Source organism: Kogia breviceps, chromosome 10, assembly GCF_026419965.1.
Source record: "Kogia breviceps isolate mKogBre1 chromosome 10, mKogBre1 haplotype 1, whole genome shotgun sequence".
Classification (NCBI taxonomy): domain Eukaryota; kingdom Metazoa; phylum Chordata; class Mammalia; order Artiodactyla; family Physeteridae; genus Kogia; species Kogia breviceps.
This window is the reverse complement of record NC_081319.1, coordinates 90,847,606-91,903,164: the sequence shown is the minus strand read 5'-3', so window position 1 is coordinate 91,903,164 and position 1,055,559 is coordinate 90,847,606. Positions and strand designations below refer to the sequence as shown.

At 40.0% G+C, this 1,055,559-nt stretch overlaps 2 protein-coding genes and 1 pseudogene across 28 annotated transcripts; all 3 read left to right on the top strand.

Annotated features, from left to right (window-relative positions):
* The first annotated feature begins 147,226 nt into the window (after positions 1–147,226).
* E2F3 (E2F transcription factor 3) lies at positions 147,227–229,804 on the top strand. 3 transcript variants are annotated; one of them, XM_059077877.2, is made up of 7 exons: positions 147,227–147,625; positions 217,207–217,318; positions 218,548–218,767; positions 220,093–220,251; positions 223,229–223,343; positions 224,654–224,789; positions 226,329–229,804. In XM_059077877.2, the coding sequence occupies exons 1-7, from the start codon at positions 147,227–147,229 to the stop codon at positions 226,589–226,591; spliced, it is 1,404 nt and encodes a 467-aa protein (XP_058933860.1). In that variant the 3' UTR covers positions 226,592–229,804. The 3 variants fall into 3 exon arrangements, with proteins under 3 accessions (XP_058933860.1, XP_066862796.1, XP_058933861.1); XM_067006695.1 differs by having other exon boundaries at positions 147,243–147,625; positions 218,566–218,767; XM_059077878.2 differs by lacking the exon at positions 147,227–147,625 and adding an exon at positions 148,519–148,830 and having other exon boundaries at positions 218,566–218,767.
* A 39,058-nt stretch (positions 229,805–268,862) lies between these two features.
* On the top strand, positions 268,863–926,453 carry CDKAL1 (CDK5 regulatory subunit associated protein 1 like 1). Of its 25 annotated transcripts, none has more exons than XM_067006689.1 (17): positions 268,869–268,955; positions 269,771–269,814; positions 282,312–282,486; positions 283,732–283,844; positions 305,332–305,389; positions 372,414–372,498; positions 438,516–438,612; positions 457,618–457,666; positions 477,696–477,816; positions 542,727–542,830; positions 642,071–642,237; positions 683,238–683,383; positions 745,064–745,244; positions 789,659–789,721; positions 886,536–886,619; positions 889,630–889,794; positions 925,417–926,453. In XM_067006689.1, the coding sequence occupies exons 4-17, from the start codon at positions 283,827–283,829 to the stop codon at positions 925,606–925,608; spliced, it is 1,530 nt and encodes a 509-aa protein (XP_066862790.1). In that variant the 5' UTR covers positions 268,869–268,955; positions 269,771–269,814; positions 282,312–282,486; positions 283,732–283,826; the 3' UTR covers positions 925,609–926,453. The 25 variants fall into 25 exon arrangements, with proteins under 25 accessions (XP_058933852.1, XP_066862790.1, XP_058933856.1 ...); XM_067006677.1 differs by lacking the exons at positions 268,869–268,955; positions 269,771–269,814; positions 305,332–305,389 and adding exons at positions 274,638–274,761; positions 275,120–275,193; positions 276,339–276,618; XM_059077869.2 differs by lacking the exon at positions 305,332–305,389 and having other exon boundaries at positions 268,863–268,955.
* LOC136794906 (prothymosin alpha-like) lies at positions 353,264–358,893 on the top strand (annotated as a pseudogene).
* Positions 926,454–1,055,559: the final 129,106 nt, after the last annotated feature.

Genomic DNA, 1,055,559 nt, shown 5'->3' with positions numbered 1-1,055,559 from the left:
GACCCAGCCAAAGATGCTCAAACAACAAAATTGAATCAAAATCAGCCTCAAAGTTTACAAAGGTGTAACCCTTCAAGAAGATAAATTCTCATGATTCAATCAAAAATAATCACCAACAAAAACTAATTAAAACCATCTACAATGACATAACCCACGTAAAAATAAAATACCATGCTAATGATACCACGTATTCCTGTAATGATATTGTGTATTCACAGAGCACACTCATTTATATCATCCCCTTTGATCCTCCCAACAATTCTATGAGGTTGAAAGGGCAGGTGTTATCACTTTTATTATTATGTCATCACCCTCTCCATTTTTACTCATGAGAATATGAAGTTTCTGGTAACTTGCAGCCAGCTTATCCAGCTGGTAAACAGCAAAAGTAGGATTCAAACTTGGCTATTCCATTGTTCTTTTTATTACACAGAGATCTTTTTATTATACTAGGAGTCCACCTTCAGGAAAACAGCAGAAACTGTTGCCTGCATAGAACATTTAACTCCACGCCTAACACTTGAGATCTGATCCGGAGAATGGTCTGAACTGACCCACGATGGGTATCACTCTTGCTTTTTAAGCAGCTTCTTTAAGCATCATCCACACAAAACCATAGGGAATTTAGATTTTGCGATCAGTGTCCTACACTCCATCACATTTCAGCTCAACCATTCTGCGTTTGCTTGGAGCATCTGTTACCTCCTACCTGCCTAACGTATTTCCTGAGTTGAGGTCACAGTTAGACATTGTTTTTCTATTTGTTCATGTTCAGAAAATTAAGAAATTAATATAACTGAACCCCTACCAGATTTACCTCTTACTGCTGCATAATATAGCATTTTCCCCTGAGAATACTATCATTTAGTCATTCAAGATAAATCAACACAAATCCTCTCAGCCTGCTAACCTCTGTACTTACATCAGGGAGAGGCTGATATGTCTAAAGACAAAGGAATCCAAAATAATATGCCAACCTCTGACAGAAACCAGTTAGGAGAAATACAAAGCAGAAATTAGTCGCGGATAAGCAAATGCAGAAATAAATCCCGCTAACAAAACACCATTAACTAAAAATACACAGAGCAATATTTATAAATACGATTTTGCACAACTTCTGAGTGGGCAGGATTGGAGGCTGAAATGTAGAAAAGAAACAGGTAATGAAAATCTAAAGAACCCAGCCTTTAGAGCAAAGCAAAAACTGGACCCGAAAACCAGTATGGCTTTTTACTAGTTTTGTGACTCTGAGCAAATCAATTATCTTCTTCAAGTCTCCGCTTCCTCCTCTGTAATGTGGAAATAAGAATTACGGTCTCTTGTGGCTGGTGTAAGGACTGAAGGAAGGATTATATATGAAGTAACCCGTCATCAAGTAATTGTTCAAAAAATATTAATTAACTCTGCTCAGTGGAGCTTACATTCTACAAGCTAACATTTTATTTTTAACTTTAGTCTTTGGGGAAGGAGAGGTTTCTAAAATGGATCGCACACGTCCCTGCATACTTAAATGGAGTTCATGACCATTACTGAGTTTTTGCTGATGAGTCAAGAACCCATCCTGCATTAGAGTGATGTCTTGGAGTCCATTGACTTGTCAAGAATTTGTCCGTACACTAAACTACGCCCAAAGAGGTCAGCTTTTTCAATTACTGTGTCTACTTTCTAGTTTTTCAATCTCCTCTCATATTTCGGTGGTTGCTGCCTTGACTGCTATTTTGGTTCTCCTATGAGTTAGGGAACTCTGTAAAATCGCTAGGCTTTGGCTGAATGCCTAAGGAGTTCCTGTAGAAGTCAAGTACAGTTGTCCCTCAGTATCCGGGGAGGGTTGGTTCCAGGACGCGAGGCAGACATCAAAATCTGTGGAAGCACAAGTCTTACGCTAGACTCTCCTATCTGCGAGCTCCACATCCGCAGATTCAACCTACTGCTGATGGAAAACGTAATACTGTATGCAAACTATATGTACGGAGGGCCGACTGTACTTCGTTTTTAAGTAAGCTCTATGCTATCTATCTTGGACATTCAGAGGGTTTTTTTTTTTTTTTGCGGTACGCGGGCCTCTCACTGTTGTGGCCTCTCCCATTGCGGAGCACAGGCTCCGGATGCGCAGGCTCAGCGGCCATGGCTCACGGGCCCAGCCGCTCTGCGGCACGTGGGATCTTCCCGGACCGGGGCACGAACCCGTGTCCCCTGCATTGGCAGGCGGATTCTCAACCACTGCGCCACCAGGGAAGCCCCAGAGGGTTTTTTTTTTTTCTTACTTCCTTGGGGTGTCCTGACATGCTTGGTGTCCTGATATGCTTTGGGTGTCTTGACATTCTCCATCCCGTGCCCCAGCCCCACTGTGGGTGTCGTTGCTGAGACCGCTGCCATCTTGGGCTTCAGGGAGCTGCCCGGCATTGATCCTTTAATCCTAGACCTTATATTCAGATCAGAGGCCACTTGGATGCTCCCTCAACTCATACTTTTACCTTTCTCTTCACTCTTTGTTCTGCTGTCTGATTCCTAGGCCCAATGATAGTGTCAAGCACAACAATGCTTTAGAATGAAGGGATGGATGGTTGCCTGGCAATCGGTGCAGCCAGTGGTACTCATGACTTCTCACTTAAATCCTCATGACCCAGCCTGTTGTTCAGAGCCTGTGTGGCTCTCCGTGTCAGCACATTAGGCTGGCCAGCCCTGAATGCTGAGTGTACACTGTAGTCTGTTATTTATAGGACTAAAGTAGGTATTTGTCCCTATTCCCTAAGCCTTTCCTATACTCCTATTGTGCCATTTCTGCAACTTTCATTTACTTTGAAACAATTTCCATCATTATTCGTCAATTATTTCAGAGTATCTCCAAAACATACCAGCAGGCACTCCTGTTGGCCGTCTCTAAGAAAGGAACATCAAGCTCCGTTGGCCACAGGACCTTTATTTGTGTGTTCATGGTGCATCCTTCAGGGTAAACATTCCCCAGATTCACTTGGGGAAACAGGGCTTTTGCTTGTGAAGATTGAGTTGACATTCAGTAAATGTTTATTGAGGAACTGTTATTTATAAAGCACTATTTCTAAACTACAAACGGACAAAAATACCTCCCCCAATGGAGCTTATACTCTAGCAGGGGAAGATAACAAAAACATTAAAAAATATATATGTATGTATGTATATATATGTATATATGTATATGATATGTATATGCAGCATACATATGTTGTAGTGTTTTACAGGGTGGCAGGGGTAGACTTCATTAAGATCACATTTAAACAAAGACTTGAAAGCAGCTAAGGAGTTAGCCAGGCAGATTTCTGGGCAAAGAATATTCCAGAAAGAGGAACTGTCTAGCACAAAGGCCCAAAGACAGTAGTAGGCCTGGCAGAGTGGAGAAACAACAGGCTGCCAGGAAGCCTGGAGCACAGTGATTGAGGGGAGAGAGGGAGGAGATGGGCCAGAGAGGTATGGAGAGCCAGCCTATGGGGACCTTGGGGGCCATTACGACAACTGTGTCTGCTCCTCTGATTTCAATGGGGAGCCACTGCAAGGATTGGAGCAGAGGAGGGCCTATACTCTTTAAACAGCTCCCCCTAGCCCCCGGTAACCACCATTCTACTTTCTGTTTCTATGAATTTGACTACTTTAGATCCCTCCTATAAGTGGAATCATACGATATTTTTCTTTTGGTTACTGGCTTATTTCATGTCCTCAAGGTTAATCCATGTTGTAGCATGTGATAGGATTTTCTTTCTTTTGAAGGCTGAACAATATTTCACTATATGTAAAGGCCACAATTTTTTTATCCATTCATCTGTTGATGGACACTTGGATGGTTTCCACCTCTTTGCTATGGTGATAGTGCTGCTATCAAAATGGGTGTGTAAATACCTCTTTGAGACCCTACTTTCAACCCTTTGGATATATACCCATAAGTGGGATTGCTGGATGATATGGTAGTTCTCTCTTTAATTTTTTGAGGAACCATCGTACTGTTTTCCATAGCAGTTGTGCCATCTTACAATCCCATCAACAGTGCACAAGGCTTCCAATTTCTCAACATTCTTACCAACACTTGTTATTTTCTGTTTTGTTTTTATTCAGTAGTAGCTATCCGAATGGGTGTGAGGTCATCTCATTGTGGTTTTGATTTACATTTCTCTGCTGGTTAGTAATGTTGAGCACATTTTCATATGCTTGTTAACCATTTTACATCATCTTTAGAGAAATGTCTGTTTAAGCCCATTCCCTATATTTTGGTCATGTTATTTGATTTTTTTGTTGAGATGTAGGAGTTCTCTGTATATTCTGGCTGTTAACCCTTTATGAGATATATGATTTTCAAATATTTCCTCCCATTCTGTATGTTGCCTTTTCACTCTGTTGATTGTGTCCTTTGATGCACAAAAGTTTTTAAGTTTGATGTCCCATTTCTCCCTTTTTACTTTTGTTACTTGTGCTTTTTTGTCCTATATAAAAAATCATGGCCACATCCAATGTCATAACGTTTTTCCCCTATGTTTTCTTCTAGTTTTCCAGTTTTAGGTCTTACGTTTATGTCTTTAATCCATTTTGAGTTAATTTTTGGATATGGTGTAAGATAAGAGTCCAACTTCAGTTTTTTTTTTTTGTTTTTTTTTTCAACTTCAGTTTTTTGCCGATGGATTTCCAGCTTCTCAACACAATCTTAGACTGTCATTTTCCCATTGAGTAGTCTTGACACCCATGTTGAAGATCATTTGACCATATGTGTGAGGGTTTATCTGAATTCCCTCATTTTTTAATGTAAAACAATTAAACTATCTCTTTCCTTCCAAGCTCTTTAAAATCCAGCCTATAAACGGACTTATTATTTTCCTACATAAAGATAATTTTCTCCCTGAAAGAGATTCTCCTGCCAGCTGGGAAAATTTCAGATTTTCCAGCAACTGTCACAGCTATGAATTCAGTCTTCCTGGGCTGCAGTTTCCATGTATGTGGATGAGAAATAAAACTGCCCTGTAACCACTGTAGATTTTTTTAAACTATATTTATTGAGAGATACATTATATATGTAAATGTAATCATATATATACACACATATATATGTATAATTTAAATTAAAATAGCCAAATTAAAGATATATGCATGTTCCCACAACTCTTTTAAGAAATAGAACATCAGGAATACCATCAACAGTGCTCTCCAAACCAAGGCTTGTACCACCCTCGCCCACCCACCCCAACTCAGGTACATAAGGACTTTCTGGGGGTACCTAAGCATCCATCAGTTTAAGTAAATTATTTCTAGATACCCAAATTCCATATGTACTCTTCCTAAACCCAATTTGCCTGAGAACTCTCGAGTTCCCAAGAGTCCTTCTCCCACTTAACCAAAGCACCCATTGAAAATCTCACAGTGCACCAGGGTCCTGGGTGTGAACCCCTCTCACCTCCAAATGGGCCAGGCCTCCTGAGGATTAAGCAAGGTACCATAAACCCACAGGCCTTTCTGTGTTTCCCATTTTATGCATATTTCTGTCAATGGTAAAGCATGAATTTTAGAATCAAGTATTGTGGCTCCCGTCAAGATGTTCTGAAATCAGATCTATGGTAGTGATAAGGATGGGGGTGGCAATGATAATTTTCTATCTCTTTCTTCCCCAGTTTATTTTCAAAGAATGAGGAAGAGTCCTGAGAGAGAAAAACAAAGAAAGCATGGATAAGAAATACTCAACACTGAAAACTTGGACTTTCTTTTTTCATATATTTAAAAACAAGCATTTCTTTTCAGCTATTTTCAATCCTCTTTCCTAGGGTGTGTCATTTGCTGGAAATAAAAACATCTTGATCAGCTGAAGAAGCAGAATGATTCTGATTCTTTTCAGTGTTACTGGAATGTTTTCTGGGACTGCCAAAAATATCAGGATAACTTCGGGTAAAATCCAAAGATAAAATTTTTATGTAACTTCTTTCCATTTTGGTATGTGGTACTCAATGTAGTAATTGAAACCCATTTTATCAATTATATTATGAATTTTTTATAATTACAGTGCATCCTCATATTATTTCATCCTATGAAATGTTTATTATTTTATATCTCCTATTAATAAAAAAAGTATATGAAATAACTGCTAGTCCCACCAGCTATTACCAGTATAAACCATTCTCTTTATTAAAAGCATAGAAGTAAGATCATGATTCTTCTTATAAAAGGATTTATTTCCAAAGCCAACTATACTTCAGTAAAATGTAAAATAGATAAATAAATAAATAAGCAAAAAAGGATTTATTTCCAATAAATTTTACTTTTTGTGTTTAATGATTATTTATCAACATTTATAACATATTTAAGAATTTTTGATAAAGTGGGTACTAATAATAATTACAAAGGTAATTTTTAAAAATCTTGGAGCCTTAGGACTTCAGAAAATGGATAAGTGTTAAGAATACACTTATACACATATTTTGTTTTGGATAAGTATGATAGGATAATCAAGAGAAGAGTTTCAATCATAAAGATATATTAGGACAAAAGCTTGTGGAGGAAGTAGAATAGAAATATTATTCAAAGAGAAAAAGGGAAGATTTACATATTTTAATGTTTTGTTTTATTGAAGATTAGTTGATTTACAATGTTGTGTTAGTTTCAGGTATACAGCCATGTGATTCAGTTATACCTACATATATACCTATTTTTTTCAGATCCTTTTCCCTTATAGGTTATTACAAAATATTGAATAGTTCCGTGCGCTATACAGTAGGTCCTTGTTGGTTATCTATTTTATATATAGTCGTGTGTATATGTCAATCCCAAACTCCTAACTTATCCCTCCTCCCCTTCCCCATATTCTTTAACAAGTTAAAAAGCTTGTTTATGTATGTTTTAAATGGTTGTTGGTAATAGTATAAAATTATTATAGTTTTATATCTTATTGAATACTTTTAAAAGCAAGATATGACAGTTTTATTTTTAAATGTCAAGTTTTACAACACACTGGAAATTACATTCTTTGCAACTCTTTCAACTTATAATGAACATTTTTAGATGGTAATTTTTAAATGTAGGAACAAATACATAGTTTCTCAAAATTCTTTACGGGAATAAGTGAACAAAAGATTTGAAAGCCAGTGCCCTAAAAAGTCCTATGTGTCCCTTCTCAATGAATTACCATCTCACAAAGGTGACAATTATTTGAGTTTTATATTAAGTATGTACTTGCTTCTTTTTGTAACTTTGCCAGGAATGTATATATCTCTAAGCATAATTAATTGTTAGGTTTAGCTGGTTTTGACCTCTGTACAAGAATTCCCCATTCCTTGTGGGGTTTTTTTAACACTCAAAAGGTTTTTGCAATTCATCCATATAGGGATATGGTTAAAATACCTTAATCATTTTCACTGCTGTGTGGTATTCCTTTATATAAACTATATCACAATTTAACAATTAATTATCACAAGTTAACCATTAGCAGTGGTTAAGAATCCACCTGCCAATGCAGGGGACATGGGTTCGAGCCCTGGTCCAGGAAGATCCCACATGCCACGGAGCAACTAAGCCTGTGCACCACAAATACTGAACCTGCGCTCTAGGACCCATGAGCCACAACTGCTGAAGCCCGCATGCCACAACTACTGAGCCCAGGTGCCTAGAGCCCGTGCTCCACAACACGAGAAGCCAGTGCAATGAGAAGCCCGCACGCCACAACTAGAGAAAGCCCGCACGCAGCAATGAAGACCCAAAGCAGCCAAAAATAAATAAATTAATAAATTAATTAACAATTACCTGGTTCGTTTGATATCTGGAAACAATGGATTCCAGATTTTTGCTTTTAAAAACACTAACATAAAACCATACCAATGCTGATGTAAATATTCTCAACCCCTGGTAAACATAGATAAGAATTTCTTTGTAGTAAAGATTTAAGAGTGAATATTGCTGGATCATAAGCTAAATGCACATTCAACATTTCGAGATGAGACCAAATTGTTTCCTAAAGTGGTTGTACCAAGCTGCCCTCCCCTCAGCAGTGTATGAAACTCCCAGTGTTCCATATCCTCACTCATACTTGGTATTTTTTTATCTTTCTTGGAGTAAAATTGCTTTACAGTGCTGTGTTAGTTTCTGCTGCATAACAAAGTGAATCAGCTATATGCGTACATATATCCTCATATCCCCCACCTTGTGCCTCCCTCCCACCCTCCCTATCCCACCCCCTAGGTCCTCACAAAGCACCGAGCTGACCTCCCTGTGCCATGCGGCCGCTTCCCACTAGCTATTTATTTTACATTTGGTGGTGTATATATGTCAATGCTACTCTTTCACTTCGTCTCAGCTTCCCCTTCCCCCGTGTGTCCTCAAGTCCGTTCTCTACGTCTGTGTCTTTATTCCTGCCCTGCCACGAGGTTCATCAGTACTATTTTTTTAGATTCCATAGGTATGCGTTAGCATATGGTATTTGTTTTTTTCTTTCTTACTTACTTCACTCTGCATGACAGACTCTAGATCCATCCACCTCATTACAAATAACTCAGTTTTGTTCCTTTTTATGGCTGAGTAATATTCCATTGTATATATGTGCCACATCTTTGCTCAACATCACTAATCACTAGAGAAATACAAATCAAAACCGCAATGAGGTATCTATCACCTCACACCATTCAGAATGGCCATCATCAAAAAATCTACAAACAATACATGCTGGAGAGGGTGTGAAGAAAATGGAACTCTCCTGCACTGTTGGTGGGAATGTAAATTGATACAGTCACTATGGAGAACAGTATGGAGGTTCCTTATAAAGCTAAAAAAAAAAACCACTGAAAACACACTTGGTATTGACAGCCTTTTAAGTTTTTGTCAAACTGGTGAAGGTTAGGTCCTTTTATTATTTTTTCTTATTAGTAATGAAGTTTAGCATCTTTCTATTTGTCTAGGGACCATTCATGTGTCCTCTTCTCTGAAATACATATTCATGCTTTTTGCCTATCTTTCTATAAGTTGTTTTGTGTTTTATCTATTTCTGTTTTATTTTTAGGAGTATTTTATATGTTCTGGATACCAGTACTAAACATTTACCAGTCATAATTACTGCAAATATCTTCTCCCAGGCTGTAACTTGTGTTTTACTCTCTTCATGGCGTTTTTAAGTAAAAGATCTTAGTTTAAATTTAGTCACATATTCAACCTTTTTCTTTATTGTTGCATCTTATTTAAGAAATCTATCTTACCCATAATTAACAGATAAGCTTATTTTCTATTATCTCCTAAATTTTTAATTAATAGATTTTTTAAGAGCAGTTTTAGGTTTATAGAAAAACTGATTGGAAAGTACAAAGAGTTACCACAAACCCCTCTCTTCCCACCCCCATCCCCAGTTTTCTCTATTATTTACATCTTGCATTAGTGTGATACATTTGTTACAATTAATGAACAAATACTGATACATTATTATTAATGGGAGTCCATAGTTCACCTTAGAGTTCACTCTTTGTATTGTACATTCTATATGTTTTGAAATATGTATAATGATATGTATCCATCACTACTGTATCAAACAATATGGTTTCACTGCTCTCAATATAGTATGTGCTCCACCTGTTTATCCTTCCCTCCCCCATCTCCACCTCTGTAGATTTGCATTCTCCAGAATGTCATATAGTTGAGATCCCACAGTTTGTAGTCTTTCAGATTGGCTCTTTTCATTTAACAACATGCTTTTATGGTTCCTCCCTGTTTTTTCATGGCTTGACAACTCATTTCTTTTCATCACTGTGTAATATTCCATTGTATGGATGCACCACAGTTGTTTATCCATTTACTTACTGAAAGACACCTTGGTTGACTAAAGCTTTTTAAAATTTTGTTTTATACTTAAGTCTCATCTAGAATTAATTCTTGAGTATGATGTGAGATAGAATTCAGGTTTCATTTTTTACATATGGATTATTTGATGTTTCAGAAACTTTTATCAACCTGTTCTTATTTTTCCCACCGATCCAGCTCTGTCATATATCAAATTCTCATTTTTGTGCTGATCTGTTTCTAAGCTCACTATTTTATTCCACTGGTCTCTGTGTCTACTCTGGGCCAATACCACAACATCATAATTACAGTTGGTGTATTAAAGTCTTGGTACCTGGTATGATGTGTTCCACCACATAGTTCTTCAGGAGCATCTTGACAATCTGGGACCTTCTTCTTCCATATAAATTTTAGAACCAGCTTGTTAGTTTCATGAAAAACTCTTGGGTTTTGACTGGAATTGTATTGAATTTCTTTCTCAGTTTGTGGAGAAATTCTCATTTGTGGAGAACTGAAATCTTTATGATATATAGAATCTTGTGCTCGATGAGTATTGTATTTCTCTCGATTTATTCAGATCTTGATGTTTTCAATAAAGTCTTATTGAAATACCTTGATCATTTTTATTAGATTTGTTCCAGGTACTTTATATTTTCTTTTACACTTGTAAATGTTCTCTCTCTCTTTTTTTTTTACACTGCATATTCTGTTTGTTGCAATTTACTTTTGAAATTGATCTGTTATATATAGCAACCTTTTAAATTTTTATTCATTTTATTTATTTGTATATAGATTCAATTTTTCTAAGTAGAAAATCATATCTTCTTTTAAGAGTTACAGTTTATGTCCTCCTCTCTAATCTTATATTTTTATTTCTTTTTTTTTTTATACTATTGAGCTGGCTAGAACCTCCAGTACTTTCATATGAAATCTGAGAAGACATAGTCCTTCTCCTTGAAGTGCTTTATTGACGGAAGTAAACTCATCAATATGATACATCGTGACAGGACATAGGAATAGTTTGTATAAATTATATGGAAATTGAGTACGGCTACATTTCATTCCTCCCTAGAAGACAGAGGTCAGGTCCTACCATGTATTGGGTTGGCCAAAAAGTCCATTCGGGCAACATGTTACACAAAAACCTGAACTAACTTTTTGGCCCATGCAATACTTATCATTGTAGCTTAGAAGTATATGTTAATATTTTGCTAACCGAAGTCAATTATATAATCATTTACAAAGCCTTAAGACAGGTAGAACACTGTTTTTGAAATGAGAAGATAGATTTTTTAAAATAATTATTTTATTCATACATATATTGAACATATATTTATAACACCCTTACCCAACATTGTCCCCGACCATACGGTACTGATGCACAGACAAACACAGTCTGCTCTCAGTTTCTAACTGGGGAAGGGGGAGGGACTCTATTTAAACAGTGAAACACTTTTGTGTCAATTGGTTCTTCCAAGAAAATAACAAATATATGGGGCTCATATGTAACCATGACAGTCACTATGGAAAAAGCATATTGGTTAAAAATTTTGCTCATATTGAGTTAAAATCTGCTGTCCTGAAACTCTTAACCACTATTTCCAGTTCTGCCAAATGAAATAAAAAATATTTTCTTCCAGTTGACAGTGGTCAAAATCTGTGAAAAGAGCCTTTTTTTTCCTCGTATAAGCCTTCCTTTCCATTGGCTAAACTAGTCCTTCAATAATGGTGTGATTTTAAGATCCCATACTATTTTAGTTACCCCCCTCCTGAGAAACAATTGTATGTCCCTGTCTCTCTTAAAAACCATTACACAAAACTGAAAATAATTTTCCAAGGAAGAAATGACCAATGCATTGTAGATGGAGGCTATATCATCACTGTTTCTAGAAGTTAAAAATATCCCTGCCATACAGAAGTAAATTTACATTATTTCTTTTGGTCCCTCGGTATAGAACTCAGACCTATTGTCATCTATTTCAAGAAAACAATTTTAAATTAATATGAGTAAGAATTTCTCCTAAGAGCCTCTTCCATACAAATAACTATTCGGCCATGTCTCCCCAATCCTATCCTTCTCTATTAGCTTTTGATCATATTTCCATTGTTTCTTTTAGTTGTAAATGACAGAAATCCCATTTCAAGCATCCTTAGGCAATTAAAACACAAAACAAAAAAAACAGGGTGATGATTTATTGGCTAACAAAGTGATTAGTCAAATAACTGAAAAGTCCAAGTGCATTCACACTTCAGACACATCTATATCCCAGGTCTCAGTGTTTTCAGGGTTGGTCTTTTGCCATCTCTGGATTTTGTTTTCCTCTATGATGTTCCATTCTTATGCAATACTCCCCTTAAAATGGCAAGACGGCTGCCTGCAGTTCCAGGCTAGTGTCCTATCCTCTCAGTAACCAGAGGATGCTGTCCTCCCAACGGGAATCCCAGGATTGAGTCTCACTGGCTCTGGATGGGTCACATGCCCATCTCTGAACCAAATAAAGAATGTACCACTCTGACTGGTCAGACCTGTGTCACATGCCCATCTGTGGAGCTGGAGACTGAATTAGCACAACTCAACCTTTTAACTGAAAGTGGGGGAAGAGTAATTTTCTAAGAAAAAAGATAGGGTTCTGTTACCAAAAGAAGGAGGAGGAGTGGATTTCAGGCTTTCAGTAAAAACAAATGTCCACTTTAGCTTTAAAGTTCAGATATATTTATCTCTATTAAATCGAACCCATATTTCTATATTCTAATGTTGATGTCTTCACTAGCTAGCTGCATGCTTTTGGTTTAATCATTTAACCCCTTTGACTTAGTTAACTCACTGTAAAGTGAAGGCAAGAAGGAGGGGAAATAATCACTAAAGCTATTTCCACTTTTAATTCCCTCATTTCATGGTATATATGTTAAGTAAATGGAGGAAAATAGGACTTTAAAATGTATTCTCAAATGTGAACTTCTGCCATTTGTAGCAATGTGGATGGACCTAGAGAATATTATGATGAGTGAAATAAGTCAGACAGACAAAGACAAATACTGTATATTATCACTTATATGTAGAGTCTTAAAAATAATACAAACGAATGTATATAACCAAACAGAAACAAACTCACAGATATAGAAAACAAGCTAGTGGTTACCAGTGGGGAGAGAGAAGGGGGAGGGGCAAATTAGGGTATGGGATTAAGAGATATAAACTACCATGTATAAAATAGATAAGCAGACCTACATTCTTCAAGATGGCGGAGTAGAAGGACGTGCTCTCACTCCCTCTTGCCAGAGCACTGGAATCACAACTAACTGCTGAACAATCATTGACAGGAAGACACTGGAACTCACCAAAAATATACTCCGTGTCCAAAGACAAAGGAGAAGCCACAATGAGACAGTAGGAGGGGCGCAATCACAATAAAATCAAATCCTATAACTGCTGGGTGGATGACTCACAAACTGGAGAAAATTTATACCACAGAAGTCCACCCACTTGAGTGAAGGTTCTGAACCCCACGTCAGGCTTCCCAATCTGGGGGTCTGGCAATGGGAGGAGGAATTCCTAGAGAATCAGATTTTGAAGGCTAGTGGCATTTGATTACAGGACTTTGACAGGACTGGGGGAAACAGAGACTCCACTCTTGGAGGGCACACACAAAGTAGTGTGTGCATCAGGACCCAGGGGAAGGAGCAGTGACCCCATAGGAGAGACTGAACCAGACCTACCTGCTAGTGTTGGAGGGTGTCCTCCAGAGGTGGGCGGTGGCTGTGGCTCACCATGAGGACAAAGACACTGGCAGCAGGTTCTGAGAAGTACTCCTTGGCATGAACCTTCCCACAGTCTGCCATTAGCCCCAACAAAGAGCCCCGGTAGGCTCCAGTGTTGGGTCACCTCAGGCCAAACAACCAACAGGGAGGGAACCCAGCCCCACCCATCAATAGACAAGAGGATTAAAGTTTTACTGAGCTCTGCCCACCAGAGAAACAGCCAGCTCTACCCACCACCAGTCCGTCCTATCGGGAAACTTGCACAAGCCTCTTAGATAACCTCATCCACCAGAGGGCAGACAGCAGAAGCAAGAAGAACTACAATTCTACAGACTGTGGAACAAAAACCACATTCACAGACAGATAGACAAGATGAAAAGGCAGAGGGCTATGAACCAGATGAAGGAACAAGATAAAATCCCAGAAAAACAACTAAATGAAGTGGAGATAGGCAACATTCCAGAAAAGGAATTCAGAATAATGATAGTGAAGATGATCCAGGACCTCAGAAAAAGAATGGAGGCAAAGATCGAGAAGATGCAAGAAATGTTTAACAAAAACCTAGAAGAATTAAAGAACAAACAAACAGAGATGAACAATACAATAACTGAAATGAAAACTACACTAGAAGGAATCAATAGCAGAATAACTGAGGCAGAAGAACAGATAAGTGACCTGGAAGACAGAATGGTGGAATTCACTCCTGTGGAACAGAATAAAGAAAAAAGAATGAAAATAAATGAAGACAGCATAAGAGACCTCTGGGACAACATTAAACACAACAACATTCACATTATAGGGGTCCCAGAAGGAGAAGAGAGAGAGAAAGGACCCAAGAAAATATCTGAAGAGATTATAGTCGAAAACTTCCATAACATGGGAAAGAAAACAGTCACCAAAGTCCAGGAAGCACAGAGAGTCCCATACAGGATAAATCCAAGGAGAAAAACGCTGAGACACATAGTAATCAAATTGGCAAAAATTAAAGACACAGAAAAATTATTGAAAGCAGCAAGGGAAAAATGACAAATAATATACAAGGGAACTCCCATAAGGTTAACACTTGATTTCTCAGCAGAAACTCTACAAGCCAGAAGGTAGTGGCATGACATATTTAAAGTGATGAAAGGAAAGAACCTACAATCAAGATTACTCTAGCTGGCAAGGATCTCATTCAGATTTGATGAAGAAATCAAAAGCTTTACAGACAAGCAAAAGCTAAGACAATTCAGCACCACCAAACCAGCTCTACAACAAATGCTAAAGGAACTTCTCTAGGTGGAAAACACAAGAAAAGAAAAGGACCTACAGAAACAAACACAAAACAATTAAGAAAATGGGCATAGGAACATACATATTGATAATTACCTTAAACCTGAATGGATTAAATGTTCCAACCAAAAGACACAGGTTTGCTGAATGGATACAAAAACAAGACCCATATATATGCTACAAGAGACCCACTTCAGACCTAGGAACACATACAAACTCAAAGTGCAGGGATGGAAAATGATATTCCATGCAAATGGAAATCAAAAGAAAGCTGGAATAGCAATACTCATATCTGATAAAATAGACTTTAAAATAAAGAATGTTACAAGAGACAAGGAAGGACACTACATAATGATCAAGGGATCAATCCAAGAAGAAGATATAACAATTATCAACATATATGCATCCAACATAGGAGCACCTCACTACATAAGGCAACTGCTAACAGCTATAAAAGAGGAAATCGACAGTAACACAATAATAGTGGGGAACTTTAACACCTCACTTACACCAATGGACAAATCACCCAAACAGAAAATTCATAAGGAAACACAAGCTTTAAATGACACAATAGACCAGACAGATTTAATTGATATTTATAGGACATTCCATCCAAAACCAGCAGATTACACTTTCTTCTCAAGTGCACATGGAACATTCTCCAGGATAGATCACATCTTGGGTCACAAATCAGCCCTCAGTAAATTTAAGAAAATTGAAGTCACATAAGCATCTTTTCTGACCGTAATGCTATGAGATTAGAAATCAATTACAGGGAAAAAATGTAAAAAACACAAACACATGGATGCTAAACAATATGTTACTAAATAACCAAGAGATCACTGACAAAGTCAAAGAGGAAATCAAAAAATACCTAGAGACAAATGACAATGAAAACACCACAATACAAAACCTATGGGATGCAGCAAAAACAGTTCTAAGAGGGAAGTTTATAGCAATACAATCCTACCTCAAGAAACAACAAACACCTCAAATAAACAATCTAACCTTACACCTAAAAGAACTAGAGAAAGAAGGACAAACAAAACCCAAAGTTAATAGAAGGAAATAAATCATAAAGATCAGAGCAGAAATAAATGAAACAGAAACAAAGAAAACAATAGCAAAGATCGATAAAACTAAAACCTGGTTCTTTGAGAAGATAAACAAAATTGATAAACCATTAGCTAAACTCATCAAGAAAAAGACGGAGAGGACTCAAATCATTAAAATTAGAAATGAAAAAGGAGAAGTTAAAACAGACACCGCAGAAATACAAAGCATCCTAAGAGACTACTACAAGCAACTCTATGCCAATAAAATGGACAACCTCGAAGAAATGGACAAATTCTTAGAAAGGTATAACCTTCCAAGACTGAACCAGGAAGAAATAGAAAATATGAACAGACCAATCACAAGTAATGAAATTGAAACTGTGATTAAAAATCTTCCAACAAACAAAAGTCCAGGACCAGAAGGCTTCACAGGTGTATTCTCTCAAACATTTAGAGAAGAGCTAATACCCATCCTTCTCAAACTCTTCCAAAAAATTGCAGAGAAAGGAACACTCCCAAACTCATCCTATGAGGCCACCATCTCCCTGATACCAAAACCAGACAAAGATACCAGAAAAAAAAAAATTACAGACCAATATAACTGATGAATACAGATGTAAAAATCCTCAACAAAATACTAGCAAACAGAACCCAAGAACACATTAAAAGGATCATACACCATGATCAAGTGGGATTTATCCCAGGGATGCAAGGATTCTTCTATATACACAAATCAATCAATGTGATACACCATATTAACAAATTGAAGAATAAAAACCATATGATCATCTCAATAGATGCAGAAAAAGCTTCTGACAAAATTCAACACCCATTTATGATAAAAACTCTCCAGAAAGTGGGAATAGAGGGAACCTACCTCAACATAATAAAGGCCATATACTGGGCTTCCCTGGTGGCGCAGTAGTTGGGAGTCCATCTGCCGATGCAGGGGACGTGGGTTTGTGCTCCAGTCCAGGGGGATCCCACATGCCGCGGAGTGGCTGGGCCCGTGGGCCATGGCTGCTGGGCCTGTGCATCCAGGGCCTGTGCTCCGCGGCGGGAGGGGCTGTGGCGGTGAGAGGCCCGCATACCGCAAAAAAAAAAAAAAAAAAAAGGCCATATATGACAAACCCAGAACAAACATCATTCTCAATGGTGAAAAACTGAAAGCATTTCCTCTAAGATCAGGAACAAGACAAGGATGTCCACTCTCACCACTATTATTCAACATCGTTTTGCAAGTCCTAGCCATGGCAACCAGAGAAGAAAAAGAAATAAAAGGAATACAAATTGGAAAAGAAGAAGTAAAACTGTCACTGTTTTCAGATGACATGATACTATACATAGAGAGTCCTAAAAATGCCACCAGAAAACTACTAGAGCTAATCAATGAATTTGGTAAAGTAGCACGATACAAAATTAATGCGCAGAAATTTCTTGCATTCCTATACACTAATGATGAAAATCTGAAAGAGAAACTGGAAACACTCCCATTTACCATTTCAACAAAAAGAATAAAATACCTAGGAATAAATCTACCTAGGGAGACAAAAGACCTGTATGCAGAAAACTGTAAGACACTGATGAAAGAAATTAAAGATGATACAAACAGATGGAGAGATATACCATGTTCTTGGATTGGAAGAATCAATATTGTGAAAATGAGTATACTACCCAAAGCAATCTACAGATTCAATGCAATCCCTATCAAATTGCCAATGACATTTTTTACAGAACTAGAACAAAAAAATCTTAAAATTTGTATGGAGACACAAAAGACCCCAAATAGCAAAAGCGGTCTTGAGGGAAAAAAACGGAGCTGGAGGAATCAGGCTCCCTGACTTCAGACTATACTACAAAGCTACAGTAATCAATACAATATGGTACTGGAACAAAAACAGAAATACAGATCAATGGAACAGGATAGAAAGCCAAAGCCCAGACATAAACTCATGCACCTATGGTCAACTAATCTATGACAAAGGAAGCAAGGATATACAATGGAGAAAAGACAGTCTTTTCAATAAGTGGTGCTGGGAGAACTGGACAGCTACGTGTAAAAGAATGAAATTAGAACACTCCCTAACAGCATACACAAAAATAAACTCAAAATGGATTAGAGACCCAAATGTAAGACTGGACACTATAAAACTCTTAGAGGAAAACATAGGAAGAACACACTTTGACATAAATCACAGCAAGATATTTTTTTTGATCCACCTCCTAGAGTAATGGAAATAAAAACAAAAAAAAAAACCAAATGGGGCCTAATGAAACTTCAAAGCTTTTGCACAGCAAGGGAAACCATAAACAAGATGAAAAGACAACCCTCAGAATAGGATAAAATATTTGCAAACGAATCAATGGACAAAGAATTAATCTCCAAAATATATAAACAGCTCATGCAGCTCAATATTAAAAAAACAGACAACCCAATCCAAAAATGGGCAGAAGACCTAAGTAGACATTTCTCCAAAGAATACATACAGATGGCCAAGAAGCACATGAAAAACTGCTCTACATCACTAATTATTAGAGAAATGCAAATCAAAACTACAATGAGGTATCACCAGTTAGGACGGGCATCATCCGAAAAGCTACAAGCAACAAATGCTAAAGAGGGTGTGGAGAAAAGAGAACCCTCTTGCACTGTTGGTGGGAATGTAAATTGATACAGCCTTTATGGAGAACAGTTGGCGGTTCCTTAAAAAAGTAAAAATAGGGGCTTCCCTGGTGGCGCAGTGGTTGAGAAACCGCATGCGGATGCAGGGGACACGGGTTCGTGCCCCGGTCCGGGAAGATCCCACATGCCGCGGAGCAGCTGGGCCCATGAGCCGTGGCCACTGTGCCTGCGCGTCCAGAGCCTGTGCTCCGCAAAGGGAGAGGCCACAACAGTGAGAGGTCCGCATACCACCAAAAAAATAAAAATAAAAAAAATTAAAAAAAAATAAAAATAGAATTACTATATGACCTTGCAATCCCACTACTGAGCATATACCCAGAGAAAACCATAATTCAAAAAGACACATGCACCCCAATGTTCATTGCAGCACTATTTACAATAGCCTGGAAATGGAAGCAACCTAAATGCCCATTGATGAATGGATAAAGAAGATGTGGTACATATATACAATGGAATATTACTCAACCATAAAAAGGAACGAAATTGGGTCATTTGTAGAGACGTGGATGGATCTGGAGACTGTCATACAGAGTGAAGTAAGTCAGAAAGAGAAAAACAAATATCGTATATTAATGCATATATGTGGAACCTAGAAAAATGGTACAGATGAACTGGTTTGCAGGGCAGGAATTGAGGCACAGATGCAGAGATCAAATGTATGGACACCAAGTGGGGAAAGTGGCGAGGGGTGGGGAGTGGTGTGATGAATTGGGAGATTGGGATTGACAGATATACACTAATATGTATAAAATGGATAATAAATAAATAAAACAGATAAGCAGCGAAGATGTATTGCACAGCACAAGCAATTATAGCCATTATCTTGTAGTAACTTAATGGAGTATTATCTGTAAAAATACTGAATCTCTATGCTGTACACCTGAAATGAATATAGTATCGTAAATCAACTATACTTCGGTTTAAAAAACAGACAAAAGCAAACAAAATTAAAAAATAAAATGTATTCTCAAATGTTAGCAACAATAAGATTAAAATTCCCGTGGCTGTAAGGTTTATCAAGTATGCTAGCTCCCTGGGAATCCGTAAATTAAATTCTAAAAATCTTCACCTTGCCTACTATCAATTAATAAGCAAGTAGTCCTCTAAATGGAAAAAGACTCTTGGAAAGTATTTAAGTGAGGAATTCTGATTTCATAATTGCAAATATTCACCAAAGGGGGCAGGAGAGGTGTGTATCTTGAAAAACAGTTACAATTGTAAGCTCTATTTAACTCTGGTTTGTTTTTTTTTGTTTTTTTTTTTTTGCGGTACGCGGGCCTCTCACTGTCGTGGCCTCTCCCATTGCAGAGCACAGGCTCCAGACGCGCAGGCTCAGCGGCCATGGCTCACGGGCCCAGCCACTCCGCGGCACGTGGGATCTTCCCGGTCCGGGGCACGAACCCGTGTCCCCTGCATTGGCAGGCGGACTCTCAACCACTGTGCCACCAGGGAAGCCCTTAACTCTGATTTTTAAAATGATATTCAGGAAGGGTGGAAGGAGGGAGACAGCCAAGCACAAGCAAAATATGATACTGACCGATAAGAAATAATAGGAAGTCCGAAATCCAGAACTATTGGGGGTTTGCCTTGTGAGACATGGAATGGTGTAAAGAAGGAAAACTGGGGTCTTGAACTCAGACAGAACTGAATATAAAGGTCACCTCTTCATTTAACTATCTGATGGCTTTGGGAATTTGAGCAATTTACTAACCCATCTATCTCCTTATCTGTAAAATGGATATCATGACTTTTTTCAAGAGAATGGGATTATAGCAAATAAATTTCTGGCACGAAGTAGTCATTCAAAAGACACCCTTCTTCCTCTAGCAGGCCTGACCTTAGGAACATTTTTATCAATGACTTGACTGAAATCATGGAGACATTCACTTGATATCACAAATGATATGAAATTCAAGGAATAGGAATTATAATAAATGAAAGTCAAAGTTCAGAATGGTTTCCCATTTCCTTGCTATGTGATCTTTGGCATGTGTTAAAAAACTGGAGCTTCAGTTGCTTCATCTCTACAATTAAGATAATTATTGTTACGAATTTTACAGGATATGGTGAAGGCTAATTACATCATTTTCGTGAAAGCTTGTCTAAACCATAAGGCACTGTATGAATCAGTGGTCGCTCAAGGGTGAGTGATGTTTAGATCATGTTTAGATGTGCAAGTGGTGCACTGCCCACAGGGCTACATTTAAAGGCAACATTCACTTCAGAAACATCATAGATTTGTATTCTAGGGCAACAATTTTCTAACTGGTGGCAACAAAATGCCTTGTACTACAAAACCGGTATATTATAATAATTTTCCAACAGAAGAAAGTAAAGTACCTTGAAAGGGGGTGTATTTTTTCTAATTTTTACAAAAATACTTTATAGGTTAGCAGTGCCCCTGTGGCTATTTATCCCAACTCCAAAAGACAGAATAAAACTAGTACATAAAAACTATGGAGAAGGGTCTTTGTAACAATCATAACTTTGAAAACAAAATGGATGGAGTGAGCTCCCTGTCCCTTGGGGTATTCAAGAAATGGCTGACACCATTAATGAAGGATATTATATTTAAAAATCCATAGATCGAGTGAAAGTTAGAATTGATCATCTCTATAGGAAAGAGAATTAACATTTATTAAGCATTGACTATGTGTTGGGTATTGTGCGGGAGTTAACATACTGTTAATTCATGATAAGAGTTAATCCTGATAAGAGTCCTTCAGAGTTTGTAACATTATCCCTGTTTTGAAGACGAAGAGGTCAAGTAACTTGCAAAGATTCATTCGAAGCTAATAAGTGGCAGAGAGAGATTGTCAGAGTCTGCATTCGTTTACTATGGCTGCTGTAACAAATTACCACAAACTTTGTGGCTTCAGAGAACAGATATTTTTTATCTTACAGTTCTGGAGGTCAGACATCCAAAATGGGTTTCACTGGGCTAAAATCAGGGTGTCAGCAGGGCCGCATACCTTTCTGGAGACTTCAGAGGAAAATCTATTCTTGCCTTTTGCATCTTCTAGAGCCCGCCCACATTCACTGGCCCGTAGATCCCCTCCATCTTCAAGTCAGCAACGGACTGGTCAAGTCTTTCTCATGTCACATCACTTTGATACTGACCGACTCTTCTTCCTCCAGCTTTCATCTTTGAGGACCCTTGTGATTATATTCAGCCCACCTGGGTAATATACCTACTTTCAGGTCAGCTGATTAACAAACCTAGTTCCAACTGCAACCTTAATTCCACGCCCCCCCCCCCTCAACCCTGCTAAGTAACCTAACATATTTGCAGGTCCAGGAATCAGTTCGTGGACGTCTTTGGGGGACCATGATTCTATCCACACAGACTCCAAAGCCCATCCTCTTTTCTTTATATCATACTCCCTTCTCACTGCCTCTCCAACATTCTTTCCAATTCTCAGTGAAGCTTCTGGAAAATGTGAAAAGAAGAAAAAAAAAGAGAGAGAGAGAGAGAAGACATGATCCCTGCTGTCAAGGAGCTTCCAGTGAAGTTGAGGTGGCGAGAAGAACTCGTATAAAGTGTAACACCCAATCTGGGTTTGCAAGTGACACAGCCCATAATAGACATCACAGTTTTACCTCGGCTTACGAACTCTCTGGCTGTGGAAACCTAGTGCTAATGTTTAGTCCTCTCACTTCTGTGCTCGTGAAAACAATTTTCTGATTTCCTGCACGCAGAAGGGGAGGGTAGGAACCGTCTGGGCCATTGGACAACACAGAGAAAATGATGTCCCAGAAGCAGGGCAAGCAGTGGCATGTGCTGGGGTGAAGTCACGGAGGCAGGGCGGGCCCAGGGAGGGGGACGGAAGGAGAGGGATTGTGGACGTTGCAGGAGAGGCAGAAAAAGTCTCTGGTCAGGGAAGAGCCGTCTCTGAGCACAGATGCCTCCTGAGCAGGCCAGAGCCCGGACCCCTCCTCGTGAAACTTCGGACAAGAAGCGCACCCTCAGAATGCTTCTGCTTTGTTCGTTGTGATGGTGGCAAGTCTAGAGAAGGGAGAGAGCCACGTGGACCGAAATAGTCAAATTCTCAATGACGTCATGAGAACTGAAACAGAGGATCGTTACTGTGGTCGCTGAGAGAGAACAGAGGGCAGTCCATGGCAGAAGCAACTGGAGAGAAAAGGATCTGAGGAGAGAATGGACCACCAGGAGAGCCTCTCATGGAAGGCTCTTCCAGCCATGGTTGCCAACTTCATCCCCCCAGCCAGGTGTACTTTCAAAGCATCTTTATCACAGCCAGCGCTCTGCTGCCGCCAAGCCCCGAAGCAGCCCCAGACCCTACCAGTACCAGGACCCTCTGAGGTACTTGTCAAAAATGCAGATTTGAGGGCTTCGGGGCAGACCTTCCAGAGCAGAATGGCTAGCACTGGGGACCAGGAATCTTCATTTTAAGCAAAATGCCCCAAGGAGATGAAATTGAAAGCCAGGGAGGCAGGTGGCCCAAATCCTTCCCTGTAAGAAAGATCACTGAAAATAGAAGAACACTTCACCATCAGGTGAAGGTCAATGAACTGGGCCAGTAGGAAGAAGATATAAAGGAAAGAAGCTTTCCGTCTCCCGGTACTGTGGCCACTGCAGAGAGCAGCCTTGGGAAACATAAACGGGATCGCTAACATTTAAGACTCCTTAGATATCTGTCTTCAGACCCAAACTTTTGTGGTGCCAACTACTTGGTAATTTTAAAAATAGAAAAAGGACTGTATTTTGCTCTGAAATAGTATTACTTCAATCTTTCAGTCTTTTCTATAACTATGGGGGAAATGTGTATTAATTGCCGTTAGGGGTAGATTATCAACAGCATTTAAAGGGAGAGATGCCTCCTCAAGAACATAGTCATCTATTCACCAGTGGCAGCTATGAACTATAGGCAAATTGTTAAGAAAAGTAATAACATTGATGCTCACTGAATACAGTTAAAAAGGCTTTCAGGTTAAGGAAGAATAGAAAGAAAATAACAATAAATATATTACTATGTGTGTCATTTTTAATTTTAGTCCAGAGGGACTTCTGAATGTGGCTCAAGATTCAAAATACCTTTTAAAATCCTTTAAAGTTTCGACACTTCTTTTTAGCACCATCTGCATAGAGGAAAAATGCCTTCACATTACTAGATTGTACCACACCTATTTAGAGTATTTTGTCTCAAACAGAGGTGGCCTTGGCCACACCTAAGTCTTTTTTGTGTTCAAGCCAAGTGAGAATTCTGTGGCTGGAGACCAATTCTTTCCATTTCTGGAGCTTCATCAAGATTCACTGAGCTACTTTTTCAAACCTAGGCTCCCTCCTACACGGATGGCATTTAATAGAGACTACTGTACAGGGCCGTAAAGAAATTTTTATTTCTCTCTCTTCCTTTCACTTCTTTACATTTCACTTCACGGTCCATTGTCTTAGAAGATCCCACCTGTTCCTGTTCTTCAGACTTCCAAGCCAAGGCTTGAGTCATCTATTCTCTACTGGCAATTTTTGTTTATGTATTTTGGGGTTTGTTTTGGTGGTACGCGGGCCTCTCACTGCTGTGGCCTCTCCCTTTGCGGAGCACAGGCTCCGGACGCGCAGGCTCAGCGGCCATGGTTCACGGGCCCAGCCGCTCCACGGCATGTGGGATCTTCCCGGACGGGGGCACGAACCCGTGTCCCCTGCATCCACAGGCAGATTCTCAACCACTGCGCCACCAGGGAAGCCCCTATGTATTTTTTATGTTTATGTTTAAGCTTTAAGCCAAAGTTCACAACCTTGGCTATACATCAGAATCACCTGGGGTGGGGGGAGGGTTGGTGATAAATTACTGATGCCAGGGCTGTATTCCAGGCCAATTAAAGTGAGGTGATCCCCAGAAAGACAAAGGCAAGCTTATTCTAAAATTGATAGGGAAAAACAAAGGACTTAGAATAACTAAGACAATTTTGAAAAAGAGGAATAAAGTGGAAGGAATCACTCCACTTGATATTAAGGCTTATATAGCTACAGTGATCCAGATAGTGTGGTAATAAAAAAAAAGATAATGTGGTACTGATGGAAGGATAGATACATAGATCAATGGAACAGAAAAAAACCTGTGAATAGACTCAGATAAATATGCCCCACTTATTTGCGACAAAGATGGAAGAGTCATTCTAGTGAGAAAGAACAGCCTTTTCAAGAGATGGTGCTGGAACAACTGGACATGCATAGGCAAAAAATAAATCTCAGACTAAACCTCATGTCTCATACAAAAAATTAACTTAAAATGGATCACAGACTTAAATATAAAACTACAAACCTTTTAGAAAAAAAACATAAGAGAAAATCTTCAGGACCGAGGGTTAGGTAAAGAGATCTTAGACTTGAGGCCAAAACATGATCCACTAAAAGTATTGAAAAATTGGATCTCATTGAAATTAAATTTTTTACTCTGTGAAAGAACCTTATAAGAGAATAAAAAGACAAGCTACAGAGTGAGGGAAGATATTTATGAACCATATATCCTACAAAAGAGTTGTTTCTAGAAAAATATAAAGAACTCAAAACTCATGGTAAAAAGCCAACAATCCAATTTCTAAATGTGCAGAAGTCATGAAGGGACATTTCACCTAAGAGGATATACAGACAGTGAACAAGCACATGAAAAGATGTTCAACATCATTAGCAATTGGGGAACTGCAAATCAAAATCATGAAATATCACTACACATTTACTGGAATGGCTAATTAAAAAAGAAGTGTCACCATCTAATGCTGGCAAGGATGAGGAGAAACTGGACCACTCATATGTTGCTGGTGAGTATGAAACATTGTACAGCGACTCTGGAAAATAGTTTGACAGCTTCTTATAAAACTAAGCATGTACTTACCATATGACCCAGGAATTCCACAGCTGGTCATTTATTCCAGAGAAATGAAAACTTAGGTTCACACGAAAACCTCTACATGATTGTTTATAGCAGCTTTCTTCATAATGGCCCCAAACTGGAAACAACCCAAATATCCCTCAGTGGGTGAATAGTAAGACAGACTGTGAAACACCCATCCCATGGATACTACACAACAGTAAAAGGCAGCCAACTGTTGATACATCAACAACTTAGATGGATCTCAAGGGAATTATGCTGAGTGCAAAAAGCCAACCTCAAAACATCACATACTGTGTGATTCCATCCATATAACATTCTTGAAATACCAAATTATAGGGATGGAGAACAGATCAATGGTTGCCAGGGGTTAGAGGTGGAAGAATAACATGAGGTAGCCTTGTGGTGACGGCACAGCTCTGTATGTTGATTGTGGTGGTGGGTACACAATTCTACAGGTGCTAAAATTGCATAGAAACACACACACATGCACACACAGGAGAATATTAACACTGGTGAAATCTGAATAAGCTCTTGTAGACTGTACCAATGTCATTTTTCTGGAATTGATATTGTACTATACTTAATGCAAGATTATCATTGGGGGAAACTGGGTGAAGAGTACACAGAATCTCCCTGTACGTTCTTTCCAATTTCCTGTGAATTTATAACTATTTCAAAGTAAAACTTTTAAGCAAAAAAAAAAAAAAAAAAAAGTACATTAATAAAATGCTGATGCTTGACCCCTATTCCAGACAAATTAGATGAAAATTTCCTGAGGTAAGACAGGACACTAATATTTTTAAAACTCTTTCCAGATTATTCTGTGGTGCATTCAAGGTTAAACCACTGTTTTAAGCAAGCATGGATTTCCAAAAATATGTAAATTACAAAGATGATAACTTGCTTTATTAAAAGAATCTTTGCTCTACAATGCTAAATTGATCACAAGTAGTCTTTCAAGAATTGAGCCCTCTAAATCACTTAAGAAATCTAACTTACACATTACCTTTTAGGAACACATATATCTAGTGTTCATGCTGAAACACGTGAGCAGTCATAAGTAGCTATTGCTATAAAGAAAAAAAACAAAATTCAAAAGGATATATGCACCCCTATGTTCATAACAGCGCTATTTACAATAGCCAAGACATGGAAGCAACCTAAATGTCCATCGACAGATGAATGAATAAAGAAGATGTGGTATATACACAGTGGAATATTACTCAGCCATGAAAAAGAATGAAATAATGCCATTTGCAGTAACATGGATGGACCTAGAGATTAACATACTAAGTGAAGTAAGTCAGACAGAGAAAGACAAATATCATGTGATATCACTTACATGTGGAATCTAAAAAAAATGATACAAATCAACTTATATACAAAATGGAAATAGACCCACAGACATAGAAAACAAAGTTACAGTTACCAAAGGGGATAGTTGGGGTGGAGGGTAAATTAGGAGCTTGGAATTAACGTACACACTACTATATATAAAATAGGTAACCAACAAGGACCTACTGTATAGCACAGGGAACTATACTCAATATCTTGTAATAACCTATAATGGAAAAGAATCTGAAAAAGAATATATATGTATATGAATCACTGTGCTGTATACCTGAAACTAACGCAACATTGTAAATCAACTATACTTCGATTTTTTAAAAAATCTATTGCATTCAGCTCTCTGAGAAAATGTATTTGACTAGATTATTAATTTCTCCTTGTCTACTGCTTGAGCCTGTCTCTCCAAATCAGTGTCAGCAGAGGATCACCTGACAACATTTAAACATTTGCCTTTTGTTTCAAGACTCTCAAGGGAGATTGAGAAGTAACCCCCTGAGGCTTCAACAGTGTTAATCACGAGGGCAGATATTTTAAGGATATGAGTTGTACTGGACCAGCACTAGACCCTGAGTGATACAGCCTCCATGGATTTTTACTTTTTAGTGCATTCGTGATATATGCAGGGCCCTCTAAATTATGCGCCCAATATCCAGGCTCCTCTTACCCAGGACTAAGGTCAGCCCGGCACACATCCCATAAAATAAGTCTCATTTTATTGTTTGTATCTCAGTTGTGCATGTGACCTGTGTGATAACCAACTTTATTTGCCATCCTGGGATCAAGGTAACTTTTGTTCTAAAAATTAGGTCTGTCCACAAATGATGATATTTTATCATTGAAAGATCTCCAAAGAATATGCCAGAGACTCAAAAGAGGAATCCAAAACAATTTGAACAGTGGCAGCGTCCCTGGAATATCAGTGGAGATTCTCAAGGTAAACCGTTACCAAATTAAAATACTGATTTGTTTGTTACATGTCTTGTTGTTTTAAAATCCTATCTTGAAAACTCAGGGGTGCCTGGCTACTACCCTGCAAAAACTAGCTGAGGCTCAGAAAGCTCCTGTGTTCTCTATCTGTTTTTATGTGCGGATTCGGATAGATCCACACACTTTGCCACTGCTGCCATCTTCCCCCTCTTGCATTCTTTCCATTATTTTTCCATAAACATTATTTCACATAATTATGGTCGTAAATGTGTACATAAAAATTGTATATTCTAACCATCAACAATGTGAGAAGGTAATCTACAGAATGGGAAAAAATATTTGCAAATCGTGTATCTAATAAGGGGTTAATATCTGAAACATATAAATAACTCATACAACTCAATAGCAAAAAACAAATAACCCAATTAAAAAACAGGCAAAGGACCTGAACAGACATGTCTCCAAAGAAGGTACACAAAAGGCCAACAGGTACATGAAAAGATGCTCAGCATCACTAATCTTAGGGAAATGCAAATTAAAACCACGATGAGGTATCACCTCCTGCCCGTTAGAATGGCCATCCTAAAAAAGACAAGCGATAACAAATGCTGGTGTGGGTGTGGAGGCAAGGGAACCCCTGTGTACTGTTGGGGGAATTGTATATTGGTGCAGTTACTATGGAAAACATTATGGAGGAACCTCAAAACAATTACAAATAGAAATACTATGCCAGCAACTCCACTTCTGGGAATATATCCAAAGGTAACAAAAACACTAACTTGGAAAGATATATGCTCCTCCATGTTCATAGCAGCATTTTTTACAATAGCCAAGACATGGAAACAACCTAACTGTTCATCAGCGGATGAATGAATGAAGAAGTTGTGGGATATATATATATATATATGCAATGGAATATAATATAGCCATTAAAAAAATAAGGAAATCCTACCATTTATGACAACATGGATGGACCTTGAAGACATGTGCTATAACACCTCTTAGAAAAAGGGATCAGATTTGTGGGAGAGGGAATTGGAAGAAGGTGGTCAAAAGGTACAAACTTTCAGTTTCTTTTTTTTTTTTTTTTTTTGCGGTACACGGGCCTCTCACTGTTGTTGGCCTCTCCCATTGCAGAGCACAGGCTCCGGACGCACAGGCTCAGCGGCCATGGCTCACGGGCCCAGCTGCTCCGCGGCATGTGGGATCTTCCCGGACCGGGGCACGAACCCGTGTCCCCTGCATCGGCAGGCGGATTCTCAACCACTGCGCCACCAGGGAAGCCCCAAACTTCCAGTTTTAAGATAAATAAGTACTAGGGACGTAATGTACAACATGACGACTATATCTAACATGGCTGTATTATATACAGGAAAGTTGTTAACAGAGGAAATCCTAAGAGTTCGCATCACAAGGGGAAAAAAATTTTTTTCTCGATAAAACTGGGAGGAAAAAGCCTCTAATGCTGTCAGCCCACTTCCCAAATAAAACAAAACAAAAACACACACAGAAAAGACTAGCAGAATTCCTGGAGTACATAAAAGCTTATCGCCACTGAAAATTTCCTGGCCCAAGACCACGTATTGGTCCCCTCATTTTATTTGTAGCATAACCATAGGTGCTAATTAGGTGCTCATTCAAGCTGCCAGAGTAAGATTCTGAGGTCTCAAACTGCTGTCGGCCTTCTCATCCTTAGCCCTGAAGTGCTCCTCTGCAAGGAACTGCTCACACTTGACATGGCCCTGCTCTTTGCAAATTATTTTGAACTACTTCTTAATTTGAAGAACGATGTCACCCATGGCTAATGAAGCACGCAGCAGCTGCAGAGCCGTCAGGAGACAGGGATGCTTCTGACCCCCTTTGTGCTCTCTGAGGACCCCTGTTTCTAACTGAAGTACTTGTGTCTACCCTTTAGCCAGTGTTGCGTCTCTTTACAATACAATGTCAATTCTTTATCTCTGGGTTGCAGATTTTTGCAGGCATCAGAAAACTCAACTCCGGTTATCCTTATTTTAATGTTTTTCCCTCTCTATCGGTGACTTCTGAAAGACATAGAAAAGAGATTATTTCTTGCAAGAAGCGTTATCTATGTAGTTTGTCTCTAATCCAGGTAGTGATTGCTGTATGTTTTGCAAAGGTATTGAGCAATCTGATACTGGGAGGACTTCCGGTGAGAACTTAATAAGAAAGCATGGCCAATTCAAAATAAATCCTTTTTCCTATGCTAGTTAGAAAAATATACAACTCTGCCTACCTTCATTAAGAATTAGCTTGTATCAGACGGGAATAAAGACGCAGACCTACTAGAGAATGGACTTGAGGATACAGGGAGGGGGAAGGGTAAGCTGTGACGAAGTGAGAGAGTGGCATGGACATATATACACTACCAAACGTAGAATACATAGCTAGTGGGAAGCAGCCTCATAGCACAGGGAGATCAGCTCGGTGCTTTGTGACCACCTAGAGGGGTGGGATAGGGAGGGTGGGAGGGAGGGAGACGCAAGAGGGAAGAGATATGGGAACATATGTATATGTATAACTGATTTACTTTGTTGTAAAGCAGAAACTAACACACCATTGTAAAGCAATTATACTCCAATAAATATGTTTTTAAAAAGTGCCTTACAAAGAAAAAAAAAAAGAATTAGCGTGTATCAACTATACCTCAATAAAAAATGTTTAATTTAAAAAAAGAAATGTTTGTGAAATAAATAAATCATGAATAATGAAACTACCATCCAAAGTAATTTTTTAACAAAAGAATTTGTTCAAAATTTTCTTCAAAATTTTGGTTAGTAAATTTCTTAAATTAAAAAATTGTATATTCTTTTTTTTGTGGTACGCGGGCCTCTCACTGTCGTGGCCTCTCCCATTGCAGAGCACAGGCTCCGAACGCGCAGGCTCAGCGGCCATGGCTCACGGGCCCAGTCGCTTCGCGGCATGTGGGATCTTCCCGGACCGGGGCACGAACCCGTGTCCCCTTCATCGGCAGGCGGATTCTCAACCACTGCGCCACCAGGGAAGCCCGAAAAAAATAATTGTATATTCTTATTTGCTACTGAAGTTCTTTCTGGCTCTGCTCTGCCCATGGTATTTTATTGTAGAATAAAATACACACTAGAATATTTATTTGGAGGCTACAAATATGCCCAATTATTTCCTGAGAATTATTTTTTTCACGTATCTAAAAGGGAAAAAAAATGAAGAGAAAAGACATATATAAAATTAAAATTGTTCAAGATCTTTACACTGAAAACTACAAAACACATAATAACAAAGAATAAACAAATGGAGAGATTATACCTTGTTTATGGATTGGAAGACTCAATATTGGTTAACATGGCAATTCTTCCCAAACTGGTCTATAGATTCAACAAAATTCCCATTTAAATTCCAGTTCTTTTTTGTCAAAATGTATAAGCTTTTTAAAAAACATATATGGAATTGCAAAAGAACTAAAATAATCAAAGCAGCTTTGAGGAACAGCAAAGTTGGACATTCAGAGGAAGCAGTAGCACAGTTGGCCTTGGTGAGCTGAAGCCCAGCTGTCGCTCACTTGCACAGCCTCCATCTCTGCTACCGTGGCCACTCCATTCATGTGCCCAGTTCCCTGATGGCCAGTGACAGAGGCCTTGCTAATGTCAACTGGCCAGAGCTTTTTTCCTATTTGGTTGTTTAATGCAACTCCCACGACCCATACTCTCTGATGCGTATAACCTGATACAAAAATCTTCACACTTTTGTCCCCATTTTCATGTGCCCAACCATATGCCTCTAACCCAGACCTGTTTGTCACCAAATTTCCAGTCCATTACCTTCCAAGCTCCTGATCACGTGGGCAGGCCACTGACCATGGCCCAGGAATCTGTGAATACTCCCATCTAGAGCCACTTCTTCTTCTACACAACATAGATGACAAGCTTTGCCCATTTGAGATGACTTCCTCTGTCTACCATCTTTCAAGGCAACCTTAAGTATGGTCATAATGCAGCTGCCATTCATTCTCAGGTTGTATCCACATAATGAGCCAATCATCCATAAGCCAATCTTGGACTTTTTCGTCTTCTTTCAACTTGTCATGTGGCACCCGCCATATAGGTGGAGCTGGGGTGGGGAGAAACTGTGGCAGGAGACCTGGAGTTTGGGGCTGCCTGCTCGTATAGCTTAATCCATGCCCTCTCGGCCGGCTTCGACTCAATCTCAGAGACATCATTTCAATCTTATGATGGGCTGCAGCTGGCTCCTTAGGAATTTGTATTCCTACAAACCCATCCAAGATGGCAGCGGTAGTTACCTGGTACACTGTGTGCAAGCGTTCCATCTCCACCTGGACCCAATAATACGCGAGGAGCTGTTTTTCAAAAAGCTTATAATTCTTCGTGGCAGATGGCATAGCCTTGCTTCACAACACCAGAGGCCTGTTTTGTGATTCTCCCACCTAGGGCTTGACATAAAATCCACACTGCAACTTTTTCAACCAAGTGCAACGTTTTTTTTTTTTTTTTGATATCTCTAAACACCATCAAGTCTGCTCACTTATGTGGCCCAGTTGAGCCCCTTCCTGCACCAGGACTGACCCAAAGCTGACAACCTTCCAGGCCTCTTGGTAGTGAGTTATAGCCATATCCCCATGTGTAAAGTATAAGCCTCTAGAACTCAGAGAGACCCCAAAGCACTGTGCTCCCTTCCTTGTGTCAGGGGATGCAAGATGCAGCAACTTGGCTTTACTTTGGAGGGTATGTACAAACACACCCCTGTCCACTGGGCCCCTAAAAACCTTCCTTAATTGGCAGGGCCTTGAGTCTTTGTAGGGTTTATTTCCCATCCTCTGGAGCACAGATGTCTCGTCAAGGCCTCCAATATGCTCAGCACCTCTTACTCATGTTCAGCATGATCACTGATGTAATGTATCAATGAGATGTTCTGCGGCACTATTTGAAATATTGTAAAACATGGAGATAACCTAAATGTCCTTCAATATCCATGACTGACTAAATCATTAGAAGACTATTAAAAGGAAACAGGTCTTTCAAAATACAAAGATCATTATGATACATAATTGCATAAAGAAGCAAGTTACAGAGTACTATGTGTAGTATGAGCCGATTGATGTAAAAAGAAAAATAAATATGTTTGTATATGCGTGGAAAAGTTGTGGAAGGATACACAGTAAACTGTTGTGTGAGTGGGTTTCTCTAGCGCAGAGAAGGAAAAGCAGGAACGCGAATTGGAGAAGGAAGCTTTCGGTTTTCATTTCTACGAGATAGTCAGGAAATTCTGTGTTGCTCAATAATGGTATGGGCATAATAGGATGATGTTGAGGAAATGTAGAGATACTACTATGTTTGTGGCTCAGATGACACATGTCTGAAACAGGGAGCCCATGAAATTAACAGGGAAATTAGCATTCAGGTCACGTACACTTTTCCACATAATGAAGTCATCTTCAAGGTTATCACTTTTTTTTTTTTTTTTAATTTTCTGTGGTACGCGGGCCTCTCACTGTTGTGGCCTCTCCCGTTGCGGAGCACAGGCTCCGGACGCGCAGGCTCAGCGGCCATGGCTCACGGGCCCAGCCGCTCCGCGGCATGTGGGAGCTTCCCGGACCGGGGCACGAACCCGCGTCCCCTGCATCAGCAGGCAGACTCTCAACCACTGTGCCACCAGGGAAGCCCCAAGGTTATGACTTTTGAAGACTCATAGCTCATGAAAAGGTTGCATCCATTTACTTAAGCTTTTCCCTCCTCTTTCACAATTGAGTTACCTGCAATTTTCCCTGCTTTCAACATCCTTGCATAATTATATTAGAACATGTAAGTTTAAAAAACTCTTTGGGTTCTTTCCTTAGATAATTTCCAGTGGGTCAAAATATGTGATCCCTTCTGTGATTAACGTTACCCTCTGGAATGACTGTCACTTCCGAGGGACACTGCCAAAAGCAATTCCCATATTCTCAATTTCCTGGAGTCTTAATTATTTAGTTTGAATTATATTTATTCTTCTGTGCACATCACATCAAAGGCCAGAGAACTCTGCCTGCATGATTTCGAAGGGGGTGAGCCCAGTTTCTGCCAGCCCACTAGCCGAGATATCCCTGTCCACAGCTTTACCTGCTGTGTGAGGACGAGACTCACTCAACTTTCCAGAAGTTGTAATGTCATTCTCGAATACGTGATCTGAATAGAGACATTAAGATAGCTTTGGGGAGCACTGGGTTAAATCAAGTTTTAAAATTTTCTTTTTCACCAGATGTTGCAATGCTTTTAATATGCTAAGTTATTGATATATTGTGAGTCTCCAATAAAGGACTAAGATAATCACCACTTCCAAAACTTATTTGACCACAAACCCTTTTTGTTCTCTTTTGTGAACATCTCTCCCTATTAATGCTCTGGGGCACTCACTTTAGGAAATGCTACTCAATAGTTATATGACAGAAACAACACAGGTGCATTTTTTTTCACATAACAGCTTCTTCATTCTGCTCTGCTGAAGCAAACTGCAATTACCATTTATTGTGAAATCTGTGCTATCTCACTTTCCAGTCTTTTTTTCATCACTGTTCCATTTGTAGTACTAGCCTCTACATCTCTACTCTGCATCAGTAGTGGGCCTTCATTTTAAATTAAAGTTTTGGGCTTCCCTGGTGGCGCAGTGGTTGAGAGCCCGCCTGCCGATACAGGGGACGCGGGTTCGTGCCCCGGTCCGGGAAGATCCCACATGCGGCGGGGCGGCTGGGCCCGTGACCATGGCCGCTGAGCCTGTGCTTCTGGAGTCTGTGCTCTGCAACGGGAGAGGCCACAGCAGTGAGAGGCCCGCGTACTGCAAAAAAAAAAAAAAAAAAGTGATTAAATTAAAGTTTTTCCCCACTTAGAGATCTACCTCTTAAGATTGTTGATATTTAATAGAGGATATAAGACTTACTCACAAATAACTATAAGATAGACAACTAGAAAAATGATTTAGAGATATACTTAAAATAATAATAACATTTAAATGTATTTACCACTTATGATTCAATAGGTATCAGTGTAACTTATCATCTCTGCATAAAATATTCAAATACAGTACAATATTACATTGGTACATGTAAAAAAATAGTTCAAACTGAGTCAATCCATTAACCAATTAGATAGATAGGTGAGTACTAAATGACACACGCATTACGCATGCACTACATTACAATGTGATGCAATGGTTAAATTGAAATACAGTTCTACGAAAATGGTTGAGTTGTGTTTAATGGGAAAATATTTCACACTGCTTCAGTTTTTTAAGTTAAAATGAAAATTAATTAAAATGAAATAATATGTAAAACACAGTTCCTCAGTTACTCTGGCCATATTTCTAGTACTCACCAGCCACATGTAGCTAGTAGCTACCATAGTGCTGGTAGTGAAAAGGAAATGCAGAGTCATAGGGGAGCTTCTCAAAAGAGAAGAGAGACTTGCACAGAGAAATGTTACCCGTTTCTTTTCATCTTCCATAGCACCTAACTCAGTGCATTACAAGGAGAATAATGAATGAAAGAATGAATGAACAAATAAACAAACACATCAGTTTGGGGACAGACTCTCATTCATCTCCATTCAGTCGTGGGTATATAAGAAAAGACAACCCTAAGACACTCCCTGGCACCATGATGTAGGGTAGGGTGGTGCTGAACTATGAGAAGAATATGACCTTGGCAATTAGATTCTTGCCTTCTCCAATCCTGGCTCTGTCACCAGCCAATCAGGAAATTGTTGGTTAAATAACATTTTCTCTTAGACTTGCTTTCCCTTTCTCTAAAGTGAAGAGAGTAATACCTATTTTGCAACGATGTATGAATATTGAGTAATACAGCATAAGAGAAAGTGCCTTGCTCTCATAATAAATAGACAATAAAGTATACATGATTGTTCCTGGAGAGGGCGCTGGCTCACAGAAACATGCCAGATCTCTCTGGGCCCAGCTCTGCCACAGGCTGACCAGCTGTGCCACCTTGAGGAAGTCATTCACCCTCTCTGGGACTCCCTCTTCTCATTAGTGAAATTGAAAAGTTGTGTGCATAAACCTTGAGGTCTCTCCCAGCTCTGTGATTTAGAAAATAAATGTTTAATGTATCAACTCATTATCACAGTATGTCTGCGTTGAGGAACTCCATAATTCCTCTCTTTTCCTTTTTTTTTTTTTTTTTTTTTGCGGTACGCGGGCCTCTCACTGTTGTGGTCTCTCCCGCTGCGGAGCACAGGCTCCGGACGCGCAGGCTCAGCGGCCACGGCTCACGGGCCCAGCCGCTCCGCGGCATGTGGGATCCTCCCGGACCGGGGCACGAACCCGCGTCCCCTGCATCGGCAGGCGGACTCTCAACCACTGCGCCACCAAGGAAGCCCTCCTCTCTTTTTTTAAACAACAACACAGTTGACAAATTTATAGTAACCACTACTTCTAAATTTTGTTTGCCTCATGAGAAGAATAAGAATCCAACTTTAAAAACCTATGCATCTTTCAGAAAAGAATATTTAATTGCCTTTATATATGACACCACCCATTGAGCATATTTTTGCTTCAACATATTTTTGCTGAATGAAGGAATGAATAATACTTTAGTGGGTGTTTGCCAAAAGTTCCAAGAATGATAATTCATATTCTCTACTAGTCTTGATTCTTTATAAACAGCCAGCTTAGCTTTTTCTCTCCCCAAATTGGCTTTGAGTCACGGATATGATTCACAACTTTAAAAATATAGGTTGGGGCTTCCCTGGTGGCGCAGTGGTTGAGAGTCCGCCTGCCCATGCAGGGGACACGGGTTCGTGCCCCGGTCCGGGAAGATCCCACATGCCGCGGAGCGGCTGGGCCTGTGAGTCATGGCCGCTGAGCCTGCACGTCCGAAGCCTGTGCTCCTCAATGGGAAAGGCCACAACAGTGAGAGGCCCGCGTACTGCAAAAAAAAAAAAAAATATATATATATATATATATATATATATATATATATATATATATACATACATACAGGTTGAGCCTGAAATTGCCCTGGCAGGAAATGAGCTAAGGAACACAGTACAGGTGAAAGGGAGATGCCCTCCCCCCAGAAAAAAAGATTGTTCTTCTTTTCATTTTCTAGTTCCCAATATGAAATGAGGAAATGTCAACACGTAGCTTTATTCCCATCTCTCTGATCACACTGGTTGAAATGGTAAAATCAAAGGTGAAGTACAAAGCAATTAAATCTCTAGGATACAACGGGCACATTTTTTTTCCAGGTGTGGCTGGCCTTCCCATTGCACCCCAGATGAGTCACTTAACAGGAGCACAGCAGAGGAAGATGAATTGACATTCTGTCAGAGAAAAGGTACATACCAGGTCAGGTCTTGACCCACAAAGAAATCGCTGATGTCACACAGAAAGATAAAGATGGCAAGAGCGAAGAGATGACTAGAAAAGAGAGGTGAGGATGCTGTAGCACAGGTAGCCCTGCCGGCACCCTTTAAAAGGGAAGAGATGGCAGAGAGCAAGCAGCACAGGTGCCATTGGGAAGGAGTTCTGACTGACAGAGAGAATCGATGAACTTGCTTGTTTTAGACAGTTTGCCTTGTTTGAAGAAGGATCCTAAAAGGTAAGAGGATGGTTTCAGTTGCCTGTTTTCAATATCCTCTCTGCAACTCAAACTTCCAGTATTATCCAGAAGCTACTTTGCCTTCTCCTGGCCTGTCTTCCCATGGATAATGACATATCATCATGTTTGTCCAGAAGCTTAGAAAAGCAATTATCTTAGGGAAATAAACAAGACACACTGGAAGAATAGAACACCGTTAAATAGGAGTAGGGTGGTCTCAGCCCTTAGGCAAGCGCCAGGAAGTTACCTAGTGCCCACATCATAGGGTGGAAGGCTCCTTCCCTGGACTGCATGCTGACTCCTGCTCTTCTCGGCCCATGCCTTCCCTTCATGGCCAAAAGGACACACCAATCTGGAGCTCGTAACCTCTCTCTAGATGACACTACAGGCACGCCCTCTTCCCTGTCCTGCACTGGTCTCTTCTCTGGGTCTGGCCCAAAGGCAGACAGAACAGCTAGAATACCCACTCCTAGCCCTGCGAGACAGCTGTTCGGGGAGACGGTAGAAGGTAGACAGAGCTTGTATGCAAGACTAGGGTGTCCACATGTCCCTCGTGCCACAAGGCCCTACAGTACAGGATGGAGCTACTGATGAGAAGAGAAGAGGGGTGTCCGGGAGACGGCAGACATCCCACACGAAGTGATCTAGGAATTCTAAATTTGACCTTGACTTCCAATCATGAAAGTACCTTAGTCAATATACGTGGATAGAACATATTTTGTTTAACAAGTTGTTAGCTTGGTTTAAACCTATGACTTGTGGGCTTCTGTTTATGCCCTTGCCTGGGCCCTGTGAATGCTGGGGGTTTCAATCAAAGGTTGGTTATTTATTGCTTTTATTATGACAAGTGATTTGCAATTTGGTCAGTAGTGAAGGATTGTTTCTTTGATACATGTCAATTTTTCATTCTGTTAAAGGGATTGTTATGCCCTATATCCTAGAACAGTTTGTAACCTAATGTCAATAATTCATAACAATACCAGAAGAGGGGCTATAGTTTTTAATGTAAAAGCAAATGAAGTTGTAAGTTTGGATTATGGTTTCAAGAAGTAATTCTAGTGACAGCTGCCCTTTATCTTTAAATTTCTAGACACATTTTTCCTAAGTGTCTTTATGAAAGGACTTTGTGAGGTCTGAGTATTTAGTAGATTAATGAATTTTCTGTATTTCAGTTTATTTTAGAGAGAGCACTATCAAAATATTTAAACATCTTTAATACTAAAGAATGTTTAGTAGATCTCAAAATTTGCACTTTTTTTTTTTTTCGCAGTACGCGGGCCTCTCACCACTGTGGCCTCTCCTGCTGCGGAGCACAGGCTCCGGACGCGCAGGCCCAGCGGCCATGGCTCACGGGCCCAGCCGCTCCGCGGCACGTGGGATCCTCCCGGACCGGGGCATGAACCCGCGTCCCCTGCATCGGCAGGCGGACTCTCAACCACTGCGCCACCAGGGAAGCCCTCAAAATATGCACTTATTATTACTATAGTAACTATCTTGGGTGCCATGCTCACTTGCCTTGCTGTTCTACAAGTCATAAAAATACCAAATAGACACCAAAGTCTTGTTAAATGCATCCTGACAGAGCACAGAATTCTGTTTTATAGTCTGTCTCTAACACTGTTTAAGGGACTTAGTTGCCAGGGAATCTCATTATCACAGGATCTGCTTGTGCTCTAGTCCTAACAGCAGTCTTGGGGAACAGCATCATTGTAAACTGCCAATTACCACGAATCCAGTTGTTTTGAAAGTCTTTGTGAAAAGGGGATAGGATATTTTTTACTTTTCTTAAGCTTCATCAACTTTTCTTAAGATTCATCACCATATTATTTAGGCTTTGTGTATTTAATTAATTATTTGAAATAGATATTAAATTCCACCATCTTATTGGTTTGGTCACACAATGTATAGTGGTAAAAGGATGTCCTGAGAGGATATAAGTTCACTCACCACCCAGATGAAACCCAACGATATAAGGCTAATTCCCTTTCCAGTAACAAATGCCCATAGCCCAATCCAAAGCCTTCAGGAAAAGGGGACAGATTCTCCCTCATTTCTCCCCTTCCAAAGGAGCACATGTCCCCCAGGGAAATCCTTTTACAAACCCCAGGTATTGTTCAGGCGGCTCTTCCTTGCCCTCGGGTGCCATGTTGCTTTCAGTCTCTGGGCTGCTACTTGCCTTGCCTTGTCAGTATAACGCCAGAGTGGCATCGACTTCCTGACTGCTGGGACACAGTCATGGCTGTCACAGCTAGCATCACAGGCATTCCCCTGTCAATGACATTCCTCATTCTGACCCCTGCCAGCCATCACTGACTCTACCACCACTGGCTCTACTGACCCATACTAGTTCCTTGGAGAAGCTGAGAAAAGAAGGGACATCTGGGCTATAGACTTTCTGTTGCCCAATGCAGATCCTTGACATTGCTCTTTCACTGGAGAGGTATGAGTCAAGCCAGCTACCTACCCTTTTATACAGAAAGGTCGGACAGTTCCATTCATTTTCTTTGATTAGCAGGCTGTGTAATATCCTCTCCTCCAGGATGGTCTTTTACCATCTTATAAGTCCCTTATCATAACACTTGTCTGTATCTCCTTGTATTTACTTATCCACAAGTACTATGAGGGCAGGGATTGTATCTACCTTGCAAACTGTTATATCTCTAGCACCTGGTCCTACCACACCCTACAAATCTTCCTTAAACTGAACCGAACCTCAAAAACTTAGGGCAAAAACTGTACAGGCATCTATCAACACTACAGTGTGTGCCTCCAGAACTTCTTCCCCAGCCATCATCTACCTTTCCAGTCCAACAACCACAAATTATGATCAAAGAGAAACCCCCTCGGTCTTCAGGCCCAGCCTCCCAGGGTGTATGCAGGTTATTTTAGATGGCTGGGTTGAATTTTTGTCTTGAGGTTTCAAAACAACTACTCAAAATTAGGGGTGTGACTAGGAGACGGGGGGAAAGCATGTTTCGGTTTGGGCTGCAAGAGACAAAGCATAATCTCCCTGCTGTGGAAACCATTCTCGTCATTGAAAGGGCTTCAGCCTTCGAACCATGGCCCCACCATGGCTACCCACCTGTCTTGGTTGGGTGGTGAAAATGGGATCAGGAGAAATGAATATACAGAAATGGAACAGAAGAACAAGACGTAGAAAAGGTATGCTTACATGTTCATTCTTAACTCTTAGTCCAATAAAGTCATAATTAACTAAATTATAATTTCACTATCTTTTAACAGGAGATAATTCTGACCTCTCTTCTGGCATTTGGCATTTGTAAGTGACACTACTCAGAACAATTCTCATCTGAGTGTGGGATGTGACCATACCCATCAAGACAAGCCCAACCATATTACCACTCTGAGGAGATGTAAAGATTGTTCCTTGGTTTGGGACCACAGATGCCATTTACAGAATCATAGTGACTGCATATAAATCAGCCTCTTTGACAAAGAACCTTTGTGGGTCAAGCTGTCCCCTCCTAACTACCTCGGGCATGGCTTTGGTGACAATTCTTAGTAATCAAAAAGTAGCACTATTTAAAATTCTTCTTCAGAGGGTACTTAACAGTTTTTCTTTTTTGTCTTTCAACTTAGTGTGCTATAGTTCACAAGATGGAAAATAACGATATTTTCTTACTGATAATTCATTTCAGAATAATTCAGTATGGTGATGATAGCAGGAGATAATGGAGGAGAGTCTATTGATTTAAGACCGACAGGTATTGACCCCCAATGCATCATTCAACAAACACGAATATCTAACTGGGGTGGTGCTAGGTGGTAAGACTGCAGGAAGACACAGTCCTTGGTCTCAGGTAGCTAATAGTTTAATGTGGAGGAAAGACTCAGGTAAACCAGCAATTGCAGCAAGTTTATTCGGTGAATGTTATGGTAGAGTTATATTTGGGTAGGGAAGAATATTTGGAGTACAAAAAAAAAGGGCATCCATTTTTTAGGCCGTGCCACGCAGCATGCAGGATCTTAGTTCCCCCACCAGGGATCGAACCCGTGCCCCCTGCATTGGGAGCTCGGCGATTTCACCACTGGACCACCAGGGAAGTCCCTAAACTGAATATTAAAGGCCAAGTATGACAGAAAGAAGATGACGAGGGAGGAAGAGAGTAAGGGCATTCTGGGGAGAGGCCTTACTACATGCAAAGGCATGGAGGTACAAAATCTTGGTGTGCCCTGGGAACTACAAACATGGCTAGAGAAAAAGGCAGGTCGCAGAACGTTGCATGATCTGAAGCCAGACCATGTAGAAGCTACTATGCTAAGCTCAGTTTCAAGGACCACAGATTGGCTTAGGCTCTTCACTGTACTGTAAATGCTGCAAAGGGCAGAGAACATACCTTCCTTGTACATTTCTGTATCCTCCATGTCTAGTACATGGTAGCCTCTCAACAGATGTGTGTTGGATAATTATATTAATTTATTAGTTAAACCCTATCACTGGAAGGAGAATAATTTTTTAATCAATTACAGGAAGGACAACTTTTATTTATAGTAGCATACAGTTACTACAAAATGAAAAAAATGTAAAATACAAAAGATACTTTAAGTTAAAGATAAGCATATTTTTGTTTTTTGTTCTGAAAAGATAAACAAAATTGCCAAGAAGCTAGACTCACCAAGAAAAAGAAAGAATTCAAATAAATAAAATCAGAAATGAAAGAGGGGACATTACAACTGATACCACAAAAGTACAAAGGATGATAAGAGACTATCATGAATAACTACATGCCAACAAATTGGACAACCTAGAAGAAATGGATAAACTCCTAGAAATATACAACCTACCAAGACTGAATCATGAGGAAATAGAAAATCTGAACAGACAATTATTAGTAAGGAGATTGAATCAGTAATCAAAAACCTCCCCCAAAAAAAGTCTAGAAGCAGATAGCTTCACTGGAGAATTCTACCTAATATTTAAAGAAAAATTAATACCAATCTTTCTCAAGAAATTGAACTCATTTTACAAGGCCAGTATTACTCTGTTATCAAAACCAGACAAGCACACCACAAGAAAAGAAAATTACAGGCCAATATCCCTAATGACCATATATGCAAAAATTCTCAACAAAATCTTGGTAAGCCAAAATTAATAATACATTAAAAAGGATTATACACCATGGTCAAGTGGGATTTATCCCAGGGATGCAAAGATGGTTTGACATCTCCAAATCAATCAATGTGATATAACACATTAACAAAATGAAGGATAAAAATCATATGATCATCTCAACAGATGCAGAAAAAACATTTGACAAAATTCAACATGTGTTTATGATAAAAACTTTCAACAAAATGGGTTGTTCTTAAGCGAACAGACATTTTTCCAAAGCAGACATGTAGATGACCAACAGGTGCATGAAAAGATGCTCAAAATCACCAGTCATCAGAGAAATGCAAATCAAAACCACACTGAGATATCACCTTACACCTGTTAGAAGGCTATAATCAAAAAAGAAATAACAAGTGTTTCTAAGGACATGGAGAAAAGGGAAATTTTGTGCACTGTTGGTGGGAATTAAATCGGTGCAACCACCTGGAAAAGCAGTATGGAGGTTCCTCACAAAATTAAAAATAGAACTACCATATGATCCAGCAATCCCATTTATGGGTATTTAGCCAAAGAAAACAAAAACATTAACTTGAAAAGATTATGTATCCCCATGTTCACTGCAGCATTACAGTTGACCCTTGAGCTACCTGAGGGTTAGGGGCACTGGCCCCTACTCAGTCAAAAATTTACATTATAACTTTATAGCCAACCCTCCACATCCAAGGTTCTGCAATGGCAGATTCAACCATTTGCTGATCATGCACTACTACAGTACGTATCTGTTGAAAAAAATCCAGTACAAGTGGATCTGCGCAGTTCAAACCCATGTTGTTCAAGGGTCAACTGTATTTACAACAGCCAAGACATGGAAGCAATTTAAGTGTCCACTCATGGATGAATGGATGAAGAAAACATGGCATATATATATACAATGGAGCATTATTCAGCCATGAAAAGGAGGAAATCTTGCCATCTGCAACAACATGGATGGACCTTGAGGGCATTACGCTAAGTGAAATAAGTCAGACAGAGAAAAGTAAATACCATATGATCCTGCTTATATGTGGAATCAAAAAGCCAAACTCATAGATACAGAGAACAAATTGGGGAGGGGAGCAGAAGTGGGTGAAGGTGGTCGAAAGGTACAGACTTTCAGTTATAAAATAAATGTCATGAGGCTGTAATGTGTAACATGGTGCATGGTGACTGTAGTTAATAATACTCTATTGTATATTTGAAAGTTACTAAAACAGGAGACTTTAAAGTTCTTATTACACACACAAAAATGATAACAAGAATCAGTACCTATCACAATTATTATAAAGAGTTTTAAATACCACCAAACAGATCTCTTAAGGATGCATGGAGTTCTGGTGAGAGGCGTCCTTTTCTTGTCTCATTAGCAACACAGCAGAAAATATCTTTGAAGTTTAAAGTGCTGTCCAAGTGTTCCTCAGAATTCTATTATTAATTTCACATAATATGTTCCATGCACTATCCCTTAATTCATTGTTTATCTAAAAATTCAACTTTAAACTGGATGTCCAGAATTTCATCTGTCAAATCTATATTATGGCCATATAAAAATACCAACTTAAGTAAAGTTAAACAAATATCTTTTATGCCGGTCTTCACAGAGCCACTAATAAATTCTGGTAAATAATGTTTCTCTGAGAGGGAACTGAATGTGCAGTTTTTCTCAAACTTATCTGAACAAAAATTCCCTTTTTTAAATGAACATTCCCAAAAGGCTACTCTGAAGGGCAATTACTCAATTATCTCTGTAGTTTCAGTGTCCTCTTCACTAAGTATTTCTACAGTTTCTTATTGGATTCTGAGCAAATCATTTCTCCATTTAATATCAGTAAATCATTCTTTCCAAGGGAAAGTGTGAAATCCTTAGCATGAAACACAGGGTCTTCTGCAAACTGTTATTTACCTTTCCAGCTTCACTGCCAGGTTTTCCTCATACACAATCCTACCCACGTGTCTCACTGAGCTCCCCTCCACCCTCTGAACATTCCACACTCTTTCAGACCTCAGTAGTCTTTGCATGTATTTGGGCTTCCGGAAGTGCCCTTCTCTAGGTCCCTACCTTCTCAATGAACCATTAATTAACCCCTTAAATGAATAAAGATGTTGCTGAGCCCCCACCGAGCAGTTAGTCATTCACTCCTTCCTCTTCTCACAACACTGGGTGCATTTGTCTGTTAGTACTTACCTTCCTGTGCTATAGTTATTCATGTACAGGTCTGCCCCCTTTCCCCAGTAGACAGGCAACTTTTCAAGGGCATTGCTTTATGTTATTCATCTTTGAGTCCTCAGCTCAAAGCATGGGATTTGACACATATATGCTCGATAAATGATTGGTGAATTAATGAATGAATGTAAATGTGATTTTTAAATAGAAGATTCAGGTTGTGGACCCTCCCCCTTTTCCCTCAATCCTCTCTGTTCTGCTTCTGCAGAAGACCTAGAATGTCTGCCAAGAAAATAACTATGTAACAAATAGGTACCATCTTATAGAAATTGACTCAGACTTCTAATACTTTCTCTGAAAAGAATGAGAGACAATGAAATTAGGTAAATGTCTTAAAACATAGTATTTATCTATGGATCCTTGCCTTCCCATGGGTTATGATTATATGATAAATTATTTAAAACATGTTTTTCTCCAGTTACATAGTAACATATTCAAAGAGGCTTACTGGCATTCAATTAACCCTTTATCTTCCATACATGAGGTATTATTATTTTCACTTTAAGAGGCATGAAAGTATAAGAAGCCACGCCCACATGAGAGTAAACCCTCTTTGGGCATTAGTCTAAAGTTCTTGACTGATTTAATCACTTTCAGCAACCAATTAGAGACCATAAATGTTGATAGATCTATCTGATTCAGGTACCTCTCTTAAAAGTATAGTGGAAAAAGAAGATGTGGTACATATATACAATGGAATATTACTCATTCATTAAAAAGAATGAAATAATGCCATTTGAAGCAACATGGATGGACCTAGAGATTGTCATACTGAGTGAAGTAAGTCAGACAAAGAAGGACAAATATTGTATGATATCACTTACGTGTGGAATCTGAAAAATGGCACAAATGAACTTATTTACAAAACAGAAATAGAGTTACAGATGTAGAAAACAATCTATGGTTCTCAGGGAGGAAGTGGGGGAGGGATAAATGGGAGACTGGGATCAACACTACTATATATAAAATAGATAACTAATAAGGACCTACTGTACAGCACAGGGAACTCTTCTCGATACTCTGTAATGACCTATCTGGGAAAAGAATCTGAAAAAGAGGGGATTTATGTGTATGTATAACCGATTCACTTTGCTGTAGGGCAGAAGGTAACACAACATTGTAAATCAACTACACACCAGTGGAGAGTTTTTAAAAATAAAAAATAAATTTAAAACAAGTATATGAAGAATGACTTCAAAACTCAGGACTTTATAAATTCAACAAAAAGATTAACTGAGACGAATGAACCCATTATATGGAATAAACTATATACAATTTACCAACTACAGACATATAGATAGAAGAAACAGGTGCATGTGACCTCTTCCCAACTGGAATTTGCTCTCACACAAAGTTCTAATATATGAAGATTTATTTTCCAATGTATCTCCAACAACTAAGAGAATTTTACTTCAAGTATTAAAAAGTTGTGCATTAAAAGTTGGGATTCCCTCCATGAAGGAAACTGGAAAAGAGAGAATTAAAGGCAGAGAAAAGAAAAAGGAAGTAAACTGAGTAATACAAGCACAGTTATTGGTAAATAATATTTGCTGACTTGAGTTGGATCAAGATAAGGACATAGAGGCTTGAGTAATGAAGTGAAGAGAAAGATGTATTTTTAAAAAGGGGGGGGGGAGGGAAAGTAAATCCAGGCCTTAGAAACACACTGTTAGGAATGAGAAGACTGTGATGGGTAAAAGAGTGTCTGACGGTGAATGGATTGACATGAAGCCACCAAAGACAGGAGCAAGTACGGTGAGGTGAGTCGGGAAGGCTGTTCAGAGATACGGGCCTGAGCGGGGGAAGCAAACCAAGCAAGGGTGCTATAGCTCGGCTCACTGTCAGCTTCCAGTGACGCTTTATCTCTGAGGCCTCATAGGGACCCTATAATAAAAGTTTATTTAGTTGAGAAATAAACTGTCTGCGATCATAAAATGAGAAAGACACCCTGGGATGGAGGCCCAGAAAGACACTGGACGGCCTCAGAGCCCCACTGAGCATCTGGCAGGCACAGCCTGCACAGCTGCTGGTGAGCAAACGATGATAAATGGAAAGTAACTCCACGGACCTCACAGTCTGTCACGGGCATGGACGAGATCATGAAAAGTGTCCTTATTTAGTGTGTCGTCTTTATGGTTTTATTCTTAGTCATAGTGACAACTAAGCTTTCCTATTCCACATTGTTCAAGGAGCTCTACCTATAAGTCATTTAATCCTATTAACGACCCCATGGAGTTGGTATGATTATTATTTTCATTTTATAAACAAGGAAACTGATACATAGAAAGATCACTTGGCAAGTAAGCGGTGGAGGGAGTAGCCATTGGGATCTAGTCGGTCTGTCTACACACATGCACACACGTACCCCCAGGGTGAGGTTCTCATAGTAACTGTCCAGCCATCCTCCTCGGAAGGGTACTAGGAATGACCAGGGTGGTAACTGTCAGGGGTGCCTTGTAGGGGCTGTCCCACACACACAAGTGTCTCATGGTCATGTCTGTGCTAAGCCATCACCCGGTATAGAAGCTATGCACTCTGGCCCAAAGAAGGCACATGACCCAGGCTAGGTCAACAGAGAGCCCACGCCCTGGCCACAGTATAGGCCAATAATCCAAGTGGTGGGCATAAGAATCCCATCTGAACAGTCTGAGTCCTTCCCTAGGATCTTTCCAACTGAAATTCAGAGATAAATAGACATCTCTGCCTGCAAATCTTTCAGGATGTGACTTGGACCGTTGCTGAAGGCCACTTTTCCTACTGGGCAGAGAATGTCCATCTCTATGAACAGAGGAGAAAGCTTAAGTGGAACAGATGAGAGAGAGAGAGACAGACAGAGAGAGAGAGAGCTAACAATGTTTGGGTTCCTGGTTCCAGTCCGTGGGACCCCAGAATGACTCTAGGTCCTGTGATGGTCCTTTGAGCTACTTCCATGCTCTTCAGATAAACCACTCATTTTGTTTAACCTAGTTTGGATTGGTTTTCTGTCAGTTGCTGTTCAAAGTGTCCTGGCTGAAGACTCTTCTCGCATTTTGCATCTCCATCATCCCATCCTGGTTTTTAATCAGCTGAGGTGCTTCTGAATCCCACGTGGACCACATGCCGTGGCGGTCCACCTCCTGTGCAGATTCACATCTGTCCACATCACACGCTCTGCGATCTGATCCGTGGATTGCAGAGCAGATTTTAGTCATTTATACCTGCAATTTTCAAAGTTTAGCTTTCGGGAACATATGTATAATACTCATATTTCCATTTCTCTAGATATCCCCATTTCAATTGTTATTGCACAAATCTACCTAAAATGCGGAAATGCCCCCAAACTTGGGTACTTTTTCTTTCTGATGATGAAAAGCTTTAACCCTTGTCTTTAAGCAGAAAATGAGTAACCTACAGGTAAAGTGTAGGCTGGAAAATTTTTTTCTAGAAGTCTGTCCCACTCTGATGATAGTCTCTGGTTGTGACAGCTGGGGTTAAAAAGTGGCCACCTCCTTCCTCTTTGGAGTTCTGTTATTTAACTATTTCATCCCTACCATATGAGCCACAGTATGACTAAATATGTTGCCTACAGTACAGCTGATTAATAGATAAGTGGCTCTTCTCTCCCTCAGTTTATATTCGAGTAGACCACACTGTCTCTACATATACACACAAAAATTGATGTACTTGAAAGTATAAATAAGTGAGTTGAAGATGACAACCAAGAAAAGTTGAGATTTAATTCACCTGTATGATTTCTTCCCATAGTTTTGAATTAAGAGCTAAATCTTGGATTCCAGCCATCTCATTTGGTTCTGAGTTTCTTAGGTGGCTTTGTACATGATAAACCAATGGAAGTCTTTTGAAAAATTTTATTTTATTAAAGTATAGTTGATTTACAATGTTGTATTAATTTCAGGTGTACAACAAAGTGATTCAGTTATATATATATATTCTTTTTCATATTCTTTTCCGTTTTGGTTTATCACTGGATATTGACTACAATTCCCTGTGCTATATAGTAGGGCCTTGTTTATCCATTCTATATATAATAGTGTGCATCTGCTAATCCCAAACTCCCAGTCTATCCCTCCCCCTACAGCCCCTCCCTCTTGGCAACCACAAGTCTGTTCTCTATGTCTGTGAGTCTGTTTCTGTTTCGTAGGTAAGTTCATTTTGTCATATTTTAGATTCCACATATAAGTGATATTATATGATATTTGTCTTTGTCTGGCTTACTTCACGTAGTGATAATCTCTACTCCATCCATGATGCTGCAAATGGCATTAGTTTACTCATTTTTATGGCTGAGTAATATTCCATTGTATATATGTACCACATCTTCCTTATCCATTCATCTGTCAATGAACATTTAGGTTGTTTCCGTGTCTTGGCTATTGTGAATACTGCTGCAATGAACACTGGCATACATGTATCTTTTTTTTTCTTTTTTTGCGGTGCGCGGGCCTCTCACTGCTGCAGCCTCTCCCATCGCGGAGCACAGGCTCTGGACACGCAGGCCCAGTGGCCATGGCTCACGGGCCCAGCCGCCCTGCAACATGCGGGACACCCCCCCCGGACCAGGGCACGAACCCGCATCCCCTGCATCGGCAGGTGGACCCCCAACCACTGCGCCACCAGGGAAGCCCCACGTGTATCTTTTTTAATTAGAATTATCTCTGAATATATGCCAAGGAGTAGGATTGCATAGCGGTTGCACCAATTTACATTCCCACCAACAGTGTTCTCCACACCCTCTCCAGCATTTGTTATTTGTAGACTTTTAAATGATGGCCATTCTGACCAGTGTGAAGGGGTACCTCATTGTAGATTTGATTTGCATTTCTCTAATGATTAGTGATGTTGAGCATCTTTTCATGTGCCTCTTGGCCATCTGTATGTCTTCTTTGGAGAAATGTCTGTTTAAGTCTCCTGCCCTTTTTTTTTTTTTTTTTTTTTTTTTTTTTGTGGTATGTGGGCCTCTCACTGTTGTGGCCTCTCCCGTTGCAGAGCGCAGGCTCTGGACGCGCAGGCTCAGCGGCCATGGCTCACGGGCCCAGCTACTCTGCGGCATGTGGGATCCTCCCAGACCGGGGCACGAACTCATGTCCCCTGCGTCGGCAGATGGACTCTCAACCACTGCGCCACCAGGAAAGCCCTCCTGCCCATTTTTCCATTGGGTTATTTATTAGGAGAAGTCTTCTCCTAACATAGGCCATGTGTCCTTGAGGTCAACTTTCAGCATTCTCAGCATGAGCACAGGAAGCTCCTGGTCCATCCATCTCCTGGTAGATCTGAGGGCAAGCCTGCCCACCAAAGCAATCTGAAAGCTGATTCCATTTTCTGGGTGATGCAGGGGAAAAACTCTTATAATAACTTAATTAAGCTGTCAATCAAGAAGTCTTTATCGAGAGCCACCTTCAGGACATTCAGGAAGGAAACTAATGTCCAAGGCAATAGCAGAGGCCAGTGATAAGGGGGTCAGCTATCCCAAAGGCTCTAAGTAAAATCGCAAAGTGGGAGAAATTTATCTGCCCTCTTCCTTTCTTTATGATCTCTTCGCCCCTCTGTACCTATTCTTTTTCTAATATAACCAGTATTTTATGCTGTCCCACCCACACCTAGACCTGCCATTCATTCATTCCTACGTGCATGCATTTATTTATTCAATAAATATATATTGGGCAGTATGTACTCGGCACTGTTCTGGGCAGTAGTGAAATAGCAGTGAAAAACACCATTCCTGAGCCTCAAGAAGCTTATATCCTAGTGGCGGTAAACAGTGAGAAAGAAACATACAGCAGATCAGACGTTAAGTGCAGTGGAGAAAAATTAATTAGGTTAAGACAGAGAGAGAGTAGGACTGTGTGTGCTGTTTCTTATTTTATTTTTCTTATTTTAACTTTAATGTTTAACTTCATTTTTGGTCAAAGCAGGACCTACTGCAACTGTGCTATTTGGGCAGAGACACAACAGAAGTGAGGAGGTCAAGCCGTGGGGATATGGGACCCTGGGCTGGGAAACCACAAATGCAAAGACCCTGAGGCCAGTGATTGCTTAGAATGTTGTAGAAACTGTTGGGAATCGGTGTGGCTGGGGCCCCAGGAGTGCGGGAGTGAAAGGAGAGCAGCCAGAGCCCAAGGGCACGGATGGGGGTTGGGGGTGCAGCTTCTCCCCCGTGTGAGATGGGAGCCTCTGAAGGGTTCTGAGAAGAAGTGTCAGGAGCTGGCTTACACTTTAGCAGAACCACTTTGGCGGTTGTGTTGAAAAGAGATTGGTGGGTGTGACAAAGTCAGGGGCAGGCAGATTAACTGGAGGCTATTACATAATAGAGCAGAAGATTAGGCCTTTGAGGCTGTTTTAAAAATCTTGAGAACATCAGACTTTGGCTATATTCTGACGGTAGAGCCAATGGGATTGGCTGATGGAGGAGAAAACCATGCATAAATTATTCTATTAAGATAATAATTAATGTGGTGGAGGTTTATAGCATATAGTGGAACCACAGGGGAATTTGTGCCTCGATCTGGCTAAAATCTATGTTCTCTAATGAAATATAAATGCTATTCAACACTGTCCTAAGCTTCTAGGAAAGGACCAGGTATATAAAAAGTGCTCAATAAGTGTATGTTGAATTGAATTCCATTGGGGAGATTAGTAAAGGCCTCACGGAGGAGAGAGTTTTAGGCTGAGATTCTAAGGGTAAAAGGATTTTTACAGGTGACAAACGGCCCATAGGCTAAATTTATCAGTCATCCTGACCCCCCTTCCTCCTCCAAATAAAATGATCTTTCCTTACTTAGTACAAACTTGGGGAAGGGGAGGAGAATTTAAATCAAAGATTTCTAAGATCTTTACAGCAGGAAGTATTCGAGATAGGTGTTAAGAGAAATGGGAGAATATATTTTTGATTTCAGAGTTAGAAAGAAGTCCATAAACAAAACCCCAAAGCACAAACCAAAAAGGAAAAGACTGGTTAATCTCTTGGGTATATTGAACAAAGTAGCATGACACAGAAGGGGAAAAGATAGTTAGAATATAACTGAAAAGAGTTATATAAAGATATCTAATAAATCAATGAGAAAAAGACAACCATATCTAAAATGAGCAAGGGATATAAATTGTCAGTACCCAAAAAGGAATTCCAAAGGACAAATAAATGTGGAAAAGGCTTGATTATTGCTAATCAGGTAGGTACAAATTTAAACAGTAGGCAGATGAGAAGCCTATCAGTTTCATTTACTTTTTCTTAGAACATGTCTTGGTGGAGCCCTTACACACTGGTTCCAGTCTGCAAAAGTTGCTTTCTGGCAGCACGTATACTGTCTTAGATTTCCTTTCCCCACGGTTCTGGGAAACCCCTTTACTTCTGTTTAGATCTTATTTCTGCCTACCGACTTGCTGACTGACTTTGCCTTGACGAACACAGCTTCCGTCATTAGGTTTTGAGACTCAGTGAAAGAAAAAACTCTCTGTGCTTCTCTACTCAACACACTACTCTTCATTCTCCCCAGCACACTTCTGACACCAGATGTGTGGGTTCTTTCCCCACACCAAGCACTTCCCTAATTTTGTCGACAGCTGAGTGTCCTACAAGTTAATTCAACTCTGGCACCGTCTACCTGGGGTTAGCGAAGACACCATAGGTCAAGGGCTCAGTCTTACAAGACTCCCCCCTCCCACTTCAGATGCCAATCTCAAGTCCACGTGGTTTCCTGTTCTTCTAACTGACCAGCTACAAATTGGAGGTTCCCATGACCCTCCTCCTTGAGTTCAACAATTTGCTGGAGCAGCTCACTTAGGAACACAGTTTACCTACCATATTACTGGTTTATTATAAAGGATACAACTCAGGAACACTATCAAAAAACTGTAAAAACAACACACAAATGGTAGAAAATATTTGCAAATCATATATCTAACAAGGAACATGTTATCTAGAATATATAAAGAACACTTACAACTCAACAATAAAAAGCCAAGTAAGCCAATTAAAATATTGGACAATGGATCTGAATAGACATTTCTCCAAGAAAGATATATAAATGGCCAATATGCACATGAAAAGTTGTTTGACATCATTTGTCGAAAGGGAAATGCAAATCAAAACCACAATGAGGGACTTCCCTGGTGGTGCAGTGGTTAAGAATCCCCCTGCCAATGCAGGGGACATGGGTTTGAGCCCTGGTCCGGGAAGACCCCACATGCCACGCAGCAACTAAGCCCATGCGCCACAACTACTGAAGCCCGCGCACCTACAGCCCATGCTCTGCAACAAGAGAAGCCACTGCAATGAGAAGCCCACGCACTGCAACGAAAAGTAGCCCACGCTCACCACAACTAGAGAAAGCCTGTGCGCAGCAACAAAGACCCAACACAGCCAAAAATAAATAAATAAATAAAATTTTTTAAAAACACACACAATGAGATACCACTTTACAACCATTAATATGGCTAGAATCAAAAATTCAGATAGTAACACATATCGGTGAGAATATGTAGAAATTGGAACCCTTATACACTGCTGGTGGGAATGTAAAGTGGTGCAGCCACTTTGGAAAAGTCTGGCAGTTCACCAAATGATGGAACACAGAGTTACCATGTGACCCAGCAATTCCTATATACCCAAGAGTAATGAAAGCACCTGTCCACACAAAAACTTGTACACAAATGTTTATAGCAGCATTATTCATAATAGCCCAAAGGTGAAAACAACCCAAACGTTAATCAACTGATGAATGGATAAACAAAATTGGTATAACCTTACAATGGAATATTATTTGGCCATTAAACACAATGAAGTACTGATACACGTTACAACATAGATGGCCCCGGAAGCCACTAAGTTAAAGAAGGCAGATACAAAATACCACATTTTTATGATTCCATTTCTATGAAATGTTCGGAATAGGCAAATCCATACAGACAGAAACTAGATTAGTGGTGGCCAAGGGCTGGAGAAAGGGGGAATGGGAACTGTATTAGTATCCTAGGGCTGCCATAACAAATTACTACAAACTGCATGGCATAGAACCACAGAAGCTTATTCTCTCACAGTACTAGAAGCTAGAAGTCAGAAATCTTAAGCGTTAGTGGGGCCATATCCCTCTGAAGGCTCCAGGGAAGAGCACTTCCTCGCCTCTTCCTGGATGCTGATGGCTCCCAGCGACCCTTGGCATTCCTTGGCTTGTAGCTGCATCACTCTATCTCCGTCTCCCACTTCACACAGCTTTCTTCTCTGTAGCGCTGTGTGCCCTTGCCTCTTCTGTAAGAACACTGGTCATTGAATTTAGGGCCCATGCTCATTCAGTGTGATGTCATCTTAATTAATTACATATGCAAAACACTATTTCCAAATAGAGTCACATTCCAAGGTTCCAGGTAGACGTGAAGTTTAAGGAGACACTATTCAACCCACGATAGGAAGTGACTGCTAACAGGTATACTGTTTCTTTTTGAGGTTATGAAAATGTCCTAAAATTGACTATGGTGATGACTGCACATATCTAGAAATATACTAAAAAACATTTAACTCTATACTTTAAATGAGAGAATTGTATGGTTGTGGACTATATCTCAAACATAAAAACTATCTTAAAAAGCAAAAAGCATTAAGATTCAACAAGCTCCCAGTAATGGAACGTCCAGAAGATGTACAGGAAGAAGAAGAATGATCCCAGAAAAAAGGTATGAGGTGTAGGACGGAACAGTTACTGTGAGCTGGAAATTAAGTCCCTGAAGGTCAGAGACTTTGTTTTGTTTACTGGCTGAGTCCCTAGTTTGGAATAGATGTTCAAAAATTACACCTTGGATAAATGGCTGAATTGGTAAATAGGGGCATAAATCTAAATAAACGTTTTCATTAAACAATAAATTCTAATTTTTATGATTTAAAACAAAAATAGTTGACAATAGCATGTAAGCTGGGAGAGTGTGATCAGAATTAGAGCAATGAAATGCCTTGGAATTTTTGAGGCATGGGCTAAAGATACTGATTGATTACAGACTTTGTAAAGTAAAAATCCATGAAAATATTTCAAAAGGAACCATTAAGAGAATAAAGAGGTTATAACTTCCTAGCTAAATGAGAAAAAACTTATGAAAAAGAGAAAGGAAGCTCAATTAATCCAATAGAATGTTGGAAAGAAGGAAAGTACAGAAAACGTGGGACAGTTAGAAAGCAAAAAAGCGAGAGGACAGAAAAAAATCTAAATACATCAGAAATAGATGTACGTAGACTAAACCTTCCATTTAAAAGATTGTTAGATTAAAAATAAATCCAGCTAAATGCTGCTTAAAGATACATATCTAAAACATAGGAACATGGGGAAAAATATACATATATAATATATATTTTATATATTATATATGTAATTATATAGAATATACAGTACATATATTTTATAATTTATAAATATACTATACATATTTTATATATTTTAGTATGTTACTTATGTAACACATATAATGTGTATTATGTATTTTATATTATGTATGTTATATAGTTTTATATATCATAATTTGTCATATTAAAAATGTATATATACACACACACAAGCCCTTAACCCAAACCCTAGAACAAAATGTGTTTCAAATTCACATTAATTTTAATTTATTTTAAAAAATTAATACAGGTATATGTTACATCTGCATAACATCCCCAGTGGGGTTTGATGCAGCACTTCATAACCAAGCAGGGTAATATTTCTAAAAGAAACATTAATATTCACACTAAGTAGAATAAATAAAGACTAAACAACTTCACATCAGCACAGATCAGGTTTTGCTGCCAAATGAATTATGAAAAAAAAACACCCTTTTTTTCAGAGCTTTTTGGTCTTCAGAACTGCAGATAGGGAATTACAGACTTGAAGCAGTCAAATATTAGCCAAAAGAACTGGTATACCTGCAGTAATATCAAACCAAATAGGTTCTGAGGCAAACAATATTATTAGGATTACCAAATAATATTTCTAAAATCTTCAGTTCACTAGGAAGGTACAACAATTCTAAATTTATCTATTCTTATTGAGATAGCTTCCAAACACCAAGAAAAATTAATAGTACAAGAAGGAAACTTTCGTGTACATGCAAAATAATTTCAATGTATTATATACTCTGTTCAGTATTTCAATGTGTCTTATCATCCCAACTAGATTACAATAAATCAGTGATGAGTGGGTGTTTTCCTTCCAAGTGAAAGGCCCTTTACACTCATGACCTCCTTTGAGCTTCATGTCCCTATGAAGTAGGAACTGGTGTGCCCTTACTGCAACAAGGGAGATTAAGTAATTTGCCCAAAGTCTCCCTGCTAAGTATCAGAGTTTGGATTTAAATTTAGTTCTGCTTGACTCCAAAGATCCAAGACCTTTTCAGTGGATCCTGAAATAAGCATAAGACATCATTCCCTGAGTTAGTGAAATTAAAATGGCAGCCACTATATAGCAGAATTTACATCGAGATTGGTGATCTATACATAATATCTATCATTTTCCAGGAGGCATATTATCAAGTGTCCATGCACAGGAGACACATTCTAAAAGCTGATACAGTCATCATCCTCCTTCATCTCCCGGAATATTGCCATTTTCTCCCTGACCTTCAGACAGCTTTGAAACGAGGTGAACTCACAATCCCAAGACATTCTGAGATTTCTCAGCCTCTAACTCACATTATTCTTGTAACACAAAAATGCAGAGTTGTTTGGGTAACGAATGAATTTATAGATTAAAATGTAAAGCCTTTTAAAACCTGTTTAAAATGGGTTTTCTACTTTCATTCACCAATTATCCTCCATGAAATAGAAAGAGAAAATAGTAACTAAAACCGGTGACGGGAACAGCAGTAAGCAGAAAAAGATACAGAGAAAAATGAAGTCTAGAAATAAAAACAACATATTTGTCCTTATGTTTCAAGAACACGAGAGACTACTCGAGACCGGGCGCGCTCCTCTTCACCAGGGGTATCGGAGGATGCTCGAGTCAAACCACTGCTCGTCCTGTGTCACAAAGAACGTTGGAGCAAGATGGAGACGTGCATACTCACAATCCACCACAAGAGGGCGTCCATCAAAAGGGAGTGAAAGGTCATCCTGCCCTAAATAAGCACCGGAAGAGTAAATCCCTGTCTGAAAAGCTTGAGAATATTTTTATCATCAGGCGCTGCTGCTAGAATTGGTAAAACAACGATCCAGATTAAGATTTTTTTCCTCCAATACTATTTTTGTGTTGTCAATCCCATTTCTGTAAAGAGTTCTTAGAGTCGCTCTGTAAAGAATGAAAACACATTTTCCTTTCTGTATGGTAAAACAGAAACCAAATGAATTGCTCACATAAAACAATTCCAGTAAGCGTCAGTGAAAAAAAGAAGTGAATTTTATTTTAGGTAGACTTTACTAAAAACTGGAGACTAAAAGGGATTCAGCCTGCATTTCCCTTTTAGAAAGGAAGGAAGGGAAGATGTGAATTTCAATTTCAATTTCTTATGAACTATGGAAGAGTGAAAAACTCGAATTCAAATTCCAGTTTTATCTTCCAAAAGTGTTGTTAGCAGCTGTCTCAGCCTCACTGTCTCCATATCACTGGTACAGGGTTTGTCTTGGATAACTCTTTCCTTCTCATGGCTTCCACTAACAAATCCATCCTATAGATCTAATCTGTCAACCAAGAATCTGTTAGGTGGCCAGGAGCCCAGGAGCCATGAGGTGGTGTGTGTCCTATAGGCCAGAAGAGTGTCGGATCAGGCATTTCTGTGTTTGAACGCTGGCTCCACTTCTTGCTAGGTATATGTAACTTTGGGTTAGTCTTTCAATACGCCTCAGCCTCTGTCTCCTTATCTGTAAAATGCGAATAATAATAGAGCATAGATAGGGATAGGGGATTAAGAGGTACAAACTACAGGGGCTTCCCTGGTGGCGCAATGGTTGAGAGTCTGCCTGCCTATGCAGGGGACATGGGTTCGTGCTCAGGCCCGGGAAGATCCCACATGCCACGGAGCTGCTGGGCCCGTGAGCCGTGGCCACTGAGTCTGCGCGTCCGGAGCCTGTGCTCCGCAAAGCGAGAGGCCACAACAGTGAGAGGCCCACGTACCGCAAAAAAAAAAAAAGGTACAAACTACTATGTGTAAGATAAATAAGCTACAAGGATATATTGTACAACACAGAAATAGAGCCAATAGTTTATAATAACTATAAATGAAGTATACCTTTAAAAATTGTGAATCACTGGGTTGTATACCTGAAACTTATATAATATTACACATCAACTATACCTCAATTAAAAAAAGAGGAACAATTGTAAGGACTCAATGAGATTAAATAATATAAAGTATATAGTAAAGTGCTTAGTCTAAGAATGTGCTCAATAAATGTCAGTTAAAATCATTCATTAATATTTATTGATCACCTATGCTGTGCCAGGTACCCTTCTGGGTGCTCGAGATGCATCCATGAACAAAATTCCAAATGATCCCTGCCATTGGGAGTTTGCATTCTAGAGAGGAAAGGCAGATGGTAAACAACAGGCATTATGAATAAATAAAGTATACTCGAAGGCAAGAAGGTAATCAGTGCTGTGAAAAAGAGAAGTAGAGCAAAGTATAGAGACTGGAGGGGGCAGTGCAGTTTTAAACAGGGCGTTGGGTAGGCCTCATTTAGAAGGTGGGGCTTGAGAAGAGATTTGGAGGTGTGGGAGATACCGTGTAGCTATGGTGGGAGGAGGGGCATTTCAGGTGACGGTAACAAGACAAAACATGGCATCTCCACCCCCCCTTCAAACCTTCTGTCATATTTTCCCTCTTTATCAATGTTAAATTCTTCCAAGATCATAACTTTGAACTCATTTTTTAAATTCCTCTTTTGGTTCATTCTTTGTGTTCTAGCTTTTTTTTTCTTTTCTTTTTTTCTTTTTGGAGTCTTTGGATTTACTCTTTTCTGTCTCTGCTGTCATGACACGAACACAGATTAAAACCTGGCCCTAAGACCCAAAAAATGCCTGGTGCCCTTTTTTACAAGTTGCAAAGGTGTGGAAAACTTCATGAAAACTGCAGATTTCTCATTTTTAGGGGCCCCTCTTTTGTCCCTGGGTATGTGCTTAATGTGCCTCTCAGATATCCAAAACGACCATTCCCCTGTGTGCATTCGTATCACCCACTTCACTTGTAGGTTAGTTCCATTGTTTTTATTTATTTCTTAGATTTTACTGAAGTATAGTTGATTTACAGTGTTGTATTAATTTCTTCTATACAGCAAAGTGACTCAATTATACATATATATATTCTTTTTCATATTATTTTCCATTATGGTTTGTCACAGGATGGATAAACAACAAGGTCCTACTGTATATAGCACAGGGAACTGTATTCAATATCCTGTGACAAACCATTGTTTCTTAACTGGTCTCCCCCTGCCGTTCCTCCCAATATAATCTAGACCACACAAAGCTTTCTGATTGACCTTTCTAAGATGTTGCATTCATTTGTCATCTGTGTACTTAAGAACTTGTAAAGTCTAAATTGCAACATCTGGGACTTCCCTGGTGGTCCAATGGTTAAGACTCTGTGCTTCCAATGCAGGGGGCCCAGGTTCAATCCTTGGTCAGGGAACTAGATCCCGCATGCCGCAACTAAAAAAAAGAGATCCCGCATGCCGCAGCTAAAGACCCAACATGTGGCAACAAGGATCCCGCATGCCGCAACTAAGACCCAGTGCAACCAAATAAATAAATAAATATATATATATATATATTTAAATAAATAAACTGCAACGCCTGTCCTCGTAATTATGAATAACTTGTGGTTGGAATCCTAGTTTGAAACTTCTGTTGTAGTCCCAGAAATGCTTAGCCTAGTGGATGCTACATGGAAACACTCAACACTTGGTCAATCGATTTGAAAAGAAAATTGAAAGAAAAGAAAAAGTGAAACTCACATAGCTCCAAGTCTTGCAGCTCTGAGGACCATATTGATTTTTTAAAAATCTGGTTTACTGAAGCATAATTTACGTACAGTAAGATTTACTCTGCATAGTGTACAGTTCTCCGAGTTTTGACAAATGCATATGGTTACATAGCCACTGTCATCCTCAAGATACAGGATAGTTAAGGACACTCTACTGAAACACTCCCTGTGTCCCTTTATAGTCAACCCCTCTCTCTCCCCCCGGCAATCATTGATCTGTTTCCTGTTCCTATAATTGTTTTCTTTTCTACATGTCATATATAAATGAAATCATCCAGTATATGACCTTTTGAGCCTGGCTTCTTTCATTTAGCATAATGTACTTGAGATTCATCCATTTTGCTTCATACACCAGTAGTTTGTCCCTTCTTCTATTGTATGGGTGGACTACAGTTTGAAGAACATTTAAACTGTTTCCAGTTTGGGGCAATTATGATTAAAGTCACTGAAATCAGTCATGTATAGGTTTCTGTGTGAACATGTTTTTCTTTTTCTTGGATAAACATTTAGAAGTGGAATTGTTGGAGCATGTAGTATGCTTTTAAAGGAAATGCCAAACTATTTTCCAAAGTGGCTGTAACCATTTTCCATCCCCACTAACAATATAGGACAGTTCCAGTTGCTACAGATTTTGAACAGCACTTGGTATTATCTGCTTTTTCTTTATTATTTTACCAATTCTAATAGGTATATTTCATTGTGTTTTAATCTGCATTAATGAAACTGTTGAGCATTTTTTCCCATGCTTACTTACCATCCATATAAATTCCTTGGTGAAATGTCTATTCAAATCTTTTGCTATTTTTAATTGCTTTGTTTTATTATTAAGTTTTGAGACTTCTTTATAATACTGAATACAAGTCCATTAACAAATATGCTTTGCAAATATTTTCTCCTAGTCTCTGGTTTGTCTTTTTGTAGAGTTCACATGGCTGTACAATTCTATGTGTTTAACACGTGCATTGATTCTTCTAACAATCACAGATAGGATATGGAACATTCCAGCACCCTAAAGAATTCACTCATGTCCCACTTTTGGTCAGACTCTCTCCCCACCCCAACCTCTGGCAACTTGTTCTCTGTTCCTATAGTTTTATCTTTTCCAGTCTCTCAAGGAAATGAAATCATATAGTATGTAATCTTTTGGGACTGGCTTCTTTCACATCGTGTAATGCTGAGCAGTGGTCTATGGTAGGGATACACCACAGTTTATTTGCCCACTAAAGGACATTTAAGTTGTTTCCAGTGTTTGGCAATGAGGATTTTTGGAAAATCAGTGCATTATTCTCATGATGAATAAACACAAAATAGTAGACATTGCTGAAGAAAACAGATTCAAGCAACACTGTTGGAAAAGTCAGGGAAGAAGGGATATCGGGAAAGTGGAAAGAAAGGCCACCGTGGGACCAGCTCAACTAGGATAATATACCCACAGGGAATAAGAGACGCTAAAATCAGTGCGAAAAGCAGTGTGGCTCAGAAAGGTAGCCCAGGGCAACACAACTCTGCCTTGCACTTGAATGCAGGAAATGCAGTTGAATGCAAGACAACTACTGGTAACATTATGAAGCTATAACCATATTCAATATTTTACCTACATTTTTATAATTTCGCCTCCCTACTTCTTAGAAAATATTATAATAATTTAAAAGCCATTTGCACCAGAACAGCTAAATTCTAAATCAGAGAGAATGTTTAGAAGCCATGTTGAGGAAGAAGCAAGGAAAAAATTCAGCTGAGAGCCTGCAATGAGTTGCTTATTTGTTCTCTGAGCTTCCTATATATCTTCCAGGGCAAAAAGAGAAAATTCTTTTAGTTAAGTGGAGGAAAATCAGTTTTTCAGGAGAGGAAAACATTTTCCTGTTACTAAATTCTCAGATAAATTTGTCACATAATTCCTTATATAGAAGACCCATAAGCAATATTGAATAGCATCATGAAAACAACAGTTTTGCCAGAGATGCAAAAATTTCTTCATAGGAAATTGCATTGTATTCTGTCTTCCACATAATCTATCAGGACATAGTATGTAGGAAGATTTGATGTATTCACATCTAGTTTCTCAAACATAATCAGTGGTACCGCCGGGTCAAAATCACTTAGTGCTACTTGATACACATTCAAATTCCTAAGCTTTATCCCAGTCCAACTAAATCAAAATTTGGATAGACAAGGCCCAGGAATCTGGTACATTAAAGTTTGAAAACCACCGCTATTGAAAAATATGGCTGCTTTTCAGTCATGTAGAATGCAGAAAGAGAAATGGGAGAATTTGGGAAAATGAATAATTAACATGTCCTTTAAACCATCTCTCTTGATACTAATTGCTTCCGCCGTGATTTTGGCAGCCTATTAAGTGCTGCGTTCTTTGGTAAGTGCCTGGGGTGCAAACCTTCAATACTATTGACTGAACTTTGGTAATTTAAATACTTTGAAGTGTGTAAGTCTACAAAAGAAGCCGTACTATTGCTCATCTCTTAAAAAAAAATTCTTGATAAGCACTTTAACAAAAAAGAAAAACAGGGCTTCCGTGGTGGCGCAGTGGTTGAGAGTCTGCTTGCCGATGCAGGGGAGGCGGGTTCGTGCCCCGGTCCGGGAAGATCCCACATGCCGCGAAGCGGCTGGGCCCGTGAGCCATGGTCGCTGAGCCTGTGCGTCCGGAGCCTGTGCTCTGCAATGTGAGAGGCCCAAGTGCCGCAAAAAAAAAAAAAAAAGAGGTTGATCATATTTTAATTTCTATTTGCCCAAACTATCTGCTGTAAGCATGCTAGCACGCTGTGTGTTAGTGTCTGCACTGTCTGTCACAAATGAGACAGAAACACAGACCAGGAGGCCCTTAACTTGAAAACATCTTGCCTGAAGCGTTAGTTCATGTATGTGCCAGAAAGTCATAAACTACAGTTCTTTGAAAATATTCTCGAGTTTAGATTGTGCTCCCACATTTAGTTGAGGTTACTGAAGTGTTACAGTCTATGTTTCATGAATCTCCTCATTCTTACTTCAGTAAACCACTAGAGGATTTGTCAATTTTCTCTTTAAAAGCAGTATAAACAGAAGAGGTGAACCAGTGAGAAATAAGTGGAAATTTCAAGTCAAGAAAGCATACCACGTTTATTTTATAACCCCATTTATACTTAGATTTAGCACATGCCCAGAAGACGTTGATATACATTTATTTCCTTGGGAGAAGATGCCAGCCTGTATAACAATATCCACAGTCATTATCTGTGTCTGGCAGCAAATAACATTTGTTAAGCCCTTGTGGGCATGTGTGAATGCTTGATGAGTTACAACACCTCTATAAGTGTTCACATTTTAGGGGTAAAAAATCCACCGCGTTCAGATTGAAAGACATATTGGAATGCCTTGGATTTCTAAAACCCAAGTAAAAATATAGGAAGATGACTCCCACTGAAAATAACACAATATTGAACTTTAAATCTATACAATTAAAAACACCATTTTGCCTATCAGAGTATGCAAAGAAAACCAATTACCACAACCATTGTTTGCTTTGGAACGATTAGAAAAACAAAATAGTTGAACATCATACTTGATTTATCATTAGATTTAACTTTCATTTCTATTTAACCCAATCCTTTTCGTCTTGTGGGCTGAAAAATTCTGTTTTTCATTCAGTACAGACCATCCTTTCTTCTCCCCACCTCCAACCTTCAACTCTCAAGGAATGCATTTCCTAGAGGAATGTTATGGTCTGTGTTCTCATTTCTGCCCTGTACACTGTATTATGTATACACATAAATATATACTTTGTGCTGTTTACCCTTAAAGAACTTTGATTTGGCCAGTTACCTTAACACCTGATTCCTTTTCAATCATGTAGTTGATAACAGCTGGAAGTTCCCTTAGAGTTCCCCAATTTTTAAACATTAAATCTTTTAGAGTCATTCCAGGCCATTTCCTTTTCTGGTCCTTGACTCTTTCTTGAGATGACCCCTTTTAGTTCAGCCAAATGTAAAGAGAACTAAATTTTAGTTCTGCTCTTATAAGACCTGTGTTTAGACTATGATTTGCTCCAGGCCAATGCTTTTCAAAGGGGGAGATTTTGATCTCTAGGAATCCTTGAAGGTGAATGATGACAAAGATCAGGTAGGCAAGATTAAAATTATATATGTACATGTATTTGTTCATCATACTTATGTTAAAGGGAAAAAAAGATTCAGATGCAAGTAAAAGGCATCTAAGCATGAAGGGCCACTTATGTAATTCAAAAATGCAGAATTATCCTATAACTCATTAAATAACTTTTGAAATATTATTTCAAAATGGATTTTATTATATGGTTCTATTTATATGAAATGCCCCAAATAAGCAAATTCATAGAGACAGAAAGGAGATTGGTGGTTGCCTGGGGCTGGAGACCGGGAGAAGTGGGGAGAGGCTGCTCAGGGTACAGAGCTTCTTTTGGGGATGATAAAAATGTTCTAAAACAAGGTAGTGGCAATGGTTGCACAAGTCTGTGCATATACTCAAAACCACTGAATTGTACACTCTAAAAGGGTGAATTTTATGGCTATGTGCACTGTATCCCAATAAAGCTGTTATTTTAAAACTGGATTTACATGGTTCCCATCTGACAATAAGAAGATAATAAATAATCCAGTAGAAAATGGGCAAAGGATATGTATTGGAAACTCTCAGAAGAAGAACCATGATTTGGCAAATAAGAGGTTTCCCCACAAGGCGTTGGGGAAAATGCAGAACAAAACGACAATGAGATATTTAAACCCATTATACTGGCAAAAATTATAACAATTCCAAATGATAGCAGGATGTGAAAGTGAGATTCTCATACATAGCTGGTGGGAATGTAAATTGGTACAAGAGCTTTGGAGGGCAATTTGGCAACATCTCAAAGTTAAAAATAAGCATACCCTCCCACCTGGCAGTTTGGTTTCTCAGCACACTCTCACACAACGGGGTGAAGCTATATGTACAAGGACATCCATTAGCATTGTTTGTAATTGGGAAAAATGGAAACAACTCAAAGACCTACCAATAAAGGGATGGGGAATTAAACTATAGTACATATATACAATTGAATACCATACAGCACTAAAATAAATAAATTAGATTCACTAGGGGAAATAATGCATTTACAAAACATGCCACAGAATTGTTTTAAAGAGAGATAAAGTAGGAAAACTAAGATTAAGCTAAGGGTTTAATGCACAAAATGAGGTTTGGTTTACCCGTTAGTGCTGGATCACATTTGGCTCTAAAATTTTAGCAGCCCGTGTGAACGGAAAATCTGATCAATTACAGAATCAGACCGTGATGGAAAAACACACAACTCTTCCTGACACTAAGATCAGAGGGAAATTTCCCCCAGGGTTTTCAGAAAGAGGCCACCACATAAGGTGGGTAATTAACATCCTCAATGTCATTCACCCATCCATAGAATGACCCTTATTTCCACAAAGACACATCTCCCTGCTTCAGTGTCCAAGTGTCTGGCTTTATCGGAAGATTCATTTTTGAGATCAGGGGTTAGAAACCGAGGTGCCTAAGTACTTTGCTTGGCCAGCGCCGTAGTTAAGATTTTTTAATTTGAATGCCTTCAGGTATCCTTAGGATAGCACTGTCAAACAGAACTTTCTGCAATAATGAACATGTTCTGTATCTGCAGGGTCCAGTGTGGTAGCTCATAACCCTATGCTGCTACTCACTGAGTATGTGAAATGTGGCTGGTTTGATTGAGGAACAGAATTTAAATTTTATTTAATTTGAAGTAACTTTAACGTAAATGGTCACATGTGGCTAGTGGGGACCCTATTGGGCAGTACAGCTCTAGAAAACCACGGGTTCCACCATTCTCTACCTTATGAAACCCCACCCTCAAAATCACACATTTAGGTTATCTGGAGGTGTTTCCGTTTGTAACTCATGTTTTAAAGTACCATGTCTCTACTGCTGTATTTAAACTAGATCACCAACAAGGATCTACTGTACAGCACAGTGAACTCTGCTCGATATTCTGTAATAACCTAAATGGGAAAAGAATTTGAAAGAAAAGAAAGAAAGGAAGGAGGAAAGAAAGGAAGAGAAGAAAGAAGGAAGGAAGGGAGGACCGTGTCTCGAGGAAGGACAGATTGTCGTTTTATGGTATATCCTCTTTTGTTCATTTATTCAATAAATACTCTTTCTACATGTATCAGGTCTGTTACAGACACAGCACTTACCATCTCAAGGGCAGTAGAAACCAATCAATCTATGACAGCCCTGCAAGGATGGGTGATGCATATGGTGGGGGAAAAGCAAGGTCCAGGGGGCACACAGGATAGTGGCATTTAACACCCAACCTGAATTTGGTGGGACAGAGAGGTGCCCTGTAAGGGAGCGCTAAGAGTAAGTACAAATCAGCTGGTGTGAGGGGCAGTTCTCCGAAGAGGAAACAGCATGACCTATTCTATAGCTTCAAAAAAATTCACTGGAATTTAGAATGTGGGGACAGATGACAGTGAAAGATTGGCAAAGGGTGAGATCATGCAGGATGTTAGAACTGACTTTGGACTTTGTCCCGAAGGCAATAGAAAAACCACTGAAAAATTTTAAGCAGAGGAGTAGATTCCTGACTTCTCTACATTCAGAATAAACCCGCAAGAATTACATGATCCAAAAATTCACAAAAGAAATGAAAGCAGGGACTTGAACAGATATTTGTACACCCATGTTCATAGCACCATATTTAAAATAGCCAAAAGGTGGAAACAGCCCAAGTGTCCATCAACAGAGGAATGGATAAACAAAGTGTCGTCTATACATAAATGGAATATTATTCATCCTTAAAAAGGAAGGAAATTCTGACTCATGCTATTACATGGATGAATCTTGAAGACATTATACTCAGTGAACAAGTCAGAGATAAAAAGACAAATGTTATATGATTCTACTTATATGAGGTAACTAGAATAGTCAAGTTCATAGAGACAGAAAGTAAAATGGTGGTTGCCAGGGACTTGGGGGAGGAGCGAATGGGGAGTTAGTGTTTAATGGGTGCAGAGATTCAGCTTGGGAAGATGCTAGATCTAGATAGATCTCTAGATCTATCTAGAGATAGATGGTGGCAATGGTTTCACAGCAATGTGAATGTATTTAATGCCACTGAACTGTATACTTAAAAGTGGTTAAAGTGGTAAATTGTATGTTATGTATATTTTATCACAATAAAGAATAAATGAATAAAATTAAATAAAATAAACCCTTCATTATTTCTTGCCCAAACTATGTAAAAGCCTCCTAACTGTTCTCCCTGTGACTCTTCTTGATCCCTTATATATAGTCTATTTTCTATTCAAGAGAGAGAGTGATGGATGAAACATGAGTCAGGTCACCTGACTTCCCTGCTGAACAGCTTTCAGTGGCTGGACTGGCCTCTAGTGATCTGGTCCCTCGTCACCTCCCTGGGCTCTTCTCCTCTAATCTCTGATGACTGACTCTACTCCAGCCTCACTGGCCTCTTTGAACTCACTAAGAAATCTTCCACTTTCGGGCTTTCTCATTCTGGAACATTCTTTCCTCTGATATTCACCTCGTTTGCTTCCTCACTTCATTATGAAAGTAATATCACCCCTCAAACACCCTTCTTGACCACCTTATCTAAAAACATCCCTACCCTGCTTTCCTTGATAGAACTTACCCCCGCCCATCATTTTAGTACATATCCATCTGTTAACCTGTTTATTGTCAAGTCTCTCTTGCAATGTAAGTTCCGTGAAGGCCAAGACTTAGTTTTGTGCGCTACTGAATCCCAGTCATTGGAACAGTGCTGATCATGGAGGAAACATTCAATAAATATCTGGTGAATAAAAGAATAATTATATTTGTGTTTTAGAAAGATTGTGAGGATAGACTGCAGTGTGGACTAGAATGGAAGATGCCAGCTTGGGTGGCTGTTTCTTAATCACACAAGCAGTTAAGATGGCCCAGGTAGTGGCAGGGGGTCACCGGGAGATTTGGGGAGACAGAGATATTTAGAAGAGTGAATCAAGAGGCAGGATGGAAGGTTCATTCAGAGAAGTAGAAGACTCAGAAAGAGACGCAGGTCTGAGGGAGAAGTGAGCTCCATTTTGAACTCATTGAGTGGACTTTCTTCATAGAAATGTTCAGTGGGCAGTTGTATTTCTTCAACAGAGGCATCAGGGCTAGAAATGCAGATTTGGCAGTTCATAAATATAATCTCAGTGGAAATTCTGATAACCGTTGAGCAGCAGTTAGTCGGAGGTTATACTTTCTGAATAAGTACTTAAATGTACATATTCAATGGCGCCAATTAACTTAAGACTCATGTGCTCTCACAGTCAGCCGAGTTGGTCATATTTTTTAAACTGTAAGGAAGGAATGCAGGAAATGAAATTTCTATTTTTTTTAAAAAATGGAGTAATGCTACTCTTTTTTTTTTTTTTTACTGTAACAGGGTCAATTTTAATGGATTATATCCAAACCTCAAGCCATATATTCTGTAATCCACCTAATTAAATATATAGATTAATGTTTGGCCTTTATGGGAACATCATTATCCTTTATATTTAAAAGTGATCTCCTAATCCAACTCTATCATTTCACGTATGTGGAAATAATATCCCTTGGACATTAGTGACCCACCCACGTAAGGTCACACAGTTGGACGTAACAGAATCGGAACTAGAATCCAGAGCTCTTACTCTGTGTCTAAGTAGGTCATAATTGTGGGCATATTGTTTAGATTTATGTTTTGGTTTATCTTTGCAAGGATTCCTTCAAACTTATTCATCATGCCTGCATGCAGTTTACCAAGACCAAAGCTACATGGGTATCCTTCAGTGACCCCTTGGTCCCACCCAGGGAACCTGTTGTCAGACACTGAGTCTTCACTCGTTATTACCTTTCTGGAAAGTTGAATACATAGCAGAACTGCTTGAGAATAAAGATATGGGCTCCAAGGCACACTCGGATTTCATATAACTAAAAAGTACAAGCCATTTATGCCTTCTAGATTTAAAGTCTGGACTTTGCTACCACTCCAAGGCTTTTCTCGAATGAGTTTCTTGCTTCATGGAAAAGCATTATTAGATGATGTCCCTAGGAACCAAAATGTAGTGACCGCTTGCAGCAATGAAATCTTACATTAACTGGCACAAAAACAGAAATATAGATCAATGGAACAGGATAGAAAGCCCAGAAATAAACCCACGCACATATGGTCACCTTATCTTTGATAAAGGAGGGAAGGATATACAGTGGAGAAAAGACAGCCTCTTCAATAAGTGGTGCTGGGAAAACTGGACAGCTACAGGTAAAAGTATGAAATTAGAACACCCCCTAACACCATACACAAAAATAAACTCAAAATGGATTAAAGACCTAAATGTAAGGCCAGGCACTATCAAACTCTTAGAGGAAAACATAGGCAGAACACTATACGACATAAATCACAGCAAGATCCTTTTTGACCCATCTCCTAGAGAAATGGAAATAAAAACACAAATAAACAAAGGGGACCTAATGAAACTTAAAAGCTTTTGCACAGCAAAGGAAACCATAAACAAGACCAAAAGACAACCCTCAGAATGGGAGAAAATATTTGCAAATGAAGCAACTGACAAAGGATTAATATCCAAAATTTACAAGCAGCTCATGCAGCTCCATAACAAAAAAACAAACAACCCAATCCAAAAATGAGCAGAAGACCTAGATAGGCATTTCTCCAAAGAAGATATACAGGTTACCAACAAACACAAGAAAGGATGCTCAACATCATTAATCATTAGAGAAATGCAAATCAAAACTACAATGAGATATCATCTCACACCAGTCAGAATGGCCATCATCAAAAAATCTACAAACAGTAAATGCTGGAGAGGGTGTGGAGAAAAAGGGACACTCTTGCACTGTTGGTGGGAATGTAAATTGATACAGCCACTATGGAGAACAGTATGGAGGTTCCTTAAAAAACTATAAATAGAACTACCATACGATCCAGCAATCCCACTACTGGGCATATACCCTGAGAAAACCATATTTCAAAAAGAGTCAGGTACCAATATGTTCATTGCAGCTCTATTTACAATAGCCAGGACATGGAAGCAACCTAAGTGTCCATCAACAGATGAATGGATAAAGAAGATGTGGTACATATATACAATGGAATATTACTCAGCCATAAAAAGAAACGAAATTGAGTTATTTATAGTGAGGTGGATGGCCCTAGAGTCTGTCATACAGAGTGAAGTAAGTCAGAAAGAGAAAAACAAATACCGTATGCTAACACATATATATGGAATCTAAGGGGAAAAAAATGGTCAGAAGAACCTAGGGGTAAGACGGGAATAAAGACACAGACCTACTAGAGCATGGACTTGAGGATATGGGAAGGGGGAAGGGGAAGCTGGGACGAAGTGAGAGAGTGGCAGGGACATATATACACTACCAAACGTAAAATAGATAGCTAGTGGGAAGCAGCCGCATAGCACAGGGAGATCAGCTTGGTGCTTTGTGTCCACCTAGAGGGGTGGGATAGGGAGGGTGGGAGGGAGGGAGACGCAAGAGGGAAGAGATATGGGAACATATGTATATGTACAACTGATCCACTTTGTTATAAAGCAGAAAGCTAACACACCACTGTAAAGCAATTATACTCCAATAAAGATGTTTTTTTTAAAAAAAGAAATCTTACATTAGAGGCAGAATTAAGAACCATCTCCATTGTGACAGCCACTCAGTCAGAGCTGGTCATTTTTCTGACCATAGTGGAAACTACTTGTGGCAGATTCTTTAAATGGCTACCCCAGCGCCTCTTCAACCTCCTCTTCTCGCCCCGTCCTACTATAACTTCTTCACTGAAGTGCAGATGGCCAAGTGAGCCAGTTGAGACCCATGAGACATAAGCAGAAGTCTTCCCAGGCTGCTGCTAGAAAGTCAGCATGACCCTCTTCCCATCTCCCGTCCCTCCTTATGGAGAGGATGGCTTGAGCTACGGCAGCTGTCTTGCATTTATGAAGGAAAAGGCCAAGGCAGTCACACAGCAGAGGCCCTGCCATTGTCTAACTGCTGAACCAAAACCCACCAACGCCAGATTTCTCAAGTGAGAAAAAGTATTCTCTTTTTGTTTAAGCCACTGTAGATGTATGTTCTGTTTCCCACATCTAAATACAGTTGTATTAGATTATTCAGTCTGATTATGGAGGGGGTAAGGGGGTAAGAGAAATGGGAGAATTGGGTTGTTGCAGTTTAACTGAATTGTTTTATTATTTTAATTTTAAAAAATAAATAAATACAATTGTAGCCAAAACACTAATGAAATAACTCAAATTGAAAGGGTTGGGGATGGGATGGGGATTATCAGAATATTTGTGGGTGGAACCTACTGTGTATATATGGATACACAGGATATACATATGTGTATATATGGATACACAGGATATACATATGTGTATATATGGATACACAGGATATACATATGTGTATATATGGATACGCAGGATATACATATATGGTCCCCAACACCTCCTCTCCCAGCTGAGAATTATCTGTATATCATGTTTTCTTTACGAGGTGCAGTTTTATCTCTTTATACCATGCTAATCAAGCATGAACAAGAAATGACCTAGAAAGTTGGTATCCGAAGATGACTTTCGTACACACAGGAACTTTTCTAATTTGCCAAACTCTGAATATTGCCAACAAATTTCAGAAAATATCCTAGGAGCATGAAATTATATAAAGCGTTACAGACACTCTTAGACCATTTGTGAAGCTCTATAGGGCTGCAGCCCCATGACCACATGCTGAGGAGATTAGGGAAAATCTGCTTTGCCCAGCCCGGGATTCAGGCTCTACTCTTGTCCTGACACGACCTTGTGACAGCCCACTACCTCGTCTGTGCGGTATGCAGAGCCTCAGCTGACTGAGCAATTGCAAGCTCTGGACTCTTGCTATTAGCGCCTTGGCCACATCACTGCAAACCATCTGCTGACTTTCCCCGAATCCGTCACTCTGCGAAGATCATGGTTCAATCTATTCTACCACAGCGGGGCCAAAGCTCCCTGATGGATTATGCTAGTCAATTCAAAAATCAAGATCTTGCCAACAGTGGGTCGTTTCTTAGATCCTTTGTGGGTTTCCGCCCCAGTCCTACAAATAACAATGATAGTAGGCCTTTGAAATCCAGAGGCATTTTCTGACTTTGCAGGAAACAGCTGGACAGATGTCTCAACAATATTTTGTCATCCTTGATTTGACCACCAGCCTGGGAAACACTGAAACGGGTGAAATTGGCCTGTCCTGGCTCTTTTAGAACACCCCTTAGTACCCTCAGAGCTTCTTCTTCTCCCAGCTGTCACCTGGTGACTCTCTGCTCACCCAGAACCATCCCCTGGAAAGTCTATACACATGTGTCCCCAGCCAATCACCTGCCACATTGGGGAGAGAGGCCCTTCATGAATAACTTAGCCTAGACTTAAGGTGTTATGCCATCTGGGCACTGACTCTTTAATAAGCACCTCAAATCCAAAGGAACGAATCTGGTGGTACTGCTTCAGGCACCAGTGACAGGCTGCTGGGAAACATTCTGCAGCAACACCAACTCCAAGCATGTCTAGATCCCGCCTGCCTGCGTTAGGAAGCCCCTGCATTCTCACCCTTGTGGGACACTTTGAGTACTCTAGCACTTAAGAATAACAAAATAAAAATAAATACAATCTGTACATGTTTTATTTGTCCTCTTCCTCTATCAGCTATTTCTTAAATCAAGTCATCTTTTTTCTAATGATAGGAGTTGGAAAACAGTGTCAATATTTCTGTAGTGGAAATTCTAGAAGCTCACCAAACCAGCCGACCTGTACGTACCACGCCGCCGTAACCACACACAGGCAAAATTTGTCAGAGCAAGCCAGAAAAGCAGCCCATTGGGTCACTTTCCTTCACATCTGTGGCACTTTCCAGGGGCCACTAAAGGGCATCTGGTTGGTCTCTCTGAGCATGGATGTTCCCTACTGTGACATAGTGTATATTTTTGTTTCATGAATTAATTTCTTTGTTTACTCTATTTAACACCAATGAAACATCACCTGATTGTTCTCTCATTAAATGCAGCATTAGACTTCCCCACTGACTCTGCAAATTATTTTTTTCCGTGGTTATGTGGAAGCTGGCAGAGTAAGCGATCTGTTATTTGTCCTGTTGTAGTTGCTTATGAACGGAAAAAGCATGACAATTGTAAGAGCAATGTTTTGGGCACTGAAGGTTGATGTCCTAGCTAATTTCAAAAGTCCTGATCACAATCTCCTCTCCTACCTTCTGCCAGACCTTTTGGGTCCTGTTAAAAGAGCCTCTAAAATCATGGGAAGAGTGTTCAAAGTAATTAAGGAAAACAAACTTTACACCTTGCAAAAATAGTTCACTGGGAATTATTGGTATCAATTCCCAACCCCGGCAGACTGCCTGGTGTGAATTTCACCTGCCGCTTGTCAGTATCCCAAGGCCTGATTCAGGACAGCCCGGGGGGAGTCAGCAGGAGACTTGTGGTATATACTTAGAAAGGGACCCTTTGACCCACTGGTATTTTTCTATTTCTTCCTTGCCCTCTGTAGAATGGGCTCCAAGCCTAAAAATGTTACTTCTTAGAAGAAGCCTGACAAGCCACAGGCAAATGCATTCTTGTCTGTGATGCAAAGCAAGCCCAAGCTGCTCATTCTTACTGGGATAAAAACAAACCAACGTGTAAACAAAATACATTACGAGGCGTATGAGGTCACGGGTGGAAGATTTCATCTTAGAGGCTGCTTCTGTCACGTGATTGGCAGGTGCTTGAACACATCAGTTCTGTTAACCAGTCCTGCTGTGTGCCCTGCTCTCCCCCTATTTCCCTGGGTGAGACGTCAAAGGAGGCCTCTCTTGTTTCTCCTCCAGGTGTGAAACAAGCACCATGATAATCTCACACGTTCGGTACCTCAGTGAGGGCTGGCCTCACAGTCATGCTACTGTCTACGTCTGTGTCACTTTCCCTGCCTGCGCCCGCAAAACCCACATGGAAATCTGCAGGGGGAATTTATGTTTCTTTCTCTGTCTTGATCACAGCCTCTTTTCCTATTCCTACTGCTGACACTGTCTCTCTAGTTCTACTCACTTCCATCTGGCTGCCAATTCCTTCCCACAAAGCCAGATGGAATTACAACCCAACACTTGCACAGTTCGAATGTGGATTCCCTATTTGTCCTATACATCCTATCTGTACTTTGATAAAATGGGAATCTTTGAACATCATAAAATGATGATTATTTGGAGTGTTACAGGTTCAAAGGTCAAAGAGAAATACAGGAGAGAGAATCTTATCCTGTTTCTTTTTTAAACTGTATGCTCCCGTCAATCTGATAGGATTACATAATGAACTTGGACAAGAAGTCATTTTGCATCTATTGCCTGCTAATCTGGAAAAAAATAGGGGGGGACGATAGTGCTATGATGCAATGAATTAGCTCAGTCTTAACAATTTCCTGCTACAACTGCTTTGTTAGGTAAATGATATCCTCAAATGCTTTCAGGATTAGAAAACCCCAGTGCTGGAGGGACAAAACAGATCTGTCAAACACCATCAACCCTGTCAGCCATTTTCCTTACCTTTGCATCTGAAGGGAATTGAATTAAGTATTAATTTCGTGACGACTTTTCTTAAAGCTAGGATCAAATCATTGCTCTTCAAAAAACTTTGAGAAGTAATACATTTAACAACATAATATTTAGAGGCAGGTTTACCTGGTAGTATTTACAGGCTGACCAATGAAGCTTTAGACTGATGTAGGTTCAAATCCGGTTTTTCTACTCACCAGCTGGATGAACTTGGACAGATTAGAAAGCCTGGGTTTCCTCATCTGAAAAAGAGGAATGAGAGCATTTTTTGTGAGATTTGTGGCACTGTGTATATAAAAGAGACTTAGCATAAACAGTGGAGTTTCTGATTTGGGATCAGATCCTGGCATTGTTGCTTACGAGTTATGTGACCTTGACCTTGCTATGTAAATATGATAGCATGATTATAGCTTAAGTGGTGCTATGATACATATCTTACAGGGCTACTGTAGAATTAAATGAGACTGTACTAAAGGGGTCAGCAAACTTTTAATAGAAGTGTAAGATAGTAAATATTTTAGGCTTTGCAGGCCATGTGGTCTTTGTCACAACTATTCAGCTCCGTCCTGGTCACACAAAAGCAGCCATAGGTAATGCTGAAGTGAATGGGTATGGCTGTGTTCCCATAAAATTTTACTCACAAGAACAGGTCATGAGCCAGATTTTGTCCATAGGCCATAATTTGCCAATTCCTGCTCTAGGAGATAATCAATACATGATAAAACTCTAGTAAGAAACACAATCTTTTAAATTCATGTAATTGATCATAGATGAGACAGAAAGAGAAAGAATTGAAGATGCAATCTTTCCCTAGACATCTGTATGTTTTTACATAATTACTCCATGTTAGATATCCATATGAATTCTATGAACAATAATAGTGCAATAAACAATAGAGATACATGCATTCCAATGTTCATTGCAGCACTATTTTAAAAATAAATTTATTTATTTATTTTTGGCTGCATTGGGTCTTCGTTGCTGTGCACAGGCTTTCTCTAGTTGTGGTGAGCAGGGGCTATTCTTCATTGAGGTGCATGGGCTTCTCATTGCGGTGGCTTGTCTTTGTTGCAGAGCATGGGCTCTAGGCATGCTGGCTTCAGTAACTGTGGCACATGGGCTCAGTAGTTGTGACACACGGGCTTAGTTGCTCCGAGGCAAGTGGGATCTTCCTAGACCAGGGCTCGAATCCATGTCCCCTGCATTGGCAGGCGGATTCTTAACCACTGCGTCACCAGGGAAGTTCCTGCAGCACTATTTACAATAGCCAAGGCATGGAAGCAAACTAAATGTCCACTGATAGATGAATGGATAAAGAAGATGTGATATATAATATTCCATTGTTTTATATATATATATGTGTGTGTGTATATATATGTGTGTGTGTGTGTATATATATATATATATATAAATAAAACAATGGAATATTACTCAGCCATAAAAAAGAATGAAATAATGCCTTTTGCAGAAACATGGATGGACATAGAGATTATCACATTAAGTGAAGTAAGTCAGACAGAGAAAGACAAATATCATATGGTATCACTTACATGTGGAATCTTAAAAAATGATACAAATGAACTTATTTACAAAACAAAAACAGACTCACAGATATAGAAAATAAACTTATGGTTACCAAAGGGGAAAGGCGGAGAAAGGGATAAATTAGGAGTTTTGGATTAATAGATACATACCACTATATATAAAGTAAACAATAACACTTCACTGTATATGGCATGGGGAACTATATTCAATATCTTGTAATAACCTATAATGGAAATAATCTGAAAAAGAATATATCTATATCTATACCTATATCTATATACCACTGAATCACTTTTCTGTACACCAGAAACTAGCACGTTATAAATCAACTAACCTTCAATTAAAAAATGATTTAAAAATATGTTAATAGGCTGAGGGCAAATAAAGGGAGGTCATGTGGGTCGTTATAATGTATTTTTAGTCTTCATCCTGAGAGAAATGGAGACCTGCCGTAGGGCTTTAAGCAGGACAGTGGCAGGATCAGATTTGCGTTCCAGAAGACACAATGGCTACAGTGTGGAGAATGGACCTCTTAGGAATCTATTGCATAGTCCAGGCATGACGTAATGGTGGTGGAGACAGGATTGGTAGTAGGAAGGGTGGAGAAGAGTGAATGGATTGGAGAAATATTTAGAAGGTGCAATTGACATTAATGTTAGATTGGTTTCTGAGAATTGGAAGGCATAGGAAAGACTGGAGTGAAAAGAGGATAACTGTCTGGGAGAAGATAAGGAGTGGATAGATGGTCACATAATCTACTGAACTAGGGAAGAAGAACAGGTATGATTTACGGACAAGATGTTTCCGTTTTGCACATGTGTTTGGTGGACCCATGACATATCCAGCTGGAGAGAGCTCTTTCCATGCCTCCTCAGCTGCCTACCTCCTGCCATCCTCTTCTGACCTGCTTCCCTCCTCTTCCTTGTCCTCCTTCTCTCCTGAATTTAAGGCCTCCCAACCTCGGGTCTTCAATTCCCATCAGAGGAAAAAAATAAAAATAAAAACATACTTATGAGAAGGATTAATAATGTAATTCTCCCTAGAGAAGATATTTAACCATTTCATATCGGAGTCTGAAGCATCTGCTTCTATTTGATGGTATCCACTGGTCTCAAATGTCTCCACAACGATGATTAGTTATTATGGTTCATCTTATATCTGCTGATTCAAAGTGGTCTCCAGTGGGCTCTTTCTCAGAAGACAGCAAGAAAATCACTGAAAGATGAGTTCTAACTTCTTTCCTTAGAACCACCTGGGATTCTACTGACCCTGGTAGATGTATCACACCATATTTCCATTAGATCGATGATTTTTACAGTGTTTAGTCATGGAAACCTTTTGTCTAAGGACAGGTTCCCTAGAAATAGAAGCTGAGATGGAGATTCTTGCACAAGTGATTTGTAGAGGAAGTGCTCCTGGAGAAGAGGAGAGGGGAAAGCAGGATAGGGTAGGATGGAAATGCTGAACAAGGATGTGGTCTCAGCTGGAGCCCGGCTTCAGCCTGATCCCCAGGGAGCCAGGGAGCCAATCTACACTACAGACTCAATTACCTGCTAGGCAAGGGGTCAGCCTTTTGTATCCCATCAGTTGGTCTTTGGCTGAGGGCAGCTGAGTGGGGTTGTAACCTCCAGGCAGCCCCATGCTGAGGGCAATTCTTTGGACAAGAGGGCAGTGGTGGGTCACAAGCAGCCAATGTTCACAGCGGCTGGGGGATGGGTGCACCAGGCCTGGGAAAGGAAATCTAGACAGGGAACTAATGGCTTTCGTCAAACAAAATCTTACCTGGACGTCTAATAGATGTCAAGGAATACACACACACACACACACACACACACACACACACACACACACACACACACACACACACACACTGGTGGTGCACGGCACCTTCACAGAAAAACTTTTGACTCCTCATCACCCCCAGAAGGAGAGAAAGCTCACCAGTTTCTATGAGAAATTTACAGGAGTAAATAGTAAATATTGTGCTTAAATATTTAATGTTTAAAAATGTTAGAAAAGTAACCAAATTAGATAAGATCATCATCATCATCTCAAAAAGGTATAAAGGGTTTAAAGCACACTTTAAAAGCGCTATGAATGAAAGAATAGCAAAAATAAATATACATTTTACAAGGAGATACAAACAAAGAGAAAGAAAAAAGAAAGAGTATGACTAGCTCAATTACTAGACCCAATGCACGTTGGGTACTTGATAAAGATTTGCTGAATTGAATGGAATTGAATTGATTATTCCTCCAAAACATCATATACTGAATGCTTTAACTTTTCCAATTCATATGTTGAAGTCTTAACCTCCAGTACCCCAGAATGTGACCTTATTTGGAGACAGGCCTCTACAGAGATAATCAAGTTAAAATGAGGTCATTAGTGGGAACACTAACCCAGTATTACTGGTATCCTTATAAAGGGGAAATTTGGACATAGACACATAAAAGGAAGACACCGTGAAGACACTGGAGAAGATAGTTATCTACAAGCCAAGGAGAGAGGTCTGGAATAGCTCCTTCCCTCACAGCCCTCAGAAGCCACGGAGCCTGCCAACACCTTGATCTTGGACTCAGCCTCCAGAACTGTGAGATAATAAATTTCTGTTGTTTAAGCCACCCAGTCTGTGGTACTTTGTTAAGGCAGAGTCCCAGGAAACCAATGTATATGCCAAGGAAGATGTTTGGGGCAAACACTGAGGAAAGCGGTTCATAAGCCTTGCCTGTTTGATTACAAGGAAAATAAGAGTTGCTATCATACTGTGTGATTTCAAAGTGAAATAAAGTCATCATAGAATAGTAAAAGTTATAGTAAGCAACAAAAGCCTAAGAACACCGGAACACAATGCAAGGCAAAAATAGGCAGAAACGGAATTGTACTTTGAAATGTCAGGGTTCCACATGACAAATCGGGAGGGTCAAGATTTAATGAAGAAAGTGTGGGGTTGATTAGTATAATAAATTAGGTACAATTAACAGACATGTAGAATCACAGAAGTTAATACATTTTTTTTCTAGTGTAATGGGTCATAAAAAATATCAATCAAATAAGGCCAAGAGGGCTTCCCTGGTGGCGCAGTGGTTGAGAATCCGCCTGCCGATGCAGGGGACACGGGTTCGGGCCCCGGTCCGGGAAGATCCCACGTGCCGCTGAGCGGCTGGGCCCGTGAGCCATGGCCGCTGAGCCTGGGCGTCCGGAGCCTGTGCTCTGCAATGGGAGAAGCCACAACAGTGAGAGGCCCAAAAAAAAAAAAAAAAAAAAAAAAAAAAAACAAATAAGGCCAAGAAAAATTTCTTCATTCAAACAACAGCAACAGAAAAGAGATTCTACATACCACATTCCCAAAGTAAAAAATAGTGCAACTTGAAATAATGAACAATAGCAGAATTGATTAAAATGTTAAACTAATTTCTTAACTAATAACCTACATCAGAGAAGAAATCTGCTATACAATTCCAATATAATTTAAACTACATATTTATATTGTGTAATACCCACATATGATCACGATATATAAAGTTTATATATGGCTGTCACAAAATTATGTAAATGCGAGTAAATGTATCAAAATAAACATAGTTGTCTTTGGGTTGTGGGACCCAGCCCTAAATTTCCTTATTTAATGAATTTTCTAAATTGCCTGTTTTTTAAAAAGAAAGAAAATCATCAAGAAAAACTGGAAAAAGGAGACCTAATAAACTAAGCACAAATAAAGAAGGCAAAAGCTATAGAATCAATAACAGGAGGTTCTTGGACAATTTTTTACAAGTGTTAATCATTGAAATAAAAGGAAAACCCAGATTAGTAACAATCTGTGCAAGAAAAAAGCTATCACAATTCAAACCCAAACTTTTTATTTCACTAAAATGGAGGACTATTATTTTCAACTGTATGTTAAACTTGATAACCAACACAAAATGGACTTTTCAAAAATATAAAATATAAAAGCTAACAGAACTCGCAGAAATACAAGTTCTCTTTTTTTTTTTTTTTTTTTTTCCTGTACGTGAGCCTCTCACTGCTGTGGCCTCTCCCGTTGCGGAGCACAGGCTCCGGACGCGCAGGCCCAGCGGCCATGGCTCACGGGCCCAGCCGCTCCGCGGCGCGTGGGATCTTCCCAGACCGGGACACGAACCCGTGTCCCCTGCATCGGCAGGCGGACTCTCAACCACCGCGCCACCAGGGAATCCTCAAGTTCTCACTTTGATTGGTGTAGCGTCCTGAAGAATATCTCATGAGGCTTTCTGAGAACATCTTTAAAGTACCTGTTATTTTACCCTTGAGTGAAAAATTAACAACAGGTGACTTATTATAACAGACATGATAGTAGAGAAAAAAAACCAACAGAATTAAGCAGAAAAAAATAGGAAAAGCTGTTACAATATAATGAAAAGAAAGGAAGAGAAAAGGCACCTGGCCCTGGCCCTGCTAAATTTGCAGAGTTTTCAAATAACAAATCATTTTGTCACATATTGTTTCAAAAACTGAGAAAAACAGTTTGTACCAAAACTGACTTTATAAGTTAAACATGGATTTGTGTCCCAAACCTGAAGCCAATATCAAAGAAGAAAATTGTAATTATCAGCATAGATGTAAAGGAAGAAAGGGGAAAGGGGAGAGAAAGAGGAGGGGAAAAGGTGGGAGGAAGTGAGGAAGCAGGAAGGGAAAAGAATGAGATCGTTCCAAACATCTAAAATACAAATGATCGCTGATGACCAAGTTAGATTTATTCTAGGAATGCAAGGTTAGTATAACACATAAAACATGATCAAGACAATCATTGTATTCACAGAAAAGAGTAAAGATCACATAATTATATGAATAGGTACCAAAAAAGTACTTGAGTAAGTACAAACTATTTTCTTGATTAAAACTCTAGGAACTTTTCTTTCTTAATTTGATAAAGAGTGCATACTTGGGACTTCCCCAGCGGTCCAGTGGTTAAGACCCCGACTTCCAACGCAGGGGGCGTGGGTTCAGTCCTTGGTCAGGGAACTAAGATCCCCCATGCTTGCGAGGTGCGACCAAAAAAACAGAGTGCGTACTTAAAACTGATAGTAGCTATCACACTTAGCACAGAACTTAGCATTAGAAATGTTCAGCTTCATAACAGGAGTATATCAAATTTCCCTTTGTCATTAGTCCGACTAAATATTGTACTAGAAAAGTCATCCATTGTTATTCTAAAGAAAAGAGATGCAAATACAGACAAAGGAAAAAATAATATATGACTTTTTACAAAATATTGTAAGTGAGTTTCACGAAGAAGCAGGTTATAAGATCCACGCATCTTAATGGAATTGCCATAAATTAGTGACATACCTTAAAAAATCATCCAGCGAAGTAGATGTACTAGATGTTTGTTCCAGAAACCAGAAAACAATGATAATCAAAAAGAATAGACATCAGGAAAAGAGTCGCTATTAATGAATATTATTGGGACAACTAGATATTTGTATCAAGAATTATACCAATTACTACCTTATGTCATACAATGAAATAAAGCTTATTTTATTTTATTTTTGGTGGTACACAGGCCTCTCACTGTTGTGGCCTCTCCCGTTGCGGAGCGCAGGCTCAGCGGCCACGGCTCACGGGCCCAGCCGCTCCGCGGCACGTGGGATCTTCCCGGACCGGGGCATGAACCCGTGTCCCCTGCATCGGCAGGCGGACTCTCAACCACTGCGCCACCAGGGAAGCCCTAAAGCTGATTTTAAAAACTAGAAGTTATTAAGAGTGTTACAGCTATGGTTGGTTTGTCATCACTGCTGTCAACCAAAGATAAGATGTCAAAAGAGATCAACAGGTATGTGAGAAAATACAGCAAAACAATGTGTACAAAAGTCACAGGCTTACCATTCAGTATGGCCATCAATAACTCTAGGATCCACCTTTTAAATGAGCTAAAATTGATGTATATCGTGAAAATCCAATACATTGGGACTGCATACAGATAGCTGTACTAACAGCGATCAAGTGGCATGTCTTTCCAGAAAGCAATTTGACAACATTGAAAAGCATTATTAAACTGTTTTGCATGTTGCCAAAAGAGTCATAACTTGGAGATCTACTCTCATTCCCCTCAAAACTCCAAATTTTAGGAATAATAATTTATATAAGAAGGCTCATGGCAGCAGTTTAATAGCAAGATATTACAAACAGCCCAAACGCTCAACTACGGGTAGATGCTTAAGGAGTTGCCAGTAGATACTGTGGGAAACGCTTGCTTTCTCTCTCAGCGGATGACAGCAACACCCACACACGAACCCCACGGAGAAGCCCGAGACTGGTCTCTTTACCGTAGTCCAGCCCTTCCCCCATCTATTAGCTTCCTAACTGGTCTCAGCCTCCAATATCATACTCCTTCAGCTCATTTTCTGCAATGGTGCCAGAGTGCTAATTCTGAAACTCGAATCCACGTAAAAATCCTTTAGTGCCCATCCCTGTCTCCCCAGCTACCCATCAAAATCAAATCCAAACGGCATGGCGTCCAAAGTTCTCCAAGACCTGACCCTACCTTCCAGTTTGTTTCTTCACCCTGCCCCCGCCCCAGCCCCTACACACACACACACCCTGTTCTCTAACCATTTGGACCATTTTCAGTTCAACAAGTGCATCGCGCTGTTGACAACCTACAATGCCTTTGCCTTTGCCTGGAATGCTCTCCCCCTCCCCTCTTGTCCTCGTGACACACACACCTCATCTTTCGACCTTAACTCAAGCTTCCCTTCCTTATAAGTCCTTTCTCACATAGCAGGGGTGAAATGCATGCGCTTCAGCTCGGATATGCAAAAATGTTCTCCTACTTTTATTTTCTCTCAATTATATTATTCCTGCCCATGATAATGGCAGTGTCAAAATGCAATTCGGTCTCTCTGGATTGAAAACCGTTGCTTTCAGGAAGACAGGGAAGGTTCCAGCACCTCACGAGACAATTTCTTCTCTTTCAAAGGAACTCAAGCACCACCACTCCCAACAGTTTCCAAGATGACACCTGGATGCAGAGATATTACATATCTTCACTACTGTCTCAGTCTCTTCCCTGGCTTTGCTATCACCTGCTTTGTCAGATCTCTGAATGTACTGAACCGGTAGCTGGGGAGATACGGTTTGTTGACCTGGTTTTTGGACACTGTGATAATAACAGGTGCGGAAATCCACGACCTCTGGCATCATCCCTATGTGCAGGCTCTGGGCACCTGGTACCCTGCATCAGACTCATAAATTTAGATCCATCCTCTGCCAATGCCATCCTATTGTTTCTGTGTCATACAGGATGTGATGATGTGATAAGCTGCCCCAGATAATACCCAAAGAAACAAGGGATCTGCCCCAATATTCTTGGTTGTCACAAAACTACCTGGCTGCTTCTACATCCTACCCCAACCCTGAAGAGTGAGTCCAACAGTTATAACTCAACCCTTGCCCTTCTCCTCCTCTCTCCTGAGCACCTTCTCTTAGTGCTGGAATGGGTTTCTGATGTCTCTTCCTGACCTACAGGAGCTACTTGCATCAGTGCTTTTCAAACGTTGATGTGGACATAAATCACCTAGGGAATGCTATTAGAAAGCAGATTCTAATTCAATAGTTCTAGAATGGGGCCTGAGAGTCTGTATTTCTTACAAGCTCCCAGGTGATACCAGCCAAGGTGGCCAACCACCACTCTTTCAGGAGCCAGGCTGATCAATCCTCTTTCACTGGACTGTATTCGCTTCCCCCACTCCACTTCCCTGGGACAATAATAGCAGAGGTGGTGCATGGAAAGAAAATAGATGAGCAAAATGGGAAAACGTATCACGGCGTGTTCCACAAATATCATCTCAATCACACCGACCACCACCACCTTGCCCTCTCCCACTGGAACGAACCCTCCTGCTTCTCTGAGTGTCCTTATATGCTGTACAAATTTCAGACACTGCTCCTGTATCTGATTCTACGTGTTTCTTCCTAACTATACTATACGTTTCTTGCAAGTAGAGAACAGAATTCCCAAGCTGGTGGCAAAAGGCTGCCTATGGCCACACAGACATTTTGTTTTACCGCCTCAGCGCTTTTAAAATATATGAATTGCTCTCCAAAGGCAAAGCACTGATTCTCAACCCCAAATGCACATTAAAATCACCCAGAAAACTTTCAAAATACGTCAGTGCCTGAGTCCTACCCTCTGAGCGATTCTGCCTTAGTTGAGTACAAATACATCAGTGTTTATTTTTCAATAAACTTTTTTTTTTTGGCCACGCCGTGGGTCATGCGGGATCTTAGTTCCCCGACCAGGGATCAAACCCGTGCTTCCTGCAGTGGAAGTGTGGAGTCTTAAACCACTGGACCACCGGGGAAGTCCCATAAATAAACTTGTTATTCTAGAACAGTGTGAGGCTTAGAGAATTACTGGAGTCGTTTCCTACGCCCCACACCCAGTTTTGCCTCTTATTAACAACATCTTATATTACCATGGTGCATTTGTTACAACTGATGAACCATACTGATACATTATTATCAACTAACATCATACTTTATTCAGACTTCCTTCACTTTTTTTCCTAATGATTCTCTTCTGTTCCAGGATCCCATCCAGGACACCACATTACATTTAGTTGTTATGTCTCTTTAGGCTCCTCTTGGTCGTCAGTTTCTCAGACTTACCTTGGTTTTGGAAACTTGACAGACCTGAAGAGCAGGGTCAGGGATTTGTAGAATGATCCTCCCTTGGGATTGCTTTGATGTTTTCCTCATGGTTAGACTACAGTAGGCATTGATATATATATTTTTAATTTAACATCTTTATTGGAGTATCAGTGCTTCACAATGGTGTGTTAGCTTCTGCTTTACAATAAAGTGAATCAGTTATACATATACATATGTTCCCATATCTCTTCCCTCTTGCCTCTCCCTCCCTCCCACCCTCCCTATCCCACCTCTCTAGGTGGACAAAAAGCACCGAGCTGATCTCCCTGTGCTATGCGGCTGCTTCCCACTAGCTATCTATTCTACATTTGGTAGTTTATATATGTCCATGCCACTCTCTCACTTTGTCACAGCTTACCCTTCCCGCTCCCCATATCCTCAAGTCCATTCTCTAGTAGGTCTGTGTCTTTATTCTCATCTTACCCCTAGGTTCTTCATGACATTTTTTTTCTTTGATTCCATATATGTGTGTTAGCATATGGTATTTGTTTTTCTCCTTCTGACTTACTTCACTCTGTATGACAGACTCCAGGTCCATCCACCTCACTACAGATAACTCAATTTCGTTTCTTTTTATGGCTGAGTAATATATGCATAGATATATATACATGTATACATATATATACGTGTATACATATGTATATATACATACGTGTGTATACATAGGTATGCATATATACATATGTATATATGTATATATATACACATATATATACATATATACAATATATATGTGCCACATCTTCTGTATCCATTCACCCGATGATGGACACTTAGGTTGCTTCCATGTCCTGGCTATTGTAAACAGAGCTGCAATGAACATTGTGGTACGTGACTCTTTTTGAATTGTGGTTTTCTCAGGGTATATGCCCAGTAGTGGGATTGCGGGGTCGTATGGTAGTTCTATTTGTAGTTTTTTAAGGAACCTCCATCCTGTTCTCCATAGTGGCTGTATCAATTTAGTTAATTATTTATTTATTTTTTATCAAAGTATAGTTGATTTACAGTGTTGTGTTAGTTTTAGGTGTGCAGAAAAGTGATTCAGTTATACATATACATATATATATGTGTGTGTGTATATATATACTTTTTCAGACTCTTTTCAATTATAAGTTATTACAAGATATTGAACAGAGTTCCCTGCGCTATACAGTAGGTCCTTGTTGTTTATCTATTTTATATATAGTAGTGTGTATCTGTTAATCCCAAACTTCTAATTTATCCCCCCCTCCCTTTCCCCCTTGGTAACCGTAAGTTTGTTTTCTATGTCTGTGAATCTATTTCCGTTTTGTAAATAAGTTCATTTGTATCACTTTTTTAGCCTCCACATGTAAGTGATATCATACTTGTCTTTCTTTGTTCAACTCACTTCACTTAGTATGATAACCTCTAGGTCCATCCATGTTGCCACAAATGGCCTTATTTCATTTTTTATGGCTGAGTAATATTCCATTGTATATATACAACACAGCTTCTTTATCTATTCCTCTGTCGATGGACACTTAGGTTGCTTCTGTGTCTTGGCTATTGTAAACAGTGCTGCTATGAACACTGAGGTGCATGTATTGTTTTGAGTTAGAGTTTTCATCTTTTCCAGCTATATAGACATCAGCATTTTTTAAAGATCCCTCGGTTACTCTAAGTCCAGCTAGTGCTAAAAAAAAAACTCATTGATTTTAAGAATATGAAGAGTTCACATGAAAGTTCAGATCTGGCTTCTCTTGACACTTGGGGAGATTGGACAACACTGAGTCTGCTATCCTTCAAGGAAACCCGTTTGGCAATGAGAGGTGGTTACTGACCCTCCAGGTCTCTGCAAATCACTTCACTATGGGCCTCCTCCCCTCACCCCCGGGGTAGACCTTCACTTCTTATTCTTTTATGCACAGCACCTAGCACGGTACCTGACACAGAGCACATACTCGATAAACGTTTATTAAGTAAATGAGTGACAATGAATTTATAAAGGAAAGAACATATAGTTACTGAAAATGGCAAAGCCGTGTGTTATATGATCAGATTAAAATATTGGGGCAAGATGGCCAATTGACGTACTCAACATTCATTCTAACCTACTTTCTATATTATAGAGCCTATAGTTTTTATTACGGTTACAGCTACATTTCCTAGACTCCCTCGCAGCTGGGTTTCCTCAGGGGAGGGTGGTCCTGAGAAACTTAACTCTTTGGCCAACTTGGAAGGAGGAATGAAGCCACAGAAGGAGGAAGCCATGCATAGGGAGAGGGCTTTTTCTGGCAAGCACAGCAGTGGAGACACTTGGTTATTCCAAGGCCCGCAGACCTGACTGGGGCCTGGAAGCAGCAGCCAATGGGGCAGGCCAGTCCTCAGCGTGGTTCCGGAAGTTCTCCCCCAAGCATGGCGTCCTCAACCTGCTCTTGCATTTTCCCAACAATTTCTCCATAAATTTACAGTCTGGATTCTGTCGTCTTCATTTATTCATCTTGAGTGATAGAATAATTGGTCAGAAACTCCAAATTGCCTACCCTGTATGCATTCTCTTCTTCACTAACTTCTGTATTTGGGAGGTGTAAATATGTCATGCTTTACAAACATGTGCTCCATTTCCATATCCCCCTGAAGAATGAATGGCCAAGAAAATGAAATGGAAGAGTCTGGAGAGAGCTTCTGGGAAAGATCTACAGGTCGACCTCCGAGATATTGCAGGTTTGGTGCCACACCACTGCAGTAAAGCAAATAGCACAATAAAGCAAGTCACGCAAATTTTTTGGTTTCCCAGGGCATCTAAAAGTTATGTTTACACTATACTGTAGCCTATTCAGTGTGCAATGGCATTATGTCTTTAAAAATGTATGTACCTTAATTTTAATATACTTGATTGCTAAAAAATGCTAACCATCATCTGAACCTTCAGCAAGTCGTCATCTTTTTGCAATAGTCTCATTAGGTCACTGATCACAGATTACCATAAGCGATATAATCCTAATGATCAAGTCTGAAATCTTGCAAGAATTACCAAAATGTGACACAGAGACACGAAGTGAGCAAAATGGCGATGATAGAACTGCCACAAACCTTCAATTTGGGTGGGGGGAGGGAAGACGCCAATAGCCGTGAGGGGCAATGAAGAGAACTGCAATAAAACGAGGGGTGCCTGTACCCACTGGCAACCACTCATTTGTCCTCAGACCATCCTCCGACTTGGATGAGATGTTTTTAGCACCACCTCTTGTGAAGATGGAAGCCATGTGCTAAGGATGGCAGAGAAGACAGCCGGGAGGAGGCTGGATATTGACGCCACTGTAGTGCCATCACACCAGCCCTTGACTGCCTGCCTCTAGCCTTCTTTTTATGTGAGAGAGAAACAATAGTAGTAGCTTATAATAATAATAGTGGCTTATCGTGTTTAAGCTACTATTATTGGGGGCAGAGTGTGTGTGGGGGTCTCAGTTCCTAAGCATTTAAAGCAGTTCCTTCATAAGCAAAATATAATGTAACAAAATATCCAGCTGAAAATGAAACCTTATGAGTGTTTTTAGCTCTAGAGAAAGGGGAACTAGAAAATCAACTTGGCCTTTTCACTAGCCCAGTCTAATCCCCTTCGAGCCATCAAAAGGCTCTCCCTCCATCTTGAGAGCCAATTTAAGGTCTGGATGTTTACCTGGGGGGTCAAGGCTGAGAAGGTGAGGGTCAAGGCTATTACCTGGTAAGGGGATTCTCATCAGCCCTTCATCCAGAGGAAGCCCTGGTGAGAAATTGACAAAGGGAAGGCAGTCCGGGCTCTGGATTCATTTGTTTATACAGAGCTTCCAAAATATTCATTGTGTATCAACTGTATGCCAGACACGGTCTGGGCATTAAGTCCCAGCAATGAAAGAAAGATCAGGCTCTGACCTCAGGGAGCGTGCACTCTGGTGGAGCGTCTGCCAGGAAGCCAAGCTGTGTTACAGAATCAGCTAAGTGGATGTGTCTGTGCAGGTGAAAATGGAGAAGAGATCTGCCACCCGACCTCCGCCCAAGACAGCTCTGCAGCCTGGAATAGAGCCCCTCGTCCTTTTAGGCAGGGCTCCTCTCTCAGGCCAGCTGTCACTCTCTAATCTGCTCTCCCCACTGTGATCCCAGCTGGACACACAGCTCACCAGTTTCCCTGTTACTTTGTAAATTTTGGATAGGAACTCTAGCCTTCATGCTCTGGGAATGGAAGAGAGTAAGCTGGGGTATAGTGAGCTTGGAGAAGGGGAAGTAGAGGTCTGGTTAGATAGTTATTCTTTATTTTTTTTGCGGGTCGCTAGTGAAATACCACTACTCTTTTTTCACTGACCCGGTGAGATGGGGGGGCGAGCCCCAAGGGGCTCTCGCTTCTGACGCCATGCGATCGATCATCCGACAGTAGGACCTGCTCTCGGGAGAGTGCGAGGTGGGGAGTTTGGGGCGGTACACCTGTCAAATGGTAATGCAGGTGTTCTAAGGCGGCCTCAGGGAGAACAGAAATCCCCCGTGGGGCAGAAGGGCAAAAGCTTGCCTGATCTTTTTTTTTTTTTTTTTTTTTTTTTTTTTTAACATCTTTATTGGAGTATAATTGCTTTACAATGGTGTGTTAAATTTCTGCTTTATAACAAAGTGGATCAGTTATACATATACATATGTTCCCATATCTCTTCCCTCTTACGTCTCCCACCCTCCCTATGCCACCCCTCTAGGTGGTCACAAAGCACCCAGCTGATCTCCCTGTGTTATGCGGCTGCTTCCCACTAGATAGCTATTTTACATTCGGTAGTGTATATATGTCCATGGGACTCTCTCACTTTGTCACAGCTTACCCTTCCCCCTCCCCACATCCTCAAGTCCATTCTCTAGTAAGTCTGTGTCTTTATTCCCGTCTTACCCCTAGGTTCTTCATGACATTTTTTTTCCTTTGATTCCATATATATGTGTTAGCATACGGTATTTGTTTTTCTCTTTCTGACTTACTTCACTCTCTATGACAGACTCTAGGGCCATCCACCTCACTGCAAATAACTCAATTTCGTTTCTTTTTATGGCTGAGTAATATTCCATTGTATATATGTACCACATCTTTATCTATTCATCTGTTGATGGACACTTAGGTTGCTTCCATGTCCTGGCTATTGTAAATAGAGCTGCAATGAACATTGTGGTACATGACTCTTTTTGAATTATGGTTTTCTCAGGGTATATGCTCAGTAGTGGGATTGCAGGGTCATATGGTAGTTCTATTTGTAGTTTTTTAAGGAACCTCCATACTGTTCTCCATAGTGGCTGTGCCAATTCACATTCCCACCAGCAGTGCAAGAGTGTTCCTTTTTCTCCACACCCTCTCCAGCATTTATTGTTTGTAGACTTTTTGATGATGGCCATTCTGACCGGTGTGAGATGATATCTCATTGTTGTTTTGATTTGCATTTCTCTAATGATTAATGATGTTAAGCATTCTTTCATGCGTTTATTGGCAACCTGTATATCTTCTTTGGAGAAATGTCTATTTAGTTCTTCTGCCCATTTTTGGATTGGGTTGTTTGTTTTTTTGATATTGAGCTGCATGAGTTGCTTGTAAATTTTGGAGATTAATCCTTTGTCAGTTGCTTCATTTGCAAATATTTTCTCCCATTCTGAGGGTTGTCTTTTGGCCTTATTTATGGTATCCTTTGCTATGCAAAAGCTTTTAAGTTTCATTAGGTCCCATTTGTTTATTTTTGTTTTTATTTCCATTTCTCTAGGAGGTGGGTCAAAAAGGATCTTGCTGTGATTTATGTCATAGAGTGTTCTGCCTATGTTTTCCTCTAAGAGTTTGATAGTGCCTGGCCTTACATTTAGGTCTTTAATCCATTTTTAGTTTATTTTTGTGTATGGTGTTAGGGAGTGTTCTAATGTCATACTTTTACATGTAACTGTCCAGTTTTCCCAGTAGCACTTATTGAAGAGGCTGTCCTTTCTCCACTGTACGTTTGGTTAGATAGTTATTAAATCTTGGTTTTTAGAAGCAGAATTCGAATAGAATATACACACTGATTATAACCATTTATTTTATAATGAATACAGAACGTGACCTGCAATGTGCAAGGCACTTGATCTTACTCAGTCTTCACAGAAACCCAGAGAGTGATGCACTATTATATTCATTTTACAAATGAGATCAATGCTCAGAGAAGTTAATTATCTTGATTGGGTGCAGTAAGAAATCAAAATCGATCCATCAGACTCTAAGGTCATGTTCTTCCCACTTCACTATTCTGGCTCCTCCATAACAGCCTACAACTAAAGACCTTGGGTCCTAGAGAATATTGCCAGTCTAAGTTTTGCCAAGCAAATCTTACAAATTCTAAACATAGCCACAGCAATCACCCTGCAAGAACTGATGCTGAAGGCTGAAGTAGGCTGTCCAGCTTGGAGGAGAGCACAGGAGCCATATGAATCCAGGCATTTAGTGTTTCTCAGTAATCATCTTTCTCAAGAGTATATCCAGCCAGAAGGAATATTTGACAGTACAATAAGTTGCTTTTTTTTTTTTTTTTTGGTAATTTACATGACCTATTCTTGCGGTGGATGGGGTTTAAGGCCAATTACTGGTGCCCTAAAGAGAGAAAAATATTTTCTCCTGCCATTTTCACCTTCTCTGTCTTCGATTAAGGCTGTAGGGTCAGGCTTCCCTGGTGGCGTCGTGGTTAAGAATCTGCCTGCCAATTGAGGACACAGGTTCGAGCCCTGGTCCGGGAAGATCCCACATGCCGCGGATCCACTAAGCCCGTGCACCGCAACGACTGCGCCTGTGCTCTAGAGACCGTGAGCCACAGCTACGGAGCCCATAAGCCGCAACTACTGAAGCCCACGTGCCTAGAGCCCGTGCTCCGCAACAAGAGAAGCCGCCGCATTGAGAAGCCCGTGCACCGCAACGAAGAGAAGCCCCCGCTTGCTGCAACCAGAGAAAGCCCACGCTCAGCAACGAAGACCCAACGCAGGCAAAAATAAATAAATAAATAAAATAATAAATTATATTTTAAAAAAGACTGTAAGGTCTTCACCAATATACACCGGTTAACAGAAATGCACAGACAAGGGGAAATTGGAGAAGAAAAGGAGTTGCCAGAAAATTTTTTTCCAGACCACTGTATCCTCCTCAAACTAATTAGCTTGAGGTATGTAGGAAGAGAGATTGTATGTCTTATGGTCAGTAGGAGTGTAGGTTAGTCACCAGCTGTTACGCTCTCCAGGCTGGGGGGAAACTAACCCCCCCCCCCAGAAAGAATCCGTGGCTCTACCTCCCTCACACTAGGAAGGTATCTCTAAATTTGTACTAACCACACGTCTGCCACCTCAGTATCAGGAATGACATCTTTTCATCTATGTTTCTGTATCAAAACTCTGAAGTGTTGGTGGCAAAGGACAAAAAATTAATTCAAACTGGCATAAGCTAAGGGGAAGGGTGTTTAAAAAAACGAAAAAGGAAATCTATAGGAAGTTTTCTATAAAATTGAAAAGTTCAAGGCTAGTACCAGACTGATAAAACCTGGATCCAGGGGCTCAAATACTATCTTCAGAATTCCATTTTTATCTGTCTTAGATCTGCCTCCCACGGAGTGGGTTAGGTGCTGTGTGCTGGCTGCTGACAACTCCAGGCTCACTTCATTCTTACTCTTATGAATCCCAGGAGAAAGATATCTTCCCGGTGCTTCCCTCTTAAATTCTGGGTTCATTCTGATTGGAGGAATCTGAGTGACTCAGCCACTTCTGAACCAATCACTAGGTAGGGGAACGCAGTGCTGTGATTGGCCAGCCTTGAGGCACATGCTTCTTCCCTGAAGCTGGGGCTGGAGACCAGAGTCTAAACCACGTGGACTGAGCAAGGATGGGTGGGAATAGTTCCCTAAAAGAAATCCATGGAGTTGTTACTTGAAGAAAAGGTGGAATGGATAGTAACTAAAAGAATGCATATTCCTGCAGTATTCCCACTCCCTAACACAGTGCTTGGCACGTAGTAGGAGCTCAGAAGTCTTTATTCAATTTATTGTTGACAGAGAAGGTTCTGCCTAGTGTAGACCTGTGCTCGGAGCAGTGCCTTGACTCGGGTACCCTGTGGTGTTGCTAAGTGATGCCCACCTTGGCTTTCTTTACCCGCAGCTCCTCTCCTCTGAGTTCTGACTTGATCCACACTTGATCCTGGATAATTCCCTCTGCTTCACAACATGCCTTCTATTTCCAGTCATGACCAGTCTACCCTCTCTCCACCGAGGTTGAGCTCTTTAGAAGGCAAGGTCCAAGTTGCCTCCCTCTCTGGTCCTCAGAACTCAGCCGGACCTGAGCTGTTCTGGGTGAGGCACTAACTGGGATGAGTGCACTGCTGCACAAGGATGAAGGACAGGAAGTAAAAGAATGCCAGAACGGAAGTTCTGTTCTCTAGCGCCCCCATTGCATCCTCTTTCCAAGCAACCCAGGGCTTCTTTTCCAAGGTTTATCTGGCTGATATCCTGAGACTAAGTCCAGGGGCCTTTCAAGATGCCAGCAGTTAGTGTCTAAATAGTTATAACTGCACTGGTAAAGTTCCATCTCAGAGTATTTTACTAATTGGCCGGGAAATATTGGGCCTTTGAAACCGTCAATAGTTAAACCCTATATAGCACCTGTAAGAAGATACACTCATTTCCTGGCTGCTGCGATATTAGAGGCTACCTTCTACTCCCCAAAGAACTTGGAGTTGACTGAATCTTCTTGTATTACGAAACTCACATGCTAAGTTAGCACAACAGGATGCTAGCAATCCTCTTTGTTTTCCTACAATAATTAATTTTTCTTAAATTTCTTCCTAATTGATGCACTCACTTAAAAAATTTACAATGTATATAACAATGATTGACCTTTATCTTAAACATTATGCACCAGAAGGTAAAATATCCAATTTCCTATTTTCATCACCCATATTCTTTTAAATAAACCTGACATTTAAGACACTAATTGTAGATATATATTCCAGTTCGGGCATCATAGATGAACCTGGAGTAACTAATAAACTTTTGATTTCTCATGCATTCCAAATAAGAACTTGAAAAAAGAGAATCATCCAGGACAGGGGATTTTAACAGGTGCCTGAGGATTTGTCTTCAAGTATGTCTTTACAGTAAGAGGAAACTGAAAGCGAAATACAGCGTAGCTTACGATAAGGGAACATATTCTATGTCTGTACAGTGCACTTCTCCATCGAATGTTGTAACCCTTATCTCAGTGATCTTTGTGACCACATGGGGAGTTGAGTAGGCGGTCAATGACACCATTTTACAGATAAAGAAATTGAGGCACAGAATAATTGAGTTTCTCAAAGTTGCATACATTAGGGATAATGCTGGGAATAAAATCCACTCTTAATTATCAGTCTAGAACCTACTCACATTTTTAAAAGCTAAGAGCCACCCAGCTTGGTTATTAACCTTTATTCCACATGCTGTTCTTTCTGTCTGTCTCCCTTGAAATTCTTGTTTTCTTCTCAGATGTCAGTTCTCTTCCTGGCACCAGAATCTTTTTTTTTTTTTCTCCTAATCCTTGGTTGTCTCTCAGTATGAACAGATTTCCTGTTTGTGTTCCTGAGGCTCATGAGTGCGTTTATTTTACCAGCTGAGAGACATGAGCCAAAATCCTTGTGACATACATTGAAATGCAGTTAAGCTGTTAAGTGGAGCACAAAATGTTGTAAAATCAAAATACAAAGGTCTATGGGTGCAGAGTGTACAGGTTTTATGCTATTCAGCCCTGATTTCCAGGAGGCACGTGGCTGCCCTTCCCTGATGCAGGGCTAAATTAGACAGATTGATTTTTTTCAACCAGGGTCAAATAATGATTAATTTCCCAGGACCATAACTTTCCTTAGGGGTTGTAGTAAAATGTCCTTATCATGCCCTTTCATGGTTAGGTGACAGAAAAGTTGAATCTTTGGTTTTTAAATATGCTTTTGACAGCAAACGTTCAGAAAGCTTCCTAGGGCTTGCACTAAAAACCAAACTCTTCCTTAATCACATCACTTGCTCTTCAACATATCGCAGATTCTAAGAGGGGAAGCATTTATTTAGCATTAATCACCTTCTAGGTGTCAGGGTCTTCTAGACACTGTTTCCCTAATCAAAAATGTATCGTTGGGGCTTCCCTGGTGGCGCAGTGGTTGAGAGTCCGCCTGCCGATGCAGGGGACGCGGGTTCGTGCCCCGGTCCGGGAAGATCCCACATGCCGTGGAGCGGCTGGGCCCGTGAGCCATGGCCGCTGAGCCTGCGCGTCTGGAGCCTGTGCTCTGCAAAGCGAGAGGCCACAACAGTGAGAGGCCCGCGTACCGGAAAAAAATAAAAGAAAAAGTTGAAAATTAAGTACAGAGAATAAAGAATCAATATTTGACTAGGCTTTTGGTAGGAGGATGGAAAATTTTGACTCACAGCAATGGGTTTCAGAGAGATGTGGATCCAGAGCTTAACTCTTTGCTGCCTTGGGAAAGTCGGTTGATTTCCTGTGCCTGTCTCCTCACCTACGTAACGTTGCTAATGGTACCCAATTCCTAGCATCCAAGTGGAGCTGAACTGAGCATGTAAAGCATGCTTGTTGTACTCCATGAATAGCAACTATTTGCGGGTATGCTTAAAAATTTTTTTAAAAGGCTGTTAATTGCACTTGTGTGTACGAGAATATTCAAGGCGATTTGTCACTGATGATTGGTGATACCTTGAACTCAGCATCCTGTTCTGTTCATTTTGTATATATTGTATAGATGAGGCACAAGGTAGCAAGTCACCACGGGTCCACTTATAATTTGAATAAGTGCAGACCGTCCAGTTCTCTAATCCGTGAGTGGTAGAGCTTTACGTTTCTATAAGAAGTGAGAGAATTGATTTCTTATCTTTACAAAGAGGGGGGAAACAGACGTCCTTCCATTCTCTCCAGCTCACAGGAAGGTAGTAGTATATGCTCGAAGATTAGACAACTGAGCTGGTTACCTTTCTATAAGTAGAAAATCTTTGTAGATGTGATGGAATTGAATTTTATATTTGCAAATGATCTAATTTGAAGCTCCAGAGTTAAGGCAAAAAAAAAAAAAAAGTCACTTACTAAAAACTGAACTAGAACTGGAACTTTCAATGCGTCTTGACACTGCCGTGGCCATAAGGTGGCTGCGCTATGAGGGCATGGATGAAACCCAAACGCAGTTTCTCTTCCTTCTCTAGTTCTGTCTGGTGTATTCTGCAAATGTGCAGAAAAACCCTTTGGCCCACCTGCACCTTTTTACAACCAGGGAGGCAGCTGGAATTACCAGCAGCTGCCACTAGCAGAGCTTTATTCAGCAGTTTCCAGGTCTTCGCTTCAGGCTCACTCTGCTACAGGTGTATAAAGCCCTGCAGATTCCCTGCTGATCAGATCTCTGGTGCTCACGGCATGGACAGAGCTCATTAGCACTTTTCTGTGTGAATGGGGCCCCGACCATGGTGTTCTATTGGTGGAAGTCGGTTACCGCAGTCAGACCAATAACCACCTATGAGCCACACACACACACACCTGCCACCAGCTGGCCTGCCTGTGGACAGGCAGCAGCATCACACCCCCATCACGAGGTCAACACCACCAGCAGGAAGCAAGACAACAGGACCCCTCCACGTTGGGGCAAGTGGGTGGTCCTACCAGAGGACGATCCTCAAAGCATCGTTATTGGGAACAGCAATGCTAAGTGTGTTTTAGGACTAAGGTAGGAAGAGGGAGAATGCTGAATGTCTCAGGAAGCAGGAATCAGAGAGATAAACATGAGGTCATGTTGGTTAGCTAATTATTATGGTACTTTTTTAAAAAAAAAAAAACCACAGAATGCACTTGTGTGTACATGACAGCCAAAAAAGTCAACTAGTATCCATTAAGCAACAGCAACAAAGTTGATCACAATATTGAGTCGGATGAAGTTGGGAGTATATCAGAAGTATCTAAATTCCGCCCATCTTTTAAGGCTTAACTTAAGTACCATGGCTTCTAAAAAACCTACCAAGAGGAATCTCTCCCTCCTCCGACCTTCCATTCTATCTCTTGTCTACCAAAAGGTTTCATACTTTTTAAAGCTGTAAATGTCTTTATTGAGAAAAAAAAATTCTTCACAAGCCAATATGAAAACCAGATATAAGCAGAGGCTCTGACAGAAGTGGGGATGTGCTAGCCTGAGCATCTCTCCACGGATAGGCTGAGGTACCCTGGGGTGCCCTGGAACACTGTTTGAAAAATACTCACCTATATCATTTACTTGGCAGTTAACTGACATACACTGTCGTGTTTCCGCCTGATTCTTGCAGATTTGGCAACTGGATCACAAACTTCCAAAGGGCAAAGATTCAAATGAAAACAATAAAACCAGCAAGAGCTGGGAGCCAGGAGGTGGAGGTTCTGGGGCTGGTGCTGTCACTTGGCAGGCTCTGCATATGAGCCCACTCGGTGTGCTGGGCCTGTAAAGGCCAAACTAGATAGTAGGTAAGAAATGTGACCCTGAGGCCCAGTTTCCCATGAGAGTCCTGGTTTCCATGTGCTGTAGACCAATTAATGATTTTTAGGGCCACTCTCACTCTCAGAAGTCTCCCAATTTGGGATGATAATCCTATGACTTCCCTCTATAGAAGGCGTCTTTTTGATTCACGATGCTATGCTGGTGCTTCTACACATTCACACCCCATCCCCACACCCACCGGCATAGGGCTTAGGACATAATAAGGACTCAATGTATATTAAATTAGTTCAGGCTAAGACATAGTTATTAACCTAAAGGGGCTTGACACCTAACGGAGGCGATGACTTATACGTATGAAGTCTCTAGAAATCAATACAGACCAGCGTGCAGTGAAGGCTGGCAAACCGTGAGACAGATGAGAAGGTCCCCAGCCAGATCCCAGGCTCTCAGTACCGCAGGTGGCCATTCCCATCCTAGCACGTAAGGTTTGGAACAGCAGAGCCAGGGAGAGAAGCCAGACGAGCAATGGCCGGGACCCAGACACGGGCAGACCGCCAAGTGGGAAACGTCATTGGGACGGCAGGGGTTACAAGGTAGTGAGTTTCAGGGAAGCAGAGTGCAGGCCTGCTTAGCTGCCTGGCTGGCTGGCAGAGCTCCACAGAGTGAGGCAATCGGCAGCGGTCCACGTGGGCAGTGGGGCCAGCGAGGTCCATGTGAACATGGACCAACAGCGGCGGGGTTACCGTGGTAGGGGAAAGCCAGGCGTTGGGTCTGGACAACCCCATGCAACCGCCAGCCCTGGAGAAGGGGAGTCCTGAGGCAGGAACAGGGCAAGGTGGTTTAGGCAGGAACTTTGTGAAAGCTGGGGGAAAGTGGATGCTGTCATTTGGGCTGATTTGGCCAGGGGGCATGCTGGGATCTCAATGGTGGGTGAGAACTGAAAGAAGGAGTTGAAAGCTGGCAGAGACCAAGCAAGGGGGTTTCATTTGGTTTGGAGCACGACCCTGAGGAGAGGAGCCAGCTGTCCAAACCACAAACTAGGGTCTAACGTGCGTGGGTGCCAGTGCTCGGATCTGGTAGCAGGAGCCCAATCCCTGCCTCCCCCGATAGGCAGAACCAGGCAAAATGACTGGGGCAAATCCCGTGGTTATGATAGGTCACTGGGCAGAGCACGACTTCCCCAGGGCGACGGTTACAGCGGGTGAGGCTGAAGGTAGAGGCTTTGAATCATGTCAAATCTTAGTAATGTTCACAGCAGCATTACTTACAATAGGCAAGATATGGAAGTAACCTAAGTGTCCATCAACAGGTGGATGGATAGAGAAGATGTGGTGTATATGTATATATACACATGGAATACGACTCAGCCATTAAAAAGAATGAAATTTTCCCATTTGCAACAACATGGATGGACCTGGAGGGTATTACACTAAGTGAAATAAGTCAGACAGAGAAAGAAAAATACTCTATATGATATCACTTATACGTGGACTCTAAAAAATAAAGTGAATGAATATAACAAAACAGAAACTGACTCGCAGATATAGAGATCAAGCTAGTGGTTACCAGTGGGGAGAGGGGAGGGAAGAGGGGCCCAATAGGGGTAGCAGGTTAAGAGATACAAAACTACTATGTATAAAATTTAAAAACTGCAAGGATATATTATATAGCACAGGGAATAGGGCCTATATGTTATAATAACTTTAAATAGATTATAAGCTATAAAATTTTGAATCATTATGTTGTACACCTGAAACATATAATATTGTAAATTAACTATACCTCAATTAAAAAGTAAAAAAAAAAAATAACAAATTTCCACACACAAAATATTTTAGACAGCAAATACAAAACTAGGTCATAAAACAAGAGTTTGATTGAGAATAGGTTTTGAGTTAAAGATCCCAATGGGAGATCAGGAAACTAGAGGAAAAGGTTGAAGAGTGGAGGGTCAGGGCCCACAGGACAGCTTCCAGGGCAATTTCATGACAAAAGGTGAGCCCTGATGGTGGCCTTATATGTAGCAGTCCCAACACGGGCTGACGTAGATGCACTTGAGCCACCGAAAGAGGAGCTGATGATACATATGGCAACACCACCTCCAGGCAGAGGTCATACGTGCAGTCACGCAGGAGGGGGGTTCATGGTTCTGGGAGAGCCTGGCCAGCTGAGCACAAGACTCCACCTAGCGGCTGGAGGGAACAGGTGCAGCCCCCCAGGAGGGGAGGTAGGCGAGGCCCCAGGCAGGATGGGAGGGCCTCAGCCAAGCAGACTGGGAGTCAGGCTGGGGCTTCAGTCCCGGAGTAGAAGTCAGGACCCAGGACAGAAGCACAGGCGCACACAATCAAAGTTAGATGTGTAGCTGGAGTGTGTTGGACCTGCCCACGTCCACCAGATACTGGTCAGGGGCAGCAAGTCGGTAGGGTGGTGGAATCTGGCCTCTGTCTCGACTCAGACTAATTGGGGTTTTCATCTTGATTCCACCATGAGCTGTCTGTGAGACTGTCAGCTAATTAACATCTCTGAATCGTGGTTGCCTCATCTTTAGGACGGGGATAACAACACGTACTTGGCACACGGCCGTTGTGAAGATTATGTGATGTAATGTGCATGAAGTCCCAAGCTTGGGGCCCGGCACCGTCATAGAGGCTCTGTAAACAGAACTATCACTATCATTAAGACTAAATCCAAACCACACCTGTTGGGAGGGAGGCAGATGGAGCTTTCAGTACACTGCCAGGTTGGTCCAGATCACCAAAGGAAATGGATGATACCCAGCCTGGAGGCTTAAAGCTGGATGGTGCTGAGATAGAGGGACCAGGAGTGGGCTTGGTCCTATGGAAAAAGCAAGGGCTAAGTTTCTTTTTTTTTTTTAATTTATTAATTTTTTTTTAACATCTTTATTTGAGTATAACTGTTTTACAATAGTGTGTTAGTTTCTCCTTTACAACAAAGTGAATCAGTTATACATATACATATGCTAAGTTTCTTAAAACAGGAGTTCAGGTTCAGAGAAGAATCAGCTATTGGGTACTGACTTACTGGCCTCTGTTTCCAACTCAAGGAGCACTGAGCCCACAGGCAGGGTCCAAACAACCCTTGCAGAAAGAGGGAAGGGATGTGGGATTAGGCAACCACACGGTTCATCACTCTGGGAGCCAGTGGGCCCTGTCATCCAAAAAATATCCCCTCTCCTTAATTCAGGACCAATGGTACCTCAAATTCCACAATTTCTGTATTCATTTCTTTGAATTGGATATTCTTCTCCCTAGGCCTAATTGTTCCAGACGTAGGCATTGCAAGATGTGGAACACACCTAGTCACTCGTAGTTCATGCATCCAGACCTCAGTCTGCTGGGATGCCTGCAACTCCCCCGGAGGGTTCATGTGGGCACTGGCCTTCTCCAGGCCTGGGGCAGCCAGCTCCAGAGGAGGAGAGGAAGCATCTTTAGCGCTGTGAGGACTCGGAAAGAAACTGGGAAAAGATGGAAGTTCACACAGCATTTGTTCTCCTCTTCCTGCTCACACTGGGGTTTTATGAGATCTAGTTTCTCGATTCCGTTCTCAACTGAGGACCACAGGCATCTGGTTATGGGCAATATGGTCTGGAAAGGTAAGGGGACGAACATTGTCTGCACCTTTTCCTTTTTCTGGGGCCCAAACCTCTGACGGGACCTTCTTCCTTTGGTCCCCAGACGTCCCCTGAGGACGCTAATACCTTTAAGCTTTGGGCATAATCTGGCTGAGGAGGCTTTCAATTTAGGCCCCAGAGCTACATGAGAAATGTATGAGTGTGGGAAAGGTGCGGGAGGGAGAGGGCTAAATTATGTTTTGGGGATTAACATATACACGCTACTGTATATAAAGTAGATGATCAACAAGGACCTACTGTCTAGCACAGGGAACTCTACTCAATATTCTGTAAATGGGAAAAGAATCTGAAAAAGAATAGGTATATGTATAACTGAATCACTTTGCTGTACACCTAAAACTAACACAACATTGTGAATCAGCTCTACTCCAGTACAAAATAAAATAAACTAAAATAAAAGTATGTGTATGGTTGGCTTGCAAAGGTAAGTTTTTGACCTGTGCTGAGCAACATACAATAACCCAAGCCACGCATGGCTCCTGAGCCCTTGAAATGTGGCTGGTGCGAACCGAGATGTGCTACAGGTATAAAATACACACCAGACTTCAAAGACTCATTACAAAAAGAAAAAAGAATATAAAATGCCTCTTTAATAATTTTGTACATGGATTACATGTTGAAATGATATCAATAACACTCAGGATATGTTGGGTTAAATAAAATGTATTACTGAAATTCATTTTTTTTTAGCTTTTTTAATGTGACTACTAATTTTTTTTAATTCCATATGTGGCTTGCGTTATGTCCTATTGGACAGCACTGTTTTAGACAAATTGATGACGTAGTTTTGTCCAAAGAGTCCCAGCCCGTGAAGGTCCAGCCACCCCCACTGTGATTAATCAGTCTGGTGAGTACCTGACCTCTGGCTGATCACAGAGGGGCAGCTCATCTGGTGAGAGGGAGGGTGGTGGCTCCAGGCAGGCAAAGATAACTGAACGTTCCCTCCAGCAAAGGAAACCATCAACAAAACAAAAAGACAACCTGAATGCGAGAATATATTTGCAAGTGATATAACCAATAAGGAGTTAATATCCAACTATATAAACAGCTCATACAGCTCAATATCAAAAAAGCAAACCCCACTTAAAAATGGGCAGAAGACCTGAATAGACAGTTTTCCAAAGAAGACACACAGATGACCAACACACATGGAAAGCTCCTCAACATCATCGACCATCAGAGAAATGCAAATCGGAACCACAATGAGATATCCCCTCACGCCAGTCGGAATGGCTATCATCAAAAAGACCACACATAACAAATGTTGGCGAGGGTGAGGAGAAAAGGGGACCCTTGTATGCTGTTGGTGGGAGTGTAAATTGGTGCAGCTACTGTGGAAAACAGTATGGAGTTTCCTCAAACATCTAAAAATAGAGCTACCATATAAGCTAGCAATTCCACTCCAGGGTGTATATCTGAAGAAAATGAAAACATTAATTCGAAAAAAATATATTCACCCCAATGTTCATAGCAGCATTATTAACAATAGCCAAGATATGGAAGCAACCTAAGTATCCATCAACAGAGGAATGGATAAAGAAGATGTGGTACATAGACAATGGAATATTACTCAGCTATGAAAAAGAATGAAATCTTGCCATTTGAGACAACATGGATGGAGCTAGGGAGTATTATGCTAAGTGAAATAAATCGGACAGAGAAAGGCAAACACCAAATGATTTCACTTATATGTGGAACGTTAAAAGCAAAACAGATGAAGGAAGGTACCAAACAGAAACAGACTCATAGATACAGAGAACAAACAGGCGGTTACCTGTGGGGAGAAGGAAGGGGGAGGGGTGAGTTAAGGGTAGGGTATTAAGAGGTACAAACTACTAGGTATAAAATAAATAAGCTACAAGGATATATTGTACAGCACAGGAGCATAGCCAATATTTTATAGTAACTATAAATGGAGTATAATCTTTAAAAATTGTGAATCACTATGTTGTACACCTGAACTTGTATAAAATTGTAAATCAATTATACCTCAAGGAAAAAGATTTTTTAAAATAACTGAACATTCCCTTTATCCCTACTGTTGGGATCCATTAAGGAAGTGCCGTCTTGCTTCTTGTCAGACACAAAGACACCTAGGCAGCGGGAGAATCTCTTTTTCCACCATCACCACCTTACGGTTCCTGCCTATGTATTGAGAAACAGAAACTCTTAACTCTCTATTTTTTCACCAGCTGGTGCCTTGGAGGACAGGATCTCCAGTAGAACATCTTGTGCTTTTCTCTCTCAGGGAGCTCACGACTCTGTGTTAACACCCACCTACATCAAAAAACCTGCTCTAGCTCCTCCTCTGAAGCTAGAAAATTAGACCTTGATTAACACTACTAAGGACACAGACCTCACCTCATTTCTTTATTCATTCAACAAATATTTGTGTAATGTCTACTTCAGGCCCAGCGTTGAAGAGAAGAGCTAACTGAGCAGACCGCTGGCTCTGTCTACCAGCAACATTTCATGTGTCCATCTTGAAATTTCCTTCTTGAAAAACTTGCTTCTTGTTGCCCCTAGACATCCCTTTTTCTTAGTTCTTCCCATTTCACTGTCCAGTCCACCTCCTTAACTAGTTCCTAACTGCCCAGATCTTTGAATCTTGCAGTTCCCTCAGTCTTCAGACCTCATCTTTTTTCATCATCACAAACTTCCCAAATTATCGCTCTCTTCCAATGGCTGTGAATCCAATCTGTGCTCCAACAACACCTTGTCTTCTCCATGACCAAATGCCTGGTCCCAACCTCTCTCTTGGACCCCAGACTCATATATCCAGGTCCCCCTTCAACATTTCCCCTTGGATGTGTAGTAGGATCTCAAATGTAACACATCTAAAGCTAAATTCTGGTTTCTCCTCTAAAATCTGCTCCAACTTGGTATATTGAAAACCCATTCTTCCAGTTGTTTAGGTTAAAAAAAAAATCTTGACATCGTCCTGACTCCTATTTCTCTCACATCCCATTTCTAATGTGTCAGCAAATCCTATCAGCTCTATTTCAAAATACATCCACTTTCTGACCATTCTCTCCATCCCAACCTCTACTCCCTTGGGTCAAGCCACACTCATCTCATATGGGGGATTATTACAATAGTTTCCTAATAGGTCTCTGTACTATTATCCTTGCCTTCCTATATAGTCTACTCTTAAGTCAAAAGCCAGAGTGGTCCTTGAAAAATGTAAGCAATAGCATATCATTCTCAGTACCCTCCAACACCTTCCATCTCTCTCTAAGTGAAACCCACAGTGTCTACTGCATCAACCAGGCCTACCATACTCTCCCCTGCACTCTCCAATCCGGCCACCCTGGTCCCTGGCCTCCTTGCTTTCCTAAAACATACCAGCCAAGCTGCTCACACTTCAGAGGCTTTATTTGTTTAATTAATTAATTTATTTCTTATTTATTTTTGGCTGTGTTGGGTCTTCATTGCTGCATGCATGTTTTCTCTAGTTGTGGTGAGCGGGAGCTGCTCTTCGTTGCGGTGCGTGGGGTTCTCATTGTGGTGGCCTCTCTTGTTGAGGAACACGGGCTCTAGGCACGTGAGTTTTATTAGTTGTGGCACGAGGGCTCAGTAGTTGTGGCTCGCAGGCTCTAGAGAACAGGCTCAGTAGTTGTGGCACATGGGCTTAGTTGCTCCGCGGCATGTGGGATCTTCCTGGACCAGGGCTCGAACCCGTGGGCTTTAGCTCAAACAGGGCAGGGAAGCACAGAGAGGCAATCAAGGGTAACCTTCAGAGTGGAAGTGAAACAGCAGCTCTCCTGAGAACCCAGCCCATTGGTTTCCTAAAGTTTAGATTTTATTCACCGTTTTGTCTAAGGCAACACCTGTCAGGAGCAAGTTGAGAGGAATCTCTGAGATGGTGTCCAGAGATGGAATTTAGATTTCTGGCCCATTACCTTAAGCTTCTTAGTTAGGAATGGAGTGGCCTTCACAAGGAGAGTGCAGATTGATCCTCCCACAACAAAACTTCCAAGATGCCATTTCCTGTGCAGGAAGCAACAGCATCCTCTCTCTGTAAGAACCAGTCCCCAGCTGCTCCAGCTCTTCTGTTATTTGGTCCCTCTTGAATTAAGTAGCCAGTTTCATCTCCCACTACAACAATATATCACATATGACATTTCCAGTCCAGTTGGCCCAGTCCCTATTATCTTCTCTACATCCTCACAGCTGCCCCTGGGCCTTTGCTTATGCTGTTTCCCTGGAAAGAAATACCCTGTGCCTCACCCACATCTCCAAATCCCAGCTCTAGTTCTGAGACAACCAGGAGATCAGATTTATAGGCCTGGATCATGATTCCAAAGTTACTTTATTAGTGTAGAAACCTGAATAATGCCCCCTTCTGCCCCCCCCCCAAAAAAGAGATCCATATCCTAATCTCTGGAACCTGTGAATGTTATTTCCTGTGGCTAAAACAGGACTTTGCAGATGTGTCTAAATTAAAGATCTTGACATGGGGAAATTATCCCCCAATGTCTGGGCAGGTCCTAAATGCAATCACAGGTATTTTTACGAGAGAGAAGCAGAGAGAGAAAACCTAGACAAAAAGAGGGGGGAAGGCAAGGTAACCATGGAGGCAGAGATTGGAGTGATGCGGCTACAAGCCAAGGGATGCCAGCAGCCACCAGAAGATGGAAGAGGCAAGAAACGGAGTCTCCCCTAGAGCCTCTGGAGAGTACGTCCCTTTGACGCCTGATTTCAGGCAAGTGATGCTGATTTCAGATTTCTGGGCCTCCAGAACTGTGAGAATAAATTTCGGTTGCTCTAAGCTACCAAGATTGTGGTAATATCTTACAATAGCCACAGGAAACAAATACAATTATGCTGCTCTCTACCTTGGCCTGCTGTCACTTTGGAAGGTCACATTGCTTCCCTGTCGGCTTTCGTGGTGAACTGCTAGGTACTTCCTGCTCTTTTGCCTTCCTTGATGCTATGCCCACTCATATTTATTGCATCCTAATTTCACAGGTTTATGTAGGTATGTTCTCCCTCCTGCTTTCTTAGTCATAAAGCCACCTGTTCTAGCCAGCCAGACTCCAGGCAAATACCTTTATGGTCTGGTAGCAGATCCAGGATGGATCGTGCTCAGCAGGCCTGGAGGCTAGTTCAGTAGTCCATGAGTGAGGTGATGGAGTATGGACTAGTAGGTGGTTTGAGCTAGTTAGGCTGTCTTGTTTTTTTACTTTTGATAATACTGGGTGCCTGGAATTGTGATGACTAGAGACAGAAAACAAAGGCTTCAGGCATTATTGTACCCAGGGACTTGTGACCTGAAGTGAAAGGGAAGAACTAACAAAATGTAATGGCTGAATGGCTCCAGGGGATGAAGAAAATAGAAACACAAGGTTTTAAACCTCAATCACTGGGAAGATAAATAGTAGTACTATTGACAGAAATGGAAATATTAATATTAGGAAACAGAGTTGGGGAGAGAAAATTATGAATTTTTTATTTGAAATGTTGAGTCTTAGGTAAGTACAACTGGCCACTTGAAAGGTCATCTCCTACTGGGAAGTCTCCTCCTCAACTCTGGTGCTTCCAGAATCCTCTGGTTATGCCTTTATTGTACCCTGATGACCTATATAATGATTACTGTTTTTTCTGTCTTCCTAACAGTCTAACAGTCTGTGAACTCCTTAGGGGAAGAATGGTGTCTTCTTCTATCTCCAGCACCAAAGAGATGCTCAGTAAATAAATTTTAAATGAATTAATGAATGAGATGGAACTCAGACAAGAGGTTCATGCTGGAGCTGAAATCCTTGGACTTTATAGCCCACTTTCATGGGTGAGAGTTGAAGCCATGAAAAATAGTACAGCTAGATCTGTCATCAGTTGGGTTCTAAATACCAGGAAGTAGTTCTAGCTAAGTAGTTTTAAAACTTTAACCCAATATTCAGGTATCAGGGATCATAATAATCAAATAAGGAAGAAGACAGGAGTCTGAGACATTATCATCCATCCAGGGCTTTCTCGAAACTAGAAGTAATTTTTCACTAGCCAGGCAGTTCAAAGTTCACTCACCCTTATCCCAGTTGTCATGCAACCTTCTAATAAGCAGCCATCAGAGGCATAAAGATATTCTTTATGTGACGTGTCTGACTTCTGGGGACTGGTAATTATATTTTATGCCATATCAAAGATCTAGTCAGGCAGGAAGCTCTACAGGCAATATTTTTTTTTGCTGGATATTTCTGCTCCTAAAAAGCTGCCAAAGGTATGGAGTATTCTTTAAAATGCATTTCAAGCACTACTGTAAAATGCTTTTCCTTATATTCCCAGCCAGATCCTTTTTGTACCTCTGTAGGCATCAATACATGGGGTCAACTTCTTCTGAATGCCAGAAGAGATAGATAATAATACCAGCTGTTTTAGATACTGCTCTTACCTTCATAGCCTGGACCTATCATTGAATTTCCCTGGGCATTTTGTGATATATTGATTGAACCTAATTAAGTCAAGAACTCGCTCTCCGTATCTGCCTTAGCAGCCTCTACACAGAGCTATTCAATTCAAACAACATTTACTAAGCTACTAATAAGTACAAAGCTCTAGGCTAGACACAAAGATAAATAAGACACAGTCCTTGTCGTCCAGCAGACCATGATCTTGGAAGAGTTAGGGTTTATATGCACATACTCTAACCCAGGAAAACTAAGGTAAATACTGTAAAAGCTATGTAAAGAGGGATCAACCTTTTCACAAAGTTTACCCTCAGTTACTGGGTTGAAATGGTAGAGATCTGAATTACTTGTTAGAAATAGTAACGACTCTGCCTGCAGATCTGTATGCACTTGTTTTTAAAACAGAGTATAAGGAATACTGACTCATTTGGTATTATGTACCTCAGTCACTTTCTTCATGATTAACCCAGACACATTCTTCTGGTAACCACCTTTGCTGCTCCTACATTTCTGGAGGACATGTTTAGACAGACACAAAAATATGTGTGATTGTGTCCTAGGAAAATGCAGGACCATTTTTAGGATGGCCTTGGGGAGCTTTTGTTTCTTTAGCTGCAGAATCCCTTTTTCATGCTCTCATTACATGATTTCCAGTTCCAAGCCATATTACCTGGAAACTTTTGAGAACTAAGTTTCAACAACTGTGTGTGGACTCTCCTCTCCGTAGGACTCTCCCCAGTACCTTAACAAAGACTATGTGATGCTGAGTTAACATCCTTCACAATTCTTTCCCACTCTTTTCTCCTGAGAGAGCCTAACGTTCTGACATGTCTCCCCCGCTGCCAAGACTCCAAGACAGGCACTCAAGAATTGGATGAGTCCAAATCTTCAGGCAGACATCACTGTACCCTAAATTTTGATAGAAAATTATGTTCATGGAAAATCATAGCTATTCTCTAGAATATTATTTTATATAATATTCAAGGTAAGTGGTACTTGATTATGTGTGTGTGTGTGTGTGTGTGTCCAGATAGATTAGATAAATAGATAGATAGATGGTGTGTGTGTGTGTAAATTTGTAATTTCAAACTTCATGGTTATTTTCAGAAATTTGTACCTGCAATTAGAGCAGACTACAGCTAGGCAGTAAGTGCTTTGATTGCATCCCACAGACTTCCAGACTTCAAATGTACATGTGGTTAATTTAGAAAGAAATTACCATGCTTTTCCTACACATATTAGCTTGAGCAAGTCACTTAACCTAAATCTTAGTCACTTTTTTACAAAATGGGAATGATGATATCTGCCCTTCTGAACTTTCAAAGTGGTTATGAGGAACAAATAGGATATTGGTAAAGCTACTTTATATAAAACAAAGGGCTCATGATTATTATTATTCAAAAGTGTCTTCTAGGCTCTTGGGTTCTTTGCTATCTGTAGACCACTAGGCAATCTAGCTATTGTAGGTATTGAAGGTGGACTTCTTTATCTTTCCATTAAAATTACTTATAATCTTGGACCCCAAATATCTAAGACTAGAAGTTATTCTACTCAGAAAATTCTAGAACCTTACCTGTCATTTATTCAATACATGTGCTATTAATGTTCCTCTGTGTCAGGAAGAGAAATAGACCTTGGAGATGCTAAGACAAATAATTCAGAGTCCCTGCCTATAAAGGACTTAGAATATAACTGAAAGAAGCAAATAAAGGCAATAAAACTTTATAGGTACTATATAGAAGCATGTATTCTTCTCCTACACAGGAGGGAGAGGTTGAGTCTTGCCGTGGGCAGGGGTGTGTGACAAACCTTGCTTACTGCCTAGCTAACAGTCATCCTTCCCCCTTCCCCCAAACCACCACCCACTAGACAGACTTGAAGGTCAAATACTCCCTTTCTCACCCTCCCTAGCAACTACACCGATGTGTCAGTGAGATACAAGAGTAAATTTGCCGGTGGTTTCTGGGGAAATGTTGCTTCCTTAATGAAAGGGCTCATGGAAGATTGTGTTTTTCAAAGATGGCCACAACAATGGCTTCCACCCATGTGCTCTTCTTACAATGTGATCGTAAATCTTCTCCCATTAAGAGATGGGAGTCAATGTCCTCTTCCCTTGATCCTGGAGTAAGCTCTGTGATTGTCTTGGCCAACAGAGCACAGAAGTGGCACTGTGACATCTGAGGCTAGATCATAAAATTGCCACGCATTTCCACCTCGCTCTGTTGAGAGACTTGCTTCTGGAAGCAAGGAAGCCCAAACTATGCCAAGAGACCACAGGGAGAGACCATGTCTAGATGCTCTGGAAAATACAGTGGAGGTCCCAGCCAGGTCCCCACCAGGGAATCATGCCCAGCCTTGAGGTCTTCCTAGCTGAGACCCCAGACGTGGCGGAATAGAGGCGATCTCTCCCCACTGTGCTCTGTACAAATTCCTATACCATAGAATCTAAAAGCAAAATGAAATGGTTTTTGTTTATGCTGCTTAGCTTTGGGGTGGTTTGCTTTACAACTGGAATGTGGATATAGCCAGCGTGACGCTTTCTTTCTTCTTCCAGCCTTGATGCTAGGAGCTGAGCAGAGTGGGAGTGACAGAAATCTTACAACCACGGAGTGAAAGCATGATCTTGGCCTTGACATTGTTGAGCTGCTGAACTAACACCCACAACTATCTATCTCCAGACCTCCTGGAACGAGAGAAAAGTCAGTACACTCTTGTTTGTTTATGCTGCTGTAAGCCAGATTATCTGTTACTTATAGTTAGAAGCACCCCTGACTCACACAAGTGACCCCTACTGGTAAGATTTGGTGGATTTATGGGGGATAAATTTGATTTTAAAACATCAACGACTGTCTAACCAGAATAAAAGTGGAGATAGCAATTGTTATCTAGTCTTCTGAGAAATTTGGCTGTGAAGAAAATGAGAGAAACGAAGTGGTAGCTACAGGGATCCTATGGGCAAATTTTATAATCCATGAGGCAATATCTAGTAGAGCCAGAGATTCAAAACCGGAAAGTGAATAACCTCAGCAATTATTGGTACAGTTCAACCCTACTTTGGCCCTTGCTGTCTTTAACCAGTCTCAAAGACTGTCTTGGAAACGTTAAAAACAGGGCCAGCTTCCTGGGCGTGCATCCCATACAGTTGCACGGGGCTTCACGCTTAGAAGGACCACACACGTGATTTAATGCTCTACTGTCTCTGTCTTGAACTTCTTAATAATTTTTGAACACGGGGCACCACATTTTCATTTTGCAGAGTCCTGCAAATAATGTAGACAGTCCTGCCTAAAAGTTTCCTACTACCCACTCATGTGCAGTGCTAAGAAACAACTTGGGCTTTTATTACCAATGGATTTTTGTCTTAAAGGCACTATGTTCCTCAGGTTTTAAATAACATGGCACAGAGTGTCATAAAGACGTGTCTTCAGATGGCCGTCAAGAAAGTGGCCTTTTCCAGCTGGGAAATTTTCCAGCCCTGTGGAGTCCTGGGCCAAGTGATCACAAGCCCAGTGAGACTCTAGTAGCTCCTAATTAAGACCCTGCCATTCAAGCCCATGGATCTCCTGCCCAGCACTTGCATCACAATGTCAAATGCGCTAGCAGATCTGTGAATCAATTCCTCAAGAACTATACCCCATAATATCCAGATAATTGGGCAGCTGAGTGGCCCATTGCTGACTAATACCTTCCATATGACCAGCTGAACTATTCCTCCCACAGAAATTATGAATTCTCTCATCTATCCTTCCCATCCACCCCAGAACCACAACGGTGCCTACAGGATGAGCTCCAGGTCAATCTCTGGGACACGCTTCATGTCCCAGAGGCTTGGTACATGAAGCTCTTGTATGAAGAGCTTGGTATGAACTCTCTGAAAAAATGCAGCTACTTAAAGGGGATCTTATGTAGATGGAATGACCTTGGTTGCCATACTCTTTATATTTTATCTCTCTAGCTGTTCAGAAGACTTCAGGATGTCTCTCAGAGGACATGGATAGCTAAAAATAGTTAAGCAAGTGATTTGATCCGCTGTCACTGATGTGGATGAACAAAACGCCATTCTCTCCTGCTTTTCTATGTGGCGATTCCCAGAACCTGGGACTTCACCCATTGCTCCCCATACACAATGGGTGAAAGGGGAAAGCCGAGCTCATATACTCTGGTAAAATGGGGCAAAGGGGACAGCAGAATATTCTGTGAAGCTGTCATTTTCAAGCCATCAGGCATGTGCCATAACTATGGATCAGGAATTTCAGCTGCAGGGTTCATTCCCTTTCTAGATAAAGGCACGGTGATCAGGTCTCCAGCCAGCTGGGCTGAGCTTTAGTCCTACCAAGAATGAAAACCAGGCATGGGGGTAGGAGGTCTGTTGGCTGGATGAGCCACATATGGTAAGGGCTTGATTAGAAAGAGGGCCTGCACATCCACGAGGGCGTCTGTGGCCCCATTTTCCAGAAATAAAGCAGCAGATTCTTACCAAGCTCCCTTATCCTCCCCATCAGCAGGCAAAGAGCAACTGACATACACCAGCTGACCTGACTCTAACTGGCTCAGGGCCTGGGGGGAACCAGATGGTCATTTCTTGCAGATGGGGGTGAGTGTGGCTGTGAGTTGAGGACGGTGAAAGCAGGAGCTTACCTCCTTTCCCCTCCCCTCTCCCTGTGCTAAGGGAAAAGACTACGATGAATTTATCCCTCCATTTTTATTAGCAGAGCTCAGCAGCTTTTTTTTTTTTTAATTTATTTTTGGCTGCATTGGGTTTTCGCTGCTGCACACGAGCCTTCTCTAGTTGCAGCGAGTGGGGACTACTCTTCACTGCGGAGTGCGGGCTTCTCATTGTGGTGGCTTCTCTTGCTGCGGAGCACAGGCTTTAGGCGCGTGGGCTTCAGTAGTTGTGGCACACGGGTTCAATAGTTGTGGCCCTCAGGCTCAGTAATTGTGGTCCATGGGCTTAGTCGCTCTATGGCATGTGGGATCCTCCCGGACCGGGGCACGAACCCGTGTCCCCTGCATCGGCAGGCAGACTCTCAACCACTGTGCCACCAGGGAAGCCCTGGCAGGTGGATTCTTAACCACTGTGCCACCAGGGACGCCCTCATCAATCTTTTTTTTTTTTTTTTGGTACGCGGGCCTTTCACTGTTGTGGCCTCTCCCGTTGCAGAGCACAGGCTCTGGATGCGCAGGCTCAGCGGCCACGGCTCACGGGCCCAGCCGCTCTGCGGCATGTGGGATCCTCCCGGACCGGGGCACGAACCCGCATCCCCTGCATCAGCAGGCAGACTCCCAACCACTGCACCACTAGGGAAGCCCAGCAATCATTTTTTTAAAAGAAAATTTAATGCTTGTTTTTTAATAAATGGCTAAGTACTAGCAGAAAACCGAAAAGCAGAAAACGGAATTCTACTCACTTAGAGGAAAAGCTGGTAAAAACCCTGGGTGTTTGATAAATATCTTCAAGACCCATTTCTATGCCCACAATAGAGAACCCCATGGTTCAATGCCCACATATCATAGCAGCCTGAAATCATTTCAGCCCAAATATCTTAGAAAGGTATAAGGTCCACAGGCATACTTTAAAAAAAAAAAAATCCTCTTTTTCTTCTCCCACCCAAGGTCCCACACACAACAGCTCACCTCTTGATTCTCAAAACCCTTCAGAAAATATCCTCCTAGCCCTAGCCAATGTGCCTTTCCTGTCAGTTCTCATCACAAAAGCCCAAAGGACTTCATCTGACAAGACAGACCCTTCCATAGAGAATGAGAGAGAGAAAGAAACATATCAGGCAGACTTAGAATTCTCCTTTGCAGATGGAGAAAGGGGAAAGCCAAGCTCATATACACTGGTAATCATTTTCTTGTCATATATGTGCATTTTTAAAAATGAATGATTTTCTACATCAATCAACATTCTTCTGTGTCATGATTCTGACTAGCTTCACTGTATTCCATTGTACAGATAAACTATAATTTCTTTAACCAAAGCACTATTTAATTGATTTCCGACTTTCACATAAGGTCTGTGATAAATTTCATTGTTATTTAAGCTTTGCACGTAACCTCGATTATTGACTTAGGATAAATATCCACAGTAGGGATTCAGATGCATTTTGGGGGCCACATGTGTGACATACATTGACTTAAATAACATAAGAGTGTATTTAGGGCTTCCCTGGTGGCGCAGTGGTTGAGAATCTGCCTGCCAATGCAGGGGACACGGGTTCAAGCCCTGGTCTGGGAGGATCCCACATGCCGTGGAGCAACTAGGCCCGTGAGCCACAACTACTGAGCCTGCGCGTCTGGAGCCTGTGCTCCGCAACAAGAGAGGCCGCGACAGTAAGAGGCCCGCGCACCGCGATGAAGAGTGGCCCCCGCTCGCCACAACTAGAGAAAGCCCTCGCACAGAAACGAAGACCCAACACAGCCAAAAATAAATAAATAAAAATTTTAAAATAAATAAATAAATGTACAAAAGAAAATTTAAATCACCTATATTCCCACCACAGTTTATATTCTGGTGTATAGCCTTTCAGACATTTCTCTAATCATATATATTTTTTTCCTTGCAGAAATTGAGTCATACTGTATATCCTGCAGTATAATTTGCCTTTTTTTCCACTTAAAATACCTGTGAAAACTCTATGTAAATAGCAACAAGATCGAAATATAGTTTTTAATTCCGAGTAAGGAGACTCAAATGAATTACAATTAAAGATAGTGATCAGTAGAGTAATTAAATAATGTTAGAGCAAAAATTGAGTCACTCTCTTCAGACCTATAGTCCTACCCATGAATAACTTCTACCAGTATATCTGAATTTCCATCTCTTTGTCTATATACCTGTCTACCTATATACATACCTATCCAGAGCTAGCTACCTACTTTACCAGTCATGATGGACTAAGTAATGCTCCAGTAACAAACAACAACCCTGAAATTTCAGTGGCTTAATAAATGTATTTCTTCATCCTACCACATGTCCAATGCAGGTCGGGGAGACTGTTTAATCTAGGCTCCTGGGAACCAGGGTAATAAAATCTCCATTCAACCCAGCAGGGGCACAGAATATGGCAAAGCACACCCTGGTTCTCAAAGCCTCACCCAGAAGTGATACATCTTACTTCCAAGCGTAATTCATTCACCAAAGCAAATCTCATGGCAATCTAACTCCAAAAAAGTAATCCTGCCATGCAACCCTACCATGTCCCCAGAAGAACTAAAATATTTGTGAGTGGCAAGTGGCAAAGATGACACTTTGTTTTCTGGAGTTTATCAACAATTTAGTAGTAGAAATTGGGTTGGAATGGAGAATAAAATCTTTCCCGATTTGCAAATCCTTTAAGAGGATCAAATGATTTAACCATATTAGTCAGAGTTTGCACCATAATCATTTCCATTTCTATCTCAAACTATATTTTGTCCCTCCCCCTAATCCTCTGTTCATCTAATACCAAACGAACCAGAAAGTAAGGATATGGACAGCTGGCACTCGTAACTTGCACAGAAGACAATTTGGGGATATGCTAAAAAGCCCAGTGTTATTCATTCTAGGTGATCTAAAACAAATAGATATGATTATTTAAACTGCTTTAAAAATTATCCTGAGGAATTGAATATCAATATTAGAGCCCTATCATCAGTGATTCAGACCAGGAAACTATTACGAAGATGCTACCAATAATAATATGCAGCTCTGTGACCAGTTTATTTCAAGGGTTGCCTACTGAATATATTAACTGATTAAATTTAATTAAAATTAAAATCACTTTTTTTTTAAAGTGATATATAGATTATGGGAGAACTACATCTTTAGTCATTGTATGGCGCAACTAAGGAATATCAACCTGTTACATTTATTGAGGGATCCCAAGGGACCATGGCCTTGGGGAAGAGAAAGATGGACAGGGTCATCATCAGAGGGCACCTGAGCCTAGGACAAGTTGGGTACCACTGGAACCGAAGGATACAGCCCTCTGACTTAGGTGGAAGCTGAGATGGAAGCAAAGGTGGCCAGTTGAGTCACAGTGGAAGCCACGGATTTGAGGCAGACAGGTTCCAGGGATGACCTCTGATGAGACTAGACGCAAATGCTCATTTATAACCAATCTTGTCAGCTCACTGGTAAATATGCATCCGGCATGGGAAAGAGCAGAAAAAGGAGAGACGATGGGACTCCAGGGACAACAGTTTGCAGCCCTTGGAAAGTGGGGCCGAGCCAAGCGGTGGGCACAGCAGAGGACTCCCCGAGGCCCAGGGCAAGTCTTATAGGGATGTGGGCAGGAAAGGACTTCTGCACCTGGGGTAGCACAGGAGGATGTTTCCTAGAAAAAAGCCATAAAGACACTGAGGAACCAAAACTTATTGCAGAGGAAAACTCTTAGGTGCGGGCTAAGGGCTGGGCTTTCACTTCCTGGTCCTGCCTTCTGTTCACTGAGCAGCTAGGGAGGGTGAAACTGGCCTCTGTCAAATGCACACTCTCTTGCCAGACCTCGGCTACCCTGAGCAGAGAAGAGAGGGTCTCCCAGTCCTAAAAATGCAGGGGACAGGCTGAGGGAAGAGGTATAGATGGGGCAGAATTGGATTCAGAAAAATGCTTCCCCTCCTGCTATTGTCTAATTAGTCCATCCCCCTTTTAGCGTCCAGAGGCTGTTGTTTGGTGATATATATGCAAGTTTTAATCAAGTCAATATATATGCAAGTTTTAATCTAGTAAGCAAGTATTCTTTTCCATTCAATATAAGAAGCAAAATGGTTGAGCTCACTATTTTTTTTAATGTATCAAGTACATTGGAGTTTAAAAAAAATTTTTTGTAATTACAAAAGTAATACATGCAAATATAGAAATTTTTGGAAAAGCAGAAAACTATAGAGAAAATAATGTAAAGTAACCATAAGCTCACTGCCTGGAGATGGCTACAGTTTAATGTTTAATATGTTAATATAATGTTTAGTATATTTCCTTCTCATCTTTCTCTCTGCAATTTTTAATAATTTAGATTTGTAAATACATTTAAAATTATATGTTATATATAATATGAACCCTATGCTTATCAATTTTAAATAAAATATGAATGTTTTTCTATGTATTAGAAAACTCCAACACTTTTAATGGCTTTACATAATCTTAGTGGTTCACTAGCACTTATTCATTTTCCTATTGTTAGTCATTAAGTTCAGTTCCAATATTTCATTATTATAAATTATACTGAAATGCATTCATAAATATATTTCAGTATAACTTATATATATACTTATTAAACATAAGTATATATTAAATGCAAATATATTATATTATATATGAATATGTATATATGAGCATACAACATTGTCTACATTTTGAATTACTTCATTATGATGAATTCTGAAAAGTGAAATCACTGAGTTAGAAGACAAACACTGAGGTAGTTTTGAAACAGGACCCTGAAATTCTTTGACACTCTTCCTAGGGAGAGCTGGGGTCTATTATCCCCTCTTCTTGAGTCTCAGCAGGTTTGGGACAATTTCACCCAATAGAGTAAACAGAACTGATGCTGTGTGGTCTCTGAAATTTGATGGCTGGAGCATCCACTCTTGGATCTCTAAGCCGCCATATAAACAACCTTGACTACCCCCACGGATGCCATGCTGTGAAGAAGCCAACCCACGTGGAAGCCAAATAAGGCACTCCAGGGGACATTCCCAGCCTTTGCAGCACTCCAGTCCAGGCACCAAACTTGTGAGAGATCAGACCTTCTGAAGGGCAAACGCCAGTCACCGAGTCACCCCCAGCCTTCAAATCTTACCAGCTGAAGCCCCGCCTGTCTTAGAACAGACAAACCATCCCCACTGTTCAAATTCCTGATTCCCAGAATCTGTGAACTTCATAAAATGATGTTTTAAGCCAAGTTTCTGGTTAATTTTTCATGCAGCAATAGTAATTGGAACAAACATTTTCAGGGTTCTTGATATATCCTGTCAATTTGTTTTCCAGGCAGCTTATAGCAATTTGGACTCCCACCTAGAGTACATGAGAACTCCCATAGCACCTCACTTGATCCACACTGACACATTTCAGAATTCATCTCTTGTTTTATCTTTAAATTTTTACTATGGAAAATGAACATTCACAAAAATGAGGAACTAAAATATGAATGAGCATGTACCCATCACCTAGCTCCAATAATTCCCACTCTTATTTCATCCATCTCTGCCCCTTTCTACTCACATCTCTTCTTTCTACCAGCAGAGCAGTTATACTTCTACATCACTCTTCTTAAATAAAAATATATTTGCTCCCGTTGGTCACTAAAGACCAGGACTTGCCAGAAATAGCTAGATTAAACAATAAACAATGGAGTAAGAAAAGAAGATTGCTAAATACATATTAAATAGTTACAACGAGTTAGGCTATTTTAAATGGATCACAGGTAATCACTCATTTAAGCCTCTTAGGAACTCTAATAAGAGGTAGGTAAAATTAATTACCATCATCCCATTTTACAGATAAGGAAATAGAGGCACAGGAAACTAAGAAAAGTGTTCAAGTTTGCATAGCTAGCTAGTAAGTGGTAGAGACAGAAATGGAATCCAAGCAGTCTGGCTCCAAAGCCCAGGCATAATCACTCTACTACCTCACTGCTCTTGAGGGAGCCTAATTTCTGTGGCTGGTTATAGCAAATTAGTTTGTATGGCACACTGAACTGATTCTCTAATCCACCATTATCCCAGTTACTGGGGAGATATTTGAAGGCTGAAGATATATATGGTGCCATTTGACCAGATGGCTCAAGTAGAAGTATTGCTGGTTTACATGCGGAGCCTTGTAAAGAAAAAGCCAATTTTGTTGTAAAGCAGAAACTAACACACCATTGTAAAGCAATTATACTCCAATAAAGTTGTTTTTTAAAAAAACAAAAACACAACGTGAAAAAAAAAAGAAAAGATAAAGCCAGTTTGTGACCACCTAGAGGGGTGGGATAGGGAAGGAGGGAGGGAGACGCAAGAGGGAGGAGATATGGGGATATATGTATACGTATAACTGATTCACTTTGTTATACAGCAGAAACTGACACACCGTTGTAAAGCAATTATACTCCAATAAAGATGTTTAAAAAAAAAGAAAGAAAAAGAAAAAGCCAGGCTAGGAAAAAAGGCAACTGTGTTATAGCCTAGTAAAGTCAGGGTTTCTACTGCTTATGGAATAGGTCTTTTTATACTGAAAAGGAAAAAAAATACAACTTCTTGATTGATACAGTGGAATAAAGCTGCATCTTACCTAATTCCTAAGGAAATAATGGAAAAAAGTAGAAGCAAGTCCTCCAGAAATTCACCAGCAGCAATCAAATGAGGAAAGGTGCACATTCCGATGCTATAAACCTTGAAAAGGTGGTCCGGAAAGGACATAGATTTGGGAGTAAAGCAGGGCAGCATCTTGGTAGAGCTGCCGACCCCAATTCCTTGTGTCACAAGTTATAAAATCCTAAGCATTCTCATCAATACTCCGAATCTCCAAATCTGTGTGGTCCATTGGAATAACGTGGATGGGAAAGCTCTAGGGCTACCCTCTTAACTGGAGAAGGGATCCAAAGCCTGTGGCAATGCAGGACACCAGGTGGAATGAACTCAGAGGCACAAAGCTCAGGTTTTCCAAGAGGGCACCAGCCTCAGCGGAGCCCCCCTACCATGCCCAGAAGGTGCAGAAAAACAGGAAACAACTGAGCCCGCCAATTTTCCAGCACCACGATGGAAACAAACTGGTCTCAGATAAGGTGGGAAGGCAGTCACAGAGTCACCCACACTCCATCAGGGTGAACAGGGGGTTTGACAGAGCTGCCCGACCTTCAGCAAGATGAAAAGACTCATCCCTAGAAAGGAGGCACCTGCGCCTGCGGGGCTGGGAGTGGAGTAGGCGTGGAAGAAACCAACTGGAACAAAAGACAAACATGCACCGCAGTCTGTATGAAAATGTGACTCAAGGACAAGAAAGACTTGACCTTACCAGAGCGTCCAGGGCAAGGCAGAGCCACGGCGTGATCAGGGCCTTCCAGAGACTGCCACAGAGAGGCGGGGTCGAGGAGAAGAGAACCACCCAGAGCGTGTCCACGTGAGACAGACTCTGAAGGCCCAGCTGCAGAGGCTTGAGACCTTATTCCTCTGTGAGATTCAAGGCAGTGAGTCAGCTCCAGCCTTAGGACCAATACTGAACCCTTCAGAAAGAAGGCAGCTATTTGAGTACCACAGTGCTTTAGGTACTAAGCTCCTTTCATGTATTAAATCATTGAATTCTTACAGCAACCCTATGAGATATACTGTTATCATCCCATTTTACAGATAAAGAAATTTTACCCAAGGGCGCACAGCTGGTGAGGTGGTCTGGATCCGGAATATATTCTCTTATCCATTAAACTCCCCTGGCTCTCCTCTACTCAAAAAAAAAAGTTGAATCCTCCTTCAGAGCTGGAGAAGCCCATGTGGTTTAATGCGTAGACACAAGAACTAATTGCAGCCTGCCTAATCTAGGAGAAGTTAAGAGTTTTTTGATTTTTTCCTCCCCACTTCTATCCCTGGAAAGTAGCTCAAGGACCAAGGCATCAGCCATCCAGTTGGTTACATTTTCTTTTGCTAACAAACCTTATTTTCCAGGTAAATAACCAGGTGAAATTAATCTGATCTCTACTAAGTGTTAAGATCTTTCTCTTAGGTAAATGAAAATCCCTTCACCAACAGGTTTAGCCTCCCAGGCTGTGGACTACACCCATACATAAAACACCCACACAGGCACACACAGCTCGCTGCAGTGTTTTCACACAGACATAATTATGACTCACAAATAACCATGGCTGGAGCATAAAGCGCTCAACCAGAAGTTACATAAGCATGGATGACATCCATTTCCTACTAGAGCAGTACTAACACGAGGCATAGTGGGGTTGGAGAGTCAATTAACAGAAGGCAGAAAGAGGCCATTTATCGTAATGAATTCTTGAAGGGGGGCATCTGTCTTATAATCACTAGTCCACTGCGGGGAGTGTAGTATTTCACCAATTAACAATAAACTCGGCGATAAGCGCCAATGTTGCTTCCAGAGAGGCATTTGGTCTGCAAACCAGTGACTCTAGAAACTTTCTCTGACTCAGTATCTCATGTTCTAGAGTTGATTATCCTTAAATAATTCCCATATGTGAATGATGATGGATTCCTTTTTTGGTATCTCCCAGAATGTACATAAATTGTATTAAACTCCTCAAATCAAAAATAGGAGAGGGGGACAAAGCCAGGGTTCTCAGCTCAGAAGCGTAAGGGACACATGAAATGCCTACAGCACGTGGGGCAGCAAAAGCGTTTGGCCCAAATGCTGTAACTTCCTCCCTATTTAACCCTCTCTGTCTTACTTGCTCCTTGATCTTTCTCTAAAGTTGTTGATGTATGAGCATATGGAAAACTTGTGAGAACAGGAGGGGTAGAAGAAGTTGATTATTGGAGCGCTGATTCTAAGAAGTATAAAGAATAGATTGTTGGATCTATTTTCTTTATTGCCCTACTTCCAGTGATCTATTCTCTATTATTGTTAGTATTAGTATTGCTTTCTCTATGGTACACCCACCTGTTGGCACATGTACAGGTGTTAGTTGAGAAGATAAGGAGGAAGAGAGAACAAGTGACACCATATGGAGGATAGTGACTGAAAACTGTATTGGCACCAGTAAAACTTCCTCCTCCAGTGAGGAGGCTTGGTGTAGGAAACGATCTCACATCTCTGCAGGCTCTGGGACCATCCTTGAGGCAACCATGAGTGTTTAGATGCAATTTAGAACAAGTCAGTAAGGGACTTCCCTGGTGGCGCAGCGGTTAAGAATCCACCTGCCAATGCAGGGGACACGGCTTCAGTCCCTGGTCGGGGAAGATCCCACGTGCCACAGAGCAACTAAGCCCGTGTGCCACAACTACTGAGCCTGCGCTCTAGAGCCCGCGAGCCACAACTGCTGAGCCTGCGTGCCACAACTACTGAAGCCCGCATGCCTAGAGCCCGTGCTCTGCAATAAGAGAAGCCACCGGAATGAGAAGCCCAAGCACCGCGACGAAGAGTAGCCCCTACTCGCTGCAAGTAGAGAAAGCCTGCGCGCAGCAACGAAGACCCAACACAGCCAAAAATAAATAAATAATCTTTTTTTAAAAGTCGGTAAGAACTACTACTATTTAGAATCATCAACGGTATTTAAGTACTTGTGGTGCTACATGTATAGGGGACAGAAGAACGAAGTACATCAGTGGAAGAATTAGGAAGACTGAGAAGAGAAAAAAAAAAGGACCAGCAAAAAGCAATTACACAGGGCTTCCCTGGTGGCGCAGTGGTTGAGAATCCGCCTGCCGATGCAGGGGACACGGGTTCGTGCCCCGGTCCGGGAAGATCCCACATGCCGCGGAGCGGCTGGGCCCGTGAGCCATGGCCGCTGAGCCTGCGCGTCCGGAGCCTGTGCTCCGCAACGGGAGATGCCACAACAGTGAGAGGCCCGCGTGCCCGCCCCCCCCGCAAAAAAAAGCAATTACACAAAAGCCAAGAAATTAGGGAGTTGGAAGAAGAGAGAGGAGAGTTAAAAGTGTCCAAATATTAGGTTTCTTGAAATGTTTTCTCCTTAAAAAAAAAAAAGTCCTTTCTGGATCCTACATATCTCCCTTGTACTCTCCCCCAACTATTGTCTAACCATGTTCTTCCTCAAGAGAAGTCCACGGTCCTTTTCTCACTCTTCACCCTGCCACTGAGTAATTCCATCTACTTCTGTAACGGAGCAGGACCCTGTGGGTCCTCCCTGGACTGACCCCTCCCCCATATCCTCTGCTGAAGCTCCTCTCTCAAGTGCCCAGATAACAGTATCTGATGCACGTTTCCTGAGTTGTTTTACAGATGAGAAAACCTCCACCAAATGGAAGAAATTAACTACTTGATGACCGTGAGCACGTAGCCCCCATGCCCACTGGGGCCTAAGGATTGATCACGTTAACCCCCGTGACACCTGTTACCTCACCATCAACCAAGCAGAGAATTGTGCACGAGCTGATCACGTACCCTGGGGTGCCCCTCCCTCACCTGGCCTTTAAAAATGCTTCATTGAAATCCATCGGGGAGGTCGGGCTTTTTGAGCACTAGCTGTCCCGGACCCTTTGCTTGGTGCCCTGGAATAAACACTGCACTTTCCATCACCACAACGCGATGTCAGTAGATTGACTTTACTGCACGTGGGTAAGTGGACCCAAGTTTAGTTTGGTAACATTTCTCTTGTTTTAGCCACCTCTTGTCTACATGCTCAGGACTCCCAAATCTACTCCTCCTGTCTCAACCTCTCCCTGAAGTTTAAGCTCATTTTTTTTCGACAACTTGCTAAACAATTTCACCTGGACATCCCACAGACCCAGCTGAACTCTTTATTGACATCCCTGGTCTACAGCTTTCAGCTGGACCCACCACTATCTAACAACTACCCACTCTGGAAGCCTGTGAGGCACCTTGGATAATGCCTCTCCTCCACCCCTCATTTTCAATCCCTGAGACTTGCCTCTTTGGGCTCCTAAACGTTTCTCAGCTTCATCATCCCTTCTGCACACTGAGTTCCTATCATGTCATCTCTCTCCTCGACCACCACTGTGATCATCTGTTACTGGTCTCCCCTTCTCTGGTCCTGCCTCGCTCAAATCCATCCTTTCCACATTCTCAGAGTCAGCTGATTACAAAGCTCACTCTCCTGTTTAAAACTTTTCATTTTCTGCCATTATCCATGGACACTATGGACACTTAAATGTCCATCCACGGATGAATGGATAAAGAAGATGTGTTATCAATGTACAACGGAATATTATGCAGCCATGAAAAAGAAGGAAATTTTGCCATTTGCAATAAAATGGATGAACCTTGAGGGCATTAGGCTAAGTGAAATAAGTCAGAAAGACAGATGTATGATCTCTCTTATTTGTGGAATCTTAAAAAAAAAGCTCATAAATACAGAGAACAGATTGGTGGTTTCCAGAGGCAGGAGGTGGGTATGGGTGAAATGGGGGAAGGTGGTTAAAAGATACAAACTTCCAGTTATAAAATAAATAAGTCCTGGGGATGTAATATACAGCATGGCAACTATAGCTAATAATACTGTGTTGCATATTTGAAAGCTGCTAAGAGAGATCTGAAAAGTTATCATCACACGAAAATGTACCTGTGTGATAAGAGATATTAACTAGACTTATTGTGGTGATCATTTTGCCATATATGCAAATATCAAATCATTAAACTGTACACCTGAAACTAACATAATGTTATATGTCTATTGTACCTCAATTTTTAAAAACTCTTCACTTGCTGCCCATCATCCATTGGATAAAGTTGCCATGGGCCTTCCATCATCCAGCCCCTTCCTCCTTCTTCTATCTCCTCCCAATGTCCCCCTCCCCAGCCTCCAGCAATAATGAACTTTATGAGGCTCTAATTACACATGATGCTATTTATTCCTTCATTTCTCTGCTCATGCTGCTTCCCTGAACCCAGCTCAGCCTGACCATCTCACATGCATACTCTAAGATTCATCTCCACTTTGCTTTCTCCCAAAACCTTATCTGGTCCTTCCAGGCTAGTTTCTCTCCCAATACCTTGTACACTTTTTTTTAGTTCATGCAGTGAAACCCTCAGAATTATGCCTAATAGTAGCTTAGAGCAATAACTCCAGTGTACGCTACACAGCTACTCCATCACATCCCACATCGTATTATAAGTGCCTGTTCTTAATTCTGTTCGATACTGAGCTCCTTGAGGACTTGCAGGATACCTTTCATTTGGCTGTCCAGATCCACTCTACCCTTCTCCCTCCTCCTCTGCTCAAGGAGGCTAATGTATAGACACATCAGTTGGCTTCCTCATCCACTGGCTCCTAATTGGTTTGCAAGGGGCACAGCAGGGTGAGGAGAAGGTCAGGGTATTTATTCCTCAGCTCAGTCCTTGCTAGGTTGTCACTGGCTGACTGCTCCCTTGACTGAAAGCCACACTGGACAGGAAGCATCTCTACATAGTTTCCTGGTACTTCTTCTCCTTCACCTCCCATGTTCCAGTAGCTTCTTTGCTCCCCATCTCCCCCAGTCTCAGGCCTAAGGATGGGAAAGCGTTCCCACTGTTATTAGCTTTAGAAGACTACCCTATCCCATGTGGTTTCCCTACACTCTGTCTACATTCTCTTCAAGTTCACCAATTTTAAATACCATCTGTTTTTTCTACTGGGATGCTGACTGATACAAGGATAAGAATGGATTCTTTTTTGTCTCTGAAGCCTCATATCTAGCATAGTGGCATACAGTAGGTGCTCAGTAATGACTGGGTGGATATATGTGTCATCCTGCTGCAGTCCCTCAAGTCACACCCAACTAAGTCTGAGATAACAGAAAACAGGGGTAAGTGATGAACTAACTAAACTTTGGTTCAAGAGAAAATAGAAATGCTTTCAAAAGCCAAGGTAGGGGAGCAGTCTCAACAGACGGACTTGTAATCGGTCAGGGTTAGAGAACGCAGAGATGATCTTGATCTTCCTGGTAAATTGAGGAGAAAGGAAGTTCACCTCTGGAATTTGTAAAAGGTTGGAACAATTGATGAGAGGAATGAGATATGGAAGATATAGAAAAAAGAACTGACAATTAGCAGAGAAAGCACAGTTGACGCTAGTGTTTGTGTTTGTGCGTATCTACAGTATGCCTGGATGCAAGAAAAGAATTCAAATAAACACTGTGTTGAGTGCTCCCATGGGCCAGGCATTGGCGTAGGATCTGGAAACATGGTACTGAATGAGACATAATTTCTATCTTTGAGAAGTTTGCGGTAGAGAGAGGAAGACAAACACAAAAAGAGATCATTTTAAGGGCCACCTGGTAAGGACGATGGTCTGTGGAAAGCTCCCACAGACACAGGAAGGTTGATCAACCCAGCGTGGAGGAGAGAATGGGAAAGAAGTCCAGAAAGACTTCCTGAGGAGGTGAGCTCTGAGAGATGTCCTCAGAGAGGCAGCCAGGTAAAGAAGGGCAGCCCAGGCTTGGAGTCAGTACGGTGAGCAGAGGAGAAGGTCAAAGGGGTAGAAGCACAGGACTCATACACCCAACCCCAGACCCACGATCCAGACACTATGACCTGCTTGGAAAGCTATTGGTTTTTTGTAATTGTTTTAATTACAAAAGATATCATTAAAACATGTCTACAAATAATGTAAAGAAACTAAAAGAGGTTTTCAGAGTAAAAATAGAAAGTCTGCTTTCTCCTCACTATCAATTTCCCTCTGTTCCTCAGCAATAAACCTCGCTAACAACTAGGCAGGTTTCCCAAATTTTCTTCTGGGTGTGGTAGAATAATATGTTGGTACATTAATCAATGTGATTTTGTCTTTGATATTTGTTTTTGTTTCTGACTTCTTTTCATAATTATTTTTTATCTGATGACCCTTTGAGTTATACTCCCTACCCACCCTACACACACACACACACACACACACACACACACACACACACACACACACACCATGAAAGCAGGTCCATGAGGCAGGGGCATTGTAAGAATAAAGGCAACTCACGGCCAAAGCTTTAGATTCCAACGACCTGACATAAAAGTATTCTCAGTTCCTGAATCTTGATGTTATGTATCAAAATCAAAGCCCTAAGATGTTTGGGGCTAAAAACTCAGGGCATAAACAGTCATTTGCAAATAGAAAGGGTGCAGAGGCCAACTTCCCTGCCACCAGAGACTAGACAGGAAGTGGTGTGATGGACGGGACAGGACATGACAGGGGTGGGGACCTCAGGATGAGGGGCAGGACCTGAAGCAGCCACATCTGTAGAAGAGGAGACTCCGCCTTCCTTCCCTGTGAGCAGTGGAGAGCCACCAGGGGGCCAAGGCAATGTCTGCAGAGGGTCCAGCAGCCGCTTGAATGAACAGAACCAAGGAACCCTTCAGCTGTTCTTCTGGTTGCCCTCTGGCGAGGGCTTCCTATAAACAGCAGCCAGCTGGACAGCCATCAGGTGTTCAGCAGATATGATGCCTGTTTACGCCCCAGAACTTTGCCCTTTTCAAAGGCCCAGGCCATTTACAGGCCTCCAAGAGGGAGGGTGGAGCCAGGATACATAAGAAGTGATGCGTGGTCAAGCAAGCTCCAGCAACCACTTTGGGTGCCCTAACGAGAACCAGCTGGGCTCCCTGCTGCCTGGACAGAGGGGACCACAGCCCCACGTACATCTGTACACAGATGCAGATTACTGTTTAACACTCACCTTACATTCCATAATTTCATACTTTTAACTTTCAACACCCAGAACAGTAAGGTCAAAGTAAATCCTCAATAAATATTTGTTGAATAAATGAACAATATATGGGTGATCTTTCCATGCAGAATGTGTGGATTTCCATTATTCTTTCTATTGGCTGCTCAGTATTCTATCATGATATAATCTATTTAACTATTTCCCTACTAACAGACATTTCAGCAAGCATATTCCTATAGGCTAGATACAGAGTGCAACTACTGAAGCAAAGTATATAGACATTTTTTTTTTTTTTTCTTTTTTGTGGTACGCAGGCCTCTCACTGCTGTGGCCTCTCCCGTTGAGGAGCACAGGCTCCCGACGCGCAGGCCCAGCGGCCATGGCTCACGGGCCCAGCCGCTCCGCGGCATGTGGGATCCTCCCGGACCGGGGCACGAACCCGTGTCCCCTGCATCGGCAGGCGGATTCTCAATCACTGCGCCACCAGGGAAGCCCCTAGACATTTTGATAGATACTGCCAAATTGTCCTCCAAAAAGGGTATGCCAATTTATGCTTGTAGCAAAGGCAAATGATACGATAGCCAATGTTGACTGAGAGTTCATTGTGCCCAAGGCAAAAATATTCTGCATGGATTGATTTTCTGATTCCTTCAAATAGCCCTTTAAGTTAGGTATTATCTTCATTTTACATATTTAGAAACCGAAGCATAGACAAGTCAAATAATTTGACCGCAGTCATGGATTAGTAAATTGGACTCCAGAGCATATATCCTTATCCATGTGCCTCTCTAAAGGAGGGTACCTATTTCCCCACACCTTTATTAATAACAGGGATTTATGCATTTTTGTCAATTTCATGAGCTCATGTAGGTGAGCATACTATATGAGCTCTGCAGTAGATGTAAAAGATAAAACCTTAGAAAGTTGACTCCACGTGGCTACCTCTCCAGTAGAGCCAGTTTTTAATATTTAATTTTAATTAAATATTAATTAACCCAGTTTTTAATATTCATTAAAATCAATTAATTTAATATTAAATTAATTAAATAAATATTAATTGACCCAGTTTTTAATATTTAATAATTTTTGTGACTGAAAGAAAAGTCCTGCTGTTCTTGCTGACAGTGTAAGAGTACTGGTGAAGGAGCTGATTCGGAGACAGCAGAATCACTCTACCTAGTCACCACAGAAATGGATTTATCATTGCTATCTAAGCTTAAGGAATTTCCAAGAGGGCCAGAACCAAGTTTGGCACCCCCATGGCCAGAAACTATGCCGCCGGGAGAAACACCCAACCACACCAGGAGCCTGTCTAACACCAGGAAGCCTCTCAGCTGCTGCTGGCACCACTGGACCCAGGAGATAGCTGTGCCACCACCCAGCTGCCCCGGAAGAATCAGAGTCTCCACCACAAGATCCTGTCTCCCCGTGCGCTGCCAGCTCATATCATTTGCTCCACCTTCTAAGTTTCTGGTGCAAGCTACTGGAGTCTGCAAAGTGGATTTTTAGCTTTCTAGCCTCTGAAGTACCATCCAGAAGGGATGAAGTGAGTTCTACGCAACCGACAGATTCCACGACAAGGAAACATGTACTTTTTCTCCCTAAGGGTTCAATAAAGTTTTGTCCTCTGTGAATGAGAGGGGAAAATACTTATTTATTTGTAAATAAATATGATTTATAAATAAATATGATTTATAACTATCTTTATTTTTCCTGATTTGGTACTCTTGCAATTTGTCCTAAACTTGAGGGCAGCGTTGTAAGTGAGAATTAGTGGCTCCAGCTATGAGAACAAAGTGAGAACTGGAAACCGGTGAAGATTTAACATTCCCAAACCAAGATAATCGATCACCTGTTAATATAGATATAATGGGGGGAATTCCCTGGTGGTCCCGTGGTTAAGACTCTGCGCTTCCACTGCAGGGGGCCCGGGTTTGATCCCCGGTTGGGGAACTAGGATCCTGCATGCCACACGGCGAGGCCGATAGATAGATAGATAGATAAAGGTAGATAGAAAGGTAGATAGACAGATAAATGATATAGATATAACAGTAATGGATATCTGTGGCATTGTGCCCCAGCACTGACTTCTCTGCTTCTGAGAAGGGCTCTCCCCAGCACCACTGCTATCTACATGGCTACTATAGACCTTCCTTGTTCACCTATGCTCTTGATGATTCTTGCATGACTACATCTCCCAGCCAAATGTGACAAAGCTAAGGGTGAGCAATTGACCCAAACCAAAATAATGAGTGCCTTTACTGGTGGTTTTGAATTTGTGACTCGGTGGTGGAACCCATAAGATATGACCCGAAAGAGCTGTTGGTAGCCCTGTCTCTTACTAGTCCGCAGTGAAAGAAAGACAGCCAATCCAACTGAGCGAAGCCACGGCCATAGACAAGAGTTCCAGTAGCGTTTGAACGTCTGGTTCAAGTGGTCCCCAAGACGTACCTGCATTACAGCCCTCTTTGACTTACCATACCTGATCAAGTTTAAGACACCATCAGTTAAAAGATGCACCACTGGGCTTCCCTGGTGGTGCAGTGGTTGAGAGTCCGCCGGCCGATGCAGGGGACGCGGGTTCGTGCCCCGGTCCGGGAGGATCCCACATGCCGCGGAACGGCTGGGCCCGTGAGCCATGGCCGCTGAGCCTGCGCGTCCGGAGCCTGTGCTCTGCAAAGGGAGAGGCCACAACAGTGAGAGGCCCGTGTACCGCAAAAAAAAAAAAAAAACAAAAAAAAAAAACAAAAACGCACTACTACATTACGTATGTACTTGATGTAAATACACTTGTAATGAAATAGTAACGTGCTATCAATTGTTAGACTCATTTCAGAGCTGTTTTTTAAAAGTGTAATGCAAATTTTAGAATCAATGAGCTAGAATAGTTATTCAACTCTTCCTTGGCATCTAAGCAAATTCAAGTTGGCTTGCCATGACTTACAATCACAAGACTAATATATTATGGACTTACATATGTGAATATGATCTAGAGAGAAGTTCTGACCTGGGAATAAGATAATGTGAAAAACACACAGCAGTAAGTATTTCTTAAGGGAAAAATTATGTCATGTAAGAATTATAAAGAGCATAAATCACCCTGAAAGTAAGCATGATTGCCAGTGTCCTCATTTGCTCCAGTATTACTTGGAAGCATCCAGTGACCCATCTTGAGGTGAAGAACTAAAGACAGTAACAATAGTTTCAAGCAAGTCAATGAAGCCGTTTTCCTATAATTATCAAACATAAACACAATTTTGGATATTGGTTAATACACATGAGCATCTTCTCAAGAGTGAGAGAGTCCCCAAATTCCATCCTCTTCATGTAATTAAATCATATTCTAACCAACTAGTGAAAGAATGATTCAGACTAAAGGAAGCTTTAAAACTCCACAAATGAGCAAACATTTTTGGGGGAACAAAACAGTTTAAAAACTCAGATTTACCTTTGCCAGCACAGGTAACGGGCCCTCTCCGAAAGGCTACAGAGATTTGCCAACTGTTCAAGGCGGTAGTTTGAATTTATGGAACAAAACAAGAATTCATACTTACAGGTTCAAGTGTCCTGTATCTCACTTTTATTCTAAATTTGGCTTGTGGTCTCCCGTCTGCCGTAGCGTGAGCGGTGAACTCACACAGTCTGCCAGATGTGGCAGAGGGAAATCCATTAGTTATGCATCGCACATCCTGATCAAAGCTGAAAGAAATTATGCTCCGATTGAGGAGGGATGCTCGAGAGTAAGGCAATGATTAGAATATTCTGTATTTCTACAGAAGATTTCACATCATCATTGTCCATAAATAAACTCATGATCTGCAGACCCAAATCTGGGATTACTTCCAAAGGAACTTCTCTCCTGGTTTGGGTCAAAACGCACACATTCCTGTGCTATTCATTAGAGAATGCCACAGAGCCGATGCCCTTTCAAGGTTATCTCCAAAAGTCTGAGAATTAGACTGTGCCTTTCAGAGGAGGTCTGTTCTTTAATAGGTACTGGGGAGGAAGAAGAGGAATTCAGTTACAAAGGAAGCTTATTAGAAACTTTGAGAGAACAGGCTTGATGAAAATTAATGGGAAATGCAATGTATAAATACTGCTGATGAGAAAGATTCTAAGAAGTACTCCAAAAGGAGCTGAGGGCCCCAAAAGTGTATAGAATAATATTAACTGATTGCTTTAAGGAAAACCTATCACTGTACATATGTCCATGGAAGCCAATCCCAGCTCCACTTGGAATTGTTCTTTTGACAAGGAGCGAATGAATAACTATTTCTAGTCCTTGGTTGCCCTATATATAAAATAAGAATAAAAATACCTGTCTTGGGCTTCCCTGATGGCGCAGTGGTTGTGAGTCCGCCTGCCGATGCAGGGGACGTGGGTTCGTGCCCGGGTCCGGGAAGATCCCACGTGCCGCGGAGCGGCTGGGCCCGTGAGCCGTGGCCGCTGAGCCTGCGCGTCCGGAGCCCGTGCTCCGCAACGGGAGAGGCCACAGCAGTGAGAGGCCCGCGTACCGCAAAAAAACAAAACAAAACAAAAAACTGTCTTTCCCCACCCACTAGGATGCTGCGACGAAAAATGACAGAGAGAGACATTTCAAAGGGGGGAAAGCTCTGTCTCAGTTGAAGAAAGGAAAAATAATCCTTCTGCCTATCCCGAACTTTCTGACAAAGCTAGACAAATCAACAGACATTCACTGAGCATCTATGATAACTCCAAATCAGCTCTGAGGGAAGCTTAGAAGACCACAGACATGCAACTGCAGTAACAGAAGTAGAGAAAATAGCACAGTGGTCCAGGGTAAAGATAGCCCTCCAGCTGTGAGGGATGCAACATGTACACCTGCTGCTCTTATGGAGTTTCTGGTCTAGTGCCAAGGGGAGCCCTGGGGCTGCAGTGTCCAAGTCCGGACCTCCGTTAGAATTGCATGGGAAGCTTCCTAAGATCACACTCCCTAGGTGCCTCGCCCAAGAGCCAGTGAATTGGAGCATCTGAAATGAAGAGGGATGTGACAGGTAGAGAGGTGATTGGATGACATCCCTGGACGTCTTACGCAAACTCACATCAGTGTGGTTCTGCCCTTATTTACATTCAGCAAGATTTTGGTTGAACAGAGAATTCAACATCAAAAATAAAATAAGCCTTTGGTTTTGCAAAATCATAGGTCTAATGGGTTTCCTCATAGACAGGAAATTATTTCAAGAAATTCCTTCCTTCATTCATTCATCATTCATTCACTCAACAAACACTTCTTGTATGCCTGTTGTGGCCCTAGGGTCTCAGCAGTGGAAAGGACAGACAAAGTCCCAGCTCTTGTGAAGCTATCACCAACATAGACTGAACATCCAGACCCCCAGCTTTTGTTTTTTCAGGTTTTTCTTTAACTGAACCAGATGTTCTTCCCATAAGTCCACACATTCCTTCTCACGCTACCCCCTTTCTTCCCTCCCGAAATTCATTTCTATTTATTTGCAAACACTGATTTTAACATTTGCTCATCTGAAGTCTATTAGTCTCTGCATATTTCTGCCCTTGATTCTGAACCAGCCAGTGCAGTAAAACAAGTACGTCTGTTTAACACGTGCTTGTTCCTTGCTTCATTTTCTTCTGTTTTATATTCAGGATGACAGGAACTATATCTTGGAGCAGGATGTTTACATGTACATACCTTGGGTAGATGGGATCTGATGGGCGATGTAGACGTGATCAATCGGCAAATACTTATGAGACATTCCTGAACATATAAAACAATCTCCTCATTCTCAAGCAGCGTATCAAGCTTCCTGTGATGGACAACGCAGTAAAGGTAACAGAGGCCTACTCTCTGCCTTCGGTAATGTGAGGAGAGGGCAGGAAGGATTTTCAAGGTGGCAGGCAAATTATCTCCTCTCGTAGTGCAAGGCCAAAATAATGCCTGCCTTGTATTGAACAGTTTCACATTAGGTACTCTATGTGTGTGTGTGTGTGTGTGTGTGTGTGTGTGTGTGTGTGTGTGTGTGTGATGCAGAAACAGGACTAGTGGTACCTAGAGGGATAAACTTTTCACTCTTCCTGGTGCGTATCTCACCAGCTATGGGCAGGATGAAAATAAGGGCAATTCTGGATAAAACCAACAAAAGGGAAGATGGGAAGGTGACCCTCTGAGCATCCTTTCCTCCTCTGTTCCTCCTGCTCCCCCTCAAGTGGGCTTTCTCATCACCATCGCCTCATCAGCACCGCTCCCATCTTTCTGTCCCCAGAACATTGCTACCCAAGGCCCCACCGTGTGTCCCACCTCCTCGCTAGGGTATGAGGGCACAGCATTCTACTGAGCCCCCTCCTTCATTTGTCAACAGAGTGAGTCCAACTGTCCCTTGGCAGGTGGACCTCCCTTCCTCCCTGCTCGAGAACGTCCCTCCTAAAGCTGGCTGGCCCAAGGGAGAGGACGACCTTCCCAGAGAGACAAGGACTGTTGACCATGTGAAGAGTCTACTGATGTCTCCAACAACCCTCCAAGCTCACATTTTTTTTTCCTTTTCTAGAACTATAATTTATATATATATATTTTTAACATCTTTACTGGAGTATAATTGCTTTACAATGGTGTGTTAGTTTCTGCTTTACAACAAAGTGAATCAGTTATACATATACATATGTTCCCATATCCCCTCCCTCTTGCGTCTCCCTCCCTCCCACCCTCCCTATCCCACCCCTCTAGGTGGTCACAGAGCACCGAGCTGTATTCTCTCCAGCACCATATTTAGCCTCTCTGATCCAGATTCTTTGACATTGCTGGTAAACTTTAACGGATCAAGTAAATTATTCCAGGTTAATCAGCTCATGGGAAAAGAGCCATGGAGAATCGAAACACTCATCTGTTACCTGTGTCAGTGTCATCTGTGAATTATTACAACCTCTCAAGACAACGTCCGACCTTTGTTCTCTTAACCCAAGGAAATGCCTCTAAGAGAAGAAATTTCAGGCTACGGTAAAAAGGGCAGGAGATATATTAGCACTGGAGGGTCCTTCACCTCGTACTATTACCTGTAGGTCATCCTCCAACACAAAACTAGTTCAACAAAGAAAATTCAGTGACCTTCTTGCAAGCCCTCTTCTGCAAGGAGAGGAAAAAATTAATATAAACTTCAAGTATTAGCCATGTTTCATACATTTTCTGCCATAGCCTAAGTTGAAAATGTTTTCATAGAACCATAATGGGGAAGTAGTTCTCTGTACATTTCCCCCAAAATAACTCAGAGTTAAAAAATATATCCATTTTTGTAATAAAATGTTGGGAAGATAAACTTATGGATTAAATATCAACTACTTGCTCTTAAACCAAGGACATGCCATTTACCTTTAAACCCTTAAACCATCACTGAGTAACTGGAAGATACAAATCATATTGTTTCTGGTTTTGTATAAGAGCTTTGTTTTGTTTTGAGCAACTTAACATATAAACAGAAAATATTGCCCTGAAGAAAAGAATGTGATCACTTTTTCTGGCAAGTAAGATGTTAGCAAAGACATTTACCTTTGTAGAATTTATTAGAAAGAACTTTACCTGCTGTATTAGTGTCCTAGGCCTTCTGTAATGTGGGATCTTAAAACAAATGAAATTTATTGTCTCGCAGCTCTGGAGGCTAGAAGTCTGAAATCATAGGGTCGGCCAGACCACGCTCCCTCTGAAAACAGTACGGGAATCCTTCTTTGTCTTTTCCAGCTCCTGGTAGTTTGCTGGCAACCTTTGGCACTCCTCAGCTTGTAGCTACACACTCCAAACTCTGCTTTCATCATCACATGACATTTCCCTTGTGTCTGTGTCTTCACATAGCCATCTTCTTATGCGGACACCAGTCTTGTTGGATTAAGGGGCCACCCTGTTCCAGCATGACCTTGTTTACCTCAACTAATTGTATCGCCAGTGACTCTATTTCCAAATAAGAACACATTCTGGAGTACTGGGGGTTAGGACTTCAACATATCTTTTGAGGCGGACACAATTCAAGCCATCATATCTGGAATCTGTAATTTTATTTGAGAGTGACTTGGAAAGCAGGTCTTGCCCTCTGGAGAAGTTGGGTACTCGGTCTAAACCAGTGTTCCATTTTCAGAGCTATGTTCTTGATATATATAGGCCACTGGGCTCCCATTTAGGGTGGTATGAGTTGTAGAAGAATCATTGAATCAAGAGTAGAAATATCTGAGTTAGAAATTCAGCTCTGCCCTCTAGCAGGTGTGTGACTTTGGGCTAGGCGTTTGATATCTGTAACCCTTTGTGTTAGAGAGGGTAAAAATACCTAGGTTTTTCAGTATTTTCAGTATTTTCTGAATACTGAAAAAAATATTTCAGTATTTTCAGTATGAAATACTAATATTTCAGTATTGGTATATAGGTATATATACCAATATTGGTATATATACCTATATACCAATGTTGCATAAGGCAAAAGCACCTAGCCTCGTGGATTATTGTGAATATTTTTAATTATTCAAAACAAGACTGTATTCATGTATTATTTGTAAAATTAAAATACCTTCTTTAAAATGCATAAGGCTTTATAATCTGTAAAGCACTCACAAATTAAGATACTATTACATTTAATAAATCATAGCCAATGTCTTAAAAAATATTCATATTCCTCCCAAAATATCTACCATTCATCTTAGATTTCACTCGTGCAAGTAAATGCCACTTGAGGCAATTGTCCAAAGCACTCCCACAATTCCATATTCTATCCCTTTCTTTTTCTTCCTCTCACCTTTTGCCTTTCCCATGTGTTCTCCTTCTGCTTTTCCTCTGTTGTTTGTTTTAGGTCTTCTTCTCCGCTCAAGGGCGTTCCTAAGAGCACACAGGATTAACAGAGGTTGCTGACCATTAACACAGAATAGGTCACATGTGTGGCCTGTCCACTCAGTGCCCTGTGTTATACTCACTTCCCACTCATCTGCGATTTCAGAGAAGCTGTGGGGAGTTCCATGCACCCCAATGCTGTTGCACCTCAGGTGTAAGCCCAGCGTCTCGCTACAGTTCTGCTTGAAGTTCTCTCCAAAGGTAAGGCAGTCTACTCAACTGGGTGCACCAGCAGCTCCAAATTACAGATAAATGAGGGACAAGAGATGCTGGGTGGATGCCTCAGTTTCCCTTCCTTTGGAGGGACACTCCTGAGACATTCTACTCAGAGGGTCCCCAGGTCATTAACAAACTCCCTTTATTGGCTTTTGCGCTTTCATTCTCACTGCTCCTTCACCCCTGCTTTCTGATACCATCTCCCAAATAAGCTACCAGCACCCCAATACTTATCTCAGGCTCTGGAGCCCAAACTAACACAGCACCTGATAGGCTTCAGCTCCATAAGCCTTTAGACAGGAATTATTCCATTTGAAGTAACAGAAACTCAACTCAGACTAGCTTAAGCAAAGAGGGTCCTTATTAACACACATAACTGAAAAGCACAGGAGTCCAGTTTAAAGTACACCTAGACCGAGGGGCTCTAATTATATTATTAGCACTTGGATTCTCTTCTTTTTTTACTTCCATTGTCCTCTGCATTGACTTCATTTTCAGACAGGCTCTTTCTAAATCATGATCTCTAGATGATTTAGACTTATATCTTCCCAGTTTAGAATATAGTAGAAAGAAAGAGTTCCTTTTTTCCAATAGATATAGAAAAACAAAATCCTTGGTTGAGTTTCACTGGCTTGGTTTAATCCATACGCCCACCCATGACATTTGATTCTACCTCATCTTATCTTATTATTTTTGGTGCCACGCAAGAACAGGACAAGTGCGTACCTAGAGGGATAAATCTTTCAATTTTACTCATGGATCTCTCACCAGCTTTGGGTAGAATGAAAGTAAGGTCAACTCTACGCAAAATCAGCTAAAGGGAAAGTGGCCCTCTGAGGTCCCAAATAGGAAAACCTAAGGCTTAGAAAAGACTTACTGGCCAGGCCCAGGCCACATTCCCACTCTTGAAGTGAGGGTAAAAGTTTCCAGCTTCAAATAAATCACATGGTTCCTGGCAGTGAGGAGTAGGGACCAGCAAGCAAAAGTAGCTGATGCTTTGTGTATAACTATATATGTCTCACACCCCTACAAATCCACATACATCTATTTATCCAACAAACACTTAACAAGCATGTACTATGTGCTAAGCATCAAAAAGACAAAACTGACTAAAGAAAAAAATCTACTCTCAAGATGTTCACAGTCCAGTGGAAGAGAGAAAAATAGAAAGCAATAAGAAATCAAGAGAGTATCATTTTAATTCACATGCTATGGAAAAGGAGAGAAGGAGACATCAAAGTCTGCCTGGGTTGTCTGGTCTAATTCACTATGATGTCTTACCTAAATAGGTCAGAGGTTGGAAAACTTTTTCTGGAAAGGGCCACATAGTAAATATTTCAGCTGTGTGGTTTAAACTCTCTCCCTTGCAACTACTCAACTCTGCTCTTGTAGCCACAGACAATACGGAAAAAATTGTGTCTTGTTATGCTCTACTAAAACTTTATTAATGGAAACCATATTCTGGATTTCTTTTAAGTTTTCACATGTAATAGGATATATTCTTCTTTTAATTTTTTTTTTGATCATTCAAAAATGTAGAAAGTATGACAATCACTCTTAGATTTCAGGCTGTACAAAACCAGAGTGGGCCAGATTTGGTCCAGAAGTCAGATTTGCCCATCTCTGACCTAGATTATTGCCACAGTCCTGGCCACTCCAATACATCCCCCATCCTGCAGCCAGAAGAATCCTTCTAAGACCAAATGTTATCTTGTCACACATCTATCTCAATGACTTTTCATTGCCTTCAGGATAAATTCCAAATATCTTGATCATTTGTAAGTTTCTTCACAACTCCTTGCTGAACCGCTTTTATTTCCTCCAACAAACCATGCATCCCATATTCCCTGCTCCCATTCCATATTACCTAAATAATCCCTACTCTTTCTTCTACCTATTTTTTTTTCCTCCAAGAAACCTTCCTTAAACTCTTCCCTAAGCCTGGGTTACGTGTCCTTAGTGTTTTGATAGCACTGTATATTGCCTCACTTCACAGCACTTATTATATATTATAATTATTATCATAGTATATAATTACAATGCTAACATTATTATAAGTCCCTGTTTGCTAGCCTGCATCTTCAAGCTGGATGAGGACACCCTTAAGTCTATCTCTTTCTCACTTATATCTGCCATTTCTAATTTAAAGTCTGGCACAAAGTAGATGCTCAACAAACATTTATTGGATAAATGAATAATATGAAGAGGGGTATCTTAGGAGGCTTTGCAGAGGAGATGTTCCACGAACAGAGTCTTAAAAGATGCGTAACAGTTTATAATTTTGACAGGGAGTGGTAGGTATTTTTAAGCAGAGTGACAGCTATATCAGACGCGAAAGTGGGAAAGACCATTTGTGATAACCCAGACGGTGTGGTATGGCTGGAGTTCATGCTAATTGGAAAATGACGTGAAATGAGGCTAGAGAGAGAACCTGAGAACTTCTAAGCTAAGATAAGGAATTTAGTCTTAACTCTTCAGGTAATGAGGAGCCTTAGAAGGACAGCTGGTTGAATTTACATTTTTTTTTTTTGTTTTTGTTTTTTTTTTGTGTGTGTGGTAGGCGGGCCTCTCACTGCTGTGGTCCCTCCCGCTGCGGAGCACAGGCTCCGGACGCGCAGGCCCAGCAGCCATGGCTCACGGGCCCAGCCGCTCCGCGGCACGTGGGATCCTCCCAGACCGGGGCACGAACCCATGTCTCCTGCATCGGCAGGCGGACTCTCAACCACTGCGCCACCAGGGAAGCCCGAATTTACATTTTAGAATGCTCTTTTACATCTCATGCCCATGTAGATAGTCTAGATACAATTAAAGTGCCTGGGATAAAGTAGAAGAGATCATTCTGGCAGTAGAGTTGACTGGAGTTTGATGCCAACCTCCCATTAGGAAATAATATTGGAGTCTGCAGCGGCAATGCATGTAAGAAATAAGGACCACATGAGTCAAGGAAATGATAGTGGAAACTTAGTGGAGGTGTGTATTTAAGAGAGGAAAAATTGCCAGATTGAAAATACAGAATTAGAAGAAGTCACAGCCTATAGATATATGCTGTCCGGTTCACTAGCCCACACGTGGCTATTTACATTTGAATTTAAATTAATTAAAATTATATAAACCTTTAATATTCGGTTCATTCGTCACACTAGCTACATTTCATGTGATCATCAGCCATGCGTGGCTAATGGCTACTGCACTGGACAGCGCAGAATTACAGAGCATTTCCATCATTATAGAAAGTTCTGTTGGACAACACTACACAGACTTAGTTGAAGTCATAGCTAAAGTCAAGATCATCCCAGGAGATCCTCAAAAAGCTAAATATAGAACTACCATATGACCCAGAAATTCCACTGCTAGGTGGAATACAGGCATACCTCATTTTATTGTGCTTTGCTTTATTGTGTTTCACAGATATTGCATTTTTACAAATCGAAGTTTTGTGGCAACACTGCATCCAACAAGTCTATCAGCACAATTCTTCAAGCAGCATTTGCTCATTTTGTGACTCTGTGTCACATTTTGGTAATTCTTGCAATATTTCAAGCCTTCCACCAACAAAAATATTATGCCTCACTAAAGGCTCAGATGATGGTTAGCATTTTTTTTACCAATGAAGCATTTTCAAATTAAGATATGTACGTTGTTGCTTTAGATATAATGCTATTGCACATTTAATAAACTACAGGATAGTGTAAAGATAACTTGTATATGTGCTGGGAAAACAAAAAATGTGTGTGGCTTGCTTTATTGTGATATTCATGCTATTATGGTGGTCTGGAACCAAACCCACAATATCTCCGAGGTATACCTGTATATTCAAAATAATTGAAAGCAGGAACTTGAACAGATATTTGTATACTAATATTCATAGGAACATTATTCACAAGAGCCAAAAGGTGGAAGCAACCTAAGAGTCCGCCAACAGGTGAATGGATAAACACAATAAGTGTATACATACAATAGAATATTATTCAGCCTTAAAAAAGAAGGACATTCTGACATGTTACAACATGGATGAACCTCAAAGATACTAGGCTAAGTGAAATAATCCAGACACAAAAGGACAAATGTTATGTGATTCCACTTATATGAGTTACCTAGAGGACTCACATTCATAAAGACAAAAAGTAGAATAGTGATTACCAAGGACTGCAGGAAGAGGAGGATGGCGAGTTATTGTTATTGGGTGCAGAGTATTTGTTGGGAATAATCAAAAAGTTTTGGGTATAGATAATGGTAATGGTTATACAACATGTATTTAATACCACTGAATTTTACATTCACAAATGGTTAAAATGATAAATATTATGTTATGTATATTTTACCATAATAATAAGAGATTATCCAGAGAGAATGACTAGAACAGGAAAAGGGGAAAGAGATTTTTAAGGAAATAAAGAAAAAAAATGAAGCCATCAAGGAGATCCAGAAAGTCAGAGGGGTAGGATGGGAAACCAGAGGGAGTGCTGTCAAGGAAACCAAGGTGGGAAAGAAAACAGTGATTTTCTACCCACAGGCCCGTTTGTGATATGCTGCCAACCATGTTCCCTATTTAAAACCCACAAGAAAGAGGTACACCCAGACCACCAAATCTGAAAAGGTAGCTTGCAACCCTCTGCTTACTCCTGTCCCAGATCTCATTCTAACCATTGTCTAAGTGAATGAAGGATCTTGACACCACTTTTCTTCCTCGGTTTTTCAAGTTCTCTCTGAGAAACTACAAAGAAAACAGCTCATAACTTTCCCTTAATGCTTGCTGGAGACGTTTGCCAACGTGGCATCATTTCAATGACACTTCAATGTGGTAGGTTCAAAACAAACGTTTAAAAAGGAAGCAAACGTAAATCTGAACGGGCGATGAAGCAGCAGCGTTCCTCAGTCTCTCCTTACTCCCACGTGAAAACAGAAAGGATGTCTAGATAGGAAAACCAAACACCATGGGCTACATTTACAACAAGACTTAGTGGCAGAGGTGCCTCCACGAATCCCAGAATATAAATGAACGTGAAGCAACCACCAGCTTCCATAAGAGTTGTGTGGTATCAGCCCCTGTACATGAGGAAGAAGGAAAGACTTGGGTGGTGCTGGGTGCCTGTTGGACCTAAGAACAGGAGGAGCCCCCAGAGAGCCAGTAGATCTTCACTGGGATGTGAGTGGGCTGGTGGGGCCATGGCAGCTGAAACTGAGAGGGGTTTTGCTCCCCAGGAGTAGATGACAGTAAGGGAGGGCAATAGGAGGTCTAAAGGGACCACAGCAGGCTCATCCAACTCCCCTCAAAACTGACCCTCAGGGCTCCCTTTTCAGACAGGGAGGAAGACCAAGGAGGAGCTGCTGGGGGTGAGAATCAAAACCCATCAGGACAACATAGAATCAACCTAAATGTCCATCAACAGATGAATGGATAAAGAAGATTTGGTGTATATATACAATGGAATACTACTCAGCCATGAAAAAGAATGAAATAATGCCATTTGCAGCAACATGGATGGACCTAGAGATTATCATCCTAAGTGAAGTAAGTCAGACAGAGGAAGACAAATATCATATATCACTTATATATGGAATCTAAAATCTAAAAATTATACAAATGAACTTATTTACAAAACAGAAACAGACTCACAGACATACAAAACAAACTTATGGTTACCAAAGGGGAAGGGGGAGGGGGTTAATTATGACTTTGGGATTAACAGATACACACTACTATATATAAAATAGATAACCAACAAGGACTTACTATATAGCACTGGGAACTATATTTAATATCTTGTAATAGACGATAATGGAAGAGAATGTAAAAAAAGAATAATATATGTTTTATATATATATATATATACACATATATATCTGAATCACTTTGCTGTACACCTGAAACTAACACAACATTGTATATCAACTATATTGCAATATAAAATTTTTTAAAAAGAGACTTAAAAGACATATCAACATTTTTTAATGGGCAAGACTAAACTATATTTCCTGGAGATGCATATTTGGGTGACAAACTTTTTTAAAAACAAGGAAGTAAAGACTAAAAGATATTAGGCTAATGGTACTTTTAATGGGAGGGAAGGTGTTGTGATCCGGATTAGAGTGAATGAAAGGGACTTCAGGGGTGCAGGTCAACTTTTACTTCTTGACCCGGGTCGGGGTTACAAGAGTGTTCATCTTATAATAATTCATTAATCCATGATTTGTTTTGTTCAGGTTTCTGTATCTGTATTTTTTGTTTCGATAAAAATCTGTTTCAAAACGGCAATGAAACACACACATTTGAGATAATACCTTTTTTTCCATCCAGTATACTTTGTCTGAATCACATTACTTGTTAACTGAGCAGGAAGAGCTTTAGTAGAAAAGGCAATCTGCAATCACAGTACAGTCTAAATAAATAGTTACTAACAGTGGAAACATTAGTTGCCCTAAGATTCTATTAACAAAGGAGTTTTCCATGTCATCATAGCCTAGAAGCCAATTTGTAGAGCAGAGACTGCTAGGTCATGGGTGCCTGTGTGGCATTGTTTCCCAAGTGTACCACCTGCATCACAGTTATCCTGTTTATAATGCATATTCCTGGACTCCAACCAGAAATTCAGATTCAGTAGATGAGATGAGCAGCAATGCTCTATGCTGTAAATTCATCCTAGATTTATTTAAAAACACAAAAGCTCTATCTAAACAGTACCGTCCTGGTCTGCTCAAAGAACTGAAGACAAGAAACTCTACGCTGGTGCCCAAACCACTATCTATAACAATATTGGTCAATTTTCTAGGATGAGCACCTAGAAATTTTGTTATTAGTGTTTGATGTGGTAATGGCTTAAGGACATACTCCTGTTTCTTCCTAACCAGGAAAATAAAACAGAGAATGTTATTTCTATGTGGGCAACTAACTGAATTGCAATAGAAAAGACTTAGACTCAGACTAGTTTTTTCTAGACCCTAAAACTTAAAACTTTACACTCTCAATCCAATGTGACAAACAGGTTTGGCTAAACTAAATTAGAGGCACTATTTAAACTTCAGATGTTCCAAAGATTTCCTGGGCTTGTGAACAGTTTCCTTAATCTCGGAAACCTATAATATTTCCAACTGAATAATATTGAATTCCCCCCAATACCGTTTAATAGTATTGTTCCTTGGGAGTTATTTATATAGATCTTATGGATGTTGGCAAAACTGTATCCAAAATTGAAAATGAAGGCTTTTAGAGAAAACTGTAATGTCAAATTTTGTATCTATAGTATGTATAACGTACATATATACGTGTATATATGTGTATACGTATATGTATATGTGTGTGTGAATAAAAACTCAGAGCTTGTTATGGTAACCAGCAGGATGGGAAGGTGTAGTAGGGGATTGGAAACACCCGTCAAGTTATTAGACAGAGGGGTGGCAACGCTAGCTGTAGCAATGGGATATAATGGGCGGAAGTCCAAAGTCATACAGCTTGACGGTGGCCCTCGATCTCTAGAGCATAAGGGAATTACCTGGAGGGACTTGTTAAATGAGATTCTTGGGTCCTGCCACAGGGATTCTGATTGGCTGCGAATCTGCAGTTTTATAAGCTCCTTGGGTGAGTCTGCACCGGGTGGTCAAGAAGTGATGCTTTGAAGAATCTTCAACAAGCTGGCAATAAGTTTCATCGATGTCCAGTAAGGAATAATATCTTGGCAGCAATCCAAAACAAGTGAGTAGCAGCCAAGAGGTCTGAGGTTCAGGTAGGCAGGCGAACAGACTGCATTCGTTTCTCAGGGCTGCCATAATAAATGACCACGCACCAGGGAGCTGAAAACAACAGAAATTTATTCTATCACAGGTCTAGTGGCCAGAAGTCTGAAACGAAAGTGTTGGCAGGGCTCGGCTCCCTCCAGAGGCTCTAGGGGAGGTTCTGTTCCGTGCTTCCTCCAGCTTCCGGTGGCTGCTGACATCCCCATCCTAACCTCCGCCTCTGTCTTCCTGTCTTCACATGGCTATCTCCTCCCCTCTGTATGTCTCTCTTCTCGGTGTCTCTGTCTCTGTCTCTCTCTCTCTCTCTCTTTTTTTTTTTAATTCAGAGAGGAGCACGAGGCTTTGTGTTTCTTTTTTCTAAATTTCTTTAGTTATTTATTCATTTTTTGGCTGCGTTGGGTCTTCGTTGCTACGCGCGGGCTTTCTCTAGTTGCGTTGAGCGGGGGCCACTCTTCGTTGCCGTGCGTGGGCTTCTCATTGCGGTGGCTTCTCTTGTTGCGGAGCACGGGCTCTAGGCGTGCGGGGCTTCAGTAGTTGTGGCTCGCGGGCTCTAGAGCGCAGGCTCAGTAGTTGTGGCGGAGGAATTCGTTGCCGTTGCTCGGGCAGCATGTGGGATCTTCCCGGACCAGGGCTCGAACCCGTATCCCCTGCACTGGCAGGCGGATTCTTAAGCACTGTGCCACCAGGGAAGCCCAGCCCCTAGGTGTCTCTTATGAGAACACTTGTCATTAGATTTAGGGTCCATCCAGATAATCCAGAATGATCTCATTTCACGATTCTGAACTTAATGACGCCTGCAAAGACCCTTTTTCCAAATAAGGTCACAACCACAGGCTCTAGAGATTAGGACAAAGACATGTTTTGGGGGGACGGGCACCATTCAAACAACAACACAGGCCAATTCTGGGACAGTTAGCTGCCTTGGGTCACTGTCAGAGCAAGGGAAAGAACAGTCTGGCCCTCGTGCTAGCGCAGTCTGACCTTCGCCGGAAGGTCTTGGGGACTCAGACTTACAAACCAAGCAGAAGCTGGCTATGAACAGAGGAGCAGGTTAGAGTGGGCTGAGCAGCACAGCTGACTTTATTACCTTGAACTTCTGAGTCAGGATTCTATAATCCCTACTAACCAAGACATGACTGCACTCCTACCCTGTGACAAAGCTAAGCTGCCACAGTAAGTGGACATCTGGGGCAGTATGAAGATTAGGGGCTGGGAGTCAGCTTGGACTACAAAGAGCTGCAAAGCACAATCACACAAACCAGTAGAATCATAAATACCTACCGCTTATCGAGCACTTGCTGTATACCTGGTACAGTGCCATTCTTATTGTCCCTTTTCATCATAATCTTGCAATACCGGCACTACAGTATGGGTTCCCACTGAACATACAAGAACACAGGCTTTTAAAGATTAAAGTTATATAGCCAATAAGTGGCAGAGCTAGAATTTAACCCACATCACTCTGGCTCCAAAGCCCATTTTCTTTCTTCTAAAACATGCTACCTCTCCACAAATTAATAGGCTGCCCCAAATTTTAGCATCTTATCTTCTAACACCTCCTCTTCTCTCTTTGAACCCTTCCCACCCCATCCTGTGGTTCACTAGGCATAAAATGTCAAAACATCTGTTTCTCTATCAAATACCCTACATTAAAAATTATAACTTGGGGGGCTTCCCTGGTGGCGCAGTGGTTGAGAGTCCGCCTGCCGATGCAGGGGACGTGGGTTCGTGCCCCGGTCCGGGAAGATCTCACGTGCCCCGGAGCGGCTGGGCCCGTGAGCCATGGCCGCTGAGCCTGCGCGTCCGGAGCCTGTGCTCTGCAACGGGAGAGGCCACAACAGTGAGAGGCCCGTGTACCGAAAAAAAAAAAAAAATTATAACTTGGCTAAGGTAGAATGGTAAATATTTCAAAGCTTTCTAAACCAGAACCACAGGTGTGAATCTAGACGATGAACACTTGCTCCCTTGTGACTGTGTTATATCCATCTTACTGTGACCAGTGAAGAGGAGTGTGAGTTCAGGCAGAGATTCTGCGCACAGTCCCAGGTCCTAAGCTTCTCTCTAATCTTAAAATGCAGGTCTTATAATGACTGTGCATGTTGCACCATCCCGTCCTCCCACAATCCCCACAAGAGCCACCAAATGCATGCTGCCGGTGACGTTCTACAGCTGGTGATATCCAAGTAGTTGCAGTACAAGTTTCCTCCATAGTGACCCACAGTGGAAAGTAACTTTGATGGAACAAGGTCAAGGAAGTTGCTAATACCTTATGCCTCTAGCCCAACCAGCAATTGATGCCCCTTGAATACCACCTAATCTGCCCTAAAGATAGTGTCAGTTTGATGACACTTATCATTTATGTCAGTAAATGTTTGGCTACTGGGCCTTGGATCCTCAATTAGCTTGAGTGCAAGACCAAAATATTCCTGAGCCTGGTGCAAGGTGTAACAGTACTTTGAGTTCACCCTGTTTCAGGTAACAGGACTGAAGTAGTAAGGACTCCTAGCCTGAACTGACATATCTTGTCAGGCCTTTCAGAAGACTGAGCATATGAGTTTTGAAAATTAATAATAATAAAAATTTTTTAAAGTCTTGCAAAAGGGCTTGAGGCATTGCAATGCTCATCACCCAGTGAGCACCAGATCAGCAGCTATTTTGTGCAGTTCTCAGTGACTGGAACTGTAAATGATGACCTGGCCGAGGTACACCTTTTCCCACAACCTGCCGGGGTCCCTTTTCCTGCTCAGTCTCACAGGTGCAATCTTCAATGTTAAGACCCATGAACACTTGCACCAACACATAAGTCAATTTGACAATAATTTAATATTTTTCTGCTGGCAATTTCTATTTACTTTAAAAATTTCTTTTAAAATATTTTGGAATAGGTTTGTGTCGTCGTGTCAGAGAGCTTGGTAGGATACCGAAATTGTAAAGTGCTCGTGCCCGGCGTGCAGCGTTTGTTAGGAGCAAGACGTCATCGTGGGAAGCACGTACTTCTTCGGATTACTGTTTGGCGGATTAGAAACACGCAAATCAGTCCTAGGTTAGCCCAGATTAACTGCCCTGGGTGCTTCTGGGCCAGTGGGTAGAGTTCTGGGGGCGTCTGCTGGACTCAAATCAGTACTTGTGGTAAGATTTCACTCGGCAAAACATTCGGAGTTAATTTTTACTTAAACCCCATCCAGGCTAATAATGAAGCTACCGGTAATGATCTGGAATGGTAATTAAATGGTGCCTGCAATCACGTCAGTCGAACCTTCTGCCCCCACGATTCTGTCGGCCCACATGCTTCTGTCCATCAGCCTCGGCCTCGCGATCAGCTCTCGCCGCGGCATTGGTCGGATTTCAGGAAGAGAGAAACCCACGATTTAAAGGGCTCGGTTTCCACCTGCCAGGCGTCTTTCGCAAGGTCCAACTTGCCTTTGCCAAATACTTGGGAGAATCTCTCGCTGTTGTTCATCTATTACACTGACTGGTCAAACGGAAGAGAGTTCCCGAAAGTGTCCCCTTTAGTCACCTTGACAATTTACAAAAGCGAAACTTGCGCTCTAGGTTAGATCCACACTGAGTCTGCGGGGCGCGGAGTCCCTGCCCAGGTCAGCAGTGCCCGCCCGGCTGGCGGGCGGGGACGGGGGCGGAGCCTGCACCAGGCGTGGTCTTCCGTGGGAGAGAAGGCGGACTTTACCCCCACCTCCTAAAACCCCTACTCCCTCCCAGCCAATCAAGGAAGCATATGCAAATAGGGCCCCTGTCGCCCCGGCAACCATGATGCACGGCAGCCAATGGAAACCGGCAAGTTGCGACCCTGCTCCGTGATTGGGACGGAAGGAAGGAGACAGAGGCCCAATGGGCTGTGGGAACGGTCCTCGGCGGGTTGAGGGGCGGGGATATGCAAATATGGTTTGAAAAGCCGGCGGGAAATCTGAGTTTCGCGGGAGGACCTTGGCGCGTAAACCGTATCCCTTCATTCATTGTCAGCAGCAGCTTCCTGGAGCCATTTTTCAGCTGCCAGCCGCAGCACCCGTGCTGCCGCCGCCGCCTCGCAATCCATTGCATCGGCCGCCCCCGACGCCTCCATCCCCCCTCGGGGCCCGATATCCGTGCGCCCGGGACCCTCCTCTCTCCAGAGCCCCGATTATTTTTGGCCCCCGGGGCCCGGGCGGTGCGGAAAAATAAAAAGAAAAGGGAGAGAAGGGGCTCGGAAGCGCCGGGCGGGGAGGAGAGAAGGAGAGACTTGGAAACTCCGACTGCAAATAATAAAGAAATTGAAAACAATACGTTAATATACCATAGCAATAAAAAGAGCAGGAGCGAGAGATGAGAAAGGGGATCCAGCCCGCCCTGGAGCAGTACCTGGTGACCGCCGGGGGTGGGGAGGGGGCGGCTGTCGTCGCCGCCGCCGCTGCAGCCTCCATGGACAAAAGGGCACTGCTAGCCAGCCCCGGCTTCCCCGCCGCCGCCACCGCCGCTGCTGCCGCCGCCCCGAGCGCGTACATCCAGATCCTCACCACGAACACTTCCACCACCTCCTGTTCCTCCTCCCTCCAAAGCGGCGCCGTCGCCGCCGGCCCCCTCCTCCCCAGTGCCCCCGGCGTGGAGCAGACCGCCGGCAGCCTCCTCTACACCACGCCGCACGGACCCTCCAGCAGAGCCGGGCTGCTGCAGCAGCCACCAGCGCTGGGACGCGGCGGCGGCGGCGGCGGCGGCGGCCCTCCGGTAATGCCCTCCCGTTCCCACCGTCCCCAGCCCGGGCGGGAGGTGGGCTCGCACCGCGCGGGGTGGTGGGCGCGCTGCGGGCCACCCTGGGAGAGCGCGGGGCCGAGCGTCGTGGGCCTCGGCGGCTGCTCCTCCAACGAGAGTTTATTGTTAGACTTGTGTGTTCTCCCCGAACCCCCGAAGGGTCTGGGGGGCTTCGCCAGGCAAGCGGGGCAGCGGGGATCGCCATAGCGCGAACCACATCAAACACTCCGAAACTTTTCGCGGCCCCCCCCGCTTCCTTTCCTGCACTTTTCCCTACCCCCACTCTCCCCTCCCCTCCAACTCGAAGCTTCCTCTTTCTCGGGCGTAGGAAGGGGTCACGCCCCGGATGGAGAAGGGGGTGGGGGAGGGAGTAGTGAGCTGGGGAGTGGGAGACTCCAGGGGGGTGGAAACCGGGGGTCCCTGGGGGTGATGGCCGCCCGCCGGCATCGGAGGCCCGTTGGCAGCCGGGGGTCCCTAAGGCGTGCTCGGAGTGCAGGGGCTCTGCCAGGCTGCGCTTGACACATTTTGGGATCTGTAACTCCCGGCAACAAAGGGGCTGGGGGAAGCCGAGGGGGGAGGTGGAGCTGGAAGCTGGCTGCAGGCCGGGGCGTGGGCCCTCTGGGGGTGAGGGGCTAGCGGGCGGGCACCCCGGCCTGGGCGCATCCCGGTGGTGGCAGCGGCGGCGCCCGCGTGGCCCGAGCGCCCGGGCCTGCCTCGCCGGGCCCCGGGCCTGCCCTTGACCCGCCTCTCCCCTTGCCCCTTTCTTCCCCGCCCTGTCCCCCTCTCCGCCCCCCGGCGACGGAGGGCGGGGGCAGCCGTGTTCCCGTCCCGCCGCCTGGGTCTGTCCCTCTCCCCGGGACCCGCCGGTGACGTTTCGCACACGTGCGCGGAGGACGCGCCTGTGACTGGGGAGGAGGCGGCGGCGGGAGGGGGCGCTGGAGGGGGAGAGGGGGCACCCACTTCCTCCTGCTCGCCGGCTCCCTGGCCTGGGACGGTCCCGGCGCCCTCACACCCGCCCCCGGAGCGGCCACCCTCCCTCTCCTCTCCCCAACCCCCTCCACGGGCGCCCGCCCTCGCCCGGCGCCGCCGGTCCGTTCGGCCCTCCGGGCCCCCTCTCCAGCCGGCCCCCCCCACCTCCCCCCGGAGCCAGGCTGGTTTCGGAAATGCCCTTACAGCAGCAGGTTAGTGACCGGGACGGCTCGGGGGCCGCCGCCGCCGCGGGGGCACCGGATTCTGTTGGGGGTTGGAGCCGTGAGGGTAGGCGGTTGAGCGGGGTTTTGGAGTGGGAACGGGGGGTTGGGTGCTCGAGGGAAATGAGTAAGCAAGAAAAATCTAACTAAGTAAATGCCCGGCCTCCGGTTCTAGGAACCTCCGGGCTGGAGTGTCCGCCCCAGGGGGTGGGTATGGTGTTTACGTGTGTTTTTTTTCTAGGGGGCCGAGGGATGGGCGATCGAAAACCGGAGGGGGGGCTTCTCGCCAATGGCCGAGTTGAGCTCTGTTTTCTATCTTCCTTCCCTTGTGCTGGAGGGGGAGGGGGGCGGGTCAGAGGGTAGGGTGTCTGTAGGATTCCCAGGCCACCCGCCACCCCCTCCCTTTGTCCCTGTAATTTATAAAGCGCCTTTGAGAGATGATTTAGGTCAGTATGCGGCTTCTCTTTTTGTTGATACTAGAGAGAAGTGTGGCCCGGAGGTCTTCCTCCTTTCTCCTTTTCTCTCCTTCATTCCCTTCCTCCATGCCTCCTGTCTTCACCCTCGTGGTGAGGCTCGGCCCCCACGAGGCTAGAAAGGAACCAAACCCAGTTAGATAAATGGTTGGCTGATAATATCAGTCGTTGACCTCACCTTGTCTCGGCTCCGAGTGGGCTGAATTTTTGAAGAATCAAGATTTTGCAGAGGTCTTTAAGAGAGTCGGCACCCAGGCAACACTTTGGAGGATGAGATGGGTTTTGGAATAATGAAAAAATTTAATTCATGACTCTTCCCAATTTCTCCTCGAGTTGGATCTTAACTGCTTTTCAGCCCCAGAGATACTTGCTAGGGATGTGTGATACCGTCTCAGTCAAAGAAGCTCATGGTGTATTAGTGACTAGGGTCTGCCAGCAGGGGGGAAAGAGTACAGTACCTGCTTACACATAACAGTATCCAGTGCGCAGGATTCTCAGACACAAGAATATGCCACGCTTTTATTAGCATTAAATACTATTACTAACTTGACCTAAATGTGCTTGGATATATTTTAAGCATATTTGCCCCCTACAGGGTTCTGTCACTATATCATAAACCTAATCTGAAACAACCAGCTATTGACATACTTCTGGGACTTGATTCAGATTTATGGGAGGGTAGCTTTGACTATGGGAAACCGGGAGAGGACCAGTTTGCTTTTTTTTTTTTTTTTTCTTTTGAATTTTAGCCCACCTGGGCCAGGTCTCTGAAACTGTCTAGCCAAACTTCTATGTGATTCATTGTATTTAAGTATTTAAAGTATAAAAATTTACCCTCACCACCTTCCAAGCTACTTCAAAACTTTATCCTCCTTGCCATGAGATTATTATTCCAACATCATGAGCACAGTATATAAAGTTTGGTTTCTTTTTTTTTCTTATCAAAATTATATTAGATTTCTATTGAAGTCTTGAACTTTCGTTGATATTCTTTCCCTAAGCAGGAGGGACAGCATGGGGATAGCTAAGTGATTGGCTGAGCAGAGATCATTTAAACACTTTCCATCCAAGAAGAGGTTGAGAACTCCTGTTCAAGTGGCCACAGTTACAGACCCACCTGGTTCTGATTCCATGTTCTGTCTCTAGAACAACCAGCAGCATATTCTTCACCTTTTTTTTAATGTGGAAAAAAAATGTGTGTGTGTATATATATATATATATATATATATATATATATATATATATATATATATCTCAGTACTACCTTACTAGCTGTAATTGCCTCTGTCATTTATAAGTCGTTGGATCTTAGGCAAATAACTTAAACTCTCACAACACAGTTTCCTCTTCTGTAAAATAGGGACGATAACAGTACGAACTTGAAAGTTCTTTTTAAGAGTTAAACATGATAATGCATGTAAAACACTTAGCATAGTTCCAGGTAAATAGTAGATGCCCAATAAAATGAATATTCAGAAATTTATATATTTTTTGAACTTAGAGAAATAATGTAAGACCATGTGCACACTGCCCCTTTGTTGACATATATGAGTAAAATGGTTAAAAGTTTTAAAAAATGATATGTAATTAATTAACTATACCTATTTAACTTGAGTTTTTAAATCCATAAATCATGGCTCTCCTAAGAATGGATAAAATAGGGACATGTCAGTACCACAGGCCTATGTTAGAGATGGTGGTGATGAACTGCCCCAGCATGAGCTTGTGCCTTGAGTTGGGACAAATTTAGATCAACTCATCCTCACTTTTTTGCCTCGCTCCTCCCTTGACTGCATGGACCGGCCATCTTTTGCATGCAGCCTGTGCTTAGTGGCTTTTGTAGAACTGAACTCTTAATCATCACCAAGGCAGAGACATGCACTAGATAAATTCAGTTCTAGATGGTGAGCTGTTGGACATGGAAGGAGTCTAGAGAAACCAGAGTCACAAGTGCTATATATTTTCTGGAACTGAAAGGGCTTCATCGTTTTCTGCCTCTGCTAAAAAGAAGCTGAAATGATTTTATTCTGCTTCTAGAAAGTTAGGGATCTATTAATGCAAGAGACAATGGCCTGTCACATCTGATTTAATTTAATCCAGTCATAGCATCCCACTGATTAGACTTTGGGAAGGCATCCACAATGCTTGAAATTTCCCCGTAAGAATGGAGAAACCATAGGTGCTACAGTTGAGGCTCTTTCCTGTATAAATATAAAAGAAGAAAAGTGCTGGGTTCCTGTGGTTCTGTAGTCAATAATCTTGCTTCTGCTGAGATAGATGGTTGGTGCCAAGTTTAAGCTAGGAGAGAATTTTTAGTCACTACATACCCCAAAATGGAAGTTTTAATATAATGCAGTGCCCAGACTCAGGCAGTACGAATAGCTCCACTATAATCAGTACCCAGGGCACCACTCTAATCATCCTCTGAAACAAAGCACCCTTAAACGTGGCTCTGTGAGTTAAGGAACCCAAGCTTGTGAACAGGAAAGGATTTTTTTTGTTGTCGGTTTTCTATAAATCGTCACCTTATGTAATACTTGGAAGAGTAGATTCTGAGATTAATGTTCTGCCCTGTAAAGCTAACGTGAAAACAGAAAATAATACTCTAAGCTTAGACATGAACAGATAAGAGCACCTGGAGGTTGAAAGGTTGTAGGGAAAAGTGTCTTTTATTCTCATTTCTCATAGGTATAATCCATAGTGGTCTTTTATTGCCATCCCCGAAGACACACCATCCATACCTTTAGCCTTTTTCCAAAGGACCTGGACCCGCTTGGCAAGGCTTCAGACATTCATAGTTGATTTTTCTGGCTGGTTTTCTAATTTAATATGACTTAACATATATTCCATTTGTATGTCTCGTTTACATCCGCTTTCCTAGGCTGACTGACTCCAATTCCTTTTTAATCACCTACTTTCTAACTAACATTTTAAACTAGGAAGAGTGGAAAATCAGCCACTGCCTGTGCTCATTAAATCACATCCCTCCCAGGTGCCCACGAAACCGCCCCAAATAATGCAAGGCAAAGAAGGTAGATTGCAATTCTTATCAGGTGCTCTGTTTCAATTTGCGTGGTTTTTGTTTTTGTTTTTTTTTTTGCGGTACGCGGGCCGCTCACTGCTGTGGCCTCTCCCGTTGCGGAGCACAGGCTCCGGACGCGCATGCTCAGCGGCCATGGCTCACGGGCCCAGTTGCTCCGCGGCACGTGGGATCCTCCCGGACCGGGGCACGATCCCGCGTCCCCTGCATCGGCAGACGGACCCTCAACCACTGCGCCACCAGGGAAGCCCTCATTTTGGTTTTCAAAGAGAGGAACTTCCCTGAATTCTTTGAGGTACTAAGCATGTGGTTTAATGCATATTTTTCATGCTTGTTAGCAGCTTAAAAGTGTTTTGGGGACTGTATTTACAATTGCTAAGAAGCATTTTTTCTACTAATCATTTTTCATGGGACTAAGAAGGGAAGCTAACTGGGAAAGCAGTAAGTATAGGAAACCACTAATGGTTATCTCCTTCCTCCTACCCTGACCTTCTCTTTGGCTTCGAAAATGTGTCTTACACAAGGTAAAGTTATACAACAGAAGGGACAAAAAGACAGCAACTGGGATGGGGAGAAGGAATCCTGGAGGGCAGGAGTAGAGTTAATATAGAGGGATAATACATATAGCTTTGGGGCCAGTAAGAAGGAAATTGGTTTATTTTCTGTTGTTGCTTTTGCTTCAGACGCTCTCCTCCCAAAGCAATGCGTTTTTAGAACTCGAAGAATACGTAAGTTACAAGGATGCATTCAAAGAATTGTAAGTTACGAGGATGCGTTCTCAGTCCGCCTCCAACCTTAACTGGGGGTCAGTCTTGTTGCTGTGGCGGCCACAATCATCTACAATATAACTTTGAAGGGTAAAGCCCACTGGTTGCCAGGTTGCAATCACAAAGCCTGGGCCCCTTGCTTTGCTGGAGAACCTGGGTGAAACAGACCACTGCTTAGCTTTGTAAATTAAGACCGGGGTTTATGTCAGCGGAGGTTGATAAGCAGTGAGAACGGACAGCTGATGGAATAGAGAGGAGATAGGAGGAAGTAAGAAGAATAAAAGTAATTGACTTTAGTCTGCTTTCTATTACTGTAGTCCAATCGTCTGGGCCTATTTCTAGTGTCTAGACAACATTCTTATAACTAATTCTTCTAATTAGCATAGGCAATAATGGATATTCCCAGTGGTCTTTGAATGGTAACATGTGAGAGCTGTAAAGCAAGAGTCATCATCTGACCCAATCCCCTTCGATTTGCAGGGGAGGAAATTAAGACCCAATGCAGTTGTTACTTACCCAAGGTCACAAGCTAACTAGTGGTGAAGCCAGAACTGAAACTGGAGCCTGGAATTCTTAGAAGCAGCCCCATTTGCCAAGAGAAGGTTAACTGAGTCTCATGTGCCCTATATGGGAAAATTGGGATGTGTGGAATACATTTAAGATTGCCTTCAGGAATGGTTACATTTTTAAAATAGACACATAGAGAAGTGTCCTTTGAACAGCTGGCTTTAGAGTAACAGTTCATTCTCAAAGGTACAAAATAAGCCACGCTCCTTTAGATGTTCAATGAAAGGGAATTTTAAATAATGGAAGGAATGATTGACTCTTATAAAAAAACATGATAGTAGCCTTTTTAAAGCTTTATTTGTTATTTGCAAATTTTTGTGGATATGACACTTCAGGTGCTCAAACGGTGCAACATCCTTCGCTGAGAATAGAACCTGAAAGGGTTTTTGCCACTCTCTTCAGGAGAAGGGCACAGTATAGCTCTGGTGTTGGAGGTTTGTCCTGGGCTCTCCACATCCTGGGTGACTGTTGTGGTTTTCAGAGGTCCTGGGGCCCTTGCCCAGTGACATTAGACCAGGTGCCCTTCCTTCAGGAAGATTGCTGGTTTAACAAAGTTTAACTCTTTCAGGGGAAGACGTCCTCATCCCCGACAAACCAGAACTAATTTCCTTAAAACGTCTTCTTTTACTTGTGGAATTGAGAAAGCTTAAAAATAGAATCACTTCAAGCCCTGAAGCCTAAAAGTGAAACATAATCCAATGGCGCTATAGTTCACCAGCCTGTTCGGGGGCGGGGATATATGGCTTGTCTGTAAACCGCAAACCAGAAAGGTGCCATGTGTAGGTGCGGTCTTAGATCAGGGAGCAACTGCTGGCGAGACCTGTAGTTATCGGTGAAGCTGATTTCCCCTGGAGGACTTTGTGGTGGATGGAGTCCATCTCCGGAGTCCATCCGGAGTCCATCTCAGCAGAGGAGCTGAGCGCCCTTGGTCCTCCCCGCCAGCTCATGCCCTGGCTCCCTAGGAGACCCTGTTAGCTCCCGCAGCATATGCGCCTGACTGCTGAGAAGGACTTCTCCAAGCTCTGGTCTTCATGATTCTGAAAGCTGCAGCTCTGGACACTGGGGGTCACAGGAGGTCAGCTCAGAGCCTATAGATTTCACCCCTCCCTTGCCCTTTCTCCATGTCTGATGCTTTGAGGCTCTAGAAATACATAACCAGAGCAGCAGCCCTGTGACCCCCATCCCTTCTGAGCCTTTCTGGGTCTGGCAGCCCTTAGGAGAGGTGAAGGCTTATATGGACCTAACCCACACCCTCCACCTAAAAGGCAAACTGAAGGGCAGCCAAGTGTAAGAGTCAGACGATGGAGCCTGAAGCCAGAGTGTCTGGGTTCTTATTCTGTGTGACTTTGGGCAACTCTGCTTAACCTATGCGTCTTAATATCCTCACCTGTAAAGTGGGGAAATCACAGTAGCTACATCATGGGGATCAGGACGATTAAATGGGGTCATATTTGTAAGGTACCTAGGCCGGTGCCTGACCCATGGGGAAGGATTCAGTAGCTACGTGGTGGAATTGCCCTTTGCTTCCATGCGGTCTCTTGGGCCCGTCCTTTGGTGGTTTCGTTTCTGAACCAGCCCTTGTGTTCATGCAGACCCGGTTTACACCTCTACAAATGGTGCTGATGAGGACGAGGAGTGAACCACAGGGCGGTTTTCTCCCACCGTACTCTTTAGGATCTTTGTGTCTCTTTATAAGCTGTCCAGGAGCAGAAAGATACGCGTCTTATTATCGTAGGCCTTTTGGTAGTGATGCCGTCATGACGAAAATCTTTTATTTCTGTGATTATCTGTGTTAATAAAGCTGCACTGTAAACGTGATTTCACTTCTGTACAGTAAACTCGGGCTTAAGACTGAATGGTGGAGATCAGGATGTCTGAGGTGTCTGGGGCCCTGCAGGATGGGAGGCCCCAGCCAGGGTGCGGAGGGGAGCTGCCTCCGGGCCTCCCTGTCCCCTTCTCTTCTCCCTCGCAGTGCCTAGTTGTTCTGTGTGTTATACCTGTTCCTCCCACTTACCCCTCACCTCCCTGTCTGCCTGGTTTTTAGAAGGAGGCCAGAGTTACAGCCTTCACGGGCTGCTTCCATGACTTATCAAATTCATTACAACCTCTTCCCTAGCGTTTGAGGTCCAGTGAAATCTCGCCCTTCCCGTTCTGCTTCCCATTCCTCCCCACTGGGATCCTGGCATGGCACAGCGCTTACGGTGGCTGCTGCTTTCCCTCCGGCGCATTTATTTGCTTGTTCCTCTGCTGCCGTCCTTTCCACCAGCCCATCAAGGGCACCACCCCCTGCACAGAACCTTCCCCGATTCCCGAGGCCTTGGGTTCCTCCCTTCCCTCAAGTTACTGCCTCCTTCCCGCAGCACATCTCAGTCCACCTTACATCCTCATCAGCGGTGCCCTTGACTCTGCCTCCAAACCCACAAGCTTCAGGAAACCAGTCTGTGGTTTTCTCATCGTGTCGTCCTTGCAATGCCTTCTCGCTCGCGGGCGCTCAACTATTTGACAAGAGGCGTTGTCATTAGGCACCCACAGTGTGCTTGGCGCCCCAGTCTTCCTGTTGAGGACGCAAAAGAAGTATGAAGTGTGATCCACCCACTCTTGAGTTTATAGTCTGTTTGGGGAGACAGGCCGTAAACACACGTTGAGTCGCGAGCAAGGCTAAACGGGAGTCAAACAAGACTCGTCTTGTCCCCGGTTGTACAGTATCGACAGGGTGTGCCAGCTGGACCGTGGGGGCGGGCAGGCCGTGGCTCCCGTGGTCGCCGACCTCAGAGCACATTTGGGTGTGTATATCCGAATCCTCTTGGCGCTTTCGAGAAGTACCCGCATCTGGACCTGAGTATGTTTTGAAAGCGTCCCAGGTCATTTTAACGTGCACTCAGTTGGAACCGCTGGACTGGGTGGACGGGGAAGGTTTGGGAGGCTGTTCGTGGCCGGGGGACGTCATGAGGCCAAGGCAGGAAGGCAGGAAGTAGGCTGGCGTAAGGAGACCAGTTGGACTGGCGTCAGCATGGGGCAATAGTAGGACCTAACCCTGGATACATTGATAAAGTTGGTCTGGAATAGATTGCCTTCCTACAAGGGCCGGGCGGGGAATTAACCGGGGGGGTGGGTATGGAAAGGTGGGGATAAGTAGTATGGGAGCTGGGCTTGAACAAAGAAGAAATGCCCTGTCAGAAGGCAGCCGAGGAGGGCCCCTGCCCCAGGTGATGGCTTCCAGAGAGGAGAGCAGGTCCCATTTGTTGCCCGATCTGCAATTTTCTTAAAATGCCAGAAATCTACCGGCTTTAAAATGCAGGCTCAATTAAAGAAGGAAAATGTGCAAGCCCAACAAAATAGGTCTCTGGGCCAGATTTGGCTTCAGGGCTGCCACTCAGCAGTCTCTGGTCTATGGGATAATCATAGCTAATGTTTATCGGGTGCCCATGCATGTGGAGGGCACTACAGTAAGTGCTTTATGCGCATTAGCACGTTATCCACATAACCTATGAAGTGGGTATTATTACCATGCTTGTCCTGCGCAGGGAGAAGCAGACAATGAGGGCTTAAGAGGCTGGCTCAGGGCTCCACTGATGAGAGAGGCAAGTGGAATTGAACCCAAGGAGCCTGGCCCCAGAGTCTGCAGACCCCAGAAACCTGGGCCAGGTGCACTGGTAACCCCATGCCGACCCTTGTACCAGCTTCTGGACTCCCAGGTCATTGCCAAGGCAAACCATCCAAAGACGAGTGACCCCAAACCCAAAGGACGGGCTTCCCTGGTGGCGCAGTGGTTGAGAATCCGCCTGCCGATGCAGGAGACACGGGTTCGTGCCCTGGTCCGGGAAGATCCCACATGCCGCGGAGCAACTAAGCCCGTGAGCCATGGCCGCTAGGCCTGTGCGTCCGGAGCCTGTGCTCCTCAACGGGAGAGGCCACAACAGTGAGAGGCCCGCATACCGCAAAAAAAAAAAAAAAAAAAACCCAAAGGAGGTGAAACCAAAAGCACTCCCAAGGGGCTGAGAACTTAGGGGGGGTCCAAGCAAGCACTGGTGCCTGGGACCAGCACCACTGGGAAGCAGGGTGATACGCTGGACACCCGACCCTCAAGGGATTTACTTTACCCTACAGCAGGAAGACTGTCCATTCTGTCGGGTCTGGGCCTGCCTGGAACAGGTTACCCACTGAGCAGAAAGGCAGAAATTCCCATGGGAAGCAAACGAGGGCGTACCATTTAGAGCATGGGTGCTACAGAGTTGACGAGCCTGGAGGCAGGACCGCCACAGTGATGGTGTGAAAGGCAAGGTGGAAGTGAGAGGCAGGCTGTGGGAGAAGAGACATACGAGACCTTGACTCCCGAGCTGGTCAGCTCCTGGGGCTGGAAGAATGGACAAGGCTGAGCTTTTCCTGCATCGGGGTGTGCACCCCGTGGAGGGAATGGTGAGTTCGGAATGAGCTGGCTGCGAGGGATGCCCTGGGCCACCCAGCTTTCTAAGAGGCTAGGACCCAGCCCTGGGAATGTGGTTTTTGGCACAGAGGCTAAAGTGGAGGGCTTGATGAACAGCAGCCAGCCAAGACTGGCCTCAGCCTAAAAACACAAAAAATTAACGTGGTGCTACAAAAACCTTTCATCATTTTCACTTCTCCTGTAGTAGGAAAACGCGACAGATTCATCAGGTCGATTTGGGGGATCAATACCGTCAGGGCTCCCAGAGACGAGCCGTCAGATGTTATTTATGACGTACTTTCTTCCCAGGTCTGGGCCTGGCTCCTAGCTGCTTTGAGAAAGCAAAGAGCCAGCTGGAGAGTGCTGTGCATAAAGAAAGGTCACATAATTATGTCTTGAACTAAGATGGCTTTTTTGACCATGATTTCCTGTGCTCTCTGACTTTGCAGATTTAAAAAATATATATATATATCTTGGATATATTTTCTTAAGCCCTAGCAAATTAAAGTTTAAAAATGAGAGAGCCATGTAAATTCTAAATATCTTTATCGTTGATTTTTAAATATGGAACTTGTATTTAAGCCTGTCTGCAGCAACCCTTGAATGGACCAATTTTGTTGCTACGTTTGGCGGCCAGACTTGTGATGGCCACACTAAAGGATTTGGTAAAGTTTTCGACCTTTTCTGTTACGGTTTTCCTTGCTAGCATCTCAGACACTCCAATCCTGGGGCTAGTCTTTAGGAGGGAGGTTTTCAGCTCTGGGGACCCATGGCGTGGTCGTGGGGTACGGGAGGAGCATGGGGCTTGACATCTGGCTCCAGAAAACGTGCTCTGTCGCTTATCAGCGCGTGACCTTTCACAAGTTCTATGAGCTGTCGTTACCTAAAATAGTGGTCCTGTCTCCTTCAGTGGTTGGAAGGATTAAATGAGATACGTTTATAGGAAGTGCACTGTGTGTTCCTCGCTTAGTGCGTTCACCCCGCCGCCCCTCCTCCACGGTGAGGAGGGAATCCTCAGCATTTTTACCCATTTGAGGGAAGACCAAGTACAGGACGCTTACTGAACGCCCACTCTGAGCTGAGTCGCTTCCCAGTATTCCGGGTGTTTCAATGACCAAGACGTTCTTCGGGCCCTCCAGGAGTTCATCGGAAGATAGGGGAGCTGAAACAAGTTCTCCAGTAACTAAGACAAGAAGAAAGACAGCGAAGGCTGTAAGAGAATATCGATGAAGTTTCTTAGGCATCCAACCTGGGGTGGGACAGAGAAGGCTTTGAAATTGGAGCAGAGTTTCAGCACCATTGATATTTTGGCCAGATACCTCTTTGCGGGTGGCGGGGGGGGGGTGGGGGCTGTCCTGTGCCCTGTTGGCTACTCGCTACTCTGGTGAGTAGTGAGGACTCCTCACCAGGTGCCAGCAGCACCCTCCGGTTATGACAATCAAAATTGTCTCTGGACACTGTCCAACGTCCCCCGAGTGCAAAATCGGCCCGCACGTATCCCCCGCCCCCTGCCCCGCCCTGTTGATGAACCACCGAACTCGCCCTTCATTGGGCGCGCGTAACCCCCGCGTGGCACCCCAGCGCGGTGTTTCACTGTGCCTCTCTTGAGAGGTGATACAGAGAAAAACGTGCTCTGTGTAGCCAGCCGAAGCCCTGCCTGTTCTATGATCAGGCCTACTAGGAAATAGGAATGGGCCACTTGAAGCCTCTCCGTGACTTGGAGAAGACAGGATCAAAGTCTGCAGTTCAGAGAAGGCCAAAGAAGTTTTGCATTTATCGTTTACTCAACTGGGTAATTAAGAGAGAGACCTTCTGCTTGGGACCAGCTTCTCCGTAGATAGTTAGATGGTTAGGGAGCATCACTTCCTTTCTAACCTGTTTCCTCACGTGTTCAGTGAGGAGAATCAAGGTTCTCATCTCATAGGTTGTTGTGAAAACCGAACGCCCCGATGCATGTAAAGTGCTGGCTCTAGCTCCGGCCACACACTAAGCACTCGGACGTGTTTGTTATGGCACCATCTATATTATTACTGCTGTCGTTGTTGTTGCCACCATTGTTAGCAAGTTGAGCTCCCCTTTCAGGGCAATTCGGCTGTTAAAAGCCATTCCCTTGGTTGCCGGCGTTTCCACAACCGCTTCCCTTGCTCCTCCATCCCCACGCTGGCCCCGGTTTCCAGCACGGGGCACACCGACTCATTCGACTCACTTAGCAGTTATGTGTAGGGCACCTAGTGTGTGCCAGCCCCTGTCCTAAGTGCTGGGGATGCAGCCGGGTCAACACAGACAAAATCGCCTGCCTTGTGTGGCTTGGATCGTGAGTGAGGCAGATGTGGCCGTGTAACAAACAACCCCCCCCCCACCACCACCCCCCTTCCTGTCTTTGATGGATCGTGTTCTGGTTTTTTTCACGACAGTGGTTCTTAAATGTGTAGTCCGGGACCAGCAACAGCACCTGGGAGCTTTTTAGAAATGCAAATTTGGGGTTCACACCCGAAACCTACTGAGTCAGAAATTCTGGGTGGGACCAGCAGCTTGGCGTTTGACAGCCGCCCCCCCACCAGGTCTTTCCAATGCCCAAGTTTGAGAGGCACAGTTTGTGAAAAGATAGCTCTCAACAAGAAAGGACGAGGGGAAGCCAAGGCCTGGATTGGGCTGTCGTGTTACGCGACAGAGGGTGTTGCCCACACAGTGCATTTCCAAAAACAGCAGCGCTTAACGAAAGATCTTAGGTGTATCAAGACAGTTCAAAACTGGCAGTGCCCTTTGATCTCTTCTGGGCCTGGCATCCCTTTTTGAAATGGGAGAACTCTGGGAGGATCCTGTGAGCCACAGCACAGAACTCAGTAACAGACATTCTTAGCCTTCTTTGGGCTTTTCAGCATCATCCCGTGAACAGGAAAACTGCTTCCCTCCCTTTTCTCCAGAGGCTTTTGATGTGTTTGTTTGACAATTATGTTCCTCCTTTTAATTCCTTCTCGTTTAATCGTCCTCTTATTTAGCACCAGTAAAAATCCTTATATCTATAACCGAATTGCCAGCCAGATGTACTAGGCTTCTCTGGAAATGAAATGGTTGCTCTCCTTACATGTCTGGTAATTTGGGTATTTAAAGATATCGTGAAGAGTAAATGAAATGAGAGACCCTGGGCCAGCATCCAGCCTGGAGCTGGGCACAGAGTGTCCGGCCACTTGATAAATTCCCGCCCCTGTTCCCAACTCATTATGAAAACCAGTAAAGGCAATAAGTAGATACCACAGTTCTTTATGTGAAAAGTTTTCGACTACACACAGTTTGAATGGGTATGAATAATCGTCATATACATTGTAACCAAAATCATGGAATCAGAAGTTCTGATCAGTTAAAACTTAAATATATATGTAATTAAATAAACTTAGAAACTTAAAAAGAAATAGGTGTTACCTAATTTGTTTTCATGAAGATGGATTTTTTTTAAAGCCCTAATCAGACTGACAGAAATGCTTTACTTCTGCACTAGCCCTAGATTCTGCTTATACATCTAAATGGACAGATTCTTTTTTTTTTCAACTCTACAAAATATTTTATTGCTTGGATGTGCGAGATAAATTTAGGAGGCAGAAGGATAAATACTGGCTTTCAAATTTCTTTGCTAGTGATATACAGAATACAAAAGGAATAGTTTCATGAGTTACAATCAGTTCAGTTTGGGATACATTGTTTGAGTATGAGTCTGAAACACCAAGAGTCCTAGATATAGAATTAAGTTGATTTTTTTCATACAAAAATATCTAGCACAATATATTGGTTAATCAATATAATGCCAATTTATAATAACACCAAGTTCTCATTATATGTGGGTCATTTCCTGAGCACTCTGACCTGTTAAATTGACAAACAGTACTTGCCCACTCCCATGCCAACATCACACTAGTTTTATTTTTAAAGTCTGGTTATTGCATATATTAGTCTCCACACCTTATCACTACCACATCTTCTTCTTCATCTTCAAAATTGTCTTGGCTGTTTTGGTTCTTTTTTTTTTATATATATATAAAGCAGGTTCTTATTAGTCATCAGTTTTATACACATCAGTGTATATATGTCAATCCCAATCGCACAGTTCATCACACCACCACCACCACCACCACCACCACCACCACCCCCCGCGGCTTTCCCCACTTTGGTGTCCTTACGTTTGTTCTCTACATCTGTGTCTCTATTTCTGCCCTGCAAACCGGTTCATCAGTACCATTTTTCTAGGTTCCACATATATGCGTTAATATACGATATTTGTTTTTCTCTTTCTGACTTACTTCACTCTGTATGACAGTCTCTAGATCCATCCACGTCTCAAAAAATGACCCAATTTCATTCCTTTTTATGGCTGAGTAATGTTCCATTGTATATATGTACCACATCTTCTTTATCCATTCATCTGTCGATGGGCATTTACGTTGCTTCCATGACCTGGCTATTGTAAATATTGCTGCAGTGAACACTGGGGTGCGTGTGTCTTTTTGAATTATAGTTTTCTCTAGGTATACGCCCAGTAGTGGGATTGCTGGATCATATGGTAATTCTATTTTTAGTTTTTTAAGGAACCTCCATACTGTTCTCCATAATGGCTGTATCAGTTTACATTCCCAACAGTGCAAGAGGGTTCCCTTTTCTCCACACCCTGTCCAGCATTTGTTGTTTGTAGATTTTCTGATGATGCCCATTCTAACTGGTGTGAGGTGATAACTCATTGTAGTTTTGATTTGCATTTCTCTAATAATTAGTGATGTTGAGCAGTTTTTCATGTGCTTCTTGGCCACCTGTGTGTCTTCTTGGGAGAAATGTCTATTTAGGTCTTCTGCCCATTTTTGGATTGGGTTGTTTGTTTTTTTTTTAATATTGAGCTGCATGAGCTGTTTATATATTTTGGAGATTAATTCTTTGTCCATTGATTCATTTGCAAATATTTTCTTCCATTCTGAGGGTTGTCTTTTCGTCTTGTTTATGGTTTCCTTTGCTGTGCAAAAGCTTTGACGTTTCATTAGGTCCCATTTGTTTATTTTTGTTTTTATTTCCATTACTCTAGGAGGTGGATCAAAAAAGATCTTGCTGTGATTTATGTCAAAGAGTGTTCTTCCTGTGTTTTCCTAAGAGTATTATAGTGTCCGGTCTTACATTTAGTTCTCTAATCCATTTTGAGTTTATTTTTGTGTATGGTGTTAGGGAGTGTTCTAATTTCATTCTTTTACATGTAGCTGTCCAGTTTTCCCAGCACCACTTATTGAAGAGATTTTCTCTTCTTCATTGTATATCCTTGCCTCCTTTGTCATAGATTAGTTGACCATAGGTTCATGGGTTTATCTCTGGGCTTTCTATCTTGTTCCATTGATCTATGTTTCTGTTTTTGTGCCAGTACCATATTGTCTTGATTACTGTAGCTTTGTAGTATAGTCTTAAGTCAGGGAGTCTGATTCCTCCAGCTCCGTTTTTTTTCCCTCAAGACTGCTTTGGCGGGCTTCCCTGGTGGCGCAGTAGTTGAGAGCCCGCCTGCTGATGCAGGGGACACAGGATCGTGCCTCGGTCTGGGAAAATCCCACATTCCGCAGAGCTGCTGGGCCCGTGAACCATGGCTGCTGAGCCTGCACGTCCAGAGCCTGTGCTCTGCAACGGGAGAGGCCACGACAGTGAGAGGCCCACGTACCGCAAAACGAAACAAAACAAGACTGCTTTGGCTATTCAGAGTCTTTTGTGTCTCCATACAAATTTTAAGATTTTTTGTTTTAGTTGCGTAAAAAATGCCATTGGTAACTTGATAGGGATTGCATTGAATCTGTAGATTACTTTGGGTAGTATAGTCATTTTCACAATATTGATTCTTCCAACCCAAGAACATGGTATATCTCTCCATCTGTTGGTATCATCTTTAATTTCTTTCATCAGTGTCTTATAGTTTTCTGCATACAGGTCTTTTGTCTCCCTAGGTAGGTTTGTTCCTAGGTATTTTATTCTTTTTGTGCAATGGTAAATGGGAGTGTTTCCTTAATTTCTCTTTCAGATTTATCATCATTAGTGTATAGGAATACAAGAGATTTCTGTGCATTAATTTTGTATCCTGCTACTTTACCAAATTCATTGATTAGCTCTAGTAGTTTTCTGGTGGCATCTTTAGGATTCTCTATGTATAGTATCATGTCATCTGCAAACAGTGACAGTTTTACTTCTTTTCCAATTTGTATTCCTTTTATTTCTTTTTCTTCTCTGATTGCCGTGGCTAGAACTTCCAAGACTATGTTGAATAATAGTGGTGAGAATGGACATCCTTTTCTTGTTCCTGATCTTAGAGGAAATGCTTTCAGTTTTTCTCCATTCAGAATATTTGCTGTGGGTTTGTCATATATGGCCTTTAATATGTTGAGGTAGGTTCCCCCTATGCCCACTTTCTGGAGAGTTTTTATCATAAATGGGTGTTGAATTTTGTCAAAAGCCTTTTCTGCATCTATTGAGATGATCATATGGTTTTTATTCTTCAATTTGTTAATATGGTGTATCACATTGATTAATTTGCATATATTGAAGAATCCTTGCATCCCTGGGATAAATCCCACTTGATCATGGTGTATGATCCTTTTAATGTGTTGTTGGATTCTGTCTGCTAGTATTTTGTTGAGGATTTTTGCGTCTATATTCATCAGTGATATTGGTCTGTAATTTTCTTTTTCTGTAGTATCTTTGTCTGGTTTTGGTATCAGGGAGATGATGGCCTCATAGAGTGAGTTTGGGAGTGTTCTTTCCTCTGCAATTGTTTGGAAGAGTTTGAGAAGGATGGGGGTTAGCTCTTCTCTAAATGTTTGATAGAATTGACCTGTGAGGCCATCTGGTCCTGGGCTTTTGTTTGTTGGAAGATTTTTAATCACAGTTTCAATTTCATTACTTGTGATTGGTCTGTTCATGTTTTCTATTTCTTCCTGGTTCAGTCCTGGAAGGTTATACCTTTCTAAGAATTTGTCCATTTCTTCCAGGTTGTCCATTTTATTGGCATAGAGTTGCTTGTAGTAGTCTCTTAGGATGCTTTGTATTTCTGCGGTGTCTGTTGTAACTTCTCCTTTTTCATTTGTAATTGTATTGATTTGAGTCCTTTCCCTCTTTTTCTTGATGAGTTGGCTAATGGTTTATCAATTTTGTTTATCTTCTCAAAGAGCCAGCTTTTTGTTTTATTGGTCTTTGCTATTGTTTTCTTTGTTTCTGTTTCATTTATTTCTGCTCTGATCTTTATGATTTCTTTCTTTCTACTAACTTTGGGTTTTGTTCGTTCTTCTTTTTCTAGTTCCTTTAGGTGTAAGGTTAGATTGAGATTTTTCTTGTTTCTTGATGTAGGCTTGTATAGCTATAAACTTCCCTCTTAGAACTGCTTTTGCTGCATCCCATAGGTTTTGGATCGTCATGTTTTCATTGTCATTTGTCTCTAGGTAATTTTTTATTTCCTCTTTGATTTCTTCAGTGATCTCTTCGTTATTTAGTAACGTATTGTTTAGCCTCCATGTGTTTTTTTCCCTGTAATTGATTTCTAATCTCATAGCGTTGTGGCCCGAAGAGATGTTTGATATGATTTCAATTTTCTTGAATTTACTGAGGCTTGATTTGTGACCCAAGATGTGATCTATCCTGGAGAATGTTCCGTGCGCTCTTGAGAAGAAAGTGTAATCTGCTGTTTTTGGATGGAATGTCCTATAAATATTAATTAAATCTATCTGGTCTATTGTGTCATTTAAAGCTTGTGTTTCTTTATTAATTTTCTGTTTGGATGATCTGTCCATTGTTGTAAGTGAGGTGTTAAAGTCCCCACTATTATTGTGTTACTGTCGATTTCCTCTTTTATAGCTGTTAGCAGTTGCCTTATGTTGTAAGGTGCTCCTATTTTGGGTGCATATATATTTTTAATTGTTATGTCTTCTTCTTGGATTGATCCCGTGATCATTATGTAGTGTCCTTCTTGTCTCTTGTAACATTCTTTATTTTAAAGTCTATTTTATCTGATATGAGTATCACTACTCCAGCTTTCTTTTATTTTTTTTCCAGCTTTCTTTTGATTCCCATTTGCATGGAATATCTTTTTCCATCCCCTCACTTTCAGTCTGAATGTGTCCCTAGGTCTGAAGTGGGTCTCTTGTAGACAGTGTATATATGGGTCTTGTTTTTGTATCCATTCAGCAAGCCTGTGTCTTTTGGTGGGAGCATTTAATCCATTCACGTTTAAGGTAATTCTCGATATGTATGTTCCTATGACCATTTTCTTAATTGTTTTGGGTTTGTTTTTGTAGGTCCTTTTCTTCTCTTGTGTTTCCCACTTAGAGAAGTTCCTTTAGCATTTGTTGTAGAGCTTGTTTTGTGGTGCTGAGTTCTCTTAGCTTTTGCTTGTCTTTAAAGCTTTTGATTTCTCCATCGAATCTGAATGAGATCCTTGCCAGCTAGAGTAATCTTAGTTGTAGGTTCTTCCCTTTCATCACTTTAAGTATGTCATGCCACTCCCTTCTGGCCTGTAGAGTTTCTGCTGAGAAATCAGCTGTTGGGCTTCCCTGGTGGCGCAGTGGTTGGGAGTCTGCCTGCCGATGCAGGGGATGCAGGTTCGTGCCCCGGTCTGGGAGGATCCCACATGCCGCAGAGCGGCTGGGCCCGTGAGCCATGGCCGCTGAGCCTGTGCGTCCGGAGCCTGTGCTCCGCAATGGGAGAGGCCACAGCAGTGAGAGGCCACAGCAGTGAGAGGCCTGCGTACCACAAAAAAAAAAGAAAGAAAGAAAGAAAGAAATCAACTGTTAACCTTATGGGAGTTCCCTTGTATGTTATTTGTTGTTTTTCCCTTGCTGCTTTCAAGAATTTTTCTTTGTCTTTAATTTTTGCCAATTTGATTACTATATGTCTCGGCGTGTTTCTCCTTGGGGTTATCCTGTATGGCACTCTCTGCACTTCCCGGACTTGGGTGGCTATTTCCTTTCCCATGTGAGGGAAGTTTTCGACTATAATCTCTTCAAATATTTTCTCTGGTCCTTTCTCTCTCTCTTCTCCTTCTGGGACCCCTATAATGTGAATGTTGTTGCATCTAATGTTGTCCCAGAGGTCTCTTAGGCTGTCTTCATTTCTTTTCATTCTTTTTTTATTCTGTTCTGCAGCAGTGAATTCCACCATTCTGTCTTCCAGGTCACTTATCTGTTCTCCTGCTTCAATTATTCTGCTATTGATTCCTTCTAGTGTAGTTTTCATTTCAGTTATTGTATTGTCCATCTCTGTCTGTATGTTTGTTCTTTAATTCTTCTAGGTCTTTGTTAAACATTTCTTGCATCTTCTCGGTCTTTGCCTCCATTCTCTTTCCAAGGTCCTGGATTACCTTCACTGTTATTATTCTGAATTCTTTTTCTGGAAGGTTGTCTATCTCCACTTCATTTAGTTGTTTTTCTGGGGTTTTATCTTGTTCCTTCATCTGTTGCATAGCCCTCTGCCTTTTCATCTTGTCTACTAAGTTGATAGATTCTTAATTGATTCTATCAATTGAAGAGTCATCTTCAGTTTACAAATGGTAATGAATTACTATTATGTTGATCATGATAAAAGGAGTGTTTGGGGTGGATGGATAGTTCCTTTTGATAAAAGGCTGTGTCTTGAAAATGCACGTGGAAGATTCTAAGGCTTTACTATGGCCCAGCTTTGTCCTGTTGTTCTCTTCTAAAAGTGTCTCTCTGGCCATCAGTGGGCATTGCCACCCCCTTTCCCTCCACCTTCAGCCAAAACAGCTTCTGGTTACAGTGACGATTTTAAGTTTGCCATTTGTGGTTGATTATATTATAGAAGTTGGGAAAGTAAGGCGAGCAGTACTTATTTCTTGCTTCCTGCCTTGCTGGAGAGTGAGGATCAGCTTTTCTAAGTCCTTGACTTCCAAAGTTCGCTGCTCTATATGGTACAGGTGGCCAAGGTGTGGCCCTTACATGCCACCACCTCAGAAGGTCTAACGTGACTCAGCGCCTGCCATCCTTTCCAAAACCAGGTCTGGGGACCAGAGTGTGGGCCTCCCCTCCACCTTGCAGAGAGAGTAAAAGAAATTAGACTAGACTAGAGCCATGTCATCTACATAGTTGAGTTCTATAAATACTTTTTGATAGATTGTTACATTTGACAGTGACAAGTTGCCGAGTGCTGGGCTCTTTTGAGTCTTGCTTTCCCTTTGCTGTAATGAAAGAATAATGGTACAATAGTCAGCTCATTGGCTGCCCATTTCAGGTAAGGTAGGTCTCTAGCTCTTTTAGCACCTTGGAGAAGTTCTCTCAAAAGGACTAAGTATAGATCCCAACTTTGCATGATTAGGGACTCAGATTTACTGCTCTGGGGACAGTTTTGTGTAAATCGGAGTTCTGAAAGCTTATCAACTAGAATGCAAACTTATTAATTTACCCTGAGAAACTAACTGCCAAGTGGACAGTTGCAGAAATTGGTATTGCCTTGAGTTTCTGATCAGAAGGTTATTAGCTGACTCAGAATAAAGGGGTTGAATTATCCTTTTAGTACCCTCCCACTGTGCTCGCTCCTCTCTGGAGCTCACCTGCAGGGGTTGGAGTCCTGCTGGCTGTTTAAGGAACATAATGGACCCTGTCATGTCATTTACTCAGGTGTCCAGTTATGACTGTTATGAAACACTGACTTTGTTGCCCCTTCCTTTTTTTTTTTTTTTTAAGAAAAATACTTACTTTTAGTACAACCTTGTTATTTAAAGAAATCAAAGATGGTATAAGTCAATGGAGTAAAATCTGAAATACACTCTTCACTCCCTCCTGCTTCACTTTCCAGAGGTAATCACAACAGCTTGGTTTGTCCCTTTTATAGCCATTTGCAAATATATATTTGATGTAAAGGTGCGAATTGTGGCTTGCAGTTTGTACTTAGCAAGGTGTTAGACACATTTCCATTTTGGTATTCATTACACGTTGTATTGCCACCCGTTATATGGATATGCCAGAATGTAGTTAACTCTTCCCATTTGATTGTTATTCCTAATTTTATAAACAGAGCTACATTGAATATCCTTATACATATGCTTTTGTGCATGTGTGTATTTCTGAAGGCTAGATTTTTTTTTAATTGAAGTGTAGTTGATTTACAATATTATGTTAGTTTAAGGTGTACAATACAGTGATTCAAAATTTTTATAGATTATACCTCATTTAAAGTTATTATGGCATCATGAGAAAATCTACAAACAACAAATGCTGGAGAGGGTGTGGAGAAAAGGGAACCCTCTTGCACTGTTGGTGGGAATGTAAATTGATACAGCCACTATGGAGAACAGTATGGAGGTTCCTTAGAAAACTAAAAATAGAACTACCATACGATCCAGCAATCCCACTACTGGGCATATACCCAGAGAAAGCCATAATTCAAAAAGACACACGCACCCCAGTGTTCACTGCAGCACTATTTACAATAGCCAGGTCATGGAAGCAACCTAAATGCCCATTGACAGACGAATGGATAAAGAAGATGTGGTACATGTATACAGTGGAATGTTATTCAGCCATAAAAAGGAACAAAATTGAGTCATTTGTAGAGACATGGATGGACCCAGAGACTGTCACACAGAGTGAAGTAAGTCAGAAAGAGAAAAACAGATATCATATATTACCGCATATATGTGGAATCTAGAAAAATGATACAGATGAACCGGTTTGCAGGGCAGAAATAGAGACACAGATGTAGAGAACAAATGTATGAACACCAAGGGGGGAAAGCAGGGTGGGGATGAATTGGGAGATTGGGATTGACATATATACACCAATATGTGTAAAATTGTTAACTAATAAGAACCTGCTGTATAAAAAAATAAAATAAAATAAAATAAAATTCAAATATAAAAAAAGTTATTAGGTAGGCTACATTTCTATATGTATATTGAATTTCTATCACAGGGCACATATAGTAAAATGCTGGACAAATAAAGCCAAATTATCCCCCCCAAAAGGCCGAACCGATTCATCTTCCTGTTTTCTCATATTCTTTCCAATACTGGATTACATTAGTCTTTTGCAGTTTTGCTCATGATGGTTCTGCTAGTGAAGCTAGATACTATCTCCTGATTTTTATTTTGTGTTTCCTTAATTTTACTACTGTTACCACCACCACTGCGGCTATTATTACTGCTGCTGGTTAATATTTATTGAATGTTTTATGTGACAGGATTGTTTTAAGTACTTGACATGAAATTTAGCAACTTAAAGTTTAACATCCCTGTGAATTTGGTATGATTATTGTTGTCATTTTACAGACGATAAAAGAGAGATGAATTAGTAAATTTAAGCGTCTCTGCTCAGTTGGTATTTCTGTGAATTGCCTCCTTGAATCCTTTATCATTTTTGTTTTTAAGGCTGTTTATAATTTTCTTACTGATTTATTGGGACTTTTCATGACTTATTGGAACTTTCCAGATATTGGACTTTCTCTGGTGTGTGTGTGGGCGCACATGTGTGTGGTAAATATTTCTTCCCAGTTTGTTACTTTTCTTTCAATTTTATCTATGAGATGTATTTCTCTGTACAGAAGTTTCGCTCATTTTTTAACATATAAAACTACAGTCTTTAGTTGATGACTTTGGTGGCTTGTTTTGGGAAAGCCTTTCCTAATCCCCAAATTATAACAATATTCTTTATTTTGTTCTTCTGACCTTACAATTTTATTATTTTGATATTTAACCTCTTTGGAAGGAATTATGTATATGTGTTAAAGATCTGACTTTATATTTTTCGCAGATGGATAGCCAGTTATACTAGTGCTATTCATTGAATGGTTCAGCATTTACCCATGAATTTGAAATACCACTTTTGGGGTGTGTGTGTGTGTGTGTGTGTGTGTGTGTGTGTGTGTGTGTGTGTGTACATGCGCAGGCTCATGCATGGATCTATGTTGATCTCTACCTGGAGCTTCTACTGTGCTCTGTTGATATCTTTGTCTCTAACGAAATAGCATCCTTCTTTAAATACAGTAGCTTTGTGATATGTTTTGCTACAAATAGGGAAAATCCTGCCCCCTTTCATCTTATACTTGGTTTATTTCATTAAAATTATAGTTTTCATTATTACATTTTTTTTTACACATTCTTGCAATTGTACAGATTGGGGTTTTGTCTCCCCCATTCACTGTCAATTTGAGGTCATAAGAAAGATAATACTTGCCTACCTTATTGAATAGTTTTGTACACTGGGAATGGCAGTGAGCGTTTTACACTTGTTATTTCATCTGATAAAGCAACCCTCCCTCATCTGTAGAGGAAGAAAGTGAGGCTCAGTGGTTAAGCATTTTGTCCCTGGCTACACTTCCAGACCGTGGTAGAGCCAGGATTCCAGACCAAGGGATTTCGAACCTCTCTTTTCATTCTGATGCTCTCCCCACCACCCCCAGACACGTGGAGCCTCCTCATGGGATATTTACTGGCCTTTGGGATGGGATATTAGGTGTCTCCATGTCTGCGAGATCTCTCTAAAAAAATCCAGCTTGGCCAAGGGTATTTGTTCCAATATAGGAGGAGTTAGGGTGGAGCCACAGTGTAAAATACAAGTGAGAAGGGAGAGATCATTTAGCAGATGCTGCTTCTTAGGCTGGACACTTGTTTAACCTCTGAGAGCAGTGGGTCAGGACGTGGTTTGTACAAAGGTGAGGAGGACACAGCCCTTGACATTAAAGTAAGGGGCATTTTAGTGGGAGAGGCCACAGACACAACCCTGGGAGTTTCTACCTTTTCAAAGAAAAGGCAACACGTGTTGACTCCCTAGTGGAGAAACAAAGGTCTGCGGTGATCCTGAGAGGGGTTTTTAAATGGGGGCACTTTTCCTCTGTGTCTAATCCATCTACCTACCAGTCTAAGCCTTCTCTTCCCTCTGGTGGGTGCCTCTTGATTCAGTTTCTCTCAGGTGCCTTCTGTGGATTCTTACGGGTGAACATCAGGAAAGTAATTTTCTTTGGAGAACTTTGCCTCCCAAACAGAAGTCCAGCTGAGCTCCCACCCGGAGCCTGGGGAAAGTAATCCTATTTAGTAGTAGGAGTATATTGACTTTGTGTGTAAAATGGACCCAGAGGCCTGTGACAATGAGTCCATCTGAAATTATAATTTAAAATATCTAACAGAATAGCTGGGCAGAACTACTGGCCCAGGATGTAAGTGATTAGATGCTTCGTGAATTTCCCGTGTGCAATAATTAAATTGGCAATGGGTAGGTCAAGTTTTGTTTTCGTGTCCTCAATCCTTTAATTTACCTTTTCTTCAACAACCACTGGTGTAAGGATAGAGGCATAGCTATTAAATCTTAGAGACCTTTATAAAAATACATAGTTTTGCTTCCTTGTTTGTTTAATTAGCCCACTTTACCCAATCTCATACAATAAAAGAGAAGGCATTTCGTCAAAGAATTCTTCTTTTTGCTGCATGACTACACTCTTAATTTTATGAAAGCTTGCGAGGTTTCCTTCCAGACTGAAAGGTAAATGTATAATTATTTTTTTACATATTTAGCACTCGTTGCCCGACCTTGTTTCTTAGGTCTGTTTCTTATGGCTGGTACGTCCGTTCCCCGCCTCCCCGTTGCTAGTGTCTCTGCGGTCACCACCTAGTGTCGCTCCGGGATTACGACCACAGGTGGGCCTCCTGGGGCAGCACTGGTGGTGACCACGCCGGTGCCGGTAACGCTGCCGTCCTGGCTTCGCCTCTGCTGACCCCGGCTTGCTCTCACTCTGAGGGCTGAAGCTTTAACTCTGTCCACTCTGTTGGCTGTCGTTCTCCACCTTTCCTTTAAAATATACTTTCACGTCTTCCTTCCCTCCCCCCCCCCCCCATACGACTCACTTCCCTGGCCTCCTGGCTTTTTCCATTCTTGACAAATGATCTGTCCACTGTAACTGTAGCTCCGCTGTGCTGATATCTGTTGAAATTAGACCTAGAATCTAAATGTGGCTTCATGAAACGATAGGTGAGACATTTTTCTCTTTGAGTAGTCTGTGATCTACTGGCACCGCAAACCACGGACCTGCACCTTCTCCACTGTGATATTGGGGGGAAAAAATAGGGAAAGTGATTTAGAATTGAAAATTCTGTATAAGGCACCGTGTTAGCTGTTTTCTGCACCTACAGTGAAGCCGAGGGCCGTTCGCCGCCATTGCCGCCTGTTTGCCCACCCCCGCAAGCATACTGCATGGACTTCAGCCTAACTGCGTTTCCTGTCTTGTAATAGGAATCAAGAACCTTCCCTTTGTTTGCTCCTATAGCTGCTTCTTACCCTAATGAGACTTTGTAACCCAAAGCTTAAACGTTTCCGTGTGCTTTAGGGAATGAGTTACCCAAACACTGTGTATTGGGGCCTTTTCCTTTTAGAAGTTCAAAACAATAATTGGGTCCTGAAACCACTCCTGCAAAATGAGGCGCGTGACATATAGGACTGTTTATGTCGGAGGCGGGCCAGACTACGCGGTGATTTCTTACATGGGATGGGAGGCCGCTTGGGACAGAGGGATTAGCCGGGGCCCGGGCAGCACGGGGGCTTGCAGACTTCTCAGGGGAACCTGGGGTCTGGCAGGGCTCACAGCGTGAACGGGCTGGATCAGTTCTGTCACATCGAGGCTCGTTTGTTCTCTGTCACATGTGAGTGATCTTTCCGGACCCCTTCTGCTCAGATGTCCTGTGACTTTGTCCACTAAGCTACAGGGGTCCTTGGGGGGCCTCGGGGAGGTTTGGGAGCTCAGCGGAGCCACTCAGCTGGAGGTGACCCGCACCTTAGCAAGAAGGGAAAGCCACGGAGGGGCGGGGTCTTCCCACCACTTGCCACACCCCTTCCCAGCCTCTCACTTCCCCTCTTTTAAAGTCCTAAGGGTTTTTTTTTTTTTTTTTACCATTTTTTTTATTGGGTTATAACATAAGTTTTATGCATACAGTATTATATTTTTATTTCTTTTTTTAAAACATCTTTATTTGCGTATAACTGTTTTACAATAGTGTGTTAGTTTCTCCTTTACAACAAAGTGAATCAGTTATACATATACATATGTTCCCATAACTCTTCCCTCTTTTGTCACCCTCCTAAGGGTTAATTATGATGTTTACTGTTGACATTTGCGTTCCTGATAGTGCGCTTTCACAGTGAGTTGGCTCCAGTTCATTTCCCAGCCTAAGTAGATCTCAGAATCAGGGTGTGTTTCTTCTGGCCTATGAGATGGGCAGAGTTCAAGTACAGCAGGCCTAGGGTCATTCAGAAATCGCTGAATATCGATGCACGGCCCCTGGCCAGGACTTTGGGCCCTGCCCTCCAACAACTCACTGAACTAACTGCCGTTAAGTTCTTGCTGCGATTCTGAGAAATACTGAGAAATGTTATTTCCGGGTTACAGGTGAGGGAACGGAATGAAAGTCAGAGACATTTAGTGACTTGTTTTTCCCCTGAGATGAGAGAGGTGGTTAAGGGGTTAGTTTGACTTTGCAATTACTTGGGTTTAAAATCTCACGAGCTATGGGAACCCGGGCAAGTTATTTCACTGTTCTAGACCTCAGTTTACTCATCCATAACGTAGGACAATGAATGGCCTGCCTCTCTGGGTGGATGGAGAGACTGAATGAAAAGGCATGTCATAGTAAGTGACCAGAATATAGAAAGTGACCAGAAGTTTAGTTCTTCCTAGATACGGTGAGCAAGTGGGAGAGATGGGACTGAAAACAGGTCTCCGGTCTAAACCTTGTGTTAGCACACAACTTCCTGGGCATAAAGGGAATTAGAGGCATCTTTAGATAGGTAGACCTATTTCACTTAATTAGACTGTAAATATATTTAGAACAATTTTGATCAGCATGGATTTGGTGCAAATTTTGTTATAGTTGTTTTTTGTTTTTGTTTTTGTTTCTCTCTCTCTCTCTCTCTCTCTCTCCCCCCTCACCCTGTCTGTTATTCTAAGCTGCCCTGCAATGATATTTTTAAAAATTGCTGGGAGCTCAGGACTAGAGAGAACCAAGACACTAAATGTTCTCCTAGTCCAGTGGTTCTCAATTGGAGACAATTTTGCCCTCCTGGGAATGGACACTTGGCAATGCCTGGAGGCATTTTGGGTTGTCATAACTGGGGTTGGGGGGCTGCTACTGGCATCTAGTGGGTAGAGGCCAGGGATGTTGTTAAGCATCGCACAACACACAAGAGGCAGCCCTCCCCACAGCAAAGGATTATCAGGCCCCAAGTGTCAGTAGTGCTGAGGTTTAGAGGCCGTGCTCTCAGGTAATCCCATTCCTATTGCAGTCAAACTTTCTTCCCTTATTGCAGAGTCACATAAGTCTTTTCGAACAAGGCATACACATTTTCTAAGGTGTATTGGTTTTCCATGTGAAAAATCTTCAAAGTCCTGAAAATCTAGGACCATTTCTCAAAACTGTAAGGGGAGGAGGAGGTTGGAGAGGAAATTGTTCAGATCTTTCTCAAGGTGTGTAAAGCTTTCAAATCCAATCAGAAATTTCCTCAACAGCTTTCTTTTTTGTGTCCCCCCTCCGCCGCCCCCAGGATCACATAGCCTACATTAATGCTTTAGTTTTTGTAAGCACTAGGTAAACAGTGGCAAGTTATACAAATAAAATGTGTTCTTACTACATTTTAATTGCTCTTTTTTATACAAATAATTGATGGCTTTTGGTTCCTACACGTTGATTTCAGGGCAATTTTAGTATTTATTTTTAAACTATTTTATTTTTCTCTCAAGTGAAACTACCCTAATTGTTAGAATGAGCTATCAATTCTAAAATGCATCTTGTTTGTTAGAATAGCAGCTTGTTCTAGCTTGTTATGCTTTGAGCATGTAGTTTATTGAGGTTAAAACAGGAGCTTTAAATTTTAAAAAGAAATTTTACTTTTAAATTTTAATTTTGATAATTTCCCATTCTGGAATATTAAGGTAGGTAGGATTGCCATATAGAATATAAGATGCCACATTCAATTTGAATGCCAGATAAACAAGGACTGTTGGTATAAGTATGTGTGCCGTGCAGTACTTAGGATATACTTATAATAAAAAATTATTTGCTGTTTGTTTGAAATTGTAATTCAACTGAGTGTTCTGCATTTTTATTTGCTAAATCTGGCTACTCTAATGATAGGACTCAGAGTATTGGAAAATACCAGGAAATACCACTCATGTCTGGCATCTCCCTGCATTACTTCATCTTGGATGTTGTACTTTACAAAACTGTTAAATAATAAGTTTCAGGCAATTATTTGCCAAAAAGATGGAAATAATTTTCTGAAGGCAATTTGGAAAATTTGTTCTTCAATCACATTCATTGGTCTTTAAGGGTAGCTTGAATAAACTAGAAGAAATCTCTCACCTGATGTTCAGAAGTGCCATATATCAGACCTTAAAACTCAATTTCAGAGATGAAAGCTGGATGGGAGAGAATCCTTTCTATGGTTTGGCTTCCAGGGATTACCTAGGACTTAAATGAGGTGATTATACAAAATCTAAACTCTTGCTGCTCTTCATAAGTGGTAGAATTCCTTTTAGAGCTGAAGGGCCAGTTTCACCAAATGAAACAGGTGTATTGTAAAAGACTTAGATTGGCTTTGGAAAACAGCAAAAAAAGCCCAACCAAAATTCTCATCTAAAAGATAGAATTTGTAAGAGTCTGTTGAAAGCGGGCATGCCCAAGTGAGTCTTCTTTAACGTTCTCTCCATTATCTACTGACACCCATACTGACCTCTTGGGAGGAAAGCAACTGTCATGGATGCCAGCATCTTTACATCTTTGTGGCCTCGAAATGGGTCCATCACAGGATCTTGCTGCCTTCAGCTGTTTTTAGGATGTTTCTGCCTCTGGAGGAAGAACCAGCTGTGTCAACTGTTGTCAACTAACTTCATGTTTCCTCTGGGCCCACATCACACCCCTGTGGCCCACCCTGTTTTGGGCCACCTCTGGTGCATGCAGTACTGCTTTTTGCTTTCTCCCAACTAGCTTCTGTAGTGCCCCGGCCACACGCACTGCAGCTTACAAGTCAAGGGCACTAACATCCCTGAGGCAACCCTCCACCCCTTGGGAAAGGAAGGGGGCCGCGTGGTAAATGTCCCTGCCTCTCAGAACAGTTCTGGGGGCATTCTATTGACAGATGCTTCCTGGGAGACCCCGACAGAATTAAGCCCCTGTCACCCCTGACCATGAGCTGGTTCACACACTCTAAAACCATACGCCTGCCTCATGCCCCCTGCTGTCCACTCCTGCTCCATGGGATCACTTCCAAACAAACCACCTGCACCCAGGTCCTTGTCTTGGTTTTCGTTTTGGGAAATGTCTGACTGTAGACACCTGTTGTATTAGTTTGCTAGGGCTACCATAACGAAATACCACTGACTGGGTGGCTTTAACAATAGAAGTTTAATTTTCAGAGTTTGGAGCGTGGGAAGTCCAAGATCAAGTTTGGGTTCAATTAAGATCAGCAGGATTGGTTTCTTCTAAGGCCTCTCTCCTTGGTTTGCAGGTGGCTGCCCTCTTGCTGCCTCTTCTCATGGACCCTCTGTGTGTGGATCCTGGCGTCCCTCTCTGTGTGCAAATCTCCTCTTCTTATAAGGGACAGCAGTCGTTGGATTAGGGCTCACGCTAATGGCCTCATTTTAACTTAGGCACCCCTGTAAAGACACCATCTCTAAATTCAGTCACATTCTGAAGTACTGGGGACTAGGACTTCAACATGTGAATTTTGAGGTGGACACAATTCAGCCCATAACACCTGTGAAGAAGAAAAACTCGATCTAGAATACAGGCTACCCCACCGTAATTATTTGCTCTCAAATTTGTGGTTGTTTTCACAAACTTTTCTGTCTTGTCTACCCTAGGACCTTAGAGAGGTAGGTCTGTGAATTTGGAGTGGAAAAAACTACATTAGTTGGCTATCTTGCTTTAAATTTAACGAGCAGCCTGTATGGGTCCACTTCTGCCCCCTACATTCTGGAGAAGACATGCCAGGCAAGGCTTGCTGCCTCAGCGTGAAGGAGCTTAAAGTCTAAAGAAGAAAAAGAGACCATCAGACACACATCAGCAGAGTACAGTTTGTTTGTTTGAGACAAGCTATATGATACAGACCATAAACTTAGAAGTTGAGGGGAGATATGCTGCTTCCGTGGGCTTGAGTTTCTTGTCCCTGAAGGAATGATCAGATTATGATAGGTAGTGTTTGACTTAGGTGATTTTTGGAACTTATACCCTCATGAGAGATCAGTGTGGCCTGGAGCGTGTGAACATGTGATAGATGTAAGGAAGAAGGGAGGTTACAGGAGAAATGAACAGAGCCTCTTCTGCTTCCTCCGGGGTCTTGAAAGAGACCAGAGGGTCTGTGTGAGGGAGTGGGAGGAAACATTGACAGGTTACGGTGAGGTCAGGTGTGTTAAAGAAGATGGAAATTTTTTAATATGTTTGAGCAAGGGTCCCACAGCACAAAGGAAGATGTACTGGGCAGCGTTGTGTGGGAGGGAAGATGGGTCCAGGGAGGAGAGCAGCATTTTAGGGTAAGATAAGTTAGGAAGGGAGAAAGACCTGAGCCAAGCTTCTTCCTGCCTCAGAGCCTTTGCACTTGCTGTTCCCTCGGCCTGGAATGGCCTCGGCCCACATCTAACCATGTGACCTTGGCTCCGGGTCAACACTGACACTTCAGAAAGGCCTCTGCCATCATCCAGTCTAAAATGCCCCTCCCAGCCACTCTTTGTCCTCTTTTCGTGTTTTATTTTCTTCACACTAATCTCTGTCTGAAGTTAGGATCTTCACCCAGTACCTAGAATGTGGACGGACAGTTGCCAGGTGCTCCATGAATACTTGCTAATGAAGGAGGAGCTTGATTGGGTTCCGGGACGCTGGCCATCGGGGTCGACTAGTTGTCCCACAGGCTTGGCTTTCGGTTCCTGTGCACCAAGTTGTGTGGTCTATTGCAGCGTATTAAAACCCAACATGTTAACAAGTATACGTTTATTTTCAATGGCTGGCAGTAGGTGGACTCGCTGAGATTTGGCAGGTGGGAAGGTCACTCAAAGTTTCCTTGGCTCCTTCCTAATTTTTTTTTTTTAAGGTCATATTTACTCAGTTCAGTTCAGACACTCATTGACTGGGTGCCTATCTCGTGCCGTGCATTATGCTTATTAGGTGTCAGGAATCACGGAATGAATAAGACCTTAAGGACATCACAAGCCAGGGTATGGTTCTTAGCCTGGGTCCCCGAATAGAATTGTAGAGTTTCCTTCTTTCTTTTTACTACCCTGTAACTGAAAGGTAGCATTTCCTTTCATTACAAATGTAGGCAATAAACCAGAGTAGTACCGGCAGTACCTTTGACTTCGTCACCTACAGAAATCACAGATATTTTCATATCACATTACAGTCGTTGGCAGGTATCCTGCAATGCTGTGTATGCTCATCACAACTTCAAAATTACAGTGATTTTTTTGGACCTGCAACTGGATATTTTTATTGAATGCATTAGTAGAACACATAGGTTATTGTATCATAAGTTTCTTTTTAATATTTTTTATAGCTGTATTTCAATACAAGTGTTTCCTTTGTGATCCTATGTATTTTATTTTAGGTATATAAAAACATTGGTCTGAGGAGGGGTTCATAGGCTTCCCCAGAAGGCCAAGGGAGCTCACGGCGCAAAAGAAGTTAAGAGCTTTAGTGGAATTATGTTTTAATAAATAAATAAATAAATAAATAAATAAATAAAAAGAGGTCCTATCGCTTTATCTTAAATTATGATAGTAATTCCTATCAAAAATGATCCCACCCCCTGCTCTGGGCTTACTGATTGTTTTTGAGTCTTCTTCTTCCCTCCCCCAGGAGCTTGTATAATTTTGAAATGGACCTTTTTGTGAAAGATTCTTTTTCTCATAGTTTGATTGGAAGATGTACTCACCTTGACAGGACTGTAAGAGGATATTGCAAGCTTTGATGATTGAGCAGAAAAATCTTAGGACAGCTGGTCAAAACAAGCTTGTCCTGCCTTGTGGGAGGGACAGAGCTTTCCAAATGATCTTTTGGTTTAAGACCTTAATTAAAAACAGCCTAAATTCACTTGTGGCAAGAATTTATTAAAGGAAAATAACCATGAGTAAATCCCTGTTGTGATCTAAAGAAAGGAGCGATCCAGTGGGGGTCAGGAGGCTTGAATTCTGGTGAACTCGGTGCAGGGTAGCCAAGAAACCTCGGACTGGTCACTAAACAGTTTGTGATCCATGTAATTAGGGGGTGGGATGGTTACTAAGATCTAAGTGTCTCTGAACCTGAAGACACTGATTTGTGGTATATTTAGGTACAGTTTAACTGTGATATCAAGATGTCAGAAGAAAACTTTACAAGCAACACGTCTCAGTTTTGCTTCTCCTGGGAGAAGCCACTTAGATCTTGGACTCACTAAAAGCATCTCAATGCATCAGTGGATTTTTCAGTATTACCAAAAGTGTTCTGCTTGTTCTTTCTCCAGAAAGTACATAGAGAAATGCAGGTTTCTTCCAAAATGCCTTTGTTAAATTTAACTGTCATACCTGGGAGCTTCACTTCTTTGTCTCATTTAGGATCAGAAGGGGGCCAGGTAGCTGAATATCCTTTCCCTGCCCGGACACCCCATTCACTGCTGCAAACTTTATAATGCTGTGGGCATCCTTGGAATGAGAGCGCACTGGGACCAATACTGAGCAGAGCCAGTGACTTTTACTCTTCAAAATTAGCAAAGGCACACGCACATAATCAGAGCATGGCAGATGGAGAGGGGGTGGGGAATCTAGAGAGTGACCGGTTCCAGGCATAAGCAATGGAGGAGGGCCCTGGAATATGGCGCCAGAGCCAGAACAGTTGGCACCGGCCCTGAGTGGTCTGTATAGCACTGATGGGCCTCTGGGTGTGACCATGGATGAGTGAGGTCCTGCTGGATTATTTCAGAAGATTTCATGTTGGTTTTTATGTGTTCTTCCCAGCAACAGCTCTTTGAAGTAGGTGGATCCATTTTACAGAGGAAGAACTTGAGACCTAGGTTGGTTGTAACTTGCCCAAGTCATGTAAAAACTTAAGTCAACCCTGAATGTGTCTCGTTGACTTGAATATTGCTTGGCCTTTTGATTTGATAGCGAGACCAGACCACTTTTGCATAATAAAAGCTGTAGAAGTTTACAAAGTCAATTTGTTAACTTAAATAAAAAGAGAGAGGGAACAATGAACAGTTACTAAAATTCATTTAACTGCTGAATACCGTAATTAAAGGAATACCAGAGGTAGGAAGAATGGGATCCTTTTGTTATTATAGAACAATAATAATAATAGTAATAGCAATTGTTATTACCGCTCTTTCTTTGCTTGCTTTCTTGTTCCCCTCAACCTCCCCTGGGGAAAAAGAGAACTTTACAAAAACTAAGATCGTACACTAAAGAATTGTCTTTGTAAAAGAAGAATGTTTGGGTTTTCTCTTAGAACATTTACGGTAGAATGGAGATTCTAGATTTTCTTCCTCTGTACATTAGAAGCTTTCTCTCATTTGCAGCCCTTTTCCCCCTCCTCCCTTAAACAAAAGTACCAGGCAGGAGTAGGAAAGCATGAAGGCAAAGGGAGCACAGTGACTGTAATTCGATCCCTTGAATTCCAGTAAAGTTCTAATACAGACTTATATAAAAGTGTAACAAATAAGTCAAATTAGGGAGCAGGAAAATCTTTCATACCTTTTAAAACATCAAAAATCAACATTCCCAAGTGGGATGTGCTGCCGAGAAAACGAAGTCTCTTGGCTGGACCTAGCTGATATGGAAAGTAAAACATCAGTCCTTGTGAACTACAGGTGACTGGTAATTTTGAATAGAATTTATCAGCTTTTGAAATGGCATCAATTTAAAAGGAACAGTCCTTGAGTCTAGGGCAAGTCTGTTCTTATTCTGGCTTTCTGATACCCTTGATCTATCAGAAGAGTATAAAAATTGGCTGATGCAAATCTGATCTACAGAAAACACTGAATAATTCTCGAAGCGATTGTTCGGTAGTGTTCATATATTGCCTTACTTAGGTTGGGCAAAAGTTGGTAAAATGCATTTCAGAACTCTGTTTCTGTTTAGCTGGGGAGAGTGGAGAGCAATTGACTTGGAGAAGCATCTAGTATCCAGAAGGGAAAGAAAATCGACACTGAATTCTGAGTAGGCGTGAACAGAAAAAAACTGAAGGCACTTAGTTTCACAGCCAACTTGCTGTTGAAGGGCCTTTTAGAGATACTTTACTCAGTCCTTTCGCTTTACTGATTAGGAAACTGAGTCAGAGAAATCCCTGGCCCAGGGTCAGAGAGAGCCAGTGGGAAAGCTGCCTTCGTCATTACCACCTTCCCGTACAAACTGTGTTCTCCAGCCGTGCTGGGTTATAAGATTTATTTAATGACATGTGTTGACTCTAAGACTGTGATGGTGAATACCTCAGATTTGACTGGGTAATGTGATCTTTTTTATTTGCTTTAAGTTAACTTTAGCCTGTAGCGTGGTGTGTTGGAAAGGGCACTAAACTTGGATCTAGAAGACTTGGGTTCAAGTTTCAGCTTTGACCTTAGCTTTTTGCTTCAGCAATTCTGAGAGCCCTGTTTTCTTAATCCGTAAAATGGGAATAATACTCACCCAGTCTACCCTCCACAGCTGTGAGGATTAATTAATGTGAAGGGCTTTGTAAAGTATCAAATACTATATAGGCATAAGGGTATTAATCTCACGTTTTGGGTGTTAGGCTAACAAGACGTATTTTCAAATTTTGCTTACTCTAATTGCATAATCATACACATTCTTCCTCTATTTTTACTCTGAGTATCTTTTTACTTTAGAATTTCTAGATGCGAAGAATGATAGCATCTCTCTTGATCTGGCCTTTGTCTTAAGGTATATACATTCAAAGCAGTGCCTCCAGTGCAATTTGTCAGTTCTTTGGCCTATTTGAGATTTTTGATTCTTTGTTCAACACATGAACTGCATCTTACAAGGCCATAGGACACTCTAGCAAATGTTCAGGCTTATGTTGTGAAAATCCTAGCATCCTCTTCACTGGGGAAATGGAGAGTTGAGTATGGTTTGTGATAAGATCATCACATTGAACAACCCACCTAGGCAACACAGATTGGAAGGAGATTTGGCAATTACACTCTTTCGTTCTTCTATGAATACAGCCGGTCTGGGCAATTTGGGCACCAGAGTGAATTTTTAGGCATGAATTATCTGGTTAAGTTAGCCAGGTAATTGCCAGCTGTCTCCTTTGCTCTCTGCTCTGTAGACCCCAGCCTGAATAATTGTCTTCTGTTTACTCAGGCAAGCAAGTTGCTGGTTTCCATTTTCAAACAAAAAGGAACTACATATTAGAATGGTATTTTAATTGAGCGATTTTTCCGGCTGATTCAAAGGCCCCCCACCCCTTGCCAAAGGAGTTGCCCAGATGAGAAGCCACTAATTTAGTTGATTTGGGGGTTTCCCTCGTTGAGTCTGGGAAAGACTTAAATATAGTGAAAGAGATTCGGAAGTTGATGGTATGAGATTTTGTGAACTATTCAAAACTTATCTCAAATTCTGACCAAACATTTTTCTACTAATTTTCCTAACTAAATGAAAACTGCAGCTGTATAAATAATGATTTTTGTTTGAAAATATTTCTTCCCTTGTTTTTAGAACCATCAGGGGAATTAAATTATAAATAAGTAGCAGCAAAGAACTACTTTTGTCAATGGGAAACAAAATGTAAAATCGCTCAGATTTTGAACTGAGTTCTAGAATGTAGACACCACCCTTCCACACGGGTTGACAAAGCAAGCTGCCCTTTCAAGAGGGAGGAAGAGGCTTACTCAGATGTTTCTTTTTGTTTGTGTGTATGTTCATTCTTATTTGCCCATTTCTCTGTTGGATCTGATTTTAATCCTGCAGTTCTTTCCTCACACTTTTAACTGATTACAAGTGCAGTGGTGTGTCCCTCCGCACCCATCTTTGTTTCCTCACATTTTTTTCTTAAAAGAAAAAGGAGAACTCACATTTCACCGACCTCACAAACCTCATCCCACTTAAGCATATGTAAAGAAAATAACCTAAATTTATGATCAATACTGATACTTTCCTTTCTGTATGTTTGTGTTTTGTTTATAAACTCCAGTGGAGAAAACAGTGACCCATCAGCCCATCCAGGGTGCTCTACCCAGTACTTCATCTCTTGCCGTGAAATCTCCTTACCAAAATGTTATGCACTGTCTGGACCCTTTGCCGTACTTTCTCGAAAACTCCCATCACTGTACGTCAAGGACACACTTCACATTACTGAACTATGGGCTTCACGTATTTTGAACTCATCTTTTGTTTTGGAGAGTCATTTTTCTTACGTTCTTCACTCCACAACTTGCCCAATGCATATTTTGTGACAGGGCTATTACTGCCAAAGAAATGGTAACAATTATTTAATTCAGTTATCCAGGAAAATTTTAATAACCTAGGTTAATATTGTCACCATTATCTTACATTGAACATTCTTTCAGAATTACTCAATGGAAACAAGTGGTTGCTGTGAATTTTTATCTTAGCCCTAGCTTACTTCCTGTTAAGACAGTTATAAAGAGAAATATATCCATCAGTCCAAAGAAGAGAGGAGAAAATTCAGCCTTCACGTCAGGGAGAATGAATGGTTCACCCATCCACACATGGAAGGCTCAGCCCCTCTTCTGTGTCTCAGGCTTTTTAGTAGGAGGTCAGTGATACCAGTACAAAAGCCCATTTTTTCTTAGGATTTGGTCTGCTCTCTGGAAGCCACTGGAGACACTGAAGTTTTCTTTCCGTAATGATCTTAAATGTTGGTGGTTACCGTCTCTGTGAAAACTCATTGAGAATGAGTTCTTTTCCTTTGGAAGGGGGGGGTCACATGCTGGCGCTAGCAGTGGAACATCAGAACCGAGGATCACAAGCCTCCTGCTTTAACTCTGGTTCCCAGATTTATTTGAGCCCACTTGTGCCAGGAGTAATTTCAACAGACATCTCACAGTGTACAGATGGTCAGGGAAAGGGAAAGTGGGCAGAGGTAGGAGTGGGGAGATCCTGCAATCCAGTGAGGACACACCAGGGAAGGACTTGCAGGGGTGAAGGTATCCTTTGGGCATCCTTGTTTTGTTTGTTTGTTTTAGTGTGGTAAAATATATATATATATATATATAAAACATAACATTTATCATTTTTAGGTGTATAATTCAGGGACATTAAGTACATTTATAATGTTGTACAACCGTCACCACTATTTCCAGAATTTTTTTCACCATCCCTAATAGAAACTCTACCCACCAAACAGTAACTCTCCATGCCCCTCCACCCACCAGTTCCTCATAACCACTGTTGTACTTACTATCTCTGAACTTGACTGCTCTAATGCCTCATCTAAGTGGAATTGTAGAATATTTGTCCTTTTGTGTCTGCCTTATTTCCCTTTGCATAATGTCTTTGAGGTTCACCCATGTTTTAGCATATATCAAAATCTTACTCCTTTTTATGGCTGTATAATATTCCTGTGTGTGTGTGTGTGTGTGTATGTATCCCAGTTTGTTTATCTGTTCATCTGTTGCTGGACTCTTGGGTTATTTCCACCTTTGGGCTATTGTGAATAATACTGTGTAGAAGCATCTGAGTTCCTGCTTTCGATTCCTTTGTGTGTATACCCAGAGGTGGGATTGCTGGATCATATGGTATTTCCATGTTTAACTTTTAGGGGAACCTCCAAACTGTTTTCCACAGCGGCCACACCATTTCACATTCCCACCAGCCTTGCACAAGGGGGGAATTCTTGTTTTGACCCCCTGAATGTTACGTAACTCGAATATGCTCACCAGGCCTCATTCCTCACTGGGTTTCCCACGAGGAACTGTTTTTGCTGCCTGGTGAGTTCGCTTTGGCTGGGGGAAAGAGCATTTTTGTTTTGTTATTACCTGGTTGGGTATGGCAACAACCATATCTTTATGCAGTGTAGGAAGGCTTCCGGAGCCTTGGCCCTGGGTGCTGTGCTGCTCTGTGCTGTCTCCTATAAAGGGAGCCAGTTTGGTGAGGGCTTACTGTGCCTCCAGAAACAGCCTGCCCTGGAGTCTTTTCATGCACCCGCTAACCATCCTGTTAATAGCTGCCGGTTCATCTAAATGAAAAATTTATCTTGTGCTGCTTGCCCAAAGGAAAGTCTCCTCACCTGCCAGATATTATTTTACCAATTATCTCGGTAACTTCTGTACTTTTTAATTCTTCAAGCAAAAGTGAGAATTATTTGAGTCCCCGTAACCTTCAACTTTTTACACCTTTTTATTATCATCAGGTAATAACAGTAAATTAAACAACCTTTAGAATTATTTGAAATGCTGTAACACCTTCAATTGTGTGTGTGTGTGTGTGTGTGTGTATACTTATATCTGGACATGATTCTTTTCCTTGATCAATGCAGGTAAAGCCTTTAGTGAACATTTAGGCTTCTCAGATAATCACTTTTATGGAAATCTCAGATCTGTTGTTTTAATTTAATGTAACCTTTGAAACATTTGCGTGAAGTAGGTGGCTCTTGAGCACGATTATTTTGGCAGATGAGGAGGGAGCATGTCTGTCAACAAGGAAAGCTGGACCTGCCCAAAAATTCCCATGGGGGTGCAATGGGGGAGAGGCCAGTGTAGGCTGGGTACCACTGCCTGTGATGGGGGGTGGGTAGGCACGAGTGGGGGCAGAGATGTCTGCTTTCATTTCTGTGACTCTTTTCTCCGTAGCTGTGTCCTTCTCGGGTCCTCATTCTTTTTCTCTTCATGGAATTATTATGTTGGATATGGACATAATTATCCCACATCCCAACTCATCATTTCCCCATATACCCTCACACTTTACAAAATACATACTTTCTTAACCTGGAATGCCCGGTGTGGTGTTATTAATAAAGTTTTTTTTTTTTTGAACACTGTCGTGCTTCAGATGCTCTGTCGGCCTGTGTGAATTCCCATGGCTTTATTGCCTATGGAACTTATTTGACAGTTTGTGTTTACTGATATTGCATGTCTTCCATAAGTTAAAAGTTGGTTATTGTATTTTATTTATTTTACTTTAATTTCCTATCAACTGTTTGATCATTTGTTTAGCTTGTAAGCTTTTTCGATAAAAGTTCCATATTAGTGTCCGCATGGTGTCTGTACCACATACTTATGATTTGATATGGAGCTTTCGAAAAAAGAGAGATTTGGGGGCGGGGGGGCTGCATCGTGCAGCATGTGGGATCTTAGTTCCCCGATCAGGGATTGAACCCGTGCCCCCTGCGTTGGGAGTGTAGAGTCCAGACCACTGGACCGCCAGGGAAGTCCCACAAAGAGATTTTTTTTTTTTTTTTTTTTTCCCCCCCCGGTACGCGGGCCCCTCACTGCTGTGGCCTCTCCCGTTGCGGAGCACAGGCTCCGGACGCGCATGCCCAGCAGCCATGGCTCACGGGCCCAGCCGCTCCGCCGCATGTGGGATCCTCCCGGACCGGGGCACGAACCCATGTCCCCTGCATCAGCAGGCGGACTCTCAACCACTGCGCCACCAGGGAAGCCCGCGATTTTTAATATTAGCTACTCACGATTCATCACAGGTTCAGCCTCTGTGAAATAAGCTTCGTCAGATCCTTGAGATGTCCAGTGCGTTTTGCAGTAGAGCTACATAGTTGACACCTTGAATAGAGTAAAGGTTTATCCATTTCTTAGTTCATCCTTTCACAAAACAAGAACATCTGGTATCTAGTATGATCCCTAGTGGGCCCTCAAAAAATATTAGTTTCCATCTCCACCTTAACTCAACTTGTAGGTCTGTGTCTCTTTATCCCATTGCATGTGAGCTCCTTACTGTAGCTGATTCCAGAAGAAGAGGCAGGAAAGCAGTGTGAGTGCTGTCCTGGCAGTTCTGCCCAACTTGTTTACATCCTCACCCAGCAGCAAGATCCTTGGGAATGAAATGTTATGTCAAAAGACAAAAACAAAACAAATCAAAAACAGAGAAGACACATTTTTTTCTTGCTTAACCGTTCAATTCGAGACTTTATATTAAGTCTTAGGAAATGTTGCAGAGTCGATCCAGAGGCCTTGGAAAGTCGCCCTGAGTCATGAGTGGGTGTAGTTTAGGGCTGGGATATGGCATCAGGACCTCTGGGCTTTCGTTCTGATGCTAAGTTCCCCGAGGGCAGGCATCACAAGGCGACCCGGGCCCAGCACAGTTTGCCACGTGACAGGTGCATGTTTTTGGAACTGCACTGCATTGGCCCTGCCACCCCTTGGGCCCTTGATCAGATCACAGCCTTCTGTACCTCAGGCTCCTTCCTCCTCAGTCGAGGCGGGGAGTGAGGAGCAGGTCGTAGTGAGTTGATTCTTTTGTATGAGAATGAGTGTATTTTCTCCATTTTCTTAGACATAACATTTTGGGGCAGATGTCATCTGCCATTGATCTCTCCATTTGTTGACGAAACAGTGGTACATCTTGCAATTGGGGGCTTCTTAGAGCCGAGGACTTTGTTTTCTCATCCACTCTTGGAGGGAAATTGGATATTAGAAAGACGGGTTCAAGTGGCGACTTTGCCACTTTCTAGCTGACACTGCTTCCTTATCTGTGATGTAAGAGTTCCAAGGAAGATGAAATGATCATTTTGAGCCCCGAAACCCAACTCTCAGCAGAGGCTCAGTGCAGGTTAACGCTAATTATTTCACCAAAAGGCTAGGAACTTACCCTTTAAAGCATGAGGGGCGCCTACTTGACACATACAGGGGTTGGGTAACACCATAGGCGGCACTTAAGGTTGGAAGCTTTGCTGACCCCTGATGTAAAATATCTGTTTCTGAATTAGGAAATGAAAAGTGAGATTGGAAGTCTACCCTCTGTTTTATTTTTGACAGGATAGGCAACATATACACTTAGAGGGAACCTAGAAAGTCAAAAGGAAGAGCAAATAAATCTCAATGCCCAAAAAAGCAGCTTCCTAAAATGTCACTGTTTTACTGCATCTTTATAAAGAAATGCAGCCACCTTGGACCCAGAAGATGTCTTCCTTGGATAATATCGGGATGCAATGTGGTAAGTTAGATTAACAGATTATATCAGCTGTGGCTTCTTGTCAGGGAAAATAGGTAGGTCCTCAGAGCACAGAGGAGAGAGGAACTGCCACATTATCTTGTCGAATGTCGTCTGGAAGGGGAATAGGACCAGCCACTGCCTCGTGTTCTACAGCTTTTGACAGACTTGGGGAAAGGGCCTGGCCTCTCTTGTGAGGTTTTTTTTTTTTTTTCTTTTGCCCAAGGGACGAATGAGTTAAGCAGTACTGCATTATTGGTTGTGTGTGTGTGTGTGTGTGTGTGTGTGTGTGTGTGTGTGTGCGCGCGCGCGCGTGCGCACGGGGGTGGGTGCGGGGAGAGAGAACCGCACACTGGCAGAGCTGATAAGTCTTGCCATTTTGCTTTACACCTGACAAGCCAACCCACTGCCTTCTCTGCTTGGGCCTCTCAACAAGGCGGTTCCCCACCGCCCCACACGGAGACCCACAGTGATCTTCTGGGATTCTTTTTTTTCTGAATGTCAGTGATTTGCACTGATTTGCACAGACTCCAAGGGGAAGGGACAGAATGAAATAGAGAATTTATTTTTATATTATGTCATCTCGCGCAAAGACTGCTACATAATCAGGAGTCAGAAATCGAAAGGATTAGACTGTGAAGTCATTTTGCCCACGAGTTGGGTTACAACACATTCATTCATTGTAAGCAGTCACCAACAGAAGAAGCCACTGTCGTCCCCATAATTTATTCTCGCCAGTAAATTGGGTGTCCTAGTGACAGAGTAAGCTAGCGGAATTAAGCAACCTGGAGTTCCAGTCTCTGTGCATGAGTGCCGGGAAAGACCTCTGTGAGACCTCAGGTATCACCACCGCATTCAGATGAGTAAATGGAGGCCCAGAGAGGGACAGTGACTTGCCCAGGGTCACACAGTGCGTTAAGGCCCTATCAAGGACTAGAAAACAGGTGATTCTTGATACTCTGTCCTTGGCTCTTTCTACTCCACTTCCTGGTGACACAGTGGATAGGATTTTACTCAAATTTCATTCTTGGGGGTTGATGTGAAAGGATTTTCACTTGTCCAATCCCATTCTCTTTGTCCAGGTAGATTACAGGTGGTAATTTTAGAAACTGAGCAAGGGATGCTGGAAAGCTAGTTTGTGGAGTGGGCTTTTTTTTTTTTTTTGGTTGGTTGGTTGGTTTGGTTGTCATGAGTGCTCTCCGTGCATAACCTAGAAACATCTCCAGAGAAATGATAACCAGCTCTCCAGCAAGTGCTAGTGCGATAGCAGGTTCATTACTGCTGGCATATACCGTCCAGTAAGTTCCTGCTGCTGAGGAAAGGTCAGCTGACTTGCTTTCTTTCATTGATTGAATCATGACAGAAAGTCATAGAACCATAACTCTGGTGTCTTGACATGTGCCCAGAATAAGTTAAATGTGTTTGTCTTTATTTTTTTGAAAAAGTTTTCATATAACATTTATATAAGGTTTACATTATAAATTTTATATAGCAGCAGTCTGAACATAGAGGATGATTTTAAAATATGATATTTTAGGGACTATGTAAAAACTGGCATCTCTTCAGGGAGACATGGAGGTACTAAAAATTTGGTTACTTTGCCTCATTTGAATACTCTATGTGGTGTATGTACTTTGTACAGTATCTAAAGGTGCTTCCTGGTTTTGCGTTAGAGAAAGGACAGATTTGAGGGCTGGGGGTGGGGAGGGTAGAGTGTAGTTCTTGTCTGATCTGGGGAATTTCATATTCCTGAAGTCTATAATTAGGTGCTTCTGTTGGTTGTTTATTTATTAAAACAAAAGTGGGAAGAGTGCCACGGAGTGAAAAACATTCTATGGCAAACATCTGAGCGTGGCTTTAAAGCATGGGCTGCAAAGAAACGTAAATTCATTGGCTTAATTGGAGGAGAGTATTTATAGAAATTGAATGATACAGTAAAACTAAAAGCCTGGCTTCCTTCATCTTCAGAGACCTGTTGTAGTAAATGCTCTTCCGAAAAGCACTTGCCCGCAAAGCGGACTTTGCCATCGAACATCTGGCCTTCTTAGAGGTCAGTAATTTGGGCCTAGCCGTATCACTTGACTTGTATTTACTAAGTACTTTTTTTGAGGGGGGTGCAGAGGCGGGGCTTTGGCTGGTGCTGAAAACATGTAAAGAAAAAATATTCGGACACCAAAGTTTTCTCATGTTTTAAATAATACTACATTTGATTTCAATCACTCTTATAAAGGAACTTTTATAAGTAGGCTTACTTGAAAATCTTGCTCTCAGGCCTGTTCCCATCCAACCCTACCCTCCTATTTCTATTAGTTTCTTGTGAATTCTTCCATTGTTTGTGCAAACTCAAAAGGTTAAATATTTTTATTTTCCTCCTTTCCTTAGAAAAGAGGACACCTGTTGTTATTCTGCACCTTGTTTTCACATTTAATGATACACTTCAACGAGCCTTCCATGTCAGAACATGCAGAGCCACATCATGATTTTTAGAGCTAAATAACATTCCATTGTATGGATGTGTCAGTTATTAAACCAGTCTATGAATAGTCTCATAGGTTCTGTCAATCTTCTGCTGTTACAAACAAAGTTGCACAGGTATCACCTTTATGCACGTGCAACTGTAACTGCAGAGGATAAGTTCCTACTTACTGGCGATGGTGTCGATTGCCCTTCCACCGGGTTGCTTCATTTTGCTTTCTTACCAAGAACTTATGAGAGCTTCACCAACAGAGTCAGTTTCCACACTTTGGAATTTTTACCAATCTGATATGCAAGCTGTATCTCAATGTGGTTTATATTTGCATGCTTTTTTAAAGAGTGTGAGGTCAGACATCTTATCTGTTTAAAGGCCATTTGTATTTCTTTTTTTTTGCAAACTGTATCTTCCTGTACTTGACTTATTCTTCTACTGGGTTGTTGGTCTTTGTCTTATTGATTTACAGAGCACTTTATGTAAGAGGGAGATTAATTAGCTCTGAGACCATGATATGATCTCCAAGTATTTTTCTCAGTTTATCATTTTCTTTAGACTTTGAGGTTTCGGTTTGCCACATACAGAAGTTAATTTTTATAAAGCATATTTTTTTCCATTCTTTCCTTTGTGGCTTCCAGATTTTGAGTCACAGAAAGCATCCTCCTCTATCTACCCTCCACGCACATGTACGAAATTGACCCATATTGTTTTGCAGAATTATGTAGAGATTTTTTTGTTTGTTTGTTTGTTTTACATTTCAATATTTGCTCCATTTGAGGTTTATCCTGCTCTTCTACAAAGTACAGAGTCAATTGTTTTTCCAGGTATTACTCTATGGCCCTGACCGCTTAGTTAAAGCCCACCTTTACACCCGCTTAAATGCCGCATTATGAAATAAACATGTTGTAAATGAAAAATAGCCAATATTCCTTTCTGAAACAAGAAACCATGGGTCAACGTTTTTTGGGGGGAAAAATGTTAAGGTCTTTCTCTTTTAACTTAAGACAGCTCTTTCATCTTCTCCTCCAAGGGTAACGTTTGCTCACAAGTGAATGAATGAAGTTAACGGGACCCGTCTGTTCCTCTCTAAGGGAATGATAAAATTTTACCTCTTGGCATAAATCTCAAGACTTATCTGAAGACAATGTCTCTTTTCACTCAAAGTGAGTTTCCTCTTTATCACAAAGCCTGAAGCAAGACAGGCACATGTGTTACTCCAGGAGTGCCATTTGCAAGCGCTTGGAACAGGGGTCCTCAACACGTGCATCACCTGGGAACTTGTCGGAAATGCACATTCCCACCCTCGACCTAGAGAATCACAGACCTGTGCCGTGGGGCCCAGCCATCTGTCTGCGTTTGACAAGCCGCCCCCTGGGTGATTCTGAGCATGCTCAAGTTTGGGACCCATGGCCTTAGAAGTTATATTTAATCTCTTAATGGAAAACTGCAACCTTATGGCACTGCCTTTTAGGTGGACAGGTTTGGTCCTTATCTTCTCGCCATAGAAAAATGTAAAGACTGGTAGGAAATGACAACATCTGTTCTTTGACAGTGATATTCTTAGAGTAGAAAGCTTCTCTGGAGTTTTTTCCGGACGTCATAGAGATACGTCACTAGTGCTTTGGACGAGTACATCTTACATCCCAAATTCAGCCGACTGGGTCAGTGTTTTCCTTTGTCATATAATAAAAAACCAGCAAAACTGGTTTCCATAATATGCTAGGAAGTTTTGTAGCGTTGAAGACTTGTCTTACTGCTACAAAAGCATCATTGTTCCTTCTTGTCTCTTGCCCTTCTGCCTTTAAAAATAATTTGGTGTCAGAACAGAATACATATTTCCCCCTGATGAGTGTTCACCCCACCATAATTGTGCTTGTTTTTGGCAAGGTAAGGCAGACTTCCCACAAATGGCAGTAACTTCTGAGCCTAATTGCCAACCAGGGTTTACCGTAGAGCCATAGCTCTAAAACTTTGCTGGACGTTAGACTCAGTTGCGTGGCTTTTAAAAATCTTGCCACCCATGCAGCAACATGTATGGACCTAGAGATGATCATATTAAGTGAAGTAAATCAGACAGAGAAAGGCAGATATCATATGATATCACTTATATGTGGAATCTAAAAAATGATGCACATGAGCTTATTTACAAAACAGAAATAGACTCAGACATAGAAAACAAACATAGTCACCAAAGGGGATGGCGGGGGGTGAGGGGGTGGGGATAAATTAGGAGTTTGGGATTAACATACACACACTAATATATATAAGATAGATAAACAACAAGGACCTACTGTATAGCACAGGGAATGGTATTCAATATCTTATAATAACTTATCATGGAAAAGAATCTGAAAAGGAATATATATACACACAGATATATGTATATCTGAATCACTTTGCTGTACGCCTGAGACTAACACAGCATTGTAAATTAACTACACTTCAGTTTTTTAAAACAAGTTTAAATAAACAAATATTAAAATTTTAAAAAGTCTTGCCACCCAGACTACACCCATATACCTAATCAGGATCTCAGGTGGGACCCAGGCATCAGAAATTTTTGAACGTTTCAGCTGATTCCAATGTATATCCGAGTTTGGGAACCAGGATTTGTGCATTTATTTTATAGTGATTTTGGTACCCCAAAGACTGTAATGGTGACCAGATATCAAGTGCAAGAAAATGATCCTGAAAATACCAAATACATTCTGAACAAGAAATAGCAACTTCATTGAAACTTAAATCACCTGCTTTTTTTGTTGTTGTTGTTGTTTTTGTTTTGGCTGCATTGGGTCTTCATTGCTTCACCCGGTCTTTCTCTAGTTGCGGCGAGCAGGGGCTAGTCTTCATTGCAGTGCACGGACTTCTCATTGTGGTGGCTTCTCTTGTTGCAGAGCACGGGCTCTAGGTGTGCAGCCTTTAGTAGTTGTGGCTCGCGGGCTCTAGAGCGCAGGCTCAGTAGTTGTGGTGCATGGGCTTAGTTGCTCCGCGTCATGTGGTGTCTTCCCAGACCAGGGCTCGAACCCACGTCCCCTGCATTGGCAGGCGGATTCTTAACCACTGCGCCACCAGGGAAGTCCAAATCACCTGCTTTTTGGATGACTTTCTCATCTTTCGAAGATTCCAGGTTGTAGCATGTGTTTCTCTCCAAATCCTCTGTATTTTGTTGTAATAGTGTTGCTGATTTTGTTGGCAGTGACAAAGTGCCAGGAGGGTCACTTTGGACTTTCCCATTGGCTCTGACGTCTGAGAGACGTCCCTCAGCCTCGCTCTCTGTCTCTCTCTCTCACACAGACATACACACAGACACAGACACACAGACACACACCCCTTGGCCACTCCTCAAGTTTAACGGTTGAAGGAGCTGGGGAGAGAGCAAGCCTTGTGTGTTTGGCCACAAACTAAGTCACAATCAAGAGACTTTAGGTATTCTTAAATTGCTGCTTAGGTTCTAGGATGGTTTTTGAATTATATTTTCTTAACCTCATGTTCGTAACTCATCTAGTAAAAATTTCTGGTGCATTTAGCACTTACCAGGTTCTGGTTAGAACACTCACACAAGGGCTCTTGGTCAGAAATGTAAATGCAAGTGAACAAAAGAGGTGAGCTTGGTTAGTAGAGAGGTTTCAGAGATGCTGACAGGCCTTGAGGCTGCGGAAAGTACTCCAGGGATTTTTCCAGTCCTCTCTTCACTATGTACAAACAAAGAAACGGAGGCTCTGCAACTTGGCCAACATTCTTGCTGTCCCTACACAGTCTCACAGTTTAAAAAAAACTTTTTTTTAAGTTGTATTTTGCGAACTGACAAAAAGAATGATATAGGAACATGGTGGAAATAACACTCACTGTAATGTATCGGTTCTTGTAGTTCCTTATTTTATTCACCTTTATAAACCGCTCCGAGAATATCATCATAAAGAGCGTTCTCCTAAATTGCAATGTGATTCAAATAGCCCTGTCTCTTTTCCTCCCTACTTTTTATGAAGCAACTGCCTACACCCACACATCTTTTAGTGAGCAAATGCAATGTGTGAGTGCAAATAGAAAAAGATTTTGTGAAAATTAATGTCATCAGTCCAGGAGTTGAAAAAAGTATCCGAGTAATTACAAGATTCATTAATCATATGTTTAATAACACTATCAGGGTTTTTTGGATTGGTTCATTTTATTCTATAAGACTCTTTTAACATCCTCAGATTGGTAAACTTTAACCGATTTGTAGAGATCGGGAAGTTTTATATTTACCACACAGATAAGTTGTTTGTTATTATTTTTAATAATCAGGTACTTATTTTGCATTTGTAATGACCAATTGTAAGAAAGTTAACACAGGTAATAGGAACCTCTGGATGAATTGCCAGGGTGAGACCTCAGGCGGTTCTGTGATGTTCCGCTTGGGGTCGCCCATCAAGAAAAGCAATGCATTTCAGGTTTGTGCAGGTGCAGCTTCAGAGATGAAGAGCGTGCTTGAGCTTCGTGCGCCCACCTTGCCTACAAAGTTCAGTCGTTCCTCGATTTCCCGGCAGGATTGGGTCCAGGACCCACGTGAATACGAAAATCCGTGGACGCGGAACCCACTGAGATGGAGGGCTGGAGGGCGTACTGTATGTAGACTAGGGGAGAAATTCTTCTTCTCCAAATTGTCAGGTTCAACTTGAGTACTTTTTGTAATCTCTCTTTAGTCTCCCAATTAACATACATCTATTGAGGTACCATCCAGTGCCTAGAATTGTTGTAAGGTATATAGGCTAGAGGTAGTGAAAAGATAAATGGGTTAGAAAAACACTCACTTGTAGAAAAAGGAGACAAGCTATATTGCCCCCTAAAGAAAGCCTGATTTGTTCCACCGGAGCTTAAGCCCTGTTCAGATAAATCGCTGCTTTTCCTGTAATTACCAAGCTGCTGAATAGAGCTAGGTCCTTGATAAACTTTATAGTTTGTTATTGATTTTCATCATTAATAAAGGTTAGCATTTATCATCATCTTCTATACAACACACTAGCATTCTTTCAAAACTCGTTTAGATGAAAAACATTTTTCTTTGTCTACGTGTTCTTTGAATTTAGTAGTATCAAGTTTGTACAGTTTTAGAGCTATTGTATCACCCCTATTCCATCCCACATTATTTTTAAAATTGATTTATTTATGATTTATTTGGCTGTGTTGGGCCTTAGTTGTGGCACGCGGGATCTTTGTTGCCGCACGCCGGCTACGGAGCGCTCGAGCTCAGTAGTTGCAGCCCACGGGCTTAGTTGCCCCGGGGCGTCTGGGGTCTTAGTTCCCCGACCAGGGATCGAACCCGTGTCCCCTGCCCTGGAAGGTGGATTCTCAACCACTGGACCACCAGGGAAGTCCCCATCCCACATTTTTCACAGTATTTTTTCCTAGAATGTTTTCTAGATCTTTTTATGTGCATTTGGGAAATGAACATGATTTCATATGTATTCATTAGCAATCACTGCCATAGGCCTATCTTTTGATTTTTCTTCTGTACCTCAAAGGTAGGTACAGATTTTCTTCTGTACCTTAGAAAAAAGCTAAGACCTTGTTCTGAACCTTTATTGGGTAAGTGGGAGGCTTCTGAATCATGATCTCTATTAAAATGTTTGCCCACATTAGTGTAACGGGGAGTTAAAGTCCATTTCATGTGTTAGAACCTGGGGAGTCAAAACTGCGAAAATGAGTGGAAGAATTTGACTCCTTTCAAAGAGTTGTGTTTTTTCTAGTTTGATGGCTGCATTGTTTTGCCCTGTAGATCTAAAACGAGAGGATGCATACTTTGTGTTCGCCAGGTGGAGGGGTCTTTAAATCCTAGGGCAGGCGGTACCTAACAGCAGGAATCGCTCTGCTGCTAAAGCAGCCCGTTAGCAGGACCCCTACTCACCCAGCCGGGCTTCTCTGGAACCCCCCTCCCAGACCGTTTCTCCATTTCCTCAGCCTTAGAAAGCTCACTAGTGGTCCTGTTTGGTGAGAACTTTCTGTTCTTTATTGTTTCTTTTAAGAATGTTGAATTCTCACCTGCTGTATAAAAAAATAAATAAAATAAAATTTTAAAATGAAATAAAAAGAGAAGAGCATGGGCACAAGAAGAGAAAATAAAAGAATATTCTTCTTCAAAAGTTAAAAAAAAAAAGAAAGAAAAAGGAGGAAGCCCCCAATTTCTCCTAACATTATCATTTTTTTTAATTTGCCAAAAATGTTGGATACATGTATATCTATAACTGATTCACTTTGCTGTACACCTGAAACACAACATTGTAAGTCAACTGTACTCCAATAAATTTAAAAATAAATAAATAAAATAGATAGCTAGTGGGAAGCAGCCGCGTAGCACAGGGAGATCAGCTTGGTGCTTTGTGACCACCCAGAGGGGTGGGAGGGAGGGAGATGCAAGAGGGAGGAGATATGGGGGATATATGTATACGTTTAGCTGATTCACTTTGTTATAAAGCAGAAACTAACACACCATTGTGTAAAGCAATTATACTCCAATAAAGATGTTAAAATAAATAAATAAATAAATAAAGCTTCTGTGCTAGAAAGAAAAAAAAAAAAATGTTGAATTCTCATCTCAGAGCCAATACATGTCTTATCAGATTACTTTATTCACTTTCCAAAGAATCCCTTCTATCTTTTAAACTCTAGGAGATTTCTCAAAAATAGGTAGGCCTGTTGGTTAAACTGTCATTACAAAGGGGGTAAACTTGCCCTTTTTGTGGGTGGGTAGTGCATTTTAAATAATCCATTCCACAGAAACAAGAAGCTTCTGTGGAAGTTACTGGGGAAAAAAATAATTGGAATAATGGAGGCTCTCCCATCATCTGCCCCCCATCTGGGTGTTTAAGGGTGATTCTCTCATCTCAAAAGTTGTTTAGGGCTTTCCGGGTGGCGTAGTGGTTGCGAGTCCGCCTGCCGATGCAGGGGACTCGGGTTCGTGCCCCGGTCCGGGAGGATCCCACATGCCGCAGAGCGGCTGGGCCCGTGAGTCATGGCCGCTGAGCCTGCGCATCCGGAGCCTGTGCTCCGCAACGGGAAGAGGCCACGACAGTGAGAGGCCGGCGTACCCACCAAAAAAACACAAAGAAACAAACAAAAAAGTTGTTTCATACCATGTCTACTTTGTAGACATGGGGATCCTGTGAATTGGGATTTATGTTATATTTCCCACAGCTGTTTGCTCTTTAGTGATCTAGCCAGGAAGAGCAGGAGTGGGAGGAATGAACTTTACAGGGATTATCCGAAGAGACTTATTAATCCCAGGATAACCTGTGAAAACCAAAGCTCCCTTATACCGTTAGATGAGGAGGCCACAGTCTGCCCTTTTCTATAGATCTGCGGCTTCCGCATTCACAGGTTCAACCAACCTCAGATCGAAAATATTCAGGGAAAAAATTTCCAGAAAGTTCCCAAAAGCAAAGCTGGAATTTGCCATGTGCACCAGCAACTATTTACATATCATTTACATTGTATTTACAACTATTTACATAGCATATTAGATACTATAAGTAATCTGAGATTATTTGAAGTATACCGGAGGACGTGCTTAGATTGTATGCAAATACTACGCCATTTTATAAGGGACTTGAACATCCTCTGATTGGGGTACCCTAGTTGGGGGTGGGGGTGGTCCTGGAACCAATCCCCTGTGGATGCCAAGGGACAATGGTATTCTGAAGTTCTCCGGTGGCAATATATTATGTTTAATATCGTGCTTCTGAATAAGTGTATCTGAGAATTGACATCACTATGTTTACATTGATTTTCTTTTAAATACAAAGAAATTTTCATCTTAACGAATTAAGTGTGTTAGAGGACCCACCTTTCCTTAATTAAAATAATCTGTTCGAAAGTACATGGTAGGCATTGGATAAATGTTTGTTTCCTTTCTGGAAATGTCAGAGTTACCTAACTATAGGGAAGTGGAAAGGTGATATTAGAAATGGTCAGTAATCCTAAAACCTAAAGTCTCCCATCCCCCCTTCCTTCCTGCCTTCCTCCTTCTCATCAGTCCATTCTTTCATGGCACTTTGTTCTTTGTCATTCTTCACGGAGGATTCTGTGCACCCCATCTCCCAGAAGCCCAGCCATCTCTGAACTCCTCATGTTCACTGGCCCCCACTCTCCTCACCTTTAACGTCTGGTTCCTCAGATTTGTCATTTGGCCAATCCCTGGTCCCTAGGCATTTTTGTTTTTGTTTTTGTTTTTTTTTTGTTTGTTTTTTGGTTTTTGTGGTACTCGGGCCTCTCACTGTTGCGGCCCCTCCCGTTGCGGAGCACAGGCTCCAGACGCGCAGGCTCAGCGGCCACGGTTCACGGGCCCAGCCGCCCTGCGGCATGTGGGATCCTCCCGGACCGGGGCATGAACCCGTGTCCACTGCATCGGCAGGCGGGCTCTCAACCACTGCGCCACCTGTTGATACCCTATCTCCACCAGTTTTTTGAGATGAATCACAGAGCTAGTATATCCTCACACACCTTCTAGCAGAAGTCTATAAAGTGTATCACGTCCTGAATCCTTCACCTTCCTCCTCACTGATGGGCTTCCTTTGAGGCCTTTTCTGTGTATTTTCGACAGTGGTTATTTTTGCCTTTACATAGGAGATCATAGGGCAGATACTCTTCTGAGTTGGTTTTTTTTCTAACTAGGTAAAGCCAAAGGTGGACCTCACCGTAAAATAATGCAGCTACGTGATGTTCTGTAATGCGGGTGTATAATATTGAGCGGTTTACTTAACCATTCCCCAATTAATGGACAACGGACATTTAGGTTTGGTGGTGTTTTTTTTTTAACTTCCCCCTGTTAAATATAGTGCTGTAACAAAATGATTGTACTTGCCTCTCTGTGTACATGTTTTTAGTATTTCTCTAGGATAAATTGGTCCCCAGAAGTACAATTGTAGGATCAAAAGGATGTGTATGTTTAAAATGTTGATCATGGGCTTCCCTGGTGGCGCAGTGGTTGAGAATCCGCCTGCCGATGCAGGAGACACGGGTTCGTGCCCTGGTCCGGGAAGATCCCACATACCGCGGAGCAACTAAGCCCGTGAGCCATGGCCGCTAGGCCTGCGCGTCCGGAGCCTGTGCTCCGCAACGGGAGAGGCCACAACAGTGAGAGGCCCGCATACCACAAAAATAAAAAAAATAAATAAAATAAAAAAAATAAAATAAAATGTTGATCATACTGCCAGATTACCCTCCAAATTGTTGGTCATGTACCTACTCTTCTCTCACTAGCTGACTCCTATTCATTGTTTAATTTTTCAAAATTTATTATAAAATGTTTCAGATACAAAGGGCAGAAAGAATAGCCCTATATATTGACATTAACAATGCAGTTGAATACTCTTTTGTTTCCCTCTCCAATAGTCTTTTTTTATTCTTGGCACTTTGCACTTACCCCTACTCATTCTTTAGTTCTACTTAAAATTATACCATGTACCTTATGATAATAATATACTTCCATTTCTTCCCTCCTGGCCTTTTTGCTAGTATTGTCATGTATTTTACTTATACATGATACAATTTACTATTTTTGTTTAGACAGTCAATTGTCTTGTAAAGGAATCTAAATATAATATAATGGAGGGAAAACCTATGTTTACCCATGTAGTTACCATTTCTGATACTCTTAATTGCTTTGTCTAGATCCAGATTTCCATCTGGCATAATTTTCTTCTGCTCAAGGGACTTCTTTTAATATTTCTTTTAGTACAACCTACTGGTGAAAATTTTTTTTGGCTTTTGTGTCTCTGAAAAAGTCTCATTTTGCCTTTGGATTTTGAAACATATTTTTTCTGGGTATGGAATTCTGGTTTGACAGTTTCTTTCAATGCTTTTTTTTTTTTTTTTTTGGCGGTATGCGGGCCTCTCACTGTTGTGGCCTCTCCCGTTGCAGAGCACAGGCACACGCAGCCTCAGCGGCCACGGCCCACGGGCCCAGCCGCTCTGCGGCACGTGGGATCCTCCGGGACCGGGGCACGAACCAGCGTCCCCCACATCGGCAGGCAGACCCTCAACCATTGCGCCACCAGGGAAGCCCTCTTTCAATGCTTTTAAAGATGTTGCTCCATTATCTTCTGACTACATTATTACAAATGAGAAACCTCCCGTCCATTTATTTCTCTGTTTGTAACATGTCTTTTTCTTTTTCTTTTTTACCACTGTGGCTGCTTTTAAGGTTTTTCTCTCTTTGTCACTGATTTTGAGCAGTTCGATTGTGATGTGCCTTGGTATAGTTTTCTTTATATTTCTTGTGTTTGAGATTCATTGAGCTTGAATCTGTAGGTTTATGTCATTCATGTCTCTACATAACTTTTTGAACATATGGAATATAGTTACATTAACTTTTATCTATCTAGTAATTCTAATATTTGTGTTAGTTCTAGGTCAGTTTCTGTTGATGGATTTTTTTTTTTCTCCTGAATACGGGTGGGATTTTCATGCTTCCTTGGAACCCTGGTAATCTCTGGTTAGATGATAATCATTGTTGGGTGCTAGACGTTTTTGTATTTCTGCAAATATTCTTGAATTTTATTCTGAGATGCAGTTAAGTTTCTTAGAAACAGTTTGATCTTTCAGGTCTTGCTTTGTTGGGTGGGACCAGAGCAGTGTTTATTCAAGGGCTAATTTTGCCTTACCAATGAGACAACACCCTTCTGAGTATTCTACCCTATGCCTCATGAATTATGAGGATTTTTTTTTTCAGTCTGAGAACAATCGTAGGGACACTGTGCCTGCAGTTTCAGGCCCTGTGGGAGCTCTAGGCACTGTTTTCTATTCCTTTCAGGAGTTTGTTTTTCCTAGACTTGGGAAGTTTCTTCACATGCTTGCACTGATCAGGGGTCTACTGAATCCAGGGTGCCGTCTGCGGATTTCCAAGTTTCTGTCTCTGAATATTCTTTCCTTTTTGGTCCTCTGTCCAAATTCTAGCTATTTTGATCTCCCCAGACTCTCAGCAAAATCTTCTCAACTCACCGAGTGTATCAGCCTCTACCTGGGTTCCTTCTTACTGTACTGCAGCCTGGAAACTCCCAGACCTCAAATACAGGACTAGAGTTTGCCACTAAATGAAAGTTGAGTGAGCAGGAAAGCAGCACTTTTTGGCCATCAGGTCAATTGTACAAGTATTGGATATTCCTGACATGATATGACACTAGCAGATGTCAGCTTTCAATTCTTTGTATTTCTTTTTATTTTTTTTTAATTTTGCGGTATGCGGGCCTCTCACTGCTGTGGCCGCTCCGCGGCATGTGGGATCTTCCCGGACCGGGGCACGAACCCGCGTCCCCTGCATCGGCAGGCGGATTCTCAACCACTGCGCCACCAGGGAAGCCCCTTTGTATTTCTTACAGTAACATTTTACTACTTTAAGAGGGAGTTCTTCAATTGGTTCTTAGGGTCATAAATCTTCCCAAACCATTCTTACTTCTTGAAGTCCATTTATCCTGCTCCTGCACCAGGAGATAGTTTGTGAAACTATGTCCTCCAGAGCCAAGTGCCCTGTCCTTTGGAGCCTGAGTGATAAACACATGCTCTTTTTCTGAGATTTAAGGTACCAGCTGCTGTGCTGCAAGCCATTTTAGCAGCTCCGTTCTGAAGTGAGCGTCTGAGAACTCAACCAGTTTAGATTCAGAACAGTTACCCTCCTGTGTTAACAGTAACTCAGTGGGAGAGAGTTTACGGACAGATTTTTTCGGTGCTAGTTATGAAGCAGTTGAATTAATACTCTCTAAAATTGATCTGTCAAACCCATAGTAAGAATTTGTTTATAGCCCTTTATTGCACCTATAAACTGTCTTTTTAGCGATGAATGGTTGAGGACATAAAAAGGAGTATCTTCGTGTGTTTAATTATCATTGTTTTCCATGGATGGTATTAGGTCCAGCTATTCTAATGGATAACTCACATTTGCTTTTATTTTTAGTACTTGTTTCAAGTCCTCACATATAACACAAAGCATGACAGAGATGTAATTTCGTTAACCCAAAAGATGATTGGCTTTCTCACTTCATAAAATTTTAGTGTTTGGTATGAGCAACATAGATGTCCTTTGATAAAACATAATGAAAATTTGTAAGAGGATAATGATTTATCCCATGAGTCTACAAACTGTGGCCTGTGGGCCATATCTGGTCCACTGCCTGTTTTTAAATAAAGTTTTATTGGAATACAGCCAAACCCGTTCATGTGTGGCTTCTGGCTGCTTTCTTGTTACAATAGCAGAGTTGAGAGGCTACAACAGAGCTGTGTCCCACAAGGTCTAAAATATTTACTACCTGGTCTTTTACAGAAAACGTTTGCCAACTTCCTGGTTTATTGCATTGCTGTTGAAGTGAGATAAAATCTTCAGACCAAAACTAGGAATTGGAAAGGGAAGTAGAGATTAAATAGTACTCGAGTGGGGGATTCAAGTACACTGTTGCAGGGAGACATCTGAGCAGCAGAATGAGAGCCTAAGCTTCCTAACTGCCCGTCACTGAATATCTTTTAAATACTTTTGCCAACCTCCAAATTGGAAATTCAGATGTCTAAAGAGAAGAATTCTTAAATTCCATTTTATGGACAATAACTACATATTTAAGGCTAGCAATCATTTAAATTACAGAAGAACACATTATGAACATATGAATAAATGTAAAACTGTCTTTTAAGTTAGCGATTTGATTGCACAATTTTCCCTGCCGTTTATTTTTCTGTAAAAGCATAGAAAATTCAGACTTCGAAGGGAATAATAAAGCTTAAGCATTGCATGGGGGAAAACAACCTTTTGCCCACTCTGATTTAGAGACCTCTATGACTCATAGATAAAAAGGGTCATCGTAGTGTTTCTTATTATTAAGAGTATTACTCATTTTTTCTTATTTCATCTGAGTAACGTTAGGTCTATGTAACTGATTAATCAGGCCTTTCTCTTAAGCTTCTTACCCATTTACTTTTAGTGTGGTATAGATAGATAGATAGATAGATAGATAGATAGATAGATAGATAGGGAATTAATCTGTAAAAGGTTTTCAGAGGTCTTGGCTTTTTAAGATCAACATCTAATTATTGGGGTAGAGACTTAGATAGGAAAGATATTAGGGCTTCAGCATTTGCAAAAGAAACAATTGCCTCTATTATTTGAGTTCATTTACTGATATAAAGTGCTAGGCACAGCGCCTTACACTTAGAGACCCATCAATACCACTTGCTGATGAATGAGAATTAAACACATAGAGGGACACTTACGGTTCAGAAAGGCAGATTGTCACACATATTTATCTTCTTTCTCTTGAAACCCTATAAAAACAATAGTAAACAATTTTTTTAGTCTTTGAAAATAAGAGGGGGGCAACTAATGAGAACCTACTCTATAGCACAGAGAACTCTACTCAATGATCTGTGGTGACCTAAATGGGAAGGAAATCCAAAAAAGAGGGGATATATGTATATGTATAGCTGATTCACTTTGCTGTACAGTAGAAACTAACAACACAACATTGTAAAGCAACTATATACTCCAATAAAAATTAATTTAAAAACTAAAAGAAAATGAGAGGGGGGCTTTTCGTGGCCAAGATAATCCAACAGATCTCTGGAACACAGAGAACTGGTAGAGGAGCCGCGATCATTAAGTAGAACAGAGGAAGCCATGACCAAAGAGGGTATCGGTCAGCTCTGGAGAGTCACAGAAGCTCGTGTGACAAAACCAGAGATAAAAGGGATTCTCATCAAGGTCTTCGTGCAGAATTAACGTCCAGAAACCAGGAAAGTTTTCCCCAGACAAATAATTTTTTGAGAAATCGCAAAATAAATAGATTGGCTCCATTCTGGCACTTAAGGGCATCACCTCAACTTGAATCATACAGCTCCCAGTTGTCACTGTCCTGTTTTATTCTCAAATATGTGTCTTAAAGACACAAACCTTGGTAAGACATTTGAGAAAAGACTGCACTGCAGAGTGGGACCAAGATTTTTTTTGTGGGGGGGGGGTGGGTAATTATGACTATGGAGAAAACAAATGAAACAGGAAACAAAAGAAGACTTTAAAAGAAATAATTAGTGGCATTGGAGAGGCTATGTTATTCATAAAACAAGAACAATATGCTATAAAAATAGGTTGATCAGGGAGCAAAACAAATGTTCTTGGAAACTAAAAATCTAGTTGCCCATTTTTTTTTAAGTCAAGTAAAAGCTAAATTTGATGTAAGCAAGTAAGTAAATTTGATGTCTGTAAGTAGAACAACAACAACAAAAGACATGGAAAATAGAAAATAAAAGCTTTGGAGGATCAGTCCAAGAGGAATAGGAATTCCGGAAAGATTACACCAAGACAATGAGAGGGAATGGTTTACAACATAAATGTTTCTCACAGCTGAAGGCCAAGCACGTAGTTTCTAGAAGCCCATGATTTCCCCATGCAGTGAGTGAGAGAAAGATGCACACCTGAGTACGTGTTATGAAATTTTACAATAAATGTGAAGACAGGCCTGGAAGCTTTCAGGGAGGTTGAAAATCGAATAGCTTCAGAGGAATGAGAACCTGTGGCTGCAGGTGTCTCACCATCGACACTGGATGTCAAAACCCCAGGAGCAAGTGGCTTCCGAGTTGTGAGGGCAACAGATGTTCAGCCTCAAATTCTTAGACGGACTATCAAATGTGAGGGTGAAATATGCATTTCAGATATATAAGGGCTCAAATTTTCTCTTCCATACTACTGTTCGGATATGTTCCAGGAAAACAATGGTTTAATGACAGTGGGATCAGGAAACTGACTCTATCGCTAGCAATTGAACACAGTTCTGGCCAACTGAAGCAGAAAAGATGTTTATTGAAAGGATATGGGATAACTTGCTGAATTGTCAGGAAGCTTAGAGAGCTAGGCTTGGCAAACAGGCAGGAACAAGGAAGCATCCCTAGCCAGAACCCCAGCCATCACCTCCGGTCTCCTGTTTTGCAGGAGCAACTCCAGACTCCAAATCTAGGGTGGCTATGACTGCCTGTCCCAGCCTAGGTAGCCCTAGCCCAGGTTCCAGGGAAGCTGGGAGAGAGGATTGGGAGTCTTCAATTTCTATGGTTGATTCGAGAGGGGGGGAATTCTTGCCCCACCCCTCTTGAGTTCTTTTGGCTAGTCTGATGATTAAATTGACACAAGACAGATTACCAGAGGAGGAAAAAAGCCAATTTAATTCATATGCACGGAGGTCTCAGAGAAATGGGACCCCCCAAGTGACCAAAGCAGACTGTTCATATATCATTTTTTAGACGAAGAAACAATTATTTGTGAAGATTTAACAAAACAAAGGGGCTTGTACTTGGGGTAGCAGACTAATGAAGAAGTAACAAAGTTTGTTTATACGGCTCCCTTAGCCTTGAATTCCCTAATCCCGATGGTAAGGATGCTTTTTATACCTTCACATGGGAGATTTATTTCCCACTTTCATGGGGGACGGGGAGTCAAAATATTGGGGGTTTTTTAACATCTTTTTTTCCCCAGCTGTTTCTCAAGTTTAATTCAAAATAATCATCGTGTTATTGAGGCATATTTGGGGGTGGCCTGCCCTGGGCCCCAAGAGTAAGAAGGCGGCTATGCCTCCCACCAAGACTGACAAAGTGGGGGATTTCCTAACCCACAGGAGGGAAGGGAAGGTTCAGAGGCTGGGCAGTCAAATGAAATGACAAATGTCCACCTCGGGCTTCAACACTGTATATGGTGAGGGAAAACTGCAGCGTGACAGCCCTGCAGTGACCTGGAGAACCGTCTAGGGTCTCGACAGCAGGAGGTCCAAGAGCTTCAGGGAGAAAAAGTGGGGACTTGATAGAATATCTGATATGATGGAGAGCTGGAAAAAGTCGAAGCTGTGGTGGAGGCAGATGGTGCCAGCAAGCAGGAAGACAGTCGGGAACTCCAAAGAAAACAAACGAACTTTACAAAAAGGAAACGCACGCTCAGTGTACCGTTTTGAGTCTGACGGAACAAGAGTCAAAATGCACAGCACTGGCTTTTAATTTAAACAAAAATAATGATGTCACTATTGGGAGAAAGGGTGGAAGAAAGGTGGCTGGTTTATCATTGAAGGAAGTCTTCATGATGACTAAAATGGCTAAACCAAGAAACGTCTGTGTGAGCTTATTTTACTTAGAAATATGGAGGTGACCTCCAGGAAAAATAGTAAAATTAGTTCCCTTGGCGAGGTAGGTCCCTGGACTCGTGGATTTTTTAAAAAAATCATGTGCATCTATTTATTTTTAAATTATTTTTTTTAATGATATAAAGAGGAAGGCAGTCATGAGTTCCTAAGTAAATGGTTTCTATTCCAAAGCTATACATCAGCTTGAGATTCCTTTTTCCTTTAGAAACATTCATATCTATGTGGTTAGATTCCCAAACCAGTCCACAAATACAAGTTAGAGTGAAGTTAAAACACCTAGATCTGTAATTTAAAAATCAAAAGGAGAAAAATGGTCCAGGGTGGGATCCATTCTAGTAATCCAGTGAGAGATGATGGGACATCTGGCTGGAACAGTGGGGCAGGCGTGGAGAGGGAACCTCTGAGAAAGGAGAATATTCAGCCCACCAGCTGCCGGTGGCTGGGATGTGGAATGTAAGGGGAAATCTCCACCGAGATAAAATGCTTACTAGCCACTCCTGGCGCCAGGCACCTCCGTCTGAGCTTCCAGCGTGCTGTTCAGTTCATCGGTTCTCTGAGATGTATTGGTTTCTGATTAAGCCCCCCACCTAACATCTCCTAGAGACGCTGCTCTTGATAGGTTCTGAACTTACCTATTGCTGGGGGGAAAACGACGACGACAGCAACTCCAGAGGAGACCTCAGAGCTCTTCATCTTACGTAACCTTATATCAATGAAAGGTTGATGCTGGGAGTGTGGTCATTCGCCTGGCATGTAAGGACCATGATTTGGCCCCTTCTTTATCCTCTGCGTCGGAGCCCCCCTCCCTGCCACCAGCACCTCCAAACGGGGGCCCTTCCAAGCCTCTGTGGTCCTGGTTGTGCTTGGACAGCCTGCTTAAGGCCCCCAACTCCCACTCCCTTTTTAAATGGGTAACCAGATGGAGTTAATACATAGTCACAGCTGGAAACTAAGGATTCTTTTCTAAAAATCCCGGTGCCCTAGCCCACCGACCTAATGGCCAGAATCCAGGTGGGTTTCAACTGTGGTCTAGTATCAGGCTGGAGATCCCCTCCTCTGGGTTATTTCAGTATTGTATTTAATCTGGTCCTCATTCTACTGATTTAATCTCCATTTTCCTCCATTTCCCTTCTTCCTCTGTTCAGAATACCCTGTCTCACCCTTGGCTTTGAGACAAAATGTATCGTATATCTAGTTCTTTCCCTTGCCCAGATCTATTAACTGGGGTAAAGGGAGTTTATTTTAGTGTTCGCAATTTGTTAACCTACAGCCAGCATGCCCTTTTCTTGATTTAATTTTTTCCTGTGACTCAGGTGAATGTCAGATAAGAGCACCACTTCCCTTCCCACCGTGAAAATAGGGTGCGCGTTCTGGAAGCATACCCCATTTATGGTTTGAACCCATACCTGTACACACTGAATGGGTATAAACCACCAGACCTCGTTTGTTGAACTCCAGATGGAAAAGATTTTTGTTTTTCTTGTTATGCAAGAAACCCACACTCACTTTAAAGCGACTTCGTAATAGTAAAAGTTAAGAAGAAGAAAGAAAGTCACCATAATCCTACCACCCAAAGATTAATACTCTTCAACTGTGTGTTATATATCCTGACTGACTTTCTTTCTATGCATATAGTTTCCCCACAGAAATAAAATTTTACTATTCACTTTTTTTAAAAAAGACTTACATAGATAGAAGTACATCATTATTAATTGCACAACATTCCATTATATAAATGTACAATAACTTACTGAATTTTTCTTCTGAGATTAGGCATTTGTGTTGGACATAAGTAAAAAAGTATAAATATTCAAGAAACTGGCTGTGCTGTTTTTAATAGACAAACCCTAGAAGCAACATAAATGTTCTCAGAATGTATTCCAAAAAGTGGAAGTGTTAGTTTGAAAGATATAAATTTAATGTGTATATAGACATATCACTTTGTAAAACCCAACCAAATATTATACAGGTATAAACATGAAATCATTACCTCATATTTAATTTTACTTCTCAGAGATAATCTCCATTAATATTTTTTTTAAACATCTTTATTGGAGTATAACTGTTTTACAATAGTGTGTTAGTTTTTCCTTTACAACAAAGTGAATCAGTTATACATATACATATGTTCCCATATCTCTTCCCTCTTGCATCACCCTCTCTCCCACCCTCCCTATCCCACCCCTCTAGGTGGTCACAGAGCACAGAGGTGATCTCCCTGTGCTATGCGGCAGCTTCCCACTAGCTATCTAATTTACATTTGATAGTGTATATATGTCCATGCCACTCTCTCACTTCATCACATCTTACCCTTCCCCCTCCCCATATCCTCAAGTCCATGCTCTAGTAAGTCTGTGTTTTATTCCCGTCCTACTACTAATCTCTTCATGACATTTTTTTTTTCCCTTAGAGTCCATATATATGTGTTAGCATACGGTATTTGTTTTTCTCCTTCTGACTTACTTCACTCTGTATGACAGACTCCAGGTCCATCCACCTCATTATAAATAACTCAGTTTCATTTCTTTTTATGGCTGAGTAATATTCCATTGTATATATGTGCCACATCTTCTTTATCCATTCATCTGTTGATGGACACTTAGGTTGCTTCCATGTCCTGGCTATCGTAAATAGAGCTGCAATGAACATTTTGGTACATGACTCTTTTTGAATTATGGTTTTCTCAGGGTATATGCCCAGTAGTGGGATTGCTGGGTCGTATGGTAGTTCTATTTGTAGTTTTTTAAGGAACATCCATACTGTTCTCCATAGTGGCAGTATCAATTTACATTCCCACCAGCAGTGCAAGAGGGTTCCCTTTTCTCCACACCCTCTCCAGCATTCCATTAATATTTGATGTGGATCTTTCCAGACCTTTTTCCTCATGGATACATGGAAAATTTCATATTGAGATCTATATAGTTTTATAATTTTTTTACCCCTATGAGATCATATTATACATAGCCTTCTGCAAGCTTAGTTTTTCCCCCTTTATATTTCTTGAAAATCTTTCCAAACATGTAGATTAATCTCCAGCATGTATAAATATATATATATATATATATATATATATTTAAGTATCCCCTTTACAGGTTGGTAATGTTGGAGCTTTGTGATTTACCTGCCAAGAGACTTCAGGAATTTATTCCTTGGTTCATTCAAAATAAATAAGTCAATTTGACTGAGTGCATGCCATATGCAAGGCTCTGGGAAAACTAAGTTGCTTAAGACCTGAGACTGCACTCAGGTCCAGTGCAGAAACCTGGAGTATATATGTGTTACGATGGTGAAATCATGCCCCAGCAGCCCAGAATTTGCTATGGCAGCAAAGGAGGGACATCTCAGTCAGTCCAGGGACGTCGTGGTCACTGACAAATTATTTGAACAGACCTGGGTTCAATCCTGGTATCTGTGACTTATTAACTGAGACTTTACGTAAATCCTTAACTTCTCTGCCTCAGTGCAATATGGGTATAGGAATGCCTACCCCACGGTGCCGTCATGAATGTTTATTGGGAAGGTGGTTATAGCAGAGGAGTGTTGAATGTTCATTAGTAGGTGTCTGGCTAAGTAAACAAATCATGGTATATTAATGAATACAATATTATGAAGCTCCAGAAAATAAGTTCATTCTATGTGTACGGATAGGGACCAAACTCCAAGACATGTTATTAATAGTGTGCAGTTTGCTACCATTTGTGTAAAAAAAAATTTTATAAGATGTGGTGGTATAAAACTATATATATACTTGTATTTACCTAGACTATCTAAAAGGATATCTAAGTAACTTAGTATTGCTTGCCTTTGAGGAAAGGAACTGGAGATCAAGAGTGGGAGAAAGACACATTGTAAGTCAACTATACTCCAATAAAAATTTTAAAAAGACCAAAAAGAGTGGGAGAAAGTATTTTTTTAATGGTTATGAAACACACAGTCTGTTTTTTTATTTCTATGTTATTTCTTTCTTGCTTTCTTTCTTTCTTTATTTTTGGCTGCACTGGGTCTTCGTTGCTGCTTACGGGCTTTCTCTAGTTGCAGAGATGGGGGGCTACTGTTCGTTGTGGTGCGCGAGCTTCTCATTGCAGTGGCTTCTCTTGTTGCAGAGCACGGGCTCTAGGCGTGCAGGCTTCAGTAGTTGTGGCACGGGGGCTCAGTAGTTGTGACTCGTGGGCTCTAGGGCACAGGCTCAATAGTTGTGGCGCACGGGCTTAGTTGCTCCGCGGCATGTGGGATCCTCCCGGACCAGGGATCGAACCCGTGTCCCCTGCATTGGCAGGTGGATTCTTAACCACTGCACCACGAGGGAAGTCCCTGGGAGAAAGGTTTGCTACCCCATGTATATCCATTTGTGCTATTTGAAATACCATGTGCATTTTAATGTAAAGGAAAGTTTTTTTTTAAGTTATGAAGCAAATAAAACTTAAGTTTATCATAAAGTAAGATGGTATCAATTTAATATAACTTTTCAAATATTTTTATATGGCAATCTTTCACTAATATTTTATGGAGTGGTGATAAGCACGGACTTTGGAATAGGCTTATGTACTGGCTGTGGGGATCTTGGAAAAGTTATTTCAGAGCTCTAAACCTCCATTTTCTCCTGTAAAATAGGAAATAATAATAACTATCTTATGGGGTTGTTGTAAAAATAAGATGACACAGTCAAGTGGAAAGCAATTAACCTGGCGTGTGACCTGTTGTAAGCACTCAAATGTTGAGTGCATTATGGTTAATACGAAAAGGCTATATCTCGGACTCTTGGTCGCAAGTGGTAGTAATCTAACAGTGTTCTCCTACCAACAAAGGGAATTCTTCAGCTCACACAGATGAAAGTCTAGTAGATCTGCCTTTGGGACTGGTAAGATCTCGTACCTCCCTTGAAGGCACTGGGACTCAGTCTCTCTCTAGCTCTTAACTCTGCTTTCTTCTCTGTGGGCTCAGTTCCCAGGTAGCTCCAGGCTTACATCCTACCAGCCTGCTAACTCCCGGTGAAAAGAACCCTGTACTTTCCAACAAAAGTCCCATCACTGAATGATTCATCCTGCTTTGGTCACGGGGTAAACCACCCGTAAACCAGTCACGTTCGCCAGCTGACTGGACTGCACTGTTTAGTAGGCCCAGATTAAGGTACTCACCTCTGTAACCTCGATAGTAAGGGCCAGCCTAAGATGTTGAACAGCGTCAGGCCTTTCGTGTTCAAGCCTGGAGACAGAGAAACCACCTGAACTAAGAACTGTGGAGAAGTTCCCCAGATGAAAAATTAGGGGCAACAAATGCCAGGTAGACAGAAACCGTGGATGTTCCCCTCGGCCCGCTGCTTGGCTGCCTGACAGTTACTCCTATTATTTTCATACGTACATCTTCTGAAGTGCGTAACAGTGCAACTGTTCCTTGCAGAGGCATGTTGTCATAGTTGGGGCTGAGGTCCTATAGTTAGCACATACTTCCTTTCCAGTAAAAGCCACCCTTGAGAATAGCTCAGGCAGATGCCGTGTGGGTGATCTATATAGCATCACTCACGTTCGGCCTTTACTCCTGCCTTAGGACCAAATGGCTGGGCCTCCTGTTAAGCACCAGATATATTAGTTGCTTTACTGGTAGGGGCCATGTAATATGAAGATCTGTTTATAAACAGGACAGCCTCAGCGGCCACGGCTCATGGGCCCGGCTGCTCCGCGGCATGTGGGATCCTCCCGGACCTGGGCACGAACCCGCGTCCCCTGCATCGGCAGGCGGACTCTCAACCACTGCGCCACCAGGGAAGCCCCGATGTGATTTTTTTATTGTGTTTGATTTACAATATTATATTAGTTTTAAGTGTACCTGGAACATTCTCTTGAACGTGCCGACAGGAAAAAAAAAAAGAATCAACCCAGAATTCTGTATCCATTGAAAATATCCTTCACAGATGAAGATGACATGTTTTCAGAAAAAATAAAACTAAGATTATTTGTCACCAGCAGACATATACTAAAATAAATGCTGTAGGACATTCTTCAGGCGGAGGAAAAATGACACCAGGGGATTACACAGATCTTCAGGAGCCAACAAAGAACAGCAGAAAATTTGAATACCAGGAGGAGATTTGTATCTGCGCTGGTCCTCTGTCCAGGGCAAGGGGGTGTAGGCAGACCACCTGCCCTGGTTAAATCCTCCCTTCTGGCTTCTTGTTTGTTTTAACCAGTGTGTGCGCGCAAACTCGCTAAGGTAAGCATTAAGGTAATGCTGCTCCGTCGTAGCCCTTCCCCAGAAGGACGTCCAATTATTGTCCCCGTCGTCGATGTAGGACCTACAAGTACTGTGTGTTCCAGTTTAGTCCCCACTCACTCAGCAGTGGAGGAAAGGTAACAGGATAACCCAACAGAAACATCCATTTGGAAAAGAGGAAGTCACACGCGGTCACCTCCCGGAGCGTGTCACGTCCCCGCCAACAGGAATAGCAGGCACTTGGAGATTTGCTGGAGATGTGGCTGGCTTGTGGCTCCAAGATGGCCACCCCGATTTCTACCCTCTGGGAGGATTTTCTGGGGCTGCCTTTCTTTCACAGCTCATTTCTGTTCGGTGTGAGTTTTACAGGTTTAGGGATTGATTCACTTCAAGACTGCGGTCTCATAGGCCTTTGCTTCCTCTGGTGCCTTTCAAATGTAGTGGATTTTCTATCTGGTGTTGAGATTTGTCAACTCCATGGTTTGGTGCTTGGTTACCAAAGTCACACGACCTGACTAGTCCTGGTCCTTGAAGTTAGATCTCAGTTTCTTAGCAACAGATCTTGGAATTTCCCCAGCCTCCAGCTCACTGCTTCCACAGGCCTTAGCCTCAAAGCAATTTGAAACAGTAGCTGAGGATGGGGAGGCAGAAACAACTATGCCCCCAGGCTGCTGGCCACTAGTGGCTGGTTCTTTATTGAGGGTTCGGGGAGAGGGCGGCCTTAAGGGGCCAGGAGCTCAGGGGCCCAAGCCCTTTTCCCATTTTGCCTGCCTTCTGTGCACGTTAGCAGGGGCAGAGAATACAGCTGTGTATCGGATGGCTTTCTACTGAGAAAAAGCCTCCAAAGCAAAGCTGTTTTCTCCTTCTCTACTTTTAGGTGAGCCTCTACAAAGCTTGTCTCTGTCAGTAGAAATGTCCTGCAGGCCACAGGAAAGAAGTGTCCACCACACCTGGCCCCTTGTGAGCAAGGCATATGGCAGCTCCCCGTTTCACTGGAGCCCGCCTCGACTCAGCCATTTCCACAGGTTGGCCCATCCTCCCCACACTTTCAGGAGCCCAACTCAAAGTGCTTTGAGCTAAAAGGAGACTTTACTGGCTAATGCAACTGACGTAACTGTAAAGTCTGGGGAAGGCCAACTGCATGACCTGACCCAGAGTTTTGAATGATGGCCTCAGACCCCTTGCTCTCTGTTTCTCCACTCTGCTTTCCCCTGGGGAGGCCTCCTTTCCAGGTAGCTTCCGGCTACCAGCTTGTCAACCTTACTGAGCAAGCACACCCCTTCCTACCAGTAGCTCCAGAAAAATTCCTGGGGTTGCCTTCGTTCACCCAGCTTTGGTCCTGCGCCAGAAGGACTGCAGTCACTGGGCGAGGGGGGCGGACGGAGCATAAAGATCCGCCCGGCCTGGGTCACCTGGGTGCACCGGGGCACTCTTAAGTGTGTGAGAGGGAAGGGATGCTCCCCAAAGAACAAGCTGGGAGTTCTGCCTGATGAAGCGGGAATGTTCACTGGGCCAACCAAAGCAACAGGCCCGCACAAGGACTTGCCAGGAGTCTTGGGGAGCAGACAATGAAATGAAGAAAGTTAACTTGCTAATTGTCATTCCTAGGCCTTTGGAGTGGTGATGCACTGCTCAGAAGCGAGATAATGTGGGCCACAAATGCAAGCCACATAGTAAAAAGATACATGTATTTGCCGTATATATACACGGGAAAAGGTGAAATGATCATTTTAATAGCATCTTATTTAGTAATAGTTTATAAAGCCAAAACAGCACCATTTTAACATGTAATCAACATAAAAATCATTCATGAGCTCTTTCAGCCTTTCTCGTGCTATTTTTTTTTTTTTTTTTTTTTTTTTTTTTGTGGTACGCGGGCCTCTCACTGTCGTGGCCTCTCCCGTTGCGGAGCACAGGCTCCGGACGCGCAGCCTCAGCGGCCATGGCTCACGGGCCCAGCCGCTCCGCGGCACGTGGGATCTTCCCGGACCGGGGCACGAACCCGTGACCCCTGCATCAGCAGGCGGATTCTCAACCACTGCGCCACCAGGGAAGCCCCTCGTGCTAAGTTTTGAAATCCAGTGTGTGTTTTACACGGACAGCACGTGTCATGTCGGATGAGCTGCCTGTGGCTCGTGGCTTCTTAGTGAACAGAACAAGTTCAGCTGATAAGTTGTTACTTCAGTTTCTATGTCATGGGGAGTTATTCTGAAATCATTAGAAGCACCCGCCCTGAAATGAGCCTAAATGCACATTGTCATGTGGGTGTCTAGTTGGTACCGCCCCTGTCTGAACACCCTTCACACCCGCGCAGTCCGTACTCAACAGTTACTTATTTAATTACCTGGCTTGTCTCCTGGACCCTAGGCACCAGGAACCAAGGGACTCTTATCTGTCTTGCTTACCTCTGTTCCCTTCGCCCAGAGCCCAGTACATAAAAGACATGAAGTGCGTATTTTTATATGAAAAATCAGATTAAAAACTTGGGTGAGAGCTTCTCGTTTGCCCAGTTTGAGGACCAAATGGGGAAGGAAATCCTAGTTGAAACCCAGGATTGAGCGTTTGCGGTATTGGTTATTCTGATGAATGAGCATTTGTAGTCTGTGACCAGTTGTGTTACTATTCAATCACCCTTTCTTTCACTGAATATATATATATATACAGAGAGAGAGAGAGAGAGAGAGAGAGAGAGACAGAGAGTGTGTGTGACTGAATACCTAAGGAAACCCAGGCTGGGTACCAAGCCCTGGGTATACAAAGATAAATGGGAAGCAGTCCCTGCCTTAAAGGGAATGAGAAGCAGATAAGTAAAATAACTCCTACATCCAGCAAGTGTTACGACACCAATAAACACAGAGTGTTTGGGGAGCACAAGGAAGGGGGTTTCAGCCCAGGTCAGAGATGGAGACAGAAGCAGAGGTCTGCTGGGGAAAAGTGACTTTAAGCCCCACGATGCCTGCGGTATTCTTAGTCTCCAGCCCCGTGCCTGGCACATATGTTGAATCAATGAGAAAATGAACAAAGTGGCTCCAGAGCCTAACCCTGAAGGATGGTTGGAGTTGTCCATCTGAGTCCAGGTGGCGAGAGCTCCGCCCCCGGAGCCCCGGCTGCAGGGAACCGAGACCCTGGGTGAAATGGAGGGGGCCGGCGGGGGCTGGCGCGGTCCTGTGATCGTCCACATGACCAGCAACCAACGACTGTACTCTCTTATTCCAGGCAAAGCGCAGGCTGGAGCTAGGAGAAAGCGGTCAGCAGTACCTCTCAGATGGTTTAAAAACCCCCAAGGGCAAAGGAAGAGCTGCGCTCCGAAGTCCAGATAGTCCAAAAAGTAAGGATTCCATCGTCTCTTCCTGTCTTGGGTGTGAGCTTCCCAACTTTCAGAGCTTGTGGCTGAAGGGATGCCAAGGTGTGGATAATTTTGGCATGTTTGGTTCTTTTTCATTTCTGCCTGCGCCTATCCAAAAAATAAATATGATGTCTGCAGACACCCAGCGAGAGGTTTACGGAGTCACTCCGATACCTGAATACTGACTTCAGGGGAGGCCTCTTTTGATGTGTGCAGTTTCATTTTTCAACTCAGAATACAAGCTCTTTGGCACTGTTTCATAGTCAAATCTAACTTTAACTTTCCTTCATGGACCTTACTTCAGGGACCAGGGCTAGCTGGGTGTAGGTGATATCTATGCCAGCCTAAATCTCTAGTTCAGCATATGGCAGCGTAAGAATTGATTGAGACCAGTAAATTGCAGCTAGTTTCCATTTCCATCAAACACAATCGTTGTTTCTTTGGGGAGAGAGAGAAAAGGAGGTTGGAAATAGTTAAATAGTCCTTTACATCTTTGGCATTTAATGCAAAGGCTAAATTAATTTAGACTTTGTCCTCTCCTATCCTGTAGTTTATGAATTAGGCAATCCACAAATTGTGTGTCGTACTCAGTTAAACCCTTGACCTGTGCACCTATAAGAGAATAAATGCAATATTAAATGAGGACAGTTCATTCCAGAGGGACGGGGAGACTGGATTGAACGACTTTTCCAGCTATTCTTCATCTGCATTATTTGAAAAGTTGGTGAACAAGGTATATACGCACAGAGACACTGGAGTCTGAAAGGGCAGTTAGGACGGGTCTGTCTGGGCCCCATCATCAAATGCTGGAGAGATTCATAGCCGGACCCCATCAAATTAGGCTCCACGTGTGCTGATCCCATGAGGCTACAGCACTTTTTCATTCATTCAGCAGATATTTTTGAGCACCTACTATGTGTGAGATACTTCACTAGACCCAGGGAGTAGGGTAAGCCAAAGTAGAAACTACTGAGAAATTCACAGTAAAACGCTTTAATCAAACAGGAGTTTTTACTGTCCCTTCCTTTTCTAATAAAGCAATTCCATAGCTTTCCATAACTCACCAGAAACATCAGCGACAACAGCTTTGCTTCCAACACTAATACCTGGGCTGCTGGGGGAACGGGGGCTTGCTTGACTGCAAAGAAACCCTTCATTTCTTTACCTTTCCCCCTATCCCCCCACCCGCTCGGCTTTTGTTTTTCTTTAAGCTCCAAAATCTCCCTCAGAAAAAACACGGTATGATACATCACTTGGTCTGCTCACCAAGAAGTTCATTCAGCTACTGAGCCAATCACCTGATGGGGTCTTGGATTTGAACAAGGCAGCAGAGGTGCTGAAGGTGCAAAAGAGAAGGATTTATGACATCACCAATGTACTGGAAGGCATCCACCTCATTAAGAAGAAGTCTAAGAACAACGTGCAGTGGATGTGAGTATGGGTCATGGTGCCTGCAATTCACTGGCTCTGGGGTCCTTGCAAACTGCAGGGGGGTTTCCTCCCAGGCCCAACTTTCACGCCCATGCCCACACTTCATTCCTGTTCTCTCCTACTTCTCTCTCCTTCTCTCTTCCCTCCTCAACTCCTTAGCCAGAAGTTCAAAGTCTCTTTATAAAGAGACCTTCTGTTTAGATGCTGTCAGAGATAAAAGGGTTTATATTCAATTAGCCTCAAGCAAGGGGATCCTGGGATTAAATGGAGCCCTGCATCTGTAAAGTAAAACGCTGTTCATCTGTCACCGTGATATCTACGTGTGTGCTCACATGTGTAATCTAATAGATACTTACACAGGTCTGTGGCTCGTCTCTCATAGGAGTTTAGAAACTGTCTGTCTCTGTCTGTGTATCAACACATCTGTGTGTACGTACAGTTGTCAGGTATCTTTACTGATGGTTCTCATTGCCGATTAACTCACTTTCTGTGTAAATTAAGTCAAGGTTCCTTCTGGAAAACCGGGATGATAATACTTGTCATCTACACACCCACATGTATGATTAAATGTAGGATAATGTCATTTGTGAATTATGGACAGAGCATCTGAACACCCAGTATATCAGAAGGAACTATGAAAGCATTATTAGAAGGAATAAATCTGTTTTGGGTTGGCTTTGAAAAAAAATAGTACTTCAAACGTGATAAAATGAACAAGTACCTTTTTGGAATTTTATGACAATTCAGTGACCCATTTTAGCCTGTGGTTGAGACAGACCTGTTGGGAACTGGTTTTTGTTCTTGCATCCAGCACATACACCTGTTTTCTTCGCCTCCTTTTCCCTTTTAGTTGTTGGTATAAGACCCTCGGAAATTACCTAGGTCTTTCATGCTTGTTTTTTGGATGATGTTTGGTTGAATTTTGAACCATTCCATCTTTTTCTTCAAATTTTCCTATCTTGCTATGTCTTTCTATCCTTTTTCCCCTGTTTCTTCCCCTCGCTGGGAGGCATGTGGCAGGAAGGAGCCACCTCCTTTTACCCTTTGAATGTGGGTCTTCTGAAGAAACAGGCTCCTCTGGAGGAAAGAAACCTGAAAATAGCAGTGTTTTTTCACTTAATTTCTATGGTGTGAAAAGTGAAGAAGTTTATGTATGAAAAAATATGTATAAACGTTCTAATTGTAACACTTGGCTAACAAACCGTGTGACCTCGTGCATCAAGAGGGGACATTCACCCAAAGGACCGTTTCTCCCAGCCCTCCCTTTCGCCCTCTCCCCTTTGGTCTGTCGAGCAGCCATGCAGAGTCTGTGTTTGGGTTTCCAGGGGCTGCAGTCTGTCTGAGGACGGGGGCATGCTGGCCCAGTGCCAAGGCCTGTCTAAAGAAGTGACCGAGCTCAGTCAGGAAGAGAAGAAATTAGATGAACTGATCCAAAGCTGCACCCTGGACCTCAAACTGTTAACCGAGGATTCAGAGAATCAAAGATATCCTTTGTGCCACCTGTTTGGCGGGGGTTAGTGCCTTCTAGACTATTTCCAGAGCTGATGATCTGACTTTTACGCACAAGGTAGAATTTTACTCTAGTTTCATACAAGTAAGCGTGTGTGTATGTGTGTGTGTGTGTGTGTGTGTGTGTGTGTGTGTGTGTGTGTGTGTGTGTGTGTGTGTGTTCAGTATTTATGGCATGATAGTCATTAGACTGCATCCTATCGTATCTCTTTTGATAGCCAGGTGGGAACTGTTTTTTAAAGTATTGTATTCATGTGCGGTTGGGACAAACGGATACACTCGGAGCATAAGGCAACACTATTGATGAGATATGTAAGGTGTCAGTATTCATATTAATGGTAACAATCAGCATATGCATCTTGGGCTTCCCAGGTTCTAGGTGGGTGTTAGCTGTCACTGTTGGGGTTCTCATATTCTCTTTTCTTTTCATCACATATTGGGGGCAATTGGAATTTGTTGAATCTGTAATTGAACTATAGCTGAAGGAACTGAAAGAGTACAGCAGAATCGTTCTATAATTTTTAAAGCACGTTATGCTGAATCTCAACACCAAAAACCGGTTTCAGAAACAACGTCAAGGCCTAAGAAATCTCAGCTTATCCATCCATCCACAAACATTAGTCCTTGGAAGTAAAAATATAAAAGGCCAACGCTTGTTCTTAACTGGCTGACGATCTGTTGACCACCTGAGGAAAACTTAACTGTTCATCACCTCACTTCAGACTATAGAGGAGAGAGATTGCTTCATCGTGTTGACGAGAAGATTTTGCAATTTTCTCAGTGATTAGTAGAAAACAAAACCAGTATTTTAAATGATCCCATCTCTAATTTTAGTTCCCGATGTATCTTCGTTAGACAGAAAATAAAATGTGAACTGCCTGGTTGCTTCTAGTGTCTCATCTCTAGTAGGCTTTCTTTCCCTTGGAGTCATGGGGACATTTATTTTCCAATTTAAGCAGTTTTTTGAAACTCTGGTTGTTCGTTTCCTGTTGGCCAAAGGATTAACCTTATCAGCTGACCATTAGCGAGCTGGAGAAGAGGTGTGACGATTGGACACCGCCCCATCCCCCCTCCCCGTGGTGGCCAGAGCGGGCTTCCACTGGAAGAAATAAGAGTAGCCGTAGTTGGGCTGCTTCATACGTTGTTTACTCGGGAGCCCCTTCGGGAAGGAGCTGTGGCTGTTACGTGTGATTGGCAGCTTATAGCCTTGTCACCTACGTTAGCTTTCTCTGGTGCCTTTGTTGCAGAAAATGAAAGCTTCGTTGCAGGGGGCTGCTAACCCAAGAAGCAAATTCAGGAGGGAGCCACAATGGAAGCACTTTTAAGTTTGTGAGATTAGAGAATATGTTTGCACAATTTATTGAAATTTGCCATCCAGTTCCGAATTTGGTACAGCTTGTTCACAAATGTGTTGAAATTTTCCTTCCTGCAGCCTGTTGGGTAATTGTAGATGAGGTTTTATTTTAATAAGTGGTTGTCAAATAGCTTTTTGACAGTGGGCTGTGGAGTAAGTACCTAGTTATCAGTTTCCCCACCGTTCTCAGTAAAAATTCGTAACTGTCAAGTCTTCTATAAAGACAGCAACTGGCTTCCTTGGTGAAACAGATGATGACCTAAAACCCAGAATCCTGCGTGAGCTGTCCTGTCAAGCTCAACACTGAAATAGCTGTTGTCTGAACTACTGAGACTTAAAGATGATAGTCTGTGATAGATGCCCCTAAATGTACATGCAGATTTTGGGTGAATGTGCTTTTTTCTGGACAGCAGGTACATAGCTTCCTTCAATTTCTAATAAAAAGCTACTAATCTAAGGGACATCATTTCCTCTAGGCTTTCTAAGTCCTATTTCTGTATTTAACATGTTAGATCACAGACTCTATTCACTACATTATATTACCTCCGGAAATACCTTTGTTGGGTTGTGATTTGCTGTTTTATCCTAGGCATTTTTTGTAAGTTAATATGAAAAGCAACTGGCTAAAGACATTGTATGTTAATTGTGGTCCTCCATGTCCCTTACAAAAGAAAGCTATGCGACCTATTCTCTTGTAATACCAAGTCAAAGCCTGTCTCTCTAAGCAAGCCAGTGTGAATACTTTATCATATAATAAGTACCATGTTCTTTCGTAATATCCTCTTAGGTTTAACTGTCAGGGCACTTTAAAGAATTGTTCAGTGCTCGGAAGTAACTACCAAGAGTACTGAAATATTATTTTACTCTCTTTTCCTAAATCATTTAGGTTGCAGATCATCTGGAAGCCGCTTTCCTCCTTGTGAACACTGAAATCTTGTAGTTAATAATATCATACAAAGGGTAATTTTTCTAACAGAGAAGTAATGACACTCTTATCAGTAGGCAATATATAATCACAACCGGCCCAGGTGCACTTAAGAAAACAAGCAGTACTCGGAGTTCTTCCACTGATACACAGATTTCATTCATTCATCTGGGTGGCTGCTGACACTTTTTAATAGTCAAGCAGCAGATAGAAGTTACCGGTGTTTCTACAAAATTATGGTTACTAGGGCTTCAATTTTTTCTGTGAATTGGGATCTGCCATCATTCAATTTGAGTGACAGAGTACTTCATTGGAGTTCATGCAATACCTGAGCTTCAGAGGAACCTGGTTTGAAAATCCCTGACCAAATTGGGTTTCACTTTTCTTTTGAGAGTTTAACTATTCTGTTTCTGTGTTTATGTTAATATCCTAAGTAGCCATGAACTTAGAAATGGAAAGAAAAAAGCTAGACACTTCTTTTGTTGTTTAGAATAACAACCAGAAAAGAAGATTCATGGAAGATCCCATATATTTAAAGATCTAGAAGGAGAGACAGATATATATTCTTCTAAGAAATAAAATACTTAAATTTTTTTCCATGCATCTATTTTGTTATCTTCAAAATGGTAACATCCGACACGATTAGTTGGAAGATTTCCTTAACACTCATTACGTTAGCTTATGTTACATATCAAGATATTCGAAAAATTAGTGGCCTTAAAGACCAAACTGTTATAGTTGTGAAAGCCCCTCCAGAAACAAGACTTGAAGTGCCTGACCCAATAGAGGTAAGGAGATAACGTCTTTGTTCATCTGTAGAGATCTTTTTGGAATGCCTGGTTTTAAAGAATCATTGACTCCTGGGTAAAGTCTGTATTCTCCTAAAAGCTTGATAGTTCTTCCCCATCTGTTTTACTTAATCCTAACTTTAAAAACATTTCAACAGTTTGATATGTATTGAGTGTCCAAAAAGTCTAATGTTAACATAGCAGGGCATTCAACTCAAAGTGGTATATGGACCCCTGTCCCTCTTGTATTTTCTCTTTTTCGTAATTTGTTATATGGTAGTTCTGATCCATTTGAACCGGTGGGGAATTTCACGTTGATTACCCTGGATGTGGTCCCCACCATGAACAGAGACATAACTGTTTTAAAATAGCTCCCTAACCGACCTTAGGACATTTTAAGAATTTATCATTTATAACACATTTACTTTTAAGAAATCAAATGGGACCTCGGGTTAATTGATAGACTAGAATAGTGTAAGAAAATAAGGAGCATATTTTTGTGATTGCTTTCAGATATATTTTGATAATATAGGCCTAGACTAACTGTAAGATAAAGAAATGTAGTAAAAGAATGCATAGAAAACAAAAAGAGAATGAAATTTGTAAGCTCCCATCTAGGGTAGAGTTCTCACCTTAAATGATAATAATAGCTCTATGACCTAGATAAAGAAGAATTTTAAATATTAGTGTGCTGCATTCTCTTATTAAACTCAGTTCCTAGCACTTAAGAGTACTATTCCTCCAGTGGCTATTAAAGTTCAACATAAAAAAAAAAAACCCTACTGTTAAGGAATAATAACATGGGAATACTGTATTTGGAACGCTTAAAAGACCTTCTAACAGTTTGCATAAAAGGAATATATATATATATTTTTAATTCACCTCCTCTTGGCAAGGGTCAGCAAACTTTAAAGAGCCAGACAGTAAATGTTTTTGGCTGTGTGAGCCCTACAGTCTGTTGGGACTATTCAACTGCCCAGCTCTGCCATCATAGCATGAAAAAAAAGAAAAGAAAAAAATATATATATATATCAGCCAGAGGCTACACATAAACAATGGGAATGGGCGTGACTCTGCCAATAAAACTTTATTTACAAAGCCAGTTAGTGGACAGGATTGACCCTCCGGCTGCAGTTTGCGGACACCTGCTCCAGAGGATGACAGTCACTGATTGAGCTGGACTACCAGTAGAGAAACAAAAGGAACAATGAAAACTACCCTTACTTTCCATTTTTTTGATGAAAATTACTATAGCTCTCATTTCCAAAAGAACTTTCGGTTTGGACTTCTCTCACTTCTTCTGTTCCTAGAGCCTACAAATACATTTGGCAAGTACCCAAGGACCCATTGAGGTTTATTTGTGTCCAGAAGAGACTGAAACACACAGTCCAATGAAAACAAACAACCAAGACCACAATGGGAATATCTCTAAACCCACTTCCAAAGGTAAAGATTCCACTTTTGTCATTTGGAAACTATGTTAAAAATGAATGTGGCTAGAAGGATCCTGTATCAGAATCACAAGTCTAGGCAAGAAACAAGAATTTCGGTTATTAATGTTATTAAGGTAACATTTTTTTTAAAAAGCCATTCTGAATAGTTTGCAGAAGAAAATAATGATCTTCTTCAGGGCAAATAGCTCCTCCACCCACTTAATGGAGCCCCTACAGGCTTTTGCCATCAGCAGAAACCATTTCTTTACAGTGTTCTGGAAAACCAGTGGGAGTGAGGAGTGAAGCTGTAAGCTGTCTGGGTGAATCACCAGCTACACTTGGCCGCACACCTCTGAGTGATACCGCAGAGATCATTAGAGAGGGAACTGAGAAAAGTTAGCAGAGAAAAAGCCTTTTGCCAAAGAAGTTTTATCCTAATTTCCCCCGCAATGTGATGGGGAGAGAATAAGGGAGGGAAACCCCAGGAAAATAAATCTAATGCATCCCTCCACTGTCCACACAGCAAGGAAAGCTTTTTGCAGTCTTCTTGTTTTTTCAGATTGGAGATATGCATTTAATTTTCTTCTACTACCTCCCAATATAGGAGCAAGAATAGGAATGATTTGAGTGATCAGGTCTGACTTAATATTGAGGGGGAGAAAAAAATGCTACCTCAAATGGTAAAACAAAAGACCACTTTTTTTTTTCCACCCTAGAACTTCAAAGTGGATGTGTCTTTTTTTTTTAATTTATTTTTATTTTTTATTTATTTTATTTTTGGCTGCATTGGGTCTTCGTTGCTGCACACGGGCTTTCTCTAGTTGCGGCGAGCAGGGGCTACTCTTCGTTTGCGGTGCGCGGGCTTCTCATCACGGTGGCTTCTCTTGTTTCGGAGCACGAGCTCTAGGCATGCGGGCTTCAGTAGTCGTGGCACGCGGGCTTCAGTAGTTGTGGCTCACGGGCTCTAGAGCGCAGGCTCAGTAGTTGTGGCGCACGGGCTTACTTGCTCCGTGGCATGTGGGATCTTCCCGGACCAGGGCTTGAACCCGTGTCCCCTGCATTGGCAGGCGGATTCTTAACCACTGCGCCACCAGGGAAGCCCAGGATGTGTCTTTTTATTTGTAGTTTTAGAAGTATCTTTAATAAGCTAGTTGTTCAAAAAAAAGACTTAAGTTAAAATCAGTGATCTCTACTAGGGAGCCAACTTTTCAGTCTGTAGGTTTTGTTTTCTTTTGTTTTTCTTTACAGAATGACTAATTGATAGCAGGACATTTTTTAGCTTGTTAGCCTCTAATCTTTGAAGCTACGTGTATTCTTGTTTGCTAACGGTTGGTATTGTAAAAGATGAGTGAATAGACAAGAACACAGAAAGGCTTCCCAGAGTCACTGCTCACAGCACCTGTTAGCATGCGCTGATCTATAGTGTCATGTCATCTAATTGTCCTTAGCAAAGAGTGCATGCTTTTATAACAGCACACGTACATGCTTCCCCAGAATTAACTTGATTTTTGCCTAACTTATTTTCTTGTTTCCACCAACTTTTGCCTTTCAGACTTGGCTTCAACCAACTCAGGACATAGTGATTGCTCGATTTCTATGGCAAACCTTTCTCCTTTGGCCTCCCCAGCCAACCTTTTACAGCAGACTGAGGACCAAATTCCTTCCAACCTAGAAGGACCATTTGTGAACTTACTGCCCCCCCTGCTCCAAGAAGACTATCTCCTAAGCCTTGGGGAGGAGGAAGGCATCAGCGATCTCTTTGATGCTTACGATTTGGAAAAGCTCCCACTGGTGGAAGACTTTATGTGTAGCTGATTATGCTTTGTGTGGACGTCCCTTATAAACCAATATTTTTTTATTATGAAACCGAACATCTGTCATGCAGTGTTGTCCCTTCCTACCTTCTTCCTCCAAGATAGTATCATGAAGTAAACTACAAACTTCAGAACAAAGCTGACATTTTAATGAATTTAAAAAAAAAAAAAATTGTCTAAACGCACAGTTGCAGGCTCCCTTGGGAAAGCCCTGCCTTGCCCCAGGCTCCAAAATCTCCTGGATGAGTCAGCAAGTGAGAAAATGTGCAATGAGGTGTCTCTCACCCGTCCTTTTCCTCCCTCCCTCCTGGATTGGCTTGCTGTGCCTGACGGATGGGCTGTAGACTGGGGTCTGGCCACCTGGCCCACTCGAAAACAGCAATCTTCCTTAATAGCATTTCAAGCCGTGCCTTCTTCGCAGAATGCATGTCTTTGGGGTCTGCTAATTTGGAATGGAACTGCAGGAACTGTAAACTTGAAGTCATGCAAAAGTATGAAATGGATTTCTTCAGCTCTTCTTAGGAATATTTAAATTACTGTCATAATTCAGTTTAAGCGAGTGGGACCGCGTGTCCCACTAGGAGGTCAAGAGATCCTCCACAGCCTTTCAGATGAAGAAACTGTTTTCAAGTATTTTGTCGCAGATACAGAAGAATTGAGTTGAGTTCTGCCCCTCTGAGCTGTTGTGGATTTTTCCTGTCTCCATAAACCACTTCCACTCCCCTGCCCCCAATGTATTTGTAAGTTTGAAGTTGATTTGTAGCAAATGCCTACTTTGGAGTTCTTTGTGGATTATTTTAGATTTTATTTTAAGCTGCCATTTAAGCATTCCTGTGGCACCCATCACCATTTCAATTTAATTGTTTACTCTGAAGCAGTTTTTGCTCATTCAAATGATTTAAGCAGAGGTAGAGAACCTCTATCGATCAGAGCATCTAAACGCGTGTGATCTAAGGTTTAACAGCCTCTGCAAGAAGCTTTGCCCCATCTTGCTTCCTTTCCCAGGAGGGAGCGCTTGGAGCCAGCGGAGCTCGGCTGACAGGGGCGGTGCATTGGGAAGGAGCACCAGGTCAGATGACATGGCAGCCCGAAGGAGCAGCAGGTGTGGATCCCTCCGTCCTTGCGCTTCCCGGGCCCCCGCGACCAGGGAAAGGGCTCTCTTATACTGCACTCAGGGAGACCACTTCTCAGGATGGGGTCGGATGGAGAGGCCTCTGGGGAGAAAGACATCCCCCCCGTGGGAGGAGCGTTCTGTCGGTGGCATTTACTTCCGCTGGTGGAACAGGGAGCTCCCATTCCCCTTCCGCTATGAAGGAGTGAGCTGAACCAAGGGAAGTCGGGGATGTAGAAAAAGCAGGACAGGACGCCAGGGCGTCTTCCCCTTAACTCTTCAGGAATGGTGTCCCAAGGTGGAGGCTTCGTGACAGCTGCAAATACCAGTTCTGTCCAAGAATGGCTTTCCCATTGGCCAGGGGGAGACGGCCCTCTCCCGCTGGGAATGGGGCAGAGTACCTCACATCCATTCCTTGGATGCTAAAGACGGTGGGAATGAGGGAGTCATCTAAAAAACAAACCTCAACACAAAGAACAGTTAAATTGAAATGCTATGTGCCCGACACAGCGGTAGGCACATAGTAGGCACTCGATTCACGTGTTCAATGGCAAATATATCCCTTAGGAAAAACACAAAACCGCAAAAGCCCTAGCCGGGTTAGTCTAGGTAGATTTCCACAATATGCAAAGTGGTGGTCGGGTCAAAACAATGACACCAGCACTTTAAACTATTTGTGTAGGTATGCATGGGTGTATGTTTGAGAAGAAAAACAAAGGTGCAGATCATCCTCCCTTTTCTTCGGCCTCCATCCTCACCCCTGTCCCCTCACACACACACTGGACTTGGTCCGAGATGAAGCATTGGGGGGAGGGGGGGGGGAAGGGGGAGCTCTGTGTCAAGTGCCTACTGGAAATGCACTGTGGGGTGTTTTCCTGTATGGGAAACCATTTATGCCAAGCTTTTCCCCATTCCCCATATTTATCTCATCTGGTTAGCTGCCTCTGCTTCCAGCTTTGTGTAATTCTCTTTGCCAGCTGCACAAAAGCTGATTTTTTTCCCAAAGTCTAAAGACTGAGCTCACCTGACTAGGTGTTTGTGTGTTTGGTTGAATTTCTCGTTAAACCTTTTCGTAACGTGATGCCGTATTTATTGTTTTAAAAATGAAAGGAATCCTAATAAGTCTTAAAAGTTCCTTCATGCATAAGGTTTTCCCAGTTAATGGGCTTAACTGGTGTACATTAATTAGACGTCCATACTATATTCTGTTTGCATTAGTCATTTTATTTTTTACATAGTATCTGGCACACAAAGTGGGTTAGTACTACAGTATTTGTGTTACTTTAAGTACTGAGTATGCAGGTTTCCTGGTACCATTGAGTTGCTGCTATTAAAGCTCACACATGAAATGGCTAAAAGTTACAAGTGTGCGAATTATGACTGCGTGAGCCCTAGAAAGTAAACTGTATAAAGAGCAACACATGAGCTGTCAAACAGTGTTAGGTGTGTGTTTATATGTACAGATTTGTGCGTAGCAATCGTTTTATTTAAGTTGATACGCAGCCTACTCATATTTTCATTATCTAGCAATTTTGTACAAAAATAGCAATTAATTTGTAAACACTGCCAGAATATTTTCTAGCTGGTTTGTAATTTTTTAAGAGTGTTATTTTGTTTTTGTTGTTGTTGTGTTCTTGTGTTCATTTTTGTTGTAAGTGTAGATCTGTAAATACAATTGCAGTATTTAAAGCTTTAGCTTTCAGGAAAAAGAAAGAACTCAGCATGTGCATGACAACTCGTGAGTACAAGAGGAGGGATTTGAAGGAAGATGCCTTGCGGAGTGAGTCGGGTGGCAATTGGCAGATTGCGGGAATTTCTTTTCCTATGGGGTACGTGATTTTGTCAAAAGGAAGTATTTCTCCCAAAATTGGGAGTAGGCAAACTACTAATCAGTTTAGCTTTGTGTTGTATGCTAGTTAAAAAAAGAAAATATGTAATATAATGTAAAAAAAAAAAAAAAAAAAAGCTTTTATGATGGATTTTGTAAATAGATTTGTTACAGGGTAACCTGTTCTCTAGCTGTGATCTTACCACTTCAAATGGGTGTAATTTGAATAAATTTTGTATGGTAAAGGATCAATAAAATGATTTTTTTTTAAAGAGTTTAGACTTGTGGATGGATTTTCTTACTATTGTCTTATGCTCCTACATTAATTTTATTTTTAAAGACATGCTTAGCAAGTTAAGGGGAACGTTTGAACAAACACTCAAAACATCATATGTCGTACCATTTAGTTGGGATTTGGGGAACATTAAGCAAAATATTTTTTGAGCACCTGTGTTATGCTTGCCACTTCGGCAATCAGAAGAACTTGCCGTGTCCCTGATCACTTGGCAGAAACCACTACCAGGTAGGGAGAAGGATTTTTACACTGAGAAAGTGACAAGTCACGTTTTATTCCTCATAAAGAGTATGAAGCCAGTAGATTCTATTTCTCAAGATTGGTAATTACCTTCCTCGTACTAGATTCTGTATTTCTTGTAATGCCACCTATGAACAACTTCGGATTTTTTTGACTGCCATGTCACTCCTAACTCCGAGCTCATCATGTAAAAACTTCAAAATGTATATCGTATACACACACAGACACACAATCAATACACAAGAGTTAATGTACGAAAAAGAAACATTCCCTGCCGCCCCCATCTATTCACCCCAGAGGTAACCACTATTTTCATTTTTCCTGTGTGTATCCTTCTGGTCTAGGTGTTTTCTAGGCATATATAAATGTGTGTAAGCATACAATTTTTAACATAAATCGTACTCAATACATATATGTTGATGTTTAGCTTTTATTTTTTTCCACTAAATAGCATCTTGGACATCTTTCCATGTTTGTACTTAGAGATCATGTTCACTCCCTTCAAAGGCTGCATAGCATTCCAGTGATTAAAGTTTAATTTAATAATTTATTTACCTAGCTAATTTCCTGTTTGAAGATTTTCTTGAAATAGAAAATATGTTTTATTGAATGCTTATACTCTGCCAGGTACTATTGTTTTTTAATATGGTAAAATACACATAGCCTAAAATTTACCATTGGTGATATTTAATACATGCACCATGTTGTACAATGATCACCACTCTGGTTCCAGGACATTTTCATCATCCAAAAAGGAAACCGCACACCCATTAAGCAGTCACCCCCCATCCTCTTCTAGTCTATTCGCCTATTTTGCTTATTTCTTATAAATGGAGTCATACAATATGTGACCTTTCGTGTCTGCTTTTTTTCACTTAGCATGATGTCCTCAAGGTTCATTCACGTGGAAGCATGTATCAGTACCTCCTTCCTTTTCATGCCTGAATAATATCCCATTGCATGGATATACCACATTTCCACTATCTGTCCATCAGCTGATAGACATTTGGGTTGTTTCCGCTTTTTGGCTATTGGAATGCCAGGTACTATTCTAAGTGCTTCCTATGAGTGCTCTGTGGTTTTTCACAGCACACATCACTAGCTAATCCTATATACGTCATCTCTCCTCCTCTTCTAGTATGTGAGCTCAATGAGGAGAGGTACTTTGTGTTACTGACTGTTGTGCCCCTAGTGCCTAAAATAGTGCCTGGCACATAATAAGCACCTAATATATATTTAAATGAATTATTTATATTTAGCAGATGAGTCTGAGGTTTAAGAATGTTAATTAAAAGGCAAAACAGTGATATAATGAGCTCAAAGGCTTTCTCACCTCATTTTGTACCTTATACTGGACGTTGTTTTTCACATTTTTGCGTTTTATTTTTAGTTCTGCCTGGAGTCCTGTTTTCCCAGAGTTGAGGCACCTGATTTCTGTCATCCAGCATAGCCGCTGTCATATCCAGGGGTGTGCACCTTTGGTCAGCAGGTATTCTATAGTCAAGTCAGTGATGAAAGTTGAACAAAGTGATACAAAAATGGATCCCTTCTTCCAGGTAGACTACTGAAGATGGGGGTGGGTGGGTGGTAGGAGCTAGCAAAGAAAACAAGAATTGTCCATACACAGTTGAAAAATGTAGACAAGATGAATTTGAATCAATTGTGTAGAGTTGCATCTTTTCAAAAGGTGACCATATGACTAGGATGTGTAAACAGTTTATAATTCAGAAACTTACCTGAGTATTGTTTTAAAATGGGCTCCCTCTACTCTGGGGAGAATTTAGAAATCAGTCTGTAATGTTGAGATAGAAAATGAAACCATTATTAAAAAGTTAATTGTATTCACTCATTTAATGTCCATTAAGAGAAATATCAATAGTTATTCATTTATTCATTCGGTCACTCTTTGAATGAGCATAAAGTGATTACTATAAGCCAGACACTATTGTAGGTGTTGGAGTCCAAATGGACAAAGACATAGACCCTATTAGCAAGAGGAAGCTTATAGTCTAGTGGAGAGAGGAACGAGTTTTAGCTAGGAGAAGTAAGTTCTGAGGGCCAGGTCTTAAGCGATTTTTCCTTCCAAAGCCATATTTGGAAGACTTGGAAGGATAGATGGTTAGAGGCAGAAATGGAAATGAAGATGTAGACTTTCTGCTGGAGAGCTTTACAAAGCAGGAAAGCTTCTGATCCAGGGTGATTAGAGACCTGTGCATCTGAATGCAGGAGGGCTTTTGCAGAAGACTGCCCAGGTAGGCACAGCTCAAACGTGAATAAGCCAACGGATTCATTTTCTAGGATCTAGGCAGCTGGGGAGCCTCAATCCAATGTCGACTACAACCCGAATACCATGAAGGGAAATGATGAGATTAAATGGTAGGTCATGACTTGGGATATGAAGGTGAATCCCTGCCCTGGCTACTTAGAATTAATCAGCTAGGAGTCAATCCGAAGTTAAAAGAAATACCATTGCAGTGCGCCGGCTTCTCATTGCGATGGTATTTCTGTTAACTTCTGATTGACTCCTAGCTGATTAATTCTAAGTAGCCAGGGCAGGAATTCTCATTCTTATCCCAAGGCATGAACTACCATTTAATCTCATCATTTCCCTTCATGGTATCCGGGTTGTAGTAGCCGACCCCCCCCCCACCCCGCTCGCCACAACTAGAGAAAGCCCACGCAGCAACGAAGACCCAACGCAGCCAAAAATTAATTAATTAATTTTTTAAAATAAATATGTTTTTAAAAAATTTGTTTTAAAAAGAAATACCTGGGGCATCCCTGGTGGCGCAGTGGTTGAGAATCCGCCTGCTGATGCAGGGGACACGGGTTCGTGCCCTGGTCCGGGAAGATCCCACATGCCGCGGAGCGGCTGTGCCCGTGAGCCATGGCCGCTGAGCCTGCGCGTCCGGAGCCTGTGCTCTGCAACAGGAGAGGCCACAACAGTGAGAGGCCCGTGTACCACAAAAAAAAAAAAAAAAAAAAAAGAAATACCATTAATAGCAGGAAGTTGCAGTTATCCACAGAATGCCAAGAGCAAGGTTTTCATTGTGCCCTTAAATCTGGGACTTGAAAACTGAAAGACAAACAGGACAATTTCTTAAAATACTCTGGAATGTCTATAACACTAGAAATTACTACTATGCTTTGTTGTGTGAAGAGTACTGTCAAAAAGTTCTGGAGTTCCTTATGCTGGGGGATCTGGGAAGTGCTGTGGCAAACAGAAGGGACAAAGTCCTATGTCATCATGTGCTTTCGAAACAACACTGGAAACTCCTGCATGCAGGGCTTCTGTTGGGCTGTTTTAGGACTTGAGTATATACCATATAATAGAAAAGACAGAGTTAGTACCTAGGGGAAAGGGAGGATGCATGTGGTTTCTCTTTCCTACATCAATTTCAGTGGCTGACTGCACCCAAGTCAGGAATGCAAGAAACATGGGCATTAGAACCATTTTTAAATTTAATTTAACCAGGGAATTCAGATTAAACAAACCAAAAACATTAATCAAGGCCTAGTTTTTTTCAACTCTGACAAAGCCATGTCAACTGGTAATGACCTTAGAATCACAGAATTTGAGTTGGAAGGCAACTTTATCCCTAATGAGGAGCTGGTTTCATCATGTGACAATTCCAGCGATCACGTTTTTGTTCATCAAGAAAACAATCTCCAGAATCCTAGTCCAATGCCCTTTCTGTGACATCTATAAGGTCTGCTAGTTCCCCTCCTCAAACAGGCACATCAGAAACTGCCTCTTCCCAGTTTTCGTCTTGGAACCACAGCCTGGATGACATGGTTAATTCGTCCTTCTAAATTAACATAAGCTTCTGGAAGATCTGTGTCCATATTATGCACTGGTACTGTAACTTCTTCTACTCTCCCCCACCATGTTTCATGGGCGGATGCTATCATTATTCTCTGTGTCTCTGTGCACAGTAACAAATTGGGAGAGATGGAAACCCTTGGAAGGCCAAGTTGGAGGACTTCTCAGTGGTTCTTTTGTCCTCAGTCTTTGATAAAAATGGATTTGCCCTGTTTACACAGAGGAAGAATCAAATTGGCAAAAGCTCCTAAATAGGATGTTCCATCTCCCCCTTGAAAGACTCCGACTTCTCTTCCTGTACAGGCTACTTTTCAGCGTTAGAAGCCTTTAAGACAGTTTTTCTGCATCATCAAATTCAGGGGCAGTTGCCTCAGCTGAAGCCTAAACTATACTGTGTCTCTCTCATTCTTGAATAGTCCTTAGCATTGTACAAGGCTTTACAGTTGACAAAGTATTTTTGTTTGCCCTGTCTCTGCATCTAAAGCCATTTGTAACTGATGGCAACAGCTGCAGAAGTAACTAATCAATTGAAAAATGACCCAACAGTATATGGGCAGTGATATAAACAAAGGATGAAAAGCATTTAGCTTTAAGCCACACTCTGGAGACCAAGGAGCAAGAAAGAACACTGAAATTCTACAGGAGAGACCTGAAATAATGACGTCAGTAAATAAAAATTAAACCATGTCAATAAAGAGAGCATGTTTAAATGGGTTAGGGATGGGAACAGAGGTTGTATGTGCTTAGAAATGGGAGGAGACAGAACAAGACCCAAGATGCTTGAAAAGACTCACAGCTAAATCCTATCCTTGGCAAGAAACGAAAGAACGGCTGTTCCTTTCATCAAAGAAGGTACCATCACCACTGATTCAAAGTTTGGTTGTCTATCAAGGGAATAAAGTGGCTGTTAAAGACAGGGGCAGGCATAGGGGTGTCATGAAGGAAAGGAGACAATAGAAAGTGTGGAAATAATTCCCTTACCTGGTCCTGGGAAGGAGATAAACGAGCAACTGGGGGGAAAAATTAGTTATAAGTGAAGAAGAAAGAATTGGATAAGACTCCAATTGGATAAGATATCCAATAACCAGTAAGATATCCAATTGGATAAGACTCTGGCAATATGGCTGATTAGATGGTCAGGAAACCCTCTTGTTACAAAAAAACCTAGATTGCACAGAGAAAAAAAAACCTTTTTAATTTTTATTGTATTGCTGAGATTACAGGGAATTCCTGAGGGCCAGAAGAATAAAAAAGAAAACTGAGCTGAAAAGAAAGGTTGAAGAGCCTGTAAATGGGAAAGACAGGTAAACCTTAGGTTGAAACCAATTTCATTTCTAATATTGTTACTGGAATTGAGAAAAAAAAGTCTTAGGCCAACAAAGAAAGAGTGAAGTACTGAACCTAAGACACAGATTAAGCCAGAGAAATTGGAAGGAGCCTCTAGTGCTCCAGGTCAGAGTCATCTGGCTTTCAGCAGAGCAAACACATATCCTTTCTGGATAAGACCTCCTTAACGTAGGACCACAGACTGTATCTACCAAAGACAAGATCACAGTCACAGATCAACAAGTATATAAGGAAACAAACCAGCATTAATAGCAGAAGCAGGAAACATCAGATTTAGACCTCAAAGAATTCAAATAATGGAAATATCAGATACAGTATACAAAATAAATATGTATGAAATGCTTAAAGAAACAAAAGATGGTAACACAAAACGAGTGGTCAAGAAGAGATGATCAAAACCTGCTGCACAGATTAGAAATAAAATTAAAATGCTAGAAATTAAAAATAAAATTGTTGAAGAAAAGAAAATAATGATGGCTGAACCAGCAGGTTAGATACAGCTAAAAATATCATAATAAGCTGGTGTGGTAAATCTGACAAAATTACCCAGAATGTAGCACAGAAAGAAAAGGAGGTGGAAAATACAAATAAATTTTAAGAAATAGGGAGCAGGGACTGAAAAAATAATTTTTTCTGTAAAAAATCCAGATAATAAATATTTTAGGCATTGTGGCCATAAGGTCTCTGTCAAAACTATATACTTAACTCTGCCTCTGTAGCGTGAAAGCAGCCATAACCAGTCAGCAAATAAATGAGCGTGGCTGTGTTCCAATAAAAATTATGGATGCTAAAATTTGGTTTTCATGTAATTTTCACTTGTCATGAAATAATATTCTTCTTTTGACTTTTCCCAACCATTTTAAGAGTAAAAATTGTTTTTTAGCTCACAGGTTGTACAAAAAGAGGTGGTGAGCAGTTTCTGGTCCAACATGTGGAGGGTGGAAGTTGTCACACCTGCCCTCACAACAAAGAAAAAAGCTGAACAATGTGAAAATCAACAACTCTCCTTAGATCTATGAGAGAATTGAGGTCCAGGACAAACTACCACGCTGAAAACTGGAGAAACAGGCAAATCCAGAGAACCAGAGCTTACCCAGAGCAGAAACAGCCACTGGAACCAGCAACTGGTATGAAAACCTCAAGAGTAATAGACTAGTTGTTGGGGTCTGGGTATAGACTAGCTTGAGAAATGGAATCTCCAGAGGACCCATTCTTAGGACTCCTTACACCTTCACTAGTTTTCCCTCCAGGTGGGAAATAGGGAAACAGAGATGGGGAGCAAAGATTGGATTTTTTTTTTTTTCTGTAAAGAGCCAGATAATAAATATTTTAGGCATTGTGGGCCATCAGGAGAAGGACCTCAGGGTGAAGATCTGAGAAAATCTCCCTCATGTTTCTGGTAGGGGGAAGGGAAAGTAACTATTTTGAAATATGCTCAGGCCATTCTGTTCTCCTTAATAAAGGCCTGTCTTCAAGGAAAACCATTTTGCCAGAGCCTACCCCAGGTGAATTTTGCCGGAGTCTTACTGATGTGGGGGAAAGGAAATACCCAATTCCAGCCCTTTCTAGACTTCCTGTCCCATTTAAGGGGGGGAAAAAAAAAGCTGAGAAGCTTGTGGAGGTCACAGCCAGAGGCAATAAAAGACTGAGACTTAATCATGGGATTACAGAATGCTTACCATTGTCCACACCTTACCACCACATTAATAAGGCTGTGTATAATCATAGGGGACTACAGTGGAAAGAACTGCAAGCCTCAGACTCTTTTTAAAAAGGAGTTTCTAGTAAAACCCAAAGGCAACAGGAAAGACAAAAACAATGACGCTAGAGAAAATTTTAGCCAATGACACAACAGCTACAGCAAATCGTACACACAGCCTACCTCCTAGCCAGATAAACTTAAATCTCACACTAAAGGCCTATCTACTGTAGTTCCTTTTACCCAATATATAATGTCTGAATTCCAGCCAGAAATTACAAGGCTGGGAATTCCCTGGCAGTCCAGTGGTTAGGACTTGGCAGTTTTGCTGTGGGGGCCTGGGTTTGATCCCTGGTTGGGGAACTAGGGTCCTGAGTGCTGCAAGGTGCAGCCAAAAAAAGAAAAGAAAGAAAGAAAGAACGAAAGAAATTACAAGGCACACTAAAAGGCAAAAAACAAAGTGAGGAGACAAAGCAACACAACCAGACTCAGGTATGGTAGAGGTTTGAGAACTATGAGACTGAGAATTTAAACTAACTGTGACTAAGATACTAAGGGCTCTAATGGAAAAAACTGACTTCATGCAAGAACAGATGGGCAATGTAAGCAGACAGGTGGACACTCTAAGAGAGAATCAAAAGGAAATACTAGAACTTAAAACCACAGAAACAGAAATGAAGACCATCTTTGATGGACTCATTAGTAGATTGGACATGGCCAAGGAAAGAATCAATAAGTTTGAAGATATGTCACTAGAAACTTCCTAAACTGAAAAACAAAGAGAAAAGAGAATGAACACAATAACAGACTATCCTAGAACAGTGGGGAAATTACAAAAGGTGTAATATGCACTTAATGGGAATACCAGAAGGAGAAGAAAGAAAGAATGAAACAAACATAAAACCCATTTACATAATAATGGCTGAGAATTTTCCAAAAGTAATGACAAACACCAAAACATAGATCCAGGAAGCTCACCAGAAACCAAGGAGGATAAAAGGTCTAGACCTAGGCATATCATATTCAAACTGCAGAAAGTCAAAGAAGAAACCTTGAAAGAAGCTAGGGGTGGGGAGGACACCTTATCTATAAAGGAGCAAGGATAAGGATTACATTGGACTTTTCAGAAAAACCACGTAAGCAAGATGAGAGTGGAGTGAAATATTTAAAGTGTTAAAAGAAAAAAAAATGACCAATCTATAATTCTATATCCAGAGAAATTATCCTTCAAAAATCAAAGAGAAATAAAAACTTTCTCAGAAAGATAAACATTAAGGGGATTTGTTTCCAGCAGACCTGCCTTGCTAGATATGTTAAAACAAGTTCTTCAGAGAGATGGGACAGAGGTCAGAAACTCAGATCTACCTAAAAAAAGGGGATTTGTTAGAGAAGTAACAAATGAAGGTGAAATAAAATATTTTATTTTTCTTACTCATAATTGAGCTAACAGATAATAGTTTGTTCAAAATAACAATGGCAACAATATGTTAGATGATCATAGCTTAGGGATAAGTGAAATGAATGACAGAAATGTTATACGGCATGGAAGAGAGGAATTGAGATACTGTTAGGAGATACCTGTACTACACGTGAAGCAGAACAGTGCTATTTGAAAATGGACTTAGATTACTGCAAATTCTATGACAACAACTAAAAGCTTTTTATAAAGAAGTATAATTGATATAATAAGAGAGGAGAAAAATAGAATCTTACAGAATACTCACTTAAAACCAGAGAAGAGAGAAAAAATGTGGAAGACAAAAAAAAAGGGGGGGAGCATAAATAGACAACAGTAACAAATATGGTAGATATTGATCCACCTATTTTCAATAATCACTTTAAATATCAATGGTGTAAATACACCAGTTGAAAACAGAAACTGTCAGAGTGAAATAAAAAACAGGAGTCAACTGTGTTATTTATGAGAAATCCACTTTAAATATAAAGACAGCTAAATTAAAAGTAAAGGAATGGAGAAAGATATACCATGCAAATACTAACCAAAACAAAGTGGAGTCGTTATATTAATTTCAGACAGAGCAATACCACTTGCATTAGTGCCAAAAAAAAGCAAACACTTAGGCATAAACCTAATACAATATGTGTGAGATCTACATGAGGAAAACTATGAAGCTCTGATGAAAGAAATCAAAGATCTGTATAAATGGAAAGCTATTTCATGTCCATAGATAGGAAGACTAAAAATTGTGAAGATAACAGTTCTCTCCAATTTGACCTATAGATTCAACCCAATCCTAATTAAAATCGCAAGTTATTTTGTGGATATCAACAAAGAGACTGTAAATTTTATATGGAAAGGGAAAATCCCCAGCACAGCCAACACAAAACTGAAGAACAAAGTTGGAAGACACTACTCAACTTGAAGACTTAGTACAAAGCTACAGTGATCAAGTCAGTATGACACTGGTAAAAGAACAGACAAATTGACCTGTGGAACAGAAAAGAGAGTCCAGAAATAGACCCACAAAAATACAGTCAACTGATCACTGAGAAAGTAACAAAGACAATTCGATGGAGAAAGGATAGTCTTTTCAACAAATGGTGCTAGAACAATTGGACGTCCACATACAAAAAAAAAAAAAAAGATTCTAGACACAGCCTTTACCTCTTTCACAAAAATTAACTCCAAATTAATCATAGGCCTAAATGTAAAACACAAATCCATAAAACTTCTACAAGATAGAAGAGAAGAAAATCTAGGTCCCCTTTGGTTTGGTGATGACTTTGAGATACACCACCAAAAGCATGATCTGTGAAAACAATATTGATAAGTTGGACACAGTTTGATATAATGGTACTGGTGCCTTATTCTTAGAATTATGTAGTGAGTTCACAGTTACTCATTTAATTATTAAGCATCAAAACTTACATTCATGCTGCACATAATTTTTTTAATGAATTTATTTATTTGTTTATTTATTTATTGGCTGCATCAGGTCTTCATTACTGCATACGGGCTTTCTCTAGTTGCAGTGAGCGGGGGCTACTCTTTATTGTGGTGCGCAGGCTTCTCAGAGCAGTGGTTTCCCTTGCTGCAGAGCACAGGCTCTAGGTGCGTGAGCTTCAGTAGTTGTGGCACACGGGCTCAAGAGTTGTGGCTCGCGGGCTCCAGAGCAAAGGCTCAGTAGTTGTGGCGTACAAGCTTAGTTGCTCCGTGACATGTGGGATCTTCCCGGACCAGGGCTCGAACCCATGTCCCCTGCATTGGCTGGCAGATTCTTAACCACTGTGCCACCAGGGAAGTCCATGCACATAATATTTTTGTATGTAAAATTATTACACAAATTTTTTTTAAATTTTGAGGTTGGGCCTCAAAATGTCAGAAGGATAAAGGTAAGGGATTGGCAACTGTGACAACCAACTGGTCTTTAGAGTACCAGGTGTGATAGATCATTACCTGATATATAGCTGACACACCATAGATTGAGTTCATCTTTTTTCTATGCTGTGCACTGCAATGAAGACTTCTGATAGATAACAATAAGGAATTGGGCAGAATTAAGAGAAAGGCAAAGCTTTACAATTCATTATTTTTTTAAAAAGCCAAGAGTTAAATCAGAAACAGAATATTTAGGGCTTCCCTTGTGACGCAGTGGTTGAGAATCTGCCTGCTGTTGCTGGGGACGCGGGTTTGTGCCCCGGTCCGGGAGGATCCCACGTGCCGCGGAGCGGCTGGGCCCGTGAGCCATGGCCGCTGCGCCTGCGCGTCCGGAGCCTGTGCTCCGCAACGGGAGAGGCCACAACAGTGAGAGGCCCGTGTACCAACAAAAAAAAAAAAAAAAAAAAAAAGAAACAGAATATTTAGAAGACAAGCAAGGAGACAGAAAAAACTAGAGTTTTACCTCAGCAGGACTGTGGGGTGCTCTGCTTAGCCCTTCTTCGAAGTGCTGATGTGTGCAGAGTGCCAGGAACTGCCCTTGATAAAAAGTGCTTTTCCTCCAGGCCCCTTGTCCAGCTGAGTTCAGTTACCTTTCAAAGGCCCCAGGCACAAGTTCTTGTGCATAGGTGCTAACAGGGTAGAGGCTGGTGAGAGCAGGAAGAGCTGAGGGGCCGGAAGCACCACTGATACTGTGTTGTATGCCCAACCCCTTTCGTAGTAATTTCATGAACATAGTAACATAGAAACATAGAAAAACAGAGGAAGAAAGGCCTTCTGGGCCTTCTGAGCCTCAGTTTACAATATTCTTTGGGCCTCTCCTTTTCTTTTTTTTCCCATTTATTGTACTTTGGGGGAAATGCTACATAATCTATACATACTCTTTTCATCCTCTGTTTAGCTATTTTTTTGCTTTCAAAAGAGATTTTTATTTATTATCAACATTTGGCTTGATACATGAAGGTCCAGAAGAAACCAAAAGTTATTTTTGACTTTTTCATTTCAGTGATTATGTTTCAAAAATCAGAAACCCTACTATAATTGAGTAAAGCCTTAAAGCAGGTTAAGATACAGGTGTGTGGATTTCTTCACTAAGGTCTCATGTTTCCTCCCAAGCAGTCAACCAATATTCATCATTAAGCCCCAATTCCCTAGCCATCTCTCACATGTTCAATGTGGCCTCTTATACACACAAGTCCAGTGCAACCAATCCACACATAACACACACACCGAGTCTCCAAGTCAGCCACAATGCACAACACCCCCTCAACATTCATCTGGTTGCTAACCAAGGGCCATTCTTCTTGACACTGCCTACTATCTCTTTTTCCATTTCTCCCACAATACTCACTGCTCAAAACAACAAACAAGTTCCTTTTCCCTAACCGCAGACAAAACAGCTTCTTGAACTCTATTCCACCCCAGCCCTCGCCCCCACTTATTCTGTACCCTGCCTTTATTATTCAGAAAGCACGGGGCCTGGTAAAATCTCACTCACCTCGTGCTATACGTACCAGCACCCAGCTACTGGTGGACCCAGGACAGAAGAGCATCAAAGTCCTGCACCGGCCGTATTCAGTCACCTCATCCACCAAAGGCAGCTGCAGAGCCCAGGCCATCCTGGCTCCTTCCATACCCCAGAGACACCGTTTCTTTTTTTTTTTTTTTTTTTTTTGCGCTATGCGGGCCTCTCACTGTTGTGGCCTCTCCCATTGCGGAGCACAAGCTCCGGACGCGCAGGCCTAGCGGCCATGGCTCACGGGCCCAGCCGCTCCGCGGCATGTGGGATCCTCCCGGACCAGGGCACGAACCCGTGTCTCCTGCATTGGCAGGCGGACTCTCAACCACTGCGCCACCAGGGAAGCCCGAGACACCGTTTCTTGTACAAAGGCAAGTACTGTGGTTCTACCCAATGGGGCCAAGACTAGAAAACTCTAAACCAAGATCTCCCACGCAGTACCTACCAGCCAGCCACCCCCAAGGCCGGCCCTCACTGCCGGCACCCTTGGCTCCTTGCTCTCGGCTGCCCTGACTTCCAAAATCCGTCTCCCCGGTTCTCCGCAGCCGCGCGAGGCCCCTTTGGCTTAAGTCTTCCCGACCTCCCGGAAGCCCTCCGGACGCCCCGCATATCCCACTCGCTGGGCTGCCCCCTTGAGCTCGTGGTGGTCACTCGCTGCTTTCCAAACAGACCACGGCAGCGACCCGCCGCCTACCCGGCGCGCCCAGGCCGCTTTCGCACCTTTCCCGGCCCCCTTCTGCTGGAAGCCCCCTCCCTCCCGGGTCTGTTCTCCTACTCCCTCCAGGCTTCGCTTCCGGTCATCCTAAGATCACTTCCGGTCGCCCTTTCTCAACCCTGCGGCTCTTAAGTGAAATCCAGGTTTCCGCTGAGCTGACTCCCCGCCCTTTGCAGCGCCCCACCGCCTGGGAACAAGGATGGGGAAAGCCCAGCTCTGGCTTGAAACCCAGACTCGCCAGGCTCCTCCACTGCCCCAGCTGCTTAGCTTCAAAAAAATCACAAAGGTATTCTCTTCCTGGTGAAATCACCAGTTTTGTCTTCTTATATTTCTTTTGGCGATTATTTGACATAACTGAAATAGATAGTACTAACGCTATGTCATTTATGAAAGCTTTTGTTTTAGAATGACTGTTTGTCTTACCAGGGCAAGAAGGTGACATGACAATAGAAAAGGAAATGGAGACCACTCTCTGGCCTCTTCTCTCTTCTAAGTGGTCTGTACCACTTAGAGCTGCCATGCTCAGGACTGCTTGAGGGAATACTGAATGAACATCACATAGAAAGCCTCAACTCTTGGGACTTCCCTGGCGGTCCAGTGGTTAAGACTTTACCTTCCAGTGCAGGGGGGTGAAGGTTCGATCCCTGGTTGGGGAGCTAAGGTCCCACATGCTTTGCAGCCAAAAAAAACCCCAAAACATAAAACAGAAGCAATATTGTAACAAATTCAATAGAGACTTTAAAAAAATGGTCCACATCAAAAAAATTTAAAAAGAAAGCCTCAACTCTTAGCATTAAGGACATAATAAAGTTCCTATTGCTTCAGTTATCAAAAATATAGTGGTTTCAATGTAACCTCCCAAACTTCATTATATAGCGGTGTAGTTAAGGAGACTTTCCAGATGGTTCAGGAAAATTCTAACACGAGCCACGGTTAGTGAACAGATGCAGCTATAATTCCCTTCTCTTGGTCCTCTTCTTGATCTCAGCAACTCTCTTATTTTACCTCACTTTTTAGCTCTAGCACCACTAAACAGGGCTTAGAAATCAACATATTTGTAGATCTGAGACAGTCTACATTTTAAAATGATTGGGGGAGATTAGTTTAAGCTGGTTAAAAAAAAAAAAATGCCTGGAGGTGTTTTGACAACACATTGCAGTGTTGAGCACTTGGCTTTCATTATGCTGTGAGTGGTAAGAGATTGATGATAAGTGCTGAGTTTCTTTTGAAACTGTAAACAGGAAGGCTGGAATGGAAGGGATGTGGGAATCAGATCCTAGAGGACTTTTATAAAAGAGTGGTCTGTGTATATATATACATATACACATCCTATGGGTTCTGTTTTCTGGAGAACTCGACTAATGTAGCATCTGTGTAGTAGAAATCGTGTCTGTGCTTCCTCCAATATCAGACCATAGGGTCACAGGTGGGTCCTCTGATTATTAGTAAGGGACCCCTCATTTCCTAGACTCAGCTGGCTGAATGCAGTCTCTTCTCCAGGAATTGGAATTGGGGTTGAGGAATTCATGTCTATTTCTTGAATGGAAGAGATGTAACCACTCAGAAGTGCTGTGTAGCCATCTTCTACATGAATTGAGTAGCAGAGGAAGCCATGGCAATTAAAGAAAAAGGAACTCCAAGTGTTAAGAGAAATGAAGATAAGAGACAAAGAGAGAGCAGTGAGTTCCACATGCTTCCTGAAGCCAGCAGCACTCTGGCCCTGAAATTCTCCTTGTAATAAATTCTTCATTGCTTAATTGGGCTTTAGTTTGTTTGTATTACTTGCAACCAGAAGATCTTATCTAGTATAATAACCTAGCATGTCAGATAGTTTGTCAGCCACTAGGGATGTAGAGATTAAAAAAAAAAAAAGGTATGGTTCTCATCCCACCACTGCACAACTCCCCACCAAAAAACAAGTCCCTTCCTGCATGGAACCTCCAGTACCCAGGGGAGAGGTATACACATAAGCAGATAAAATCTACAAGGTATAGTAAGTGAGGAGATACTTTGTGTTACCAGATTTAGAAAACAAAAACAAAAGCAGGAATGCCTGGTGAAATTTGAATTTCAGATAAACAATGAACACATTTTAGGGGCACTTAACCCAAACTAGGGTATCTCAGAAATCTTATTTTATTTATTTATTTATCTACCTGGTTAGTTCTTTTCTGTAGAAAGAATGCTAGGGTTGAGTTTGGAAGGATATGTAGGAGTTCACCAGGGGAAGAAAGGCAGGAAGAGTATTTGAGTGAGAAAGAAAAACAAGAGGACTAAAGGCACAGAAGCATGACACAGCAGTGTACGAGAAGGGAACTCAAGCATTTTGGCATCACCAAGCTCACCGGTACAGGCAATGAGATTTAAAATGTCAGGAAATGTTTAGGGATTCAGATGATACGCTAACACGATGATTTTCCATCCCGTGCATACGCCTATTGGAATGTCAGGAAAGATATTTTAACAACAGTAATTCATAATGACACTAGAAATGTAGAAGGGCTGTAGGCAGCAGATAAAAGGAGGAATTCCTGGAAAACAGAACATTTATAGCATCACATTAGCAAAGCAACAAAATGGAGAAGCTGTAGCCAAAACACTTTCTCAGAGGAGAAAGTCACTTCAGTGACATTTCAAGGGTGAGAATGGATTTTCCTAGGGAACCCCCAAGTTTGTTGTCCATAAATAGAAAAAAAGAAAAGAGCCTGGACACATCATAATGACAATTACTGAAAGATCTGACTTGGGACAGCAGGATCTGTTGGATCTCCCTCCCCTCCCCATGTGCTGTCAAAGTTTGTTCCCAGAATAAAGGCCTCAGAATGTTTTTCTCGAAGCGTGGCAAGGAAGGGTTAGGGTTAGAGTGAGAATTATCATGGCTATTTGGGTCAGAGAGCAAAGCAACAAGGCGCCAGAGGTAACTCTAGACTTTGGCCAAGACTATAGAGGGTGAAAGATTCCAAATTAAGGTCATGAGCATGGCTCTCTAAAGAGAGAATTGTATTTCAAAAGATAGGTAGAAGGCACCAGGTAAGAGGAAGTTGTCTCCAAAACCACAAGTCACCCTCAATCTCTCTCTCTCTCTCTTTGTATATAAACAAATACATACATACATGCATATATGTTATGTATGTATTATCTTTCTAAATGACAAATACTGCTTCATAACAAAACTTTTTAAAGTATGCAAAGCCATGGTTTTGCAAAATATCAAAGGTGTCTGACTTTAATAGTATTGCATCTGTCTGGATACTCAGTTGATGGACCAATCATGCTTAAATGTGTAAAAAAAATCTGTAATTCATAAATGATTATGTATTTATCCCATAACATTTCTTTTTCTTGACTATTTCAGATTATAATCAATATTTTCACATAATTTAGTCACATATTTAGTTTTCATGGTCCATCTGGTTGCCAATAGAAAGAATCAGCATCATGTGACATGCCTATTATGTCTAAACATGCGTGTATATGCAAATTTAAGAGTAATATGAATTATTTAATATTGGGAAATTTTATTCACCTGTCGTGTACAATTGTTTCAAATGTTGAGCTAATTTAAGAGAACATTCAGATTCACAAAGGCAAGCAAGAAAATGGATGCTGAGCCCTCTTAGAGAATAACCCTTCATTATGCAAGAATCTACTGCATTCATCTTGAGAGGATTTGTCACAATTACTAACTTGTATCTTCTTCTTTCTTCAGTGTTTCTGCCTCTCAAATTCTCCCCACTGAAACAATACCCATTTCTGAAATCGATAGGGCACAACTCACAAACATTCAGGACATTTGGACAGGATTGCCCTTTTTTGTTTCAAGGTCATGGACATAAGGAAAGGTGTTTCTCTGGGCCTTGAACAGCAGATGTTTAGGGATGCCAGTGTCGCTGGGCCAGGACTGAGTGCCTAGCCTGAGTGGGAAAGGCACCTGTATTTTCTTTAATAATTTATTTTTGTGCCCAAGTGTCAGAGTGTGAATGCTCCTTTAGCCACATGACCCAGCTCTTGCCTGCCATCATCAAAAATAGTTTTCTGTGATCAAAACTTGAACCCACTGATAGGTAACCAGAGAGTCTTATTTGGGCATGGAGATAAGATGTTTAACCTAGGTCCACACAGCAAATATTAAAAGGAAAGAAAAAAGTAAAACAATGCAAGAACCACCAAACATCTGAGGAAAATCAACACTGAAAGACAGGCACCAAAGACAACAAATAAGGGAATTAACACTAGGTTACACTGTGTTCATTAGAGGAGAGACAGGCGACAGCCATATCCTGATGGTCTGCGCTGGTCATGCTAAGGAGACTGGACTCTATGTAGCTGTCAGAGGGCCAGTGGAAGTTTCACCAGGGAAGGGCTTCTCATATTTGTGTTGTAGACAGGTCACGGGCTGCCGTGTGAAAAACAGGTTCGAGGGGAATAAGGTTAGAGGCAGGAAACTAGTTAATAGTCCAGATGGGAGTTGATGGAGGCCTGAACTAAGGTAGTGGGAGTAGAAATAAAAGAAAATCGTCTGAAAGTACTTAATCTGTATAATCATTAGAACATAATGACTGATTGGATGTAAAGAGTAAGAATAAAATCAGTCAAGGATAATAAGCAGTCTTCTGGTATTTTGACTGTCTGGATCATTATGTTACTAACTGACTTGGAAAAAACAGGAGGAGAAACAGATTTGGTTAAAATTAAAATTAAAAAAAAAGAATAGTCATAACAATAACAGCAAATAATAATAAAGATGGATGACAGTTAACGAGTTTCTACTATGTCTCTATGATTCCATTTTATTCTTTAAAATATCTACATCTATTATTAGAGTTAATGCTACAGACAGTCTGAAAGGTGGACACTATTAATTAGTCCCCTTTGACAGATGAGGAAACTGAGGGGTAGGAAGGTTAAGTAACTTGCCAAAACTCACAGACAATACCCTTAATAAACAGTGTTACTGTTATTGTAGCAACCCTAGTTTATTAGGGTTGTTTCTTTTAATGTCTGCTCTAATCTATTGCCACATAACCAAATACCAAAACCTATTGGCTCAAAACAACAAGAAACATTTATTATCTCATACAGTTTCTGTGGATCAGGAAGCGGGGAGCAACTTTGTTAGGGGGATCTGGCTTCAGGGGTCTCATGAGGCTGCAGTAAAGATGTCAGCCAGGGCGGCAGTCATCTGAAGGCTGGACTGAGACCAGAGGATTCACTTCAAGTTAGCGCACTCATGGTCAGTATGTTGGTGCTGGCTTTCGGCAGGAGGCCTCAATCCTTCCCATGTGAACCTCCTCATAGGTTTGCTCGAGTGTCCTTATCACATGGCCACTGACCTCCCCAGGGTGAATGATCCAAGAAAGACAAAGAATGGAAGCTACATTGTTTTTTATGTCCAAGCCTTAGAAATCGCACACGGTCATTTTCTTAATATCCTAGTGGTTACACTGATCAGCCAGATTCAGTGTGAGAGGGAAATATATAAAGTGGAGCCTCATGGGGGTCATCTTGGACACTGGTTGCCATATGTTCTTAACCTGGCCTTGTGGCATTATGTCATAGTACCTTTCAGCAGTGCAATCGAGCTCTCAGCTCATCTGACTTAACCCACAGATAGATTTTTAGAGACAAGCATGCACTCCATACCCTTAAGGCAATCCTTTATTAATATTGAATCTGTCAACCAAGCTTTAGTCAATGTTGAGCATCAGGAAATTTGACACTGTAATCGCTGACAGGTTCCTTGAGGCCAATGAACCTCTCTTGGTGGCTAACGGTATAGAAGGGCTAGCATAGCTGATCTCTGCCCACCTCCTCTCAGGCCACTCTCTTCCCATTCATACTTGCCAGTTTCACTGGCCCTTTTCCCCACCTTGGAGCCTTTGAATTTGCAGCTCTCTCTGCCTAGAATTTTTTCCCTTGCTTCCTCACACTCTCCCTCTCCTCTGGCTTCTTATTCTAGGCTTCAGTTTACACGTCACTACCACAGAGAGAACTTTCCTGCTCATGCGGGATTCAGACGGAGAAATGGCCTCTCGTAACTGGCGGCCCTGAACCACATTCTGCCATGAAGCAGGTGAAAAGAAATCTACTCTGCGTGAGGAAGGCAGCTCCATTAGCACCCACATGGGGAAGAAAAGGCACTATTTTTCTTGTTATTATGAAAGATGATAAAGACAATTATTGCTACCATTTGTCAGTACTTAGCAGTTGTACCCTCGTCCTCATCTCCTTCAAGAATTCATAAGGGCTTCCCTGGCGGCGCAGTGGTTGAGAGTCCGCCTGCCGATGCAGGGGACACGGGTTCGTGTCCCGGTCTGGGAAGATCCCACATGCCGTGGAGCTGCTGGGCCTGTGAGCCGTGGCCGCTGAGCCTGTGCGTCTGGAGCCTGTGCTCCGCAACGGGAGAGGCCACAACAGTGAGAGGCCCGTGTACTGCAAAGAAAAAAAAAGAATTCATTTAAAAAAAGAGTGAATAAAAGGGACTTTATTGAAGATGTCAAGGGAAAAATGAGAAGAAAACAATCTGCAAATAAATCTCTTTTAGATATCTCTGTTCCAAAGCAACTGATATATTTTATCCAATGTTGTGTTTTTACCAGCCAGCTCTTTCGGGGGTGGGAAGGACTTCTTTGTAGAGTTGCCAACTGCTGTGGTGTAAATATTCCCACCATGGTTGATTTTACACTATGAACATGATGTCACTGAACACTCAGTTGGGAATAAATGCCAACAATCAGCCCTTGGGAGCCAATAGGAATCCGCTCCAGCACCCCAATACCCCATCAGTACCAACCACGTTGATTCTTCTCTTCTTCCTCACAGATTTACCCCGTCCCTCAGCTCCTACCCATCAAACATGGTGTAGCCAAACTCTCTTCAACATTCAGAAAGACAGAGGGCCTTCAGTCAGTAGGATTCACCCTCCCTAGAAGGCAGTATCTTTTGTTGTCAGAGCTTGACTCTTGGGATCTTAGTCATCAAAGGATTTCTTCCAAACTCATGTACTAGATCATATGAGAAATTCAAGGGAATGTTACCTCCTCTCTGTCCTTATACGTAGGTCGTCTCATTTACAATCCCCGTGGCTGTCATTTGGGATATTATTATCTCAATTTTCCAATTAAGAAATTGAAGTTCAGGGAGTTTAGGCGACTTTCCCAAATTCACTGAGTTAGGAAGTGGAATAGCCAGGAATTGAAGTTAGGGCTGTCTGGTTCCTCGTCTGGGCTCTTGATCTCTGTCTCACACTTTGTGCACCTGTGAACCATGCTGTGTTGTCAGGCCCTAGCACTGAGAGAGTTGTCTCTCAATCAGTCACACAGCCTTCCCAGGATGTTGCTGGAGAATTACAGAATTAACACGACAACTCAAACAAAATAAAGTGTTTTAAATAAGGAAATTCAGAAAACTTTTCTTTTGTGTCGTTTTGTGCAAAACACAGAGCCAGATGGGGCTGTGAATGTAAACCAGGACTACGACCTTTTCAACGTTTGTAGAAAAGCAATGATTGAGTTGTTTTAGGACAAGTCTCACAGAGTGTTGCATCTTGGGGGCAACCCAGAGGATAATTGTTAACTGGACAAAGTGTCAATATATCAGGTGAGAGCCTTAGAAAATCAGTTCATACTCCCTAAACTCAGCTTTTGATGGACAGCATCCATTTACCCTTCTTTTTATTTATTTTTTTTTGTGGTACGAGGGCCTGTCACTGTCGTGGCCTCTCCCGTTGCGGAGCACAGGCTCCGGACACGCGGGCTCAGCGGCCATGGCTCACGGGCCCAGCCGCTCCGCGGCATGTGGGATCTTCCCAGACCGGGGCACGAACCTGTGACCCCTGCATTGGCAGGCGGATTCTCAACCACTGCGCCACCAGGGAAGCCCTACCCTTCTTTTTAGAGTGCTCCTTTTATTCTTGCCTCCCCAGCCTTCAGTCCAGATGCTGCAGGTGGCGTTCATTCCATGTCCTACTTCCAGAGAGTCCGTGTGGGATGAACTTTATGGCATGTGAATTTTTTCTCCATAAAGCTGTAATTTAAAAAATAGAATTCATGCGACTTAGTCTGGCTAATTAGAATATTACATCCTCCTGGCTACCGTGAATTTGTTCAGGGACAGTTACTTAACCTAATCAAGCTAATAATAAGAAATGAGACTTTTGCTGGGATTGTTGAAAGGCACACCTTTAAATTTTTTCTCTTTTTTTTGAATTGAATATGGGAAGATGTTTCTACAGGCAGCCATCTTCTTACCCCCACGGAGCCAGAGAATAAGCCCAAACTTTTTGAGACAAGAGGCTTTTCCTGATGACATTTTGTTCAACCTTCCTCCCAGTCCAGCCTTGACTGAAGCGATATCTTAATCAAGACTTCACTCACATAAGCCAATAACTTATCTTTCTTTATTTAAGCCAATCTGGATTATGCTTTCTATTATTTGCAATTAAAAAGAAGTTCTAAATGATGAAGAAATTTATACCAGAATTGGGGTGTAAAGGCCACTAAACTGTAGAAACATCTAGGTTAAGGGTAGTTTCAAGAAGAGTGAAGGATCCTCTCTCCTGGGCTGGAAAGTTGGTAACTCTTAACCTTTCATATGAAGTAGGAAACAGCTGGTCGAATGACTGTCGTGTATTTTATCTTGGGACTCAGACTGTTTATTGACAAAGGATGGAACATTAGAGAACAAAGTAGAACAATGTCAGAATTTTAGAGTGTATTGGCTATTACTTGTGGCCTACATTCTTATGCTCCAGAAAGGAGGGCTTAGTTTGCAAATGGTTCATCTGAAATCTAAGAGACAGCATCAATGTTTTTGTTTGTTTGTTTGTTTGTTTTGCGGTACGCGGACCTCTCACCGTTGTGGCCTCTCCCGTTGCGGAACACAGGCTCCAGACCCGCAGGCTCAGCAGCCATGGCTCAGGGGCCCAGCTGCTCCGCGGCACGTGGGATCTTCCCGGACTGGGGCACGAACCTGTGTCCCCTGCATCGGACTCGCAACCACTGTGCCACCAGGGAAGCCCCTGCATCAATGTTTTTAAAACACTCCTGACCCCACAGATTCTATCCAACCACCTCCCTTGATGTACTTCTTCTGCCTGAGAAAGTGGGCAATTACCATTTACAAAAAAAGTGGCTGGAATGTAGGCCTGGAGCAGAATAGCCTCACCTACCTACCCCAGAACATCGTTTTGAACTCTTCAAGGCAGATTTGGAGAGGAAGACTCCTTAGCTAAGGCTTGTAGCAGAACAACAGAGCACTGGAATCTGCTGGTAAGGAACAGAAGTCCATAGATCCAGTTCTAGACCCAACTAGCTGTCTGGCTTTTTATTAACCCAGAGAATTGCATGGAAGCAAAAGCTAACTAAACTCCAAGTCTGGCAAACAAAGACTAGTGACTATTTCACGTCTAAATCTCTTGCCACACTATTAGTTGCTAAAGAGCTGTGACCTCAGGAAGGGAAATCCTCCCCAATGCCCACCTCAAGTGTGGCCATGGAGGAAAAGGGACCATTTTGGCCTATGAAGAAACTCACTCCATTGCCAGGATTGGAAAACTTGCTGTTCCTGTCCAGTAGTGTATGATGTATGTGGACTGGAGACCACTGTGTGTTTTTTTTCCCTACTATTCCCTTTTCCAAAGAAAGGTTGATGGAAGCTTGGTAACCAAGACAGAAGATGACTGACAGATCATGACTTCACTTTTCTTTCTGATTCTCTTCTCCGGGTACTTTGGTCCTGGGTATAGAGTGTTGTGTTGGTTCTAGTTTATCAGACTAACGTCTGTAAAAGATGAAGGGGGAGCAAGCTGGGTAGTTGAAAGCCTTCAGTTGACAACACCCATCATACAAAATCTGGGTTGGTGCCACGGACAGCTCTGTAGCAAAAACTGCAGTTAGAGTAGTCTGCCTTGGACTGAAATGGCTACATATGAATAAGCCTGTCATGCTTAATTATTGCCTGGTGGGGGGGGGTTTGCTAAGAAAGAGACTCGCCTCAGCTGAGAAGCTGGGGTGGGTTCTGTAGGTGCTGCTGATGAAGCTGGTAGCTAATTGCACTCTTCCCAGCTGAGCAGCATGTACTTTCTTGGGAGCAGAGCTGCTGGTTACTCTTTCATGGGTGCCACAGGGTGATGACCAGTTGATCTGACTATTCTGGCAGTTTGGGTCTCTCATTACAGTGAATACTATTACATATTGGGTATGTTGGAGTGTGTGTGTGTGTGTGTGTGTGTGTGTGTGTGTGCGCGCTTGTGTTATTTTTATCATTTTAGTTGGGCTTTGCTAGATTATATGGAGTCACCCAGAGAACTTAGACATGTATTTCAATGGAGCAACTAGACAGAACTTTGAGTTGTCTTATTTTAAGGATGGAGTGGCTGTGTTTTGACTGCATATGATATTCCTGTATAGAAGTGTGGGCGTGTTTTAAGGTATATGTATGGAAAGAAGGGTGTGTGGGAATGTTGAGCTGCTGAAAGGAGTGAACTGAGCGGTGAAAATCTGTTTTTCTACCCAGCCCAGTTTTCCTCTATGGGACCACCCTGTCCCACACCAGTCCAGGTGCTTTAGAGAGAACTTATTCCACCCTTGCTTCCAGGGGTGGGTGTGGCTCAACCAATGCACTGCATTCCCCCTGCCAGAGGAATTCTAAGGAGAGGCACAGGACCCAGTCAGAGCCAATGATATGCAATGAGACTTTTTGGGGTTTTTTTTGAGATTGTTGAGTGAAAAGTAATTTTTCTTTTCTTCTGGATTTGAATCTGGAAATTGGCCTGGAAACTAATGATGGAGTCTGAGAATGAAAATGAGGTCAAGATGAATGACCGAGTCAACATGTGGAGGGAGAAATTGGTCCTGGGTGAAATTATTGGAGGCTCTAAATCCGTTTTTGCCTGAAGCATGAACCATCCTAAGATTTAAACATCTTGTTTTACTTAAGAAAATCTAGTTAGTGTGTATACACACACACATCACGCCCACACGTGTATTATGTATATACACATGTATATACACATGCTGTTCCATTTCTATTTTCTTCTATATCTACTGCTATATATTAAAAACGAGTTCACACTGACATCTCTGATTCAAATCCAGTACCACAGGGTTCTTCCTTATTTTCTGTTTTCCTATTTCTAATTCTCTTGTTAGTGAGAAACTGGGCTCCCACTGTCCTCAATATATTATTTGCTTGATGCTCTTCTATGTCACCAATCTCCCACTGTGGCCACCATGCCTCTTCCCCTGTCATAGACACACTCCTCACCCCACTTGGAATCTGACACCCCACCCCCAGCCTTGGCAGACACCACTCTTACGCTGCCAGGGCTCTGATACTTTGTGCCAGGCTGGTACTGGTGCTGTCCTGTACGGATATCCTCGGATATCCTCTTCACCCAACTCGCACTCTGACATCCTAAGCTGGGTCCCCCCTCCTGGGTAGTATCCACAGTATGGATGTACCATTGTTTGTTTAATCATTTACCTATCGAAGGACATGTTAGTTATTTCCACGGTGGGGTATTACAAATAAAGCTGCTGTGAACAGTTGTGGACATGTTTTTGTGTTAACATAGGTCTTCATTTCTCTGGAATAAATGCCCAGGAATGCAATCGTTGGGTCATTTGATAAGAGCATGTTTAGTTTTTTAAGAAACCACCAAACTCTTTTCCAGAGTGGCTCTACCACTTTACATTCTCATAGTCTAATGGCTTTTTCACCAAATTGTTCAAGAAGGGCAGGGCAAGGGAGGGAGACAAGGGAAGGGAAGGAAAAGAGGAAAAGGAAGAGATAGTTGTAAACTACCACCTATATTTAAGTCTATGTCTGGTTTCTTTAATTTTTTTCTCTTGATCTAGATTTCTGTTTTCATACTATTAACATATCATTTTAATTTTAGTTTATGGAATATTGTTTTATAAGAACACTTTTCACCTATTCTTTTTAGCATTATTCTTTAATATTTTGTCCATTAAAAAATTTTAAATCCAGGTTTATTGAGGTATAATATGCATACAATAATATTCATCATGTTTAGTGTATACAATTCTAAGAATTTTGACAAATGCACAAAATCATATAACAACCACCACTATTAAGATATTGAACATTTTTAACACCTTAAAATGTTCCCTCATGCCCGTCTATAGTCAGCCCTTCCTTTACCCCCAGTTCCTGCCGGTTGATGATCTTTTTTCTGTTTTTATAGTTTAACCTTTTCCAGAATGTCATACAAATAGAATCATGTAGTATGTAGCCATTCATTTCTTTTTTCATGCAGCATATTTGTGTGTATGTTGAGGAGTTCATTCATTTTTCTTGCTCAATAATATTCCATTAAATGTATGTACCAAAGTTCAACTGTTGACTACTTGAAAGACATTGGGTTGTTTTCAGGTTTTTCTGGTATGTAAAAAAATGAATTTTATACACATTTCCTGATTTCTACAAAAATTCTTTTATGATACTAATTTCTTTCCTTTATAATTTTATATTCCTTTTTATTTGCTTGCCATGTCTGTCTGTGTTCCTGTTTCTAATTATTGTTTTTTTCTGTTTATTGTGTTTTATCTGTCATTTGTTATAGTAGTCTCTATATAAAAAAATCAGCTGTTGATTTTACTTGTGTGTTTTTGATTTTTTAAAAATATTTTTAAAAATTTATTTATTTATTTTTGGCTGCGTTGGGTCTTCCTTGATGCATGTGTGCTTTCTCTAGTTGCGGCAAGCGGGGTCTACTCCTCGTTGTGGTGCATGGGCTTCTCATTGCAGTGGCTTTTCTTGTTGCGGAACATGGGCTCTAGGCATGCGGGCTTCCGTAGTTATGGCTCGCGGGCTCTAGAGCGCAAGCTCAGTAGTTGTGGCGCATGGGCTTCATTGCTCCGCCCGCGGCATGTGGGAACTTCCCGGACCAGGGCTTGAACCCTTGTCTTCTGCATTAGCAGGTGGATTCTCAACCACTGCACCACCAGGGAAGCCCCTGTCGTGTGTTTTAAATTTCTAATTTACTTTACTATGCTTTTAATATTTTTTCACTTAAAAATTTTCTAAGATCTTAAATTAAATGTTTATTTAATTAACTATTAGTAATACAATAGTTTTAAAGCATATATTTTCTTTTTTTTTAACTTTTTTTTTTCGCCACACTGCATGGCTTGCGGGATCTTAGTTCCCCAACCAGGGGTTAAACCTGGATACCCCCTCACCCCCTCTCCCTGCAGTGGAAGCGTGGAGTCCTAACCACTGTACTGCCAGGGAATTCCCAGCATATATTTTCTTCTAAGAAGAGTTTACCTGCATTTCACAGTTTTTGAGAAGTACTTTATTATTTCTTAAAATAGATTTTTATTGCGTTCTTACTTTTCTCTTTGATACATCTATTGTTTAGGAGAATTAAATTTTTTCATGTAATTAGGGTTTTTTGGTTTTATATTTTTGTTATTAATTTCTGTTCTTATCGCAACTGATGGCCTGGAGAACATTATGTATGCACTATAAATAGAATTCCTGCACCTCATTTAATTTATTACAAACATCAATTAATTCTGTATTTGAAGATGTCAGGACCTTTCATACAATACCTCATCCACTCAATCTCTCATATTGACAATGGAGAATTAAAATCTCCAGTATAATTTCGATTCTGTCAATTGCCTGTATTTCTAACAAATGCATATACACCAGGGCTTTGACACTTGGTTCACATTCTCTACCTAATTTCTGCCACTTTTCCAGGTAAATTATACATTTTATTTCTTAGTGTCAGAGTTCCTTAATCTCTACTCCAACTCTTACTTCCTTTCAACAGCCCACTCTCCTGGCCACTTCCTGGACCTTGTTACAGTTTGGGGCTCCTCTACCTTTGACATCTCACTCTCAGACCACATCCTTCCCCTTGATTCCAGGCTCCCACAAAGCAACAAACTCATCTAACCATGCCTTGTAGTCTCTCAGCTCTTTTCCTTCTTCAGTTGGATTTATCCTATTTTGGACTCTCGTTCTTCTCAATCCAATTTGACCCTCATTTTCAGCCACTTCAACTTTGTTCTCACTGGTACCTTCAATTTCCTTCCCTTCCTGTCCTTCTATTATATCTGTCCTACAGATTCCCAACCCTGGGTCAATACATTCATCTGCCTTCTCTGTCAAGACATTCATTCAGCTACTTTCAGGGGCTGCAGAATCAGTAAAGATTCTTGATTGACAATGAGAAACCAACTGGAGCTAGCTTCAAGGAAGGAAATTAACATGAATTAACATAATTAACAAATTAACATTTGTACCCACTCCAGGACTTCTCTCTTCATTTTCATCTCTGTTTCTCTCTGCCCAACAGTTCCTTCTCTCATTCTCTCTCTTTGGAACAGCTTTCTCTTCTCCACAGTTACATGGAAGCTCCCTTATGAACAACTCTTCTGTTAGATGTCAAAACTGATATTGGACTCTCTTAGTCTCCATTTTGAATTCATAGGGAAAGACCTCTGATTGGACCAGTTTTGGTCAGAGGTCAACTCTAGACTGATCAATTAGGGACAGAAAGGCATGGTCATGTTTTATAAAAATGGCAGCTGGGGACTGTTGTTACCATGGGATAGTTGTTACCACGTGCTCACCCATGAACTTATGGCCAGAATTAGGATATGGTGACAGAGCTCGCCCAAGTTATATGTACCCGTAAAATCCAGGACATATTGTGGTCAGAGGAATACTAGGTTCTGATTGAACTGGTCTTGGCCAGTTTCCCATTAGTAGAGGCTGAAGTAGTCCATGGCCACCTGAACCACATAGAATTAGAGTAGGTTCTTCTGGAAAGAGAAAAACAGTGACTATCTGATGTAGTTGCTAAATGATAGATAAGGAAGCTGAGAAACTTCCTAGTGCATCTATTTATTGAAAGTTTAACATATGCAGGGCTAGGCTATGATCTGAGTAAGTTTTTACTCAGTATGTTTTCGTTGCTTTATTTGAAGTTTAAAAAAAAAAATCTTACCGGGCTTCCCTGGTGGGGCAGTGGTTGAGAGTCCGCCTGCCGATGCAGGGGACACAGGTTCGTGCCCCGGTCCGGGAAGATCCCACATGCCGTGCAACGGCTGGGCCCGTGAGCCATGGCCGCTGAGCCTGCGCATCTGGAGCCTGTGCACCGCAACGGGAGAGGCCACAACAGTGAGAGGCCCGTGTACCGCAAAAAAAAAAAAAAAAAAAAAAAAGAATCCTCCTGTCAACGCAGGGCACACCGGTTCGAGCCCTGGTCCGGGAAGATCCCACATGCCATGGAGCAACTAAGCCTGTGTGCCGCAGCTACTGAGCCTGCGCTCTAGACCCCGAGTGCTGCAACTACTGAAGCCCACGCACCTAGAGCCCGTGCTCCCCAGCAAGAGAAGGCACTGCAATGAGAAGCCAGCGCACCGCAACAAGAGTAGCCCCCGCTCACCACTAGGGAAAGCCCGCGTGCAGCAACAAAGACCCAAAGCAACCATAAATAAGTAAATAAATCTATTTTTAAAAAAGTCTTAGAATGTTAAAAATATCCACATTCATTGCCAAATGTCAAACATTTTTTTCAAAGTCAAATATAAATGATTTTAGATTATTTTGGATTAACCACACCATTGTTTCCCTCCATTAGCCAAGATAACCAGCAATCAACTAAATAAACTTATATGCATCATTTGTCTAATAAAACATCACAATTTTGTCAAAACAAGTCAACTTCAGGGAATACAGTTTTTCTCTGAGCAAATTCATTCAGGATATGAATTCTGCCCATGTTTACATATAATATAATTAAATATATATGCTTTGAAAATAAATGCTGTTATTATTCAGTGAGTGCCTTTTTTTTTTTTTTTCCCGGTACTAGGGCCTCTCACTGTTGTGGCCTCTCCAATTGCGGAGCACAGGCTCCGGAAGCGCAGGCTCAGCGGCCGTGGCTCACGGGCCCAGCCACTCCGCGGCACGCGGGATCTTCCCGGACCGGGGCACGAACCCGCGTCCCCTGCATCGGCAGGCGGGCTCTCAACCACTGCGCCACCAGGGAAGCCCTCAATGAGTGCCTCTTTTTTCCTAAACATTTTTTCTGCCTCCTTACAAATCATTTACGGAGAAATTAAAGAAGGTAAATATAAGAACACAACAAAGAAGACAAAAAGTCTTGTTTCCTTTATTTTTTTCCTGGCTTGCTTTTCCTTTTGATCTCTGCTATTACTCTCCAACTGAATGGACAACAGCCCCAAGGAGGTCTTTGAGAAATTTAGAATAACCAAATAAACCAAATAATCCAAAACTGGACACTCCATCTTCTTCCTCCCCTCCTAGCTATTGCAGTTTAAACCTGGTTTCTCTGTAGCTTCAGGGGGTATATTCTCATGAAATCGGCTACTGCAAGAGTTGTTCTGTTCTCTGGCAGAGAGTTTCTGCCTAGTAAAGCCCTCCGTGGCCTTTATTTTTCCCACTGCTCACTCTCTCAAAGAGATTTTCTCTCCGTGGAATTACAAATCTCTGCATTTCCCCTACAGATTTATCACTTGTAAGAAAGTATTTGGAAAGAAGCCAGTGAGAGATATGACTAATAGAGAGCATTTAATGAATGCATTTTTAAAAATAAAAGCCATGACTATCCTATGGTTGAAAAGAAAAAGAAAAAAAGGATTTTCTGTTTCCACATTTTCCTGGCAGTGACGACATTCTGATGCTTGCAAGTGAAATATATCTCCAGTATAATATTTTAGTTGACTCTTGGTCACTGCTAATGTCTTATTAGAAAGCTCTAGTTTTTAAAAAGTCGCATTTCTTTAAATGTGTGTTTTTGTTTGTTTGTTTGTTTGTTTTGCGGTACACGGGCCTCTCACTATTGTGGCCTGTCCCATTGTGGACAGCCAAATGTATTTGATTTTTTAAACTAAGTGAACAGCCTTTATTTATTTTATGAATATTTATATCTCAGTTACTATGATATAATGCTTAGAAAATAGTCACTGTCCTTTCTCAGGAATGTGACTTCAGCAGTTTCCCCCTCTCTGTACAATACCGTGAATTTCCCCATCTCCAAGGGATTGTTCTCATTTAGCATATCATCATGCTCTTGTTTTTCCTATCTTAAAAAAAATTTTTCCTTCCTTTTGAACCCATTTTCTCCACTGCTACAGTCCTATATTTTCACTCCTCTTTGCAGTAAATCTTCAAAGTTGTCTGTAAGTCCTATCTCCAGTTCTCTTCCCTTCCTCCCCCTTGAATCCACTTCATTCAACTTTTACTCACTCGGTTCCACCAAAACTACCCTTCCAGCTTGCTCAATTCAGTGATGTATTCTCAGTCTTCATCTTACTTGACCCATCAGCATAATTTGACAGTTGATCATTCCTTCCTCCATGATATACTTTTTAAAAAAAATTTTATTTTGTTTATTTTTGCTGTGTTGGGTCTTCATTTCTGTGCGAGGGCTTTCTCTAGTTGCAGCAAGCAGGGGCCACTCTTCATCGCGGTGTGTGGGCCTCTCACTATCGCGGCCTCTCTTGTTGCGGAGCACAGGCTCCAGACGCGCAGGCTCAGTAGTTGTAGCTCACGGGCCTAGTTGCTCCGCAGCATGTGGGATCCTCCCAGACCAGGGCTCGAACCCATGCAGGCAGATTCTCAACCACTGTGCCACCAGGGAAGCCTCCATGATATACTTTTATCGTTTAGCTTCTGGGATACAACATTCTTAGTTTTCTTCCTACCTCACTAGTTGTTCCTTCTCAGTTTTCTTTGCTGTTTCTTCTTCTCCCTCATCTTAGTATTGGAGTGCCCCCAGGTCTCAGTCTTTGATCCTCTTCACTTTTTATATCAATTCTAATCTCATTTAGTATTTTGGCTTTATATATCATCTATACGCCAGTAACTCCCAAATTTATATCTTTAGCCTAAATTTCTCACCTAAACTTCAGAATCATAATTATAACTGCCAAGTTAACAGTCCAATTGGATGTCTCATAGATATCTCAAGTTTAATAGGTTTACAACTGATCTCCTGAAGTAATGCCACCCAACAGCAATGAGCTCATGTCCAGTTTCTAAATACCATTTCCCACTAAAAGGAAGCACTACTCCTTGGAGAACTGGCTGATTCCAGGGATAGGGCAGAGAAAGTGCAAGATGAGCCTAGGGCATCTTGTGGAGCCAGAAAGTAAGAAAGTTGCAAAAAAAAAAAAAATGCAGGAATTCCCTGGCAGTCCAATGGTTAGGACTCCACACTCTCACTAACGAGGGCCCAGGTTCAATCCCTGGTCAGGGAACTAAAATCCCACAAGCCGCACGGCGCAGCCAAAAAAAAAAAAAAATGCAGACATGTCAAAAGAACACAGACGCTAACCTGAAGGCCAATGGTTTGGCCAAGCTCATTTAATAATAAAAGTAGAAGGGGCTTGCCTGGTGGCGCAGTGGTTGAGAGTCCGCCTGCCGATGCAGGGGACGCGGGTTCGTGCCCCGGTCCGGGAAGATGCCACGTGCCGCGGAGCGGCTGGGCCCGTGAGCCATGGCCGCTGCGCCTGCGCGTCCGGAGCCTGTGCTCCACAACGGGAGAGGCCACAACAGTGAGAGGCCCGCGTACCGCTAAAAAAAATAAAAAATAAAAAAAATAAAAGTAGAAGGAGTAATGGAAATGGAAAATTACCATTTGTCAAATAGCACAGTAATAATTCTTGTCTACCAGAATCATTAAGGGATGCTAAAATGGTGGGCAAATACACTCTGGGAAACAGGATACTTATACACTCTCAACGTGTCTTCCCACAAGACACTTACTACTAATAATGGGAAAAATAGTAACTTTACATTGCAGAGGCCATGTTCAAAGTACATCACTGGTAAATGAGACATATAAACATCATGTACCTCCCTGATATGATGGGCTGAGGGGGGCACAGCATCACTTCTGTAGTAGTATTGCCAAAAATTCGTAACCTGAATTTAGTCATCAGCAAACATCAGACCAACTCAAATTGAGGGACATTTTACAAAATAACTGATTTGTCTTCTTCAAAAGTGTCAAAGTCAGGAAAGACAAAGGAAGGATGAAGAACTGTCCTAGACTGGGTATCATATCAATGTTAATTTCCTGGTGTTGATAATTATTCTTTGGTTATGTAAAATGTTATCATCTGGGGAAGCTGGGTGAAGGTTATACATGAATTAAGTGTAATAATTTTGCAACTTAAAAAAATCTAAAGATATTTCAAAAGAAAAAATAATAAAAGGCAAACAAATTAAGAATATACTGAGGGGCTTCCCTGGTGGCGCAGTGGTAGATAGTCTGCCTGCCGATGCAGCAGACACGGGTTCGTGCCCCGGTCCGGGAAGATCCCACATACCGCGGAGCGGCTGGGCCCATGAGCCACAGCGGCTGAGCCTGCGCGTCTGGAGCCTGTGCTCCGCAACGGGAGAGGCCACAACAGTGGGAGGCCCACGTACTGAAAAAAAAAAAAAAAAAAAAAAAGCTTAAAAAAAAGAAAAAAAAAGAATATACTGAAATCTGATTTCCCCCTTCTGCAATCTATTCCATCTTCATTGATAGCAATTTCATTCCTCTTATAGTCTGGGCCCCAAACTTGGAAGTCAGCATCCTTTATTTCTCCTTTTTGCCTTCATACCCTAAATCCAGTCTACAGGAAATTCTACGGGTTGTGTCCTCAAATATGTCCAGAATCTAACCACTTCATATCACCTCCTCCTCTTGCCTCCCTAGTCCAGGATGCCGCCAGTACCTGCCCGGATTATTGCAACAGCTTTCTAACTGACATCCTCGATCCACCCCTCCTCTCAAAACCTTCTGAAGCCCCCCATTTCTTCCAGAGTAAAAGCCAAAGTTCTGACTATTGACCCACGAGGCCACACATGATCTGGTTTTGTTCACTCTGTGACATCTTCTGCTATTACTTACTCCATTCCAACTACTCTGATCTTTCTGCTGTCTCACTCTCTTCTTAAAAAAATTATTTAGTTATTTATTTTTCTTGTGGTATAGTTGATTTACAATACTATATAAGTTTCAGGTGTACAACATACAAGAATTTTGATTCACAATTTTTAAAGTTATACTCCACTTATAGTTATAAAATATGGGCTATATTCCCTGTGTTGTACGATATATCCTCGTAGCTTATTTATTTTATACAGTGTAGTTTGTTCCTTTTAATCCCCTGCCCTTGTCTTGCCCCTCCCCCACTTCCCTCTCCCCACTGGTAACCACTAGTTTGTTCTCTAATACCTGAGTCTGTTTCTTTTTTGTTATATTCACTAGTTTTATTTTTTAGAGTCCACGTATAAGTGATATCATATAGAGTATTTGTCTTTCTCTGTCTGACTTATTTCACTAAGCATAATACTCTCCAGGTCCATGCATGTTGTTGCAAATGGCAAAATTTCATTCTTTTTTATGGCTGAGTTGTATTCCATCATATATATATATATATAAAACATCTTTATCCATTCATCTGTTGATGGACCCTGCTATCTCTTGAACCTGGCAGGTGTGCTCTTCCCTTAGAGGCTTTCCATTGGCCGGTCCCTTTTACTTGAATGCTCTTTCCCCACACATTCCTTTGCTAACCTTCTCATCTTTTTCGAGTTTCTGCCTAAAGGTCTTTTTCTCAATGAGCCTACCAATGTAGGCTTAAAAATTGCAAGTCCATCTTTAAAAATTGCAATATTCAGGCTTCGCTCGTGGCGCAGTGGTTGAGAGTCCGCCTGCGGATGCAGGGGATATGGGTTCGTGCCCCGGTCCGGGAGGATCCCACATGCCGCGGAGCGGCTGGGCCCGTGAGCCATGGCCACTGAGCCTGTGCGTCCGGAGCCTGTGCTCCGCCAACGGGAGAGGCCACAACAGTGAGAGGCCCGCGTACCGCAAAAAAAAAAAAAAAAAAAAAATTGCAATCTTCACTCTTGGTTCTCCTTAATGTGCAGCATAATTTTAGCCATTTTATCACCTCTGAACACAATATATAATTTTTATTTATATCATACTTATTATGTATTATCTATCTCTACCTGCTGTCATATAAACTGTTAAGAGGGCTGAGATCTTGGTCTGTTTTTTTTTTTTTTTTTTTCCCCGAGTGTTAAAACCATCCTTGGTGCACTGTATATACTCAATAAATATATTATTATATAACTCAGTAATTTTGTTATTTGAGTCATAGATTACTGAAGGACAGAGAAAACATCATATGTCTCTTTCCCAATCAGGGAGCTAGGCAACTGTTATACATTGTTTAAAAGCTAAGAGAATATGTAAAAATAAGATGAGCCAGGACTCTTGGTTGCAAGTGAAAGAAATCCACTCAAATTAGCTTCAGGGATAAAAAGGGGGGCTTTACTTGTTTACAGAACTGAAGAGCTCAGAAGTAAGTCTAGCTCCAGGCATGTGGATGTAGGGGGCTTACAGCTGTCCTCAGAATTTACTGATTTCTCCCTACATCGCTCATCTCTCCTTTCCTCAGAAATAGCCTGGGTCTCAGGCAGGTGTTCTCCACGTGGTAGCCCTGGACGCTCCAACCACAGATTCTCCCACTTGACTGAGAGCCCAGAATTCACTCTGGCCTGGCATGGGTTACCTGCCCTGAGGCAAGGGAATGTGGTGATCTCGTGGCTTTGGGCCCGGCCACAGAAACAGCCCCAAAACCACCCATAGTGAGAGTGGGAGAAGGAAAAGATACAATTAATTACAGAAATGAGCCAAACCAATTTGTGTAAATTGATAGAATAGTTGACATTAGAAGTATAGCACTCTGACCTCTAGTGGTTAGATTACATGGAGAAAATTTAGCATTAGCCCGAAGACAACAGCAGGTTAATTTGTTTCACATCATGTTTTATATAATCTTTTTTCAGTTTATTTAAGAACATCAGTGTCCTTCCCTTTTATCCTCTACATTGAAGCATTCTCCTGTTGGGGGCAAATTTTCTTTTGACCGTTCTTGTCTCCTTTCTTTTTTCTCTATTTCTACGATCACCATCTTTCTTCTTGGTTTCATATTTAGACCACTGTGATAATCTCCTAACTTATTTCCTTATTTTTAATCCTTTATGAAAACAAACACCTGAAAAGCCTTGCTTAAAAACTGCTTGAGTTGTATGGTGTCGAGCTGGGGAATTTACTCTGACAATTTATCAGATCCAATCAAAATTCCTGGGTCTAGCATTAATTTTCATGTGCCCCCTCATCCTTTTGTAATTAAGAAATTCCAGTTAGCTTTCCACCACATGCAGTGGGAAGCTAACATAAATAATAATATATTTGCATAATACATGTTGACCTGCTGAACTTTAAAAATTGAGAACACATACTTTTATCTCATATATAATAGATTAATCCATTTTAAATTTCATTCTACTAAACTTATCTAATATTCTACACAGAAAATTTCATATACAGTTACTATCATTTTTCAAGAGTGAATTAAATGCATGATTTATTTATCATAAAAAGATACCGATTGGAACACATTTATAAGTACACTAGCTAATTACTCAAATCATAAGCTAAATCTAAAATATGTGCTCCTAAAAACAAAAAACAAACAAAAATAAGATATGTACTCCTAAATTTTTTTTTAATTAATTAATTTGTCTTTCATTTTTGCATTGGGTCTTCATTGCTGCATGCAGGCTTTTTCTAGTTGTGGCGAGCAGGGGCTGTTCTTTGTTGCGGTGTGCAGGCTTCTCATTGTGGTGGCTTCTCTTGTTGCAGAGCACAGGCTCTAGGGCACATGGGCTTCAGTAGTTGTGGCACAAAGGCTCAGTAGTTGTGGAGCACAGGTTTAGTTGCTCTGTGGCATGTGGGATCTTCCTGGACCAGGGCTCAAACCTGTGTCCCCTGCACTGGCAGGTGGATTCTTAACCATTGTGCCACCAGGGAAGCCCCTGTGCTCCTAAATTTTTATAACTTAATTTTATTCTTTCTTGGTTGTGGCTGAGATGGTAAGAATTCTCTAACTTCATTATTGCCCACATTTTCTCTTTGATTTTCACTGTAAAGAATATTAAAAGATTGAATTAATTACTCTGAAGGTTTATAGATTTTTATTGCACATTTCCCTTATCATTCTTTTCTTTTTTCTCTCCAATGTTTTTCTTTATTTGAAATTTTGCATTTTTAATGAAAGTATACAGTTTCTTTCTTCTGAAGTATAGAGTAAAAAAAAAAAAAAAGTCCCTGAAGTCAGACTGCTTAAGCTTCAGTTTTCTCCTCTGTAAAAAGGGGATAATGAGGATAATAATAGTACTCTTAATTTATAGGATTATTTATAGAGTCATTGTGATGAAAACATTTGATAATTCACATAGAGGGCTTAGGATGGTTACTGGCACACACATATAAGCTCTCAAAAAATGTTAGGTTTTACTATTATTTTATAGATTCACTTGCACTTTTAGCATGTCTTTATATACACGAATTGGTTTGTCTACCACCAACATTTATAAAGCATTTAATATTATATTGTTGGCTGAAAAAAGCAATAACAATATGGAATGTCTATTCTTATGAAGTTTACAATCTAATTTGAGAAACAAAGCATAAATATTTAACATTTGTAAACAAAATGTGGTATATACATACCATGGAATATCATATCGCCTTAAAAAGAAAGGATATTTGACATGCTACAACACGGATGAAACTCAAAGACGTTATACTAAGTGAGATAAGCCGGTAACAAAAGGACAAATACTGTATGATTCCCCTCATATGAGGAACTTATAGTAGTCAGATTCATACAGACAGAAAGTAGAATGGTGGTCATCAGGGGCTGCGGAAAAGGGGGATTAGGGACTTATTGTTTAACAGGTTGAGAGTGTACGTTTGGGGAGATGAAAATGTTGTGGAGATGGATGGCTGCGCAAAAATGTGAATGTACTCAATGCTACTGAACTGTTCACTTAAAAACGGTTAAAATGGTAAATTTTACGTTATGTATATCTTAACATAATAAAAAGTCTTAAAATTTAAATATTCATATGAAAGAAAATACTACAGTGTAACAGATAAACCAGTAAGTTATAAATTATCAAATGTCATTTTATTTATAAAGTGCATCCATTTATTTTTTGAATAAATAATACATCTGCATGGTCCAAAAATAAAAGGTACAAAATGACATACAGGGAAAAGCAAATCTTCCTTTAGCCACTCAGTTCCTTTTCCCAGAGACATGACTCCATTACCAATTATTTATATATTCTGCCACAGATTTTATACATGTATAAAACTGTAGTTGTAACTATAGTCATACACTCTATGCACTATGTTGCAAATTTCTTTTTCCACTTAAGAATAGATAGTGCATTAAATGCAACCTTTTTCTTTTTCAGGAGCTGTAGACACCATAAAGATATTTAACCAATTCCCTATTGAGAAGCCAGAGAGAGTTTTCAGTCTTTTGCTATTGCAAGCAAACTTTCAAAGACTAATCTGGCACATATGTCATTTTGTGTTAACTGTGAGCATTTCTATAAGTTAAATTCCTAGAGGTAGTGTCACTGGCTTTTCAAATGATTCAGATTAAAATCATTTAATTTTAATTAAATGATTAATTAAACTTAATTAATTAATTAAATTAATTTCACCAAAGAAGTACTGGTGTCAGTTGCTTTATCCCCAAACTTGGAAACTTCCTTGTATCCTCGTCTACACCTATCAATCTCTAAGTCTTGCCGATCTTACCTCCTCAGTGTCTTCTGTCCTCCCTTTTCATTTTCCCATTGCTCACAGCCAACAACTTGATTTAGGCTTTTCACTATTTCTTCATGTTGTCCTCAAACCCAGCCTCCTGAGAGAATATTCTGCTCAGACATTTTCATGCTACCCGATACATCCAGGATTAGGTCTAGTCTTTATTTTAGCAAACAAGACTCACCTTAATCTGCACTTTCCTTTCCAGCCTTCGCTGCTATCATCCAACTTTACTCTTTTTTGCTTTTATAATGTACAATAGTTTATAGTTTCAGGCCCCCATACATTGGCCCTCACTGTCTCCCCAGTGTGGAATACCTTTGTCCATTTCCCTCACTTCACCCCTGGGGGAAATCCTGATCTCTCTGTTGTGCCCCACAGGCCTCTTGCATTCATCTTCCATAGGGACTGCTCTTCTCTACTGAAGCTATATCCTTGCAGTAGCCTGGAACGGTGGTAGGGAGTGTCTTTCTTCTTTTCTAGCTCCAGCATCCAGCAAGTGCATATCATATGGTATGCACTCAATGAAATTTGTTTGAACTTAACCAGATCTTGGGGAGAAGGGGTGCACTCATTCATTGATTCAACCTGTTTATTGAGAGGCTATTAAGTGCAAGAGTATGAACTAGGCAGTGGGATTACCACCAAGAAGAAGGTGACCCAGGGCCTACTTTTGGTCCTAGTGAAGAGCTGGGGCAACATAAACACACAATTCTAATTCAGCTGGGTGAAGACTGCTGTGGACCTTAGGTCACAGTTCAGATTTTTTTTTTTTTTTTTGGATGAGCAAAGGGTGCCATTTTAGCTAGAGGGAAATGCACTAGGAAAGTCATTTACAAAATAAGTCAATTGCCCCAAATCACTGTGAAACCCAGAGTCACACATAATTTTGACTTCCTGTTCATGGCTATTGTCTTCACTTTCTAAAGGGGAAATGCTTTTCTGGTAAACCAGGTCAGTGTCTGGGGTAAAGTATAATAAGGTGAGATAACTCATGTAAGGTAACCAGGTCAGAATCTGTATATACTCCATGAAAGTTGTCTTTCTCTGCTAAACTGCTTCTACTAGACTGTCTTCTAAGCATTAAAACAAACAAACAAACAAACAACAACAAAAAACCTTTCTTGGTGGTCAATGTTCTATATTAAGTTTAATGCAACTGTTATCTTTTTACCCTTCTCCATTTTCTTTAATACGACCTCTTTTCACAAAAGGTCGAGGAAGCTGGTAAAATGTAATGAAAAGAACAGATTCTCTGGGAGTCCCGCAGAGTTGGGTTTAGCACAGAGGACAGTCACTACTACCAGAATCACTTTGGGCACGTAATTAAACTCCCAGTTTCCTCTTTTGTAAAATAAGAATAATAATAAATAAGTGGGGAGATAATGTTTATGGAAAGCTCTGAACACAGTACCCGACACGTAGTAAGAGCTCAGGAGAAGTTAGCTATTAAACGATTCTAAGAACTCGAGGTCTTGAAGGTCTTATTTTCGTTCTGGCAACCAAAGGAATCGTTAAACGAAATCATTACTAAACCAAGTTGAAACTGAACGCGCACTCCCAGCAGTGATGTAATTTGATCTCTCCGGGCCACCGTCTCCGAGCATGCGTAAAGAAACGTGGCGGGACGTATGTGTCATGGCGAGCTCTATCTAAAGTCGCTGCAGTTTCCGGAGAGGGGCGTTTAGGTTCTCTTACTTTTGGCTGGCTTGTTATTTCCTGACTGCTGGATAAGGGTGGCGGGTGGATCAGTGTGGGGCAGAGTTTGGCCAGAGTTCCTTTTACGGCGGAGCCTCGTTTCCCCAGTTTTAGTCTTTCTCGGGAGGTTTGCTTGTTTGTTTCGCAGTTAAAAGGGAACTTACCAGCTGGGCTGGGGGAATTGGGAGGCAGGTAGCGCTGCCAGAAGTGAGGACGGGTCTTTGGCCTTAGGTGCTGCAGGGCTGTAAGGAGTATTTAAGGGAACTCGTTGCTTATTGTCAAATCTAACTTCATTAGTTTTCCCACTTTCTGCGTTAGTGAGTTTGTGGGACGGGACAAGGCTTTCACAGTTACCTAGCTTTCACAGAGCTGTATCTCAGAAATTTAAATTGAAGTTGGTCTGAAGATTAGGTGTCTTGATTTTTCACTTTTCCTTCTTGTTTACTGATAAAACCTCTTTCTGAATCTCGGGACGACACGTGTCTTTCGTGTGTCAGGTGATGTGGATACTTCATTGCCATATTTCTGTTTTGTAGTTCTCGGTATTACTTGAATCACGCAGACGTGTTGTAGTGCCGGATAGTATTTATTAACTACGGCTCTCAGTCATAGCAAATGTGACAGACGTTAACACACCTGCCCTAATCAGAAAGAAATTGGGAATAGTATGGAACATCATTAACCGTGGTGTATAAAGTAGCCTTTTATGGAGTTTAATCCCTTTTAGGTAGTTTTAAAGAGTCCTTACTGTGGTTTTGTGAAGTTGTTGTGAGCTTGCTTTTTCTAATCAGTTTTTATTTTCCAGACTCATCTTTCAAGAAGATTTGAGACTAATTGCGAATAATCAAGGTACTTATTTATTTTAAGGCTTTTATGTTGGAGTGACATGTTACATATTATAATGTGTAGAAACGTAGCCTAATTTTAATTTCTTAGTGATTTTTGCCACCATCATTATCTAGAAACGCCAAGATCTCCCAATCACTAAATCCAAGAAACGTTTTCATTCATTTTACTTAACTTTGCATTACCTGCATTGAGCAGCACTGACCATGTCCACCTCTTTCACATGCTCGCTTCCTTTTCCTTTTGTGACCCACTGATTTTCTTCTTCTCTAGTGGCTTCTTCTTGATCTCCATTATAGGCTGGTTCTCTTCTGTATGGCCGGTAAATATGGAGTTCCTTAAGGCTTGGTCCTGTCCTCTTTCCAATTAGAAGAAATTCTGTTCTCTTTCTCTGGGTGAGCTAATGCACAACCTCATCAACATTGTTCTCTGTCTTTTTTTTTATTCTAGCCATCCTAGTGTGTGTGAAATGGTGTCTCATTGTGGTTTTAATTTGCTTTTTCTTGATAGCTAATGATGTTGACATCTCATGTTATTGGTCGTTTGTATATCTTCTTAGGAGAAATGTCTGTTCAAATCCTTTGCTCATATTTTTCGTTGGGTTATTTTTCTGTTGTTGAGTTGTTAAGTGTTCTATATGTATTCTGATACCAGACCTTTATCAGACATTTGATTTGCAAATATTTTCTCCAATTGTATGAGCTCTCTTTTCACTTTCTTGATGGTGTCCTTTGAAGCACGAAAGTCTTAAATATGAAAGTCTGAAATGTAAGTCCAGTCTGTTTTTTCTTTTGTTGCTTTTTCTTTTTGTATCATAACTAAGAAACCAGTGCTTTATCTAATGTCATGAACATTTATGCCTATCTTATCTTCTAAGAGTTTTATAGCATTAGTTCTTAAATTTCGGTCTGCAATCAATTTGAGTTAATTTTTGTATGTGATGTGAAGTAGGAATCCAACTTCATTCTTTGCATGTGGCTATCCAGTTGTCCCAGCGCCATGTGTTGAAAACACTACTCTTTTCCCCATTGAATTTTCTTGGCACCCTTGTTGAAAATAATCTGACCAGGTAATATATTTTTGACGAGCATTCTAGATGATTTTATGAAAGAATAACTCTAGGACAGTGATTCTCAAACTTTAGTGCACATCAAAATTACCTGGAGGACTTGTTAAAGATTGCTGAGCTTTACTCAGGATCTGATTCAGTAGATTTTGAGTGGGACCCCAGACTTTTCATTTCTAACAAGTTCCCCAGTGACCCTAATTGTGCTGGTGTGGGAACCACACTGTGAAAACTACTGGTGTAGGACTTTGGTTCACAACTGTGGCAACACATATGAGAATTACTGGAAAGTTTTAAAAAATATTGACGTCCAGGCTCTGTCCTAGCGATTGATTCAACTAGCGCAGGGCTCAGTTTTCGGTAATTTTCCATAGCTCCTCAGGTGACTATAATGAACACTGGTAGGAGAACAGTGGTTCTCAATCAGAGGTGTATAGTGGAATCACCTGGGCAGATTTTACCTTCCGATCCTTAAATTCCACTCTGGAGAATGGGGCCTGGGTATTTGCTATTGTAAAAGGTCTCCTAATAAATCACCTCTGTAAGTAACCAGTACTCTATATTATTCTCTCTTCATCATTTTCAATATCTCCTTTTTTCACTTACTGTATTTATTTCCCTTATTAAACTTGATTTCCTCTACCTTTGAGAAAAAACTTTATACGATCCTGTTGTTCCATTTAACTACTATCTTGCTCTCCTTTTATTCTCAAACTTTCATTATTATTCACTTATTTAGTTATTTCTGAAGGCTAACAATTCCATTTACCAGTTTGTTGGCAGTGAGAACTTGAGCTGATTAATAGTGATGAGTGAGTTTGTTCAGGTGCTTATTATATGCAGCCAGGTTTAGGAACCTCTGCATTATATATTTGTCTCTTTTGTCTCCCTGGAGTGAATTTCTGGAAATGGAATTGCTGGGCAAACGGATGTATGTTTTAAAGTTTGATATGTATCGCCAGATTGCCCTTCAGAAAGGGTATGTCAGTTTTACCATGCTTTCTGCTAGCAGTTGGGTGTTTGTCAGTCTTTGTTATGAGTGGGGTAGATGGAAAATAACTCCTTGTTTAAACACATGCCCTTAGTGTGTTTGAGCATTCTTTCCTATGCTTAATGGCTGTTTGCATTTCTTAAGTGTGTTGATGGTTTTGCCTTTGCCCTTTTTTTTCTGGAATGTTTTTCTTTCTTAAGGTTGCCTTAGACTCGTGCATTATTTGTGCTTTGCCAGTGAGGTAGAGCCATGTGGGGAGAGCTTGGTGTTGAGAGAGGGCCTAGGTTCTAATTTTAGCTCTATCAGTGGACAAATCTTTTAGCTCCTCTGGACTTCACTTCTGTAAAATAAGAGGCTTAGCAGTGTTCCTTGCTTCCCTAACTCTGATATTGTATGTCTACTGCAGTGGACACCTCTCATCTCTCTTCTTCCATACTGTTTCCCTTCAGTGGATCCATAAGCAATTGTGTATGGGATGTAAATATTGTGTAATTAAAAAAAATTAATATATGTCATTCAATTAATAATCCTTCAGTAGTTCTTTAGTAACATTGAAAGGCACTACCTGGTCTTAGCCTTTCTCACTTAACTTTGTTATTTCATATAGTCATAGTTTATAGAAGAAACCTTAGGGGTTAGGTATTCATTTCCCCTTCCCACCTACTGTAAGAATTTCCTCCTATGTTATAGAAAGACTAGCTAAATTCAGCTTAAGCAAGTGTTTATTTATCCATTCATTCACCAGATATTCTGTGCCTGCTGTGTGCTAGGCATTGTTACAGGTGTTGTAGATATAGTGGTGAAAAAGAGATGACACCCTTGTTCTTATGGAGCCTACACTGTAGAGAGAAAGACAGATGCAGTTATATGTATGGAGTCAGGTAGGTAAGTGTTATGAAGAAAAATGAAGCATAAAGTGGGCTAGAGGCCGGTGAGAATGTGTGGGATGCCTCATCAGTGTGTGCTTATTTTAGGGTGATTAGGAAAAGGCCCTCTCAAAGGTGTCATTTGAGTAGAGAAGTAGGCAGCAAGGCATACGAATATCTGGGGATGATATTCAGGGCAGAGGAAGAGCAAGTCTGAAGGCCCTGAGTCAGAAGCTAGTTTGGCCTGCTCAGAGAATGTCTGAAAGATTATTACAGTTGGGGCAGAGTGGGAGGTAGCAGAGGGGGCATATTTTGTTAGACTGGGTAGTGTACAGTAAAAAGTATTTATTGAGAAGCTGCAGTGTGCTAGACAGTTCTAGGCACCTCCTGGGATAAAGCAGTAAACAAAGCACCCAAAAGCCTTTACCTCCCCCGCTCCTCCATCCCCCCCGAGAGTATATATCCTAGTAGAAAGAGATAGTAACAAAATAATGAAGATATTTTCATGGAGGAAGAAATTTTCTTCTACCTTCTAGGTTCTTCTGGCTGGTCTAAGAATTAAACTGACAGATTAACAGGAGGCAAATCAAACGAAAGTTTAATAACATGTATACATGGGAGACACCCAGGCAAACAGTAACTCTCCGAAGTGGTTGAAACCCTTGCCTTCAAACCCTTTTGTCTTCAGCTAAAGACGAAAGAGGATCTTGAGGGTAGTGGTTTGGGACCTCAGAGGGGAGGAAGGCAATTGCCATGCCATGGAAAAGCAAATGTTTGTTAACAGAGGAATTTTAACAAACAGACTTTGCTAGGTTCCTCCCTGTCTGCACACGTAGTTCATACTCTAGTAATCTGTGGTGATTATTCCTTCCCTGGAACAGGTGCTCTGTTTACATTCTTTTAGGCATTCACGGGGAAGGTCACAGTTTCTTCCTGAATCTTTTGGTCCTTGATTGTTTTCAGCTCAAAATAATCTGCGTGGCAAGCAGACATTTTGGGGTGGCAGGTTTGCTCCCCTGGACTATCTAAGCAGGTGGTGAAGTGCTGTGGTAAGGAAACAAGGCGGGGAAGGCGGCTAGGAGGTGTGTGTATGTGGTGAGGTGGGAGTTGCTCAGGAAGGCCTCACTGGTGACATTTGAACAGAGTCCTAAAGGGCTTGAAGGCATTCCAGGCAAGAGGAAGGCCTTGAGGTGAGTGTGTGCCTGGTGGGTGTGAACTAGCCAGGGTGCCCCTGTGGCCGAGTGGAGTGAGAGGGGAGAGCAGGTGGGGTCACAGAGGTAACAGGAAGCTGATTATGTCCTTGTAGAACTCTGTAGCAGTTTTTACTCTGGGGCTTTTTACTCTGAGATGGAATACCAAGGGAAGGTTTTGATCAGAAGCCTGAGAAGAATTTAGGTTTTAAAGGGATCCCTGGCTTCTGTGCTGCAAGTGTCCTTCGGGAATTCAGGGTAGAAGCAGGGTGAGTATTAACAGGAATCCAGGCAAGAGTTAATGTTGGTTTGGACCAAGAATGTAACAGTGGGTATGGTCAGAAATAGATTGTGAATATATTTGGAAGGTCAAGCCAGCAGGCTTTTGTTGGTGGATTGGATTTAGCGTGAAGGGAAGAGAGGAGTCAGGGATGGTTCCAGGATTTTTGGCCTGAGTGGGTGGAAGGTTGGGATTGCCTTTAAGTGAGATGGGGAAAGTTGTGGGAGGATCTGGTGTGATGCAGGTGGGGTAAGGTGGGGAGAGGATCAAGAGTTTTGTTTTTGACCTTTTAATTTTGCAATAACTATTAGACATTCAAGCAGGGGTGTTGAGTAGGCAGTTGGACATCTGAGCCTGAAGTTCAGGGGAGGACTGGGGCTGGTTATATAAGCCTACAGTTGGTATTGCAAGGCCTCGGGACTGGATGAGATCACCTAGGGTGTGTCTGTAACTAGAGATGAGAAGTCCTGTAACGGAGCCCTGGGGGCATTCCGACGTTGAGAAGTTGGAGAGATGAGGAGGAACCAGCAAAGGAGACTTGGGGAGTGGTTGACATGGTAGGAGGAGAACTCCTCAGAGTGTGGGATTCCAGAAGTCAGTGAAGAAGATCGCTTTAGGAGGGAATGCATGGACCATAGGTGTCAGATGCTGCAGACCGGGTCAGGCGAGATGGCTGAGAATTGACCACCGTGTACGCTGTAGTGAGTCACTGAAATCAAGACAGAAGTTTCGGTGGAGTGGTCGGGGTGAAAGCCCGGTTCAGTAGAGAATGGGAGGGGGGAATTGGAGACAGTTCTTGCAAGGAGTTTTCTTTTAAAGGATGGAAATGTGGTGGAGATAGAAGGTAGAGGAAGTGGGGTCCGGATAAGGTTTTTGTTTTTCAAATGGGAGAAATAACAGTATGTTTATACCCAGATAGTAATGATTCAGTTAAGAGACGATGAGGATGCAAGAAGAGGAAGCATGGCTGGAATTCTGTGCTCGAGCAGGTCAGAGTAGAGGGATTGTTCTAAGGGGGGTGGGCAGTTCATTCACTGTAACAGATTGATATGTGGCCAAAACCCATTTCCCGGTAAGAGGATGAAGGCATCCCTCTGTACAGAATGTGGGAGGGGATCTGAGGGTCGGCTTCATTCAGGCCTTCTGTTTTCAGTACCGTCAGTACCTCGTGAAGAGGAGATCTGTGAGAAATTAATTTTCAGAAAACTCCTAGGATCAGCGAGTTTAAGCTTCTTCACCGCAGCTCTTCCCAGTCCTTGCTCTACTAATGCATACTGGGAACCTGTAAGAGGCAGCCTTTCCCAAATTTATTTGACCACAGAACTATTTCTTCTCTGATAGTTAATAAATAGAACGAATTTGGGAAAGACTAACCCTAGCTCATTTCACCTTACCTATAGTTTGCTGAGTCGGCCAGGGCTCTTGTTTGCGAGAACAGAAACCCCAACTCAAATGAATTTGAGCCACAGAGGGAATTTACTGGCTCATGTGACTGGGCAGGGCAGGGCTGCATCTGGCTGCAGGCATTGGTTGGACCCAGTTGCTCAAATAATGTCAGTATTGGGCTTCCCCGGTGGCGCAGTGGTTGAGAGTCCGCTGCGCCTGCGTGTCCGGAGCCTGTGCTCCGCAACGGGAGGGGCCACGACAGTGAGAGGCCCGCGTACCGCAAAAACAAAAAAAAAATAATGTCAGTATTGTTCGTTATCTCTCTAGCTCTTAGAAGGCTTTCCTGCCTTGGGTAGGGTTCTGCTTTGTGGCAGGCCCCCAGTATCCTCAAGTTCACAGCCTCCTAACTTAGTCACGTCAGAGAAAGAGAAGCCAGCTCTCCTGTTAGCCCTGGCATAGAAGTTCTCGTGATGATTCTGATTGGCTCGGCTTGTCATGTCCAAACCGGAACCAATCATTGTGGCCCAGAGGGTGAATTACTCTGGCACATGGGTGTCATGTGCCGCGGCTGCATCTGGGGAAGGAGGGGGCCTGTGACTGACAGTCCTACCCTGACCACATGGTGTGGGTGTTCACTATAATTTGGACAGTTCTTGATTGATTGCCGTCTGGGTTATTTCTGATCTTTTGTTCTTCTGAGCAATGTAAAGCTAGCTGAGATTTGAACACAGATTTGTCTGATTTACAGGGCCTAGTTTGTCATAACTTGTAGAGAGTGCGTTACAGCCAAGGGCACAAAATGAGCCTGGCTGGAAATACTCTGTTAATTGAAAGATGGGAATCTGACAAATGAAGAGAAGGAAAATTCATCAGAAAGGCTCGAGACCAGTGGAGAGTGTAGGACCCTTAACACCGGTTTAGGCGACCCGGATGAAAAGTGGTCGTTCCGGGTAATTAAGTAGGCCGTAGAGTCTCACACAGCACGTGGGCTCAGGCTCGTCTGCCGTGGAGTCTTTGAGCTGCTTTGGGTAAGTTAGCTGCTCTGTCTTTTAGATCACTCTTCATTTTCTTTTTATTTGGCTGTGCCACGCGGCTTATGGGATTTTAGTTCCCCGACCAGGGCTGGAACCCAGGTCCTTGGCAGTGAGAGTGCGGAGTCCTAACCATTGGACAGCCAGGGAATTCCCTAGATTACTCTTTAAAGTGAGCGTAACACTACCACCTACCTCCTGGAGTTGTTGTGAATGGTTAATGAGATGATGCTGTGAAGCACTTGCTTCCTGTCTGGACACAGTATTAGTGGAGGTCTGCCAGTAAGTGTCCTCAAGTATGGGCAGACCTCATTTTCTTGTGCTTCACTTTATTGTGCTTTGCAGATGTTGCCCTTTTTTTTTTTTTTTTGATACGCGGGCCTCTCACTGTTGTGGCCTCTCCCATTGCGGAGCACAGGCTCCGGACGCGCAGGCTCAGCGGCCATGGCTCACGGGCCCAGCCGCTTCGCGGCACGTGGGATCTTCCCGGACCGGGGCACGAACCTGTGTCCCCTGCATCGGCAGGCGGACTCAACCACTGCGCCACCAGGGAAGCCCTGTTGCCCTTTTTTGTTTTCGTTTTTACACACTGAAGCTTTGTGGCGACCTGGCATCCAGCATGTCTGCTGGTGCCATTTTTCCAACAGCATTTACTCTGTGTCTCTGTGCCACATTTTGGCTCGCAGTATTTCAGACTCTTCCATTATTGTTATATTTGTTATGGTGATCTGTAATCATTTATTTTTGTTACTGTTGTAATTGTTTTGGGGCACCTTGAACTATGCCTGTATGAGATAGCGAACTTAATTGGTAAATGTGTGCTCCTACTTACACCAACTGGCCCTTCCCCCATCTCTCCCCCTTTCCTCGTGCCTCCCTATTCCCTGAGACACACCAATACTGAAATTAGGCCAGTTAATAACCTGGCAGTGGCCTCTAAGTGTCCAAGTGAAAGGAAGAATTGCATGTCTCTCAGTTTAAATAAACTAGAAGTGATTAAGCTTAAAGAGGAAGCCAAGATAGACTGAAAGCTAGGCTTCTTGTGCCAGTTAGCCAAATTGTGAATGTAAAGGAAGAGTTCTTGAAGGATATTAAAACAGATCCTCCAGTGAACACATAGATGATAAAAAAGCAAAACAGCCTTATTGCTGATACGGAGAAAGTTTGAGTGGTGTGGATAGAAGATCAAGGCAGCCGCAACGTTCCCTTGAACCAAAGCCTAATCCTGAGCAAGGCCCTAACTCTGTTCAATTCGGTGCAGGCTGATAGAGGTAAGGAAGCTACAGAAGAAAAGTTTGAAGCTAGCAGAGGTTGGTTCATGAGATTTAAGGAAAGAAGTCGTCTCCATACGTAAAAGTGCAAAGTGAAGCAGAAAGTGCTGAGGTAGAAGCTGCAGCAAGTTACCCACAAGGTCCAGAAGATCTAGCTAAGATAATTACAGTGGCTCGGTGCCTGGTTTCAAAACTTCAAAGGACAGACTGACTCTCTTGTCAGGGGCTAATACAGCTGATGATGATAAGTTGAAGCCAGTGCTCATTTACCATTCCGGAAATCCTAGGGCCCTTAAGAATTACACTAAATCTTCCCTGTCTGTGCTCTGTAAATGGAACAACAAAGCCTGGATGACAGCACATCTGTTTATGACATAGTTTAGTGAATATTTTAAGCCCACTATTGAGACCTACTGCCTAGAAAAAACATTCCTTTGAAAATATTACTGCTCATTGACAGTACATCTGGTCACCCAAGAGCTCTGATGGAGATATACAAGGAGATTAATGTTTTTCATGCTGCTAACACAGCATCCATTCTGCAGCCCATGGGTCAAGTAGTAATTTTGACTTTCAAGTGTTATTATTGAAGAAATATATTTTATAAGGCTAAGCTGCTATAGATAGTGATTCCTCTGATGGATCTGGGCAAAGTAAATTGATAACCTTTTGGAAAGGATTCACCATTCTATGTACCATTGAGGACATGTGTGATTCATAGAGGGAGGTCAAAATTTCAACATTAACAGGAGTTTGGAACCAGTCGATTCCAACTTTCATGGATGACTTTGAGGGGTTCCAGGTTTCGTGGAGGAGATAACTGCCGATGTGGTGGAATTAGCAAGAGAACTAGAATTAGAAGTGGAGTCTGAAAATGTGACTGAATTGCTGCAATCTCATGGTAAAACGTGGATGGATGAGGAGTTGATTCTTATGGATAAGCAAGGAAAGTGATCTCTCGAGATGGAATCTACTTCTGGTGAAGATGCTGTGAAGATTGTTTTTTTTTTTTTTTTTTTTTTTTTTTGCGTGTGTGTGTGTGTTACGCGGGTCTCTCACTGTCGTGGCCTCTCCCATTGCGGAGCTCAGGCTCCGGACGCACAGGCTCAGCGGCCACGGCTCATGGGCCCGGCCGCTCCGCGGCACGTGGGATCTTCCTGGACCGGGGCACGAACCCGCGTCCCCTGCATCGACAGGCGGACTCTCAACCACTGCGCCACCAGGGAAGCCCCAAGATTGTTGAAATGACAACGAAGGATTTAGAATATTATGTAAACTTAGTTAATAAAGCAGAGGCAAGGTTTGAGAGAATTGACTATAATTTCAAAAGAAGCTCTATTGTGGGTAAAATGCTGTCAAACAGTGTTGCATGCTTATAGAGAAAGTGTTCATGAAAGGAAGAATCAATTGATGAGGCAAACGTCACTGTTCTCTTATTTTAAGAAATTCCCACAGCCACCCGCCTTCAGCAGCCGCCACCCTGACCAGTCAGTAGCCATCAACATGGAGGCAAGACCCTCCACCAGCAAAAAGATGATAATTCTCTGAAGGCTCAGATGGTGGTTAACTTTTTTTTAGCAACAAAGTATTTTAAAATTAGGGCATATACATAGTTTTTTTTTTAGATATAATGCTATTTCACACTTAATAGACTACAGTATAGTGTAAACATAACTTTTATGTGTACTGGAAAATCAAAAAATTCATGTGACTCCCTTTATTATGACATTCGCTTTATTGTGGTGGTCTGGAGCTGAACCTGCAGTTATCTTTGAGTTATGCCTGCACGTTTCATTTTTCAGGTAGCTTTTTTTCTGAAGTATCTTATTTTAACATAATTGTAGATTTACTTAGTTATAAAAATTATGTGGAGATGCAGTACACTTTCCCCGAGTCTCCCCCAAAGGTAACATCTTGCAAAACTGTAATATGTGCAGTATCACAGCCTGGATATCGACATGATGTGGTCAGGATGCAGAACGTTTCCGTCACCACGAGGATGGCGCACACTGACCTTTACAGTCACGTTCACTTTCCTCCCGCTCCATCCTCTCCTTAATCACTGGCAACCACTATTTTGTCTTCCATTTCCATTATTTTGTTATTTCAATCTCAAGTGTGTTATATACATGTAATCATACAGTGGGTAACCTTTTGCAATTGGCTCTATTCAGATTCACCCAGGTTGTTAACATGGGTCAGTAGCTCGTTCCTTTGTGTGGCTGAGTAGTACGCCACGGTATTGGATGTGCCTCGGTTTACTTCACCATTCAATCGCTGAAGGGCATCTGGGTTGTTTGCAGGTTTTAACTCTTACAAAGAAAGCTGCTGTAAATATTTATGTTAGGTTTTTGTGTGACTGTCTTAATATTTCTCCTGGGTAAACACCTAGAAGTACAGTTGCCGGGTTGCACTGTAGTTGCATGATTAGTTTAAGAAAATGCCAAACTGTTTTCCAGAGCAGCTGTACCATTTTATAGTCCCACCAGGACTGTATGAGTGATCCAGTTTCTCTACATCCTTGCCAGCATTTAGTGTTGTCCCTGTTTTTTTTTTTTTTTTTTTTGGTGGTACGCGGGCCTCTCACTGTTGTGGCCTCTCCCTTTGCTGAGCACAGGCTCTGGACGCGCAGGCTCAGTGGCCATGGCTCATGGGCCCAGCCGCTCCGCGGCATGTGGGATCTTCCCGGACCGGGGCACGAACCCGCGTCCCCTGCATCGGCAGGCGGATTCTCAACCACTGTGCCACCAGGGAAGCCCATGTCCCTGTTTTTTATTTTAGTGATAGCTATGTAGTGATATCTCATTGTGGTTTTAGTTTATATTTCTCTGATGGCTAGTAATGTTGAATCTCTTTTCATGAACTTATTTTTCCCTCTGGATATCCTCTTAGGTGAAATATCTCTTTGTCTTTTGTTTATTTTCTAACCGAATTTTTTTTTCTTTCTTTCTTTTTTTTTTTTTTTTTTTTACTATTCTGTTTTGAGTTCTAGATACTAGTCCTTTGTCAGATATGTAGTTTGCAAATATTTTTTTCTCAGTCTACAGCTTGACATCTCATCTCTCAAAAGGGTCTTTTGCAGAGTAAAAGTCTTTAATTTTGGTGATGTCTGGGCTTGTTAATTTTTCTTTTTATGGTGGTGCTTTTGGTTTCAAGTCTAAAAACAATTCACCTAGTTCTAGATCCAGAAGACTTTCTCTTACGATGTTTTTCTAAAAGTTTATGGTTTTGTTTTACATTTTAGTCCAGGATCTATTTGAATTAAGTTTTGTAAAAGGTGTGAGACTTAGGTGGTTGTTCATTTATTTGTCTATAAATGTCCAGTTGCTCAAGCAGAAATTATTGAAAAGGCTATCTTTCCTCCACTGAATTGTGTTTTGCAGTTTTATGGGTTTTTTTGGTGTTTGTGTGGAGTGGAATGGTTATTGTGTAAAAGTTTTCTGTCTTGTTAGGCTGCCACTTTTCTGGTTCTTTGGCAACAGAACAGGCTTTTGTTTTGTTGAGGGCTTTTATTGTCTGCACCTGTTGGCATTTCTGGGTTGCTGGCTTCTTCAGCTCCAAGTCTGGGATATAGGAGGCAAAACAAAACCCCAGGAGCTCACCATGGTGGTGTAACTTGGGTTGCAAGGTCCCTAGCCGGTCTGCCTTCTCTCCATCTTTCAAAGTGTTTTTATGTTTATTTTACATATATGTCTGAAGTTCTAGTTGTACTTAGTGGGAGGGATAGGGAAAATATGTTTATTTCATCTTCCTGAAAGCAGTGTCCACATTTTCTTTTCTTAATTATAAAAATTTTGAACATTCAGGAAAGTAGAATTGGATACTAAACACCAGCATGTCTATTTCCTAGATTTAAGAGTTGTGAATGTTTCCCCATGTCTTAATATATTTTTTATTGTTTTAAAATAAATTATAGACATAATATTTACCTCCACATATTCAGTATGCATCTCTAAAAAATAAGATTTTAAACATAAAGACAATACTTTATATCTAATGATTTATAGCAGTATCCAAATACTATCTAATACCCAGTTCATATTCTGATTTCCCTAATTGTTCCCAAAATGTCTTACAGTTGTTTGGACAAAGTAAGACCTGATCAAGAACATGAAGTGTGTTCATATTATCTTCGAAGTATCCTTTAATCTTGAATAGTTCCTTTCCTGCTTTTTTCTCCATGACACTGATTTGTTGAAGAAATAGTTCCAGTTGAACCCTGCAATGTCCCACTATCAATAAGACTTACCTGGTGTTTCTTTTACTGTATCTCCTGTATTTTCTGTAAACTTGAAGTTAAAATCTAAAGGCTTTATTAGATTCAAGTTTGGCAGGAATATTTCACGGGTGATGTTATGTTAAACAGATTTTCTGAGGGACTCATACGCTTGAATCATTTATAACTTTTTTATGTGATAGAGAAGATGCCTTCTGCATCCTGTGATACACTCCTGGATGACATAGAAGATATTGTGTCACAAGAAGATTCAAAGCCCCAAGATAGGCATTTTGCGAGAAAGCACGTTGTTCCAAAGGTGCGAAGGCGAAATACCCAAAAATATTTGCAAGACGAAAACAGTCCACCAAGTGATAGGTAAGCTTTTCTTTTCTTTTGAGATTATATTCAATATCATACCAGGGGAGAGGCTGGCACTACTGTATATGATATCCATAATGTCTCTTTTAAAAAAAACTTTGAAATTTTGAGAGGAAATATGTAGTGGTTTGTTTTGTTTTGTTTTTAATTTGAATGGTTTTAAATTTAGCAAAATCATTGACTAAAGAAGAAAAAGATGTCAAATTGCATGTTTCTTAAAGGCAGGGCCTAGGGCAGTATTTGGCACAAAGATAGCTTCCCCCCCCTGCACCCTCCCCTGGCTGGATCTCTTTGCTGTTACAGTAGTTGGTGTGTAATTGTTACTCCCACATTAAAAATTTTATTGGAATTTGTGATTCTTATGAGATAGTGGTGGTTTGGGCATTTGGTTTTTCTTAGCAAATTTACAAATACTTGTGGATCATCTAAAGGCATTGGGCACAAATTATTGTGCTGTTTACACTGTTATAGGTCTCTAGTGAAATTCTAATACAATGTAGCCAGAAAGGAATATGCAGTTATATAGTTTTAATATGCTTATATTTGTTTACCTAGTAAATTGTTGAGAGTTTTAATACTCTTGATGATTTTGTTTGGAACAGATTCATAAGATGTATGAATTTAAAATTTGCTTATATTTTAATGAAGTTTATTTGTCCTAAACATGTCGTTAAGGTAATGTCTATTTAATTATTAATTATTAGGGCAATCCAAGTTGAAAGTCCTTTTATTTCCTTTGTAAAAATATTACATTTTTCAGAACTCTATTTTTATATATGGAATGCTTTGAATAGTGCTGTAGAGTGACAGATTTTCATTTTGATTCAGTTATTTATATCTGTAAGTTATAAAATAAAGATTGTAACTAGTATATAGTAGTCTTTAAGTGTATTTAACTTTATTTACCATTGCCGCTAGAACCATTTTCTGTGCTATTATTATTTGTACCTTTCCAGGAGTTGAACTTAGTGGTAGTATTTAGTAGTATTGAATTTAAAATACAACTCAAAGAAAAGATATTTTTTATGTAGAGTCTTAACTTAGAATTCTATGCTGTTATTTTATCTTGTATTTAGATATTTTGTGTAACAGCAGATTATGTATTAAGTTGGTGCATTTAATCAATAGCCTGTGAATCGATTGCAGTGAGTGAGTATTTTTGCATAATGGGCCCAGAAATTACCTAGTGCTTTTTATTTAAAAAATCCCTTAATGAGACTTTTTTTTTAAATTCATTAACAGCACTATTCCAGGCATACAGAAAATTTGGATACGAACTTGGGGTTGTTCTCATAATAATTCAGATGGAGAATATATGGCTGGACAACTAGCTGCTTATGGATATAAAATTACAGGTAATGAGATCTGTAATGTATTTTACTGATTAAATTTTTCAGAGCTAAGTTTTAAAAATATTCTAACTTCAGCAACTAAAGGACATTTTAGCATAACTTGATGATTTTAAGGGAAAACAAATTGATACCTAATATATGTTGTCTAGAGAACTAAAGTTGACCCTTGAACAACACAGCTTTGAGCTGTGTGGGTCCACTTATCCGGGACCTTTTTCAATACGTACACTGTTATGTTTACAGTCTGTGGTTGGTTGAATCCTAGGGTGTGGAACCCTCGGATATGGAGGGCTGGCTATGGCACTTGAGGATATGCGGATTTTGGTCTCTGCCGCAGGTCCTGGAACCAATCCCCTGCACATACTTAGGAATGACTGTGTGTGTGTGTGTGTGTGTGTGTGTGTGTGTGTGTGTGTGTGTGTGTGTGTATAATATTAAAAAAAATTTTATTTTGAAATAAGTTTGGACTTACAGGAAAGTAGTAAAATTGAGAGTTTGTATATGCCCTTTATCCAGGTTCCCCTAATCTTAATATCTAACATAATTGTAGTATAATGAATAAATTGGGAAATTAGCATTAGCGCAATACTATTATCTAAACTACAGATCTTATTTGAATTTTGTCAGGTTTCCTATTTACATCCTTTTTATGTTCCAGGATCCAATCTAGGATCTCACCTTATGTTTATTTGTGATGTCTCCTTAGTCTCCTCCAGTCTGTGATAGTTGCTCAGTTTTTTCTCATCTTTTATGACTTTGACACTTCTGAAAGAAAATCGATTATTCTGTAGAATGTCCCTCACCTTGGGTTTGTCTGATAGAGTAAGGTAATTATGATTACCTTAGATTAGAGTAAGGTAATTATGCATTTTTGGCAAGAGGAGCACAGAAGTGATATTATATCCTTCTCAGTGCATCACATCGGGCAGGGGGCTTCATGATGTTAGTATACTACCCCTTGTCTGTCAGATTTCTCCACAGTAAAGTTACTGATTTTCTCATTGTAACTAATAAATATCCTGTGTCTCCTCAACCTCTTGCCTAGTAATTTTAGTATTCGATAATTTTAGTATCTGTCGGTGGATCTTGTCTGCAACAGTTATTACTGTGATATTTGCTTAGTGGTGATTTTCTATTTTCTTCCCCATATATTAATCAGAGTCTTCTGTAAGGAAGGGCTGTCCTTTCCTCCCCATTTTGTTTGTTGATATCAGTATGAACTCATGGATATTTATTTTATTCTCTAGGTTATAGTTCAGAGCTATCATTATTTATTTTGTTTCTTGTATTGTTCCAACTTTGGCCATAGGACCTTGTTTAGGCTGGCTCCTGTGTCCTTCAAACATGCCCCCATTCCTTTTTGAGCACTTCCTTATTTTCTGGCACCACAAGATATTCTAGTGTTGTACTTTCCCTTCCCCAGCCTTGGAAGCAACCACTTTTCCAAGGAATCCTGACTCCTTTCATTAGGAGAATAGTGTTTAGAACCAGACCAGAGATCTGGGCACTAGTTGTGCTTACTGCTACTGTGAAGTGTCAGTGCTTCGAGGTCCTCTCAGTGGACAGAGTTAGGAAATATATATGTATGTGAACTGGCACATACACACATCTGTATCTGTTTCTGTTGTATGTACATTAAATGGGAACATAATTTGAATGCTTTGTGAGAGGCAGTGAATGGTCCAGTGCTTTTTATATGTGTTATCATGCTTAGTCCTTGTGATAAAAGGACATATTAGCATGCATTCATATAGGTGAGAATGGAGAGGTTGTTTCTTACTTTAAATCACATGGGCGGTAAAGTCTGTTGCTCCAAAACATTGCTCTTGACCACTAGTCTATATCACATAGCAAATTGCCTTTGCATGTGTAGTTGGCCCGTCCTAGCTTCAAGGTGGATGTGAGGAGAAGGGCAGATGGGAAAGTTGTTCCTTTCATAGCATTGTTTCCTTCAATAAGTAAATAATTGTATGTCATTAACTCTGTTTTTGATAACTCATTCTTTTAAAAAAATTTTATTTTTATTTATTTATTTATTTATTTTTGATAGTGTTGGGGTGTCGTTGCTGCGTGCGGGCTTTCTCTAGTTGAGGTGAGCGGGGGCTACTCTTCCTTGTGGTGAGCAAGCTTCTCATTTCGGTGGCTTCTCTTGTTGCGGAGCAAGGGGTCTAGGCGCGCAGGCTTCAGTAGTTGTGACACGCGGGCTCAGTGGTTGTGGTTCATGGGCTCTAGAGCACAGGCTCAGTAGTTGTGGCACATGGGCTTAGCTGTTACACAGCATGTGGGATCTTCCTGGACCAGGGCTCGAACCCGTGTCCCACACATTGGCAGGTGGATTCTTAACCATGCGCCACCAGGGAAGTCCTGATAACTCATTCTTTAGACAGCAAAATCAGTCTTAAAACAGGTAAAAACACTCAGTCTGCTTTTAGAATTACTTCTCTGTGTTCATTAGTAATTTTTGTATAATTTAGCCTGTACTTACCTTAATACATTCTGATGGTGCAGTTTGAAAATTAAGAAAATAGCCTTTAAGATAACTTCCTAAATATTAAAAAAATTCAGAGCTTGACTTATCCTAGGTGGTATTTAATATTTAACATGTTAATTCATTTTAACCTATTAGCAGGTTTTTAGTCTTATAACAGTACTCTTCTATGTAAAATAAGTCTTGATGTGTTTATACAAGAATATTAAACTTTGTTATGCAAACCTGATTTTCGTTTCTTATTTGGGAATAGTAAAAAGGGAAATTGGTTCCTTAATCACTTGAATGTGAAATTTATTTTTCTTGTTAATGTAGTTTATTTCTTTTATATGCCTGTATTATATGTATTCATATTAATTTTACATACTGTTGATTTTACCCACTTCAGAAATTTATCAGTTTTAATTCTAGTCTGGCTACATGCAGTAGACTATAGGACCACTTTCTTTCTTGTCTAGATGCCATAGGCCCAGAAAATATAAACATTAGCTTCCTTAAAATATTTAATAAGGAAATCTCTACCGGTCTTTCACTTAGGTTAGATATATGAATGATTTCTGGATACCTGTGCCAGTGGTCTCTTTTGTTATTGTGGAATAATGGGAATTTATAAAAATTATTATTGCTTAATAGTTTATAATATTTCATTAATCACATGTAGACCAAAAATATTTTTGTTTAACTCTGTAATTGATAAGAATGAGATATATAATATAGATTATGTATAATGTACACAGAGGTTACTGAAAACAGTATACAGAGAAATTCAGAAATCTCAGTTACCAATGGTAGATATTTTTACTATTTGGGGAAGAAAGAGAGATTAGGTATATACTTGAAATTGCTACTTCCAACTGTGAATCTAGGAATATAATTACTCCATAGTAAGACCTCACGGAGGCTTACTCAGAGAAGTAAATGCTTGTTTGTTGCCTCTTTCAAATCCTTTTTATTTTGAGTAAAAGGGTGGTTTATAACTTATAATGCCTGCTTACTTCTCATTTCAAAGAATGAAACCTACTGAGGAAAAATGATATCATTCTCTAAAACTCAGATACCTGTTTGCATGATAGAATTAAATTAGTATTATGGAAAGCAGTTAAACTGTCCTTGTAGGTACAGTGGCTTTTTACAGAAGTATGATTTGAACACAAACATTTCATGAGTGTGTTCTTCAAGTGAGCAATTTTTATAGACTAACCCCATCCCCCGCCAATTAATGCTGCTTTGGTTATTGTTTTTGGATTATTTCTTTTGGAATGTTGGTAAATTATTTTCATTGTCCTCATTGGTGGCAGATCTTTATATCTTGAGAATATATTTAGCGTTTGAATGGTCACAGGTCGTTTGAGGCCAAATCTGATGAACAAGTCTTGTGGTATGATACTTATATGTTGGAACTCTTCATTACTGTGACATAAAATAGGATACATGCTGACTTTTCTGATCTCTACATTCTAGTTTTCTTTTTCTTCTTTAAATAGAGCATGGAAACATTTAGGTTTTTTTTTTTTTTTTTTTTTAATCTCGTCTTTTCATCTCAACAGGAATGTCCTCTTGTGATAGGAAGCACGAAACTTGTGTTTCAACCATCGGCCTACTAAGTGGCACTAGTTTTGATTCTGTACTAAATTGTGTGTTATCCATACAAATTAAGTAGTGTTAATTTTGTTCTTGTTGTTTAAATCCTGAGCAGTGTTTTCCTATGTTTGAGAGTGAACTTTCATGGTTGATTAGATTCTTCACCTTTTACAGAGATAAAGAGAAAATCTAGTTCACTCTTGTGAATTCGAAAATACTTTGGCTCCAGATCCTGACTTTTTTTAGCCTGGTATTATGTTAAAGTGAATGCCCAGTCATAGTTAATAACTTTCATGATAATCAAATTATTTTGATAAAAGGTTTTTTTTTTTTTTTTTTTTTTTTTCTGTATGCGGGCCTCTCACTGTTGTGGCCTCTCCCGTTGCGGAGCACAGGCTCCGGATGCGCAGGCCTAGCGGCCATGGCTCACGGGCTTAGTCGCTCCGCGGCATGTGGGATCTTCCCGGACCAGGGCACGAACCCGTGTCTCCTGCATCGGCAGGCGGATTCTCAACCACTGCGCCACCAGGGAAGCCCTGATAAAAGTTTTAAGCTCAATTTTCTCACTGGTAGATGCGGGAAAAACTTCATCTTTTTTTATCGTCTTTCTCTGGGAACTTGCGATCATTTTTCATCCTGTTCCACTTTTGGCCTGACCTTTTCAGGTCACTTAAACTTCTTGTTTGCATTTCTTGTAGCATGTAAGTGGTAGTACCTCAACTCACATATAGTTGCAGTAATTTTTGCGAGTAAATGCTCTGGAGCGCTCGGTTGTATTAAGATGACCAGTCTTTTCAAAATTGCTGGCATTCTGATACTGAACAACTTAAAAATATTTTTTAGTTTTAATAGTTTAGGATTGTTTTTCTAGGCCTTACTGATATTTTATATGGTCAGTGTTTAATTCAGCACATCCACGAACTTGTCACTGTCTTTACTCTTCATTCTGTCTTGCGCCTCAGACCTTTATCTGGACTCTTTCTGCCTAAGTACACCCTTCAAAATATTGTAGAATTTTTATGAGTGACAAATTTACAGAGACTAACAGATTTTCATAAACTTCACTTTTGCTTAATTGCTTAATGATTCCTATTGCCCTTTGAGATTTTGTAATACTTTTTTGATAATTCATTTAGAAATAGCCCGTGTTTAAACATTTTTATTTTTTAAGAAAGTGGGCAGATGAGTAATTACCATGAAAGCTTCACTTAAAAATCTGTTTTTTTGCATTGTTGTCTCCGATTTTGAGGAAAACACCTTTTTTTCAGATGTTGACACTGGAACATGTAAAATAATGTTTGGCTCTTTTTGGCCGTTAAAATTCTAGTTGGTTTGGATTAAAGGCATGATGTATTTTTAGCTCTTGGACAGTAGATGGCAGTATTACATTACATGATCACTGCATCTATGCCATTAATATGAAAAGTGAATTTTGTGTTCCAAATAGTCTTCTAATAAAATTATTAGAAGTCATTAAATTAGTTAACACTTTATTTTATTCTGATTTATTGCTCTTTAAACTTTTTAGTAGTACTTATACTGGAGTCAGACAAATTGACCTTTTCAGAGGCAGCATGACCTGACTCAGATACCCACCCACCACATGTATGCCGGAGACCCTGTGTGAAATGACTCGCTCATTACTTGCTGCTTGACATCGTCATTGCTCTGTTGCCCTGACTGTGCTTGTTCTAGAATGTGGTCATTGTCCTTTTGCCCAGAAGAGCATGCTAAAGTGGGAGGTTTTGAATCTGAGGACAAACATTTGATACCTTTACCATTACATTGCTTTCACACTTAACTAAAACTAACCTTCACATAAGGTGCATCTTGAGTAATCCCCAAATCTATGAACATATATTAAGGTTAAAGAGGTTTCATATTAAAGGAGAATGGAGTAAATTACAGCACTTTAAAGTTTCCCAAGCATTCCCACTTTACCAGCATCAAACACATGTTTGATGGTTAATCCCAGATGATTTGAATGTCCAGGCATTTGCAGAGACTTTCCTTTTGATTATTCCTTCATTGTAGCTTGGTGATTCTCAAATTTAACAGTTTCTAAGAATTCTTGTACTGTTACATACACAAATTCTTGTATGTCATATATATGGGTGATCTAAGGGCTTTTTGTGTATGCGTGTGTGTTGTGACTATAGCTGTAACTGCTTGTACAGCTGTATCTCCCGTGTGCACTGCCACCATTGAGCTTACTTCCTCTGCTTAGAGACGGAGAGGGTGGTACCTCAGCTACTTCCTGTCTTAGGGTAATTTATCTTCTTTTTACATGTTCTCTCCCGTGGTGTGGGAGTTCCTTCTGTCTTAATCATCTTTACCTTTGGCATCTCAGAGACACTGTTGCTTAGTGATTAAGAGCAGACTGTAGCCAGCTGTTAATATTGAGCCAGACTGTAAAGCCAGCTACTGCCATGTATTAGCTTTATGACTTTGGGCAAATGACAATACCTCTGTGCTTCAGTATCCTTATATTTATTTAATGAAGATGACTACAGCAGTCCTTTCTAAAGATTAAATATTAGTATGTACAAACGTGTTCCATGTGTGTCTGGTATTATCATCTGCATCGTCAAACTCAGTACCTGTCACACAATAGGGATTCAGGTGTTCTGTGTGTGTGCATTAGTGAACAGGTAAAATCAGTGTTTTGACTATAATGTATTGAAGTAGTTTTATTCTTTCTTTATAGCAGAATACAAATTAAAGTATACTCTAAAGTTTAAATAAATGTGGTATGTGGTTATGTGCGTGAGTCCCTTGAGTTTTTCCGTAGAATCCTATTTAGTGGCTGTCAAGTCCAGTCTTCATGGTCCTGACATGTCTCAGATAAGATCCTCGTACTATCACTTTACCTGACATGGACACTACAAATTATATTGAATCAGAAATCGAATTTAATCCATTCTTATTAAATTGGAAGCAGTAATTGCTTTCAGCTTAATGGGATTGAATTCAGTATTAGAAATTTTGATGTTCCTTCAAACATAATAAAATTCGGTTATATATATATTTCCATGTATTTGTGTGTATGCCTGTGCATTTGCAGAGAGAGAAGTGATCTTGGAGCATTGCTTGTATTCAGATGAGTTATTTGCAGCGATTGGTAAGGGGGCATAGTACAGGGTGGCAACGAGAGTGTCACTTCCTCCTTCTTTTTTCCCTCTCTGCCCAGGGAGAAAAGCAGAGAGAATTAAAACTAAGGGCTTTCAAAGTGGGATTTTCATCCATTCAGAAATAGGGGAGGGAAATCAGGGGTCTCTAGAGAAGATCCAGAATGTTGTTTACTCTTGAGAGGGGCGCATCCAGCGCTCCCAGTGATGAAAAAAGAGCTGTGGGGTGAAAGGGAATCCTTTAAAAATGTATGCTTAGCATGTTTATATTCAGTCTTTCCCACTGAATCATTTTTAGAAATGGCTAGGTTTACCCATTTTTATGTCTTATACTGTGCTTTTTCTTGAATATGTTATGAACAAGAGTTGAGGCTAATTAATGAACATTTCTGAGTTAATGTCTAATTATTGCATTTGATCGTGGAGTTCTGTTTCACAGAAGATGTAGTACTTCTGGCTCATCCCTCTGGCTTGCTCTTTGCTTTTACTCTTTCAGTGTTTTCAGTAACCATTTTAGCTACCATCTTATCAGCTGTTGTCTTCTTTCTTTCTTTTTAATTGAGTGGCAGTGTGCAGTAATTTAGGATGGGTTCATTGCATATTAGCTGATTTTGAAGTCTGCTTCATGAAAAACTACTCGATGACTGCACTTTGAGTAAAATTCATAGTAACCAATGATTCAAAGATAAAAGATCATTGAGAATATTTTCTTTTTTCCATGTGAGAGCTGAGTTGTTAGCTAGCTTACAAAAATAAGGGAGCTGTGAGGATGTTCTAGAATAACTATGTTACGGTCTCATAAAAACTATTCAGGAAATCAGTGAAAGAGGTAAAAGTAGAAGACATTGAAAATGCTATACAGACATCTAAATAGATCAAATTAAGGCAAAGAAGCTTTAGGGAGAGTATTGGAAGCTTATCATTTCCATCTCATTTGTAGCAGCTTTTTATCTGGGTCTTAGGTAAGTTGCAAATTGCATGCAAGCCATAAACAAGGGCTGTTTTTTTCCTGAGTAAACACAAATGAGAGAAGGCTTAGCAGTTTTCAGTGAAGGTTTTTTCTTTTAGCATAGAGGTAGGAAGAATACTGTATTTGATAGAGTTTTTGTGTTCGTGAAACGTAAACAGCTGTGAGAGTGTAGTCAGCGTTTGTATGTTCTTCATGTAGTAATTTAAACATAAATATCTTTTCCTTGCAAGTATATACAAAAAACATAGTACAAATAAAATTTTGTAAAATCTTATTGAAGAATTAATGTTGAAATTTAAAAACTAGCAATTTCAAGATACTGATGACTCGACCATTCTTAACTGAGGGATATTTGAGTCAGGCATTTAACATTTTCTGAGCCTCAGTTTTCTTTGAAATGAAATGGTGCTCTGCCAACCTCATGAAATTGAAATGAAAACATATAAACCTGAGGTAACGTTTTAGTTTTTGAAAATATTTATGTTTTAAAATGAATAACTCATTTATTACACCTTAATGTTATTAAATTGTAAACTGCTGTATTTTTAATTTCTTGCTTTGCTCTCTTTCATCACATTTAAAGATATTTTTGTACAATTTAGAAGCTCAATTCCTAAATGTACCAAAAGGTGGCACTGTTTACATATATATAATATTTTGCTTTTTGATGAAAAAATGTGTTGCGTGTTTTATCTGCAAATGTATTAAATTGAGGTTATTTTTTTTAATGTTTAATTTTCTGCTTTGTAAATTGAGTTTTAATTCATGTAAGGTTTACTAGGACCAGGTTACATTTTTTTTTTTGGAACTGGTTTGGAAATTCAGATATTTAACAATCGTCGTGTAGACATAGACTCCTGTATAATCCAATATAATTAATGGTAAAACCTTGTATTAATGTGACAGCTAATGTTTCATGGAAAACATAGTTGCTTTTGTATAGCAAAAACCATTAATTTTTTTAAGCCTCTAAAAACTATCCAGTGATTAAAACATAACAGCCATAAATAAATGATTTGTGTGGCTTTTAGGTCATACCACATAGGTTTATCCATTCTGGAATGTTACTTTATGGTAAAAGTACCTTTGAAAATGTAGAAAAATCTTTCGTTGCTTGAATTTCCTACTGGCAGTAGTGAGATGAAAGGAGAATTTAGGTTCTGTGAATAGCTTCTCTAGGTGAAGAATGCAAAAATTAGATAATATGAATTTGACTTGAAGTGAGGATTATTTATATAAAGGATGTGGTGCATACATTTCCCATACAGTTAGGTGAAAACCTCCCTGATTGTTTATTCATGGAGCATATTACATCCAATGTAGTTTATGACCCCAGAAGATAATACAATTAGTATATTTTTATGTCCAATAAAAGCTATCTATAGTTGTTTTTTAATATAAACAGCATTTGTCAGTGAGTTTTACTGGATGTAGAACAGCACAAAATGCTTCTGTTACTAATATAAAATGCTTGACTCTTGTTTTGGGTGTAAGATTTAAAAAAATCTGAGATAATTTCAGGTGTGCTTCCACTGTTTCCTTTATTTAAAAGCAGAAAATGTTTGAAGTCAACATAACTTGTACATTTCACTTTTTGTTATTTTTTTTGAAGTATCTCTTTTTAAGGTACTAATCCTTAGAAATAAAAAGTTAACATCTTCCTCCATTAAAAACTCATCCTTATAACTCTGAAGTGACTGTCTCAGTTACTAAATGTATGTAGTTTGGGGTAAGTGAAGACACAATTGGCAGTTAGAGGGGTTCTTTTATGTTCATGAGAGTGTATGTGCTTATATTTAAATGTTCACTCTTATTGCTGCTTTTGTTGATGTTAGTAATAATGATATATATGTGATTTGTCTGAATTGTTTAAAAATGCATAATTAAAGGAGGATTTGATTATTCAGCACCTGTTTCAGTAGCTAAAGACTATCACTTAGACATTTTCTTCCAGTATTTGACAATTGTTCTGTGAGCTATGAGTAGTATGAAAAATTGAAGGAAAGCATTGTGACACAACACTTTAGAGCCCATACTCTTAGGATATTCTTATTGTAGAGATTAATGGAGTGTTTTAATTATTTAGCAAGAAACAGATCTGTTTTTTAACCTAGTCTTTTTTTAGATGTAAAATTCTAGGGATTTGGTAAATAACAAAGATTATTTTCCTAACTAACAAAGATTATTTTCCTAAATGACTTTGTGTTTAGGGATTTTTGTAAGGAAATTAGAAAGTGCAAAAATGCACTCAGAATAACTTTTTTAAAAAGCTTGAAACTGAGAAAGACAGCTAAGTGTCCCCAAAATGCTTTCACCAGGTCCCCACCCCCTGCTCCTCCCCAGGCTCCCCATAATGGCAAATGTGCTTCTCAGGGGTAGGACCTGAAGTAGTAAAATGTGATATTATACAAGCAATATCTTTTTCCTAAAATACTTAGGAAATGTGATTGTGATTAAAAAAATCCAATCAATCAGCATTATATATTCGTATAAAAAAAGATCTATCATGCAGATTTTGTCTGGCTCCTTTAGACACCTTATAATAATGTGCTAATTTATGCTGATGATCTTACTTTATGACCCTTCTGTGTGGCCTAGATATGTTAATATGTTATAGCTTTTGAATTTTAGTCATCCATGTTGGTTGAATATGCTTGTTAGTTCAAAGTACCACTCACCAGTCTATGTCAAGGACTGGAAAAGAACAAGAAAAATTTATCTCAGAATCAGTTTCTTTAAGTATGCATTAGTAATGGAGGAAATTACATAATAGACATAAATTTATTTTTATTCTTTCTATAAAAAGTATACTCGGAGGGATTTTTTTTCCTTCTAATATTTAGCCCTTTATCTGAAAGCATAATGTCCCTTTAGCTTTGCCTTGAAATTGTTGTCCTCCGTGTTTGGTTCTCATCTTGATCTGAAAGACACTGATCAACTCAAATGCTCCAAAACGTGGGGTGATTTTTAAATTAGCATACTTGGCATAACTGAGTAAGTATTTCTCAAACCTCTCTGAGCCTGTGATTCCTTGTCTCTAAAATGGGTTACAGGGTTGTTGTGAAAACTAATAAATAGTTGATAAATGTTAGCTTTTATTATATTAAGTATTAATAAAGAAGAGTCACCATTATGTATGTTTTAAATTTGAGTCTCTGAAATGAACGGTAACTTAATGAAATTTAATTTAAATATGTGTTTTATTTATTTTAATCTATTTAAATGTCTTTTAGTTTTATGTATTTCTCTCTTGAACATCTTTTTCTGATGGTGACTGTTAATTAGGAAATGAGAATGGGATATTGAAGTAATGTATAATAGATGGCTTCCGAGGGGGAACCAGTGAGGCAAAATGGAGTGATTTCATAGAAGGAATGAGGGATCAGAAGTTGGAAGATTGGAGGTCTTGCTTTAAAGGTGACATGGATTGTTAGTGAACTTATCTCTTTTTTGTCTTCTTTTCTCCTTTTTTTTTAAAAAAAATGTATTTTATATTGGACTAGAGTTGATTTACGATGTTGTGTTAGTTTCAGATGTACAGCAAAATGATTCTGTTATACATATACATAAATCTTTTTTTTGACTTTTAAATTCTTGCCTGTGAAATAACCCATTTGACTGTTGCAGTAATACGAGGGTTGGGTGGGCAGGTCATGTTTTGTCACCTTTCTCTTACTCTGAAAGAGGTACAGCACTAGGTTAGGAAATATCAGGTGTGAAATCCTTCTCCAGCATTTCTCATTCCGTTTCTCCTTATCCCATCTCCCCCAGCACACCTCCAAAGTAGGCTTTTCCTTAACACACTATCACGGCCAAGAGTATCTTTATCTCTGCTTGTAGCACTCATTAGACTCTACTGGAATTATTTGTTGACATAACTTTCTCTCCTGTAAGACTGAACTTGAGTACAGAGAGCGCCCTTTTTTCTTGTATTCTTAGTACCTATTACCATACTTGGCCTGTAATAAGCACTTGGTTCGTTCATTGAATGAATTTATATCAATGTTCATGTCGTTCATGAGAAACAGGTAAAATTTACTGAGTGATTCCATGGAGTACAGAGGTGGTTTCTCATTTGTGTTGCCTTTACTCTTAGGTGTAAACCACCGATGATTTCTGACCACCTGAAAGAATTAAATTTAGCATTTTTCTAGGCCAAGTAGTCTTTTATAAGTTTTTGAGACCCTTTTATGAGCCTGACCCCAGTAAGTGGCCTTGTCCGTGCTTTACAAATGTTGTGATTGGCGGGCACCTGAAGTGTAGATTTCCTGCTTAAAGTGACTGAACAGATAGGCACATTGTTCTTTGTTAGTTTCCTCAATTGGTTCTTGTAATTTTCCTGTTTCTACTGGTGATACCTTAAGGCATCTGGCCTGTGTTGAGGATTTCTTCCTGACTCATCGTTGCTTCTGCCACCTGCCAAAGAAATGCTTTTACTTTGGTCAAGAACATTGGGAGTGAGTTAGATTTCATTATGGGGTAGGTCATGGACCACCTGATAGGTTTAAGCGTGTCATACTAATTAGCATTGACTGGCTGCCACTGGAATGCTTAATTCTGGTGTTCTGCCTTTTAAACCTACAGGTGTTAGGGAGGATGGAAAAATCCTTTATCTGAATATGAAACTAGGCACCAAATTTGAAGACTTTTCCCCCACTCCCAGTATGATTTTACTTTATGTGAAGTCCCAGTAGACTGTATTATGTTTACTTTTATATAACCTTTCAGGATTGTTAGAATTTTTTCCTTAGGTATATTTAAGTCACTGCTTTTTAAGATAATTTAGAAAAGAGGAATTGAGGGTTGGCAATTAAAAAGGAAGAAGAATGGCTCATAGATCGTATGTAGAGGTTTTAACCTTTCATCCTGGAAGAGAGGGATACTTTGGGGCACTAGTGCTTATCATCTTGTATCTGAGAGCTGGGAGGCAGCTGAGATCTGTGCTGGAAGGTCCCTGGGACCCCCCCAAATAAGAATCCTTTGCAGTAAGAAAGGAATCTATTGGACTTACAAATGTTTGGACACATTCTTAGAATGCATTTTATCTGCTGCAAGCCAAAAGAAGTTTACTCACATTTGAATGAAGCTGTAGAAGGGAAATCCTGAATTTTCTCAAAAGCAGGGGAGGTTAGAGAACCTTAAAAGCACAGCATCCATCCTTACGAACTGAAAGAGTAAAATGTCACTTATTGTCCTTTCTTTTAGTGCAATGTCTTTATTAGACTGTAGTAAATTTTACAGATATTGATAGGGGCTTCCATGGGTTCTTTTTCTACCTTTGGTCTCCCTGTCCTATCTTCCAATTAGATCTTAGATTCCCTCAAATATATTATCCTGCTATGGAAATCTTTAGAAATATTAGCCCCTTGATTGGGGAGGGACTACTTTCCACCTATATTTCTCGAAAGGGAAACGTACATAAATGTCCAGAAAGAGTTGTGTTGAGCTTAAAGAATAAGTACTAAAGGTGGGAGAAAGAACAAGAAAAACTCAACGTTAAAGCAGCATCTCTTGGGTTAGACTCTGTGCAAAGCTGACCAACTTGCCTTGTGATCTTAGCCAAGCCATTTAATCCTTCAGTTTACTTATATCTCAAATGAGTGAGTTGAACTCCAGTGCTCTCTGGTTCTTTATAAATTCATTCATTCATTAGATACTCATCGTGTGCCTGTGGTGCTGTGTATTCATCAGTGAAGAAGGCAGATACGGGCTCATCCTTGTAAGAAGACTTCTGTTTCCCCTGCCTCTGCTGACCTGTCTTTTTCCCGTTCTTCCCTTACCTAGTAATTGGGTGGATAATGAGGAAATGAAGCAGTTTGAAATGATTAATTACAAATTTGGGGACCCTGTCTGCTTACTTATGTACAAAACGGATCAGTATTTTTTGGGGAAAAAAAACAACTTGTAAAGATGATAGTTTATATATGTTAAAAAGGTTATTGAAATGAAGAAGTGAGTTATCTGTTAGTGGAAATAATTGGGTGACTTAGGAGTGAGAGAAGTGAAAGAGAATGATCTTGTTTAAGTTTAGGTGTGCCAGGTATAAATGGAAAAGATTTATCCCTGACGTTGGAAAGTAATTATAAAAAACGTATTTGAGATTTTTGGGTGTAGTTACTCTGTTGTATATGTTGAAGGTCAGATGTAATTTTTTTGGGAAGCGGGGGTGGAGGGAATCTCTTTGGTTTGAGTCAGCTCTAGTGTCTTGAGCTTTATGCCTTTAGTCTGGAGAACTGAAATTTATTATCTCACAGAAGGGGAAAATAATTTGAATAGAGTTAATTGAAATGAAAGGAGTAAATTTTTTTTTTTTTTAAGATTTAATCTTATTTATTTCTGGCTGCATTGGGTCTTAGTTGCTGCACATGGGCTTTCTCTAGTTGCGGTGAGCAGGGACTACTCTTTTTTTTTTTTTTTTTTTTTTTTTTGTGGTACGCGGGCCTCTCACTGTTGTGGCCTCTCCCGCCGTGGAGCACAGGCTCCGGACGCGCAGGCTCAGCGGCCATGGCTCATGGGCCCGGCCGCTCCGCGGCATGTGGGATCTTCCTGCACCGGGGCACGAACCCGTATCCCCTGCATCAGCAGGCAGATTCTCAACCACTGCGCCACCCGGGAAGCCCAGGGGCTACTCTTCATTGTGGTGCACGGGCTTCTCATTGCAGTGGCTTCTCTTGTTGCGGAGCATGCGCTGCAGGTGCGCGGGCTTCAGTAGCTGTGGCACATGGGCTCAGTAGTTGTGGCTCATGGGCTCTAGAGCGCAGGCTCAGTAGTTGTGGCCACAGGCTTAGTTGCTCCGTGTCATGTGGGATCTTCCTGGACCAGGGCTCGAACCCATGTCCTTGCATTGGCAGGCGGATTCTTAACCACTGCGCCACCAGGGAAATCTCTAAAGGAGTGAATTTCTACTTAATTAAGAAATACACTGAGACATCCAAAATGAAGAAAACTCCCATATTTGGCTTCTGGATCTAAAGTGATACTCTAGTCTGTGTAGGTTGGTTCAAGAGCATTTAACTCTGTTGGAGGCAGCCAGGTTAGCTTTGTGGAATTTAAAACTCTGACTTTCCCCTAGATACTGATGAAAGCAACTAAATTTATTGGTTATTAGGGAGCGAGAGTAAGTTCAATTTTCTCCAGACTTATGACAATTAGAGGTTGGTTCTAGCATATCTAATGCTTCAGTTTCAGGGCTGCCTCTATTTGAGAGCTGTTTTGGGGAGATAACCTCGTAACACATACATTTTAATGAGTACATTACTTTTACCACCTGCTGAAGTCGACTTGGAGTGACTACTGACCTGAAGTGAATGCCTGTGTTCAATATTAATACGCCATGTCTGGATCCAGACAGCAATCTTTCATTTTGACATGCACATAGTCAAAGTAAATTAATGTTTAAAACCCGAGCACTTTAAGTTCAGTCAGTGTGTGCATTCCATAATAATCCTTCAGAAGCAGTTTACATAGAAATGCTGCGTGCTTTCTTATACTTTATTTATCATACAAACAGGTCCACATTATAGTATTCATAACAAGATTTATCCATTGCTATTTTTGTGACTCACTTGTCTTGCGGTGGCTAAAGAAATTAATTATTTTAGGATTTAGTCTTTGCATGTTTTAAATAAAATTACACTGTTTTATATATTCATGCCTGGCAAGACAGTAGCCTAATTTCAGTTATCTTATTTTTAGATTTTTTTTTATTAACCTCGTTCCTTCCTTTATTTCTGCTCAAGTCACACATTTTTGAAAGTATAGTAATTTTTAATAAAGTAGGCCTGCAAATAATGCATATTTATGACTTTATGTATCAGGGATATTGCTGGAGGATTTTTCTTTTCTTCCTTATGTGTCGTTTTCTAACCTTGCTTTTATTGGTTAAAAAAACATTCATGGCAGATGTAGTAATGGGAAAATTATATTAACATTTAAGTATTAAATTAGCCTGTAGCCAGAGTCTCCTACTAATATGATGACATTTAGTGAGTTCAGGATTTTAAGGACCACACTGCACAACTCACTGTGGCACATTTCCTGTTTTTGAAAAGTATGTTAGACTTGCCTTTTCAGATTGAAAATTTCCATTGTGGAATCCAATGTTGTTGTTATTTTACCTTGCTTGTCAGTGTTTGTTATTTATGTATTAAGAATATGTGTATAGTGACCATAATGAGAATAGTATGTGATTGGCGCTGTCTGCAAACAAGACAGTTTTCATAACACTTTTACAGCTTAATTTCAAAGAAAAATCTCAAGTTATATTTATTAGCAAACATATTTCAGCTAGGGAGTTTCTCATCCTCCAAAAAGGTGGCAGATGGAAGTGAACCTAATATGTGTTAAAAGAAAATACGCTGCATTTATTTTAAATTTTATCTCTTACATCAGCATGATGCTATTTATTTAGTCTTAGAGTTATAATAAATGCCATACTTTTGCTGTAAAAGTCAAAATTAGATTTCTTCTATGTCTGACAGAATTAATTTTCTGTTCAGAATTAAATAAAATATTTGGTTTAGGGCATAGACCATCAAATAACAACTGTTACATTACACTTCATACGGTTTTAGTGTCCTGGATCTTGGATATTCCTACATCAGAAAACTATGTGCTTTACCCATGGTACAGTGGGTTTAGATTGGATTTGGAAGCATTGTACAGAGAATACCTGTTGTTTCCCTTGAATGATGTTTGCCCTACAGACGTGACCTTTGTGACCCACCGCTCTTGCAGTGGTCATGGATTTGCACTGATTTGAGCACAGTCTTTCACTGGTTCCTGTTTTCAGTTCTCACGTGTGATGGCTGGCTGGCAGAATTAAACATCTGCCTTGTGGCTGCAGAAGGCAGTGTGACTGGCTGCTTCAGATTTACAGCACTGGCTTGTTGAGCATTATGCTGTCACTACCTGAATTAACTAGCTGTGGATAAAGTGTCTGTACCATGTGAACGTGCTCATTTTTTGTTCTGCTGCGTGGGGAATTTTTGTCCTGTAAGTTTTCTTAAGAGGTTATATGAGTTTGGATTAACTGGAAAGTCAGCATTTTAGCACCACCTCTCTCCCAGAGACTTTGTTAGTGATTTCTACAAAAAGAGACTGTGTACGAGATTATATGATCAGGCCTATTATTCCTGATCTGATTTTAATTTGCTTACTTTTATAATTTTTCTACAAAACGAAAAAACCAGCCACATTCTGCCTCTAGAAGGTTAAGGAGTTTAGCTAGAATGTATGCATGTGTAGGTTTTTATGGAGTCTTAGACATCTGTACAAACACACCATAGAGTAAGTGCATTTTGTTGAAGCAATAAGATCTCTCAGAAAGTAAGACGTATGGAGGCCCCAGAAGTCTTGGACTATTTTGTTTGAAGCTACCCCTATACCTCCATAGATAGATGACGAGACAGACATTTTCTTTGGTGAAAAGTAGTTCCCAGCCAACTCTGATATCCACTTCTTGCAGCTTTATGGACTTACTTCAGAGGGCTGGTTACTGAGCAAAATATGTGCATGATTACATATAATCAAGGTTAATTTTTATCAAGGGTCACCATGTTTTTGCTATGGTCTGACAGTCATGACCTACATTACAAGAGCCCTGTGGGTCTGTCTGGTGTATTTTTGCTTGATGTCTGGGTAGTTTATTTCAGATGCTTGTCAGTTTCATTATATATTATCGTTTGGGGCTTTTGCTGGATTTTCAGGTATACCGTAAAAACAGTGCTCTTTGCAATTAGATTGTCATGAGGGAGCTTCTGTTTTATGGTGTGTAAACACTCTTTAATCTTGAAGGATGAGTAATTTGGGGGACACTTTCCATTTGGTTTTGTGTTATGTTCACTTGGTACATTATTTTGAAATAGAATAGACTTTAGTTCTACAACCAAGATTCCAGATTTGGTTCAGTTAATTCATTCTTTAGCTCTTCTTGGGGAAAATATTTTGGAGTTTTCAATTCAAATGCATTTTCTTTGCTTATGAAAAATCCAGATGAGTAGTTTATTTCACAGCCAGCAACTAAGTGAGATTTATAAGTCAGAAATTTACAAATGTCTTCCCCTTTTGCCAGTACAAAGGGAACGATAGACATTGTTTTTAAAAAATGGGATTTAGGACATTTTGGTAACTGAAAGACAAAACTTTAATGGCTGTTAAAGCTGGGTATTTGGTTTTGTAGTTTGAAATCGTATTTAATTTTGGCCCTATCTATCTTAGTAGTTTAAAGGATAAACAGTTCAAACAGTAAGGAAAAAGCAGTTTGTGTTTTGTCAGTTTTCAACTTTAGATATCAGTAAATCATTGCTGCAGCCTTCTTTATCTTTTGTTTGCACAAAAAACCTGTTAGAATTATGTCTGGGGGACCATCTGGTGTGGATCCCAGTCTTGTCAGTGTGATAAGGGATAAGCTGTATAAACAGGGGCACCAAAAAAAAAAAAAAAAAAAAAAAAGAAAGAAAGAAAGAAAGGAAAAAGAAATGAAAAGGAAAAAAGCAGGCTGCTTCTAGGAAGGGGAAAGTATGGTGTGGGTTTAATTTTATAATGGACCCCCAGAAAGTCATAGGGTTTGGCTCGTAGTCTCTCAAGATTGAGGGTGTAATGTATTTATTTAGAAACCACTGGTCCATGTTATTTGAATGGTTTATCTTCACATTAATATTATATCTTCCTTTTTGATTACAGGATTCCTATTTCGGAGGTCAGGCTTTTATAAGTTCTTGGAAAATATTTCAGTATAACTCTTGACATTGCAGTGTTTTCCAGACTGTCTGTTCAGTTTTTGGATTTTTTTTTTTTTTCCTAGCTCTTAATTTTTCTCTGAGTTGAATCCTCAGAAATCATCCTATTCCTTTTTCATTTGCAATGAGGTCATGGTGCTTCATAAGGAACAAGCCAGTCATTTCCATGGCAACACATTATATCAAAACACTGCAAAGCTGTCTTGCCCCTTACCTTTAAACTCTCCAGTGTGGGAAGAAGGAGGTGTGTAAGCATTGGCATTATTCTTATAGCATATTGGATTACAGGAGGGTTGGCAGGAGAGGAAAGTCAATTAAAAAAAACTAATCTCAAAAGTACCTTGAATTCACTTAGTTATATGTATGTAGGGTATGTGTGTGTGTGTGTGTGTTATGATTGACTTTATTTTGAATTGACTTTATTTTTAAATTAAAAATGTATTTTTAGGGTGGAAAAACGAAGATTTTAAATAACTGATTTGAAGACTGATCATTTAGTGTTTGTGAGAACAGTAAAAGAAGAGAAAGTAACTGAGTTATACTATCCACGTAAACATATTACACCGTCACTCCAGTCAAGAAAAGTCTACCTTTGCTTAAAGGCTCTAGCACATTCCCATCAGTCATTTTGGCTTAAGGCAGTATTATTTCAGCACGAGAGTGGTACCTTGAACTTCAGAGTGAGTTCTCGAATTTTGTCCGTTTTTTTTTCCTGTGGGGAGGAGCTAGTGAGATGATGTGATTACCACTCGTTTATGGAATGGGAGGACAATGGGTGTTGCATCATTACTGAAAATTTCATACCCTTTAATATCAGGTATTCTGGAGCACAGGAACATTAATTTTTAATAATTAAAAGAATTAAAAATAGTTTTTATTTCCTTGTCGTATGTTTTTGCAAAATTCCCAGGGTTAGTTGGTGTGACCTGTGAAGATGGTCACTATTGTAAGGCTCGGTGCCTGCCGTTTGCCCGTGTCCCCTGTCCCGGGCCTGCGCTGTATCTTCGCCAGTCCTTACTGGAGAGTCTGCCTGTTGTACTCCTGCAGGTTGCACACCTGACTCACCCCTGCTGTTGGATGGCAGGTGCTTGGGAGGCAGGAGCTTGCTTTTGGATGGATGGATGTTGCGTGGAGCAAGTGCGCAGTAAACGTTTGCTGAGAGAATAGAGATCAGGATGAATGGAGGTTGTTGTTTGTGATGAACCATTGTTTTCCTATGGCAAAGGTATAGACTCCCATTTTTTTCCTGTGGATGTGTAAAGTGAGATTGGAATATGTCCTGCACACCCCTTGTGCCTTTCCAGGCCTAACCCACAGCTATCACTAGAGAACTCCTCAGCCTGTCTCTTTTCCCCATTTACCTCCACATCAGAGTAGTTGACCCTGGCAACTCGAAGCTGTCCGTTGTGGGAGGAGGAGCTGCGTGTGGGGAAGGTTTTCAGAGTCTTACAGGCACTGCTTGCTGGATTGCACTACATTTTTTCATTACAAAATACTCGACAGAGAAAAAGACTAAAAGAATAAGATACAGAACAGCCATGTACTTCCAACCCAGATTTAGAAATAAAACATTATGGGTACAGCTAAAGCTCCCTATGTATGGAGTGGGGGTTAGGTGGGAGAATATTCTTCATCCTCTCTGCCTGTTTACTCCAGAAAAGCTGCAGCCTTTGAAGGAAGTCCGCCCCTCCTCTGTGCTCTCAGAGTGCTACCCCAGGCCTCTGAGCCCGCCAGGGTATTACGACCATCTGTTCAGATGTCTGTCACCTCGGCCAGGCTGGGCTTCACCTTTGTGTTCCCAGCACCACACACAATGATGGGCATGGAATAGGTGCTCAGTGCGTGCTTGTCGCGTGAATGAGTAAGTGAATGAATAGGTGCAGTTCTTTTCTAACAAATGCCTTTTTAATGTAGGATGCTGTTTTTGCAAAACTATTTCCTTGTCTGGCCCATAGTTTCAGTGCCTTGCTGCTCTGATTTGAACAAATTGAATTAAACATAAAATCCCGCAGAACAGATGCATTTACAAGTCTCTGCTCACACAGCTGCTGGTCTGCTTAATAAAAACATAGCTATTTTGATTGAGTATTCACAGTCTCTCTTTTTGTTAACTCAGTTAGTATCGTAGTGTAGGCAGAGACTGCAAACTTTCTGAGACGAGTGGAGGAATGAGCCGGCGCTCAGGCCTGGGAGAGACGAGGGGAGACTGCTGAGGCGCGCGTAAATGGGAGGTGCGCGCTCAACAGGAAGAATAAATACGGGTATTTGTCCTCTCTGGGCCGTAACTCGTAAGTTTTTGACTGCAAATCTCTCAATTATTCTAATCTTTCCTCCTCGAAGTCACCTATGTTTATAACATCCCTACTCGCAGTTACAAAGAGGTATTTGCTTTTTAAATTAAAAATTCAGGTATAGTTTATGTCCAAAAAAAATGTACAGGTCTTAAGCGTTCAGTTATAAAATGTTTCCCATTTTGTACATCCATGTTCCGCCACCCAAAGAAGGTGGAGGACATTTCCGTCACCCCAGGAGATTTTGTTGTGCCCCTTTCCAATCAGTCCTCCCTTTTTCTTCCCCTCTGCAGCAGGCAGTTTCTGATACTATCTGCTTGTTCTTGGGAGACATACAAACAAAATCATATGGTATGTACCCTTTTGTGTCTGGCTTCTTTGACTCAAAATAATGTTTCTGAAATTCATATTGTTGCATATATAAGTTCCATTTGCTTCTGACAACAAAATGTGTACATTAAAAACCAAATAAAAATTTATTTTTACCTTAAAGCTGAGAGATTGAGTAATGCTTTTTAACGAGTATTGTTAATAGAATTAATGACAACAATCACATTTGTGGAGTGCCAGCCCTTATGCGAAGTGCTTTGCATGCGTTATATCTTATTCAGCTGCATTCTGTGGTCATGTGTTTGTTTAGTTCTCTGTGGCAGACCTATTTGGTGAAGGACTGTCTTGTGTTGTAAAATTCTAATTGTTTTCCACAGGACCAAGCACTGATAATGGCAGGTATTGATGAGCTAAAATATGAACCAAGAGGAAAAGCGTAAAAGGGCGATGGAAAAGTGGCATGGGGTAGGAAAGAGAGCAGTGCAGTAGCGCAGTTTAGCTTCCCCTTTCATGACTGCAACGAAATAGCCTTTGTATATATGAAAAGTGGTCATGTTACGACTTTTCAGAGATGCTCATAATAATATGATGCCGTTCTTTCTGTTCAGAGTTTTAATCAGTCCAGCTTTGAGTTTTCATGTGTAGGTTTTGTTTTGCTTGCATTTACATAATACCTGCTATGTGCCAGACACTGTCCTAACTGCTTTACATGTATTCTCACAAATGGGCAAAGTGTGAATTTTTTTCTTTTTAATTCCTGTTTTGCACATGAGGCCGCTGAGTCTCTGAGAGGTTAAAAGACTGGACCAAAGTCACATAAGTCCTAAGGGTGGAGCTAGGATTCTTACCCTGGGTTAGAGTGTGGGCAAAAATTTGAAGAAAAATTCTATACACGATATTAAATTCTTAATTTATCACAAGTCTCATTAATCCTCATTTTTAATGCTGTTCCTCACAAAATGTAGGTATTAAAGTGACCCATGTCGTGTGACAGTCAGTAATGGCAGCTGCTGTAGCACCTTCAGATTTGAGCAGATTTACAGCCAGTAGGAAGTGCCTGCAGCAGTCAGTGAAGTACAATCTTCAGTTTGGGTTTTATTTTACTTACGTATGATTTATACTAAATATCATGAAATTGCAGGTTTTGCCTTTTGCAGTAAAGTACAAGTCAGTAAACAACCTTTAACACCCCAGTTTTGGTTTAGCAATTCATGGTAATATCTAAAACGTACTTAGCTTTTACTGTGTGCTAGGCATTATTCTGGACGCTTTACATATATATTAACTTCATGTTAATCATGGTTTTCAAAAAAGTAATACTAAATCTTTTTGGGAAGATACAACAAAGCTGTCTTGCACACCCTGGGTTTGGAAAGCCCAGCACCACACTCCTAGTGCTTTTTAAAAAACATGTGCATACCAGATGTATCAATGTATTTTCGAAAATAGACATACTGCAAATTTATAATTATTTCGGGGGAAGGAAGTACTTCATGTATCTAACCGATAAAATACTCTTGGTTGTTTCTTTCACAAGACATTTTATATAGACCTTTTCATATATGTGAAGTAAATTTTAACGTGTTGCTTAACTATTCAACATATCTATGAGATACAGTGCTATGTGCTGAGGGAAATGATTTTAAAAATGAAAAGATTTGGTCCTTGTCTTTATTTTTTCAGTTATTGCAGGTGGCAAATACATATGATTCCAATATAAGGCGATGCCTCAGTTTTCCCAGTGACTAGATTAAAGTGTTTTGACTAACTGGAATATATAAACTTTAGGAATGAAGATGAAATTGTCATGCTTATATTAAGTTATACATACATATTTAAAATTGCATTATATGAAGTAGTTTTTAAATGTTGCTTTTCTCCCCTGGCTTTTCATGAAGCAATTTTATTTAAGCACTTCGAGGGCATCTTGAACATAAGGGTTTTTCCCCCCCCTCCCTAAATCACTTTTTGAGTCGTCTGACACAGTTTTCAAGACTTCACTTCCATTCGACTTGTTTGAAATCCAACATATTTTGAATCTATGATGAGGACCCTGGAAATTTTCTCCCTGGTGCCTGTTCTCACAATTAAAGAACAGTTGGTTTTTTTTCTTTCCTCCTGGAGAAGCATATATGTTGATCTCTAAAGTGTCACCACTTATTATAATGCTTTGTAAAAATTTGTCTTTGAAAGACTTGTTTACTGTGAAATCCAATACTTGCCAGTGTCAGGTTATATCCCTAGGAGTTAAGTAAGGCTTAAATCCATTGCAGCCCTTTTGACCGATTCATGTGACTTCCCTAAGCTTCCAGGGATCCTGTTGTTCCGGGTGATGTCTTCTCCAAGTGATACTGTAGCTCGGAATAAGGGGGTGGAGAGAATAAGAGCTCCTGGTAAAAAGAAATACTTGAAATGGACTTTATTAGAAGTGTAAAACAGTTTTCTCTTTTCTGAGGGATAATTGTTTTGGGAAAAATAAACTGTGCCTTACATTTGGGCATTTTTTTTAGAAGATAGCCAACACCTGTTGGAGAGAGTGGATGCGTTGTATTTTAGCCCACTTTTTTCTTACTGAACTGTCACCATTGCATGCTTGCTTTTCCTTGCCATGAATTTGGTTCTTTTTACCTGATATTTTATTTGTACATTTTTCTGTTTCATATTACCTTGTTAGATTTTTTCCCCCATTTTGTCAGAGGAAGGACATTTATCACTGTTGATGTCTTCAGGACCATAAATATCTGGAACTCTTGTTTCGGGTGTTGGAGTGATGTTCTCTCGCCTAGGATTCTGCCAGCTTGACCTCTAGTACATATTGGTGTGTTTCTGGAATGAATGTTCCTGTGATCCTTGCTTGTACATTACAGCTTTGATATTTGAAATGAGAACTGTGCAGTGTGCAAAGACAAAATGCACTCTTAAAATATTTGCATGATAATCTAAAGGACAAAAACATTTAGTAGGAGTTGTGGTAGAATGTTTCCAGGATCAACACTTGAATGCTGTGGGAGAAAAAAAAAATTTTTTTAATGGATGGCAGGTGGCAGAATTGAAAAACAGGTTTTTATAATGGAAATGCTAAGAGTCTTAGCTATAGTGAATGGTATTGTTGCACTAGATATAGTAGATGTATTGCATTATCTTATCTAATCAGGCACTTTTGTTAGTCAAAGCTTCCCCCCCCCATTAGTTTCAGCAGGCTTGCTGCAGAGAATGATTCCTCTCAACAATGATCCCTCTCAACAAGCTACTTACAGAATTTTTGAGAGACTGAGGATACTATTTTATCTTTGTCAAGTTTTAACAGGTTTAATAAGCCTAAATTTATTAAAAATACTACTTTAAGCTAGGAAAGCAATTATAGGAAACAAGTCAGATGTATTCCAGATTAGAGGGGATATGACTTTGCCCCTCTAATAAACATCAGTAACGTTGGCTGTTTTCCTTTTTAAAATTAATTAATTAATTATTATTATTATTATTATTATTATTATTATTATTTTTTGCGGTACACGGGCCTCTCACTGCTGTGGCCTCTTCCATTGCAGAGCACAGGCTCCGGACGCGCAGGCCCAGCGGCCATGGCTCACGGGCCCAGCCGCTCCGCGGCACGTGGGATCCTCCCCGACCGGGGCACGAACTCGTGTCCCCTGCATCGGCAGGCGGACTCTCAACCACTGCGCCACCAGGGAAGCCCTGATTTATTTATTTTTAATTTATATTTATTTTATAGTTATATATTTTTAAAATTTTATATTTTATATTTATATTTTTAATGTTACTATTTATATTTCACATTTGAGATTTGTTTTCAATACCCTTACTCTTAGAAAGGGGCTCAGGAAATGTTATTACATTTTATATAGTTAGTTTCCAATCTCATTCTTACTTTAAAATTTTGTATAATTTCTAAAAGCTTTTTGTAAATAGGGGTCTGTAGTGTCTATAAGTCCGGGAGGCTAGGAGGGGAAAGACCACACAGGAGCTGATTTTAGGCACAGTGAGGAAGGCACCTCTATAGGATACTTAAAGGCAAAGGGACTCAATTATATTCTAAGAAAGTAGAACCTGTTGGTCTGTTCTGAGTAAAGAGACCACTGTCTGGGCGGGGTGGGGGTCAGTCGAAATAAAAGTGGGTAGTCGCCATGTGGGGATTTTAATCCGACAGGCAGGAGGCACTCCCTGCACATGCGGTCTGGAAATGCGTGTAATCCTCCTCTGCCATCCTGGAGCCTCGGCGTCGCGTGGGTTGGTGATAGCCGTGACCCCTTTTCTTCTGTGTAATGTTGAGTGTTCCCGGTACAGAACGGACTGGTAAGTGCTGCGCAAGTCAAGGTTTAAGCCGAGGTCCTTGGGTAGTTAAGTAGTTCCAAGAATGTATTTGTTCAGTAGAACTCTTGAATAATTTAATGTGTGCCAGCTTGCTAGTGCTAGGAATACCACGATGACTACAGCCCGTTCCTTTGAAAAGCTATCGGTCTAATGAGGCACATAACTATTTAGAACCATCAGAAGAGGATATTCACACATTCCCCATACCAAATCCACCTACCTGCATGATTTGCTTCACCTCCCCACTCTGGGCCCTCCACTGCCCTTGGTGAATGTCCATGAGCCCCTCTGAGGCCACCTCTAATCACTATGCACTCACCCCCTCTCACCTGCTTGAGGTCATTGCTCCTGCAGCTTTCTCCTTCCTCAGTTGAATTATTTTCCCTTTTTACTGGATCGTTCCTATCATCAAACATGCTATCTTAAAATAGTCTCCTTCCTTGACACCATATTTCTCTCCAACTATTCTGTGTCCTCCTTCCTTTTTGTAGGTGGCAAAAATTCCTTGGAAGCAGTTGTTTATACCTGCTGCTTCCCCTACTTTCCCCAGCTTACTCCAGTCCTGCCCCTTTACTAAAAGTGCCCTTGTCCTGTTCATCAGTGACCTCTGTATGGCCAAACGCAGCTGTCACGTCTCTGTCCTCGTAGTCTTTATCGGTTAGCGTTTGACATAGCTGATCACTCTTTCCTTCTCGAAATACACTGACTGGGCTTCCCGGACACCACTCTGTCTTGGTTACTGCTTCTCTTCCCATTTCAGTGGCTGTTCCCTTCAGTCAGTCGTCTTTGTGGATTCATCCTCATTATTATGATATCTAAATGTTGGAGTGTCTCCAAAGTACTTTGTTTTACTTTCCCACCTATACTCATTTGGAATTTTGTAGAGCGCCCCAGCTTTTAAGTACCCTCTATATGCTGACACTTCCCTAATATATATTTCTGAATCTAATCTTGCCTTTGAACCCTGGACTCTCTGCTTTATATCATTTGACCTTGGATTTTTAATAGACGTGTCTATTTAACATGTTTAAAACTCCTAATCTCCCCCACAAATCTGCTCCTCCATACTCTTCCTATTTCAGTACAAGGAATCTACCTATGTCCTTTCAGTTACTTGGGCCCCAAATTTTGGAATCAAGGATAACTACTCCTGTTTTCGCACCCCACATTGAATCTATCAGCAAATCCTGATGGCTCTACCTTGAAGACATCCAGAGTCCTACCATTTTTATCACCCCCACCTAGACTACCATCTTGCTCTAGATCAGTGCCTTTTTTTTTTTTTTTTTTTTTTTTTTTTTTACCTAGATTATAGTAGTTGCCTGATTCATCGTCTTGCTTTCACCCGCACAATCTGTTTTCCACACAGCAGTCAGAGATTCTTTGAATACCATATTATTTTACTCTTCGGCTCAAATTTCACAATGCTCTCCAATAAAACTTTCTGCAATAGTGGAAATATTCTGTTTTACGTTGTCTGATATGGTTAAAACATCGTCTAATACGGTAGCCATTGGCCATACGTGGCTATTCAGCACTTGAAATCTGGTTAGGGCAACCAAAGAACTGAACTTTTATTAAATTTTATTTAATTTTAATGAATTTAAATATAAATAACCACATGAGTAAAAGCCAGAGTTTTTATCGTGACTTTTGAGGTGTTAGGTGGACTGCACCCTTTTTAGTTCTCTGATTTCATCTCCTCCTACCACTGTAATCCTAATTTGTTTTTTGAACATACCAAGTATGTGCTCACACTTGCTGTTCCCTCTGTGTGGCATGTTCTTCCTCCAGGTATCTACTTGTTCTGTTCTTACATTTCAGGCTTTGTTCAAATAAATATTACCTTGTCACAGAGTCTTTCCATGACTCCCCTGTATAAAATAACATCCTTCCCTTCTCTCTACCTCTAATTTTCTATATTTCCTTTGAGTAATGATCACCACCTGTTAGACTTACTTGCGATCTGTGTCTTCCTCACTAGAATATAAGTTCTGTGAGAGCAGGGGGCCTCAGGTCCTAATACAGTTGTAGCCCCAGAGCCTAGAATAGTGGCTGGCACTCAGCCAACTTCATTAACTTATTTAGTTAATGAATAAGTAATTGGAGTCAAGGCGACAAACTCTTGTTGACTTATGAATGAAGGCTTCTTATAGATACAAAGGAAGTAGTAATGACTTCAGCCTCAGGGCTAGGACTACCTTCATAGAACAGTGAAATTTGAATTAGGCCTTAAGGAATGAATAGAAAATTGTCTTATTTTAGAAGAGATATTGAAATTATGTGACTTAATTAATATTTTAGTTTTACCTTGTTTTCAACAATGCTGACATTTAGGCAACTCAGATGAGTACACAGTCTCTGTTGTGTGGTGGGCACTGTGCTGAGCCCTGCTGATCCAAAGAAGAAGATTAATAAGATGTTCTTGCTTCCTTCAGGGAACTCATTGTATGTGATACAGTGGTGTCCACTGATTAGAAATAGAGTAAAATAATGAAAAGTTCAAGTTCAGCTTTTTCTATTAGCATTTTAAATGGTATATTGATTATTTAATAATTAAGAGATTGACATATAAAAATATATTAAGAGAAATGTCTATTTGATTCCATCAGCTCCTACATATATATATAAATATATATATATTAAAAAAAAATATATATATATATATATTTTTTTTTTGGCGGTACGCGGGCCTCTCACTGTTGTGGCCTTTCCCATTGCGGAGCACAGGCTCCGGACGCGCAGGCTCAGCGGCCACGGCTCACGGGCCCAGCCGCTCCGCGGCATGGGATCTTCCCAGACCAGGACACGAACCCGTGTCCCCTGCATCGGCAGGCGGACTCTTAACCACTGCGCCGCCAGGGAAGCTCCACCAGCACCTATATTGACCATTCCTCCTGGTAGCTGATTTGCTCCAAGCTGTTGTTGATAGGGATTATTAATATTTTTCCCCCCCACCTCTCTTCTCTTTTTTCTCATTATGGGATTGGGTTCTATAGAAAGCTCACCGGGACAGTAAAATTCATCCGTTGTCTGTGAACTTTCCAAAATTACAAATCTGAACTGTTAAAAGATTTTCATTGCAAAAGAGAAGTGCTAACTAGGTTTACATGATAATCTTGGATTGCTGCAGAATAGATGCTACGTGAATACTTGATGAATTTAATGCTTTTTAAAATCGAGTATAAATAAACTGAGGCAGCGTCTTAGTACCCTTTTCCTAGCATGTTGTGGTTCATTTCGGTGTTCTGGGTGATGAATGAGTGTTTCAAAAATACTTTCTTTTCTCCAACCCAGAGTATATTCCTCAAAGTCACCTTCAGCATCCCTCCCTCACCCAAGGAGACTAATCTTTCCTCCTAGCTGCCTATGTTACTCTTATTTCTTTGAGCCCACCTTTGAATTTAGGACTTGTAAAATTATAAACATTTATAAATGTTTGATCTCTGTGTCCATGGAACAGCTTTAAAAATCTTCTTTAATCTCTGAGATGAGGCAGTCAAGAGTCAGGCATCTTCGATTATGGAATCTCTTTGAAGTTTTCTTTCTATTTCAGTTTTTCCCTCTAGCACTCCTACCTTCGGTGGCTCAGAGGTGGATTTTTTTCACTAAAACATTTTTTTCTCCTTTTGCTTAGGTCTCTTTGGCAGTCTTTCAGAAGTTCAGAGGCAAAATTAGTAAAATTAGGCTTTGAACTTTGTTTATTGTTTTCAAACTCCACTTCTCTACTAAGATAGTCTCTTGAGATAGAAAGAGATCTCCTTTTAAAATATTTTCGTCTATTTTACATGCTATTGCTGCTTCTGTTGTAGGTATAATAGCCCTAAAAACAAGCTGTTGTTTTCCTTGTCTACAATAGAAAGCTCAATTAATCAAGATGTCTTGAGTCTAGCTACTATCCATTTTTGTTTTATAGGATTGTACACTTAAGTTTTGAAATGAAAAATCTGAAATCTTACGATGCAGGATTTTCTTTTGTGGTTTTATATGAATCAAAAGCCTTGGTCCAGGGAACAGTATGAAAACTCTCACTACAAAGAAGGTATCTTGTTATTTTTTCATTCAGGTAGCCCTGTGTGACATTTTTGGTGGTCTTCTTGTCTCATGAATATCTACTCTCCTGCACTGAGAAATTTGCTTTGCCTTTTGTTTTCGGATTCATATGTTTTGAATGTTCAGGGTTAATAGCATTAATCAGAGCTGTTAAATTACATGTATCATCAATATCTTGCATATTTATGTTGGGCTTTTACCTCATTGATGGGTTTGCTTCTGCTTACTCCTTTATACTTAGTATCACACACACACACACATGCACACACACACACACAAACACATTCCAGTTTCATATTGCTTCCTATTTGATTTGAGATGTAATTGCTACTCTTACTGAAAGCCAGTGAAATTGAAAGCCAGTTGAAACTCTCTTTGTAAGAGAGTTTTTGTTTCTTTAATTCTGTAATTAATAATTATTGTTTCTCAAGTTTCCTTTGGCAGGTATTCTCATGGAACATTCCAGGATCCTATAATACTCCTTGTTTGGTTAGAAAATTATTCATTACTTGCCTCTCAGTTCTTTAGGAAAATGGAGAGCCTCTTAGTGCACATCGGTGAGACTGAATTTCAGAAAAAGAATATACCACAAAAAATACTTATACATTATTTTATTAGGGGATTTTCTCTTATTTCAGTGAAATTTTAAGAGTGAAGCCCACATTTATGTTTTAGCGTTTTACAGAGTTACTCGTTGACTGTAGAACCGCGTTGTGTTATTTTAGACGTTCCGAGGGGTGGTCTAGGAAAGCAGGTAAGAATGTGTCACGGCAACAGGCTGCCTAAGTCCAAGAGCCGCTTCATTACTTATTTACCGTGTCGCCTTGAATAAGTTGTTTAGCCTCTCTGTACCCAGTTTTCTCATCTTTAAGTAGGATGATAGTACCTATTCTATATGGTTGTTATGAATAATAAATGAATTTAGATGAAAATATTTACGACACTGAGAAGTGCATAAAAGTGTATTGAGAGGAAAGAGTACTATAGGAATAGGCAGCTGCTACTACTATTGTTGTTGTCCTTATTACTAGTCTTAATCTGTGCCTGAATTCTTGCTTTGTCCTTGAAGAGTTAGGCAACTCTCCCAGCTTACTTTACTTCACGTCTAAGTGTCCATCTTTAAAATGAAGATTATATTATGTTGTACCTAATAAAAGTCATCATGAGGCATAGAGACGCATATCTAAATGATCTACAGTGATCTACAAGCAGAGGAGGGCGCCATAACTTTATTACTGGTAGTTGTAGTATTAATATTTTTTTTCTCTTGAAAACCCTGCCTGATATCTGTTTTCCTTTTTCCTGAATCTGTTGTAATGTTTCACTGCTAAATGGATATCTAGAGAGTTTCCAGAAAGAGTAATGCTTTGGGGATTCAGGGGTTTAGACAGAATTGAAATAAATGTTGCCTAATTGCCGGCTGTGAGAGAAACGTGGTGGGGGTCGTTATACTCTCACCGGGGAGTGTGAGGACGTGAGTGCCGGGCCCGCGTTTCCCCCTCCTTTATCTCCCATCTACTGGTCCTCCTCTCTGTCCAGTAATATCTGTTGTGAGGTGGTTATGACCGCTGGAGTTACGGTGCAGACACTGTGGTGCCTGCAGTATGAATCACAGTCCTTTTATTTTAGTGTTGGCGTGGGGGCCACATAAAACTGTAAAGGCATGAAAGGATTAAACGAGTTTCAGAGGCACTGTTAGAAAGATGAAGTTGCATGTCCTTAAATTCTTACATTTGTAATGGTTACAGCTACAAAAAGCACTGGAATAATCTGGAACCTGGGGAAGGCTGTGGTGTGGGCTAGTTTTGTAGCAGAATTTGCTTTTGCTAATGTCTCATACTGATTTTCTTTTCCCCAGAAGGCAAAATTGTTTCTAAACTGAAACCTCAGCTTACTGAGCTTAATATTGATTTTTAGGGCTGTACAGTGGTGACTGAAAAATAGGGTACAGCCATTTTTGAAGAGAGAATACGTTTGAACTTCTACATTAAGGATGGCACGTGCTGTGTGTCTGACACATCTTGCTGAAGCAAGTCATTAATGACTTGACCTCCTGTCACAAGCATAGACACATGTTTTAAATTCATAAATGGTGGCCCACTGAGAAATGTCTGCTGTGTTCATTAAAATATACATATGAAACTAGAATCAAATTAAACATTTCAAACAGCTCATTTTATTAACTCTTAATAATTAATTAGTTTTTAGCACTGAGAATAAAGGTAATTAAAACAGATTTACTACATGCCATAAGATTTCTGCCTCAGGAAGATGAAAGGGGACATTTATTTTTCATACACTTAAACATTGGCATTTCTGCTTTTATTCTCTGCGGCTTTTGTATATAACAAAAGAACTTACTGAGTTTTTTAAATGATAAAACTTTAATTGTAAAATATCTGTAATGCTTTTAAGTCTACCTAAATTTAATTGCAGTCTGTTGGAATGTTAAAATTCCACCTTTGACTTCTGCAGTTAATTAAAAGGTATTTTCTGCTACTGCGGGGTATTGTCACATCATTTTATTTACATTTAAAAAAATTTAATCTCTAGTATGATTTATATCTTTACATGGTTTAAAATACCTGAGACATAAAAAGATTCACAGGCAAAGGTAGGTTCCTATCTGAATTCCTTATTTACTCTGGTCTCATATCCTCTCCAGGTGAAAACATTGATTAGTTTCTGTGTATCCTTCCATAGTTTAAAAAATGCAAACAAATACATGTCTTTGTCACATTAAAAGAGGTAGAAATCCAGACATATAAGGTAATAGATAATAAATGTTAGATGATAACTTGGAAAGAACAAAGTCACAGTATTGTTATACTTGGAAACCAGTTCGTTCAATTGTGTGTATCGCCCTGCTCCCCTATTATTTCAGGTTGAGTGTACGTGTTTGCTTCGTCTTCAGAATAGAAAGTTCCTGGAGAGGACCTACCCTTTCTGGAACTGTTTCTGTTTGACCCATCCTATGCAAACTTACTCAGTCATGCAAACACTGTGTGCTTTATACAAATATTACCACCTGTATTTTTTATTTGTGTTTCTCAAAGGAGTTTTTGGTAAAATTTGCATAGGGATTCTGCTCATTCGCTTTGTATATTGCTAAGAGTTCAAATGCTGTGGATATGAAAGACTATAGTGTGTACCAAATAAAAAGGTACTGTGACAGGCAGCGTTCTCAGGATAGCTCTGTCTGAGGTATTCAAATCTAATTTGCATATTGAATCTAGACCTATGATTATTAAACCAACTCCATTTACAGTTGATGAAAATTTGCATAAAATTGGTCTTCTAGATGGCTTAAGGTATAGTGAGCAAAATGTTAACTCCTTATTTATGTAGCATGTGCAGCTCTGTCATGATGAAAAACTAATCTAAGCACATTTGGTTTACTGACAATCTTTTCTGGAAATTAGCTGTGGTATCATGTCACAATGCCAGAAACATGTCTGACAGTTTTTGTCTTTTCATACTGGAAATGGTGGATAGCATGTTTCAAATCCTAGAAGCTGTGCTGTGTCAAATCCTTTCTATGTGGATCTTGGTAGGCAGATCATTCAGGAGAGGGGTACTATGGCTTGATGTGCTTTATAATTTTGAAAGAAATTACACTAATTTTGTCCTCTTTATGTTGGCTCTTCCTTTATTTCTGGTGTTAACTGACAACTTCGCAAGCATTTGGTCTTTTTTGTTGTTGTGTAGAGAAGGTGATTCTTTTTATTAAATATTGAATGAGTGTATGCATATGTAATGATTTACTGGAGGCAGTGAGCTTATATAAATCATTTCAGATGAAGTTCCTGGCTATTTACAAAGGTTGATTACTTCTTATAACAGTGATTGCCTGAGATTTGCAAAGGCAGAGGAAAATCACACCTCTTATTTTACCTTTCTCCATCTGTTAAACCTACTGTAAATATATTGGCAAGGATGTCAGGCCATTGAATAGGCCTCTGTATTTGAACAGTTTGATCCTATCTATTTCATTGAAGTCATTATCCTCTGTAGGACCTCAGGATGATATCACTTTCGAGGTAGTGCCTAAACAAGCATCAGTCCTTAAGTAATACAATTTTATTAAAATGTTTTTCCTTTTATTATGAATGGTCTCTGTGCCTTTTAAAATAAGTTTTTAATAAGATGGTAATTGAATAATAGTCAAGTTATTTACTTTTACTTGGCTGCCTTGAACAAATCCAATGATGTCCCAAAAAACCTGAATGGATGGGTATATAAATGTACAATATTTTGTAGCATTATTTGTACATTATTTCTGGCTAGTGTGTACCCCTTAGTGTATTTAAAATATTAGATTTGTAAAATTCACTTTATATACAATATTAGATTAGCATGTGTGTTACATAAAGTGAGGCATGCCTCTATGAAACCTGGTATGTTGTTTTGTTCCCGCATTCTGTGGTGGGTTTGCTAAATGATAAACAGCCATGCTCTTAGTCAGATTGATCCTGGATCCCTTGAGGGAACCGGCAGTTTCCCTTGGATGGCATTGCTGAATCTCCAGTTTTCTCCCTGACTTGCTCCTCCTGTGGCCCACACTTAGGTCAGATTTCTGAGAAAACCTGTGTTATTGTTGAATGCTTGTACATGATTGTAGAAGGCTCAGTACCTCTGAGAAAGAGCAGAAACACGTAATTAAATGCAAATGGTGGCAACTTGTTTAACTTTGAGTTAATGTGGGTTATTCCAATGCCATTGATCACTTGGGGGGTAGCACTACTTGGGGTCCATCTAATAAATATCATAATGATTGTTAGTTTTTCTTGTAGATAATAGATGCTTGCTCTCCTCAAACATTAATTTATTAAGTTCGAGCAAACAGTTTTTTGGAGAGAGAGTGGTAAATGGTGATTAAAGTTTTGGGTTTAATAAATGGAAGGAAAAGAAAAACCCTGAGAATTGATTTAAATTTGTCCTCGGGGAAGTGGGGGTGCTCAGAGCCTCTCTGGTAGTGAGCTGGTAGTTGATGGGGATGAAGATGATGACATAAGCAAAAATCTGGGGGCATCAAGCACGGGTATACTAATAACACAGAGCTTAACAAGTTTGCGTTGCGCTTAGTGCACTGTAGAGTTGTAATGGAGGAAAGGACTCTTGACAGCCCTCAGCTGATACATGTAATAATATAGCTAAGGAAACCAAGGCGCATAGAGAATGGAGGACCTGTGCCAAGTTATAGAACTAGTTAGTGGCAGGTTGGATTGCAGGTCTTATTTGTTTAGCTCAGCACCTTTTCCTCTGCTACTCTCCTTACTTGTTTATTGGTTATACAGAATTATTATTGGGCTACCAGATGGTTAGGTATGATTGAGAAAGGAGGTAGGAAGACCTAATGCAAAAGTTTTATTTCGCCGTTCTGCTGCAGACCAGGGCTGCTGACAGTCAGTTAGTAACAGCAGCCAATGTAACATTGAGGGCTTGCCATATGAGAGGCACGGGGCAAAGAGCTTTACATGTACTTGCATGTAATCCTCAAAAGAGATCTGTGAGGTAGATAGCATTGTTACACTGTTCTGTAGATGCAAAAGTTAAGTCTTAAAGAGATGAAGTAATTTGCTAAAGATAAGTATCTACTGAGAGTAGGAGCGCAGATTTTTTTTTTTTTTTGGCTGCATTGGGTCTTTGTGGCTGCCCATGGGCTTTCTCTAGTTGCGGCGAGCAGGGGCTACTCTTCCTTGCGGTGCGTGGGCTTCTCATTGCGGTGGCTCCTCTTGTTGTGGAGCACGGGCTCTAGGCGCACGGGCTGCAGTAGTTGCAGCACGCGGGCTCTAGAGCGCAGGCTCAGTAGTTGGGGCACACGGGCTTAGTTGCTCCATGGCATGTGATCTTCCCGGACCAGGGATCGAACCCGAGTCCCCTGCATTGGCAGGCGGATTCTTAATCACTGCGCCGCCAGGGAAGTCCCAGGAGTGCAGGTTTGAACTCCTCTCATATCCCATTCTGCATCCTATTGTATGTCAATCATATAAGGGAAGACCTTTGCAACAATCCAAAGCCCTTTCCAGCTGTAACATCCAGTGACCACTGAATTTTAATTTCTTTTCTTTTCAATTATAATGTGAAAGTTAGCTTATTGGATCTCACTTTAGCTTCTAAGAGGCGAGACTCCTTCATGTAGTGTAGAGTTCATTCAGGAAGGTCTGCCAACGCTTAGAAAGGGGAGCGGTGAGGTTAGCTTGACATTAGTTGGTCCTCAGGATTTCAGACTTCCCCTCACCGGTTAGTGATTTCTTTCGGAAGCGGTTTTAAATCATCTTTAAAATGGCTTATTTACAGTCTTTTGAGGATTGATGGCAAAGGGACATGTTACCCAATTTACTTTAGCTTTGAAAATTGGAATACTTACCTACCTTTCGTCTTTCTGTATTTCCTTATTTCTCAGAGATTAGTGATGGATTCAGCAGCCTCATCTGTTTGTTCTGTCATTACCCTGGGATATCAGTCACCTGGGCTGGATTTGGAGCAGTGAGGCACTTGATGCTTCTTTCTCATCTTGACCTCAAATTCCTTTTAGCCATGTTTATTGTATTCTTTTCTAATCTGAAGAAAATGGTCACACCCAGTTTCTCAAGGCAAGGAAGAAAAACTCAGTGACCATCTTTCCTCTGGGTCTCCTTTATTGCTTGGGACTATAGTCCTGTCATAGTGATGAAATCTCAGAGGGGGATAGATTTAGGGGGTGGCATCCATTTGTTCCCACTGTGTTTGGAAACGGGGAGGTACTATGAGCAAAGGTTGCATTCTATGATTTTCTTCCCTCCTACTTTTCCCTTTTTCTCCTGATTATTTGCCTCTGGCAGACACTGCTAAGAATCACCGTGCAGACATCAAGGATTTGAAGGCAAATGTATGCCCTCTTCTGCAGATAATGATTCTCTGGAGAAATAGCTCCTGGCTTGTATTGGGCCTTGCTTGAGACCGAATACATAATCATGAGGTATCACGTGACCATGTGGCCTGAGCTTCCTACCATGAATTGGGTTTTGCCTAACCCATTTGGCCAGAGATTGGGAATGAACAAAAGCAATCTGTTATCAAATGGAAATGGTATACAACAGACCAAATTTGGGCAGGTATGGAAGGTTTAAGTATGTTGTATGAGTAGGTGGCTCCGATGCCTTCAGTGCCAACTTTAGTTCATTGCTGCTGCTTTTTCAGTCTATTCCTATGGCCTCCTTTTGATCAGTTGAGCAAAGAAGAAAAAACACTTCAACCTGGTTTACAGATGAGTCTGCATGATATGCTGGCTCTCACTCAAAAGTAGACACTGCAGCACTAAAGCCCTACTCAAGACTAACCATGAATGACAGTGATGAAGGAAAATCCCTACAGTGGGCAAACTTTGAGCAGCATATTTTGCTGCCTGCTATGTTTGGAGTGGGAGATGACCACAGATAAAGACCTACATTGATTAATGGGCAGTTGCTAATGTTTTGTCTAGAAGGAAGAGAATCTGAAGATTGGTGACAAGGAAGTCTAGGGAAGAGGTGTGTGGATGGACCACTCTTGAGTGTTCACAGACTGTGAAGGTTGTTTCCCTTGCGAATGCCCACTGAAGGGCTTCTACTGCAAAGAAGACTCTTAACTATTGAGGTGGACAAAACGATGTATTCTGTGGATGTCAGTTAGCCTCTTTCTCTGGCCACCCTGGGTCTTGCTCAGCTGGCCTATGAAAAAGCGGCTGTTCTGGCAGGGCTGGAGGGTTCATGGTTCAACAGTACGGACTTTCTCATAACAAGGCTGACCTGGCTGATGTTATTGCTGAGTGCCCAATCTGCCAACAGCAGGTTTCCCATTGAGTCTCTGACATGGCACCGTTCTCCAAGGGAACCGGCCAGCCGCCTGCCGGTGGTTGATTCTACCGGGCCTCCCGTATCATGGAGAGGACAGAGGTTTATCTTCACTGGAATAGTCACATAGTCTGCATAGGAATTTGCTTTTTCATCTATAATGCTTCTGCCAACACCACCGACTGGGTTCACAGAATACTTCATCCACTGTCATGGCATTCTGTGTTGCATAGCTTCTGATTAGGGCATTCATTCCACAGCAACATAGGTGTAGAATAGGCTCCTGTCCTTGGAATTAACTGGTTTTGCCACATACCCTATTACCTGAAAGTGGCTTACCTAATTGAAAGGTGGGACGGCTTACTGAATACTGCATTGCAGCACCAACTGAGACAATGCTGTGAAAGGACGGGGTTCTGCATTGTAGGGTGCAATATAGACTTCGAATTATGTCCTTCTGTCTCTCTCATAGTTAGAGTTCATGGCTCTGGGAATCAAGGATTGAAGTGAGAGTGGCATTTTTATTATACCTCGTAACACACTTGTAGAACTTTTGCTACCTGTTTTGGGAATACTGAGCTCTGCTATTTTGGAGATCTTAGTCTCCAAGGGGAGAACGTTTCCACTAGGGGAGACAACAATGGCTCCACCGAATTGGAAGACGAAGTTACTACTCGGCCATTTTGGGGGCCTTGTGCCCCTGAACCAACAGGCGGCGAAAAAGGAGGCTGGCTTACTCGCCGGAGTGATCGATCTTGATTACCAAGGGGAAATTGGGTTACTGTTATATTATGGAGTCAAAATCTGGAACCCAGGGGATTTTGGGGGTGTTCCTCTTAGTATTTTTATTCACAGTAGTAAAGGTTAATGGAAAACTATGTCAGCCAAAAAAGGGCAGAATGATTAATGACTCAGATCTTTCAAGAATGAAGGTTTGGGGACTTCCCTGTCGGTCCAGTGGTTAGGGGGCGTGGGTTCGGTCCCTGCTCAGTGAACTTGATCCTGCATGCCATGTCTTGCAGCCAAAAATAAAAAAATAAAAAGAATGAATGTTTGAGTCATTCTGCCAGATAAAGAACCCAGAGCTGCTGAGATAGTTTAATCTCTAGAGCTTCAGTTTTTTTGTTTTTGGTTTGGTTTTGGTTTTGGTTTTTCAGGTCTATGCTTAATTTCTTGAATATATGTAATATAGTTATAATAACTTTTTAATGTTTCTGTCTGCCAATTGTAATGTCTGTGTTAATTCTGGGTCAGTTTTGATTTGTGGATTTTTCTCCTCACTATGGGTTTATTTTTCTTAGTTTTTGCATGCCTGGTAAGTTTTAATTAGATGCTAGACATTGTAAATTTGACCTTGTTGGATGTGGGTATTTTCGTATTCCTGTAAATATTCTTGAGCTTTGTTATGGGATCCAGTTAAGTTACTTGGAAGCAGTTTGATCCTCTTGAGCGTGACCAGAGCGCCATGCTTGGTCAAAGGCTCTGCTGAGGCAAGACCCTTCTGTGAACTCTACCCAGTGTCCCATGAATCATAAAGTTTTTCCATCTGGCTGGAGAGAACAGGCATTATTCCCAACCCTCAGTGAGCTTTGGGCACTGTTACCTCCATTCTTTTGAGATTGTTCTTTCCTTAAATTTGGCTTGTTTCCTCACATGTTTGCACTTACCAATACTCAGCTGAGTATTTGAAGGGCACCTTCTGCAGACCTCTGGAATTCTCTTGCTTTGTAGCTCTCTTCTTTCCAGTTCTCTGTCCTGCCAATCATAGCAAACCTTGGTTTCCCCAGACCCTTAACTCTTAATTTGGATTCCTCTGGTCTGTCTTGGTCAAATACAACTCAGACTGGAAACTCTGTGAGGGCAGTAAGCTTGGGGCAGTTGAGAACCCATCTCATTTGTATCCCCTCTCTCAGGGGTCATTCATTGTGTGATGTTCAGTATCTTAAAAACTATTGTTTTATATATTTTGCATGTTTTTTTGGTTGTTTCAGGTGGGAGCTTTTAGTATAGTGTTTGAGACCACATATTCATGTAACATTTAATAGGCTAAGATTAAACAGAACAAAACATACTGATTATTTAGAAAGTCAAAAGTAAACCTTTCTGTATAATGGGAGCCTGTTTATAGCCATTTATAACCACTTCTTAATCATGGCCAGATACATTGTTATTGAAGATTTGTGTGTGTCCAGAGTTTTTCTTTATAAATTGTAGGACACAGAGAAGAGAGAAAGCAGATAAGATTGACCTGATTTTCTCTGTAGGTTTGTGTTCGAAGGGAGGCTGAATGTATAGAATTTCAAGGTGATAGAGAAGTAGAGTGTATCTGAGCACAAAGAATCATTTGTAAATAAGTGCAGGATGAAAAAAGCAAAGAATCAAAAGAGCAGCTTTTAAAGCCCAGTATTCCTAAGGTCTTGTCTTCACGATATATTTCTGTTGTTTGTTACTTATTGATTTGAGATCTGTTTTATGTGTGTTGAATTTATCAGGCTGAAGGAGTTGATCCACACATGCTGCAGAAAAGTTGAATGAGAAATGGGAGAGCAAAAAGCTAACTTTCATGAAACTTTCCATAGAACCGATTTCAATTCAGGGTGAAAATGGCAAAACCGTGTGGCTCCCATTGTTGTTTTGAAGGGTATTCTGGCTGTTGGTGTGATTCTTATGAAATGAGGTTTTTATTTCTTTGGCTTCTTTTTGCCTTACTTTATGCCAGGTGCTTTACATATGTTATCTCATCTTTGTCTCTTGACAAATCCCGTGAGGTACTTGGTATTAATCTCACTTTAAAGGTGGAGATTTTTGAGGCATATAAGGGTTTAGGTAGGTTGTTTAAGGTCACTGCTGGTAAGTGAGCAGGGATTGTGCCTGGAACTTTGACTCATAGGCAAGTATTCTTTATACTTCATCACATGGGTTGTGTGTTCTTAGTTGCTTTTTCTGAAGTTAATACATGAAGACTTTTTTCCTTGGGTGAAGAGCGAAAACTGAAGAACTGAAAGTAGTTCATAGGTTATCTCAGTTTCTTCTGGTCACCAAATTAACATAAAAAGGGAAGTACAGACTGAGTAGCCTATCTAACCCAGGTTTTGTGTTTTCCCTGTTCTGACTAATGTACTTTTTGTTGAAATGCCCACACTTCTTTTGAAATGGCCATATGTCTAATGAAAATAGTTACATAATTTTAAATACATATTTTAAACAGTTAATTATGCGTTCTTGTAAATGATCTGTGATAGATGTTTGTATCAGATAACACTTGGAGTCATAATGTCGGTATTACAGAAGAAAGGTTCAGAGAGTCCCTTTCCCAAATAAAATCATCTGATCCCGAAACGCAATTAAGTAACACTATAAAAACAGAGTTATTATGACAGGGGGTGGTGGCTACCATTTTTTCTTGAGAAGGCAGTGGTTGTAAGAATAGAGTTGTATACATTCAATGCCAGCATGTATTCTTTTGTTTAAGCCTGTTGCATTATGAAGAATGTTAAATAATGGCGTACTGAGATAGCTCTTAGTAGATAGCTCATAGTACTTTAAGTCTGAGTATGTTCTGTTGTTCCTGAAATAAATTAACGTATGTGTCGTAGATATCACCATGTGGACAGACAGAAGGTTACTGAAAAACGGAGAAGTTTAGTGCTCGTCATATAAATGATATTATTGCTTCTGGTAATGTCTAAAGCCTGTGGCCAAAGTTGAAAAGTTTTTGAACTAATAAAAATAATTCTCATTGTTTGATTGTGAGAGTGATATTGGCAATTGTGTACTTTTGTTTTCTTTGGTATATTCTGTATACTTTAGGAAATCAAAGAATTTAAGAAATTGAAGATCTTCTTTTTTTTTAGTACTCTTTAGGTTTGTTCCTGGTTCCAGGTAGGTATCAGTTTATATAACTGCATTGTACTATGTCTTACTCCATCCAAAAACAAACAAGTAAATAAAATCCATTGTGTTATATCCTTGACAAAAACACTATTTTGTTTCTGGCATATGATTAGTCATTAGTTGTATTCAGTACCATACCTTCCTCATTTAATGGCGCTGTCTGTTAAAACTGACTGATACCAGTAGAGAGGAAGCCAATTATTTTTTTTACTTTGTGAACATGGAGTAAATGAGAGTATGTCTGAAGTTGCCTGCAGTCAAGTACTTTCCAAGTGGCTTAGTCAAACAATTGGAGCTAGTGCTACCTTGGGAAACCAGATCAGGAAAGAACATTATTTAGCGTCTTTACTTACTCTTAGCAAGGGGTAATGTGTTATAAAAAATAAATAACACTTGATTAAGTTATTCAAAAAAGATTTGCATGATATGCTTTGTTTTTAATGCTGTTAAACCACTGGTGTTTGTGGTTTGCGATTGTAGCTAGTGTGCTGAGGGTTGGAAGAGGTGTTTCACAAAACCTTTATAAGGATGATTTTTCACAGACTACAATTTAGGACAATTTTGTACAGTAAAATAACTCTTAAAATTGTTAGACATTTATAAATTGTTCCTTTTCATGTCTATGACTGTGTTCTGAAATAAAGTTTGCACTGCATGTGTGAGGCTATAGCATACATTACAGGCCTTGCTGGGGTTGGGGAGACACTGGTTTGTTCCTTGTGGCCCTGTGTGTCGGCAGGGCCAGTAAGTGTGTGTCCTGTGACTCTTTTGCTCCCTCCATCTGGGCTCTTGGAACAGTTTCATTATTATTATTTTTAATAGTTTTGACTTTGAAATTACATATGGTTGTGTTTTTGTCTGGTGTCCTCTTTAACCCACCCTTCCTGCCCAGGCTCATGACAGGACCAATAGCCAATACTCAGGTTAGGGTTTTCCATCCCTCTCTCTTCCTCTCCTTTTTTTTTTTTTTTTTTTTTTTTTTTTGCGTTACGCGGGCCTCTCACTGTTGTGGCCTCTCCCGTTGCGGAGCACAGGCTCCGGACGCGCAGGCTCGGCGGCCATGGCTCACGGGCCCAGCCGCTCCGCCGCATGTGGGATCTTCCCGGACCGGGGCACGAACCCGCGTCTCCTGCATCGGCAGGCGGACTCTCAACCACTGCGCCACCAGGGAAGCCCTCTCTCCCTCTCCTTTTCCCCTCTCTCCCTTCTGTGAGTAAATCTTATCCAGATGATGAAAACAAAAATTAAGAAACTATAAAAGGTAGGGAAATATGGCAACAAAATTCAACTTTGACTTGGAATCAGTCTTAAATAATTGTGTCAGAAGAGCTCTGTGGTAGCATGACTGAATATGTTTCATACTGTTGGGAATGGGCATAATTTTTTAGACTGAAAATGATTTTCCCTCAGATCTTTGAGGCATTCTTTCCTTTTAGAATTCAGTCTATTTTTTTTTAAAGAACTTTATTGGAGTATAATTGCTTTACAATGGTGTGTTAGTTTCTGCTTTATAACAAAGTGAATCAGCTATACATATATCCCCATATCTCCTCCCTCTTGTGTCTCCCTCCCTCCCACCCTCCCTATCCCACCCTTCTAGGAGGTCACAAAGCACCGAGCTGAGCTGATCTCCCTGTGTTATGCGGCTGTTTCCCCCAGATGTCTATTTTACGTTTGGTAGTATATGTATGTCCACGCCACTCTTTCACTTCGTCCCAGCTTACCCCTCCCTCTCCCCGTGTCCTCAAGTCCATTCTCTACGTCTGCGTCTTTATTCCTGTCCTGCCCCTAGGTTCTTCAGAACATTTTTTTCTCTAGGCCCATCCTTTTCACTACACATAACTCAATTTCCTATATTTTTATGGCTGAGTAATATTCCATTGTATATATGTGCCACATCTTTATCCATTCATCCAATGATGGACGCTTAGGTTGCTTCCATGTCCTGACTATTGTAAATAGAGCTGCAGTGAACATTGTGGTACATGACTTTTTTTGAATTATGGTTTTCTCAGGGTATATGGCCAGTAGTTGGATTGCTGGGTTGTATGGTAGTTGTATTTTTAGTTTTTTAAGGAACCTCCATACTGTTCTCCATAGTGGCTGTATCAATTTACATTCCTACCAGCAGTGCAAGAGGATTCCTTTTTCTCCACACCTTCTCCAGCCATTTATTGTTTGTAGATTGTTTGATGATGGCCATTCTGACCCATGTGAGGTGATACCTCAATGTAGTTGTTTTTTTTTTTTTTTTTTTTTTTTTTTTTTTTTTTGCGGTATGCGGGCCTCTCACTGCTGTGGCCTCTCCCGCTGCGGAGCACAGGCTCCGGACGCGCAGGCCCAGCGGCCATGGCTCACGGGCCCAGCCGCTCCGCGGCACGTGGGATCCTCCCGGACCGGGGCACGAACCCGCGTCTCCTGCATCGGCAGGCGGACTCTCAACCACTGCGCCACCAGGGAAGCCCCTCAATGTAGTTTTGATTTGCATTTCTCTAATAATTAGTGATGTTGAGCATCCTGTCATGTGTTTGTTGGCAATCTGTATATCTTCTTTGGAGAAATGTCTATTTAGGTCTTGTGCCCATTTCTGGATTGGGTTGTTTGTTTTTTTGATATTGAGCTGCATGAGCTTCTTGTAGATTTTGGAGATAAATCCTTTGTCAGTTGCTTCATTTGCAAATATTTTCTCCCATTCTGAGGGTTGTGTTTTTGGCTTGTTTATGGTTTCCTTTGCTGTGCAAAAGCTTTTAAGTTTCATTAGGTCTCATTTGTTTATTTTTGTTTTTACTTTCATTTCTCTAGGAGGTGGGTCAAAAAGGATCTTGCTGTGATTTATGTCCTAGAGTTTTCCTCTAAGAGTTTGATAGTGTCTGGCCTTACATTTAGGTCTCTAATCCATTTTGAGTTTATTTTTGTGTATGGTGTTAGGGAGTGTTCTAATTTCATTCTAGAATTCAGTCTAATAGTTAAGAAGTCTGATGACAATCTTTTTTTCTCTCTTTCCTTTCTTTTATTTTATTATTTAATAATAATATTACATTATAAATAATATAATTTACTTATAATATTATAAATATTTTAATATTGCATTGGGTCTTCGTTGCTGCACACGGGCTTTCTCTAGTTGCGGTGAGCAGGGGCTACTCTTGGTTGTGGTGCGTGGGCTTCTTATTTCAGTGGCTTCTCTTGTTGTGGATCTTAGGCTCTAGGCGCGTGGGCCCAGTAGTTGTGGCACATGGGCTTAGTTGCTCCACGGCACGTGGGATCTTCCCAGACCAGGGCTCAAATCCGTGTCCCCTGCATTGGCAGGTGGATTCTTAACCACTGTGCCACCAGGGAAGTCCCTGTAGGTATCTTTTTTTTTTTTTTTTTTTTTTTTTTTTTTAGAAAACATCTAGGGCCTTATCTTTAGCCTCAGTGTGAAATATTAGAAGGGTATTTCCAGGTGTGGATGATTTTTTAGTTACCATACTTAGCACTCTATCAGACAGAAGGTTCCTGTCTTAGCTCTAAAAAGTTTTAAATTTTATTCTTTATTTCCATACCTTTATTTCCTTTGTCTTTTTCTGGCAATCCTATTATATATGTTAGTCTTTGTGGACTGAACTTCTTTGCCTTTTAACTTTTCTTTTTTTTTTTTTTTTTTTTTTTTTTTTTGCGGTACGCAGTCCTCTCACTGTTGTGGCCTCTCCCGCTGTGGAGCACAGGCTCTGGACGCGCAGGCTCAGCGGCCATGGCTCACAGGCCCAGCTGCTCCGTGGCATGTGGGATTTTCCCAGACCGGGGCACGAACCCATGTCCCCTGCCTCGGCAGGCAGACTCTCAACCACTGCGCCACCAGGGAAGCCCTGCCTTTTAACTTTTCTTTCTTATTTTCTGTTTGTCTTTTTGCTGTACTTTCTGGAATTTCCTTGACAGTGAAACAGTTAATTTTAGTGCATATTTAAAAATCCCCCCCAAAATAAATAAAAATCCATATGTGCATTAATTATACCTAAAGAAATCTGTATTCAGAATTCCACATTTTCATGCAGATTGTTAATATACTATTGAATTTATATATACACATACAATGTTAGTTTTATATGTTACTGATGACCACCTCTATTTTATCAGCAGTAACTTCTAGGCTCATCTTTCATGCCTCTCTGGAATTTTCCCTCATTTCTTTGCTGTAGATTGCTTTCTTTTAACCACTTAACTGCCTTTGCTTTTGTTGCCTCCTTTCTAGCCCGAGAAAGTATGTTAGTGCACATCTACCCCCCCCAGAATAATTTTCTTCCAGTTGTGACCATTCATCATCTTACTTCAGTGTAGAGAAAGACTGCAGGCAAACCATGCACTGTTCCTTGATAATATAGACTGGTAAATATAATGAGCCGTTGATTGTGCCTGCTACCTCTTTGGATGTCAGAGGAATTCTAATAGGCTGAATGAGAGCAAATTAGAGATTATTTTAAAGTGATAGTATCATTTTCAGGAGGCTAACTTTTTATTAGTATATTTTGGATAGGTAAGGCTTTCTTTGTGCCCAGGACGAAGACATTTGTTTTGTATTTCAGTTTTAAACTAATAGTGTATGTGACCAAGACTCCGGTGTTTACTATTACTGTCATATTTTTGGATCAGAGCTAGAATATTTAAAAAAATGTTTTTGAATGGATAATTTATTCACATGGCACAAAATTCAAAAGGAACACTGTCTCCATCCGTTTCAACTAATAAGTCTTTCTGAAGAAATCCAGTGTTAAAATTTCTCTTTCTCTCTGTAAAGAAGGAGATGGAATTGTAAGAATAAATGTACATGCATAATCACACATACACATATATAAACATACATATGTTTTCTGCCTCCTCCTTTTACCTAAAAGCTAGCATATAATACACATGGTTTTGCACCCTTTTCGTTTAACAATATGATTTGGTGATCATTTTCTACCAGTTCATTACAAATTTCCTTATTTTTTGAAGTAGTATTGTATTCTGTTTTAGAGATGTAGGATAATTTTCTTAACCAGACTCTTCATTCTGGACATTGGGTAGATACTACCAAATTGCTTCCTTTGCTAATCTGATGAATGAAAAGTGATATTTCAGTGTCTTTGCATTTCTCCTAAGAGCTATTTCTATCTTCTTTTCTGTGACCTATCCATGTCCCTTTATCGTTTTTCCGTTTTGGGTGATGCTTATTAATTTGTAGCCCATCTCTGTTTGGGAAAGTAGTCCTTTGTGATATGATTTCCAGATTGTCCCCTCTTTGTTGTATTTGTTGTTTATGGTTGCTTTTGCCATGAAGAAAGTAATTATTTTTTAGACAGTTGACGTTATCAGTTTTCTTTTATTCCAGGATGATGACCGTAATTCTCTCATCATTTCTGCTGTGACCTTTTTTTAAAGGTTCATGTCTTTTTATTTTTTAAAATAAATTTATTTATTTATTTATTTTTGTCTGCGTTGGGTCTTTGTTGCTGCACGCGAGCTTTCTTTAGTTGCACTGAGTGGGGTCTACTCTTCATTGTAGTGCACAGGCTTCTAATTGCGGTGGCTTCTCTTGTTGCGGAGCATGGGCTATAGGTGCGCAGGCTTCAGTAGTTGTGGCATGTGGGCTCAGTAGTTGTGGCTCGTGGGCTCCAGAGCACAGGCTCAGTAGTTGTGGTGCACGGGCTTAGTTGCTCCGTGGCATGTGAGATCTTCCCAGACCAGGGCTCGAACCCATGTCCTATGCATTGGCAGGCGGATTCTTAACCACTGAGCCACCAGGGTGGTCTTCTGCTGTGACTTTAATGGTTTCATTTTCCTACATTTAAATCTTTGAGCTACATGGAGTATATTTTGATTTCTGTGTGACATGTGGATCCAACCTTCCCTCCCACCCCAGATGACTAACCAGTTCTCCTGACACTATTAACTGAGTCGTTTATCTTTTCTCCTCTAATTTGAAATGCTACCTTTACCATACACTAAATTCGTAGATGCATTTGTATTTTATTTTCATATTTAAAAGTTATATTTGTTTATTGTGAAAGTTCAAACATACACACAAGTAGAAGGAATAGTTCGTTGAACCCCCCATACCTGTCAGCAGATTTAATAATTAAGATTTACCTTTCTTTCATTATTTCTGTTTCTGTTGAAGAATTTTAAAGCAATCCCAGATACTGTGTTATTTGACCCGTATATAACTTCTGCATGCAGCTCCAAAAATATGCACATTTTAAAAGATAAGTTAAATATTTGACTTTTTATTCCAAATTCAAGAGAAAAAACCTTTGGGGCTAACATTTGGTGTCTCTGTGCTTTTATTAGTAATCAGTTACTTCAGAGGGTGACATCATATTAGCCCTTGAGTTGTTTAGTATTGAGTCATCATGAAGCTTTCCTCCTGCACTGTTGCTTTTTTTTTTTTTTTGGAGAGGCCTGGCTCTGTGTACCATGGGTACTGAAATGTTTTATTAGTGTAAAGGTGTACAGATGATTTCACTAGTGGGCCACATAACGAGCAGTCTGTGTGTAGGCTACATGAATAATAAAATTGTAAGCAGTGGTTAAGTATAGCCAAACGTATGGGTGGGAGCCGGGGAGTGATACACAAGCAGTTAAGATACATCTTAATCTATTTCTGACTTGTGTAGAAGGCTAGTGCTAGAAATCGTTCTTGAGAATAAGGGTGTCAGGGCATATGTCCTATTTGATTCTAGAATTGTATCACTAAAGTTAGTGCTCGGTTTCAGATGTGTCAGTTTCATGTGAGAAAATACACTTCCATGATGCCAGATGGGTACAAAATGTTTTACATAACTATATATTTTGGTTTAAGTTATATTTGTCGATTAGATTCCATGGCTAGTATGTTTCCTTTCACTTTAATCTTCTTAAACCTGAGCTAACCTAATAGGGCTTGTTCTTGCTAATTCAGTTATATCCTCAGATTTATTTCCAAAGGCAGCTTCAGAGACTTAAAACATGGCTCACATTCTTGTACATCTGCAAAACTCTTTTGAAAGTGATAAACCATTTTCATCAAATAGCCCTGGTATTCACCAGGGTTCACCAAATGCCTTACAGTGATATAAAATGAACATAGAATTTAGTTATTATTTGCACAATTCATATATCCAGTTTGACTAGGAATTCTTCCTTTTTTTTTTTTTTGAAGAATTCTACAGTTCCTTGATTTTCTTCAGTTTCATTGTGTTTTATATGCCTTGTTATAATCTGTTTACTATCTAGTGAGTCCCACTAGATAGTAGGTCTTCCAGAGCCCTACAATTCCCGAAAATGATCTTATAAGGCACTTTTTCATTTATCTCATTGGTTTTTACTATCTAGTCATTTGATTGAATTAAAGTCTCCATATTCTCCTTAAGCTTTTAAATATCCCCTTAATTTCTACGTGTGTTCAGCCAACTTGGGAAGGTTATAGCACAATCCCATAATGAATAATTTAGTGGAAAGCTACTCACACCTCTTATTTGACTTAAATAAACTGGTTGAATCTTTTCTCCCCTGTGTAAAATATGGCAGGTGTACTCAGTTTTTCCATGTTAGACAGAATTTCTCAGTTTCCTACTGGTAGGTTTTTATCTCTACTATTAATTCATATGTGCTGGCTAAATAGATAAAACAAAGTGTGGGTTGAAAATCTTATTTCCCACATATATAAAAACATAGTTTATATTTGAGGGAAAACAAAAAACAAAAAACAAAACCTCCTCAATCTATTTGAGGGAAATGGTAAAATCTGGAAAAGTATTATCTAGACACCATATATTTAACAAGATTGCTAAATTTTCTGTTTTTATAAATATAACCTTCTTTTAGAACTACTAAATTTAGAATTATTGAAAATAATTATTAGTCCAGATTCTTAAAGAATTTAAATATTTGTACGATTTGTTAAGCTTCTGCAGTGTGCTGGATCTGTCCTAGTAGCAACTTTGTATATCATCTTTAACTTTGACAACAAATCCACAAAGTAAATATTATCTGCACATCATAGATGAAGAAACCGAAGCCCTAGAGGTTAAGTATCATCGCTGTTGTCACACTGCAATGTATGATGCAGTGTATGTGATTCAGTGAAGATTTAAAGCTACATTTCTGAATACAGAGCTCTTTCTTTTCAACATTTGATGGTTTCTACTGAATTCATGAAGATGAGAAAACTAGCACACTTAGATTTACTGTACCTATATTCCTTGCTTTTCTAACATCTATTTTAGATAGGTGTTAGGGGTGGGATGGAGGACTTCAGATTTCAAAATAGATGAATATCTTTTCTTAGCAGACTTAATTTTTTTGGACAGTTTTAAACTTAAAGAAAAATTAAGCATATGGTGCAGAGTTCATATGTATGCCCCTGTTTTCCCATGGTTTCCACTATTATTAACATTTATATTAGTGTGGTATATTTATTACAATTGAGGAGCCAGTATTGATGCATTATTTATTGACTAAGTCCATAGTTTATTCATATTTCCTTTGTTTTTACCTATTGTTTCATTTCTATTCCAGGATGCCACCTAGGTTATCATATTACATTTACTTGTCATGTCTCCTTAGGCTCCACTTGCTGTGACAGTTTCTCAGATTCTCTTTGTTTTTGAAGACCTTTACAGTTTTAAGGACTCCGGGTCATTATATATTGTAGGATGTCCCTCTACTGGAATTTGTCTGGTGTTTTTCTCATGATTAGACTGGGAGGATGGGTTTTGCAGAGGAAGACCACGGAAGTGCCATTTTCATCACATCATATAATCATATATCAACATGATTTATGAACATTGTTGTTGACCTTGATCAGCTGCCTGAAGTAGTGTTTGTCAGGTTTCTCCACTGTAAAATTACTCCCCTGCACTCCACCCTTTCCGTACTGTGATCTTTGGAAGGAAGTCACTTACGTGCAGCCTATACGTGAGGAGTGGGAACTTATGTTCCCCTTCCTTTATTTTTTTAAAGAATTTTTTTGGGGGGGCACTTCCCTGGTGGCGCAGTGGTTAAGAATCTGCCTGCCAATGCAGGGGACATGGGTTCGAGCCCTGATCCAGGAAGATCCCACATGCCATGGAGCAACTAAGCCCGTGTGCCACAACTACTGAGCCTGTGCTCTAGAGCCCGTGAGCCACAACTCTTGAGCCCGTGTGCCACAACTACTGAAGCCCATGTGCCTAGAGCCCATGCTCCTTAACAAGAGAAGCCGCCACAATGAGAAGCCTGCACACCGCAGTGAAGAGTAGCCTCCGCTCGCCACAACTAGAGGAAGCCCCACGCGTAGCAACGAAGACCCAATGCAGCCAAAAATAAATAAATAAACAAACAAACAAATAAAATACACAACATTAAAAAAAAGGTTTTTTGGGGGATGTGGACCATTTTTAAAGTCTTTATTTGTTACAGTATTGCTTCCGTTTTTTTTAATGTTTTTTGGCCACGAGGCATGTGGCCAGGGGATCAAACCCTCAGCCCGTGCATTGAAGGCGAAGTCTTAACCACTGGACTGCCAGGGAAGTCCCATGTTCCCTTTTCTTTAGACTGTAATATCTACATAATTCATTTGGAATTTTTCTGCATGGGAGATTTGTCTCTTCTCATTTATTAATTTATTTAGTCATTTATTTATATCACTGTGAATGCATGGATATCATTTTATACTTTAGGTTATAATCCAATACAACTTAATTTTGTTACTTAAATTGTTCTAACTTTGGTCATTGGGAGATCTTTCAGTTGTTCCTTTGTCCCTTTGACATATCCCCATCAGTTTCTTTTTTAATTAAAAAAATTTTTTTTAGTACTTTCTGGCACTACAGGGTGCTCCAGGCTTATTTGTATATTTTCTGCCTCATTTCTATGTTGACTTAAAGAACGATGCAAACATAAGAGTTGTGAGTGTAAGTTTTATTCAGGGTCTTGCTGAGGACTTTAGCCTGGGAGACGGCCATTCAGCTCTGAGGAAACTGCTCTGAAGAGGTTGGGGAGAACCCAGTTTATATATGATTTTTGGCTAGGAAATATATGCAGTGAAGCATTTATCTTGGTAAGAGATTACTGCTGACCGCTAAAAAGAGTATCTCAAGTTAATAATTTTAATGTTTCTATGTATGGGAAGATGCAGGAATCTGGGGTCATTGAAATTCTTCCTGAGGTATACTTCTACTTATCTATGGAGCTAATTTATCCAAAACACAGAGTGCCTTACCCTGATTTTTTCATCCTGAATTCCTGAAGGGTGCACTGTCAGTCAGCAGCTTCAGTGGGTTATCAACTCACACCTGTGGAACTGGGTGGTGAGGAGCATTCTTTGTTCACCCCCAGAAGCAGCCACTTCTCCAGGGAGCCCTGGTTCCTTTTACTAGAGAGAGGTATCAGAAACCAAGATTGGGGTGCTAGGTGTACTGGTTGCCAGTGCTTGTCATTTCTTGTAGCCCAGCTCAGGTGGCCAATCAAGGAAACATGTGTGCACTAACCCATGTATATACACATGTGTATAAATATTTCCATATGGATCTATATTAGGTTAAACATGAGTTCTTACGTATGTCTCCAGCTCTAGTTAGTATAACTCCTATTTTTAAAGTAATTTAAAAAAACATTTTACAACTTTATGGCAGTTTTATGCTGTCCCACAGCAGATACCCTTTTCTGTTGTTTAGCTTTGTTGTTTAGCTCTATCTGGGTGAATTCAGTGTTGACTCCCAGTTGTCTCCTGTAAGGACTTCTCCATTCCTGTATCACTTTCATTCTTCCGTGGATTATATAGCTTTTTTATACTCAAGTTGCCCCCCTGCCCCCCAGTGTTTATCAATACTGTATTTCCTAAGTTCTTACTCATATGTTTGAAATTTTTTAAAATAAAAATTGATTTCTGTCATTGTGATATTCAAAAATTTTATCCATTCACCTTTCATCCTCATCGTACTTCTTTTATTTATCTATTTATTTTTTGGCCATGTGGCATGTGGGATCTTAGTTCCCTGACCAGGGATCAAACCCATGCCCCCTGCCCTGGAAGCATGGAGTCTTAACCGCTGGACCCTCGGGGAATTCCCTTATAGTACTTCTTTTTGATTTTGGATGGATAATGTGGGCAAAGGAGTGAGGGATAACACTGAGTTGATGATTGAAATATTTTGTTTTCAGTTTTATATGTTTACTCTGCTTCCAGATGACATTTTAAAAAAATTTATAGTTTGGCCCCTTTTCAGGTTAGAACACTTGTGGTATTTTTCTTTGCTAATTTTATTTCTACTATTTAATTCATTGAGATTTGAAAAAGATAGGTTCAGTGAGTCTGTGTTAGTCTGCCATCTTTTCCCTTGACCAATACATTTTTTCTTGAAAGCCCTTTCCACTCTGCTTTACTGCTTCCTCAAATTTACTATTTACATTTAAGTACTATTGCAATATCTAATTGTTATCTTAGCTGTTATCTAGTACAACTGTCAACTTTTCAAGAACTTAATTAGCTACCATTTTCATTAGAAACTGACACGTTGATTTTTTTTTTTTTTTAATACTAATCTGAAACAGAAAGGAGACCACTTGCATTTGCCAGGCTTTTTTCAATAAAATGTTTGGTGCCTAAACATCTTTGTGGAGACTAATTATATTGTTTTTATATGGCTTTTTTGGTGAAGAAAAATGTATATTAAAGGTGTTTTATTGATTAGTGAGCAATGAAATATAAATCTGTATATTTCCAGGGCAAAGCATAACTTCTCTTCAAATAGTTGTAGACAAGTTTTGTTGTTGAAGAAAGTCCATTCGTATTTTAATAACAACAGAAAAAGAGTTTAACATTGTAGTAAATTATATACCCTTATTTTAGAAGAATTTTTTTTTTTTTTTTTTTTTTTTTCGGTACACGGGCCTGTCACTGTTGTGGCCTCTCCCGTTGCGGAGCACAGGCTCCGGACGCGCAGGCTCAGCGGCCATGGCTCACGGGCCCAGCCGCTCCTCAGCACGTGGGATCTTCCCAGACCGGGGCACGAACCCGCGTCCCCTGCATCAACAGGCGGACTCTCAACCACTGCGTCACCAGGGAAGCCCAAGAATGATAATTTTTGAAAAAAGATAATCAGTATATAAGCTAACTCTGTAAGCCAAGAAAGCAAACTAATAAGTTTATGCAGTGATCCATTTGGACCATGGACAGGGGAGTATGATATAATAACATAACAGCCTGCCAACTTAAGACTTATTTTGTAACACTTAGGTTATGCAGTGTATTAGAGGTTTTAAAATGGGATCCTTTACAGTATTCCGTGGGAAAGGGAAATTGCTATGTTGTGTTCAAATCTTGTTAAAATAAAATCTTATTGCTATAATTTACAGAAAGACTAGTATACTGCTTCAGAAAATTTTTTATGAAGTGCAAGATGCTTGCTGTATGTGTTTTACAAAGTAAATCAAGGTGGAGGTTAGTAATTAATAGGGAGGTTTTATTGATTTCTAAGCCAGGGTGCTTGACAAAGAAAACAGTGCTATGTAATAGACCCTAATTTTATTCCTGATATATTTTGAAGTGCTTTTAAGTACATTTGACAGCAGGAGTGTGTAAGTGGTGATTACGGTTGCAGAGTCTGGAGCCAGATTGCTCAGTTCAGATCCTTGTTTTATCATTTGACAATGTGTGACCTTGGCCAAGTTACTTAAGCCCAGCTTCCTCATCTGTAAAGTGGAGACAACCATGTACCTGTCTCGTGGAATTGTTGTAGGGATTGAATGAATTTATGCATATGAAACTCTGAGAGCCTGGCACAAGAATGTGCTGAATAAGTGATAGTTATGATTTCTATCTATTTATATCTCATTTTTTAAAAAGGCACATTGGTTTATTAATGTGCTTTCTTTGGGAGATTGGAGAACCGTTTCTATGCAGCTTAGTATGGAATTCTTTTCTTGAAACTAGATCCTGTGCAACCACCTAATTCAAGGGGTTGGTTTTCAAAGTTTATGAGAAGACATTTGGTGGTTTGGGGTGAACGCTAGGAAGAGGGGCTGGGCAGCTCTTGGTGGAGACCATTTTTTAGGAGTGGAGTAGTAGTATTTGGATCTGAGACCCATGGGGACAGCCTCTTTTCCCTATCAGTCAATTAAGAGGACAAACTCATAGTATTTTGTCTGTTTTTTTGTAAGACTTTTCCTCTCTCTTGAAGTTGCTTCTTTTTATCTTCTTACTCAGGAATAGGCTAGGCAGATGATAGGGTGTCCAGCTGCTGCTCTGTCCTGTTTACAGAATATGAGAGTCCTGCCTTTGATGTACTTGGATTCCCTACTTCTTTTCACCTTAATGCTCTCTTAAGAACTCACCACCACCCTAAGCCCCCCAAACCATATGCAACTGGGCTATCATCTCAGATGAGAACCGAGGGCTAGACTTAATTTAAAAACATCCATCTGGGGCTTCCCTGGTGGCGCAGTGGTTGAGAGTCCGCCTGCCGATGCACTGGACGCAGGTTTGTGTCCCGGTCCGGGAGGATCCCACATGCCGCGGAGCGGCTGGGCTTGTGAGCCATGGCCGCTGAGCATGCGCGTCCGGAGCCTGTGCTCCGCAACGGGAGAGGCCACAGCAGTAGGAGGCCCGCGTAACGCAAAAAACAAAAAAAAAACAAAAAAAAAACCAAAAACCATCCATTTCCACATATGAAGGGAGTAGTGGGGGGGAAATAAGGAGAGACATGGAATTTTATTTTAATTTTTAAATTTTATTTTATTTTTTATACAGTAGGTTCTTATTAGTTATCTGTTTTATACATATTAGTGTATATATGTCAATCTCAATCCATCCCACCACCAGCCCTCTCTGCCACTTCCCCCCTTGGTGTACATACGTTTGTTTGAGACATGAAAATTTGAAAAATATTTCAAATTATGAGATTACTTAGTACTAAAATTTTGTATATAAGCCTCTGTTTAAAATTTTGTATAGTACAGTATTTCTGCAGAGTTTATGGAAGTCAATTTTTGTTTGTTTAATTGAGTTTATTATATTCACATCAACAACTGGTATTAGTGTAAGCTATAGCATAGAAATAGTTTCTTTGTAATGATTTTATTAAATTATTTTTAAAAGTAAATTTATTTATTTTTATTTTTGGCTGCATTGGGTCTTTGTTGCTGCATGTGGGCTAAGCCGCGAGTGGGGCTACTCTTTGTTGCGGTGCCCTGGCTTCTCATTGGGTGGCTTCTCTTGTTGCAGAGCACGGGCTCTATGCGCGCGGGCTTCAGTAGTTGTGGCAGTCAGACTCAGTAGTTGTGCCTCGCGGGCTCTAGAGCGCAGGCTCAGTAGTTGTGGCGCTCGGGCTTAGTTGCTCCGCGGTGTGTGGGATCTTCCCGGACCAGGGCTCGAACCCGTGTCCCTGCATTGGCAGGCGGATTCTTAACCACTGTGCCACCAGGGAAGCCCAAAACAAAATTTTGTCTCTGATGTTTCTATGCTTTTTGGCATAGAGCCTATGATTACGGTTTGTAAAATATTCCCACCTTCTTCTTCATCTGTTTTCTGAGTAGTAGCGTGATTTCCTAGAATACTTAGCACACTTAATTCACAAAGACAATATTTGTCTTTGCTGTGGTTGCAATGAGATAAAACACTGACGCATTCTGGTTAAAGATATTATGGACAGTTAATTCCTAGGAAAATTATTTTATTTCTGTTAAAGCATTTTGTAAGAATAAAACCATGGATATGACTGGTATCTGTTATTGTAACTGTAATCTAGAAATAGTTCTATATTCTACTCCACTTCGGCAAACTTCTTTTAAATATGTTGTAAAACTTTTATTTACCTGGGTTCTCTTATCTATCAAATATAAAAATGGCTGTTAGAGAAAATTTATTGGTTAACTAAGTTAAAGTGTTCAGTCGATATGCATCCATTTTACCTTTTCTGTGTTGATTAGTTAAACAATTCCAGTGATGTGTCTGTTAGTCTAGAATGTTTCTCACAGTTCTCACCAGGGAAATGTATGAATTTCACTAAATTAATTGAAAAGTTTTGAACGTCTTTGTGACTTACGATAAATTCCTAAAATTGGGGCTTTCTAATGAGTCAAGTCATATATAGGTAGTGTGTAAAAAGTCAATATATTGCTCTAAGATCCAGTTTAATAAGTGTTTAGACATATTTGGCTTAGATGCACTCTGTATTTTAACTCTCTTAAGTGATTTGTAATGTTTGATCTGTCTTCACCGTGAGGTTAAGTAGAAGTAAAGCGTTTACAATCAATACATTGCTTCTGGGTAGAGCAAAACATAAACAGATTTGGTTGTAGTGAAGATTATAAAATATCATTGTAGAAGAAAATATAGACTGTTAAGTGAAAAAAATTAAGCGAGATTTTATAAAATTGGAATTGGGAGACTCTACATCCGTTTGACAAATATCAGCCTTTTTTTTTTTTTTGGCTTAGCCTTAAAGCCATAGCACTGTCTCTAAGACCTGCCTTTATTGTGTTCCCTGTTACCCAACCATTAAGTCTGTTTTGAGATCTGTGTTTTCTTTGCTGCAGTTACTTTGGGCAGAGTAGGGCTTGAGAGTGTGGATTGAGTATACTTTGCTTCTTTTATTTTGTAATTATTTAACTTCTAACTTCACTGTTACTACTTTTTTTTCCCTCCTAGACTCACTGAGTTGGAGTAGTCTTATTCAGAAGCCTCCATCCTTTATTGTTTTTCCTGATAACTTGTGCTGTACGCTGAAACTAGCTTCATTGCTTTATAAATGTTGGTGTTAGGAGAGATCATTTTCCATCTGTCTCATTTTGCAAATAAGTTTCCAGCTAGAAAGTAAGCTGGGTGGAAACAGGGGCCTTGACTAAATCACTTTGTTTTCCCAGCACCTGGTAGAGTGCTTAACACATAGTAGGCTCTTCAGAATACATGTTGAATGGAAGAAAGGAAATTAGATTCTGAGAGGCTAAGTGAATATATGTGGGGAATGTATAACACATACTATCAAATTAACATTCATTATAAAAGTACTCCAGAAGACTTTAGAAAGATTAGTTATTATTAGTAGTATTCGTGCAATAGTAAATCATTATTCATATTTTTAAAGAATTTATTATTAGGTAACATAACTTGTATTTAGATATGGATGCTTTTCATTGTATGTAACAAAACACCTAGTCAACAGTGGCTTAAACTGATGAGGTTTTATTTTTCTTACATGAGAAGACGTTAGGAGGTAGGGATCTTGCTTACCTTGACTTAGCTGCTCAGCAGGGTCAGGGCTGTTCTGTAATTTTCTTGGCCTTTCTTTCATGGTTGCAAGATGGTCGCTCCTGCTCTAGGCATCACCTTTCAGTCTGAGGTGCCACGAAGGGGTACGGATTGACAGCAGCATCTCTCTCTTTACCAGGAAACCAAAAACCTTTCTGGGACATCTCTATTCATTTTATCAGGAAACCAGAACCTTCTTGGAAACCTTGTAGCACAGCAGACTTCCCCTTAAGTGTTATGGCCAAAATTGATTCACATGGCCACCGTTAAGTGGAAGGAAGGCTGAGAAAGTGTGATTTAGCTTTTCCAGCCTCTGGTAGAGATGGGGGAAGGGAGAAAGAGTTTGGAAATAGGTATTGGGTTTGTTAACCAGTAGTATCTGCAAAATATATCACTTTGGCTAGCCAAAATCAAAATATAGCCTTCTTCTTATGAATGCATCTTCCATGGAATACAGTTACCACGTTTCTGAGGTAGATGATACCTGTTCTCATCCATGATTGCATATATCTCTTAGTCCAGGATGTCTGCTTGATGTGTACCTTTCTCCATCAGGTCTGGTTGTAGCTTGTCTTCTGGTGACCTAAAGCTAAAAGAGAAAATCTGTGTTCCTTGTACACCCAGAAAACTTCAGTGGATAAAGGAACAAGGTAACGTTAATAGCTCCTCCCACTTAGGAAGAAGGGGGAGAATTAAAAACGCAGAGTAGTCACTGGTCCACAAAAACACCATGCTGTGGAAGCTGTTGAAGACTTCCTGTTCTGGCAGTGGATTAAATTCCTAAATTAATCCATCTGCTGCCCCTATTTTATGTTCCCTGGGAGGGTCTACCTCGCTCACAAAAGTCTTGTTTACTGTGGCTCTACAAGAAGTCTTAAAATCGGGTAGACTGATTCCTCCTACTTTGTTCTTCCTTTGCAAAATTGTTTTGGCTATTTTAGGGACTTTCCTTTTCCATATACATTTTGGAATAAGTTTGTTTGTGTCTACCAGAAACCGTGCTGGGATTTTGATAGGACTTGCAGATCAATCTGGGGAGAATTGACATCTTTACTACGCTGAGTCTTTTAATCCATGAACATGATAAGTCTCTCCAGGGATTCAGTCTACTTTAATTTATTTCAACAACATTTTATAATTTTCAGCATACATATCTGGTACATATATATATTTGCGGTACGCAGGCCTCTCACTGCCATGGCCCCTCCTGCCGCGGAGCACAGGCTTTGCACGCTCAGGCCCAACGGCCATGGCTCACAGGCCCAGCCACTCCGCGGCATGTGGGATCCTCCTGGACCGGGGCACGAACCTGCGTCCCCCGCATCGGCAGGCGGACTCTCAACCACTGCGCCACCAGGGAAGCCCTGGTACATAATTTTTTCGATTTACACCAAAGTATTTCATTTTCGTGGAGCACTTGTATAAGTGGTATTCCTTTTGTTGATTGTTTTCACTTGTTAGTTGCTAGTGTGTACAAATGCAGTTGATTTTTGTTTGTTGATTTTATATTCTGTGATCTTGCAGAACTCAGTTATTAGTTCTCAGGGTTTCTTTTATAAATTTCTTGGGATTTTCTACATAGGTAATTGTGCTATCTACAAAAAGAGACAGGTTTCTTTACGATTTGTTTGTATTTTACTTCTTTTTTTTCCTTCATTGTGCTGTCTAGACCCTCTAATACTGTGTTGGATTTGAGAGGTGAGATGGGACATCATCCTTGCCTGGTTTTTGATCTTTCACCTTTAAGTGATATTAGCTATAGAAGTTTTGGTAGATATTCTGTATGTGATTGAGGAAAATACTTTCTGTTCCTAGTTTTCTGAGTGTTTTTATCACAAATGAGTGTTGGATGAATTATATATACTTAAAAATACTATGAGGGGGACTAAATTACTCATTTTTAGTTGGAAATATGTTAGTGCATGACTAGCAGAATGATAAAGTCTTTTACCTAATACATATAGTGCGAAAGGCACCAAAGACATTTTTACCTGGCTCTGAATCAATTTCACTTATTTCTCCATATTTAAGGAAAGATTTATGAATAATTACATGTGAATTTTTTTTCTTTCTGGCTTTTATTTATTTTAACATCTTAATTGGTGTATAGTTGCTTTACAGTGTTGTGTTAGTTTCTGCTGTATAACAAAGTGAATCAGCTATACAGTATACATATATCCCCATATCCCCTCCCTCTTGCGTCTCCCTCCTACCCTCCCTATCCCACCCCTCTAGGTGGTCACAAAGCGCCTAGCTGATCTCCCTGTGCTGTGCGGCTGCTTCCCACTAGCTATCTGTTTTACGTTTGGTAGTGTATATATGTCCATGCCACTCTCTCACTTTGTCCCAGCTTACCCTTCCCCCTCCCCCTCCCCATGTCCTCAAGTCCATTCTACATCTGCGTCTTTATTCCTGTCCTACCCCTAGGTTTTTCAGAACCATTTTTTTTTTTGGACTCCATTTATGTGTGTTAACATACGATATTTGTTTTTCTCTTTCTGACTTCACTCTGTATAACAGACTAGAGGTCCATCCATTTCACTACAAATAACTCAGTTTCGTTTCTTTTTAAGGCTGAGTAATATTCCATTATATACATGTGCCACATCTTCTTTATCCATTCATCTGGTGATGGGCACTTAGGTGGCTTCCATGTCCTGACTATTGTAAATAGTGCTGCAATGAACATTTTGGTACATGACTCTTTTTGAATTATGGTTTTCTCAGGGTATATGCCTAGTAGTGGGATTGTTGGGTTGTACGGTAGTTCTATTTGTAGTTTTTTAAGGAACCTCCATACTGTTCTCCAAAGTGGCTGTATTAATTTATATTCCCACCAACAGTGCAAGAGGGTTCCCTTCCCTTTTCTCCACACCCTCTCCAACATTTGTTGTTTGTAGATTTTTTGTTGATGGCCATTCTGACCAGTGTGAGGTGATACCTCATTATAGTTTTGATTTGCATTTCTCTAATGATTAGTGATGTTGAGCATCCTTTCATGTGTTTGTTGGCAATCTGTATATCTTCTTTGGAGAAATGTCTATTGAGGTCTTGTGCCCATTTTTGGATTGGGTTGTTTGTTTTTTTTTTTTTTTTGACGTGGAGCTGCATGAGCTGCTTGTAGATTTTGGAGATTAATCTTTTGTCAGTTGCTTCATTTGCAAATATTTTCTCCCATTCTGAGGGTTGTGTTTTTGGCTTGTTTATGGTTTCCTTTGCTGTGCAAAAGCTTTTAAGTTTCATTAGGTCTCATTTGTTTATTTTTGTTTTTACTTCCATTTCTCTAGGAGGTGGGTCAAAAAGGATCTTGTTGTGATTTATGTCATAGTTTTCTGCTTGTGTTTTCCTCTAAGAGTTTGATAGTGTCTGGCCTTACATTTAGGTCTCTAATCCATTTTGAGTTTGTTTTTGTGTATGCTGTTAGGGAGTGTTCTAATTTCATACTTTTACATGTACCTATCCAGTTCTCCCAGCACCACTTATTGAAGAGGCTGTCTCTTCTCCACTGTATATTCTTGCCTCCTTTATCAAAGATGTGGTGACCATACGTGCATGGGTTTATTTCTGGCTTTCTATCCTATTCCATTGATCTATATTTCTGTTTTTATGCCAATACCATACTCTCTTGATTACTGTAGCTTTGTAGTATAGTCTGAAGTCAGGGAGCCTGATTCCTCCAGCTCCGTTTTCTCTTTCTCAAGATTACTTTGGCTATGCCGGGACTTATGTGTTTCTGTACAAATTGTGAAGTTTTTTGTTCTAGTTCTGTGAAAAATGCTAGTGGTAGTTTGATAGGGATTGCGTTGAATTTGTAGATTGCTTTGGGTAATAGAGTCATTTTCACAATGTTGATTCTTATAATACAAGAACATGGTATATCCATCTTTTTGTATCATCTTTAATTTCTTTCATCAGTGCCTTACAGTATTCTGCATACGGGTCTTTTGTCTCCTTAGGTAGGTTTATTCCTAGGTATTTTATTCTTTTTGTTGCAATGGTAAATGGGAGTGTTTCCTTAATTTCTCTTTCAGATTTTTCATCATTAGTGTATAGGAATGCAGGAGATTTCTATGCATTGATTTTGTATCGTGCTACTTTACCAAATTCATTGATTAGCTCTAGTAATTTTCTGGTAGCATCTTTAGGATTCTCTAGGTATAATAGGATCATGTCATCTGCAAAGAGTGACAGCTTTACTTCTTCTTTTCCAACTTGGATTCCTTTTATGTCTTTTTCTTCTCTGATTGCCGTGGCTAGCACTTCCAAGACTATGTTGAATAATAGTGGTGAGAGTGGACATCCTTGTCTTGTTCCTCATCTTAGAGGAAATGCTTTCAGTTTTTCACCTTTGAGAATGATGTTTGCTGTGGATTTGTCGTATATGGCCTTTATTATGTTGAGGTAGTTTCCCTCTGTGCCCACTTTCTGGAGTGTTTGTATCATAAATGGGTGTTGAATTTTGTGAAAAGCTTTTTCTGCATCTATTGAGATGATTATATGGTTTTTATTCTTAAATTTGTTAATATGGTGTATCCCATTGATTGATTTGCGTATATTGAAGCATCCTTGAATCTCTGGGAGAATTCCCACTTAATCATGGTATATGATCTTTTAATGTGTTGTTGGATTCTGTTTGCTAGTATTTTGTTGAGGATTTTTGCATCTGTATTCATCAGTGATATTGGTCTGTAATTTTCTTTTTTTGTAGAATCCTTGTCTGGTTTTGGTATCAGGGTGATGTTGGCCTCGTAGAATGAGTTTGGGAGTGTTCCTTCCTCTGCAAGTTTTTGGAAGAGTTTGAGAAGGATGGGTGTTAGCTCTTCTCTAAATATTTGATAGAATTCATCTGTGAAGCCATCTGGTCCTGGACTTTTGTTTGTTGGAAGATTTTTAATCACAGTCTCACTTTCATTACTTGTGATTGGTCTGTCCATATTTTCTGTTTCTTCCTGGTTCAGTCTTAGAAGGTTATACCTTTCTAAGAATTTGTCCATTTCTTCCAGGTTGTCCATTTTATTGGCATAGAGTTGCTTGTAGTAGTCTCTTAGGATGCTTTGTATTTATGTGGAGTCTGTTGTAACTTCTCCTTTTTCATTTCTAATTTTATTGATTTGAGTCCTCTCCCTCTTTTTTCTTGATGAGTCTGGCTAATGCTTTATCAATTTTGTTTATCTCAAAGAACCAGCTTTTAGTTTTATTGATCTTTGCTATGGTGTTCTTTGTTTCTATTTCATTTATTTCTGCTCTGATCTTTATGATTTCTTTCCTTCTGCTAACTTTGGGTTTTGTTTGTTCTTCTTTCTGCAGTTCCTTTAGGTGTAAGGTTAGATTGCTTATTTGAGAATTTTCTTGTTTCTTGAGGTAGGCTTGTATAGCTATAAACTTCCCTCTTAGAACAGCTTTTGCTGCATCCCATAGGTTTTGGATTGTCGTGTTTTCATTGTCATTTGTCTCTAGGTATTTTTTGATTTCCTCTTTGATTTCTTCAGTGATCTCTTGGTTATTTAGTAACGTATTGTTTAGCCTCCATGTGTTTGTATTTTTTACATTTTTTTTCCCTGTAATTCATTTCTAATCTCATAGCATTTTGGTCAGAAAAGATGCTTGATATGATTTCAATTTTCTTAAATTTACTTAGGATTGATATGTGACCCAGGATGTAATCTATCCTGGAGAATGTTCCATGCACACTTGTGAAAAAAGTGTAATCTGCTGTTTTCGGATGGAATGTCCTATAAATATCAATTAAATCTATCTGGTCTATTGTGTCATTTAAAGCTTGTGTTCCTTATTAATTTTCTGTTTGGATGATCTGTCCATTGGTGTAAGTGAGGTGTTAAAAGTCCCCCAGTATTATTGTGTTACTGTTGATATCCTCTTTTATAGCTGTTAGCAGTTGCCTTATGTATTGAGGTGGTCCTATTTTGGGTGCATATATATTTATAATTGTTATGTCTTCTTCTTGGATTGATACCTTGATCATTATGTAGTGTCCTTCCTTGTCTCTTGTAACATTCTTTATTTTAAAGTCTATTTTATCTGATATGAGTATAACTACTCCAGCTTTCTTTTGATTTCCATTTGCATGGAATATCTTTTTCCATCCCCTCACTTCCAGTCTGTATGTGTCCCTAGGTCTGAAGTGAGTCTCTTGTAGACAGCATATATGTGGGTCTTGTTTTTGTATCCATTCAGCAAGCCTGTGACTTTTGGTTGGAGCATTTAATCCATTCACGTTTAAGGTAATTATCGATATGTATGCTCCTATGACCATTTTCTTAATTATTTTGGGTTTGTTTTTGTAGGTCGTTTTCTTTTCTTGTGTTTCCCACTTAGAGAAGTTCCTTTAGCATTCGTTGTAGAGCTGGTTTGGTGGTGCTGAATTCTCTTAGCTTTTGCTTGTCTGTAAAGCTTTTGATTTCTCCATCGAATCTGAATGAGATCCTTGCCGGGTAGAGTAATCTCGGTTGTAGGTTCTACCCATTCATCACTTTATCATGCCACTCCCTTCTGGCTTGTAGAGTTTCTGCTGAGAAATCAGCTGTTAACCTTGTGGGAGTTACCTTGTATGTTATTTGTCATTTTTCCCTTGCTGTTTCAGTAATTTTTCTTTGTCTTTAATTTTTACCAGTTTGATTACTATGTGTCTTGGCGTGTTTCTCCTTGGGTTTATCCTGTATGGGACTCTCTGTACTTCCTGGACTTGGGTGGCTATTTCCTTTCCCATGTTAGGGAAGTTTTCGACTGTAATCTCTTCAAATATTTTCTTGGGTTTATTTTCTCTCTCTTCTCCTTCTGGGACCCCTGGAATGTGAATGTTGTTGCATTTAATGTTGTCCCAGAGGTCTCTTAGGCTGTCTTCATTTCTTTTCATTCTTTTTTCTTTATTCTGTTCTGCAGCAGTGAATTCCACCATTCTGTCTTCCAGGTCACTTATCCGTTCTTCTGCCTCAGTTATTCTGCTATTGATTCCTTCTAGTGTAGTTTTCATTTCAGTTATTGTATTGTTCATCCCTGTTTGTTCTTTTATTCTTCTAGGTCTTTGTTAAACATTTCTTGCATCTTCTGGATCTTTGCCTCCATTCTTTTTCTGAGCTCCTGGATCATCTTCACTATCATTATTCTGAATTCTTTTTCTAGAAGTTTGCCTATCTCCACTTCATTTAGTTGTTTTTGTGGGGTTTTATCTTGTTCCTTCATCTGTTACATAGCCCTCTGCGTTTTCATCTTGTCTATCTTTATGTGAATGTTTCTTGGTCATTTAGTGGTGTATTGTTTAGCCTCCATGTGTTTGTATTTTTAAAGTTTTTTTCATGTAATGGATATCTAGTCTCATAGTGTTGTGGTCAGAAAAGATAATTGATACAATTTCAATTTTCTTAAATTTACCAAGGCTTGATTTGTGACCCAAGATATGATCTATCCTGGAAAATGTTCCATGAGCACTTGAGAAAAAATGTGTTCTGTTGTTTTTGGATGGAATGTCCTATAAATATCAATTAAATCCATCTTTTTTAATGTGTCATTTAAACTTTTTGTTTCCTTATTTATTTTCAGTTTGGATGATCTGTCCATTGGTGAAAATGGGGTGTTAAAGTCCCCTACTATGATTGTGTTACTGTTGATTTCCCCTTTTATGGCTGTTAGCATTTGCCTTATGTATTGATGTGCTCCTGTTTTGGGTGCATAAATATTTACAATTGTTATATCTTCTTCTTGGATTGATTCCTTGATCATTATGTAGTGTTGTTCTTTGTCTCTTTTAATAGTCTTTATTTAAAGTCTATTTTGTCTGATATGAGAATTGCCACTCCAGCTTTCTTTTGATTTCCATTTGCATGGAATATCTTTTTCCATCCCCTCCCTTTCAGTCTGTATGTGTCCCTAGGTCTGAAGTGGGTCTTTTGTAGATAGCATATGTACGGTGTTGTTTTTGTATTCATTCAGCCAGTCTGTGTGTTTTGGTGGGAGCATTTAATCCATTTACATTTAAGGTAGTTATCGATATGTATGTTCCTATTACCATTTTCTTAATTATTTTGGGTTTGTTTTTGTAGGTCTTTTCCTTCTCTTGTGTTTCCTGCCTAGAGAAGTTCCTTTAGCATTTGTTGTAAAGCTGCTTTGGTGGTGCTGAATTCTCCTAACTTTTGTTTGTCTGTAAAGGTTTTAATTTCTCCCTCGAATCTGAATGAGATCCTTGCTGGGTAGAGTAATCTTGGTTGTAGGTTTTTCCCTTTCATCACTTTAATTATGTCCTGCCACTCCCTTCTGGCTTGCAGAGTTCCTGCTCAAAGATCAGCTGTTAACCTTATGAGGATTCCCTTGTATGTTATTTGTTGCTTTTCCCTTGTGGCTTTTAATATTTTTTCTTCGTGTTTAATTTTTGATAGTTTGATTAATATGTGTCTTGGTGTGTTTCTCTTTGGGTTTATCCTGTGTGGGACTCTGACTTGATTGACTATTTCCTTTCCCATGTTAGGGATGTTTTTGACTATAATTTTCTAATATTTTCTCAGACCCTTTCTTTGTCTCTTCTTCTTCTGAGACCCCTATAATTCAAATGTTGGTGAGTTTAATGTTGTCCCAGAGGTCTCTGAGACTGTCCTCAATTATTTTCATTCTTTTTTTTCTGCTCCCTGGCAGTTATTTTCACCATTTTATCTTCCAGGTCATTTATCCGTTCTTCTGTCTCAGTTTTTCTGGTATTCATTCCTTCCAGATTATTTTTAATTTCAGTTGTTGTGTTGTTCATCACTGTTTGTTTGCTCTTTAGTTCTTCTAGATTCTTTTAAAATGTTTCTTGTATTTTTTTCTGTTCTGTTTTCAAGGTTTTGGATCATCTTTTTTATCATTACTCTGAATTCTTTTTCAAGTAGCTTGCCTATTTCATCTTCATTTATTTGGTCTTGTAGGTTTTTATCTTGTTCCTTTGTCTGTAGGATATTTTTTGTCATTTCTTTTTTTTTTTTTTTGATGGGTGGGGCTCTATTCCTGTCTTACTTTTTGTTTGGCCTGAGGCGTCCAGCACTGCAGTTTGCAGGCAGTTGGATAGTGCCAGGTCTTGGTGGTGAGATTAGGACCTCTGGGTGTCCCCACTCTTTTTAATATTCCCTGGGCTCTGAGGTTCTCTGTTAGTCCAGTGGTTTTTACTCGGAGCTCACACCACAGGAGCTCAGACCTGACCTCCGGCCTGGGAGCCAAGATCTTGCCAGCTGGTTGCTGGGGTTCCTCCCGTCCCCATAGGTGTCTGTGGCCCTAGTTGTACAGAGACACAAATTTCACGTCCTCCTAGTCCACCATCTTGACTCCACCTGTCTCTCTTTGGCATTTAAAATAGATATTCCTTTAATATAGTCATTTACAAAAAACCCAGTTTGCCAATAATCTTTATTGGTCCTGCCACTGACATTGTTCCCATAAAACTGATTCTTCTTTTCCTATCAGAGAAAAAATACTTCCATGTGGATAGTCATATTCCATGTTTTTTAATGCCTTTCATTCTCTTGCAGTTTTTTGGTGGCAGCCTTGTATTCTTATGTTGCTGAGCAGCCTGTCCCTCTAATTGCCTCTTGGTTTCAAAAAAAAAAGATGTTTACAGAAAAGTTGCAGGAGCACTACAGGAAATCTTTTCCTTTTCCTTTTCTAAGCCATTTGAGAGTAAGCTGTTCACTTTTGCCTCATCACCCCCAAATACTTTAGTGTCTGTTTTCTGCAAAGTTATTGCCCAACAAAAACCACAACACTGCCATCAAAAATGGGAATTGGCCCTCAGACCTCCCTACCATCTCCTCTTCAGTCCTCACACAGGTTATGCCTGTAATGTCACTTATAGCAAGAGGATTTTGCATTGAGGTGTCATGTCTCCTTAAGACTTTGTAAATCTGGGCCAGTGTCTCTCTCTTTCCTTGACTTTTTATCATTGTCATTTTTGAGGAGTACAGGCCAGTTATTGAATGATCCTCCCATGATTTGTGTTTGTCTAATGTTTCTCCTGAGTAGGTTCAAGTTAGGCATCTTTGGTAGGAATATCTTCAAAATTGATCCTCTTAGTGCATCCTATCCAGTGACACCTGATTTGGATTTGTTCCATTATTGGTGATGTTAACTTTGATCAGTTGATTAATGTGATGTCTGCCAAGAGTCTGTACTGTAAGGTTATTTTTTCCTGTTGTTAATAATGTATTTTGTGAGAGGGTTCCTTGAGCTATGTAAATTTCCTCATCAAACTTTCACCTCTCTGGAACTCCTGTACTCTGCACCTTGGTGCGTCCCTACAGAGATGGCCTCCTCACCCCTCCCGGATTCCAGTGCCCTGTGAGCACACCCTCCTAACACCTCGCAGGGCCATCCTCCTGCGTGCATACTTTCCTCACCCTGTTTATGGTCTGACGGCAGACACTGAGCAGCTGCCACCACCCGCTCCATGCGGCGGCCCTCGTCACCTCTGCTGGGCTTGGACTTCACAGACCAGGCTGTCCTTACGTGCATATGCCCATCTCACTGTGCTCCGACTCTGACACCCACTCTGGGCTGCCCCCTGCAGGGATGCCATTCTTGCTTTTCCTGGGTGCTGAGACCCTGGGCTGGGTTGCACGCCTTGGTGGATGCTCCTGCTCTGCTCAGGCTCTGCCGCCTGGTGTCAGGCCACCGTCCTTTGTGACCGTACCTCCCTTCTTCATTTCTCATCCACTGAGCCCCCATGCAGAGTCACCCTCCTGTACAGATGCCTTTCTCCTCCTGCCTGTGCTCTGACAGCCTCCTCCCCTTGGATGGGCTCTGATACCACCCACCTCCCCCAGCGTGACTGCTGACCTTGCTCGGCCCCCCCCCATCACCTTGTACGCAGTCAGGGGTGCTCCAGTCTCCTCTTAGTTGTTACATTCTTATCCAGCTCCCTGATGTTTGCTTTCTCGTCTCTGCTTTCTACTTCATAGCTCTTTATATGAGGAGTATAGATAATTTATAGCATTCTAAATGTAAACTTTATTTTCTTTCTTTTTTAAAACAAATTAATTAATTAATTAATTTTTATTTTTGGCTGTTTTGGGTCTTCATTGCTGTGCGCGGGCTTTCTGCAGCTGTGGTGTGTGGGCTTCTCACTGCGGTGGCCTCTCTAATTGTAGAGCATGGGCTCTAGGCGTGCGGGATTCAGTCGTTGTGGCACTCAGGCTTAGTAGTTGTGGCTCACGGGTTCTAGAGGCTCCGTGGCATGTGGAATCTTCACAGGCCAGGGACTGAACCCGTGTCCCCTGCATTGGCAGGAGGATTCTCAACCACCGCGCCACCAGGGGAGCCCTAAACTTTATCTTCTATAGAGGAAAGTAGATGACTATAATCTGTGACTAAATGTGCAAAGCTTAGTTGTTGTAGGCATCACGAAAGAAGTAATCCCTATACACGGGAGTTAAGGCAACATTGACATTTCCCTCAAAAGGGAAATAGATAGCGCAGATTGCAAAGTGCTTCAGTTCACCTGTTAGAGACACAGGTCGTCCTGGCCCTGCCTCCTGGTTTCCAGTTTAGGACACCTCTCTGCAAGTCACAACATCTTTCTATCCCCGTTTCCTCATCCATAAGATGGGGATCATAAATACTTACTCCATGGGGCTGCTGGGGAGATTAGATGAGATAAAAGTATTTGAAAATGCTTCGCAAAGGGTAAAACTCTATGCACATGTGGTTTTTTAGTTCTAATTTATTGCATAGTCAAATGGAAATCTACAGGAAATTAAGTCAAGCATTTTAATTGCACTTGTGATTTCTAGGTGAATTCCCTCTGATTCATAAGGCAGAGAAGAGGTCAGCATAGTTTTTGCTTTTCGCTACCACTTGAAGCCCATTGTTCTGTCGCCATTACTCAGTCAGGCAAAGCACTCCTCTTTTGAAGTCCTGCCCACCCGTTCTGCCTCTGTGACATACGTCCACCTCCTTGATGACTTTTACCCCTGGTGTACAGGAGTCCTCCTCACTGCCGTTCCTGCTGCCTGTCTTTTTTGGTGACATCAACATCGTTGACCTTATATGAGTTCTGTCGTGCGTTTACAGTTGTTTGTGGCACAGTTCTGCTCACACAGATCACTGGATAGTATCTTGAAGTGAATGTGTCTAATGCCCAAGTTACAATCTTTTCCTCTGACCTGCTCCTCCCTACAGCTTCCACTTACGTTACTGGTGTCACTCTTTGCATTAGCCTTGTAGGTTAGAAACCTGACATCTTCACTCTGTCATTTCCCATATGTAATCAGTCACTGAGTTCTTTTGTTTTTTGCAGAAACCTCTTTCCCACTGGAGGCTTCCTTTTCCCATAATTAACAGCCTACCTCTGTCCCTTATTACCTAATCTCTGAACTATCAATATAGCCTTCTTCAAGGGCAGTGTTAGAACCTTGGCTTGGCAGCTTCCAGCGTGGGCCTCTCTTGAATAATTGGATGAAGAGAGGACCCTTGGGGTCGAAGTCAACTCTCTGAGGGGCCAGCCCTTCCAGATGAGCCATTTGGATGCTATAGAACATGTCTCCAGAGACCTTACTAACCTCCAGATGGTTGGGATCAGGCTTGGGGAGGAAGCTCTGCCTTGTCAGGCCCAGACTCGTGTCTGAAAGCCTCTAGAATCTAGGAAGACCTGATGTTTAGAATATTAGTGCCATTATCAAAATACAGCTACTGTTAATATTTTGGCATATTTCCTTCTAATCTATTTTTAAAAAAATTTATTTGTTTTATTTATTTACTTTTGGCCGCATTGTGTCTTTGTTGCTGTGTGTGGGCTTTCTCTAGTTGTGCCCAGCGGGGGCTGCTCTTCAGTGGGGTGCACAGGCTTCTCATTGTGGTGGCCTCTCTTGTTGTGGAGCACGGGGTCTAGGCGCGCAGGCTTCAGTAGTTGTGGCTTGCGGGCTCTAGAGCACAGGCTCAGTAGTTGTGGCACATGGGCTTAGTTGCTCCACGGCATGTGGGATCTTCCCGGACCAGAGCTCGAACCCATGTCCCCTGCATTGGCAGGTGGATTCTTAACCACTGCGCCACCAGGGAAGCTCTCTAATCTATTTTTAATGCATAAGATTTTAATTTTACTTTTTCTATAATTATATGTATAAATTTCATAATGTATTAAATGAAAAAATTATTTCTGTGATAATTTTGTAAGTGTAATTTAAAAAAAATTGTCAGTACACAGTATTCCATAGAATGAAAACTTGCTGCTGTTATTTGTTCTTGTTAGAGCAAGAAGATCCCCTGGAAGAAATGTCAGATTCTCTATCAGAGCTTGACCCCAGCTTCTGCTGAAAGTAGTATTTCTCTAGCGTTAACTTTTTTTTTTTTGGTCCCTGTTTGCGGGCCTCTCACTGTTGTGGCCTCTCCCGCTGTGGAGCACAGGCTCTGGACGTGCAGGCCCAGTGGCCACGGCCCACGGGCCCAACCGCTCCGCAGCATGTGGGATCCTCCCGGACCGGGTCACGAACCTGCGTCCCCCGCATCGGCAGGTGGACTCTCAACCACTGCGCCACCAGGGAAGCCCTAGAGTTAACTTTTTGATTGCTGACAAGAACTAGTCTATTTGCCCTGGAAGTTTGGTCTTGATGAGTACTCATTAACCCACCTTTCTGCTGCCCTGATCTTTGCTACTTTGCTCATTTGTTCATTCATGCATTTCCCCTCCCCCTCCCTTTCTTTCTTACTCTCTCTCCCTGCCCTGCCTTCCCCTCTTTGCTTCTCTCACTCCCTCCTTCCCTCTCTCACTCCCTTCCCTTCCTCCCTTCTTCCCCTGCATCCACAGTAAAAGCATATTTTCTTCTAAGTCCTCAGCTTGGCTCTGGGGATTTAAAGATGAATAGGCAACTGAGGGACTCATACTAAGGGGGGGACACATTTATGAATCTTTGCCAGGATGTGCCACTAGCTCATCTGTGCACACACGGGGAGCAGTGCCTTATTCTTTCTGAAGAGGGTAGAGAAGGCTTCCTGGGGTGATGACGTGTACCTGAGTTGTGAAAGGTGAGTAGGGGTTTGCTAGGGCAGGTGGGTGGAAGAGACATTTAGGCAGAGGGCACAGAAATGAGAACAGTGGTGATGGTGTGGCTCAAGCTTATCTGTAGTATTTTGTTATTGTTGTTGTATCTTTTAAGCAGTTTTATTGAGATAATGATTCTCCTACCATACACCATTTGAAGTGTACAATTAAGTAGTTTTTTAGTGTATTCACAGCCTTGTGTATTCATCACCATAGTCAATTTAAAACATTTTCATTGCCCCAAACAAACTGCTGTAGCTGTCACCCCTCAGTCCTCCTTGCTCGCTTTCCCAGACCTGGGTAATCAACAGTCTGCTTTCTGTCTCTTTTGACATTTCATTTAAGTGGAATCGTATGACGTGTGTTCCCTTGTGACTGACCTCTTTCACTTATCAGGTTTTCAAGGTCCATCTGTGTTATAACATGTATCACTACTTCATTTCTTTTTATTGCCTAATAATATTCCGTTGTGTGGATATACCACATTTTATTTCTCCATTCATCACCTGATGGATGTTTGGGGTTTTCCTACTTCTTGGCTATTAGGGATAATGCTGCTATGGACATTGATGTACAATTTTTTGTGTGGACATATAGTTTTATTTCTCTAGACTGTACACCCAGAAAAGGAATTTCTAGATCATATGTTAACTCTATGCTTAACAATTTGGGGAACTGCCAGACTGTTAGCTATACTAATAGTCAAATTAGCCATACTGTTTTACATTCTGATCAGCAGTGCATGATGGTTTCAGTTTCTCTATGTTCTTGTCAACGCTTGTTATTATTTTATTTTATTTATTTTTATTATAGTCATCCTAGTAGATGTGAAGTGGTAACTCCTGGTAGTTTTTTTTTTTTTTTTTTTTTTTGTGGTACGCGGGCCTCTCACTGTTGTGGCCTCTCCCGTTGCGGAGCACAGGCTCCGGACGCGCAGGCGCAGCGGCCATGGCTCACGGGCCCAGCCGCTCTGCGGCATGTGGGATCTTCCCGGACCGGGGCACGAACCCGTGTCCCCTGCATCGGCAGGCGGACTCTCAACCACTGCGCCACCAGGGAAGCCCCTCCTGGTAGTTTTGATTTGCATTTTCCTGATGGGTATTGATGTTGAGCATCTTTTCATGTGATGATGATTTACTTGTATATCTTTGGAGAAATGTCTATTCAGAGCTCTTGACCATTTTTAATCAGATTATTTGCCTTTTTAAAATCATTGAATTGTAATAAATTTTGTTTTTATAAATAATATATATTTCTTTAACCCCACATTTGTTTATTTATTTATTTTTGGCTGCATTGGGTCTTCATTTCTGTGCAAGGACTTCCTCTACTTGTGGCAAGTGGGGGCCACTCTTCATCGCTGTGCACGGGCCTCTCACTATCGTGGCCTCTCTTGTTGCGGAGCACAGGCTCCAGATGCTCAGGCTCAGTAGTTGTGTCTCACGGGCCTAGTTGCTCTGCGGCATGTGGGATCTTCCCAGACCAGGGCTCGAACCCACATCCCCTGCATTAGCAGGCAGATTCTCAATCACTGCGCCACCAGGGAAGCCCGAATTGTAATAATTTTTTATATTGTCTCTAGTGTTTTGAAGCAAAATTAAGACCAGAATACTTTACTTTTGACTTTAAGTAGAAAATGACTCAATCAAAATTTTGAATCACCTAAAAGAAAGAAAATTTAAATCTGAAAAGTAGATTTGGAGATATGGGATATCAATATTAATTTTCAAAAGTGGTAACATTAATATATTCCACAAGTCAAATTCTAGTTAAATGATCTTACTCATTTTATTAAGCTAATTCTCCCTATTTATGTGCACTGGTGTCAGATAATCAAATACTCACTTCTCTCAGGAAGTCCCCAGCTACTGTGACAAATGGGCAAGGTTTTCTAATCGATTTCTTTCCCAAAATATCCTTTAAGGCAATGGTTTTTCTTCTCTTTGTCTCTTATTCTTTGTCTCAAATTGGTAAAACATATTTGTAATTTTAGAAAGTTTGATACTGTCCTTTGGGGATATTATTTATGAATATCTGTCAGTCAATTGAACAGCAATTATTGGATGCCCACTTAGGTATACAATTGGCTCATTTTGTTTCTCTCCGGGAGTCATAGTCAAAATATATAACATTGGTGTGGTGTGGGCATTAACAAGTCTGATGGACACTGGCTTTAAAGTACTTCACTCACAGTCAGTTTCATTATTCCAGTCATAGATCTTTGTTATTCTTCTTTGTACTTTGAAAGTGAACCTATGCCTACTCCATAGCTTTATTTTTGATCTGGATCTTTCCTCCCTTGGCAATATCCTATGGATATTTCTCTTTTGATTACCAAACTGGTAATTGTTTTGACCCAGTAAGTTTGCTGGGTCAAAATCCTAGAGGTAGCTCTGGTATTAGCGATAATAATATTCAGCAGATAACCTAAACTTCCCTTCAAGGAGATACGTCTGTATTCTATAATTGGTCATGGAAGTGTACCATTCCAAGCAGATGAATCAAGTTATCGATTTGTGCTAAACAGTTGAGCATTGTATATAATCTGAATGGCAACCAGATGTTTTGCAGATTTGCTAGTGACTGGTTTCTCTAGGTTGTTATGATTTGCTCTTTGGCTAAATAGAACTCTTTTCAGTATACCACTTTTAAAATGTTTGAATTAGGAAGGAAATTTTCCATGGAATACCTGAGTGTAAAGATACAATTGGACTAGTCAGCTGCTCTGAAAAGCCATCGCTTCATTGTCCCTGAGGCTGGCTCCCTGTTCACTGCAGCCACAGGTCTGTATGCCTCCTCCGTCCGCAGACATGGGCTCAGGCTGCTTCATTGCCAGAGTCCCCGAACTGGGACTTTCTCTTTTGTCTGCTGCCTTGGATCTCCGGTGTGCCCCACCGTGTCAGACATGGCCGTGGACACCAGCTCTGAGATCATCACCAAGGACTTAAAGGAGAAAAAGCAAGTTGTGGAGGAGGTATACTGCTAACGGGAAGGCGAACGAGGTAGATGGGGAGCGGGAGGCTGCCAGTGAGGCAGAAGAAGGTGGGGAGGAGGGGGAGGAGGGGGAGGGAGGCTGCGGGGAGGAAGAGGCTGGAATGAAGACAAGGAGGCTGAGGCAGCTCTGGGCGAATGGGCAGCTGAAGGTGACAAGGATGGCAGTGTTGACACCAAGAAGCAGGAAACCGGTGAGGATGACTAGACAGCAAAAAAGAAAAAGTTAAACTAAAAAAAAAGGGTGTGGGGGCGGAAGGCCACCCTGAGCCATTCTCTCCCCACTTCCTCTCTCGGAATCTAAACATTGGGGGAGAGAGACCCCCAGGCTGCCCACTGCGGGCAGAGTCACCTGCAGGTGACGCGTGCTCCCCACCACCCGGCCAAACCCACAACGTGAACTTGCAGCAGGAGAAGAAAAAAACCCAGATCGTTCAAGGTCCTGCTGCTTTTCTTAAAGGTGACATGGGAGACAAACTTACGGTTACCAAAGAGGAAAACCGGGGTCGGGGGGGGATGAATTAGGTGTTTGCTATTAATATATACACACTACTGTATGTAAAATAGATAAGCAACAAGGGCCTGCTATAGCACAGGGAACTCTATTCAATATCTTGTAATTACCTATAATGGAAAAGAATCTGAAAAAGAATAGATTTATATATATATACCAGTATGTATATATTTGTATAACTGAATCACTTTGCTGTATGTTTGAAACTAACACAACATTGTAAATCAGCTATACTTCAATTTAAAAAAAAGTGCTTTCAAAAGGAAGATTTGTTTGTATTTTAATTTGCATTTTTATTTTTGAACATACTCTTAAGGGTCAGCCATTTTTAATGATCTTGGATGACCAGACCAGCCTGTGGAGTGTTTTCTGTCCTACTTCAGACTTTACTTGTTGTGTGACCATGTTCATTATAATCTCAAAGGAGAAAAAACAACGGGTTAAAAAAAAAAAAACAAAGCAAAAGCAACAACAAAAATAGTCTTATTCCCAGGATGCCGGTAACTTTTTTGGGGTATGTACTTAGCTGTACTATAAGTAGTTTTATGAGATGGTTATAAAGGCCAAAGATAAAAGATTAAGTTTTTCCCCTTTTTTTTTTCTATGAAGTGACTGTTTATTTTTTTTGGTCTCTTGATGTATGTGTGAAACACTATTGTCCAACAATAAACTGGAATTTTATTTTACTGAGTTGATCTTTAAAAAAAAAAAAAGATACAATTATATATTTTTAAACAATTCTATTTTTGGTTTGTAGCGAATTCTCACTAATGAATTATTTTCTCCTTACCAAAATATGGTTGCAGTTGGCTGCCAGGAGTGTATATCTTATTCACCCAGTTTTCATTGTCCACATGTATAGATTATCCATGATAATCTAGTTAAAACAAAACAACTCTTGCTTCCCTTTGGTTCATTGATAGTTTTCATAATTGCCGTAATGGCAGCCATAGGGAGGGAGGAGACTTATCCAGGGGTGGCAGCCGTGGAGATAAATAGCAGACATATTCACATTCTTTGGCAGTAATATCCTTTGGGAGTTGTTGGATTTGCTGTGGGAGATGGTGAGGTGAAAGGAACGATTAATGATGACTCCCAGGTTTCCGGTTTCAGCATGAGTACACCGAGATGTACTCTTAGATCTGAGATGCCATTTATGGAGATGGGGAATTCTGGAAGATGGAAGGTTTAGTCATTTGCCTGCTGGCTCTCAGTTTCAATTCCCTGATTTCCTCTGTCCTCTGTATTGCATGGAACTGCATTTCACTCTCCTTCCCTTTTGGCTTTTGTGGTTGGATTTGGCCAGTAGGAGGCGCTAATGGAAGCCTGGCGGATGGGAGTAGGGAGGAAGTAGGGTGGTTTCCTCCCACTCTCTTTGCTCTGGGTTGGGCTCCGGGAAGTGGCAGTTTCTTTCCTGTGGCTCCAGCCCCTCTCAGCCCCTCCCTTGGTTGCAGGGCTCCTTTCCCATGGGAGGCTCCTGGTACTCTTGCTCCTGCCAGTGACCACAGCTTCTGGGCGCTTCCAGTCAGCCCCTCCAGCCCTTAGGCTGATCGTGGTTTCCTGCTGTTACTCATCTCCTGGTCGCTTCACCCTGCCCCATTTGGTGAAGACATTGGGTGTCTTGGCTTTTCCATCGCCCATGTAACCACACTTCTGTATTAATTATTCTTCATCTTAACGCCTAGAGTGGTTTCTGTTTTCCTAACCAGAACCTGAAAATTTGAGGGTTCAGTTTTGGAAATGGTCTGTGTCCAGTTTAATATTTTTTCAGTATGTTCCAGTGGAGATGTTACCAGATGAGTTGTAGAGTGAGCTCAGATGGATGTCTGAACTGGGAGAATAAATTTGGTATCACCTCTCAGTACACTGGTAGTATTTGAAACCGTGAGAGGTATGGTTGGAACCATCCAGTGAATAGATGACACGGGAACCAAAATCTAGTCCTAAGGAACTCTACTTCCGGGAGGGCAGATGGGAACGGATAAAGTAGAGCAGCCAGGGAGGAAGGACGAAAACAGGAGAGTGACGCTATCCACAACGTAAAGAAAAAAGTGACTGCATGGTGCACTGTCTGTGGCATTTGGCATCAGCTCCCTTGGTGAAAGTGGTTTCCGGGGAATGGAGAGTGGTTGAAGGTCTTCATCAAAATGAAGTGGTGGAAGAGTGGATGGGAGGTGGCAGAGTGTATCTGGTACAGGGAGACACGTCTTTCCAGATGTTTGACTCTGGAAGGGAGTAAAGAAATGGGAAGGTAGGAGGATTAAGACAAGCTACAGTTTTTACAGTTGCTTTTTTGCATTGAAAATGCTTAATATTTGAATAGGTTCAAAAATAAAAAATAAGTTATGCAAGGAAAAAATCTTCCTCTTGTCTCCCATCAGTCCTATTCGACTCTGTTCTCCCCACCTCAGCCATTGCTATTTGTTTCTGATGTACATCCAAACATTTTTTTAATATGAATACAAGCAAATGTGACTATGTATTCTCAGTTTCCAGTGGTAGCATAGTATATATATATTTTTAGTGTCTTTATTATTTTCTTTGAACAATGTGTCCTGGAGATCTTTTTATATTAAGACTTCGAGGTTATTCTTTTTTTTCTTTTGTAAGTAGCTTATAGGAGTCTCAATTCTTTTTTTTTTTTAATTTAATTTTTATTTTATATTAGAGTATAGGTGATTTACAATGTTGTGTTAGTTTCAGGTGTATGGCAGAGTGGTTCAGTTATGCATATACATTTATCCATTCTTTTTCAGATTCCTTTCCCATAGAGGTTTTTACAGATTATTGAGTAGAATTCCCTGTGCTATACAATAGGTCCTTATTGATTATCTATTTTATATATAGTAGTGTATACACGTTAATCCCGAACTCCTCATTTATCTCTCCCCCCATAGGAGTCTCACTTCTGAATAAAATGTCTTTAGTCAGTCACCTGTTGCTGTTAGAAATAAAGCTGCAATTAATGACTTTTGCACCTGTGCAAGTGCGTTTGTCCTAGCTAAGTTCTTGGAGCTTCTTGGTCAGAGGGTATGCATTTGCCATTTCGGGACATCATGTCAGACGGCCTCCACAGGTGGTGGCCTAGTTTACATCCCCACCAGCACTGCATGAGGGTGCCTGTTTCCTCACGGTTACCTCAGTTCAGTGTGTTATCAAACTTCTGGGATTTTGACAATATAGGAAGTGAAGAAAAATGGTACAGTTTTTTGGGGGGGCGCAGTTTTAGTTCTCATGGATTAAGAATGGGGTCCAACATCTTTTTGTTCAAGAGCCATATGTGTTTCTTCCTTCGTAAACTGTTCATAGTCTTCGCCCACTTTTTTTCAATTAGATTTTGGTCATCTCAACATTTGAATTTTACTTATTAGGCCTGAGCGCCTACAGGCTCAGTGTGGCAGGAACATAGTAGCACACAAGGTGGGCTTTGGATAGAGGGGTGGGTCCCCTCCAAAGTCCATTTGGTGTATTTATTGCTTCTTAGTTTACAAACCTATTTAACACCTAGAAATAGATATCCTTTTAGGGATTCTTTAGACACAGTTACTTCTGAAGTAATTATGTATCGGGATCAGCAGAGCAATTTAATCTGGAAAGAGAATGGGGGAATGTTAGCAGTGTTCTATCTACATAGCAGGTAAACCGTCTGTCTAGCGCTCTGATTTTGATTATGACCGGGTCTGTTTCGCTATATAATTAATCTTCAGTAGTTACTGGTGGAGTTTTGCCAGCTATTATTTCTCATTTAGGAGAAAAAAATGTTCTTTTCCCTTCATACAGTAAGCAGAGTTCAAGCTGACCCTTGGTTTCCTCATCTTATTTCTGCGAAGCGCTCAGCATGACTGTTTTAAAAGAACAAACTCATTATGCGTGTAATCTCCAAGTGTTAAGTGCTTTCCCCAGGAGCTGCTATGTTCTACTTCACTCAGAAACATGCCGAGCAGTCACCAGCACTGCACCGTGGAGGAGGGTCAGTCCTTGCTATATGTATTTCAGCGTGGGAGCTAGAGATACTCTGTCAGTCTGTCTCTCCCTTTCATTTCTCCTCTTCATCTTTCCTACACCTTCTTTTTCTCCCTGTCTTCTCCCCAGCCTCCCACTCCTCCAAGCCTAGCTGCTTAAAGGGAGCATCCTTTGTCATGGATCACTTTGCTTTTATAAAATAGATTTTGAAAGCATGGTTATTCCATGTTGTGCATTTACACAGTCCCTGTAAAGAACAATAAATGAAATGTGGAAGGAAAATATGAATCTGTTGACCAGGATTTTTGTTTTGCCTTTTATTGGTTTTAAGATTTTTTTCAATGTGCTCCTTAAAGGTGCCTGAAAATTTTTGTATTATAGCATGCTCTATTCTCTGGGTTTTTAGTAGGCATCCAGTGGTTTGTATTACATAAATAAACTCCCAGCTGTGATTAAACATAATGGACATTTAAACTGTTTGGACTTGCCTTGCCTTCCAGAGTTCTGTGGTACAAAATTCCCCCCAAATGCTGTTGGATCCAAAATAATCAAGACTTTTCTCCCTCTTCGTTTTGTCCTTAGTGAATTTTTATTTGTATCAGCTTGCTTAGCTGCCTTACTTAAATCTATGGATTTAAGTAGTTTAAGGCTCCTCTTACTGTTTGAGGCTGCTCTTCTAGCTGACTTTCAGATGGAACAGTTGTGTAAGGTAAATGGTTTATTGTGGGTACTGTTGATATGAACCATGCCCATCTCTTACGTAATGCCACCATTATGCAGAAGGCTGCAGGGGGAAGGGAAGATTGGTTGCTTTGAAAGTCAGCCTGTGCTCTGCAGTAATGCTCCTGCACTCAGTTTGTTATTTTTTTTTTTGAATTTTATTTTATTAATTTTTTTGTATAGCAGGTTCTTATTAGTTATCCATTTTATATGCACTCAGTATTAATTCTTTCTTTGCTTGCCTGTTTCCCACTGATAACGGAAGGCCAGGAGCTGACATGTTCAAGATCTTGGAAATTTTGGAAATAGCCAAACAGCTCCTTTTGAAGCCTGGTTATTTGTCTTATTAGAAGTAGTATCGTGAGGCAACCTCAAGGTCATGTAATAAATTTTTTACTTTGTTTTTAGGTATTATCTATATTATTTTTGATCAAGAAGCAAAGAGCCCCTAATGAGGCATTCTGATTTCCTTAAATTTACAGTCTTTGAAGTCAGTTTGTCTGGTTTTCTAATCCTGGCCCCCTCACTGACTGTGTGATTTTAGGCAAGTTACTTATCCTCTCTAAGCCTTAGATACCCCCTCTGTAAAACTGGAGTAAAAGTTGAACCCACCTCAAATTGGGAGGATTAAATGGGGGAAAGAAAAAAGGAGTATGACATGCTTGGCTCATTGCTGGGTACATAATATGTACTCAGTAATGTTAGCTATTATCATTATTGCCAATCAGATTTTAGTACTTTGGATTTAGAAGTAATTTATCTTGTATACATAAAGAAATAGTTTGGAAAGTAAATGTGTTTCGATTAAAACAAATAATAGTTTGTTTCTCCATCCTTACACTCAAAGTGGGTGGTGTGTCAATGACCATCATTTTCTTGGTTCAGTGAGTGCAAAAGCTTTTAGCAGTGGGGAGAAAAGTCCTAGAAAATGTATATCAGGTCACTGTTTTCATGATGGATCACAGCAGGAGCATAGTTTATGTTCTTACCTTAAAATGCAAGAACACTATTGATTCTGAGCCCTATGAAAAAGGAAATTAAAAAAAAATTTTTAAAGGCTTGATGAGTTGTTTTTAGTTTAGTTTAAATGCTGTTAGAAATTCAAACAGTGCAGATGGAGGTAAATTAAATATTAATGTGTCCCTTCTCAGGGTTAAACTTTATAAAATTATAAAAGTAATATCCATGCAAGTTTAAACAAAAAAAAAGAGACTATAAAAGTGCATATTAAGACCATGTTGGAGGCCAGCTGAACCTTCATCTTATTTCCAAGGGCAAACACCTCAAACAGTTTCATATTTATGCTTCGAGAATTTTTTTGTTTGTTTTTTTTTACTTAGAACAGGATTTCCTCTTTTTCCATTTTAAAACACAAGTGAAATACAAGACCTACTCTTCACCTTGCTTTCGTCTGATGATATAACAAAGATTATTATAAATTAGTACTTACAGATTTATCTTGCTTTTTTAACAGCTGAATGGCATTTTAGATGCAGTCTCATAATTTATTTAACCAGTCTCCTTATAATGAATATGTAGGCTTTCCAAGTTTTTTGCTTTGTCAGTAATCTTCCATGTGAATTTAAAAATTTATGTGTGTACATATATATGTATGTGTATATCTGTGAGTTTGTATATAACTGTGTGTGGTGCAAGTATCCTACAAGCATGTGTAGGAGAAATTCTCATGCACATTTAAATTTTTGACAGCTATTCCCATGTTGCATTCCAAAGAGTTTCGTCAGAATAGACTCCATCAGCAGAGTAGAGCTTGCCAGCTTCCCCATTCCTTTGCTAGCACTAGGTAGTACCATACTTTCTAATATTTTCCAGTTTGGTATATGAGCACAAAGGATCTTATTTCATTTCGCATTAAAATAATTCAGTGAGATCAGTGTATATCAGGGTAAAGTTCTAACAGAGCAAACATCTAAATGTAAAACCCTATGTGTAGTAAAATAAAACATGGGTGAATTCTTTAATAATCTGGGAGTAGAGGAAACTTTTCTAATTATGACTGAAAATCTGGAAGCAGTAAGAGAAAAGTTTGATAGATTAGCAGATGCAAACTCTTATATATAGTATGGATAAACAACAGGGTCCTGTATAGCACAGGGAATTATATTCAATATCCTGTGATAAACCATCATGGAAAAGAATAGGAAAAAGGATATATATATGTATAACTGAGTCGCTTTGCTATACGGTGGAAATTAACAGAATGTTGTAAATCAACTATACTTCAGTAAAATTTAAAAAAGAGAAAAGTTTGATAAATTTGATATCCTGAATATAAAAAAGCATGAAGAAGCTATAAAAAAGTAAAATAACAAGCCGGGAGAAAATATTGTAACTTCTATCATAGACAAAAGATTAACATCCTCTTTGTGTGTGTGTGTGTGTGTGTGTGTGTATTTGTAAATTAAAACTAGAGATTAAAATGACTATTTATCCTGATAGAAAAATGGGCAAAAGATCTGAACAGATGGAAAACTGGGGGGGGGAACCCCCCCAACTCTGCAGAGGCCCTTAAACATGTGAAAAAATGCTCAACTCATTCTTAATAAGAGAAATGCACAGTTCAAATCCCATTGGTTTCCTGTTTCTCACCGCATTGCCAGAAGTACAAAGGTTTGATAGCACACTCCATGGGTGATGCTGTGGATAGATGGGCCGTCTCATGCATTGTTCATGGCAATGTGAAGCCATGCCCCCCTTATGCAGGAGAATTTATCCTTTGACCCAACAGTCACACCTTTTTGGACTTGATTCCACAGGTAATCTGGGAAAAATACAAAATGATACATGTACAGTGCTATTCGTTGCAGCGCCATTTGAAATAATGAAAGACTGTAAGTAGTCAGATCTTGAGGTCTAGATTCCATCTGGCTAGCCTCAAGTGTGTAGCTTTTTACCCCAGTACTGATATCCCAGCTCTGGCATTGGCAATATTTGGCTTACGTGCAGATGATTTTCAGCTGCATGTCACGGGTTAACAAGGACATGCGTTGGAGGACAGGTCTCACGGTAGGTAGAATTGTTTCCTGGGTCTTCTCGAAGTCTGTGCCTCCAGTCTTGGTGCCTTCTTACTGCCTTTCCCTTCTGTGGTCCTTTCTTGCCCATTTCCCTAGTCCTGTCCCCTGTGTTCTCTCTGATTCTGTTTCCCTGTCCCAGACACTGGAGAACCTGACACGCATGCTCCGATTAAGGCAAGAACATAAGCTGTTAACCTTCTCTTAGCAGATAGTTAACCCAGTAACCTACTTACCTACTAGCAGTAGGATGTTTGAACAATTATTTTATTTGGGGTGATGAGGTTCTAGAAACTGCACGTCTTCTGGTATTTCCTGATTGTTCTAGATGTTGCTCCTCTAAGGTAGACATGCCAAAGACTAGCTTATTTCTTCTGTTTCAGATGCCTTTCACCCCCACCCTGCCTCCTATATTAATGTTTGAAGTTGGGATGTATCTTAAAACTTAAAAGAACAGAGAACAATGTTCCACCTCTCTTGAAGAGCTGTTACAAAGTTGGTTGTGTTTCTTATAGTTGATGGCATCTTAAAACCCAGGAAACGTGTTCATAGGGGGCAAAACATGTGGAATCGCATTACTTACTGGCAAATAGCCATGTATGATTTTCCTCCTCACTGCCCCTTTGTAGTGAGTTTGTTTTCCGTGTTATTTAAAAACCCTAAAAAAGGGCCTCTGCTGGGTGATTGTAAGTTGGCACAGAGCAAGCAAATACTCAAAATTGAGAAAGGAAAATGAAAAAGCAGGAAGGTCCCCCTAACCACCCCACTTCTCCCCTGACACAGTCATGAACCCCTCATGTGAGAGATGCCCTCGCTATACTCAGAGGAAAGGAGCGTCCTTATCTCTGAAGATAAAGGGATGCTGAGATGCTAACAGATAGGCCTTGCTAGGTTTCCTCCAGTTTTACTGCATGTACCATGTTCCTTAACCTATGGTGGAGGACCATCTTATTTTTCTGGGTAACAGTACTAGTATTTATACAGATATCTTTCTTGAACTTTTAGCAATTAACACAATTGATTATTTCTTTTTAAAGTACTTTCTTCTCTGGATTTCTGTGGCACCGTGCTCCCTAGTTTTATCCCCTTATCATACTGGCTGTTCCTTTTCCATGTCCTTTTCTCATCTCAACTCCATCAGACCTTTGAACAACCCAATGTTCTGTCTTCTGCTTTTTCTCTCTCCTCCCCCCCCCCCCCATCCTATATTCTCTCCTTAGGTGAGCACATCCATTTCTATAAATTCAGGTATCTTTTTAGGGTTTAGATTCTCCCATTTGTGTCTTCAGCCTGGAAGACTCCTGTGAGCTTTGGTTTCATATATACAAATGGCTGATCAGTATTTCTGGTTGGACATTTAATAGGGATCTCAAACAAAACATGTCCACAACAGAACTATCGATTCTCTGTTCCCCCAATTCGTGCCTTTCCAAACCTCCCTTATCTCAAGAAATGGCACCTCAGTAACTGATGCTCAGGCCAGAATCCTTTCCACGTGTTTAGGGGTCCTACATGATGCCTTCTTGCACGACTCATACCTGATCTAACAGTGAATTCTTTTAATTCTGCCTCCAAAACATGCCTCCATTCACTTCTCATTCTTGCCATTGCTGTAATCCCAGTCCGGGTTTCTACGGTCTTTTGCTTACCCTTAGACCATTGTATCAGCTTCCAACTGATTTTCTTGCCTTTACGTTTTTCCCCACTTCTTTTGCTTTTACCCCATCTACAGACTTTTATTCACAGTGTTTCCAGAGTGGGATTTCCAAAGTAGGAATTAGTTCATGTTTGAAACCCAGTGGTGACTTCTCATTACTCTTAGAATAAATGTAATTTTCTTAACTTGCCAATATTTTCTGCTTCCTGCCTGCCTCTCAGACCTTTCTCTCCCTGGGCCCAGACACAGTGGTCTTCTCTCTGTTACTGGAACATGGCAAGCTTGGGCCTGTGTCATGGCCTCTGCACTCGGGCTATTTTCTCCTTGGAATGCTCTTTCTTCTGATCTTTGCGTGGCAGATTCCTTCCCATTGTTTAAGTCTCAACTCAGATTTAAGCTTCCAAGGGAGACTTATTTATTTATTTATTTTGACACCAGTTGTACTTGAACATTTGTTACTTTTTAAAAAATTAATTAATTAATTAACTTTGGGCTGTGTTGGGTCTTTGTTTCTGTGCGACGGCTTTCTCTAGTTGTGGCAAGCGGGGGCCTCTCACTGTCGCGGCCTCTCTTGTTGCGGAGCACAGGCTCCAGACGCGCAGGCTCAGTAGTTGTGGCTCACGGGCCTAGTTGCTCCGCGGCATGTGGGATCTTCCCAGACCAGGGCTCGAACCCGTGTCCCCTGCATTAGCAGGCAGATTCTCAACCGCTGCACCACCAGGGAAGCCCCCAAGGGAGACTTATTTTGACCAGCAACCCCACAATTCTTCTCTGTTCATTACTCTCTTTAATCATCTTAATATTATTGACCGGTACCTGAAATTATCTTGCTTATTTCTCTGTCTTTTGTTTTGGTCAGACTTCCTCTTTAAGGCTGTAAACTCCTTGAGGGCGGAAACTGGTTTCACTCTCATATCCCTAGTACTTAGAACAGAGCCTGACACATAGTAAATCCTTGTTGTGTTTTGGTAGTTGACTGATTTATGCTTGTAATTAGAACAATCTGTTGACAATATTAAGTAAGATATATTAGCACAAAACTGAGTTCAGAAATAATTGGATAAGAAACTCCTGTGTTCATCAGAGAAGGGACCTTGTCTTTTTGGGGGTGGTTACCAAAAAGTTAGGTAATTTTGTGGGCATTTTGGTATATTCACAGGATTCCTGTTGATTGCAATTACTGGATCACCAAGCAGTATTCCTTTTGTAAGTCAGTACATTTCAACACTGGCAAAATTCCAGACAGCGTAGAATAATATGCCTTATTTATTGCTGGAGTTCTCCTTGAGAGGGCTTTTGTTGAAGTATGGGGAGAGTTGTCTGATGATTTTACGGTGACTGAAGAGAAGAATGTGCCAGGATACAAAGTTGGCATCTGGCACAGATAGTTCTGTCTTTTGATTTTTATTTGTTTGTTTGAAGTAAATCTGTATCTCTGTATTTTTATCATTAGCTAACAGACATTCATGACTTTTTCTTATGTGCATAATACATCGCTCATAGTATTGCTTTGTCTTTTAAAATTCAACATTCATTCAGTAAATACTTATTTAATGAATATCTACCATGTACGAGGCACTGTAATAAGTGCTGGGGATATGGCTGTGAATAAGATGAAGTCTCAGCCCTAAATATTTGTTAAATAAATTGGTGGCTTTCTTGGAGTTTATTTCAGAGGATTGGTATGGCCTTCAGAGCTTCAGGAAATTGGTAGATGGCATCTAACAAACCATATGCACATGGTCCCACACATTATCCCTCTGTCATCTTTTTTCTTGTACCTGCTTGTACATTGTCTAGTGTTCTATGGTTATTTGAATGTCTGTTCTGTACCTATCACTGTGTTAGGCCCTGGACATTCAGAGAGCAGCAGAAAAACATGTTGTCTTCAGTATCTCTTAAATAGTAATAAAGACAGGCTGGAAAAATGAATTATTTTAATACAGAATTGGAAAGTGCAAGAATAGTCTAGACACAGTCTACTGTGGGAGTGCAGGGAGGGGGCATCTCACAAACATCAAGCTGAAACTGAAGGATGAAAAGGAGTTAGCCAGGTGGGTGTGGGTGGGCAGGTGAAAGGGGTACGAGCTGTCATTCTGTGAAGAAAATAAAGGTATTCTAGGCAGATGGAATAGTGCAGGCTTGAGGAATTTGGTTTGGTGTGGCTGGAAGGATAGATGAATATAGGGAGAAATGAATATTGCAGTTGAGGAGGTGGAGATCTGGATAGGGCTTGAATACCAATTGTCAATCACTGTAAGATTGAAAAGGTACTATGATCAGATTGCTACTAGAGGATTATCTTTTAGGTGGCATCGTGGTGACTAATTTGGAGGGAACTAGAAGAGGTAGGTGAATACTCGTCATTACCAAGTTTGAGCAGGCAAGTGGCGTAATCAGATCGCTGTTTTACGAAAGGCCGCTCTGGCTGCTGGGTGGGAAAATAGACGACTGGGTGGGGGTGGGGAGTATGAATGGAAGCAGGGAGACAAGTCAGGAGAGATCCTGGTATTCAGCTGATGTATAGTAATGAGGAGCTTTCCTCTTCAATAACTCGTGGATCTTACCTCTTTGTCAAAAGTTTACCATTTTTATACTAGAATGTTGGGGAAAAAGTTTTGCCAAGTTACTAGAAGCTTGGATGTGCTCACCGTCCCTCTCGTGTGCTCTCACTGGAAGCTCCATTCCCGGGTGGAGAATGTACACACAGACATCCGTATGTCCTTAGTTCTTCATGTCTTTGGACCTTTGCTTCCGTTCTTGTTGAAATACCGTTGAAGGTGGTGCAGTTTTCAACTTTGGTTTTCCTCTCATTGTGGTAATCCTATTTTCATGTATAAGTCCCTTTAGGCAGCAAGGTTGTTGGAATAGCATCAAGCGCTTCAGACATTTATAAATTCATTTTGAGGGACTTCCCTGGTGGTGCAGTGGTTAAGAATCCGCCCACTAATGCAGGGGACATGGGTTCGAGCCCTGGTCCGGGAAGATCCCACATGCCGCGGAGCACCTAAGCCCGTGCACCACAACTACTGAGCGTGTGCTCTAGAGCCCACGAGTCACAACTACTGCAGCCCGCGTACCACAACTACGGAAGCGCATGCGCCTAGAACCTGTGCTCCGCAACAAGAGAAGCCACCGCAATGAGAAGCCCACACGCGGCAACGAAGAGGAGCCCCCGCTCACCACAACTGGAGAAAGCCTGCGCATAGCAGTGAAGACCCAGTGCAGCCATACATACACACACACATACATACGTATTCATTTCGATAAACGTGTTGGGTTTGGTTTGGGTAATTTGTTGTGTTGCTAGTGAGTGTGTTACAGTGATTAACAGTATCTAATCAAATTAGTGAGGAATAGGAGACTCACTTTGATGTCAATCATTAACTTTTTCAAAGAAGGCAAACAATATTTTTAGTAACATCTCAAGCTGAAGAATATTCAGTGTATAATACATGTGCTTGAAAAATATTAACACACAGCCTAAAAAGGGGCAATTAATTTCATATTCAGAGGTAAGATTAGGCCAGTTTCACTTTAGTTTTTGGAAGTATTAAATACTCGTAAGTATTCAAAATGTTCGAAGAAAATGCTTATCCTCTTTATATTTTAAATGAGAAGATAATAGCACAGGTTATATATTTTAATATTTATTTCTCACCAATGTTTCCATATTGAAGCAGTTATCTACTATATTGTAATTGCCTGTTTACTTGACTCTACCCACTAGCTCTCTCTCCTCTCCCCCTGCAGTCCCAGTGCCATCTGAGTAAGCACTTGGATATTTTTGGCTGATTAAATGTGATACTTACTTTTCTTTTTCATATTTATCTTTTTAACAGAAAATGCATCAGAGGCAGACTTATGGCTCCTGAATAGTTGTACTGTAAAAAATCCAGCCGAAGACCACTTTAGAAACTCAATTAAGTAAGTGGAAGTTGATTTTTTTCTTATCTTTTATAAGTGATGTAAGAATTAATTTTCAGGAAATTAGCTTTTAAAAGATTCCTAACATTACAGATACTCAGTATGTTATCAACAAAAGTATGAGTTGGACTTTGGGCATTATACTGTTTTGAATTTATCTGATAAGGAATGGAACTTTAAGGTAGACTTTTCTAATAGGTATTTGAGTATTTGTGAAGTTAGCTAATAGGTGATTTGAATATCTGTCAAGTATTAACAGCGTACGTTTCTCAGGGAATCCAGTCTCTACTTTTTGAAACTATCCAAAACAGTCCTTACCTCTTTTCTCTTCCCTGTCCATTAGCACTGTTTAATAATGCCTGGCCATCAAGGGAAGTACAGTTTATTGGGGGAGTGGGCATGTAATCCATGGTTCTTGAATTGTTCCTCAAGTTACAGTGAAAGAAGTATCTTTTTTTCACATTTCTGAATCTTACTCCACCCACTTCTTACAACCTTCATTCTATAAATTATTTCCTCATTCACCTCTGTTTTCATCTCTCCAACCCCATTGGTGCCTTTTCATTGATATTTAAACAAGCTCAGGTCTACTCAGCCCCATACACCCCTTTTAGCTCCGGTCCTGTTTTTCTTCTTGCCTTCCCCAAGAGACTTAAAAGTTTTGGCTATGCTGCGCGGCACGTGAGATCTTAGTTCCTGGACCAGGGATCAAACCCCCTGCAGTAGAAGCGTGGAATCTTAACTGTTGGACCGCCAGGGAAGTCCCCTGAGAGACTTATTAAGATTTTTCATTTCCTGACTTCACTCTCAAACTCAACCCCCACCACATTGGTTTTATTGTGAAATATATCATACATAAATGAGTTTATGAAACATGTACAGTTTAAATAAGGTTAACAAACTTAACACCTAATATCTGCCACCCAGCATAAGAAGCAAAGCATTGCTGAGACCTTAGGAACTGCCCCGTTGTCCTTTTTTCAGTCACATCCCTGAGATGTAACCTTTGTCCCGGCTTTTGTGGGTCATTCCCTTCCTTTTATTAGTAAATTTATCATCTGTTAAATATATCTGTAAACAATGTGTTGTTTAGTTTTGCCCTCTTTATTTATTGGACTTACACTGTTTGTGTTCTGAGATTTGCTTCCTTTCCTTAACATTTTGCTTTTAGATTTATCCATGTTGATGGATGTAAAATAACTGGCCTTTCCTAGTATTTTACTGAATGAATTTATCACAATTTATCCATTTTATTATTGAAAGAATTTTGAGTTTTCCCTGTGTTTTGCTTTCACGAGCACTGCTGCTCTGAATATTTTGAACATGTTTTCTGGTGCGGATGTGCAAGAGTTATTTTAGGATATGTACCTAGGAATTATTGTATGTCACAGGTGTGTGCATATTAAAACTTTTAGGTAATGATGAACTTTTCCCCCAACGGATGTACTGGAGTTCACTCCCACCAGTCATGGGTGTGTGTGGTTGTTCTCCACTCTTGCTAGTACTTGATATGGTCAGGGTTGTAAATTTTTGCCAATCTGGTGGTGGAGATGGTATCTCAATGTGGTCTTAATATGTGTTTCTGTGATTACTAGTGATGTTGAGCATCTTTTTTTTTTTTTTTTTTTTTTTTTGTGGTACGCGGGCCTCTCACTGTTGTGGCCTCTCCCGTTGCGGAGCACAGGCTCCGGACGTGCAGGCTCAGCGGCCATGGCTCACGGGCCCAGCCGCTCCGCGGCATGTGGGATCTTCCCGGACCGGGGCACAAACCCGTGTCTCCCGCATCGGCAGGCGGACTCTCAACCACTGCACCACCAGGGAAGCCCTGAGCATCTTTTTTTTTTTTTTTTTAAATTTATTTCCTGAGCATCTTCTTATATGTTTATTTGCCATTTAGATTTTCCTTTTCTGTGAAATGGCTCTTTAAATATTTTCCCTGTTATTTTTTTATTATTTATTTGTGGGAATACATTAAATGTATTCTATATACTAATCCCTACATAGTACATATGTTGTATCAATTGTGACTTATCTTTCACTTTCTTTTATGGTATCTTAGGATGAAGAGAAATTCTGGCTTAAAATTTATTAAACAACCTTTGCCTTTGGGTCCACACTCTTACTGTTTAAGAAGTCTTTCCTTACTCTGAAGTTAAGATATTCTATGTATTTTCTTCTAAAAATTCCATGGTTTTTACTTCTTACGTTCAGGTTTATAATTCATCTGGAGTTGATTTTTTTTGGTATGATACCAGGAAGAGGATCCCATTTTATTTATTTATTTTCTGTGTAGACTCTTGACTTTTTCCAGTATCATTTATTTTTTGAAAGCCTGTCCTTTCTCCTTTTATCTATATATTATCCACTCTGTCATAGTCTGAGTGTCCGTAGATGGTTGGGCCTGTCCGTGGGCTCTCTATTTGGTTCCACTGATCTATTTCTTTATTTTGGTGCTTACTCTACTACTGCTTACCTGACATAGTCATAATTAGTATAGATTTACAATAAGTCTAGATGTTTGATAGTGCTAGTGCCTTTTTGTTCTCCACTTTGAAGGAAGACATGTTTTTGTTTTTGAACATGCTGTATTTGAAGTTACAGCTAAATATTATAATAAAGTAATGGATAATATTTGATTTTTACCAAGTGTCTTCGATGTGGCAGGCACTGTTCAAAGTGCTTTGCATCAATTAGATATTATCTAGTTTAATTCTTGCAGTCTACCAATGAGTTGTAGGTTCCAATTTTATTTCTGTTTTACAGATGAAGAAGCATCTGTTTTGCAGGTGAAGTTCTCTAAAGCTGTTGAGTTCATAAGTGGTGGAGGTGGGATGTTAACCTAGGTAGTCTCACTAGAGCCTGTGTGATGTTAAGTTAATACCAGGTAAAGAAGTCAGGTAAGCAGTTATAGAATTGAGGAAGATATTAAAGAGGCAACACTAGAGGTACAGATTTTGTATTGTTTTCATAGAAGCGATAGTTGAATATGATGGTTTCCTCAACGCAGAAATCATGGAAGGAGCAGAGAAGAGTTGTTACCTGAACGATGGTGGGAGGCTTAGGAGGGTGGTAGTGATGTGAGATGGAACAGGGGAGTTAGGGTCATGGTTAGGACCAGAAGAAGGGAGAATTAAACCAAGAGCAGAGCATGATGTTTACCAGGTGCTGCTTATTTTCAAAGAATGCCTTTTATGGGAAGTCTATCATGTTCCCTGATTATCTACCTTTTCTCCTATAGGAGAGGCATAAGATACAAAGATATTTTAGTGCCACTGATAGCCTCTAAGTACAAACCCCAGAGAATTCAGTTTGTGAGATTATCAATTTTAAAATGTGATTAACGGATACACTTCTAGACCGTTTCTAAAAGTTTACTTTAAAACTCAAATATAACTTGTGTCAATGGGTTTTCTTATATAAACTGTTGTGAATGCGGTTCAAGGTAATGATACGGTGTTTGAAAGATTAAGTGAGGTAATCACTTAAGATATGTTTGTCATTTGAACACTACAACGCTAGTGGTAGAGAGCACAGGTTCCTTTAATGCACTATTCTGCTTGCTTGAAAGAAAATTTAAAAACAGTATTATAGGTGATTAAGTATTTTTTAATATGGCTTTGAAAGCTTTTGATAATCACAGCTAGTTCTTGTTAACATAACACCTAAGCTAACGTTGGATTTGTTTCCAGAATAAATATAATCCTGTAGAAGGCACAGTAACAATTAACTTTGAGAAAATGTCAAATTCAAGTGACATTTATACATTTAAAGACTTTCAGTGAAAGATTACCTACTCTTGTCAAGCATTTTGCTTTATTTAAATGTTCCCCCCTTTCACCACTGTCTCCTAACAAAGCAAAACAAAGAAAAATAGTTCATAAACTTTCTTACACCTTCAGTCATGCGACACATTTGTCTTCCCTCAACCTCTAGCTCCATCCTTTCCCTTCAGCCTCCTCACGAGCATGCATTTTTTCCCCCATGACAGTGAGGCAACATTTAAATTCAAGGAGACCCTGATAGGGTGTTTCATCTCTCCTTGTTCAGCTGCACCTAATGCATTTTGCTCATATTCACCCATTTTCAGGATGGGCTGGGGGCTCTTTTTTTCTAACCTGAACCCCCTACAAATAATGATTGCTTCACTTTGCCACTTATTTCTGAGTGTTTGCCATCATTTCTGATCATCTGCTTTTGTCTCTCTCCCGATGTATTTTTTTTTCGACTGTAGAAATTTTTTTATTGAAGTATAGTTGATTTACAGTGTGTGTTAATTAATGTTGTATAGCAGAGTGATTCAGTTATACATATATATATATATTCTTTTTAAAATATAATTTCCATTATGGTTTATCATAGGATGTTGAGCGTAGTTCTCTGTGCCATATGTATTTTTGATATTTAATAGTTGTTTGTCTATTATCAACTCATTTTATTTCTCTTGAGCTACCAGGCAGTAGACCCTCTTGTTTTAACAGGAGAAAAGAAAGAAAACTGAGAGATTTACTATCTTTCATGTGATCAATGCATAAGATCCCAGAATTGTGAATTTGTGACAAGACAGCCAGGGCCTTTTTTTTTTTTTTTCTCCTGGTGGGGGTGGTCAAAAGTATTAGTTTTGCAACTTCACAGTATAAAAAATATTGGGAGTGTTATTTAACCTTGGTCACAGAGAATATAGCTTAAAGTTATTTGGAAATTTTCATTTTATACACTAATGCTGATAGTGAATCATTCTGTTTTTAAATAATTCCTTAATCTAGTCCAAGTTACATACCTGGCATGAAAATGCAGACCTGTTAATCCGTAGGCTGTACTGCTCAGTACTTTCTACTAGTTGATCTAATTACTAAGGCTTTACAGCGTTGGTATTATTGATGTTCAGATTGATAAAACAGTAGGAGTTTTAAATAGTAAAAAAGGAGTTAAGAATGAGTTTTTTGGCTGCCTTTTGAACTTTGAAATGTTAAATGCTATTGCCTTTACTAATTTTGAAAAAAGTCTCTAATGAGCCCCATCTTTTGTGATGGCAGCCTGTTGTATGCATACTCTTTCCTTTCCTCTTGAGCATTTGCCAGTTGCCCTGTCCTTGTTTTATCCATTAAACCAATTTGATGTAGACAATATGGCCTTAAACTTGAGGGGTTCTTGAGTAAACGAAAAAGATCAAAAGTTTCAAAAAAAATAAAATTTGCTCTTAATGAGAGTATCAAATAAGAAAACTCCTTTGGTTAGTGCTTTATAGAAATGTGGGATCTTTTCCATGCCACCTAAAGGAGGTCATTCAGAGGCTGGTGAAAATAAACACGTCTTGTGTGTTCTATATAAATGACAGAAAGAATAGCCAGCTTGCTTTGATCATGGACTGTCAACCTCTGTTTGACCTTGTGCGTTATTAACCCAAATGGGCACTGTGGCTTAGCCACGCTGATAGTAGATAGATGAGTCACTAGTCCTTTGAACCACCTTTGCCTGTAGAAATAAATGGTAATGTTGAAGGGATGGTTTAGATATCTCAGTGAAATTACTTGAAAGAACAATGGAAATATAAGGGAGAAATGGACAAAGAAGAAAAGTGTATGTTGAGACAGAGGATAACCTGCTTTGTATGATATCTTCTGTTTAAAGGAGAGCTCTTTTTAGAAATAGCATTCTGTTGATCAAGTAAATTATTGGATGTTCACTCCTGTTATGAAAAGAATTTTTGCTTTATGTGGATTTAACTCTGAGTTCTTCATTGTAAATTGAAGTTGGGGGAGGCATCAGAATATTATTTCAACTTGAATTTGTAAAATCAATTGCCTTCAAAAAAGCTGACTTATTAAGAACAGAGAAGTGCTTTCCTTTTCAGTGAGTAATTATACAGTTTAAAGAAAGAAAAAAACTCGACTGGTTCTGTTTTTAACTAGATTTGTTATAATCAGGTTATCTTTATTTTTTTAATTAAAAAAATTGGCATTGGGAGATAAAAAATAATACTAGGTTTTAGTTTGGCCTTTTGCAAGAAACAGGTTAGATAACGCAAGTTCTTTTGTTAAACTTATTTTTTAATGTTGTAGGTTGTGGATTTTTTCTTAAAACTTAGATATTTTAATTTTGGCTTTTCTGGTATGAAATGGCTTTATTAGTTCAGTAGCACTTTCATGTTATTGTTTCAAGTGTCATTCATTGTTTGCTTTTACCAGTCACAGTCTCATGGTACCAGCTATACTTTCCCACCTTAAAGGTTTCCCTCTATATGGAAAGTTAGTTCAAAATATTGTACTGTTTGACTTAATATGTATTGTCAGTTAAGTTTTGTCTAAGGCGATTGTTTTTCTCCAAACAGTGCTATTTTTAACATGAGTTTACGTTTCCTCCTACCATTTCTTCCACTATTTAGATACTATCTCTGTGTTAATTACTCCCAAATTTCTGTTTCTGGCCCTGGTCTCTCCTTCCAAGAACCAAACTTGTATGTCCATTGTATGTCCAACTGCTTTCTGGACTTTTCCATTTAGATGCCCCGTTGACACTTTAAATCATCATGTCAGAGCCTCTTCATTATCTGCCTCACCTTTTCCCCAGCTAATGTTCCTGTGGTATTGCCTGTCTTGTTTGGTTACAAGGTCACCTGTCAGATAGTCTGGGAGTTTTCTTTGACTCCCTCTTTCCCTCCCCTATTTTCCATCCTTCAGAACTGATTCTACTTCTAAAATATCTTTTCCTTCCTCCCTTTGATTCCTTCCTTCTCATGACTTTTGCCCTGTGTTGTTAGTGTTTTGTTGCTTTGTGGAACTTGCAGTGAACCACTGTGTCCTCGTGTTTCATCAGGTTGCCACGAACTAGACACATATCTTTTGAATTTAATCCTTTCTCTCCATCCCTATTGCTAATGTCTCAGTTGTGGTCCTCAATATCTCTTGCTCTTGTATTACAGTAGAAGTTAAGCTTGTCCTCAGCTCCTTTTCTGTTCCAGTTCATGCTTTCCTCTCCTTCACACCGTGTAATGGTTCCTTCTCAGCTACAGGATAAAGATATAATTTCCTAGTGTAACAAGGTCTTTTAAAATAAACTGTTCCTTGCCTACCTCTGTGGCCTCTTTTCTCACCACTCCTCCATAGAATTTTACTTCTTGCCTAAATTGTATGATTTTCCAGACATATAATGTGTTTGCATATGTTTTTCCTATTCCTTGGAACATGCTCTCCCTTTCTCCCAAAGGCATGCATGTGTGCGTGTCCACGTGCGCGCGTGCACTCTCTCTCTCTCTCTCTCTCTCTCTCTCTCTCTCTCTCATGCACCCCATGTAATCCTACTCGGCAACCTAGTCATCTTGTGGGACTCATATCAAAGGTAGTACTGTGTGCAAGGTGATCTCCCTTCTGACTCCCACCCTTTACCTCCAGGGTCCCCAGAGTTAATCACCCTCTGTTCTGTGCTACTTCTTTATCCTGTACAAACATCTATTGTTGCATATTACATTTTATTATTTGTTTACATATTTGGCTCTCTACTAGATTGTGGTCTTGAAGGTCAGGTTATTGACCTCAGGAAAATCCTTTTTTATGAAGTCTTTGACCCTCTGACTCTACCATGTCGTGATTTTCCTTTTCTTGGGAAACAGATACCATTCATGGAGTAAGACTTGCTTGTCAGCTGTTCTGAGACTCCCAAGGCACCTGTGAATCCCTTGTAGAGACAGGCTGTGTATTTGCCAAAAGGGGAAAGAACATTCTAATTTGCAAAGATTGTACTAAAGGGCTCTCTTTTTAAGAAATCGTGCTGTTTTGCTTTTTACGTTTTGCTTATAAACTAGGAAGAAACCTGTCCCTTCTTGTCCTGAATGAGATAAGAAACTTGTGCTTGACACTATTGGTCCACAGTTTCTTTCCAGAGTAAAGTAGTAAAAGGAGTGAGAATTCTCCCTTCCTGGAGTGTTGCTTGGTCACGCTGGCAGACGCTCAGCTGTGAGTGGCGGGACCCTGTTCTTCCTGCCAAACTAAGTGAACTGCGTCTGCTTCAGGACCTTGGCCATTGGATTAATTGAAGCATCTCATCTTGAGTCAGAGGGTAACAAAGGTGTAGATAAAAACCAGGTAGTGTTAGACCTTGTTTTAGACACACAGTGGTACTCAACATGTGTTTGTACACTTAGGTCAAATTGATTGATTTTTCCTTTTTTGGGAAGAGTGCTTGGCATCGTTCTGCTGTCAGGACATCAGCAAGTCATTGCTAATGTATTATTTTGTGTTAAGTATATTATTAATTATATAACTATATTAATATCACAACACTTGTCTTACATTTGAGTATCAAATTGTCCAGTTTCAATGAATGAGCAAAAAAACATTAAAAAACACCAAAGTGGGAGAAAGAAATCAACATGGCTGTCGTGGGGTAAGAAGGAGATGTTTTGGAGAGGTTGACTTGATATAGGATCTTTGAGAGAGGACTGGAACAGTAAGATCTATGCAGACAGTGATGTTGTCTCACTTGTTTACTGAGGGATCCTTGGTCTCTGGTACAGTGCCTGGTAAATATTTGGCACTGAGTTTTGCGTTGAATTGAAAGCTGATTTGATGAAGACCAAATTTCTCTGGATAAGTTGCTGTTTATGTGTTAGGTCTTCTTACTGTCTACCATATGTGAATTCATATTATTCAAGTCTTAAGTCGTGGGTCTGTTTAGTCTACTTTCTGTTGATGCTACGACTTTGTATTGTTTTTTTCCCTGTCAGCTAGTCTGGGGTTAATGATGGTATTAGAGGAACATGCTTTCTGGAAACATAAATGAAGAGTTCTCTGTTGATTCCTGAAGTGAGGGGTGAGAGTTACATAATTCATAGCAGATTTTGACCCATTTCCTGCTACAGACTTCAGTTGTTTGTCCCCTATCCATAGAAAACATGGAGATGAATGGGAGTGCAGGGAGATTATTACATGACAAATCCCAGTGAGAAATTTGATGGGGAGTAAAGGAGAAAGTATATTTTAGGATTGAATTCCTGGTTGACTTAAAAAAAATGAAGGAATAGTTAAATTTACAGTCGTAAGATAAGTTACTTAATTTGCAAATCAGGAACAGAAAAAGCAGTTTAGATGTAATAAATCATTATAAAATGCAAAACTGAGTTTCATAGCTATCAGAAATCTTTTTGGAGAATAGTATTTTGCATATTTCATGATTACTGTTACATCAACAGTTGCTTTGTTTTTGGCATTTTAAGCAAGAGAGTAAGTGAAAGAGGTCAGAGTATTATGTACTGGCAACAGCTGGCTGATAGCATTGAGTACTTACGTAATTAAATATATGTGTTGGCTGTTGTCCTAACAGCTCTGTAGGTGGAGGCCCCAGAAAGCATGCAGAAACTTGCTTCAGCAGGATTAAAGAAGAAATCAACATGATCTAAGCCTGTGCTTTCAGCCAAGAGTGATTTCCTATTGTTTTGGTTTGAAAGACATTCTACTTATTCTTGGTGTGTGTTGTTTATACAACAGCAGGAAAAAAAAAGACACTTGTGTTTTTTTACTCCCCTTCTTGTATGCTCTAAGTGTGAAAAACATAATCTTTCTTAATTTTTGGTCACTCAGTAGTGTTGTTTATTAACTGATAATAAATGAAATAAAAAAGTATGACCTTTAAACCCATAGCACACAATATTAAAATATTAAATGTTAACTATTTCTATTCCTTATGTATGGTTACAGTTAGGTTTAGGTGTCCTGTGTGCCATATTACAATAGTTACGTTGATTTTAGACTGCGTTAAGAAATGGTTGTCTGTGATCATCAAAAATTGGATAAGGGGTGGCAGTGAAGGATAAACAAAATCCTCAGGTAAAATGCAACTCTGCCTTTAGTTAATAGTCTTATGTGTGGATGCAGATTCTACTCAAAGTACCTTATGTTTACCTCTATTACTGTTTTTATAGCTCAAGGGCTGAGGGCCGTCCTTGAGGCCCCTTTGGGTGCAGGCTTTGATGAGTGGATGTTACCTTTGTGGGATTAGGAAAAGATGTCAGTTCTTGTAGACACAATCCGGCACAGCTGTGTGTGGCTGCCCCTATAAATAATCCTGTATTTTAATCATATCTTCATCTGTCTGTAACCCATTTCAAAGTTCCTTAGGGACAGCTACTATGTCTTTTATCTGTATCCCAGCACCTAACACAGTGGTTGACGATAATAGTTGAACAAATGAATGAACCAACTCATGTGTTTGCTTTCTCTGTATGTTTTTTCTCCTCACCCCCCCTCCACTCCCTGCCTCTGTCAGAACAAGTGTCTTCCTCTGTAGCTTTTCATAGAACTTCTTCTGTATCTCTTTCTTATTAGATTGCATTACTTAGAAATTAAGTTCAGCTGCATGTCATAGAGGGCCCTAAAAGTAGAAGCTTAAATAAGATAGGGGGTTTATTTTTCTTTATATAAGGCAAAGTCCATAGTTAGGAAGTTGCCGGCTTTGGTTTACCAACTCAAGAATGTGAGGGCTAAGTCTCTAAAGTTTTATTGATCTTTCCATTATGAAGTAAAATGGCTGCTACTCTTCAGCCATCGTATGTACTTTACAAAAAGGAGGAACTACCAAAAGGGACAGTGCCAGCTGAGTTGGTCCCTCCTTTAAAGGTACTTCATTGGAAGGTCCCACACAAAACCCTGTTTGCATCTTATTGGCTGGAGCCATATTACATGACTTGCCTCTATCTGTAAGGGAGGCTAGGAAATGTGGTTTATTTTCATTTGCTTTAGACTAGTCACGTTGTTCCCAACAGAATTGGGGTTCTGTCAGTACTGAAGAAAGGGAGAATGCTCGCTGGGTCTTAACTTGATGCCTCTGCTACAGGTTGTGGTCTTTGAGGCAAGATACGTATTTTTTTTTTTAATTTTTTTTTTTTTTTTGCGTTATGTGGGCCTCTCACTGTTGTGGCCTCTCCCGTCGCGGAGCACAGGCTCCGGACGCGCAGGCTCAGCGGCCATGGCTCACGGGCCCAGCCGCTCCGCGGCTGTGGGATCCTCCGGGACCGGGGCACGAACCCGCGTCCCTTGCATCGGCAGGTGGAGTCCCAACCACTGCGCCACCAGGGAAGCCCCAAGATACGTATTTTATTTACCTTCTTCATTTATCAGGACTAGAGTATTGGGTGAGATTCTCAACGTATTTGTGAACCAATGACCCTTCTTTCTCCTGTTTACTTTATTCAGGATGTTTGAGAAACAACACAGTTGACATTTGAGAACTTTTCTTCTTTTTGGTTACCCTGAGCTGTCTCTGATGAAGTATTGATAATAACAGTAACAAAATACACTGGAGAAACTCATGGCTTAGATGTTGCATACACAAATAATAATAACAAAAAAGGATAATTAGGATTTTCACATATTTTCCACTCTTAAGATCTGCAGCGACCATATTTGAAATGGAATCTATGAGGAAAGTATGTATCTCATTGTTTCTGATACTCCATTTTGTGATAACAATGATTATAAATCTGATTTAGAAACTAGAAATTTTACAAGAATTTAGACAGAAAGCAAAAGCAGAGTTTAAAATTATCACAGAAGGTCTTAACTAATTGGAAGAAAGGTTGAGACCTAATAAGTTCATTCTATAATTAACTGTTAGAAAATAGTATTTTATATAATTCTAAAAAGTTTGTTTCAGCTGAGAACAATGCTTCTTTTTACTCAGAAAGTTAGTGTTTTACATTTAACTTGAAAAAAAAGAAAAGAAAGAAAAAAAGTGGAGAATTCAATGTAACCAGTGAAAAGCTAACGAAAGGGAAGAGCCCTATAAAACTTGCTGTGGGGTTTCTGTAGGTTGGCGCCATTGGATGTTATTAGAGGAAAGTTGAGTATCCAATCCTCATCCTAGATTGTGAACAATCTGAATATTCTGCAACAGTGTCTTTTTGTGTCCTTGCAGAGATATTCTGCTGAACCATTGTCGAAAACTTCCCAGACTTATTTATGTTGTAATGGCCCATTCTTTGGTGCTTTCCTTCTTGTGAGTGAGTGAGAGAGAGACAGAGAGAGTGTGTGTGTGAGAGGAGGAGAGGGGGTGGAGGGAGAGAGAGAGAGAGAGAGAGAAGGGGGGGTGGGCAGAGAGAGAGAGAGAGAGAGAGGGAAGGAGAGAGGGAGGGGGGGAGAGAGAGAGAGAAGGAGAGGGGTAGAGAGAGAGTGTGTGAGAGGAGAGGGGGAGAGAGAGAAGGAGAGGGGTAGAGAGAGTGTGTGAGAGGAGAGGGGGAGAGAGAGAAGGAGGGGGGAGAGAGTGTGTGTTTGTGAGAGAAGGAGAGGGGGAGAGAGAGAGGGAAGGAGAGGGGGAGAGAGAGAGAAGGAGGGGGGAGAGTGTGTGAGAGAAGGAGAGGGGGAGAGAGAGAGAAGGAGGGGGGAGAGAGTGTGTGAGAGAAGGAGAGGGGGAGAGAGAGAGAGTGTGTGTGTGAGAGAAGGAGGGGGGAGAAAGAGAGTGTGTGAGAGAAGGAGAGGGGGTAGAGAGGGAGGGAGGGAGGGAGAAGGAGAGAGTGTGTGTGTGGGAGAAGGAGAGGCAGAGAGGGAGGGAAGGAGGGAATGTAGATGCATTAAGAAAGAAATGACAGAATCACATGATACAAAACTATTTTGGGAAAAATATGAATTAAGGTGTATGTCAGGGTTCTCTTTTACCATATGTTTTAGAAGTCAACAGCTCATCCTTTGTGCTGGCCAGTGATGTGCTTTCTAGCTCATAAATTTCTTTTCTAAGAGGGATCAGATAAGCAAGTTTATGGCAAAACTAAAACATTTAACTTGATGCTTTCCTTAAATGCCTGTCAATAGCTTATGATAGTTACTGAAGGGAAAGACTTGTTTTGCTTTTTTCTTTTTGCGGTACACGGGCCTCTCACTGTTGTGGCCTCTCCCGTTGCGGAGCACAGGCTCCGGATGCGCAGGCTCAGCAGCCATTGCTCATGGGCCCAGCCGCTCCGCGGCACGTGGGATCTTCCCGGGCCGGGGCACGAACCGGCGTCCCCTACATCGGCAGGCGGACTCTCAACCACTGAGCCACCAGGGAAGCCCTGTTTTGCTTTTTTAAATGAGAAAATGTTTTGAGTCAACTTTTAAAATTTTTTGTCATCTGCAGTTGAAATATTGATTAATTTGTTCTTTTGATGTTTTTACTCCTTTAATAAATAACAAAGGTTTTGGTGTCATTGATCATTTACATTTAAAAATGATAATTTTTAAAGAAACACGAAAATAGAACTGATGGATATTCCATTGAGCAAATCCTGGGCACATGGTACCTTGAGTATCTATGTTTTTTATCCCCTCCTTGTCCCACTGGCTAAATAACTTTGGGCATCTTTTAGAGCCTTAGAACTCTGTGTTAGAGGAGAACACAGATGGAGTTGAGACCCTGGGTCCTGGGAAGAAGGTGTACCTGTGTAGGTGGGATTAGAGGAGGGGGCCGCATCTCTAGTCCTAGTGGGGGTGAGAGGAGGGTAAAAGATCTAGAATCTGAGGAGTCTTTTCTTCTCCTATAGGCTTATGGCAGTGTTTCTGAACCTTCTCAGACCCAGTGATCCTTTTGTATAACAAATGTTTAGCAAAGTACCCTTCAGTAAACTTCATGAATAACATAACTTACCTATACACATTATTACAAATAACACAATGCTCTGAGTATAATTAATGTAGGGGGAAATAAACAGAAATATTGGTAATGTAGTATATATTTCAAAATATAAACACTCAGGTACTAATACACCAGAAGACCTGATGAAGTCACCTATATGCAGAATTACACTGAATGGTGAGAATAATGAATTCCATCTGATATATGTGTAGCCTTAACAGCTTAAATACCAACAATGACATTGCCCTAGGGATGCACCTTAGATTCTAGGACTAGATAATGTAAATATGTTTTTTACCTACTTGAATGTTTAATGGGAGATTCAGAACTCTTGCAGGACACGTGGAGTTCTTTGTACAGGACAGACATGTGCCTTAGAAGACACCTAACACCTCTGACTTATGCCGCCTAAATGGCAGTTACATTCTCTAAACCAGCATTACAACCAAGAAGGTTTCATAGATTTAACACCTAGTGATTATAATGTCTGTCTGGCCTGAAGCACCCAAAACAAGATTTAAAAAATCTATAGAGATTTTTAAAAATATAGAATATGTATGTGTATATATATATACATATATATGAAAATATAAATAAATGTATATATGAATAATATCAAAGAGCTCCATAAATGAGACGGCTTAGTTAAAAAGTCTTCAAAGGGTATGAACAGGCAACTTATGGAACAGAAAATAAACATGAAAAGTTTATTCATCCTTACCAGTGGTCAGAAAAATGCAAATTAAAATGAGATAGTGTTTTTTTTGCTGAGTAGGTTGGATTTTTCAGTAGAACTGGTGGTCCTAAGATTTGGGGGAAATGTTTGTTCTGATATTATTGCCGGTGAGAGTCTGAAGTACCACAGTCTTCTAGGAAAGTAATTTTTTGATAAGTATAAAAATTAAAAATATGTATGCGCCTTGATTTAGCAATTCTGTGTTTTATGACTCTCTCCTATAGATATAAAAACACGTGTCTGCAAGGACAGGGATATAAAGTCATTTATTGCATCATTGTTTATAACGGCAAAAAGTGTAACAGCAAATCTGACTTTTCTATTCCTCTCTCCCTTCCTCTCTCCTTCCCTTTCTCTCTCCTCCCTCTTTCTTCTTCCCTTCTTCCCTCCTTTCTTCAACTAACTGTGTGCCCTGGAATAATTCCCTACAGGTGTATATAAAGCTTCCTTATTCTTATAGATTCATAGACTACTTTGTGCTCTTATTTATTTATAGATTCATAAATGTTCTATTTTGTATACATGAGATATTATTTACTCATCTGTTGATGGATATTGAGTTTTTCCTAATAATGGGCTATTACAAATATTGTTTATAAACACGCTTTGACTGGAATTTTATAGAGTATTAACCTTTTTTGTTTTAATTTGCATCTTGAAATAATGTCATACTGAAAAGTTTCAAGAACAGTGCAAAGACTTCCCATAGACCTTTCACCCAGCTTCCTCTAATGTTTAAATATCTTACATTACCATAATGCAGTGATCAAACCAGGAAATTAAGATTGATACAGTACTATGAACTGTTACGCAGACCTTATTCAAAATTCGTCTTTTTTTGGGGTTCAGGATTCAGTTTAGTATCCTACATGGCATTTGGTTGTCCTGTCACAGTCTCTTCCAATCTAGGACCGTCCTTCAGTCTGTCCGTCTTTTATGACATCGGCACTTTTGAAGAGTGCTGGTGAGTTTTGTTGTGGAATGTTGCCTAATTTGAGCTTTCCTGATATTTCCTCACGATTAGATTCAGATGTTATGCATTTTATCCAGAATACAGGGAGTGATAGGTATGTGTCCTTCTCAGTGTGTCATACCAAGGAGATTCAGGATATTGTTAAATCTTGTTGTTGTTGTTGTGAACTTTGACATACAGTAACTAGGTATTAAATTCATCTACTTAAGGTGGTAGCTTTCAGCTTTATGCTCTATAGTTAACTATCTTCCCCTTTGGAGTTAATACGTATTTTGTGGTACTTTGGTTTTATGCATATATCCTGTTTCTCATCATGTTTTCACCATTACTTTTAGCATCCGTTGATTACTTTTGCATATAACATTTAATACTGTGGTATTTATCAAGTGATGATTTTTCCATTGCCATCATGCCATCTGCGTTAATTAATTGGAATCTTACTGTAAGGAAGAGCTGACTCTTCACCCTCCTATCTGTCTGTCTATCTTTGTAAGATTGTCTTCACAGAGTCAAGGTTATTTATTTTAACCTTGGGCATAATCCCTTGCTATCATTATTTTTACTGCTCAAATTGTTCTGGATTTGGCCAATGGAAACTTCTCGAAGTAGGCTTCTTTCTGGTACCATAAGAGTCCAGGCTCATCTTGTACTTTCCTTGCTTTGGTTATCTGTCCGTATATGTATTAAAAAGCATGAGGTCATACTGTGTGCCCTTTGATTCTATTTCAACTGCATAGGATTTATTTCTAGCCTAGCCTCCCTCCCTCCCTTCATTTTAGTTCCCCGACCAGGGATCAAACCTGAGTCTCCTGCACTGGAGGTGCAGTCTTAACCACTGGACCACCAGGCAAGTCCCCTTCCTTTTCTTATGTGTAACTTCATTCTGTAACAGTGAGAAACACAGCTCTCATTTTTTACAATGCATTTATGTTATTTGTTCAATCCTATTAAACATCTTAAGTCCTTGTTGTCTTGAATCTTACATTATGTAGTCAAACTGCTGCTTTCCAGAGATACTGGAATTCCCTGTTTATTATCCCCATTACTCTCTTTGCATCCTAATCCCACCTGTCTCCATTAGCTTCTAGTTTATTCTTCCTTTTTTGTACATATAAGCCCAAGTCAAGTTGTGATTCTTCTATTTCTACTGTGTCTTCTACATTTATTAATTGGACTTTTACTATGAGGAAGACTTGTTTTCTCCCCTGTCAATTTATTTAATCATTTATATCAGTATAGACTCATGGTTATTTATTCTGCGGGTCATAATCCCACAGAATAAATATGCAGAATTCTGTATGTGGAATCCATGTAAATTTTTAAAGTCTCCCTTTGTTTTTTACTTAAATGGTAGCATATTCTAGATATTGTTTTGTTCTTTACTTTTTGTAATATAGCCTGGAAACTGCATCAGTTGATAGAGATCATCCTCATTCTTTCTTATGGCTGAATAATAACTTCATTGAATGGCTGTATCATGGTTCATTCAGCTTGTGTGGACATTTAGGTTATTTTCCAATATTTTGTAATTCCAAATAGTGCCGTAGTAAGTAAACTTGTGCACATATATTTTTGTATTATTGGCCGTGTATCTTCAGGATGAATTTCTAGAGTGACATGGCTAGGTTGAAAGGTAAGTGAATACATAGACATTACCAAAATACTCCCCCCAATCCCCCCCAAAAAAATCAGTCTCTTGGATTTTAAGTTTCCTTCTTCTGAGGGCGCATTGCTGAGATTCTCCATTTCATATTCTCTGGTTCCATTTTAGATTCACATCCCTTCACACTCACCTTCTTTATTTTAGAAGGGTGGTTCCAGCATTATTTGGTCTATGAATATTTCTGTCTTACAATGCTGTTGTCAGTTGTGGCTTTAGAAATAAAGTGCTCTTTTCACATTTAATCCTTGTAGCTTGAATTCTACTTTGCTTTCTTTTGTACTCTCTTTTTATACCTTTGTCTGTCCCTTTAATTTAGCCATTCTGAACTAGAATACTTTGTTTAAGACGTGTCTCTCGTGTATAGAACAAAGTTGGATCTTGCTTTGTGAGCCAAACTTAAAATTTTTTTCTTCTGATAAAGAAAGCCAGGCTTCTTTACATTTGTTGATATGACTGATACATTTTGTCTCTGTGGTGATAGTTTGTGATCCTCTCTCTCTGTATATATTATTTTATATTTGCTGTGTTTCTCTATGAGATGTATTTTTTCCCTTAAATTAATTAAATGATATTTAGGAATGTTTGTGTTTTTATTCTAGTAGTTACATTTGTCTTTATACCATTTATTGATTGATTGATTGATTGATTGATTGTGGTATGCGGGCCTCTCACTGTTGTGGCCTCTCCCGTTGCGGAGCACAGGCACCGGACGCGCAGGCTCAGTGGCCATGGCTCACGGGCCCAGCCGCTCCGCAGCATGTGGGATCTTCCCGGACGGGGGCACGAACCCGTGTCCCCTGCATCGGCAGGCGGACTCTCAACCACTGCGCCACTAGGGAAGCCCATATTTGTCTTTATACCGTTTAAATGACTGTATTCCTCTTTTACCTATTTAATCATTTACTGTCTCTTCAGTTAAGAGTTTAACTTCTGACTTTAGTCAACTAGTGAACTTATTTTACTTTCTCACTTCCTCTCCTTTTTCTTCACATTTTTTTGCACTGTTTGTACTTTGTTATAACTTGTAACATTTGTACATTAATCTTCAGCTTTCAACGATTAATGTCCCCACTTTTAGTCTCATATCTACAGTTACATGTATAAATGGATGTATCACTCTATTTTGCTGAAATTTCCCTAGTCTTCAGTTGGTGCATTAAGCTCATTCTGTAGTAGATTCTTCAAGAAGGGATTATGAATTCCTGTATGTTTAAAAGTTTTTATATAGCATTGATACTTGAAGGACAGTTTGATTGGATATAAAATCCATTATTCATTCCTTCTTTCATTGAATTTCTTAAAAAAAGCTGTTCTATTGTTGCCTTGCATTGTGTTTTATTTTAGACAACTCTGATCCCAGATCAGATCCCAGATTTGCTTGCCTTTGTTCATTATTTTATCTTTTTTGCCAGGAGGCCTTGAGTATCTTTTCTTTCTCTTTGAAGCCTAAGAGTTTACTAAGGTCTGTCTGGGAGTTGATTCTTCCCGGTTAATTCTCCCAGGTATTGGGAGAATTTCAATATGTAGATTCAGATCTTTTATTTCTGGAAAGTTTTCTTGGCTTCTAGTTTTAAATATTGGTTCTATTCCTTTTTTAAAAAAAATCTGTTGGACTCCAGTTTTATGAATGTTGTTCCTATTACCTATTTCTCTCTGACTTTGTTTTTTTAGCTTTTTTATCTCATTCTTATTACATTGATTGTTTTACTGCATTTCTTCAATATTCCCTATAGCATTTTTATTAGATTTTAGAATGGTTCTTTATAGTTAGGTGGGATCATTTTTGGGTGGGCTAGTTGGGAAGGCTTTTGAAAGAATAAGTCTTAATGTAAACCTCAGACGAGTTCTAGAATATTTATTCATAGTAAGAGAAGAACATTCCAGACATATCAGAAAAACACTAAATAAAAATCTTTGTATATTATATTCCTTGCCATTCCTATTGCTGCCATTCTAGTTCTAGTCCTCTTCAGGTGAGACCTAGATTATTACTTGGAATGGAAATTATATGTGGGTAGTATTTTGTTCTGCTTGGAAATAGCTGACAAAGAGTTTGTTAAGATCAGTGGTGGTGAATAGAATAAATTAAATGACTTTTTAAATTAGTAATTGTGAATATGAGAGAAAATGAGTGGCACTGTTATCCATGGCCTGAGCCACCTTGTAGATTATGCTGCCATGTAGAGAGACCCTTTTAGCCATTTCTTCAGCAAGTATCATCATCCCTTATCTCTTATATGTTGGACAGTATACTGGGCACTGGGGCATGCCCCCTGTCCTCAGCTATAAATAAACCTCTTTAGAGCAGCTTTGTTCTGTGTTGAATGGCTTTAGAGGGAGGTTCTGGTGTAATTAAATTGTATAGTTTCTGAAAGATGAATGAATGTTGCTTTTGAAATTTATTGGAAGAACATCTTAGAATGCAAGGACATTATCGATTATGTCAATTTTTTAAAAAAATTTATTTTATGATGATTGTACACTCCCATATGTTGGTAGTTTTTAAAGATATGACATTATATTTGAAGTTAGTTTTCTTATAAATTTGTGCCAAATTAAGGAAAATTGAGGGTGACTTTCCTGACAGTACTGTTAGCAATGTTTGATTTTTTACGTTCATTTCTCAAAGTGCTGCTATTCGAGTACTAGTCTTTTTAATTATTTATTTATTTTAAAGATGGTTAAAACTAGACAGGTTGTCACTTACCTGGAATTTTTCTTTCAATAAGCAAGACTTGATTAAGACTGAATGTAGTCTGTCACTGTCTACATGTGTGATTCTCTTTATTCTGATTGAAAGAAAATCTTTACTTTCTATGTGTAGCTTTATATAGAAATCTGGCTGGACAGGGCACTTTTGGATCAAGTATTGAGCCTTAAAAAAGCTTGAAAAAGATAATTTAACAAACATCCTTCTGTTTAGCAAGGTGAGGCTGTTTATAATAGGGCAAAATTTAAACCCGTGTTTCTTGTTTGCTAGCTTGCAAAGGGGTATTTTGTTTCATCATCTAAGTTTTCTGATATCAGGATGTGATTTTAAGGGGAGAAAGTAACAGTCTTTGATACCAGTGATGCTAAAATTTTTAACGCCTGAAACGAACAATCAGTATTTTGTGAGAAATGAGAAGCAGGTTGGGAAGGATCCATGGTTTCAGTTTTGTTTGTTGCGTCACATTAGTTGGGGATCTTCAGCTTAAGCCTCTTTCCTGTTGGCCGGCTTCACCTCAACTGCTCAGTGTTGTCATGAATGCGTTTACAGGTCTTCTGAACGATGACCTCTCTTTGTAGATCAGTCCCTATAAAGGACATAGGAAGGTGTTATAGCAACTCCTAAGCATGCTCTGGAGTCCAGAGTGTTTCCAGGCAGCAACAGTCCTGTGCATGCTGATCTCCGGGAAATCCAGTTCTTTCCTGCTGCTTAGTTGTGTGTCGTCCCCAGCCCATGACTGGACAGGCTAGACCCATGACTGGGTCTAAATTCTGTGTTCTTTCCATTTTACTGTGCTTTACAAATTTATTAAATTCCTCCTTTATGCCAGGCATTGTATTAGGGGCCAAGGACCAAAAAATGAATAAGGCAGAGTATTGTCTTTATTTGATAGGAGAGACAGTGCGCCAGATATCTGTTTATCATCTCTTAGCCCCCAGTTCAGCCTTCTTTGCCTTGCTTTGTGGGACTGGAACTGGACCTGGACCCAGTAATAGTTCTCCTCTGTTAGCTGCTGCAGTCAATAGAGGGTGCTGGTGGGAAATTGCAAGGTTATAGCAGCAGGAAAGCACTTCTCCTCTGAGTTCTAGGCCTCCTTTCTTTCTTATTCACTGCAGAGCCAGGTGTGGGTGTGTGGAAGGCCTGGTGACGTTCTGGTGACAGACAGTACAGATCCTGCCTCCTTTCCAGGGACATTGCAGGCCATATCCCTCAGGAAACTCTGGTTCTGGCTTTACCATACCGTCTGTACCTCCCCTGATTTTACATTCCTTCTCTGACTGGATAACATTTCTCTTTTATTATCCAGATCTAGCAGTGCAAGCACTTCCCTCTTGAAGTCTTCCCTGAACTTCCAGCCCAAGTTACATTTTCTACCTTGCACTCCTTTGAAGCGTCCTGTGTTTACCATAATTATATCATCCTATTAGAGGGGATTTTAATTTTCAGTTGGTTTGTATTTCCCTTCTTGAAAACTGTGAACTTTTATCTATTTCAGTATACCCAGCACCTAGCATAGCCTCCCAGATGCTGACTGAATTGATTTAAATCTTTTATTTTGTCCTTTACCTCTTCCTTCTACCTAGTAAAACATTGTTTCCGAGGGAAAATTATAGCTATCTTTTATTGGGCAGTATGTGAGGCACTTCTATGGACTTTGTCTCATTTAATTTTTTTTAAACTTGAGGAAACAAGTATGATTAGAGGGGTCAGTTATCTTGCCCCCAGGTTTACGTGGCTGGGAAGTGATGGAGTTTGTTCTAAACCTGGGTCTGCATGTTCAGAAGATGTTAAAAGTTAAACAAGTTTTTGTATGTTTCTAATTTTTCTTTTTGTTATAGTTAGTATAGATCTATTAGAGTACCATAGTAAACTAGCATTTGGTTAATGATTCCTAGTTTTATTTATACTTAGAGATTTATTTGTTAGCAGGAAATTCTAATGGAGAGTGTCTTCTGCTCTTCAAAATTGGAATTAATACATGGTTCTTGCGTCTCTCACATAGTGATTTTTAGGGGATGAAAATCATGGGGTCAAAACCATAATGTCCATTTTATGACTTGTATAATTCTACCTGCAAATAAATGGTGTTTTCTTTGTCATTGATTGTTGTTTTTTAAAGGTTTATATGTTGTGATGTTGATTTTCAAGGTTATAGATGCTTTTATCTCAGAATCATTCAGAACTGAATGATAAGGAATTCTGTTTTTATTGTATAAGGCTAATGTTTCATAAAGCTAGTCTTAGAGTTAAAAAAAAAACAGCTGATTTTTCAGAAATATCGTTGGTTGGTGATCCATAGACTTTTAAAACAATTTTTCTTCTCAATTATTAAAAAAAAAAAAAAAAAGGTAGCTTGTAAAATGTTTGGAAAATGCAATTTGAAAGTCACCTGTATCCCTTTAGGCAGTTAACATGCTGCCGTATGACTTTCCAGTCTTTATCTGTATCGGTTTCTCTTTTCCATAGATGAAATTGTTTTGTGCTATTTTTGTATCCCACTTAAAAAAACACTTAAGTTTATTACTTGATTAATATTAATTTTAAATGGCTGTGTAATTCATTTTATGGTTAGTTTATGTACATTCTTTGGCTGTTGCTTAGATTTTATCCAATTTGTCATTCACTACAGTAAATGTATTGTATCCATCAAATAAATGAACATCTCTGGGTGTAAATCTTTGAGTTCATTTCTGGCTATTGTATATTTTTATAATGTAGCTTAGATTTGCAAAGGTGGAATTTTAGGTCAAAAAATGGGCATTTCAAAAACTCTTAGCTATATTTTGTCACATTGTTCTCTAGAAAAAGTGTATGAGTTAGCCTCCTGTCCAGCAGTGACAGAGACACGTTTCTCCCTCATGTGCTTTTGGAATTACGAATTTTGACTTTGCTAATTTAATGGGGAATGGGATGACAGTTCATTGTTTTAATATGTATTTCATTGATTATGAATAGAATTGAACATTTTCACATGTATTTGGGTTAGTAACCGTTTACCTTAATTATAGACAATGTTTTTCAAGTATGCTCATATGAACTTCTTTGTATATTGAGAATCAGCTATAAGACAACTTTTAAAGTCAGGACTGCTTTACTATGCTAATAAAAACAGTAATCAAGAATAAATTTAACATTGAAATCTTGGGAGAAGGTTTTGCAGTTCTAATGTGAGTTCATTTACTAATATTCCTATGTATCCACCATGGTCTGCTTGAGTACTTTCATCAGTATACCAAAAAAAAGGAAATTGAAACGTAAAACAGATAGCTAGTGGGAAGCAGCCGCATAGCACAGGGAGATCAGCTCGGTGCTCTGTGACCACCTAGAGGGGTGGGATAGGGAGGGTGGGAGGGAGACGCAAGAGGGAGGGGATATGGGGACATATGTATATGTATAACGGTTTCACTTTGTTGTAAAGGAGAAACTAACACACCATTGTAAAGCAGTTATACTCCAATAAAGATGTTTTAAAAATAAATAAAAAAATAAAAAGAAATTGAGATTATGATAAATTATGATCATGAGTATATTTCTTCAAATAAGATGAAATATATATTTCATGCAACAAATGCTACATTAGTAGACTTTTTTAAAAGTAGGAAGTATGCAAGGGAGTAGGCAACAATGACTTTGAATTCTTTAGGGAGTGTGGTGGGTAAGGTGCTCTATGACCTTAGCTCCCGAGAGGTTTGGTGGCTCTCATTTGTAAGCGGCCATTCCCCGTCCCGCCTCTTGCCTTTGGCTCTGTCCAGCTTTCTTCCTGAATCTTTGGACTAGTTCCTGTGGAAACTGTGAGTTCACACTGGTGCCCTGTGGGCCAGGGCACCTCTGGGCCAGCAGACCCTGAGCAGCCAGTGCCGCTGAGAGCAGGTGCTTGTGCAGATGGCGCGGTGGGGCCAGCCTGCCTTCTGCTTGGTGGAACTGGAGAAGCTGATTGGTCCTGCAGCTTGCGCTGCATAGTGGTCTGAGGCAAGGGGGCAAGTGTACCAGGCGAAGTGAAAGTCAGAGCTGGCAGAGCAAACATCCACACTTAATTTAATCTGAGTTTTATTAAACGTCCTTATTAGGACTCTTAAGCAGTGGCCTCTGCACGTGCTGTTTTGCCTCCGTGCCTCCTCTCTTGCCCTGTATCTTCTGAGGGAGGTGATGGTAGGAGATACAGAAAGGGCAGAAAGCAGCTACCCAGAGTTGGAGAAGGTATTCACTTGTCCGTGCTCTCGTAATTTAGAGTGGACCCCGAGGCAGTGTAAAGGCAGCTCACTGTGTGTCTCAGTCTGCTTTCTGTCTTTTCCTGTAGTTATCTCTGAGATGGAGTACACACACCCCTAGGGCAGATAAAACAGTAAAAACTTCATTTTTATCTCATACTTTAAAATTTTCTACTTCTATATATCTTTTATAAAATACACAGTCAATTTGTACAGTAAGACAAGTATATGATTTATAAATAAATATGTATACATTGGGGTGGTATGCTCAAAAGTTTTTTATTTTTAACTTTAAGTTTTCACAGCATGAAGCTTTTAAATTTTGTAGGACTTTGTCTTATGGGATTTGTTGTATAGGTATGGTAACTTTTGCTTATTAATACTAGGACATTGGTGAAACGGCAGTCTTTCTTGGATGGGACTTGAACCCAGCTGCACCTCGGATTGGGACTTGAACCCCAGAATCCCTGATTTAGGAGGGGACTCGAACCCCACTGTCTTTTAATTGTCTTTAATTTAATCGTCTTTAACTCACCTGGTGTCAGGACTTAACTGAAGCCCAGATTCTTTTGTCTCACAGAAAGAATTCAGCTTGAGGCAAGGCCATAGGCAAAGAATGAGTTTACTAGCATAGGATGCTTGTGAGAGATGCAAGCAGGCACACAAGGAAGTGCAGCCCTGAGAACAAAGAGGGCTACATTTTTGTAATCAAAGGAAAAGTGGGGAGAGGAGGAGACCACCTTCTTCCTCATTTGGGGGTAGCTGTCATTAGTTCCTCCTTTAACCCTGTGTGGTCTAACTGGTACTGTCATGGTGCTATTTAAATCATATGTATATTAGCAAAAGGGTGGTAACATATACTAAAATATGGCAGGCAGTTCATCTCAGGTTTCGGTATAATGTCGCCTTTCACCTATATTCCTGCCTTGGGCACAAGTAGGAATGCAACTCTTCAAGGACCATTTACTCCCTGACTTCATATAACAAGATCCAGACCCCTTGTCTATTTATTGTCTTGTGTTTTAACTATCAGGACTTGGTGGCTTGAGTGTGCCTGAAACTTGAATGCGTCTGGTCTTCCTTCAAGGTAGTGTAGACTGTTGCTGGGTTACTGGGTTTTTTCCTTGAGTGGTCATTAGCTTAGGACAGCCTCCCAAACTCCCTTAAAATTCCCTTTCTGTCTTTAATCCCCTAGTGGGGCTTTTAAACTAACTAATTATCCTACTCTATCCCTATCAGTGGGACATTTATATAAGATTACTGTCTACCCATTAAGAGTTTTTTGGTTTGGGTTTGTTTTTCCCTCAGAGTAAATCAGGCTTAATAAAGTACATATGAAGGGCATGAGCTCGAGAACAGTTCTCACTATTTCTTTGCCAGGATTTTCCTCTGAATTTAAAAATGTCAAAAAGAGTAAAAGCCTTCAGCGCTGGCTAGTGTGGCTGCATTCTCGGGTTGTCACTCAACCTCAGAGCTCACCTGGAGTTTTGTAGCTGTTTTAGGCAGCTTTCTGTTTGGAGCCCCAAGCATCAGGAGCTCTTGTGAATTCTGTCTACAGCTAATAAATAGGTGTAATGATAGTCATTTGTCTCTGGTTTTCTTCATCTTTCCTTCTTTTAAATGTTTGTTTATGATGTTTGAAACCACTCTGGCCTTTTAATTTGGTATTCCACAGAATTTCTGTATGCGTCACAGAGGGATTAGTTATTTTGGGGGACTCTGAAATTTTATTATTCTTGAGGTTTGAAAATCATGAAACCTGAAGTGAGACCATTGTAGAAAGGTTAGTGATAGGTAGTATCAGCTGTGAGAGTTTATAGTAATTCTCATTTTTGCATTTTTTTCCTTAAGATAAATTATTTTTTGAGGCTTCATTTTTAGTTTTAGTTGTTGCTGTTTTTTAGCAGCCCCGAACAATAAGAAAGAATAATCAAACCGTTTGGATAAATTTGGAAAAATCAGTATTTTGAGGGGTCACAATTAAGAGAAGATGGGAGCTGCCAACAGTGGTAAGAAATTAAGAAAGAGCCAGAACTTGCAAGGGATCAGATCTTACCTGATCTTTGTGGAGGGTGGCCCTTTCAGTTCTAAGACAGACTCTCACTTTTCTTCCTTCGTTCTCATTTACTCGACAAATATTTTAAGTCTGCAGATATTTATTGGCTTTTCTTGTTAGTCAGAAATACTAACCATTTGTGATAATTTACTGAATTGAGATAAGGTAATTCTTGTTAATGCAGTTCCAGATTACTGAAATCCCTTTGAGACGAAACTTTTAGGACTATCACCTGTTAGAACTTTTTGTGTGTTTTTTATGAAGAGGAAGAACAGTCACTCTCTTGTTTTCCAGAAACAAATAGTGAAGAACAGGACAAATGACCAAATTATCTTTCCAGATAGATGTGTTTCTTCCAGGGACGAATGTTCTGTACTTAGTTTTTTAAGTTGATATACTTCATATTAACATACACTTAGTACTACACACAACAGCAGTCTTACTTTCTTGCCTTTGGCTTCCCAAAAGGTCAAGACCACAGAAATACTTTTGCCTTCTCTTGTCATGTCTCATCCATTTAATGTGGATGATTGAAGTCTAATACTGAAAGCTTTTCATAAGACCTAGTTGTACTTGAACTTGGGGTTACTTAACTCAGAAAAATTCTAGTTTAATTAACTTGTAGTTCAGAACCTGCCAGCTACATTCATAGGAGTCACAGTTTTCACTCTGGATGCAGCAGGAACCCCTTCAATTCCATAGAAGGAGAAGAAAGGATATCTCTACCTGTGCATCAGGATGTCCTTCTTTGAGTTGTGCAGTGTTCTCTGCCCCCATCTTTGGCATAGTCTCCATGTTTATATTAATTTGTTATGAAGCATCAACTGAGCAGAGGTAACAGGAACAAGAGCTGCATTGTTGCCAGGGCTACAGAAGTCCATTGTGTCTTTTTCATACAGCCCAAGAAAGTAATGAAGTATGTCATCATCCACGTACTGAAATACATAAAAACCATATTGAAGACCTTTGTCACTGCCTCTCACCTCTAGTGAAAAAGTAGAAAATGCTTTAAGTCCCTGTATAATGCAGAGCTGCCTCTTTTCCACCCTGTAAGTTTGAAAGAAATAGATATAATACATGTTTTTTAGGACTGTGTCTTCCTGGGAAAAAAAATCAAGTTGTTTAGCGCCTTCAGAACTGGGTGTTCTCATGCTTCTAGGTGAAATTTGGTATTGATAGTTACGTCCAGAATTGTTTCTAAAACGGTATCTAGGACATTTGGCCCACCTGCCAATAACCCTTTATCTCTCAGATGAAGGGCTTGCTGTAAAACTCGTCTTCTAGGACTGTTCAGGTTGTAGTTCCATCCAGATGTTCATAAATACACACAGTCTTCTGTTTTAGAACTGAGCCCAGATGTCAGGTTATACTTGGAGGAAGTGGTATTTCTATACTACTAAGGTGCTTTGGTTCTTTGTGTCTGCTAATGCAGTTGCCACCTGGCTTCCTGATATCTGTTCCTGCTACTTCCATCATTCTTTTGTTGTTCACTTTTCCTCTGGCCATGCAGGTGTACCCTGGACTGCCACCCATTCTTCAGGATGCTGTGTGCAGCCATCCTGGTTTTCACTGATTTTATTTTTTTATTATGGTAAAATATACGTAACATAAAATTTACTATTTTAAACACATTTAAGTATACAGTTAGTTCAGTGGCACTAAGTACGTTCAGATTGCTATGCATCCATCACCACTATCCATATCCAGAACCTTTTCATCTTCCCAAACTGAAACTCTGTACCCATTAAACAATAACTCCTCTTTCTCCCCTCCCCTTGGTCCCTGGTAAACACTATTCTACTTCCTGTCTTCATGAATTTGACTGTTCCAGGTACCTGATATAAATGGACTCACTGAAATTTAAAAACTAGATCTTAAAAGGCCACTGCCACATTTCTTGAACGTGTGGTGTAAATCACCAGTTAAGTTTGCTTTTCGTCTTCTCTTAGCTGTGGCCCCAAAGGCATTGCGCAATGACTGGCCAGCTAGGAGCAAGAGAGCAAAACATGGAGGAGACCCTAGAAATCATGGGCCTTTTCCTCCTTTCAATGAAAACCGATCCTGAGAAGGTATCTAAAAAGGAAGGCGCTCTTCCCCATGTTTCTTACAGCCCTCAGTGGCAGCAACGTTGTACTTCTGCAAAACAGGAACGATTTCAAGTTCAGGCTTTACTTCGTCTCCTAGTCTCTAAAGATTTTTAAAGTTAGACTGTGAATTCTTTAAGAAATCAGGTAGCTGAAGGCATGTGAAATTAGTAAATATAGTCCATTCTTAGAAAACAAAAATCAGAAGTTAGCCTCACATTTAGCAAGGACATTTTCTTTTGGTTTTCTCTCTAAAGTTAGTATATGGACATTTTAATTTGGAACTCCTTTTTAATCTCTAGCCATCATTTCATGCTTGGATTAGAGGAAAATTTGTTTTTAACAACTTTTTAAAGTAAATATTTTAACAAAATTATTTATATTTTGACCAAATGTCTCTAAAGTTATTTTTATTTTTTTGAATTTTATTTTATTTTTTATACAGCAGGTTCGTATTAGCTATCTGTTTTATACATATTAGTGTATATATGTCAATCCCAATCTCCCAGCTCATCCCACCCCCCCACCCCCCGCTAAAGTTATTTTTAATATAGGATATGTTAAATTGAAAGATATACTGTCATGCAAGAAGAACCACAACTGATGGTTATATAGCATTTGAGTCAATGCTGTGTAGCCCTTTCATTAACTTTAAGAAAGTAGTCCATGACCCCATCTCCTGCTCATTTTCCTTCCAGCTTTCCCCAGTTAGGACTTGATCCAAAACAGAACATGCTGAAGGATATTTTGTATGATGTGGGTACTCAGCACTTGCTTTTCATAGTGTTCATTTGTGATAAATTTTAGCATTTTCCCATGTTTGCTCATGAGGATTTAAAAAAAAAAATCCTGCGTATTTGCTTTATCAGACACTCGACTGCTGAGATGATCATATGACCTTTAGCAGCATTTCTGGTGACTATTTAGAAAGTTATTTTTCTGTACCAGTTCATTCAGGATGAAAAAAATCATGAGAGAGGTGCAAGAGAAAGAAAATTGTCCATTCTTCTACCAGGTTGGATGAACTAGACACTAAAAGATACAGTTCGAGAACTAGTGTAAAACAAAGCTGAAGTAAACTGATTTTGTTGATAAAAACCAAACCAGCTCCTCTGAGATGTGCAGATCATTCACGCCCTTGGATAAAATGGTTTGAAATCCAAAAATGCATTGTTCATCATTGTTTGAAAATAATGGCTTCTTGAAGAAAGTTTTGATTTCTGCTTTGGGTAAGGTGTTTGAAAGGTCAAGTGAATTGTATAATAGTTAAATTTTTCTCTGTTTTTAGAAGGTATGTGGTATTCATTTAGATCAAACGAGAAGGCCACTTGTTTTGGGGGAATAGAACTTGTGTAATTTTAAGGGAAGACTTATTTTAATGGAAAAAAACAGTAATTGTTGGTTGACTTGATTACTCAGGGCTGTATGGTCCTTAATGATTTCTGAGTCACAGATCATTTTAATAATCTGGTAAAAGCTATGGACATTCTCTCCCTACCAAAGAGAAGCACATTCACAAACACATGGAAAGTTTTCATACAATTTCAGTTGGGTTTCTGGAAAGCCATACATGGACGTCAAGTTAGAACATACACAGATGCCAAGTCTTTCTCTAAGGGCTGTAGTGAATTGACGTTAAGTCAGATTTGTCATTCACAACACTTAGTTTTTGCCAAACAAGTTTGAGGCAGGGGAGCCACTTCTCTACAAGTCTCACACCACATTCTGCCACACAGAGAAATGTATTAATCATTCCTTAGTGAAGCAGGCTCAAAACAGTTAATGCAGTTTGTTACATAAGCTTGACTGAAGGTTCATATCTCTGTGGTCTTAGGTGCCTTGACCGGCACTTTGTCTGGAAGGTTCATCCAGGCAAATGCAGTGACATTTTAGAAGTAGGATTCAGTTACCTTTATATTCAACATCCGACAACAGAGAGTCCTCCTAAACCCATGACTGGACACAGGACCGTCTAGGGATTAGCTTTGGGGAGCTGTCTCTAAGGGTAAGAGCTCTGGGCCTCACTAACTCATATGCCCTGTTGATTCAGAAGTGTGTGGCGTCTCTATAAATTGTTTAGTCAGTCTCTACGTGTCAAATACTGTTACTTTCAATAAGTGAAAACCCGTTTGTGGCAAGAATCCTGCAAGTCCACAGAGCTACTGTTTTTACCGGTAAAGACTCATTTCTGACGTTTAATGTGCCAATTAGCAAACCCTGAGTTGTTACTTGAGATATTGATAATAGAAGTATTTATAGTAGCTGTCTCTGGAATTGGGATTCTGATTAGAGTACACTGAGATGTGCGTTCTTGACTAGGGCAACTGAATATCCCTCGGCTCCAGGTTTGAACTACAGAAACTACATTCTTTATGCTCAGGTATTTTAAACTAACTGACAGACATTGTAGCAGCAGGTAATAATTTGTATGCTTTCTATCAACGAGACCCTTGTTTCATACTGACCTGCTTTTAATCGTTTTCCTACCGGTTGATTTTAGTCCCAGTTTTGTTCCAGTGTGTGTTCACGTGGTCCCTGTCTCATGGTGGGGTCTCCATTGCATTGCATTGTGTGTGGCTATAGTATTTTGGCTGCCGAATGAATTTTGGTTGAATGAATAATGAACATTCAAAATCCCTGCTGAACAAAGCTTTAGACAATCTATTAATCTGAGAAGAATTTTAGATTTACACAAAAGTTGTGAAGATAATGCAGAGAATTCCTGTTTACCCTTCACCCAGTTTCCCATATTGTTAACATCTTACATCACTATAGTGTTTTTGTTACAACTGAGAAATTAACATTGGTTCACGTGGCTATTAACTAAACACCCGAGCTTTATTCAGATTTCACTAGTTTTCCCCCAGTGTCCTTTTGTCTGTTCCAGGATTTCATCCAGGATTTAATGATCATGTCTTCTTAGACTCTAGTCAGTGACAGTTTCTCAGACTATCCTTGTTTTTGACAGTTTTGAGGAATACTGTCTTGTAGAACGTCCTTCAATTTGGGTTTGTCTGATATTTTTCTCATATTTAGAGTGGGGTTGTGGGTTTTGGGGAGGAAGGTCACAGAGGTGACGTGCCACTCTCGTTATGTCATATCAGGGGTACATGCTAAACAGTTTTATTTTTAATATTTCAATCTCAGAATGGGCAGATGGAGAGAGCAAGAAGGTGAAATTTAAATGTTAGTTTTGCCATGGTAAAAATTGTGGTAAAGGTAAGGCGAGGGCACTGCATCTACAGGAAAAATTTCAGCTTATCTGGGGGAATTCAGCCCTTGGTATTCCTGTCATGCATTGTGTTGTATGTTGGAGAGTTGGTAGTATTTATTTAAATGCTTGACTGATATAAATCAGAGAAATGAAAAGGCCAGTGGTATATAGATAGATATACATCAAGGCAAACGGCAGTAATCTTTAAAAAGTCTCTCAAATAACCAATTTTTTGAAGTTGGAAAAATTCTTAATTGGACTTTTTTCCTTTGTGGCTATGTTTTTTTCTTTCCCTGTGTTCTTTTGCATTAGGGTTTATATTTTTCAAGCTGAGTTAATGAGATTGAGAAACATTTCAAAGCATTTGTCACCAGAGTAGTTCATCCCTTAATTAATGGCGAGGTGGTTTTGCAGACAGGTGACACACTTCAATGTATCGCAGAGACTCGTCTTGTTAGTTATTGATTAGTGGCGAATAAATTACTGCTATTTTTAATCGGAAGAAAATTCCCTTTGAGGATAATTAATCAGATTCGTGTATTTCCCAACCAGTGTAGGATTATCGTCTTTTTTAGCTACAAGAATGAACCTGCCTGCCTCTGCTCCGGATAAATTCAGGACAGAGCAGACAGGTTTCCAGGTTTGTATTTTGATCTTTACTTTTATTTAGGCAGATGAGAAGTGTACTTGCTTAAAAATTACTTCAAACTGCCTTTCCTGTTGAGTAGGTTTTGAACTACCTGCCTGACAGATGGTGTTGGAAGTAATTACTAAAATCATGTGTTTACCTGTACATGGACATGTGTTCACCAGATGCACCCCCTTTCCCAGTGCTGCTGATTTCTTAAAGAAATATACACCTTCTGGATAGAGTTGCATAACTTAGGAGAAGGAATAAAAAGCTCAGCCAGTCAGAGCCCTCCATCTCAGTTGCAAAATCAGCTGTACTGAGGACCATTTACATCTGTCTCTTCATGAGTAGTCAGATTAGTTGAAAGAACCACTTTCAGATATTATTTAGCTTTCCTCCTTTTGATTGACTTAGTATTTTTATTTTACCTGTCTACTGATTTAACAAATAGCCCCCTCAACTGTATACTCAACAGTAGTAAAAGTGATCAGTCAGGCTTTAATATGATGGTATGGTTTATTATATTATTGTATTATTTGTACTCAGCATTTTAAAAAACATGTTTTCCAGATCATATGGTAGAGATATATCTATCCTCTCTACTTCTAAATTCTGATTTTGGAGGTCTGGCCTTTGGATTAAGCTTTTTTTTTTTTTTTTTTAACAACTCATGGGCAATTTCTTTATTCATGAAGATTGAGAACATCTATTTTAATGTTTTATTTATTAACCATCAAACCCTAATTTATGTTTTCCACCTCATTTCTAGTTTATTTCTGTTTAAAAAAAAGTTTCAAAAACTTAATTATAGTGACCCCCTTTTAACATGTGCGCCTTAAGTGTTCAGTTTTGAAACTTGGTACACTTAACTGTCTATAAACCTTGAGAAACAAGGAAAGTCATTGTTTCAAGATTTTGACAGGTGCAAAACTGTAAATAATTACAGGCCTGGGCAGAAACTAGAACAGAAGTTGTACAGCAGCTGGCAGGCCTGACCTGTGACAGGTCTGACCTGAGTTAAGTAGCCTAAATTTTATGGCAAGCTCGGATTTGTTTTATAGCACGAAATTCACCTTCTGCTACAAGATTCCAATGATTGAGACTAGATATCAGCTGCAAAGGGAGAAATGTATACAGAATATTGAGAAAGAAAACTGTCCATTGAGCCACCGTTTGTGTGACGTTAGGACCAGATGGAATTTTTATAGATGAATTTTGAAACTGATTTACATGTTGACTGAAATAAATCACTCAGCACCCAAGGAGGGGGGTGGTCTGGCTTTTTTTTTTTTTTTTTTAATACCTTTTCTGTTTCTAAAACATCTTGATTTTTAGTCTTAGGAACATCTTCACTTTTGTAAAGAAGAAAGCAGTTTTAATTATTTATATCTTGGGAATACCTGAGTAGTACTTTTCTCGGATTTTTAATGGGATTTTATCACCTTCAGGTTCCATTAGGCAGTTCCCCACCTTACAATTGCCAGGTTTGTTGCTGATCCATGAACTGCCTCCCACTGCACGCAGCCTCCACCTCCACGCCCCGTGTTATTACTGCTGGGGAAGATTATAATACTAGCTAACAGGGAAACATGAGGTAATATAGTCAGTAAAAATATGGTATTAGTGAAATAAAAGTTTTGTTATGTTTCGGGCTATAACTTTTTTGGAGGGAAGAATGTAACGGCATTAAGTATGAAAGCATGATATTATTTAATGAGTTTTACACATAATATTTTCAGGAATATATTTAATGCTTAAATGTGGACATATGGTTCATTGTGGTGTTAATTTAAACTTTGAAAACTGCTAAAAGTTTCAGTTAGTAGAGAAGTAGGGGAACTTTCATTTAATGATCAACGTATACATGAATTAACTTACACTCTTTACTGTTTTCAATTTGGGGAACATTTGAAAATAGCAGGCCTGTATTGTGGGATTCATTCGACATGATGATTGAGTGTCTCAAGAATGAAGCAGTGTTCTAGGCCCTGGGACTTCAGCACCGAATAGAAAACACTTAGTGAGCATACATGGGCAAGGAGAGAAATAGACATTCATTGACATTTATTGAGCTGTACCAAATGCTCTTTTAATTCCTTGGGATATAGGAGTGAAAAAAGCAAATTTTTTGTCTTTTATGTGTTGACATTGTAGTTGGAGAAGAGAGGTAGTGTATAATTCTATGAAGAAAATGAAAGCAAGGTCTTGGGGGAGAGATTGGAGATTCTAATTTGGATAGGATGGTCAAGAAAGATTTCTCTGATAAGATGACATTTGAGCAGAGACTTAAATGAAATGAGGGAATAGCAGTGGGGATATTTGAGGAAAGACTATTCCAAGCAGAGGGGATAGCAGTGGGGTAGGCATGTGCTTGGTTGCTCAAGGAACAGCAGGGAAAAAGGCCAGTGTGGCTGGTGGAGAAGGAGCCAGAGGAAGAAGGGTAGGAGATGAGTTTATTTTCTACCTAATGAATGGCTCTGAATATATATATCGGGGTAAATCACATGGGACCAAGCTAAATGGTATATGAAATGACAGTGGTATAAAACAAGAAAATAAGGATCTGTAGAAGATGTCCCTAGAGGAGATCAGGAAATAATAGAGTCAATTTGCTCATTGTTTCTGAAATTAAATCTCACTTGTGTGACTCTCCTTGTGATTTACTCTTTCAAAATGGAATTCTACGCGGTGTGGTCCATGCCCTGAGGTTTGTATAAATTGTTGAATTTATGGCATGGCAATACCCATTACAGGGTGGCGATCCGGTTAATTTGCAGCAAAGAATATGAGGTTTGGAATAAATGGGTCAGAAAGTCTGACTAAAATGAGAATAACAATTCACATTCAATTAAAATGTTCATAGCCTGTAATAGTTTTTCATTGTAGTAGGGTTAAGGGGAGAACAGAAGTAGAATGATAATTAATAGTCGTAAATTTAAAAGTCAGCTTTATTCCAGGTGTTAATTGGTCAAGTTCCTGAAATTGTAGAAACACAGATCATTGTGTTTATAATTGAGAGGCATGCTAGGTAGCTGACCCCAAGTGTGAACTAATTAACTTAAGGCTTGTGTAATCTGCTTTAGCAAAAGTAGATATTTAAAGATAATTGTTTTTTTTTCCATTTTACCAATGACAATATTTATGTTTGTGGAGTTTTAATTTATCATAATATCACTGAGAACATTTTTATGGTGATTCTTTCAATTTTAACATAGGTATCAATAAATGAAATTTTGTTTCAGGCATAATATTATTACTTCAGCTTATTCACAAAATATTTATAAAGAACATTATCAATCAGCTGTTAAAACTCTACCATATTTAAAACAGTGTAGGTTTTTGAAATGCAGTAGTAATGATTATTGAAATGCCATACAAAGGTAAGCTAATTAAATATGTACCGTTCAGAGAAGTATTTCACCAAGAAGACCCCTACGTGTAAACAGATTGTGTTAAAAAAAGTTCTTTTGAGGGCTTCCCTGGTGGTGCAGTGGTTGAGAGTCCACCTGCCGATGCAGGGGACACGGATTCGTGCCCCGGTCCGGGAGGATCCCACATGCCGCGGAGCGGCTGGGCCCGTGCGCCATGGCCGCTGAGCCTGCGCGTCCGGAGCCTGTGCTCCGCAACGGGAGAGGCCACAACAGTGAGAGGGCCGCGTACAGCAAAAAAAAAAAAAAAAAAAAATGCTTTTGAAAATACTTGCTGGAATTCAGGACTCATTTTTACCCAGGAGTAATAATATATATGGTATTTGATTTTCAGCCAAGCCCAAAATATATTAGGAATCTATGCATATGTCATGGATTTTAGAGACAACTCTCGTGCAGTTTGGAGCAGATCTAATTTCTAGTAAGAACCTGTAGCTTTTCTTTTCCTTGGTGTATGTGTTTCAGCAGCACATTCCTCCTTGAGTCCGTTTAGGATTACTTGTCTGTTTGTTGCGTGTGTTGCTTTGTCCCCTGTGGTGGGTAAGGGGGTCTGTGTTCATAGGGTTGCTTCATGAATTGGGTCTACAGGTCTACAGTTATTGATGTCACCAAACATTTAATCCTGTCACTAGCTCTTCCCAGGGCAGCATTTCTTACCCATGGGTCCCCATCCCCTTGATTCTCAGCCACAAGAAAGCTGAGGTGATGGGTAGGGCCGTGCCCCTGACTGCCCATTTGCTCCCCAAGTTGTAGGACAGTAGGAGGTGGTGAATGCCAGGTACCGTGCTGGAACCGATACCCTCTCTCTACTCAATGGTCTAAGGTGCTTCCTCTGAAGATTCCTTTGCCTTAATTCTGCTGCTAATGAGGGGATATCCACCCCCCTCCCTAGCTTTGCCTGATGTGGGGAGGCAAAGTTGTTTGGGGCTGGGTGTTGGCTGGAGGGTGAATTGTGTGGTGGGGGAAAATAGGGGGGAAAGAAGAAGAATCACTCAACCTAACTTCTCTTACTTTCCATTAGGTTTTTTTGGTTCTTTATGGTAAATTTGAGGTAGTGATCAGATGCCCATAGGCTGACCCAGCCAGCTTTTGCCTACTTTCCACTCTGAAATTTCTGTTAAAAATATCCTATAAGTCAAATTCCAGTGAAACTGGCCACACCCTTCTCCCTACTTCTGACTTTATTTCAGATTTGTAACATCTTGCCTTTATTTACTGACACCAGAATGTTCATTGAATTGAGCCCCCTAATTTTACAACCGAGCAAAAACAGTACCATCAAATATATAACCATATTTAACTAAATGTGTGTGTATCTGTGTTTATGTATATCATTTATGTATGTTATCCAAAGTAATAAATAATCTAGGAGTACAGCACCTGTCTCACCTGCTGCTCTCTTTATGATGTGCAGGGATGAGTCACATGAGTAATTGTATTACTTGTGTAAAGCACTTGGAAGAGAGTTTCCCTTGCCTAAGTCCTTTGCTGCATGTCATAAAGATGAAAAGTTTGAGCCATCTGTTACTTAAGAAAAAATTACCCTAGTATACCACCTGGTGTTTAACTAGGCCTCGGGATTGGTTCCAGATACAGCACTGCTTCACTGAACAAATATTGGGGTGAGTGGTGGGTAGGGTTTGGTGATTACTTCTGCAGCTTGGGAGGGGCCCTTTTCACTGAGTCTGGAACAATGTCATTTGGATCATTGTTTCTTCCTATTGTGGTTTGCCTGCCGTTAAAAACAATTTTGTCTTAATTTTGAAAATTGGATATGAGGAGTAACATTACACAAAAACAACATTATTCAATGATGGAGATAATGTTCTGTGCAGCATGATTTAATTTGGAGCAGTGGATGGCCACCTGCTAGGCCTTTGTTCTTGGGGCAGTCTGGCGAGTGGCCCCAGTGTTTTGGTTCTTTCGTTGGTCACGGGGCTGTTGAGATCTGCCTGGTTTAGTTGCAAACCATTAATCTGGTAGCACAGAATGACGGAATATTTGACTACTGGGTGTTTGAAGTAAGAAAACAAATCCCTTTTAAAGTTGTTATTCAGCAATCGCAGAATGCTTTTATCTTGTTGATATAACATCTGAGTCTTTACATTTTATCTAGGGGTAGCTTATTCTTATCTACAACATAGAAACAGAAATCTAGTCGTATTTGGCATTATGGTAACTAGCTACCATACAGCACCTGTCTGCTTACCCACTGTGGTAGGGTCAGCCTGTAACTGAGTGACCAGCCTGGGACCCTTTGAGAGTGACAGAGAGCCACTAAAAATTATAATGGGGTAAGAGGCATAGACTAGGACATATGGGTACTCTGTTTATGAGACATGGCCATTTTTATCATCCTCTGTGATCAGGAATAACCAAATATTCCATATGTTTTTAAGGATGATTTCTATATTTAAATTTCCTTAATTCAGGCTGGTACCGTGTCTCATACAAAGTAGGCACTAAATCAATATTTGCAAATTGAATAAATGTTTGTTTTTAAAATACTTGGGCTTCCCTGGTGGCGCAGTGGTTAAGAATCTGCCTGTCAATGCAGGGGACGCAGGTTCGAGCCCTAGTCTGGGAAGATCTCACATGCCGCGGAGCAGCTAAGCCTTGCACACCACAACTACTGAGCCTGTGCTCTAGAGCCCGCGAGCCACAACTATTGAAGCCCGCGTGCCACAACTACTGAAGCCTGTGCGCCTAGAGCCCATGCTCTGCCACAAGAGAAGCCACTGCAATGAGAAGCCCGTGCACCACAACGAAGAGTAGCCCCTGCTCACCGCAACTAGAGAAAGCCCGCGCGCAGCAACAAAGACCTAACTCAGCCATAAACAAACCCACAAACAAACAAACTTAAAGCTTCCTGCTATTTGAAGATATTTATATTTAAAAATGTACATTTTAAAACAGCTTTGGGTTAAAAATCCTCTATATTTTCCTGATATTCAGGCCCAGTCTCAGGCTTCCCCATAGTGATAGTACCCATTGGCCTATGATTTGAACTCTGAAACCATTTTAATATGTAGTTTATTTATTATAAAGGTAGGGAAAGCGCTTAACAATTGCAATTGCCTGTTGTTCTGTCTAAAATAATTTAACATACATACTAAGAGAGTGAGCTGTTTAGTCAAGTGCTTATGACTTACCCCAGTAACTTATTTACTTTACCTTGTTACTTGAAGTTGTAAAACAATTCATTGGTTACTTAACAGTTTCTTGAATTTCTTCTGACAAAATAAGGATGCCAGATTATTCACTTTAGTTACCTGATAGTACCTAGCCAGAGACTTTCATAGTGGGTGGGGAAGGATTGAAATTTTGGGTAATTTTTTATGCTAAGCTTTAAGTTTGTGTTTATCACTTTAGATATTTTCTTTGTTTTAAAAAATTTTCTCTCTCTTTATAAGCCTTAATTTATTTCATGTAAGAAATAGAAAAGGGTGCAGGAATTTCTCTCCTTTTCTACACGAGATAATCAAATGGTGTTTCTTGCCCGTCTGGCCATCTCATGAGATGGATTTTCAGCCCTGGAATGTGGGTTAGTGTGGGGGGTTTTGGAAAGTCAGTTGTGGTTTAGAGACAGTCTGCGATGTGGGCTGGGAACTTTAGTGTTTTCTTCTGGTCTGAGATAGGTTTTTTTCTTTTCTGATTGCAAAAGAGGTGTTAGAAGATCCTGGGCTCTAAACCTTGTTAGTTGGTTTGACATGCTATTTGTCCTAGTCTCCTTGTTTCTAATATGAGAGAGTTGAGATAGTGTTAAATTCCCATTTCTTTATTCTTTGTGTGTGTGTGTGTCCTGATGATTTCATAGTCTTGTTCTTTCTCCATCTTTCCCTTTTTCTTTTCTACAATTCAGACCTGATTTTTTTTTCCTCTTGATCTTTCAGTTTTTTTTTCTTGTTCTTTCAGTTTTTTTTTCTTGTTCTCAGGTCTTGTTTCTCTGATTTTTTTTTTCATGTCGGTAAGAGTTCATGCAGTCTTCTTGTTTATTTCTACCCTAATTGTTCATAACATTCAGGTACTGGTCATGATAGAACTTTCTCAGGTGCTTCCTGATTTTCGTACAGCAGAACTAAATCCACTAGGGAGGTATTTATTTACTTGTTAATTATCTTACCCTTTTGCAGTGGAAGCTCCCAGGGCAGGCATTCTGCTTTGTTTACAGCTATATCCCCAGAGCCTGGAAGTATGCTCGGTGCCTAATAACTATTTAAAGAAATGAATAGAAATGCTTTAGTTTCCTAATAATTTATTAAGTCAGATATTAATTAGAGAGAGTCTTGGAGTTCCTTTGCTTTACAGAAAACCGGAGTCTTAGCTGGTATTCGAACCTTCGAACAGTTCTACTGAGGGGGAAGGTACTTTGGAGTGATTCTTCTCGTAATAATGTGGGCTTATATTCTCTTTCCTTTCTAGTGCTTGTTGTCCCCAGACTTGACTTTACTATTTTAGTTAAGGTCCTTTTTGCTGCAAGTAATAGAAATCTCAACTGGAACTCACTTAAACAATAAGGAAGTGGATTATTCTCACACCAAGAAGTCCTGGGAAGCTTCAGAGTGAGTTGATTGCACTTCACTGCTGTCATAAGAGACCCAGGTTCGTTTGTTCTTTTTCCTCTTCCTTTTACATTCTTAGCTTCCTCCTTAAAGCTGGTTCTTTCTGTGGTTATTAGGACAGGAGCAACGGTTGAGTCCGTTTTACCAGTGGGAAAGAGACTGGCTTTTCCTTCTTTGAAGGCCTGAGCAAGACTTTCTGCATGTATCATTGGTCCAAATTGGCTTCAGACTACTCTTTTCTGAACATTAGCAGAGAAGATGGAAGTATAGCAATTGACTTGGACTCATCATCTCTAGTGAAATAGATATTGGAATCAGCTACAACACTCACTAAGATCTCATATGAATTAACCTTTTAAAATAAACTTCTAAAGACTGTTGATTTCCTGAGTTCCAGGTTAGTACTTCCCAGAGTAATTATGTTCATAACCAAGAGGATGTTGAGTGAAATCAACATCATCATGATAATTGCTTCATTAGGGAAATTAGTGTTTAAATTAAAAAATGTGACAATTTTGTTCTGTCTTCCCAAAGTCTAATAAATATGACGTGCTACAATGTTTCTATAAAGTAGAAAGTAGATATGTAAAGTCAGAACCATGATTCCCCCTTAAGTGTATTTGCACTGATAACAATTGGTATATTTAAATTATTTAAATAAAATGAAATCTTGTTGACTAGAAAAGTAGAAAAGATAACTAGGACATAGTGAAGCTTACTTAAAAAAATAAAAAGTCAATATAAAGGCAATGTGCATCTGTCACCTTAACTTACTAAAAGGTTTTTGATTTACTTGAACATAACAGTAATGGATTATTTTTGTTTGGCCAAGAATTATCAGTAAATATTTAATGTGCAACTTGGAAGCATTATGATTTTGTGGAGAAAGCACTGAATTAGGAATTGGAACCCAAATTCCTAGTTCTGATTCTTACCCTAACTACTTATATGACTTCTAGTAAAACATTCAACCTCTATGAGCCCTCATTTCTTTATCTGTAAGAGTTCCCCTTTAGTTTTCTAAAAATGTCTTGCACTTCACTGGTTGAAACCATTCCTTTCCTGGGAATTTAGTGATATAGCTCCTTCTTTTAGAGGTGTGACTTTTTCGCATAATTAAGATCATATGTGATTTAAGTTTATTTGAACAAGGAGGGACAGGTAAAAACTGAATCCAAGTTGTGAGATAGATAGGTGTTCTGTCTTCAGTGCATACAGCTTATAGAAAAGAGTCTTTCTGTTCTGAAACATACATTAGAAAGGCAAGTACTTTGTAGATATGTGTGCGTTACATTTTCCCAACACTTCTGGTACCTCATTAGCCAAAGATGAGCTTCTAATGATGTCTGGCATCTGGAATGATGTCACACTAAAAAGTTTGTAAACAAAATGCAGATGCATGGATTTCCCAGATCAATTGTAATTCAGTAAAAAGAGGTTTGGATTTGGAGTCTTACGAGTAGGTTGAAATCCTGGCTCAGCTAGTTGAGAAGAAAGCCTAGTAGTATAGTAGAATGAGAATATGGACACTGGAAGGTGTTTGGTTTTACCACTTACATTAGTACATTGTGATGAACCAGGACATTTCAGCTTGGATACCTTTGGTCTTAAGCAGCAAAAGACTCAACCAAAAGCTGCTTGAACCGTAAGGGTTTTATGATCTCACATAACAAGAAATCTGGAGGTTGTCAGTTCTAGTTAGATTCATTTCATGGCAACACCGTCTTCTATGAAACACGGTCCTTTTGATGCTGCTGTTCTTTCTTTGTGGCAATATTGCTAGAGTAGCAGTAGTGTCAGGTATTAGATGCACTTATGATGACAGCCAATGAGGAGAGGTGTTACTCTCATAATTCTCTTCTTAGTAGAGAGGAGAATCATTCCTCATAGTGCCAAATGCATACCACTGGCTAGAACTGGATCCCCAAATCAGACCTAAAAGTTACTTACTAGCAAGGAGATTGAAGACATCATGACTGACTTAGACTATTTTGTAACCTGCCCTGGGACTTTGGGAGACTCTTTCCTGAGCACAGGGCCTCCAAGGATTGACAACAAACAAAATCAGGTCTTTGCTAGCAAGAAGAAAAAGCGTGGGTTGGGAGAAGGTATCTGAGTTGGAAAGCAATAGTGAGCGTACCTTGTTTCTTAGAATCTAATAGGAGACGCACATAAACCAAGAGATTGTGATAACAGCATATGACACAGTCTATGACAGGGAAGTGTATAGGGCACTACAGAAGAATACAAGAGAAAAACTTGAGTCCTAAAGTTGCAGTGGTTAGAAAAGACTTTTCTGGAGGAAATGACATCTAAGTTGTTACCTGAAGAATGAGTGGAAATCAGGCAATTATTAGTCATTGAGCCGCGCTCCCTTTTCGCACATTTATAAGAGGTCAAAACCTAGCCATCACGGTGCATCCAGGACTATTTTAAGAAGAGTTTTAGGGCAAAAGCTGTGGATTCAATACCCAATCAGACTTAAGTCCCATTACCTATAGCTATAACAACTAATGTTCAAAATGATCCTTATTCTTCAAGTGAAAGTTATATAATAATTTTCAAAGTGCCATATATTTTTGGTATGAAACACTCTTTTATCTTTTTAGGAGTCTAAGAATCAGAGGACTTGTAATTGTGCTGCTCTAACCTCTTCTGTAAAAAAACAACCAGTACTTACCTGATGCCCTGTACTGAGAAGTGTTTAGTAGACCAAAACCTAGGGTGGCTTTCATTATTCAGGAAGCACCCGGGAGAGACCTTTCCCCTTTGATTATAATGCAAAGCATATACAGTTGGCCCTTTGTATGGAAGGATTCCACATCTTTGGGTTTGCATCCGTGGGTTTCAATCAACTGTGGATCGAAAATATGCTGGGGGGGTGGGGGGGATTCCAGAAAGCTCTAAAACAAAACTTAAATTAGCCCCACGGACAACTGTTTACATAGTATTTACAGCTATTTACACAACATTTACATTGTATTAGGTATCATAAGTAATCTAGAGTTGGGAGGATGTGCGAAGGTTATATGTATGCAAATACTATGCCATTTCATATAAGGGACTTGAGCGTCCTTGGATTTGGGTGTCTGTGGTGTCCTGGAACTAATCCCCCCTTCGTACCAAGGGATGACTGTACCTGGGATTAACCATTCTGCTATGTTATTTTACCTTTACTTGCATTCTTTAAACTCTTTCTTCTTGAGTTTCACTTGAATTAATTAATTAATTTAGAGAGAAGACTATCAAGTGTTTTTCCTTCTTCTAATGATTAGGAAGTGACAGTCCATTTTCTGTCCTCTACTAGTATTTTTGCATGTTTTTCTTCTCTTTAAATAATACCAGTACCGGGCTTCCCTGGTGGCGCAGTGGTTGAGAATCCGCCTGCCGATGCAGGAGACACGGGTTCGTGCCCTGGTCCGGGAAGATCCCACGTGCCGCGGAGCAACTAAGCCCGTGAGCCATGGCCGCTAGGCCTGCGCGTCCGGAGCCTGTGCTCCGCAACGAGAGAGGCCACAACAGTGAGAGGCCCTCATACCGCAACAAAAAAAAAAAAAAAAAAAAAAAAAAAAATAATACCAGTACCTTATATTCTTTAAGGACGATTCTGCTTCCTGAGAAGAGTACATGAAGTGACTCATTTTTGGCTCCTAGTCCTTATTTTCCACAGGCGTAGACATTGTATTAGGAGGTGGATACTCTTTTTTTTCTTATTACTGGGAGAATGTTTGCAAGATTAACCAGCAGGTATTTCAAGTAGGAAAAGGGTGTGGTAGAGTTTACAAATAAATTTTTTTAACATCTTTATTGGAGTATAATTGCTTTATAGTGGTGTGTTGGTTTCTGCTTTATAACAGAGTGAATCAGTTATACATATATCCCCATATCTCTTCCCTCTTGCGTCTCCCTCCCTCCCATCCTCCCTATCCCAGCCCTCTAGGTGGTCACAAAGCACCGAGCTGATCTCCCTGTGCTATGCGGCTGCTTCCCACTAGCTAGCTATTTTACATTTGGTAGCCTATATATGTCCATGCCACTCTCTCACTTTGTCCCAGCTTACCCTTCCCCCTCCCCGTGTCCTCAAGTCTGTTCTCTACCTCTGCGTCTTTATTCCTGCCCTGCCCCTAGGTTCATCAGTACCGTTTTTTTTTAGATTCCATATATATGCATTAGCATACGGTATTTGTTTTTCTCTTTCTGACTTATACAAATAAATTATTGATGAACTAGGAGTCATACAATGTACAATGGTAATTCTTAATTAAGAATTTATAATTGATATTGCCTTATGTTTTAATTTTCTCTTTCCTCATCTTGCTGAAAACAAAACAAAATCTTAGTTCAAGAAATGTAATAATTGCAATTGAAATAAAAATTTCAGGCATGTTCTTTATTGAGCCTTTAAAATACCTTATCACAAAATATTACAAGGTGAGTACATGGGAGAAATCAGAGTCACCTATGTGGGTTGGTTACTGTGAAACCCAAATGTGAGAAATACATTATCTTCTGTATTAGCAGGCTATTTAAAAAATCCATCTGTGATACTAATTTTGATCATATATGAACTTTTTTTTTTTTTTAAGATGTTGGGGGTAGGAGTTTATTAATTTATTTATTTTTGGCTGTGTTGGGTCTTCGTTTCTGTGCGAGGGCTTTCTCTAGTTGTGGCAAGCAGGGGCCACTCTTCATCACGATGCGTGGGCCTCTCACTATCGCGGCCTCTCCCATTGCGGAGCACAGGCTCCAGATGCGCAGGCTCAGTAGTTGTAGCTCACGGGCCTAGCTGCTCCGCAGCATGTGGGATCCTCCCAGACCAGGGCTCGAACCCATGTCCCCTGCATTGGCAGGCGGATTCTCAACCACTGCACCACCAGGGAAGCCCTATATATAAACTTTTAATAAAATTTACCCTCACTTCTTTAAAAATAGAAAGAAAACCTAAATGTAAGGAAAATGATTTATAGGATATTTATAAAGCATTTAATAGAAAAGACAGATTTTTTCCCACTTGTTTTGCAGGGGGGAGATCAGGAATTCTGATTGGATCATGCTTAATTTGAGATGCTTATGAGATACCTGAGTTGATATGTTTGTGTATATGAGGTTGAGGTTTGAGAGGGGTATCTGGGAATCCTTATCCTGGCATATAAAGCCATGAGACCGAGGAAGTTCGCCTAGGAAATTAGGGTAGATAGAGAAGGAGAAGACCAAGGACTAGGATCCAGCAGAGGAGGTTCAGTCGAGGTGGAAGAAGCCAGGAGAGTGTTTTGTCTCAGCAGGCAAGTGAAGGATATGTTTCACGAAGAGGGATTGATCAGCTGTGTAAGTACTGCTGAGAGATTGAGTCAGATGAAGACTGAGAATTGATCGGCTGGATTTGTCAAGAGGGAGTGAGCTGGTGGTGGTTCTTGATGAGCAGTTGCAGTGGAGAGGTGGGGATATAGGACTGATTTGAGTGGACTTAAAATGGAATGAGAGAGTGAGACAGAGTACAGATTGCATCTCAAAGGAGGTTTGCTATAAAGGGAAGCAGAAACGGAGCTAGAGCTGTGTGGGGAAAGGTTTAGAATCAAAGGAGAGGTTTTTTTTTGTTTTTAAGATTGGGTGTTACTGCGTATTTGTATGCTGTTAGATATGATCCATTATCGAGGTAAAAATTGCTTAGTAGAAGGAAAGAGGGTAATTATGGGAGCAGAGTATACAAGAGGGACCAGGATCTAGCACACAAGCAGAAGCATTGGGCTTACATGGCAGTAAGGACAGTGGATTTATTGTAACAGATGTTGATACAGAGCAGGTAGTTTGATAGATGATGCGGTGGTGGAAAGAAAGAGCAATTCTTTTCTGATTGCTTCTGTTTTTCAGTGAAATAAGCAACGTCATCTGCTGAGAACCTTAACGGAGAGGGGCCATGTTAGAGCAACAGAAAATGTTTGCTTTATTTTCTAAATAATATTTAGGAAATATATTCTTCCCTTAGCTGTTGAGTTTTTGTTGTTGTTATGGTGGTTAGCAGTCTATGCCCATACATTTTATTTCAACAGGGAGAACCGAATTTCACTAAGACTTGTGTGGTAGAAATCAAGATTCTGCCTTCTCCCCTCCCACCACCTTTTGAGGATGGGGATTTGAAATTTAGTAACCTTATGTTTTGGTCCTTCTCCTTGTTCTAGTTCTTTAATTTTTCAGTGGTAGAGAGGGAAGATGGTTTCATTGAGTTCAGTTATGTTTTGCAGCGTCTACTTGCTTCCAGGACTTGGGAGTAGTTGAAAATGCATACCTAATACAGTGAAGTGTTCCAACTGAAGCTCTAGTGGCCTACCTACCCTCTAGTGAAAGTGACCCGAGTGGAGACATGCTTTTGTTCAGGTTTTAAGTGAAGTCTTGTCCTTCTCCTTCAGTAGGTGTACAGATCTCCTGCATTTCTTCTGTTTTCTTTGAGTACTTCAGAGTATCCCTTTTTTGCTTTAAGTAGTAGAGACCAATGTTAACTCCTCTCTTATTCTGTATTCCATTTTTCAGCTTGCTTCTCTGAACTTTATTTTCCTCATTTGTAAAGTAAGAATCCCTCACAGGTTCTTGAAGATTTCATGAGGCAGCATGTGATGTATGTGAAAATTGCTGTGGAAAAGCCTAAAGCAGTATAAAAAGCAAAATCCTGTTGTCATGATGATAATTTTCGTTATTCTCTAGAAGACATGGACCATCCTTTAGTCTCTTGGGTTTCACCTTACAGGGGCATTCATTTCTTGTTTTATTATTTCTTATTTTCTGTTAGGGGCTTAATGTAGTGACTTGAGTATTATTTGAGATTTTGATGTGTGGGGTTGAAATTTGAGCACTGTGACACTGGAGGTGGGAGGAAGGAGACTGAATTTATTGCCTGTTTTCTTTTTTTTTATTCTAACTTTTTAAAGCCACAAACTTTCCCTTTTACCACAGTTTTACAAATGAATACATGAAAGCATAAACCAGCATTTAAAATATTAAAAATGAACTTTCTTCTTATATTTTCATTTGCTCATTTTCAAGTCTACTACAGATCAGCTGGGTGTAAAAAGATTGAACATACATTGCAGCTTTTGGGGGGGGGGAATTTTCAAAGAAATTTTTCTTTTTATTGTAATTAAATAAAATTTACTAATTGAGAAAGAAAAAAATTTCGAATGATGTTATTTGCCACTGTGGTATTTTTTCTTAATCTTGGTGGCAAATGCTACCTTTTTGGGGCAGATATTTCTTACGTCAACCAAGATTTTTAGTGCTGGAATACGTATCAGGGTTCATCTTGTTTAACCATTTTCATGTATACGTGAGAAAATTAAAGCTCAGAGACAGAGATTTGTCTTACTGTCAATTCATGGTACAGCTGGGACCTGAATTTAGGTCTCTGGACAGCGTCAGATTTTCCTTCTTGACTGCCCTGCCACTTAAAGCTCACAGTTGTGTTTGCAGAAAGAACGAGAGAAGTTGCCCATACACACTACAGGAGAGCAGGCAGAGGTGCATTCTGTGCACTCTTCACGCTTTTTAATTTTCCTGTCCTTTCAGTGGTATAAATGGTAATTAATTGCCACAAAGTATAGAAAATAAACAAGTTTTTGTGATGTTCTCTTGGAATGTCTTCAGTAATAATTCTGACTGACTTGGTCTTTTCAGTGTCATTCCATTTACCTCCAACAAAGATGGTCAGAGGACCACATACAGTTTTGTTTCTACAAGCGTGCATCGGGGTTCTTCCAGCTAACTGTGACATCCTGTTTACATACCACGGGTTAAAACCGCTTTCATGTGGGTTCTGAGATACAGGGAGTTTGAAAAGGCTTTAGAGATGACTACCACAGCTTTACTTCTCTTCCCCTTTTTGTTTACTGGGAAATCTCTGGTTATTTAGTTCTAGAGTGTTTTTTATTAGAGATTTATTTTAACTTTGTTGTAAAATACAATGATAAGTTTTAAAATTGCAGAACAACGTGGGGGTTAGGGAACTATTTTAAAGCAGAGACCCCTGTCACTGTCCCCCCAGTTCAAGAAATAGAACATTGCTGGCCGCTCTGAAAACCCCTGTATGTTCCCCATCACAGTCACAGCTCTCTCCCTCCTCCACAGATGAGCGCTGTCTTGACTTTTATAATAATCACTTCTGTATGGCTTTATCCCTGTGGCTTTGTCACCCACGTTTTGTTTTTAGACAATGCAGTTAAATCTTGCCCATCTAAGAAAAAAACCTGAAGTGTATTTAAAAATCTCTCTTAATCAATAGGTTCCCCTTCTAGCTCTTTCCTTTCCTTACAACTTACCTGTTGAAGACCTTGGGCCTTTTGACCTGCGAGCTCTCCATGGTCCAGATTTTGCTGATTGCATGTTCAAGTGCAGTTCAGTACCTTCCTCTGTCCTCTGTTTTTGCTGCAACTTGGCAGCCTGTTATAGAGCCTTGGCAGGATTTTAGGTTGAATTGTATCCTTTTATTGGGAGGCTCGTAATGTGTGGTGGTTTCTCTGTTTTCGATGCTACCAGCCGTTGACGTATAACGCCGTGAGTCATTATTTCTTTGGGGTTTGGAAGATGATGGCATTCTATTATATCACCTTGTCAGAGATTAGCTGTAATCATTTGATACGGAGATGTCTCCCCTCATCAGCTATTTGCTCATTGGTAGTTTATAGAGAAAGGCAGGATAAATTCTAGATTCCCTTATTTACCCGATTTCTAAGATAATAAATTGGATCCTGTCATTCTCAGAAGGTGACTGATAGGCCCCCCCCCTTTTTCTTTTTAAAGTATGATTAGAAACTCATGATTTTAAACATATTTGGGCTTCAGTCAATTGCGATTCTTACCCAAGTTCAAATTGTCCTGTCTTTGGCCACTGTGATCCCCTGCAGGTTGATTTCTGTGTCCTTTTGACATGACCCTGGTATTCTTTGATAGCTTCCTTGCTCTCAGGTGGTTTGATAAGATGTTCCAAGCTCATCGTGTACGTTTCTTGTCCCAGACACGGAATCAACCATTTCTCTGAGAAGCCCTGGTTCCTTCAGTGGGAAATGGCATTTCATCACCACACCTGGGTGCTTTGCTGCTGTTGTTGGCTATTGTTCCTAGGCTTTTCCAGTCTTTGCAGTGGACACATCCACACTCAAACACAACTTTTAAGATAAAATACCTCATGAGTTCATATTGACATTTCCAATTTACATTGAAGATTATAGATTTTTACCTTAATCTCATATATTACATATATATTTCCTTCCTTCTTCACCAAGAGTCCTCGTTCTCAAGAACATAGGGGACGATAGGATTTGAATTATCCCATAGCCCTCATTAACTTTATTCTGCTGTATTTATTTATTATTATTTTTTCCTCCCACCAGTTTTATTAAAGATAACAAAGTTCTGTATACAAAATGAGCTAAAGCTGTTGCTTCAAACATGACACCACTTCCCTTAACTAGTGTTTTTTGTTTGTTTGTTTGTTTGTTTTGTTTTTTTGCTGTACGCTGGCCTCTCACTGCTGTGGCCTCTCCCGTTGCGGAGCACAGGCTCCGGACGCACAGGCTCATTGGCCACGGCGCACGGGCCCAGCCGCTCCGCGGCACGTGGGATCTTCCCAGACCGGGGCACGAACCCGTGTCCCCTGCATCGGCAGGCGGACTCTCAACCACTGCGCCACCAGGGAAGCCCTTAACTAGTGTTTTGATAAGCCAGTCCATAGAGGGTCAGAAAGCAGCTTACTATAAAACTAATAGAAAAGTGCCCAGTGCACATTACATGAATGGCCTAATTACTGGAACTCTAATAGTTCTGTAAGATAATTAACGTAAGGTACAATCGAGTCTCTATGACAAGCTGCTGGAGAACTCATACGGAATGTCTTATACATACAATAGTTTCAGAATAATGATAGTACTTGTACATACATCACCAGTCATGATTACTGAAAAAGTTAAAAGGATTGTTTTGCAAATGCTATATCCCCATTGTCCTCCCAAATATTTTTAATGGGAATTCTGTATCTACGTTGTCAAGTCATATAGTCATTACATACTCAGTTTCTCACTTTCAACCCTTATTTGATATTCATTCCATAAATAACTATGTACTTAATGCCTGCCATAGAGACCCCATGTAAATACCCTTCTAGTTACTTTTGGTGGTTTGAAGTACGTTTTAGTAGCTTCCTTAGGAAGGGCCCCTAGGAACAACAGTCTCTTAGTCGTGATACGTTGATACTACTTAGTGTTCCTTATACTGTATATCCAGTCAGTTTTGCTGGATATAAAATTCTTGGGTCACATGTTCTTTCTGGCGTAGAGCACTGGTTTCAAAGTCCGGTGGCAGTGTAATTTTTTTCCCTCCTTATAAGTAATGCATTCTTTTTGCCTAGAAGCTCAAAGGAGTTCTTTCTTTTTCTTAAAGTCCAGTAATTTTATTAGAATGTGTCTTGGTGTTGGTTGTTCTTGGGTAATATAGTATAATCTTCCAATATGTGGACAAAACTTTTAAATTTTTTAATGTAAATTTTCTTGAATTATAATTTTTAGTATTCCCTTCCCTTGCCTTTGGGTTTCTTTTTCTTCTTCAGGAACTCCTCTTATTCATATGATAGATTGTCTTTGCCTGTCTTCAGTAATTGTTACTTTCTCTTGAATCCTGTGGTCTTGCTGAACTACCTTGTTAGTTCTAGTAGCTTTTTATTCCTTTAGGATTTTATCCATATTTGATCATTTCATTTGTGAAGAAACACTTTTGATTCCTTTTCTCTGTGATTGTATGCCTTTTCTTTCCTTATGCCTTAGCAAGGGCCTCCATTACAATATTGAATAAAAGTGGTAAGAATGGGCATCCTTGCCTGTTTCTCATCTTAGGGAGAAAACATGATGTTAGCTGTAGGTTTATTATAGATATCCTTTATCAATTTGAGGAAGTTCTCCTCTAATTTTAGTTTGTGGAGACTTTTTTCATGAATGGATTTTGAAATTTGTCAAATGCTTTTTCTGCTTTTGTTGAGATGATCATTTGGTTTTTCTTTTTCAGTGTGTTAATACAGTAAATGTGGTTCTATTTTTAGGAGCTCTGATTCTAGTTGCTCGCTTAGGGGGTGATAGAAAGGATGATAAGATCACAATTGGCTGAGGAATGGCTTCCTCTTGAGAATATGGGAGCTCTGTGTGTGGTGATTGTGGCGCCGTGGTGGCTTTAAGTCATTCGGTGGCACTGCTCTGCTTACCTGGTTTCAGTGCTAATGTTCACAGGTGCACATATAAGACCTTCTACTTTTATGTTGAGAGCTGTACTTGAGGTCATAACTTGTAGGTAACTCTGGAAGCCAATTGCTGTGAGGCCAGGGGACTCAAATCATTGTTTGTCCATCTTTAATTACGGAGATCAGCTTTTCCTAGGCTCCTTTCACCTTTGATTTATAGGTTTTCTTTGGAAAAGTCACTGTTTTTTTTCTTAAGTTTTACACAAATGCTCCATGACTTCGGTTGCTCGTGTCCCCTTTCCCATGTATAAATTATGTCTTCTCTGGAATCTTGGGAAGGTGCAGAGGTGTTTCTGTTCATTTGGTCATCTCAGCTCTCTGCTGGGATCAAAGTACATAATTTGGCTTTACCTTTTAGAAGGAGTAAGAATATAGTAAATTTCCACACCTATTTTTTGTATTTTAAGTAAGGCACTGGTGACAGCAGCTGCTGTGGTTCCAGTTGTAACATGCTCCTCCATAGCGATTTTTCTGCAGTAATTCTGAATGTAATTCTCTTATTTCTTTCAAGTCCCATTTCTTTTTTTTAGCTTCAGATTAAGGATTTTTTATATTATTTATGTGACCGTAACAGTCTAAATTTTTTTTTCATGTGTAAAAATACAGGTAATATGTAGTACCTTATTAGTTCTGAGATAAAAATGAGAGAATATCAGTCTAATAGAGTGTTGTTTTTCTCTCTTTTTCTCATATATATATATAGGTATGTATGTGTATACTCCTGTGCATTAGTAAAATATAGTTACTTAAAGGGCCAATTAATTGATTAATTTCAGTAGAATTCAGAGAAAAATCTCCAGAGGGAAATGGAACCTTTAAATTAACCATGGATGTCAGCTAGCCTTAATAATTAAAAAAGCATCCCAAGAATGACATGCTTTGTTTCTACATATAAAGGGAAGTGGATAATTAACAAGATTATACAGTTAAAGCAAACCAAATCTTTCTTTTCATCCTTAACGTATATAATTTTTCACCCCACATATTTCGAACTTGCTACGTAGTGCTTGTTCCGTAAGTATTAGTTGATTAAATAAAATTTTTTAAATTGCTGCAGTCCTCTGTTGTTTTTCATGTATACACACAGCCTTTTCATTGTTTTTTCTGTTCCCCATGGCGACAACATTGAACATGGAAGAGACATTCTGAACATGTTTTGTGTGGCCCAGAGGGAGCCTGTAGTCTCTTTCTGTATGACTCTGCTGAGAATAATGAAGTAATAATGAAGAAATCCTCTCTTTACTTTATTATGGTATACTTTGGTTTAAGTCGTGTTGCTAAATGGTGAATGTCATCTGCTTGGTTATTTCAGTTGATAATTTGAATTGATGTCAGTCTGACGTTGGTATCAGGGTGATGAAGTTTGTCCTTTGCTGGCATTGCAAACAGGAAAAACGTGACAGTTTTTTTTCCCCATCAAAATGGATTTTGTTTTGTACATTGATGTTGGTAAATGGGGCATTTTCACGTAGAAGGCAGTGTTTGTTTCACTGAAATTGCTTTGCTTTTTGGGACTAGAGTTGAGTAGTGGCTCCAAGGTTTGTCTGTGACCAGCTATGTTGGTTGCTGCTGTAAAAAAATCTTTTATTTTCTTGTGAAGTTAAAAAAAAAAAAAAAAGTTGTATTTGTGATCAGTACCTTTCTGAACTGAGGTCAGAGTAATTATAACTAATAGCTGTATTACTTTTCTGAAGATAAAATGAAAATTAAAAAATATTTTTTAAAGAACCAGTGATGGACAAAGGAGAGAGTTGAAAGGAAAACCGTGCTGTTTAAACACTAAGAAAATTGTTCTTAAGAATATGATAGTAATTCTTATGAACTGTTTATTTGATCTGTGAAAGAGTCTGAGGACTTACCATAAAATTCAAATGTACATAAATGGTGTTGACACTAATCAAAGGTAGTTCCTCTGATTGGATTATCTGTGTTTCTGACGATGAAAAAGATGGATTCCTGCTTAGTGTTGGCCTTATTAAATTTTAAGAGCCATAAGCATTGCTCTTAATCACAACTTTAGTTACTGATTGATTCTAGTGTTATTTCCTGTTAATTGGTTTTCCATTCGTTTATTAAATTGCAAGAGGTTTCTTGAAAATGTGCTGTGAGTTGTGTAAAATGAATTATATCTAGGCATTGCCCTTAGGGAGCTTATAGTCTTGTAGGGGAGAGAAATCTATTGGAAGAGCTATTGATATATATCTATTGATATAGTATCAATACTGTGGGTCAGTGCTGAAGATTATAAATTATTTGCCATAAGAACAGTACTGATAATTCCTTCTGTATTAGCTAGTTCAACTAGAATATGTTAAAAATAATTTTTTTAATAGTGCCCTGAAATACTGATATTCTCTGCCTCTTGCGCCTCCAATGAAACCTCTCTATCATGCAGGAGTTAAGAGCTGGCTGAAACGCAGTTAAGCAGCTTGACTTGGTCTCTTCTGTTGCCTCAGTCCTGTAGGTATAAATTAGCCAAAGACACAACTCCCGCGGGTTCTTACCTTTTCCAGGGCACTGGTGCCTCTTGCTTGGCCACTTTTTAATTGTGTTATTTTAAATAACAAAGCACTTTTCTGTTACCTCCTCCAGGGGATCAGTTTTTCCATTAACTAATGCCTCTTTGGAAAAGTGACTTTGAAAAAGATGTAAAAACTTGAAAATTTTGTTTAGGAACCTTTTATAAGCATTTACAACAGCTTTTTATTCAGACTGTATCTAAATTCTAATTTTTTCTGGGTCTCCCACCAGAAACCATGTTGGGATCTAATAGTACTGTAGCTCATACTGTATTTAGGTTGGAACTCTAAATAAGACCAAGTATGCATTTTCCTTCAGAACTTTTATCCCTGTAATCCCATTAAAAAAATAAATTTATTTATTTACATTTATTTTTGGCTGCATTGGGTCTTCGTTGCTGCACATGAGCTTTCTCTAGTTGCGGTGAGCGGGGGCTACTCTTCGTTGCCGTGCGCGGGCTTCTCATTGCGGTGGCTTCTCTTGTTGCGGAGCACCGGCTCTAGGTGTGCGGGCTTAGCAGTTGTGGCTCGCGGGCTCTAGAGCGCAGGCTCAGTAGTTGTGGCGCACTGGCTTAGTTGCTCCGCAGCATGTGAGATCTTCCCAGACCAGGGCTCAAACCCATGTCCCCTGCATTGGCAGGCAGATTCTTAACCACTGTGCCACCAGGGAAGTCCTGTAATCCCATTTTTAATTGGAACCAGAACTGTAAATTTCCCTCATTCCTTGCTCAAAATATAGATTCCTGTCGTAATTTAATTTTGGTCTTTCTTGGTGAATGTGATAATTAGAGTAAACTATAATGAAATGTGAAAATTGGATGGTGAATTGAATAAATGTAACAGCTGATCAGGGCATCTCTTTTCAGTGTCACTTTATTAATGTCTTCCTATATACTGATATACCTCGGAATTTTATTTTTAAAAAAAACTTCTTTTCTTTTTCCTTTCTCTCTTTGTTCCTTTCCTCTGTTGAAGGGTATTACCATCTAAAGTGTTTGCTATGAGTAGAGCATTGGTGTATTGATCTTAGGGAGGTGAAGTAATTACAGATTTGCTTTTCATTTTATGGGGATAATCTCCATAATAGGAATATACATGTCATATACTTTGGGTTATTTTTTTTTAATGTTAATCCTTTTAAGGAAGGAGTGTTTTACTTACATTAACTAGCTTATCAAGAAGAAAATAATTGATTCAAATACTAAGTGCTGTGCAAGTCCTAAGTGCAGTTTTTTGGGTTTTTTGTTTGTGTTTGTTTGTTTGTTTTTACATCTTTATTGGGGTATAATTGCTTTACAGTGTTGTCTTAGTTTCTGCTGTACAACAAAGTGAATCAGCTATTTGTATACATATATTCCCATATCCCCTCCTTCTTGAGCCTCCCTCCCACCCTCCCTATCCCACCCCTCTAGGTGGTGACAAAGCACCCAGCTGATCTCCCTGTGCTGTGCGGCTGCTTTCCACTAGCTATCTGTTTTACATTTGGTAGTGTATATATGTCCATGCCACTCTCTCACTTCATCCCAGCTTCCCCTTCCCACCCTGTGTTCTCAAGCCTGTTCTCTACATCTGCATCTTTATTCCTGCCCCGCCACTAGGTTCGTTGGGACCATTTTTCTAGATTCCATATATATCTAAATGCAGTTTTAAATGTAGTGAGGTATCATATATACAGGGGTCTGATTTTCACTAGCCTCACTCATCTTACTTTGCTTTGGATCTTGAAGTTACATAAAAAAATCCACTGAACCTTACACTTCATGATGTAGGGTAGGGAAAAAAATACATACATCTCTTTGTATGTACGCTCTTAGGTTCAGCAACTGGGGCATGTGAATCAAAGTGATAAAAGACAGACTAACGGGAAAAACAAAACAAAACAGTTGTAATTATGCAAGTATGCAGGAGTTAGAATTTGGAGATTATATACCATCTTAACAAAGGGGGTAAAGAGTGGAGAAGAGTTTAGATAAAGGAAAAAGGGGCTTATTGGGGAGGTGTAAATTATGAGAAGGTGATTAGGAAATATATGATAAATAAGGCTTTTTAGTAAGGCTTGTTATGCAGGTAAGAGTCTGGTGATAAGAGCTGTCTCTGGAGTAGTTCTCTTCCTGGTACTAGAGAGGGAGACACCTTTACAAATGGAAATTTATGTCCTGCTTTTACCCAGATGGGAGAGGGGAGTGAGCTTTTTTCCTGAGTCTGCTGTTTCTTAATTACCTTCATCTCAAAAGACTTCGTATTCCAACGTGGCATATTTTGGGGTTGCATATTCTGGTCCCCTTAAATGAGAAGAGAAAGTTCTAGGTGACTGATAACATTACACCAGATATTCTGAGGCCTACTAATCCTTTATTTGAGCCTGCAGTAACCCCTCCCATTTGAACTCAGAGCACTGAAGTTATTTTGCAGCATTTCACTTAAAAAAATAAAATATTAAGGTATATTTTATAATGTACATAATACATTAATATAGTACTCCATGTGTATGATTTATATACAGTTGTATGTATTTATGTATTTGAGGTCCATCTCTCTTTTTTTTTTTAACTGGTGGGTACCTTGATAAAAAGTTTGGTGAGGCTTCCCTGGTGGTGCTGTGGTTAAGAATCCACCTGCCAATGCAGGGAACACACGTTTGAGCCCTGGTCCGGGAAGATCCCACACGTTGCAGAGCAACTAAGCCCGTGAGCCACAACTACTGAAACCCACATGCCTAGAGCCTGTGCTCTGCAACCAGAGAAGCCACTGCTCTGAGAAGCCTGTGCACCGCAATGAAGAGTAGCCCCCGCTCGCCGCAACTAGAGAAAGCCCGCGCACAGCAACGAACACCCAACACAGCCAAAAATAAAATAAATTAAAAAAAAAAAGTTTGGTAACCACTGCTCTGTAAATTTATTTGTTCTTTTTGATGTTCCAACCTTGTACTTAAAATATTGATTTGTATGTCTGTTCAGTTTGCATATTTCAAACTTTCTTTTTTGGTCTTTCTAACTTCCTGTGTATTCCTTGAGGCACAAATTCCTCTTGGTATCTGACAGACCTCTAAGCATATATTGTACACATAATAGACACAAAATATTTCATTAATGAATTTGTGAAAAAATCATATATAAAATGAAGTTTTTGATTGTTGTCATTTATTCCAGAAATTTTTGTAGATTCATTGCATGGCAGTTAGAAATGGTGGTGGTAGATTGAATAGACAAGTTAGAAATATATTGAGAATTAATAGCTGACACAACAGAAAGAGAAGAATCAATATATATGGCTTACTGAGATTATTTATTATGGGGCCATACAACCTTATGGATCTTGGTAACCCCTGGCTTAGGACATCATTATATCAAGACAAAGGGCAGTGATGGATGACTGCCAGTACTGTCTTTACTTTGACCTTGGGCAGTCTGTTTAATCTTCTAATCCTCAGTTTCCTCTTTTATAAGTGAAATGATAGGGCTAGAAAGTTTTGGATGTCTCTTACAGATGTGAAATTCCATGTCCACTGTGATTATCTAAGGCAGTCAACTGTAGGTTCAGTTAGATTCACTGTATCTTGTGTAATAAGAAATGTAAGCATGCCATGTATTTTAGAAACATTTCCTTGAGAATGGTTATGTATGTTTTGCCTGGCGTGTAGGCCAGTGTGTAGGGAATAAAGCTTTGGGAGGTGAAAGAAGGCAAATTAGAATGAATAAGTGGAAGCTATCTAGAGGTAGAGTTTAATAATAAGAACATATGGACAAAAACATGTGTACAGTGATTGAACAGGAAATTTTTGAAGTAATGAACTTCCTGCCATCGAGGAAGTAAAGCAGAAGCCCCATGATCATTTATAAGGAATGTTGTAGAACATATTAAACATTTGGGTAAAATTTATTTAACTGGGCAACCTTCCTATCCAAGAGGATGTCTGGGGATGTTGGGGAGTGCTGTGAGGTTACCTAGAGTAAGTTAGGGAGGTAGATAGGGAGGAATATGGCACATCATCCTCTGAAATTGGTCCTTTTCCCAGCGTGATGGCCGCCGAGGAGCTGGTCCTGATGCCTTACCACAGATGCTGGGGAATCTTTCCCTTGCCCTGTTTTGGTGTCAGGCTTTTGAAAACGGTGTTGAGTGTCTTCTTTATTTTCTTAACTCCTTATCCAACAGAGATAACTATTATTTACACTTTGGAATATTTCCTTTCAGAATCCCTGGCAGGATTCGGAGGCAAGCATCTTCCTGTAAGCCTGAGGAATCTTTCCCGTTCTCTGAACTTGAATCCCTTTGGAGCATGAGGCTACCCAGGCCCACCTGGTGCTCTCTTACTGTGTTTCTTATCCTCTGGTGAGCGTGCAAGCGCAAGTCACCCATTTTCTGATTTCTGCAGGAGGTTCTTCTTCTTACTTCTTGCCGTCTCTCCTGTCTTTGGTCTCTCCCCCTCCCCCCATCACTGTTCCCTTATAGCTTTTTTAAAAAAACATTTTGATACTTCTCACTGAAATTCCCTTTTCTGTAATGAAGCAACCTTCCTTACGCTGTTAACCTCTTCACAGAAGTCTGTGTCCTTGTCGGTTATACCTCAGTGAAGCTGGGAAGAAAAAAAGTCCATGCCCTATTCTCACCATCTTTCTTAAAGTCACAGAATCCCTTCTTCAAACAAAATATTTCACAGACTCTTGATAGGTAGAGCAGACGAAAGCGCAGGGACGGGATGTAGGAGGAAGAGGAGGTCTCTGGTCCTCCTTGCTCCTCCCCCTCTGTGTCCCTGACCTCGCCCCTTGGGGACCTCACTGGGAGCCGGCGTTCCACAGCCCTGCGTTCAGGGGGGCTTCCTCTCCTTCAGAACTGGGTCCCCTCGTGTCTCTTTACATGGGCACACGCTTCTTCTCCCACGGGGCTGTCGCAGCTGTCCGCGCTACCTCGGCATCTCTGTCCTTCCCCTGCACGCAGAAACCTGGGCTGTGAGGCCTATTTCTTCCTTTTCTCACTAGATTGCGAGAACACCTTGAGCGCAGAGACTTATCCTTTTATTTTTTTGTTCCCTTGTGTTCAGCATGGGGTGAGTGACTGAATGGTAGAAGGGAAAAATAAAATGCTGAATTAACGACTTTTCAATAAATGATAGTTCTTAGAGGTGAACCCAGGAACTTACATTGCAGTAAGCACAATACAGGAAACCTATTGAACCTGACTGAAATCAAGTGGGAATTTCTTCACTGGTTTTATATGGCCATTTATTTCATCAGGGAATGGCAACTTGTTATATCCAGATACACTTTAAAGAAATGGCTGCTGTGTCTCAAAGGATTAACTATTGTACTGTGATAATCTGCCTCAGGTGCCTACTTTGTTTGCCACTGTTGTTAAGTGTTGAGAAACTTTTACCCTTTGGACTCCTCTTTTCTAGTGCAATGAAGACCATTCCCCGTGTGGTAACATTCTTTCTTCTCATGGGGCATAAAATGTGCAATTACGTTTTTAGCTCTGTTGGTTAAAATAATATTCAGTGTTGTGACCCTGAGATTAAACCCCAGTTACTTTGGATTTGAATGTCTCCAGACAGCCCCACTTACCTATTTGAATATATCTGTTTGCATTATTTTTTAGACTGATAAATCCTATCAAGACTTAGAGTAACTTTATTTTCAACTTTTGGTGGCTCCTAGCCTAACTCTGCAAGTCTTGATAACAGGCATGTATGGAGACAGTTGCATTGTTGCTGCAAACTCTTTCCTCCTCGACTGGTTGTTCCAGAATTTAAAGAAGGGCGTCATGGTTATGGAAATAGATCACAAACATAGATCCTTAGTTGTTTTATCTTAGATTATCTGCTGAGGTGTTTTTATGAGTTTCACATGGCTACATGCCTGTCCATAAATACTTAAAATAGTGTCCTCTCACTTGAGTATTTGAATGCAGGCATTACTCACTTGCAGAGTAGTTAAGAGTGCTTGCTTTGCCTAGAAACTGATTGGTTTTGACCCTTCTTCCAGTACTGCTGTTTGTAGAGGGGTATCAGTATACATTTAGAAATTAAAATATCAGATGTATATTTAAGAATACCTTTTCATAAAAGAAAATTTTGATTGAGGATTTAGATATTACTATGAGTGTTTTTATATAGGTTAAAGATCACTTTGCAGGAAGGATATACGGAATAAGAGAAATGAACCTGGAGAAGAAGCAACATTTCCTCTTTATCTGCTACTTATAGAGAACTGAGTTTTTCTCTATAGATCCATGAATTTACTGCTCTTCTATTAGAGCGTGATTTTGTTCACAAGACTCAGGAAAACAAGAGCTGTGAAATATTACATTGTGTTTCTACTTTGAAGACATTCAGTACATTATAATCTGTGTCAATTTCTGTGTTGTTTTAATCAAGAAATGTTTGCTCCAATGTTTATTACACAATCAAAACTCAAGTTTGATTGATGTTCTGAAACGTAGGATTCGAGGACTCAGGAGGTCCTGGGCGCTCATCCCAGCTCCAGCACTAAATCCACAAAGTGTGGAACTTTGCACCTCGACCATTGCGTCTTCTTGAATATCAATTTTCTCATCTGTGAGATAATGATATTATATCATCTTTATGTGTTTTCTACGATGCTGTGAATTTTAAGATTCTGTACAAATTATTTCTTTCATTTGGTGCTTGGCAGAAAAGAAGAAAAGGTTTCTTTATGTTTTCTTTATTACTCAAGTTAATGCTCTAGACAAGGATACATCTCTGTTTTAATTTAGAAATGCGTTTCAAGAAAATATGAATGATTATATTGAATTAACTTTACATTCAATTTTTATTTTACTATATGTGCTGCCGAAGCGAGCACTCAATTTTCATTTTAATTGACATTTCAAAGCTATCGAAAATGAAAACATGGAAATTTATAGTATTTTAAAATTTCTTAAGGTATTATTCTTACCAGCATTCATGTTGAAGGATAAGGCTTTAAAAAATATGTCTGGGGCTTCCCTGGTGGCGCAGTGGTTGTGAGTCCGCCTGCTGATGCAGGGGACGCGGGTTCGTGCCCCGGTCCGGGAAGATCCCACGTGCCTCGGAGCGGCTGGGCCCGTGAGCCATGGCCGCTGAGCCTGTGCGTCCGGAGCCTGTGCTCCGCAACGGGAGAGGCCACAGCAGTGAGAGGCCCGCGTACCCCGCCCCCCCCCCCCACACACACACAGTCTGTGCTGGGTACATTTCTAAAGAAAAAATTTTCAGGCCTTATTTCAGGCTTATAAACCTGAGCAAAGCTTACTAAACAAGAAGAACAGGATGTAAGAAAGGAATGTTTAGAACAAGAACACTCTTTGAGAAATTGCATTAAAACTTTTGATGCTTTATTTGGTCACAGAGTGTAGCATCAATATTCCGTAGCTGGGCTATGATTTTTGGCTAATAGTTCTGGTCTACCCTAGCACTTTAAAGCCAAATTCAATAAAAACATGAAATAATATTTTAAATAAATTATTTAAACATCTCTATTTTGAAATTTCCTCTTAATTTTCTGGTGTTCTGCTTACTCCCTAAAATCAGCCTCGGACTGTTCTTTCATGACCTGGTCTAGTGTTGATAAAGTCGGCAGAACGCTTTCTCTGGGTTGTTGTATATTGGCTACACTGTTTTCAAATATGTTATACAACTAACTATATAATGGTGACCTTGATGAAGTACATATAAATGCTAACCATGATTATTATTGCTATTATAGTATTGTTGGTGGTGATACTACCTTTTTTTGTTTATGACACCAATATTTTTTAGCCTATGAGAATGCGTCTGCATTGCTAAAGAACCGTACAGTTTTGTACTCAATAAGGATTCTCTCCATCCCTTTAGGGATTGTTGCATCCACTGTCATTGACCATCACTTTGGGATACATTTCAAAAATCTACCCCCAGCTCTATTGCCAGCTAGCTGAATTGCATCCAGAGACTTGATGGGCATTAGCAGAACCTCAGATTTGGTGTGTCCTATTGGAATTTCCTTCTCTCCCAGGACTCAGCTTCTGTTGACAGCTAGTGGCACCACTTTTCTGTTATCTTCTCAGACTAGGGATCGGCAGCCTCTGGCCTTTGGGCCAAATCTGACCTGCTGCTTGTTTTTATTTTTTTATTTTTTATTTTTTTAAAAATATTTATTTATTTATTTATTTTTGGCTGTGTTGGGTTTTCGTTTCTGTGCGAGGGCTTTCTCTAGTCGCAGCGAGCGGGGGCCACTCTTCATCGCGGTGCGCGGGCCTCTCACTATCACGGCCTCTCTTGTTGCACAGGCTCCAGACGCGCAGGCTCAGTGGCCGTGGCGCACGGGCTTAACCGCTCCGCGGCATGTGGGATCCTCCCAGGCCAGGGCCCGAACCCGTGTGCCCTGCATTGGCAGGCAGACTCTCAACCACTGCGCCACCAGGGGAGCCCCTGCTGCTTGTTTTTAAACAAGTTTTGTTGGAATGGAGATGTACCCATTTGTTTGAAGTATTGTGTCTATCTGCTTTTGCTCTACGCTGGCAGAGTTAAGCAATTACAACAGAGACCTGTGATCACCAAAGCCTGAAGTAATTTACTCTCTGGCTCTTTTTAGAAAATGTCTGTTAATCCCTGCCTCAGATTCAAAACCTTGACATCACCTTTGATTCATCCTTGGGGTTTCTCAAGTATATTCCAGCAGGAGAACTCATCTCCGTTTAACTTTTTCTTTTCTTTTTTTTTTTTTTAAATCCTGCACATGTGTTCAGGTCCTCACATCCTTTTGCCTAGCATATTAAATGAATTTCCCCAACCACTGCCTTCTTTTCCCCGTGTATTTCATTTTGCACCTTGCCACCAGGGTCCTGTTCTCAAAGTATGGCTCTACTCTGTGTCCACTCTGCCACCAAAATGTAAAGTTTTCCCACTGCCCACTACATTGGAGCCTGGCCAGTCTTTTTTGTAAGGCTCCTTCCACAATATGAGCCCTGTGAGTCTCCCTTATATAGAAATTCTTTCTATAATGAAATGCTTTCCCCCTAACTTCCTCCCTTCTTGCTGTTGTCCGTGGTGTAACAACTTCCTGGAGCTTTTCCTGCCTCCATTTCACCCTCTCCAGCTCCTGTCTCCCCTTAAAATCCTCTCCACTTTTTTCATAAAGCTTTTTACTGTATTTTTCTGTGTGCATATTCTTTGTCCCTCCATGATATGTTGCCTGTACATCTTTCTGTCACGTTAGGGCATTTTACTTGATGCTGTGTTGTTTATGTTCTTTTACATCTCATCTCATCCATTGTAAACCAGAAGCTCGTCGAGTGTAAAGTGCCTATCTTCCTCTTACTGTGGTCCCTTAAACCCTCACTATCATGTCTTAGATGTGCTTAATAATTAAGTAATTGAATCACATTATTGGAAGCCAGCTTTTTTAAAAAAATAAATTTATTTTATTTTTATTTATTTTTGGCTGCGTTGGGTGTTTGTTGCTGCGTGCGGGCTTTCTCTAGCTGCGGTGAGCGGGGGCTACTCTTCGGTGCGGTGCGTGGGCTTCTCACCGCGGTGACTTCTCTTGTTGAGCACGGGCTCTAGGCATGCAGGCTTCAGTGGTTGTGGCACACAGGCTCAGTAGTTGTGGCTTGCGGGCTCTAGAGTGCAGGCTCAGTAGTTGTGGTGCACAGGCTTAGCTGCTCTGCGACATGTGGGATCTTCCCGGACCAGGGCTCAAACCCGTGTCCCCAGCATTGGTATGGAGATTCTTACCCACTGTGCCACCAGGGAAACGCTGGTAGCCAGCTTTTTAATTTGGATTTAATAATTGGTGACCTCACAGACCCTTGAACATTTGGCAGCGATTCTAGGTGCATAGCTAAAGTTTGTGAAGAAACCAGATATTATTTCCTTGTACATGTTATTAATGTAAATGGAAAGTTTTTTTGTTTGATAAGGTATTTCACATTTACTACAAGAAAACTATTTGTGTGCAATGGTGTGCTTGGTACTGATAAAAAAAAGAAAAAAAAGTAAAACCAAGTGGCAGAGCCAGGCAGTAATTCTCTTGGATATGTTAAGCAATCTACCAGCGTCAGATTTTCTTGATTCTATTGACAAGCTTTTTCAGGATTCCAAATGGAAAAGTTATACCAGAGTACTTTAAGAAGTTACGGACGTGAAATGCTTACGGATGCTGTTAAACTAGTATTTTGTCCTCCGCCCGTTCATTCATTTAATCACTCTCTGCAGACTTTCCAGGGCTTTTGGTGTGGCTGTTGATCACCCACAGCTAGTTCTGTTAACCATCCCCTGCCACCTTTTTTAGGCTTTCCGTTCTGAATTTGTAGCCTTGAAAAAGTTGACAGAAACAAAAAAGGGTGCCAGGTATAGAGACTTTTCACTTCATGGTGGTGTAGTCTAAAAGTTACAAGCCTAGAAGCTGGACTGCTGATTCCCTTAGCTTTCTGTGTTGGTTTCAGAAACCTAGACGTTGCCCGGGGTGGGGGGCTCAGAAACACAGTTGGTGTACAGAACACAATACCCGAGCAACCAGTGGAAAAAAGTAAACAAAGCATCACAAGTCCCAAACCCACATACTTGAAAAAGAATTGAAGACTTAAAATTTTAATATAAATGGGTAAAGAATATGAATGGTTTCTAGGAAAAGTTGTTAGCTCTGCTTGGTTAGCCACTGTCTTCTAGCACAGAAACCGTGTTTGCTGAATGCATGTGTGCCCAGATAAATGAGTAACGCCCACATAAAATATATCCCAACTTCCTCCTAAGTAAAGAAATGCCTAATAAAATAACCAGACATGTATACCCTTGAACCAACGTTTCTACTTCTTAGAATTTATGTTAGGGAAATTTAGCATAGATTTCACATCTAGGTTTTTATAATCCAGAAATACTGTCTCAAATATTCAAAGATGATCTATCCATCCACATGTATTTGGACGTGTTATGTGTGTGCATATGTCTATATGCATGTGTATTGTGAAAAAATTTGTAATAGTGAAAAACTGGAAATAACCTAAATGCCTATCAGAACACAAATAGTTAAGCTGTAGTATACCCACATTGTAATGTTTAAAAAGGATGAGGTTCCACTGCTGGGTATCTATCCAGGATATATAAATACTAATTCAAAGAGATATGTGCATTCCCTATGTTCTTAGCACCATTGTTTACAATTGCCAAGATAAGGAAGCAACCTAAGTATCCCTCAGCAGATGAATGGATAAAGAAGATGTGGTGTATAGACACACACACACACACACACAATGGAATACCACTCGGCCATAAAAAAGAACAAAATTGTGCCATTTGTAACAGTAGGGATGGACATGGAAGGTATTATGCTGAGTGAAATAAGTCAGAGAAAGACAAATACTGTATGATATCACTTACATGTGGAATCTAAAAAATAAAACAAACTAGTGAATTTAACAAAAAATAACAGATACATAAAACAAACAAGTGGTTACCAGTGGGGAGAAGGAAGGGGTTCGGGCAAGATAGGGGTAAGGGATTAAGAGGTACAAACTACTATGTATAAAGTAAGTAAGCTATAAGCTATAGGGATATATTGTATGACATGGGGAATATAGCCAGTGTTTTATAATAACTATAAATGGAGTATAACCTTTAAAAATTGTGCGTCACTATGTTGTACACCTGTAACTTCAATAATATTGTACATCAACTAAACTTCAATTAAAAAAATAAAATACAAGAAAAAAGGGGTGAGGCTGATCTTTAAAGAAACAAAAGGAAAGATACACAAGGTGTATTGGGTGGAAGTTGTAAAACAAAACATTGTTTCATCTTTGTGTATTTATAGTGAACACAGGTCTAGTTACACATCATACCTGCGTATGAGAGGGATTGTCTGGACATAAGCATAAATAATCTATGAGTTGTAGACAGTCTCTGAGGAACATAAGTGAGCTGATGTGTGAATTCTCAGGATAGAGGGAGTATTATACCTTCTATTTCTTACGTGTCTGTTCAATTTTTTCAATGTATATTTTACTTTTATACTAGACAAAAGACTGGGGGATCATATAGTATGTTTTAATATTAATATTTAAAATAATGAATGATTTAAAATAATCAAATGGCTAATGTCTGTCTGGAAAATGTGGGTTTTCAAGAATGATTTATATCCTCGAATATTCTATGTAAGTAAAATTTTTTGTTTTATAATGAGGTTGTAATGAAAGACATTATCAGATTGGACTGCCATTGTGTTGTTTATGGTGTGATAAATAGACACATAGTTCAGAAGTCTGATTATAATGCGTCTTTTTTGAAGCAGTTGTAAGAAAATCCTGTCTTGCTATGTTTTAGGGAGCTTAACGAGTACTAACGTCGGTTTCCAAGGGTACGCTTGTGAGGAAAAGAATTAACACTGTTTTCTCTTCCCTCTTTTCAGAAAAGCTCAAGAGGAGAACAAGAAAATAGTGCTTGCAGGATGTGTTCCTCAGGCGCAGCCTCGTCAGGACTACCTTAAAGGACTGAGCGTCATAGGGGTGAGCTTGTGCCGGACCGGAGAAAGCCGGCCCTACGCCGTTGGAGCTCGTCACGGCTCCGCATTTTAGTTTCTATTTCTGGGTTATCCGCAAGCTAGGTTACACGTCTGGCTGTCCTTAACTTACTTTTTCCCTGTTGCCACGGAAACTTTGTCATGTCTGTGTAACGTCTGAACCTAGTGCGGAAACATGTTCCAGGTTCTCATTTAAAAAGAAAAAAAATTACACAATAAAAAGCCGTAGTATGGCATTTAAGGTCGTTCATTTTAAGCTGGTCTCTGTCCAGCACTGTCTCTTGCCATATCGTACTATGCAGGTGTCTTTTTTGGAATGTCCCACTTCCATCTTCCTCATTCCCCAGGACGTGGCTTCACCACTGCCCCTTCTCTCAGCCGGCCCTGACTGCTCTGCGCACGTGGCTCTGGGCTCCTTGCACTTACTACGCAGTTACCTTTCCATTTGCTCTCTCAGCGTTTCACAGAGTTGTCTTTTGGGGGTAAACTTATGCGGTTTTTTGAAAACAGCCCACCTCTATTTTTGAATTATTAGCTCCACGCTGACAGCTTTTCAGTCTTTTTTTAAGCGCCCACCACGTTTCTCCAGCCTTTCCCAAGGTGCCTGAGATACAGTAGGCATCCTTTCAATCACTGTTTGCTGACTGACTGCATGAAAGAAGCTTCCTTTTGTGCTTCTGTTGTTGGTGTGCTTCTTTCCCTGTTGGGCGGTAAGTTCTGTGGAGTCAGGGGATGACTACTTACTATATCTTTCTTATTCCTCGTGGACAGCACTGTTCACAAGTGCCCAGAGGCAGTTAGCATTCAGACAGTACTTGTTGACCAAGTGGTGGTGTTCTATGCGTCCCACCGTTCTGTTATAGCTGTACTCACTCTGCTTAGTAATGATCTTCTTTTAAAGAGGCTCTATTAATTTAAAAACATATATATATAAATATTGTATGCTCATAGAAAAAATTGTATGAAAAATTGGCATCTGGATTGAAACTTACTGGATTTTTTTCCCTTATTTGATGTACTGTTGATAGGTTCTTATACTGTATTCTCAGTGTAGTGAACTTGTTTTCTGCTGTGAAGTCCTTGCCCCACTGGCAAATTTAATAATCTTTGAACAAACATTCTCACGTTAAACAAACAGAACCCGAATGTCTGGGAACTTTAGTTTGTTTTCACCACTTGTCTGTTTGCATTTTGATTTCTCTTGCTTTAAGGAATGAACTGAATATGGACTCCTGAGTTATCTTTTCATGTCAGACTAACTTTCTCCATAAACATAATCCTGCTGTGTTAAGGAAATAGAAAACTAGTTAGAATTCTCTTTTAGAGATAAAGCGTGGTAAAAGCTTAGAATTCATCTTTGAGTAGTTCATCTCAAGGAATTAAGTTCCCAGAATAGTAGAATTTCTGTAGTATGGCAAAAGTCTCTTCTCTGTGTACCTTATGGTGACATTTCCCTGAACTCCACTGTGTGTTGTGAAGAGCTAAGTGTATGTGAGTATGTTGGGGAGATTCTCAAGATGGTGGGTGAGAGGATGCCCAGTGCTGGTGATACGGAGCGCTGTGTTCCGGGATGAAGTGAACTCGTGGGTCTGGCAGGTAAACATATTGTTTCCGCATTTAATCTAGCATGCTTTATGTTCTGTCTCTTTGTCTCATTTTATCACCATTAAAATTCTTTATATTTATTTAGCTTCTTTATAATTGGAGAAACAATACATGTTTGAAAAAGTGAATGGAATGAAAATTCATAATCCTCTCACCCTAACACAATAATTATCCCCTTCAGACTTTTAACCTCTGCATATTTGACTTAATTGTAATATCAAAACTATTTTGTGTCCTTATTTTTCCATGAGATTTTATTCCATGAGCTCTTTAACCATTTTAAGTCCTGTGTTAATTTTCTGCTGAAGGGTATACCATAAGTTACTTAGCTGTTCTTAATTGTTGGATATAAGTAGTTTTCTAATTTTTAGGAAATGTACATCATACAATAATGCTCATAAAGGGCTTTTTAAATTTAAGATCAGTATATTGTGAAAAGTTTCCAAAACTAGAATTGCACTAACAATAACAACATTTTGGGGTTGTAGTTTAATTATATCTTCAGCATTTGGTATTATTACTAAAGTATAAGATTGTTCTTTGTCAACATCATTTTATAGAGCATTTTTATCTGTGGCAGGTATATGACATCTATCAGAACTGACACTTTATATATAAAAATTATGTACAGGAGAACTGAAAATTTTGAAGAAAATCTGGAGAAGGACACTAATATTATTTATAATTGGCGTTTGGAGAGATCTGTTTCTGAATATAATGTTGAACTGCTGCAAAATCAGAAACCTTCTGAAACATAGTGAGTTACAGTCAAGTGAAGAAATGAATTAGGGGCTTCCCTGGTGGCACAGTGGTTAAGAATCCACCTGCCAATGCAGGGGACATGGGTGTGAGCCGTGGTCTGGGAAGATCCCACGTGCCGCAGAGCAGCTAAGCCTGTGAGCCACAACTACTGAGCCTGAGCTCTAGAGCCTGCGAGCGACAACTACTGAACCCGTGTGCCACAACTACTGAAGCCCGTGTGCCTAGAGCCTGTGCTCTGCAACAAGAGAAGCCACCACAATGAGAAACCCGTGCACCGCAATGAAGAGTAGCCCCTGCTGCAACTAGAGAAAGCCCTGGCGCAGCAATGAAGACCCAACACAGCCAAAAATAAATAAAATAAATAAATTTATTTTTTAAAAAAGAAATGAATTATATTCGTTTACCCAAAGAAAAAACAATTCTGAAATGTAAAAAAAAAAAAATATGAAGGTGTTTAAATTCATTGACTTCGGAAACTGTTTTTAGGAGGATGTTTAGAATTGTATTGCACAGTTGATTTACAGACTGTGTGAAAACTGTTATTCCTTCACAGAATTTTCCTCACAGAGTTTCTGGGATGGGAGGGCGTTGATAGAGGTCGAAGGAAGACCAGCTGTGCTTTCACCTCCTGCTAGGAGTTGTCTGTGCTGTGCCACATGCAGGGAGGATGGTCTGCTCTGTTGACCAAGTGATCGAAATAAAAGGCTGCCTTTAGATGGTGAGCAAGGTACTTATTGCACACTTGAGTTAAAAAGACAAGTCTGTCCCATGTTTGCAGGTGCTCCTGGAATAAACATTTAAGATGTTTAATAAGGAAGAAGGATATTTGTTACCATCATAACGTTAATATCCACCCATATCAGCCTTTAGAAATGGGACAGTTAATTTGTTTCCATAATCAGAGAGAGCAGTGTGGTGAGGGCACTTAGTAATTGGTGATTTGACTCCTGGGCTTTATATTATTATCATCTGAATCTAGTTGTGATTAATATTATCTGTGTGGTGGGACGGAGAAAGAAAATAACAGAATATCAACCAGAAGTAATAGCTATCAACGTCTGGGTCCAGAAGAACTGGCTTTGGTGGCAGTAATCTTTAGGCTTCTTCCATCCGGGTTTTTTTGTTTTTTTTTTAATAATTAAAAAAAAAAATCTATTTATTTATTTATTTATGGCTGTGTTGGGTCTTTGTTTCTGTGCGAGGGCTTTCTCTAGTTGTGGCAAGCGGGGGCCACTCTTCATCGCGGTGCGTGGACCTCTCACTGTCGCGGCCTCTCTGGTTGCGGAGCACAGGCTCCAGACGCGCAGGCTCAGTAATTGTGGCTCACGGGCCCAGTTGCTCCATGGCATGTGGGATCTTCCCAGACAAGGACTCGAACCCGTGTCCCCTGCATTGGCAGGCAGATTCTCAACCACTGCGCCACCAGGGAAGCCCCCTCCGGTTTTTTTTCATAGCGGGAGAGGAAAAAGAACAGATTTGAAAACATATATGTGTTGGATAGAAAGACCTTTTTTTAACCCAAACTTTTTCCCTAGTATGATTAAATGAAGTTTATATCTAGAATATAAATTCATAAAAACATAAATTTATAGGTAATCAGTGCAGAATCAAGATCTTTTTCATTTTTATGGGATCTTGAAACATTTTACCTTACAGTGAAAATTTTCATTTCTCTTTTTTTCTAATAAAATTTATTTATTTACTTATTTATTTTTGGGTGCATTGGGTCTTCATTACCGTGTGCAGGCTTTCTCTAGTTGCGGCTGGCAGGCTCTAGAGCACACGCTCAGTAGTTGTGGTGCACGGGCTTAGGTGCTCCACGGCATGTGGGATCTTCCCAGACCAGGGCTCAAATCCATGTCCCCTACATTGGCAGGTGGATTCTTAACCACTGCGCCACCAGGGAAGTCCTTTCATTTCTCTTTTAACAAATAATTTTGGTTAACTATTCACCTTGGAATTAGTTTTCATGCAATGTCACTTTTTTAAAAAAAATCACTGCTCTTATTTGTATACATTGGTTACTCTGTGTCTAGCTGTAGGTAGTTCAAAGATGTGACTATACCTATTGAATGCTACTTTTCTTCTCTTTAGTTTGTTTTTTTGGCAGGAAAGTTTCTTTAGCTTAGTCAACCAGAAAGGATGTTCTGTTTTAAAGTCTGGTAGCAAAAAAGAATAATAGACTTCAGTGCTCAGAAAGCCAGGCTTTAAATCCCAGGGCTGCCACATTATTGTTTTTTTATCTATTCAGCTAGTACTTACTGAGTGCCTGCTGAGTGCTAGCTGCTGCTCCAGGTGCTAGGAATGCAGCGGTATGTAAAATCACCAAAGATCCCTGTTCCCATAGAGCTTACATTCTAGTCCTTGGGGAGAGAAATCTGGTTTGAGCCTAGAACATCTTCAGCCTCCTGGAGAATGTGGTGGGATGGGTCCCTAGATGCTGGGGAGATTGATTAGTTGGGAATTTCTGTGTAAGGTTCAGATGGAAATATACTTTGTGTCCATCAGCTGGGAGTTGTGTTAGGAATAGATGGCTGAAATAGTCTCTATTTGCTTGAATTCTGCTTAAGGTAGTGTTATTTCTCAGTTCCTATAGTAGTCATTATTGATAGGCATGATATTTATTAGGAAGGTTGGTTTTTATTCTGTTACAGGAAAGCATGTTTACAGAATTGTACATTTTGTGTAGATTTTCTGAGCTAATAAAGACTGCATCTGAAATTGGTCTTGGCATTGATTCATCAGGCTTATCTTTGTATAATATCTCTAGAAATCCTAAATAAACTGTGAATTAATAAACAGGTTGTAACATTTAAAAACATTTTTAAAACATGCAATTCAAGGCAGAATACACAGTTAGATGCTGAAAATTTGTATATGACAGAACTTCCTGATGTGCCAGCTGTGAGCCCTGCAGGCAGGTGCATATTTTCCTTGGAGAGCTGAACAAAAATGTGGTTTAACACAGGTGTCCACTTATCTCAGGGACTCTTACCAGGTTGATTTGCAGTGGTTTAAACATCTTTTCAGGCAGGCTGCTCTAATCCTGAAAGTCAGACAGCATGATGGCTCTTTCATATGTGAATGTTAATTTTGAAAATTATGTGTATAAATAAAGCAGCATTTGAAAGAGGATACGTTTTAGAACATTTCTATCATATTACTGTATTCCAGAAGGTAAATAAATTCATGAAATGGAATAATGTCACAGTAATGGTGGCATCGATATTGAGGGCAAAATTTTAGAAACTATCCTCCTATTTGTCTCTACTTCATGTCTTCTGATATTTCTTCTCGTCATATTCCATTTTTTTACCTTTAATTATCAAAATGGGAGTATTGTATCAGAATGACATGTAGATTTAAAAGCCCATTCATTTTTGTACCTTCCTAGATCTGTTGTTTTTACTTTTTCATGGCTTCCTCTAATTTTATCTATATGTGTATACATTTTTCACCTACTGAATTATAAAACGGTAGTCTAGCATACTAGGAAGAGCATGGATTTAGGAGCTAGGTTACACACGTTCATATCCCTGCTCCACCACTTTAGCTGCGTGACCTTGTACAAGTTACTTAACCTCTCTGTGCCTCAGTTTCTTCATAGAATGGAGATAATAATAGAACGTAACTCCGAGTTTTGTAAGGGTTAAAGTATTTAATACACATAATGTGCTTAGCATGGTCCCTGGCACATAGTTAGTGCTCTGTATTAGCATTTAAAAAAAAATTTAATTATCTTACTAGTAGAGTTAACACTGAGCACAGCTATGTGCCTGCAATGAAACTATTTGCTAGAGTGACAGAGCTGAATAAAACTTGTCTGTCCTTAAAGACAGTAAAATCTGAGAAGAGCTGCAAATAATCACGATAAATATGCATGGGGATAAAGTCTGGTGGGCGCCCAGAGGTTGAAACTATTCCTGACCTGGGTTTCAAAGGATGAGTAGTGGTTTGATGAATGGAGAAAGGAGAGAGGGCTTTTGAGCAGAAGCATAAGGTATCCAAGGAAAAGCGTGTGCGCTTAAGGGTGCCGGTAAGGGAGAAGCGGCGGCAAGAAGTGCACCCTGATTTGAGTGTAATTTGGAGGCGCTGATTTTAAGAGGTGTAGCTTGGAGTAGTGCAGATGAGTGATAAATAGGGTGGAAAGGAGGAGTTTGCATTCAGTGAGATGCTTAAGTCAGAATCAACATGACAGGCTGAAAGAGTGAGGGAGGGTAGGGCTAAGGTAGTGTGAAAAGGTTAGTGTCAGAAGCAGTATATAATCTAGTGGTTATTTCTATATGCCCTTTATTCATTATAGGTTAATTATTTTCTTATATGTTATTGATACTGATTTTTTTGTTATTTTAAGTATGGCTTATTGAAATATAATTAACGTGTAATGAAACCACCTCTGATGAATTTCGTACAGAACATTTCCGTTGCACCGGAAATTTCCCTTGTCTCCATCCGTGGTCAGCTCCTCCACCTCCCACCCCCAGCAAACAGTAAACACAGTCCTCGGAAACCACTGTTCTGATTTCTGTCCCTATAGTTTTGCCTTTTTCAGAATGTCAAATAAATGGAATTATAGGCATACCTCAGAAATATTTTGGGTTTGGTTCCAGACCCCTGCAATAAAGCAAACATCACAGTAAAGCAAGTCACCTGATCTTTTTGCTTTTCAAGTGTATATAAAAGTTGTGTTTACACCATACTGTAGTCTCTTAAGTGTGCAACAGCATTATGTCTAAAAAATATAGTCATACCTTAATTTAATTTTATTTTATTAAAAAAAATATTTACTTGGCTGTGCTGGGTCTTAGTCGCAGCAGGTGGTATCTTCACTGGGGCACGCGGGATCTTTAGTTGCGGCACGCAGGATCTTTAGTTGGGGGCGTGTGGGATCTAGTTCCCTGACCAGGGATCGAACCCAGGCCGCCTGCATTGGGAGCGTGGAGTCTTAACCACTGGACCACCAGGGAAGTCCCCATACCTTCATTTTAAATAATGCTTTATTATTAATGCTAAGCATCATCTGAGCCTTCAGTGAGTCACAGTCTTTTTGGGGGTGGAGGCTCTTACCTTAGTGTTGATGGCTGCTGACCGATGAGGGTGGTGGTTACTGAAGGGGGGTGGCTGTGGCCGTTTCTTAAAATAAGAGAACACTGAAGTTTGCTGCATCGACTGACTCTTCCTTTCATGAACAGTTTCTCTGCAGCCTGCAATACTCTTTGACAGCATTTTACCCACAGTAGAACTTTCAAAATTGGAGTCACTTCTGTCAAATCCTGCTTCTTTGTCAACTAAGTTTATGTAATCGTCTAAATCCTTTTTTGTCATTTCAGTAATCAGTTAAGTTTGCTGTCTTCTGTGGGCGCCGTTCATGCTGCCCTAAATTAATTACAGTAGTGACATTACAGACCACTTATCGCACATCGCCATAACAAATATAATAATGAAAAAGTTTGAAGTGTTGTGAGGATCACCAAAATGTGACACAGAGACAGGAAGTGAGCAAATGCCGTAGGAAAAATGCTGCCAATAGACTTGCCACAAACCTTCAATTTATAAAAAACTCAGTAGTATTTGGAAAGTGCTGTAAAGTGAAGTGCAATAGAATGAGGTATGCCTGTATATGTTACTTTGTTTCTTTTTTCACTTAGCATGATTCATTCAGTATTCATACATGTTGTGATTATTATTATCATTATTATTTTTTTTTGTGGTACGTGGGCCTCTCACTGTTGTGGCCTCTCCCATTGCGGAGCGCAGGCTCCGGACGTGCAGGCTCAGCGGCCGTGGCTCACGGGCCCCGCCGCTCCGTGGCCTGTGGGATCCTCCCGGACCGGGGCACGAACTCACGTCCCCTGCATCGGCAGGCGGACCCTCAACCACTGCGCCACCAGGGAAGCCTTATTATTATTGTTTTTAACATTTTTCTTGAAATATAATTGCTTTACAACGGTGTGTTAGTTTCTGCTTTGTAACAAAGTGAATCAGTTATGCATATACATATATCCCCATATCTCTTCCCTCTTGCATCTCCCTCCCTCCCTCCCACCCTCTCTATCACACCCTTCTAGCTGGTCACAAAGCACCGAGCTGATTTCCCTGTGCTATGCGACTGCTTCCCACTAGCTATCTATTTTACATTTTGTTGTGATTATTAATAGTTTGTTACTTTGTATTTTATGGAATTATTTCACTGTATGGATGGACCACAGTTTGTCTATCCATTTAGCAAGTTAATGGAAATTTGTGTTGTTTCCAGTTTGGGGCTATGAAGAATAAAGCTGCTGTAAACATTCGTGCACAGGTCTTTGTGTGAATTATGTTTGCATTCTCTTGGGTGAATACCTAGGAATGGTACTGCTTGGTCATATGGTCAGCATCTGCTCAGCCTTTTAAAAATTGCCAAAGTGTTTTCCAAAACAGCTGTACTATTTTGCATTTCCACCAGCAGTTCATTTGCTTCACATCTTGACCAAAGCTTGGTACTCCCAGTTTAATTTTAGCTGTTGTACTAGGAATGAGTAGTATCTCATTGTGGTTTTAATTTGTTTTCTCTGTTGGCTAATGATTTTGAGCACATTTTCTGTGATTGTTTAATATCCATATATCTTTGATAAAGTTTTATCACCTCCCCCTCTTTTTTTGGTGACCTTGAGTTAGGAAACTTTCTTAGGTAGCCACATACAGCTATTTCTTAGGACACAGAAGAAAAGAAAGTGATAAATTGGACTTCATCAAAATTAATTCCTTTGGCTCCCCCAAAGGTACTGTTAAGATGAAAAGATAAGCCATGGACTGGGAGAAAACATTTCCCAAACACATATCTCCTAAAGGGTTTATAGCAGAATATCTAAAGGACTCCTACAACTCAGTAGCAGGGATTCAACCTATTTTAACTTGGGAACATTTGTGTGTCTTTCTATCATTATTTTTCATTGCCTTTTAAAATTTTGATATATTAGAAACTTGGAATTTGAGGGAGAGGGGAATGAGTGGGTAATTTCTCCTGTGGTTTCAAAACTTAAAATTTACATTTCCAGGATCTAGGAACAGGTCTGATAAAGTATGTATTTTTTCTTTTTCTTTTAGATCTTTTTTTAAAAAAAAAGTTATGGCAAGGATTTGTTCAACTCTTCACTCTGCAGTTTACTGTGGTGGACACTTACAAGCTCCATAAAGCCAGGGATTTTGTTTGCTATTATTTTACAGCTTTACATATTTTGCATTAGTTTCTGTACTTAGTACAGTGTCTGGCTCAGTAAATACTTATTGAGTGAATATTTGTTAAATATAAAGTATGCATTTATATTTTTCCATATTGTTCTCAGTTATTCCAGCAGCATTTATTTTTAAAATTTCCTTTCCCTCTTTGATGGTGCTCTTACCATGTTTGTTTCTTAATTAATGTATGAGTTTCACATACCCCATAACAAATTACCACAAATGTGGTTGGTTAAAACAACACGCATTTATTATCTTATGATTCTGGAGATAAGTTGAGCATGGGTTTTACTGGGCTATAATCAAGGTGTTGACAGGGCTGCATCCTTTCCTGGAGGCTCTAGGGGAGCCTTGTCCTTTGCAGCTTTTAGAGGCCACCACATTCCTTGACTTGTGGCCCCCTTCTTCCATCTTTAAGGCCAGCAATGCAATGCCATCTCTCTCTGACCCTTCTTCTATCTTGATCTGTCTCTCTATCCAGAGATGGGAAAGAGCCTCAGCTTTTAAGGACTCATGTGAATAGATTGGGCCTATCTGGATAGTCCAGGTTAATCTCATCATCTCAAGGTCTTTAATCTTAATCACATCTGCAAAGTCCATTTGCCATGGAAGGTAATTTACTCTCTGGTTCTGGGATCATGACGTGAACATCTTTTTTTTTTTTTTTCTTTTTTTTGCGGTACGCGGGCCTCTCACCGCCGTGGCCTCTCCCGTTGCGGAGCACAGGCTCCGGACGCGCATGCTCAACGGCCATGGCTCACGGGCCCAGCCGCTCCGCGGCGCGTGGGATCTTCCCAGACCGGGGCACGAACCCGCGTCCCCTGCATCGGCAGGTGGACGCTCAACCACTGCGCCACCAGGGAAGCCCTACTTGAACATCTTTGAGAGACCATTATTCTGCCTACTACATGCAACATTGTTTATTAGTTGATGTTTTACATCCCTAATGTGTATTTCTGTTTTATTCTAGTACTACTGTTTTCAACTTTAGTATTACTTTATATATAATTTTTTACTTTATAACATGTCCTGTTATTTAATATGGCTATAATATTCTAATGTCCCAAATAATGTTTCTCTATGTAATTGAATTTAGCATGTTGATTTTAGTTTCTTAAAGATTCCCCCCCCCAACCCCTGTGAGAAAGTTTTATAGGTATTTTAATTGGATTTAAGGGGGGAAAGTTCCTGGTACTGATCCGCATTTTGCTGGCATCCATCTAGCCTGGCCTCATCTTTCACTTAGTAATTTTTATCTCTTACTCAGTGTTCGTCACTCACTGGTACCATTCAGGTAGAAAATATGCTTTTTAGTGGTGTGTGGAATGTGCTGTCGTATAACTTTTGATGAAAGGGCTATTTGTACCGCTGGGGAAGCATTTTTCTCAATGAAGAGGTGAAAGAAGATGAAACTGTACTGGCAGATGAGAAAGTTTTTTTGAAAAAGTTAAACCACATGTAGCATCAAATGCTCTTTTGTGTAACATTAGTAAACTTGTTCATGGGCTTGTGAATTCAAGAAATCTGTCTTCCAGCAGAGTTAGTTAGTGACTGCTCTGGACTTCTCCAAATTTAAGAGATTTGGAAATTGAGCTCTCTTCCAATACCATTTATAGAGGTAGGGACTTCCCTTAACAGCTTGAAGGAAAATTTTTTAGAGAGAAAAATATTTTTTTTACCATGAAGTCAGTATTGAACTTTAACCTGTCAAATGCTGATTATTGGATCAAGCTCCCATTATGGTAAAAGTGAAAAATCTGAACATGCATTTAATGGAAAAGGCTTTTTATAGTATAGTTCTTAACGGAGATAGGCAGGCATTTTTTTCTTTTAAAGGTTGATAGAGTTTTTAGGTGGTTTTAAAGTGTTGGTCTGATATTTCTTAATTAGAATGAAATGACAGGTTGTCCTAGTTTATTTATATACAATCAAAATTAAGGGAGCTAATGAGAGAGTTCCTCTGTACCTATGTTGATGTGTATCTATAATTTATTAACCTTTGTTACCCCTGAAAGGATTTGAAGTGTCTTGGGATAAAATCAAGAGGTAGTAAGACCCCAGCCAGATTGATACAAGTATAAAAAGACTCACACTAAGTAATAGAGAAATGTGGATAAAGAGTGCTCTGTGCACATTTTTGATAGAATTAGCCTGGGCGGTACTACCGAGATTGTCCAGTTAACCCTACAACCACTTCCTTTCGCAGGTAGAATATACAGTGTAACCAGCACAACATGAGCTACAAGGTCCCACATAGTCTCCCTTCCCTGATTATCTGACCTCATCTCCCAGCACGATGGCCCTCATCCGCCATCACTTCTGTCTCTCAACCCCTGTATATGCTCTTCCCCCTGGAGGGTCACGTTGGTGCTTCTGTCTTATGGTTCACGTCCCAGCATTAACGCTGCCTGTGCGGAGGCTGACCTGGACCACTGTAGCAAAATTGCCCTCTCCTCCTCTAGCCACTCCCCGATTTTTATTTTCTTCATAGCATCTATCATGATAGGAAATGAACATTCTCAGTTGTTTACCTGTTTGTCTCCTCCAGGTAGAATGTAAGGCCCATGAAGCAGGGGCTTGGTATTTTCACCATTAGATCGCCCGTTCCTAGAACAGTCATAGTGCTTGGTTGGTGCTTAACAGGTATTTGTCAAGTGAATGCATGCACGGCAGAGGTGATTGGTGGGTGAGCGTTTGGGGGAATAGTTGTTGCCTGGTTAACTTGAAAGTCCAAGTTCAGTTGGATATCGTTTTGTGATCAGTTAGTAATGACCTCGGTGTGTAAAGGAAAAGGGAAATTCACAAAACGTGCCCCTTCTGTGCCATTCCTCGATAAGATATACTAAGACCACTTGGCTAGAATTTAGCAGGATACCTTCGTGCCTTAGTTCCCTCAGCCTAGGAAATAACAGTGTCTCCTGCTGAGGGATGTTCTGAGGATTAATAGTGATGGTGCGTGTGGTGTGTTAGCACGGAGCCTGGGACATGGTAATTGCTCAAGAAATGTTAGCTGTCAACGGTGTTATTAGTAATCTGGTTGCAACTTATCTAGCTGCTGGTTGTTCAGAAAAAAAGATACTTCCAGTGCATACTAAAGCTGAACTTCTGACTGCAGGGCAGTATTAGCCTGTTCCCTGACTACACTTTTATTGTAGCCCAGTTGGCAAAATTGTGTTTGAGGTGTGTTTTAGTTTCCTAGGGCTTCCTTAACACGTCACCACAAACTGGGTGGCTGTCTTAGCCATACTCTAAACCTGCACTTTCCAGTGTGGTTGCCAAAAGCCACAGGTGAACATTTAAGTGAATTAAAATTAAAATTCAGTTCCTCAGTCACAGTTAGCTGTGTTTCCAGTACGCAGTAACTACATGTGGCTAGTGGCTACCATGTTGGACAGCCCAGTGTGTAAACATTTCTGTCCTTGTAGAAAGTTCTATTGGAGAGCACTGCTCGAAACAATTAGGAAACTTCAGAATAGCTCTTTTATTTGCTTTAGGTGGCTTTGTATAGGTTTGTTTCTTCAATATATGTTGAGTTATAAATTTGGAGTAGTTTATAATAGCTGAATAAAATATTTTTATGGGTTTCTTTTAAAAGTTCTGCAGCAGAATGACTCATTAATGTTATTTATGAATTGTTTATTCACCAACTCCTTTCTTCATTGTCAAGATCGTATGGAGTCAGTAATAGAACATACCGCATGTCTTTTTTTTCCTGTATAGTTATAACTAAGTGCCTGAAGGAGACAAGATATGCTTCTATTTATTTTATTTGAATTATATGCCAGAGACTAAGCTCTTGTGTATTCAGGGCTACAATTTATAGTGTTAATTAAGAACAGCTTTTCTTTTCTTCCCAGAATGAATTCAATATATTCCTCATTACTGTATGTGAACCTTGAGTTTGTTCTCACTCAGGACTGCTTTTTCTTCTCTCCCTGCCTCCCACCCTGTTCTTTTTGCCTCCCAGCCTCTCCCTCTTGCATTTAATTCCCCCTCCCCTGACTCTTCTCTCTCTTTCTTCACTGTCTCCTCTTCTTTCTTTTTTCTCCCACCGCTTCCTCCAGTATCCTCCTTACTAGAAACGGAAGTGACACAACATTTTCTTTAAAGCATTTAATGAACTTCCCCCCTGCTTTTTTGTAATCAAATGCTTTTTTTCTCTTTTTCTTAAAGTTTGGTAGAGCCTTCCTTTTGAAGTCCTGGATTCCCCCCACACCACCCAGCGATTACTGATCAGGTATAGGCAATATCTGTTTTTCCGCCTTAAAAGTGAATGTGATAATCAAGCACTTTTTCAAAGTCAGAGGATATATTTTCAGCTTGATGCATTTCACGTCAATTCTATGTGACCATTAGGGTAGAAGAAAATCTTCATCTCTTCAACACCCACACCCACGCACACACTTTTAAAGTATTATTTTGACATAATTTCACACTCACAGAAAAGTGGTGAAAATAAAGAATTAACATATACCATTTACCCAGATTCCCCGAATGTTACTATTTTACCAAATTTACTTATTCTTTTTATATATAGACATTTTTCCTGATGATTTTGAGAGCAAGATGTAAACCTGATGCCTCTTTACTTCTAAATATCCTGATATTTAAAAAACAAGGCTATTCTCTTATCACTATAGTCTAATTATAAAAATCAGGAATTTAACATTGCTAACGTACTATCAGTTAGTGTGCAGACCTTATTCAGATCTTGTTAATTGTTCCAATAATGTCCTTTATAGGAAAAGAAAAATCCCAGATCTAGACCCAAAGTTACATTCAGTTGTCAGGTCTCTTAAGTCTCCTTTAGCTGGAACATTTCCTCAGTTTTTTCTTGAGTTTCATGACCTTGACATTAGAACATTTGGCCACCCTCAACCTTTTTTGGGGGGGATGGTGGCAGTAATAACAGCCCTTTTGAGATATAATTCAAACACCACACTATTCTCCCATTTAAATTGTGTAATTCAGTGGTTTTTAGTATATTCACAGAGTTATGCGACCATCACTGCAATCAATTTTATAGTATTATCATCACTCCAAGAAGAAACACAGTACTCCTTAGCAGCCCCTCTCATTTCTTTCACCACCCGTCCATAGGTAATCACTAATCTACTTTGCCTCTGAAAATTTCCCTATTATGCTCATTTCATATGCGTGGAATCAGACACTATGTTGATTGATTTTTTCCTCTGTCCTTTAGCATAATGTTTTAACATGATTAATACTTCATTTCCCTTTACGGTTCAGTGACACTTTGTTGTATGGATATATACCGTAACCTTTTGATTATCTTTTCATCAGTAGATGGGACTTGGGTTGTTTCTGCCTTTTGCATATTATGAATAACGCTGTGACTATTTGTGTACAAGTGTTGTCTGGGCATACGTTTGCATTTCTCTTGGGTATCCAGCTAGGATTGGAATTGCTGGATCATATGGTTTAGTGGTTTGAGGATCTGCCAGGCTGGTTTCCAAAGCAGCAGCCCCATTTTATTGCGTTCCCACTAGCGATGTGTGATGTGGGTTCCAGTTTCTCCATAGCCTTGCCCACATTTCTTACGGTCTGTCCTTTTGATTATAGCCATCCTAGTGGGTATGAAGTAGTATCTCCTTATGGTCGAATATACACAACATAAAGTTTACTATCTTAATCAATTTTCAGTGTATAGTTCAGTGGCGGTAAATACATTCACTCTGCTGTGGAACCATCACCAGCATCCATCTCCAGAACATTTTCATCTTTCCAAACTGAAAACCTATGCGTGTTAAACAGTAACTGCCCACTTCCTCCACTGTGGTTTTGATTTTCATTTATTGGTTGGTTAATGATGTTGAACATCTTTTCATGTGCTTACTGGCCATTTGTATATCTTTCTTGGAGAAGTGTCTATTCAGGTCTTTTGCCCAATTTTAAATGGCTTATTTGTCTTTTTATTGAGTTCAAGGAGCCCTTTATATATTCTAGATTCAGGTTTCTTATCAGGTATATGATTTGCAAAAATTTTCTCCCATTTTCTATGTGGTCTTGTTATTTTCCTAGTAGTGTCCTTTGATGTACCAAGAGGTTTTAATTTTGATGATGTTCAGTTTGCCGTTTTTATCACTCATTCTTTTGATGTAATAGTAAGAAACTATTGTCTAATACAAGATTCATCTAGATATATGGCTTTGTTTTCTTCTAAGAATTTTATAGTTTTAGCTTACCCGCAACGTTTTAACCTTTTAACTCCTCCCTCCACATGTTATTCTGACTTTTCTCCAGGGAATATGCTTCTTATTCGGTCCATGTGCTACAAGATTGGGTGCAATACTCCCTTTAAACTGTGATGTCTCCAACTGCATAGGAAAGCATTTTTGTTTTGGTTCCATTATTGAATTATTTTATATTGTACTTCTTTTATTCTGTCTTTTCCTCAACTAATATGTTGGTCATTCACCTACATTAACTGGGAAATTTGATCAACTCTTCCTTCCTTATCCTACCTGTATTTCTAATATCATGGGCAATCTGAGTATCCATATGGAATGTTTCACCAACGCTCTAACCTTACTTCCTTACTTCTCAACTCCAGTGGTTATCACCTTTATCAAACTCTTTCAGCAAATTTTTCTCATGACTAGATCTTGGACCTTGCTGTTCTTCAAAAATACTAAATACCTATATCTGTACTGTTATAACCTCCTATTCTCTTTTCTCCTTTATCTCTCTCCATCCTCGCTCCTCTTTCCCACCCTCCCTTTCCTTTCTTCCTTCAACCCCCAGCCACTTTATTTCTCCTTTCTGGTTCTGCTTCTTTATCTGTCTGACCTATACTTAAAGTTTCATGTTATCCAGCATAGTTTCCTTTTTTCCGTATCCTTCACATCTGTCCTGTAAATCTCTGTGCTATGCCTTTTGAACCTTCCTGGCACTTGTTAGATGTTTAACAAATGATGAGTGAATGAATGAATGAATGAATGATGGAATGAACAAACCTTGGGTCAATCCATTTGACTGTTTCGTTCCTACATAAGATCTGCTGGGCACTGAGGAAAATGACAGCTATACATGGAGTCATTGTTAAAAGTTCATGGTATCTAATTTCAACTGGTATCTCAATACCGTAGCAATTTTTATGTGTTTCTAGTCTTCTCTCTCTTTTTTTTTTTTTTTACCAGGTATTAAACTTTTAACAGGTATTTTAAACATCCACTCTGTTCTTATTTAACAGTATGCTTTCTCACTCATAGCAGATGAACTTGTTTCTTATTTCACTGAGAAAATTGAGGCCAACAGATGGGAATCTTGTTTAATATCCTCTTTGACTTCTACAAGAGTAATAGCATCTGTTTTCAGGCTTCCCTCCTAACCCCTTGTCTCAGAAGATGACTTGGTCCCTCTCCCATTCTGGCTTGTGTCTCTACTACCTGTGTTTTGGATCTTACCCTCTCTACTTCCTGAAGGACCTAGCTCCATCAATTATTTCTTCTATCTTCAATTCCTTTTTATCTATGGCCTTTCTCTCCTCAGCATGTAAACTTTAAAAAAGAAAGGAAAGAAGGAAAGAAAGAATTAAATATACTAACACATGTATACTCAATTTTTTTTTTTTTTTAGCTATCAAGAGTCCTCTTTCTCTTTTTTCTACCCAGCTTTTTGTAAGAGTTGTCTGTATGAGCTGTCACCATTTTCTTATTTATGATTCATTACTACTGAACTGGGTTCATTGACCCCCTTATTGTTAAACCAGGTATACCCATTTTAGTCTTTATGTTACTTGTTATCTCTGAAGCATTTGACACTGTTGGCTACTTCTTCCTCTTTGAACTCTCTGTTATCCTGGGTTTGATCACATTCTATAAGGAAGCCATGTGGATTCTCTTAATAAAACCAGAACTTAATGGTTCCATTGGTTCTAGGTGGACACATCCATCTCCAGTTAGGTAGGTTTGTTTAGGACTGAAGATCTAACTTTCTCTGAGATTTACTTTGCCTTTGACAATTTCTCGATAATTATTGTTACTACTACCATCATGCTGGGCTGAGTGGTCACATGCAGACCTGGATTCAAGTGTGTTCTCTCAAGTCTTCCCTTATCTCCTGTAAGGCACTGAGGCCAAAAGAATATTTCAAAGAGATGTGACATTGCATTTTAAATAAAGTGTTTTTAAAAGGTTCTTCTTGTCTCAGTTGAGTTCATTGCAACATCATTGTATAATAATGAACGATTAGGAGTGACAAAAATGCTCATCATAGGGGAATTCATCACTACTGAACTGTATGAATGCATTATGTTATATCCATATGTGAGAGAGTAGGCAGCTAGTAAAATGAATGAAGTAGACCTAGATGTATTGATGATGTATAGAAAAAAAAATCAAGCGGAGGTCTGTTATTTTATCTATCATCTGTCTATCTCGTAATTTGTTACAGAAGAAAACGCTACAGAACAGAATTATGTGTAAATGTTTAACACTTGGTATCTACTCATCAAACCGTTATGAGTGATTTCATCTGAGGAGTGGAAATGGAGGGTATTAATGAGTTACTTTATTTCCTTTTTATATTTCTATTTTGTGATAAAACAATAAAGATTTTGAGGATTTTAAATGTAGAAGAAATATCAACTTATGACCTTTTCTTACCTGTCTTGCTCTCCTTTCTCTAGCTTCTTGGGCTACAATCTCTGCTTTTTTCATTTTCCTTCCAAACTGTAGCCACTCTAACTGAATCCCCCATAGTGGGCTTCTCCTATCTGAATCCTGTTTATCCCTCAAGAGTCATCTCTGGTTCCCTGAGAAGCATTGCTGGATTACTCAGACGTGTTTTATTATCTTTCCTTTGTGTTCCCATGGTACCCTGGGAAATCTTCCTTAGTCACTTGTGTCTAGGGCAGGAGCTGTTATTTGATTTTGTATTCCACGGATCTGAGTGGGGTACCTAGCACATGGTAGAAAGAAACCCCTTCATTAAAAGGGGTTTCAGTGTTAAAATAATAAAGCATAAAATTTGGAGTAGATCTTCTTAATACCAGCATGTGTCCTTTGGTGTAGGTTGTCATATTATGCTATTTTCCTTGACGCTCTGTGTGAAGATACATGTTTTAATTAAACTGCAATTTATAGCTCAGTATGTGTTGAGTTTATGTTGATAGGCTATCCTAATAGAACTCCAGGCAGTTTATTTAAACGTAATATGATTTCTTCAATTGTAATTGGAGGACAGGAGAGTGATAATTTCATACTTCATTGTAACACAAAACAATATGGAGTATTTCTTATAATATCTCCAAATGCATTAATTAAAGAAAACTTGCATTTGTGTGCTTCAAAATGTTTTATGTTGACTCAAGCAGAAGGATAAACAAAAATTGCTGTTTCTTCTGCATGTAAATTGCTTGTCTAACAGTTTGTTTTCTTTTTAGGTTCAACAGATAGATCGTGTGGTAGAAGTTGTGGAGGAAACAATTAAAGGTAATTGTTGAAAGTCAGATAAGCACATGTATGTATTACATGAACTGTAATATAAAATACTACTTAGTTAACATTGTTAAGCATTTTTATGAAAGTTATTGTTGGACAAAAATCATAAGATTTTGTCCTTGACTGCTTTGTGCTTTGACCAATCCAATATAGGAGGCATGCATTTGGTTGGCTTATAAATGTCAGGTATAGTCTTTTTAAAGAATCTTACTTTTATTTTAGTGCAAAATAGATTTAATTTGAACCTCAGATCAGGAAGACGGAATTTAATTTTAAAATAAGGAAACAGCTTTATTTTCAGTTTTATTGAGATATAATTGACATTATTTGCTTGTTTTTATATCACATAATTAGTTGTTATCCCTTCTGAAAGTACTTTAAAACTAGTATTCAATTTTGATTCCTCTTCTATGTGTAATTTTTATAGTTACAGAAAATAGAATTATGCTTTGATTGTTTTATTAGCCAGTGTTCTTTGAAACAGATTCTTATTGAAGCCACTGAGGAATAAACCATTCTTAATTCTGTGGATTAATTTGTAAATATAGTCTACTTTTCTTCTCTTAATTAGTACAAATGAAAACTGATAATATGATATTAAAATATTAAATTAAGTGAATTGAGGTTCTCACTTAAAATTTTTACCATTTTTTTAAATAAATGGGAGTTTGTGTTTTAAAAAACAACAGTCTACTTCCATCAAATTGAGATTTTTAACCACATACTTTTCCTGCTGGCTTGTATTTGCTACCTTCCACATGCTGTTATTCATTAATTTTGAGTCTTTAATTTATTAGGTGACCACAGAATATGAGAACTTTAGACTATACCTTAGTCTTCCTTGAAATCCTGAAATAAAATGTCACGATTAAAAATTTGTAGCAGTGATAACTTTGAATATTTTTTTTCAAACTATACCTCAGCCCCATCTTGTAAGGTCTAGGAGTATCATTACTAGCGTTTATTGTGCACTTACAGTGTGACAGGCACTATGCTAAGCATGGAGTAAGTCATTTAATTTTACAACAGTACCGTGAAGTACACTGGGTACCTCTGTTTTCCTCATTTTTTAGAAGAGGAAGTTGCGACATAGGGGCACACAGGTAGTAAGTGGCATAGTTGGAATCTGAATCTAGGCAGTCTGGTTCCGATGCCTGTGCTCTTAAATTTGACACTACGTTCATGCTATACCATGATTGCTGTGCTCTCTCCCAGTTGAGAGTCACTGCCTTAACGGTTGTTCAGTTGAGCTTCTTAAAGCAGTGCTTCAGGATGCTTGAGGGTATTGTTACTTGAGTACCAGGCATATACTAACCACTCAATATTTTTAAAGAACTGAATGACAATAAAGATCATACAGGAGAAAATCTAGGTGACCATAGGTATGGCGATTACTTTTTAGATGTAACACCAAGGCCTGATCTGTGAAAGAAATAATTGATGAGCTGGACCTCATTAAAATGAAAAACCTCTGCTATGCAAAAGACAGTATCAAGAGAATGGGAAGACACGTCACAGGCTGGAAGAAAATATTGGCGAAAGACATACCTGATGAGGAACTGTAATCTAAAATACACAAAGAACTCTCAAAACCCAACAACGGGAAAATAAGCAACCTGATTAAAAAATGGGCCAATGACCTTATCAGAAACCTCACCAAAGAAGATACACAGATGGAAAATAGGCATATGAAAAGATGCTCCACACCATATGTCATCAGGGATGACACCAACCAGCCTGTTGCCTCCAAGAGTTAACTCATTAATACAAATTCAGATTTGCTTGAAAGGGGCTTATTATGAATAACAAAAGATGCTCCTCTCACCCTATCACTCAGGAAATCATAAGAGTCTTAGGAGATCTGTACCAAGAACTGGGGATGGTGGCCAAATATGTATTTCTTATATCACAATATCACAGAAGGCCTGTCACCTCCAGGTTGGGTTAATTAGGGATAGCATCTCACTGAAGAGTTTTGCTCAGGTGGGTTTATTGGAGAGACTGTAGTTGGGTTCAATTGTGATAGTCTACAGCAAGAGATGAGTTGAAGATGAAGTTGCTGTGGGCGTTCACTGGCAGGTTGGTTTGAGGGTGGGAAGATTGATGAATTAAGTCTTAGTAATTCAACAGGAGAATTTCAGAGGTGGGAGAAATAATTTTGTTAGATGCCCTTAGTTTGCAGATGAGGAAGCTGATCCAGGAAGGGGTTAAGAGACTCATCTGAGATCTTCTTGTTAATGGACAGCTGGGCCTGTCACTGAAACTTCCATTCTTCACTTTCTATTTCTACTGCCAAGACTTACAAGACAGCACAAGTTAGTGAAATAATGTGGTCCTTGTAACAGTTAACTGCTTGTTGGTTGTTTTTCAGTAAGTTACTTTTCTGAGACTCAGTTTTCTCAGTTTAAAATGGAGAGGATGAAATGGATAAGACTTTTGAGATACCTGGGATACGCTAGGGGAAAATTCATGTTAATGTTTATTTCTTACTACCCCCTTAGTACTTAGGGTGCAGGAATAATCTAACTGACCTTCGATTGCAGTGATGCTCCTTTCAATCAGACTGTATATATGGCTGTCATTTTCTGGGAATATCTCACTCTCCTGTATGTATACCTTCAGTGGTTGCCTGTTACCTACCAAATTAACTTGTGACTTCTACCTCATTCTACCATTTCTACTTTTTCTTCCATTAATTCCATACGTACACCTTTTGCTCCAGTCAGCTGTACTGTTCGATATGTCTTGTTGTATATTATTTGCAGTTTGCTTCACATTCATCTTAGGATCTTGCACAGAAGTGGAGAAGTTCTGTTTCCCTCCAGATCCATTCCCCACCCTTCCCCACCTTGATGTGTGTCCATGGAGGCAGACCAGTGTGGACTGCATCAGTGGGATCCTTGCTACCTGGCATCTAGTTGGATTTCTCCAGTTAGAGGTTGGGGGTGTGACTAGAGTGTGAAATGGAAGGATTCGTTCCCCTCTCTCACTCCCTTCCTCCCTGCCCATCCTAACCTGAAGGTCACAGCTCTTGTCAGGTGGCCCTCTCTATTCATCTGTTTCTACGGGTTCTTGTAACTCTTCCTTTCCTTTGCTTTTTCAGGCCCAGGGGTGAAAACACACCCCATTGTTGCTAGCCTGAGAGTATTGCATTGTCTCTTGTTGCTTTTCCTAACCTTGCCAAGCTTTAGTAAATAGTCCCTTTATTAAAATCTCTTCAGTTACGCAGTGTGCCATCTGCTTTGCTGGGACCCTGATTGATAAATGCTCCATGGAGAAGAAGACTGCCCAGGAGGGCCAGATGGAATACAGCCTGACTAGAGGATTCTGCTCTAACGGTCTTGTTTCCACATTTGCTTCCTGTTGGGCTGTCTTCATATGTCTTCCTTGAAGGGGGTTTGGACACACAACCTCTGCCACAGACTGTTTGCATTCTTCTTGTGGTATACTGAGTAGTATTTTTTAAAAAGGTATTAATAAGATACATTGGTGATAAAAACATTTAAATCTATTGTAATTACAAGAAAACCAAACAAAGCATATTCCCTTTGTATCTGTCTTGGTTGGAGCAAACTGGTGAATTTAAGATATGCTGAATGAGTTCTCACTGTTTAACACTACTGGCCTGAAAATTCCATCCATTTACAGCATTTGTTTTAGGAGACACCATATTATAACGACTGTAGGATTTTCTTTTGTATCATCTTGATAGTTGAACAAGATATGTAACTAAAGCTAAGGGAATAAGTACAATATTTAAAGGATTTACATTTTTTTAACATCTTTATTGGAGTATAATTGCTTTACAATGGTGTGTTAGTTTCTGCTTTATAACAAAGTGAATCAGTTATACATATGTCCCCATATCTCTTCCCTCTTGCATCTCCCTCCCTATCCCACCCCTCTAGGTGGTCACAAAACACTGAGCTGATCTCCCTGTGCTATGCGGCTGCTTCCCACTAGCTATTTTACGTTTCGTAGTGTATACATGTCCATGCCACTCTCTCACTTTGTCCCAGCTTACCCTTCCCGCTCCCTGTATCCTCAAGTCCATTCTCTGGTAGGTCTGCGTCTTTATTCCCATCTTGCCCCTAGGTTCTTCATGACCATTTTTTTGGTTGGTTTTTTTAGATTCCATATATATGTCTTAGCATAAGGTATTTGTTTTTCTCTTTCTGACTTACTTCACTCTGTATGACAGACTCTAGGTCCATCCACCTCACTACAAATAACTCAATTTAGTTTCTCTTTATGGCTGAGTAATATTCCATTGTATATATGTGCCACAGCTTTATCCATTCACCTGTCGATGGACACTTAGGTTGCTTCCATGTCCTGGCTATTGTAAAGGGTGCTGCAATGAACATTGTGGTACATGATTCTTTTGAATTATGGTTTTCTCAGGGTATATGCCCAGTAGTGGGATTGCTGTGTTTTATGGTAGTTCTCCATACTGTTCTCCATAGTGACTGTATCAATTTACATTCCCACCAACAGTGCAAGAGGGTTTCCCTTTCTCCACACCCTCTCCAGCATTTATTGTTTCTAGATTTTTTGATGATGGCCATTCTGAGTGGTGTGAGGTGATACCTCACTGTAGTTTTGATTTGCATTTCTCTAATGATTAGTGATGTCGAAATATGCTTTGAATGGGTACTCTTACGCATCATCTCACTATGTGTAATCTCTTATGTAGTTACTATAGTCTGAATATGGTAGAAAAAGTTTTGCATTGGCTTTACATGTTGGGAACACTTCCCAGTCTCACTGGTATAATTAGATAGGTGATAACTTCTGCCTTCTAATAACTAAAGGAGCCAGAAATTTATTGCTGTTATTTAGCGTTTTTTTTTTTTTTTCTCATGAGCCTGTTTGTTTTAAGTTTATGTTCTGTGTTAATATGTGGTTACAGGTTGGTAAACATTGCATTTTGCCACCTTCTTAGATGTGTCAGTTCATGTCCCTTTCAGTCTTCTTTCCCTTCTCTCTCCTCCTTTGTTTCCCTCAAATAACCAGTCCTCTAACTTTACTTATTTATCCTCTGTATTTCTTATATGTTCTAGAATGAACTTATTTTTATTCACTGTATCTCTTTTACGTAGCATTTTTTCAAATCATAATAGTTTTACAAGTAAGACCAGGCAAATGTCTTTATGTCCCAAACAGGAAAGTTCTACCATAAGTTGATTTTTCACATCACTTTATTTTATAATAGCTAGTTTGGAATAATGGCTGGAAAGGACTGTTTATTGGAGAAACCAGCATGTCTTGTCTGTGTTTCTCTAACTTTATAACTTCATTAGTTAAATTATCAGTCCTGTTTCTAGCCACAGAAATACTAAGCAGTCCCAGAATTATTTTTGTGCTCCAAAATAGCCAATAGATGCTCTCAAAAGAGTCTTCTTTAGGGCTTCCCTGGTGGCGCAGTGGTTGAGAGTCCGCCTGCTGGTGCAGGGGACACGGGTTCGTGCCTCGGTCCGGGAAGATCCCACTTGCCGCGGAGCGGCAGGGCCCGTGAGCCATGGCCGCTGAGCCTGTGCGTCCGGAGCCTGTGCTCCGCAACGGGAGAGGCCACAACAGTGAGAGGCCCGCATACCACACACACAAAAAAAGAGTCTTCTTTAAACATTGGAAGTAGTCATGTTTATTTTATTTTTTTAAATAAAAGTAGTCAAGTAACTTTAATTTGTCAAATATATTTCTGCCATTAAAACTTTTAAAACTCAAATAAATGCATAAATGTGTCCCCTAGGTGAATTCTGCTATGCTGGCTTCAGACTTGTTTTATATGTTTTGGTTTGTCTTAAAGTTAATTACACTGCTTTTATGTGTTCATCACTTATATTTTCCTTTTGTTCAAAGATGCATTTTCGTATGGTTTGCAACCACCTTTTATTAATAATGGACTTTATTGATATGAAGACTTGGGTATTTCATTAACTTTGACTTCTTCATTCCAGAGTGGAAGTGGGGAGGGTGCATAGTGTTGAATAGTTTTTTAGGTTGATGATGGTGTTAGAGTTTGCCCGTAACACTGTTACAATGGTTCACTGGATTTGATTGTTCAAAACAAGGAAAGGAAATTACCTTAAGTTTGAACTTCCCAGGCTTCCCATGACCCAGCCCTTGTGTTAGTGGTCCCACTGATCTGTCTGGTAAAGTAGCCCCATCCTTCCTTGTTTAAATATTAACAGGGACTTGCCTGCTGTGAAAATTGTGCTTACATGTTAACTCTTTGCAAAGCTTGATTCTGCCTTGGCAGATGGCATGAAGGTGAGACTGCAAGTATTGTTGAATTCTCTAAAAATGCATTACTGTAGTCTAGACTTTCGTGAGAACTGTTCATGTTAAAACAGTTTATTTTGAACATTAATCATGTCTGTGTATTAATAATTTTCACTGCAGGTATTTGGTATTCTCAGATATAAGAATTTCTGAGTCCCACAGTTCTATTTTCTATTTATTCTAATAGGATTTATTTAGTAAACAATGACAAGCAGATCAATTAATCCTGTTTTGAGGCTCTCATAGAAAACATCAAAATTAATATAATAAAAAAACTTTAATGTGCTTAAGTTCTTCCTTTATTGTAACTGCCTTTGTAGAGAATTGGCATGTAGTACACTGCTTTTATACTCTGCATGCATATATGTGGTTTATTGCATGTCTGGAGAAGCTTTAGTCTTCATTTAAAGAATCTACTATTTTTGTTTCGTAAAATATAATGAGAATAGTTGGGATAATAAACTTAGGGAAAATAATCCTAGCAGCTTTATTACGTTTTTTAAATAGAGGGTGAAATTGTAGGTTGATTGTGGTGTTTTCTGTTGCAGTTTGACTGTTCTTTAACACAATAGTAAATTGTATTGTACTGGTAATTCTTCGTTGGTACTTTATAGCTGGGTTCTGTAAAAACAGAAATACAAAGCGGAAACCAGGTCATGTTAGAGGTGCAGTATCTAAAACTCCTGTAGCAAAATATACATAAAAATTATGACATTTTTGAAAATTTTATTAAAAAACAAATATTGATATATTATTGCCAGTAAAATCATATAACACAAACAAGTGAAAAAACTGGCAACATAGAGTAATTTGATGGCTCAGATGTAAGTAGACAGAAATTTAAATCTGATTTTCTCTTTTTCTTGAAAATTTTGTGCATTAGAAGAATTTATTTAATGAGACTAGTTGTAGGGAGTCTTTTATTAGGTGATACCATTGACCTTTCCTTAGAAAACCTAATATTGTTAGCACTTGGTATAGAGAAATAATGCTCAGTTGATAATAAAGTTTTGTATCTAATGTTTGGAGGTGCACATCTTTTAAAAGTTCATTCCATAACACTCTACAAAGCACACAGCATATGTGTAGCAGTTACTTCTGAGACTGAGAGAATAAACACTAATTTCACTTACTTATTAGTTTGGGGGTGGGGGGACTCATTTGCAGAATCTCCAGTTAAGATATCAACTATGGATGGATTTTTAAGGAGAAGTTTATCAGTACTACTGTTTTATAACAAGGCATAGATTTTACTGAATAATAAAGAAATAGTAACTGAAATGTCTTTGTGAAAGATGGTTTCTAACACATTAAATCTTTCGTGTAACTCCGAAAATTCAAGTGCCCCATTTCGTTAAGCTGCCCTGAAGTCCGGTGCTGTGATGGGCTAGAATCATGGATTGAGGATGTGAAGGGTTATGTTGAATTACTTGGTCTGCCGCTAAGAGCGGCAGTGGGTTGTGTTTAACAACCCACGCAACCTCATCGTCCTCAGTTTCCTGGGCTGTAAATTGTATGAAGTGGAAGGTCCCTTCAGCTCTGACATTCTAGGAGTGTTGGAGTCTGCAATATAAAACTGAGTTTCAGAGCCTGTCATTAGAGTGAGACATTGACATTTTGGACAGTGATCTCTAGCAAACTCTAGCAAAAGTTATTATAATGTGACTAGCTTTTTCTTGCATCCTAATCTCCACATGCCGGAGTTTACTTTTTCTTTCCCCATACCTTCTTACTTACAAAATGAATTTGAAGGCGTTTGTGGCAGACATACCATGCATTTTTCTTTCGTATGTCTCTCTGTTCTCCAGTGGAGAGGGTCTTGAGTAAAGCACAGTTCCCTGACTCCTTTGCCTTTACTCTATTCTGTGGTAATGCCATCCTAGGTGGTGATAAGTGGTGTACTTCCCAGTGTTGCTTACGAGTTTTGTGCTTCTCTAAAGCAACTTTCATTTCTACCCTGGGGCATATTTATTTTGGGGACTTTGAGACAGGCAGTTTTCATCTTGGTGACTGGGATTGCTGGGGGGAAAAAAGTAATTTGAGAGGATTTAATGCAAGGTGTGAACATCACCTGCAGCCGTGATTCTCAAGGGTGTTTGCTTGGAGAGGGACCCTTAGCCAGAGTGGGAAGATGGCAGGGTGGCTTTACCTGAACCTGGGGAAGCTGGGGGGCTTGGAGACTCTGCCATGTGGCCCTTCACCTAGATTCACTTGCCATGTGAGCCACTGTCACAGTGGTAAGCATCCTATCACTCCGATGTTCTGGGGTGGGGAAACAGCCATAGCTCTCTGGCACCTATGCTTAGACTTACCCAGGGTCAGGTGCAGTTCCTGGTACCCTACTTATGCCTTCTTTCTCTTCCCTCTATTCAAGAAATTGTATCGGAATGCAGTGAGTGATTTGAGAGGGATGACCTTGAATCTACTTTGATTTATATATTTAAAATATTAAAAAAGTCGTTCGCAAACCTGATTATCATTATCAATGCAATTATTTGTGACCTATTTCCTAGTTCTCCAGAGGTTTAAAAATAAATGGGATCTGACTTTATTTTACAGTGATTGAAAGTTTTAAAAATCTCCTTGCCTTCTTACTTTTGAGAAACGTCATTAGCATTATAGGTCTTGATAAGATTACAGTTGCATTAATTCTAGTAGCAACTGTAATTACCTTCTGTCTGGCTCTTTGTAGCTGACCCTTTCGTATACATACATTAATTCATTTGTACTCCACAGGAACCCTGGCATTACTGATTATATAGGGAGGCAGCAGTGTACTATAATTTGAAATCTACTCCTCTAATCTCAAGTTCTTTAGGTTCTATTAAGCTGCTTACCTTGAATGGAGGGAAGTGAGAAAGTGAGACCCATTTATTGTTATCTCCATCCCTCCTGCCTACTGACTAATGTCACGGCTCAACCATTTCTAGTTCCCTTTCATATTCTCACTTACACGTTTTGTTCCTTCATGTTTCTTGTTTCCTCTTTGATTTTTTTTTCCCCTTTCCTCCTTCTCAGTTTTACTTGTCGTTTTATTTTGTGCCAACGTAAAAACTTTTTTTATAAGGAGTTAATAAAGATTTGCTATATATTTTTAAAAAAATTCTGAAAAGAATATTTTAGTCTTACCTTGCTGTAAGGGTGCCTAATTTAGGAAATGAGTGAGTAAACGTATTCCTTAACTGTAAGCAACCAATAAAGAAGCTAATCAAACCAGTAAAAACCTAAAGAGATTCTACAGAGAGAATTCTCTTGGGTGTGTTTTTTCTTTTGTTTTGTTTTTGTTTTTTGCGGTACACGGGCCTCTCACTGTTGTGGCCTCTCCCGTTGCGGAGCACAGGCTCCGGACGCGCAGGCCTAGCGGCCATGGCTCACGGGCCCAGCCGCTCGGCGGCATGTGGGATCCTCCCGGACCGGAGCATGAACCTGTGTCCCTTGCATTGGCAGGTGGACTCTCAACCACTGTGCCACCAGGGAAACCCTTGGGTGTGTTTTTTAAAGGTAATTTTGGAAGGTTTTAAGGTAAAACACAGTTTATACTGTTATTACTGTCAAATGATTAAGTCAAGAAAATCCTTCCATGTTTTTTAAGGATATGGCCTATGTTCTAAATTCTAGTTTTGTCTTTAGGCCAGATGAGTATTGAAGCTGTAATCAGAAGGATTTTGATGTAGATAACTTTCCAGTGTTGTGTCCAGATGTACTGGGAAATCTATGTAGTTGAGTATGTAACTTGTATCTGGCCTGCTCTGCCTCCCACACTACAGTGTCATTTCTCCTTGAAGCCCTTCCTGCTCTTTCTTTGGGGGGAGTTGACCAGTCTCTCCTGGTGATCTACTGTCCTTAAAAACACTGATCAGACCACGTCTGACATTGCATTCCAGTTATTTGTGTACAAGTTGTTTCCCTCAAGACCGTAAGTCCCTTTGGGGCAGAAGTCATTGTGATGACTCAGGACAGAATAGGTTTTTTGGGGGGGAGGGGGTTGGGTTTGGGGAGTCTTTATGTTGTATCTAAATATTGATAAACTAGTATTTCAAACCTTCATTTTTTACTCATCTGTAGCATTTTGGAACTTTTGTGTCGGTTATGCATAGGCATTAGTGTATTGTGTTGTGATATAAAATGTACATCCTCTTTGTTTTTCGTTCATTTCTACACTTATTTCACTGTCCTCATTTCTCCAGAAGGGCAGTGGTAATGCCAGTCACAAGGGGTGGAGGGCTAAGATTGTGAATGTAAAGCTAACAAATAAGTGCCCGATGCCCCTCCCCTGACTTCCTCCCTTTAGGTTGCCTTCATACTGCCCCCCAGCACTCCTCGGTGACATTTTATAATGATTTTTGAAGAGTAGCAGGAGGAGCTTGACGTTTTCATTCACGATTGGATGTGGGGATTTGAGCTAAATGCAGCTTACAGGTTCCTTATTCTTGTGTCGTGTTCTCTCTTTTTTTGTAGGAGCTTGAATGTCATCTGTTATTAGGTCTGTTATCTCTGCTTTCATCACCTGGTGCAGTAATTTGGGGAGTATGGGTTTGAGCATGAGCAGTGACTAAGTTCTTGCGTCGCTGCCATGGACACTTCACCTCCCGAAACGGAAGCACTGAGCGGCTTTATTGCCACAGACATTAAAGCTGGGGAGGGGGAGGGGAAGCTGGGATGAAGTGAGAGAGCGGCGTGGACGTATACACACTACCAAATGTAAAATAGACAGCTAGTGGGAAGCAGCCGCATAGCACAGGGAGATCAGCTCCGTGCTTTGTGACCACCTAGAGGGGTGGGATAGGGAGGGTGGGAGTGAGGGAGATGCAAGAGGGAAGAGTTATGGGGACATATGTATAACTGATTCACTTTGTTATAAAGCAGAAACGAACACACCATTGTAAAGCAATTATACTCCAATAAAGATGTTAGAAAAAAACACCCCAAAACATGAAAGCCTTGGAGCTTCTGAAATTTAGAATTCAGGAGATCTATGGTGACCTAAATGGGAAGGAAATCCAAAAAAGGGGATATATGTATACGTATAGCTGATTCACTTCACTGTATGGTAAAAACGAACGCAGCATTGTAAAGCAACTATACTTCAATACAAATTTAAAATATAAAAAAGTAAATAAATAGAGTGTGAGGTAAAAAAGAAAAGAAATATATAGGTTTCAGAGGAGCTTACTGTAGCAAGACAGCCAACCACCTGAGGTTTTTTTTTTTTTTTTTTGCGATATGCAGGCCTCTCACTGTTGTGGCCTCTCCCGTTGCGGAGCACAGGCTCCGGACGCGCAGGCTCAGTGGCCATGGCTCACGGGCCCGGCCGCTCCGCGGCATGTGGGATCCTCCTGGACCGGGGCACGAACCCGCGTCCCCTGCATCGGCAGGCGGACTCTCAACCACTGCGCCACCAGGGAGGCCCCCACCTGAGTTCTTTTAAGGGTCAGTACTGAGGTGGAGTTACTGATGTGCGACTGCTTTGTCTTTTGAATATTTTGATGTACATTTGATTTAGATTTTGAAAAATAAGTTGGCACCGTATAAATCTCCTCCCACTGTCGTAAAAGGTATATCTGCTTGCAAAAGATGTAATTAAATCATAAAATTAAATGCTTCTGGTAGTTTGCCTCCAGAAGGTATCTCCATTACTATAAGGAGACATCTTGCTTATGTGGATTATTTATTTTATGTATTCTTTGTCCAGTATGATGACTTGAAAATAGTTGTCATTAGTTGTACCAACAATGCTGTACGAATGGAAGAAAAAGTTGCCTTTGAATTTTCCATTCCAACATGTTTTCATCTTACATCTTCCACAGTTCTGGATCATACATAAATTTCACGTCATTATAATTATAGTGTAGATAATTTTCTGTGCAAGAAGAGTTTTGGTATTAAATAACCCTCAAACTTTTAGGGGATTTAAACTTTGTATTCTTTCCTTATCTTAGCTTCCTCTACAACCCAGAACTCTGGAAATGCACGCTGGTAACATCAAGACCTTAGTAGGCTCTCCTTGCTTATACTTTGATTCACGCTTTGAATTCTGTCTTTTTGGACAGTTGAGTCTTACCATTCTTCTCTTATTTTAATGTCTTTTTCTAGTTGTCATTGTTCTAGTTAACATTTAAATTCTTCATAATTGCTGAAATCTTAGTAGCTAAAATTGGCGCTTGAATTGTAATGATCTTGTGTTTTGAGTCAATTCTAGCATTTCCGGTAAAATTTTCCGACCCAGACTAGCTGCTTCTTTCACTTAACCCAACGTCTTTGTTTTACTTTGCTTTATTCTTTTAAAATGAAAATATTTCAAGAGAGTTACTTAAGCGTGACTATTAGAGAATGCTTGCTTTCTTGGGAGGAGCCTACATATGAGGAATGACATTGAATGGAGTAGAGACAAACTGTGGCTAAATTTTTGTTTTTCTGTGTAATTAAGTAGTTAAAAAGCCTTTGGAGGCTATGCCGAGTAACAGCTCCAAGCATTTTGTAGAAAAACAGTAAACTGAGCTTTCCTTTCGAATATTCTTAAACAATATTCAAATTGATGGGTCTCTATGAAGTGAGAATTGATGTCTGTAGTGCATTTACTCTTTTGTTGTTGTTGTTTTTGTTCGGATATCTACCAGTCTTCTCTTACCCTCTGCCCCAGCATTGGGTTGGGTTTGCTTTTATTAGGAAGCTTTCCAGCAGGGTGACCCAGAGCTTAGGGTTCAGATAGGTCTTCAGAAGGTTAATAGGACTGAATTTGTGTGAAGTGAGAGCAGTTAGTAAGAGATGAAAAAAACTTGGCATGAGGCCTCTCTGGTGGTAGTGGAGGTGGGTGGTAACATATTAAGGAAACAGTGAATGACCTTTAAAATTCGGTGAGAAGAATGAAGTATTGAAGGAAAGTCTGGCTGTTCATAGAGCCTTTAGAAGAAAAAGAAATTAAAGGGAAAAGAAATAAACAATTGGAGTCCAAATTGCCAGATTACCGGTGCTTCTGTAATGTGTAATGATATTCTAAGGCTAACTTGTACAAATGACTTTAGCTTTGAGAACCAGAGGGGGAACGATTGGTTTGTATGTACAAACATAATTTAATTAATGAATACGTATTTTGTAGGTAGTCCTATTTCTATCAGTGTGTGTGTGTGCGTGTGCATGCGTGTTTACATATATGCTTATATTACAGGGGTTGGTACTTTTCTGCTTTTGAATGACCATTATAATTGGCTTCCTGACATGTTGACAGACTGGGCTTTCTAGTATGTATAGGTGGGATATTCTTCCTCAGCTCTAATAGTGTTCGTTGACGTTAGCACTGTGGGATTTGGGAAGGCTTATTTGCTCATGAAGATCCATAAATAACACTGAATATTGATTCAACGAGTATAGTCATTACTGTACAAAATATGCCTTTTCTCGTATAGGTTTTTCAGTGTTATGAATTCACAGGTGTGCATATAAGAGTGAATTATATAAAACAAACTAGCTTTTGGTTCAATACTTTGTAATATATAATAATTTTAGCTAAAAAAATAGTAACATTCTTTACTGGATTAGATCAAATGTAAAAACGAGCACAGAATCAGGGTTCTGTGGCTGATTTATAAATAACTGCTGAAAGCCTCAGGCTTAAAATTAAATTTGGTTTAACAGGACTGAATTTTATGTGACACTTGTAAGTAACAACTTAGAGAGATGTTTATTAAAGATGGTTAATAAGCCCACTGAGACATATTTGACCATTATTTAGAGGAGATGAAATGTGAATTTACATTGAAAATGGGAAAGATAAAATCTCGGAAATAGAACATTTGAGTATGTCCCATTCTACATATAAGGCAATCTTCTTTTTTCATCCTTGGATTAAAATCGCATATTTCTGTTTTAATAACTTACATCTTTATCCCTGTCTCCTCAGTGGTCTCATGTTATTATCAGTTTATCTGGTCACACTGAGCATTATTGTTCCCATCTGTTCCTATTAATACTTCCTCCTTTAGTTTCTTATTATGTGTGGTGGAAATGATGTAAAAACCAATATTTTCACTCTCCTTTTCTTTCAAACTCTGTTGTCCTGATTTCTTTTTCTTGCTCTCCTTCTCTTCAGTGTAGCCACAAAGGTTGGTGAAATTCGCAATAGTCACAAAATAAATTGGTTCTCATTGAGCAGTGTTCTTTTTCCTTCACAGTGCTAGGCATCAGTAGCTAATCAGAAGGGATTGTATAGAGAAGCAGCGTGCGAGTGTCTAATGGTGGTCCTTACGGCTTGGTCCCTTCATAAGTATAGCATGTTCATTTTCAGTATAAATTTGCTCCAAAAGCTTCCTTTTTACCTTTCACATTTTTATTCCTTCAGCATGTTTCCCTGTTCCTGAGTCCTTGTTTCCTTTCCTTTCCGTCCCACAGATACACCTTCTTTAAGACATCTCCTTCAGTTTTATTATTTATTCGGTCAAATTTCAGTTTGTTTTAGTGGGTAATAATATTGATAACTGCACATATAATGGGTAATGATTTGTTGTATATATTTTTATTCTGTGGTCTGTAGATTTAAGGAGTTACTTTGAAATAGCAATTCTGTTTGCAAAAGGATTTTTTTAAAAGATGGTATAACGAGTATAAAAGTTCTATTCTGCTAGTCTGTTTTTTAAAAAAATAATCACTATGTGGTTGAATTTCCTTTCTTTCATCTTTGACCAGATATAATGAGGGACTTTTGTGTTATTTCCTACTTTGTTTTTAGTGTGGTATATTTTTCAATTAAAAAAAAAAAAAAACAGACTATTGCTAGGTCTGCCACTCTTTAATGAATCATTGGATTGGAAAATAACTCATTATATCATCAGGCAGGATCTGTTCCTTTATTTGCATGTAGATAGTTGGAGATGAATAATTTATCAAATGTTATTAGTATAGGCTCATATTGCTGACGTCTCAGCAGGATATAATGAAATTTGTCTCAGGCTAGTATGAAAATAGCATGCCTTTGCATAGTCATTATTGAACTTTTGGCATCTCTCAGAGAACTATTATGTTATCATGCCAATCTTGCTCACCTCTTCATTAACTGGACTTGTGATTGAAGAGTTCAGCTTATCTTGAAAATCTGTGAAATCTGGTATGCCAAATGCTTGCTTGAGTCTAACTATGTTTCTCCATCAGAGCAAGAATTTTCAGAATGAGTGAAGTACTTAATGTTTCTTATTAAAAGCGATTAGTACAAAAAAGGCCATGACTGATGGTTTTATTACTTCTGGTCCTGAAAAGCTGTCTGTACAGGAGATGTTTAAGCAGTATATCTTTCTGAAATGAGGGGTGATGAAACATACATATAATTGCTTAGAATCTTATATCTGTACTAATTACGTATTTGAAGTTATTTTAAATAATTGCGTTTAAAAAGTGGACTTTGATTAGCTTGTGGCACAACTGCGTGAGAAGGTCAACAAATCTCCCCACAAGCAACAACAAAGCTGGACAAATAGTCAAAAACAAGCCATTCTGGCATTCTGGAAATTGACTAAAAGCAGTCAGCAAACTGAGAAGTGTTTATTTGTGCAAACAACTGAGCTTTGGGTAAGAACAGTGTGAGTCTGTGGTGTTTGTGCCTCGTGCTACTGCTGTTTTCCTTCCTCAGCTTCACGGGCAAGATTGTGCACCCGGGGCAGGGCAGGCTGTAAAATCCAGCATCTTCACTGCTGCTCCCAAGAAGGCTCAGTTGACTCAGAGGACTGTTAGGGAAAGTGAAGATGGTTATGGCACGTGACGGGGGGCGGGGGGGTAGGGGATGGGGTGTCTCTGGCTCTACACACCTGAAGTTGTAGGCCTGTTTGGCAGAAGTGGTAGACAGACAGACTAGCCACGGATTCCGCAGAGACTTCGGGGAGGTGAGACAGAGAGAGGATGCTTGCTGAGTCTTTGCAAACTGTAAGTTGATTGGAGGCTGTGCACATGCACAACAGGGACAAGAGTGGGCCCAGGCTGCCTGCACGTATCTGTCGGCTGGAGCTTGTATGCACATCGTGAGAAGGTGCGAGAGGACCCAGCAAAGCCCAGGAGAAAGCAAAAGGTGGGGCAGACTTGAAAATGGCCCTAAGTGTGAGTGCTCTCGGCTCATACACAGATCAGTCAACACATTGTTAGGAATCTTACTGGTTCAAGGTGTTTGAGCATATGCATGACGAGCCCTTGACTTAGCTTTGCTTTGCAGATACAGAATTGACTGCTGGGAAGTTACGCTTTGGGGGGAAGAAAGCCAAAAAAGCTTAAGAAAGGAGGTTAATGACCATTCATTGTGGAGACATAAACTTCATAGACTACCCTTTGGGGGATAAATATGAATTGAGAGTTGCTACAATATATTACCTAAAATTTCTAGTATTTAACAAAATGTTATGATACGTACAAAGAAACCAAGGTATAACCGCATTCAAGCGGGAAAAAAGCAGTCAGTATCGATTGTCGTTGAGTGGCCAGAAATGTTGGATTTAGCAGACAAAGACTTGAAAGAACGAAGTGAAATGATGTTAAAAGCATTTAAGAAAAGGATGATGACAGTGACTTGAATACAGAATCACAAAATGATAGAAATTATAAAAGAGAACCAATAGGAAATCTGGAGTTTCAAAGTACAGTAGCTGAAATGAAAACATTCATTAGAGGGGCTCAACTGCAGATTTGAGATGGCAGAAGAAAAATATCTGTGGATAGACCAAGAGAAATGATCTGATTTGGTTAGAAGAACAGAGGAAAAATGAAAAGGGCCTCAGAGACCATTGGGACAACATCTGACACACTAACAGATGTGTCATGGGAATCACAAAAGAAAAGGATACAGTAAAAAACAGCAACATCAACAACAGTAGTTTTAAACAGTACTGGATGAAAACTTCCCAAATTTGATGAAAACCATTACTTTCGGATCCAAAAAGCTAAATGAATTCCATGTAGGGAAGTCCCAGATATCCACACCTATACACATCGTAGTCATTGTAGAGAGGGAAGATCTTGACAGCATAAAAGAGAAATGACATACTGTGAACCAGAGAACAAGATTAAGAGTCGACTTCTCACCAGAAGCACTAGAGGTCCTAGACAGTGGAGTGATATATTCAGTGCTCAGAGAACGAAACTGTCAACTAAGAATTCTATTGATATATCCAGCAAAAGTATCCTTCGCAAATGAAGCAAAATAAAGACATTTCCAAATAAAAAAATTTGTTGCTAGCAGACTTGATTTACAAGAAATACTGAAGACAATTTTTCAGGCAGAAAGTGGTACCAAATGGAAATAACCAGGAGGAAATGAAGAGTGCCAGAAGTGGTAATTATGTGGGTAAATATATAGTACTTTATAAATATATATTTTTCACATTTTTCTTTAAAAAACTTATAATTGTATAAAACAATTGTAGCACTATATTTTAGGATTTATACAACTATATATGTTAATATGTGTGATGGCAGTGGCATAGAGGAGGAAGAAGGAAAAGATGATTCTGTGATGATCGAATATCCATGTACAAAAATAAACTTAGACCTTTATTATACACAAAAAGTAACACAGTGTATCCTAGACCTAATTATAAGAGTGAAAATGATAAAACTTGTGGAAGAAAATGTAGGAGAAATCTTTGTGCTCTTGGGCTAGGCAAAGAGTTCTTAGATATGACACGCAAAGCATGAGCTGTAAAATAAAATATAGGTAAGTTGAACTTCATTATATTCAAAAAACTTTAATTTTCAAAAGATGCCATTATGAAAGTGAAACTATAAGCCACAGACTGAGAGAAAATATTTAGAAATTATATATCTCATAAAGGTCATATAACCAGAATAGGTAAAGAATTCTTATAATTCAATAATAAGACAAATGCTATAACTAAAATATTGACAAAATACTGGAGTAGACATTTATATTAGTGAAGGTTCTCCAGAGAAAGAGAACCAGTAGGGGTGTGTGTGTGTGTGTGTGTGTGTGTGTGTGTGTGTGTGTGTGTGTAATGAGATGTATTATAAGGTATTGGCTCCCACCATTAAGGAGGCTGAAAATTCCCAATGTCTGTAGTCAGCAAGGTGAAGCCTCTAGGGAGTTGATGTGTAGTTCCAGTCCAAGTCCAAAGGTCTGAGAATCAGGACAGTTGATGGTGTAAGTTAACAGCTGGCAACTGGGCAGGTACAAGACCCAAGAAGAGCTGATATTTCAGTCTTGAGTCTGAAGGCTGGAAAAGACCAGTCACTCAGCTCAGTAGTCAGACAGGAGGAGTTAGTTCCCTCTTACTCAGCCTTTTTGTTCTATTCAGGTCTTTGATTAATTGGATAATGCCCACCAGTATTAGGGAGAGCAGTGTGCTTTACTTAGTCTACTGATTCAAATGTCAGTCTCATCCAGAAGCACCCTCACAGACGTACCCAAAATAATGTTTGGCTAAATGTAAGGGCACCCTGTGGCCCAGGCAAGTTGATGCGTAAAAATTAACCATGACAACATTTTACCAAATGGGAATGTGATTGGCTAATCACACGGAAAGGTGCTCAATATCGTTAGTCATTATGGAATGCATATTATTCATTCAAAGCACAGTAATATACCACTACATGCCCACTAGAATAGCTGTTGTCAGAAGTTACAATATGAGTGAGGTCTTGGTGATGTGGAGAAACTCAAACCCTCATACATTGCTGGTGGGATATAAAATGGTAGCACTTTTTTGGAAAAGTTATTTCTTATAAAAGTGAATATAAATTTACGACATAACCCACAATTCTTTTCCTAGGAATCTATCTAAGAGAGGTGAACACATATGTCCGCATGAAGATCTGTATTCAGATATTCATAGAAGCATTATTATAAAATATGTTAATTGGAAACAGTCCAAATGTTCATCAGCTGGTTGATAGATTAACAAAATGTAATATATTTGGTATGGGAGCATGGATAGACTATAAATAAGCTTGAGAGAGTTTTGGGGGTGATGGAAATGTTCTAAAAATGGGTTGTGATGATTGTACAACTGTATAAATTTATTTAAAAATCATTGAATTGTGTACTTACAATGGGTGAGTTTTACAGGATGTACTTCAGTAAAGTTATAAAAAATAACATGTATGTATATAGAGAAATTGATAAATATGGAAAATAATAATTGGTGAATATCAAGGAGATGGGAATTATTCTATTCTTCCAACTTTTCTGTAATTACAATTAATTCAGCATTTTAATGGGTCTTAGAAGTGTTCTGATTCTTTTGTAATGTTTTAAAAAAAATAAGTTTAAAAGCTTTTGTTTGTTCTTAAAAATCCAACCCTAGAGTGTCATTTTATCTCAGCTTTTTAATTCTTTACTTTTTTGATTTACAGTTTGCTTTGAGCAGATGATCTGCTTTTGCACTTGGTCTGCAGGGCCAGTGCCCAAATGAACCTTTCCTGCTTCATATATTTACATATCTGGTCTATGTTAGGGACCATTCATAGCTGTGGAATGACACTCTGAGGATATTTCTATTTCTCTCATCTGTGCAGTATGAATGTGCAAATATTCTAAGCAAAGCACTTTTGACTGTAGGACTTGAACACCGCTGCCTTTCCCTTTGGTAGTATTTCTTAGGTTCAGTGATCATATCTTCTCCGGGTTGTTTTTATTTGTTTTCATAAAAGAAAAAGTTAAATGCAAATATTAGCACATTTGTTCAAAGCAGTAAATTAAAGTGAAGTTGTATGACTCATGCTAACGTGTATTTCTATGCTTTATTTGAAGGTCACTCTGTGAGACTGCTGAGTCAGAAAAAGGATAATGGAAAACGGTTGGGGGGAGCACGACTGGATTTGCCAAAGATTAGGAAGAATCCACTGATAGAAATCATTTCCATCAATACTGGGTAAGCTTCTCTCTAACTCAAAATATTCAATATACTCCATGAATTTTCCTGGCTATATGACATAGAAAAGTAGTTGAACATTTCCATGGGAAAGAAAAATCAAAAACGAATTTTTTTTTTTAAAGTCAGACATGAATATCGTTCCCTCTAAGATGTTCCCTGTATGCAGTTGCACTTATATATGCAGCAAGTGTTTTTTTCTTTGATTAACATTACTGTAACTTCTTTTTGGTAATAAATGTGGATTTTGTTTTCCAGCACTGCCCTTGGTTAAAATCTTTTTAAGAAGAGTATTTCATTCTGTGAAATGGTTAATACACCCATCATCTTTGACTATTTTTTTCAATAGCATTATAATAAATATTGCCCAAGATCCTAACCATATTTTGATTATTAACTATATGAAATGAATATTTTTAAATGTTTTTATGAACCTTAAACTGAAGATAAACATCGTGACTGAATATCAAGTACTCTTTAATTGCCATGTTGATCTGAAGTTCTGCCTGATTATAACTCCTGGTATAATCAGTCATACTTGGTTTTATTTGCATTTGTTGAATTTGGGTCTTTTAAATAGTGACTCCATTTGAAAAAGTTACTTATTTCCCACTTTAATCTCTATTATCATAGTCTGGTAATACTTTTAAATTTAAACCTCATGCAGGTCCCTCCATTCATGCAGCTGCCTCACATTTCCCACAGATTTAAGCCTTCCTGCTCCTTTTAAATTTTAATCTTCTCTCTTTTTAAAAATTGTCCTCCTCTGCCCTTCGCTTTCTTCATGCTCTTTCCCACTGAGAACAGGTGAACTTATCTTTGCTGCTCCAGCATCTTTCTACCTCTCTCCAAGCCAGTGCCGTCCTTTCCTCCTGCGCTGTTGCCGCTGTGTCGTCACTGGTTGTCTTTTCTCTTGCCTTATCATCCACCGCTGGTTCATCCCCCCCACTGCTGCCCGAGACTGGGGACTGTTGAAGAAGACATGTGGCTTTTCCCTAAAAGCCCTTGGGGACTTGCAGTTGACTTCGTGAACTTGTCCAGGACCAGTGTCTGGCCTTCAGTGTGGAAGATTCATAAACCTGGACTCATCAAGCTCAGAGACTACTAGCGACTAAGTCAGAATTTAACAGTCAGGAGCGTAACTGTCACATTGACCGGAGAATCTAATATATTCTCTGGAGCCTGAGCCAAGTTATGGGTGTGAGGCTGTTTGCTGTTCCCTCTGTCTCAGTCACTCTTCTCCTTCCTTCACATCCTGCGTTGCCGCTGCTGTTGTTCGTGACTCCTGAATTCAAACTCCTATTAAAATTGCCGCATCCCTGCATTTCCTTTCCTCCATGTTTGCCTTACTTTCCTTTGTAACATTTCTCGGTATTGAAATAGACATATGTCCATTTATGTTGTAATTGTCTCCCCTCACCGGCATGTAATAAACTCCATGAAGGTAGGGAATTGACTCTCTTTTTTCTCATTGTATCCTTAATACACAGAAGTATGTACACAGTAGGGATTTAGTAAATGTTCACTTATGAATGAATAATTGAGTTCTATAATTTGAAAGTTGAATGGGATCATGTTAATTTCTTGTTGCAGTACAAATTGCCTTGCCACTTGCACAGTAATACTTGGAGTTTGGCTAAGTGTACTTTCTCCTAAACAATGTCTTTAGAGGGGCAAAGTCTAAATGTTTCTGATAGTCTCGTTTTTAAAAAAAAAAAAGTGCAGAACTGATCAACTTTTTGACTGGCACATTCCTTTAAGTATATTATTGTTTTAGGGCCTGACAAACCCTTTTGTATTAGAATCCATTATTTTAGGATCAGGGTGACTTTGTAGCTACTTGTGACCTGCTGAGTGTCAATTCTAACTGTTTGTTTTCAAAGATACTTGATATTTTTAGCCTCCGTACTTCTCCATTTTGTCACTCCCCACCTCACACTCCGGTATTCAGTCTCACTGAACTACTTGACATTCTCAGCCTCAAGGTCCTTTGCTCTCTTGACTCCAGGCCTGTCTGTGTGCCGCAGGGATCCCCTGGCGTGTCTTCCCATTTCTCCGCTTACTTGTGGGGAATCTTGCTGTACGCACTGTGTGCCCCTTGCTTTGCGTGGCTGCTTGTTCCCCCCACCCTGGTCGGGAGGGGAGGAAATACCTCCCTCTTTCCATTGTGCATCTGCAACATTCCCTCTTTACCTTGATTATGGCACTTCTCAGGATGCACGATTTATATTTTCTACGTAGTTATGAGCTTCGTGAGTTCAGAAAGTATTTCAGTTATCACTATTATTATCTCTGACTTCAGGGTCCAGTACAAAGTGAGTACTCAATAAATGTTGAATTCATGTTGTATTTTCAAGCCACTACTAATTTATTTTGCCGTATATTTTTCAAAATTTCCCTTAGGTGGCCATTTTAAATAGCATTAAGTTAAAATTTTTCATACATTTATAATTTGAATTTTTCTTCTCTTGGATTTAGTGTTTCTTATAATGAGGCTATAGACTTTTTAAAAGCTCACTGGATATTTCCTTTCTCTTTCTCATCCTCTCACATCTCTCATATTACAGTATAGAATTGCCCCTTAGTAAATAAATTAGCAAACATTCTTTTGCTGTTAAGAGAATTAATCTGTACTGTCACTCATTGAGATAAGAGTTTCTGAGCTTCTCTGACTACTAATCATTTTCCTGAATCAGTTGGAGCCTTATCACTTGTTCTCAGATGAAAGTCTCTCCACGAGTGTTTGTCGACAGTATCACTCTTAACATCTTTACCTTGAATTTTATTTTTTTTACCTCCAGTAGAGCTCATTGCTTTTTTTCATTTACATTTAAATGTTTTAAAAGAGTTCTGTGAATAATTATTTCTTTCAAGCGAAAATTATCATCTCCATCAAAATCTTACACTTTTCAAAGTTTTATGGCTTCAAAATTAAATATGGTTATATAAGTTTCATATAAATTTTCTATTCATCAGTTAGGGAAAGGACCCCATTTGCAGCAAGTTTTATTACCTGTACTGGTAATTTAGCAGAGTTACTGTTAAACTCTACAGAGTTGTTATGCTTTGTTACATTTCTAATTTAAAATGTAAAAGGAGTATATTAGTCACTGTAGCCAAGGAAGAAGTTGAAAATTTCATATCATGCTAGATTGTGGATGAGCTGAGACCACTACTTATTTGATCACATTGTGTATAATAAGAGTACCTTTAGTTCTTAAATAACATTTATTTTTTCTTTCCATACTCTCAATTTTATGTTCAGTTATTTATCCTTCTTATGTTTGCTGTATTGCATATATAAATTTGGTCTGCTCGGTCCCTTGTCTCAATTTACAACGTTCTTTTTTTTTTTGAGGTGAGCCTTCTGGGGTTAGCTGCCCCTTGTCCAATATCACTCTCATTTCTAGACTGTCCCTTATGGAGTAAGGACTCCCTGTCGACGTGAATAGGCACATGTTTGTCTAGTAGGATGATGAGAGCTGTATGGACATGACTCTGAAACGCAGGAGAGAATGAAGTTAATCATTGCTAATGTATATTGAGTGCTTAATGTGGGCCAGACAGAATTCTGTGAAGTGTGTATTTTTTCCTGTATTTTGTCCTCACAATAGCCTTGTGAGATTTTTCAGTAGATGAGGAAACTAAGTTACCGAGTGGTTAGGTGACTTCACATTGTCATGCAGCTAGTAGGTGACTGATACTGAGGCTTATCTATTGCGCCCGTCACACACTTTTGTGGGTTCACAGGAGCAAGGGATCATATCAAGTGTGGGAACAGAATAATCTGTGTATTATAGTGACATTTGAAGTGAAATATCAGCATCTATAGGCCACCCACATTTCTTGCTTATGGTTCCCATAGCAACCGAGCCAGGAAGGAATGAGAGCCTGGGTGGCAGTTTTGGGAAGGAAAAGCAAGGGTGGCAGTACTGTGTAATGGTTAAGAAGATGGGCTTTGGCATTCTCCAATGGATTTATTTGTAACCATGGATTTGGAAGTTCCAAAGAGTGGTTCGAGATAGAAATACAAGGCTAAAAAGAAGCCTTAGTTGGAGGGGTGAGAGTTGAGGTCAGTGAGGGTGAATGGTCAGTGCCCGTGTATAAGAAATAAAAGGAGAGAGAGGAATTATCTATGAAATAAAACTAGTCAGTGGCGAAGGTTTTATGAAAAGAAGTGTCTAACTATCAATTACTTCTGATTCCTTGAGGAGAGGTAATGCCAGGTTAGGTGAATCATTTTCGAAAGAGCCGGAAATTTGCAAACCACGTTAGAAATTAGTAGGCTTTGCTACAGGAGGACTGCTCTTTGGAGGAGTTCTGCTATAAAATGAGAGACGTGGTTTTTAGAATAGAAGGATATTTCTATCTGAGCTTGTTTAGAGGCAGAGGGGTAAGGATTAGAAATATATTGACAGGAGAAACTGTTTAAACAGGAACAGTTGTGAATGTAGTTAGAAAGGTAAGTGTTGGAGAGAAAGACACCTTCATGCTTCCTCAGACATAAGAGTAAAGGATGTAAGTTTAAGTGTAGAACTTATCAGTTCATTTTTCTTAAAGGTCTTCACTGATTTAATTTAGAGAAAGGTGCTCAGTTCCTCCTTGCTGTCAGGCAAAATGGAGGGTGGAGGGTTCAGTGTCCTGTCCCTTTATGTTTTGGTTAATATACTGTGGTCTCTTTTTGATTCCATTGACTTGAGATACAGCCAGTTCTCGATCAGAATCCCCCCTCCTTCCAAGATTTGTCAGTTTTCTTCCTCCCCGATTTCCTCCCTTTGGTGGTGGTGTTCAGCTGATATTCTACCCTACAGATTTTCTATAAACTGGAAGCTGTGTCTAATCTGAGATTCTAATTAAAAATTTGGCCAGAAATAATCTTGTTTCTGGGGTAAATATATGAAATTTGAAGAGTCATGCCAGAGTGTTCCATTTTTTTTTTCATGAAGTTCGTGGAATGAGGTCATGGTCCTGATGCACAACAGAGTAGGAAATCTGTGGATATTTATGTAGAAAAGTATCAACCAAGTGCCATGGTCAGTATAATAGGGAGTCAACATGTGCATAAAAGGAAGAAGTGAGCTGAGTTTGAAAAGCTCAGTTTTTGTCAGGGGACCCCATTTGTGTGATTGCCTCATTTTTTTTGTAGTATTAAGAATGGAGTGTAGAGACAGAAGGTAATATAGGGGACAAAAAGTTAAAAATCAGAAAATGGGCCATAAAGAAAATCTCTGCTTCATTTTGCTGTCTCTGTCACTATCAAAGGCATCATTTTGACAATCCCTTGACAATTTTCATTCTTCCAAAGCCAAGAGTTGGGTGCTGCTCAGCAGTTCTAATATAAGGTATATCATTTTTAGATACTACTCTCAGATTATCCCTAGTTTGAAGGGGTAATCCTCCCCAGGACTAAACACATCTTAGAAAATACCATCTGACCCTGTAATACTTTACTGATACTTTCACTTTAAAAATTTATCATCTTTCTTGTTATTTGCCATCTGCCAGACATAAAATGATGGTATATGGGAACCTTTAAGGGGAATCTAATTTTCTTTGAGATTACATACTTGAATTTATTACATTTTTTAAAGTATCTGTTACTTTTCCCCCTGTGACATCTTAGCTTTGGGAAAACAAACTAAGATATTTCAACTTCTTTTCTATAATGTCCAGAATTTATCAGTCCCTATTCCAGGGCTAGATACATAGGTGAATGAATGAAGAAAGAGAAAGAATGCAAATTTCTCTCATAGAAGTGAAGTTGTTGTTAGAGAAGTTAGGATCATTACTAATAACATTTTGCTATCTTTCTGGTTCCAATGATTAAAACATGAAATAATTATTAACTAGATATAATCACAATGCATTTGAAAATATAATTATTATGTGCTTACCAGATTACCAGGTATGGTATTAGATATTATGACATATACAAAGATAAACATTTCCCAAGTCAACAGGTAACTAACTTTGACTGAAATAATCCAAAAAATGCAGCTGTAAACACAGAGTTAATTGCAGCTCCTGTATGGGGAGGATTTGGGTCTTGTTCTGTTCCACATTCTGGGGAATGAATGCTTTTAGGTGCCAGCATGACACTCTTCTAGGGGTGAGAGTACACAGCAGTGACTGCTGAGACCTCTGAATATAAGCGGTGTGAGATACTCAGGTATCCTCTTACTGCTCCTCTCTGAGATGTGGCAGCAACATAGTAAACAGGTCTTCTCCCTGACCTTTGTCATCAAACACGAGTACTGCCATTGTCAGTACACGTGTGGAAAATATAAGCCTCAGATGCCATCTTTTAACGTTACTCTTTAAATGACAGCTCTCAGAAAATAACATTCTATTTAAAAAAAATTTGGTAGTAAAAAGTTTATTGGGTTGGTCAAAAAGTTCGTTTGGGTTTTTCATAACATCTTATGGAAAAACCCGAACGAAGTTTTTGGCCAACCCATGATTAGAAGTGTTCTTATAAAGCTTGAATTCAGGTCCCAAAAAGATCCTGTTAGAAGGTTGAATATATGCAGTAGCACACTTGTATTAGGGTGAATCTTTTTTAACATTTTTGGGGAATAAAATTTGGTATATTTTATTTTATAATCCCTTTGAAATGACTACGTGTTTAGTATATTCAATGATTCATTAACTTCTTATATCTTAGCATGGTGTCAACAAATAAGTGTTTTCCTAGTTATACTGTACTGTTCTGTTTACATGTCCTGATTGTAATAACCGTGGCACTATTCTGAATCTGCTGTCTTGAGCAAAGCTCCCTCAGCCTCGGTGCCGTCCTCAGAAACATCTATTAGGTCCAGACACCTTTTTCCAAGAGGCAGTATCTCAAGATAAAACATTTTCCAAAATGAATTCAGCAGACTTAATAGTCACTCATTTATTTAAAAATTATTGGTCAATATCACTTTTTTATATATTGGGCACTCATGACTCTAATGTCAGTCAGTTTTGTCACGTACAACTCTTAGAGGTTTTTTTGATAGACGGTAGTTACCTACCAATGAGGATTAGTTGCTTCTCTACAACCCGGTTGTCAGGTTATAATGAAAGCAAGTCCCAGTCCAGAATCTGCAATAAGAGTTCATTAAGCAAGCTGGCACCGTCCACCTGTTCTTATAAGCTTGGTGACGTCCTAACTCTTTCTTCTTTGGGGTGATTAAATCGAACCTTGCACGAAAGTTTCACTTGAACCAGATGAGACAGTATTGTCAGCCTCAAGCAACCAGAATCCTCTACCCAATGTCTAGAGTGAGGGTAAAGGAGGGACCAAGACAGAATAATATCCTTAATGGTCCAAGCCAGTGCTACCCAAAGTGTGATCCATGGACCAGTGCCAGGTTATTAACTATTGATGACTGGTCTGTGACAAGTATAGAAATTGAGAGTAAGCATCTTAGAAACTTTTAAGATGGTTTAACGTTACTGCAATGTCTTATAATTCCTTTTCACTGTATTTTACAAAAATACTGGTTTATAAGAGGTTGGAAATAAAAATCCTGATCTTTTTCTATAGATATTTTGAGAAACACTCGTCTCGGCTACGGTGTTGCAAAATTCTTTACCCTCTTCTGGCAAATATTTTAGGCAGTCAACTCATCTTGAATGTTACTGATTCCACCAGTGAGATCCCATTTGTACTATCTTTTATGCTATTAGGTAACCACTTGTGTTTAGTAGTACCACTACTTTCACAAATGAAAACTTATTTCTGTCACTTATTATGCTAATTTGCAAAGCCTCTGCTGTTGACCAAGGATAAAAGACAGCTAAAACATACCAGTAAGCTCTGGAAGGTAGCCATTCTAATTAAATACTAGCAAATTGTAGCTTAAAATAACTCACACATTTTATGTTACACCCTTGACATTCAGTTCTTTCAAAAGTAAATTATAGAAGTCCTAACGTGGCCCATGTGAAACTTGAATCTAGAGTTTATAACTGTTCTTTTGGCACATCCGTAAGATGCGTAAATAACTGCTGTTACTATTCTTGATCTTCTGTAAGCTTACGGAGGCCAGGAAGCTTATCTTTTAGTAATGAGCCTGGAATGTGGTACCAGCCTATTCCAGAGAAGACAGTAGAGTTTATGGTACATTGGAGAGACCTCCGTGCTCTGGGTTTGGAGTCTTAGACACTGTTATTTTTCTAGCTGTGTGACTCAAATAAACTGGGTAACTGCTAAGAGCTGATCTCTTTCGTAACACGCACTACCTACTATATATGTAGGCTGACACATTATGGGCATTTTAATAAGTGTTTTCCTTAGAATTGTGGTCTTGCTATATCCTGTTCTCTACCAGCATTCTCTAAGACCCCCTCTCCCTTTCCTTACTCTGCATTGTTTGTACTGTTTAGGCCGCCAAGGTGATGGTACTAGAATTTACAGTTAGGAGTTTATTTGATTCATCACCAGCTGCTCAATCTCCTATTTCATTTGTTCAGTTTTGAGTGAATGTTTGACAAATAAACGAAGAAAACTTAATCTTAGTCTCTCCTGTAGCTTTTAGAACCGTCTTGTTCACAGTATTCACTTAAGTATTTTAGTATTTCAGTAACAGCAGGGTTACTTAAATGCAGAAAAAATTTTCTGGCTGAGCTGGAGTATAATTCCAATTACTTCTCTCTGGCTATAGATGATTGTTTTGTAGAGAAAAATGTTAATTTGGACCATGAATGAAGTGAAACTTATCTCAAACAATTAAATGTGTGAAATTGAAGTATTTATGTCAATTTTGAACTTGTTACATTTTTTACTTTTATCCCAAAGCTAGTTGTCCTGAAATGTGCAGCTGTTTTGATATCTTCACTGAAATCCCCAAATACCTTGTTTTCACTTCAACATTGTGCAAATAAAGTTTTAAAGTAATCTTATTTTTAGTGCATTATAAAAACTGTATTTGGACAAGATCATTCATAAGAACAGTGGATGGCACTATTGGCTCACACCTGTGAAGTAATTATCATTAAGTTGCAGAACTTTGAAATGCAGGTTAATAAATGCCTTTAAGTAAGTGGCCCAGTTAGAAATTTTAGACAGCATTAGCATGGGGGTTTAGTCTTAAATTTTGTAAATTCTCCTTTATGTAACCATTATTTTACATAAACTTTGACATGAATATATAACTTTTCTAGTAATTATATATGAAGAAAAGGCTGATTTTTATTTTATTTATTTATTTATTTTTTTTTTATGGTACGCGGGCCTCTCACTGTTGTGGCCTCTCCCGTTGCGGAGCACAGGCTCCGGACGCGCAGGCTCAGGGGCCCATGAGCCATGGCCCCAGCCGCTCCGCGGCACGTGGGATCTTCCCGGACCGAGGCACGAACCTGCGTCCCCTGCGTCGGCAGGCGGATTCTCAACCACTGCGCCACCAGGGAAGCACAAGGCTGATTTTTAAAAGCCATTTCAAGTTCTAGTATGTTACAGAATATACCGTTGCTATAACCAAAAAATGCATCTTGCTTGCCATTTTCCTGATAAACAAAATTATTTAGTTTGAGGAAGGTAGAATAACTTTGAGTTTGGATAAAAATCAAAATTTAAAGGTAGTCAAATTTTGGCATATCATTAAAGAAGCCTTAAAGTTAATCGAGTAGAATGGTTCACACTTTTTTCAGGTTAGTTCATAGATCGTATGGTGAGGATGTACATTAGTTATAAATACTTATAGATGCTTTTATAGTTTAGAAAGTTTATTATTTTATTTCACGTGTAAAAGTCTTTTATGTTTGTTATTTAAGAAAACTAAAGAGCCCTGTTTCTGGACATTCATTTATTCAACAAACATGGCTGAACATTTGTTAAGTGCAGAGGATTGACAGGTACCTTCGTTTGGTGTCTGCCCTTGAGAATCCAGCAGGAGAGAGAGTAAAACAAGCAGAAAACAATTAAATTATATCATTGTAAGTACAGTAGTACAGGAGTGAACAAAGTTATTTATGAGCATGATGGATTGTTTGGGTGAGTTAAAGGAGCTTCCCTAGAAAGTAGATACTGAGGCTGTCTCTGAAAGTTTATCTCATAGGTGGGTTCAAAGGCAATCTAAGCAGGTGCCCCTCTTCCCCCCCATCCCACCATCAATAGTGGTATTGAATTGTGAAAGGCAGTGTCTTACACAGAGAATGATGAGTGGATCAGGTGGGTGGTGTTTCGAATTAGGGAATGGTAGGAGAAAGGCTAGAAAGAGATAGCTTGAGATTGCCTGGGTTCAAACTTGGCCTTACCATTTTATCATTTGCTGTGTGATATTGTATAAGTTATTCAACCCCTCTGTAGATCTCAATTTTCTCATCTATAAAACGGGGATAATTATGGTGTTGTGAGAATTTAAAGAGATCATCCATTTAAAATAATTAACACAATGTCTGGCACATAATATCTGTTCAGTACAGTTACTGTCAAGTTTATTACTATCACAACTATGCAGAAGGCAGACCTCGGGCCTAATTAGATTGCAGTGTGCTTAAGACCACAGAGCAGTTAAGTGGCAGAGTCGTAACTTAAACCACATCATCTAACCAGTTCTTTTTCCAGAAAACCACAGGTTCATTGGCTTCTAGCCCAGTTTTCTATCCTTGCGTTGGAACTGTAGTTGTTTAGTTAGTTGAAAGGAAAGCCAGTTAGAGCTAAAGTTTGATACTAATCTAGAGGTTAGCCAACTATACCTGAAAAAGATGCTATGGGCCCCAGAATTTTACAAAGAGAAAGGAAAACATGGGCCGTCAAGTGTAGGTGGGCTGGGAGAATTTCTACTCTTTTCTTATATTGTACTGTGTCAAATGCCTCTTAAGATGCATTAAGTTTATCCAGTGGGATGGAATCTGAATTTCCTATTACGATGTTTAAAGGATAGGACTGCCCAGTCATATAGATTTAGAGATAGTTGATAAGTGTACCCTCCTGTCTGTCTTTTTTGTTTGTTTTGTTTTCTTGAGTTAGGGTGCACTTGGAGTCAGTACTTGAGTTAGGGTGGACTTGGAAGGGCACAATAGGAGTGAATGAATGGATGTTTCCAAAGAGCTGACGTCTGTCAATTTTCCTATTGCTTCAAGAAAACTTGTTTTCCAGCCATATCAGGAAGGGGGAAAAAAAAAAACCAATACTTGTGTTGTCCAACTTTAAGTATAATTGGACACACATGTGATTGTGGATAAAAGCCTGTCGGTTTTTTCAATACAAAAATAATATATATCATATTTATTTGTGAAACCACTTCACTTTTATTTTGCTACATCTCAGCATGGTAGCACCAGTTGTTTTATTTTTGCCAACCTTGACAAAGCAGAATGTTTTGTTTGGCTTTTTAAAAAGGCAACAGTGCATGTAGTTAAGACCTCATTTACTTTATCTGATGAAGTAGTCTCTGAGGAATGTGTATTTTTCTGTAAATCCACTAAAGAAACTGGGTTTAAGGCAAGGTCATCTTTTAAAATCCTCGTTTTCTATTTTTAAACAATGTATATAGCTCTGTGATTTGTAATGTGTATTTCTGTGGTTCTTTTTAGGTTGTCCTTAAAATAAATATTAATGGTGAGAGATAATATGGATTTAGGAAGATCTTTCTACCTTGTAAAGTACCTTTTATTTTTCCATTACTGCTCTTGAGGAAAACATAAACTGTCTGAAATGAGATTTTTAGTCTGTTCTCCTCCTCCCTCACTTCCTTTTCCCCATCTCTGTTTCTTTCTCTCCCCCGCCCCACATCTATAAATTTATGAGAAGAAGGTATGTACAATGGATTTATCTATTTAGGACCAGTAGTAGCCCTTCTGACTGGAAGATATCCTCAGTCAAAATTGGTGGTCGTCTACTTTATTCATTGGTTTGTTCACATATTTGTTTGTTTATTCTTTAGTCATTCACTCATTTATTCAACAAACATTTACAGATATCTGTATGTATCAGATACTCTACCAAGTGCAATAAAAGAAACAAGGTTTACCTGTTTTATCACTGCCCCCATAAGTCTTTTATTACTAGCATAGTTTCGTTTACTGGTAAATAACTCTGTTTTATTCATCATGGAATATAATAATCATCAGGTTTTTAAAAAATATGTGTGAGACTTAGAGCTGTGTACGTAGAAATGACCACAAATACAGAGAATGAATAAAACAGGACCCGTACGATATATGATGGCTGAAAATGGGCTTGTACAACAAGTAGTGTATAACTTACGTAGCAAGTCAGGTTGGGGGGGCCTCTTTGGTAAATTGATTACTGTTGGGAATTCCATCACCCACTGTCACATACTGTTCTCACTCTGGAATTCAGGCAACCCACGATCCTTTGAATGTTGAGTCTCTGCCTACTCTGTTAAATTAAACACCTGATTTCACTTCCAGAGAATGGAATTGTTAAGACCCCTGTTTGCTTACTCCAACTTCTTTCTCATTCTTATTTCTCCTATTAGGTTTATTTTTTCATTTTCCTACCTTCTCAATTTTATACAAAGTAGGAAACAAAGCAATAACAATAATAGCAAACAAAATTTTGAAAAAAAAATTTTTTTTTAGCCACGCTTGTGGGATCTTAGTTCCCCAACCAGGGATTGTACCCTGGCCCTCAGCAGTGAAAGCACCAAGTCCTAACCACTGGGCCGCCAGGGAATTCCTGAAACTTTTTTAAAAGATCTCTGTGTCCAGTGCTCATGAGGAGAGAGTGGGGGTGAGGTTCTGCTGGTGCTGAAAGCCAGTCTTACTGATATTTAGTGATGCCCAATGGTTGCTACATGGCAGTTGGCAAAATGCAAGTTTTCTTTGTGAGTTGACTTGCACTTAACGTATTTTGTTTTTCACAGTAATATATCAAATGATAAATTTTCTTAATTTTATTGTGGCTTTGTGTCTAAAATTTCTATTTGGAATATAATTGACATAATTTAATACTCCATTAACTTTAAATTCTGTGATAGATTTTCAAAGGTGAATGATGGAAGTAAGAATAGTATAGATATTTCAGTTTCTTCTTTTTTTGATTTTTAATTTGATTATCTTATGTTTGCATATCCTAATAAAGAACCCAAATTTGATTAGGGCTTATATGTATTTTCCTGGTACATGTCACAAATGCTCATTTGAAGCAGCATCAGTATGGCTTGCCTAATTTTTTTAGTTTCCTTTCTTTATCTTTTATGCTTATATCTTAATGGTTCCTAGGCAACTTTAATTAATTGATCCTGTCATGTCTATATTTTCTGATTTCTCTTGTCTTGCAGTCTTTTTAATCTTCTTTAAATTATTGCTCTGTTCCCTTCCCATTCTCCCATCCTCTGTGTCTCCTGTCTTTTCATGAGGTGCCATTACCATCAGGATACGTTGATTACTAGAGTAGTTTGGTCTTCAAGTATCACCAATATGCTATTTTCTTCTCTACATCTGATATGGAATTATGGGTGTGTTTTTCTGTTTGTTTTTTTGTTTTTGTTTTGTTTTTTTTGGAGAGTGGAGCATGGCAGAACCTTTTTCCTGAATTGAGATATAGTGACAACAGCCAGAAAGTAGCTCTTATGATCTAGATAGATTATCAGTTCTTCTGTTTTTTGGGGTTTTTTTGCGGTACATGGGCCTCTCACTGTTGTGGCCTCTCCTGCTGCGGAGCACAGGCTCCGGACACGCAGGCTCAGCGGCCATGGCTCACGGGCCCAGCCGCTCCGCGGCACGTGGGACCCTCCCGGACTGGGGCACGAACCCGCGTCCCCTACATCGGCAGGCAGACTCCTAACCACTGTGCCACCAGGAAGCCCTATCCGTTCTTTTTAGAGCACAATACTTCATAAATTTACCTTTGTCTTTTTATTTTCTTTCTGTTCTGATGGCCTTAACTGCAATTAACTTTGACATGTCTAATTTGTACTCTTACATATAAAAAAGCATAGTTTTTCAAATATATTTCATTAGAATGAATTTACAGAAGTGGAATTATTATGTCAAGGTTAAGAACCTTTTTATGGGTCTTGGAATATAAACTCAAATTGCCTTCCAAAGCATTGTCATTTACAATGCTAACAAGAGCGTACATATTTTACTTCACTATAGAGTCTTCCTTACTATTCCCGTTATATAGAAACTGAGGTTGAAGAGATAAAATAATGTGCCCAGAGCTACCATCTTAGTATAGATATAGCTAAAATTTGCAGTCTCATTTATTGAATGTGAGAGGCCATTTGGCCTAGTGTTAGGAGTATAATTCTGGAGCCAAATTTCTTGGTTCTAAATCCTGGCTCCAGTGCTTACCGTGTAACTCTGGGCAGGTTTCTATGTGTGTCAGTTTTCTCATCTCTGAAGTGGGAATAATAATAAAAATAATGTGTTTCCTAGGCTTGTTGTGGGGTTTAAATATATCTATATATAGCTTAGAAAAGCATCTGGTAAATATAATTACTATATAAGAGATTGTTACTATTATCACTATAATTAATTCTTTCTAAAACAACATAGGCGTTTTGGGCTATCAAATTACTGAACCATTCAAACATTTTTTTTAAGTGGATAAATGAAAGAAAAAAAGCCAGCCAGCCAGCCAGCTAGCCAGCCAGACTAGAACCCACATCTTTGGCTTTTATATAATTATGTTTTACTAAAAGCCTCCTTATTCTGAAATACTAGATGAGAAAGAGCTAGTCAGACTTCAATATGTCTGTTGTAGACATATGGATTTGCCCTTTGTGACGTTTCCTTGCCAGATGTTGGGATGGGTTGTACAGCAACATGATAGTTTGCACAGTGAGCAGCAGTTTGATTTAAGCTATTTAGTAATGGGCTAAACTGCCTAAGATCTTTTGCCAACTAATGAGAATGGTCTGAGGCCTTTTTTATAAGGGATGGAAAACAAAAAACCTTTTAATTAAGGATAGGCTTTGCAAACTATTTAATAAGTTTCTTTATTATTTGTAGCCCCATGGCCAAATACCAACTGCCCACACACCTTCTTAATACGAATCTATTCTTGGATAATTAAAAATCCTTTTGGCAGATTTATATTTTCAGAGACTGTTAGAGCTAGAAAGAATTTCAGATATTTAAAATCTTTTTTTCATACATGATGAAACTGAGGCCCACGGGACCCAACAGCCTGAAGTCAGGTGGCCTGCCGATTGCACTCACTTTTGGAGAATTTGGTTCATGACAAACAGAAAGAGACCCCTCTGACAGGTGGTAGACCTTCACCTTTAGGGTTTTAGAGCTTGGTGGGAGGGTTAGAAGTATTTGTGGTCTGCAGGATGTCATAAAAATGGTATTTTATTTTAACTTGCGTTAAACTAAATATAGATCACAACACCAGAAGATGGTATTGCTTTGGCCATTAATGTTTGGCAAATAAACAATGGAAAAGAGTGACTCTTTGTACTAAGTGAATTGGGTTACATGGGTTAAAGAGGCTATTGAGACTTTAGATTCTCTTTTGATGTGTGAGAACCTTCACAAGAACTCCAGACTTTACATCTTCTTGTGTTCCTCTTCTGTTCACTCATTGTGTGCCTTTCCCATCAATGTTTCCGGTTCTAATCTTGACCTTACATTTATTCCAGTAGGTTTATGTGTTTGTATCCCTAACACCTAATAGTCACTAGCACATGGAAGCTCTCAAAAAATATTTTATGACTCAATAATGGTATGTTTTCATTCAAAAGGTCTCTTGGCTGTTTGCTGAGTCTTGACCATGTATTCCAGCTTTTCTCAGTTTGTGCTTTCTGAGAGAATTAAACCTAAACTTACAACCTGAATGTTCTAGGCATTCACTGTGGTTAATGAATTCTGTTTTCTCCTGGGCGTTTGTATTGGTAAACAGCCGTGTACCATTCTTGGGAGATTGGAGAGAATGATCACTTAGGTAATTTTTTGTAGTACTTAATTATCTCGGCACGCTGGTTTAGAAAGGCTGGTTTATTCACTTCATCAGACCTCCTAATACCCTTCTTAAAGCTTACTTCTAAGAAGTGTCATCGTTGATTGACTTCATTTTGATGCCAGTTTTTTTACCCCACATTTCCTTAGGTTGCGTAGACTTAAGTTTTTACTAAGGGTGGTTGCTAAGTTTGCTTTATGCTGAATAAGTTACGGAAAATTGTCTTAGTCTTTTAAAAGAACCAGCACTAAGTGTGTAATGGAGCTCTCATATTGCTTATGGCTTGAATGTCAAACTGGTCACTGCTTGGGTGAGCCTGTATGTGAGACATGCTAGGACCATGACAACACAGGTTCTAAGGGCAAAGGGAGGAGACTAGTGGAACCAGTAGGTTGAGTATCATTAACACCAATGTGGCCACTCCGACTGACGCTTGAGAGTCAGCCCTGTTTTTAGGCATGACATCTATCTGAGTTCTTCCCAAAGGGGGTCAGTGTTAGATGTGTCAGGGCTCAGCTGTATTGTTCCCGCGTTCAACCTCCTACTGCTCACCGCATGACAGGCCAGTAAAGCAAGAGATGAGTCGCTGGGGCAGGGAACAGCGACTTTATTCGGAAAGCCAGCAGACCGAGAAGATGGTTGGCTTGTGCCCCAAAGAACCATCTTGCCTGAGTTAGAGTGCAGCCTTCTTTTATACTAAAAGGGGAGGGAGTGAGGTCAAACATTTCCTGGTTCGGGTCAGCCTCTGTAGGGGAGGTGTTCATTTCTTCCTGCCCGCAGTCATTCGCAGGTGGGCCTGGTCAGGATGTTTCCTGTGAGCTAAACAAAGGTATTTTAGCTTCATGCTCATTACCTGGGAGGCAGGGTTCCCAGAGATGGGCCGTTATGTATAATTTAAGCTTATAGGCGACATTCCTTTAGTGATTAACTTGTAATAGAATACAAAAGCTTCTTCCCTATTACAGTATGAAAATAAAAGAAGAAATAAAACCTTACCTATCCACAGATGACATGATTATTTACATAGAAAGTCCTATGGAATCTACCATAAAACTCCTAGAACTCGTGAGTTTAGCAAGGATACAGTGTAAACCCACCAAAAAGCAATCCTCTTTCCATATATACTAGCAATGTACAATTGGAAACTGAAATTTTAAAGAATATTTTACACAGTAGCTCTAAGAAGAATTAATTAGGTATTTCTTAGGCATAAATCTAACAAATCATGTATAGGATCTGTATTTTGAAGCCTATAAAATGGAAGGAATCAGAGGGGACCTAAAAAATAGATATATGAAGTTTATGAATTGGAAGACTCAACATAGTAAACGTATCAATTCCCCCCAAGTTCATCTGTAGATTTAAAGTAATTTTAGCGCAAATTCCACTTGGATATTTTTTGCAGGTATGGACAAGCTAATTCTGAATTTTCATTTTATATGGAAAGACAAAGGAGCTATAGTTATCTAAAACAGTTTTGAAAAAGAACAAAATTGGAAGAATCATACCACCCTATTTTAAAACTAATTATAAAGTAGCAGCAGTCAAGACAGTGTAATAGTGGTAAAGGGATAGACACTTAAGTCAGTGGAAACAGAATAACAAGACATAGGCCCCCACAGATTGGCCAGTTGATTTTTGACTAAGGTGCCAAGTCTCTTCAAGGGGGAAAGAGCTATTTTCATCAGAATGTGCTGGAACAAATTGAATATCCATGTGAAAAAAGAAAGCCTTGACCTAAACCATATATATATATATATATAATATATATTATATATATATTATATATTATATATATATAATATATATATACACACACACACACATATATATATATCCCCTAAAAGGATCAACTGTCTAAATGTTAAATTTTAAAAATTATAGAAAAAAAACAGGGCTTCCCTGGTGGCGCAGTGGTTGAGAGTCCACCTGCCGATGCAGGGGACACGGGTTCGTGCCCCGGTCCAGGAAGACCCCACATGCCACCGAGCGGCTGGGCCATGAGCCATGGCCGCTGAGCCTGCGCGTCCGGAGCCCGTGCTCCGCAATGGAAGAGGCCACAACAGTGAGAGGCCCGCATACCGCCAAAAAAAAAAAAAAAAATTATAGAAGAAAACAAAGGGAGAATATTTTTGTGACCAGACCGGTGGTTAGGCAAAGAATTATTTGACATGATACCCAAAGGACGATCTGTAAAAGGACAAAAGATGGACTTCGTCGAAGTGAACAACTTTTGCTTTGTGACTGGCACTATTAAGAGAATAAAAAGCAAGCTGCAAACTGGGAGAAAACATTACATACCCAAGTGGTACCAAGTGTTGATGGAGTTACGGAGCAACTAGAGTTCTTACACATCGTCAGTGGGGATGCGGAAAGGTACAGCCACTCTGTAAAACAGCTTTCAGTTTCCTTAAAAAGTTAACCATGTCCTTACCACGTGACCAGTAATCCTACTTCTGGACATGAAAAGTGAAAACTTAAATTCACAGAAGAACCTGTACACAGATGTTTGTAGCAGCTCCCTTCCTAATTGTACAAAACTGAAAACAATTCATATGTCCTTCAGGAGTTGAATGAATATGCCTTGTTACATTCATTCAATGGAACACATTACCAAGCACTAAGAAAAGAATGAATGGTTGATACCCTCACCATCTTGGATGAATCTCAAAAGCATTGTGCTGAGTGGAAGAAGCCAGTCGTAAAAGGCTGTAACTGTGTGATTTATTTATATGACATTCAAGAAAAGAGAAAACAAATGATGATGGAGAAGAGGTCCATGAGATCCAGTGGGTAGAGGTGGGGAAAGTGTGCCTATTAAGGGATAGCAAGAGGGAGTGTGTTGAGTGATGGAACTCTTCTGTACTGTTATTCCCACGGTGGTTCCCTATGTCTATATATGTGCTAAAATTCATAGAACTATATACTCTACAAAAAATCAGTTTTACTATGTGACAATTATTTTAAAAATTAATTGGCCCTGTAAAGAAAAAATATATTAAGAAATGTTTAGATGGGGAGTTAAGAGATTGAATTTTGTGAAAAATTGTTTATACCTCATTTAAGCAGGAAGCAGAGTAATCTGGACAGAGTGGGAGATGGATTTGGGTCTGTATATTTGAGAAGAACTGAGCTTTGGAACACTTGCCAAGGGTAAATGAAGCATTAGTGAATTTATCCTCAGTACTGAATGGGATATTGTCACCTCTAGGTAATATGAGGTGAATAATGACAGTTAAATGGCAGGATTATGTCATGATTTGATCTATTAAAGAAAACTTCTTAATTACCTGGTGTCATTTCCCATTAAAGAAGGCTTCCTTTCATTTTGACAATTCCTGCTGGTTGCCATTTGTTGGTCAGAAGACAACTTTCAGAAGTATTCTATTGTTGCTGGAGGTGGGAATGGGCAAGGGTGGAATTTGGTTAGAACAAAAATGTCCCAGTCACAGAATAATTTTGTTATCAAATTAGATGGCAGAGCATTGTGTTTATTATCCAGTGGCACTGTGCTAAAAGAATACAACATGCCTTGACATTACCAGGCTAAGCACTTATCACAGTATTCCCAGTTCACAGGAAGGCAGCAATCAGAAAAATTAGACAACTTAAAATGGAATATCTGTTCCCAGCAGAATTTCTTTACAAAAGGAAAAAAAATGAAAATGAGGCTACAACCAAATTACGTTTCTGATTAGCACTTTTATTAGCCGAGCAAAAAGAGCCACTCATCAATAGTGATTTAATTAAATCATGTTTGATCGTAGCGCTGTGTCCCGTGAAAATGAACTTTTAGATGTTAGGTGAGAACAGTTGTTCAAAGATTTGAGGACATTGGGAGCTATGTCAATAGTTAATTATAAAATAAGACAAATGATTTCGTGTGATTTTCTTTGGGCCTTGATTAGTCAACAGATGTTTCCAGTGCTTCTCAGTTGTTTATTAGAGGAACCAATGATGAGTTTGTAGTGATGGAAGAATGAGCCTCTCTGAATAGACTGTGTCCAGCAATCTACAGGTGAGAATATTTAGGCAGAAAGTAAGAAAGCACTAATTCAGTACAAGCTGAAGTGGAATCTGCTAAGATGTGTTGAAAGTCTTAGACAAGTTTACAAAGGGGAGATTGTAGGGCGTATAAAGCACATAGTTATTCATTGTGTTATTCGACAGCAGAAAATATTTGAGGAAAGTATTTGAATCTTGTCATGTATTATTGAACCAGTGGTGTCATTGGTGAACTTCATTTTTTCCTCACAAACTTAGCCTTTCTCAGTTCCATGAAATTTTGTCAGAAACTAAAGCTAAATATAGTGACTTTCTTACTACACAGCGGTTAGTGACTTAGCAGTGGCAAAGTTTTACTCTGATTTTTTTTTGAGGTGAGGGCTGGAATTGAAATTTTTCTGAATGGGGAGAACCACTCCTAACTACCATTACTGAACACTAAGTGGCTTTGGAAATTAGGATTTGCTAAAGATTTGATAATATTTCTTAATGAAATTAAAATGAAAAGGTAAAATGGAACTTATATATAAAGCTAATACTACAGTAAATTCATTTTGTTAGCAACTAATGTTTGCATCACAAGTAATGTGCAGCTACTCTGTATGCTTCATGTGCTGTCAGGACTTGAACCAAGAAGCACACTCTCCATTCCCACCTAGATTTGTAGCAGATACATATTTTGAGTTCCAACTACCATCCTAGCAGCATTTTTTGGACCTCAGTGCCAGAGCAAAGGAAATTTCTGTACTGCAAAATCCATTTAAGTGTGCAGTGAGGAACTCCCACCTAACCTTCATTGGAAAGTATTAATCTGCCTTGTAATGAAAAGCTAAAAGGCAAATATCAAGAATAGAATTCTGTAGATGCCTTCCAGGTGGTGAATATGCTCAATTACAATCATGCTTGTGTGTTGCTATTAGTATTTGCCATTATTTTCAAAGATAAAATAAGTAAAATCTCTTCACATATCTGTCTTAACAGATGAACATTTTTAACTGATTTTGATGATAGGGGACAGTAACTTTGAACTGAAATTAAGTAAAATATTATCCTCCAGAAAGAGTTTCATTCTTCTCATTAATAGACTTGTATTACAAAAGAATGTATTCTGTTACTGTATTTTGAATTTTGTCAATGAAAATCTTATGGTAATTTGTTTTCTCTTATTATATAAGTGCCTACATAATAATCTTGATATTGCCGTTTGGCCTGGAAAGCCTGGCCTGAAAAAATATTTACTATCTGGCCCTTTATAGAAAAAATGTGCTGCCCCTTTGTTAGTTGATTGAAATGTGGAAAGGGGAATGATGGAAACAGGAGACACGATGCCTGTGGTTTCTGGCGTGACATTGCCATGATGTTCTTGCAGACAGGAGTTCAAGAGAAGAAGAGGTTTGGTGGTGAGACAAAGAAGAGTAGTTGAATTTTGGACCTGTGTTTGGGATGCCTGGGGGAGATTTTCAGGAGCCAGTTGAAAATTTGGGTCTGGGTTTCAGGAGAGAAATTAGGACTAGATGTGCTGTCATTAGTATAAGTTGGTAATAAGGGTGTGGTTTTAAATGTATTTTGTATTCCTTTAGAAAATAAGTATATTTTTCTACTATGTTTTCTATTTTGAAACAAGACTCAGTTTTCATGGAGTTCCTGAAATACAGACTCTGGTCACTAAGTAACCACTGTTCTTTGATTTTATAGTAAGGAGGATATTTCACATTCTCTTCTTGACAACATGATACAATTCTCTTTCATTACGTATACTTTTCATTCTCATCCAGAAGATCTTTTCTGAAGGCAAAAAGCATACGTGCATTTTGGCTCCATCAATGTTGCTTGCAGAAAAACCACAGTGTTTTTATCAGGGGGAAAGCAAAAACTTGTTTATAGTGGAAAGCATAACAAAATCTGTGATCTTTTTGCCTGAGGACTCTTTCCAAAACAACTTACTGTAACAGACATCTAAGGTCAGTATTTCCTAATTCAGACTGTTTAGCTAGAGCTGGGGCTCCCAGTCCCAGCCATCACCCATAGGGCCATTCCTTCCTTACACAGGGGCACCCCCCCCACACACACACCACACACACACACACACACACACACACACACACACACACACACTCCTTCCTTAATGCAGTGTGTATTTCAACTTACTAGTCAGCATCTGGGGGCCATGCCCTTTTTAGCTTAAAATAATATGCTAAGAAAAAGATGTTTTACTTCGTATCTCTAGTGATTTTTAAACTATTATTTTTGCCTTTTTCTGAAAACAAATTTAGAAATCCAGTGTGCTGAATAGGAATATCTCTTCAGTAGCCAACTGTGAGCAGAGAATGTACTGCATTCGTATTTTTGTATACTAGGAATAATTTGTGTACCTGGAGTATGTGAGGTGAAGCTCTGCTTGAGGAGGCAGCACACTTCTTTTTGTTCTTGTCCGCTTTCTGCAGGATGCCTCGTTCTAGTGAATGCTCGGGAAATAGTTGTTCGGTTGAACTCAATAAAATCAGCAAGATAGAGGATTAACAGTTGAAGAATAAATAAATTTAGAAAGGAGACACTTACAGATGAGTCGCTCTGGTTCCTGAAGAGGGACAGAAAATTGGGGACTGGTTGGGCTCATCCTTTTTATTTTTAGCTGACTTTTTTTCTCTTTTAAGAATGTAACTCCCTGAAGAATGATAATATTATTTTTGTGGTCTTATGAATAGAAATTACTAAGGAATATTCACTATGTTTAGTATACGAAAATAATTAATAAATACAAAATAGAAGGGGAAGCAGCAAGTCAGTTTAATGGGTGCATCTAAACTTTTAGTTAGATGTCCCTGTAGACTGATAGTCAGCCTTTATTTTGTATCCTATTTTTCTACCTTTCACTCTTCCACATTTCCTTTATTTTTTTAATTATGGAAGATTTCAAGGTGTAGAAAAGAGTGGGTAATATAATGAACCCTCAAGTACTCACCAGGCTGCAGCGATTACCAACTAATGGGCAATCCTATTACTTCAGCTACCACCACCACCCCCCGCCCCGCGCCCCCCCCCATCCCCGTGCCTGCCCTAGCACAACTTGATGATTTTGAAGTAAGTTCCAGACAGTGGATTATTTAATTGGTAGATATATCAGTTATGTATCTCTAAAGAAAAGATCTTGTTCATTCTCTTTCCTTCCCGTATTGGCAGGGGCAGGGGGAAGAGAAACCAATCTAATACCATTGTTACACCTAAAATAAAATGAATAGATTTCCTTACTATCAACAAATACCTAGTCAGTGTCAAAACTTCCAGTTGATGCCCTTGTCCATTCTTCTTCTCCGTCTCCCCCAACCATCTTTACAGTTGGTTCTTTCGAATCAGGACCCAAAGGCGATCCACACACTGCTTTTGGCTGATACATCTGCACCATCACAGCACTTGGTTATGTGTCCAAGTCGGCCGTCAGGCTCATAAGACTCAAGTGATTTTAATCTAATACTGCTTTTATGTCAGTTCATAGAAGGACCAAGGGCAGGAAACATAACAGGTGCAGCATTTTCATCTCATCAGGAAGCCTGGTCTGTCTACTCTAATATACAGCTTATTTTAGCCTTCACCTGTATTGAACATTACAGCTGCCATGGTCAAGAGCGAAGGTGTGTGGATGCCACCTTGACACAGCAATGACTCAGACTCGGTTTTTCACTAATTTTTTAAACCGATCGATTAAGTAGGCCCAGCCCTGCATACCATTTCACTGAATACAGGGGCAGTTCCACGTGGTGGATGAAGCAGATATAACGTTCTGAGTTCGTCTGAACTCTGATGTTTCCAAGTAGGAGAAAGGGACATTGAGGTCATTCCCAGGAAAGTCTGCATCAGCCCAGGCCAATGTTAACCCTTTACTCACATGGTCTCTTATGTATTTCTTCATCTGTTGTTTGGTTTTTCTCTTTCTTTTTTAACTTAGGAAATCATTTCATTTGTCCTACAATTTCTCACATTCTGGATTTTGCTGATTATATCCTGTGTTATTTAATATGTTTCTTTTTTTTTTTTTTTTTTTTGTGGTACAACGGCCTCTCACTGTTGGGGCCTCTCCTGTTGCGGAGCACAGGCTCCGGATGCGCAGACTCAGCGGCCATGGCTCACGGGCCCAGCCGCTCTGCGGCATGTGGGATCTTCCCGGACCGGGGCACGAACCCGTGTCCCCTGCATTGGCAGGCGGACTCTCAACCACTGCACCACCAGGGAAGCCCAATATGTTTCTTTATTTCCCAGTTTCTGCTGTGAACTGGAAATTAGATCTAGAGGCTTGATCAGAGTTTAGAATTTTGGCAATACTTCATAGCAGGTGGTGTGTACTAGTTATTGCATCATATCAGGAGGCTTATTTCTAGTTATCTTACTTTTGTTAATCTGTGCTGTCTTAGTCTATTTGGGCTGCTGTAACAAAATACCACTGGGTAGTTTATAAACAACAGAAATTTATTGCTCACAGCTCATGAGGCTAGGCAGTGTAAGATCAAGGCATCAGCATGGTCACCTTCTGGTCAGGGCCTTCCTCTTAATTCAGAGCTGTTGCTTTCTTGCTGTGTCCTCACATGGTGGAAGGGTCAAGGGACCTCTCTGGAGCCTCAAAATTATAAGAGCACTAATCCCATTCATGAGGACCCCACCCTCATGACCTATTCACCTCCCAAAGGTCCCACCTACTAGTACCATCACCTTTGGAGGTTAGGATTACAACATTCAAATTTTGGTGGAACATACATTCAGACCGTAGCATGAGGATTATGTTGTTAACTGAATCCAACCTATGTGAAGTTTCATCAGCTTTTTTCTTACTGGTGGAAAAAAAAAAAAACTTAACAAAAACAGAAATATAGATCAATGGAACAGGATAGAAGGCTCAGAGATAAACCACACACATAAAGTCACCTTATCTTCGATAAAGGAGGCAATAATATACAATGGAGAAAAGACAGCCTCTTCAACAAGTGGTGCTGGGAAAACTGGACAGCTACATGTAAAAGAATGAAATTAGAACACTCCCTAACACCATACACAAAAATAAACTCAAAATGGATTAAAGACCTAAATGTAAGGCCAGACACTATAAAACTCTTAGAGGAAAACATAAGCAGGACACTCTATGACATAAATCACAGCAAGATCCTTTTTGACCCACCTCCTAGAGAAATGGAAATAAAAACAAAAATAAACAAATGGGACCTAATGAAACTTAAAAGCTTTTGCACAGCAAAGGAAACCATAAACAAGATGAAAAGACAACCCTCAGAATGGGAGAAAATATTTGCAAACGAAGCAACTGACAAAGGATTAATCCCCCAAATTTACCAGCAGCTCATGCAGCTCAATATCAAAACAAAACCCAATCCAAAAATGGGCAGAAGACCTAAATAGACATTTGTCCAAAGAAGATATACAGATTGCCAACAAACACATGAAAGGATGCTCAACATCACTAATTATTAGAGAAATGCAAATCAAAACTACAATGAGGTACCACCTCACACCGATCAGAATGGTCATCATTAAGAAGTCTACAAATAACAAATGCTGGAGAGAGTGTGAGGAAAAGGGAACCCTCTTGCACTGTTTTTGGGAATGTAAACGGATACAGCCACTATGGAGAACAGTATGGAGGTTCCTTAAAAAACTAAAAATAGAACTACCATATGGCCCAGCAATCCCACTACTGGGCATATACCCTGAGAAGCCCATAATTCAAAAAGAGTCATGTACCACAATGTTCATTGCAGCTCTATTTACAATAGCCAGGATATGGCACATATATACAATGGAATATTACTCAGCCATAAAAAGAAACGAAACTGAGTTATTTGTAATGAGGTAGATGGGCCTAGAGTCTGTCATACAGAGTGAGGTAAGGCAGAAAGAGAAAAATAAATACCGTATGCTAACACATATATATGGATTCTTAAAAAAATAGGGGCAGGACAGGAATAAAGACGCAGACATAGAGAATGGACTTGAGGACACGAGGAGGGGAAGGGTAAGCTGGGATGAAGTGAGAGTGTGGCATGGACATATATATACTACCAAATGTAAAAGCGATAGCTAGTGGGAAGTAGCCACATAGCACAGGGAGATCAGCTCGGTGCTTTGTGACCACCTAGAGGGATGGGTTAAGGAGGGTGGGAGGGAGATGCAAGAGGGAGGAGAAACAGGGATGTATGTATATGTAGGGCTGATTCATTTTGTTATAAAGCAGAAACTAACACACCATTGTAGAGCAATTATATTCCAATGAAGATGTTAAAAAAAAAGTCAAATAAAGGCTAGACAGCTGGCTGCATCAGGGGTAGGCAAATATATCCTGTAGTTGCCAGATAAATATTATAGGCATTGTGGGTCATATAAAATCCCTACCGAATAATTTTCTTTGTGTCATTTTACATCTCTTTACAAATGTAAAAGTCATTATTAGCTCCCTGGTCATATATAAACTTAGTGAGCCAGATTTGACCTACTGGCTATAGTTTATCACCCTTCGTCGTACATCCATTCTTTTTATTAAGCATTGCAAAATCATTAAATTTTAATTCTTCTATTGCTTCTTCACCTTTTAGTTGGAATTCCTATGAAAATAATTTTTTCCTAATTATTTATTTACCCTGACGTACAGTTCCTATAGAAAAGGCAGGATGAATGCCTGATTCTTTCCCTTTTAGTTACTGGCATTGGAATAATAAGTTGGTTCCCTAGTATTCTCCAAAAGCAACTATTACGTTTTGTTTTGCTTTAAATTTTTAACCAAAAATCATTACACACTTATGGATTTTTTTTTTTTTTTGATATCTTTCAAGCCATTGCATGTTGGCTAGTGGAGGTTCCTTCAGGTTGGGTCCTGAGTGTTTTTGCCTTGGTCTCAGTGATCTTTCTAGAGTACCAAGTAAAGAGTTGGACATATGCACCATCACCACAATCATAATGAACATTTCACCCCAAAAGTTTTCTCATGCTCCTTTAAAATCCAGTCCTCCCTCCTTCCTTATCTACAAACAACTGATCCACTTTCTGTCACTAAGGATTAGTTTGTATTGATATTTTGTAGAGTGTTATATAAATAAAATCATATAGTATGATTTTTTCTAACTTCTTTAATACAGCCTAGATTGTTAGATTCATTTATATTGTGTATATGACAATTCATTTATTTTTATTGCTGAGCAGTACCCATGGTAGGGATATTGCAAAATTGGTTTGTCTGTTCATTTGTTGATGAATACCTGAGTTATTTATTTTCTGATTTCAAATAAAACTGCTTTGATCATTATTGTGTGAGTCTTTCCATAGACAATTGCTTTCATTTCCTCTTGGGAAATATCTAGGAGTGGATTGGCTGAACTGATTGTACCATTTTGTCTTTCTGCTAACAGTTGGTGACAGGTGCAGTTTTCTACATTGTTTCCAACACTTGATATATTCAGTCAGTGCTAGCCATTGTAGTGAATATGTATTTAATCTCAGTGTGGTTTTAATTTGCATTTCTCTTATAACTAATAATGTTGAATATGCATATGTCTTTTTAGGTTAGTGCCTGCTCAAATCTTTTGTGTTTTTTTATTGGCTTGTTTGGCTTACTATTCAGTGCTGAGATTTCTGTGTATATGTTGGAGACAAGTTCTTTATCTCATGTATGTATTTTCTTTCCTTCTCTCTCTCTTTTTTTTTGCAAATATTTTTCTTCGATTATGTGATTTATCTTTTGAACAGTTTTAAATTTTTATGAAGTCTAGGTTATTATATTTTAAAATACAATTTGTACTTTTTATTTTATTTAAGACACCTTTGTCCATCCAAGACCGCTAACGTTTTCTCTATTTTTCCTTGAAATTCTACAGTTTTAGCTGTTACATTTAGATATATTATCCATTTTTGGTTAATTTTTGCATGTTGTGTGAGGTAAGAGTTGAGGATCATTATTTTACATATGAATATACAGTTGTTCCAGCACTGTTTGTTGAAAGTATCATCTTTTCCCCATGTCTTTGAACCTTCATCAATAATCAATTATCAATAAATGTGTGCATCCATTTCTGGACTATCCTGTTCTACTGATCTGTATGTCTCCCTTTGCACCAGTTATACACTATGTTGATTAGTGTTGCTTGAAATCATGTAGTTTGTCTTCCAACTTCATTGTTCTTGTGAAAAATCAATTATACTATTGTAAATCATTTGCGGTTTTAGAAATTTTAGAATCACCTTTTCAGTTGTTACCAAAAAAAAAGCCTCTTTTATGATTTTTAATCAAATTGTATTGGATTTATAGATCATTTTGGGGGAGAATTGACATCTTTACAGTGTTGAGTTTTCTAATCCCTGAGGATGATATATTTCTCCATTTACTTATATCTTCTTTAATGTCAGTGATGTTTTATAGTTTTTGTTAACAGGTGAGTATTACACATCTTTTGTTAAATTTATTCTTAAGTATTTCTTTTGGGGGGATGTTATTATAAATGGTATTTTAAAATATTTCAATTTCCAAATGTTCATTACTATTATAGAGAAGTATAATTGATTTTTGTTTGTATCTTACCATCTTGTTAAACTTACTTATTAGATCTAGTAGTTTTTTTAGGTTTTTTTTTAGAGTTTCTTACATAGATAATAATGTCTGCAAATAAATCAGTCTTCTTTCTTTATGATCTCTAAGTCTTTAGATAGTTTTTCTTGCCTTATTATGCTGGCTAGGACTACTAGCCTAATGTGAAATAGAAGGATTAGAGTAGCAGCTTTTTTTTTATATCTCAGGTGAAAAGTAGTGGTCTTTCACAATTTAGTATGATGTTATTTGTGGGCTTTATGTTGTTGAGGGAGTTTGCTTGTATTCCTAAATTTGCTAAGGATTATAATCATGAATGGATGTTTAGTTTTGTCAAATGCTTTTTCTGCATTTATTGAGATGTTCATATGCATATTTTTTCTTTTTTAGTCTTAATATGGTGAATTACATTAATAGATTTTTGACTGTTAAGCCAACTTTGCTTTACTGGTGTAAATCCCCTTTGGTTATGATGTGTAATTTATGCATTTTTGGATTCAATTTGCTAAAATTTTGCAATGAATTTTAAAATCTCTTTTCATGGAAAATGTTGATCTGGAGTTTTCTTGAAGTCTAGCTTTTATATCATGGAAATGCTGACCTCCATCTTTTTATTGGTATGTTTAGACCACTTACATTTAATGTGGTTATTGGAGTGTTGGATTCAGTTCTCCCATTTTGCTGTTTTCTGTTCATCCCATATGTTTTGATTTCATTTGTCCTCTTCTCCTGCCTTCTTTTGCATGAAATGTGAATTTTAATTTTATCCCTTTATTTTGGTCTCATTTTCTTAGTAGTTGCTCTACACAGTTTACTGTATTTATATTTACTACAATTTACTTCTAGGTTATACCATTATAGATATAGATTAAGAACCTTATAGCAGTATATGATTACATCTTCTGTTCCTTCTTTATTCAATTGTTGTTCTACATTTTGCTTTTTTATATATTGTAAATAACATAATAAATATTTCCTGTCACTTCAACTTGGCCAGAAGCAAAAGTCTTTTTGCTATTGTTTCATTTAGCATTCTTGCTTTGGTATTCTTGAGAATGGTTGCAGTTTTGGTTTTTGAGTTCTTTGCCAGATTTCTGAATTATTGTCATGTTTGTTTAATAAGAAAAGTATTGTATAATTTTCTATTTTCCTATGTTTAGGAATAGTTTGTGTAGCACTTGTATCAGTGGTGGAAGGAGTTTAGATTCTCTGTTTCTGCTCTAGTAATAGGGTCTTTTGTGTTCCTGTGTTTTTGGGGATCAGTTTTGCTAAATTGTATGTTTCTAGTAGGCATTCATTTTATCTAGATTTTTTAAATCATTTACATAACTTTGTGCAGAGTAGTTTCTTATTTCTAAAATTTTCTCTGTTTTGACAGTTATTTCTTTCTTGCCCTTTCTGATTTTTGCATGTTTTCTTTATGCCTTGCTTCCTGATTAGCTTATTGTTTGTACACTTTTTTTTATGGAGTCATCTTTATTGGCTTTTATTCTGATTTTAAAAGTAAGCATGTTTGTTGAAAAAAGGTTTAGAAAATTTGGAAGAATCACAAATAATAGGATAAAAATCAGCTACTCTGCCACCCAGATATAGCCTTTGTTAACAGTTTGGTAACATTTCGTATGTTGGTATACATGTAATTAATTGCATATTAATTTAACAGAATTGAGATCAGTTTTCTGTGCACATACTTGTGTTAATTTCCTAAGGCAACCATAACAAAGTACCACAAACTAGGTGGCTTAAAATAACAGAAATTTATTCACTCACCATTCCAGAGGCCAGAAATCCAAAATCAAGGTGTAAGCATGGCCATGCACCTTCGAAACATAACTCTAATCTCTGTTCATCTTCACATGCACTTCTTTCCTGTGTGTTTGTGTCCATATTTCCCTGTTCTTTTAAGGAATGTAGTCATTGAGTTAGGGCTCATCCTAATCCAGTTTTAGCTCATCTTAACTTAATTATATCTGCAAAGACTCTATTTCAAATTAGGTCACTGTCACAGGTTTTGGGTGAACATAAATTTTGGGGGTACACCATTCACCCAAGTACTGTATTCTGTTATTTTCCCTTCTATTTATTTCAAAGCCTTCTTTGTACTTTATAAGTGAATTTTATGGTCTACTGCTGGGCACCATCAGTGCTAGAGTATATCAGCAATGTGATGTGCTAGCAGCCAATTATACTTCCAGTTTATCCGTAAACACAAATTGCCATCATTACCTAACAAAGTGTCATCATAGGAAAGAGAGGCAGGGCTCATTAAATTTTCTTAGAGCTTATATTCCAGTTAATTTTAGAAGATGAGACTGTTCTTTCTCGTATTGTTCTTGAAAATAATTAAAATATGTCTAAGTGAATAGAATGAACGTGGTATTTTTTAAACCTGAATTAAGAATCATAAAAATGCAAATAGATTTAATCAAATTGTATCATCAGAAAACTTCAAAAAAAAATTGGTGGCTTGAGTGGTTTTTTTGTTGTTGTTGGTGGTGGTGGTGGTGGTTGTTCCTGGGCATTTTTCATGATATCCATCCTGGTCCTCACATATCCTATAATATTCTCTAGTTATCTTCCGCATTTCTTTAACAAATGTTGATCTATCTCTGTTGCTGTTTTTGTAACTCAAAAGTCAATGGCTTTTCCTTATGATGAATTAATAAGTATTTATTGTGTGGCTGTTTAGCATGTTACATTTTAATTAGTCTAGATACAGGATTCTGGAGGGCAGGGTATGGGCAAGGACCCAACATTCTTTGAGGATAGTATGTGCAATGTACTGTGTGATATTACATGTTATTTTTGCTCATTTCTTAAAACTGACTGAAAGGTAAGTATTACACCATTTTCAATATTAGAAACATGAAGACAAAATCATTATCTCTAGTTATTGGTATAATTGGTACTGTAATTTAGGCCTTAATTTTCAAAATTTTGCTTATAGCACTACAGACTTAGGATTTTTCAACTTTAGGGTGGTGTGAAGGTGATATGCATTCAGTAGAAACCTTACTTCAAACTTTGCATTTTGACCTTTGCCCAGGCTAGTGGAGGGAGTGCAATGCTCTCTCTCAGTGCCGGGCAACAGAGGCGAGCAGCCCCCAGCCAGCTATGCCATCACGAGGGTAAACAACTGGCGCACTTACAACCATTCCCGACCCAGACAACCATTCTGTTTTTCACCTTTCAGTACAGAATTCCGTAAATTACATGAGAGATTCAACACTTATAAAATAGGCTTTGTGTTAGATGATTTTATCCAACTGTGGGCTAATGTAAGTGTTCTGAGCATGTTTAAGGTGGGGTAGGCTAAGCTATGAGGTTTGGTAGGTTAGGTGTATTAAATGCATATTCTCAACTTAGGATCAATTTATTGGGACGTAACCTCATCGTAAGTTGAGGAAGGTCTGTAGTTCTTTTTATTAGTAAATGTACAAGCAGGGTCCAGCATAGAGACAGAAGGTATATATAGATGTCCTCTGTAAAGTCTTCTATAAGGCAACCCATTTTTAAGAGTTGAAGTAGAATTTGCCTAATTAGTTTTTTCTTTAAATTCTCAGTCAGATACTGTCTCGTCATCATCATTATAGGTTTAAAACAATTCTCTGTCAGAAGGTTGGAAAAAGTCATGGTCAAACTGCTTTTATTTTATGCTACTAATTTGTTTTATGTTCTTGGATTAAGTAATATGGGGACTTCTAGGTGTTATAAAAACCTGTCTTAAAAGAATTGACTATTTATTGTTTTTTGAAGGGTAATAACGATATAAAGTTGTCCTCCATCTCCAGCAAGCACACAAATGCACCATTTATCTCATCAGCTTTGTGTGACCCAAGAAAGCCCAGACTTACTACTGTTATACTGAAAGGTTTTATGGTTTGTAGCAACAAGGAACTATATCATAGGATTTTTGTGAAAAAAATTGCTTGATCTTATAGAATGCTTTATGAAGATAATGGTATACTGGATGAACATGAGTATAACCTGAAGTGCCTGGCTCTCAGAGAAGCTTCCTGTTCCTGAAGAAGAGGTCTTTTACTCTTTTCCAAGCCTAGTGCCCCCACTCCCCACCCCCTACCCCATCCCTCCCATCCCCACCCCCAGGCCATCCGCATCCCCAGCCACATGAAGACTTACCAAGTAGTCATTACATTATGGTTCATACTGTGGTTTCAGCTTTTCCCAAAGGCACTCCCCTCAAACTACTGAGTCATTTCTATGACGATGGCTTATTTCGGAACTTTCACAATCTCTTATTTGGTCTTGTGGGACCAGATGTTACACTGTCACAACCAAGAGTTAGATTATGATCTTTGATAACATGTCTTAAACTTGGAGTTAGCACTATTTCTTCACCTGAGGAATGTTTCTGAATTGAATTTTATAAGCTGTTCTATGATAGTAATGTCATGTGTCTCAGATTTGTACCTCAGGCATTACTCACATACTATGGAGCAATAAACTCAAATTATTATAACGTTATCGGGTTGTCAGTATTTTAAATAGCAATCCAGTATCAACTAATTATCTTTTTTTCTGAGTGTTTTGTATTTAAGAAAAGTGGTAAGGTTCTTCTCATTAAAATTAAGCTAATGTTACTTTTCTACCTCCTATACTTGAAATCAGTTACTTAAAGGAACTGTAGATCTATATTATAACCACTGAAAATAAACAAGAGTGACTACATAATTTCCCATTCAGGGCTTCTACTTTATAAGGCTTCATTCAGAATCAGAGTGAGGTTTGTTAGAACAGATGCATTAAAATTACATAAACATTTAAGAATTCATAGTAAAATTCTTATCAATATATTATGCTATACTAGTATGGTGCCCCTGTTGCTATGAAGTCACAGTGAGCTGCTGTGGTACACTAGGGAGTAGGGAGAGAGGCTCTTTGTTCATCCTCTTGTGACACATCTTGATGATTGCATATGTTTAGAATGTAGGTTTTATAGAATGTTTTAAAAATCTTTTCGTCCTCTTATGTGTTATTAACTAATACAGGATTATGTGTTTCTCCAATTTGTGGATGATGCAAGTGCTTGATTTATGCTTTATATTAAAAAGACTCATTTGGTTGAACTAGAGTTAATAGTGTTTACAAGTGACTCACTTGGTCTGCTTGTTGAGAACACTTTCTGACAGTTCCATTTTCTTTTTTTTTTTTTTTTTTTTTTTTTTTTTTTTTGCGATACGCGGGCCTCTCACTGTTGTGGCCTCACCCGTTGCGGAGCACAGGCTCCGGACGCACAGGCTCAGCGGCCATGGCTCACGGGCCCAGCCGCTCCGCGGCATGTGGGATCTTCCCGGACCGGGGCACGAACCCGTGTCCCCTGCATCGGCAGGCGGATTCTCAACCACTGCGCCACCAGGGAAGCCCAGTGCCATTTTCAAATGGTGTTTTCTGTATTTTTGGCCTTCATGTAGCTAGCATATATTGTTGCAGAACTTTGATTTATATGTTTGCTGTTTTATTTCCCCATGTTTTGCATGCTTAAATGTTTATCGAGAGTATGTATTTTTTACCTATATTGATGGATAGTTTGTTCAAGAGGACAATCTGCTGGGCTATCCAAAAAAGTTTCAGGTAGGTTATAAGCAAATATCTCTTTTAATTTGCTAGGCAAAATAATTCGAGTATAGTTTTTGAAAATCTGATAGGTGTGCCTTGTAGGTTTCTTCTGACTCCAAGTCTCTATGAGTATAAGGATTTCGAATTTTTTGAAGAAGTGGCAGACTATTCATTGTTGTTGGCAAATGTATTTCTTTTGGATTCATTTAGGGCTTTATCTCCTGTATTCCTGATGGTCAAACTGATACCTGAACTTTGCTTCACCCCTTTGGTGACAGAAAACACCAACTAACTAGACACTATCCTGTGGTGACCAGGTGATCTAAATATTCATCTTATGCTGTATTGAAAGCTTTGATCACTAAACAAATGAGGTTTTTCTATACTTGAAAAAAATGCAGCGTGAAGATTTATTTAATGTATACGATTTTTAAAAAATATATTCTGCTTTACAAATGGATTTTTTTATAGAAATAGGAAGATAGCAGTAAATCCCATGTCAAAAATTTTTACTTTTCCTTTTGGTTGAATATTCAAGAGGATAGCTCATGGACCTTGTCTGCCCCTATTGGTGATGCCATGAGCGGATATGGAGGCTGCTTAGTACCTGTAGTTGCCCCTGCTTCCTCTACCCAGAAAACACTACAGGACTGAAGTCTAGGGTGTAGCCTGCCGTGGGGGCCAGTGGATTCCCTCCAAGAGTCTGTTCTTGCTTTCTTTTGGTGCTCCTCAGAATTCCCGGAAGTAAGCAGAAGAGTCCTTAGCGATAAAAATGTGTAGACAGCATTGGCACTGCTCACAGCTCCTCACAAGTAAGGATTGTAGTAGTGCTGGCGGAAGAGGGTGTAGGCTTCTGACTCTGTAATCACACCTCCTTTTGCTGCCTGTGGTTACGCCAGTACATTCAGTCTTGTTGGAGTCAAGTTTTCATGCCTGGAAGCCATTTTCTTCTTTAACGGTGGTGGTGGTGGTGGTGGTGGAGGATGAGGACGAGGAGGAGGAACCCTTCTGCTCTGCTTGTTGGTGAGAGTATAGATGGGCAGCCACTGTGTCACCGTGGAAAACAGTATGGTGCTCTAGCTGTATCTACTGAGTGCTCAAAATGTGAACTTTGTAGAGGGTGTGGTACTGGTCTAAGACAAGGTGCATACAGAAATAGAGAGTGTTTAGAAACTTCATCAGGTTTTTTTGTTTGTTTTGTTCTTGGCACTTTAGATTTAAGTAATATTACATTGTGTCACACCCTGTGCTTTTATGATAGCTCTCGTCAACTTTTAGAGTATGACTTGATTCTTCTTGGCAATACTTGTGACGTAAAAGCACATCCCTTTGTGACAGGCTGTATTTACTGTAAATCCTTTTAAAACTGTTGCTGACAATACGCGTCTAATTAATGAATTTTTAAATAATCCCAGTTTACAGATACTAACCCAAGTTGATTATTTGTTATGACTTAATGGAAGTGTTGCCGAATTCCAAATATGCGCAGGCTACATAGGCCCCCAAACCTCCTGCCGTCTGTTCTTATGGGATTTCTTTATGGATTTATATCTCCTCTCCATTCTATATTTTTAGATAAATTTAGGGAGATTACGACATTACATCACATTATATTTGGGGCAAAATTAACTGCTTTCTTTTTATTCACAGAGAGGACCTGAATTTGGTCCTGGAAGAGGTGTTCTTGCAACATGTAATTATTTAATGTCCTCTTCAAGCAGGATCCATGTTTAAGTAGGTGTAGCAACTTTCCATCTACGTGCAGCCTTTCTCTTCTGAGTTAGAAATGGAGTTCTGTGTAAGAATTGCTCTCAGTGGAAGCCAGTCCCCTGTCCTGGTGACCTCAGCCTGGTTGTCTTGAGGAGAGTGTGTGTGGCTGTCCTGAGTTCATGTAAGTGCAGGGGAACCTGCAGGATGAAGAGTCAGTGTGACAAAAGGCTGAGCTTTTTTTCTGCCTAAATATAGTAGTTTCTCACGGTAAGATATTTTACAGTGTTTCTTTTTGTCTTTCTTTCTTGCTTCCTTTGTGAAACTTGCTATTTTCAGGTGTTTTGATTTGGGGGGGAGTTATAAATGGAATTGTGTATTTTGGAGAAGGTTAGGTTTAGCAGGCATCACTCATCACATGCCTATCTCCCTTTTTTATTTTTAAATGGCACACGATGTCTGACTCACACGTGGTGTTTCTTGCTTGGCCGGCTGGTGCCAGACTGTGTCTTTTGTTTTTAAGAGATAAACGTCTGGTGGTTTTTGTTTTTCTGTGAGACACATGTGAGTCATACTTATCACAAACTATGTCCTTCTTCCAAACCTCTCATTATTTTGGACAACTTATCTTAGTGTCTAGAAGCTAATAGGTTAAAAATTTCAACGTGTGTGTCTGTTTATACAGGTTTGCTGAGTCATCTATACTTTTCATTCCTTCATAGATTGATACAGTTATATCTTAGTTGAGTATCTACCAATGCTGTTGGCACTAACTTTGTTTTTATACTTCTGTATTGATTGCAAAGTCAGGAAAAGACTTTTTAAAAGAAAGTATTGCTCAACCTCTGTGACTTACATCCTTCTCGGTCACGGGCAGTACCAAAAATCTAGATTTCATTTGTGTGTTTAATCCTGTGAATTACCCTCTCTAGCTCAGTGGCTTGTAGTTTTAAAAAGCAAACAATACTAATGATCAAAAAGACATCTTAAATATTTCATATAACATTATTGAAAAACTTGTTCAGCATTATCAAACTCATCTTTATTTCCCCAGTATGTTATGACAGGTAGTATGTGTAATGGTTAAGAGAGTGGATGTGGAAGCCGGCTTGTCTGGGCTTACATACTACCTCCACCACTTAACTGGTTCTGTGATGTTTGTGATATTTGTCAAATCACTTTGTCTCTATGTGCCTCAGAAAAATAGGGAATAATAATAGTACCTGCCTCATAAGGTTGTTTTCAGGATTAAGTTAATATATATAAAGTGCTTACAACAGTGACTGGCCCTGCCAGGTAGGTGCATGTAAGTCTTAGCTATCATTAATCATCTTTGTGATTGTCTAGTTTTACAAATGGTTTGTTAATAACAATAAGAATTTATTTATTATATATTAAAAATATGTACTAGGATTTATGTTTTTTAAAGCTAAGAATTTCCAGTAGAAACCATTTTTATCTGTAATTCTTAAGAAATAAATTATAGCTAACCACTTTTCATTATCAAGGACTATTGCAAAGTAGTGTTTTAAACATTAAAAAAAAAAGTCCATGGAGTTGTATGCAAGACCAAGTAATGTGATATTGCCTTTTTTAGCATTCTGTGTTCTTTTAACATTTGCTTCAGCTCCTAGTTCAAGACATAAAAACATCTGATTTCGAACAAAAGTAGGCACTAAATCTTGTATGTCTTATTATCTAAAACTTAAGTTTTCATTGAGTTACTACTTAAGTTTTCTTGACTGTTGATACACTTCCACATTATTGTTTTAAATAGTCTTTTTTTATTGGGAACATTTCCTTGAACATTCACTAGCATATCAAAAGAAGTTTTTGTTTGTGGTTGGAAAAAATGTCTTTAACCTGCCAACAGAACTTAAAATTGCATAAGAAAATGGGTGTTGATGCTGAGAAATGGTGTGTAGGCAGCAGATCTCTTGTTCTGTCTGAAAACAGTGATGAAACACAAACAACAAATGTGGAATTGCTGCTGCTCTATTTTTGTGTGGGAAAGACAACTTCAGAGTAGGAGAAAACTTTCTGCTGTTTTAATACATTTTTATTATATTTAGGCGTGGGATTTTCTTGGCAATCATTATAGGGCTCACGGAAAGCTAATGTCTATAGAAAGTACTATGGTGCCTGTTTCATTATATTTGTGTTGAAATTTAGCAGGAGTTTATAACTTGGGATTCATTGTTGATCTTTAGGTAATCTGTGAACTCTTGAAATTGTCTATAGAATTTTACTTTGTTTTTGAAGCTTTCATGGTGCATTGTTATCATTAATCTTTCACTCTTTTTAAATTGTAGTAAGCTATATATATATATAACATAAAATTAACCATTTTAGCCATTTTTTAAAGATTTTTTTATGAGCATGGCTTTTAATTAATTTATTTATTTATTTTTGGCTGTGTTGGGTCTTCGTTTCCGTGCGAGGGCGCTTTCTCTAGTTACGGCGAGCGGGGGCCACTCTTCATCGCGGTGCGCGGGCCTCTCACTGTCGCGGCCTCTCTTGTTGCGGAGCACAGGCTCCAGATGTACAGGCTCATTAGTTGTGGCTCACGGGCCCAGTTGCTCCGCGGCATGTGGGATCCTCCCAGACCAGGGCTCGAACCTGTGTCCTCTGCATTGGCAGGCAGATTCTCACCCACTGAGCCACCAGGAAAGCCCCCCATTTTAGCCATTTTTAAGTGTACAGTTCAGTGGCATTAAGCACATTCATATTTTTGTGTAATCATCACCATTGTCCATCTCTAGAACTTTTTGATCATCCCAACCTGAAACTCTGTACCCATTAAACAATGACTCTCCATCCCCTCCCCTGCCCCAATCCCCTGGCAAGCACCATTCAGCTTTCTGTGTTTATGAACTTGACTACTCTGGGTACCTCAAATAAGTGGAATCATACAACATTTGTCCTTCTGGTTCATCCATGTTGTAGCATGTGTCAGAGTTTTATTTTTTAAGGCTGAATAACATTCTGTTGTATGTTTATGTATTCACCCGTTGATGGACATTTGGGTTGTTCTACCTTTTCACTGTTGTGAATAATACTGCTATAAACATTGGTGTACAAATATCTGTTTAAGTTTCTGCTTTCAATTCTTTTGTATATATACCCAGAAGTGGAATTGCTGGGTCATATAGTAATTCTGTGTTTAATTTTTTCAGGAACCAGCATACTGTTTTCCACAGTGGCTACACTATTTTATTACCACCGTCTACAGAATTTTGTCTTGTGTACATTTTTCTTGAGAATTAATTATGAGATTTCATCAAAGCCTCAAAGTGAGCCAATGTCCTAGTATTTAGTCCTTATCAGGTTTAATTCCTACATACCTAATACAATGAATATTGTATTACAAATATTAGTTTTATTAGGTCACCTGCTTGTTTCCTCATTCCACCGAAACTTCCTTGGGAAGATGAAATACACGGCATTACCTTTCAACTTTAGTCACATAAGTTAACATCAAAATAGGTAACCGTAGGACTAGGTAGAGTCTTGTGTTCAAGTAGTCCTGAAGAACAGAATTATTCTCAAGCTCACCAAAAGACTGAGATGACAAAACACAAAAAGTAACATCAAGTATTTTATCTCAGGTCCTTCTCTACTGAGAGTATGGAAGTGGACTGACATTAACGATTCTGATTTCTCAGATTCATGGAAGAGACTGTGGGTCAACAAATACTACTGTGTACCTTTAAGTATATGGATAAACTGTTTTTAATGTGAATTTGATAATGAATTTACGTAAATATTTTAACAGTTTTGTTATTCTTTACTTTAAAATGGATTATTATCAACCAATGACATTACCATAGGTGAACATTTTTTCACATAACTTTAGAATGAGGGCTAACAAAAATAAATTAATTGATTGATTGTAGAGGTATGACTCCCTTTTCACTTTCTGCAAACAAATAAAAGAAACCCAATGACAAAGAATTAAGTCCAACAATATCTTTTGTCATATCCCTGTATCACTTGACAATGATTACATGAAGTCGAGCATGATAATTTGAGATACTATTCAATATTGTTCTGTTCATTATATTTTATTTCCTAAGGCAGAGAAATTGTGCCACAGAAGATTTATTTTTAAATAAATGAATTTTAGAATCATATATTTTAGGACCAAATTTAAAAATCCAAAACAAACTAGAGAAAATTGCATATGACATCTAATATAATAAGGCTGCGGTACAAGAAGTTGTCTCCCCCAGCGTCAGTGGTGAGGCTACCTCAATCCACCTTTTCCTCTTCTCCCATCAGGATTTCTGTTGTTGATGGGACTGGGGCCCGTCTCAGTATTGTCTTTGAGCAGGAGAAAAGGCTGACAACAAGCAGTACAGTTCAACTGCATTTTAGGAAATATGCTTTTTAAAAAAATTCTTCTTCAAATTAATTAGCTGAATCACTGGGTCTTCGTTTCTTATTTGTAAAATGAGAGGAGTGAGCTAGAAGGGTGTACTTTCTGACGTTCTTTGTAACTCTGATTTTCTTCTTTGTGTGTGGGGGGTGGCGAGGGAGTATGATCCTGGAGTCTTAGAAACCCCAAATTCTGAAACCTAGCAGATTCCCCAAATAATCTGTATAGAGTTTTGATAATATGTCTATGCTGTAATTCTTTCCTAGTTTGAAGGCAGGGACTATCCATCTTGTAAACCTCATATCTCCCAATATAAGGCATTTCTCAACGTTGGCACCTAGAAAAAATCCAAATGCAAAGAACATTGTTCAGGTTAAGGAAGGTATAAAATTATTGTGGCAGACGCCATTTAATTGGTCTTTTGAAGCTCCTAATGGATTTTGGTGCACTTATTGGTTATTTGCATCCATATATTTTAACTGCAGATCATAAATAACTTAATGATAATGAAATATAATGACTTGCATAATGCAAAGTTAAGAGATACACCTTAATCCAGTGGCTTTGTTTGCATTTTTCTGTGTTATTTTTGGCAACCTTCCTCTGGCTTTCAGACCCTCAAACGATCTTGAGTGCAAACCTGTATTTCATAATCTAAAAGAAAGGAGGTGGTTTTTATTTTTTAATTTTTTTGCGGTACGTGGGCCTCTCACTGTTGTGGCCTCTCCTGTTGCGGAGCACAGGCTCAGTGGCCATGGCTCACGGGCCCAGCCGCTCTGCGGCATGTGGGATCCTCCCGGACCAGGGCACAAACCCGCGTCCCCTACATCGGCAGGCGGACTCTCAACCACTGCGCCACCAGGGAAGCACAGGAGCTGTTTTTAAGAACAAAATCTTTTCCCCAAAGTCTCAGTGCATTTTATTGATGTGAATTTTATCCTTGTACATTTCTGAACTAATTCCAGTTTCCATAAGAATGCCATGTGCTGATTGGCTTAGTTCTGAGTTCCTGAACTCATTTATTGGAAAAGGAAAAGGGATTTCTCTGTAATCATGCCCTGCTCTAAAATTGGTGCTAGAGCTGGTTTCTCTTGGGTTTTATGGATGACATGAGGGAGGAGTCGATTCCTGAACGAAACCAGTGTTCTTTGAGGAAGGGGAGTGGGCATAAGTCCAGGGCAGAAATCTAACAACATGCCCTACAGTTCACCATTTTCACTCCCAGACTTCCTCTTATACATGTTCTTAACTAAAATTTGCCCTTCAACGAAATACGCTCACCACCGCCCAAAACAAGGACATTGCAAAGTCTCATCCAGTTCCAAGACCAGGTCCTCTTTCTCAGGTCTGATGGAACCCCTCACGGTCTTGCAACCTAAGGCTGAAGGTTAACGTCCCTACGTCTGTTCATAGTGTTGGGGCAAGAGCAGGATGACAGTGATAAAAGTTCCCATTTTGAAAGGAGGATAGTGGAAAACTACACACACTGGTCACTCTCTCAAAGTCCAGGAATCACCATTCCTGGAGTACTCCCTATCCTGGCAGGAATTTAATTTCTTAGTCAGTGTATTTGACAGCAAGCGATGTTTAGCGCTGAGCGTGTTTCCTTTTTCCTTGTCTTCCCCAGCACATCTGGGATGGCCTCTGGGAAGGACTGTCCATTTGGGAACTGCAGCTTGTAGTAGCTGTCCTACAGTGGGCATGACGTTGAAAGGAGGATTGCTTCAGAGCAGTGGTTTGCAGCGTGGTCTCAGGACCAGCAGCACTGGTATGACCTGGATAGCAAGTTCTTGGGTGTCACCCCAGACCTATTGTATCAGAATAGGGGCTCCAGCGACCTGTCCGTTAACAGCACCTCCTAGAGCATTGGATCTACCGAGTTTTAGAACCGTTGACGTAGACATTTAGCGGGTTTTGTGGTTTCTTTGGCAGATTAGCTCCCTTAAAAATCTAAGTAGACTGCTGGTCTGTTTATGGTCAGGTACATTTGCAGTAACCAGAGTCATCCTTTCTGAGCCTCTTAGGGCATGAAGCCTCCACCCAGGCCCTGGGACCTTAATTTAAAGGCCGCTGCCCCATCTTGGCCTCTGCTTGCGCCTTGCCCTTAGGCTGCATTTCAAATATGTTTTCACAATGAAGTGTGTAGTCTTCTTAGATGGGCAAGGGCAGGCCTGGTGGCTGGAGGTGTTCGGATGGACAGCTGTGGGGGTGGGGTTAGGTGTCTTCTAGGCTCCTGTCTCATCCCCAGTGCAATCTAACTCCCCAACCTCTCTTTTCACAAACCTTAGCTTGGCTTTCACAACTTGCCTTTTTGTTTGTTTGCTTGGTTTTTGTTTTAATCCTGCTGGAGTCCACATAACCAGACTTTTAGCTTATTTGGGTGATAGAGGCAGAGAGGGCCTCTTATAGCAAGGATCTTTTTTCTCCCCTCTCTGCTTTTACCCTAAGCTTATCTTTATCTAGGCTACAAGTAAGCAACACATGCCATCGTTCTTAATTTCTGTACCGTTTTAAGTTTCTTTTACCTGCAGCAGCCAAGTAATAAATGCCTGGAGTAATCATGAAGGCCTTACGTATTAGCTCATTGGTTAAGAGCGCTGATGTTCAACCCTCCCTTTTGGGGTTAGAAACATGTGCCACTAACAGGGACAGGAGGCAAACTAGAAAAAGCAAGTCCTTTCTCTCTTGTTCAGCCTTGCTGTCTCCCTCTTTTGCCCCGGGCTCTCATGGCCTCACTGGGACAAGTTTGGCAAAGCGTGGAATCTATGGACTAGTGCTCAGCAATAAAAAGCAGTGAGCTCTTGATACACTCTGCAATATGGATGAAAAAAGCCAGACAAAAAGGGGTGCATACTCTATCTTTCATTTATATAAATTTCTACAAAACAAATTTATTGTGAATACCAATTTATAGTGAAAGAAAGAACAGGTACTGGGTACTGGGGTGGGGAGGTGACAAAGGGACTGGAGGGAATGATGACAGAGAGACACAAGAAACCTTTGGGGTTGATGTATTTATATGTTAATACTCAGCAAGTTGCACATTTTAAATATGTGCAGTATATTGTATGTCAGTTTTACCTCAATAAAGCTATTAAGATTATTAATACATTTACTCATTAAAATAATACATATTCAGCAATTAAACAGGGCCTCCTCCTACCCACTAAAAAAAAAAAAAAAAAACCACCCAACCCCTTGAGTATTCTTAAATGTAAAGAGGTGGGTGCAAGCATTACTTCTGGCTTTTAATTAGTCTGTGTCCTGTAAACCGTTTTCAACTTCAGTTTTCTTCTCTGAAAAACAGAGCTTTTACTACCAGCAAGGAGGCTGTGAGAGGGAACGCTTTGTGTGCTTCGAGTTAACACTTTTCTCTCCTTCCTTCCTTCTTCTGAGTGTTGAAAATATACCCCGTGGGATCCCGCTCTGGCCTCCTTTTCCTTCTGTGTAATGGAAAGGTAAGGTGAGGTTAGATTGCCCTGGGACAGGCCACACGTGCATTATTCGGCTGTGAATTTGTTGAGTAGCTGTGTCATTGGTTTGGAGATGCCCTCAAGAAATGGCAATGGGAGAAGAAAAGCCTTGAAGTAAATCAAAAAGCAGCAGCACCACTAAGGCAGTCATATCTAGAAACTCAGCTTAAACGGCAGCTATTCTGTGGCAAGTTAAATGGCTTTACAGTAGAAAAGAAGTAGATGCTCTTGTTCCTGTATGTAGTACGTGGTCCATTGGGGGATGCATCTGATGAGTTGTGACTTTGAAGGGTGTATAGCTGTTGTAGGTTAATATTTTTGTAGCTAATGAGCTACTTTTCTTGAAATAAGGACCAAAAAAAATGTTTATTTTCTCGGCAGGTAAAAGATCCAAAAATGTAAATAGTTTCTTGTCTTCTTTAGTCTAATTAGCATAAAAGGAACATATTTTGATGATGTATTTTTTAAAATTTTATTATTATTATTTTTTAACATCTTTGTTGGAGTATAATTGCTTTACAGTGGTGTGTAGTTTCTGTTTTATAACAGAGTGAATCAGTTATACATATGTCCCCATATCTCTTCCCTCTTGCATCTCCCTCCCTCCCACCCTCCCCGTCCCACCCCTCTAGGTGGTCACAAAGCACCGAGCTGATCTCCCTGTGCTAGGCGACTGCTTCCCACTAGCTATCTATTTACATTTGGTAGTGTATATATGTCCATGCCACTCTCTCACTTTGTCCCAGCTTACCCCTCGCCCCCCTCATATCCTCAAGTCCATTCTCTAGTAGGTCTTCACCTTTATTCCCATCTTGCCCCTAGGTTCTTCAGACCATTTTTTTTCTTTTTTTCTTTTTTAAGATTCCATATATATGTGTTAGCATATGGTATTTGCTTTTCTCTTTCTGACTTATTTCACTATCTATGACAGTCTCTAGGTCCATCCACCTCACTATAAATAACTCAGTTTTGTTCCTTTTTATGGCTGAGTAATATTCCATTGTATATGTGCCACAATTTCTTTATCCATTCATCTGTCGATGGACACTTAGGTTGCTTCCATGTCCCGGCTATTGTAAATAGAGCTGCAATGAACGTTTTGGTACATGACTCTTTTTGAATTATGTTTTTCTCAGGGTGTATGCCCAGTAATGGGATTGATGGGTCGTACGGTAGTTCTATTTTTAGTTTTTTAAGGAACCTCCATACTGTTCTTCATAGTGGCTGTATCAATTTACATTCCCACCACCAGTACAGGAGGGTTCCCTTTTCTCCACACCCTCTCCAGCATTTATTGTTTGTAGATTTTTTGATGATGGCCATTCTGACCTGTGTGAGATGATATCTCATTGTAGTTTTGATTTGCATTTCTCTAATGATTAATGATGTTGAGCATTCTTTCATGTGTTTGTTGGCAATCTGTATATCTTCTTTGGAGAAATGTCTGTTTAGATCTTCTGCCCATTTTTGGAGTGAGTTGTTTGTTTTTTTTGATATTTAGCTGCATGAGTTGCTTGTATTCTTTGGAGATTAATCCTTTGTCAGTTGCTTCATTTGCAAATATTTTCTCCCATTCTGAGGGTTGACTTTTTGTCTTGCTTATGGTTTCCTTTGCTGTGCAAAAGCTTTTAAGTTTCATTAGGTCCCATTTGTTTATTTTTGTTTTTATTTCCATTTCTCTAGGAGGTGGGTCGAAAAGGATCTTGCTGTGATTTATATCATAGAGTGTTCTGCCTATGTTGTCCTCTAAGAGTTTGATAGTGTCTGGCCTCACTTACATGTAGGTCTTTAATCCATTTTGAGTTTATTTTTGTGTGTGGTGTTAGGGAGTGTTCTAGTTTCATACTTTTACAGGTAGCTGTCCAGTTTTCCCAGCACCACTTATTGAAGAGGCTGTCTCTTCTCCACTGTATATTCTTGCCTCCTTTATCAAGGATAAGGTGACCATATGTGCTTGGGTTTATCTTTGGGCTTCCTATCCTGTTCCATTGATCTATATTTCTGTTTTTGTGCAAGTACCATACTGTCTTGATTACTATAGCTTTGTAGTATAGTGTGAAGTGTGGGAGCCTGATTCCTCCAGCTCCGTTTTTCTTTCTCAAGGTTGCTTTGGCTATTCGGGGTATTTTGTGTTTCCATACACATTGTGAAATTTTATGTTCTAGCTCTGTAAAAAATGCCAGCAGTAGTTTGATAGGGATTGCATTGAATCTGTAGATTGCTTTGGGTAGTAGAGTCATTTTCATAATGTTGATTCTTCCAATCCAAGAACATGGTATATCTCTCCATCTGTTTGTATCATCTTTAATTTCTTTCATCAGTGTCTTATAATTTTCTGCATACAGGTCTTTTGTCTCCTTAGGTAGGTTTAATCCTAGATATTTAATTATTTTTGTTGCAATGGTAAATGGGAGTGTTTTCTTAATTTCACTTTTAGATTTTCATCATTAGTGTATAGGAATGCAAGAGATTTCTGTGCATTCATTTTCTTTTTTTTTTTTTTTTTTTTTTTGCGGTACGTGTGCCTCTCACAGTTGTAGCCTCTCCTGCCGCAGAGCACAGGCTCCAGATGCGCAGGCCCAGCAGCCATGGCCCACGGGCCTAGCTGCTCCGCGGCATGTGGGATCTTCCCGGACCGGGGCACGAACCCGTGTCCTCTGCATTGGCAGACGGACTCTCAACCACTGCGCCACCAGGGAAGCCCTGTGCATTAATTTTGTATACTGCTACTTTACCGAATTCATTGATTAGCTCTAGTAGTTTTCTGGTAGCATCTTTAGGATTCTCTATGTATAGTATCATGTCATCTGCAAACAGTGGCAGCTTTACTTCTTCCTTTCCGATTTGGATTTTTTTTATTTCTTTTTCTTCTCTGATTGCTGTGGCTAAAACTTCCAAAACTATGTTGAATAATAGTGGTGAGAGAGGGCAACCTTGACTTGTTCCTGATCTTAGTGAAAATGGTTTCAGTTTTTCACCATTGAGGATGATGTTGGCTGTGGGTTTTTCATATATGGCCTTTATTACGTTGAGGAAAGTTCCCTCTCTGCCTACTTTCTGGAGGGTTTTAATCATAAATGGGTGTTGAATTTTGTCAAAAGCTTTCTCTGCATCTATTGAGATGATCTTACGGTTTTTTCCTTCAGTTTCTTTATATGGTGTATCACATTGATTGATTTGCCTATATTGAAGAATCCTTGCATTCCTCGGACAAACCCCACTTGATCATGGTCTATGATCCTTTTAATGTGCTGTTGGATTCTGTTTGCTAGTATTTTGTGAGGATTTTTGCATCCATGTTTATCAGTGTGATTGGCCTGTAGTTTGCTTTCTTTGTGACATCTTTCTCTGGTTTTGGTATCAGGGTGATGGTGGCCTTGTAGAGTGAATTTGGGAGTGTTCCTCCTTCTGCTATATTTTGGAAGAGTTTGAGAAGGATAGATGTTAGCTCTTCTCTAAATGTTTGATGGAATTCACCTGTGAAGCCATCTGGTCCTAGACTTTTGTTTGTTGGAAGATTTTTAATCACGGTCTCAATTTCAGTGCTTGTGATTGGTCGGTTCATATTTTCTATTTCTTCCTGGTTCAGTTTTGGAAGGTTGTGCTTTTCTAAGAATTTGTCCATTTCTTCCAGGTTGTCCATTTTATCGGCATATAGTTGCTTGTAGTAATCTCTCATGATCTTTTGTGTTTCTGCAGTGTCAGTTGCTACTTCTCCTTTTTCATTTCTAATTCTATTGATTTGAGTCTTCTCCCTTGTTTTCTTGATAAGTCTGGCTAATGGTTTATCAATTTTGTTTATCTTCTCAAAGAACCACCTTTTCGTTTTATTGATCTTTGCTATTGTTTCCTTCATTTCTTTATCATTTATTTCTGATCTCATCTGTATGATTTCTTTCCTTCTGCTGACATGGGGGGTTTTTTGGTTCTTCTTTCTCTGATTGCTTTAGGTGTGAGGTTAGGTTTTGTATTTGAGATGTTTCTTGTTTCTTAAGGTAGGCTTGAATAGCTATAAACTTCCCTCTTAGAACTGCTTTTGCTGCATCCCATAGGTTTTGGGTCATTGTGTTTTCACTGTCATTTGTTTCTAGGTATTTTTTGATTTCCTCTTCAATTTCTTCAGTGATCTCTTGGTTATTAAGTAGTGTGTTGTTTAGCATCCATGTGTTTGTATTTCTTACACATTTTTTCCTGTAATTGATATCTAGTCTTATAGCGTTGTGGTTGGAAAAGATAACTTGATACGATTTCAATTTTCTTAAATTTACCGTGGCTTGATCTGGGGCGAGCCTGTGATGGCGGAGGCTGGCGTGACGTTGCACCAGCCTGAGGCGCACCGTGCGTTCTCCCGGGGAAGTTGTCCCTGGATCACAGGACCCTGGCAGTGGCGAGCTGCACAGGATCCCGGGAGGGGAGGTGTGGAGAGTGACCTGGCCTTGCTTACAGGCTTCTTCGTGCCAGCAGCAACAGCCTTAGCGTCTCATGCCCGTCTCTGGGGTCTGCGCTGATAGCTGTGGCTCGCGCCCGTCTCTGGAGCTCCTTTAAGCGGGGCACTTAATCCCCTCTCCTCGTGCCCCAGGAAACACAGAGGTAAGAAAAAGTCTCTTGCCTCTTCGGCAGCTCCAGACCTTTTCCCGGACTCCCTCCCGCCTAGCTGTGGCGCACTAATCCCTTCAGGCTGTGATCATGCTGCCAACCCCAGTCCTCTCCCTGCAATCTGACTGAAGCCCGAGCCTCAGCTCCCAGCCCCCGCCCGCCCCGGCGGGTGAGCAGTCAAGCCTCTCAGGCTGGTGAGTGCTGGTCGGAACCGGCCCTCCTTGCGGGAATCTCAACACTTTGCCCTCCACACCCCCGTGGCTGCGCTCTCCTCCGTGGTTCCGAAGGTCCCCCCCTCTGCCACCCACAGTCTCCTCCCGCGAAGGGGCTTACTCAGTAGTTTCTTTGAGAATTAACCATGTATTATATATGTTTTAGTTACGTTTAATATTTTTATTTTATCATGGTGGAATTTAGTTGCCTTAGGATATGATATGTGGTAATGGATATCAGAACATCAGTAAAATCATGTATATTAGTCTAGCATATTTTGACTTTATATATTGAAGTTGGATGATCTAGGGCTTCTTGGTTTCAAATCCTAGCCTCACACCTAATTAGTAATCTTTGATAAGTTGCTTAGCTTCATTCTGCCTCAGTTTCTTCATGTGTAAAAGAAGGTTGATTAAAAACATGAACCTCACAACGTTGCTCTAAGGATTAAAAGTGATTTAATACATCCAGAGTGCTTAGTGCCTTGCAGACAGTAAGCACTGTGCAACTGTTAGCTTACTATTATTATTATGTCAGCAGTAGTGTTGTGTTTTTAAGAATCTGTACTTGATGCTAACACATATATATGGAATCTAAAAAAAAAGATGGTTCTGATGAACCTAGGGGAGGGACAGGAGTAAAGATGCAGATGTAGAGAATGGACTTGAGGACACGGGGAGGGGGAAGGGTAAGCTGGGACGAAGTGAGAGAGTGGCATGGACATATATACACTACCAAATGTAAAATAGACAGCTAGTGGGAAGCAGCCGCATAGCACAGGGAGGTCACCTCGGTGCTTTGTGACCACCTAGAGGGGTGGGAGGGAGATGCAAGAGGGAGGGGATGTGGGGATTATGTATACATATAGCTGATTCACTTTAATATACAGCAGAAACTAACACAACATTGTAAAGCAATTATACTCCAATAAAGATGTTAAAAAAAAATCTGTACTTGAAAGCTTATTTCTTTGCACACTGTATACAAATTGAGCAATTTAAAATAAAATGTTTATTAGGTTGGAAATCGAGTTATTGGGGAACATTGTGAGGCTTTTTCACACATATTAGCAGATTTGTCTTCAGAAAAGTTATACTAATTTGTACTCTCATCAGCAACCTCTAGAGCCTGTGGAAATGGAATCATTAAGCCAAATTAGAATGATTTTATCTTGATAAATTTTAAAATGAACCAGTTTTCCCTATTTCTCTAGAAAAAAAGTTAAATAGGACAGGAGATATTTGGAAATATAAGAAAGAATTTTTCAGTAGGATCTGTTGGAAGCCAACCAAATAAACATTTAAGGGTAGGTAAGAAATCTACTCTGTGAAATACTAGTAAACAGCATTTCCTATCATTTGTTTTGTACTCTTTGGGAGTTGTGGGCGCTCAGGTACCTGGTCTGATCTCCAGCATTTGGATAAACTATCTTACTGTATTGCATCGGTTGATTCTTTTAAACGAAGGTAACATTCCATACCTTTGTGTCTGCCTGTATGACTAGCCCTACCGGGAAGCCAGAGGCTTCTGATTCACTTCTGCCTCCCTCATAGGGTGGCTTCTTTAGGATCGTATACCCCATGCATATCCCCATCTCTTGGGAAGGAAGTTCTCCTTAACTGGTATATGGCTTGTCTGTAAAACATTCTCCTTTAGTGTTCCCATTCGAGTTTTTAAATTGAAATATTTCTTCCATTTGAGATAAGTTTTTCCTTCTTTCATCCTGATGTTTCTGAAAACAGCATGATTCTTTAAAAAGGATTAAATGCTATGTTTAATTGGGATAGCTTTGATCACTCCTTGTCCCAAAAAAGAAAGAATAAGAGCTTTTATTGAATCAGTAGGGGTTCTTACAATCATTCAAGGAAATAGGTGTAATATGTATGAAGGAGAATGCTGTACTCTAAACAAACCATTGTGCGCTGAGGCTTGAGTGGGAAAAGCTTTCCTCTTGGTGGTTGGCTTGATAGCTAGTGACTTTACATTAGGGACCTGCTGGTCCCCTCATTTTTTTGGGGGGGGATGCTGCCTGGCGTGGCATTTAGGATCTTAGTTCCCCAACCAGGGATCGAACCCGTGCCCCCTGCAGTGGAAGCACTGAGTCCTAACCACTGGACCGCCAGAGAAGTCCCTGGTCCCCTCATTTTATCTCTGATATATGGTATTTTGCCTTGGCCCTGCTTTAGATATAATTGCCAAAGGGGAGAGATAGGCACCAGATTTTACTTACTCGATTATTATAATGCTAACTGGAATTGTTGTAGCTCTCACATTTAGAGGATTTTGTTGAAGTGAAAATGGTGGGTAATTGGGAATTCCCTGGCAGTCAAGCAGTTGGGACTCCCTGCTTTCACTGCCAGGGGCCCCGGGTTAGATCCCTGGTCAGGGAAATAGAATCCCACAAGCCACGTGGTGTGGCTAAAAAAAACAAAGAAAAAAAACAAAGTTGGGTAATTGCATACATGCTTAGGCTTTACTTTTCCATTTCAATGTAAAACACCTCCTCTCTCTTCATTATGTAATTACACCATTATTTGACCCAGACAATTTATTTTCCTCCACAGGTTAGAAAATTATCTGAGTTTAGCTTTCTAATTTCAATACAGTTGAAATATAAGACTTTTTTTTTCTGTTCCCAGGATGTTTTGACCCGTGTTCGAACAATACCTTTTATCCTAGGCACCAAAATATGGTACCTGTTATATGTTATAGAATTAGTTTCTGCCACTGTTTCCTGTGAGATTTCACGCCGGCAGACGTCAGCCTCCAGAGCCACTAAGGAAGCAAAAACAATACCTCTCTGCTGATACTCCTTTACATTTCAATATAGTTTGAGGTTCATTATTCAATTTTCTGGGGTTTTTTTTTTTTTTTTTTTGGTTGGTGTAATTAGTGTGTGGTTAGTCAAACTTTGAGGAGATTAACTGTTAGATAAATCTTTGCTAGAGATCACTTCCCATATGTTATCCTTAAGAGTGCTCAAAAGTGAAGATTTAGTTTTCCTTAGTTTAATAGGAGATAAGTGTTAAGTATTAAGGCACAGGAAGTAAATTGTTATTTCTAACATTGAAGTAAATTATTATTTCTAATATTATCACCAAGTAAATTTGGCTTCAACTCAGGCATATAAAAATAGTACTACGTTTTACAAATGCATATGCCTTGTTTCCATTCTTGCAGATTCTGATTCAGTAAGTTTGGAAAGGGGGCCAGGTATCTGTACGTAAAAAGAAAAAAAAAAAAAAGTCAAACCCAAGACACAAACTCAGAGATGCAGTGAATATTTATGAGTGGAAGTGACGAAACTGTGTGTGTGTCTGTCTGTCTGTCTGTCTGTCTGTGTACTTGTGTGTTTGTGCTTTACATATAAATACATATCTACTTGATTATGTTACTTTAAAAAGAGTATTTGTTATTGCTTCTTTGACCTTATAGTGTGTTAGGAATATGTCCTACATGGCAGAATTATATTTTAAAAGGAAGAATTATATGTATATATTTATAAACCTAAATATACACATAATATATAAACATAATATATATGTAAATGTATATATGATTTACCCACCCACTATATAAATAAAGTCTCCTACCATGTAACAGATAAATAGTTGCCATCAGAGTCCCTATTTCTTTTTCAGCTTGGATATTCATAAGTTAATTCATATCAGCAGCACAGAGTCACTTTGTATGGGTTCTCCAGTTCTAATGGCCAATCAGGTAGTTTTGCTTCACTAGCAAATATTATTTGGTAGCTACAGCTATCTCCACTGCTGTCTTTGAAGGGTATAGAGATAATAGCTTAGTCTTAATTGTTTGTACTGCTGTCATTGTTTTATAAAACTAAAAATAACAATGTAGGCGGAATAAAAGAAAATTTTTGGAAAGAATGTGCTCTGTGGTTGTCAGAATTTCCTCATCTTTCACCATGCTATTTTGGTAAACACATTCAGAAAACAGTTGTTGCTGTTATGGGGGTGCGACTTTGTCCCCCAGGGAGTAAACCACTAGCTATAAATAGAACACATTGAAAATCCAACTGTGATTATTATTGTTGCTTATTAATTATATTCTATGTTTGTATCAGTTGGCATGTTACTTAATTTAGGCTAATATTCAGTTAAAGCCATTTTTCTGCCATTTTTGCCTGTACCTCTTCAATTCTAAAGATTATCATAGACCAGTGAAGATATAAAGATGGCCAAAAAGCACATGAAAAGATGCTCAACATCACTAATTATAGGAATGGAAATCAAAGCTACAAAGAGGTTATCAGCTCACACCAGGCAGAATGGCCACCATCAAAAAGTCTACAAGCAATAAATGCTGGAGAGGGTGTGGAGAAAAGAGAACCCTCCTGCACTGTTGGAAATCCACTTCCAGAAATATAAAATGGTCAAGCACACAGTGAATCACCTACATACAAGTATAACCTGTTCAGCTCAATTCAGAACTACTTGAAACTGTGTGTGTCAGATATCCATTTAAAGTTACTTTTCCCGCGAGAATATCAAGCTTTTATTTTATGTGACTTATAGGTTATAATATTATTATGTAAACATTCAAGGAATGGAGTGATAAATTACTCCTATTAGTAATAGCTGCTAACGTTGAGGTGCATTCGTTGTTGAATACTACATTTAGTAACACTGAAGACTTAAAGAGAAATCAGATATTTTATATCAGATTTTAATATTTTATATATTTTAAAATATAAATATATCTTTTATTATAATAAAAATATTAAAATTTAAAACATTTTAAAATATAAAAATATATAAACACAATAGGGTAGTTTAACTTTTAAAAAAAATGTCTTTACTTGGCAAAATAGAAAGTTTGCACCCTATTTGGTTGCCAGTTTTAAGTGTGTGCATTTTAAATGTATTGCTCTGTGACATCTTAAGGTCTGGGAACTATTGATGGAAAATGTATGGACAGTTATATTGAAAATGGGTAAATGAAATCATTGGTTCTTTTTTTTTTTTTTTTTTTTGCGGTATGCGGGCCTCTCACTGTTGTGGCCTCTCCCGTTGCGGAGCACAGGCTCCGGACACGCAGGCCTAGCGGCCATGGCTCACGGGCTTAGTTGCTCCGCGGCATGTGGGATCTTCCCGGACCAGGGCACGAACCCGTGTCTCCTGCATCGGCAGGCGGATTCTCAACCACTGCGCCACCAGGGAAGCCCAAATCATTGGTTCTTTGACGGATACTTTGGCCCTTTGCTTTCTCTTGTTGAATGGTCTATTTGGTTTGGTGTACACATTGTACTGTGTTTATATCCTGTGTAGGGTCCCTGGCCTTATAGTTTTAGTCTCTGAGCTTTAGTTTCCTGTTCCCAACTGCCTGACCTTGAAGACAAGAGTGCAGATCCTTTTGCCTACCAAGATCCATGGTATCTCCCCATCCCTCTCCATTCCTGGCTTCCATTTCCCTGCTTCATTGTATCTTTCTGGATTTGTTTCTAAGCAGATAGAATTAATAATTGCCAGCCCATTTTCTTCTAAGCACTGCTCCTCACTCTGTAACAAAGTATTGGCTTGACATCTGGTCTGGTTCATTATGAAATCACCCATAACTGAGTATTTGTTGATATTCTAATAGTATTCAAGTTACTGTGTTAGATACTACATCAGATAGTAAAACGAGTAAGATATGTGCCTATTTTTTTAAGTAAACTGTAATCTACTGTGCATTAAGCCCACAAATAATCATGTATTCTTTTTAAAAAAATTTGGTAAAACACAAGTAACATAAAAGTTGCCATTGTAACCATTTTGCCATCTTAACCATTTTTACGTATACAGTTCAGTGTTACTAAATACATTCACATTGCTGTGCAGCCATCACCAACATCTATCCCCATAAGTCTTTTTGTCTTGTAAAACTGAAATTCTATACCCATTTAACAATAACTCCCCATTTTCCCCCTCTCCCCATGCCCTGGCAACCACCATTTTACTTTCTGTCTTTGTGAATTTGACTACTCCAAGTAGTTTCGTATAAGTGGAATCAAGTCATTTTGTGACTTATTTCACTTAGCATAAAGTCCTCAAAGTTCATTCATTTTGTAGTGTATTGCAGAATGTTCTTCCTTTTAAAGGCTGAATAATATTCCATTGATTTTGCTTATCCATTCATCCATCGATGGACACTTGGGTTGATTCCATATTTTATTGATTGTAAATAACACTGCTGTTGCCATGAATATGATTGTACAAATATTTCTTCAAGACCCTGCTTTCAGTTCTTTTGTGTATATATCTAGATGTGGAACTGCTGGATCATATATGGTAATTCTACTTTTAATTTTCTGAGGAAACACCATACTGTTTTCCACAGTGGCTGTACCATTTTACATTCCCACCAGCAGTGCACAAGGATTCTCGTTTCTCCACTTTTTCTCCAACACTTGTTCCTTTGTTTTTTTGATAATAGCAATCCTAATTGGTGTAAGGTGGTATCTCATTGGAGTTTTGACTCTTATTTCCCTACTGATTTAGTGATGTTGAGTATCTTTTCATGTGCTTGTTGGGCATTCATATATCTTCGTTGGAGAAATGTCTACTCAAGTCCTTTGCCCATTTTTGAATTGGGTTGTTTGGTTTTTTGATGTTGTTGTTGAGTTTTTGGCGTTCTCTATATATTCTAGGTATTATCCTTTTATCAGGTGTATAGTTGGCAAATATTATCTCCAATTCTGTGGGTTGCCTTTTTACTCTGTTGATAATGATGAAAAAAATTAAAAACTTTTCCTGAAGTCCTTTGTCTGTTTTCTTAAGTTGTCTGTGCCTTTGATGTCTTGTCCAAGAAATCATTGCCAAGTCCAGTGTTGTGAAGCTTTTGTCCTTTGTCTTTTTCTAAGAGGTTTATTATTTTAGGTCTTACATGTAGGTCCTTGATCCATTTTGAGTTAATTTTTGTATACGGTGTTAGGTAAAGGTCCAACTTTATTCTTTTGCATATGGATATCTAGTTTTCCCAGCATCATTTGTTGAAAAGAGTGTCCTCATCTCATTGAATGGTCTTTACACTCTTGTCAAAAATCATCTGACCATATACAAGAGGGTTTATTTTGGGGCTCTCAGTTTTATTCCACTGGTTTATATGTCTGTGTTTATGTCAATGCCGCACTGTTTTAGTGTAGCTTTATAGAAAGTTTTCGAAATCAGGAACTGTGAGTCCTCCAGTTTTTTTTTGTTTTTTCAAGATTGTTTTGGCTGTTTGGGGTACCTTGAGATTTCATATGAATTCTGGGATAGGTTTTTCTATTGCTGCAAAAAATGTCATTGGAATTTTGAAAGGGATTGCACTGAATCTTTAGATCACTATGGGTAATATTGACATTTTAATGATATTAAGTCTTTTAATCTATGAATATGGGGTGTATTCCCCTTTATTTATGTCTTCAATTTCTTTAGCAGTGTTTTGTAGTTTTCATTGCATAAGTCTTACAATGCTTTGGTTAAGTTAATTCATACGTATTTTATTCTTTTTGATGCTATTATAAATAGCACCATCTGCAAACAGATTCTACTTGGATGCCCCTTCTTTCTTTTACTTGCCTAATTGATCAAGCTAGAACTTCCAGTATTATGTTGAAGTGGTGAAAGTAGGCATCCTTGCCTTGTTCCTCATCTTAGAGGAAAAGCTTTCAGTTGTTTATCACTGCAAATGAGGTTCTTTGTGGGTTTTTCACATATAGCTTTTATTATGTTGAGGGAGTTCCTATTTCTAGTTTGTTGATTGTTTTTATAATGAAAAGATGTTGAATTTTGTCAAATGCTTTTTTTCTACATCAATTCAGATGATCATGTTTTCTTTTTTTCTTCATTCTGTTGATATGGCATTTACATTGATCGATTCACACTGTTGAACCATCCTTGCATTCCAGGAATAAATCCCACTTGGTCATGGTGTGTAATTCTTTTAATGTGCTGCTGAATTCTGTTTGCTAGCATCTTTTTTGTTGAGGCTTTTTCCATTGATATTCATAAGGGATATTGGTCTGTGGTTTTGTTTTCTTTCAGTGTCTTTGTATGGCTTGAGTATCAAGGTAATTTTGCCCTCAGAGAATGAGTTCGAAAATGTTCCCTTCTGTTCAGTTTTTGGAAAAGTTTGAGAGGGATTGGTATTAGTTCTTCTCTAAATGTTTGACAGAATTCACCAGTGAAGTAATCAGGTTCAGAGCTTTTATTTGTTGGGAGATTTTTGATTACTGATTCAAGCTCTGTACTAGTTACAGATATATTCAGATTTTCTATTTCTTCATGGTCTAGTCTGGGTAGTTTTTTTGTTTCCAGGAATTTGTTCTTATCAACTAGGTAATACAGTTTGTTGGTGTACAATTGTTCACTTTTTTTTTTTTTTTTTGGCGGTACGCGGGCCTCTCACTGTTTTGGCCTCTCCTGTTGTGGAGCACAGGCTCCGGACGCGCAGGCTCAGCGGCCATGGCTCACGGGCCCAGCCGCTCCGCGGCATGTGGGATCCTCCCGGACCGGGGCACGAACCCGTGTCCCCTGCATCGGCAGGCGGACTCTCAACCACTGCGCCACCAGGGAAGCCCGGTGTACAATTGTTGATGTCACTCCCTTATAATCCTTTTTATTTCTATAGAATGAGTAGTAATGTCCCACTTTCATTTCTGATTATACTAGAGTCTCCTCTTTTTGTTTTAGTCCATCTAGCTAAAGGATTGTCAATTTTATTGATCTATTTGAAGAATCAACTTTCAGTTTTGTTGATTTTCTCTTTTGTTTTTCTATTCTCTATTTCGTTTATCTTCTCTGAAATCTTCATTTCCTTTCTTCTGCTAGCTTTGATTTTAGTTTATTCTTCTTTTTCTGTATACTTACATTGTAAAGTTGGGTATTGATATGAGATCTTTCTTTTTTAATTTAAGTGTTTATAGCTAGCTATGAAATTTCCCCATAGAACTCCTTTATCTGCCTCCCATAAGTTTTGGTGTGTGGTGTTTGGTTTTGTTTATCTCTAAGTATTTTCTAATTTCTTTTGTGATTTCTTTTCTGATTCATAGGTGATTTAAAAGTGTGTTGCTTAATTTCCACAATTTTGTGAATTTTCCCTCTTCTTTTTGTTACTTATTTCTGACTTCATTCTCTGTGGTCAGAGAAGAAACTTTGTATGATATCTATCTTTTAAAATATTTGGGGGACTTCCCTTGTAGTCCAGTGGTTAAGACTTTGCCTTCCAACACAGGGGGTGCGGGTCCAATCCCTGGTCAGGGAGCTAAGATCCCACATGCCTTGTGGCCAAAAAACCATAATACAGAAGCAATATTGTAACATACTGAATAAAGACTTCAAAAAAATGGTCCACATCAAAAAAAAAAAATCTTAAAAAAAAAATAAAGTATTTGGAGTCTTAATTTGTGGTCTGACATATGGTCTGTCCTGGAAGATGTCCTGTGTTTATTTCATTGTTGTTGGGCAATTTACCATTCAAATCTTCCCTTGGAAGTTGCTAGCCTCTAGAGTTCCAAAATAGTTACACTAGACAGATTCTGCCAGTGCAATTGTTGTCTAGGTGGGGAGACAGATTCCTGGAGCTTCCCCCTGTGCCATCTTCCCATAATCCTTCCCAACAATCACATATTCTTACCTAGAGTAAGTTATTGTATCTTAAGAGAAGTAGAGTACAATCAGTGATAAAAGAATTTCAGATAAGATTGATTGCATCTTTCACTTGGCCATCTATGCAACTTTGGGCAAGTTTTAAAATCCTTTTTGGCTTCACTTTCCTGTATGAAAATTAAGGATAATGATACTTATATCAAGATTATTGTGAGGATAAACGAAACAATATAAATGTATGGCTGGCTGTCTGGCAAGCATTCAGCAACCATCTTTTACTCTTATTAGCACCTCCCATACCCCAAATGATTTTAAAGCTTCTGATGATTTTTATAGAGATTGATGGGTGATGATGATAAGGATATCTCTTTCAGGTAAAAGGAATGAGAAATAAGGGTACAGAGTTTAAATATGTTGGCACAACTTTTTGAAACAAAGGATGTAGCACAGCAGCTAATGGGGGTAGGATAAGGAAAAAATACAGCTGCAATTGTTTTTGAATTTTGTACAAATAGAAGGGTTAGCAGCTGGGTTCCCAGACCTACCTCTGACCCCCCTCTCCCTGCTCCCCCCCCCTCAGATGAAGAGGAACTCCACAAAGGGCACAATTACAGTTAAAGACAGAGGTGGTAATTATTAGAATGAAATTTTGGAGTAGGAGATTGAGATTGGAGACCGAGGCAGTAACTTGGGTGGAGAGATTTGTTATATTGGAGGAGTCCTGGCCACAGGAAGCTTAAAGAATTTAGAATATATTCTGCTAGTTTTTCAGGTGTGTTATTTTTCCTTTGCTTGTTCAGGATTTTGATCTTGGCAAATAGGAATTATCACTTGAAGATCCAATCAGATTTTGCTAAGAGTATCTCTTGTATTCATTTAAAAGATCAAAAAGTTTGTAATTTTCCTGGAAATACTTTAAAAACCATGAGGGCTCACAATAGGCTATATTTAACAATCAAGTCTGGCACAGCCTACAGTGTGTGAACCTTTTATTTCTTGAGTTTTTGTTTTTTCTTTGCTTCATGAGGCTTCCATATGGAAGGCAACAATATGATTTTTCCAAGGTTTTGCTCTATGAAGGGCTTATTTTGTAAAGTTTGAAGCTTTGAGAAAGATAATGCTCTGTCAACTGTTTAAAAATAAATAATGATTAAATTATGTGAGTGGCACAGAATGTTAGTTTGAGGGTTAATGTTATTGTTAAAACAATAGTTTCTGCATATTTAAAATTATCTTTGACCCTAAGCAGAGAGAAGCAGAATCCTGAGTCACATAAGCTTATTTTTGCCTTAAAAAAAGTGATATTAGTGTGGGTGAAATTTTAAAAGTACAACTCTACTTTTTAAATTATTCCCAAATTTCTGATATCTAAAGATGCTCTTTAGAAGAAAAAGCCTAATGTATTAAAACTTTTAATTGTTCTTTGCTTTATGCGGTTTTGGTATCAAATTGGCATGTTGTGCATTTGAACCCTTTGAAATATTTTAATCTTTAATTTTAATTGTGAAAATTTATTGTTATTTCACATATTTAGTTTCTGTAATTTAAAAATATTCTACCACAGATGCTTTTTAAGACTTGAGTTATACTGCTAAATTAAATGCCCAATCTGTCTCTGCTTTTGAGGTTTTTAGTTATTTCTTGGCCTGTGGCCATATAACAACCTGTACAAAGATGAGTAGGTAGGGTGTGCTACCTTTATCCTTCTGTCACAACAGGCTATGTCTGTTCAGGATTTTGCCTCTTCCTTGCAGTTCAACAGCCATCTCTTTTTGGTTTTGGCTTTCAACAGTCAACCCTCAAAGATCTTTTGTTTTGTGACGGTTAAAGAAACTGGCTCAGTGTTCTTACTCTTAGACAATTATTTAATTGTTTACAGATAACTGAAACTACTAAAGGTTTCTGTGATGAATCCTTTTATTTTGTTGGAGGCTTGTCATGTCGAAATGATTGGTCATCATAATGCCTGGTGTTTGAGAAGATTGTTTTTAAACCAAATAGCATCAGAAAGCTCGTTCTTTCTTTTCTGATTTTGTATTGGGTATTTTTTCTGTGTATTATAATAAATATCTCTCCTTTTTAAATGTAAGACATAGCAGATTTAATGCTTGATTAGTGCTGTTATAACATGCTTATAGAAATACTCTCTATAGAAATTTTCAATTTATTGAAATAATATGAAGTATTACTTTGGTAATTGCAGATAAGGATGAACCCATCTTATACAATAAAGAGTTTAGAACTTCAAAAGTATATCACATCAACAACTCTAACCCCAAGGGAGCAATTTAGTGAAGAATATTTTGAATTCTGAATGTACTATTTATACTTACTGGATTATTTTGATTATTATAAATGTTTCCAAATATCACCTTGTTTTATTTAAATGTTTTAGTACATTTTCATGAGTGATTTTCCATGGGGGGGGTAATACATTTCCACCTTTATTAAGTGAGCCAGTAGGAAAACATTATTTGGTTTCCATAGTTGATTTAAGTCAACCTATCAGCAACACATCTGTTCCATAAAGTTAGGTACCCCTGGAACATGATAGTGCATAATTAATTCCTTACAGAATTGTTTAGAACAGTTGCATTAAAATTACTGATCACTTACTAGGTGCCAGCAGTATTCTAAGTGTTTTATATGCATTGATTTATGTTATAAATATTTAAAATACATGTTTCCCTTCTGTTTTCCTTCCCCTTCTCTAGGCTAGTGTCCCTTAAGAAAGTTATTTTTAAGAAATAGCCCAAGTTAGGAATAGTATTAGCTTTTATCGAGATTGCCCACTTAATTTATGGAGCTCTCCATTGGGAATAAGTAGTATCGAGGGTAGAGAGAGCAGATTCCTCAGAACGGTGCTGATTCAACTTGAGTGAATGCCAGTCATGAGGGGGGATCCCAGGTGAATGAATAAGGGATCTTTTGCATCGAGCCCATCATGAAGCCACCGAGGAGCAGGACAGAGAGAGGAATCAGCTTGGAGGACCTGAGCAGTAGAATTTAAAAACCATGGCAAGGCAAACAAGGTGACATATTCTGCCACAGAGCAGCAGTTGGATGAAAAACAGAACTTGTAAACAACAATGGTGAAATAACTAGTTTGGGCCAGTGGATGGACAAGAAGCCTAGCCTTAGATTTCCAAAGAATAAAGGAGAGAAACAGGTTGTAAACAAACAGTTCCATACACAGGATGATGAGTATTAGCCATATCTTTGAATATATGTGTTGTATTACTTTATATCATGTCAGATGATTGCCTATCTTACTATTATTTCTTATCTGCATTTGTCTATAGCTAGGATATTTGATACATATTTATTCTGGGGAGGCAGCTTGGTATGGAAACAGGAGGGAATTTGAAACTTGGCAGGCTTATATTTGAATTTTAGCTGTTACATGTCTCAAACAAGCTACTTATCTGATTTTTCCCCTACGGTTTTACTGATATAATTGCCATATAACATTGTGTAAGTTTAAGATGCACAACACAATTATTTGATATATGTATATATTGTGAAACGTTTACAACAGTTTTAGTTAACATCCCTCGTTTTACATAATTACAGATTTTTTCTTATAATGAGAACTTTTAAGTTCTGTTTTCTTAACGCTGTTGAGATATCCAATGCAGAATTGATAACTACAGTCAACGTGCTGTACATTACACCCCCAGAATTTATTTATTTTATAACTAGAAGCTTATAATTTTAGACCACCTTCACCCTTTTCCCCCACCTCCCACAAATCCCACCCTCTGGTGATCAACAATATTTTCTTAGTTTCTATGGAGTTGGTTTTTTTTCTGTTTTGTTTGTTTATTTTAGATTCCACATATAAGTGAGATCATATAGTATTTTTCTTTTTCTAACTCACTTATTGCACTTAGCATAATGCCCTCAAGATCCAGCCATGTTGTTGCAAATGGCGGGTTTTCCTTCTCTTTAATAGCTGAATAGCATCCCATTGTTTAACCATATCACATTTTCTTCATCCATTCATTTGTTGAAGAACAGTTGGATTGTTTCCATGTTTGGCTATTGTAGATAATGCTGCAATGAAAATGAGGTTGCAGATACCTCTTTGAGATAGTGATTTCATCTCCTTTGGAGAAAAACCCAGAAATGGAATTGCTGGATCATATAATAGTTCTATTTTTAATTTTTTGAGGAACCTCTATACTGTTTTTCATGGTGGCAGTACCAATTTACATTCCCACCAATAGTGCACAAGGGTTCCTATTTGTCTACATCCTTGCCAGCTGTTGTTAACTCTTATCTTTTTGATAATAGTCTTTCTATCAAGTGTGAGGTAATACTGTGGTATTGATTTGCATTTCCTTGATGATTAGTGATGTTGAGTATCTTTTCTTGTACCTGTTGGCCATTTGAATATTTTCTTTGGAGAAATTGGATTATTATTATTTATTATTGAGGTGTATGAGTTTTTAAAAATATATTTTGGATATTAACCCCTTACCAGGTATTATGAATCCCTTATTGTAGAGTAATAATCATATATTATTATGAATTTATTATGAATCAGATATATGGTTTGCAAATATTTTCTCCCATTCTGTTGGTTGCCTTTTCATTTTGTTGATTGTTTCCTTTGCTGTGCAGAAGCTTTGTAGTTTGATACAGTCCAACTCGCTTGTTTTTGCTTCTGTTACTTGTGATTTAGGTGTCATATCCAAAAAAATCATTGCCAAGAACAATGTCAAGGAGCTGTTTCCCTGTGTTTTCTTCTAGGATTTTTATGGTTTCTGGACTTACATTTGTCTTTAATCCATTTTGAATTAATTCTTGTCAATTGTATAAGTTAGTGATAGTTTCATTCTTTTGCATATGAATATCCAATTTTCCCAGCACTATTTGTTGAATAGACTATCTTTTCTCCATTGAGTATTCTTGGCTCCTTTGTCAAATGTTAGTTGACTGTATATGCATGAGTTTATTCCTGGGCTCTCAATTCTTTTATGTTGGTCTATTTGCCTGTTCTTACACCAGCACCTACTGTTTTGATTACTATAGCTCTGTAATATAGTTTGAAATCAGGAACTGTGATGCCTCCAGCTTTGGTGATTTATTTTTTTTTTTTCATCAATGTCTTAAACTTCTCATTGTACAGATCTTTCACCTTCTTGGTTAAATTAATTCCTTGGTATTTTATTGTTTTTGCTGTTGTAAATGGGATCATGATTTAGTCTTAGTGAGTTGTACGTTTCTAGTTTATTTACTCTAGGTTGTTCAGTTAGTTGGGTGTAGTTGTTCATAGTATACAGTATCTTATGCTCCTTTGTTTTTCTGTGGAATGAGCTGTATTATCTGACTTTTTGGTAGCAGATTCTTCATCTGTAAGATGGAGATAGTAACATCAACTCTAGAAGAGTTAAATGAGATAATGTATGTAAAACATCTAGCAAAATGCCTGGTGCTCAATCAGGGCTAAACAAAAGTGAGTTACTCTCCCAAGTAGAAGCCAAAAAAAACCAGTTTTCTTTTTGCCCTTGTTATGGATCAGATGAAAATTGAAAAGAGAAGACATATAACAATCGGGAGGCTAGAACGTCTATTCATACGAGAGAGGCCACGATTTGTGTGTGTGTGTGTGTGTGTGTGTGTGTGTGTGTGTGTGTGTGTGTGTGTGTAAATGGCTTAGGAAGAAAGGAATGTTAGCTGTTTAAGAACACGTGGTCAGTTAAAACTCAAAATGTATGTGTTGTTTTACTTAAGAGCTCCGTGCAAAAATAATTAGAAATTAAGCATTACATTGTTGCCTCCTGAGTTCAATGATTTATATGTATTTTAAAGTCATATATTAACAAAATTACACATTGACCAGTTATAATTATTAAAAGTTCAATTTTCCTCTGTTTGAAATTTTAAAGCATTTGTATAGATGGTCTTTTAAAATCTTGCTATTTATTATAGCAATTGAATCATTGAAGAACTGTTATTCTTTGTTTTGTTCAATGTTGTTGAGCCTTATTTTCCTGGCATAGGAATATTTTATTATGTGTAATTGTTTTTCTTTAATTTTATAATAAGAAAATTTATTTAAATTATATTTTAAAATTATGAGAGTAGAACAAACATTTTAGTTTTTAAAAAAATTTATTTATTTATTTATTTCTGGCTGCATTGGGTCTTCATTGCTGCACGTGGGCTTTCTCTAGTTGCGGCAAACAGGAGCTACTCTTTGTTGTGGTGCGCAGGCTTCTCGTTGAGGTGGCTTCTCTTGTTGCAGAGCATGGGCTCTGGGCATGTGGGCTTCAGTAGTTGTGGCACACGGGCTCAGTAATTGTGGCTCATGGGCTCTAGAACGCAGACTCAGTAGTTCTGGTGCACGGGCTTAGTTGCTCTGCAGCATGTGGGATCTTCCCAGACCAGGGCTCAAACCCATGTTCCCTGCATTGGCAGGCGGATTCTTAACCACTGTGCCACCAAGGAAGTCCCTGCCTGTTTATTCTTAAATCATTAGTTAAAAGTTAAATGAAAAGCTTTTTCATTTATGAATAATGTGGTATATATAAGTGATACTAAAATTTTACTTTTATGATAGCCAAATAAATGTCATTGGTTTTAAAAAATGTGAATCTTTAATTTCTTTTGATTTTGATTAACCATTGTAAGCATTTATCCTTTTTGTTTCCACATTAATATGTGCATTTGAAGATAATATGGGATTTGTACAATCTTTCTTGAATAGTTGAAACTTAACAGAATTGCAAATTGCAGATTTCTGTGCCTGGTAGAAATAAAATAAATATGAAGCATGGTAGATACTCATTTTTTATATCTCTTACATAACCTGGCAAATGATACTAAAACAGCACTTTGGTGTATGTTTTGGATAATTTTTCCCTGTGTTAAGTGTGCACTGTCTTTAAAAATTTAACTTTGTTTATTGCTGTCATTTGAACAGGTGTCTCAATGCTTGTACCTACTGCAAAACCAAACACGCCAGAGGAAATTTGGCCAGTTATCCAGTTGATGAGTTAGTAGATAGAGCCAAACAGTCCTTTCAAGGTAAGAGTTTCTAGAATTCTGTGTGATTATAGTCTTTTTAATAAATTATAATAGTCTTCTAAGTAACACTTCACTTTAGATAACATGCTTCTTTAGCTTTCTGAAGAGTTTACAAATGTTTCAGCTTATCTAATAGAAGATGTTACCAAATTCAGGTTATAATATTCACATAACTCCCCTTTCACCATTCTTCTGTTTTCTTATGACTCTAAGGTAAGTGACATATTTTGAAATTTATCACCTGTCTTTATATTCCATGGAAGAGACAAAAAAATAAAAATGAAAGCCATGACCTTCTGTTGTGTGTTAATAAGACTTTTGTGGACTGAGTGAAATACTCAAGATTTCTCCCTCTTTCTTTGGTAATTTTTGGTACCTTCAGAAAATAGAGCTAATAAGGGTTGCCAGGAGTTTTGGAAAGAGAAGGTAGGTTTTACTATGAGCCAGTAGAGATAACCCTCCTCATCCGCAGGACTGCTGTGGGGCAGTAACTATTGGTACTGGTAGAGAGTCCTAATGAGCACAGTGTTTGTGTGGGTGGCCAGCTACTTTTGAATCATCACTTGCTGGAAAATGTGATTGCCTAGGTGTCTCTCAGCATATAGTAAGACTTATCTGTAACACGAGTCTCAGTTGTGTTGAGTCACAGTTGTGTGGACACATAACCATAAATTGCCCCTTTTGTCTTGGCTTATAATATGTGTATATATCATTGATGTGTTTTTATAACCAACATGAGATAATCTATTGTCTCATAATCTTGTGGGTTAATAGTTATTGGCAATGTACTGTTCCTTTTAGCAAGTAACTTGGAGTGCTACTTTCAGTACTTCACATCCTGAATCTCAGAATGTATGAGTTCCAAACAAACTAATTCAGTCTAAAGCTTTTATCGACATGAATTTGAAATGCTCTTTTTTTTTTTTTTTGCGGCACGCGGGCCTCTCACTGCTGTGGCCTCTCCCGTTGCGGAGCACAGGCTCCGGACGCGCAGGCTCAGTGACCATGGCTCACAGGCCCAGCCGCTCCGCGGCACGTGGGATCTTCCCGGACCGGGGCACGAGCCCGTGTCCCCTGCGTCGGCAGGCGGACTCTCAACCACTGCGCCACCAGGGAAGCGCTGAAATGCTCTTTATAGCAGAGAGAAAAATACCCTTGATTAATCTAACACGTCTCAACAATTTTTTTTCCTACCTTTATATTCTTAGCACAGTCCCCTCCTCTGTTCACGTTCAGCTTGTATTGAAAGAAATAAATGGAAACTCACTGACTCTTGCAGTTGTTCACTTTCAGAGCCAGGTAATTGTCTAAGGAAAAGTCTGGGTGGTTGTCTTTTCTGCAACATGGTTACTTTAAGGATTTTTCAGAAAGGGCATGAATTTGCACAGAAACCTACTTTATTTGAAAATGATCCCTTTGCTGGCATTCTTACTTAGTGTTTGTTTTTCCATATATCTGTTGGATAATGGAGATATTAAAACTATATGATCTATCCACCTAACTCTGCAAATTGGAAGGTACTCAAATTACAAATACAAGTGACTTTGCTGGTTAAGGTGAGTGATTCAAAGAATATATCAGAGGTTAGCAGTGACTTAGTGGCTATTTATAGAGAAAGTATGAGAAGAGGTTTATTTAATATTACTTTCATCATCATCAGTAGATACGTATGTGCTTGGTTATTCCCAACCAAGGAATGTTTGCAATGTAAAGTTTTTCTTTTTCTTTTTTTTTGAATTTTATTTTATTTATTTTTTATACAGCAGGTTCTTATTAGTTATCTACTTCATACATATTAGTGTGTATATGTCAATCCCAATCTCCCAATTCATCCCACCACCACCCCCCTCCGCCACTTTCTCCCCTTGGTGTCCGTATGTTTGTTCTCTACATCTGTGTCTCTATTTCTGCCCTGCAAACCGGTTCATCTGTACCATTTTTCTAGATTCCACATATATACGTTAATATATGATATTTGTTTTTCTCTTTCTGACTTATTTCACTCTGTATGACAATCTCTAGGTCCATCCACGTCTCTATGAATGACCCAGTTTCGTTCCTTTTTATGGCTGAGTAGTATTCCATTGTATATATGTACTACCACATCTTCTTTATCCATTCATCTGTTGATGGGCATTTAGGTTGCTTCCATGACCTGGCTATTGTAAATAGTGTTGTAATGAACATTGGGGTGCATGTGTCTTTTTGAATTATGGTTTTCTCTGGGTGTATGCCCAGTAGTAGGTGTAAAATTTTTCTATTGTCTTGTTATCTATGTATTAGGGTTGAAATGGAAGGCTAGTTTTCAGACTGGCAGGCTCATTTTATTGCTATGTGGAACTGTTACTAAAATATCGAGGGCATAACTTTCTAGGTAAGCCAGTGTGTTTAGGCAATTTTAAGTCCTAAGAAGCTCTTTGCCATAGGAGAGTTTGAATTCAAAACAGTGCTCTGCTGCTTACCAGCCACATGATCTGACCAAGGTACTTGACCTATATACAAGCCATGGTTTTCTCATTACTGTGACATTAAGTGTTGCTTGTTGTTTGAATTTGAGATAACTTACATGAAGTAATTGGTTGTGTCCTTATTATGAAGAAGTCATGTTACTTAAACTGAAGGAATTTAAAATAAATCCAACAAGAGAAGTCTAATTTTGAGTGAGAATATTGGAACATCTAACATTGGAACATTTAATGATTAGAATCAAAAGACAAATTTTCTTTTGCTTCTAAAATATGTCTTATGAAAAATGTCTCTATAGATAGAAACTAGTATGACAATTACCTTTTATTTTCTTAATTTGAGAATTGCAAATCCATGCTAAGGATGGTCTTATAATTTCACAATAGGAAATAGCAGTCTGTAAGCTCGCATTTTAAAGACATCGAGTTAGCACCGTTGTCTTTCTTTCTGCAGAAGACATTGGGATCATAATGGTCTTATAGGATTCCTATGTTTTGTTTGAGTTTTAAAATTGCAAAGAAGGGACTTCCTTGGTGGCGCAGTGGTTGAGAGTCCGCCTGCCGATGCAGGGGACGCGGGTTCGTGCCCCGGTCCGGGAGGATCCCACGTGCCGCGGAGCGGCTGGGCCCGTGAGCCATGGCCGCTGAGCCTGCGCGTCCGGAGCCTGTGCTCCGCAGCGGGAGAGGCCACAACAGTGAGGGGCCCGCGTACTACACAAAAAACAAAAACAAAAAAATAAATAAATAAATAAAATTGCAAAGAAGGGACTTCCTTGGTGGTGTAGTGGTTAAGACTCTGTGCTTCCACTGCAGAGGGCGCAGTTTTGATCCCTGGTCGGGGAACTAAGGTCTCTCATGCCGCGCAGCACGGCCAAAAATGTTTAAAAATAAATAAATAAATAAAATTGCGAAGAATAATTGTGAAGTTAAATGTAATAGAAGAAATAACCCGTTTTTCTTATTTCTGTGACTTCTGCATAATTCGTTCTTTAGTAATTCAGGTATTAGGAATATTTGGGGAGGTCAGAGCCTCTTAAATTCTACATTATACCGTTATTAAATTGTCCTATAATCAATAATAAACATTGTGATTCTTTGAAAATTTACTCTAAGATGAAAAGTCTAAATATGCTGTCAGTAAATTTTAGTGCTATGTTTAAAGCCGTCCTGTCAGTGCAAGTTAAATTTCCCAACTGAAAATTGCATTTCCTTTCTTTCTTTTTCTTGAAGTTTTAAATGACTGTGTGTCACAAATACAAAGTGATTTAAAAAAAGAAAACTCTACACCAATTGTAGAATAGGGATTACAGTCCCGGTTGCCAGTCACGTGACAGACTATACAATAAGATCACAATTTCTTTCTGAGTAGCATATTTATGAAACATTTTATATTCATAAACATTTATTTCTTAGAAGTCTAATGAGTGAAGAGACTAGGGCTAACCCATAGGCAAGGGAGCATTCACAAGAGATTCTGAAATAATCATGAAATCATTCTGAATATAAAATGGTTTCCTAAAGTACTAAAAATATACTGACTATACATTAAGCTGCCAGGAATGAGGAAGGGAGCTCATTAACTTTTGAATGGATATCATTAAATAAAATTGTTTATATTTTTGAATGGAAACTTTAGTTTGCCTTTTATAAAAAAAAAATATAGTTTATATTTCATTGGTTTCCTAGCTTTTTTTTTTCTTTTTCTTTTTCTTTGACTTATCCTAGCCCCTGGACATTTTCATTGACTATTTTTACCTTCTCAGTGTGTGTATCATTTTTGTGGGCAGTTCTGCATGTGAGTGTAATATTTACCAGGTTAATTTCTGGGTATCATACATCGTTCTAACAGACCATTGGGAAACCTCTCCCCTCACTTACTCACCTATGCCAAACTTTAGGTTTTAAAAATTCCTAGTCTTTGGGAGCTGGGGTTTAACATGGTTGCATTTTAGACATCTAGAAAAACATGTCAAGCAATGACCTATACTTTGTTGGGGCCAGAATGAATTTACAAGCTAGCATTTTCTAGGATATTTGTATTGATTTTTCTCTAGCAACTAATCAATCAGTTTCAGTTGTATAAGTGATGGAGCAAACCTTTTTAAGTGTGCTGGGTGAGTGGTGTGGAAACAACACCTTTCACTGCTGTCTCTGGAATCAAAATGTAGAGATGATGGATGAGCTGTTTTTATAGCTCTCATGTGCTTTTCTAGATCTCATTTCTGTGTTGCTACTTTTTTTCTCCCTCATAAATCTGAACATCCCCCACAAGATAAGTGGCATAAACCAGTTATGGAAAGGTAAATAAATTAAGATGAAATATTCAGGGCAAGGAGAAAATTTCTTGATGCTTAGTGATTTCAAGATTAATGTTGGAATTTTATGAAATGAATTCTGTTTTATTTCAAGACTTGCAAAGATACTGTCTATTGTGTATGAGATTAATTATGCAGTGCAGCTGGAAAACATTGCTTCCTGCCCTTTTAGATAGGAAAGGATATGAGCAATATTTGATTTTCTGGTGTATAAACTTCAGATTGTTGAGCTGTATGGTTTACATGAAGTCGCATTTGACTTATCACCTTTAGCAATGAGTACTGTATATTGATTTTCATCTAAGCTTAAGAAGAGACCAATAATATATCCTATTAATTTATATAGCAGTTATTTAAATGTCTTTTATTCCTTTATCTTTTCATTTGTGCTGTGTTCAAATTGAGAAATCTATTTCTTCTATAGGATTAATAATGTTACTGTACATATTTGTTATACATTGTCAGCTTCCAAAAATGGATTTTAGGCAGCTTACATTAAATGATTGTATGTAAATAGACCATGAAAATAAAGGGTGTATGAAATGCTGTGTTATGTCTCAAGAGGGAAGATAATTATACCAACTGGTGAATCTTGGCTGTCCCAAAGAGTAAGGAGATAGGGTGATTTATATAATTTGTATGAATGTATAAAAGGAAGGATATATTTTTTAAAATTTATTTATTTATTTATTTTTTGGCTCTGTTGGTTCTTTGTTGCTGCACACGGGCTTCTCATTGTGGTGGCTCCAGTTGTTGTGGCGGGCGGGCTTCTAGGGCACATGGGCTTCAGTAGCTGTGGTGCGCGGACTCTGTGGTTGTGACTTGCGGACTCTAGAGCGCAGTCTCAGTAGTTATGGCGCATGGGCTTAGTTGCTCCACAGCAAGTGGGATCTTCCTGTACCAGGGATCGAACCTGTGTCCCCTACCTCCATTGGCAGGCAGATCCTTAACCACTTCACCACCAGTGAAGTCCCAAGGATATAGTTTATAATGAGAAATCTACATGTTTCTAGGCTATAAGCACTAAGAAAAATTATTTTCTTATATCCTTTTCTAAGAGACATTGACAAATATAGTAGAAATGCCTTTAGCTGGCAGTGTGTAGAATTTTAAGATCTAGTTTCTACATTGTCTTTTCTTCTGTTGATTCTTACAAATCCTCCAATATAATATTAAACTATAACTTTTTTTTTTTTTTTTTTCGGTATGCGAGCCTCTCACTGTTGTGGCCTCTCCCATTGCAGAGCACAGGCTCCGGACGCGCAGGCTCAGCGGCCAGGCCCAGCCGCTCCGCGGCATGTGGGATCTTCCCGGACCGGGGCACGAACCCGTGTCCCCTGCATCGGCAGGCGGACTCTCAACCACTGCGCCACCAGGGAAGCCCTAAACTATAACTTTTAAAGACATTTTAATTGGGGGAGCTAAATAAATGTAATGTACATAATACATATAACTTGATAGGGAGATCTGATGCCTAAAGAGCTGTTTATCAGATATTTAGTTTAAATAAGCTGAGATTAATCACTCTGATTTCAGAGAATGTTAGTTAAGGCTATCTGTGGCAGACCAGAGTATGATTTACTTGGTTCTTGCCTCTTCAGACCTTTGAGTTTCTAAGTCAGTGGTGTTCAAAGTTTTCTTAGCAATAAAGGAACTCTTTCTTCAAATGAATTTTGAAAAGTGAAAGCAGAACTGCCAGGATTGAGGTAGAGGTGGGGCCCTGTTTAATGAGCCCTTGCTTCTGAGGCCTTTCCTCAGAACCTTTAGGACTCGGCCTGGATTGACTGGTGTAGTTTAGTATTTCTCTGGTGTATCCTTAAATACACCAGTCCAGGGCTGGAAGATGTTTTCTTAAAGGGCCAGATCGTAAATATTTTAGGCTTTGTGTGCTACAGGGTGTCTGCTGCAACTGTTCATTTTTGTCCTTCTAGCATAAAAGCAGCCACAGACAGTACATGAATGAATGGGAGTGGCCGTGTTCGAATAAGGGCTTAATGGTCAACTTTGGAGAAAGCTAACTTAAAGTAAATGAGACATTATTGGGAACTTCCTCTTGTCTCTAATATGCTAATACACATCATAAACTCATAAGAGATGGATGTAGTCTTTAGAAACTAATGTTGATCTAGATTAGGCTAGTATTATTATCAGTCTGGCTGTCCATTTTAGTCACTTGGAAATTTTATACAGCCAAAACCACACTGATGTCTGTGTCCCATTGCTGACAACTGCATCATCATTTCTGTGGATTGGGAGGCCCTGTATTTTCTAAAATATAGTTGATTCTAACGTATAAGCCAGAGTTGAGAACTTGAATTGAGAACCACTAGTTTAGATAATATTTTGGTTGAAGTTATTAAATGAACTGACCCTCTTGACCTCTACTGAGAGGGATTGTGGGGAGGAAACCCTGGTTGATTAGTAGAGAATGAGCCATGTAGCACAGGGAACTCTACTCAGTGCTCTGTGGTGACTTAAATGGGAAGGAAATCCAAAAAAAGAGGGAATATATGTATACCTATAGCTGACTCACTTTGTTGTACAGTAGAAACTAACACAACAATAAAGCAACTATACTCCAGTACAAATTAATTAAAGAAAAAAAAAAAAAGAATGAGCCAGGTTAGGGAGGTTGGCAGGTCAGAACAGTGTGTCGTTAATTTGCAGACACCACCCTGCTAGTAAATGGCTGGTTTCAAAATCCAGTGGTGCTTATTTAGTGAAAAGGCTCAGTGATTTTTGTTATCTCCAGGTATCACAAAAGGGTCAGCTGGCATTTTATGAGTGTTTACTGTGCTGTATGGGAATTTAAAAGGTAGAAAAGATGGGGTCCTTGTCTCCAAGGAGCTCCTCCTACTTTAGGAGGACAGAGTAGCCAGTTGGACTGATGAAAATTAAAAGTACACAGAACCAGGAAGCAAGTCTTCAGATGGCAAAAACCACTGAGCCTTTTAACTTAGATATCTCTACATTTTGAAAACATCCGTTATCTGTCAGGGTGGCGTCAGCAAATTGACTGCCCTTGTGCTGCGCCTCTGCCTTCCCAACTCCCGGCGTCCTTTGCTGACCAACCAGGCTTCCTCCGCAGAATCCCTCTTAATACAGAGTTCTTATTAGCCACTGCTTAGCATTCCAGATGAAATCCACTTGCCATTCTTAATCTTAAGGCTTATGTGATGCTAGAGGTCTATGAAAGAAAGAAACCAAACAGTGACTCTTTAACTGAAGTAACTATTGGAACTATCTAGTTGTTATTTTGCCATTCATTCAACAAATATTTATTGAACAGTTATTAGAAACAGTTCCTATTTCTCCTGATAGGCACATGCTTTAGAAAAACGGTGATAACAATACATTATTATAATCAGCCTTTCATTACTTCTGCCAATAAGATAGGGAGGCCAGTGGTGCGGTTTGCTTATCTCTGCTGTGGGAAACAAGGATGCAGTCCCAAGGCTGTTTTACGAAATGACATCTGTTCATAATTCTCTAAGCTTTCGTAGTTCAGAGTACATGTAATTCAAAGTACGGAAAATTTGGAGCTTCTGGGAATACGTTTTTATATCCATCCCCCACTGTTACTGGTGAGTTTTATCTTTTTTGCTCTATTTTGTTGCACAAAACAACCTGCAAGAATGCAAGTAAGTATGAAAACCATATAAAATAATGAGACCTTGGGAAAGGAGATGAAGAAAGTCAAGACTTGGTGCAGCATTGGAACAGGGGAAAGTAGGCCACAGTCAGATAGGCAGTTTCGACTCTGAGCTTTTCTTAAAAGCTTATAGTCTATAAGGAATAAAAACAGCCCAACTTGGCATTAGGTTTGAAAGAAAATTTTCACCTGTGAGCTCTTATAGGGAGTACTAAGAGATGCATTAGGTCTCAACAACATCCCTTTAACACTCAAACTCACTTACTTAGTTTCTTAAAGTTGTATGTTTTGGCATTCTTTGTTAAAACTTGCAGCCATGCCCTGTAAAGCATAACATTCTGAAAGGATTTCTTGGGAGGCTAAGACAATACCTTCTAAGTATTTGGTACTCTAGTGATCTGACCCACTTCCATAGCCCTTGGGCACCACAAAGGAATCCTGCTGTGGAGGCTGCTAGCTTAGGGTCTGCATGCCCGAGGTCATTTTGTGAGATGATATGTCAGAGTGCAGGAAGAAGACACTAGAATTTATATTGATCTGTATTGTCTCTTCCTTAAAAAGTTTTGGTGTATGTTTCATATTGTATGTAATATATTAGCACAGTAGTGCTTGAGTGTCATTAATAAGTACATCTCCCTGGAGATGCATTTAAAAAAATTTTTAAGTGATTCCGGAGAGCGATTTTCTAAAATATGGAGACCACTGATTTAGAGGAACAAATAGCTTGCCCATTTTCCACTGGAAACCCAATTCTTTCCACCAGGCATTTGGTTTCAGCAGGGCAGCAGAGTGCTTTGCTCTCTGTCAAAGGTCCTAAGGTGCCTGTATTCTGTTTTGACTCAGTGCACATCCATCTGCTTTTGAGATCAGATAAGCAAATAATGAAGTTTGTGCCCTTTGGAGGAAACCTGAAGTACTTAGCAAAGACTCTTGCCGAGCATCTGCTCAGAGGCAGGCTCTTCGTCCTTGGCAACACATGTTCCCGCTCTCCTTCCATCTGGGTTTCAGGTCACTGGGGGACTGAGCCAGGAGGGCATTGGGCCAGGCATGGGTTACAGTGTGTATTTGGGTTTAGTAGGTGCTCAATAAATGTTGAATGAGTGGCTAATCCTGAATTGATTATACTCGATGAAATTCCATATGCGACTTGGAAGCTACAATGAAAATGAAGCCTGGAGAAGCTATATTTCTAAAGTGGGCAAGAGATGTTGCTTAGTTCCAGCTGCTCTTCCTTCACAATTGAGTACTGTGTCTTATAACACAGGCTTGATTTTATGATACCAGATTATTTGTGGTGGTGGCAGCTTTCCAAGATTTGCAACAGAGAAATAATTTACTTTTGGAAGGTAGTTCCTGATAGTTAACGGGTATCTGTCATTTTACCAAATGAGTCTATCCATGTAGGTCCGTGTTTCTAGTTATAAATAAATATTTGCTTTGATATTTTTCTTCTATGAAACAGAGTTCTGCAAACAGTTTTCGGTGACAAGGGGACAGAAGTTAACCAAGGGTTTGCTTTCAGAGTTTGAACTGAGGCTGATCTGTCTCTGGGATCATTTTGGTGAACTTTAAAGGCTGCAAGTTAGTTTTGGAAGGTTGTTTAATGGAATTTTAATAGCCCTGGAAAGATGTGAAAGTGATACTGCTACCTGGTGGTTTGTAAACCTGACCTTTGTGAGATGTTTTCTGGGCAAAAGTACTACTTTGTGATGCCAGCAGCTTTTATTGATTCTGCAGAGTATGCAGTTTTCTAACACTTGCTGTCAATCCATTCCAGCTGAAAAATTATTAAATTTCTTCTCCTCCTTGTGTGGATATTAAATTGCAGTAAACATACTTGCACAATGTCAGGTGCGGCAAGCACAATTTTCTGCGTGAAAAAAATGTTTGTTAGTGGGACCTTGGCTGTTCAGCAGAGGTTATAAATTTCTGTATTTCTTTTTATTTGTTGCTCTCGGTTATGCTTTTTATTTCTCTTCGTGAGTTCCAACACATTTCTTGTTATTTGTAATATAAGAAAGAAAAGTTTGGTTTAGACTCTGCTGACTTTAAATACTATGCCCTGTAGTTCACTTCTGGTATGGGTGAGAACCTGGGGGTAAGAGGATTTAATAGTGAAAATATAATTGGGGCAGAATGAGAAAGATCTAATGAAAGAATGTATTGAATGAAAAAGGGAAGGAATGAAGGCTTAGATGATGATACACTCCACATAGATCTTTTTGACTTGTTGAATTTTAGTTAAGGAAGGTGAGTGATGGTGAGGTAGTAGTCATCTATGGAAGCAGTTCTTAAACTTTACTGTCTCTGAGAATAACCACTGGACCTTTGGGATGTGTATTTAAAATGCAAGTGTCTGGCCATATTGGCTGTTCAGTAGGTCTGCCATAGACCCGGGAATTTACATTCTCAAATGACCCAGGTATAGGTGTTGTGAGGACCACTTCTAGAAACTTGTCTAGAGAACCTTCTTGATTCTCAAATACCGAGTCATTTGATCAAAATATTGAATGGAAGTGGAGAAGAAACGTACCATTTACGGTCAAGAATATCAGCATAAACAATGTAAGCTATGTAAATGGTCTTCTACATGTTCGTCTTATTAGGAAATACATATTTGATTTCTCTGAATACCTTCCTCAATGGGTGTGAAGTGACAGACTTCAGTGTTGTGTGTGGGGACAGTAGCAGTGTTTCATGAGTCAGGCCTGCTACAGAACGTGTGTGTGTGCACGTGCATTTGAGGCGGCATGATTAGAGCCCAGAAATATGGTGGAACTCAAAAAAGTAGCCCAGGAAGTCATCAAAACAAAGAGATCTGAGTCAGAACTCAAAACCAGAGTCTGAAACCAGAAAAGTAGAGAGAAAATAGACCCAAGCACATGGGGAATAAATAGGAGAAAATCCTAGCTAATTAATTAGAATGGGCCATATTGCTTGCCACTTGCAGAGTGCTGGACTTGATTCAGGGATAAAAGGCTATGTGTGCAATGGACAAAAACCACTTTTGTAATAAATAGTATTTGAAATATTTAAGCTTAGTTGATTTTATGTTTCATAATAACTTACAGATTTTATAAATACATTTTAGAATCTAACATTTAACAAACCCAGGGAATCAACAGTTCCTGTTTTCTTCTCTGTAAATACCATGTGGATAAACCGTTGAAAAATCCTGGTAGAGTACTACTCCGTGGCCCTCATTGAATCACTCCTCCTAATATTCATGCTTCGTGTAGATAGACCCCTTCCACATTGACTATCTGCTTGCATGTGTCTTGCTTTGGCCAGTGGAGCATTAGAAAGCATTATGCAAGCAGAGTTTGATAAGCACTTGTATACTCGGGCTTGTTCTTATGGAATGTTGGAGCCGTAAGCCACCTTGAGGGAGGTCCAGCTACCCTACTGGCAGTATCATATGGACAGAGAGATGCATAGTCAGCCCACAGATGTTCTAACTTAGACTCCAGATGTGAATGAAGAAGCCATATTGAATGTTCCCACTATCACATTGATCCAAAAAAACCCTGCCCAGCTGGACCTAAACCACATTGCAGAATTAGGAGCAATAATAAGTTATTGTTTTAAGCCACTAACTTTCTGTGCAGTGTGTTTTGCAGCATAAGTATATTTTGTTAGATATTTTAAAAATATATTTTAGTGTTAAAATGTCATAATGCCACTATTATATTTACAGTACCTTTTATTCCATATAATATTATTGTGTATATATATATATATTCAACAAATATATTCAAGATTGTTTTCCATTAAACTAAATGTGGTGGTAATAATAGGATATGGTTTAGACAATTACTGGCATATCACCAGGAACTGTTAGCATAGAGGGAGTTAAAAATCACAGGGCCAGGGCTTCCCTGGTGGCGCAGTGGTTGAGAGTCCGCCTGCCGATGCAGGGGACACAGGTTCGAGCCCTGGTCTGGGAAGATCCCATATGCCGCGGAGCGGCTGGGCCCGTGAGCCATGGCCACTGAGCCTGCGCGTCCGGAGCCTGTGCTCCGCAACGGGAGAGGCCACAACAGTGAGAGGCCCGCGTAGCACAAAAAAAAAAAAAAAAAAAAAAAATCACAGGGCCATGTAGCTTATAGTCTGCAATTTAGTAAGTAAGCCATAATAACACTGAGTGATAAGAGCAGTGATTCAGATAAGCCTTAGATACTATGGGATTTTGGTTAAGAACAGAAAGGGTTAAATTCTGTTTCCATAGTTGGTTAGCTCTGTGCCCTTAAGAAAACTGTTTATTCTCTCTCAGGCTTAGTTTTTCGTCTGAGAAATAGGAGTTAAAGCATACTCATTGGATAATCAGCATGAATATTAAACAAGATAATGTAATGCTGAAACTGATACTTTGAGAATAATAAATGGTTGCTTATTATTATTGTTGTTGTTCTTAACAATATAGTAAGAGGGCAAGAAGGAGGAAGGGGAACAGAAAAGAGAAAATGCTGTTGCCATTTTATTTTTCTTTGTTTTCCTTTTCTTTCTTTTTTCTGTCCTGTGTGTATTCACATGCTTTCACACGCCCATGCCTGGCTGTTTTTAAGAAGAAACACTGGCCTGTAAATGTGCTGCTCACACTTTAAAGGGCGGACAGATTACCTGGAGATTTTGTTAGCATGCAAATTTTGTTTCTAGTGGGTCTTGAGTGGGGCCTGAGAATTTGCATTTTAAGTTCTCTGTTGATACGGATACTGCTGGTCCTCATGACCTTTCATATTTTAGTCTTAAATCTCCTCTTCAGCTATCATCTCTCACCATTCATAATTTGTTTTTCAGTCACACAGAATTTTTTCTTCATACCTCTGTGATAGTGCTTACCAGGTGTAGTTAAAGTGACTTGTTTAAATATTTATATTCTCTACCTCCTCTGTGATCTCTGTGATAAGGACTGCTTGGGTCTTACTTATCTTGATATCACAATTAATGTTCAGTAAATGTTTTTTGATACTTGCCCTTATGATTCTCATAACTGTAGACTGGAAACTTCGTCTTTCATCTTACCTACTAGAAGTAGTAAATGTTCTCAGAACCTTTGAACCTATGAACCTTCTCAGTGTCTGGCTGTGGATCCTGGAGTTTGAAGGAGTAGTCAGCCAGTATCCTTGATTGGTAATGAGAGAAACATGGATTGTTCACAGATGGAAGGTAATTTAGGGAGGATAATGTGGATTGGGCACAGTTCAGACTGTTTCTGTGAATATTAATGTACACCCATACTATATCATATAAGCAAATAATGGCCAACTAGATAATATTTGAAACAAAAGTGAATGTTCTGCATAGGAAATGTTGAAGAAAACTGGATTTCAAAAGATAATAGCTGTTTTCGTTGAAAAATTGGGTTGCTACGTATTATATACAAGTGAATTCATTTCTGTTTTTGTATCTATATTTGTTCACTCTGGCTACATCTGTGCTTTATGTTTTAGATTAGAAATAATTTATATGCAATGGTCTGACCTTCATTTACAGTTGTACTGACTTGGAGATATAATTCACTGTGTAATTAGTTTTAGTAAAAAGTGGGGGGGGGGTAGGAGAAGCTTGGCACTATGTTAAGTGGAGAATAATTGAATAAAGGTTTTAAAAATAATTTCTCTGACTGTATTAGCCCAGCATTTGAATGTTTCCAGCAGTATTATTTCTGCAACTAAATTTTCAAATAGTATATGCTTTGTATAAATTGATAAATATTTCAGTGGCATGAAAATATACCTCTCCCTGTGGATTTCAAAAATCTATAAATTTTTTTGCTCTGATTGACTAACATTTTGCTTTTTGGTGACCAGTTCTTTATTTAAAATGATGATGTTTAAAATAACTTACTTTTGAGTCAGTACAGGAGAGTGAGGTTTTCTGTAGCACTTTTTTAGTCAAGGTTAGTGTTGGATTTAATCTTAATTGTTATTACTGTTATTTGTTTATTTAACAAACATTTGTCAAGTACCTATTAAGTGGAAGATTTGTGATAGTGAAGTGCTGTTTACATTTTGCATTTTTTGTAGTGAATCCTGGAACATTTACAAGAAGCAATTTGTGATTTGTAAGTATGACTTGATAGCAGGTTATGAAGCAAAACCATATTTTTCTTCACTAATATATAGAATTTGATAAAATATAAGTTGCTGCTTAAAAGGGGCTGGCTTTTTCAGAATACTTTATATAAAAGGAAAAGTAAGTGGACCCTTGGACCCCCCAGTGTATTTTAGGGCAAGATATTTCTTAGTTTGGCTGTCAGCTCACTCTTGACATCTGATCACATATTCAGCCACTGTATTGCTAATTATTCTTAAATATGGACTTCAGGAAGCCAAATTGCCACCCCTAAGCAAAGAAAATTTTATTTTATATGCTGCCTAGTATTTATTATATTCTACTACCAAAAAACGTAAAATAGAACGTTTGCACATCACCGATTTTATTCCTTGTTTTATTTTCATTCTTATGTGTCATACTGATTTTTTTGTGATGAATACAGGTGTGATTATAAATATAATTCAGACATTATGCTCTTTTGTGGGCCCTTATGTTAATACACTTGTCTAAGAAGCGGATGCCAAGTGCTGTTCTTTGTTCTTTTACATGTAGCTTTTCCGTCCATCCTTACATTTGCTTAGTGAATTCCCGCCCCGCGTGCTTGTTGACCCCGTCTTACTGAGGCGCAGAGAGGTTACACTGCAAGTCTGGAGAAAAGCGATAAAATAGAGATTTCCTGATGGACGGGCCATCGTACCTTGCACTATAGCATGCTGTCCCTCCGGGAAGATGTTGTACTGAAATACTTGATATTGCAAACGCATTGGTTGCTGTAGTGCAGTTTAGCTTACTGTGGTAAATGGGGTCATTTCATCAGTTGGGATCATTTTGAGAGAGGCCCATAGTGAAACTGCAATCATAATGTTCTTGAATGGTGGCACTGACAACATTTCACAGGTTTTCAGTTTCATTGGTGTCGCTGTTTCAAAAGATTAGATCCCTTGTAAAAACAACAGAATGCTGAAAATCAGACCCAAGCAGTAATTTTAGGTTCAAGGTACCTTAATATACTAGGAGACGGTATTTTAATATGTGTGTCAGTAAATAGACTACATTTAAGTACATTCATTAAGTAGTTCATTAAGGTACATTTAAAACCAACTCTGCTTAATTTGTAAATATACCGGTTCTTTTCAAGTTTGGAGATTAAAGACGTTTCAAAGAAAATAAAACTGTATTTCATGGTTTAGAAATGTACGTAAAATGAATATAGTAATGACGTCAATGATGAAGAAAGATGAGTTCTACTGTATGTAACTAGGACCTTGAGGCTTTGGATCCATGAAGATACTTAAAGTTTCCAGTGTACTCATCAGAGTAGCTTGATTGCCTAAAATCTATGTTCTCCTCATGCTGCGGATTTGCATTAAATGAACTGTGAATTTTAATTTGAAATGTATTTGGAAACCAATTCCTACTAAAAAGTGTATTTATAGCTTCAAAACTGGGCACTTCAGAAATGCCAAGTAAATCCAGTTCATCTTCAGTTGCCAGTTGTGTCTGTTTTTAATTTTAGGCAATTGCATTTGTGACCCACTCTTGTTTGGCTTTACTCTTTGAGAACCAGTGCTCCAAAGAAAGAAAAAATAAACCCACTTTTGTTCCTAGTTTATTTGCAAACCAGGTCAGACGCCCTTGATTAGCTCTCAGTTGGAGGATAATTTGAACCTTGACAGATTGAACCCAAACAGCAGGGTTTCTCTAGTCTGGCCAACAGACAGAAAAAAATAAAATAAAAGCTAATTCCAGTTCACAAGCCATACAACAGGACTGAATAAACGTGCAACTGTTAATGAATAGCTATTTCAAATATTTACAAAAGGCCCAAGAAAAAAGAAAAGATTAGCATCTTAGGCAGCTGTTCTAAGGGAGCCCTATTAAAAATAAACATGATAAATGATGCTCAAGAGCTAATATATCTATCAAATATCAAATACATTCAAAGAAAAAAAACACTGTTTCAGAAAAAAAAAAAAAAGACTATTAAGACTCTTTGGAGCATGACTATCTTGCTTTGTGGTTTACACCAGAATTTTATTTTTATTCTGTTTTAAATGTATCTTTTCTAACCCCTCAGATATTCTCAGGGATGCTATTTTATAGATGGTCAGGTTATGGGTAAGTGAATGGAATCATCTGAGTGGTATCCATTGTGATTAAATCGGTTATTAGAAACTTTAAAATTCAGCTGTGTATCGTTTGAATGAAGACATACTGTTAATTGTTAGTTTATGGGATTGCAGATGATATAGTGGTTTGAATATGACCATAATAACATTTTAGCATCATGGCAGTTGTGCTAGGAAATGCTGCATAAAGATGGAAATTATTACTGAAGCAGTAAGGTGTTGGTTCCCAGCACTGATTACAAGTACAGTTATTATTGTCCCTGTGTGCTTTAAACAGTGTTTCTACAAATCCATCCTAGTCTCCTCATGTAAAGTACCCTTTTTGCGCTTAGCTAAAATTAAACTGTACTTGCCATGCATTAATGACTTGTATAGTAGACTTTTGGCATTCAAGACTTACCATTTGTGTTTTTAACTATTTTTTGATACTTTGAAAGTGTGGAAAGAAGCAGTTTCAATTTTCTGATGCTTGTATTTGTCTTTGAGTAGCTGTGTTTCGGGGCTAAAGTGGAAGATCAAGTCATTTATCTGATGAATGAGTTTAGCCGGCAGCTCAGCATTTATTTCAGTGTGATGCAGAGTAAGTCTCGTGTAATTTTTTTAGTTGTAAATGACTAAATCTTTGTTTCTGTGTCCAAGATGTCACCTAAAAGAAAGCCAATTACTAGTGGTATATAACCTTTGTGGATTTGGGGGTTTGGAGATGATAATGATCTCCTGTCTTAATAAATGAATATTTGTAAAGTTTGAAAAACTTAATTATTTTGATTTGAGGTCATTTCTAATTTGTAGAAGTGTGATTCTTTACCAGGAGTGTGGATCATTTTGTGGAAGTTGAAAAACCGTGCTCCTGAATGAAGTGCAGCCCGTGTGGGCGTGATTGTCTGTGATGCAGATGTAGAGCAGCCTGGTCATGATCTCAACTACGAGTCCGACGTTCAGATATGTTGATGTGTTATTAGGCCCACTCTTTGTCTTCAGGTTGGTTTCTGAACCAGTGCAGGAGTGTGGCCATCCTTAGTCCCTTCTAGAAGAGGGTATGTATTATCTGGGGAGACCATGGTGAAGGCTGACAAAGAATCATGGGATGTCGTTATCCGGCCGTAGTGTTTCTCTGACTTCATAGTCCATTCCTCTCCAGCAGCACCTTTATGGACCCATTTCTCCCATCCCCACCCAAACTGGCACAACTGAATGCTCCATAATAACCTATCACCTGGAAAATAGCCTTTAATCACCATTAATTCATTTTTGCTCTCTAATGTAAGGGTTAGAAAATGGAAGGGATATGACTAAAGAACGTAAAACGCATGTATAAAGGGGGCATGAATAAGTAGTAAGGGGATGAGGAAGACAGCTAGACAAATCACTCCTTTCGTCTGAGCCACATGTTGCTTCTGTGTAATAAACAATGTTATTATTATATTGCTGTTTAATTCTTTGAAATATACACACTGCCTATACACACACACACAGACAGGAGGGGAATTATATTATGATTTATACACAGAAGGAGAGCAGTATCAATTTGATATTTTTAGGGTAACTTTTTTATTTGTACTTTGTTGAAGGGGTACTAAATATCACCCCCATTCTAAAAGTGGTTTTAGTGAAATCTGAAAGTGTCTGTTCCTTACTTCAAAAATACTTGCATTCACACTCCATTGATAACACTAACTTTCCATGCTGTTCTGAAGCTATATTGGGCCCTGAAACGTAGGCTCCCTTTGTACTTCATCCTCGTGATTTACACACTGGGTTGGTACATTCTCCTCAAGACAGTTTGTCTTGTGCCTCCAGCTGCTCCCCAATAGCCATTGTGCTGAATAAGCACTTATTTCAGTGTGTCCCTGATACAATTAATGCAGGCATCTGCAGGAGCGGCGGTGGCGGCGGCAGCTGCAGTGCCTTATGGAAGCCAACTTCTGCTTAGCATTGTGATAAAAGAAATAGTTTTGAGCTGGAAGCTAATGTTGGCTTATTTTTAGCATAAAGAGAGTTGCACCTGCCAGGGCTAGCGGAGGACTGAGGTTTGTTGATTACACGTTCTTGTTAGTACCATTGTTATTGGTAAAATGGGGATGATGTCATCCTTATCAAACTGAATTGGCACCCTGTAGAGTGACAAATAATTTACCCTCTGCGGTTTTATCAGCATGGGCCGCATGTTAGAAGCAACCAGAGTGCTGAGTTTTCACAGCTGAATGCTATGGAACTGCAGAGGTGTATGAAAATGAAAGGGATTGATACTTGTAATCAGTGCACATAGTAATGGCCAAGGTGTAATGAAACATAAGTGCACATTTAGGGTAATTATGCTGCTACCAGGTGGGGCCCTGGGGCTTTGCATGTATAGAAGCTGCTTGAGGTGGTGGATGTGCAGCGAGGAATCCTGCAGCACCATCTGTTAGATTCTCATTTTCTCATTAATTCTTCTGTCCTCTAAGCCTGGGCTACATTGACTTTGAACAGCACTTCATCTGTTCAGTATCTCATCTCATTTTCGTTGGGAGTTGCTTTCAACAGTGGTATTGATATGATGTAATTCACAGTCTCAGCGATGTGAAATATATTAAAACCAATCATCGAGTTGATTATTTTTTTGAGTAAAGCTGTCTTTAATAACATCCACATGACTATCTAATTCTAAATGATTCACCACTTTTGTATTTATTTTTAATAAAAAAATTAAAATAGCTGTTCACATTGACTAAATGCACATTGTTCTCCAAAATGTTTTATAAATAAGATTATTTTATAAAAAAATTACAAAAGTGCATCTTTCATAATTTTTTTAAAAATTACATGTCTTATTTCTACAGGCTGATGTAATTTTTGTCTCAAATATAACAAAAGTTTATTTTTCAGTCAAGCTGAGGAATAAGTTATTTGTACAACAATATGAATATACTTAATACCCCCGAGCTGTATGCTTAAGAATGGTTAAAATGGTTTTTAAAAGAAGAATAAGAAAATGATACTTGAAGTTGTATATATAGGAGAGTAAAATGCTTTAAATGTGCTAAATGAATTTTATAAATATTTTCACTAATATTAAGAAAAATATTTTTAAGGCACCTAGCACAATGTTGTAGGTAGTTCATATATGACTGCTTTCTTCATTAATATGAATTTTAATATCATGAAAAATTTTAGTGGAATCTATAGTATACATTCATGTAACACGAAAAGTAACAATAAAGTAACATCTAATGGGCAACTTTTTTATGCCATATATTATTTTATATCAGGGTTCAGTGTATGAGAATTATTGGGGCAATCCTTTGGAGTCTCTGCTTGCATCTGACTGACATTAGATTAGCGATTTCACAATCTCTTTAATAAATACAAGGGTAATATTTGTATGGTCTGAGTGGTTCTCTAAGAGCTTTTTATAAATAACAGAAATACCCCTATTTAAATTTTCCACCAGGAGAATCCCCATGCATTTTGTCATTTCATTTCCATGAATTTTCCTAAAGTGGAAAACGAGAGAAAGACGTATTAGCTTCTACATGAACGCGCCCAGCTAGGCCCCTGCGGTCAGTGTTTGTCAGCGGGCTTGCATAGAGGCTTGGAGAGCTTTTCTCTCAGTGATAGTGCTGCCATCTGAACGCCCCTTCGATGGGTCTCAGCCTGGTAACCAGCTACCTCCAGCTCCATGGAAGGAGAGAGTTAAAAGCAATTTACTACCCAACTAACTTTTTTTTCACGTGTATCTTGAATAAGGCTCCTAAAACATTAATAAAATGTATCTCATTTCCCCCTCCTTTCTATTCTAAATTCATTTAAGGCAGCAAATGAGAAGAGGTTGAAAACTCCTTGTAAGTTATCTCTTGGGAAATTACTTGATGATTACTTAATATGTAGTGTGGTGGTGGACAGAAAGTATGTCAGCAATACTTTATTCCTCTCCTAAAGTTTACTCATTTGTATTCAGAGCATTTAAATATCAGGATGGTTTTTTTTTTTTTCCCTCATACATTCAACAGACATTACCTAGATCGCCTATTTACTAGGCTGTGAGCTTAGCAAAGGCCAGGCAAGAGGTCAAATTATTTGAATCCTGGCCTTGGCCGCTAGCCAGATATGTGACTTTGAACAAGTAATTTAACCTTTCCAAGCCTAAGTCTTCTCATCTGTAACCTGGAAATAAGAATTCTTTACTTTGCACAAACTGTGAGAATTCATGATAACGTATTCCTGACAGAGTGCCTGTGAACGGGCACTCACCGGCTGGTTGCTGCTGTTACGGTTCTTTTTACTAACAAGTATGATTAAGAACCTACGCTCCAATGTTTAGATTATCTTCACAGAAACCATTGCACAGGAAAACACAAGAATAAGTCATCACCCTTTATTTACTGGCACCACATATTCCTCAAAGGCAAGGGTGGACATATGCCTACACAGTTCCAAGGTACTTAATAGATTAGAAATGCCAACTGAAGGGTATTAATCAATTAGGAGAAATACTTACACATGTATCCCTTCTCATGATGGTATTTTTAAATACATAAAAACGATTTTAAAAGAAAACAAATTATATTGAAATATCATCATCAGTGTTCAGAAAGGACATTTTTGTGATATGTGTTTATCAATACATTAAATAGCAAGATACAGCTGTGTGTCTAATAATTTTAATAATTTCCTAATAGTGATATTTCACTATACCTGGAATAACTGTAATGTGATACGAAACTATAATTTTTATGGACAAAAATCACAGATACTGCAAATACCTGTAACTTGTTGGCATAATTGTAAAAATGCAAAAATTTGGCAAAAGATTAATGAAATCAAAGTTGTGACTTTTTTTTTTTCTCATTCAAGTTCACGCATTCATTCCTTCACCCCTCAAGTCTGTCATACCTTCAGGGTTTTTGTACCCAAAGTAAGAACCCCTGGTGGAGTACAGGTAACGTTCAACTAGCTTTCCTAGTAAAGGAAAAGATGTAAACAAAAACGACAGAAACTAATACACACACTTATCAACATCAACAAAATCCAAAAATGACTCAGACCAGCTGGTTTGTGTTGTATTAGTCCTTGACCAAGACCCCTGATCAGTGGGCTCTTCAGTGCTACCTCTGTCCATCCCCTCCTATAACATTAGCTATGTCTTACAGTCTTATACTCAACAGTTCCTTGTTACCAATGTTTCCAAATGTACTTACTGTTTTATTTGAACTAGAATACAAATTTTCCATGAAATCTATATAATTTCCTGTCAAATCTATCTGTGTTACAGGTCTATAACATTCATTTACTTTACAGACAAAATATCTGTCTCTTTCTTTACCTGTGAGCAAAGAATGCTTAGGAACACAGTAGGCTTGGAGTTCTCAAACAATGTGGCCTGAGCTTCAGGGGATTGAAATCCCTGAATTAAATTGAAATCTTGAAATTATTTTGCCCAAACATAGAGCAACGGGAAAGCTCCAACCATATTCCTCAGAGATTGTAGTTACACAGTTTTATATATCTTTAATTATAGAAGATTGTAGCCGCAAAAGTATACCATGTTTTAAAAATATATTCAGCAACTTGTATTATTAAAAATATTTTAATTTAAAATGTATACTTTAGAGCAGCAGTACTTTGTTTTCTTAACTCTGAAAAGCTTACTTTTCCTAATCTGCACTTTTCTGATTATAGTTTTGAGTATGAAAATTGTACTCAGAACTAAGTAAAAGTAATTTAGTGAGAGTCATCAGAGTGCAGAGAAAGATTAATTTTGGCTTTTAAGATGGTGCGGGATTTTCTAGGAGGTACCTTTAATCTAGGTTTCAAAGGAAATGTAGGATTTGGTAGATGGTAGTGTGGGAAAGGACATTTCTATTCTAGGCTGCAGAAATAATACGAGCAAATACTGAAGGAGGTGGACATGCATGTTTTCGTTAGGAACACAGCACAGTCTAGATAGCTGGGTGCATGGCGGTGATGAGTCTATAGAGGCCCAATTATTGAAGCTCTATGTCCACAGCTAAGAAGCTTAACCATTATTTTGTAATTATTGGAAGGAAATAAAATTTTTCTTTTTTAATCAGGAAGAATGTAGGAACAAATCTACATTTTAGGGAAATAATTCAGGTCGTATAATAATATGAGGGATGATTAGAAAAGGGAAAACATTGGAGAAGAATGAGATTATTAAAGGCTGTTCTGTTCAAATGATCCAGGTGAGAGACTTGAACTTGGCACTGGGAATTTTGAAAAGGATGAGTTAGAACCGAGGGATACTTTAGAATACAGATTTTTCAAAATTGGAGGGTGGAAAAAATAAACACAGTCATAAATGACTGAAATTTGTAGTCTGAGTGATCGTAAAAAGAAATGGAAGTTGAAACAGGAGCATCTTGTTTTAGAGGAAAAGGCAGTTTTAGGCTTAGGCTCAGTGTAGTGTTGGAAGTCTTTCTTTGTAGAAAAACATAACTGTCCGTTCCAAATTGTCACCTGGTGAGCCCTTAAAAAGTTCAAGTTTACATGAGGACTGGGGACTCAAACTTTGAAGCAGAAAACTGAAGAGATGCAATCTGTTTTGCAGAGGTTGAGTAGGATGAGATTTAAGAAGATATCGTTGGGGCTTCCCTGGTGGCGCAGTGGTTGAGAGTCCGCCTGCCGATGCAGGGGACACGGGTTCGTGCCCCGGTCCGGGAAGATCCCACGTGCCGCGGAGCGGCTGAGCCCGTGAGCCATGGCCGCTGGGCCTGCGCGTCCGGAGCCTGTGCTCCGCAACGGGAGAGGCCACGGCAGTGAGAGGCCCGCATACCGCAAAAAAAAAAAAAAAAAAAAAAAAGAAGATATCGTTGATATGACAATTAGGAACTCATTGATTACCTGAAGAGAACCATTTGATGGTAGTAGCCATCCCCAGACTTCAGTGTGCCTAAGAATGGCCTTAGAAAGCTTGTGCAAAATGTAGATTTGTTAACTCTTTATCACACAGGTCTCTAGGACTAGGGCAGTGCCTGGAAATCTGCCTTGAAAAAGCACTCAGATGATGATGATGCTGACAGTAGCTGAGATATATGTATATATGTGTGTGTGTGTGTGTGTGTGTGTGTGTGTGTGTGTGTGTATGTGTGTGTATATATGTATATGTTTGTATATGTATGACTTTTTATATGCCAGACACTGTTTTAAGTTGATGATATTTATAATCATGGTCTCATAAGAACCCTATGAGGTATGTACTGTAATTCTCCCTATTTTACAAATCAGAAAACTGAATCACAAAGAGTTAAATAATTTGCCCCAATGTACACAGCCAAGAAATGGTGATTCCACAGCCTGTGATCTTGGCCACCATGTTACTCCCCGTGAGTGCTGAGAATCAGTAACTTAGAGCACGGCCCATCAAAGGCAAGTGAAGGAAGACCACTGCCCAGCCTTTCATCTACCAGGGCCCTTAGTCATTGTATTTATTTCTGTGGGTATTTTAAAAGGCACTGCTTTGTTTCCTGTTAGAATTCTTGTAACACTGTTTTGACCTTGCTTAATTTTTAATATTCTTTGAGCCTTCAAAAATGTGAGTGACCAGGTTTCCCTTAACTTTCAAGAGGCCCTGGGCAAGTGATTGCAGAGGAAGTTGGATTGCAGTGAAATTAGTAGCTAAGGGGAGGCAAGGAAATCAAAGTAGCTAAGGTTTGGAGGTTAAGGAGTAGCACCTGGCCCAGAAGTCTGTGTAGAAGGATCTTAAGGGTGGCAGTCCCAGGTGAGGAAGCTGTGGTTTTAAAACAGGCATACTGACTCCACTTAGAGTTATGCTTATTTGTACTGCCTTGAAGGACATTGGGCCAGGGATACAGAAGGAAATGATAGGGGTTAGGAGTGGGGACAGGGGGAGATTGCTGAAGCCCCGTATAAACTACCCTTTGGTGCCCCCAACTATGGAACAAAGAATGGAAATGGTGTGGTAGATGATGAAATCGTACGGAGGGAACACTGTTTTTACATTAGGGGCTATTTACGCATGTTTCTGTATGACAAGGAAAAAGGAGGTAGAAATAAAGATTTTGGTCTTACTAGAGAAGATGGATCTTACGTGATGGGAGAGCAATTTCGAAGGAGATGGGAAAGGATAGTAAGGTTAGATAAGCAAAAGAACAAGAACACTTGTTACTATGACACGAAAAGGGAAAAGGAGAGTTCATGTCGAAAAAAAAAAGAAAGAAAAACATTTTGAAGTGATGGAAGGAAGGTTAAAGACTTTCAAATGTTCTCCAGCTCTTTCAATAAGTAAGTAGCAAGGTCATCTGCTCCTAGGAGTCACTGGGGATTTGAGGAGAATGGTTGTGTGTCACCTGATAATTATATGTCTCTGTAGACCTTTGAAATTGGTAAGAGAAAAGATAATAGAAGCTCTTAGAAGATGTTTCAGTATTTAGATTTAAAAGATTTCATCTTCATTGTTGTTTCTGAGATATGTTGGGGGGGTTGGAAGACTGATACCAGGAGGGGGCAGCAGCGCTATAAGCATTTAATTTGGGTACATATTTCCTTTCTCTGTTCACTTGGCTTTAAAAAATTAAGTAATAATGTGTTTTCTGTCCCCATTACCTTAACTAATGAAAACAGATAAGAGCCTATAAAACTATTTAGTAGTCTTACAATTTATTAATTTACTAGTCTCACACTGCTAAACACAGCAATTGTGGAAAGTACTGAAAATTATCCTTATATGTAATAGTTGGGTTTGAAAAATTGGGGTATGAAGTAGGACTAATTTTGTCCCATCTCTGCGTGTGGCTTGTTTAATAAGAAATTCAAAAAAAAAAGCTCACCAGCTTAAATAGCTTTTAAGATATAAACTGTGGGAATATAGGACTAATTGGGCTTGTTGAAAGAATTTTTAACATATAAACATTAATTTTTATTGAGCACAGACTGAATTGGAAAAGGCTAAACTTACATGTTAAAATAATTTGGCGATCTAACTGCAGATTCAAAATTTCTGAAAATGTAAATAAATTAAAATGTTAGGCAGTGTTTTGCCATCTGTAATGAATTAGCATTCCATTTTACCAGCTGCTGCTGGGGTTTTGAAGCTGACTCAGGATCTGAACACACTGGTGGGTTGGTTGCTGCTGATAAGTACAAGAACCTGTAGTTTAGACCGACAGGGCTGGACTGGTGATTAGAGAAGTCACTGCCCTTTTAAGCAGCCGAGATCCTTACACGTGGGGCAGGAGGTAAGGGTATACTTTGTGTACAGATGTTACAGTACGAATGAGGAAGACGGGTACCACCACTTGCTGCTAAGGGGTCAGAACGTGCAGGATATCACTACCGTTTAGCATGGATTTCCAAGGATTTCATCCTTGGAGGAAAAAACGTGTACCCGTCTTTTACCTAGTAGACATATTTTAGGCTAAATGGCAGTGTTTGTACATTGCTGGGAAATCTTATACTCTAGATTAAATTCCCTAATATTTTTTTCTTCTTGTATTTCATTTCCAAAGCTTTTATTCTGAGCCTAGAGGATATAATGATTTCTTGGAAAGAATTTGAACTTTGAAGTCAAACATACTAGATGTGAATTCGGAGTCTGTCATTTCTTAGGTGTGTGATCTTGTCAAACAAGTTGCTTCAAGCTTCTGAGCCTCAGTTTCCTCGTCTGTAAAGAAGGGGTGATAGTATCTACCTGGTGGAGCTGTCGGGATGATTCTTATACCTTGGAAAGCCACTTCAGTCTCATACTGTTTCTATAGCCCTGAAAACATGGAAATAAATGAAGAAAAACAACAGGGGCTCATGTTTGGTCTTTATGCCTTTCTGAGGGAATAAGCCCTAGCCAGGTATCTGTTGATTTCCTACACCATGTTGAGATCTGTGATACTGTGAGTAGTAACCAAGAAACAGATGTGAAGGTTTAGCATTTACTCTATAATAATGTGCCCCAGTGGCACTATATTCATTTCACAGATAGGAGATTACTTGTACGGTTAGTAGCCTTTTATTATTTTTTCCCTTGGTGTAGACTTATCAAAAGGACAAATGTTTACTAAAAGTTTGTTTGCTTCAGAATTGAAACATTTTGGTGTCCTGAATCCTTACACTGTTAGTGTCCTACAAATTCAATACATTCTGATTCTATAAGTAGTAACACAGATTTAGAATTCAGTGTATAATCATTTTGTTTTCTTTCCTCATTGAAGAGGATACTCCATTTTTAGTGTTTTGCTTTAGCACCTTTAAGTAATGAAAACAATTAGTTAAAAGATTGACCAGTTCCCAGTATAACACACACACACACACACACACACACACACACACACACACACACACACATACATACATATACCTGTGTGTATTCCTCTTACCTCTTTACTATCAATCTTTTTACAGTCAATCTTCTATATATTATAAATGTATGTGCTAGCCAGAACAAGCTAAAAGTCAATACATTTATTCATTCAACACATTTATTTAGTGTATTGCATGTGCTAGGTATGGGAAGACATAGCTGTGACTGTTATAATTCTGGCCTCATATAGCTGACATTCTAATGGGAGTGGAGGGGAGGTGGTGTGGACTGCTGTGAGTATAGAAGAGTAGACAAGCATTTATACTGTGATCTGCTCAGCGCTGTGATAGGGAAGCCTAGTGTGGTTACGGAGGCCTTCCTGCAGCCAGTGGTATGAAATATGCAGCCCTTCACCAAAAAATATATTTGTAACAGCAGTTAGGACTCAGGGATGTGAAAATGCCTCCCTTGTTCGATGGCCGTAGTGATTCTGACCCTGACAGATTTGTGCATGCCATATAGACACCTGTCAGTCTAAGACCTGACCAATTTAGGGAATTTTTAGTTAAATATAGTGAAAGTATCCTGGGAGTTTTCAGATCTTTCTTTGTCTAAAATTTCTGTTCTGTTCCCACCATCACAGAATCTTCAGGTGTCCTCCCGGGCTGACCAGGAGCCTACCTGAGCTCACTGCCCTGGAGCAAAGACCTGTGTCATAGATTTACTAGTGACTCACTGTGTATTACTCTGGCTGGCCCCGACTCGGCTTCCTTAGTGGGAGTTCGCTGTGAACTCAGAGAACCTGTTTGCGACCCTAAATTGGTTCTGTGTGCATTTCTCACCATTACTCATCCACGCATGACTCATGGCTCGGCTCTCATTTTAAACGTGTGCTTTGGGGTCACTCTTAATTGAGCCTTCCTTCTCTTAGAAGCAGAATGTCATACTTATCCGCTGTTGACTCAGCCCTTGAATGTTTGAAGTGTCTGTATTTGGCTTTGTGTGGTTATAATCCTAGCTCCTTAGCCTGGAAATGTAGGCCACTTGTGGTCTCTGTTTCCAGCCCTAGGCCTGACCACCTCACTTCCTGCTGCTCCCATCAAGCTCACCTGCTTAGACTTTTCCACGTGTGTTTCAAGATTTCCCACCAAGATGATGGATCTTTGCTTACCTGGTTTTCTTCCTTCCTTCAGGCCGAGTTCAAAATGGCCACGTTGATTTTGGAATTTGAGGTGATTTCTCCAAACAGAAATAATTTCTCTCTACTCAAGACTGTCATATATTTAATAATATCTTATGTTTTTGTCCATATCCCATGTACTGTCTCATACATATAGGTTCTAAGTAAAATTTTGCTGGTGGAAAGGAGTGGGGAACTAGACTTTAGTAACTGAGAACAGCAAGATTGAATGCCCTTCTTATCTGTTATCTAATAAGCTTCTCTCCCTGTTCCCCTGCAGACTTTGATCTCCACCAGCCATTTCTATGCTAACCTACTCTGCCCTCCTTCCTACATATATAGCAAGCAGCTTTGCACTGTTATCCTGCACTCCTTCAATTGTTGAATAAGTCAATAGATCTTTAAAGCCAACCATAACAACCCTATGTTTTTAAATACATCTCCCCCATCAGAGATTGTTTCAGTACTAAGAGGACAGAGAAGTATCTACACAATCTTAAGACTGATGTTCAGGTGGGCTCTGCTCCCATTTTTGTAGACCCAGAAAGCCACGAGTACCACTGACAAAGCCAGGCTCCCTAAAAGGGACAGATAACACTTTGGAAGTGGGAGGAAGGTGCAGTAAGAATCTCCATGTGGTTTTAAAGTATCGGTGCTCCCTGGTTAAGATGAAAAGAATACACCTCTTGGGTTTAAAATGGCTCGTATATGCTTAAAAAAGCTCTCAATAACTAATATTTCCTGTCTGTTACATGCAAGGTGCTTTTATGCCATTTAATCTTCAAAACAAGCTTTTTTGGTAGTTACTATTCCCGCTTTTATAGATGAAGAGCCTGCGATTCGAAGATTTATGCAGGAAGCGAAACTGTATGTCCTGGGGCCACAGGCTTATTGCTGTCTCTGCTTGGTGTTTTGAAACTAATTTAAACTTCATTCTCCTTTTTGTCAGCAAATTCCTTCATATCCTTGCTGGATTTCGAGACTTTTTGCCCTTGACCTCCTCTGACTTTTCTTACCTCTCTGGTTTTAGAAGTCATCCCTGATTCCCTGGACTTGCGGTTCCTATTCTATGCAATGCTCCCTGCGATTTACTGCCTGTATCCTGGAGTGATATGTAGTGAGAGAATCCAACCTATCAAAACCAAGAAGTTGACCAAGTTTTTTAAACAGAACCTTTTCCTCGCAGTCAATTAAAAGGTTTACCCTGACTGTCCATTTCTCAATTACAGCACAGCGTTGAGATACCGATTCTCCTCTCTCTATTCCCACCCTTCCCTCATTTTCTCTCTTACCGTGTTTTACATCTGTGTGCCTTTTGTCTTCCTCAGTTTCAGGCCTCTCTGACTGTTATGAGCAGGTTGTCTGCCGTGTTCTTGCCATTGCTTTCCAGCGTTTAGTTCACCAAGATAGTTGTTTTATTTTTCTCAGAGGTTGTGACTTTAGTAGTTATTATTATTAAATATCTTATTATTAAAATGTTAAATATTTTATTATTAAATAAAGATTTTTATTTTTTATTTTTATAAATAAATTCCACGTCTTCCACATCACACACAGAGAAGCACTCTGGGGTATTTTATTATATTGGAATTTTTGTAAGTAATTTCCTTATGCATCAACATGAAGAAGTTTGCCGAAGGCTCCAGAATACTTAGAATGGGAATGTGAGGTAAGAGTGTAAGCAGTTCTATGTATTTTATGTTATGGGTTTGTTTTTTTTTTTAATTAACCCCATCAAAGAAACTAAATTCTTTCAGCTTTTACAGTATTTTAATGTAAAACCAAGATGCTATATCATAATACTGGTCTTTCTGTTATTTATACATTTCTCTGTGACCTATGTATCTTATATGGGCTACATAAAGCCCCCTGAATTCATATATCATGTAGGTCTGAAGATATATTTGAAGCTCGACTATCTAAAAGTCAAACGATTGATTTATTTGCTATAAAGGGGGGAGGGTTGCTAAATAAGTTCCCATAAGGCTTAAAGAAACAGATTATAAAATTACTTATTGTTGGTTCCTGCAACACCTGAGCAACTCAGCAGGTGGGAGAACACCCACAGATGACTTGTCTGGATGGGTGTGGGGGCTTCCTTGGCAAGGGATCACCAGCTCTCTGAGGATTGGGGAAGTTACCCAGGCATCTTCCTTAACTACGTCAGGATAAAAAATATATATGTGTATATATACATATATATCGTTAAGTATAAATTATATGTATATAAAAACTGAGGATTTAATATGGTGTCCTTCCAGATAGTTGCTAAGTCTTTGTCCTATCACTATTCATTAAACAGACTAGCAATTCTCCAAGTGTGATCCCGAACCACACAACATCAGCATCTTGGTTCTCAGACTTGAAGGACTGTCACAGTCACCCGGAGGGCTTATTTAACCCAGATTGCTGGGCCCTGTCCCCAGAGTTTATGATTCACTGGGTCTGGAGTAGAGCTCAAGTACTTGAATTTCTTTCAAGTTCGAAGATGCTGCTACTGCAGCTGGTCTGGGACTATACTTCAGGGATGACCGGGAAAGAGACCATCCAACCTCCATTGGTGTATTAGTCCTTCTTTACCATATATGTTTATAAACATATATTCTCTATATATGGTACATAACTCTAGAAACCTTCATTTTTTTATTCTTTATTCTGTGCATTTCTTATTAGGATTTTAGTATTAGCTTACTCTTCTTGTGAATGGATTCTCTTTTTTGGTTATGTTTTCTATCACTTACAGATGGGCAGGCTATTGATTTTGCTATATTTATCCAGACATTTGATTGAACTTTCTTATTAATTATTCATCCTGTAGCTTTTTAGTTAGTTCTTTGGGGCTTTCTAGGTAAATAGCCATATTATCTCTGTTTTTCTCTTTGAATTCTGCTTATTCTAGAAACGGCTCTCTATGAAATGCTTTTCCTTTCTGCTAGCATGTTGCTGTTATTTGTTACGGTTTTATATCTTAAGTCTGTCCTTATTAATTTATTTTTAATGTAATCTTAAATCTCCTATTTCTGCCTCCAAATTAAACAGTTTTTAAAATTTACATACGTTAAAATTCATTCTGTTTGGAAACTGTAACTGGGACTACAGTCAAGATACTAAACAGTTGTACTACCCACAAAAATGCCCTGCTTGTCCCTCTGCAGTCCAGCCCTCTTCTCACTGCAAGCCCTGGCAACCACAAATTTGTTTTCTGTCCTGATAGTTTTGCCTTTTCCAGAATGTCATATAAATAGAATCATATAGTATGTAGCCCTTTCAGTCTAGCTTCTTTCACTTACCATAACGTATTTAAGATTCATCCATACTGTTGCATGTTTATTCCGTTTTATTGCTGAATAGTATTACAGTGTATGAATGTACCGTAATTTGTTTATGGATTCACCAGTTGGAGTACCTTTGGGTTGTTTCCAAATTTTGGCGATTATCAATAAAGCCACTATAAAAATTCACATACAGATTTTTGAGAGATAACATCCTAGGTAGTTTCTGACTTTCCTCACCAGTTTTTCCTTTTCATGTTGTCTTTACTGCTATCATGTCTTCTCATAATGGAGTCAGTGTCCTTTTGTGTGTTGTTAAGAACAAGTTTCCAAAACTGGAAAAAAAAATGTTCTTTTATTTACATTTTATGTTGATGAGAATTTGTTTAGCCCTTTGATTTTTTTTTTTTTTCTGTTTTGCTGCTGAAATTTTTGTTCTGTGTTTTCTTTGCTCATCCTCTGTAAGAGAAAAGTCTACAGTCATTTGTGAGGTATAGATGAAACTAGATACTTTAAGTATTACCATGAGTTCTGGCATAGATTGGTATAGGGCCCCACCTATAATTCTTCCAACAGGATCTTCTCAAATCCATATTGAAGGGTAACAAAACCCAATTCTCAGTAGGTGGCTGAATGGGAAATGGAGCAGCGAGGAACCGGATTTGAGCTACAGGCATGAGCCTCTTCTCACCTTCTCTGCATGCATTGTTTCCCCAGTTGTTGCATTTTAGTCAAGACAAGGATGACTAATTCCAGGCAGCTGCCCCTTTCCCACATGTGGTAGGCAGACTTGAAATATGGTCCCCAAGATTCTCACCCTCTGCTGTACATGCCTTACATAATTCCCTCCCCTTGAATGTAGGTGGAATCTGTGAGTATGGTAGGATATTCCTCCAGTGATTTTGTAGCCACTAGCCAAAGGGATAATTCAACATTGAAATGTGGCTGATACAACTGAGCAACTGAATGTTTTTATTTATTTAATTTTAATTCATTTAAGAGTAAATAGCCATATGTGCTTGCTGAAGTTTTTGGAATGAAGTGTACTAATGTCTGCATCTTACTTTGAAATGCATAAAATATTAAGATGGACAGTTATGTGGGAAAGCAAGTATGGTAAAATGTTTCTATCGTAGAATTTAGATGCTGGTTATATGGAGTTCATTATACAATTATTTCAACTTTTTCTGTATATTTGAAGTTTTATAACGTGATGGGAGGAAATCTTTTGAAGTACTTTACTGAAAAATTAATTATAACCAATGAAGAAAAGTCCAGGACCAGATGGCTTCACTGGAGAATTCTACCAAACATTTCAAGAAAAATTAACACTAATCCTTCTCAGACTCTTTCAAAAATAGCGGAGGAGAGAACTTTTCCTAACTCATTCTCTGAAGCCAGCGTGGTTACCCTGACACCAGAACCAGAAAAAAGACATTAGGAGAAAAGAAATTACAGACCAGTATCCCTAATGAATATAGATGCAGAAATCCCCAGCAAAAGTACTAGTAGATCAAATCCCACAGCATGTTGGAAGGATTGGACACCACCACCAAGTGGAATTCATCCCAGGAATCCAAGGGGGTGGTTAAACATAGAAAGTCGATCAATGAAATACACCACTTTAGATAATGAAGGGTAAAAAAAATATATCATAATCTCATTTGACACAGAAAAAGCATTTGACAAAAATCCAACACCTCATTTTAATTAAAAACACTAAAAGAAAAATTCTAAAAATAGAAGGGAACTTCCTCAACACAAGAAAAGGCATTTATGAAAAACCCTCAACTAACATCATACTAAATGCTGAAAGACTGAAAGCTTTCCCCCTAAGATCAGGAACTTGCTTCCACTACTGCTGTTTAACATTGTACTGGAAGATCTAGCAAGAGCAATTAGAAAGAAAAAAGAAGTAAAACACATCAAAATTGGAATAGAAGAAATAAATCTTTCTTTACAGATGATAGGATCCTATACACAGCATATACCAATGAATATAGAAGAAAGCAACTAAAGCTAATAAATGAGTTTAGCAAAGCTGTAGGTTACATGATCAACACACAAAAAAGTCAGTTGCTTTTCTGTGCACTAGCAATGAACAATCCAAAAATGAAATTAAGAAAGCAGTTCATTTATAATAGCATCTAAAAGAATAAACACTTAGGAATAAATTTAACCAAGGAAGTGAAAAATGTGTACAGTGCAGACTGTGAAACATTACTGAAAAAAAAATGAGATAAGATATAAATAAATGGGAAAACATTCATGTTCATGGATAGAAAGACTTAATATTGCAAAGATGTCAGTATTATCCAAAGCAATCTACAGATTCAGCACAATACCTATCAGTATTCCTAAAGCCATTTTTGCAGATACAGAAAAGCTGATACTCAAATTCATGTGGAATTCCAAGGGGCCCTGAGTAGCAAAAACGTTTTTTAAAAAAGAACAAATTTGGAATACTCATACTTTCCAACTGCAAAACTTACTATGTAGATACTGTGATCAAAACAGTGTGGAGCTTGCACAGGGACAGGCATTCAGATCAATGGAATAGAAATGCAAGTACCGAAATAAACCCACACCTCTATGGCTAACTGGTTTTTGACAAGAGTATCAAGTACATTCAATGAGGTAAAAATTAGTATCTTCACCAAATGGTACTGGCACAACTGGATTCCCACATTGAGAAGAATGAAATTAGACTCCTTGCCTTATGCAAAAGAGTTAAAACAGTAAGACTCTTCTGTAAGACTGGGAGAAGATATTCATAATACATTTATTTGACAAAGGATTGATATCCGAGATTAAGGATTCTTCAAACTCAATAATATGAAGACAAACAACTGAATTTTAGTTTTTTAATTAAAAAAAAATTTTTTTTAAATTATATAATTTTTAAAGGCTGCTTTCCATTTACAGTTATTACAAAATATTGGCTATATTCCCCATGTTGTGCAATATGTCCTTGAGCCTATCTTACATCCAGTAGTTTGTACCTCCCACTCCCCATCCCTGTATTGCCCCTCCCCCATCTCCCCACTGGTAACCACTAGTTAGTTCTCTATATCTGTGAGTCTGCTGCTTTTTTGTTATATTCACCAGGTTGTTGTAGTTTTTTGGATTCCACATCTAAGTGATATCATGCAGTATTTGTCTTTCTCCATCTGACTTATTTTGCTGAGCATACATAATGCCCTCCATGTCCGTCCATGTTGCTGCAAATGGCAAAATTTCATTCTTTTCTATGGCTGAGTAGTATAGACACACACACATCTTTTTTATCCATTCATCTGTTGAAGGACACTTAGGTTGCTTCCATGTCTTGGCTATTGTAAATAATGCTGCTTTGAACATTGGGGTAGCGCATGTATCTTTTCAAATCAGTGGGGGTTTTTTTTGGATATATACCCAGGAATGGAATTGCTGGGTCATATGGTAACTCTATTTTTAGTCTGTTTATTGGTTGATTTTGCTGCATTCGGTCTTCATTTTGGCGAGCGGGGGCTACTCTTCACTGCGGTGCACAGGCTTCTCATTGCGGTGGCTTCTCTTGTTGCTGAGCATGGGCTCTAGGCACGTGGGCTTCAGTAGTTGCCTCACGCAGGCTCAGTAGTTGTGGCGCACGGGCTAAGTTGCTCCGTGGCATGTGGGATCTTCCCATACCAGGGCTTGAACCCGTGTCACCTGTATTGGCAGATGGATTCTAAACCACTGTGCCACCAGGGAAGGCCCTATTTTGAGTTTTTTTGAGGAACCTCAGTACTGTTTTCCACAGTGGCTGTACCAATTTACATTCCTACCAATAGTGTAGGAGAGTTCCCTTGTCTCCACATCCTCGCCAAACATTTGTTATTTGTGTTCTATTTGATGATAGCCATTCTGACAGGTGTGAGGTGATAGAACATTGTGGTTTTGATTAAACAACTATATTTTTAAATGGGCAAATGATTTGAACAGATACTTCACAAAAGAAGGCAATCAAATGACCTATAAGCCCATATAAAAGTGTTCAGTATCATGAGTCATCAGGGAAATGCATTCAAATTACAGTAAGGTACTGCTGTACATTCAGTATAATCGCTAAAATATAAAAGATGGACAACACTAAATGTTGGCAAGGATGTTGAGTGACTGGAACTTTTTATACATTGTTGTTGGGAATTGGGATTTCTAACGACTTAGGAAAATGTCTTACAGTTGTTGGGTTTTTTAAAAAAAATTTATTTTATTTTGATTCTTTTCTCTTTTTAAAAAAATTTTATTTATTTATTTTTGGCTGCATTAGGTCTTCGTTGTTGCGTGTGGGCTTTCTTTAGTTGCAGGGAGTGGGGGCAACTCTTCATTGCGGTGTGCGGGCTTCTCATTGCGGTGAAGAGCATGGGCCCTAGAGCATGGGCTCTAGGTGCACGGGCTTCAGGAATTGTGGCTCGCAGGCTCTAGAGCACAGGCTCAGTAGTTGTGGCACATGGGCTCAGTAGTTGTGGCTCGCGGGCTCTAGAGCACAGGCTCAGTAGTTGTGGAATGCGGGCTTAGTTGCTCCATGGCATGTGGGATCTTCCCAGACCAGGGCTCAAACCCATGTCTCCTGCATTGGCAGGCGGATTCTTAACCACTGCTCCACCAGGGAAGCCCAGGGTCTTACAGTTTCTTTAAAAAGTAAATGTACACTTACCTCGTGATCTAGGTATTATACTCATTTACTGAAGAGAAAGGAAAACAAGTGGTCAGAAAAGATTTGTACGGAACGTTTATAGCCATTTTGTTCACCATAGCCAAAAAATTGGAAACATCCCATGTATCCATCAATAGAAAAATGGATAAACAAAGTGTAGTTTATTCACACAAGGGAATATCATTTTGCAATTAAAAGGAACTACTGATAGAAGCAAAAAATGGATTTATCTCAAAAAGTGCTAGGTCAAAGGATCATTACACAAAAAATACTCAGGGTGTGTTTTCCATTTACATGAACCTCTAGCACAGGCAAAACTAATCTATGGTGGGAAAATGTTCAGTGTATTTGTTGCCTCTGGAATGTGGCCGGGGAGGAGGTGGTAGAGGTTGATTGATTAGGTGTATGGGGAATCACTTTCCAGAGGAGTGCTGATGGTGTCTTGAGAGTAGTTTGAGTTCCACAGGTGGTATATATTTGTCAAAACTCACTTAAGATCTGTGCATTTCCTTTTATGTAAATTCTGCGTTAAATAAAAAAACCCTACTTAGTGCTAAAAAGGGAAAATAATTCTAAGCTTCTAAGAATTCAGTGGCATAAAACAAAACAACTGCCTGTCTTATGGGGCTGTTACTGCTGGCCTTGGGCAGTGAGAGCCTGGTGTTTTACAGCGTACTCACCATGTATCTTAAAACCAAGTGCTTTAAGCTACATCTTGATGTTTCTGACTGCTTAATTATCAATTTGTAGACTCTATGCAAGATGCACAACGCCATTTATGGAAGCTTTCCTTTCTCAAGAACTTCCTTTCTAGTGATAAAATTGTCAGGACCCAGATTTGAAGACTAAGCAGTTGTGAAGAAAAAACTGCTTGGCAATTTAAGTGAAAGAAAGTGTGCAGTAGATAATTTGATAAATTTTCAGGGATGACAGAATATTTATAATACCGTGTTTTTCTGTTTGTGTCCCTTGTAATTTCAAACAGTCTGATGGAAGAGAACCTTCTGGTGACAGCCAAATTTTTCTCTCCTAGACTTTCCAGTGTTTCTTTTTTTTTTTTTGCCGTACGCGGGCCTCTCACTGCTGTGGCCTCTCCCGTTGCGGAGCACAGGCTCCGGACGCGCAGGCGCAGCGGCCACGGCTCACGGGCCCAGCCGCTCCGCGGCACGTGGGATCTTCCGGGACCGGGGCACGAACCCGTGTCCCCTGCATCGGCAGGCGGACTCTAAACCACTGCGCCTCCAGGGAAGCCCTCCAGTGTTTCTTTAACATTTGCTTAAAATAAGAATCACCTGGAGTGTGGGTTCAGGATATATTTCCTACACTCCTCTCCTGGACATTTTGCCTCAGTGTGTCTGGATGAGAATCATGATATTTGTCTTTTTAACAAGTACATCAGACAAGTCAGATTGTTTGGGAAACACTGCTTTCAGATTGTAGGTAAAGGCATCAAACCTGAAGTACTCTTGCAATTCTTAGTGGTGACCAATAATAGCTTAATTATTCAATAGAACGATAATAAAAATGATAATATTATTGAATGTTACACAGTTACTGTATTCCAGTCACTCTTGTGAATGCTTCGTTTGTATTACCTTGTTTAATGCTCAGAGAAGTAGAAGGTGCTATTGTTATCTCATATTACAGATGAGAAAATAGTTCCAGAGAGGGCAAATAATTTGCCCTTGGTCACAAAGATAGAAGGTGACAGGGTCAGGCTTTAAACCTAGAGACTGGGTCTGGCTGCAGAGCCCATGCCTTACCCAGCACTTTGGCCACAAAATGCGTTGTTGAAAAAACATTTTCTTCTTTTTGAAGGTTGGAAGGAATTTTTCTCCCGTAGTGTGTCGAGGTATAATGGTAGTTCAGTGCCTCTGTCCTTCCTCTCTTACCGCCTTACCGAGTCCCTAGTGCTCGCGACCTTGAACTGCGTAGCGGTTGGAAGGCTTTGGCTTGAAGTGCGACATGATCACTTATTAACAGCAGAACCTCGGGCGCGCCTCAGCCTCTCCCTCCCTCGGGTTCCACACGCTCCCTGTGGCGGTCCGACCACGGGAGGCGACGCCAAGCGGTGTATCACGCATCCTCCCCCCGCGTGCCGTTTCACCCTTTGCTGCGCATCCTGCTCATTGCTTATATGCGTATGGGGCTCAGCTGCCTTTTTTGATGGTTGTCTATTTTTCTTTCTTAATTTTAGTCTAATCTCCGAACTTTTTTTCTCAACTCTTTCAGTCGCTGTAGCTTCCTTTGGGTTGCTCTGGTTTTGTGCCTCTCCTCTTCTTTAGCCTTTTGTGATTTTTGCTTATTGTGTTATCTCCGTTCAAATAAATGTTTCCACACCACATCCCATGAGGAAACCTTACCCAAAAATTGAACTCAGATTTGATTAAGGCGATGCCGAAGACGTGGGGACGCAGCAAACTGCATTTCAGGGATGCAGTCGGTAAAATCCAGCCTGAGGAACTTTACAGGATCAAAGACACAGTTTCTTCAACAAAGAAGGGAGAGTGATAGGAAGAGAGATGGAAGGGGAACCATACAGATTCAAGGATTTTAAAAGAAAATTGCAACGTGTGGAGTGCACGTGGATCCTTATTCATACAAGCAGTTTTTGTTTGACAGTTATAAAATTGAATACTGATGATTTAGAAAAATATTTTAAAACTTTTTAGGTGTGGTAATAATGAAATATTTATAGGTGAAGTGACATATCTGCGATTTGCCTCAGAAATCCCTGAGAGGGGTTGGAGGAGGGCGTGTGTGGAAGGGTGGCCATGGGTTGTATTTATTGAAGCTGATTGATGGGTATGTGAGGGTTTTATTATACGATACCGTCTACTTGTGTATGTATTTGAATTTTTTTATAATAAAAAGTTAAAATGAAATATGTGCTTATAATCCTTCTTTGTCTGCACAAACCTCCAGAATTAACGAAGCAGTTCTTACTTTAAAATTGATTCTTTATAAGAAGCTTTCGTTTACCTCACACTAACTATCCACTTCTACCTTGAACTGCTAAGATTTTGTTCCAGTATTTTCTGACAGGATCTTTCTAGATAAACCTTCAGGAAGCAGTTGCCCTATGCATCTGTCAGTAGAGTCTGATCAGATTGATTAAATTAAATGAATTCAACTGAGGCAAAGTTAAGCAGATGAGAACCTCCTGGTCTCCACTAAACATCTGCTCCTGGTGACGGGCTCACAAAGGTCAGTCTTGCTTCTTTACCTGAGTTGGATTTGAGGGAGCAGGTGCAGAGTCGTTTGCTTCTTTTGTCCTGCACCTGCCTCACCTCCGGTGAGGGGGAACAGCTGTGGAAAGCAGAATAGCGTTACTCTGTAGGTGGTGGATCTGGAATGATCCCAAATAGGCAGCTCTCTGTGCAGCCTCATTTTTAATAGCTGATATTTTTGACTTGGCATCACAAAAGAAGCACATTAGGACATCTGAATAAGGTACTAAATTCTTTGGGATTTTGACTGGAATCAGATAATCACGATTCATTCCACTACCTGCACCGAATGCAGTTTAGAGCCTACTTCCACGAGGCCTTTGCTGGCCTTTTCCTTGCCTCAGAGCAAAAGGGCAGTAGGGTTCGGTGCACCTGCCTCCCTGCCGTATAACTAAGCATTCTTGGCATATTCAGTTTGGGTCTCATGCCTGTAGCAACTGTTTCTTTATAATTAGAGTAAAGAGTAAGGGATATTACAGGATATGTTAAGGCTGAATTGTTTGAGTGGGGAGGGCCTGACTCGGGGGAAGATAATGTAAATTTTTTAAGGTGTGTTTGTCTCATTGCATAATTTTTATTTGTGTACAGAGTTGCACTTACGTATATTCTTTCTAAGGTTTTCTGTCTGGTAGTATGTAGAATGTATAATGGTTAAGTAATTGACTTCCTCAGTCAAATGAATCACTGTTCTCCTATTTGCTGAGTCTACATGACTTTGAATGACTTATTTAATGTCTTTTACCTCAGTTGCCTGTCTGTCAAGTGAGGAGAGTGACAGAACTAACTAACTTCACTGAGTTGTGGTGGGAATGAAATGAAGAAATGTATGCAGAGGGCCTGGCAATGGGTTGAGCTTGAAATAAGTGCTCAAATGATGATGATGATGGTGGTGATGGCGGTGGTGGTGATGGCGGTGGTGACGGTGGTGGTGGTGATGGCGGTGGTGGCGGTGGTGGTGGTGACGGTGGTGGTGGTGGTGGTGGTGCCAGCGGTGGTGACGGTGATGGCGGTGGTGACGGTGGGGTGGTGGTGGTGGTGATGATGAGTAGGAGTAGGAGTATAGTATTATATGAGCAAAAAGATTGAGTGTATAACTTTGAACATTTCTTACTAGATTAGAAATTAACATTATTTCATGCTAACAAAACAGACCTTGCTAAAGCATTCAAGCGATGTAATTATAAATGAAATATAAGTACGTAGAAAAGAAACACGTTGCATCTATTTGATATGTAATTGTGTACTGAGCCCATTTTAATCAAGGTGAAAATGGAATTATTGCCAAGGATACTGGTGGTTCATTTGCTTACTGGCTGCATTCTTAGTATCTAAAATGTCATTTTGGAGTCAGTCTAATACACTGGTTTCCGGTTCAGCATATTATTGACCTCAACTATTTGATTCTTTAAAAATTCAGCTTAAGTGTATTTTTAGTCAAGTATTATTTAGTAAATTAATATACACATTCAAGAAAAATTCTTTTATTTTTACCATACCATGCAGACGGTCTTCATAAATCAACAGTGATAAATTTACCAGTGTTAGAACTTGGGAGAATTAACCTCTGATCTTGCATTCTGCACTCTCCTTGCTGGGCTTTCGGTCATATAGTAAATAATTCTTCCAGTGGTATCAGAGGAAAGCACATTAACACCTTAAGTTTTTAAAAAGTCTTAAATTTAAGCGTTTTTAAAAGAATTTTGAATGATAATCTTCTTTGTAAAGGCTGTTCTTCTAAATCAGAGATTCTCCATTTGGGAAAGTTGGAAGAAGGTCTTTTATTTCATGTCTGAGTGTTATAGGTGTAATAACTGACTCCACATTTATAGAGGTGAACCACTCATTTATAGAGGTAACATTTTTCACTGAGTTATGTACTTTCTAACTTGAGTTTTGACAAATAAAAATAACACATAAAATACATAATTAATATATCAAAAACTGGTGAATCTTTCACAGAGAATGAACAAGTGTTAGTATTGTCACATGCTCTTTCGTTTTTTTTTTAAGAAATAAAATATTACAGATAAAGTTGAAATACCCTGTCATCTCCTACCAGGTTTTATTCTCCTGCTTCTCTACCAGAAGTAACTGCTGTCATGAATTTGGTGTTGTGTGTGTGTGTGTGTGTGTGTGTGTGTGTGTGTGTGTGTGTTTTGTATGTTTATAATATTAAAAAATGGTTTCATACTCTCAAATATTTTTCAACTTTTCTCTTTTCACTCAACATTTTGTTTTATAGAGATATCCATGTTGGTCCATATATCTGTTTCACTCATTTTAATAGCTCTATAGTGTTTCATTTTATGAATTTATAATTTATTCATTTTTCTGGTGAGAGACATTTGGATTATTTTCAGTTACAGTGAAATCGCAGTGAACATCCTTATGCTTATTTCCTTGTGTACGTGTGTGGTAGAGGTTACCTCGAAGTGAAATCTTGGGTTAATGGATATGTTTATTTTCCGTTTTACTGGATATTACCTCAGTGCTCTCATACAGTCCTTCCAGAAGTGTATAAGTTATTTCCATTTCTCCACATCCTTACTATTCATTTTTAGAATTCGGAATCTAAAATTTCGATCAGAAGAATATTGTGTGTAAGCTGGTAGATACCTAGGTAGGTAAACAGAGATGCATTTGTCCAGTAGGTATTTATCGTCATTGTGTGGATAATTTCCGTTAGGAGATTTCAGAATTTGCAAGTGACATCTAACATTGGCTGTTGTGAGAGGTCAGATAAGTCTCTGTCTCTTTAGCTTTAACTGCCACTGTTTATAGTCATTCCTGGAAAGAATGGGAATGGCTTCCCATAATAATCTACCCTAGTGCAAGCACCTGTGTGTCCAGGCCACACTCAGGTGCATGATTACCCAGTGGAAATATGCATGTTTTGATAGTCACTCCTTAAAATCGTGTTCCTCAGCCTTCGTTACCCCTTTTGAGGAAAAAGCTCCAAGTCTAATTGCCCTTTTGCTCCACTGCAGATCCTGACGTGCTACCACTCACAGCAGAGTCTCCAACACCGCTGAGCTAAGTGTGTCAAAGAAAACTTAGCATTCTGGGCATTGGCTGAAAGGGAACACTGCCAGATAAAAATTAAGAGATTGGGATTTGGGATTTGGAAATGGCTTTTTTTCTTTCGAAATCACTTTATGAAATTTTAAAATGGGCTTCAGCAGAATCAATAGCAAAGTCTTGGTAAAAACAAATTAGTAGGTAAGACACTTAACATTATGTCCAGTTGATGTAAAATGCATGTTTTCTCAATTGCTTAGATGACTGTTTTCCACTCATCTAAGAGTGGAAATAAAGAGTAAAGAATACTTTAAACTACAAATAGAACTACCATACAACCCAGCAATCCCACTACTGGGCATATACCCTGAGAAAACCATCATTCAAAAAGAGTCATGTCCCAAAATGTTCATTGCAGCTCTAGTTACAATAGCCAGGACATGGAAGCAACCTAAGTGCCCGTCAACAGATGAATGGATAAAGAAGATGTGGCACATATATACAATGGAATATTACTCAGCCATAAAAAGAAACGAAATTGAGTTATTTGTAGTGAGGTGGATGGACCTGGAGTCTGTCATACAGGGTGAAGTAAGTCAGAAGGAGCAAAACAAATAGCGTATGCTAACGTATATATATGGAATCTAAGAAAAAAAAATGGTTCTGAAGAGCCTAGGGGTAGGACTGGAATAAAACACAGACCTACTAGAGCATGGACTTGAGGATATGGGGAGGGGGAAGGGTAAGCTGGGATGAAGTGAGAGAGTGGCAGGGACATATATACACTACCAAGTGTAGAATAGACAGCTAGTGGGAAGCAGCCACATGGCACAGGGAGATCAGCTCGGTGCTTTGTGACCACCTAGAGGTGTGGGATAGGCAGGGTGGGAGGGAGGGAGACACAAGAGGGAAGAGATATGGGAACATATGTATGTGTATAACTGATTCACTTTGTTGTAAAGCAGAAACTAACACACCAGTATGAAGCAATTATACTCCAATAAAGAGGTTAAAAAAAAAAAAGAATATTTTAAATCAGTAATGAAAGCCAGGGAGTGGGTTTTGTGGTTTAGAAATAAGTATATATAGTTGGGTTTGATTTATGAACTCATCAAATTAACGTGGTGCTTTCATTTTTCAGTTAACATTTCAACGTAGGTTAGGTTTCTGTGCCCCATTTTTGGAGACCGAGACCGCTGGCTGTGGCAGAGGGATCACCAGGATGAAAACGCCATCCCTCTCCTCGCCCGGCCTGTCTCAGAATAAACCTGTCTTCCAAAGAGAGCCGTGGCCTTGGAACTCTGGAGTACGTAGAACTCAATCAGGTTAAAATGGTCTTGAGTTCAGAGGATGGTCTCAGAAATCATATTTTCTTCAGATCTACTATCTCCAAAGGAAAATAAAAAAGACCTTTAGACTTGGAACTTCTTTTGGTAAAAGTGAGTTTTTTAAAAAATTGCTGTTTGAAACTTATATTTAAATGATGGATGAGTATGTGTTAGGATCTGCCAGGTAGAGTGTTGAGAAGTGTGGCGGTCTTGTCTAAATGTACTAAATAATTTGGAAACTAACTGTTAAGTTTGATTGCTTCAGGATTCCTACACAACTCATATGGATTCAAAATGGTCCTAGACAATTAACTTCAAGTGTTCAGCTAGCAACCAGTTTTCTGCCTGGAGACATGATTGTCTTTATGGAAAAGACCACCACCTTAGACCAAAACCCACTGAGATATAAAGGGTGGATGGGGTTGAAGGCTGGGATGATACATTTAGTCTCCTAATGCCGTAAACCTTGAGATAAGTGGGGAGGGACAGTTTAGGTTATTTTATACTGTTGGGATGAGCCTTGCTCTCCAAGAAGAGCCCGATCTATACCCTTCAGTTAAAGATGATTTAACTGGAGGTTTTTTTTAGAAAGGAGTTAAGTTAAATGAGCACCACAAGAAAAGCAGCTGCTTTTTCTACCCTTAGGTTGAAATGAAGAGCCCACGGGTGGGGCTGGGACAAGGCAGGCTCGGAAGAAGAATGGGTTAGCATGTCAGGCCTCTTAAAGGGGAGGCCGTCCGCCTTGCCCCACACCAGACTGAGAGTGAAGCCATGTGTCACGGCCTCTTGGACCTTAGGACTCTGGGAGCCGTCAGGTGCCTCAAGTAACGTATATCTACAATTTAGTAATGGCAAATATATGTTAGGAAAGTCTTCCTAGAAATAACTCTTAATTTTATATTTCTTTCCTACCAGATCTTCAGTTTTATAATCAGATGATAAGTCTGCTTTTCTCGTAAGGGACCACAATCTTACCCCAGTTATTTAGGGGAAAGTGGGGTCTCGATGCGGGTATAGAAGAAAGACTGGATTGAAATAAAATATCTAAGTAGTTACATCTCAGTAATGGGATTTAGTTATTTTAATTTTATATTCTCTAGAATTTATTACAGTGAGTGTCCAAAATCCTTTTTTCCCACAATCAGCGTGAATTAAGTCCTCCCATTATAAAGTAGTTAAAAATACATAGTTAAAGCACTTAGTGGTGTTAGTGCTGCAAAGAAGGTGAGAAGATATGTGATGGCTGTGATGTTTTTGCGGCTTATTCATTTTTCAGTTAAATGGCTTCAAAACTAATGAATCAATCTGTTTAAGATTGGATTATATGAATGACTCAGTCAAGGTCTGATGAATTGATGAAATTAAGTTTCTGAGTCTGTAGAGAAGTCCATGAAAAACGTAGTTACTCTTCAGGGTACAGTCTTGTTAATCAACAGACTTCCGCATTCACTTCTGGGAGGGGAAGGGTAACCCAGCTACTCTTGGGTGTATGTCACTTTGTGACAGTTTATGACAGCCGGATTCTGTAATGGGGGGACACCTTGGGCTCGTTTTTACTGTTTTTACTTGGTCTGAGTTTTGTTTCATTTGCTTCTGCGTATCTCAGCTTTTGCCGTCCTGTACTGCTTGTCTTTCTCTGTACCTCTAGATGTTCTCTTGGTCCTTAGAGGTGCACTGTTTCTGCCCCGCCCCCTCCTTTTTGTCTCTCTTCATGTTCCTGACGATTTTGTAGCCCTCTCTGGTTGGGGTATCCCAGATGAGGTTTTTAGGCAGGCTAGACCATATGCCTGGAGCAGACTCACTACATGTGACCGGCTTCCTGAGAGTGGCTTCCTGCGTAGTTTTCTTTAGCTGCTTCTCAGGAGCGTACTCATTTCTATAGGAATGCTGTCATTATTCTAACGTGGCCTACTCTTGACTAATGGCTGTGTTTCTTGGCATCTGAAACCTAACAGATAGAAACCCAATTCCTCTTTCTAAATACTCTGGATTCGATAGGACTAGGCATACTTATTGAGAGTACTGATAAACTAAACATTATCTAAATGCTCCCATCATGAAAACTATTGAATAATGTTCTGTAAGGTCAGCCATATATATATATATATATATTTTTTTTTTAATTCTCTAACAATAAGAATCTGTATTTAAAATAATCTTATGATGGAACTTTTAATAAAACAATTCCCTCCTAATTATGTTTGCTCAGAATAGCTTACTGCTAAGATTAATGGCTCCCCGGGTTCCCCCTGTACAAAATATTAGTGCCAAGAGTACTTTGGACATCATCTTACTAAATTCCACATTTTATTTGTATGGAAATTGAGAGCAAGAGGGGCTAAGTGACTTGCCCATGTTATATAATTATGTAACTAGTTCTAGTGAACTCAGTACAGCAAGACACAGTCTCCTGGGATCCTTCCTCTTCCAATTCTTTAGCTACCACATGACACTACATCCTGTTAATGGGATGTTATTTTTCAGGGCAGAGTGTGTCTTGTTCCTGCTGCAATGAATCTTGTTAGCAGAACGATTCTGTTTTTTAAAACCATTTATTGGGCATATAATATCTCCAGGTATTGTGTGCTAAGCAATTTACATATCATTAATTTCATTTTTATTCTTACAATAACCCTGTGAAGTTGTCATTACCAACCACATTTTATTGATGAGGAAACTGAATCAAAGGGGTCCTGAGAGATACGACCAACGTAATGCAATTGTTTACTATTATGACCATGCGTGTAAGCTTGAAGCACTGATGAAGTGTTCGGTGACTAGAAATGTTGCCTGGACCCTCCGCTCTTAATACCCTAGGGAACAGTTTAAGATTTACACTTGACCTGCTCAGTATTCTAGTCCTTAAATTTTACCCACAGTAACTTTTCTTCAGCGAAAGTTTGAGATTGAACAGCGCCTCCTCCCTTACCCGTATAGAATTTGGCACCCGTGCTGCCTTGGGATATTGAGTGTGTGGCCCAACCCTCATAAAAAGTGGTAAGCAAGCATGTACATGGAATCACACTAAAGCCGCTTTCCGAGACAAGTAGGTAAAACGGTGTTATGAAAACTATGTTTTGGGACTTCCCTGGTGGCGAAGTGGCTAAGACTCCGTGCTCCCAATGCAGGGCGCCCAGGTTCGATCCCTGGTCAGGGAACTAGATCCCACATGCATGCCACTACTAAGAGTTCGCACGCCACGACTAAGGAGCCCGTCTACTGCAACTAAGACCCTGTGCAACCAAATAAATAATTTTAAAAAAGAAAAATCAGAAAAAAAAAAGAAAAAAGAATGCTATTTAAAAAAAAAAAAAAGAAAGAAAACAATGTTTTGGTATCTTCTGTTATTTAAAAGATAGTCTCCAAACTGCTGTGGTAATATACTTCAGTGCTGATGATTTCACATCTTTGGTAAACTGAGATGCTCAAGGCTTATATCCTAATCAGCACCGTCATGTGGCCTCTTACGTCTTCACTTTAGATAGTGCGTGCTCTAATGCAATATGTAGATGGAAGCAGCAGCACCGTAAAACGATATTGCTAGTGGCACATAATGTATAGGCTATTTGAGGGAAAAATGTTGCTGTTCAATTTAATAATGAGATAGAGTGTCATTAACTGTGTGCTTATTTAAAGAGGGTCCCTCCCATCCTGGACATCTGCTTCCTTCTCAGAAATGTCACTTTTCAACAACACCTGTAGGTTAGAGTCATTTCCAACTTTCTCTTCATGGACTCACCTTGCTTTTGCTGATGGATTTCTTGGTAAAGGAGGAAAACACAAACTCTCTTTTGCAAAATACTACTGTAGCGTCTCTGCCTAAGTAATGGGTTGTAGAATGTAAGAGAATGGGCAGCATTCCTTAAGGAAATCTTTTATGAACGTGTGAGAGAATATTTTATCATTTGTGTAGACCTTTTTCCCTGGAAGTTAAATATTAAAATTATATGGAAAATCATTGTCCTGTGGGTTTTGTGTAATCTATAATAGTTTCAACTGCAATCATGTACTGAAAATCAGTGGGACATGTTGTCTTCCATATTCATGACGAGGTATTGTCCACTGGAGCTCAGGTATTAAAATATGAGCATTTAGGTTGCTTTTGAAATTCAGAGATGACAGCCTCACTGATGCTTGCTCTGTGTGGAGGCAGGTGCTGGGGGTAGCTAATGTGTGCGTTCCGTGGTTTAAGAGTCAGATGAAATGTCAAGTAGGCCTTTTGGTGATGAACAGGTATAAAGATGGAGTCTATTTGTGACTCTTACCTTTTATTGCAGAGTCTGTTTTTTTCTCTTGCACTAGTGTTTAATATCACTATTCAGTTCTAACATATATACAAAAAATTGTCTAAATCTTCAGTGTACAGTTTGATTTTTACAAACTGAAACCAAGAAACATAACATGTAACCAGCGCCCAGATTAAGAAACACGGCATTCCCATCAACTCAGAAAGCAGTTTCTTATCCCCCAGTCATCTACCCAGAGCAACCCCTTTCCTGAATTCTAATACATCGATTAGTTTTGCCTTTATAAATGGCCAGATTAAGGGTTTTGAACTTTATTTAAGAACAAAAATGGGGGGCTTCCCTGGTGATGCAGTGGTTGAGAATCCGCCTGCCGATGCAGGGGACGCGGGTTCGTGCCCCGGTCCGGGAAGATCCCACATGCTGCGGAGCGGCTCGGCCCGTGAGCCATGGCTGCTGAGCCTGTGCGTCCGGAGCCTGTGCTCCGCAACGGGAGAGGCCACAACAGTAAAAAAAAAAAAAAAAAAGAACAAAAATGGGAAGAAGTCATATCAAAAGGTTTGAGGCAGTGGTGTGACATCATCTGATTTGCATTTCTAAAAGATCAGTAGCTGCAGTGTAGAGAAGGGGTCCAGAGTTTAAGCGGAGGGACCAGATAAGAGGCTATTTGATGAAATCACCTGGTGGTTTGACCTAGGTTCATGGCAGTGGAGATGGAGAGAAATGGACAGATTCAAGATGTGCGCGTGTGTGTGTACACACACGTGCTTGCCTGCACAATTGGCTAGATTAGATAAACAGAAATTAGATGTAAGGCGTGAGTAAGTGGCAGGGGGGGAGGCGTTAATATTTCCCAGGTTTATGGATGAGGTCTGATGTACTGAATGAGAAAGACTGGACGGGGCAGGTATTTGGCTGAGAAGCTCTGGAGGTCCAGTTTGGGCATGTTATTTATAAATAGCTGTGAGCTGTCAAAGGGGGATGATCAAGGAGGTAGTTGAACACATAGCTATATCTGAAGTTTGAAAAAAAAAAAAAAAAAAAGGAGTTTGAGCTGGAGATCTGAATTTAAGAATTGCTGATACAGATTACATTTAAAACCATGGCTATTGATCAAATAAATCTCCTAGAGATGGAGTATAGAGTGAAAAGAAATGGTAATATTTAAAAGGTGTGGGATACAAAAAACGGGCGGCAGAGAAAAGAAGATGCAATCCGGAAGGCAGTAATGGAAGAATGGCCGTGGGCAGTGGGACGGCAGCAGGTCATTTAGGCGGTCCACGTGGGTGGCGGATGAAGAGCGTATAGAGGTGCAGCCCTCCTGGGAGTTGAGGAAAGTAATGATACACTCAGTTGTGATGTTAGGACTTTTGCCCATGAGTCGTCCTTCTGTCTTATGCTGTGGCTGTCACTGTATTCTATAGGCTGAATTCTTCCTATTCGCTGTCATAGGAAGCTGCTCAGTTTTGAGGGAAAATGGGCAAGTTTGAAGTTGTGGATAGAAAAGCCAAATTACTTTTTATATGTCCTTTTGCCAGTCCTGCTCACCAAAAGGCTATGCCCAATTTCTATTTGAACAACCAAACTTAACCCCACGTGTTCTCTCTCCACTTAACACACACACACACACACACACACACACACACACCCCCCTTTAATGCTGAATATCTTAATTTTGATTTCAAAGCTTTTCTGAAGATGTTAGTCTTTGAAAACACTAGCTCCTTTAATCTTCCCAAGCATCATTCTTCGGAGATGCGTTCTGGAATAAAGTGCTGCTGGAATTGGTAAATGCATGTTCATTACTTTACTCAGCCTGAGTTCCTTTGAGACTTTATAATTGAGCATTCGTAATATGCATCAATTTAGAAGTCTTCAGAGATCGATCTTGATGTTCCCTCTTTTAGCTTTGCTACTTTTACAGTGCCCTTATATATTTATTGGAAAAGATGAGATGATTTTCTGCTCCTATATGCTTTCGTATGATTGCTCAGTCATGATTGTATTTTCCATATAGTGCACATGGGAACTGAGAAGAAGAGAGAATTCTGGTAATGAAGGTGCTGCTTCTAAATAGAAAATGTTTTATTTGGAAGTGCTTATAACCACCCCTAAGGAACAGATGAAACTCTCAAGTCCCTATGCAGTCATATCGTCGGGCAGAGCTGGGCTTGCTTTATTTTGTCATGATAAACATAAATCCTTTTAGGATTAGAAATTGTAGTCTCAGAAGTGACTATGAAGAAAAAATAGTATTTAGGGAAACAAAAAACAGCCCTAGGCAAGTCTTGTCACCACTGTGGGCTAGCAGGCATGTGTATCAGCTAAGGATCTATCAGGGGAAGCAGGACCACTGGGAGTTATGGGCTAAAGGCTTTACGACAGGAGCTGGAGCCTCCACAGTGTGGTGGGAACTGAGGGACGCAGGTCCGGGCGGGAGATTGGCAGTGAGCTGCAGGCTGCTCCTGGTCAGCAGGGTCAGCTCGGACACGATTGCTAGACACGTGATGGAGGAGAATGAGACGCAGCTGGAACCTTCTAGCGTTTCTGCGTCTTCTGTCAGCACTTCTCATCACAGTGACCTTCATTCAGAGAGAAGTGGCTGCTGCCTCACTTCCGCTTCCCAATCTCATGTGAGCTCCTCCTTGGGCAAAGCTTTAGCTCAAGGACCGGACAGGGAAGGAACACACTGTCACAGGATGGAATCTGAGTGATGGGGCTCCTGAAAGTTGATATATTTTCTCTACCACTTCAAATACCAGAATTATCAAATGGCGATAAAAGAAAGAAATGTTAATGTATTTTTCACTAGAAGACAAATGACACCTTGAATATGCAAGGTCAGCTTAGTAAAATTTGAGTACTGTCTGTTTATCAGATTTACATGGGCCTAAGTATAATTACTTGAAAATATTTAGCATTGATTAAAAATACCGTATTTAATATAAGAATTAGAAATACAAACTTAATTGAATGCTTACAATGAATTCCTTCCTCAGTCTTCATTGGTAGGCAAATGAAAAGACACACTGGACCAGACCTGACTCTCTAGATTTTAATCCTAGCTGTATTATAAACCAGCTATGTAACTTGGCATAAATATTTAAATTTTATATTTACGTTCTTTATTTATGGGGATTAAAGGAAATAATGTATGTGGAAACTAAGAAGCATTATACAATCTTCAGATACTACCATGTCTTCAGGGGAAAATTTTCCTCCAGTCGACAGAAGGTTAACTTATATAGTAAACATTCTTATCCTAAGTAATGACCTTCTAATGAATAGACTCTCTGCATTACATATTAAGTCTGATCCCATTGAAGTCTGTCTCCAAGCAATTGTAATGTGACAGAATATTTTTATTAAAGTTTAAATACCCTTATTTCTTGGTTATTTTTCTTAGAGGAATCTTCACTTATGTTTTCAGTGAAAGTGCTGGTTTAGCTTCATTAATAAGAAAATTATTCATTTTTGTGAACATATCCTGTGTGTCTTGTTGCTACAATATATGTATCTGAAGGAGTACTAGGCATTGGATCTGTTCTAATGAATTGTCAGATTTTCTGGTTGTTTCTTCTTTGTTGTCTCTGTCTCCTTTCCTAGTAAACAAAACTATATTAAATAAAAGGTAAAACACTGTAAATTAAAATCCAAAAGCTAAAAAAAGCTGTCATGTGATAAAAGCGTGTGCATTTATCTGTGTGATTTGTGTGTATGACGTGATATGTATAATGCGTTTGTTGAATTTAAGCCTCCCTAGGACAGAGTTGAAGTTGCACAGAGCTCAGAAATCTTTCCAAACATCTAGTACAAGAAGAAAATTGGAGTTAGGTAATCAGAATTGATGAAGGGACCAAAAGTGGGTCAGATTTTCCAAAGAATATATTATAGTTCAGCATCTATTAGAATTAATCCAACAAGTCTTGACTCACTCACTATAATTTAGTCTTGTAAACCAATGATACTTTGCTTAAAATGGCCACTAGTCATATCTAGACTATTATTGCATATGCAGTCAATGAGATTTATCGAAATGCTTTAGGTGCTTCACTGAAGATCAACTTAAAACAGATTTTATTTTAATATGGTACCTGCCCTGGTGGTTTTGTTCTGTTTTTCTTCCAGTGTTTGAAACATACATCAGTACTTTGAGCTGCACCCAGACCACCCACCACCTATGTGCAGTTCTGCCCTTAGATTCGCCATGTACAGGGAGAAAGATGATGTCCCCGCGCGAGGGAGGTTGAGATTCCGGAGGCAGTGAGAACATGCTCCGGGGCAGGCCTCAGGCAGAGCAAAGCTGCAGTGCCAGCAGGGGCAGAACCGCAGGTGCTCGTTTACGCCACGAGGTGGCCTTGGTGGGGGGCGGGGGCGGTCTGAGTTTAGCAACTTCAGCCGGGTGGAGTCGGCCCGGTGGGGAACGGGGTGACTCATGCAGTCATCACACCTACTCCCACCTCCCCAGAAGGTAAGCATTAACTGTCTGTGGTTATCAAGTCCTGTTTTCTCCATTCTCATGTTCTAAATTAGAGAAATGTTTGTTATTCCCAGCTGTTTATTTCTAGATGTTGTTTTCACTTTATCCTTCTTCCTGGTAGTTTTTATACTAACAGCTCTTCAACTGTTCTTTGTCCTCATCCAGCCCATTGTTTCCCAAATATCTTTGATAAGAATCATCTTGGCTACTGGTTAAGCTTCTGGTTTTCCAGACTCTTCCCATGGAGGGTCCGATTCTGTGAGTCTGGGTGGAACCTGGGAATTTGTGTGTCTAACAAGTACCTCAGGTGATTCTTATGGTTTAGTAGTGCTGCCTGACCTTGAGAGATGAGCTCAGTGTGGCAGTGCATTAGCAAATGCATCCAGGGGTAGGTTGCCAGCTTTAGCAAATAAAAATACAGGAGGCTCATGGGACATACTTACACTAAAAATTATTCATTGTTTGTCTCAAATTCAAATTCAACTTGGTGTTTTATCTGGCAGTCCTACCTTTAGAGAAAATAGATCTGTGCCGTAGAAGCAGCTGTTTGAACTTGTAGCCTGGGAACCAGATGAATTCTAGCCAGGAGTTAGAAATCTCTTGGACGTAAAATGTAGGTGCCACTTCAGATGCTCCGTGTGTGCCCTGATTTGCTGGAGCATGGTGTTGTGGGTGAAATTGCATCCCTTCCCCCAGATTCATATGTTGAAGTCCTAACCCCCAGTACCTCACCTTATTTGGTGGTAGTGTTGTTACAGAGTTAATCAAGTTAAAGTCGTTAAGATGGGCCTTAATCCAGGATGACTGGTGTCCTTATCAAAAGGGGAAATTTTGTTCACAGGCACTCACATAGGGAGGACGCAGTGTAAAGATAAAGGCAGCTATCAGGGTGTTGTTGCCAAGGAACCCCAAAGTTGCCAGTAACCACGAGAGGCTAGGAGCCAGGCATCAGATGCTTTTTTACAGCTGTGGTAAGGAACCAACTGTGCCAACACCGTGGTCTTAATCCTCTAGCCTCCAGAATAGGAACTTCTGTTGTTTAAGTCACTCAGTTTGCGGTACTTTGTTAGGGCAACCCTAGCAAGCTAATAAACATGCAGTACAGAAATTGTGCTGATGAGCTTTCTCTTGCCTTGGTGTGGAAAATCTGTGGAATGTAAGCCTGACAACTAGCATGACCTCCATTTTACAAATGTGAAAGCTGAAGCTCAGAGAGGTGAAGTGACTTTCCCAAGCTGGCACAGCAAGCCACTGGTTAAGGTAGTCATATTGACCGACATTTATTAACATATAAATATGGAGTAATGTTGGTTACCGATAAAGTAAAAGGTAATGATAACCTTTGTAGAGTGATTGTCAAATGCCAGACACTTCATGTGCATTATCTAATTTAATCTTCAAGGTAACCAGTGATTAGGCACCGTTCATCAGCTCCATTTTACGGGTGGAAACTGAAGCTGAGTAAGATAAAGTGTTTGGGCACAGGCAAATAGTAGCTACCAAGAGGAGGAACCAAGAATCAAGTCCAAGTTCTCTGGTTCCAGGCTCTAGTCTATATCACTTCTAGACAAGAAGGATGCCAACCAGTTGTATAACTCTGCAAAGCACTAGATGGGAGTAAAGAGGCTATTTATTTAGTTGGGTTTTTTTGGCTCTAGAATTATGTATTTTGGTTCTCATTCTCATTTTGATATGTGCATGTGAATTAGTAATCTTTGATGCGGGCAAGGTCACCCAAAAGGCCTTTGTTCATGAGTTTTACCAGGAGTTAGAAGAATGTGACACAAGTAAGGTTTTCATCTTATTACTTATGCTCTTTTTGTTTTGTCTTTTGACCAGGATAGACATTGTCAAATTTGATTTCTCGTTATTAAATTCCTATTAATGCTTAACAGTTTCCCTACAGGATTGCTGTCAATAAAATCTTCCTGACGCAGGAAATAATAAGACTTTACTTCTCTCTTCTTCCTATGTCTTCCCCGACACCTGAGATTTGTGATTCAGACTTATTTCTTTGGGTTTTCACTGTAATGTGTCTAGTCCAGCATTTTAACAGTTAATGTGTGCCTAGCACATTGGAAAGGAGGATTTCTCACCAGAGGTGATTTCTGGCATGCAGAGTGTGTGGCTTCTGAGATTTATTATTTTTACGGGGTGGAGAAGTTTCTCCAGGCATTTCTGTGAATGAAAGATCAAAGTCAGATGGATCTGACAACTTTCCTCTGAGAAGGACCACCCAATAGTTTGGTAGTTCTTGTGTTTTTCTACCGCATGGTGACTGATGTTCTCATGACCCACTGCCATTTGGTTTTCAGCGAAAGTGTATGAAGAAGCCCCTGTTTGTGCTCTTGATTTTTACCAGGAAACTATTGGGTAATTTTATTGTTATTATTATTGTTTAATTCAAATTCATAAAAATTTCCAGGGCTCTTCTCCCTCCACCCCCCCCGCCCCCCCCCCCCCACACTTCTCTTTAGCTGCTATTTGTTTGTTTTCCCTTCATCTTAAGTGGAGTTCAGTGAATCCTATTTGACTCCCTGCCTGGGTGGGGAAACAGCAGGCGTTCCTAGATTGGGTCCTGGCATCAAACTAGGAGACCAGTTTCACCTTCTCTTGAGGTGAAGGGAAGTGGTGTGTTGATCTGGCCTTCAGTTCCTAACCAAGGGGAAGGCGTTCAGGAGTCTAGATACGTGAGGAGTAAGGGTGATGGTCTAATTTAGGAATAGCTGAATGAGGCAGGTAATCAAGAATGAAATCAGAGGTACCTTGTGAAAAACAGATAGCCCAGCAAGCAGGATGTGAGTTGGAGGCTAACATGGTCAAATAGTTGATCTAAGAATCAAGTTTACTAGAGGAAATTTCTGAGGATCTCGCTTTCTATCTTCCCTTGTGGGAGGTCACTCCTGATTCTAAAGAGTCCATGTTTCACCCAAGTGTCACCTTCTCGGGAAGTCTTCCCTGACTGTCCTCTCTAAAATAGCATCTGCCACCACCCACACTCCCATCTTTTAATGTCTATATAGATTTACATTTCTTCATAAGAATTATTATACAACTGTTCATTTTCTACCTCTACCCCACCGCAGCCCAGCGTAGATTCCATAAGAGTTTGGACTGGATATTTTCTTATTGCTACTAACCAGAGCCTAGAACTTAGTAAATGCTCGATAGAAATTTGTTGTTGAATTTTTGAATGACTGTCTTAATGGCAGAGATATTAACACTACCTGTCTGGTCCTGCATTATTTTCTAAAACGCTACTATTTAAAACAGGTTTTAAAAGCATAATAATAGTTTTCTGTAGTTTCATTTAACCCCCTAAGAAGGTCTTTAGTAGTCATTTGAAGTAGTACTCAATTTTCCCACCTTTTTAATGTGAAGATTGTCTCACAGCTCTGGTACCACTTTGACAAAATTTACATATGATTTGTAAATCTAAAGCATTGCTCATAAGGCTCACCTCCAAACTCACAGCATATGACTGAACATATTTTTTACTTAGTTTACCATGGTGGTTGTAAAATTGGAGATAGGGTAATCTGTTTTACTCCTTCTTGTAGAATTTACTTGCTAAACTAATAATGGACTTTATTTTTTTATAAATTTTTTGAATTTTTATTTATTTGTTTATTTATTTATTTATGGCTGTGTTGGGTCTTCGTTGCTGCGCGTGGGCTTTCTCTAGTTGCGGTGAGCGGAGGCTACTCTTCGTTGAGGTGCGCAGGCTTCTCATTGTGGTGGCTTCTTTTGTTGTGGAGCACAGGCTCTAGGCACGTAGTTGTGGGCTCAGTAGTTGTGGCTCACAGGCTCTAGAGCACAGGCTCAGTAGTTGTGGTACACAGGCCCTAGAGTGCGTGGGCTTCAGTAGTTGTGGCGCGTGGGCTCAGTAGTTGCGGTGCACAGGCTCTAGAGCGTGCAGGCTTCAGTACTTGTGGTGCACAGGCTCACCAGTTATGACTCGCAGGCTCTAGAGTGTGGGCTCAGTACTTGTGGTGCATGGGCTTAATTGCTCCATGGCAGGTGACATCTTCCTGGACCAGGGCTCGAACCCATGTCTGCTGCATTGAGAAGTGTATTCTTAACCACTGGACCACCAGGGAAGTCCCTAATGGACTTTACAATAAGGTGTTCTCACATCATATTTGCTGAATCTTTATTAAATTATTAATCTTTTGCTAGGCAATATGCAAATATCTGAAAGAATATTAATTTATTAAAAATTGATTTGCATTTTGAAAATCACAGATTATTTAATAATGGGAAAAAATTTTAAAGTAATGATGAGAACAGGTATCTCTGCTTGTTTCCTAATCTTAGGGTTCTATATTACTCAGAGTTCTCCAGAGAAATAGAACCAGTTATACATACACACAGGCACACAAAGGTTGAGTGAGTGAGTGAGTGAGAGTGAGTGAGTGAGTAAATGAATGAGTGATATAAGGAATTGGTTCACATGCTTGTGGGGACTGGCAAGCCTGAAATCTGCAGGGCAGGCTGAAAATTCCAGCAGGAGGCAATGCTGCCGTCTTGAGTCTAAAGGCTATTTAAATTCTTTTCTCTTCTGGGAACCTCAGTCCTTTGTCTTAAGGGCTTCAACTGATTCGAATAGATTTACCCACATTTTGGAGGGTAATGTGCTTTACTCAAAGATTTAAATGTTAATCACATCTGAAAACCATCATGGCAACATCTAGACTGATGTTTGGCCAGATAACTATATACTATAGCCTAGCCAAACTGACACAGAAATTAACCATCCCAGGTAACATATGACCCAGCAGTCCCACCTGTGCATGAGTAAACATGAGTGTTCATAGTGGCTTTATTGGTGATAGCTCCCAAATGGAAACAACTCAGATGTCTTTCAACAGTTGAATGGATGAACAAACTGTGTCCTTACAGTGGAATGCTGCCCTCCCAGCCTTGGGAACCACTGATCTTTTTGCTGTCTCCATGCTTCTGCCTTTTCAGGAAGGTCATAGAGTTGGGGGTCCTATAGTATGTAGCCTTTTCACATTGACTTCTTTCACTTATTAATATACATTTAACTTTCCTCCATGTCTTTTCATGGCTTGATAGCTCATTTCTTTTTAGTGCTGAATAATATTCCATTGTCTGGATGTAGCACACTTTATGTATCCATTTACTTACTGAAGGACATCTGAGTTGCTTCCAGGTTTGGACAATTATGAATAAAACTGCTATAAGCATCAGTGTGCAGTGTTGTTCTTCTTTTTGGTCGCGTTGGGTGTTAGTTGCAGCACTCGGGATCTTCCGTTGTGGCGTTGCAGGCTTCTTTCTAGTTGCGGTGCATGGGCTGCTCTCTAGTTGTGATGTGTGGGTTTTCTCTCTCGAGTTGTGGCCTGTGGGGCTCTGTGGTTGTGGCACACAGGCTCCAGAGCACGTGGGCTCTGTAGTTTGTGGCATGCAGCTCTCTCGTGGAGGTGCGTGAGCTCAGTAGTTGCGGTGCGCGGGCTTAGTTGCCCCGTGGCACGTGGGATCTTAGTTTCCTGACCAGGGATTGAACCCACATCCCCTGCATTGGAAGGCGGATTCTCTACCACTGAACCACCAGGGAAGTCGCAATGTGCAGATTTTTATGTGGACATGTTTTCAACTCCTTTGGGTAAATATCAAGGAATGTAATTGCTGGATTGTATGGTAAGGGTGTGGTTAGTTTTGTAATAACCTGCCACAATAGCTTCCTAAGTGGCTGTACCATTTTGCATTCCCACCAGCAGTGTATGAGAGTTTCTGTTGCTTCATGTCCTCATCAGCATTTGGTATTGTCAATGTTCTGGAGTTTGGCCATACTAATAGGTGTGTAGTATTGTCTTATTGTTGTTTTAATTTGTATTTCCCTGGTGACATATGATGCGGAACATCTTATGCTTATTTTCCATCTGTATATCTTCTTTTTTTTTTTTTTTTGGTGGTACGCGGGCCTCTCACTGTTGTGGCCTCTCCCATTGCGGAGCGCAGGCTCCGGACGCACAGGCTCAGCGGCCATGGCTCACGGGCCCAGCCGCTCTGCGGCATGTGGGATCCTCCCGGACCGGGACACGAACCCGCGTCCCCTGCATCGGCAGGTGGACTCCCAACCACTGCGCCACCAGGGAAGCCCCTGTATATCTTCTTTGATGAAGCATCTGATAAAGCCTTTGGCCCATTTTTTAACTGGCTTGTTCATTTTCTTATTGTCGAGTTCTAACAGTTCTTTGTATATTTTAGATAACAGTTCTTTATCAGATGTGTCTTTTGCCAATATTTTCTTCCAGTCTGTGGCTTGTCTTCTCATTCTCTTGATACTGTCTTTTGCAGAGCTGACGTTTTTAACTTTAATTAAGTGCAGCTTATTAGTTATTTCTGTTATTTTGCATCTAAAAAGTAATTATTATACCCAAGGTCATCTAGGTTTTCTCCTGTGTTGTCTTCTAGGAGCTTTATAGTTTTTTTTTTTTTTTTTTTTTTTTTTTTTGCCGTATGCGGGCCTCTCACTGTTGTGGCCTCTCCCATTGCGGAGCACAGGCTCCGGACGCGCAGGCCCAGCGGCCATGGCTCACGGGCTCAGTCGCTCCGCGGCATGTGGGATCCTCCCGGACCAGGGCACGAACCCGCGTCTCCTGCATCGGCAGGCGGACTCTCAACCGCTGAGCCACCAGGGAAGCCCGGAGCTTTATAGTTTTGTGTTTTACATTTAGGTCTGTGATCCCTTTTGAACTAATTTTTGTGAAGAATGTGTCTGGGTTAATTTTTTTACATATGGATGTCCAGTTGTTCCAACGTCATATGTTTGAAACACTATCTTTGCTCCATCGTGTTGCCTATGGCCCTTTGTCAAAGATCATTCGACTATGTTTATGTGGGTCTAGGGCTCCCTGTTCTGGTCCACTGATCTATTTGTCTGTTCTTTGATCAATACCCTGCCTTGATTGCAGTAGCTTCTTAGTAAGTCTTGAAGTTGGTTAGTGTCAGTCTTCCAACTTTGTTCTTCTTCTTCAGTGTTGTGTTGGCCATTCTGGGTCTTCTGCCTCTCCATATAAACTTTGTTTGGCGGTATCTTGCTGGGATTTTAATTGGGATTGCATTGATTGCATTGAATCTGTAGATCGATTTGGGAAGCATTGACATCCTGACCATATTGAGTCTTCCTATCCGTGAACATATAGACTATCTCTCCATTTATTTAGTTCGTCTTTGAGTTTATTTATCACAGTTTGTAGTTTTCCTCATATAGATCTTATACATAGCTTCTTGTATTTATAAGTGCATACTTCATTTTTGGGGGGTTGCTAATGTAAATGGTATTATGTTTTAAATTTCAAGCTCTATTTGTTCATTGCTGGTATATAGGAAAGTGATTGACTTTTGTTTATTAACCTTGTATTCTGCAACCTAGCTATGATCACTTATTATTTCCAGGAGTTTTTCTGTTAGTTCTTTCAGATTTTCTACTTAGATGACTATGTTACCTGCAAGTAAAGACAGCTTAATTTCTTCTTTCTCAGTCTGTATATCTTTTATTTCCATGTGTTTGTCTTTTACACTAGCTAGTACTTCCAATATGATGTTGAAAAAGAGTGGTGAAAGAGGTTGCCTTGTACCTGACTACACAAAGAGATTTAATATGACATTAAATATCACAAGCTTTACCTGATTTAAAACTTTCTCTGATAAAAGTACTGTTAAAAATGTTATTTTAAAAAGGAAAATGACAATCATAATAATCTTGAATTTTGCTGGAAGATATGATTGTAGGCTAGTTAGATTTGGGGGACTATACTCCAGTAAACAAGTCTGTCTGTTTCCCTCTAATGGGAGAATTGTAACACATGCTCCTTCTTGCACATCAAAGAAAAGCCACAAAGAAGAGTAAAACATGCTCATTCTATAATTCTGCCCACATATAAGTACTATGAAGTTTTATGTGTGCTTCTAATCATTCTTAAGGCTTATACAGTCATCCTGCCTATCTGCAGGGATGGGTTCCAGGACTCCTGCAGACACCAAAATCTGCAGGTGCCCAAGTCCCTTATATAAAATTGCATAGTACAGTTGGCCTTCCGTATCCACAGTCCCACATTCACAGGTTCAACCAACCGTAGATCAGTTTTGACCGATAGTTGGTTGAATTCCCGGATGCAGAGCCCACAGATACAGTGAAGGCCCACCGTAAATGCGTATCGTTTGTTTTAGGACTTCAGCCTGGAGGTGATAATCCTCTTTCTTCCACTTCTCAGTCTCTTTTAACTCACTTATATTCCTATCCCTAAATACAGTTTTTCATATGGGAGGCTACATAAAATGATGCTATGTTATGGAGCATTAAGAAACAGGAATCAACCCATCTTTGTTGTGTTTACCCGTGCTCGATGCTGAGGTGAGCAAGAATGTAGCCAGCACTTAGTTTTCATGGACACTCCTACCCTCTAGTATTGGCCAATAGCAATATTATGCATATCTTATCCTAGAATCCTTCACTTTGTGAGTCAGAACAAAGCGTTCATGTTACAGAGAGGGGTTCCACATGAATGCACATGGTTAATGATGAAAGTGATTTTCTGTGAGAACTCAGCAAAAACTATTATGTCAGTAGTCACTGAGTTACTGAAGATGAAAGGAAAAAGGAAAGCGGAAAGGGAGGATTAAAGGGAGCAGAATTCGCCAAGGTGTGACGAAAGTCAGTAAGGGGCCTAAAGCATCAGCTGAGCCTCTACGTTTGAAAAGGTTGAGGGTGACTAAGAGCTATTGGAAATGTTGGCACTAGGCAGTTAGGAACACTACAGATTTTCTTCTTCACTCTCCGTGATGGACTTGAATCACGATTGGAGAGACTGCTGGAGCCGAACCATATTTGTTTCCTATATTTATGATTTAACTATTTGCTCTGAAACACGTCTCTTTTCCATGATGAAGGGCTGAAGACTGTGCATTTTCTTCTTTATGTGGGTGTTTATTTGGTCTTAGCAATTTATAGCCTGTCCAGTTGGCATTGGTTACGTTTGCTGGCTGCCCGGTACCTTCTGAATGCTCTTTAACTCTAATCTGGGGTGTTTCCAACCTTGTGAGAAGTAACTCCCCAGGACGGAACTGAGAAGACTAACCTCCTTTGCCCTAGGACGCTGGAATGTGACCTAGGTTCCACCTACAAATGTAAATTCTGAAATGAGCCATTTGCGGATAGAGGCTCCATCTATAATCCACTTTGCTAGCCAGAGTGGCCGTGGTGGCAGCCTGCCCCTAGGGATGGCAGTGTTTGCAGGGTTGAATTCTTGGTGCAGCAGAAACACTGACATTCTCATCAGGCCTGTTTCGTACTATGTTGTACATTGTTCTTGGAAGCTCAGTATTGAGCCTCCTTCTCCGTATCCTTTTAATAAACCCCTTTTCTCTGTGATTACTCAGGATCAGCTGCTGTTACAACTAAGAACTTGAATGGTATCAATTCTCAGTTAACGCTGTGGAGCATCTTATTAGGGTGTCAGACTAAATTTAGGCCGGCTGTGTTTCAATGACAGGTAAAGACAGAGGACAGGGTCTAGGCTTAGAACTTGAAAAGTATTATACCATTTTTAGGACTAGACCTAGAAAAGTAGGCCTGTAAATGAGGAGTGACGCCTGGATTCAAGATAAAGGTTTGAAAATACCGTATGCTAACACATATATATGGAATCTTAAAAAAAAAAAAAAAAAAGGTTCTAAAGAACCTAGGGGCAGGACAGGAATAAAGACACAGACGTAGAGAATGGACTTGAGAACACGGGGAGGGGGAAGGGGAAGCTGGGACGAAGTGAGAGCGCGGCATGGACATATACACACTACCAAATGTAAAACCCATAGCTAGTGGGAAGCAGCCGTATAACACAGGGAGATCAGCTTGGGGCTTTGTGACCTCCTAGAGGGGTGGGATAGGGAGGGTAGGAGGGAGGGAGACACAAGGGGGAGGGGATATGGGGGTATACGTATACGTATAGCTGATTCACTTTGTTATACAGCAGAAACTAACACAACACTGTAAAGCAATTATACTCCAATAAAGATGTAAAAAAAAAAAAAAAAGTAAAAGGTAAACGTTTGAGTCCACCATAGGAAAAGCTAACTCCAAGACAAGTTGACGGTGGAGGTCAAAGTCAGTAAAGTGAATGGAATATATTAGATTCATGCTTGATTGACACATTGAAATATGGGTAATTTTTGTCTTGGTTTTAGAAAATTTTACATTTCAATACCTTTTTTTGATTCTGACTTCCCTTTGTCATATTTCCCAGATTGTAAGTCTTAAAAAGTTTCAAAGGTTCAGGTTCTTTGTCTACCGTATACAGAAGTGACTAAAGCAGAATTATTTTTGCTTTTAGTGTTACGTACTGCCATTCACACTTTCATTTAGTTTTTTTTCAAATGATGCTAATTTTTCAGTTATTAGTGAGTAGTATGCCCAAGAAAGCACTTACAATGAAGATACACTTCCAGAAATTGTAGACCTGTGGAATTGTCATTCAGATACTCTTAGATTTATTCCAATATGGAGAGTTTTACTTATCTTTTACAGAATGAACTACTAACTCTTAGTTTGGGAGTGTGGCAAACAGGAGGTAATGTTACTTTAATAATATGGTCCATACTGCTGAGTGCCTCTCTTTCTTGGGATTCAGATGGTTGTCTCAGTTAAAGCCCCTCTCATACATATGCAACTGAAAGTTTCCCTCTTAAAAATTTCTTATTAGAAAATAAAATGATAATAAAAATGGCTTACATTTATTTAGTGCTGATTGGATCCAATCACTGTGTTACATGTTTTATGATACATAACTGATGTGTGAGCCGTATAACAACCAGAAACACAAGTTGTTATCCCCACCTTATCCAGAATATAAGGCTCAGAGAGCTCAAATGACTTGCTCATGGCTCTCCAGGTCTGTTTTAAGTTGATGTTGCAGACGGGCTTCCCTTTCCTGGTGGCGCAGTGGTTGAGAATCCGCCTCCCGATGCAGGAGACAACGGGTTCGTGCCCCGGTCGGGGAAGATCCCACATGCCGCGGAGCAACTAAGCCCGTGAGCCATGGCCGCTGAGCCTGCGCGTCCAGAGCCTGTGCTCCGCAATGGGAGAGGCCACAACAGTGAGAGGCCCGCATACCGCAAAAAAAAAAAAAAAAAAAGTTGATGTTGCAGAGTAAATTTTTTTTTTTTTTTTGGCTGCATGATGCGGCATGCAGGATCTTCCCCAACCACGGATCGAACCTGTGCCCCCTGCATTGAGAGCGTGGAGTCTTATCCACTGTGCCACCAGGGAAGTCCTCAGTGTAATTTTAAATTAAACAGAAGGAGACCAAGGTGCTTTTCTTAAGAATCTCTACTTGTTATCCTAAACCTGATCTCAGGGTCTTAAGTAGAATGGCCCTGTGGCCCATCCTAACTTATATCTTCAGAGAATAGTTTGACCTGTGGACCAACTTTGTGGCTTGATTTCACAGACTACTATCTTTTAAAAGCTGGCAATGACTATTGAGAATCACTTCATTTCACTCCGTGTTGATAAAGTAATTCCTCACAGATTTGAGCTGCACTTTCTCTAGTTTCCATTCTTCACGCATGGCCAAAACAGCAAAATGAGTAAGAGGGTGCTGTGTGGAGAATTTAAGCCCTCTGACTTGTTTCTCAACAATTGCAGATACCTCCACTATTTTCTTGTTTTAGGAAGGAAAAATAAGTCAAACTTTTCAACTTTTCCTCTCATACTGGGAGATGCCAGGCCTGATTTGCACTTACTTTAGAGGCCCTAATATGTTTATTTGTATGCTGTTAACTGTGAATGAAGCGCCTCAGTTAGATTTTCCAGAGCTGTAGTACTTAAAAGCATAGGATATTTTGAATAAAGTGTAATAGGATATTTGAACAAAATTCAACCTGGTTTTGCGATAAGGGCACATACATTCTGAACCAATGCAGAGAGAAGAATGACATCAAACTTCTTTCAATCCTCCCATGCTATTTGGGGCAAAAACTTGGTATTTGAACAGATCATCACCCCATCAACATTCAAAGGGTCTACTTCTCCTGCCATAATGAATCACATATTCAAAATGCAGACATAAAAGGAAGCACTGTAAGAATTTTTTTTGTATTTTAGGCTGTAAAGAAATTGTGGTTTTGAAGTTTTTCTTTCTTTACCCTCTTCAGTATTCTTGATTTGGGGAAGTTTGTGTGGGATGACAGAGGAACTTAACAAAACAATGATCTCACCTGAGAAACACAGAAGTCAGACAGAGGGGACAGTATGGAAATGAAGATTTTATGTCATATAGTAATCTAGTAACATCTGGTAGTGTGTGTGTATGTCCTGTTTTGTGAAAGACGACAGGCAAGCTGCTGTAGCAAGAGTGGTGAGGGTAAACTGAGGGTTCCTTAATTTCCCTGTGCATTGCATTCAATATTAGGCTTTCGGGCTTCCCTGGTGGCGCAGTGGTTAAGAGTCCGCCTGCCGATGCAGGGGACGTGAGTTCGTGCCCCGGTCCGGGACGATCCCACATGCTGCGGAGCGGCTGGGCCCGTGAGCCATGGCCGCTGGGCCTGCGCGTCCGGAGCCTGTGCTCCGCAACGGGAGAGGCCACAACAGTGAGAGGCCCAATTACCGAAAAAAAAAAAAAAAAAAAAAAAAAAATTAGGCTTTAATTGTTTGAGTCAAACAACTCCAAGCTTTTTCACCCAGAAAAACAGTCTGCAGGTTGTAAGATCTGACTGAAGACCGGGATGAGAGTAGAGAATCGGGAGTTGACTTTTATGGCTTGACTTTATTCAAGCAGTAACTCGCCCTTCGGAAGCTTTTGTTCATTACAAAAGTAGGTTGTTTCAGTCAGTCTAAATACTGCACAGAAATTTCCATCATTTATCAAATGGTGTGTAATTTCAGCTGCATCTGTATACCATTTGAGCTGATATATTAAAATGAATGAATAGCATAATTTATGTTTAAGGTGTATGTCTTAAGCATTAGGCACAAGAGTATTTATTAGGTGAGGGGGGTATTTGACTCAAAACTGTTTTATTAAGGCAGACTAGAACTTATAAAAAAGATAAAGTAATTTTAAAAGGTATTTAGAGGGGAAAAGTATGTACATATAAACTTAGGTATTTATTTAAGGTGTTCAAAATTCTAACAGAGAAAATTGGTTATTAACACACTGACTCGTCAAATAATTAACTCTCTAGCTTACATTATAAATACTACATTAGTGATGTTCCGCATCGTACTTATTATAGAATATAGTATTATAAGAGCAAAAATCCACAATACCTTGTTTAGTAAATTTTAGGGTATATTGATTTTTACTTTGAAATGGTGTTTTTCCCTTAGAAGCACACTTTATAAAGTGCGTTTTATTTTACTTTTTTTCCAGCTTTATTGATATGTAATTGACATATAATAAAAAAGGTGTATTTTACATTGTTGGTGTCTTAGATTCCATTACATATAGTAATTGTCTTTTTCTTTGGGGGGGGTTATAGTTGCTTTACAATGTTGTGTTAGTTTCTGCTGTACAGCGAAGTGAATCGGCTCTATGTGTACAAATATCCCTCCCTCTTGGACCTCCCTCCCTCTCCCACCCCCCATCCCACACATCTAGGTCACCACAGAGCACTGAGCTGAGATCCCTGTGCTACATAGCACGTTCCCACTAGCTAGCAGTAGTGTATGTATGTCAATCCCAATCTCCCAATTCATCCCCCCCTTTCCCCCAACCCATGTCCACACGTCCATTCTCTACATCTATGTCTGTATTCCTGCCCTGCAAATAGGTTCATCTGTACCATTTTTCTAGATTCCACATATATGCATTTATATATGATATTTGTTTCTCTCTAATAGACATATCTATAAATAAGAATTGTGAAGATACTAGAACCTCAACAAATAGTCAGAATGTCAAGCCAATGATATTGGTTAGTAAGTACTATGACATTTTGAAGAATACTTCCAATCAATTTTGTTTCTTTCTTTTATGATAGAGTAATGGCCCATCTAAAAATGTGGAAAGAAAGTAATGTTAACTATGTAGACATCAGTGAAAATTTCTGCAAGTTCCATTATATTTTTCGCATAATAATTTTAGGAAGATGATCTCAAACATATTGAAGGAACTTCTACAGAGCTCTGTTCATAGCCTGAGTATGCTTTTCTACAGATGATATCATTAGCCTGGAACAATATTGCACTTTATTTAGTAAATGGAATGAAAAACATACAGGAGGGTATTGATGCATGACATCAATATGGGAGAAATTGGTGGTGTCAAGAGAATGAAAGAATCTAAATTAACCTAGAAGATTTGGTCCAAAACATCGATAGGTGTGTAGTATGATGAACTGTAAAATCATTTCTGTAAAGAATTGAGGCTTGGCAGTAACCCTGCAGGGGAGTGAGATGTAATCTGGGCAGCTCACTTAGATTATGTCAAGGATATGTTGTTGTTCTTGTCAGAGTTACCATTACTTCGGGGTAAACCATATAAGTATTGAGAAATAATCCTCTGTTATACTCTGGAGAAATTCAGTGAAAATGAGTTAGAAAAAGAGACCTCTGAGAAAAAGTAAAAGAAATTGAAATGGTTTGATTTAAACAGAAGAATCAAGAGATTAAGAGTTATAAGAAGATGCTGTTCTCCATTTCTATTAACAGAGAGTAAGAATAAATGGATATTAATGAGAGTGGGAAATAAGCAGGTTGGTTGTTGTAATAGTACCAGAAAGAAAAAGGAGAGCCTATCCTTAGAAATTTTGAATACAGTACGTAATTGTGCCTGGTAATAACTGTGTAGTCATTTGATAAATATGTATTGAATGTCTTCCATAGAAAGGTCTAATGTTAGGTGTTGATCCCTGTTTGAAGATAAGAGACTAAACTAGGGACTAGATAAACAGTGTCCTTCCTAGTTCTGTGACTTTCTTGAAAGTAGTTAGCAAGGCTAAGTGAGACTTCTTGAAAAATGGAAAAACCTGTGTGGTATCCATTCAGTGAGGTAATGTATCAATATATTATATACAGAGTCAAGAATAGAATGGTTCTATAGAGTTAGTCACCCTTTGATATCAATTAAACTGACGTTAATATCTAAGTGTCTTTTGCATATTCCTTAAGAAATGTCAGGAGAAGCAAGAGAAGGTTAGTAATGTGGCTTCTATTTTTTGTCATTATTTACAGTGTATTATGTACACGGTATAATCCCTCAGCCAACTTTAATTTCATAAGCTATTCGTTGTGTTTAAACAGTGCCTTTCTTATATTAAATATTTATGGCAGTCTTTGAGAAGAATACATTAAAATGACAGATGGGGGTCGTTTGAAACATTTCCTTGATTGAAGGCAAGGGACCCCCTTGTGAATTTATAGTCTGCTTTCAAAGAAAAGTTCACAGTGTCTGATAATAACCCAAAGAAGCAAGAATTCCACCAATTCCCAGCACTGTGATTTCAAAAAGCAATGGCTGCAGACAATCTTCATGCTTCATCACCTCCCATTTTGAAATTGTTTGCAAGGGCAGTGAAGAATGATGAACAAAAGCATTTACAGTTGTATTGCCTATTAATAATTCAATAAGAGTACACCTATTTTGCATTAATATTACTTTTTCATTGATTTTTATCCACAGTAACAAAGATAAGTGGAAAATCAAATTTTTGACCTATGTTGGACAAGAAGATATGTCCTAAACTCTAGAATTCTGGAACTTGAAGGATACTCTGGGAATCACATCCTAGGTTTCCTACAGGAGGGATGAGCTTTTTTGCTTTACTATTTTCTATTTGCCTAGGTAACCAATAAGCCTGAATAATGGTTATTTATTGAAAATGTTAACCGGAAATAATGGGGTTTTTTTCCCCTTAAGAATGATGTCTTCTAGTTTAAGCTTAGAAGAACTTTATATCTTTAATTACATTATTTTCTTTAGTAGTCATCACAGAATCTATTCTCTTTAATAGGAGCTTTGCTGAATGTAAAAATTCATTATGTGAATTTTTATTAAAGTCTTAAATGGTTATTTATTAACTGTCTCATTTGACTGTTGATAATTAGGATGCTTCTTTCTTAACCACCCTTACTCTCTTTTTCTAAGCGAACAGCCTGTGTTTGATGTAAAAGGGAAATGACTGTCTCTGAAAAACTTATTTTAGCTTTATCCAGCTATTTCATTAATGTTTCATGAGAGCTTTGAAAGTCTCTGACCAAAGAGAAATTATGACTCTTGTAGTATTGTAAGTCAGTTGCCAATCAATAAGTGGCTGTCCTTGGTTGACAGATTATTTTACAGTTACACAGAGAGTAAGTATGTATATGCCTGAGTACCATGTGCAGTCTGGTAATTTCAGACTCCCTTTAAATTTATATTTTTTGAGTTAGTATCCAACAGTTATTTAGTGAGGATGTGAAGCAGCTGATTCGCTAGTGGTAAAAATTGTATATCTTTATTTTTTTAATGGTTTGTTATGTGTATGGACTGTAGCATCACATTTTAGTATGTAGTTGAAGAATTCTTCCACACGTGCTTTCAAGAATCTATGAATCCCCTGAAATACCAAGCAAACTGTTGTATGTGGCTAATTTCTGAAAAGCAATCCATAATTTCCATCAGTGTCAAAGGCAATCTCTAACCCAAAAGAGTTGAGCTAAGTAAATAGCCTGGTCTAATCTTATTTTCCAGATGAAGAAACTGAGATCCAGTAAAATCAGATGACTTATTTAAAGGGAGACAATATTGGAAGAGCTGCAATTAAAATCCTTTCTCCTACCCATTGACTGTCCCTGAGGTTTCCAATATTCTTTTAAAAGTTAGATGCTCAGAACCTGGAATTGAAAAAAAATTATGGACCTTTTCCATACAAAAAAATCTATTCAACCCCAAATAAATATGAGCTAGAGACTTGAACTTACAATATCTCAGGGTTATTGTTTTGAGTTCCATCTTAGCTTGAAGTTATTATCTGTAGAAGGCAGCCAGTATCGATTACATTTTTGTAATGGAAAGCAATGCCTCCTCCCCTGCCCAATTTTAACCCTAAATAATGGAAATGTAGCTTCTCCTTCTTCCAGCATTTGTTGAATAAATCTTGGTAGTTCCAGATAACAAGGAGGGCTCCCAGTAGACCCTGAAAGGACCCTTACTTAAAGGCCCAAGCTTAGTGGGATGACCATCCTGGGAGGATGGTGACAACAAATGGTTTTAATATATGCAACGTACCCGTTGGTTGGGTTTTCTTTGGGGGTACTCCTGGTCTTCTTGGGGAGAGGGCACATAGAGGTATTATCCCATTCTTTCTGGTAACAAAGGCTAGCCTTGGGGGCAAGGATAATAGTTACTAGTGCGGTGCAGTGTAGGAGAAAATGGCGGAGGGAAACCCAAAGATGGTCTCCAGCAAGAACCATAGTAGGGAAAGTAAGATACAATCAAGAAGGCAGTGAGATGAGGATGTTCTAAGAAGGGCAGTTACTCACAAAGAAGAAATGATAGCAGATTGGATGTCTCCTGTTTAATCTTAATCCTATTTAAATTTTTTAAAATTTATTTATTTATTTATTTATCACTGCGTTGGGTCTTCGTTTCTGCACGAGGGCTCTCTCCAGTTGTGGCAGGCGGGGGTCACTCTTCATCGTGGTGCGTGGGCCTCTCACTATCGCGGCCTCTCTTGTTGCGGAGCACACAGGCTCCAGACGCGCAGGCTCAGTAGTTGTGGCTCGCGGGCCTAGTTGCTCCACGGCATGTGGGATCCTCCCAGACCAGGGCTCGAACCCTCGTCCCCTGCATTAGCAGGCAGATTCTCAACCACTGCGACACCAGGGAAGCCCCATCCTATTTAATTTTAAAATAATCTTTCTAATTATTTTGATATTTGTAGCAGTGATTTTGCTTTTTATTTGGCTTTTCAGTAACATTCGTAATTATTAAAACAGCTTTTTTGGGTTTCATTTGTAGCAGACAGGGCATGGGCTAGGTTTATTATTTTTATTTTTACTTTTTGATGGCTCACACCAGCCCTGACTAAAAGTCTGCACCTGTTCACGTCCGCAGTCACTGGCAGGTGTGTTCTTCCTCATGGGCAGGTGGGCTGCCGATGGCCCCTTCCTGCATAGCATTCAAGGACTAACTCACGTCAGTGTCTCCCACTTGGACCCCAAAGAATACAAGGACAAAAAGCTAGAGATTTGGCACCTTGTTTTTTTAAAGGGTGTCAGCTCCTGGCTTATGATTTGAGTATATGTTTAAATACTCTCAAACTGTATTTTCTTTTTTCCTTTAATTTTTAACTCGTCTTCATAAAGTTCATATTCAAAAAAATTTATCAAGTTGGTTTGGATTTTCCAGATCAAAAGTGTAAGTAATTTCTGGACAAAAAGTGCCAAGAAAAGCTGCTTTAAAACAACAAATCTAATTTTAAAATATACATAATGAGTTAAAAAGCAGACTCAAACCAAACTAATGAAAGCTATTTAAGAGAAGTCAGCTGAAGTTTCTAAGCATTTATTTCATTGCTTTTTTAACTCCTTGACTGTTAACACTGTAAATATGAATCTGAGAAAAATGAGCTTGTTTTTGAATTCTATAAAAAGTATTTTTTTCTTTTAATTAACTTTATTGTTTTTAAAGCCCTGCATCAAGCTCTATTTCTGTGCCTGGGTAGTTCCCATTTGCAAATGGGGCAATTTCTGCATATAGGTCTGAACAGGCTATGCCACAATTATCCTTTTTATTGTAACTTGACTGTCAGAGAAGTAGTTTTCTTCTCTAAATGGAAATTCAGTGTAACTCAAATGACTTAGTAAACATACTGTCATTTCCAATTTCCAAAGGCAATGGCCCCCGGTCCAGCAAACAAAACCCATGTTGAGACCTGAAATAGATCCATATCGCCTCATTGTTGCTTTGGTATTTCACATGATAATAACAGTTGCTAGTATTTGTTGTTTACTCTGTGCCAGGCAGAGTGGGAATTGCTTTGTATGGATTGTTGCATTTATCTTTACATCACCCCCTGTGAGGTGTGGGTGTGATTATCTTCATCTCACAGCTGAGGAAACCTAAGCTCTGAGTCATGTAGTTAACTTGCTCAAGGCTACCCAGCTAGCAAATGGTAGAGTCAGAATTCTAACCCAGACTCTAAGCTTGCTGTAACATGAGCATCTGTGCTATATTGATACACAGGGATGTACATTTATGTATGTGTGTGTGTGTGTGTTTCTCATTATAATTCATCTTTGAAGCCACTTCAATTTAGAGGAGTAACTGTGCATAGTAATTGGCCTTGTGGGCTTCTGCTCCTGTGCTGAGTTTTTTACTGGAAAATTTGCCGTCACTGAATTGTCACAATCCAATGTCACTATGCCCACTTTGCAAACAAGACATGGAAGATTTTATGTGGTCATTGTCACTGACTAGGAAGAGGCCAACCCAGGGATTAGAACCTGGTCTTTCTTACAAATATCGTATGATATTGCTTATATGCGGAATCTTTAAAAAAATGATTCAAATGAACTTATTTACAAAACAGAGACAGACTCATAGACTTAGAGAATGAATTTATGGTTACCAGCGGGGAAGGGTGCGGGGGTGGGATAGGTTGGGAGTTTGGGACTGACAGGTACACACTGCTATAATTAAAATTAATAACCAACAAGGACCTACTGTATAGCACAGGGAACTCTGCTCAATATTCTGTAATAACCTAAATGAGAAAAGAATTTGAAAAAGAATAGATACATGTATATGTATGACTGAATCACTTTGTTGTACACCTGAAACTAACACAACATTGTTAATCAACTATACTCCACTATTTAAAAAAAAAAAAAAAAAAAAAAAAAGAACTTGGTCTTTCTCCAAACAAAGCTATTTTTCTATGTCTGGTTAGGAATATCTGGACAAGCCACCCAAAAGGATTAAAGTACAATTGAGGGGTTTTGGTTTGTTTGTATGTTTTGTTTTAGTGTGTAATGGTATTTGTCTCTGTGGGATCTGATTATCTTTAGAACACTTTCTAAAAAAATATTTCCTAAATATTGGGAAAATTCGTTTTGAAAAAATTTGCCCTTTACTAGGAAGTTAAATATTTGAATCATTTCCCTCCTTTCTGCCCCATCCCTTTCCTTCCTTTAGCAAATATTAGTTAAGTAGTTATTATGTGCAATGGTCATTGTATGAAGAGCTGGGAGCACCTAAAGAAAAAAACCACACATTCTGACCTGTAAGAACCTCCAAATGCTTTTTGAGCAACTACTGCCTACTATTTACTTTGAAGTTTACAAATGAAGGAGTAAAAATTCATAAAATCTTCAGAGGATTGATTTTACAGTATAGGTTATCTCCACGTATTTAATATGCATCTCAGACATTGAGATCTTTCTCTGTGCTTTAGTGCCCACACCTAGCCATAAAATCTGGCCATTGTATCACATATTATCTCTCCCAATTCTGTGTTTCTCTCAACTGTAGTGGAAAACCTGTACATCACGGTGACACACGAATTTTCAAGCTCTTGTTAAGAATCCGGAGCCTGTATTCCTTTTGGGGATCAGTAATTGGGAAGTATGAAATCATAGTGTGAGTGTTAACTAAATTCAAGGAGGGAATTTTAAGTCTTTAAAAGGCATGTAAAGGTATTTTTTTAGAATTTTGATAATATATTTAATTGTTGTTGCTGTATACATGCATGAAGCCTAACCTACTATTTCTCTGTGTGGTTATCAGTTATCAGCAGAGTACATGGTCTTAGACATCAACCCACACTTACTTCATTAGAATCTCGCCCACCCCGCTCACATTTTTAATATGCTTTGTAAGTAATTCTTGAGCACAGTAGCACTTGAAACCCATTTTCTTACTGATTTTGTATGTATTTAAGCAGAAGCAGAAGAAACTCTGGTTTGAGTAAAAAAAGAAATTACAGAGGGATACTCAGTGACTTGTGAGCCCTAAAGGAAGCCCCAGTAGACCTCTGTAAATTAAGTTGAAACAATGCCATCTGGCCCAAAGACGTGCCTTCCTTAACAGATGGTAGTTTCTTCAATGGTTCTGAGTAGGATGAGGTCAGAATTCCCTAACACCAGATTCCAGAGCTCGGAAAACTCCCACTTCTTAAAGAATCTAATTTCGTAACCAACACCAAAAATATTCCCTTAAAGAAAAATGGAGGGAGAGTATTTTTCTACTTAGTTCCAAAGAGACCTCTTTTTCTGATGAATTTACATAATCCTCACAGATGCCTCCTAGGGGAACCCAGCAAACAGTGTTAACTTTTTTGTTATATACTTGCTATGAGCCAGACTCTCTACTAGATATTTTTGTGTTATTGAATTGAACAGTTAGGTGAGATGATTATTATTTTTCCTTAAGTCAGTTAAATAACTTGCCCAAAGATACTGAGTTAATCAGCAAAGGATTTAGGAATGAAACCTTGGTTGGCCAAGTTGCAAAACACGGCTTCCTAAGGCAAGAAAAATGGAAGACAGAGCTTCCCACTCTGAATCCCACACACAAAAAGTTGCCTCCCATGAAGGCACCATCTTTCCAAACTTAGCAGAGTAGGGTTGAGTGAAAGGACTTTCTTCATCTCTCCTGCAAGAGGGGTCATCTCCTTTCAGAATTTAAGTGTTTACCTTACTTACCCATAAGAATATAGTACCCTTTGCCTCAGGACGGTAAGTTAATTGTTTTGGTTTTAAAGGTCTTTCCTTCTGGCTCTTACAGAATTAGAATAAACAGAAGTGATGTTTTAGTCAACGGTGTTATACACCAAATAGGTGACAGTGTCGATGTGAAAGCTAGATGAGAGTTGACTCTAAGACAGTGATGAGACGTTTATGAACTAAAACTAGGACTCAAAATTAAGAATGTCTCTGCAACTGTAACTTTAGCACATTTGCCTGAATGTTATAATGTATTCACTGTAAAGTCTAGAAGCCTTATAAATATATGACTGGCAGTTGCCTTAGGCAGAAATCTTTTACTGATGTAATGAGATAAAAGTAACTAAGCTACATGTAGACTGATGGGTAATTAAATCCATGTGAAGCATTTTGTAACTAATTGCTATGTTCTAATCACAGATTGCTTACTATTTGTCAAGGTAAGTGTATATAATTACACAGTCCTTATTTTCTTTAATCTGAAATCATCCCAGTTGGGGGAATATTTTTAAGCATTCTGAATCTTACAATATTCGGTACATTTCTTGAATAAAGATAAATTGCATATTTTGTAATTTGAGGGTCTTTTATAATAAAATAGCTGTTGGGGTCACTGACAGCAATTCTGTGGTCAATAGAGATTTCTACAGTCCAGGTTCATTGTTCGTTTTTAATTTATTTTTTAGTAGTAAAGCTGGTTCCTTATTTACTGAAACCGGTAATGTTCAAAGCATTATTTGGACTGTGGTGCCGATAGCAGTAGTTTGAAAAAACCAAGAATCAGTAAGTGATGTGAAAGGATTGCAGTTGAAAATGGAACGGAGGTTGTGGAATGGAGAATCGCATGCACGCGCTCTCAGAACAGTGGAGTTTAACTGAGAGAAGGATTTCCCGTTAATGTCTGATTTACGGAAGACCCAGTCTTATCTCCTGTGTAATATCTCCTAAACATCCGCCAAGTATCCCTCCGCATCCTTAAACCACTGAACTTACTGCTTGGACTCAGGCTGGACTTCCCCCTCTTTCCACTCCTTGCCCGTGAATACATCAGACTCCCCTGTAGCTGGCTGCAGCGTGCATTTTCCAAATTGTGATTCCTCTGCTCTTCCCAGATAAACTCAATGTCTGGTAATTTGAGGTTGCCTCAATTTACCTCCTTATTTAGGTTCACCGTGGATTCAAAACTAGAATATTTTGAGTGACACGGGTAGAATAAATAAATAGCTTTGGGGATGGGAGAGTCTAGGTATGGGAGAGCAATACAGTTCAAGGCGTGGCTATAACTACTTGGCACATTAGAGCAGGTAGACAGCCATCTCTAGAATCAGGGCTAGAGGGGATTTGGGCGCCCACTTGAAGTACGGGTGTTTCAATACAAGTTGCCTCTGCTCCTCTGTGACGCTAGACAGTGTGCTTCTAGGATGTAGGACCTGTGTCTTGTTCATCTTTGGTCTCTAAGTGTGGTGCCTGGCCTATGGATCTCATTTGGTTAATATTTGTGGAATTATTATGAATAACATGACCAAAAGGAATCAGAGATCATTTTCTGCAGATTATCTTCATTTGTGAATGCCGCTTTTTCATTTTCTACTTGGATAGACTTTTCTGACCTTTAAGGCATATTATAAAGCCGTTGCATTAAAACAAAACAAAACACCTGTATTTAATTTACTTTACACATACTTTTTATTAAATTAAGTGTGTAACATCGTTTTTTATTGCTAATGATTTTTAATAGCCTTGCAATTTATAATAAATATTCTTTAGCTGTGGTCTTCTCTAAGTGGTAACTATTATGAAAGGCATGGTTTGCAAAGCTGAATTGTAATATATTTGTTGAGAAGCCAGATACTTTCCCCTCTTATCCTTCCCACTGTTTTTCCTGCAGCTGTTAAAGCTGCCCTGTGTGGGGTATGGAATTGGGCTCCTGTAGTTGCACACCAGACCTGCTTCCCTGCCGTCTCTATGGAAGAGTGTGTGGGCAACTTCCAGGGATTGGATTCTCTCTTATTCAGATACAAGTGTTATGTTGATGCCTTTACACCACTGTTCCTTGTCCTGTAGCTCCTCCTTTGTATTAGTGCATATGTAATAATAAATATAGATGTAATATATTTTATCTTCATTATATCTAAGTTGAAACTCAGAAACATAGAATATTTTCTTTCCTGTTGCATGTTGACATTATCATTTTTACATCTCCCTGGCCTACTCGTTATGGTTATTTACATGATAGGCAATATCTTGTAAATATTTAACTTCAGAATACTCTGTACATTTAATTTTTAAATTCTCTTTCACAGCTGTGTCATCAGTTTTGTTTATAAGTGCCTTTGGAAACTGGAAAAGTTCACATAGGGCTCAATGGTGACTTCCTAATAAATACTACTTTGTGATATTAATGGCAGTACTATGACATGTTTCAAAAGGCAGTCTTTTCTCCTGTAACAGCAAATAAATATATAACATTTTTCTTCTTTACGTAGTGTGTGCGGCTTTTTATTTGAAGATGAGTTCTTCAAATCCTGTTCATTTGATGGATTTTTTAAATAAGGTGATAATTTTTAGAAGCATCCTGACATTAGCTATTTTAAATCAGGAAACTGTACTCCTTGCTGAGGGAAATGGGTTCTTGATTTGCTTTAGACAGAGGAGGTTGGGTCTGCCCTATGTAAATTTCACTGGAAGCCGCTGCATTAAAGTGGTAAGCAAAGGTTTCACAGTTACACACTATTCTCCTGGTAACAAATACCCTGTCTTGATCTTCTTCCTTTTAAACTTTTAATTTGAAATAAGTCTGGTCTTAGAAAACGTTGCAAAAATCCAACTTCCTCAAGTGTTAATATTTTACATGACCATAGAACGCTGATCATTAGCAGAAAATTAGCATTGATGTCATACTGTTATGTAATGTATAGACCCTATTCAGATTTCACCCATTGCCCCACTAAAATCCTTTTTCTGCCCAGGATCCAATCCAGGACCTCATATTACATTTAATTATGTCTCCTGAGTCTCTTCTCCTCTAGTCTAGGATAGTACCTTTGCCTTTCTTTATCTTTTTTAACCTTGATGGTTTTGAAGTTACTGGCCAGTTATTTAAAAGAACCTCTGTCGATTTCGGTTCGTCTGATGTTTCCACGTTATTGAATTCAGATTATGTATTTTTGGCAAGAATACCGCTGCAAATGATGTTGTGCACTTTTCAGGATATCCAGATTCATGATGCTGAGATGCCTGATTACAGGTGGGGTTAAATATTTTCACTTAATGAAGGTGGTATCTGCCAAGTTTCTCCACTGTGTAGTTACTATTTTTCTCAGTTAGTAAGCATCCTATGAGGATACATGACAAGACTATGCAAATAACCTGTTTCTCCTCATACTTTTGCCCACTAACTTTAACATTCATTGTTGATTCTTACCTCCAATGATTATTACTGCATTGTTCGCCAGTTGGTGATTTTTCTATCTTTCCTTTTGCAGTTGGTAATTGGAATTATATTATAAGGAAGAGCTGTGCTTTGTCCCCTTTTTTTTTTCAAATATGTATTTATGTAAGTATGGATTCATGCATATTTATTCTATACTTCAAATTCCATTACTACCATTATTTATATTACTGCTCAAATTGTCCCAGATTGGCCATTGGGAGCTTCTTCAAATTGGCTGCTGTGTTCTTTAGATATGAGTTTTTTTGAGCGTTTTCTTCCTTTCTGGTACCAGAAAATGTTTCAGGCTTGTCTTGTACTTTACTTACCTCAGTCCTAGAATCTATCACTTCTTCAAGCATCTGTTGTTGTTTTTATGGGAGAATGGTGTTTAAACCCAAGATCTGGTCACTAGTTATACTCACTGCTTCTGGGGTATCATCATCTGGCTTGATCTTTTACATTTCAAATGTGTGGAGTTCTGTTGGAACTGAAAAAAGTGCACTTCTGGGCTTCCCTGGTGGTGCAGTGGTTAAGAATCCGCCTGCCAATGCAGGGAACACGTGTTTGAGCCCTGTTCTGGGAAGATCCCACATGCCATGGAGTAGCTAAGCCCATGTGCCACAACTACTGAGCCCGCGAACCACAACTACTGAAGCCCGCACGCCTAGAGCCCGTGCTCCACAACAAGAGAAGCCACCGCAATGAGAAGCCCGCGCACCGCAATGAAGAGTAGCCCCTGCTCGCCACAACTAGAGAAAGCCTGCGCAGCAACGCAGCCAAAAAAAAAGTAAACAAAATAAACTTAAGAAAAGAAAGTACACTTCTATATATACTGATGATCTTCAAATGCTTCTCTAGTGGAACTCTGCTTTTCCTCCTGTTAAAATACTGCTGTTTTCTTTTTCCTTATTTTCCTCAATATTTATTAAGTCAATGGATTGAATTATCTCAATTGTCAGTATCTTTCAGAAAACTTTTTCTCATTGTTTTTGATGGCTGTCTTCTACTTGGCTGGATGTATAAAAGATGACAAATTAGTGCATAAATAGAAAACAAGTATTAACAGAAGCTCAAACAATTTATTACAATTATTTTTACAGTCTGTTCTGCTTTTTCCTACTAAATACATATATTTAGTATATTTCAGGCATCTTCTGATTGTGCAGTTTTCTATTATAATGGGAAAAACATTTATATTTTGTGTTCTGTTTGAAATACTATGACTTTCTGGTGTTCCTACCACTTACACAAACCTGAAACCTGCACTTGTAGCCTCCTTGTTCAGTCCCACATGTTCTCATCCCCGAATCTTCTCCTTCTCTTCTGTTTCACGTGTTCCTTTCCTCCTATCTTTTCATTAATTGAATAATTCAATCAACAAATATTCATGGGATGCCCGTGAAGTCTCAGGCACTGACTGGTCTACTGCAGGAGATACATCAGTGAACAAAACAGGTGAAAATCTCAATCTTATTGTAGCTTTCTTTCATCCTAGTTGGAGGTCGGATAGAGAGACAATCCACAATAGACATAAATAGAAGTAAATTATAGTATGTTAGAGATATTTTTCCCCATATTCCCTTCTGCCTGCTCCTCCCTCCTGTGCTGTTCACCAAGTCATTTCTCTCCATGGCTACTGTTGGAAATCTTAAAAATAAGCAATGAATGAAAGAGACCCTCTCTAGGACCCCAGCTTAATCCCCAACCAGCTGAAGTCACATGAAATACTGATGGCAAGAAATTATCATTTTTCCCTCATGAGGTAGTTATTTTAAAATGGCATTCTGCGGGCTTCCCTGGTGGCGCAGTGGTTGAGAATCCGCCTGCCGACGCAGGGGACACGGGTTCGTGCCCCGGTCCGGGAAGATCCCACGTGCCGCAGAGCGGCTGGGCCCGTGAGCCATGGCCGCTGAGCCTGCGCGTCCAGAGCCTGTGCTCCGCAACGGGAGAGGCCACAACAGTGAGAGGCCTGCGTACCAGAAAAAAAAAAAAAAAAAAAGGCATTCTGTTTTCCTCTTAGGCTAGAGAAGAATTAACGTTCTCTTTTTAAATATTGAATATTAGCTATCTAGATTAGCCTCACATAGCAGAATTTAATAAAGGTCATTGTGCTTAATTATGCTTATAGAACCACTTATTTTAAAACACACTGATTTCATTGGTTGATTTAATTTCCAAGTGTTTTGTAAAACAGAAAAAAAAACAACTTTACCAGTACTCATTTAATGACAGAGATTGTTAGTTGTCATTGAAAATTTTAATTGTAAAATGTTTCCAAAATATAGAAAACTAACACAGTTAAACACACACACATACACACACACACACACAAACACACCAATTACCAGCTGTATCAGATCCTAACTTTTTATTATATTTAATTCAGACTTTTTTTTTCATAAAGAAAGAATTTTAATGTTGAAGCCTCTTGTGTGTATCTCTCCATGATCCCATTTCACTCCTGTCTCCTCTGGAGTTAATGATTTATTGTTATTTCCATCGTTTTCTTATTCATTCTTTCTTCTTCTACTGCCTTCTTCTGGATTGAGTATTAGGATTCCAGTTTTTTTTTTAACATCTTTATTGGAGTATAACTGTTTTACAATGGTGTGTTAGTTTGTGCTTTACAACAAAGTGAATCAATTATACATATACATATATTCCCATATCTCTTCCCTCTTGTGTCACCCTCCCTCCCACCCCTCTAGGTGGTCACAAAGCACCGAGCTGATCTCCCTGTGCTATGCAGCTGCTTCCCACTAGCTATCTATTTTACATTTGGTAGTGTATATATGTCCATGCCACTCTCTCACTTCGTCACAGCTTACCCTTCCCCCTCCCCATATCCTCAAGTCCATGCTCTAGTAGGTCTGTGTTTTATTCCCATCCTACCACTAATCTCTTCATGACATTTTTTTTTTCTTAGATTCCATATATATGTGTTAGCATACGGTATTTGTTTTTCTTCTCTGACTTACTTCACTCTGTATGATAGACTCCAGGTCTATCCACCTCATTACAAATAACTCAGTTTCATTTCTTTTTATGGCTGAGTAATATTCCATTGTATATATGTGCCACATCTTTATCCATTCATCTGTTGATGGACACTTAGGTTGCTTCCATGTCCTGGCTATCGTAAACAGAGCTGCAATGAATATTTTGGTACATGACTCTTTTTGAATTATGGTTTTCTCAGGGTATATGCCCAGTAGTGGGATTGTGGGGTCGTATGGTAGTTCTATTTGTAGTTTTTTCAGGAACCTCCATACTGTTCTCCAAAGTGGCTGTATCAGTTTACATTCCCACCAGCAGTGCAAGAGGGTTCCCTTTTCTCCACACCCTCTCCAGCATTTATTGTTTCTAGAGTTTTTGATGATGGCCATTCTGACCGGTGTGAGGTGATACCTCATTGTAGTTTTGATTTGCATTTCTCTAATGATTAATGATGTTGAGCACTCTTTCACGTGTTTGTCGGCAACCTGTATATCTTCTTTGGAGAAATGTCTATTTAGTTCTTCTGCCCATTTTTGGATTGGGTTGTTTGTTTTTTGTTATTGAGCTGCATGAGTTGCTTATAAATTTTGGATATTAATCCTTTGTCAGTTGCTTCATTTGCAAATATTTTCTCCCATTCTGAGGGTTGTCTTTTGGTCTTGTTTATGGTATCCTTTGCTGTACAAAAGCTTTTAAGTTTCATTAGGTCCCATTTGTTAATTTTTTTTTTTTACTTCCATTTCTCTAGGAGGTGGGTCAAAAAGGATCTTGCTGTGATTTATGTCATAGAGTGTTCTGCCTTTGTTTTCCTCTAAGAGTTTGATAGTGTCTGGCCTTATATTTAGGTCTTTAACCCATTTTGAGTTTATTTTTGTGTATGGTATTAGGGAGTGTTCTAATTTCATACTTTTACATGTACCTGTTCAGTTTTCCCAGCACCACTTATTGAAGAGGCTGTCTTTTCTCCACTGCATATCCTTCCCTCCTTTATCAAAGATAAGGTGACCATATGTGTGTGGGTTTATCTTTGGGCTTTCTATCCTGTTCCATTGATCTATATTTCTCTTTTTGTGCCAGTACCATACTGTCTTGATTACTGTAACTTTACGATTCCGTTTTTATCTCCACTTTTACCTTGTTAGCTATAACTCTCTGATTGATTTGCTGATTGATTGAGTGATTGTGGCTGTTCTAGGGTTTAAGTACTATTCTTTAGAGTAGTGGTATGCTGGTAATGAATTCTCTCAGCTTTGTCTGAAGTCTTTATTTTGCCCTTATTGGATAGATATTTTTCTATTTTCATTGAATCCAAATTCTAGTTCAGTTTTTCAGTGTTTTGAGGATGTCTCTTCATTACATTCTGGCTTGCATTGTTTCTGACAAGAAGTTTTCTACCAGTTTTATATCTCTGCCTGTGTACAATGTCATCTCCATCCTCAACTGCTTTTAAAATTACCTCTTTATTTTTTAAAAAAGAATTTATTTATAATGTGCTCTGGTGTCGTTCTTTATTTTTATTCTACTGAGGTTGATTGAGTTTCTTAAATTTTTAGTTTAGAGTTTTCATCAGATTTGGAGAAAAATCAACCATTATTTCGGGGAATCTAATTATGTATGTGTTATTCAGCTTGGTATTGTTCATTTCAAGCTCATTCTCAGTGTTCTTTGCCTCTTTGCTTCATTTTGGATAGTTTCTGTTACTAGGTCTTGAGGTTCATCTCTGGAAGTTCCAGTTGGGTCTTTTTCTAGAATTTTCTGTTTATTTTCTCATCATGTTCATGTTTTTTGAACATGTGAAACACATTTACAATAGCTGTTTTAAAGTGCTTGTCTGCTAATTTTATCATCTCTGTCATTTGTCACTCTGTTTCATTTGGTTGATTTTTCTCCTCATCATAACCGTAGTCAGTATTTTCTTTGTTGTCTGCATGTCTGGTAATTTTTGTTTGGCTGCCAGGCATTTTGAATTTCATTTTGGATTTTGTTGTGTTCTTTTATAGTGTTTTGGACTTCGTTCTGTTTTAGAGTTAAAATATTTGAAAGTGTTTTTATTTATTTATTTTTTGAGGCTTTCTTTTTAATGTCTGTTAGTATAGGTCCAGAGCAGCTTTTAGTTTAACACAAATTTTTCTCTACCACTAAGGTGGTTGCCCTTCTTGAGGACTCTGTCCAATAATTTGTGTATTCTGAAGTCTTTCTTTCGGTTTGTAGGAACACAAACTGTTCCTCGTCCTTTGTGACTTCAAGGAATTGTTTGTCCTACTGCTTTTCTATGATTATTTATGCAGCCTTGGGATTTAGTTTCCTCTCTTGCATTCTCAGCCAGAAACTTGAGGGCAGCCCTCTGCTGATCTTTGGAGCTCTATCTCTGTACATCTCTCTCACTGATAATATTTAATCCTGTAAAGGTAGTTTTCTGAACTCCAATTTCTATCTCCTCAACTTGGCAAGATCATCAGGCTCTACTTGGTTCCACTTTTCTATGCTGCAGCCTAGAAAATGCCTCCAGACAGTAAGATCAGCAGTCATAGGACTCACCTTATTTGCCTTTCTCAAAAATCATAGTCCTGCACTGACTATTATTTCTTGTCTGATGATTATTGTTTTATATATGTTGTCAAATTTTCTAGTTGTTTATAACATTAAGGTAATTTTTATAACAGTTAATACTTCATGTGTAGAAATGGAAGTCCTCACAATATTTCTCTTTAATTGAAATTATATGTTGTCATTAATATGGCCAGAGTCCACAGTTAATCCTGGATATTATACGTTCCTCTACAGAAACAGACATATTGGTGGATATAATTTTGATTAGCATAGCTTGGTCAAGTTACAGAGCTAGGTTTGGGTTATATGTTATTCTATTGTAATATATATTAAAATCACCTTCTATTAATACCATGTGCAAATGTTTGTAATGCTTTGTTCTTAGAAATTTTAAGTCGAAGAGGTAGTTGATTATTGAATCCTTGATGTCTGGGGAGTGTATCAGACCTTCCTATTCTGATTGAACTTCTTCTTCTCAAGGCACAACCACCAACTTCTCCATAAAACTTCCAAACTTTTAAATGTTTTTGTCCTAAAATTGTACTGTACCCTTTCACTATGTAGGAACAGCACTCACCTCTTTCCCCCTTTTTTTTACTCTTTACTCACCAGAGCATAAATATCTTCTGATCTCTGTGACATTATACCCAGAAAGGGCACAAGTTATCCTTCCAAGACTATTTTAACCAGCCTACTTTTTGGCCAGTTGCCAGTTATAGTTAAAAAGAGTAAAACTGATCTGAATTATTCTGTTTATCATGATACTTATTTGGTGAGTGTTTAGGAGATTCTTAAGGACGAGCCTATTTTTCCTTTCCTTTTCCTGCCTCATAAGACAGGGTTCTATTTTACTTATTTTTATTTGTCTTTCTTTCTGAAGTTGTTGTAGTGGTTCACCGTCTTTGAAGACTCTATGAATTTGTGGCAAATGCTGGTTTGTTGGATGTCAGCTTCAATGATGCTAAGTGATGGGCATGGCCCAGTAGTAGTACTTAGGCTCTGTAGGGTGAGAAGAAGTAAAAAGAAAAAGGAGAAGAGATAAAAGAATGACACCACTTCCTTTCCCTCCAGGTGCTCCCAACTGGAAAGCATAAATGTTATACTGGTCTCGGGTTCCTTTTACTCATTTCTATTTAAATACGTGAGTCTTGTTTCATGCACTTTGGTCATTTATAATAAATTCCCCCTCCAAAAAACAGTGAAAGAAAGCAATTTTTTTAAGTAAGACTAGACAGTGGCATTTTCTGTTATTTCTTTTCCTGTCCCTTATATACCAAATCTAGTGATTTGAGAATTCTGAAACTGCTTTGAATATTCATGAGCATCAGCTTGAGAGTTTCTTAAAACATGGAATTATTGAGAGCTTTCACTAGCAATTATAATAGGCATCTTGCATATTCATCACATACAATAGTTAATAGGTTACCGACATGGAATTTTTACTCTCTTAGCTCTACCCTGTGAGCTTGAGCCCATTGCAACAACTTCTGTCACCAGTGGCTCCCATTTTACAATTCTTTTTCACCACACATCCCTCACCCACTTTGCCCCAATCACATGGACCACTTTGTGGTCCCTTGGGAACTATAAACATGCTCGTTCTGGGTGTTTGCACTTATAATAGTCCCTCTGCTGCAAGTGCTCTTCCTTCAGATCGCTGATCTGCGTGGCTTACTACTTGGTTCATTCAGGTCTCGTGTCATCCTCAGTTGTCATTAACTATTCCCTGTCATCAGTAGCAATGTCCTTTCCCAACCAGTTTATCACTCCTTTCTTTGATCTTACTTTCACACATTTTATTAGCACTTACTTTTACTTGACAGTATATTCTTTATCTCTCAGTTTATTGTCTCTTACTTGAATACATTTCATGAGGGCAGAAAATATGTCTCTAGATCTGGAACAGTGTCTGGCACATAATAATACTCAAAAAATACTTGCTAGAAGAAGGATAAGTGAAAGAATGAGTGAATGAATGAGTGATGTTATATTTGTATTAGGACACCTACTCGATGCACCTTCAAACTGAACATAAGAATGTAGTAGAAAATAGAAAACTCTATTTGCTGTTTAAATACTTAAAATATTAATTGATAAGTTTTATATTCAAAGTGAAAGTTCCCTAATTATAACTACAGAATTTCACATCCTATTTGACTGTAGATTGGGTGGAGTTCACTTTTCTTTTTAAAATTTATATATTTTTTAACATCTTTATTGGAGTACAATTACTTTACACTGTTGTGTTAGTTGCTGCTGTATAACAAGGTGAATCAGCTATACATATACATATATCCCCATATCTCCTCCCTCAAGTGTCTCCCTCCCACCCTCCCTATCCCACCTCTCTAGGTGGTCACAAAGCACCGAGCTGATCTTCCTGTGCTATGTGGCTGCTTCCCACTAGCTATGTATTTTACATTTGGTAGTGTATATGTGTCAGTGCCACTCTCACTTCATCCCAGCTTCTCCTTCCCCCTCCCCGTGTCCTCAAGTCCACTCTGTATGTCTTCATCTTTATTCCTGTCTTGCCCCTAGGTTCTTCAGAACCATTTTTTTCCCGTAGATTCCATATATATGGGCTAGCATTCGATATTTGTTTTTCTCTTTCCAACTTACTTCACTCTGTATGACAGACTCTAGATCCATCCACATCACTACAAATGAGTCAGTTTCATTTATTTTTATTACTGAGTTATATTCCATTGTGTATATGTACCACAACTTCTTTATCCATTCATCTGTACATGGACACTAAGGTTGCTTCCATGTCCTGGCTATCGTAAATAGAGCTGCAATGAACATTGTGGTACATGACTCTTTTTGAATTATGGTTTTCTCAGAGTATATGCCCAGTAGTGGGATTGTTCAGTCATATGGTAGTTCTGTTTTTAGATTTGTTTGTTTGTTTGTTTGTTGTTTTTTGTTTTTGCGGTACGTGGGCCTCTCACTGTTGTGGCCTCACCCATTGCGGAGCACAGTCTCCGGACGTGTAGGCTCAGCGGCCATGGCTCACAGGCTTAGCTGCTCCGCAGCATGTGGGATCTTCCCAGACCGGGGCACGAACCCGTGTCCCCTACATCGGCAGCCGGACTCTCAACCACTGCACCACCAGGGAAGCCTTATTTTTAGTTTTTTAAGGAGCCTCCGTACTGTTCTCCATAGTGGCTGTATCAATATACATTCCCACCAACAGTGCAAGAGGGTTCCCTTTTCTCCACACCCTCTCCAGCATTAATTGTTTGTAGATTTTTTGATGATGGCCATTCTGACTGGTGTGAGGTGATACCTCATTGTAGTTTTGATTTGCACTTCTCTAATGATTAATGATGTTGAGCATTCTTTCATGTATTTGTTGGCAATCTGTATATCTTCTTTGGAGAAATGTCTGTTTAGGTCTTCTGCCCATTTTTGGATTGGGATGTTTGTCTTTTGATATTGAGATGCAGAAGCTGCTTGTATATTTTGGAGATTAATCCTTTGTCAGTTGCTTCATTTGCAAATGTTTTCTCCCATTCTGAGGATTGTCTTTTCATCTTGTGTATGGTTTCCTTTGCTGTGCAAAAGCTTTTAAGTTTCATTATGTCCCATTTGTTTATATTTGTTTTTATTTCCATTTCTCTAGGAGGTGGGTCAAAAAAGATCTTCTGCCTATGTTTTCCTCTAAGAGTTTGATAGTGTCTGGCCTTACATTTAGGTGTTTAATCCATTTTGAGTTTATTTTTGTGTGTGGTGTTAGGGAGTGTTCTAATTTCATACTTTTATAGGTAGCTGTCCAGTTTCTCCAGTACCACTTATTGAAGAGGCTGTCTTTTCTCCACTGTATATCCTTCCCTCCTTTATCAAAGATAAGGTGACCATATGTGTGTGGGTTTATCTCTGGGCTTTCTATCCTGTTCCATTGATCTATATTTCTGTTTTTGTGCCAGTACCATACTGTCTTGATTGCTATAGCTTTGTAGTATAGTCTGAAGTCTGGGAGCCGGATTCCTCCAGCTCCATTTTTCGTTCTCAAGACTGCTTTGGCTATTCGGGGTCTTTTGTGTTTCCATACAAATTGTGAAATTTTTTGTTCTAGTTCTGTAAAAAATGCCAGTGGTAGTTTGATGGGGATTGCATTGAATCTGTAGATTGCTTTGGGTAGTATAATCATTTTCACAATGTTGATTTTTCCAATCCAGGAACGTGGTGTATCTCTCAGCATTTTTGTATCATCTTTAATTTCTTTCATCAGTGTCTTACAGTTTTCTGCATACAGGTCTTTTGTCATCTTAGATACATTGTTTCCTAGGTATTTTATTCTTTTTGTTGCAGTGGTAAATGGGAGTGTTTCTTTAATTTCTCTTTCAGATTTTTCATCATTAGTGTATAGGAATGCCAGAGATTTCTGTGCATTAATTTTGTATCCTGCTACTTTACCAAATTCATTGATTAGCTCTAGTAGTTTTCTGGTAGCATCTTTAGGATTCTCTATGTATAGTATCATGTCATCTGCAAACAGGGACAGTTTTACTTCTTCTTTTCTAATTTGGATTCCTTTTAGTTCTTTTTCTTCTCTGATTGCTGTGGTGAAACTTCCACGACTATGTTGAATAACAGCAGTGAGAGTGGGCAACCTTGTCTTGTTCCTGATCTTAGTAGAAATGGTTTCAGTTTTTCACCATTGACAACGATGTTGGCTGTGGGTTTGTCATATATGGCCTTTATTATGTTGAGGTAAGTTCCTGCTGTGCCTGTTTTCTAGAGAGTTTTTATCATAAATGGGTGTTGAATTTTGTCTAAAGCTTTTTCTGCATCTCTTGAGATTACCGTATGGTTTTTCTCCTTCAATTTGTTAATATGGTGTAGCACATTGATTGATTTGCATATATTGAAGAATCCTTGCATTCCTGGGAGAAACCCCACTTGCTCATGGTCTATGTGCCTTTTAATATGCTGTTGGATTCTGTTTACTAGTATTTTGTTGAGGAGTTTTAGATTTATGTTCATCAATGTTATTGGCCTGTAGTTTTCTTTGTTTGTGACATCTTTTTCTGGTTTTGGTATCAGGGTGATTGTGGCCTCGAAGAATGAGTGTGGGAATGTTCCTCCCTCTGCTATATTTTGGACAAGTTTGAGAAGGCTAGGTGTTAGCTCTTCTCTAAGTGTTTGATAGAATTCGCCTGTGAAGCCCTCTTGTCCTGGGCTTTTGTTTGTTGGAAGATTTTTAATCACAGTTTCAATTTCAGTGCTTGTTACTGGTCTGTTTATATTTCTGTTTCCTCCTGGTTCAGTCTTAGAAGGTTGTGCTTTTCTAAGAATTTGTCCATTTCTTCCAGATTGTCCATTTTTTTGGCATATAGTTGCTTGTAGTCATCTCTCATGATCCTTTGCATTTCTGCAGTGTCAGTTGTTACTTCTCCTTTTTCATTTCTATTTCTATTGATTTGAGTCTTCTCCCTTTTTTTCTTGATGAGTCTGGCTAATGCTTTATCAATTTTGTTTATCTTCTCAAAGCACCAGCTTTTAGTTTTATTGACCTTTGCTGTTGTTTTCTTTATTTCTTCTTTATTTCTGATCTGATCTTTATGATTTCTTTCCTTCTGCTAACTGTGGTGTTTTTTGGTTCTTCTTTCTCTAATTGCTTTAGGTGTAAGGTTAGGTTGTTTATTTGAGATGTTTCTTGTTTCTTGCGGTAGGATTTTATTGCTATAAACTTCCCTCATATAACTGCTTTTGCTGCATCCCATAGGTTTTCGGCTGTTGTGTTTTCATTGTCATTTGTTTCTAGGTATTTTTTGATTTCCTCTTTAATTTCTTCAGTGACTACTGGGTTATTTAGTAGCATATATTTTAGACTCCATATGTTTTGTTTTTTACAGGTTTTTTCCTGTAATATCTAGTCTCTCATAGCATTGTGGTTGGAAAAGTTACTTGATACGATTTCAATTTTCTTAAATTTATCGAGGCTTGATTTGTGACCCAAGATATGATATATTCTGGAGAATGTTCTATGAGCACATGAGAAGAAAGTGTATTCTCTTGCTTTTGGATGGAATGTCCTATAAATATCAATTAAATCCATCTTGTTTAATGTATCATTTAAAGCCTGTGTTTCCTTATTTATTTTCATTTTGGTTGTTCTGTCCATTGTTGAAAGTGGGGTGTTAAAGTCCCCTACTATGATTGTGTTACCTGTAGATTTCCCCTTTTATGGTTGTTAGCATTTGCCTTATGTATTGAGGTGCTCCTATGTTTGGTGCATAAATATTTACCATTGTTACATCTTCTTGGATCGATCCCTTCAACATTATGTAGTGTCCTTCTTTGTCTCTTGTGATAGTGTTTATTTTAAAGTCTATTTTGTCTGATATGAGAATTGCTACTCCAGCTTTCTTTTGATTTCCATTTGCATGGAATATCTCTTTCCATCCCCTCACTTTCAGTCTGTATGTGTCCCTAGGTCTGAAGTGGGTCTCTTGTAGACAGCATATATACGGGTCTTATTTTTGTATCCATTCAGCCAGTCTTTGTCTTTTGGTTGGAGTATTTAACCCATTTATATTTAAGGTAATTATCACTATGTATGTTCCTATTACCGTTTTCTTAATTGTTTGGGGTTTGTTATTGTAGGTGTTTTCCTTCTCTTGTGTTTCCTGCCTAGAGAAGTTCCTTTAGCATTTGTTGTAGAGCTGATTTGGTGGTGCTGAATTCTCTTAGCTTTTGTTGTCTGTAAAGGTTTTAATTTCTCTGTTGAATCTGAATGAGATACTTGCTGAGTAGAGTAATCTTGGTTGTAGGTTTTTCCCTTTCATCACTTTAAATATGTCCTGTCACTCCATTCTGGCTTGCAGAGTTTCTGCTGAAAGATCAGCTGTTACCATTATGGGGATTCCCTTGTGTGTTATTTGTTGCTTTTTTCCTTTGTTGCTTTCAATATTTTTTCTTTGTATTTAATTTTTGATAGTTTGATTAATATGTGTGTTGGTGTGTTTCTCCTTGGATTTTCCTGTATTGGACTCTCTGCACTTCCTGGACTTGATTGACTGTTTCCTTTCCCATATTAAGGAAGTTTTCAACTATAATCTCTTCAAGTATTTTCTCAGTCCCTTTCTTTTTCTCTTCTTCTTCTGGGACCCCTATAATTCGAATGTTTTGCATTTAATGTTGTCCCAGAGGTCTCTGAGACTGTCCTCAATTCTTTTCATTCTTTTTTCTTTATTCTGCTCTGCAGTAGTTATTTCCACTATTTAATCTTCCAGGTCACTTATCCATTCTTCTGCCTCAGTTATTCTGCTACTGATTCCTTCTAGAGAATTTTTAATTGTATTTATTGTGTTGTTCATCATTGTTTGTTTGCTCTTTAGTTCTTCTAGGTCCTTGTTAAATGTTTCTTGCATTTTGTCTATTCTATTTCCAAGATTTTGGATCATCTTTTCTATCATTATTCTGAATTCTTTGCAGGTAGACTGCCTATTTCCTCTTCATTTGTTTGGTCTAGTGGGTTTTTACCTTGTTCCTTCATCTGTTGTGTGTTTCTCTGTCTTCTCATTTTGCTTAACTTAGTGTGTTTGGGGTCTCCTTGTCACAGGCTGCAGGTTCATAGTTCCCGTTGTTTTTGGTGTCTGCCCACAGTGGGTAAGGTTGGTTCAGTGGGTTGTATAGGCTTCCTGGTGGAGGGGACTGGTGCCTATGTCCTGGTGGATGAGGCTGGATCTTGTCTTTCTGGTAGGCAGGTCCACATCCGGTGGTATGTTTTGGGGTGTCTGTCAACTTATTATGATTTTAGGCAGCCTCTCTGCTAATGGGTGGGGTTGTGTGCCTGTCTTGCTCGTTGTTTGGCACGGGATGTCCAGCACTGTAACTTGCTTGTCGTTGAGTGGAGCTGGATCTTAGCATTGAGTTGGAGATCTCTGGGAGAGCTCTTGATGATTGATATTACATGTGGCCAGGGGGGTCTCTTACGGTCCAATGTCCTGAACTCGGCTCTCTCACTTCAGAGGCTCAGACCTGACGAAGACCGTGTCCGCCACACAACTTTTGGCAAGTCTGAGGTCTTCTGCCAGCGTTCAGTAGGTCTTCTGTAGTTGTTCCAATGTAGATGTATTTTTGAGGTATTTGTGGGAAGAAAGCCGATCTCCACGTCTTACATCTCTACCATCTTGAAGGTCCTCTCTCTTCACACTATTCAGTTTTGAAATGTTCCATACTCACAGATCAATCAAGGAAAAGCTTCAGGGCAGATTTAGGGAAATCTTCCATTACTTCTGCTGCTAGAGGATCCACATTTCATCTGGAAAAGACATAAATCTGGCAGTGGCACTTCAGGCCTAGCCTATCCACCTGTTTTTCCTTTGTGCTTAGTCTGTTTCATTTGCTCATAGCGGGCACTGTGCAGAGGCCTTGCCCCTGGCCCTTCAGACCAGAGATCCTCGTGAAACGGCTGAGCCAACACCTGAGCTTGGTACGTGTGCTGATGCTCCTCACAGAACACTCAACTCAAGATGCTGGCGGGCCATGTGCAGAGACGCTGTGTATGCCTGGAATTCACTTTTGAGAAAGACCTTTAGGACCAGAAAACGTTAATCATAAAAATATTCTGTTCTTGTAAAGATTTAAGTTCTGTTTGTTCTTCATTCTGTAGTTGAGTTCAGTGGCCAAAATAACACAAAATCTTTTTGCTTCTTTAACTTTCTTTACCCTTTAAACTATTCTGTAGCCCTTTAAGTTTGTCATGGAATCTAGATAAATTTGTGTCCATCAACATGATCAGCTCATATTAGTCTTTTCTGAGAACAGGTACTGCATGACAGGTATCTATCTATTCTTTCCTCTTCCTACTTCCTTTTATATCTGTACTATTTGGACTACTGGGAGTTGAGCCTCTTGTGCTTTCTTTTAATAATAAGATAACGTCTCTCCCCACATCCTACTGAAATACCAGAGAACTCTTTCACAGACACAGCTGTCTGTATTCTCTCTAGGAGAGTTTAAAAAACCTGTATATGGAGTAGAACACACTGGTATTAAGAGGATAAACTAATGTATTGCATTGAAGCTTATTGCAGATTTTGGACCCTGGGGAGTCAGATACCTTGTTTTCAGAAAGTGTGTCATCATTTTGTGGTGTTTAATTTGTTTTTAGCTTTCCATTATTTCCAAATTCTTATGGAAGTATGGAAATAAACAATTTTTATCTGATTATGACCTTCAAAAAGATATAAACAGGTTGTTTTTATTTAGCAGCAACATTATCAATTTATGCCAACAACAGTTTTTCTGAGTATGACTGTAATCACAGATGTCAGCATGCTCTGGAAATACTGTCTCTTTGCTAACTCTTATTATTCAAGCACTAAAAAAGATCATTTTAAAGTTTAATTGATTTATGGGTAATTGGTCCATCTGAACCTATGTGTAAGCAAAAAGTCTTACTTCTAAGTAAAAGATGGTTTTTATTCACTTGCCATGCTATCCAACAATCACTCTAGGGTAATAAGGAACTTTGAGTAAGATTGCTTAGAAGTTAAGGTACTACACAACAAACTTTGCAACATTCAAGCTACATTTTCATATTTTCCAAAGAAAATTCATTTTGATATTTCCTTATTGCCTAATGCAGAACCTTGTACACTGCTGTGTACACTCCATGTTTGTGTGTGTATGCATGTGCATACATGTATGTTTATATATACCTTTGTGGGGACAAGGAAGAGGTGCTTGTCAAAATTAGTCATTTTTACTGAACGCAGTCTTATTAAATTGATTCATGGAACCAAAGTTTATTGAGTGCTTCCTATGTGCTAAGCACTGTAATAGGTCCTAGGCATATGTGTATTAGGAAGATTTTTGCATCTCTGCCCAGAAGATGCTTGCATCCTATCAGGCGACACAAACAATTAAACCAATAATTATAGCACATTGTGTTACAGAATTTTGTACATAATGCTTAGAAGCACAGGAGAGGAGCATTTGAATTAGTCTGGTTGGTCAGGAAAGTTTCCTGGAAGAGGTATTCATTATGCAAGAAGAGTGAAAGGCATTTTAGACAGAGGGAACAGCAAACGACAAAGCATAGAGGTTTAATTGTGGTGTCATCCAGTGTTAGGTTTGCCTGCAGTGGTGGTTGTGTTGTGAGAATGTAAGGGAGAATGTTCTTGATCTTAGAAGCTATATGCTGACATATTTAGAGGTAAAGTGCCCTAATGTCTGCAACTAATTCTCAGACGGTTCAGGAAAAAAAACAAACAAACTTGTATTTGTGGATGTGGAGAGAGTGCTCACAAACGTGACAAAATATTATTCCTGGGTTTAGGTGAAAGAGGTACAGGGATTCGTTGTACTACTCTTGAAACTTTTCTTGAAATTTAGCACTGTTCAAATAAAAAGGAGAGAGCTTCCCTGGTGGCACAGTGGTTACGAATCCGCCTGCTAATGCAGGGGACAGAGGTTCGAGCCCTGGTCTGGGAACATCCCACATACCGTGGAGCAACTAAGCCCATGTGCCACAACTGCTGAGCCTGTGCTCTGGAGCCCACGAGCCACAACTGCTGAAGCCCACGTGCCACAGCTACTGAAGCCCACGCACCTAGAGCCTGTGCTCCGCAACAAGAGAAGTCACCACAATGAGAAGTCTGCACACCACCATGAAGAGTAGCCCCTGCTCACCGCCACTAGAGGAAGCCCGCACGCAGCAATGAAGTCCCAACGCAGCCAAAAATTAATTAATTAATTTTAAAAATAAAAAATATTAAGAGGAAAAGAAAACCCTTCAGGTCACTAATAAACTTTTTTCAAAAGTTTCAAAAAGTAGTATGAACATGATATAATTGAAGAATTACCTAATTAATAACTGTCTTCTATGGTGGTCTATTAATTGGATATTTATCAGTGATAGATCATTATTCTATAGAAGATAGCCTTGACTGGATCTGCTGTGATGGTATCTTTAATAAAATTGTTATTTAAGTCATTTTTTATCTAAATGAGAAACATAAGACCATTGAGTGTCTAATAACAGGATCAGAAGGGACCAAAGGAGGTATATTGTCTAATTCACTATTAAATGAATAAGCTAAATAGGTAGAAGGCTTCCTGTGTATATTATTACTTAGAAACATTGCCATTGAAGAAATCTCCATGACCTTTCAAATGCTTAAACAGAGGGTCATATTCATTTGTGAATTGTCTAAGATTATTTTTTAAGAAGAAAGAGCCCATAAAAATCTAGTTAATATACACTGTGACCCTTAAAAGAGAGAATGGGGAATTAAGAGCAGAGAATGTAATGCATATTAAATAAACATTACAGATAATGTATAATTCATATTCCTTATTGGCCATAGAAGAAAATGGATAATGAAGGCTGGGATGGATGGTGGTGAAAGACTAGGGGATGGAATTGTGGGAGGAGGGAAAGGCAAGGCTAGTAGTGGAGAGCACAAGATAGAGGAAGAGAGAGAACACATCTTCTGAGGAAGAAAGATATAGCAGACTTTGAGGTGATTTTTTTAATTATTGAAGTATAGTTGGTTTACAATGCTATGTTAGTTTCTGGTATATAGCAAAGTAATTCGGTTATACATATATATGCATGAGACTGTATGTGTGTGTGTATTCTTTTTCATATTCTTTTCCATTATGGTTTATTATGGGATATTGAATATAGTTCCCTGTGCTATACAGTAAGACCTGGTTGTTTGTCAATTTTATATATAGTAGTTTGATTCTGCTAATCCCAAACTCCTATTTTATCCCTCCCACTGCCTTTCCCCTTTGGTAACCATAAGTTTGTTTTCTATGTCTGTGAGTCTGTTTTCTGTTTTGTAAATAAGTTCATTTGTGTCATATTTTAGATTTCACATATAAGTGATATCGTATGGTATTTGTCTTTCTCTGTCTGACTTACTTCATTTAGTATGATAATCTCTGGGTCCATCCATGCTGCTGCAAATGGCATTATTTAACTCTTTTTTCATGGCTGAGTAATATTCCATTGTGTATGTGTATGTACCACATCTTATCCATTTACCTGTCGAACATTTAGATTGCTTCCACGTCTTGGCTATTGTAAATAGTGCTGCTGTGAACATAGGGGTGCATGTATCTTTTTGAATTATAGTTTTCTCTAGATATACATCCAGGAGTGGGATTGCTGGGACATATGGCAACTCTATTTTTAGTTTTTTGAGAAACCTCCATACTGTTTTCCATAGTGGCTATACCAGTTTACATTCCCACCAACAGGGTAGGAGGATTCCCTTTTCTCCACATGAGGTGATTTTTTAAATAATTATGTTTAATTGATATAGATTTTCTTACCATCTAGTGTTTTTTAACTATTGATCCAATTAATCACTGTTTACAGTTTTTATATTTTTATAATCTCTATTTTTAGAGACTCTACTCATATGGAATAATTGAAACAATTTATTATGATGGAAATTTTCCCCAGTGATAAAGCAAAAGCTACCAGAGAAATATCACTTCTCTGACCAGATAAAATCAATCTTCACCCATATTTTAATTTGTTACAATGAAGCTCATACACAGGAAGAGTTATAGTGAGTCATAATCTTTTGAACTTGAGTTTTGGCAAAGTTTGGCTTTTCAGAAAAGATTTTCTTTGTTGTGAGACTATTTTACTGAGAATATTATCTTTCTTTTATTATTAACCTTTTATGTCTTCTACTTTTTCCATCCTCTGTCATCTCAAATTACTATGAAGCAGAGATCAGAATGCAGCTGTTGTAGCTGCTCTCTATTCAGGGAAAAGTAGTGTTAGAACTATAGGCTGATCTGTAATTACTTGGGTAAAATGATAATGGATTCCAGTAACTTAACTTTTTGAAGCATTTTCCTTTGTAAGTTGCATTTCATTTCTTCCTAGTGTTTGCTTTTTTTTTAACCAAAATTAACACAACAAAAGGATGATAGATGATGTTATGAACCTAATGTTCATTAGAAAAGTCAGATACACTGAATAATTTAAGGAACATGAACAAAAGTCAGGTAGATGAACAATTTTAGGAGAAAGTAAGATTCCTCCTTGGATGTTTAAAAAAAAGCCTCATTCCTGTCTCCTGAATTTCTACCCACCACTTTCTTTTTTTGTATGTATTTATTACAGGCATGGGAGTTTTTACTGGGCATTCACTTCTCTTATCTCAGTTCTTCCTGCCTGCTTCTCTTTTTTGTTTTCATGTGTTTGTTTTTCTGGCATGTATTAGTCAAAATCCATGTTACAGTGTAGGTGGGGGTCTGTCTCATTGGAGTTGACATCATACCCACGTCAAGCCAGTTCAGTTCGCCCTTGATCTTGGTTTCTAAGGCTGTGTTCTCCAGTACCCATCTGCCTCCACATCACCACTGATAGGGATGTATATGAAGTTCCCAGGATGTCTGTCAAGTGTCCCCTCACCGGCGCCTGAGTAATAGCCAGTCTTAGATCACAGAGGTTTAATGATGAATCCATATCTGTCATGAGCTGGAAGAGCTGCAGGGCACATAGTAGGTAAGGGCTTAGTAAATGTTTGATGGATGAATAAAGAAATGAATGTGCAAAGGAATGTAGCTCATAACTGAAGTCCTTAAGGAATGGAGCTGTTTAGGCCAGCACTTCTGTTCATAAGTATATAGCCAATTAAGAGTGCAGCTCAAAGCATGCTTGTGTGTCCCGGTATCCATTAGTGATTACAGACTGCAGCCTTCGGTTTCCCTGGTGAATTCACATGCAAGCTGACCTGACAGGCACTGCTTGCACTATGCATAATCACAGGACTTCGGATTCCACACTGAGCTTCACCTTTACCATGAAACGGCTTTCTGTGGCCTAACAGTGGGAGGGATCAGCTCTCATTAGAATGCATGCTTGAAATATAACCTTAACAAACCTGAACTTTCTCACGTTAAGAGCAAAATCACCTTTGACAGATTTGGGGGTTGAATTGGCAAGGCACAGTTCTTCTCAAGTCCAAGGATTTCACATTTTGCACATGCTTTCTTATTTCATTGTGTTTCAAACCAGGTTGCTATTGTAGAGAGCATTTTAGCAGCCTTGATCTTGGAGACCTCAAGACCATTTATTCCTGTTGTTGCTGATGTAGTGTTACAGCTGCTTCCTCTTCATGTGATTTAATTTGAAGTTTCAGCCCGCCAGGGGGCTGTTGGTCCCCACCTATGCAGCTTGAAGAGCTCGATGCTGTTTTCTGCATGGCTGTTATTCGCATTCCTATTCATAGCGATTTTTCCCTTTCTATATTCATCTAGCAACAGCAAGGCACTGTTCCAGGAACTCGCTCTCTCTCTACATAAGGCGTAACATGGAACCATTTGGATGGAAAAATTATAAATTAAAATTATTCTGTTCATTTTAAAATATTCATATTGTGTTGCTCAGATGCCAGTAACTGGAAAATCATGGATAATGTCCTGTTTTTATAACCTCTTTCAGAGTGTTTTAAAATCCATTTATGTTGTTACTTAGCCATCTCTTTCCTGGAGTGGATTTTGTGATAAGATTTTTTTAAAAAAGGTTGTATGAGTCCAGCGTCTGATGGCATATGTAATATTAAAATACAGACAATACCACTAACTGCAACCAGTTTTTTTCAACAGAAAAATATTTACTCCATGTACAGAGAATATTTATAAAACTATAGAGCTACAAAGGTCGCCTGTGGACATGCCAGATTATTTACTTTGAGGATAAAACTTTTTATTAAATGATTAAAACCAAGCAAAGGTTTATTAATTTCTGAAATTGCATATTTAAATTAAGAAATCCCATCTATTCATAACATTATTGATTTTCAAATACTAAAAACACCTCTAACTTTTAAAATGGAGCTGATTTTTGATGTCTCCTGTTCTTTAATTTTGGGAAGCTAATTTTATTTCTATCCTTGTATTTTCCGTGTTGTCTGGGTGTGGGTGAGGATGTGCTTGTCTCAGAAAGATAGTAAAGTGGGGAAAAGCGAACATGTTTTTACAGAGGTTGGCTAGTTTGCTGATAAAGTAAATGTGTCTCTTCTTCTAAAGGAAAGAATAGTGACTGGAGATGTTAGCTTCATGTATCGATATATTTTTCCACCTCTGTGGAACATGTTAAAGAGAGTGAAGATCTTTCCTTTTTTGCTTCTTTGTTCTGTAAGTTTTAAGTTCACATTCACATAGAAGCTATGTGTTCTATTTGTTGTCTCTCTTGGCTAGGAATATTTAAATGTATTTTTGAAATTATTCTGTTCTGTCAACTAAAGACAATTTAAAATTTTAATTTTAAGACTCTTCCTAGAAACTTCTACTTGTGGTTCAGGCTGTCTTCTTTGTTTGTGTGCCTTGTGTGTGTGTTGGGATTCTTCAGAAGCAACAAATCGCGTTAGCATGAACAAATTTCACAGGCCCATTTCACTGTTTATTTTAGCCTTGTGAATCATTTGGCCTTTTAAAACACGCTAACCCTTTCATTGAATGTGCCTTCAGAAAGACTCTGTGTGCCCTGAAAACTTGGGTGGCTCTTGCTAACTCTGCTTTATTTATTTTAAGTAATACTAGGTGATCCAGAAGTATTTCCTTTGAATTTCTAGAAGAATGTTATTGCAGGCCGGTAATATTGGAAGTCAGGATTCTTTATAACAACAACAACATGGAAACATAGATACATTTTTATAAAATCTGATTGATGGAAAATAGGATGCAACCTGTTCTATTTTTAGTAAACAGCTTTTTCAACACAGATGCTTAGTTTATACAGCAGCCAACTTCTTTGAATGCAGCAATATAATGCACTCTGTTCTTAATTAAGAAAACAAATTAGCATGGTTACTACAGGAGAAATGGGTACCTCATAATTAATAATTTGTGAGTCAAACTTTAACAACACTGGACATTTTCCTTGGGTCGGTGACACTGATTAGTGAGCTAACTGCTGATAGTACCTATTTTGTGGAGTGACTGTTTCAGTTCCGGGGGTTTTGCTATTCAATAAACTAGGTATTGTCTGTGATGGGACTAAAGCTTTAGTCTTGATCAAAGTGCTTTGGAGGAAGCATGGTTGAACTGATTGGCTGTGAACGTTAATCACTCCGTAGGACGCACTGATAATTTACAGCATTGTTGTAACTCTCTGGTGTTCATAAAATGAACTTAATGACCCAGTGCCACCGTGGGATAAGCTGCTTTTTCTCTGCAATTGAATACCCAGGCTGCCTGCATATCAGTGTTGCGAAATACTGCATTAAAATGGGTGAGCAGCTGTATGATGAAGGAAACGGCTCTGCAACAGATTTGTTAATTATCTCCTTTGATTCACAGAGGGTGTTTGTGAAATATGGTTGACCAGTGAAGACACAGGGGCTTATGGCAGAGATATTGGCACCAGTCTTCCCGCACTGCTGTGGAAGCTGGTTGAAGTGATTCCCGAGGGAGCAATGCTGAGGCTTGGCATGACAAATCCGCCCTATATTTTAGAGCATCTGGAGGTAAGGAAAAGCACCCCATTTCCACGCTGACACAGAGACGAACCCATCCAGACAAAGTGGCAGCCTCAGCATCATCCCATGAGTTTCATTTAAAACCACTTTCACATCTTTTTTTTCGTGGTCTCACGTTACCAAGGATGAATCGGGAATTTCAAGTCCCTTCTTTGTCAGCCTGCACATCTTGTTACTGCTTCCTCACCATTAATTAATGTTGCCTAGATTTTCCAGTATTTGCCGTCTTGTCCCAGTTCTTTGTTTCTTCCTTACAGCCCTTCAGTTTTCCAATGCATAAATTTGCCTCAGTTCCTCTGTCTATAACCCTTGTCTATTTCGGGACTGCTACTACGGTTGCATTGATCCTGCAGCCAACTGTGAACATTGCATTATCTGAACTACCGTTAGCCCTGCCAGTAAGGATACTGTGCAGTGGAGTTTAAGGATGTTTTAAATTTGATTCTTCTGTCTGGCGATAGTTAGGGGAAAAATGAAATTAAAGAGACGTAGAGCTTTGTCATCTTCCACTTGATTCTCTTGTGGTCACTGTGAACAAAAGGAGTTATGATAATGCAAGATCCTTGGTTTTGTTTTTATACCTTCCATGGATGAACAGGGTGTCTACCCTCCAGTAGCTTACTATTAAACTGGGAAAATGGACACGTGTACAAGTAACTGTGGTACTTGATGACGAATGATACACTAAATATGAGCAAAGAATATGGACAAGGGAACAACCATGTAAATGAAAAAGTACATGCTGGCATCCATGATTATTATTTGAGAAATAAGATTATGCTATTAGGCCCATAGTTAAGAATAAGAAATCTAATAAGTGCTGTTGGAGAGTCATGTGCAAAGTACAGAAACGACTCACTTATGTTTTTATCAGTTGTGTTCTTTGCAGTTAGTTTGTACAGAAAAATGACATTTCCGAATTCTAAAAGCAAGTATAGTGGCTGAAATTTAATGTGAATGAATATTCAAAGATGATTTCTATTGACTTGATTTGAGGCCTATACATGTTGAGGTTGTTGTTGAAAAGCCACCCAGCTATCAGCAGCCTATTGTAGAAATTCTGAAAACAGAGTGGATCGCAATCTGATCGTTAATTGTAAATATCTAATGAAGGGCTTCCCTGGTGGCGCAGTGGTTGAGAGCCCGCCTGCCGATGCAGGGGACGCGGGTTCGTGCCCCGGTCCGGGAGGATCCCACATGCGGCTGGGCCCGTGAGCCATGGCTGCTGAGCCTGCGCGTCCGGAGCCTGTGCTCCGCAACGGGAGAGGCCACAACAGTGAGAGGCCTGCGTACCGCAAAAAAAAAATAAATAAATAAATCTAATGAAGAAATGTAGCGATTTCAATTTTGTTATTCACATTTTCCCAACCAGATCTTTTTAGTAAAGGTGTGTGATTTATATGTTAACTTTGGTACTTTGGACAGTGTGTGACTATTATGATTTGCTATTTAAAAGTAAGCCACAGGCATGTCAGTTTTTACTTAACCCTTTGATGTGGCACTTGAAAAAGCAAGTGATTCTCTGTAAAAATCAAATCTGCTAAGAGCTATATCAGTCTTGCTATGTTTGCAGTAAATGTGAGGCATCCATCATGAAGATCAGGAGATGTGTTGGATATATGGTGGGTAGGAAGAGAAGTAAGCCCTGCCAATATACAGCTGATAACACCCCAGTTTCTTTGGATTTAAAAAATCTTATCAAATTTCAAGGGAACGTTAGTAGCTAGAGTCAGAGCAGTTCAGGTTGGGGCTACAGTGAGAGAAGTTCAGGTGGGGAGTAAACACAAGGGGAAAAAAAATCTTGTATTGGCTCTGTGATGAGAAACCTAATATCTCTTGGAATAAACTCAACCCTTTAATTAATTGCAAGATTGCAGAAACCAGTGTCGTGTTTATAGCAAACCCTAATGCTCAGTATCTAAAGTAGTGCTAGAGTTTTGACCTCCGAATAGATGCTCCAGAAGAGCTGCTAAAAATCAACAGAGGACGGTAAATGTAGCTTTACGCTTTACCTGGAAGAACACAAGTGTTTAGTTCATAGATTGTAGTTAGAGTGATGACAAGTTACAATTGTCATAAAATTACCTTTTAAAAATTATTGCTTTAAGATATCTATAATGTTGGCCTTCCCTCCTACATTCTCATTTTCACGAGGCGAGGACCTTGTCATATCTGTGTTGATCTACCCCACCCACTAGTGGCTCAGTAAATGAATGAATAAAAGATGAATAAAGGAGGAGCCTTTTTCATAAAATAAATTGTAGAGCCCACTCTGTCATCTTGAACTTTGAAGTCGTCTGGCCAGAAGAGGCAGCACAAGATGACAAAGTAAATGAGCTTCAAGGGTGAGAGTTTGTCCCAAAGAAAGCCACCCATTCCCCTCCACTTGATATGCAGGGAGTAATTCCATCCTGTGGTTCCACAGCAAAGGAGAGAGCAGTCCCGAGGAAACAGAACCGAAGGAGGTAAACAAACAAAGATGTGCTAGAACGAGAAAACCCAAGTATCTGGAAGCAAGAGCTTTTCAAGTCTTCCTCTGTCGCTTTGACAAGACCTGCACACCTTGGTGGTGGTTCTCATTCTCCTCTGAGGGGCAGAGCTTCAAGCTCGCAGTGTCCTACAAACACATCCTTCTGTAACAGGAAAGGTATCTGAGCTCCACAGGCATCACTGGCTTCCAAGTGTGCAAAAAGGACATTAGGGAAGGGAGCCAACCCCTGGGAGCCTAACCCCGCACCCACAATGCGTCGTGTTTCCCCATTTTTTCCCCGTTTTCCTCTCACTAAGCTGAGACTGCTCTGAAGAAATTACTTGACTTACCTAAAGTGCTGAAGAGGATTCATCAATAAGAAAAGAAAAGAAACGGGAAAAGCTGAAAATGGGGGAAAAACATAACACCAGTGAATGACAGGTGATGATTTTTTTTTTAACTGCCGGGATAGAAGGAAGCCACTCTTGAAAAACTACTCTGATGGTTTAATACACTTAACGGTGAGGGTTTCTGGCGAATTGTATTGGTAGGACCCAGCCTTCTTGTGTTTCTGGAAGATGCTTCACGCTACAGACTTTAATTATAGAGCACTTCACGGGACTGTTTTCCTTCCTCTTGGTTATGTTCACTTCACATTCACCTGACTCTTGAGATTTTTCTCTTAAACTCTTTTACCAGTTTTTTCTTTTAATTGCACAGTTTAAAGGAGAAATCATTTAAAGGAAAATACCAAAGTTTCTATCATTATTTAAACGTATGGTGTGGAAAAATAGGTCTGTTGGAAATACATTTTATTAAATCTTCCAAGGGACAGAAGATATCACACTTAACGTAGGATGCACGTCTAACTTTTAATTGAGAGTCTAACAGTATGTGTGGCACTTTATATTGAATATAAAGTAGATATTGAATAAATGTGTAATGAATAAAAGGAAAGGAGGGAGAATTCTTAATCCCTAACAGGCAAAGTCAAGTATCTAATTGGAATACCTACAAACCCTATTTTTAACTTGTCACTGCCCTAAAAAACCATATGGGATTCATTTTAAATGATGACATAAGTGTCAAAGATATCTCAAACATATCTATATATATGTATACCATATATATATGGTGGGAAAACACCCTGGAATTGAAGAAACATAATTATAAGCTTATGTAATACTTATTAAATTTGGATATGAGGTAGAAACAATAGATAAAACAGTAGATTAAAAAATATTTTACCTCATCTTAGGTCTGTAATACCTCTTCATTACCCATAAATAATAAAGATAAGCTCTTTATCATGACATACAGGGTCCTTAAGGTGCTTCCTCCATCACATCCCCGTTTGCTCTTCCCTTTGCTACCCTTATGAGGCCTCCCGTGTAGGCTGTATTTTTTTTTAACCAATTTATACTCCTGCTATTTTTACTTTAACTTTTTCCCGTTTCATACTTACCACATGATGACAGTTGTTAGCATTGAGTTAATCAGATACACTAATATTGGCTACTAATGGGTTGGCCAAAATGTCCGTTCGGGTTTTTCCATTAAAAAAAACGGGTTCTTAATGGAAATACATATGTTGACTAATACATATGTTGACTAATATATTGCCCCTATAATGGCAAATAAGAGATATTTTCCCTCTATGTTTGCTTTCCTGTTGATATCGCTAAGAGAATAACACTGGCATATTCCTGGTTAATGAACTCTGACCTTCTAGGTGGAGCAGCTTGTGAATTTGATTACTCTTGAAACTACTTTGCTTAGTTTTGCCCTCTGTGTTGTAGGTAGCCCACAGCTAAGGTATTAATTCAGACTGAACATAACACATATGAACCCAGCCAGGTGTGATGTGGCCAGTGACAGTGATGCAATGGCCCCTGGTCCCTGGGCACCGGAGACACGGGTAACATTATTCAACACTGCTGAATAATAATCATAATAACATCAGTACAATTTCTTGGGTGCTTATTATTTTCTAGAAACCATACTGCTTGCTCTACACATATTATCTCTTTTCCTTCTTATAATAAGCTAGCTATATAGATATCATTATGCTTATTTTATTTATTGAGAAGCCAAGTCTTAGAAAGCTTTAATAATTGGCCAAATTACATAACTAATTAGCAGCTGAATGAGTTTCTAATCTTGTCTGACTCTAAAATGCTCTCCACTATACTACATCTTCCATAAAGCCTGCTCAGATATTTCCCAGATTCCTTCCATGCTTTGTCAGACTCTGTCCAGCCTATCTCTGTGGGAACTCATCATGGTGCATCGTTATTTATTTACACATAAATCCAACAAAACTGTTTATCATCTTTAGGAAGAGGCTGTATTGTTTGTCTTTGCATTTCCGTGCCTGTGATGACATGCATTTAATAAATGTGTGTGGAATGATGTGATGGCTCTAAGTTTAGCTGTTCTTTGACTGCATGTCTTATACATATTGAGGTACCTTCATATCTGGGCTGAGCATCTAGTTTTGGAAGAGTTTGTGGATGGTTGTCATATGTGTTTCTCACTTACGAGTCACACTTTTGTGAAGAATTACTAGATGGTGGAGGAGAATCCATCTAAGGGATATGCTTTATTATTTGCCCTGCTAAAATATTGTAGTGACAGATAGTATCTTTAGGACTACCTAGAGCAAAGGAGCTCATTATATGATTATTGAATTTGTAGATTATCTAGGCTTTTAGCTTCTTTCTTCTCCTTCCCGCTTCTTAGCTTTCACTGCTTTTTATAGTCTCCATCAGAGAAGTCAGCAGTGGATGGTCAAGGAGGAGAAATTAAAATCAGGCAATTTGTCTTGTTTTTCATTTTATGGGTTGGCTGGTAGGGAAAAGATATTAAAGCTGTTGACCAGAAAGGGATATGGGAATTATCTGTGGATTTTATTTATCTAAGCTATTCTGGTTCTCCTTATGTTATGAATAATTTAAAATAACTGTTATCTTCCTTGAAAATGCCTGTATGTCTTAAAGTCACATCAGAATTTTAGTGCATCATTTACAGCCTGGAACAGAGAGGGCAGGTTGATTAATTTGGAGTGCAAATGCTTGTTATTAAGGACTTTTCCTACATTCAAATTATAAATAAAGCAAATTGGTTATTTTAAAATTTCTATTACTCTGTAGAATATTGCTGAGAATATTGACACTCATATTCACATTGATATGCTACATTTTATTCAGCCTGAATTAAAATGTATAAGTTCTTTAAAGATTTATATTTAGTATATTTCTGTTATTTATATTATATGTGTTACATTGTGTAAGGTTAGTCATAGTGGTATTTTAAATGTTCCATCTGTTTTCGGTTGAGAAATCTTTTAGTCACTACAAGTCAGTTTCCTGCTACCCTTGATTTTTGTATATTTACTTCTATTTAAATGACCTTATGTTCCAATCTAATAGTACATTTAGCAAAATTAATTTATCCGGTAAGACAGTAGATATCTGTCAAGGACTTTGCTGCATGGTAGTTTATGAACATTAATAGTATGTTTGGCTTGTGCAGACTTTTGAAAAATGCCTCATATTTTCAAAATAATAGCAAACACAATACCTGCTGTGCTTATGTTTCATCAGAGCAATGCAGAATTTCCAAATTGAAGTCAACAGTTCACATGGGTCTTTAAACTTTTTTTTTTCCTTAAGGCTTATACTTTCCAGAATAATAGAAAAATATGCAAATAGATTTTGTGCTGTTGTACACAAACTATTTCACCCTCTTGGTGAATAGGAGGACGTGCTCAGTGATTCGTTTTGAGCAAGGAAATGGAAAGGAAAAATCCTTTATTTCTGCCATCCATGTACTATAGCCTTTGGAACTTGTCAGTGTGGATTGTGTGACTGTTGGTACCCCATTTCTTACTGATTAGAATCATCAGCACTTTACTTCATTCTTAACCTGGCATTTGTGAATAGATTTCAGGAGGTCAGTGAAACCTCTAAGACTGGAAACCAAAGTTTGTGCCTATCTGAAAATTTAGGGGGAGGAAACCATCAAATCTTAAAAGGATTCATATACTTAATAAAAAGCTTATCAGGCCTAATTATGAGAGCTGAGAGCAGCCCCCCTGGAAAGGAATGGGGGTTACGGCCCAGCCCTATGTGCCGGATGACTTGACTTCTCGTGATAAACCGTGAAATTTAAATGCTATGCCACATAAGCAGGATTGTGGGCTCCACCCCACAATCCAACCCTGCTCCTCCTTGGCGGGATCTGGATCTGAGCACCTGCAAAGCTTCAGTCTGGCGCTTCTACCAAAACATTTGCACCTCTGCGCCTACTTGTACCTCACCCCGTTCCATCCCGTGTTCCTCACTTGTTCCCTCTCAGGCTTCAGCTCCTAACCGCAGCCCTGCCCAAGGAGCCTCAGCTTTTCTTGAACTCAACAGCTCCTCAGAAAAACGTCCATAGCTTGTTGCTTATGACTACTGAGCTTCAGCTTGTAATGTTCTGTCTGGGTGATTAAACCTCGGGGTAACATGCAGGCCAGAGGACCCAGAAAAGAAATGAGCTCTTAAATAGATAGACTTGATCTCAACAAATAACTCTTTGTTGCTGTCCTCACAGCCACAGACCCATCAGTTCATCAGGAATTTTATTTTATGCTTATCATCTCAGGTGTGTTTTTGGGGGAAAATGAACTATGTCGTGCATGAATGTTTCTCATGTTGAAAATATTGGGTTTCTCTGTCTTCGGGGGGACAACAATGGAAAATGCCTTGTTTTAAGATTCCATTTATATGGCCAGCAATAATGTATACAGAGACCCACCCTGTGGGCCTCCCTGCTGCCCTCAGTTACAATTTCTGAATTTACCAGATAGCATGGATGGCAGTCTAGATCCAGCAGAGGAATATAAATAGTCAAATTGGCTTTGGTTATCATAATATGATTTAATCCACTTTGTGATAAAAACTATCTGAACTTTGCAACCACCAATACCATCATTTTATCTCTTGCCATTGGCCTAAGTTTATTGCCAGTGAAATCCAGAGACATACTGACATTCATTGCCAAAAGAGATGATCATTTTCCTGAAAGGAAAAGAATGTAGGGACATAGGGATAAAATATGGGTCAAGAGGATAAGTAAAAAGGCCTCAGCAAATGCATTATAAAGAAACTGGTGTCATAGTCAAACACCTGGAATCATGTGTCTGTGTGTGTGTGTGTGCGTGCATATGCACGCATGCGTGTGTGTGTGTCTATATATATATATATATATATATATATATATATATATATATAGGGTTGGCCAAAAGGTTCATTTAGTTTTTTCTGTAAGAAAAAATCTTGGCTCTAGTAGCACTTAGTTTTCTTTAACTTCATCCTAAACAATTGTGTTAGATTGTATGTGACAGCTGTCATATCAGCGTGCATTTAAAAAAAGACATCAAAATCGGTGAATTTTTAAAATTTTATTTATATTTTGGCTGCATTGGGTCTTTGTTGCTACATGCGGGCTTACTCTAGTCGCGGCGAGCGGGGTCTGTTGTTCGTTGCGGTGCACAGGCTTCTCATTGCCATGGCTTCTCTTGTTGCAGAGCACGGGCTCTAGGTGCGCAGGCTTCAGTAGTTGTGGCACGCGGGCTCAGTAGTTGTGGCTCGCGGGCTCTAGAGCGCAGGCTCAGTAGTTGTGGCGCACGGGCTTCGTTGCTCCACAGCATGTGGGATCTTCCCAGACCAGGGCTCAGACCTGTGTCCCCTGCATTGGCAGCTGGATTCTTAACCACTGCGCCACCAGGGAAGTCCAAAATTGGTGAATTTTTGTGTAGCCATTTTAATATTGAGGATGGAAGAAAAAAAGTAACATTTTCGGCATATTATGCTTTATTATTTCAAGAAAGGTGAAAATGAAATCAAAATGCAAAAAAAGATTTGTGCTATGTATGGAGAAGGTGTTGTGACTGATTGAACGTGTCAAAAGTGGTTTGCAAGGTTTCACGCTGGAGATTTCTTGCTGGACGATGCTCCACAGTCGGGTAGACCAGTTGAAGTTGATAGCGATCAAATCGAGACATTAATTGAGAACCATCAACGTTATACCACGCGGGAGACGGCCAACATACTCAAGAATATCCAGATCAAGCGGTGAAAATCATTTGCACCAGCTTGGTTGTGTGAATCGCTTTGATGTTTTGGTTCCACATAAGTTAAGTGAAAAAAACCTTCTTGACTGTACTTCTGCATGCAATTCTCTACTTAAACATAATGAAAACGTTCTGTTTTTAAAACAAATTGTGATGGGAGATGAAAAGTGGATACTGTACAATAATGTGGAACAGAAGAGATCGTGGGGCAAGCGAAATGAACCACCACCAAGCACACCGAAGGCCGGTCTTCATCCAGTGAGGGTAATGTTGTGTATATGGTGGGATTGGAAGGGAGTCCTCTATTATGAGCCCCTTCTGGAAAACCAAACAATGAATTCCAACAAGTACTGCTCCCAGTTAGACCAGCTGAAAGCAGCCTTTGACGAAAAGCATCCAGAATTAGTCAACAGAAAACGCGTAACCTTCCATCAGGATGACGCAAGACCACATGTTTCTTTGATGACCAGGCAAAAACTGTTACAGCTTGGCTGGGAAGTTCTGATTCATCTGCCATATTCACCAGACATAGCACCTTCGGATTTCCATTTATTTAGGTCTTTACAAAATTCTCTTAATGGAAAAAATTTCAATTCCCTGGAAGACTGTAAAAGGCACCTGGAACAGTTCTTTGCTCAAAAAGATAAAAAGTTTTGGGAAGATGGAATTATGAAGTTGCCTGAAAAATGGCAGAAGGTAGTGGAACAAAAGGGTGAATACACTGTTCAATAAAGTTCTTGGTGAAAATGAAGAATGTCTTTTATTTTTACTTAAGAACCGAAGGCACTTTTTGGCCAACCCAATAAAGCAGAACACTTTAATATTTCAGAATTGTAAATATAATTCTAGGATACTAGAAGCCTAGAAATTTACAAATTTTGATTGTGGCATACGAAATATTCCTGTTTCATCTTTTACTATTCTGGTGTACATTTCAGTTTCTAAAGGAGGGCATTAGATACGTGATGGTTTAATTTGCATCTTAAAAGGCGTTTCACATTGCTGTTTTCCCTGGACCCTTAATTTCACAGAAGTAGCTAAGAAGGCTTCCATGTCACCTGTCGAAATTAGTATAGTTCAAACTCCACAATACACCATCTGTGGGCTTTATCTTCCTCATTAATTTAGGAAGTCAGTTATGCTCAAACCACTGAGAAAAGCCACCTTCGACTTTCCTTCATAAGCACAGAGCATGGCTAACACATAAGGCATTCAATGTAGTTTTTTCTTTACACTTTTCTTTTGGTACGAGGATCATTTCTGTATTGATTCTTTGCTCTGATAGCCTTTGAAAGGCTACCCTAGGCCATGGCTAATTCAGCACTTAGTAAAATGAAATCTTCATATTTTATATCAGGTGGGTAACGGAATTTTCATGTGATTCATGGTGTAGAACAGAAAGGTTGGTAATGAGGTTAATGGTTCAGAGAATACTTGAGGGACATTCTGCATATTTTTCAGAAAGTAAAATGCAGTTCCTTACTTTGCTTCTGTTTATTTTTAATATACTAAATTGTTTGTTGTTTCTAGATCCAATATGCATCAGTTCTTTTTCCCACATCTTCCTTTGTCTACCACAAAAATAATCCACATAAAAATATTAAGCTTTCAAATTTTTAAGCTTTCAAATTTTAAGTCCAAAATTCTTTAATGTCATTTAACAGTAAATGATGATTGTGTCCTAAATTGGAAACATAAGCATTTTTACATGATTAAGAACACCTTTATTTGCATGTGTTGAACAGAACTATCAAATAGATTATAATGGGCATGAATAGTGTATGTGTAATGAATCATTTTTAGCATCAGAGGATGCTGCATGTGGGCCAGAGAAGTCAAACTATTTAGAGTAATATTGAAAGTTCTCTAGTTATTCATTAGTTTAGGTGGAAAAAAACTATTATCTCTCTTTTTTTAGCATGCATTTTTCTGTGTTTTTAAAATCACTGTGAAAAGTTTGCTGCTTGTAAAGCATTGTTTGACTAGAGAAAGTATTGTGGATTAGAGTGTCTCTAATATATGGCAACGAAGAAGTAACTTCCATATTTACATGTTAAAATATATCTAAAAAGCAAGCTTTACATCAATTTTTTATTATACAGTCATATGGAATGTCACCCTAAATGCCAATCAGTTGAAATTTCAGACGTTAATCTTTTCATTAATTGGCTACTATATAGACAAGCTTTGTCTTTCCACCTCAATAGATCCTTGTTATTTTTTCTTCCTCTTTTCCTCTATTACTGCCTTTGTATTAGATTCCTAAGGTGGTTGTAACAAAGTACCACAAACTGGGTGGCTTAAAATAACAGAAATTTATCCTCACAGTTTGGGAGGCCAGAGGTCCCTAATCAAAGTGTTGGCAGGGTTAGTTCCTTCCGGAGGCTCTGAGGGAGAATCTCTCCCGTTCCTCTCTCCTTGCTTCTGGTGGTTGCTGGTAATTCCTGGCATTCTTAGCTGGTAGACATATCACTACAATCTCTGTTTCAGTTTTAACATGGTATTCTCCTCTCTCTGCTACTAAATTTCCTCTTCATTATAAGGGCACCAGTCATTGGATTGGAGTCCACCCTAATTCAGTATGACCTCATTTAAACTTGATTACATCTGCAAAGACACTATATTTCCAAAGAAGCTCATTTTCACAGATTCTGGGGATGATGACGTCAACATGTCTTCTTGTGACACACAGTTCAGCCCACAACAGCCTTCTTTTGTGGTAAATAGATGTTCTCTATGTGCCATTTTAATTCATATATATAATCTTTAAAATTATTTTTTTTAGTGGTTACCTTAGTGGTTATCTTAATCTGTAACAGTCTAGTTTAGGTTAATATCAACTTTGTAACAGGATACACAATTTTTGCTTCTATATGTAGCTCAATTCCCTCTCCCCTTCTTGATGCTGATGTTATCAAACAAAGTATATCTTTGTAAAATGTACACCTATCAACGCATTCATAATTAGTGCTTTATGCAGTTGTCTTTTAAGTTAGATAAGATAAAAACAAGAATTACAAACAAAAACCACATTTATGCTGTTACCTTTGTAGTTACTTTTACCTGTGCTCTTTATTTCTTCATGTGGATTCAAGTTAGTGTCAATACATTTCAGCCTGAAGGACTCCATTTAGTGTATCTAACACAGGTCTCCTAGAAAAGTATTCTCCCAGTTTTTGTTTATCTGGGCATAGCTTAACTTTTTGTTCATTTTTGAAGGATGGCTTCTCTGGATACAGAATTCTTGGTTAACAGTCTTTCAGCACTTTGAATATGTCATTCCACTGCCTTCTGGCCTCTGATTTCTGATGAGATATCAACTGTTAATCTTACTGAGGATCCCTTATACATGATGAGATGCTTGTTTCTTGCTGTTATCAGGATTCTGTTTTTATCTTTCAGTGGTTTATGAGATAGCTAGGTATAGATCTCTTTAAGTTTATACTACTTAGAGTTTGTAGAGCTTCTAGGTTATGTAGATTGTTTTTCTTCAGATTTCTGAGTTTGGGGCCATTATTGCTTCAAATATTTTTCTGCCTTTTTCTTTCCTTCTGGAATTCATATTATATGTATGTTGGTATGCTTGCTGGTGTCCCACAGATTTCTGAGGCACTGTTAATTTTTATTCATTGTTTTTTTTTTTTTTTTTCTGTTCCTCAGACCAAGTACTCTCAATTGACCTGTCTTCAAGTTTGCTGATTGTTTCTTATACCAGCTCAAGTCTCCTGCTGAGCCCCTGTAGTGAATTTTTTACTTCAATTCTTTTACTTTTCATACCAGAATTTCTATCTGGTTCTCCTTCATAATTTGTCTCATTATTGATATTCTTCATTCAGTGAGATGTCATTCTCATGCTTTTCTTTAGTTCTTTAAACATGATTGTCTTTACTTCTTTGAACATATTTAAAATGATGATTTAAAGTCATTGTCTAGTATGTCCAGAATCTGGGCTTTTGCTGGGAGGGTGTTTATCGATTGCTTTTGTGTGTGTGTGTTTTTCACATTTTATAATTTTTTGTTGAAAACTAGACATTTAAATATACTTTTAAATATAATGTGGCAGCTCTGGAAATCGGATAGTCTTCTCTTGACAGGAGTTATTGTTGTTGTTGTTATTTGTTTAGTGACTTTTCTTAATTAATTCAGTAAAGTCTGTACTTTGTTATGTGTGGCCAGTGAAGTCTCTATCAAATTAGCTTAGTAGTCAGCTCATGAGTGGACAGAGATTTCCTTAAATACCTGGAACCAATAAGTCTGTCTTTGTGGAGGAGCCCTTTGTTCACATTGGAGCATCCTTCAATGCTCAGGTTGCCTATACCTCCATCTTTACCTGCACTTCCTGTTTGTGTAGAACCTCAGACTTAGCCAGAGGTGAGAATTAAGGGCTTTCTCATGTCTTTACTGAACAGGTGCACAGTCTGGACATGCACACGTCCTTGTGCGTGCACATGGCCTTCTAGATTCCCAGGAGCATGTCAGTGTGTTTCAAAGTCCCCTCTGGACATCACATTCCCTAGCTTTTCCTTTTATGCTTTTTGATTTGCTTATTATTTGCTCTGTTATTTGCAGCCCCAGGCAGCCATGATGTTAAGCAATTGCAGATGATTATTTTTGACAAATGCCCTTGGGAAAAAGGCTTTTCTACTGGATGAGTGCCAGGTCAGGTTAAATAAGAAAGCCATGTGAGTAGAGTCTTCCATGAAACCACTGCACAGGGCAAATACTGACAGTTTTTCTGGGAATGGGGCTTTGAAGGAGCTCCAACCCTCTTCTGCCCCCTTCAGTGGCTGCCAGACTGCTGGTTTTCACCATGATTGAAGGTTGTTGGTTTTCAAAGCCACCACAGAACTGGGGAGTGGGAGGTGAGAAAAGGGCCAGTTTAAAATGCCACATAACTTTCTGTTCTTACCAGGATTGCTCCATTTTTCTTGAACAAACACTCGTCAGATTGCTGTAAGCCTTTAGTTAATTTCCAGAGTTCTGAAAAACATTGATTCTGACCATTTTTGTCACTGTCCTCATTGCCTTTTATGTAGGAGAGGATTTTCAGAGGTCTTTACTCTGCCATTCCTGCTGATGTCATTAAATATTACTTATGCCTTAAAATGGGCTGCTTCTATATCTGTCAGGCCATAAGTGTATGGGGTTAGCTCAGTATTCTTCCTTAATTTTTGTGTGCCATGTCAAAGGTACTGTCAATCACGTATGGTTCCATCTGCCCTTGTAAAGCTTTTGAGGAGGAGCTCATGTCATTAGTAGGTTACTGACAGCAAAAGATCACTATTAATTGAGTCTCAGTGGCCTGTAACAAACAACACCCTCACAGAAAGCCCAGAGATTTAGAGACTAAAATGCATACCTCATTAGATACTTGTAGCTGTGGGCACCACACAAAGGATACTGTGGCTTACTCAGACGGAACCTTGCATATGACATTTAGTTGCTTCCCTCTCTTTCTTTATTGATTCTTTTTCTAAAAACCATACCCAATACTACTTTGTTACTTATATTCTAATAGATAGTTCAACTTCCACAGTCACTGTCTTTTATACTGTTGAAGCTACTGTGGATCTCTTCTCATGAAAATGCTTTGTTTTGGGGACTTCCCTGGTGGTCCAGTGGTTAAGACTCCGTGCTTCCACTGCATGGGGCGTGGGTTCGATCATGGTTGGGGAACTAAGATCCCACATGCTGTGTGGAGTGGCCAAAAAAAAAGACAGAAAATGCTTTGTTTTCTTGAGAGATGGTGTCCCTGTCACTATGCCATGTTCCATCCTCTGTGTAGTCCTCCACAAAGCTTTGCACGTCAATTGATTAGGTATTTGTTAATCAGAAAGATGTTTGCTGTTGATATTGCTTTACTAAACTAAAAAGATATCAAACTTAGAATTAATAGCTATAGACTCTAGAATTTGTAAAAAAAAAAAAAAAAAAAAAAAAACACACTGGAAAATACTGGTAATTTGAGGATATGTAACTCCAGGAATTAAAGAGTCATTTTGAAATTTGCAGTACATTGTTTTACTGTCATGAAAGTAAATGCAGATTTTAAATTTCCTCAGTTTCTTTACCAACATTTTTGTTGAAGTATCTTTATGATGTTTTTATTTATTATCCTTCTAACTTAATGGGACGTGACTGTACTGACGTAAGTGTTCACAGAAGTAGAAGACCTGAGTCTGAATCAGTTTGTCATTAATCTGGCAAATTCACTGACTCTTGATCACTCTATTTATATTTCAGTCTTTTAAAAAAGAAACACCATTTTGAAGGGGCTGAGCTGAATCAGATAGGTTTACATTTTTTCCATTTGACCTCTTAATTCTGAGCCTTCTAAAATCTTTGCAAACTCACTTTACCTGATGTGACCTAGAACTTAAAAGAAAAAAAATAGCATTTCAAAGAATTGTTGTGCCATTCCATTTTGGTATTTGGTATGAAATAATCATCCCAATACTTGCTTTGACAGTTGTATCGTATTTATATAAGCCTGTGTCAGAGAAGCCTGGAACCCAAAAGCTTTGTTTCTGCGGGGAATCACTGAATTTGCATCCTCTACCTAACACCTAAGAACGAAACATTTCTTTTGGATAGCATGGCCCTCCTCACTTGCAAATGTTTTTCATGTTGCAAATGATACAGTAGAAAAATGAAATCTACGGAAAACCACATCAGGAAGATCTCTCTCTTATTCAAAGAATGATTATTGCATAGACAGAGCATTCTGGTTCCCCACCTATGACCCTGGAGAAGAATCGGGCATCATTTTGGTGGCTGGCTTCATGAGGCCTCAGACATACCTCTAGCGTTCACTCTCAGTCTCCCTGGGCTTGGGGCACTCTCTGTTCTCTTAGGGAGCCTTTTCAAGTCTCCCAGGGCACCAGCTACTCTTCTTTTGTATATGGGCGTACCTCATTTTATTGTGCTTCACAGATATGGTGCTTTTTACAAATTTAAAGGTTTGTGGCAACCCTGCATTGAGCAAGTCTGTCGGTGCCATTTTCCCAACAGTGTGTGCTCACTTCGTGTCTCTGTGGCACATTTTGCTGACACAGAGACACATTTTAAATATTGCAAATTCTTGGAATATTTAAAGCTTTTTCATTGTTATTATTTGTTATGGTGATCTGTGATCAGTGATCTCTGATAAAACTGTTTCAAAAAGATTACAACTTGCTGTAGGCTCAGACGATTGATGATTAGCATTCTTTTAGCAGTAAAGTATTTTTTGACTGAAGCATGTACACTTTTTTAGGCATAATGCTATTGCCCACTTAATAGAGTACAGTATAGTATAAACATAACTTTTCCCACCCTTTTTTGTTTTTTTCCAACTTTGAGTTATAATTGATATATAATATTGTGTAAGTTTAAGGTATACAGTGTGATGATTTGATTCAAATATATACTGTGAAATGCTTACCACAACAAGGTTAGTTAACACATCCTTCACATCACATAATTACCACTTTGTTGTTCTTGTTATGGTGAGAATATTAAAGCTCTTTTCTCATAGCAACTTTTCCACTATACAATACAGTATTGTTAACTATAGTTACCATGCTGTACCTTAGATCCCTAGAACTTAGTCCCTCAAAGCTCTTACTATTTCTGTAAAGAAATTGTCAAAAGAAAGCAGGAGTAACAATAACCTACTTCTGTTTCTCCATTCTTCTATACTTCCATTCTTTGATATAGTCCTGAATGTGCTGCTGATTTGTGTGGGGCACTGAGCGAATTTTTCACATTTCTCTGGCTTTTGATGTTTTCAGATATCACCTGGGGCATAATAGCAGTTACCCTGTACAAAGAATATTAAACAATGTATCGGCAGTGCCCTATGGGACGCTATATAAATGTAAGATTTTGTTTTATCTGGATTAGAGTAACATTGGTAGAACAATGAATTAATATCTTAGAATAGTACCTGACATACAGAAAGTAGTTAATAGTTTTAGCTATTAATATTACTATTATTATATCAGAATTTTGGAATTTTACCTTAAAATGATGTATCAGATCTGAAAGTATATAACTTGTTCTTTATTTTTCTTCATGAAGGTATCTTTTGGATCAGGCATGTGCAACTTTTAAGGATGTGCTTATCGGAAATCTCATGATTAATAGAGCAAGATGAAGTCTAGGGTCCTCATGGGGAAGGAGAAAGAGATCTAGTGAGGGAGTGAAGCAGGACTCATTGAGGAAGTGAGAGACTTTCCAAGGTCTCTGGGGTAGGAGTGGCTTATAGGTAACTAATCACTACGAGCAGAGATAAAGGGATGCCGTGGCTCACCTGGGCCCTGCCGGAGTGCTGCCATCTGTCGTCTGCCCATCGGAATGTCTGTGAGACTCATCCATGTTGTCTTGTGTGTTGGGAATTTCTTACAGGTCCACTGCGTGAATACATCATAGTTTGTTCGGCCATTTTCCTGGTGAACACTAGGGTGATTTCAAGGTTTCAGTTATTATGAATAAAGCTTCCATGAACGTTACCATACGTGTCCTTTGGTGAACAGGTGCACTCATTTCTCTTAGGTATATACGTAGGAGTGGAATTGCTGGATCATAGAGTTGACATATGTTTGGCTTTAATAAAACTGCCAGCCACATATGAGAGTTGCCATATTCTCTTAGATAGGCTTTTGAATGGGAAGACCCTTCAACAGATGGCCTAGCATAATATTCCCCCTATAAGGCGAAGTGTTGGGATTGGTTGTGAGTTGGTTTTTTCCAGGAGAAAAAAAATTATGACTTGATGTAATAATGCCTGTTCAAGAGAATGAAAAACTTCAGAATGTACAGGTTTTATGTATGTTAGATATGTTTGTATCATAGCAGATTGAATAATTGAGCCACATGTTCTGTTAGAATGCATTTGGGTATAATTTAATCTACCTGTCATACCATACAATTTAGAAGATTTATACTTGAGAGGACACTGTTCTGAAAATCTGAAGACCTTGGTTCCAACCCTAATTCTAGCACTGTGTAACTGTGTGACCTTAGGCAAGTCATGTAACCCCTTTAAATCTTTGTATAGAAGTAGTAGCAGTGGAAGAGGAGTTTGATATATATATCACTTAGTTTTCTCATTCTATGATTTTTTAATAAGTCACTTAAAGTTATTATGTTAAATTATTACCTTACATATCTAGTTAACCTAACCTATTACCTAACCTATTACCTAACCTAGCTAATAAATTAACATAATACATTAATTTTCATTAACTCAGAAAAGTGATTACGGACTCAAAGACATGGAAGTGACTCACATTTTAGACTGCTGAGACTATAGGATTTACTAAACCAAAAATGTTCTTTTTTTAAAAAAAATTTATTTACTTATTTATTTATTTATTTATTTATTTTTGGCTGCATTGGGTCTTCGTTGCTGCATGCGGCCTTTCTCTAGTTGTGGCGAGCTGGGGCTACTATTCGTTGCGGTGTGCGGGTTTCTCATTGCAGTGGCTTCTCTTGTTGCAGAGCATGGGTTCTAGGTGTGAGGGCTTTAGTAGTTGTGGCACGCGGGCTCAGTAGTTGTGGCACACGGGCTTAGTTGCTCTTTAGCATGTGGGATCTTCCCAGAACAGGGATCGAATCCATGTCCCCTGCTTTGGCAGGCGGATTCTTAACCACTGTGCCACTAGGGAAGTCCCCCCAAAATGTTAAGTTCTTAAAAATAAAATGCTAACAACTTTTCTGGCAACTACTTTGGTTTTGTAATATATCACAGATGTGGCTCCTCAGCTACTATGGAATCAGAATCCTAAAGGACATTCCACATATAATGTTGCAAACGTTCAACTTTGGACTGGGTTTTGTAAAGTCAGCTTGAAATAGATTCAACCTGTCTGTGGCTCCTCACATCCTACCTACACTGATTCAGAGTTTCACATGTGGCTAGTGTTTTTCTTACAGTTATTAGTAAGTGTCATGGTGTAGGGAAAAGGGCAATCAGCTGTTTCTGTTATGATTAAAGGTAGAAGTTTCCTTTCACAGTCTTGCCGTTTCAAAATTTGATTCCTTTATTACATCCAGATGGGACTAAAGGAAGCCTTATATTGTACTTTTTCTTACTGCAGAATATATAATTACATCGAGCAATGCAAAATACCTTGTGAAAATATAAACAGGAAACAGATGTTAGGTTAGACATACAAATAACTATGAAGTTGAGCTGTTTCTGAGACTACCAGGTTTTCTTATTCTCTTTGGGCTATAAGTTACTAGTTTTATTACTGTGGGATGAAATATGGTAAATTCTTTTTGAAATGGGCTGTGGGAATTTATCATGTTGCACATTTTCATGTTGAATAAAAGATTAAAATGAATTTCATCATCATTTTGTTATTGGTTGTTGTTTGAGAGAGATGACCAGTAAAATGGCTAGTGAATATGGAGTTCTTTGTTTTTTAGGATTGTAGAGTCTATGTTTAGCAGATCTCATATTTTGGACAGGAAAATGAAGATAAGTTTGGATACTAGCATAGAGCTTGAGGAGTATCATCTGTTCTTCAACTGATTGGCCTTGTCATGTGACCTCCTTGTATCTTATTTATCTTAAAAATGGCTTTAATATTAGATTCCTATAATTTAATAATACTTATCACTGGTCTCTCATATTTGCAAATGATGGCAAATTATTTTTGGTTAACTTCATTAAAAATTGTCTTGTATAAAAAGTAAGATGCCCATCGATGGATGAATGGATAAAGAAAACAACAGCCTGGGTGGACCTTGAGGACATTATGTTAAGTGAAATAAGACAGACAAAAGACAAATACTGTATGATCTCGCTTATATGTGGAATAAAAAAAAGAGAGAGAGCCCATAAAAACACAGAACAGATTGGATAGGGAAGTAGGCAGTGGGCAAAATGGGTAAAAGTGGTCAAAAGGTACAAATCTTCAGTTGTAAAATAAATAAGTCCTAGGGATGTAATGTATAGCATGGTGACTACAGTTTATAATACCATATTGTATATTGGAAAGTTGCTGACGGAGTCGATCTTATAAGTCCTCGCCACAAGAAGAGAAACAGTGTGTTGACATGTTGTGAGGGATGTTAACTAGACTTATTGTGGTGATCATTTTGCAATGTATACATATGTCAAATCATTATGATGTATACCTGAAACTAAAATCTTATATATCAATTATATCTCAATTTTAAAAAAAACGACTTTGCCCATTTTGTTTGTGGTTGAACAACCGTACAAAGTTACTCACACTGTACACTTAAGAAAGCAAGAGTGTAATCTTCCAGTTTAAAATGCAGAAACTTAGGTATAAACTATCTAAAGTTGAGGTTTCCCTGGAGGCACATAGGAAATCATTGAAAAAGCCAGAATGAGAATTGTGAATACTGAGTCTATAGTTTGTCTTGCTTAAACACATTGACTCTTGGTTTAACTGCTATTCAACTCAAACAAAAAGGTACCAACTGTTGTTTTATATGTGATTTGGTGGGGTGATGGGGGTAATTGAAATGTAGAATGTGGTGATTGCCTAGTTGGGATACAAAGTGCTTTAAATGAAAATTGAAAAGAGATGATTAGTTCTTTGTATACATTGGGAAACACAGGAGGAATTGATACACAAGTTGTGGATAGTTTTCTGTAGGCAGGATTAGCTTGGAAGTGGGGAGTTGCATTCTAGGCTGAGGATGACATTTAAACAAGGGTGAAAAGTCTAGAGCATGTCCCAGGCAAAACGCTATAGGTCCCTTTTAGGTGGAGATATGCTCTGCGGGAGTTAGTATATGTTGGAGGAAGAGGAAAGCTATCAGGGAAGATGAGATTGGAAAGAGGGTAGAATGCCAGACTAAGATGTTGGGACTTGGCTTTGCAGACCTGGGAGTGGTATTGAAACTTTTGCTTGGTGTTAACCCAAAATAATTTTCGAAAATCATGTGCCACCTCATACATTTTTTGATCGACATTGAATTTTTTTCATGCTAAGTTTAAATAGCTGCAGAAGAGGTAACCTCTGGTATATTTTAAATATAGAATTGTAAAATAAAATTGTTATATCACTCTTTCAAATGTATTCAAATAAATATTAAAAAATAGGAGAATTTACATCATCCTCTTTTTTTTCCCAGAATTTGAATTTCCATTTTCTCTACAGAATTCTACCTAATATATTTTTAAGCTTTGAAAGTCATCTATTGATCATTCTGCCACCCTTTTCTGTATCAGAATGTGTATATAAATTAAGACATTGTGACCGCAAGGCTCTAAATATTTTTTTAAAAACAGTTTTTATCGAATTGTCATTAGATTAGTAGTAGTACACAATTCATCAAAAACAGTATAAATACTTCTTAAGCATAAAAGTAGAAATTTATTATAAATTCTGCTTTTAATGAAATGGATGTTGAGGGTGGCAGCCATGGGAGCTCGTTATGTTGTTTTGAAAAAGGCAGCTTCACAAGTCCCTACTTGGTGACCTGAAGGTGTTCAGTAAAAGTGAGAGGGAGGTGTGAAAGGAGACCCCGCATGAAGCCTTGACCACAGACAAATCGGTTTTATGAAAAAGTACAAATGGAAATTAAAGACCTGGACATTAATTCCTTTTTAAATGACCCTTGCCTGCTAGTTTATTTCCCTCCAGGAATACTCTGTGCCCATTTCAAGGCCCAGTTTACACTATAGTTTGTAAGAAAGAAGTTTTGTGACCTGGACAGTGCGAAGTTATGCTCAGGAGGTAGATATGGCCAAATATCAGAGACTTCTGAGGGTTGAGTAGTAGAAGAAACACATAGCAACTAATGGGGTGTAATGGATGAAGGTGAGAAATTCAGAGGTTTTAAAACTGATCAGGAAAAGGTTGTAATGCTTCGGCAAGGATATACTGCTTTCATTTTTTTTTTAATCGAGCTATAATTGACATACAACTTAGTTTCAGTATACACCGTAATCATTTGATATTTGTATGTATTGTGAAATGATCCCAATAAGTGATAAGAATAGGCAGCCACCAATCTGTTCTCTGTATCTATGAATTCTTTTTCTTTTTTAAAAAAATTTCACATGTAAGTGAGATCATACAGCATTTGTCTTTTTCTGTCTGATTTATTTATTTCACATAGCATAACGCCCTCAAGGTCCATCCAAGTTGTCACAAATGGCAGGATTTCCTTCTTTTTTTGGTCTGAATAATATGTATACCATTGTATACATATGCCACATTTCCTTTATCCATTCATCCACAGTGAGTTCATTTTTAAACGTCATATATATAATCAGTGCTTGGGAAAGTCATTCAATAGTTTATTAAGGGGAAAATAAACATCCAGATGGGAGTATCCCATTTGTTTTTAATTTTTAATGAGTAGTTTTAATGTATAATCCTTAACCCACTAAGGGATTGGATTTTCCTGTCTTCATTTCACTCAGCTGAAGACATTTCATTTACTCAGGGCAGCCTCTTGGGAGAAATTTCTTCACATGGGCTGTGTCCTCCCACTTCTTGACACCATTTCTGGAGAGACACTGAGTATTATTTGTTCGGAATAAATTATTCTTATTTCACAATAATCCCAGCTCTTTCTGGATCTCCTATCTGAACTGTGCCCATTTAGGTAATTCTGTGGAGAGATTGATTGTGTAGAGTCCTTTGAGGATGGGACAAAGGAAATGATCTTAACGTTCTATGTAAAACTGTTGATGGTGCCATCACTTTCCACCCGCATTCATTTCAGGGTATTGCACATTTTGTTAACCTCTCTTGGACATAGTTCTCTTTTTCCCTATCTGTCTTCTAGATTCTCGATCTCTAACTTAATTTGAAATATTAAAAAAGACAGAGTACTTGATTTGGAAATCCTGTTTCTCACCTAAGACAGAAGGAGATACTTATGTAACATCGTATCTTATATCTCCTTAATCATTGTTATTTAGACCCATCTTTATCCAGTTTTGAAGCCAAGTAAACGTAATATATTAACAATATATATTCATAACATTTGATCACTGGAAAGATGAAGTTCAAGGCCTGCTCTATCTTTTTTTAAAAAAATACTTTAATCCTATAAAAATGGTAACATTTAAGATATGAAAATACTTATGTATCCAATGATTGCTTCTATACATCAGATTTCTATATTTGTAGAGGCTACAGACTTTGACAGAAAAGAGGAAAATAAAAATCTTCATTTCCCTCTCTAATCTGAAGAAATCTATTTTAATTGCATAGGATTTTAACTTCCATTTGATTAAAAAATAACAGAACATTTAAAAAATAGCTCAAGTCTTAACAGGGAAATTTGGCTCATCACATGGAATTTTTTCCTGATCTTTCTTTATAGTCTATACAAGCTATCTGATCCTATAACTTTGGAACCACAGGGCTTAAAAGAGCAGCGGATTCAAATCGCAGAAAATATTCTGACTAGGTGTTCTTAGACAAGCTAGCCTACCATGCAGTAACTGGAAATGCTTTCATTTTAGATCCAATTAAAGAACTGACACGTGAAGCTAATTTTACCAAGTGAAAGCAATTAAAGTAGAACAAGGAAGAAATAGGCCCCTCTTTGTTGCTTTATAAAAATTATATATACCCATTTATCTGTTTGACCTCAAATTCCATATTGTTCGGTAACAAAAGAGTGCAAAGATCCTATTAATTTATTATATTTTAATTTCGACTAATGTAATAAGAAGCATTTAATTCATGCATTTTGAGACATTTGGAAAAAATCCACACATTTCTAATAAATCAAACATATGGAGAATTTTGCAAACTGAAAATTTTAAACTCTTTGATTTTATTTTGGTCTTGTTTTGGAGAGACAGCTCTCCACTGCTTATTTCAAGCCCTGCTCCCAGAAATGACTTATTGTTAATTAACACTGTCATGTGAATTAATTAGTGCTGTTCCTCAGGAATGATTTTAGATTTAGGGGGGACACATGTGTGAGACACATTTTGATGGAATGGAGTGTAAGGAAGTAAAAAATCTTTTCCTCTACCTTTCTTAGGTTCTCCAGGTGGGTTTCTGTAAGTTAGACTAGCCAGAAATAGATAAATAGAGAAAAACAGAAGGTTATTAACATGTGCTTCCCGCTCATATGCATGGAAGCACCCAGCAGTCAGTAAACCCAAAGGGTGTTTAGAACTTGGGTTTATATACCATCTTATGCTAAAACCAAAGAAAACGGATTTATAGTTCTGGGTGAGGAAGACTAGTTATGGGAAGTTGACCAGGAAAAGTATGGTAAACAGGGATTGTTTAGAAAGGTTTGTTATGCATATTTAAGTCTTGTCTTCACCTTTGATACGAATTGTTAAAATTTTGTTCTCTTCTTCCTAGTGTGGAATTTCCATATTTACATCTTTTTTCCCCAAAATTTCTACCTTTAAAAATGAAAAATTCGGGGGCTTCCCTGGTGGCGCAGTGGTTGAGAGCCTGCCTGCCAATGCAGGGAACACAGGTTCGTGCCCTGGTCTGGGAAGACCCCACATGCTGCGGAGCGGCTGGGCCTGTGAGCCATGGCCGCTGAGCCTGTGCGTCCGGAGCCTGTGCTCCGCAACGGGAGAGGCCACAGCAGTGAGAGGCCTGTGTACCGCAAAAAAAAAAAGAAAGAAAAATTTGGGACTTCCTTGGTGGCACAGTGGTTAAGAATCTGCCTGCCAATGCAGGGAACACGGGTTCAAGCCCTGGTCTGGGAAGATCCCACATGCCGCAGAGCAGCTAAGCCCATGTGCCACAACTACTGAGCCTGCGTTCTAGAGCCTGTGAGCCACAACTGCTGAGCCCGTATGCCACAACAACTGAAGCCATGCACCTACAGCCCATGCTCTGCAACAAGAGAAGCCACAGTAATGAGAAACAAGCGCACCACAGAGTAGCCCCTGCTCACCGCAACTAGAGAAAGCCACACGCAGCAACAAAGACCCAATGCAGCCAAAAAAAATTAAAAGATGGAAAATTTATAAATAGAAATTCCTTTTACAAAAGGAAAACAAAGGCCCTGTTGTTAGACCTTTTCCTGGGTCTGCTGGTTCTCAATGGCCTTTAGCTCAAAATAATCCATATGCGAAAGAGGCATATTTGGGGGTTGGTAACTTTTGAGAGTCAGGGTGACTGTGTTTACACTCCATTTGTACCGCTGTGTCTTGCACAAGGTTGTAACTTCCCTGAGTGTTAGATTCAGTAAAACTACTCTCTAAGTTTGTTCAGAAATTTAAATGAGATGATGAGTGTTGTTACCGAACTGAACTTGGATCTGCTCCCCTGACTGGCAGCAAAGCCAGTCTCCTGGCATCAGGGATGAAAGAAAGTACAGCATTCATTGCAGGGTGCCAAGCAAGGAGAATGGGCACCTCGTGCTCAAAAGACCTGAACTCCCTGATGGCTTTCAGGGAAGGACTTTTAAAGGCAGCATTTGGGGTGAGGGTTGCAGCTCATGGACTTCTCTCTGATTGGTTGGTGGTGAGGTAACAAGGTGATGTTTTGGGAATCTTTATCATCAACCTTCTGGTTCCAACCAGTCAGAGGCCTACTGCTTGTGATCAGCATGTAACCACCAGCCTCCACCTGGCTGTGGGTCTTAGTTTCTGGAGAACAACTCAAAGATTTGTGTCAGATTGTTATGTATATCCCTCAAGGAGGAACTAGGACTCTGTTTTATCCTTAAACTATTGTTTAAGCTGTTACTAGTTCTCTTGCTTGACTGCTTTTCCTTTGTTTCTGCATTCTCTCACTTCCATAATTAGTAACTACTTAAGTTTGCTCTTTGGAATTTGGGGGAGGCCTAGGGGACTAAAGCCTTTTTTTCTACAAACAAGAAATGGGGGTCACAGAGGGACTTTTATACCCAGGAAGGCTCCGCCAGAGCTCTGCAGGTTTCATTGTGAATCAGCAAAATGTCTAGCACATAAGGATGCTTATCACTATTATCACTGTTACTACTGCTGATACCACTTGATAGTACCACTTGATAGAATTGTGATTTGGTGAGTGCTGAGAGCTTTCTTCTTCCCTCTAATAATCATTCCAATTAAATGACTTCTTCTGGTTTCATGTTTTTAAGAATTCCCTTACCTTACAATAAATTTGGGAATGGGGAAAGAATTGCCCATCCCTGTTTTCTCCTTTTACTTTCATTCTCATTTTTGTTTTTGAACAAAAAAATTTCTTTCAGGTCTATTTATTTTTTTTACTCTCTCATCATAGCTCCAGGGACAGAGTTGCTCAAATGGTAATAACTTCTTCAGGAATGATTCTAAGGTATTTTTGCTGATTCTTATCTCTGATTCTCCTTTGTTTGTTGTTTTCATATTCACATTTCTCTCTCCTGTTATGCTAATGTGGAATGAGCCCCTTGAGTATAAGTGCCTGGTTGATTTGAACCCTGCTTAGAAGAAAGGTTTACTTCTTTGATTTTTGAAGAAATTGAGCTCACACTGAATGATGTATTGTTCAGAAATATTATTAACTTAATATTTTGTTCTTTGAAAATCATTTTACTTTTTCCAAACCCACCAGATGGTTTCAAATATAATTTTATAATATAATTGTTTCAAGATGATAGTGACAGTATTGCTTTAACTATGATTTATTTTTCTCTTTCTATTTTTGTTTTTCCAAAACTTTATAAATGAATATATATTACCTTTATGATACAGAAAAACATTCACTTTTTTTTTTTTTTTTTTTTTTTTTTTTTTTTTTAATGGTACGCGGGCCTCTCACTGTTGTGGCCTCTCCCTCTGCGGAGCACAGGCTCTGGACGTGCAGGCTCAGCATGGCTCATGGGCCCAGCCGCTGCGCGGCATGTGGGATCTTCCCGGACCCGGGCACGAACCCGTGTCTCCTGCATTGGCAGGCGGATTCTCAACCACTGCGCCACCAGGGAAGCCCGAAAAACATTCACTTTTTAAAAGAACTGTTTTTTCATTATTTTGTGTACACTATTTACCATATGCATCTTTATTTTAGAAGTATGTAACAGGTTCAGCCTATAAGATCTGTGAGTCCAACCCTCAAACAAACAGTTCTCTCTTTAACGTGATTTCAACAAATAATGTTACAGTTGGTATATTTGATAAAAGAGTAAATAGGTAGAGAGAATCACTAAGTGGTCCCCAAGTGTATTCCTTATTTTTCCCAAATGTACTTTTAAAGATATAATTGATATTATTAGACTAAAAGAAGCAGAACTGATATGACAGGTTACTGGATCATTTTATAAGATATACAGCCTTATGTCTTATGTGTGTTACCTGTTGACTATTTTTGAGTGTACAGTTCAGGGACATTAAGTGCACTCACAGTATTATGCACCTGTCACCACTATCCATCTCTAGAGCTTTTTCATTGTCCCAAACTGAAATTCTGTGCTCAGTAAACAATAAACTCCCCCTGCCTCTCTCCCCCACTTGTCTCCATGAATGTGACTATTCTAGGGACCTCATGTAAATGAGATCATGCAATATTTGTCCTTTCGTGTCTGGCTGATTTCACTTAGTATCATGTTTTCAAAGTTCATCCCTGCTGTAGCAATGTTATGTTATTTTAAATATCTCTTTTTAAGGTAGTTTTACTCTCAATGGCAGAGCGCACACTGTACAGACTTCAGTTAGCTCTTATTTCCCTGTCCTGCAATTTTACCATACATGCTCATACCCCAAGAGTATACAGTGTTTTTCTCTAGCTCTCCATTTCCTTGCTCAGTGCCTGGTGCTTAAACAGTTAAATTACAGTTGAATGAATAAATGATTGGATAACCCAGTTGATTAATCAAAATAGTTATTTTAGAGTAAGTCCTACAAAGAATTCTAGGTAAAGGTCAAACATCAGTGCCTGTGTTCTAGGAAATCCTACTTCTGGAGTCACCTTCAATGCTCCAAAAGTCATATAGGTCAAGATAAAATAAGATCAGAGTCATATTTCATCCATTATTTCATTAATGACACTGTAACAGCCACTAAGTCAATTACCAGCACCTACATTTACTTTCAGCCATCTAAAAATAAATTATCATTAATAGCATCAGAAAGTGAACAAGGGAGCACAAAGAGAGAACACTTCCAATCCTTATATCCCAAATGAAAAGGAGTGGATATTGTGAACAGATTCTAATTTACATTTGATCTATAACTTAATTATAACAGGAAATTCACTTCTAAACTACAAAGAGTTAACATTTTCAATATTTGCATTAAAAAAAGTTCAGACAAAACATCTGTTCTGATTAGCTTTCATAGAAATGTTAAAAGGACTTCAGTCCCCCTTTACCATTACCACTCATCTTAGTGTCAGAGTCAAAAATCAGACTTCACATTATGAAGATAAGAATATACTCTAATACTAATGTCAAAATGCTAAGAGTTATAATTACACACACATTTATGTTTAACTGATATTATCAGTGTTTTGTTTTATTTTTAAATTATTATTCTGCTCTGCTAATGCCAAGAAATCAAAAGAGTTCTTGTATCTGGATTGTTGTGATGGTTACATGAATCTACACCTATGTTAAAATTCATGAAACCGAACACATAGAAAAAAGTCAATTTTACTTTATTAATTTTAAAATAAAATAACAGAGAAGAAAGCTAACAATAAAATCTGTTGTGATTCAAACACTATATAACATGCATAGGTGTATGTTAAAAATTATGTATATATAAAGTATATATGTTTATATATTTTATACATATATATAATATATATATTTAAAATATAGTTGCCCTTTTTTCCATTAAAAAAAGACCATGTCTACCAGACACTAAAAGAACAAATCAATACCTGATCAATTTAATGGGGATAATACATGCAACCCAGTTAGACTGAGTGTTCAACTCAGACAATTCTATAGGCTTCTCTTAAATATGACATAAATAATTAAAGAACCCAATGGGAAGGCAGATATTAAAGATTTATTTAGAAATATTTAACTCTTACTTATTTATGGTCTGATTATCCCAAATGATGCTAACTTTACTTAACTTTTGTTTTGCCTGTCACGCGGTACAGAGTCGAAACAATGTTCTGGTGATTTCACTGCTCTAGTTATGGTTGCTTGGTATGTGAAATGATGCAGCTAAACAAGTATTTATTAAACAGCAAACTCTGTTTCTGGGATGGGGATGCAAAGAATGCAGTAACCTCCTTTGCATTTCATAAACAAACATGTAAACACGACTGCCTCCTTGGATGGGGAAGCACTCACTTGTGTCCAGCACGCAACTGAGTATCGATACTTTATGTATCTCATCAGACTCCTCCCTCCACAGTGCAGGTATTTTTATTATTTCTATGGTAGATCGTATCACCGTTTACTAAATATTCTGCTTTCCCTCTCCGTAGGAGCATGAGAATCTCTGCCTAGTTAAGCTTTGGAGCAGCTGTGTGACTTGCAACAACCAGTGAAATGTGGGAAGAAGGTTTAAGCCAATGATTCTCTTTTCCTCCCCCTCTTCCACATTCAGAGTTTGCAAGTGGGAGCAACTTGAGCAAAGCTTTATTAGCCAGTTCATGAAAGATATGTAGCATGAAGAAAAATTACATTTTTTTTGTTATAAGCCACTGAGATTTTTTTTTTTTTAATTTTTAAATTTATTTTTGGCTGCTTTGAGTCTTCGTTGCTGCACGCGGGCTTTCTCTAGTTGTCGCGAGCAGGGGCTACTCTTCCTTGCGGTGTGCAGGCTTTTCATTGCAGTGGCTTCTGTTTGTTGTGGAGCACGGGCTCTAGGTGCACAGGCTTCAGTAGTTGCAGCATACAGGCTCAGTAGTTGCAGCGCGTGGGCTTCAGTAGTTGTGGCGCATGGGCTCAGCCACTGAGATTTTTGAGATCGTATGCTATACAACATAACCTAATGCATCCTATTGATAGATACATTGTCATTTTATGAATGAAGAAAATGAACATTCAGAGACATTTAAATAATTTGTCCGCAATGAAGAGCAGTAAATGTAATAACTAAATGTAGAACCTAAGCCTGTCAGACTGCTGAGTCCTTTTTCTTAAACAGTTTTCAATAAATAATAGAATGGAATTGCATATCAATTACAAAAGTGGAACAGGGATGAAGAAATTAAGTGTTGTATGGGCCACAGAAAGTTCCACCCCAAATGGAGTTTAATTTTGAATGATAAACAAAAAATTTCCAGGCAAACTGCACCATTCTGTGAATATACTAAAAAACATTCAATTGCATACATTTTATGAGTGAATGATATGGTATGTGAATTATATGTCAAATAAGCAATCTTTTCATGCCTAAGGGTAAATGGATAGTTTGTCTTTTTTTGAGGTATTTTCTTGCTTCAATATATATCTTAGATTAGCTGAAAAAAAAAAGAACATAGCAATGTTACATAAAGTTTAGCATTTTAAGTATACAGATACAGTACTTCCTAACAAAGCTATAATCTGAGAGGGCTTTCACTGTGAATACAGAGACATCTGAATGCAAGTATTAATATACACTGAGGAACTTTGTTCAGCTGGTAGTATATATATTCAAAACCAGATAGAATATGATGATTAATTTGATGACTGCTGGGCAATAAAAGTGAAACAACATTTCTTTTAAAAATGCACCATACATAAATTGCTTTTTAAAATTAAGCCTGTTTTCATTCATTATTTTTTCTTTGCTTTTTAAGTTCATTAAAAAGTCAAACAGTGAGGTGAACACCAATTTGTAATAGGAAAACCCCATATAAAAACACCAGATATAAATACTGTTTTGTTGATCTGTTAGACATTCTCTGGTCTTTGCCTATAAAATAGTCACCATCTATTTTAAGCAGCCTTGATACATCAACCCTTAAATTAAAAAATGACCATATATTAAAATAGATACTATTTCTATGCTAGTTGCTACCATGGCTCCTTAAAACACACACATGTGCATGCATGCACACACAGACTTACACAGGCCTGTGTGCACACATGTCTGCACACATACTTGCCTGTCTACTCAGACTCTCTTACCCAGCTCTGAGCTTAGAGTTGCTCATGGCTGCTGTTCTTGGGCACACCATTTATAAATTATTTCCATAAGAATGCACATTGTAATTCCAATCCAAGGCTCCAATAGACTTCTGGAATTACAACCCATGGTGGGGCTACCTATAAAGAATCTGATCTGTTCTTAGATATATATTTACTTACATATTCATATATAATTTTTCACTGTTCTAAAATTAAAACAGGCTGATTATTTGCTTGTTTACCTGCCTGAATATGTGCTTATTTACCTGCTTAAACCAAATGGAACTAATTGAAAAATTGTCTTCCGATCAAATAACAATTATATTTTAAATCTCTCACTTTATGTCTTTTTTTTTAAACATCTTTATTGGAGTATAATTGCTTTACAGTGGTGTGTTAGTTTGTGCTTTACAACCAAGTGAATCAGTTATACATATATACATGTTCCCACAACTCTTCCCTCTTGTGTCTCCCTCCCTCCTACCCTCCCTATCCCACCCCTCTAGGTGGTCACAAAGCACCGAGCTGATCTCCCTGTGCTATGCGGCTGCTTCCCACTAGCTATCTGTTCTACGTTTGGTAGTGTATATATGTCCATGCCACTCTCTCACTTTGTCACAGCCTACCCTTCCCCCTCCCCACATCCTCAAGTCCATTCTCTAGTAGGTCTGCATCTCCATTCCCGTCTTAGCCATAGGTTTTTCATGACTTTTTTCTTAGATTCCGTATATTTGTGTTAGCATACGGTATTTGTTTTTCTCTTTCTGACTTACTTCACTCTGTATGACAGACTCTAGGTCCATCCACCTCACTACAAATAACTCAATTTCGTTTCCTTTTATGGCTGAGTAATATTTCATTGTATATATGTGCCACATCTTCTTTATCCATTCATCTGTTGATGGACACTTATGTTGCTTCCATCTCCTGACTATTGTAGATAGAGCTTCAATGATCATTTTGGTACATGACTCTTTTTGAATTATGGTTTTCTCAGCATATATGCCCAGTAATGAGATTCCTGGTTCGTATGGTAGTTCTATTTGTAGTTTTTTAAGGAACCTCCATACTGTTCTCCACAGTGGCTGTATCAATTTACATTCCCACCAGCAGTGCAAGAGTGTTCGTTCCCTTTTCTCCACACCCTCTCCAGCATTTATTGTTTCTAGAGTTTTTGATGATGGCCATTGTGACCGGTGTGAGATGATATCTCATTGTACTTTTGATTTGCATTTCTCTAATGATTCATGATGTTGAGCATTCTTTCATGTGTTTGTTGGCAATCTGTATATCTTCTTTGGAGAAATGATTATTCAGGTCTTCTGCCCATTTTGGGATTGGGTTGTTTGTTTTTTTGTTATTGAGCTGCATGAGTTGCTTGTGAATTTTGGAGATTAATCCTTTGTCAGTTACTTCATTTGCAAATATTTTCTCCCATTCTGAGGGTTGTCTCCTGGTCTTGTTTATCATTTCCTTTGCTATGCAAAAGCTTTTAAGTTTCATTAGGTCCCATTTGTTTACTTTTGTTTTTATTTCCATTTCTCTAGGAGGTGGGTCAAAAAGGATCTTGCTGTGATTTATGTCATAGAGTGTTCTGCCTTTGTTTTCCTCTAAGAGTTTGATAGTTTCTGGCCTTACATTTAGGTCTTTAATCCAGTTTGAGCTTATTTTTGTGTATGGTGTTAGGGAGTGTTCTAATCTTATACTTTTACATGTACCTGTCCAGTTTTCCCAGCACCACTTATTGAAGAGGCTGTCTTTGCTCCACTGTATATTCTTGCCTCTTTTATCAAAAATAAGGTGACTGTATGTGCATGGGTCTATCTCTGAGCTTTCTATCTGGTTCCATTGATCTATATTTCTGTTTTTGTGCCAGTGCCATACTCTCTTGATTACTGGAGATTTGTAGTAGACTCTGAAGTCAGGGAGCCTAATTCCTCCAGCTCTGTTTTTTTTTTCTCAAGATTGCTTTGGCTATTCGGGGTCTTTTGTGTTTCCATACAAATTGTGAAATTTTTTGTTCTAGTTCTGTGATAAATGCCAGTGGTAGTTTGATAGGGATTGCATTGAATCTGTAGATTGCTTTGGGTAGTAGAGTCATTTTCACAATGTTGATTCTTCCAATCCAAGAACATGGTATATCTCTCCATCTATTTGTATCATCTTTAATTTCTTTAATCAGCATCCTATAATTTTCTGCATATAGGTCTTTTGTCTCCTTAGGTAGGTTTATTCCTAGATATTTTAATCTTTTTGTTGCAATGGTAAATGGGAGTGTTTTCTTAATTTCACTTTCAGATTTTTCATCATTAATGTATAGGAATGGCAGAGATTTCTGTGCATTAACTTTGTATCCTGCTACTTTACCAAATTCATTGATTAGCTCTAGTAGTTTTCTGGTAACATCTTTAGGATTCTCTATGTATAGTATCATGTCATCTGCAAACAGTGGCAGCTTTATTTCTTCCTTTCCGATTTGTATTCCTTTTATTTCTTTTTCTTCTCTGATTGCTGTGGCTAAAAATTCCAAAACTATGTTGAATAAGAGTGGTGAGAGTGGGCAACCTTGTCTTGTTCCTGATCTTAGTAGATATGGTTTCTGTTTTTCACCATTGAGGACGATGTGGCTGTGTGTTTGTCATATATGGCCTTTATTATGTTAAGGAAAGTTCCCTCTCTGCCTACTTTCTGCAGGGTTTTTATCATAAATGGGTGTTGAATTTTGTCAAAAGCTTTCTCTGCATCTTTTGAGATGATCATATGGTTTTTCTCCTTCAGTTTGTTGATATGCTGTATCACGTTGATTGATTTGCATATATTGAAGAATCCTTGCATTCCTGGAATAAACCCCACTTGATCATGGTGTATGATCCTTTTAATGTGCTGTTGGATTCTGTTTGCTAGTATTTTGTTGAGGATTTTTGCATCTATGTTCATCAGTGAGATTGGCCTGTAGTTTTCTTTCTTTGTGACGTCTTTGTCTGGTTTTGGTATCAGGTTGATGGTGGCCTTGTAGAATGAGTTTGGGAGTGTTCCTCCCTCTGCAATATTTTGGAAGAGTTTGAGAAGGATAGGTGTTAGCTCTTCTCTAAGTGTTTGATAGAATTCGCCTGTGAAGCCATCTGGTCCTGGGCTTTTGTTTGTTGGAAGATTTTTAATCACAGTTTCAATTTCAGTGCTTGTGATTGGTCTATTCCTATTTTCTGTTTCTTCCTGGTTCAGTCTCGGCAGGCCGTGCATTTCTAAGAATTTGTCCATTTCTTCCAGGTTGTCCATTTTACTGGCATTGAGTTGCTTGGAGTGATCTCTCATGATCTTTTGTATTTCTGCAGTGTCCGTTGTTACTTCTCCTTTTTCATTTCTAATTCTATTGATTTCAGTCTTCTCCCTTTTTTTCTTGATGTGTCTGGCTAATGGTTTATCAATTTTGTTTATCTTCTCAAAGAACCAGCTTTTAGGTTTATTGATCTTTGCTGTTGTTTCCTTCATTTCTTCTTCATTTATTTCAGATCTGATCTTTATGATTTCTTTCCTTCTTCTAACTTTGGTGTTTTTCTGTTCTTCTTTCTCTAATTGCTTTAGTTGCAAGGTTAGGTTGTTTCTTTGAGATGTTTCCTGTTTCTTAAGGTAGGATTGTATTGCTATAAACTGCCCTCTTAGAACTGCTTTTGCTGCATCCCATAAGTTTTGGGTAGTTGTGTCTCCATTGTCATTTGTTTCTAGGTATTTTTTGATTTCCTCTTTGATTTCTTCAGTGATCACTTCGTTATTAAGTAGTGTATTGTTTAGCCTCCATGTGTTTGCATTTTTTACAGATCTTTTCCTGTAATTGATATCTAGTCTCATAGCGTTGTGGTTGCAAAAGATACTTGATGCAATTTCAATTTTCTTCAGTTTACCAAGGCTTGATTTGTGACCCAAGATATGATCTATCCTGGAGAACATTCCATGAGCACTTGAGAAAAATGTGTATTCTGTTGTTTTTGGATGGAATGTCCTATAAAAATCAAGTAAGTCCATCTTGTTTAATGTATCATTTAAAGCTTTTGTTTCCTTATTTATTTTCAAGTTGGATGATCTGTCCATTGGTGAAAGTGGGGTGTTAACCTCCCCTACTATGACTGTGTTATTGTCGATTTCCCCTTTTATGGCTGTTAGTATTTGCCTTATGTATTGAGGTGCTCCTCTGTTGGGTGCATAAATATTTCCAATTGTTATATCTTCTTCTTGGATCGATCCCTTGATCATTATGTAGTGTCCTTCTTTGTCTCTTGTAATAGTGTATATTTTAAAGTCAATTTTGTCTGATATGAGAATTGCTACTCCAGCTTTCTTTTGATTTCCATTTGCATGGAATATCTTTTTGCATCCCCTCACTTTCAGTCTGTATGTGTCCCTAGGTGTGAAGTGGGTCTCTTGTAGACAGCATATATATGGGTTTTGTTTTTGTATCCATTCAGCCAGTCTGTGCCTTTTGGTGGGAGGATTTAATCCATTTACATTTAAGGTAATTATTGATATGTATGTTCCTATTACCATTTTCTGAATTGTTGGCGGTCTGTTATTTTAGGTCTTTTCCTTCTCTTGTGTTTCTTTCCTAGAGAAGTTCCTTTAGCATTTGTTGTAAAGCTGGTTTGCTGGTGCTGAACTCTCTCAGCTTTTGCTTGTCTGTAAAGGTTTTAATTTCTCCATCAAATCTGAATGAGATCCTTGCTGGGTAGAGTAATCTTGATTGTAGATTTTTCTCCTTCATCACTTTAAATATGGCCTGCCACTCCGTTCTGGCTTGCAGAATTTCTGCTGTAAGATCAGCTGTTAACATTATGGGGATTCCCTTGTGTGTTATTTGTTGTTTTTCCCTTGCTGCTTTAAATAAGTTTTCTTTGTACTTAATTTTTGATAGTTTGATTAATATGTGTCTTGGCATGTTTCTCCTTGGATTTATCCTGTATGGGACTGTCTGTGCTTCCTCGACTTGATTAACTATTTCCTTTCCCATATTAAGGAAGTTTTCGACTGTAATCTCTTCAAATATGTTCTCAGACCCTTTCTTTTTCTCTTCTTCTTCTGGGACCCCTATAATTCGAATGTTTTGCATTTAATGTTGTCCCAGAGGTCTCTGAGACTGTCCTCAGTTCTTTTCATTCTTTTTTCTTTATTCTGCTCTTCTGTAGTCATTTCCACTATTTTATCTTCCAGGTCACTTATCCGTTCTTCTGCCTCAGTTATTCTGCTGTTGATCCCTTCTAGAGTATTTTTAATTCCATTTATTGTGTTGTTCATCATTGCTTGTTCCCTCTTTAGTTCTTTTAGGTCCTTGTTAAATGTTTCTTGCATTTTGTCTATTCTATTTGCAAGATTTTGGATCATCTCTACTATCATTATTCTGAATTCTTTTTCAGGTAGACTGCCTATTTCCTCTTCATTTGTTAGGTCTGGTGGGTTTTTACCTTGCTCCTTCGTCTGCTGTGTGTTTCTCTGTCTTCTCATTTTGCTTAACTTACTGTGTTTGGGGTCTCCTTTTTGCAGGCTGCAGGTTCGTAGTTTATGTTGTTTTTGGTGTCTGTCCCCAGTGGCTAAGGTTGGTTCAGTGGGTTGTGTAGGCTTCCTGGTGGAGAGGACTAGTGCCTGTGTTCTGGTGGATGAAGCTGGATCTTGTCTTTCTGGTGGGCAGGTCCACGTCTGGTGATGTGTTTGGGGATGTTGGTAGCCTTATTATGATTTTAGGCAGCCTCTCAGCTAATGGATGGGGCTGTAGACCTATCTTGCTCTTTGTTGGGCATAGGGTGTCCAGCACTGTTCGTTGCTGGCCCTTGAGTGAAGCTGGGTCTTGGTGTTGAGATGGAGATCTCTGGGAGATTTTTGCCGTTTGATATTACGTGGAGCTGGGAGGTCTCTTGTGGACCAGTGTCCTGATCTTGGCTCTCCCACCTCAGTGGCACAGCCCTGATGCCTGGCTGGAGCATCGAGAGCCTGTCTTCCACACGGCTCAGAATAAAAAGGAGAAAAAGTAGAAAGAAAGAGAGAGAGAGAGAGAGAGAGAGAGAGGGAGGGAGGGAGGGAGGGAGGGAGGAAGAAAGGAGATAAGATAAAATAAAGATTAAAAGAAATAAAGTTATTAAAATTAAATATAAATAATTATCAAGAAAAATAATTTCTTTAAGTAATAAAAAAAGAAAAAAAAACAGACGGACAGAGCACTAGGACAAATGGTGAAAGCAAAGCGATACAGACATAATCTCACACAGAAGCATGCACATACACACTCACAAAAAGAGGAGAAGGGAAAAAAATAATATATCTTGCTCTCAATAGTCCACCTCCTCAATTTGGCCAGATTGGTTTGTCTATTCAGGTATTCCCCAGATGCAGGGTACATCAAGTTTATTGTGGAGATATAATCCGCTGCCCCTGAGGGTGCTGGGAGAAATTTCCCTTTCTATTCTTTGTTCGCACAGCTCCCGGGGTTCAGCTTTGGATCTGGACCTGCCTCTGCGTCTAGGTCACCTGAGGGTGTCTGTTCTTCGCTCAGATAGGACGACGTTAAAGGAGCAGCTGCTTCAGGGACTCTGGCTCACTCAGGCCCGGGGGAGGGAAGGGTACGGATGCGGGGCGAGCCTGCGTCAGCAAAGGCTGGCGTGACGTTGCACCAGCCTGAGGCACCATGTGTTTTCCTGGGGAAGTTATCCCCGGATCCCGGGACCCTGGCCACGGCAGGCTGCACAGGCTCCCGGGAGGGGAGGTGTGGATAGTGACCTGTGCTCGCACACAGGCTTCTTGGTGGCGGCAGCAGCGGCCTTAGCGTCTCATGCCCGTCTCTGAGGTCCGCGCTGATAGCCGTGGTTTGCGTCCGTCTCTGGAGCTCCTTTAAGCGGCGCGCTTAAACCCCTCTCCTTGCACACCAGGAAACAAAGAGGCAAGAAAAAGTCCCTTGTCTCTTCGGCAGCTCCAGACTTCTCCCGGACTCCCTCCCGGCTAGCCGTGGCACACTAGCCCCTTCAGGCTGTGTTCACGCCGCCAACCCCAGTCCTCTCCTTGGGATCCGACCACGGAAGCCCGAGCCTCAGCTCCCGGCCCCCGCCTGCCCCGGCGGCTGAGCAGACAAGCCTCTTGGGCTGGTGAGTGCCGGTCGGCGCCGATCCTCCGTGCGGGAATCTCTCCGCTTTGCCCTCCGCACACCCGTGGCTGCGCTCTCCTCCGCGGCTCCGAAGCTTCCCCCCTCCGCCACCTGCGGTCTCCGCCTGCGAAGGGCCTTCTAGTGTGTGGAAACCTTTCCTCCTTCATGGCTCCCTCCCACTGATGCAGGTCCAGTCCCTATTCTTTTGTCTCTGTTTTTTCTTTTTTCTTTTGCCCTACCCAGGTACTGGGGAGTTTCTTGCCTTTTGGGCGGTCTGAGGTCTTCTTCCAGCGTTCAGTGGGTGTTCTATAGGAGCAGTTCCTCGTGTAGATGTAGTTCTGATGTATCTGTGGGGAGGAAGGTGATCTCCTCTTCTTACTCTTCCGCCATCTTCCTCCTCCCTCCTCTCCCTTTGTATCTTTTTTTTAAAAATTTATTTATTTTTGGCTATGTTGGGTCTTCATTTCTGTGCGAGGGCTTTCTCTAGTTGCGGCAAGCGGGGGCACTCTTCATCGCGGTGCGTGGGCCTCTCACTATCGCGGCCTCTCGTTGCGGAGCACAAGCTCCAGACGCGCAGGCTCAGTAGTTGTGGCTCACTGGCCTAGTTTCTCCGCGGCATGTGGGATCTTCCCAGACCTGGGCTCGAACCCATGTCCCCTGCATTGGCAGGCAGATTCTCAACCACTGTGCCACCAGGGAAGCCCCGTCTCTTTGTATCTTGATGTAGTTTTTACTCAGATCTACGTTTATATGTTTGGCGGTGTACTCAGCACAGTCCTAAGCCATTGTAGAGATCCAGAGAGGAGTAAAACATAATCGCAGCCCTTGTCCACCTTCCATCTGGAGATGCATGACCCATGTTGCAAAGTACAACCAAGGAGATATTTGGGTAACAGCAGGAACAGCTTGCTGAGGAATCACAGAGGAGGAAGTCATCTCTTGCACCAGAGAATCTGTAACTCTAAGCCGAACCTTAAAAATAGAGAAGAATTTTGAAAGGGGAAGTAGCCCAAAGGTTACTCTTAACCAGCAGTGCTGAGTGAGAAGCGGGATAAAAGGAAAAACAAAAGAAAAAATATGTGCTTTGTTTCTTTGGGTTACATTAATCTATGTTAAGTAGTGATTCTTTAGTAGAAGAAATACAGACTATAAATAAGGGGCAAGTTTATTTTTATTTTGTGTTCTGGTGCCTACTTTTACAAAGTTGCAAAATCTGTAGTATGAAGCTGAAGATAATTACTAGCGGGAAATCTTATTTTGAGAGCCAAAGGGGAGAAAAACCACCAAATTTATCCTACTTGTTTGCTATTAACATTTTAAGTTGAAAATCGTCATACTATAATAGGGCAGTGCTTCATCTAGTGCAGTATCCTGTTTATAGGAGAAGGCCACCCTGAGTGTTTCCAACAGAAACTGCACTCTTTCTGTCCCTGGGTCATGTTTACTGGGAACCCCGTTCAAATTTAGATTTTGCAAGTCAGTACAAGTTATCTCTCCTTCACTTACTAGGTAAGGAAACTGCCTTGTTGAAAAGCTATTCTGTTTATTGATAAATTCCCATTCATGTGTATGAAAACGTGTTATCATGAACTTTAAATACTCTCCAAGGAAGAAGAATGTTAGATAATTTATGTATTGAGAGCCAACATGTAAGCACATACTGGATTATCTTATTTCATTTTTACAGTGGCCTGGTACCCAGTGAGGTGGGATTTACCCCTATCTTCATTCTCCAGATGAGAAAACCAAGGCACAGAGATTAAGAGTAAAATTTCATTTCACAAATTGTGTTATTTGTTAAGGTGTCATTTTTTTTTTTACCACAGTATGTGTGTTGAAAGTTAGCTAAAGCTGAGTCCTGCGCCTTTAGAAAACAGAGATTTTTGTATAATTTATTTTTCTCACACTGTTCAAGAATCTTGATTTTCAAGTGTGAAAAACCTGAAAGACAGAATCTAGCAGGAGGACAACCTATTTTTTGTAGAGTAGGTAGTGATAAATGTTGCCCTGCATCCCACAGCCTTATTATACATGGAAGGTGTTGAGTAAGGAGATGAAGAGCCTTCTAACTAAATACCCAGCCAAGAAATATAACAGTTTTGTGAAGGAAATCTTCAGATGTTGTGTTAGCCAGTTATTTTGCTGCTAAATAAGAAATTCTTATAACAAGGTATATCCCTATTAATTCCTGGAAGAGGTCAATAAAGGGTATCCATGAGTAGTATCATTTGGTTATTTGAATCTCTTAGAAGGATTTTTTTTTTTTTTTTTTTTTGTGGTATGTGGGCCTCACTGTTGTGGCCTCTCCCGTTGTGGAGCACAGGCTCCGGACGCTCAGGCCCAGCGGCCATGGCTCACGGGCCCAGCCGCTCCGCGGCACGTGGGATCTTCCCAGACCGGGGCACGAACCCGTATCCCCTGCATCGGCAGGCGGACTCCCAACCACTGCGCCACCAGGGAAGCCCAGAAGGATTTTTTTAAACCAACTAAGCTGCTCCTAAAGATGGTTAGTTTGAGTTTGTCACTCTTTTCTTCCACTTTGGTAAAAACACTAATATTATAGTTAGTGGAAAGAAAATGAAGGAATGTAGGGTATGGGTGATACATATGCATGACTGAGCCCTGAAGAGCCAAGAGAGGTGACTGTATGGAATGAGGTGGCTCTTTGACTCCATAAGATCCCTCAAAATACTGTTCTAATGATAAAATGAGATGTCGGATGTGAAAGTATGATACAGTACTTTGTGAAAGTATGGTACAGTACTTAGAAAACTAAAAATCAATGGACACATGCAAGTTATTAAGGAGCAGTTCCTTTCTTGACATTTTTATCTCTATTGGACCTTTTGTGTTCTCTCTCTTCTCCCCCCCTTTTCCCCTCCCCCTCTTTTTCTCCTTCCTTCTTCTCCTCCAACCCATTGATGGGCCATAGATTAGTCACATTTTTCTTTGTGCTCACATAAATGGTTTCCTTACCGCCATTTTCCTTTTACCACTCTTTTTTCTACCCACTTTGTATCCTTGGAGGAATTTAGAACAATCTCTGAATTTCCTAATTTGTTTCACTTAAACTTGCCCTCTCTAACTTTGCAAGACAGATTCTTCTTTCTGCTCTTTCCTTACCTCTCTTCTTTGGAACGCTGCAGCTTAAAGGTAGATAGCAGTAGGTGACCATTGGTGAACTGGCTGGCTTCATTGTCTGATACTCTGCCTTTTGCATAGTAGCTACTCAAAAATAAGTGTGTATTTGCTTGCACTCGTGAGAATTGATCTGAGGGAAACCATTCTCTGATTTGTTAAAGTGATTGTTTTCTCTCTCCATCTTTTTCAAGGAAATGGCAAAAATCCTTAATCACCCCCGAGTCTATGCCTTTCTGCACATACCAGTCCAGTCTGCCTCTGACACTGTGCTCATGGAAATGAAGAGAGAGTACTGCGTGGCTGACTTCAAAAGAGTAGTGGATTTTCTGAAAGACAAGTAAGTCTGTTAGCATTTAAGAAAATAACCATCTCCTTTTGTCTTTTAAAAGCATGTGGCAAAAAAATGCACTTATGGTAGCCACAATTAAAGGTACCAGAGAGAGGTGAGACTTTCGAAGCTTTCAAAGCCTTTAAGTTTTCCTTAGACGCCCTTGATGTGGTTTCTTCTTGCCCCTCAGTTTTATCCACCTTCCATCTGTGCTTCGCACCCCATTAATTTGTGTAAGGTTGCCAGTCTTCCTAAAGTAATGTGCATTGTGATCATTTCTGTACCTGACCTCGTAGATGAAAACTGCTTTAGCTTTGCTCTGCTTAAATCTCCTTTAATGTGGCTTTTTGAAGTTGTCAACTGATTTTGACGTGGAGGTAGGTCAAATCATGTCACTACAAAAGAGATAATTTTCTATGAGATACCATTTTTTGAAGAGTATCTGGGAATGTCTTTGCTTTTATACACTTATCCTTGAGGTTTTCTTGCAGAATGGGATTTATAAGGAGATTTGGGGATTCTGTTTTTTTAAAGTTCAAATTGCCATTGACCAAAATTAAGGCACATTTACACAATCTCAGACATGAATGATAATTTTGCTTCCACAGAAAACACTTGCAGCCCATAATTATATTCTTCACAATCATACTTCTCATCATCACCAAACATTGAATGCCTTCTGTGATTATAAAAGGCAGGAAATAATGCTGACCAAGGTCATACAGAATGTTCTCGTCTGGGGCACTGTTCTCCTCGCTGGGGCTGTGTCATTTATCTTGGCATATTTGTGGCCTGGGTCTTTCTACTTTCCATAATTTTTTCCCATAATCTTTTCCTCTGTTGTTTTTCTAAATTAAAATACAACTCTTTATTTCCATCTTCTTGTTTATAATTATGTACCTTTGTACCAAGTACTACATGTGTATGATTGCTTTATACAAATTGTAAGCAATTATTTTTTCCACCTTCAATTAGTCACTTATCCTGACTGCATACAGATATTTTAAAAATCTTTTTCTTCTTCTGTTTACTTTCTCCTTCCTTCCTCACCTTCCCTTTGTGTGTCTAATTTTTTTTTTTCGCCTCTAGGCATTACTCGATTATCCTAACCACCAGAAATAAAGACACTTGGTGTCCATTCAAGCAAATACAGCTAATTTTTCGAATATTCAAATCAGCGAATAGAAAGTATATTTATTCTAAGATTTCATAATTATAATCGTTAAGTATATACAACTTTCAAAGTTGAAAACAGAATAATGATGGCTCTCTAATACTTCCTGATCTTGAACAGAACTGAGAGCAAGGCTAAAGAATATGGATTTTTTACATGAGATGTCTGTTGTTGGCCTGTATCCCTCCTTTGCATTTATTCTAGCTTATTATAGGTAAACTTGTCTCATGTAAGAGAGTCCTTTTGGGCTGGCTGGTGCTGGTGAGTAGCATGTTTTCAGAATGGCAAACAATTGGTTACACCTGTGAAATGTCTTGCCTTGTGCTCACTAAAGCAGCAGCAAATAACGCACACAGTCCCTGCCTGTTGCACAAGATTTTGCCGAGCGTAGACATGCACCCTGTTGTGCAGAATGGACTAGAACACTTTCCAAATAGTTGTGTTAATGTGATTCAGTGAGGTTAAGGAATCAACACCTCCTTTTACCTCCATTTGGGTGAGTGCTGACTCAGTTGTTTGGGGAATTAATGTGGCTACTTAACTGGGCAACAATTTCCCAACAAGTTTTAGCCTTTATGTGACTCCAGAGATGGACCTTTTAAGTCTGTTGCATTTTGAACAGTTTCAACGGCATCCATGAGCTAAATAGGGGTCAAAAGATGATCCCATCAAAGTATTAGAAAATAGTACAAAGCTCATTATTCTTTCTTTGGATTCTGAATTACACTGTGGCATCCATGTGACTTTTCTAGAACTATCCCAAACTGTGTGGAAGACTCCAGAACCTACCTAAGGATCTCCATTATTTCCAGCACTGGAAATATCAGAGATCCCTGGAGAGGAAATTAGAGATGACTGGAGAAGACAACCTATCCCACCCATCCATCCACAATTTCAGTTTCAAGTGCTGTGACTCACTGGGATTGGAGAATATGGGTCTAGCCAGTTAGCATCTCCAGGCGATTTTTAAAAAATTAACTCTGTACTATATATAGTTTTAGACAGTTCATCAGAACCAAAAAATTGTATGTTTCCACCCATCCATCCTGTTGCTGGTAAAGAATAGTATAGCCTCAATCTTGGGAGGACTCTATAATCTAACTTTACTCTTTAGTGGAAAAGTTTTCCTGTCCTCTCAGGGAAGTTCATCTATCCAGTGAATAATTTCCAACTATGATGGACATTTAGAAATAAATGAAATATTTTAAGCACTCTAAGAGCTCTGACATTTGCTTACTTTTCCTCATAAAAACTAGCATAGCTTTTTATGCCAAATAGATTCATGACTCTTGGAAACACCAAAGTTTCAGGGGTTTCTGTAGAACCACTAGTCTAGATAACTGATGCAGCATAAAATCGTTTTGTTCAGTGTTTATTAAAATGTAGTGCAGTATTGTCATTCTTAGAAAGAGAGTCTGATGTTACCCCATTGCCCTAGTTTATGCCGAACCCTAAATTCACACAGTGGCTCTCACTTAAAATGATGTGTCTGGTGTGCACTCCTTCTGTTCTTGAGAAGGAGTATAAATGTGGCCCTTTTCATTTGCATCTTTTTTCCCCTGAAGCCTTTGAAGTCTTTTTTGTACTGAACCTTTAACAAACAAGAGTCTCATTCGTTTATTTTTTTCTCCAGCAGTGTGAGGCTTCTCAAATATTCATGTTATGAATTTAGGGACGAGGCATTTCCTGATCTGTTTCCTGAAAAAATCCAATCTTTAAAACAACCTACAGCATTTAAGACTGAAATCCACACTATGGGATTTTACATAAAGCTGCATGCTTTTAAGCTGTTATTAGTTCAGCGATATTTGTGGTGCCATGTTTCTCAAACAGTGGAGGTGAAATCTTTTTAATTAATTTTCTTTACAGTTGAAATTGGCCCCTGTTTTAGCTGGGAGTAGTAGAAGTTTACATATGAGCCAACTTGAAGCGGATTCATTTTTCTCTTCAGTTGGTTGAAAGTTGGCAGCTACTCCCATAATGGCAGCTGGATTGAAGATAACCTGGTAGTGTTAGCACGTGTGGAGGCATATGGGAATGTACTAAATCAGGCAACCTTTGCAAAGAAAAGTGTCTGAATTACTTAATATACTAATTTAAAACCGCTGGTCATGAGCAGACAATCATATGACTGAAATTATTCTATTCAAATTTATTAATCCTGTTGGAAAATTAACTAAGTCCTTTGATGTTTTTATTTAAATGGATAAGATGATTTCTTGAACTGTGTAATGGGATTTATAGGGATATGGAAGAAAACTACATAGAACAAAACAAGAGATGTGATTCTGGTTTGAGAGAGTTTTGGGTTTTTATAATTTTTAATAAATACCTGATAAATTTTACTGTTTTCATTACCTGTCACTTTACTGGCTTCTCTGTTGTCTTTTTAACATAATACTGGGATTTTAAAAAGTAGAAAACTTGAATCATTTATTTTTTTCTCATGTAATTTTAAAGACTTACTTCCCAATGAGAGGATTTTTCACTGTGATATATGGCAAGGATGTAATTAGGGTTCCCAAGACCCTGGGGCCTTGGACATAAACTTTAATTGGGTCCTACCCCATTTGAGCAGCGTTGAATTTACACAGTCACTCCCCAACATAAACTGTATATTCACATATATTTTTTTTTAATGACAATATGCAGAGTTCTTTTCTCAAGAATATGTTCTAATGCTAAGTAAAAGAATCGCTTAGTCCTCAAATTCACACATGAAAGTGTGAAAGAAATATGCAAGAATGTCCTATTGATGGATACGTTTTAAGTAATGAAATGGGGCTTCCCTGGTGGCGCAGTGGCTGAGAGTCCGCCTGCCGATGCAGGGAACACGGGTTCGTGCCCCGGTCCAGGGGGATCCCACGTGCTGCGGAGCAGCGAGGCCCGTGAGCCATGGCCGCTGGGCCTGCGCGTCCGGAGCCTGTGCTCTGCAGCGGGAGAGGCAAAAAAAAAGAAACGAAGTGGTTTATGAATTAAAAGACCTAACCATTTACACAAATTATTTTGTTTAAAGTCCAGTGGCCTTTTGATTTATGTTAACTAGACCTTAAACTTGGGAGACAAGGTTCTTCTCCCTCACTCAGTAAATAAAATTCGAATGAATTAATGACCAGTTTGTTTTCACTTGCAAGTTGCATGGATCTAAAGTAACTTGCACGGTACTGTTATCGTCTTTGTGTTGACTTTTAATTCCATGGTATTATCTATCTCAGAATTTACCATTATCATTTGTCAGTGTACTGTGTACTTCTGGATTAATTTGTCTCGTTTCCCATACTAATCCTTTTAGCCCTGTGATATCCATTCACACACCCCTAAGTTTACTATACCCAGAGATCTCCAAGTGAAATGCCACAACCAATAACTAATGAGTACTCAGGGGTAAAGGGGGGAATCTTTTTGTGGGGAAAACAAACTAGAGGGGAAGTGGCAGCGTTGCAGAGAAAGTTCTGTCCTCTGACCTCTCCAGTGTATGCTCAGACAGTGAAGGGGCACAAGGGCATGAAGCTGGGGTCGATCTGGCAGGATGATTTCTCTGAGTCACAGTTATGTCATTCAGCCTGTCCTATTCCCTCCTTTTCCAATCTATCTGCAAAAAAGGTCGTGCTCACTCATTAGTATCCTGAGTTCTTTTTCTTCCTTTCATTAGTCCCTGTCATCTGTGTGTCCATACTGGAGCACAATCTGATAAAAGGCAAATTACATTAAACTTGTATTTTATTCTGTTTATTTTCCCCCTCTGTCTAGTTTTACTCCTAGTGGCTTGGAAACGTAAATAGCAATATTTGTCAGAATAGAAGAAAAGGAAATTGCAAAAAAAAAAAGGAAAAAGAATGATTCAACAAGGATTCAATAATTAAATTTTCTTCCAGATGCATTCCCAGATGTGTTTCTGTTTGCCGAATAACCACCTCCAAAATAATTTAGGCAAAACACTTCCCTCAAAGATGTTTTCTGGCTCTTTTTCATCATTCTTAATATCTTTAACGAGGTTGTTATTTGGGGAGTACCTAGGGTCTTGTTCACGCTTTTATCTTCTGTCATATTTCTTTCTGAGGTAGTGAAGTTCTGTTCTTTTCCCTTCTCTCCCTTGCTACTTTTAAACTTTTTCAAGAGAATGAATACATATCATTGGAACAGTTATCGAGTAGAAAATAATTTACTTTTTTCTTTTTGAACATGGTGTTATATTTGGAAGATTTTGACATGTGCTAAATACCGTATTATTGGGGGATTACCCCAAATATGATTAATTGGTTTGACGGTAATTAAATTTTCTATTGATTGAGCTTTCTATTGTCCTTCTGGCTTGGTTCAGAGAGAATTCTCATCACCACTCACCTCTTTCCACCTCCTTTTGTAATATGACTGTGTTATTCCTTTTAGGAACTGAGACGCTCCCTTCCCTTAATCCTTTGTGTGTTTTCTCTACCTCAATGTTTTGTTGTAAACATTAGAGTCTGTTAAGTCAGATTCTCATAGTAAGCATTTTTCCTTTCAGAGTGCTGCTTTTATTCCACAGGGCTCGCATATTGTCAGGATGTTGTCACAAAAACCTTGGCAAGTATCTAGGTTAGATATTTTTAATCTGCACTTTATAGAGTGAAGGTCAGGGTTCACATGGTTTAAAAGACTTGTCGAAATCCCATAGCGACTTAATGCATAATAGGAATAGATCCTCAGTTTCTACTGTGTAACCATCTTCCAGCCCATTCTAATAACACCTGTTAATTAAATGATTCACTTTTTCATTTATGTGTTTTGTGCCCAGCGAATGGAACAATAACAATATCAATGATACTACTTAACATGCTAACAGTAGTAAAACCAATAACTAATATTTTTGAGTTTTACTTTTGTGCCAAATACTGCTATGAAGGCATTGCGTATATTAGCCTATTTAATTTTTAAGGCCCAAAGATGTTAAGTAATTCCCCCATGGTCATGCAGTTAGTGACAGAACCTTGATGAAAACCCAGGCCGTGTTATTGCTGAGCCTGTAGTCTGTTGTTCTAACCTAAGGCATGTTGCTCTAGGGATGGAGACAATACGGTGGACTCAGCAGGTACTGAGAAGATAAAAGTGTACAGTGTGTGCTCAGAAGGGAAGCTGAGGAAGGTAGGCATGAGTGTCAAGGATGGCTCCTTGGTATCTTATCTCAAGACGTAGTAGAAGAAGATGTATTTAACCAAGATAAGGAAATGAGAAGAAGGAAGAATTTGGGTGGAAAGGATAATGGCTTTGGTTTTAGGCATATTGAATCTGAAAGGCCTTTGTATACAATCCAGAACTGCTCCTGCAGGCTATAGAAAATATGGGTCAAGAGCCCAGGAGGGAGATGAGGGTCTGGAGAGAGATACTTGGCAGTCATCAGCATTTGAGGAGTAGACGAAGCTGTGGGTGATGAGATCATCCAAAAGAAAGAAAACAGGCCAAGAACAGAAGTCCAGGGAACATCAATACGTGAGTGGTGGAAAAGGAAAAAGGATCCTGTGGCAGGGACTGAAAAGGCACAATCAAGCCAGTGTAGGAGGAGACCCAGAAGGGAATAACACCGTGGAAGCCAAGGGACGTTGCAGTTCTAGGGAAATGAAAATGGTAAGGGTCAAATGCCAACTGGAGTTGCCTCCTATAAGCAGACGTGGGGCTAGGTGCTCTGGGTTATATGGGAAAATAAAAAGTATTGTTAGATTACTTTCTTTAGCAAATACTGGAGGTGTTCAAAAGCTACTGAGTTGTAGTCATGGCTAATATGAGAACGAGTCTTTCTGGTCCTCGGTCGATGGCCGCATCCTCGGTTCCTAGCACAGTGCTTGGTTTGTCCCCCTTGACCTCCGTATGGTTGCACTGTGTACATGGCAACCAGGGCCCCAAGAACAAGAAGCAGGTAATGTGTATTTGTCGAAGAATGGCACTTACTCTGGAACCAATAAGGTTAAGGCATAGAGTAGTAGTTCTCAGTCTGCTTTAATCAAAGTTCTCTTTTCATAGGCAAGAAAATCCCCTGATGTTTGCAGAGAAACTGATATATTCCCTTTAGTGGAACATAGTACTCTGCTTTCTTAGAGATTCAGTGTTCTGTGGACCCCTGCTGGCTAATAGCTAACAATACTTATTAGACAACATTTATTGAGCATATAATGGGTCGAAAGCAATGTGCAAATCATAGGGGTTAACTCATGTAATTTTCACCGTGGCACACACGCGAGATAGGAAATATTATTACCCCCATTCTACAGGTGAGGAAATTAAGGCACATAGTTCAGAGACGTGCCCCAAGTTACTGTGCTAGTAACTGGCAGGTTCAGACTCAGGCTCCAGCCTGTGATCCTCCAGACTTTATTGGTTGCTGTCGTGGCATCTAGCTTTTTCAGGGAGGATAATTTTTAGAAACATTAGGGATAATGATAATTTTCCAGTTAAAAATTGTACTGTACTTTTAAAGAGAAATTTTAAAATTTTGCATGCTTTCTCTTAAAAATTTAATACGTCTTTCTATAGTCAGTATGCCCTTTTTAGCTTTTACTCCCCATCCAGGTGGAGTGCCTGGGTTAAGGGGCTGATAAGTTGACTGTGACCACGTGGAGGAAACCTACACATAGAAGTAATGAGTGGCTTTTACCTGGAACCGCGTCTTTCACTGTAAGCTGTACGTTCTTCATGAAGCGCGTATGTAAGTAAACAAAATGCTCTACTCGTGGTTATGTGTTGTAGAGTTATCACCCGGCATCACCTGCTTGTCGTTGCAACTTTGTAAGTCCTCACTTCTACCCCCTAGTTATCCTTCTCCCGAGAGCCAAGTGTATTAAATATACAGCTCGGACTCCTGCTCGTGGACAGCCGCACTTCTCAGCACTGATCATTTTCTTACTTGCTGCTGCATAAGGAGAGAGAACCCGTCATTGGTCACTCTTGCCTCCCCTTTCTCATCCTCGTCATCATCCTCTGATGGACATTCACTGAGTCCTCATTATTCTATCCAGGACCTTCCATTCTTAACAGAAACAACAACAGATCAGGAGAGCATGTATAGTGCATGTAATTTTGACTGTTCTACTAGCCTTTGCAGTACTGTTCAAAAGGTACCAAAATTAAGTCAGCAGCAAACAATGGGGAAAAGACTAGATAATGTAAGCCACAATTGTTTTTAAAGTTTGAATCTCAGATTATTAAAATCTGACCAATTTAAATTCTGGAAATAAGACCAAAAAAATCACGGTGAATTAATTTCAAAGGAGCCAGAGTCTTGCATTTATTCAACTATTATTAACTGGTTATAGAATATATGTTAGGCACTTGTTAGGTGTAGAATATGAACACAGTAAAACTTGATAACTGTCTTTTAGGGACTGACATTCTTAAATCATGGATAATATATAAATACTTGTAACTACAGCGTTTGGTAAGTATAGTGAAACTCTAACGTTAATTCTGATATAGCGGGTGGGGACGAGTATAAATGTTTATATAGGCTTTCCATGAACAAGGAAGAAATACTGAATTACAGGTCTTACGTGAAAACCAACCTCTTTTCCTTAGACAATTATACTTTGTAGGTTTGAGTTTCTTTATGATATCATAAAACCTACTGCTATTGAGAAAGGCTTTGACCAGCTTACACACACACAGGTGTATTTATGTATATAAAAGTCGAAGTTCAGTTTGTCTGCGAGTGACAGAAAAAAAGTAATGGCATAAAGAAAGTCGAAGTTTATTTTTCAGTCATGCAAATGAAGTCCAGACTAGGCAGTAGGGCTTTATAAGGCTCCGGCATATCAGGGATGCAGGCAGGCTAAAGCTTTCATCTCATGGTCCAACATGGCTGCTTGAACTCCAGCCATCAGATTTGCATTCTCGTCTGTAGGAAAGTGAGAGGCAAAGAAGAGTATGTGTTCCTTCCCTTTAAGTGCTTTCTGAAAGTCACACATGCTACTTTGATTATATCCAGTTGGTCAGAACTTAGTCACGTGTTTGCACTTGGCAGAAAGAAAGGCTAAGCAATGTAATTTTTATTTTGAGTTTCCTTGTTCCCGTGTGTAAACAAAGGGCTCCGTTGGAAATAAGAGTAAGTGAGATAGGGGGGAGCAACTAGTAGTCTGTGTCTCTGCTTCCCATTTGATCACTCTTCTTGCTACATACGGAACTTATCCTTTGTCTAAGAGAGATAACCCTTTGTCTAAGAGAGATAACCCAAGCCCGTCTAGTTACCCTGTCCTACTGTACCAAGATCTATGGTTGATGCGCTACCCTTTTTAGAAGGTCCAGATGTGGCTTTCTGTGGACTGATGGCTATAAACTAAAGGGCAACCCAATAAATTCCCCATTTAAAATGGAGTAAAAATAAGATGATTATAACTTTTAAAATTCCCATTTGAAAAATGGGAGAATGTGAAACACACATCAGCTGCTATTCGATGGGTATTAACAAACCCTGCTTGGTAGACATCATGAAGGTTTTCTGCCCGAGCACTGAAGGACATCCTTCAGTTATCCCATCTGATGAGCCCTGATTTCCTTCTCTGAGAGAAACTCCCTAGTTGATTGACCTTCACGGCCGTATCTGTGAAAGGCATTAGGGAGTCTGATCTTCTGCCTGGGTTCTAACACTTCCATGCCTGCTTTCTTCTGGTGCTGATTAGAGACATGGAAATTGCTTTAAGAGCTGTACATGATATGCAGATCATCCAGATGTATCTTTGGCAGCCCAGTTCCCTAAACAATTTAGTATGCTTTCAGTCTATTTGTTTCTTGTCAGTTCCATGAACAAGTGTAGTCGAAAGTCATGTCTGGGCATAGTTTTGAACCTGAAGACTCTCTTATTTATTGACCTCTGGCCTCTGTTTATCTCCCGCCTCTGAACTTACTGATGACTCCTTTCAGACCATCTGAAACACTCTTAATCCCATCACTGCCAGAAAACTGGGCCATTGTTGGATGGGGCACCAATTCTATCTTCCATGGTATTGTAGCCAGTGCTTGTGATTGCTTTGCTTGGCTTTTGCAAACCTGCAAACCTCAAAATCACAGAATTCTCAGTCAAATTAGACTGTAATTCATAAATAGAGATTTTCTTAGAAAAGCTCTGTTTTCTTAAATCTCAGCTTGCAGCTGGCCAGTCCTAACCTGTGTTCCTTGTTGCTAAGAGCAGTAAGGGGGAGCCAGCTCATATTTAAGGTTCTGAATCATTTGTTGCACTTCTGCTGCTGCAGACTTAGTTAATATTTGGTCTGTCTTCCAAGGTTCAGCAGGTGACAATTTGACCAAATATTTTGCAAACATGTAACTTTAATTAGCTTTCCAGCCTGCAACATGGGTTCTTTCTACCTGCTACCCAACTAAACTAATGCCATACTTTTAGGTTCTATCACATGTAGCACTCCACTTTAGATAGGATTGGTTTTGGCTGTGAATTAGCAAAAACATAAAATAATATCTCAGAGAAGATAGTTGTGTATTGCCCTCTCGCATTTAAAGAAAAAATTTAGGAGGTAGTAATCTTGTGCTGGTGGGATGGTCCACAGCAGCAAGGACTCAGGATTCTGTCTTGCTGCTCATCTCTCCTCAGCCTGAGTTTCTGTATCATGGTTCAGGATGACTGCTTAAATCCATCCATCAAGCCTGCATTCCAGCCAACAAAAAGGAGAAAGAATTGAAGAAGGGTGTACCCCTCTTTTCCTTAAAAGTTACATTCTTGGAAGTTATACAGGACACTTAAACTTACATCTTATTGATTAGAACATGGCCATCCCTAGCTGCAAGGGAAGATGGGAAGTAATAGTTGCTTCCAGGCATCCATGTGTCTAGCTAATAATCTATTTCTGTGGAAGATGGCGGGAATGGATACGGAGGGGTCACCAAAAATCTCTGTCACTACATGTACTTTTTAAAAAGTTCTCATGTGGGCTTCCCTGGTGGCGCAGTGGTTGAGAATCCGCCTGCCGATGCAGGGGACACGGGTTCGTGCCCCGGTCCGGGAAGATCCCACATGCAGCGGAGCGGCTGGGCCCGTGAGCCATGGCCACTGAGACTGCGCGTCCGGAGCCTGTGCTCCGCAACGGGAGGGGCCACAACGGTGAGAGGCCCGCGTACTGCAAAAAAAAAATAAATTAAAAAAAGTTCTCATGTTAAAGTTTGATAACTGCCCCTAAAAAGAGTTGAATTTGTAATCATAATTCTAAGCATCTAATTATTTTGTCTTGGGTATCAGACCTTCTTTTGCACATGAACCAGTTGATATTCTTCGTTTTTTGTTGTTGCTGGTGGGGTTGGTGGTTTCATTTTTTTAAATGTACATATACTGAGACCACCTCACAAACTAAACAATATTTTGGCATATTATCAGTTGTCTAGTTTGAGTGATGATCAGAAAATGCCATTTAAGACTTGAAGACATAAACACATTTAACGTCTTCATTTTTTTCCTAATATCAAAGATCAGTGTTCTCTCAATTTTTCTTGTCCTGGATGTCCTTTTTGTATACAGTAGCAATTGCCTCAGCCTCATGGTGAGTCCCCTCTTGTGGTTCTGTACCTTCTAGGGCCTATCCTTCTACCCACTGCTCCTGTCTGTCACACTAGATCAAAAAGTAAATGCAAAAGCCTGAAGTGTATTTCTCCTGCTACCATCTCCAATTTAAGATGACAGTATACTGCAGTTGGCATTCTACCAGAATTACTAAATACTTTCATGTTAGAACAGAAGAGACGGAGAGGAAAAAATCATATTTTTCTTTTATTTGTTGGGGCAAGCTTATTTCCACCCCAGTATTTCCTCTCCATTTGTGTGGGGTTACTTGCATGATGTGCTTTTGCTTTATTTATTTTAGGTGTCTTAGATTCCTAAAGGAATTTCTTCCTTATAAACAGATCTATTTTGATCAGTGAAATCAGTGGTTTCTTGTTAATAGCCTTTAAAGTGAACAGATTTCTTTTCCCTTAATTATTATTTAGAGCAAGTTGTTTTTAATCTAACTATGTAAATAAGACCAAGCATCAAACACCTTTTCGAAAATACTGTTTTAATACAAATGTCCAGTAATGCCTCTTTCTCATATACTTTTCCCTAATTTATTGTGATTCAATATTTTAATTGTATCGTTGGAAAAAGTATTATTGAGTTTTTCCTTGAAAAAATTTATTTCATTGTCTAGTTTGCTCTAACTCTTTCAACTGTTAATTCTTTTTTTTCCTTTTTAAATACTTTGTGCTCTCAAGAATCATGATATAATTAAATTTTGAAGAGTGTTTTTCTACTTATAAAAAAGTCAAGAATTCATCTTAACCTTTTATAGTGTAATTCCCTGAATTTTTTCTTATAGAGATAAAAGAGACTAAATTTGATGGGAAACTCTACAACATTAAGAATCCTGGTACATAGGAAGCTTTAAAAAAAAACTATTAAATTTAATATATTTTCAAGTGATATATTCATGCATAAAAGATGTATGTTTTCCCTTTCTGTAACAGAAACAAACAAAAAAAACAGCATTTATGTAAAAACATTACGTCATGACTTTTTCTCTGGATATCACTCACTGAATAATTATATTAATTTCTAATACTTATTGAGCACTTAAAAACGTCCCAGTCAGTCTTCAGATTGGTTTATATATATGAACTCATTTAATTCTTACCACAACCCTGTGAAACACGTATTTTTGACAATCACATTTTAGAGATGAAGAAACCAAAGCACAGAGAACTTGAAGTTACATAGCTAGTAGGTGATGGAGAAGACTTTGAACCCTGGTTGCCTGGTACCAGAGCTAGTGTTTTTGAACTATTGTGCTGTACTATCGCACGTGCTATATGCTCTGAATAAGTACTGCTCAAAAATTGGCTCATAGACCAGTGCCCGTTTGCAACCTCTTTGTGTTTGATGTACAAGATTACTGAAATTGAAAGTAAGCACTTAGATTTTCTGGTAATTTAACATTCCCAAGTCATCAAATTTATGATATATTTTCTAGTAATTCACCTTAGTTGTGTTTTTAGAAATGTATCAGTCCATAATGAATTGAAAAGAAAACTCGTTATTCTCCACAAATAGTTCAAGAAGCACTGCTCTAAGGAGAGTAGCTTTCATAGCTGTTAGGTGCTTTTAAATTCATGATTTCATTCAATTCTCACAATAACCCTGCAAGTTTATGGTGCTATTCACATGCTTTAGGTTGAAAAACTAAAGATCAGAGAAGGTACATTTGTGATGGATCTGCAATTCAAAGCCTGGTCTTTATTCTATACAGTATAGAAACTATATTCTCCCGTCCCTGGTGACATTCCTATTGAAACATATAAATTTGTTGAAGCCTTTCAAGATATTTTTTCTGTCGGTTATCTTCATAAAAGAGAACTTGGATTGAATAAGTAAGAATTTTTTTTTTAATTTAAAGATTCTTGAAACCTGGAGAACATAAAGAGAATAATACAACGTGGTCATGTCTTAATCCTTTGTTAAGATATTATTTTTATTGTGAATTATTAGAGGCAATTCCTACTTTAAATGTATAACGGCAACCCTGGTTTCACTTAGTAAGATATTTTTATTTTGACTTCCTGGAGGCAGTTGAGATCTGGCTGCCGCCTCTCATGGTAATGGCAGCGTTCCCTCAGTTTCCACTTCTGTAAAGTAAAAAGGATGAGCTAACTTATTTAAAATTCCGGTCTAACTGAAGGTTTGTACCATTTCCCCCCCTTTTCTTAGCTTTCTCCTGATGAGTTCTAGTCTATTCTACTTTCCAGTTACTCCTGTTCTCCAGAAACCCCTTGTGGAACCTGCAGTGCCCTGTGCCCCCGCTCCTCCTCACGGCCCACTTTCTCTGAACAACGACCACCCTGCGGCCTGCCACCCCTCCCCCATCTTCCCTCCACTCCTTGATCCTCTGGGGTCTGGTTTCTGCCCGCTCTCCTTCAGTAGGTCGACTCTTGTTCAATTCCTCGTTGCGGACTCCAGCAGGCAGTCGTCTTTCATCCTTAAGTTTCTTCTCTCTTACTTTGGCCAACATTGGCCAACTCCCTCCTCCGTGCATCGGCTTCAGGCTCCGTCAGTCCTCACCCCGCCCTTGCCCCCAGCTTCACGCCTGTGCATCTGTCTATCAGAACGCTTCTCAATGAGAGGGCTCCACTTGGGTGTCCCTCAAGCTCTCAGTCCCCCCCTTTCACACTTACTCTTCCTGCCATTCTCTTTATCTTCGTAAAAGGCCCCCCTATCCATCCATCCAAGTCAGAAGCACAGTTTTTGTGGACTTTCCTCTTTCCACCCAATCTAATCTGCCACCGGGTCCCCTGAGTTTGATCGCCCACACGACCTGTGTCTGACCCTTTATCCCCACCCACTCTCACTGCCCTCATTGGGGAAGGTCTGTGAATTGTGTTGCCTCCTGAATCCCTTCCAGGCTCACTCCCTTCAATCCACCCTTCAATTCATCGCCAGAATGTTCTTCCTAAAATATAGACCTTGTATTTTTTTTAAGCAAAATTCTTCCGTAACTCCGCATCACCTTCAGTACCGGAAACAGTACAGTACAGTCGTTAATATCGTCTACCACTTACTGATGTGTACTGCCAGGAATGCTGCGAAGTATTGTACATGCATGATCTCCTTACAGTTTATCTCCATTATGAGGCTTCCCCACATTGTTCTGTGCTTGTGCGTGTTCCCCCCCCCCAGACACTCCCCCCACCCCGTACAACTTCATGAATGTATCTCCAGCACATACGACAGTGCCTAAAACATAAACCCATTATATCTTTGTTGAATGAAGGATTTCTGTTGTCGTTGTCATAGGACTGATTTGTGTTGTAGGATGTGGAGATTTCGAATCCTGTAGTAGAAAAGCCTACAGGAAGGACAGCAAAGGCTTTGCTGGCTAAGGCAGAATACTTGTCCCAAGTCAGGCGAGTCAGAGGCCCTGTAATGCAGCCCACCGCCTCTTTCATCATCACCTGAATGCACCAGGACTCGAGAAGGGGTGAAAGGACTGTCTTTATGCTTTGATTCAGTGCATACAGCCTACTACTAGCAGCCTCATGCCGACATGCACCATATTTTAAGGAAAAATAATTGTATCCTATAGAACATAGCTTTGGAAAGTCAGTTCCCTTCCTAGCTCCGCTTTGTCTCATTCTTCACTGCAGACCCCTTTCACTGAAAGACAGTGATTTCATTATTGTTATTGTAAGATAGCTGGCTCTTCCAGACTTTTATATTTCGTAAGTGATCAACCTTCACACAGCATGGTATTCTATGTTTAGCAGCAAAAACTGTTCTTCTTAATTCCCTTTCTTGGGTGTTTAAAATATATAAAATTTAATTTAATTCCTCCATTCTGAGGTGTTCTGAAGGGTGTAAACTGAGATTGTGAACACTTTTAGTTCAGGTTACCAATAGGAATTTGACATTTGTATGAATAAGAATAATATCAAGAGTTACAAAAGCTAATATAGAATTGCAAGGGCTATCAGGCTCTGTGCTTGAGGCCATAAATTGATTGCCAGCAAGGGTCAAACAGGAGTCTCTGCTTTCTCTGTACAGTCTCCCTTGGGTAAGCCATTGCAGTATTTGGTGCACCAGCAGAAAGGGCAGAGAGAATTTACGCCTTCTTCAAACAAATTGCTTGAATATTCACTGCTTAAGATAGGTGTGGATTAGTAGGACTTCTTACTTAGACAGCTAAATATAGAGCTCAAGATTATTTTTCTAGAAATAATATCAAGCCAAGGGAAATAAATCTAACAATGTAGGCGAGTACATGCAGACAGGCTCTGTTTGGTCCACACTGTATGTTTCAAGACAGCGTTTTATATTTGTTTTTTTGCTATAAGAGCTGCTGAGAAAAAATAAAGAAACACTGGTTCCAAATGAACTAATTTGGTCCTAATTACCTAAAACCAAATGCTGAAACCAAAGTTGATCCTTAAAATATAAATATGTATATGTTGCAATTTTTGATTATGTCTGTTTATTTCGTGTCGCCTTAATGGAATGTATTCTTATAAAAATGTTATTAAAATATTGGAATAAGCTTCTGCCTAAGTAATAGAAGTTATACTTAGGTATAAAATAGAACGATTGTCTACCCTTTTGCAAATATTATGACATTGAGTGTTTTTGATAAGGATGAACTCTTCGGTAAAGCAAACCTTTAATAGCCTAAAATTGAATAATGCAAGTTTGCACATTATTATTACTTTTTGTTCCTTATTGTGGTAAGGGTGTCCTTTGTGAAGGTAGGAAGTGAATTCTTTTTGTTCTACATTCCCTCACAGGTTATTTAAATGAAGTTACATCCATATGTAAACTAGGTGTGTTTTCTTAGTGGCAAAAGGGAGGTTATACCTGGACTACCTTATTTTATCTCTGTTGCTCTGTCATCTGTCATATGTCTCATTCGTTCAGTGTTTGTTTTGGTTTGGTTTTTGTTTTTAACTAATTGGTTTCTATTGTCCTCATCACTGAGTTATTCCTTTTCTTTTCTCTCTCTCTCAGTTTTAGGAGAAACTATTTCTTCAGGTACCCATTTGTTGCAATACTGTGGATGTATTATTATTTTTTTCCCAATTAAGATCCCATGTGGTATTCTTTCTACTGCTGTGTCAGGTGCTGTGGACAGAATTAGAGTTTCTAAAGGAGTTTTGTTTTGCATTAAAAAAAGAAACTGGAGGCTAGATGGCATAAATATTAGTGGCTTAGGCTGTCATTAGATATAGGAAATTTAAATAATACCTTTGCCAGAAGCCTCAGAAGCCACTCAGTTGTAGCAGTAAATAGCCCATGCTTCAGCTGTTGTACATGGTCAACTGCTGTCTTGTGCAACGTGCATTATCGTGATCTTTTAAAAAATTTTTTCTTAATTGGATGTACATAGGAGTCACTATCCATACAGCAATAGGCAAAATATAACCTATTTAAGCCTGTCTTTCAAAATGTTTCATATGCCGGCAGGCCACTAGGAGATGCTAAATAACAATATGGCTATTTAATTTACTTATTTCAACTAGCGTTGAGGAAAGAATCTTAAAAGTTGCTTCTAGCTTAATTTTTTCTTTCTTTTTTACCATTTTACCTTTTTTCAAAGCATTTTATTTATACAGTGGCCATTTTCTCTTTCCTTCTTTACCCCCCAAATATTTTATCTCTAAAATAAAAATGCTTCTTTAACACCAGTATCCTAAATGATATTGTTTAGAAGTTTTAGAAGCTGTGGCGCTAACCTCATTAGAAACAAATGTTTCTTTCTCTTTCTTTTTTTTTTCTTTTTCTCTTATTCTTTACTACCCCCCCCCAAAAAAAAATTAAAGGAAAAGATATGTGGTTTTTGCCAGTTTAATTAATATGATCATGAACATGTGGAATTAGAAGGCAGCTTAGAAATCAGTCTGTCTTTCCTTGTTTTCAGCCAAAGCCCGGAGGAGTTTTGGGGTTTTGTTTGTCTGTTTGTTTTTCCATTTTACATATATTTAAAGGCCAAGTCAACCTCTGGTTTTCTGTGGCACCACCTGACTGCCATGAAAAAAGCTCATTCTCGGAAACTGTCAGAAGTCTATAAGTTGGTTGTGTTGGAGATAGCCCCATATCTTCAACTAATTTTTGCTGTTTTTGACATAAAGGAAATCGAGCAAATTCACAGGTATTATGATGTTTAAAGAAAAAAAAAGAGCCAGAGAAAAAGAATGCTAAACTTAAGTATCTTAGGAACCTCGCTACTTTGGTAGAGATATTCAAGTGAGGTGCTGTCATACTTTTATTCTGAGCAAGAATGTTTTGTGGGAGTGGTCAGAATCAGAATATTGGAGCAGAGGCCTTAGGTCTAAATCCTGACTGTCTCTGTCACATTGACCCAGTTACTTAACCTGTTGGACCTTGGTTTTCTTATCTGTAAAACGAGCGTAACAATACCCTTTCTTTAAGGTTGTGAGACTTAGATGAGATGATATGCACTGAAATCGACTTAGGACAGTGCTCGGTATGTACTTACTAAATGATCACTGCTACTTTTCTGCTAGTCATAAAAACAGCAGCACAATCACAACACAGAACAGTAGTTAAGTGATACCTGAAAAATAAAAATAATTGATGCATGTTATGTAGAGGCCAGCGTACACGGCTTATGCAAATCTAAGATACACACAGAGTCAGTATGGAAGAAGAAGAACTCACTGAAAATACTCTTCTGTTGTATTTTCTTCTGCAACTTTTTAGAAAATGTCCCCTTAGGTTAAAAATGCAGTTTACTTGGCAGAACTCATCCAAAAGATGGAGAAGACAGGGTGAAGATGCAACAGCTACACGTTAATTAAGGTCTGCTCATGTCTCTAAGAACGGTGCTAGGACTCGGGGTCACATTTTTCTCCCCCAGGACCAGAGTTCCCATCGCCGTTTCGGGACCTTTCTCCCTTCATTCACTCCGACCCGTATGCAACCCTCACTTGTGCCAGTCCTCCAAGCCTTTCAGTCTTTTCCTCTTCACGGCAAACCTGTGCTTTCCCGGAACACCGCACAGTCTTTCTCTCACTGGTAGTTAATTTTGTAGTTGAAATGTTGTTGGTTTGGTAATGCCTGGAAACTTCTTTCCTAAATAAAATTTGCATTTGCCCGGGGTCTTTACTGACTTAGAAGAAAAGAAGACATAACAGAGAATAGGCTAGGGACTCTGAAGAGTCAATGTGCAAGGTATTTTTGTTCACAAAGAGGTTTCAGAAGTTGTATGTTTTTCTGATGGACCCACCAACACATTTTAGAAAAGATACCCGTGTATGGAATAGTCCAGACTCCCAGCACTGCCTCCCCTTTTTGAAGCTCCCAGGTACAAAATTCAGTTGCATTTAAAAGCAGAATTAGTTCTCTTACCTCTGGATGGTGTAAAACATTATCTCGTTCCCCTGTTTTAAGCTGCCGCATAGCACAGGGAGATCACCTCTGTGCTCTGTGACCACCTAGAGGGGTGGGGTAGGGAGGGTGGGAGGGAGGGTGACGCAAGAGGGAAGAGATACGGGAACATATATGTATATGTATAACTGATTCACTTTGTTGTGAAGCAGAAACTAACACACTATTGTAAAACAGTTATACTCCAATAAAGATGTTTTTTTTAAAAAAAATTAAATAAATACATAAAAATATTGTCCTGAGTTGCTGCACAGGTTTGTGCCAGCCCAAGGGTTAATTCCGTACGCTACTGAGAGGGGGTGAATTATCTTCAAGACCTCCCATGGCCTGGCTGCTGCCCAGAGTCCTGGGAGATGTAATCAGTTTCAGTTAATTCCAAACAATAGATGTGGCGGGGACTCCAGTAAGTGGCGGGTTGACTGCACCCAAACTGTTGATTTAAGTTGTCAAGGGAGCTTGACTCATACTGAGACCCGACACCAGTTTGGGTCAGCTGACTTATCTGTAAACCATTACCAGTAAAGGAGACTTCTTTGGTGTGTGAGGAGGGGGAGGGGATGACCTCTGGTCCTGTTAGCCCTCCTCCTCCTCTTCACTGCCGCCTCCACAGCCTGGCCATGAGGCTCCTTCTGTGACTTTTCATCTGCTCCGGCTTCAGCTTCTTCATACCACCTCATGCCCACCACTGGTTATCCAGCCACGTACATGCCTGAGGGAGATGCCAGGGTATCGTGCACTTTGTGTAATTTCTAGAAATGAATTTCTACTCGTCATCACTCTCGTTGGTGATGTTGAATAAGAAGTGCATTAGTATTCACTTTATCATATGCACTATATATATATCATATGCACTAATATATGCACTATATTGCACTTCTTGAATATCTGTCCGATATATTTTAGGCTAGGGCAGGGCAGGAATTACATTGCATCAGCATTAATCATCCTTGTTACCTTTTGATTAGATCACTCAGGTTAAATACTGGTTGGAAGAGTGACCTAAGGTTGAAAGCATGAGGATAAATATGTGCAAAGCATGAGCAGTTTGTTTTAATATGATTTTTTTTTAAGTTTGAAGGTAAATGTTTCTCAATTTGTAATTCAATTTTTTCCTACCATTTGCCTCTGGAAATAAGTTGTAGCAATTTGAAATTGAGACACAAACACAAATGGAAACTTGTTACAGGTTTGATAGCAGTTTAAATTTGTTTACTCTGGGTGATTAAAGTCTATATATAGGTATGTTTGTTTCCCTAGGTCCTATTAAAGGATACTTTTGTTTAATGGGGAGGTACTGTGAGGAACTGGACCCCAGAGGGTGAGCCAAGGTGGCTGTAACCTCACACACCCCTGTTAGTGCCTGACTGAGTCTCAGGAAACCTTGAGGGCTGTGTTGTGATACGGATTGCCTTCGTGTTCTTTCTGGAAATTAGTTTTCGGTTTGGAAAGCCAGAAAGCTCCAGCTCTTTAAGTACATAAAGTCAAGTGATTTTCTTCTTCCATACCCTTATCAGACTTTGTACCCTACCTCTTTCCTGTTATAATTTTGAAAGTCCGCAAATCATTTAAGAGATTTGCTTCTCAATCGTAAATGAGTCCATTTTCTTTTTTTTTTTTTTAATTTATTTATTTATTTTATATTTATTTTTGGCTGTGTTGGGGCTTTGTTTCTGTGCGAAGGCTTTCTCCAGTTGCGGTGAGCGGGGGCCACTCTTCATCGCGGTGCGCGGGCCTCTCACTGTCGCGGCGTCTCCCGTTGCGGAGCACAGGCTCCGGACGCGCAGGCTCAGTAGTTGTGGCTCACAGGTCTAGCCGCTCCGCGGCATGTGGGATCTTCCCGGACTGCGGCACGAACCCGTGTCCCATGCACTGGCAGGCGGATTCCTAACCACTGTGCCACCAGGGAAGCCCGAGTCCATTTTCCAATGACTAGAATTTTGTCTTCTAGAGAATGTCTGCTACAAATTTCCTTGGTTTTTATTTTACTTTCCAGTTTAGTTTTCATTTATCTTAGAACAGAGTGCAAATTTTCATGAGAATAGAAGCAATAGACAGAATGGCACAATATATTTTTATTTACCATGGATCATAGCCATTTTGCTTTTCCATGGCAAAATGGGAACAGATCCATCACGGCTCTTTCATCATTTTCTGTGTCATTCACTTTAATGGGATGCATTCGTTGCTCACATGGTATGACATGGGAAAGGAAAGCTACGATTGTTTTCTTTTGGTTTACATAATATCTTCAAATGAGAGGAAACTGTCCTCATTTGAAGAATGTATCGTGACTTTTAGTGTGTGGCATTTCCTTTTATATTAATTTGTAAATACATATGTAACAGAGATAGTAAAATAACAAGACATGGCGGTTCTATTTTGGCCAACAAAATAATATGATATACATATTATGTTTGTATCTGCTAGGTTTTACTTTACTGTTATGAAATGAGGATTAACTTCAGAGATGAGTCGATGAAAATGATCAACATTAGAAGTAAATTTTTTCTGAGATAAAGTTTGGAACAGTTTGACAGGTGACGTGAGTCTGTGTAATTTTAACATATATTAGCAGAATTTATCTGTTTATTCCTGTACTTGGGAATTGAGTAGTTTACAGAGAAACATGTGAAACGTAAGGTTGGTTTTTTTTTTAAATGTAGTTGAAGAAATCAAGAGAAAGGAGAAAATTAACGTAGGAAAGATAAGATGATGCCAGTGGTCAGGTTATTATTAAAAATACATGTCCTCCAATCTCATGCACTTTTCACGTTGGCTCTGGTTAATTGTCACGTGTACAATTTGTCACCCCATCCCTTCTCTTCCCCAAAATTCTTTCTGCTTTTTGGATTATTAACGTGTGCGAAGATAGTATTTTTAATAGAGTAATTAGTAGTCAGACTCACTTTTTCTGATTAAGCATGCTGTTATCTACATGCTTTTCTATGTTTTCAGTTCGTTTTTCTTAAAGGCGTACTTGCCTGCTCTGGTTTTTTTGTGTTGATTTGGTTTTGCTTGTTTATTTTTATTATAAATTTAAGCAAGTTTTAAAGAAATGCAAAGGTGGATGAATGTTCTTGTTATCCCTCTTCGTCTAGAACTTTCAGGCCACCCCTCTGACTTCTTTCTCCATATGGAGACGTAGAGATTTTGGTCTGTTTTTTGGGGGTTAGGAAGGTAATGAGCAATGAAATGGAGACGAACAAAAAGAATTCAAACTATTATTTTCTCTGGGCCTTGGAAACAAAAGTTTTAAGGGAATTATTAGACTATTTAAGTGCTCTAATCATTCTCTTTGAAATAAATGAATAGTAAACTGGTTTTGTGAACCCCTGTTCCTCTTTCTAGCTGCAGAGGAATTTATCAAGAGATAGAAACCTTCATCCCAAACTTCCCTGACAGGTTGCTCATTCATCTGCTTGCTTTTTGTTGGTTTATGTGTGGACATGGAAGAACTTTGTGGAGAAAAATTGAATGCAATGAAGGTTAATTCTCTGAATTTACAACTGAACACCTATTAGTTTGTAGTCATTTCTCTCACATCATTCTTTTGAATACACACATTTCCATGATTGAGGGTTGTTCCTGTAGTTATCATTTTTAGAGGTTATATAACCTGTTGGTAAGTTTACATTCCCTTCTTTACATAGTTATTGCTCATTGTTAAACATTTGGATTGTTTTCAATTTCTAACTATCATGTAAAGAGCTGGCTAAGAATTCCTTTCCCTTTTTTGAAGTGGAGACTGTAGAAGCAAGTGAAAATTCATTGTACAATTGTGTTTCTTTTTTTTTTAAATTTATTTATTTTTTGGCTGCGTTGGGTCTTTGTTGCTGCGTGCGGTCTTTCTCTAGTTGCAGTGAGCAGGGGCTACTCTTTGTTGCGGTGCGCGGGCTTCTCATTGCGGTGGCTTCTCTTGTTGCGGAACACAGGCTCTAGGCGCGTGGACTTCATTAGTTGTGGCTCGCGGGCTTCAGTAGTTGTGGCGCACGGGCTTCAGTAGTTGTGGCTCGCGGGCTTCAGTAGTTGTGGCTCACGGGCTCTAGGGCGCAGGCTCAGTTGTTGCGGCTCACGGGCTTAGTTGCTCCGCGGCTTGTGGGATCTTCCCAGACCAGGGCTCAAACCTGTGTCCCCTGCATTAGCAGGCAGATTCTTAACCACTGCACCACCAGGGAAGCCAAGCTGTTTCTTGGTATCCCCAGGGAATTGGTTCCAGGACCCCCGCAGATGTCAAAATCCATGGACACTCAAGTCCCTTATATAAAATGGCTTAGTACTGTCGGCCCCCCACGGGTTCCGTATCCTTGGATACAGATGGGCAACTGTATGTATTTGCAGCTAATATATTAATGTTAGATAATCCAAAATTATGATATAATACAGTTGTATTTTTTTAGTTCTGTAAGCAAATTATATATCCTTATATATTCAAAATACACGGTATAATTTTGTTCATTTTATGGAATTCTTTTAAAATAGGCTGTGAAGGCATTTATTTGATTGGGAATCAAGAAAAAGAGGTTTGTTGTTGTTGAATTGGAAAAACTGATTTAATCTTTGTAGTTTCAATTTGAGTCTCATCTTTTGAATGCAGGGAGTAGACTAAGCATGCTCTAAAGTTCACTTTTGCTCTGAAACTCTACCATTTTAAAACTTAGAACACGGTTTTACTGTTTTAAATGGTTATACATGATTATTATTATATCTTTGCTTTTATGATATATTCTTGGTCTTATCTCTAATTTACTTAATGTCAAGTCACAATCAGAAGGGCAACAACCAATATCTTTATGCTTCCTATGAGAAAAGGCAGACTTTTGTCATGCTTTTTCCAGGAATTCATTTTGGAGAAAAGTGGAAACTACCCCATGTGTGAAACCAAACATATATGCAGTCTGAACTAAGACGTTATCAGAGAAGATGGCTTCATTTCTAGACACTTCTTTGTCTGTTATTGGACATGATTTTATACATTAGGTTGTCCATTTATAATAATGACTGGCTGCCAGAGGGTGAACTTCAGCCTCCCCTGTGTTCTCTCTTTCCTGTTCTTCATCCTTGTCATGAACTCTCATCATTTGACCTCCTAATTCTCCCGTCTTCTGGCTTCCACCTGGCCTGGACCCCATGGTCCTCTCTTTTAGTGATATTCTTTGATGCAGCTTTGGCTTTTCTTTACTTCTAACCCTAACCCTACCACTAGCCTTGTCCCTAATACTAGCACCCACTTCTCCCCCTCCAGAGTGCTAAATGTGCCTGTGGAAGTCTGGCTTTTTTTGTTTGTTTGTTTTTTTGGGTTTTTTTTTTTTGCAGTACGCGGGCCTCTCACTGTTGTGGCCTCTCCCTTTGCGGAGCACAGGCTCCGGACGCGCAGGCCCAGTGGCCATGGCTCACGGGCCCAGCCGCTCCGCGGCATGTGGGATCTTCCCGGACCGGGGCACAAACCCGCGTCCCCTGCATCGACAGGCGGACTCTCAACCACTGCGCCACCAGGGAAGCCCGGAAGTCTGGCTCTAACCTTACTAAAGGAGTCATATTTGGGGGGGGCATTGGGTGACTTTTTTTCTTTTAAGAGTCATATTTTTTAAATCTTTATTGAGCCTTCTTTGCTGTTCATCTCTGTTTTCATTTTCAATCTGTTTCTCCACATTCATATTAGCCACATTCAATTTTTTTCAGCTCTTTCAAGTATAATACTCCAACTTTACCTAACCTATTTGGCAGTAAAATGGTACCTCCCAACAAGTAGCACCTTAATTCCCCTCCCTGTTGAGCTCAGAATGTAGTGGTTTCCGCATCCTTCCTGCCTAAGGATTTGTCTCTCCTCCTTCCCCTCTTCACCTGGACTGATGCAAATCCTAATGGGCAGGGAAGTGAGAGGCATGGCACTGCCAGGTGCCCGTGTCGACCGTGTTTTGGAAAACAGAATCTGTGGGGGAGGAGCCGAACAGAGTTAGCCAAAGGCTTTGGTCCAGGTGTCTGAGGTGCAGATCACTAGGCCTGGGGTGCTCAGTAGGGCCAGAGACATGAAATACAGGTGGACTAAACACAGGAACTGAGGAGGAGTCGGGGAATCCAAGAAAGGAGCAGGTGGGCCCGGGTGCTAGGGAATCTGAAGGAAGCTGGTGTGAAGGTCATCTGGGCAGAATGGAGCCACTGTGGTGAAGTAAGCCCAGGGGCTGAGTCAATGAAATATCTTGTTTAGACTATTGAAAGAACTTTCTACCAGGTCTTTTTCTTCTGGCTCTGACTCACCTCTCCCATGTCCAACAATTATCATAGTTCGCATTTAAGGATCGCCTCTGTGCCTGGCAGTATCTTAGAACTGTGTGGGTGTTAAGTTCATCTGATCTTCCCAGCATTCACCTAGTTAGGTTTTATCTTCAGTTTGTGGACTAAAACATACAGCCTTAAAGAGGCTCAAGATTTCTCAGTAAAACTGGGGTGGGACAGAGATGCTCAGGATCACACAGCTGTTTACCAAGTACCTGCTACACCTTTTAACCTGGATGTCCCACTGACGATTCAAATTCAGCTTCCAACAGAAATCACATCCCCTTCCCCAAGCCAGCTTTACTGATTTAAGGCTTTATTATTTCTCTTCACTGTACCTAGGCTTTCAAAGTTGCTACAACTTAAAATTTGGAGATAGTGAACTTGATGCTCTTCTCCTCCTTGCTCCCTGCATCTGGCAATTAACTGGTTCTCACCAACCCTCTCTCTCTCTCTTTCTTTCTTTTTTTTTTTTTTTTTTTTTTTTTAATGTCGATCACTCTCTGAATGAACAAGAGAGAAAAAGGAGATAAGATGAAAGTCAGAGTAGAGAGTGTTGGAAGTCAGAGTGATGGAGGTGGTGGTGGAGAAGCACTGTTTCCTGGGAGACTGCCTATGAAACTTCTGTTTAGGGCTTCCCTGTAGGATAAGGACGTTATGCCGTGTGGGTTAAGTGGTCTAACTTCAAGGTTGTATGAAGGTATAAGCATCAGTTTCCACTAAATCCCTTCTTTTGATGCTTTCCTGAAATCATCTGTGGAGATGTCATGATGAATTTCACTCTTATTTATTTTGTAATAGGGAATGCATGCCCAAGGGAAAAAAAAATCAAAAAGTATAATGGGGGGATACATTGAAGAGTAGGTCTCTCACTCCAGCCACTCAGTTTCTCCTTTTCTGGGGTATTTTTAATTGGGGGGAGTTGATTTAATTACTCCCTTGGTCCATTCTCTCTTCATTAAAGCTGACAGGGGTGTTAGTGGATGTCTAGGACTTCCCTTAGTTCATTCTTTGTGTCTTCATTTTCTGTTACTGAGTAACAGGTTACCGCATATCAAGGCCCAGTCTCTTTCAGTGTATTATTTGCATGACTTTTGAATACTATTTGGAAAATGCTTCAGTGTCCCAAGGTTTCCCGAAAGTGTGGAGTCATCTAGGCCTTTATTCTTCCATTACCTGTGGTGACTTTTTTTTCTTTGTTTGCCTAGGACCATCCTGGTCTATGCCTGTTGTCCTAGCATGTTTATTAATAGCACCACACTTTCACTCCACGTCTGTGTTTGCAGGATAAATAACACAGACACATACCATTTAGCTCCCACAAGGCACATCTTTTTCAGCTCCTTCTCTCTGTAATGCTAATGCTGTTTATACACTGACAACCCATCGACCTGAAAGCTCACACCATCACATCGTTTGTCAAATGATCAGTCAAGGAAAGGATGATTAACAGTGTCAAACACAGTAAGTAGGTCAAGTGGAATTAGGACAGAAAATAACATTCATGGATTTGCCAGAGATGAGAAAATTTCATCACTGTGTTGAGGCAGGAGCCAGGTGATAGTCGGTTTTCCAGGAAGTTAACCGTGAGGAGGTGGAAGTGGCAGTGATAGACTGTGCTTCCAGAAGTCTGGAAAGGAAAGGAAGAAGGGAAAATATTTGGAACCAGTTAGGGAAAAGGGATGGAGGAGTCAAGCGAGACAAGCTGGGTGGATTTGTGCCTTAGTGTAGGCGAGCCACGGTATAGAGAAGAGGGTGACGGTGCTAGAGCAAGGAGCAAGCATGATGGGAAGGCCCATCAGGGGTTCTAGAAAAATGGAATCCAGAGCACGGTTATAAAGGAAACAGTAAATATGTTCCTCGGAACCTGGAAGGAAGGTACCGAAAATTATACCAAACTACATTGAGATATGTGGATGAAGACGAAATTCTGGTTCTGCCAGATGGTCTCCGTCTTCTCTCTTAAGGAGCCAGTGTTATTTTCTGTCACCATAGTTGGTTTTGTAACTGGTACTCTTTAACGAGTTTCCCAGCTTTACCTTTGAGCCACCACTGTCTTATCTCTGGAGATTCTAATATCCTCTAAGCATTTTTAATTTAAAAAAAAATTGTAAAATAAAAAGTGTTTGGAATTACACCTGTTTAATTTCAAGTAAGTGGCCAATTGAAGCAGCTCATAGATGAGCTAGTCTGATAGACTTTATTTTACAGAGATGAATACAGTTTTTTAAAGCACATGTGTAGTTTGATTCCCAAGGCTGGTCTGTACCTAATATAGCTAGCCAAATCTCTAAGGAAAACATCTGTTTTGTTATCAGGCCAACACAAACTGCCTACAAGTTCAACACATAAAAGACTTGTTCACGTGAACATAGGGTTACTTTAATACAGCTGTTCGTTCATCCAAGCAAAAAATGGATAATCTATTCTCAGCAAATTATTTTTGTTATTTTTTAAATAACCAGTTTTGGTTTGACTTAATAAATATGAAGAAATAAAACATGAGCAATTCATTATGACATTTTCCCTATGTAAACAAAGGGCTCAAGGGTACAGAATTTCATTTTAGGAATTTTATTTGTGAATTGTAAACTCAATTACTTTTAAACTCTTTTAGTCTATAAATTTTACAATACGGTGGGTTTGTCTACATGGCAGGTATAAAGACATAACGTCTTTTACTGGTGCTCATTTTAATGAAATAGACCAAATTGATAGCATGCTAAGTACTTTTCATATTGAAATATTTATTCTGTTAATGTATGTGCATATTGATGTTTGTGCTTGAGATTCAATACAGATTTTATTTCAGCATCTTTCTCTCTTTATCAACAGCAATCTTAGGCAATCATAGGAACATATCATCACAGGAACATATAATATGTAATCAACATTAAATATTGCCTAAAGTAGTGTTAGGTTCTCAGTAAGCAAGATTCTGAGACCCATGATTGGAGACTGGGCTTGTTTAAAATCTATTGAAATTCTCCTTATAGAATTATTCAGACCAAAGTGCAAGCAATCCCTGAGACAAAGCACAGCTTGCCTAGTACCCTCCTGGGAATCCCCTCTACTCTGGTACTTTTCTTTACTATTAAAAAAATTATATAGCTGCCATAGATTTTGCTTTGAACATAACTCATATTTGAGAGGAAAACTTTACTTTCATATATATTTTATACTCTTCAGGGTCATGAGAGAAGCATGTAGTGTAGGGGTCAGCAGGCTTTTTTGGTAAAGGGCTAGAGAGTATTTTAGACTTTGTAGGTCAAGAAACAAAATCAAGGATTATTTATCTACCACCCATTTCTAAGGAAAACCAACTTTCACAAATTTTTATTGATGAAAGTAAAAATATAACAATGTACTACAATACTTAAAATATTGACCTACTACTAGTAAGAATAGAATTATTTAGTTGGATAACATTTCACTTATTGGGGCACAAAGATTAATGTTCCCTATCATCAAACTCAATCACTAATATTCATTTGTCAATGTTGATGTCTAATGAGATTTTATGTATTTCTTTTTTGAAAATATCTTTTCACACACATACATAATGCCAAATATTGGTATCAATTCATGACATCAGTATATCATGGTTTTAAATGAACCTATTTATCACTTGGCATTTACAGAATTCTGTTAGATCCTTTTCTTGATATTTTCCTTTTATCAAATCTATCACTTCCAACTGAAGGTTGGGTAGAAGCTCCTCTCAATTACACAACTAAATGGACTTTCAGAAGCAAAGGAGACTTTTATTTATTTATTTATTTATTTTTTTGTGGTACACGGGCCTCTCACTGTTGTGGCCTCTCCGTTGCGGAGCACAGGCTCCGGACGCGCAGGCTCAGCGGCCATGGCTCACGGGCCCAGCCGCTCCGCGGCACGTGGGATCTTCCCGGACCGGGGCACGAACCCGTGTCCCCTGCATCGGCAGGCGGACTCTCAACCACTGCGCCACCAGGGAAGCCCCTAAATGGACTTTCAAATGTGGACATTTCCCTTGCACTTGTATTGAGATCAGAAAAATGCTGCTCAAACTGTAGTTTGAGCTCAGGAAATGAATCTGCTGCAAATTTGTGTGGGGATGGAGAGCATGCTTTCACTTTTGACAGCATGGTAAGTGTATAAAGCACCTGAACATTACTTGTGATTTAAACAAGTTAGTTGTCATTATAAATGACTTCACTGCAGTATAAGTTTTGCATAAAAGCAAAATTGGCCATGTAATAGGTTGAATTCATTACGAAACATTATCAAATCTATAACAAAATCTAATTTTCAAGACCGTTTGATAATAGTAGTTGAAGTTGTTTCCTCTTGTCAAGAAAAATTTCAGTTATCAACCTTGATCTCAAAAAACATGGTATAACTTTACCACTACAAAGCCTTTGAAGTGGTATGTGGTAGGATGAGGCAAAATATTCAGCTTCTGTTTATGACAAAAGGTCACAGAATTGATGAAAGTTAAGTTCACAAGAGTGAATGAAATTGACTATTGACACTACTGGCTCAATAACATATAAGATTCAAATATTTCCACAGAGTACCTGCTCATCAATACCATAGGCTTTTATTCTCACAGGCTTGTAAAATTTGTTTACCTAAGGCTTCTTTTGTGTTTCATACATTATTTTTACCCAGCATCAGTTACAACACAGCATAGCAGATTCCACTTCAGGTTGTAATGAATTACTGTTTTCTCAACTCCTTTGAAAATATTCTTGCCTATAGGTGTTCCATGCAGACTCTTCATAGAGGTTAATTTTCAGTCACTTCAATTTTGGCATGAACTTCACTCATAAACAAAAATAACTCTGCAGTATTTGTAGCATCTCTTAATTCATCAAAGCCAAGGATCCCCTGTCAAAATCATTTACTTTGTTTTCGAGTTGACTTGCCGTTGGTCGCAATATCCTCAACTCCGTGTGGGTAGAACATTGAGAAGAAGGAGGTTGTGGGAGGAGATGACCCCAAAGGAGTTAGGTTGGGTTGGACCTTAGTTGCTTGCCATTCATAAAGGCTGGAGACATATCTTCCAGGACATTGAGGTTTTGTGGGGGTTTTTGTTTGTTGGGAAGGGAAGGGAAAAAAACAATCTCAAGGAGAAACCCAATCTGTAACAGTTAAATCTGAAGTTGCTTTGGTTGAAAAGTCAGGAGGTGGGAGACCTAGAGCCCGGTAGTCCTGAAGTGCCACTCAAGCCCTGTCCCCTTAGCCTTTCTTCCACAACAATTTTGAAAACACAGCTTTTAGCACAACTGGGGAACATGTGATAAAATGTACTTTGAGCAAAGTGCCTTTGCATTACAAGAGGAAGAGGTAGGAAACTTGTTTGATCACCTGTTATGTATTAGACACTGCTATGTATTAGCTAATAAGTCCTTTAAAGTATCTCACTTAATCCTCGTAGCAACATAACTAGTAGATATTATCACCAATTTGTAAAATGAGGAAAAGAAGGTTCAAATCTATAGTTAGTTGTGTTTTTTTTTTTTTTAAGTATTGTTATTTATAGGATCTCAGCTCTTAGGAACGGTGCTATTCAATAGAGCTTTTTGCAACGATGGTAACGTTCTATATCTGTGCTGTCGAATATGATAGAAAGTAGCCATATGTGGCTATAGAACACCAGAAAGGTGGCTGGTGTAACTGAGGAACTGAATCTTAAATTTATTTGCTTTTAATTCACTTTGATTTAAGTAGGTAGATAGCATCTACTATATATTCAGAAATTCAGCTCTAGATAACAGTCACGTTCAAACTGGTTTGTTCTCCAATGATTCTCTCTTTCACTTCCTTTGAAAAATTATTATGTGGCTTATATTTATCTTAGACTGTTTTGTAGAATGTATCACATAAGTATTTGATTTCACTTATTTCAGCTAAAAAAGCTGATAATCAGGCCTCGATAAAAATTATTTATGGGATTTGATTTTTCCTCCTTAAAAGGGGGACTAATGAATCTTTCACTAATTCATTAATATTTAGTCAGCACCTACTTTGTGCCAGGCACTGAGCTGGATCCTGGGAATGTAGTGACCTGTTAAGACAGTCAGTGTCCTCAAGGAACTTACCAGTCCCAGTGGAGAAAACTTAGAAATAACAAGCAATTATAATGGAATATTAGAAAATACAGAGAGTTTGGCAGCTTGGAAAAGGCACTGAATACTGTCTAAGTGCAGGGAAGTTTTCCTAGAGGAAATGCCCTTTATTTAGAGGCCTGGATAATGAGGGAGAGTTAGCTCTGCCAAACAGACTTGGAGGAGCAGTAAGGAGAATGTCGTGTGTGTAAGGTCTATAGCTAGAGAGCACGGGGCTTCGAAGAAGGGAATGGAAGTCAGTGGGGTGGACTGTAATGCATGATGTGGAGCCCGTACGATGTACTCGACAGGGCTTAGCTTTAGGGCACACAGCAGGGCAAAGAGGGCAGGAATGGCTGGCTGGGGGCAGGGTACAGGATAATTAGCACAAACTATAAACCTAGATGACATGTAGAATTTTAATAGAAAGCAGTTTTTTTCATAGTGGTTATTACTGCACTTACTAGTTGTGCTTACTTTCATTACTATCCCTTCATTAATTAATTCAAGCTTCAGAGAATTTTTGGAACCTGTCAGTAAGAAGAACTGTAAACCTACACTTCGAGAGACTAGATATACTCTGAAAAAGCTGATTTTCCTCCTGTACCTCAGAAATCTCCTTTTTGTACAAATCTGAAATTCCTCTTAAAATGGTCATTTTTCTTAAACTGCCCTAACATATTATAATACCTTAAAGGCTTATTTGAAAGATGACCAGTATATAAAGCTTTTCCCCTATCAGTTTTTTAAAATTAATTTTTGTTGGAGCGTAGTTGATTTACAAGGTTGTGTTAGTTTCTGCTGTTCAGCACATTGAATCAGTTATACATATACACATACATATATCCACTGTTTTTTAGATTCTGTTCCCATATAGGTCATTACAGAGTATTGAGTAGAGTTCCCTGTGCTATACGGTAGGTCCTTATTATCTATTTTATTTTATTTTTTAACAATTTATTTATTTTTGGCTGCAGTGGGTCTTTGTTGCTGCGTGCGGGCTTTCTCTAGTTGCAGCGAGTGGGGGCTACTCTTGGTTGTGGTGCGCAAGCTTCTCATTGCAGCGGCTTCTCTTATTGCAGAGCACGGGGGCTCGGTAGTTGTGGCTCACAGGCTCTAGAACGCAGACTCAGCAGTTTTGGCACACAGGCTTAGTTGCTCCGCGGCATGTGGGATCGTCGCGGACTAGTGCTCAAACCCGTGTTCTCTGCATTGGCAGGTGGATTCTTAACCACTGCGCCACCAGGGAAGTCCAGTTATCTATAGCATATATAGTAGTGTGTATATGTCAATCCCAGTCTCCCAATTTATCCTTCCCCCCTCCCCATCAGTTTTATACTTAATCTTTACTTTCCTCATCTATGAATAAAGAAAATATTAATTGTCCAGTATATTTAGCACAGGTTTAGGTAGTGGCACTACTTAAGAATGAATACTCATGAATGAGTAGATTTACTCTCACATTCAGCTTCTTCCTTGAGAGCTGAGTCTACAGGAGCTGCTTGTACATGTATATCATGTAAAATAGTATAAATTATTTAGATGTTTGTTGATAATATTGATAACTAGGAATTTCACTCAGCAATTGGTTTTCTTCTTCTCATACCGTTAACCTTAATGAGTAATGGGCAGGATTTTCAACAGCTCACCATTAAGCTTTATGTTGACGGTGAAAAGCCAGCTTAGAAATTAGCACCTTGTAAAATATAGGGAACATTTAATTAAGGTCTCTACCTTCATACTTGTATTTTAGTATGTTTAATTTCTTGCTAAACATTGATGAACTTCATAATTCCAAGACGATTTAATTAATTTTAACTTTTGGAAGCATGTCTGTAAAAAGTGTAATCAGAACAGTATTATGCCTTCAGAAATCACTCAGCTATTTTTTCCAGGACAAATGCAAATTATGGTTGAAATGTGGGGGACCAAGCCATATGAGCTAATGTCAGTCAATAAACATGCCATATAATTTTCTCTATTTTGATGTCTTCTATTCCATTTTTTCTGTTCATGCATGATGATTTTAATGTTTTACATGGAGGAGTTGTAAAAAATTAGTGTAGTTTCAGTGGCTGATTTTGTGCAACAAACATTAAATCAGTTCCCATGAACAGACCCCTGGTGCAACCCTTAATAAATGCAAACTTTATTTTTAGTAATGACCTTTCGTAATGTGAGCCTTGATCCGTTGAGATGCTCTTCGCTTTTGATGCATCTCCAAATCCCTTTTTTTATGCATTTTAAATCAACACACGCTTGCTCTGAATTTATGCATGTGGATAGACGGAGATGTAATTTAAACACATCTGTTCAAATATGCATTTCAGATCAACTTGGTGCCGGTTCTCATAATACGATGAAGTTTTTGATGGGTATTATATCCCTAAAGTACACAACAGATGGTATTTATTAGAGAATGAATAGAAATGAAGTTTAAAGTTGTTGAGCTTTTTGTCTTAAGTCATTCGTTTTTTAGTCATAAAACAGTAATGGTCTGAAGTCCTGTGCCCTTACGATAAAGCTTTGTGTGAGACTGTTCTCTTTTAGATGAATGTCTCTTTGTCAAGTTGAGATTAAAAATATTTTTTTGTTGAGGAGTCACCAGTGCTGAGAAAGTTAGATAAAAAGGGGATAGAGTAAATAATAGCTAGTATCTAATTATTAATAGCCTATAATTTGTAAGTCATATAAATAATGGATTTAAGTAGATTGAATAGCTTCATTAAAAATCTTCATCACTTTAGGCATATGTCAATGAATAGTTTCAGATTTATTAAATAATATTGTTATACTTTAGGGTCCTTATTTCAGTGCTAAAAGTGAGATTTCTTTATTAATCTTCAAAGCTAACCTTTCCCCCCCAAATACTTGTAGTAAAAAATAAATGACATATCCATAAAATGGTGGTCTAAAATTAATATAAAGAAATTCATTGCCTTTCAGATTTACCATTTTCAGTTGCGAGTTATATCTAAGTGACTGTCATTTCAAGAAATGCAGAAAAATATGACATAAACACACATTGTTTTTTCCGTAATTCCTTGCACCCCTCACTCTTTGAAGCCTCATGCCCCCCTGTGTACCTCTGTGCCCACTCCTGCAGATGAGAAGCTGACAAGACTGCAGTGGCTTCATGAGATGATGAGCCCTTGATAGGAGAATAGTGCGTATCTCAAGGTTTTCAGAGGTATAATAACTAGCTTTTAGCACTTATTTCTTTCACCAGAATTTATAACATGGGGAACGAGCTCCAAAGAGCTGAATCAAGGAAAAGAAACAAAATCTATGTATGCATGCCTTTTTCCTGCATTTGATAGGATGCTATATTCTCATGTCTATGATCAGATGCAAGTAAACCAGACTGCGATTACTCATGAGCTGTTATTGACTTCTACAAACAACAGCACAAATAAGTCTTTTTTTTTTTCCCAGAGATTTAGGCAGAGGGAGTGCAAAAGGAAGGTAATGATTTGTAAGGTAACCTGCAGTTATGTTGGGTGGTAATAGAAAACATTTTAAAATATTTGAAATAATTTAATTGCTTTGTGCTGGGAACACGTACATGAATAAAAGATGTTAGCAGGTGTCCTCCTAGTATGGAATCTCATGCTGTTGTATTTATTGGAAATATGCACACCACCAGCAGATTTAAATTTGTAAAAAGTAATCGAAACAGAAGGTTTGAATAAAAAACTCAGGCTTAAAATCATGTAACTCCTTTAAAGTGAATTTCCAATTTAATAAAATAGAGTTTCTGTATCCAGTTAACTTTCTATCTTAGATTTTTCGCTATTATTCTGAAAATCATATTTTTCCGGGTATTTCAGATTTTTCCCTTTAAAATACTTTAACACATAACATAAAATAATTGCCTATAATATATGATGTGTCCTTGTGTAATTTGGTAACGGTTTTTATAGCGTTTCTAATATTTGATGATTAGGGACTTAATGTTTAATGTCTCTCTTGGTTATAATTTTTATGGCGAGTAGCAATACAGACTTGCAAACATCGTTTTATTACTGTCAATGTACAAAGAGACATTTTCTTGTTATTTCATGTTCATAGTAAAATTTATTTTAATACGATAAATTACATGGATAACACAGTTTTAGCTTTAAATAAAGGAATAGTCATCTGCTAGAGTGCAATTTGCTTTCTGGTAAAAGTGTTTTTCTTCTTTTTTATTTTTTCCTTTTGCTCTATTTTTATTCCCTTAATGCTTTGAACTGCACGGGAAATGTAGAGTCAAGGTGCTCAACTCTTAATCCATTTTGAGACACTGTGCCTCCCTTCCAGCATTTCTTACAGTGTGGTCCTGTACTTATCTTTCAACTTTATCTTTTAACTTTGCTGCCCACTGTGCCCCACCACCACTACCACTGTTCACCCCATCCCTGCTCCTCTGTTAACAAACACTTTTTTTAAATTGTCATAATAACATTATATTAGTCTCAGGTGTACAACATAATGATTCGGTATTTGTATGTATTGTGAAATGATCGCCACAATAAGTCTAGTTAACATCTGTCCCCATACACAGTTACACATTTTGTGTGTGTGTATGATGAGGACTTTTTAAAAAGATCTACTCCCTTAGCAACTTTCAAATACTATAGTCACCAGGCTGTACACTACATCCCCGTGAACAAACATGGCATTAGAACTGCACCATGGACTGGGAAGATAAAACCTAGATGTGACATGCTCCCAGACCTCACTGCGCTTAGAGTTCATCAGCTATACAACGAACACTTCTGTAGTGACGCTGGATACTCTGGCTGGGTAATCTGGTCTGGATTCATGGTCTTCCTTTCCTTCCATTCACTTCCAGGTTTAACACCCTGGAGTCATGTTGACTCTTGCTTGTTACTGTCTCCACTCCCTTCCTCCACCACCTGCTTCCTCCAGGTCAATCAGCTAACAATCACAGATGGTCATTCCATCGCTCACACTCCTTTCCCCTTTCCATCTCCACTCTCACCATCCTGGTTGGGGCCATCATTATCTTGTGCTCTACCATCTCTCTCGTCTGAGGCATCCTTAAGGCATTGCCAGAACCATCTCACTGATGCACAGTTTTAAAGGCATTGCTCCCCATTGAAGCCTTTGGCAGCTCCTTTTTGCCAAACTTCAACATGCTGGTCCTAACCCCCTTTTTTAACTGGAAGTTCCACTACACCCTTTCATGCATACTGCGTCCTATGGTGTTTGTTGTTTCTTTTTTATCTGAAGTCTTTGCTCTTTGTTTTCCTCCTGTTGAAAGTCTTACCTTCTCTCTGTGTCTGTCCAGTGTCCAATACAGGAGCCACTTGTGTCTTTTGAGCAGGTGGAATGTAGCAGGTCCAAATTGAGATCTGCTGTGAGTGTAAAATACATACCGGCTTTCAAAGACTTAGCAAGAAAAAAAGAATAATATATCTCATTAATTTTTATATTGATTGCATGTTGAAATGGTATTTTGTATATATTGTGTTAAATACTGTTAATTTCACCTGTTTCTTTTTTAAATGTGACTACTAGAAAACTCAAAATTACATGTGTCGCTCGTGTTATATTTTTATTGGTTAGTACCACCCTATACCGTTTGCCTCTGTCCTCTGAGCTCATCTGCCACTTTCATTAAAGCTACTTTCGTCTCGCCCCTCTGCATTTGCGTCGCTGTAGGATTTATTTTCAGTGGTCACTTATTCATTGTGCAAGAGAATTATGGTTATTTATCAAGAGATAGTATGTACATTGAGTGAAGAGCCCAGAATTTGGAACCAAGATACCTGGGTTCCGATCACATTCTGACATTTACTAATTTGATAACCTGGGGGAAGTCATTTAACCTTTCTGAGCTTCAATTTTTCTCATCTGTATATCGGAGATATTAGTAGTACCTATCTTACAGGAGTCCTGGGAGGATCAAATGAGTTAATGTATAGAAAATAGTCAGAAAACTGCCTGTCATAAAGTGTGATGTAAATGTTTTCCATAACCACTAAAATTACTGCTACTACTTCTACTACTGCTACTGGCATATACTTGACTTATCTCTGACTAGGGTTTCTGAAGACAGATACAGTATCTTGCTGTCTTTATATTGCACGGTTCTAGGACATAGAAGGTCCTCCTTATATGATGTTGATTAAGTTGATTATCGATTCAGTTGATAATATGGATAGAATTGAATTTTCCCTGGGAAATTATCAAAGCCCAAAGTGACTCTTCTGCCTACATTTTTTTCAAAAAGAGACATTTCAATAGAAGGGTGACCTACATGAACATTTAAGGTTCTTTCAGTCCCCCAAAATATGTGTTAAAATGGTTCTTTATTCTGTTTCTTCTGTCCTTGGGGATGCTTCCTAGGCAATACTCCTAGAGATACTTCCAAGACTGCCCTTCCCTCCTTTCAGAAAGCATTTATACACACTTAAGAATATGTCATGTCTGCATGTTTTCACCATTTGTCTCGGCGCTCTCAGACCTCTGAAGATTATTCTGTTCATCGTCCGTATTTTAGGGGTGATACGTGCTTTTGCATTTTGCTATCTCAGTGTCATTTTCTCATGATTTTCTGTTACATTCAGTTTGTTTATGTTCACATTTTATAAAAGTATCATCATACAATTAAAAATTATCATTCAAGGCTGCCTGGGAAACGTGACTTGTGCTCAGAAGGAAATAGCTTTGTGTAGCAAGCCTGTTGTCAGACTACACAGACCCTGTCTTGGACCTTTAGGTATGATGAGATAGCCATTGGTTGTGTTTTACCACCTGAGGTTGCTTCATTTACTTTTTTGATCCGAAATTGATTTGGTAAAGCTGTTTGCCAAAGGAATTGCTTGCTGTAATTGGAGCTACATGCATAGACTGAAGTGGACTGTAGATTCTAGTGCTGTCACACTTTGTTTCTGTTGACTTCAGCAGATTCTACGTTAGGAGGTGGCGGTCTGGGGCTCTGGGTACCTTGTCATGCCCACAAGCCTCTGCAGTTTTTCCCTGTGTTCTCCCCCAGCACCCCCAGTCCGTGTTATTCCTGATTTCATGTTCTCTAAGGCCCGTAACCCATTTATTCCAGCACCCCCCCGCCTCTCCCACCCTTCTCCCTTGTATTAAGCCTGGCACTGTCGGCCACATCACGGTTCACCTCCACCGGTTACTGGAAATGCTGCACAGCCCTCCGGTGTATTCTGATTCTATTTGTTGGGCCCCTTGGTTGTAGGTATTCAGTTATCGTAGGTTGGGTTGAATCAAATTGTCTTCAACTCAGGCTTTCGTCTGGTAGACCAGTGCCTGTCTGAAAGACACTTACACCCTCTGTTTACGTCGGTGCCCACAGACAGAACTTTTTGGTGGTCTAAGATCACAGCACAAAAGCCTTTTGCACAGGCTGTGGTTCCTGAGAATTGTTCAGTTTAGCAGGTTTGAGAGGCAGCAGTTAGTGTTCAAATCCTGATTCCTCTCTGCAGATACTTTGCCTCTCGGAACCTCTGTAAAGTAAGTACATCACCCCTTCTTTCTCAGAGGGGTGTTTCGATGTCTGTGAAGTAACACAGAGAAAGGAGTATTAGCATGTGACCCATTGTGGGTCTTTAGAGCCGTTAGTTGGATCTGAATTATATGAAAGACACAGATACTTTGGGTTCTGTGCCAGGCTATGAACTGTCCAGGCCTTGAAATCAAGCACCACCACAGTTATCTAAATATTCCTCAGATTCTTTTGCCAAAAATTTTGCAATCAGTGCTACTTTCTAGACCTTGCATGGTTTGGGACATGATGTGAAGTGTTAAAAATTAACAAGATTGTTTGTTTTCTCACTGCTTCTCCGAGCCAAGGGCTAGTTCTATCTGCTAATGTTTCTGGTCTCATGGGGGCCTATCTCTCCTCATTTTGGCGCCGCTGAAAATGTGTGTGATAAAATCTGAGCTTTCATGAATACCTTTTTGCTGGCTACTGGCACAGATATGCTATCTTGTGAGGATTTTTTCCCCTACATTTCCTTTTTTGGCTGAAAGGATAAGTACCTGAGTAGAGCACTAGGAGTCAGAAAACATAATCCCAGACCTGCTCTCCTGTTAACTCGCTCCGTGACCATGGACAAGTGACCTCATCCTCAGTGTCCTTGTTTGTTAACGTGAAAGTAATAATCGAATAACTGAGGAATGACTGAGTAGATAACGTTAAGTGGGTATTTTTGTTATGTAGTAGTTGTAGGCTCATCAGATGGCACTCGTGCTTCTAGAGGAGAGTCTCAATCAAGCCACTCTGGGATGACACCTGATAGTTATTGTTTCTGAGAAAGGAGGCCTTTGGCAATAATTGTATCTGGCACTATTTGATACTCACTGCCCACGGTCGCTGGGTGGCAGTTTGTCACTTAAAATCACAGACTCTGAAATCAGACAGATCCAGACTCTACTGCTTACTGCTGGATGGCTTTGGGCAAGAGACTTAATATCTCTGTGTTTCTGCTGCCACATCTATGAAGTGGAGAAAATATTACCTTTCTCATTAACTGCTTTGAGGATTAAATGAGTCAATATATGAAAAGCACTTAAAAGAATGCCTGGCACACAGTAAGGTGCAGAGAGGCTGGTGTCAGAAAACGCCACAAAATCAACCTGGTATTGAGCTAGTTCATTTGTGACTAGTTACGTCTGCTGCCCTAACGATGACTTTGGAGATCTTCGTAGTATCCTGGTGTTCCTCATGTAGTGGCTTTTTTTCTTGGCTTTTGGAACGTCTCTTGGTTTAGGATCAGCTGCCATCAGCGTCAAAGCAACACCCAGCGGCCCAGCACTGCCGAACCAGGGCTATGAGCAGGCTGCCTCCAGAGAGCTGCTGTAGCTGGAACTGAACTGGGTTACGCACCATCCGGAAGGGCCCCAGGCTGTCTTAAGTCGGAGAAGCGTGTCTTAGGTGGTGCTGCGTGACTGTGGAAGGCTGGGGAGCAACCACTGCTGACAGACCAGCCAGGCGTGGCATGAGACGGGGTGGAATTGCCTGTTTGGAGGCAGAGATTTGGGCCAAACGGGGGATCCAAAAGGCAGCGCCATGAAAAGTAACAGGCCCCTCCTGTAAAAGCTGCAGTGTTGACGGAACAGACACAATTCATGCGACTTCTGTATGGAAAGGGCTCTCGGCCACTTGCTGCCTCTCTGCCATCGCAGCCCCCGTAGACGTTGACTATCGAGAACTCTGCCGAGAACATACCATCCAGTTGATAAACGATTTTTGAGTGATGGAACTTGCCACCTTCAAAAGTACACGAGAGCAACTGTAACGTAGAATTAGAATGAAAACTCCTCTTCTGAGTCTCATAAATCTTGCTTCAACATCAAAGATTCCAGCTTGAACCCCGTTTCCCCAGATTTTAAGCTGAAAGTTGCAAATGAACTCAGGTCATTTAAAATAAGCTTTGACCCCTTGTAAGTGTTTTAATTATTTCTAGAAATAAGAATTTAAGGTGAAACAACTGTTAGTGAACTAATACATTTTTTTAAAGTGCTCATTGGAGAATCGATGCCCTCACTGTAAGCAGGACAGATCAGCTCCAGTGGCCAGTGTCTGGGCAGCATCTGTCTGGCTTTTGCTCCAAAGAGAAGCATGTCACTTAAGAGCCCTGTGATAGCCCCCTCTCTTCCCTTGCCAGACCGGTAAAGTCAGAAGTTCACTTCTAGACTTTGAAGTAGAATGCTGAGATTGATGTTAGTCAGTACAAGGATTAATTATGAATAAAGCCTATTGCTTTGTTGAGTTTCTTTATCCATCACCCCTGTCTTTCTTGCCCATCACCTTTAATTCAGTGTACACCTTTATTGAGCCTCAACTATCTGTGAGCTGCTTGCCTCCTTGCTGCAAGTTTAAGAAAATGAATATGACCCCATCCTAGTTCCACCAGGTGCTTATGGTTTATTACTAGGAGGCATAAGACAAGAAAACAAATGTGAACGGTGCCAGGTGCCATCATAATCCGGCTTTCACAGAGGTATGAAGGAGGAACCATGAAGTTGAGATGCTGAGAGACAATCAGGAACAATTTTGTCAGAGAGGTGGATCATGCGGGAGGAATCGTATAGATAGGTGCTAGTAGATTGTGCACCAAGATTCCTCAGGGAGAAAGCAGTCTGATTTGAACTGTATCAAAAAGACTTTGGTGATAATGAAAAGATTGATTAGGGCTGCGTTTTGGAGAGCATCATGTGCCCGCTGATGGCACCCGTACTCACCCTGGAGCGTCCCTGGGAGTACTTACCAAAATCAGTCATGATTTTGTTTGGTTGTTTAAAATAGCTTCAGGTAATCAATATTTTTGGCTTTGTGATTGCAACTGTCAGAGTTACTCTGTTCTTGTAGCCAAAGCAGACATAGTCAGTATGTAAATGAATGGGTGTGACTGAGTTCCAGTAAAGCTTTATTTATAAAAATAGGCAATGGCTAATTTTGGCCCATGAGCCATAGTTTGCCAACCTTTCGATCTGATTTTGAGAGTAAACTGAATTTAAACAAAACAGAACATGAGTTCCACTAATAAGGCATAAAGAAAGTAATTGTGAATAATCTAATACTACTGTGTTTTGGTTTGACGGCATTTGGCATGCTCTCTCTCTCTGTATTTTTCCAGTATTATTGACGATGCTGCTATACAACTTGCATTTTAGGATGGTATAGACTTGAAATGTGATATCGATGAGTACCATTTCTTGATGATAATGACACTTCCATTAAAAGTAAAAATTTGCCTAATTTCTTATTTACAGTGGACTGGATTTTAGAGGCAACCACCTTACGACTATACCATTTTATAAATTATTCTTCCTGAGACCTGATGTTTAGTCACCTTCCAATTATGTTTTCCTATTAAAGAATGCTATGATCTGGGTTTGAGTCCCTAAAATTTCAAGTAATATTTTTTTCAAAGTTCAATTTTAAAGGATTTAAGCAACTTGCCCAACTTTGTAGTTTTTGCCCTGTCCTGATATTCGTTTAATTGGTTCTGCTAATGTGAATGCCCTTTCAAATATGAAAAAAATAAAGCAAGAGGGAAACGTTGATTATTTCAGTAATTGGATTTTCTCTTGAATAAAATTATTTCACCCACTTTATCTTTCTGACTGAAGGGATGGGGGTGGTTGACCAATTTTCTTTCCATATTATAGTCAGAAGCAGACAGAGGTATAGTCTGTTCCAAGGTATCAGAATAGCATATTGGGTTTGGTTGTAATTAATTACCGATGCTGAATATACTCTGGCCCCTGCTTTCATTCCTAAATCTAAATTTCCACTATGTGCAAAATAATTCCATCCAGGAAGAATTCTAATTACTTTAGTAATTATCATCTTATCTCTAAATGGAATTCAGACATTTGCTGCAGTTTATGAATGTTAGAAATGTTTCATTTCCTTTTCACCTTGAGTAACAGAAAAATACACATTACGGAATCTGGCTTCATTGAACCTTATAATTCATGTCACCATAGAAACGGAAAAACTCATATAAGAATTGTGTTAACAGTACCATAGATAGTAAATACCTTCACTTTAACTGGCAATATCATAAAATGATTTTAATAACAGATGTGTAAAACTTCTGTGAAATTTAATATGGTTCCTTTTAAATATTATAACAATATTATCCAGTTTGCTTATTTTTAATTTTTAAAGCAGTGTCTTTGGTCTTATGGAAGGCTTTGTGCCTATTCTAACATGTTTGCGGTGGAAAGCAAGCATGGTGTTACAGGATAAAAAACTTACTTAACATAGTACTTATTTAGTTTTTAGTTAACAGTGATGATTGATTTGATTTTTGCTTGAAGCCAAACTGCATATTCTGGATTTAAACCAGGTTTAGAAATGTAATGGATGACACCAAATTCTTTGGCATCATCTCCATCTGCTTGGCCCCCTGTCTTTTTTTTTTTTTTTTTTTGCCCTGTTTGACAGCCACGTTTCTTTCTGAGTTTCAGAAACACTTTTTCCCATGTACTTGATCAGTTTTATCACAGATATTTAATAGTCATTTTTTTTACCATTTTATTTTCTTTGTTTTCAGTTTTAATATTTTTAATGGAAATATAGTTGACTTACAAGGTTGTATTAATTTCTGCTATACAGCAAAGTGATTCAGTTATACATACACATTCTTTTTTTCATTTTCTTTTCCATTATGATTTATCATAGGGTACTGAATATAGTTCCATGTGCTGTACAGTAGGGCCCTGTTGTTATCCATTCTCTATGTAATAGGTTACATCTGCTCACCCCAACCTCCCACTCCATCCCTCCCCCAACCCATTTTTTTTTTACCATTTTAAATCCCGATTTCTTAGAATTTCCAGAAATTTGCAAAGCTTTAGCAAATCATTTGTCATTTTGTCCATGTTCCTTTCCTTATCTGAAACATATTACTTTTTTACATCAAAAAAGTAAAATTGTGCCAAAGTTAAACAATAAACCATCTGAATTTTTTAAGCTTATTAAAAGATTTTGTTACTTCAAAGAGAAGGAATAATTTAAAAAGCTAATTGCTACTAAATTTTTCTGAGTGAGACCTTGAAAGGCTATCTTTGTTTATAAATATCACTTAAATTACTATGTGAATTATATATTAACATGTAGATTTTCGCTACTATTGAAAGCAGTTTCTTCAAACAAGTAGGTTAAACTGCTCTCTAAAGGTCAGAAAAGTTATACGTCCTGCTTTGAAAAAGACCACAGCTATTTATTTGTAGGAATACATTTATATTCTTATTGTATTCACGTTCCCAAAAATAGGGTTGACGTTTTTCTAAACCATTTTACCATTTATTTCTAATTTTATTCTCAAAGAATGTGGGCTGTGTAAATGTGATCTCATCAAGGTAGTAGAATACTGATTATTTTGATTAAGGTCCTATTAGGAAGAAAAACTTTGCAAGCCTTTGCTACCAGAGGATATTTAGAATTCAAACCCAAGCCTTTCAAGCTAATCAGTGCTATTTCCACTACTCTAACCTGGTGATTATGGAGGCATTTAAAACCTAAATGGCAGAGGAGCTTCAAGATGGCGGAAGAGTACAACGTGAAGATCACCTTCCTCCCCACAAATACATGAGAAATACATCTACACATGGAACAACTCCTACAGAACACCTACTGGATGCTGGCAGAAGACCTCACACCTCCCAAAAGGCAGGAAACTCCCCACGTACTTGGGTAGGGCAAAAGAAAAAAGAATAAACAGAGACAAAAGAATAGGGACGGAACCTGCACCAGTAGGACGGATCTGTGAAGGAGGAAAGGTTTTGAAGCCCCTTCGCGGGCGGAGACTGTGGGTGGCGGAGGGGGAAGCTTTGGAGCCGCGGAGGAGAGCGCAGCAACAGGGGTGCGCAGGGCAAAGTGGAGAGACTCCCGCAGAGGATCTGTGCCGACCAGCACTCACCAGGCCAAGAGGCTTGTCTGCTCCCCCACCGGGGCGGGCGGGGGCTGGGAGCTGAGGCTCGGGCTTCGGAGGTCAGATCCCGGGGAGAGGACTGGGTTTGGCTGCGTGATCACACCCAGAATGGGCTAGTGCGCCACAGCTAGCGGAGAGGGAGTCTGGGAAAAGGTCTGGACCTGCCGAGAGGCAGGAGATGTTTTCTTGCCTCTTTGTTTCGTGGTGCACGAGAAGAGGGGATTCAGAGCACCGCTAAATGAGCTCCAGAGACAGGCGCAAGCCATGGCTATCGGTGCGGACCCCAGGGACGGGCAAGAAACACTAAAGCTGCTGCTGCCGCCACCAAGAAGCCTGTGTGTGAGCACAGGTCACTCTCCACACCTCCCCTCCCGGGAGCCTGTGCAGCCCGCCACTGCCGGGGTCCCGTGATCCAGGGACAACTTCCCTGGGAGAACACACGGTGCGCCTCTGGCCGGTGCAACGTCACACTGGCCTCTGCCGCCGCAGGCTCACCCCACATCTGTACCCCTCCCTCCCCCCGGCCTGAATGAGCCAGAGCCCCCGAATCAGCTGCTCCTTTAACCCCGTCCTGTCTGAGCGAAGAACAGATACCCTCAGGTGACCTACACGCAGAGGCAGGTCCAAATCCAAAGCTGAACCCCGGGAGCTGTGCGAAGAAAGAAGAGAAAGGGAAATTTCTTCCAGCAGCCTCAGGAGCAGTGGATTAAATCTCCACAATCAACTTGATGTACCCTGCATCTGTGGAAAACCTGAATAGACAACAAATCATCCCAAATTGAGGTGGTGGACTTTGGGAGCAATGATATGTGGATATATATATATGTATATGTTAACTTTTTTCTCTTTTCCCGTGTGGATGACAGGGTGTTGGTGCTCCAACCGGGTGTCAGGCCTGCACCTCTGAGGTGGGAGAGCTGAGTTCAGGACACTGGACCACCAGAGACCTCCTGGCCCCATGTAATATCAATCAGCGAGCACTCTCGCAGAGATCTCCATCTCAACACTAAGACCCAGTTCCACTCAACGACCAGCAAGCTCCAGTGCTGGACACCCTATGCCAAACAATTAGGAAGACAGGAACACAGCCCCACCCATCAGCAGAGGCTGCCTAAAATCATACTAACTTCACAGACACCCCAAAACACACTACCATACACGGTCCTGCCCACCAGAAAGACTAGAACCAGCCTCATCCACCAAAACACAGGCACCAGTCCCCTCCATCAAGAAGCCTACACAACCCACTGAACCAACCTTAGCCACTGGGGACAGACACCAAAAACAACGGAAACTACGAACCTGCAGCCTGCAAAAAGGAGACCCCAAACACAGTAAGTTAAGCAAAATGAGAAGACAGAGAAACACACAGCAGATGATGGAGCAAGGCAAAAACCCACCAGACCTAACACATGAAGAGGAAATAAGCAGTCTACCTGAAAAAGAACTCGGAGTAATGATAGTAAAGATGATCCAAAATCTTGGAAATAGAATGGAGAAAATACAGGAAACGTTTAACAAGGACCTAAAAGAACTAAAGAGCACAGAAAGAGAGATGAACAACACAATAAATGCAATTTAAAATTCTCTAGAAGGAATCAGTAGCAGAATAACTGAGGCAGAAGAATGGATAAGTGACCTGGAAAATAAAATAGTGGAAATAACTACTGCAGAACAGAATAAAGAAAAAAGAATGAAAAGAACTGAGGACAGTGTCAAAGACCTCTGGGACAACATTAAACGCACCAGCATTCGAATTATAGGGGTCCCAGAAATAAAAAGAGATTATAGTTGAAAACTTCCCTAATATGGGAAAGGAAACAGTTAATTAAGTCCAGGAAAGGCAGAGAGTCCCATACAGGATAAATCCAAGGAGAAACACGCCAAGACATACATTAATCAAATTATCAAAAATTAAATACAAAGAAAAAATATTAAAAGCAGCAAGGGAAAAACAACAAATAACATACAATGGAATCCCCATAAGGTTAACAGCTGATCTTTCAGCAGAAACTCTGCAAGCCAGAATGGAGTGGCAGGACATATTTAAAGTGATGAAAGGGAAAAAACTACAACCAAGATTACTCTACTGAGCAAGGATCTCATTCAGATTTGATGAAGAAATTAAAAGCTTTACAGGCAAGCAAAAGCTAAGAGAATTCAGCACCACCAAATCAGCTCTACAACAAATGCTAAGGAACTTCTCTAGGCAGGGAACACAAGAGAAGAAAAAGACCTACAATAATAAACCCAAAACAATTAAGGAAATGGTAATAGGAGCATACATATCGATAATGACCTTACGTAAATGGATTAAATGCTCCAACCAAAAGACATGGACTGCCTGAATGGATAGAAAAACAAGACCCGTATATATGCTGTCTACAGGAGACCCACTTCAGACCTAGGGACACATACAGACTGAAAGTGAGGGGATGGAAAGAGATATTCCATGCAAATGGAAACTAAAAGAAAGCTGGAGTAGCAATTCTTATATCAGACAAAATAAACTTTAAAACAAAGACTATTACAAGACACAAAGAAGGACACTACATAATGAACAAGGGATCAATCCGAGAAGAAGATATAACAATTGTAAATACTTATGCACCCAACATAGGAGCACCTCAGTACATAAGGCAAATACTAACAACCATAAAAGGGGAAATCAACAGTAATACATCATAGCAGGGGACTTTAACACCCCACTTTCACCAATGGGCAAATCATCCAAAATGAAAATCAGTAAGGAAACACAAGCTTTATATGGTACATTAAACAAGATGGACTTAATTGATATTTATAGGACATTCCATCCAAAAACAATAGAATACACTTTCTTCTCAAGTGCTCATGGAACATTCTCCAGGATAGATCATATCTTGGTTCACAAATCTAGCCTTGGTAAATTGAAGAAAATTGAAATCGTATCAAGTGTGTTTTCCAACAAGAGTATGAGACTAGATATCAATTACAGGGAAAAAGCTGTAAAAAAATACAAGCACGTGGAGACTAAACAGTACACTACTTAATAACCAAGAGATCACTGAAGAAATCAAAGAGGAAATCGAAAAATACCTAGAAACAAATGACAATGAAAACACGATGACCCAAAACCTATGGGATGCAGCAAAAGCAATTCTAAGAGGGAAGTTTATAGCAATACAATCCTACCTCAAGAAACAAGAAACATCTCAAATTAATAACCTACCTTACAACTAAAGCAATTAGAGAGAGAAGTACAAAAAGAAAAAACCCCAAAGTTAGCAGAAGGAAAGAAATCATAAAGATCAGATCAGAAATAAATGAAAAATAAATGAAGGAAACAATAGCAGAGATCAATAAAGCTAAAATGTGGTTCTTTGAGAAGATAAACAAAATTGATAAATCATTAGCCAGACTCCTCAAGAAAAAAAGGGAGAAGACTCAAATCAATAGAATTAGGAATGAAAAAGGAGAAGTAACAAGTGACACTGCAGATACACAAAGGATCATGAGAGATTACCACAAGCAACTCTATGCCAATAAAATGGACAACCTGGAAGAAATGGACAAATTCTTAGAAAAGCACAATCTTCCCGAGACTGAACCAGGAAGAAATAGAAAATATGAACAGACCAATCACAAGCACTGAAATTAAAACTGTGATTTAAAATCTTCCAACAAACAAAAGCCCAGGACGAGATGGCTTCACAGACGGATTCTATCAAACATTTAGAGAAGAGCTAACACCTGTCCTTCTCAAACTCTTCCAAAATATAGCAGACGGAGGAAGACTCCCAAAGTCATTCTACGAGGCAACCAGACAAAGATGCCACAAAAAAAGAAAATTACAGGGCAACATCACTGATGAACATAGATGCAAAAATCCTCAACATAATACTATCAAACAGAATCCAACAGCACATTAAAAGGATCATAGACCATGATCAAGTGGGGTTTATCCCAGGAATGCCAAGGATTTTTCAATATATGTAAATCAATCAACATCACACACCATATTAACAAATTGAAGGATAAAAACCATAAGATCATCTCAATAGATGCAGAGAAAGCTTTTGACAAAATTCAACACCCATTTATGATAAAAACCTTCCAGAAAGTAGGCATAGGGGGAACTTACCTCAACATAATAAAGGCCATATATGACAAACCCACAGCCAACATTGTTCTCAATGGTGAAAAACTAAAACCATTTCCACTAAGATCAGGAGCGACAAGGTTGCCCACTCTCACCACTGTTATTCGACATTCTTTTGGAAGTTTTAGCCACAGCAGTCAGAGAAGAACAAGAAATAAAAGGAATCCATATCGGAAAAGAAGAAGTAAAGCTGGCACTGTTTGCAGATGACATGATACTATACATAGAGAATCCTAAAGATGCTACCAGAAAACTACTAGAGCTAATCAATGAATTTGGTAAAGTAGCAGGATACAAAATTCATGCTCAGAAATCTCTTGCATTTCTATACACTTAGGATGAAAAATCTGAAAGTGAAATTAAAGAAACAATCCCATTTACATTTGCAACAAAAAAAATAAAATACCTAGGAATAAACCTACCTAAGGAGACAAAAGACCTGTATGCAGAAAACTATAAGACACTGATGAAAGAAATTAAAGATGATTAAAGGAGATGGAGAGATAGACCATGTTCTTGGATTGGAAGAATCAACATTGTGAAAATGACTCTACTACCCAAAGCAATCTACAGATTCAGTGCAATCCCTATCAAACTGCCACTGGCATTCTTCAGAGAACTAGAACAAAATATTTCACAATGTGCATGGAAACACAAAAGACCCCAAATAGCCTAAGCAATCTTGAGAAAGGAAAACGGAGCTGGAGGAATCAGGCTTCCGGACTTCAGTCTATACTACAAAGCTACAGTAATCAAGAGAGTAATGGTACTGGCACAAAAACAGAAATATAGATCAATGGAACAGGATCGAAATCCTAGAGATAAACCCACGCACATATGGTCACCTTATTATTGATAAAGGAGGCAGGAATATACAATGGAGAAAAGACAGCCTCTTCAATAAGTGGTGCTGGGAAAACTGGACAGCTACATGTAAAAGAAGGAAATTAGAATACTCCCTAACAGCATACACAAAAATAAACTCAAAATAGATTAAAGACCTAAATGTAAGGCCAGACACTATCAAACTCTTTGAGGACAACATAGGAAGAGCACTCTATGACATAGATCACAGCAAGGTCCTTTTTGACCCACCTCCCAGAGAAATGGAAATAAAAACAAAAATAAACAAATGGGACCTAATGAAACTTGAAAGCTTTTGCACAGCAAAGGAAACCATAAACAAGACGAAAAGACAACCCTCAGAATGGGAGAAAATATTTGCAAATGAAACAACTGACAGAGGATTAATCTCCAAAATTTACCAGCAGCTCATGCAGCTCAATATCAAAAAAACAAACAAACCAATCCAAAAATGGGCAGAACTAAATAGACATCTCTCCAAAGAAGATATACAGATTGCCAACAAACACATGAAAGGATGCTCAACATCATTAATCATGAGAGAAATGCAAATCAAAACTACAATGAGATATCATCTCACACCCTTCAGAATGGCCATCATCAAAAAATCAACAAACAGGGCTTCCCTGGTGGCGCAGTGGTTGAGAATCCGCCTGCCGATGCAGGAAACACGGGTTCGTGCCCTGGTCCGGGAAGATCCCACATGCCGCGGAGCAACTAAGCCTGTGAGCCGTGGCCGCTGGGCCTGCGCGTCCGGAGCCTGTGCTCCGCAACGGGAGAGGCCACAACAGTGAGAGGCCCGCATAACGCAAAAAAAAAAAAAAAAAAAAAAAAAAAAAAAAAAAAAATCAACAAACAATAAATGCTGGAGAGGGTGTGGAGAAAAGGGAACCCTACTGCACTGGTGGTGGGAATGTAAATTGATACAGCCACTATGGAGAACAGTATGGAGGCTCCTTAAAAAACTATAAATAGGACTACCGTATGACCCAGCAATCCCACTACTGGGCATATACCTTGGGAAAACCATAATTCGAAAAGGGTCATGTACCACAATGTTCATTGCAGAACTTATTACAATAGCCAGGACATGGAAGCAACGTAAGTGTCCATCAACAGAAGAATGGATAAAGAAGATGTGGCACATATATATACAATGGAATATTAATTAGCCATAAAAAGAAACGAAATTGAGTTATTTGTAGTGAGGTGGATGCACCCAGAGTCTGTTATACAGAGTGAAGTAAGTCAGAGAAAAACAAGTACCCTATGCTAACACATATATATGGAATCTAAAAAAAAAAAATGGTCATGAAGAACCTAAGGACGGGACAGGAATAAAGACGCAGACCTACTAGGGAATGGACTTGAGGATACGGGGAGGGGGAAGGGTAAGCTGTGATGAAGTGAGAGAGTGGCATGGACATATATACACCACCAAACGTAAAACAGACAGCTAGTGGGAAGCAGCCGCATAGCACAGGGAGATCAGCTTGGTGGTTTGTGTCCACCTAAAGGGGTGGGATAGGGAGGGTGGGAGGGAGGGAGAACCAAGAGGGAAGAGATATGGGTATGTACGTATATGTGTAGCTGATTAACTTTGTTATAAAGCAGAAACTAACACGCCATTGTAAAGCAATTATACTCCAATACAGATGTTAAAAATAGATAAATAAATAAATGAAACCTAAATGGTTGCCTGCTGACATTTTTTTTGATCATTATCATCACTCATCAACAAATAGTTAGATGTAATTATTCCTATTTATGGGTGGCTCAGAGAGAGGAAAGGAAGCAGTAATAGTACCACCAGAAAGAAATCAGATTTAAATCCAGACGATTTGGGTCCCCATTTTCTAGCCACATTTTCACAGATTATCTTACTTTTCTGAGCCTCAGGTCCCTCTTTCACAAAATAGGAATGACAACACATCCCTTCCTGGTCTGCTGTGAAGACCAAGTAAAGTAATGTATGTAAAGCATTTATAATAGCAGCTGCCGTATAGTACGTGCTTAATAGCCGGCAGCTTGCTTTTGTGTTCCTTAAGAGACTAACAGACATGGGGAAGAAGACCACACCAACTTCCTTGACCCTGGACTCTTCTTCTATTACACACATGGCCCCTGTTTCTGCTCACATTTCTTCTGTATCTGGTAGCGTCGATAAGTGTTAGTCGAAAATTTCAGCAGGAGTGCATGATCAGAGTATAAAAGACACTAAAAGTTGACATGATCAGTTTGATATTCTTCATCAGAAAAAAGTTAGAAGACACTGACATGGTGAAGTGATTTATGTATAAAGTACAAGAAACTCTAAAATGCTGTAGATGTGAACAATATTCCAGCTTCAGTGCCGCCTGACAAAAGTCCAAAAGTATCTAACGAAGGAATTACACCAGAACTGAGTCTGTTTCTGGAAATCTAATTATGTTAAAAACAACTGCACAAATAAAAACTGTTCAATATAAGTTGACAACTAAAAATAAAGTAAAACTAAAAGAATAAAGTTAAAATAGCTCAGACAAGTTTTTACTTAGAAGGTAACTTAAAGAGCAGTTCTATACACAGTTTTCTGTTCGTTAAGGTTTGCTCAAGTGTGTACATCAATGAGGTGAGTACCTAAGTGACACAGATAAGAGATAAGACTGATCCTTCCGTTACCATTTAGTGATTCTGTGTTGATTGGCAATTTCTTCCACCTTTTTGAATCTTATTTCCCTAATGGTGCTTTCCCTATTTCCCACGGGGACAACATAGAATCTATCTTACGTGGAGGTTGTGTTAAATAAGGTGTAAGTTGTTCACATATTGCCTGGCACTTAGTATTATATAATAAATGATAATTGTTATCTCTCTGACAGGGTTGCAATAATAATAGCTAAAACATGTCAGGCAGTACGTAGCAGGCACTGTCCTGAGCAACTAATATATATACTAACTCATTAATCCTGTTATCTGTGAATACTTTTACTATTCTTATTTTATAGAAAAGGAAACTGAAGCATACTAATGCTAAATAAGTAATGTGCCCAAGAGCATGCAGCTGGTTAGTGGCAGAGCCCCTCGGTTACACGTGGGAAGAGTTTTCTCCTAGATATCCATGTTAAAAAATTAGGGATGAACTCCCAAGTCACACCAGTCTTTCTTTGCCTAGTGACTCATTATGGCTTTTCAACCCTTATCTAAATGTTTCAGGGCTTTTTCTGTTTTCAGCTCAGGTCCTTTAAGAATTTCTTAGTAAAATTATGAAAATAAATTTAAAGCTGCTGAAAGGTGTCTTGACTGTATTTGAAGATGTCGTAGTTTCTCCCTAAGTTTCCTCTTTTGGTGTGAACAGAATGATTGCTTGTTGTCATAAATCATTAGTTGGGAAATAAGTCCCAAGTTTTCCTCCTTCTAGTCCATCCCGATAGCAGGCTCTGAACATAATTCCCTTTCAACCTTAACCTTACCTTTTTTTATCTTTGCCTTTTGCCCCTATTTGGCCATATTTAATTCTTGGACTATGCTTTGTCAAAAGCTTAGCTAGTAGGACTTCTTAGAGTAAAGTATGTTCTGGAGCAGGCGTTCCCAACCCCTGGCGGGGTCCCTGGCCTGTTAGGGACCGGGCCGCACAGCAGGAGGTGAGCGACGGGCGAGCAGGGAAGCTTCATCTGCCTCTCCGCATCACTCGCATTACCGCCTGAACCATCCCCCCCTCCCCCAGCCCCCCACCCCCATCCGAGGAAAAACTGTCTTCCATGAACCTGGTCTCTGGGGCCAAAAAGGTTGGGGACCACTGTTATGGAGGATTGCAGAACTGTCTCTCTGTCTTCAGAAAGATGTTTTTTGTTCTGGTTTTGTTTCTTTCACTTTTAAGAGGGTTGCTGTGGGTGTAAGTCAGAGACCATCCAATAAGCACCCAGTGTTAAGAGCATGTTTGAAGATTTTTAGTGAATGTAGGCATTTGTGCAACCATCATCCCAAGTCAGTTTTAGAATGCTTTGGTTATGACCCAGAGTTTCCTAATGCCTATTTGGAGTGAATGCCTGCCCCCAGTCCCAGGCAACCACTGACCAGTTTTCTGTCTCTCTAATTTTGCTTCTTGTAGAAATTTCATGTAACTGGAAACAGTAAGTAATCCTTTGTGTCTTCCCTTCTTAGGGTGTTTTCAGGGTTCATCCATGTTGGTGCATGTATCAGTAGTTGCTTCTCTTTGATTTGTAAGTAAATTTCCCGTGTGTGGGTGTGTCACATTTTGTTTATCCATTCACCAGTTGATAGACACTTGGACTGTTTCCAGGTTGAAGCTATGAAGAATGCTGCTGTAAAAATCCACACACAAGTCCTTGTGTGGATGTATGTTTTAATTTCTCTCTTGTAGGTAGCCAGGAGTAGACTTTCTTAGGCACAGTAAGTGTGCATTTAACTTTTCAAACAATTGCCAAACCGTTTCCCAAAGTAACTGCACCATTTGAAAGTCCCACCTACGATGGATAAGGGTTTCAGTTTCTCAGTATGCACATCAATGTCTGTTGTTTTCTAGTGTTTTTTCAATATAGCCGTTCTCCTGGGTACGTGGCATCTTACAAGGTTTTAACTTGCATTGCCCTGATTATTAACAACGTTCTGCAATTTTTTATGCACTTATTAACTATTCACATATCTTCTTTAGTGAAGTGTTAAAATCCTTTGCCCATTGTACAGCTGTGTTGTCTTCCTGTCGGTGAGACATAAGAGTTCTTAAAATATTTTGTATACAAAATATACAAATCTTTTTATCAGATATATGATATGTAAATACTTTTTCCCAGTCTATGGCTTCTCCTTTTGTTTTCTTAATGGTGTGTTTTCAATAAGTCCAATTGATCAGTTTATCCAATTTTTTTTCATAAATTGTGCTTTTGGTGTTGGTGTTGTAGTTAAGAAATCTTTTCCTTACTCAAGTCACAAAAATTTTCTTCTGGAAGTTTAGTAATTCTAGCTCTTACATTTATATCTGTGATTCATATAGAAGTACATTTTGTGTACAATGTAAGGTAACGTAAGGGTCTAATAAGTTTTTCTGGGGGAGCATACGGTATCCAATTGCTCCAGCACCATTTATTGAAAACACTGTCACCTGCCCTCATTGAATTGCCTTGGCAGTTTTGTTGAAAATGAACCATGAATGTATTGGGTGTATTTTTGGACTCTATGCTGTTCCACTGATCTGTCATTATACTGCTACCACACTGTCTTGATAGTGTAGCTTTGTAGTAAGTCTTTTAAGTCAGGTTCATCCATTCCACTAACTTTGTTCTTGTTCAAAATTGTTTTGGCTATTTTAGGCCCTTTGCATTTCCATATAAATTTAGAATCAGCTCGTCGATGATTTCTACAGAAAAATATCCTGAAATATTTTGATAGTAGTTGCACTGAGTCTTTTTTTCTTAATTATTTATTTATTTTTTAAACACCTTTATTAGAGTATAATTGCTTTACAATGGTGTTAGTTTCTGCTATATAACAAAGTGAATCAGCTGTATGTATACATATATGCCCTCACTCTTACGTCTCCCTCCCACTCTCTCTATCCCACCCTTCTAGGCAGTCACAGTGCGCAGAGCTGATCTCCCTGTGCTATGTGGCTGCTTCCCGCTAGCTATCCACCCTACGTTTGGAAGTGTATATATGGCCATGCCACTCTCTCACTTCGTCCCAGCTTCCCCTTCCCCCTCCCCGTGTCCTCAAGTCCATTCTCTATGTTTGCATCTTTATTCCTGTCCTGCCCCTAGGTTCTTCAGAACCTTTTTTTTTTCTTTTTTAGATTCCATACATATGTGTTACCATACGGTATTTGTTTTTCTCTTTCTGACTTACTTCACTCTGTATGACAGACTCTAGGTCCATCCACCTCACTACAAATAACTCAATTTAGTTTCTTTTTATGGCTGAGTAATATTCCATTGTATATATGTGCCACATCTTCTTTATCCATTCATCTGTTGATGGACACGTAGGTTGCTTCCATATCCTGGCTATTGTAAATAGTTCTGCAATGAACATTGTGGTACATGACTCTTTTTGAATTATGGTTTTCTCCGGGTATATGCCCAGTAGTGGGATTGCTGGGTCATATGATAGTTCTTTTTTTGCACTGAATCTTAGTATCGATTTCAAGAGACTAACCATCTTAACAACAGTATAATCTTCCAGTCCATGAAAATGATATATTTTTCAATTTATTTAGCTGTTTTTATTTCTCTCAGCAAATTTTAAGAAACTCTTTAAATTACCTGTTTCTATGCTCAAATTTATTAAGTATTTTTATGCTATTGTGAATGGTACTGCTTTCTTGATTTCATTTCCTCATTATTCATTACTAATATATAAAAATAAAATTGATTTTTTTTAACTTTTTACTTTATATTGCAGTATAGTTGATTAACAGTGTTTTGATAGTTTCAGGTGTACAGCAAAGTGATTCAGTTATACATATACCTGTATCTATTCTTTTTCAAGTTCTTTTCCCATTTAGGTTGTTACATAATATTGAGCATAGTTCCCTGTGCTATACAGCAGAAAATACAGTTGATTTTTATATGTTGATCCTTAGCTTTAGTGAACTCATTTATTCATCAGTAGATTCATTAGATTCCTTAGATTTTCTATGTATGAGATTGTCACTTGCAAAAAAAAAAAGATTTTTTCCTTTTCAATCTGTATGCTTTTCATTTCTTTCTCTTGCTTTTCTGCACGATTATAATGTTGTACTCCACTAATATTTTGAAGAAGTGAGAACAGAATTCTCTGCCTTGTTACTATTCTTAGTGGAAAAGCATTTAGTCTTTCACCAATAAATATGATAATAGCTGTAGATCCTTTATCAGATTGCAGTAGTTTCCTTCTGTTCTTTCTTTGCTGAGAGTTTTTATCATGAATGGGTGCTGGACTTGTAAACTGAGTTTTCTGCATGTACCAATATCACCATGGGGGGTTTATCCTTTATTCTTTTCATATGGCTTATTGCATTAATTGATATTTGCACGTCATACCAACCCTTGCATTTCTGAGATTAAAAACATGGTCATGATATACAATACTTTTTATGTGTTTTGAGGCTCACTTTGCTTATCTTCTGTTAAGAATTTTTGTCTCTGAGTTCATGAGGGTTATTGGTCTGGAATTATTTCCATCTCTTTCTTTGGTTTTCATACACGCTACTATTGCTGGTCTTGTAAAATGAGTTTCTCATCTATTTTTGAAACAGTCTCTGGGAATTCCCTGGCAGTCCAGTGGTTAGGACTCAGGTCTCTCACTGCCAGGGCCCCAGGTTTGATCCATGGTTGGGGAACTAAGATCCCGAAACAAGCTGCATGGCCCCCCCAAAAAAGGAAAGGGAAGAAATAGTCTCTGTAGAATTAGTTTTATTCTCTCTTAAATGTGAAGTCATCGGGGCCTGCATGCCTCCATTGTTTTGTGTTTTCTTTGGTGACAGTATTTTAAATTACAAATTCAATTTTTGTAATAGATAAAAGGCTATGCAGATTTTCTGCTTCTTCAGTTTTTATAATTTATGTCTTTCAAAGAATTTTCCTGTTTCATCTAAGTTTTTAATTTATTGGCTTAAAATTGCTTACAATATACCCTTAGTATCCTTTTAATGTTGATAACAACTGTAGTGCTGTCCCCTCCCTTCATGCCTGAACTCAGTCATTTGTGTCTTCTCTTTTCTTCTCAGTCTACTAGTAGTTTAGTAATTTTATTAATTATTTTTAAAGGTGCACCTTACTTTTATTGTTTTTTCTCTATTTTCTATTTTATTGACTTCTTCTTTTACCTTTATTATTTACATTATTTTACTTTGGGTTTGATTTGCTCCTGTTTTAAAACTTCTTAAGGTGGAAGCTTAGATTATTGTTTACCTCTTTCTAACACAGACATTTAAATCTATAAATTTCTTTCTAAGCATTGCTTTAGCTGCATCCCATATATTTAGATATGGTATAGTTTTATTTTCATTCCATTCAAGATACATTTAAATCCCTTTCTGCTTCCAGTTTAGCTTCCTTGAAATTGTGGAGTAATTGTCCTGGAATTAATCTCTATAGGACTAAAAAATGTTTCTTTTAATCATGTGTTTTGTTTATGCCTAATAATTTTAATAGGTCTGATCCTTTTTCTGATCATTTTTATTTACCGCTTTCTTTTGAGGTAGATAGTGTGTGTGTTAGTCTCACTTTTTTCACATGTGGAATTTGAAGCTCATAATTTATTGATCTAAAGAATGAAATAGAATCATCCTTTTTATATTTTTGCCAGGGAAACACCAAATTGCAAGTGAAAGTCTTGAAGTGTATTAAAGTACAACATTTTTGGTAGTATTTCAAATACAGTATGGCATGTATATGTGTATGTATTTTTAGTCAAGGTGAATAATTAAGTATTTTAAAATATTTGGGGCTTTCTTAAATGCTGGCCTAGTGCCAGCAAAAAGGTAGTACTCTACTTACGTGTCCCTGATCGATTTTCATAGCTAAATCATACAGCTCAATTCAGATGCATAATTGGAAACTTTCTCATTAATTCCATTCCCAAGTTATTTAATGAACTCTTTTTGCAAGTAAATAGCAAGTATAAGTCAGAAAAAAAATGGGTCAAAACTTCTCTTATTTAAGCTAATTGGACATTTTCATCATTCCTTCAGAATTAATACTACAATGAAAATATAAATATAGAAGGTCTTTTAAATTTTAAAAAGGCATAATACCTAGTAATTAGATTTATTAGACTCACAACTTCAATAAATTTGTGGAAATGATCATTTTTAAAAATTTTAATAATTTGAAAATTCATACCATCTCAAAAAAATAGCATTTACTCACAATTAGCATATTAAATATTTGGATTAATATTCTATTTTATGCCCCTTAAAATTTCCTTATAGCCACTTAAATCATATACATGCAATTAGTTTAGAATTTGGTCCACTTCAAACATTTTTGATTTTTCTTATGAACTGAAGAGAATATTTACTAAAAAGCAAATTAGCAGTGTAAATATGAGATATTTTACTTGGTTCACCTAAGGAGCCCAATTATTTTGAAGAACCTAAGTAGCATGATTTGCATATACAAAATCAATGTATAGATGAGCTTCAATATTAAAGTGTAGTCTCTACTTTGAAAACATTTTTTGGGTAATCAGTTTATATTCTTATATACTTTGAAACTTAAACTGCTTTTACTTTTAATTACTAACTTAGGTCTTTCCTGAATTCATAGTGTCCTATCCCCACCTCTGTTATTGGTCACCTTTTTGTGTAGATTATCAAATATATTTATACATTGAACATCCCCTTCCGTAACATTTATGATGACTACTGTAAAGGTTTGTCTTTTCTATTTCACTATGGACTTTAAGGCCAAAGTAAGCAGGTGTTATATAGTACTGAACTCAACTACATTGGATCAAGGATGTGGGGTGAGTGGGGGGAGGATCAGTAAGGTACTTTCCTCTGGGACTACCCCATATTCTAGTGCCAAGTTCATTCCAATTCATAGCCTGGAACAATAACCAATTGTCTTTGTTGCTGCAGTGTTTCACAGGCAATTTCTCTCTCTTTTTTTTTTTTTTCCTAATTTCTTAGGGGAGATGGACTCTTCTCTGTCACTTCTGCTGTGATCCATTACTTTTATTTTTAGGTGTGGATTTCTTTTGTTCAGAAATAGTTGTTAAGTCAACTGTAAAAAATTGCTAATTGAAGTTATTAACATAATTCTATTTCACATGCTTTAGTTAGTCTAGAAAATAGTCTTTTTATTTACAATTTACTGTAAAAGTATATTTTTTATGGTTTTCAACAGTAATTTTGATAATTATCCTTAAAAGAAAAAAATTTATAACACGATAAAATTTTTTAAAATATTATTTTTCCAAATATACTGTTAGATTTTTCTGTATGTATATTGTCTCATTTTCTATTTAGCATCAGATAGAAAAGTTCTAGACCTTGGAACTTCCCTTACTAATTGAAGTTCAGCCAAGTTAAGAGCTGGGTGAGACTAAGCAGAAATCAAAAAAGAAATAGTTTTAAAAATAAATTTGTCATTCTTTCACACAGAATATCGTAGTATACTTATGGAGAAACTCAATGGCCAAAGAGAAATGACTTCCAAGATGCTAACATATGGACCTATTGAAAAACAAATGGAGCTTGTTACCCAGTCACTCTGATGAGAAGCTTTTAGTGCTTTATTCTTAAGTATTAAAGGACAGCAAGAGTCACTATTTATTACGGCAGGTCTTAGTCATGAATGAAAGGGACCAAAATCCAAGAACCCAGAGGAAATAGGTACAGTTATAGTGAGCAAAGGAAAGATTGTGGATAAACTATAATTGGTATCCTCAAAGAGTTAAGAAAAGATGTTGCATCTCTAAAAAACAGTAAGCTGTGAGAAGGAAAACTGGAAAATGAGAAAGAGCTCTTAGAAATTTGAAATATGATAAATAATTTTTTCAATAGAAGCATTGGAAGATAAACTCAAGTAAATCTTTCAGAAAATGTAACAAAAGCACAAGATGGAAAATAATAGTGGAGCAGCTTAGAGGGTCAATCCTGCAGTTTCAACATTCCAAGGAGAGGACTTGCAGAGAGAGAAAAATGATTTTTAAAATAGCATAAAATTAGACCTATAGACCATGAGTCTCCAGATTGTACCCTGTACAAATATTTAAATACTTAATCCAAGACCTATTATCATGAAATTTAAAAACACTGAAAAAAATTATTAGCCTAAAAGCTTTCAAAAAGATAGTGGGGCACATGTAAAGAAGTTTGCATCATAGTGGATCTGGACATCTCATCTCAACCTTGCCAACTTAAAAAAAAAAAACAAAGGGAACAATACAAAATTCTGATGGGTGATACTTTTCATTTTGGAGGGCTATTGCACCCCACACTACCAGTCAGTTGTGTGCAGATTAAGACATGTTCAGAGATGCTAAAACAATAAGAACAAAATTTCCCTGCCACTCTTTGTGATGAAGCTTCTGAAAGAATGCTCCAGCAGAATTAAGGAGAATAGAATAGTCAAGAATTAGGAAGACATAGGATCCAGAAAAAAAAGGAGGGGGGGATTGAAAAGAAAACCAAGGAACCACATTCAAGGGTGACAGCTGGTTCATTATGAAAGCAACACATACTTGAAGAAAGTTAGGAGTGACATTTCCAGAGAGAAAAATGGAACTGGTAAATTATACTGTACATTGAGAGTTTAGAAAGTAGTATTGGTTTTTGATAGAACTGATGAATCTTCTGGAAAACATTTACATAGGTACATAGAATATTAAGCAATTTTTTTAAAAAAGGAAATTATTAACTCTAGGAAAAATTAAATATGGCACAAGAAAACTTATTGATAGTATACCAGTTAGCTGTGAAAGTGAACAATATCTCAGCATTTATACCAATGGAAATACTATTAACACTATTAATTTAAGTAAAAATTGAGCAGTGATTATGTTGGGAGGGGAGGGATAGAGTAGTTTAAAGAGCTGAATCCTCATTGAAGTCTGCAAATATTGCCTAATAGTCAATAAGTCTAGAAATAGAATAAGCATCAATATTAAAATATAGATGGATGAAGAAACATCTGAAATTTTTTAAAATGGGTATTTCCTGAGGATGATAGGGGGCCATGTTTTCCATAAACTTTTAGTATTTAGGGCATTTTAAAACTGTTTGCAAATGTCCCTTTTCTAAAAATAAAATTTAATTTTAAAGGAATAGTGGTATTTAAAATGTCAAGGAAATAGAATAATTATGGACTGTAATCAACTTTGTACATTTTTGTTTTATTATTTTCTAGAGTTCCTGGAATAACTATTGCTACAGACATTATCTGTGGTTTTCCTGGAGAAACAGACCAAGATTTTCAAGAAACAGTGAAACTTGTTGAAGAGTACAAATTTCCAAGTCTCTTTATTAACCAATTTTACCCAAGACCAGGAACTCCCGCTGCAAAAATGGAACAAGTTCCAGCGCAAGTGGTAAGATACTTTTCTTGCAAGGTATTATATTTAGCCAACAGCTATAAAAATGCAGCTGTGTTGCCTGCCTTAACACAACTAGCTCATGGTATAACCAACCCTTAAGTTACAAAATACGGAATGTTTGTTCCCAGTTGGGGTCAGGGGCAGGGAGACGTTGGTACATTAAATGACCTTAGGCAACTATAATATTACCTTTTTTTTTTCTCTTGAAGAGTGAGGTTCAGATGACACGGGGAAAATTTTTTAAACTAATATCTAGTACTAACTGTTTATAGGATAAAGCCTTGGATCTTTCACAATAAGGCAAAACTTAAATATCTGTGAGCAAAGGAGGCTTCCCTGCTTCTGAAGAGATGCTTTTCATAATTTGTTACTTTCTGAGGGTCCCCTGGTTTTCCTACTTTTCCATGGGATAGATATGATGCTGTCTGTCTATTTTGGATGTGTGTTGCTTTCACAGTGAACCTCAATTTAATTTCCTCCTTACATGTTCATAGATATATTAGAATAAGATGACCTAAAATAAATGTGAAAAAGTTTGAGAGCCAGTAAGGGCAAACTGTTTCCCAGAATGCACCAGAAATTAATGACCTCAAACAAACATTTAGTTTCTAGATTCATTGGCCCAAGAAGAAAAAATGTTAGTAAGCCTTAAGAGGAAGTAGAATTTTTTTCACTGAAAATTTTCTGCTTTGTTTCTGATTACCAAAACAAATTGTGTGCTACCATTAATTTTTCATAAACATAAAAAGAAATCAAATGAACTAAATACTTTTTATATCTAAATTACAATTTTTATTGATGTATAATTTGCATTCAGCAAAATTACCTCTTTCTGGCATATAGTTCTTTGAATTTTGATGAATGCATTCACTAGTATAACTGGTCCCACAATCAAGATACAGAACGGTTCCATCAGGCCCCCCTGCCAAACTCCCTTTTACTTTTTTTGTAGTTATCTACTCTCTCCATCCCCAGCTCCTTAACAACTACTGTTCTATTGTCCTTATAGTCTAATTCATTCTTTTTAAATCTTCTTTAATAAAAAAAGTTTTTAAACTTCAAAATACCTGCAGAAAAGTGTACAGCTGTATGTTTTCATGAAGTGAATACTTCCATGTAACCCTCAGTCTGATCAAGAAATAGGACATTAGCAGTACCCCAGAGGTCCCCATCATGCCTTTCTCTTTACTATCCTCTCCTATTTCCCAACAGAAACCATTAGCCCTCATTCTGACATATTAGTTTGACCTGTTTTTAAACTTCATATAAATGAAAGAATTCATCAGTGTTTGAATGTTGGGTTTTTTAATTTAACATTGTGTTGGTGAGAGTAGTCTGTTTTTGCTAGTAGCTGTATCTCATTCATTTTATTTGCTGTATAGTATTCCATTTGTGCAAATCACAATTTGTACATCCTAATGTGAAAGAAGAATTGGGTCTTTTCAACATTCCATTGTTAGTATTGTAGCTAATACAGCTGTCAGCTTTTCTGCTTGTATCTTTTATTTGACTCGTGTATGTAAACATTTCTGCTGGGCATTTAGCTAGGAGTGTAATTGCTGGATCATAGGAAATACAATTACTCTGCTCTACTAGATGCTGCCCAATAGTTTTCCCAACTAGTTGAATTTAGAATTTCAGCAGCAGTATATCTAAAAATGCTAGTGACTCTGTATCCTTGCCAACAGTTGGCAGTATGTTTTTATTAGTAACCATTCTGATGGGAATGTAACATAATCTTTTTTTGTGTGTGGCTACGTCGGGTCTTCGTTGCCGCACATGGGCTTTCTCTAGTTGGGGCGAGCGGGAGCTACTCTTCGCTGTGGTGTGTGTGCTTCTCATTGAGGTGGTTTCTCTTGTTGCGGAGCATGGGCTCTAGGCACGTGGGCTTCAGTAATTGTGGCACAAGGGCTCAGTAGTTGTGGTTCACGGGCTTAGTTGCTTCACGGCATGTGGGATCTTCCCAGACCAGGGATTGAACCCGTGTCCCCTGTGCAGGCAGGCGGATTCTTAACCACTGCACCACCAGGGAAGTCCTGTAATGTAATCTAATTGTGGTTTTTATATCTCCCTGTCAACTATTGATACTGAATACGTTTTATATGTTTATTGGAGATTTGGATACACTTTTTCATGAAGTGCCTGTTCACACCTTTGCCCCTTTATCTCTTGGCTTACCTGTTTTGTTTGTTTCCTTCCCCGTTCCTTCCTCTGATTTATAGGAATTATTTGTGTTTTCTGAATAGAAGTCCATTGTTGGTCATGGTAATCTAAGTACCTTCCGTTCTGTAACCAGTCTTTGCACTCTTTTAATGGTGCCTTCTGAAGAGCATTCTTAATTTTATGTAGAATTTATCAATATTTTTCTTCTTGTTTTAGTGTTTTTGGGGTCCTGTTTAAGATTACCTTCCCCACATTGTCATGAAAGATACCCTCCCCCGCAAAAGGTACTCTTAGAAATTTTATGATTTTGCCTTTTACTTTTAGATCTTTAATCCAACTGTAATTTATTTTTGTTTAGATTATGAGGTACGGAGGTCAAGACTTTTTAAAAAATATAAGGATATCCATTTGCGTCATCACCACTTATGGAATATCTCATCCTTTACCCACTGCTCTGCCTGGTCACCTTTATCATAAATCAACTGTCTCTGCACGTGGGTCTGTTCTGGAACTTTATTCTGTTCCTTTGGTCTGTTGATTTTTCCACAAAAATCACAAAGTTAATTACTGTAGCTTTGTAATAAGTCTTGATATTGGCAGTGTAAGTATTCCAAATGTTTTTTCCTTGAAAATTGTCCTGACTATTCTTGATCCTTTGACTTTCTAAATTTGTCAACTTCCACCAAAAAATCCTGCTGGAATTTTAATTGATATTATATTGATTCTATAGATCATTTGGGGGGAAAATGACATTGTAATAATATCAAGTTTTTCATCTTTGAATAAAATATAGCTCTTAGTTATTTTAATCTTCTTTAATTTATCTCAATAATGATAGTTTTCTGTATACAAGCCTTGCATATCATTTATTATTTTTATCCATATGTGTATATTCCCTTGATATTATTAATCTTTTTGAATTGTTACTACTATTTAGAAGTAGCATTGATTTTAACATATTTACCTTTTACCCATCAACTTTACTGAATTTATTTATTCTAATAGTTTTCTGTAGGATTTTTTTTCTTCCAATTTTTCTGGGTATACAGTTGTATTATCTGAGGATAGTTGCAGTTTTACTTCTTCCTTTTCAATCCTCATAACTTTTATTTCTTATTGTATTGCCTGGAACTTACAGTACACTACTGAATAAAATTGGGTAGTTTTCTCTTCTTTCCTAACTCAAGAGTGGAGTTTACAGAATTTCACCATTCAGTATAAAAGTTAACTGTAGTTTGGGGATTAGGGAAGTCCCTTTCTAAGTCCTAATTTACCATGTGTGTGTGTAAATTAGGTAAATTACATGTGTGCGCACGCACTTTAATCATGAATAGAATTAAACTTTTATCACTTTCTTTTCATCTATTGAAAAAATCATATGTTTTGTTTGTGGTGTTAAGTCTGTTAATATTGTGAATTCTACTGAATGGCTTTTGAATATTTAAATCAACCTTGCATTCTTGGGATACACTTCTCTTGGTCATGATGTATTATTTTTGATATATTATTTCAGTCAGTTTGCTCAAATTTTGTGAAGAATTTTTACATCTTTGTTCACGGAAAATTTTGATCTATAGTTTTCTTATAATTCTTCTTTTTTTTAAAACATCTTTATTGGAGTATAACTGTTTTACAATGGTGTGTTAATTTCTGCTTTACAACAAAGTGAATCAGTTATACATATACATATGTTCCTGTAATGTCTTCTTAATGTTGGTTTCAGAGTAATGTTGGCCTCATAAAATGAGTTGGGAAGCATAGTATTTCTATTGTATAGAAATATAGTATTTCTGTACAATCTAAGTTGTATAGTATTTCTATTATTTTCCCTTAAATATACCTAGAATTACCTAATGTATTAAGTGGAATTGTAGGATGGCCCCAGAAACTCCCTCATCCCTTCCCCCCTCATTAGGGTACATACTCTATGTAATCCCTAGGACTGTTAATTTGATATTTGCTCTACCCTTCGGTTTCTTGGTTCTGCCCTCTGAGTTATTTTTCCTTGTTCATGAAAGCAGTTTCTCAAAAACGTTCTGGCTCTTCCCTGTATTTCGCTGGAGTTTATTCCATTAGACAAAAATCATATCAACAGATCTTTATGATATGATACCTTCTCTACCATAGCCCCCTGCTGAGTACTTTCCTTTGTATTTTTCCTCCTTGGCATTCCTGGGGCTTCTTTACTCTGCGCTGACCTCTCTCATCAGCTTTGGAAAATGTCAGCCATTCTCTCTTCAGGTATTTCTTCTGCTCCATTCTCTCCTTCTCTTCTCTTCTAGAATTTCAGTTATACATGTGATGATATCTTCGTTATGTTCCCCAATGTCTAATTTATCCTTTTCTATATATTTCCTTCTTTGTTCTCTTTCTGTTTCTGGTTGTTCTCTCCTCACCTCTTTTCTAGTAAACTCTTGGTATTCACAGTAGTGAATAGCAAGGTGAACAGCAACAGTAAGCATGTGTGGTCCCTAGAGAAGCAGCACTGCTGTCCACCCATGGGGCTGCTGGAAATGCGGGCTCTCGGGCCCCACCCCATCCCAGACCTTCTCAGTCTTCTTCATCTCCACATTGATTTGTCTGTACATTAAAATTTATGAAGTGCTATTCTAGTTTACTAATCCTTTATTCATCTGTTTTTAATCTGCCATCAAACCCATATATGGAATTTCTCATTTTAATTTTTTTACTTCTAGAATTACAATTTGATTCTTTTTTTTATAGATTCCAGTGTTCTAGTGAAGTTCCCCATACTTTCCTCTATATTTTTTGAACATATTTAATCAGCTACCTTAAAGCCCATACTGAATTCTCCAATATCTGGATCTAATGTTGGTTTGTTTGTATTGTCCTTTTTTTTTCTTGATTTTGATCATTTGTCTTCTCTTTCCATATACCTGATCATTTTTATTATATGACTACCATTGTTTATTTTTTTAAAAAAAACAGCTATAGGGTCTAGACTGTAATGTATCTTCCTCTGGAGTATTTAATTTTGCTTCTGCTAGACTCTAAGATAAGGACTGATTATTTGAATTGATCTGAGATTGATTTTTCAAACTATTTTTCAGTCTTTCTGAGGATTGGGTTATTTCTGGCTTGCCCTTACTTTTTGAAGGCAGGCAGGGGTGTGTTGGTTTTTAACAACTGACATTCAGCAGGAAGGGTTCTGATTTATAGCTTTTGCTGATTTCCATGGTGTAAATACTTCCACTCTTGCCAGTTTCAAATCACCAATGTGATATCACTGAACAGCACATGAAATTGGGAAGAGATGCACATAATGAACTCTTGTGAGCTGGTGAAAAGCCTGAGCCAGCATACCACCTTAGTGGAGCTCTTCAGGATCTCAGCTGAAGTTCTGTGGTGGTTAGCAGGGCATTTTTTTTTACGGCAGGTTTTCAACTCTAATTTTTGTCTCTGCAGGGTCATGAGAATGCTTCAGGCTCTGCATAGTTTCTCAGCCTCCTTAGCTTTTACCCGGCTGCTCAGTCTCCCAGTCACTGCTTACAAATTAATAAATACCCGGAAGGGAAAAGTAGATCCAAATATTGAGCTTCTCTCCAGAATCGTAGTTCCTCAGGTTCTCACTGCCTTGGTAGCTTTTTGATGTTCAAACAGTACATATTATAAATTTTATTCACCTTTTCTAATTGTTCTTGGCAAGATCATTGGTCTGATACAAGCTGGTTTGCCTTAGCCAGAAGCAGAACTCATTGCATAAAATCAGCTTTCAGATGCTTTTTATTTTGCTCTTTTATCTTTTAAACATAGCCCCTTAGCATCTTGCTTACATTTTTAGACTTCAGTCATCCAGTCCTGGCATAGCAGAACCATTTTTTTTATTTTTTAGACTTTATATTTTAGAGCAGTTTTAGGTTCATAGCAAAATTGATTAGAAAGTACATAGAGTTCCCATATACTCTGCCACACACACATACAACTTCCCCTGATATCAACATCCCACACCAGAGTGTGGTACGTTGGTTACATCGATGAACCTACATCGGCACATCATTATCACCCAAAGTCAGCAGTTTACATCTCAGTCTACATTCTTTGCATTTGTGGAAATGTGTAAAAACATGTATCTACCATTATAGTATCATACAGAATAGTTTCCCTTCTCTAAAAATTCTCTGTGCTCTACCTGTTCATCCCTCCCCTACCCCCCAACACCTGGGAACCACTGATTATTTTTACTGTATTCATAATTTTGCCTTTTTCCAGAATGTTAGATAGTTGGAACCCTAGAGTGTTGTATCTTTTTCAGATTGGCTTATTTCACTTAGTAGTGTGCATTTAAGGTTTCTCTATGTCTTTCTGTGGTTTGATAGCTCATTTCATTTTAAAACAACAGAAATTTATTGTCTGACAGTTCTGAATACTGAAGTCCAGAGGCAGGTCCCTGCTTCCTCTGGACCATGTAGGAAAATCCTTCCTTGCCTCTTCCTAGCTTTGGGTGGTTTGCTGCTAATCTTTTTCCCTTGCTTGTAGCTGATTTTCTGCCTTCATTGTCACGTGGTATCCCTGTGTGTCTCTGTCTTCACATGGCTATTTCTTGTAAGGGCCCCAGCCATATTAGATTAGGGACCTGCCCTATTCCTCATCTCAAGTCATTACATCTGCAGTAACCCTCTTTCCAAATAAGTCTGCATTTTGAGATTATGGGGGTTAGGACTTCAACATATCTTTTTTGCGGGGGAGATACCACTCAATCCACACACTTCTCTAAATTTCTGTAATTATGCTCTACGTAAAAACTAGCCTAGAAGAGTTTCATCTTTATAAAGTTCAGAATCTTAAGTAAAAGGAATTAAGTATTAATGATGAAACTCTTTGATGACCTGCCGTCAAAGAGAGGATATATCATGTGCATTGAATCTCCCTGGTTTTCCTAAATTTATCAAAAATTAACAACTGTCTACCCTAAAGTAGGTACTTTATGAAACTGCTTAGCAACTGGACGTCACTAAAGTAAAACACTGCTACAAGGTAGATATCCATTCTTTCTTATCTAATTCGTTTGCCATTTCCTTGCCTAAAAAATCAACAATGAAGATGGGCTCTAACCCCTTATTGGAAGAAGACCACAATATCAGTTACTTTCAAACAACACTTTTTATTCTGTCTTTAGAATGCCTCTTAGTGAAAATATATTGTTTTCTTAGGTATATTTTATTTCCACTAAAATTCAACCCCCCCCCCAATGTTCTCCTCTGATAAATGACATGAATAACTTCAGTATACTTTTCCCTTTCCCATAACTACTTTTACATGAATCCTAGTATTAATATAAGTAAATCCCAGTGCTTTTCATGCTTTATAGTAGAGCTCTGATAAATGAACTAAATTTTGTGTATTTTTTAACCATTTAAATCATCAAATGGATAAAAGCACCATACAGTTGAGTTTTGCATTTGTATAGGTGGGAGGGGCAGGTTTTTTGCCAATCCTTTATTGCCTGATGAAAAAAAAGTATAACCCTCTTAAATTGATAATGAAAATAATTTAGGCAATGTATTTTCATGATCAGGATAGACTAAAATTTTTTTCTTAGCTTTTGCAAGCTTATTAATGTATAAGATTTAATAGTGGAATCACTTAAGCTAATTGGGAGTGACCTTAGACTTTTAGATGAAAGGTCAAATTTGCATGTTTACATTTTCTATTTCATTGAGTCTTCCTTGAGTAGTCTTCATTAATCTTAAGTAATTCTATTAGTATTTTTAAATTATGGCTGAGGTTCTTAGTCTGCCTAGAAAAGGTAACTTAAGTTTAAAAAGTCATTTGATTCTTAGCTATCAATTCCAGACTTTGTTTTTAGAAAATTTTGGTGAAAAATAATGAAGTTGTAATGACATCTTTATTTTAAGAGGCCTATGACTTGAAAAAATAATTTTTAGGTGATGAGAGTAGCTTTGGAATTTTCATATTGGTTTAAAATGTTAAATTGTGATATTATATATCCACCTGCTTGCTTGTCTTACATCTTGGAACTAAGATAATGTCTTTAGATATATGTTAGCACAAAAGAATCATAACTCACTTACCTGCAGTTTCGAGAACATTTACCCTAGGGATAAGGAGGCCACAGTCAATGCTTCCTGCCTCAGCTCTGAGGAGTGTGGGTGCATGTTTCTGAGGCACCTGGAGGGCCATCCTTGAGATTCATCCAGGCAGCTTTACTGAAAACTATCCCCAGTAGATTTCCCTGTGAGGGAGTGAATTTTTGCTGGAGGTATTCAAACCAAGGCCAGGTGACTGCTTGGAATAGATGTTGAATAAGAAATGTCCTTAAATGATATGCAGATTTAAGAACAATGACGTTCTCTAAATCTTTTTAAAAGCTTGTTGTTTCTGAGTGTGATCTACAGTTTAACAACTCAGTATTTTAGAGACTATCAAGTTGCTTTAATGGAAGGAATTCTGATATTTTTGCCTTACTTGATAGTATAATTACATTATTTACACAGTCTCTGATTTTCAAATGGAAGTTTTTCCTTGGGGGAGAGGTAAAAATATTTTCAAGAGTTATTATACTCTAAATTGCCCATTATACTTTATTCTAAATTGATTTCCAAACATATGTCAAGGGAAGCCCCTTTTCTCAAGATTATTTTCATTTTGACTTCTCTCTTCAGAAGGAATATTTTGGGATTCTTACACAATTGTATTCGATTCTTGCAGTGAGTATTTTTTTTTAAAATTTATTTTATTTTTATTTGTTTTTGGCTGCATTTGGGTCTTTGTTGCTGCCTGTGGGCTTTCTCTAGTTGCGGTGAGCGGGGGCTACTCTTCATTGGGGTGCATGGGTTTCTCATTGCGGTGGCTTCTCGTTCCAGAGCACAGGCTCTAGGCGCACAGGCTTCAGTAGCTGTGGCGCACAGGCTCAGTAGTTGTGGCTCGCGGGCTCTAGAGCGCAGGCTCAGTAGTTGTGGCTTGAGGGCTATAGAGTGTAGGCTCAGTAGTTGTGGCTCATGGGCTTAGTTGCTCCGTGGCATGTGGGATTTTCCCAGTCCAGGGCTTGAACCCGTGTCCCATGCATTGGCAGTTGGATTCTTAACCACTGTGCCACCAGGGAAGCCCTCCAGTGGGTCTTTTAAGTTTCTTTTTTCTGGACATATCGTTTCTGTTTTTATTTCCTCTTTTGGTAGAGTGTTTAGCCTGACCATAGATTTGTTTTTAACAGATTTCAGCAGATCACTTAACAGAGTCTTTTATGATGACTGTAGTAACATTAGGAAGTATGAGCTAGATTATAATCCAGAGAGGTGGCTGGGAACAGCCTACTTTGTGTGAGTTTTTATACAGATGGTATTCGTTTAACAAATGGAGAATTGAATTGAATGATCTCTAGGGCCCCTTGAAACTCTTAATAATCTTAGATTCTCTATCATTTGGGTGTTTTTTTAAACACCTTTATTGCAGTATAATTGCTTTACAATGGTGTGGTAGTTTCTGCTTTATAACAAAGTGAATCAGTTGTACATATACATATGTTCCCATATCTCTTCGCTCTTGCATCTCCCTCCCTCCCACCCTCCCTATCCCATCCCGCTAGGTGGTCACAAACCACCAAGCTGATCTCCGTGTGCTATGCAGCTGCTTCCCACTAGCTATCGGTTTTACATTTGGTAGTGGGTATATGTCCATGCCACTCTCTCACTTTGTCACAGCTTACCCTTCCCCCTCCCCATATCCTCAAGTCCATTCTCTAGTAGGTCTGTGTCTTTATTCCCATCTTACCTCTAGGTTCTTCATGACCCTTTTTTTTCCTTAAATTTCATATATATGTGTTAGCATACGGTATTTGTTTTTCTGTTTCTGACTTACTTCACTCTGTATGACATGACAGACTCTAGGTCCATCCACCTCACTACAAATATCTCAACCCAATCCAAAAATGGGCAGAAGACCTAAACAGACATTTCTCCAAAGAAGACATACAGATTGCCAACAAACACATGAAAGAATGCTCAACATCATTAATCTTGAGAGAAATGCAAATCAAAACTACAATGAAATATCATCTCACACCCTTCAGAATGGCCATCATCAAAAAATGTAGAAACAACAAATGCTGGAGAGGGTGTGGAGAAAAGGGAACACTCTTGCACTGTTGGTGGGAATGTAAATTGATACAGCCACTATGGAGAACAGTATGGAGGTTCCTTAAAAAGCTAAAAATAGAACTACCATACAACCCAGCAATCCCACTACTGGGCATATACCCTGAGAAAACCATAATTCAAAAAGAGTCATGTACCAAAATGTTCATTGCAGCTCTATTTACAATAGCCAGGACATGGAAGCAACCTAAGTGTCCATCATCGGATAAATGGATAAAGAAGATGTGGCACATATATACAATGGAATATTACTCAGCCATAAAGAGAAACGAAATTGAGATATCATTTGGTTTTAAGGCCACCTTTCAAACAATGTTTAGAAAATTAAGGTGCTTTCTTTTTCTAGATCATCAGCCTAAATATGTTTTTGGCATTTCCCTATTTATTCTTTCACCTTTTACTTTACTGTGAATCCAAAGACTTTTTGTTTGTATAATCAATAAATTGAATGACTCCTTCTTGAATGTGAACTAGGAATGTTAAACATAATAATTAAATTAGTTGATTGTATGGCTCAAAATGGTGGCAATGAGACCAGCTGTGGTAGAGAGAATAATTGGCCCCCAAAGATGTCCACACCCTGATCCCCAAAACTGTGAATATGTTACCTTACAGAGTAAAAAGGACTTTGAAGATGTGATTAAGTTAAAGCATTTGAAATGGAGAAATTATTGTGGATTATCTGGGTGGGATCAGTGTAATCACAGGGTTCTTGTAAGAGGAAGGCAGAAATGTTAAAGTTAGACGGGGGGAAATGTAAGGCCAGAAGCAGAGATCGGAATAATATGCTTTGAAGTTCAAGGACAGGACCATGAGCTAAAAAATGCACATGGCCTCTAGAAACTGGAAAAGGCCAGGAACAGATTCTCCCTTAGACACACCAGAAGGAACACAGCACTGCCAGCACCTTGATTTTAGCCCATGAGACCCATTTTAGGCTTCTTACTCCCAAAACTAGGAAAGAGGTAGCACTAGTGAAACTACTATTTATTTTTACTGCCACAGGTGGATTTTCTTTTTTTCTTTTTTGTTTCATTTTGTTTTGTTTTTGTTTGGTTTTTTTGTTTGTTTGTTTTGTTTTTTTTTGTTTTTTTTTGCGGTATGCGGGCCTCTCACTGTTGTGGCCTCTCCCATTGCGGAGCACAGGCTCCGGACGCACAGGCTCAGCGGCCATGGCTCACGGGCTTAGTTGCTCCGCGGCATGTGGGATCTTCCCGGACCAGGGCACGAACCCGTGTCTCCTGCATCGGCAGGCGGATTCTCAACCACTGCGCCACCAGGGAAGCCCATTTTGTTTTGTTTTTGAAAAGCTTGCTCCTGATTCCTCTCAGCCTAAATCATTCTTCAGAAAATCCCAACCTCTCTCAGTGTATGCTTACCGCTCCCCCAAATTTTCTGCCTTCTGACCTCTTGTCTGCTTGCCTGCCTGCCTGCCTGCCACAGAGAACTGCCTAACTTTTTATTAAGTCCTGATGTGACATTAACAAACTGAATTCCCTTATCACATAAATCAGCTTTCATGTAGTCAGACCCACAGGACTAGACACATGTAGACTGTAACACCAGGATGGGGCCATGTTATGTTCAGGATGGTAAATATAGGAAAAGCACAGATTTTTGTTAATACCTGAAACCTTCTCTTATGACTCTTCTGTTAAATACAAGCCATTGTAAGAAAAAATCAGGGGTGGCTATACTTTGGAACCATGGGTTTGTCTTGGGAATCCTAGTATTTCAAGTTTTCTAAAATAACCCAACTTTAGGACATCGAAGAGTCAGATATGATTTGAGAGCCTTGAGTTCAGTGATAGCAGTCTGAATTTGTACTTCATCGTGACCTTACAGAAAATCTTTTGTTTTTAACTTCTGTAGAGGAAAAAATGCACTTAACTTGTTTCTTATGATATTTTAATTTCTTGCTTTCATTTTGGCATTTATTTTTATCCTGCTTCTTTTATGAATTTATAATCACCAAAACAGTGGGAAGATATGTGGGTATAAGTTTTTCTCTCAGATGCTGAATGGTGGTGGGTATTAGGGTTGAGAAGGACTGAGTAAATTTATATTAAATAAAGGAATATAAATTCTATCCTTTGCAAAGTCATCTTTATTATATTTTAGTCTGACTTTTTCAGTGATGATTACATGCTTTCCTTCATATAAGTTTCAGAAAAGTTAGAAGGATCTACATAATTCTTTTATGCCTTTTATATGAACTTGATTTATTAAAATTGTAGTATTCAATTTGAACTCACTTTTTATTACCTTAATAACAAGTTTAGAACTGAGTAGCCTTTGGAGTAACTTCTAAAGATGAGGAGCCTTATGATCTATCTTCTTTCTTGACCTTATTTTTTTCTGTGATAACTATGGTTCATTAATAACTCCATATTTACAACCTTCCAAGGGATTTATAAGTGTAGTTCTAAGTATTAGAGCTAATGTTAAATGTGTATTTAGGTCAACAGAATATATTTGGTAATTTAATATGACCCTCTTTTCTAACTCCTGCCTCTTAGAATCATGTTTATTTCATAATTAAGGACTAACAAATCAAATATAACCAGATAAGCATTCAAATGGATAAAACTGTACTAATTACGTTCTGAGATCATATAATCTATGATGAATGTCCTGATTCTTTATTTTTGCTACTTATAATAAAGCACCTTTATAGAAGTGATATATAAGATTCAAAGGGCAGGGAAAAGAAACTTCCATTGTCTGAATGTAACACATGCCAGAATAGTATAGTCTGTGCTTTTCATGTACTTTGTCCTGTGTTATTCTTCCAACAATACTTTCAGGTATCTGGTATTATTTTTTACTTTACAGATGAGTTAGCTGAGGCTCAGAGAAGTTAAGTAAACTCGCTCAAGGTTACATAACTACTAAGTGAAACGCTGGAGACTTAGACTCCATTCTTTGACTGTTTGCTCCATGCTCTTGTTTTTTTTTTAATAATTAATTTTTATTGGACTGTAGTTGCTTTACAATGTTGTATTAGTTTCTACTGTACAGCATAGTGAATCAGCTATACTTATACCCCCTCTTTTTTGCATTTCCTTCCCATTTAGGTCACCACAGAAACTGAGTAGTGTTCCCTGAGCTATACAGTAGGTTCTCATTAGTTATCTATTTTATACATAGTAAACAGTAAAATAAGTATTTATCCCAGAAATTCAAAATAATTTTAGAACATTTCGACCAAAAAAGTGTTGGTTTCCAAAGTTGTTGTCTGTCATTGCAGTGATTTTTTAAATTTATAAGCCCTAGAAGTTTCTTATATTTCCTAAAAATGATTTTAAACTTTACAGAAAAGTTGTAAGATTATATCTCCAGTATACCCTTTACCAAGATTTATCAGTGTTTTTAACATTTTGCTGAATTTGCTTTCTTTCAAGGAACAGAGACTTAGACATAGATTTTTCCCCTGAACAATTTCAGAGTAGATTACAGACAGACATCATGCCCCTTTACCCCTTAATATTTAGTGTGTGTTTCCTAAAAACAAGGATCTTATATATAATCACAATATTGTTATCATATTCAGGAAATTTAACACTGGTACTGTACTTTCCCTCATCTACAGTTCAGATTCCAATTTTGTCAAGAATCCCAACAGTGTCCTTCATAGCTGTCGTTTTTCTGACATGGGACTCAGTTCAGAATCTTATATTTAATCTCTTTAGTCCTCTTTAATCAAGACAGTTCCTCAGATTTTCTTTCTTTCTTTCTTTCTTTTTTTGTTATTTATTTAGTATTTGACCATACTGTCTATACTTGAAAAGCCTCTGGAAAAGAAAAGAGTTAGGGCTTCCCTGGTGGCGCGGTGGTTGAGAGTCCGCCTGCCGATGCAGGGGACACGGGTTCGTGCCCCGGTCCGGGAATATCCCGCATGCCACAGAGCAGCTAGGCCTGTGAGCTATGGCCGCTGAGCCTGCACGTCTGGAGCCTGTGCTCCGCAACGGGAGAGGCCACAACAGTGAGAGGCCCATGTACCGAAAAAAAATATATATATATCAATTGGAATTAATCCTGAAATTAAAAAAAAAAAAAAAACTCACCGAAAGTCCCCATAGTAGGCAGAATAATGGCCCCTCAAAGATGTTCACTTCCATTTTTAAAAAAATTTTATTTATTTTTTTTATATATCAGGTTCTTATTAGATTTTCTTTATATTTCATGACATATTGACAGTTTTTGAGAGTACTGGCCAGTTATTTTATGGAATGTCCCTCAATTGGGGTTTGAATTTTCCTCATGATTAAATTCATGTTATGTATTTGGCCCTGTTAAACTAAATATGTTTATGCTCTTCTCAGAATGTTATGCTCTTCTCAGAATGTCACATCTGGAGGCACATGATGTCTTTTTCCCCTTATTGGTGATGTTAATTTCGATCATGTGGTTAAGGTGGTATCTGGTTTCTTCACTGTGTACTTATCTATTTTTGGCATAAGAATGTTTACTCTCAAGTATTTAATAGGATCAAAGATAGGAAGAAAAACAGGCCTTGAAAACTCAAAAATCTCAGTGGTTTAATTACCACTTTCAACTTTATGATAGCTTGGACTGCTACAGTTATGTAGTCTAAAAGATTTTTCATTTTGGGGTCTTCCCTGGTGGCACAGTGGTTAAGAATCCACCTGCCAATGCACGGGACACGGGTTCAAGCTCTGGTCCGGGAAGATCGCACATGCCGCAGAGCAACTAAGCCCATGCATCAAACTACTGAGCCTGCTCTCTAGAGCCCGCGAGCGACAGCTACTGAGCCTGCATGCCTAGAGCCCATATTCTGCAACAAGAGAAACCATCGCAGTAAGTCCACATACCACAACAAAGAGTAGCCCCCACTCACCGCAACTAGAGAGAACGCCCGCAGGCAGCGACGAAGACCCAACGCAGCCAAAAATTAATTAATTATTGTAAAATTGGGAGATATTTCTTTAAAAAAAGATTTTTCATTTGTTAGTTAAAATCTCTTCTAAATCTTTCGATTTTTTTCTATCAGTTTTTAATCCTTAGGCTGCAATATTTTTAAACAAGATACTTTATTTTTTCCCTTTTTTTAATTGAAGTATAGTTGATTTATAATGTTTTAGGTGTACGATGAAGTGATTCAGTTTTATGTGTATGTGTGTGTTTATTCTTTCTCAGATTATTTTCCATTATAGGTTATCACAAGATACTGAATACAGTTCCCTGTGCTGTACAGTAAATTTTTGCTGTCATGTATTTTATTTATAGTAGTATGTGTGTTCGTTAATCCCAAATTACTAATTTATCCCTCCCCCCACAACAAGACACTTTATTTTTTTTAATTTTTCTTAACTTTTTATTTTAGATGGGAGTATCGTTGATTAACAATGTTGTGTTAGTTTCAGGTGTACAGCAAAGTGATTCAGTTATATGTGTATCTATTCTTTTTCAAATTCTTTTCCCATTTAGGTTGTTACTTAACATTGAGTATAGAGTTCCCTGTGCTCTACAGTAGGTCCTTAAACAAGATACTTTAAATTGAGTGTGCAGTGACAGAGAGGGGAAACTAAAATTGGAAAGGCAGAAAATTTGTTTCATTTAAGTGCCTGTGTATTTACACAGCAATTAAGTACATGTAGAACTTTCATTCTCAAAAACTGTGCAGATCAAAAACTTGTGTGAAACCAGCTTTACAACAAATGCTAAAGGAACTTCTCTAGGCAGGAAACACAAGAGAAGGAAATGACCTACATAACAAACCCAAAACAATTAAGAAAATGGGAATAGGAACATACATATCAATAATTACCTTATATGTAAATGGATTAAATGCTCCAACCAAAAGACACAGACTGGCTGAATGGATACAAAAACAAGACCCATATATATGCTGTCTACAAGAGACCCACTTCAGACATAGGGACACAAACAGACTGAAAGTGAGGGGATGGAAAAAGATATTCCATGCAAATGGAAAACAGAAGAAAGTAGGAGTAGCAATTCTCATATCAGACAAAATAGACTTTAAAATAAAGTCTATTATAAGAGACAAAGAAGAAGACTACATAATGATCAAGGGATCCATCCATGAAGAAGATATAACAATTGTAAATATTTATGCACCCAACATAGGAGCACCTCAATACATAAGGCAAATACTAACAGCGATAAAAGGGGAAATCGACGGTAACACAATCATAGTAGGGGACTTTAACACCCCACTTTCACCAATGGACAGATCATCCAAAATGAAAATGAATAAGAAAGTACAAGTTTTAAATGATACATTAAACAAGATGGACTTAATAGATATTTATAGGACGTTCCATCCAAAACCAACAGAATACACATTTTTCTCAAGTGCTCATGGAACATTCTCCAGGATAGATCATATCTTCTGTCACAAATCTGGCCTTGGTAAATATAAGAAAATTGAAATTGTATCAAGTATCTTTTCCGACTACAACACTATGAGACTAGATATCAATTACAGGAAAAGATCTGTAAAAAATACAAACACATGGAGGCTAAACAATACACTACTTAATAACACAGTGATCACTGAAGAAATCAAAGAGGAAATCAAAAAATACTTAGAAACAAATGACAGTGGAGACACGATGACCCAAAACCTATGGGATGCAGCAAAAGCAGTTCTAAGAGGGCAGTTTATAGAAATACAAGCCTACCTTAAGAAACAGGAAACATCTCAAAGAAACAACCTAACCTTGCACCTAAAGCAATTAGAGAAAGAAGAATAAAAAACCACCAAAGTTAGCAGAAGGAAAGAAATCATAAAGATCAGATCAGAAATAAATGAAAAAGAAATGAAGGAAACGATAGCAAAGATCAATAAACCTAAAAGCTGGTTCTTTGAGAAGATAAACAAAATTGATAAACCATTAGCCAGACTCATCAAGAAAAAAAGGGAGAAGACTCAAATCAATAGAATTAGAAATGAAAAAGGAGAAGTAACAACGGACACTGCAGAAATACAAAAGATTATTAGAGATTACTACAAGCAACTGTATGCCAATAAAATGGACAACCTGGAAGAAATGGACAAATTCTTAGAAATGCACAGCCAGCCGAGACTGAACCAGGAAGAAATAGAAAATATGAACAGACCAATCACAAGCACTGAAATTGAAACTGTGATTAAAAATCTTCCAACAAACAAAAGCCCAGGACCAGATGGCTTCACAGGTGAATTCCATCAAAAGTTTAGAAAAGAACTAACACCTATCCTCAAACTCTTTCAAAAGATAGCAGAGGGAGGAACACTCCAGACTCATTCTACAAGCCCACCATCACCCTGATACCAAAACCAGACAAAGACGTCACAAAGAAAGAAAACTATGGGCCAATAATCACTGATGAACATAGATGCAAACGTCCTCAACAAAACACTAGTAAACAGAATCCAACAGCACATTAAAAGGATCACACACCATCATCAAGTGGGGTTTATTCCAGGAATGCAAGGATTTTTCAATATACTCAAATCAATCAACATGAATACACCATATCAACAAACTGAAGGAGAAAAACCATAAGATCATCTCAATAGATGCAGAGAAAGCTTTTGACAAAATTCAACACCCATTTATGATAAAAACCCTCCAGAAAGTAGGCATAGAGGGAACTTTCCTCAACATAATAAAGGCCATATATGGCAAACCCACAGGCAACATGATCCTCAATTGTGAAAAACTGAAACTATTTCCAGTAAGATCAGGAACAAGACAAGGTTGCCCACTCTCACCACTATTATTCAACATAGTTTTGGTAGTTCTAGGCACAGCAATCAGAGAAGAAAAAGAAATGAAAGGAATCCAAATCAGAAAAGAAGAAGTAAAGCTGTCACTGTTTGCAGATGACATGAAACTATACATAGAGAATCCTAAAGATGCTACCAGAAAACTACTACAGCTAATCAATGAATTTGGTAAAGTAGCAGGATACAAAATTAATGCACAGAAATCTCTGGCATTCTTCTACACTAATGATGAAAAATCTGGAGTGAAATTAAGAAAACACTCCTATTTACCATTGCAACAAAAAGAATAAAATATCTAGGAATAAACCTACCTAAGGAGACAAAAGACCTGTATGCAGAAAATTATAAGACACTGATGAAAGAAATTAAAGATGATACAAATAGATGGAGAGATATACCATGTTCTTGGATTGGAAGAATCAACATTGTGATAATGACTCTACTACCCAAAGCAATCTACAGATTCAATGCAATCCCTATCAAACTACCACTGGCAATTTTTACAGAACTAGAACAAAAAATTTCACAATTTGTATGGAAACACAAAAGACCCCGAATGGCCAAAGCAGTGTTGAGAACAAAAAATGGAGCTGGAGGAATCCGGCTCCCAGACTTCAGACTGAACTACAAAGCTACAGTAATCAAGACAGTATTGTACTGGCACAAAAACAGAAATATAGATCAATGGAACAGGATAAAAAGCCCAGAGATAAACCCACACACATATGGTCACCTTATCTTTGATAAAGGAGGCAAGAATATGCAATAGAGAAAAGACAGCCTCTTCAATAAGTGGTGCTGGGAAAACTGGACAGCAACATGTAAAAGAATGAAATTAGAACACTCCCTAACACCATACACAAAAATAGACTCAAAATGGGTTAAAGACCTAAATGTAAGGCCACACACTATCAAACTCTTAGAGGAAAACATAGGCAGAACACTCTGTGACATAAATCACAGCAAGATCCTTTTTGACCCACCTCCCAGAGAAATGGAAATAAAAACAAAAACAAATGGGACCTAATGAAACTTTAAAGGATACCATAAATAAGACCAAAAGACAACCCTCAGAATGGGAGAAAATAGTTGCAAATGAAGCAACTGACAAAGGATTAATCTCCAAAATTTATATGCAACTCATGCAGCTCAATAACAAAAAAACAAATAACCCAGTCCAAAAATGGGCAGAAGACCTACACAGACATTTCTCCAAAGAAGATATACAGATTGCCAACAAATACATGAAAGAATGCTCAACATCATTAATCATGAGAGAAATGCAAATCAAAACTACAATGAGATATCATCTCACACCCTTCAGAATGGCCATCATCAAAAAATGTAGAAACAACAAATGCTGGAGAGGGTGTGGAGAAAAGGGAACACTCTTGCACTGTTGGTGGGAATGTAAATTGATACAGCCACTATGGAGAACAGTATGGAGGTTCCTTAAAAAGCTAAAAATAGAACTACCATACAACCCAGCAATCCCACTACTGAGCATATACCCTGATAAAACCATAATTCAAAAAGAGTCATGTACCAAAATGTTCATTGCACCTCTATTTACAATAGCCAGGACATGGAAGCAACCTAAGTGTCCATCGACAGATGAATGGGTAAAGAAGATGTGGCACATATATACAATGGAATATTACTCAGCCATAAAAAGAAATGAAGCTGAGTTATTTGTAGTGAGGTGGATGGACCTGGAGTCTGTCATACAGAGTGAAGTAAGTCAGAAAGAGAAAAACAAATACTGTATGCTAACACATATATATGGAATCTAAGAAAAAAAATGTCATGAAGAGACTAGGGGTAGGACGGGAATAAAACACAGACCTACTAGAGCATGGACTTGAGGATATGGGGAGGGGGATGGGTAAGCTGGGACAAAGTGAGAGAGTGGCATGGACACATAGACACTACCAAATGTAGGGTGGATAGCTAGTGGGAAGCAGCCGCATAGCACAGGGAGATCAGCTCGGTGCTTTGTGACCACCTAGAGGGGTGGGATAGGGAGGGTGGGAGGGAGGGAGACGCAAGAGGGAAGAGATATGGGAACATATGTATATGTATAACTGATTCACTTTGTTGTAAAGCAGAAACTAACACACCATTGTAAAGCACTTCTACTCCAGTAAAGATGTTAAAAAAAAAAAAGAAGTGTGGATCAAGAGGAGCTAGGAAAATTCATGGATGAAATATCTTTCACATTTAGGGGGAATTCATAGGTCATGGGTGACATATTTCTCCTGAAATGCTATGATATTCACCACTCTATCGGGATGTTGCTCCGTGTCAGTCATACCGTGGGAGTCAGAAATACTTTCCATGTACCTTGTATTCCTTTACTGTCTTTCCTCTGGACCTTCGTTATCTGTGAAGTCAAAAAGTGTCCTCTCAAACTGGGTAGTTTGAACTTGTTATTTTAGGACAAACAAATGTGGAGAAAGAATCCTATATGTAAATTCCAGTTGGTGGGATTAAGTTATGCTTGATTCTACTTGGAATCAAGCCCGGAAACATAGGATTGAAATCACTGGGGACATTACAGAGTTAATGCCAAGATCCAGTAATGATGGATCTCTTCCCAACTAATTTGAGATTAAATCTTAGAGAGCCCAGGAGCCCCAAGACCCCCAGGGAGCAGCCCTTTTTGTTCATTTTATGCTATTAAAATGAAAATCAGTGAGTTCTTCAAAGGTCTAGAAAGGTTATCCAAATGGATAATTTGTCAGGTACCTGAAATCCTATTCCATTAGAGAACCTAAAGACCACTGTGAAGTAGTTTAATTTGATTTATCTTCTGTTAGCAGCCAGAGTTAACAGGGACAGATTGGAAGTTGAAAGAAGGCTCTCTGCCGGCACCTCTCATCAGTGTGATGTAACCACAGCAGGCACGGTGCCCATGATGACCAAAAACATGGCTCTGAGGAGTCATTTAAGTCTCTCGATCACTTTGGCAATCAGATCTGCTATTTTAAAAATTATAGTTAAAGTTACATTTAGGATAACATTAATTAATCTATCTGGTATCAGATAAGCTTCTATATGCCAGGAGCTGGGCTGGGTGCTACACGAGGTATCCAGATGATTCCTAGGCATTCCTTATTCTGAAATAGCGTAATCCAGAAAGAAGAGAAAGGTGGTGTAAATGGCAGTACTACAGGGCGGTGTGTCTTGACTGCTGTAAGAGTGATACAAAAGGCTGTTAACACTTAGAGGCTTGTGAGTGTGATGATCAAGGTCACTGTCAGAAACTTTTAAGCTGAGGTTTTTACTATATGAAAGATATTAGAAGTAAGGGATGAGATGTTTCTAGAAAATGATGAGTTTAGATGAGTGTAGTTCTTCTAAAATGAAGGGTTTATAGTAAATCAAGAGAAGGACCTTTTAGAAGATGGATTGGGGCCAGTCAAGGGAATTCTGACTCTGTAATCACACCCAGACTCACAACTTTAGCCCCTGGGAACCTAGATAACGATCACAAGCTGAGCCATCGGAAGTACATCATTTGGGACTTCCCTGGCGGTCCAGTGGATAGGACTCGGCACTTTCACTGCCATGGCCCAGGTCCGATCCCTGGTTGGGGAACTTAGATCCTGCAAGCTGCACAGAGTGGCCAGAAAAAAAAAAAGAAGTACATCATCTGTACTTAGTAGGCAACATCTGCCGTTTGGATGTTTTCAAGCAGAGGAGTGATGCAATTTCAGCAGTATTGTAGGAAGATGAAATTAGGAAGAATATGCAGGATGCATCCAAGTGGAGAAAAGCTGCAGGCAGGAATTGAGAGGGTAAGGAAGTAGTGTTGCCATGAGGCGACAGAGGTCTAAGTGTTGGTGGTGAATTTAAGAGTAGACAGAAAAGAATGAACAAGAGAGACTGTACAGGATGAATCTCTATGGCTTGTAAGCTAGAGGATGCTGGCAGCTTACACCTTGTGTAATGTTCACCATGTACCAAGCAGATTTTTGATGCTTTATGTGTATCGATGCATGTAATCTTCACGACAGCCCTGGGTAGCGACTGTTCTTGTCCCCATTTTACATTTGAGGAAACTGAGGCACAAAGAGTATAAGTAACTCACTCAAAGTCACACAGAAAGTGGTGGAGTTAGGATTTAACACCAGGCATTCTGGCTCTGTACTCTGCTTCCTAGCCGTGCTATCAATAATAAATTATAGTGGCAAGGGAGAAAGAAAAGCAGTGCCTAAAATAAAGCTCTGACTTAATTAAAATACAGAATTCTCAATTTCTATTTTAAATGTATAGAATTGTAGAGCCAAATTTTTACTCATTTAAAGGCAAAATGCTTTAACCAGCGTGACAACCTTGAAGATGTAGGAATCTGTGCTCTGAGGCTTCACATGGTAAAATTATTTACCCAGTGTTTCATCCGTGGAATAGGTAATAGGGCCCAAATGGGTGAATGGACAGTGGCCATAGGCAGACCGCAGTGCTGCTCTAGCTATTGTAAGGCGTGTCTGTAAGTGTTCAGGGTCGGAATCTGGCATTGAATCCCTTTGCCTTCCCAGCAGTTGCCATGTTTTCTTTCACCCCCAGACCAGCTTCAGATAAGACCCAGGGTTTAAACCCTTCACCGCTATGCCCAAACTCCTTTTTCACTTTGACTTTTTTGCTGATGTCTGTTGAAAACAGAAAAACAGAATGAAAACTTGGAGGACGTTCGCAAAGGTTAAAAAATATCATAGTCTCTCATTTTTAATTCTTAACTATCTTACTAGATCGAGATGTCATTGTCCTAAACAAATATTTTTCAGGAAAGATTTATGTGTCTATCACCGATTAGGATGGTATCCTGAATCTCTGTGACCTACTGACTCTCTTGCTTATGAATTAGTAAGGTGTTACTTAACTTGACCACATCTGCCCACTTATCCTTCCATAGGTCTTGTGGATCCTTTCTCTTCAGCACTTAAACCTAACAAAACAATGAGTAGCATAAACAGCATGAAACTGTGGGCAAATTATGTGCTCGGTCTATCAAAGACTGAGCAAGTGATGCCAGACGTCATTGGAAGTAGGATGAGATGAGGAAAACTGTTCTTTATCAGAACTCTACCAAGGGAGAGGGACTGTATGTGGGTTATAACTAAAGCTGTGAGAAGCCACCTGGAAGGAGCCTTCAGACTCCCAAAGGATCTGCTTTGAACTGCCTCTTAAAGAGGGAGCGCCTGGGCTTCCCTGGTGGCGCAGCGGTTGAGAGTCCGCCTGCCGATGCTGGAGACGCGGGTTCGTGCCCCGGTCCGGGAGGATCCCACATGCCGCGGAGCGGCTGGGCCCGTGAGCCACGGCCGCTGAGCCTGCGCGCCCGGAGCCTGTGCTCCGCAACGGGAGAGGCTACAACAGTGAGGGGCCCGCGTACCGCCAAAAAAAAAAAAAAAAAAAAAAGAGGGAGCGCCTGCGTCACTTCCTGTCTTTTGATTTGCCCAGTGGCGTGAACGGGCTAGGACACCACTCCCTGTGTTACTGTCTTCCACCGCCTCCCATCTGGTGCTCAGCTGGTCCTCTCAGAACATCAAACATGTCAAGAATATTGGCTTCCATGGACATCAAATGAGTAGTTTATAGGAGATTTTATCTATCTCTAAGTCTAGGTCAGTGGTTTTTAACATTTTTTGAGAATCTGATGATACACACACACACACACACACATATATATACACGTATATATAATATTTACTACACACATGTAATGCATATATGTATATACATATGCATACTTCCCTGAAAAAAGCCAGTTTTCCCAAAAAGGTCAATGTTTTTGGAGTATATAGATATCCTGAAGCCATCCATAATAAGGACCAATGTACACAGTGATTTGTGTCACGTGACTGGCTTACTCCTGTCTCAGTTTACTTCCTGTCCACAGCAGGACATTTCCTCATAGATGGCAGGCACCAACAATGAATGATTGTTGAACGGAATGAAAGATTAAATGTAGACCACATAATTGCTGCAGAAGCTGCATAAAGACACTAACTTTGATAAACAGGTTCCTTCATGAGAAAAACATACTTGAACATCTGGTTAGTGAACATGCTTCATATAAAACCTAGCAGAGAAAAACAGGTCAAGAACAAAGATAGTACAGCACTTCTAGAATCTGGGCTTACAGAGATCTGAAACAGAATGAAAAAGAGACCATTATAAGATTTGTACAATATGACCTGAAACTGGAAAATAATTCATAGAAGCAGTTTATAAATAACATTGAAATGTAACTGAAACAATGCACATGATCTACAGGTTAAATAATTGGTTAGATGTTTTGTGTTGTTATTGTTTTGGGTTTGGGGGGTATGGGAGTTCTGTCAGAATGTAATCATAATTTATAATGAAAAAAGTACCACCCGATTCCAAACAAACAACTTAAAAACAAAGTTACAGAATATAACTTGTCTAAAAGTTCGGAACTATATACCTTCATCATTTACTAATTTCTGTCATTAATGTTAGGCTCTCCGATACTGGTTTTTTTTTTGGCAACTGAAGTTGTGTTACTAAGAGTCTTGAAAATTATTGATATAAAGCGTGTTAAATAATACCTTCTACATTGTGGATCCTGAATCACACACTGTGCAGTCTTACAATATATTGTGCTTCTGGAAATTAAAATTATAGCATTAACTTTCCTTGATTTTTTAAAATAATGAAACAAGAAAAGGATAAATTGGCCTTCTTTATGAGGTCAGTAGGTGGTGAGATGAATGTTCTAAAATTCCCATACCTTGGGCTTCCCTGGTGGCGCAGTGGTTGAGAATCCGCCTGCTGATGCAGGGGACACGGGTTCGTGCCCCAGTCTGGGAAGATCCCGCATGCCGTGGAGCGGCTGGGCCCGTGAGCCATGGCCGCTGAGCCTGTGCGTCCGGAGCCTGTGCTCCTCAACGGGAGAGGCCACGACAGTGAGAGGCCCACGTACCACAAAAAAAAAAAAAAAAAAAAAAAGTTCAAGTCCAGAGGCTAAGAAAGACCAATGTCTTTCAAGTCCAGAGACTAGGAAAGACCCATGTCCCAGGCCATCCATTCAGGCAGGAAGAGTTCCCCCTTACTTAGGCTTTTTGTTCTATTTGGTCTTCAAGTGATTGGATAAAGCTCACCCACATTAAAGGGAACAAATCTGCCTTACTCAGTCTACCAATTCAAATGTCAGTCTCATCCAGAAAACTCTACAGACACACCCAGAATAATGTTAGCCAAATATCAGGGCACCCCATGGCCTAGTCAAGTTGACACATAAAATTAACCATCACAGGAAGATGCAAGGTCTCTGGACTGGTGGCCACGGGGCACAGTTGAGGGTAAAGAAGATTCTGTCAGTATATGGACGTCACATGTCTCTTTGTTCATTTAGCAGATAGAATGCTGGCAGTCATACATGCCTCTACCTTCCCAGCAAGAGTTTGGAAGAGTTTCTTCAGGAAACCTGACCAGTCCAAGACTTAAAAGATGTTGACATCAGAAGTTCCAGAATTAAACAGTCTAGCCAGATCATCCTATAGTAAGACATTGACAAGCCCAGGCATAGGCTCAGAAATTTCAGTCAGCTTTTTAGTCCCTGTATTACTCTTCTAGGACTGTCGTGACAGGGTGGCTTTAAACAACAGAAATTTATTTCTCACAGTTCTGGAGTCTGGAAATCCAAGATCAAGGTGCTGGCAGGGTTGGTTTCTGGTAAGACCTCTCTCCCTAGCTTGTAGACGGCCACCTTCTCGCTGGGTCCAAACATGTTCTTTTCCCTCTGAGTGCACAGAGAGAGGGTTTTCTATCTCTTCTTCTCATAGTCCTATTGGATTAAGGTCCTGTCCTTATGACCTTATTACCGTTAATTACTTCCTTAAAGGTCCTAGCTCCATATGCTGTCACATTGAGAGGTAGGGCTTTGTCGTATGAATTTGGGGAGAGACACAGTTCAGTTCATTATAGTACTTTACCCTTAAACTTGAATAGGCAATCAAAGATTACCAGACAGCTGAGGAAAGCCATTAACTGACATGAAGAATAGGGCCAAAGCAAACACACAGAAGTGGGATGAGAGAAAGAAAAGGGAAAAAAAAAAGACACAGGACTATGCAGGGAGAATAAAACTTTTTTAAAAATCCTTGCTATTCTCAGAGAAATGAGAGAAGGTATTATATTCCTGAAACAAGATCAGGATGCCAAAAATAAAGATTTAGAGAGCAAGAAATATTCTTAGAAATTAAAAGCATGGTAGCAAAATTAAAAATTCAGTAGAATTAGAAGATAAAATAGAAGAAACCTCCAGAAAGTAGAACAAAAGGACGCAAGATAGAAAATAGTAGGGGAATAAAAGGAAAATTAGAGGACCAATCCAGAAGGGTCCAACATTCAAATAATAGGAATTCCAAAATAAGTGGACAGAGAAGGAAGGAATTGTCAATGAAATAAGTCAAGGATATTTCCTATGACTGTAGGACATGAATTGCCAGATGGAAAGCCATCACCTTGGGCCCAGCAATATGTATGAAAAATAGACTACACTAAGACAAGAGAGAAAATCCAAGTCAAATTCAAAGGATTCAGAGTCAGAATGGCTTCAGACTTCTTAGTGGCACCCAGAAAACAAATGAATGATGCCTTCTCAATTCTGAAGAAAAATGCTTCCCATCCTAGAATTTAATATCTCACCAAAGCATCAATCAGGTTCTAAGATAGCTATTTTTCAAGAGGCTTTTAGAAAATTTGGGGGCATCATCAAAACAAGAGAGTATGCTGAGAAAAGATATAAGATAAAGGAACAAACAACTCAACACAGCTGAGAGGCAAGCAAAATCTCCAGGAAGATGGTAAAAGAGAGAGCCATGAATCAGAGTCGGAGAGAAACCAGACTAAATATTTAGTCTGAGGGAAAGACTTGAAGAAGACGAAAAGGATAGAGTATGAAAAGGACAGTGTGAATGAACTTCTTGAAGAGTGACTTAGATAAGTGGAAGGGAATTGGGGACTGACTTAGCAATAAACGCATAGAAAATTAGGCAAATGAGAAAAATGACCTTTTCTTTAAAACTCCAGAGAAAACAAAATATACATGAAAGGAAATATGATCATAGTTGTTACATAGATGAATTCTGAATGGCATGTGTGTGAAGTCATCATATCAGGAAGTGGGGGTAGGAAATATACAAGTAAATGGTTTGGGCAGGGGAAGGTATGAAAGCTCATCTTCCATAGTGAGAAATCAATACATAGTATTTAATACTAAAAAATTAACAGTAGCAATAAAGATATGTTATTTAGCAATATGATAAAAGAAAGGATAAACTTAAAAGAGTTGAAAAGTAGTTACTTCTAAGGAAGCAAAAATAGGAAAGGGCAGCTGGGAAACTGTTGAGGTTGACTCTTTTAGATTGTATTTGTGTGTAAGTGATTTTGGAAAACAACTGAAAAGATAAGCAAATGTCTCGGGGAGGTTAGGATTAAGAGAGTTGCTAGAACCAAACAACATACACAAAAAAGAGATTACAGGGCTTCCCTGGTGGCGCAGTGGTTGAGAATCCGCCTGCCGATGCAGGAGACACGGGTTCGTGCCCTGGTCCGGGAGGATCCCACATGCCGCGGAGCAACTAAGCCCGTGAGCCATGGCCGCTAGGCCTGTGCGTCCGGAGCCTGTGCTCCGCAACGGGAGAGGCCACAACAGTGAGAGGCCCGCATACCGCAAAAAAAAAAAAAAAAAAAAAAAAAAGAGATTACATCAGGGCGAACTCTCCAACCTAGAAACTTGTTGAGGTGCACATGAGTATAAAGAGCTAGGAAGATGCTGGCATTGGAAGAGAAAAAGAACTATGAAGAACATATAGCATCCCTCTACAACTAATACGTTCATAAAGCACTTCCGACATTGCTCTGGAATTTTTTTAAAAATAATGAAGTTTATGGTCATTTGTTCTTGGTGATAGAGGAAGCCAGTATATCCAGTCACAGGGTGAAGGGAAGGTGGCTAATTGCTGTTAAAATGCATGGAGTGTTCAGTAAATCTTTGAGTGAATGGATGAATGCTTATCTTTGAACTATAGTTATGAACACTCTGAAAATATAAAGCACTATATAAATGTCACAAAAAGAGCTTGGACTTTGATTAAAGGTACTTTAAGCATAACTCCTTTAAAATCATCATAGGTAGTTTATTGAGCTTTTTCTAAGATACTTTTGTCCTTTTTCATTGTAAACATTCATGTATGTTTAAACCTACAGGCTTTTTTTTTTTTTTTTTTTTTCCACCTTAGGATCATCTCTCAGTGAAAAAGCAGAAAGCATACAATAGTCACAATAAGTGAATGTCAGGGTCTTCTCACTTCTTAGCTCTTCCTCTTTGGAGAGAGAAAGAAAGAGAGGCAAGAGATGAGAAATTGATAGGGACACGAGAGCCTTATCCCAAGGCTGAGAAGGAGGGCCTACTCTGAGCCCTGAGGATATGCCTCAGGCGGTGGGCCGAGGCCTCCTAAGGATAGAGAGCCTGGCTGATGGGATAACAATCCTACCGCCTCCAAGGAGGTCTGGGATCCGGGACCCGGTAGAAGCATCAAGCATCGTGTTCTACCCATTTTCTCATTACTTAAAATGATCAGGCCTGGGCTTCCCTGGTGGCGCAGTGGTTGAGAATCCGCCTGCCGATGCAGGGGTCACGGGTTCGTGCCCTGGTCCGGGAAGATCCCACATGCCGCGGAGCAACTAAGCCCGTGAGCCATGGCCGCTGGGCCTGCGCGTCCGGAGCCTGTGCTCCGCAACGGGAGAGGCCACAGCAGTGAGAGGCCCGCATACAGAAAAAAAAAAAAAAAAAAAAAAAAAAAAAATGATCAGGCCTGTCGTTTGGTACAGCAGCCTACCCTCTCTGGGTATTTTTTCCTGCTTGTGTGAACATAGATTAATTTCTCAGAAAGCTATTATGTAACATGAATTACGTTTCACCAGAGCTGTCTGAAGTGTTGGAATGGGCACAGGGCAAACCTCAGCCACTTTATGTTCCTCCTGTCTTGCCCTTTTTCTAATTTCCCAGGCCTCTACCGCCCACCCACCCTGCACCGTCCTTGCCAGTGGCTGAAAATATTGCTGGGCTTAGAGCCGGCCTCAGAAACTCTCACCCACTGTCTGTTTGCCTAGTAACCTTGCTCTACAACATAAAAAAAAAAAAAAAAAAAAAATCGACTGATTTCTGAAGTGACATGAGGATGAGAGAATGGAGAAGATTGAGCCTGTATATTAAATTGTCTTCTGGTTATCAAATAAAGACCCTCTGTCATAAAGGCCAAAGATAAAAAAGAAAATGTGTATGTTTAATACATGGAACAAAAATAAGTCTATTTTTGACGTAGTACTGGAGGAGAAAATAGGTCAAAAAGCCCAGCCACCCCTGAAATGAATTTTACACTCTTATTATTGATGTGATGGGGCAGAGAGAGATATCGGTGATGGTCGAGTTGCTGATAGAAGTGATTTTTTTACAGTAGGTGCTAAATTAGATGTAGAAAGTAGGAGCGTTATCAAACCTACATTGTCATGTCTGACCTTCCAGGTCCCAGTTGTGGAATCATAATAGAAACGAGTTGTGGGCTTATCTAGCGATTCAGCAATAACTGGCACAGAACAATTTTCAAGCTTCTCTTCCAATGGGGTGATACCAGAGGTTATTTGGGGTCATGAAAGAGATGCATTGGTTTTGATCAGTTTTTAGAACTGTAGAGCAGCTTATCTGTGGGTCAGAGAAATTTAGTTTCCTCCATTCTTTTTTTCATCGTTTTTCCCCTCGGGTGCGATGTGGATTAGCCTCTGGAAGCCAGGATGAGGCTCTGAGCGTTAATAGAGTTTGTGCAGATCCAGACCGTACGACCCTATGTATTTCACGATGTTGGTTTCCAGGCTCATTGACTGTTAGATTTAGTAAAAGCGTGTTACCATCTCTCTGTAAATAAAAGGAAGGAAAGTATTTAATGACAATACAGAAAGACATAGGACTCCAGGGCACTAATTAGAAAAACCCACTCCGCATTTATTTTATCCACTTGCAAAATATTACTCTCTCAGAGTTACATCTCTAATATGACTTCCTATTTTTACTTTTTTTCAATTATATAATTTGTCCTTACTAAAACAATTTACAGGCATCAGACACTGTAACAGTAATAAGTAGAAAAAAGTTAAATAAAACCATTATTTGTCCCTGCCCTCTCCCTAATTTCAAGTAGTTTATAGCATAGTAAACCTTTGAAGATAAAAATAAAGGCGGTGTAGCGCATAGATGGCATCAGATCTGTTCCCTCCACTGTTTTGCTGGGTTGTGGTGATGAGCCCGACTTCGAGAGCGTTTTAACACTGTAACTGGTTAATTCTAAAATACCGCGATGAGAATAGTTGTCACATGTTAAAGGAGTTTTTTAAATTTTAGAAATAACAGGGAAACCTCTCATGCATTGGTAATGTTTATATGTACGATTGGTCTAGAAATTCTAAAATTGTGTGCAAACAGATTTTACAGGAATTAGATTAAACCCAGTTTTCTTTCCTTTGTCAAACTGCTTAGCTTCAAATTAACCACAGGGACAGGGTGGGGGAGATGGAGGACCTCGGTGGGGAGGTAATATTTATTCTTGCACAATCAGGTGTTTGGGGTATGTTATAAAAGCTAGGATCAAATACATGGATAGCAAATCAGTTATCTGACTATATTCTGAACTGTTATTGGTTGTTTTATTTACCTATTTATTTTCAAGGTAAGAGTAACCCATGACTTAACAGCTGTTGATTTTGTCCTTTCCTAATATTTTTCCACCTGGCCAAAGATACTGGTGTTGTCATTCCCCTATCCTGTATATAACTTGTCAGAGAAAGGAGCAAGCGTTTATGAGAATGCAGACATGCTAACAAAAAAAAGTTGTGCATATATAAGTTGACCCAAAAGCGGAATCCCGTGGAAATAAGTTTCAAATTCTGGAGTTTTTACGATTATCATCTTAAAGTACCATTTATAGTTATAATTCTATCCAACATAAAATAAATTTGCATTTGACTTAGTAATCTGTGTCCAAACCATAAACAGGTCATTCATTAGCACAGCCACTTAATAAGCAGTGTTACACCCAATGTTAATACCCAGAATTTTTGCGATTCATTTAGCAAACATTTGTTTACTGTGTTCCTGATTGTGGTTAAGTGTGGTAATTATTTCTCCCACTAGTTTATAAGTTCTGTTGAGTCCAGTGGCCTCATCTGACTTGCTGTCTATCTCACCAGTGCTTAGTATGGCCCCTGCAGCAGGATGGGCACACAGTCAGTGCATCAGGTGAATGAATAAGTGATACTATTAAACCTGAAGGTTTTTTTAAAATTTATTTTATTGGAGTGTAGCTGACTTGCAATTTTGTGTTAATTTCTGCTGTACAGCGAAGTGATTCAGTTATATATACATTCTTTTCAATATTCTTTTCCATTATGATTTATCACAGGATACTGAATATAGTTCCCTGTGCTATACAGTAGGACCTTGTTGTCCGTCCATTCTACGTATAATAGTTTGCATTTGCTAACCCCAAACTCCCAATCCATCCCTACCCCACCACCTTGGCAACCACAAATCTGTTCTCTGTCTGTGAGTCTGTTTCATAGATAAGTTCATTTGTGTCATATTTTATTTATTTATTTATTTATTTATTTAGTAGTAGTAGTAGTAGTATTTTTTGGCCACATGGCATGTGGGAATCTTAGTTCCCCAGCCAGGGATCGAACCTGCACCCCCTGCATTGGAAGCACGGACTCTTAACCCCTGGAGTGCCAGGGAAGTCCCTGTGTCATATTTTGGATTCCACATATAGGTGATAGCATAATGGTATTTGTCTTTTTCTTTCTGACTCACTTTGCTTAGTACGATAAACTCTAGGTCCATGCATGTTGCTGCAAATGGCATTATTTCGATTTTTATGGCTGAGTAGTATTCCATTGTATAAATGTACCACCTCTTCTTTATCCATTCCTCTATGGATGGACATTTAGGTTGCTTCCATGTCTTGGCTATTATAAATAGTGCTGCTGTGAACACAGGGATTTGATAGCTAATTTTTAAAGCTCAGAGAATGTATATTAGATATAGAGGGTGAGAATTAAGACAGAAAAACTGGTGGGAGGCTCTTATGAGGAATCAGAATAGCAGCTCTCTCCTCACAGAGGAATAACCAAGGAATGCTGAGGTGGCCTCAGTCCACAGAGGTACCAAATTACTCAGGGGGCAAGTGATTAGAGTCATCTAAGGTAGGGGGAGCAGGAGTCTGTAGGGAGAACGAGGACAAAGGAAGATGAGGAAGCTGAGGTTATACAAGTTGAGTGTTATATTCACAAATAGAGAGCCTGGAGGGAAAAGGTGACTTGGGTGGCTCAATGAAGATTAAACCAAAATGTTGTGGGATGAAGGGGGTGGCAGCATTTATTGAGCAGCTCCCACATGCAAGGCACTTTAATAAAGCCTTGTGGAGGGAAGAGATGCTACCCAGACAACCAGGACATGGCTTCCGCCCCCAAGGAGGCAGTGACACGCAGGGAGAGTGGTGAAGCGAACTGTGGAGGCACGTAATTTAAAAGGTTCTTTCTGTTTGGGGGGGATCCAGCAAGAAGGACAGGATCTCTGAACTGGGCTTTTCAGAATGAATTTAATACATGGAGATGGTAGGGAAGGCGTGCCAGGCCAAGGAAATAGCATTAGCAAGATGTGAACTCAAGAAAATGTGGGGTCAGCCAGGAACAAGACACTGTCTTTGGCGTTAGTGGGGAAAGGGGGCCAAAGCCCTAATGCAGCGCTTGAAGCTTGATTCTCTGAGCACGGGAGCCCTTGCAGATTTTTAAAGAGGAGAGTGACAGCAGGCGACCATGCGTTAGAAAACTCACTCTGGCCTTAGGACAGAGTTGGGTTAAGCATTGGTTCTAAACCCTGGCTTCACGTCAGCCTCACCTGCAAAGATTTTTAAAATTCCAAATCCCAAGCTGCACCCCAGATCAATTAAATCAGAGTCTCACCCAGACATCAGTCTTCTTTAAATCCCCCAGTGATTCCAGTGTGCAGTCAGCATTGCACGCCAATGATTTAAAGCAGGGCTTGGCAGGCTCTTTCTGTCAAGGGCCAGAGAGTAAGTATTTTTGGCTTTATGGGCCCTAGGGTTTCTGTTGGAGCCATCCCAGGCCGCCATTGTCCACAAAAGCAGCCACACGCAATATGTGAATGAATGAGCGTGGCCGTGTGCTAATAAAACTTTACGGAAATTCGGATTTCATATAATTTTCACAGGTAACCAGTATTCTTGTTCTGTGGATTTTTTTTTTCCCCGCCATTTGAAAATGTAAAAACAAACTGCAGACTGTACAAAACTAAGCAGCAAGTCGTATTTGGCCCACAGACCCTATTTTGCCAGTTCTTGACTTAGAGGGTGAAAATTGGACTCAGGTAGTCCAGGAAAGAAAATATTACTACAGTAATCCAGATAAGAGGTCAAGTTCAGTCTCTTTTGTGGTTCATTGGAAGGGCAGAGTGAAGATAAGTGAGATTGAATTGATATTTATAACAACTCATGTTCTCACGTGCTGCCTGTGAGCGCCCAGAAGTTACTGTACAAAGGAAGGAACTTGGAAGAAACCATTGTGTGTGGTGTGTAGTGCTGAGCCCCCTTTGACTTTGTCTTTTTGCAGGGATTTGTTTTACATTGAAAGACTGTTTCTTTTCCAACGACTCGTAATGGCTTTTCGTTTGGGCAACACCTAGCACCACAAACTGGTTAAGTCTCCTTCCTTATATGCCAGCCATGCCTTTGTTTTCAAAGAATGACCTTTCCTTGCAAACAAATGTTCTCTTTAGAAAGTAAGGTGAGCTTGATACAAGGAGATATGGCTACTTACATTTTATTTTACCAGGTACCGCGGCATTCATGCCGAATCGCGTCTTTGCATTTTCTTCCAGCATTTGTTGCTTAGCTGAGGATCTGCCAGGATAAATGGCGCCACTGCTCCTCCACCTCCCCAACTGTGAAAGCAAGAGGCCGGTTATTGCACCTTTATTCCCCTGAGAGGTTATTTTAGAAACTGTAAGGCTAGGGGAAAGTTTCCCACCGACCTTGCTGTGCTTTAAAAGCAGTGGTACATTTCCACGTTGGCCTGGTTATTTTATTTGAGCACCATTACAGTCGGGTGAACAAATTCACTTACCTATTTTCTAACTTCCCCTCTCAGAAGTCTGCTGTTTCAGTGTCTTCCAAGAATGGAGGTTATACTGGGCCCCCCACTGTGGAGATTGGAGACATGTTAAAGGACATGTTAACTCTCCTTGAATTTGCTGTAACAGGAGGGAGAGAAGGAAATTTAGGACTACAGCCAGCAGCGTTCATTGTCATTTCCGTTATCTTGCAGATCTTACTGGAAAGGGAGAGGTGAAAAAATAAAGCTTTATTTTTATTTTTCCTACCATCCTCACAGTAGAGTTGTTTCTCATAGAACACAGAAGTATTATATATATGTACCGTATAAAGGAAAAGCAGATGATATTTTGAAGTTTGTGGGTTTCCCTGAGTATTTGGGGGTATTTTTGATCACCAAACATACTTCACATCACTGACTTTTTAACCTGATTTCTAAATTTGGGGGTCGACTGTTTAAATTCCAGGCACTTGTTTTTCCTTCTTCTCAGTGATCTTGAGTGATTCTCATCATCTTAGGGACACCAGCCAAAAACCTATGATATAAAAGTGAGGTTGTGATTGAGCGCTGATAATGTCAAGTGCTTTTAATTAAGCCTCTGATGTTTTATACATTGATAACAAAATAAAGGTTCAGATTTATTAAATTAGCTTTCCACTTATTTTTTTTTTTTTTTTTTTTTTGCGGTATGCGGGCCTCTCACTGTTGTGGCCTCTCCCGTTGCGGAGCACAGGCTCCAGACGCACAGGCCTAGCGGCCATGGCTCACGGGCTTAGTTGCTCCGTGGCATGTGGGATCTTCCCGGACCAGGGCACGAACCCGTGTCTCCTACATCGGCAGGCGGATTCTCAACCACTGCGCCACCAGGGAAGCCCTCCACTTATTTTTAAAAAGCCCTCACCACATAGGGAACTAAATATGTAACGGCAACCTGTTCTCTGCAGCCAAAGCCTCAATGTGCCCCAGAGGAATTCCTGCATAGAGTCCATTTTTAAGTAAAGGAAGAGGTCAGGAAATAAGGCAAAGGTATAGGCATAATATGGAGATTAAGAATGGGAATGCCTGATAGAATTCACAACCCAGGATGGCAACAGCTGAAGGACAGTGTGGAACTGATAGAGGAGAATAGACGTTAACAGTTGGAAGAGACCTTAGGGATCATCTTGGCTAGTGGTTCTCAACTTTGGCTGCTCATTGGAAAACTCAAGAACTTTTAACTAATACACTTGTGTAGGTCCCACCATGCCAATTAAATCAGCATCACTAGGGATTAGGACTAGAGCATGCATATACTTTAGAGGCTCCCCAGTGATTCTAACCTGAAACCAGGGTTGAAAACCACTGGCCTAATCCAGCTCCTTCATTTTACATATGAAATCCAAAGCAGATACCCGGCCCAGTAGTCAGAGAGGTATTATTTGCTTGGATTTTAACCTTAATCTTCTTGTGTCCTTATATTCCCTATGCGATCATATCCCCTCTCCCGCTTTAAATTACACCAGTAGTCTCATGACTCCCAAATTGCTCTTCTTTTTTCTTAATTGAAATATAATTGATTTATAATTGTGTGTTAATTTCTGCTGTACAGCAAAGTGATTCAGTTATACAGTACATATATATATACATATTCTTTTCCATTATGGTTTAATACAGGATATTGAATATAGTTGCCTGTGCTCTACAGTAGGACGTTGTTGTTCATCCATCCTACATATAACACTGTGCATCTGCTGATCCCAAACTTCAAGTCCATCCCTCCCCCCCTTGGCAACCACAAGTCTGTACTCTATGTCTGCGAGTCTGTTTCTGTTTTGTAGATACGTTCCGTTTTGTCATATTTTAGATTCCACATATAAGTGATATTATATGGTATTTGTCTTTCTCTTTCTGACCTTCTTCACTTAGTATGATAAACTCTAGGTCCATCTGTATTGCTGCAAATGGCATTATTTTGGGGTTTTTTTATGGCCGAGTAATATTCCGTTGTATATATGTACCACATCTTCCTTATTCATTCATCTGTTGATGGACATTTAGATGGTTTCCATGTCCTGGTTATTGTAAATAGTGCTGCTATGAACATAGAGGTGCATGTTATCTTTTTGAATTATAGTTTTGTCTGGATATATGCCCAGGAGTGGGATTGCTGGATCATATGGCAACTCTATTTTTAGTTTTTAAGGACCTCCATACCGTTCTCCATAGTGGCTGTACTAACAGCCACTTACGTTCCCACCAGCAGTGCAGGAGGGTTCCCTGTTCTCCACACCCTCGCCAGCATTTGTTATGTGTAGACTTTTTAATGATGGCCATTCTGACCGGTGTGAAGGTGGCACCTCATTGTAGTTTTGCTTTGCATTTTTCTAATAATTAGCACCACATCTCTCTTCTTAGCACCATACACTTATGTCTAACTTCCTTCAGATTAACTCTCCAAATGTCACTATATTCAACACTGAGCTCCCTCCCCCCGCACCTCACCACTCAGACCTGCTTGTCAGTCTAGATTCCTTATCTCAGTGCGGGGTACCTCTCTCCCCTCAGCTGTCTGCGTCAGAAATCTTGGAGTCTTCCTCTGCTCTCCCCTGTCGTGTACTCCTGTCTAACCAAGTGCCGCCTGTCCTGCCTCTTAGCTATTTCTCACGCCCATCTCACCTAGTCCTCTTGCCCCTCGCTGCCTTTGGGATGGTGTCCTTTCTTCAGAACCACTGGACCCTCTTACAGTCTTCGGCCTCTAGCCTTGCTCCCATGCTCCATCTCTAACAGCATAACAGAACTCTTTCTGCAGCTCAGATTTGATCATTTGTCACATTTCTTGCATTGTGTGCTCTCATCACTTAGCCATTTCTTTGATTCAACAAAGCTACGTCTTTTTTCTCTGCCTCAGCACTCCTATACTCGACCTACTTTCTTACAGTATAAATGGCATCAATCTATCTATAGACTCAGTTCTTTTCTTTCTGCTTTTATCAAAAGCTGACTCCCCAGTACACTGTACTATTTTCCCTCTTCAACCAAATGCTGTCCCATTTCAGACTGACTTTAATGGGCCCCGCATTGCCCACACGCTGCCTAGGGGAGCCTGCCCCTGCAGGAAGTATAATAGAAGATCCCGAGGTAATCATCAGACCTGCCTCAGCCTCAGACCACATCCTTGGGAGTCAAGGCCTTCACTTGCCTCTGAAGGTTTCCTGGCTACTTCATTTCTTATCCCTGACTTCAGTGTCTGTTACTGCTTTTTGCTTAGTCCTTAGTCCGCGCTGTGATTCTCCCAGTTCCTAGTTCTTCACCAACAACCCTTTTGATTCTCAGTCTTTGTTATTATCTTGCACCTCTTGGCTGTTTCCACCCTTTTGCCTCAGGATACGGTTCCTGAGGTGGAATGCCCGTCCTCTCCCTGTCATGTAGTAACTGGCCAGTCCTTGATCCCTAGCCGTCATTACCTGGAATTTTGACTCCAGCCTCTTGGAATGTATTTAGAGCCACAGTCTCCTAGTCCCCACGGCACCATCATTGCCTCTAGTCTTCATTGCCCCTGCGTGACACAAAGGTCAGCTATTCAGAACCTGATCGTCCAGTTGGTGAGTTTCCTTGGCTCCTCATCCTCTCACTCTTACTGCGCTGCTGCGACTTGCCACTTAATCAGTTAACCGCTTCTTAGGCTCTCTTCCAGAAAGGGAACTCTTTCTTAGCATATCATTTATACTTTAAAAAGACAAAAACAAAAAGAACAACTTATTTTAGTGGTTGCCCTAGAATTTGCAATATACATTTACAACTAGTCCAAGTAAAAGAAATCCACTTTTACATAGGATGATAAAACTTCACAGGTAGTATGACTACCTTGTAATAACAAAATAATCCTAATCCCTTCCTCCCATCCCTTGTATCATTGCTGTAATGTATTTCACATATACTTAAGCATACATGATCAAATACATTGTTGCTATTATTATTTTATCTGTTATCTATTAGATCAATTAAGAATAAGAAAAATAAAAATTCTTTCACTTTCACTTATTTCTTCCTCAGCGCTCTTGCTTTCTTTATGTAGATTCAGATTTCTGACATATATTATTTTCCTTTTCTCTAAGGAACTCCTTTTAACATTTCTTGCAAGGCAGGTCTACTGGCAGCAAATTTCCTCAGTTTTTCTTTGTCTGAAAAAGTCTTCGTTGTTCCTTCATTTTTGAGAGGTAATTTTGCAGGGTACAGAATTCTAGGTTGGTGAATTCTTTTTTTCTCTCAACACTTCAAATATTTCACTCCACTCTCTCCTTGCCTTCATGGTTTCTTCGGAGAAATTAAATGTAACTCTTACCTTTGTTCCTCTATAGGTAATGTGTTTTTTTCCCCTCTGGCTTCTTTCGGGATTTTTTTCTTTATCTTTGATTTACTATAATTTGAAAATGATATGCCACGGTGTAGTTTTCTTGGCATGTGTCCTGCTTGGTGTTCACTGAGCTTCCTGGATCTGTGGTTTGGTGTCTGACCTTAGTTTGGGGAAATTCTCAGTCATTCTTGTTTCAAACATTTCTTCTTTTCTTTTCTCTCTTTCTTCTCCTCCTGGTAGTCCCATAACCACATATGTCATACCTTTTTTAGTTATCCCACAGTCTTTGGATATTCTGTTCTCTTTTCTTTCATTCTTTGTTCTCTGCTTTGTAGTTTTTGAGGATTCTAGCGATATATCATCCTCTAGCTCAGAGATTCCTTCCTCAGCTATGTTCAGTCTATTAATAAACCCATAAAGGCATTCTTCATTTCTGTTACATTATTTTTGATCTCTAACATTTCTTTTGGTTCTTTCTTAGGATTGCCATCTCTCTGCTTACATTGTCCATTTGTTCTTGCTGTCTGCTTTATCCATTAGAGCCCTTAGTGTATTAATCAGAATTGTTTTTGATAATTCTAACATTTCTGTCATGTCTGGTTGTGATTTTTGCTCTATCTCTTCAAATTGTGGGTGTTTTTTGCCTTTGGCATACCTTGTGATTTTTATTGATAGTCGGATGTGATGTACTGCTTAAAAGGAACTGCCTTTAGTAATGTGGCAAGATGTGAGAGGTGGGAAATATTCTACATTCCTATGATTACATCTCAGTCTTTTAGTTAGCCTAGGCCTCTGGACTGTGTACTTCTTGGTGTTTTTTCTCTCCTCTTAGGTGGGCTGGAGTTGGGTATTCCATTCCCCAGGTCAGTTAGGCTCTGGTAATAATACCCCAGCAGGTTCAGCTTTGATTAGCTAGTTTCTCCTGAGGGCAGACCTTGTTAAAAACAGAGAGCACTGGTGTATTTCAAAATGGTTCCTTTTCCCTTTCCTTCTGCTGGAAACCCAAGGGGATTTTCTCTGATATTTACTGTGGGAACCTCATTGAGCTTCTGCTAGTAAATCTCACAACATGTGAGGGCCCCTACTACTGAATCCCACTGGAGTCCTTAGCTCTTAGAGTTCTTAGCACCGGACCTCCAACAATCCAGCAATTACAGTTCCGGTTTTCCTGCCCCGGCACTGGTTCCCACAGGGATTCGCTCTACCCTGGGAAGCTGCATTCCCAGTGATTGCCTGTTGGTCTCTCTGGTTGCAGGGGGGTGGAGGGGGGCAGGCGGGGGAGGGCAGTAGTTTCCCTGAGTTTCTGGTTTTTCAGTCTTTTCAGCTTATTACTTGTGAGCACAAGTAATTTCCAAGTTCCTTACGTGCGGAACCAGAAATCAGAAGTCAGTACATTGAAACTCAAACTTGCTCTTTTGTCTGCTTACCACAAAGTATGACGAGGATTTGTTGAAACATTTATATTTTATTATAATATACCTTAAGTACATCGAACTCTCTGAAAGCTTGTAGGTTTTATCATTTTTGAGAATCCATATGTAGAAATGACATTCATAGCGTTATTACAGTTTTACCTTATAATCACACTATTTTATTTGAGAAAACTTTAATCTACAAGTAGTGAATGGGCACATTAAACACTGAATTCGTTTGAGGAACCAGGAGAAGTTAAATTGGTGGATACTGTTAAAACTCAGTTGATTGTGTAACTTCACGTTCAAAATACAGGTTCTCATCACATGTGGAATGTCTTTCAGATCCGAGCTCTTTTGTTACCTTTGATAAAAATTGAAATAATTACATCATCTGGAAATCTGAACTGTTAAAAATCCTCCTTTGGGGCCTTTAATTCTGTTTGGTTTTGTCTGAAAGGGATTTTAAACATGGATATAAAAGGGGTTCATCAGTGTTTTCTGTCCTTGCAGAGTGAAATTCAAAATTCCTATAGGCGGGAAATGCCTATAGGATAGAGATCTTCAGATGTTCAGCTTGTCAGAAATGTAGAAACTTTACCAAATTTGCATACTGCCTCATCTTTTAAACCCAGCGGCAACCCACAGAGACTGCAGAACTCAGCATGTAGTTACTTTTTACCATCCTCTCATCTCTGTGGCCAGGACCTTGAGATTAATGACGAGGTGGACTTGAAGACACCTCGTACTGTTCTCGGGGAGATGTTTGCCATACTCATTGTACTTTGGCCACCCTCGTTCCAGGTTCATCACGCAACTTGTTTGACACGTTTACTTTTTGAATACTTGGAGAATTAACAGGTGGTTGCATGACTGAGATGTTTATTTTAACAGGCGAAAAAGTGAGAGGTAATTTAGACACACACTATGATGCAATAGGAAACTGCCTAACTATTCCATTTTTGGCTCAGCTTTTCATTTCAGTTAAAACTGCTGACAGCAAGGCTCAACAGGTCTATTGTTAACATTGTCTGCACATGAGGAACTGGCTCACTAGCAATAATGACCATGCTTTAGTTACTCGTACACGAAACCTTCTCCTTGGCTTTAGTGCTAGAACTTAGTCAAGGGTCTCTTCTCAGAGTTTCTGCCATCTGCAGTTACATTGTGAATACAGAAGGCTCTAAAAGTCTTACATCTACCTCAACATGCTCTAGAAAACAACTTGTAACATTCTCTGTCTGAATACAGAATGCTCAGAAGGCAAAATCCTACAAACAAGACAGCAACACAGCTAATGGTTATCTCCCTGATGTGTCAGGATATCCGTTAGGGTTGATTCTTGAGCTGTGTTCATTCAGTGAGCAGAAGAAACAAGGAATTTTACTGGACAGTTAGTTGTTCATTTGGTTTGGGGGTCAAGGGACTATTGCCAGAAGTGGACATGGTCAGAGATAGAGATTCTAGGTGAGAGATGGCTGATTCTTCCGTAAAGGGCCGGATAGTAAATACTTTAGGATTTATGGACTATAGGGTCTCTTGCAACCACTCAACTTCTGCTCTTGTAGCGTGAAAGCAGCCATCGATAATACATAAGAAAATGAGAGTGGCTGTGTTTCAATACAATTTGATTTACAAAAACAGGCAGTAGGCTGGATTGGGCCAGGGGCTATCATTTGTCAATCCCTATTCTGGATCCCAGAAGATACAGTTCTGGGCTATATGACTCTGACCTCACAGGAAAAATAGCAGTGGTGTTCAGTTAACTGGACTAGTAACATATAACATTCAATATTCATAGCCAAGACTTTACCATAGTTGTATATAATAAATTTGTTGTCAGAAAAAAAGGGCATTCTTTCCTCACTGTCTTCTTTTGGGGCTTAGTCTGAATAGTGTTATTTGCTTTTTATTTATACCCTACTTTCTTCCCAAAATAATAGAAGGTATATTTAGATTTTAGCTATCAAAATAAAGATATAAAATCCAAACCCACATAAAAAGATCACAGAAAAGAACCTCTGAATATTCCTTATCCACTCGCCAATTCAAGCTGGTAGCTCAACCATTTTAGGGACTGATTGGTCCTTGGGACACCTCCTAAGTTGAATACTGATATGCTGCCTGTTTTATCTTCTCAAGCATAATTTCCTTTCTAAAAAAAAATTTCCCCAGTGTTTTATATTGTCTCTTACCAAAGGAAGTGTTAATATCCGTCATTTTTCTTCTGATTGAAGTATAAGCCAAGAACTGTTAAACCAACTAAGTGGGTGTGTGGAAAGGAAAGAGAAAATTATAAGCTAATGAAAACTTTGGCGGGCAAGTGACCTGTTCAGAACAGATTCCAGGGCTCACAGAGCCAGGAGACTGTTTCCAAACTGTTAGAGATACATCTCTGCTCTCTAGAGAAAAGGAGGGTTAGATTACTTTCGAGCCCAGTGGTCAGAAGCACAGCTCAGAGCTGGACAGAGGTGGTAGGGATTTTAGCTGAGCTGCAGGGAGAGATGACTGTTACTGGGTGTCGGAATGTGGAAACAGGCCAAGTGAGTGGAAGGACTGCGAACTGGCATTGTGGCTCCAAAGACAGTTCTGAAGTAGGGAACTAATCTTCGGGAAAACTGTGAGTGTATACAAATGACTCTAACACAAGGTCCTAATTCACATCAGCTCTGACTGCTGAGCCAGGTAGCTGCCCAAGGTCATATAGAACCTATGCCAGGGATCTGCCTAGACCTGTGGCGCAGGGGAGGTGTGACAGATGTGCTCATGAGGGGGCTGGAGTTTCAAGGAGGAAACACTTCCCTCGGAAACATGGCTACCAGGCAAGCATTAACAACATCAGAGCAGAGCCTGGAACAAGATGGGGGCAGCATTAAGGACAAACAGGCCACTCTCATGACAGAATTTTAAGATGTGCTAGTGGACTAACTCTATGATGTATAAAAAATAAATACAAGAAATAAATTCTGTAATCAGCAGCTGGGATGATGTTCAGTATCTGTTTTTAAAATGTCTTTATCTATTTTCTAAATGTTCTCACGTTTAAACGAAAAAGAGAGATTAAGAATTTCCAACCTAAGCCACAATCCCTTCTTCTCTTTCACTCTTGATGACAGGACAACACTGGTCTAGTATTTGGGGCGGGGTGGGGGGGCAGCTTGACAGTTTCTGTCAAGGTAATAAACATGCATTCCACTTGATCCTGCAACCTGACGTCCATAATTTATCTTTTTTTAAAAAAAATACACACACTCAAGCTGGCAAAGATGTTTGTGCAAAGATTATCATTATCTTTATAAACTGAAATTCATTTCAGGAAAAAAGTTCAGATTTCAGAAGTTTTTGGATTTCATAACTCTGTCTAAGGGATTGCAGAGCTGGATATATAAGCATTTAAGTTTGGCAAGGATAAATTGTGAAGAGGAAAAAAGTAAATTTCAGAACAGTGTATACGGAATGATTCCTTTTCTTTGAAAGTAATAGTAATCAATTGTGTGTGAAGATATATGCACAGAAGCTCTGAAACCATCCACAGAATTGCTCATGGTGGCTATGGGGGCAGTGGACAGATCACAGCGGATTAGTAAACAAGCTGATTCTTATAGTCGACTCGCGTAAGAGAACCGCTCGCTTCTTCATTGTCACAGACACTGAGGAACAGGAGGTGGAGAAGCCCGGCTTCTTCTAATGACGACAACATCGTTGGAAGCGAAGGGAGGCTTCTCTCTGTTCATAACTGTGTGTGAGACTTACGTGTCATCATTACCGATACAATAGTTTCATGCCTAACTCAGGCATATTCATTTATTCATTAGTTTAGCAAATATTTATTGAGGGCCTACTGTGTGTGAGACACCATATATATAACAGTGCCATATATACGTATCCATGTCACTGTATAGCAGTGACAGAGCAAAGATAGCCTCACAGCTGCAGGCTCCAGCAGACAGACCCAGGCTGTGACCAGGAAGCCTGAAGTAGGCATATTGCTTGTTTAAATGGATGTGTGCTAGTGCCTAACTCAGAGTAACTGAAGTTGGTATTGCAGTGAAATTGAAAGTGTCCTAAATATGTTTTTCTTTCTTTTCATAGTTTCTTCTTCATTTTAGTCTCTGAATTATGCATTTATTATAAATCGAGTTTTAATTATGTATGGAACCTTCTAGAAGGAGGTTGCCTGACTGGTCTGTGACAGTGACCCACATAGCCATCAAGTGGCATTGGTTTCTGGTTATATCCATTTGTCCCCGGTTGACAGTGTAGCCCCTCAGCTTGCACAAAGGAGGAACCTCCAAATAAACAATGTTGTAAAGCAGATACATACATACATACATACAGATACACATGTGAATATTTTTGCCACCAGCGTACTCACATGTTTGTGTTTTCTTCCACAGAAAAAGCAAAGAACAAAAGATCTTTCTCAAGTATTTCATTCTTACAATCCATATGATCACAAGGTAAGAGAAGAATGTTATTAGTGTTCCCGGGTAGTAGAAGTCCTTCTGAACGTGTAGCACACTTTTCACCAGTATATAGTGATTTTGAACTACAGTTACCAATTACATTTATATTTCAGTTTTAATTTTTTAACTCTTTATCTCTTGTAAAGAAAAGAGAAGATCTGTATTTCTGAACTAAAATAATTCTATTTTATGCATATTAAAATCTAGCTACATATCATCACTGAAATCTCAAAGACTGTGAAAAGACAGATTTGGGGGTGTTTTTTGATTGGTGGGTTTTTTCTTTCCAAACAGTGTAGTAGACAAACCTGGCTTTGGAATTGGTAGAGACAGTTGAAATATTATCTGCCAACTGTTGGTTCTCCATTGCTTCTGACAGAAAGTTATGTTTCTAAATAAAAATCCTAACAAAAAGCAGTGCTGAGAATCATAACTGAAACCTTCACTCCCAAGAATTTTGCTACACAGAAGACCGAGTAGTGAAATGACCCCTGCGTCCCCATCCCATAGCTTCATAGACCCATGGCCAGTCTTGTTTCATTTATACCCACACTCTCCACTTCCTGTATTTGAAGAATTCTCGAACATCTCTTCACTTATAAGTATTTCACCATATATTTGTAAAAGATAAGTTCTCTTTCAAAAAAAAAAAAAACAACATAACTTTTTAAAGAAAATGCTCAGCACCACATCTTCATGGGGGGGGAAATACATTAAAGTATTCTGAGACTTGCACAAAACTTCTATATCATATAAGGTTCCAGTAAATCTGTCAATTCGAGGTGATTTCAGAAGCAAACAAAACATGCGCACAGTTGAAATGCTAATATAAACTTAAATCTTTATCTATGAATCTACAAGGAGACATGTGGTGGGGATTTTTTAACCAGCCAAAATAAGTAGTGTGAAAGCTACTCTCCTCATTTGAGAATACAGAAATGTCTGGATTCAGGAGGAAAAAATGGTGCCAGTTGTTCATAGAAGTTGAAAGAATTTGAGTAGCTTCTAGTGTTTCTATAGTGAACAGTTGACTTAAGCATCAGAAGTTTGTCAGAAGAGGTGTTTATATTTCACGTGACCGCGGCGATATACAAGACTAAAAATTTTATCATTTCAAGTTACATTTTTCAAGTTACATCAGTCACTTTGCAGAATATGGCAAGTTGTTCGAAAGCGATTGAGCGAGCCAGGCGGGTCTGACAACGCAGGCGGAAGGTGCAGGCTGATAAGTAGTACAAGAGCAGAAGGAATGAGATTGGCCAGATTTCTGATGGGGAAGTTGCATTTTTTTTTTTTTAGACGACGCCGCTTAATAAACATAAATGCAACAGTGGCTGAAGTTAACATTTAACAACAACAACAACAAGAGGCTACGACAAATCAAAGGTTTTGCCTGACTTGTCTAAATTTTGCCCACTTCGAACATTTTTTTAAATTCACAGTTAAGGGAAATTCCATTATTCTTTTATTAGAACTCTTAATGGAACTTAGCCATTCACAGCTTCTCCCAGCTTCCTCTTCATATCCTTTGTGGCACTGTATCAAAGTCACCTCAGACGATTTTGGCTTCCCTTGTGAAGACTTCATTCCTCTACAAATTAGTCATCAGGCAGTGAGAAATTGAATATAAAACGCTAGATGGAGTTCCTTTTGATCTTTGCTTTAAGATCGGTAATAAATTATTGTTAAGTAGCTGGACTGCTTGATGAGTGGGTTTTGAAGCTCCCAAGGTTTAGCCTGTTGGCATTCTGTTTTATTCTCTATGTGTAGTAAAGGAAAAGGGGAAAGTTGTCCTTCTAGCTCCTGCCCCTCACTGCCTCCTCCGGATTTTCTAAGCTCCAACCAGGCAAGTCTAACCATGTTACTTTTAACTGTGTCTCTTGTTGGTCAGTGTCCAGAAAGACTCGCATCACAGGGATAGAGTAACGTGCACTGTTTTCTCAATATTAGAATGCTCCTTTTTTCCCCATAAATAAAATAATAGAAGGTTGTGATTCGAGTTACTTTGTCATTTTTTTTAATTACCCAATCATATTCGAACAAATTCGTTTTCTAGGCAGAAAAAAAGTGTAAAACATTTTGTAAGATGTGGTTAAAGTTGGTTTAAACATCTCATGCTCAATGAGATTTCTGGAGTGGTCTTCAGGTTAAATATATACATATGTCATAAATAAAAGCTTATATAAAGCTTATATAAAATAAAATATAGGCTGTCTGGGATTGGCTTTCAGAAAGAATCAAAGGAGGAACGTGGGTAGGGCACAGTAAAATAAGGTGGGCCATGTGTTGATGATTATTGAAACTGAATTATTGGTTTGTAGGGGTTCATCATTCTACTCTATGTATTTCTTTATAGGATTGAAATTTCCCGTAGTAAAAATGATGCAAGAAGTAAAATAAACTATGATCTGCTCCTGGGAGTGAATGTTGTCGTATTCTTTTCCTCTCTAGCAAAACCTTTTAAATTGTTCACTTTTCCCTTGATGTAAATTTGTACCAAAGAAGGAATACTCAGCATTTCAGTGGGTTCATTATGCTGAGTAAACTCAGAAATGCAACTCCTGTCCTAGAGTTGCCATAATTTCCTCAGGCTTCATTCCAAATTACAGTGGGTCACTTAAATGATAGCCTTGCCTACAAGAAACTGTTAAAACAGTTGTAATTACAAAGGGGGGTCAGTACCACCGTTTTGTTCTCAGTGAGTCAGTTATATTTGCTCTCCTTTCCTTCCCCGCAACCAAGACCGCTTCTGCCTGACCCCAGACACCGGAAAGTCACCAGGTTAAACAAATTTGTTGTTTTGAGTGAAGCCAGGTGCATTTCTTAATCATACTGTAAAGCCATTGTTTAGGTTGTAAATGGTCAGTTTGTTTTCTCTTAGGTGCTGTTGCAAAAAGCAAGTAAAGCTTAGGGCAAAATGAGCATTCAAAATTAGTCTTAAGAAAAATACCTGATTTGTTGTTTTAGACTCTAAGACAGATTTTGCTGGAGACTGGATGAATTTCATTTTGGATTGTTATCTCTGGTCCCATGTCCATTTTTTAAAAAATTGTTTTTGGGAGTTCTCATAATACAAACTTACAGAGAAAGGCTTGACCAAACCTAATTCCCACTTATCTATCCTAATAAAAGGGAACATTGGTAAAGGGAATCCAAAGCAGCAGGTAAAATCTGATTGTATTTTGAACATTATATTCTTTCCTCTGTTTTTTTAATAAACACATAACAAACATAGCTTGGAATTTCTGAAAACGCATCATACTAACTATCAGGAAGGTTATAGGGATAGAGGTCTAACACTTCACAGACAGCCAACCTGGAGTTGAATTTTTCCTTTGGAGAAGTCACAGGTAAGTAGAATAGGCTATAATTAGAACACTTTTATTAAAGGTATGCAAATTAGCATATGCTTTTTATCTTTGGCCCGACGAAAATATTGCCATGCATATAAAAGATGTCTCTCTCTTTCTTATTTCCTTCCTTCCTTACTTAACTTCTTTTCTTTCTTGTTAGATTTTATCAGAATTATGTGTTCGGAGAAATCTAGGTTTAATTAGCTAAACACAGATTTTTTTAATAATCTGCTATTGTAAAAAGCTACTATAAAATATGAAAATACTTGGAAAGAAAAAAGTACACAGTTCTGTTTAGATCTATAGTGGTTTTTAACATCTGCAAAATTGAATAAGTTCCTATTCCATTATTCTTTTATTAGAACTCTTAATGGAACTTAAGGGGCAGAGATTATTTAAACATATAATCTATATGAATTAATATATACTTGACCATTAAAAGTGAGTTTTTAACAGGTTGTCACTGTTATAGTTTCTGTATGTTGTGAAGTGGGCTTCTCATTTTCTTGTAGTGACTATTGTTGTTTTAATAATTTTCTACATTTGTAAAACGTTCTACATTTCGTACATAAATCAGTGGACAATTAGAAACATTATTATATGGCTCCTGTGTTGGTGCAGTAAACTTTTCTTTGTCTTTTGGTGACCAATTTTTTTAAATGATTTTTCTACACACATAGACATGTATCACTTGAACTGTAAACAAACTCACCCGTCCAAAGACACAGCTGCGTGTGAATACACTTGATAAGTTAGCATGTGAATAGATAGAAAATCACTCACTCCGAGGGATTTTATGTAGCAATCTTAGCCATCAAAAACACAGCCCAGGGCTTCCCTGGTGGCACAGTAGTTGAGAGTCCGCTTGCCGATGAAGGGGACGCGGGTTCGTGACCCGGTCCGCGAAGATCCCACATGCCGCGGAGCGGCTGGGCCCGTGAGCCATGGCCACTGAGCCTGCGCGTCCGGAGCCTGTGCTCCGCAATGGGAGAGGCCACAACAGTGAGAGGCTCGCGTACTGCAAAAAAAAAAAAAAAAAAAAAAAAAAAACCACAGCCCAGAACCTGAAAGTAAGCCAGCCTAGGCCCAGACTGTCAAAATCATCTAATTCTCTCTCCCCGCCTCATTACTTCTTCAGTTCTCCATCCACAAACAGTCCAGTTTTGTTTTGTTTTTTAATAGTTCTAACAAACATAGATGCCTGGCTTCTCAAACCACAGTCAACCCTAGCAGCAGTTAAAAAGAGGGTAGTTAATGCTTCAAGAAGTCAGAGCTCCATTAAGAAGTGGCCACATACAAAAGGAAGGCAAGGACAAGGCCCTAAAAGCTCTAAGTCATTAACAGAGGGACTCTAAAAGTGCAGCTGCCCAAGTCCACTTCATTTGGACCCAAATATCTCCCTATAATACATTTCTGTAGTCCCGGAATAAAATAATTGGACCAAAATTATATCAAGAAACAGATTTTTTTGTTTTAAAATAGTAGAGATGTGTATAATCTATTTTTACAAACTATTTTTACGAATAAATTTCATTTATCTTGAAAACTCTTAGGAACAGCTGGTTCTTAGTAAGGTTGGATAAATGAAGTGTGTATTACTATAGAGAGTGGTTTAATAAAAGAGAAACAGTGAAAGAGTGGTTGAACATGTATTGGTAATTGGGTTAAGGACAGAAAATATGTGTGAGCATAGAAGATGAGAAGGGTACAAATTAGACACTGTAAAAATATTAAAGCCTTTGAGAATTATTATAAGATATTTTTATCCTGAAGTTTACTCTAGGCATAACTGGAGTGAATACTTGTAAGTAGTGAATCAGTACAATGTTGTTTTTTTGTGTGTTTTTTTGGTTTTTTGGTGGTAGGCAAACCTCTCACTGTTGTGGCCTCTCCCATTGCGGAGCACAGGCTCCAGACGCGCAGGCCCAGCGGCCATGGCTCACGGGCCCAGCCGCTCCGCGGCATGTGGGATCTTCCCAGACCAGGGCCCGAACCCATGTCCCCTGCATCGGCAGGAGGATTCTCAACCACTGCGCCACCAGGGAAGCCGAGTACAATGCATTTTTAACTGAAGTATTAAGTATACAAAAAAAAGTTGATATGTATTTCCCTACTAAGACCACCTTAAGAACTGTCGTGAATACAACCACTTGCAGGAATTCATATCTCCTAGTGCACAGTGAACTATATAATAAAAAATGTAAAATTCTCTGTGGCTTCATTTGGGCAGAAGCCCAATCTGTTTCAGAAGTCTTGGGACAGAAAAAGTCTTCAGTTATACACCCCCCTTTCTTCCCTTAAGAGATTAGTAGTCAAGTTTCATAAATACATATATCATACCTTAAGAAAAAGGGACGGTTTCGTTTCAGAAAATCATGTATTGATTTACACTTCTCCATTAATCAAATATGTCTAGTGATTTAAGATAAAAGTTACTTATCCAGCTCTTTATGTTTGAAGAATAATGGCCATTTGACTCCATCCTCAGGCAGCTACAATGCTGTCAAACCTTCCTCATCCCCTGTGCTTTGAATAACATCATGCAGCAGCAGAGTGCTGTGGGTTGTGCTTTAGAGAGGGAGATGCAGACTTGGATTATTGCCTGCTGGCCCTGTTGAGCTTTGAGCTATCTGCTGTCTGGAAACAGCAAATTAAGTTTTTAATGGATCCGGCACTCTACGATAGCCAGATTTTCATGGCACATGCAGAGAAAGAAACAAGTTATTGATTTGGCATGTTTATGCCGTGCTTAAAACAGTTCTCTGCAGCAGGTTGGCCAAAGCCATTTGTGCATATACCTCCATTCCCCATCTCTGGCAAAGACTAAAAAATGTTTAGAAAGTAATTTTGGGGATGTTGCTAAATATCAGGAACAATTGGATTAGCTTCTGACTGTTTGAGTTCCCTTATTGTCATGTTAACATGTGTCATACTGAAACCATGCTCAGGTTATGGCCTTGAAACACAAGGAAGTGAGCGCTTCAGTAAATATTAAACCCATTTCATTGGCTCCATGAACTCCACTCTAAAGTTGGTTGAATAACTCAGCCTCAAAATAATGGACATACTAAAAAGCTCTTTTGGTGTAAAATCTGTGCTTCCCTCTCTAGGTGACCATAGAATTGTTACCAAAGAGGCAGATATAGTTCAGCTGCTTCCAGCTTCAACAATAGGTATCTCTAGCCACGCTTTTGCTTCCTGATGAATGCCAACCTGATCCAAAAGCATTTTCCTTGTTTTTAACTTTCCTCAGCTTGTGATTCAAGTTGAGTAACAGGTCATGTTTCCTTGAGCCTAACTTTGATATTGTACCTATGTAGTTTTTTCTTTTCCTTCTAACATGTCATTGTTCTAAAAATCAAACATTATTTTTTTTACATGTTGATTTAATTTACCTTGTTACTGTAAATGCAGGGATAGGTGGTATGGAAGTATGTGTAAATGGCAGAGATTTTAGTGATGTTAAAATGATATATCCAGGGACCCATAGACATCAGAATTCTGCTCTGGCGGTTACCCTGAGGATTGACAAGGAGTCTGGAATCTGATTGGACCATTATTATTATTGTTATATTATCATTATAATTATTATTATTAAACTACTTACAGCACACCCTGTAACTGGTAATATTCTCAAAGCTTTACGTATACACATAACTCATTTAATCTTTATATCAACCCTGTAAGTACTGTTATTATCCCCTGTTTTATAGATGAGGAAACTGAGACACAGATTAAGTAACTGCTCAAGGTCACACGGCTAGTAAGTTATAGAGCATTCTAGCTCCAGAGTCCGTGCTCATCACCCCTATGCCATGAGTAGCTGCAAATCTGCTGAGTAAGAGGCTCTGATAAAGGTGGACTGACAAACACAGCTTAAGTTCAAGGTCAAGATGGGCCTTCTTACCCTGCCTCTTTCCCTCCAACCCCTAAATCTAAATAGGCAAACTCTATGTAGAAACAGAGGTAGGAGAAGGAATAAGGAGAGAGAAAGGACAGCAACAGTCCAGGGGAAGAGTGTCAAGGATTCCACTGACTGGCCTCCCTGTAAAGCAGACAGTAAAGCAGCCAAGCTTGTGCTGACCACTGCCACCCTCACCTCCACTCTTGCCCTGTCTGACTAATTTGGGGCAAAGGAAACTTGATTTAAGCTGTACATCAGGGCTGATATCACCAGAGACTAACAGGTGGGTGTTAAGCACTGTCGGGCACACTTGTTCTCACAGAGCCCTGTTCACCTTGCTCTCCTTTCAGCTCCCCTCTGTGAAGGTGGGAATGGGGCAAGTTCCAGCCAAAGGATGGGAGGTCTTTAGGGCCAAAACAGCAGGGGATGTCCAAGCCAGGGAAATAGGGCACACCAGCTTAAAACCCTAGAGCCCAGAGAAAGGTTGAGGAGAGAATCAACTGAAGTCCAACGGAGATGGGAAGATGGCAGCAGGGCAGGTTAGAAACTGGTAGACTGCTGTCCTGTTCCATCTATCAGGACACCAGCTAGCATTTGCGACTTATTTTATGGGCAGGTGGCGTCATGAGGCAAAAGTCAGAAAGTTCCCCAGATCCTGACTTAATGTCCTATTTAGTAGCATATTCTCTTCCCTCCACCTTCCCACCCAGCTACTCCCAGGAAGTATCAGCAATAGGGAAAAACAAAGTTCACGATCAAATATTTTGCTAACATTCAGTATAAAAGCACTGATAAAAAATTAATCAAAAGAAAATCTAAAAGGCAACAGAAGCAAAAATAAACAAATGGGACTACATCAAAGTAAAAAGCTTCTGTACCCACAAAGGAAACTATCAACTAAATGAAAAGGCAACCTAGCAAATAGAAGAAAATATTTGCAAATCATGTATCTGGTAGGAGCTTAATATCCAAAATATATAAAGAACTCATACAACTCAATAGCAAAAAACCCCACAAACAATCCAATTAAAAAGTCGGCAGAGGATCAGAATAGACATTTTACCAAAGAAGATACACAGATGACCAACAGGCGCCTGAAAAGATGCTCAACGTTGCTAATCATCAGGGAACTGCAAATCAAAACCACAGTGAGATATCACCTCACACCTGTTAGAATGGCTATCAAAAAGTCAAGCAATAAGTGTTGGCGAGGATCTGGAGTAAAGGGAACCCTTGTGCGCTATTGCTGGCCATGCCTCTGTGGAAAACAGTATGGCAGTTCCTCAAAAAAGTAAAAACAGGGCTTCCCTGGTGGTGCAGTGGTTAAGAATCCGCCCACCAATGTGAGGGACACAGGTTCAAGCCCTGGCCCGGGAAGATCCCACATGCCGCGGAGCAACTAAGCCCGTGCGCCACAACTGCTGAGCCTGCGCTCTAGAGCCCACGAGCCACAACTACTGAGCCCGCATGCCACAACTACCGAAACCTGCGTGCCTAGAGCCTGTGCTCCGCAACAAGAGAAGCCACTGCAATGAGAAGCCCGCGCACCGCAACGAAGAGTAGCCCCTGCTTGCCACAACTAGAGAAAGCCCACGTGCAGCAATGAAGACCCAGTGCAGCCAAAGATAAATAAATTAAATAAATTTAAAAAAAATAATAAAAACAGAACTACCAAATGATCCAGCAATTCCACTTCTGGGTATTTATCCAAAGAAAATAAAAACACTAACTCAACAACATGTATACACCCCATTGTTCATTGCAGCATTATTTACAATAGTCAAGACATGGAAACAACCTAAGTGTTCATCGATAGATGAATGGATAAGGAAAATGAGATGTGTGTATATATACACACACACAATGGAATATTATTTAGCCATAAAAGGGAGTCCTGCTATTTGCAGCAACATGAATGGACCTTGAGGGTATTATGCTAAGTGAAATAAGTCAGGCACAGAAAGACAAATACCGTCTGATCTCACTTAAATGTGGACTCTAAAACAAAACAGAACAAACTTACAGATTTTTTTTAAAAAAAATCAGATTGATGGTTTCCAGAGGCAGACTGTGGCAGGTGGGAGAAATGGGTGAAGGGAGTCAAAAGGTGCAAACTTCCAGTTATAAAATAAATAAGTCGAGACTTCCCTGGTGGTGCAGTGGTTAAGAATCCGTCTGCCAGTGCAAGGGACGCGGGTTCAAGCCCTGGTCCGGGAAGATCCCACATGCCGTGGAGCAACTAAGCCCACGTGCCACAACTACTGAAGCCCACGTGCCTAGAGCTCATGCTCCTCAATAGAGAAGCCAATGCACCTCAAGGAAAAGTAGCTCCCGCTGGTCGCAACTAGAGAAAACCCATGCATGTAGCAATGGCAATCCAGCACAGCCAAAAATAAATAAATTAATTAATTTTTAAAAAATAACCATTCATTTAAAATAAATAAATAAATAAGTCATGGAGATGCAATGTGCAGCATGGCAGCTATAGGTAATAATATCGTATTGTGTATTTGAAAGTCACCAAGAGAGTAAATCTTAAAAGTTCTCATTAAAAGAAGAAAATCTTGTATGTATGGTGACATGTTAACTGGACCCATTGTGATCATTTTGTAGTACATACAAGTATTGAATCATTACGTTGTACACCTGAAACTAACATAATGTATTTCAATTATACCTCAATTTAAAAATAAATAAAAAAGAAAATCTACATAGAAATGGCAGTTACTATATTTTAAGTTATTTATCAGGCCTAAAAGTATCTAACTTTCTACTGTCATTGATTGTATACTGCCTCTACGAAATTCACTAGCATAAGGAAGAAATCAGCAGAGGAAGGAAGAGGAACTGCATTGCACCAAGAGCCAGCGTATGTGCAGGTACCACTCATCCCCGGGCTGCTTGCCTCTGACTGCTCCAGCAGTCACCCCCATGCCAGTCCTCTAACATCAGCCTTTGCATGCAGTTAAAACACATCACCAGTCTCTTTCCTTCTTGATACATACCTGCCCCAAACCTTCTTTCTATGTCTCACCACCAGTGGGCACTACCACTTACCAATCTTTCCCAGCAGCAGACTTAGCTAGCACACCCTCCACTTGATATGTTAGGCCTGTTGCATGTTGAGCTGCCAGTTAGCAAATGAAAATACAGGACACCCAGTTACATTTGAACTTCAGTTAAACGGTGAGAGGTTCTTTTGTTTGGTTGGTTTTTAGTATAAGTATGTCCCATGCAATATGTGGGACTTATTTGTACTAAAAATTTATTCATTTATCAAAAAAAATTTATTTATCTGAAATTCATATGTAAGTGGGTGTTTTGTTTTTATCTGGCAACCCCAGTTGCATGTACATTACACTTTTCACTTCAGCAAATTGAGACAGATGAAAGGGAAAAGAATATCCAAAATGGAATGAAATAAGACATGATTTTAAAACCTCCCCTGTATATAATGTGAAGGATATGAGCAAGTTTCTTCCTACTCCTAACCCCATCGTTGTAGAACGTGTGTGGCCTCCCTGTCAAAGGCTGACACCAATGTCAGACGTAGTTTTTCAAACATTCACAATTTTAATTAAGAGGATAATTTTGTTCTCTAAAATCTTATGACCATGTTTTATCCTGGGAAACCTGTTTGGAAAATTGCTTGGAAGACACAAAGAGAAGTTAAATTAAAAAGTGCCCGTACCTTATTTTCAAGGAAGAATTTTCAAACCCCCCCTGAAAAGTAACTTTGTTTCTCAGCATTACATTTTATCGTAAAGACTTCTTTGTAGCTGAAGTTATTTTTATTGAGATGCACTAAAAAGCATTAATGCCAGTGATGCTTAAAGCAAGTAATGCAGGCATCCACTAGAGAAATGAGGAAGCGATTACTGATTTTTTTTGTCTCTAGCTCTGCTGCTCAAGTTTTCAGATGGTTGAAAATCCTTTGATTGGTGCAGTGTGGGTTGTTGCTGTTTGTGGAGTTGGCTCCCCAGGCCTGGCCTCTGTCTTCCTCAGCACATTATTAACAGCGGCTAAAGGCCCCAGTCTATGTACCACTCTCCTATGATCACCATCCTTCGATACAGATTCTGACTTGCACAATTTCCAGAATTCTCTTGACAAAGCAGAGTGAGATGAAAATATTTCCATAGGCCAATAATTCATTCTCTCTAGGGTTTCTGTGCAAGGTTAAGAAGACATAATTACAGTTAGCATCTATGGTGCTTTTTTAATGTATACATTAACTCTCTTCTCTTGAAATTAGAAAGCTAGAGACTTTTGGTACCTGGAAGAAAATAAGGTAAACAGCTTTTTCTAATGATTGTTAATATTTTCCATTATTCAACACTGTACCTTTGGGTGCTTTTCAGATGTCCAGAGGTATTTTAAATGCACGTGTCAAATAAAAATAAAGGAGTTTTAAAAGCTCAAGTTCTTCATAATTTAGCTCTATCATTATACGGCACACACATGGGTAAGAAAGGAGACTATTCCATTTTTAATTACTGTAAAGTATAATAATCCAGCATATAATCATACAACAGAAATCTCTAATTCAATTTAGGCCTTATTTTTGGAGGGCGGTAATTTCAAAGCTGCTTTTTTGTCTGTATTCCTCACTCTTTATTTCTTAGCAGCACTTTCTTTTTCTAATTTAATTTGAAACGATGTAGTTAACGTTTTACATTTGCCTCCCTCCCTGTTACCTCTGGGCCTGTGTGCTTCCTTTCCATTGTTTTTCAGTTTGTCTTTCTCCCTGCGAGCTGATTACCTTCCACTATCCATTCTCTGTACTCATATTTCCTTACTATGCCACATACTTTTACATCTCTCCACCCAATTTCTCAGATGGTTTTGTTTTTTACCCTCTAATATGTTCCTGCGTGGAGTGTATGGGGTGTAATTCTTGGGATCTTCAACCCGGTGGCATATTCTGGAACCTACTTCCTTTCCCCTGGAGACAGTAACACAGAAAATCAACGCTGGATCCATCCATTCTCCCTTCGTAAACCAGGGAGCTCATGTAATCCTGCTGCCCACGTAAAGAAAAGTCTCTCTCGTCCTGTTGAATTCTTACTCATCTTTCATGACCCAGTTTAGTTTTACCTTCTTTGCATCCTTTCTGATGCTCACAGAAAATTGTTGTCATGCTGTCACTATGACATGCATATGTCTGTATTATTTTGAGTTGTTGTGCTCTTAGAATTCAGTACCATTCAGCAATCATGAGTTTTTTCCTAAGGGACAGGCATAAATGCTTATAACCCAATAGGGCAATAGAGGAGTTGGCAACAAACATTGCATTGTGGTTATTTTGCTCTCTTATCTGTGTATTGTTGCTATAACTGTTTCCTCCTGTTAACACTGGGGATAAGTCTACAGGACAAAGATCACATCTCACTTGTCTTTTCTTCCCCTCTCCAGGGGAAGACGCTGAATGGTGGACTGGAATTTAATGTGTGGTATATAGGAAATGTGTTTCGTTCTTCTTTTGCTCCACATACCATAACTGTACAAAGCACTTACCCATTATCCCACAGCAAATGCAAGGTGAAAACTCAGCCTTTTAATTCCCAGTTGGGGGCTCTGTCCACGTCACTACACAGTCGGAATGTTCCAGTAGTAATGACCACAGCTGTGGGAGGATGCGCTAAGTTTCTTCTTGTTTCTTTTTTTTTTTTTTTTTTTTGATACGCGGGCCTCTCACTGTTGTGGCCTCTCCCATTGCGGAGCACAGGCTCCGGACGCGCAGGCTCAGCGGCCATGGCTCACGGGCCCAGCCGCTTCGCGGCATGTGGGATCTTCCCAGACCGGGGCACGAACCCGCGTCCCCTGCATCGGCAGGCGGATTCCCAACCACTGCGCCACAAAGGAAGCCCTCTTCTTGTTTCTTAATTGTAAAATAGGTAATACACGCACTTAAAGCCATGCTCAAAGAAAGTCCCCCTCCTAACACTATCATACAGATCTCTGTTCCTCTCCAGAGGCAAGCACTGTTTTTGGTTTTGTGTATATGCTTCTAGAGTTGTTTTCTGCATATAGAAACACATACCTTCCTTTGTGTCTATATGTAGTTATGTGCCCTTTTTAATTCAGATGTTAACATACTACAAATTCTCTTTTTCACTTTACAGTGTATCTTGGAGATAATTTCAATCAGTACATAAAGAGCTCCTTGTTCCTTTTTTTTTTTTTTTTTAATGGATCTTTATTGGAGTATAACTGCTTCACAATACTCTTAGCTTCTGTTGTATAACAGAGCAAATCAACCATATGCATACACATGTCCCCATATCACCTCCCTCTTGAACCTCCCTCCCACCCTCCCTATCCCACCCCTCTAGGTCATCACCAAGCACTGAGCCAATCTCCCTGTGCTATGCTGCTGCTTCCCACCAGCCAACTGTTTTACATTCGGTAGTGTATATACGTCGATGCTACTCTCACTTCGCCCCAGCTTTGCCCTCCCACCCCATGGCATCAAGTCCATTCTCTATGTCTACCTCTTTATTCCTGCCCTGCAACTAGGTTCGTCAGCACCATTTTTTTTTCTTAGATTCCATATATATGCACTAGCATACGATGTTTGTGTTTCTCTTTCTGACTTACTTCACTCGGTATGACAGACTCTAGGTCCATCCACCTCACTACAAATAATTCAAGTTCATTTCTTTTCATGGCTGAGTAATATTCCATTGTATATATGTGCCACATATCCATTCATCTGTCAATGGACATTTAGGTTGGTTCCAGGTCCTGGCTATTGTAAATAGTGCTGCAGTGAACACTGTCGTACATATGACTCTTCCTGAATTACGGTTTTCTCCAGGTATATGCCCATTAGTGGGATTGCTGGGTCATATGGTAGTTCTATTTTCAGTTTTTTAATGAACCTCCGTATTGTTTTCCATAGTGGTTGTATCAATTTACATTCCCACCAACAGTGCAGGAGGGTTCCCTTTTTACCACACCCTTTCCAGCATTTATTGTTTCTAGATATTTTGATAAAGGCCATTCTGACTGGCGTGAGGTGATACCTTATTGTAGTTTTGATTTTCATCTCTCTAATAATTAGTGATGTTGAGCATCTTTTCATGTGCCTCTTGGCCATCTGTGTGTCTTCCTTGGTGAAATGTCTATTTAGGTCTTCTGCCCATTTTTTTAACTGGATTGTTTGGTTTTTTGATATTTAGCTCCATGAGCTGTTTGTATATTTTGGAGATTAATCCTTTGTCTGTTGTTTCATTTGCAAATATTTTCTGCCATTTTGAGGGTTGTCTTTTTGTCTTGTTTATGGTTTCCTTTGCTGTGCAAAAGCTTTTAAGTTTAATTAAGTACCATTTGTTTATTTTTATTTTTATTTCTGTTACTCTAGGAAGTGGGTCAAAAAAGAGCTTGCTGTGGTTTATGTCAAAGAGTGTTTTTCCTGTATTTTCCTCTAATAGTTTTATAGTGTTTGGTCTTACATTTAATTAAGTTTTTAATCCAGTTGTAGTTTATTTTTGTGTATGGTGTTAGGCATTGTTCTAATTTCATTGTTTTACATGTAGCTGTCTAGTTTTCCCAGCACTGTTTATTAAAGAGGCTGTCTTTTCTCCATTGTATGTTCTGCCTCCTTTGTCATAAATTATGTGCCCATATGTGCGGCTTTATCTCTGGGCATTCTATCCTGTACCATTGACCTATATTTCTCTTCTTGTGCCAGTACCATACTGTCTTGATTACTGTAGCTTTGTGGTATAGTTTGAAGTCGGGGAGCCTGATTCCTTCAGCTCCGTTTTTCTTTCTAAAGATTGATTTGGCTATTTAGGGTCTTTTCTGTTTCCATTTGAATTGTAAAATATTTTGTTCTAATTCTGTGAAGAATGCCATTGGTAGTTTGATACGGATTTCATTGAATTTACAGATTGCTTTGGGTAGTATAGTCATTTTCACAATATTGATTCTACCAGTCCAAGAACATGGTATATTTCTCCATCTGTTTATTCATCTTTGATTTCTTTCATCAGTGTTTTATAGTTTTCTGAGTACATGTCTTTTGCCTCCTTAGGCAGGATTATTCCTAGGTATTTTATTCTTTTTGTTGCAGTGGTAAATGGGAGTGTTTCCTTAATTTCTCTTTCAGATTTTTCATCATTAGTGTATTGTAATGCAAGAGATTTCTGTGCGTTAATTTTGTATCCTGCAACCTTACCAAATTCATTGGTTAGTTCTAGTAGTTTTCTTGTGACATCTTTAGGATTTTGTATGTATAGTATCATGTCATTGGCAAAAGTGACAGTTTTACTTCTTCTTTTCCAATTTGTATTCCTTTTATTTCTTTTTCTTCTCTGATTGCTATGCCTAGGACTTCCAAAACTATGTTGAATAAGAGTGGTGAGAGTGGATATCCTTGTCTTGTTCCTGATCTTAGTGGAAATGCTTTCAGTTTTTCACCAGAGTATGATGCTTGCTGTGGGTTTGTCATATATGGCCTTTATTATGTTGAGGTAGGTTCCCTGTATGCCCATTTTCTGGAGAGTATTTATCATAAATGGTGTTGAATTTTGTCAAAAGCTTTTTCTGCATCTATTGAGATAATCATATGGTTTTTATTCCTTAATTTGTTAATATGGTGTATCACATTGATTGATTTGCATATATTGAAGAATCCTTGCATTCCTGGGATAAACCCCACTTGATCTGGTGTATGATCCTTTTAATGTGCCGCTGGATCTGTTTGCTAGTATTTTGCTGAGTATTTTCACATCTATTTTCATCAGTGATATTGGCCTGTAGTCTTCTTTGTGACATTTTTGTCTGGTTTTGGTATCAGGGTTATGGTGGCCTCGTAAAATGAGTTTGGGGGTGTTCCTCCCTCTGCTATGTTTTAGAAGAGTTTGAGAAAGATAGGTGTTAGGCTTTTTCTAATTGTTTGATAGAATTTGCCTATGCAGCCATCTGGTTCTGGGCCTTTTGTTTGTTGGAAGATTTTTAATCATAGTTATAATTTTGGTGCTTGTGATAGCTCTGTTTATATTTTCTATTTCTTCCTGGTTCCATCTTGGAAGGTTGTGCTTTTCTAAGAATTTGTTTATTTCTTCCAGGTGGTCCGTTTTTTTGGCATATAGTTGCTTGTAGTAATCTCTCATGATCCTTTGTATTTCTGCAGTGTCTGTTGTTACTTCTCCTTTTTCATTTCTAATTCTGTCAATTTGAGTCTTCTCCCTTTTTTTCTTGATGAGTCTGGCTGATGGTTTATCAATTTTGTTTATCTTCTCAAAGAACCAGCTTTTAGTTTTATTGATCTTTGCTATTGTTTCCTTCATTTCTTTTTCATTTATTTCTGCTGTGATCTTTATGATTTCTTTCCTTCTGCTAACTTTGGGGGTTTTGGGTACTTCTTTCTCTGATTTCTTTAGGTGTAAGGTTAGGTTGTTTATTTGAGATTTTTCTTGTTTCTTGAGGTAGGATTGTATTGCTACAAACTTCCCTCTTAGAACTGCTTTTGCTGCATCCCATAGATTTTGGGCTGTCATCTTTTCCTTGTCATTTGTTTCTAGATATTTTTTGATTTCCTCTTTGATTTCTTCAGTGATCTCTTGGTTATTTAGTGGGTATTATTTAGCATCCATGTGTTTGTATTTTTTACCGTGTTTTTCCTGTAATTGATACCTAGTGTCATAGCATTGTGGTCAGAAAAAATACTTGATAGTACAATTTTAGTTTTCTTAAATTTCCCAAGGCTTGATTTGTGACCCAAGATATGATCTATCCTGGAGAATGTTCCATGTGCACTTGAGAAGAAAGTGTATTCTGTTGTTTTTGGATGGAATGTCCTATAAATATCAATTAAGTCCATCTTGTTTAATGTATCAATTAAAGCTTGTGTTTCCTTATTTATTTTCATGTTGGATGATCTGTCCATTGGTGAAAGTGGGCTGTTAACCTCCCCTACTATGATTGTGTTCCTGTTGATATCCCCTTTTATGGCTGTTAGCATTTGCCTCATGTATTGAGGTGCTTCTATGTTGGGTGCATAAATATTTACAGTTGTTATATCTTCTTCTTGGATTGATCCCTTGATCATTATGGAGTGTCCTTCTTTGTCTCTTGTAATAGACTTTATTTTAAAGTCTATTTTGTCTGATATGAGAATTGTTCCTCCAGCTTTCTTTTGATTTCCATTTGCATGGAGTATCTTTTTCCATCCCCTCACTTTCAGTCTCTATGTGTCCCTAGGTCTGAAGTGCTTCTCTTGTAGTTGGCATATATACAGGTCTTGTTTTTGTATCCATTCAGCCAATCTATGCCTTTTGGTTGAAGTATTTAATCCATTTACATGTAAGGTAATTATTGATATGGATGTTCCTATTACCATTTTCTTAATTGTTTTGGGTTTGTTTTTTGTAGGTGTTTCCTTCTCTTGTGTTTCCTGCCTAGAGAAGTTCCTTTAGCATTTGTTGTAAAGCTGGTTTGGTGGTGCTGAATTCTCTTAGCTTTTGCTTTTCTGTAAAGGCTGTCATTTCTCCGTCGAATCCAAATGAGTTCCTTGCTGGGTAGAGTAATCTTGGTTGCAGGTTTTTCCCTTTCATGACTTTAAATATGTCCTTCCACTCTCTTCTAGCTGGCAGAGTTTCTGCCAAAGGTCTGCTGTTAACCTTATGGGGATTCCCTTGTATGTTATTTGTTGCTTTTCCCTTGCTGCTTTTAATATTTTTTCTTTGTGTTTAATTTTTGATAGTTTGAATAATATGTGTCTTGGCCTGTTTCTCCTTAGATTTATCCTGTATGGGACTCTCTGTGCTCTCTGGACTTGATTGACTATTTCCTTTCCCGTATTAGGGAAGTTTTCAACTATAATCTCTTCAATTATTTTCTCAGTCCGTTTCTTTTTCTCTCCTTCTTCTGGGACCCCTGTAATTCAAATGTTGGTGCATTTAATGTTGTCCCAGAGGTCTCTGAGACTGTCCTTAATTCTTTTCATTATTTTTTCTTTATTCTTCTCTTTGGTAGTTATTTCCACTATTTTATCTTCCAGGTCACTTATCCCTTCTTCTGCCTCAGTTATTCTGCTATTGATTCCTTCTAGAGATTTTTAAGTTTCATTTATTGTGTTGTTCATCATTGTTTGTTTGCTCTTTCGTTCTTCTAGGTCCTTAAAGGTTTCTTGTATTTTCTCCATTCTATTTCCAGGATTGTGGATAATCTTAATATCATTACTCTGAATTCTTTTTTGGGTAGACTTCCCGCTTCCTCTTCATTTGTTTGGTCTGGTGGGTTTTTACCTTGCTTCTTCATCTGCTGCCTATTTCTCTGTCTTCTCATTTTGCTTAACTTAGTGTGTTTGGGGTTGTCTTTTTGCAGACTGCAAGCTTGTAGTTCCTGTTGTATTTTGTGTCTGCCCCTGGTGCGTAAGGGGTTGGTTCAGTGGGTTGTATAGGCTTCCTGTGGAGGGGACAGGTGCCTGTGTTTTGGTGGATGAGGCTGATTCTAGTCTTTCTGGTGGGCAGGACCGTGTCCGGTTGTGTGTTTTGGGGTGTCTGCAAACTTAGTATGATTTTAGAGCCTCTCTGCTGATGGGTGGGGCTGTCTTCCTGTCTTGCTAATTGTTTGGCATAGGGTGTCCAGCACTGTAGCTTGCTTGTTGTTGAGCGGAGCTGGGTCTTAGCATGAGATGGAGATCTCTGGGAGAGCTCTCACCGATTGATATTACATGGTGCCAGGAGGTCTCTGGTGGTCCAGTGTCCTGAACTCGGCTCTCCCACGTCAGAGGCTCAGGCCTGACACCCAGCCAGAGCACCAAGACACTGTTAGCTGCCCGGCATCGGGCAGGAAAGGTGTTCACTGGGCGCACCACCACGGTGGGTATCAGAGCAGCTTGCTAGGAACAGGAAATGATGCCACTGCTTGGCCTCGGGCACCTGAGGGACGACCTGGATGCTCCAGGGGCACCATCCAGGGCAGGTCGAGATGCTCCATAAGTGTTAATTTAAGGGCCGAACATAATTTTTTTCAAGGTCTGATTGTCTCTTACACTCTTGACTGTGTATCTCTTGAAACATCTTCTGTATTCTGTGCACACATGGAAAATTTATAAGTTTGTATGGACAACCAGTGGTCCCACTGGATTTCCATATTTCATATTTAAAATGTATCTTTTCTATTCTCAGTTATGTTCCGTTTATATAAAATTAAGGAGAATTGTTTGAAAGCAGGGTGTGCTTTCTTCTATGGCTGAGAGAAGAGTGTGCAAGCTCCTCTTAAGGGTGTGATGCCTTTTCCACACCAAAGGTTCACAAACTTTATGGCACATGAGAATCAACAGGGGTGCTTTAAAACATACTGATGCTTGGGTCCCACATGTCTGCACAACTTGTTTGTGTCTGTGGTGTGTGTTGCATTGCTTCCAAATGTTCTAAATGAGCAAATTATGCTAATTGGCTTCATTATAAAGTTATGGGTTCCCATCTCAGCTGAGCCCTCAACCTTAATCCTTTTCTTTATCAGCGCTCAGCTCCCTTTCCCATTTCTCCTGGCACTTATCCTAAACCTTTATCACTTTGTTTAGTCCTCCTGTCTCACCCCTGCCTGTAGCCTGCACGTGCACACGGCACATGCACACATGCATGCACACACACACACACACACACACACACACACACACACACACACACACATACACATACACAGCCCCCTCATGAATTGGTCTTCTGTTTATATTGCTCAAACAGAAGACCAAAGTCTACCATTTTGAATTTCAAGTTTTACCCACATTGTACTTAATCTGATAATGTGACATATCCCTAAGGATCCTAATTGACTTATAGGATATTTTATTTTAAGTAATGTTGTGAATAACTCAACTCATACTGACTTAAACAAAGAGACAATTTATATGTATAATTTATTGGCTTTCTTAATGGAACTGTCAAGGTAGATTTTTGCATTAAGCAAGGCTTGCTTCAGGACTCAAATGGAGTCACCAGTAGCAATCTTTGCTGTGTCACTTGGCAGCGTTTGATATATCAGCCATTCTCAGACTCATCTCCGTGGAGTTAGCAGAGTAGCTATGGCAGCCCCACTCCTCACACGACCAAATACAAAGGAGAGAGAAGGCAACTGTCCTGGAAAATCCAGCCAAAGTTCCATCAAACCTGATTGATTTGGGTTGTGTGCACTTCCTTGAGTTGGGAGTCAGTGTGTTTATTCAATTAAGCCAGTCAGGGTTCTCACCCCAGGAGCTGTGGGTGCTGCTAATGCCCTCAGACTGCGTTGGCTACAGCATGAGGGATGAAGGGGCAGTGAATTCCCAAAGGAGTGAAAGATGAATGCAGCAAGGGCAAACAACACATGTTCGCAGCCATGCACATTATCATAATATGGTCTGTCTATAAGGATTTCATCAACATCTGAGCAATGTATATTTAATTTGAAGTGTCATGTGTAGAGGTAGTAAAATTGCTGGGTCATATTGGACCATTTTGACTTCTGGTGAAGTGAATGCAAAAACAGAGTTATAATATGTTCTGTTTTTATAAGCAACATAAGAAATCACTCTCTGTCATTGAATTTGTGAGTTTCATATTTTTTTACAAATAGTAAAATGACTCCACTAAATATTAGAAGTATGGTATAACAGAGTCTGAAGGACTGACTTCAAATCAATGTTTTGTCACTTGACTTTGGATAAGTTATTTTCTTATCTGCTAGATGCAGATATAAGTAATACCTGTCTTATTTATCTCACAGAGTTATTGTGTCAAATGAAATGATATTGTATATGTTAGAGCATATAATAAAAAGGCAGAGTTAATTGTTATTTATTTCACTATCTCATCAGGTTGAGTTTACCTGACCAAAGAAAATATCATTATAATTGAAATGTAATTCTCTTTTACTAACACATTGCGTTCATTACTTAAAACCTGTTTTGTTGTTATTTTTGACTTTGTATAAAGCCTCAGGGTGGCTTATATAAAAAGTACATAATATATTTTAGGACAGAAGAAGAAGAACTATGTTGTTTACCTATAAAATCTGAGTCATTGCTACGGTTGAGACTAAAAGCCTGGGCTTCTGGGAAGCAAAGGCAAATAGATAAACAGCTAAATGCACAGCTTTCATTTTGTAATAACAGAAAGTATATCACTCAAGAGGAGTGACAACCTTTTCTTAGGGCAAATCTCTAAATAGAATATATCCCATCAATCTTTCTGTTTAGGGGCATTGAACAGCATAATGGACTATTGTACAATAAAATTTACAAAATCCGATAAGCTTTTAAACTATTTTGTACAGTTTTGAAAAGAGAAACACTGAAGCCTGGGTTTTTAATAGGCCATTTATTAGCTGTGTGACATAGGCAGTTTGCTAAACTTCTCTGAGCCTCAGCTTTCTCATCTCTAAAACAGAGATAAAAGAAGTAATACCTACCCCATGGAGTTATGATAAGGAATAAAAAAGAGAATGTATGTTGAAGAGATTGGTACAGTGTTCCCAGTGTTGTACTTAATAAACGTTAGATGTTATAATAATAATTACAAATCCCATCACTTGTATTGCTGTCATTAGATACCAGTAAAAGAATATCAGCAGTGAGGTAATTTTATTGCCATTAACGCATGCATGTGATTGGATACTAGAAAATATCACCAGGGCCCTTCAACTAGATAAAAATATAACCAGCTGTAAGTCTAAAGGAGAAAAGTGAAAATAATTGTTTTTGTTCTCTCTGTGAACTGATTAAAATTTTCCGTTATATATATATTTTTAAAACGAGTCATTTTATTTTTTTTTTTTTTTTTTTTTTTTTTGCGGTACGCGGGCCTCTCACTGTAGTGGCCTCTCCCGTTGCGGAGCACAGGCTCTGGACGCTCAGGCTCAGCGGCCACGGCTCATGGGCCCAGCCGCTCCGCGGCACGTGGGATCTTCCCGGACCGGGGCACGAACCCGTGTCCCCTGCATCGGCAGGCAGACTCTCAACCACTGCGCCACCAGGGAAGCCCAACGAGTCATTTTAGAATAGCACTGAAGTACTCCAAGATAGCATAACAGTGAAAAGCCTGTGGTGTGAAGGGTCAAAAATCTAACTAACATGTGTGAACCCAAAGTAGACCTCATAATTCACACTTTCGCTGACAGTACCTGCCTTAGAATGCTACTTAGATGTATGTTGGCTTATTAGCATATAGTGGCCTAGTTGATGTGGTCCAGCCATTCCTTTGTATAAGCAGTATTGTCTTGCAGGATGTTATCTTTAAATTGTAACTCTAGTTTACCATTCCCTCCCACCACCCCCCAAAAGAGTACAGGGAGAAAAAATAGAAAAAGTGTACTGATAACTCTAGATATAACCCAAAATAAGATTACTTAGATTCTTTTACATGCTAATACATTGGTGATAGGTGCTTTTTATCTTTATCCCTTAAATTGTCAAAGTAGTAGGGTATATATTTAGAATCATTAATGTTAGCACTGAGAGGAATTGTCAGGTCAAATTAATACAGTTCCTTCTTTTTTCTTTCTTTTTAATTTAGATGTGGAAACCAAGGCCCACAGGGGTTGAGTTCCACAGGCAGTTAGCTAATTAATAATAAAACTATACCTAGAGTCAGATTTGCCAACTGCTAGTCTGAGAGGCCTTTCACTTCACCACAAGGTGTTTTGGGGAGTTTTTGGACATAGTTGTTTATTTTTGTTTGTAGCTGTTATTGATTTTCAGTATTTGCATTCTGCAGCATAAGAACTCCCTTATTTCTAATTATTATGGGATTCAAAACTCCAGTGAACTCCACATTTTAGCAAACTGGACTTAACATTTTAAGCCCTTGAGGTTGACGTGAAGTTGATTTGCTCAACTAAATGTGAATTTCCAGGTTACTTGGCCAAGCATACAGATCACAAGAGAAGTTATAGTGGTACAATATAATAACACAACTACTATTCTTGGGTTATGTAGACCTCTTTGAGGTTTGTATGAAAGAAAACAACTGGAGTTGCCTTCTTCACTTCTCTGCTGGTAGAAAACCACAGAATTGGCCAGGCTGGTTGTAGGTCCTCTGTTCCCTGGAGACCTCTCCATGGCTAGCACCCAGGGAATACAGTGGTTAGGGTTGGGAAAGCCAAGCTGTGAGAGGATGGAATGACAGAAATCACCAGTGCAAAGATGGAGAGGACCTGCCACATAGAAGTAAATTTGATTTCTCTTCTGTAATCAATAAGTCCTCTTCTCCCTGGTTTTTCCTCTGCACTAGGTGCCACAGTGGAATTAAAAGGACTGTGTTCCCAAAGACTAATTTACCATACAGGGTAGTACTTATGATTGTACCAAAGTTCAAAAAGCAGTTATGAAATAGTGTATTCAGTATAATGCCAATATTAGGTATCTGTGCTTCTGAATTGTCTACCTTTTATATAATATGATTTCTATAAGAGGAATGAAAGGAGTAAATATTACTTCCCTGTAAAAAGGCTTTGACTAAGCTGGAGAAAATTTGGATGCCTCTGGATTTTTCAAAATCTGCTTTTTAATCTGTATTGTCTGCTTTAAATATAAACATCACTGAATTTTGGAACTACTGATGGAGGACAGATAACTGCATTTTGGGGTATTTATCTCAATAATATCTAATTATAGAAGGATGTACAGTTTCTGTATCTGTTTAATTTCCACCTCTTGTTGGACCATTTTGATGGTATGGTCTTGTATGTTTTGATCATAACTATTTTCTTTCATACCATGCATCTTCATTACTTTGGTCTGGCCCAGGTGTTACGTATAGTAGAAAGTCACCAGAAACAAGTCAAAAGGAACTTGACTAACCACCCGATATTCAAGTTTCGGTAGAAGTAAAACAGAGAAACATTTCATGGGAGGGAGTTACTGAGAAAGATAAATGTTGTTCATGTCTAACACTGGAAAAATGAAATAAAATGAAAACTAGACGACTGCTCTAAAATGCTTTTGATCATTTCAGAACATTTGGTTATTTGTGTTAAATTTTCACTAATTTGAAGTAGTTTCAAGGGAGACCTGAAACTGCATTAATCATATCCTGATCTAAGAAAGTATAGACATGTCTGTTTTAATATGTACCCACACATAATGTGACATTAGTTACTAATTCAACCTGAAAGACAGTCATAATGTATGCAAGGTCCAAATTAGTGAAAAATATTTCTTTTAAAATATTTTAACGGAATATTTAGTTTATTCTAAAATAATAATAATAGATAATAAATAAATAAACTTGAAAGCTTATTCCTTTCAAGTAATTTTGACTAATTTTCAAGTAATTAGATAAATTCAGTATTCCAAGGAGGGGTACCTTGTGATTCTTTTTATGAGTAGATAAGAGTGATACATTTTCTAAGATATCAATAAGCTTTTAAAAAGGAAACGTAGTTATTTAACCACAGAAAAGTTCTTAACCTAGCTGGTAATTAAAGTAATACAAATTTAAATTATAATAAAGTATTATTTTCACCTATAAAATTACTAAGGTTGTTTAAAAGAGACTACCAAGTGTGGATGAGAATATACATTTTAGAGCCTTAAAATTCATATCATTTTGCTCAGCAATTCTGCTTCTGAAAATCTATTCTAAGGAAATACTTCTTAAGACAGAAATACCACTTTTCACAAAAATGTTCACTGTATTATTAATGATAATGGGAGGGAGAGAGAAAAAACTCAAATGTTTGCCATTAAGGAAACTGATTATGTGAGTAAATCATAATATGTGCAGTAGAATAATACCCAACCAGTAACTGTTACTTAGAATTTATAACAATGTGAGAAATGGTCATATTGTTCGGGGAAAGATGCTAACAAAATTTTATATAAGTGTGGATGTTTTAAAACAGCAAAATATTGAAGATAGAAATACCAAAAATGTCTACTTAAGGTCTTATTTATATAAATATGCATAGTCACTCCTTTTTCCATTATTGCTACAAAAGTAAAAGTAGGCTGTTCTCTTTCCAAATTATCTCACGTGTCAAGTTCTGAGGGTCATAATATAATTTTTATCTTAAAGCAGAAATGTCTTTAGATAACAGATTTAAGTTTTCCAAATATTTTTATTTCCATTAGCCTTTTAGATGTGTAGTTTTCAATATATTTAAATATCTCATTTTGCCGCATAACTCTTCTGGAAGAAGCACACATTTCCTGGAATTTTCTCTTGGCTTGCACATCTGTCTACCTCCCCCAGCTCCACAAAATTAGAATTCCAAGATGGTATTTCAGTGGCTCTGAGGAATTGGAACCTATATATTTGTTTTAATTTTTTTTTTTTTTTTGGTCCTACCGTGCCTGGGGATTATTTAACATTTTCTAAGCACACATGATCCATTTACAAAGACAAAGCTCCTTGTGTTTCTGTAGTTATTTTTATGTAAAGCTATTAAAGGAACAGGAAACATCTTTCGACCACCTTTCTCCCTACAACTGCCCCCAAAATAGTCATTAGTATTAAACATAACAGAGACTAAAATTGTTTCCCATAGGTCCATGGAGAAAGGCTGCAAAGTAACACTAAAGCATTTGGGGTTATTTATAATAAAGCCTGTGTGAGAGAAACAAGATGCCAGCTCAGGCAGACAGTGGCAGCTGCTTTGTTACTACGCGGCACCGTCCCATCCTAAATCAAACGGGAAATGGATACTGTTTGACAGATACTGTCATCAGTGCAAGCATTATTAAAATAATTAAAAAGCTTCTAAATTTCTTTTTGTTAGTCCTAAGGACAGACTGTTTGCTTGTTGGGGCTTTCCCAGCTCTGATGCTCAGGGCTCCAGTGACGAATTCCTGCGCCAGATTTTTTATCCAGCCAAGCCTGAGCTGTGACTTTTTAATCCCAGTGGGACAGTGCAGCTATGTTCTTGGCATTTTCTGCCTATTACCAGTTAGGGTCTGTGAACAGAATCTCCATTTGTGAGAACCTCGTTGTGGAGAGCACGCAGTGGTCTTTTCACTTTGATTGATGGTTCTGGTTCTGCACCATCTGGCTTCTGATAGGCTGCATTAATCATATCCTGAACTAAGAAAGTGTAGACACGTCTGCTTAATATGTACCCATACATAATGTAACATTAGTTATTCATTCAGCTTGCAAAACAGAGTCATAATGTATGCAAGGTCTTTGTATAGTAAAACATAAATATTAATATGTGACCCATTAATGCTCTTTTTACTTGTACTAACCTCCCACTAGTACATTTGTTTATGAAGATTGAGGAATTAAGAGAAAGCAGACCATGTGCACATTTACATGAACATGTATAGTTTTGCTGATGTCTCATATGAATTTAGAGTGATATACGCCTGTAATACTCATCTTGCCCATATTTACCTGATATATCTTTCTAACTGCCTCTTAAAATGCAGGTTAAATGCAAGCTGCAGCACAGATTCACTTTTTCTCATGTGAACTGCTTGCATCAAATGTAGGTCACCCGTTTGCTGGGGTCGCTGGGGTTGTATGTGGCCCTGCTCTTTCGTGCTGCCTCCGGCTGGGCCCACTTTTGACAAACTGTCTCCTGCTGTGTAATAACGTCCAGAAAAAAAAAAAAAAAGAGAGAGAGAGAGGATAGGAATTCTCAAGTCAAAGAAAGTTTGCTCCAGATTTAGGACTATCATACTTCTCAGTAGCTTAAATTTGGTTTTAGAAATTTGCTAGGACCTTTTCCAGTTAAGAGAGATTTAGTGTGCATTAATCATAATCCTTTCGGTACCTCGAGAAGGGAGGGTAAAAGAGGATTTAAATTCTCCTGGGAAGTTACCTTGTACAAAATTGCTAGAGCATTATTTCTTAAGGTAGCAAATTAAAACCATAACTTCATAAAACACACTTTATGTTTTATTAATTATGTTTTGTCCTAACAGCACCATATTCCTTTGTGGCTACATCTTATGTGTGCCTTAAATTCAAAGTACGTGTTTTAATGAATTATACTCCTGAAGAATGAGTGAAGGTTAAAGCTTGTGTGCCGCAGAATGCAAAATACAGTCCACACTGGAACAGGGCTCAGTCCTGGAAGAAAGTCTGGGGCACAAGGCCGATGATCATGGTTTTTGTTGAGAAAGAAGTAAACTGCAGTTTCTGTTTGAAATGTCATTGCGTTGAGATTTAACTTGTCACATAAGTGCTATGAACAGTACCAATAGAAACTATATAAAATGTCGTCCGTGGGTCCAAACGGACCTCCGAAGGGTTTATGCTATTACAGTAGCATGATCTAAAAAGCTGGGAAGAAATCATTTTTAGGAGTAAAAACAGTAACATAAAATATTCATCTCATCCATTTCTTATCTTAAAGCTATTTTTAGCTGTTTCTTCTGGTAATTTAGATCCCGTTATTGCTTAATTCATTCTATTAATTGATTTTAAAAAGATACACTCAACTGCCAAGAACACTGCATTGAAAAACTAGAGAGTAGAAGATCTATGATAAGCAGGACTGTGACCATGAGAACACCAGTGTAGTTCTAGGGATTTGTGAACAGCTCTGATTTTGCTGAGGGAAGGCAGGGTTCATGTTTTGGCTATGCCACTCGACTAGCTGGACAGTATTGAAAATGGGTTCAAACTGGCCTATTTCCGGATTAATCCTCCTTCTAAGACGTGGTAGTCTTAGTGAGCTTTTTATCTAAAAAAGAAATATCTTCAGTAAGCTCAAAGCTGATTTCTTATCTTGGAAATGAAGATCGTCCCTGCTCCATCTACCTTTAGTGTTAGATATCAACCCCACAAACTGAGGGTTGAATGGTATAATGTGCATGTGTTAACTTTTAAATACTTTAAAAATATATGCACTGTCATTTTGTGCTGATTAAACTTTCCTGGATTTCATCTGTTATATTCATGAGAGTTTGCACCGTGATACATTCTCGTTCTATGTCACAGTAAATTTAAGAACCAGTGAAATGATGAACGCATTGAGTTTCCTGGTGCCTGGGTTCCTCCTCTTGTACAAATTCCCTCTAGAGTTTACAGCAGAGGTTGAAAACTATTCTTTCCTGTAAAGGACCATATGCTAGTGAAATACAGCATCATTTCATTTCCTTCTTCAAGCAACATCTAAACTATTGGACTGTGCTTCTTTAAAATTAAGGACATTCATCCTGAAGCTCTGACAGGAATGGAAGGGGAGGACTTTTAGAGCAAAATATTTCACTGGTACAGGAAGGTGACGCCAGAAAGACAGCTTTCAAAGGCCAGTGCTTCAGTTCTCTGCCGGAGAACTGGGGCCTTGCAGAGGGAGGGCACGTACAGATGGACAAGTTACAAATTAGACAGCTTTCTCCTTCCTCCATGATTCATCCTTAGATTTTGATTCAAAAGGCAGTAAAGTCCCAGAATGCCAAATAAACCTCCTTCAAATAGTAAATACAAGAACACAAGTGGTTTTTAAATGTGTAACATTTTAATGGATCTATTATGTGTTTTGGCATTATCCTGAATATAAAAACATTTATATTGTTATTGAATTTTAAGCACTTTTTCATGTTGCCAGCTTGTCAGAGGGACAGCCAGACGTGTGTGGTTCTGCAAATCGGGGAACAAATTACATTCAAGGCTGCATTTTGTGTTTGCTTTGACTTTAGGTGAAATCAGGTGCCTCTCTGTATACTGAGCCAGTATCACAGGGCAGATTTTAATGTCTGTAAACAGTAAGTCTTGCCCTGATGCCAGCATTGAGTCCATTTAGGGACTCAGAAGTCATTATATGAAATTATGTAAAACTCGCATTGGTTTATTCAGTCACTGTAGGCAAGGCACTGGAAACACAAAGGACAGGGTATCGTGTGGCCCCAGGTCTCGACACGTGGTGCATCGTGGGGGATGGAGTTGAGCAGCTAATTTTAATTCTATCAGCCACAATAATGGCACTCACACCACTGTTATCAATTACCCTATTATAGTAATCGTGCTAATAGCACACCATAGATACAGTTTAAAGGAACCACATTCTATGAAACTTTGAAAGCACAAGGAATTCAGTACTAGTTTCATGCCTGAAGACAGTTGTGGGAACCAAGACTCATTCATTATTTGATTCAGATCAGTTTATTCCTCATTCTCCTAAGACTTAAAATGCCCACATTTTTTCCCCTAAAACTCATATTTAGAGGTTTGTCTAAATTGTCATGGCCCTTGTGCCAATTCACCAAGAGCGTAATGGTCCCAGCGTACCTCTTTGGGTTTCACATCTGGCTTAAATTGAAACTAAAAACCTATCACAGGGCTTCCCTGGTGGCGCAGTGGTTGAGCGTCCGCCTGCCGATGCAGGGGACACGGGTTCGTGCCCCGGTCCGGGAAGATCCCACGTGCCGCGGAGTGGCTGGGCCCGTGAGCCATGACCACTGAGCCTGTGCGTCCGGAGCCTGTGCTCCGCAACGGGAGAGGCCACAACAGTGAGAGGCCCGCGTAAAGCAAAAACAAACAAACAAACAAACAAGCCTAGCACATACCCGTGCAAATAACTTTCCAGGGCTTTTTCCTTAATGGCACTATCATGTATTATTTCTTTTGACGCTATTTCAGATCATAAAGATAATCCTGAGGAATTACTTCCTAGCTCTCTCTCCTCTACCACAAGAAATTATTTGCCCTTGTACTCTTCCCCCAAGGCCTCCAAGGGTTACTGATAGTCCAGACTGATGGCTACCATTTCCATCCCCTCACCACCACCAATTACTAATATGTCCTGCACCATATCCATAGGCGTGGAATAAGTACACTGATTGGAATAAAAAGTGGCAAACTCTATTGGGAGGAGCTGGAGGGTTGGGCAGTCATGCATTATGCAGTTTCTCAGCATTAATGTGAACAAAAGGTCACCAAGACTCATCTCACTCACAATAGAGAAAGAGCGTTTGCTCTGTAGAATTCTACATTTCATAGTTAACCTAGTATGCTGTAATTATTTAGTTTCAAGTTGAAGATACCATTCTTGCTGAAAAAAAAAAAAAAAGCTAGTTATGTTCAATAATAGTTTATCAACCTGTGTATTACTAGTTATGAGTTATTTCAGTTATTTACAACCTGCACTTGACCTTCACTGCCAAAGGTGGATTTATCATATTAAGGAAAGGAACTACTCTTATTTTCTTTTTCACAGCCTGTTACCTGTTTTCAAACTACCTATTTTCAAAAGGGAAAGCATGAAAAAGCCTTCAAATGAAAAGCACGACTTTAGCCTTGACTAAAGTCTTCTTCTAAATATATGAGATATTTATCATTTGAAAGAGTCTTTTTTTTTATGATTTAGGATTTTTTAAATAAAATGCATATAAAAATGTGAATTGGTTTTCTTTTCCAAAGCGATAATTTCATTAGAGTTCTTCATGAAAAGAACCTATTCATGGGGTAAAATGACAGCATGATTGCTGTTTAAGCTCATTATTTTCAGATGGCAGAAAAATGAAATAATAAAAGGAAAACCTCTTGCAAAGTTAATATAAAGGTTAGACAAGATAGGAAGATGCTTGTCAGAATCAAATAATATACAGGCCAGGGTGTCCCTATTTTTCCGAAGAGTAGAAAGTCTTACTATCACAGCTATTTAACTTTCCATTCCACATGTATCGTTTATAAACATTTCTAGAACGGCTCTGTGTAGCATGCACATATGCCTTGTACTCCTCACAGTTTCCTCCTTTCTCCTTTCAGTCTCATTTCAGTTTCATTCTTACTGTTTTATTCCTTTTGCCCTTTCTCCTTTTAACAAAGCAGTTCACTTTCATATGTGTTACTGGGACCATATTTTGGTTCAAATGATGCTTGTTGCCCTTACCCCCAAAAGGTCTGGGTAAGTAGTTTATTGCCATCTATATTTTGTCACGCAAAAGAAAATGATTCCTTCAAGCAAATTCAGTGGCTCAGTCATAATAACCCACATTATCAGGGTGTGTGTGAGTTTGGGGGTGACCATTATTTTATCATTTCAACCACAGGCAGCCGCAACCCACAGTTTTTTAAATGCCCATCCTTTAAGGAGCATAATTTTCCTTCTACCATTTCTGTAATCCAAATTTGCCAAAACATCTGGGCAGTGTGGTGAATATGAGAAAGAGCCAGTGATCTGAAGTTCAAGAGAACCTGGCGTGGAATGTGCATTTTCCCCTTTACGAGCTGTGAAACTTCGGGCACGTTTCCTAATCTATCTGACCTTCTCATTGGCCATCGGTAGACTAGGTGAACACGGTGTCTAGTTTTTGTGAGAAATAAACCTCTCCGAACAACTGATTCATTGTACGTAAGTACTCGTAAAGTCTCTTACCCATTTCCTTTCCCTTCCTGCTAAACAATTACTGTTGAATATGTCCAGTAGTCTGGATACTTGGAAATACTGAATTATTGAATATTTTCATGTTTTATTTCTCACGCCTTTCCATGGCAGTTGAGAAAAATACATTGTAATGAAAACACATACACCTCACGGCTCGTCTCAGTCAAGGCCATCTTTATACATAAATTCCAAGTCCATCGCAGCCTCTTCTGGCAGTTACCTTCCGCCTGCCCCGCTGCCTGACCTGCTCACTGCTTGCAGGCTCCTCCCCCCTCACTGTCTCCTGTCATCCACACAGTCCAGCCGCTTGCAGTAAAGAAGAAGGTGTAAACACAGCCATTACCAGATATAAATGATGGAAAAGCGTCAGTATGAGAATCTCTCCCGCTATTTTCTTTTTAACAAAAGAGACAAGGACTCAAGCCCAGGTATTCACTACTAATTGTTGATTCTCCTGTGTTAATGAACCTTCTTATTTTCTAACAGACTTTCGGGAACGGGTCAGTTATAACGTCCCTGAAAATTATAACTTGAAATTGGCCTTTTACCCTTTGAGAGGTTACTTTTGATGACTTGTGACCTCAGCAAAGAGATCCACAAATCACTGGAAACAGCCCCTTGCAGGCAGAAGCCCATTACACTTTGTGACCATGTAGTTCAGCAAAATGCAGTGTCATCAAGGAAGAGATTTGGGAGGAAGGGGGAATGGCAGCCACAGCACGACTAGAAGTAGTTATTTCTGGTCATCAGCAGGTTCTAAGGAAGACATAATAGCACTGGAGATGGTAGAGAGAAATGACATCCACCTTCAGTGCGAAATCAGTAGTGCTGTGCCTTGTCTCAAAATCTTCACTTACGGAAAATATATGAAAATCTTGTTCATTATTAGGATATACGTTGCAGGCAAGAATATCTCTGTTTCTCTCAGGTAGGTTAAAATTGTATCTTATTCAAAATCCCTAATAAGGGAGAGACTGGAAAGACTCATAGGTAATTGTTGGTAATCTCAGCTTTCTGCTGACTTTCTGTTTCTTACCTTGTTGTACTCTTCTGATAGAGGATGTGGTCAGATATGAAAGATTAAGGAGAAGGAGTAAAGAGGAGTCCACTGAATGGTTAAATGTTCTCCTGAAACATATGAATAATACTCCATCAAGCACTGGATTATATACTGCCTTGTGTGTTTGCTTAATTATGTCTTGGCCACTAGATTATAAATTTCTCATGGGTAGAGACCATGTCTTGTATTTTCCATGCCTTAAAGGAAACTAGACTAGTAGTTGACATTTAATAGGTTCTAAGTAGGTACTTGCTGAGTGGAATTGAATTTTTGGTAAAGTTACTTATAGATTCCCTATGGAGAGGCCAGACGTAAACACTAGAGGAGTCTGATTTTTCTTTGGAAAAACTTGGACACGGCTGATGTGGTTTTCCCTGGACACACTTTTTAGGACAGCACTTTAATTCAGGCCAGTTGGTTCCACTGCATCTTCCTAAGAGACTTGTCTACTTTTGACCAAATCATGCGTCTCCCCGAGGTTCTCATCCAGGGTTGATGTCACTCTGTGACGGGGTCCTGACATGTGGCGCCAGGGGTGCTCCACATGCTGAGCGCTGCACAGCACAGTCCTTCATGCTAAAAACTTGGGCTCATTATGCCACTGGTCCCTGTCACTAGGAAGCACTAGATTCCTTAGTTTTTCTCTTCCGACTCCTCACGCCTCATGTTCACCACTCCTGCCTTGTGCACTGTGTCTAGGCTTTACTCAGCTACTTGATTCTTGATCATGCCAAGCTCCCTCTGTCTACTTCCTTATCTTTGCAGGTTTTGTTTCTTCTGCTCTTGTCCTACTTTCTCCTCTAGGGAATGTCTTCTAACCTGTCAGGCACCAGCTCCTCCAAGGAGCCTTTGTTTGTTTCAAACCCAGACTGGGTAAGTGGCACTTCCATGTGCTTTTCAAAGCACCCTGTGCCTCTTAACTGCCGTGACGTTTTCCCCAGTGAATTGTGGTTATGGGTTTGCTTTCTGTCTCTCTCACCAGACTGAAATCTACTTAAGAACAAGTTGGATATCCCAGGATCTCACCAAGTGCCTGACACCTACTGAGCACTTCATAAAGACTTTTTTGAATGAGTGAATCAATCAGTGCAATTTTCAGACAGGAATTAGTTCATTCAGCAAATACGTGTTGTGTGCTTTTCATAACTAAGAAGAGCCCCTTGGCATGAGGCATACGAGGATATCAGCACCACTGGTGTCGTGGATGGGGAGGAAACCTTGTGCAAGGAAAGGGAAGAGATCAGGGGAAAGGATGGAAAATTACCCCTGCCATGGGGCCAGCTCAGGCTTGATTCACTCAGTAGCTCTAAGACCGTGTTTGGGACAGGAGAGCACAAGGGGGTCAGCCCGTGCTGTTCTAGGCAAGGGCCTCAGACCCAGCCAGTCCACAAACGCATTGATCTCAAATGAGCTGACTACAGAGGTGAGAGTAAGCATTTAAGAATTAGACAAAGTAATTTCTAAGGAAATTGGTTCCTGATACATCTGAAATGTTTCTCAGCAAGGAAGAAAGGAAGGAGGGAACATTTTTTTTTAAGCTGCTCTTCAACACAGATATTTGAGCATCACTGGTCCAGGCAGTCCCCGTATAGAGATGAGTTTGTTGCACACCAGACTCCACGATGGGTGCTGACAAAGCAGGAACTTACTGCTGATCCCTCCCTTCCTTTCTTCCCCTCCTGGCAGGGGGACTGGTTAACTTGAGACAGAGGCAAATGGTTAGAATTAGGGTCCTCTCTGAGTACCTAGAGTTCTAGGTAAGACACTAGCACCTGACCCGAGCTGCAGTACCAAGCAGAAAACCAAAAAAAAAAAAGAAAGAAAAAATCTGTTTATGGGGATCAAGTCAGCCTCTCAGCAGTTTCAGGAGAGCTGAGACTCCACAGAAATCGGGATGCCCAGTTTTCACTTCAAGCAGCAGGGTTTGTGGTAGCACATCTCATTCTAACCCCTACCTCCTGCTGAGTTGGTGGCCACCAATGCTCTCTGCACCCTGACAATGATTTAGCTCAAGAACTAAAGGAGGCTGGCTGGATTCATAGGCTTGGAACCTTCATTGGCAGCAACTGAGCAGGTTATGGGAGGGGGTAGCTGACATGCCTAGGATATGAGGAGCACTATGGCAGGTGTTACGAAGATTCAGAGATGAACAATTGTGTTGATAATTTGAACCAAAGCATAGGCAAGAATACAAATTAGAATGCTTCAGGAGAAACAAGCACAAATTGCAGTAAGGCATTCTTAAAGAATAAATACGAACTAGTTTGTGTGCAAATTAAAGCAAGAAAACATTACCTTTACAAAATCATTGCAAGAAGTTAGAGACGGTATTGGCAGTAGTACATTTACTGACTGTTAAATAACAAGCAGTATGACCCTCTTTAATAAAGATTGTTGATGCGTGGCGGGGTTGAAGTGCCACAGGATAAAACTCCTAAGCTTTACTTACAAGAGTTCTAACTCGTGTAGAAAAAAAAAATCCTGCCAGACAGCATGTCTGCTTTGTTTGGAATAGAAACATAAATATCTAATTTGCCTCATTACGGAGAAGAATGCATGATCTGGGCAGCCTGAAGCCAAATAATCGTTCCATCAGTCTCAGAATGTAGGGAACGTAATTAATTGGCTGATTCGGCCTAATCCTTCTCCTCACATGGTGAAATCTGTAAGTTCATATATCACTGAGTTATATTTTACTTCTTAAAAGCTAAAAACAATTTTGCCAGAAGATCAAAAATCAAAGCAACTAGGATTAGGTCAGTATACCCTGAATTGGGAAAGTCAAAAACACACACAGTAATTCATTTCTAAAAGTTTGTTTCTCTGTCAGCATTCCTCTGTTTTGTAAGGGTTGTTTTGGTTTTTTTTCTATTTTTGTGTGTGTCATCAAAGCAAGTGTGTCTGTTAAGGATGACTGTGTCTCATGAGTGCAAAGTAGGACCATGCAGACCTTTCAGAGTAGCATTTCATCCCAGAAGCTCTTCTGTTCGTTCTTCTGTTGCAAAAAAACGAGGGTGACTAACAGCCCACACAAAAGCTCTGTGTGTGTTTTTAAACAAAATTGGCTTGATGTTATTTAAATGAGCAGCTGATATTTTGTTTTTTACATTTGTCAGGCTTTTATTTTTTAGCCGGTGTCTTGCTGGATGTTTCAGTTTCCTGGTGGAGTTGTAATAAATGAAAGCAAATACATTTTTATTAAACCATAAAAATGATCAACTATGCACTCTTCTAGAGAACGCTCATGTGCAGCATAATTGTTTAATACTGTTTTCTTTCCACATTAAGTCAACCTGAAAGACTATTGATTTTACCACACCCCGTTTCTTAATGCCATAATTCTCCAGGCCTGTGTCTCTGGGGACCCTCGTCAGGAGGGTCATTGCGTGTCTTGCTGCTCTCTGTTGAACAGCCAGTGACAGGCCGTCTGGAACAACTCAGGTCATAGAACAGTGCATTTCCCCATGCTGAACCCTCTGCTGTTCCGCCACAGAGAAGGAGCCCCCCCCCCTCGATTATGGCTAAGCGAAGGGGGAGTTTGAAGGTGGAAAACACCAAAACTTTCATAGGCATATTGTATTCAGAAAAGCCTGGAATACCATTCTATGTGAGGCTTTAATTTTGCCTTAATTTATAGAGATGTGCCCAAATGGTCCTAGTAATTACTTTCATTTGTATAGTACCTTACACAAAGCACTTTACATATGAATCTTCTCACCACAAAGCCCTGTTCGCTTGAACAAGTTATTTCACTTCCTCGAGCCTCAGTTTTCTGATCTTTGAGAAATGGGCATAAAATTGCAAATTGTCCTCTTACCTCCACAGAACTGTGAAGGTCAAATGATGTAGCACTCAGTCAAGCAAGCGTTAGGTGTTTTTCCTCAGCTCGAGTGAAGTCACACACATCCGTTAACAACTGTTTCTAAAGTGACCACCGTGCAGTAAGTCCCGTGCCATGAGCAGGGAGCCCAGTGTGATGCAGGCGCTGGGAGTGGATCCTGCGATGAGACAGGTCACACTGAATCACCTGTCATTTCTTCAAAACGAAGGAAACAAGTGCAGGCGAGCTGGGACTCCGGGGAGGAGCAGCCAGGAGAAGGCCACCACTTCCCATATTTTCTAACGTTTCCTGTTTCGAGGATTCTCATTTGCTCTCCAGCAGAGGTGGCTTCAGCCACTCACGCAGAGTGGCTTCAGCCTCATCAGATGCGCAGAATTAGTTCTCCAGTTTCACTCGGCTTGAGCACTGGGTGGTCATGTCCCGTTGAGTTACTCGGAGCCGTATGTATCTGTGAGGTCTGCAGAGGTGGGTGGCGTGGGGCTCCTGCACACAGCAGACTCACAGCCTCTCTTTCCATTCTCCTTCTCAGGACAATGTCCTGACTGTTGGAAGTGTGCAGATTTTCACGTTTGTTCTTAATGATGAAGAGCAGAAAGTCTATACAATTTTTAAATTAAAATAATAATGTAAATGTTTTCATTTACTGAACTGATCTTTTCACATTCAGAATATCTCCTTTGTGGTAACTCCTTTGAAAAAAAAAAAAAAAAGATACCCAGAGCTTGTAACATTATTAAGAAAAGAGATTTTTTTTTTCCTCCTGTTAGCAACATCCTAGAGAACTGGAATTCTCTATTAACCCGTAGGTCAAGCATCCATCCTGACACACATCTCTTTTATTCTACCTCATTTGTAAAGGAGCAGTTTATTCTTAACTTGATTCCTGGACTCTTTTTAGGGAGCATTCGAAGTTAATCTCAACAAAGAATAGTAATTCAGATTGGCAATCTGTGGTATTAGGAAATAGAGTGAAATCGAGTAATCTTAGCATGAGAAGGAACCATAGAGATCATCTTATCTAACCACTGCATTTTGCAGTGAGGCAGCCACAGCCCAGAGAAGCTAAGTGTCTGTCTAAAATCACGTGGCTGGGTTATGGCTGATCCTATAATTCGATACACTACGCAACATAAAGAGTGATATCTCCTAAAGGTTATGGTGGACTAGAATGTAACGATTTTTATAAAAATAAATACATGTGAAAACTGGCTTGGAGACTTCGCACTTCTAAACTGGTGCCCAATATTATATCTTTCTACTGTCCTTAAATGGGTCTGGACAACACAATTGCCTAGTAAAAGAAAACGTATCCTCAAGTATAGCTTTGGGAGTCAGGGACCAGGAAGTTGTCTGAGCTCCAACATGTATTTTCTGGGTCCTGGGGGTTTTCCCTGCTCGGAAATGAGGATGGCTGACATGACCAACTATCAGCTCCATGGGGTACATTCTTCCCTAAAAATTCCCTAAAAATATTGCAGTTGATGTCCCATATCCCAGAGGAAAAAACGGTTTTGGTTTCAGACCCCAACCTCTAGAATCTATCCTACAAATTCCAAAGTAGGTTCAGCTCAAAATCAATATGGAAAGACCGGACTAGTCTTGGTTGCCTTCACCCTTAACCTTCTGAGTTTTGAAGTGAGGAGGAAAATATGTAGAATTATTTCTAGAGCCTCTAGTGTTATTACTGGGTTAGACTAGTCCCACTAAGATATTTTTGAACTCACCTTCCTACCCAGGGTGCCTTCAAAACTCTGCTCTTGTCCTATGATCAAAATAAGCGTCGTTTCTCCTACACTTTCCTATCCGATCCAGGTCCAGATCCACATTTTGGGGAGCCTGCATGGCCGATCAGCAATAATGGCTGTGGGTGCCATGACCAAAGGCTTTTCAGCAAACACAGGCAGGGAGTTGATTGGGGGAAATGTCAATGCCCTAGAACCTGCCATCCAACAAATAGTTTTTTGCTATGACTGTCTCACAAGATCCAGGTGAGGACCAACTTGGGTTCTTTTTCATACATGAAGTCATTTTTATGGAGATGCTTCTTGACATATAACAAAGAGTGACATCATTTAATACAGAGAATGCTCAACAAGGTGAAAGTCTGGAAAGTTTAGGTCTTCAACTTTATGGTATATTGTTTTTTACTTTTAAATATGATTTTCACCTTTAATCATCTGAAAAGTAGCACCATGTGAGTAACTGACTTTCTCGCCAGCCTGGCAAGTAGAGAGACCGTGGTGGAGATTAATGGGACCTGTGGAGTTTGGAGGCCTTAGTGGACTCCCTGAGAGATCAGACCATCACACAAAGGCATAGAGCTTAAACTAATAAGAATAACAAAGCCTAACCCGCAGCTCTGTCCCCCTTGTCCATTCACAGGAGCCTTGCAGGTTGTATGCACCCAGCTCCCTAGTTAGTGCCCTGCAACCAAGACCAGCCTCTCTCCTTAGTCATGTGGATTCTGACTCTACTTTGACTTGAGAAGAAGCTAATTATGGCTTGATTTTTTTTTTGGAAAGAATGATTAATAATCACTTCCATTTGGTGGAATGTAATCTGTGGAGGCAGCATTAATGTTTTTACTACCTTATGAAGCAACATAAGGAAGAAAGGAAAAACAAAAAAGCCTGTATACTCTTTTGCAACAAGCTATAAAATGATGTATTTAATCTTGAATAATTAAACAAAAACATTTTTATTCACATAATGTTACAATCATATTGCTAATACCAGCTTAATGCTTACTTTTTAACTAATTCATTTTCTCATTTGTGGCAATTGAGAAAGGTTTATTAAATCTAATGACTGTTTTAGGATTAAGTAGGGGAAAAACATGTTCTAATTACAGGGATGGATAAAAGCAAACTAATTAACCAAAAACGTGTATTTCCTTCCTCAGGGATGTCTGGTCAGGCATATCCGAGATGAACTCGGGTTACCTAGCTCCTGAGTTTTTTAATCATGTTTTTAGATTGCATTTTTTACACCATCTGTACCATTAACACGACTGTAATTTCTGTCACAGTTGGAAGCTTCAGTTAATAAATGTTTTGTTTTGGAGGGGGAGGGGAGGCAGACAAGAAGATGGGAATGTTTATGAATGAACCAAAGGAAGAGACTGTGTCTTAACGGAGGGGCCTGAAATGAAATGCTGGACATTGGTGACTGGGGCTTTGGTGTTGCCCTTCCGTGCCACACATCATAGCTTACGTTTACTTGGGAAAATAGTCTTAATTCATCCTTTAAAAACAAAAAAATCTTATCTAATAGAAAGTATAATCACCAGCTAATAATAATAATACCTAAATAACCTCATTCATGTATAACACTATATACAGAAGAATAGGTAATTATTTTATGAAACGCAGAAGCATTGATTTTTCAGTGTTTTGTATATCCTGAGCAAAGCACAGGATCGCAGTACTACAGTTTGAATTCCAAATAAATTATTTTATCCTTTTTTGAAAACATTACAGGTTTTCTGGATATGAATTCCTTTTTTAGCTAACGACTACCACCACAGGCTTCTTTAAAGCACACTGATTTTGTTTTCACAACTGGAGAGAACAATCAGAGGTTTTAAAGCATCTGATTGTAATTTCAAAGAGTGGTGGTGTACTGATAAAATGTCCGCAGGAATAGATAATAAAGTTGGGGGGCAAGTTGGGGGGAGACAGGACACAATGCGAGCTGCAGATTGTTGCCCAAAACCAAGTACACATACTTTTCAGATGGAAAAGATTACCATTCATGACGAAAAAATTATAAACTCTATGAAGACCCTATTTTTAGTTAAGTCCTAGAATACTAGGATGAAATTTTACATCTGGAAGCAGAAGCGACATTAGATTTCATACTGTGAAGGAAACATCAGTATATATTGTGTGCCTGGTATCTGCTGTGTGCTTAGGGAGACAGATGATAAAGATACGAGTCTCCCTGAAGGAGCTCACAGTGTAAGTCAACATTTGGGGGACTAGGAGTGGCAGCAAAATAGAAGTTGTAGTAATTTACTTACAAAAAAAAAATTTTAAGGAGAATTTTGGTAGTAGTGGAAATAGCACTTATCTGGTTGTAATAATTTGTATATACAGTGGCCTTTTGACATTTGCTGGCCATATCCTAGAGCCTTTGTGAATCCTCAAATTCCCAAACAATCTTATAGCTTATAATTGCAATCCTAAATTATGCTAATAAAAGTATTTGAAAATTTAGAGTGGCACCTTCGGGCCTGTCTGAAAGAGACTGTGTACATTGGCAGTGAGGAGGCCATGTAAAGATGTGAAACACTGGGAAGTTGGCTGTCTTCACTCTTTAAGTGAGTCCATCCCATCTACCAATGTTGAAGTAATTTGGGAATTCCCAATCGTGTGTCACCAAAAAAGCAAATAGATAAATGTCCTGAACATCCCAGTTCAAACGAGTAGTAAGGATCTCACACTCATTGGAAAGAATTCTCACGTTAATTGTGCATTTACCAAACAGCACAAACTTCCAGGAGCAAGGAAAAAAAAAAAAAAAAAAGGCTGTTGGGTATTCATAAACAAGGTACACAGGTATTCCTTACTCACTGCGCTAAAAGTCAAAACTTGCAATGATTCCTTCGGGAGCATCTGGTGGAAGCTTGCTTTCACGGCCTTCAGTCCAGGACCATGTTCTCTAGCAGTGTGTTCTCTGTAACAGAATTCCACCCCTGAAGGGACCGGTGCCGATATGACTTTCGTTATCATGGAAGTTTCCCTACATAACCAAATCTTCACCCTTAAAACAAAACCTAGTTAAGATAATGAGGGCAAGTGTAGTCAAAGCCTCCATAAAGTTTGCTTGAAACTTGGCTCTTAATGTCAGTTAACCAAACACTCTTATCAATGAAACCAGTAACCTTGGAATTGGTCAGATTAAGCATTCAAGTCAACTTAATATTTAAAACGCTTTCAGATAATTGCCACAAAGCCTTATTAAATGCATCAGCCCAATTTCAAGGTTGTCCTCAACTTCATCCTGACAGGCTTTTCCATATTCCATTGCCGGCTTTCTAACTTACTTTTCACCAGACCCAAATGAGAGTAATGAAAACAGTCAAACTGCTCATAAAATGTCACATCACTATGAGAGCACACATTATTTCTACAGATATTTTCTGTCAGTCACTAGATCACTGCTCAAATGACAGCAGTGCCTGCCTGGAACATGCTTGAAAAATGACAATCCCATACTGTAAAGACTACTTCAGCAGTAAAATTTACTGATTTGTCCCTTTGATCTCAGCCTACAAAAGATACCAAATGTTACTCAGGAATAAATAAAACATTTACAGAAAAGAGGAGAAAAGGTTATAAGCTTCATTTTGCTTATCAATGTCATTTCCAAGCCAACAATTTTATTAGGGGTAGGGGTATGGTGACATGCTATTTTTAGTTCGTAGGGGAGAAGTGTGACATTTAGAACAAATGTCATAGCATTTCTTCAATAAAAATCCATGCTGTCAGCTGCCTAGCTCTAGAGAATTATAGAAAAGCTGTACTGAACCAAAAGAGAAGCAACAATATCTTGATTTTTCGCTTAACCCTCTCAGACCCAGGCTCAGTGTGGACCGACATTAATAACAGTTTTTGTTGTGTAGCTTGGGGACGCAGGCCTGTATTTGCACAGAGTGTTTCTTGAAAGAATCTGTTCTGTCTACTTAGGAAATGACCCTGTGTTCAACCAAAGCTTTGTGACCTATTGTATTCAGTGAACCTTGAGGAGAAGCAATTTCTTCACAAACAAAAGAAGAACTCAAATACCTACTAAAATAATTATTCCAAGATGAAAGCCAGAAAATGACTTTTTATTGACTGTAAACAACAAAATGAGCAGCAAAAAACAGTAGAGGAGATAATTACTAGAATTTAATATAAAAAGAAATAACATGTAATGAATGTAGTTCTTGTTATGGAACTTTTTGTCCTTATCTCTCCCACTTTTTTTCTGGCATCTGTTCATATTCTACCATGAAATATCTCTGGGTTGTTCTTTAACTTCTCAGGACAAGAGCCATATCTTACATTTCTCTCAGTTCCCCACAGTGCGTAGCACAGTTCTTGATAAAATTATTGAACAGTGAAACCACTGGTTTGGGAAATGTGGTCCATATCTAATTTTTTAAAACTTTCTGGCTCTCCCTAGCATGCCACCCCCGCCGCCCAACACACAGTGATGACTTGCAGGTTTTGCCATTTTTAAGGTTCAGATCTTACTCAGTCCACCCTGACTCCTTTGGATAATAATAGTCGACTTTGCTGACAGTGACCTATGTATGCACTTTTAAAATAAGGATCGTTATTTCATTAAGTGAGGAGATGGAGACATCGGTGACTTTCTTAGTGTTCTTTCCCCTTGCAAATAATTCTGTGCTTTGTTCATGATCTTTCCTTTCCTTCCTGTCTCAAGAGGTTCCTCTCTTCCTTGACAAAGCTCTTCCTTCCCTTTGACTCTCAATCAGGTCTCTCCAGGCTTTCTTGGAATTCTGTCATTTGTCCCCAGGAGTCTCGAGGTCTCCTCTATTCTGGGTCTCCTTCCTTTTTGCTTTCTGGTGGGCCTAATAATAATCTCCACTTTAACCTGCCTTCTTCTCTAATGCTAAACATGAATGAACACTCAGTAGGTCCCAGGCATTGAGCCAGGTAATACACATGGGTATATACACTTTCGAACAAGGTAGAATCCCTTCTCTTAAATTGCTGACAACTGCCAAACCGATTCAACAGGTAATCTGTTCTGTATATCACCTCCACAAACAATCATTCAGTAAACATTTCCTGAGTCAAATTCAAGTGACACAGTGGTGGCTAATGACAGTCCTTGCTCTCAAGGATCTCATAGTGTATGCAATTCCTAGAGCCCGTACCAGCTATACGTCTCATTTTGAACTTGTACTTGTTTCCTGTCCCAAATTCAGAAGTGATTTTATATGTATCCAGAATGCTTAGTGTGGTTTTTCTTCAGTTTTGGTGGAAACATTTTGAAGGCAAAGACTGTTTTTCCAAAACTGAATTTTTTTTTAAACATCTTTATTGGAGTATAATTGCTTTACAGTGGTGTGTTACTTTCTGCTTTACAACTGAATTGCTTTTTATCTTTCATGGTCATTGCCTGACAGGGGACCCTAACCACAGGGCCACCTCCTGCAGCCACTCAGGCTGTGGACTGTTCAGCTCCAGGGGGACCAAACACATCTCAATCTAAGGGGCTTTTGATGCTCAGGAAGTATTTTTGTTTGACTCTTGGGATGCCAGCAATTTATGAAACATTGTTTTGTTTTCTAAAAGGCATCCCTGAATCCTTTCTTTCTCCTACTCTTTTTAAACCCACCCACCCACCCAGTACATAAAGCCATGGGAATAATTCATACTCAGTGGTTCAGAAGTAGGTGATGTTTTGAAAATTCATTTTTATATGAATTAGATACATATGATTTAGTAATATGTATATGACCCCAATTGTATTCCTAACCTGTTTTTTCTAATAGTGTTTGTTTTGGTGTTTTTTTAACATCTTTATTGGAGTATAATTGCTTTTCAATGGTGTATTAGTTTCTGCTGTATAACAAAGTGAGTCAGCTGTATGTATACATATATCCCCATATCTCCTCCCTTTTGCGTCTCCCTCCCACCCTCCCTCTCCCACCCCTTTAGGTGAACACAAAGCACCGAGCTGATCTCCCTGTGCTATGCGGCTGCTTCCCACTAGCTATCTATTTTACATTTGCTGGTGTAAATATGTCCATGCCACTCTCCCACTTCGTTCCAGCTTACCCTTCTCCCGCCCTGTGTCCTCAAGTCCATTCTCTATATCTGAGTCTTTATTCCTGTCCTGCCCCTAGGTTCTTCAGAACCATTTTTTTTTTAAGATTCCATATGTATCTGTGTTAGCATACGGTATTTGTTTTTCTCTTTCTGACTTACTTCACTCTGTATGACAGTCTCTAGGTCCATCCACCTCACTGCAAATAACTCAGTTTCGTTTCTTTTTATGGCTGAGTAATATTCCATTGTATATATGTACCACATCTTCTTTATCCATTCATCTGTTGATGGACACTTAGGTTGTTTCCATGTCCTGGCTATTGTAAATAGAGCTGCAATGAACATTGTGGTACATGACTCTTTTTGAATTATGGTTTTCTCAGAGTATATGCCCAGTACTGGGATTGCTGGGTCGTTTGGTAGTTCTATTTTTAGATTTTTAAGTAACCTCCATACTGTTCTGTGTGAATTTACATTCCCACCAACAGTGCAAGACGGTTTCCTTTTCTCCACACCATCTCCAGCTTTTATTGTTTGTAGATTTTTTTGATGATGACCATTCTGACCGGTGTGAGGTGATACCTCACTGTAGTTTTTGATTTGCATTTCTCTAATGATTAGTGATGTTGAGCATCCTTTCATGTGTTTGTTGGCAATCTGTATATCTTCTTTGGAGAAATGTCTGTTTAGGTCTTCTGCCCATTTTTAGATTGGGTTGTTTGTTTTTTTGATATGGAGCTGATGAGCTGCTTGTATATTTTGGAGATTAATCCTTTGTCAGTTTCTTTGTTTGCAAATATCTTCTCCCATTCTGAGGGTTGTCTTTTGGTCTTGTTTATGGTTTCCTTTGCTATGCAAAAGCTTTTAAGTTTCATTAGGGCCCATTTGTTTATTTTTGTTTTTATTTCCATTTCTCTGGGAAGTGGGTCAAAAAGGATCTTGCTGTGATTTATGTCACAGAGTGTTCTGCCTATGTTTTCCTCTAAGAGTTTGATAGTGTCTGGCCTTACATTTCGGTCTTTAATCCATTTTGAGTTTATTTTTGTGCATGGTGTTAGGGAGTGTTCTAATTTCATTCTTTTACATGTAGCTGTCCAGTTTTCCCAGCACCACTTATTGAAGAGGCTGTCTTTTCTCCACTGTATATTCTATTCTTGCCTCCTTTATCAAAGATGAGGTGACCATATGTGTATGGGTTTATCTCTGGGCTTTCTATCCTGTTCCATTGATCTATATTTCTGTTTTTGTGCCAGTACCCTACTGTCTTGATTACTGTAGCTTTGTAATATAGTCCAAAATCAGGGCGCCTGATTCCTCCAGCTCTGTTTTTCTTTCTCAAGATTGCTCTGGCTATTCGGGGTCTTTTGTGTTTCCATACAAATTGTGAAATTTTTTGTTCTAGTTCTGTGAAAAATGACATCTAATGGTGTTTTGACATGACTTTTTAACACTTGTTATCTATATTGACAACCTCAATGGCAGGGTGGAGGTATGTGATTTCTTTTCATCATTAAGCATTGTCATTTCTAACCATGGATTCTCAAATACAAAGGAAAATAATTGCTCTTGTATGGATTTATTTAAGACTATAATGAATTAACCTAATGTCATTGGAACTTGGGTTGCTTCTGCTTCTATTCTGATGTCAGTGAACATATGTCACATTTCTTCTGTTATGGCAGCTGTATAATCATCAATAGCAGTATTTTATATTAATCAAAATATAGGATGTCTCACCTTCATCTTTGTGCACACATAGGGGTTTGGGGGGGGGGGTGTCACTGTCTTAGCTAGGAACAGAATTCCTCTTAGGAAAGGAAATTACTTTGTCTAGGAAACTATTTTGATAAGTAGTTTAATGGACAAAGAAAACCTGAGACCATGAATGAGAAGGCAAAAAGTTATGAAAGATAGAACTAATGCTTGGCAGTAGAAAAATAGAGGGAATTTTTCTCTCATTATAAACAGAAGACAGAGTGATTAAAGAGGGGGAAGAAGTGGGGAAATAATAAATATTCAATTAAATAAAATAATTAATAGTTAATAGGTGATTTGCATTTTCTCCCTGTGTGCCTTTAATCACAAAACAAAGTCAGAAGACCAAAAATTGGGAACTAGATGTGATCTTGAGAATGCAAGCCCCCCAGATGTTGAAAGTCATATGGAGAAAGGCACTGTACTTTTTTTCACAAGACAAGGTGTGGAAGTTTGGAGCCTAGATCTGAAGGGGTAGGGAGACCCCAGATGACATCTTAGTTTCATATATATTCATTCCTGGTTTCCTCATCCACAAAATGGAAATAATAAAAGTGTGTGTATATGTGTGTGTATATATATATATATATATATATATATATATATATATATATATATATATATATATATATGGGTTGTCTTAATGATGAAATATATATGGGTTGTCTTAATGATGAAATAAATTAATACAAGTGAAGAGATTAGAAAAATGCTATAAACATAGTATGCACCGGATGTTGCCATATACATCACCCATCCTCATTGCAAGCATGCATATAATAGAACATTTGGGTGTGGTTTTCATGTACATGCTTACAACTCAGTTACAAAGAAGTAGTACATATAAAACCCATTCTAAGGAATCAAAATTGATTCAGTATCCCTTCTTTCTAACACCTTCATTTCTCCTTTAAATGTAAAGTATTTTATACTTCAAACAAATAAATGATGAGTGATTTATTATCTGTATGTCAGTATTATTTGGCTCCATATGTCATCATGTATTTTAAAAGACCAGAATCTTATCAAAATGTTGATATATTTTCCAATCTATATACATTTGCTCTTCAAGAGAAAAAGTTGTGCTTTGTTTCTAAAGCAATGGTATAACTAGGACTCATTAGACATAACTTTTAAAGTTTTAGTCATTGGGCTCTTGTCTGCATGAAATGGAAAAGCAGGTTACTTTGAAGAAGTTAGCTTCAGCGGTTGCTAAATGCTGTACTGTGTAAAATATTAAATTACAGGGATGGTGATGTTATTTTGAGAATGTAATTACTCTGTGTTTTGATTGCTTCCTTTTAAACCTTTAGGCCATTTACTGCTGACCAATTTTGGTAGCCATTTATGTTCATGAGAATTGGTTTACCATATTGATTATAATATATCTAGAAACTTAGCTATAAAAAAAACTATAATTCAAATCTAAATAATCCTCTAGAAAAACATTTCTCCCTAAGTAATTGCTTATTTTACTTAATTTTTCTCCAGAATTATTGTTTTTAATCAGTGTGTTTGGGAGGAGGTAGTAAGTGGGTAATGTTTAAAAGCTGTAATATTTAATAGTGATTTCTTTTATAGTTGGGAGGGGACTTTTGAAATAAAATATTCTGTTTTAGCTCAGCTCAAGTTGGAAATCCAAACAGGAAACATGGGAGGACAAGGGGAATCGTTGTGGCAACAGGAAGGGCGAGGAACCTGACTTGAGGAGCTCGTGGAGAAGCCTGACCTCGCGCAGGACATCCAGTCAATCCCCTGACTTTCTGCTCTACCTCTGGGCACCTTTCCAATCTAGTCTTTTTTCTCCATTCTTGTAACCTCCCATTTTTGCACTTTTTACATTTTATTGTTATTGCTTCCTTCATTTTCTGTCTTGATACAACGAAAGCTCTTTAAGAACAAGGACTGTATCTGCTTACTGTATCCATAGTGTCTAGGACATTTAGAAGGTTAATGAGTATTTGTTGAATGAGTTAGTGAATTCACTTATAAGTCACTTTGCAAGTTTGTGATTATTCACTATTCCAAAGACCCATTTCCCATGCCTTAGTATTTAGTCTTGCTGGGAATTAAATTCATAAAATCTGTGAGAAGGACAACCTGCCAGTATGTATCAAAGCTTTCCAAGTGTATAGAGGAATATATTAAAAGAAACAGTCATGAATTTGGGTAAACATAAATCTATGCGGAGGTTCATTGCAGAACTGTTTGTAATAATAAAACGTTAAAAAAGAAAAAAACCCCTAAATATCCAGTAATGGGTGATGGATTAATAGATATGCTACACTCACAGGATATAAGGCCATACAGTCACTGAAAATCATGTCGTAAAGGAATATTTAATGATGGGGGAATGTTTATTGATGTGTCAAAAATGGAAACAGTATGACAAGATACCATGTATCTTTGATATCAATTTTATTAATAATCACAATATATTTGCTTAGAAAAAAATAAGACTGGTAAAATACACCACAACATTAACAGTAGTTATCTCTAAGTGACAGAATCTCGGGTGATTTTCATTTTCTTTTTTGGTGGCCTTTCTGAATTTTTTGAAGATTTCTAAAACAAACATGTAATGCGTTTGTAAAGAAGGGTGGAAGAAAGGAAAGTTTTCCAGTGCCATTTTGTGGGGTGATGGAACAAGCCCATGAGGAAGGAATTGAAAGGTACATGGAAGGTGAGGAAGGGTGACCTTGTGTCCAAGGAAGAGACAGATGGCTCAACAGTTAAGAGTAGCAGCCACCAAAGAATTTGTTTGGTGGGGTTCATAGAACTCAGATAGCTAGAGAGGTGCAGAGAGATCCCTGGAACTGGAGGAGCAAGATTGGTATGCATACCTTTGCCATTGCTTTGTCATGGAATCCTCCTAAGAGTATCAAGCCATGTGAAGTAGGTAGGAAACAGAACCCTGGTAAGCTTTGTCTAGGGGAAGGGTCTGCAGTCTGCCTGGGTGGCTTTTATTCAACATAGGATTTAAGCACATTTTTTAGCCATATATTCCTTTGACTCTTAATATGTGTTTATTGATTTCTTTTTTCTGCACCTTGTTCTTTGTTTCTGCAGTGATATTTTGAGAGACAGTGGGTAGAGTGGAAAGAGATGGGCTTTTGAGCTTGGCAGAATTCAGCAGACAGGACTTTGATCCTTACTCTTTCCCCTCTGAGCTCTATGACCTTGGACAACTTTGCTTCGATGCTCTGAGCAAGTAGTGTTAAAATGAGGCTGATAACAAGTACCTTGGAAGGTTTTAAACAAGATGAATGTATGGAAAGTCACTAGCGCAATGCCCTTCACAGTAATAGACAGCCAATAAATGTTAGCTGTTGTTCTTAAGATTGTATTTTCCTATTGTTCTTGCTTACACAAGCACAGTATATCTTATAATTACAAAACCACATGCTTGTGTTGATGTCTTGTTTTGTCTGTAGTTTTTAAATTTTTTTTTTACTTAAGCAGTGTAAAGAAAAAAACTAGTCAAAATCTTTAAGAAGTTCAAATCTTCACCGGTAAAAGCAAGATGCCTTGTTGGTTCTGAGTGATCCTAACCAAAATCAATAGTGTGGTGATACTTCTATTTCATTATGACATCTACCGGTCACCTAAACTGGCCTTCTTGAAACAAAGCAGTCTTTGAGAAATGCAAGGCCATCACTCAGCCTTGTTATGGAAAACTGGCAGACACCTGGATGTGCTCAGAGGGACTGTGATTCCACTTCTCACTCCATAAGCAACATCCTTCTGTTGTGAATTAAATCTTCACAGTCAAAATCTGGGTCTGCATGTGCTTGTTTATTTGGAAAAGAAATGTTACTCAGAGGCGTTTTATTTGTGATAGTTACGGAGCAGGATGAGAGTGAGCGAGCTGAATATTGGTGTAGCGCGCTCTCTCCATGCGAAGATGCCTCGCCAGCATGTGTTTTTCTTTCTGGCTTAACTATCGTTTCCTATTACGACAAGGGACAAGTTATATTTTATACATACGTGTGAGTATAATGGTTTACATGTGCCGCTAACATGTATGGATATTGTATGTATTCTGTATGTGGATTAATGTATATAATACCTGAGGCTGTGCGTGTTAGTGAACTGGTTTCTATTTACACAAGAAAATGTTTCTGGTTTCGCCCACCCTTACTGTATCCGAGAGGGTAAATGCTGTTCTCTTATCTCACATCCCAAGCTGAGTTCAGCATCTGGAGAAACTTAAGGTCCCAGTGCATCAAATTATCATGCTCAAACTGTTGTTTATTACAGTCCATTTTGTCCTGTCATTCCAGTGACAGAATGTCAAAGCTTTTCTTTCCGTTACCTTCAGCTCTCAGCATCTGCAGGGATCTGATGTGCTGTTCCTGCTTTACTCAGGGAGAAAAACTCAAATGCTCAAGATGAAGGCTACAGGCCACAGGACTGCAGGCACTGGTTAACCCCTTTGCTAAAGCTCGGGGTGGGTTTATGCCCTGCCATTTCCCTCCCTGGACCACAAAAGCACACTCCATTTTATGGATATCTGGTAGTTTCTTACATATTTCTGTCACTCTTCTTTTGAGTAGCAAATAACCACAAGCAAATCATGGGTGATAGCATTCATGACAGGGTAAGTCTAGAAATTCAGTGCGCATTTCATCTCTAAATGTTTCTACAACTGTGTGGCCTGTAATCTGAGTGATTTAATTTGGATAAATGGGAATATTGTATCCTATAAAACTCAGTCTAGAATAGCTAAACATGCACGTGAATTTCCCATTGAATGTTTAGAATCTTCGACTTACAGCCTTTATTTTTCAATTAGAAACATGTGTACCTAATTACGTATTTTTAGTTTTACATGACTGTAATCATATATATCATTATACATGATTTGTCCTTCCAGGATGAATTTTTGTCCTGCCAAAAGATACTTTCACTTCTAGGATAGAATGCAACTTCTCTTACTCAGTTAAGAGAAAATCTGCCGGTAGTGAAAAACACCACACTGATTACAGGTGAGCAAACATTTGTATATTTCTACTCAAACTCTCTTTTGGCCCAGGCAACACTCTTCTCTCACCTGAACTTCATCAGTCACCTGCCAACTCATCCCTCTGCATTCATTCTTGTTTCCCTCTCAAATCTGTTCACCCAAGGGAAACTAGAATGCTCTCTTATACCAATAAATCCGATAATACCACTTCTCTGCTTGAAACCGTATGATGACTTGCCATTCTTGCGGAAAGCCCTTCTGCGTGGAGGCTGAATCTCTCCCCACGCTCCCCTGGGGCCCACGCTCCGCTCCGCGCACACCTTGCCGCCTTCTGCTCCCTCACGCAGGCACCATTCCTTCTCCTGTGCTGTTTCTCTGCCTGAAATGCTCTTCCTGCCCTTCCTCACTGCATTAGCTCCTGGTCACCTTGCCGATCTCACCCCCAGAGCTTCCTCAGAGAACCTTCCCCAGGCCTCTCCTAGGCCAGATCACCATCATGGTTAACAGGTGACACTCCTCTTAAACACACATCAGAGTTACCATTTTACACTTGTGTCGTTATTTGATCATGGTTCATCTCCCTTGCTAGATTGGTAAGTTCCATAAGAACAGGGACCATAGCTGGTTTTGCGCACCGTGGTATCACTAGAGCCCAGCCCAAAGCCTGGCATACGGTACCTGCTCAGTGGAGACTTGTAGAATTGAACGAAGACGACCGTATCTGTAGCATATTCTATTTTATGAAAGTATATCCTCAGTCACCCTGGTTTACAGTTTTCACAGATATCCACTAGTTGTTGTTATTTTTTTATTGAAGTATAGTTGATTTACAAGGTGTTAATTTCTGCTGTACAGCAAAGTGATTCAGTTTTATATATATATATATATATATATATTCTTTTTTATATTCTTTTCCATTATGGTTTATCACAGGATATTGAATATAGTTCCCTGTGCTATACAGTAGGACCTTGTTGTTTATCCATTCTGTATATAATAGTTTGCATCTGCTAACCCCAAACTCCCACTCCATCCCTCCCTCCCTGCCTCGGCAACCACAAGTCTGTTCTTTACAGTTATCCACCCTTAACAGTGACACCTAATTCACGTAATTATCACTCCGTTGAGATCTTGCTTCCTTTGTATATTTGTTTTGTAGTCTGCAGTGTAGACTAGCCTTTTAAAAATTTTAAATCCCTGCTTCAGGCAGGGTTTGAAATGCGAAAAGTTCCCTCTAGTTTCACCCAGCATTGATTGGGTTTGAGGATATGTTTCCATAAGAGACAAGAGGGGGAGATTATTGACTTCCTAGCAACACTTGAAAAAGATCTTTGCAAGGAGGCCTGATTATTTTCCTATCCTGTATTTCCAGAACAAGAGATAATTTTGAAAACAAACAAACAAAAAAAAACCACAACAACCACTGTGACACCAAATGTATAGGAATTGTTCTTATGATTTTGGATTACCTTCTGCTTTTGTCCATTTGTGACAGTTCTCCAAGGGAACACTTTGCTTATCTGGGCAGTATGTAGCATATTTGTGGTCTGTAAATATTTTTGTAGATCCACTTTAAACCACATAGACCTAGGCTTGAGAGTTTCAGTGAAAGATCAGTAAGAACCTTTGGCTTTGAAATGACATCTGAGCATCCTACTTTTTCATTTTCATTCCATCTTTTGGTTTCAAGGGAAAAAAAGATTTTTTATTCACTCTACTTTTTGGATACATATGTATTTTTACTTAAACAGTGGCTAATTCGGTCAAGAAAATAGCTGTTAATTAGAAAATGCAAGTTTAGGAAAAATAGGAGTCAATTATAATACAGGAAGCCTAGGGGTTATGGTGAAGGTAGGGTCGAAGGTGGACAGAGAACATGACCTTTTGGTGTTACCAGCTTGATTTGCGTGTCACAAGCGCAGAATAATTACCTTTCTCCTCTGAGTTAAGAGATTGTGGAAACCTTATATAAATGGGCCCATCCTCCTCCTGTACTTGACGAGGCTACATTTTTCTCCCCTCCAAAGATAATGTACAAGATTGACATTATCAGAAGAAAAATAATGTTGGTTGCTGTTTCTTTCTAAACAGTAGCAGATAAGCAAAGACCATTTTGTAAGTATCAGTGACTTCCTGCTTCATTAAAAGATTATTTACGTTCTGTGGAAAAACACTATTTAAATGGTAGTTTCAACAAGCAAGTTGTATCTGACTTTCCAATCAGTGTAGGAGATAAACTGTTAGCAATAACGAACAGATGCCCACTGAACTGAGAATATACGCTTTGGAGATAAAGAACTTTGGGGTGGTTTTAATCAATTCCTGCCTTTCAGGAGAATTTGTCCACTTAATATATTTATAACAGTGATCTTAATTTGAGATTTATAATGTTTCCGAATATATGTTTTTGAATGTACACATAAAAATTAAATTTAGAGGAAAGAGTCTCAGAAATCACTCTTCTATAAAGCTGACTATAAACTCTGCTCCTCTGTTGCTTCCATTATGGGATTGGAGTAATTAAGCAGACATAATATAACACATAAAGGCATTTATTAGGCTTTTATTAAGGCTTGATAATTTGAGTTTCAGATTTTAAATCTCAAAGGGCTCATAATTGTTGTCATTTTCTACTAAAAGCCACATTTAGAAAGAAGTTAAACTGCAGTGCAAAAGAAAAGATGTGTTTGAATGGAAAGTACAAAGTGCCATTTTCATTAATTCAGCACTTGAATGTGAGCGCCTATTGTGCCTAGCATGAGGCTTTTAATCAGTAATAAGACACTGCTTCCCTGAGTTAATTTATGCTGATTTTTCTTGAAACCCTGTTACTTGCAGGAAGTAGACGTTGGAGATGGAGATGTGCCTTGGTAGGAAGGGAGAGATTGGTTTCAGACTCCAAAAATGTGAGCAACTAATTTGCCAGACCAATTTAAAATCTTAGAAAGGTTTTCAATTTGATTGTTGACTCAAGAAACACACTGGGACAGTTCCAGGACTGGGCAGGGTGAATTCAGCTTTGTAACACTGAACAGCCGCCTTCTGGTTAAACAGTGTGTCCTTGCAGTTTTAACCTTTGTTTCTAAAACTTCTGTCTAACAAATATTAGTGTGTGTGGTATCTTTGAGTCTTTAGGATCTTTTTTCGGCGTATTAATTTGTTTGGTACTGAAATTCTCTCTGTGGATATTGTAAGGAACGGAACTTCACTGACCCCACAAATTTCATTGAAATTTCGCCTCTCTGATTATGAGCCTTAATTTACTGCTTTCTCCCCAAAGTCTAGAGAACATCCGAAGTGGCATGCTTGTCAGGACAACAGATAGGATATATCCACCTCATCGTGTCTCCTTATGGATTCCTAATTCCCCATAAAGCTGCAACTCTCTGGGGTCACGAAGATAAACATCTCCCCGAGAGAGGCAACGCTTTAAAATGTAAGAGACCCTAGAACTGAAAACGTTGATGGAAAAGGGATGAACGGGGCTCAGCGCTGTGAGATACATTCCACTGCTTTGCCTCGAACCAGCCCTGGCCCAAGATTTGAGGTGGATGAATTGCAGTTAATGGAGGCTTTGCTCTAACATTGAAAATAAAAACAAAACTGCCGGGCTCAGATAAACTGAGCATCACGTTTGTAGTTTTCCTTTCAAGGACCGATAATAAGACTGTTGATGTCTCATTTACTGGTGTCACACCTACACCCATCTATTATAATCCATCAGGGTAGACTCACTGCACACACACAGTGATATCAGGGAGTCTGTCTCACAACACACAAAATTGGGCCTTAAATTCATGCCTGATGTAGGGAGCTAGCAAATGGTCCTTTTCACCTCTGCTCCACGTCTCATTCAGTCCTGCCTCATGGAGAAGTTACTTCTCTGGAGATGCCAGAAGCTGAGGTGGTGGTTTCCAAGCTCTGGTTCTGTCCACCTACCTCCTGGGGTTTGTGTAGTAATCTTTGCCACCTCTCAACATTAGAGGCCTCGCACACATCCCTCACTGCTTTTGGTTTTTTTCTTTAAACATCTTTATTGGAGTATAATTGCATTACAATGGTGTGTTAGTTTCTACTTTATAACAGAGTGAATCAGCTATACAAATACAAACATCCCCATATCCCCTCCCTCTTATATCTCCCTCCCACCCTCCCTATCCCACCCCTCTACGTGGTCACACAGCACCAATCTGATCTCCCAATGCTATGCAGCTGCTTCCCACTAGCTATCTCTTTCACATTTCCTAGTCCGTAGTATATATAAGTCCATGCCACTCTCTCACTTTGTCCCAGCTTACCCTTCCCCCTCCCCATGTCCTCAAGTCCATTCTCTATGTCGCTTCTTTATTCCTTTCTTCCTCTCCTGCCCCTAGGTTCTTCAGAACTGTTTTTTTTTTCTTTTTTTAGATTCCATGTATATGTGTTAGCATACGGTATTTGTTTTGCTCAGTAAGTTTTTCTGACTTACTTCACTCTGTAGGACAGGCTCTAGGTCCATCCACCTCACTGCAAATAACTCAATTTTGTTCCTTTTCATGGCTGAGTAATATTCCATTGTATATATGAGCCGCATCTTCTTCATCCATTCATCTGTCGATGGACACTAAGCTTGCTTCCATGTCCTGGCTATTGTAAATAGAGCTGCAATGAACATTGTGGTACATCACTCTTTTTGAATTATGGTTTTCTCAGGGTATAGGCCCAGTAGCAGGATTGCTGGGTCATATGGTAGTTCTATTTTTAGGTTTCTAAGGAACCTCCATACTGTTCTCCATAGGGACTGTGTCAATTTACATTCCCACCAACAGTGCAAGACAGTTCCCTTTTCTCCACACTCTCTCCAGCATTTATTATTTATAGATTTTTCGATGACAGCCATTCTGACCTGTGTAAGGTGATAGATACCTCATTGTAGTTTTGATTTGCATTTCTCTAATGATCAGTGATGTTGAGCATCCTTTCATGTGTTTGTTGGCAATCTGTATATCTTCTTTGGAAAAATGTCTATTTAGGTCTTCTGCCCATTTTTAGATTGGGTTGTTTGTTTTTTCGATATGGAGCTGCATGAGCTGCTTGTATATTTTGGAGATTAATCCTTTGTCAGTTTCTTTGTTTGCACATATTTTCTCCCATTCTGAGGGTTGTCTTTTCGTCTTGTTTATGGTTTCCTTTGCTGTGCAAAAGCTTTTAAGTTTCATTAGGTCCCATTTGTTTGTTTTATTTCCATTTCTCTAGGAGGTGGGTCAAAAAGGATCTTGCTGTGATTCATGTCATAGAGTGTTCTGCCTATGTTTTCCTCTAAGAGTTTGATAGTGTCTGGCCTTACATTTCGGTCTTTAATCCATTTTTTTTTTTTTTTTTTTTTTTTTTTTTATTATTATTTTTTTTATTTTTTATTTTTTTTAACATCTTTATTGGAGTATAATTGTTTTACAATAGTGTGTTAGTTTTCCGTCTACAACAAACTAAATCAGTTATACATACACACATGCTCCCACATCTCCTCCCTCTTGCATCACCCTCTCTCCCACCCTCCCTATCCCACCCCCCCAGGCGGTCACACAGCACAGAGGTGATCTCCCTGTGCTATGCAGCAGCTTCCCACCAGCTATCTAATTTACATTTGATAGTGTATATATGTCCCTGCCACTCCCCCACTTCGTCACAGCCCACCCCTCCCCCTCCCCATATCCTCAAGTCCATGCTCGAGTGAGTCTGTGTTTTATTCCCGTCCTACCACTAACCTCTTCATGACATTTTTTTCCCTTAGAGTCCATATATATGTGTTAGCATACTGTATTTGTTTTTATCCTTCTGACTTACTTCACTCTGTATGACAGACTCCAGGTCCATCCACCTCATTATAAATAACTCAGTTTCATTTCTTTTTATGGCTGAGTAATATTCCATTGTATATATGTGCCACATCTTCTTTATCCATTCATCTGTTGATGGACACTTAGGTTGCTTCCATGTCCTGGCTATTGTAAATAGAGCTGCAATGAACATTTTGGTACATGAGTCTTTCTGAATTATAGTTTTCTCAGGGTATATTCCCAGTAGTGGGATTGCTGGGTCGTATGGTAGTTCTATTTGTAGTTTTTTAAGGAACCTCCATACTGTTCTCCATAGCGGCTGTATCAATTTACATTCCCACCAGCAGTGCAAGAGGGTTCCCTTTTCTCCACACCCTCTCCAGCATTTATTGTTTCTAGAGTTTTTGATGATAGCCAATCTGACCGGTGTGAGATGATATCTCATTGTAGTTTTGATTTGCATTTCTCTAATGATTAATGAGGTTGAGCATTCTTTCATGTGTTTGTTAGCAATCTGTATATCTTCTTTGGAGAAATGTCTATTTAGTTCTTCTGCCCATTTTTGGATTGGGTTGTTTGTTTTTTTGTTATTGAGCTGCATGAGTTGCTTATAAATTTTGGAAATTAATCCTTTGTCAGTTGCTTCATTTGCAAATATTTTCTCCCATTCTGAGGGTTGTCTTTTGGTCTTGTTTATGGTATCCTTTGCTGTGCAAAAGCTTTTAAGTTTCATTAGGTCCCATTTGTTTATTTGTGTTTTTATTTCCATTTCTCTAGGAGATGGGTCAAAAAGGATCTTGCTGTGATTTATGTCGTATAGTGTTCTGCCTATGTTTTCCTCTAAGAGTTTGATAGTGTCTGGCCTTACATTTAGGTCTTTAACCCATTTTGAGTTTATTTTTGTGTGTGGTGTTAGGGATTGTTCTAATTTCATACTTTTACATGTAGCTGTCCAGTTTTCCCAGCACCACTTATTGAAGAGGCTGTCTTTTCTCCACTGTATATCCTTCCCTCCTTTATCAAAGATAAGGTGACCATATGTGTGTGGGTTTATCTCTGGGCTCTCTATCCTGTTCCATTGATCTATATTTCTGTTTTTGTGCCAGTACCATATTGTCTTGATTACTGTAGCCTTGTAGTAGAGTCTGAAGTCAGGGAGCCTAATTCCTCCAGCTCCATTTCTCGTTCTCAAGATTGCTTTGGCTATTCGGGGTCTTTTGTGTTTCCATACAAATTGTGAAATTTTTTGTTCTAGTTCTGTAAAAAATGCCAGTGGTAATTTGATAGGGATTGCATTGAATCGGTAGATTGCTTTGAGTAGTATAGTCATTTTCACAATGTTGATTCTTCCAATCCAAGAACATGGTATATTTCTCCACCTATTTGTATCATCTTTAATTTCTTTCATCAGTGTCTTATAGTTTTCTGCATACAAGTCTTTTGTCTCCTTAGGTAGGTTTATTCCTAGATATTTTATTCTTTTTGTTGCAATGGTAAATGGGAGCGTTTTCTTAATTTCACTCTCAGATTTTTCATCATTAGTGTATAAGAATGCCAGAGATTTCTGTGCATTAATTTTGTATCCTGCAACTTTACCAAATTCATTGATTAGCTCTAGTAGTTTTCTGGTAGCATCCTTAGGATTCTCTATGTATAGTATCATGTCATCTGCAAACAGTGACAGCTTTACTTCTTCTTTTCCTATTTGGATTCCTTTTATTTCTTTTTCTTCTCTGATTGCTGTGGCTAGAACTTCCAAAACTATGTTGAATAAGAGTGGTGAGAGTGGGCAACCTTGTCTTGTTCCTGATCTTAGTGGAAATGGTTTCAGTTTTTCACCATTGAGAACGATGCTAGCTGTGGGTTTGTCATATATGGCCTTTATTATGTTGAGGAAAGTTCCCTCTATGCCCACTTTCTGCAAGGTTTTTATCATAAATGAGTGTTGAATTTTGTCAAAAGCTTTCTCTGCATCTATTGAGATGATCATATGGTTTTTCTCCTTCAGTTTGTTGATATGGTGTATCACATTGATTGATTTGCGTATATTGAAGAATCCTTGCATTCCTGGGATAAACCCCACTTGATCATGGTGTATGATCCTTTTAATGTGCTGTTGGATTCTGTTTGCTAATATTTTGTTGAGGATTTTTGCATCTATGTTCATCAGTGATATTGGCCTGTAGTTTTCTTTCTTTGTGACGTCTTTGTCTGGTTTTGGTATCAGGGTGATGTTGGCCTCATAGAATGAGTTTGGGAGTGTTCCTCCCTCTGCTATCTGTTGGAAGAGTTTGAGAAGGATAGGTGTTAGCTCTTCTCTAAATGTTTGATAGAATTCGCCTGTGAAGCCATCTGGTCCTGGACTTTTGTTTGCTGGAAGATTTTTAATCATAGTTTCAATTTCAGTGCTTGTGATTGGTCTGTTCATATTTTCTATTTCTTCCTGGTTCAGTCTCGGCAGGTTGTGCATTTCTAAGAATTTGTCCATTTCTTCCAGGTTGTCCATTTTATTGGCATACAGTTGCTTGTAGTAATCTCTAATAATCTTTTGTATTTCTGCAGTGTCAGTTGTTATATCTCCTTTTTCATTTCTAATTCTATTGATTTGAGTCTTCTCCCTTTTATTCTTGATGAGTCTGGCTAATGGTTTATCAATTTTATTTATCTTCTCAAAGAACCAGCTTTTAGTTTTATTGATCTTTGCTATTGTTTCCTTCACTTCTTTTTCATTTATTTCTGATCTGATCTTTATGATTTCTTTCCTTCTGCTAAATTTGGGGGTTTTTTGTTCTTCTTTCTCTAATTGCTTTAAGTGCAAAGTTAGGTTGTTTATTCGAGATGTTTCCTGTTTCTTAAGGTATGATTGTATTGCTATAAACTTGCCTCTTAGAACTGCTTTTGCTGTATCCCATAGGTTTTGGGTCGTTGTGTCTCCATTGTCATTCGTTTCTAAGTATTTTTTGATTTCCTCTTTGATTTCTTCAGTGATCACTTCGTTATTAAGTAGTGTATTGTTTAGCCTCCATGTGTTTGTATTTTTTACAGATCTTTTCCTATAATTGATATTTAGTCTCATAGCGTTGTGGTCGGAAAAGATACTTGATACGATTTCAATTTTCTTAAATTTGCCAAGGCTAGATTTGTGACCCAATATATGATCAATCCTGGAGAATGTTCCATGAGCACTTGAGAAAAATGTGTATTCTGTTGTTTTTGGATGGAATGTCCTATAAATATCAATTAAGTCCATCTTGTGTAATGTATCATTTAAAGCTTGTGTTTCCTTATTTATTTTCATTTTGGATGATCTGTCCATTGGTGAAAGTGGGGTGTTAAAGTCCCCCATTATAATTGTGTTGCTGTCGATTTCCCCTTTTAAGGCTGTTAGTATTTGCCTTATGTATTGAGGTGCTCCTATGTTGGGTGCATAAATATTTACAATTGTTATATTTTCTTCATGGATCGATCCCTTGATCATTATGTAGTGTCCTTCTTTGTCTCTTGTAATAGTCTTTATTTTAAAGTCTATTTTGTCTGATATGAGAATTGCTACTCCAGCTTTCTTCTGATTTCCATTTGCATGGAATATCTTTTTCCATCCCCTTACTTTCAGTCTGTATGTGTCCCTAGGTCTGAAGTGGGTCTCTTGTAGACAGCATATATATGGGTCTTGTTTTTGTATCCATTCAGCCAGTCTGTGTCTTTTGGTGGGAGCATTTAATCCATTTACATTTAAGGTAATTATCGATATGTATGTTCCTATTACCATTTACTTGTTTCGGGTTGTTCTTGTACGTCTTTTCCTTCTCTTGTGTTTCTTGCCTAGAGAAGTTCCTTTAGGATTTGTTGTAGAGCTGGTTTGGTGGTGCTGAACTCTCTCAGTTTTTGCTTGTCTGTAAAGGTTTTAATTTCTCCATCAAATCTGAATGAGATCCTTGCTGGGTAGAGTAATCTTGGTTGTAGGTTTTTTTCCTTCATCACTTTAAATATGTCCTGCCACTCCCTTCTGGCTTGTAGAGTTTCTGCTGAAAGATCAGATGTTAATCTTATGGGGATTCCCTTGTGTGTTATTTGTTGTTTTTCCCTTGCTGCTTTTAATATGTTTTCTTTGTATTTAATTTTTGACAGTTTGATTATTATGTGTCGTGGCGTGTTTCTCTTTGGGTTTATCCTGTATGGAACTCTCTGTGCTTCCTGGACTTGATTGACTATTTCCTTTCCTATATTAGGGAAGTTTTCAACTATAATCTCTTCAAATATTTTCTCAGTCCCTTTCTTTTTCTCTTCTTCTTCTGGGACCCCTATAATTCGAATGTTGGTGCGTTTAATGTTGTCCCAGAGGTCTCTGAGACTGTCCTCAGTTCTTTTCATTCTTTTTTCTTTATTCTGCTCTGCAGTAGTTATTTCCACTATTTTATCTTCCAGGTCACTTATCCGTCCTTCTGCCTCAGTTATTCTGCTATTGATCCCATCTAGAGTATTTTTAATTTCATTTATTGTGTTGCTCATCGTTGCTTGCTTCCTCTTTATTTCTTCTAGGTCCCTGTTAACTGTTTCTTGCAAATTGTCTATTCTATTTCCAAGATTTTGCATCATCTTCACCATCATTATTCTAAATTCTCTTTCAGGTAGATTGGCTATTACCTCTTCATCTGTTAGGTCTGGTGTGTTTTTATCTTGCTCCTTCATCTGTTGTGTGTTTTTCTGTCTTCTCATTTCGCTTATCTTACTGTGTTTGAGGTCTCCTTTTTGCACGCTGCAGGTTCGTAGTTCCTGTTGTTTTTGGTGGCTGTCCCCAGTGGCTAAGGTTGGTTCAGTGGGTTGAGTAGATTCCCTGGTTGGGGGAACTAGTGCCTCTGTTCTGGTGGATGAGGCTGGATCTTGTCCTTCTGGTGGGCAGGTCCTCGTCTGGTGGTGTGTTTGGGGATGTTGGTAACCTTATTATGATTTTAGGCAGTCTCTCTGCTAATGGATGGGGCTGTAGACCTGTCCTGCTCTTTGTTGGGGATAGGGTGTCCAGCACTGTTCTTTGCTGGTCCTTGAGTGAAGCTGGGTCTTGGTGTTGAGATGGAGGTCTCTGGGAGATTTTCGTCGTCTGATATTACGTGGAGCTCGGAGGTCTCTTGTGGACTAGTGTCTTGAGGTTGGTTCTCCCACCTCAGGGACACCGCCCTGGTGCCTGGCTGGGGCGCCAAGAACCTTTAATCCACACGGCTCAAAATAAAAGGTAGAATAAATAGAGAGGAAAGAAAAGGAAGGAAGGAGGGAGGGAGGGAAGGAAGGAAGAAAGGAAGGAAGAAATGAATGAAGGAAGCAAGAAAGCAAGGACGGAAGGTGCAGAGGAAGAAAGGGAGGAAGGAAGAGAGGAAGGGAGGAAAGAAGGGGGAAGGAAGGAAGAAAGGAGGGAAGGAGGGAAGAAAGGAAGAAAGAAAGGGAGAAGACAGAGTAGTATAAAGTATAGTTATTAAAATAAAAAATAATTATTAAGAAGAAAAATTTCCTTTTAAAAAACAAAAACAAAAAAAAAAACCAAAAAACAAAAAAACAAACAAACAAACAAAAAACAGAAAAATGGGTCGGTCTAACCCTAGGACAAATGGTGCAAGCAAAGCTATACAGACAAAATCTCACACAGCAGCACACACATACACACCCACAAAAAGAAAAAAAAGGGGGAAATAATAGTATATCTTGCTCCCAAAGTCCACCTCCTCAACTTGGGATGATTCGTTGTCTATTCAGGTTTTCAACAGATGCAGGGCACTTCAAGTTGATTGTGGAGCTTTAATCCGCCGCTTCTGAGGCTGTTGGGAGAGATCTCCCCCTCTCCTCTCTGTTCGCACAGTTCCTGGGGTTCAGCTTTGGACTTGGTCCCGCCTCTGCGTGTAGGTTGTCCGAGGGCGACTGCCCTTCGCTCAGACAGGACGATGTTAAAGGAGCAGTTGATTCGGGGGCTCCAGCTCACTCAGGCTGGGGGGAGGGAGTGGCACGGGGGCGGGGCGAGTCCGCGACGTCAGAGGCCGACGTGACGCTGCACAGGCCCAAGGCGCGCCGTGCGTTCTCCCGGGGAAGCTGTCCCTGGATCCCGGGACCCCGGCAGTGGCGGACTGCACGGGCTCCCTGGAGGGCCGGTGTGGAGAGTGACTTGTGCTCACACACAGGCCTCTTGGTGGTGGCAGCAGCAACCTTAGCGTCCGACACCCGTCTCTACTGTCCGTGCCAAGAGCCGCGGCTCGCGCCCGTTTCTGGAGCTCCTCTACGCGGTGCTCTTAATCCCCTCACCTCACACCCGAGGAAGCAAAGAGGCAAGAAAAAGTCTCTTGTCTCTTCGGCAGCTCCGCGCCCGGTTCTAGGGCTCCTTTAAGCGGCGCACTTAATCCCCTCTCCTCGCGCCCAGGCAGCAAAGAGGGAGGAAAAGGTCTCTTGCCTCTTCGGCAGCTCCAGACTTCTCCCGAACTCCCTCCCGGCCAGCCGTGGCGCACTAGCCCCCTTCAAGCTGTCTTCACTCTGCCAACTCCAGCCCTTTCCCCGGGATCCGACTGAAGCCCGAGCTTCAGCTCCCGGCCCCGCCCGCCCTGGCGGGCGAGCAGACAAGCCTCTCGGGCTGGTGAGCGCCGGTCGGCACCGATCCTCTGCGGGAATCTCTCCGCTTTGCCCTCCGCACCCCTGTGCCTGAGCTGTCCTCCGCGGCTCCGGAGCTTCCCCCTCCGGCGCCCGCAGTCTCCGCCCGCGAAGGGGCCTCTAGTGTGTGGGAGTCTTTCCTCCTTCTCGGCTCCCTCCCACTGGCGTAGGTCCCGTCCCTATTCTTTTGTCCCTGTTTATTCTTTTTTCTTTTGCCCTACCCAGATATGTGGGGAGTTTCTTGCCTTTTTGGAGGTCCGAGGTCCTCTGCCAGCGTTCGGTGGGTGCTCTACAGGAGAAGCTCCACGTGTAGATGTATTTCTGATGTCTCTGTGAGGAGGAAGGAGATCTCCACGTCTTACTCTTCCGCCATCTTTAAGCCGTCTCCCAATCCATTTTGAGTTTATTTTTATGCATGGTGTTAGGGAGTGTTCTAATTTCATTCTTTTACACATAGCTGTCCAGTTTCCCCAGCACCACTTATTGAAGAGGCTGTCTTTTCTCCATTGTATATTCTTGCCTCCTTCATCAACAATAAGGTGACCATATGTGCGTGGTTTATCTCTGAGCTTTCTACCCTGTTCCATTGATCTATGTTTCTGTTTTTGTGCCAGTACCATACTGTCTTGATTACTGTAGCTTTGTAGTATAGTCTGAAGTCAGGGAGTCTGATTCATTCAGATCCATTTTTCTTTCTCAAGATTGCTTTGGCTACTCAGGGTCTTTTGTGTTTCCATACAAATTGTGAAAATTTTGTTCTAGTTCCTTGAAAAATGCCATTGGGAGTTTGATAGGGATTGCATCAAATCTGTAGATTGCTTTGGGTAGTATAGTTAGTCATTTTTACAATGTTGTTTCTTCCAATCCAAGAACATGGTATATCTCTCCATCTATTTGTATCATCTTTAATTTCTTTCATCAGTGTCTTATAGTTTTCTGCATACAGGTCTTTTGTCTCCTTAGGTAGATTTATTTCTAGGTATTTTATTCTTTTTCTTGCAACGGTAAATGGAAGTGTTTCCTTAATTTCTCTTTCAGATTATTCATCATTAGTGTATAGGAATGCCAGAGATTTCTGTGCATTAATTTTGTATCCTACTACTTTACCAGATTCACTGATTAGCTCTAGTAGTTTTCTGGTAGCGTCTTTAGGATTCTCTATGTATAGTATCATGTCATCTGCAAACAGTGACAGCTTTACTTCTTCTTGCCTGATTTTTTTTCCTTTTATTTCTTTTTCTTCTCTGGTTGCTGTGGCTAAAACTTCCAAAACTGTGTTGAATAATAGTGGTGAGACTATGCAACCTTGTCTTGTTCCTGATCTTAGTGTAGATGGTTTCAGGTTTTCACCATTGAGAATGATGTTGGCTGTTGGTTTGTCATATATGGCCTTTATTATGTTGAGGTAAGTTCCCTCTATGCCTACTTTCTGGAGGGTTTTTATCATAAATGGATGTTGAATTTTGTCAAAAGCTATTTCTTCATCTATTGAGATTATCATACGGTTTTTATCCTTCAGTTTGTTAATATGGTGTATCACATTGATTGATTTGCATATATTGAGGAGTCCTTGCATTCCTGGGGTAAACCCAACTTGATCATGGTGTGTGATCCTTTTAACATGCTGTTGGGTTCTCTTTGCTAGTATTTCGTTGAGGATTTTTGTATCTATGTTCATCAGTGATATTGGCCTGTAGTTTCCTTTTTTTGTGACATCTTTGTCTGGTTTTGGTATCAGGGTGATGGTGGCCTCATAGAATGACTTTGGGAGTGTTCCTCCCTCTGCTATATTTTCGAAGAGTTAGAGAAGGATAGGTGTTCACTCTTTTCTAAATGTTTGATGGAATTTGCCTGTGCAGCCATCTGGTCCTGGACTTTTGTTTCTTGGGAGATTTTTAATCACAGTCTCAATTTCAGTGCTTACGATTGGTCTGTTTATATTTTCTATTTCTTCCTGGTTCAGTCTCAGAAGGTTGTGCTTTTCTAACAATTTGTCCATTTCTTCCAGGTTGTCCATTTTATTGGCATATAGTTGCTTGTAGTCATCTCTCATGATGCTTTGTATTTCTGCAGTAGTTGCAGAAGTTGTTACTTCTCCTTTTTCATTTCAAATTCTATTGATTTGAGTCTTCTCCCTTTTTTTCTTCATGAGTCTGGCTAATGGTTTATCAATTTTGTTTATGTTCTCAAAGAACCAGCTTTTAGTTTTAATCATCTTTGCTGTTGTTTCCTTCATTTCTTTTTCATTTATTTCTGATCTGATCTTTATGATTTCTTTCCCTCTGCTAGCTCTGGGGTATTTTTGTTCTTCTTTCTCTAATTTCTTTAGGTGTAAGGTTAGGTTGTTTATTTGAGATATTTCTTGTTTCTTGAGGTATGATTGTATTGCTATAAACTTCCCTCTTAAAACTGCTTTTGCTGCATCCCATAGGTTTTGAGTCATCGTGTTTTCATTGTCATTTGTTTCTAGGTAATTTTTGATTTCCTCTTTGGTTTCTTCAGTGATCTCTTTGTTGTTTAGTAGCATATTGTTTAGCCTCCATGTGTTTGTATTTTTTTTACAGTGTTTTTCCTGTAGTTGATGTCTAGTCTCATAGCGTTGGGGTCAGAAAATATACTTGATACAATTTCAGTTTTCTTAAATTTAGCAAAGCTTGATTTGTGACCCAAGATATGCTATATCCTGGAGAATGTTCCATGAGCACTTGAGAAGAAAGTGTATTCTTTTGTATTTGGATGGAATGTCCTATTAATATCAATTCAGTCCATCTTGTTTAGTGTATCATTTGAAGCCTGTGTTTTCTTATTTATTTTCATTTTGGATGATCTGTCCATTGGTGAAAATGTAGTGTTAAAGTCCCTTACTATGACTGTATTACTGTCGATTTCCCCTTTTATGGCTGTTAGCATTTGCCTTATGTATTGAGGTGCTCCTATGTTGGGTGCATAAATATTTACAGTTGTTATATCTTCTTGGATTGATCCCTTGATCAGTATGTAGTGTCCTTCTTTTTGCTTATAATAGTCTTTACTTTAAAGTCTGTTTTTTCTGATACGAGAATTGTTCCTCCAGCTTTCTTTTGATTTCCATTTTCATGGAATATTTTTTTCCATCCCCTCACTTTCAGTCTATATGTGTCCCTATATCTAAAGTGGGTCTCTTGTAGACTGCATATATATAGATCTTGTTTTTTTATCCAGTCAGGCAGTCTCTGTCTTTTGTTTGGAGCATTTAATCCATTTACATTTAAGGTAATTATTGATATGTATGTTCCTATTACCTTTTTCTTAACTATTATGGGTTTGTTTTTTGTAGGTCTTTCCTTCTCTTGTGTTTCCTGCCTAGAGAAGTTCCTTCAGCATTTGTTGTAAACCTGGTTTGGTGATGTTAATTTCTCTTAACTTTTGCTTCTCTGTAAAGGCTTTATGTTCTCCAACGAATCCGAGTGAGATCCTTGCTGGGTAGAGTAATCTTGGTTTCAGGTTTTTTCCTTTCATCACTTTAAATATGTCCTGCCACTCCCTTCTAGCTGGCAGAGTTTCTACTGAAGGTCAACTGTTAACCTTATGGGGATTCCCTTGTATGTTATTTGTTGCTTTTCCCTTTCTGCTTTTAATATTTTTTTCTCTGTTTTTAATTTTTGAAAGTTTGATTAATGTGTGTCTTGGCATGTTTCTCCTTGGATTTATCCTGTATGGGACTTCGGTGCTTTTGGAGTTGATTGACTCTTTCCTTTCCCATGTTAGGGAAGTTTTCAACTATAATCTCTTCAAATATTTTCTCAAACCCTTTCTTTTTCTTTTCTTCTTCTGGGACCCCTGTAATTCAAATATTTCTGTGTTCAGTGTTGTCCCAGAGGTCTCTGAGACTGTCCTCAATTCTTTTCATTCTTTTTTCTTTATTCTGCTCTGTGGTACTTATTTTCACTATTTTATCTTCCAGGTCACTTATCCGTTCTTCTGCCTCAGTTACTCTGCTCTTGATTCCTTCTAGAGATTTTTAAATTTCATTTATTGTGTTGTTCATCACTGTTTGTTTGCTCTTTCATTCTTTTAGGTCCTTGTTGAATGTTTCTTGTATTTTCTCCATTTTAGTTCCAAGATTTTGGATTATCTTTACTCTCAATATTCTGAATTCTTTTTCAGATAGATTGCCTATTTCCTCTTCATTTGATATGTCTGGTGGGTTTTTACCTTGCTCCTTCATCTGCTGTGTGTTTCTCATCTTCTCATTTTGCTTAACTTAGTGTGTTTGGGATCTCCTTTTCTCAGCCTGCAGGTTCATAGTTCCCATTGTTTTTGGTGTCTGCCCCAGTGGGTAAGGTTGGTTCAGTGGGTTGTGTAGGCTTCCTGGTGGAGGGGACTGGTGCCTGTGTTCTGGTGGATGAGGCTGGTTCTAGTCTTTCTGGTGGGCAGGACCGCATCTGGTGGTGTGTTTTGGGGTATCTGTGAACTTATGATTTTAAGCAGCCTCTCTGCTAATGGGTGGGGTTGTGTTCTTATCTTGGTAGTTGTTTGGCATAGGGTGTCCAGCACCGTAGCTTGCTGGTCGTTGAGTGGAGCTGGGTCTTAGCGTTGAGATGGAGATCTCTGAGAAAGCTTTTTGCCATTTGATATTACGCGGAGCCGGGAGGTGTCTGGTGTACCAGTGTCCTGAACTCAGCTCTCCCACCTCAGAGGCACAGGCCTGACACCTGGCTGGAGCACCAAGACCCTGTTAGCCATTGGCTCAGAAGTAAAGGGAGAAAGAAAAAGAAAGAAGGGAAGAAAATTAAACTTGAAAAAAGTTATTAAAATAAAAATTGAAAAGGTTATTGAAATAAAAATTTTTTAAGTTATTAAAATAAAAAATAATTATTAAAAATTTTTTAAATGTAATAAAAAAAGAAAGAAAGAAGAGAGCAACCAAACTAGAAAACAAATCCACCCATGATAACAAGCACTAAAAACTATACTAAAAAAAAAAGAAAACCCAACAGAACCCTAGGACAAATGGTAAAGGCAAAGCTATAGAGACAGAATCACACACAGAAGCATACACATACACACTCACAAAAAGAGAAGAAGGAAAAAAATATATATATATCGTTGCTCCCAAAGTCCACCACCTCAATTTTGGGATGATTCCTTGTCTATTCAGGTATTCCACAGATGCAGGGTACATCACGTTGATTGTGGAGATTTAATCTGCTGCTCCTGAGGCTGCTGGGAGAGATTTCCCTTTCTCTTCTTTGTTTGCACAGCTTCTGGGGTTCAGCTGTGGATGTGGCCCCGCCTGTGCGTGTAGGTCGCCCGAGGGCATCTGTTCTTCACTCAGACAGGGCGGGGCTAATCCTTTAACCCCATGTGATTCTGGGACTCTGGCTCACTCAGGCCGGGGGGATGCCTGCTGGGGCGAGCCTGCGGCGGCAGAGCCTGGCATGATGTAGCACCAGCCTGAGGCACCATGTGTTCTCCGGGGGAAGTTGTCCCTGGATCCCGGGACTCTGGCAGTGGCGGGCTGCACAGGCTCCGGGGAGGGGAGGTGTGGAGAGTGACCTGTGCTCGCACACAGGCTTCTTGGTGGCGGCAGCAGCAGCCTTAGCGTCTCATGCCCGTCTCTGGGGTCCGCGCTGATAGCCGCGACTCGCGCCCGTCTCTGGAGCTCGTTTAGGCGTTGCCCTGAATCCCCTCTCGTCGCGCACCCTGACACAATGGTCTGTTGCCTCTTCGGCAGCTCCAGACTTTTACCAGACTCCCTCCCAGCCAGCCGTGGCACACTAGACCCTTCAGGCTGTGTTCACGCCGCCAACCCCAGTTCTCTCCCTGGGATCCGGCCGCAGAAGCCTGAGCCTCTGCTCACAGACCCCACCCGCCCCGGTGGGTGAGCAGATGAGCCCCTCGGGCCGGTGAATGCTGGTCGAAACTGGTCCCCTGTGCGGGAATCTCCGCTTTGCCCTCCGCACCCTTTTGCTGCACTCTCCTCAGTGGCTCTGAAGCTTCCCCCCCACCCACCCCGCCATCTCCCCCCGCAAAGGGGCTTCCTAGTGTATGGAAACGTTTCCTCCTTCACAGCTCCCTCCCAGTGGTGCAGGTCCCATCCCTATTCTTTTGTCTCTGCATTTTCTCTTTTCTTTTGCCCTACCCAGGTACGTGGGGAGTTTCTTGCCTTTTAGAAAGTCTGCGGTCCCTGCCAGTGTTCAGTAGGTGTTCTGTAGGAGTTGTTCCACATGTAGATGTATTTCTGATGTATTTGTGGGGAGGAAGGTGATCTCCACTTCTTAGTTTATCCTGTAAGTGACGGGAGACCCATTAAAAGGCTTTAGGTGATTGGGTTTGGGACTTTGTAAAGAATATCCTCCTGCCAGTTTTAAGGCTGGAAAAGGGAAAGACAGGGAGAGATTGAGGATAACATAGATTGTGTAACATGCCAGGCAAGAAATGGTATAGACTTACAGGAGTGGCAGAGGAAAGGATGCTACGCTCCTCACCCAGCAGTTTTGTTAAAGGCTAATTGCTTTCCTACCTTTTGATGGGCCAGGTCCTTTGATACGCAGTCATCCGCCAAATCAAACATTAGTACAAGCACATTGTCCTCAACTCAGATTTATCTGTTGCAAAACCTTTAGATGGACAGAGGCTTAGCTTTTAATAGACTAATCAAAGAGAACATAGTGGAAAATTATTATTGGAAGGGAAGATTTTAGACTACTATGAACTATTTGGAACATGGATTTTTTTTAAATAGAGGAATAATCAAATAACTCCAGTGAAGGAGAAGCTATTAAATATATATGGTACCACACTTTGTCTCATACGTTGCTCCTAAACATCTGTTTATTATCTGCATCAGTACTGGTCTAGTATGAGGGTGGATATGAAAGTGGAAGATGGAAAACCCAGACTACACAGTAACTATGAGTATATTCCTTAACCTCTGGGAGCCTTGCTTTACTTTTCAGTGTCCTGGAGATAATATAGTCATCCCCTGGTATCCTCGGGGGATTCCAGGACACACACACACACACACACACACACACACACACACACACACCCCATACCAAAGGGTGCTCAAATTCTTTATGTAAAGGGCATAGTATTTGCATATAATATATGCACATCCTCCTGTATACTTTTTTGGTTTTGTTTTTGTTTCTGGGGTTTTTGTGTGTGTGTGGTACGCGGGCCTCTCACTGTTGTGGCCTCTCCCGTTGCGGAGCACAGGCTCCAGACGCACAGGCTCAGTGGCCATGGCTCACGGGCCCAGCCGCTCCGCAGCATGTGGGATCTTCCCGGACTGGGGCACGAACCCGCGTCCCCCGCATCGGCAGGCGGACTCTCAACCACTGCACCACCAGGGAAGCCCTCCTGTATACTTTAAATCATCTCTAGATTACTTATAATACCTAATACAGTGTAAATGCTATGCAAATAATTGTAAATACAGTGAAAATGCTATGTAAATAGTTGCCAGGCATGCAGCAAATTCAAGTTTTGTTTTTTGGAACTTTCTGGAATTCTTTTTCCAAATATTTTTGGTCTGCGGTTGGTTGAATCCATGAATGCGGAACGGAACCCGCAGATACAGAAGGCCAACTGGATTTCAGATAGCTGTCATGAGAAACAAATGTGATAATGTAGGTGAGAGCCATGTGAAATAGAAAAGCGGCATTTGCCAAGCTGTGCTAGAATCTAATATGGGCTATTTTAAGCTTTTTGTTTATCGTCTGGTTCTTATAAATTTGGGTTTGGTTTTAGTGGAGTTTCTGAGCCAGGTGAGAAGGAGTTTGAGTAGTGATGCTGTTAAATTTTAATTTTTGAGTTGCTTTTCCAAAGTATTTCTGCCACATGCACTGTCAAAATTGACAGTTGACTGAATCACTTGTAATGAAAGTGCCACTAAAAGTAACCATGACTAATTCATATGAACCATGGAAGGGCTATTTAATAAATACCAGAAAATATTTAATTAGCTTAGAAACAAAGACAGCAGCTAGTTTATAATAGATATGAGGACCTTACCTAACAATGGCTACTCAACTTTATCATTCTGCCTAGGTCACTAGAATTATTTAACAATCTTAGGCCTCATTGTGATCAGGAATATGTACTCTGCTCACAACAATTTTATGGTCTCTGTATTCTTTTCTGTGACCTTTCTTTGACACAGTGAGAGTGCTTCCTCTCAGATGACTGCTGCAAATCTTGTCAACTGATTAAGGGACCAAAATCCTGAGTATGTTTACATGGATGGCCCGTTGACGGCACCTTGTCTACATATTCTTCTGTGACATTGAAGTAAATCAGGATTGTTATAGATTCCATTTGTTTTAATTTAATAAACTGTATTTACCGTGAGGCTTTATGAGCCTTACTTAGGGAAACACAAGGACCTGCAAGCTGATGTCAGAATATATTGGGTTGGCCAAAAAGTTCTTCTGGGTTTTTGTAATAGCTTATGGAAAAGCCCAAAAGAACTTTTTTGGCCAAACCAATATGTCTGAGTCTCTGAGGACGTCTTTCATTGCCTTCTATAGATGTCTTCAGAAGCCCTTGAAACTGTTGTGTGTGACAGACGCTAGACATAGCCTAGAAGGTGTACTAGATTATAAATGGCTGTGCAGAGCTGGCAGCGCATTATTGCTTGACAATAAGTCTGAGTCGTGGTGAGGTTCCAGCCAGGATGTGTTTGAGATGTATCCATCTGTAGCCACAGATTACCGGTAGGAAGCATGCTGACTAGTGACTTGAGTACAAAAACAGAAGATGAAATGAAGTCAGTCAGAGTATCCTTTGAGAAGATAATAGACAACTGGGGCTTCCCTGGTGGCACAGTGGTTAAGGATCCACCTGCCAATGCGGGCGACACAGGTTCGAGCCCTGGTCCGGGAAGATCCCACATGCCGTGGAGCAACTAAGCCCGTGTGCCACAGCTATTGAACCTGAGCTCTAGAGCGCGTTAGCCACAACTACTGAGCTCTCATGCCACAATTACTGAAGCCTGCGTGCCTAGAGCCAATGCTCTGCAACAAGAGAAGCCACCACAATGAGAAGCCCGTGCACCGCAACGAAGAGTGGCCCCCAATCGCTGCAACTAGACAAAGCCCATGCACAGCAACAAAGACCCAACTCAGCCAAAAATTAAATTAAATTCATTAATTTTTAAAAAGAAAAATATAATAGACAACTTTTCCCACCAGTGAACTCAGCCTTCTACTCCTAGTGAAGAACCGAATTCCACGCAGGTAACATCCAGGCACTCGAGCCGTTTCATCAGTGATGCTTATGAAGGGCATTTGAGATTAAAGCAATATGGGATCATGATCAGGGTGCTAAAGTGTCAGTCAGCCTGGAAGACAACTCATTTGAGCAGATGCTCTACAAGCAACACATGGAAGCTACAGAGAGATTAGTTTTGAGTCACTTTAGGGAAGAACCTTTAATGCTGACATAGCTACACATGAGGACATTTTTGCGTGTAATTGTATATTTCCTTGGACTCGAAGCTATTGTCTTACAAATCAGAAAATAATACACCACAGTTGGGAAAAGTTGATAGGAGTAATTTCAAAATAAAATGCATACCATCTGTTTCTAAGGGCTAAAGGGAATATTCTGAAAATCAATGTAATTTCAAAGAGCTATAAAAACAATTTGTAATGTACCCATAGCCCAGGAAAATAGCAGGCTTTTAGCAGTTTTCTTTTAGGTAATATATTTACCCCCAAACCAAAAGCACTTCAGTATTTTTCATTATCTCTCCATTTTGGTTTATACTCCTCTCCCCCTCTCCCTCCCCCTCTTCCTCTCTCTCTCTTCATTTATCTTAGAGGTTCCTTTCTCCCCTCTTCCTCCTTATAAATATCCTCCTTTTCCAAAACCTAAATATGTAAGTGTATTCTTTCCTGCCTGAGACAGAAGCTGATTTAATGTGGATGGACCTCTTGGGCTACAAGACAAAGCTCCAAGTCCGTGAAGACTTGTGAGAAATTCATGTGGGAGGCAAGGAAGAAATTATTTATTTAGAGAAAGGAGACACCTACACAGGATAGTTTTTATACCAATGAAAGTAATACGGGAAGAAACAAAATAAGATGGTCTACGATTTGGACATTAAAAATATATAAGAGATTGGAATATTTTACAAAGTGCACCCCATGACAGTAATATTGATGAGCGGATATTGCAAATGCTGTGCACCTGTGTCCCCACTGAGACCCTGTATTGTTTTAAAAGTGTTATTTACCAACTAGCCTAATCCTTGGTGGATTTGTCAGTCTTCTGACAGAAGGAAGAAAAAAAAGAAAACCCATCAAATTTTTGCTGAATGTAGACGAATTCATACCTACCAGTGAGAGAAGCAAAGTAATAATGAAGACAGCTAATGATCTGTGGAACATACGAGTAAAGTTTAGTTTGTCCAGTAAGATGCCTAAAGCATCCCCCCTGAGATCATCACCAGGGCCATATTGTATAGTTACAGAAGATGGACTGGTTGACCAGGAAAACATTTAATATCGTGTAAGACTGGAGTTATAAGGGAAGATAACAGAAGTAGTTTCATTAGTCATCTTATTTCATACATATTATCTACTTAAGGACTTTTTTAGATTTCCTTTCTTCTTCATGAAGTTTGGAGCAAAAAATCATGACACTGTTTCTAAAATGTTTCTGATGCATTGAATATGTTTCACTGTTTTCACATGGAAGGTAGGGAAAACTTCCCGCCATTTACAGAGGCTGAGAAAGTTCATTAACCTACCAAAACAGATTACATTGCTTTTAGCCAACATAATTCAGCTGTTTAGAGACTTGTAAAGTAATGGTCGGTTTGCAACTCTGTCGTTCACTGTCAATATTCTTTAAAATGGCCATTTTCATTAGATGTATTTCTGAAAGCACAATTATTAGGTTTAAGAGTACAAATGTTACTTGGTTAAGGGGTTCTTGATAAATACTGCCTAACTGCTCTCTTGAAAACCTGACCAATGTACATTCTCACCCCAGCCTAGTCTTCAGTTTCAAAGACTAATTTTGGGGGCAGGGGGACTGATGAATGATTCTTTTAATGTGCTGTTGTATTTATTTATCTTATATTGTGTCCAGATTTTCTACATCTATACTCGAAAGTAAGATTAGTGTATATCAGTGGGTCTTAATCTGGGGGAAGCCATGATTCATTTGAAAATCTCAGGAAAATCATGAGCCTTCCTCTCAGAAAAATCAATATACCAACAAAATGCAGATTTTTCATATTTTAAGGGGACTGTGGAGAGTCTTCCCCTTAAAATATTGTTGCTCCCATGATACTAAGTGCTTTGCATGGATTATTTTATTTAATCCTCACAATCTGAGGCATCACAAAGGAAAGCAACTCACTCAAAGTGGCATAACTATCACAGTTAACACTTGAACAACATGGGTTCAGGCTGCCCAGTTCCACTTATACGTGGATTTTTTTCCAACAAATACATCCTACAGTACTACACGATCCACAGTTGGCTGAATCAGCAGGCACGGAACTGCAGATACAGAGGAAAAACTGTGAAGTTATTCAAGGATTTTCAGCTGGTGGGTCGGTGCCCCTAACTCCTGTGTTGCTCAAGGGTCAACTGTGAACGGTAAAGCTGGGAGTCAAACTCCAGAACCTGTCCTCTTCTCCGGGATATTATACTATATTGAGGTTAAAACACCTTGTCTTTCTTCTTTTTTCCTGTTATTTTGTCAGGTTTTTCTAATAATAGTAATGCTGCCTTCCTAAAAATCTAATGGGGTAATTTGTATTGCTGTTGGTCATAGCCAAAAATTGAAAACAAGCCAAATGTCTATTAATAGGGAAGTAGTTAAAATAAATTATGACATCTTCATTACATGGCCTCCTGTGTGCTAATTTGAAAGATAAAGTAGGGCTTTATGTGGTAACTTTCTCCTGAGCGCAGTGGGGAACAATCATAGGGTTTTAAATGGAGGCATGAGATGACCAGACTTGAGTTTTTAAAATATCTCTCTAGGTGGATTATGGGAAATGGATCAGAGAGACAGAAAATAGAGGCAAGAATCCCATTACCAGGCTGTTAATCCAGTTGAGTATTGATGGTGGCCCCATGGTGTGGCAGAGCTGAAACTGTTGTTACACGGCCAAAAAGATACTCAGGTGGAAATTCATTTTGTATTCTATTTTAACGTATGTTTGTTGGGCAGCTCCTATGTACAAAGCAGTTTCCTAGGCAAGGATGATAAAGTAGGTTTCCTGACTGTAGTATCTATTTCGTAATAGGTAAAAATTTATAAATCTATTAGTTTTATTGTTTGCTTTCCAAATGAGGCCTTTCACCCCCTTTTTTGAAACAGTGGAGCTCATCTAGGTGACCACGCTAGCCTTTTTGTCTTGACTGTCAGGAAGCTCAGAGATGAATTCAGCGCTCAACTACAGGGACCATATAGCTTAAGTTTAGGGTATAATTAGCTTCCACGTTTTCCTCCATAGTTTCATCTTGTATTTTCATTTTCAAAAGCTGCATGGTTAAGTGTTGTTTTTATTGTACGCTGATTATCCATTGTTTAAAAACTAGACAGGTTTAAAATTACTGTTAAAAAGCAAAATTCAACTGAGTAAATTTTAAAGATGTTATTGGCTTTAGTCGATGATTCGTGAACCGAGCAGCATCCAATCTAGCAGATAGTAAGGAGCTTCAAGGAGCTGTACAAAATGAAAGACTTCCGTAGGCAGATGCGAGTAGAAACAAGGAGGTTATATTAGCAAAAAGCAGACTGGTTGTGGTAAGGTCACTTTCCTTCAGGGAGTGGTAGGGATCTCCCGGGCAGGTTACCTTGCTAGTGCTGACCGGATAATTCCTAATGGACTGGTTTAAGATTCCATTTCTGGAAGAGGCCAAAACTGTAATTACGTCTTGGTTTGGTGATGTGGGGCTTAGTATAAGTGACTCCATTTGGCGCCTATTATCTTGTTCTTAACAAAATAAATGCATTAAACTTACCATTTTAGCTGCATATTCTCTTTGATTCCCTTGGTGACTTTAAAGGTGTCATTTGATTTTTATCTCCTAAAGTTGTGAATATTTCATATAGGTTTAGCAAAGGTCTTCTAAAAAGAAACGGGCCATTTTAAATCCACAGCAAGCTACACGGAAATTATCGGCTCCCCAAGATTAATTAGGCATTTATGACATCACTTTAACACTGTAACTTGACTCCAAAATTGAAGAGGTAGCATATAGCATGGTAGTTAAGAGCTCAGGCTTTACAACCAGACCACCGGGTTTGAACACAGGCTGTGCCTGTCACTTACCAACAGTGGGACCGCAGGCGGGGACTTCGTCCGTCTGGGTCTCCGACTCCTCATGAGGAAGTCCCTGCTGCATGAAGTTGTTTTGAGCATTCACCTAGCTAATATTTGTAAAGCACTAGCTATAGGTATTTGTTAAATTTTTTAAAAAATGAGATGAAGATTCTTTTTTAGCATACATCTTTAGATGGAAGAGAAGTTTATTTCATTTAAGGCTGTATGGTAAGAGGAGCACTGAAGGTTTTAAAGCTTTGCTTTTGGTTTTTCAGGCATGCAAATATACTTCTAAAAGAAGAGAGCATTTTTCTATACATTAATCAATTTAAAACCATAGATTGTTTTATGAATGTTCATGCTGATTAATTTGGTGTTAATATTGCAAGGCCAAACAATGAAACACGAAGAAGTGAAAAGGCTGGCATTTAAAAAGATGTGCAAATAAGACAAACGAGGGGTATGCTCAGTATGCAGCTGTCTCCCCAGTGGTGAAATTTTTAATCTGCTTGGGATTTTTTGTAAATTACAGTCTAAATAAAGTAGTATAAACTATTGCTTTGAATTCATGTGTATAGATAGCCCTATATGAAGGATGACACGTGCACTAGAACATGAACTCTTAAGAAGCCCAAGACAGCTTGAGGCAAAGGGTCTTCTTGCCCCCATGGTCTGAAAATGTCTTCACAGGATGGAATTTCATTTCTGAAAAGCAACCCTCACAATCCCCTCACTGTTAGAGAAGAATTATGATTTTTGAAATCCACAATTCTGCTGTTCATTTGAATTATTTACATAGGCAAGACTTCTTCTTAAATTAGAATCATAGTGAAACATGATTTTTTTTGGACTTTTGGATATTCGCAGTTAATTTAGGTAGACTTGAACGAATGGAAATCTATAAAATACTGCCTTTTTTTCCGTAATCTTTATTTTATGTTGGAGTATAGTTGATTAACAATGTTGTATTAGTTTCAAGTGTACAGCAAAGTGATTCAGTTATACATATACATGTATCTATTCTTTTTCAAATTCTTTTCCCATTTAGGTTATTCCAGAATATTGAGCAGAATTCCTTGTGCCTTGTTTTTAAAGTTAGGTCTCAGGACTTCCCTGGTGGTCCAGTGGTTAAGACTTCACCTTCCAATGCAGGGAGTGTGGGTTCGATTCCTGGTCGGGGAGCTATCTTACCACATGCCTCGTGGCCAAAAAAAAAAACCCCAAAGCATAAAAAACAGAAGCAATATTGTAACAAATTCAATAAAGACTTTAAAAATGGTCCACATCAAAAATATCTTTTTAAAAAATAAATAAATAAAGTTAGGTCTCTTCCCTTCTGGAGAAGGTCTTTTTTTCCCTCCACTTTAATACACTGGCTTATTTCCATTTTGGGGATATTTGGTTTTTATATATCATGATAATCACTGTTTTGATAATTTGAACACCCCCCCCACACACACACACACATTTTATTTTGTAGTGGGTATATTTGTTATCAAATACAAGGAAGAACTAGTTCCAGTTTGTAATGATTATGAATTTTTCATAGATTTGATTTAGTTACCTAATTCTATTTGGAAATTTCAATTTGTATTATTATTTTTCTACCCTCTCTTCATTAACTTCTAAAAGTGAATGCATAAAAAAGTAGGTGTTTTGAACAAAACCAGAAGACTTGATTTATAAAACCAAAGGCTTGATTTAAAGAGTGTGATAGGATTTTCAACCTGGCTCGGTATTATTTAAGGTTTTTTTCTGACCTACTTTTTCTCTTTTAGTAGCACGGCGATACATCACCTCAAAAATGCCTGCAGGATCTACTCAAACATTTGTTCTGTAAGGAAATTGAAGAATCATCATTTACTGATATATTTGATGATTTTCCAAAAAGATAATGCAAGCAAACACACAGAGTAATCGTTTATTTTTGATAAAAATTTTCTCAAAGCCTAGCAACCTAACCAGAAATGTTGCATAAACCAATATGCAAAGTGACATTTTTTAATGTATTCTGTAGTATTTTAGCTGACTTTTTATATATGTTTCTTTAAGATAGTTGGATGTAAGCTTTTCTCATTTCATAGACGGCAAGAGTGAGTAGCTTGTCCAAACCAAAGTCAGAATCTCACTTGAACTCAACCTGTTTTGTTGTCACCCCTTGATACTCTGTCTAGTCTGTCAACTAAATAACAAAATGTCACTTAGAAGATAGGAGCAGCCAGTGTTGCAAGCACAGGACAGCAGAACAAAATGAGAGATGAAGATTCAAGGGGCAAGCACACAGTATGCAAGGCGAGGGCAGTGTACTGGGGAAAGAGTAAGATGAGAGAGAAAAGGAAACCGTCATGAAATTACATTTCGTATCATCATTCTAAACTATATGACAGTGGTTACATATATATTTAAGGATTTTTTTTTTTTTTTTTTTTTTTTTTTTTTTTTTTTTTTTTTTTTTTTTTTTTTTTTTTTTTTTTTGCGGTATGCGGGCCTCTCACTGCTGTGGCCTCTCCCGTTGCGGAGCACAGGCTCCGGACGCGCAGGCTCAGCGGCCATGGCTCACGGGCTTAGTTGCTCCGCGGCATGTGGGATCTTCCCGGACCAGGGCACGAACCCGTGACCCCTGCATCGGCAGGCGGATTCTCAACCACTGCGCCACCAGGGAAGCCCAGGATTTTTAACAATATGAAATTCTTCCACAAAGCACAATGCCTATTTTTCTTTATAAATCCTTCACCATTTATGTTGTGATTGCACTGATAGTGGAGAAGACATCATTGTGCTGTTAATCTGGATGTGCCCTGTGTAGATTTTGAATTCAAATAATGAAGAGGCCACACCTTTTAGCTTTTTTAAAAAACTTGGTTTTAGTGTTAATTTTAAGTTGTATATAAGGGTTTTTAATTGAAAGAAAGGAGGGATCACATTGTCAAAGATGATCTTGTTAAAAGTCACTGCAGAAGGAATTAATCTGATTGAAAATGGTACCCAGAAAAGTTTCCAACCCAGGACAGCTTCCAGACGATAACTTACTCACTTGTACACCATCTGGGCCTCTGTAGTTATAACGGTGGTATCAGTATCACCGACAATGCATTTTCATGTAGCAGTTGTCACTTTCTTAAGGAATGGCACCTGCTCTCATTTAAGTGAACTGGCTGTGTTTGCATCTGACCGAGGACCCCAGAGGACCTACCCAAGCACGTGAGAGCTCAGCTCTGGTCTCCAACCAGGTTCTCTGTTCTTTCAGTAATGCCGGGGTCACTAGCAGAGCACCCAGCTTAGGGAGTGATTCCAGCCTGTCACATTTTTCTGAATTTTTACCCAAACAACATTTCAACTCAAAAAGTGTGAGAAGAGTGCTGTCACGATTAGTTTTTAAAGTTTATAAACTTATTTGCCAGTATCTGTATTATCTTTTAACCTAGGACACAGCAAGTGATAGAATCATTCGCAGGGAAGTAACTTACCTGCTGTTGGCATGGCGCTGCTCTGCTTTCCTCACCTCCTTTCAGGGTGAGCAAAGCCCTCAATATCTTTGCAAAGAGCGTCTGTGATTTTCAAAGACAGAGAAGGAAATAAGGTGGTTGGGTGGGGGGCATGATGGGAAGGGGAAGAAAGAGAGAGAAAATGAGACCATAATAGAAATATGACCCAAAACAGGCTTATAAAATAAATTGCCCTGATTCAGCAATTCATTATTATGGGTTTGCTTGTTAATAGTCAGATGTTTCCTTCATTTATCAGTCTGAGGCCTTATTTAACCTCAAGACTAATGCTAACCAAAGTCACATGCTGAACATGAAGATGCCTAGTTAGGAGCAAGTAGTGTCGGGAAGGGAGGGCATCCCCCCCGCCCCCGCCCGTGTTTGCTAGGAAATGCTGGGCACGGGGATATTTTAATAATTAGCCTTAAATTTATTTTATATTTCTTGCCTACTGGCTTTCTGGCAAGCTGAAGAATTTGGAAGTAATTGTTTATTCATAATAATACATCTTTGTTTTTTGTTTTTGTTGTTTTCGGGGTTTTTTTGCGGTACGCGGGCCTCTCCCGTTGCGGACCACAGGCTCCGGACACGCAGGCTCAGCGGCCATGGCTCACGGGCCCAGCCGCTCCGCGGCATGTAGGATCCTCCCGGACTGGGGCACGAACCCGCGTCCCCTGCATCGGCAGGCGGACTCTCAACCACTGCGCCACCAGGGAAGCCCATCTTTGTATTTTAAAATAATCATATATAAAATTTTTCTGAATGAATATTGTAAGCTATTAACTATCACCTCCATAAAAAGGAAATCACTCAGCTTCACCGTTATGCACTATGTGACTTTGGCTAAGAGCACCAAAGTGGGCCATAGTTTCCTTGTCTGTAGAGAAAGGATAATGTCAATACCTACCCTAGAGGGTGTGTGGTGGAGAAATCCGGTACGCCATTGCATCACTGGAACAGGAGTGGGGGGCGCAGTGATTGTGTTCTTGGTCGTGGTAGGTGCTAGAAGTAAGTAGAGAAATAATACAAAGCAGAGAACTCAAGGTGACTATCTTGAGAAAAGATCTCAATAATTTTCCATCTTTCTCTACTGGTTAGTGAATGATAATACTGAAAATTTCTCTAACATTTCCCATCTTTTTCTGCTTTACTCTGTTGTGTGCTAATTACAGCACCTCTTATTTCCTTCTTTTTTCTTTTTCTTTTTTTTTTATTTTTATTTTTATTTTTTTTATTTTTTATTTTGCGGTATGCGTCCTCTCACTGTTGTGGCCTCTGCCGTTGCAGCGCACAGGCTCCGGACGCGCAGGCTCAGCGGCCATGGCTCACAGGCCCAGCTGCTCCGCGGCATGTGGGATCTTCCCGGACCGGGGCACGAACCCGTGTCCCGGCATCAGCAGGCAGACTCTCAACCACTGCGCCACCAGGGAAACCCCAGCACCTCTTATTTTCTTATAACTCTTCTTAAGGGCCTTGTTTTGTGCTGTCTTCCAGACCCACAAATTAAGTAGCAGAGAGATGGTGCGGCATTGTAGACTGCAGAGAACACTTGGGCTAGGAAGCTTGGTGCCTGGGAGCTGTATCTAACTATTAACCTTGAGCAAGTTACTTAAATTCTTTGTGTTTCTTGGTCTCTGAGTTAGAAACAACAAATGTATACCTGAAAATGAAAAATAGGGAACTGTTATCAACATCCCTCACCAGAGTGGTACATTTGTTACAAGTTATAAGGGAGATACATGGGAAGTCTCTGGATCCGCCTCTCAATTTTGCTATGAACATAAAACTGCTCTAAAAAATAGTCTCTAATAAAAATAAATAAATAAGGAACTATGTGAAGTAAGATTATTACAGCTGCTATTTGTTATGAAGGTGGTAACAGAAAAATGCGTTTCTTCTATGTCCCTTGGAATAAATTAGAGAAGTAAATCCTTTGAGAATAACCTCACTGATGATTTAATTCCAGCTTACAAAAATATAAAAAACAGATATAAAAAAAAAGATATAAAAAACAGTGTGGAACAAAATAATTTAAATTATGGTTACAATCTACTGAAGGAAATATCCATGTCTTATTATAAACACATTTATAGTCTAGGGTCATAATTTAAATATTCAGGTCTTTTTTTTTTTTTACATACATGGTTATTGAAACATAAAAGCAAAACTTTAAAAAATTTTTAAATTTTAAAAATTTAAAAATTTTTAAGAAGTATCAGTGCATGACAATCTAATTGCAAAAACATAACTATGTACTTGTTAAAAGAGCTGGTTCTTTAATTCATTTATTCATTCAACATTTATTGAGCACCTGCAGTGAACCAAGCATGGTGTTGGCACTAGAGATATAGCTGCAAATAAAAGAAACAAAATCTCTGAGCTCATAAAATGTAGAATCTTGTGAACTTGCATCTAGGTTATTTATTTCCCTTAAAAAATTTTTAATGTATCAGCTTGCTCAAGGTAAGTAGGATATTTTGCCCTGATGCAGTGCTGTATGTACGTACTGTTCTTAAACTTCCCACTGTCCTGTGTACTGTTTCCTAACAGAGAATTGTTTATTATTATGATTCTGATACGTTAATGAAGAGGTACTCATTTGCAAATAACTTTAATATGTAATTAAGATCTGGCAGTTCTCTTAAAAATAAAAACAGTTAAAATGCATAGTCACTGGCCTGCTGTATTAAATATGCAATTGCAAGACATTAAGTAAGGCATATCCTATTTATCACTTTTAATGAATCTTTCACCCTAGTCCCACTGTAAGCCCTTGATGGTATTCCTGTTATCCCACCCATATGCTTCTAAAGGCATTAACTGTTCATGGGTCTGTGCATGCCCCAGTATAAAATCAAAATCTTTAGGGTGTTTTTGATCACATATAAGCAAGCTTAAAAAATATATATATATCATTACCATATCCTCCTTAAGATGATGGGCCCCTGACCATATCCTGATGTTTGCTTAGCAATCTGAAATTCATGTATGCAAAAGGAATTTTTCTTATCCTTTTGAAAGAAGAATGATAAATATTTATATGGCCTTAACTCTTTCAGGCAGGCACAGGATCATGTTTTAGAAGTGACAAGAAGCTGCTCAGGTTGGGGGGTTTTTTTTGTTGTTATTTTTTTTTAAGCATAATTCATCTTTCCAATAGCTACTGAAAAAATGAATTGTGGGTTTATCAATAATGGAAAATTATGCTCCTTTCTTCCCATTAAATATACTTTGTCTTACCTCTCTGAAATCCTTTTGAGTCATGGCTTTGAAAAGGGAGCACAAGAGTTATCTCTGCTTTTTGGGCAGGATTCCTCAAGAGAGACGACAGCAGGCCTGGCAAGACAGCTGACCTGGGCTCCTTAAGGCCCAGGTCCTGCAGCCTTCTGCTTTGTCAGCCTGTTTAGCAACAGTCTATATACATTAAATAATCCTGCATCCATATGGTGTTGCTTTCTAAAACCTGCGCCTATCCTGAAGCAGTAACTGGGTAGAGCCCCAAGATACTTTCCGACTTAGATTTTTCTCTTGACTCCTTCAATCAGGATATCCAGCAGTAATGTTGAACTCATGAATGTGTTTCAGCTCACAGGGCTACCTTCTATAGTAAATGAAAGATGCATGAAATTTGGGAATATACTCCTGGCGGTAACAGGAGTACTGTCGGCTGTAATGCCAACAGTAATCCAACTTTCCCAGCACATATACTGACTTCCAAAAGCTAGGTCATGAATCTGAAGACAACTCAAGATTCAAGCCAGGTAATTATTGTTTCTTCCAGACGGGTAAACCGAATCTCCCAAATGTTACTCCCATTCATCCTTCCACTCTGCCTTGCCTTTGGCAGATGTCAATCCCAGGCTACGTGTCAGCTCTGGAAGTGAAAGGAAGGAATACTGGTGATGAGACTAGTGCCAAGCTCTGCGGCAGGGGCCAGCCCCTGGCCGTGTCCATGGGACCCTACTGTTGCTGCCACCACAACCACTGCCCGCAGAAGCTCCCTTCCCATCGTGCACCCTTAGCCTTCACTGCAGGACAGACACCTTGCTGGCCCTGCCTCCTCCGTGGCTATGTGAGCCAGAAGTGGCCTTTCAGGTTACTGGTTTCAACCCCCCTTCCCCCTTTTTTAAGAGGAGGAAACTGAGGCCCCAAAGTGAAATTATTTGTTTGGAGTCAAACAGCTAGTTAGCGGCTGTTGTCAGTTTGATGTCTGTGTGTCTCGGCGTGTTCGTCCTTGGGTTAATCCTGTATGGGACCCTCTGCACTTCCTGGACTTGGGTGACTCTTTCCTTTCCCATGTTAGGGAAGTTTTCAGCTATTATCTCAGGCCCTTTCTCTCTCCCTTCTCCTTCTGGGACCCCTGTAATGTGAACGTTGGTACATTTGATGTTGTCCCAGAGGTCTCTTAAACTGTCCTCATTTCTTTCCATTCTTTTTTCTTTATTCTGTTCCACAGCAGTGATTTCCACTGTTCTGCCTTCCAGCTCACTGATCTATTCTTCTGCCTCATTTATTCTGCTGTTGATTCCTTCCTACTGTATTTTTTCATTTCAGTTATTGTATTCTTCAGCTCTGTTTAGTGGTTCTTTGTGTCTTCTAACTCTTTGTTAAAAACTTCTTGTAATTTCTCACTCTGTGCATCCATTCTTTTCCTGAGTTCTTGGATCATCTTTACGATCATTACTGTGAACTCTTTCTTGGGTGGCTTGCCTATCTCCACTTCACTAAGTTGTTCTTCTGGGGTTTTATCTTGTTCCTTCGTCTGGAGAATGAAAGGCTTCTTGACTCCCTGGTTAGTACTTTTCAAGCTCTTCTCTTCTTGGCCAGGGTTCTGTCTTAAAAGAGAAGGAAATTGTACCAATGTACCCAGATACCTTTGTAAGATGCCAGACCAGTAGACTCAGACTGTGGTGATTACCAGAGATCTAGTTACTGACTGGGAATCAAAATACCAAATGTTGTACTTTAAAAGATAAAGCAGGACAGACTTCATAATAACGCGTTGTGTTTGAATACTACTTTTTGGCAAGACTTTAAGGTGGAAATAGGCAAGAAGTTAAAAAACAAAAACAGTGTGATCTATTAAACAGGAAAAGTGGGAGAGAGGATTTTTTAAAATTCACTCTTCCTAAAGGGTGGAAGGTGGAAACCAGCTCCTGAATGTTGAGTAGTACATCAGAGAGAGAATGGCGTTTTAAGATTTAAGTGACTTCTCAAGTTTTATTTTAACTGTGTGCTGCCATGTGCAGATTGTGTATAGCATCAAAATGTCTCGCCCCACGTCTGCTGCCTATGATATGAGTGACCTGAATATTCTCAAGGTCTCTCAGTTCCTGCAAGGCAGCGACTTTGCAGCAGTGTGGACAATCCAGGCGCACTACATAGGTTCAGTAGGCTTTCCCAGCTACTCAGTGCGTTGGCTCAGTTTTTGCTCTTGAGTCTCTCTAACGATTGCAGAGGTTCCTGTCCACCCCTGTGATCAACAGCTTTTCCTAGGGCAACTCACAGACATGGCAGTATTTGGGTTTAAGTAGACTCTGTAATATTGTGTTTGGCAGGAGAGGCCATTAAAAACAAAAATCAAAGCAGCCCTCATAACTAGATTCCTTTTTGAAAGGTTACTGATCAAAAAATATAGCTCAGAACTGGAAATTGTTTGGTTTACATAAATGCATCCTTTTCTCTCTCCTCCCCACTCAATCCTTCCCCCAAAGTGGATTGATATGAAAAAGTACATAGGATTACTTGAAGCTTTCATCTTTCTTAGTGATCACCCTGGAAGAATATTTTTTTATCCCTGGTTTAAGTAGAATCTTTTATTCTTGGTTTAAATTTATACAACAACTACCCACGTGTTCACCTGCAACCTCAATTTCCTTGTGTTGAATTTCATATATTTTCTCAGTTGTCTATCATCAAGAGGAGATGGGGAGAGAGGATAGGTCTGAAGCAGACTGCTCTCATTTAAATTCCATGATGTATGTATGTGTGTGTGTGTGTGCGTTCATGCAGACGCTCACATGTGCATGCGCACATACTCAGGGCTAATTACTGGTTGCGATAAATTTGGTCGAATTTCAATTTAGCTTCATTAACTCTGAGACAGGGTAGTAATATCAAAGGGGAAAAACCGAATAAGTGAAGAGAAACAAATAGATCATTTTCTTTAAATAAAGATATTTTAGGGGGAACTGGTATTCATTTTTTAGGTCATCATTGCCATTTCTCAATATTATATACCTATAAGCCGCATAGTAGGACTTGGTGTGCTTGAAGAAGCTACATTTTCACAGCAGGAGAGCAAAGCAGAAATAAAGCATTGAGATGCAGGTGCGCAGTAATACAAATGGGCTCTTTCCCTGCGGATATCCCCATGCCTGGCCAAGAAGGCAGAAGCTCTCAAGCCCAGCTCTCAGGGTCTCCCAGAGCTAAGCGAAGAAGCACAGGGGTTGGGCGGGGGTTGGGGGGGTGCAGGAGAGAATAATTGTTATTCAGTCTTCTTTAATGAGATGTATTGCCCACTGCTGAAAGACTGTGGCGATGTCTTTTGTTATGCTAATTAGGCACCATTAGAGCTTGGCTGTCTTTGATTTCTGCTTAATCCATTCTGCTTCCTCTGCCTCCATCCCGACTGGCAAATGGTTGAAAGATGGTGGGTGTACTGCGCGTGTTATTTATTGCTCACATCTATGCTGAGTTCTCTGGTAATAGGCTTGGTAACAAAAGATTTATCTTACCTAAGGCGGTACATATTTTGGACGTTCATTTTGGCTTTTTAAAAAATGAAGTTGAGAATGGTCTGTTTCTGCCTTTTAAGTTCAAACGTCATTTGGTTTTGCAGCCACACAAAATGGGAAATGACAGATTGGGAAATTTACATGGCCTCTCTTTGGTTGCCTGGATTACCCGAAAAACAATAAACGAGTTGATCGTGCCTTAAGCTTTTGGAGAGGCTAGGATGGACCAGAAAAATGGAAACAAGATTAATTTAAAGGTCAAAGAGAGAACTTACGCAGTTCAAAATTTCTGCCTTTAACAATTTATAGCTATGTATGCATTCTTTCCTAAAATTAAAGCATTGCATTTACATGATTAGTGCAAATTTAAGGGTATTTGTGGTGAGTTTAAAAAATTTTTTTTAATGATCAATCCGGTCCTTAAAATAGTGAAAGGGGGGATTTCTGTTAAATTTCTTCAAACTACCTAATAATGTTTTAGGGCAGTGCTGTCCAGTGGAAATGAACCACAGATGTTATTTTAAATTTTCTGGTAGCTACGCTAAGAAAAGTAAAAAACAGTTGAAATTAATTTTAATATATCTTTTATTTATATATCAAAAATATCATCATTGTGTAGACCTACAAGAAATAGGCTACCGTTTGTTTCTCCGATAAAAATGGGTTTCTGACGGATCCACAGAGAATTGCAGTTTGGGGTCTACAACCACAGTGAGCCACGTGCAAGTCCGCACACAGCAAGGAGAAGAGAACTCTTTTAAAGAGGGGAAAAGGAACTCAGGATGGGTATAGTAAGCAAAGAGTTCACTGGAGGAATTGAGAGTTCAAAGCACTATTGTGACTTTTCATTGGCTGAGTTGTTTTGGTCTCTCATTAGCGGAACTCTTGCCAGGAAAGAAGAAAAAGTCTTTCTTCCTCTTGGGCTCTGCAATCCTCATAAAGCACAGGACTTCCCCTTCTGGCCTCCCGACTCTAATTTCATTGAGGTTTCTGTTGATTCATTTTTACAATTTCAACATGCGTACAGTCAATGTAAAAGTAATGAGCTAGTTTTATACTCTTATTTATGTTAAGTTTTTGAAATCTGGTAAGATTTTTACACTGGTGTGTGTTTCACAGCACATCTCAATTTGGATTTGTCATATTTCAGGGGCTCCACAGCCACTTGTGGCTGGTGGCCACTGTAATAGATGGTGCAGCTTTAGATTAATTCATTAATTTACCACATGCCTAAAAGCAACTGTCAGGATAAAATCCATTTTTAAAGTTACGGGTCTTCATTGCTGTGCACGGCTTTTTCTAGTTGCGGCGAGTGGGGGCTACTCTTCGTTGCAGTGCAAGAGCTTCTCATTGTGGTGGCTTCTCGTTGCCGAGCTCGGGCTCTAGGCGCGGGCTCAGAAGTTGTGGCTCACGGGCTCTAGAGCGCAGGCTCAGTAGTTGTGGCACACGGGCTTAGTTGCTCCGTGGCATGTGGGATCTTCCCGGACCAAGGCACGAACCTGTGTCCCCTGCATTGGCAGGTGGATTCTTAACCACTGTGCTATCAGGAAAGCCCTTGAACGAAATGATCTTTTAATTCCACTACCCACACAGCTCTGAATTCATAATTCAAAAAATTCACATTTAGAGCCTGAGTACGCTACAACCTGTCCATCTTCTCTTATAAATTAGTATTTGAAAAGAAGCCTTCTTTCCCCCCAAAGAAAATTAGGTGTCCTGTATACCACACCCACACCTTTTCTCTCCAAATGTCTGAATCTTTCTTTGAATTCTTCGAAGTCTTGTATTGTTTTGATAAAGTATTTGGTAGTGTAGGAGACTGAAGGTGCCTGGTGCTCAGTGCTTTTGGAATGAGGGCTTTGGGCAACTGTGAGGTGAGTTGGCAAGTAATTACTGCACATTCCTAGATTACATGAACACTAAATCTCTCTCTAAAACTCAGCTGCCTGTCTGAGTTTGTAATTTGGATTATTTATTGTGTCATCAGTGAAAATTCTAAAGACACTTTCCAAGAAGGTAGTCTGTTCAGTAGTTCTAAGATAAAAGGATGGTCACCTCTGTGCCTATGTGAAAAGCTTGTCAAAGAAAATTGGCCCAGACTTGCTGAGTAATGATTGATAGGACCAATGGGAAAAGATCAGGAAGGTAGAAGCAAATGGAGATAATTGTTCAATCTTGGAAGTGAAATTTTAATTAAAAAAAGGCTTCCACATACATATCCCATGTTGGCCCCATTTGGTCACCCCATTAACAAAATCTCATGAATAGATATGACTGGCAACATCTGGTTTTAGGGCTTTTGGTAGTTTTAAATGTTGAGCAGTTTCCTATACTGCCTGGGCATTGTAGAGCTTGCCTAGTGTGGGAAAAAATAGAGGTAACATACTTGCGCCAAGTCTGTGATAAGGAAAGGCAACTTGTTTGAGTTTCTTGAGAGAATGTTCTAGAATACCAAAAATGTACAGGCAGGTAATTAAAACTTGGCTGGTTTTCAAATTGGAAGTTCAGTCAGCACTCAGGTACAGATCTCTAATGCTGCAAAGGGATCAGGTCAGCATTTGTCATGTAAGTATTTGCTGTCTAGAATGACTTTTACCAGATCAGTAAAGCACTGTTACTGTACTGTTATTGTTGGCTGTCAACCAGCAGAAGAAAATGGCTTTGTTATTAAGAATGGCATTTGCCTCCAACTGGGAAGAGACTCCCTTGGGTTGCCTTTCTCTTACTGGGGTGGGCACATGGCTAGAAGAAAACCAGCCAACAGTTGAAGACAAAAGCACAAGGGCCATTGTTAGAAGAAATTTCATAGTCTGATTTGATTCAACAGAACCACCTTGGGTGGTCTTTGTAACTTTCATCATTGCTTTGGGAGGAAGGACTTTCAAAAATCCCAATTGTTTTTCAGTTTTTCTTTGGTGTTTAGGTTATTTCTGAAATGTGATGAAGGAATAATAAAGCCACTAAGATACTATGGAAATTACTAGATAAACATAAACACTTTAGAGGTATGGATATTCTACCTCAAAATGAACATTCTTTCCCTTTTGAACACGTTTAATAATAATTATAGCTAAAGAATATGTTGCTTCACACAGAGGATAGTGTTTTTTTAAAAATCTAATAGAATGTATTTCCTGTCATTGTTTAAGAGTCGGATACAAGTCCAGCCCCTTTCACAATGAACTGTCCCACATCTTCTCTCAGGAATCCTTAAGTAGACCAGTAAACTGATGGCAAGCATTTTGAATACGATGGACTTAGAGGCTCATTACTTGTTTTCTATGCTATCATCATTTTTGACACACATTCCTGTGTCATGGCCCTATTTCATTATAGAATAGCATTGTGGAGTAAGGATGATATTAAATTTTAATGTTATTGCTATTATTACTGTTGACTATTTTTAGCGTAAGTATGCCTGCTTCTTTAATTCCAGCTTCTGCAGGGCCAGAAAACAGAAGTGTGCATAAACAGTCAGGAAAATTACTGTATACCGTGGAGACCCAGCCTCACATGTTCTGCCTGTTGTGAATGATGAATCAAAATGGAAAGGTTATCATTTTCATTAGCTAGGAAAGAACAAGACCATACTTTTCTCCAAGTGTAATTACAGTGGTTCACTGGCAACATTACACTGCAGTAATTAGTCTAAAGGTGTATGTGAGGGCAGGCTTTTGCACAGACACTAGAAATATTATTTCAGAGTTTAAGGTCACAGCCTTGTGTTTAACATGTTCCAGGCAGCTTAGGGGAAAAAAAAAAAACAAAAAAAACTAATTTGACTGGAGGTAAAGAAAGACATTTGACATTTCCCAGAGTCATGCATTCAGAAACCAGTCAGGTAGAAAAATTGTATTTTATTATCTACAATTTAAAAAAAAAAGCTTAGCTGCAGAAGTAGCATGTCAGAATATTGTATAGGATAAACATAGATAAAATGTAAGTTTATTAGGAATGTGCTGTAAATAATTATGAGAGCTTTTGATATGTGTTTTAATCTGCATTTTTCCACCTAAGGCAATTGGACAGAAAAATTAATTGCTAGAAACTTTTCAGGGGAAGCAAAATAATTCCTCTACCTTCTTATAACTGTTTTCAAGAATAAATATTTCTCTTACACCGGTCTTCTAATATATATCTGTCCTTTGTGAATGTTTTTTGGGTACTCTGAGTGGTTATATTGAATTAATTAAAATCTCTCTAACCTAACCCTTAAGAGTAAAGTGAATTGCAGTTATTTTCTAAAGCCACACCTCAGGCTTTCTGTTTAAGTAAAACAAAAGTGAGAAGAAGGGGAAAAAAAACAAAAACTAGTTAAAAGTAAGATTTACATAAAGTTTATGCTTTAAAGCCATATGTGGGTTTAAAGGAAACTCTTTGCTTCTTCTAGTTCAAGGAATACTTACTTATACAAGTAACATTTCTTACTGGGTTAAAGGTAAAAGCCCAAGTACTCTTAATGTCTTTGTTAAATTTCAGTATTATCTGCCTGTCTTGAAGCAATTCTTTTTAGTTTCTCTCTTTAAATCCTTAAATAGCCATACAGAATATTGTTTGTTTTAGGACAAATGGAAAAATAGAATGTGCTTGAATGAACATTCATTCAGCAACCAAACTGTGTTGGAAACCACTGCTTTTTTAATGCAAGTGTGTGTTTTCTGTGTGTCATCTGGCCATATGGTTAGAACTGATGTTTCTCACCACTTCATGCACTTGGGAAATTTGAAGCATAGATGTGACACAAATAACACAGCCAGCTGATTATGTAATGTACTGTAAAATCTACCCCCAAATTGAATTTTAAAAAAACATTGCTTTTTGTTTGTCACAGATGTTTCTCTGCTCAAGGAAAAGCCATGCACTGCAGAATCAGAACCATGATGTTGTATGTTTTCTGCAGCTAGCAATTAAATAGGAGACATCAAGTAGCAGGAATGCTTCCAAGACTTCTTTCTGCCACTGAGCAAATCACCGCATCTTGCTGGACCTCAGTTTCCTCTCTGTGAAATCAGAGATTGCTAAGCCCCCTTCGTGTTCTTACCTTCTTTGTCTATTTAGGGGAATAGGGTCTTTCTTTTCTCCCTTTGTGGTTTTTTAAAAAAAAAAAAAAGCATAAGAGCTTTTCTCATATCTTTTCAACAAAGCCTAGAAAGTTCTACCACACTCCTCTCATAGTGGGGGCCGTAGTTCCCATCACCTCTGTGAGATCAGCGGTAATGCAGGAACCTGTCGACTTTTTCTGTACCTTCTCTTCCTTCAGTGACCCAATCTGTGAAATGGAGGGAAAGTTTTTACAAGACTATTTCTATAGTTCATTTTTCATAAAATGTATTTATGAAGTCAGGTTAAAATGTACTAAGTGAAGTTCTGCACGTCCTTGGAAAAGCCACTGTCTTCACTGACATCTGATGAATAAATTACAGAGTACATCTAGGTTGTCACAGTAGGTGCCAGGACTGACAGCCACTTTGAAAAGTCCTGACAAATATCCTGAAAGTCAAACTTTGTAAATGGAAACTGAGTTTCCTATAAAAGTGCAGGGAGTTGTATTCCCAGCCCTAGTTTTTTTTTGTTTTTTTTAAAATAAATTTATTTATTTATTTATTTTTGGCTGCTTTGGGTCTTCGTTGCTGATCACGGCTTTCTCTAGTTGTGGTGAGCAGGGGCTACTTTCGTTGTGGTGTGCGAGCTTCTCGTTGCGGTGGCTTCTCTTGCTGTGGAGCACAGGCTCTAGGCACACGGGCTCAGTAGTTGAGGCGCACAGGCTTAGTTACTCCACGGCATGTGGGATCTTCCTGGATCAGGGATTGAACCCGTGTCCCCTGCATTGGCAGGTGGATCCTTAACCACTGCGCCACCAGGGGAGTCCCCCAGCCCTAGTTCTGAAACTCTAAAATGCTCTAGAAATCAAAGAAGCATTGTATTTAATCAGCTATAAATTATATACCTGTAAAGAAAATCAGAAGGAAAAGAGGTTATTTTAAAAAGGGCTTTGTTGGGAAGATTTTGACAGGATTCTTCGGGTTCAAGTCACTGAATAGCTTTATGAATAACTTTGTAAATATTTCTTTGGTGGGTATTAAGATCACGTTGTTACTTTAAGTGCGGGAAGAAAGTACCTGTAATTTGAAGAGGGCTCTAAGCATACATTTACTGTGAAAGAAGAGACAGCCTGTATTTAGAGTACATATTTCCTTCATCTGAAACCTTGTGAGCAGACCAAATCTACCATGAGTGATGACTGAGAATTGCGGAACTGAAAGGTCCTCTAAAAATCAGAATCTACTTCCTCTTCAGCCCTGTTCACCTCTCCCCAGCTCCGCATCACTTCTTCCAAACTCTCATTTTTTTTTCTATGAGGAAAGCAAAGTCCCAAAATGCAGCCAAATCTCTTTTACCTTAAAAATAATCTACCGAGACCCATGTCCTCTCACCCTACTGTCCAGTTTGAATATGTGGCATTTGATGGTGTTGAATAAACCTTCTTCCTCTTCCTCTCCCCTGGGCTCTGCTAGAACTGTACATTCCTGCTTCTGACCATTCCTTCTCCCTCCAAATTACCTCCCCCCTCCTTCCTGTCCTTGAAAGTTCCAGTTGTCTTAAAATCACCCTCCAGACTGACCGACCATTCTTTGGGCTTACGATTCCACTTGCATCTTAATCATCCCTGCTGAACCGCCATATTGTGTTCCCAGTCACAAAGCTTATGGAAACCATTATTTTCAACCTCCTCTGCATTCTCAAAATATATATGTTTGTGTGTGTGTATGTATACAAATATATATATTCTTTAAACTCAGGAGTTTGTTCATTTTTTTAAAATTACTCAAGCAATCTTGTTGTTAACTTCCTCTTCAAAGGGCTTGTCTTAAGCCAGTGATGTAACCTTGCATTCCTGCCGGAGGTTCCAGCTGTTCGGGAAGGTTCTGACAGGGATGGTGAGTAGCCCAGGAAGCCGCCTTCTCTGCAGAATATCAGCATGTCGGCAGAGATTAGATGTTGCAGAATCTCAGAGAAGACACAGTGTACACCTGTCATTCTCTAAGACAAACTGGTCCCTCTGTGGCAGTGGTCCCCAGCCCTTTTGGCACCAGGGTCCAGTTTTGTGGAAGACAGTTTTTCACGGATTGGGGGGCGGTAATGTGAGCGATGGGGGGCGTCAGATGAAGATTCACTCACTCGCCTGCCGCTCACCTCCTGCTCTGCGGCCCTGTCCGTGGCCCAGGGGTTGGGGGACCCCTGCTTTAGGGGATTAGCTCTGCCTTTAGCATAATAGAAAGCTGGCTGGTTTTAGTCTTAGTGGCCTAAGGGTAACTGTTGCCCTTTTTCTCCTGAGGCCCTGCTTTTTCCTCTTGAGAACAGGACCTCCTTGCTGGATAGGAGAGGCATTCTTAGGTAAATCAGGATGATTATCCTAAATCTTGTTACATGGTCTTTAACCATACCGGGTTATCGTGTGGGGCTGGGGAGAAAACACTTGTAGAGTAAGGAGGTGGCTCATTTAAAAAGCATTTGAGGGCTTCCCTGGTGGCGCAGTGGTTGAGAGTCCGCCTGCCGATGCGGGGGACACGGGTTCGTGCCCCGGTCCGGGAAGATCCCACGTGCCGCGGAGCGGCTGGGCCCGTGAGCCATGGCCGCTGGGCCTGCGCGTCCGGAGCCTGTGCTCCGCAACGGGAGAGGCCACAACAGTGAGAGGCCCGCGTAACGCAAAAAAAAAAAAAACCAAAACATTTGAGGCTAATAATAGGTCTGGCCCATAAGTTTCCTTATTGTCACCGAGGCAAAGTTGCCTCTTCCAGAGTTCCAGCTGAAACCCGCCCCCCCTTCCTTAACTTCCTCGTTGCTTTTAAGGTTATTTGAAACAGTTGATTCTCTTAAAGGTCATGTTTGATAACTCACTTCATTGCAGCTTCATTCTTAAAAACAAGTACTGCGTAGAACGTTTATTATTTGTTTTTGTTGGGTTTTTTAGGGGTTGGGGATAGACTGCATCAGTTTCTCATCAACGTCCTATCTTGCTTATGCTCATTTTTGCTCCGCAGCTTCTGGGGAACTTTAAGAGCCTCACCAATGAAACAAAATCCATAGTTGAGGGGACCAAAAGGGTGATTGGAGAGGTGTTTGCCACTATAAATTACTGACCATAGCAATTTTACTGAATCCCTTTGGCAAATAATAGTGAAATACTCACATACAAATAGTTCTCTGATGGTTGATCGAAAGCCCTGCCCTCTACTGTATAAACATAGCAAGTCTTTCTAACTCAATATGTATATATTACTGTCATCGTTATTCTCTCCAGATAAAATGGAAAAGCCCAAAAATGATTACTACAACTGTCCACATTAATTCCAACAAGAGGGAAAAAGCGGCATACGTTTTCAGTGGCTCTGCTCTCTCGTATTGTTAATTTCCTGAAAACTTAATGTTAGATGAAGTGTAATTGCAGATTTCCTTAAGAACCATTGACAGATACTTATCTTAAGTTATAAGCAACTCACACTGTGAAATGTGTGCAAACATTCTAAGTTTCCTTCCAGAAGAATATACTTCAGTGAAACCCAATATTCATCAGTCTTTTTTAATAAACAGGGCCATTAAAGCTCAAAGTAGAAGCTGGGAGTAGTTCTTTTGCTTCTCCTTGATCTTTAAAAGAGACAATAGTGTGGGAACTTTCCACTGGTTTTCAAGGAGTGAACTAAGTTAAGTGTTTGATAAGTATCCTAGAGACCTTACAACCTTCGGCTAAGGGGGCTACATTTGAATGAGAGAATGAAAAAGAGCGAATTATGGTGTATTTAGGTATTGGCATTGTATAATGGACAGACAAGTTTGGTGTTTTTGTTTTTTTCTTTTTGTTAGGTGGTCTACTTAGTGCAGCTGTGTTTATGTTTCCTAAGTGGTAACTGCCTGAACATGGTGACAAGTCCCTACATATGAGAATAGGGATTTCGTTTAAATAATCTTGCCAATGTGCTTTAACATAGAGGGTTGTATTTATCAAGTAGCAATGGCAAAAATGATTCCAGGCACAATCATCCAATACAGGTGGTTTGCTAAATCAGACATTTTGACAACGTTGTAAAAAAAAAAAAAAATAGTAATGATACTTTAAATGTTGCATTTCACAGTAGAATAAAGTTGGAAATAGTAGACTATTTTAAAATGGTCACATTGCTTTAGCCAACGTTTTGGCTGATTTAACTTCTTGGTTATTAAAAATGCATGCTTAGATCGTAAATACAGATCCTGTAGAGAATTAACAGTCCCCTATTTTTGCTGTCTTTCTCTTAAAAAAATAAAATGAATATGGGGTCATGCCTGCAACAAAAAAGAGACAGTTGCCCATGACAGAGAAAACGTATATAACAAGTAAATAACTGAAATAATCAGTAATTTCAGAATTGCATGTAACGTGTGCAATGTTTAGGTACAGGGACTTAATGACTAGTTTTGAAGGCATTTTTTTTAGTGTTATATCCCTCATAATTCAAATTAATGTTTATTACCACTTTCATATTGCCAAAATATTTTCATGAATTTGGATTAGAAGCAGCTTGTTCTGGCTTGTTTTGCAACTTTGTTTCAAGAAAAACAAAGTGATATTTAGAAGATTTTTCTATGTCTTAGAAGCCTTAATTATCTAACTTATGTTGAAGAAGGAAATAAGATCAAGTTTTGTTTCATAGTTCTGTAAGAAAATAAGATTTCGTTCTACACTAATTTTATATTACTACATAGATAATAATGTCTTTCTGAAAATTTGAATCAGTGATTCTTGTATTGGCTGTTAAGTAGCTAGCAATCTGGAGTCTACTTTAAATTCAAGAAGACACGACTTACTGGTCCATAACTATTTGGGTTGGCATTTATTTTGGATTCTCAGGTGTCTGCCCTGATCCCTCCTGTTTTTCTCCCCTTCTCTCCACAGATTGGTGAGAGACAAAAAGTGTTAGTCACAGAAGAATCTTTTGATTCCAAGTTTTATGTTGCACACAATCGATTCTATGAGCAGGTAAGAGATAACTCCCACGTTCTTAGGGCTTCTCCAAAATGAGAAAGACTTCTACAAGTAAATCAATTTAAGCGAAAGAGACTTAAAGCGGTGGGGGAGGTGTAGAATCTTGTCGCATCTTGTCGCAGGAAGGCTATTTTATAGCATCAAGCCAACCAGGCTAACATGGGGCTTATCTTTGTGGCTTAATCTCCAAAAACATTCTATACAAAGGAATAAGTGTGTTTTAGTCCTCATTCATCTTTGACAGGACCAGCCTCTGGCTTTGCGGAGTTTGGAACAGACAATTCTCGCTGCCAGAATCCCCACAGCCTGGCAACGTGGAGGGGAAAGTTCTGTCCAGAAGACAGGAAGGATGTCTGTACCGGCGACATCAGCCTGGAAGGGCAGGGATTTCCTGTTCTGTCACAGCACTCACACAGGCTTTGGATTGGTTGGTCTGTTGGTTGGCTTTTTTTTGTTTTGTTTAGTTTCAGGTGGGTTTTTTTGTTTGTTTTTTTGGTTTTTCTTAACTTCCACATTGATAAAAAAAAACGCTGGGGGCAAAGGGAAAAGAGTCTGTTCGTTGGACTCAACTCACGTTGTGTGAACAACTCTGGAGACCAGCATAAGGACCACACCAACTTCACTATGAGAGTTTTCTTCGAGGCCCACCTGAAGGGCTCCCCACTCCCTGCCCGTTAAAGTAGCTAAAGTAGCGTGCTCTGCCCCCCCAGCAGCCGGACTCCTTCTGTTTCAGCATTTGGGATTCCACTACCCCAGGTGGTAAAGCAATTCAAAAGCGATTGAAGAAAACAGTGCCTCCCTCAGGGGCCACGGACCCTGGGAAGGGCCAAGGAGGAGGTGTAATGTGCCCCTCCAGGTTAGAGACTCTCATAAGGGCATAGAGGGATTTCATGGGTCATCCATCCCTGGATCGTATTCGCTTTTCTTAATATCAAGTGAGTTTTTCTACTTTTCTTTTTTTTTTTTCTACTCTCATCAAATGACAAGTGACATTTTTTTCTGTGGGTCACGGCTTGGGAAGGCTCTTCAGGCCGGCCTGGGCAAGTCACGTAAGGGATGGACAAGGGAAGCTGACTGCGCATGTTAGAAAGCAGGGAAGCAGGAGCCCGAGGGGCCTCCCGCGTGGATGTTCGTGTGGAATCATCTCAGACTGGGCGCTGGGTCCTCAGGGAAAGTGGGGGAGCTTTTCATGGCCCAGACTGAATGTGCCCTGTTCGGTCCCCAGTAGAGACTACAGTTGAGGATGGATTCCGAGCACTCCGTGTCTGAGCGGAGTCTGTCTCTTCCCCGTTTTCCACCTCCGTAATTGACTCCAGAGAGCCGTTTTCCTATTCAGGCCAAACTTCTGCTCAGCCCTCGGGAGGAGCTTGATTGTATTTTGGTTGCCTCTTTCCTCTCCGTTCTCTTGCCATCTGGGTTTTCGCCTCAGCAGGGAACTTTCTTCCCCTTCATTTTAAAGGCGATGGCATGCCTCATTAGCTGTTTCCTCCAATTTAAAGCAGTCGAGCTTTTTCCAATTATTAAAACCGGAGGGAAAAAAAAAAACACTGAGCCCTTCATTCAGATCAAGGCAGTAGATCAAGGAGAGTTATTTTCCCCGAGAATAGTACCAGATCTCCCAGGGACAGTTTGCTATAGAGATTTTCTTGTTTTATAAAAACTGATTTGAAAGGGCTTTCATATCCTGATACTAAAGCTTTTTTAGTCCGTTTGCTTGCTATGAGTAATCCACCACCCAGGTGACCTTTCTTCCTATACTTTGATGAAGCTGTGTACTCAGTGGTCATAAAAAAATCAAACTCAGAAAGACCAAGATCCATTTTTGCCTCTCGGAGAAATTGGCTGTGGAACTTCTGGCTCTCATCTGATTTTTTTTTTTTGGTCTCTACAACCAAGCATATCAAAGATTTCATAGGAATTATTTTTCTAAAAAAAGATGACTTCCAGAAGATTGTATCTAGATATCAAAGTATTGCTGGATTAGAATTAGTCTATTTATTTTGGATTATGACTTGAAAAGACTGGCAAGTAGCTCCAGTACTGAAATAGAAGTGTGAGGGAGATATAATGCATACAAACTACCTGTAAGTCCAAGAGGAGGGGAAACATTTGCTCGAGGTAAACAAGTACCTCCGTCAGTAATCTCTAGTGGAAAGGGACCATCTGACAGTTTCCTGTGAGCCAGCCAAAGTACCCTTCAGAGGAGCTGGTTCTACGTGGAGGTAGAACTAACAAATAACATGCTTTTCATAACAGAGCAAAAGAAACGAATGGCAGCCGTCAGTTAAAGGAGTCATTTAGCTCCAAACACGAAGGTTTGGAATATGAAAAGGTGGCTTTGAAATGTTCTTCCTCTTCCCCCCAAACACACACACACACACACACGTGCACTTGCACACACACATGTGCGCCCAAACATGCGGGCCTTTATGTGAAGTGGCTGCTCAAATCCTGACTCTGACAGCGAACTTGGAAGGTATTAAAAGTATAAGGCTTTCATCAGCGTTGTCCCGGTTTTCTTCGTTGCCTGGGACAGCCAAGAGTACGATATCCAAGGCCTGTCCAAGAGTGACTGGCTGATGTCCCGGGCGCTTCCAGGCCTGCCTTCCACGTGCCCTGATACCACAGGCATCCCACACGGAGAGAGCGCTGTCTATAGCCCCTTACCCCTCCCAGAAATGCCTTCCCTTCCTGCTAGACCCCCAGGTCCTTGAGCATCTGGAAGATAGAGCCCACTTAGGATGGGATCCCCAAAGAGAAAAAGGACATTAAGGGACAAGTGAGGAACTCTGAAGAAAGTATGGGCTTCAGTTAATAGTAATACACCAATATTGGCTCATTAATTGTGACACATGTATCATACCAACATAAGACGTTACTGAGAGGGACACTGCGTCTGGGGTATAACAACTCTCTGTGCTATCTTCATAATTCTGTAAGGCTAAAACTGTTCTAAGATCAAATTTTATTTTTAAAAATTAAGCCTTCTCTAATTTTTCTTAAGGTTTTAGTGCCAAAGAACCCCACATTCATGGGGAAAATGGTCGAAGTGAACGTTTATGAATCAGGAAAACATTTTATGAAAGGGCAGCCAGTTTCAGATGCCAAAGTATATGCGCCATCCATCAGCAAACCATTAGCAAAAGGAGAAATCTCGGGTTTAACAGAGGTGAGTAGAAGATGCTTTTCCTCTCTACCCTGCTAGCAAAACAGCAGCTCTGGAAGCACACTGATTTCCCACCAGGTTTCTGTTATCATTTATAGTTTCCTTTTTATGTATGCATGAGGCTTTAATCCTTTCTGACAGATTGAAATCTGAATTAGAAAGATGCATTTATGCTGATGCCTATAGCTTTGCTTCTCTGCCTGTGAAGGGAATAAGCTGTTTCTGCTTTCTAGGCTAGAAACAGAGGGCAAAAGCCATTATTTTCAGGTGAAAGATTTAACACGGAAGATGGTCTGATCCAGTATGTTTCTGTGTCAGTAGATCCTCAGTGGAAGGGGGTAAGGAAAGGATAATTTTTGTGCTTTGCAAAGCTGTTTGTAATATAGTAAAAACCTACATACAGTTAAACAGGCATTAAACCATGTCAGTATATGTGGTTACGGTGCCTTTCTCTAGGGTGTTAGCTGAATATCTGCTTGAGTAATGTGGAGTGAAAATTAAACATTTTTTTCTTTCTATAAAAAAGTAACCTGACCCCTATTTTATACCTTGGTAAATATGGCTGTTTGCCAAGCTCCTCTCTCTTACATTTCATTGAGCTACAGCTGTAAAAGCTGATGGAGTGTGAAATGAAAATGTGTATCACATTTCTAAGCATCATTTGATGTCCTTTCTTCAACACAATTGTGAAGTGCTCCCCAAAAAAGTATATAGCGATGACTTAACATTCAGAACAATGGTGAGTGATATTTATCTGGCTGTATAATTCCAAAATTGTTTTAATATATGTATTACCTTTTCCCTCAAAAGAAATGTCTAGGGCATATTAATTAAGCTTTGGGAATAATGACAAAGAAGTTCATATTATCTGTATTCTCACTTATTGTGGTGGTGGACTCTGGAACCCAAACGTGAGTGACACCTCTCAGCTTCACGAGGACATGTGAAGAATCCGTGTGTATAGCCATCTGACTGATTATGGAATGACATAGGCCAGCCTTTGTCAAAACCCTGCCAAGTGTGTCATCCTGCTCAACCAGGAGTGAACTCTCACACTTGATAAGCATAACCGTTAATGTTTGCTGTTGTTTAGAAAAAAAATCGTACATCATACGTGGGGCTTTGGATGGATGGCCAGGAAGGAACAGTGTAATCCAGCGTTTAAATTATATTGCTAGAGATTTGGCTTTTGACATGTTAACTACTACTTCAGAAATTTTTAAAGGAAGTGGCTTTTAAAAAATTTTTTCTGTTTTTCCTCACGGTGTGTTTTACAAGGTTATTTTAAATCACCACAGTGAAAAGGATTTTTATGACAAATGGCAGTGGTGGGCAAATTATTATTTCAAGACCCTGCCTGCTTTAATTCCTTCATGTAAGCCTATTGAAACGGGTGGTATTTTTTTTAACATCTTTATTGGAGTATAATTGCTTTACATTGCTGTGTTCGTTGCTGCTGTATAACAAAGTGAATCAGCTATATGTATACATATATCCCCAAATCCCCTCCCTCTTGTGTCTCTCTCCCACCCTCCTTATCCCACCCCGCTAGGTGGACACAAAGCACTGAGCTGATCTCCCTGTGCTATGCGGCTGCTTCCCACTAGCTATCCAGTTTACATTTGGTAGTGTATATGTGTCCACGCCACTCTGTCACCTCGTCCGAGCTTACCCTTCCCCCTCCCCGTGTCCTCAAGTCCATTCTCTATGTCTGCATTTTTATTCCTGTCCTGCCCCTAGGTTCTTCAGAACCATTTTTTTTTTTTTTTTAGATTCCATATATATGTGTGAGCATACGGTATTTGTTTTTCTCTTTCTGATTCTGTGTGACAGACTCTAGGTCCATCCAGAAAAGGGTGGTATTTTAAAACATCACATTAATAATACACAAATAAGGAAAAGCAGTACCGTTTCACTGGTTCCTTAACTGTACTGTTGCTTTCTAAAGGGGCAGCCCCATTTCAATTCCATGGGGCAGCTTTTTCTGTTCTCCTCTGCCTCCCTCCAGCCTGGGAAATGGTGTCATCAGTTGTCCCAACAGCCCTCCTGCAAGCCGGGATGACCCAAAAGCCCCAGGTGAGACGAGGGTAAAGGTCATGTGACTGCTGGCCCTTCTGTGCCTCTAGGAATTATAGTTCGATTGCATGCATGAGGCCAAAGGGTCAGGAATATTGATTTGGGCGTTTACATTAAGGGAAACGTCAGGCAAGTCTTTTATCACCATTTGAGACTTCATGTAAATTAATGAACATAGCTTTACGCTTCATTATTTGTCCGCTTTTAAAGATATGCCGGGCTTCCCTGGTGGCGCAGTGGTTGAGAGTCCCCCTGCCGATGCAGGGGACACGGGTTCGAGCCCCGGTCCGGGAAGATACCACATGCCGCGGAGCGGCTGGTCCTGTGAGCCGTGGCCGCTGAGCCTGCGCGTCCGGAGCCTGTGCTCCGCAACGGGAGAGGCCACGACAGTGAGAGGCCTGCATACAGCAAAAAAAAAAGATATGCCAAACTCGGGGTCAAAAATCCTTCCTTAATGAATTTGTCCTGGTGTTACAAATGTTTTTGCTAATGATATGAACCAAAATGAATTAAGCAGGAGGAGAACAGCATCCATTTTTATAGGATTTAGAAGTAGGTGATAGAGTTTATAATCCTGTCTCAGACATTCTGAGTCTTTGAGTACCGATAAAGGTGCTGGAACTCTTTAGTGAAAAAAATGAGCCTCACTCTGTGGCTGAAGTGTGACCCTGGACGCAGTTACGCCTGAGTTTGCATCTGGACTTGCCAGTTTACCCCCGGCCTGTGACTCCTCCGAGCTTTAGTTTAGCCTGTTAAATGTGACAGTAATGTCTGTTTCATAGGGTTGTTGACAGGAATGTATTCAATAGTGTATGTAAACCACCTAAAACTATTTTGGGGACGTAGTAAATAGTTATTACTAAGTGGTTATTTTCCCTTTCCCCCAAATCTAGCTTCTCTAGAAAGAGCAGACTCTGCAGATGACCGTGGTACTATCAGCTTTGGTCTTGTGGTCGCACAGTGCACATTGTATTGGAGTGGGGGTGATCTATTAGGGTAATTTGTTCAGTGCCAGAGACGCCAATCCCATTAGAAGTTCTATCTTCTTAAATTTTCTAGGCTTTTTCTGAGTTTTTCTAGAGTAACAACCTCCTCATACACACTTTGTAAAGTAACCTAGAAAGGCCAAAGCATCTCAAGCAAAATATTGTGTAAAAAAACTATTTTCCATAGTAAATGTATTTCCTTAATTGAGAATTTTAGGATTATTCTTTAAGTATTTATCCGTATGCTACTTTGGACTTTGTCTCACTTTAGGCACTGTTGACCTCTTCTGATAAAACTGGTGAGAGGTACAACAGACTAGGGGGAGAAGCACAGGCTGGGCAGGAGTTATGAGATCTGGATTACAGGATTCTGGCATTTGCAGTAACAAAACTCTTTGACCTTTTGTATATCACTTAGGTTTCCTGGACCTCGGTTGTGTCTAAGACTCTGTGACTGAAATAATTCATTTGACAAAAATGGATTGAATGCATACCCTGTGGCAGGACTCTGAATTCTAATTCTGTTCTATAAATATCAATAGAAATCAGGCCTTGTTATTTTCAAATAATAATAGTTACAGAAATGCCCATAACATGGTGGGAAAGGAAAGCTATAGTGAAGTCAAAAGGTTACTGTCCTCTCAGAAATTATATTCTAATAAAAACAGCATATCGTAATATCTTTTTATGGTTATTACTATTCCTCTTTTCAGTTCAGCTAGAGGAATGGAGGAAGAGAGGAAGGGGAGAATCGGACAGAGAGACAAAATTAGTCTGATTATTTTTAGGGAAGGTGGGAGCCAAAATGCCACCTCTAACCTAATAGGGAACATTTTAAATTAAATATCATGTAAGGGTAATTAATTTCAGAAAAAGATTATGTAATGATTATCCAATGGAAGGCTTGTAGAGTTCAAAGGGATAAATATAAATCAAAGAAAGGATAGATCATGCCCTTTTCTATGGAAACTGTCAGGCAACTTTGTTCTTAGGAGGAAGAGGAGATGGGAGGAGGCAGGGGACCCATAAATTTTCATAGACGTTCCAGGACCGTGATTCTCAAGCGTGGCCCCCAGACTTGCAGCAGCAGCAATAAATGGGAACTTGTTAAAATGCAAATTCTTGGGCCCCAACCCAGACCTGAGCCAGAAATTCTGGGAAAGGGACCCAGTAATCTGTTTTTTAACAAGTTGTCCAGGTAATACTGATGCAGGCTGAGGTTTGAGAGCCCCTCTTCCAGGAAAATGACTCTCAAGTGGGAAGGAGTGTTTGATATTTGTAAAAACAGTATGTTTAGTGAAAGGGGCCAAAAGAGTAGGAACTAAGGGGAAAAACAGTTTTACGATGTTAAGAGCATGATATTTTTACCATGTTCTCTCATGGAACCTAAATCTGTGTTAACATATCCAATTTAATGTGATGATCTTTTTATACAATTCATGTTTCTTGGAAAATTACTGAGCTGTTCAGGCATTTCATCTGAAGAAACTCTTTGGGTAACGGGACCTAGTGTCACCTGTACCAAAATCCATGACTATTTGACAAGATGAAAAATCATCTGAGAGCCATCATCAAAGAGTAGGGTCAAAAAGCGGTTTTGCTTTAACTCTATTCTGGAAAATTTCTATTACAGAAAATTTCAAGCATATACGAAAGTAGAGAGACTAGTATAATTATCCCACATACTTATTGCTCACCTTTAACAGTTACGTCATCTCTGCTCTTATTCACCCCCAACCCCTCTGATTCTTTTGAAGAAAATCCCATTTAACATTTTATTTCATCAAGGTATATATCAGAAAATGTCTCTGAAAGATGAAGACTCCTTTTAAATACAGTATCAAATCAAAAATAATTAGCATCAATTCTTTATCCAGTTAAGGTCAACACAGTGTTCAAATTTTGCAGTTTTTTAAGCAGTTTGTCTGAATCAGAAGGCACATCAGGTCCACTCATTGCAATGAGTTAGTATGTCTTGTAAGTCACTTTTAATCTATAGGTGTTCCCTTTTCTCTCTCTTTTTTTCTCTTTTTGTATTGCAGTTTATTTGTGGAAGAAACCAGGTGGTTTGTCCTGCAGCATTTCCCACAGATTGGAATTTGCTAAATGTATCCTCTGATACAGGCTTCTCTGTTCCCCACTTGTTTTATAAATTGGTAGTTAGATGTAGAGGCTTAATCAGATTCAGGTTTGAGTTTTTGACAAGATTACTTTGTGTGATGCTGTGCCTTTCCATTACGAGGCATAGAATGTCTGGTTGTCTCTCTTTATGTGTCAGTGGTCGATGAGCATTGCCTAGATTCATTGAGTCCTTAGGGGTTTCAAAATGGTGGCATTCTAATTCTGTCTTCCCTTCCTCAGTTATTAGCTAAAAGCACTTCCGTGAAGAGAAACTTTGCCTTACTCATTTTTGTTTACCCTGAGGTACATTTCTGACAGGAAAGGTGAGATAAAGGCTTGATGTCTTTCTCTCCGTTTACCAGTTTTAAAAATTTGAGTTGATTCTGTAACATCCTCCAAAAGTAGCCAATGAGGGGTTTTTTAGTATTATTATAAACTCATGGATTTCGCATGTTTGATATGGTTTTATCCATTACAGTTATTATATTTAATTGGTGCTCAAGTAGCTGCATTTTTGGAGAGTGGAAGCTCTTCAAATTACCTCCTCAGTCCTTTGACACAGCTCCTGAAGTCTTTGGTAGTTCCTTTGCTTTTTGATGTGACAAGATGTTCTAGGCTCATTCTTGGCTCCAGACCTGGAATCAGCCATATCTCTAAGGAGCCTTGGTTTCTTTTAGTTAAACAAATGATATTTAGAGCCTACAGTGTGGGCTATTTAATTGGTCATTATTTTTATACCTTTCAGCCGATGGAGCTACAAAATCCACCCCCCCCTTTTTTTTTTCAATTCATACTAATGCTCCCATCTGGGTCAAATTCTGAAATTTTCTGTCCTGCACCTGTAACTTCTTTCTTCCATCCCAGTTCATAGTAACACAGCATAATTATTCATTTGCTTGATCCTATAATGTTCACGTAACTGCCTAATAATAATTATACCAACACTGTCACCTACAATATGATTACTGAAAGCAGCTTAGGTGGTGGTGGTGGTTTTTCTGCTGGTTTTGTTCATAGAGTGCATCCCACTAGGGATGTACAGGCAAAAAACGGTTCTAAAGGCACCCGAAATAATAATTCTTCATATAGTTGTACCAACAAATCAGTACATAAGTAGGAGTATTCCTTTTCCGTTTCTTTGAATTTTTTTTTTTTTTTTTTTTTTTTTTTTTTGTGGTACACGGGCCTCTCACTGTCGTGGCCTCTCCCGTTGCGGAGCACAGGCTCCGGACGCGCAGGCTCAGTGGCCATGGCTCACGGGCCCAGCCGCTCCGCGGCATGTGGGATCTTCCCGGACCGGGGCACGAACCCGTGTCCCCTGCATCCGCAGGCGGATTCTCAACCACTGCGCCACCAGGGAAGCCCGTTTCTTTGAATTTTTAACACTTAATTTTGTTTCATAATTATGCAAAATACTTTGCAAAACCAAACCTACAAAAGTGTGTTCTGGGAGGCCCTCCTTCTACTCCTGCTGCTTCTACCCTCTTTCCTTTCTTACCTGTTTGAGGAACTGTTTTTGTTTGCTTTCGTTTTCAGTTTATTCTTCCAGTGGTTTGTCTTAACAATGTAAACATTTATACATATTACATACTTTTTATTACTTTCTTCTTAGATAAATGGTGGATACTTTTGCTATTTTTACTTAGCAGTATATCTTGATGGTTACTGCCTAACTGTATATAGAAATTCAGTGACTGTTTCTAATAATCTTTCTTAGGCTGTTAAACAAAATACCTGAAAGTCTATATTGCTCTAGCACCTGAGTTGACTAATATTACCCTGTATGAAACCCAATACCCTTTTGGTCAAAGAAAAGACAGGCAGAATTACCTTATAGAGAGGACTGGCTCCTAGACCTACAGGAGTGGACCGCAGCCTGATGGAAGCCATTAAAGTGGCCAGAGAAACAATAGGCCAGAGGATAGAAGTGGTCAGACATGCCAGCAAAATAAGGAAGGTCCAGAGCCAACACTGGCAGAAAACACCCGTGTCCCAGAAGAGAGGCTGCTTTGGCTGGTGGACTTCAAAACGTCAGAAAACTATCGCTGTTTAGAAATGAACGCCTCTGGTTACCTTAGCCTGGTACCATTATACACTTGACTCACTTACTTCCCTTTGTTGAGTCCATGATTACCAGGCCACCCTCTGAATACTGTTTGCCTTTCCTATGCAAATCTGCCTTCCTGCAGGAAGAAAATAGATTTGTTCAGACGTCTGTAAATGTGCTGGTCATGAATTGGCATTCCAGTTTTATACACTGGTCTCCTGAGTCCCATCCACGTGATCCCTTCTGTAGATGCTGAGCGGTTCCGTTTCTGAGCTTTCAAGGCTGTGAGCCAAACCCTGGGCCAGGTTAAATCCCCTAAGGGAACAAATGCCACCCCATGTGGCCTCTGGAGGGATTGCAAGGGATTTTTCCTCTCTCTGTTCCTAGTCTGCATTGCCATTGGCTAAATACCCCACGCCTACTGCTAGGACGCCAAGCCAGTATTTATAGAGTGTTTATTATGGGCTAAATACTGCATCTCACACGCGTTCACTCACAGTATCCCCATAACGCTGTGAGGCAGGTACTATTCTTATCCCTGTTTCAGAGATGAGGCATCTGGGCATCAGTAACTCAATAAATAATAACAACTTATCCAAAGTCACAAGATTAGAAGGTGGGAGAGGCAAGCCAGGATTTATTTCCCGGTCTTACCAATTTCCAAGCCTTTGTTCTTATTTTTGAATTGTGGTAAAATACATATATAACATAAAATTTACCACCTTACCCACTTTTAAATGCGCAGTTCAGTAGTGTTAAGTACATTCACAAGTTGTTCATCCCATCTCCAGAACCCATTTGTTTCATCTTATAAAACTGAAAGTCTAGGGCTTCCCTGGTGGCGCAGTGGTTGAGAATCCGCCTGCCGATGTAGGAGACACGGGTTCGTGCCCTGGTCCGGGAGGATCCCACATGCCGCGGAGCAACTAAGCCCGTGAGCCATGGCCGCTGGGCCTGCGCGTCCGGAGCCTGTGCTCCGCAGCGGGAGAGGCCACAACAGTGAGAGGCCCGCGTACCGCAAAAAAAAAAAAAAAAAAAAAAAACTGAAAGTCTATACCCACCGAACAACTCCTCATTCACCCCTGCCCCTGACAAACACCCTTCTGTCTCTGAACTCACATACGAGGAATCACAACAGTGTTTGTCTTTTTGTGCCTCGTTTCTGTCTCTTAACGTAACGTCCTCAAGGTTCATTCCTGTTGCTGCATGTGTCAGCATTTCCTTCCTTTTGAAAGCTGCATAATATTCCGTTGTGTATTTATACAACATTTTGTTTGTCCCTTCATCCATCAGTGGGCACTTGGGTTGTTTCCACGTGTGGCTGCTGTGACTCATGCCCCTGTGAATGTGGCTGGACAGATAGCTCTTTGAGATTTTGCTTTTAATTCTTTTGAGTATATACCCAAAAGGGGAACCGCTGGATCACGTGGTAATTTTAACTTTTTTAGGAACTACCATACAGCTTTCCACAGTGGCGGCACCGTTTTACATTCCCACCAGCAGTGCACAGGGGTTCCAGTTTCTTTCATATCCTGACCAGCCCTGATTATTTTCTGGTTTTTTGGTAGTAGCCATCCTGATGGGTGTGGGATCTAGCCTGGGTTTTTAATCCCAGGCCTATACTACCTTTCCTTTTTGAGTTGCAGGAGTCTTCTTTGACAACTTCTGGACAGCAGTTTCCTTTTATATAACAGAGAAGCTTACACTAGGTACAAAAAAGGAGAGAAAAAAAAATGATGAGGAAATGGACAGTATTAATCATCTTATCTTCTCTGTGTTCTGTTAAAAGTGGTTCGAGTTATGAGTTTGCCTTAGGAATACATGGCAATGTGAACACTACTGCTGCTTGATAAAGACTAACCAGATTTACTGCTGATGTTCTTTCTCCTTTTATGGCCCATGTTATAACAAATCACTGGAATCCTCCCGTTTCTAGGATCGATACTTAAGAAGTCAGAGCTATTTTGTGCCTGGCAGAAGAGAGAGAAGAAGAAAATTCTCTCCTAATTCTAAACTTTAAAGTAGTCAGTTTTATTCCAAAGTTTTCCTCTTATTAGTTTTATTCCTAGTCATATAGAATTGCTTTAAAAAAAGAAGAGGTTAGGTGGCTTTGTGAAAAGAACTCGAGATTTGGAACCTGTCAGGTGTGGGTTCAGCTTACAAGTACAATTCTTGTGATGTTGTACAGCACACTTTCTTCAGTCGGTCTCTTCATCTGTAAAATGGGCATAACTAATTGGCAGAAGATTAAATTAGATAATGTGGACAGTGTGCCCAGTGCATAGTACATATGTTAATATTTGATAAAGGGATTCAGTAAGTATACCATTAAAAATCAGTGATTTACTGGCTTCTGTTTTAATATTTTTACTTTAATTTTCTAAGTGGTACTTTGCTTCCATTGGTCTTCACTATACAACACAGTATAGCAAGTAAGAACATGGATTCTGGGTTCTGATCACCTGAGTTTGAATCCTTGTTTCACCACAAGAATTAGACCTTGGGCAAGTTACTCAACCTCTCTCTACCTTAGTTCTTGCCTCTGGAAATGGGGGACATAATAGTACCCACTTCATAGGATTTACATGGAAATGGCTTAGCAATCGAGTAATGTCAGCTACTGTTACAGTAAATGTTGGCTACTGATAATTAATAATAATTAGCATTATTAATTTGTGATACATGCTAGGGCATCATTTTACTTTAAGCAATGAACGTAAAAATTGCATAATCTTTTATCATTTCAAATGTTGTGATCGTCACCCATTGGTTTCCTGCAAAATGGCAAATGAAACCAGATTCATTTAGGGGTTCTTCCACACAGTGAGAATGACAAATTCACAGAAAGAGGCTCAGTAACAATCTTATAGCACTGGCTGTTCTTACTGACAGGCATTTCTCCCTCTTATTCCTTATGCCCCCTTTTAAAGGAGAATATTCTAGAATGGAGACCTGGACCTACCCTGTTTCTCACAAGGGAAGGGAAGACTGTCCCAGGGTTCCTGGCTGCCACATGTTTCTCATATGTTGGGACTTTGATCCTAATAATGGATTCACTTGAGCAGTTAGATAGCTCAGCACCAACATAGCCAGCTGCCCTCAGAAAGGAAGCAGAAGTTTTAAAGGGTGGCATGGTTTGCCTCATTACCGGACAAAGGGCCAGCAGGATATTCAGGTGTACTGAGTTTTATGTACAAACTATACTATATTTTCAGAGCTTTGACCCTTAGAAAAGCATTGTTAAAATGCTTTCCTCTCCATCTAACATTCATTTCCAAAACTACTGAAGTGAAAGGGTCTATTAGTTCAGGGCCAGATTTGAAAGCGCATGAAAACTGCATTCATGAGGTTAAGAAATGGCTTAACAATTAAGTTAAAACAGTTGAAAGTGGATCTAATTTCAGACAGATCAGCTAACCGTGTTAGAAGTAAATGAGGGTGTGTTCCTTCCGATTTTTCCTTCCACCCCCAAGATACTGGCTCCAATCCCAAGCAATTTTTCCTAGTTTTTCTATTTTTTCCTTTTTTTTTTTTTTTTTTTTTTTTGGTACGCGAACCTCTCACTGTTGTGGCCTCTCCCGTTGCAGAGCACAGGCTCTGGACGCACAGGCTCAGCGGCCATGGCTCACGGGCCCAGCCGTTCCGCGGCATGTGGGATCTTCCCGGACCGGGGCACGAACCCGTGTCCCCTGCATGGGCAGGCGGATTCTCAATCACTGCGCCACCAGGGAAGCCCGATGTGGACCATTTTTAAAGTCTTTATTGAATTTGTTACAATATTGCTTCTGTTTTATGTGTTTGGTCTTTTGGCCACAAGGCACGTGGGATCTTAGCTCCCCGACCAGAGATCGAACCCACACCCTCTGTACTGGAAGGCGAAGTCTTAACTACTGGACTGCCAGGGAAGTCCCATGAAATGTTCTTTACATGGCTGTGCACACTCACAAAGAGACATCATAGGGTGGGATTGGGCAGGCACTTTCCCTTCCTCTGCATCCTTTGCCCATAGTCGGAGAAGCGGGTAGAAGGAGCCTGAGGCAAGGCCACGGGCAGACTCCCAGAGCTGCGAATGGCTGAGGGCAAGAGAAAAGAATCAGGCCTCCCAGCCTGAATGACTCACAGATTGAACATGCAGGTAATGCCTGGCTTCTTAGGATATGTCTTAGTACTTATTGAACATGATATTATCTAAGCACCGGACTAAATAGTGGAGATAGAAATAATGAATATGGCCTCGGCCTTTGAGGAGGTTGTAGTCTGAATGTTCTTCTGGTAGTACTGCTATTCTGTTGTGACCCTTTTGGGGAGGGATTGGGGTGAGAGAGAGGGTCCTATGCGGGTGCACTAGCTACCCGATGTGACATCATTGCTCTGGTGATTAAAGTTTTATGGATGATTCTTACCACATCTAAGGTGTCCAGAATTGCTCTTTTGTTCTCTCATTTTGACTGCGTTACTTTTCAGACTTTTTACTCAGGCATCAATTGCCAGTGCCAAAGTATGACCATATGTCTCGGTTTGTCTGGGACGGTCCTGGCTTATACCTGTTATCCTGGTATAATTAATAATAGTGCCCATTTTTCATTCTCCGGAGTATCCTGGTTTGGATGATAAACTATATGGTCATCCTATCAATTCATGAAGTAGACCCAGCACTATGCCAAGCACTGCTTGGGACCAGCAGTCTTAAGGTGTGAGTGATCCTTGCCCTCAAGGAGATGGAACTGTAGTTGGGAAGAGAAGACAGATGCTTATAAAACAAAATCTGTAATATGTAAAGTGCTAAATTGAATGACATCAGATCATAAGAGACAGGAAAATAGGAGACCTCTGTAGACTTGGGGAAGATAAGAGACCTCTATAGACTTGGGGTATCAGGGAATGTATAGGTCAGGGTTCTTTGACAACAACAGAAAACAGCTCAGTTCGTGTAAACAGAAAGGAGTTTAAAAAGGGATACTGGATAGTCCACAGAATAATTAGAAGGGCTGTGGAGCAGACTCTTCGCTGAGTTTTCTGACAATAACACCCAAACCACATAGAAACTGCTGGTAAGATATGTTACCTCTGCCCCTCCTGCCCCAGCAAGAGAGAAGTCCCAAGCCCTGACTCCTTCCTCGTGAAGCTCACTTCACAATCCAGGTCTCAGACCTGTTGCGTCTGAGTGTGGAGAACCGGGGTCTCAGGTTTTGTACCCTAGGGACAAAGGAGGATGGGAAGTGTTTCTTGTAATCTGTATTAGTGAGGTGGAATTTACAGTGTGGAGACTGTCCATGTGAAGAGAGTATTCACACAGTTCCCACTACAGAGGGTTTCGTGGATGTGATGGGATTAGAACTGGACTTGGAAGGTGAGAAGGACTTAATCAGGGAAGTGAAGAAGGAGATTTTTCTCAGTGCAGAAGGAACATGAGTCAAGTGACAGAATGCACAGGAATAAATCTGGCTTTCCTTGGGCATCTGTAAGCAGATGTGGGCAATTGGGAGCAAGCGTAAAATAATGTTCATTGTGAAGAGTGGGCCCTCTGGGCTTTGAAGTAAAGTAGCACGTTATACAGTAAAGCACATGTGTTAGTCCACGATAACTTAGGCTGTGCTGCGGTAACACATTAAGCCCGAAATCCCATGCTTAACACGAGAAAGGTTTATTTCCTACTCATACTACAGCACATCTGGCATCGGGGATTGTCTGCTCCACCCAGGCACTCAGGGACCCAGGTTGCCTATCTGGAGAACCAGGCTCTTTACTGCCTCAGCACAGGAGTGGCACAGGATATTTCTATTTATGTCTGTTGCCCAGAACTATTCACATGGCCCCACCTAATTTCAAGAGTTTGGGAAATACATACTTCTGTATAAATAAGATGGAGAAGATATGGGTGAATACTAGAAGTTTCTACTATGCGCATTGGCACGTTTTTGAGCACGAGCGAAACAGAGAAAGTAGCCTGTGTGAGCAGAAGTTCCCAAGAGCAGGGCCACCCTGTCTGTCCTGTTCACCACCAGCTTCGGGCCATAGCACAGTGCCTGGCTCGGCGTTGGTGCTCTTTACACACTTGTTCAATGAACTTGGCTGTCAGATACGCATGGTGGAATAGAGGGTTTCTTGACCAGAGGCAGGGAGGTTGACAGTAGGTGATAGGCTGATATAGTCTATTACTTCAACTTAGGACATTAGTATATTCTTTAAAGGCTAAAAAAATCACAGTCGAGCCACCCAACCTGCTCTTTGAAGTCATTTGACATCTTGATGAGCAGATTGCAAAAACCCCTTTTTAAACTGATGTTAATCTTGCAAATTTAAATTCTTTTCGTGGGAACTGTAAGGATGAGTACTTTTAGAGCCAGGCATGCTTCTAACCATAAATTTTCAGCCTATCTCTCCTGTCAGATTCAGAGTACTAACTTTGAGTTGTGCCTAAAATAATAGAACCATGAATATCTTTGTTTTCTAACATAGTTTGCCATGTTTGAAATTTAAAGGGCTTTGGAGAAATAAATTTTCTCCTGTCCCTCAATCTCCCCAGTGTAATTCTATAAAATTACTGAGAAACATAAATGTACAAGCCATGTGTCAAGTCAACAGTTATCTGGTAGGAAGTCAACCTATAAAAATAGGATCCAGTAACTTTCAGATTTGCCACCACTTGAGAAAGAAGTCCAAAGGACAAAAAAAAGCCAAAAACTGTTGCAGATTTACTTTATCAAGGTCAGTATTTTCCTTCTAGGGGCCCCTGGCTCCCAGGGGTTCTTTCCTGCAAACATCCACTTTGAAAGAAGAGAGTATCCCTCAAGCACATAAACTTTGTGGTCTTACTGTATAGATTTCGGAATTTGGGTTTTATCCCTTACAACTGTGTGCATTGGCTGTTCACTTACCATCTCAAGGTATGTTTCCTCTTCTATAAATTGGGGATGATAGAATCTATTCCATAGGGTAGTTTTGACAATGAAGTGAGATAATGCATGGGAAGCACTCAGTAGTACTGGCACGGAGGCAGTGATCAATGACTATGTGGTACGAAGTTGGTGGCATGGTAATGATCACTGAGGATTTATTTGGGCCTAGTTAACTGAGATGCTAATATCGCATCCATGACATATATACCGTGAGAAGAGGAGTTGGTCATTGGTCTTTTCAGTCATATTTATAACCAACAACAGCATTTTTTAAAGTATAGTTACCTAAAATAAATACTTTGTGATTGTGTTTCTAAGTTTCCCCTTTTCATTGACTTTGAGTGCTGTTTCTTTTCTGCTGTCCTTCAGATGAGGTCAGTTCCTCTGAACAGTCACAAAGCATCCATAGTGTAGGATAGTGTTATTTGCTACAGGCTTTTTCTTTTAAATATTCTTGTAGGAGGTAGTTTTTCCATGCTCTGTACTATATAATCTGAAAATAAACACAAACTATCTGCCTAATTGGTCTCCCTGTTTCTACCCTCTACAAAAATCAGATCAGGGGCTTCCGTGGTGGCGCAGTGGTTGGGAGTCCACCTGCTGATGCAGGGGACACAGGTTCATGCCCCAGTCCGGGAGGATCCCACATGCCGCGGAGCGGCTGGGCCTGTGAGCCATGGCCACTGAGCCTGCGCGTCTGGAGCCTGTGCTCTGCAATGGGAGAAGCCACAGTGGTGAGAGGCCTGCGTACCGCAAAAAAGAAAAAAAAAGAAAAAAGAAATCAGATCATGTCTTTCTTGTGCTCAAAATCTAGGGTTCCGTATGACCTAGGATGTACCCAGCAGAATTAAAAGCAGGCACTCAAATAGATACTTGCTCTGTTTGTTGCCAGTTGTATTGTATGCCAGTGTTCATAGCATTATTCACAATAACCAAAAGCTGGAAACAATCCAAGTGTCCATCAACAAATAACTGGATAAACAGAATGTCTTTGATATATCGATATATACATACCATGGAATTTTTTTCATCCATAAAAAGAAATGAAGTTCTAATACATGCTACCACATGGATGAACCTTGAAAACATTATGCTAAGTGAAATAAGTCAGGCACAAAAGAACAAATATTATATGATTCCACTTATATGCAAGATCTAGAATAGGCAAATCTGTAGAGCCAGAAAGTAGATTAGAGGTTATCAGAGGTTGGGGGTAGGAGAGTTGTTTCTTAATAGTTAACTGAGTTTTCTATTTGGAGTGATGAAAAAGTTTTAGAAATAGACAGTGGTGATGGTTGTACAACATGACAAATGTAATTGCCACTGAACTGTACACTTAAGAATGATTAATATGGTAATTTTTATGTTATATATATATCTCACCACAGTAAAAAAATATTTTTAAAAAGTCTCGGGTTTCCCATCACACTCAGAGTGGAAGCCAAAGGCCCTGCAATGGCCTACAAGGCCTAGTGCCTTGCATACTCCTCCGTTGCCTCTGTGACATCATCATTTACCCTTTTCCCCCTCGAACACCCTGGGCCAGCCATACTGGCCTCCATGCTGCACCTGAGATGTGAACACACCAGGTTTGCTCCCTCAGGAGGGCCTTCCCACTTGCTAGACCCTCTGAGTGGAACGTGCTTCTGTTAGATGCCCACATGTCATGTCTGTCCTCTCCTCCATTCAGGTCTCTGCTGAAACCCACCTTATCAATGAGGCCTTCCTGAGGAGCCCTCTGTTAAATAGCAGCCCCTACCATCTGTCACACCTAGTACCCGCTGTCCTTACTCTGTTTCTCTCCACGGTACATCTCACCATCAGATATACCAAATATCTATGTTTCTTTGTCTCCAGCTAATACAATGGAAGCCCCATCCATGAGGGCTGAGCTGTTTTGCTTTGTTCACTCCTTTGTCCTTAATGTCTGGAATAGTGCCCGGCATACAGCAAATGTTCACTCAATGTCTCTTGAATTAATGAATGACTGAATGAATATATTTGTGCTGGAGATATACGTGTATCCCTTACTTAAAAAGGATTGCAGAACCAAATATCTGGTCATCCTATATATTAGTTAACTATTATCACTATAAATGCCTCATATATAACAACCACAAAACCTTAGTGGGGTTCACCTAATCTCAACTGGGCACACTCACACATCCGCAGTCAGCTGTGGGGTCTCTGAGTGGATCTTCTGATCTAGATGTGGCTGCTGACATGCCTGGTGATTCAGCTGGCAGCTGGCAGGTAGCCACAACTGAGACTACTTGGATGAATCAGCTCTGCTCCATGCATCTCATCCTACAACAGGCTAACCTGGAAACACGTCCTCATGGTAAAGTCAGAGGGACAGGAACAGCAAACAGAAAAGCACAAGAGCTTTTCAAGCCTTGGCATACAGCATGTTTGATAACATGCCATTGGCCAAAGTAAATCATGTGGCCAGGATCAGGGAAAGCACTAGGCAATTATGTAACCGAAGGCACAGCTAGGGGGGCATGAAGAGGTGGGACCGTTGCTGTGTTCAGTCTGTCCCAACCTATGAAATCCTAGACTTTTTTGCTTGTGAGCTGCACATCATTCCACCCTCTTTCTGTAGCCCCACAAAAATTATATGCTGCTTTAGCCTTTGAGCCAGTCATCCCAGCTCTACAACTCAATGTCCTGTTTTTATTACTGAGTTCTGGAACTGGAAGGGTTAGATCTAGTTTAAAAAATAGAACAAAAGAAACCCCCCATTTTCACATAAAGAATCCAAAATCTAAAAGTTAGAACTTAAGGCTCTTTCTCATGGTCTTCGATTAGGAAACTTCAAGTTCTCTGGAGTATGGCAATTATTCTGACGTGTATGTACCCAGCAACTCAACATTATCACCCGTAGGGTCTGTGGTAGGCAGAATAACAGCCTCCCAAAGATGCCCATGGCCTGATCCTTGGAACCTAGGAATATGTCAGGTTACATGGGAGGCAGGGGATTTAAGGGTGCAGGTGGAATTAAATTTGCCAATGAGCTGACTACAATCCTGCAGCCTGTGGAACAGAAACCACACAGAAAGACAGACAAAATGTAAAGGCAGAGGACTATGTACCAGATGAAGCAACATGATAAAACCCCAGAAAAACAACTAAATGAAGTGGAGATAGGCAACCTTCCAGAAAAAGAATTCAGAATAATTATAGTGAAGATGATCCAGTACCTCAGAAAAAGAATGGAGGCAAAGATCGAGAAGATGCAAGAAATGTTTGACAAAGACCTAGAAGAATTAAAGAACAAACAAACAGAGGTGAACAATACAATAACTGAAATGAAAAATACACTAGAAGGAATCAATAGCAGAATAACTGAGGCAGAAGAACAGATAAGTCACCTGGAAGACAGAATGGTGGAAATCAGTGCCGCGGAACAGAAAATAAGAAAAAAGAATGAAAAGAAATGAAGACAGCCTAAGAGACCTCTTGGATAACATTAAACACACCAACATTCGCATTATAGGGGTCCCAAAAGGAGAAGGGAGAGAGAAAGGACCCGAGAAAATATTTGAAGAGATTATAGTCGAAAACTTCCCTAACATGGGAAAGGAAATAGGCACCCAAGTCCAGGAAGCGCAGAGAGTCCCAGGAAGAATAAACCCGAGGAGAAACCTGCTGAGACACATAGTAATCAGACGGACAAAAATTAAAGACAAAAATTATTAAAAGCAACAAGGGAGAAACAACAAATAACATAGAAAGGAACTCCCATAAGGTTAACAGCTGATTTCTCAGCAGAAACTGTACAAGCCAGAAGGGAGTGGCATGATATATGTAAAGTGATAAAAGAGAAGAACCTACAAACAAGATTACCCTACCCGGCAAGGATCTCATTCAGATTCAAGGGAGAAATCAAAAGCTTTACAGACAAGTAAAAGCTAAGAGAATTCAGCACCACCAAATGCTAAAGGAACTTCTCTAAGTGGGAAACGCAAGAGAAGAAGAGGACCTAGAAAAACAAACCCAAAACAATTAAGAAAATGGGAATAGGAACATACATATCGATAATTACCTTACATGTGAATGGATTAAATGCTCCAACCAAAAGACACAGCCTCGCTGAATGGATACAAAAACAAGACCCATATATATGCTGTCTACAAGAGACCCACTTCAGACCTAGGGACACGTACAGACTGAAAGTGAGGGGATGGAAAAAGATATTCCATGCAAATGGAAATCAGAAGAAAGCTGGAGTAGCAATACTCATGTCAGATAAAATAGACTTTAAAATAAAGAACGTTACAAGAGACAAGGAAGGACACTACATAATAATCAAGGGATCAATCCCAGAAGAAGATATAATAATTATAAATATATATGCACCCAAATAGGAGCACGTCAATACATAAGGCAAAAGCTAACAACTATAAAAGAGGAAATCAACAGTAACACAATAATAGTGGGGAACTTAAACTCCTCACTTACACCAATGGACAGATCATCCAGACAGAAAATTAATAAGGAAACACAAGCTTTAAATGACACAATAGAACAGATAGATTTAATTGATATTGATAAGACATTCCATCCGAAAAGAGTAGATTACTCTTTCTTCTCAAGTGCACACGGAACATTCTCCAGGATACATCACATCTTGGGTCACAAATCAAGCCTCAGTAATTTAAGAAAATTGAAATCATATCAAGCATCTTTTCTGACCACAACGCCATGAGATTAGAAATCAATTACAGGGAAAAAATTGTAAAAAACACAAACACATGGAGGCTAAACAATACGTTACTAAATAACCAAGAGATCACTGAAGAAATCAAAGAGGAAATCAAAAAATACCCAGAGAAAAATGACAACAAAAACATGACGATCCAAAACCTATGGGATGCAGCAAAAGCAGTTCTAAAAGGGAAGTTTATAGCAATACAATCCTACCTCAAGAAAAAAGAAAAATCTCAAACAATCTAACCTTACACCTAAAGGAACTAGAGAAAGAAGAGCAAACAAAACCCAAAGTTAACAGAAGGAAAGAAATCATAAAGATCAGAGCAGAAATAAATGAAATAGAAACAAAGAAAACAATAGCAAAGATCAATAATACTAAAAGCTGGTTCTTTGGGAAGATAAACAAAATTGATAAACCTCTAGCCAGACTCATCAAGAAAAAGAGGGAGAGGACTCAAATCAGTAAAATTAGAAATGAAAAAGGAGAAGTTACAACAGACACTGCAGAAACACAAAGCATCATAAGAGACTACTGCAAGTAACTCTATACCAGTAAAATGGATAACCTGGATGAAATGGACAAATTCTTGGAAAGGTATAACCTTCCAAGACTGAACCAGGAAGAAATAAAAAACATGAACAGACCAGTCACAAGTAACGAAATTGAAACTGTGATTAAAAATCTTCCAACAAACAAAAGTGCAGTACCAGATGGCTTCACAGGTGAACTCTGTCAAAGATTTAGAGAACAGCTAACGCCATCCTTCTCAAACTCTTCCAAAAAATTGCAGAGGAAGGAACACTCCCAAACTCATTCTTTGAGGCCACCATGACCCTGACACCAAAACCAGACAAAGAAAGATACCACACACACACACAAAAAAATTACAGACCAATATCACTGATGAACACAGATGCAAAACTCCTCAACAAAATACTAGCAAACAGACTCCAGCAACACATTCAAAGGATCATACACCATAATCAAGTGGGATTTATACCAGGGATGCAAGGATTCTTCAGTATACGCAAATCAATCAATGTGATACAACATATTAACAAATTGAAGAATAAAAACCATATGGGGGGGCGCTTCCCTGGTGGCGCAGTGGTTGAGAGTCCGCCTGCCAATGCAGGGGACACAGGTTTATGTCCCGGTCTGGGAAGATCCCACATGCCGCGGAGCAGCTGGTCCCATGAGCCATGGCCGCTGAGCCTGCGCGTCCGGAGCCTGTGCTCCGCAACGGGAGAGTCCACAACAATGAGAGGCCCGCATATCGCAAAAAACAAACAAACAAACAAAAAAACCCACCATATGGGGGTTTCCCTGGTGGCGCAGTGGTTGAGAGTCTGCCTGCCAATGCAGGGGACATGGCTTTGAGCCCTGGTCTGGGAAGATACCACATGCCGCAGAACAACTGGACCCGTGAGCCACAACTACTGCGCCTGTGCATCTGGAGCCTGTGCTCAGCAACAAGAGAGGATGCAACAGTGAGAGGCCCGCGCACCGCGATGAAGAGCGGCCCCCACTCACCACAAGTAGAGAAAGCAGTTGCACAGAAATGAAGACCAACACAGCCAAAAATAATAAATAAATTAATTAATTAAAACCATGTGATCATCTCAATAGATGCAGAAAAAGCTTTTGACAAAATTCAACACCAATTTATGATAAAAACTCTCGAGAAAATGGGCATAGAGGGAACCTACCTCAACATGATAAAGGCCATATACAACAAACCCACAACAAACATCATTCTCAATGGTGAAAAACTGAAAGCATTTCCTCTAAGATCAGGAACAAGACAAGGTGGTCCACTCTTGCCACTATTATTCAACATAGTTTTGGAAGTCCTAGCCATGGCAATCAGAGAAGAAAAAGAAATAAAAGGAATAGACATTGGAAAAGAAAAAGTAAAACTGTCACTGTTTGCAGATGACGTTACTATACATATATAATCCTAAAGATGCCACCAGAAAACTACTAAAGCTAATCAATGAATTTGGTAAAGTTGCAGGATACAAAATTAATGCACAGAAATCTCTTGCATTCCTATACACTAACAACAAAAGATCAGAAAGATGGGCTTCCCTGGTGGCGCAGTGGTTGAGAGTCCGCCTGCCGATGCAGGGGACACGGGTTTGTGCCCTGGTCTGGGAAGATCCCACGTGCCGCGGAGTGGCTAGGCCCGTGAGCCATGGCTGCTGAGCCTGTGTGTCTGGAGCCTGTGCTCTGCAACGGGAGAGGCCACAACAGTGAGAGGCCCGCGTACCACACACACAAATAAAAAATCAGAAAGAGAAACTAAGGAAGCAATCCCATTCACCACTGCAACAAAAAGAATAAAATACCTAAGAATAAACCTACCTAAGGAGACAAAAGACCTGTATGCAGAAAACTATAAGACACTGATGAAAGAAATCAAAGATGACACAAACAGATGGAGAGATATACCATGTTCTGGGATTGGAAGAATTAATATTGTAAAAATGACTATACTACCCAAGGCAATCTATAGATTCAGTGCAATCTCTATCAGATTAGCAGTGGCATTTTTTGCAGAACTAGAACAAAAAAAATCTTAAAATGTGTATAGAGACAGAAAAGACCCCAAATAGACAAAGCAATCTTGAGAGAAAAAATTGGAGCTGGAGGAATCAGACTCCCTGACATCAGACCATACTGCAAAGCTACAGTAATCAAGAAAATATGGTACTGGCACAAAACAGAAACATAGATCAGTGGAACATGATAGAAAGCCCAGAGATAAACCCATGCATCTATGGTCGACTAATCTATGACAAAGTAGGCAAGGATATACAGTGAAGAAAAGACAGTCTCTTCAATAAGTGGTTGTGGGAGAACTGGACAGCTACATGTAAAAGAATGAAATTAGAACACTCTAACACTATACAGAAAAATCAACTCCAAATGGATTAAAGACCTAAATGTAAGACCGGACACTCTAAAACTCTTAGAGGAAAACTTAGGAAGAACACTCTTTGACATAAATCACAACAAGATCTTTTTTGACCCACCTCCTAGAGGAGTGGAAATAAAAACAAAAGTAAACAAATGGGACTTAATCAAACTTAAAGGCTTTTGCACAGCAAAGGAAACCATAAACAAGATGAAAAGACAACCCTCAGAATGGGAGAAAATATTTGTAAACGAATCAATGGACAAAGGATTAATCTCCAAAATATATAAACAGCTCATGTAGCTCACTATTCAAAAAAGAAATAAACAACCCAATCAAAAAATGGGCAGAAGACATAAATAGACATTTCTCCAAAGAAGATATACAGATGGCCAAGAGGCATCTGTATATATTGAAAAGGTGCTCAACATCAATAATTATTAGAGAAATGCACATCAGAACTGCAGTGAGGTATCACCTCACAATGGTTAGAATGGGCACCATCAGAAAATCTACAAACAATATATGCTGGAGAGGGTATGGAGGAAAGGGAACCCTCTTGCACTGTTGGTGGGAATGTAAATTGATTCAGCCACTATGGAGAACAGTATGGAGGTTCCTTAAAACACTAAAAATAGAACTACCATACAAACCAGCAATTCCACTACTGGGCATATACCAAGAGAAAACCATAATTCAAAAAGACACATGCACCCCAGTGTTCACTGCAGCACTATTTACAATAGCCAGGACATGGAAGCAACCTAAATGCCCATCGACAGACGAATGGATAAAGAAGAAGTGGTCCATATACACAAGGAGTATTACTCAGCCATAAAAAGGGATGAAATTGGGTCATTTGTTGAGACATGGATGGACCTAGAGACTGTCGTACAGAGTGAAGTGGGAGTGGGATGAACTGGGAGATTGGGATTGACATGTGTACTCTAATATGTATAAAATAGGTAACTAACAAAAAAAAAAGTTAAACTTTTTTTTTTTTTTGGTGGTACGCGGGCCTCTCACTGTTGTGGCCTCTCCCGTTGTGGAGCACAGGCTCCAGATGCGCAGGCTCAGCGGCCGTGGCTCACGGGCCCAGCCACTCCGCGGCACGTGGGATCTTCCCAGACCGGGGCACAAACACGCGTCCCCTGCATCGGCAGGCGGATTCCCAACCACTGCACCACCAGGGAAGCCCCAGAAGTTAAACTTTTTAAAAAATTTGCTAATGTACTGACTTCAAAACAAAGAGATTTCCTGGATTATCCAGGTGGGTCCAGTGACATCACAAGAGACCTTAAAAGTGAAAAGGTTCCAAGAGAATCAGAATCAGAGGCATGGTAATGCTGACTATGCAGGTGGAAGGGGGTCACAAGACACGTAGCATAAGCTGGAAAAGGCAACGAGATGGATTTGTCCCTAGAGCCTCCAGAAGGAGGATGACACCTCACTTGTTTAGTCCAGTGAGACCCAGTTTCTTACGGGTTGTTTGAGGTCTCAGTTCTTTGTTGGCTGTTGGTAGAAAGTCTCCCTCAGTTCCTTCTCATGAGGGCTTCTGCATAGGACAGCTTGTTTCCCCCAGAACAAGCAAACAGAGAGAGTGAGAAAGGTAGAAGCCATAGTTTTTAGTATCCTAATTTCAGAAGGCACATCCCATCATTTATGTGGAGTGTAATTAATTCGAAGCAAGTCAGTAAGTTCAGTCCATCGTCCTGGGGAAGGTGTTACACAAGGACATGGCTCCTAGGAGGTGAGGATCGTTTGGGGCCATCTGAAAGGCTGCCTGCCTGCCACGCTTTTATAGTGATATAAATAATTAGATCTCTTAATATTAGTCTTCTCTCAGTTATTTTAGTGACTTTTGGTAGAATCATCATTTTTTATTTTTAAAAAACTATCCATATTCAAAGTAGAAAGGGAGAATGGGTATTCCTTGGAATGGATATTTGGAAGAACACATAATAGAACTTTGGAAGTGATAGGGAAATAGGTAGAGATGTGAACTTTTTTCAGATGGCTGAGTTTAGTGTAATTACAGTATATACCATGTAATTTTTCTTAACTAGTTTATCTGAACTTTGCAAGATGAATAAACATCACGGTGATCTGAAGGAAACATTTTACATGTTAGCTCATCATTTGTGAGATTCTTTGAGACAGAACAAAGCACCTGCCATCTCCTTTATTCATTTTATGCAGTTCATGGAGCTCAGTGATGCTAAAACCGTATTTCCAGTGTCACTGAAAATGATACTAAGGATGAGAGGTTTGCATTGTGATAGCAGTTAACATCACCCATGGTTTTTGTTGTTGTTGTTGTTATTTAAAACACAAACATCTGCCAACACACCCTCATGGTTACCTATTTGGACAAAATCCTTAGAAGTAATTATTTTGAGTTGAATTGATTAAAGATTAACTTTAATGCCCCCAGTTGTTATCTTCATCTACATCCTAGTTCACAGCTTCCAGTTTGCACTCCATGGAACGAGGATGGTTTCGGTCGTGGTTTAAAAGGTTATCAAAAGGACTTCATTGTCGGTGAAGCATTTTGACCCAATTCACTTTGTCTCTAACTTTGCCACACGTGTGGAGCAGCTTTGGTTTGTACTAATGCTTATTTCCAGCCAGTAATTCGCAACAGATGAGTTCTGATTTCTGCCACTATCGTGAACGTTGTGATCACAGACTTCAGAGTTCTAAGTGAGCCTCTTGGTCTGTGTGCGCGTGTGTGTGTGTGTGTGTGTGTGTGTGTGTGTGTGTGTGTGTATACATCTGTGGCTGATATTTAATTAGCAGAAGAGAGAACTATACTATTAATTTTGGATCTGATTCTCTACCCTACCTGCCCCACCCCTCTTATTTTGGTAAGTGTTAACAAGTCGAAAATCAGGAAAGTGTAAGCTTATTTGAATGGACATTTTGTGCTAAGTTCAAGAAAGATTAAGAAGGTCAAAGGGGACTTCCCTGATAGTCCAGTGGTTAAGACTTCGCCTTCCAATGCAGGGTGTGCGGTTCGATCCCTAATCGGGGAGCTAAGATCCCACATGCCTCATGGCCAAAAACAAAACAGAAGCAATATTGTAACAAATTCAATAAAGACTTTAAAAATGGTCCACATCAAAAAAAATCTTTAAAATAATAATAATAAAAAAAAGGTCAAAGAAGATGAAGGCATTCAGATAGAAGCCCGCAATGGAGGGTTGAGAAGGCATTACAGAGACTGAGCAGTCACCTTTGTTCATCTCTTCTTACCAGGGACTCATGCGGCAGTGCGCGTTAGGGCTGCTTATGTTAAGATGTGCCTCCTTAAGTTTATATTTTAGGGATAAAATGCAATTGTGATAGAGATACCTTTCTGCTATGAAGATAATTTTGTATTCAAAGCAAACTCTTCAAAATTAGGAGATTTAGAGGTTCTTTTTGAATAGTGTACCGCGCTGCATAAGTGTATATATATATATATATACATATATATATATATATATATATATTTTTTTTTTTTTAAAGAAGATGTTGGGGGTAGGAGTTTATTAATTAATTTATTTATTTTTGCTGTGTTGGGTCTTCGTGTCTGTGCGAGGGCTTTCTCCAGTTGTGGCGAGCGGGGGCCACTCTTCATCACGGTGCTTGGGCCTCTCACTATCGCTGCCTCTCTTGTTGCGGAGCACAGGCTCCAGACGCACAGGCTCAGTAGTTGTGGCTCACGGGCCTAGTTGCTCCGTGGCATGTGGGATCCTCCCAGACCAGAGCTCGAACCCGTGTCCCCTGCATTAGCAGGCAGATTCCCAACCACTGCGCCACCAGGGAAGTCCCCATAATGTATATTTTAAGACAGTTTCCTTGTATTGATCACATATTTGGTTTCAATAGGTTTTCTGCATAGGCCATATGTTCAGGCTTGGTGGAAAAAAAAGATGATTCTAAGCTCTAATTTATCTAGAGTTACAAGATATCAAACAATTTTTTCTTCCTCCACTTCAAGCTGTAACAGTGCCTTTGAGCCATGAGAAAAATTTATACATAAGAAATATTTTGAATTTATTAAAAGAAGTTCAGAGCTTAAGAGTCATTTTCAGATCTCTTGAGTAGGGTGAAATACGATCTTACAGGAAATAATTAGGATGGGCAAGTGCCGAGCTTTGGTTTTTGGGAGGATTATTATCTCTTTCTTTCGTTTAGTGCTGTTCAGGTCAGAGGGTTGGGCACCCAGCAAGGGAGGGATCACCGAGACCACGCAGGGACACGTCAGATCTGCTCCTTTGGTGGATGTCAAGCCAAAATTATTCAGAATATAATCTGAAATGCATTTGATCGTATGGCAGACAGTTTAATAATTTATGTTTGGCCTTATTAGCAAAGCCTTGGGTTTACTCTGCTATCACCAAAGTAAGATCCAAAAAACTAAGATAATAGTGATTTTTTTAGAGTGTGTGTGTGTTCTGATTTAAAACTTTTTCTTTGTGCTTTTAATGATCTGATAAACAAGTACACATTTGAGGTGAGGAGGAAGAGGAAAAATTACATATGAATAATTGCTGATTTAGAATTGCTTATGCCCAAATGTGATACAGAAAGGCTGACAGTACTGTGCTGTCATCGTATGAGTCTGTGACAGAGATTTTCAAATGTCAGTTTTCTCCCCAAATAAATGATAAGGTGTAAGTGATTCCAAGTTTAATTTGTTGATCCTGTTACATGACGATATACCAGTAATGCTAATGGATTATACGTATAATATTCTTTCCAGAGACTGCAAGAGCTAGAAAATACAGCCGTCTTTGGCTCAGAGATAATGGGCACTCCTAATTATGTGACATTAAGATGCTCCCAGTTTGAGAAATGTCTAGAAGTATAGTGAAGAAAGGTACCTTGGCCCCTGTAATCCCCCGTCTGTCCTGGTATCTGGTAATGACACAAAGCACGGGGACAAAGTTGTCTGTCAGTTCAGGAAGGGAAGCTGGCATGTGGAATGTGATTGCTGGCCCATGGCAACACCTGCAGGTGGCAGGGACCGAAGAATTCATTTAGAAGCTGCACTGCAAGCTGGGGAGACAGGTGGCAGCTCTCTTACAGGGATGTCTTTTATTTGAGCAGAACCAGACCAACTGTTCCTCATTAAAACACATTTTGCAACATGTTCTAATGTGAGCAGATCAAGTATGTGTGCATGTGGGCATGTGCGTGTGTGTGCAGAGAAAACCCAGGATGTGCCATCCACAGGTCACGTTTACAGACTCTCAGCATGGCCCAGAGCTTCAAGACAGGTCACGTGCAATGTCTCTGCCTGACCTGAGGCTGGCTTTCCTGGAAGGGCCTTCTCTCGGGAAACACAGAATAACACCATCACCTCCATGTAAAGTGGAGAAGGTCTGTTTGATAGGAATCTTGATACTGGTGGTTATTTTAATAATTATTCAGTGCCTTGATTTTTCTCATTTCTTTGCATTGCTCCATAAATGCATCTCTGATATGTAACTACCAGGCTAGACTTAATGCGTCTAAAGCCAATCCTCTCCTCTGCTTCCACGTTTACACCTACTGTCTGTAAATTGGGTGAATACTTAAAGTTGGGAGAAACTCGTGTTAACTACTTCACTGGAGGGTTGGGAGGATTAAAGGAGAGAAGGCATGGAGAATAGAGCCCTGCTAGGCACATGGAGAACATTCCAGAAACACTGCTTCTTCTACTTAGTATTTTTACACAGAGCTTGTTGTCCACCTCTCTTGCTGGATCGTTATGCCTCTGGTTGTGCAACCATGTCACAATTTATAAACATTTTTGATGAGGAGGAACTGCAGGAGAGGCCTCTGAACAGTGTGGCCTTCTCCCGTTGGAAGGGCAAGTTCATCAGCTCCCAAGAAAAGGCTCCTTGCAACTATATGAAAATACGAACACAGAATGCAAAGGATCAAGTAGAAACCCAAATATCCCTTCAGAAAACGTTGATTGACCACCTTCTAGGCACCCTTTCCTTCAGGTCTGTTTCTTTTGGCTGAAAGAGCTGTGAGTAGGACAAATAAGGGTGGCCCTGGAGGCCTGTTTTCTTAGCAAGCAGGTTCTCAGCGGGTCTGCGTGAGCTCCACAGAAGGAAAGGGCCTTAGAGGAGGCCCAGCCCTGGTGGCCCCTGTCTCCCTCCACCAGGATCAGCTGGCCATACAGTTGCCGGGAGGCGCCCTGCACCCCTCTCCCGGTAACTGTGTAGAGCCCGAGGCTTCTGCTGGCGCGGGTTCTCTTGTGCAGCTCGTTCAGCTCTGCCTGAACTGAGTGCACTTTCTGATGGGACGGTGAGAGCTTGGGAGATCACGTACGCCGTGAGCGCCGTGATGAGGGCCAGCCGGCAGGACACACAGCCCACAGAGCGGGAGCTCCCCGCGCATCTGGGCTGTGTGCTGGTTGAGAGAGTCGAGATCTGTCCAGTCGAGATCTGACACGTCAATAAGAAGAGGGGCAGGGGCGCCTGGTGGCTGGAGGCGAGACGTCAGGGTCAGGCAGAGAGCAGAGCAAGGGCAGAGTCGTGGCGGTGACTGTGACTTGTTCTCTTCCTTTTTAGTTTCCTTGAAAGCAGCATTACAACAATGTTAGGTATTGGAAGAAAAGGCAGACATAAAAAGGGCCCGTGGGCTTCCCTGGTGGCGCAGTGGTTGAGAATCCGCCTGCCGATGCAGGAGACACGGGTTCGTGCCCCGGTCCGGGAAGATCCCACATGCCGCAGAGCGGCTGGGCCCGTGAGCCATGGCCGCTGAGCCTGCGCGTCCGGAGCCTGTGCTCCGCAACGGGAGAGGCCACAACAGTGAGAGGCCCGCATACCGCAAAAAAAAAAAAAAAAAAAAAAAAAAAAAAGGGCCCGTGGCACGTCTGACAGGTGAATTCCTCCTTATAAATGGTGGTGTCCCGGTCTCCCTTCTTATATAGGATGGTTTTAGTTAAGAGCCTTTCCAGAAGCCTCACCCCACAGACTGAGAGCCCGGGGAGTAGGAGGTGCCAGCTTCACGGCGGGCGTAGCTTCTCCCTCGTGGGTTAGAGCTGCGAGGACGGCATCTGGGACAGGACGTCACCCTCCCGGCACTGCTGGCAAGTGCTGTGGGGGGCTCTACCCTTCTCCGTCTTCCACGCCACACTCCTGGAATGGAGTATACTGGTGGCCCTTCATCGAAACCTTCTGTATTCCTGGCACTCTGCCCGGGCTCTGGGCATGCGAATTCTAACCCTTTCAACAACATCTTAAAGTAGATATTGTTATCCCCACCTCACAGAAGAGGTAACTAGGCCTGGAGAGCTTAAACCACTTGCCCGGGGTCACACAGCTAATAAATATCTCAACTTGGATTCGGTTTCTGGTCTGTCATGCTACTCGTTATACTGTGTACCTCCTGATAATATGTATAAGAAACAAAAATAGTTTAAATTGATAAACCATATTTGAAAAGCATATAAAATAGTGACTTTGTAATTTTACAAAAATAATATCTGAGGCAGTTTGCATATTTCGTTAGGACCATAAAATACCATGGAGTGTGTTCATCTTCAATGAATCTTAAATGTTCAAGACACAATATATATACCTCGTTTAATCCTCATAACAACCCTATGATGTGCAGATACTTACTCTATCTCAGGTGATTCTGTGTGGAGGCAAAAGAGAGGATAGGGAGACACAAGAGGGAAGAGATATGGGAACATGTGTATATGTATAACTGATTCACTTTGTTGTAAAGCAGAAACTAACACACCATTGTAAAACAGTTATACTCCAGTAAAGATGTTAAAAAATATTATTTGCCCAAGAACTCTCAGATGGAGCTGGGATTAGAGCCCAGAGCCCATGCACTTACTGCTTCTAGAACAGGTCCCATTTGTTTCTCAGGTGATAAAAGTGCCCCGGTTAAAGGCCTCTCCTTCCTTTCCCTAGCAATACATGTATAACTGCTAGAGAAGAAGGAAATAATTAGAGGTTGACTATTGTTACCATCCCAACTGTCTTTATCTTTAACTGATTGAAATCTGATCCCTGAAGGTTCTGAACATCAGAGTTGGTTTGGGTTTGGTATGGTTTGGTTTGGTTTGGTTTGGTTTGGCTTGGCTTGGTTTGGTTTGGGTTTTTTGGCACATATATGTGATGCTACTCTAATAGATTTATTACTTTAGTAGGATTTGATAAGCTGTACTTTTGAAAATTAGAATATGTTTAAGAATTAGGAAGTAAGTATGTTTAGAAATTAATCAAGGGAACAGTGAGATTTACAAGGGGGGAAAAACATGTTAATCAAAGTTAACACTTTCTTAATGTGTCCTTAGTCTACTATGACTGGTTAAATACATGGATCTTTTTGATTGAAGAAGGTCATATCCTGCTTTGTTTCTATCTGTTTTGTAAAAGGCATTTCTAAATGGAATTTGATTTCTTAAGAATTATAAATCTGAGAGTTGATGTTTGATTAGTTTTAGTAAATAATAAAATTTCTTGTATTTGTTGCATTATAGCTTGAGAGATGCAAGTGTGTCTTAAATTTCAAAAATTAATAACTTGGTAATGTTTAAGAGGTTTATGGAAGGTTCAAGCCTTCTGTTTACTTTCCAGAACTATTGACTATGCCAAGTTTTTCTCTAAAGTCAATTTTATACATTATTCTGCGTGTGTCTAAATTTTATACATTATTCTGCGTGTGTGTGTGTGTCTAAACTTTATACATTATTCTGTGTGTGTGTGTGTGTGTCTAAATTTTATACATTATTCTGCGTGTGTGTGTGTATCTAAATTTTATACATTATTCTGCATGTGTGTGTGTGTGTCTAAATTTTATACATTATTCTGCGTGTGTGTGTGTGTGTGTGTGTGTCTAAATTTTATACATTATTCTGCGTGTGTGTGTGTGTCTAAATTTTATACATTATTCTGCGTGTGTGTGTGTCTAAACTTTATACATTATTCTGCGTGTGTGTGTGTGTGTCTAAACTTTATACATTATTCTGCGTGTGTCTAAACTTTATACATTATTCTGCGTGTGTGTGTGTGTGTCTAAACTTTATACATTATTCTGCGTGTGTGTGTGTCTAAACTTTATACATTATTCTGCGTGTGTGTGTGTGTGTGTGTGTGTGTGTGTGTCTAAACTTTATCTTGCTATTGGTTATGTATCATCACTTCACCTGTAAACCCTTTTTATTTTCATTACAGTCTAGAAATGCTACATTATTTTCTATTCATGAATGGTGCTTCTGACTGTGTGGAAATCGCAATAGTTGTGCATTTATATGTTTGAGGATCTTGGACTTTATGAGAAAGTCCTTGTATTTCCTGCATTTCTAAATTACTTTTTCTTCAATATCACAGTGGTAGTGACATTTGAAATGTACAAAGCTAGCTGACAACAGATTACTCTGTCATCTGAGAAACTTCTTTTCAATCTTATATTTAAAAACGTATCATCAAACTCCCTTAATCAAGATGGTGAACTGGTACAGGGTGAAGATAATAAAAGAAGCACAGCATGGTAGAGACAGGCTGCATTTTCTCTCTCCTGCTGTGTCATCAAGCTCTTACCTTGATCTTAGGGAGAATGGCAGGGTGGGCTTCTTGTGGGGCTGCATATGGATGCCACGGTACTCCATACGATTCTGTGATGCAGACTTGCTCCCAGGGACAGGAGAGCGGCTTGCCACCATATGGGTCAGTTATGTTCAGATGTGTTCAATGTTTGAGTGAGGGAGGGAAAAATCAGTGCCCAAGGAAGAATGACTGTGTTGAACCCAGCCACATGTAATCCACAATATGCTGGTTTAATAGGTACCTTTTATATGTTGAGCAAAATTTTATGGCAAAGGAGTCGGAAGGAACAGAGGAAGAAATTCTGTGAAACTCTTGTTAAAAGTTGAAGGGTATTTTCAGGCTGAGAGCACAGGTACTTTACCTGTACTGCACCTTTGTAAAGCAGAATGTGTTAAAAACCCAACCAAGGGCTTCCCTGGTGGCGCAGTGGTTGGGAGTCCGCCTGCCGATGCGGGGGACATGGGTTCGTGCCCCGGTCCGGGAAGATCCCACATGCCGCGGAGTGGCTGGGCCCGTGAGTCATGGCCGCTGAGCCTGCGCGTCCGGAGCCTGTGCTCCGCAGCGGGAGAGGCCACGGCAGTGAGAGGCCGGTGTACTGCAAAAAAAAAAAAAAAAAAACACCCAACCAAATGCTTGATGCTTTGAGACTCACCTAGTCCTGCCCGGAGCAGCCTGACCCCTGGCCCCCTACACCAGTGATCACCGAGTGGCAGCTTCTGGGATTGCAGGCACAGAACCAAGGTTCATTATTCAGAACTGGGGGTGGGACAGGGGCAGATCTTCCCTGAAGCTAGTAGAGCTTAAGATTCAGGGCCTGACACTTTGAGGGGCCCCTTCCAAGGCCCTGTTCTTAATTTTGTATTGTTTTGTGTTGTTTTTTTTTTTAAAGAGAAAGCATCAGGCCCCACAGTGTCTGGATCTGTGAACCTCCTGAAGTTATTTGCAGGGTGTGAGCGAGGCTGCGTGTATATGTGCACGGATGCCTCCACAGTTTTCTGGGGGAACAGTCTGTAGTCCTCACTGCCTTCTCAAAGCCATCTGTGACTTAAAAAGGTTAAAGAACTCAGTCCTAGAAGAACTTAATCAGCCTCTTGTTCTTGTCTTGTAAACCCAAGCTTAGGAAGTGATGGTTTAATTGCTAGAGGCAACAACTCAAGACTCCTCTACAGTTGTGCGTATCGATCACCAGAGATATAGCAAAGCATGTTTTTGATCAGTTGTATCTCATCTGGAATACACATCCTCATATCCTTTCATTCACTCATTCATTCGTTTATTCATTTCTGAACACTTGCTGAGTACCTGCTCTGTGTTTGCCGCTGTGCAGGTTCCAAGAACCCAGAGATGAATTAGGCAACCTCTCTGCTTTTGAGGAACTCACAGAGCTTCCGTTATTTTAGCTGTAGAAGGCTGCATTCCTCCCCAAGGTTGAGTGCTGTCCTTGAGACCTTGGGGCTATTTTTAACCAATCAAAATGAAAGCTTGTCAACATATTCCCAGCTCCAAAATATCATGCAGAAAGCCAATCATACAAGAGAGCAGTTTCCCGGGGCAGGTCTGGGTGCAGCCGTCGCTGCTGCGGGGACCACGGCTCCGTCTGTCCAGCTGTGACCTTGTCAAGGGCCCCCAGTGCAGAGACAGCAGCAGGGTGTCAACCCAGATCCCTGAGGAGCCCAGAAGTAAATGATGGCTCGACTGCCACTGGGGTTGAGAGATTTATCCTTGGACAAAAGCTATATTAATTTTGCAATCAGTCTCCCATAGTCAAAGCAAGAGTTCTTCCATATCTATCACCGGCAAATATTAGCTGGTGGAAATTGGATTGTGAAAGTTCTCATTTCCCCATTCCTCTTCTTTGTCCCTCCATTACCCACTCACCTGAACTCAAGTACTGTTGATTCTACATTAAGTGTCTGTTGTTCCCTCCTTTCCATGCCTTCTGCCGTCCTCCCAGCACAGGGCCTCAGCACTCTCCACCTCATCTGTCGCCACAACTTGCCCCCGGATTCTCTACCCCCATTCTCCCCCCTCCCCGCAATCCACCCTACACCTTCGTGCCAGAGTTACCTTCTGTAAAGCACACTTCCAGTGCTTCTGCTGTGCATGGCGGGGCTGCCATTCCGCACAGAGGCCGAAGCTGGCCCCGGAAGACTGTTTGAGAGTGTGGAAGGAGAGAGTAAGCCACGTGAAGGGGTCGTCGGAGGCATCTTGTGCTTCTGTGGATTTCTTGCACTTCCACAGCCGTGCCTCTGGGTCGCCCCCTCCTCCCAGCCCCGCACTGTTTCTTCCATCCCGGATTCTCTTTCCCCACCCCGCCTCCATCTCTCAAAATGTTATTCAGGTGTCAACAGGGGAGACACTGATTCTAAGGCCTGTGCATAAGGTGGAAATCTTATATCGTGGAATCAAAATTACACCTCGAAACACTAGAACCACCCTGAGAGTGGCCAAGTGCCCCCTATCCCCTCCTCCCCACACCTGCTGAGACACATCAGGGAACAGAGACCACCTACAAAGTCTCACCATCACGTCTCCTAGCTCCTGATGCTTCCTCCAAGCAGGGTTTCCCAACATTTCCATGCCTGGCACACGGCGCACCGGAGTGGATGCAGAGGCTGCGCGTGGGGGTGGATGCCTGTGGCCACCCAGACCCCCTCAGGTGCCCCCTGAGGGTCGGGGCAGCCCTCCTGCAACAGTGCGTCAGCTGGCAGTCCCTGTCCTAAGGGACGTGTTTGATGAAGAAAATGGCTTCTGTGTTTTTTTCCTTTGTCATTCTTCTTTTCCTGAGTAGACATGGTTGCATCCCTAAAAGTCAGATACATTTTGTGATATGACTCCACTCTACATAAATTCTACCCTTCGCGAAGTCTGCCTTGATTCTCCGTAAACACTGTTTGTCTCTTTCATATAACTTGTGTATAATCTGGAAATTTATGAACTTGGTCTGACCCTTCAAGGAAAGGAACCATAACTTGTACTTAACTTGGCCTGCCTGGCCTATGGTAGGTGTTTGAATGGGCCTGTGTTGAAGGAGTGAGTGATAGCTTCTTCTTACATCAAACTAAAAAGCTTCTGCACAGCAAAGGAGACCATCAACAAAATGAAAAGGCAGCCAGATGAATGGGAGAAAATATCTGCAAATCATATATCTGATATCTGATAAGGGGTTGATATCCAAGATATATATATATAAAGAACTCATACAGCTCAATAGCAAAAAAAAATAAAAAATAAAAATCTGATTTTAAAAATGGGCAGAGGATCTGAATAGACAATTTACCAAAGAAGACATACAGATGGCCAACAGATGTGTGAAAAGATGCTCTTATCAGCACTGATCATCAGGGAAACGCAAATTAAAACCACAATGAGATAGAACCTCATACCTGTTACAACGGCCATCATCAAAAGAGATAAGAACTAACAAATGTTGGTGAACGTGTGGAGAGAAGGGAACCCTCGTGCACTGTTGGTGGGAGTGCAAATTGGTGCAGCCACTCTGGAGAACAGTATGGAGGGTCCTTAAAAAACTAAATATGGAACTACCATATGACCCAGCAATTCTACTTCTGAGTGTTTACGCAAAGGAAACAAAGACACTCACTCAAAAGGTTACATGCATCCCGTGTTCACTGCAGCATTATTCACAATAGCCAAGACATGGAAGCAACCTAAGTGTCCGTCAGTGGAGGAATGGACAGGGAAGATGGGGCATATGTATACCATGGAGTATTGCTCAGGTGTAAAAAAAAGGAAGTCTCGCCATTCACAACAACATGGATGGACCTTGCGGGCATGATGCTAAGTGAAATAAGTCAGAGAAAGACATAGAATCTAAAACAACAAAACGAAACCGAATATATAGACGCAGAGGGCAGATTAGTGGTTGTCAGCCACCGGGGTGGCAGGTGGGTGACGGGGTGAAGGGAGTCAAAAGATACAAACTTCCAGTTATAATGTAAATATGTCCTGGGAATGAAACATACAGCATGCTGACTATACTGCATTGTATATTTGGAAGTTGGTTAGAGAGTAGACCTTAAAAGTTTTCATTACAAGGGGAAAAAATTGTAACCGTGTTGTAACTAGACTTACTGTGGTGCTCATTTCACGATGTATACAAATACTGAATCCTCCTTATGTTGTGTACTTGAAACTAATACAATATTATATGTCAGTCATATCTCAATTAAAAAAATAGCTCATTCTAGGGATCCTTTGCTTGACTGATGTCACATTAGCGCTTTTTTTTTTCTTATTTTGCACCCTTAATGTCTTCCGTTTTCCTCTATGTTCCTCTCTCTATAGGAGTTCAGAAATAGGCTTGGGAACCACCTGAATTCGGTATCCCACACCTTGGATGCAACTCAGCGAGACTCGGCGAGTTCCAGAATGGCGCTACAACTGCAAAGGCTGCACCAGGACTGTGCACTGAGGATGTCTGTGGCCCTGGCTCTGTTTGCTTTTCTTTTTGCTTTTTTGATCAAGGTCTATAATTAGAACACAACTAACGGAAGCATCTGTGAAGAAGAATAATGGGTTCGATCCCTGGTTGGGGAATTAAGATCCCACGTGCTGCACGGTGTGGCCTTTAAAAAACAAAATCTGTGAAGAGGAATGAATTTCTAATTAAAATCTTCAAAGAAAAGGAGAGTGACCACATCAGTTCTCAAAGGGCAGTAATTTATACTGTCTCCCTGCCCTTCAGCCACACTCTTTAAGGGGGCTTACCCAGTCTCACCTTGAGTCGGACTCATTGGTTTTTTGACCTAAAACCCAACAACAGCTGCCATAGCATGTCCTTTCAATTACGCGCCCCTTGGTTTATTTTTAGCAAGAAATGCAAGTGGTCGCGTTTTCTTTAAATCACCAATCTCCAAGTCAGAACCTATTTGTACCGTGGGTCTGGTCACCTCTTCCTTATGTGGGAAGAATTTTCCATTTTCAATAAACATTTTTACATGTATCTTTCTTTCTCTTTATGCTTTGTTTGGGGTCCCGATGCTACTACAAACACCTTATTTTCCACAGCAGATGTGTTCCTGACAAGTTTACATGGAAACCTGTTTCTGGAACTTGAATCCTTTCAGAATGTACGGTGAGAGCCTACAAATTAGAGCACTCCTGGCAGCATTTTGAGAAGTCGGAGGAATCACCCACTTCTTTAGCTCCCGCAGACTTTCGAAGACTGGACTTGTCAAAAACAAGCTCTGCCTCTTTTCTGACATTTTCGATTGATTCCATCCACTGTCTATTTCTACCTGATATCTCTGGCCATTTACTTAATGAAGTGATTTCTTCCACAATAAAAGGAATTTGTGTAATGAGCAAGGCTCACGACTGTCAACATTTGATTAAGTTATTTGGATTGTATAGCGCGGGGAGATCAGGCGCCCAGTTGTTACCACAGGGCAGTTTTCATTTTTAAACCCCCATCCCTGTTCAGCTCTTCATTTTATCTCAACATGTTTCAACCTCTTTTGTATCTTTTTTTTTTTTTGCGGTACGCGGGCCCCTCGCTGTTGTGGCCTCTCCCGTTGCGGAGCGCAGGCTCCGGACGCGCAGGCGCAGCGGCCACGGCCCACGGCTCACGGCTCACGGGCCCAGCCGCTCCGCGGCACGAGGGATCTTCCCGGACCGGGGCACGAACCCGCGTCCCCCTCATCGGCAGGCGGACTCTCAACCACTGCGCCACCAGGGAAGCCCTCTTTCGTATCTTCTGAATCCAGATTAAAATTAAATTATAAGTCGGTGAGTTAAAAAACCAAAACAAAAAACTTTAGTATTAGTGCACTTCTCCCGACCCTGGTATGTGCTTCTGAGAGGAGATCACATTTAAAATTCAAGGGTTTGCTCCTGCCTCCTCTGAGTCCTGCAGTGACATGTCCACTTGGGATCCCCCTGTTCTGGCAGCGGGAAGAGAGGGATGTGTTGGCAGAGACCAGGAGCCTGCTGGGTGCTTCCTTTCTTGAGATACGTGCAGTCATTTCTTTATTAATAAACAGAGTGGGTTCCAGCGTGGTACTTATTTAATAAAAACCTAGCAGCAGTGGAAATGCTACCGAAAGCCTAGAGTCACAGTAAATAAGACATAAGAAAAGCTTCGCATCTGGGACAGATTGGAGACAGAAAGCTTTTTTTCTACTTCCGCCGTCTCACTCTTTTCCTCTCACCCCCTCATCTGCTTCTTTCCTCCCCTCTAGCTCTGTACCTGTCTCTCCTCCGCTCTCGTCCCTTCATTTTTTTCTTCTGTGAGAGTGATACACCCAGCAATCCGATAGCCTCACGGCCCCTCCCAGCCCGTGGTGGGGATTATCAGGGGTTGTTCAGCCGTACCCCAAGTAGGCTGCGACTCCACTCTGCTCTTGGGTCCAGAAAGTTGAGAAGCCCTGCAGCAGGGACCAGATCATACATGATAGCAGTCACCATATTAGGGACCAGTTGGCAAGGGGGTGGCAGTGGTCTGCAGATCCAGCTTGCTTCTTCCATGACCTCCTGCTAGAGGGATAAGAGAGAGAAGCGTGGGTGGGTGTCAACCACTCAGTGTTCTTGGAGACAGAATTCTGAATGCGACTGAGCCTGGGAGCCATAGGGGTAAGTGTGGCATCAGTAAAGCTGTTTCCTTCCCAGCTCCTCTCCTTCCTGCCCATAGTGTGATGGCTCATCTACCCCTTTGGGGTTAGGCCTGATGGTGTGACCTGTTCTGGCCAGTGCAAAGGGAGTGGAAAGGTCATGTCTTTCTCTGGGGCAGACATGTTCACATCCAGTCGGCCCTGTGCTCTTTGCACCACAGATGTCACTGTGGACACACATGTCAGGATGAAGCTTCCTCCGGCCTGGGTCCCTGAGGGAGTGCAAGGAGAACGCCTTCTGCTGGCGTGTGCGCTAGACCTTGTGTAAGACGAGAAAGGAGCCGGTGTTGAGCCACTGAGATGTGGGAGCTGTTACCATAGCATAAGCCAGCCTATCCTGATTCACACAGAGTCAGGCATGGTAGTATAAATTTATCAAATGTGCTATCAGTTGACCTGCAGATTTTGTAAACATAACTGTTGTTACGCTTTATATTTTCTTCTCATGTTTTTCCTTAGTACCAAAGTCTTTTTGTTTTTTCTTTAATGCGGCCCTCTCTCCTAAAAAGGAAACCTGTGAAGAGATCTGTCTTCGTTCATTCAGGCTGCTATAACAGAATGCCGTAGACTGGGTGGCTTCTAAACAACAGAAACATATTTCTCCCAGTTCTGGAGGCTGCAAAGTCCAAGATCAAGGTGCCAGCAATTCGGTAGCTTGTGAGGGCCCACTTTCTGGTGCATAGCTGGCCATCTTCTTCCCGCATCCTCATATGGTGGAAGGGGCAAGGGAGCTCTCAGTCTCTCTCGTAAGGGCGTTAATCCCATTCATGACGGCTCTACCCTCATGACCTAATCACCTTTCAGAGGCCTCACCTCCCACCATCACATTGGGGTTTGGGTTTTAACCTATGATTTGGCAGGGGCTGGGGAGGACAATATTCAGTCTATAGCAATATCTTTTGAATACTTTGGCCAATTTTTTCCTGACATCCTTTATTAGAGTAAAACAAACATATGAAAGTGCACATACATGTATATAAATACGTGCATAAATCGTAGGGTGGCAGCTTGATGGATTTTCAAAAAGTGAACACATTGTAACCAGCACCAAGTAGGCGCCCCATGCACCTTTCTCATAGATTGGTCTGCCTGTTCATGAACTTTATATGAATGCATTCATGCAGCAGGCACTGTGTTGTGTCTGCCTTCTTTTGCTCAGCGTTGCATGTGAGATGCATCCAGGTTGTTGTGTGTGGCCGTAGTTCGTTCACTTTCATTGCTGAATAGCATTCCGCTGTATGAAGATACCACATTGTAATTATCCATCCTACTTTTGAGTTGTTTCTAAGTTTTTGGCTATTAGAATAATAATGCTATAAACATGTTCTTGGGTCCACAGAGATGTGCATTTGTGTGAACTTATATCGAGAAATGGAATTGCTAAGTCAGGGCGTTTGCACACGCTGCCCGGTGGTGTTTGGAAAGGGTTGTACCCACCCATCCACGTTCCTGTCAGCAGTAGCTAAGAGTTCCGGATGCCGTCCACTTGTTGACATGGACTCTTCCACTCTCCCCACTGTTCCTTCTCTCTCTACCTTTGACTTTGTTCGGCAGACCTTGTCTCTGTTGTCTCTCATCCGTGAGGCAGCCCTGTTTTGATAACAATGATAATACTGATAACCACCAACTCTCAAGCCTTTAAACATGTCAGACAAAATGATGTGGACTTTACAGGTGTTCATCGGTCCTGAAAACACAACCCTGAGATAGGTACTATCATTCCCATTTTGCTGAGGAAAAAAAAAAAAAAAATCTACAACACACAGGACTAAGTAACTTGCCAGGGGCACAGAGCCACTAAGTTCTAGAGGCAGAACTTGAACTCAGCCTGACTCCAAAGCCTGTGCTTCTAGGCTGTATACTCTTCCCACTCCCATGACCCCATCTTCCACCTAAACTTGACCTGAATCAATAGACAGGTCTCTAGGATTAACTCTGTGGATGCCTAGGTTCTGGGGGAGCCCAGCCTTTCTCTCCATGTCGTTCTGCTCCAGGAATGTACATGGTACTTGATGCACTCTTAAAGATTTAGCAATCAAGTTTCTTTTCCTTCCTTTCTCCCTCCCTCTCTCTCTCTCTCTCTCTCTCTCTCTCTCTCTCTTTCTTTCTATCTTCCCTGGTTCATCAAGTGCAAGACTGTCAATAGGATAATGTAAAAATTCTTTGGTGAAAACTTTGCTTTGTTGCTAGGAAAATGTGTCGAAACATCAGATTTCCATATGTCGTTCAGTCAAAACATAGGCTTTTCCATTGACTTCACTCCAGGTTGAAAATTTCAGTGTATATCATAAGATGTCTTGGAGGGAGAATTAGAGTTACAAACGAAGCTTCAAGAGGTTTTATCATCGTAAAATAAGCATAGGGGAAAAACGTAAGAAGGGAGAGAGGTAGAGAAGGGAAGAAAGGAGGGAGAGAAAGAAGAAAAGGTAAATGATAGGAGGGTAAATGATATTCTTAAGGCTTGCCTGACCCTAAGCCCCCCAAGGTGCTGCGCTGAACTCACCGGAGTGCCATGGGATATTTTAAATTTTTGAGGGAAACACAGCGACATCTGTCAGATACCATGTCAAACTATTAGCTCAAAATAGTTCACAGTTTCAACATTAAAATGCACAACATTTTTTGATGTTACCGTATCTTTGTAAGACTAGGTTTTAGGTGGTTACTGTGATAAAAAAGCAAGTATCAAGTGAAAAGTCAATGTTTAACAAGGAATGAAGGTGATTTTATTTCAAGGTTTGAGAAGTTGTGCCGTGCCCAAAAGATGCACACCTCCCATTAATAGATAATATGGCAATTTTAGAATGAAATAGATATATTTAGTTCAATTTACATGTATTATTTTTTTCAAATAGTTCTTGTAAGATATTAAGACACAAATATTTCTTAAGTTGTTAGGACCTACCTACTTAATAACCAGAGTGGTTAGCTGTTTCTTTTGGCCTAGGGGTGCCATGAATCAAGAAGCCTTGGGCATCTCTGCTCTATGATACAACCTAAGCTAGAGCATCCATGCAAAATTTATATTTAATCTGCGGCCCTAACCACCTCTCAAAGTATTTTTAGTTTTTAAGAGTTAATTCATCGATAGCACATTTGATAAATTTATACTTGCTTTTCCACTGAGCTTGATTTTTATGCTGTTGAAACCATAGAAGTTGAGTTAAGGAACCATGAAGGAGTTAAGGACCTGAATCAACTTGGTTCAGATCTCAGTTGTTTGCATTACAAATCTGAGGAAAAGAGTATAGGGAAAGAGCATGAGATTTTTGACATCAACAAAAGTTTGGTTTGAATTTGCAGCCAGACCACTTCTTTCTGAGCCTCATCTGTAAAATAGGAACACAACTGCATTGCAGTGTCATTAAAGATGAAAGGAGATCACATGTATCAAGTAGTGTGTCCTACATCCTTTCTTCTCCTTTCATGATTCCTTTAGCCATTAAAACATGAAAACCAACTTTATAAATAAGGTTAAATGTTTTAAATTTTGTTATTAACACATGACCACCCAAAAGAATTATATATGGGATAAAAAGATTCTTGCCTCAAGGGACGTAAAGTCTAATTTTAACAAATGCAGCAAAGGAAGAAAAATTCAAAGAAAATGGATTGCAGCTGTATTTAAGGAGATCAAATTAATGAATGCTGCGGAGCACAGATTTGGGTGGCCAATCTAAGATCAAGAAGGGCATTTTTTCCATGGCCAAAGATTAAAAGAGCAAAGAGATTAATAGGGAGGCCTAGAAGTCATGCCCTTCCCCACCCTACCTTGGGGTAAAAGGAAGTGCAGACACTATTATACTTCATTCCTTTTTTGTCAATTAATTCCTACCAGTACTGTTTCGTAGAGCTCTATAGCCAAAATATCCCAACTGTGTAACAGTTGAAGCAAAGAATTTCATTTGGTCTCATATGGTCTTCCTAATTTATGGGCATCTGAATACACTTACAAGTACTGGTGAGGCAAGTGCCCAGAAAAAAAAAAAAATGTAGGGGGAAAAACCCAGAAACCTTGGATCAAGGTAAGGGAAAACTTGGAGTTCAGAAAAGCCTGAAGAACTAGGAATTTTAACTCTTGGGTTTATCTAATCTGCTTTTAATATGTGTAATTAATCTAATAACTATAGATGTCATCCCAGACTGTCCAATTCCAAGGTCCAAGCTTTTAACTTCTGTTTTTAAACCCCTGTTTCCATAAAGAGGAATAAAACACAGTGCTTCTTAAACAGACTTAAAGATTTTCAAATAGATGTAAAGGAAGTTGTTTACTTATGACTCAATGTACCTGGGTCCAGCCTTTGTGACCTGAAGCATACCATCCACATAATGTATACATAAGCAATGAAGTAATGAGTCTAAGCACAAATTCCAGCTCATTTTAAATTCAGTGTTATCTCCCTCAAAAGGTCACTTTAGAATGACTCTGTTGACACTCAATCCTGAAAGAAATTCCTCATGCTATCTTGTGAATCTTTGCCCTTGCAGGAGGAATTTATGTGACATTTTACTCTTGCAAGTGTAATTTGTTTTGGAATAACCAGAAATAATTTAAACAGTGAGTGAAGCATAAAAGTGAACTAGGTATATTGGTAGGAGTCCCTGGGAAAATTCTTTTGTGGGCCTTGGCTCTCTAAAGAAAAGACCTTGCAGCAGGAATTTTTTTCTTTAAACCCTAGACTTTCCCCCCTGACCAGCATGAACAAAGAAAAGTCCAGGAGCAGGTGGCTTCACAGGTGAATTCTACCAAACATCTAAAGAATAATAAATACCAATTCTTCTTAAACTCTTACCAAAAAATGAAAGAGGAAGGAACACTTCCTATCTCATTCTATGAGGCCAGCATTATCCTGATATCAGAGCCAGATAAAGACACTACAAGAAAATTGCAAACTAAAATCCCCTATGAATATAAGTGCAAAAATACTCAAAATATTAACAAATTAACTTCAACAGCATATTAAAAGGATTGTTTACCATGACCAAGTGGCATTTATACCAGGAGTACAGAGTGGTTCAATATAAAATCAATCAATTTAACATCACATTAATTTAAAAAGGGGGGGTATGTGATCATCTCAGCTGAAACAGCAAAGACATTTGACAAAATCCAACACCCTTTCATGACAAAACTTCTTAGAAAACTAGGAATAGAGGGGAAATTCCTCAACATGATATTTATGAAAAACCCACAGCTAATACTATACTCAGTGGTGAAAGACTGAAAGCTTCCCCCTAAGATCAGGAACAAGACAAGGAGGCCCACTTTCACAGCTGCTATTCAACATTGTACTTAGTAGTTCTAGTCAGAACTGTTAGCCAAGAAAAAGGAAGAAAAGGCATCCAAATTGGAAAGGAAGAGGTATTGGTAGATGACATGATGATCCTATGTATAGAGAAGTCCAAAGAATCCACAAGGAATCTACTGGAGCTAATAAACAACTTCAGCAAAGTTGTATATTACAAGATCAACATGCAAAAATCACTTGTTTCTTTTTGGATTGTTTCACAATCCAAAAGAAATTCAGAAACCAATTCCATTTACGATAGCATCTAAAAGAATTAAATACTGAGGAATAAATCTCACAAAAGGGGTAAAAGATTTATATGCTGAAAACTACAAAACATTGCTGAAAGAAATTTTTACATATCTAAATAAATGAAAATATATCAATGTTCATGGATAGGAAGACTTAACATTATTAAAATGTCAATACTACCTAAAGTGAGCTACAGATTCAATACATTCCCTATTGAAACAGACTTTTTTGCAGAAATGGAAAAGCCAACCTTTATATTCATATGGAATTTCAAGGGATCCCAACTAGCCAAAAGAATCTTGAAAAAGAATAGATTTGAAAGAACACTTTCACTGTTCACAAACACTTTCCAACTTCAAAACTTACAACATGGCTACAGCACTTGAAACAATATGGTACTGGCATAAGAACAGACATATAGATCAATAGTATAGAATAGAGATCTCAGAGAAAATTATTCCCATAATTGGCCAATTGATTTTTGATAAGAGTGCCAAGATCATTCAATACAGGAAGGACAGTTTTTTCAGCAAATGGTGTTAGGGGAACTGGATATCCACATACAAAAGAATAAAGTTGGACCTTTCCTTACCTTTCACCATATATGAAAATTAACTCAAAATGGATGCAAGACCTAAATAAAATTAAGAGTTAAAATTATAAAATTCTTAGAAGAAAACAAAACATTGGGAGAAATCCTCATGGCATTGAATTTGGCAACAGTTTCATAGATGTGACACCAAAAGTACAGTCAACAAAATTTTTAGATTTCATCACAATTAAGAACTTATGTGCATCAAAGGGCACTATCAAGAAAGCAAAAAGAATGGGAGAAAATATTTACAAATCATTTCTCTGACAAGAGATTCATATCCAGAATATATAAAGAACTTCTATAACTCAACAATCCAAAAGCAAACAACCCAATTTAAAGATATGCAAAGGACTTGAATAGACATTTCTCCAAATAAGTTACATACACAGCCAATTAGCACATTTGTTCAACATCTTTAGTTATTGGGGAAATGCAAATCAAAATCATAATAAGATATTACTTCACACCCATTAGGATGGCTACCATAAAAAAAAACCACAAATAAGTAAATAAATAAAACCAAACAAAACAAAAAATAAAAATGTTGACAAGGATGTGGAGAAGTTGGAACCCTCATACAGTATTGATGGAAATGTAAAATGGTTCAGCCACTGTGGAAAATAGTTTGGCAGTTCTTCAAAATTGAAACCTAGAACTACTGTATGACCCAGCAATTCCACTCTTAGTTATATATCCAAAAGAATTGAAAGCAGGGACTCTAATACATATCTGTACACCAACGTTCATAGCAGCATTATTTACAATAACCAAAAGGGAGAACCAACACAAATGCCCACTGATAGATGAATGCATAAACAAAATGTGGTATATACATACAATGGACTATTACTCAGCCATAAAAAGAAGTGAAATTCTGATACATGCAACAACACGGATGAACCTTGAAAACATTATGCTTAGAGAAATAGGCCAGACACAGAAAGACAAGTATTGTATGATACCATTATATGAGGTACCTAGAGTAGATAAATTCATAGAGACAGAAAGTAGAATAAAGGTTACCAGGAGCTGAGGAAAGGAGGAAAGGGAAGTTACTGTGTGATGGGTACAGAGTTTATGTTGGGTACGATGAAACAGTTTTACATGTAGATAATGGTGATGGGTACAAAACATTGTAACTGTATCTAATGCCGCTGAATCATACACTTACAAATAGTTAAAATGATCAATATCATGTTATACACATTTTACCAAAATAAAAATGGCATTGCAGTCTAAAAATGTATGGTGAATTTGAGAAACAACGTGGCTAGAGTGAAGGCTATATAAGAGAAGTGCCTAGAAATTAGACTAAAAATAAGCTCAGGTTGTGAAAAGTTTTGATCCCATTCTAAAGAATTTAGACTTTATTTGATAGTCCAGGAAGAGCCACTGTAGGCTTCTAAACAGGCTTCTGAACATCGCAGGCTCTGCAGAGACTGTTGTCTGAAAAGATAAGCAGTGACCTTCTGGAGGCTGGCGTGTTCTGCTGAGGACCCAGGCCAGTGGGCTCCCGTTCCCTGACCCTATGCCACCACTTTCGGAAACATACGAGGTAGTCATCACTTTTCAGGGGCTATGAAGCCAGGCTGAAGGAGCGTTACATCTCTGTCCTTGGTTTTGAGTTTTTTACCTGCTGCCAAGCTTCAAATCTGTCCATTTCCAAGAGAACCATTAGCAAGCCTCACTTAGCCAGTTGGTGATGGTTCCTATCATTGCTGTTACTGAAACTAGTGTCGCTAACATGGGGGTTCGCTTGTTTTACAGTCGTTGCCGTAACACGGAACTGGATATGTGGGCCCCACCATTATCTCAATTAAGAAAGCTCCTCAGTAAGAGTCAAGCTCCTGTCTTTGTTAGTTCAGTGCATTTGCTCTTTAATCTTTGCTTTGCGCTGCCACACTGAGGAACTTCCGGGGACCTAGCAACCCTCTATCCCTCCAGCACCTGCTGCCTTCTCTGCTTAGCTACCGTGATTCAAATCAGCGACTCCAGCTTTCTGGTTTTGATCTTCTGTATCTCAAACTCTATTAATACACCTGTTCAGTTAAGAATTCACATGCTCCATTCTCAACAAATGGATGAGAATACTTAACCAAAAAGCCACCTGGGATAACTATCTCAGGCCGTGATCTTAGAGAGCAGATGCTCCTGGGATTTTGGTTCTCTGGTTTTTGGTTTTTGAGCCAGTATGATTTCTGCAACCTTACCTGGTGTCGTTTGAGATATAAGGGAAGGGCTTCTGCTGCCATAGAACCCTCATGGTCCACTACCTTCAATTCCAAACTTCCCAGGAAAACTCTAAATTCCTGATTATTGGCCCACTGAAGTGTTAAAAACTTGTCATGTCTACAGGACTGGGAAAACTAGGCTATAATTTGGTATCAAGTCCATGTTTTGGGCCTGAGTAAGTAAACCTGATTCTAGCACAGTCTCTCACGCAGGAAACAATGGTGAATAGTCAATATCATGTCTCATTTGGTTCCATATCCGAGAATAAAATCGGAAGTCAAACAGAAGATGAGATAGAGCTTATAGAGTCTGGGTCCCATCTAGAGAAAGTAAAGGAGCTGTTGAATTTTACTTTTAAATGTATTACATGGAGAGGCATTCAGGATGGCTTGGGTTTTGTGTCATTGAAAAGAGTGACCTGAAAGCCTCTGGCAAGGTCTGCTCTAGCTGTGGCCCTTGACCTCTTCTCACCTTTCCTGTTTTTATATCTTTGTTGTCTCTGCTTTTCCAACAGCTTTTCTTCTCCTACATCCCTTCCATGTGTAAGATCTCTAACCCTATTCATGCAGGATAAGATTCTCAAGCCTCCAATTTAGATACCTCTTCTCTTTTTCCCTCTTAACACAGCATCCTCCAAGATTCTTGAGGTTAGAGAGGTTGAAAGTTCCAAAGCAGTCTGACAAAAAGCACAAGTTGGTTGGATCCCAGTCTAAAAAATTTCATCTTATCAAACCAGCTTGCCTTGGGCAATCAGAATTATACCAGCTGCAAGAACATTCACTAGCTAGAAATGGCGTATTTCAGGTTGAAGAATATTTTTAATGCCTTTAGACACACAAATCAAAAGGGAAGTGGGGGAGGGGAGAAGCAATTTAACACCAGCTTTCCCTCACGCTATGGGGCAGAGTCAAGCTGTCTATCTGAGGAGCTGCAGTAACTCCAATTAATATTAAAAGCAAAACTTGTGGCAACCCGACATTGAAGTCACAAGTGTAAACCCCCAGAAAGTCAACCACCGGCTGCCTTCTGGTAATCAGTCCTAAACCACCTGTGTTTCTCTGCAGCGTGTCAGGGAATTTAAACTTTCCTCCAGTACTACTGGAAATTCCTTCTCAACACTTGATAAAAGATCGGGATCGCTCTGTGTCTCTCTGCTTCACCCAAGACTTGGTCTTGCTTGAAAAGCAGGAGTGGTGGACCCTGCAGGTCAGCCTAGAATGAGACAAGAAGGGCTCATAGGAACCATCGAGTTGGACCCCCTTACCTTATAGATGGCAAAACTGAGGTTAGAGGAGTTCAGTGACTCGTCTAAGATCCGTCCCTCTAGTCTGGAGCATTTCTGAACGGGAATCCCAAGTATTCTCTTTGTTATTGAGAAGCTTTGGGACTTACCTGTGTGACCAGAGGTGTATCATAACTGAATGTATCTCTTGAGCCTCCCCTCAGGGCTAAGAGAATGTCTATACAGCCCAATGCCAGTTTGGGCCAACTGCAATTGTTTCCATCCCCTGAGTTCTCAGTCCCAACCCCAGAGAAGGCAGTGGCGGTGGTGGTGACTGGGGCCACTGCACTGAATTGACCCAGATTCACCTTTGTCTCTCCGCTGGAATAGGCTTATAAAAAGTTGAGTTATAAAAAGAAACTTGAGTGGAGTTATAAAATTCATATTCCTCACACTCCTGAGTTTATACACTCTTTGCTACAACTGTGTTGTATTTAGGAATATAGCGATCACTCTTCTTGATTTTAGGGACCAGATCTGGAATCTCTGCCTTCCCCACACCCAGAGCAGTGTGGACCTTCACATTTTCCTCCTAAGATTGACCCAATGGCCCCATTTACTCTTGGCCAGGTTGGGTATCTTGGATTGGGCCAGATTCCCTTGCAGCAGATTCTGACTGTTCAGTGCACACAGGTTATGGACCACCCACCAGAGTCACTTAAAGCTCCATGGGCCCAGGACTGCCCAGTGTTTCAGGGGCCAATTTTCTCATTCCATAATTCTGTTACCATAAACATCGCTTTCATTATATACAACTTGAAAAGATGAAACACCCTAATTCATCTTCTGTCATAGGGAAAATTTCTCAGCACTTGGTGGTTGGGTTAAGATTTGAGGCCTTTGTGACTGGAGCGAGGAAACGCTCTCCAAGGCCATGGGAGAATGAGACTGAGCCACGGTAGTTGGGGTTCCTGTTAAATTGCTGGGTCTGGAACAGGAAGTTAATGCTAAATAAAATCCAGGAATGGAGATGGCAGAAGGACCTGGAATGTCACAGAAATGAGGAGAAGGGTCCTGGATAACTACTTCTGAGGAAGCTGAAGTCACTGTCATTTGCCATCATTGGTTTTTGGTTTGTGTTTTGTTTCCATTTTGTTTTGTTTTTTTAATTTTGTCTGTGCCGGGTGGCTTACGGGGGGATCTCAGTTCCCCAACCAGGGATTGAACCCAGGCCACAGCAGTGAAAGCGCCAAATCCTAACCACTAGACCACCAGGGAACTCCCTGACATTATTGGTTTTAGAAATCATGCGCAAGCGTTGGTTGGATTGGCGCAAGAGTCAAGGCAGATGGAAGCAGTAGCCAAAATACCTTGGGTGCCTGTAGCAGTAATAGTGAAAGTAAACAACATTACCTGCATCATCACCATGGCTACCATTTACATACAGCCAGGCATTTTCCCCAGCACTTTAATATATTAGCTTATTTAATCCTCAGAGCCACTCTGAACAAGTATTCTAGATGAGGAGACTGAGGCACAAAGATGTGATTTGTCCAAGGTCATTAGCTGGTAAATGGCAGAGCCAAGAAGATAACGCAGGCAACCTGGTACTACAGTCCTGTTCTCAACCAGTTTGCTTTGCTCTCTCAAGCTAGAGAGAGTGGGCAGAGCACACACAGATGCCCTCAGACCATGAACACAGGAGGTGCTCCAGCGAATGTGACGGCACTGGGAGAAAGAGAATCCCTTCTGGCTGCGGGGTGAAGACGTCCCGAAGGGGAAAGACATCTCGGCAGGTGTTGGGTGCTATGTACCAAGCACTGTGCTTGTCGTTGGGATCAAAGAGGTGAACAGGACAGACGCTGTCTCTGCCTCTGTGAAGCTCTGGGGCAATTGTAACCCAGCTACCCGAGGTAGAAAATACAGGGGATCATCAGCGCATGGGAGGGCCATCTAACCCACACTGGGGAGGTCCACGAAGGCCTTCTAAAGAATGCTAAGTACATTGCAAGGGGCAGGCGCGGGCGTCATGAGATCGTGCAGCAAAGCAAGGAGTAGAAACCAGATTGCTGAACGGTGAGGGGATTTAGCCAGGCAGAGAGGTGAGATAGAATGTGGGGGAGACTGGAGTAGAAGATTGGCAGACAGGAGTACCTTTAACAGAAGTTATCCTACATGGAAGGACCTCCTGAGGGCAAGTGTTCTTTCATCGGAAGAGTGAAATATAATTCCTAAAATTTGCCCTAAAAATCATCAAACAAGGAAAAAAGTAAAGCCCACATCTGAATTTTTTTCTACTGTCTAAAACAAAAAAGCCACAGACTATATCTATTCAAGCAATTTTGTTTAGCCGCTCCTCTTTTCTTTCTCGCCCACTGTAGCAAAAACAATTAAGTTCAGAACCTCTTAGTACTCGTCAGAACCTCCCCTATCTTCAGAAGGTGGCAGGGGACAAGTTTTTCCCTTTGCAGATAATTTTCTCTGTCTCTTAATGTTTTGTAATCAGATGTGGTAGCTCCAACTTCTCTTTATTCCAAACATAGCCAGGAAGGAATTTCTCAGACAGTTTAACTTTTGATAGCAGGTAATTTTAATCCATTGCGAACATCAACCTGACATGGACTTGCTATCTTCATTATTTTAATTACTCTTTGGGGCCACTTACCTCCCCCCTCCACGCCCACCACTCCGTCCAGGAAGGAGTGAATAGAAATTGGCAGCTTTAATCTTATCATGCCATGGACCAGATAATTTTTGGCTAATAATGATATCATTTAGCTTCATACCTTAAGTAATGAAATTTGTTTGTGAAACTCTTTATCTTAACCAAAAAAAAAGAGAAAAAGTTACCTTTTTAGATGGGAGGTCAGTCACCTCTGTCACACTGCTGTCTGTGCTGTTCTGTCTGAACAGCTGACAGTTTCTGTTAATTTACTTTCACTCCCCAGTTCAACCTCCTATATGGAAAGCCGGAGTGATTTTTTTTTTTTTTTTTTTTTTGCGGTACGCGGGCCTCTCACTGTTGTGGCCTCTCCCGTTGCGGAGCACAGGCTCCGGACGCGCAGGCTCAGCGGCCACGGCTCACGGGCCCAGCCGCTCTGCGGCACGTGGGATCCTCCCGGACTGGGGCACGAACCCGCGTCCCCTGCATCGGCAGGCGGACTCTCAACCATTGAACCACCAGGGAAGCCCCGGAGTGATTTTTGAATAACAGCAAGTAATATCTGATGTGGCAGCAACTGGCAACTCTGACATTGAGCTTGGCTGTGGCCATTACCCAGGATTCCTCACTTCTCCTTGAGAAGCAATTACAATTTCACAGGCTGGAATTAAAATTCCCTGTGGTCTGCAATAGAGCAACTGACACTGTCAAAGTGATTTCAGGCTGCTAATGTCTTGCTGGGGTATAAGTAAAAAAAAAAAAAGAGTTCCTCCTCTCGGAAACGGAGGTCTGTCAACTTTAAAACGCGGACTCTTTGATATGTTTTAATTCACACTGAGGTCAGTGGGCACTGCCTCCTTCCAACAAAACTTGTTAGGGCGCTAGATTGCGGAACGGGTGTTTTCATAATGATGGAGAAGAAGTAGGGTTTGGGGCCGGAAGAAGTGTTCAGACTAGCAAGGAAAATAATGAAAATGGGCCCCAGCTATTGTATAAACCAAATGAGGATGTGCAAATAGGGACAACTTCTGAGCTCTAACCTGGGCAAGGACACAGAGGGCACATGCCCTTTACGGCGGTTGTCTGACAGGTCTTCATGGAGCTCCTCTTCTGGCCCAGCCCTGTAAGGAAGAACCAGAAGTAGTGTGTTTTAACAGAAAGCTCAGAGCTTTGGGCATTAGACCTGAGTTCCAATCCTACCTTCTCCTCTCATTGTGTGTTCTTTCACAACAAAATTTAACTTCCAGATTCAACTTCCATTTCTATCCAACGGGACCCATAATACTGACCTTGCAGGGTTGTGATGGATCAGATATGAAAAGTATTCTGCACGGTGGCCTATCCATAGTAGATGCTGATTAAATATTACCTGTCATTAACAAACAGAAAGGCTTTGTTCCATCGTGAACTTTCTCAAACCTTAGGACTTCTGTCACAGCCAAGTACCATCAGCAGAACTGCTTACTTAATAGTTGGCTTCCAGTCACTCACTTTGGAGACTTAAATTTATCTATTTAAAGAAAAAAAAAAAAAGCAAACAAACAAAACTGAAAAGAGGAGACAAGAGAAATAATAGAGAGGCATCCAAGGCACTCTTGCCCGGGTCTGAGCCTCTTCCCTTCCCCGAGGTCTCAGTCCTCCTTCCTTATCAGCTACTCACCGCCCCCTGCATTTAGGGACCTGATCAATTTCCATGAGATTGCTTGTTTCATTTCCTGTAGTCTCATTCCTTCATTTGAAAAGAGAAAGAAGCATCTAGCAGAGAAGTGTGTCAACCCCTCTGAGTTTTTCTTTCACTCTACTCCCCAGACCCTGATGTGAGTTTACAAGTGAAAACACATGGGTGAAACTCATTTTCTTTCTGATGAAGAAACGTTCAGCACCTGTGAAAGGGAGTTGGCAGTAACCCAGTGACGCCCATTCCACTCCTGAACTTCTCAGTGGTCAAGGGCCTTGATGGGGCAGAGCCAGTAGATGTTTCTCCCACACCCTGGTTTCATTCCCTCCTTCCTGAGTGCCCAGTTCTGCAACACAGTCCTGAGCAGGGACGCTTCTCATTCATTTTCATGTTGTCCAGTTACACCCTGGGTTAGTTTTTTGTTTGTTTGTTTGTTTGCTGTACGCGGGCCTCTCACTGTTGTGGCCTCTCCCGTTGCGGAGCACAGGCTCCGGACGCGCAGGCTCAGCGGCCATGGCTCACGGGCCCAGCCGCTCCGCGGCATGTGGAATCTTCCCTGACCAGGCCACGAACCCGCGTCCCCTGCATCGGCAGGTGGACTCTCAACCACTGCGCCACCAGGGAAGCCCCTTGGGTTAGTTTTGATCTGATCAATTTTTCAACGGAAAATTATGAAGCAGGTCTTTTCTCTACAGCTACCAAATCACACTCTGTGGTTTTATCATCTTATTTTCCAAGTTAATCTTTATCTTCTGAAAGAGTTTTTCTAAAATTTCGCCACCAAGCCCATGTCCCTTCTGAGAATAACAAGTTTCAGCTACATTTTTAAAACTGTACTTAATGAAAAGGTCATCTACAGATGAAAGTCCAAGTCTAGCCTTACGGTGGTTACATCAGTATTCCTGGGACAAAGGAGAAATCAGATGATGAGAAATTTAAATTTCTACTGCAATCTTTCTACTTAGCTCCTGTGGTCACCTCTTGGGGTGCTCCGACAGCTCACATACCCCAGGTAACCAACAAAGGCCAACCCCTTGGAAAGTCTCATCTGACCATTCTCAGTTGTATTGTCCACAATTTGATCCCAAAGTGAATCTAGGGGAAAATAATTACGCAAAGGAATGGAAGTACTTATGACATTGAATAAAAATTACATTTAGGAGGGGGAAAAAAGGTAATAAAATTATCCTGAAAGAAGGCATGCAAAAACAAGGAAATTACTGAGATTAAGTAATAGATGGAAAATAATCCTTGGATTCGTCTTTTATGTAGAATGATCAGTTAACATCAGGCAATGTCTTGGTCCAGTGGTTTCCATGAGTACAGAGGTAGGACACCTATTTTTCAACTTTTCTGGGGATGACTTCCACCTTTTGTTTTTAAATTGAAGTGAAATTCAGATAACATAAAGTTAACCCTTTTGAAATGAACATTTCAGTGGCGTGTAGTACATCTGCGCGCTGTGCAGCCGCCACTTCTATATACAGTTGACTCTTGACCAACTTGGGATTAGGGGCATCAACCCTCAGTGCAGTCAAAAATCCCCATAAAACTTATCATCAGTCCCCAATATCCAAGGTTGCTCTGTATCTGTAGTTCCTCCATATTCACAGTTCAACTAACTGTGAATCGTGTAGTACTATAGTATTTACTATTGAAAAAAATCTGTATATAAGTGGACCTGCACAGTACAAACCCTCGTTATTTGAGGGTCAACTGTATTTCCAAAACATTTTCATCACCAGAGACAGAAGCTCTGCACCCTAAGCAGTAACTCTTCATTTTCCCTTCCCTCAGCTCTTGGTAACCTCTGTTTTACTTTTTGTCTCTGTGAATTTTGCCCATTCTACATACCTCATATAAGTGGCATCATATAATAATTGTCCTTCAGTATGTGGCTTATTTCACTTCACATAATGTTTTCAATCCATGTTGTAACATGTATCAGGACTTCATAATTTTTATGGTTGAATAATATTCAATTCTGTGTATATACCATGTTTATTTTTTGTCCATTCACCTGTTGGTAGATGTTTGGGCCGTTTCCATCTTTTGTCTATTTTGACTAGTGTTGTTATGAATATGTGTGTACATGTATTTGTTTGAGTTCCGTTTTCAATTCTGTTGGGTACATATGTAGGAGTGGAGTTGCTGAGTCATATGGTAATTCTATATTTGACTTTTTGAGGACCCATCAAACTGTTTTCTTACAAGTCCACCTTGGCAACTCATTCTGTTGGATTATGCATTTCTGTTTCCTTAGATCCTCTTAACAATCTGCTTTAAAAATTTCCCAACATATCTAGAAATTTAAAATACAACAAGCCCCACGTAGCTACTACTTACCTTCAATAGCCGTCAGTGTTCTGCCACACCTGTTTCATTATTTCTCTCCACACGCTACCTCACTTTGGTTTTCTGGAGCATTTTAAAACAAATACCATACATCATGTAATTCCCCCCCCAACCTCCACCAAAACTTAAGTATACAACTAAAAATAAAGAGCAGCATCTTCTTACATTACCACCATAACCAAACTAACACTAATTCTTCAATATCACCCAATAAATGGTCTATATTTACATTTCCCCAGTAGTCCTAAAATACGGTCTTGCCTTTGATTTGTTGGAATCAGGATCCAAACAAGATCCAATGTATTTCATTAGTTTATATCTGAAGTGGCCTTCAAGTGGTTTTAATCTCCAGGTCAGGTGTCTTACAGAATGTTCCCACTCTGAAATGAACCAATTTCTTCCTTGTGGTGTTGTTTAAGTTCTCTCTTAAGGTTAACATTTTATTTCTGCAATCGTGATATAGTCAATTCCTATAATATTCACTGTCAAGCTTTAAAACCAACCGTAGTAGTCACCTGAGATGCTTTTTAAAAAATGCAGAGGGCTTCCCTGGTGGCGCAGTGGTTAAGAGTCCGCCTGCCGATGCAGGGGACGCGGGTTCGTGCCCCGGTCCGGGAAGATCCCACGTGCCGCGGAGCGGCTGGGCCCGTGAGCCATGGCCACTGCGCCTGCGCGTCCGGAGCCTGTGCTCCGCGACGGGAGAGACCACAACAGTGAGAGGCCCGCGTACCGCACAAAATAATAATAATAATAAAATGCAGATTCTTGGCCCTTGTGCCCCTTCCCTCAAACACTCCTCTGCTCCCCAGACGCCGATAGAGGAGGTCTGGGTTGCGTACCAGAAATCTGCGTCTTATGCTCGCTCCTCAGGCAATTTGGGTGCAGGTGGTCCCTAACTACACGGTAGAAGCGTCACCTTTATGGTGAATGGACATTTACATATTTTAAAGTCACTTTTTATTCCGCACTTTAACTGTATGTTTCAATTACCCAGCTAACTAACTGAGTATAAGTAAGAATATTGCTACTCTAATGCTACCCAAGATGAACCAGAAATAACCACCCAGCATTCACTGGTCTGATTCAGTCACACCTTATTTACCCACAACTTCATTATCCAATGAAAGGACTAAACTCAGGTCCCCATCTGGGACTGACAAGGTACTGATTTCCTTCGCCTTGAGGTGCATAGGGGAGGCCCGGGATAGGTGATGGGGTATCTCAGTATATCCCCAGTATGCTGTACGATATTATCATTTTATCCGCATTTGTCATTTTTGCATATATTGGTGTGAAATAGGTCAGAAAGCACTGGAAAGGGTGCTAAATCAACATCTGGCCGATCTTGTAAACTAGTTTTCTCTCTCATTCCACTTTAAAATAAATAGCAGGCAATAGATAGATAATGTCACTCAGTGTGAACAAGAATGCCTTATTTTGGACATTGATATATGCTCAATGTTCTTTTCGGAGTGTTTCTCACTAGCAGCTATAAGTGCTCAATGGTTTTCAAGAGTTTTATATCTTTATGTACATGTCCTAATACTGACATTGTAATGTGTACTTGTGTAACAAATTATTTGGACTATCTTAACAAAACTATGTTTATTGTTATAAAGCTATAGTGTTAACTGCCTAGCAACTATTGTTCCTTTCTTAATTCGTTAAAACACTTCCACATACAAAATTACTCCATCATAAATATTGTTTAACAAATACTTATAATTCATTTTCTATGAACATGGGCAGTATTTGAACTGATAGAAAGCTTTGAATTAACTTTGGGGATAACTTATAAATTACCAATGGCATTTGCTTTGAATTGTGATTCACTTCTCTGGGGAGAAAATTTATTTTGATAAGCTCTTAAAATTAATCAAATTCTCTGAAGTAACTTTTCTTAACATCAGTATTCATATTTTATAGTTATAAAGAATAGTACCGGGCTTCCCTGGCGGCGCAGTGGTTGAGGGTCCGCCTGCCGATGCAGGCGACGCGGGTTCGTGCCCCGGTCTGGGAGGATCCCACATGCCGCGGAGCGGCTGAGCCCATGAGCCATGGCTGCTGGGCCTGCGTGTCCGGAGCCTGCGCTCTGCGGCGGGAGAGGCCACAGCTGCGAGAGGCCCACGTAGTGCAAAAAAAAAAAGAATAGTACCTACATTAACATTCGCTATTACTGTCCAACTATGGATTTTTGAAAGAATTGTCTGTGAGGCCCTTTAATTTATTTTAGGTTTTTTTTTTTTAACATCTTTATTGGAATATAATTGCTTTACAATGGTGTGTTAGTTTCTGCTGTATAACAAAGTGAATCAGCTAAACATATACATATATCCCCATATCTCCTCCCTCTTGCATCTCCCTCCCTCCCACCCTCCCTATTCCACCCCTCTAGGTGGACACAAAGCACCAAGCTGATCTCCCTGTGCTATGCGGCTGCTTCCCACTAGCTATCTATTTAACATTCGATAGTGTATATATGTCCATGCCACTCTCTCACTTTGTCCCAGCTTACCCTTCCCCCTCCCCGTGTCCTCAAGTCCATTCTCTACGTCTGCGTTTTTATTCCTGTCCTGCCCCTAGGTTCTTCAGAACCTTTTTTTTTTTTAGATTCCATATATATGTGTTAGCATACGGTATTTGTTTTTCTCTTTTTGACTTACTTCACTCTGCATGACAGACTCTAGGTCCATCCACCTAACTACAAATAACTCAATTTCGTTTCTTTTTATGGCTGAGTAATATTCCATTGTATATATGTGCCACATCTTTATCCATTCAACTGTCGATGGACACTTAGGTTGCTTCCATGTCCTGGCTATTGTAAAGGGTGCTGCAATGAACATATTGGTACATGACTCTTTTTGAATTAGGGTTTTCTCAGGGTATATGCCCAGTAGTGGGATTGCTGGGTCATATGGTAGTTCTATTTGTAGCTTTTTAAGGAACCTCCATACTGTTCTCCATAGTAGCTGTATCCATTTACATTCCCACCAACAGTGCAAGAGGGTTCCCTTTTCTCCACACCCTTCCAGCATTTATTGTTTGTAGAGTTTTTGATGATGGCCATTCTGACCCATGTGAGGTGATACCTCATTGTAGTTTTGATTTGCATTTCTCTAATGATTAGTGACGTTGAGCATCCTTTCATGTGTTTGTTGGCAATCTGTATATCTTCTTTGCAGAAATGTCTATTTAGGTCTTCTGCCCATTTTTGGATTGGGTTGTTTGTTTCTTTGATATGGAGCTGCATGAGCTGCTTGTAAATTTTGGAGATTAATCCTTTGTCAGTTGCTTCATTTGCAAATTTTTTCTCCCATTCTGAGGGTTGTCTTTTTGTCTTGTTTATGGTTTCCTTTGCTGTGCAAAAGCTTTTAAGTTTCATTAGGTCCCATTTGTTTATTTTTGTTTTTATTTCCATTTCTCTGGGAGGTGGGTCAAAAAGGATCTTGCTGTGATTTATGTCACAGGGTGTTCTTCCTGTGTTTTCCTCTAAGAGTTTGATAGTGTGTGGCCTGACATTTTTAGGTCTTTAATCCATTTTGAGTTAATTTTTGTGTATGGTGTTCGGGAGTGTTCTAATTTCATTCTTTTACATGTAGCTGTCCAGTTTTCCCAGCACCACTTATTGAAGAGGCTGTCTTTTCTCCATTGTATATTCTTGCCTCCTTTATCAAAGATAAGATGACCATATGTGCGTAGGTTTGTCTCCGGGCTTTCTATACTATTCCATTGATCTATATTTCTGCTTCTGTGCCAGTACCTCTGTGCCAGTACCATAGTCTTGATTACTATAGCTTTGTAGTATAGGCTGAAGTCAGGAAGCCTGATTCCTCCAGCTCCGTTTTTCTTTCTCAAGATTGCTTTGGCTATTCGGGGTCTTTCGTGTTTCCGTACAAATTGTGAATTTTTTTGTTCTAGTTCTGTGAAGAATGCCATTGGTAGTTTGATAGGGATTGCATTGAATCTGTAGATTGTTTTGGGTGGTATAGTCAATTTCACAGTGTTGATTCTTCCAATCCAAGAATGTGGTATATCTCTCCATCTGTTTGTATCATCTTTAATTTCTTTCATCAGTGTCTTATAGTTTTCTGCATACAGGTCTTTTGTCTCCTTAGGTAGATTTATTCCTAGGTATTTTATTCTTTTTGTTGCAATGGTAAATGGGAGTGTTTCCTTAATTTCTCTTTCAGATTTTTCATCATTAGTGTATAGGAATGCAAGAGATTTCTGTGCATTAATTGTGTATCCTGCTACTTTATCAGATTCATTGACTAGCTCTAGTAGTTTTATGGTAGAGTCTTTGGAACTCTCTATGTATAGTATCATGTCATCTGCAAACAATGAAAGTTTTACTTCTTCTTTTCCAATTTGGATTCCTTTTATTTCTTTTACTTCTCTGATTGCTGTGGCTAAAACTTCCCAAGCTATGTTGAATAATAGTGGTGAGAGTCGGCAACCTTGTCTTGTTCCTGATCTTAGTGGAAATGGTTTCAGTTTTACACCATTGAGAACAATGTTGGCTGTGGGTTTGTCATATATGGCCTTTATTATGTTGAGGTAAGTTCCCTCTATGCCTACTTTCTGAAGAGTTTTTATCATAAATGGGTGTTGAATTTTGTCAAAAGCTTTTTCTGCATCTATTAAATTGAGCATATGGTTTTTCTCCTTCAAGTCGTTAATATGGTGTATCACATCGATTGATTTATGTATATTGAAGAATCCTTGCATTCCTGGGATAAACCCCACTTGATCCTGGTGTATTATCCTTTTAATATGCTGTTGGATTCTGTTTGCTAGTATTTTGTTGAGGATTTTTGCATCTATGTTCATCAGTGAGATTAGCCTGTAGTTTTCTTTTTTTGTGACATCTTTGTCTGGTTTTGGTATCAGGGTGATGGTGGCCTTGTAGAATGAGTTTGGGAATGTTCCTCCCTCTGCTATCTGTTGGAAGAGTTTGAGAAGGATCAGTGTTAGCTCGTCTCTAAATGTTTGATAGAATTCACCTGTGACCTTTAATTTATTTAAGATGAACTCTCCCACCTACTTTCTAAAAGGAGGATCTTTGTATCCTCCTGCAATCACTATTCCTGACATTTACAAAATAATGAATATCCTTTTTCTATTCATTTTTAGCCCTTTTTCTAAGAGGTTTCAATACCAGCACATTTCTGATGTCATGAGTCACAGAAAATTAATTAAGAAAAAATAGAGGTCATAAGTCCACTGTCCATTCACATGAGGAAAGCACCAGGAGAAGGAGACCTTAGCTCACTGTCATTCATTCACATACCAGAACTGTCATCCTCACAGCTGTCTACTTTCTTTCTCCCTACACTGTGACTTACTACAACCAGTCATCTTACTACCAGAAAAGATTAAAGAAAAGGAAAGAGATAAGGAGGAGAAAAATGAAAATATTGGAAAATTGGAAAAACTTTTCAATTTACTATTTAATTTCAAAAATTGCTTTTGATAATTTTTCAAAGAATTTGAAATAACACACAGGAGGTCTAGAAGAATATCTCAGTTATGTCTCAATTCTTGCCACTAGCTAGAACCAACACTTATAAAACCACTCCTAAAAGACATGTATTCTTCTTAATCAAGGGGAAAGAAACCGACATATGCTTTTTTTCATTTTGCCGGACACAATAATAGGCACTTTAAAGGAGCTGTCTCACTGAACATAATTAATTGTATTTACAGTTATCAAATTTTGGAAATAGTTCACCAACCCATATAGAGTTGAGACAGGACCTGCTAATAATATGAGACAAAGACAAGTTAAAGATTGTCGTATTTCCTTTAAGGAAATCCCTAGGGATGCTTGATAAAAGTCAGGGAAGAAACCTAGAAGTGGAGAGGAGTTGAACTTCGTAATGAAAAAAATACTGTTTACTAAGACCCAATTTTTAAAATGCCCTATATATAATGAATCCTTTTATATAGGCTCTGACAGCAAAACTGCCTTAAACCAACTGCCCCACCTAGTGGCCAGCACAGGAAGTTGTTTAAAAAAACGTTCCTCGTTACAGTTTCTCTCCCTCTAGGGAAGGGTTCCTGTTTCCCTCCTGACATATCCATCCTTCCTCCTTTCTTCCAAACAGTTAATGATATGTATTATGTGCTAAGTTCTATTAAGTGATGGGAACATGAAGGTGAAAGAAACACAGTCTCATCCACAAAGAGCTAACAGTGTTTAGCAGAAAGAAAGCCACATAAAACATAACATTTTGGGGGGGTGTTAAAGAAATATCCTGTGCTCAAAAATGCTAGGAAAGGGCTTCCCTGGAGGCGCAGTGCTTGAGAGCCCGCCTGCCGATGCAGGGGACACGGGTTCGTGCCCCGGTCTGGGAAGATCCCACATGCCGCGGAGCGGCTGCGCCCGTGAGCCATGGCCACTGCGCCTGCGCGTCCGGAGCCTGTGCTCCGCAACGGGAGAGGCCACAACAGTGAGAGGCCCGCGTACCGCAAAAATAAAAAAAGCTAGGAAAACAATGGTTTTATTGTTTTGCATTATATACATATATACATGCATTTTATATATATATATATATATATATACACATTTATGTATATATATGAAATAAATGGTGCAGTCCTTAATTCTAGAGCCATGAAGATTGGCAAGCAGACATATCCAAGAAAATTTCAAAAAGAGGCATGGAACTAACAAGTGATGAACAAGAGGAGAAAGAAAAATCAGTGTATTTTCAAAGTAGGTTATCTCTAAAATATAAAAGAGCTCTGCTATGATGTTTCTGTTTCTTCCCACTTTGTTTTTAATTCACAAGTTTCCACGTTGACTTCCTTGGTACTTCTGCTGTGGAAACCTTCTCCTGTTAGTTTATCTGGTCCCTTTCTTCTTCGGAGGGTGTATCATCCAGTGCAGGAACATGAGGGAGAAAAAGCTTCAGCAAGTGAGGGAGGGATTGTCTCGCATACACGAAGTCTGTGGATCAGTGGTGCGGTGGCTCCCCATATGGCTTCAGAATCCCAGATTCTTTCCAGCTCTCTGCAGCAACATTCTTAGTGTGTGGCGGTTGTGTCCTCTTGGTTATGAGATGGGTATCTAATCTGTAGCCCCCCCCCCCCACTTGTGCTTTAGGCAAGAATAAGGAGAAGAACAACGGCCCAAAGCACTTCTAGTGGCTTTGGCTCTTTTAAAGAGTTTTTCCAGAACCCTCGCTCTGTAACCGCTGCTTATGTCTCATTGGTCAGAAACATATCGTATGTGTAGTCATACTTGCAAGAAGCTGGGAAATGTAGTGTTTAAAAGCTGGGTACGTTGTCACCGGAACAAAACCGGTGTTCCGTTAGTGCTGCATAAAGGGGAACGTGCAAGTTGTGCAGGTATAACTGGCAGTGAATGTCAAGACCCTTAACAGGCTGCTGTGACTCTCCTTGAACAGTATTCCTTCCCGCGACCAGCTCCTTCATCCTGTTTGAACCCACTGATCCCGGCTTCCATCAGGGCAGTGGCTCTGCCCGCGGGAATCTCGCAGGGAATGTAAAATCCCACAGCCGGGTCACACCCCAGACCACCCGCGCCTCACACGGGTCCTCAGCGACGGCTGCATATTGGAGTCACCTGAGAAGTTTTCAGAACTACTGATAACCTGGTGTCACCTGCAGAGAAAATAATGTAATTGCTCTGGGGAAAAGCCTGGCCAATAGGAGGCTTAATCCCAGGTGATTCTAATATGTAGCAACGTTCGGGAACCATCGTGCTCCCAGTAAGCCCCAGCCAGCACCAGCTTTTCACGCTCACCCGGTTACTGCAACGTGCAGTCACGCCTGGGAACCACTATGCTAAGGCAGAAAGCTCGTGGGTGCTGAGCTGGGAGCTGCCCTGGGTGGCCCTTCCCGTTCTTAACGGCTGGAGTCTTGGAGTCTGTATCACTTGGGTCTGTAGGCAGACCACAGAGAGGAAGCTTTTCAAAGACCATGATTGAGAAAAAGGAATAACCTAATCTCTACAAGCCTGTGAAACACTAGTTGTCGACGTAGAGATGTGCGAAGGACTTTTCCATCCTTGGACGTTTTTACACCTTCCATCCCTTCTCTGCACAAGGGCCCTCTCAACAGCTAGGTGAGATTTGCATCTTTTATTTGTGGGGGGGGGGGGTCGGAGGATGCTGTGGGTAGGGGGAGGCAGCAGCCCTTCTGGATTTAATGAATTTTCTTCCCGGGGCCTGTGAGTTGTTCAAACTCTTACTGGGAAATCTTGTTTGCAGTGAGTTCTTGTCTGTGGTCATACTGTCCTGCTAACGCTGGAAGGTTGAGAGTGCGTTGTGTTCAAAACCTGACTGCTTTGATTTTAGATGCAAGTCAGAACGAACAGGAGGCTGTTTTTTCCACTCATTTATAATGAATAGAAATTAATAATTTAATGTTATTGTTTCATGTATGTTTGAGCTGGATGATTTCACCTGTGGCAGAATGTACCCTTTCAGAGGCCTAATTAATGATTTTTAAATGCTTTTAAGACATTTCCGGAGCTTGACCACTGGCCCAAAAGCTCGTTTTAGGGATAGGGTAAGCTAAAGCCCCTTTTGAGAAACACAGTCAGTTCTACAGCAAAGATGAAGGAGGTAAGACTGAAGACTCACTGATACGTAGTACGAAAGGAAGTTTTGAAATTGAGAACATAGATCTGGCTGTCAGAGTCAAGCTGGAACCAAATAAAGGAGAGAGTTTCTTGGATAATTCCCCATAATGTCACCCTGACACACTATATCTATATTGCTTCTTCTTGGCATTCATCCAAGGGTTTTAGAGATTGGAATATCAAAACAAGTTTGTTACAATAAAAGGTACTGTGTTTTTGTTGTTTTTTGCAGTACGCGGGCCTCTCACAGCTGTGGCCCCTCCCGTTGCGGAGCACAGGCTCCAGAAGCGCAGGCTCAGCGGCCATGGCTCACGGGCCCAGCCGCTCCGCGGCACGTGGGATCCTCCCGGACCGGGGCACGAACCCGCGTCCCCTGCATCGGCAGGCGGACTCTCAACCGCTGCGCCACCGGGGAAGCCCAGGTACTGTATTTTAAGTACCTGTTTTGTGCCAGGGGATGTTTAGGCCCATTCTGAGTATTATCTACTCCTTACAACAGCCCTTTTTACAGAAAAACAATTGAGGCTCCGGGGAGTAAAGTGACTTGACCGAGGTCACCTGTGCGGTAGGTGGTAAGCAACAGAGCTGGGGATTGAAACCAGGTCTCCCCTTAAGGCATTCCTTTAATTGCGTTATTTAAAGAAAGAGGAGGAGGGGAAAAGAAGGAGAAGGAGGAAACAAATCTGAGAAAGTGTTACAGCAGTCCTCAGCCATCTGTGCCTAATTTTTCAAAATATTTTTATCTGATGACTCCACCTCAGCATTAGTCATTTCATCAGCCATGGTAAAACCGGGGCGTCGTGACGGGCCCTCAGCAAGTATGAGCTGAGTGTGTGAATGGGGTTTATGCCGTCTCCTCAGCACAAACTGAGAGTCAGTGGGGCCAGAGCAGACGTGCTCAGTCCTGTAAACGCGCGGTTGTCCTTTGGGAAGAAAAGGACTTCTGTTCGTATCATTGTGGAGCATCCTGTCTTTGGTGGAATGACCAAAATGGCAGCTAAGATTCGGAAAATCACGGCCTCGGCATCTCTTTCCGTGGTTTCTCCGTTATGACCGTCTTTGAATTCATTCTCAGTAGGAACTTATTTCGTGCCTTCTGTGTCTCTAGCATTATCGGGGGCGTTGTGCACATCCTAACCATAATTACCAAAGCAGAAATGTATTCTAAGTTAATTTCTATTTGTAAAAAACAATTTTTAAGCTGAAGTTGATTTTAGGAATTGCTGTTGGCTGCTAGTTGCTGACCAGATAATATCTAAACACCTTGGCCTGGCGTACACAGTTCTCACCACACGCTGCCGATCGCCTTGCCAACCTAATCCCTTACCAGTCATTTCCATGGCAACTCACTCCACCTCCTTAGAGAGTTTCATTGTTTTCTGGGCCATGCTTGGTCCACTGCTGACTCTGTGCCTTTGCATATACTATGTCTTCTGCTTAGAATACCTTTCCCTCGGGCTTCCCTGGTGGCGCAGTGGTTGAGAATCCGCCTGCCGATGCAGGAGACACGGGTTCGTGCCCTGGTCCGGGAAGATCCTACATGCCGCGGAGCAACTAAGCCCGTGAGCCATGGCCGCTAGGCCTGTGCGTCCGGAGCCTGTGCTCCACAACGGGAGAGGCCACAACAGTGAGAGGCCCGCATACCGAAAAAAAAAAAAAAAAAGAATACCTTTCCCTCTTAAGCTGTATGGTGTATTCCTATTCATCCTTCAGAGCCTTATTTGCACATCCCCCTTCTATGAGTAAGGCCTTCCTGACTCTTAGGCAAAGTGAGTTGCTGTCTTCTGTTTTCATGACTCCGTTCCCAAAGTAAAATAAATATAGTCTATGACAATACTTCCTATTGAAAGGTCTCTCCCAATGGAATTTGAAAACTCCAAAGGGCTGGGACTGTGTTTTATCTATCTTTACCTGTGTCATGCCTGCCTATTGTAGGATTTCAGTAGAGGTTTTTCTGAATAAGTTAATAAAATTACACAAAATTGAAACCCTGTCAGAGAACCTAAGATGTGGGAGGGTTCATAGGGACAGGAGAGGCGTTGGAAAAAATATCATTCCTAAATGTGTAACTTTGAACAGATTTGGAGTGAGATGCTGAGTATGAAGGAAATAACCAGGGCACTTAGACATGATTAAAATTAATAAATTGCATAAAATGTATAAATATAAAGAAAGTCAAAGTAGAGATGTAGTGTCTATGGACTTGAAATTATTTGTAGAGGCTTTGTGGAGGAAGTTAATTTGAAACCTGTGCTTGAAAGAGGGATGGAAGGCTCTCTTCATTTCATGGGAAAATGGTCTCAGAAAGCCATTTGCATCGAGGACAAAGAGGCATGAATCCAAAACTGTGGGTAAGCTGAGTGCCGATGCCTGGCAGGTGCTCAGTAGCTGCGTGATTTTGCTGGAGTGTCAGGAGTATCTGCCATGTGCCCCTCATCTACTCCAACTTTCAGATAATTGAGAACAAGCCCTAGCAGTCAGATGAGGAGCAGACTTCTCAGTTTCATTACCCAGAGCACGCCTTTCCTGGAAAACTGTGGGCAGTGTGCCCTCCACACCCTGAACCAAACCCCCCAGCCTAAATGCCAAGTGGACTTCCTGCTCCCTAAGTCTGCAAGATGGAGGCTGGTTCCCACCTCTTGAAGAGCCAGGTCTGCAACAAAGATGTTCAGTCATCAGAGAAATTCACCATCACCTAATGAACCCAGTCAGTAGCGCAACAGAGAGAGCTAGAGAGTGGAGGAGAGAACTGTGGGCTCCTAAGTCAGCTTCTAGAAGCCAGACCCTGCATGCTAAGAAACACAGGGACCTGGCAGAGAAGCAGGCTCACTGCCATCCTCACCAGTCTGTGAGGAGGTCCTGGGGCAGAGAGGGTAGACAGAGACTGCTTCCTTCCCACCCCAGAACCAAAGGGACCTAACACCCACTAGTGCCACAGCCTCCCCGTTCTTCTTTGGAAGGGTTAGCAGAGAGCGGAAAGAGGGGGCCACCCGTGTTCACCCTACACTGTTGCCTCCTCAGAAATGGGTTTAATTCCTTTCCCCTCTGTGGAAACACGGGCTGGAGGTGGTGTGGGAATAATCATTTCTGCAAAAGACATGCTGAGCAGGAGGTACGTTTGACTGTCCTGGGGGTGGCAAAAGCTAGTGCAGAAGGATGAAGAGGCCGGGGCTGTGCATGGGTCACAGGAGCTGAAGGGGGTGGGGGAAGAGCAGAGGCTGACTTTCACCCTGTGGCTCGGGGGCACCAGCCATGAGGAAAGGTTGTGCTGGAAGAATAGTGCTGCTTAAAGGTGGTCAGAAGAGAAGTCTCTAGAAAAGGAGGCAGGACCCATCAAGAAGTTGGAATGAGTCGGTCATCTGTCAAGGTCAGTTGCATCAAGTCTGAACGTAGCTGGGAATGTTGGGGCCAGTTCTTCCCTTCATCCGAATTTGTGAAGGACTTGGTAACCCCACGTGACCTTGCCAAAGGCCCTCCAGTGTTAGCAGAAACGGTGTGTAAGGGCTGAAAAGGACTCGAAGACCAAGCCTCTTATTTTACAGATGAGAAAACAGAGGCCAAGAGGGATTGATTGGCTGTCAGCCTTACAGTTTGATTACTTCCTCCAAAAGCATCATACATGTCCACAATTGTTCTGTGATGACAATCAAAAGACTATCTTTGTCATTTTCAAAAGGTGTCAGGTTTCGGACATGAGCCAAACCTTTGATTTACAGGCACGCCTCCACGTGACAGCCTCCTTCAGGTTCATCATTGGCTACTAAAGTTTTTAAGGACATGGAGCTGTGAAAGAAGCGTTAAACTGTACAGTTAGTAGAAGTAGGTTGTGCTAAATTGGATATCTACAAGAACCTTTTTGAGCCATAAGAGTCAACATTTTTCTTTCATTACCTTTAAAGTCTGTTTATGTGGAAGATAAGGAAAGTCCTGGCTCAGGTACTCATTAAGAATTAGTGGGAGGGTTGAGCAGGAAGGAATAACAGAAAGGAGTCTGAACAGAGGACCTAGCACTTCATTTATTTTTTCTGGAATTCACTCATCACACTAATAAGGGACCAGGCTTGATGTTGAGGACACAGTGAGGAAAGCCCTCTGTGGCTGGTGCTGCATTCTTCCTTGACCCCATATGGTTTAACAAACAACCTTCAATCTCCAGATGGCCCTCCACAGACTGGCATCATCAGCACCCTAGCAGAACTGGAAAATGGGTTTGTTGCTACGCCGTCTGTATTTTCAAGGCCTTCTTCATAAGCGCTTACTGTTTTCAGCCTTGTTCCCTGCTAGGGTCTGAACGTGACCCCCCAGATTCATATGTTGAATCCTATCCCCCAAAGGCGATGGTGTGTGGAAGTGGGGGGGAGCTTATTGACTCAGGGGGGTAGGGCTCGCATGAGTGGGATTAGTGTTATTTTTTTCCATCTTTATTGAGAGATATAGTTGACATATGTTGTATAACTTTAAGGTGTACAATATGATGATGTGATACATGTATGTGTTGTAAAATATTTACCACAATAATGTTACTTAACACATAAGTACCATTTTGTTATTATGGTGAGAACATTAAAAGCTCCACCCTCTAAAACTTTCCAAGTATACAATATCAATATAATATTGTTAACTATAGTCACCATGAGAACATTAGATCCCTGGACCTTATTCATAACTCAAAGTTTGTACCCTTTTGCCCAGTATCTCCCTATTTCACTCACCGCTCAGCCCCTGGCAACTACTCTTCTACTCTGTGTTTCTCTGAGTTTGATGCTTTTAGATTACACATATAAGTGAGATCACCCAGTATTTGTCTTTATCTGACTTACTTCATTTTGCATAATGCCCTCAAGGTCCATCCACATTATTGAAAACAGCAGAGTTTCTTTCCTTTTCATGGCTGAATAATATATTCCGTTTGTTTGTTCTTTCATTCTGTCTATCTATCTATCTAATCTATCTGTCTGTCTATCTCACATTTTCTTTTATCCATTCACCCTTCAGTGGACATTTAGGTTGTTTCCATGTCTCAGTTACTATGAATAATGCTGCAGTGAACATGTATGCAGGTATCTCTTCAAGATAGTGATTTTATCTTCTTTGGATATATACCCAGAAGTGGGACTGCTGGATCATATGGCAGTTGTTTTTAATTCTGTATCGAAACTCCATACTGTTTTCCATGGTGGCTGCACCAATTTACTTTCCTACCAACAGTGCACAAGGGTTCCCTTTTTCCCCACACCCTTCCCAGCATTTATCTCTTATTTTGTTTTGTTTGTTAACAGTTGTGAGATGATATCTCATTGTGGTTTCGATTTGCATTTCCCTGATGGTTAGTGATGTTGAGCACCGTTTCATTTGCCTGTTGGCCATTTGCATGTCTTATTAGGGAAAATGTCTAATGTCTATTCAGATTATTTGGCCGGTTTTTAATTGGATTTTTTTTTTTTTTTGCTGTTGAGTCATATGAGTTCCTTGATTATTTTGGATATCAACCCCTTATCAGACATATGATATGCAAATATTTTTACTCATTTTGCAGGTTGCTTTTCATTTTGTTGTATTTTTCTTTTGCTGCACAGAAACTTTTTGGTTTGATTATCGTCTTACTTGTTTATGTTTGGTTTTGTTGTGCCTTTGCTTTTGGAGTCATATCCAAATATTCATTGCCAGGATCAATGTCAAGGAGATTTCCCCCTGTGTTTTCTTCTAGCAGTTTAACAGTTTCAGGTCATACATTCAAGTCCACAGTCCATTTTGAATTAATTTTTGTGAGTAGCATAAGATAGGTGTTCAGTTTCATTCTTTTGCATGTTGATATCCAGTTTTCCCACCCCTATTTACTGAAGAGACTGTCCTTTCCCCATTGTATATTGGTAGCTCACTTGTCAAATATTAATTGACCATATAAGAATGGATTTATTTTCAAGCCCTTAATTCTGTTTTATTGGTCTGTGTATCTGGGGTTTTTTTGCCTGTATCATACTGTTTCAATTACTACAGCTTTCTAATATACTTTGAAATCAGGAAATATGATTCCTTTAGCTTTGTTTTTTCTCAAGATTCCTTTGGCTATGTGGGGTCTTTTGTGGTACCATACAAATTTTATAATTTTTTTTCCATTTCTGTGAAAATTATTACTGGAATTTTGGTAGGGATTGGATTGGTTAGCTGGCTATGGGTAGTATACATTTTAACAATATTAACTCTTCTGATCCATGAACATGTGATATCTTTCTATTTGTGTCTTCTTCAATTTCTTTTATCAGTGTCTTATAGTTTTCAGTATATAGATCTTTCACTTCCTTGGTTAAACTTATTCCTATGTAGTTTATTGTTTTTGATGCTATTGTAGGTGGGGTTGTTTTCTTTTTTTCTTTTTCAGATAGTTCATTGTTAATGTATAGAAATACAAGTAATTTTTTTATGTTGACTTTGTATCCTGCAATTTTACTGAATTCCTCTATTTGGTCTAACAGTTCTTTGGTGGAATCTTTAGGATTTTCTATGTAAAAGATCATGTTCTCAGCAAACGAGACAATTTACTTCTTCCTTTCCAACTTGGATGGCTTTAATTTCTTTTTCTTGCCTAATTGCTGTGAGTAGAACGTCTAGTACTATGTTCAGTAGGAGAGTTGAGAGTTGGCAAACTTGTCTTGTTCCTGATATTAGAGGGAAAGCTTTCAACATTTCATCATTAAGTATAATGTTAGCTGTGGACTTGTCAGGTATGGCCTATATTATGTTCAGGTATGTTCCTTCTATATCCATTTTGTTGAGAATTGTTATCATGAATGGATGTTGAATTTTGTCAAATGCTTTTTCTGCATCTATTGATTATATGGTCTATAAATGATCTTATGATTTTTCTCTTTTATTCTATGAATGTGCTGTATTTATTGGTTTGCATATGTTCAACCATCCTTGTGTTCCAGGAATACATCCTACTTGATCCTTTTAACGTGCTATTGAATTTGGTTTGCCAGTATTTTGTTGAGAATTTTTGCATCTGTATTCATCAAGGATACTGGCCTGTAGTATGCCTTTCTTGTAGCATCCTTATTTAGCTTTGGTATTAGGTATGCTGTTCTTGTAAAATGAGTTTGGTAGTATTCCCGCCTCTTCAGATTTTTGGAAGAATTTGAGAAAAATTGGCATTAATTCTTCTTTAAATATTTGGTAGAGTTCACTTGTAGAGCCATCTGTTCTGGGCTTTTCTTCTTGGGGAAGTTTGATGACTGATTCAATCTCCTTACTTGTTATTGGTCTGTTCAAATTTTCTATTTCTTCATGATTCAGACTTGGTAGTTGTATGTTTCTAGAAATTTACAAATTTCTTCCAGGTTTGTACACCCAAAGTGGAAGTAGCCCAAATATCCATTGACAAATAAATGGGTAAATAAAATGTGATCTATACGTACAGTGAAATATAATTCCGTCTTAAAAAGGAAGGAAATTCTGACACATGCTACTACATGGATGAACTTTGAGGACACTATGCTAAGTGACATTAAGCAGTTTGTCACAGTTTGTCCTTAAGGACATTATACTAAGCCAATCACAAAAGGACAGATGTTGTATAATTCCTCTTATATGAGTACTCAGAGTAGTCAAATTCATAGAGATAGAAAGTAGAAAGATGGTTTCCAGGGGCAGGGAGGAGGGGAGATTGGGGAGTTGTTTCATGGGTACAGGGGTTCAGTTTTGCAAGATGAAAAAGTTTTAGAGCTTTGTTGCATGACAATGTGAATATACTTAACACTACTGAACTATACACTTTAAAATGATTAAGATCGTAAAAATTTTATGCCATGTGTCTTCTGCTACAATTAAAAGTAAAACAAAACAAAACATATAACTCATTAAAACTGAAATGTGCAGTTAAGATTGTAGTAACTTTTTTCTATAGTGAAGGAAAATGCCTCTTAGAGTATCTCCATAATTCCTTTTTCTTAAACCACTTAAGTTCACTTCAATTGTGAAGCACATTTGATTCCTCTCCATATTCTCTCCCAAGGACTTTTTAAAAAATTGTTTCACCCAAATGAGGGTTTTTGCAGAAGTTCTCTTGGCCCTGATGCCCAGAGGTAGTGAATTCAGTAATGAATGCCTATTGAAAATCAGTAATCATCTCAGCTTTCTTGATCAATGGAAGCATCTTTACTGTGACTTTGTACTGCAGACTCTCTCTCCCTCTCACCTTGGGTGGCTGGTCAACCAGTTAGCTTCAAGTTATACTAGGGCCACACCCATTCCCCTACTTACTGCCACATGCCTACCTTTTTTTTTTTTTTTTGTAAATCATATCATGGATCACAAGGGCAATTGGGTGAGAATGTGGGATGGTTAACACCAATCAGGCAGAGCCAACCATTGGGGTTAAGAAAATATTTGTTGCATGAATGACTCAAGGCATGAATGGGACTTGAGAATGAATGTCATAGCCATGTGGAGGATGGGTAGTATGACTGGCATATAAGGAGGCCTACAGCATCCTTACAGTTGGTCATGGAGTGGGAGTCATAAGCATATAGCACAGAGTGCGTGTGGGCCTCTGCTGGCTGAGAACCACACTCTCAAACGATGAAGAGCTCACACCAAAAAATGACCCAATGGGACTTCCCTGGTGGTCCATTGGTGAAGACTTCGCCTTCTAATGCAGGGGGTGTAGGTTCAATCCCTGGTCAGGGAGCTAAGATCCCACATGCCTTGTGGCCAAAAAACCAAAACATGAAACAGAAGCAGTATTGTAACAAATTCAGTAAAGACTTTAAAAATGGTCCACATCAAAAGCAATCCTTAGGGTAAAAAATGACATGATGCCAGTAACTCCTCATCAGCCTTTCCTGTCCAGTCAGCGTCTCTCAGCTTCTCACAGGAAGGGCTTGTGGAAAAGCTGCCTCTTCCCAGCACCATCGCCCAACAGCTTCAAACAGCTCTGACACTTTGCTGTTCATCTCAGAGTTAAACTAAAGCAGCGAGGTCTCTCCTTTCTGGGACCAGCATGGCCTTTAATAGTGTTAGAGAGACATATTTCTTCTCCCTTGCCCATGTTTAAATTGGGGCTCGAATCCGGTCATCTCCAAGACCCCAAGGGGAGGAAGGAAGTCTGTTTAAAGGGATGCTTGACTTTTCCATTCACAGGGATGTTGTATTCGTTTCCTAGGGCTTCTGTAACAAATTACCTCAAATCGTGTGGCTTAAAACAAAAACTTAGTCTCTCCCAGTCCTGGTGGCCAAGAGTCTGAAATCAAGTTGCTGGCAGGGCCATGCTCCCTCTGGAGTCTCTAGTGGTGCATCCTCCGTGCCTCTTCCTGCTTTCCGTGGCTGCAGGTGTTCTTTGACTTGGGGCTGCAGAATCCCATCTCTGCCTCTGTCTTCACGTGGCCTTCTCCCCTGTGTGTTTGAGTCTCTCAAACCCTCACTCTGTCTTCTTCTTATAAGAACACTAGTTGTCGGATGTAGGGCCCACCCAAATCCAGGATGATCTGATCTTGAGACCTCTAATTACATCTGCAAAGATTTTTCTTCCAAATAAGATCACATTCACAGATTCTGGTGCTTAGGACTTGGACTTCTCTTTTGGAAAGTTAATATTCAACCCACTGCTGGTGAAAATGTTTCAGCTGAAATGGTGGCGGATAAGCTAAAACCTCTTTGTAGCAATGTCGGCTTAGTCCTGTTCTAACTTTCTCTGTTCTCCAGGGCTTAGGCCTCCGCAGACTGGGCCCATGAACCAAATCTCATTCCTCTCTCTCTGCCACCCCTTCCCCCATCTCCTACCAATCTGCCTACCCGCTCCCCCCGCCCCCATTCTCTTTCCTTTAGGCAGAAAATACCCTTTTAAACACATGGGCCTGGAGAAGTGAAGCAATTTGTCAAGGTTATACAACAAGTTAGCAGGACCCAAGTTCCAGAGTCCTAATCCAATGTCCTTTCTGAAATAGTTATTTTTAAGTCATATTGCAGCAGTTATAAAACATGGGGAGTAGAGCTTTCGAATTAGAACATTCAGCTTCCTGCGTTCCTGGCAGCCTTTCCAGGCTGTTTCCAAAGAAACTTATCAGCCTGTCAACATTCTCACCAGCCCCTCTTACCTTCCCCGTGTCACAGGCACGACAAAGTGCAGACAAACTCGCTTCGCACAACCTCCTCAGCCAATCGCTATGGAGGCGATTTCTCCTGTCTCTCGTCCAAGGCGTGTGGTGGCAGCGACTTTCAGGCAGCCGAGCCGCACACGAGCTCTGTGAACTATGCTGTCAATTCTTATTTGAATCCGCCTTTATTCACAGTTTGATTTCATTTAGGATTGGCCTCACTTCCTGTTCAAATGCCAGGCCTGCGGCCTCACACTAACTGGCAGAACTATCTAGTCATCACTACAAAGAAAGAACTCTGCCCCTGGACTCTCGCACAGGAGTTTGGCTTCTGTGTTAACTCCATCTTCCTGGGCAGCTCTCCGTCCTAAAGCAACAGTCAAGAGAGAGTGACAAGGAATTTCATCTTTACTTTCTGTTTCTGGGAACGACACTGGCTTGGAAATTGTTTCTTTTTCCTTTTCTCAGGTCTGGTTTGCTTTCTCGTGTCCTTGAGGAGTAGGGATAGAGAGACCACACTGTAGATCTCTGAAATTATAGCCCCTGTGAAAAGATCTTAGAAGGGAGATGAATAAAGTATTCTGAATCTGGCCTTTGAGCACTTATGAAGTCAGAAAATGCATTCTTTGGTAAAGGATTCATCTCAGGACACATGTGAAGGCTAGAAGCTGATCTTTTCGGCAAATACTAAATTTAAAATGTAGTGTAGGAAACAGAAATGGGGCAAAAGAAGCTCATTTCCATTACATTTTCAGTTTGGCATCTCAGTGACCAGCAGGAGCTACACCACAGCCAGGAAGGGCCAGGATGCAGCTGCTGGCTGCTACCTGAGGGAACACCCCGAAGGCTGTTCCTGTTGTTTTGCCCGTTTTCTCTGACTCACTTGCTATAAAGCCACTCTAAGCGTCCGCCTCTTTGTAAAGCTCATTCACAGTTGTTGGTTGTGGTGGTTGTTTAAATCAGAGAAGTTTAAGCCTAAGAAAAGCAGCGGCAAACCCAAGATCACGTGTGAGCTAACTGGGACGCCCAGGCTTCAGGAAGGGCCAGAGGATAAAATGAGTTGGATGGGCTTCCCTGGTGGCGCAGTGGTTGAGAATCTGCCTGCCGATGCAGGGGAAACGGGTTCGTGCCTCAGTCCAGGAGGATCCCACATGCCGCGGAGCGGCTGGGCCCGTGAGCCGTGGCCGCTGAGCCTGTGCGTCCAGAGCCTGCGCTCCACAACGGGAGAGGCCTCAGCAGTGAGAGGCCAGCGTACCGCAAAAAAAAAAAAAAAAAAAAAAAAAAAGAAAAAGAAAAAAATGAGTTGGATACACACCAATTAGCACAGGCTCCGGATACCAGAGCAGAGGTTGGAACCAGGTTGAAACTAAGCAAGTATGAAATGAAGCTGGGAGTGGAGGACAAAAGCACAAACGGTATTCAGATCTTTTTCTTCTTCCCAAAAAGGGGCCAGAAGTCAGAGTATGCTCCACACATGCATATACTCAAATTAAATCACATAGGCCCCATGAAAGGAGGCCATGTAGATTGCTGAAGTTCCCCACACTTTTCAAGCTGAAATACTACCTTCTTCTCCAGTCTTTCCGGGTTCCCCTCACCAGTTATTCCAAATCAGAAGTTTCTTCTCACCTATAACCTATAAATGGGACTTTGTACCTCTCTTGAGGCACATGGAAGTGATGAAACTGAGGCTCAGAGAAATTAGGAAATTCGCTAAATTCACACAGTAAGACTCAAAGCTAGGACTCAAAACAAGTAATTCCAACGCCATGACCAGTGTCTTTTCTCTATTGGGGGTAAGATCAATAAATATTTTATGTACCTAGAGTTTGAGTTGGCAACATGGCACCCATTTGGGGATATGCAACCAGGTAACAATGGGTCAAGATGTAGAGAAAAGTCTAGGCTAGCAGTGTCCATTTGCGAGTCATTTGCTTGAAAGCTGTGAGGCTAATGAGAATGTGCAGGGAGAGAAAAATGAGGGAAGCCACAAAGCTTGATGAAAAGACCTAAAGGAATTCCCCAACTTAAGGAGTGAAAATGTGGACAGGCAAAAAAGATGGAGCAGTGAGAGAGGTGGGAAGAGAACCAGGAAAGGCTAGTGCCATAGGAACTCAGTTAAGAAGGAGGCAGTGGTCAAGAGGATTTAATTTAAGGTAATGGTTTGCGGTAGATAAGATCCAAGAAGGGTCTATTTGAGTTAAAGTTAATGAAGCAGTTGACCTTAGAGGTCTGCAGTTAGACCTCTTTTCTGAATTCTATACTTTTAAAAATTTTTATTTATTTATTTAGTTAGTTATTTAGTTAGTTAGTTATGTTTTGGCTGTGCCGTGCAGCATGTGGGATCTTAGTCCCCTGACCAAAGATCGAACCTGCACCCCCTGCACTGGAAGTGCAGTCTTAACCGCTGGACCACCAGGGAAGTCCCTCTACTTGTATGTTGAAGTATTTACTCAACTTCCCCAAAGCACCTCAAATCATATATTCAGATGTCCTGAGCTTACGTTTTCCTCCTTGCACTGAACTCCCCAAATCTAATGCTCTTCCATGGTCCTTACTTCAGTGAATGGGTCTATCATCGATTCTGTATCCAAAGGTAGCTCTTGGTCACATCTTCTTCCTCACCTACTATATATAATCCAACATCTTCCTAGCTGCAAGGGAGGCTGGGAAATTGGCTGGAGTTGGCTTGGACCAGGGCTTGGCAAATGTTTTCTGTAAAGGCCCAGGTAGTAAACATTTGAGACTCTGCAGGCCATTATGCTGTCGTTGCAGCTGCTCGAATCTGTCCTTGGAGTGTGAAAGCAGCCATAGATGATAAGTAAATGAGTGGGCGGGTCTTTGTTCCAATAAAATTTTATTTACAAAAACAGGTGATGGGCTGGATTTGGCCCAGGGGTTGTTTGCCAGCCTCTGGCTTAGACAAAACATAACCTGCTTCTAAGAGCCGGCCACACTGGAGCTCTAAACAGTCATGATTCTGTAGGCATGAAGTCAGTGGGGACCGGCCATTGGTGGACCATTAACAGTGCCTGCTATGCCTGGGCAAGGCTATTCTCTTTTCAGACATGGGAACTGCCCCTTCCTATGACTAACGGCAACAAACTACCCATTGGAGGTCTTGGTTGAATCATGGAAGCCGTAGTTTTGGTTTTTAATAAAAAGTGCAGTTGAGTGTTTTCTTCCCTGACTATTATTGCTCATTAGAAGAGTTAGTCACTAATCAGTGACTTTGGCAAAAGAACCCACCAATCCTACAAATCATCAAACTAGAAAAATTTTAAACTGATGCTCTGGCTCTTGAAGCTTTATGGAAGGAAAACTAGGATTGAAATAACTGGAGGGAGCTGTGAGGCCAGGACACCTGTGCTGGGGTGTATGTTAATTTGTTTGGAAATATTTATCTATGCACACATAGATGGTGCACTTGATGAGTAACTATATTTGTGCCGCACTTACGTGCTTTTTCTCCGTCTTTAATGCAATCAGTGCACATTATAGAGGATAAATATGCAAATGTTGAATAAAGCTTGAATTTTTTGATTAAAAAAGCTAAATAAGGGGAATTATAAGTACCCAATTTAACATTTTAAATATGAAATGAAATGTTCTCCTTCATTCCCATTCATTGCCGTGGATTTTGTTGATATTTGTCACGGAACTTGATTATTTTATGCCGATCTTTTTGTTTGTTTGTTTGTTTGTTTGCTTTAAGTGTGGTTTTCTTTATTGTCTCCATGATGGATGGACTCCTGAACAGGGCGGAAAATACATCATATCACCTTTAATGGGCGTGCATTTCTGCAGTCATAACTCACAATTTTGAAATAGAAAATGGTGAAATATGGCATTGTATATTCATATGTGACATATTTATGAGTCCTCGCCTTCTTATAAATACAGTGATTGCTATTTCAAAGCACCACAGCAGGTATGAGCTGAGCGCAATGCCGATCTGTTTGTTTGTTTGTTTGTCTGTTTGTTTTGCGGTATGTGGGCCTCTCACCGCTGTGGCCTCTCCCGTTGCGGAGCACAGGCTCCGAACGCGCAGGCCCAGCGGCCATGGCCCACGGGCCCAGCCGCTCTGTAACATGTGGGATCTTCCTGGACCGGGGCACGAACCCATGTCCCCTGCTTCGGCAGGCGGACTCTCAACCACTGCGCCACCAGGGAAGCCCCCGATCTGTTTTTAAAGGAGTTGGCTTGGGTTTTGGTGAGATCACGGGGACTGGGGTAAGTAAGACTGGGAGGAAAATGGCCGTCTAAAGAACGACTCTTTTCCTGTCCTGGGTGATGTTGGCACACGAAGCAGCTTACGGCTTGTGTACTTGCGAAGAGTATCAGCATATAAATAGTTGGGAATTAAATTTCCAAAAGGAAGCATTTTCCCCACTCAATTTTCTCTTAATTCAGAAAAATTACTTTTAAATTGATGTAACACAGCCGCTTATAACAGTTACAGTATTCTCCTCCAGGAATAAATGCAGGCTTTTCTCTGCTCCCTTTTCAAATTGGTAAAGAAATGCTCTCTCTTCACGCTTTGCTCTTTGTGAAGAGGAAAGCGAGCCTCTCTACTGGCTTGGGATTAAAGAGTTCACATTGCAATCGGTTGATTATTTATTAAACACTTCCTCATGTGGGATTCAATACTGTTCATAATTAAATGACAAAGATCCATGCCAGGATCTTTGGAGTTTAGAATCTTCCATGGTCTGTGCAGCTGGGTGATCTTGGCCAAGTGGCTGGTCAGATAGCATGGTAATTATACCTTATAATTTTGCAGCAATTTATTCAAAGTATTTCCACCTGTGTGTCCTTGTTTCATTTGAAACCTACCTCTGGGCCTCAGGAAGAGAATGGGCCAGGCCATTCCTAAGTCCCTTTTGGAGCTACCACTATGAGTTCAATAAGGTGTTTAAATGGGGAAGAAAAGAACGGGGTAGACTAATGATAATTGCACCAAATTTAACCTTAATTGACATGCTAGTGTGAACAAGTAGTAGGAAATCTAGTATACAATAACTAAACAATGCTTTGTCCATGCTTACCAATAAGCTTTCAAGATTTATAAAGCTTTTCACTTAAGGTTCCCTGCTTTGGTCACTTTCTAAGGGAAATCCCTCCTATAGTTTTTCTTACCTCTGGTATTTTAGACCAGTTACTCTCCTCATAGTTCAAGGCATGCAATCACATTCCAAGAATGTGAAATTCTTCAGAAGCTGAGACCCTTCCTACGTCAATGGAGGGAGTACAAAGTGTTCAAGAAGTGACAGTGATCTTGATGGCATGGGCATTACATTCATAGCAGTAGCAAAATTTTAACCCATGTCCCTTACCTGTCTTCTCTGAAATGAAAGTGCTGACAAGATGTTACATCATAATACCCCCATTTAAACTCAATGTTGCTTTCATTTACACCCAAGTGAGGAAAGTATATTTTAAAATTTTTTAAAATAAATACTTCATTTTTGAATAATTCTAGATTTGCAGAAAAGTTGCAAAGATAACAGAGTTCCCATACACCCCTCACCGAGTTCCCTCTACTCTTAACATCTTACATTATTATAGTACATTTGTCAAACCTAAGCAACCACTGGTACACTACTATTAATGAAACTCCAGACTTTGTTTGGCTTTTACCAGTTTTAGGAAGATATTTTTAAAACTCAGATGTTTGAATCTGTGTACAGGGGTCAGCTCAGCTGTTTCAAGTTCTATGAACCTGAGTTGATGGCATTGTATCACAGAATGGCATATGAGTAAAGAATTTTAGGATCCACATAGCGCTAACACATTTTTATAAATGAGGGAAATAAAGTCACTGGGGAAACAAAAATCACACGGGGCCAACATCACTTCAGGTGCACAGCATGTTCTGCCCAGACAGCTCTGACTAGTGGCCACTTAGGTCTTGGCTGCCCTTTTCTTGGTGAGAAAGAATCCTTGTATGACACAGACACACCTTCAGGACACATTGAGTTGAAAAGTCGCTTCCATTGTAACATGCAGAAAGATCCCGGTTCTCGTGGTCCTTCTAATTTGTCCAAGGAGAAATTCTATGGCAGGAGCCATGACAGAACAGGTAGGTGGAGTTTCTGAAAAGGGTGTGATTGAGGTATACTTCCAGCTTTAAACGCTACAGCAGAGAAGTGAGTCATCCTAAAACTCTTCGGGTTTCCTGGCAGTAGGCAGTTCATTTGGGCTGTCTGTGCGGGTTAATTCTATGGGTTAATTTGAGGTACGTGTAAGGTGGTGTGATCTTGCATGTCAACGCAGAAAGGAGCGCAGGAAACACTCTGTCAACGCGCATAACCATTAGTCTATCTACAGCTGATGCCTTTGAACCATCTTATTGAGTATCAGGGCAACCCAGATACATTTCTCCTTAGCAGTACAGATGGATACCGGGAAACTGAACAGATGCATTGTAGCTAATCAGGCAGAGGCACAGCAGGCTAACTGAAAGCTAGGATTCACATGCCTTCGTGAACCTTAATTAAAGAGCTTGGTGCCTTCTTTTGTTTTATCTGTTGCCAGTGTTCGGTCTCCCATTGTGACAGCTTTTTTTTTTAAGTAATCATCAATTTGCTGTGATAATGTAACAGGGAGACGGAACAGCACTGTGTCTGTGAAAGAGCAGTAATGGTGGTGGCCGCCCAAGAGTTAAGGAGCTGCTGCTCTGCAGCTGCAGACCAGTGCTGGCAAGAGCCAACTGAAAGGGAGGCCGGAAAGAGGGGGCAGGGATCCGGATACTTAGGAACCCATCCCGCAATCGTCTTACGTCTTACGCAGCAGCCAGCAGAAACCAAATGTCCTTAAGGGAGAGAGCGCTAAATTATCGAGCAGGCTCTCAACAGCAAGCAAGTGGAAAAGGCATCTGCAGATTTGTGTTTCACGCCCCAGTAATAAATACAGTGTTAAGAGAAGAAATCCGTCCCAGCAAACGCCCAGGGCTGGGGACAGATTCTGCTCACAGGCTCTTCCATCTTGCAGAGACTTGAGGCAGGGCTTGTTGGCTGGGCTCGTTGCCCTTCCATGTGAGCTGCGGGAAGGGTGGCGGGTGGAGAAGAGATACCTCAACTCATAACTAGGCTTCCTGTCACGGGCAGAGTTGGAGAGAAGGAAGCCAAGGAAAAACTTCGCGCTGTGGAGAATGTATGAAAATGTATCTCCACACAGGGTCTCTGTTGCCCCTCAGGTCAAGCTTCTTGAGGGCAAGAACCCTCTCTTATATGCCATCCTCTCTCTAGTTCTTTGAATAGTCCCTGGTGCATAGTACTCTACTCAATATATATCTCTTGGGTCTGGTTTTGTAGAAGCTTCTAAATGACACAGTCTCGTATTTGTTGCTGGAAGGCAATGGAAAGAGACATTGCATCCTAATAATCTGCACATAAAGATAGTTGGGTCCTTGGAAAGTGCACTGGATTAGAGAGACCAGAGACATCCAGAAATGAGGGCATTCAGAAGGTTTGGGCAGTGGGCCTGTCTAGTGTGACTCAGCTCTGTTTTAAAACCCGCTAACATGGTGCCCCGAGCCTGGCTCTTCAGAGGAGCTGTGCTCGCTCACTCATCACTAAGTGCATTCAGTCACAGTGGCCCGGGCTCAGTGACCTCATTCACTCATCCTGCAGTGCCTGCTTGACCTCAGCTCCCTGCTCCTGTGCCCTGGCCCCGGGACCATCTGGCTTCATCTTCTGGATCGTGATATCGACCTCAGGTCTGCCATGTTTGGGTGACCCATTGGACATTTCCCGGCATGCTTCTCTATAGAAGATAATAGACCCAAGATGGTGATAGAAATGAGTCTTGACATGTGTGAGTTGACACCTGGTGTTCAGTCAATTACAATTAGTAAGTTATTAAGTCAGGCCAGAAACAAGCATGGATCCGTCTCATTATAATCTTGAATCTCACAAGAGACGAGCTGACAAGCCACGTGGAGGATTTATGTAGCCCACGTTTGGAGAAGGCCAATATGCTCTTTATCGTAGTGGAAAAAGGCTGGGGAAGAAATCATTCTGTGACCCTCATCTCTTCACTGGCTAACAGGTTTTTCTTTAAAGCATCTATCTTTAAAAACTTTTTAAATGCTTTATTATCATTACTTAGTCACCTGTGAACCACAGAGTATGGGTCTCTTAGAAGAAACATTGACATTGTGAGTGAAGATTGAACTGGTTGAAGTCACCTTAATCTTCCTTGAAGATAAATTGTGAAACATACAATTTCATGTTCTTGAATTCTTGACCTATATTGCAGACCTACACTCCAGGATGGAAATTTGGGGTGTAGATGGGCCATTTTGATTGGACATAATAGTTGGCTGGCCTGGAGGCCCCTTGGATTCTGGAAGTCTTCAGGTCCTCAGCCTACAGCCCATGTGTTAATTTAGGTTTATCGTGCAAATATTTCTGTACCCCCAAACAACTTCAGATTTGCTAAAAAAAAAACAACAAAAAAACCCACTTCCAGAATCTGAGTGCAAGTTTGGGCCCATGTTCGTTCTATCCCCATGCACACTATCGTTTATGTATCTCTGAAAGGCTAATGCTGATTGGTTCTCAGCAGAACATCTTGGAGAAATACACCCCTATGCGCTCTCATCAGTCCTGTCGTGGTATTTCTAACCTTGGCTGCGACTTATGCTCCTCGTCTACCAGTGACTCAGCATTTGAGGCTAAATGAGCGCGTTGAATTTGCTCCAGGGCATTTGGAAATGCGCTGGAGTTAGGAGTTGGTACAACGCTTGCGTTTTTTGTTTCTCATTCTTACCATTCAGCCAGAGACAAACAGTGAACTCCCCCTGGGTGAACGCTGACCATCACCCTGGAAGCTGAGGACAACTACATACAATAGAGAGGTCACGGTTCATGTCTGAGAAGAACGTAAATGGCAGAGAGAGAAACCAAAAAGGGAAAGCGACAGAAACAGGGAAAGTGACAGAAACAGGTTAACACTCCCACAGTACAGTCTTACCATTGTATTGATTTGGAAATAACCTTTCCAGAAGATTGATTCGGGGGGCATTCTACCTCTTCTAGGCTACAAGGGCTTCAATTTTCCTTTTGCCACCCATGTCTATCTGAGTCAATTGTCTCGCTGATGGATTAGATGATTTTTTTTTTAAGCTGCTGAGTTAGATTTGAGCTACATACACTCTAAGTTGGTGAATAATAATATATCCACGAGTTTAGGGCCCATAAAGGGGGTGGAGCAAGGAACAAACTCAGGATGCTCTTCTTTTAGCCCTCTCTCCCTTACCACCCCGACCCAGCCCCACATGGACTCTTTACCTTGAATGTGTATGGAGTGGCAAAAAATACTAACGTGGCCGTTGGAATGGGGTGCATAGAATACAGGAGGGGCACAGGCCTCTCCCCCATCTTGCCCTTCCTGCTGCCTGTATGCAGTCCACATTTCTGCTCATCTAACCCTCCTGACTCGACGAAACCCAGCCTCTTGGGAAATCAGGACCTCTCAGGCTTGTGATGGGACTGTGTCCTGAGGGCTGTGGTCCTTTGGCTTTTTTCTTTCCCGATGGATCAGAAGTCCTTTGCCCACTTATCACCAGGACTGTCTCACTGCCCCTCCCCACTTTCCAGATGGCTCTGGAATGCTTCAGAACCCAGGCAACTGTCCTTGGCATTCTTCCTCTGAACCTCTGCAAGGATGGCCCAGTCCAGATTTGTTTGAAGGCTTCCCTAGTACTTTGTTTTTTAAATTTTTATTGGAGTATAGTTGCTTTACAGTGTTGTGTTTCTACTGTACAGCAAAGTGAATCAGCTCTACATATACATATATCCCCTCTCTTTTGGATTCCCTTCCCATTTAGGTCACCACAGAGCGCTGAGTTCCCTGTGCTATACAGTAGGTTCTCATTAGTTATCTATTTTATACATAGTATCACTAGTGTATATGTGTCCATCCCCATCTCCCAATTCACCCCACCTCCCACTTTCCCCATACCGTCTCTACATCTGTGTACCTAGTGGTTTTAAGCACAAGGAGACAAACCTGTATGCATTTCCCAAGTGGTTTGGGAAGCCCAGGACGGGGCTGGTCAGGGGGGGCTCGGCCCTGTGCTGAGCTTGGTGCATGCCTTCCCCTTACACAGCTGGCCCTAATATTTGCGGTGCTTGAGATTACATGGTTGTGTGAGAACTTCCCTTTGTGATAACTCAACTGTTTCTCTGCCCAGATCTTATTTCATGAGCCAAGTTCCTATTTTTGAACATCTTCTTTATAAATATCTTGAATTCAAGGGTCTCTTAAGAGTTTCCAGGTACTTAACAGAATCTCAGGGATCCAGTCAGTGGCAGGTGGGTTAACTATTAGAACTGTTTAAGCAGTTAGGGTTCCGAAATGGAATGAGCTGGGTGCCTCAGGAGGTGGTGAGTTAGCGCTTCATGACAGAAGTTAAAGCAGAGGCCGGTGACCGTTCTATGGATAAGATAGAAATGTCTAATGGGCATAGGTGGCAGCTAGTCCCTGAGACGGCCCCCAATGACCCCGCCTCCTGGTATGCATGCCCTGTGTAATCGCCCCTCCCTAAGTGTGGGTTAGACCTAGTGAATTTCTTACACCAAACAGAAAAAATGATGGGATGTTACTTCTGCTACAGGCATGCCTCGTTTTACTGCTCTTTGCTTTACTGCGTTTTTTACAGATTGAAGGTTTATGGCAATCCTTCATCAAACAAGTCTATTGGTGCCTGTTTTTCAAAAGCATTTGCTTACTTCATCTTTCTGTGTCACAATGGTAATTCTCACAATATTTCAAACCTCTTCATTATTATTTGTTACAGTGATCTGTGATCAGTGATCTTGGATATTACTACTGTGACTCACTGAAGGCTTAGCATTTTTTAGCAATAGAGTATTTTTAAGTTAAGGTCTGTACATTTTTTAGGCGCAGTGCTATTGCACACATATTAGACTACGATGTAGTGTAAGCGTAACTTGTATACGTACTGGGAAACCAAAAAAATGTGTGTGGCTCGCTTTATTGCAGCATTCCCTTTATTTCTGTGGTCTGGATCTGAATCCACAATATCTTCAAGGTCTGCCTGTATTACTTTGCAAATGACCATGACTTGTGTTCTGTTCATACTCTTGCCATCTCCTTTGCTTGCTTGATGAAGTCAGCCACCATATTGTGCACTGGCACGTGGAGAGGCAAGGAACAGAGTAAGACCTCTGGCCAGCAGCTCATGGGGAACTGAGGGCTCAGTCCAACAGCCCAGGAGGAAATGCCCTCTGCCAACAATCTCTTGAGTGCGCTTAGGACAGATTCTTCCCCAGTCAAGCCTTCCGTTGACTGCAGCCCCTGCCAACACTGGGATTGCAGCCCGTGAGAGACGCTGAAAGCAGAAGACCCACGTAAGCTGCCACCTGGATTCCTGACCTACAGAAACTGTGAGATGATAAAACGTTGTTTCAGGCCACGGAGTTTGGGAGTAATTTGTTAAGTAGCAGTAGATAACTAATCCGGCATGTTGAGTAACTGACCTCTGATATCCCTCCCGGACCTATAGGATTTTACGAGTTTTCAGGGGTTAAAAAAAATGAGACTCAGAGGTATTGACTGTATTGATATCTAAGCTGTGCTTTTTTTTTTTTCTCTCTCTCCTCTTTTCTTATTAAGCCAAATAAATAGTTGTGCTTATCTGTTGGGATTCATTTTTCCTTGTATTCAGGCTTGTCAGCTGGCTGAAATCTTATTATGCTGGCCAGAAAAAGGAAGTAATTCAGGCAAGAGTCTTTGGAAATCCTAGGAAGTCCAGCAGGAAAAGGAAGATACCATCTGGTGGCTAATGCAGTGTGCTTTACATGTGAAGCAAGAGTGATCACAGCTCAAATAAGCAGTTCTGAGGTGTCATTGATTGCTCTGGGTCTGAGCAGTGCTTTCTAATCTAACCTATTATTTTCACCTTTAGCACCAGGGCCCATCATCGCTGGCACTGAATGGTTCCTTTAGTCATCCATTGAAAGAGCTGCCACCATTGCTTTCTGCATAGATATATTTGTGACCTAAATTCTACTGGTTCAATAAGAGAATTACAGTGCTTTACTGTGACTTGAGGAAGCCCCGTCAAGGTTTTGCCACTACAGTTCGGAAGATCTATTACTCTGCCAGACCAGCCCACTGAGTTAATGTTTTATATTAAGATTTCTAGTCTTTATTCCTAGAAACAGAGGCAAGTGTCGTGCTAATGCTTGATGTTGTTGAGAGAAATAAAAGATTTCGTTTGAAATTTAGGTGATTGAAATAAAAGAAAAATCTCAGCACGGTGAACCAAATTCACCCCCTTTCTTCACCAGGCACATGGGCGGACTTCACCATGCTTGAGCAGTGGTGCATTTTAAACCAACAAAATGGTCTAGAAGACAGACACTGAGGAGTTCAATAGTGTGAAAAAATCGTCCTGTGCTCTCAGCATATCAAGTACTTAGAATCCATTAGGAGCAAGCACAAGTGCCTGTTTATGCTTCTAAATAGTGTTCTGATTGTAAATTGTGACTAGCAATTTATCTTGGGGCGGCGGTGGAGAGAGAACAAGAGGCGTTGAGGGGAATGTGATGTGATGCTTGGGGGAGTGCAGCTGTTACCTTTAATATCTTGTCCCAGTGGCCTGGTGTCATGGACTATTTCAGCCTTTCAGTGTGTGCTCAGCATGGTGGTTCTTATATTCCACTTTAAATAAAGCTTCCATTTGCAAAGATTTTCACAAAATAGGTTATTATATGCCTCCTGTAACATACCCAAAATGATAGATCTAAGGGTATAGCGGAGGGAACAGAAACCCAGAGGTTAAATCTTTTTTAAAAAAAATAAAATTGTGATAAAATACATATAACGCAAAATTGAAAATCGTGATTAAATACAGAGGACCAAAAAATTGACTCTTTTAGCCATCTTAAGGTGTGCAATTGAGTCACATTTATATTTCATATAAATGGAATCATATAATATTGGCCTTTTGTGTCTTCCTCTATCAGTATTTCATTCCTTTTTATGGTTGAATAATATTCCACTGTGTGGATGTACCACACTTAGTTTATCCATTCATCAGTTGATGGACACAGAATAAATGCTTTTAACATTAATTAACAGCAACATTAACTAAAACTATGTTAAGTATCTACAGCCAATTAATAGATGACAGTATTAGTAATAATGACCATTTAGGACTAAACAAAAATGGAGTTCTTTTCTTAGACAGCAGATCACAGAAATGGGCTCCTTTTTCTGAAAGCAAGGTACAGGATTTATCTCTTAAGATGCTGAGACAGAAACATACTTGAAAGATGTGATTATCTTGAAAATGGATCTTCTGAATGCCATAGGATGTTTTTATTGGTTCTGGCATGGCAAGCTGGGGAATTACCGTGGGGAAAACTTGGTCCCGGTAGCATGATTGCGGAAAACTTCTGGGAAGGCTCTAGGAGGAGGGTCCAGGAGCTCTCTCTTAGGTTATGTGTGTGTGTGGAGGCTCTGTTCCACTGCCTTTCTGGCTAGAGTTTTATCGATGTTCATGAATGATTCTGCCTAGGCATGCAAATGATCTTCCCCTATCAGAGACATTCTTGGGTTTGGGGTTTCTGTTACTTGAGGGTCTGACCATTTACCCCCAGTATGACTGGCACTGTTGAGCTTGAAAAATGGGATGGCGTATAGCATGGGAGAACCCACAGCCAGAGAGCCTGGCAGTAGGTCTGAGATGGAGAGGTTGGGTTGGTGTAGGTAGAAGCCTCTCTAACCCATGTTCACTTGAGGACAAGCACTATTCTGGTGTGTAATCATAAACCTTGTGTTTAAAAAATGAGCTGATTGGGGAACTTCTGACGGTAGACAGACCTCACAGACAAGAGGGATGGGAGCACATTTTGTTCTATAGTTCACACAAATGTCAGTTTTAATCAAGGCAGCCTTGTGTATCCAGAGACTCACACCAGAGTCATCTCTCAAGATATTTCTCAAACTCCGGCAGTTGCATCAGAGGAGGAAAAAAATGCCAGCTTCTTAAATTGGGGAAGTAGGAACAGAGGTGTCAGTAATTGCGTGATTCTTTGTACCTCCTATAGATTTTATAAAAAATCATATGTATCTTTTGATTCTGAAACACATGCCTAAAGTGGTCTGCACACACCAAGCGGTTACAATTAAAATGGATAATAAATGCTTTTACTTTTAGAAAAATAGCCCATATGCCCTTAATTAGATGACTGTGTGCACTGCATGGCATCTGTTTGCATGGTGCTTGCCAGAAAGTCTAATGAGCAACGTTGAATACTAATGTCCTGTGCCGTCCACTGCTGCAGATCCCAGATGTGGGATGCCACTTCCACTCCAGTTTCTAGGACTGGCATTTCTCCCTGGCCCATCTCTGCAGTTATTAGGACAAGGTCCCAAATTGGCTCGTGTCTGCAAGTGAACATCATATGAATCAAAGTGATTCACAAACTGAGAACATGATTTACCGACCTGTGCAGGATGGCTTTTGAGGGATGCTGCACTGTCTTTCTAGAAGTGTGTTATCAGAGTGCCTTGGTCACGGTCATGCAGCACATCCTGGAGTAAATGCACATGATTAAATATGACTATAAGTGGAAAAGGAAACTGACATAGAATCTGGAACACGTTAAGAGCTCAATTCATGACCCTTCATTCTGAAAGCATCGGCACAAGGCTAAGTCAGGGGACCTAGAATATTTTCTAGGTGGAAAGGGTATAAACGACCGAAGCGTATGCCAGTCTTTGGGGCACAACCTGCCTAACGTTTGTATATTTCTTTGAGACGTGACCAGAAAAGTTCAGTCTGATGCCATGTGGATTCTGCACACCTCTCATGGAAGCTTCTCGATGAAGGCATTGAATTTGGTGAGACACTTTAAGGTGTTTCTAGAGTGCAGCTCTTCATATAGAAAACTTAAATCCTTTCCAAACTCTCTCCTGAGTGGGCGTCCCATCTATGTTTGAACGTCTTCACTAGCAGCATCTCACTGCTCTAATTTCTGAAAATGAAACCTTTGCCCTATTTGCACTTTATGCACAGGAAACTCACCAGCTGCCGTTATTCCTCATAATACTCCACCAGAGTGTGTGCATGATGGATCAGTTGCATTGATTGCAAATCGTGGGAGGAAGGTTGCCCATAAGTTTCTTACCACTTGTAGTAGTTTCCTAGGGCTACGGTATTAGTTTCCTAGGGCTACGGTATTAGTTTCCTAGGGCTACGGTAACAAAGTACCACAAAGTGGGTAGCTTAAGACAACAGAAAGTATACTCTCACAGTTCTAGAGGCTAGACATTTGAAATCAAGGTGTCAGCAGGACTATACTCTCTCTGAAGGCTCTAGAGCAGGACTCTTCCCTGCTTCTTGTTGATCCTGGTGTTTCTTGGCTTGTAGATGCATCACTTCAATCTCTACCTCCTTCCAAGACTTCATGTGTCTATTAGCCTGCGCCTCTCCTCATCTTCTTTCAAGGACACCAGTCATATTGGATGAAGGGCCCATGCTACCCCAGTATGACTTCATCCATACCTAACTGATTACATCTGCAATGACTCTATTTTCAAAGAAGATCACCTTCTGAGGTACTGGGGGTTAGGATTCGACATATCTTGTGGGAGGACACAGTTCAATCCATGACACCACTCAGTCTTTTTCCATGTTCAAGAAAGGAACTCAGCCCTGATGAATTATTAGAGAAGATGTCTCAAGAATCGTTAAAGACTAGGGAGCTATGAGGCTCTATCACCTGGACCTCTCATCCCCAGTGGTATTACAGAAGGTTTTGCAAAAAGAGGCAGCATTGCTGATTAAATGATTACTTGCTGTGTGTTATGACTTTATTCCCTATTAGATTTAATCCATATTAGATTTTCTTTTGTTCAATTTGAGTAGCAATGCTGCTGTGTTTGCAACCTTTTCAGACGCACATAATTCTTACTTACTTTATCCTCTGTGTATCCCCAACAGCTAAACCAACTTTATTGAGCTTTGCTTTTGGAGTTTTTGTCAATAAACAGTTGATCAATTAAGTGCGTTTTGCCAGCTGCACGTCTGGTCTTCGTATTCTGATGCCTTCTTCTGAGAGGGAGCATGCTTCTCCGCTCCCCCGTGAGAATTGCTGCAGTAATATAAGTGGCTGTCAAGAGGGTGGGGTGAGTGCAGAGCTTGCTGAAGAACTGTTCATACCCCTTTTCTGTACCTCAGTACAACATTCCATGACGTCTGAGGACAGGTGCACCTCTACATGATTAGTTAAGGTTTCTGCTTTGTGAGAGATGATCAGGGTGGGAGAGGGAGGGGGAGTTAGGCAGGAAATGGAGGTGAAAAGAGGGGAAGACCACCTTGATCATCAGGATTATGTGAATGACTCTGGAGGTGCCCGAGATGAGAGACATCAATCACTTCCACATCCACGTTGCCTGAATTATTTGCCAGGCATTTCTGTGGTAGGATTCCTGGTCTCCAGGTGGAGTGGAAAGAGATAATCCCAAATGAGGTTAGAATAAGGATACTGGTAAGTGAGAGGGTCTAGTGACAGGCTCTCATGCATTCATTGGATGGTTGACTCAGAAGCTTTAGTGCAACACTGATTATAGTATATCCACCTTCCTTGTTGGTGAAATAAAAGAAAACACTACTTCCAGTTAACTACAGGCTTATCAATTATCATCCACACCATTTACCTACCTTTCTTAATGAGGCTGAATGGTTAGTTTTTTATAACAACTTTGTGAATTAATGAGTCAAATCTGTGGTTTGGGGAACAGTTAACACCAGTGAGGGAAAAAGTGAAAACAAATTGCTTATTACTATGATAGTGGCAAAGTTTTGCCAACTCCTGGGAACATCTGCTTCCTTTGAGAGGCCCCTGCGCACACAATTCTCAGCTCTACACGTAGACGTGGTTCGCCCATTGTTGGAGAGTCGGGTGTCTCCCTCTTTCAGTGACCTGGCTCTAAGGAGGAGGAAAGAGAAGAGAAGGGATGAGTGAGGCAGTAAGACTAGGAGAGCTGGGGCGTACTTTTCTCTTCTCCTTTGGGGATTCCATTTAAATCCTGTAAAGAAAGCATTGCCCAAACCCTTAGCGTTCCTGGAAGAACAGAGAAAGATTGCACCAGGAAAATTTGCTACATACGTAATGCTGTTTCTCTTCTTGGAAGCAATGCACAGCAGGGCAGATGTGGTGGGCAGCCTAGTACAGCAGAAGCTGCAAAGCCTCAGAATGGCTTCCTCCCCTTTCCATTCCATTGCTTGTGACTGCAACTCCTTTTAATTTTGTGATGAGAGATTGAGGGGCCCACTGGTGTTTCTCATCTACTAGGAGAAAAAAGCGTGCTAGACAGAACTGTGAAATCGGAATATATCTGCTGCATTAAAATGTAGGAACCGACTTGTCAAATTCTCTGAGAACTAATGAGAGTAAAATTATCATAATGTGTTCTCCAAAAATATATATATACATATATAGTAAAAAAGCAAGAAATGTTTATTGTAGAATATTTAGAACATGCAGAAAAGTTCCAAAAAGAAAATAAAAACTGCTTGTAATCGTACCACCTAGTGATAACCATTGGCATTTTGACACGTATTGTTCATGAAGACACACGCACACTCCCAATTTGGATTATATTATTCATACTGTTCAGTGTTTCCCCTTAACGATATTGTTAACGTTTTCATAAGGTGTTAATTACTCCTCTAAAGCTGATTTTAAGTGACCAAATAATACTTCATTGCGTGGTTGTGACATAATTTAGCTAACTAACCTTCTAATTACTGGACGTTTAGCTTGTCTTCAGTTTTTCACTATAAGGGATGCTACAATAAGCATCCTTGTATGAAACTGTTAGTGCACATCCTTTCCAGATAATTGCTTTGTTATGTGCTCTTCTGTATTTTTGCTATTTTTTCAATACATATATATTCACTTAGCAATAGCAAGTTTAACTTGTACTTATGTATTATACTAAGGAAGCTCTTGTTTTATTTGCTCCCGTTCACGAAGCAAGTGTATTTTCTATTTTAAAAGCACTTCTTAAATAGTTAGAATAAACTTAAAAAAAAATTCGATTCAACTACAAGCACACTGGAGCACTGGACTGTGAATTGGTCTGCTCAGAGTGCCATAACAAAACACCATAGAGTGAGTGGCTTAAACAACAGATAATTAATTAGAAGTTTAAGGTCGAGGTTCTGGTTGATTCACATTCTGGTGAGGGTCTTCCTGGCTTTGCAGATGGCCACCTTCTCTCCAGGTCCTCACATGGCCTCTTCTTGGTAAGCACACACCTATGGTTAGAGAGTGAACTCTCTGGTGCCTCTTCTTATAAGAACACTAATCCTGTTGGATCAGGGACCCACCCTTATGACCTCATTTAACCTTAATTACTTCCTTAGAGACCCCATTTCCAAATACAGCCACACTGGGGGTTAAGGCTTTAACATGATGAATTTGGGGGGAGACGCAAACATTCAGTCCATAGCATTCAGTGCTCTGCCCGCCAGGACCACTGGGGTTGGTGGTATCACTCCCACACTCTTCAGGGTGGCCTGCACCTTCCCTCCCACCGTTGCTCTCTGCTGGGAGAGTCCACACAGTTCTCTTCGGTGGCCATCTGGCCCAGTGAAACTGAAGAGGGGGCCCACTCCTCTGAAACTCAGGGGGAAGCAGTCTTGCCCCTGAGCCTGTGTAATGGGAGTCGCAGCCCTGATGATCTCTGAATCGCCTTTGAGGTCAGTCTTCCTTTTTCTTGAATGATAGTGCATGTTAACAGCCTTCCTTCCTTTTGTCCCATTTTCTCTGTTATCATTGAGTCCCAGCTGGCAGTGTTTCTGCAGGTATAATCCCATCTCTGATGCTAGCTTCTGTGGAGTTGGCTGATTAAATCCATGGTTCACACCCATCCTCAAGGCCTTCTCAGATGGTAGCTCAGCCACACCCTCAGTGTCTTCAGAACATGCTTCTTCATTTTTCTGCAATATGGATAGATTGAAATTTTTCCAATTCTTCAAGCTCTGATTCCTTTCTGCTTAGCAATTCCTTTGATTTATCTCTCTCCTCGTGCATTTTACTATGGGCGAGAAGGAGAAACCAAGATGCTGCTTCCACACTTGGCTTAGAAATCTCCTCAGCTCAATATCCAATTTTATCACTTGCACGTCCTACCTTCCATGAAACACTAGAACACAGTTCAGCCAAGTTCTTTGTCACTTTGTAACACGGACTGCCTTGTGAAACTGCCTCCACTTTCCAATAACCTTTCTCCTTTCTGTCTGAGGTCTCACCAGAATGGCACTGAATGTCCATATTTCTGCCAACGTTGTTTGTGATGATATATGTATCCTTCAGGAATATGGAGGCTTTCTCTTTAGCTCTCCTCTTTTCTTTCCGTGTCATCACCAGAATTGCCTTTAATATCTAGATTTCTAGCAACAGTCCCTTCATAGCAATCTAAGCTTTTCCTAACATGCATCTCAAAACTCTTGCATCCTTTACCCATTACCCAGTCTCAAAGCTAATTCCACATTTTTAGGTATCTGTTACAGTACCACCAACTTCTTGGTACCAAAATCTGTATTAGTCTCCTTGGGCTGCCATAAGGAAATGTCATAGATTGCGTGGTTTAAACAACACAAATTTGTTTTCTCACAGTTCTGGAGATCAAGGTTCCAGCTGATTGAGTTTCTGGTGAGGACTTTCTTGCTGGCAGAGATACTTGCTTTCTCTGTGTCCTCAAATGGACTTTACTCAGTATGTATGGCGAGGGTGTGGGGGTCGAGTGAGTGCACTAATAAGTGCTATGGTTTCTCTTCTTATAGGGATACTAATCCTACTGAATCAGGGCCCCACCCTTATGACTGTATTTAACCTTAATTATTTCTTTAGAGACCCCATCTCCAATTATAGCCATCTGGGGTTAGGGTTTCAACATATGAATGTTTTAGAGGGACACAAACATTGAGTCCATAACAGACCGAGATTTCTGTGTGTGTGTGTGTGTGTGTGTGTGTGTGTGTGCACTTTGGGTGTCACTTTTTTTTTTTTTAACATCATTATTGGAGTATAATTGCTTTACAATGGTGTGTTAGTTTCTGCTTTATACCAAAGTGAATCAGTTATACATATACATATATCCCCATATGTCTTCCCTCTTGCATCTCCCTCCCTCCCACCCTCCCTATCCCACCCCTCTAGGTGGTCACAAAGCACTGAGCTGATCTCCCTGTGCTATGCGGCTGCTTCCCACTAGCTATCTATTTTACATTTGGTAGTGTATATATGTCCATGCCACTCTCTCACTTTGTCCCAATTTACCCTTCCCCCTCCCCGTATCCTCAAGTCCATTCTCTAGTAGGTCTGCATCTTTATTCCCGTCTTGCCCCTAGGTTCTTCATGACTATTTTTTGGTTTGTTTCTTAGATTCCATATATATGTGTTAGCATAAGGTATTTGTTTTTCTCTTTCTGACTTACTTCACTCTGTATGACAGACTCTAGGTCCATCCACCTCACTACAAATAACTCAATTTCATTTCTTTTTATGGCTGAGTAATATTCCGTTGTATATATATGTGCCACATCTTCTTTATCCATTCATCTGTGATGGACACTTAGGTTGCTTCCATGTCCTGACTGTTGTAAAGGGTGCTGCAATGAACATTGTGGTACATGACTCCTTTTGAATTATGGTTTTCTCAGAGTATATACCTAGTAGTGGGATTGCTCTGTCGTATGGTAGTTCTATTTTTAGGTTTTAAGGAACCTCCATACTGTTCTCCATAGTGGCTGCATCAATTTATGTCCCCACCAACAGAGCAAGAGGGTACCCTTTTCTCCACACCCTCTCCAGCATTTGTTGTTTCTACATTTTTTGATGATGGCCATTCTGAGTGGTGTGAGATGATATCTCATTGTAGTTTTGATTTGCATTTCTCTAATGATTAATGATGTTGAGCATTCTGTCTTGTGTTTGTTGGCAATCTGTATATCTTCTTTGGATAAATGTCTATTTAGGTCTTCTGCCCATTTTTGGATTGGGTTATTTGTTTTTTTGATATTGAGCTGCTGGTAAATTTTGGAGTTTAACCCTTTGTCAGTTGCTACATTTGCAAATATATTCTCCCATTCTGAGGGTTGTCTTTTCATCTTGTTTATGGTTTCCTTTGCTGTGCAAAAGCTTTTAAGTTTCATTAGGTCCCATTTGTTTATTTTTGTTTTTGTTTCCATTTCTCTAGGAAGTGGGTCAAAAAGGATCTTGCTGTGATTTATGTCATAGAGTGTTCTGCCTATGTTTTCCTCTAAGAGTTTGATAGTAGTTGGCCTGACATTTAGGTCTTTAATCCATTTTGAGTTAATTTTTGTGTATGGTGTTCGGGAGTGTTCTAATTTCATACTTTTACATGTTGCTGTCCAGTTTTCCTAGCACCACTTATTGAAGAGGCTGTCTTTTCTCCATTGTATATTCTTGCCTCCTTTATCAAAGGTAAGATGACCATATGTGCGTGGGTTTATCTCTGGGCTTTCTATCCTGTTCCGCTGATCTATGTTTCTGTTTTTGTGCCAGTACCATACTGTCTTGATTACTGTAACTTTGTAATATAATCTGAAGTCAGGGAGCCTGATTCCTCCAGCTCTGTTTTTCTTTCTCAAGATTGTTTTGGCTATTCGGGGTCTTTTGTGTTTCCATACAAATTGTGAATTTTTTTGTTCTAGTTCTGTGAAAAATGCCATTGGTAGTTTGATAAGGATTGTACTGAATCTGTAGATTGCTTTGGGTACTATAGTCATTTTCACAATGTTGATTCTTCCAATCCAAGAACATGGTCTATCTCTCCAACTATTTGTATCATCTTTAATTTCTTTCATCAGTGTCTTATAATTTTCTGCATACAGGTCTTTTGTCTCCTTACGTAAGTATATTCCTAGGTATTTTATTCTTTTTGTTGCAATGGTAAATGGGAGTGTTTTCTTAATTTCACTTTCAGATTTTCATCATTAGTGTATAGGAATGCAAGAGATTTCTGTGCATTAATTTTGTATCCTGCTACTTTACCAAATTCATTGATTAGCTCTAGTAGTTTTCTGTTAGCATCTTTAGGATTCTCTATGTATAGTAGTATCATGTCATCTGCAAATAGTGACAGCTTTACTTCTTTTCCGATTTGGATTCCTTTTATTTCTTTTACTTCTCTGATTACTGTGGCTAAAACTTTCAATGAATAATAGTGGTGAGAGTGGGCAACCTTCTCTTGTTCCTGATCTTATTGGAAATGGTTTCAGTTTTTCCCCATTGAGGACGATGTTGGCTGTGGGTTTTTGATATATGGCCTTTATTTTGTTGAGGTAAGTTCCCTCTATGCCTACTTTCTGGCAGGTTTTTATCATAAATGGGTGTTGAATATTGTCGAAAGCTTTCTCTGCATCTTGAGATGATCATATGTTTTTTATCCTTCAGTTTGTTAATATGGTGTATCGCATTGATTGATTTGTGTATATTGAGGAATCCTTGCATTCCTGGGGTAAACCCAACTTGATCATGGTCTATGATCCTTTTAATATGCTGTTGGATTCTGTTTGCTAGTATTTTGTTGAGGATTTTTGCATCTATGTTCATCAGTGATATTGGCTTGTAGTACTCTTTCTTTGTGACATCTTTGTCTGGTTTTGGTATCAGGGTGATGGTGGCCTCGTAGAATGAGTTTGGGAGTGTTCCTCCATCTGCTATATTTTTGAAGAGTTAGAGAAGGATAGGTGTTAGCTCTTTTCTAAACTTTTGATGGAATTCGCCTGTGAAGCCATCTGGTCCTGGGCTTTTGTTTGTTGGAAGATTTTTAATCACAGTTTCAATTTCAGTGCTTGTGATTGCTCTGTTCATATTTTCTATTTCTTCCTGGTTCAGTCTCGGCAGGCTGTGCATTTCTAAGAATTTGTCCATTTCTTCCAGGTTGTCCATTTTATTGGCATACAGTTGCTTGTAGTAATCTCTAATAATCTTTTGTATTTCTGCAGTGTCAGTTGTTACATCTCCTTTTTCATTTCTAATTCTACTGATTTGAGTCTTCTCCCTTTTTTTCTTGATGAGTCTGGCTAATGGTTTATCAATTTTGTTTATCTTCTCAAGAACCATCTTTTAGTGTTATTGATCTTTGCTATCGTTTCCTCCATATCTTTTTCATTTATTTCTGATCTGATCTTTATGATTTCTTTCCTTCTGCTAACTTTGGGTGTTTTTTTTTTTGTTCTTCTTTCTCTAATTGCTTTAGGTGTAAGGTTAGGTTGTTTATTTGAGATGTTTCTTGTTTCTTAAGGTAGGATTGTATTGCTATAAACTTCCCTCTTAGAACTGCTTTTGCTGCATCCCATAGGTTTTGGGTCATCGTGTTTTCATTGTCATTTGTTTCTAGGCAGTTTTTTATTTCCTCTTTGATTTCTTCAGTGATCTCTTGGTTATTAAGTAGCATATTGTTTAGCCTCCGTGTGTTTGTATTTCTTACACATTTTTTCCTGTAATTGATATCTAGTCTCATAGTGTTGTGGTCGGAAAAGATACTTGATATGATTTCAGTTTTCTTCAATTTACCACGTCTTGATTTGTGAACCAAGCTATGATCTATCCTGGAGAATGTTCCATGAGCACTTGAGAAGAATGTGTATTCTGTTGTTTTTGGATGGAATGTCCTATAAATATCCATTAAGTCCATCTTGTTTAATGTATCATTTAAAGCTTGTGTTTCCTTATTTATTTTCATTTTGGATGATCTGTCCATTGGTGAAAGTGGGGTGTTAAAGTCCCCTACTATGATTGTGTTACTGTTGATTTCCCCTTTTATGGCTGTTAGCATTTGCCTTATATATTGAGGTGCTCCTATGTTAGGTGCATAAATATTTACAAATGTTATATATTCTTCTTGGATTGATCCCTTGATCATTACATAGTTTCCTTCTTTGTCTCTTGTAATAGTCTTTGTTTTAAAGTCTGTTTTGTCTGATATGAGAATTGCTGCTCCAGCTTTCTTTTGATTTCCATTTTCATGGAATATCTTTTTCCATCCCCTCACTTTTAGTCTATATGTGTCCCTAGGTCTGAAGTGGGTCTCTTGTGGATAGCATATATATGGGTCTTATTTTTGTATCCATTCATCCAGTCTGTGTCTTTTGGTTGGAGCATTTAATCAATTTACATTTAAGGTAATTATCGATATGTATGTTCCTATTCCCATTTTCTTAATTGTTTTGGGTTTGTTATTGTAGGTCATTTCCTTCTCTTGTGTTTCCTGCCTAGAGAAGTTCCTTTAGCGTTTGTTGTAAAGCTGGTTTGGTGGTGCTGTATAATTTCTCCGTCAAATCTGAATGAGATCCTTGCTGGGTTGAGTAATCTTGGTTATAGGTTTCTCCCCTTCATCACTTTAAATATGTTCTGCCACTCTCTTCTGGCTTGCAGAGTTTCTGCTGAAAGATCAGTTGTTAACCTTATGGAGATTCCCTTGTGTGTTATTTGTTGTTTTTCCCTTGCTACTTTTAATATTTTTTCTTTGTATTTAATTTTTGACAGTTTGATTATTATGTGTCTTGGCGTGTTTATCCTTGGATTTATCCTGTATGGGACTCTCTGTGCTTCCTGGACTTGATTAACTATTTCCTTTCCCATATTAAGGGAGTTTTCAACTATAATCTCTTCAACCATTTTCTCAGTCCCTTTCTTTTTCTCTTCTTCTTCTGGGACCCGTATAATTCAAATGTTGGTGTGTTTAATGCTGTCCCAGAAGTCTCTGAGACTGTCCTCAATTCTTTTCATTCTTTTTTCTTTATTCTGCTCTGTAGTAGTTATTTCCACTCTTTTGTCTTCCAGGTCACTTATCCATTCCTCTGCGTCTGTTATCCTGCTATTGATCCCTTCTAGAGAATTTCTAATTTCATTTATTGTGTTGTTTATCATTGTTTGTTTGCTCTTTATTTCTTCTAGATCCTTGTTAAACGTTTCTTGTATTTTCTTCATTCTATTTCCAAGATTTTGGATCATTTTTACTATCATTACTCTGAATTCTTTTTCAGGTAGACTGCCTATTTCCTCTTCATTTCTTTGGTCTGGTGGGTTTTTACTTTGCTCCTTCATCTGCTGTGTGTTTCTCTGTCTTCTCATTTTGCTTAAGTCACTGTGTGTGTGGTGTCCTTTTCGCAGGCTGCCGGTTCGTAGTTTCCTTTGTTTTTCGTGTCTGCCTCCAGTGGCTAAGGTTTATTCAGTGGGTTCTGTAAGGTTCCTAGTGGAAGGGACCAGTGCCTGTGTTCTGGTGGATGAGGCTGGATCTTTTTTTCTGGTGGGCAGGTCCATGGCTGGTTGTGTGTTTTGGAGTGTCTGTGACCTTATTATGATTTTAGGCAGCCTCTCTGCTAATTGGTGGGGTTATATTGCTGTCTTACTAGTTGTTTGGCACAGGGTGTCCAGCACTGTAGCGTGCTGGTCTTTGAGTGGAGCTGGGTCTTGGCATTGAGATGGAGATCTCTGTGAGATTTTCACCGCTTGATAGTACATGGAGCTGGGAGGTGTCTGGTGGATCAATGTCCCGAATTTGGCTCTCCCACCTCAGTGGCAAAGCCCTGGTGCCTGGGTGGAGCACTAGGAGCCTTTCATCTACCTGGCTCAGAATAAAAGGGAGAAAGAAAAGAATGAAAAAGATAACATAAAATAAAGTTATTAAAATAAAAGATAATTATTTTAAAAAATTTTTAAGTAATTTAAAAAAGAAAGAAAGAAGAGAGCAACCAAACCAAAAAACAAATCCACCAATGATAACAAGTGCTAAAAACTATACTAAAAGAAAAAGGAAAAAAAAAACAACAACAACGGACAGACAGAACCCTAGGACAAATGGTAAAAGCAAAGCTATACAGACAAAATCACACACAGAAGCATACACATACACACTCACAGAAAGAGAAAAAAAGGAAAAATATATATATATATCGTTGCTCCCAACGTCCACCTTCTCAATTTGGGATGGATCGTTGTCTATTCAAGTATCCAGAGATGCAGGGTACATCAAGTTGACTGTGGAGATTTAATCCGCTGCTCCTGACTCTCCTGGGAGAGATTTCCCTTTCTCCTCTTTGTTCGCACAGCTCCCGGGTTCAGCTTTGGATTTGGCCTCGCCTCTGTGTATAAGTCACTGGAGGGCGCCTGTTCCCACTCAGACAGGATGGGGTTAAAGGAGCAGCTGATTCGGGGGCTCTGGCTCACTCAGGCTGGGGGAAGGGAGGGGTACGGATGCCGGGTGAGCCTGCGGCTGCAGAGGCCAGCGTAACGTTGCACCAGCCTGAGGTGCCGTGTGTTCTCCTGGGGAAGTTGTCCCTGGATCAAGGGACCCTGGCAGTGGCGGGCTGCACAGGCTCCGGGGAGGGGAGGTGTGGAGAGCTACCTGTGCTTGCACACAGGCTTGTTGGTGGCGGCAGCAGCAGCTTTAACATCTCATGCCCATCTCTGGGGTTGCACCCATCTCTGGAGCTTGTTTAGGCGGTGCTCTGAATCCCCTCTCCTCGCACATCCCGCAACAATGGTCTCTTGCTTCTTCGGCAGGTCCACAGTTTTTCTTGGACTCCCTCCCTGCTAGCCGTGGTGCACTAGCCCCCTCAGCCTGTGTTCATACCACCAACCCCAGTCCTCTCCCTGGGATCTGACCTCCGAAGCCCGAGCCTCAGCTCTCAGCCCACCCACCACCCTGGCGGGTGAGCAGACAAGCCTCTCGGGCTGTTGAGCGCTGGTGGGCACTGATCCTCTGTGCGGAAATCACTCCGCTTTGCCCTCCGCACCCCTGTGGCTGTGCTCTCCTCCGTGGCTCTGAAGCTCCCCATCTCCGCCACCCAGAGTCTCTGCCCGCGAAGGGGCTTCTAGTGTGTGGAAGCCTTTCCTCCTTCACAGCTCCCTCCCACTGGTGCAGGTCCCATCCCTATTCTTTTGTCTCCGTTTTTTCTTTTTTCTTTTGCCCTACCCAGGTACGTGGGGAGTTTCTTGCCTTTTGGGAGGTCTGAGGTCTTCTGCCAGCGTTCAGTAGGTGCTCTGTAGGAGTTGTTCCACTGTAGATGTATTTCTGATGTATTTGTGGGGAGGAAGGTGATCTCCACTTCTTACTCCTCCACCATCTTGGAGCTCCTCCCAGACTGAGATTTTGAAACTTAAATACAAGTCCCTGTCTTTGTACAGCACTTTTTAATCTTTCTAAAGGACTTTTATGTATGTTATCCCATTTCATCTGAAATAAGTTCTATAATCTTTGTTTTCCTCAGGTTACCTTCTGTAAAAATTAATTTTTTTCAAAATAATACCTGGATAGTTTTCAAAGTCAAATAATAATAATAAAAGCCTTGTAACAACAGTTAAATTGCCCCTCTCTACCGACCTGTTACCACCCCCCCACAACCCTACCCTGCTAGGTCCAGAGTTTTAAAGGTAACCATGTTAATGACTTTTGACATGTTCCTTTATATTTCTAAATACTGTGCCTATGTATTAATTATCTATCACTGCATAATAAGCTGCCGCAAACTTAGTGACTTAGCATAGCATACCTTTCTTAACTCATTATTTTTGCAGGTCAGGATTCCAGCACAGCTTCACTGTGTCCTTTGCACAGGGTCTCAAAAACTGTAACCAAGATGTCAGCTGAGCTGTATTCCATTCTCAAGCTCAGACTCCTCTTCTAAGATCATGGGCTTATTGGCTGAATTCAGTTCCTTAAAATTGTAGGACTGAAGTCCCTGTGTTGCTGGCTGTTGGCTGTGGCCTGCTCTCAGCTTCTCAAGGCTACCTGATATTCTTTGCCATCTGGCCCTCTCACTGCTTTGAGCAGAAAATCTGTTTAAAGACCTTTATCTGATTAACTCAAGTCCACCAAGGATAATCTCCTTTTGTTCACCTTGACATCAACCCACCTGGGACCTTTGCCACAGTTTCTGCCCACACTTAAAGGGTGGGGCATATACAAGGGCATGACACATTGGGGCCACCTTAGAGTATATCTGCCACAACCTATAAACCTGTATCGGATTAATCAATTTAAAGTATTCCTGAGTTCCTTATTTGATACATAGTATTTTAGTTCTTATACCTCCCTTCCCCTCTCAATTTAGTTATATCACTTAAAAAATTAAATCCACGTCTGAAGCTTTTCTTATTGTGTTATGTAAATTTGTGGTGGACATTTGTCATATTGTGTAACTGCAAAGTCTCCTTTGAACACTGTTGCTGTTTTTGAGAGATTGTCTGCCTAATGAGTTCTCCCTTGAATTCCTCCCTTATCATTTAGCTTCTAATGTTGCCATTGAGACTGAATCGTTCAAACTTCAAATGTGGAAGCCCTAACCCTCACTGTGATTATGTTTGGAGATATGGCTCTTAGGAGGTAATTAAGTTTAAATAAGGTCATAGAGGTGAGGTCCTAATCCGATAGGATCAGTGGCCTAACAAAAAGAGAGAGAGATTTCTGTTGTTTAAGCCACCCCGTCTGTGGGGTTTTGTTATGGCGGCCCAAGCAGCCTGACAAAGTGCCCAGTGCTGCTCTGACTCCTGCTTCTTTGTATGTAACCTTGGTTTCTTCTCTAGAGGTGTTTAGGGTCTGTTGTTTCTAATGTTCTGAAATATGATAATGCATCTTGGTGTGAGTCATTAAAAGAAATTCACCTAGTGGGAATTTTCAACTTGAAGATTCAGCTTCATTGATTTCAGTTTTGGAATGTTTCTCTTGTATTATTATATCTCCCTCATATTTTCTCTGCTCTTTCTGGAATTTCTATTGTCTGGCTATTGGACATTCTTGTCTAACCCTTCATTTTCTTGCCTTTTTCCTCCTATTCTCCATTTTTATCATTTTTTTAAAAGTCTACTTTATCTTCCAATTGCATTTTTAAATTTGTAACTTTGGCTCTCATATTTTTAGCTTCCAGGAGCTCTTAAATGCTTCTTCGTCTTTTTCTTAAATACATCTTATTCCTGTTCCATAAATGTAATATCTTGAAATTTTCTTTGGCTTTCTGTTGTTTTTATTTCCTCTGAGGTTTTTTTTTTGGGGGGGGCAGTTATTTGTTTATAGCCATTTTGGAGGTTTTCCTCAATAAAGGCCAAGAGGAGACCAGGGTTAACTTGTTTCCCATACAGAATTCCAAACAATTTCCCTGTATTTATATCCTGTCTCTTACTTATCTCCTTCAGGCTGCAACTGTCTCCAGTGAGCTTTTGTGGGTTTCTGCAATGCAAAATAGTTTATTTCTCATCATTGTCATCCCTGCTAACTCTTCAGTTTGACTCCTCCCTCCTCTGCAAAGTATTTACCATTCCTTCATTTTCTTGCTGTCTTTATTTTTATTTATTTATTTATGTGGCTCTGTCAGGTCTTAGTTCCTGCACGCAGGATCCTCGTTGAGGCAGGCAGGACCTTTCGCTGTGGTGCGCGGGCTTCTCTGTAGTTGTGGCGTGCAGGTTCCAGAGCGCACGGGCTCTGTAGTTTGTGGCACACAGGTTCTCGAGTTGAGGCGCGTGAGCTCAGTAGCTGTGGCGCGCAGGCTTAGTTGCCCTGCAGCATGTGAGATCTTTAGTTCCCTGACCAGGGATCGAACTTACATCCCCTGCATTGGAGGGTGGAGTCTTTACCACTGGACCACCGAGGAAGTCCCTCTTTCTGTCTTTATATGTTGTTTCCATTATAATTATCTTCTGGTTTCATTAAACATAAACTTTGTGTTTCCACATCTTTGTTGTTTTAGGGTGGTTTGAGGGATTATTTTCAAGAGAAGGGGGCCAGAAACATGTTTACTCTACCATCTAGATCCAAAAGCACTCCAGACCATTTTAGAATGTTTTTCCAGTTCCCTGGTAGGAGGGCCAGAGCTTTTGAGCCCCTTGTCAAGATAATAGAGTTTAAAGCCAGGAGAGGGACTTTGTGTATTTCACAGCAGATCAATGGATGTAGAAGAAAACTGGAAAAACTCAAATCCCAACGAGGATTTTTCTGAAATGCAGAAAATGGATAAACGGTCTATTTGAATTATGGAATTTCCTGTTTGATAATGCCCATTTCTTGTAACTGGTTGGTCAAAATTAGATTTCACAGAAACATTATATTTTGATTACAATGTTAGAATTCTACAGCGAGACATGCAATGTGATTGAAGTCCTCAAACTCCCTAACTGTCAGACTGAATTTTTATAAGCCATACTTGTTCACCCCTTAGGAAAACAGAAAACTTGGCAATGCTCTTCTGGCCAGAATGAAGCAGAGTGGCAATAACCATGTCAGATTTAAACTGGGGAATGGGAAAATACTGCCACTTTCTTCAAAATAATCAAGGTGAAGGCTAACATTCCCCAGTGACCAGGGAAAAAGATCTGGGGCTTGGCTTTCGGCTTCTTGAGGGTTCACAATGGTGTTCTGGTTCCTGCTCTCAACGTTATTGAAGGAATAATATTTTTTAAATGGCTTAGTCATTTCATGTTTGTTATTTACTGAACTCCAAACAGTCTATATGGTTTGCGTTAACAAGACTTCTGCAAATTGTGTGGAAGGGATTGAAAATAGTTATTTGACTTATAAGAAAATGAGCCCACAATTCCTGGTTCCTCAGAGTTCCTTGTGGGAGTCCTGGTGTAGAATGATCTTTTACATGCCTGGTTGGAACTATGAGTCCAATAACATCTGCATTTTGTTGTTGTGGTGGTGGTGGTGGTGGTTGTTTTTTTTTTTTTTAACATCTTTATTGGAGTATAATTGCTTTACAGTGGTGTGTTAGTTTCTGCTTTACAACAAAGTGAATCAGTTATACATATACGTATGTTCCCATATATCTTTCCTCTTGCGTCTTCCTGCCTCCCACCCTCCCTATCCCACCCCTCTAGGTGGTCACAAAGCACTGAGCTGATCTCCCTGTGCCATGTGGCTGCTTCCCACTAGCTATCCACCCTATGTTTGGTAGTGTATACATGTCCATGCCACTCTCTCACCTCGTCACAGCTTACCCTTCCCCCTCCCCGTATCCTCAAATCCATGCTCTAGTAGTCTGTGTTTTATTCCCGTGCTACCCCTAGGCTCTTCATGACATTTATTTTCCTTAGATTCCATATATATGTGTTAGCATACGGTATTGGTTTTTCTCCTTCTGACTTACTTCACTCTGTATGACAGACTCCAGGTCCATCCACCTCACTACAAATAACTCAGTTATGAGTCCAATAACATCTGCATTTAAAAAAAATAAACATTTTGCATGTCAAACTAAACATTTCTTTTTCAGCCTTTTTTTTAGTACTAAGTAGATTGATTTGTTGTATATGCATTCTAGTACACAGAGAATTGTCAACAGATTTAAAATACATATTTGAGGAGATTCTGTGGTGATGACTGTGTCTCTATTTTGGAGTCGGGGTTCTCCACTTTCTTTTTTTCCCAAACATTGTTGTGTGTTAAAGGAAAATTCTCAGCTTACAGGTGCTCATGGCCAAGACAGAGTTTTCCTACAGGCAGGACCCTCCCACGTGACTTTAGGCTCTCAGAAAATGTTCCTACCTCTCCAAATAGTTTAGGACAATATTATCCTGCTAAAGTCTCTTATTCTACATCTACAGATCCATTCTACACTTCAGCACCTTTGGGAGAAGTAACACATTTCCAAAGGCACAAATGTCCCAGACCCGATGGTGAATGTGCTTGTTAGCATGGACGTGACAGAGAGGAGAAGCTGGAAATGCCCATACAACAGAAGAAAAGGGCTTGGTTCAAAGGAGGATTTTGTAGCAAGACAGACAACCACAAACTACTTAGCTGTCAGACTCAGTTTTTAGAAGCCCAAAGCCAGAAAAGTTGCAGAGCCTAATGAAGACAAACTTTTCCTACTTGTCAGTTTTGCTGAGGGCAAGCCCTGCAGACAGACTAGGAACGGGAAACTTGCCTGTCATGCATGGTGCAAAGGCAGAATGACAAAGTAGCAGACCGGACCCTGGAATGTGGTTTCTCTGAACATCAAGTGAACTCTGGGTTAGAGAGGGGAACTCTTTTTTGTCCTCCACTTGCCCAGAACAAGTTCCTAGGCATGTCTGGGCCTAATGAACAGGATTCCTCATCTTGACAATGCGGCTCCAATTGGGAAGAATGGGAATTACACTGTTAGAAGTATTTGCTTACAAAGAGTTTCTAACACTTTGTAAAGTACAACTATTTCTTTTTTTTTTTTTTTTTTTTTGTGGCATGCGGGCCTCACCGTTGTGGCCTCTCCCGTTGCGGAGCACAGGCTCCGGACGCCCAGGCTCAGCGGCCACGGCTCACGGGCCCAGCCGCTCCGCGGCACGCGGGATCCTCCCCGACCAGGGCACGAACCCGCGTCCCCCGCATCAGCAGGCGGACTCGCAACCACTGCGCCACCAGGGAAGCCCCAACTATTTCTTTAAAAGAGTGTAAGTGACAGAAAAAAAAAAAATCTTAGCTGATTTGAAAGGAAGTGAGGATGGTTGTTAAAAGTAATACTTTAGAAGCACAGGCCCCAATTCTTTGTAACTGTTTGGAGAAAAGATTCTGAGTCATGACATTCTCCAGTTTAAAAATGTTCTTCAGCTCCCCTCTACTGACCACAGCCGTTCTTTACCTACATGAGAATTCTTTTAAAAAGCTCTTCCCAGGAAAATGTGTGCATGCACACATGTACACTCTTTAATTATAACTTTCAGGAGACTTTAATATAGTTTTTTCATATGAAAAACCACGACCTACAGAAAATGTCCAGTTTCTAGCCTGCATTCTAGATCTTCCATAATTTGGCCTGAATGCACTTCTCCATTAAGGAATTATTTTTTTGAGAAGTGATTATGCCTGGAGAGTATGCTGAGATCTAAGCCACAGAATGTGTGATGGTCTCCAGACACTGTGCAAGGGAAGATACCATGAGGTAGAGGGCAAAGTGCTGATATGGGCATTAAGTTGTGTGACTTAACTAGTTTCGTAACACCTAATGGTGTGACCTTGGTGGGGTGGAAATGTCATTTAATCTTTTGGGGTCTCAGTTTCCTCATCTGCATAAGTAAGCGTGGTTCAATGATCTCTCTCTTTTCTCGTACCTCTGAGTTTTTAGACTTTATGATTCCCGGTTACCTCAAGTGGGGCCAGTCCCCCTCCCAGGAATTGTTTATCAGGCTGCTTACAATATGAGGGCGTTATAGAGGTTCTAAGCCAGAGAGCAAAAGACCCTGACCACCTTGTAGGGAGGCAGGTCCAGGATGTATCTGAGTACAGATCAGCTTCTCCCCCAAGTCTGTGTCTGCCTCCAATTCTCCCCTTTTCTGGTGTCCCTTTTTCTGGGTTCTTTGAGCTCTTGGCCAAAGAGTACCCACTGCTTTATCGCTGGGTAGACCCAGTGTCTGTGGACTCCCTGCTGCTTTTGATTCCTCTGAGAAGTGGGTTTCCTACCTCTGATGCATTTATCTACCTGGCCCTTCCAGTCATCACATCCACTCTGGGCAAAGATATCTTGCCCGCCTGATCAGTTGCCCTGCCCCTCTCTGCTGCTGGCTCCTGTGGCTGCCTGTATCTCAGTGTGACAGTGACATGGCCTGAGAATGGAACGACCAGCCCTTCTTAAGGGCATCTCTCTTCCTTAGTCTGCTTGGGCTGCCATTACAAAATACCATAGACTGGGTGGCTTAAACAACAGACATTTATTTCTCATGGTTTGGAGGCTGGAAGTCTGAGAGTGGAGCGCCATCAGGGCTGGGTTCTGGTGAGAGCTCTCTTCTTACCTGGCAGATGGCTACCTCCTCACCGTGTGCTCACATGGTGGAGAGAAAGGGGGCTCTGTTCTCTCCCTATTCTCATAAGGATACTAGTCCTATCATGGGGGTCCCATACTCATGACTTCCCAAAGCCCCATCTCCAAACACCATCACACTTGGGGTTAGCGCTTCAACAGAGGAATTGGGGGAGGGACACAAACAGTCTGCAGCATTCTCCTCTCTGACTGTAGATTGAAAGAGGATAAGAAGTGACTTCCAAAGAAAAAGATGGAGTACACCTGAAACATTGTAAATCAACTATACTTCAATAAAATAAAATTCTTTAACTCAGAAAGAAATAATAGGGCTTCCCTGGTGGCGCAGTGGTTAAGAATCTGCCCGCCAATGCAGAGGACACGGATTCAAGCCCTAGTCTGAGAAGATCCCACATGCCACGGAGCAACTAAGCCCGCGTGCCACAACTACTGAAGCCCGCACGCCTAGAGCCCGTGCTCTGCAACAAGGACAAGCCACTGCAATGAGAATCCCGTGCACCACAACAAAGAGTAGCCCCCGCTCGCCACAACTAGAGAAAGCCCTCGCACAGCAACGAAGACCCAACGCCGCCAAAAATAAATAAATAAAATAAATAAATAAATAAGGAAAAAACAATAAAGTCCATTTTATCTTTAAAAAAAGAGAGAGAATTGGGGGCTGAGGTAGAAGAGGATTAGAAGTAAGGAGCCTGAGGGTCTTCGAATTTGCTTTCACCTATTATTTCCAGTGTTTGTAATTTTAGCTTTAGAGACCATTTTATGACCCTCATCCAAGCACTCTGATGAACATGTAACTTTCACAATGAAACATCTTTTCAGTTGAGAGGGGAGGTTTTCTGGGATAACTTTGGGCTTCATTTTGAAACAAATGGTGGTGATAATTGAAATAGAAATTAAATTATCCTCCTCCGGGTTCTATAGAACTTCTTTTTCCTCGAAGAACCACATACAAATTTCATGCATCCTCTGGCAAAATTACGGCTGGAGACAAGTGTCTGTCATAGATGACAAAAATGTAATCTCTAAATAATTTCATCCTTGGCCTCAACAGAAGCAGAGTGTTTCTGTGTGGTTGCCTTTCGGAGGAAGGTCAAGATGAGCAGAGACCACCAAGCACATTTCAAGGAGGATATTAGATTTCACTGGAGCCAGGAGCTCAGAAGTGAGTTATTAGAGTTTTGTTTACTATACCCTCTGGCTATATCCTTAATTAGGTGGAACTGATAAGCTTGATAAATTTTGAACTATTGCTTTCTGTTTGCCAATAACAAAATATTACTGTGTAGGATGTTAGTTATTTTCCGCATCAGACCCCTTCTATTTTCCTGAAGATATCATTAGTTTCCATTTCAATAGGCCTTTTGTTTAGAGGGAGAAGAATGTCCTTTTTACCTTTTTTAATTAAAGCACCTTGGTGACTAATATACAGTTTCTTGAGACTTTACTCTGACCCCAATTCTCTACTTCCTTCTCTTCAGGGCTCCAAGGTTTTACTCTCTCAGGTGATAATTAGATTAAGGAAAGGACTCAGGCACAGGTTATTTCTTCCCAATTCTCACACATTTCTTAGCTTATATTTCCTTTTTCTATTTCTTCTTCCTTCCTTTCTTCCCTCCCGTTCCCTTGCCTCTCCCTTCCTCTCTTCGCCCCACCCCCAGTTTCTTTCTTCTTTCTTTTTCCTTCAACTGTGAATTAAGCAGACCCTACTGTCAAGAATCTCATACCTTTAAACATTATATTCCTATTATAAAATGGTAAAAAGATATATGGGCAGTATTTTAAGGAACCCCAAACCACTGGGAGTAACAGCAAGAACAACAACAACAAAAAACATAGAAAGCAAATATGTGTTTGTTTATGAATCAGTTGCATACTGATTCATGTAGGTTTATACATACAATTAAACAGATATGACATGTTGGAATATTTTTTTAGTGATGTCCTGAAACTATAATTATAATCTTAATGAAACAGTCAAGTTTTAACAGGTCCAAGAATAATTATTTTACTGTTCTGTTTGGAATGCAAACTTAGAAGTCTAAGAGTTCAGTTAATTATCCCACAGTTGAAAGAGTTTGAAAGTAGAAGGATTTTCTTCAAGAGTGATGTTTAATATAGATTTAAGTCTGGGTTCAGTTTCAGCAGGCCAGAAAGATATCCTCTTGCTAACCCTGTCAGTCAAATACACCTAGGAAGAATAGTCCAAGTAATCACACCTAGGAAATGAATCAGCTTATTGAGAGGTAAAGGGAAACACCTGGATGTTAGAAATGAACAGCAAATGCAGCAAATGAGATTGCCAAGAATATCTGTGGGAAGGAATAAATCAGCAGTTATTCAAAGATGAGGTTCATAAGTTGTTGCAAGTTACCCTCAAAACAGAAGAATGTGAAACAATAGGCTAAAATGCTCTTTCATTTTACGCAGAAAGATTGGTTCTAGGAAGAGGCTGTTTAGGAAGATGGCATTTGAATCAATTTTGAAAAAGTTTCTGCCTTTCTGATTTATATCAGAAATTAGACTTCTGGACAGCCTTTAGTTTCAGGATGTTTTCTGTGGTAACTAACATGTTTTCCTATGGCTGGGCCACTTTGAAAGAAGTAGAAGAGAAGGTTGAGGTAGAGAACATATGGGAAGAAAATATCAATAAAACTAAGGGTTAGAAATGGCAAATATATGGGTAAATGTAAAAGACTGTATAAATATATTTTTTCTTTTCTTATGTTCTTCAAAAGATTTAAAATTGTATACAGCAATAATTATAGCCCTGTGTTTTGGGGTTTATGACATATATATATGTGATATATGTGGCAATAATAACACATAGAAAGATGAAGTAAATGGAGCTCTACTGAAGCAAAATTTCTATATTTTACCAGAATTAAATGAGAATCAAAGTAAAATATGTCATTAGAATTTGAGATACATATTGTTATCCCTAGAGCAACCACTATAAAAATAGCTTTTAAGAAAATAACTTAAAAAAATATAAAGAGGAATTAAGATGGCACATTAGAAAATATCTATTTAATACAAAATAAAGTAGTAAAAGAGAAATAAAGGAACAAAAAAGATAAACCAGTTTGCAGGTAAGAAATAGAGACACAGATGTAGAGAACAATGTATGGACACCAAGGGGGAAAGTGGTTGGGGGTGGTGGTGTGATGAATTGGGTGATTGGGATTGACATGTATACACTGATATGTATAAAGTGGATAACTAATAAGAACCTGCTGTATAAAAAAATAAAATAAAATTCAAAAAAAACGATGAGATATGGAAAACAAAAAAATGATGACTATAAATCCAGCCAAATCAATGATTACGTTAAATTTGAGTGGACTAAACATTCCAATTAAAAGGCAGAGTTTGCCAGAATGGATTAAAAAGCAAGGACTAACAATATTCTGTCTGCAATAAATACACTTTAGAGTCAAATGCACAAATAGATTGAATGTAAAAAGGTAGAAAAAAATATACTATACAAATAATAACCGTAAGAGAGCTTGAGTGGCTATATTACTATAAGACAAAACAGCCCTTAGTCAAAAATTATTACTAGAGACAGAGAGGGACATTTTATAATGATAAAAGAATCAACAGATGAAAAAGATATGACAATTATAAATGTATACATATGTAACCACAGTGCCCCAAGATATAGGAACCAACTGACAGAAGAAAAGAAATGTCAAATTGAACAGAGATTTCAATACTCCTTTTTCAATAATTAATAGAATAGCTAAACAGAGAATCAGCAAAGATATAGAAGACTTGATTAACACTATCAAACTTAAATGGCCTAATGACATTTATAGAACACTACACCCAACAACAGTATAATATATATTGTTTTTAAGTACAAAAGGAATACTTTCCTGGATAGACCATATACTATGTCATAAGAATAAATTTAAAAGGATTAGAACCATTCAACCCTAACAGAATTAAAGTAGAAATCTTTCACAGGAAGAAATTTAGCAATTTCCTGTTATTTGGGAATTAACACAATTATAAATAACACATGGATCTAAGAAGACATCAGAAGGGACACTAGGAAATATTTGGAACTGAATGAAAATTAAAACACAACATACCAAAAGTTATGGATGCAGCTAGAATAGTACTTCGGGGGAAATTTATAAATTTAAATACCTCTATGAGAAAAGAGGTTCTCAAAATAATTCTCTAAGCTTCTACTGTAAACCAGCAAAAGAAAAGCAAATTAAACCCAAAGCAATCAAAAGAAAAGAAATATAAGCTCAATGACATAGAAAACAAAAACACAATAAAGAAACCCAATGAAATCAAAGTTGCTTCTTTGAAGAGATGACAAAAAGTGATAAACCTTTACCTACACTGACCAGGAATAAAAGAGGGAAGACACAAGCCGTTAAAACCAGGAATGAAAGAAGGGACATCATTGACTCTACAGAAATGGAAATAATTATAAATGGGATATTATATAACTTTATGCCAATAAATTAGACAACTTTAGAAAAGATGGACAAATTCCCAGACAGACATTAATTACCAAAGTTAACTCAAGAAAATCGAGAATCTGAACAGAGGGATAAGAAGTAAAGTGTCTGAAGTAGACATTAAAAATCTTCCTGCAAATAAAATCCCCCTAGTTCCAAGTGGTGAATTCTTTCAATTATTTAAAGATGAAATAATACCATTTCTAGACAAATTATTTCAGAAAATAGAAGAGGAAGGAACATTTCCCGACTCATTCTTTGAAGCCAGTATCACCCTGATACCAAAGCCAAAGACATCACAAGAAAAGAAAACTTCAGGCCAATATTCCTCATGAACATAAATGCAAAAATCTTTTTAAACATATTAGCAAACTGAATCTAGCAATATCTAAAAAAATTGATGATACACCCATTGCCAAGTGAGATTCATCTCTGAAGTGCAAGGTTGGTTTAACATCCAAAGATCAATTAACATACCATATTAATAGAGTAAAGGACCAACTCTGCCACATGATAAATGATAATCATTAAATGAAGAAAAAGCATTTGGCAAATCCATCTCCCATTCATTATGAAAACTCATATTAAACAAGCAATTAAAGGGAACTTCCTTAACTTGATAAAGGGCAGGTATGAAAAATCTACAGTTAACATAATACTTAAAGTGAACTGAATGCTTTCACCATGACCATTCAACAGCATACCAGAGGTTCTAGCTAGTGAAATAAAGCAATAAAAAGAAGTCACTGGCATCTTAATTGGAAAGGAAGAAGTAAAACTGTCTTTGTTTGCAGACAACATGATCCCGTATAAAAAAATCCTAAAGAAATTACACAAAAGCTACCAAAACTAATCAAGAGAGTTTAGCAAGATTCCAAGGTAAAAGATCATAGTACACAAATCAATTGTTTTTCTATGTATTAGCAATAAACAATCAAAAAATGAAATTAGGAAACAATTCCATTTGATAGTTGCTCCCAAAAGAATAAAATACTTTGGGGAAAAATTAGCAAGTCTCTTAAACTTAAAATGGAAAAACATTGCTGTCAGAAATTTAAGAAGATCTAAGTAAGTGGAGAGACATTCCATGGTCATGAGTTGGAACACTCAATATTGTTAAGATGACAACTCTCCCCAAATTTATCTATAGATTCAACACTATCTATATCAAAATCCCATCAGGCTTTTCTTTTTTTGGGTAGGAATTGGCAAACTGATCCTAAATGTATATAAAAATGCAAAAGACCTAGGATAGCCAAAACAATTTTGAAAAAGAAGAACAAAGTTGGATGACTTACACTATCCAATTTTAAAACTCATTATGGAGGTATAGTAACTAAGACTATAGCATTGGCATAGGATAAACATACAGATCAATGGAACAAAATTTAGCATCTAGAAATAAACTTTTACATTTACGGTCTTTTTTTGACAAGATTGCAAAGACAGATCAGTGGGAGAAAGAACAGTCTTTTCAACAAATGGTTTTAGAACAATTGGCAGTTCTTTTCCATAGAAAAAAAAAGAAACCTCCACCTAGACCTTACACCATATGCAAAAAATGAACTTAAAGTAGCTCACAGACTCAGATGTAAGAGCTAATGCTCTAGAGGAAAACATAGGAGAAAAATCTTTGTGATCTTGGGTTAGCCAATTGTTTCTTAGATAAACACAAAAGTTACCTTCAATTTAAAACTTGATAAATTGGACTTCATCAAGATTTAAAACTTTTACCCTCTAGAGACGCAATTAAGAAAATAAAAAGACGTGCCACAGACTAAGAGAAAATGCTTGCAAATCTGATAGAAGACCTCTACCTAGAACACACACACGACATATATCTTATAAGATAGTTATCTTATATCTTAGCAAATAATCTTATATATATCTTAAGTATCTTATAAGATATATATATCTTACTGTACATCATATATTTGTATGCATGACAGAGGGCTTGTATATGGAGTGTATTGTTTTAAACTCTTACTACTAAATAATAATAAGGCAGTATCCCAGTTAAAAATTGGCAGAAAATTTAAATAATTTCACCAAAAAGTTATAGAAATGGATAATAAGTACTTGAATAGGTGCTCAACATCACCAGTTATTGGGAAAATTATAATTAAAACCACAGTAAGATACCACTAGTTATCCACTTGCATGGCTATAATCAAAGTCTAACAATACCAATGAGGTATTGATGAGGATGTGGAGAAACTGGGACCATAATATATACATTGTTGGAAGATAGGTAAAATGGTATAGAGCCACTTGAGAAAACAATTTGACATTTTTTTAAAAGATTAAACTTAAGCCTAACATACATCAGTAGTAACACCCTTAGGTATTTACCCAGGATAAATGAAAACATATTTCCATACAAAAACTTAAATATGAATACTCCTAACATCATTATAATAGCCCCAAACTGAAAACAATCCAAATGTCCATCAGCTGATGAATAGATAGACAAAATGTGGTCTATTCATACAATGAAATCATATTCAGCAGTGAAAAATAATGAAGTATTGATACACAGTACAACATGGATGGACTTTCAAAACATTACACTAAGTGAAAAAAGCCAAGCAGGAAAAACTACATGGTTTAACTTATATGACAAAAAAAAAAAAAAAAAAAAGCACATGTATAGGACAGAAAACAGATGAGTGGTTGCCTGCGACTGGGATTGGGGATGAGGATTGTCGGAAGTCAGGCACGAGGAACTTCTTAGAGATATTCTAGAACTGGATCATGGTGGTGGTGTGATAATTACCCAATGATACAAATGTGCCAAAGTTATCAAATTTTACATTTACAGAGAGTGAATTTTATGTAAATTATAACTCAGTAGAGCTGTTTAAAAATATACCTTAAGATTAGATATTCATGGAAGAGTTTGCTCAGTAGAACTATCAAGAAATTTTCTAGAGAACCTACAGAATGGAAGAAAATATTTTTCAAATCATATATTTGGTAAGAGATTAATATCCAAAATATTAATTCAAGAACTCATGCAACTCAGTAGCAAAAAACAAAAACAAAACCTAATTAAAAAATGGACAGAGGAACTGAATAGATATTTTTCCAAAGAAGATATACAAATGGTCAAGAGGTACGTGAAAAAGTGCTGGACATCACTAGTCATCAGGGAAATGCAAATCAAAACCACAATGAGATATTATACCTCACATCTGTTAAAATTGCTGTTATCAAAAGCAACTCCTCCAAAAGCAAACAAACAAAAAAACCTGAGAGATAGCAAGTGCTAATGAGGATGTGGAGAAAATGTAACCCTTGTGTGCTGTTGGTGAGAATGCAAATTGGTGCATCCTCTGTGGAAAACAGTATGGAGGTGCTTCAAAAAATTAAAAGTAGAACTACCAGGGCTTCCCTGGTGGCGCAGTGGTTGGGAGTCCGCCTGCCGATGCGGGGGACGTGGGTTCATGCCCCGGTCCGGGAGGATCCCGTGTGCAGCGGAACGGCTGGGCCCGTGGGCCGTGGCCGCTGGGCCTGCGCGTCCGGAGCCTGTGCTCTGCAGCGGGAGAGGCCGCAGCGGTGAGAGGCCCGCGTACTGCAAAAAAAAAAAAAAAAAAGTAGAACTACCATATGAGCCAGAAAACCTGCTTCTGGGTATACATCCAAGGGAAGTGAAAACAGTATCTTGAATAGATAACTGCACTCAGATGTTCACTGCAGCATTATTCACAATAGCTAAGATATGGAAATAATCTAAGTACCTGTCAACAGATGAATGGATAAGAAGATGTGGTACATACATACAATGGAATATTATTCAGCCATGAGAAAGAAGGAAATCCTGCTGTTAGCGAAAACATGGATGGACCTTGAGGGCATTATGCTAAGTGAAATAAGTCAGATAGAGAAAGACAAATACCGTATGATATTACTTATATGTAGAATCTAAAATAGCTGAACTCAGAGAGTAGAATGGTGGTTACCAGGAGCTGGGAGATGTGGGAAATAGGGAGATGTTTGAACTTATAATGGGTATGAACTTCCCATTATAAGATGAATAAGTTCTGAGGATCTAACGTACAGCATGATGATTATACTTAATAATACTGTACTGTATACTTGAAAGTCACCAAGAGAGTAAATCTTAAATGTTCCCATCACACACAAAAATACTGTAATTACATATATGTGATATGATGGAGGTGTTAGCTAATGCTGTAGTAAGTATATCAAATCAACACACTGTACACCTTAAACTTATACAATGCTGTATTGTCAGTTATATCTCAGTACACCTGGAAAAAAATTTCAAATCTCCTTTTATCTCTTAGTTGGCTTTTGTTTTTGTTTTTGCGGTACACAGGCCTCTCACTGTTGTGGCCTCTCCCGTTGCGGAGCACAGGCTCCCGACGCGCAGGCGCAGCGGCCATGGCTCACAGGCCCAGCCGCTCAGCGGCATGTGGGATCTTCCCAGACAGGGGCACGAACCCGTGTCCCCTGCATCGGCAGGCGGACTCTCAGCCACTGCGCCACCAGGGAAGCCCCTTAGTTGGTTTTTAAAACGCTTGACATATCTGAAGTTTGTTCTGGCGTCAACCTTTATACTACAGTAAGTAGTATAGTTCGCTAAGTTTCAAAATATATTGTATAATTGGGTAATTGGTACCTATGCTGATGACATATATTTCATTCCAAAATTCTTGTACAGAATATTTATCACCTACTTCCAATATTTTATGAATTTCACTGTGGTTTTTAGAAATAACCTTTTGCAATTTTGTAGGAGAATATATTTGGTGGGAAATAGGAGAATTAGCTCTGTAGGCTGTAACTACTATCTTGTCCTTCTCTGAATTGGTTGAAGCCTTTGTGGGCTAGCCAGGAAAAGATGTGTTGTCAGAAACAGAAGTAATTGGCCTTTCTCTGTGACTGCTTAATGGGATCTTACATTAATGTGTATTAATGTATCCAAATTAGTGTCATTTTTTAAGCAGTGCAAGTTTAGAAACTGAACCAAGAGATTGCTGTAACTTGCTTTGTTTTATAAAAGGGAAACTGAACCGAAGATTGATTATAACGTGGCTAGTTTGCATGTATTGTAATTACAATTTGTGTAGCCCATAAACTCAAGGATAATGAGATTCTAGGAGTATTCCATTAGAATCTTGACGGTGCTTCCAATGCATGAAATACATACATATATTCTCTGCCTTGCCCCTCCATCACCCCAACGCACACAACCATATCATTTAACATAAAATCGTATCTGATTTCTAAAAAATACACATGCTAGAAATTCTATCCCAGTGGCTTCCACCACCTAATCACTCTGAGACTAAAAGCTTATTAAAACAATGTTGGTTAAATGTTTCTGTTGCTCAAACCAGTTTTGACTTTTTAAAATAAATATTGGATTGGTCCAAAAGTTCTTTCGGGTTTGTCCATAACATCTTACGAAAAACCCGAACGAAATATTTGGCCAATCCAATACAGTCAGAACTTGTCTCAGATTTTTTAAAATAGTCAAACTGACAAATCTTTGCCCTAGGAGGGTGGCTTGTTTGTTTGAAAACAATTGGGATTCTTTTAGGGCCAAATTTGATGATTAAGATGGTTTATCAGGTTGGAGAATATAATTTTTAATTGGAAACGGTATATTTGGATTAAGTACTGAGGCGTTTACTTCTGTGATTTACAAACTATTTTAAGGAATGGAAGTATCTATGGATATCAGAGCATTGCTTTCTTTTACGGAGATGAGTTTTCTAGTTATGTGGAATGGAGGAAACCTTTTCAGCCAGCAGTTACCGTATAATTCCTGGGAATCATAAAAATCATGTTGTCAGGCTGAGTTGAAAGTTAGATACTGTGATGATATTTTCAGAATTCTTGGAGAGCTGGAGAGGGTCACAGCTCCCCTCTGCCCACAGCTAGAGAGGGTCACATGGGGCTGAAGCTCCTGCTTCTCTCCCCCGACCCCCTTCCCCAATCCATCTTCTAATGGGTACCAAGAGTAATCTTCTAAAATGGTAAATTAGTGTCTTCTCACTTGGAAATTTTCATTGGTTCCCCCAAATCTAGAAGTTTATAACTGCTGGCCTTACCAACTTGAGTCTTAATTCGGGTCATTCTCAAGTGTCTACAGAGCCCCATTAGGGAGGGGTGGGGGATGGCTTCATGTGAGCTCAGCATGGCTCCTCCGCCTTCCTTCCCTCCGCCCGTGGCTCTCTCAGTCAGCCCTGTCTCTGTTGACATCTCCAGGGTTCTGAGAGGGGCTGCCGGGTCTCGGCTGTGGTGCCCAGGAGGTGCACCTTCTCTCCCCGTTGCTGGAGGATTTTCTCCTACAAATACCATCTGCTCACCCATCTCTGGCCCTCACTCCCTTTCTCCAGCTGGAAGCGCCCGTCTCCTTGAGAGGAAAGGCCCCCTGCGGAGGGACGAGGCCCTTAAGTGAGACATTTTTGCCACTTTCCCCCAAAGCCCCTCCTCCTCCATGGCACGCAGTTACTCTGGGAGAGGCAGGGATGGGGTGCGGATTTGAACCTCATACCGTATCCCGACCCCCTTTGCCCTGCTGTCACTCAGGCTCCATCGCCTGTTCCAGCCCGTTCCTCCAGGTTCATCCTTGATTTGGTGAGTTTCTGTCAGCATGGTTGTTCGCCTGTCATCTGCCGGCTCCATCCTCGAGCTGCCCCGTTCCCAGAGCCCATCAGTCATGTTAGTGGGTGTTCATCTCCAATCGTGGGCAGGGTGTGTGTATGTTCTTTCTCATGGGGCTCCGGAGCCCCCTTAGAAAGCAGAGTCTGTGACTGGATAACCGTCTGATTAGCCCTAAATACTCTATAGTATTTAAGGAGACACTGACCAGAATGCATAGCGCCCGGTGTGGGTAGGTGGGTGTCAACTCTTCACAGACACGGGATCGTTTGCATCCCTCACATCAGAATTGTTCTGACGCCTCTCTACCTCCCCAGGCTCCTCCCTGTCCATCCTCCAGCCAACCTGAGCCGCGAGCGATTCTCTAAAAGGTCATGCACTCTGTTCTTGTTCATTTATCCAAAAAGATACTTGAGCACCTACTGTGCTCTGTGATCAAGAGACGGAATGTGACCGATGAAGGTTCCAGAGGTAGAACGGAAGAGCTTACATTATAGTGGGGAAGGCGCAGAAATAAACAATCACATAAGGAAGAAAATACCATGCAGTGCTGGATACTGCGAAGAAAACAAAGCACACTGACACACCAGAGATGGTCTGGTGAGCACCTCACACTAGGGACCAGGGACGGCCTCTCTGAGGAAGTGACAATCAATCTGAAATCGGAAGGACTTCCGTTCCCCTTGAGCACGTCTTGTATACAACGCAAAGGTAGCGGAAGGGTACTGGTTTGCCAAGGCTATTGTAACAAAATTCCACAGACTGGGTGGCTTAAAGAACAGAAGTGTATCTCTTAGAGTTCTGGAGGCTAAGAAGCCCAAGATCAAAGTGTTAGCAGGTCAGTTTCTCCCGTGGCCTCTCTCATTAGCTTGCAGATGGCTGCCCACTTGCTGTGTCCTCACATGGTCTTTCCTCTCTCCATGCATCCCTGGTGTCTTTGTGCGTCCTAATGTCTTTATAAAAAGACACCAGTCAGATTGGATCAGGGCTCCCCCTAATAGCCTCATTTTAACTTAATCACCTCTTTATTTAATTTTTTTTTTTTTTTTTTTTTGTGGTATGCGGGCCTCTCACTGCTGTGGCCTCTCCCGTGGCGGAGCACAGGCTCCGGACGCACAGGCCCAGCGGCCACGGCTCACCGGCCCGGCCGCTCCGCGGCACGCGGGATCCTCCCGGATCGGGGCACGAACCCGCGTCCCTTGCATCGGCAGGCGGACCCCCAACCACTGCGCCACCAGGGAAGCCCTTAATCACCTCTTTAAAGGCCCCATCTTCAAGTACAGTCACATTCTGATGTACTTAGTGGCTGGGGTTAGGGCTTCAACATATGAATTTGGTGGGGGGCGGGGGTGTGGGGTGGTGAGGTTGGGGCAGAGGACACAATTCAGCCCATAACAGCAAGTTAGGAGTCTCCTGCAGAGTCTGGAGGAGAGAGGACAGAGCGTCTACTAGGAGGTAGCGTGAAGTTAGAACTAGATGGATTGGGGATGTCTTTTGGGGTGAAGTCAACAGGAATTAATGATTAGATGTGAGCAGGGAGGGAAAGAAGGGGGTCAAGAGTGACTCCTCGGTTCTAGCTAGAGCCACTGGATGGACAGCTGTGCCACTTGTCGGGAAGCGGGCTGCCACACCTTCCTGCAGAGAGTTTCCTGTGGCAGGAATCCCCTTTCATGTGCACCCACCCCAATTCCTAGGCACCCTACTCTTCCGTCCCGTTCTGGCTAACTCCTTCTTTTTCTTTAAAACTTCAGCTTAAGAGTAACTTCCTCAGATAAGCCTTACCACCCTTTCTCCCCCTGCAGAGATACGCCGGGTGAGTGCCTCTCCCCTCCCCTTCCTCAGCCCTCAATAGTTACGCCTGTGCACTCACACCAGTGTCTTCTCACGGCTGCTTTGCTTGTCTGTCCCCTCCCTTAGACCATGAGGACAGCAAACCCTGTGCTGTCTTGCAGGGCCTAGAGCTGTGTCTGCCCGCGGTCCACAAAGAATGTTGAACTAAAATGAAGCTACTTGCTTGGTTTTTAGTGGTCACCCTTATACCTCCCAGCTGCCGCTTGGCAGTGGCGAGTTTTGACGTTTAGAGACTTGTTCCATGTATATCTTTCAACACTGACTGTGGCTGTGCCTTTTAAGGTGCTGATGATGTCCGTTTAAATGTGTGTGTATTTGAGACGGCAGCATCTGGAGCGGAGGGGCGTGGGGGAGAGGCTTGGAATGAGTAGAACACACTGTGATTATTGCTCTGTCTCAGATCCCGGGTGCTTTAAAATCTTCTCGGGTCCCGCATCGGCTGTATTGATTTAGAGAGATTTTTCTTTTCTTTTTTTTTAACGTCAGCAATTTTCTTTTTTCTTTTTTTCTTTCTTTTTTTTTTTTTTTTTAAATATTTACTTATTTGACTGCATCGGGTCTTAGTTGCGGCACGCGGGATCATCGTTGCGGCACGCGGGATCTTTCGTTGCAGTGCCCGGGCTTCTCCAGTTGAGGCACGCGGGCTTCTCTCGAGTTGTGGCACACGGGTTCCAGAGCGCGCAGGCTCAGTAGCTGCGGCGTGCACGCTTGGTTGCCCTGCGGCATGTGGGATCTCAGTTCCCTGACCAGGGATCGAACCCGCATCCCCTGCATTGGAAGGCAGATTCTTAACCACTGGGCCGCCAGGGAAGTTCCGATTTAGAGAGATTTTTGAGCACAGTTTTCTCAACCTTATTGGGATTTTGCAAGTACATTCCCTTCATCTGTTTTCACAGGCACCTTCGGTACAACATAAGAAATGCTCATACGATTCCTTTACAAATAGTGCCTCCCTTAACTTCCCCTGAATTATTATTTCTTACACTGCCAAATGCCTGCAGTGTAATACAGGCAGTACAGACCCATGGGTGAGCGAGCCCTTCTCTTGGCCTACACAGATTTTGTACGTGGGATAGACTGATAGGCGCACCGACATGGAAATCTACCAGCACTCAGGGCTAAACTGGCAGGATTATGAGAGTGAGGCTTTAAACCAGAGATGCTGTTCTCAGTTACCCGGGAGTAATCAAAAGCTATCAGAAACACCCCTGCTGGGCACTAGGCTATAGGGAAAGCCTCTCCGTGTGGGTCTCTCTTCTTTGTGCTTTCTCCTTCCGTCTCCCTCTCCCTTCCACATTTTTCTCCTGCACATGCCCCCTCACCGTTTCCCACCTCTTCTTCCTCCGTTTTCTCCCTTAATCCCTCTCATCTGTCCCTACTGGGGAGAAATCGATGAAGAATTACAGTGCATATATCACACATCCTATACATATATGTTGTCTGTACGTATAGCAGAATTACATATATTGCTTGAATGTATTATGCAAAACTTCTCATTTCCAATTTTTAATTTTAAAATGGGTAAGTTAAATATTTTATATTTTTTCTCTCTCCAAAACCTTTTTTCTTCATTCTTAATGTGCATGTGAGTCTTTCTTATTAATTTATTTTTCTTTCTGAGAATCAGTTTCCCTGCCCACCCCACCTCCTCCCTCATTCCTGCTTCAGGCTGAGCAAGAAAGAAGGAGAGGCGTGAGATGAAATGTGATGGGGTGGGGGGTGCTGAGGGGCGGGAAAACCAGGTCCCAAAGAGTGGGTGCCCTTTCCGCTTTGCACTTGTCCCAGCTAGAGCTTTGGACCAAAAGCTTTATTTGAAATGGGAGCTTCGTTTTCCTCAACAAAAACAGAAAGCCATCTTTCCCGTTACAGAGGCGCTTTGCTCATACCCAGTGGCATTTTTTCAGGGAGCGCTTGACTTGCCTGTTCGGAGCTCGGTGCCAGGGAAGCCTTCTCCCAGAATCACTGTCTCTTGTGACCGTGAATGAATCAGAAAATTCTCTAAAGCGACAGGACCCGGCAGATACAGGCTTGATTTCTTTTGTGTGCACATGTGTGTTATGCATAAGAAATCATTATCTTTCCATAGGCTGGGGTCATTCTCTTCCCTCTTCTACTACAGACCTATAAATTTAATTATTTGGTCACTGCAGCTTTAATTAAAACATCTTACTTATCTTTAGAGGTTTCCTTTTTAAATTTCTAGAGATTAGGATTATCCACAGCATGTCAGCTCTTTTTATATCCATATACTGTATGGTTTCTATAATGATATAAAAATGAATTACTGAGATCCTAGAAGCTAATCATATTCTGCACTTCTCTCCTAATAATCCCAGATTACATTAATCATAAATGTCAGCAGCGTCTCTAGATGACTTCTTGACTTTTGACAAAAAGCCTTCATCTTGGCCCTTTAAATTCCAAGGTCAAGGAGAATGTAACATTCAGAATAATTATTAGCATTATTTTACGTTGACATTTCCTCCCTGCTTCTAGTTTAACATTCCACCCAGGCAATGAAGACGAATGTCATCTTTCGATTCACTGGAGGGAATTGCCCCAATTAAACCTGACTTAAAGGCTATTGGAAACGCTGTATTAATTTGCCGTTCTTCTTTAAAATAGAAAATATTTCATGAAGGAGAATTTTCATTAAAAGCATTAAGGATTTACCATGACATGAACAAGCAATTTTTGAGTTGACTTCTTTTCTCCCCAGGCTAGAATAATAAGCACGGTGCACCTCGGCCAGACCAGGGTCTCCCTGTCGGTGGGCATTCCATCTGGATGAGCCTCCCTTTCCTTTTAGCTCAAAGGTCATCATTACAGTTTTGTCACATCAAAAATGATTCGAGGTGCCTTTTAGAAATCCTGGCCTTTCCATGTAGCAGGGCCTCCCCCCTGTATTCCTTTCCCCGAAACCCACCCTTCTCCACTTTAAAAAAAAAAATGTCAAGCTAATGTTATTGGGGCATGTTCTAAAAAAGGCTCTAATGCTACATTTGCTATTTATGATCGGGGTGATGAGCTACTTCCTAGAACGTAAGCATCAGGAAGATGGAGCTCTTCTCTGACTTATTCAGTGCTGTATCTCCAGCACCTGAACCGGGGTCAGGCAAGTTTTGTTTTTAAAAATTAATTAATTAATTAATTTTTGGCTGCGTTGGGTCTCCGTTGCTGCACTCGGGCTTTCTCTAGTTGCGGCGAACAGGGGCTACTCTTCATTGCAGTGCGCGGGCTTCTCATTGCGGTGGCTTCTTTTGTTGTGGAACACGGGCTCTAGGCATGCGGGCTTCAGTAGTTGTGGCACACAGGCTCAGTAGTTGTGACTCGCGGGCTCTAGAGCGCAGGCTCAGTAGTTGTGGCGCACAGGCTTAGTTGCTCAGTGGCCTGTGGGATCTTCCCTGACCGGGGTACGAACCTGTGTCCCCTGCATCGGCAGGAGGATTCTTAACCACTGCGCCACCAGGGGAGTCCCCAGGCGAGTATTTCTGACATGAATGAAAGGAGGCCATGAAACACAGGGCCCGAGACTGAGCTCTGGAATCCAGACTGGGATCAAATCCCAGTTTTGCCATCTACTGATTTGGTGCCATCTTGCGTCCATTGGCAAGTTGTGTCATCTTTCTAAGCCTGACGTCTTCATCTGTAAAATGGGGATAGTAGTACCAGCCCCACGGGGTTGTTGTGAGGCTTAAGTGAGCTAATGCTTGTAAAGTGCTTAGCTCTGGGCCTGGCAAACATTTCAGTCTTCGGAGTGAGGCAGAGATGGGTCAGGGTTAATACCCTGCCCTCCCTCCTTAGGTCTGTCGCCTGGCAGACAAACTAAACATCCAGGTGCCAGTTGGTTTGGGGCTTCTGCTAAATCTCTGCCATTCCCTTTCCAAGCATCTCTTGTAGAATTGTAGGACTCTAACCCCCTCCCTAGAATTCTAAGGCAAAATTCCTAATCCAGTCCTGCTTGACTGGTGCCTATTCCAGCCACCCATCTGAGCTTACTGCCTGTAGCAAGTTTGAATCTTGGATGCTTGTCTCTTTGGACTGCACTACTGGACCTGGCTCACCTAGATCTCACCTACATCCATGCCACAGCCTCCCCTCCCCTGCTGACCTGGGCAGCATCCTCTGCATTTTGCTGTGTTGACCTGCCTGATGCCCCATCTCCTGTGACTTGGTGGCCTGACATGGGACACATCCATCCCCCTACAGTCTGGCCTGGCTCTTGTCCTTGTCCTTTCATACAGCCACCTGCCACTTGGCATTCCCTGATGTCTTCACCTGCACAGAGTTCATATTGCCTTGTATTGGGGCTTGTCCTAATATCATGTTCATTTTAGGCAGAGACATTTCTTCCCTAATGCTACTTTCTCAACTAAACAAACAAAATATTTTGAAATATTTCAGACATGCCAAAAATAAAAAGAGAAAGAAAAAATGCAGAGATAAAATAATAACCCACCATCAGCATATAACAGATGTTAACACTGAGCTGACTTTGCTTCCTATTTTAAAAAACTGAATGGTGCAGATAGAGTCAAATCCCCTTTCCAGATCCCTTCTTGGTACCATTTCCTTCCCTTTCTCCCTCCTTGGAAGGAATCACTATGCTGAAGTTGGTCTCTTCCCTCCCGTACGTGCTTTTATGCTTTCACTATGCATTTATGTGTCCATAAATTATATTCTACGTTGTTTTTGTTTTACGGTTTTATATAATTTAAGTTTTACATAGTATGCTGATTGTATCTGTTATGGGTTGAATTTTATCTCTGTAAATTCCTCTGTTGAAGTCCTAACACGCAGTACCTCAGAATGAGACCTTATTTGGAAAAAGTACCCTTGCAGATGTGATTAGTTGAGTTACGGCGTGGTCGTACTAGAGTAGGGTGAGTCCCTGTGACTGGTGTCCTTATAACAGAACATCCTGGGAAGAGACAGAAACACTTACAGGGGGAAGATGAGGTGTAGACACAGGAGAACACTTTCAGTAAGTCAAGGAACACCCGAGGCACCAGGAGCAGATATTCCCTCACAGCGCTCAGGTGGAATCCTGCCTACCTCTTTTTTTTTTTTTTTAAGTGAACATAATATCTATTTTCATTACGAAAACATTAAATTTTGACACATTGTTTTATTGCTTTTTAAAAACCTATTATCTGACTTAAACCTACTCAGCAAAAATGCCAATAAATTATATAAACTATAGTTTGGTTCTTTTTAAAACTAGGAACATAATATGTTTTGTAATAAACAATAATACTAACCTGAGTTGTATGAGCTGTTAACTTGTAATTCATTTTAATGTTTAGCTTAAAATAAAAGCCAAAGCAAACGCATGCTAACACACCATCGCAGAAGTTTCTCAGAAACGCCCTCCTCTTCACTGTGTGCCAGCACCCTTCTGTTTCTTCACTGAGGTACAGAATGCAGACAGATCAAGTGTCAAGGCACTCATTCTAAACTGTCCTGTCCTGCTCATCTTAGGAGTGGCGTTGGAGGAAGGGCTGATGCTATATTATCCCCCAGACCACGCTATCTTGCCTTTAAGTAAATCCATTTCTTTGAAAGGAAATCATTAACTAAGAACTCCATATTGAATTCAGAAACAATGGTTCCAACACACATTAAATCAAATGTGTCAGTACTTAAAGTCACAAATTCTGAAAAGTAAAAGTAGCAGACAAATACAGAACTTACATAAGCAACCAATGAACTAAGGCAAATAGCGTTACCACCACAGGCCTTAAAATATTATAGTTTTGGTGCCTATAGCTCTCTGCAAATTGTATTTTGGGACAGTTCAGGTGAATTTTAGTGAAAGATGTGTGTTCTGCGTAAAGTTAGAGCGATAGGATTATCAACGGGGATGGCATCATTAAAAAAAATACTTCAATAGTTGTATTAGTGAACGTTCTCCACTTGGTTTCTAAATCTGTATTTTCTGTGGGGCAAACCAAAGCGTTGTCTAAAGATGCCATCTTCAAAGTTACAGGATAACCTCTGTCATTGCTAGAGATTGTAAAGTTAGATGTGATCCTGTTCCTTGCCATCATCTTCATCTTTGTCATCCTCATCATCTTGGTCTCTGGATTCAAGTTCCTCTTCTTCTTTAACCTCTTGATCTCGGACTCCTAGCCTCCAAAGCTATGAGCAAATACATTTCTGTTGCGTAAGCCACCCAGTCTGTGGCTTTGTTACAGCAGCCTTAGCTGACTGATACAGTCTCCTACTGCAAAGTTAGTGTCTTTGTCTCAGAGGTATGCTTTCTAGGTTTAGTCATGTTGGAGGTAGCAGCCCACCACTCCCATTTTAAATATCAAACGTGGTAAGGTTAGCTGCTTCTTAAAGAACATAGCCCAACACCACATGCAGCTCTTGTTTATTCTTTCCAATAAAAAGGTACTGAGCACCAGCTATGTGCTGAGCCCCAGGGGTGGGGGCAGAGCAGGGAGGGCTAGTGAGCGAGGGGGAAAGGCATTTAGGAGTGAAGGGGTGTAACCTGGGGCTTTGAACATCACACCAACAGGGAAGGGCAGTGGAGAGTGCATTTGGTGGCCTGAGCATCTAAGCTGGTAGCGTCTAGGGAGAAGGGGGCTATTGTTTGGAAGCGTCATACTCCACAGCTGGTGAGATGCTCACTCCTCTACTGCAGGGCTTCCCACACTTCATCAGAATCCCTGGAGGCCTTGTTAAAACACAGATTTCTCAGCCCACTCCCAGCGTTTCTGATTCAGGTGGGCTAGACGGGGCCCAGTGATTTGCATTTCTAACAAGTTCTCAGGTGATACTGATGCTGCTGGTCCATGGAACACCCTTTGAGAACCATTGGTCTTTTGCATTTGATGACTCTCATTGGAGCTTTTGTAACTTTTTTTTTTTTTTTTTTTTTTTTGCGGTACGCGGGCCTCTCACTGCTGTGGCCTCTCCCATTGCGGAGCACAGGCTCCGGACGCACAGGCTCAGCGGCCATGGCTCACGGGCCCAGCCGCTCCGCGGCCTGTGGGATCCTCCCGGACCGGGGCACGAACCCGTGTCCCCTGCATCGGCAGGCGGACTCTCAACCACTGCGCCACCAGGGAAGCCCTGTAACTTTCTTTTTTTGGGGGGAGTTAAATTGTAGCAGGATTCAAAAATATCTGTGTCATATCTTGGGTTGTAAGATGTTTGCTCTGATTAGTCTTTTTTGTTTTTTAAGTTTCTGGTAGGGTTTGAGAAATTTCACTTTATGTCAGTTTCTTAGTTTACAGTTCCCACAACATGCAGGGAGGATAGGTTCAACGCCCACATCTGTACATATTACAAGTTTGGGCTTTTATTTATTTCTCATTGGTGATCTTCGCCATTTCCCCTATTTTCCTTCGAGTTCAGCTCTCCCTCTATATTTGTAACTGTTATACCTTATCCAACATTTGGGTATGTTTGTAACTGGAGGAATCAAGGCCACATCAGGTTCATCTGCCATGCTGCTGGACGTTCAATATTATGTTATGAAATCCATTTAACACTTTCTTGCATCCAATTCAATTCACACTCCTCCCAATGATTTTCATAAGACAGTATCATCACCCTCAGGTTACAGATGGAAAACTAAAGATCAGAGAGTTTAAGTGATTTTCCCAGTGTTACACAGCTAATGAATTGTGGAACTTGTTCTGAAACCTAACACCAGTGCACTTTCCCTCCACTTTGGCACCTACTACAACCTAAGTGTAATGGTAGCGTTTCTGTAAGGTATGAGAGTAATATTATAATTCTATAGGATATATAGTTATTTTAAAAGCCATACAATATGCTTGAAAATTCTCCAAGTTTCAAAAACACTGCTAAAATTCTTCCAAGTAAAGCTGTCAAATGCTGTCAGGAACATCCACATTTGACTGTTTCTCTTCCATGGAGCTAAAAGCATCTTTTGAGAATCTGAGAAAACTTTTTTTCCATACCATCCATGCCATCAGTCCCATGAGACAGATTTTCATCTCTGTTTATGCCTGAAATTTAGCAGAAATCCTCTCTGTTTTCTTCTAGTAGATTCTAGTGCCAGCATCTAAAGGATTTTCCTCAGTAGTGTATAATCTTGGAACTCTTTAAAGTGCATTGTGTATTATGGAAGGAGGAATATGGAAATCTAACTTATCCATTTGGAAATAAATTTTAGGCTTAGCTTAGAAATAGATTTTAAGGTGGGTTTTCTTCTTATATCCACCAGCTTGGGTATAAAGAAGGTCCTTTCTGGAGAGGAACTTTCCAATGTGGATGCAGCTAGCAGCTGAGTTAGCTTACTATTTGCTGCTCTGGAATCTATAATTCCGATCTTTTGAACTGTCTTGAGCTCTCACTCCCAGCCTGGGTCAAGCAAATTGCAGATTCTCCTTCCAACTGGGAACTCTAGAAGGATCCTCTAGTTTCATTTAGATTCTCTCCATTTCTGTGCCATTTCCATTCACCTCCTGCCTTTTTTGTCTTAGTCTCATGTACATTTCTTGTCAACACGCTTCAGGCCCTGCCTTTCCTGAAACTCATTTCCTGGCAGATCTCGGGAGAGCAGTAGTGGATTTGCTCTTCATCCCTGTAACTGCTCATCTTTCTTCACAAGGGCTGCTGGAGGGCCTCCCATGACATTTGCAGCCCAGCTTTTGCAATGTTCTGGACCTTACCAGGTGTGTTTTACATACTAGAATTACAGATTTCCTTCTACTGTTGCCTACCCTCCTGTAAGTCTGCTCTGTTTTCCTCACTAGCCTTTTTTATTCTGTCAAAAGGAATTGTTAGGTTGGTAGGCAAAACGCTTCCAAGCCAAAAGCCTTCTCTCATGAATAGCAAAATCATTACAATTTGCTTAATTTTTAAAGTGTGTTTTATCTTCATTAAGTAATACACAAACTTGTCATCAAAAAACAACTTGTTAATGGGAATTGGTTTAACGGGTAGAGAGTTGCAACTTTGCAAGCTGTCCCAGTCCTTGTAGGAACAAGGTGTCTGCAAATGAATATATAAAGTGTCTGTATTTCCACCTTTCATTCTGTCCTTCTGGTATTGGCATACAACACCCACCTTTGCTTCTACACCCATAAGTGTATTTTAGGGATGCAGAGCTAGAACTACAGCACAGTCCTCCCTCGGCGTCCACAGGAGCTTGGTTCCAGAAGTCCCCACGGTACCAAAATTGGAGGATGCTCAAGTCCCTTATGTAAAATGGCATAGTATAGTTGGCCCTCCATCCGTGGATGCAAACCCCATGGATACGGAAAGCAGACTGCACACATTTAAGGCGGAAGCGTTCTTCTTACTTGCCTGACGAAGCTTCTTCTTTGCTGACCTTTCAGTGCCGCAAAGTAATCCTGTCCAGACAGAGGTCGATGCTCAGGGCATGAAGCCTCCTTTGTGCTCCTTGGTGCCAGGATTCTCACATTGTAGTAGCACCCCCTGTCCGTGTTCTCAGGCACACGCTATGCTGTGGATAATCATGGGAAAGAAAGTTTGGGAGTAATGTCTTTGGAGTAATGTTCTCTAGCTCTGTTTTCTTCTAATTTATTCAATATGAAAAAACAAGGTCGCGGTCAAAGCCCACGTGGTCTCCTCAGCACAAAAGGCGTTTCTCAACAAAACTGCTGGAAGCATCATGCTGACAAGAAGTCACGGTGATATTATCAAAGAAACTTTGAGATGTGGTCGCTTCCAGGGGAAAAAAAAGATGCAGCTTACACCCGTGTGTCCTCCAGTTATCACCTCTAGCTGCACCGTGTTGCTTGCTTTTGTGCTATCCACACACACAGCTGGCCCTAGTGATGCCAGGAATCTGTTTAATTGTATAACATGCTTTAAAGCTTCTCAGGGGATTCAGGTGATTATTTCAAACGGCAGGATTATTATTATTATTTTTTTTAGTGGTTGAAGGGATTAAAAAAAATATTAGAAATATAACAACACTTGGATCATTTTTGAAGTGCATCTATTTTTATTTTCTGCCTGAAACCAAAATGCTCTTGGCAAAGTCTGTCCCTGAAATGACAAATATCTTAAGTCACTGAGTCCAAAAGAAGGCAGGGGGCCCAGTGTGCTAGAAACCAAAGCAGGAAACAGAAATCCAAAGTTGAATATTTGACTGTGATTGCCTGGATGAGTGAAGCCTTGGACAAAATAGAACTTTCTTCGTGTGGGGAAAAACAAAAACACAGGATATTTATTGCTACCCGCTTACTTCACAGTGTTGCTTGGTTCCAGCAGCAGCTTTGCAAAGCATGAGAAGGTACCGAGGTGTCTGCATCTGGGAGCTAAATGCTCTTGGAGTTTTTTTTTCTAAACACAAAACATCTAAGCGAAAACATCCCTGAATAATTGCTGTGAAGGTATTCAGCTTCTCAGATGGACTTTGAAAGTCTGTTAGCTTACCAAGATCTTCTCCATTTTTCCGTTCCTACTTACGTGTATTGAGGGGAAGTCAGCGGATGAAGCCACCACATTCATCGTGTACTTTTACATTTACATCTTCTCTCCTTTACACTTATTTGGTGAATCCTTGTTTTTGTGGCTCACTTTTTGAAAGTTCTGGCCCTTGGATGTCTTCGAATAGCCAGCCTCATTTGAACCCTGAAACGAGTTTGTTAAGCGCTCAGGATATGCGGGTGGGTGTTTTTTGTAATCTGTTTCTCAATCCTTTCTATGCCCTAGGGTATTAAAAGCAGAGAATAATGGAAAATACTTACATTGTGCCAGGCACAGTTCTTAGCATTTTAAATACGTTAACTCATTTAGTCCTGCTATAGGTTCTATGGTTTCTTGCAGAGAAGTAGACAGGCCCAGGGAGCTTAAGCAGCTGCCCCTGTGTTTTCCAGGTAGTGAGTGAAAGAGCTGGGGCGGGGACCCAGGCCTCGCCCTGGTCCACTGCGTTGGACTCGCTGGGGATGGGCGCTACCCCACCCCCACCCCCCCGGTGATGTTCTGGGGAAGGTTCGGGAAGGTTCAACAACGAGGTCTCAGACAAAAAGAAATCCCTGTTGTTAACAGCCTCTGCTGATTTCCATGGCTCAGTCCTCTCTGGGGCCCATTTCAAGCTGCCAGTGGGAACTCAGCTGGCTCCCAGACTTCCTGAAGATGGAATCATCGGCTTTCGTGAGCCAACATGAGGCGGCCCCAGGGCAACACCTCTGCGCGTTCTTCAGCAGCAAGTGAAGGACGCTCTGTGTGCTGGGTGCAGCCGCCCCGACACAAATCCCCGAGGCTGGCCGTCTAGGGCGGCTTTTCAGGGAGAGCTGGCAGCCTCTGCACGTGTCTCCCCAGCCCACTCCTGACGTGCGGCTTCCCTGGAGGTCAGGGCCAGGCCCGCGAGGCCCCCGCTCAGGTCAGGTGCAGGACAGGTGGCAGCTTGCTTAGGCAACACACGGGAAAGCGAATGGCATCTTTTTTGGAGGAAGAGTGAGGCGAGAAGGGCTAAGTTGCTAATGAGAAGAGACGAGGGCCACACGGAGCTGACAGGGAGCTGACGCATGCCCATCAGAGTTCAGTCCTCCTTCTCTAGGTGAGGGCCTGGGCTCGTGGGGATAACTGCCTGTACTAAGGGAGCTGTATGTAGTTGGTCTATGGCAGATCCAGGTCTCTTGAGAAAAGGAAATTTATTTTAAGAACATTAACAGGGGGCTCCCCTGGTGGCGCTGTGGTTGCGAGTCCGCCTGCCGATGCTGGGGACGCGGGTTCGTGCCCCGGTCCGGGAAGATCCCACATGCCGCGGAGCAGCTGGGCCCGTGAGCCATGGCCGCTGAGCCTGCGCGTCCGGAGCCTGTGCTCCGCAACGGGAGAGGCCACAACAGTGAGAAGCCCGCGTATCGCAAAATAAATAAATAAATAAAATAAAATTAAATTTAAAATAGAGGTGTGGGGCTTCCCTGGTGGCGCAGTGGTTGAGAGTCCGCCTGCCAATGCAGGGGACGCGGGTTCAAGCCGCGGTCCGGGAAGATCCCACATGCCGCGGAGCAGCTGGGCCCGTGAGCCATGGCCGCTGCGCCTGCGCGTCCGGAGCCTGTGCTCCGCGACGGGAGAGGCCACAACAGGGAGAGGCCCGCGTACCGAAAAAAAAGGAAAAAAAAAAAAAAAAAGAAAGAAAAGAACATTAACAGGGATGTGTGTGAACATCTCTCTCCCCCAGGCTGATTTTCACTGGTATCTGATCTTAGTTCACAGAAGGGGCGGGGGTACACCGGCATCGCACTATCAGAGACACACAGCAGGAAGGGATGGTGGGCCTTGGTCACCAAGGGTCCACAGAGGACGATGTGGTTTGACCACTTTCCACACTTAGGTTAAGGCTCTTACTTTGAGTCTTTGGGGACTGACCCTGTGGCCTTCACACTGTGTCTCAACACAGCTTTCCCTGAGCCCCCGGATGGGGCCTGGGCTTTGCTGGATGTCCACAAGGTCCCTAGAAATAGCTTAAATCTACCCAAATGGAATCAGCCTGTGAGTTTTCTGAGGGCAGGGAATGGGGAAATTTGTTTGTGTGGCTTCTGTTGAGTTTGCCCAACATGGAAAAGGAATTTGGGGTGAAACACACACGAGAACCAGAGTAGGCTTTTGTAAAATTTTAATTGTTGGTTCATTTGTTTGGTTTTTTGGGGAGATGCGTTTGCTGCTCAGGGGAAATCTTCCTTGTGATCTGTTGTCAATGGTTTCTTTGTGTTCGCGTTACACCACTTAAAGGGCCGCGTTTCAACCCTGCTCTCTGGATTCCAGTCTTGATTTCCACTGAGAGAAAAACCTCATTTGATTTCATATGACATGAGGGGGAAGCAGTGCTCTGAGGGTGTGAGTGGGACCGGTGTGGGCCTCACCTGCAGCTCAGGCCGGTGAGGCAGGAAAGGACACTCTGCATCATTCTGGTCCTGCCTGTGCTTGGATCCAGCCCGGTGGACGGGCACCTTCATCATTCCTGATGAAGCTAGACGGCCTTGTTACACCTCTCCCTGTTTCCAGAGGGTTCTCTCTGAGCTCCAGACAGAATGATTAATGGCCCCTAGGGTCAACCCTAAAAGACAGAGGAGACAAATATACCTCATTCATGGGGAAACAAGCCCCAGGATATACATTATCTAGGAAAAATGAGGTGGCCAATGAGCTATTTCATTAGACATTTATCAGATTTAGTGTTTATTGTAGAACTTTATTTGGTTTCTATATACGTATTTATATGTATGTATATTTTAAATATATATATAGATGTATAGTATATATAAACACTTTATTAAAAATAAGAAGAAAGCACTAGATAACTAGAATATTATTCATGAATTGCTTTTCTTATTTCAAAAGGTGGAGAAGACTTAGATAAAAGTAGGTTTAACAGGGCTTCCCTTGTGGCGCAGTGGTTGAGAGTCCGCCTGCCAATGCAGGGGAAGCGGGTTCAGGCCCCGGTCCGGGAAGATCCCACATGCTGCGCAGCAGCTGGGCCGGTGAGCCATGACCGCTGAGCCTGCGCGTCCGGAGCCTGTGCTCCGCAACGGGAGAGGCCACAACAATGAGAGGCCAGTGTACCGCAAAAAAAAAAAAAAAAAAAAAAAAAAAGGTTTAACAGAATCCAACGGCACATTAAAAGGGTCATACACCATGATCAAGTGGGGTTTATCCCGGGAATGCAAAGATTCTTCAGTATACACAAATCAATCAATGTGATACACCATATTAACAAATTGAAGGATAAAAACCATACGATCATCTTAATAGATGCAGAAAAAGCTTTAGACAAAATTCAACACCCATTTTTGACAAAAACCCTCCAGAAAGTAGGCATAGAGGGAACTTACCTCAACGTAATAAAGGCCATACATGACAAACCCACAGCCAACATCGTCCTCAATGGTGAAAAACTGAAACCATTTCCACTAAGATCAGGAACAAGACAAGGTTGCCCACTCTCACCACTATTATTCAACATAGTTTGGGAAGTTTTAGCCACAGCAATCAGAAGAAAAAGGAATAAAAGGAATCCAAATCGGAAAAGAAGAAATAAAGCTGTCACTGTTTGCAGACGACATGATACTCTACATAGAGAATCCTAAAGACTCTACCATAAAACTACTAGAACTAATCAATGAATTTGGTAAAGTAGCAGGATACAAAATTAATACACAGAAATCTCTGGCATTTCTGTACACTAATGATCAAAAATCTGAAAGAGAAATTAAGGAAACACTCCCATTTACCACTGCAACAAAAAGAATAAAATACCTAGAAATAAACTTACCTAAGGAGACAAAAGACCTATATGCAGAAAACTATAAGACACCGATGAAAGAAATTAAAGATGATACAAATAGTTGGAGAGATATACCATGTTCTTGGATTGGAAGAATCAACTTTGTGAAAATGACTATACTACCCAAAGCAATCTACAGATTCAGTGCTATCCCTATCAAACTACCAATGGCATTTTACACAGAACTAGAACAAAAAATTTCACAATGTGTATGGAAACACAAAAGACCCCAAATAGCCAAAGCAATCTTGAGAAAGAAAAATGGAGCTGGAGGAATCAGGCTCCCTGACTTCTGACTCTACTACAAAGCTACAGTAATCAAGACAGTATAGTACTGGCACAGAAACAGAAATATAGATCAATGGAACAGGATAGAAAGCCCAGAGACAAACCCACGCACATATGGTCATCTTATCTTTGATAAAGGAGGCAAGAATATACCATGGAGAAAAGACAGCCTCTTCAATAAGTGGTGCTAGGAAAACTGGACAGCAACATGTAAAAGAGTGAAATTAGAACACTCCCGAACACCATACACAAAAATTAACTCAAAATGGATTAAAGACCTACGTGTTAGGCCAGACACTATCAAACTCTTAGAGGAAAACATAGGCAGAACACTCTATGACATAAATCACAGCAAGATCCTTTTTGACCCACCTCCTAGAGAAATGGAAATAAAACCAAAAATAAACAAATGGGACCTAATGAAACTTAAAAGCTTTTGCACAGCAAAGGAAACCATAAAACAAGATGAAAAGACAACCCTCAGAATGGGAGAAAATATTTGCAAATGAAGCAACTGACAAAGGATTAACCTCCAAAATTTACAAGCAGCTCATGCAGCTCAATATCAAAAAAACAAACAACCCAATCCAAAAATGGGCAGAAGACCTAAACAGACATTTCTCCAAAGAAGATATACAGATTGCCAACAAACACATGAAAGAATGCTCACCATCACTAACCATTAGAGAAATGCAGATCTAAACTACAGTGAGGTATCACCTCACACCAGTCAGAATGGCCATCATCAAAAAATCTGCAATGAATAAATGCTGGAGAGGGTGTGGAGAAAAGGGGAACCCTCATACGCTGTTGGTTGGAATGTAAATTGATACAGCCACTGTGGAGAACAGTATGGAGCTTCCTTAAAAAGCTAAAAATAGAACTACCATACGACCCAGCAATCCCACTACTGGGCATATATCCTGGGAAAACCATAATTCCAAAAGAGTCATGTACCAAAATGTTCATTGCACCTCTATTTACAATAGCTGGAACATGGAAGCAACCTAAGTGTCCATCACAGATGAATGGATAAAGAAGATGTGGCACATATATACAATGGAATATTACTCAGCCATAAAAAGAAACAAAATTGAGTTATTTATAGTGAGGTGGCTGGACCTAGAGACAGTCACACAGAGTGAAGTAAGTCAGAAAGAGAAAAACAAATACCATATGCTAACACAGATATATGGAATCTAAAAAAAAAAAAAAGTTTCTGAAGAACCTAGAGGCAGGACAGGAATAAAGATGCAGACGTAGAGAATGGACTTGAGGACATGAGGAGGGGGAAGGGTAAGGTGGAACGAAGTGAGAGAGCGGCATGGACATATATACACTACCAAATGTAAATAGATAGCTAGTGGGAAGCAGCCACATAGCACAGGGAGATCAGCTCAGTGCCTTGTGACCACCTAGAGGGGTGGAATAGGGAGGGTGGGAGCGAGATGCAAGAGGGAGGAGATATGGGGATATATGTACATGTATAGCTGGTCCACTTTGTTATAAAGCGGAAACTAACACACTATTGTAAAGCAATTATACTCCAATGAAGATGTTAAAATAAATAAATAAAATAAAAATCTGTTTCTTACAATTCGAATAAAAAGTAGGTTTAAGAAAAAAAGAAACTAGAAATAATCTATATTTTAAAAATCACACAAATATACCACTATTAACAATTTGGTATATATCTTTCCAGTTATTTTTTGATGCATACAGAAACTTTTCTTTAAACAATGAGGATTATATTGTACATACAATGTTATAATTACTTTTTTAATGTTAGTATGTTGTGAAGATTAAACAGGATAAATTATTAAAAAGTTTTAACACACTACTTAATAGTATCCACTAAACAAGAGTTAGCTGTTATAGTCATTATTATTTTCTTTCTGTATCAAATATCATTACCTACTTTGTTTCTAGTTATAAACAATCCTATAATGAAAATTTCATGGACAGATCATTACACACCGCTGTTATTATTTCTTTAATATGGTTCCTTGGAGGAGAATGGCTGGGTTGAAGGATAATCACTTATTCATTAAGCAACTCTTTATTGAGTGTTTACTATTTGCCAGCAACTGTTGTAGGAACCAGAAATAACACCCAGAATAACAAGACATACTTGCTATCTGCTCTGGTGGAGCTCCTACTCCAGGGAGAAGAAAAATAATTAAACAATTACAGAGAATTCTATGAAGAACAAATTCAAATTGTCAACAAACATAAAAAGATATTCAGCCTCTCCAGTAGAGAGGGCAATGCAAAGTAAAATATTAATGAGGTGTCAGTTTACACCCATTAGATTGAGAGAACTAACCAGCAAACACCTAAAGGCAGCCAGAATGTGGAAGAGATGGGTGCTGAACCTTTTGAGAAAGTAATCTGGCCACATCTGTAAAAAATAAAATGCGTAGAACTCCTGTGGAAATAGTATTTAAGAGCATACATCTGAAGAGGATCAGAATGTGCCACCCCAAAATATGCCACTTTGGAAAAAGCACTATTTCGAGCTGGAGGAGTAGCAGGAAGAACTCTCTGCCCTGCCCCTTTCTGCCTAAAACAGGGTACAAATTTCCCTTTGTAAAGATACCCCCCCCCCTTCCCTCTCATAGCAGAAAGAAGAGATGACTGTTAGCACTGGGGACAGCACTGACTTGAGTCTGCATAAACAAACCTTACAAAAATAACCTTTATCTTCCATTAGTTTTCTCCATATATTTACCTTCCTACAATTTGCCACCCCTATTACCCCATACTCCTTTACCTTTGTCTTGTCACTTCTCCACACTTCATCACCTTTTGTTAAAATGGTATAGAAGCCCTCAGACCTAACCACTTCTTCAGGTTTCACTTCTTTACTGTGTAATAAACTTTTGTCCTGTTAATCTGTCTTTGTCAGTTTCATTCACAGGCCCCAGGAACTGAACATAAGAGGTTAGAGGAAAAGAGTTTTTTTACCCCCTCCCCTAAACATTCAACAGTGTTTATTGCATCTTTGTTTATAGTGGCAAAAATCTGGAAACAGAGAGATCAAAAGAGGAATCATGATATAGCCACTCCATGGGGGTTTTTATGAGTTTGTTATTTCTCGCATGATACTATCCCATATGTGTGATATTATATATATTTATATATATATGCATAAAAAATCAGGAAAAATTAGATTTAGGTATATCCATGATATCTTATTAAACAAAAATTAAAAAGGAGGAAAGGGCTTCTTCCCTGGTGGCACAGTGGTTGAGCGTCAGCCTGCCAATGCAGGGGACGCAGGTTCATGCCCCGGTCCAGGAAGATCCCACATGCCGTGGAGCGGCTGGGCCCGTGAGCCATGGCCACCGAGCCTGTGAGTCCGGAGCCTGTGCCCCGCCATGGGAGAGGCCACAGCAGTGAGAGGCCCGTGTACCGCAAAAAAATAAAAATAAATAAAAAGTAGGAAAAAAAAAGTTTCAGAGTAAGGAACAGGTATGATTCACTTTCAGTGAAAAATAAGCCACCAAACTCGAATATATGTATAAGCTTGTCTATATGATCAAGAAGAAATGTGTTTACAGATACCTGGCATGGTATTAATATTGGTTACCATGGGGGGGATGGGACTGGGTAGATGATTAGCTTTTTTCTTTTATTCTTCATCCTGTATTACTTCTGTAAAGTATCAAATAAAGAGACTTTTAACAATAAACAGTTTTTTTACTAATAAAATGCTACAAGAGAAGATGGAGAGTGTTCTGGGAAATCATAGCAGAAGCACCTAGCACTCCTCCTCCAGCTTCAATATGTATCATCTGTCTGAAGGGCTAGGTATAGGCCAGATACTTGTCCAGGAATAAAGAGCCCATGATGGGTGTAAGTAACAAGTTGTGGTCACACTACCAGTTGTTGTTTTTAGACTATGTGATGTTATCCACCTGCCTAGCTGCATTTCTTGAGCTCACGGTAGTTAATGAAAGAATTTTAATAAAATTTATTTATTTATTATTTCATTAATTTTTTTATTGCAGTGTAGTTGATTTACAATGTTGTGTTAATTTCTGCTTTTCAGCAAAGTGATTCAGTTATACATATATATACATTCTTTTTTATATTTTTTTTCCATTATGGTTTATCATAGGATATTGAATATAGTTCTCTGTGACATACAGTAGGACCTTGTTGTTTATCCATTCTCTATATAAAAGCTTACATCTGCTCACTCCAACTTCCCAGTCCATCTCTCTCCCGGCCCCCTCCCCCTTGGCAGCCATCAGTCTGTTCTCTATGTCTGTGATTCTGTTTCTGTTTCATAGATATGTTCATTTGTGTCATATTTTAGATTCCACATAAAAGTGATATCATATGGTATTTGTCTTTCTCTTTCTGACTTACTTCATTTGGTATGTTAATCTCTAGTTGTATCCATGTTGCTGCAAATGGCATTCTTTCGTTCTTTTTTATGGTTGAGTAGTATTCCGCTGTGTATGTGTACCACATCTTCTTTATCCATTCATCTGTTGATGGGCATTTAGGTTGTTTCCATGTCTTGGCTATTGTGAATAGTGCTGCTATGAACAGAGGGGTGCGTGTACCTTTTTGAATTATAGTTTCATCTGGATATATGCCCAGGAGTGGGATTGCTGGATCATATGGTAATTCTATTTTCAGTTTTCTAAGGAACCTCCATAGTGGCTGCACCAGTTAACATTCCCACCAACAGTGTAAAAGGGTTCCCTTTTCTCCACACCCTCTCCAGAATCTGTTATTTGTAGACTTTTTAATGATGACCATTTTAACTGGTGTGAGGTGATACCTCACTGTAGTTTTGATTTGCATTTCTCTAATGATTAGTGATGTTGAGCATCTTTTCATGCGCCTCTTGGCCATCTGTATGTCTTCTTTGGAGAAATGTCTCTAGGTCTTCTAACCATTTTTCAATTGGATTGTTTGGGTTTTTTTATTGTTGAGTTGTGTTAGCTGTTTGTATATTTTGGAAATTAAGCCCTTGTCGATCACATCCTTTGTAAGTATTTTCTCCCATTCTGTAGGTTGCCTTCTCATTTGTTTATGGTTTCCTTTGCTGTGCAAAAGCTAGTAAGTTTGATTAGGTCCCGTTTGTTTATTTTTGTTTTTATTTCTCTTGCCCTGGGAGACTGACCTAAGAAAACATTGGTACGATTTATGTCAGAGAATGTTTTGCCTATGCCCTCTTCTAGGAGTTTTATGGTGTCATGTCTTATGTTTAAGTTTTTAAGCCATTTTGAGTTTATTTTAGCGTAGGGTGTGAGGGTGTGTTCTAACTTCATCGATTACATGCGGCTGTCCAACTTTCCCAGCACCACTTGCTGAAGAGACTATCTTTTTCCCACTTTATATTCTTGCCTCCTCTGTCGAAGATTAATTGACTGTAGGTGTGTGGGTTTATTTCTGGGTTCTCGATGCTGTTCCATTGATCCCTATGTCTGTTTTTTTTTTTTTTTTGCGGTATGCGGGCCTCTCACTGTTGTGGCCTCTCCCGTTGCGGGGCACAGGCTCCGGACGCGCAGGCCTAGCGGCCATGGCTCACGGGCTTAGTTGTTCCGCGGCATGTGGGATCTTCCCGGACCAGGGCACGAACCCGTGTCTCCTGCATCGGCAGGCGGATTCTCAACCACTGCGCCACCAGGGAAGCCCCCTATGTCTGTTTTGAGGCACAGAATTTAGAATAAGTTATCTGTGATGCAGAAGAACAGTCAGCTTTCAACTGTGGGGCGTTCCACTCTCTGGTTCCCAAGCGTTTCCTCTGTATGACGGGTACCTTCTCTTGGCCCACCCTGTAGGATTGTCAGCAGGATCCCATGAGATAAAATAGACGACATTGCCCAGCACAAACCCGTCACAAGGTAAATCCTCACAGCGTGTTACTTGATCTGAACCTGCCCCCCTCCATCTCGCAGAGGCGTCCTAAAGACCCAAGGGGGAACAGATGTGAGGACGCTTTGGAAAGTGTGAGGCGTACTGCCCAGGCGAGCCAGAAAGCCAGCGCTAGAGCCCCAGGGCCTGGGCAGCCGCTCCAGCTCTCAGATACGCTCTCTGCGTACTTTCACTGCGCAAAGTTGAACCAAGTTCAAGAAACTGGTGGCTCGGCCTGGAGAATGAGGAACTGGATGAGGTGAAGTGCTTCTCAGGAATGTCTGGCACAGAGTCCTTATTTCCAGAACTTTTCCGCGCTGGCAGGTGTGAGATCATGCAGTCCCTGGGAGCCTTGCCAAGGAGGTTCAGCGCTAACTGTGCAGGGCGGAGGGGAAAGTCCCTCGTGGGCCGCGTGGGCCGCGGAGAGCCAGCCCCAGAAGAGGGTATGAGGGACTAGGGGCTCCAAAAGCCCTGCAGGCATCGAGGCTTGGCCGGTTGCCGAGACGCAGTGGGCTAGCCGGCTCCGAAGGGTGGGAGCAAAGTGACGAGACAAAGCTTGTCCCCTAGCATTCTTTTTATAACGCTCTGTGTGTACCAAGTATCTCATAGCACAAGGTGAAAATACCTGAAAAGACGAGGAGAGGGGAAAAGGACTGGTTTCATATTCAAGAAACTGAAGCCTTTGAACGTCAGCTGTTCCCCCTGTATCCACCTCAAACACGGTAGCCCTCCCAGCCTTCTTGCCCATCCAGCTTTAACTGTGCCACGCGCCGTTTTTGTTGTATGCTTTGACTTGAGGTAGAAATCCACTGCAGAGCAATTCCCAGGCCCAGTTCTTCTGAGAGCAGAAATGGAGCTACTGTGATGGATAGGCACCCACATGTGCCCCAGCTGTGGAAGGGGAAGGAGGCAAGGGCAGCCCTGGGTCTGCAGGTGGGTCAGGGTCAGAGCACAGAGGTCAACTGGTCAGCCTCCTTTCTCACCTCTCTTTACTCTGTGCCTTCCTGGCTTGATGACCTCATTTTCTCAAGTGAAGTCATGTGGAAACCCTGTGAAATAACTGACCTCACACAAAATCCCCTCCTGTCTTCGCATCCTGTGGTCAGCAGAGGTGGCCATAGATAGTCATTAATTAACCTTTTAGTGCTGGCTATTTCTGCTGGCCCCAAACACGCAAAGGCTTTGGTATGAAAATGGCCACTCCATAGTTTCCTGGGTTCATGTAAACAAATATTCAGAAAAATGGAAGGTACTGTGTATCCAATAGCTTTTCAAAAAAAAAAAAATCAGTCCCCAAACTGCTATTGGTAGAAAGTCAGCTCTTTGGGGGGATTCTAGGCTTGGTTCTGCTGGTGTTTATGAGGGCAAGTAGCTTTCGTTTTTCTCGTACGTAAAATGAGGAGGCCGAATTAGGAGATTGCTATGGTTCGTCTTCTTTCAAAAAAAAAAAATTCTCTGGGGGGCTTCCCTGGTGGCGCAGTGGTTGAGAGTCAGCCTGCCGATGCAGGGGACACGGGTTCGTGCCCCGGTCCGGGAGGATCCCACATGCCGCGGAGCGGCTGGGCCCGTGAGCCATGGCCGCTGAGGCTGTGCGTCCGGAGCCTGTGCTCCGCGCAACGGGAGAGGCCACAGCAGTGAGAGGCCCACGTACTGCAAAAAAAAAAAAAAAATTCTATGATTCCACGATTCTTCTGCCTCAGGCAACAGTTTGGGATCACCAGATTGAACAATATTTGGGACACACTTACTCTCAAAAATCAACGATCAAAACGATCAAAAGGGCTTCCCTGGTGGCGCAGTGGTTGAGAATCCGCCTGCCGATGCAGGAGACACGGGTTCGTGCCCTGGTCCGGGAAGATCCCACATGCCGTGGAGCAACTAAGCCCGTGAGCCGTGGCCGCTGAGCCTGCGCATCCGGAGCCTGTGCCCCGCAACGGGAGAGGCCACAACAGTGAGAGGCCCGCATACCACCCCCCCCCAAAAGAAAAAAAAAACGATCAAAAATCGTTTGCTGTTTATCGGAAAATCAGACTGAACTGGGTGTTCTGCACTGTATGTGGCAACACTACCACAGTTACACTTCCATTGGGAGGAGAACAGCTGACCCTGGTTCTGCTTCCTTGCCCGGGCATAAGTTCTAGCACATAGCCAAGGAGGTAGGTCCTCCTCGACAGAAAATCTGGGACATTGCATGCATTGGAATAAAAGTCACTTTGTGAGGGTGATATACCCAGCACCTCAGTGAAAATAAAAGTGCTCTGAATCTAGAAGTAGGATTTGCCTTCAGAAGAAAAGAAAGATGAGATTTACATCTATGTAGCGTTTGATAGCTTATACATTTTTTTCTTACATGGTTTGAATTAATTTTTACAAATAACCCAATAAAAGGAGTATTGTGTTCTATTTTACGGGTAAGGAATCTGGCTTAGAAATATTACATTTCTTCACCCAAATCACCCAGCAAGTCAATGGAAGATGGGGCTTGGACCCAGGTCCTCAACCATAGTTACCTCTCTCCACTCTGCTGCCCTGCCGTGTACGAACTCTTTTTGTGGAAGTCACGTATTTCCAGCATCCCTGTGGGTTTAGAAGGAAAGTTTCAGTGCTTTTCAATGCTTTTGGCAGAATGCTAACATGCCCGTCCCTGCTCAGGCCCCATTCTTCTGGGCCAGTCCAGCAAGGCCAGCCCAGCAAGCCAGTCCGATTAGCATTATTCCAACAGATGAGGAAACTGCAGCTCAGATTGTTGAAATCAGAGCAGGCAAGCCACTGCGCACTCCCTTTCCCTCCAGTGATCAGGCCGTGCTCAGCCCGGGCAGCTCGGGAAATACAGAAAAGCTCACGTTCTGAGTCGACATGGCTTAAGAAACAGCAAACCTGCTTCTCCTTTCTGTTGCTGATATGGGAACACACCCTGTGTGTATTTGGTGACTTAGTGATAACTCAAATGCCATTGAATTGCCATTGGTCCAATTCACTTCTGCGGTCTCAGGATGGACAGACTAGGCTGAGTTCCAGGCGTTGTTTATGCCAGGAAACTCGAAAGTTGACCAGAACTCTCATCTAAGCTTCGCCATGCTGCTCTGAGAAAGATCTGCTAGTGTTAGGGGTTTGAATGGTAATGGCATAGTCTAAAGTGTTTTCCTGTTGTATTCGAAAGTATTACATGCTACCGATTTTATACATTAATTAATTAATTAGCTAATTGAGCTCCTGGAAAATAAATCACTCACAATCCCTTACATTCTGTGTGTATAACGTTTGTATTTACTTATTTATATTTTTTATACATTTACTTATTTTTTGATCACTTATGGAGAAGAAGAATAAAAACTTACTGAAACCACATTGGACAAATGACTTTCAGAAAATACACACTAGCTGAGATTATGCAGTGACTTTTTAGATTCTTCTTTCACCCTCATGAATAAAAAAATCCCTTGAACAATTTTAAAAAGTTATAACAGAAAGGAAACCTTCGTTGCCCAAACCTGCATCTAAAAACCTATCTCCCCAACTGCCTAAAAGCCTCATTTCTTTCTAGCTGTTGACAAACAACACATATTAACATAATTGAGATAATTAAGGGCAGTGCCAGGTACTGTTCTCCTACAGGCTTCTGCAGTGCAGAGGCTGCCAATTTCGCTGCCTCCTAACAGCCTGAAGGCGTGGAGATTAACACCTACAAAGTGTGGTGGCTTGAATATAGATGAGGGGAGAGAGACCGGCTGCTTCCTTTGATTAAAACATTAGAAGAATAATTATTACAATAGTGAAATGGCTTCAGCCTTCTGTTAAGATTTTTTTTTTCTCTCCTCCAGTTTACTATGTATCTCTGAAACTTTTTTTTTTTTTTCTTTCCTCCATATGGCAAATTACTATCATTGAAAATCTTATACTTCAAGTTGAGAACATTTTGTACCGATGGAGTTAGTGGTCTCCAAGACAGGGTAATTTTCACCGTTGCCGAGGAGAGGAAAATATTACTTCTGCAGAGCCAGCAGGCATTTTATTAAACAATTGTACCAGCTGGTAACAAATTATTGCCTGTATTCGAAACTACCATTTGGAAGTCGGATGCATTCGTTTTAGTGCGAAGTAAGTGAGGAGACCAGCTAGGGTTCTCGTGTTGGTGGAATCCTTAGCAGGCCAATCTAGACCCAAATCAGGACCAACGTTGAGGCTATTGGCTACTGTTTTTACATCAAGGCTGTGATTGCTTTTAACTTGGAAACTGATTCCACTGTCCCTCTTTTCTCTGTCTAAGGCTCTGGAATACTTAAGGAGGTTTAGAGGAAGGGTAATACACATACTGTGCAGAATCCAGATGCAATATTAATGTGCTCCTTCTTCAGTTGTGATTTCTACAAAATTATTTCATATACACTATTGCTGCAGCCACTAGGTCCCCTCTGTGGTATGAGATAAGAGACAGCCACCACATTTTTGCAAAGGACAAAGAAATGCTGGATTTATTTCTAAAGGTCTTGTGATCCTGAACTTGGTTCTGTTCTTGGAAAACAAAACAAAACAAAACAAAAACATGCTTGGCCAAAAGTAGCCCGAGCCATGTTATCAGCTAATATCTCCATTCTGTATTTTTAGTGGGCAAATAAAATCTATCAGGACAGTGTAATTTAGAAGGGTGGAGAGAGCTGCATAATTTCCAGGGCAGGGAAAAGAGGACTCTGGTGCATTTTTGGTGGAACTGATCTGTTTTGGCAGTAACTTCCAGCTTCCTTTTTTTTTTTTTTTTTTTTTCCTTTGCATAGTCTCTCTCTCTCTCTCTTTTTTTTTTAATGGAAAAGTACAGCACAAGGCCCTGAAAGTTGAGAATTGATTACTGAGAACACTGCCTATTGCTCTTTTAGTAGAATTTGTTTTCTGCTACCTTCTTGCTGGATACCTGTTTATTAAAAGAGTTAAACACCTTCATGTCAGAAACTTAATTGAATTGGACTTATTCGAATCCTGGGGGGAAAGTGCCTTTGGGTCATTTCATTCCTTCAAAATTTGCCATACCTTTTGACCAAATTGATTAAAACAAGTGTGAGTTGGGAACCCAGATAATTTTCTCAACCAAATCATCCTTCTCAGTCCTCCCCTGGAGTCTACCTTTTCCTTGTGGTTTCTCAAGGGACATAGAAATCAACTTTGGGTAAACAAGCACTTTTTTGAAGATGGTGAAAATGAGACAGAATTAGAATATTGTATTAGCTTAAATGGGAGCAGGAATAGGGAGGGTTTGCACTGCAGAGTCCAGACTCGGGAAGTTAGCCAGATAGAATCCCGTGTCCAAAGCTCTGACTACAGAAGACGTGGTCTCACTGTTTGGAGCACAGTGAGAGGATGGAACTGAGTTTAGTAGCATCGCCTCCATTCTTTCTCTATGAAACACAAGTCAAGTCCCAGGTGAAAGCTGGTGACCACCTCCAACTCCATTTGATTTGGCAGGCTGGTTGGTCCTGTGAGAAGATGCCTTTCCTCTTCCTCTCTACCTGCCGTCCCTGCTTCTCCCCAAACAATCTCTGCCTTGAAACCACCACAGATGGTTCTTGCCTCTTCTCCACTCAGGGGAGGAGCTGAGATCAGGTCTGTGTGGCAGGGCTTGTAGGAGGTCTTATACTTGTATGAGGAGATAGAGAATTGTGGAAGCTCAACAGGAATATATATCTGTATGGGTGCCCGTGTGCACTTGATATTTAATGAAAAGTACATTAAAAGATTAAGTACCTGTATTGATTTCCTGGGGCTACTGTAAAAAATTATCATGCACTGGGTGGCTTAAACCAACAGAAATTTATTCTCTTACACTTCTGAGGCCAGAAGTCCAAAAGCAAGGGGTCAGCAGGGCTGTGCTCTCTCTGAATGCTGTAGGGGAGAATCTGTTCTTTGCCGCTTCCAGCCTCTCGTGACTGTTGGCATTCCTTGGCTTGTAGCTGCATCACTCTAATCTCTGCCTTCATCTTCACATCACCTTTCCCTCTGTGTTTCTATGAAGGATACTTGTCACTGGATTTAGGGCCATAATGATCTCCTCATCTCAAGACTCTTAGTTACATCTGCAAAGATCTTTTTTCCAATAAGGTCATGTTCACAGATTCTGGGGATTAGGAAGTAGGCATATCTTTTGGGGTCTACCACCTAGCCCACTGTAGACCCCCAAACTGATTATTTGCTCGTAGGAAAATGTTTGGAAGCAGGTGCAATATTATAGATTGGTGGATTGATTCGCATGAATGTATTTCTTTCTTTTATATGCCTTAACTTGTTCCAAAAGGTTTTAAGATAGCTGCATAAGATCATACATTGTTGATGAAGAGAAGTGATTTTTATTCAAGATTTGTATTATTCTTGCAGATACAAGCTGTGGTCCGTGGGATTTGCATGCCCTTCTCAGGCCCCTCCAGGCACAAGGAGCGCTCATTCACAAAAGGAGAGAGAAGATATTTCTGCTACTGTCTTGCCCGTGTTCTACCAAGGACGTTGTCATCCCCATTTTGCCAAATCTGGTAAGCTTCTCACATGAGCTCTTTCAAAGGCGATGATTCTCTACCTTCGTTCAACTGTAGACCCTCATCTACTGTTTGTTGACTCATACTCCTTAAAAGAGGTTAGGAGAGAAATGTCCTCAGCATCCCAGAATACTCCCTGGTGAGTTGGCCAGAGATGAAGAGACAGAGGACCTCAACTGACTAGCATACATTACTTTGGCCTGCAACATGCCATGCAGCCACCAAACTCAAGTGAGACGTGGTGACCAGGCTGTAAAATGAAAACCATTCTCCCTTCTTCCACGTGCTTCTTGCCCCTATTCCCTGAAGCCCACAAGCCATTACTCTCTGCACATCTTCTCCCACAACGTGTAGCACACTTAGAACAGTAAGTCAGGATCCCTCTTAGGGGCCTGTCATATCTGAAACTCTATCTCCCACAAATATGCCCTGGTATGCTGGTCCCTATTTTTGGATTTAGTGATAAATGGTGAGTGAAGTCCTCATGTAGACTTGAGCCTCAGCTGTGGACTCCAGTCCTGGTTTTATAAGAGAAGCCAGCTCTGGGGATTTAAGAGAATTTGTGCCATTATTAAGACTATGCATTTCGATTCTTGTCCTGTGATTTTTCCTTGAGTATTGTTCATTCCAGAATCTGGAGGGAGAAGGGGTATTTGCAGTCAGGATTCACACATTCTTGGATTTCCAGTCACAATGCCTTCAGAGTATCATCAAACCCTCTTGCAGAGGACACTCACTTCTTTGATTGGCTCAATGAAATATTATACTGATTATAATTGACATCTGGCCCATTAAAAAGGAGTATTTCTTCAGAAACTATGGGCTATAACCAAACCCCGTACAGCATCTTGGCTAGGACCTATGCCCTCTACCCAAGAGATCATGAAGGAAAAGAGGCCCAGCCATCAACTTGGATTGTGACCAATCAGATCAGCAATTCCTCCTGAGAAGGAGAAAAAGCAGAAGCAGATATGGTATTGGGCAGAGCAAAAGACATTTCCGTCCACACTTCTTTCATTTCCCTTGTTTGTATTGAACTTGGGTCTAGGGTATAATGGTCCCTATTTCATTCTGTTACCATTCTGCTGGGTCAAGGTTTGATCAAAATCCACAGTCTTGGGGGGACCTTCAAGACGGTGGAGGAGTAAGATGTAGAGATCACCTTCCTCCCCACAAATACATCAGAAATACATCTACACGTGGAACTGCTCCTACAGAACACCTATTGAACACTGGCAGAAGACCTCAGACCTCCCGAAAGGTAAGAAACTCCCCAGGTACCTGCATAGGGCAAAAGAAAAAAGAAAAAACAGACAAAAGAATAGGGACGGAACCTGCACCAGTGGGAGGGAGCCGTGAAGGAGGAAAGGTTTCCACACACTAGAAGCCCCCCCACTGGTGGAGACGTGGGGTGGGTGGGGGGAAACTTCGGAGCCACAGAAGAGAGCACAGCCACAGGGGTGCGGAGGCAAAGCAGAGAGATTCCTGCAAAGAGGATCGGTGCCACCCAGCACTTACCAGCCCTGCTCACCCACCAGGACGAACGGGGGCTGGGAGCTGAGGCTCCAGCTTCAGAGGTCAGATCCTGGGGAGAGGACTGGGGTTGGCGGCATGAACACAGCCTGAAGGGGGCTACTGCGCTACAGCTAGCCAGCAGGGAGTCTGGGAAAAAGTCTGGACTTGCTTAAGAGGCATGAGACCATTGTTTCGGGGTGCGCAAGGAGAGGGGATTCAAAGCACCACCTAAACAAGTTCCAGAGACGGGCACGAGCCACAGCTATCAGCGCGGACACCAGAGATGGGCATGAGATGCTAAAGCTGCTGCTGCCGCCGCCAAGAAGCCTGTGTGCAAGCACGGGTCACTCTCCACACCTCCGCTCCCGGGAACCTGTGCAGCCCGCCACTGCCAGGGTCCTGTGATCCAGGAACAGCTTCCCCCGGGAGAACATACAGCGTGCCTCAGGCTGGTGCAATGTCATACTGGCCTCTGCTGCCGCAGGCCGCACATTCCATACCCCTCCTTGCCCCCGGCCAAGTGAGCCAGAGCCACCTAATCAGCCGCTGCTCTAACCCCGCCCTGTCTGAGTGAAGAACAGATGCCTGAGGGCGACCTACACGCAGAGGCGGGTCCAAATCCAAAGCGGAACCCCGGGAGCTGTGCGAACAAAGAAGAGAAAAGGAAATCTCTCCCAGCAGCCTCAGGAGCAGCGGATTAAATATCCACAATCAACTTGATGTACCCTGCATCTGTGGAATACCTGAATAGACAATGAATCAACCCAAAATTGAGATGGTGGACTTTGGGAGCAACTGTAGACTTGGGGTTTGTTGTCTGCGACTGACCTGTTTATGATTTTTATGTATATCTTAGTGTAGTTTTTAGAGCTTGTTATCATTGGTGGATTTGTTTATTGGTTTTGTTGCTCTCTTCTTTTTTTTAATTACTTTTAAAAATGTAGTTCTTAAATTTTAATTATTATTTTAAAAAACTTTTCTTCTTTCTTTTTTTCTCCCTTTTCTTCTGAGCTGTGTGGTTGACAGTGTCTTGGTGCTCCAGCCGGGTATCAGGCCTGAGCCTCTGAGGTGGGAGAGCCAAGTTCAGGACATTGGACCACCACAGACCTCCCGACCCCACATAATGTCATTTAGCGAGAGCTCTCCCAGAGATCTCTGTCTCAAATCTAAGACCCAGCTCCACTCAGCAGCCAGCAAGCTACAGTGCTGGACACCCTATGCCAGACAACTAGCAAGACAGGAACACAACCCCATCCATTAGCAGAGAGGCTGCCTAAAATCATAATAAGTTGACAGACACCCCAAAACACACCACCAGACGGGGTCCTGCCCACCAGAAAGACAAGATCCAGCCTCATCCACCAGAACACAGGCACCAGTCCCCTGCACCAGGAAGCCTACACAACCCACTGAACCAACCTTACGTACTGGAGGCAGACACCAAAAACAACAGAAACGACGAACCTGCAGCCTGTGAAACGGAGACCCCAACCACAGTAAGATAAGCAAAATGAGAAGACAGAGAAACACACAGCAGATGAAGGAGCAAGGTAAAAACTCACCAGACCAAACAAATGAAGAGGAAATAGGCAGTCTACCTGAAAAAGAATTCAGAGTAATGATAGTAAAGATGATCCAAAATCTTGGAACTAGAATGGTGAAAATACAAGAAAAAGTTTAACAAGGACCTAGAAGAACGAAAGAGCAAACAAACAATGATGAACAACACAATAAATGAAATTTAAAATTCTGTAGAGGGAATCAATAGCAGAATAACTGAGATAGAAGAATGGATAACTGACCTGGAAGATAAAATAGTGGAAATAACTACCACAGAGCAGAATAAAGAAAAAAGAATGAAAAGAATTGAGGACAGTCTCAGAGACCTCTGTGACAACATTGAATGCACCAATGTTCAAATTATAGGGGTCCCAGAAGAAGAGGAGAAAAAGGAAGGGTCTGAGAAAATATTTGAAGAGGTTATAGTTGAAAACTTCCCTAACATGGGAAAGGAAGTAGTCAATCAAGTCCAGGAGGCGCAGAGTCCCATACAGGGTAAATCCAAGGAGAAACACACCAAGACACATATTAATCAAACTATCAAAAAATTAAATACAAAGAAAAAATATTAAAAGCAGCAAGGGAAAAGCAACAAATAACATACAAGGGAATCCCATAAGTTAACAGCTGACCTTCAGCAGAAACTCTGCCAGCTAGAAGGGAGTGGCAGGACATATTTAAAGTGATGGAAGGGAAAGACCTACAACCAAGATTACTCTACCCAGAAAGGATCTCATTTGGATTCGATGGGGAAATTAAAGCCTTTACAGACAAGCAAAAGTTAAGAGAAATCAGCACCACCAAACCAGCTGTACAACAAATGCTAAAGGAACTTGTCTAGGCAGGAAACACAACAGAAGGAAAGACCTACAAAAAACAAACCCAAAACAATTAAGAAAATGGTAATAGGAACATCCATATCAATAATTACCTTAAATATAAATGATTAAATGCTTCAACCAAAAGGCATAGATGGGCTGAATGTATACTAAAACAAGACCTGGATATATGCTGTCTACAAGAGACCCACTTCAGACCTAGGGACACATACAGACTGAAAGTGAGGGAATGGAGAAAGATACTCCATGCAAATGGAAATCAAAAGAAAGCTGGAGTAACAATTCTCATGTGAGACAAAATACACTTTAAAATAAAGTCTATTACCAGAGACAAAGAACAACACTACATGCTGATCAAGGGATCAATCCAAGAAGAAGTTATAACAACTGTAAATATTTATGCACCCAACATAAGAGCACCTCAATACGTAAGGCAAATACTAACAGCAATAAAAGGGAAATCAGAGGTAACACAATAATAGTAGGGTACTTTAACACTCCACTTTCACCAGTGGACATTTCATCCAAAATGAAAATAAAAAAGGAAACATAAGCTTTAAATGACACATTAAACAAGATGGACTTAATTGATATTTATAGGACATTCCATCCAAAAACCACAGAATACACTTTCTTCTCTAGTGCTCATGGAACATTCTCCAGGATAGATCATACCTTGGGTCACAAATCAAGCCTTGGTAAATTTAAGAAAATTGAAATCATATCAAGTATCTTTTCTGACCACAATGCTATGAGACTATATATCAATTACAGGAAAAACACTGTAAAAAATACAACACATGGAATTAAACAATACACTACTTAATAACCAAGAGATCACTGAAGAAATCAAAGAGGAAATAAAAAAATACTTAGAAACAAATGACAATGAAAACACGATGGCCCAAAACCTATGGGATGAAGCAAAAGCAGTTCTAAGAGGGAAGTTAATAGCAGTATAATCCTACCTCAAGAAACAAGAAAAATCTCAAATAAACAACCTAACCTTACATCTGAAGCAATTAGAGAAAGGAGAACAAAAAAACCCCGAAGTTAGCAGAGGGAAAGAAATCATAAATATCAGATCAGAAATAAATGAAAAAGAAATGAAGGAAACGATAGCAAAGATCAATAAAACTAAAAGCTGGTTCGTTGAGAAGGTAAACAAAATTGATAAACCACTAGCCAGACTCATCAAGAAAAAAGGGAGAAGACTCAAATCAACAGAAATAGAGATGAAAGGAGAAGTAACAACTGGCACTGCAGAAATACAAAGAATCATGAGGGATTTCTACAGGCAATCATATACCACTAAAGTGGACAACCTGGAAGAAATGGACAAATTCTTAGAAAAGAACAATTTTCTGAGACTGAACTAACTAGGAAGAAATAGAAAATATAAACAGACCAATCACAAGCACTGAAATTGAAACTGTGATTAAAAATCTTCCAAGAAACAAAAGCCCACGACCAGATGGCTTCACAGGCGAATTCCATCAAACATTTAGAGAAGAGCTAACACTTATCCTTCTCAAACTCTTCAAAAATATAGCAGAAGGAGGAACACTCCCAAACTCATTCTACGAGGCCACCATCACCCTGATACCAAAACCAGACAAAGATGTCACAAAGAAAGAAAACTACAGGCCAATATCACTGATGAACATAGGTGCGAAAATCCTCAACAAAATACTAGCAAACAGAATCCAACAGCACATTAAAAGGATCATAGACCATGATCAAGTGGGGTTTATCTTGGGAATGCAAGGATTCTTCAATATAGGCAAATCAATCAATGTGATACACCATATTAACAAACTGAAGGATAAAAAACATATGATCATCTCAATAGATGCAGAAAAAGCTTTTGAAAAAATTCAACACCCATTTATGATAAAAACTCTCCAGAAAGTAGGCATAGAGGAAACTTACCTCAACTTAATAAAGGCCAAATATGACAAACCCACAGCCAACATTGTTCTCAATGGTGAAAAACTGAAACCTATTCCTCCAAAATCAGGAACAAGACAAGGATGCCCACTCTCACCACTGTTACTGAACATCATTTTGGAAGTTTTAGCCACAGCAATCAGAGAAGAAAAAGAAATAAAAGGAATCCAATACAGAAAAGAAGAAGTAAATCTGTCACTGTTTGCAGCTGACATGATAATATACATAGAGAATCCTAAAGATGCTAGCAGAAAACTACTAGAGCTAGTCAAGAATCTGCTAAAGTAGCAGGATACAAAATTAATGCACAGAAATCTCTTGCATTCCTATACACTAATGATGAAAAATCTGAAAGAGAAATTAAGGAAACACTACCATTTACTATTGCAACAAAAAGAATAAAATACCTAGGAATAAAACTACCCAAGAAGACAAGAGAACTGTATGCAGAAAACTATAAGACACCGATGAAAGAAATCAAAGATGCTACAAACAGATGGAGAGATATACCATGTTCTTGGATTGGAAGAATCAACTTTATGAAAATGACTATACTACCCAAAGCAATCTACAGATTCAATGCAATCCCTATCAAACTACCAGTGGCATTTTACACAGAACTAGAACAAAAAAATTCACAATTTGTATGGAAACACAAAAGACCCCGAATAGCCAAAGCAATCTTGAGAAAAAAAAAACAGAGCTGGAGGAATTAGGCTCCCTGACTTCAGACTCTACTACAAATCTACAGTAATCAAGACAGTATAGTACTGGCACAAAAACAGAAATATAGATCAATGGAACCAGATAGAAAGCTCAGAGATAGACCCATGCACATATGGTCACCTTATTTTTGATAAAGGAGGCAAGAATATACAGTGGAGCAAAGACAGCCTCTTCAATAAGTGGTGCTGGGAAAACTAGACAGCTACATGTAAAAGAATGAAACTAGAACACTCCCTAACACTATACACAAAAATAAACTGGAAATGGATTAAAGACCTAAATGTCAGGCCAGACACTATAAAACTCTTAGAGGAAAACTTAGGAAGAACACTCTTTGACAAAAATCACAGCAAGATCCTTTTTGACTCACCTCCTAGAGAAATGGAAATAAAGACAAAAATAAACAAATGGGACCTAATGAAACTTAAAAGCTTTTGCACAGCAAAGGAAACCATAAAACAAGATGAAAAGACAACCCTCAGAATGGGAGAAAATATTTGCAAATGAAGCAACTGACAAAGGATTAACCTCCAAAATATACAAGCAGCTCATGCAGCTCAATATCAAAGAAACAAACAACCCAGTCAAAAAATGGGCAGAAGACCTAAATAGACATTTCTCCCAAGAAGATAAATAGATTGCCAACAAACACATGAAAGGATGCTCAGCATCACTAATCATTAGAAAAATGCTAATCAAAACTACAGTGAGGTATCACCTCACACCTGTCAGAATGGCCATCATCAAAAAATCTACAAACAATAAATGCTGGAGAAGGTGTGGAGAAAAGGGAACACTCTTGCACTGCTGGTGGGAATGTAAATTGATACAGCCACTATGGAGAACAGTATGGAACTTCCTTAAAAAACTAAAAATAGAGCTACCATATGACCCAGCAATCCCACACTAGTCCTATACGCTGGGAAAACCATAATTCAAAAAGAATCATGTACCACAATGTTCATTGCAGCACCCTTTTACAAGAGCCAGGACACAGAAGCAACCTAGGTATCCATCGACAGATGAATGGATAAAGTAGATGTGGCACATATATACAATGGAATATTACTCAGTCATAAAATGAAATAAAATTGAGTTTTTTGTTGTGAGTTAGATGGACCTAGAGTCTGTCATACAGAGTGAAGTAAGTCAGAAGAAGAAAAACAAATACCGTATGTTAACCCATATGTATGGAATCTAAAAGGAAAAAAAAAATGGTTCTGAAGAACCTAGGGGCAGGAAAGGAATAAAGACACGGACATAGAGAATGGACTTGAGGACACAGGAACAGGAAAGGGTAAGCTGGGATGAAGTGAGAGAGTGGCACTGACATATATACACTACCAGATGTAAAATAGATAGCTAGTGGGAAGCAGCCGCACAGCACAGGGAGATCAGCTCGGTGCTTTGTGACCACCTACAGGGGTGGGATAGGGAGGGTTGGGAGGGAGACACAAGAGGGAGGAGATATGGGGATATATGTATATGTATAGCTGGTTCACTTTGTTATAAAGCAGAAACTAACACACCGTTGTAAAGCAATTATACTTCAATAAAGATGTTTAAAAAAAATCCACAGTCTGTCTTAGGTGGGCTGCCATGGGACCTTAACCTGTCTGATAGCTCAGTCTGACATTTCTGCTCTGAAACGTCGTCTTCTCTATAGCCTGTATTTATCCTCAGTCAAGGATTTCCTAGACTCTGATCCAAGAAGCATGAGTCCTGAGAGGTGTTTTGACAAGAAGAATGAAAGGGGGTCTGGCATCTAATATGTTTGGAAAACTCAGCATGCTATAATCCCCTCTTGGAGATTCATAACAAACATTAAAAGCCTCCTTAACCTTGGTTACTGTGGAGCTTCCCAAGCTTAGTTGACTCCAGAAGTCTACTTTCACATAACACCTATTACGAGCGAGAGAGACTTTCTGGAAAATACTGGCCTGGTAGAAGATATTTTGGATTTTGAAACAAAAGGCCTGTGTCTGAGTCTCCTCTGTGATTTCCTAACTGTTGGCATCAGATAAGTCACTAGTGACCTCAATTGCATTGAATATAAAGTAAGTGTATATAGCACTGTCTTACCTTATGCCTACCAGGGTGGTGAGAAGCAAAGATGTCTGTGAAAGCACTTTTAAAATTATAATGGCTGTCCAAAAATAGTTATGTGTATGTAGATCTAGACTAGCACACTAAATCTGTCCCCCTTCCTGATTTTGTAAGTAAAGTTTTATTGGCACACAGCCATGTTCATTTGCTCACACAGAGTCTATGGCTGCTGCTACACCAACGGTGGCAGAACTGAGCTGCTGAGACTGAGGCCACATGGCTTACAAAGCCCCAAATGTTTATTATTTGACCCTTTATAGGAAAAGTTCACTGACCCCGATCTATAATCAAAGAAGTCATTCATATTCGAGGATTTGTTCTGTGTGCGTGGGAAGAGAGATGATAAGGCAAAGCCCCAGCCTGGATTCTTGTCTCAGGGCACCCAGGTGGCTCTGACCCCCTCACCAGGTAGGACAGGTGCTAAGGTCTCCAGGACTAGCAGGAAGGTGGTGGAATAACTGCACACAGACTTTCTCTAGATAATCACTCGGGCGATGTACATGCCTGGACACTTAAAGTAGATTGTGGAAGGTTGCCCAGTCTACCCCAAGTAGAAAGAGGGGCCAAAGAGCATGTCACTCCAGGCCTCCGGAAAGGGCGGAGTGACAGTTTGTCACAAAGGCATTATTGCAAATTGCAACCGAGGACCTAGTGTTCCTGTGAGTGTCTAAATTCCTTAGGAACCAGAGACAGGTGTTCACTTGAAAGTGCACTTTTCAGAGGATTAGCAGAGCACTGAAATGTCACAGTGACACTGCTTAACATTTCATCCTCAGGTCCTGCCTGGTGTTTTAGGACCTCCAGGTCCCTACCTCTCAGACTGTTGGAAACACTCAGAGAGATCATCATTCTGAAAACCCGTCGCAGTGATTTTTCTGGAATTCGGCATCCTGAACTCAGCTGCTTTACGTTCACGGACCAAGAATGCAAACAGTGAAGCACAGAGACATTCCAGGAGGGAAGAATGCTCTCCACTGAGTCGGCGGGTGAGTAACGTGATAAGGGCTTTAAGGCCAGGAGCTAGATGATGATCGTATCGCTAAGACCCCCTGGTTCTGGTCTCCGCAGTCATGAGCTGCTAACAGCATCTGGCGTCCGTAACTGCCGGTTGCGGAATGCTGGCAGGGCTATTTGTGGAGCCTGTCTCTGGGAGCACGCTTAAGACGCCTCATACATCTCCAGCCTTCCTCCCCAGCTCACGTGGGGCGTGTGCCGTGGATCTGGGCACGACGGGGCGGGATGAAACGGGCCGGAGAGTCACGGGGACGTTTCAGCGCTCCGTTCATCTTCTGGGAATTGCTCTTGAGAGTGCGTACTTGCCTCTAATCCCTGACGATTTTAGAAACTCCAAGAAACAGAGTGACCATCACAGCGCGAGGGCAGACTAGCTGATTAGCATTCTGCCTGTTCTGCTCTAGCAGAGTCGTCAATGGCCCTTAGCAGCTTGGAGGCCAATGGACTTTCCCTCTACTTGGGCTTCATGGCCCTCCACGATCTGGGGACAGTCTCATTCCCCAGGTCTCTCTGGCCTCCCACTGCAGGCCAGAGTGTTAACTGTCCACAAAATTCCACCCTCTCCCTCCTGCTCGCCTCACTCAGGCTCTTCTCTCCCCCCCCCGCCCCTCAGGCCCCATCTTCAGGAAGCCTTTCCTGACATCTCTAAGCCCTTTTATCTGAACTCCCTTGGAACGTAAGCTCTATATTGCAGTTTAACATTTAATTCGATCTTGTGATTTAGAGCCCACTTTCAATATGTATGTTTTTTTACTCTCCTCTCTCCAGAAAGAAACATCTGCTTCTTGAAGGCAGAGACCATTTATTCCCTCTGACCCTCCCTCCCCCACCAGTCTAAAAGAGTGGTTAGCATAGGGCAGTTTGTCAGTAAATGATATTGAAAATGAGAGTTTTGAAGATAGGTTTAGGGGTCTCTCTGATTACTACATTTAGAAAAAAAAAAAATAATGTGACAGGTTTCAGAGAGATATAGCAGCAGTGCCAGCTTCAGAGCGTCAGCCATGTTCATTCTAAGACTCAGATGCACCTGAAAGGCCAAGGGCAGGCCACCAAGACTTACTTGCATGTGATCCAAGGAGTTTCTGAGGAAAGGACTCACCCTTGGGGAAGAGAGAGTAAAGGGTCATGATATTTGGACAAGGCCTGTAGGCCAGTGAGGGACAGGAGGGATTTATCAGTTTCCTGGGGCTGCCATAGCAAAGCACCACAAATCGAGTGGTGTTAAACAACAGAAATTTCTTCTCTCCCAGTTCTGGAGGGTAGAAGTCCAAAATCAAGATGTTGGCAGGTCCAAATCCTCTTCGGAAAGATCCTTGCTTGCTGCTTCCAGCTCCTGGTGGCCTAAGCATTCCTTGGCTTGTGGCTGCATCACTCCAGTCTCTGCCTGTCTTCACATGGCCATCTTCCCTCTGGGTGTCTGTCTCCACATGGGGTTCTCTCTCTTTTAAAGACACTGGGCGTATAGGTTAAGAGCCCACCCTAACGACCTCATCTTAATTTGATTGCATCTGCAAAGACCCTATTTCCAAATAAATTCACCTTCACAGGTACTGGGGGTTAGGACTTCAACACATCACTTTTGGGGGATGTAATTCAGCCTATAACAAGAGACATCTTTAATGGAGAGTCGCGCGTTGTCCTTTAATATTACTATTCCTTTCTTTAAAGTCTTTGAGAAGTCAGTAAAAGCAAATCTTTACAAAACATTGAATTTATATTCTTATATACAGTCAGCCTTCAGTATCTGCAGGTTCCACATCTGTACATTCAACCAACCACAGATCAAAAGTATTTGTGAAAAAAAGTTCCAGAAAGTTCCAAAAAGCAAAACTTGAATGTGCCATGTGCTGGCAACTATTTACATAGCAGTTACATTGTGTTGAGTATTGTAAGTAATCTAGAGATGATTTAAAATATACAGGAGGGTGTGCATAGGTTATGTACAAATACTACACCATTTCATATAAGGGACTTGAGCATCTGTGGATTTGGGGACCTTGGGGTTCCTGGAAGCAATCCCCTTGGACACCAGGGCTGACTGTCTTGGGGTTCAGTGACATACTAGTGAGGTTACCAGCATCTTCTTCCCTTGAGACTGGAACTGGGTGGAAACTGAAAGGGCAGGTGGGTCTGGGCAGAGGAGCCCAGCCTACACCAGGGGAGGGAAAGCAGTAGGGGCAGAGGTCGCAGAAGGAGGAAGAGGCCAAGAGGACGGTCCCTAAGTGCGTGCTGGGGGGAGGCCGAGCTCACCGGAGGCTATGAGCAACACTTTTCTCCCCTTTTCTGCCTGCCTCTAAGCTCCCCTCCCCTCCGAATGTCTTCTGTGGGCTGTCTTCCTTGTTTCTCCAGCTCTCACGGTCCCATGCTCTCTGGGCTTCACTTATACCCTTTCTTCCTTGTTCCAAGAGCCTATCGATCCATTTTATTTAAAGGGAAAAAAAGAAATGATTTCCTCCTGTAGGGAGTGTCCTCTATGTCTTTATGGTTCTACTGACTCGGTTTTTAATTGTGCAGCTTTCAAGGAGAGTACCTCTGCCCTTACCAATGAACAACCATTGCTTGTACTTGGGAACCTATCTCATTGCCTGGTGCTAATTTCTAGAAAGTGTGAAGCCCCTCCTGCCCTCTGGTTTCCCTCTCCGTCAATGGATAGAAGGTGGAGATGACCAGATGCTTCCAGGTGGCATGGATGCCCTCTGGCTGTAACATCTCTGAACCCCGTCCCAGAACTGTGTGGGTCAGAGCTGTATGTACCTGTCGTTGGCTGAGCTGGCTTTTACACGTCCCCAGTGAGCTCTCTCAGCCTCTTTATTTGGTCATAGGCATTCTCTTTTCCGACATAAAACAGGAATTAGACTAATACCGGCCTCTCAGTCTTGAGGCCCTCATTTGGTGCCTTGGGGAAAAACCTGAGGTGGAAAGCGGCCCCTGTTGACATGGACCCGCCGGTCCTGGGGCATCTGCCCTGGGGGTGATCCCAAGGAAGGTGGCAGAAGCCAGGCTGCATCTGCAGCAACCACAGCCCTGGCGCGTCCTGCAGAGCCAGGCCTCTGGGGATCTTGTGACTGACAATGCTAGCTGCTGCTGGTGTCAGAGCCCCTCCTAAGGGGCGGAGGGGGTGGGGCAGAGATGAGCTCACCCTTCGCCTCCCTGGCCATTCAGCTCCGAGCTGTGTCCTTGCTTGCCTCCCTGTCACCCGGCCCTCATCAGGCCGGTGCTGACAGGGTAGCAGGACACCGCGGTCACAAGCCCGCCAGCCAGACCCCACTTGATTCTTTTGCTGGGTGTGTAATCAGGGCATTAGAGGGAACTCGACAAACAAAAAGGATAAAGCAAAGTCCTGAGATTTGGGCCAATATTTAGGAATTGAAAAAAATCTTTGCTAACATGAGCGTGTCTGTTGCTGATATGTTCTTGCATATGTTTGCGCTTACATATTTACTTACAGAGGCTTAATCATTAAATCATGTTATCCCCTAAAGATGTTCTCAGCGGCAACAAATCTCTTGGCATGAGATATCATAGCAATAAAAACTACTCATGACAGGCAGGATGCTGCTGGAGTGCAGAAAACAAATTTTTAAAACTAGGTTAAAACGGTAGGCGGCATGATAGTCTAGCAGAAATTAAAATGGCAGTCAGAGATTGTCAAATCTTCTTTTCCTGAATAATCACGGCACTATTTTTAGCTCTTAATTTTTTCATGTGTCAAAACGATGGTAACATTACCTTTTCTCCCAGTTCCTGCCCAGAGCTTCCCCATCCTCCTCAAGTCTGGAATCGATAAAATGTTCTTAAAAAAAGAAAGAAAGAAAGAAAAGAAAACAAACATTTGTCATTAATTGACAGAGAAATTGATCCAACAAATTGGGTTCAGAATAAATGATAGGAATGAGGGAGAAGAAAGGAAAAAACTTTAGGGATACAAAGCACACTTTCATGTTCTTAAAGTTTCTTGTCACATGAAATTGGTTGTGATTTTTTTAGGCTAATACCAGTTAGTCAAGAATTAATAATAATATTGACAATTTGACTGGCCTGTAATATGTGTGGCAGCCAGGCAGATGCCCTTTTTCATTAATTCTCAATCACACCAGCTCCCTGAGGAAGGTGGAACACCCCCTGGTTTTTTTGTTTGTTTCTTTTGTTTGCGGTACGCGGGCCTCTCACTGTTGTGGCCTCTCCCGTTGCGGAGCACAGGCTCCGGACGCGCAGGCGCAGCGGCCACGGCTCACGGGCCCAGCCGCTCCGCGGCACGTGGGATCCTCCCGGACCGGGGCACGAACCCGCGTCCCCTGCGTCGGCAGGCGGACTCGCAACCACTGCGCCGCCAAGGATGTCCCTCTGTTTTATAGATGAAAAAACAGTGGCTCCAAAGACCAGATGAGTTGCCTAGGGTCACATGACTAGTGGCCATTGGACAATGGCCAAACTACCATGCAATGAGCTGATGGAAATATCATAGATCTTGGATATTGATGTTCTGTGGGCTGCTCACTATAGTCTAGCATCTCTACTCTCCCCTTCCCCAAGAAACTTGCCCTTGCACTGGGCCCCTATGTACCTCCTGGGCTTCCAAGGCCTTAGCTAGTTACCCAAGCCCCGATACTCAGAACAGATAAAGCCTTGTCCTTGGGGCAAATCCGGAGACCCGGAGATTATGTCAGCGTGGCTGATGCACCAATCAATGCTCCAGTCACTCAGAGGCCTTCACGGTTCCTGACTTTCCCTTCCCGTGCAGAGACAGGCCGGACGGAAGTGACGCTGCCTCAGCTGGCAGACCCTGGCGAGTGCGTGGGACCAGACTGGTACCTGGCTTCACTTAGCCCTAGGGCTTTACATGTTCCAAAAGGACAGCCTGGGAGATATGCAGATGTTCGTTGTTTTTTTTTTTAATTTTTATTTTATATCGGAGTATGGTTGATTAACAGTGTTGTGTTAGTTTCAGGTGTACAGCAGAGTGATTCAGCTATACGTATACATGTATCTGTTCTTTTTTTGGATTCTTCTGTGACCTACACAGTATGTCCTCGTCGATGAGAGATGCTCATTTTGATGTCTGTTCTCGAGTGGTTAGTGTATATACTCTGGTCAGGAACACCCACCCCCCGGGGGGGGGGGTCTGTTAGATTTGCAGCCCTCTCTGCTCCACAGCCCGGATGTGTGTGGCTCCTGCAAGGCTTTGCTTCTCGGCCGTCTCCACCAGCAACAGAGGCTTTGTGACTTAGCGCAGGAGACGTTGGGAAACGTTTTTCCTTGTCGGGACAAGTGGTGTTTCAGATGCAGGGACCGGCTAGAGCAGTCTCCGGGCCCCTCTGCCCTTTGCCCAGACGGGGCCGAAGGCTACAGCCAGCCTGGTCACAGGTACTCCTCAGAATGGCATTTTGTGCGGCCCTGATACAGTCACCTGATACCCACTGGAAAGTAAACTCAATCTGGCCGTTAGGGCTGAGGAGTACAGGCCTCAAATGAGAGTTTTTCAGAAAGCGCTTGTTGAGATGTATAGATAGGCAGAGGCCTGGGATTTTAGTCACCTTCCAAGAACATGTGCTGTGACGGCACGGGTGCTGGGTGCCTGTTGGCCGGGAAATGTCTGCCACACCAGCCTGGGATTTACTTTCATTGTAACGTGTCCCCGGTGACGAGTGTGTGTGTGTGTGTGTGCGCGCGTGTGCACACCTGTTATTTCACTGGTGGGTTGGAGTTGCGTGCACTGGCCCGTGGGGGCCGGAAAGAGGTCAGCGTGCGCATCGCTTCTCAACCCTATGTCCAGTGACATCACGAACTAGCTTAAAATCCACCACGGAAATGAGCAAATACTACCCATCAGGGCTTTTTTTTCCCCTGGGAAAGCTGGTCGTTAAACATTTTCCGAACCCCACTGCCTGTCGTCTCTGGAGGCTAATTGAGAATGTGTCCAGATTGGTCTAGGAGAGTTTGCAACGCCCCTGAAATAAATCAGCCTGCTTACCTCTATTGTTAATCCATAACGGTGCTCGAAAAAGGTTTTAATTGGTCTTATAAGAATCCTGGCGTTTTTAAATATATACGTATTTACAAACCAGGTTTAAAAATGTTAAAAGCGGGGCTTCCCTGGTGGCGCAGTGGTTGAGGGTCCGCCTGCCGATGCAGGGGACACGGGTTCGTGGCCCGGTCCGGGAGGATCCCACATGCCGCGGAGCGGCTGGGCCCGTGAGCCATGGCTGCTGAGCCTGCGCGTCCGGAGTCTGTGCTCTGCAACGGGAGAGGCCACAACAGTGAGAGGCCCGCATACCGCAAAAAAAAAAAAAAAAAAAAATGTTAAAAGCGACACACTTTTTATGAAATAGTAAGACGATACAAAGAAGTAAAAAAGCTGGAAATTATCACCCTTAGTTCTACCACCCAAAGATAATAATTTTTAAACATAGATATTTACAAAGCGAAGTCGCTTGACCAAGCTTTACTTTTAAGAAAGAAAACCCAAAAGAAGAGAAGCCCACTTCTTGATTTTGTTGAAATAACCCTTATTCATCGTGGAAGGCCTGTTGGAAAGGTTAATTTTCAGTCTTTCATGATCACTTCAATGAGTCACGATTCCAAAAAGAAAACCTGCTTTTCCACAAACTTAAAACAAGTTTGAAGTTGGCCCTCCCTTTGTCTTGGATTTCAGTGTTCAAAAAGTTAAGATACTGTCTGACTTCAGCGTGTTTGCTGGAGTTTGGGGGGTTATGAAATAATAAGATAAACTGTCCTCCAAATTCTCCCAGTTTGCTGCATCTGAGCTCCCTGAGAAACTGTCCTCAGCAAGGAGTTCAGTCTTTGGAATCATTGAAAAACGAAGCCCCCTCTGATTGCCCAATGAGAAAATCGGAAGTAACTGTGGTGAATTCAGGGACCCACAAAGTGCGGTCATCAGGGCCTGGCCGGGTTCAGAAGCGCACAACAGAGCACATTAGCTGAGATGTGTTTGCTTTGGCACCAAGACTATTTTAGAAATAAATTAAGGATCCAAATGTAATAAAAGTAGCAGGGACAAGACTCTCTCTTCTTTATAAATAACACTTGCAACTTGTTACCCCATGTTCTGATGCTGTCACACTGCAGTTGATTTGAACGCACTGCATCTGGCACTGGTTAAGTCACATGAGGACATCCGACCCCCTAACCTTATAGGGCACCACCATTATCCCTGTTCTGAAAATGCACCCATGTGAGCTCACCCCTGATGGCTTGTTTAAAGTCATGCTTGTGACTCTTCCAGACCTGTAAGATAATTTTTCTATTCCAGAACTTTAAGATAGGTCCATAGCAAGAGCTGGGCAGAATTTTTTTTTTTTTTTTTTTTTGCGGTACGCGGGCCTCTCACTGTTGGGGCCTCTCCCGTTGCGGAGCACAGGCTCCGGATGCACAGGCTCAGCGGCCATGGCTCACGGGCCCAGCCGCTCTGCGGCAAGTGGGATATTCCCGGACCGGGACACGAACCCGTGTCCCCTGCATTGGCGGACGAGCTCTCAACCACTGCACCACCAGGGAAGCCCCTGGGCAGAATATTGAAGGCTGTTGGAATTAAACAGAACTTGGAATTGGGGTCCCTGCCCTCGTGTTGTCTGCCCTCTAATGGGGGATATAGGGTAAGCATCAATGTATAAGGCCCAGCAGAACCCAGATCACAGAGCAGGTGCCATAAAAGCCATTGATAAAAAAGCTTCCACTCACCAAGAGTGAACCTAATGTAAACTGTGGACTCTGGATAATAATGACGTTTCAATGTAGGTTCATCAGTCGCAACACATGTACCCCTCTGGTGTGGAATGTTGGTAGAGGGGGAGGCCCTGTGTAGGTGGGGCAGGGAATACATGGGAACTCTCTGTACTCTCTGCTCAATTTTGCTATGAACTGCTCTAAAAAAATAAAAAGAAAAGCTTTTTAAAAAGCTTCCATATTCAAAGGGTAGGAAGAGTCAACTGCCAGAGCTATGACACTTCTGGTGGTCACATGAAAGCCAGACTCTGAGTATGTGTTCAAGGGTGCTTTGGACCCTGAGTCATTAGAAATGAGTTTTTAAAAAGGAAAGAAAGAAAAGGAGGGAGGGAGGAAGGGAGGAAGCAAGGAAAAAAGGAAGGGAGGAAGGGAGCTCATCTGAAAGACTGTTTCCAATAAACCCACCAACCATTGATCTGTAAAAGCTTTCAGTTAAAAGTAATGAGAGAGAGAGAGAGAGAGAGAGGGAGATGCTGCATTTTCAGTATGTTTCCTTTGAGTAAATTGTTTTCAGAAGATTTAATTTATTCTTTTCAGCGTGGTACAATAGAGGGGGGAATAAAGGTAGAGCAAGGGTGACAGTCAAAGGCCAAGAGATCTGCAGTGTGACTCCTTCCTGCAAATCCACAAATCTCCAGTAAAATCTGTAAAGAAAAAAGCCCTAAAATGCCTGCCTCAAAGTAATCAGAGAACAGGCTAAGTTTTGTGTTCTGGATGTCTTAGGGTGTAACAGGGACAGCTCCCGAGGGTTTAGGAGAGGGAAGGCAAGAGAGGAGCATGAAAGGGAATATGAGTATCAAAGGAAAAATAATTTTATTAGTGTTGGTTTTCTTAACTATGGTAATGGTCAATTTGAGGAATATTGTTACAGCCAGAAGGATCCCTCCGGTGGATATATTATACCCCAAACCTAGAAACTGCTGACATCAACACCCAAACCAGATGGCAGTTTTCTAAACTGGTTTAATAATAGAATCCAGAGTTATCACACAGAAGAATTTCAACTACTAAACCAGTTTAATCTGAAAGGCTGCTCAGAAGGTATAATAGTGACGGAGGGGATAGCTCCAGTCATATGGGAAAGTACTCATGGTCCGTTCATCTTGGAAGATTATTATAGAAACAGAGAAATCACCTGGGAATTGACTGTTTATTGTTAGGCGATAAATTGAACCACGCTGGGAGGAAGTCACGACATCTGCCAAGTACTTTGAACTTGGCCAGAAAACCACATATCTCTTCTTGGTGACTCACTTCTCCAAGATGATAGGACTCACTGCTTTTCAACTTATTCATAGTCAGACAAGAAAGGTGGTGGCAGGATTTTAGTATGATGCTCAAAGATACTTGTGGGAGAAACATATTATATATGTATTCACTTTCTCTTCTGCTAGACGTGGAGCAGATCTGAAACATTTTTGTGTTGGGTCCGTGGAGACTGGGCAGGATGATGGGGGAAGGCAGGTATTTCAAGACATGGATAATTGATCCCACACACATTCAGGGCCTCCGAGGAGGCAGGGCCATTGTGGGGTAGGGGTGGGGTTCAGTAGGCGATTACAGTGCTGCCATCCGTCACCAGTTTTAAACCTAACTGTACTCGTGCTCCAAATTTGGACTCAGTTGTTATGGAGAGAAATTGATTATTGAATTTAGATTAAAGCATAGCCCAGGTGATT

Bases quoted from the DNA above. Each gene is read 5' to 3' on its own strand.
- E2F3 (XM_059077877.2), top strand. From the start codon at position 147,227: ATGAGAAAGGGGATCCAGCCCGCCCTGGAGCAGTACCTGGTGACCGCC. The intron at 220,252-223,228 runs ATATCCTTTGTG...AACACTCATTAC, and splicing joins GAGGATTCAGAGAATCAAAG to GTTAGCTTATGTTACATATC. The intron at 224,790-226,328 runs GTAAAGATTCCA...TTTGCCTTTCAG, and splicing joins CTCTAAACCCACTTCCAAAG to ACTTGGCTTCAACCAACTCA.
- CDKAL1 (XM_067006672.1), top strand. The intron at 886,620-889,629 runs GTAAGAGATAAC...ATTTTTCTTAAG, and splicing joins ACAATCGATTCTATGAGCAG to GTTTTAGTGCCAAAGAACCC. The intron at 889,795-925,416 runs GTGAGTAGAAGA...CTCTCTCTATAG, and splicing joins AAATCTCGGGTTTAACAGAG to GAGTTCAGAAATAGGCTTGG.